Genomic DNA, 1,153,433 nt, shown 5'->3' with positions numbered 1-1,153,433 from the left:
CAGGAAAAGCCAATGAAAATCACAACGAGTTAATACCTCATACCTGTTAGAATGGCTATTACCAGGGGCACCTGCGTGGCTCAGTCAGTTAAGCATTCACCTTCAGCTCAAGTCATGATCTCGCACAACATGGGTTTGAGCCCCACGTCAGACTCTGTGCTGACAGCTCAGACCCTGGAGCCTGCTTTGCATTCTGTGTCTCCATCTCTCTCTGCGCTCCCCTGCTCACATTCTGTCTCTCTCTCAAAAATAAATAAACATTAAAATTTTTTTAAAAGAATGGCTCTTACCAAAAATACAAAAGATAAAAAGCATTCGTAAAGAAATGGAGAAAAGAAAACCCTTGTGCACTCTTGGTAGGAATGAAAATTGGTGCAGCCACTATGGAAAACACTATGGAGGTTGGTCAAAAAATTAAAAATGGAACTACCATATGATCCAGCAATTCCACTTGTGGATATTTATCTGAGGAAAATGAAAACACTAATTCAAAAAGATATATGCATTATTTACAATAGCATCACTATTTATAATTGCTAAGATATATTAACAATATAAGTGTCCATTGATGGATGAATGATCAACAAAATGTGGAAATCTATTTGGAATACTATTCAGCCAGAAAAAGAAAATGAAATCTTGTCATTTATGACAACATGGATGAAACTTGAGGGTATTATTCTAAATGAAACAACTCCAATAGAGGACAAATACCATATTATCTCACTTATATGTGGACTCTAAAAAAGGTGTTTTTGATTAAAAAAAAAGAGCTCATGTATACAAAAACGAAACAAAACAAAAACAGATTGGTGGCTGCCAGAAGTCAGTGGAGGGAAGGGTGTAAGAAAAATGGGTGAAGGGGGCAAAAAGTAAAATCTTCCAGTTATAAAATAAAGAAATCATGGGGAAGTAATGTACAGCATGGTGACTATAGTTAATGATACTGTGTTGCATATTTGAAAGTTGCTAAGATGGTAGATCTTAAAAGTTCTCATAACAGGGCACCTGGGTGACTCAGTCGGTTGAGTGTCCGATGTTGGCTCAGGTTACGATCTCATGCTTCACGAGCTCGAGCCCCGTGTCAGGTTCTGGTCTGACAGCTCAGAGCCTGGAGCCTGCTTTGGATTCTGTGTCTCCGTCTCTCTGCTCCTTCCCCACTCATGCTCTGTCTCTCTCTGTCTCAAAAATAAAATAAACATTAAAAAAATAAAGTTCTCATCACAAAAAAGAAATTAGTGACTATGTATTGCCACAGATGTTTACTAGACTTACTGTGGTGATTATTTCACAATATATACAAATATCAAATCATGTTTTACACTGAAACCGATATAAAGTTATATGTCAATTATAGCTCAATAAAAAAAATAAATGCATAAATGAAATAAAACAGCAGCCAAACAGCTCTCCCTGCAGCCTAGGAGGCAGGGGAAGAGTGACAAAACAGTAATGATTTCACTTACATGTGGAATTTAAGAAACACGACAGGAGAACATAGGGGAAGGGAAAGAAAATTAAGATAAAAACAGAGATGGGGTGCCTGGGAGGCTCAGTTAGTTGAGCGTCCGACTTCAGTTCAGGTCATGATCTCACAGCTCCTGAGTTCAAGCCCCACGTCAGGCTCTGTGCTGACAGCTCAGAGCCTGGAGCCTGCCTCGGATTCTGTGCCTCCCTCTCTCTGCCCCAACCCACTTGCATTCTGTCTCTGTCTCTCTCAAAAATAAATAAACATTAAAAAAATTAAAAAAAAAAAAAGAGAGGGAGGCAAACCATAAGAGAATCTTAAATACAGAGAACAAACAGAGCATTGCTGGAGGGCAGGTGGGGGGGGTGGTAAATGAGTGATGGCCATTAAGGAGGGCACTTGTGATGAGCATGAATCACTGACTTCTGCTCCTGAAACCAAAATCGCACTGTATGTTAACTAACTGGAATTTAAATTAAAATAATAAAATAATAGTAAGACTGGAAGAGTAACTAGGTAGGGCTCCTAAAAAGGCTTACAGTGCATAGTAAACAGGTTTATTCTACATGTAATAAGAAGCCTTCAATAAAGTGAGGTGACATGATTTGACTTCCTTTAAAAAAATCAATGTTTATTTATTTATTTTGAGAGAGAGAGGCACAAGCAGGGGAGAGGGGCAGAGGGAGAAAGAGAATCCCACGCAGGCTCCACGCTCAGTGTGGAGCCCAACGTGGGGCTTGATCTCATGAGTGGTGAGATCATGACCTGAGCAGAAATCAAGAGTCAGTCACTTAAGGGACAGAGCTACCCGGGGGTCCCTTGACTGAATTTTTAAAAGGATCACCAGAAAATGAAAGATATGCAGGCAAGATTGAAACAAGCAAGTCAATTAAGAAGTTATTATAACGACCAAAAAGTTTAGTTATAAGAGAGATTGCAAAAAATGGAGAGGTACAAATTATATTTCATTGCAATGCTCTTGCAAACTCTAAGTGGTCAGCACTGGGCTATATTACTCTCTACCTTTGAAGACTTTCATTGGTTAATATGTCAGTAATTCCTCTACATCCTAAATGAACCCTTTTTGGTTGTCTTATTTATCCATTTTCTTCCCAGTGAAACAGTGGAATACTTGCATCATAAAATTATGTTTTAAAACTGCATCATCCTGATATAAGCATTTTGTCCTTTCTATAGATATATGGAGTCAGTTAAATAACAGCAAACCATAGGTTAAGAGCAATTAAAAGGGGAATGTCCTGCTCAGTCTCAGCTTTCAAGTGTGGAACTGCTATCATATCTACCCACATTTTAGAGCTGTGTTTGAGACCTGATTTTATCTATTTTTAGGTGTACTTTCATGTATTTCATATACAATCAAACCCTGACTCTTCCTATTAAGCTAATGTAGTTATTATTAAATAGTCTTTTATAAAAAAGAATACTTTCTTTTAAATTTGTGTTTTTGGTAAGAAATGGGTCTGAAAGCAAGATGGCGAAAATAGTTTTTTTCATCTAACAGTCAAACTGAAGATAATTGTATTGATTTAATGTGGTGACATCAAACTGAGAAGAAACTGAGGGCTGATGGGGGGTGGGAGGGAGGGGAGGGTGGGTGATGGGTATTGAAGAGGGCATCTTTTGGGATGAGCACTGGGTGTTGTATGGAAACCATTTTGACAATAAATTTCATATATTAAAAAAAAATGTGGTGACATCATTATGCCTCCAAAACACAGGATTATTAATTTATAGTTTTGTGGGGGAGGAAATTAATTGTTCATATGTAAACACCACCCATAATCTTGAAAATTTTTCAATTTTTTCTCAACCATTTAATTTTCTTCTGAGGTTAGTTTTTTCTTTGAACTTATTGTTTTAGGGCAGACTGATAAATCAAATATTTGATCTTGAAACTAGCATGAAGTTTCCAACTTTCATTCAAATCATCCAATCTCATAGGACAAGACTGGGGAAAGGAGACAAGCCTGTGTAATGCCTAAAGTCAAGACCCTCCTTGACATTCACAGTGATAACTAAACCAAAGGAAATTTCACAGTCCTAGGGATGTGACATTGAGTAGGGTGGTGCATTTGGGAACTAGGGACAAATGAAGAGGAAGGGCCTTTGTAGTGAAGGACAACACAACTGGATTTAGTTACAAGGCCCTAATGAAGGCCAGGAGTCCAGGTGGAGGACAGTTTTAAGGAGCAGTAACAAGTTATATGACAAGATTTCCATGGCTTCCTCCCTACTGCTGCAATAAAGAATTTGTTGCAGCTAAAATTCAAACAAGATTAAAGTATATTTGACCTTCTCTGAGATCCATCATCACCCTATTTTCCCTGTCAGATACTCAGAACTCAAATTCTTTCATCTAGCCTTCCTGAGTGTTGACAGATGGGGAGAAGAGACATCCCCCATTCTTAAGTTCCAGTCACATGCAGATCTGGAGGAAAAAAGGACAGTAGCAACTACACAGAACTGCTTTCCAATGTGACAAACACACCAAGTTAAGAGCCATCATCTGCCTTTGTTTCTGCCCTGAATTTTAATAAACAAAACTAAGAGTTTTGCTCATCTGCCATGGTTGGTGTTGTATGCTCATTCTTCTGAAAGAAATGTTAAGAAAGAAAAGTCACAGAATAGGCTAATTTTCTGAATATGCCTTATTTAGAAGGGATTCTGGAATATGTCTGTGACTTGATTTCTGCTTCTAATTCACTCCTGAGTTGAGGGAAGGGGAAACAAATGCTTCAACTTTTCTTTTTCTCTGGTTGATGTCAGTGGGAAAGGAGACTTTATAAATGTCTACAGCAAATTAGTTGCTGACACAATGGTGATGAAAGTTGGCCTTGTTTTATGGCAATACAAAATGAGTTTTTAAAATTACAAAGCCAATATTTACTAATGGTAAGATATAGTACAAAGGTGTATATAATGTTAAATAAACATTCTCTATCTTCCCTATTTCCTTCACATGACTTCCAGTCACATAATGGTAGCCTTTAATAACACCTCCTAGGGTGTTCTTCCAGAATTTTGCTATGCATGGTCAACATATATAGGGATATTTTTCTATTTAAAGAATGATATTCAAAACAATACTTTGAACTTGTATGTTCACTGATAATATTTAAAAACATAAATGCTTCTATTAATTGCCAAATTAAAGGTTGCATTTATTTATAACTGTATCAAAAGACAATGCTAAAAACTCACAAATTCATTGAAATATAGGTGCTTTCAATATTTAAAACTATTTATAAATTTCTTAAATTAGTAAATAATTGAAAGGAAAAATAAAAGAAATTTGAACTTTTGGCTCAGAAAATAACAAGGAAGAAAAAACAAAAATCCAACCCTTCACTCAAAATATGTCTATATATTGGCAAATTTGGAAATAAGTAACAATATGGAACTTTTAAGAGGAATATTATTTTTACTGGGATTGAAAAATAGTTAAATAGAGATATTGGCTAAATGAAGTGAGGAAAAGCTAATGACTCCATTGGTTAGATTCTCTTAGTCCATAAGTTACTCTCCAGAAATTTAAGTGTTTTGACAGGAGCATAAACTCAGCATCCTGCAGCTGGAACATAGTCCCAGGAGCAAAATTTACACACAGAATTTCTGGCTCACCATCAAGAAAACTTTTATCCAAATAAATCAAAAAAATTACAGTGCTGGAAGGGACAATAGAATTCCCAAAAGAGATATAGCCCATTCCCCTACATCGAGACATTCCATACCTTCCAAAAGCATTTACCTTCCTTGCTTTTAAAAATCACCAGCATCAGTAATTCTCCCATATCTTTGTGTGATGCAGTCCATAACCTCAAACCCTTATGGTTAGAATCGTATGGTTTTCTGGAAGTCTAATTGCAAATTATTTCAGCCATAATTCAGTCAATTCATCCTCCGCTGTTAATGAAAGAGAACGGAACACAACCTCGCAGTTCATTTAGTCTAAGAAGATTATTAGCATGTGTTAGCCTGCAATATTCTCTAGAGAAATATTTTTTCCAGTTTACCATCATGCACCTAAAAGTTTTAGCAATGGTTTTGTAAAAGCATCTGCATTATTTGCATGTGCTCCGCACAGCTGGGTGAAAACACATTTTTGATCAATGTTCTAGTATCCCTTACATGGCAGGAAGCAGGACAGAGTGTATAAAATGAGAGATCTCATCCTTTCCTGAGATCTGTTTACTCTGCGGTAGGGAAGAGGTAAAAGACATTTTGAAATGTTTGTTTGTTGCTGCCCCAGAAGAAATAGGTTTGAAATAAAATAAAACAGCGGAAGAGCCTTCATTCTGAATGGAATGTGGATCTGTTGGTTCCAAAACAAAAATCTTACAGAAGGTCCTTAAAGAGCAGCCAAACAAACCCCAGGAGGAAGAAGGCACAGTGGGATAAATGTGTGTTCTGCTAAAGGAAATACATTGAAAAACGGACTTGTAAGTGGGATAAAGCCAAGAAGAAAACATAAAGTATTCATGGGTTGATTTCAGGGAATTCAAAGAAATAAACTTTTATGTGAAGTTGTAAATGAGCCATATGAAGGACCAGGGAAATGGAGAAAATGATCAAAGGAAAAAAAAAGGTACCTAGGATATTAACCTTGCAGAAACAGCCTGTTTGATTTAAAGAACACACGAAAACAATCCAGAAAGCAAAGGCAGAAAATGAAACGGGGACTACAAAGGGCATTGAGATAGAGAATAAAAGGTTTTACAGGTAAATAAAGCAGCAATAAGCTTATGAGAGCCATGGTTGCCTCTTGAGAAACCGAAAGGCAACTGGGTAATGGAACAGGGAGATAGCATGGGATGAGTTATCCCTCCTTTCTCCATCAGAAAGCAGAAGAAAACAGCTGAAAGTAGATTCATTTCTACCAAAGGCAAAGAGATACTAAAAAAAAAAAGAAAAGGAAATTGAGTGTAGCTCAAAAACATGTTAAGAAAACCAATTCTTAAGCCAGCTGAAACGAGAAACCTGAAGAGACTACTAGTGATAGAAGAAGAAATAAATATTTGCATAAGCTGACTAGCCCTGGAAAGCCAAATGTACAGTGGGTACAGTACAACTTTACATGGGCTAACAATTTTCTTCCATTAAACAGTAATATTTTTAGATACAGTATGAGATGTGTTAGCTGAATAAAATATAATTTCGTTTCTATTTGAAAGAAATGGAAATAAAGAAAAGGTTGATGAAAACATCATTTTTGAAGTATCCACATGACATAGTTTTACTTCAAATTTAGTACACCTCTAACATCTTGCATGGTATAATCTCATGACAATCTGGAAAAAAAATTAAATTATCAATATAGTTCTTGTAGAGATATCGTGGAGACATGCTTACCAAATATCTTTGCTAACTGCTTGCTAACATCATTTCTATTATGCTAAATTGTTTAGAAAATTTCTATAAATATCTGAACACTTTCTGTTCCTCAGCATTCCACTTTAAATTCGCTGCAAAAGTAAAGACAGTCAACATTTTATGTCAGTATGGTGAGTTATATAGAAGCATATTCACACATCCATTCCTGTCAAATGCATACAGATGACCAGAAAGAGTTATGCAGTTAAATCTGAATAGCAATTGCAAAAACAAGAACAGGCAGCTTATATTCACAATCTCTAGTGCACATCTCCACATCCTCAAATTCTCCGTATCTGATGGCATTCATATTGTCCTTCTCATTTTAGAATTAATTTTCTACTTTCAATCCAGTGCTGTGTACAACGCTTGCTAGATCCAGGTCACTGAACCTAGATATGTAAGATTGTCTCCATTACTTTGTATCCACCAGAAGGAAGAAAGGGAAAGAAGTTTACAGGTTCTCAAGTTATTACCCCTTTTGTAGATTGAAATTAATTTATCACCTTATTGTTGCAACATACAAGTCCAAGAAGGATCTATTACATGGTATTCTCATATTTTAAAAGTGTCACATCAATTGTATTCTCTTCATGACACTATGAGAATACTTCAGATGTATACCAGAGTTAACAGAAAACTTGAGGAAATAACTTTAATGTGCTCTTCTGAGTGTCACCTCAACTCTCAGTAGAACATTACCAGAATGAGTGGCTTTTCTTTAGTAATAAGTTTTACAAGCTATAGAGAAAATGTTTTCGATTGCAGCATAATTGTAATAGAAACACGGATAGGAGGACATTAGTTCTTTCATCTGTCAAACATGAATAATTTCACTAAGGCTTAGAAGTGTTGCACTCCAAGAGAAGACCTCTGTTGACCATTCAATCTTATATTATTTCCCATCAGTAAGTGCTCTATTAAGGTAATACGGTTTATACAATCTACACTGCAGCACAGTGTTGATTTTAAATTGATTCAATTGTATAATGCATACATTACCATCAAAACAAGTATTCCAAAAGGGAAAGACTGATATAATGCAATGCCTTATTGATATAATTAACAACATAAACAATTTACCCTGCAATATCTAACCATGCAGCTAGAAGACTCTGAATATATAAACTGATCATCTTCTGTGATGGATGATGAGAATCTGATTTCTGCCAAATACAGCATTAATTTCAGTGCCAAAGTGACACATAGTGCCAATTCTTTAGTAATATTTACTTGATAATTAGCTGACTATCAAGAATATAAAATGGTTGAAGAAGGTGTCTCTTTTTCAGTGAATAGTGTCATTCAGACTTCTCTGAATTTACTTTGCCTTTTAATCAACAAGTTTAACTCCACCTTGTAAATTAAATATCAGAAACGAGTTAAGATGTAAGGTATCTTATTCTCATGTCTTTCTAGCCTCAATCAAGTTAATAGGATACGACATAAGGCTGACCTTGTCAAATTACTTCAAACTTAGAGAGATGAATTTTTAAAAACAGGGTTTTTTGCTAAAACTAGTTTATTTGCTATTAGCAAAACTATTTAATATCATGGTGAAGAAAAAACAGTAATTTCTCTTGTATCTTTGCAAAGTATATCAGAAATAATACTATCAGTTAAAAAAACAAGGGCAATAGAAATTATCTTATTTTTGTATTAAATTTTACTTCCTTTCACTAGGTTCTAGATTACTCTTAGTTTCTAAAGATATATATTTAACTAAATATGTTATTAATTTTATATAACTGCTACCTTTGTACTGATTCACCCCCAAACAAGCAAGGCAAAAACATTACCACAGTTATCTTTTAAAGCCCATGCATCTTTACAGTGTGAAGAAAATACAGGGTCCAAAATATTTTAGAATCTGCCCAACTGATGTGTTCCACATGGTACGAACCATGTTTACTATGTACTCTGTGAAGATGCCAAATAGTCATGGACTGAACAGAAGCAGATATGTTATTTTAATAAGACAAATTCTAAAGAATTCCTGTGATATTTCTAAAATTAAAATCACTCTCAAATGAGAACATCCTCCATTGCCTTTGACATTCCAAAGGCTAAGTTCAATATTTTGCATATGATGCTCAGCATATAAAATTGATGAATAGGAAAGACCGTATCTGCTTTTAATATCAGAGGGCAATTATCGTGGAAACTCTGGTTGGATACATAGATAAGACTAAGAGAAAGTAGAGAGACACCTAGGCAGTTTCGAAAACAAATACTGAATAGATAAATACATATACAATTTAAACTAAACCCATAGAAAGTGTCTGGCAATGCTAATGTTTTCCCAAAGCTTTGTGGTTAAAAGTATTCATTTAACATAGGTCCAACTTTAAATGCCAAACAAAGAGAGTGACATTGTTTCCAGATGTAGCTTTTAGCAGATCATGTCTTGAGTAATTAAGTGCAGTCAGATCTGAAAAGACTAGTAATTGAAGCAGCATAGAATACAATTTATTGCCAAATAATCCCAGACAGTAGGAAGAAAGAATTAAAGTGCTTCAAACATGAGACTCCATGTTCTTGGAAGCTGATTTTATGCCTTGAAGTAACAACATTCATTTTCTTTTAATATGCAAATGCACACACGCATATGCACACACACACACACACACACACACACACTAAATAAATAATAAATGTATTTGACTTTAAGGGATAAGGGAAGTTCCTGGAAATATGTATCATTCACCCCCATCTTGGGGGCTATGCATTGCTTTAGTTTTACTTTGTTTTTATTTGTTGTACATATATATGATACTATTTAGGGCAGTTAATTGCACACATAATGAAAACTCTTTAGATGCCCAATTAACCCAGCCCTACTTAGTCCAAAGGACAGACAGTTTGACTCCAAACATGAACATCATCAGCTCTTAGCTCTCAGCTCTGATGTGCTCAAAATAGTTTATGCCCATGTATAAACTGAACCATCAGAAATAGGACCTTAATCCATTAAAACGTCAGAAGATCAAGTTCACAGTGAGACGATGGCTACATTTCCAAGTGCAGAGACTGCATCATTGTCAGAATCTCAGGATTATTTAGGTGAGTTGATTTACTAACATGGCAGCCAACAGGATTTGTGTTCTTGGACATTGATTTATAGATTGAATTCATTGTGTGCCACAAACTGTAAATAAGGTCTACTTAAAAACAAAATTTCAAAAAGACCACTTTTCAATATCAAAAAAGCATACAAAAGTCCTCAAATGTATTATTTCTGTTCAGTAATGGATGTGAGAGCTGTAGGCCAAATCTGTTTTAACACATTCTTACTGGACTAAAGTGATGAAAATAGATTTTTCTATTCTTTATAACTGTCATTTCTCACTTTGATGCTTTTGAAAACACAACTGACCATAATATGTATAAGAAAAATTTTCCACTTTATTATACTCTTAATCTTTGCTACATTTTTATAATTAAATACTAATATCTCTCTATAAACTTCTGGGAAATCTAATCTATCAAAGGCCAATGTATTATTTCTTCTTATAGATGTAATGATTTCAGTCCAATTGCGCTGAGTCTATATTCAATTTTTTTTCACATTCAAAAGTATTGGGAAAAGGTTAAATTTTAATTTTTTCCTGGAATTTAAGTTTTGCCTGGTATCGTGGGCCAACCATATGCATTATTTAAATAATAAATTTGGATTTGAGCATTTTTATATTTGTCTCTCGTACATAAAAGATGAAGAGGTTAATTCATACTTGTCAACACAGTAGCCATTACCTATATATTATGAGTTGAACATTGTAAGCAAAATGTACATGAGTGATATAACAAAAATTATCTATTAGAGTACATTTGTCAAAACTGTTAAGGAATTAAATTATTCATTTAGCAAAGCCTTAATTAAAAATGAAACAGCACTGGTTTTAGGCAAGAAATAGATAGGAGAAACATGATTTGCCCTTTATTTCTAGTATACTTTTGTTTTCATCTAATAGCGTTCCTGCTCTTCTAAGGGAAACCGTTTTCTGTACTTCAGCCTTACAAATGAGCATATGACCTAAGGCTGAGAGAAGACAAGTATTCCTTAGGGAGGTTATTGGCCCAAAAAAGGCAGGTAGCCAATGCAGGTGCATCACAATCCTCCTTGGTCCAGTCCACCTAAGATATTCAATAAACTGTTTTTGTTTTGTTTTGTTTTGTTTTGTTTTGTTTTGTTTCTCCTCATATTACAAGCTTGACAGTATGTAACTCTTGGGGAATGAGAGAATTTTTATCTCATCATGGCAATCAAGAGTGTCCAACAGGTGAGGAGAAAAATGGAACGCTGGTGCTCTTTGAGCCCTGGATCCAGGCATACCAGAATTAAATCAAGCACTGATTTATCTCACTATGTGAAACAGTAAATGTCAACTTATTTTCTTTTTGTTAGCTAGAATTGGGTTAATTTTTCTTGTAACTGAAAGAATTTTGACTTATACTAATATTAGAATATGTGATATCTAAATATCAGTTCCACATCTTAATTGGACCATCCAAAATTCCTTTTTACTTATGGCTTTGCTGATTACTAAGTTTACTGGGGGCTTCTTTGATATGCTTTTTGGGTGGGATACATTATAAGACAAAAGGAATTCACCCATCCCATAATAATTATTGATTGCTGACCAGAAGCCAAATGAACTACACCAGCGTGGCCTCCAGTTTCAAAGAGCTTACATTCCAGTGAGGAAGATAGACCAAATCAAAAACAAGCAAACAAAAAAAAGTACTAATTTTGTAAGTTTTATGAAGAAAACGTGAAAGAGCATATTTAAAGAGGAAGATCAGCAAAGATCTGTCTGAAACATTCATATGAAGGATGAGCTAAAACTCACCATTTGGAAAGAGGAGGAAAAATATTCCAGGTAAAAGGAATAATGTATGCAAATATCCCAAGGCAGAATAGAGAATGTCTTGTCCCAGAGCAGGAGAAAAATCTACTTGACTGGACACAGTCAGCAAAAGAGAAAACAATAGGAAAGGATGATTTTGGAAAGCGAATGAGGGTTCACAAAACAAACCGGATTTTGAGGATCATCATTATTACTTTGGAATATTTTCATTCTTAGTACATTGCAAAATTATTGAAGATGTTTAAGCATGGAATAACATGATTAGATTTATGTTTAATAAAATCACTGCTGATACTGTACAGGTGAATTTCAGTGAGTAAGTGTAGGGATAAATGAGGCAAGTCAGAAAACTGTTACATAATCTAGGTGACAGATGATAGAATAAGGATCCTAGAATAAGGAAATAGTTGTGCTCTATAGGAAATACCTTGAAGATGAAATTAGTAGGATGTGTTGATAGATTGGGATCTTAGAAGACAGGGAAAGGACCTAGATTTCTAACCAATGTAATTATGGGGTTGCTGGTATCATTTACTCCCATAGATAATATGCAGTGAGGGGAAGATTCGGCGTAAAGAAGTATGTAAGAGAAACACGAGAGTTTTAGACACAGTAACTCGGAAGAGTGTATACTTACACTGATTGCTTACCAGAACCAAGTAAGCTCAATGTTTATGTTATGGTGAGGAAAAGGGATTCCTGAGCGACTCAGTTGGTTAAGCGTCTGACTCTTGATTTCTTTCATTCATGGGATCATGTTCATGGGATCAAGCCCCATGTAAGGGCTCTGTACTGGCAGCCCATGTCTCCCTCTCTCTCTGCCTCTCCCTGACTTGTGCATGCACTCTAAATAAATAAATAAATAAATAAACAGACATTAAAAAAAATATTGTGGTGAGGAAGATCAAAACAATACAAACAAAAACAAAAAATGAAATAGCTATGAATTTTGTAAGTTTCATGAGAAAAATTAAAATTTGTAAGAGAATGAGGAGTGGACAGGTATGGTGAGGGTCAAATTGAGAGACTTGGCCTGAAGATATAAATTAGAGAATCATCAGCATGAAGATTATGTTTGACTCTGTTGCACTGAGATCACACTAGAAGAAGGGGAACACGGATCAGAAGAAGGGCATAGAGAATGCAACAAAGAGACACTGAAAGAATAATTAGCTTCTCACATGATGGCTAAAGCTATGCACTCAAGTTTCCCTGAGTTTCTGTCTGATAATTCAGAAAATGATAGTCAAAAAGTAAACTTTTTTGATAGAGCTTCAGTCATATTCCATTGTATTTTCATACTGTTTAATCCTTGCCCAATTGAAAGGTACACCATATGTATTATTTTATTATTTATGCCTCTTTAACATATCAGGTCTATATGAATAAGGTAGTCATAATTTGTCTAAGAGTTCCCAACGTGTGAGAGATCAAGAACCAAAACAAGAACTCTGACATCACACTCTAATGTATTCATTGCCCAGATTCCATATATTTTTGAGCAGTTTTCTTGCCTCTATTAAAGACAACTAGATAATATCTCAATGAGTAGTATGAAAGTTCACTAAGCCTTTGTGAGATACCACTGGTTGCTTTGGATATTTACTTAGGAATTATTGTGAATCATAGCCTTAAAACTGATCAATGGCTTGGTTTCTGAACGTACAATAATTATTTGTGCACTTTTGGAAATATGACCCTTCTCACTGAGTGGGGAAACCACCATATATATATTGCCAGTATTGATTCACACTTACAGAATCTGTGCCCTTCACTTCAAACCATGAAAACTAAGGCACAGAAATATTGCAGACAGGTTTGAGAACGAGATTATATATGTGGTGAGAAATATATTTAACTTTACAATGTGTCACCATTTAAAATACGTATCATTTTAAGCAATACCAAGTTTGAACATAAGCTATTTTATATACAAACCTATAATATCTAAGAAGCCATTTAGAAGATATAAATACAACTGACTATTATCCCATGTATATTATTATAAAGATAAAATATTTTTTCTTCCTTGATATCTCTATCTTTCTATATAAGGCCATTACTATAATCGCCTTTAGAATAAATAAATAGTAATAACTCTAGTCTTAAATGCACTAATTTGCTTTACTGTAGAATTATACCACAAAAGCTTGATAGTAACTTTTAAATTGAATCACACATATTATAATTAATTGGTAGATTCTCATTATAGATAAATCCATAAAACTGAAGCTGAATTAAATTATGTTTTCAGAGAATGCAAAGTAAGTTTTTTTGCTCCCATGATGTTGGGTGAGGTTTTTTTAAAGTACATTTTTAAAAGTGAAGCAGAAGATATTTGGGATGAATTTTGAGGATTTCTTATCCACCTTCCCCCTAAAATGAAACTGACAAATGGTAGGCAGTAATTGGCTATTGCTAAATTTGCCAAAAAAAAAAAAAGTTGATGATGAAAGAAGTTTTCACTCTTAAAAAAGACTTATAGAGAGTTGTGTTTTACTTAGGAAGGTGCTATATGTTATCACTAACTCACTTTTATTGCTGTCTATATTCTCAAAAAGTCAACTGAGACATTCCAATCAAGTACGTGACAATGATTGTATTTTGCACAAACATGTCTATGTTTTGTTTTCTGGTGAGCAAAATTCATAATTGTTTAACTCTCATTACACATCACCCAAAAGCTTTATCAGAGGTTAGATCTGATAAAACATGACAATTGAGTATACTAATATATGATGTCTATTCCTGAGCCAGATTCTGATTAACTAGAGGTAGAAAAGGTTCTTTGATATGCATCCTGAGTACAAGACAATGTCAAAGTAAGTTTCTAAGGCAGATTAGATACTGCTATGAACACCAATATAAAATCCATAATGCTTTAAAACATTATAACAGCACACTGTATATTGTTTTTCATTTCATGCTCCTTAAACACTGGACTCATTTTCTGAGTCAATCTTCTTCACTCCTTTATATGCCTTTGGCAGATATTGTTTTTCTTCATGCTATTTACAAGCTGAATTTCCTTGCTTGTCTTTGAGATTCTCAGGTTCCCCCCCCACCCTTTGGTTTCCCTCTGTCTTATTTTTTTATTATTAAAAAAATTTGTTGAATCAAGTATATTTGAACTTGTGTAATAAAATGCCTTAAATATCTTGATTATAAATAGATTGAAACCTAAAATAATATATGAATATATTTTCAATCTATAAATACATTAATAAGGTACACATTTAGGCATTTATTCTAGATAGCATATAAATATATATCTATACATTTTGCCTAATTCATCTTTCTCATCACACTAACAAAGTTTACTTTAAATCTCTTATGCAAAATCCATTTTCTCATTTTATTCTCATCAAAGTAAGCATTAATTATTTACGCTATGTTAATAATACTAAATTCCACCTATGCCTTTTGTTCCATAGCAGTATTATCTCTGAGAATTTTGGCTCATAACATGGGGTCCATAGGAAAATGCTAGATGCTGCTATAAGAGAGAAAAGTTTGCAGCAATTGGCACTTCAAAGCCAAGATGAAACCTTTTAGGGGCTTATCCAGAGTAGGTACTCAATAAATATATTATTATTATTATTTATTACTATACACACACTTTATGTTTTATAATACTGTGATATTTCACATATTTTTTGAAACTTTTTTGAAATGTAGAGGCAGATAATCTACCTTATCCTGGTCCTCTATTAATTCTCCTCAAGTGCAGGGACAATATCATAGCCAGAGAAGTATCTCTATCACCTAATCACATGACCAGTTACATGACAGTTCAAAATCAAATAAATAAATTTACTTGAGGACGCTAACACATAGGAAAAATAGTTTTGTCCATGGTCACACTGTTTAAAAAAAGGAGAAAGCCAGAAGGTGATTACAGAAGTGCAGACACCCTACCTTTCTCTCCACTAGACACCCTACCTTTCTCTCCACCCTACCTTTCTCTCCAGTTATTTATCTGTGGGGAATGGGCAGGAAAAATTCATTGCCTAGCATCTGAAAATATATATGTATCTCATGTCAAAACCCAAGAAAAATGTAAAACTGTGTTGTCAACCTAAAAATCCAAGGTTGAATGCTTTTTGTGCTGTTATCTCCTGCTGAATTAAGAATACCTTACCAAGGAAATAATTACTTGTTTGGGGATTTGCTTCAAGTTAATCAATCTGCTCCCAGACTAGCTGACCGAGGATGTGTCTCTAATTGTGAAGCATGAGAGCAGTCTTTGACTCTACAGTGGACTGAAACTCTATGGCTGTATTCACATATCCAGTATGGTCCATGCTACTCCCATTGGCCGTCCTGGGATTGTTGAATTAATTAGAAAGTTGAAACACTAAGAATAATCACTCTTTCCATCACTCTTTGAAGACACAGCTGTCATCTGTCATCAGGCATTAGAGAATCTACTATCCTATAGTTTATTTTCTTCTTATTCTTACTGTGACTTCTCATTCATAGAAAATAAAGTTATTTACTGTTTTTCTTGGTCAAATTATACTTCAACTGTTATTGGTTGAAACCTGATATTGACATTTTTAAGGGCCAAAAATATAGTTCAATCTAAGATGTTTACTTAGTACCTGCTGATTCAACACAAAGATTCACTTCATATGTTTCATACAGTCATTGTTACAAGCATACATCTGAAATAGACTGCCTGGGTTCAAATTCTGGGTTCCCTACTTATCCACTGTGACTTTGAGTAAAGTGCTAGATTTACTATGTGTAAATTTTTTATGTATCACTTTCTTTTAAAATGAAAATGAGAATAATAATAGTCTTTACTTCATAGGATTATTTTAAATATTAAATGAGAAAACATTTGTCAAACATTTAGAACAATACCTGGATTGAAAGTATTTGTTAACATGTGCGTGTGTGTGTGTGTGCATGCATGTGTGTGTGTGTGTATGTGTGTGTATGTGTGTATATGAGAGAGACAGGGAGAGAGAGGGAGAGAAAGGGAGAGAGAGAGAGAGAGAGAGAAGGAGAAAGAAAAAGAGGTTATATATATATATATATATATATATATATATATAATATGTAATTCATTTCCAGAGATATTAACCCCATTTGATACATCTAAAATTGATAACTTGATGATGAATCAATTAACCTACTCATTCATCAAATTTATACTGAGACTTTAAATTCTAAGTACCATGGTTACTAAAATGTTTTTACAGAGTAGTGGTGCAGTTAAGATATGTATTTTTTAAGCTAATTTTATGAAGAATATGAGAAAGAAACACAAAAAAACAAAAAAGTAATCTGAATGGCAACTCAGAAAAAAAAGATTTTTAATGACGGGTACTGAAATTCATGAACTTTCTATTATCACACAATTGTCAGAATATCTGCCTATCTATATTTGGCACTATCTAAATGATTATTACACAACACAGAAATCTGAGGGAAAATTGGGCTTCCTGGCAAAGGCCATTTTTGTAAACCATCTCTCTACATGAGAGCAAGGTCAAAGACTAGGAGAAATCATGTAGTGACATCCAAACTGTGATGTTCCAGCTTTTCTTTTCTTTTTTTCTTTTTTTTAGGATTTTCTTTTTAAGTAATCTCTATAGCCAATGTGGGGCTCAAACTCACAACCCCAAGATCAAGAGTTGAACACTCCTGTGACTGAGCCAGCCAGGTACCCCTCTAGTTTTACTTTTCTGTCTATTCTGATTTATAACTATTAATTGAAATGAGATTTCTAAAAATCTACACATTTACAAGCAGTGTTGTAAGGATCGAGTGAACATTTTTATTTAATTTGCCTTGAAGTGATAATTTTGCTCTAATTTATTAAACTATAAGGATGAACTCATATCTATTAGCTTAAAACAATAATAGGCAAGATTCTGGAAGAGTGTGTGGGACAAGAAACGTTGCTGAAACCATTTTTTGGAAACTATTGTCTACCATAGTCTATTCTCTGGTCATAATAATTTACATCCCCTTCATGTGTAAAATACAATCATCCCTTCTTCAAGATTCCACAAAGTCTTATCCCATTATGGTATTAGTCTGGACTGAGGTCCAGGATCTCATAATCAAAATCAGTCCAGTTATAGATGAAACTCCTCAGGTATAATTTGTCTAGTACAGCTTCTAGAGAATAATTCTTATTGACCTAAAGGACTGTAATCTGAACAGACAAGTTATCTGTGCTCCACAACACCATGTGTCCCAACACACCATGGTTAGGCATGCTATAGATCCTTTAGAGTTTTTTCTTTTTTATTTTTGAGACAGAGAGAGAGAGAGAGCAAGTGGGGGAGGGCAAAGAGAGACAGGGCAAGAGAGAGAATCCCAATCAGACTCAGAATTATCAGCATGGAACTCTATGCAGAGTTTGAACCTTGAACTATGAGATCATGACCTGAGCCAAAATCAAGAGTCAGATGTTTGACTGAGCCACCCAGGAACCCTTAGATCCTTCCGTTTAAAAAGGAGAAAAATCTAAAACACCAAGGAATCACAGGTCCATATAAATTCTGAATTCCATCTGGACACACATTGCCAGAAATGATTCTCCATGGCTCTTGGCTTTGCCTTCTAGGTTTCTTGTAGCTTCTTCTAAGGCATTCTTCATTTGTCATAGGAAAAAAAAATTGTTGGTGTTTGCAAATTAATGTGTTTTTTAGCCTGATTCCTACGTACAGAAGTTTGAGGACCCAAAGACATCTTTTATTTTTTTATTTTAAAAATTTTTAAATTTTTTAAAATATTTATTTACTTTTGAGAGAGAGAGAGAGACAGAGTGCAAGTGGGCGAGTGGCAGAAAGAGAAGACAGAATCTGAAGCAGGCTTCAGGCTCCGAGCTGTCAACACAGACCCTGATGTGGGGCTCAAATCCCTGAACCCTGAGATCATAACCTGAAAGGAAATCAGGAGTTGGATCCTTAACTAACTGAGCCACCCAGATGCCCCTCAAACCAGTCCATCTTAAACTTACTTATCCTACCCACTCCTTCCTATGGAGGAGTCTCTTCCATAGATTCTTATGGGGGAATCTCCATATCTTGCCCACATTTTCTCCTTGCTCCCTCTGCCTCCAGACAGATCCTATGTGGCTTTCTGTGGTATGGTTGACCCACTCCTTTTACAAACTGTACGTATAACAATGTTTTCAATGACAGCCCTCTTTTGGCCTTGCCATACCTAAATCGTAATAAAATGTATATCTAAAAATCAGTTACATAACAAATCATATCAAAGGTAGTGACTTAGTTTAGCTTATAAATTAGTAGAAGAGCATGTGGGACCAGAATAGTGAGGAAGACATTTCTGAAAAATAAAATCACCCACACGGGTCACAATTTGAGAGAGGGGGGGAAAAAAAACTAAACTAAACCAAATCACATTTCTTTATTTCTCTATGCTGGTAAGTCTACAAAATAAGCCAAACCAGATATCTGTAATACTATTAAAATTTGAGTTAGAGTAAATTAATTTAGTTCATGAGACACTCACTCCTCTTGTCACTACTTCATACACTTAATGTTTCCATTCTGGATGTTTTAGTCCACAATTTTGACCTGTACAAACGTGTTATGATTTGTATAGACTAGGAAAACTGCCCCTTTGCCACTTATACCCACAAAATGGGTGATGAATAAGTTTAATTTTTTTACTGAATCTTCCTATCAAATTATTGTCATATTTTATTTTTAACTACCCCTATAAATTCACAAATACTGATTTATCATCCAACTTTGTAAGAAAACAGGATTCAATATTATGGAGTCTTTCTGATAATTAAAGTTTTCACCTCCAGTACCATCCACTCATTTATTCAACAGCTGAGAATAAACAGTGTATAAACAGTGTTTTTCCTTACAATTTGGTACCTAGGATCTTAGGGATTATCATAGATTTTTATACCAAATTCTGAATTCACATTGAAATTTACATATGTCTGATTTTAAAAATAGTGGTTTGATGCTGTATATTTTAAATTGAATTTAAATTAATTTTTCCTGTTGAGGTTGGGAATTGTATTCTATCTCTTGAAATAATCAAACATCCCCTGGGGGTATTGCAACAGCAATCAATTAAACATTCACAGAATTACTATTCTAATAAAATTCTAATTAGTTTCTATCTCTTCCTGTCTTAAGTGGTTGCTGGTGTTATCATAGAATTATCTAATAGTTTCGGAGATTTTTATTTTTTCATATACTCAAGAAGAAATATCTGGGGGAAAGCAACGATCTGATTAGGCATATGATACATACTTGAGAATTCTACATTTATAAATTGTTTACTTTCAATAATGAATGTTAGAAATACCCATTTAATTTATAAGATTAGCTTATAAATTTGTAGCTAAGTGAAATAAAATTTAAAAGAAATTCAATAAAGTTGAAAAGAAGGCTTTTTTGTTATTATTTCTCTACTCAACTCTGAAAAGATGGTAATGCAATACCTAAATGCCAAATTCCCATTTGGAGTGAATAAAAACACCTAAGGAGTCTTGAAATCATTGTAAGAACTCTGAGTTAAGTCTACCTACATACACTTTCTTTCATATAACGAAACTGATCATCGCTGACCTGTTACTGGAATTTCCTGGTGGTATATGGAAGATTGCATTGCTGTTATTTTGAAGTATACCCTGAAGAGGGGGGAGACTTTTTAAACAACAGAAATCATTAATTTAATGTGTAAAAAATAATAACGTAGGCAGAACATGGAATACTGAACTCTCACCTGCAGAGTAAACTGAGAGGACATTTGGTATACCGCAAGTCACGCTGAAGAATTTCACACGATGTGAGCTCCATAGAAGATAATGAGTGCAAATCATGAGAGCTGTGCAGAAAAGTTAACTTACCATGTCAACAGGAGAACATTTGTTCCTTTTATGCAGTATCAGCTTTGCTTCGGGCAATTCAATGCAGAGCAATTGATAAATCAGCATGTATTCAGGCACTGCTTTGAGCGAAGTATTTACATTTTTATTTCTGAAGCGGTCAAATGTAGCCTAATATATTTTAAAAGAAAAATCTCATTTCCACGTGGTTGGAGCATAATAGTTTCCTAATCGTTTAGAAAATTCTAAAGTGATGATTAATCTATATTTTGAAACACAAAAGAAACATAATTAATAATAATAATTTCAAATTTTTTCTCTCACATTTTTCTTGAAACCCTCCTTTTGTTATGGCTTTCTCGAAACTGCTCTTTCCGCTTGCTGGATCTGTACTATTACTCTGCTGCCCTTCTTTTTCTCCACTGAATCTCTTGGCTCACTTACTTCAAATCCTCAAAGGAGGATATCTTTGTTTTATGTTGACATGAATAGGGACACCATTCAGGGAGGCAAGTATATACAACAGACATTGTCTTTCAAGCAACCTACAGACAAAATCCAAAGATATTAAATCTAGCAAAAGATTCAAAAATCCAACTAGCTTACTAAGTCTCATGATCATGTCAAACCAAGCACTCTTCAGCCCAAAATTAACATCAATCTAGGACTTAAGTCACTTTATATTATGGATCCATAGAATAATGTTCAGCATAAGGAGAAACTATTTCCTAAATTATTTATAAGCAGTCTGCAAAAACTAAAAGCATAGATATAAAACTGAGGATATGCAACTCAAATGTAATCATATAACTAACCTACAGCTGCAAGAACTGGAAAGAAACCAAAATCTTACACCAGAGACGAGATGGCTTTGAAAACAAGTGCAATGGAAGATATTCTACTGGCATGAAACCAACTTACTGCAGTAGATAATCTAAAGAAATAACCATTGAGAAGTATGTCTCTACCAAAACTAGAAACAAGCACAAACTTTTGAAGCCAATTCTTCCAGATGTCCACCCACAGGCACAGAGCCGCAAAATCAGATGGTATGACCTGAGTGCCAGAGAAAAACCTTAAAAAACACCATGAACAGAAAAAAAAAGGCAGTTGATCTTAATGCCATACAACAGATGGCAATAAAATGTAGAAACAATTATTTTTCACACCTTGTGCCAAGGTTGGAGAGGAAAGGAGGTAAAAAAAAAAAAACATTCTCATTTGTGGTAAGAAAGTATATTGTTGTCAGGTCAAATCTAGAATATTCTGCGGTCCTTTTCAAAATAGATTACAACACTGAAAACTAAATATTTTAAACCAGATTATACATTTTAATTGAGCAAAATTATATACAATGAGGTCACATTTCTTTTCCTGTAACCAATACATTTATAGGATTTGATGCTGCTTGGAAAACCCTTTCTAAAATGTAACAAGTAACACAATGAGAAGAGAAATGTATGGAATTTACCGTATTAATGGGATAGATGATGGAATTTTTGATCAACATTTTACTTTTTTACTTCATAATTTTCACAACTTATTTATCACTCATCATATGCAGAGCTGAGTACCAAGATTTATGCTTTCCTCATTGTTCACTTCAGGTGGGCAATGCCATAACACAGGTGCAGATGGTGTAAGACTATGGAGGACCAGTTTTAACACCAACTTAGTGTCAGTTGGCAATATGGATTGACAAGAACATACAGCTTATTCATAATGACCCAGATTTAAGGAGTCCATGAAATCATTTAGTAATGCCCAGAGTACTTTGGTACTCGGATACTACCTTCCTCATCTGCTGGTATGAATTCAGAGAAGGCAAACTGATGATGATATTACTCAAAGTAAAATGAGAATAGAAAAGCATATGTATAGAACAAGTGGACAAACACATAATGCAGACCAAAATGACAAAGCCTTTTATCTGTTGCTTTGATTATGTGCCATTGTTTTCCAATGTATTTTCTAATTAGAGTGTAATAACAGACAGTACATGAAGTCCTTCCTATGTACCACACACATTGTATGTGTTCTCTTCATGTTCATAAATCTTTCTGGAAGAGTAAACCAATGCTTACTGAGGTAACAAAAATTGACTAAAGCAACACAACCAATAAGCCTCATGACAGAAATTTAAAATTATCTACACGTCTCATTAGTCTAAGGAAAACCCAGGAAAAAGTAAGGAAGCTTCTATATACCTAACTCCGAAATAATGAATGAGGTTCGCTGTGTTCATTCTATCTGCAGCATGTTGTTACAAATCATTAAGACATCCAATGGGAATTATAAATTTCTTCCCAAATATTTTAACAGGTATCAATATCAATGATTTGTTAGGATACACATTATTTCAAAACTGAGTTTTTTCCTTGAACACTTAATTAGGCCAGATGGTTGATTCAAACGGACTGAATTTCTAAGCTACAAGGCAACTAATATTTTTATTATCAAAAGTATTTCTCTGGCAAAATAAACTAATAGTGATGCCCCAGAAATGCTGTATGTGCCACTAAATGGCTTATGAGCAATTTCATGCTGTAATTTTTTTTGTGTTTTTAATATGTCTTTGTTTATTTCATATTTTGACATCTTAAGTAGCTTTGCAGGTGTGCAAATAAAAAATGCCTTATATTACCAGGCAGGTAATATAAATATGTCAATAGGCTGATACCATACAACAAGGAGTGGTAGATACATACATCAAGGTCTAAATAATACTATTCAAGGTATTTTTTAAATCATTATTCAGAGCATTAATAATATAATATAGTGTAATACAATATTCATGCACATACAAACATTTTACACATTCCATTGGAATTAACCTCATTTTACAGATGTAATATAAATAAAATGACCATGAATTTACTCATTCATAAAATATATATTAACATTTTACATTCTGAAGTCCATGGTTCCTGAAAACCCATCCAGAAAGATGATTATGTCTTACATGAAGCTCCCACAAATAATTTAAGAATCTCAATACTTTATGGAAACTTCATTGATTACTATTTGGGACTTAAAGCATTATGCTTTCATTATATATTCTATATTTTATATAATGCTATAAGCATCATAAGCTCCCCCAAATTGTGACAACGCATTTAAACATTTAATTGATTATCTACTACGGTATTATGCCAAGGATCAAGCATTCGTGGATCCCTGTAATTTATTAATAATAAGGTGATTGATCATAACATATATTCTCTAAAATATAATTTGTTCCAAGAATTGAATGTCAGTAACTCTATTATGGCAATGAACAGAATGTATCAGACAATAGTGAATAGCAAATTTTGAATGCTAAGGAAGAAGTAATTATAATCAACTAGTCACGTCCTACTAGGTGCTGTTTTACTATATATTAATTTATAAAGAATTCAGTTCAGAATAGGCAATATAAGGTTAGGAGGATATGATCTCCCTGTTGATAGCTCTAACCAGTAATTGAAGCCTGCTTCATTCTGTACCATCTGTATACTCCATTTGGTCATAGAACATAGAAAGCAGAATCGGACCCTTAAGCATAGATTAATCAATGCTACTCCATGGTCTGTCATAATTCACTGCAGTTACAAATTTATGGGGGAAAACTGGTATAAAATTACTCTTTCAAATAAAATACAAAGAGAAATATAATTTATAAATTTTAAAGAGTAATAGTGTAGAACCATTAGGGCCATTTCTGGCTTGTTAATGTCTGATCTCTAAATTATTGGAATATTTTTTCTGGTGTGTTGATTTTGTGTTTTTACGAAGTAATATTTGTTTTTATTTCCTTCCCCTTTCTTCCTCTATTTCCTCCCTCAGCTTGGATGCCAGACAATGCAATCAAGTCTGTTCATTTTATTAGCTGTGTTGTTGTTGTTGTTGTTGTTTTCCAACTTCTGGTACCAACATCAGCTGTATAACAAAGGAAAATAGAAAAGGTATCTGGGAAATTGGCATTTAATCCCCTTTTCTGGAAAGCTCTCACCTACACCTTCACTATTTCTTACAAGAATAGTCAATTCTCTGCAAAAGCCCAGCACTTTTAACTCCTCGCATGTACCCAGAACAGAACAGCTCCTAAGTATAGAGTTTTACTTGGGATGTTGTGAGAGACAACTGCTCCCACTTGAGCTATTCAGAGATGACTGCAATTATTAGTGAGCTTGTAGGACTCAAGGAGTTGCAATAATGAAAGCACATTCCATAACAACTCGGAAAGTGAAAATATCATGGAAATTGTCTTGCTCCCCCGTCCTTTCGAGCCCCTTGGGGGTTTTTGGTCAAACACCATTCCTGCTTTAAAACATTCCTCCCACAGACCAATCACCTGGATAATTGTATTTCCACTCTGAAACATGTAAGGGGGAAAAACAACAAAAAAATAACACACAATGACGCATAGTCATTAAAAGAAACACTTTTTATTTGATTTCATATGTACCTTACATATTTCTAAAGGCCTTGGATCTTGAGTTAAACTGCACTGAGCAAGCACCTTTATTATCACCAGTTGTGTGTGTGTGTGTGTGTGTGTGTGTGTTGTCAAGGCACCGAGTATGATAAACTCCAGTAGGTAGACTGAAAGGCAAAAAAATGAAATTTCTTTACCTTTTAAGTCTTGGCTGGATAACTAGGAATTGAGAATTTATCTTTCCCACCCTAAAGAGGCATAAATAACAGTCCTGGCAAGGGGAAAGTACACAAGACACCCCCTCACAGGCTGAATTCCTTTCCAGCAAGGTCTTCTTTGTGATTTTTTCTTTTTAGTCCAGGTGCAAGCTATTACCCTGTTTGTGACAACAAAACATGTGATCTTAGCCTGAATATTTACAAACGAGTACAGGTGGCATTACAAAATAGACTTTGGAATAGATATTAGAAAGCAGAAAAACAGCAGTCTGTCAAAGAGATTTGCTTCTAAATTGTTTTACTTACAGTTACAATCTTTTGTCATTCAAAGACCATATTTTCTGCCTGAAACCATTATCATTATTGTCAACATTATTGTTACATAGTATTATTTATCTTATTATTATGAAAATGTTCACCAAAGCCACCATCAATTGTTTTCATTATATTTACACAGGTAAAAAAGGAGTAACAATGTAATAAAATCTGAAATTAAGGCAGACTTTAATGATTAACCCTTTTGCAAGGTTACTGACTTTGAATAGAGCTTTGCTTCCGTAAAAATGATTTGGGGATATCAACACAAAAAAAGAGATAAGTATCAGAAAAATGATTTGAAAATGAGGATCAATCAGTAATCTAAATCCCTTTTATATCTCCTTTTATCTCATATTCTTCATCCATTGAACCATATCATAAATGTCATGTATAACAAACTGCCTGATGGTCTCCCTGGCAAATAGTCATTGCACTACAGATACTAGTTTTTTGAAGTCATGTAATTTTTCCCCCCAAAGAGTTATTCACATATATCTAACTTTGGTTTAAAAAAAACAATCAAATGTTCTTCTTTTAAAAAATTAAGAAAGGTCACAAAAAAAGGAGACAATGGACATATCTTGGTGTTTTATAGTATTAGATGAAGATTATGTAAAACTGAATGTATAGTTGACCCTTGAACCACACAGGTTTGAACAGTGTGATTCCACTTATATGTGGCCTTCTTTCAATAAATGTATTTTTCTTCCTTATGATTTTCTTAATAACATTTTCTTTTCTGTTACTTTATTGTAAGAATACAGTATGTAATACATGTAACGTATAAAATATGTGTTAATCGATTGTTCGTATTATCTGTAAGCCTCCCAGTCACTAATAGGAATTAGTAGTTAAGTTTTGGAAAGTCTAACGCTATACTTGGGTTTTTGTCTGTGCAGAAGGTCAGTGCCCCTAACTCCCATGTTGTTCAAGGTTCGACTCTATACCGTCCAACTCTGACCTATAAATTTTTAAAATTTCTTTAGTGTATTTTATAAAATGTTTGTGGTTTTTTTGAAGTTACAGTTTCTAATGGAAACAGTTTTGGGGTAAACATGTTAGAACACTTCGCTCTTGAATGTTTAAATCAACAGACTATACTACTAAAGATGGTCATATCATAGTTCATAAAACTATTTGTAAAATAAATGAAATAATGTAGATTAGTCCTAGACTCAAAAATTTCTTTTAAATTGTATTTAATTTCTAGCTAAGAGAATTGTTTTTGAAGATACTCCACTATTCCAAGACCATCATGCAACCTTTCAATATATCTTACCTTAAAAAACAACTTGCATTTGAGCAACTTTAAGAAAAATTATTTTTCTTCAAACACTGAAAGAAATCAACACTGCAGAACTCTTTTTATAAAATATTAAATGAAAATAATTTTTAGGGCCTTGGAGCAAGACTCTTTAAACATAAATTTCCAAATTTTGTTATAGCAAGTAAACACTGAGTTTGAACTCATAAATACGTAAATTAATTAGTTCAGTAATGTTTTTAAATTTTTGTTTAATGTTTATTTTTGAGAGAAAGAGACAGAGCATGAGTGGGAGAGGAGCAGAGAGAGAGGGAGACCGAGAAATGGAAGCAGGTTCTAGGCTCTGAGCTTTCAGCACAGAGCCTGATGCAGGGCTCGAATCCACTAGTGGTGAGATCATAACCTGAGCCCAAGTCAGGTGCTTAATCAACTGAGCCACCCAGGTGCCCCAGTTCAGTAATGTTTTTAAAGATCAACAGTATTGTTTAATTTTAAAATGTCCTCGAAAGAGTTATTTATTCACTTTTTCACTATTTCTTCATTCTTCTTTTCCATAAAAAATATCTACCAGATTTTTTATATTTCTCCAATTGGTATGCAAAGAAACCTTTCTAAATTCACAGCTATTCAAAATTTTGAAGATCTGCTGAATAATTCAAGATGATAATGTGTGTTCATGTGTCTTTCTTATGATTTTGAAATATAAATATGAAATATATGGCTCATAACATCCATAAAAATTGAACCCAAATCAGGGGATAAAGAGTGTTAGTAAACTTGGCTAATTAGAAAGATTTTTTTTTCCATGATACTTAAATACAAGGAAAAATGTATTAAATATGTGATATTATAAATCATCTATCCCAAATGAATCTGATGACTAAAACATTGCATTAAAAGCTAAAATCAGAGACTATGACACTTTTTAAAATGTAGGAAGATTCCAACTTATCAAACTATAGTTAGTTCATCTATCAATAAATGAAATAAATCTCATCAGTATCTCCATAAAGACAAAGACTATGACTTCCACTTAGATTTGTTATGTTTCTTCATTTCATAAATGCATGTGTACTACCCACAATTTTACACAAAACCACCACCACCTTTCACCATCTCTAACTCCCATCTACCACTATGATTTTAAAAATACTTTAAGATGAGGTGCCTGGGTGGCTTAGTCAGTTAAGCGTCTGACTTTGGGGCAAGTCATAATCTCAACGGTTTGTGGGTTCCAGCCCCACTTGGGGCTCTGGGCAGACAGCTCAGAGCCTAGAAACCTGCTTCGGATTCTGTGTCACTCTTGCTCTCTGCCCCTCCCCCACTCACGTTTGTGTCTCCCTTTCTCAAAAATAAATAAGCATTAAAAAACATATAAAATAAAAATAAAATACTTTTTTTTTTTTAATTTTTTTTTTCAACGTTTATTTATTTTTGGGACAGAGAGAGACAGAGCATGAATGGGGGGGGGGGGCAGAGAGAGAGGGAGACACAGAATGGGAAACAGGCTCCAGGCTCTGAGCCATCAGCCCAGAGACTGACGCGGGGCTCGAACTCACAGACCGCGAGATCGTGACCTGGCTGAAGTCGGACGCTTAACCGACTGCGCCACCCAGGCGCCCCAAAAATAAAATACTTTAAGAGACTATAACCTTAACAGAATTTTATTTTTTTTTTAAATTTTTTTTTTCAACGTTTATTTTTATTTTTGGGACAGAGAGAGACAGAGCATGAACGGGGGAGGGGCAGAGAGAGAGGGAGACACAGAATCGGAAACAGGCTCCAGGCTCTGAGCCATCAGCCCAGAGCCTGACGCGGGGCTCGAACTCACGGACCGCGAGATCGTGACCTGGCTGAAGTCGGACGCTTAACCGACTGCGCCACCCAGGCGCCCCAAACCTTAACAGAATTTTAAAAGAATATCATCAGTTGAAAATATCCACATTATCTGTCATTATTCAAGGATAATGTAAACAGAAGCTAATAGTAGAGTTATGTTAATAACAACAAGAGGTATAAAATTATATTAACCCTAGTATATCTCACAAGGGAATTAACATTACTAATTCAATACTTTGGTAATACTGTAAAGATCATTGAATTAATACATGAATTATAAGAAATACTGATGATAATAAAAGTAAATCAACTACTGTTATAATTTTAGATTACTTGTAAAAGATGAGTCTTTTATGATAAATATACCCTTCTGCTATTTAGTAAGTTCAAACACTTCTCAGTTGCCTATTTGATGGCTTCTGCTGTAAACTATTCTTGTAATAATATTGACAAATTTAAAATAGTCACCATTAAAGTTACTGGCTGGTTGTGAGAATTTATTATGTGAAGTTATTGAATATATGATAATTCATCTATCTATCAGTATTTTGCTTTATTTCAAAATTCACTTTCTCAGAAACATAAAGAATTTCCCCAATATGCAGAGTTTGGAAATGGAATTAAATATTTTTTTAAAAAAACACGGTAGAAAAATTTCATTATCTCATTGAATAAACAAGCCACGGTAATAACTTGACATATGCTTGTATTGTTTAAAAAAGAAACAGATGGCAAGAATTTTTAACTCTATTCTTAATTAATGAATAAAAGTAGGAGAGTACATAAAGAGATAAATATTCCTTGATCTCGCAAACTAGAAATATAAAACAATGACTGTATTTTTTACAGATTGTTGAATAGCACATGTTGTGTTCTCGGTTACAGTCCGAGATCGTGCATTTTGTCCCTGTTATATAAGGCAAACCCCTTTCTGAGGTGAGAAAACTGACAAATTCTTGAAGGAAGCAATGCTTTGGAAGTATTAAATTTAATCTGAAGAAGAAAATGACCTAAAATGCCTATTTGCCAATTTCTAAATTCATACTCCTACTTGAACAAAGTAAAAACATTTCAACAAGGACAATGTATAAAATCTAGCTGCAAAGTAAAATTATCTAATGATGTATATATACGTCATCTTCTAAATGAGCAGATTTAATATCAGTTAGCTTTTTGCTGCAAACAAACCAAACTTCGGGGGAACTCAGTGGCTTAAAACAACAACCTTTAGCTCACTATTCTGTAGGTCAGCTAGGGCCAGGCACAGCTACGCAGTTCTTTTTATTTCAGCTGGGCTCATTCACATGTCTGCAGACATGAGGTAGTTGTGCTCATGAGGCTTAACTGACTGCTGCATGGAAGACAGGGGAGTCTGGGCAATGGCAATCTTATGATCCGGCAGGTTTTTGTTTCAGCCTTGTTACTGTGGTAGCTGGACAGGTTTTCCAGGGAGGTTCTTGTGTGTAAGGCATCTTGAGGTCTATGCTTAGAAATGGCACAGTCTTGCTTCTGCCACAGCCTCTAGTCCAACAAAAGTAACAGTGCCAACTCAGATTCAAGGAGTGGAGAAATAGACTCCAAAACTAGACTCCAAATAGACTCCGTTCATAGTGAAAGGAGTGTGGTTACAACTACAGAAAATTTTGTGGCCATTTCTTCTGTAAACTACTATGGTAGATTACACATGTTAACCACCCCATGAGGACTTGCTGACTGAATGAATGAGTGCATGACTGAATAATGAAGAGCAGTAAAAATTCTCCTCAGTAAAGTAACATCTTCATTAACTGGGTATGCTGTAGGTCATAGAGGTCGAAAATACTTTGTGGTCATTCTGTACTTATATAGATAGACTGCTTTGACTAAAATGAGTATTTGTTTGCTTTTTCTAATATTGTTATTGCATACCTTTTTTGCTGAATTTCAATTTTCTGAACTTTTAATATAATTCAGTTATTACTGAAGAATATAGTCTTTTACGGGAGCCTGGGTGGTTCAGTCAGTTAGGCATCGAACTTTGGCCCAGGTCAGGATCTCAGGGTTCGTGGGTTCAAGCCCCACGTCAGGCCCTGTGCTGACAGCCCAGAGCCTGGAGGCTACTTTGGATTCTGTGTCTCCTTCCCCCACTTGCACTCTGTCTCTCTGTCTCTCTGTCTCTCTCTCAAAAATAAATGAAAACATTAAAAAAAAGAATATAGTTGTTCAAATTCCTTTTTCAATAAAATTTCAAACACGTGTTTTATAGTAATTGACCTCATTGAATTATTTCTGGCCTTTAAATAGGTTTTTTTTTTCAGCCTAATTTTATCAAACTAAAAACATAAAATTAATAAGAGAATTAAAACTGATTTTATGTATATAAATAAGACAAATTGCTAACAAATATAAGAAGTTTTACATTAAAAACCTTACGTTCAGGCAAGATTTCAACATCTATATTTTCAACTACATTTTCAACATCTATTCTTTTCTCTCTTCAAAATAAGAATGATTTGAATATGTCTTTTTTATCCAAATTGCATCTTCATTTCTGCTGATATATTTCTGTAAAATAAAGAGGACTCTGATAATAAGTTTTAAAAAATAACAACTGGAAATCATCCCAAATTAAACATCTGCCCACATGCAACACATCTCAGAGAAGAGGCACAGATCTGTGAAGGCAGAAACAATGCAAAGATAATTAAATATAGAAGTAATTTTCATAGGAGCTTTGAAAACTTGGCTATATATGACAATGTAGACCTCAAAAGTATGATGGTAAATACTTGTTCAAATGCAAACGTGAAATGCTTTAGTTTAGAATGCATGCAGAATATGGACTTGATTTTGGCTGGCATCCTACTTTGGTAGGTCCACATGGTAAATTAGGTTCAATCTCATAATTGCACTTGCAGTTAGCATACCAGTACAAAAAGGTCAATGCTAGGTTACTGTTCAAGCACAGATAAGGTGCAAGGTTTGATGGTCTCTTAGCCTGCTCCACTGTGAGACGCGATTAAAATTTCCACAGAGCACAGCATTATACAGAGCTCAATCAGAAAAAGGGTAATGCCCCTTTGAGGAGTTAGCTCATTTTCTTTTTATTGGTTGTAATGTGTGTGGTGCCAATCCACTGGTTTCATCTTCGTTGCTTTAAAGAGAGGCTCATCTAAGTCAACATATAAATTAAAATGCAACTATGTCTACTGAGTTTTTTTGGATTTTGTCCATAAGAAATTTTAGTTATTAATCTATTTGTTTCATTTCATTGCATTGGTGCCTCACAGCTGCCTCCTATACCTTAGAGGTAGAAGAAAAAATTTGAGATTTCAAAGAATCTGAAAATTCTCCACAAATGAATCCATTTGAACTTAACTCATATTAGGAGTGACAAGACTATTCACAGTAACTTTTAAGAGATATTATATATGCAGCCTATTCATATCATTCAGAAGTCCTCCCTGGCTACACATAAACAATTTGTGTGTGTGTGTGTGTGTGTGTGTGTGTTTGTGTACACATCAGCATACAAATCATACAGCATATGCCCGTTATCTTGCTCCTTCACTATAGTTATAGACTCAAGACTTCATCATTACAAATAAAAATCTTCCCTCTAATTTAAGCAACAATGTATTTCATTTACAATATCCGTGCAAAATAATATCTTTCTACTTGATCACTCCATTGAAGAAGTTGGTGGGTTTACATAAGTGAAGAAAAATGGCCTTAACATTAAATGAAACTATCTGAAAAACCCACATAGGAAAGTCAACCTGTGAGTAATCATTGAATATATGATTACTTTTTTTCAAAGAAATTGGAAAAGTCAATAGTTAATAACCTTATTCCATGTGAGGGTTCTTATACTCAGAAGTGTGATTTCTCAAAGTACCAAAGAATAGAGCATCAAAATCTCCTGTCTAATCTCTTCACTCGGACTCATTGTAACAACAATTACAGTGATTTACAATTTAATTGTAATTTATCAATTACAATTGATAAAGGTTGCTTTATCAATGTCATCTATGCTTTGCTTTTGGCCAAGGCTCAGAATTACTTTACAGCAACATTACTTAACATAAAATACCAACTCAACAGCATCTTAATAACAAATAAGAGCATATTTAAGACAGAATATGTATTATTTTAGTTTCTAGAAATTATGATAGTCCATATTTTATTTTATTTCTTTTTTCTAAGTTTTACTGAAGTATAATTGACAAATAAAACATAACTTATATTTTAAATATTCATTTTCTCAAACAGGGAATGTTTTTCCAAAACATTTTAGAAACAGGGTCTTTAATGTTGAAATGAACTATAGATAGTATCTCCTTGACTCTCCCATTCACTCTACTGTTCCCTGATATATGACCTTTTATGTGTGCTTTTAGAAATCATCTGGGAATAGAAATTTATTATTTCATCTAGGAAGACCATGTAACTTTGTTTCAAGTTCTTATATTGATTTAATCTTCCTCATTTTAAGCCTAACCCACCATTAATAGTTCTGCTGTATGAAACCAGTCAGAATTCTTTATTCCTTTTCCACATGAACTTCTTTCCAAATATTTAGTAGTATATTAACAAGAACAATAATAACCACAATTTACTGAGCACAATGTTCTAGGAATGGTTCTATATGTTTAGTGCACATCTTTTAATGAAAGGCTAACAACAATCCTAAATATTAGACCCAGTTGCTAATGCTGTTTGGAAGATATGGGAAAATAGGGGAAAGATACTGAGGTTATCTACCAAAGGTTAAGTAATTTGCCCAGTGGCACTGGATTAAACCCAAGAAGCTTCTTGCACAGCTCTTCAACTATTGTGCTGTAATAATACAGCTCTCATATTATCTTTCCTTCTCAAACAAATACATTTAATTAGGTCACTATATCAAGAATTAGAGCATCCTCACTACACTTTGTATTTTTCTATTTATAAACTGCAGCTTTTCAAAATTGAATACAATAGGTCAGATGTGGTGTAACTGTGGCAGATCCGTGACGATTGATTTTCCTACTTCACCTAAGGACTATTAATGTAGTATTAATACTAGTATTAAGGTAGTTTAAGCCAGCAAAAGCTTGGGAAGACAATACTAGTAATGTTATTGCTTTAGCGGAGCCAAAGAGAAATACAAAAACTCAAGACTCATTCACACAAACTTTTGCCAATCAGATCTCCCTCTCTTTACTTTGTAGATATAACATTAAACCTATGTACAAAGCTATACATTTATACACAGTAAATTTGTCCCATTCAATTTAACCTGTCAAAAGCCTTTTGAACTCTGTTCTTTCATCCTGTATGTCAACTATCTTTTTAGCATTATATGGTTTATCTTATTGTTGTTATCATCAAACAATTTCTGTTCATCAATATTTCATTTTTGAGCTAAAACAATGTTTTCGGTCTAATGGTCAGCCTAAGGTTACTCAAATATCTTATATTTATTCTCTCAAAAGCAGTCAGGCAAAACTTATTAAAACTTAAAATAGTTTTGAAAACTCATTTGCCTTTCAAACATTCACTTTCCATTAAAATTGCAAAGGAATTGCAAAGGAATTACTTGGTAAGGATTCACTTGCTTTCTGACTTATTTACCTATTTTCTTCCAATTTATGAGATTCCTAGATGAAGAACAAACTTTTGCTAGCAGAGAATAAATGTAGTTTCACTTATAAGCAGGAAACTCTTTTTTCACATGTGCTGTAATAGGAAAAACATAAAAGAGAATAAAGTCACCATGATTGGAGAAATTTCGCTTATTTCGTTGTTGCAAACTCTGCAGAATTCCCATTGGCACAGTCATTTTTCTTGAAGTCACTTGGAACTTCGATTGTTTCTACAGCTTCCTTCTGGGATTATTTAAAAATGCATATGAGAAACTTTAAAAAGCAATGGAAAAACAATTTAAACTAATCAGTGTCTTTATTCAGTTAGCATTACATTTCCAAAGTTTTCCTATAATACTTTCAGAAAACACATTCATCCTGGTCCAGTGATAATTCTTGGTATTCACCAGTTAGAGAAAGAAAAAAGTCAAATATACTACAGAAAAATATAGAATAGTGCAGGAAGACCAGGTTTTTATTTTATGTGAACCTGGAACATAGGAATTTCTTATCTGATACAGAGATCTGAAAAGTAAGTGAAAATACAAGTTTTAAATTAATGTATACCAAGAACAATCTATTCTTTGGTAGAAACTAGACTTGTGTAAAGCCTTTAATAATACAATTAAGAATTCAACAACGCCTCTCTATGTAATTCACAGCTCCAAATGTCTACAGCTCTAATTCTGACCTTTCAAAACCCCATTAAGCTATGTAAATACAGTACAAAGAAATGTGTACTGTGCATAAACAGTATTCTAATGTCAACCAGACAAGGACACATTGCCTCACTGTTGTCCCCAGTGCTTATAAGGGCACTGTTGAGGCATTAATACATCCTTGCTATTGATTTGTATATGACAGATCTACCATGGGACTCATGTTGTGGCCTTTCTGTTCAATATGTGGTTCGAGGGTGACCCTTACTTATATTATTCTGATATATTAGACACATTGTGATGGTTAATTTTGTGTCACCTTGACTGGGCTAAAGGATGCCTAGATGGCTGTTGAAACATTATTTCTAAGTGTGCTTATGAGTGTGTTTTTGGAAGAAATTAGCCTTTGATTCAGTAGACTGAATAAAGAGATTTGTCCTCACAAATGTAGGTGGGCATCATTTAATCCATTGAAGGCTGAAGAAACAAAAAAGGTGAAGGGAGAATTTTCTTTTTCTCTTAAGTTGTTGATGCCCATCTTATTCTGCCTTCAGATATTAGAGCTCCTGGATCTCAAGTCTTCAGATTATAGATTATAGATTTTATATTATAGATCAAACTATACCACCAGCTTTCCTGGTTCTTCAGTTTGAAGATAGCAGATTGTGGGATTCCTGGCATCCATACTTGTGTGAGCCAATTCTTATACTAAATCTCCTCATATATATCTATTTATGTCTTATTGGATCTATTTCTCTGAATAACTCTAGCACAGATATTACAAATACTTTTAGCAGTTCAATGAAAATAATAACAATTAATTTTTTTTTTGAAAAGAGAAAGAAAATAAAACTTAAGGTCCAGGACTTCATATTAAATATCTGGTAGGAAAGTGCTTTATTAGTTTCCTATGTATATATTTTTTAGAATCCACAATATTCACTATAGAAACTAAGAAAATATAAATCACTTCAATTGCATCAACCATCAAAAATTTTCATTGACATTTTGGTATTTACCTTGCAAAGTATCATGTGTGTATATAGGGTGTGAATGCTTATATGCTTCCAATTATATAAACACATACCTAGGGGCAGCTGGGTGGCTCAGTCATTTAAGCGTCCGCCTTTGGCTCAGGTCATGATCTCATGGTTCGTGAGTTCAAGCTGCATCAGGTTTGGTGCTGTCAGCTCAGAGCCGGGAGCCTGCTTCAGATTCTGTCTGTCTGTCTGTCTCTCTCTTTCTCTCTCTCGGCCCCTCCTCCCTCCCCCACTCTCTCTCTGAAATAAATAACAATTAAAACTTTTTTCATCGACATTTGGTATTTAACTTGCAAAGTATCATGTAGGGTGTGAATACATAAATGTTTACAATTATATATAAACACATATCTAGAATAAAAAGGAATCAAGCACTGAACACGTTTCAAAACTTTTTTTATTAACAATATATTGGGAACATATTTTATGTCAAGAAATATACTAAAATATCTACTAAAACATCACTTTGATGAATAATCAACATATTATTTTGTGTGTAGTCCAAATAAAACTCCTTCTTACCCATGCCTTAAGGCTTACCATGTTATGTGATGAATTTAAAAGAAGCAAAAGTAGAATTTGTTGAAGTCTTGGCAAAGAATGTAAAGAAAACACCACTTATCCAACTGTATTAGTTTTCAGGCTCTGTGGAACAAATTACTATATATGTAACAACTTAAAACAACACTAACTTATTATCTCATGGTTTCTGTGAGTTAGGACTGTTAGTTAGCTGGGTTCTATGCTCAGGGTCTCCAAAGCTGACATCAAGGTATCAACCAACCTGTGTTCTCATCTGGAAGCTTGACTCAGAAAATACCTGTCTCTGAGCCCACTTTGGTTTTGGCACAATTTGCCTCCTTGGAGGTATGGGAGGGAGGTCTCTGCCTTCTTGTTAGCTGTTCTGGGGGTTACTCTGAGGTCCTAGAGACCACACATTGTTCCTTGACACATGATCCTCTTGGACAGTTCAACACCTGATAATTCATGTCCTCAAGGCCAGGTGGAGTGGTCCTCTCCAACTTCTGTGTTTACCAGCCAGAAAAAACTCTTTGCTTAAAAAAAAAAAACAAAAAAACAAAAAACAAAAAAACAAAAAACAACTTACCTTGATTAGGTCAGGGTCAATCTGGAAATGCTCCTTTTTACTGTACAATATAACATAATCAGGAAAGTGATATCTCATATTTTCAGGTCCATATATATTCACAGGGAAGACATAATACAAGGGTAGGGTTGCTGGGTATAATCTGAGAATTCTGTCTACTACATCAACATAAATGCGACCAGTAGTTGCTCAATTATTTGGAAATAAGTTTGTATACATATGCAACAAATAAGTTTATATCTGTGTGCAATTTTACCTAAAACAAAAATAATCATATATATTCACCAACATTTTGATATGCAGGTATATTTATCAACAAATCATGCATATGGGGCACCTGGGTGGCTCAGTCAGTTAAGCATCCAACTCTTGATTTCAGCTTAGGTCATGATCACATTGTCCATGGGTTCAAGTTCCACACTGGGCTCTTCACTGACAGCACCACAACAAGTGGAGCCTGCTTGCAATTCTCTCTTTCTCCCTCTCTCACTGCCCCTCTCCTGTTCATGCTCTCTCTTTCTCTCTAAATAAATAAATAAATATAAATAAATAAAATCATGCATATATCTAGTTTTGAATGCTTTCAAATGGAGAAAAGCTTATGACTCACATTTAAAATTGTAATCAGTATTTCCTTTTTTACCCAGATTTTTTTGAATTTATTATTTATTTTCCAAAAATTAACTGGTAGATCTATATAACAAAAAAACATGAATTATACAATCTTGATTTTAACGTTTATTTATTTTTTGGGGACACAGAGAGACAGAGCATGAACGGGGGAGGGGCAGAGAGAGAGGGAGACACAGAATCGGAAACAGGCTCCAGGCTCTGAGCCATCAGCCCAGAGCCTGACGCGGGGCTCGAACTCACGGACCGCGAGATCGTGACCTGGCTGAAGTCGGACGCTCAACCCACTGCGCCACCCAGGCGCCCCCAATCTTGATTTTATAATTAACTTTTTTTTGGCCTGGATGAAAAAAAGCTTGGAAAATATTGCCTAAATGTTTGGAGAGGAAATGGAATTTAGGTTTTACAGTTAAAAAATTGACTTAATTGATAAAAGAGTGCTTTTTAATTATATAACTTAAGTTGGTTGCACATAACATAGTATTATGACCACTGTGATAGATTAAAACAAATATCTCTTCCATCTGGCCAAAGACCTCTAAAAACTTCCATTTCATTTGTTTGTTCCTGGTTCCTTGTCTCCCACTTTCTATTCTTTTCAGTCCTCTGTACTCTGTGACAGCAGTTGAATGATTTTTAGGTGTGTAGTTTCTATTTTACTTTTTTATGGTTTGATCATTTATAAAAACCCTCTTTTTCTTATTTGGTTTCTCCCAGCAGCATACTCTCCTCCTAGGAAACCCTCACCAACTTTGACCCACTACAAATATTTGAGCTTAGTCAATGTCAAATGACTCATTACTTGCTTTTTCTTTTTCTTTTTTCTTTTTTTGAAGAGAACCATTTCCCTAGCTATACAATATGCAGAAAAGTCTATAAACGAATTTATTATTTATTTATTTATTTATACAATAAATTTATTTTTGTACCTTTTTTCAGTGACTTATCTAGCTGCACTAATGTTAGTAAGACTCTCCATTTATTTCAACAGCCCAAGAATTCTGAAAACTAGCCATGAAGAATTGCAAGTTCTTACATAGAATTCAATGGGAACAAGCGACTACACGCTCTATAGAATACACCAGAGAATTCTTAGTAATTTCTGTTACTCTCAAGTCTAGTTTTTTATATCTCTACAGATAAAATGGATCTTTCAAATGCAATGGCTTTTGAATCATCTGCATATTAGGAATATAACTAAGTCAACTGTGAATGCAGTACAAGGTATAAAATTGTGTTACTATATGTATTGCAAAAATGAAACTTCAATCAAAACTGTTAGAGAGTCTGAAGAGTAAACTCGGGTCTATTTTCCATCAAATTAAAGATGAGGGAAGAGACATATTTTACCTGTGATTTTAAGGCTAAATATATTTATGCCAAGTACCCCAGAAGTAGACCTTGATTTGAGGGTCTATATGTAAATGATTTATAAGGAAATGCTCTTGGGGAAACCATTCAAGTGGTAGGGGAAACAAAAGAAGGAAGAATAGACAGGACTTCTGAGCCCCAGTCTCAGAATGGTAGTTTCAAACTGACCCTGCAGAGATATTCTGGAGTATAAGTTGCCCTGGAGTTGCCTGGAGCCAAGGCAAGGAGTCTGGGGCTTGGGTACCCCAGCTCCCATTGGCCATTACTTAAGGAGCCCCATCCAGTTGTTTTGGGCAAAGAGGCCTCTGAAGTGCAAAGGCAGTCCTCCTTAAATGTCTCAAGTTATTGAAAGCAAAAGCAAATAAAAGGGCACCTTCCAAGCACAGAAACATGGTAAAAAGGAACGCTAGGGGATCTGGGGAAAGCATGTAAAACAATTCTTATTTGCATTCTAAGATGTAAATTGGCCAATTAAAACATTTTATACGACTAAAATTAGGCATACAGAATGTGAAAAATGTTGCTGAATATACTTTTTCAGTTAACTATTTGTCAAACTTGGAATATATATGTATATGGTTTTATTCTCCCTCGTTTTAACAATAACAAAGTCTATATATCTACCAGAGACTCCAAAAGGGAAGATATGATCATAGTATGATTAAACTGAGAAACACAAATCAGTAATGCTCTCGTGAAAAAAATTGGAATTGATCATTGTGATCTAGGGTCAAAACATTTCAATGGTTAGTTTCAGCTTGAAACTGAAGTACCCGGTGAGGCAACAGCAATACAGCAAACATATTAGATTCAGTATTGGCCAGAGCATTATAAATTTCATTTGCTTATTTATGCCTAAATTTTAAAATTAGTACCGATACTGTTATGAATAATAACACGAGATTTACAACAGGCTGTCCCCAGAACACCTTCCTGGTAATTTAAGTTACACTCTCAGACTTACATGGACCAAATGAACATAGGTAAACTCTGGCTCATTTTGACATCCAGAGCAAATTTGTAAAGGATGTGAGTGTGTGAAGGCATATTTGCATTCAGAAGGAACATACTGAGCCTAGGAATGGACAATTTATCTTAGTTGAAGGGAAAATTCTAAGTTAGTAACTTTGGGGGGGGTTATGTTTTGGAATTTATGTTTTCCTTTATTTCCTCTTTCCTCATGATTCCCAATACTCTCCATCCAGTCATCCTGGCCATTCTGTATTCTTCGCCTCAGGGAAGAGCTGTAATTGTGTATAGCAGAGGGTTGTCTCTTTCCCTCTTTTATTATTCCAATGTACAAGCTTTAAGAAACTAGAAAGAACATGACTGGGGGGGGGGGGAAGTTAATGCAGAAAATATCGTAAATAAAATGTTGAATAAACGAGTAAAGGATGGATACTCAGTTGTTTTAAAATACAAAATTTGATTAATAAAATTTCAGTACATTACTAAAAAGTCTCAGAATCTATTGTCATTTTTTGTTGGTGTGAGTTCTGAATCTCCTAGCCACATTGTATTTTAAATAAAAAATGACTCAAAGTTTTCTATTTGCTAAAGTGAATACCCTATTTGTGTCATACATTTATATGCATACAAACATGCACACATACCTGTGTGCACGTGCATATTTAAACTTTGTACCCCAGTTAGAGAATACATATTATTCTCAAGTTCACATGAAATAAGGTCACAGATTGGCCATAAATACGTTCTCAACAAATTTCAAAGACTTGTCATAGGGATCACATTCTATAACCATTATGAAATAAGATTAGTGTGATGGTTAATTTTATTTTTCAACTTGCCTGGGCCACAGGGTACCCAGACATTTGGTTAAACATTATTTGAGGTGTATCTGAGAGATATTTCTAGAAAAGATCAACATTTGAATAGGCAGGCTGAATAAATAAAGCAGGCAGCCATCCCTAAAGTGGGTAGGCTTCATCTAACAGAACAAAAGCCTGAATAGAACAAAAGTCTGACCCCCTCCCTACCAAAGAAGGATTCCTCCTGGCTGACTGTCTCTAACCTGGGACAGCAAGTTTTTCCTGCCTTCCCACTCAAATGAAACATTAGTTTTCCTGTCTCCTGCCTCCTGATTCACCCTGCAGATCTTGGGACGTGTCAGGCTCCAAAATTATATGTGCCATACATACATCCGATTGGTTCTGTTAATGTGGAGAATCCTGACAATTAGATATTAATAACAATAAACTACAATTTTAAAAAATTCTTGTATATTTGCAAAATAAGAAATATATGACTAAACAATTCTTGAGTCAAAGAAGAAACCATAGTGAAAGCTAAACTATTTAGAATGAAGTGATTCAGGCAATAGCATATATGAAAATTTATTAAATAACTGTGAGGAATTCCCTCTTCCCGGGCATCAAAATTCATTATGGTGTAAAAACAGCAATTTTGTTTTCCATTTTAATAACCACACTTGAAGCACTTCATATTTCCTCAATGATTGAATACTGGTTTATAACTTCCATTGCTTTGAAAAAAGGTAATAGTTTGTAACTGTGTTCCTATACTACCTTTTATCCCCTGTGTTGCCCCTGTGCCAGTAGATTGTAAATTGCCTGTTTTATGTATCTGTTTCTCACTAAAATATGAGCTCAATGGACTGACAGTTAAGATTATGAATCACTCAACTTCTTTGTCATAGCACAGAGCACATAGTAAGAACTAGAAAAAACTCAATGGATTGGTTAGAACTATTTTGAAATTCGAAAAACAAAATATCTATCAGTCCTCTTGAGACAGTTGGGGGAGAAGCAGACCTGTAGAATATACTGAAATCAGTACCAATTTGTGGTCTTAAATGGTTACATTCCAAAAGAAAGATATGGAAGATTAATGAAATAAATATCCAAGTTAAGATGTTAGAGAAAGAACAGAGTATATGCAGAGAAAGTAGAAAGAGGAAGATAGTAAAGACAAGAACACAAATAAAAGATCTAAAAGCAAAGATAAAATAAAGCCAAAACTTTGATGGGGGGGGGAAGTATGATATTTGAAGGAATAATATAATATGTAAAAATTGGGAAAGTCTGATTAAGAAAATAGGAGAGAAGTAACCAATAAACAATATCAGGAAAACAAGAGTACATAGATACAGATGCAACAGAGAATACAAAGATAATAAAATGAGACTAACAATTTTGTGTCATTCATTTGAATACTTACATGCAATTACTAGATTCTTATGTAATTAAAACATCAAACTTTACTTAACACTATATCGTCCTCTAACAATTATAGACTCTGAAGCAAAATTCGCACACACACAGACATACCTCTAGCATCATATAGTTTGGGGGGAGGGTTCTATGCAACTTCAAAGAAATATGTCTTTCCATCATTATAAAAGTCTTCCAGAAAGTAAAAAAGTTGACCATTCTCCATTAACTTCAAAAGAGCAAAATCAGAGAATGACAGTAAAGAAAGAAAAACACAGGCCAAGTTGATTCAAAACATAGGTAGAAATTAATTTTCTTAAGCTGATAAACATTTATTACCAAAACCTTACAACAAATATTCTTAGTGGAGAAGTATTAAAATCTTTTACTTTAAAATGACAAACAAGTCAAAGATGCCCATTGATTCATCTATTAATTCATTTACTTACTAAAAACATGTTGATTAAACCTATACTAGGCATTCTTCTAGGCACTTGTGATATAGAAGTGAATAAAACAGATAAAGATACCTGATTTCAAGGAATTTACAGTTTGACAGAGGAAAATAGAAAATAAACAGTAAATACAATTCATAACAACATAGATGTTAGAATCTGAAAATATTATAAAGATTTATAAATGTTATTTTTTTAAGTAAGTTTCATGCAAAGCATGGAGCCCAACATGGGGCGAGATTTATAAATGTTAAATATATATTATACATGTTATAATATGAAATATGAATGAAAATGAGGAAAAGTAAAGCAGATTAAAGAAAATCAGGAGTGGAAGGGTGGAAGGGACGTGTGTGATACAGGTTGTACCATTAAATAGGTAGTCATGCCCTAAATGTGAGACCTGAAACCATTACAATCCTAGAGGAGAACAGAGGCAGTAACCTCTTTGTCATTAGCTATCACAACTTCTTGCTAGATATGTTTCCCAAGGCAAGGGAAACAAAAGCAAAAATAAACTATTGGGACCACATCAAAATAAAAAGCTTTTGCACAGCAAAAGAAACAATCAACAAAACTAAAAGCAACCTACGGAATGGGAGAAGATATTTGCAAACATATGTGGTGAAGGGTTAGTATCCAAAATATATAAAGAACTTATAAAACTCAACACCTGAAAAACAAATAATCCGGTTAAAAAATAGCCACAAGACATGAATAGACATTTATCCAAAGATGACATACAGATGGCCAACAGACCCATGAAAAGATGCTCAATAACATCACTCATAATCAGGGAAATACAAATCAAAACTACAATGAGATATCACCTCACAGCTGTCAGAATGGTTGAAATCTACAAGATAAGAAACAACAGGTGCTGGCAAGGATGCAGAGAAAGGGGAACCCTCTTACACTGTTGGTGGGAATGCAACCTGGTGCAGCCACTCTGGAAAACAGTATGGAGTTTCCTCAAAATGTTAAAAATAGAACTACCCTATGATCCAGCAATTTTACCCCTAGGTATTTATCCAAAGAATATAATTTTTTTTTTCAACGTTTATTTATTTTGGGGACAGAGAGAGACAGAGCATGAACGGGGGAGGGGCAGAGAGAGAGGGAGACACAGAATTGGAAACAGGCTCCAGGCTCTGAGCCATCAGCCCAGAGCCCGACGCGGGGCTCGAACTCCCGGACCGCGAGATCGTGACCTGGCTGAAGTCGGACGCTTAACCGACTGCGCCACTCAGGCGCCCCTATCCAAAGAATATAAAAAATACAAAGTACTAATTGAAAGGGATACACACACCCTATGTTTGTAGCAGCATGATCAAACACTAGCCAAATTATGGAAACAGCCCTAATGTCCATTAACTAGCAAATGGATAAAGAAATATATATATATATATATATATATATATATATATACACACACATACACACATGCAAAGGAATATTACTTGGCCATAAAAAAGAATGAAATCTTGCCATTTGAATGATGTGAATGGAGCTAGAGAGCATTATGCTAAGCGAAATAGGCCAGAGAAAGACAAATATGTGATTTCACTCATAAGTGGAATTTAATAAACAAAACAAATGAGCATAGGGGAAAGAAAGAGGGAGGGGAGGCAAAGAGACTCACAACTATAGAGAACAATTGATGGTTATCAGAGGGGAAATGGGTGGAGAGATGGGTTAAATAAGTGGTGGGGATTAAGGAGAACACTTGTGATGAGCACAGGGTATTGTATGTAATTGTTGAAACACTAAATTGTACCCCTGAAACTAATATTATACTGTCTGTTAACTGGAATTAAAATTAAATGTTAAAAAAATAGGTAATCATGATAAGCCTCATTGAGAAAAAGGTATTTGGGAATCATATGAAAGCTATGAGAAAAATGAAACAAACATCTGGATAAAAAGAATTCCTGACAGTGAAACTATTGTAAGACTTTTATGTTTGAGAAATACAAAGAGGCCAGCATGGCCAAAGCAGCATTCTAGACTTGGTTTCCCTGATATTAATCCCATTATCAAGAATTTGGATGCTCAGAATTTATTTGAGAGGTGATCCTGAGAAGCATGCAAAAGGATGGGAGGAATGTAATGCAGAGAAACAGTGGCTGATAAAAGGTGAGTTGATGAATCTCGATTCTTCTGAGGACTAGCCCAGAATGCATCTTAGAATTACCAGCGAGAGGGAGGCAAGAATATTTATCCATTAATTTCCATACCTTATAGGTTAAGGGATGTGTTGGTTGAAATACCTACCACATAACTGGCACTTCTGCTCTGCCCCTGTAGTGGACTCAGTGGTCTTCTGGCCACCAGAGTCAGTCAATGGGCAGAGAAACAAGGATCAAACAAGGCTCAAGAGAAACAAGTATTTGAAGAAAGATGGTGCTAGTGGGCATGTGAAATAACCATCACCATAGCTATAAATGAAGTCAGAGGTACACTTATGTGGTGTGTGGTGGGGAATCAACAGTGTCTGCTGCAAGCAGCAAAAACAAGGGGAGTGGAGATAAGGCGAGGGGAAGAGGATTAAGGGAAGGGTGATCTTATAGAGCACTGTACTTCTTGTAATGACTTGGCTCTTACTCTATATTCAATGCAGAACCATTAGAGAGTTGTGAAGTCATTTAGCTGTGTTATTGAGGAAAAACTGTGGGTGACAGAATGGGAGCAAAGGTAAGGGCAAACTTTTAGGAAGCCATTAAAGTAATCCTCACAAGAAATAAAGATGGCCTAGGCCAGATTGGTATTGAGCAATAGGAGAGACAAGGTCAGATTCTGGATATTTTGCATAAGGTGAAGGCTTTTTTATATTTTAAATTGCACTAAAGGTTCTTTACATTAATTAGGACAAGAAAAAGAAAGACCTAAAAATTGGAGAGTAAATAAAAGATTCATCCTATATGATGACTTCACAATCTACATGGAAAATTCAAAATACTCTGGAATCTAATTATTGCAAATAACCATATCTTTGGCAAGATAGATAGTTAAGAGATTGGTACTTTAAAAATCAATTGCATTTCTATGTATCAGCAACACATAATTATTTTAAAATACATCCTGTATATTACCAACTGACGAGATATTTAGGAATATGTCCAAAGGAAGATGTGTAAGATCCATGCAAAAAAAAAATTATAACATGTATTGATAGACACTCAAAGGCTATGGAGAAATATCTTGTGTTTATGGACGAAAGCATTAGATTAGGGAAAAGATGTAGGGTTACACCAAATTCATCTACAAAATCAACTCAATCAAATTCTAACAAGAATTCCAAATGCAGATCCTAAAATGTTTGTGGAAGTATAAAAAGAAAGAATAATTGGGACAAAGATACAAGAATAAAGTGAGGGAACTTCTTCCAGATATCAAAACCTGTAACAAAGCTATAGTGTTTGAACATGTAGCATTTGTGCCAAGAGATAAAAACTAAGCAATGCAACAGGTTAGAGAGCTTGGAACTGGGGAAAATATGAACATAGTATCCAGATTGGGAAGAAAGAAGTAAGAGGGGAGAAAGGAGAAGAAGAGATGTCAATAAATGTTTTGAGTACAATTGGTGAATCCATTTGAAAAAAAAAGTATTCCTACTTCACACTTATTTAGAATCCATTTCAGATGGGTTAAAGAATTAAGTGTGGAAAACAACACAGAATCTTTATGCATAAAACTATAGAATAATATCATTCTGATTTAGAATGAGGAAATCATTTTTAAATATGGCCCCTTCACACCATTAAAAAAAAAAACCTATTAACTTGACTACTTAAAATCAGTTTGTCAAAAATACATCAAAGAATGTGATGCCATATAATGCAAGATACTTGTAGCACACATAGCTGACAAAGACTTAGTATCCAGAGAAAAGAATGCTTATGTATCATAAGAAAAAGACAAATAGACAAAATAGTCCCATTTCATATCTACTTGCTTAGCAAAATTTTAAAAATCTACAGTTGGAAAGGATATGAATCAATGGAAACACCTATACACTACTCATGAAATGCATGATGGCATTTTTTTTTTTTTGAAAACTCAAGCATTCACATACTCTACTAACCAACACTTTGATTCCAGGGTACATTCCAAGAAATGTATACTAAGTATACATTCACATGGATACTGAGACACATGTGCAAGGTTTACAGAAGCACTAAAACATTGGGTTCAAAGTAAATGTCCATAAACAAGAGAATAAATTTAAAACTACAGTATTATACTAACACAGCGGCATACTATAGAGCAGGGATAATAAACTATAGCTACATTCAACATCATAGATGAACTATTAAAGCATAATTTGGGGATTAAAAATAAGTTTTAAAAAACTAAAATATATGCAAGTATGATACATTTCTTTAAAGTTAAAAAATAAGCAAAACAAAACAGTACTTTATTCAAAGTCTACTGATTTAAATGTTCATTCCATCAAAAAAAAAAAAAAAAAAAAAAACCTTTGCCGAAACAGAATGAAATATTTGTGTCCATTGGCCTACTCAAGTTGACACATAAAATTGGCCACCACGGTTAAGTATTGCCAATATCATTTTATACATATCACATACATAATATGAAAAAAGCAAATAAAGAAAGAAAATGTGTTGGAGATTAAGGTGAGGGAGGGTACGATAGTTGAAAAGAAAGTGAAAGAAATGAAAGGGATAGTGAGAAGGAGAATTGTTAATGAGATGGGTCTCCCTCTGGGCTACAAAATCAGATGTTATTGGGGAGTATTGAAATTAACCCATGAATTTTAAGAGTTCAATATTTCCAACCAGTCACTTAATCTAATTTACTGTGTGCAAATTATTAAGCTCTCAGTGCCTCCATTTCCCACACATCAAATGAGAATAATAATAATAGGTTTTTTACTTAAGGGATTGAATAATTTGGTTTATTTAAAAGGTGGGAATAGCCAATACTAGGTACATCACTAGTGGGTAATATTCAATTGACCTTTCTACCCGTTAAATCACTTTTAATAAGGAGCAGGAAAATGAATCTACATCTATTTTATTTCATCACAATTTTGGTGTTTCTTTCAATTAATGATAGGGATAGAGGAGTGTATTAATTTTATTATTGTATATTTCATTATTTCTAAAGCCTTTGAGATAATATGCATTTTCTGAAATTTTTACTCAGTGGATAGTGAGCATGATTTTCTTCTGTGCTGATATGACTGCAAATAGTTTGTGAACGCTCCTTAAAGTACGAAAGTTAAGTTTACATTTTTAGTTATATTATTGAATTTAATTCATTTCATAAGATTGATTACAGATCTCTTTCATTCTATCCACCACTTAGGAAAATATAGCAAAGCTATAATAGTTATTTATCTATTAAAACTGATTTCACAATTAAATCAGGCAATATATATAAAGCCTAAAGAACAGTGCCTGGAATATGGTAAGTGTAAAATGTTACCATTTTAGTAAGATTAGATTTATATTCATACCCATATTCATACAATATTTATTGTTGTTGTTAAATAGAGGTCTGAAGTGGTATACTTTCTTCATAAACACTATTTTAAGTCTTAGAATAAAAGGAAAGAGAAAAGTTTTTGACTTCCTTCTCAATCTGGTAGAAACCCTTCTACACAGAAAGCATTATGTGCCCACTAGGTGCAGAAAGACAAGGAGAAAGCCATAGTAACATGTTTCATTTTTGTTTGCTATGTGTAGTCATGTTTCTTCTGTTCCTTCTTATATCCTTGACGAAAAAAATAAAGAAGTTATAGCTAATGTGTAGGTAGTCACTTCCCACCACTCCATATTCCAACAGATGCATATTGCATATGTAACATTATTATAGAAGTTTTATTTCCTCACTTTATAAAAGAACCTTTTAAAGCCATCACAAAATAATAACCTAAGTAAATAACTTTGTATTACTTAAATCCAGGATTCAGAAGGTGAAGATAATTGTTAAGATTTTATTTGAAAATGTGTATATTAAAAAATGTGGCGATAAAAAACTCACTTCTGTGAGTTTACAAAAGTTTACGAAACTTAACTTTCGTAAATACTGGGTATTTCCCCCAGAGAAACCACCAGTCTCAGAAAGAGTAGTCCTTATCCATTATAAGAATGGTATGAAAAGAGTTTTCTCTCAGTATAAAAATAGTAATTCTACTGCATTATGGGTAATTCAGTCAAGTTATCGACATTAATAAATGGTGCCACCTGTGTGATCCTCTTTTGCTTTCAGAAATTGTTTTGAAATTCCCAATGTCCCTTCAGAGGCCCACTTGATATTTTTCCCCCTACAATGACACTGGGAATAAATTAAGCTGTTAAGAGAAGATTCATAATGAAGCAACAAAACACAAAACAATTAAGTCAAATATTTTATGCTCATTTTATTTCCCTTCATTAGTATTTAAAGGTCAGAAAAACACTTGTAATTTGGAAAAAAAAGAATAAAACATAAATGCTAGTCTCCTCTTGGTTTCACTTGGAAAAATATTAACACTTTTCTGAAATGTAAGCCCAGAAGCAATTAAAAAGAAATACTAATATTCAGGATTAATGTATGACATAGTCTTCATTTTCAGTTAAAGAAATCTCGCAATAAGATTCGCTATAATGCTAAATTAAGAGAATGGTAGGTTTTAATCCTTATTCTTAAACAATCAATCAACGCTCCTTAAAGTATTATTTAGAATTGAGGTACAGAACCTTTTACATGGCCCATAGGATTTGCATTCTAGGTGCTAACTCTTTATTATCTTACTCAAATAAAGGCCATGCAATCTAGGATCATCTAGTTAATCATAGAACTAAGAAGCTCTGATCAAAGTGAAGGTTCTTGGTTAGGTCAGAAAACTAGTAATTCCATTACTGATTTTTAAGTTCATACCATGATATTGTTAATTTATTATCCCTTGTAGAACTGAAATCTGTATTTTATTTCATTTGGGGGAAATTTATTGAAGAACTATATCAATTAATACTGCTAAATACTAAATGAGGTCCATTTGAAATGGCCTGTTCCCCATAGCAAACACTGGTATCCCCAAGTTAAAACATATTCCTATAGAAAAGACTAAAATTTTAAACAAGTTTACAAAAATTACATTTACATGCTTCTTCTTTTCTAATGCACTAATTTTAAACTACCAATAATATTCCTGATACGATATTTGATGTAAAAGTTATTTGACAATAAACTACAGAATTCTACTGTGAGGAAAAAGTATACATTCCAAAGATTAACATAAGCATGATAAATTTTATTAACTCACAATCCCTTGGAATTTTCAATAATTTAAGAGGGATTTAAACTGAAGTTTACCTTAGTTTATCTAGCCAATCCTTTTCAGATTCTATAAATGTATGGTATAGACAAAATAGCCAAGGATTTATTTTAAATAATCAAATCAAAGGCCTATTTTCAAGAGTTTCTCAAACAATTTACATATAAAAATACATTAATTACAATGTTTTCCTAGTTATTCATAAATGAAAGTTCCCATATGGTTTGTACTCAGAAAAATATCTTAGTTTTTTCAGTTACTCCTGTTTGAGTAATTGTATGCATCTAAAATTAAAACACTATGTTTCCTTTGAATATTCTCTAATTCAATTTTTAATTTATTAAAATTATCTTTACTACCAAGAGGTGTCATTGGAGAGATATTTATCAAAATAGTAAATAATATTTAATCTTCCTACAAGGACAGCTAAAAAGCAGAAAAATTGTTTTGTCTTTTAAGGACACTGCAGGTCCCATTTATTATTACTTGTTCTATACTGATAACTTTTTTTCAGACTTTTTCTCATGTCACTATGTCTCTTAGAAAGAAAACCTTTTTTTTTTAGTGTTTATTTATTTATTTGGAGAGAGGGAGAGAGAGCATGTACAGGGGAGGGGCAGAGAAAGGCAGAGAGAGAGAATCTTAAGGAGGTTTCACGGCCTAGTGTGGAGCCTGACACGAGGCTTGATCTCATGACCATTGATCATAACCATGAGATCATGACCTGAGCCGAAATCAGGAGTCAGACCCTTAACCAACTGAGTCACCCAAGTGCCCTTCTTAGAAAGGAAATCTTAAATCTATTCAATTCAGAGGACACAAAGAACCCATTTGCAAACTTCAGCCATACCTATTGTCAGTGGTTCTTCATAACTACCCTGCGTGATGGTTACCCTGTGTGATGGTTAGTTTTATATGTCAACTTTTCTAGGCCATAGTGCCCAAATATTTTATTCTAGATGTTTCTGTGAAGGTATATTTTGAATGTGATTAAATTTAAATTAGTAGACTTTATGTCCTCCATAATGTGGGTAGGCTTCATCTAATCAGTTGAAGGCCATAAGAAAAAAATTAACCTCCCCCACGAGAGAGAGGGGCTTCTGCTAGCAGACTGCCTTCAGAGTCCAAACTGTAACTCTTCCTTGGGTTTCCAGTGTGTGGGCCTACCCTACAGAGTTTGGACTTGTCAGTCTCCAAAACCACTTGAGCCAATTCCTTAAAATCTCTGCGCCTCCCCCGCCTTTTTTCTTTCATTTATATACATATATAATATATATTATACAGCAAGAGATAAATACATCTTCATATATCATATAGAGATATTATATAATATATAACATATATACCATATATATAAAAATATATGATATATAGGATGTATGTATACACATCTTATTTCTCTTATTAAACATCTGTTTCCCTGGAGAACACTGACTAATACAATCTATAAAAGTGGGAAAAACAAACAATTTGGAGACTGTTATTTTACTCTCCTCAGATGTAATTGTTTCAGTTAAAGAAATTGTTTGACTATTTTAGATTGTACAGTCCTTCATATAAGAAGTTAATAGCACTGATTTTGACCATTACATCTATAATTATTTGTAATTATTTTCAATATATGTAATGTTGAATTTTCATTTTACCCTTCTACATGGCTTAGCAGTTCTCTCTATAATAAATTCCATGACCACAATGTGAAAAAACAGTGGACTTCAAGATTTTTATAATTACAAAATATCAGAAACAACTAAAATATCCAACAATAAGTGGAATGGTTAATTAAAATTTGGTCCTTCTATATGATGAAATATTACTAAATAATTAAAACTAATATTTATAAAATTCTTCATAAACAGAAAAATGTTAATGCACTATAGGTAAAACAGGTGTACTAAGATGTATATGAAGTACACCCTTAACTATAGTTTTAACTGTAAATATAATATATATATGAAATACAACATAAAGGAAATATGTCAAAATGTAAATAAAGGTTATTTCTAGATGGTTGGATTGCATGTTATTATTATTCTATTCCCTTTTATATTTTCCAGTTTTCCATAATAAACCTGTGTTGTTTTAATCATAAGGGAGAAAGTTCTAAGGTTTGAGCAAAGAAGACATTGTGTCCAATTTGCCTGGGTATGCTCTCAGCACAGCAGAGTTTCTAATATTCAGTAAATGTTTTTCTCATGATAAGAAATACATACACCTATGGGTCTTTAATAATATTGTCTATTAATAATTAATCTTTGAATCATGTCTGTTATCAACAGCATTAGTCTCCTAGTCAACAGTAATTTATTATTAGGGTTTACTGTTATATGAAAAGGCACACAGAAGAAATCATAGTGGTAGGAGTAACACTTAAATGGTCCTCCTTCCTCCACCCCCTACCCCCATGATTTCTTTCCCTAATCCACAGGACTGAGAATGGGAATTTGATGAGAAATAATGCCTATGATTATGTTAGGTTACATGGTAAAAGTGATTTTACAGATTTAATGAAGGTTATTAATCAACTGAGTTTTAATCCAAATGGAGATAACTCCATTAAATCAAACAAAATCTAATCACATCAACCTTTAAAAGCCCAGAGTTTTCTTTAACTGGTAGCAGAAGAAGAAATTCGAGATATTGAAAGCATGAAAAAGACTTGATGTGTGCCATTGCTGATTTGAAGATGGAGGGGGCCACTTGAGGAAAAAAAATAAGATTTCTTCAAGGAATAGAGGGTAATCCTACGCGGCACGAAAATGGGGACCTCAGACCTACAATCCACAAGGAACTGGATTCTGCAGATGATCTGAATGAGCTCAAAGTGAATTCTTCCCCAGAGCATACAGGTAAGAGCTCAGACCTGTTTAGACTTTTCATTTCTGCCTTGGAAGACTAAGCAAAGAACCTAGTCGAACTTGTCCAGGCTTTTGACCTATAGACCCATGAGCTAATAAATGCATGTTGTTTTAGGGTACTAAAATTTGTGATAATTTGTTCTAAAGTGATAGAATCCTAATACACTAAAAAATTGTCCTTGTTTTAATGCAGAGGTTCCCAATTTTTATGATGTTTGTCATGTGCTATGAGTAAGATTTTTCTGTGGTTATAAGACCCAAATGTGTACAGAATATCACATAAACATGGAGGATTCTTAAATTTTCTCCCACAATATTCGAAGGTACACAGAAAAATATTGTCCCTTTGTTCTCTAAATCTGACCTGATCTTCTGCCAGAGCCCATCTGATATAGAAGAAAACTTATTCCTACCAAATAACAGTATTTCAGTTACTTCTGATTTTTATACTTAAAAGTCCAAGTCCCTCACAGAACTCTTTTAAAGTTTTGTGGGGTTCGGGGGGATCTGGGGGGAGGTGGACTGCTCAGGCTTTTCAGGTAGATGTTCCATCTTTACATTCTTACCTTTTCACACTTCTCTTTCTCAAAGTGGGGTACGTGTATATCAGGGGGCATACTTTGTTCTTATGACTTCAGAGTAGGATGGGTACTGGAATGCCCTGTGTCCTTCGGCTCCTCTGGTGTCTGAGGAGATTTCTTATCTGTCTGGCTACTGCTCCTTGGGCTAGAATCCCCTGCTGTCATTCATGGCCAGGGCTCTGCAAGGCTGTGTCAAGACCTAGTGGTGAGCTAGGTCTTACCTGTATGCTCTGACTCATAAGGCCTCACCTCAGCCCTTGCCAATACTGCCAATCTCCTTGTATCTGTTCCATGTGTTCCATCCAGAACCTAGAAAAGGCTACCCACCCCTAAACCTCTAACCCCTGCAGTAGGGTCATATCCTCTCAAACATTCCCAGTGGGAGCAGGGTCATGCTAGCATTCTGCCCATACCTCATCGTCACTTCAAGCAACTCAGCAAAGCTAAACCACCTCTCTTCTTCAGGCAAGAATGGTGAGTTACAAAATTTAGCTTTGTATGGCCATCTCCTAGAATTCCAGAGATGAATGTAGGCAAGGGTTCCTAACCTTGGCATCCCTTCAACTTATAGAACACATTTTCTCCTATACAAAACAAAGTCTGAAAATGGGATATTGGGGCCCAGATTCTTCACTCCTTTTCTTATTTGCCTTTCTCCCCCTTTATCTCTCAAAATTCCTTGGGGCCAAAAATGAATGGGCTTTGAGCTCTCTATCTACTGCTTTTACATCATACCTTCTACCATGGGTACTAAGCCAATAAGACTATTCATAAAGATGGAAGTTGTGTCTTCTCTACACTTAAGGAAAATTTTCAGGGTAACCTGGGTGGCTCAGTGAGTTAAGCATCTGACTTGATTTCAGCTCAGATCACAATCTCCCTGTTCATGGGATAGAGCCCCACATCAGACTCTGCCCTGACAGCGAGGAGCCTGCTGGGGATTCTCTTTCTCCCTCCCTTTCTCTCTAAATAAACAAATAAACAAACAAACATTTAAAAGGAAGAGCAGGAAAATTTTCAAAAGTTTGTGCATTGATGTATAGACATTGATATGTTAAGAAAATTTAGAAAATATCCACTCCAAGGTATTCTTTCAAACCTACTTTCTTGTGAATTTTTTTTATTTTCAGAAATTAAATATTAATTCAATCTTAAACTTTGCATACTGCCACAAATTCCTGATCCCATCTACCCACTGTCTGAAACCAACAGAAGCTTCAGTTTAGCTAGATAAAAGTCCTTATAAATAGAAAGTCAAAAGAGAAAATCAGAATAATATAATCAAAATATCATATATATATGAAACACCATAAAGTTGAAAGCAGTCTCAGTGTAGATAAATATTTTACTTTTCTCATCTTTGATAGACATTAACTAGTTACCAAGGTTGTAAAAAAAGATTTTACCTGAATCTTACTGTGTCACAGGAGGAAAAACAAATGCTATTTTACTAAATACTGCATTAGATGCTATAATGAGACATCTAGTCTTCACATGGCATTAATGACCTTATCAATAGTAAAATTTAAAGGAATTTTCCATGGGAAAACTTATGATTGGCTCAGGCTATGTCACCATAAAACATAAAAGGTCAACTTGGAAAAGTCTTCCTTCTCCAATTTAAAGCAAAAGTAATATTTCCACATACCTGGAACTCTTTAAAACATCCAAGACCACCACTGTGGACAGAAACAGATACAGCATCATGAGGGGCACTTCTTCGCTGATTCAATCTTGGCTTGTAACTAAATCCTAGCGTTGGATGAAATGTAAATGCTTATAAATTAAAATCTGCTGGTTTTGAAAGCTTTCCTCATATATGTAGTATTTATCCAGCTTTCTTATAGAGACTTGGCTGGAAATATAAAGTAAGAAATGATCTTTTCTCTATATTTTCAAGTCTTTTAGTGTAAGAATAAAATAGAAGTATAGGATTGTCCTAATTTATTTTTAATCCTTTCCTGTGATTTATTATGTAGGACACTGGACACTCCCTAGAGAGCTAGAATTCTGCACCACAGCATATTCAACACTGCCATTTATTCATTTAAGTCTATATGTCTGAAATCGCAGTATCTGATATTACCAGGAAGTTCTCACAGTCATAGAGAGTTTGCTAAATGGAAATTTCACTGTGTGGTCTTTCAGCTGCAGAGAATTCCACTTTCTATAGAGAAATGTCAGTAACAACTTAATTTCCTCCTGTTGTGTGAGCATCTTTTATCAACAAAAATGTTCCCAATAATCACATCACATTTTAGAACGTTGCCTTTGGTTTATACAGGCTGAGGAGTTAACTGAGAGAAAGAGCAAAGGGAATTCGAAAAAAAAATAATTGTGTGGTAAAGAGAGCTCAGTGACTACTAGCTGTGTATGAAAATGAAAAGTGTGCAGATTAACCGATCTGATACCATTTCTATTACTCTCATTTATTAAAGTTATAGCAAACTGTTTACCCTGCTGGTTAGCTCTTGCAAGAGTGACTCTGATCTCATGAATGTCAGCACTTGCCCTCCAGGTTTACTCAGCTTTCAGCACAGATACCTTTCTTGTCCAGCTCTTCAAAGCAAAGAAAAGAAGAAAGAAGAAGGAAAAAATCATCCAGTGGGGGATTACAACATCCTCCACAGGGAATCCCTCCTGAGATCTTCTGGCTGTAAGAATATGTTGAGAAGCAGCTCAGTGTGCCATAATCCATGCCGAATGTGACTGGAACCTTCTGTGCAAGGCAGGCCAAAGGTCACTCTGATGCCAACACAGAGCAGGGAAAAAAAAATGCATATTTTGCATCTCTGTCAAATAGTTATTATCTATAATTTTTTACTGTCAAAAGTCAAGTTCATTCTTTCCTAAAGAATTTCACATTTTGCCAGATTAATAACAGCAAGGCAAAATATTTGCCAAAAAGTATGTAGGCAATTATAATTTTGTTATTTCAATCCATGTAAAAAAATAAGTCCCAACCCCAAGAATGTGGGACTAGACTTTGGACTAATGTTCTAGGTAATCCCAGATGTAGATAAATCTCTAGAAAACTTGAGCAATTTAATAACTACCTTAAAGCAGAATCTGTGAAACTGTATTCTTATTCCATTCAGTTTGGTTTTTCTAAGTCTACTTCATCTCAGCCCATTTGAGAGACTGTTTTATTACTAAAGCTTTGTCAGTCTAATGAGAGAGGAACAAAATAATTTTAGACAAATGTATATGTATGAGATAAATGTAAGTGATTGGTAAATTGAAAATAGGATTTTTATCCAGTATATTGAAATGTTACAAATTCTTTTATCTGTTCCTTGTGACCTCTATGTGTTTATTTCTCTGTTCCAACTGTTATTTCCTCACTCCAAACCTGCTTAATCTCTCACATTAAATGTTTCAATAGCTTCCCATTGAGAGAAATAAGAAGCTCTCCTCTCTGCTATTTACTCATTTACCATACCTCTACTCCAGCATCCCATTTAACTTTCTAAATATAGTTGTGATCATGTCACTTCCCTTTTGGAATTTTTACAAATTTTCACTTCATACAAGCCTGTTTTTTGCTTTGTTTTGTTTTTGAGAAAGAAAGAGAGAGAAAGACGCAGAGAGAGAGGGAGAGAGAGAATCCCGAAGCAGACTCCATGCTGTCAGCAGAGAGCCCAACACAGGGCTCCATTTCAGGAACCGTGAGATCATGATCTGAGCCAAGATCAAGAGTTGGACGTTAAATTGAGTCACCCAGGCTCCCCCTCATTTCATACAAGTCTAAACAACTCACCATTCAAATACATTTGCAATCTCTGAACTATCCTTTCAGGCTCATCTACTCCTTCACAGTCACCCCCACTTAAAAACTCCTCACACAATTGCTCACTCCTTACCCAGATCCTAGCTTCTTTCATTTAACCTCACACAATCTTTTAAAAGAAGGGTACTTCTATCTCTATAGATAGGGCCTTTACACATACCCTACACCCCTAAAATGTCAGTTATCTTCTCACCCTCTTCCTCTTAGCACAAATGTTATCACAACCCACCCTGACCATACAATGTGTAATGTATTTCTCCCATGATTATGTCCACCTAAAAGATAATTCTTTGTTTGGAGACCCCTATCCCTATAGACTTTGGCCTCCTTAAATCTAGGATCTGGTCTTATTCAAGTTTTTTTTTTTTAATAGGAATTATAGAAATTTTGTAAATGTCCATTGAATAAAAGCATGTAAGTGTCTAGTAAACTAATATCTGCTATTATTTCCTATGGATTTATCCATCCCAAAATATTGATACCATTGGCTCATTAGGTCTAAGGCAATGTAATCCTCCATTAATACCTGTGATATAATTGCTGATTCTATTGTAATTTCATCGATATAAATAAATTACAATCATACCAGCTGTGGTAAACAGACACCAGGGCTTTACTCAGATCTTATTATTCAATTATAAATGAATTAGGCTGAGATGATACAATACAGAGTCCCAGTTAGCAGCACTTTAGACTTATTTGTGGCAGTATCATATGGCTTTGCCTGAACAACATATTTCACAGGTCCTGAGTAATCATTAAGAACACCCACATGAAACAATGAGAATATATTTTATGGTTTCACATCTAATTCTTTACAAATATAAACCTGATCCTCTAGAGTATTAGCTTTTATAATCTCTAGTAAATTGGAGGAAAACACTTTTTTCACCCTCCTAGAATTGCACACCTAAATATCATCAGTTTATATGCATTTAAAAACATAGAGTTCACCTTATTAATACACAACAATGGCAAGGCAGATGGCAATAATTATTTTGTTTATTAAATAATTAATATGTTGTTTTTTAAAATCATTTTCTTGAGTTAACTTTAATTTATTCAAATTATTTCAAATTTATAACTAAGGATAAGATTCACAATCTTTCTCATTTTCTTACATCTAAAAAACGGATATCATCTGATGTAACTCTAAGGATTTTTGAACATATGAGAAATATTTAATAGGCTATTATAAAAGTGCTTTAGAATGCAAAGATATTGATTAAAAATGACAAATCCTTAAATGCTTACAGAATGATGAAGGATTTAAATTCTAGGAAACACAATATTCAAACAATTATCATGGATTTTTTTTTCTTTTTCAAGCTTTTATTTAAACTGCAGTTAGTTAATATACAGTGTAATAGTAGTTTCAGGTGTAGAATTTAGTGATTCATCAATTATATGTAATACTCAGTGCTCACCACAAGTGCCCTTCTTAATACCCATCACCCATTTAACCCACCCACCCACCCTACCCCCTCCAGCAACCCTCAGTTTGTTCTCTATAGTTAAGAATCTGTTCTATGGTTTGCCTCTCTCTCTGTTTTCCTCTGTGTTCATCTGTTTTGTTTCTTAAATTTCACATATTTTTTTTTCTTAAATTCCATGTATGAGTGAAATCATTTATTTGTCTTTCTCTGACTGGCTTATTTGCCTTAGCATAGTAATCTCTAGCTCCATCCACATTGTTGTAAAAGACAAGATTTCATTCTTTTTGACGGCTGAGTAATATTCCATTGTATATCTATAATACATCTTCCTTATCCATTCATCAATCCGTGGATACTTGGGCTCTTTCCATAATTTTGCTATTGTTGATAACGCTCCCATAAAAATCAGGGTGCATGTGTCCCTTAGAATCAGTATTTTTGTATCCTTTAGGTAAATACCTAGTAGTGTATTGCTGGGTCATAAGGTAGTTCTATTTTTAAATTTTGAGGAACCTCCAGACTGGTTTCCAGAGTGGCTGCACCAGTTTGCATTCCCACTAAGAGTGTAAGAGAGTTCCCTTTTCTGTGCATCCTTGACAACATCTTAAACGTGGATTTTTTAAAGGCATTTTACAATCTATTTCAATTAACAACTAAAATCAGTGACAATAAAACATAGCAAACAAAATTATGGTTCTATATTTTTTTTATTTCACTAGGAAGTCTCAACCAATTTTGAAAAACAAACTTCCTTGTGTCACCTCTCAAGCAGAACGTATTTAAATGATTATTTATTCCTAACCAACCCACAGCTTTTACAGGCCTATTGTATTTTAGTTCCATCCACCTTTGAATGCATTTCATTTTTGTAGTGTAAGGGAAAACATTTTAAATGAGAGGCTTTAAAATAAATGTATGTATTTAAATGTATTTAAATACATGTATATATAAAAATGAAAGAACTCTAAAATCATTATAAGTAATAAATAAACAAAAAGTAAGGAAAGATATCTGAATTTAATCAAAGCAAAAAATACCTTAAGAACAATGATCAGTAGTAAATAAGAGTTTGAACCTTAAACAAAATAAGATGTTAGACATTTCAAAATGTGATTAAGCATTATCTATGCATTTGAGAGACCAGTTGTGTGGTCCACCTGTGTTTATTTTTTTAATTTTGTTTTATTGTTTATGTTAGAGAGAGAGAGAGAGAGAGAGAGCGAGCATGCATGAACAGGGGAGAGGGAGAGAGATAGAGAATCTTTTTTGTTTTGTTTTGTTTGAAGTTTATTTTTGAGAGAAAGAGAGCACAAGTGGGAGAGGGGCAGAGAGAGAGGAAACAGAGAATCCCAAGCAGGTTTCACACTACACTGTCAGTGCAGAGCCCAACACGGCGCTGGAACTCACGAACTGCGAGATCACGACCTGAGTGAGCCAAAGTCAAGAGCTGGACACTTAATCAGGCACTCCAAGAAAAAGAGAATCTTAAGCTGGCCCCGTCCTCAGCACAGAGCCCAGTGAGGGTCTCAATCCCATGACCCGGACATCATGACCTGAGCCAAAATCAAGAGTTGGACACTCAACTGACTGAGCTACCCTCAGAGCTGAGCTCAGTCTGATTGAGCTACTCATTCATAAAAGTAAAGAAAATCAAATTGTATTATAATTTCCATGAAAAAGAGCATATCTGCCTCAATAATTTTAACAGTTTGAGCAGGCCAACAAGAACCTTTCAAGTTATAGTAAGCTGAGTAGCAGAATTGATTGACTTGGTTATCATAGTTGAACACTTCCTATAGTGCACTTTATTCTTTAACCAATTTCATGTAAATTATGTAAGTCTGCATTGTACACTAGAAATACTCTGATGTTTCTAGTATGCTAATATTTCTTATTTATTTCCCTCACAAGTAATTTAAACAGAGACATTTTTACCAACAAAATTTTTCCAAATTTTTGGTATTGTAATTCAGTAAGACACTCGTTTTATAGATGGATAAAATGAGGGACATGAGCGAGGAACTACTTAACCAGATAAATTTGGTCAACCCTTCTAAATCTGGGAACCAGAATTCTAGGTTAAGGAAAGAGAGGGAAACTGTTAGGGCCAAGGTCAGCATAACAAATGGAAAGAATAGACAGACATATACATAATATGACATATTAATAATTTATATTTTTTGAGAATGAATTAATCCAAGTAATAGATAAGAATGAGAGGAAGCAGGGGCAAGGGGTAAGTGAAGGTGTTGGCCTCCGTCATCATTTTGTATCAAAGGAGAGGGAGACAGGTAAGAATCAGATGAGACTACTTCCAAGATATTTCAAGTCTTGTCTTTTAGCGGGTGCAGTCGTTTAAGCCACTGACTCTTGATCTGGGCTCAGGTCTTGATCTCAGTTTGAGATCCAGCCCCACGTGGGACTCTGGGCAGACAGCAGGGAGCCTGCTTGGAATTCTGTCTCTCCTTAACTGGCCCTCCCCTACGAGGGGCGCATGCCCTCTCCCTCCCTCTCTCTCTCAAAATAAATAAACTTAAAAAAGTTCCTTAAAAAATACTTGAATATTTCTAATTTTTTCCCATTTCATACATATATCACCATTGGCAGCACCTATCTCGTTCCTTCCCTGATTATTCCAAGTGTTAAAATATTTGCTTTAGTTTGGTTTCTTTCAGGGTGAACTTCTTTGCATGCCTCTTCTTCATGCAGTCAAGAACACTTTTAAATTAACTCTGTCCCAAGCTGGGATCTTATTCACCTTCACTTGCATGGGTTTGAACGGTCTGTAGTTCCACATTCATAGGATTCTGCCATTCTTGTTTTTAATTACATTCTTAAACTCCATTTCTGACTTATTTTTGAGAACATTTTTGAAAATAATAGCAAATGACTACTCATATAGATCCCCTGTCTAAATTTTTCCTTAAATTAGATTTATACATTTTACTTTAGGATTATATAATGATAATTTATGTGTTACGTGTTCTAATAATAAAATTATATATAAATATATATATTTTTAATATATACTACATTTTATTAATAAATCCCACAATGAAGCAAATAGACAGGAAATCCCAGTCAAGAAATACTCATTATAAAAATGTCCCCTTAAGAAACAACTATTATGAATGAAAGGAGTTGAAACAAGTGTTGGAAATGAACTGAAATTTGATTGCAGCTTTCCAAAAGGCTCTAGTATATTATTCCCTCCCAATTTCCATATTATTATCTTTTTAGTAATGAAATTAAAGGAAATTAAGAGTATGCTGTTTCTTTACCTTAAACGTCCACTTGAATACTCTCAGCTAGCTTGTTATTTATTATACTTCTTTAATTAAAAATGTAATGACAATAATAATATAAGAAGAATATTCTGAGTCAAAAGATTTGACAAATATTCCTCTACATGACTAAAATTTTACTGTGAAATTTATTATATCTATACTTGAACACACTTATTATTTTCTTCCCATCACGTATATTCATGAATTTTTTTTAACAACGATGGAGTTCACCTTTGTGTCTAAAGCTTTCAATCTCAAATCTTCTCAATTTTAAAATGCTAATAATGACAACATGTCAGACACAACAAATTCTCAAATTCAAATTATCTATAACTGAGATTATTTATGCATTGTTACCAAAATTTTACTTTTTATTTTAATATCCCAACATAAAAGATGTTAAAACTTTAATCTCAAACTATAGACATAGAAAATAATAAAAATGTTCATATCCTACATAGTTCTGAGAAATATTTATTCAAACAGAAAAATGAAATTCTGCTTTTAAATATAACTATATGTAATCAAGACTTGCACATTTTAGTTAGCTTCTCACAAGCAAACTTCCACTGCATTTGAAACAATACTAAATAGGGATCAATGTTTCAGGGACATTGTTAATAAATAAATGCCTAGATTCCAGCCTGGTAAGAAATTTTTTTTTAATTTTTTTTAACGTTTATTTATTTTTGAGACAGAGAGAGACAGAGCATGAACGGGGGAGGGTCAGAGAGAGAGGGAGACACAGAATCTGAAACAGGCTCCAGGCTCTGAGCTGTCAGCACAGAGCCCGATGCGGGGCTTGAACTCACGGACCGTGAGATCATGACCTGAGCCGAAGTCAGATGCTTAACCAACTGAGCCACCCAGGCGCCCCAGAAAATTTTTAAAATCAGAAATTTTAAAAATTTTTAAAAATTGTTAAAAGAAATGTGAAATTATATGCAAACATTGTAAACATTAAATATCCTTTATCGTTGAAAAAGTCTGGAGCAAAATTGGGTGTACATACATATGAATAGTATTTTTAACTTAACCTGCATCTGGAGACTTTTATACAAGACAGATAACATAATTTAGGACAAACATGGGAAAAAATGGAAAATTTTCCTTCCTGTGTTTTTTTAAAGTTTTTAATTTATTTATTCATTTATTTTGGGAGAGAAAGAGGGCAAGAGCAGGGAAGGGGCAGAGGGAGACAGAGAGAATCCCAAGCAGGCTCCACACTGTCAGCACAGAGCCTCATGCAGGGCTTGAACCCACAAACCCGTGAGATCCTGACCTGAGCCAAAATTAAGTGCTGGATGCTTAGCTGACTGAGCCATCCAGGTGCCCCTCCTTCCTGTCATTTTTGAAATTAAAAATGCTTTTGTTTTAATTATGTTTTTTAAAAAACAAAAGAATTATGTTACATAGAACATGTAATTTTACTGATGATTCTCATCCATAATTTTGGATGAAATTTGCCTAATATCTGCCTGATTCTGTGATCAAAACTGTTGATCATTGTCTATTGTCAAATTCTTAGACGAGAGTACCCTAACGTTTGGAAGTCAGTAATAATGAGGTTCAAATTAAGGTCATTTAAAATCGAAGCCAAGTAAAAACAGAAGTAACAGCATTAAGAAATTGAGCTGTCATGTATTTACCACTTACTAGGGCACAGACATTGTTCAGAATGTTTTACAAATAAATCTAATTTAAATCTTACAATAATCATGTGAAGTATGTACTATTTTTATTGTCCCAAATTTACAGATGGGGAAACTGGGGCACAGAGATGTTAATTAAATTGGTCTGAGCATACAACTAATGAGTGACTGATTGTAGGTCAGACCTAAGCAGTCTGGCTCTGAGCCTAGACACTATACTATTCAGTTTCTTGTTATGAAAAACTGCAGACATCTAGGAAAAAATAAAAATTGGAGTTTGCATAGGACTATAAACACCAAGCCACATATATTTTATTGCATATCATAAAATCTGCATAGCACTTTATCTCTCCCTCTCTTAAGGCACTTATTTCACTCCATCTAGTATTATAAATATTTTTACATAAATTTTTCCATGTAAGTTTACATTAAGACCCCAAGTTCCTTGACATAAAAACTGGGTCTGATTTTTTGTATCCTCCAAAATCTCTACTAAAATTTTCTATATCCTTTAAGCATTCATTATTTTTGAATGATAGAACAGAAATCTCTCTCCTTCATTAAGAAACTGGATTTAAAAAATGTAGTTAACGCAATGCATAATACAGGTCTGGATTAAATCTTGCCTTTCCATATAATTCTCTCCATGACCACCCCCTCTCATTAAAAGTAGAAATAGATACCGACTCTCCCAATGACTGGATTCATTTAATAAAAACTGAGCAAAACTGAATATAAAGTTTCAACCTACAGTGATCTAATTTTACATTTTTTATAATTTTAATAACACAACTACTTTATTTAAAATTCAATATACTTGTACTTAATTACTAATTTCCAGTCTTTCTAATTAAACTGGTAAAATGTTTTAGAAGCCATGGAATGTATGCAACCATTGCATTTTTAGCATTTTACCATGTAAAGATAGGGAAAGAACTGAGACCAACAGCAGAGGATGACCCAGATAACAGAGATCAGAAAAACTGAACATGTTGATAATACGGTGGTAAGTTTTTCCAACCTTAAAGGTAACTAGGAAATAATAGGAAGTAGTAACAGAGAAGTAGTAGAAATTAGGGACAAAGATAGAATTGGCATTTCATTTGAATGGATAGTTGAAGAATTCAATAATGAAAGAAAAATAAGTATGAGAGAAAAAATGAGAGAAAAGAGGAAGACAGATCTTGAGGATTAACTGTGCTTCATGGGCAGAGGAGAAGATATGCAAAAGAAAGGAAGATGTGGAGGGGAACTCACTGGCATTTTAGCATAGTTTTGGTGTTTTGTTTGTTTTTGAGTAAAGATCAGTTGTTGTTTTTTTAATTGAGGTATAGTTGACATAATATTACATTTGTTTCAAGAGTAAACCATAATAATTTTATATTTGTATATATTGCAAAATTATCACCACAATAAGTCTAATTAACATGTCATCATACATAGTTACAGTTCCTCCTGATGAAAACTTGTAAGGTTTACTCCATTAGCAACTTGAAAATATGTTTATAGTATTATCAACTACAGTTGCCACACAGTATTACATTACATTGCAATGACTTATTTATTTATAACTGTAAATTTGTACCTTTTTACTCCCTTCACCCATTTTGTCCAGCCCTAACCCCTGCCTCTGACAATCACCAATCTGTTCTCTGTATCTATAGCATAGGACATTTCAAATACTGTAGATAGTATAATAAGAATAAGAAGTGAAAAGAAGTCTTCAGTTTTGGTGACTAAACAGTTCTTAGTGACAATAAAATAGTTTTAATTTGGGGAGCCAAGTATGGTTGATAAAGAATGAAGATTGTATGCATACTGAGAAAGAAAAAAATATATGTATAGATTACATTTGAAAAGAATGAATAGTGATTGAGTGGTGATCTAGAAGTTTACAAAGTTATGATTTAAGTACTAAAAACTGTTGTTAGAACTCCTAACAGAGGGAAAATAATTTTAACTAAAAAAAAGCCAAAAAACAAAAATGGAGGTATGAATAGTTTTTGAGGTGAAAGTCACTGTAGTTTTCTGAATATCCCCAACCATTAACCTATGGTATATTTGAATCTGAAACACCTTTAGAAATATCATCTTACATTTATGTAACATTTCATATTTTCCAAACAGATTTCTTGGCCCTCAAAGTGTTGTGATTCTCACAATAACTATATGAGTAAGAAGGATGATTACTGTATCTTTTCAAGTGAGAAAATATGTTCCCTGAGAAATACCATTTGACCCTGAAGACTTAGTGGTATTGCTTGGGCTAGAACTCATTACACTGAATCCTAGAGCTAATGCTGTTTCCATTAAGAGTAACAGGATTCAGGAACAGTTGCCTTCAGAGTTTATAACCAGGACTTGACTTCAAAAACCCAATAACCCAAGTATGTGTAAATGCAAAAAGTTAAGTATCCTTTCACCTCCAGTCTCAAGGCTATGAAGTGGTTCAATAGCAATCATTGGCCATTCGCTTTTCATTCCTTTTTATTCATTATTTTATCTCACAAAACCATTAGTTGAGTTGATATGACAATCTCTATTTTAGAGCAAAAGTAAACAGAATGAGTTATTTGTGTATGTTCCCAAAGCAGGGCAGTGACAGAACTGGCATTAGAATTGAAAAATCTCAATCCCTTATCCAGCTTCTTTTAATATGCACCCCTATTCCTCACAAAATTAGTTCTATTTATTATAACAGGTTTATTATGTTACAGTGAATATATAAATATATATGTGTACATATATACACATACACATATCAAATATTTGTGTATACTTGAATTATGTATTTTCAAGCAACTGGGAGGAACAGAAGTTCATTTTGCCCTCCTAATCATGCAAAACCAAGAACTGAAACAGATTTCCCTTCATTTTGTTACTTAACCAAATGCATCCTGTTCTGAACTTGGCTTTGATGTCCATGATGCTACATAAACTGTTAGATTAGCTAGTGATATACTTCACAGTAAGTGGAAAAAAGCATATAAATATGTTATATCTAAGTAAATAAAAGATAATTACAACTTAGATATCATCCATGATTTCAAAATATAAACAATGTGGGTTCAGATTGTCTGGTTCCTTATCACTACCTGGGAAAAAAATAATGACTGTAAACCTGCAGTACCCATGAAGTTGTAAGAATACATTGTGCAGAGATATCTACTGATTGTGAAATTAACTTCACGGGGAAAAAATGAATGTATATTGCACCAAAGACAGACGAAGCATAAAATATATAATATTGCATTTACAGGATACATTAAATCTTATTGGATCAGTGATAAATATTTGTGCTTCAGCAGTTTTATTATTTTACAGACTACCTTCCTTGAGAATGTTCACAAAATACATGGATAATTTATTAATCAGTATTTAGATACAGTCATTTTAAATCCAGTAGCATGAAATGTGTGCAAAGCAGCCATTCTTTAAAAAAAACATTTAATTAATGGGACAATTTCCCATTCAAGTTATTTTCTCTGAATAAAGTTCTCTCTATACAGAGACAACATTTATGAAGGCTGGAAGGCCCTTGTTCAGAAAATGTGTACAAATAAAAGTTGTTTTGATATTAATCACATTTTAAAATACATTGATGTACACATTAAATACTGAAAAACAAGTTTTTATTACTTATGACAGTGAGATATTTGCACTTACTTCTTCTGATTCCTGAAGATTTAATTCTTTTATCATTATTATTATTATTCTTAGTTCTTATCATTTCAGTCAATCAAACTCTACTCAGGTGCTACTGGTTCACAAGAATGTCAAGGAGCTATTTAACTTTCTGCTTCACACTCATACGGTTCATTTGGAATGATGAGAATGTGCTTATTATTTTATGAATGAATTATTCATTACTAAAGACAACACGATCCATGAATATAAGCAAGTAGTATTAATCAAGGAAGACTTATGGCCATAAAGGCATCATATTTAAAATCTTAAGACAAAGAAGAGGAAAATGAAAAATTTTTTAAATGCAATGAGCTGGAAAATGAACCAAAAAAATCCCTATATATCTTGAATTCTCCCTCAAGCATCTTATACAAGTCATGACATCTCACAAATCTCATATTTCTAAGGATTTAAATTCTTATTATGCCTCTATAACTATGTGGCCACTCTATTAACTAGCACCTCAGCCCACCCCAATCTTCAAAATGAATCCAGCTTTCTCATCTCTACTTCAGATTTCATAGACTCTCAAATTGTGATCCTCTTTAAGGCAGATTTTTCCTTACCAAAAAGGCAGAACAATAGCTTGAAATATAATTGGTCCTTGTTATTTGAAGAATCTTCTTCAACTCAAATAATAATATTAAATTATTAAATGGCTGAAGAATTTGAACACTGATCTAAGACACTTGGGGCCATATTGATTTTATTTCCAGCCAGGATGATGATGATAATGATGATGATGATGATGATTATTACAGCCACAAAGAAACAAGCCATGAAAGCACTATACATATATCTTTTCTTGCATAATACCAATGAGGTAGGTATTATTATGTATGTTTTCCCATTGAGAAAATAGTGGCTCAGAGAACTATGTAACTTCTTTATTATAGTACCATCAGTGTAAGACTGACTCCATATCTGAACCAAGATCTGTTTAAGTGAACTTGTATTATTTTTAATTTGCTGACCTAGTTTCAAGGGGCCATACTTTAAGATCAAATATAATAAATTAAATAATTGCATTTATCTTTGCTTCCTTCAAAATCCCACCAAAATGTCAGTAAAGGAGGGGGTGGAAAGCATAAACTCAAAAACACAAAAAGAAGAGGAGATAATATATAAAATAAGCAAATATTTGGAAAACAGAAAGCAGATTGAGGGTAATCATATGGCAGCTAGGAAAAAATAAATTTCTGTTAGAAAGCCTTGAGAAGATTAAGGCCAAAATATGAGTTAAGGCTAAAAAAAATGATTAAAAACTTTTTAAAAAATTGAAAACGTTAATATTCCCCCCCCCAAATCCCTTTTGCTACATTTCCCATTTAGGCAATTACTCTGTCCCCACGTAGAAGAGGACTCTAGTTTCAGAGAGATTGAACCTAAAAAAAAAATCTAGTCTTGAGAACATGGGCACAGATTAGGGTGGTAGAAAGATGCTATTCTTGAAAAAAGAAGATGAAACATTCACATCTGAAACGGTTAAGTCCCTCTCAGGCCCACCCACCCCTCAAGCTCTCAGAATAGTTCCCAGTTAGTTCAGGCCACACCAACACTACCCAGTCTTGCCACAGACAGGGGCTGGAATATTCTTCTTTGTAGTAAGTAACCAGCCCCAGCAAAAGCCCTTCAGTTACTGTATATTGGTTCCTCAAGAAATCACTAGTATTACTCAACCACTCTATGGTTTTTCATATATCAATTCATTTGTTTCAAGTCTTTTATCTGGTTGTAATAAAGCTGCTTCATCTCTCTTACAGTTGCTGCTTGCATGATACAGCTTTTCCAACCTTTTATTTTCAAGTATTTATATCTTTAAATTTAAATTAAAGTGTGTCTCCTAAAGACAGCATGTAGTTGACTCCTGGCTTTTTTGGTGCAATTCCATACTATCTGACTTGATTACTTAATTCATTCATATTTAATGTTATTGTAAATATAGATATATATTTATTATTTTACATTGTTTTCTATGTGATTCATATCATTTTTGTCCCTCTTTTACTGCCTTCCTTTGTACTAGTCACTTTCTAGTAACATCTTAATTATTTTAATAATTTTTCATTATATTTTAGAGCTATTTTCTTAGTGATTGCTCTGGAGCTTACACTATATATATCTATATCTATATCTATATCTATAGGTATATATGTATATGTATATCTATAGGTATATATGTATATATCTATATACACATAGGTATATATGTATATATATCTATATACCTATGCATATATATATATATATATGATAGATATATATACATATATATGATAAAGAGAGAAATCTTAACTTCCAGAATTTACTTCAGATTTATATTGATTCCAGTGAAATTTAACAACTTTCTCCCTATTTTTGTGCTATTATTGTCATACATATTCCTTACATATATGTTACAAACCCTACAATACATTAGTATAATTAGCACATTTTATAATCTTATATCTTAAAGGAAGAAAGAAGAGAAAATATGTATTTTTGGAACTTGTATATTAATCTTCCTATTTATCATTTCTAATTCTCTTCATTTCTTCCCTGTGCAGTCAAACTACCATATGATGTTATTTCCTTGCTCATGTAAAGCTTTGCTCCCACCCATCTCCTTTGTGTTTTTGATAAATACATTACATTTATATATGCTATAAGCTGGACATTATATATATAATTATATTATATATTGACATTATATATATTATATATTTTTATGCAACAATTATATATATATATATTGTCTTATGCAAGTACTTTTAAATTGTTTTTTTATAAAGGAGAACAAATATGCAATTATATTGTTATATGTAATTACATAACTGCCTCTACTGATACTTTTTTGTGTGTATGTTGATTTGAATTACTGTAAAGTGTCACTTGCTTTCATCCCAAAGTACTTTCTTTAATATTTTTGTAAGGTTGAATTGCTAGCAACCAAGTCTCTCAGTTTTGCTTATCCTGGAATGTCTTTATTTTATCTTAATTTTTGAAAGATAATCTTGCTAAATACGAGATTCTTAGTTGACAGTTTGGTTCTGTTTTTTATATTCATTACTTTGAATATGTTGAGTATGTTGCCCAACTGCCTTCTGGCCTCTACTGTTTCGGATGAAATCACTGGGATTTGCTAATATGCAACAAATCATTTTTCTCTTACCACTTTCAAGGTTTTTTGACATTCAGCATCTTGACTATGATGTATCTGGCTATGATTATCTTTGTGTTTGCTCTACTTAAGATTAGTTAAATTTCTGGATGTATAGCTTATTGTTTTCAGAAAATTTAGGGAATGTAAGGAGACAGACAGTATCATGGGTGCTATTTTTAAAAGATGGTAAAGAAAGGCCAATCTTCGGATGTGCAGCTTGACCAGACATTAATTAAGCGACTGTAATTACAGCTTGTTCATGTACTCAGAGCTTCTAAACTACTTTGTGGTGTTTCTTAAATAGGAAAAGACAAAGCATGATACCAGATGTATTAGTATTATATTGTTGTGTAAGATATTATCACAAATTTAGTAGCTTAAAATAACATCCTTTAACTAGCTCACAGTTCTCTAGGTCAGAAGGTCTCTAGGCATTGCTCAACTGGGTTCTCTGCTCAAAGTCTCAAAAGACTGAAATCAATATATCAGCTAGACTGTGTTCTCATGTACAACTTGACTAAGGAAGAATTCATTACCAATGGTCAAATTGGTGGTTTCAGTGGCTGGCAAAACTCAATTTCTTATGGTTGTACAACTCAAGTTTTTGTTTTCTTACGGACTTAGTTGACGGCCACTCTTAGCTGCTTGAGACAAACCTCAGATTCTAGCCATGTGGTCCTTTCTACAACAAGGAAGTTTGCTTCTTCAAGTCCAACAGAAAAATCTCTCTCCAGTCTGCAAAGAGGGAGTCTTTGATAACACAAGGGAATTTCATGAGTGACTATATTCTAAACAAAGAAATGACTATCCATATTCACAGGTCCCACTACAGCGAAAGGGGGAGGATTATACACGGTATACACACTGAGTGTGAGAACTTGCTTAGAATTCTGCCTGCAAAACCAAATGTTTCCAGATATTTGAAAAGCCTCTTATAACAAATTCAGAAAAAATAGCAGTGATTTAGCAAATAAAAGAAATTAGGAGAAATAGTGACAAATTAGGAAGCAAAAGAAAACCTCCAAAGAAAAATTTATAATCAAATATAGCTTTTCATATTTATATATGTTCATATATAACATGTATGTTACACACCCTATAATTATAATTAATATCCTCAGAGAGAATAAAGATATCTTAGAAACTAAAATTGTAGTAAAAAAATTATTCGAAATCAATAGAAACTTTGAAAAGTAAAGGAAATTTTTAAGAAAATAGAACAAAAGAAAAGACATATTAAAAGAGAAAAAAAGAGGGGCGCCTGGGTGGCTCAGTGGGTTAAGTGGCCGACTTCGGCTCAGGTCATGATCTCGCGGTCCATGAGTTCGAGCCCCGTGTCAGGCTCTGTGCTGACAGCTCAGAGCCTGGAGCCTGTTTCAGATTCTGTGTCTCCCTCTCTCTGACCCTCCCCTGTTCATTCTCTGTCTCTCTCTGTCTCAAAAATAAATAAATGTTAAAAATTTTTTTTAAAAAAAGAGAAAAAAGATAAGAAAATTAGAGGCACAATCCAGGAACCCCAACATCTAAATATTACAATTTCTAGGAAGAAATGAAAAAATTAAAAAGAAATTTAAAAAAGAAATAATAACAGAACATTTCCCTGAATGAAGAAAAAAATGTTTCCAAATTAAAAGGACCTATCCAAAACCAAGTTAAATAAATGAAAATATATTCTCAACAAATCATAGGATTGTGCAAATTTTGGGACTATGTTGACCATCCTAACAGATTCCAGTTATAAAGATAAAAACAATGTCACATGAAATATCTAGTATCAGAATGGCATAGAACATATCAATAGCAACGCTAGAGACAGAGGACAATGGATGAGTATCTCTAATATTCTCGGGGAAAAATATTTGCAATATAGAATTCTATATCCACTTGAATTATCAGTCATTGGGAAAATAGAATAAAAACTATTTTGACATGTAGTATCTAAAAAGTTATAGCTCTCATGCACCACTTATCAAGAATCTAATATAAGAATCTAATAAGAATAAACCAAAAGAGGAAGAGATGATACCTAGGAATCAGGATTCAACACTAGAGAAAAAGGAATTCCAAAAATTAAGGCAAAAAGAACTCTCAGAACAGTATCTATATTGCAGCCTAGAGAGCAATCTATATTGTATAGGTAAAGACCTCTAAGAGAGATATGTAAACAAAACAAAACAAAACAAAACAAAAAGTTAGATGACCTAATGTGGATACATGGATTGATAGGAGCATTATAGATTTTCCAGAAACCTTGGAGTACATTAGTGACAGGTACACAGAAGACTGCACTCATCACCAAAAACAAACAAATGAAACAAACAAACAAAACTAACTACAGTGGGGGTATGCATAGGGGCCACAGATCATTGTAATAAAGGTTGATCATACTTCACATACTTAACTATTACATACTGTAATCATACTTAACTATGTAGTCCACCTTTAAAATGAATATTAACTAGGGTGCATTTCTTAAAGAAAAGCTTCCTTGTGTTTTAAGAATGAAGTTGTACCTCTCTCGCTTAGAGTTGCAGTAATTTACCATTATCTTTTTAAAAGCCCAATGCCATTCATCCTCCATGCTGAAACAAGATAATATAAACCCTGTTACATAAAATGCATTGACAAAAGATGGCTCCCTTTCTCTCTGTCTATTCTGTATTAGATTTTGTCACTCTTCTGCTTAATTTCCTGAATGGCTTCCCTTGCTTTTCAGAAACAATTTGCCAGTCTTTGTTTAGCATTCAAAAATCTCTGAGTTTTACCTCCACCTACTTTTAAAGGCTCATTCTGCTCTCTGCTCCCTATCCCCTACACTCACATCTCCAGTCACAGCTCCAGTAGCTGATTTAATTAGGCTTTGGATGGGTCTTTTTAATCATCACTAACTCTGCTTCTCTATCTATAAAATTCTCACCCTTCCTTCAAGCCTCCATCCAAAATTCAATCATCATAGGTATTTTCCTGAATATTTAGTCCCGAATACCTCCTCCTGTTCCTTCTCCAATGGTTTCTAGCTCAATAAACAATATTGAAATCCAGTTTCCCAAATTCTAAACCTAAATATTATTCAAGATTCCTTCCTCTCCTCTATACCCCATGTGAAATTAAGGACTAAATTCCATCAATTCTGACAGTATCTCTCCAGATTTCTTTTATATATCTCAACTGCCTGTCTCCATCTCAATTTATGACACTATCAGTTCTCCTCTAGAATATTACAGCATCCTGTGCTTTTATTTCCTTGTCTTGCCTCCTGTTCCAATCCATCACCCATACCAGTACTGGAGGGTTAAAGGGGTTTTATGTTTACTGTTACTTGAGAGAGAAATTTTGAACTGATTATACCTAGTCCTATAGTGGACGTGAAGCAAAGCTTTCCTTTCGTTAATCAACCACCACCAAATTGTTCAAACCTGTATTTTCTGCTCCGACAGAGGGCTCAGTTAAAATTGTAAGGGCCCTCTGTTTCTGGGTTCTTCGCAAGCAATGGGATAATGGAGTTGAGAGGAAGCAAAAGCTGTGAGGCAAATGCCACTTTGAATTGATGGCAAATGAGCTGCCCAATACAGATTTTAATTCTCTCTGGACAGTTACAAGAGTTGGGCACTGAATCAGCTTCCAAGCAGCTTCCTAGAACTTTGTACCTTTGCTACTCAAAGTGGGGTCCATGGAACCCTAGTAATCTCACTCCTGGTATCTTAGAAGAAATGCATATTCCTGGGCTTCATCCCAATCCTACTAAGTTAAAATATGCATTTTAACAATAAATCAGGTGACACATATGTACATTCAAGTTTGAGAAGAAGCTATTCTCTAAAAGAGAAATTTTCTACTAATCCACAGCACCCCACTCCACTCCACCCCTCTTCCAGGAATAAATGTCATTCCTTCTTTTTCAGTTGTCATGGTTTCTTCCTCTATTCTCAGTCTGAATCTTCTCTACTTTCTGGAAGTGGAAAACTCACTCTGCTAGCACCCATCTAAATCTTTGTGTCTGGAACTTTGGCCAGAAGCTTCTTTTGAATCCTAGCTTCTGTGCTTCCAGAACCTGTTAGTCATACTCATCAGAGTAATCTGGCAAGGGAAAAGGCCTCTGCGTTGCAGGTGAAAGAATTCTGTTAGTGCTAATGGGAAGTGAAACTCACAGTAAACAACAGTGTAAAATTTTGAAATTAATCCTGATACTGGAATATATTTAAACACAAATATAAGCGTTCTTCTCGACACAATAAAAAGCCTCAGTGGCAACCTGATGCTCTCAAGAAAGAATACATTACCTTCAAAATGGCTTGCCAGGTTATGTTGGACATTTATTATTTTTTGGCCCCAGAAGATTTTCTTCTGATCTTTCTCAGACCAACTATACCTCTTCAACTCTCAGTCCAGGTACTTCAGATAAAGCTGGTTCCATTTTTAGTTCCAGGGGTGGGCATGAAACCTAAACCTGGCCAATCTGATCATGATCAATGTGACTAGATAGTGACAGTCCTATGCCCCAAGCCAATTCAGTAATAATCACAGGACTTTCACTGAAGAAAGGGAGTTGGGCCAGATGACAATTTGCTAGTTTTTGTGGGTCCAGCCACATGCTGTCTCAATTACATTTCCATTTTTGTTTTTGTCTGTTTGTTCACAAACCTTTAAAAGTACAAAAGGCATTCTTAGCCTGCTGGCTGTCTTAGTCATTTCAGGCTGCTATAACAGAATGCCACAGAGTGGGTGGCTCATAAACAACAGAAATTTATTTCTCACAATTCTGATGGCTCTGAGTCCAAGATCAGGGTGCCAACATGGTCAGGGGCTCAAGAAAACACTCTTCTAAGCTGTAGATGGCCATTTTGTTGTTTTATCTTCATGTGGGTGAGAGTGAAAGAGAGCTTTCTGGGGTCTATTTTATAAGCATTAATCCCATTCATGAGAGTTCCACCCTTATAACCTAATCACCCAAAGACTCCACCTGCTAGTACCATAGCATTGGGGGATTAAGATTTCAACATATGAATTTGGGAGATGGGGGACACAAACATCAGTCCATAAAACCAGGCTTACATTAAAAGAATCTAGGCGGGGTGCCTGGGTGGCTCAGTCTGAATTCGGTTCAGGTCATGATCTCGCGGTTCGTGAGTTCAAGCCCCGTGACAGGCTCTGTGCTGACAGCTCAGAGCCTGGAGCCTGGAGCCTGCTTCAGATTTTCGTCCCCCTGTCTCCCTGCCCCTCCCCCACTCAAGCTCTGTCTTTCTCTCTTTCTCTCTCTCAAAAATAAATAAACATTTAAAAAATAATAAAAAATAAAAAAATAATCTAGAATTGATTTGGCCTTCAGGCAATCCCTTGTAAGTGACCAAAACAAAAGAATTGTCTTTTATACTGGAAGGACACAGAAAGAGAAGATCCTGGTTTTGAGTTCAAGCTTCACATTGGGCATAGAGCTTACTTTAAATAGATAAATAAATAGATAAATAGATAAATAAATAAATAAATCTGGATTCATTTAGTAAATGCAACACTTACTTTTTACCATAATTCTAAAATGTTTTCCTTGCTTTGAAATTTAGAGGCTGGAAGGAAACCCCACATATTCCAAGTGTTCATCAACTATATGGTTGGATGTGTTTTTCTTTTTTGTAAAAATCACCCTTGGTGCAATGGAGTGCTGAGGCGACCAAATCAAGGAAGTAGCAGAAAGTTCTACTCTATGATACTCACAAACAAAAGGAGTCAAATCTCACGAATATAATGCACAATTTCAAAACAGAACATTAGCAAGTCAAATTTAATAATGTATTAAAAGAATAAATAATGGGGCACCTGGGTAGGTTAGTTGGTTAAGTGTCTAACTTTGGCTCGCTCATGATCTCACAGTTTGCCGAGTTTGAGCCCCACATTGGGCTCAGAGCCTGCTTGGGATTCTCTCTCTGCTCCTCCCCATTATCTCTCTCTCAAAATAAATTAATAAAATTTAAAAATAATAAGTAATTATTATCTTTTAAACCTTTTACATTTCAGGGAAAAGAGACATGATGAATAGTCTCTTCAACAAATGGTATTGTGAAAACTGGACAGGTATGTGCAAAAGAATGAAACTAGACCACTTTCTTCATCACACATTGGAAGAGGTAGTATATAATGCAATGGAATATCAGCCATAAAAAGAATGCAATCTTGCCATTTGCAACACCACACATGGATCTAGAGCATATAATGCTAAGTGAAGTAAGTCAGTCAGAGAAAGATAAATACCATATGATTTCAGTCATATGTGAAATTTAAGAAACAAAACAAATGAACAGGGGTGCTTGGGTGGCTCAGTCAGTTAAGCATCTGACTCTTGATTTCGGTTCAGGTCATGATCTTACCGGTCCCGAGATTCAGCCCCATGTGGGGCTCTGGGTCGACAGCACAGAGCCTGCTTGGAATTCTCTCTCTCTCCCTCTCCTCCTCTCATCCCGCTCTCTCTCTCTCTCTCTCTCTCTCTCACTCTCTGTCTCTCCCTTTCTCTCTCTCTCAAATTAAACTTAAAAAATAATGAGCAAAGAAGAAAGAGACAAACAAAAAGACTCTTAACTATAGAGAACAAACTGATGGTTGCCAGAGTGGAGGTGGATGGGGGGAAGGGTGAAATAAGTGAAGGGGATTAAAGTTATACTTACATAATGGGCACTGAGTAATGTATAGAATTGTTGAATCTCTATATTGTACACCTAAAACTAATATAATCCTGTGTATTAATTATATTTGCATTTTAAAAAAGGAAGAAAAAAGCAAAGAGACATCATGAGGCTACTTCAGAGGATAATTAATTTAAAAATAATTTAATTAAAAATAATTTTTAAAATAAACCAGAATATAAGAACAAAATAGGAACAGCCCACAGCCAGGCTTCTAAGGGCATAGGACACCTTTTAGGATACTGCTGAAATCACAACCAGGAATTATTGGAAACTGGACTCATATAGAGGACTAAGGATGCTCCTGAGCCCTCACTGTGCTGTCATCCTTTAGCAGCAAGAATCCCCTGCTCTTTTCAACACTGCTTTTTTATTTCATTGACTCAGCTACCCTCTGGCCATGCTTCTACACTTCCTGTGCCTTGACTCTAACTTTCTTACAGTTTCTACTTATCATAGCATCGGTTGCCCATAACTTGTAATAACCAAAAAATGTTTAAAGGCTGGAATATATGACACATATCATGTTCCCAGATGATAAGATTAAATAATATAAAGGTATCAATTCCTGTCATATATATATTAGTAAATGTAATACATTTGTAATGAAAACACAAGAGATTTTTCTTTTAAAACGCATGCATGTGTGTGTGCGTGAGTGCGTGTGTGTGTACACGTGTTTATTCTGAAGTGTATCTAAAAGAATAGAGTGATATTAACAAAAGTAGTTTGGAAAAAATATTAATCAAAATGAGAGAACTCTACCATGAGCTGTTAAAAGATATTTTAAAATTATAATTATGAAAGCAGAGTAGAATTATGGCAAAAAATATTTACAAGGCTATATAGTCTCTAAAAGCATCATCTAATATCAATTGTAAAAAAGCATTAACATATTATTAATGAAGTATCACAGATCAATAAAGAGATGATGCTAAGAAACAAGTAATGTTGAAAAAACTGGCTGTCAATTAGGGAATGTTCCAAGTGTATCCTCACTTCACCTCAAACGCCAAAATAAATCCTAGCTAGATTAAACTGATAATATAAAAACCTATATAAAACCAGATGTTCACCTTCAATATAGGTAAATAAATGTAAATTAAAACAAAAAATAAATATCATTTTTTACTAATCAAACTAGTAAATATCTTTAGTAATAGTGATTTTTATTTTGGGGATAGGTGCTAGATATAGACACAATGATGGACTGAATTCAAAGAGTAATTATTTACAACTCTTTTTAGAAAGTGACTTTTCAGTATGAATAGAGAGGTTCAAAAAAGTCAGACCCGGGGCGCCTGGGTGGCGCAGTCGGTTAAGCGTCCGACTTCAGCCAGGTCACGATCTCGCGGTCCGTGAGTTCGAGCCCCGCGTCAGGCTCTGGGCTGATGGCTCGGAGCCTGGAGCCTGTTTCCAATTCTGTGTCTCCCTCTCTCTCTGCCCCTCCCCCGTTCATGCTCTGTCTCTCTCTGTCCCAAAAATAAATAAACGTTGAAAAAAAAAATTAAAAAAAAAAAAAGTCAGACCCTTTAACCAGAAAATTTCCTTACAAGGAACCAGAAATATGTACAAATATGCACGTACAAAAGTGTCCACTGGTCTACAATTAAACATAGATTTAAAAAAATTTTAAGGGCACTTGGGTGGCTCAGTGGGTTAAGTGTTGGACTCTTGATTCAGCTTAGGTCATGATCATATGGTTCCTGGGTTTGAGCCTCACATCACGCTCTGCATTGGCAGTGCAGAGCCTGCTTGGGATTCTCTGTCTCCCTCTCTCTCTGCCCCTCCCTTGCTCATGCTCACGCTCTGTCTCTCACTCTCACTCTCTCTCTCTTTCTCAAAATAAATAAATAAACATTAAAAAAAATTAGGCCCATACATTCAAATATAAAATATTACTTTACAACAACAGTACAATTCTTTTCTTATGACCAAAGTTATTAATAATTACAGATTTCTTTAAATACTTACATACTCCTACAATTTGTAAGTCACTCATAATTAAAATACTATCTTGGCAGAAAAGGATAATTCAAGATAGTTTAGTGTAATAGATTGAGCTTTCAGTTATACCATTTACTAGTTTGGGATTATTATACAAATAATTCTTGCTTTCTGGGCTCTGTTTTCCAGTAAGTAATGAGGGACAGGAGGGGAGAGGCTTAACTCCATGAGGGTTTTGAAGATTATATAAGATGATTATAGACGTTCAATAAATGTTAGCTCTCCTTACACTCTCCCAATTTTTTTCTCCAGAGATATATATCTAATAAAAATGTGTGTGTGTGTGTGTGTGTTTTCCAGTTGAGTTGTACTACTTTATATACCATTGCATAAATCTAGTTTTACTTAGATGAAAGCCCAGTTTTACTCAGGAGACATTTGAGACTAAGAAATATGGTGATTTGTCCGTAGTCACATAAGCACTAAGCAGCATATCTGAGATGAGGAGCCAGGTCTCCTGATTCTCAGTTTATTGCAGAGCACCCATGAAGTATCAGTGCCAAAGCTGAGGTAGCCTGTAAATACCTGAATGCCTAAAGGACATCTTCCCACGTTTTAACAATTACCTTCTTGTTTCTGTTATCTGTGAAGCATCCTGACTTGGATGCGTCCCAACTTATTGTCTTAGTTCTGTTTTTTTTTTTTAAATAGGGATTCAATATAAGGCTGGCAATAATAAGGCTTGCTTGCATTTGAAATGCAAGAGTAGATTTTTCTTGACCGTCTAGATTGGCTACCTTTATAAGGAGGAGACTGATGGTAATGGGAAAGAATTTATGCCAAAAAACCTAGCATTTATTTAAAAAACAGTGGGTGAATTGATCCCTACCAACGAAGAGTTAGTTTTAAAAATTGAACAACCCTAGGAATGTATTTGCTGAATATTTTAAAAGACTTTTTATGACCACAAAGATTATTACAACATCATCATCTTTGTATCTGCCTACTCACCTTTAGAAAACAGGGATATGAAACCAGAATAGATTGTGCTTCACTCTGCATGATTGTCCCGAGCTGTGTGGGAGAGCCGTGTGTGTTCTTTCTTGCATATCTTTGTGAAAATACATGATAGTGATCCTGATGGCCTGAGGAGTGGTGGGTGTTGTGCCATGTGGAGTCAGTGGTGTGTTTGTGGGATGGAAAACTGTAGGAGGCTGGTGTGATGTGTCGGGAACATGCATCAGTGTATGAGTTAAGGATGAGTCAAGTGTGTACCTAAAAGACAGCAAAATTTTTCACATGTGCTCAAGTGGGGCAAAATTTATTCTCAGTACACCTTGAATTATATTTGAGCCTGCCCATTGAAAAATTCATGGAATCACTTCCAGTATTATCTTTAGAGTTAAATATAAACCAAAGGTAGCCATGGTAGCACAGAAGGAACTGATTTTCCAAGATATGGAAGCACTCCACTTCTATCACTACCAAGAAAGCAAGCAAATTTCCTAATTTACCTCCCACTTAGAATCAATGCTGGGTTTTAACATACTGAGCACAAAAGAGCTGTGGAAAAATTCAGAATTTAGTAGGGAATTATGTACAAATTAAATGTTTAAAATTTGTTCTTCAAAATAGAATATGCCATGTGACATTTAGATCAATCAAAAACATACTTTTAATTATTCATTACTACTAGTAATTCTGCTCTGGTAATTTATTAATCAATGTATTGCACATTAATTGAGATCATATTAATTGTTGCTAGGTATACAAAGCGAACAACATGTTCTTCCAGCCCTGAACCCCTCTCTAAAATCAATGCATTGTCGGGTTTTTTTTTTTTTATTGCAGCCAGTGGACATTTCTATGCTTCTATTTCACCCAAAATATTAAAATTCTAGTTTGCCATCTGTTTCCACAACAAAACTGCAGATTCTTTAAATGATACTATATTTTTGTCTGTATGCTAATCCTAGTATAACATGTAATACAAGACAGACACTCAATAAATATGGGCAAATTGAGTTCATATAAAGTGAACATGCGGTAAATGAGGTATGTAGAAAATATTATGCATGTAGAGAAAAAGGAAAAAGAAAGCAAGAAATTGCCTAAATCACAAAACCTGAGCCTTGATGGGTGAATAGCAGTTTGTAAGATAGGTCTTGTAATTCAAGTCATTTGTCTTCCCAAAGTATTATTGCAGCAATTCCTAACACATCTTGCTCCTATCTACAGAAAGAAGGTATCTGGTGGTAGGCTTTACTGGCTTTCCCAAGGAGATGGTTTCCTAGAAGGTATGGTAGCATTAAATCAACACTGAAGAACAACATAAACAGAAGGTAAACTTATTTTTCAGCCATCAGCCACATCAAAGAGATGTTTCGTAACAAAATAAAATTAAAACTTTTTAACATGGATATCCTAAATGGTGTTTTATTTCATTTTTCATTTAGCAAATATGTATTGCGCAACTACTGTGTCCCAGCCACTTTTTAAGGTCTAATGGGGAGAGAATTTTTCCAAACTTTTTTTTTTTTATTATTATTTTTGAGGGCAGAGACTGTGGGCCTGGGAAGTGACATACCTCATTCAGGATAACAAAGAGGACACATATTCTCCCAGTTTTTGATAGAAGCATTCTAAAAAATTAGCAAAAATTATTTCCAAACAAAGATAAATCTCTAAGAGAAAATGGATAGATGTTACAAACAAAATATCCTTTAACTTACCAAGATCAGTAGTTAGTTTTCTCTGATTTCCCTAAAAGAAAAAAATTATAACTGAAGTGTCAGAGAATCTCAGCACCCATAAGGTATATCCCCAAAGTATTCCAATAACTAGCCCTTGTTTACAAGGACTCTTCAAAGTGGCAATTTAATAAGCATGCCCATAAGAAAAATCCCAAAAGGACATGCATAGGAATTGCCTGTATATACTGGTGTCATCTCAAATCATATAGTAAAACACTGCATGAGGTCCTTTTGAAACCGATATGCAATTAATCCTTATACAAGTCTGAGTTCTGGACCAGTCATGCTGAAGTCTCCTTGATACCTGGCATACGTCCATTTCCAGTTAATACGTATAAGAGTTCTGCCTAGAAAGCCATGCTCCATTACCTTTTGGCAAGTCAGCAAGAGTCGCCCATTTCTACTGTCTCCACCACAGGGGCTGAAAGCCTGGGAACTACATTTCCCAGAATCTCTGGGTTAATTCCCACCAACGCGAGGCATTCCTAGGAGATTTGGAAGGAAGAAGAAAAGCAGAATAGTCTTCACAGAAGTGAGGCTTTGCTGAAGACTCCTGTGAGTTACTCACCTCGGTTCTGAAGCTGTGATTATCACCAAGTAGTTTACTACACTTTCTTAAAACTTCTGAAACAATCCAGAAGCAATGATATAATTTCTCTTTAAAAAAAATTGATTAAAAAAGATTTATTGAGAACTTATGAGCCAGGTACTGGCAAGGCTCTGTGGTTACAAAGTCAAGTGAACATTTCCCTGCCCCGAAGGAGCTTATTATAATTTTTTATAACTATCTGACTACAACAAAAGACTCAGACCTACGGAGACTGATCTTCTCTCATTTACAGATGGGAAGAAGAGGCAGTGCTGCTTTTGTTTTCACTGAATACTGAATGCAGCAATTTGATCCTGCAAAGCTGCCAAGGCAGTGCCAACTGTCTATGACAGCATATGGGGGTAGACAGACACTCACATACACAGACACAGTGATTTTGTAAGCCTCCTTTATAAGATACCAAACTAAAAATAAAAGTTTTCATCAAGACTATATTTTATCACGTTAAAATAGCCTAATTTGCCAGGCTGGGGAGAAAAGATGCCGAACCACTTCTGGCAGTTTGAAATGTGATCTAAATGTATTAGAGGATGAAATTTCTTTTGCCTCATGTACTCCAGAATCTCCTCACTGACTAGTGTTACAAGTAGCATAAAGAACAGAGTAAGAATGTTTATCATGCGCTTCATTCCTATGTGACTTTACCCACTTCCTCAAATCAGACTAAAGAAGACAATAATGAGGAAATGATGAACAAATCATTTAAGCCAAGTGTCTTTCATATGTAGTTTAAGCCGTGATTTTAAAACTCAAGTGTTTATGATCCCAAAATACTTTGAGATGGATTCAGGATGTCAATTTTACTTTAAATTCAAATAGGAGACACAGTTGTTTTCATAAAAGATGAACTAAGATAGCACTAAACTTTTGATGCTGCATTTTCACTGAAATCAATGAAGAGGCCAAAAGGAAACAGAATAATTTCCTTTTCATTTTTTATTTTAGTCTGCACATTTCTGTTAATAAAAAACCTTTTACTTCTACCCTTATGACACTACTTAAGTGTGAGTATTATATATGGAATAATTCATTAGGTTAACAAAGAGATTAACAATAATGTATTCAGAGCACTTGATAAAGAAACCAGGGCTCAAAATAATCTCAGCCAATATAAGTCACTGACCTTTTCAGAATATAAACTTTCTCTCTATTCATGGCTCTGTGGGTTCTCCACAGCCTTGCTGTAGCAAAATGTCTGCATTTTCCTTCTTCACCTTGTTAAGAAGGACCAAAACAATTACCTTTTAAATGAAGAGGCAAAGCTATATATACTAGAAATCTCAAACATATCAAGATGAAAATAAGTCATTAACAACAAATTGAAAACTATATACAGAGCAAATAAGGAAGTTCAACTTTAAGTTATCTTAAAAGAAACCTAGTGTTTTGTAGAATAATATTGATAATATGTGATTACAGTGGAAATATAACCACCAAAGGCCGAAATATAAGAAAATGGAGTCCACTTCATGGCAATGAGATGGTTGTAAATAAGGCTACCCTAGCCAATGCCACAAGTGCTCAGGATATTACTTAAAGGAATATCATGATCCTTCCAAGAAAGGCATGTCTTCAGTTTGATCCCTATATAGAAAGGGACAGTAAATTGCTTATTACCATGCCTGAACTAGTGAATGAATGAGTGAATGAGTGAATGAGTAAATATAACACTCCCAGTCAATCCAAGAACCCACAGGATACAGAAAATAACAGCAACACAAATGCAGAACAGCAAACTCCAATTACAGAGAGAATCCATTCTTAAGTTAAATAGTCATAGATAGTTTATAGGAACTGTCACAGGGAAAAATATCCATGGAAAATGTTTGATTAAAACTTCATGCTTGAAACAAAATACTATCACAGACAAAAAGTATTCTGAAACCTGAAAATAAGAATCCTAAAATAATAGCAAGGCCAACTCACAGAGAACACTCAGCACTGCTGATTAATACCCTGCCTCCCGTCCTCTGGTGTCCATCAAATGCTTAGAGATTATTTTTTTTTAATACAGATTTGTTAACTTGGCAAGTATATTTTGAAGAAAAAACTGCAGATGATTTCTCAGTAACCTCATCGTTACAAAGTCTTTCATTGGGAAGAACTGGAAGTTCATATCACAACCAACAACTATTTTTATTGTTGAATATTTGTATGCTTAGGCTAATGCATCATAAAATGTACAATGTTCTCATTCCAGAGAGAACATTCAATTGTATTTTCCTACTTTCATTTTATAACTGCTTAAGCTGAAAAATTGTTTCAAGTATTGTTTTAAGTAGTTCCTGCAGTGATACAATTCTACCTGACAATTTCAGTTAAAATTCTCACATTTAGAGTGTTAAAATGAGGTGAGCATCATCTCTTAGAGAATTCTGTCTTAGTCTTATTTCTATCTAGGTGTGATATATGCTACTAAAGAAAAAAAATGTTTCCACCAGGCTTATAATGTAAGTCTGCTCTTAGGTACAATCCTGTGCATTTATATTTAATCTGGGTAGACAATATAATAATTTCAATATAGTGTGGGCTGCTGGGACAGAGAGATACAGAAATAAGAGAGTAATAATTTCAATATAGTTTGGGCTGCTGGGACAGAGAGATACAGAAATAAGAGAGAAACTTGTTTCTCTTTTAAGTAATAGCCTAAATAGAAGCACTGGACTCTGTTGCAGAGGTTCTATGATGTCTGGTATCCAGACTTCTGTTGTATTTTCCCAAATCTGCAAAAGCCTTCTTCTGTGTGGTCAAGATTGCTTATGTCCATCCAGTGAAGAGAGAAAAGGAACAATGACAAGATGTCCCTAATATTTAAGGGTACAACCTTGAAGAGACAACAAAAATTTCTACCCACATTCTATTTAATAAAGACTGGTTACATGCTCATATATGGCTGAAAAAAAGAGCAGAGAAATCTAGTCTTTATTGTGAAAAGCCATGCACAGCCCAAACTCAAGGTTTCTATTCAATGAGAGATGTCTTTGCTTTGGTTGCCCCGAAAACAAATGCTTACACAAAGAGATGATTTTAGATCATTATCTTAGAAACACAAATTTTAAAAATGAGAAAAGAAAAGAAAATCCCCGAATCACATAGCAACAATAAGCAGATTACTTCTGTAGGATTATAGTCTTTTAAGTACACTCGGAGAGATGATATGAAACATGCATCAGAATCACTGCACCTGAGGGGCGCCTGGGTGGCTCAGTTGGTTAAGCTTCGGATTTCGGCTCAGGTCATGATCTCGTGTTTCATGAGTTCAAGCCCACATTTGGCTCTGTGCTGACAGCTCAGAGCCTGAAGCCTGCTTCGGATTCTGTGTCTCCCTCTCTCTTTTCCCCTCCCCTGCTTGTGCTCTCTCTCTGTCTCTCAAAAAATGAATAAATGTTAAAAAAAATTAATAATAAAAAAAAAAGAATCACTGCATCTGAGAAAGGGAGCCTGGGGCATTCCTTGAAGACCACTTTCCCATTGGACAAGGTTTCCTCTGAGAATACTCATGACCTTGTACTTCTTGGTTGCCATGTGCTATAGAACAAGCTTGCACCATAACCAGAGAAAGACTTTAGGCAAAGAGGAAAAGAATCCCCACCCTTGGGATAAGAAGGAGAAGCACACTGGGAATTTCATTGCTTCTTTTTTTTTTTTTTTTTTTTTTTTTTAACGTTTATTTATTTTTGAGACAGAGAGAGACAGAGCATGAACAGGGGAGGGTCAGAGAGAGAGGGAGACACAGAATCTGAAACAGGCTCCAGGCTCTGAGCTGTCAGCACAGAGCCCGACGCGGGGCTCGAACTCACAGACCGCGAGATCATGACCTCAGCCGAAGGTGGATGCTTAACCGACTGAGCCACCCAGGCGCCCCATGGGAATTTCATTGTTAATGCATGTAATCCCAGGTGGGTCACTGGGATATGGGATGCCACCAATAGCCACAACAGGCAAAACTAGCATTCTTTGTGCTTCATTAAAATGACTTTTTTTAGTCATTTAGAAAGTTTGTCTCTTATCTGTCAATATTACAAGCTTAAAATTATAATATCAAAAGAACATCTCCTGCAAAATTTACATTTTATATGTCTTCTTGTGTAAAAACATATCTCAAAAAATTGTCAAAATACTACAATTTTTAGAACACATTCATATAATTGGCTTGAGTACCTTTTATATGAAGAACCATAATCATATTCTGTTCTGCCTAGTCAAATCCACCTATAATGACAATCATTTTTTAGAGCCAAAACTGCATGCTCTAATAGTTTTGAAAATATAAGACAGGGATGGTTTTTTAAAACTTAATATTAATTATCCTGTTTCTATTATAGCACTCCCAGAATTCTGAACTGTACATATTAATATTGAGTTGTATTTCCCATCATTATAAAACACTTGAAGACAAGGTATTTGTCTTATTACCTTTCTAATCCTCATGGAGACAAATCTATGCATTGTTTATAATGAGTATTCAGTTAAGGCTTCCTGGAGTGAAAACATTCTCCCATTTTAAACTTCACTCACATCCAGAATAATGAACAAAAAGTCATAAATCCCATGCCGCAAATAGAAGTCACTGGCAGTGAATAATTTAAAAAAAAATAATAGTAAACAATAATAGTAACAAATAGAGAAAACAAAATTATTTATACTAGTAATACAATAGAGAACAATATTAAAAATGCATTTCTTCCTAACTTTTATCACTCAGATCCTACCCTAAAATTAGGTCTTGGATGGAATTTGGTTTACTTAAGGACATGATATTCCTGGCCACGTCTTGAGAACAGCGTGCAAAGACCAAAGATGTAGATTAATATTTGGTTTGAAATAAATTAGTTACTACCAGAAACTTAAATATCCTCTAGAGAATATAACAATGTATTGTATCAGAATCACAGAAAAAAATATTTTCTGTGAAGAATTCAATCCAAGGTTAGGTCCATCTTGAGCTCTTTTCATATTTCATTGTCTAGAATAGCAAAATGACCTTTTAGGCAAGGAAGTAAGAGGACTTCATAGACCTAACACAATATCATATTCAACCTACAGTACCCATAAATTTCAAAATTTTTACATTTGTTTCTATTCCTAAAGTTGGCTATTTTTTTTTAAATCTTTATTTATTTTTGAGAGTGAGAGAGAAAGAGAGAGAGCAGGGGAGGAACAGAGAGAGAGGGAGACACGGAATCCAAAGCAAGCTCCAGGCTCTGAGCTGTCAGCACAGAGCCAGACACGGGGCTTGAACCCATGAGCAGTGAGTGCATGACCTGAGCAAAAGTCGGATGCTTAACGGACTAAGACACCCAGGTGCCCCTAAACTTGGCTATTTTTAAATGTTTTCAATTTAACTCACATCTATTCTGCAATGTCTATAGAAGAATGTTTCAGGACAGATTCTACATTGGAATCATCTAAGGAACTTTTCAAAAGTACCTAAAACCTGGCCCCATCCCTAATCAAAATAATCAGAATCTCTTAGGTTGAGATACAGTAATCTTTTCCAAAGACTTTCCAGGTTATTCCAGTGTTGCAGGTACGGTTGAGACCTGTCAAACTGGATAGAAAACAAGTAAATGCCATATTATTAAAGTAACATCATATCTCATTACAACTACATGGTAAAAGCATAAGGATGCTATTATGTGACACAAGAAACTACTAAAGATGGGAATTTAGCATTCAAAATATCCTATGAAAAGGTAAAACAATGAATAAGATAGTGTAATAATAGTTGCTTAAAGAGTAGATCTTCAATTTGTTGATCATTTTCCTTGACTTATCTGTTATCTTACCTCTTCTAGACTGAATTATAAACTACTAACCTGCTTAAAGGATTTTCAACATAAAAGAGGAGCTGCACCATCAAAATGAATGAGGTAATAGTTCTTTTTTTCTTCCAAATTTTTATTTAAATTCTATTCCATTAACATACAATTTAATATTGGTTTCAGGAGTTGAATTTAGTGGGGCTGCTGGGTGGCTCAGTCAGTTAAGCATCCAACTTGGGCTCAGGTCATGATATCGCAGCTTGTGAGTATCTCACAGTCTGTGAGCTCAAGCCCTACATTGGGCTCTGAGCCTGGAGCTCAGACAGAGCCTGGAGACTGCTTTGGATTCTGTGTCTCCATTTCTCTCTGCTCCTTCTCCACTCACACTCTGTCTCTCTCTCAAAAATGAATAAACATTAAAAAGACTTTTTTTTTTAAAGAGTAGAATTTAGTGATTCATCACTTACATATAACACCCAGTGCTCATAACAAGCATCCTCCTTAATACCCATCAACCATTTAGCCCATCCCCCACTTACCTCCCCTCCAGCAACCCTCAATCTGTTCTTTATGGTAAAGAGTCTTATGGTTTGCTTCACTCTTTTTTTTTCTTTTTCCATATGTTCATCTGTTTTGTTTCCTCAGTTCCACATATGAGTGAAATCATATGGTATCTGTCTTTCTCTGACTGAGTTATTTCACTTAGCTTAATAAACTCTAGCTCCATCCACATTATTGCAAGAGGCAATAGTTCTTTTTTTTTCAATATATGAAATTTATTGTTAAATTGGTTTCCATACAACACCCAGTGCTCATCCCAAAAGGTGCCCTCCTCAATACCCATCACCCACCCTCCCCTCCCTCCCACCCCCCATCAACCCTCAGTTTGTTCTCAGTTTTTAACAGTCTCTTATGCTTTGGCTCTCGCCCACTCTAACCTCTTTTTTCTTTTTCCTTCCCCTCCCTCATGGGTTTCTGTTGAGTTTCTCAGGATCCACATAAGAGTGAAAACATATGGTATCTGTCTTTCTCTGTATGGCTTATTTCACTAAGCATAACACTCTCCAGTTCCATCCACGTTGCTACAAAGAGCCATATTTCATTCTTTCTCATTGCCACGTAGTACTCCATTGTGTATAAACCACAATTTCTTTATCCATTCATCAGTTGATGGACATTTAGGCTCTTTCCATAATTTGGCTATTGTTGAGAGTGCTGCTCTAAACATTGGGGTACAAGTGCCCCTATGCATCAGTACTCCTGTATCCCTTGGGTAAGTTCCTAGCAGTGCTATTGCTGGGTCATAGGGTAGGTCTATTTTTAATTTTTTGAGGAACCTCCACACTGTTTTCCAGAGTGGCTGCACCAATTTGCATTCCCACCAACAGTGCAAGAGGGTTCCTGTTTCTCCACATCCTCTCCAGCATCTATAGTCTCCTGATTTGTTCATTTTGGAAGAGGCAATAGTTCTAAACAAATAGTTTTTAGAAGTAATGAAGCAAATTCAATTATAACATACACTTTCCACTTTTTTCAAGAATACTCAAGATTTGGGGCACCTGGCTGGCTCAGTCGGAAGAACATGTGACTCCTGAACCCAGGGTCATGAATTTGAGCCCCACGTTAGATGTAGAGATTATTTAAATTAAGAAGAAGAAGAAGAAGAAGAAGAAGAAGAAGAAGAAGACTCAAGAATTTACCTAAGCAAACTAAAAATGAAACATCAAAATTATAGATGGAAATCTATTTTTTAATTAATTTATTTATTTTGAGAGAGAGAAGAAAATGCTCTCGAGCACATGCATGCATGCTTGAGCAGGGGAGGGGCAGAGAGAGAATCCCAAGCAGGGCTCAAACCCACAAACTGTGAGATAATGACCTGAGCCAAAATCAAGAGTTGGATGCTTAACCAACTGAGCCACCGTGGTGCCCCTATAGATGGAAATCTTAATTAATATTTGTCTTGTAGATTTTTCTTTCAAAATGAATAATTACATTGACTTATAAATACTAATAATTGTTTATAAACATATTTTTTTAAATATTTTTATTGTGTGTCCATTAAACTCAACTAAAATACATAGGTCTTTTACATGTTTTGAGATTAATCATAACTCTTCATCCTGCATGTAGCAATAAATTATCTTCAGGTTCATTTATTTTCAGTTTAGGAAAGGATCCTCAACTTCTTCAACTATGTTGTACATCTGAAGCTACTGTAACATTGTCAAATATACTTCAATAAAAATAATAATAATAACTTCCTCAAGACTACATAGGAATTCTCAACAAAGAGTCTCAACACATTGTTATCAGTAGTAGTTTTGAACCATATTGCAAGTAATGTGTTATTCAGAATAAAATAAAAACAAAATTATGTTAATTTTCAGTTTATTTTCAGTTTTCTAGAACAAAGAACTTCTCAAAGAATTTCTCACTCACACAAAGAATATCTACATTCATAAATTTCTCTCTTACCTCCAAGTCAATATTTTTTTTTTATTTTAGAGAAAGAGAGAGAGAGAGAGAGAGAGAGGGTGGGAAAGAGGGACAGAGGGAGAAAGAGAGAATATTAAGCAGGCTCCACACTCCGCATACAACTTGATGCAGGGCTCAATCCTACAACCCTGGGATCATGGCCTGAGCCAAAATCAAGAGTTGGATGCTCAACTGACTGAGCTAACCAGGTACCCCAATATGCTCTTTTGAATAACTGCAAAAGTATCACATTTATGACTAGGATGATTAAAATTATGTGTGAGAATGTATCACATAAGAAATTTTCATTTATTGTGGGCATTTTGACAAAACAAAAAAACCAAAAATGTGGAAAGGTTCTAATATAAAGAATCTGTTGTAGATATAAGCTCAAAAGCTATAGTTTCTGATAGTCTACTTACCAATCTTTCTATGTGGACCAGTAAAAGTCTATACATTTTGGTGCAGCATCTTAAACATACCCTTGTAACAGAATGCTAAAATGGAAGCTTTAGGGGCACCTGGGTAACTCAGTCAGCTAAGCATCCAACTTTGGTTCAGATCTTGATCTCACAAACCGTGAGTTCGAGCCCTGCATTGGGCTCTGTGCCGACAGCTCAGAGCCTGGAGCCTGCTTCGGATTCTGTGTCTCCCTTTCTCTGTCCCTCCCTGCTCACAGTCTGTCTCTCCCTCTCAAAAATAAAATAAAAACATTAAAAAAAATTTTTAAATGGAAGTTTCAGCTGAGACCTTAAGATAAGAAGTGTCAAATACCAAAGTGAGATGTCAAACTAAATATAAATCTCAAAGTAGGTGGTGAAGAACCATTTGAATGAGCCTTAAACTCCTCACCAACAGTGAGAATGTACGAGGGTTTCAAAGTTGTATAGAAAAGAAAATAGTTGTTAAAAAAGATTTTTGAAAAGAGCTTTCAGTTTTCTGTGAGTCAAAAAGAAAAGAAAAAGAAAAAGAAAAGGCCTGGAAGTTGTCCCTCAGTGTGGATTCTGTCCACCATTTCATCATCTGTTTACAATCTGATGATCAAATGTACTGGACAATCTGCCACCAGAGCTCTCCATGCCTACCCCCTAAACAAAGCTTTGAACTTGGATACTCTATGTTGGACTCAGGGTTTGAAGGAAAGATCTTGCCCCTTCACCAAAGAAAATTAAATTGAATCAGTGGGAAACTTTGCTTTGAGCAGAGGCAGCAGTGCATATGGTACCATAATAAATCCCTATTACATTTTTCCTGTTCAATTGTGTTCTTTATTAGATAATAAAGACCATTTTATTGACTATTCACACCAGCTTTATTTAATGCATAATTTTGATATTCATGTCATCTAGAATATTAATGATTATTTTGAACAGGGTAGGGCTAAGGGCAAAGTCTTGTGGCATAATGTTAAATACATTAAAAATTCTTTCCAGGTTGGCCTTGATATATTAATCATATCCTCTAGGGAAAGCTTTTCAGCTACCATATGTCACTGATCATAACACCTCCTTTTTTTCACATCTTAACATTTCTGAAATCAAATAGTGTCTCATAATTTCTGTTGACCAGGCCATGGTCAATAGTGTAGTTTCACTGCCAGTCCTTGTACTAACATCAAAATGGGCAACATGAAAACTTACAGAATGGTTGACAGCTATTTAGTAGAAAGTTTTGGAGACAATAGTGGAGGACTGTTCTTTTTTTTTTCCATCAAAAAAAATAATTTACTGACATGTAATATACATACAGGGAAGGGTGCATAATTATATAGCTTGATGAATTTTCATAGAGCAAACACACCTGGATAACCTGTATCCACATTGCATCAGCTCTTTTAACCATCACAACTATTCTATGTGGTATTGGAATCGATCTAAGGGAAGTCAGTTACAAATGGATGAGCTTGAATTTAAACTAATCCACCAAAATCCAGAGTTCTTGGTGACACTCATAAGCATTATTTAGTGTTGATCCAGACAAATCCATATAATCATTGTCCACCAACCACATGTTATGTTTTTTTGTCACTTCCATTTTTCTACCTAGTGGAGGACTGTTTAATAAGTACTGCATGACCAGTTCTCTTGAAACCATAAAAGACAATACTGTGTGGAAAAACACACACCTCAATGACTAAGCTAAAACATGATTCAGAAGAATCTGAATGTGAAGACATTTTAGAGATAAGCCAAGAATTAATGTCATTTAAATGTTTGTTTTAATACATATATGAGTGATATATGAAAATTTTATGTCAAAAATTTGACTAATGAAACTCTTTCAGGGGCACCTGGGTGGCTCAGTTGGTTGAGCATATGACTTTAGCTCAGGTCATGATCTTGTGGTTCATGAGTTCAAGCCCTGCATCAGGCTCTCTGCTGTCAGCACAGAGCCTGCTTCAGATACTCTGTCTGCCCCTCTCTCAGCCCCTTCTCTGCTCATGTTCTCTCTCTCAAAAATAAATAAATAAACATTAAAAAAACTCAGAAAATATAGTGTAATGCTTCCAGGGAATAAATGCATTTATTTTCTTTCTTCATGTTATATAATGAGGAAACATATAATTAATATGTTAGATTTATAATATAAATATCATATACTAAAATTATTATATTTATCATATCTTATTAATATAATGAAATATAATTATATAAAATTTTAACTAGCAATGAATATAAAATATACTATATAGTTATGTACAATAATTAATATAATCAATTGTTGTTAATTACATTATATATTTTATACATTAAATTTTATAATATGAAGTATTTAATTAATAAATCTAACTTTGACTCTCAAAGAAGTAGGAAAAAAAGGCAAACTAAGTCCAAAGTTATCAAAATTCAGGAAATAATAAAGACCAGAGAAGAAATAAACAAAATATATACAGAAAACTAAAAGAAAAAAAAAGAAACTGAGTTGGTCTTTTAAGATCAACAAAAATAATAAAACTGTAGTTAAACTAAGAAAAAAAAGATTCTAATAAATAAAATCAGAAATGAAAGAGACATTACAACTAATACAACAGAAATGAAAAGAATTATGAGACTAGTATGACAACTATATCCTAACAAATTGGATAACTAGAAGAAATGGAAAATATCTAGAAACATCTCACCTATCAAGACTAAATCACAAATAGAAAATCTGAACAGACCAATAACTGATGATAAGATTGAATCAGTAATTAAAAGCCTCCCAAAAAAGAAAAGCCCAGGGCCTGAATCCTTCACTGAAGAGTTCTATCAAACATTTAAAGAATTATTTGCAATTCTTACAAAAATTGTAGAGGAGGGAATACTTTTGAATCCATTTTCTAAGGCTAGCATTACCCTAATACTAAATCCAGAAAAGGATAATTTATGAAAACTATTTGCCAATATCCCTGATAAACATAGATGCAAAAATCTTCCACAGAATATTAGCAAATTGAATTCAACAGTACATTAAAAGGATCATGAATCTTGACTACGTGGGATTTATCCCTGGAATGTAAGAATGGCTCAACATAGGAAAATCAATAAATGTGATACACTATATTAACAGAATGAAAGACAAAAATCATATGATTACCTTAATAGATGAAGAAAAAGTATCTGACAAAATTCAGCAACTTTTCATGATTAAAAACTCTCAACTAGGAATAGAAGACTGTATCAACAAATAAAGGCCATATATGACAAGTAACAGCTAACATCATAGAAGACAATGAAAATGTGCAAGTTTTTTAATAATATCAGGAACAAGACAAGGATGCTCACTCTCATGACGTCTATTCATATTAGTAGTGAAATTGCTAGTTATAGCAATTAGGTAGGAAAAATAATAAAAAGTATCTAAATTTGAAAGGAATAAGTAAAATTACCTGTTTGCAGATGACATGATCTTATATGGAGCAAATCTGAAAGACTCCACAAAACCTATTATAATAATCATATTTAGCAAGGTGTCATGAAACAAAATCATCATACAAAAATTAGTTGCATGTCTGTGCTCAAACAACTAATAATCTTAAGAAGAATTATATTTTTAAATGTTTATTTATTATTGAGAGACAGAGAGAGACAGAGGATGAGCATAGGAGGGTCAGAGAGAGGAGGAGACAGAGAATCCAAAGCAGGCTGCAGGCTCTGAGCTATTAGCACAGAGCCCATCGCGGGGCTCAAACTCACAAACCGTGAGATGATGACATGAGCTGAAGTCGGACACTTAACCAACTGAGCTAGCCAGGCACCCCAAGAGGAATTATTTTTAAAGCACATTCACAATAGCATTAAAAAGAATAAAATTTTTAGGTATAAACTTAAATAGGAGACAAAAGATTTATACACTAAAAACTATAAAACATTCCATAAAGAAATTAAAGAAAAGACAAATAAATGAAAAGATGTCCTGTGTATGGACTGGAAGACTTAATATTGTTAAAATGTTCATGCTACCCAAAGTGATCTACATACTCAATGCAATCTCTATCATTATCACAATGCCATTTTTCACAAAAATTTAAAAAAAAACATAAAATTCATATATAATCATAAATGACCTCAAATAGGCAAACAATCTTGAGAAAGAGGAACAAAGAGGCAGCACACTTCCTCATTTCAAAACATATTACAATGCCACAGTAATCAAAACAGTATGATACAGGCATAAAAACAGGCATATAGACCAATGGAATAGAAAAGAGAGCTCAGCAGTAAGCCCATACATAGATGGTCAAATGATCTTGAGCATGAGTGACAAAGACAACACAATGGGGAAGAATAATCTCTAACTAATGATGTTGGAAACACTGGCTATCCACATGCAAAAGAATGAAACCAGACATTTACACCACAAGCAAAAATCAACCCAAAATTGAATAAAAATTTAAACACAAGACCTGAAACTATAAAACTCCTACAAGGAAGGAAGAAAAGCTCCACGATATTGATTTTGGCAATAATTTAATGCATATGATACCAACAACACAGGTAACAAAAGCAAATGTAGATAAGTGGGACTACATCAAGCTAAAAATCCTGTACACAGCAAAGGAAGAAAGCAATAGAGTGAAAGGCAACCTATGGAGTAGGAGAAATATTTGCAAACCTTATATCTGATAAAGGGTTAATATGTTGAATGTATAAAGAACTACAACTCAGTTGGAAGAACAACAACAACAACAACAACAACAAATATGAATTGCTAACGGGTGTTCAACATCACTAATCATCAGGGAAATGCAAATCAAAACTACAATCAGAAGTCACCTCATATCTTTTAAGATGGTTATCATTTATAAAAAATAATAAAGGTTGGCAAGGATGCAGGGTAACTGGAATATCTGTACACTGCTGATGGGAATATAAAATGGTACAGCTGAAATGGAAAACAGTATGGAGGTTCCTCAAAAAATTAAAAGTAGAACTAGGATATGATCCAGAAATCCCACTTCTGAGTGTTTATCCAAGAGAACTGAAAATAGATTCTCCATAAGATATTTGCACTCATTTTTCATTGCAGAATTATTCATAGTAGCCAACAACCTAACTGCCCATTAACAGATGAATGGATAAGAAAATGTAGTGCACATATACAATAGAAATTATTCAGCCTTTAAAAAGGGAGCAAATGCTTCAATAATCTACAAAATGGATGAATCTTGAGCCAGTTGTTAATGAATAAATACTACATGATTCCATTTATATGAAGTATCTAAAGTGGCCAAACTCACAGAAGCAGAAAGTAGAATGGTGCCTGCCAGGGGCTAGGGGTGGGGAATATATGGAAATGGGGAGTTGCTATTGAATAAGTATAGAATTTTAGTCAAGCAAGATGAAAAATTTCTAGAGATCTGCTGCATAACAATGTGCATATGGCTGATGTTGTCCTACACACTTAAAATTTATTTAGAGGGTAGATTCATGTTATGTGTTTCTCACCACAATAGTAAATAAATAAATTCTATTGTCTAAATATCCCATCTGTAAAAAATGGGATATGTATATGGGTAAATGTATACAAGGTCAATACATATACATCATAAATTTACTATGAGGGTTAATCATTAACATATGTAGAATGAATGGAACAATAACTGGAATGTTGTTAGATGATATCGTTTCTTTTTACATAAATTCAAAAAATAAATAAAATATATTGATTTTTGTTGTTATAGAAGTATCCTATTGATGTTTAATAGATATTGATAATTGATTGACAATTATAAAGTCTAAAGGTAATGAGCCAAGAAGGTACCAACAATGCTATCATTAATTAAACCAACAGTAATATTTCCCAGTGTGGTAGTTGTGTGAAAGTTGTATGATGATATCGGGATAGTGCACTGTTCTTTCGTCATTATTAACCTTTGTTTTTTGAAAGCAACTGGCAAAAGGTTAGTACTATTATTGTTTTCTCATGCATAAACATTGAATTAAATTTGTTTTCCCATACCTAATATCAATTTCTTTAATAACACCCAATAATAAAGTGAGCATATTAATACCATGCAACTGTGCACCACTAACTGAGATTATGTATAAATGCTGAAATATGAGCAAAGATATTTGGATCCTAATACTAGGATTTCCCCTACTAACTATATGACCTCAGGCAAATTATTTAAACTTCTCTGGGTTTGTTTTTTTCTCTGAGAGAATGAAGATGGAAAACTGAGGTGTATTCCAGGGCTAATGTTTTTGCCTAACTAACTTGAATACAAGTATGCCTTCTTGTTTCTGTTTTGTGGCAAATTTCCATATACTATCACATTCAAAAGATAAAAGTCTAACCCAAAACCACTGAAATATATTCTTATTCAAATTTCTGAAAGACAAAGGGAGATGCATGAAATGGCATGACACAGAACAATACGCTCTAGATTGTGTCTTTGCTATTTTCTGTTCCCCAATATCCACAATGGCTTGCTCAGGAACTCTCTCCTCTCTCTGACGCTATATGTGATTTCCAAAAATCTTTCTGCCTGCAACAACCTCTACTGTTTCTGCATTTTATTTCATTTGTTATACACTCTCTCTGCATGGATCCACATTCAGCCATATGTTGTATAGATCAACTTAGCCTTTTTAGATTTCAATCAATACTTTTTACCCATTATTGCAATCAGCCCCACAGAGCAAAGTAGGCAAACACTTATAACTTAATTCTTTTCCTTTTATCTGTATGAAATTCTCAAATGTTGCCAAAAATTCTCTGTGTCCCAATTCTGATCCAATCATGCATAACACTGAATATACCCAAGGAATATCCTTGAAAAGAGACTCACAGATTTGGCAGTACCAGTAGTGACATTACTGCCAGACCCAAGATGTGTAATTAATATGGATGACACAATGCTTCTCCTCTTAGGCAAAATGCTGGTTGTTGAGAGCGCATTGCAGATCTTGGCTGAGAAATATAAAATAATAAGTGAGTTAGAATTATACTTTCTTCCATTTGCAGGAGATTCTTACACTGTGTTTTAGGTCCAGAATAAGACACAGTCTTCTCACCAAATTGTCTTTGGAAAGAAGTTGAAAGATTTGTTACCAAATATCACATTAAATAAATTGCCAATAGTTTTAAAAACAATCTTCCTATCATTTTGCCTTCTTTTATTTTTATTTATGTGTTTATCAGAAAATAAGTTGTTTAGTTTTCATTACAGAACAGTCTCTAAGTTAAGAAATCACAATGATATGAAAAAACTTAACTGACTAGAATCATGTAATCATATTTCACGGAATAAGACACTGAAATGATACAGAAACCTATATAAAATATAGACTGAGAAGCCTGGGAAGATCTCAGGGTGGAAGAATCCTAAGCTCACCTCATTCACAAATACACCTAGATAACAGCCACATCAGTATAACTGACACAGAAAAGAAAACAAAGCCTATCAGAACATACTCCCCATAATTAATCATACAGAGGAGTCCACACTGAAAATAGAAGGAAGGGTAGAGTCCAAGCTAACCAGCAAGACTAACCACAAATAGGAGGGATACCACAAGCACAGAGAAGGGTGAAGAACAGACCCCACCCCAGACACCTCAGACATAGAGGACCTACACTGGGAAGACAAGTTCCTAAAACATTGGGGTTTGAAAACTGCAGGCGCTTAACTTCCTGAGTTTTTACAATCACTGGGCTTAACACCAGGAACTTTAACAATCTGTAGCCTCAACTCAGAAGAGCCTTACGGCAATGGGAAACTGAGACCCTGCCCTTAAGGGTACAGCATACCAAAACAACTCCACCAAGATACAGCATAAAAGCATCAGTTTAAAAAAGAACCTGGAGGATAGGGAAGACTTATTTACAACTAATCTCAGAACTTGCAAAGAAGTGGCAGAAATCCTTAGGAGACTTTTCCAAGAACAAAAGAGCTGGTGGGCACCATTGCTCTCCCCTGCCCCCCAAACCTACATACTCAGACACCTACAGGAACTAGCATAAACACTCACCATTTAGCTTGCTAATGCCATGCACCCCGACCCTATACTCTACTGCAGACTCCCCTCACCAAACTCACCTCACTCTAGGAGTTCCTCCAAAGTAGTACTAGATGCCTGTCATTCATCAAGCAGCCCCAACAGTAGCCAGCACCATTCCAAAGTGACTCTTGCTCTGAGGAGAGAGGAAGATTAACACACACACCAGTACTACTGCAGCCCCAGCACTAGGCTAGAAGAAATGTCTGATCTGACCACAGGCTCCCTAACAGACAGCCCTAACAGACTGGAGGCAAACATCTGGCCTGACTGCCAGCCCCACCCACCAGTGAAAGCCTCTCAAGGGACAAAGCAGGGAGAACACCCTGCAGTTCAGTGCAACTGCAGTTCCAGCAAACAGGTTGAGGGCAAGCATTTGGTCTGACCAAGACTAGCTCTTAATAGCACAGGGACCAAACCCTGCCCACAACAGACAAAGAAGGCCATTGCAAATGACTGGATTAAAGGCAAACATGGTTCAACCACGGTAGGGTGCACGCAATACACACAGGAGACACTCATGAAGCACCAGGTTCTGGTGAATGTGGGACTTTGCACTACAGGGCACTACAGGACCTCTTCTTCATAAGGCCCTAGCTTCCAAGGTCAGGAGACATGGTTGATTTTCCTAATACACAGAAACAGATATAGAGATTTAGACAAAATGAAGAGACAGAGGGATATGTCCCAAATTAAGGAACGTGATAAAATCATATCAAAAGAACTAAATAAAATGGAGATATACAACTACGCTGAGAGAATTCAAAGTAACGGTCACAAGATACTGGACTTGAGAAAAGAGTGGGAGATCTCAGTGAGATGTTTAACAAAGAGAAAATATAAAAAAGAACCAATCTGAGATGAAAACTCAATAACTTAAATAAGAAAAAGACACTACAAGGGATAAATAGTAGACTAGCAGGAGCAGAAAAATGTTTCAATGAGCTAGAAGACAAAGGAATAGAAAACAACCAAGCAGAACAGCAAAAAGAAAAAAGAATAATAAAAAATGACAATAGGTTAAGGGAACTCAGCAACATCATCATGAGATAGAGAAACTGAAAGGGCCTCATGAAAAAACATTGCTTTTTTTTTTTCCCATTTCTAGATTCTATTCTTGCTAGGACCTGCACCCCACCATATACATGTCTTATAGTACTGATAATGTGTTTCCTTCTTGTAAAGGTCTAGGTGTTAACAACTTCTCTGGAGTTTTCCAGGACAATACATAACATCTAAGGAGTGAGGTTGTCATGTATATTTTTCAAGACCACTGACTCCAGACACCTTGATGCCAAGATCCCTGGCTTCAAGGCATAAAGGATTTACAGAGTACATTTGGGCACTTGCCATGTTTTAGCCAGTTCCTAGATGCCTGAGAGGACATGTACATTAGACTATCTTCCTCAGTAAAACCCCAGACTCCAAGCAAAAATGGAACTCGTTCTTTGTTCCCTTTCTGAGTCTCCCAGATATTCTGTCTATATCTGCTCTCTCTACATCTTCAATAAACTATTTTCTCAACTTCCTACCAGCTCACATTTAATTTCCATTCTACATGAATCCAAGGACCCTCTTGGCTGGTCCTATAAGGCACCCCTCTGGGTCCTCACACCCAGTCAGCCTACATCAATTAAGCATAGTAACATTCATATTATAGCGATCCCAGAATAAGAGAGAAAAGGGGATAGAAAATTTATTTCAAGAAATAATAGCTGAAAACTTCCTTAATCTAGGGAAGAAAACAGAAATCTAGATCCAGGAAGCACAAAGAGCCTTTAAGGAAAAAAAAAAAAAAAAGCAAAACATCAACCAAGGAGGTCCACACCAAGACATATAATAATTAAAATGGCAAAGTAGTGATAGAAAAATTTTAAAGCAGCAAGAGAGAATGGTTACCTACAAAGGAGACCTGAAAATCCTATCAGCTCATTTTTCAGCTTTGTAAGCCAGAAAGGAGTAGCATGATATATGCAAAGTGCTGAAAGGAAGAAAACTGCAACCAAAAATACTCAATCCAGCAAGGATATCATGCAGAATAGGAGAGATAAAGAATTTCCCAGGCAAACAAAAATTAAATAAATTCATCACTATTAAGCCAGTCTTATAAGAGATGCTAAAGAAATTTCTTTGAATGGAAAAGAAATTCACAGATATATACAAATATAACCAAAGTAGTATATCAATCATTTATAAAACCAGTATGGAGGTTAAAGCACAAATGTAGTAAAATTAATTATATCTATAAAAACCAGTCAAGAGATTCACAAAATAAAAAAATATAAAATATTATATTGTATACATAAAACGTGTGAGGGGAGTAAAGATTTAGTGCTTTAAGAATGGGTTCAAACTTAAGTGACCATCAACTTAATATATACTGCTATATGCATAGAATGGAATATGTAAACCTAATGGTAACCTCAAATCAAAAACCAGTAGTGGATATGCAAAAGTAAAGAGAAAAGAACCCAAGCATAACATTAGAGAAAGCCATCAACCCACAAGGGAAGATTGCGAGATAAGAAAGAAACAGAACTACAAACAACCATAAAAAAGTCACAAAATGGCAATAAGAATAGACCTATCAATAATTACTCTGAATGTAAATGGGCTAAATGTTCAAATCAAAAGACACAGAGTGACAGAATGGATTAAAAAAAAAAGAAGACCCATCTATATATGCTCCCTATAAGAAACTCATTTCAGAACTAAAGACAACACGAAGTTTGGAAGTGAAGGGATGGAAAAAACATTTATCATGCAAATGGAAATGAAAAGAAAGCCAGGGTAGTAATACTTATATTACACAAAATAGACTTTAAAACAAAGACTATAACAAGAGACAAAAAAAGACACCACATAATCACATAATCATAAAGTGAACAATACAACAAAAAGATGTAACAACTCTAAATATTTATGCATCCAACATATGAAAACTCAAATACATAAAGTAGTTAACAAACATAAAGGAAATAATTGACAGTAATACAACAATAGTAGAAAACTTAAACACCTCACTTACATTAATGGATAGGTGATCCAAACAAAAAATCAACAAGGAAACATTGACTTTGAATGAAACACTGGGCTAGATGTATCTAACATATATTCAGAACATCCGATCCTAAAACAGTAGAATACACAATCTTTCCAGGTGCATATGGAACATTCTCCAGAACAGATCACATGTTAGGCCTCAAAGCAAGTCTCAACAAATTCAAAAAGACTGAAGTCATATCATACATCTTTTCCAATCACAATAGCATGAAACTAGAAATGGGCCACAAGAAAAAATCTGGTAAGAACACAAATACATGGAGGTTAAATAACAAGCTTCCAAGCAATGAATAAGTCAACTGCAAAATCAAAGAGGAAATCAAAAAGTGCATGAAGACAAATAAAAATGAAAACACAATGGTCCAAATCTTTGGGATGCAGCATAAGTTGTTCTAAAAGGGAAGATGATAGCAATGCAAGCCTCCTTCAAGAAGCAAGGAAAATCTCAAATAAACAACCTGAACTTATACCTAAATTACCTAGAAAAAGAACAAACAAAACTTAAAACTGCAGAAAGAAGGAAATAATAAAGATTAAAGCAGAAATAAATTAAATAAACACTTAATAAACAATACAGCAGATCAATGAAACCAGGGGCTGGTTCTCTGACAACATCCACAATTGATAAACTTTTAGCCAGGCTCATAAAAAGACAGAGAGAGAAAAAAATAAAAAAAAAAAATATAATCAGAAATGAAAGAGGAAAAATAATAATCAACACCATAGAAATACAAAATTTATAAGAGAATATTGTAAAAACTATGTCAAAAATTGGACAACAAATTAATGGATAAACTCCTATAAATATCACCTCCTAAAACTGAATAAGGAAGAAAAGGAATTTTTTTTTTAATTTTAATGTTTATTTACTTTTTAGACAGAGAGACAGAGCACAAGCCGGGAAGGGGCAGAGAGAGAATGAGACACAGAATCCAAAACAGGCTCCAGGCTCTGAGCTGTCAGCACAGAGCCCAACATGGGGCTCAAACCCACGAACTGTGAGATCATGACCTGAGCCAAAGTCAGATGCTTTAACTGACTGAGCCACCCAGGCACCCCAGAAAAAGAACATTTGAGCAGATCAGTTACTAGCAATGAAATTGAATCAGCAATAAAAAAATTCCTAAAATACAAAGTCTAAGATCAGATGGTTTCACAGGTGAATGCTACCAAACACTTAAAGGAGAGTTAATGCCTATTCTTCTGAAACTATTCCAAAAAAAAAAAAAAAAAAAAGAGAGAGAGAGAGAGAGAGAGAAAGGGAGAGAGAGAAAAGCTTCCAAATTCATTCTGAGGCCAGGATTATTCTCATACCAAAACCAGAGAAAGACACTACAAAAAAGAAAACTACATACCAATATTTCTGATGAACACAGATGTAAAAATCCTCAACAAAATATTAGCAAACTAAACCCAACAATACATTTAAAAAAATCATTGACCATGATCAAGTGGGATTTATTCCAGAAATGCAAAAGTGGTTCAATATTCATAAATCAAAAATGTGATGCATCACATTAACAAAAGAAAGGATTAAAACCATGTGATAATTTCAATAGATGCAGAAAAATTATTTTACAAAGTACAACATCCATTCATGATAAAAATTCTCAAGTAGGTTTAGAGAAATGTTCCTCAATGTAATTAAGGCCACAGTGAACATCTTACTCAATGGTGAAAAACTGAGAGCTTTTGCTCTAAGATCAGGAATAAGACAAGGATATCCACTCTCACCTAAATGTGAAACTTGAAACCATAAAATTCCTGGAAGAGAACATAGGCAGTAATCTCTGAAATCAGCTGTAGAAACATTTATCTAGATATGGCTCCTCTAGCAATTGAAACAAACCAAAATTAAGCTATTGGGCCTATACAAAAATAAAATCTTTTGCACAGTGAAGGAAACCATCAACAAAACAAAGAGACAACCTCCTGAATAGGATATACTTGCAAATGATATATTTGATAAGAGGTTAACATCAAAATTATACAAAGAACTTACTCAACACCAAAATAACAAATAATCCAATTTTAAAAATTGGCAGAAGATCTGATAGACATTTTACCAAAGAAGACATATAGTTCGTTAATAGACACATGGAAAGATGCTCAACATCACTAATCATCAGGGAAATGCAAATCAAAACGACAAAGAGATATCATCTCACACCTGTCAGAATGGCTAAAATCAAAAACATAAAAAATAAAGTGTTGGGAGGGTATAAAGAAAAAGGAACCTCATGCACTACTGGTGGGAAAGCAAGCTGGTGCCACCACTGTGGAAAAACAGTATGGAGGTTCCTCAAAAAATTAAATATAGGATTACCATTTTACCAGTGATGCCACAAAGAAAATGAAAATACAAATTTCAGTAATATATATGCACCCCTATGTTTATTGCAGCATTATTTACAAGCGCCAAGGTAAAGTGGCAACTCAAGTGTCCACTGATAGATGAATGGATAGATGAATGAATGAAGAAGTGGTATATATATACACAATGGAATGTTATTTAGCCTTAAAAAAGAATAAGATCTTACCATTTGCAACAACATGGATGCATCTAGAAGGTATAATGCTAAGATACATAAGTCAGTCACAGAAAGACAATACTATATGATTTCACTTAATGTGGAATTTACTAAACCATCGAAAGAAAGAAGGAAAGAAGGAAAGAAGGAAAGAAAGAAAGAAAGAAAGAAAGGAAAGAAAGAAAGAAAGAAAGAAAGACAAAACAACACTCTTAAAAATACAGAACAAATTGATGGCTGCCACAAGGGAGGTGGATGGGTGGATGGGTAAAGGGGATAAAGATTACACTTACCATTATGAGCACTGAGTAATGTATAAGCTTTCGAATCATTATATTGTATACCTGAAAATAATATAACACTGTATGTTAGTTATACTTGAATCTAAAAAAATAAAAATAAGTAAACTAAAATTTAGGTTGAATGACTATGACATAACATTTCACTCTCACTGGTAATCTGGTTAAAAAAATGTACTAGATGTACTACAAGTCACAAAGATTTTTTCAAGACCTTTGATAGATATAGGCATTATTAATCTTAACTTTGGTTTAATCTGTAAATTTACCATAATTGCTCTTCAATCATTATGCACCTAAAAGTTAGAACATACTTCCAATCAATATTGTTATTCAATAGTTTGTCCTCTGACCAAATTGAGTAAACATATATAAAGTTTTCTAAATTGGATACTATTTTTTATTGTATGCCTACAACTTCAGACTTCCAAAGCCATAACACATACCTTCCTCCTGAAGTGTGGCTTACTAACCAGAAACACACACATGCATACACACACACACACACACACACACACACACACAATTCAAATACCTATTTCCTGTTATTCCCTGGTAGCAACCCTCTTTTACTCATAATTCTTCTGATTAATTGGATTCCTTACTAGAATTATCTACTAATCAACCAAAAGAAAAATGCCACATAGCTATATCAGCATGTCAGTTCTGACACCCAACACTCCCCCTGGCTCTATTTAAGTGAAACCATTCCATTCACAGCTCCTGATGAGGGGGTAGTCATAGATGGCCATGACTTACACAATTTGTCTTAGCTCCCTTGTGCTTGAATTAGAAACAGATATTTAATTCAAGTCCAACAATAATCTATAGGCTCACCAGCAACACATGATGTTGGGTGATAAAGCAAGATAAGTGTAATTAAGCTGATTTTCTCTGGCATTTGGGCTTGGAGAAAACTGAGCAATTGATGGAAGCTCCTAAACCTGAACAGCTGCACACAGAAGATCAAAAGGTGTCTAAAGACAGGGAAGCTGAATCTGGGAATGAACAATCACAGAGAGCCAAATTCATGAGGACACAGACATTATGAGGTACCAAAAAGTAGAGTGGATACAAGGGAACAAAAACTGAGTCAAAAGCAGAAATAAGGAAAGAGGAATAAATGAGATAATAATTAGATGGAAGATAGAAGCCAGCTACTTAATGACTAGGGAGAAGATATATGCCCTTTGGATTTCTGTAAAGGCATCCTAACTGTAGCTATGTTGTTGTTATCTTTGCCCACTAACATCCATCCATTCTCCATAAAACTGCCAGTGCAGTCTTTTAAATTATGCATCCTATCACACTTGAATATCTTCCTGAAATCCACCAAGATCTTCCTATTGTTTTGAGAATAAAATGTAAGGTCTCATATGATCCACCCAGGTCCTACTCGCCAGCTCATATTATACTACCCTTTCCTCCTGCTCACTGAGCACCTGTACCTAGAATGTTTTGTCTCCAGATCTTTTCTTCAAATATCAGCTCTTCTGAAAGGACTCCCCTAATCACCCACTTTAAGGCATCCTCATGTATTTCCCAACCCCTCCGCTAGTCACTAACCCATCATCTAGTTTTATATTCTTTTCAGCACTACTCACTACCTGCAATTCTTACTTGTTTGTTTTGTTTGTTTGCTTGCTTGCTTGCTTTACCACCTGCAATCCTCTTATTTGTTTACCGGTTAAGAGCCCTTATTTTTCTCATCCAGGAGAATGTAGACAGAGATCTTGCCTGTATCCCCAGTGATTAGAATTTTGTAGGAACTCAAAATATCTAAGAAAGGAGAGGAGGGAGGGAAGAAAGAAAAAGGGAGAAAGGAAATATAAGGAAGAAGGAAAAAAGCTCTTCTTGAAGAAACCCCAGTGCTCCTTTGAAGTCTTAATCAGACTCTTTCTAGATCTTGTTTTTCCTCCTTGAGTCCTTGTATGTTCGCCGGTTCTCCAGTTCTGCTTTGTCTGTGAGTTGATAGTTCATATTTTCCTAGTAGTGTGATGAACTTGAGCTTTACATAAACTCTCATATATATAAAATAGCTTGCATAAGTTTCAGTTCCTTCTTAATAAAAGAAGAAAAACCCTTATAGGCCTAGCAGTAATGGCAGAGAAAAACCATTTTTAAGGATAAAACGACTCTACCTATTTCTTCACTAATCAAAAAAAAAAAAAAAAAAGATAAAATGATTAAATTTGTTTTTAGTTTCTATTATCCTGTCACACAAATTATTTCATCTAATTAAGGTTCTCCTTAGTAGAAAAATATGTTCATGTTAAAATGTTTATACAGTATAGAAAAGCACAAAGAAAAAGTAAAAAATGTGTCATAACTTTGTCACCCAGTAAAGATCACTGATGTTTTTTGCACACATTTTGTTTGTTTGTTTTTAAGTTTATTTATTTATTTTGAGAGAGAGTGCACATGCAAGTGGGGGAGGGGCAGAATAAGAGGGAGAGAGAATCCTACAGGCTCTGTGCTGTCAGTGCAGAACCTGACTTGGGGCCCAGACCCACAATCCATGAGATCATGAGCTGAGCTGAGATCAAGAGTCAGACGCTCAACTGATTGAGCCACCCAGGCACCACTGTTTGTTTCTTAAAGTTTTTATTCAAATTCCAGGTAATTAACATATAGTGTTTTATTAGTTTCAAGTGTACAATATAGCGATTCAGCAATTCCATACACTACCCGGTGTTCATCACAAGTGCACTCCTTATCCCCATAACCTGTTTCACATATTCCCCCACCTACCTCTTCTCTGGTAACCATCAGATCTTTCTCTGCAGTTAAGAGTCTGTTTTGTGATTTGCCTTCTCTCTCTTTGCATGCATTTTAAATAAAAATGAAATCATAACCTATATATTTATAACCTGACCTTTCAGTTACTAACATAATATCCCCCATCTTTAAATATTCCTCTATACCCTTCCTTTTCATGTTTACAGTTTAAAAATTTTTATACAATATGAATAATTTTATATAGTTTGCCATTTTTTACATTTCAATACATTGGGATTTTCACAAATATAAATAATACTGAGATGAACTTCCATAAAATTAAATTTTATGTGTCTACAATGTTTCTGTAGGATAAATCAGAGTTATTTTTGCCTTGTATTAATTTTGTCTTCTGAGTCAAAATCATACAATTATAAAATACTAAAAATTTAACAATCAAAATTAAATTGAATTACACTCATTGTTCAGAAAAAAGCAGGAGTGGGACAGAATATATGCAGACAACATAAAATAGTTGGCTTATTTTTATTTTTTTTTTACAATACTGTAGAACAGTGGAGATGTAATGACCAGGTTAGATAGGAGAAAGATACTACCTCAAAATATCACATAGGAAACATTAGCAGGAACTTAATGAGATTTTTTAATTGCTCGGGTCTTTTATTTTTTTTTTATTTTTTTTTTATATATATGAAATTTATTGACAAATTGGTTTCCATACAACACCCAGTGCTCATCCCAAAAGGTGCCCTCCTCAATACCCATCACCCACCCTCCCCTCCCTCCCACCCCCCATCAACCCTCAGTTTGTTCTCAGTTTTTAACAGTCTCTTATGCTTTGGCTCTCGCCCACTCTAACCTCTTTTGTTTTTTTTTTTTTTTCCTTCCCCTCCCCCATGGGTTCCTGTTAAGTTTCTCAGGATCCACATAAGAGTGAAAACATATGGTATCTGTCTTTCTCTGTATGGCTTATTTCACTTAGCATCACACTCTCCAGTTCCATCCACGTTGCTACAAAAGGCCATATTTCATTTTTTCTCATTGCCACATAGTATTCCATTGTGTATATATACCACAATTTCTTTATCCATTCATCAGTTGATGGACATTTAGGCTCTTTCCATAATTTGGCTATTGTTGAGAGTGCTGCTATGAACATTGGGGTACAAGTGCCCCTATGCATCAGTACTCCTGTATCCCTTGGATAAATTCCTAGCAGTGCTATTGCTGGGTCATAGGGTAGGTCTATTTTTGATTTTCTGAGGAACCTCCACACTGTTTTCCAGAGTGGCTGCACCAATTTGCATTCCCACCAACAGTGCAAGAGGGTTCCCGTTTCTCCACATCCTCTCCAGCATCTATAGTCTCCTGATTTGTTCATTTTGGCCACTCTGACTGGCGTGAGGTGATACCTGAGTGTGGTTTTGATTTGTATTTTGCTCGGGTCTTTTAAAAACCTACAGTGAGGAAAGATTTATAAAGTGAAGTTGCCAATCATATGATGAATTGACAAAATTCTTGTTTACAATCCTAGATGCCTTTACAGTTTGGCATTAAAAATAGTTTTGGGGCGCCTGGGTGGATCAGTCAGTTAAGTGTCCAACTTCAGTTCATGTCACGATCTCCCAGTTTGTGAGTTCCAGCCTCACATCCCGCTCTGTGATGCTGTCTTTTGGGATTCTCTGTCTCCCTCTCTCTGTCCCTCCCCCACTTATGTGCACTAAATAAATAAATTTTAAAAATAGTCTTATTAAAAACTCTAAACCTTTCCATTGACTTAAGATCAGTGTGTGTTACTTTAATTTAAAACTGAGACAAAAAAGAGGAGAATAGATAGAGGAAAAGCTTTCCTTTCCATACATTTTTCAAAGAAGCCTGCAGTTTGAAATCCCCTGGAAGAAGAACTGCCTCATGTATTGAGGAGAAGAGTCTAGGCCCTCTTTAATCAGAGATGACACAAAATCAAGACTTTTCAGGGCAATACCTACAGGAAAGGATAAGTATTCTGACAATGTCATTGTCTGCAAACATCTCCTAATGCCACCAGGTAAAAAACAATCACCATCAGCAGTATCCAATGCTTATTCAGCTAGTCATGGACCTAAATGACCCTTACTCAGATTTCTGCTACAAGATTTACAGAGGTAAAGAAGCTGACATTCAGCTGAAAAAGAAAAGTCACTAAAACAGAAAAGAATCAAAATAGGATATATGATCACCAATAATCAGTCAATGATATCCAAAGGGCCAAACAGCAGGCAGTAGGTAGTGATCTTTCTACTGATGATTTTGGACCTTATTATGCGTTATTAAAAGCATTCTTTAGATATGTAGATACTGCAAGTGTATAGTTAAACCTCTGGTGTGCTGAAGCTACCCCAACGCTAATATTGACAATCTTTTCCAAACTGCTTTTTTAGTGACATCACATTGGTAGCTAGGAACTGACCTTGGTGGGACTAGTTACATGGAAATTTCTTTTTTCCTTTTTTTAGCATAGTGCCAATTGCTAACTTACTCAACACACTACTGGAAACCTAATTGTATTTTTGTGAATTACATACTCAGATTCATAAACTCTCCTGATGGACAAAGTATAAAACAATAAAACAGTCAGTATAAAACAATAAAATAATGTCACAGGCTATGGTAGCTAATGATGTTAGTATTAGGCCCAGAAAGCAAATTTTCAATACAGATCCTTCAATGAGAGCCAAAAGGCAACTTGATTTTGTTTGGCTACATCTCCTGCTGGAATGACAATTTATAAATGCCCTTTTTATAATTAATTTTATTGAGATATCCTCTCCATAAATATCCTCTCCATAAAGGGTACCACCCAATACAGATACCTGAGTTTTAATATATGTTACTCCTGTAACAAACAAGAAAATCAAGATATAAAACATTCCCTTCTCCCCTGAATGCTCCCTTGTTTTCTTTTCAGTCAATAATGACATCACTTCCTACTGCCTGCCCAGGCAACCATAATTCTGATTTCTAACATTATGAATTGGCTTTATCTATTCTAGAACATCACCTAAACAGAATCATACAGTAAGTACACTTTTGTGTTTGACTTCTTCCACTAAAAATAATATTTTGAGATACATCTTTGGGTTTTTCAGTATTTATTTTTCTTTTGTAAATAATCTTTTATTTGGAAATAATTCCAAATTTAGAGAAAATGTACAAGAATTAGAGTAATAACACAAAAAACTGGATATCTCTTACCTAGATTCACTTATTGACAGAATTTGCCTATTTATTTGACATTTATGTATGCACTCTCTCTCTTGTTTTATACATATATAAGATTAACCAATGAACAACATGGAGGTTTGAGAGCACAGTTAGGGGGTGCCAACCCCTTATGAAGTCGAAAATCCAAATATAACTTTTGACTCTTTAAAAACTGAACTATTTAGGCCCTACTGTTGACCAGAAGCCTTACTAATAATATAAACAATCAACACATATTTTGTATATTATATATATTATATACTGTTAAGCTAATGAAAATTATTCAGAAAGTCATAATGAAGAGAAAATACATTTTCAATACTGTAAGTAAAAATATCCATGTATGGGGCGCCTGGGTGGCGCAGTCGGTTAAGTGTCCGACTTCAGCCAGGTCACGATCTCGCGGTCCGTGAGTTCGAGCCCCGCGTCAGGCTCTGGGCTGATGGCTCAGAGCCTGGAGCCTGTTTCCCATTCTGTGTCTCCCTCTCTCTCTGCCCCTCCCCCATTCATGCTCTGTTTCTCTCTGTCCCAAAAATAAATAAACGTTGAAAAAAAAAAATTAAAAAAAAAAAAATATCCATGTATAAATGGGCCCACACAGTTCTAACTTGTACTGTTCAAGGGTCAACTGTATACACATACACACACACACACACACACACACACACACACACATAGACGAATACATATGTATGCACATATTAATATCTCCATACTTACATTTTATACAATATATAAAATTTTTCTCAAACATTTGAGAGGTTACACACGTCATGGTTCCTTACCTATATATACTCAGTGGGTTATCTACAACTAAATATTCTCTACAAAATCACATTATATTCAGTAAATTTAACACTGATAAGATCCTCTAATAAAACTATCCCATATTCCAATTTTGTCAATTATGTCCTCTCAAGTATGTCTTTCTCTGCGATCTTTCCCTCCTATTTAGGATCCAGTCTAGAATCAAACTTCCCCCTTTTTTATTGCTGAGAAATATTCCTTTGGATGATGGATTTAAGTTGCTTATTCATTCTTTTGTTCAAGAACATTTGGGTTATTTTAAGTCTAAGGCTGTCATGAATAAAGCTGCTGTTAACATTTTTGTGCACATTCCTGTGAGAACTTTTACTATCATTCTCCTGGATAAATAACAGTAAAATTCCTGAGTCAGAGGATAGGAAATGTTTAACTTCGTAAGAAATTGCCACACAGCTTTCTAAAGTAGTTGTACAATTTCACAGGCCTTAAAAAGATCTGATCATTCCAGGTGCTCCATACTTTCATAAACATTTGTCATTGTCAGTCTTCAAGTTTTAACAATCTAGAAAGATGTGAAGCATTATCTCTTTGTGGTTTAATAATTCCCTGATAACAAATCATGTTAAGCATCTTTTCATGTCTTATTGACCATTTTTATACTTTTTGTAATCTGCTCAAGCCTTTTCCCCTTATTTTATTGATGTGTTATTTTTATTAATGATTTATGGAAGTTCTTTATATGTCATTCACAAAAGTCAAATATATGTATTGTGAATGTTTTGATTTTTATTGGAAGGGTATCTTTTGATTAGGAAAAGGTTTTGATTTTGATTAACTACACTTATTTTTATGTTATTTTCCTAAGAAATATTTCCTTAATCTAAGGCCTAGAATTTTTTAAAGTTTTAACTTAATATGACTAGTTCTATTATCTGTCATGAATTAATTTTGGATAATGTTATTCAAAAGAGTCGACATTCTTTTTTCCCCCATACGTATCCAATTGTTTCAGAAATATTTGTTTAAAAGCCTTTCCCTTTCCTCTTGAGATTGCATAAACACATTTAGTTAAAATAACTTGTATATTGTGGATCTATCTCTGTGCTTTTCTTACATTCCATTGATGTACTTGTCTGTGCTAATACCAATATCACACACTCTTGATTATTACATCTTTAAAATAAGTCTTAGAATTAAGTAATATAAGTCTTCTCACTTTGTTCATGTTTAAGATTGTTTTGTTTCTTCTGGGGCCTTTGCATTCTTCTATACATAGTGGCGTCAGTTTATTACTCTCTCAGAAGAATCATTTACTAGGAGTATGATTGGGTTTTCATTACATTTACAGCTAAATTTGAGGTAAATTCACATCTTATATAGTGAGTCTTTTTTTATATATTTTTTAATGTTTTATTTATTTTTGAGACAAAGAGAGACAGAGCATGAGTAGGGGAGGGGCAGAGAAAGAGGGAGACACAGAATCCGAAGCAGGCTCCAGGCTCCGAGCTGTCAGCACAGGGCCGACGCGGGGCCCGAACTCACAACCGGTGTGATCATGACCTGGGCTGAAGCCGGACCCTCAACCGATTGAGCCACCCAGGCACCTGAATATAGTGAGTCTTTTAATAGCAAACATGGTATATCTCCCCATTTATTTGTTCTTTAATTTTTCTCTGTAATGTATTGTAATAGTATACAGTACTATTCAGTGTAGCAATGTGCTGTTGCTAGTCTACAGAAATACAATTTTTTTTTAAGTTTTATTTATTTTGAGAGAGTATAAGTAAGGGAGGGGCAGAGAGAAGGAAGGAAAGGGAAAATCCCAAGCAGGCTCCATAGTCAGCACTGAGCTGCATGTGGGGCTCAGACTCACGAACCATGAGATCATGACCTGAGCCAAGGTTGGACACTTAACTGAGCCATCGATGTGCCCCAATGCAATTTTTTTTTTTTATATCATAGGGAGATGCTACATCCAATCTTTATGCCCTTCATTTCTTTTTTGAATTATTGGACTGGTAGGACTTTCAGAACAATGTTGAATATAATGGTAAAAGCATATATCCTTGCTTTATTCCTGATCTTAGAGAAAGTGCATTATTGTAGATTATTGTAGATGCCTTTTATCAGATTGATGACATTCTATTCTACTAAATTACTGAGAGTTTTTGCTATCAATAAATGGTAAATTTTATCAAACCTGTTTTGTTTTGGCTGAGGTTTTTGTTTTGTTTTGTTTTGTTTTTTCTGATCATAGTGTCCATGTGATTTTTCTCCTTTATTATATAAATGTAGTGAATTACATTTTATGAATGTAGTTTAATGAGATAAAACTTACTTTTTAAAACTTCACAATATTAAGGGAATAATTCAATTAGTTTGATCAAATATATACAGTCATATATCAGCCACCACAATCATGATACAGAATATTTCTATGATCCCAAAAAGTTATCCTGTGTTCCTCTCCCCTCACTTTAGTCAAACTTCCACCCTTACTTTAGGCTCTGACAATCACTGACTGGTTTACTTTGTGTCACTATATTTTCAAATTTTTTAGAATTTTGCAAATGGTATCAGATAATATAAAATTTCTGGTGTCTGGAGTTTTCCATTAAAATAATGGTTTTGAGATGGGGCGCCTGGGTAGCTCAGTTGGTTGAGTGACTTCAGCTCAGGTCATGATCTCACGATTCATGCATTCAAGCCCCATATCAGACTCACTTGCTGTCAATGCAAAGCCCACTTTGGATCCTCTGCCCCTTCTCTCTGCCCTTCCCTCACTTGCACTCTCTCAAAAATAAATAAATGTTTTTAAAAAATAATGGTTTGAGAAAACACTGTCCTTCCTTATTGAATTGGCATATTTGTCAAAAATCAATTAACTGTGTATTTGTGGGTTTATGCCTTTCCCTTGATCTATGGTATCCTTACACCAGTGTCAAAAGAGTCTAGATGACTATCATTTAGAATTAATCTTAAAGTTATGTAGCTTGGTATAAAATGTTTCAAGTGGTATAAAATATTTCAAAAATATCATGTTTCTATGCATACTCATTTAGGATTATTTTCTTGATGAATTGATTTCCTTATCATTCTGAAATTTCCCTCTGTATCCTTGGCGGTATTCCATGTCCTAATCTATTTTGTCTAATATTAATATGAACACTCCAGATTCCTTCTGCATATATTTTTCTATCATTTAGTTTCATTCAGTATTTTCCTTTTCATTTAATCTGTGTCTTTATGTGTAAAAGTGACTTTCTTATAGGTAACAGTTGGATTTTGCTTTTTTCTTATCCTGACAATTTCTGCCTCTTAATTGGATTTATCAATCTATATATATAATGTAATTAATGATGCGAGTGGATTTCAGTTTACAATCCTGATATTACTTTCCTATTTATCCAACTTGAGCTTTGTTCTTTTTATTCTTTGTGTTCTGCCTTCATTTGGATAAACGGAAGACTTAGGTGTCATTTTATCTCCACTATTCTCTTGCTAGTGATACTTCCTTTCTGTTTTGTTTTGTTTTGCTTTGCTTTGCTTTGTTTTTAGTGATGTTCTAGGATTCTAGTAGTGTTCTAGTTTAATAAACTTGAAACATTATATTTCCATTTTCTTCTCCCATTCTTTGGCTCATATTTTCATAGCTTTTATGTCTACATATGTTATAATCCACACAATACTTTCTTATTATTTGCACATTAGTCAATTATCTCTTAAAGATTCGAAAATCGGAGCACCTTGGTGGCTCAGTTGGTTAAGGATCCAACTCTTGGTTTCAGCTCGGGTCATGATCTCATGGTTTCATGAGTTCGAGCCCTGCATCAGGCTCGATGTTGTCAATGTGGAGCCAGCTTGAGATTCTCTCCCTCTCTCTCTGCTCTCTCTCTCTCAAAATAAATAAACTTTAAAAAGTAGAAAAAAGTAAAGACTCTAAAATCATTTGGAGATAGTTTTTATATTCATTTTCCTTAACACTATTTATTTTTTTCTCTAGGTCAATTTTTTGGCTGACATTTTTTTTTCTGATAAATAAAATTCCATAACATTCTTTGGAATGTGTTTCAAATCTTCAAATTTTATTTTGTGTTTACTTTTGAAAGATAATTTCACTGGACATAAAATTCTAGTTACATAGTGTTTTTTATTTGTTTGTTTTTAGCACTTTAAGATGCCATTTTGTTGTCTTCTGGCTTCTTTTTTATGACCAGTCAAACATGACTGGTCTTCTTATTGTTCCACTATAGATAATATGGTAATATAGGTATATGGTACATAGGTGATTTGTCCTTTATTCCTCTACTTTCAATTACTTCTCTGTATCTTTGGTCTTCTAAAGGTGACATTCCTATACGTACCTTTCTTTGTATTTATCCTACTTGAGTTTGGCTGAACTTCTTGGATCTGTTATTATTCAAATTTGTGATATGCTTAACCACAAAGTACTAGCTTATTACCTTAATTTTATGGAATCTTAGTTGTCATCTTTGGTGGTCCTATTTTTATTTTTCTCTTAGTTCAAGTAACTAGCTCTCATCCTGGAATTATTTCTACTCAAAGGCATGTGTCACTGTGTAACCCACTGTAAGATTCCTACTGGCCGTAGCACTTATTACAGCAAAAAGAAAAGCACAGGGAGCCATAAGTGAAGCCTTTCTTTCTACAATGTCCTATCATATCCTTTTACTGATAAGGTCTAATATTGGGCCAGATGGCAAAGAAAAAAAATTTTTTTGCAAGTCCAGTTCCAGCATCATAAAGCAGGGCAAAGAAGGATGAATTTTGATAACTAGCACAGATGGTATAATACTTTCTTAATTATTATAAAATAGAAAGAAAAGAAATCACAGTAATTTCATTTTCAATTTCCAGTCACCTGGCAGATCCAATCTCCAACCTGTATCTCTTCATCCTAGTAAAACTGTTGTTCTCAGTTTAAATTCTATTTACTCATGCATCATACCAAATTGAGAAGTGCCTTGTCAGCCAGTTCCAATATCTAGGTCATCTGTGGATTTATGAGAACCTAGTTGGGATTCAGCAGAAAACCTGAGGTGTTCAGTAAGACCCTCTTACTTGGCAGGGCTTGAACTCCAAACTCTTCACCATCATCCCAGCAACAGCTTCCTAGAAAGTCTCACCAGTACACGAGTGCACAGTATCTTCCCGGGTCTTGCTGATACGCCAATAAACAGTGTAGTGAGTTGCTTCCTAGAACATTTTTCCAGAATCAAAATGGACAGTGACCTAGAGAATTTCCCTGGAACCCCAGTAGGTGTTTTCCCCCTCCCCGACCTTGGTCTGTGACACTTCAGGAAACCTCCTCCATCCAGTGTTCCTTCTTACGAAGAGTGAATTTCAGCACTGCTATAGGTAGTATCTCTTTCAGGTTTGTACCTTCCTGTGTATACTCCCTCAACCTTTCACTTGATATTCCAATATTCTCTAGAGCTCTCTTTACCCTCTCTTAGTAGCTAGTCCCATTTTACAAATTAATAATTCTTTTCAAATTACTAGTTTGCTGTCTCCTTGAGGACCTGATGTCTTTAAACAACCTCAATACAACATGAGTTAAAATGTTTAAAGAACCTTCTCAAATGATTCATAGTTAAATTCGATTCCATTTAGGATTTTACCAGCTATGTTTGATGCCTGAAATGTCTATAAATGGAACAACAGTAAGAAATGTAGATTTAGTTAGAATGGTAAAATTAGGGAGACATGAGGAAACACTGTTCACCCTAAAGCCTACACTCATTCTTCAAAAGTAGGATCTAAGAAATACAGTGCAGATGTTAATATGTGATGAGCCTGTGAGGGTAAGACATTTGCATTCTAATATGAGGTTTAAAAAAAAACCTTTATTTCATGTAACTCACCACAGTCTTAAAACATCTGTATATAGTTGAAAATAACATGAGGTCATTTAACAAGAGACAATACAAAACTTAAAATCTCCACCCTATGATAAGTAGGCCTTCTACATGATTACTGATATTTCTTTTCTATGTGAACATGGGTTCAAATTCCTTCAAAGCCCATTGCTCTAAGTACTTGTTTTCTTCCTCACATTCCCTTTTCCAAACAATTCATTTTTTCCTCCTTCTTCACTCTCACTGCTGCTCTTTCTTTATGCTTGCTTGTAGTGGTGTTTGTTTTTCATTGTCAGGTGGAAACCCGGAGCCTGGAAAACTGGTAACTACTGGATTTTGTTTTACCCCCTAAGTACTTGAAGCAATGGATTCCTTTTCCACTGCTGAGAGGCCCTGAAACTTGGGAGGCCCGCTGCTGTTTGCTCTTCTAGAAGCTTATTGACTGTCAGTGACTCTGGGAACCACCTGCTGCGGCTAGGGAATGTGATCTGGCTTCTGCAGTTCCTAGTGAGAAAGTACTCATTTTCTTAATAATAAAGTGTTTCCCTCTAAAATATTATTGAAAAATCATTGCTGCTGGCTGCTGCCCTTCTCAGGAAAGGGTAATTTTCTTTTAGCAAGATACTGACTGATGTAGATAAATAAGCTTGATTTATCATATGGGCTTGCAAACTCTTCTTTACGCTAAGTGATAGCAACTGTTGAGTTAATAAATATTCTAACTGTTTAGCATATAAAGTCATTCCATTCAAATCAACAGGCATTTATGAAGTATCTGGTACATGTTTAGAATCATTTTAAAGCAGTAGTATTCATAATTAAAAAAACATTAGGCCCTGGAGTCAAACTTTTGGTATTTGAAATTTAACACTTCTATTTACTACATATATATTACAGGCTGCCTTTGTAAGCCCCAAATTCTTCATCTGTAAATCGATATGACAGTATTAGCTACCTCAGAGGAGGAATACATAAGATATATCTCATAGAGTTATTTATAATTTTTATAATTTAAAATATTTTTTAAGTATTGGAGAATTGTGTGAAATTTTTCCTGCCCTCATAAAGTTTGCATGAAGGAAAAAATAAACAATAAAAGAAAATATAAAAGAATAAATCGCCAGGTCCTATAAAATAAATTTTATAAATTACAGCACTACTAACGTATGAAATGAAGATTTGAGAAATAGTCATTTCCTAGAGTTTTCCAAATAACTTTTTTTTTAAGTTGAAAGTGTAGCTTGGCATAAATAAAAGTAGGTTACACAAAAATAATTAAAATCTTTGAATTCTGTTTTATATCCAAAAGTTCCTCGTCTCCATAACAGCATATATGGATTTTAAAAAGTAATAGTCTATCATCTAAAACTCATGAGCCCTCAAAATGATCATTTTGTGCAATATTATGAAAGAAAAAAATAACAAAGTAAGAAAGTCTTGGTCTCTGCTTCCTTAATGAAGTAGTGTCACTACCTAGTAGCTGAGCAAAACTCCCTAATAGGAAAACATAAAAAATTGGGGCACTTGGTTGGCTCAGTCAAGGGTCCGACTTTGGCTCAGGTCATGATCTCACAGTTCATGGGTTTGAGCCCAAAATCGGGCTCTGTGCTGACACCTCAGAGCCTAGAGCTTACTTCGGATTCTCTCTCTCTCTCTCTCTCTCTCTCTCTCTCTCCCCCTCCCCTGCTTGTGCTCTCTCTCTCATAAATAAACATTAAAAAAATTTTTAAGTACACTAAATTATATATGAGCTACATATTTGTAAAAGACATTTGCTAAACAATGATAATTTATGTTCTAGTGCTCTGTGCAATGTGTTTTGCTTCATTTTTGCTTTATTTTTATAAGTCTTAGCAGGAATGTCTCCCCTGTGAGCCAATTACCCTAACACTGTTTGCCCTTACCCTTCCCTAAATTTTGGAGAACGGTAAGTTCCCTGCCCAGTTGTGGACACTTAGTAAACTAAGGTGAATTGAGAGGAAGCCATGATTCATTTACCCTACCAGTGAAATAGCATTTTTCCTGATGAATTTTTATTAATGACTACCGCTCCTGTTAGGTGACCTTGGAAATGACATAAAATGTATATAGAATAATGCCAGTTCAGAGGTAATTCTGTCACCTGACACCTTCCTGGGGTACAGTTCCTTGAATGTCTTGTGGGAAACTACTCCACCTTTCATACAATTTAAGTAGGATGGCCAAGGACTGGCATAAGACCTAAACCAGAACAATCAAAACCTCTCTCCTGAGTGTCTGTATCTTGAGCAGAATGACATGAGGTAAAACAACAACAATAACAAACAAGCAAACATTAAAAAATGGCCTTTTTCCACCATCTAGGTGTGAGCGGTTGACTGCATTCTTGACCATGTCTTTTCACAAGACTTTCAGGATCAAGAGACTGCTGAACAAGCAACAAAATCAGAATTATCCCATTCCCTGATTGATCCAGATAAAAACTAGTAATGAAATCACATAAAGTGACACAAGAAGATGCTGAGGAAGACCTGAGCTGGGTCTGTAAGGAATTGAACATAGGATGGCACAAACATTTACGCTGTATCAAGGTCACTCGCATCTTACCATAACAAGCTCTAAAGGTCACCACTATCTGGACAGTTGGACATGTTTCACTAGGAAAATAATGAATTTTCTCTGTTTCTGCGTTTCTGTGCTAGTAGGTTACTTCGGTAATATGTGAGACCTTTTGTTTGGGGCAAAAAAAGAAACCAATTCAAACTTCCCCAAAGAAAGGGATCCAAAGAGACTTTACTGATAGTTGACACTGCCCTAGTTCCTCTCCTGCCAAAAGCTTGGTTGTTCAGATTTTTCTGTCAATTTTGTGAGCTTCTCTGCGTATTTCAACAAGCTACTCTTTTACTTAAATTAGATGAGTCAATTTCAGTTACTAGCAACAAAAAAATCCCTAACTCACGAACATTTGTACAAAGAATATTTCTAACATCAAAAGAAAAAGAACACATCCAGACGCTTTTCCAAGTTTTCTAATCCATGTCCAATATAATGCAAACATGACAGAAAAGAATGATTAAATCCTCTTTATGGCTAAATAACAAGTAACATTCCATTGTATAGATATACCACATTTTTAGTCATAAATTAGTTTGTAAACATTTATATTGTTTCCACTTTTTGAGCATTATGAATAATGCTGCTGTCAATATTCATATTCAAGTTTTGTGTGGACCTGTTTTCAATTTTCTCAAGCATATACCCAGGAGTGGAATGGCCATGGCATATGGTAATTCTATGTTTAATTTTTTGAGGAACCACCAAACTGTCTTCCAAAATGGCTCTGAGGTCAATTTGAGTAGACAAACCAGTCTCTGAAAATGATGCTTGCAAACGAGTTACTACCATGTCAAACTCTCCATGATATATTTGACCCTAAAATACTCCCAGATGACAGCTGTAGTGCTGCTAGAGTGTCTTGGTTCCTTTTTCTGCACCTGTCAGGAGAGGCCCTACTAATGAGAGACTGTTATACCCTATGATTGATCAAGTTCTCAAAAACAATTTTCTCTTCTTCCTGTTATGGGTAGTTCTGAATATTAGATATCTTTTTTCCCCATGGAGTCAAAAAGTACCTAAGTATATATGATTTCAAGTTGAAAAACTGGAGACAGAAATCAGGTATTGGCAGTTTATCCATTTTCACTGGTGTGTGAATTGTTAATATAAATGCGGGAACATAAACATTACTGCAAGTCAAAATGTTTTGATGAACAAGTTTTAGCACCTCAACTTTACAACAATTATAAATAAATGCGTTACATTTTTCTAGACAATGCCAGCATTTGGGTTTTTTTTAAAACAAGTAAATTTCTTATTGGTGGGTTCTATATGGTATTTATAGCATTTTTATCTTACAGTAGATTCCTTCCATTCATTATATTTTTCTAACTGACTTGTCCTACATGTTTTTAACATTGTCTGTCTTCTGGTTCTATTCCTATTAGTTTGCTATGGTTTCAAGTGTATTAAACCATAAAAAAGACATTAGACAGTATGAGTATATCTTAGGATATTTTTATAACTTTTAACATTATACATTTAAACAATCAGAAAATTAGATTATAAATTGTAATTATATAGTCAATCTGAATTTTACTGAAGTGTATTTAATATTCTCCCTAACCCTAAGAGACAACAAATTCTAGCTTCTAATATAACTTCAAGTATAAAGAAATAATTCCTCTAAATATTTTGTTGCTAGATATTTTTGCATATATGCCATATCTAAATTGTGAGCTCCTTGGTTGTGAAGGCTGAGAAGCCAAGATGTAATATGATAAAGAGAGCACAGAGTTGAGTACGGGATTCCAGAATCGGAATCCAGAGTCCGTTTCTTACCACCTGAATAAATGTGGTCACAGACTCAAACCCCCTGCCTCTCATAATGCTCAATGAAATAATGTATGTAATTATACCTCCTGAAAAGATTGTTGGGGAATTGAATAATATGCTGTATATAAAAATCATCTCAATGCTCAAAAAGTATGTGTTCTTTTCTTTTTTCTTTTTATAAACCTCAGACCATAGGACAGTTCCTTGCATGGTAAACATTCAACACAAAATGTTGAGGATGATGTAGTATTCCTATAATTTTTTTAATGCTTATTTATATTTGAGAGAGAGAGAGACATAGCATAAGCAGGGGAGGTACAGACAGAGAAGGAGGCACAGAATCCAAAGCAGGTTCCAGGCTCTGAGCTGTCAGCACAGAGCCTGACACAGGACTCAAAGCCACAAATCATGAGATCATGACCTTAGCCGAAGTCAGACACTTATCCGACTGAGCCACCCAGTCACCTCTGTAGTATTCCTTTATATCACTAGATCTTTAGTAATTATTTTCCCATATATCCTCAAAAATATAGCAAATAGTTGCTCTACTTTACATATATGTGCTGAAACTACTAATGATTAAAGTCAGTGACCATTGTGAAACATACACTACTTCTTAAGAAAGAAAAAAAATATTTATTTCCTCACAAAATGTATAACTGTGATTGTCATTAATCCTGGTCCCTAATATTTCTTACTCTCCTCATAAGAACATGATAGAACTGTACTTCCCTTCCTTCTGGAAGTTAAATATGGCCACGTTTGGCCAGTCAAGTATAAGCAGAAGTGGTTTGAGTCTCTTCCAGGCAAAAGTTTGAAAAGCCAATGTGCAGTCCTCCATGGGCTCTTTCCCTCTGTCCTGACAGTAGCGTTTTGGAAGCAGTGGTTCTCAAGCACTACTTGTGCCATCTTATGGGATGTTTGACAATGTCTAAAGATACCTTTTTGGTTGGCACAAGTTGGAAAGTAGACATCTAGTTACCTGAATCTAGTAAACAGAAGCCAGATCTGCATGAAGTATTCTGCAATGCACAGGACAACCCTAACCTCTCCCTGGGGCAATAAAAATTATTCAGCCCAAATGTCAACAGTGCCACTGTTAAGAAATCCTGGCTTAGAATAAGAAAGATTTGATGGTAGCTCCTAGCTATCCAGAAATGGGCAGGAAGCATAAGCAAGAAATAAACCTTAGCTATTTCAACCCATTAAGAGGTTTAGATTGTGTGTTATCACAGCATAGCCTACCTTTTTCTATGTTTATTTTGCAATTTGAATGAAATGAGAACACAAAGCACTTTCCTGAGTAATGCTTAAATAACTTAGTTCTGGTATTTCTGTACTTAATAAACACTGAATATATGAGTGCTGAGATTAAAATTGAGGTTGAAATTTGTTTAAAATTAAAAATAAATTGATCAATTCAGATTTCAAGATAGGGTAGCTTATCTTTAAAGGGAAGTCATTGTTCATGAGAAGCAACTGTTTTTAATGCCTAATGTCCTTGCTCCAAGAAACCCAACAATCTAGTCAAATGTTTGGGGTTGTGGGTGGAGAAAGTTATTGCAATTTGCTTTTGAAAATAAAACTGCAGGTTACAAGCGTATTGAAAAAAAGTTGAACTTTATATCACTTTTAGTTTAGATCAGGAAGAGAGCCTGAGTCAGAAACCAAATTTGCCAGAACCTTTGGACTAGCCTCCAGAACTGTGAGAAAATAAATTTCTGTTGTTTAAACCACCCGGCCTGTAGTATTTTGTTATGGCAGCCTGAACAGACTGATAAACAATGATGTAAGAAAAAGGAACTAGATCCAGGAAATTCAATCTATAGAGGGAAAAAAAGACCTTAAAGAATTCATGATAGAATAAAGCAAACAGATCCAAAGTAATAATCGAAGAAATAGCTAGAAACATTCTTAAGCTAAAAATAAACATTAAGTTGAATATTTAAAAGGTTCACCACTTACCAAGGAAAAATAAATGCATACATATATAAAATATTTTAATGAATAAAAAATAATTATGCAAATATCAAGAGAAAAAAGTTACCTACAAAGAAATAAAAAAATGAAACTGCATTCAAGTGTCTACTATATGACAGTAAGAATGAATTAATCAATACTAAATGACAGTAAGAATGAATTAATTAATGTATGTAGTATTTTGAAGAAAAATTATTGGTACTTAAGAATGTTATATCACAGTCCCTAACATGTTTGTAGGGCATGTACTAATCAAGTTGGGCTACATGTTATAACCAAACACTTCAACATATTAAGATTTATTTCTCACTCACCAGCATTTTTTTTTCTGTGAACCACAGGCAGAAAACGTCTTGGTAATAAAGTTGTGATCTGTTTCCTTTTCTGTTTTCAGTTTGGGTCACCTAAGTTTTGGTTCTCAATTCTGTTTGTGCATTTGAATCACCCAGGGGACTTTTAAAAATACTTGGCCCTACCACATAACAATTAAATAAAAATCTCTGAGGATGAGCCATGGCAACCTTATTCTTTATAGTTCCCTTGGTAATTCTAATGAGCAGCTAGGGTTGAGGACTATTGCCTTAGATCAGTGGTTAGATCAGTGGTCCTCAAATGCTAGCATGTGTCAGTATCGTCAGAAGGGCTTATTAAACTCAAAATGTTTGGCCCCACCCCCAGAATTTCTGATTCAGTAGGTCTGGGGTGGTGTTGGAGAATTTCCTCTTCGAACAAATTCCCAGGTGATGCTGATGCTGCTGGTTTGAGACCATACTTTGAGAACACTTGCCTTAGACCAAAGAATGGTGCTTTTTGCAGTCCCTTACCAAGGTTTTAAAGAGTCAATCTGCTCTGATACTCTGATATTTTCTACAAAGTCTCCTAAATTTCTAGCCACAGGCTCAGAACCTAAGCACCAATATTTAACACATAATATTTTAGCCATTTGCTGAGGGGGGTCATATCACAAATTCCCAAATTGGCTATTCGTTTTGCCTCTAAATTTTTATTATTGCCAATAAAGCCCAATGAACATCCTTAAACATATATCCTATTGCCTTGTGCAAGTGGTCTGCATTCTCCAAGATGAAAGCCACCATTCACACATGGCTATTTACATTTAAATTCATTAAAATTAAATCAAATATTCATTTTCTCTGTCACACTACCACATTTCAAGTGCTAAGTAGCTCCATATGGCCAGTGCCTACCTTATTAGACAGTACAATAGAACATTTTCATTTTTAAAGAAAGTTCTGTTGGATAATTCTGGTTAAATGTTTGTTTGTTTTATTTTTAACTTGTTTCCTTCACCTGGGTGTGCAGCTAAACACATTTTACAGTTTCTTACTTTGAGAACTGGCCATGTCCCTAGTTATTTTCCATGAGTTACGAGGGAATAAAATGTCTCTTCTGGGCTAAGCATGGAAGCAATTTGTCCCAAAGGATTGCATGAACAGAGGGTGGGCCCTCTCCTCAAGCCAAGATGGTACCAGGAAAGTGAGAAATCTGAAGGCCCTGGCACAAGCCTCCTGAGAAAGCCTCCCTGAAACACACTGTGGGATGATGTTCTCTTAGACTCCCGTCAAAACCCAGTGTTGCTCAATGCTCTGAGGAAGAAGCCAGGGCCCAGGTGGAACAAAGTGTCATGTAAGTATTCATGTACACAGACTGGGGAGCCAAATTAATTCAGTTGAATTCTGGTTCTGCTTCATATTAGTGTGTAACTTAGGAAAGTAAGTGAACACTTTATGCCTCACTTCCCTTCTCTAAAATAGGGTAATACCATTTTATCTTCCCTATAGTGTTGCTTAGATAGAAGAATGAACTACTGCATTGTTAAAACATTTAAAATAGTGCTGGACACATTATTAGACTTAGAAACAAGATTAAAAACAGTCTATGCTAGCAATTGCTAAGAAACAAAAACCAAAAAGGCAGGTCAATATTAAATGATCATGAGTTAGGCATTGGTTACTAACCATAGAAATAATTTTGCACACATTAAATATGATACATAATTATGTATATATAATTATATATGCATACATATAGAGAAATAGATAAAATATTCCAGATACCGTTCTAGAAAAGAGCAATGAGCAAAACAAAGAAAGCCTTATAATAAGAGAGATCACATTCTAGCATTTTAGTAGGGTTACAGAAAATTCACAAATAATATATAATATCAGGTAAATATAAGCTTTATGAAGAAAAAACAACATAAGGTATAGAGGTGACATTTGAGGAGCAACTTGAAGTAAAAGAAGAAAGCCATGTTCAGATCTAGGCATAGAAAGAGCTGAGGAAACAGCAATAGAAAATCCCTGAGGCATTATGAGCTTGAAGTGTTCAGTGAATAGCAGGAAAATCAGTGTGGTCAGAATTAATTGAGTAAGGTGGAGCCCATAACAGAATGAGACTTCACAGATGGTTGTGGTCAAGACAGTAGAGTCTTATGGTCAGGATTTAAATTTTATTTTAAAACAAAGAAACAATAGGATTGTTTGAGCAGAGAAGTTTCCTTTATCTGATACACAACTTTAAAATAAAATCTACTCTGGCTGCTGAGTCAAGAGTACAAGTGGGAGGCTAGTTATGAAGCTTCTGTATATGAAGCATGTAGTCCAGGCATGAGATTATGTTGGCTTAAATCAGAATGATGGCAGTAGAAGTGGTGATAAGTACTCAGATTCAGAAAAAAAAAAACCACAAAACTTGGATTTGTGCATAAATCTATGATTTATAAGAGTGTTTGGCCTGAGAATATGGGTGAATCATAGAGCCAGATACTAAGATGTAAGAAGACTCACTGGTTTAGTCTTGTTACATTGGAACTTCCAAAGAAGAGTTTGGGACGCAAGTCTCATGCACAGGAGAAATGTGGGATGTTATATATTTACTGACCTTCATACATATGCTTAAATCTGTGAAAATACATGAGGCCACCTAGGAAGTTAGTGCAGACAGAAAAAAATCTAGCTGCCTGGCATCCAACCAGTTACTTAAGTATTTTCCACCCAGGCCTGGCTAACAAAGGCCTATGACTATTTAGTTTCTAAAGCAATTCCAAGATTTCCCAAACTCATGTAAATGAGGAAAAGAACTTCCAAATTGGTGTTGTCCACAGACAGGAATCTTTCCAATATCCCTCTGAAGAGTCATTATGGAGGACAGAGGTGAGGGGAGCTCCAACCATTTTTGCTTATAGGAAATATGGCTGCTCCCTTGTAGAATTCACTCTGTAGCCAGGGAGGAAATAATTTAGAGACCATTGTCTACTAGAATAAAATCTGTATCTTGGAGTTCTGATCTCTGCATGTTATATTCCATTTTCCCTGTTTCTAAAAGAGGGGTCTTACTGTATTTGTTTTGTGGTTTTATTTATCAGTTAGCACATAAATGGCCAGGTCATGAGCTGGTACATATAGACCTGATTAAGGAAAGTGAATATAATCCAGAGATTCTAAATGCAGTAACTGAACAATATTTTAGATAGAAGAGAGTAAATGTGTTTTCAGATACTCTTTGTGTCTATCAAAGAATGAAATATAATGAATATTTTTATTATTACCTGTTTGGAACTCCTCTTTTTCCCCCTCCCCCAACTTGTCCTTTTGTGAACTACTTCTTAAATTAAAAGGTATTCTATAACCCACCTGAAAAGGCTTAAAAGGCAGGCATATAATCCAGGTCTAGATTCATTTTGTCAATTCATTTGTCCACAGTGATTGGTCCAAGCCGATTATATGGTATCATATAGTCCAGATTCCTGCCTTGAGTTTTTTGTCTGAAGCAAGTGAAAAGGGTCCTTCCACTTAAGGTCATGGAGTTTTATGAATGTGAATTGGTGGCTAGTAGAAGCCATTGCCTTTCATTCCACATGGGAAAAAAGGTGTCTGATGTAAAAGGAAATGAAGCCAAGCAGTAGCAATATCAGATGAGAGGAGGCTAGATGGAGCCCAATGTCATCAGACCTCTGCTTCTGGAGTCTGATATCCCCAGACCTGTTCTCAATCTTGAAGCTCTTTCTTTGAGTTCATGACCTTCCAATTTCATCACATGATGAAAATCCTTGTATAAGCAAGTTTGAGTTGCATTTCTGGAACTTGTAACTAAAAAAATACTCTTGTGGGGCATCTGGGTGGCTCAGTTGGTTGAGCATCCAACTTCAGCTCAGGTCACGATCTCACGGTCCATGGGTTCCAGCCCTACATCAGGCTCTGTGCTGACAGCTCAGAGCCTGGAGCCTCCTTCGGATTCTGTGTCTCCCTCTCTCTCTGCCCCACCCATGCTCACACCCTGTCTCTCTCTCTGTCTCAAAAATAAACATTAAAAAATTTTTAAAAATACTCTTGGAAAAGTATTAGTACAGAAACCCACTGTTATCACATTCAGATTGGAAGTTCCCAGGTGAGGATGCTGTATAATTCATATGCCCATGGATCACAAGAAATAGAGAGGTAAGAACATTAGAGAGACAGGATGCAACATTGATTTTGGAAAACAATCCCTTGATCTTATTCTAAGCCAGGATTCCCCAACTAGTAGTCCCAATATTAGTGGTTTGCATGAGGTTAAACAATATGCTACCAAAAATTATTTGTATAAGTTTAAACAAAGAAACAAGATTCTTTTCTGTAACATTTTTCAAAGCTTCTAATTGCATTGTAATTCTTGCTGTGGTGTAAGGCAGCCACCGTGCCATCTATTCAAAGAAAACCGTATCATTTATTAACATCTCCACAGAACACAGTTTGGGGAAGTACTAGACGAGTTTTATGTTGTAGATAGGGAAAACTGTCCTTAAGAATCTTATTCTTATCGTATTCATTCTGATTTAAAGTCTTAGAAAGAAAGAAGAATGAGGCCAGAAGGAAAATACCATTTTTCCCCTGTGCAAAAACAGTCCCAGATAAGGATGCAAACCAATTCAGCCTAGATACCCAACATCCAGGTTGCTAAATCAAATCACAGAGAAGCAAAGCCCTAAGCCAAATAAACAAATATCTAGTGATGGAGTCACAGTGACTTTGACAGGAAAATCTGGGAGTATTTATGAATAAAAGAAATTTTCTAGTTCCAAAAATGACTGATACGCCTAGATTCAGCAGTCTATGGGTCCTAACTGATAGACATCAACTCTCTGATAAGTAGAAGTTTATTCAAGCTGTTTTAGGTGTTAAGGATCTTCTGATTGCTATATAGTTATGAAATGATAGTGATTTATGAGAGAATTGTGGTATCTTTAGCTTCCAGATTAATCTCAAAATATAAAGGAATCATTTTCAGTTTAAAGATAAACTAAAAAGAGATTAAATCCTCTGCTCTCAACTGTTAGGTTTAGTACTAGCCTGAAAGCATGAAGATAGACTAACACCCTTGAAAATCCTTGTGATCAGTCTTCTTCTAAGATAAAATGCACTGGTATTTTGCTAATAATTGATATTCAGGTCATTTTTTTTTCACTTCAGCTCTGGCCAGTTTTTTAAAGTGATGAGTATTATTTGAGAAAAAATAGATGTATGCTTAGAACTTGAAATTGAAGGAATTAAAATTGCTCTAAGGTCCCAACTAATAAAATCCAATTAAAACAAATGTCCATATCAGTAGCTTTGGTGGAAACAAACCTAAAAAACTGTCTGTGTATGACTGATATGTATAGGACCATAAAAAAACCTAAGTAGACCTAAGTTATATCTCATGGAAATTGGATTGTAATTTCCAAGTTCAAAAAGTGGAAATCAAATAAATTATTTAGAAAAAGATTTGATGAAAAGAAAGGTAATAGCAGAAGATAGGAAAATTATGTCAAATAACGCTCAAGTTTGCAATGTTTAAAAGTACTATGAAAGTAAATCACAAAATATGGTAAATATCATTCATCAGGATTCACTATGGCCCAGAAGAACTATACTCAAATCATGTACTCTATTAGTTCTGAGTCCATGCATAATAAGCCATTTTTGGATTGCCACAATGACTTGCCACATATAACACAACACAGAATAATCTGAATGGAAGACAAAAGCAATTCAGTGACTGGAAATGCTTGTTTCTTATGGTAATTTACCACATTTCCCAGTCCAGGGTATAAAATAGAGACATATTAGCAATAAATTTTACTTATTCTTGCTCTGAGCGGCAGTTTCTCCAATTCTTGGCAGAATTTTTTCCAGTTATATAGAGAATGCCCCAGTAGTTATCGGCATGCATTCATGAGCAATTCTGCTCAGAAACTATGTGACAACTCCATTTGTATATTATTTGTTTTGATTTGCCCCTGGTCATGACTAACATCAAATCTTCCTTCCTGCTGAAAAGTAGGAAGGCACTTCATCACTCCTTTAGGATTTGCTCCATAGCCTGACTTGAGGATTCTTTTTGGGTGCTTTTTGGACAGTGCTTTTATGAGGAGTGGGATGAGGGAAGCAAGACAGAACAGGAGGGTGAAGGGGAAGCTAAGCAAGGATGTGTCTCAGTTGGTGACTACCTTCATTCTGATCCTACAATTAAGTTCTGAAATTTAAATTTCACCATAAAGGTAGCCCACCGTAAGGCAAGAAGTTTCCCTTTTGAACACTCAGTGTCACACAGTCATTGGCCAAGGTCTATTTGTAGGAAGTAGGGGAGGTGGCTTCTGTTTGGCCAATAATTCATATGCCCATGGATCACAGGAACTAGAGAGGTAAGAACATTAGAGAGACAAGATGTGACATTGATTTGGGATAACAATCCTTGATCTTATTCTAAGCCAGTATTCCCCAACTAGTAGTCCCAATATTAGTGGTTTGCATGAGGTTAAACGATGAGGCTCTACCCTTTTGGTAGAAAGCGAGAGCAATGAGTTATCATTAGCCAACATTCAGAGCAACAGGAAGATGAGTATATGTGATGCCAAAGGAACCCAGATGAGGCACCAATACCCATTTATTGTATAACTCAGATCCACTTGTTTGTCACATTAAATGTACTTCATCTGAGCATAGCTTTTCTAGGATTCTGGTTAATCTCATTTCCATAACCCTTACAAGAGAAGGGTTAGTGGGATGAACTGCCTCACCTGCTGCTGTAGCTGTTCCTAAACCCATAACCAAAACATCTCCCTCTTCCATTACCCTTTCTACATTCTCTTGCTCACTTTCTGGTGTTTCTGATGGTCAGAATTTCTTGTTTGCCTTGTGAGATAACCCTTGGTTATCATGCCTTTTTCAAACCATGGTTACTATACTTACCATTCGTTTTGTTACAGCTATAGAGATGTCCCAATGTATAGTAGCAACTATGCCTCCTCATGATGATCAGGATCAATTATCCCTGCCAGTATGTTAGAGTCAACATACTCAGAAACAAACATTTCCTTGTTTACTGGTCTCCTAGTTTGAAGTGTACAAAGAAACCAAGTAGTACCTTTAGGTTTAAGTTTGGTGAAAATCTCACTGTGTCCTCTAGTGAGGAATCTCTGGATCCTTCTGCAAATCAGAATCTCAGGATCTATAGAGGCTGAAGTTGCAAAGATGAAAATCTCAAATTCCTAAATGGGTAATGATTAGAAAAGGTGAGCCACTCTTGTTTCCTAGACCTATGTATTCTAACTATTGGATACACAGCTCCATATAGTGTTACCTATTAGTTAATGGCTATTAGTTTCAGACGTCTTTGAGGACAGCACCCAAACAGTTCAGTGATTCATTACCAAACTGATTCTCTCAGCCAGCAGCTTTTAGATGGTGTGCTATGTGGATTCTATGGTTAGAGTTCACCACTACAACTTATTTCTAAAACATACATATATGAAGTCAGGGCAATATTCTACAAAATCCCACATTGTTGGGTCAGATACCATGAGCCCTTAAATAATGTTGTGGAGGGAGGAACTGAAGGGGAAAAAAGCAAACCTGGATCTGGATCTCAGATCAAGCTCAATCAGAAACATTTTCTTTTTCATAATGTGTCAAGAATGATATAAACCACTTGACACCAAGCCACTTAAGTGGTATCCTCAAAGAATTATGCTATGCTGGGAGCTCAATGTCATTCTTTGTTGTGGGCAGCTTGAATGTCCAGCCTTCATGTAAGGGAGCCCATGCTGCCAGGTCCCTGCCTCCTTCACTGCCACCATAGGGCACTAGCATTAAGAAGGCCAAGGACAGAATCTGACTGATATCTATTTACTGAGAGATTTTGTCCATCTGGTTCTTCAATTCTTCTTCAGCAGTGGATGCTCTCTGGTGGGCATCAGAATATGATACAAAGCCTCACCCTTTGTGCTTACTCATTTGGGCCCATCCACATGTTTCTTTTCCAGACCTTCTTATCCCTAATCTTCCAATCTTGAACTTTCCAAGCCATTGACTATAAGGTAAGCAATTTGATACTGCTCATGTGTCTGTAAACACATTTTCCTCAGGCCATTTTTCTCTTCACGAAGAGTGGATGGGGTGCTACTCTTCAAAATGCAGTATAGACTTTTAGCCAATGGTAGTTGTATGGTGATATGTTCCTAGTAGTTAGAATACATGCATCTGGAAACCAAGGTTTAGAAGTTGAAGTGACCCAGATGGAAAATTTGCTTCCAGATATCAAAGAAAGGAGTCACCATACTGGCAATAATTGACCAGTGGTCATGAGCCACTGTTCATTTGCATCTGCATGCTAGGAACGATGAGGAATGTGTTGGGCAATTCTATAGGTAAGGGACCATCTGTGAGATGAAATGAGATAACACATACAGCAACTAGGGAATAAGTGTCTGAACCAGTCAAGAGGAGCTGAGAGAAACACCAACAGCATCTACTACCCCCATTGCTTCCAGCAGTTAGAGAAAAACTGCTTTCCATCAGTCTATCCATTTCTGCCTGGTACGAACTCTGCTGCTAGGTATTGTTGCCATTTTGAGTGCATATTACCATCATGCCTCTTCCAGACAATACTCTTTCCTGTGATATATCACCACTTCCACAGAGAACTGTCCCATCTGTGAACACTTCCACCTCTCCCTCTGAATGTTATACAACAGCCTCATGCAAACACTGCTGCCTCCTCACAATATACCACCAGTTTTTAAGGAATAACTGATTCTGCTGACATCTATTGCTGCTCTCCACTGCCAATATTATTGATACATGGGAGATCTTGAGAAGCCAAACTCCATTATGATCTTTGGCTACATGGGAGAGAATGTCTCTTGCTTTTTTGTGTCTCTTAGGGAAGAATTTAAACAGCACGGCCATAGTCCCCAGTGTTTTGCATTATGTACTCAGAGCTCTCTTGACTTAGGATTCAAACATGAGTTCATGAAAGGCAGGATAGGGATTAATTTATATGGCAAACCTTTATGAGTATTCTCAGCATCATTCCTTCTATTTGAAAACTGAGGATAACTCCCTCATCTCTTAGGAGATAATTCTTTCCTAGAAGGCTTCTCTGTCATACAAATAAGTTTCTGCAAGCTCCACCTGCTCAGTCTGTCTGTCTGAGATTTCCAGATGTATCTAAATCCCAAAAGTAAATATTGCTTAGGTTTAAGCCAAAAAAGTATATATAATACTTTGGCAGATATTTTATACACTCAAGTGTCTTCTAAATCTAATTGTTTCATCTGTCTCCCAAGTCTGGTCAGAAGCCCACTGAAGACTGAGTTTATACCCTGAGCCTCCATGAATTTTCTCAGGCAATGCGATGCCATTAGGCCTCTCTGGGGACTTCAAACAAGGTTTCTCCTCTATGTACCCCAAACTCATTATTGTCTCATCTCCTTCCTAAAACAAATGCATTTCCTACTCTCCTTGTTTTTTCATTATATTCTTATGAACTACATTTTTATCATTTTTATTTAATTTTGTAACAGATGCAGATTACAAACAGCAGCAATGATTCAGAAGCTACCAAAAACAAAACCCAAAGGTTATAAAACACATGCTGCATATGGTTTATAAACATTTTCATTTCCTAATTGTCTCTGTGAAGATCTGAAATGTTTGAATCATGCTTGAGGTTGATAGTATTCAACAGGCTTAAAATTGTTATTTTTTTAACTGCTTTTCAAATGTAAAATTTGCTATTACCTTATCTATCCATCTATTTAATTTTCATATACAGATGATCTTTATATGTAAATCTATAAATTTATAAATAAATAAATATATAGATATAGATATAGATATAGATATAGATATATAATCTCTACAAACATTAAATCAATAGGGGCTCCTGGGTAGTTCTGTTGGTTAAGCATCCAACTCTTGATTTGGCTCAGGTCATGATCTCATGGTTCATGAGATTGAGCCCCACATCAGGCTCTGTGCTGACAGCGTGGAGCCTAGTTGGAATTCTCTCTCTCTCCCTCTCTCTCTCTGCCCCTCCCCGCTCACACAAATGTGCTCTCTCTCTCTCTCTCTCTCAAAATAAATAAGGAAACATTAACATATTTATAAAAGAAGGTTAAGGCAATAGTCTTCTATCTATAGATAGAAGATATAGATATCTAACTATATCAAATAGTAAGTAGTAGTCCCTGGAAAATAGACATAATTAATTTTTAGATGACTCTAGGTATAATACTTCCAGTAATGTGTTTTCAAATGAACAAATACTATAATTTGGTAAGCAACAAAAGGAGCATAGTTTCTGGTATAAAATCTTTGGTTTTAACTTCATGATATATGGTATTCTTGTGACTCAAAAATTATTAAATATATTAAAAAAAGAAAATAAGGTTAAATAATTTGGACTTACATTTCATCTCTCAACAATTTATTGAAAAAGATCAAAATGTATTTTCCTAGAGAGACATGTCATGAATATTTCTGGGGGAAAATAGATTAGAAAGCTCGTGCTATTTTAGCATTTGTTTGAAGTCTGAAAATCTGAGTTCTATTTACAACTCCAATCAACATAATCAGCTAAGACCAAACATTTCGCTTATTCTTCCTGGAGTTTCTATTTGTGTACTATCAAATAATAATTGCTGTGCTGAATTAAAAGAGTAACAGTAAGTTCTTGAAGTAAGTTTGGTACTTTAGAAATGGAGCATGTATTACTGGAGAACCTGTAACATGGTGATATCGAGCATACATTCCACACAGTCAGTCTACCTAAGTTCAAATAACAGCAACAACTGTACAACTTTGAATAAGTTATTTATTGTTTCTCTGCCTCAGTATCATCATCTACTAAGTAAGGAAAGTATTATTACTCATCAAGTACAGTCATTTTGAGCATTCACAATGTCAAAACTATAAAGCTTTAGAAGAGTAATTGACACATAGTAAATGTAGTACATGAAATGTTTGTTTAAAAAAACTTTCAGGTAACTGTCAAAAATTTAACGTTGCTTAATTTATATAAATGTCTAAGACAACAGAAACAAATCATCATTTTTTGAATATATAAAATAAATACACCCATAGCAGAAACAAAACAAAAAGTGTATTTTTCTTGTTGTTGTTTATCAGCTAGTAGCCATCAAGTATAGTGTTTCTGTCTCTGTAGTGGAAAGAATGGGTATACCCAAAGTATATGATTTGACTTAGATTTTTAAAAAATGGTTGAAATGGTGAAAATCAAATCTATATATCTTATCAACATAAATTTAACTTAAAAAGCACCATGGAATTCTCTAGGCTTCCTAAATAACTTCAAAATAGTTCATAGAAAATTTCAAGTTTTAGACATAGAAGAATCTGAAATTTTATTTGCAGCATAGGGCTTAAAGTATAATTTTTTTGCACCCCTAGTACCAAGTATGTTAATGTGACTCTGTGCTGATAACTAATATCTAAACATACGTACTATGTAATTCCAGCATAGTTAACATACAACATTTTATTAGTTTCAGGTGCACAATATAGTGATTCAACAATTATATATTACAATGTACTCTTAAAACCAGTCACCTAGGCGCCTGGGTGGCTCAGTCAGTTGGGCGTCCGACTTCAGCTCAGGTCATGATCTCACAGTCCGTGAGTTTCAGCCCCGCATCAGGCTCTGTGCTGACAGCTCAGAGCCTGGAGCCTGTTTCAGATTCTGTGTCTCCCTCTCTCTCTGACCCTCCCCCGTTCATGCTCTGTCTCTCTCTGTCTCAAAAATAAATAAACGTAAAAAAAAAAAAAAAAAAAAAAGAGTGACAACTGTTTAAAAAAAAAAAAAACCCGTCACCTATTTTACCCATCCCCTCATCTGTCTCTCCTCTTATAACCATCAGTTTGTTCTCTATAGTAAAGGGTCTGTTCTTTGGTTTGTTTCTTTATTTCTTTGTACGTTTTGTTTTTTAAAGTCCACATATAAGAGAAATCTTATGGTGTTTGTCCTTCTGTGACCTACTTCACTTAGCATTATTCTCTCTAGATCCATCCATGTTGCAAATGGTAAGATTTTACTCTTTTCTATGTCTGAGTAATATTCCAGTGTGTGTGTGTGTGTGTGTGTGTGTGTGTGTGTGTGTGTACCACTTCTTTATCCATTCATCTATCGATGGACACTTGGACTGTTACCATAATTTGCTTATTGTTAAGTAATGCGGCAATAAACAAGGGGCACATAAATCTTTCAAATAAGTGTTTTTGTTTTTGTTTTTTGATACAAATATCCAGTAGTGGCATTCCTGGATCATATGCTAACTCTATTTTTAAAATTTTTGGAGGAAACTCTACCCTGTTTTCCACAGAGGCTGTATCAGTTTGCATTCCCACCAACAGTACATGCAGGTTCCTTTTTCTCCACATTCTCACCAACACTTACTGTTTCTGGTATTCTGATGTTAGCCACTCACACAGGTGTGAGGTGATATCTCATCATGGTTTTGATTTGTATTTCCCTGATGATGAGTGATGTTGAGCATCTTTTCATATGTCCATTGGCCATGTGAATGTCTTCTTTGGAGAAATGTCTCTTCATGTCTTCTGACCATTTTTAATTGCATTATTTGTGTTTTGGTGTTAGGTTGTATACATTCTTTGTATATTTTGGATACTAACCTTTTATTGGATATGTCATTTGCAAATATCTTCTCCCATTCAGTAGGTTATCTTTTAGTTTTGTTAATATTTCCTTTTCTGTACAGAAGCATTTTATTTTGATATGGTCCCAGTAGTTTATTTTTGCTTTGTTTCTCCTGCCTCCGGAGACACATCTAGAAAGAAGTTGCTGCGACCAATGTCAGAGACATTATTGCCTGTGCTCTCTTCAAGGATTTTTATGGTTTCACATCTCACATATAGGTCTTTGACCCATCTTGAGTATATTTGTGTGTATGGCATCAGTGGTCCAGTTTCATTCTTTTACATGTAGCTGTCCAGTGTTCCTAACACGTTTGTTGAAGAGACTTTTTCCCGTTGTATATTCTTGCCTCCTTGTCAAAGATTAATTGACCATATACATAATCATGGGTTTATTTCTGGGTTCTCTATTCTGTTCCACAGATATCTGTGTCTACTTTTGTGCCAGTTCCGTGCTGTTTTGATTACCACAACTTTGTAGTTTATCCTGAAATCTGGGATTGGGATACTTCCAGTTTTGTTCGTCTTTTTCAAGATTGCTTAGGCTATTCAAGGTCTTTGGTGGTTCCATACAAATTTGGGGACTTTCTGTTCTAATTCTGTGAAAAATGCTATTGGTATTTTGATAGGGATTGCATTAAAATTGTAGATTTCTTTGGGTAGCATGGACATTTTAACAATATTTGTTCTTCCTATCATTGAGCATGGGATATCTTTCAATTTGTGATGTGTTCAATTTTTTGCGTCGGTGTTTTACAGTTTTCATAATACATGTCTTTCACTGCCTTGGTTAAGTTTATTCCTAGGTATTTTATTCTTTTTGTTCAATTTTAAAAAGATTTTTTTTAATTTCCCTTTCATTGGTGTAGAGAAATGCAATGGATTTCTGTATATTGATTTTGTATCCTGAGACTTTACTGAATTCATTTATCAGTTCTAGTAGTTTTATAGTAGTGTCTTTAGGGCTTTCTATACAAAGTATCGTGTTACCTGCAAACAGTGAAAGTTTAACTTGTTCCTCACTGATTTTATCTCTTTTTCTTGTCTGACTGCTGTGCTAGGATTTCCAGTACTATGTTGAATAAAAGTGGTGAAATGGACATCCTTGTCTGGTTCCTGACCTTAAGGGAAAACTCCTAGTTTTTTACCATTGAGTATGATGTCAGTTATATATTTTTCAAATATGGCCTTTATTATATTGAGGTATGTTCTCTCTAAACCTACTTGTTTAGGGTTTTTATCATGAATGGATGTTGTATTTTTTCACATGCTTTTTCTGCATCTACTGAAATTATATGGTTTTTATTCTTTCACATGTTGATGTGATGTATCACATTGATTAATCTGTCAATATTGAACCACCCTTGCACCGCAGGAATAAATCCCACTTGATCATGGTGAATATTTTTAAATGTATTGTTGAATTCAGTTTGCTAATATTTTGTTTAGGACTTTTGCATCTATGTTCATCAGATACATTAGTCTACAGTCCTCTTTGTTTGTAGTGTTTTTATCTTATTTTGGTAATAAGGTAATTCAGGGCTCATAGAATGAATTTTGGAAGCTTGTCTTTCTCTTCTATTTTTTGAATACAATAGGTATTAATGTTTATTTAAATGTTTGGTAGAATTCACCTGTGAAGCCCTCTGGTTCTGGACTTTTGTTTGTTGAAAGTTTTTAAATTAGTGATTCAATTTCATTGCTGGTAATTGGTCTGTTCAGTATTTTGATTTCTTCCTGATTCAGTTTTGGGAGGTTATATGTTTCTAGGAATTTATTCATTTCTTCCATGTTATCCAATTTGTGGGCATATAATTTTTCATAGTTTTTGTAATCCTTTTATTTCTGAGGTGTTAGTTGTTATTTCTCCTCTTTCATTTCTTTTTTTTTTCTCCTCTTTCATTTCTGATTTTGCTTATTTGAGACCTCATTTGTTTGTTTGTTTTTTTGTTCATGAGTCTGGCTAAATGTTTATCAATTTTGTCGATCTTGTCTAAGAACCAGCTCCTGTTTTCACTGAGCTGTTCTTTTTTTTTTTTTTTTTATAGTTTCTATTTCATTTATTTCTGCTCTAATCTTTACTATTTCCTTCATTCTGCTGTCTTTGGGGGTTTTTTTGTTCTTGTCTTTCTAGTTCCTTTAGTGTAAGGATGTTTATTTGAGGTTTTTCTTACTTTTTGAGGTAGGCCTATATTACTATAAACTTCCCTCTTAGAACAGCTTTTGCTGTATCTGAAAGATTTTGGACCACTGTGTTTTCGTTTTCATTTGTCTTGATGTATTTTTTTAATTTCCTCTTTGGTATCTTGTTTTACCCATTCATTGCTTAGTAGCATGTAATTTAGCCTTCATATATTTTTTCTTGTGGTTGATTTCTTGTGGTTCCAGATTTTTCCTTGTGGTTGATTTCTAGTTTTATAGCTTTGTGGTTTGAAAAGATGTATGGTATGAATTTAATCTTTTTGAATTTGTGGACACTTGTTTTGTGGCCTAACATATGATCTATCTTGGAGAATGTTCCAGGTGCACTTGAAAATAATGTGAATTCTGCTCTTTGAGATGGAATGTTCTGTATATATCTGTTAGATCCATCTGGCCCAATGAGTCATGCCGCTGCTTCTTTGTTGATTTTCTTTCTGCATGATCTATCCATTGATATAAGTTGGGTGTTAAAGTTCTCTACTATTATTATATTATTGTCGATTATTTCCTTTAGGTTTGTTATTAACTGCTTTATGTATTTGGGTGCTATCAGGTTGGATGCATAAACATTTAGGACTGTTATATCTACTTGTTGGATTGTTCCCTTTCTGATTATGTAGTATCCCTTTTTGTCTCCTATTATAGTTTTTATTTTATTTTATTTTATTTTATTTTATTTTATTTTATTTTATTTTATTTTAATTTTTTTTTTCAACGTTTATTTATTTTTGGGACAGAGAGAGACAGAGCATGAATGGGGGAGGGGCAGAGAGAGAGGGAGACACAGAATCGGAAACAGGCTCCAGGCTCTGAGTCATCAGCCCAGAGCCTGATGCAGGGCTCGAACTCACGGACCGCGAGATCGTGACCTGGCTGAAGTCGGACGCTTATCCGACTGCGCCACCCAGGCGCCCCTATAGTTTTTATTTTAAAATCTATTTTCTCTGATGTAAGTATTGCTACCACAGCATTCTTTTCACTTCCATTTGCATGATAAATGTGTTTCCATGCCTTTACTTTCATCCCTTCACTTGTCACAAGTTTGAAATGAGTTGTAGGCAGCATATAGTTGAGTGTTTGTTTTTTTTAATCCTGTCACCCTATGTCTTTTGATTGGGGCATTTAGTCCATTTATATTCAAAGTAATTATTGGCAGGTATGTACATATTGCCATTTTGTTACTTGTTTTATGGTTGTTTTTGTAGTTCTTCTCTGTTCCTTTCTTTTGCTCTTTTCTCTAACAGTTTGCTGGCTTTTTTTTAGTAATATACTTGTATCCCTTTCTCTTTATTTTTTTGTGCATATCTATTACTGGATTTTGATTTGTGGTTACTATCAGGTTTATATATAATACCTTATGCTTATAGCAATCTACATTAAGTTGATGATTGCTTAAGTTTGACCTCATGCTTTCTCCTTCTCCACTCCACAGTTTAGGTATATGGTGTCATACTTTATGTCCCTTTTACTTTGTGAATCTCGATTGATTTTCGTAGATACCCTTAATTTTATTATTTTTGTATTTCTTACTTTTCTTACTGCTGCTATGGTCTTTCCTTCCCACCCAAAAAGTCCCCTTTAATATTTATTGTAGTGCTGCTTTAGTGGTCATGAATTTCTTTAACTTTTGTTTGGGGAACTCTTTCCCTTTCTATTCTGAATGATAGACTTGCTGGGTAAAATATCCTTAGTTGCAGGGTTTTTTGTTTTGTTTTGTTTTTTGTTTTTTTTCCCCTCTCAGCACTTTGAATATATCATGCCACTCCTTTCTGGACTGCAAAGTTTCTGCTGGACAATCTGCTGATAGTCTTATAGTGTCCCTTGAGCGAACACATTTTGAAAGTTCCTTACATATAAATATTTTCTCAAAACTTGGTAGTTAATAATTGAAGAAGCAGTGACTATTTTCTGTATTGCCTTTATGTTTCTGAAAATGTACTAATTATATTTATTCCGAAGTAATTTTGTTGTATGAAGTTGCTAGATATACTCTATATCAGGGGAAGTTTGTATTATAGTCCTCATCTACTTCCTCATTCAGCACTGGACACATAGATATTGAACTCTTAATGGTAAAACATTTTCACCATTGTTATGAATTGGTGGGCCTTTTAAATTTTTTTTTTTTTAACGTTTATTTATTTTTGGGACAGAGAGAGACAGAGCATGAATGGGGGAGGGGCAGAGAGAGAGGGAGACACAGAATCGGAAACAGGCTCCAGGCTCTGAGCCATCAGCCCAGAGCCCGACGCGGGGCTCAAACTCACGGACCGCGAGATCGTGACCTGGCTGAAGTCGGACGCTTAACCGACTGCGCCACCCAGGCGCCCCTGGTGGGCCTTTTAAAATGCAAATATTTGGGTGCCCATCTTTTACCATACAGGAGTGTTTTAATACATATTATTTACTGGTTCCAAGTTCAAGCTACAAAATGCATTTGGATTAGATACTCCTCATTTTCCATGTCAGTTCTTGCTCATTCTATTATAATGTCTCTTTTCAACAGTTTCAGAAAGAATGTCACTTGCTGCAGGTTACACAGTTGATTTGTTTTCAGAGTCAGATCCACAATCTATGTCTATTGACTTATAATCCAGGGATGTTTTGACTACATCATTTTGCCTCCTAGTTGGTAAAAGAGAATATATACTATTTTCTGATGAAAGGCTCTCAATATTAAATATTTCTTCAGAGAAATTTCAGGTTCTTAAAATTACACTTTGCCAGTAAAATCTTAAGCTCTTTCTCCTCTATTGCCAGTATTTGTTTTCTTGGCAAGATTTGTGTTTTCATCAAAAATTTCTCTTAATTTTATTCTATTTTAACTATATAAAATGGTATCTAACTTGTGCACTTGCAGCTTGCAAGAAATAAAGACAAGGTGATAGTACTTCAGATATTGCAGCAAGTCAGGCATCAAAGTGAATGGTGAACCAACATACAAAAAGCAAGTCTTTTGGAAAGCATTTCTTGGGGGGAAACTCACAGAAACTAGTGCCCTACAGTCTACTGTTGACCATCACCTTCAAAGGCAGAAAACAGATGTATAAATGACAGGAATCTAACTTGAAAATTGAGGTCTGTTAAATATCTTTATTAGGAAATCATTAGTCCTTCCTATGTCATGCATCATCAGGAGCTGGGATGCAAGAGTAGCATCAACAAATAGTAAATCCTAGTTTAGCCCCATTCCACCAGTATGGTAGAACAAGCCTCAGACTCTCCCTTGACGTAATCAGGGAGGACACATTCCAAGATTCCTGCTACAGCCTTCCTGAGCTAGTCAGTAGACCAGTGACCTGGTAGACCACCTCCACATCCTGCTAATATTGACTGGCTTACACACACAGTTGCAGCCAATTTCCATGGTGTTCTAGAGGAGCCCTGCTTGATAGTTAACAAGCAGTTTAATTTTACCTCTCATGCAAGTAAGAAAAACAGAAAATAGTGTCTAAGGTTACTAAGCTAGGTCTCACAGAAGTGCGGCCTTGTTTAGAGACAGTAGAGTCTAGAGATGGAAGGGCAAGTCTAATGGTTTCCCTCAACTTTGATGTTCATAATGACTCAGTCAGTTATCTGACTCAGTTTATTTGTGTGTTTTGAGTATAAACCTGAGAGAGAGGAGAATTTTCTTGTTTAAAGATTATCCCAAACACCTTTCCATATCCTTAAATCATCTTTATCAAGTTTATAAGAGACAAGTAAACTGTTATATTAATAATTTTTATTTGTCAAAAGGATTATTTCTATATTTGTTTATTCCAGTCTCTTAGACAATATTTTTTTGAGGTGTTTAAAATAACTGTCTGCATGGTCCAAACACTCTTCACTGCAGGCAAGAAGAAACTCTGCAGAGGACTAACCTGAGGAAAGGAGCAGCCAAAACACAACAACAGAGTACACATTCTGAAACACTTCCTGAATCACCAGACGCAAAACAGTACAGGACCTCTTCTTAATATAGCCATTAATATAGCCTGCTCTCAGGAGCAGGAATATACCAGGCTTTCCTAACACACACACACACACACACACACACACACACACACACACACACAAGAAAACAGTAAACTAGACAAAATGACAAGATGGAGGTATTCACCTTAAAATAAATGTCTATTCAAGATCACCCAAATCTACTCCTAAAATTTAATTTTAGCTCACATGTGGCTGGAGGCATAAGTATTTAGATCATCCAAATCTCCACAGCCAGCCATGTCTTTGAGTAGTTGTTGATCATGACACCAGGCTCTGGCAATATCATCCATTTTATTCATTTTCATGATAGATGTAGATTACATCAGACTTACAGTGGTTGATATCAGCTGTTATATTGGCTGAAATAATGGATTAATTGTGCCACAATTAATATATTTCATATGTAAAGACAACACTTTAAATAAAGGTCAGAAGAGGGGCTGAAATTTCAGACTTTAGTAAAACTGAAGTAGTCATGATGGAAAATTTCAACTTACAAATGAAAACTGTTCTATCGTCACATTTTGGTTGTAATATAAAACATATATATATATATATATATATACACACACACACATATATGTGTATATATATACACATATATACACATATATACATATATATGCACATATATACACATATATATACACATATATATGTGTATGTGTATATTATGTGTATATATATACACATATATATGATCTTTTATTTGTAATTGTGTTTAACTATTTGATTATTGCTATGGACTCAAAATTCTGGAATTCTGGGATTTGGGTAACAATGACTTCAGTGAAACTTGACCTTTAATATTTGATTGAACATTTATAATATACTTGTCAAAGTGAACTTTGGAGTTTAGGAACAGTAGAAGTCTTTTGCTTTGCAATTCAGAATTGTAAAATCAATCCCTATGAGTCCAATAATAGAGAGAAATTATAGTTGGAAGTTTTGTTTTACCATCATACTAACCTCCATTAGAAGAATGCAAGGCTATTGTAAAGAAGCACATCATAGAAGAGACTAAATTTTAGTTCTGTGATTTCCAGTTTGATACATTAGGCCACTTGTTGAATAACTGTTAAAGCAAAAATAATGTTTTAATTTTTAAGAATAGTATAAAATTTTGAGTCTGTATCATTTAACTCCTTTTTCTTTCTAGTAAAAATCCTCAGGCATCTGGAAAGAAATAGGGAAAATTTTTAAAATATTTTCTGTTGCTGGGGTGCCTGAGTGCTTTGAGATTCCAACTCTTGATTTCAGCTCAGGTCATGATCTCAGGGTCATGAGGTCAAACCCCGCATCCTGCTCCATGTTGGGTGTGGGATGTGCTTGAGATTCTCTCTCTCCCTCCCTCTGCCCCTCCCTGATTGCAGGCTCTCTCTTAAAAAAATATTTTCTCTTGCATTTGGTTAAGTATTACCACCTTTTGAGATGTTATAAAATTCTCAACCTTTTAAAATTATGCAATTTAATGCCAAAATATTATCGTGAGATCAAAGGCATGGATTTTTTTATAAGTGAGTAACTTCTTGACATTATAATAATATTTCTGCACATATATAAAGAAATAGAAAATTGTCACCAAAAAAAAAAGTTAAAGATAAATGATTTTGTGGTTGGATATTCTTGAAAGAATAAATGGACCTGCCATGTTACAGTCTGCTCTTTCAGAACATTATCCTTTTGGTATTATTATTAACCATATGGCCTTTATAATTGCTAAATATGTTGATCATTTTATTATGCTTTCTACTAATAAGGTTACTGATTCTCCTGTAGTATAAAGAAAAGAGGCTCAAGCCAGGCAAATAGCAGTGTCTTGCTGTCCTTATTTTTCTTCCAGAGGATATTTTCTTTAACATGGGAATAAAAAAGGTCAAATAAGTTTGAGAAACATGAAATTGAATAGAGTTTATAACGTTCATTTTGTAGGATTTCTTTGAGTCTTTACCATGCTAGTGTGAACTATGAATCATCAAATAAGGATTTTGTCTCTTTCTTTCAATATATTTTATAACCCTCACCCATCACCACAAAGTATCTGTCAGCTGTGGTGTTTTGAGCAACACACTTTGGTAAATATTGGTTAAGTTTGAGAGGTAAAAGGTCTTGAGTAGATTTTCTTTTATCTTTAATGAGAAAATGACTCATACTTAATTAAAGTTTGTATTGTACACTTCTGATGTCAGACAAAATGTTATTTTCTATTTGTTGATAGATATTTGTTTTCTATCGCTATCATAACAAGTTACAACGTACTTAGAGGTTTAAAGCAACACAGTTATTTTCATGCAATTCTGTAGGCCAGGACCCTGACACAGGTCTCACTAGGCTAAAATCAAGGTGTTAACAGGTTCTGTTACTTATTGGAGGCTTTTGGGTGAAAATCTTCCCTTGCTTCCAGCTGTTGCCAGAATTCAGTTCCTTGCAGTTGTAGGACTGAGATCCTCGTCTTCTTGCTGACTGTCAGCTGAGGGCCATTCTCAGCATCTAGAGTTCTCCCATATGCTTTGGCTCCTCCTTTTTCAGTCTTCAAAGCCAGCAATGATGAGTTGAGCTCCTCTCTTCAAACATCTCCTCCATCATTCATTTTTCTGAGCCAGGAAAGGTTCTTAATTTTAAGAACTCATAATTAGATTGGGCCAACCTGCTGTAGTCCAGGATATTTACATCTAAAAATCCCTTTTGCTATTAAAGTAATATACTCCTAGTTTCCCGCCATTATTCGGCCTACCACAGATGATAATAGAATACTGAATGAGACTCTGCCCTCCAGTGACTTTTAGTTAGTATGGGTTCCGTGCTCCCCTAACTCATATATAAATATTAATCATTAACATGATATTTTAAGACATTTATGATGAGATCTGAAGGTCACAATATTCACACATCCCTTCAGTATCAAAATACTTGCTAGAGCAGCTGTGATATATTTTCATGTTAGGTTCGAGCGGATATTCCCAAGAGAAATTCTACCTACCTGGCCATGATAAAGCATGTATCCTCAACCCATTCCCCAGTCCTTATTTGGAAATGACTGCGCTCACGTGTTCTCTCTCTCTCTCTCTCTCAAATTCTCATAGTCTAATATATGAATCTGGACCCAATATGTTTGAGAGTAAGTTGTTCCTACATCTAAGGCACTCCATTCATAATCCTTTGAATTACATTTCTCTCCTCTCTCCAGGACAGATATAGAAATAGGATTTGGTAAAGACAGATGCTGATAAGATTGTACTGAAAATATACTACTCTCTACCCTGAATTACTGCTTTTTGTGGTTACACACTTTTTCTCACTCTCCTCCTGCCAAACATCTTTTTGATTTCTAGTCATAATTTTGCTTTTAGTTTCTTTTAATGTGGATGACTCTTTCACACATGGTTATTCAAAGCAAGAGTGTGTCCTTTGGATAAAATTAAGTTAAAGGCTGCGTTTCTCCCACCTACTTCTTTGTTTTAGTAATATTAGCTTGTTAATTCTTTGGGCAGTGCATTTTAAATGAAATAGGATGACAATCTCTTTAGAGCATGCATTTTATTGAGTGTAAGGAACTCTTTCTTTCGTCAGATCTAGTTTCCATTTTCCTTGAGAAACACTACATAAATATTCCAACTGTTTTTCTTTGGATTGGCCTTTCTAAACTCTATGCAGACCATTTCCCTAGGGTTAACATATTCTCTCAGCCTTAAATATGGAAATTAGTTCAGTTATTCTCCCTCAAGACTATCTCCTGGTCACTTGTATTAGAATTTGAGTTTCCCCAATGCGTGACCCACTCTTTTACAGATTATTTTTCAGAATGGGTTACTTCTATATCCTATTAAGCCCAGTGAGTACTTATATAACTCTTGAATTATGAACATGGAGTGATTAATTCTGTTTCATCCTTTCTGTGAATACTACATCTCTATTAGGCCTGACCTTTTTCATATCTCTGAAATAACATTCTCTCTCCAGCTTCTACTACTTCTTTCCTAGGGAAAAAAAAGACAAACAAAAACAGTCTTTTGTGTGATAGAAGATCCATTCGTTGATGGGCTTTCTGAAATCCTGTAACGTTAGTTATGGCTAAATAAAACTATAAAAAATATTGTTTATGATAAGGAATTGACAAATCATACTGCAAATGTATCCTCAATATTGGCAATATTTAAAATCACTGTTTTTAGAGAATGGGCATGCTATTTATTCCAGATATTCTCACCTAATACGGTTATTCATTTTGATTAGACCTATAATTCCCACATAAGTTTTAGAAATTATTTCTTGGGAACACATACTTAAGGTGAATCTTGTTCAGTGGAGAAAATCAGCAAAGTTTTGATTATTAAATAAACATCTACCCCTTGTTATAATCATTGGCTCTTTAAGATATGTTCAGTATTAGCCCATTATGTTACTGCACCATATAAAAAGAAAATAAAATTAGATAAATGTCCTCAACCTTCTTGCTCAATTCTGAGCTATTTAACTTGACTCTAGACATATACTGAAAATTAGCTCCTTTCCTTTTTTTTAAGTTTATTTATTTTGAGAGAGAGAAAGAGACAGTGTGTGTGTGTGTGTGTGTGTGTGTGTGTGTGTGTGTGTGTGTGTATGAGTGGGGGAGGGGCAGAGAGAGACAGAGAGAGAGAATCTCAAAGAGTCTCTGCAAACTGTCAGTGCAGAGCCCAATGCAGGGCTCAATCTCATGATCCATGAGATCATGACCTGAGCCAAGATCAAGAGTCCAATGCTTAACCAACTAAGCCATCCAGGCACCCAGCTCCTTTTCTAATAACATATTACCATCATTAAGGAATACTTTTTGGCCAAATATCATAACCAAAGGAGGCTGTGGCATCTTTGGTGTATGAACACTGTTAGAGACACTTCCTGGACAGTAGATGCCAAAGCTCCAATCAGTTTCAGGCAAGGAATTGTGGCGGGACTGGTGCTATGGAGAGGAAAAGGAGCATCAAGATGTTAAATGACTTCATGAACAAGGAGCCCAGAAATATAAATACCTACCACCCACCCCGAGAAGGAAAGGGAATAAAACCAAATTTTCTAATTTAATTTCCCCTAAATTCCAAAGCAGCAAATCTGGGTAACTTGAACTGGATCACTAGAATACTTCTTTTTGCTAAGATACATGATTTCAGACCAGAGTAGGGGAATAATGCCTGCTTTATTTCATATCCCCTGCCCTGCTCCTCTCTATACCATATGGATCTCAAATCTTTCCATACTTCACTGAGTACAGGAAAGAGACGAATCAGCTTATGTTCTTTCTGTAGGAGTAGGCCTCTTTAAAGACTAGATTTGGCTGCATATAAGGAAAACATAAAAATGTCATTGGTTTAATTAATGCAAAATTTAATTTCTCTCTCAAAATTAAAGACATCAGGTAGGCAGTTTTAAAGGCAGGTTAGGTGGTTCCACAAGTGACAGTTCCCCTATCTCCTACTAACATTCTGCTCCACCAGCCACAGCATAATGACCTCCATTCCCAAGGTAGCCTCATAGACAAAAATGGCTATTGGAGGAGCCACCAATACATCTCCATTACTAGAGTAGAAAAGGGAAAAAAAAAAATAAATGTGTCTTTAAGCAGACATCTTAGAAATCTCACATAGTCAATCAGAAAAGAAAAAGAAATACATGAAATCCAAATGGTTAAGGAAGAAGTTAAACTTTCACTGTTTTCAGATAACATGATACTTTGTATAGAAAACCCTAACACCTCCACCAAAAACTACTAGAACTGATAAATGAATTCAGTAAAGTCTCAGGATACAAAATCAATATACAGAAATCCATTGCATTTCTCTACACCAATGAAAGGGAAATTAAAAAAAATCTTTTTAAAATTGAACAAAAAGAATAAAATACCTAGGAATAAACTTAACCAAGGCAGTGAAAGACATGTATTATGAAAACTGTAAAACACCGACGCAAAAAATTGAACACATCACAAATTGAAAGATATCCCATGCTCAATGATAGGAAGAACAAATATTGTTAAAATGTCCATGCTACCCAAAGAAATCTACAATTTTAATGCAATCCCTATCAAAATACCAATAGCATTTTTCACAGAATTAGAACAGAAAGTCCCCAAATTTGTATGGAACCACCAAAGACCTTGAATAGCCTAAGCAATCTTGAAAAAGACGAACAAAACTGGAAGTATCCCAATCCCAGATTTCAGGATAAACTACAAAGTTGTGGTAATCAAAACAGCACGGAACTGGCACAAAAGTAGACACAGATATCTGTGGAACAGAATAGAGAACCCAGAAATAAACCCATGATTATGTATATGGTCAATTAATCTTTGACAAGGAGGCAAGAATATACAACGGGAAAAAGTCTCTTCAACAAACGTGTTAGGAACACTGGACAGCTACATGTAAAAGAATGAAACTGGACCACTGATGCCATACACACAAATATACTCAAGATGGGTCAAAGACCTATATGTGAGATGTGAAACCATAAAAATCCTTGAAGAGAGCACAGGCAATAATGTCTCTGACATTGGTCGCAGCAACTTCTTTCTAGATGTGTCTCCGGAGGCAGGAGAAACAAAGCAAAAATAAACTACTGGGACCATATCAAAATAAAATGCTTCTGTACAGAAAAGGAAATATTAACAAAACTAAAAGATAACCTACTGAATGGGAGAAGATATTTGCAAATGACATATCCAATAAAAGGTTAGTATCCAAAATATACAAAGAATGTATACAACCTAACACCAAAACACAAATAATGCAATTAAAAATGGTCAGAAGACATGAAGAGACATTTCTCCAAAGAAGACATTCACATGGCCAATGGACATATGAAAAGATGCTCAACATCACTCATCATCAGGGAAATACAAATCAAAACCATGATGAGATATCACCTCACACCTGTGTGAGTGGCTAACATCAGAATACCAGAAACAGTAAGTGTTGGTGAGAATGTGGAGAAAAAGGAACCTGCATGTACTGTTGGTGGGAATGCAAACTGATACAGCCTCTGTGGAAAACAGGGTAGAGTTTCCTCCAAAAATTTTAAAAATAGAGTTAGCATATGATCCAGGAATGCCACTACTGGATATTTGTATCAAAAAACAAAAACAAAAACACTTATTTGAAAGATTTATGTGCCCCTTGTTTATTGCCGCATTACTTAACAATAAGCAAATTATGGTAACAGCCCAAGTGTCCATCGATAGATGAATGGATAAAGAAGAAGTGGAATGTATATAAATATATGTGTATACAGATATGTGTGTGTGTGTGTGTGTGTGTGTGTGTATACACAATGGAATATAAAGAGTAAAATGGAATATAAAGAATAAAAACTTACCATTTGCAACAACATGGATGGTTCTAGAGATAATAATGCTAAGTGAAGTAAATCAGTCAGAGGAAGAAAAATACCACATGATTTCACTCATGTGTGGAATTTGCTAAACAAAACAAAGAAAGAAAGGAAAGAGACAAACCAAAAAACAGACTCGTAACTATAGACAAGAAATTGATGCTTACCAGAAGGGAGGTTAGTAAGGTGATGAATGAAATACGTAAAGGGTATTAATAGTACACTTATCATGATGAGCACTGAGTAATGCACAGAATTGTTGAATCACCGTATTGTACACCTGAAATTAATATAGCATTGTATGTTAACTGTTCTGTAACTAAATAGAAGAAGAAAAATAAATAGATAAAATTTCCTCATTCTAAATCTAGTAGCTCTTTAATCTACATGCCATTGTTTTTGTAAAGAACTTGAAGGTGCTTCACACGATTCCTTTCATCCATTACAAAGCTTTAATTTTCAATAAAGGAAAGATGTCCAGATATGAAATAGCCATGTTCATAAATATTAATAAGCATGCCCAAATTCAGGATTTTAAGAAGAAGAACACTCCCTGTAATACCAGTCTTAGTTTGACAATTTTTTTATTTTGTGTTTATTTTGTTTTTCCATCATGCTCTCTTTTAGAAATTTTTTTCTTTTGAGATTTTCCATCTTATTTATTTAGAGATGTATTACTTGGAGTTCTTATAAGTCAATGATTTTAAAACTTTATAATTAATAATAGCAAGGATAATTTATTTTTAGTTTAAGTTAGTAGATTATTTATTTTAATTATTTATGTGACTAATATTGTCACAGACTACTCCCTCCCGAGAACTATATCAGGACATCTTATTTTGCTGACATTCTGGATGTTCACACAACTCTTTGTCTTTACTTTTAAACCAAGAAGGTGGAAGATGAATATAGTCAATGGTAATGGTGACAACCAGCATGAGAAGGGAGGATGCCCATGTATATGTGTGTATTCTTACAAATCTTTGTAGTTGTTAGTTATCATCTCCTTTCTCCCTCAGAATCACTCTATTGAAATCCCATTTCTATTATCCTGGCATGTTCACGGATGTTTCACAGACTGAGAAACATTGGGCAACAGTGATATATAGAAACACCAGTGTGGAGAAAAACAAAAACACACCCTGAGGAGGAGGACTACTGTCTTGTCTCGACAAGATGGTGGCAGCATAAACTGGTTCAATGTATCTTTAAAAAAAAAACAATTCTATCAGAGTTCTAGATGAGTGCTCTGTCTCTGCATGCTATTAGCATATTTTTGACAATCCATGTTAATGCTCCCGAGCTATAGTTAAATGTTAGAAGTTCTAGATCTTTTTATCAAATTACATAGTATTCCATAAGTTTACAAAACATTCTGAAATATATTTTCATATAGAATAATCCGAGTAGCATTTCTCCAGTCTCTTTTTAAGTTAACTTTTTGTCTCAATTCAAGAGTGATAGTTTTACATTGTTTTATCTTTAATAGGAAGGGTATTTTATTCCAGGAAGACAGCTAAGGATGAATCACAGTCTTTTATTTTGGAAGATATGACAATCATCCTAAATTCCTAATTCTGTACAAATAAATAGCAGAGTTCTCAGAAACATATTTATCTCTTTAGAAGTATGAAACTGGTTGAGAGAAAAACAAATGCAATTTTTTAAAACTCAGAGTGGGTTCATAACTCAGCATTTTATTTTAACTGAGAGCCTCTTTTCCCTATTTCTTTATTGGTCAACTCATAAGTTCATTTTAAGAAATATTGAGCACATTTGTCTGTACAAAGAACTGTATGAGATGCCAAAAGTAAGAAACAGACTTTATCTTTCAAAATTTTTACAGTCCTCTAGGAAGGACAGTAATACAGAAAACTATAACATAAGATAAAATATGGAAGTACATACTAAAAATATTTCAAAATAATTTTTTAATGCTCATTTATTTTTGAAGGAGAGAGAGACAGAGCATGAGCAGAGGAGGGACAGAGAGAGAGGGAGACACAGAATCCAAAGCAGGCTCCAGGCTCTGAGATGTCAGCACAAAACCCGGCTCAGGGCTTGAACCCATGAGCCCGGAGATCATGACCTGCACCGAAATCAGATGCTCAACTGACTGAGTCACCCAGGTGCCCCAATACTAAAAATATTTTTAAGTGATACAGAAATGATTAAAGAAAATGGATACATTTACTTGGGTGGAATCATGAAAAAGTAACTGAAATTGTTCTGGAAATGTTGATGTAATTATGTTCTCTATAGATAAGTTGGAGAAAGCTTTCCAAACAGAGAATTGAAGGAGCAAAAGCTCAAAAGCAATAAAGGACTGAGTATGCTTATTCTATTATGGGCCAGACATTAACAATCTGAGAAGAGCAAGTAGAGAAGTTTCGTCATTTAGACCAGGACCATCCAATGGAGTGACAAAGTAAAGGATACTGAAAGCCAGGAAAGGAGATTATTTAGCAAAATGATTGTGTGTGTGTGTGTGTGTGTGTGTGTGTGTGTGCGCATGTCTGCTTTAAGCATGTGAGACACATAATTATAGTTGTGATTTAGGAAGATTAATTTGCTAGAAATAAATAATGTGGAGTTGGTAGAATGGAAGTAATGAAACCAGAGAGGAGTTTACTTCTGCATATTAAATTCATTTTTTTCTAAGTAAGGTTTTACATTTATCTCTCTCTCTTTTAATATTTTTATTTCTTGGGTTCTGGCCTTTGTTTTTAAATGGGAGGTACAGGGAAGTAAGCAAGGTCTCTTGCCCTTTCTTCACTCACCACCTGCTTGGGCTTCTCTTATCATATAGCTTACATGGTCTGTCTGTTGCTTCTCACTGTTTATTCCTGCATCCATTGTTTTTTGTTTTTTGTTTTTTTCTGTAATCTCTTTTGTCCGTGATGCCAATTCCCAGTACTCAAAAGCTGGTTGAATATATTACTGCCCACTTTCTGATCTTTAAGTTCTTACATGAATGTATGTTTCATTCAGGTTGGCAGTTCAATTTATTATAAGCAGAGCTTATACTGACAGAATCATATATTCAGGTCTTTTCATTTAAAAAAATATATAAAAGAGAAGAAATTCTGGTGCCTCCGATAAAAAGGCTGCCCAATTACAAGGTGGGATAGGACCAGATGTACGAGTATAGAGGAAAAGGATCAGGAATCATAGCAGATAAGATGGCAATGGGACACCAGTGTAGGACTGTAGTTAAGAAAAGGAACATGATAGTGGGATACATGATAGTAGGATCATAAAATGTAAGAGCCATAAGGTAATCAGCATTAATCAGTCCCTACAGATCTGGGCTTAGCACCAAAAGGAGTGTGATGACAGGGCCTGCCTAAGGCACAATTTCAAGGTAAGTGAATTTGGCTGCAGCAGCTGCTGACCAGTCTTTTCCACACCCTTTTCCATTGCAGTGATGCCCACCCCTTTGGTAAGTTATCAGTCAGCATGCCACCACCTTATGGCCAACCACCCTGGCACTACCTTACATTGCAATATCATCTGGCTCTCTGACTCTCTTTCTACCATCCTCAAAATTTGCAGTCAGGATCCCAGAGCTCTGATAACAGCTTTGGAAAAAGAATGTAGTTGTGTTTTCAAAGGACAGCTTGGAACAATAAGACTTAAACTCAATGTAATGTGACTCCACAATGGTGCAATTTCAACGTTTATTTATTTTTGGGACAGAGAGAGACAGAGCATGAACGGGGGAGGGGCAGAGAGCGAGGGAGACACAGAATCGGAAACAGGCTCCAGGCTCTGAGCCATCAGCCCAGAGCCTGACGCGGGGCTCGAACTCACGGACCGCGAGATCGTGACCTGGCTGAAGTCGGACGCCTAACCGACTGCGCCACCCAGGCGCCCCAATGATGCAATTTCAAACAATATGGCACGTAGTTCAGAGATATATTGGGATGGGAGATACAGTATTTCCCTTAGTAGTGTAGTATATATACATATAGCATAGTAGTATAATATACTACTGGCCTGTAGTATATTTTCTTATCCTGTAAAACAAGATATTTTACTATTTTCTTACTCTATAAAAATATTTAAACCAAAACCACATTATGCATGCAACTGTCTACCATAATACATAAATCTGGCACATAATATTTTACAATAGCTTTAGGTAATTAAATGGGTACAAAAACCCATTATTCATTTAATCTCAAAACATATTGCTCTGTACTTTTTCTCACTGAATTTCAATCTATTTGTTTCTGACCAGTTCTTTAAGTTAATAAGGATAATTTAAATTCAAAGTGCACTCTGCAGGTACTGTGCAAACTAACAACCCTATGTTGGGTATTATGAGCAAACTATGTATACACCCATATGTCAGTATGTATGTATATGTATTCATATATTCTCCTGTTTGAAATCCAAGTCATTCACTAAAATATTTTAAAACATTAAAACATATTAGAAAGTGGTTGGTCTCACTCATTCCTTTCTTCTATACCAGAAAATAGGACTGTATATATTGAAACTCAAAGCCACATCTCTTGAATTGTCCCTATTTATCTCAGCATATATAAAAGTCTTCAGAACTATATTTTGAAAGTTTTAATCAATATGACGATTCCCAACACATCAAAAGAAAACAGCTGAGGAATAAGTCTTTTAAATCCATGATCTTTTACAGGGAGTTCTATTTAAAGCAAATCATCACAAATAGTGTGCTTTCATCACATTTTCTACTAAACTCAAAATCTGCCTTCTAGATATGCACATTCATTCTTCCACAAATTGTTTATTAATATTTTTATGTACCAGTATAAAAAAGACAAAGTCTTTGCTTTTATGACTTCTAAATTCTACTTGAAAGGGAAAGACAATGAAACAAAATAATGACTATCAGATGAGAATGGGTGCTATGAATAAAATAAAACACAGTGACAGGACAGTGAGCACATGATATGATAGCACTTCATATAGGAGGGAAGTAAAGGCCACTTAGAGGAGGTGATCTTTGAGGTGAAACCCGAATTTTGCCATGGATCTAGCTATGCAAAGATCTGAAGGAGAAGCATTCCATGCACAAGGAAGAGCAAACTCCAAGACCCTCAAAAAGGAACAAACTTAGGAGATCTGAAGACTAGAATGTAGACTGATGTAGCCATGGTGTAATGACTGAAGTGGCAAGAAAAAAAGCAATCAGAGAGAAAGGGGTTTGCGCCAAACAATGGAATGCTTTTTAGGCCTGTTAAAGAACTCGGGTTTAATTCTAAGTTAAAGCAGAAGCCGGTGAAGAGTGTTAAGCTGGAGAGTGAAATTACTTTTTTTTAAGAGATGGTTTCATTGCTGTGTGAGAGACAGATTGCAGGGGGACAGGAGTATAGAAACAGGGGCTACTGGGAGACTGTAGCAGTTCTTTTTTTTTTTAATGTTTATTTATTTTTGAGAGAGAGATAGTGACAGCACACAAGGGGCAAAGAGAGAGGGAGACAGAGGATGCAAGGCAGGCTCTGCGCTGACAGCAGACAGCCTGAGGTGGGGCTCAAACTAACTAACATTGAGATCATGACCTGAATAGAAGTCTGACACTTAACTGACTGAGCCACCCAGGCGCCCTGAGACTGTTGCAGTTCTTAAAGAGAGTGTCTAGGTGGCTCAGACTAGGGTGGTAGTAATTGGGATGGAGAAAAATTCAGGCTATATTTTAGCAGTATAGCAAACAGAATTTGTTTTATATCGGGTTGTGTGACAAGGTAGAGAAAGGAATCAGATTTAACTCTAAATCCCAGTCAAGCAATGGCACTTACTCATACTTGTGACAAAGGTAAAAAATAATTAAAAACTAACTCATATTAAAGTCACTTGTTAAACTAATACTATTGGAAACAAGATTCCTTTCATTTTAATATGATAAAATTCTATTCAAAAATATTTGTTAAGTGCCTACTGTGTGCAAAGCACTTTGGTAAGACTTACAAATCTAATACAAAAGATACCAATCTGTACCCTCAGTAATTACTAAAAATAGAAGACATATAATTAGCTGGAGAACTAATTTGTAGATAACACTTTCAAATCGAGTAAAACATTTATTAAATGCCTACCGTGAGCACAGCACTGCTAAGAATAAAAGGTGGTTATACACAGATGAAAAAATGTGCCATCGGCAGCAAGTAATTTAAAAGCTAAATGAAAAACATAATTTCTCCTGGAATTAGCTACCAGAAATTGTAAAATATATATCTATCCATTCTATCTTCAATAAGTTGGGAATCATCATTACATCACTTTGGAGATATATCTCTCTACTTACCAATAGCACCTAGCAGTCATATTCCTTTCCCCTTTTTATATCATGGCTCAGCAAAACATGTCAAAGGGACTACAGCAATCAGCACATTGTGTTTGTCTTATACTTTGCTTGGCTCATGCTGTTTTAGGTAGAGAGGCTGCACTGCTAAATTAAAAGGCTATGTACTCACAGCAAGTGGGTTCTGATGACCTAAATGATTGGAAGGAGAGTAATTTGCTATGCCATCTGAACTCTGAGTGTGCAGAGCAGAGTTGTGCATGGGGCACAGTTCTGTGCTTTCCTGTGCATTCATGCATTAGGATTTCTCATTCCACATAATTAGTCACTTTATATTAAAATAATTAATAAGAAAAGGTTTTAGGATCTTGCATGTTGCTAATGGTATGTTGCCACCAGCATAAAAATGCTTCAAATATATCTGTGGAATGTGAAATGTTTTCAAATTATCATCAGACATTTTCATGGCTGGGTGGGAGGACAGCAACAAAGGATTTCAGTTTTACAGAATGACTGAAAGTACGTTATCTGCTACGTATAATTGTAGGTGTTAAATGCCAATAGTCTGTTTTCATTGTGAAGAAACGTTTCGTATTATGTCATAGCCAATGAATGGTATGTTTATATTCATGAGGTTTGTGGCAAAGGTGTGTAGAAATGCTTAAGGAGTGGAAGTCCTACATATGGAAGCAATTGAAGGTCAAAGCCCAGAATCTTACAGGTGAAATCTATTCTCAGGGACTTGGTACAGCTGACTCCTCTCTGAGTTCAAATGAGTACCTAGAGGCTGGATCTGGCCCTCACAGTGATAAAAATAACATGTCCTCACACTTATGATGATAGACACCTGTTATTTAGACAATTTCTACCAATGGCAAAAAAATGAAAAGCAAAAATCCTCATTGCCAGCGCCTCCCTACTCACAGCTGCTTCCTTTCCATACTAATCACAGCAAACAGACACCCATCTCGAAATTGACCAGAGAATGCAAATGGAAATAAAAATCTTCACTAAAGCATCTGAATATGATAGCTGTCTGATGACAGTGCTGAGGAAAAAGGGGAAATTTAAAAGAAGAAACGGAACTGAAATGGAACCAGAAAGAGATAAAGTAAAAGTTTAATATATTTCAAATTAGGAAGTCCATCTTCAGATTTCAGTGCCCTGCATGGATATGAATATAAAGTAAGAAAAAAATCTGAGCAGGGATGTTTATCTTTTTCAAGATGACACCACTGTATTCACTTAAGGTTTAGAAGAGCCTATCACGAGAAAGGAGAAATTATTTCTTCTTGTTAGATTGAACTGAGCCTTATGGAAATGATGGCATTTGTCCTGGGTCTTAAAGAACCAAAGTCTTTGTGCAGGAGAAAGATGGAAGAAAATAATATTGAATTAACAGCCCTTTCCATTCTGTGGACAAGTATGATCAATCCTATTTTGGTGAACGTCTCCACTAGGCCTGGGGAAGCTGCCTTCTAGACTCAAGGTTGTTTTTTTTCCTACCAATAGAACTGATCCAATCCTGACATCCATTGGCCAATTTTCCAGTTGCACTTACTTCTAAGTTATCTAGAGCCGTATCTTGTGGTTTAAGATTGTGCAACTCAGAAGTCCATCTGCATTTTCAACTCTCCCGAAATTGTCCCAGCTGAACTTTAAACAAGGCAGGTGTTCAGATGTTCTGCTGTATTCCACTTTTCACATTGGCCTTGTCCAGCTTATCATAATTTTAAACATTATGGTTTAATGGTGACAGATTGTCTATGTTCTAGGACCAAATTGTTTGCATTGGTCTTGTACTGTCACTTGATATTCACGAAAGTAGAAAGAACCTGGTGTCACAAAAACACAGATGATGAGAGAAAATAACTACCTTATAGATGTTTTGCTTAATATGGGGTTTACTGCATATTTGTGAAGGTAACTCGCAAGCTAGGAAATTCTACACAAATATAAGACAGTAGTTGCAGAAACAGTATGATGCTGTTGGCCTTCCAAAGGATAAACTAACCTTGAGCCAATTTTCTCTCTCATTTTCAATGATGGCATCATTAAACAATACAGATATCTCTATGTGGTGTTCATATGACTCATACCTAAACCCTGCCAACCATGAGTGAAGTTTGGTTGCTGCAACTTCTAAGCACATTCAGCTCATTGAGAACTAACTTACTAAGGTTGTAGTTGATAATATGAACTATTTTAACTGGGCCACTCTCTAACATCAGCAAAGGGAGCAAGAGCTACCTGCTGGTTCTAGTTACAAGCTCACAGAACGTCAAAGGGACCCGAGGGACGATCTGGCTGGCAGGTCCCAACATGCAGCTTCACAAAGTTTCTAAAAATTATGAAAGGAATTGGACATTTTCCATATAATAATAACACACATGGACACAAAAATAAGGTTTTTATTATAATTATAATTATATATATACTATTGGGGAAAATAATAAATGTATTTTGTGAATTGTTATAAGTAATTATGAATTAATTTAGTAACCATTGTTTTGAAGCAAATAAAGCTACTAATTTTTTTAAAAAATCTACTTGTCCCTTGTCTTATCCTCTTACTAATGGAGAATGGATTAGTGGCTAACTAATGGCTAACACTTTGCCATTTCTAAAAAATCAAAGATCGAGAGTTTCCTTATTTATATATCCCTTTGAAGATTCTCATTTGGCTAAGGGACAAAGCCCAAACTCTTTATCAGACTGTATAAGACATTCAGTGTCCAAGTCCCAGCCTACCTTTCCAGCTACTTCTTATCAAGCTTCTCATTTTCTTCTCCCACTCATCCACCCACTCTTCTCAACCTCAACTCATACAACACTGCATGCCTTGCAGCTCTTCAAAAATGCCAGGATATTGCACACTGCCTTGCTTTTGCATACACTGCTGCTTCTGCCACGAGTGTTCTTTTCATCTTTGTTTGCCTACCAAACAAACACCTACTCGTCTTTCAAAATTCAGCTCAAGCATTTACCTTTTCTGAAAAGTTTCCAGATCCCTACCTCCTGGATGTCCACCCCAGTGGAATTCTCACTCTCCCATCTAGGGTGTACATATCATAGTGCATCTCCCATCAAGCACATATCCTCATTTACAAGCCTGCTCTTGCACCCTCACTCCCTTCTACCCGCCTTCCCACCTCTGCCTTGTTCCTTCTGATGGTAAGGAAAGTTACCATAATTATCTCAGGATCCCAAATACTAGCACCCTGCCATTCAGCATTTGTGCAAGGAAGGAAAAAAGGGAGGGAGGGAAAGAAGCAAAGCTAGAAAGTCCTGTCAACTCTACTTAAAAATATATTCCATATCTAACAGATATGAATCTAACAGAGCCTGAGCATCTCAGTTGCTACCACCCTCATCCTGGTCACTCTCATCCGCCCTTCTGCAAGTCTTTCTTGTTGGTCTGTCCTCCATACAGCTACCTTTGAAGTGTTCACATTTAACAACAACAGAAAGATCTTCACAATCCATCTTACCTCTCCAATCTCCTGTTGCATGGTACAACAATGTACTTAATTCAGTACCATCCAGCCACACTGTTCTTATTCTTTTCTCACCGAGACATCAGAGTTTTCCTGTCTTGGGGCCTTTGCACTTCATGTGTCAAGAATATTCTTCCCCAGATCGTCACATGGCTGTTTCCTTCACGTTATCCAAATAAAAGTTCAAATATAACTTGCTAAAAAGAAGTCCTTCCTGACAATCTGTGGTAGCCTCAATCCCAATCCAAAGACTCTTATTGTCTAAATGGAATGCATCACTATCTAAAGTTATCTTTTATTTGTTCAGTTATTTATTGCCCATGTCCCTCACTGGTAGAATAAAGATGAGCTTTGTCTTCTTTAATACTCTGTCCCCATGGCTTAGAACAAGTCAACGTGCATACTCTATGCAGTAAGCACTTAATACACAATTGTTGAAAAGAGAGGGAGAAAAACATTAAGATGCTGATATAGTCTTTATCTTTTTCTAGTTCACTTATGCTCTCATTTTCCCAGATAACTACTTCATGATATGTCTCTCCTTAAACCTACACTTCCTCTCCAAAACTGCCAGTGTCTTCAACTGCTCCTACCTCTAGGATACATGCCCTATCCTTAACTACTCTGGCCTCTGGGAATTGACCCTATAAATTTACCCAGAGTTTGCCAATGGCAGTTTTCATCAGGATATCAAAGTGTCGAAGAAAGGGGTCATAATATCTCCCTGCTGCTCCCTTTCTGCTATAGGCTGTGGTTCTACCATTTGCTGCATCCTTCCAAATCTATAGCTTACTTACTACTTCCAAATCTATAGCTTACTTACTTACTTCCAAATCTATAGCTCCACTTACTACTGTTTTCTCCCCTTTCCGCTTTAGGCCTAAGAGTGAAACATCTTTCTGATGGTGTTTGTCTCCTTTGGGTTTTCCTTATATTTTCCAAAACATTAGTAAGGGTCTTGAACAAACTTAGATTCTATTTCCAATGTAGTCCAGACTAATGCATTCATCCCAGGCTGAAAATATTACTTCCAACTTCACTAATAAAATTGGGACACTCAAAAGAAAATTCCTAAGACCCGCTCACCATGTCTAATTATCGACCAGCATTTGTTTCAGTGTCCTCTACCAACCTGCCTGTGACTGTAGAGCTGCCCGTCTGATATTGCCACTAGCCACTTGTGGCCATGGAGCACATAAATATAGCTAGTATAACTGGAAAACTAAGTAATCTTACTTCAATTTACTTAATATAAATTTAAATTACTCAATTCAGTTATTGGTGATTTTAATTATGTCTGGAACACTTGCACATATATATACATATAAATGTGCTTTTAGTACATTTTTTGAAATCTAAATAACAATCAAGTATTTTTGATAAAAATTTAGTGACCAAATTAAAATGTTCACTATACAAAGTACACACAGGATTTTGAAGATCTTATATAAAACAAAGAATATAAGTTACTCATTAATAATTTTTGTTACTACATATTAAATTGATAATATTTTGAGCATATTAGATAAACAAATATATTAGTTCATCTGTTTATTTTTACTCTTTAAAATGTGACTACTGGAAAAAAAGTGAATTACATGTATGACTCATATTCTCTTTCTATTTGCATAACACTGATCCAGATCTAGTCCCTCCATACCTAGTGAGAGAGATCAGTCTCTCACTCATACCCTAGCTCATCTCTTTTACCTACCTAATCACACCACTTTAGCAATTCCTTCTTCTCTATCCAAAATTATCAAATTCTCCTGTCAACTGGATCCTTCTCATGCACAAGTAGATATGCTGTTTTTCCCCCTTCAAAAAACATTCTCTTTACTCCATTTCAACCATTTTGCTACTCCACTAGGCACCAAAATTCCCTGCAAGTGTCTGTGTTAATGGTCTCTAATTCCTTTCCTCCCATTCTCTCTTAAACCACTTAACCCCTCCATTGCTGTTTTATTTCTTCCAAGTTTTTATTTAAATTCAAGTTAGTTAACATATAGTGTAGTATTGATTTCAGGAGTAAAATTTAGTGATTCATCTCTTACATATAACACCCAGTGCTCATCCCAACAAGTGATGGGTGTTCCATCACCCATTTAGACCATCCCCTGAAACCCCATCCCTCCATCAACCCTGTTTGTTCTCTATAGTAAAGAGTCTTCCTATGGTTTACCTCCGTCTCTGTTTTTATCTTAGTTTATTTTTCCTTCCCTTCCCCTATGTTCATCTGTTTTGTTTCTTAAATTCCACATATAACTTAAATCATATATTTGTCTTTCTCTGACTTATTTCACTTAGTATAATACACTCTACCTCCAATCACATCATTGCAAATATCAAGATTTCATTTTTTTGGTGGCTGAGTAATATTCCACTGTATATATCACATCTTCTTTATCCATTCATCAGACATTTGGGCTCTTCCCATAATTTGACTATTGTTCATAGTGCTGCTATAAACATTGGGGTGCATGTGTCCCTTCGAATCAATATTTTTGTATCCTTTGTATAAATACCTAGTAGTATGATTGCTGGGTCATAAGGTAGTTCTATTTTTAACTTTTTGAGGAACCTCCATACTGTTTTCAGAGTGGCTGCGCTAGTTTGCATTCCCAAGGACGTAAGAAGGTTCCCCTTTCTCTGCAACCTCACCAACACCTGTTGTTTCCTGAGTTGTTAATTTTAGCCATTCTGACAGGTGTGAGGTGGTATCTCATTGTGGTTTTTATTTGTATTTCCCTGATGATGAGTGATGCTGAGCATTTTTTCATGTGTCTGTTAGCTTTTATTAAAGTAACCAATTATTTCTATACTGCTTGCCCACTGGCCTATTCCAAGTCCTGCTGTTAGTTGATCTACCAAATAAATTTGAAAAATTGGGTAACCCCTTCCTCCTACTATACTTTCATCCTTCTGATTTCCATCAGATTCTCTTGGTTTTCCTCTGGTATCATATATTGCTTCTTTTTGGTCTTTTTAATTGATCTTTCATCATTTTTCAACCTCTTAATATTGGAGTGGTCCAGGATTCAGTCGTTGGTCTTCTATTTCTCTACCTTCATTCCTTTGGAGTTTGACAGCTAGTCTTGTGGCTTTCCCTATCTTCTGTTTGCCAATGATTCAAAATTTGTATCTTGATACCAGAGATTAATCTGAATTCCAAGTTCTATTTCTTACTGCCTACTTGACATTCTGAACTTAATTTTTTCCAAACTGGATTCCAGTCTTTTGGATTCCCATCCTTTGTGTTGCTTTGACCAAAAAATTCAAAGTCATTCTTCATTTCTATCACACAACAGCACAACAGTCAGGAAACCCTACAGGCTCTATCTTCAAAATATATCAAGAATTTGATCACTTTTTACCACCTCTACTTTAATCCAAGCCCCTATTATTTCTTACGGGGATCACTGCAACAGCTCCCTGTTTTCTCTGCTTTATCCTTTGCCCTCAACTGTCTAGTCTCAACACAGCCACCAAGATAAGCATGATAACAAGAAAATCAGATCTTGTCTTCCTTCTGATGAGGAAAACTTAATGATTAACATTTTGTTTGGAGTAAAAATCAAACTCTTAACAACAGCCAATGAACCTCTACATGATATGGCTAAGACCACATTTCCCATTGTTGTCCAGTTTTCCCTCTTCAGACACAACAGCTTCCAAGTTCTTTCTAGAGAACACCAGACATGCTCCCATCTTGGGCCTATGCGCCAGGTATTTTCTCTGCCTGGAACAATTTTCCAGATATCCATGTGCTACTTCCCTCACATTTTTCAAGTCTTTACTCAGAATTTACCTTTCCTAGGAAGGATTATCTGCTCCCCCCAACACTTTAAACTATGACACTCACCCAAATCCTAACCCCCTTATCTTGCTATTTTGTGTTGTCATCTCCTAGCACTTATCACCTTCTTACATACTATATATTTGAATTATTTTTATTTTTTATTTCCTACTGCATTAATATGTACACTCCACAAGGTTAGAGATAGTGTAGCTGGCACACAGAAAATATTCAAAACTGTTTGTCAAATGATATGATAGCTCAACTTCTTCATTTAGTCTTAATTATTCAATTCTTAAGAGCCGCATTTTCCAATGCAAATCAGGGGCCTAAGTTCCACTATAAGAAAAAAAAAACAAAACACATTCCAGACTCATCCACTTGAAAGTCCTGGTACCCATAGATCATGGTTTGAAGATGGTGGTGCTTTTTAAGTGCAAGAAGATAGAAGGCAAGTGATCTATTGAGGAACTGCAGCCTACCAGTTGTCTTGAAGACTGACCAGTTTGCAACAGCAGCTCTTCATGAAGCCTAAGACTTTTACTCTGTAAAAGAGTTAAAAGTGACTTCTGATTTCTTCTAGTAAACAAACAAGAAGCATAAAACTCCCCACCTTGAAAAGTCTGGGTATTATCTGGTCCAATTTCCTCGCACAGATATTCACTAGTAGCACCTGATCTCGGTAGTAGTCTCCTAATTAAGGGCTTGTCCCCTTATCCCACACTGCCTCATCTTACGTGCATGAGTGTCTATCTTTACATGCACAGAGAGGGATTTTATTTATTTTTTTTTATTTTTATTTTTTTTATTTTTTATTTTTTTTATTTTTTTATTTTTTTTATATATATATGAAATTTATTGACAAATTGGTTTCCATACAACACCCAGTGCTCATCCCAAAAGGTGCCCTCCTCAATACCCATCACCCACCCTCCCCTCCCTCCCACCCCCCATCAACCCTCAGTTTGTTCTCAGTTTTTAACAGTCTCTTATGCTTTGGCTCTCTCCCACTCTAACCTCTTTTTTTTTTTTTTTCCTTCCCCTCCCCCATGGGTTCCTGTTAAGTTTCTCAGGATCCACATAAGAGTGAAACCATATAGTATCTGTCTTTCTCTGTATGGCTTATTTCACTTAGCATTACACTCTCCAGTTCCATCCACGTTGCTACAAAAGGCCATATTTCATTTTTTCTCATTGCCACGTAGTACTCCATTGTGTATATAAACCACAATTTCTTTATCCATTCATCAGTTGATGGACATTTAGGCTCTTTCCATAATTTGGCTATTGTTGAGAGTGCTGCTATGAACATTGGGGTACAAGTGCCCCTATGCATCAGTACTCCTGTATCCCTTGGATAAATTCCTAGCAGTGCTATTGCTGGGTCATAGGGTAGGTCTATTTTTAATTTTCTGAGGAACCTCCACACTGCTTTCCAGAGCGGCTGCACCAATTTGCATTCCCACCAACAGTGCAAGAGGGTTCCCGTTTCTCCACATCCTCTCCAGCATCTATAGTCTCCTGATTTGTTCATTTTGGTCACTCTGACTGGTGTGAGGTGATACCTGAGTGTGGTTTTGATTTGTATTTCCCTCATAAGGAGCGACGCTGAACATCTTTTCATGTGCCTGTTGGCCATCTGGATGTCTTCTTTAGAGAAGTGTCTATTCATGTTTTCTGCCCATTTCTTCACTGGGTTATTTGTTTTTCGGGTGTGGAGTTTGGTGAGCTCTTTATAGATTTTAGATACTAGCCCTTTGTCCGATATGTCATTTGCAAATATCTTTTCCCATTCCGTTGGTTGCCTTTTAGTTTTGTTGGTTGTTTCCTTTGCTGTGCAGAAGCTTTTTATCTTCATAAGGTCCCAGTAATTCACTTTTGCTTTTAATTCCCTTGCCTTTGGGGATGTGTTGAGTAAGAGATTGCTACGTCTGAGATCAGAGAGGTCTTTTCCTGCTTTCTCCTCTAAGGTTCTGATGGTTTCCTGTCTCACATTTAGGTCCTTTATCCATTTTGAGTTTATTTTTGTAAATGGTGTGAGAAAGTGGTCTAGTTTCAACCTTCTGCATGTTGCTGTCCAGTTCTCCCAGCACCATTTGTTAAAGAGGCTGTCTTTTTTCCATTGGATGTTCTTTCCTGCTTTGTCAAAGATGAGTTGGCCATACGTTTGTGGGTCTAGTTCTGGGGTTTCTATTCTATTCCATTGGTCTGTGTGTCTGTTTTTGTGCCAATACCATGCTGTCTTGATGATGACAGCTTTGTAGTAGAGGCTAAAGTCTGGGATTGTGATGCCTCCTGCTTTGGTCTTCTTCTTCAAAATTCCTTTGGCTATTCGGGGCCTTTTGTGGTTCCATATGAATTTTAGGATTGCTTGTTCTAATTTCGAGAAGAATGCTGGTGCAATTTTGATTGGGATTGCATTGAATGTGTAGATAGCTTTGGGTAGTATTGACATTTTGACAATATTTATTTTTCCAATCCATGAGCAGGGAATGTCTTTCCATTTCTTTAAATCTTCTTCAATTTCCTTCATAAGCTTTCTATAGTTTTCAGCATACAGATCCTTTACATCTTTGGTTAGATTTATTCCTAGGTATTTTATGCTTCTTGGTGCAATTGTGAATGGGATCATTTTCTTTATTTGTCTTTCTGTTGCTTCATTGTTAGTGTATAAGAATGCAACTGATTTCTGGACATTGATTTTGTATCCTGCAACTTTGCTGAATTCATGTATCAGTTCTAGCAGACTTTTGGTGGAGTCTGTCGGATTTTCCATGTATAATATCATGTCATCTGCAAAAAGCGAAAGCTTGACTTCATCTTTGCCAATTTTGATGCCTTTGATTTCCTTTTGTTGTCTGATTGCTGATGCTAGAACTTCCAGCACTATGTTAAACAACAGCGGTGAGAGTGGGCATCCCTGTCGTGTTCCTGATCTCAGGGAAAAAGCTCTCAGTTTTTCCCCGTTGAGGATGATGTTAGCTGTGGGCTTTTCATAAATGGCTTTTATGATCTTTAAGTATGTTCCTTCTATCCCGACTTTCTCAAGGGTTTTTATTAAGAAAGGGTGCTGGATTTTGTCAAAGGCCTTTTCTGCATCGATTGACAGGATCATATGGTTCTTCTCTTTTTTTTTGTTAATGTGATGTATCACGTTGATTGATTTGCGAATGTTGAACCAGCCCTGCATCCCAGGAATGAATCCCACTTGATCATGGTGAATAATTCTTTTTATATGCTGTTGAATTCGATTTGCTAGTATCTTATTGAGAATTTTTGCATCCATATTCATCAGGGATATTGGCCTGTAGTTCTCTTTTTTTACTGGGTCTCTGTCTGGTTTAGGAATCAAAGTAATACTGGCTTCATAGAATGAGTCTGGAAGTTTTCCTTCCCTTTCTATTTCTTGGAATAGCTTGAGAAGGATAGGTATTATCTCTGCTTTAAATGTCTGGTAGAACTCCCCTGGGAAGCCATCTGGTCCTGGACTCTTATTTGTTGGGAGATTTTTGATAACCGATTCAATTTCTTCGCTGGTTATGGGTCTGTTCAAGCTTTCTATTTCCTCCTGATTGAGTTTTGGAAAAGTGTGGGTGTTCAGGAATTTGTCCATTTCTTCCAGGTTGTCCAATTTGTTGGCATATAATTTTTCATAGTATTCCCCAGACAGGGATTTTAAATGCAGGTTATTGATTAACAGAAAACTTGGTGTTTTTTTGTTGTTTTATATATATATATATATTTATATATATATATATTGTGTTGTGAAGAAACTGCACATTTTCTTCCTGGGAAAAAATAATATTATGCTTCTAGGCAAGCAAGCCCACGTAAGCATATTTTACCTAGAACTTAGTTAAGTATAATATTAACGGTATTTCAGCACCTAACCACCATTTGTAAAAGTACCACTGTGGGAAACTGTGCACAAGGTCTTACTTCGTTGCACTGAATGCACCTCACTGCAAGATCCATAACAAAGAAAACCCCCCGAAATGTTTCTGTTGTTTCTCCACAGTGAAGGTACATCATGGACAACACCATTGCTAGAGTGGAAGGGGCAGCATTTCGTGATAGTTGGGGAAACAGTCTTTAACAGGTTTGTTGTCAAGGTATCACCATTGACAGAGTAATAATTATTAATATGATTATGATTATTTCAAATGTTTATTTATTTTGAGAGGGAGAGAGCACGAGCGGGGAGGGGCAGAGAGAGGGAGAGAGAGAGAATCCTAAGCGGGCTCCACAAGCTCTCGGCGCAGAGCCTGACACGAGGCTCCATTTCACAAACCGTGAGGTCACGAGCTAAGCCGAAACCAACAGTCAGATGCTTAACCGACTGAGCCACCCAGGAGCCCCTTAACTGCTGTTTTCCGTCAACCTTATTACCATTTTGTGTTTAGGAGTCTGCGAAAGAATAGCTTAAGACAATGCAGTGGCTGTTCCTACCCGGCGGGGTCTTCAGGGCCATCTCAGTCGCCTTCTCAGGGCTCCAATTGTCCTCAAAGAACTGCTGAATAGGCCCAGAGGGCACTGCACGCCTTCAGATGAATCTGCAACCTCGGACTGAGTAGCAGTAAATTCGGGAGCTGGAGCAGTTCAGTCACCCTAAAATTCCTCCTTGGTCACAGTCTTTTCAGCAGTGGTCTGCTCTTCCTTTTCTACCTTTTCAGGATCTCCGTAGAAGGAGAGCTGGAGCCTGAGCTCCCGCAAGTGTTCACGGGCGATGGCGCTGTACATGCGCAGAAACTCCGGGACCAGCATGCACCACATCAGTCCCACTAAATGAGCTTTTCCTCTCTCCTTCTCTCTCTCTCTCTCTCTCTCTCTCTCTTTTTTCTCTCTTTTTCTCTCTCTCTTTTTTTTTTTTTTTTTTCTTGCAAGAGACAGCAATGCCTGCATAGTGCCAAGAAGAGTCTGGGTTACACAGAGCAAAGGTAAGCAGGTTAACCTCTGTGGGAGCCTGGTATCAGCCCTGGGGTCAGCTACTATCAGAAGTTGCAATTCCAGAAAGCTGCCTGGATCTGGTTAGTGAAGATTCCAGGAACGAAGTGGCCAGCAACAGGAGTGGCTCCAGCAACAGCAGCAACAGCAGCAGCAGCAATTTTTAGCACAGTCACTGGCCAGTATTCCTGGACTGATATGCCACTGACATTAGCCAGGTTTTTCATGGTAACTTCAGGAGTTGCTCCCAGGTTCTCTTCAAATTTCCGATGCAGATGCCATCACTTTCCCTTTTATTCCATTTAGAAGTCAACCCACCTAACTGGATTCCTGCTGCAAGGAATTTGAGGACACCCTCCTCCTTCATTTGCAGAACATCAAGGGCTCCAGGGAGGGTGACGTTTCCCCTTCAACTTACAATGGGAATCCAGAACAATGCCATATGGACTCCATTCTGGTTAAGAAATCTGCTCTTTTTATTCAAGGATGAGAAATACGTACAATATCAACAGGATACGAAATTCCTGAGAAAGGATTGTTTTAGAGCCAAATAGTGCCCTCACTTCACATATGCTGCTACTCAACAAAAATATGTTCTCTAATAGTTTTTTTTTTTCCATGCTTTCAAAAAGAGGCAATTTCTTAGGAATAGAGTTAAGAATGTAAAAGATATACTGGATCTTTATTTAAGAAGCCATACTAAACTTGACTTGGCTTAATCGAGCTAGCTTACAAAATCCATAGAACAAGAAATGTTTTAATTGCAGACAAATTAACTTGGAACTTCAAGTGTTAAGATATATTTAGCCTGTAAAATTTTGTAGCTCCTATAAAAATACTAACTAAAGTAAATCACAATACTAAAAAAAAGATTCAGGCTTAGTAGATCTATTTACCACAAGATTTTTCACAATCACAATGAAAAATTGCTATAATTGTCAGGATATATGTAAGAGGCATTTGGCGAGTTGTTAAGTTCTTAGAACAGATTTCTCCAATTGATAGGAAAGAATGGTGACAGTAGAAAAGCAGGACACTAGTGTATCATTTGGCTTATTAAAAGAAAAAAATTACTGCTGCTACTTAACTAAGGTGAGTTAGAGGTACTTTCAGAAACAAAACAGAAAACGTAAATATTATGCTGCTTTGAAAAGATTTCCAAAGAGACTACATGTCTGCAAGATACTTGAAAAAATTAGAAAGAATAGTGAGGAGTTTAATATTATTTATTAGTCATATAGCTTGTGACCAATCACCCTAGTGAGGTTCAACACATGTTGATTCCTAAAGCAACAGTCTTTTCAAAGACCGGACAATGTCTAGTGTTTTTCCTTATCCCAAAAATGTTTATCTAATATATTCTAAGTGCAAGGTATTATTCTAAGTGCTGGGTAATGAACTAACACACTATATCCAGTCCCTGACCACCATCACCAAAAAAATTAAAGAATAGGACATTATTTCTGCTGAGGTTCAACTTAAATACCTAGTGGGCCATATAAGACATGTAAACCAACCATGGTAAAAACAGTATTTGAAAGGTGCCTAATGAGTACAATAAATACTCCTCAATAGATGCTCCAAAGGAAGATGTGGCTAAATGAACAGGGAAAGATTAATGGAGGACAAAATATTAAGCAAAGCATCAATCCCACCATGGTCTTCATCAGCCATGCCCTCTTGTGACATGATGGGGAAATCTTAGGCTTCAGAGTATGAGCTGGCTTGGTTTGAATGCTGGTTCTGGTACCACTACCTGTGAAAGGGTGGTAAACTTCTTATCCTGTGTGAACCTACTTCTTTTAGTAAAGTGGAAGCAAACAATATCCCCATGCCTTTTTCAAATTTCTTTAGGGAAACAACTGTCCTCAGTTGGTTGTTTCTTAGCCCTTCCCAGTCTGGTTTTATTCCACATCTGACCACGGAAATCAGTACTCAATAGGCACCACTTTATTATTATTTTATGATTGTTAAATCCAACTGAGGCCTTTGAACCATTATCTTAATATTTCTGCTGTCTTTGACTCCCTATATGAATCTCCTTAAGATTCTTAAAACTCCTTAAAACTCTTTCCTCTCAGGTCTTAATGGCTCAGCACTTGCAGCTATTTTCTTCAGTAGAAGTATTTTTCAAAGTGCAGGTCAAGACTCACTAGTGAACTCAGTGGGTTACCGCCACAAATTTGTGGCGTTTTTTAATAAAATAAAAGAGAATTGACTTGGAAACATCTGATGCATCACACTAATGTTTGGTGACATTTGTTTCATGGTGTGTGTGTGTGTGTGTGTGTGTGTGCACTCACAGGTGTGTAGATGGGTGATTATGCATGTGTATACCTGGCCAAAGTATGAAATGTATTTCTCATTTCAAGTCATGATGAAAATTTTGCAAGCCACGATTCTAGAGCCATTCCTTCTCAGTTTAATTTTCTAGTTCCTAATTTTAAACTCACCTCTTTGATATTGATTCTCTTCTAACTCTGTAAAACCCTTAATTATCTCTTTGCTAATTCTCTCACCTGAACTTCCCACCCATCTTACCAGCTGGTTTTTTATAGATACCTAAACTCATTATAAATTATTGATTATTTTAACCGAGTGACAAGAAGAAAGTGACATGTTAGCATGCTTAAACTGACAACAGTATGAAAGACAGGTTTAAAGAAGAGAGACTGGAAGCAGGACATCAGAAAATTATTGCTGTGATCTAGTTAAAGTGATTAGAGAATGAATACGAGTGAAAGGTTTCTAAGAGAAAACAATATGTGTAATAGCAATTTCAGAAAGAAATATCTATCTATATATAAAGGTGGTGCATGGCAAATTTGATGCCAAAAATAAAGAATAAGATTAGATTATTTTTCCAATGTTTCCTATCTGAACATGAAGCGGTTTCAGTAATGATCATCTCCAGGGGCACCTGGGTGGCTCAGTTCAGCGTCTGACTCTGGATTTTGGCTTAGGTCATGATCTCATAGATAGTGAGATGGAGCCCCCCTCGGACTCTTGTGCTGACAGTGCAAAGCCTTCTTGGGATTTTCTCTCTCTCTCGCTGTCTCTCTGCCCCTCCCCTGTTTGTGCACACTTGCACCAGAGCGCTCTCTCTCTCTCTCCCCCCCTCCCAAAATAAATAAATAAACTTTAAAAAACACAGAGTTTTAAAATAATAACAATCTCCAGTGACAATAACATCGTGTTTATTTTACTTTTGCCCTAACAGGATACTACAGCTAAGCAGTTAAAAACCTTAAAATCCAGGGCACCTGGGTGGCTCATTTGATTAAGCATCTGACTTCGGCTCAGGTCAGGATCTCACAGTTCATGGTTTTAAGCCCTGCATCGGGCTCTATGCTGACAGCTCAGAGCCTGGAGCCTGCTTCAGATTCTGTGTCTCTCTCTGCTCCTCACCCTTTCTCTCTCTCCCTCTCTCTCTCTTTCTGAAAAATAAATAAACCTCAAAAAAAATTTTAAACACCTTAAAATTTTTCCAGAACTAAGCCCAGTTGGTAACTTAGTTTCTTTAAAATGTTGGTTTAATAAACAGTATTTTTAATCAAAAATAAATATATATTCAGCAAATTAGTTCCCCTGAAATTCTAGTGTTGGCTGAACCTCATATCTGTACTTGTATTATAATCAAACATATAAATAGGTCATATTTTTTAATTTTCCCACTAGTTCTTTGTTTTATAAAAATTATAGTAAAAACAAGATATAGTAAAATCCAAATGTTTGGATTTTAAGTTCTAGATTTATAAGTGAAGAGATTCTTGTCCCAGATGGGTTCCCTTTACGTCACATTAAAATATCTCTTGCTCTTTTCTAGAAATGGTTTAACTTTCAAATTATGTGTCAACAACAACAAAATCTGTTATACTGTTATATCAGATAATTAGTACCTCATTTTCTCTTCTTCAGCTAAAATTCATAAAATGCCCTCTAACTATATTTTAACAGGGTGAGGACACTCTAATTAGATCAAGACCTCAGCAAAGAAGACAGTTATGGATAACAGTTTGAGGTTTTGCTACTACCCTTCAATGAATCCAGCAGCTATATAACTAAGGTCTACCTGAAAAGTCAATGAGTGCTTACAAATTCTTGTTTTTTTTTTATTTTCACACCAGTAAAAGAGCCAATGAGATACTACTTATCTATTGGACTTAAAAATCAGAGGACCCTTCTTTACATCTGATTTTATCATTTGCTACTGATGTGGCCTTGAAGAAATCACTTAAACTTTCTGAGTCTCTTTTTTTTCACTTGTAAATAAAATTAATGTATTTTATAATTTATAAGGCACTGACACATAAAGTACCTAAATAATCTTCTTTCAGGTTTTCTGCTGAAAAGCTCTATGAAACAAGCCTAAGGTAAACGAGACAGACCAGCCGTTGAACTACCAGTTACAGTAAGAAAAGTAAGGAAAGAAAAGTCTAAGTCCAGAGAAATGAAAGTGGCTCTTTGTGATAAAGGCAAAGGGAACATGGTCCACACAGTAGCTCAAAGTATGCAAGGTCAATAAATAAGACAGAAGAAGGAGAAGAAGAGGAAGAAAAGAATGGATTTCATACAAATTGATACACTATAGTAACAGGAAGCTGCATTCGAAAGTGCATAGAAGCACATAAGGATATAATTGGTTTCGCAAATAAGGGGTGCTACCAGGGGCATGGTTTCAAGCTGAATATGTAAGATTGTGTAAACTTATAGGGAATCATTTAGTAAAAACATGAGATTGTCAGTCAAATAGTAGGTAGACATAAAGTAGGAATGCTGTTGTTACATTTGTATCCAAGAAAAAGGGCATTACAACACTGCTGATGGAATATTATAAAAGAATCATACAAACTGCATTCATGACTTGTTTCTTTTACTTCAGGTATGTATTGAAAAATGCAGAGTGGAGAATAAGCTGGAGCACAAAATATTCCATTGTCAAAATATCTTATATAACGTAAAATAGCAAAAGCCACATAGGAAGGGAGTAAACCCAGGTTCGTGTTGGCCTCTCAAAAATAGAAATAACCTTGGGCACCAGGTCCATCATTCCACCAACACACTAGTCCATAGGACAAGTTACTTTCTGATGGCTAGGTTCCCTAAGGAAACCTTTTTTTTTTTTTTCCCCTGAATTCATATCAAACAATCTTATCCCACCACTGATGGGAGGTTGCTAAGCCCTGGGAAATTCTTGGAGGCGATAATTCTACCAGTGTGTCTATGATTCAAAAATATATATTCTTTCTATGAAACAAGATGTCTTTTATCAAGCACTGTGAACTATAACTCAAACTTTCTTTCAGGTGAACGTTGAGTGAGCTTGGATTCAAAGCAAGCATGATGAACAAGAAACATGGCTAGTGGACAAGAGGAGGAAACGAGGACCATATGAGAGAGGTAACTGAAAACAGTTGATATTTCTCTAGGGCAAGACTCTGAAGGAGGGCACACTGTATAAAGAATAGTGCCCAAAGAGGCCATGTTTTTTTTTTTTTAATATTTTATTTACTTTTGAAAGAGAGAAAAAGACAGAGCATGAGTGGGGGGAGGAGCAGAGAGAGAGGGAGACACAGAATCTGAAGCAGGATCCAGGCTCTGAGCTGTCAGCATGGAGCCCGACGCAGGGCTTGAACTCACAGACCTTGAGATCATGACCTGAGCTGAAGTCAGATGCTCAACTGACTGAGCCACCCAGGCGCCCCGCCATAATTTGTTTTAATAGCCACTGAAGATGGAGGAACTCCAACCAGACAAGTAAGGGCACAGAGTCAAAGTTCAAAGAAGCAAGAATGACTTGAAATTAGGTGTATAACAAAATCCTGGTATCAGGCTATGGAGTCGTTCAGAAGATACGAAACAGGTAATAACTATATCAGGAATAAGACATAACATATACTATGGCAATACCACAAGTAAATCAAAGTGTTATTTTCTTTTTAGGTAAGTAGTTGCAAAAAGTTGCCCCCTGGAGAAAATTAGTAGTTACCAGTACATGAAGGCACAATTGAGCAAACTGATGAGGTCCATATGGAGAGTATAGATGGGTAAACATCCAGATACAATAAATTCATTTTAGGCATATCGGATCCTCATTGAATAACATCAAAACTATTTCTAGACCCTGTCACATTGGTGGGATGTAAATAACAAATGTGTTCCTGTTATTTGCCAACATGAGTTCAGGAACTAAGCAAGGATGCATCTTCACATAAAGTGCAAAGAAGTCCACAGCTGAACAGGAGTGGGAGAGGCAGACATCACCACATATGTAACAAAACCTGTCCTTGTTCTGAGTCAACAAGATCTTTCATATCACATAAACCTACATCCAGAGGAAGAGAGAAAGTGATAGGATAAAAAATAGAAAATTCAAGATGTCTATTTTCTCTATATTTTTCCCACTAGAGACTTTTTTTCCTAGATGAACTAAGTTTAGCCATTTAGTTTATGTCCCTGAATATATCAAGATCATTCCAGATTTATACTAGTGATATTTCTATGTTATATTGTTTCTATTTCTCTTGTTAATGGACTGGGTTTTATTCAGCAATATTTATAATAAGCAACTTGGGCTTTCAATGTCAGATTCATAGCATTCATACTAAATTAAGCAGTACCTTTTTAAAAATAAAAATGAGTTAAATATTGTTTTCATCTTGTAATTTACAAATTAAAAGCATAAAAGAAGTTAACAAACTTAGGATCATCTTTGAGTCTTGGGTCCTTAAATGGAAACTCAGCTATGAAATTGTTAGCCTCTAAAAGGAATTGCCCACTGTTGATTGTGGTCATCTTCCTGGATTCTTCTCAATTTAATCCTGTTCTTCCCACTTCTTTATCCATGTTCTATTTCATTTCTCTTAACCACATTTGCACCACATTAGTCATTTGGTCTCTACATTTTGATCCTTCACTTATCTTTAAGGATTTTGACAAAGATCACTTAATTCTTCCCTCACCATGGCTCAGTCAGAACATAAGATCATCCTTCTTATGGATTGACTGTTTGTGTACCACCCCACCCCCAACCCTCCCATAATTCAGATGTTGAGGCTCTAACCACCAGCATGGCTGTACTGTACTCCTGGAGTATAGAAGTAATTAAGGTTAAATGAGGTCATAAAAACTGGGCCCGGATCTGATAGTATTATTGTCCTTTTAAGAAGAGATGGAGAAAGATCACAAGCTTTATCATTTTCTCTCTCTCTCTCTCTCTCTCTCTCTCTCTCTCTCTCTCTCTCCCTCCCTTTCTCCATCTCCATCTCTCTCTCTTTCTCTCTCCCTCTCTCTCTCTCTGCCCAGGCTTAGAGGAAAGAACATGAGGGCAAAGTAGCTGTCTGCAAGTCAGGAAGAGACCTCTCAACAGAAACTGACTCTGCCAGAACTTAATTTGGAACATCTATGCTCCAGAACTGTTGAGAAAATAAATTCCTGTTGTTTAAGCCACTCAGTCTACAGTATTTTGTTATGGCAGCCTGAGCCACACCAAGATGTTCCCAATATGCCACTTTTAAGCAAAGGATATGAGTTGGAGGTGAGAATCCACAGACAAAATGCAACTCATAATAATATCAGAAACCATCACTTGTTTGTACTCTCTTTATTACTAAAGGATGCCAAATCTGGGGGAAAGGCAATGCAAAGATGTATAATTAAGAGTTTTCCCTCCTTCAACATTGTAGTCCAGAGTTGACACTATTAATAGTGTGATGTTTATCTTTCTGGACATATTTTTGAAAGTCAAGAATTAAAAAGCCAAGTGCATTTCATAGTTTTCTAGTTCCTGCATCTACAAGAATCATTGGAGACACTATTTTACAAAATAGATTTTTGTGATTCACCTTCACAAATTCCGATTTATCAGATCTGGGGTATGATCCCGGAACCTGCACTCTAAGCATCCAAGTAATTCTGATGATGTACTTCAAAGAGCACATTTGGTCAAGCACTAATTTAAATATTCTAGCTATTGGTTCTCTGTTTTTATTAATATTACTACATATTTTAATGTTCAGTTTCATGCATTTTTACCATTACTTAAACACATATTCATTTATGACTTCTTCATAATATATTATTTGTGTAACAGTCTTTAAACATTTATGTTTCCCTTTAGAAAAACAGAAAATCATATTTTAATTGGGCTGTGAAGTTGGATGCAGGCCTACAAGAACTCATAGGAAAAAGGTGTTTCTCTATTTTATTTTCCTTTTTATTAGTTTACAGTCACCAATTACTCGTTTATTCCCACATTTTATGGTTGAACAAATCTGATCCCATAATCTCAAGGCATTCATAAAGACAGAGAGATTAGCAAAATAAAAGACAACCAAATGTGCTTTTTTTCTCCTCCAATGAAATGTGAACTAGAGCAACTGAAGCTAATTGTGAACTGCCAGTGATAAAGAAAAAAAACACTAGAAATTTATTTTATTGATGAGGAATAAACAAACAAGAAACACTCTGCTCCCTTGTAGTTACCATTAACAGTTTTAAAGCAATTAAAAAATAGTCCATTAAAGACTACAGGTGATTTGTAATGTGAGTTGGACATTGTTGTCATTGGGGTCAGTCAAGATAGATTTTCATTCAATTACCTACACATCTTGCCTCCCCAAGGATACTTGAAGGAGTCATCTATACCAAACTCCTCAGTGATTTTCAACTTGAAGTTCATTAGCTCAATGGCAGATTGATGTATTGCACTTAAAATACACTCAAATGTCATCTTTTTAAAAATCTACTAACACAGCCTTACACTATGGAGTTAAATTCAATCACTCAATTTAGCTTTTGGTTCTTTGGAGAAATTACTTTCCTTTATCAAATTCAAGCTGCAAGGCTGCCAGAAAAGGTGTTAATCATGTCATTCGCTACCATTAATGTAAGCTTTGTTTTTATCCAGTTCTCAGCTCAACATCCTTCTGCATCAATTTTTTTCAGCCAGAGTCTTCCACTGTATAATTACTTCCTAAGAGTAACTTATGTGCATTAGGAAGCATATTAAACAATCAATAAATATTTATTAAATGTCAGCCATGTTCCTGAAAGACCTGTGCCCTTTACTCAAAGAATATATCCTCTTATTGGCAAAATATGATTTTGCATACACGGAATTATTAAAGGGGCATAAAATAAAATTAAGTGTTAAGTTATGTGGTTCAAAGAACTATATGCTACACAAGTTCAACAATGGAAAGAAGGTCAGAAGATTTAATCTGGGCTCTGAGGAAGGAGCAAGGTTTTTGCATTACGAAAAAACCATTACAAAAAAAAAAAATGGTGTGAGCACAGAAAGTGAGCTCAGAAGCAAGGACTGTGGCCAAGGTGAGGTAGAGTGAGCAGTCAGCCTGCCCAGACTGGAAGCTTCATTTATTAGATAATATTCTAAAAAGAATTGCATTCTTGCTTCTTTGAGTTACTCACCTACAAATTTTTCTCTGCACTTCAATTTCAGTCATTTTCTACCATCATTTGATTTGCAGGATACCAGAGAAGAATTTAAACTCAACTTTGATTGTTTAAGCCTATCCCCTCCTTTTTCTTCAAAGGTTGGGAAGTGATGGATTCAACTCAATGTAATTAATCACTGACTGTACTTTATTATAACAGCCAGACATTTGTTAGGACCAAAATGCTGCATTGTTTTAAAGTAGAATCATTCCCTGTGAGAATTATGAATTGGGAACTATAACAAAGAGGAACTTAATTGAGAATATCTTAATCATAACTTAAATGAATTTACCATGGGAAGAATATATATATATATATATATATATATATATATATATATATGTGTGTGTGTGTGTGTGTATGTATATATATGAATATTACATTTGGATTTGACCATCAATTCCTGTTTATCTAGGAAGTTGGAGAATCTCTTGTCTCCAATTTTTTTCACCGTCCTCTTTTTGAAAGGAGGGCTTGATTTATTGTACTTGACTTCTCTGCTCTTCTATTTCTTCTTTGGTGTCATTGTCGGGGTTTGTGGGGACCCTTGACAGTGATACATAGTCTAGTTAACCCACACATTTAGACTTGGTGACCTCCTTCAGAATCCCAGCCATCCCCCTTCCCACCCTCCTTCACAGTCTTATGTATTGTTTTCATTATGTGTATATAAGTGTTTGCTAAAAGTGTTGGTTGCCAATTTAAGCTATTTATTGTCTTCATTGCTTCAGCTGCTGCTGGATTTCTGAACTTAATCTGCCAAGAACTTCCGTGCAACACATGCTCACTGCAGTTTTCAAGTGATTGCCAGTTGCTGAACTCTTTGTACACGTTTGCAATTCATTGTGTTACCCCCTTACTGCTGTTTCTGGCATCTGCTCTGACTGCTGGATTTTCGGGTATGGAGAAGTTCAGCAATTCTCTTTACAAACTCTCTGCCCAGTGGGAGGTGCTATTATTTTACTTTATTTGGAGAAATTAGCTATTCCCCCAGGAAATCAAACAAAACCCTTGTCTTTTATACTTCCCCATTTTCTCACTCTGACTGAAGTTGAAAGGTATTTCACCCAGAGGCTACGAGGATAGCAGAAACATTTTTTGTTTATTTTATTTTAAACACCAGACTCTCCACTAAATGTGGGTATAAACTCCAACTTCACAGAATTAAGATCTAGCTAATGGCTAATGTTGCCTGAGTACCTAAGTGCCAAATTTGTATGCTAAATATTCTACCCAATTTATTTTAATTAATTTCTACAACAAACCTATAAAATAAGCATCATTATTCCCCCTTATTCAGATAAATAAACTAAAGTTTGAAAGTTACCAAGTTTTCCCAAGTTAACAAAATCTGACATTTAAATATAGGTAGGCAAAGGTAGTAAAGAAACAACTAGATGCCAGTTTGTTTACTTCTGTATTACATTGCCTATCACCCCATCAACAACACTGAGGAAATCAACTTAGAGTGAGATTGTGACCTCCCTGTCCATGACCATTATTTTTTAAAAGGTAGGCAGCTCTCTTAGAGCTTAGGACAAGATGAGAATAATGGACAATGGACTTTACATTATGGGATGTATTATTTAGAAAAGGTACAGCTATTGTTACAAATAGAACCTCACGTATAATAGAAGTTCATTATTCATTCACATAACAGTCCAAGGGAAGAGAGTTTAGGTCAGCAGGGTAGTTCTCAATGCTGTTATTCAGGCACCAAGACTTACAGGGTTGGTCGTTTGTAACATATGGTTTCAAATGTCCTTCTGGTCACCTTTGATTATCACCATTCAAGCCCAAAGAAAAGTGAGAAAGAGCATACAGGGGCATGTCTAGGAGTTTTCATAGCTTGCATCAGCAGTGACACACATTATCCCTACTCATATAGAACGCTGGAACCAACGTGAAGAGCATGGTTTCATGACTACACCTAAATGCAAGGAAAGTTGGGAAACATTGTGTTGTTGGCTGGCCATGTGCCCAGCAATTCTATCCCAATGGAAAAAGGCGGAGTAGGTTATGAGGGACATGGAGTCCTCTCCATCACAATCTACGTCTGTGATCATCAAATATCTGTATGCAGATAAAATAGACTCTTTCTCTTCTCCAAGGAGACAACTCACTGCATCCACTCCAAAGTCCAGTATCTCTGGAATGTGAAGTTTCCCCACCAGGGCTCAATGGGTTGTTTTGTTTTGCAGCACAGAGAAGTATCATAAAGGTTATCTTCCCCAAGTCCAGTCAATATACATTCATGAAGCAGGATAACCACAACAAAAATATGTGTTAAAAAAGAAAAAATACATGAAGAAACAGAAACTCTCTTCATTACTGGGAAGAATGCAAAGTAGGAAAGCCACTCTAGAAGACAGTTTGGCAGTTTCTTACAAAAGTAAGCATACTCTTACCACATGACCCAGCAATCGTGATCCTTGGTGTTTATCCAAATGAGCTGAAAACGTATGTCCACATAAAAACCTGCGTATGAATAATTCATAATTGCCAAAACCTGGAAGCAACCAAAATGACCTTCAATAGGTGAATGGCTAAACAGACTGGTGCATCTATAAATGGAATATTATCCAGGAATTTTTTTAAAGGAGCCATCAAGCCATTAAAAGACATGGAAAAATCTTAAATGCAGATTGCTAAGTGAAAAAGAAAGCCATTCTGAAAATGCTACATGCCATATGACTACAACTATATGACATTCTGGAAAAGGCAAAACTGGTGACAGTAAAAAGATTAGTTACCAGGGGCTAGGGCTGGGCCAGGGTGGGTGGAGGTTTGAAAAAGAAGGGAGGCATGAATAGGTGGAGCACAGGAATTTTTAGGACAGTGAAAAAGAAACTATTCTGTGTGATATTAAACTGGTGTCTGCAAGTCATTATATATTCGTCGAAACCCACTGAATGTACATTACAAAGAGTAAGCCCTAATGCACACTATGAAATTTAGTTAATAATGTATTAATATTGGCTCATCAATTATAACAAATGTACCACAGTAATGGAAGAGGTTAATAATAGGTCAAACTGGGGTGAGGAAGGCTTTGGGATGAAGGAACACAGAGGAAATCTCTATACTTTTAGCTCAATTTTTTCTGTAAACCTAAAGCTGCTCAAAAAAGAAGTCTATTTTTCTTTCAAAGAGAATACTAGGGAATTCAGCAATCATAGTCCATTAAAAAAATGCACTCCTACTGAGCTGGCATTGTATAAAACCTTGACCTGGTAATAGAAGGAATCCCCAGATTAGTTAGGATTCTGCTCTGTGGGAGAATGTACGTGCGTTCCTTGATCATGATGTTCAGAGGCTGCTGAATTTGCCTTCTGAGAGATTCCTTCTTCTCTGCCACCCTCCATGGCACATTTGAGATGAACATTGTGTGTATGTCTTCCTTACAGATCAGAAAGTCCAAAGCTTTCTCAGGTGAGGCTTAAGATATCCTTAGCAGTACAAGTGCCTCAAAAATGAAGTAGGTTTTTGGTCTGTTTATTTCCTGTCCCATCCAAGTGTCAGTAGCCCATACTCAAAATAATTTCTTAGAGATAATCCTTCAGCCTATTTTTTTTAACTTCCTTGCAGGGTGTGTGTATGTGTGTGTATGTGCTTGTGTGTGTGTGTGTGTGTGTGTGTGTGTGTGTACACTTAATGATAGCTACCTTAAGGACATCTAAAATAATTGGGTAAGGAGTGCCTGAGTGGCTCAGTTGGTTGAGCGTCCAACTTCAGCTTAGTTCATGACCTCATGATTTGTGAGTTTGAGCCCCACATTGGGCTCACTGCTGTCAGTGCAGAGCCTGCTTTGGATCCTCTGTCTCCCTCTCTCTCTGCCTCTCCCCTGCTCATGCTCTCTCTTTCTCTCTCTCAAAAATAAATCAACATAAAAAATCAATAAAACAGTTTTTAAAAAATAAATAAAAATAAATTAATTAAAATATAGTTGGATGAGAAGATATCATTCTTTATCTGATTTTTTTTTGGAAGGTGGAATACCTTCATGTAACTTAGACATTTTATTGGGCCTTTGCATTTGAAGCCTTTCTCAATCGTATTTCCTATTAGGGTTTCAGAAAGAAGCAGCTAGCTTCTCCAACCCTGTGAGGCCCTTTATCTGTGAATTTTCTCTCTCCCCGTCAATCTCTGTACACAAACCAGCCAATTCTTACAATATCTTACTTGAAGCAATGAATGGCAGCCAACATGTATAAACATTCTGTCTCTTTTCAACTACTACACCTAAAACTATATGAGCATGTGGTCTGTATTCCAAGTTATATTTGGAGATGGTTTCCATAAATGCTAATGTTTTGCCATGATATCACATATTTCTCCAACTTTTTAGCCTGTGGCACCACTGCCCAAACATTAACTTCTGGATTGGTTATAATAGGCAAATTGGTTGAAACAAACACCAAAAATTTAGTGGTTTAAGAAATATGTCTTTTTCACATAAAAGTCAGAGTGAGGGTTACAGGCCAACTCTGGCTTTTCTCCATGCAGTCATTCAATTAGTCTGATGGTGACTCTGCCATTTCAACACATCTGAGTTCCAAGATCTCTCTGGTCATTGTCATACTAGTTAGGCAGAAGTAGAAAAGAACATGGCAAAATGTTCTGATAAACCAGGCCTTAAAATGAAACGCACTTCCATTCACATTCCATCAGAGGCAACTCAGTCATATGTCAATATCTAACTCTACAGAAAGGTGAAGAATGTAGTATAGTTGACCAACCAGTTGTCCAACATTTCCAGTCCAGAGGAAAAAGGGAGAATACATTTTAATAGGCAGCAATATTGCACAAATCACAAAGGTCCTTAGCCTCACTGCAGTTAAATTTCATAGGATATTGAACAATTTATACCCCCTCCCAACCATACAGGAGGATGGAAGTCATCTACTTCCATGTCTGCCCACCCAAAGAGTCCTTTCATCAAAGCCAATAAACAATTCCCCTTCCACCTCACTTAAAAGTTTACCTTCTAATTTTCTGTCCCAGAATCTTTCTGTACTCAAGATATTTGTGGGTGAAGTTAATAATAAAAAAAAAATACTTCCTTCCAGGAACAGACAAACATGGCAGAGCATAGTAGTGCATATTACTCTAAACATTTGGGTTCATTATGTGTACAATCAACAGCCATTCCCATGTTGCACTTGCACCCTTAGACTTTATACAAGGTCTTGCTGCAACAAGCAAAGATCAGATTTACAGTACATTCAGCCATCTTCTTTCAAAACAAAGTACCCACATCTACAGGAAGAATGAAAATCCATCTACTGGCAAATTGCAGTCCCAATAAAATGAAACTTTTCTTTCAAAAAATAATGATATTCGCAGAAGCATCATCCCTAATATTACACTTACTAGATGTGAGATCCCATTCAAATCGGTTTACTTGTATTACTTTCTTTAATCTTCCCAGATATTATTATCCCTACTTTACTAAGGAGGAAACTGAGGCTAGGAGACTTTCACTAACTTACACAAGCAGAGGCAGATTCAAACATTAGCAAACAGCACACTTAGCTGCATAGTGCAAAATGTTTTTATTCAGGTGAACAATTACATCACATTTTTCTTCAAGAACAATACATTATTCATAAGTGATTCTTGCTTTACATTTATGCAATTAAAGGCCCATTCAAAAGGTTTTCCCAGAGTGAAGGAACAATCAGCTCCAAAGCAGTCTTCAAGTCCTTACCCGTTAAAGAAGCTGCCTGTAGCTTTTTATATGACAGTTTTTACAGCTTCTACCTACCAAGATTTCAGAACACACTGTTAGAAAACCTTGCAACTGTAGAGAGTTGTACGATAGTGATTTTAGCTTCATCCCATGTAATATTTGAGTCATCTAAACCTACTGCTTCTAATTCTACACTTGCCAACCAACATTTTGATTATGAGTTGGCTTCCCATGTGGTTCTGCAACAGAGAAAGAATGTGCTGATCAAAAGGATTTTAGAGCAGTTATGGTTTCTGTGACAATACTTTCTTATGGCAAATTAATAAGTGGCTTAGATTACAATATGACTTCCCATGCAAATTACGAAGAAACTGCAGCAATCATGCAAACTTGGATAGTCTCACCTGCACTAATTAAATTTTTCATTGAAAACCAATAGACCAATATTCTGGGATCTAGGAAAGAGGATTGAATGCACACACAGCAGAAGACCTCACTGGCCATTCTGTTTGGTTCAAAAATATTAGACTAAGAGTAAAAGAAAAGCAAACAAATAAACAAGAAAGTAAGAGCAATGAGAAGACTGCAAATTAAGTCATCCAAAATTCAAATTGGACACAAATGTCAACAAGGAGAAACTACAGGATTTTAAGGAAAATGAGGATTTGGTCAATTAAAGAGTATATTTTATAATATTACACCACAAGAAAGGAAAGCTTTAGAAGATTATCAATATGAAAATAATTTACAATTTCCTACATGATTATTATTCAGACTCAGGTGCTAAGAATAAAGAAATTGAATTTAACTGAAATCCGTGCAGGGAAAAAAAATAAAGAAGCAAAGACTCATATAAGTTTCATGTTTGAGAGCAATGGGAAAGGGGTGTGCTTCCAACAGTGTTGAAAATGTCAAGTGGGGAAAAAAGGTTCTGTTTTCTGAAAAGTTTTGTCTCCCTGTGTTCAGATATTGAAAAATTTATTCTGACAGATGTCTGTTGAACATCCATTTGAGCCCAGTGCTGTACTAGGCACTGGATAAAATATGAGAAAAATAGAAATGAAGCTTTGAATTCCATAAGAAGCTTTAACTAAGACAGTCTATATGAAGTTTTGATTATTATTGAGTAAATAAGACAGATACACATAGTTTCACGGTAACAAGACTGTAAAATGAGTGATAAAGATTGCAAGCTTCATAGATATTCAAAAAGAAAGACAAGGAAGACAAAAGTTGGGAGAAAATTTCATGAAGAAAAAACACTGAATATGGGTCCTTCACAAAAGCTTTCAGTTACCGGTATCTGAAGACACACACACAAAAAAAAGACAGCTAAATTATGTAGCAATTGAAGGAGAAAGCTCTGGAACCATTATACCCTCCTCCCCCACCATAAACAAATAAATAAATAAAATAACATATATAATTATATATATGTAACTCATGTCAAAATAATTGTGAATTCAAAACTTCTATTACTAAGAAGTAATGATAAATGACTGGAGATTCCAATTAGTTATGTTCTGACAACCCTCTAGGATTAAAAGTTTGCGGATGCTTATACTGGGTGCCACATTTGCTAAGACACGCATGTATGTTTAGAGAATCAAATAAAAACCATAGAGCATTAGTGGTAGAATAGCAGTCTTCCTTGGTATATTTCAGTTGTCTGTCAAAGGGAGACCAACAGAATTATTTAACATTTTAAATTGATTTCCAATATCTAAAAATCAGAATGTCTCAGCTAAATATTCAGATTCTCAGATTGCATATTTTAAAAATCCAAAGATTCAGGAACACTCGATCTGCTTAGTCTCATGTAACCAATTTACTCTTTCATTCATAGAGTGTCCCCAGAGCTCTGACCATGGGCCAGGCACCATTCTATATGCTGAGAATATATTAAAGAACAACAGCCAAAAAAAAAGGGAAGGGTGGTAAAGAAAGAAAAGTTTCCTTGATTTTGTAGAGACCATTTCAGTAGAAGGTACTTGAGCTAAGTAGCAGCTATCATTTTAAACACATAGCATGATGGGCCATCCTACCTCTCTGTGTTCTAATGGGAGACAGAGAGATAGAGAGATACAGAGAAACAGATTTTGGAGAAAAGTTTAAAAAATTAACTCAGTCCTTTAACAAGGAAATAAAATGAAATACTGAGATCCCTTTTATTTTTTTTCAACATTTATTTTATTTTGAGAGGTGGGGGGAGAGAGAGAGAGAGAGAGAGAGAGAGAGAATCTCAAGCAGGCTCCAGCGTGCAGAGCCCAATGAGGGGCTCAATCCCATGAAATGCAAAATCACAACCTGAGCCGAAATTCAGAGTCGGATGCCAAGCCACCTGAGCCACCCAGGAGTCCCTGAGATCCCTTTTATTTGTATGTATGTATGTATGTATGTATGTATTTATTTATTTATTGGCCTTTTGTTTGTTTGTTTATTTTCTTGAGAGAGAGAGAGAGAGAGAGAGAAGGGAGGGGGCATGGGCAGAGGATCCAAAGCAGGCTTTGCACTGAGAGCAGAGAACCCAATGTGGCCTCAAACTCAGGAACCCTGAGATCATGATGTAAGCCAATCTTGACTTAGCCTACTGAGTCATCCAGGCACCCATCCCTTTTATTTTTAAGCTGCTTAAGTCATTTAGATTTTATGGTTCATGGAACCCCTAGTTTTGGGAACTGTAGGGTTCACTGATTAAAGTCAAGATCTCCTACCTGTCAAAGATGGGGCCAAATCTGGATCTGAACTTCAGTCTGCTTGTTCTTGTAGTTCGTATAAATACAATCATGCAGGTATATACCCTTCTGTGTCTGGCTTCGATCACTCATCATTATGTTTGCGAAGTTCATCCACATTATTAGTTAGACATGTAGATCATTCACTATTATAGCTACGTAGTTTTCCATTGTATGAATGGAGCCACAATTCATAATCCATGATGGATTGTATTCATGATGGATGTATGGGTGGGTTCCTGTTTCTGACTATTGAGAATAGTGCTACTAATTGACGGGGTCAAATCTGGATCTGAACTTCAGTCTTATTACAGTTTAAAACCTTCCCAAGAATTTCTACTAGTTCCTGCAACCTATTTTGTCATGGTTTTCTCTGCCCCCATCACATTGCATCCTTGAAAGTTCCATCCCTTGCCTTGAGACATCCTGGAAACAATTCAATCTCTTCATGATTCAATCTCTTCAAGACTTGAAGAAAAGGCAAAGGTGGGATGGGATCTGTAATCTCTGCATCAGGAGCTCACTCTGCTGCCTGTAGGCACAATTCTAGGCACTGTGGAGTGGGAAGGAGTCAAAGGCAACCCTAAATGAGTGGAAAATGGGCTTAGGGGATGCCCCAGCCTCCCCATCAAACTTATCCTCCAGTGGGACATCTAAGAGTTTCTAAGAGGGCCCACACTGGGGTGGATTCCATAGCAAAACATACTTATTAATGCATCTTTCATTGCATTGTTACCTTCCTTGTCTCATTTCCCCCTTCTTCACATTTGACTATAAAACCACTTCCCAATAAACTACCTTCACCAAAGGCAATATCTCAGATTCTTACATTTACTGTTTTTGTTCCTCTTTTTGTTTGCTATTAATTTCTGTTTTTCGGCTGTTTTTGTTGGGGTGGGATACTGAAACTAAGATGGTGTCCTAAATAGTGGTTATATGCAAGGGTTCATGACCATGACTTTGCAGCAGCTCACTGATTCCTCTTTCCTTCCCTTGCTCATCCTGTCTCCCCTATGCCTTTTTGGAGCAACAAACAAATCTTTTACCCTCTAATTAGCAGAACAGTCCCATTCATATCCTGTAGATTCAGAGTCCTGTTCTATTCACAAATGTTTATTTGGCTTTTTCCAAATAAATGTAGATTCTTTCCTAAGGTGGATTTGAATGCCAATTGTTAATTATTTTTTCCATGTTATTACAAATATTGGTTGCATAAAGATAAAAGGAAACAAAAGAGAATACACAGTTTGAAGCTGGGACTAATGTCTTGAGTTTCAGAAAAGATTGTAAACTAGAAAAGCTTGTGGGTGATGCAGGGGGAAACCACCAAGTCAGATTTCAAAAACTTTTTTTATTCAAATAGCTGCTAAGTGAAAATGAGTGATAAAGTTAGGATTTAGTCCGGAAAAGAACTTACCTGAACACTGACCATAAAGTAGAAAATAACTTACCTCAGCCTTTCTGTAGATAGAAATGAAGCATAGACAAATGATTGCATGGTTCAAATTACAGGATAAACTAGGCTTCCTAAGGAGAAAAATAAAGGAGACCTTGAAAAATGCTATATGAGCTCATTGAATAAATTCAGACAGTATAGTCCTAATTTACTTGCTTCTTTTTATGCAACAATTGTGAATGGACCTCAAGATTCTTCACATTGGGATAAAAATAAATTTGTTCATTTTCAATAGCTTGCTAGAAATGTTTAAATGCAGAGATTACTGGGAAGGAATGAATTCCTGTTAAAAAAAAAAAAAAGGAAAGTTATGATTCCTCCTCCTATAAGTTCACCTCCATTGGCTGCCCCCACTACCATTCCTTTCTGGGTGGCAAAAGAACAAAAATGTTCAAACAAAAGATGGGGAAGGAATCTTCTTGAGCACTGTGCTGAGGCCCATTTTTAATTGGGAATTCAGAGTGTAAATGTGGTGTATGGTGAGCAGAGAAAAAGGAGCTACTTTTAAATACAGGACCCACCCACAGATGTCAAAATCAGGAAGAAGAGTACTATCTAAAATGCATTTTATTTATTTGCTCTGAAAGCACTTTTAATGACTACTTGACAAGCAACAATTATCTAGTTATGTCTAGCAACTTTCTGAATTTCATTATGGGAGTAAAAAATGCAATACAAAAAAAGAGTGGATGAGATTTGCTTACCTTCTAGAAGAAAGGTAACTAGGCTTCGGTGCAGATAAACAAAGAGTTACTTTCATGAAAAGAAAACAAAATCAACATCAGTGTGTGCCTGGACAAATTTAATTAATACAGTTTAAAAGGTAGATTTGGAAACTCCATAAGTATAGCCTAGACACCGATGAGTTTCTTATATATTATGCTAATAATAGAGATGCACTTTGAAAAGTTTGCCAAAACAGAACAAATGTTAAAAGCCACCCTTACCTTTTTGGCATATTACCTCCACATTTCTTCCTACGATAAGTTAAAGAAGCCCAGTCCTTGACAGCAGCCACATCTCAATGGCTGACATGACCAGGAAACCATCTATGCAAGACGAATGCTGTGCAAGCAATCTGGAGCATCTCCATCTTTCTTCCCTCATATCCAATCCATTTCCAAAATCTGTCACCTTAATTCCTAAGGATTGTATTTACTTCTCTCCATGTCTACTACCACCACCTATGTCCCAGCTGTTACCATCTCTTACCGGAAATACTGCAGTAGGCCTCCAACTTCCAATATCCTCAACCACGCTCACATCTTCTAACTGCATCTCCATACAATTTCAGGGCAATCTTTTTAAAAATATCAACCTGATTGTTTATCCCCAAATTTAAAATGTTTAAAGGCTTTTGAATGCTACATGATGGAAGACAGAATTTCTTCATATAGCCTTCAAGCTTTCCGGAGGCCTGTCTCCAAACTATGACACTAGTCACAGCTGGCATTGAATTCTCTTTTGCTCACTATTTGCAACTGTTCTGGAGGTAACTTCCAGTTAGAAGAATATGCCATGCAAACTCTAATCATATTCAGACACTGCTCATTCTAAAGTATCCCCCCCCTTTTTTTAATCATCTTAATTGTTATATTTGGGAATGCAGAAAATCCTCAACTTACCATAGTTCGGTGATCCATGCTCAATGCTCCTTCTGGAATTAATTAGGTTCAAAGCATTTGATCAAGAAAGATTTATATAATGTGTTAGAAATATTCAATTTTTAACTAAGAGTAAAGAAGGCTTAAAGTGATAGTTACTCAAATCAAAATAATATCTTAGAATTTTAGTCCTTTGTGTTATAAAAGTTTTATATCTATAATAAATAAACTTCAACAATGTCTAATGAACTTTGAGGTAATAGTAATAGTAAAAAGTCATAAAATTGAATCACATTTGAAATCACTTTAAACTTCTAATTTATTCAATTTAAAATAAATATATATATATATATATATGTCTTATCAATAAAGTTATATCAAGGTAGATAAAAATCTAAATGGTTTAAACACCTTAAAGTCATATTTAAAAATGGTAATATTCTGACTAGAAACAAAACCAAGGTTAAAACACAAAGCAAAACACAACCTGAATGTTCTTGGAGAAAAAAAAAATGCCTTTTGAAATTTGAATTTGCACACTAAGGCAGGCAATCATATACAACATTGGAAAATCAAAGCTATCAAGCAAGAAAAAAGCTTTCCATTTCAAAATAATACTTCAGTATGTAATAGACTTTAAAAGAACACTTTCAGAGTTGTTAGGTCATTTTTGTGTCCTCTCTCAAGGGTTGTTATGTTGTGAGACTCTTTCCCAAAGAAATTCAGATATTTTATGACCAATTTATTCTTCCTCTATTAGAAGAACAAGGAAGGAAAAAGTCAGATTGGCCTAGAATTTTTTCCAGAAACACACCATTACACCCATTCTTTAGTTCCTCTTAAGAATAGAAAGATCTAGAAGTAAATTTCTACTGTTTTTTAATCTAAAGGCATTCTGCATAGTAGATTCTTGCAGCAGAACTTTATTAGATGGTGGAAGTACTGAATGACAGAAAGAATTATCAGCATACTTACAAAACATAAAGTAATGCATTTGTCAATGTTTTTTGGCATTTTTTGTTCAATGTAAATAGCAAGATCACAAGTTTGTGTGTTAAAGATAAATTAGATATATGAAGTAAAGTGCAACATATATTAAGAAAGAAGATGTGGTATATATATATATATGTACATATATATATGTGTGTATATATATATACAATGGAGTATTACTGGGCAATCAAAAAAGAATGAAATCTTGTCATTTGCAACTAACGTGGATGGAACTGGAGGGTATTATGCTAAGCGAAATTAGCCAGAGAAAGACAAATATCATATGACTTCACTCATATGAGGACTTTAAGATACAAAACAGATGAACATAAGGGAATGGAAGCAAAAATAATATGAAAACAGGGAGGGGGACAAAACATAAGAGACTCTTAAATATGGAGAACAAACAGGGTTACTGGAGTGGTTGTGGGAGAGGGGATGGGCTAAATGAGTAAGAGGCATTAAGGAATCTACTCCTGAAACCTTTGTTGTACTATATGATAACTAACTTGAATGTAAATTAAAAAAAAAAAAACTAAATAAAAAAAAGAAAGAAATAGGATGTGAACTACGCCAGGCCAAGAAATAATGCCCTTACTAAATAAAGGCACAACATCTTCGGACTTAGTTAGCATGAACTTTCTTATACAAGCCATATGTAAAAATTGTATGATAGAAACTAAGAAATAATATTCCTATTAGAGATGTGAAAATTCAATTCAGAGTCAGAAACCATTCTGGTGCTAGCCTGAACTCTATTACATAAGTATATCATTTAAAAATAAACCATTCTTACTCTCTCAGACATTTGGTGTTCCCGTGACTAAGATAGTTTATGCTACCAAAGAGACTTTCTTACTTTGACAGACATAAAGGTAGCTTATGAGCCACCAAAAATGTTTGCATGTGACACTAAACATGTAAGCTTGCCATCAATACACAATGCTTCTTGGCTAAGGCCTTTACCAAAGTGCATAAACAAGTTCATAAGGGTTGATTGTTTTGCTGCTTCAACCGATCTGCCTGCTTGCCATAAAGAGCTCCAAAGTGCAACATCTTGAAGATATTCCTTATATTTAACACCACAGGAAACCACTTTGGCACTCTCAATTTGTTGAGATTTTTTTTTTTTTGAAGTGGGGGCACTACATGGTGGAAAAACATGCCGGGGTTGTTTGTTTCCCACAAACAGGCCATCTTGCTGTGAGAAAAGGGAAGCTCCTATCACAAGCTTCTGCAGAAATGCACTGATTGGCACTCTGCTGACTCGTTGATCTTAAGCACAGCCAGCAGAAGCCTGATTGTAATTATACTTTTTCCTGCTCTCTATGTATACATCAGGTGCAGCGGGGCTCTCGGGATGTGCTGTTTAGTATCAAAACCCAACAGGGTTGGAGAGTTCCCCTTTCTCATTCACTGGTAGGCAAGGAAACACATTTAACATGGCTAAGTTGTTTGCAAGCCAAGTCAAACATAGCAGGGCTCATGATCGGAGCCTAGCCAAGTGCTCAGAGTGGGTGGTCAATGCACATTTGTCTAATTTAATTGAATGATCACAGAGAGCTTTAAGCTAAATTGGAGCTTTAAACATTTTCCATTATAAGCGCCAGTTTTTAACACTAAAATATGGTGGAGGATTCATATTCTCAGAATGTGATTACCGGGGTCTTTCTGAAAATCTCCTGTGGTGTAGGCTAAGATTAGCATATGGGACCAGTATGGTCACAATGGAAACTTCTGCCATAATTTTTTAGCCCTCCTATAAAGGTAATCAGCTATTCAGTATCCTGTTAACAAAACCATTCTCTTTTTCAATTATCCAGTTATTTCTGTTTCTTACAACTGAGAATCTTGACTGATATCAGAGATTCATTAAGAATATTCCCGAATTTGAAGCCTTTAGGCAATTAAAACAGAGAAAATAGATTTATGAATTAACACAGAATTGGCAAACATCGTGATATTAAAATATGACATTTCAAAATAATATTTTTAAATGACATCATAACACTAAAAATGTAAAACAAACATAATTTATTTAAAAGTCTTTTAGGGTTATCATTTAGCCTTATACAAAGATAACCATTTTTCAGAGTGCAAAGAGTGCTCCATAAGCATCTGGGAATAACCGCTCTAGAACAAAGTATATTCCTAACTGCCCTTCTCACCATGCCTCATAAAGTACCATTTTATTTCATCTTTATTACCCCCTAATTTGTCTCCTTTTATTCCTTTGTAATGACATTGTAATGGATTTAAATAACATTAGTCTGTGGATAAACTAGGTTGGGAAAAATGGCTTAAAAAGAAAAGGATCCCCAAATCGATCCATAGAGGCAACAAATCTTTATGATAACCCAACTGGCCTTCTTGTTGAAACTGACAAGCTGATCCTAAAATTCATAAGGAAATGGAAGGGACCCAGAATAACCAAAAAATATATATTGACAAAGAACAACGTTGGAGGTTTTCCACTTCCTGACTTCCAAACTTACTAGAAAGCCACAGTAAACAATACTGTGTGGTATTAATATAAGTATATACATATAGATTAACAAAATAAAGTTGATAGTTCAGAAATAAACCCATACATTTACAGTCAATTGATTTTCTACAAGGAAATCCAATAAAGAAAGAATAGTTTCTTCAACAAATGGTGCTGGGACAACCACATAGTCACATTCAAAAGAATGAAATTGAACATGTATTTACCACCATATACAAAAATTAACTCAAAATGGGTCAAATACTGAAATGTAAGAGCTAAAACTCTAAAACTCTTAGAGAAAAAAAAACATGGGTGTAAATATTTGTGACCTTGGATTAGGTAATAATTTCCTAAACCAAAACCATAGAAAAAATAAGTTGGATTTCATCACAATTTTAAACTTTCATGCTGCAAAGGATACCACCAAGAAAGAGAAAAGACACCCAGAATAGGAGAAAACCTTTGCAAATTATATATATGACAATGGTTTATTATCCAGAACATATAAAAACTATTACAATTCAATAATAGAATGTCAACCCAATTTAAGAATTTAGCAAAGGAATTGAAGAAACGTTTATCCAAATAAGATATACAAATGGCCAAAATACACATTAAAAGAGACTGAATCTCTTTAGTCATTAGGAAAATGCAAATCGAAACTAAAAAGAGATACACTTCAAACCCACTAGGATGACTACAATCAAAATATCAGACAATAAAAACATTGGTAGGGTTGTGGAGAAATTGGAATACACACACACTGCTGGTGAATATGTAAAATGGTGTGATCACTTTGGAAAATATTTAGCCAACTGCACAAAAGATTGAATATAGAGTTACCATATGACCATTCTGGGAAAGGTAAAACTTTAGGGATGGAAAACAGATCAGTGGTACCAGAGATTGGTAGTAGAGGTAGAACTTTGCCTTCAAGAGTCTGCAGAAGAGAATTTTACAGTGATGGAACTTTTTTACATAGTACTCTGGTGTTAGGTACATGACTCTTACCTTTGCCAAGACACATAGGATTATTCACAGCGAAGATTGAAGTTTCTAGTTTGCAAATTTTAAAAAATCAACCAGGATGTCAGTTAATTGCAGGATGGAATATAGACTGTGACATAAAAAAATCTTATTAGATTACAAATATAAGGCATAATTTCACTGAAGGCTTAAAAAAGTCAACATAAATAACTGTAAAACAGTGTTTTGATTAGATATTAAAGCTAAGGACAAAAAGAACTGTATACAACCACCGTTGTCTTGTTGGTAAATTTGTCTGTCAGGGGCAGTTTAGCAACTCTAAAACTACTTTACATGTATATAGGGTTGAATATATAATTAAATAAATTGTGCATAGTGGGACCTAGTTTCTCACTGCCTCACTGAGAAGGAAGTTTCAAATAAGCAAAGAAGAAAGGCTATAATGAACTTCATGGTGCTGTTAGTTTCAAAAATATCAGTATGAATTTATTTTTATGTTAATATATATACATATAGGTTCAGTAGATATGTGTATCCATGCATACATACAGGTATTTTCTAACTTTGTCAGCTAAGGACCTAAAAGTTGATATCCAGTAACAATAAGTACATCTCACACCCAGATCTTGGTTTCCAGATACCTAATTCCAAAAAGACTTAGAGATCCTTGAAGAAATGACTTGTTCTAAGGCTGAAATTGAGAAAATACAAGGTGAGCCTGGAGTATCTTACAGTATAAAAAAAGTAAGAAAAGGCTTGGGGTGCCTGGGTGGCTCAGTTGGTTAAGTGTCTGACTTCAGCTCAGGTCATGACTTTATGATTCATGGGTTCAAGCCCCGCATTGGGCTCTGTGCTGAAAGCTCAGAGCTTGGAACCTACTTCCGATTCTGTCTCCCTCTCTCCCTGCCCTTTCCCTGATCACACTCTCTCTCTCTTTCTCTCAAAAACAAATAAACATTTTTAAAAATTAGAAAAAAGAAAGTAAGAAAAACCTCAAGAAAAGGAGACTGAGTAGGAGCCCCTGTCTTAGGGGCACAGACGTGAAACAGAAAGAGTTCCCAATAGCCAACCTGAAACGATTTCTGCAATACAATAAATAAGGATCATATTGAATTACAAACCCAAAGAATATAATAAATATTCATACACCCATGCTAATATAAATAATTGAATAAATAAATAAATGAGGAGAAGGAACAAATCTCTTTATGGAAAATTCCGATAACTAAATGTAGAAGGAATGAACAATACACAGGCAGTCCAGTGATGAATGCTAAAGCTAATAAGTAAACCTGTAAGCGAAACAGAATGTTTGCCAAATTTCAAAATATTTCCCCAAAAGTATTTATTAAAAATTGTAATGGTTTTTACCATGCGTCCACAAATGCATTGCTACTTCTCCTTCCAGATAGCGAAGTTTAATTACCTTCCTCTTGAGTCTAGGTTGGCTTTAGTGACTTGCCTGTAACAAGGGAAGTACAGTAACTTTACAATGGAGAAATTTAGAAGATACCGCCTTAAGCAGTATGTTCATTTTCTAAGACTATGGTAACCACAGAGTGCCACAAAGTCAGTGGCTTAAAACAACAGAAATGCATACTCTTCCAGTTCTGGAGGTTATCAATCTGAAATCAGTTGCTGGCAGGGCCATGCTTCCTCTGAAGTCTCCAGAAGAGAATTCTTCCTTTTCTCTTCTATGATGGTTACTACCAGTGTTTGGCATTCCTTGGCTTCACTCCGATCTCTGCCTCTGTCTTCCCATGGCTTTATTCACTGTCTATCTGTGTCTATTGCCAAATTTTCCTCTTAAAAGGATAACAGGCATTGGTTTTAGTGTCCAACCTAATTTGTATGACTTCATCTTAACTTGATGTAACTGCGAAGACCTTATTTACAAAAAAGGTCACATTTTCAGGTTCCAGGTGGATATGAATTTTGTGAGACACTATTCAACCCAGAACAAGCGATCAAGAATAACACCAACAATAAAAAGTCATATATCTTTCCACTAGATTTATAAGGGCTGATTTAATGTCTTTTTAGAAAATTCCTACATCTTGCCATTAGAGTCTGTTGATCATCTTTTCCATGTGCGTTGTCATTTTCCTGGCTCTTCACATGTTGAATAATTTTGAATTTTACTCTGGGCATTTTGAAAATTGTGTTATGAGACTTCGGGTCTTATTTTAAGTATTATGGATAATGTTGAAGTTTCTATGTTATCAGGCAATCGACCCCATGGGGTATAGGCTTCAAGAACTGACCAACATTCTATAGGTTTTGGTTTCCTTGTCACTTCAACTTTTAGAGCCTTTACCATGTTATTTGGATCTGTTCTCTATGTGTTCCACTCATTGCTCAGCCTGGAACTTGAGTGGGGGGTCTATCTCTTAGTTCAGTTCTTAAAGTTGTTAATACACTATTTAGGATTACATCCATGCGTATAGAACTCAGTGGTGAGCCCAACAGTTCGTAACAAATTTATGTAGGTTGCTTTTTCAAGCTCCCTCTTCTCCATAAGTTCTCTTGTACTTTCCAATTCCCAAGGGCTCTCCTTTTCAGTCCTCCATCCAGAAAGCTGGGGCTATATTTACCTCACTCAGCCACATAATTCTTGCATACAGAGTGGAGTCACGGTAGAGTGGAGAGAGACTCAAAGCTGTAAGGGCTGCTCCCACCTCTTGGGAGCACAGTCCTTCTGATCGAAGAGGAAGTTTCCCCTCTCTTATTTTAGGCATCATTGTAGTAGTACTATCACAACTGTTGCTACCAAATTTTCTTCCTGCTCCCAAACATGAAATAAGGGGCTCCTTCTAGAGATCTCTATATCGTTGCTGATGTCCACTTCTGGATAGCCAATGACTTGAATCCAAACTAGAAATAATGGAAAAAAAATGGTAAAATCACTACCAGTCCTGAGTCACTGAAAATTATTCTTGTTATTTTCCTTTCAGAGTCCTCAAATTGCTGCTTAATCATTATGTCCGAGTTTTATAGTGTCTTAAGCAGGAGAGACAGGGTAAACTATGCTTATTCCATTTACCTGGAATAAGAACCACTATAATGAACACAAACTAGAAATAAATAATATAAATATATTACGAAAATCTACAAATATTTGGAAGTTAAACAACATATTCTAAATACACAGAGCATTCTAAATGCTTCAAAAGACCCTAAAATAGATTTTTAATTAAATGTAAATGAAAATACAACATGTCAAAATTTGAGAAAAGCAGCTAAAGCAGTGCTTAGAGTAAGAACTATGCCATAAATATTCATATTAGAAAAGAAGAGGGCACCTGGGCAGCTCAGTCAGTTTAGTGTCTGACTGTGGCTCAGTTCATGATCTCGTGGTTCATAAGCTCTGAGTCAGGCACCCACATCAGGCTCGCTGCTGTCAGCCTGTCAGCACAGAGCCTGGTTTAGGATCTTCTGTCCCCCTCTCTCTGCCCCTCCTCTGCTTGCACTCTCCCAAAAATAAAAAATATATATAATTTTTTAAAAATAATTTAAAAAAAAGAAAAGAAGATATCAAATATAAAAACTAGGTTGTGAAGGGTAGCAGAATATGCCACCCCCAAATATACCACTTTGGCATAGTGATTATTTTGAGCTGTAAGCACATGAAAAACAGCAAATGCATGGAAAGGTTTTCTCTGAATTCCCCTTATCTGCCTAAAGACAGATCCTCCAAAAGGAACTCTATTGTCAGAAATCCCTGCCCTAGGAGATTCATCAACCAGGAAAGATCCACTTCTTACAGGAGGGGAGACTAGAAAGCTGACCCCACATCCAGACAGATTTTGTCAAAAACTATCATAGTTCCCATGTATTCCTCTATGGACCTATTCGCCTTTCCTAAAAATCATTTAGCCTCCCCTAAGACACTTCTCTTTTCCCTATTAAGATGGTAGCCAGCTCTTTGAGTGACTTATATTTTCCTGGTTATTTTCCTTATATACATAAAGTATACAGGTTAAAAACTTGTGTTTATTTTTGGCATGCTAATCTGCTTTTTATTACAGAAATCCCAGCTGAGAACTTGGAAGTGTAGAAAGAAAATTATTTTTCTTCCTTTACTGTTTTCATTCTCAGAAACTGGATACATAAGAGTTGAATAAAACTAAAGCAAGGGGAAGGAAGGCGATAATAAAGACAAAAGCAGAAATTAATACAACTTAAGAGAGAAGAGAAACAATAGAGAAAACCAGCATAACCAAATGTTCTTTGAAAAGATGTATAAGCCAACTGACTTGTTGCTTGGATCAAGATGATGATAGAGTAGAGATGGTGAGAAATAGTCAGATTCTGGATATGTTTTGATGGTTGAGCCTATAGGACTTTTGATACATTAGCAGAAGACTATGAGAAAAAGAATCAGGGATGTCTTCAAGGGTTTGGATCTAAGCCACTAGGAAAATACATTTGCCATACACCAATAAAAGGAAAACAGAAGAAGGAGCAGGTTTAGGAGGTACATCAGTCAAGATATGTTTTTTCTCTGAACATGACAGAGGAAACCATATAAAAATTACTTTAACATTATGTAAGTTTATAGTATAGCTCATGTAAAACAAGTCTGGAGAGAGATAATCAAAATATCATTGGAGATTCAAATTCACATATTTATGCTCTGCTATCCTGGCACATGTTTCTCCTCAATTTCAACTGTTATTATTCAGATGAGACCAAATCCAGTAAATATGTGCTCATTCAAGCTGAAAGAAGGAAATTCAGGCTCTCTTTATGGGAACCCTTTCAATTGTGTTAGTTCTCTTTAAGCAGCCACGCTGAAAGTCCCATGTAATAGATCCATTGATATCACATTGGTTAGAGTTAGATGCAGGACAAGCCCTTTTGCAAGAAAGGCTCTAGACAAAGTAATATCTGATACTGGACACTGATCTATTCAACTAAAACCATGGCTCCAGAGGGCACATGCTAAAAATTCTGTGGAATAAGGAGGAGAGGGAGATGGAGATTAGGAAATATACAGAGCCACATGGGGATAAAATATGGCAATGAGAAAATCTTGGAAATTCTGTGATAGATGCACACAGTGATATGACATAATGGCATGAAGAACAGTATGAGAAATGTTAGCATTTGTAGTGATCCAAAGGCAGCAATCTAACAATCTAGCCTATTCAAAAAGCCAGTCAGATGGTCACAAACATTTTGAAAGAGAAAATTCAGGTGTTAAAGAACAGGATAGAAGTAAGAAAAAAAAAAAAACAGGCAAAAGAGTTTAAAAGAGAAGACAGAAGACAGAATCTGGAAAAATTATCTGAAAAGGAGCAGCAAAGACTCCACAGAGTGCTTGAAGACCAAGGTATGGAGCAGAAAGGGGAGGGGAACAGTAACTTGTACTAAAAACTTTGGTCATTGTTGCAAATCTAATTTCAATTATAGAACAGCTCCAATATACCATCCATGGTACAGATGGGACACAGTTACATCTTTATCACTAATTACTGGTAACTAACAATTATTGGTAATATTGGTAATTATTAAAGATATTTTGGTCAAGTAATTTAGCATAAGAAAAAAATCATTTCATTTACTTTTTATAGGTAGCATTGGATTTGAGAGTTTTTTCAGCCACCAAGTTTCATTTGGTCACTCTGAATGAATGGTGATACAATTTATATATTAATTATTACAAAACACTGACAACTATCAACAAAGGCTGTGTTTTTATTAATATATTTTAACAAATAATATAGAAGGGATGTTGTATACATACATGGTAGTTTATTGATTCAATATATTTTTGTTTAGTACATGAGACAGAAAAGGAGTAACATTTTGTTATTTGTATCAATAAAGAATTCTTTCATTGAAGGCACATCTCATCATCCATACCAATGATAAGGGAATTCCTAAGAAGAAATCTATACAAATGTAGAACACAGGAAATAGCTGGGCAATCTCCTTTATGGTTATTTCTTATTATTATTTACAAACACCTATATAACAATTGTCCAAAAAAAATTCCCCTTCCTTACCTTTCTTCTTTTCTTTAAAGAATCTTAACCTATGTGAAAAAAAAGAATCCAAAATATTTTACTTGCAACTATATTATTTGACCCAATGTTATAGAAATACTTAAGTTTTCATTGACAGCTTCCTTTCCCTTGTATTGAAACAAAGCTGCTGGAGAAATTATTTCTTGTAGGTTTGAAAATGATTGCAAATATCAACAATTGGTTCAGTAACTACTGGAACTATTGTTTGATTTAAATATAAACTATTTTATCGTTTTAAGTGGATCAAGGATAGTAACAGTTTTACAAGAACAGAGACTTTAAAAGATAATACTTCCACTCTTGTGGCCTAAAAACTGTCTGAATAAACCTCTGATGAAGGAGATTTATCCACAGTTATACACCCCCATCTATAAATGAAGAATTGAGTCTCCATAATATAGACAAAAGGGAAACATGTAATGAAACTTGAGCAATGTATTAAAAAGGAAACTGCCCTTTAGAGATAATGGATCTATTCTCTACTCCATGCATGAATGCAACTCTCATTAACACTAATGGAAGTTACTCATGAGCATCAAGAAAATATACCTGGGATAACGGATTTCCAAAATGGGTAATGGCATCTAATCTATTCCTAGTATGGTTGCGTCTTTATGTAGCCAAACAAAAGTACCTCTGAAATTTGGGGATAGAGATAAGCACTTAAGTAAAGAACTTTAAAGTATTAAGAAACTCAGAACACAGCAGTACCTTTGCATGTTTTCTTCCCTCTCAAACAACTTTTTCCTCAGGGTGCCTGGGTTAAGCGTCCTACTCTTAATCTCGGCCCAGGACATGATCCCACAATTTGGTCCGTGAGATCAATCCCCACATGTAGAGCTCCACGTCCAGCTCTGAGTTGACAGCGTGGAGCCCACTTGGGATTCTCTCTTTCCCTCTCTCTGCTCCTCCTCTGCTCACTCTCTCTCTCCTTCTCAAAAATAAATAAATAAACATTAACAAAATAATAAAACTGTCTTTAAAAAAAACTTTTTTCCAGTCACAGTGATTTACTTATATTCTGCCACTGCATAGATTTTAGGAGACTGGTTTCAAACAGTGATGTCATCTGATTAAAACATCATAACCTATAGTGCACTACCACGATGCCTGACACAAAATTAGCGCACAGATAAGTTTGGTTGTTTTCCCAATTTCATTTGGATATTCTGTTTTGAAAATTGTCATGATATTAGCTACCAATAATCCAGAAAACTTTTTTTCTCTTCGTCAAAGATTCCTGATTAAACATTACCTATTGATGTGTTGGTAGCTTCAGTTAGCTGCCTGAAAATTTTTTACTGTAAAATTTTTAAAAATCAGATAGTCACAACATTCAAGTAAATGAAAATTTTTTATTAAGCAAGTTATAGATATAATTTACCTAATTTATTGAAAATAGTCAAGTTAGATATTGATAGAATATTCCAATATACATCAAAATAAAACCAGGGAAGTTCTGTTAACCCTTCACCTAAATATCCTCCATGATTTCTGTCAAAAGTGTAATGTCAGTATTGAACACCAGTACTTATGTTCAGAAATACTTAAGGACAGGCTCTCTGTAGATCTCTTCTGTGTTCAACCATAGGACAGAAAAGAGTCCATTGTTTTGAAATCAGTTACTTCACAGTTCATGGTTTTGGTTTCTGTATAAGTAATTAATTCCCCAGTTTATCTAAATGACTTCTTATCTGTTTCATGTATTGACATTTTAGGAGTTTTCTCTGATCGTTTCTCTGCAATTTTTTCCTACTAAAATTAAGTTTCAGACGTTTGCCAGTCACATTTCTTCTTGTTCAATAATGGGGATTGCTTTTGTTCAACATGTAGATCTTTCCTTCTCTCACTCAATCTTCCTCCCTCTTTCTCTCTCTGTCTCTCTTCCTCTCTCTTGCCTTTTGCTTTCCTCTTTGTCAACTGTATATAAAACTTAAGCATTTCTCCTCTTCTTTATTATCTAACAGGGTAAAACAAATTAATTTTATTGACGCTTTCAAGAATCGTGTGCAAGATAGAAACCAAACTGGCTTAATGCTGATATAAACAACTTCATATTTTCCATGATAATCATATATATATAAATACACTACTAAATTTTTTTGCAAAAGATTCAAGCCATTACTTCTGAGATCTAAAACTTGAGAAATGAGAGAAAAATGGAGATCTTGACATGGAATGTATAAGCATCATAGATCAAACAAGTAGTAGGGGAAGCTGGCAAGAATAGAATTAGCATGACTGAAAATTTCCTGTATGTATGACATTTGAAATATTAAGTAGTACTATCATACATTTAGGATCTCTTTGAATGCAAAGATCCTTAAGCTTAGAGAGATTTAGTAAAATTCCTGAAGACATATACATTATAAATAGTATATGTACATGTGCATACACACATATGGGTGTGTATATATATATATATATATATATATCTCCAAAACTCTTGAATTTTCCACAGCTAGACAAGGCTGCCTCATTAATAAAATGGAATTTTATTTACCCAAAACTCCCTAGCCCCTGAGTAGGTAAGGCAAGCCAACGAATTAGAATGCTTTTGGTCTCCTACAATACTTCTAACTATATGCACCTCTAAACTACATGATCTATACACTAGAAAACAAATTTTATTTATTTGTTTGTTTATTTATTCATTTTTTATTGAGAGAGTGATACAGAGCACATGAGTGGGGGAGGGGGAGAGAAAGAGAGAGAGAGAGAGAATCTCAAAGTAGGCTCCACACCCAGCAAAGAGCCCCATACAGGGCTTACTTAGTCTCTCCACTGTGAGATCATGACCTGAAGCAAAAACAAGAGCCAGTTGTTTAACCTACTGAGCCACCCAGCACCCCCCAAAAAATATCTCATTTTCAAAAGTCTACAGTGGCCCAGTTATTTCATATTTCATATTGCATGTATATTGCTATTAATCCCAAACATAATTTTTTCAAGGGCATGTTTTCCCATTCCGATTCAGAAGAACCCTATTGGTTCCCCCATTTCCTAATATAAAATGAGGATAACCTGCCCTCTACCCTCACACAGTTGTTGAAGGATAAAATTTATGCAAAATCATCTTTTTTGTTGGAGTGAGCTATGTTGCAATTTTTTCAGTCCCATTGTTAGGGACTGATCTATTCCAGCTGCTAACTCAGGAAAGGAAAGGTAAGCCCTGGAACGCTGCCAGGGCCAACTGCTCAGACCCAGAGAATCCCAAGGGGGCTGGACAAATCAAAAGCACAGCTCCTGGCTGCCAGCAATGTTTCCCAACCAACTCAGATAAACTCATCACAAGAGAAGCCTATAATTCAGGAGAGGAGGGTTTAGAAAAGAGAAAAGGAGAAATTTATTTCGGGTGCTGGCAGCCAGAGAAAGTGGCAGGCTCAAGCCCCAATAACCGACTGCTCCACCAGCTAAATGGACACCTAGGTTTTATAGAAAGGGTTTGGGGTGGCGGGCAGGGTATGTGAAAGAGAGCAAGCAGAAAGCGTGTGATCATGAGTCCATAGGTGTTCAGCCCGGGATCGTGGGCAGGGAAGGGGGTGTGTTGGGTGTGGTCTCCTAGGCATTCTGTTGCTATCAGGACTTTTCTGATCTGGAGGTTGGAATGTTCCTGTCAATGCAAAACATCTTCATCATGCCTCAAGAAAGTGTTACAGGAAATAAGAACAATGAGTTTCAGTTACAGCACCAGTTAAGTGGTCTTGTCTATTTCTGGTTTTAACTCTTGAGCAAGAGGGCTTATTAACACCATGACCTAAAATAATGCTTTACACATAATAACTCTAAATAAATAATTGAATGGATGATCTTTGACCTCTTGGTTCCACATACAACTCCAAAGAAGAAACACCATAAAAACTATTACCTATTACTATAATTAAAAGAAACCATTTTTAGTGTTCTAAAAACAATATACTTTACATAGGTAACTATCATTCTCTTTACCATTTTCTTCATATACATCTGTTAATTTTGCATTTGAAGGGGCGCGAGGGCATAATACAAAAGCATGAGAAATCCCCAAAAATACTTGTTCAAATCTCCAAAATATTGTTAATAGTATTTATGGTCTTTATGAAAGTTAAATAACTTGTTTGTGCTTCAGTCTCCATAGCTGCAAAACTGGAGCCAAATATTTACCCCATTGATTTGTTATGATAAAAAGGCACTGTACCTGGTACATATTACACATAAAATAAGTTATTATTACTTTATTGTCATCACCATCAGCATGTTCAAGCCAATACAATGAAGTCAGAAAGAATTACTTCATAATCTACCATTTATATGTACAATTTACTGAAATGTGTTTTTTTAGGTGTGAACAATATTTGATAATTGATGGGCATTAAGTTAATTACGGTGCACAAAGCACTAATTGCAGGGAACCAAAAGGATTCCCTAATACAAATGCCTCTCAAAATACAGAATTATTGTAATATCATCTACCATAGTGCAGTAGTTCTATCGGCACACCATTACATATTTTTTCTCTGCAAAATCTAAATTTGCATACTCAAACGTTGAATTTGTGCCCTTAGATGTTTAAATTGAATTTTTTTCTTTTCTTCCCTTATTGCTTTCCTTCATTTTTTTCCTTTTTTTTCTTTTATCTTTCTTCTTTTTTTTTCATTTCCAAAAATGTAAACTTCATTCAATATTCCAAGAAAATGAAACATTTTGCTAACTTCCTCCCCTTATTTTGTTATTTTAGTCTCTCTTTACCCAAACTCTATTTTTAAATCCCTTTACTTCCAAGAAAGTCTCAAAACTCATTCATTCTAGAGTATAAACATATAAAGGCCAGATAAGAATTATAGTGATATTTGTGGAAAGGAGAAAGGTGTTATTTTACATTGGTTTAAACTAAAGTACTCAATCATCTAACAAACACCACCAAGTATAAAAAATTGGCCCTCAAAAATCTCACCCACTCATGGCTGGCTCCTGCCGAATTTTCATAACTGCATCTCTACAAAGTCCTAAATTATTGACTCAACACTTAAAGAAAAAGTATAACTGTCAGAAGCAAAATAGAAACACCAAAAGCACAAGAAATCAGTTACATAACTTTTAAAGCACACGTTATGAGTTTATTCCAAACTTCTTGTCAAGGTAGAATATTGAATATTAATAATAGTTCAAAAGACCCTAAATACAATTTTGTGTAAAGATCTGCCACAGCTATATCCAAGTGATCCTTCCAAACTTTTTCTCCTTGCTCATATTGTATCTGTATCTCCTAAAAATAAGAATATTAGTTATATTTGCTTAGGAATCAGAAAAGAAAATACTCATCCTTTCATTTTGGTTCATATTTACCAAAGTATTACACCTTCATGTTTATTGTAACAAACCATATTCCAGTTAACACCTTAGCTATGTGCCCTTCAATCTTTGATAAATGTAATGGAATTCTGAGTATGTCTAACAGAATTGCCTTCTAGTCTATTCTCAACCGGCATTATATTACGCCATGTTTCTTTTCAGGTCTGAATAGCTAAACTTTACATTTGATAGATTAAAGCAATGCTTTTTTTTATTATTAAAAACACATACTGAGAAGAATAAACTTAAGAAAGAATAAAGATTGACTCTGTAAATTGGACCATAGAAAGTGCAAACCACAAAAGAGAATGGAGTTACATTAAAATAAGTATAATTTAAAAGTCAGATTTAAATATATGCAGAAAGCATATGAAATTGTGTGTATTTTAGCCATCAAGAACAGACAATATTATTTGCCTCCAAATTCTTAAGTTTCTTTAATGAAATAATATAATGTTTAAAATATGAGGAAAACCACTGTAAAAACTGAGTTGTGTTACTATGGCAACAGAAAACCATTCAACTGGTCTTAGGCACTAACGAAAGTGAAAATGAATCCTTGCTCCATGAGAAATAATTATTAAAGACGGATATGCACGATGCTAGTTACACTTTTGAGTTAAAAAATAGTGCAGTAATATTTAAAAGCGTATTTCTTACATTTTTTCTAGGAACATTATGCTCTGAGTCTTTAGAAATAAACTTTTTAAAAATTAAGAAAACATAGCTCTAATTCTGGAGACAACATGTGATGTCTCTTGGGATAAAGATGGTAGATCAAAACAATTGATTTCATTTTCTGCTTCACTCAACATATATTTATTAGGCTTCTATGTCCTAGCACTGTGATGGGTACTGTGGATAAAATATTGAACAAACAATACAATCCCTATTATCTTGGTTACAAAGTAAAGTAGGAAAGACAGCAATCATTTAATCATATATATATATATATAGTTACATGTAATCATATGATCTTTGTATATGTTGTTTCTGCTGTCAGAAGCAATGGGTGGAAAGGAGGGTAGGAAACAAATTCCTGACATAGAGAGAATGTTTGGTGATTTCTAGAAACGGTTTTAAAAAAATCCGGTAGGGGCCCAAACATTCACGACCTTCGAGACCAGTTAAGACTTTGGTATTTAGTCTGAAGGCAATAAAGAACTAGTGAGAGAAACGATTCAGAAAAAAATGAAATAGTCATATTTTCATCTCAGAGAAAATTAAATTTCAGTTTTGTTGGGGAAACAATTATCAAAATCTTACAAAACAACAAACGATTTGTATGTGAATGGCTGAGTTGCATCTCAGTTCCGGCTGCCAGGCTACACTTCTGCTCCCCACCATTTTTTTTTTTTTTCATTTTCAGATTATGCTGAAGGAGCAGCTCCTACTGGGATGTGTTCTTCTCATGGCACAACAAAAAGAGTTCTCGGCAGCTGGCAATGTCCTAAAGCCTCTAGCTTTAAAATGAAACAAGATCTCTTTTGCTCCAATGCCATTGGTTCCCACGAGCCAGATGGCCAAGACTGACTAAGTAACCTGAAAACCTACTTTATCCACTCAGAGGCATGGTAAACTACACGGCAAGTGGATGGGAGAGGACATATGTAATTATTAGAGAAGGGAGAGTAAGATTAGGAATAATAACACAATCTACTGTAGAGAATATTCTAACTTACCCACATATGTATGTTTAAATATATTTTAGTGACTTTAATAAAAGTATAAGATCATTGAGCAAGGTCATACCATTCTTAAAATCACCTTTCTTGTTATTTAAGTATGAGGAGACAGGTGGTAGATCTATCATTAATGAAGCATTTAGAGGAAGTATTCAAGGATGACTACTTCAAGCAATAATTTGAAGACATCCTGCAAAATGTCATAAAATATGTATCTTCTAATAAAACAAAACAAAATTAAAACTCTTCTAGCTAATGGATTTTGAATCTCACATTGTGATTCATATTTGTTGTTTTTTTTTTTATCTATATCAAGCAATTTACTTTTAAAGGTCCCATGACCAGAATATTAGGGCTTATTCCCAGCTCTTTGTGCCCATACATATCACAAATATACACAGTAATATCTCATGTAAATAAACCTTAAAACTTAGCCAACCACTTCCCATAAAGTAGTGCAGTTAATTGATGAACATAGTGACGGTAATGATTTGGCATTTAAAATCTGAATCATATTTTATTTGAGAATTGATAGTTTAACTTTATTTACAGATAGATAACCAAAATATATGTGCTAAGGTAGTAACTTCGTTTTGTACTTTTTAATGAAGAAGGAATTTCTAAAGCCATAAACAATTATCTCTTTGCCACTGAAAATGCTGCCTAATGATCTGGCCTCCTGGAAATTTCACCAATTTTTCTGGAAATTTGAACACCTCCTGCCTGATCAAACTGTACAGGAATTGTAACATTTCTTAAAAAGTATCTTATTAATCCTAATAAATACTAATTTTCATAAGTATTATTTCATGGAAGCTTATATTCATTGGGTTTACCTTTTTTTTTTTTTTTTAATTTTTTTTTCAACGTTTATTTATTTTTGGGACAGAGAGAGACAGAGCATGAGCGGGCGAGGGGCAGAGAGAGAGGGAGACACAGAATCGGAAACAGGCTCCAGGCTCTGAGCCATCAGCCCAGAGCCCGACGCGGGGCTCGAACTCACGGACCGTGAGATCGTGACCTGGCTGAAGTCGGACGCTTAACCGACTGCGCCACCCAGGCGCCCCGGGTTTACCTTTTTAAAAGCCACTCATTTGTAATGTTAGTGTTCTTTTGCTATGTAACAAATTATTACAAATTTAGTTATTTTGAGCCATACAAATTTATTGTCTCACATTTTCCTTGCGTCAGGAATCTAAGTACAGATTAAGTTGGCTCTTGTGCTAAGAGTGTCACCAGGGTGGAATCAAGATGGCAGCCAGGAACTGCAATCCTGGCTATTGGCAGAATCCAGTCTCTTGAGGCTGTAGGGATGGAAGTCTCCATTTTCTAGCTTATTGGAGGTCAGGAACACTCTCAACTCCTAGAAGCTCTCCTGAGGACCTTACCAATCTCCCACAACCCCCTTAAGGCAGTTCACAACATGGTAGTTAGTTTCTTCAAAGACAGCAGGATCTACTGTTTGATTCTTTGCCTTAAGGGTTTGACTGATTATATCAGAATCACTCAGGAAAATCTCCCTTTTCATTAATTCAAAGTCAACTTATTAAGGAGCTTATTTATATATACAGAATTCTTTTTGCAATATATGGTCACATAATCACAGGAATGATATTCCATCATATTCACAGGTCCTTCCCACAATCAAGGGGAGGGGATGGAATCCTCAGGGCCATTTTAGAATTCTGCCTACTACACACAGTTATACTTTTTTTGTTGTTGTTGTTGCTTGGACAACTGGCCCTGCTGACTCACTCAACAATCTAAAATTGTAGAAATGAAATTTCAATCCACACAATTCATTATAAGTACAACTTGACAATCTATACATCTAGAAGGTCCTTGAAAAAAAAAAAGTTCACAATGTATACCATGCTGAAAAACCTTTATAATTAAAAACTCACTTCACATAAACACATATTTAAACCTAAAATAATTTTATTATAAACAGTGAGTGAATCAGAGAGGTTTAAAGGGGAAGTAGGATGGGTTCTTTAATCATTTTACTCTCACAAGTTTCTCTAATTCAATCCTGCCCTTTCACTTACTCCCTTTTCTCTAGGGATGACCCTGGGCAAACATCAACACAGAGAATCTCTACTAGCAATTTTATTAATTAGTAAAAACCATAATCCTAGGGTACTCTGGGTTCCTAAAAATTGTGAACTACATTTTTAGTGAACAAGCAAACAAATCAATGAGAGTGAGAAAGAGAAAGGGAGAATATTGGCTGGCAACCCTAAATTTATCCCAACCCAATATAAGTCCTGAAATTTGTATTTTAAACTGAATGCTCAGTAAATTTCAAAAGTTGCATTTATTTCCCTTTGTTTTAAATTATTAAGGCAGCCTTTATATATTCAAAAAATATGTATATATCTGAACTATTTTTTTTCTTTCATTAGATGTGTATAATAAATTGAATATCTGAGGATGGAAGTTGATAAATGTTAAATGATGAAGGAAATTATTACCTTTAAATGTAAGTAGAAAAATCCAAAGGCTAATAAGGGCTTAAAAACCTGGACACCATTGGTGTTGCCATTTATTAGTAAAAAAATATATATAATTTCATCATGGTATACATTACAGTATAAATGTTTAATTGTTGATCAAAACCACTCAAGGGAGAAATGGGTTTTTAGGTACATTTTTCAGGCAGATATAAAGAAGTGCTCAATTACCCAATTCAGTTAGAACTTGAAATCTGAACACTTTTGAAATTCATGGCCAATTTGAATGGATTGACACTAACCTTCTTATTATTCTGTAATACTTTTTTTATTGTTTATAAACTCCCTTTACTGTTATATATTTTATCCTATCATGAAATAATGATTCAGATTTGAAAATATGGAGATGTAAACTATAAATAATTAGCTTTACCATACTGGATAAGATAAACCTATATATATGTATATATATGAATATGAACAGAGATTATTAATCAAAATATAACTTAAAAATATAAGACCATTCTACCTACCAGACTGGCAAAACTATGAAAAATGTTTGGAAAAATGCACTGAAATTTCACTGTAACACTTTAATCCTAAGAAAAATTTAACAAAAAGCAGACTACCATTCATTTTACCAGAGAAGTTTAAAAGGTAAAGATAATAAAAGGATCTCAATTCTAAGGTGATCTCTTGCTCTGAGCCCTTGAGGACTGTATTACAAAAAGATTTCACAGTATCCCTTTAACCATCAATAAAATGAACAGATATTCAGAAATTTAGCAATTTATTCATAATTCTGAAAATATCTTTGTCAGCTCTTCCTACAAACCATTTATACATCATTCTACCATTTAAGGTAAGAGAAAAAAATTAAGACAGTACAAAAAATAAAATCATCTTAAAAATTTTTTTTTATTCTACAAATTTACTTTAGCATAATCGATCTTTTGGGGTGTTCAGTTCAAGAAATTGTAACATGTGTATAAATTCGTGTAACCACCATAATGATCAGGCTTCAGGATAGTTCCATCGCCACCCAAAAAACTTACTGGGCTATTATTTGTAATCACGGCATGCCCTGACCCCTGGAAAATACTGATCTATACTCCTCACTAGGGCTTTGTCTTTTCCATAATGTCACATACATAGAATACACAGTAGGTGACCTTTAAACGAAATGTGGAATGTTGGATAGGTACAAACAAGAGTAACCACCCCCCCAAAAAAAAATCTTAATATAATCACATAGAGCTTATTAAAAGTAACTTTGTGGAAATGGAGCTTAGAATTCCTCTCGCAGGCTTAGAACCGAAGACAAAACTAGTCCTATAATATATGAGGTCAGAATGGAAGGATGGAAATGATGCCTTCTGTTACCAGACTAAGAAAAGAAAATGTAAAGCTGTCCTCAAATTCACCTCTCAGGAATATTTATCTTTTAGATATGTCCTACAACTTTGGAATTTATTTTAAGCTGGCTGTACGCATTTCCCCCTTTGGAACATGGGGCACAGTATATCCACCTGTTAGGGTCAATTAATTTGTGAAAGAGCTCCAACAGCTTTGAGCAAAAGCTCTTTTCCATTTATTAAGGCATCAGAGAGTTGCCATATGTTAATTGCTAATCCATTTCTCACTTTGAATAGTGAGACAACAAAAAGACATTTTTTGCGCAGCATATTAAATTATTTTTTAAAATAGCAATGGATATTGCTCTATCCATGTGGGATAAACTTTCCCCTAAGAATTTCTCTCTTATTTCTGAACTTGTTTTCTCTATTCCAGTTTTTGGAGACAAAAATATGGACAAAGTTAAAAAATTATTTTAGGGGCACCTGACTGGCTCAGTCAGTGGAGCATGAGACTTGATTTCCAGGTCATGAGTTCAGCCCCCACGTTGGGCCTAGAGCTTGCTTTAAAACAAGGATGGGAGGGGTCTTTCAAATGATTTTGATTCATCCTTAGAAATCGGTTGAAATCATGAGTATAATAATTTATAATAAGGAACAACTCCATGGGTGCCTGGGTGGCTCAGTTGGTTAAGCGTCTGACTTCTGCTTATGTCATGATCTCACAGTTCATGGGTTCGAGCCCTACATCATGCTTCTGATTCTGTGACTCCCTTTCTCTCTTCCTGTCCCCTGCTCATGTTCTGTCTCTCAAAAATAAATAAACGGGGGGAAAAAAAAGAACAACTCCCTAAATATTGGCTTATGATGAAAATCACATAACTTTGTATCAATTAAGATATTGTTTTGTTAGCTAGACCTTTCAAATAGCAAATTATTGGAGCAGACAACATTAAATAAAATCATTGCAACTAGCTGGAGCTGTCACATCTAGAAAGTGATAAAGAAGCTTCCACATTCCCACTTGAATTCACGGTATTTTATTGGTTGTTGGATGGTTTCAATGACCACTTCGAACTCCATAAAAAAGTAAAGGAGAACATTTCCAAAGTGTTTAATTATCTACATAAGGATCTCTATCCATTACAGATGTATGTTTAAAATAATTCAAGGATTAAAAAAAAGGAATACATATTTATTTCAATTTATACTTCCTATTATCTTCCCATTCCTTAATATAATATAGAACTTCAAAATCCATCAGTCATTATATTTATAAGATGGCGAGAATATCCTGATTCACATACTAAACTTCACTATTTTAGAAGGTTGCAAAGTCTTAACAATGAAAAGTCAATAAATAATAAAATAACAAAGGCTTGTCTTGAAATACTGTTTTTTGTTCACTGCAGATTAGAGAGCTGTCACAGAAAATTACACAAAGATAAAATCTGGTCCGCAATCTGCAAGGCCTTAGGAAACAGCTATTTTCCAAATAAATCTCAAAATATTATTTTTATTTTGTTCTTGAGCACTTCACACTCATGCTGCAGCTGGTTCATTTCTCCACTGAGGACAGTTAGACAATTCCTGTATTTTCCTCTATTGTATATTCTATTCCATAAGCTACTTAAGAAGTCATTGGCCTCGATGAACAACAATAAACATTTATTGAGCCTCAACTATGTGTTAGGTACTTTATTAGTCACACAGCTTAGAACAGAGAGTCACTTCAAAGCAAACATACCCAGTTAGATTTCCTACTTCCTATCTTTCTGAGGACTGTATCTAACCAACCACTTGGAGCAGTCATTCACAAGAAAAAAAATTGTTCATTAGTTGATGAATTTTGTGCTCCTGAAAATATGATATAGAAGAGTCAGCATTGCATCTGGGGAGTAGCTAAGGATTAGTCATCTGAGTAAGCAAATAAGGAGAGGACAGGAGTTAGGGCTCTGGCTAGGAGTTTATGGGTCAGAAAGGGAACTTGGTGTGGAATGAGAGTATAACGAAAGAGGACTTGATGTGATCTGGTGGAGAGAAAAGAGGGACCAATGCTATGCAAAAACGTGGAGTGGAGTAGATTTACTATGTGCCACTCATTTTGTATTTTCTTTGGCTCTATGGACACAACAGTTCCTTTTTACTTACCTCATATAACTAATATTTCTCTATCCACCCACCAACAAAATTTGTTCTTAAAAAAATATAACTTCCTTTGCTTCAAATTCTACCCCATTTGTCAAATGCTGGAAAAGAGTCAGCTAAAGATAAGACTCAATGCATTATATATACAGCACCCATAGATCCTGCCACCTTAAGGTCAGCCTTTGCCCTTCCCTTAAAGAAAAAAAAAATAGTGTTTAACCCAACTCTGGACATCCCATTCTCCTTTTGAGGATTTAGAATACCAGAAGAGAAACTAAGCAAGAGCCACCTTCTTCAGGGGAAAAAGGGAGAGAGTAAAATTTTAAATGTCTCATTTTTCTTCTCTGGTTATTTCAGTTTTATCCTTGACTTATTTTTGGGTTTGGATCCTATTAATCTGTCTTTGCATCTAGTCGCTGTAAGCTCATAAAAGCAAATCACAGATGACAGCTAAGCAATGATTCAGAACCCACATCCTTCTCCAAACCCACCTAGCCTGCCTAATTGCACTACATACTCCTGCTTTCGAATTCATGATTCCTCATGGTAACTTCAATAGTCTTCTTCAAACTTCACCCTCCCTCTGCTTGTACTGGTTTACTGGTTTGCTAACAGACTTCAGCATTTTAGATGCTGGTGATTCTCTACTACTTTTGGCATTATCTGTGGGCAGCAAATGGTTAACTCAGCAGTCTGAGTTACTTAGAAGTTGCACATTCCAAAACACAAAGGTCTGCCTTTAGATCTGGTCATGGGCAGCTCTTACAAGATAATCTCTGGACACACACACACACACACACACCAGTAAAAAAGTGCTTTTTATTAAAAGAAGCAGCAACATGAAGGGCAGACCAAAAATAAATATCCTTAACAGAGTGGCACTTAGGTTTTTTAAAATGAAATCTATGCCTCATTTTTGCTTTGTGTCCCACCCCCTCCTCCTTCCCCACCCAACTGTGGATCCATCTTTAGTTATAAAAGGTCACTTACTGTTGTACGATCATATGCTGCCATGCCTCTATGTCTCTGGTCATTCTATTGCCTGTGTGTGGAAGATCTATCCTCCTCATTTCTAACTTTTGAAGTCTTACCCTTCAAGACCCAGTTCAAATATAACTTTTTTGATGACACGTGTCATGATCCACCAGTCAGAATCAGTTGTTCACTTTGTGCTGCCTCAGGCGTTCGGCTCACACTTTTATTATGAATTCACAGTCTTAGGATTGTTGTTTGTATCTCTGTCCATCAGCTGATTAAAGAACAGGAAAACAAGTGTTTAAATTGTTTTTATATCCTCTCATTTGTGGTGGTGCCCATGAGCAGGTGGGTTTGTAGCCCCCTCTATATCCTTTTCACTCCTCCCAATTCCAACCTATCAATTTATAATCTAAGTAAAAAGCATAATTGTTATCCAAAAACAGTGTCAACATGAGTCTTCTCATCTCACTTTCTCATCAGATTGCAACCAATATACACAAACCATATGAATTTTTTGGAATCACTTCTAATTCTAGTGCTTTGTTCACAAGAAACAGTGTTTCAATTACATGTGATTGAAGGCAAAGGCCACCCAGTCTCTCTTTAACTATTCTCCATTGACCCACAATTAATCAACCTCCTAGTTAGATGGCAAGTTATTGAAAATTAATGTTTTAAGTAACAAATGTTAGTGCAAGACAATAGGATTAAAAATGTATAAGCATAAAAGTGAATTTAATTTGGGTACATTATATAAAATATATAATTTTACATATATGTCTAAATAAATAGAAAGAATTAAATAAATGGGTTATAAGTCGTACACAAAGAAATGACAAAGGCCACTTTTTAAAAAATAGCACATCCATAATCAACATAATTAGTTCTGTGACCATACCTATTGCTGTCTTTTTACAGAACTATGACTACCAGGTCACAACCAAATTTGTCAGCTGAATTCCAGCTGCAAAATTCATGTTTCTCAGAGATATATGAGGGGGGGAAGAAACACGGCCTCATTTTCAATCCCTAGGTTGAGACCACAGTGTCGGCTGGAAAATGGTAAACTTTAACTTTTTAAATGAGCTCATTTTACGTGGATATCACTTACAAAGAATAAATGTGAAGCAGTAATAGTGTATTTTCTGATACATTTCAGACTTCAGCCAAAGCTAGAAAGGGTGGCTGTAGCATTACAGAAAAAAATTTCCTGCCTACCAACACATATTGCATACAGCTGTCTAAAATAATCTCATCAAACTGATGCATAGCATACAGTTACAGATCTTCATAATATAAATAATCACTGTAAGGCAAAAATGATCACATTAGATTTTTAACTTGATTTAAACAATCTATTTTTTGCTTTTACTTTCATATTTTTTCCCAAAAGCTGAAATTTATCCCATGACCTAGTAAAAAACAACATTTTCTAGTACATGTACAATTGGGATTTTATTTTACTTTTTTTTTTAAACTTTTAGTTTCAATCCTAAAATTGAAGTGGTATTTTTTTTTTAATCTTATACCTTTGTTCATTTTTTTTAATCTGAGTTTTTAAAATTTTAAACAATAACGTTCAATCTTTAAGCACATAGATGCAAAATACGGCATTTAAGATCTCCAATGTCAACCCATGTACCTACTATACCTTCTTAGCTAAACTTTCCTCCGAATCGTACAACAGCAAGATGATTTAGTTATGTTGACCTCAGATTGCTGACTAGTTCAAGAACAATGTCTTTCACCGATACGATGTATTAGTCACAGTACCAAACACTGTATACACTCTAATGTAAATCGACATAGTAACATGATTTAGGGGCACCTGGGTGGTTCAGTCACCAAGCGTTTAACTTTTGTATTTGGCTCAGGTCATGATCTCACAGTTCTTAAGTTTGAGCCCCACATTGGGCTCTGCACTGACAGTGCAGAGCCTGCTTGGGATTCTCTCTCTCCCTCACTCTATCCCTCCTGTGTGCGCTCTCTCTTTCTCTCTCTCTCTCAAAATAAATAAGTAAAAAAACTAAAAAAAAGTAGTAGCTTGATTTAGGCACAGATATTTGAGTTCAAATACCAGACCAAACAATAGTCATGTCACCATGGTAAACAACTCGGACCTCTTTGCACCTCCCTTTCCTCATTTGATTTGTGATTTGTGATTTGACGTGTGATTTGATTATAATAGAGTACTTAATTCATGGAGTTTTTATGAGGATGAAATTAGTATCTGAAAAGTGTTATACAACTTGGAAGTGCTCAATAATTGTTAATTGGTGTTTTAGTTCTAGCTCTGTCACCAAATAATGTGGAACACCAGGCAAGTCATTTACTCTTAAGCAAAGATAATAGCACTTTCACGAACTAGTTATTAAGGATGCCACAATGCAAAATTTTAGTAATTTATGCATTAACTTAAAAAGATTTTTTTAATATAAGTAATCAATCTTAACAGAAATGGAGTAAACAGAGTTAACAATGTGCTGAAAGAAAGTATAATGGTAACTGGGAGATTTGAGAAGATAAAAAAAGAGAGAGAAAGAGAAGAAAATAAACCAAAACATTGTCTATTCCTGAGCTGGGAACTTGATAAACTCAGAATAGAATGTGTGACATGTACAGACCAAAAGTAAAAAAGTTTAATAAAACACAGAAACCTGGAAAATATTATGAACTTATGATAGGGTAATTATTTTAGAAAATGTAACATGATAAGTACCCAATAAATAATATGAATACATATGTATTCAGAACAATCTTACCATGTATGTATTTTTATCTCCAATTCATTAATTGGGAAACAAGTTCCAAAAATTTAAGTTTTTTGCCCAAGATCCACAACACAACTTGAACAATGCTAGAGCTGGAATTCAAACGTAAGTCCTTGCCTATAAAGCCTGTGTTATTTCTGGGGTATTAAACTGCCCCTCAATTCCATGAAATCATATTAGAAGTGTGTCTGAAAGCAATGGCAGAAACTGAGGCTGAAACAGCCAATACATAAAGTGCCAAACATTTTAGAAAGATTATGTCTCTTTTCCATTAAAAAGAAATGAAATGTATGGTTCAGGTGGCCAGACAAATAAGTGGTAATGGTATCATCAATATCCTAAAGGAAGAAGTTGAATAATTAATTAACACTAGAAAAACATTAACAATGCAAGAGTGAAAAGAACTGACATAATCTTCTATAAGGTTGTATATGGTTGACTTTGTATGTTATATTTTATATTGCACTATCATATATATATATATATATACATATGTATATGTATATATATAATCAACTTGTATAGGGAATTCCAAAAATAGTTCTGCCACGGGCAATTTTAACCTTTCATATTGGCTTTAGAACCTAACATTACACTTCTTATCCACTGGTGAGAAGCAAATTTAATCTATCATCCATATGACACTCTGTGTCTTATATTCCCTATATTAGCGAAGATAGGCTTACTTCTTACTTGCTGTAGCCCACAAGTGTCAAAATTTCTGTAGCTTACAACAGAAAACATTTATTGCTCATTGAAAAATACCTAAAATGGGTTTTTCTAATCAGTGGCTGGCTCTCCTTCAAGCTGTGATTTGGGGATCTAGGCCTCTTCCAAATTGTGAATGTCATCTCTGATCTTCATTATTTGGCTTCTGCGATCCACAGACTATGCATCAAGGAAAGGAACAGGGCAAAAATCATACATGGGATGTTTTGTAGGCCTGACCTAGAACTCTGTAGACTTCATACATTTCCACATTGTGTATATATTCCTTTGGCTAGAATTCATTCACATGGTTATACCTACCTACAAGGGAGGATGAGAAAGGTAGTCTAGTTCTATGCACAGGAAAAAGATTTGGTGACAAACTAGCCAGTCTGTCTACTTGAAGATGATACCTCATTCCAAAGTTCCACATATCTCAATGAATTGAGGTCCATCACAAACACATCCCTCCTAAGACGCTTGAGTTCTCCCAACATAGATGTGATTTCTGTCATATGTGAGTCATTAAACAAGTTTGTAGGGTTTTTGTTTTGTTTTGTTTTGTTTTGTTTTTATATTACTTTTAAAAATTTCATCTTAAAGACAAAATAGGTTAACAGTGTGATTCAGAAGCCAACATCACAAGTTCAAATTCCAACATGCTTACTTATTAACTTCCTGACCTTGAAAAGTTGCTTTAACTCTCTGTGACTTAGTTTACTTATCAATAAAAGAATACTCATCTTGAAGTACAGGTAAAAGGCTTGATTGGTATAATGTATATAAAGCTCTTAAATGAGTGCCTGACACAGGATGAGGATTCAGTAAATGTTATCAATTATCTTAAATATGCATTTATTATCTATTTACAAATCTCATTACTTTTACCAAATCATAAATCTCCTGAGGGCCACCATCATGCCTTACTCATTTGGGACTCTATGTATTCTTTCTATAGTACCTTAGGAATATTAGGCAATCGAATATTTATTGGATCAAGCAAATAATATCTTTCTTAGTTTTTAATACAGGTTTCACACACACTGTCGTTTTCATCTGATGAAAATGATAATATATCAGGATAAAATATATAATGATGTTTCATATTCAGTTGCAAAATATTAAAATATGTTTATAGTTTCCTCATGATTTCACCCAGTTTAGTACAAAAACATCCACTTAAATGTATAGGGTGGTATTTATGATTGAGTTTTACCCTGTGTGCCCTTTATATTAACGTAAACTCTTGAACAGTGACCAAAAATCATTACAGCTTGATGTCTTTTCAGTAGCCAGAATGAAATGAATTGGTCTCAGTCCAATTCCTAGTGGACAAGTGTCTAAATCAAAAAATGCCACCACAATTAGCATTACTTTAGTTAATAGTTTTAACCACTGAGGTCAAGGATAAGCTGAATAATAAAATTTGAACTAATCTTGCAATGCAAACTGTAACTGTTTCCAAAATAAAGGTTAGGTAAGCTTGGACGGTTAGCTGTTAACTAGTTAATTCACAGAATAAAAGGGAGAAAAGTGCTCTAATGAGGCTGACTAGGAAATAATGTAATTTTATGAAACTGAATTTTCTTTAGTAGTCATTCATTTCCACAAACAACTTTAAATTTTTTCATGAAAAATTAAATTTCTACCAAAAATAACAAGAATTTTCAACCTACTATTAATCCTGAAAATAAAGTTGAGACTCTAAACATATGTGCATTTATTTCACTCCCAAGTCACAATATAGACAACTCACAGGGAAATTTCTAAAAACAAGGAGAAACGCAAATGTTCCCTAAGGTCCGCACAGAAAAGTAGAAGAAACAAAATTCTTGGCTCCAAGGAACTTCAGCAAAGACTTCCAAGTACAAAGACTAAACATGTTTCTAGTAGCAAAAAGGTAAAAGCTGAATATTCCATCCCTTCATAGAATGATGGGATTTTCTATACTTTAAGGGAATCTAAACATTTTATGTTCACATATAAGATAATTAAGATTATTATAAATTGAGTTGATTTATCCAGAGTTATATAGTGACCTTCACTCTTCACATTGTGCTTAGTGTCTACCCTAGACGATTATGTGCTAACAAAAATCCGTATGTATACATGCATGCATGTATGTACGTGTTCAACATTGTTCAAAGACCTGAGAAAAACATCAGTGAATAAAGGAAAACTCCCTGCCTTCATGGAATTTATATTCTAGTGATGGGAAAAGGACAATACATAAGAAATATATTTAATAATGCAATAGTACAAGGTCAGGGAGATCAGTTTGTGAGGTGATGAATTGGTTTGGTAGAGCTGCCTTAACAAAGCACCACAGACTGGGTGGCCTACACAGCAGAAATTATTCCTCACAGTTCTGGAGGCTGGAAGTCTGAGGTGAAGGATTGGTTTCTTCTGAGAGCCACGAGGAAAGTTTCTCTTGCAGGCCTCTCTGGTCGGCCCTCTACTTCCTGTATCTTGACGATATCTTCCCTCTATGTGTGTATCTGTCCAAATTTCCTCCTCTTAAAAGGATACCAGTCATACTGGATTAGGGCTCACACTAATGACTTCATGTTAACTTAGTTAACTTGTTTAAAGATTCTATATCCAAATACAGTCACTCTCTGAGGTACTAGGGGTTATGATTTCAACAGGTAAATTTTAGGAGCTTTCAACTCAGCTCAAAACAGGAAAGGGAGTAAAACTGGCATTATTTAAAATGCCAAGTCACGAAGTTGGGTTTGAATGGAAAGGGGATGTTTGGGCAAAGTCATGAAAGAGATGATTTGTAAAACAAAACAAAAGCTACAACATTTTTGCAATAAAAGTTTGTAATAAAAACCAAAATTTGGCTTTAGCTTGGCTTCAGGAAGGCGTGAAACTCAGAACCCAGAATACCTCCAAGAACTTAGGCCGTCCGCGCTCTGTTTATCACTCATCTCTGCTTCTCTCTGGACATCTGCTTCATTCTTTTCCTATCGACCTCCTCTCTCTGCTTGTCAGTCCACATAGTTGTCAAAGGCTCTTCATGGTTTGCAGTTAATACATAGCCTATTTTTAGTTTGTTGTAGAGACGTACTAGCTCTTCCTAAATGCTAATTCTAAATTCCCAAGAAAGAGAGTCCATTTGGCCCAGTCGATTGTGGACCAAGACCTAAGACATGTAGAACAAATATAGCTGCCCAGGATTCTTTTCTGTGGAAGAAAGATGAGGGTACAGCTTGTACCCATAATGTAAATAAATGACTCCAAAATAGTTTGTGACAGACAGGAAAGATTTTCTCCTCAGCTATTAGATACCACATTTTTTTCAATTTCATTTCTTTATTTTGAGAGAGAAAGAGTATGAACACTTAAGCAAGAGAGGGGCCAAGAGAGACAGAGAGAGTATCCCAAGCAGGCTCCACACTGTTGACATGGAGCCCTACTTGGGGCTCAAACTTACAAATTGTGAAATCATGACCTGGGCTGAAGCAAAAAGCCGCTTAACCGAATGAGCCACCCAGGTGCCCCTAGATACTGCATTTTTTAAAGAAACTTCATTGTTTCAGTTCTTTCTCTTTTTTCTACTCTTATACTTTCTTTATCCCAATTTGCCAATTCTGTGTCAAATCACTCTGAGCATTTCTTTTCTGTTGGGAAAAAACAGAAAGAGCACAGGAAAGGGGGTCATAAAAATAAGGAGAAATCTTAAGTTTCATATTCATAGTCCTGTGATCTTAACCAGGCTCCTTTACACCTGGCATATATTAAAGCTCCTATCTCAGTATAGTGTAATTGCTTGTTAATTAAATCCCCAACTATTTACTCAAAATTCATTAAAAATATATTTATTAATTTTTCACTTTCGGCCAGGCACTCTGATAAGCCAGGGTATCCAATGGAGGGAGAAGGAAGGGGGACCTGATACATTTTCTGCACTTAGAAATTGCTATAGACTGAATGTTTGTGTCCCCACCCCTCAAAAAAATTCATATGTTGAATCATACTCTGAAGCGATATTGTTAGAAGGTGGGGACTTGTTAGAAGGTTGTGAAAGTAGAACTCTTATGAATGGGATTAGTGCCCTGATAAAAGAAGCTGAGAAAGCTCCCTCACCCTTCCATCAGGTGAGGTTACAGTGAAAAGAATACCATCAATGAGAAAGCAGGATCTTACCAGACACCAAATCTGCAGGCGCCATGATCTTGGATTTCCCAGGCTCCACAACTGTTAAGAAGCAAATGTTTGTTGTTCATATACCACCCAGTTAGGATATTTTTTATATCAGCCCAAATGGACTACGGCAGAAATTATTACTATTTGCAGTTCAAATTTTTAATCTGCTTTACTTATCTCAGGAAGTTTGAAGCAGGGTCCTCACATGAAAGTGAAACAGAGAAAGTGAAGACAGAGACTGTAAGTTTCTAAAGAACAGGATCTGAATCTTGCTACCTTAAGTGCTCAGGATTTCACATTTTTTAAAAGACTAAGTAATGATCTTCTGTAGAGCATATACCCCGTTCTCATATATTTCATTTATAAGCAACTCTTGAGGGAAATTTCAGACTAGATGGATAACAGAATGATTCTATGACAGACTAGTGGGGGAAAAATAAACCAAAGTAAAGGTAGGACTGTAACGTAATGTGAGAGAAAAACATTTTGGTTGTCACATACTAATCATATCATAGAATCTTTTAAATCTCAAAAGATGTTCAATCTTCGTTTACCTCTACATGGTTTACCAAAAATGTCACGTATGGTGATGATTTTGTTTTATTTTACCTCTAATTTCATCCTCCAACCTCAACATTTATATCTCTCAAATATTAACAATCCATTAATAGCTATCCAATTTAGGGTTATTAATTAGAATAAAGTTGGCAGTTTGACTTCAGAGTTCAGCCTGTTTTCTTGTGATTCTTTAATGCGGTTGACTGCCTGCAAACATTTAAATGATTCCCCTGCCACTTGTCTATGTATTTAAGCAAATAGACTATTACAAGAACAAAGACCTACTTGGTTTTTCTAATTGGACAGAGGATAAAAGAAATCTTTTCCAGCTTTGTTTTATTTCTAAACTCATTTAGCACCAAGTGCATATCCACTTCGACTTTTTTGGAACAGGTTCATTATGAAAATGGTCTAATAATGAGTAGTTGGACCCAGAGTTTTTATACATCCCTAAATGAACGCAAGCTTGTTTCTCATCATTTCTTTGTTTCGTAATTATGTTCCCTTTCAGCCCACCCTTTCTGGGGTATCTTCCTAAACGTACTCTCTTTTGTACTATGTTTCCTTTGATTGTGAATACCTCGTTATATGTAGTAATTTCCATTATAGGTCTACAATATAAATTCATCAACTAATTTCTAGCTGTCTTCTTTTCTTAAATAACTCATTGACAATCTATAATATAGGTGCTTATTCAAAATCTTATTACTCGTATGAGGGAAATATAACTAAGCCTTTAAATAAATAAGAATATAAAATATAAATGTTTTGTAAGTCTGAGGTTGAGGAATTCCCAAGCCAAAGATACACATACTTGGTTTATTTTGTTTGTTTTGTGTTGTTTCATTTTGTTTTTTAGGGAATGTGACTCCAGGAAGCAGATCTGAGGAGCAGGGACAGAAAACATGGAAGGAGGAAAAATAATGTAAGATTGCAGGATCTTAAAAACTAAAGATTGGGACAACAGAACCTTCACTTCTATGTAAGTAAAACATGTTTTTGTAAAGCCCTTCAGTTGTCTTGTATGGGCTCCCAATTGCTGATGTTTGATTTTCGGGAATTTTACATGTTGGCTTTCAAACCATTGGTAGTTTGAAATTAGCCATGGTGGTGATAATTTATACCACAGAAATCAGGGCATTTATTTTTACCCCCAGAACACCACTCATGCATATTTTCATCTATTCTATTAGAGTCCACAGACTAAAGTGACATTTTGCCAATACAGCTTCACTGAAACACAGCTACACCCATTCCATGACTGGGTTTGCACAACACAGTTAGATGTGAGTAGCTGGGACGTATATCACATGGCCTGCAAGCCCTAAAATAATTACTATATGCCTCTCTACAGAAAAATGTTTTCAAGTCCTGTGTTAAATTATGCTGAATGCATTTTCTGCTTTGATATAATAGACCCCTACAGCAAGACTATTCGATTTACTTCTTTGTGTATCAATGTGGTAAGTAGGCTACCTTCACTCTTCCTCAAGTAAGGTTCATCCATATCTGTCCCAATCCTTACGCTTTGCTCTCCCTATGTGGGTATATTTCTTGGCTCCCTAAATTTATCTGACACTTATAGAAAGATTTCAAATTGCAGCAGATTTTAAGGTCCCAGACCCTGGTATAATCACATCTTAGAAAAACAGCATAACAAAATTATCTTTGTGTGTGTGTGTGTGATGGATTTTACTCTTTTTTCCCCCTAGCACTTTATATATATGTTTTGTCCTTTGTATAGATGCTGGCTTAACCCACGAATCCATTTTGGTATTCTGAGTTTTGTATGATCCAAGGTCCCCACTATATCACCCATTGATTTTAGTATGTCTCTGATCCAGGAGAACCAGGGACAACTTTGATCTTCAAAACAATGACGGTAAGCCTCTTCTTCTTTACTTGTTTTCTAGGACTTTGTTCAACTCTATTTTTCCTCTTTTATTTCTTATGCCCATCATCCCACCACTAAAATAAAATGTCCATAGCTCATACATACCTAAAACAATATATAAAGCTTCTCTCTAAGTCTTGGGTCTTTCCTACATTTCATTATTCTCAAGGAATTTTTTTGAAACATTATTTAATTCAATTTTTGCATAACTACACTTATTTTTAAGGCACAGCTGTTCTTCTCCATACTTAACTGTTTCACTTATTAACTTCTAATCCCAACACTAATCATAATGGCTGATCAGAATTTAATAAAATTCAAAAACATGAGAAAATCCCTGAAGAATTGGATGCCAAATATAACTCATGCTCATGATTAAAATTCATTATATTTTTTCAAATAAATTTTGAAATTATCTTGATTCAAAATGTAACCGTAAAGGCCAAAACTAAAAACATACCATTTGTTTTTATTTTCTTTTCTAAGATTTGGAATATCAGAAGAGAGTCACCTTCTCATAATTACCAGGAAAAGAAAAAGGGATGAGTTAGTTGTCTTGTTTCCATCATCAAAGCACATTTGAGGTGTAATATTTGTCAAAATCTTTCAATGAATGAAATCCAGCTTATTCTGTTTAGAATAAGAATAGGATAAAAGTGAAACCTGAATATATTAGGCTAGCTTCAGAATTCTCTCTCTCTCTCTCTCTCTCTCTCTCATATCTCTATCTGTTGTCTCTGCTTCCCCTTCTATTGGCTTTATTCTCTACATGTAACAAAAATGATGTAACATCTAACAAACACTTAGAATGTTTTTAACTTACATATTACCAGTTAGGCATCACAGAGTTTAAAAAAAAAAAAAGTCTCTTTACCAGTAACTCAAGAAAATGTGTCCTAAAGTTACTTTGATTGTCCCAGCCAATAAGAGCATATTTGTCTTTTCCTGACCTTACCAGTATGGCCAGAGGAAAATGACATACTGTGACTGGCGGGGACTAGACCACATGCTCTCACCTGTAGTATTTGAGGGAAAGGCAAAAACCTCAAATAATAATGAATTCTCTTCAAAAATACAAACAGCAGGAAAAAGGAAAAGAGGATCATTGTACCTACGAATCTCATCCCTATGGACTATACACAGCTGCGTGTTCCTAATGTGAAAATGTCCACTATGATGAAGGTATATACTGACATGAAATAAAACTAAAAATTGAGCAATACTGCTATTCTCTTAAAGGGTTTGATCCATTTCAGGTGAAAGAATAATGAGTAAGTGGATGAATGAGTGAGTTTGCATGGACTTGTCTTCTTTGTCCAACCTGGCCTGCATTCAGAAACTTCAAGGTCAAACTGAACACTTGTCAATTCTTAAAACTGGTTTATTAAACTGGGTGTTGAAGTCACCGTCTGCCCCACGTGTATCCGCACTCTGAAGCTGCGCCAGTCCCAGAAGAGCTAACAGAGGCATCTTAGGCTTGAGAAATAGCCAAATTTGAACTCAACAGCAACATTGTCAGGATCACGAATGTTAAAATTTTTCTTCAAATATCCCTGTAAAGGGAGGAGGTCCTCATTTTAGGGCTTGCTTGAAACTTATGAATCCGTAGATATGGTAAATTGTCTTGTTTTCCAATGACTTAAAATCCCAATCACAACAGATTTTTAAAACAATGAAATAATAATTTAACTTGATCAACATAGAACATTCAATTACTTATTCATTCACTGAAATTTTTTTGCCATGTTACTTTGAACAAATCACAAGTCACCTTTAAAAAGAATATATTCCCCATTCTTCCTCCCATCACCTGAATCTTCACCTCCCATTTTCTCTCCCCATTCTTTCCAAATTCCATACTGAATACTGTGAACTAAATGAATCTATTTCATTGGTAAACACAGCACTCAATTTTAGCATTTATTTTATTAACTTGTAATCGTGTCTGTATGTATGTGCATTTCTCCATTAGATGGAAAATATGTTAATATCATAGACTTATTAATAATTATATGTCTAGCCCCAGGTCCAATGGAAGATTAATAATTATTCAATAAGATAATTCAGATTATTTCCAAATTTTCAAATGAAAGCACCTGTTTCTGGTGTTTGGTATAAAATTATTTTTAATTTAGAAAGAATTGAAAGCCTTCTGAGGACTCTGAGATTTCTTGGTAATTTTAAGGGCCCTAGAGATTATTTCCTATGATTTCAAATTCGAAATGTAAGACTTCCTTTCCTTGATAGGTGTAAGAAATCATATTTCACTCTCTGTTTAGGATACAAATAAAAATTGTGTGTTCTGTAGATAAAGGCAAAAGTAAGGAAAGAGTAGAGAGAATGGTGAAGAGATGCCTAAGGAATCACATGTATAAACATTTTACATTTGATGGATGTTTACATATCACCATTTTGGAGTCAGTTTGATCCTGTGTGAAGTGAGAAAGAAAGATATTGTTATCTTTACTTAACAAATCAGTAACTGGAAAATTAGAAAGTTAAGGGACTAGGACAAGTTCATGAATCAAGTTAATACATGAGTTCAGCCTGTGATATGGAGCAAGATTATAATTACAGTGAAGTTTTCCAATCTCCTTCACTTATTATTGCATTACATTGGGCCAGAAACATCATCCCTTTGAGCATCATTTTTCTTCATTTGGGAGTAGGGATTAAATAGCAGCCACCTAATAAAGTCATCATGAGCAAAAGGAAAGAATACCTAGAAATAATTGTTCGATAGGAAGGATGGTTTTACAGCCAGCCTCTTTGGCTGTTCACTCTGACTTCACTATGTAAACCTGCCTGTTTAGAACGTGTTTGCCTAGAAGATGTCAAGCAAAAGTGGAAAATAACTGTATGTTGTACTTGCTAAGATGTAAAAAGAAGGGCATTAGAAAAACCTTTGTCTGCAATTCATTCTGCAGACCAATAAGCAGTGTTACTGCCTGGGAATGCTTTGATTTCCATGGGAGAAAGGGCTTGTGGCTCAAGATGATGAAGTAACCGCAGGGTAAGATGGGAAGAAGGAGAATATACGAACACTGAATACTATTTACCCATGAGACATTTGCAGAGAGGTTGACTGAAATATTACCCAGGACCTATCTTGGCCAATACAAGGAAATTTTTGCAGCCTCATAAAAATCTTCTATATTGAAATGCTGGTTTTAAGGACTAAAACACTAGATTAAAAGACAAACTTGATATGATCTAATGCTGGTGATATGGTGCATTTTTCACATGTAAGTTGCTTGATATTTACAGACCATTAATATTTAAAACCACAAAGTTGTTCCAGACTTTTATATTAGGTGTGAGAAGAAATTGTGTGTGTGAGCTAAGTGTTGTATGAGCTAAATATTGTGAGGTTTGGGTTAGCAATGTAGACAATTTGTCAAAGTCCTCCCAGATCCATCAATATCACAACTTTCTATTTCATTTAATATTTGATGAATATAGACTTTAATTCATTCTAGTTCTCATTAACCAACAGTACTTCCATTTTAAAAAGAAAATATGGACATTTTAAATGTTTTTTCAAGTTTATTCACATGATTTGCTTGATCTAACTGGAAAATAAAACTTAATGTAGTAAATAAAGCAATCATCCTAATGTTTGTATTTTGATAGCAAGTAAACATGTTATTTACTTGAACAAGAGTATATACCTCTGAACTGAGAGGTAAGATATAATTTCTCACAATATTCCCTAAAGTCAAAGATGATCATTTGGAAGAAAATACAACTGAAGAACAGAAACAGATATTTCTGATATTATTATTTGAAGGACACTGTTGGGTTCCCACTTCAATCTTGATAATGCAGTAAATTCTAGGATTTATAATGTTCAGATGCTCCTAGAATCTGGGACACATGCAAATCCTATCCGTCACAGATCATGTTCTTTGACCCTTCAGCTTCCCCCCACCAAACATCCCACCTTGTGCAATCCAATCCTTTTGGGCTGCAGAATCTGACACTGTGCAGAGAAAGATGTGAGGAATGGGAGAAGAAAAACCACAAGAAGCCAAATAGATACATGTAATAAATCTGAGGGGCAAAGAGAGAAGTCACATGGGCTAAAGTAGCATGAACAAAGAGGGATATTTTTTGATGTCTGGGTGGTGGAGGTAACTGAAACCCAGAGTAAAGAAGGGATTCTGACTCTGTATTGAGCTTCCATTAGATGGAGCTTTATCACTCAAACACTGGAATTCTTTGGACACATGGATCCAGCCCTTAGAGGGCTATCCAAGATTTCAAAATAATCCTCAGATAAAAATCAGTACGGCTAGGGATTTAGGATGATGATACAATCAAGTTTATGTACCTTATAAAGTTTAAGAGCCATTATGAAGATGACCATACGAAGTCAAGGATGCAAAGTTGAGAAAAACATCTATTTAGAAGTGGATATATGAGCCATAAATCCAAACAGATGTAGCCCCACATAGTCCACTACATTGAGAAAAGAAACCTATTCCCTTAAGAAGTGTCGAAAGTGAGGGGTGCTTTGGGTGGCTCAGTCGGTTGGGCGTCCAACTTCGGCTCAGGTCATGATCTCACAAATGGTGGGTTCGAGCCCCATGTTGGGCTCTGTGCTGACAGCTCAGAGCCTGGAGCCTGTTTCAGATTCTGTGCCTCCCTCTCTCTCTGCCCCTCTCCTGTTCACGCTCTGTCTTTGTCTCAAAAATAAATAAACTCTAAAAAAAAAGTGTCAAAAGTGAATATAGTCTTTGCTTACCCATTGACAACACATCCACATATCTCCACATTCAGTTTCTCAAGAAATTGGAGTCCTTATTATAAATAAGAAGAGTTCTAAGTTCACCTTGCATGGATAAGTGAGTGGCTTCTTCTCATCTCTCTGTGGACAAGACCAAATCTTGTGGGGGGCATGGGAGGGCAGGTGTGATAACAGAAGACTTAGAATTGAAAGAAACTTTGAAGTTTTTCTTCAAGTTATTTGCCTAAAGAACTTGGAAAACAAGCAAGAAATAATATTTTACAAAGGCAGTTAGATGCTGAATCATAACTGGAATATACTACAGACATTGAGTAGAAATGTAAAAAATTACAGGCAGAGAAAAGCCACCATTTTTAATTTGTTTTCAAGCCTTACAATGGGAATTAAAACTGTAAAAAAATAGTACTTCTACAAAGACACTAACTCAATTGTAGTAGAACAGGGGTAGGCAACTATGGCTCAGGGGCCCACTACACATTTCTTTCTTGTTTTTTAAACCACTCACAAGGGGTGCCTGGGTGGCTCAGTTAAACATCGGCCTTCTGCTCAGATCATGATCTCAAGGTTTGTGAGTTTGAGTCCCACATCGGGTTCTGTGCTGACAGCTCAGAACCTGGAGCCTGCCTCAGATCCTGTGTCTCCCTCTCCCTCTACCCCTCCCCTGTTTGTATTCTGTCTCTCTCTCTCTCCAAAATAAACATTAAGGAAAAAAAGGTAAGCCACCCATGAAAACAGTTTTTACTTTTTAAGTGGCCAGAAAAAACATCAAAAGAAAAATTATATTTGGTAACATGTGAAAATTATATGAAATTCACATTCCAATGTCCATAGTAATGTTTTATTGTGACATAGTCACACACATTCATTTACACAGTATCTGAGGCTACTTTCATATACAAGGCCAGAGTTGAGAAGCTGGGATAGAGACCAGAGGTGGCCTCAAAATCTAAAATATTTACTACCTGGCTTTTTACAGAAAAACTTTGCCAACCACTTCACCAGAACAAGTATACAAGAGAATAGAAGACACCTCTGTTCATAAATGTACATTAAAACCAGGGGGAATGTATTCTCTCTCATGTACAAGCTGTATTAACTCTAACTGGCAGTTCCACAAGGGACAGTTGAACAAGACGTTGAGGCTCAGAAGTTAAAATGAAAGCAATATAAAGAATTCATAAGCCCTATTGGAAACCATGGCTCTTTTGAAAATCTCGCAGAATCTTACTGTTGGTAATACAAATCAGAGCTGTAGAGGAAAATGAGGACAAATTAGAAGCTATCAGGAATTCGGATCAACTAAAGAAATTCCAACTGAAAAATGGGATGAATCTGATAAACCAAAAGGGCTTTGTTTGTTTCTGGCTTTAAAAGATGAAAGATCCCAGATGGCTGAAATAAACAAGTTACCTGGTCTTAATCAGTGAACTCCACTAGTTACAGGTTAAGAATGGCCCTAAGAAGAATCACCATGCTTACTTGGATATCCATTCAGAACTCAGCTTGGACAGAACGAACCAGTTACACATTTGCACTGGTTTTCGCAAAGATCTTTAAGTGGTTAACAGCTATTAATATTGTTGTTATAAAGTAAACAAAATTTCTTTCTCAAACTACAGTTGTGTAATACCTGAAAAGTGAGGGAAATAAATCATAAATAAGCCCCCTTCCCCCAACCTAAAATTAGAGAGGCAGGACTGTGATGAACACAGTAAGTCTCTTCTTGCCACTATTTCTGGAGTTTTTCCAGGTAAATTACACAGCACTCACCAAGCCTCCTCCTCCTCTACCCCCAGTAGAAGAGTAAAAAGAAAGGGAGTCAATGCATGATAGATTGTCAATAAAAGGATCATCTGGAAGTCCTATTTAAATATTGGATTTGCCTTTGAAGGCATCTGTGAAGATTGACCAGGGTAAATGTGTTAAAAGGGTGAAAATATTAACTCATAAATTTCCCAGTCTTTGTACCTCATTAACTAAAGAGAATGTACTGTCTCTCTACTTAGTTTCTCTGTGCCATCTTCTCTTTTATGCGGTGTGTCTTTGTCAGAATATTATGATACAGAATCAGATAATAGGCTGAGAGAAAGAAGAAAGAATATATGGAGTAGGAAAAGACCTTTTACGAGACACTAAGATTGTCTACATAATAAAAGTAATTAGAGACTGGAAAATAAAACAAGAAAGGTGTGCATTGATTAGGAGATAGTGAAAAACGTGGTTCATTATTATTTATTTACATTCAGCTACACTGTGAGGTATTCATTGTAGACAAAGACAGAGTCCAAAGCAATATAGAGTAGGAGAGAACTGGGGAGAGAAGAGAAGAGTTTCAGAATTTAAGTAAGTGTCTGCACATCTATTCGAGTATAACCATAAATACGACGGATCTGGAATTATAAGATTCAGAAAGGTTATAACATACTTCTATCACATAAATCATATATTTAGTAGGTAACTGCTGCATTAGATCCTTTACCTGGAATAATACTCCTTTCACAGGAGTGAAAAAGATCCATAGCCTAGGTGACCATCCAAAAAATTTCACAGCAACCTGAAGATTTTTGGCTGACCTGCATTCGGCATTCCAGCTCAAGCATTCCGTTGCTTTCTGTGTTAGTGTTGACAAATGAAATTATTTTTCTATATCTTTTCCCTCTAATTTGTAAACATATACCTATAAATCCTCACTTTTAAGGTGATACAATGACTATTCACTTCTCTGGAAAAACAATAGACTCAATTTTCTCTCTTCTCAGGAATATTTGACAGCATATTTGCCTATTATGCTCTAAAAGGGTGATAAATATAATCAATGCAAAGTGAAATATTTATGTGCACAATTCCATTTCTAATGCATTATCAAAATATCTGTTAACTGCACTTAAATAAAATTTTAAAATATTGTGTTTCTTCAACCAGACGAAGAGTATGCCACAAAATCTTTAGAATGCAAAGACTAGCACTTTTGTGTAGCATTTTAATACATTGGTGCAGCAGCCTGACAAAATCATCTCTAATTAGACCTTCTAGAAGTGAAGAAATAACTTATGCTGAATGATTGAATTTTTTTTTCAAATTGGAAAATATTGTTTTAAAAAGTGTCTTTTAAATATTTCCTGCTACTGGATAGTAAGGGTTATTATAAGTGAAAAGCAAACATATCAAAGAGAATGACTTTTGATGAGTGGCAATTACTCCTCCACTGCAAAGAATTATTATGTCAAAGAATCAGCAAAGCAGGATCCACACACACTCATTCAATTCAACGATTATTTACTGAGTGTCTTCTTTATGAAAGGCAATGTGCTACGCGTTCGGGTGCAAAGATGAGAAAACCACAAGCTAATGTGAAATAAATGTGTCCGTTTCCCCCCTGTGATACCAAATGAGCTATAGAGCTGCACTGAGCTAGTGGAGAGGGCAAAAAAATATGCTGCATGCCACATGCAGGTTTAAGCTGGACTTCAAGGATTGTAATTAGCTGTGATATGGGGGGAATGTAGGGGAAAAGCGAGCAAAAGTAGAAAAGCAGACAGGGTCTGACATAGGGAGTAGAGATGTGAATAGATTAGAAGAACTACTTCCAAAGACACTTCCTAGACTGAATTAATAGGACACAGAGCATTATGGCATAAGACTTGAGTAAGAAAGTCGAGGTTGGAAAGTTCTGTTTCGATACATCTGCTTGCAAAGTTATGTCCTTAAGTGACACTAAAAATCTGGGATAAAAGGAAAGTTTTCAGCATAAGGAAATCAATCCTGTTTTGAATATATATTATATTTGGGGCAACTATAGAACATCCAACTGGAAATATCCAGCAGCTTAAAATCCTAGTTTCTGGACATAGGAAAAGCTTCAATCAATTATTTATTCAATAAATAAACATCAAGTAGCTACAATGTATTAGGCACTGTATTGGAAGCAGGAAGTGTAAACAATAATCCACATGAATCCACTCTTTAAAGACTCCCAATCTAATGGTAGAGTTAGACCTGTAAAACACCTGTATTTACAAATCAGTGTGGAACGTGGCCTCTTAAAACAAAAAAGGCTATAGAAGGAAATGGGAAGAGAGGGGAGAAAGAATTCCACCTGAGAAGAAGAGAGGGCTGGTTTCAGGATCAAGGCAGTGCTAACTATGAAAAGGTAGACTCTGTCATCTTGTTCTTTTTGGCCAGTGCTCCTCTTTATAAATCTTGTTACATTCTGCTAGGAACTTCCACAGTGTGCCCCTCCAAGGCAATGTTTCCGCATTTAACATATTTCTACACCCATCCGTATCTGAACATCTGCACCTACCACTTGGAATGAAAGTTTTCTCAGAAGACTAAAAGTAGGTAGCAGGATATTAAAGATATATATTATTTCCACTATAGGGTTTTCCTCTCTTGAATTCCAAAGTTGTCCATACAACTGTCTTTTGGTTATCTTTACTTGGCCTCAGACTTATGATATTCAAAACAAATTTGCTGGTAGCCTTCCATCCCTCTCACCTTGCATGACCCTTGCTTCTCCCTCAAGATTCCTCATCTCAGCAAATGACACCTTTGTTCTTCTGGTTGGAAGAACCAACCCGTCAAAAAAAAAAAAAAAAAAATGTTGGAATCTGTTTTTCTCACATCTCCACATCCTCCAGTGGTCTTTCTGATCCTGCCCTGACTCTTGTGGGAGCAGTTAGAGTTGGGTTTTGTTTTTTCTTTTCTTTCTTTTTTTTTTTAATATCCATTCTAGTTTTTCTTCAGTTTTAGCTTTCCAGTCTTCTCAGAGTAAAAGCCAGAACTCTCACTATAAACTATAGGACCCTAAAGACCTTTCTGATTTCTCTCTTGAATAACACCAGGCAGTCACTCACACTTCCCTGAATTTTTTCAAACACAACAGGCATATTCCCATCTCAGGGTCTTTGTGCTTGCTGTTTCCTCTGCATCAAATGTTCTTTCCCCAGACATCCCTGTACTTGTGCTCTCACCTCATTTGAAGCTTTCCTGAGTTTCTTGTTTCCGGCAGAACCTACGGTGCTTACGCTATCTAAAATTTTAATCGCATCCTTCAATCTACCCTTAAGTTCAAACATTAGTCACCTGGAACCTGTATCTTGATGACTACGAGAAATCTTGTGCCTTCCACCAGTACTTCTGATACTCCTCATCTTTGACCAGTAGATACCTATCAGTCCAAAAAGTCGTAGGGCTCTTTGACTTATTTCCACTACAAAATACAACCTCTGCCTCTATTCTTTAAACTACTACTCATCTGAGACTTTGAATTGAATATCCTAAGAGCTTAGAAATAACATAAGTCAAAATTCAAAATTAATCCTCAAGTCTGAAAGATCTCCTCGAACTGCATGTCCCTAGTGGTTGTCCTTCCTCTTTGCCCAGATTTGTCTCTATGGTCCTAGAACTCACATTTAGTTAAGCTAAACTCCCCTTCTTAAATTCTGTCTTTTCTAACTGCCTAAACTCCACATCCAGTCTGAGCCCTCAGATAATATAATAATTATTTGTACAAAGATATCCCTACCTAAAGCAATTCCATTACAAAACAGATTGTTTAGCTTCCCAGCCCGAAATATTTCTTTTGGCTTATTCTCACTTTGTGTGTCTCTATAGAAAAACAGACTTATATTTTTTTATTTACCTTACATGTGCATGACTACAAAGATTCTTTTTTTTCAATTTTTTTAACGTTTATTTATTTTTGAGAGAGAGACAGAGTGCAAGCAGGGGAGGGACAGAGAGAGGGAGACACAGTATCTGAGGCAGGCTCCAGTCTCTGAGCTATCCTATCAGTGCAGAGCCTGATGCGGGGCTTGAACTCAGGAGTTGTGAGATCACGACAGAGCAGAAGTTGGATGCTCAACGGATCTAGCCACCCAGGCGCCCCAGCTATGAAGTTTCTTAAATGTGTTCACTTCCAGAAACAAGGGAGAGTCCACCACCAAAAATTTACAACCTCTACCCTTAGAGCTATTGAGAAATCAGAAAAATTGGAATTCAGTCCCAAAACAATGTATTAAATGAATTAATGTAAGCACAGCAATGAAAATTGTGGTTGTGTAAAGTGGTAGTAAGCCCTGAGGACTCTACAACTTAGTACCAAGGAGAGTGGGACCATAGATACCCTGAGACATTCAGAAATGCATTCAGGTTCCTGGAATATTGCAGCGCGACACCTAAAACAATTTTTGAAAATAAGTAAACTTTTTTGAGTGCTTATGTTATACAGATATAAACCTCACTGTCCAATGAAAGGTGATAATTTTAAATTTGAGCTGAAGTTGTTTTCTTAAAATTTTCACTTACCAAACTTTCAGTTAAATAACAATTGCTTTAGGCTACATTTTGAGAATGCATGCTCAAACCTGTGGCCAGTTGCTTTGCTTAAGTGTTTTTGAATCTTCACAGCCCTCCAAGGTGTGTCTTACTTTCCTATTTTTTCAGATGAAGACGGATTAAAAAAAAAAAAAAAGATTTAATGTCTTTACAGCTCATCTACTATACTACACTACTCCAAAGAGAGCAAATATAATAAACTGTTTACTTCTCTGATCCTTGAATTATCGATGAATCCCATGAAGTTAAATATAATACAAGGGGGAGCCTGAAGATAATTATTGAAGTGCAGACATATTAATTGTGAATATGAGACATTTTTATTATTCATCAATATTTCCCTTACCTTTGTCATTGTGCTTATATATATTTAATAGGCATGTGAACACTAACATTTCATTTTAACAACAGCCTGTCATCTGAATAATCTGCCAATTCCGTCAAATGTGTTCTTACATTTATAAAACACAAAAACTATACTTTCTACTCAAATAAATTTAAAATACAATCTGTATTCATGAGGGTAGTTATTATTTAATTCTTACAAAAAGCAAAGAGGAGCTCTCCTTATTTCCACAAAGATTTTTGTGGGGGGTGAGGGGAAGAGGGTTGGATAATTTGAAGATTTTTACATTACAAAGTTCATCCACAACACAAAGATTAAGGAGCTCTGTAAAACAAAATTCAGAATGAAATCTTTCTTGAGATCTGAAGCTAAGAAAGTATCTTTTGTCTTAAGAATGAACTGCCTAAAGTACTTAGACTAGTATGCACAGTTGGTACTTAATAAATACTATTTTAATAATATGCATTGATTTAATGGTTTGTAATGAATTGCAAAAATGAGAATATGGGCATTTTCCACATATATCTGCTTATAACATTGTCACTTAAATGTTTTACATTAAGATTTATAAAACATCTTTAAAAAATGTTTTTCATGTGTGTGAGTGTTGCTTGTATAGTGTGTTAAAGTGCTAATGGGATTAAATAATTAATGTATTGATTTTTGTAATTGCCCAACTGCAAGCAAGCATTTGGCATATTTTCTATGAATAGTTAAATGCACCTAAAAATTAGATACTTATATATAATGTACTTAATTCAACTGAACTAAAAATGGAATTTAATTTTTTTCATTATTCTTTTTTTTCCAATTTCTTCTCAGATTAATTATATGAATTTTGGAGTGAAATAATGTGTCAACTTGGTTAGGACTAGCTATTTAAAAACTTTAAAAATAATCACACTCAATACACAGAAAACAAATAATCCAGTGAAGAAATGAGCAAAAGACATGAAGAGACACTACTACAAAGAAGACATCCAGATGGTCAACCAACACATGAAAAATGCTCAACATCCCTCATCATCAGGGAAATATAAAGCAAAACCACAAATGGGATACCCGCTCACACCTGTCAGAATGGCTAATGTTAACAACTCAGGCAAGAATAGATGTTGGTGAGGATGCGGAGAAAGGGATCTCTTTTGCACTGTTGGTGGGACTGCAAACTGATGCAGCCACTCTGGAAAACAGTATGGAGGTTCCTCAAAAAATTTAAAAAAAAAGAGAGAACTACCCTACGACCAAGCAATTGCACTACTAGGTATTTATCCAAGGGATATGGGTATGTTGTTTTGAAGGGATACATGCACCCCAATGTTTATAGCAGCAGTATCCACAATAGCCAAAGTATGGAAAGAGCTCAAATGTCCATCGACGGATGCATGGATAAAGAAGATGTGGGATATATATACAATGGAGTATTACTCAGCAATCAAAAAGAATGAAATCTTGCCATTTGCAACTATGTGGATGGAACTGGAGGGTAAGTTCCATCTAAGTGAAATTAGTCACACAGAGAAAGACAAATATCGTGTGACTTCACTCATATGAGGACTTTAAGATACAAAACAGATGAACATAAGGGAAGGGAAGTGAAAATAATATAAAAACAGGGATGGGGACAAAACATAAGAGACTCTTAAATATGAAGAACAAATGGAGGGTTACTGGAGGGGTTACTGGAGGGTTACTGGGGGGATATGAGCTAAACGGGCAAGGGGCATTAAGGAATCTACTCCTGAAATCATTGTTGCACTATATGATAACTAACTTGAATGTAAATTAAAAAAAATAAATTTAATTAAAAAAAGAAAAATCCCAGCCCTTCCTGTAAATAAATGAACAAATGAGCAAAATCTATACATAAAACCTAAAAAAATAATGAAACCTAAATTTCAAAATAAATAAAAATTTAAAAATTCTAAGGATTCGAAATTTCTAGTTGGTATATGTTACAGGTTGTGGTAGCAATACTAAGATTTCCTCCCTCAAAATCTAGAGGAATGCCAGAATTAACATTTCCTTAGTGCAGAGTAACTCCAGAATTTTGCACGTTTTCTAAAGAACATTAATTATCCTATTGACTGAGTTTATCCCAGTATGTCATCTTTTTTAAAATAGTTGCCTTCTTTCTAAATACAATTAGAAATATTTTTATTATTTATAGATGCTTCAATTTAATTTGGTGAAACTGAAAAAATGTTCAAAATCCCAGAGTCTCAAAATCCCAACGTGATTTTCATATGTATTTGATTATAAATATTTATTTTAAAATATTATAAATCTCGGAGGGCCTGGGTGGCTCAGTCAGTTAAGTGTCCAACTTCAGCTCCGGTCATGATCTTGTGGTTTATAGGTTCAAGCCCCATGTTGGGTTCTGTGCTGACAGCTCAGAGCCTGGAACCTGTTTCAGATTCTCTGTCTCCTTCTCTCTCTGCCCCTCCCCCACGTGTGCTCTGTGTGTGTGTCTCTCTCTCAAAAATAAAATAAAACATTAAAAAACATTAACCAAAATCTATAAAGAACTTACTAAATTCAACACCCAAAAAACAAATAATCCAGTGAAGAAATGGGCAGAAGACATGAATAGACCATTTTCTAAAGAAGACATCCAGATGGCTAACAGGTACATGAAAAAATGCTCAATATCACTCATCATCAGTAAAATACAAATCAAAACCACACTGAGGTACCCCCTCACACCAGTCAGAGTAGCTAAAATGAACAACTCAGGAAACAACAGATGTTGGCTAGGATGTGGAGAAACGGGTACCCTCTTGCACTGTTGGTGGGAATACAAACTGGTGCAGCCACTCTGGAAAACAGTGTGGAGGTTCCTCAAAAAATTAAAACTAGAACTACCCTATGACCCAGCAATAGCAGTACTAGGAATTTATCCAAAGGATACAGGAGCCCTGATTCATAGGGGCACATGTACACCAATATTTATAGTAGTACTTTCATCAATAGCAAAAGTATGGAAAGAGACCAAATGTCCATCAACTGATGAATGATAAAGAAGAGGTGGTTTATATATACAATGGAATTCTACTTGGCAATGAGAAAGAATGAAATAATACCATTTATAGCAACGTGGATGAAACTTGAGGGTATTATGCTAAATGAAATAAGTCAGTCAGAGAAAGACAGATATCATATGTTTTCAATCATATGTGAAACTTGACAAACTTAACAGAAGACCATGGGAGAAGGGAAGGGGAAAAAATAGTTTCAAAAAAAGGGGAGGCAAACCATAAGAGACTCTTAAATACAGAGAGCAAACTGAGGGTCAATGTGGGTGGAGGGAGGAAGGGGAAAATGGGTGATGTGCATTGTGAAGGGCACTTGTTGGGGTGAGCACTGGGTGTTGTATGTAGGCAATGAATCAAGGAATCTATTCCCGGAGCCAAGAGCACACTGTATACACTGTATGTTAGCCAAGTTGACAATACATTATATTTTAAAAATTTTGTTAAAAACTCTTTAAAGATATTAAAATCTGTATAAAAATAAATGAATTAAAAACCAACATAACCGCATCTAACAAAACAAACATTCTGATATAGACATTAGCCTGGTCCCTGCACAAGAATGATACACAAATTCATGAAGAGTTCCATATTAAAAAAAAAAAGAAAGAAAACAGCATTCTGATATGAGTTATACAGAGCAATTACCAAACCAAGGAACCAAGAGATATCATCTTTGTGAAATCACTTTTTGTTTAGTGAACTGAGATAATATAAAGGATTAAATCATGGCTTGCTATTATCATTGTAGCTAGAAATTTGTAACTCAAGGATTGTAAAGACTTAATGGGGATGTCTATTTTCAAGTGGAATGGAGCAGCTTGCAACACAATGCTCCACCTAGAACAACCAGAAAATCTGGATAAAGTGGAAAGCTCAGAGAGTTGTTTAGGCAGTGAGCATCAAGGTCGATAAATCTCCAAAGACAGAAGAACCTTGAAAAAAGAAGTTTACTATTACGATCATTTTTCCCCTGGAGTATTTGTCAATCATGAGAAGGGCCTTGAATGTGACAGTTATCATTCCTGTGATTTGGTTATGCAAAATGGTATGGTTGACTTTAGGAAAGAGAGATTATCCCTGATGGACCTGATTTAATCAGGTGCGCCTTAAAAGGGACCTGGCTGTTCCTGGTGAGAGATTCCAGATGTGAGAGGTAATGAAGGAAATTCTCCTTTGCTGTGTTTGAGAATGGAAAAGGCCACAAAGCAGGGCATAGCAGACAGTCCCTAACAGCTAAGAGTAACCCCTGGCTAGCATACATCAAAAAGTTGGGGACCTCAGCATTACAACTACAAAGAACTAGATTCTGCCAACAGCCTGAATGAGTATGAAAACTGATTCTTCCTTATTCAACCTTCCAGGTAAACACACAGCCCAGCTGCCACTTTGGTGTCAGTCCGGTAAAACTGTGAGCAGAGAACTCAATCATGCCATGCCCAAAACATTTGACCTACAGAAATACAACATAGTAAGTGGGTGCTGTTATTCATGCTGCTGAATTTGTGATAGTTTGTTATGCAGAAATTCTAAGCAAAGACAGAAGGCTGGAATCTGATATCTATACTGATGAAAAACCCAAAGAACTTCTTTGCAAGAAGAACCTGAACAAGCTTTTGGTGGAAACTTTTGCAAGACTCAGGCCAGTCTCTGTGTGGGGTTGGAGACTAAAACCTTAAGTAGAAGACCTCTGACAAGCTGATCAGATTTTTCAGCAGGTAAGACAGAAGTAAGGTCTAAGAAAATGGAGTGCACTTTCAGTTGAAAATTCTGGAGAAACAGGGGTGGATCAGAAACACACTGGTCTTACCAGGACTACAACCAGCCTCTATGCAATAAACTCTCTGTTGGATTAATGAGTCACTCTCTTCAACTAATGGAAAGGGTAAATCCAAGATACCATTATCTGGAATCTCTATATCCATCATTCAGTCAAACATAACTGGTCATGCCAAGTCAGGACCATGTGGTTGAAAACAACAGAAAAACAGTAAGTGATAAAAGAAGATCCACCAGTAATTCAAATGTTAGTTACTTAACAAAAAGATTTAAAGTAACTGTTATGAAAATGTTGTAGAAAATAAATGAAAACAGTCACAAGGGTGCCTGGATGGCTCAGTCGGTTAAGCATCTCTGACTTCGGCTCAGGTCATAATCTCATGGTTCCTGAGTTTGAGCCCCTCATCCTCTGTGCTGACAGCTAGAGCCTGGACCTGCTTCCTCTCCTTCTGCCCCTCCCCTGCTCATGCTCTGTCTGTCTCTCTCTTTCTCTCTCAAAAATAAATAAAACATTTTAAAGTTAAAAAACACAAACCACAGTCAGAAAAAAATAAAGTGAAGAATTTCATCAGAGAAGAGAGATATAACAAAATATTATTATATGGAAGTTATAAACTGAAAAAATACAATAATTAAAATAAAGCATTATAGCCTTCTATTATTTATGAGAAAATTAGCGTCAGAGTTTTTTGAAATGAAAAAAAAAAAAGACCAAATAACCATTACTCAGCCTATGTTGTTTTTAACTAAAAAAGTGTAACATGGACATTACAAAATGACACTTACGGACCAATTTCCAAATTCCTCATGACAAGTGGATCAACAGTTAATAACAGGTTGATAGTTATTTAGATGATTCATGTCCAGCTCTATACTTGAGAAGAGTTTAAATTTTTGTTCTTCAAATCTGGCAAATCAAATCTACATTAACCAAGAGAATACCCAATCTTTAACATTAAAGTTACCGGAGTTCTGGAGGCACAAGAACTCCTAGATTGGTAACGTTTAGGAAGAAGTCCCAAAAGTTTAAAGCTAATTTCTCTGAGGACTTCCAGTTGGAAAAAAAAAAAAAAAAAATCAAGATTTATTTTGAAAGATACTCCTAATGACTACATTTCAAATTGATAAACCTTGTCACCAGTATCCTATATGAAATGCCTTTAATGAAATTCCCCTCAGAAATGTGAGAAACTTGGGGTACCTCTTTGGCTCCATTGGTTAAGCATCTGATTCTTTTTTTCAACGTTTTTTTTTTTTTTTTTTTTTTATTTTTGGGACAGAGAGAGACAGAGCATGAACAGGGGAGGGGCAGAGAGAGAGGGAGACACAGAATCGGAAACAGGCTCCAGGCTCTGAGCCATCAGCCCAGAGCCTGACGCGGGGCTCGAACTCACGGACCGCGAGATCGTGACCTGGCTGAAGTCGGACGCTTAGCCGACTGCGCCACCCAGGCGCCCCGAAGCATCTGATTCTTGATTTCAGCTCCGGTCATGGTCTCACAGTTTGTGAGATTGAGCTCCACATTGGGCTCCATGCTCACAGCGTGGAGTCTGCTTAGGATTCTCACCCCCTCTCTCCCTCTTTTTCTGCCCCCCTCCACTCACACTCTCTGACAAAATAAATAAACTTAAAAAAGAAAGAAATGTGAGAAACTGAGAAGATTGTTGCCATATCTGGTTCAGAAGGAAACTCAGAAAATGCTTAACAATAAAGAAGCTCTGTGAAAATCATATTCTACTCCATCTAAAGAAACTCTGATCTTCATTTACATATGAGGTATTGATTCTACTTATATGCCAATTGTTTTGTTCGGTTCTTGAATATAACACTGAAGATTTTTTTCTAAATATGTGAATTAACTAAAATGTTTAGGAATACAAGAACAAGCATACAGTAAAATTTTTCTTTTTTCTTCATTTCTACTTCGGAAAATTTTACTTACCCAAAATGGTATCAACTTTCTTTTGAAAGATTGTTTTTTTATTAGTAAAAGCCTACTTGTTGCAGAAGTTTTGAGATATTACACTAATAATGGATATTATCTAGATATAAAATTATTAATGCCCAAATAAAAAGAAAAAATATGATGCAAAATTCCTTATTCTGGTTAAGAAAAATGTATTAATATTTAGTAATCAGAGGACCATAATTTTATTTTTTTCAAAAATCAAAAGCTTTTCTGTGATTATAGTTAACTATATCCCACAAGGTTTGAAACCTATTTTACATAATATAAAATAGTAAAAGCTATCACAATAATAAAATTGAAATCAAATACAAAATCATGTTGGAAATCATAATAACAAATGTAGGCTAGAAATATGTGGGATTATAGTAAATTGTTATGAAATAGTTAGATTACAGATTTATTCATATATATGAAGTATAAACCCTTACCTTTAAAACAAGCCAATATTAACACCTATTATTGAATATTACAGACAAGTCTCCTGAAATGGGGTAAAATGAATTCTTTCTGCCAATGCTTCCTTTTTTAGTAGTCATTAAAATGAAACAAACCTGTAAAACATTTAAGATCTGAGCTTTAGACGTCAATGTGAATTACCTTTTCTGAATTTTGGACCCTTTCAATAATTCAACACGTGTATTTATTTCAAGGTTGGTCAGTATAAAATTTCACACTGGTATGTGAATGGTTTTTATTTCTGAACTAGATCTTAAACTGTGTACTACAGGTGTATGCTAAAAATTACTTAGCAGAGAAAATCATATTGAAGTTTCCAGCTTCCCAGATTCTAATTGCTAGATTGAGGAATGACTAATAAACACTAAATAAATGAGAGAATATCCAAGAACTCTTTACCGACATTTATCATGATTAAATATGGTTTATGGTTTATGTAACTCATGTCTGAGATGCCTGGGGCTTGCAGTCCACTTTATTTTGCAGTTGGCAAGGTGAAGAAAGAAATGACATTTTGGTTGGCTTGAGCCCCTGTTCAACACTTGGGTGGAAAAACAGTATTTTCTTGGATTCAGTTTTACATGGAGAATGAATTTTGGAATTGACAGATCTTTGTTCTAATCCTACTCTTGCCCCTTGTTAGTTTTTGGAAGTTAAAGAAGTTACTTTGTTTTAACCTGAGTTTCTTTTATCTGTGAAATAATATCCATGTAGGTAGTCATATAAATATGTATAAATATACATGTGTGTGTATATATATATATATACACATATGTGTATGTATATATATATGTGTGTGTGTGTGTGTGTGTGTATATATATATATATATTTTTTTTTTTTAAGTTCTTGGCCCTTAGTAGGCATTCGATAGATGGATAGATGACAGATACTCCTGGGTGGCCTGCCCCTCCACCCACAAGTGTCCTATGCAGTGATTCAAAAGAATTAATAGAAAACAATTTTAACAGTGTATCTGAAATATGTGTAAAATGACTAAAACTAAAATTCAGGTATACTGTGTCTATTGGAATCAAATCCCACAGTGTACATTTCTCATCTTGCTAATATACAAGTGTCATGATAAGTTTCTCAAAGGTTGCTTTCATGGTGAGCCCTCCCAGGCCTTGGTCCTGGATATTACTTTAGCTTAGGCACTCAAGACAATTTTGCCTGGAACACATTTCAGGCTTAGATGAAGGAAGCCTCTGTATTTACTCAGAACGTTCGTTGATACCTTTGTTTCCTCCTCCCTGCTCATGAAAATTAGAAAATGTGATGCATCTGTAATGTGCCTCTCCTTGCCAGACACTTTCATCGCAACTGCCTGTCTTCACCTTCCATCCCTGGGAAAATACCGATTTCCTCCCCCCCTCTTTTTTTTCCCCATAAAATGAGGTATATGTGACTTAACAGGTTTCCTGGCCATCTAAAAGTAGAGCGTTCCTATGAAACCTTTCATAAACTGAAATGGCATAAAGTGAAAAAGCAATTACCATTAATTTACATGGAAAATTTTTTGAGCATTCCCAGAGACAAAAAATAACCTCTCTTAGGCTTTTCTGATACCTTAAGACGGGAAAAACAAAATCAATCAAGATAAAGCACAGATGCTCACAGAAACAGCTCAAAGCTATTGGGGCTTGATGCTGAGATGCTGAGTGTAGTTCCAGGGAAGGAGCTTGGCTGAGCCACTCTGGCTGCTTGGGGTGCGCGCGCTGGCTCTCTAACAGCTCGCTGCAAACAAACGCTGAAAATTATTTTCCCTTTCCGCCTTATTTCATAAAAGTGAAAATTCTCTTCAGACTTCTTTCCGTTTGTGGGAACAGGTACTAACAATGCAGGTCTTTCGTAGACAGGAAGTGGTATAGCACAAACTTTCAAAAAGTTGGGGACACCTGTGTTTTTCTTTGGGTCTGTATCTCCTATTTGAAGCTCATTTTCCAGACTTAGGATCCTTACAAAAGAATTACAGAATTCCTAGGGAACATCATGAATGTACTTATTGAAATAATGTTAAGACCTGTGTTACTGTGCTAAATCTGGCAAAAGGGGATTGAGTTAAAGGGTCAATGCCACCAGTAAAGTTTCCAGAATCAGTCCAGTCTTCCTCTGAACTCTACCCAATAGCAACTTATAACACGTTCAGGTCATATAATACTTGGCTTCATATTACAGTTTTGTAGGTACATGGCTTCAGTTGTTTGTTTTTTAAAGCACCAGGGACCAATATGAGGAAGAAGAAAGAGCGTGAACTTTGGATGTCACACAACCCAAGGTAAAATTTCAGCCTCACAATTACTGGCTTTGTGACCTTAAAATAGCTATCTTAATCTTGACTCAATTGCTCATTTACTGTATGACACGTACCCTCTACGTGTCCTGGTCTCCTCACCTATAAAATGAAGATAACAATATCTACATATATATTTTAATATCGTAGTGTTGTGATGAATAAATCAGGTATTTCATATTGTGATTAGAACAGTTACTGATTACAGTAAATGCATCAATATTAGCTTTTATAGCAATATTAATAATTATATTACTAAAGTATATTATTAAACTCTCTTAAGTTTTAATTTTCACATGCTCTGACAGGTTTATAGAGATAAACAAGTAAATATATATATGCTATTCCTAAAATGCCTACAGAGTAAGAAAATTTAACTTCTAGTATTTTAAATTTGCTTGAATTAAAAAAAATGTCTTCTTACAAAAAGTAACTCAGGGTTCCTGGGTGGCTCCGTCCGTTAAGCATCCAACTCTTGATTTTGGCTCGGGTCATGATCTCACGGTTCATGGGATCAGTCCCCGGGCCAGGCTATCTCCCTCTCTGCCTCTCTCCTGCTTCTGTGCATACACATGTATGCGTTGTTCTCTCTCTCTCTCTTTCTCTCAAAATAAATGAATAAGCATTTTAAAAACGTAATTCTGGTTTAGTAAAAACAAACCATGCCTTTTCTCTGACATAGTTTTCAAATTTTCTCTATTTTAAGTATAATGAAAGAATATAGTTTATTCCATTTGGACTTGTTCTTCTTCTTTTTTTTAATATTTATTTATTTGTTTGTTTATTTATTTATTTATTTATTTATTTAGAGAGAGAAAGAACAGGTGCTGAACCTGGAGCCTGCTTAAGATTCTCTCTCCCTGGGGCTCCTGGGTGGTTCAGTCGGTTAAACATCCGACTTTGGCTCAGGGCAAGATCTTGTGGTTCATTAGTTGGAGCCCTGGATTGGGTGAGCTCAAGCCCTCCTCCCCCTCCCCTGGCCCAGGCTCTGCACCCTCTCTCTGTCTCTCTGCACCTCTTAGGATTCTCTCTCTGCCCCTTGGTCACTAGCATGCATGCACTCTCTCTCTCTCTCTCTCTCTCTAAAATAAGGGAAAAAAAAGATTCTCTCATTCTCTCTGCCTGCCCTCTCCCCTGCTTGCTCTCTTTCCTCTCTGAAAAAAACTTATTAAAATATGAATTTGTATTCAATTAAATTGAATCATTGTTCTGAAACTTGTGATTTCAAAAGTAGTTACATTTTGTAGATAATTTCCAAAATCTTTTAAGGCACCTTAAAACTTTGGATTAATATTGAATTAATTGATAACCATTAGATACCTAATTAATTTGTAAAATAGAATACTGAAAAATCAAAAACATTGATTAATACTCAACACATAAAGTTTATATATTTTACTTATTCTTTCTGTGCTATACAGAGATTGTATCTTGGGGTGATGTTAATGAATGCTCATTTTTGCCACTTCAAGAAAGTGTAAAAGGGATGTGTGACTATCAAAAACTTAATCAAGTATTTATTTTCAAAAACTTTGCAATCTGTTACAATAGTGTAACAGATAGTTCTCTATTCCACTCTTCAAGCCACATAGCTTCCTCTGTGAGATAAAAGTTACTTGGGGTGCTTGGGTGGCTAAGTCGGTTGAGCATCTTTGACTCAGGTCATGAACTTGTGGTTCATGAGTTGGAGCCCAATGTTGGGCTCTGTGCTGACAGCTCAGAGCCTGGAGCCTGCTTTGGATTCTGTGTCTCTCTGTCTATTCCTGCCCCGCTTACACTCTGTCTCTTTCTCTCTCAAAAATAAATAGAGTAAAAAAAAAATTTAAAGAAATAGAAGTCACTTTGTTAAAAGTTATAACTGATATGAGCGGTTGAGATCAGGCAATATAGTGAGAATGCAACTTTTTTGTTTTTTTGTGTCTTTTTTTTTTTTGTTTGTAGGGAAAAAGTAATTTGTCCACATCAGGAGTTCTCAAACTTTTTGGTCTTTTCCTACCTTTATGATTGAGGATCCCCCAAGACTTTGTTTATGTGTAGTTACCCATAGTTACCACATTAGAAATAAAAACTGATGATTTTTTTTTATTTCTCTGAAGAGAGTAATGATGAATACATTGCATGTTGACAGCAATAATATCTTAAAATAATTATGAAATTAGTTTTTACCTGGTGGATTCCCTAATAGCTATCGTAAAGTAATGTGTCACTTCTAAAATCTGAAAAAGCATAATGAAGAACAAAACTTGTATACAAACTTATTTATCTTGGATTATAATATTTCAATCTGAAGAGAAGCTATGAAATATGTTAAAATTTTAGCAATTTGTTCAATCCTGATTCCTTGGTTTACTGACTAATACCTTCACCTACAATATGAAAGGTAATTGTTCACCCTCTGTGTTATCTGCCTACATTGTAAAATTCTGTGATTTAGCAGAAAAATTTTCTGTGCTTTATGTGAACTTTATTATAGCCTTGATTATTTAAATGGGGGGAAAGAAAGAAAAACTAAAGTTATAGCTTATCAAAGAACTAAGGTTCTTTTCAATCCTGTTATCTAAATTTTTAGTGCTATATTATCATTTTAATTAGTTAAACCAAGTATTATTTCTCAGGTACCCATGATCCTATCTAAACCAAATGTCCAAATCTCTCTTGAAACTTTTTTTGATTTCTACCTTTCAAAACTCAGATCTTAAATGTAAAAAAATAAGATTAAAATTTCAGGATATTTTTATATCTAAAACCATCAGACTATTTCAGAGGGTCCCTGGAAAACCACAAATATTAGCTCTTTCACTTCTTAAAAGATGCTAGAAGTATCTTAATTATATTAGTTTGATAGTTGCATGGGAAGAATTGTCAAATCAAAACAGACACTCAGACTTCCTTAGGTTAAACTGAGAGTGGTAAAACGTTATTAACTTAAATATTCAAGAAAATTCACACTTGATGGGAAGCCTTTAGGCATTTGTTAATGCCCTTGCTTTCAAAATGTTTCAACCTTAGGGAAAACATTGATCAAAGCTCTTAAGAAAGAGTTTTTTCAAGTTTTCCTATATTTCTATTTTTTCAGAATCCTGTTCATGCTTTAATATTAGTCAATAATAATATAATGTCATCACTCATAGTTTTAGTTATTACTTAAAATGTTCATAGGCCACCTTACTTCTTTCATTTGAATATACCTTCTTCTAGGCCATTTGTTCTTAAATGATGATACCCATCAAATTTATAAAACTGTAGATGTCATAGGTCCTACTTCAGTGTTTATTTGATTTTTTTTTTGTATACTCTTGATACATGTGTTTATTTCAGTATCATTATATATCTCAAGATTTTTTCTTCTACAAAAAAAAAAATAGACCATTTAAAAAAATAAGATAAAACAGTCAATGACATCTTTAAAAACAAACAAAAAAACCCATCAGTCTCCTTCAACAAAGGACAGTCTCAAAGCCTTTTGGAAAAGGACTGTACTTGGGACTTCAGACTATTGACACTTTAGATAAAAGAATGTTGGATACACACTTCTGACCTGACACTGTCTGTCTGTCTTTCTTTCTTTCTTTCTTTCTTTCTTTCTTTCTTTCTTTCTTTCTTTCCTTTTAATAATTTATTGTCGAGTTAGCTAACATACAGTGTATATAGTGTGCTCTTGGCTTCGGGAGCAGATTCCCATGATTCATCCCTTACATACAGCACCCAGTGCTCATCCCAAGTGCCCTCCTCAATGCCTGTCTCCCATTTTCCACAGCCTCCTACCTCTACCTTCATCAACCCTCAGTTTGTTTTCTGTATTTAAGAGTCTCTTATGGTTTGTCTCCCTCTCTGTTTGTAACTTATTTTTCCCTCCCTTCCCCTATGGTCTTCTGTTAAGTTTCTCATGTTCCACATACAAGTGAAAACATATGATATCTGTCTTTCTCTGACTGACTTATTTCACTTAGCATAATACCCTCAAGTTCTATCCACGTCGTTGCAAATGGCAAGATTTCATTCATTTTTATCGCCGAGCAGTATTCCATTATATATATATATATATATATACACACATACACACCACATCTTCTTTACCCATTCATCAGTTGATAGACATTTGGGCTTTTTCCATAATTTGGCTATTTTTTATAGTACTGCTATAAACATTGGGGTGCATGTGCATCTATGAATCAGCACTTCTGTATCCTTTGGATAAATTCCTAGTAGTGCTATTTCTGAGTCGTAGGGTAGTTCTAGTTTTAATTTTTTGAGGAACCTCCACACTGTTTTCAAGAGCTGCTGCACCAGTTTGCACTCCCATCAATGGTGCAAGAGGGTTCCTGGTTCTCCACATCCTCCACAACATCTGTTGTTTCCCGAGTTGTTCATTTTAGCCACTCTGACCAGAGTGAGGTGGTATCTAGACCACTTTTCAACTGTGCCAGTGGACTATGTCAGGATTTCTAGGACTGTATGAACTGATGAGGGGAATTTTTATGTAATGCTTAAGCAGGGACTATTGTTCTATTTCATGAATATGTAAGAAAGGTTTGTGTTTTTTTTCTATTTGTTAAGCTATCTGAAAACCAGAACAATTCGGTAAACTCTATTTTGGTAAATTGAAATGCAGTCTCTTAAATGATACCTAATTCTTACTGATCACCAAATTGAGAAATCCTTACTACTTCTCCTTACTTTTTATGCAATATACTTATTTACATAGGTTTGATAAGAAAGTCTTTCTTTTTACCAGATGTTAATAGAACAAAATGATTGTACAACCATGGTCTTATCATGGTCATGTCATATTTGAAAACAATGCTTATTTCATCAGACAGACAAGATGCTTTTGAGAAACAAAGGCTAACTTTATTATGAAGACAATGCTTATAGAGCCCTCCTGGGGAAATTGCCTGATGGCTGTTTTTCAGGGTCCAGCCTAGCAGGTACTAAGGAAGGGTACTTCCCATTAGGTCAGGAAAGTTTGGATATTTGGATCACTATGAAAAGAGAGAAAAATCACCCAAATTTAGAACTAATTCAGGTAAAATATAGTGGAGGGAATATCATGAGCTTCATTTGGTTACCTTGTGATATTACGTAACAAAAGCTTTTATAAGTCAAATTTGAACTGACTTATGAAACTTTCCAGAAAGAAGTTAACCTTGTGCTGTTTGTAATGGTTAAATATTATATGGCTTTTGATTTGTAAAAAGTTTAAGAAGGCCTCTGTGGTAAATTCATACTTTTAGTGTACATATACGAATAATCAAGTCAAACCTAGTGAGACCAGACTTATTTCATAATCAAGAAAATCTTTCTTGGGGCTCCTGGGTGGCTCAGTTGGTTTAACATCTGACTTCAGTACAGGTCATGATCTCAGTTTGTGGGTTCAAGTCCATCAGGCTCTCTCTGTTTCTCTCTGTCTCTGCCCTTACAGAGAGAGAGTCTCTCTCTCTCTCTCAAAAATAAATATTTTTTTTTAATTTAAAAAAAGAAAAAAAAGAAAATCTTTCTTTGTGACTATCACAATTTTAAGATAAGCAGAGACTGTCAGGGAAAACTGTGAAAGACTTTCAAAGGTATCAAAAAAATTGCCAACTGTTTTCAGTAGAAAACTGTGCTGTCTAGGGGCGCCTGGGTGACTCAGTCGGTTGAGCATCCGACTTCAGGTCAGGTCACAATCTCCTGGTCTGTGAGTTCGAGCCCCGTGTCGGGCTCTATGCTGACAGCTCAGAGCCTGGAGCCTGCTTTGGATTCTGTGTCTCCCTCTCTCTGCCCCTCCCCAGCTCATGCTCTTTCTCTCTCTCTCTCTCTCTCTCCCTGTCAAAAATAAATAAACATTAAAAAAATTAAAAAAAAAAAAAAGAAAACTGTGTTATCTAGAACACACCCTTCCAGGTTATCTGACTCTATCAGGTTTGTACTATTCATTGTCTTTAACCTATTTTATAATTTTGTAAATTGTAGAATATCAAAATACAGTTGACCCTTGAACAATATGGGTTTGAACTGCATGGGTCCCATTACACAAAGAATTTTTTCAATACATTCAGTATAGTACTATAAATGTGTTTTCTCTTCCTTATAATTTTAATAACATTTCTTTTGTCTTGTTTACTTTATTGTAAGAATAGTGGATATAATATATGTAATGCACAAAATATGTGGTAATCTACTGTTTATGTTATCAGTAAGGCTTCTGGTCAATAGTAGTTAAGTTTTGGGGGGAGTCAAAAGTTATATGTGGATTTTCAACTGCATGAAGTTAGGGATTGTCAGCACCCCTAACTCCTATATTGTTCCAAGAGTCAACTGTAATGTGAATAATACTCGAGCATCGAAGTGCAAATTGTGTTTAGTGGATTATTGCTCTGTAGATATTAACCAGTTTGCCAGTTGTACATGCATTAAGCAAATTTATTTGAACATGTACCATAGGCCTTTATGGGTACAGCTCTTTGGATTCTTATGCAAACTGGTAGTAACATCTTACTGGTTCCCTCATTGCTTAGTGATTTATATAGGATTTTTGGCATGTGTTCATTTAAAATATAAGAAGTAGGTTATAAGTAGAATAGTTGAATAAGTAGAAGGAGGGTAAATACATTTGGATAAATAGAAAGAAGATAAATATACCTTCACAGGTTCAAGATAAGGCATCTTAAATAAAATCAAAAGATTACAAAAAAGATAAAATATATAATTAAGCCTTAATTTTGTACTCATTGATGCTATAAAGACAGAATCCAGTCAATAAAAAGCTTAGATTTTAAACTTGTATGTTGGCACATTTTATATATCTTTATTTTCCATAGGACTGGTTGGCCTACCTCTCAGAAACTACTTTTATGAGCGCCATACACACAGTTTCATTGATTTAAATTGGTTAAAAGTCACAACGGTTGCATTTCTGAAGCTGTGTAAAAGTTCTGTCACCTAAAAAATGATATCTCTGAAATGAGAAAAATCAAACTCTATACATTGAGTAGTGCCCTCTTGAAGATGGATTTCGAAAAACTGACAATCTTCATCAACCCATAAAATGTCATGTACCTGCTCTTGCCAGTCTCATGACAACAAGGCACCCAATGTAGAGAACATGTATAGTCTTAGGGATTGATAACCCTTATTTCATGCAAAAAGGGTTCAGTGGCAACTAAAATTGGGAAAGAAGATTCCCAATGAAAATTAGCATACTAGAAGTTCTGTGTATTCATAACATTATGTCATGCTTATGAAATCTTAATTAAAACAAAACTTTCCAAACCTATGTGAGTATTTGCCCCTAGAGATACCTATTAACAGCACATGGAATAATATTCCCCACAACAATGGTTTGGGGTATCTGTACTATGTCATAGGTCATATTTTAGGTTCTCACTAAATCCTTAATAAATTCTCTAAAAATTTAGGTATTTTTAATGATAGGTATTATAAATGCTTATAACAGAAATATAAACATACACAAGAAAAAATAAAAAAAAAGTCACATGTAATCCCATCATGTAGAAGTCACCACTTTTAAGACTGCTTTTTTTTTTGTTTGCATTAGTAAGTACATCTATTTTTATATAAAAAGGAAAATCATACTGAATATTCTTTTCTACAGCCTCTACTTTTCATTAGAATATTACAAACATATTTCTAGATGTTAGATATTCTAAAACACTTCTTTTGAAAGGGTCAGAGAAAAGCAAATGGAGAGAGAGAATCATAAGTAGGCTGCATGCCCAGCACTGACCCTGATACAGGGCTTGATCTCATGAACCCAACCATGAGATCATGACCTGAGCTGAAATCAAGAGTCGGACACTTAAATGACAGAGCCACCCAAGCACCCCTCTAAAACACAATTTTTAATGGGTTCATGATATTCTACTTACAAATGTACCATAATTTTATCAGTGAGTATTTAAGTTAGTTTCAGTTTTTCAATATCCTCAATTCTACTGTGGATATCCTCATGGTGATATCTTGGGTACATCTATAATTACTCATTTAGTATAAATTTCTAGTCCAAACATAGTAGATCAAAGAGTATGCAAAATTTTAGTGCTTTTGATCTGTATGCATTTAGCTTTCAACCTCATTTGGCTCCTCCAAACTGAAGACCTGTATTATTATGTCTATATTTTACTAGCAGCTCTCTTTCTAGTTTTTGAAGATATTTAAAATCATGCCCACGCTCTTCAAACCTTCAACAGTCTTCATCCTCAGCCACCTGACTATATCCTTCTTTGGAGAGAAAATGGAACACACCAGCAAAAAAATGTCTTAACTTCCCTAGCTAAAATAATTCTTCTTACTTATATCACCCTCTATCCTTTTCACCTTTCCTCAAATTAAAATATAAATCTTTGTCCCACATATTGGATTGTATTCTTCTGGCTTTCTCAGAAGACGTTCATGTTTGCTCAATTACCTGTTCTCTATTCTACATCATCAGCCTCTCCTATTTCTTCCCAATACATTCCCCCACACCCCCCCCAAAGAAAACCCCAAAATTCAACACCACAGTCCACCCCAGTTACTAACTTATACTTCTTTTCTCTCCACAAACTTCTTCAAAATGTTGTCTCTACTTCCTGTCTTCATTTCCTTACCTCCACTTACAGCTCATTGCACCATAAGTGTGATTCACCTCCTTCTCTTCCACTGCTCTTGCCAAGGTCACGTTTTCACATATAATTCTAAAGGAAACTCATCATTTGGTCCTTTTCTTTGCCCTCTCTTCAACACTTAACACTCTTGATTATTCCCTCTTTGAAACATTCATTTTCCTTGTTTTCATGAAATCATACTCTTCTATTTTTCTTCCTACCTTTCAGACTCTCTGATCACTCTCATTTGACAGCTTCTTTTACTCCACCCATGTTTTAAAGTTAGCTATTTCTCGAGTACTGCACCAGGCTCTTTTCTCTTGTCTCCTCTTTTTTCTTTTATTTATTTCCCATACAACATACTGTCTCTAAAATATGTCATCCACACTCACGAGTTTGAGTATCATCGACCTCATCTTTATCCTGTGCCAACAGGATAACTTTATCCTAAGTGACTAACATTTTCATGTACCACCTATAACTTTAACGAAGTTACTTAAGCTTTCTCAACCTTAGTTGTCCCATCTGTAAAAAGGAATAAAGATTGTACATCTGCCGTGGGTCACACTATAAAGTGCCAGTGAGACTATTTAAATATTTTGGCACAGTACCTGGCAAAAAGCAAGTGCTTAATTGTACCCTTCATTAATAGTAATTCAAATAATTTTGGATTAAAACATCACAAAATTCAAGTAACTTGTAGTAAGAAAGTATTTGGTAAATAGAAAAAATTAAGACCAAAGTAATGAATTGATGTTTACACAAAAGACTGTATTAGTTTACGTGGCACTACCTGCAATAACATATGAACCTAAATTTTTAATGACCAACAAAGTAGAATTTCATTTTTCACTCATTTAAAATACAACAGGTGGGTAGAGGCGTTGCCCATTCATTAATTTATTCGGGTACTCTGATGGATGCAGATTTGGTAAACATACAGTTCACTTTCCAGGATTTTGCAGCTGGTCTTGCCAGATATTTTGTCACTGTATACCTTGGGTCTCCATCTTTCTAGCCTCTTACACAAATTTTCTTGCCATCCACTGACGTCTTACCAAGCTAAGAGATATATCTTTTAGGCTTTTGTTGTTGTTGTTGTTGTTGTTGTTGTTGTTGTTGTTACACCTCTCCTCACTTCTAAGTACAATTTGGGTAATAGTTCTAGTAACACAGGCTGCCTAAGAGATGAATGCCAAAATCTCAGTGGCTGAACACGGTGAGCATATAAAATTAACATCACTTGTATAGTATCTTTCTCAACTTCTTGCTAAACTATAAGTCAAGAAACATACATCAATTCTTGCAGTGTAGGTAATTAGTAACAAGCAGCATGACTTGGGTGAAGTTATTTACCTTTATCCTGTCTGGGGTGGGGGGGCACTTTCTATTGCCACGTATTTTTCAAAGCACTTCATACCTATTAACTTATTTAATAATCACAAGGACCCTCTATTATTGGCCCTGAGTTACAGACAAGTAAACTGAGGCCCAATATATCTACATTCAGAAACACTGTCTTTCTGATGTAAAATGTTACCGATGATCTAAAAGTTAGTATTTGAAACTTCTTAACAAACCTTTTTGGGGGTGGGGAACCTTCACACATCATCACGTGTATCTCATGTGGTTACTTTTTAACAAAAGCCTTCTAATGACATACACTTTGTCACACTCATAGGTTTGGGTAAATGATGAAAGAATAGTAGAAAGTCCGACAAATCTTTAATCACTGCTTTTAAGACGCACACATATTTCTTTCATCTCTGCATAAAGTCAGTGCAGAGGTCAGCATTTCTCAGAAGTTACCCTGGGTCCAGCTGCTGGAGAAGAGCATAGATCCATGTTAATGTCCCACGCCTTGTGATCAGGATGAAAGGGGCCATTCTAAGGTATCTACTGACTCCTTCCTCCAGCACTTTAGGTTACACCGCCTTACGCTTTATGAGATCTGGAAAACACATGGGCATAATGTCTTTATTAAGTTCAGAGAATAATAGAGGAGCCAGAAGGTGATTTAAAACCCAGAACATAGCATGTTAGGAACTCTGGTATTCATCTCAACTGCCAGATTCAAGAATCAGTGAAATGTCAAATCAAGCAGTGACATCTCTGCACTGAGTGAAAGTTGCCACAAACACTTACTATATTGTATTCTCTACCTTGAGATAAAACATTAAATACATATGACATATGCAATACTTTGTGATATCTTGATTTCTGCATGATGCAAGAAATAGTTCACTTTTTATTACCTATAAATAAAAATAAATACCTAGAATATATTGAATATATTTCAAATATGCAATAATACTTACATAAAATATTGCTTTAGTAAACTATATATTGTGTATGTAATTCTATATTACTACAGTTGGGCCAGTATGGTTGTCTTTTAAAATTTAATCTTCATGAAACAGAAACTTACGTGTCTTATACACCACCGTATCCTCTAAGACAACTTTGTGCCAGGCACATACATTATATGACAATATTTATACATTTAATAAATACATATGACTGCATATTATTAACAGGTAAATGAGCTATAGACAGGGTAAGTAATCTATTCAGGTTCACATGCCAGCATACATGTGTTTGAATTCAAGATTATTCCTAAAATAATCCAGTACTACCACCACTATAAAAAAAAAGGGGCGCCTGGGTGGCTCAGTCGGTTAAGTGGCCGACTTTGGCTCAGGTCATGATCTCACGGTCCGTGAGTTCGAGCCCCGCGTCGGGCTCTGTGCTGACAGCTCAGAGCCTAGAGCCTGTTTAAGATTCTCTGTCTCCCTCTCTCTGACCCTCCCCTGTTCATGCTCTGTCTCTTTCTGTCTCAAAAATAAATAAACATTAAATTTTTTTTTTTAAATGGGGAAACAGGTGACAGTGACAGCTAGTGCTCTGCAACTCACACAAGTCCCTGGGTCTAACCCTGAAGTGTGCCACTAGGAAACATGTCAGCCACAAAATTTGAATCACTGTCAAGACCCATATCTCTCTCCACTTATATCATAGGTATTTTTGTCTCCAGCATGGACCATGACTCCATAAAGAACAGACTTCACGTCTTATTTGTATTTGTTACTATGGAGCTAGTGTAGTGCCTTGTACATGGTAGAGATCCAGTAAAGTTCTGATGAACTGAATCAGAGAAGGACAATATGTCAGTGGCACAACTAATTTGTAGAACGGAATATTCTTTTTATTGGATATGGCAGAATGTAAGTATATACATATAAACATATGTAGGTACATGCAGGCAGGCTGACCTAATCTACTATCAACATAGCGTCAAAGTCCAAACCAAACTAAAGGGCTATAAAGCAATGTTTCCTTCTAACTTTTTAGAGAGATAAAAGAATTTAAAATGAAACTAGATTATCCTGCTGTGTGTTAAAGCTGGCAGTGGTGGGCATGAATCTCAAAGTAGACATAGATGCTGTGTTGTAAAAGGGACATTGAAAGGCAAATAGCAAGGCAAAAGCCAACCAACTAAAATATGGCACAGATAACAGAAACAGCGCAGACAGTGTTTAGCATTAATATAAATACACACCGGCACCTTCTATTAGACTTTCTTAATATCATTAACATGCATATGTGTGTATGTTAAACATGTGTGCATACAGGCGTGTGTGCATACATATACATAGCAACAGACAGATGGACAGAGAGGCTCATATTCAGAATTGGGGCTATCTGGCCAAGGATAACAAGACCTCCTGTGTAGATCTGGCATTCAGAAAGAAGGCTCCAATCTGGGAAAAAGACAGGCTGTAGAAAAAGTTTGACAAAATAAAGAAGTGCTCCATTCCTAAAGGACATGAGATATGAACACATGTTGTCAAGCACAAAAGAGTAAATCAGTTGTCCCAGCTACTCGAAGTTGCATACAAAGCAAGACAGAAATTATTAACTTAAATTGGAGAAAACAGGGCAGAACCAAATTTGATGCAAAACTGATGAAATGTTTAATTTTCCCACATCTCTCTCTCTTTCAGTCTCTTTCCTCATCTTTTTCTCTTTTTCTTACCTCCAAAAAGAAAGGGAGGTCTCTTACAGATTAAGGTCACACATGAGAAAACCGTAACATCATTTAAACAATGACAACAGACAAGTAATGATGGGAACAATAATCATCCCAGACAACGAAGTCTAGGGAAACTATTGCTATTGTGCACAAAACCAAATGCTTATCTTTCAGGCATTCAAAGCAAAAGGGAAATATAATAGGATACATCACTCTCAATAGCTAATAAGGCAGAAAACCAAATTATCAGGAAAGAGATATTTCCCTAGCTCTGAAATCTGAGAAGAAGCATTGCATGGGTCTACACTGGGACTTCTTTGAATCACACAGATAGTATTGTAATAAGTTCTTTCAGGAGGACCAAAAAAAAAAAAAAAAAGAAGAAGAAGAAGAAGAAGAAGATATAAAGAAACTTTGGATAAGTAATGAATTCATAGAAGTAAGATAGAAAAAAATCAGCAATGCAAGTGAAGATGTGACATATAAGACTAAAGGAGACAGGCAGAAATAAATCATCACAAAAGGTAAAGAAGCACAAAGAATATAAAAGTAGTAGAATCATTTTCACAATTGACCTGGACATGACAAAATACGGATGTAAAAATGATATAAAATTCCATGGACCAGTATCTGTCACTGTAAATGTCTTCATTTTTCTTAGCAATGTATTCATTATTTTCATATAGGTCTCTCTGGCAGATCATTATGATTCAAAATTCTTATTTTAATGTAGTGGCTACTGAATTAAAATTTAAGCTACTTTATAAAAATTCATTATGTTATCTTTCAATATCTTGCCTTAAAAGCATGCTCCATTCCTAAATGTCATATTACTTTGTAGAGCTGATCTTTTGTTCGTGTGAGAAAGAATGTAAGTTTTGGTATTAGACAGATTTAGGACTGAATTTCACCCTTTAACTTATTGGCTGTTTGACCTTGAGTGTATTAGTCAGCCCTGGCCTTTTTTAATTTATCATATGAAGTATATAATTCCTATATCTCTAAGTTGTTGTTATTATTAAGTGAGATCATGTATGTAATGTCCCCAGCAAGTTTCCAGGCAAGTATTAGATAAGTAGATAATGGGTCCATCTTCTGCCCTACTCTGACAGGGTTGGGACCCCATATCTTAAGCAGGTAAATGAAACAGATACATGTCAGGTAGCAAAAAAGAAACCTTCAAAGGAAAGAATTTCCTAAATATTTATGTAATGAAAACAAGCTTAAGAAAATCACCCCATGTCCATAGTTGTTAAATCATTTCACATTCAACAGTTCATTCATTGAATATCTATTCAATATGAAAAGCATCATGCTGGGTGATATATGTACTAAAATAAACTGCTCATGCTTCCCCCAACAGTCTAATGGGGGACAGACATATATACCTAAATATTGACTGTTAGTCAAGTTCCAAGAAAAACAAATAAGACTGCTGCCTGTAGAACAAATGGGAAGTTTCACAGTAGTTCCAGAAAGGGTAAGAAAACCACCATGAAAGTTCCTCATCAGCTGTAATTAGAATATTCTTCATATTATTAAATGTATGCAACACTGTAATGATTTTCGTCTCCCATGAAATAACATTTCCTCTCAAAAAGGTTTTAGTGGCCACATTTTATCCTAAGAAATTCATAAGTACCAAGATTCTTCAGTAAAAAATAAGCTATATTTTACCCCTGCAAGTTTAACTTCGGTTTTCCCAAATCAAATTGAAGGTCTGATCTCCCCTTTTCTAATAAATACAAATCAAATTTAGTCATTCTCTTATCCTTGCTCTACCACCTGAGACCCACCAATTTTCATGGAGTTTTTTTTTCTTTTTTTTCATTAAAATGAATCTCTGTAATATGGCAACCACACTAGTTTAGTTTTATAAAATTATCTTAAGCATTTTCATGACTTATTTTGTTACTTAGAAGATATTTCAATATTATGGTTTATTTCAAGCTAGCAAGATTTTTTCTTATAATTGTTTAAGGAAGTTTTTTTAAGTTCAAAAAAATGTTCCTCATAGTATTTGTAATAACTTCCAGACAGAGCATAGAACTTTGCAGAGCACCAAGAACAGATACAGAAGAGTAACTCCTCTGCTCACTCCCATGGTTCCCAAGAGTTGTATAAAGTTGGAGTCCTATGGTTAGTTCAAAGATTGCTTAGGCTCTTAAAGAATTATTCTTGAAGTTTTAAGTATTCAAGTGGAAATAACAGTACATTCTAGGTTAGGCCACACAAACCTATTTCACTAAGGGAATGGCAAACTAATGGAAAATCAAAATGATATTTTTAGCCACTTGTATATTCAGCAAATATTTATTGAACATTGCTATATGCCAGGCCCTGTTTTACTTGCTGGGGAAATATCAATTGGTAAAATAGACAAGAGTCCTTGTCCTCCAAAAGCCTACCTTCTGATGGGGAAACAGTTATAAACCCAGGGCCAAGTTATCCATTATACATGGGGCCTAATGCCCAGGATCCTTCTGGAGGCCCACAAAAATGTTTTAATTGTAATTTCTTTTAAAACCAGAAAAAATGTGAATATTACAATAATGCATCCACCCTGGATCATATTTTTCTTTATATCAATGCAGCCATAAAATACAATTATAAATATTTTTTAATGGAGGAAGAGGCCATTAAGGCAAAATTGCCTTGAGACCACAGAAGTCATACTGCAGATTATAATAAATTCAATGAAGAAGTAAATTACATGGTATATTAGAAGGTGAGATGGGGCATCTGGGTGACTGTCAGTTGAGTGTCTTCAGCTCAGATCATGATCTCGCAGTTCCCGAGTTCAAGCCCCGCATCGGGCTCTGTACTGACAGCTGATTCGGAATCTGTGTCTGCTTAGGATTCTGTGTCTCCCTCTCTCTGTCCCTACTGCACTCGCACTCTGTCTCTCACTCTCTCTGTGTCAAAAATAAATAAACATTTTTTTTAAAAAGGTGAGAAGTTCTATGGAGGGAAAAAATGGTTGGCGATAGAGTGTGGGATAAGGTTGTTTGTAATTTTAAACAGAGTGTTAGAGGAAGCATCACCGAGAAGCAACATTTGTGCACAAATTAGTAGTAGGTTAGGTAAAGAGTGGTGCAGAGATCTCTAGGTGAAAAACATTCTAGGTAAACAGATAAGCAGATGCAAAGCCCTGAGATGGGGGTGTGTCTGGCAAGTGAGGAAGCAACAAGGAGGCTACTATGGCTGCAGGAAAGTGATCTCTAGGAGAGGAGAGAAGTGGAAGATCAGGCCATTCAGGTTTCAGGGGACAGACTGTATAGTGCTTTGCAGGCCACTCCAGGTTTACTCTGAGTGATATAGAGAGTAAGTGGAGGATTTGGGGCACTGCTGTTATGAGTTGAATGCTGATGTTCAAAAGTTATGCTGATGTTCTAGCTCCAGATACCTGTGAATATGACCTTATTTGGAAATAGGGTCTTTGAAGATCTGATCAGATTAAGAGGAGGTCATTAGGGTGGGCCCTAATTCAGTATGTCCAGTGTCCTTACAAGAAAAGGAAAAGACAGAGACCCAGGAAGAATGCCATGTGATGACGGAGGTTGAGTTTGGAGCAATGCAGCTGCAGACCGAGAAATGACAAGGATTGATGGCCACCATCAGAAGCTAGGAAGAGGCAAGGGAAGATTTGATTCAGACACTCAGAAGGAGCATAGCTCTGCTGACATCTTGAGCTCCAACTTCTGGCAGAACTGTAAAACAACAAATTTCTGTTGTTTTAAGACACCCATTCTGTGGTACTTTTTTATAGTGACTCTAGGAAACATACAAGCATTTAGTTCTAACAGCATCTCTCCGGCTGAATGCTGAGAACAAACTATAGCGAGGTCAAGGATAGGAATGAGAAGCCTATCTTAGGTCAAGTGTCCTGGGAAGCAGATTCTGAGACAGAGGATTGCAAATAAGAGATGTATCTAGGAGTGCTCTCAGGAAAAATACAGGGTGGGCATGAGGAGGTGGGGGGGGGAGGGGCAGGGGAGAAGGACTTAAGAGGAAAAAGTGGAACAGCAGTAGAGCCCTCAGGCACTCCAGTGGGGGCTCACTGAACCTGGGATGGTCCTTCAGAATCATCATGAAATAGGAAATAGGCCTATTATAAATACCCCTGTGAAGGTATTGAATACAGGTTGACCTCTGGGGAGGGAACAAAATCTTGAGTAAGACATCTCCCTTCAGCAGAGAGAGGGAAATACTTGAGGGACTCATTTGTGAACAGCCTACATTCCTCCAGCTGTGCAAATGAATACTTTGGTCCTAGGGAGAAGGACAATGTAAGGTGTTTCATAGCATCCCTGAAAGAGGTTATTACATTATAGAGGAGAGAGTCAAACAGCATGGGAAAACATGGGAAGTAGAGTATACACATGGAATTCTATGTGTGCAAATAGCATAGTTGTGTGTGTGTGTGTGTATGTGTGTCCTAAGAAGGATCTTCCATTTGAACAGCACTCTACATTTATAATATATTTAATTTGGTAGCCACAATAAACTTGTAGTGTAGGTAGAACAGATATTTTTAAAATTGCTTTAATGTTTATTTTTGAGAAAGACAGAGCATGAGCAGGGGAGGGGCAGAGCAAGAGAGGGAGAAACAGAATCTGAAGGTGGCTCCAGGCTCTGAGCTGTCAGCACAGAACCTGACGTGGGGCTCGAACTCACAAACTGTGAGATCATGACCTGAGCCAAACTCAGACACTTAACTGACTGAGCCACCCAAGAACCCTGGTAGGACAGATATTTTAATATACAAATTTTACTGATAGGGAAAATAAAGCCTAGAAATATTAAGTGACATTCCCAGTACAGAGTGAGTCAGTGGTAAGAACAAAACTGAAAATACAGTCTTCTGATTTCACATCCTGAGCTCTTTGTACCATGTCATGTAGCCTAAATATCACTTCAATTATTTGGCAGTGATTGGGCTACACAATTCTCCATATTCTTTCACAATTTTTTTTTATTTCAGAACCACCAAAAGAGTATATGGCAAGAGCTGCATAGTTGCTTATAAACTTACATAGGTTTCTTCCTGGACCCAAAGCTAGAGTATATTTGCCAACCTCCTTTACAGTTGGGTGTCACCATATGACTGAGTTCTTGTGAACAGAATCTGAGTGGATATGGTAAGGATCATGCAGGGCCATAAATAAAATGCTAAGAAACCTTCCCTCTTTTTGGTTACCTATAGTCTGTCCAGTACAACCTCAAAAGCTTTGTGTAAAAGGCTTATATATCACCCCCCCACCTCCACTTTCCATGATAGAGTCCTGACCCAGGATTATCCCAACCATTATAGAATCAGAAACACAGTATGCATACCTTAGTGTAAGATGTACAGTATAGATTTGGAATGTTATTCCATAACCTTTTATATAACTAATATATCTCACTACAATTTTTTTTCAACGTTTTATTTTTATTTTTGAGAGACAGAGAGAGACAGAGAGCAGGGGAGGAGCGGACAAAGAGGGCGGCACAGAATCTGAAATCAGGTTCCAGGCTCTGAGCTGTCAGCACAGAGCCCAATGCAGGGCTTGAACTCACAAACTGTGAGATCATGACTTGAGCTGAAGTTGGATACTTAACCAACTGAGCCACCCAGGTGTCCACTAATATATCTCATTTAAATCTAATATTAAATAATCTAAGGTAAGAATATACCAAGCTATTAGCATGTATACATTCAATCTCTTCACCATTTGTGAGAGAAATTGGAGGAAAGTTATTATTCTATTTTTCTAATTGTTAAATCCCTGAGAGAGAGAGAGAGAGAGAGAGCGCTTGAAATAATATAAATAAATAAATAAATAAATAAATAAATACTTCAGATTTATACCATTCCAACTTGAAAACACACCAGATGTGTTTCATCTGGAGGGAAATTTTGCTCATATAAAAAAAAATCACAGGAAAGTAATCTGAATATTCAGGCTTAAGTCATGTGGTCATCTGTAACAAATCATGGAGAGAACTATTTACAGTATCCAATTTGGCCTCGATCATGTGCCTTCCCTCTGTAGGCTGGGTATCAAAATGGACAGATCATTACCAATATATAAAGTGAAGAGGAAAAGGACACCCAAGGAAGAGGTATACTATTTCCAGAAGTGTGAGGAGAGAAATGACCAGACAAAACCCACTGATAACTACTTTTGGCTTCATCAAAAAGAAGAATGTAGTACAACACCACTAGGGCTATTTTCCAATTAAGTACAGAAATGCAGCTGGATATGAGGAAAGAAATAGAACCAGGGCCCAGAGAGCCATTCAAAATCTCTCTCTGCGGTTTATCTACATTCCTCTCTGTGAGTGTATTTTATCTTCTCTCTACAACTTAGCCTTCTCATCGCTTCTGCTGGGTGGAAAAGCAAGTTTAACTGATGATAGAATAGTCTATATCTCTCCTCAAGAGTGAACCACCTCTGATTCTTGAATTAATACGGCAGGAAAAAAGGGTCACACCACAGTTTGGTCATTTACATGGCCAATTCAGAGAAAGAAACAATGACCCTCTCAACCCCAATTCCAATTTCCCTAGGTACAAGACTTGATTAGCTTGGTGATCAAGCAACTTACCTCCACCCTTCCATGATCCAATGAACTGCAGCTGAGGAGGGAGCATCTCATTGTGAAAACTTGCTTTTAGGATCTCTACCAATACAGGCAGAGGGGTAGTAAGATAAACTTGTCTAAATGGTATATTCTACTGACTGTTTAGCCTTGAGAAAGTTATTATACCGTATACAGTATCGGAATCTTAGTATTATTATTAATAAAATGGGCCTAATATGTTGCTGGTTTCTTGGGAGGATTAGGCACATCCCATAGCAGGTGATGATCATTACTTAAAAGAAGTTATAGTCTAAAATTAATCGACTGAAAGAATTAGTCATATTTTATTTATTCTGAACAGAAAATGTTATCTCCTGGCTTGATCACTAATTAGATGATTTCCAAGCTCTAATACAATTCTTTAATGCTGATGATTTTTTTAAGTCGATCGAAATCATTAGCCCAGCAACAACAAAAAAATCAAATGTACTTTAAAAGCAAGAGATTTGCTAATGTTGTAAGGCTATTCCAAAGCATGCTATAGTATAAAATGATTTTGAGAGAGTTCAATTTGTTTTGAGCAATGGCTGCCTACCCTAGTCAAGGTGACTAATTTGAATTTGATGGCTCTCATTTAGATGTACAACTTCTATTAATATATAATCTTAATAGAATGATAGATATATTAATATTAATTGGACATAGTTTAATAGATATACCTCATGTATTTGATAGTATATATGATGTAACACTCACCTTGAATTATTTCATTCACCAAACATTTACTGAATATCTACTATGGGCCAAGTACTCTATTGCCAAGTAGACAACAGCCATTATTTTTCCTACCACGTCTCATTTTGCTTTTATAAGAAAAGAAGTGAGGTGTATGATTGAAGCAGATACCAGAAATGAGAAAATCATCTAACTGGGAGTCCTACAAAAATAATGTGACCAACATTCCCAGAAGAATAATGCAATATGTTTTCTATGAGTTCACCTTTCTGGAAAATCCAGTAGGCAATCTTAAGGGGAACCTAATTTCCTAGGTACCAACATAACACAGATTGCATGTTAGCACTATAACAACATGCACTTAGAAAAATCTCCCCTTGGGTACATCTTATCTGAGAATTATATATAGGTGCAGAAGAAAAAGAAGTTCTGATTAAGACTAACCATTTTAAAAATCTGACTGCATTCTTCAGGAAATTATTGCACAGAGTCAGGTTTAGGTAGCATGATATAGCAGCATATATGGCCGTGGATAGCTGCTGAGCTTCCTCCACCCTCAGGGATATATTGAGACCCTTTGGGTAGTATAGTCTGAAAAATCCTAGAGAATGATTTTGATTAGCCAAGCTTGGGTCGGCTGCCTTTACTGAACCAATCAACCATGGCCAATCGACAGGACCATATAGTATGGACAAAGTCACCTCGTATGTAGGAACCATTCTTAGAGAAAGGGAAATAATTATGAGGTAGGTATCTACTCTTGGTGTCTACTATAGTCTTAAAGGAGAGGCTGACGAGCAGAACCCAGCAGAGTGACAATTTTTTACAAAGGAACAAAAAAGTCTATTTCCTTCCTTTCGAGAACATGGCAGTCATTATTGATTATCTCTGGTTGACCATGATATGTTCATTTACAAAGTACAAGCATATTTGTCTCTTAAGAAGGAGGCCTTAAGAAAACAGTGTTTTGGTTTTTGAATATCTTCATATTTCTAGAATCTAGAATCTAGACACTGTGATGTGCTTCTTTTAAGACAACTGTGTTTGTATATGTGCTGAGTACTTCTGTAAGAGCCAGTGTTCTATTACTAACATTTACAGTATATGGCTGAAAATATTTGGTGTTGAACCTAATTTGCAGCCATGAAAGGTAATTTAATTGTTGGATCTAAGGGAAGGCAATGGGGAAAGTTATAAGAAGGAGAAGGAGAAGGAGAAGGAGAAGGAGAAGGGAAGAAGAAGGAGAAGGAGGAGGAGGGGGAAGAAAAATAGAAGGAGGAGGAGGAGGAGAAGAAGGAGAAGAAGAATAGAAGGAAGGAGAAACAAGAAGAACATCATGTTGTTTCTTTCACAGTCCTCCAAACTGACATGCATGTATGCAACATTAGCGAAACTATGTCCAGAGTTCTAAGGAGACTCTTTCATTGGGAAGAAAAAAAAGGATTTGGAAAAGTTTAGGATTAGTTAGGAGAAGCTGTTTTAAAAGAATATCTAGAGGTACCTGGGTGGCTCAGTCAGTTAAGCATCAGACTCTTGGTTTCAGTTCAGGTCATGGTCTCATGGTTTGTGAATACCAGCCCCCATCTGGCTCTGTGATGACAATGCAGAGCCTGTTTGGGATTCTCTCTCTCTCTCTCTCTCTGCCTCTCTTTCTGCCCCTCCCTTCTCTCTTTCAAAATAAATAAATGAACTTAAAGAGTTTAAAAATATCTAGATCTAGATTTACCTTATCTATATGTATAGATAAGCTCCAGGTCTTGAAGAATGTAGAATACACAGATCCTCTTATGGGCTGAAAAAGATAAGGGTAAATTGCTTGAGGCAGGAGAGAAAAGAAGATACCAATTAGCAGATCGAGATAATCGGGTAAGATTTTACAGTCTTTTAAATGGCCCTTGATGTATATTCCAGGGAACAGAGAGCATCACCAGCACTTCTTAGACTTAAGCTATCCCTTAGGGCAATCAAATAGGTTGATAGTCCATATATTCTAAATTAAGTCAATATCTAGTGAACCCAAGGCCTCCTAGAATTCTTATCATGCCATGGCATACTAGGACTCTGAGTACTATGACTTGCTACCTGCTTTGCAGATGTAATGTTAATCCTGATTACCTGGATTTGTCAGTGTGGTCCTGGGCCCAGTAGCATTTACAATATTAACTGTCCACTGATATTCGATCAGGTATTAGAGAGTATTTTCCTTGATGGCAGAGCTCAGTAATTTCAAATTTTGTGAACGTTTATATCAAGTTTGAACCAAAAAGGTCACTTCATGTGAAGGGGACATTGTCTAGTGTCTGCATTAGCCATTCAGTCGGTTACTGAAAACCTAATGTATGCAAAGCTCTGTTCAGGGTGGTGCACATGGATAATTATAGTCTGAGGAAAAGATAAATATGAAAAAATCTGCTTTTTGAGTTGGGCACATGATTGGCCTGAGTAGTCAATGTTTTCCATTAGCCTTGTAGCTAGCTAAGTGTTACCATCTCAGCATTTCTGAGGATGAATGAAAGGAGAATGGTGTGTGCAGCTCTAGGAAAACGTCACGGGTTTGAGTATACCTTTATCTTCCTCCTTTTCTTCTTTGCTTTTGCAATGGAGGCATGATTGCTAGAACTGAAACTGGGAATAAAGGTCATAGGTGGCCACACAAGAAGATAAAGAAGGCATCTACACCCAGGATGTTTTGGGGGGCCATAATAACTCTGGATCACCAACTGCTAGACTTTTCACTTGAAAAAGTAATAACCTTCTATCTTGTTTAGGTTGCTGTTATTTTGTGTTTCTGTTGCTTGCAGCAAAAATGAATCCTAACTAAAATAGAATGTATGGGTCATTAAAAAAAAAATTTTTTTTTTTTTTTTGCTTTAACCAACATTTTTCCCACTAACTAAATACCAATCCAATCAGATAAGAGGGCTTTTACTGAGCATGAAAAACAAGATCCTCTGAATATATACATACCTCACATTACTCACTCCCCTTACATAACAATTTGACTGAGATGTATATCATTGTAAAAAATCCTTGTCCATACCTCTGTTATTTCTGTAGAAGCTGTATCTGTAAATAGAACATTGGATTAATGACATCCATATTTATAAGTCCAGTTGACATATATTTCAACCTTCTTTCCAGAAAAAATGTTTCAGTGTATGTTATTACAGAGGGGCATGCCTGTCTCAACACACTTTTTTAGAGTTTAGAGTAGGGCCCCTGTTACTTTTCAGCTAATTTCCTGGGCAAAACGTGAAACCTGGTAGATCTTTAATTGCATAAATTTTTATGTAGTGGGATTGTTTGTATAGGCAAGCATCCTTCTCTACATTTATTGGTTATGTATTTGTGTTTGACCTATTCTGTGAACAGATTATCTATGTTCTTTTCTTCAACGGTCACCCGGTTGGGGATCTTAGGTGTATTTATTAATTTGAAAGAATCCTTGGTCACGAGTTTTACTATTATTAAAATATGGTTCTTTGGGTTCCTATTTCATTGGATATTCAGCTTTTTAAGATTTAGGAGAGTTCTTTACACATGGAAATATTGACTTTTTTCAACTTTAATAGAGCTAAAGTCAACTGTACCATCATATTCAAAACCCACTCTAGCACACAGCACTACCATGTATAATAGTATCTTTGCTCAGTCATCATCTTGGATACTATCTTGTCCCTGAGAAAAATGTTAAATATAGTTTGTGTAGCAATAAGGCACAGAAGTTACTAGATTTTTATTTTTCTAGAAGTTTCACCATAGAAAGATATTGGCAAGAGTCATGGATTTCTTGGCAATGGAGTAGGATGCTTTGTGTCTTAAATATAGAAGACTATGCTTATCAGATTGAAGAGGATTTGGAAGCATGAAGTTTGAGCCTAACATACAGGTAGCTGCTATAAAAGCTGCTACATTGACATTTGATTAAATTGTATAGTTAACCTATTCTCTCTTCCTTCCATGCTTTTCTTTAACTTATTTTTTACTCACTTACCCCCCCTTTTTGGTTCTTTCTTCCTCATTTTTTTTGTCTATAACTTTATTGTGATCAATTCTTTGGTGAATACTTCAATTACTTATTTGACTTAATATGCTTACTTTTCAGTTACTATGTTTCATATTTAATAACTTAATACAGTTTTCAGTTAATATATTTTATTCTTGAAATATTAATTTCCATTTGAAAATTTAATTTCTCTCTCATATACCTCCAAAACTGTCAAGATGTGATAAGATTGATTCTAAAAATTGGTCTATAGGTACCGTTTACTTATATTTCTGCTGCTACCATTAATAACATTTAATACCTATACCATACCTTTCATTCCCATTTTATTATTTTATTGCTTTTCCACATATATCCATTTAGGAGATGAATTGGGTACTTTCCATTTTGCCTCCTTTACAAATAAGAGCCTCTTGTCACAACTGGCTAGAGCCTACTATTTCCAAAATTATTTAAGTAACAAGTGACTTCAGATGTCAGTTTATATTTTCTTTATGTAATCGGGGGAGTTCATGGGTGCCTTATTTTAGGCAAATTCAAGTAGCCTAATTTAAGTGTGTGAACATCTCAGTCAGAATCCAGCAATATCATGAAAGCCCTCTCCCATTTTTTTTAAAGGAATTACAATGCAAAGTACTGTGGATACATAGTAATCTAAGGTTATACAGATGATTAAAATTTGGAATTTGCATTTAAGGAAGATCCAATAATCTGAGGAGGCATACAGACAAGCTACTCGTTATTTAAAAGAATAAGAAGAAAAAAAAAAACAAAACAGAATGAAATGGGTGTTATCCTAGATATACCACCAAAGTGCTATGGGAATATAAGAAAAGGGGTGATTATTTTGATTGGGGTTGGTGAGAAAAGGTTTTGGAGCATTTGGCACTGGAATTGAGCTTTGAAGAACCCATGAGATTTTGATAGTCACTTGTATGGGTATGGTCTGTTATGCTAATGAGGTTTTGGGTTCTTCAGATGTACTGTGGTTGATTATACCTCCGAAGAGCTCTGGACGGGCATTAGACCCTTCTGAATATATACATTCAAATACAATTGGATATAATGTGCTTGTTGAATGCATATAATAAATCTTACTTTCTCTCATAATTGTAACTCAAACTTACTGGTACAGAAAATAACACCTTAGTCTTTTTAGATCATGAATTTTAGAGGAGAAAAGACCTTATAAATTACCGGCTTAACCTTCTATCTTATTTATAAAGAAAGCACAAAGGGGCCTCAGTATTGACCAAGGTCACTCAGTTAACTTGAGAAGGCTTTCCCCACCATCAGAAGGCATTGCTTGCAATCGGCACCTTTCTATATCATTATGGTAATTTTTACTGACATTATGAAATAAAATCATGAAATCCCCACGTCCGATTATCAGAGGATACTTTTAAAGTCTGCAATGAACTGCACGTTGAGGTAAGTTTGAAGAAACATAAAATGGACCAAAGGCAGAAAACGCACCGAGACTAGGTACCTGCATAATGAAAATATGGAATAATCTGCACCTAGAAAAGGAGAAGCTGGCAGGACTTTCATTCTGACGTTTACTCACCTGGGGTGGAGTGGAGGAAAAGAAGAGGGGCGAGAGTTGCGAGAGGGGAGGGACAGAGACAGGGAGAAAGAGAGGTAGAGAGAGAGGGGCTGAGGTAGAAGCGTGCCTCAAAGCCGGGAGGAGATGTACCCTTTGTCTGACAAACCCTGAAAGGGAAGCCTCTTGTAGCAGCCCTCTCATTCCCACCTCCAAGCGTTTGCCGAGCTGCTAGGTGGAGTCCGCGCGGCGGAGCCCGAGTGCACTCCAGATCCGGGTTTTACCTGCCACCCCCTTCCCCCCGCGCGAGCCCCCTCCCCAGCTCTCGGCGCTCTTGGCGCTCGCCAGCCCGCGGCTCATTCTGGCCTCGGCTCGGGCCCCGGCTGCGTCCGCCGCGCGCAGGCTGCACGGCCCCGGCGCGCCCGCGCTCCGACCCGCTCTCGGCGCGTCGCCGGGTCTCCTGCTCGCCAGGCACCGCTCGCCCCAGTTCCCGGAGCGGGGATGCGATGCTGCCGCTGGTCCGGGTGGGCGCCGCCGCTGCCGCTGCTGGTTTTCCCCGGACTGCTCGTTGCCTCCGCTCCGACAGCTGCCGCTGCCGCCGCCTGTGACTCGCCCCCTCCCCTTTCTTTCTTCTCTTTTTTTTTGCCTCCGTCCTCTTTCTCCGGGTGTGGCGCGCGCTGCGGATTGCACGGTTTGCTTTGGCAGGAGCTCGCTCGTGTGTGCGCGTGTGTGAGTGTGCGTGTGTGGAGAGCGCCAGAGCCTTGCTCGCTCTCGGAGAGTCGAAGAGAGAGAAAGAACCGAAGAGGCGGCGGCGGCGCGGCGGGCGGCGGCGGCGCGGAGCTCGGGGCCGCGCGATGAAGCTCCCACATGCCCCGCTGCTGCCCGGCCCGGCCGGCGACTAATCTGCCACCCCCCCGGGCTCCGGGCTCCGCGACCCCCGGGACGCAGCCCTTGGCAGCCGGGCGCCCGCTCCGCCCGCGCGCCCCCACCGTGCACTCGGGAAGGAGTTTGCGTGGCCCTCGCTCCGGCTCTCGGCGCAGGTTGCGGGCGCCAGAGGAGACCCTCCGCGGGGAGAAAACCTCGGGAGAAGGAGGAGGGTTTGGCGGAGAAGAAGCCACACCCTGGCTGTCGCGGCTCCCCCTACCTATTCCACTGCTCCCTTCCCAAGCGGAAAGGGGAGGACGAGGAAGAAGAGAAAAAGAAGAGAAGGGGGTGGGGTGGGAGAACTGGATATAAAGATCGGCTGGGGGGATGGTGGAAGATTTTTGGTCTCTCCAGCAGCGTCTTTTCTTGAGCGGCGGCGGCAGCAGCAGCGGCAGCGGCGGCAGCAGCAGCGGGAGGAGAAGCAGCCCCAGCTATGACTGCCGCATGTTAATAGCTGCCGCTTGGGTCTGTCGGCCGCTGCTGGAGACGGAGCCCGACTCCGAAGTTGTGCAACTGTGGACTGGGAGAGACATTTGAACCTTGCTCTCTCTTTGCTCCGTTTTTAACCCCCTCGGTGTGTTTGAAGCGAGACAACGTACAGGAAGACAAATCTTTGGTTCTTTTTCCCCCCCTTCCCCTTTCTCCGTGGCTGTGTAGCAGAAGAAAGGGGGAAGGAGAGACTTTTTGTTGTTGTTTCTTTGGCTGGGGTCTCCACCCTCCTGCTGCTTTCTCTGCGCTGTGGTTATCATTCCTTGCGGCGTGTGGTGGGGGTGTCTTCTCCGGGGCCGGCCGGTCTTTTGCCCCGGGCTCCATGGCTGGATTGTGGAAACTGCACTCGGCTGCAGGTTGTTGAGCAACTGATGGGACGATCTCAGGGACCGGCGGTTACGAAAGGTAATTTATTCTTCTCACTCTTCCTAATAGTGGTGGCCCTGGCCCGGCGCAGGCGGCGGCGTCCGCGGGGCGGGCAACCGAGGGGGTGCGGGATTCACGCACACTCACCCACCCACTCACACAGTCGCCCTCACACACTCGCCCGCACGCACACTCATCCGATCGTGATGCGGGGTGGGAAAGGGAGGCTCCTGGCTGGTGGGCGCTGGGGTTTGGCACGGGTTCGAGTTCTTCCAGCAACTGGGCGATTTGGCGGAGGAGAGGGATGAAGGGGAGAGCAGACCCGGCGCATTCGCAGTCCGACACGCTGGGAGTAGGAACTGGAATTTCCACCCCGGGAATTCTCCCTCCACTCTCACCCCAGTGTCATCCCTTGGTGGGGGCTGAAAGCAGACCAGGGGGCGCCTTCTCTCCGCTGACCCGGAGCTGGTGCCGTTGGAGGCGGGAGCGGGCTGGAGAGCAGACAGGGACCGGGTGAGAGCTGCGCTCTGGGGTGATGGGGACTGAGGGGAGGCGAGCTCACCGCGATCCTTCCTAGACGCCCGTCTGGAGCATCCATGGTGGCCGCGGTTGCCCGGGTCGCGCCCCTGAGTGGCAGAGCTGCGCTGCCTTTCCGTACCCCGCCCGTGGTGTCCCCTTCACGGCAGTTTGGTTTAGAGCTGCTTGCCCGGGCTTTGTTAGGAGGTTTTGGTTGGAAAACGCTGCTACTTTCGTGGGTGGCCCGGGGCGGCGCGGTGTTGGGAGTGGGCACGGGGCGGGGGACGGCGTTGCACGAATCGGGGCACCGGCGGTGCCAGGGCGGGGTGGAAAGAGCACTGGTATCCGCGGTCGGCTGGGTTACAGGTAGGAGGGCGGGCGACCCGGAGCCTCCAGCGGGAGAAGGGGACGCTCCGGCTCTGGGGAACGTAGGTGCCTCCGCGCCCCCGCCACTGGTCCCCGGCAGGAGCTCAAAGGCTGAGCGTGCCAGGCCCCCAGTTGTAGGTGGGTGTGTGTTCCAGGGGTGGGGGCGACCTCTGCTACCAGGGTCAGTTGGCGGTGGGGTCGGCGTGTGCGTGACAGTGTGCGCGCGTTCCTGCGCGCTCTGGGGATGGCCGGAGGTATTTGTGGGGATGGCAGAGCCGATGCTAGTTGAGCTGATCTTGCTTATCGAAATCGCCTGGGATCCGCTTAACTCGAAAATCTGGTTTGAGGAGGCCGCGAGGCCCCGCAGGGGTTGCGAGGAAGCCACACGGTGTCCCCTCTGCCCCCGTGAGGAGCACCTCCGCGAGATGCGTGGCGCGCGTGAGTCTCTGGTGCAGCGCTCGACGCACCCCAGATTGGCCCTGATGAGGACCAAGGGATAGAACAGTCATCTCCGGGGCACATTCACATAGCCGAGTCCAGCCAGCACAACCCTAGTTCCTGTAATTCTCTGGTCACTTCCCTCAGTCTGATAGAAACCCGCGCTGCTTTATTTACGGCCAGAGATATCCCAGAAATTGGGCGAACTGGAGGTGTGTGAGCCACCTCTGGGTGTCTCCTCCCTGTGCCTGTGTGTGACCCTGCCTGCGGTGGTTGGGGCACATTGTAAACAACCGTGTAAGCACCCCTGCCACAGTCTCCTTTACGGCCGAACCTGCTGGTGTCTGTTGTGTTTACTTTCCTGGGTGGATTACTCATTAGGAAGTATAAGCCTTCTTGCACCTCTGATTTTACATCCTTCCAGCCAGCTGCTGGGGAAATGAGGAGACGCATAGACTCTGGCAGGAAGGAAAAACTGCCTTCTGGGTTTTGCTCTGAAGTAAATAGGCGGTCTGCTAATTTAGTGTCATATGGGCTATCAACACTAGTTAAAGAATGTCGTTGTAGAATCTACAAAGGCACACTTCTTTAGTAATTTTTCACTTGCAGAATGCTTTTCATTTCCCTGTGAGATTAAACAGAATTTAGCTAGATTTCCCTGGTTTGTTTTTCATTCTGTAATGGTACCAAATGACCCGGAGTTCTGGCGCCCAAGTTGTCTGTTCGTGGATTACAGACAGAATTGTCAGTTCTTTTATAGCATCACCAAGAGGTTTCCAGATAATTTGTGTAGGAGCTAAAAGGATATTTGTGTTGAAATATCTCTCAGCTTTGTTTCCCTCTTTTTTTTTTTTTTTTTTGTCACCAAAGCAAGGGTTAAAAATGTACAAAGAGGAATGGTTTTTAAAAAGTTAAAAAGCTAACCTGGTTTTCAGTTTCAGTCATGAAAAGCTACTAAATTCCTTAGTTGTAGATCAGCTCCGACTGCTTTGGTGTTTGGCACAAATGACTGTGTTCTATTTTGTTTTTAAAAGTATAGCACTGTAAATGTAAAAAGGGTACTTATTTTCCAGGTACTCTAATTCTTTCTCCTTCCTTCCTTCCTTCCTTCCTTCCTTCCTTCCTTCCTTCCTTCCTTCCTTCCTTTTTCCCTTCTCTTTCTTTCTTTCTTTCTTTCTTTCTTTCTTTCTTCTTTCTTTCTTTCATTCTTTCTTTCTTTTCTTCCTTCTCTTTCTTTCCTTTGATCTTGACTTCTTGAAAAAGCTTAGGCTTTTGCAAAAAAGAAAAAAAAAAGGAATAAAGAATCACTGATGCCTGATTCTGATTAAGTTCTGTTTTTATGCACGATTGCTAGTGGCCGTCATATTCATAGAAAACTTAGAGAATTGTGATTTAATTTATGAGGCTCTAGCTTCATACATTTGTTTGATTTCTAGGGGATATGGTTAAAGTCTTTACACTTGTAAATATTTCTGAAGATTAAGGGACACTTGTCCTGTCATTTCAGAAGATCTAATCGTAATGATTCCCAGCCCTTACACTAGAAGATTTGATCAGATCTGTTCTTTGTTTCCTAGCAGCCTGCGTTTGCTAGCAGTCATACATTCCACAGGTCCTGATGTCATTAGAACCAAGTCTGTCAGTGTATTGTGCTGTCTTTAGCTGAAGGTGAATGTGTCAAAGTGGTGGAAGGCCATTCCATAGCACTTTCATATCACTAAATAGTCAATAACCTGCTCCATTGGTGTGTATGGTGGCCTAGACTATTTCTATACACTTGGGGTGGGAGGAATGATCAGTATAAAGGTTTATGTGAACTATTTAAATATTTTAGTTTGACCTGTTAGGCTGTATCAGGCATCCCTGGCCTGAAGAGTGATAAACCAGCATGTGATTTGCCTGATGGGTAAATGCTTTTGATGTCTCATTTTAAGTGGCTTGGTGTGATTATCCTTCAGAGTGAGAGCTCTCCTCAAAAACATGAATGGAAGGTTTTCTTAATGATCTTCTTACAGTTTGGAGATTTAAATATTCCTTTCCACAGGGAATAATAGCAAGTGTGAGACGTACTGGCTCCAGCTACTGGCTGGCATTGTTTCTAGTAATTAAGAAAGGCAAATTTTTTATGGTCTTGATTTGTCTTTGATTCTTTGGTGAGCTGTATGTAGCCTAGGAAATCCGAAGTAGGAGATTTAAACATGTTATAAAAGCAAAAAGGTTGAAGTTAGTCAAATAATACAATGCTAAACTGAATTGTTCTTCAGATTTCATTTGGACCACTTTACCTGCTGCTTGAAACTCTCCCTGAAAAGGGTTGCCAAGCAAGAGTGACAGTGACTGTTAGAAGGGGGGGCATTTTTGCCCAGAAATCAGTAAGGAAAACTTATTGATTTTTGTATTTAAGAACAAAGAGCAATTTTTGAGAAATGTGCAGCCTTAATTTAGCATGGTATGGATGGCTAGAGCAGTTGGAATTAGAGGGAGGTGATCTTAAGTTTTGCAAATGGCTGTTTTCCCTTGGATTTCTTAGATTTGCATTACATTCAAATATGAATTTGCTCACATAGGGAGAAACCCTGAAGACAGAGGCTCTATTGTAATTTAGCTTTTGTTTACATTGAAGGACATATTTACACTTAGATTATTATTGCATTTATGTCCTTTCTTTAATGCAAATGAATTTCTTTATAGAAAGTCTATTTTATAATAAAATATAAAGTAGAACATTCAAATGGAAGTAAGGTCCTCCTGACATTTTCCCGTTGTTGTCTCCATTTTTGTGTGTGTGTATGTGTGTGTTGTTGTTGTTGTTGTTGTTGATAAATGGGGAGAAAAATCCAGATTTTTCATTCATTGTGATTTTGGTATTGCTGCTTACCGGCCAGTTTGAAAAAGTAGTGTGAGCATGCCTCTAGATAGCGTTTATGAGTCCTAAGATGTGCATATATCCCTTCAAAACTCTTTAATGTCATGCTGACTATCTGTGTGGCCCTATAAAATTAATTCAACTGCATAAGTGGCCATTATAACTTTTTTCTTAGAATTATGAAGTGTGCTCATGCAGTAACAAATACATTAAAAATTAGCCATCTACTCAGAATTAATTGTGATTCTCCATTTGTTTTAGGGCACGGGTGGAAGAAGGAGAGTTCTTTCTACATTTGATCATAGAAGATTCTGTAGACCCTAATAATTTATGTCTTGCTTATGTCTTACTGACATTTAAAACAAGAATATAGTTCTAGTATTAATGAATTTCTTTATCAGAGTGATTATATGTACACATTTGAAGAAGTTACCATTTGGTCCATATTACTGAAGAATCTAAATGGAATAATATTGGTGGTGATTCTGTTTTTTGTGAACCTTATCTCAGAGATGGGAAATTAAATCCCCCAACTGAATATTTCTTTCTGGTAAAACTTGTGGGTCAGTTATTTTGTAGAGCAGGTTCAGGGGAAGCTCTCTTCAGAGTATGTAAAAAGAAATGGAAAAAGAAAACATTTTTGTAACAATGCTATGATGTTATTTGCCCTTACTCTTATACTTTTTTTTTTTTTTTTGAGAGAGAGAGAGAGAGAGAGAGAGAGAGAGAGAGAGAGAGAGGTGGGAGAGAGGAAGACGGAGAGAGAGAGATCTTAAGTAGGCTCCATGCTCAGCACAGAGCCCCATGTGGTGTTCAGTCTCACAACCATGAGATGATGACCTGAGCCAAAATCAAGAGTTGGAGGTTTAACTGACTGAGCCACCCAGGCGCCCCTTACTCTCATACTTTTACAAGTGTACCATGGAGTTTTCCAGAAGGCACATGATCTGTGATGACATCGTTGCTCTGATAGCATATGTCATGTGTGCTTGTGTATTCTTATGTTTTAAATTTTTCTCAGATTACCTATTAGTACATAAATATTGATAGCTATAATCAACACAATCAAGTTGCTTTAGGTCATCAGTTTTTAAGCATGTGAAAAAGCCCTGGGACCGGAAGGTCTAAGAACCACTGGTGTTGGCTTTTGCAAGATCTGTCTCCTTGTCCTTACAAGTGTCTCTTCATCTGACCATATAAGGAGTCATCTAGGATAAGAAAAAATAAGTAGACTGTTCAAACTTTAAAAAGACACAAGTAGGTTGGATGTTTTATTATTTGACATTTTCAGTATTCTCTTTCCAGTGTAGAAAGCTTGTTTCTCGTTTTTTGGTTCCCAGTTACTGAAATAGAAATTTTAAAGATGCAGGTCTCCAGCCTGATTTGCTGACAGTAGCAGAAGAGTTACTGGGAATACTTAAAATCTGGGCCCTGGGTCTGGATATTCTGATATCTGGAGAGACAGAATGGTGTGGTGGTGAAGAGAAGGGACTCTGTGGTGTCTTTGCCTAGGTTTGATAACTTACTTGGCTTTGGGTCAGATACTGGATCTCTCTATGCCTCAATTTCCTGATATGTTTTTTAATGTTTACTTTGAGACTTTGAGAGTGCAAGAGCATCTGAGTGGGAGGGGCAGAGAGAGAGAGAGAGAGAGAGAGAGAGAGAGAGAGAGAGAGAATGAATCCCAAGCAAGTTCTGCACCATTAGTGCAGAGCCCAGTGCGGGGTTCAGTCTTATGAACCCTGGGATCATCACCTGAGCAGAGATCAAAAGCCAGACGCTTAACCAACTGAGCCACCCAAGTGCCCCATTTTCTGATATGTTTTAATTGGTCATAACAGTTGTTCCTGATTCATTGCTTGTTGTGAAGATTTAAAGGGAAAATATATGCAAAGTGCTTAAAAGAGTTCCAGGCACATAATAATGGAGATGCAACTACATGCTGCTGTCATTATTACTATATTTGCTGAGTCTCAGAAGGGTCCCAGAAAACTTTAATCAACTCCCCATGTGATTCAGATATGCAATTATGTTTCACCTCATTGCTTTAGAGTATGTCTGTTAAGTGCTCTTAAATTTGAAAATTTCACATAAAAGATAATCTTGGCTTTATTTTACCCTCCCACTTTAAAAGTCATGAAAAGTTCTGTTTTTGTTTGTGTGTTTTTTTTTTTGTTTTTGTTTTTGTTTTTTTTGTTTACTTATAGTAAGAACTAATAAAACACCTTTCTTGGCTTAGGCTAAGTTTGAAGTTGGGTGGAGAATGAATACCCAATTAAAACTAGATTTCAAAGACCCTAATTGAATATTTATGTATCTTGGGAATTATTAAGGAGGAAATCACTTTTCTGAAGTGATATCAAGACGACTCACTGCACTCTTAGTCTGTTAATCACTATCCAAGCATCACAACAGGCCATTTTCAGTGAAAAGGATCTTTGGGGTAATTATCTAATGTAACTCAGTTTGTTTGTGAATGGTAATATGCCTAATGAGTAAGGGAGGCTCCACATAGAGATTAGTTTTACTAGATGCTAAAGTTTGACTGGTGAACTGTAATACTTTTGAATGACACATCGACATCTATGCAAAAGCTTTAGAGATCTATTATTTATAAATTAAGTACATTTGGGGGGAATATATTCCGTGGCTGGTTTAATTTCTGACCTAGGCCTGCCACTATGAAATTAGTGTTACAGTACTTGTCTTTTCCACTTTGGTTAATGCTGACAAGTGTTGTAGAAACTAAGTTATATTCCTTAGATGGGCATAGCTGGGCACTGTCCCTAATTATGAACTTCTCAGAAATGGCCTTTGGAATGAGAGGCACTTGAATACAATCCCCTTTCCACAGTTTTCTAGCTCTATCATCTCTATCTGTAAAATACAGGTAATAAAAGCTACATTGCTGATTTGGGGAGGGGGATAGGAAGTAAACAGAAAAATACCTGACAGTATGAGCACTTAATGAATGGTACCTGATACTGTTAGTTACAGTATTATTAGAAATGTCCTTAAGTGCCATTAGTAAGAAAATTTAGCTAAATCAGATATCATTTTTTTAATTGAAGCGTTCTCGATGAACTATGAAAATCAATAGCATTTTCTTAAGCAGCTGAGAAAGGTTTCAGGGATCTTCTTGGCTTTCCCATGTTCTTTCCTTCTCTCCTTTCTTAACCTTTTGTTCAGTACCTATTTTTTAGTTTTTCCTCCTAATCTTAAAATGTTATGCTCTGCTACTGATTCCCCACCAAAAATCATATAATCCTGATAGGAAAATATTTTTGACAGCCACCAAGTGCTGTGCCTGAAGATTGACTTTAAATCATGTATAAAATGAAAGTAGCAATTTAACTTAAGACATTTTAAATTAAACTCCTGATCATCTTTTCTCATGGCATCAGCAGCTCTTTAAGCTTTAACTGCATCAGGATTTTCTACAATGTTGTAACCAAATAAAGTCATCATCAACTTCCAAGATTTAAAGATTTCTATAAATTTAAAAGGTTTATAATCCTAAAGTTCCCGTCCTCAGAAGATTGCTATAAATGCAGACGGACCCTTAAAATTCAAATCCCAAAATTGCTTTAGAGACCTGAAATATTGAAAGGGTCATAAATAAGTCCACGTTTTATTTTTATTTTTATTTATTTTTTAAAAAATTTTTAACATTTTTAATTTATTTTTGAGACAGGGAGAGACAGAGCATGAACAGGGGAGGGTCAGAGAGAGGGAGACACAGAATCTGAAACAGGCTCCAGGCTCTGAGCTGTCAGCACAGAGCCCGATGCGGGGCTTGAACTCACGGACCGTGAGATCATGACCTGAGCTGAAGTCAGCCGCCCAACCGACTGAGCCACCCAGGCGCCCCGAAGTCCACGTTTTAGAAATAACATCTGTATGTCAGTGACAGTTGCCAATAAAAGACATTATTAAGGTGTGTGACTCCTACCTATAATTATCCAGCATTTTTGTTAAAGCGGAAAGAGTGTACCACAACATGGTAGGTGGTGAAAATGAATGGAAAAATAAGCTGAGCGTTGGACAGCTGAGTTGCTAAATTGTAGCAGAATCAAGTGTTGTAGAGTATGACTCGAGAAAACGAAAGCCAAGTAGAAACGACACCCCCTTCTGTTTGATCAGCTTGTGTTGGTGTTTATGTGTCCCGCAGAGGCAGAGTGTGTTACTATTCAGGACAGCCCCAGTGGCTCCACAGTAGCCTGAGCCTGTGAGAATAGGGGAGAGACTCAAGCCCAGTTTTTGATGTTCTGCATGGGTGGGTAACCTGAATACTAAAATGCATTCCATTGACAGCTGACCCTGTAAGAAGTTTTTCAACAGTCTCTTGTTTTGTTTTGTTCTATTTTGTTTTGTTTTTTCCCCTTTTCCTTTCCTCAAAGCTCTTCCAAATACTTTTGAATAAGAGTAAATGGTCCTGACTGATGGTCATCTTTTTGTCTGAGATTTTATTGCTGGCAAGAGTGGAAGGGCTCAGCTGGTTTATGTTTATGTCTTCTGTTTTCTTCAAATTTTCAATGTTCTTGATTTGTCAATGACCGATGGTTGTTGTTTGAACCTTGACTCAGAATACTGATCATGACTTCAAGGAGTGGACAAAGAGTCTATTGAGAAATAGTTTTGTGTTAACATGAGGCATGTATGTATCTATAGACTTTCTTCTTTATATTGGCTTTAACTGTTCCGTTGAATTTGTTTATTGAGGTTTAATCATGTTATTGACTGTAGTTGACTTTGGAAGAACAGCTCAGACACTGTTTTCTTTTAAAGTAATACACATTTTTTTGAGTTCCAGTTAAAGTTCACTTTAGTTTTCAACAATTTCTATGTATGCCAGTTAGATATTATTTAAGTCATTCCAGAATGCTGCATATTTTATCACATGTCAGTTGTCCTATGGACCTAAATTCAACATACAAGATTTAGTAAAATGAATGTATTCATTATTTCTCTTTTAATTGCAATGAGACCTCCAGCTAGCTTTAGGCTGAAATGATTAATTTATTGGGAGGTTATTGTGTTTCTTACCTAAAGAATCTTAGGGAAGAATGAAGGCTTATGTAGACATTAGAAAAAAAAAAAAAATAGTACCTTGAATACCACTAGGATTCTGCTCCAGCTGCCTACCCCTACCCAAACTACTGTGTTTCCTTCTCTCTGCCCACTGGCCCCTTTCCCTTTGACCACAGTTTCAGGTAGATATCAAGCTTTAGATCAATCTACTGTCACCAGATTAGTGGAGTCAGTAAGGTAGTGTAGGTCCTCTACGGACAAATACATAATTTGCTTGAAGAAGGAAAGACTTAGTTAAGAGAGGGATTTTGTGCACCGAAAAAGTCAGTTAAAACCCAGATGTCCACTGCAGTGATCTGTTGTTAACTGAGACAGATTAAACGTTAGGAAAATTGGTTAAGAAAACCTTTAAAAATGGTTTTTGTTCTCTTCCTGTAAGTGGCCAGGGTGATTGTGGAAAATGCTTCCCTACTTACTTGACCTAGAAAACTCAACAAACACATGCAAATCGGGGGATTCGAGTCTATAGATTCAAGAACACCTGTGAAACTGCCTGAGTTGTCAAGGCTATGTATATCTGAAAAGCCACCAAATATTTGAAAGATGTGACTTTACTTAACATATGCTGGTCTGTCCTATGATGGTAGAGTTACCATTATACAATTTCAAACAGGGGCACTGGATACCAGTTTGGTGGTACATAGAGTGCTGGATTTTTGCTACACATGCTTCAAAATGCAGAGGAATACTGACCTTAATGTAGGTGCAGGTTTAAATGTAAATTATTGAGGCATTGAGCATATCCAGGTGAATAGAGCTCCCAAGATGTGCCATCGGACACAGAGCTCATGGTTAAATTATCTCATGTATGAGCTCCACCAGCCACAGTAAAATGGTCCTTACTGAAACGGAAAAAAAAAATTTTTCTCTAAGCTACATGGAGAAAAAATTGTCCCGGAAGAAACTGAAGAAACAAAAACTTATGGCATGGGAATAAATACAGTGTAGGGGCACCTGGGTGGCTCAGTTGGTTAAGCATCCAACTCTTGATTTTGGCTCAGGTCATGATTTCACGGTTTCATGAGATAGAGCCCTTCATCGGGCTCAGCGCTAACAGTGTGGAGCCTGCTTGAGATTCTCTCTCTCCTCTCTATCTGCCCCTCTCCCCACTCATGCTCTCTCTTTCTCCCCCGAAAACAAGCAAATAAACAAACTTAAAAAAAAAATACAGCATAAAAGAAATGCAGATAGAAATGAAAGCAGAGGGGCACCCAGGTAGCTCAGTCTGTTGAATATCTGACTGTTGCTTTCAGTTCAGGTTATAATCTTATGCTTCCTGGGTTTGAGCCCCACATAGGGCTCCATGCTGACAGCATGGAGCCTTCTTGGGATTCTTTCTCTCCCTCTCTCTCTGGGCCTCCCCTGTGCATAGTTCATTTTCTCAAAAATAAGTAAAGAATTAAAAAAAGAAGTAAAAACAGAAAAGATGAGTTTGGAGCTATGAATCCACCCATTGAGACATCTAATTATTTTACACTTGATAGTATACTCATTATGGCATTACCCATGGGAATATATGTTTAGTCAAGTAAACCTTATGTTTAGAGCAGAATATTCAAAAGCATATAAAAGTAAGACATTTCAGATAATTGAGTTAGGATAACTTTATTAGGTGTCTAAAGAATGCAGTGAAAATATACTTCAACCTATCTAATAATAATGTTTTTCACATGACAGGCATTATTGAAAATAATGGATCCATTATTACAAAAACTAGAGTTTGGGTAGTATTTAATGCGGACACTTGACCAGCTCAAATAAAATGATGCTTTAGAAGTATTATTTGTAGAAGTTGGGAAACTTCCTAATTTTAGCATTTTTTTGGTCTTTATTCAAAATGGAAAGTTGTATTGACTTTCCATTTTTAAGTTCCAACTCAATATAAATAGTAATATATGGAGATAATTTGGAAGAATTTTAAAAGATTAGTATAAACTTAATTAGAAGAACTCCCACGTGACTTCATATTGTTGCATATCCTAGAAGAAGAAACAGTACTAAAAATTAGTAGGCTGTCAACATTGTATTTTTCTAAGTTGACATTATTAAGCAAACTTTGTGGGTATTTCTTTTTTTGTGTGCATTTGATTAAATGTGTGATCTTATCATGGTGAAATAGCCTGCTGGGCTGCAGACAGTCGTGTTCAGAAATGAAATTTGCATAGAGCCTCTGAAGAGACATTTTTTCAAAAATTTTTTTGAATAGTGGATGATAGTGAGATTTGCAGTGGTGTGTATGTGCATTTTCTTGCTTAAATATAGGGAGTGTTGATACGGAGCAACAACATAAAAGTATTGGGGTATGAAAGAAAGCATTAGGTTTGTAACTGACAAATTAACCTACTTTATTACAAATGAATGAACTATATGTATGAGGGACACGGTATCAATGTCAGAGGATGATCGTCTGTCTGCTTTGTTTCAGTTATCTGGCTGTGTTAACTTCCTTTCCTGCTACTCTGTCTTAGCATGGTAGATGCTATTCTGGAATTTTGGTATTATCCAAGTGTTCATCATGTATGTGTGCTCTTTTGATTCTACTTGGGTGCCCATAATAGCTGAATTTTGATTTCCCTTCATTCTTCCCAATGCAGCTCATTCTAAATTCTGAACAATCATATTTTAAAAAGTTTTTTTCCCTGATTATAGTACTTGCTCATGTTGAATACTTGTGAAATATGGAGATACATAAAGTCAAAATAGAAATCACCCAATATATCATAGTGGTATATCTCAATGTTCACAGAGATTATTTCACACATATTTTAGCTTGATTATCCACATATTATATCTATATATTATCTATATTTTATGCGCATGCATGTTTGTTTTAGTAGAATTGAGGTTCACCTATGTATACTGTTTATATAATTCTCTCTAATTTCCCAATGCCATTCCTTTTTTTGAAAGCATAATTTTTAATATTTCATAGTGTGATACACTGATTTATTTAAACATTTCTGTATTTGTGTGGGTTGTCATATTTTGCTAGGACAAGTAATGTTAAGCTTGGCTCATTTTCTGATGATTTCTATAGCACAGATTCCTTGAAATGCAATTACTAGGACAAAGAGTAAATAATTACTGTCTGACTTTTACTGCTTGGTTACAGTGATCGACATGCATGGTTGTTGTCTGTGCATCCACATGCATGGTTGTTGTCCTCCTAACTTTCTGGACATTCTTTCTTAAGAATTGTTAACTCTCGGTTGTGTATAGTTAGTAGTTACTAACTCTAGGTTATTATACACTAAGTAAAGTTAGCAACTTGTGTTCGGTAGTTCGTAAGAATTACTAACTCATGTATATCAATGTGTAAAAGCTGGGGTCAGTAAAATACGAATAAAATAATGAAATTTACTGGCCATTAACATTTTAATAGGACCATGCCTAATGTCTTTGAATTTAACATAATATTAAAACAAAACAGTATAACGAAACTGATTTATGAAGAATTAAGAAGTACACCATCCAATTTATGTCCTCATAAACTTTCTTAGTTTTGTTCTCTGCTCTGAATAGACCTCTTATCTCTTGAGTTCATCTAAAACATCAACTTGACAAAGCTGTCCTTTTCCAAACCCATATGGAACAAGAACAGTGGTGGGCTTGGTTTGGACAAAATATTGGTGGACTGTTTTAAAAATTTTAAAATTTAAGCGGAAAAAGTAGAAGTAAATTGTCAGAAACCACATGTAAAGTAAATGAAGGTTGTCCATAAAAAGAGAAAGAGGTCAGTACAGAAAAGTAACTAAGCAGTACAGTGTGGCTTGTCATTAGTAAACATGCATTCAAGTTTCGCCAGGTGTAAGTTCAATTAGAGATCTATCCATAAGAATAAGAGTGGGGTACAAAATGTGAGGTGTTCAGAGGCTCTAAGTAAAATGGAAGAGGAAACCAGCAGGTGTGTAATTCAACTTTTAATAATTTTTATAGTCATGACAGTACCTGTTGAGTTTGATTTTAGTAATTCACTCTTTGGTCAAAGGGAGGAACAGTTGTACTTTAAATAGCATCTGTGTGACTTCTGCTTCCAGTCCTAAAGATGTAAATATAAGGTATATTTCTAGCGGTCAGATTGGTAACCAATTCTTACTTCACTTTCTATAATGTCTTTAAATCTGCACCAGAACATATTTATAGGACAGAGTTTAAAGCTTGACAAATAAGTGAACGTATAACTGCATGAATGTGCTTTATGGACCTAGAAGAAACAATTGAACATGAAAGCAGTTTTTAAAGTTACCGTTCCAAGATAAATTCAAGTACCACTGTAAATTGCTCTGTACCTGCATATGAAATCATAAAGGCATAGAAAGAATCTTAAAAGGTACACCATAGCACACTTTATTTCCTGAAAGTAAATATTAAATGGCTGTTGATTAGCAACTCCCCATTTGCTAATTAGTGGGTGTAAGGTTTTAGTTATGTAAGACGAGGAAATTCTAGAGATCTGCTACGATATTGTTAACTATAGCAACAATATTGTATCGTACAGTTAACCTGTTAACAGGGTAGATCTCATGTTAAGTGTCTTTACGACCATAAAGTAAAAGTTAAAAGAAATTAACTTGTCAAGGATTGAAGTGACCTGTCTAAAGTGACATGACTGATTTATAACATATGCTGCTGTTAGTAAGGAATTTCTCAGTCCTGCACTTGAGTGTCCTCATTTCTGATTTTAGGCATGGAGGAGTCACTGTGTAGTTGGATCACACTGGTGCCATAACTTCTTTTGGTCTGTTTCATTTGTAAATTGTGGATAGGCCTAGGGGCTCTTTCTTACGAGAAACATCCACGAGGTAAAATAAAATGGTATAAAGCTCATTAGAATACCTGTGCTTGCAAGTTGCTATTTCAGAAAACATTATAGGTAGTTGTATTTTTTTAAGAATTTTCTTTCTTAAAAAAAAAATGTTTATTTATTTATTTTGAGAGGGAGAGAGTGCCTGAGTGGGGGAGGGGCAGAGAGAGAGGTAGTGCAAGAGTGTCTCAAAGCAGGTTCTGCGCTAACAGCGCGGGCTGGATCTCATGAACCACGAGATCATAACCTGAGCTCATATCAAGAGTTAGGCGCTTAACTGACTGCTCTCCCAGGAGCCCTGGTTTTTTAAGAATTTTTGCCTTACATCCTTAAAGGGCTGAAGCACAAGATTGCATGCGATAATAGTATATTGTAAAACAGTAAAATGTTAGACATTCTAGTTGTGATGGTTTAAAAAGAATTGGACGTAATGAAGATATTTTACATTCTTTAAAACTGTTAAGGACTCTAAGAATATTATCTCAAATTTCTCTATATTAAGGATGCTAATTTTTAGCAATAAATCATTTTAAGATTTGATATGGGATTTGATAAAGTTCCTCATATCAGTTTTTTTTCCCCTTATGTTTACATATCAAATGAATTCCATATCTAGAGCTTGGGGCCCAAGGTACTATTATCTTATACTAAGGCAATTTCAACATCTCTTTATTTATAAAGCAGAAGTATAATGTTGAATTATTGAATAATCAATGTTCCCCCATCTCCCCCCCCTTTTTAAATACCTGAATTTATTTACATAAAATTATTACACATTTTTTAGGGTTTAAACATTAACGTACATTTAGTTCCCTATTAAACAAATGATCTTTACTGAAAGTAATAAACATACATGAAGAAACAAAGAAAGAGAGTAAACTTGGGACTAACAAACGCATGATTTCCAAACCTCTGTCTTTAAAACCTTGTAAAAGTTACTTAATTTCTCCATGCCTCAGTTTCCTCAGGTTTAAAATGGGGATGAAAACACTTACCTTTAAGAGTTATTGTGGGGGTTGGAGGGAAGGGAGGGTGGATGATGGGCATTGAGGAGGGCACCTGTTGGGATGAGTACTGGGTGTTGTATGGAAACCAATCTGACAATAAATTTCATATAAAAAAAAGTTATTGTGAAGGTTAAATGAGACGATATACGTAAAACATTTAGCACATAGATGGCTTTTATTATTTGTGTTAATTTTTCGTCTGTTGTTGAGGTTGGTATCTCCTAAGTGGGTCTCTATAAATTGTTCTGCTTTATTCTGCAGTTTTCAGAAGACGAGCTTCATTAAGGCATTAATTTTGTCATTCACTATATGTATATATGTATACATATATATATATTTGTTTTTTTAATTTAATTAAATTTTATTTTTTTAATATGAAATTTATTGTCAAATTGGTTTCCATACAACACCCAGTGCTCATCCCAAAAGGGTGCCCTCCTCAATACCTCACCCACCCTCCTCTCCCTCCCACCCCCCATCAACCCTCAGTTCTCAGTTTTTAAGAGTCTCTTATGCTTTTTAAATTTTTTTAAAATGCTTATTTTTGAGAGAAAGAGAGAGAGAGACAGAGTGTGAGTGTGGGAGGGGCAGAGAGAGAATGAGCCACAGAATCCAAAGCAGGCTCCAGGCTTTGAGCTGTCAGCACAGAGCCTGATGTGGGGCTTGAACTCATGAACCATGAAATCATGACCTGAGTTGAAGTTGGACACCTAACTGACTAGAGCCACCCAGACACCCCCACTATGTATGTTTGTTAGCACCAAATGTCTGCAGGATCCTAGCATTTATATGGGGCATAACATGGCAGAAACAGCCTCTGATTTCATAGCACTTGCAAAATCTTGGAAATAAAGGGGCATTAAACAATGCATCTATTATCATGAATTACTTAGTTAAAATTGTGGTAAGTGCTACAAAGATCAAGTCCAGGATGGTATGAGAGTTACAGCAACAGGATCAGACCTTGTCTGTATTGGAGGGTGGGTGGGATCTGGAAAGACTTCCCAGAGCAATTGACATTTGAACTGAGATATGAAGGTTGACTAGGCACCCTAGAGAGTATACTGGTTCACTGCTCCCTTCACATTCTGTCATCAAAAGAGCTCCTCACAAACCCACACATGTTCCAGTGGAAGAGGTTAATAGAGCTGCATAAAGAAAAGAAAATTGAGCATAGTTGTTTTGATTCGGCAGTAGGGACAACACATCTGAATTTTTCCTTTTACAGACAAAGTAAGTTAACAGAGAGAATATTTTAATACCAGTTGTCTGCCCATAATATTAAACTTCAGGATGATAAAATAAACTGTTGACCATAAAGAATGGGCAGGTAGCATAGATCTGAGATGAGGAGAATACTCAAGATCTATACAGATGTTGAAACCAAGATTTTTTAGTTTAGTTTTGGAGATGTGTGTCTGTGTTTCTGTGCCTGGGAGGTTGTTTTACTCTAGAAGGTTGGTTTCTGTTCATCCTTATCCAATTTCTCCCCATCCTCATTGGCTGCTATCTTTTGTTCCTGAGGAATTCTGTAGAAGTGAGGAACTAGCTTTAGGAATACCAGTAGTAACATTTGGTAGTGCTCTGGTTATTATCGCTTCCTTGTCAAAGAAATAGCAATTGGCAAATTGCAATTGGCAAATCTGGCAAACAATTGTTAAGAGAAATGTGGAATTATCATTAACTAAGCAGAGTATACTTTATGTATTATCTCTTCACTTCTAGAATTAAGCTTATTATTTAAATTTTGGAGGCTTCCCACAGTGTTTGAGGAGAAAGCTGATTTTATTGTTATTTAGTACAAATCATTTCATATTAATAAAATAACAGTAAAGCATATTTGAGAAAACAGATATTAGTTTAAGAGTCTGAGCAAAATGATAAATATGGATTAAGAAAAGTATCTTAGGTGAATACATTTTTAAAACATTTTTCAATGTTTATTTTTGAGAGAAAGAGCACGCTTGCGGGCGCGCGCATGTGTGGGGGAGGGGCAGAGAGAGGGGGAGACACAGAATCCAAAGTAGGCTCCAGGCTCTGAGCTGTCAGCACAGAGCCTGACATGGGGCCCGAACTCATGAACGATGAGATCATGACCTGAGCCAAAGTCAAATGTTTAACCGGCTTAGCCACACAGGCATCCCTGCAAATAAAATTTTTAATAGAGAAGAAATACTATAGTAAGAAGACAGTAAATTTGGAACCATTAATTGCTTCTCCTCCATTAATCAATGTTAGTTGGGTGCTTCCTATGTGATAAAATTAAATACAATAGTGATAGAGATGAAAAAAAGGGAAAATACTGAGTTTTATGAGAATATTAGGCTCAGGGATCTCAGCCACTCTAGATAAGAGGGTTTTTCATCCTGCCGAGCTCTGGAGTATAAGTAGGAATTGGCCAAGCAGACCACCTTCTTGAAGAAGGCTGTTTCAGTCTGTAGAATAAGAAGGAGCTTGGTTCATGTGAGAGAAATTCAGAGAAGGCCTAGTGGGGGGAACATCAAAGACTGAGAGAGGTAGTGGCATGAAATCTGGCTAGTAAGTAGGAGCCCTGAATTCGCAGTTGTTTTTTAAGGTTAAGTATTTTGAACTTTATCCTAGGAGCAATGGGAAGATATTAAAGGCTTTAAGCAGGGCAATAACGATATCAGACTTTCATTTTACAAAGATCATGTTGGCTCCTCTGTGTAGACATAATTGGAGGAGGCAACAAGAAAAGGTTGTGGAGAGACCAGTTCTATGAGAGTCCATGCTTCTGCTGTGCAACTGGGAGGTGTAGGACACAGCCTGCCTTTTTCTGGCATCAGTTGGGTCATGTGTAAAGAAGAGATTTGCATTAACTATGCCTTTTTTATTTTTAAAGTTTTTATTTATTTTTGAGACAGAGAGAGACAGAACATGAGCAGGGGAGGGACAGAGACAGAGGGAGACAGAACCGAAGCAGGCTCCAGGTTCTGAGCTGTCAGCACAGAGCCTGGCACGGGGCTCGAACTCATGGACTGTGAGATCATGACCTGAGCCAAAGTCAGCCACTCAACTGACTGAGTGAGCCACCCAGGTGCCCCAGTAATAATGCCTTTTGACTCCAATATTCTGTACTCTAATTTGATTGTAAGGACACAGGTGATCTAAGTGATGATGATCAGTGGTTAAATGATCTCATCTAAACTTGTTACTCATTGTACTCCTGTTACTACCTATTGATATACTGGTGTAGTTATAATACTCTATCCCAATTGTTCAATCAGATGTATTTTTACCTGAACGTTAAAATTTCTTCTTTGGAGACCTAAAAGTAGAATTTTTATATGTTTGTATTTTATTTATTTTTAAAATTTTTATGTTTGTTTCTTTTTGAGAGAGAGACAGAACACGAGCAGGGGAGGGGCAGAGAGAGAGGGAAACACTGAATCCGGAGCAGGCTCCAGGCTCTGAATTGTCAGCACAGAGCCTGATGTGAGACTCGAACTCACGAACCTCAAGGTCATGACCTGAACTGAAGTTAGATGCTTAACTGACTGAGCCATCCAGGCACCCCTAGATGTTTGTATTTTAAATGCTTCATAAAAGTCCTATGTTGGAGCTATAGTTAAGAGGGTTCAAACCACAAAGTTCTTGCATTATAGTTCGAGTAATATATTTATAAATTCTCATTATTGAAGTCATTCAAAGGGATTCCTGTTTTAATGACACATGAAAAGACTGTAAGTAGCATATGTTTCTTGCAACTCTGCAGTGGTGATAGTCTGACAAATGCAAAAATATTAATTGTGTATTATTAAAGAACATTTAAGGCATTTTAGCTTTTATCTTTTTCATTAATAATTTAAATATTTTATTTTTCCCTGTGCCTCTTCTAGTTCTCCTCAGCTCTTTGTTATATGTATTTTATGGCATTTATGACATCGTGCCATGGCTTCTGATTATTCCTTGTTTTGCTTTATACCTCTGTGGAAATATAAATTCATTGAAGGCTGGGGCTGCTTTCAGCTTTTCATAATCTGGAGCACCCGAATATGTAAATGAGGTTTGTGTTTTATGTTCATACGTTGCTTTTTTTAAAGGTGATGATATAGTGTGTAAGATAAAGCATCATACATGAAATGCATCTTGTATGATTTAAAAAATTAAGAGCCCATATTCTAATAACTTGGTTGTGTCTATGAGACTTAGTGATTTAGAACACGCTATAGAGGCGGATGTACTTCAGGCTAAACCTTGGAACTACTGTATGAGAGCAGGGTGACTTTGGGTCACTTTCTGAGCCTTGGTTTCCTCTCTGTATCATTGGGCTAATGATATCTATTTCACAGCAGGATTGTGAGAATTAAATTCATTCATATAATGTAGTGCATTGTCATAAGGTTTGATTATTACATATAAGAGTCAGATGGGAAATAGAGGAACTATCGCCCTTGCTCCATGTAGCAAGAAGGAGTGGAACACAGTGATTCAAGCCATCTTTTCTTTTTCATTGCTTGCAAACTTTTTGTAAGATTAACATCATATTTCTTATCTGTTGCCTTCAATTTTCATGGCCTTCCATTTGGAATCATTTTGTCGTGTTACTTCATGTACACCATACTATCTTTTATCTCTGACTTATTCTGAAAAGGATGATTATCCAGCAATTTATGAGATACAAATGGAAGCCTGAACACTTGTAGGTGCTGTCAGATAAGAATGCCAGAAATGCCTTTATTACTTATTTCTATCCATTCTGTAGGCATACGTACCTAATATAGAGAGACTATAAAATGCAGTTTGTCTGCAGTGTTTCAGGGAGGATTCATCTTCCCCTTTCCCTACTGTACCTTTTCCCCTAAATCATTTATTTTTAGAATTTGAAGAAAATTACTCATTTTAAAAGTGACAGTCTGGGGTGCCTGGGTGGTGCACTTGGTTGAGTGTCTGACTTTTGATTTCAGCTCAAGTCATGATCTCACCATTCGTGGGTTTGAACTCTGCATCGGGCTCTGTGTAGAGAGTAGGGAGCCTGCTTGGGATTCTCTCTCTCTGCTCCTACCTTGCTCTCTCTCTCTCAAAATAAATAAATAAAAAATACAAGTGACAGTCTAAGAAAATAGTGTTATTGTCACAGGAATAATTCTTTCAGAGGACAGTTTATGAGCTCAGAGTCCTTTATCTTGAACAAACTTCTGTCATGTTGAATGAAATGATCGTTTCATAAACACATATAAGACAATGAGGGATTATAATGAAATAATATTCAGCAAATGTATTGTCACCTTCGAGAAAAAATATACAATTGGCATGCATAATTAAAACAGTATAGTTTTCAAAAATATTTTTGAGGCAGGATTCTGAAAGCATTTGCAGATGTGCATGAACTAGGAGTTGGTGCCTTTTATATTTAGCCTGTGAGAACTTGCCCTTTAGGGATAGGTTTGTAATATGATGTCAATATTTGTGTCCTCTTGAAGAACTGTTATTTCAGTATAGGATATTCTCTGTTCTCAAATTATAGTATGTAGAGGAGATACAATTTTAAACCTGTGTTGACAGCTGAAAGGACTTTTTAAAAGAACATAAAAAACCTTAGGTTCTTATTCTGGGTAACCAAATTTCTGATTTTACTTATAATCCTAACCGCTCTAAAAGATAGTTCATAATTCTTCTATGAATTTTTGACTTAATACTTTCTTCCATAACTAAGTTGTTTAATTTTTATTTCTTTTTCTGAATGTTGTATTAAAAACAACTGTTAAACACAGTGTGACACAGTTAAACGTATTAAAAAAACTTATTTTGAATAATACAGGGTAATTGTAGCAAACCAGATGTTGCTAAGTTCTTATTTAATCAGAGATAAAAAATATTCACAATATAGTTTTGTCTAGCTGTCAGCTTAGATAAATGAATCCATTTCAATCAGCATGCTCCTAGCGAGAAAAGGAGGCGATATAATAACATTTTTCCAGCTACATTTGTTGAATATAAATATTAATCTTCAATGTGGTTAAAACCATGCTGTGCCAATTCCATCATAACCATAATTGCAGAGAAGGCTTTTAGATTTTTTATTTTTATGAATTTTACTTCTTTTTATCCTTCTGGAGGCATTGAGTTAGATTCTACTTTTCATTTAGATTATATATCCTTGTAGCTTTGTGTTAATCTTATATCATCTTGAGGCTACTTGTTAAGACACTGTTGTGTAGTTTATTCTGCAAACATAATACTACCATATCATCAAGGTTTTTTTTCTCCCAAACCTACATCTTTATCTTTACCTTTTTTAAAATCCGTTATAATTCATGAGAGAAATTTAAATACTAATATTTTATATATTCCTTCTTTTGTTTATAGTGTTAGTTAAGAAAGACTGCTTCCAGAGCTGTACTGACTTCTCAGGAAATGGTGCATAAAGTGAGACACTTAAAGGAAAACAAAACCCAGACTAACAAAACAAAATAAAATAAGGCATAAAGCCAAAAAAAAAAAAAAGTTAATTTCAAGCTCCATTAGAAATGCCAGTGAGAAGAATGGCAGGATATCATGATAGGTACAGGGACCAAACTTGTAAGGAATGAATGAGTTTACATATTCTAGTCATCTTATTGTGTAGTCAAGAAAGGTGGAAAGGAGAACTCAGACCAGAAAGTGAATAATTTCCTCTTAAGACAAGATCCACAACATTGCTTTTCTATCGCAATAAAAGTTTTGAAATTTAAATTTATATTGTTTTAGGGGCCTGTACACAAGGGGTTATATAGTAAGATGTTTGATATTATGGTTCTAATTGTTGATTTTTGTCATATGTATGAAAAGCTTGTAGAGAAAATTGCTGGCATAGTAGAAAACCACCATGAGCTGTATAATAATTACTGGAGCTAATTGATTGTTCCAGTTTACGTGGATGTTTGTCTAGGCCGTTTACTGAGGAAATACAGAAAATGAAGATTGAAGTCGGAATTTTATTTCTACCTCTAAGGGTAATTCTTAAGGATGAGTCTCAGATATTTTTTCAAAGTCATGTTCTCTCTCTTATCTTGGTTTTATTCATGTCCTCTTCAGAAAGCAAGTTTTGAAAGGGTTCTTCTTCACGGGTAGATAGGAAGTTGGTTGGAAGCATGTCACAAAATTCTCTTTAGAGAGAAATTAGAATGCTAAGGAAGGAGGGGGGAATCATAGGACTAGTTTTATCTCTTCTTGCTTTGATTATGGAATTTTGAGACAAGAGCAGAGAGCGTATTTGACGAGCTGTCTCTTTGCAGCCCTAGATACTACCTAAAATATGAGCAGTGAAAAGACAGTGATGCAAAATTGTCCTTTTATGGATTGCTCATTGGTCTTCTTGCTTCAGTGAGTTGAGTGAGGAGTGAAACAATACTCTTAGCTTCTCCTAGAACAGGGTGGTTTTGGATGTAGGTGTAAAACCAGATTGGTGAGTGGTGCTGTCAGTCAAATGCCTACTTGTGTTTAAGATTTATATGTCAACATGTGGGTGTTTTGCCCACACGCTATGGGGTAACAACCCATATTTGATTTTTATGTTTTTCCTATGGTGTGGAGGGTGTGTGTCTGAGTGTTAGTGACTTAATGATTGTCTGGGCAAAAGAGGTAGGTCATTTGGAGTTGTCCTTCTTATGTTGGCCAGTTTCTGTCTGCCTCCCTATGCCTTATGAAGCACAATAGAAACAACAATCTAGAAAGCAAGTAATCAGCTTCCCAGGGCAATGTTAACAGATTCCAGACTTTAAATGTATGATTTATGGGAGTTGCCAAACATAACATTCAGAAATCCAAATTCACAAAGTACTAGGTAAGTGTCTTTATATTTGTTAACTTCTCATCTTAATATTTTAATGTCTTGTTTAATTAGTCAATACCTTTTGTACTCATAAAATTTCTATAGTGGTAAATGAAAACTTACATTGATAATAACTTTTTTTAAGTTTAGTTTTTATTTTTAAAATTTATATTTATTTTGAGAGAAGGAGAGAGAGAGAACATGAAAGTGAGGGAGGGGCAGAGAGAGAGGGAAAGAGAGAGAATGAATCCTAAGCAGGCTCTGCACTGTCAGTGGGGAGCCCCATGCTGTGCTTTAACTCATGGACCATGAGATCATGACCTGAGCTGAAATCAAGAGTTGGCCACGTAACCCAGGTGCCCCTTGTTGTGGATACCTGAGTGGGTTCTCAAAGTCAGAGCTGATGGGAATTTTGTGCCATTAACTTTCTTTATTATTACTCTTTCTTCCAGCTTTCAGAAAACTTTAATATGTTTATTTTTCATAGGTATAATTTTTTGGGTGAACTTTTAAATATCTAAAATGTGTTTATATGCCTTTATTTGGGTCTTTATTGACATTAAAATATATGTTACATGAATGTGGGAGACACTTTTTTATTCTTTTAAAACTTATTACAATTATGGGGCGCCTGGGTGGCGCAGTCGGTTAAGCGTCCGACTTCAGCCAGGTCACGATCTCGCGGTCCGTGAGTTCGAGCCCCGCGTCAGGCTCTGGGCTGATGGCCCAGAGCCTGGAGCCTGTTTCCGATTCTGTGTCTCCCTCTCTCTCTGCCCCTCCCCCGTTCATGTTCTGTCTCTCTCTGTCCCAAAAATAAATAAACGTTGAAAAAAAAAAAAAAAAAAAAACTTATTACAATTGTGATTTAGTAGTGGTCAGAAACTTTAAATGTGTGGGTTGACTTTGGTCCACAAATTAAAAGTTCCCAAATTATAGATTTATTGTTTTCTTACTAAAACATTGTGTGTTTGTACTTAGTTGAAGGAGAAAAAAGTGGACTGGGATTTCCAGATTTTCTCTGGAGGGAATAAAGAAAAGTTGTGTTATAAACCTTACTTTTTTTTTTTTTTTTTTTTTTTAAAGTAAGCTCTAAGTCCCACATGGTCTTGAATTCATGACCCTGAGAGCAAGAGTCGCATACTCTACCGACTGAGCCAGCCACGTGCCCCAAACCTTCCATTTTTTAAGGCCAGAAAAAAAGTGTATGCTTAAGGAGTGGTGGTGTTTAGAACGCATGAGAAGACGTTAACAATTCATAGTGGTCCCGTAGAGGTGCAGAAATGAACACACCGCTGCTCGCTTTAGGGACCCACCTCGAATCCTCTGCAGACCTGGTCCAGGATCAGCAGCCTGGCTAACTTCAGGGCTGCCCTAGGCTTGTGGTCATTTAGGAATCCTTGGGTGGGCACTTAAGTGAGTAATGGTGGGCTCTGGGGACCTGGGAGCATTATCTCACCGCCTTCTCTGATTAGACAGTGACACGTAATGATTTCTGACACCTTCTGTAAGTCTGGTGGAGCTTGAAACCGTCTGTATACAATGGGGGAGGGTCCTCCTGTTCATTAAACTTGATCTTCAGAATGTGACACCAGCCACCCTTTCCTGCATGATCCCCCAAACATTCTGGAGAATGGGAGGGAAGAGTGTCTCCCTTCCATGGTCTTCCCCCAAACATTCTGGAGAATGGGAGGGAAGAGTGTCTCCCTTCCATGGTCTCCAGTCCTATCACTTCTAAGCCAGAATCTGCTTTGTATTTTATCCCTTGGCAAAAGGAGGGGGAAAAAAGTCAATGTTATCATTTCACCCCAAGGTTATAACTCCTTCCTGGAATGTAACAACTTGCACTCTGCTGCTTTCAGTGCAGCTGCCTGGTGGGATGGAAGGGCAGTCCAGTGATCCCAGGGAGTGGGAACAGCCATGTTCCTTTGGTATGGTGTTGTGACCTGTGCTGTTCCCTGAATGGTACTATGGGCTCGTTAGTTCCCAACCGAACCCACCTTCCTGGAGTTTATGGCCCCAGAGTTGAGGGGCTGTGTAAGCCTGAGAATTTTAGAAGCATGTCCAGTTTTGTGTAGCTACTGGGTTAGTGCATGGCCTTTCCATTTCTGCCCTTCATATTTCCATACTGACAGGGACATTATCCTTTCTGCCCCATCCTCTTCAACCTCAGTGCTGTCCGGGGGCATTAACTTACTGCCATTTAACTATCAAGCAATGTGATTCACTTTGCAAGATGTACAAAAATCAGTTTCAATACCATGGTAAAGATTTATCTGTACGAGTAATTACAAATACCACCTTGTTATTTACTTTATTAAGGTATAGATTATTATATTTTGACAGGCATCTGTTTATAAGGCATCTCTGTTTTTACTTCCTTCTACTCTTTTAGTGACATCCAGTTTAATTCTGGAGCTAATCTTACTTCATTCTTAGAAGAAGGTTCATTCTCTGAGGCTTATCAACAGCCAAAACTGACCTTTCAGTGACAAACTTAGCTCATCATGTTCTTTGGATTTGGTTTTGTATCTGTTTTTTTTTTTTTTTTTTTTCCTGGCCCATGGTCACAGTGAATATTCCAGTGAATATTTTCCTGGTCTTCTTAATTTTTTTTTCATCACTGCTCTGTACCTTCTTGTTCTCTGAATCCTTTTCATAAAAACTCTCATGTTCTCATTTTTTCTGTAGCAGCCACTCAGAGTGCTCTCCACCCCTAATCCTTGTCTCTCCAAGAATTACCATTCAGAATTTATGATGACTCATCTTGCCATTACAGGTTAGTCACTTTGGCCAAGCTTAGATTTAGTTCTCTATTGTTCCTCTTCAGTTCAAATATTACCATAAACATTAACATTTCTAAACCCAATTACAATGCTCATGCTTCACATCAGACATTAGCACAAACCTTTCTCCTAGCTTTGTGAGGACTGCCTCAGAATCTATAGTTATCCAATTGGCTGAGATTAATGACTACCTCTTTAAAAGAAAACACTGTTAGTTTATTTTAGCTGTAACTAGACAATCTTTAGAATTTGGAAGAGCAAATAAATCATTTCATTTTGAAGTGTTGGAGACAGAAATCTTTTTTTGTTTTTGTTGACCTGTCTCATTGCTTTCCACAATGTCAGGACTCTCTTGTTTTCTTTGCATGTGTGATTATTTTAACTTCAGGGTCTTTTTTTAAAAATTTTTTTAATGTTTATTTACTTTTGAGAGACTGAGAGAAGCAGAGCATGCATGAGCAGGAGAGGGGCAGAGAGAGAGAGGGAGATACAGAATTTGAAGTAGGCTCCAGGCTCTGAGCTGTCAGCACAGAGCCAGATGCAGGGCTTGAACTCATGAACTGTGAGATCATGACCTGAGCCCAAGTCAGATGCTCAACCGACTGAGCCACGCAGGCACCCCAACTTTAGAGTCTTTAGTAGCAGAAGTGAGATATTGATGTGAAGTGTATAGCAGAACAACATTCATTTTCTGAGACTCTTTTTAGATTCTGGACCTTAGGAGAAATGCAAGTACCACTCCTGAGGTGAATAATCTCTGAATTAGGAAGTAGAATATATTTGACCTTTGTGTGTTGGCCTTCCTTTATGGGAAGACGGAAGAATGAAAACTTGGAGAGGTTTTCTGCTTCTACTTCAGATTACCTGGCAGAGTAGTTGAGAGGCACCTCAGGTGGGATTGTGGCATGAAGTTGTACTTTTTTTTTTCTTTTAAAAAATTTTTAATGCTTATTTATTTTTTAGGGGGGCGGGGAGAGAGCATGTGCAAGCACAATCGGGGGAGGGGCAGAGAGAAGGAGACCCAGAATCGGAGGCAGGCTCCAGGCTCTGAGCTGCCAGCACAGAGCCGGATACACGGCTTGAACTCAATCAAGAGCTGTGAGATCATGACCTAAGCCCAAGTTGGACGCTTAACCAACTGAGCCACCCAGGCACCCCTGAAGTTGTACTTTCACCACGCTCTGGAGATGTTTAGGTGTTAGTTTCGAAAAACAAAGCAGAAGCAAAAACAAACAAACAAACAGACAAACCTGATGGAAAATGGGTACTTTACAAAATCCAACTCTTTTCTGCTATCCCCAGAGTTAAAAAAAAGGTATATGAAAGTGGAACCTCAGTATCTTCACAACTGAGATACTTACAAACTCTCCGTGAGGGAGAAACAGAAACAGAAGAGATACCCTACTGGGAAATCATAGTTGACCTTTTTTAGATATTTAGAACTAGATTATTTTACAAACCTGTGCTTTGGGAGTAAGTTCTATATCTCAATGAGCATAAAAGCTTTTTGTTTTACATTTTGTGTTCTGGAGCTTACCATTAATTACAGTGCCTAGCACAGAATATGTGCTTCATAAATGCGTATTACGTGAACGAAGGGGTGCAGCTTTGATTTGCCCTCACAAGGATATCTGCAAAGGTGACTTGAGGAATTTTTGCCTTTACTTTTGGCAACATATTTTCCCATAAAGTGTTTCTTATCTCTAAGAATTACATTACAGTCATAATGGAAAAGAGTGATCCGTTTTTTTAATTCTTTCCTGAGCCGAGCCTTGGAATTTTATAACTAATGAAACACAATGTTTTTCTCCACAAGTTCAAATGTAGCACTTAGATTTTCATTTTTTATTCATAGATCTATCTTTGTAAAACCTTTCTTTTGTCAAAAATCAAAGGTTAATAAGCTCTAATTGTTAAACACAGTCAGTAAAAGCTCTGATATGCTGATATTCTAAAGCTTTGAATACTTGAAATGGTCATCATTTGATGTTCTCTGACATCTGGACTGCTCAGCAAGCTACTCTAAAATTTTATGTTAAAAGAAATGAGAATTTTCTTAAACGTTTTATTTTAGCTTAATTTGCAACAATAGAGAAAAGCTGTAAAAATAGTACAGAGTCCCCATAGACCCCTTAAATGGCTTTTCATAATGTTATCACTTAAATAACTGCTATGGTCTGAATGTGTTCCCCAAAAATTCCTATGTTGAAATCCTAATGCCTGATACGATGGTCTTAGGAGGTGGGGTCTTTAGGAGTTTGGTTAGATTGTGAAGGTGGAGCCCTCATTAATAGGTTTGGTGCTCCTATAAAAGAGATGTTACAGAGTTTCCTAGCCTCTTTTGCCATGTGAGGACACATGGTCATATATGAACCAGGAAGTCTGACCAAACACCTAACCTGCAATGCCATGATCTCAGACCTTTAGCCTCTAGAACTGTGAGAAATAAATATCTATTGCTTATCAGTTACCCAGTCTCTGGTATTTTGTTGTAGCAGCCCAAAACAGATGAAGAAATAAGCATTAGTGTAATACCATGAACTCAATTCTACAACGCGGATCTTATTCAAATTTCACCAGTTTTTCCACTAATGTAGTAGGGATGTATTTATATGTGGAGGAACTTATAGTTGGAGCTATGTATGCTGAACAGTTATTGCCATTATTTGTTTTTTTTCCAAATAGTGGTGACAGAAGTTTGATCAGCCTCTTTTAATCCATGATGCCATGAGAATGATGTCCCTTTTTTCTTATCCTGAAGTACATATCTGGATGTTATCATACGAGAAAAGGAATACCCTACTAATGTAGGTCTTGTCTAAAAGCAAAGTGGCATGAAATGAACTTTCTGATAGTAGGGAAGCCTATATCATTACTATTTTAGGAAATCATTAAATATTGATGATGTTAACATTTGTTTGTATCCCCATTTAAATGATCTTTTCCAAAATACGATAAATTCTGTATTTCCTAGTGGTTGTGGATGTAGAATCAAGTTAAATATTCTAGTTTGTGGTTGGAACCATAATACTGTAAAAGGTAGGTACTTCATCAATCTCATCAGTCATAATAACCACTATTCTTATAGTAGAAGATAGTAGGTGCTACAGTGTAATGGTTCCAGACTGAAACAGGACTTGAGAGAGATTCTCAATAAAAGGAAAAGCTTTAGAGGACTGCCCTGTTATCCTCTAGCCCGTATGCTTTGGCCCTGGCCGTCACATTCCCATACATCCTGACCCATACATTCCTCACTCTCATTGGTCATATTAGGCTCCCAGCGGTTTGCCCAGTAAGCTCAGCATTTCATGTGTTTGTGTCTTTGCTTTGGTGCTTATCGAAGCCTTGTTCATCTGTTTATGAATAATGCATAGTTATAGAACGGCCTGTGCCACGTGAGTTTTATAGATGCTGAATTTTTGAATTAAATCTTTCAAATTAATAAAGCAATGGAAACAATTTCTCTGGTCGCCCCATCTAGGCATTATTAGCCTCATAATGTTGTTTTGAGAAAACGTGAATTTTTGGCTAGCAGAGATTTGTCTGATTTGAATTAAAAAAATTTTTTTTTTAATGTTTGTATTTATTTCTGAGACAGAGCAGGACAGAGCATTGAGCAGGGGCAGAGAGAGAGGGAGACACTGAATCTGAAGCAGGCTTCAGGCTCCGAGCTGTCAGCACAGAGCCCGATGCAGGGATGGAACTCTCAATCACGAGCTCATGACCTGAGCAGAAGTCAGATGCTCATCTGACTGAGTCACCCAGGCACCCCATGTTTGATTTGAATTTTGATATATTCTCCTCTTTGGTCTTCAGATTAACACTGGGAGTATAGTTGTTGTTTTTTTATAACTTTTTTTTTCACGACCATATGTATAGTCATTTAATTTTGTAAATGGATGAAAAAAAGCCAGGCTAACATCAAAGGACTTTATAAATCAAAAATCTAAAATGTACTTAAAAATAAATATTTCAATATCTGATCTTCAAATGTTTCTAACTGTAAAGACTTAATAATGTTTGGAAGTCAGACTACCCTGAATTTAGGACTTGGCTTTAGCATTTTTAGCCATGCGACATTGGCATGTTCCAGAGTCTGGGGAAAATCAGGGATGCTAAATGGTACGTACATCCACACTATTAATGAGAGAATATATCTAAAGCAGAGATAGATATATCTAAAGACATAATATATCTAAACAGCAGAGTGTTTGGTCCCTAATGAGGATTTAATATTAATTATTATAATCTTTAAAGAAGGCATCATTTTAGGATTTAAATCAGAGTATACTGTATGGAAATAGTTTGAGAGAGTATTAAGGATAAATTAATGGAAGTATCATTAGTTAGAAGTAGACATTAGAAGTTACATTATTAAAACTTGTAGTTTTAAGTTACATTATTAGAAGTTAGAAGTTACAGTATTAAAACTTGTATCACATAATTTTGGTATTTTTGCTATTTTCATTTTAGATAAAGAAAAGATTAGTTAATTTATTTTTAAATGAATTTAGAGATTATTATAAATGTACTTGCTTTATCAAAATAGGGCAAGAATGGGCAGATGATCAGGCAACCGTATGAATAATGAAAAGTAGAGAGATGAGAATAAATTAGTAGTATGACAATGAGAAAAGGGGGAAGTTATACAATGGTGACTTTAATACATCTTCCCCTTATTACCATGGTAGTAAAGGTACAACCACAGGAGCATTTTTATTTTGCTAGGCTCCTGGAATAAGAATATTGTTAATCCCAAGTGAAATAATGCATGCAAATATGCTTAAAGAGATTTAACCCAATAGACCTTTATTTATTTATTTTTTTCACACAACCGTGCATCCCGAGGTGAGTGGTCCAAAACGAGTGCAGCAGGTTCATGGTGACAGTAAGACCCGAAACTCCTGTTCTTTCTGGTCCCTTAGCCTCATAATGTCGCTCTGGTATCGTATGTGCCCTCGTGGTCACACCTGGGATACTTTACTTTCAGCCCCTTACATTCCAGGCATTCCTGGCAGCCACGTGCCGCAGGACAAAATGTGGTTGGGAGGGTTTGGAACCAGTATTGGGAGAGGAACACTTTACGAGACAACATTCAGCTTATCTGTCTTTCATCATAAGAAGGGCCACCCTACCTGCAAAAATGTCTGGGGAAGCAAGTGATGTTCCCAAAATACTTTCTCATCCTGAACAAAATTAAGATCCTGTTATTTGGGAAAAGGGGGGGGTGGGTGGTAAGCAACCTGTCCTGTTTACAGAAACCCTTAACAGTTCCTGCACATAGTGAGTTTTCCATGTTCGGTAGCCAGTCTACTGTCGTTATCCTTGTTACAGTATTGGGTGGGACTTCTTTTAAATCATGAAGATTAGTCCCAAAAATTTGATTAAAGTAGAACAGTACTTAGCAGAACTCTCAAATATTGTAAATATCCCTAATGTGGCAGCCCTTCTTTATCATTTCTGAATTTGTAGTGTGGGGTTTATTGCATAAGTTATTAAGAAACTATAATGAGAGATTTTTCCCCCCAAGTCGTTTAAACCTTTTCAATCCCCAGTGTGTTTCTTTTATTTGCATGTTATGTTTACAAAAGATGCATATTACTGTTTATCTCAACCGCCTGTCACATGTGAGTTTTATAGTAGTACAGATTTACTTACCCATTCCACAAAATATTTACTATGCACTAATGAGAAGTCTGTATCTTGATATGACTAATAATATATTGAGGCTTATCGAGCTTGCAGATCAGTGTCAAATATTTTAGTCTTAGGTAAAAGAATACAGATAGCCTCCTGGGGAAGAAGAGCAGGGTGGCTTGGGCCCAGTCAGGCAGGCTTTTGTCCCACGCAGGTATCCAGGCCATACAGGTGTTTATTGTGCCAGACAGGGAAACTGAGGCAAAAGCCCCGTTGTGTGGAGTGGCCTGACACAGTGAAGTTTGTCGGAACGATGTCTGTGAGGAGATGGTCCTAACAGTGTACAGGGCTGGAGCCAGGCACGCCACATAAACAGTTTGTGGCAATAAAACTAAATCTACGTGACTTCTGTGGGTGGAGTTAAGCTGCGCGTACTTGCCGGCTTGTCTGGCAATAGGGTGGGGCAGAAACTGAAGTTGGAAGACATCCTATAATTCCAGGTGAGAGGGTTTGAAGAAGGAAGAGGCCAACAGAAGACTAGTGATTCACACAGGGAAATAATTTGTGGAGGTTGTTGGGAGGGGGTTGAAACAAAAAGCAGTCTCACGGTGTGAGGCCTTTGTTTTCTTTCTTCAGAAACACTGTATTTTACAACCTCAATCTCCTCATCTTTCCCTCTTCCCCTGGCTATTTCAGCCTTACCCTTCAGGGCTCCCATTAGACCTTGCATCCCCCAAATCTGGATAAGGTTGTCCATCTCCGCGTTGTCTTAGCAACTGTACTTCCTTTACCACAACAACTTAACAGGGCTTTTTGTAACTATCTGCTGTTTTGTTTTGTTTTGTTTTTTCCCCCACACATAGTATCTGTGTTCCTCCTTTTATCCTCTGGATCTATCTCACTATCTGGCACATGGTAAATTATAAATACAAATCAAGCAGAAGTTTCTGTAGCCTGAGACATTTGCATTGTAATTCACAGTACCTGACTGAATGTGTATTTCAGCGTATCCCAGTGAAGAGATACTTCGGACTGTGCTGTACTACTCCCATGCCAGAGTGAAACCACTAGCTTGGAATAAGGAAAGGAAGGACACTGTTTGAGAGAAGCATTACTAGATGGATAGATGAGGAAAATTGTAAACATAATGACCTTGTTTTAGTGGCTAACCTCTCAGAGCCCCAGTTTCCTAATCTAAAAACAGAAGAGTGGTGATATCTTCCACCTAGGATTGGTGTTCGAATTAAATACGATGATGTGTATGAAGCAGCAGAATTAGGCTTGTAATTGACTAAGCGATCAATTGTTTTGTATGTATTATTTTACCATATTATATTATGTTAAGAGACTGGCCCTCAGTTGTCATCAGGGCATTTTGAAAAAAACACAGCCAAAGGAGGCCATGCTGTATTGTGGGACTTTCATCAGTACCATGATTTACCCAAAGTTGTAGTCAATCAGGATGATTTTGTTGCCTCTGTGTCAGCTTGAATGTGGAGAGTGATGATGCCTCAGTAGTTCTGAATGTTGTTCTACTGTTGAATTATGTGCTTGAGTGTTTATTATTACAGACTTTTAAAACAGATTTACTTTATAATTAATATTAAAATTTTATGAAAAATCATTATTCAGTTTGACTATGTTAATGAAATGTAAATATTCCCCAATAATAATAATAATAATAATAATAATAATAATGTCTTATATTGCAGGTATTAAGTTTAGGTTTTAAGTTCTTTAAGATGTTTAAATGCTTTCATTTAAATGCTCAGATTTTCTTTAAGTGCTCTCCTCCCTTTATACTGTATACTAATTTTTCTTCTTTCATCCATTTAGTTGTAAGATGTGCTAACTGTTCTTCCCAAGCTATACTGCTAAAATAATGCAATGTTTGTATTTTTTGACCCTGATAGAATATTACCTTTACCATCCAAATGCTTCATTTTATAGAGCCAGAAGTTGAAGTTGTTGGAAGGTTAAAATAACTTATCAGCAGGGCTTCTGGGTGGCTCAGTCTTGGTTAAGTGTCCAACTTTGGCTCCGGTCATGACCGCATGGTTCGTGCATTCTAGCCCTGCGTGGGGCTCTGTGCTGACTGCGTGGAGGCTGCTTGGGATTCTCTCTCTCCTCTCCCTCTCTGCCTCTCCCCACTCACATTTTCTCTGTTTCTCTTAAAATAAATAAATAAACTTAAAAAAATAACTTACCAACATACTCACACATACTCACAGAGGAACAAGCTGCGATAACGAAGTCAGCACGAAAGCCACTGTCTTTGGCTCAGTTGAGTAGCCTCTGTGGCAGTGATCTCTCTGTTATGGCAGGCAGACAGCTGTGGAAACTAGAGCTCCTGAGCCCTGGAGAAGGATATTGAGGAGTGTTCTGGGGGTGGTCCCTACAATATATGAGAAGATAGATGAGGTTAGTCCCCATGGTGCTGACCATAGGAATGTTCCAGGGTTACAAGTCTCACTTTCATCGTAGATTCCTGTAATGCTTATTAACCAGTCATTAAGAGACAAACAGGTGAATTTAAATTATGTAGTCTGCACTCAACAATTATACATTTGGGTACCTGTTCAGAACCAGGCATTAGTCTGGTTACTTGGGGTCATAAATAGAGAACAGACAAAGATCCATGCCCTCGTGAGACATTTTTGTAGAGGAGAGAATATATATATTCAATATGTGTGTGTGTGTGTGTGTGTGTGTGTGTGTGTGTGTATAAAGTGCATAGTAAACTTAATAGCTGAGTCAATTCTATTGCCCTTGGAAGGTACTTGGTGTTATAGAGAAACAGCAGAGAAAGATACAGGCATTGGAGTGACAGGTTGGGGGGATTGAAGGCAGGTTGTCACACTAAATAGAAGTTCACGGTAAGTTTCATTGAGAAGATGACATTTGAACAAAGACTTGAAGGATGTGAAAGTATATAAGAAAGTTTAATCCAGATTTCTCTACAGCTTTTAATTGTATAGAAATTAGAAAATGAATACGGAAATGAAAATTATCACTCTACCTCTTGGGTATTGTAATATATAGTCCATAGCTATAGATATGAACCCTGTTCTGTAGGTAAGTAGTAGAATTTCAAGGACCTTTGTTAGGGAAAACTTAATTGACTAATAAGGAACAGGGCAAGTTTTACTGAAAGAATGAAGATGATAAATATAAATGACCTGCTTAGGCTAAGAATTTTATCATCCTCCTTCCACAATGAGAACAGTCTTTTTGAGAAGAAAATATTTTTTCCTTTTGAAAATTAACATTTCTTTAGTGTTACAGTAAGTTTATTATATCTTAAAATGTGTTTGGTATAATAGTTACTTAATATATTTTTAACCAGTATTGGTATCCAGTTGCATAGGAAAGTAGTATGTTATCTGAGTGAATGCAAATTTTGCCTTCAAGGCTCAGCATCACATTTAAATTTTGTCTTGACACTGGAAGTTATAGAATGTCAGAACTGTTTGCTAATAACTATGAGCTCTAGAGCCACATATTCAGTATTCCATCCTAAATAACATTACTATGTTGTTAGTGTAGTTTTTTTCTTATGGAGAGCCAAAACTGCTAAGTAATTCAAAAGTCTTGGTATGGCAAAATATGAGCCCGGTTAATAGTGGTGGATGTAGACAGTAAAGCGTCTTAATTTGTGACAGAGAAGAATATTTTAATACCCTTTGCTCAAAATTTTTGCTGTGGTGGAAATTGTGGTTTGGCCCATGCTAAACTGGCAAAGTGAGAATTATCTGTTGACATTTAACTGGGAAGAGAATTTTACAATGTCAATAATTATATTCTGGTTTTATCACATATCGTGAATCAGGCCAGTCAACAAGAGAGTTTGTTGAAATTGGTTTGCTGAGGTTGTGTTAGGTGTTGGATCAATGTGGCACTGACCTGAATATTGTGCTATATGCTGTGACAGAAAGAGTATGAACTTTTGAATAAATTTTGTGTGCGTGTGTATTGGTGTGATTTTGGGAGGAGTCAGAATAAATTCTGAGGATTAGAGCTAGAGAGATAATAGGTATGAGCCTATTCGGGGCCTTGACACTCTGGTGAGAAGTTTGGATTTTCCTGCAGTTAGCAGGTGTAGAGTATGGATGGAGAGCTTTAGACTTTGAAGAGAGACCAGTTATATGCTTCTTGGAAAAGTATTAAAGACCCAAGGAAGCAGGAGCCATGGGAATGGTGAGAAGGGTGCTGATGTATGAGGACCTAAGGAAGTAAAAAAATTATTCAGGAATTGATGATTAAATTAGATAGAGGTGGACAGTAAAGCGGAAGACAAGATTGATTTACATATTGCTTACTTATAGTAAGGGGATAGAGGGAAGTGTGGTGTCCTTTTATGAAAAATTCGTGGGAAAGTATTGCATTCAGTGTAGGACATTTCTTTCCCTTACACGTGAGTATGGGCTGGATATAAGATCTGAAGCTAAGGGGAGAATCTGGGCTAGAGATACAGATTTGGGTATCTTTGAGTGGAGGCTGAGGTCAAGATTATGGATTGAATTACCAGGAAGAATTTAATGTATAAAATGTGGGCATTGAACATGGCCAAGGATAAAGTCATGGGGAAACTCCTAACATTGAAGGATGAAAACTAGAAAAGGGAAACAGGAAGGAATGGCCAAAGAGCTGGGAGGAGAATCCCTTCGGTTTAAAAATGGAAGCAGAGAGAATGTTTCAGAAGGTCTTGCTCAAACGTGATTAGTGACTTTGCCAGAGCAGTTTTAGTGAAAGGTGGTGGTGCCTGAGAGATGACTACAGTTGGTTGGTGACTGAATGAAGGGTGAGTAAGAACAGACAGCAAGTTTAAATTACTTCCCCATTTGTTGGGAAAGAAAAGGGAAAATTTTGGTGGTGTCCAAAGGAGAATTGTAGACATTTATGAGAGTTTTTTTTTCTTGCTGTCTTGCTCACTTGCACCATGAAGATGTGAGAGGCTAAAATGGTATTGAGTTCAGAAGTCAGAAGTGAAAACGTGAGCAAAAGAAGGACTAACAACAAAGCCAGTTCCCAGAAGAGATGGCGGGGGAGGGAGCTCAGCTTGCTCCTTTGCATGTGCAGAAACAGTACCTACCTCATGGCTATATCCCAGATAAATGTTCTCATTTATCTGGCCAAGGGCCTGCTAGTAATAAGCACTAAATAAATGTTAGATCCATTCAGCCTCTAAATCCACACTCCAAAAGTCAGCCTTATGGACTTAAAGTTTGCATTCTGTAGATAGGTATTTTTTTTTAATGTTTATTTATTTTTGAGAGAGAGAGAGACAGAGTGTGAGCATGAGCAGGGGCAGAGAGAGAGGCAGACACAGCATCAGAAGCGGGCTCCAGGCTCTGAGCTGCCAGCACAGAACCCGAGGCAGGGCTCGAACTCATGAACCATGAAATCATGACCTGAGCTGAAGTCAGAGGCTTAACCGACTGAGCCACCCAGGCACCCCTCAGTAGATACGTATTAAATGAAAGTATTCAACTTTTGTTTATGATATTGAAAAAAGTATTGAATTAGTTGATCTCCATGTCTTAATTTGCAACCCAAGCCCCTGATTTGGCTAATTTCTAAATTACCAAATCTTTCTGGCACGTCATTGATTGAATAAAGCTTTAAAACTATCAGCTTATAGTTCTGAATGATAGTGCAGTGTGTTAGAGCTTGTGGACCAAGCCTTGCTTACAGAATTGAGAAAGACACAAAGCAAAAATTCCTTAGATAGTGAGATGAGCACAGAACGAATAAAGTCTAGGTGTGTAAAGCCATCTCAAAGTGATTGAATTGCTCCCTGGGCTGAAGCGCTTTGCTAGGGCTGGGTTGAAGTTTTACTAGACTTGAAAGAATGTGTTACTGCAGAGAATTGCTGGTTAACCGTGAATATATGGAAAAGGAATTCTCCCACTGGTGAGACTCACCACTGTGGCCAGATAGATAACTCGACTGGGTATGGAGGTCTTTAAATACTTGAGTCAATTGATTCCTCTTGTTTTGATTCCTTGCTTGACTTTCCCTGAAGGCTGCCTTTAGGGATGGAATGGACTGTTGGATGAGACCTCTAGTGTCCTGGTCCCTATGAAGGTTATTTCTCCTTGTAAATTAATAAGTTGACATTCTGTTTATGTATCATCAGTCCCTGTGGGCTTGGATATAGTGAGTCTGCTCTTGACAGATCTTTATTTTATTTTATTTTTTCTGGATATACAGCCTTCATCAGTGTTTCTAAGTATGTGAGATTGAAACCTCACTAACATGCGTCAGTGAGGAAACACCCTGAGCTTTTTCTTTGGTGAACGTACCAGCCATTTTTCTACTCTGCATCTTGGAGATAAAAATTTATATCACTCAAAGCTGTTCTTGTTCATTTTTTTTTTGGTATTATATGAAAATAGTCTTTACTACATATGAACGTTATTCTAATAAAGCTTTTTAGGGGTTATACATATGATATAAGATTTTTGTGAGCATGTATCAATATTATGATAAACTATTTTTAATGATTGCTAGCCTTTGTTAGTGGAGGTCAATGTAAGATCTGTAGATTCATGTTGACTATCTTATTAAGTGTAAGAAAAACATGATAAATTAGAGTAATAATTCCTTTGAATTACAGTTGTCACATGAAGTTGTTATGGGAAACATATTATTTATTTCATAATTCAATAAAGTGAATTAGTGCTAAGTTTCCATAGTGTGGTGTATATCAAAACTCTTTGTCTGCCTGATGAAATCATTATTGTAAATCTGTCCAGGACTATGTTCTTCCTATCTTTTTAGATAAGCAAGTCTATGAATTTGACTTTCTATTTTCAGATATTACTACATTAATATCTTTTTGCTGTACACATGAATTTACATATAATTATTTACTCATTTATTTTTCAAAATGAAAGAAAAACCTTACTTTACTCATTTACAGTTGTATTCCATCTTATAGTTTTATATATATTTTATTGTTGTTACTGACTTAGTAAGAAATCATCTAAGTTTATTTTCCTTAAACTGTTTTCTTTTTTTTTAATTTTCTAATATTTTTATTTATTTTTGAGAGGGAGAGAGAGACAGAGCACGAGTAGGGGAGGAGCAGAGAGAGAGGGAGGCATAGAATCTGAAGCAGGCTTCAGGCTCTGAGCTGTCAGCAGAGCCTGACATGGGGCTCAAACCCATGAACTGTGAGATTATGACTTGAGCCGAGGTCAGACACTTAACTGACTGAGCCACCCAGGCTCCCTTTGCCATCTCTTATCTATGCATATATCACAAATTTTAATTCTGTGGGTTGGGCTGTTTAAATATTCTTTGGCTAACTGAACTAGGATAGCTGCATTTTGCTCCACCGAGAGAGAGAAGGCTCCGGTAGTCTCCATTCTTTGACGCAGGGAAGAACACTGAACGAGATGGGAGAGATCACCACCAACAAAATCCAGAAGTCTTTTGTCTATGACAGCTTCATGAGTGAAGTTGAGAAACATGCTATTTCTCTTTGACCTGAAGTAGAACTTCAGTCTGCCCTTTAGATGTTCTGAATATTGATAAAGATCACAAAAAAGGAATCTTAGGTTAGCTTAAAAAAAAAAAAAAAAAAAAAACCAGCTGTAAAATAATTAATGCAGCTGGGCTTTTCTGCAGTTATTAGTATTCTGGAAATATCTCACTAAGTTACATTAGCTTTTTGAAAAGTCTGCAACATCTATTTTAAAAATCTGGTCAGTAATCACATCTCTAGTGCATTAAATGTAAAACAAGATCTCTTTAAGAGCCGGATAATACTGTGATATTGCATATAAAAACAATTATGTAGTGAAATGGTTAGGGTGAAATGAGGAAACACAGCGAAATACATCTCTGAGTAACTTTTGTAACAATGTGAATCTGTGTTCCTGAGGCATATAAATTGACACTGGCTCTTTTGCACTCCTGAGTTTGTGCTGAAGGCCTACAACTTTCTCCTTTCAGCTGATTGATTTTGAGTTTTTCAAACTGATTAATGTTTTCATTTGAATGGTAATGCTGACTTTGCAGAAGATGTGATCTTTTAATTAGCAGATGCTGAGATTAGCATTAGAGCTGAACAGTAATTAGCATTTGTTCTTAAAGTACAAGAGCACAGACTGAGTGCTGCAGCAAATAGGGCTCCGTGTTTTCTTCTCATTGCCTCTTTAGATCTTCTTTATGAGAGAGGCTACAAATTATCGATACTCTCAATCACTGTGTCACCAAAAACGTTTCCACAAATTGAAGTTTCACTTAAGAGCAAAGTATTTTCAGTCCCCTTTTACTATATGTGTAAACGTAGGGTTGTTTTCAAGGTCTATCCAAATATTTTATACTGGAACATAAACACTAGTGAAAGGGTAAATTCTTATACTGTATGTATGTACGTACATACATGTTAAAGCTATCTGTAAAAGTCATGACTCTTGGTTTCCAGATTGTGCTGATTTCGGTACCACCCACTCTATTTCCAAAGGTATTTTGAGAATCAACTTAAGATCAATAAGCCCCATCTGGAGACACAGAGTTGCAGAGGTTAAGGATTGGGGTTAAGATGTAGGCAAACCTGCATTCAGATCCTTTCTATGCTACTTCCGAGAGCATATTATTTGATAATTCATTTTTCAGTGTTGTTATCTATAATTTGAAGATTGTAATAGAATTATTATAAAGATTAACACTGGTATTTCATTAAAAGCACCTAGGCTATGTTAATAATGAGTAACTATCACTGTTTTTAAAAACATACTATGTATATTAAGTAATATTCATTCTCATAACCTACCTTTAAAAAATATAGAAAAATGATTTATTTATTTTAGCTTAGTTAAACTTAGGAAAGAAAATAATTAACACCTATAGAGTAACTAAATCCCCTTAAAATAAATATGTTCGCTTCTTTCAGACAGGCAGGCTTTTTATATTATCTGTGAGCAGCATGTGTGTATGTCTCTACTTCCTCTCCAGAAAGCCCTGTCCTGTTATGTGTACCTATTCTAGTTCTTTTTTTTAGTTAAGAATTCTTATGGATACATTTAGGTGTATCCATTTTTTTTTGTTCTTGTTTTTTGATATAAATGTTTTCTACAACCAATGTCAGAGGGAGAATGTCAAAGCATCAATGATAAAATATTCATATAAATTCAAGTCAGTTTGACCACATATACAATGTTAGGCTACATTTTGAGGTTGAAGGTAGAGACTGGGATGTAAACATGTGGCTGACTGCTTAATATATATTAAACTTCAATGTGATGAGACTTTAGCCAGTAGCATTTAAAGAGGAAGATTATTGCCGATTCCTAGTGTCCAGAGAAACGTCCTATAGAGATTCTTTTTTTTTTTTTTTTTGTCTTTTTTAAACTAGTGGTGACATTTAAAATAGCCCTACAGTAAGTGCATTTACATTTGTTACTATGGATGTTACTCTCTCCCAGGAGACATCAAACAGAACACTTAAACTCTGAGTGAGCAGAATAATTGATGGTCTCTATCTGTATCCTCACTCTTTGCTGCCTACCCACTAAGATACAAAGGCAGAGAAAGAGTAACAAATGAGTCAAAGTAGATTTACAGGAAAACAAAACAAAACAAAGAAGCTGCAGCAAGGTATAATGCTTTATTTCTTTAAGAGTTTAAGTGGTGCTTGAATGTAATGAAATTTTAACATGAAGAAAAAGGAGGAGGATTTTCTTGCAGGGTATCACTTCTATTGAAAGTAGGTAAAACATCTGGATGTCTTCTTTAGAGAAGTGTCTATTCATGTTTTCTGCCCATTTCTTCACTGGATTATTTGTTTTTTGGGTGTGGAGTTATGTGAGAGGGAGGGAGCCAAAACATAAGAGACTCTTAAAAACTGAGAATACACTTCGGGTTGATGGGGGGGGGTGGGAGGGAGGGGAGGGTGGGTGATGGGTACTGAGGAGGGCACCTGTTGGGATGAGCACTGGGTGTTGTATAGAAACCAATTTGACAATAAATTTCATATAAAATGAATGAATGAATGAATGAATGAATGAATGAATGAATAAATATTTTAAAAAGTAGGTAAAACAAAATGCGAAACTGAAGTAGAAGGGTTGTTACTTTAGAATTAGAAAATAGTTAAGAAATACATTCTTGAGAAAGAACTGGCTGTTTTAAGTTCATAAACTGATGTCTGTTTACTTGCATTTGTATTTAGTTGAGTGTCAAAAGATAGTAAGGCCATTGAATATTTGGCAAGCACTTTGGTTTAGTTTTCAGACCTAATTAATAGCAGTGTTCCCCCAATTGATCTTCGAAGATCTTTTCTTCTCATCTCTAAGCAGGACCTTCAGTTCCACAACTTTAATATAAAGAAAGGTTCATCTTTCAAATAGAGCTTACTTGGACATGTTTAAAACAGATGTAAAGATCTTTATAATTTTTTAAAAATTCTGTTAGTGCTGAAAGAAAATTTTGTTGAATAGGTGACAATTTTCTATGTTTACTACATATCTTATTAGCAAAATTAAGGAGAGTTGAATGGATATATGGAGCTATGTATAGATATTTTGATAGGGATATACTCATGAGCTACTGGCAGTGTTTCGTAAATGCTTATTTCTTCTTAATGCATGCCAAAAGATGATTTTTTTTGTTCATGCATTTACTTGTTTAGTGTAAGTTTCATGAGAAATAAATCTATCTTATTCATTATAGTTTTGTGCATAGTACTTGCTATAAATATTTGTTGAATGAATTAATGAAGGATTTTGTTGAAACTAATGATAGGTATGATTTTAGTCGATATTAACAGTACTTATTGAGCACTTAACTGTTAGGTCGTTATGTTCATAATTTCATTTAAATCATATAAGTAATGTTCTTTTGTACTTATTTTTACATGAAAATAACTGTATCTCTATGCACACATATTCATACCAAACCTATATGGTAGGATTTATAGTGAGAGTATACATCTTTGATAATTCCTAGGAATAGTGTAATGAACTATTAATGGAACAAATATAGCGTGTGTTGGGCCTAAAGGGATAGAAATAATTTAGGGATGAGATGAATAAAGGGATAGAATGGTTCAATAAAGATGACAAAGACTTATATGACAGGTTTATAAATGTTTAGGGTAAAGGTTTTGGAAGAGGATATGTCAAAATAGATATCAAAAGATCTTGAATGACAGGCATAGGGTTAGTATTTCATCCGAAAATTGCACGTCATGTAGATTCTTGAGTGAGGCATCAATATTTTGAAAATACGTTATCAATACCTTTTTTAGCCAGATTAATCTTTAAGTGTCTTGGAAATACTTTTGAACGAAATTATTTTCATTATTTTTAGGATGCATATTATAAAGAAAAATATTTTTAATTGTGCTTTTTATATTTGATTGTCATAAAATTTGTAAGTTCCTTAGAATCTGTAGATTTTAATTAGAAATGTCCTCCCTTCTATCCCTGTCCATTTTTGTTTATTTAAAGTTAATGTATTTATTTTGAGAAGACAGAGACAGCATGACTGAGGGAAGGGCAGAGAGAGAGGGAGGGCTAGAATGCCATGCAGGCTCCATGCTGCCAGTACAGAGCCTGACGTGGGACTTGAACTAATGAACCCCAAGGCCATGACCGGAGCGGAAACCCAGAGTCAGACTCTTAACTGACTGAACCACCCCTGTCCATTTTTAACCTGGGACCTTTCTGAGATTTTAGTAAGCAGCGACATATTTATCACGTGGTTGCAGCATAATGTATTGACTTTTCAAATTGTGTGCGCAAAAATGCAAATGAGATATACCATTTACTCTTAGTATCATTTGTACTCTCTTATTTTGCATAGGAGTGCACTATTAGAGGAAAATATGTTTTATAGTTCATAATGTATCTAAATATTAAAATTTTTTAAATTTGCTGTGGTATGTGGCATGATTTGCATATCAGAACATATCTGATCATGAAGGCCTTGCTCATCTCTCACCTTGCCCCCATTTTTCCCGAGTGACAATCAGTGATGATTTTATTTGCTTGATTTCCTGTTTAATATCTCTTTGTACCAATTATAGCTTCAGTGTGGATGAGGATTGTGTTTATTATGTTGCACTGCTCTACCTCCAGTTCCTGCAGAGGACAGGCATGTAGTTGGTGTTGAGTAAATATTTGTTAAATGAGGTGAATAGCTGTCCTCCAGACCGATGACTTTGTGCTTCAGTGTTTTTTGAACACACAGGATTGTTAATTGCCACAAGGAAACCTTTGCATAGCTAGTAGAATGCTTCTGCAGTTTTCCTCTTTATTCTGTTATCTCATACATTGATTTATATTTGAAACAAAGGGCATTTGCATTATTTTAAATATTAAATCTCTTATCTACATGTAAGCATAAAATTAGGATTAATGTGAAATCCCAAGAAAAACCAGGGCCGGGGTTGATCAGTGAGGAGCTTTCCAATGAAACAGTTGCATGCATTTTTCATGAACATTAGAACTAGCAGTGCAGAAAATACATAGAATTCCCAGTGCACAAGTTATCATTGCCTGAAGGCTGTTGGCTAACAGTTTCCCCCAAACTGTTTAGGAATGTACTTTTATTTGTTGGGTAAATAGAATGTATGTGATGATTTCATTTTTGTAGACTGTCGTTCTCTTCCTTCTTCATAAATACATTCTTTAATTTTAATATTTTAATATTAAGGAATATAACTTTTGGAATTTAACAGTCATCAAATAGCTCTGTGCAAGGCACTGTTTAAAGGGTATAGCAATAATGGATTGTTTTAGGGTTTAAGGAGTTTATTGTAAGCTATAACCAAACTATAAGGTGCCATGAGAACATTGAGAAGAAACATGTAATTTCAACAAGGGAATCAGTTAAATGTTCACTGAAACAGATGATGTTATATATAAACATTTAAAGATGAGTATAATTTCAGAAACTGGATTAGTAAGAACACTGTGACCCCACTGTGTGTTTGGTGGAGAGAGCTGAATTTCAAACCAAGTGGGAAATTAACACAAGGATCAGGTAGAGATCCAATCATTTACTCTATTATTGTTAGGTCTCAACTAGAAACCATAGTCTGGACCTGCATCAAAAGGTTTTTCAAATACTTCTCCCTTTGAGTTAAACTTATCCACACCAAGAGAGAAAAGAGCCCTAGGTTATGGGCAAATGGTGACTTTTTACACCTTTCTCTTGCTAAATTAAAGAATGTAAATGCATGGACAGACTCTGGAGGTCCTCCCTACCATGTAATTTCTGCTTCTCCCAGGGGCGGCAGTGACTAAGAAATGAAGAGGTTGTCTAATGTGTTTTTCTCTTGGGAGTAGAAGTTTCTGCATGAGAGGGCATTGGGGTTCCTCCTAATAGCATATATCTTAATAGAAACTGGCTTAAGTTTTAAATGATATGTACTTATAATATTCAAATAAGGCCTTTTTAGTTCTAATATTGGCTTTTGTTTAAAGGCATCATTGAGTTTCAAAGGAAAATTATTAAATTTCCATTCTAGTTCCTCTTCTTTCAAGGACCTTTAAAGGGAAATCATGTTTGTATTAGTAGAAATCTTTGGCAAGTAATATTAAAAGGCTATTATGTCTGATTTGTGAATGAAACCCAAGGTTGATTTTAATACCATCATCATAAAATAAGTTAAAGGACATTATTGCACCATGCAATCTAATAAAGCTAACCACACTATTAAGATTGATTTAAATTCAATTTTACTTTACTAATAACATATTTTAATGAAACACTATCCTTGGACTTACTTTTTTTTATACTGAAGGTAAATTTGTATTGGCAACTTTAAATACAGTTCATTGATAGAATGCAAAGATTAGGATTATTTGTTGCTATTCAGATCTACCTAACCCTCCCAATCTGTCATATTTTATAGAGCAAATATTTGTGGGTTATGGACTTCAGTGTGAGACCTTTGGCTGTGAAAGTTTATTAGCTGACTCCAGTTAACACTGATTTATGTAGTTGTAAATATGATGAAAGGGGAGGGATTCCACGTTACTGATCAGAAAACAGATTGGGGATTAGACTCGTATTTCGGGCCATCTTCGCTTTGGGGAGTATTTTCCTTATAAAAATGTTTTAATGATATAAACGCTCATTTGATAGAATAGAAATAAATAAAAGTCCCTTAAGTAGAATCATAGAGGAGTTGCAGAACTTGTTTTTCTTTCTCCGTGAGGCTTAAATAACTATACAAGTAATAAATAAACATAAAGCTGATATTTCTCTTTCTCTCTTTAAATAGATGCATGCATGTGTAAATATATGAATGGTATACTCTCTTATATTATGTGAGTTTAAATCTGGGACAGTGAGAAAATAAAGCTAGCATTTAATCTTTCAGGGTTATTGTGCAATAACAAAATAAACTCATAAAATAGAGCCAAATAAAACCCATTCTTGGTTTTCTTTCTCTGGAACCGATGTATCCTGAGTCGATAATTGGAAACACACAGATGGGATCAGCCTCCATAAAAACACAGACTGGAAGTTGGTAGAATGTATGGACTATGGTGGACATAGAATGATGCTGGGGATGTTGTACAGTGGCTGGAGAAATAGGCAGCCAGATTAATCTTCACCTAAACATTTGCACCTATCACCGTGCTATGACTTCACTGGATGACTTTTGCTCTTACTGCTTGTCTATTCTTTTATTTCCGCCACTCGTCTTTGCTTACTGTGCCATGTACTTGGTGTTCTTTTTTTTTCTTTTTTTTTTTTTAATGTTTACTTATTTGTTTTGAGAGAGCGAGTGGGGTAGAGGCAGAAGGAGAGGGAGAGAGAGAACCCCAGGCAGGCTCAACTCTGTCAGTGTGGAGCCAGATGCAAGGCTCAATCTCATGAACTGTGAAATCATGACCTGAGCCGAAATCAAGAGCTAGATGCTCAACCGACTGAGCCACCCAGGCGCTCCCCATCCCTTTTTTAAATGAAAGATCGCCTGTATAGAGAGAAGTGAAGGGTTTGGTAAAAGGGGAAACCCTCCACATAATCCTCTCCTTACCCCCCTACTCTTCTGCAGATACTGGTGTGAATTGGGCTGTGGACCAGTGAGTGGGTAAGGGCAGTGTTTAGGGTCTGGTGAGTGGGTTAGGGCAGAGACAGCGTCCTGGGCATTCTTTCTGTCTTTCCTTCTCATCCTCTTCTCTCTGAAGCACTTTCAATTTTGCTGTCCTTACTTCTGCTTTCCTTGCCAGACCGTCAAGGACGGCTGAAGAAAAATCAAATAGACTTGTGGATCAGTGCTATTACACGTGTAAGGTTTTTAGCCTCGGCAGAAGCTTGAGTACTGCTCCACAAATCCTTTCGCTGCCTCCCAATCAGCTCTCTTTCCCATCTATCATGCTCTTGTATTTGCATGCGCTGTTCTTTTCAGAAATACCTTTGTAAAAAGTTTCTTTTCAGATAAACCCTAGTCATCCTTCAAGACCAGCAGGATGTTACCTCAGTTTATAAAGCCTATCTTCCTCCTTCCTGCCCCTTCCTCCTACCCATCTTCCTATGTCTTGTTGCCGGCAGAGCAAGTCTCTTCCTTTTGTTCATTTTTTAGCACATCACAAATAGTGTTGTTGCCAGTGTTCATACCTTTCTCCCTCACATTAATGTAGGCTATGTCCATGCTTCATTAATTGCTGTCAACCATGTGCCACGTACTGGGCTAGACATCAGTGCGGGTTTGCTAGGTAAGTAAATGCCCGTGAACATGTTATCGGTCTTAAAATGCAGTCTGCTGGAGAAGCCAGAGTCGTCATAACATTTGTCACAAATCTCTTCCTGTTTATAATTATCATACTTTAAATATGTCACTACATAGGAATAGCATTAAGTGGTTCACAGATGGAAGGGTGAGAAAATAGTTCAAAAGGTAATCTAGTTTTCCTTTCAGGTAGGACAATGAAATACCTTCAGGCAGATGCCTGTTTTTGTTGTTTTTGTTTTTGTTTTTGTTTTTAACGGTTTCTTAGGTTCTAGGCTGCCATAATTTCTGCGAGTCATTCCTGCCAGTTTGTTAGCATAGCTATGCTACCACTCGTTTTAACTTTTTCTGTGATTCTTTCCCACCTTCACCACCTCTTCCCTTTGCTACTGTCTGTTGCCTCCTACCTACGGCTCTTTTCTACATAAAATCTACAACTCTGTTCGGCTCTCATAGTCGTCAGCCACCTGCCAGCTGTTGAGGCAACAGCTGATTTTTGTTATATGGTGAAAGGGTAGGGCCACTGGTTCACAGCTGCCAAGCTTCTGGTTCTTTTCCCTCCCCACCTTGAAAACCCAAGTCCCTGATTACATAAAATAGCCCAGCTGCTATCTATCTTGTAACAGGTGATCAGGGAAGAGTTTTCTGTTAGATGATTAATAGTAGGACTAGTCTGGGAGAAGCTAGATGGTGCCTGATAGAACTTCTGTCAAGCATCAGGGGTGAGTGTAGTCATTGCTACATTGCCGCACATTTGGGACTCTTAAAGGGTGTTGTGTTTTGAAAAAGTGCAAACCTTCAGGACCTGGCTATTTGCATATGCCCAAAGTTGTCAAGTTTCACCATACTCTGAAACTTAAACATGCACTTAGGTTGGAACTTAACAGTATTGGCTTTGAAGATCTCCCAGTCAGATACAAATTTTACTTGTTTTCATTTGTCTTATTTTTGTCAGTGTTACTGTTTTAATTGTGTTTTGTCCAGAACAAATGAAGATTCACTGTGCTCAAAATAATAGATTTATGCTGGTAGCCCTTTTCCTGTGTAACATTTCAATCACAATGAGGTTTTAATTATTTTTTCAGACTGAAAAGTTTTTGTCTATTTATTTATTTATTTTTGGTAAGGGATCAGAATTGGGATGAGTGCTTTTGACTAGGATTACCTATTGTGTGGTCTCAAATTTTATCATGTGCTTATAGGAAAGATGCTCCATTTATAATCTATAAGACAAGACAAATTGAATGCTACTACTAGGCTATCTTGCAGGCAAATACTATATGTGAAAATAAAACAATGTGACATGGAGATTTTTTAAAAAATAGTTTTCTATCATTTGGTTTAGTTTCAGATGCCCTTATGAGCACGTTGGCTTTCAGAGAATGATGAAAAGCAATCACTTTTGGTTTTAGCTAAATTTATTTAGTCAGTAAGTTAACATAAATTTATTGGGTTCCAGACACTGAGCTACATCCTGGGGACAGAGAGGTGAAGACAATCCACAACGAACCTTCATTGTTTTCTGTATCAATTCAGGGGCACTTTTATAAGTAGAAATGTTGCCTGTATACTCTTTCCTATAGGCAGACCAAGATATATATGGTCATTTGTGCGCTGTAAATTCTAGAAAATGTTTAGCTCTTTTCTGAAAGTTCATGCGGGCATTCACTTTTTGGTAATACAAGTTGTAAAACATGGTAGGTTTTTAAATATTGTCTGCACAGTTTGTGATGGGAGTTAAAATATTTCAAATGGCTTATTTTCCACCATATTTCCCACCTATTGCCGTAATTCACAGTTATCTGTTTCCCTGCCTCAGAATGGTATTTAAGTATTGAATCTTTTCAGGCAAATTTCAGTTAGTTGCAGGGGCTTCTGGAGGAATTACAGAAGAATGATTCTGCTATCATTTACATTCTTTATTTTTAATTTTTTTTTTTTTTTTTTTTTTTTTTTGAGAGAGAGAGACAGAGCATGAGCTGGGGAGAGGCAAGAGAGACAGGGAGACACAGAATCCGAAGCAGGCTCCAGGCTCTGAGTTGTGAGCACAGAGCCTGACGTGGGGCTTGAACTCATAAACCGCAAGATCATGACCTGCGCTGAAGTCACGTGCTTAACCCTCTGAGCCACCCACCCAGGTGCCCCTATCATTTGTATTCTATAGAGTTTTATATTTTACTGTGTTTTCACATTAAAAATCAGAGTGTATCCTCTCAACTTTTCTGCAATTTCTTATATAATAAAATGATCCTCAAAGATGTCAATAATAATAATAATAATAGTAATGATAGTTGTCATTTATAGACATAGACAGTACACAGACAAAGTACATAGACTAGTACATAGACAAATATGTACTATATGCATTATAGTAGCCATGGAAGTTATACATTATTAACTTATTTCTACAGTTAAGAAAATTGAAGTTCAGGCCTTCAAATGCCTTTCCTGTTCCCTGGCTACTCAGGATTTGAATCCATATCTGTCTCTAAAACTTTTTCACTGCCTTTCTGCCTTTGTGTCTCTCTTGAATGAGTTAATCGATATCATCCAGCCAGTTATGACTAGTGCTGCAATATCCAGATCGTGTGGAACATAAACTGGTGCATCATTCATTGACTCCTTATTCATTTGAAAATTAATGCATTGCATGCTGGCTCTGTTCCCATGATTATGTTTCATTGCTCACAGAGCTAAGAGCAAAGAAACCGATTTGAATTCTGTTTATTAGTAAAACTTGAAACAAACATGAAACCATTCACAACAAAGTTAGTTTGATTTATCTTTTAGAGCTTTCTATTTACTGCAGACACCCCCCCCCCCGCCCACCACCACTACCACAAGGAGGGTGTAGTAACTTAGTTTGAATGCCACTTAAAGTTTTAGAGGGGCAAACTGCTGTATGTGTGAAATGCAGTGTTGACTCACTGAATCTAAACATTCTCATTTACTTGTCTTTGCTTCTTTAGCAGTTAGAGCCAGTGCTACTGTAGAGTAAATTTTTTTTGTCATTCTTATAGATTCCTGGATTATCTTCTAAAGCAGACCCATGGTGAGTTGTTGAAATGCTTCATTTCACAAAGTTACATATGACTAGGCATGCTCTAAATTGAAAAGTTAAATTACTATTCATGTAACATTTCGTTGCAAGTATTGAGTTTGATTTCCATTACTTACGAAGCAGCTCATCAGTGATTTTATTTCTATTGCCTAGTCCGTTTATTGTTTGTTTAAAGTCCTTTAAAAAACACGTTTCACTGCTATTTGATAATCAGTTGACTACACCACAAATACGGGGTTAATATTAAAATATTGATTATTTTACCTTTCAGTATAATTTGATTTGCAGTAAAACCCAATCTGACAAGATTTGTTTGTGGATTGATGACGGATGGGCTGCAATGGTTAATAGCTAGAGCATTTAAAATTAGCTATCTTAGATTTGTCTAAAGTACTCTCTTTTCTTTGAGACACTAACAATTTTTCTTTTACCAGCACATCTAATCAATTTCAAAGTGAAGAAAAATAAAGCCTGAGCCAGTTTTGAAAATTATTCCTCCTTGAAGTGTTCTGAGTGCTGGAATTTATTCTACAGTTCCAGCTAAGCAGGCTTCTAGACTGAAAAGAAGGGAATGAATAGTGTCTAAATCTGCTTTAGGAGAGAGCTTGTTTATCGAGCTACACCTCATTTTCCTTTATCTGTCACTGCGTAAATAATAGGTAGAATTTCTTGGTTGGTTGTATTCTACGTGCACAGCATAAAGCTTAGAGTCACTAACTGTAGCATTTCTGATTCTCCCTTAAGCTATCTTTTTCTTGCTAAGCTCCTTTCCCCAACTCACCTCCCTGCCTGCAATATGATCCAAACAGAGTCATACAGTTTAGACAATTATGGCCTTCAGTGCCAATCTTTAAATTTGTACATTAATTCTTGAAGTATAGGTCATTTGCAGGATTAAATAGAAATTACAGTAAACTAGACTATTAGGTATGCATTGATTTTTATAAAGGAGTTTTCAACATTTTGTTTGGCAATGTTTTTCTGGACAGGTAATAGTAAGGATTTACTGTGTCTAACAGTTTTGTTTGGCAAGGAAACAAACCTTTTTCTGGAAAGGTAATACTAAGGATTTATCAGAATACCCAGAATATTAGGGGTCCAAGTAGTACAGAAGTTTCTTTTTCTTTTTCTTTCTTTTTTTTTTTTTTTTCCTGTTTTGGAAAAGAAGTTTATCAGTAGGCAATGAATCACTCTGTTTTGTCTTCATGATCTTCAGAGTCCAAGGCTCCTGCCTCCTTCATCCTGCTGGCTCTAACTTTCATTGTCAGGATCATCTCATGTTACAAGATGGCTGCTGGAGCTCTAACTATCTCATCTACATTCCATGTTGCAGGAAGGAAGGAAGCAAAACAGGGAGGACAAAAGGAATGCATTTTTCAGCTGAATCTGTAGCCTTCCAGGGAATTCGACACAACACTTACATATATCATTAGCCTGAACTTAATAACATGGCCAACACCTAACTGAAAGAGTAGTTGGTAAACCTAATCACCCTTAACTGGGTGCGATTGCCCCATTAAATAAAATAAAAAAAGTTGAAAATGGATTTTATGTTCAGCCAACAATTACATTCAGCTAGTCATTGTCCATACGTGATAGTTACTTCTCCAATTTTCAGTTTCCTTATCTGTAAAAGGGGAAAAAGAGTGTCTTCTCTATGGTATTTGTATGAGGGTTAAAGGGAATATCGTACGAATGATACTTTGTCCTGGAACACAGTAAATACCGCCATGGTTGTTTTCTCATTCTCATTTCCCTTATCATTATCATAACATTAAAGCAGTAGGAAGTCTCCAGGCTTTATGGACACTTTTGACAGGATGATCCACATTAATTTGTGAATTACTTCACTTTTGGGACTAATCTGTGCTTTGTAACTGGTGTCTCTTTGTATTGTCTCTATTCTATAATGCTTTATACAACGTGGTTATTTCTATCTTCATGCCCTATATATAACTCAGAACTGGGGATTAGTCATTCTTTGAAGTGGAAGAAGATTAGCCACAACAGTGATTAATCTATTCTGAAATTTTGGGAACTACAGAGTTCGCGGGAACAATCAATCTATCTAAAGAAGAGCAGAAGCTCTTTAGTGAAGGGCTCTGTATGGGGGTCAGAAAAGTGCCACCCTGGACAAGTCACATGGTTGTTCTCCTTTTCAAAGGAAGGATTGGATTGGCTAATCTCTGAGGTCTTCCTTTTTTAAAATAATATGACTGTGGGGATCTCATTTTCTTTAGATCTTTTAAGGTCAATTAGGTTCTTGTGGTGTTTGCTTCCTTTTATATGAAGATGGATAGGGAGGGGCTTATCTGGTGGGCTTTAAGGAGCCCTTACAATTTTACACTGTTGATTTTTGCTGTCTAGATGCTAACTTCTTTGTTTTCCTCTCGTGAATCCTAAGAATTACAGAGTATTCCAATTTGAATTACTCCAAGTAGATACTCTGAGAATGAAATATAGTCATACTAACATTAATATTCTTTTTATTGCCATTTTAAAATGACTATGAGATTGATTGTACATTATTGTCCTTTATAGTAATACATTTTTGACATGCACTTTATGAAAGGAACTGTACTTGTTTTCCTAGCAAATGACCAGTGCTTTACTAATAAATAACTGACCTATCCCAAATAACTCCAGATAAATACTTGTTCTGGTGTTTGTTAGTTCTGGCTCCTTGGGAAGATTACTTATGCTCTCAAAGACTTAGTTTTCTCGTCTGTAGAAATGGGAATATGTATTATACTTGTTTTATCGGTCTATGAGGGAGAGTTAAATACAATCATGAAAACGCAGTGTTAACAGTGTATCTGGAGGAAGAGACTATTACAATTATTTTATTAGTAGTACTACTACTTCTACTATTTTAGAAACAGGCTTAGATAGCCAGATAATTTAACGAGGGTAATGGTCCATTTATCTATTGCTCTGTAACAGACTGTTCCAAATCTGATGCCATAAAACAACCACCATTTTATTATGACCACAGATTTTGTGGGCAGAATTCTGACAGGGCATCGAGGTGACCGTGTTACCTCTGCAGTCGTCTAGGGCCTCAGTCGGGAGGATTCGGGGTGTCTCAGGTCTGAGGACTGGATCACCTGGAGGCTCCTTCATTCTGGTTTCTGGGCTGTGGTGACTTGAAGGCTGTGTCCAGCCGGACCGTTGACCACAGAACGTACACATGGCTGCTCCACGTGGCTTGGACTTCTCCCAGCATGAGAGCTGTGTTTGGAGGGGGAACTTCCAGAGGCGCAGTGTTCCAAGCAACCAGGGGGAGACTGCATGGCATTTTATGACCTGGCTTCGGAAGCCACATAGCGTCACTCCTGCCACATTCTATTAGTTGAAGCACCCACAGGCCCTCCCGGATTCCAGAAGAGGGGACATAAACCTTCCGTGTTGTTGCAGGGAGGTCAGAGATCTAGGGGCCATCTGCAGTGACTGCTCCTTGTAGAAGAAAGAAAGATGACGAGGAATAAACATGATTTGGTATGAACATAGTTTCTTGGTAAATAATTCTCCAAAGTAGTGTAACTCTAATCTATTTCCCTCTAATAAGCATTAAACGTTTTCATCAATGGCCTAAAATCACTGTAAATGTAATCTTACCTTTTAATCCTGCTAATCTTGGATCTTTACACTCCTAACACTAGGGTAAATCTTCCTTTTAAAAGGTTTAAAAGTCATTGTGGTTGTCAGGCAGGCATACATTATTTTTCTTACACAGAAGTTTTTCTAAGATTTTTATGAAGATGAAATTGCCTGTTTTTAAAACTTAGTACAACTACCAAGTTTACCATAAGTCCAGTATAAATGTTCATTAAATTAGGAAAAAAAAAAAAAAAAAAAAAGCTTGTAAACCACTCTTAAAATGCCAAAAGGAATAATAGGAAGCAAATAATTCTTATGTCAATATAATATTTGCCAATATTGTACCATTATGATTATCACCACAGTATTTTGTTAAAAGATTTGAAAAATGAAAGTGACTTGGATGAATTTGTCTTAAAGGTCAAAATCCATTGTCAAGAAAATAGTGACTCAAGTTTTTTAATGACCGCGGATGAACATTCTTTTTTCTAAGGTCTGTACTTACACTTATGTTTCGGATGTGAATATCTCATTAATTTTCCATACTCATCCGTTATCTATTTGGAAGCAACAGCATATCATCAAACTTAGTTCTAATAGCTCACTTGTTCAGATTGTTGCACTTTGGATCATGATTTGTATTCCAGTTGTCTCAAATTAAATGGGCCCTGATAGCTTATTTCAAAACCTGGGATTATAGTACCCAGTGGTTAATGATACTATTGTTACCTTATTAAAAGGAAATATATTTACATCCAAATGACCATACTTTCTTCTGTCTGCTATCAAGACTGCTATATCGTTTGTATTTATAGTGATTTCATACTAGGAGCACCTTGAATTAGTAGGAGTCTAAAAATTCTTTGAATAGCCAGGGTAAAAATGACTTTTCTTGATGCTTTTTCTCCTCTGAGTGAGGTGAGGAAACAGAGGTTAAAATGTGTCATGCCTATTTTTTTTAGTTACTTATTCTTAGTCTAAGCTGGTTATATGAGCAGTCCTGACAGTTAACTTTGTAAATCATTCAGGAATCTGACTGCTTTCTCAAAACATACCTGGGCCTTTAGGCAGAGTCTACAGGTGATTGCCCCTGGATGTTTGCCTAAAGATGATTTAGAAAATTGGTTGGAAGCTTTGCTGTTCCCCAGCTATCAAAAATTAACCTGCCAGAAATTTGCAGACACGGCAACATTATGTTAATGATTCTGACTCATGCACCAGACTTTTTTTTTTTTTTTTTAAGCCGGCTTCTCCAAATTCCAAAGATTCAGCATTTATTATTTGGTAATTTACTTTTGTATTTGCACTATGAATAGGACAGTCATTACCAGCCTCCTTGATTGTCTCTAGGGTGTTGGCTTAGTGTATTTATTACAGGTAGGTAACCAGCGTTTTCTTTTCCAGTGGTGAACATGGTTCTCATTTGCTGGGAAAAAAGAGAGGAGAATCTTGAACCAAAGACTGAATGCCAAGAGGGACTGTTGTCTGATTTCCAAACAGGCCAGGGAATATATTGTGCTGTAGGATCCCCTTGCGTATTCATTAAAGCATCCTGACTGGGTCACAGGGGTGAGAGCACAGGGAGCTGAGAGGGGCCTAGCGTGTGACATGTCCACAACTTTGTTTATATATATGTTCAGCTTCACTCATATATGGAGATATACATGGCTTAGAATATAGTCACAGCCTTTTTGTAAATTTATAAATTACTAAGTTCATTGCTAGGATTATTATGTGCTTTACAATTAAAGTAAGTTTCTAATGCTTTGAAATTTTACGTATAAATTAGTTCATTCTTAAATTGAACCAGATGATCTCCAAAGGCTTTTGTAGCTCTAAATCCCTATGGTTCTGTGATCCTGATTATTTTTCTAATATAAAGCCTCCAATTTTATTTTTTACCTTTACTAAATTCTGAGTGTAAACATTACCCTGATCAAAGTGTTACACAATGAAATAGCGTTAGCAGTATTAATGGTTGAGTAAAGGAAAGCTTTCTACTGTTAGCTTTTCCTACTTTAACCACTTCTCAACCTCACTGTGCATTTTTGTCTGCCCAGTTACGTTTGTATTTATATTCAGAGTCAGTTTAGTCAGAGTGTGTAAGGATTTAGTGTTCAGTCCCACATTCGCTCCCATCACGTGGGAGTGTGGTCCAGTTCTTTAGAAGTTTGAAAATTCAGAAGCTTCAAAGGGCCAAGCAGAAATCCTTAATGAGTTAGGTATATATTGCTTAAGTGTTGCCAGATTCTCAGATTATTTTTCAAGAAGCCAGAAGCCCAGGTTTTATTGTTAAATACTCCACTTTCTTAGTGCTGTTTGAAATTACTTTAAAACTCCGAAGAAGAAGAAAAAGAAGGAATATGAGTGACTCTGTAAGACCAGGTCTGTTCGTTCTTTAATCTCCATTGTAAAGCCAGGCATGCCGTTCAGCTTCATGCTGATAGATACTCTGTTGTGAATCATTCCCCCAAATAGACTCCTCCCCTTGGGGGATCTCCACTCCTCACTGCTATGTTGTACGAGTGTGAACTTGCCCGGTAACTATAATTATCCCTGGATTTTGACAAAAGTTCCTCAGAGGTAGTTACCATGCCTATTAAATTTCTGAACAACTTTCTTGTCTCCCGAACTAACATCAGGTTCACAGGCATCCCAGATTGATGCTGACCCTCTGGTAATCCACATACTCAAAACTCTCCCTTTGTACCGGTCACATTTCTTTCTTGTGGATCATCCTAGAATGTTTTCCCTGTTTTCTGATTTATTCTTTGTCTTTCAGAGTCATCCTGATCTTGACTCAGTGCACATCTCAGCACTAGCAGTCCCCTTCTTACTATCATTTCATTACTGTCATATGTCCCTTCTTATCGCTGTTAACACTCTTGTACTTTTTACATTAATGTGAAGAATGGAATGGATCATGTACACAAAGTAATTACAAGTGTAACGTAAATATAGTGACCACATATTAGGTTAAAGAACAGGGCTGTGGGCTGGTATTAGAATGACATTACCCGGCGGCTGAATCCATTTGTGGTTGGCAGTCAGGGTTGATATAGCCGTTGTTCTTGAACACAGACTTGCTCACTTCTGTGAAATTTTAAAGTGGAAAATTCTCAAGAAAAGAGCTTCTGGTCTGAAGGAGCTCATATGGCACCGAAATTATAGTATACATAGACTGGTGCATTAGAGTCCCTGAAGTGATTGAGCCGGTCCTCTTATGAAATGATTTTTGGGTTCTTCTCTCAAACATCAGTTTGATTTTGTCTGTTTTCCAGTGTATGGACGAGACTGTCATGAGTGATCTTGCCTATTGCCTTGTTGACACCAGTTAAACTCTATCCTCTGCGTTTCCCTGCCATACGTGTCTGATGTGTTCTGAAAGGATGATGTTAGAGTCAGATGCCATTTTTGATTATTTACTGTGAGAGAGATGTGCATTATTGTCTTATGTTGTCCTGGGGATCTATTAAATGCATTTATTTTTTCACAACAGTGTTATGTAGAGGGGCTGTTATTACTGTTCTACAGTGGGGAAGCCAAAATATAGGAATGGAAATTACTCAGCAGATCACACGGGTGGTAAATTAGTCCTGGGAGGTTGAACACAAAGCTCTTACTTTTAACCACTGCACTCTACTCTTTCTCATTGGTTTCGGATAGCCCATGCTTAGTATTGCCACGCTATAAGGTAAACGATAATCCTTTTCTAGCACCACACACATCATTTCCTAATAAGTTGTTATGGAAGCTTTTAAAAGAATAAAGTAAAACTCTTCTGTCGATATTTTGAAGAATTTACTGTTCCGTTTCACAAACTGAAAATGCATTTGTCTGTCTGCCTGCAGTCTTCTGGCCCCACTCCAATCTTTTAAGCTCCTTCAAAGATTACTGCAGTTGTTGGATCTATGCTGCAAGTTACCTCAAAATAAATAAATAAATAAATAAATAAATAAATAAATAAATAAATAAATAAAACCAAAAAAACCAACACAAAAACAGAAAAACACAAAACTCTGGTCAGGTGGTCCAGGAGATGGGAATACTTCTCCAGCAGGTGAGTGTTTCTCTACATTTTCTTCAGCTTCACTTTTTCTTCCTGACCAGGTTTTCATCTGCTCTTTTCAGTCCAGTGGTCAGTCATTCTCTTTGATAGAGACTTCTGAGACAAAACAAACATTAGTTGTTTGGCTGTCTTTTAATTATCCTTTACTTTTTATACCATTCATCTCAAAATGTGTGCCCTTTCCTTCCTTGTTTGTGATTATTGCATGTTGCTTTAAATTACTGCAGCATTTTCTTTGTCTTTAGCTGGGAGAGAATTTAAAAGTAAATCGGAAGTTATCTTATCTGCAAAGCTGAGTAGACTTTACGAAAACCGCAAGAGTTTTCTCTTAGCTGGGACTGATAATTACCAACATTTTTTTTTCTTCTGGGTATGAGCCCAGTAAAAGGAATTGACATAAAAAAAAAATTTTTTTTAATGTTTTATTTATTTTTGAGAGAGACAGAGTGTGAGTGGGGAGGGGCAGAAAGAGAGGGAGACACAGAATTTGAAGCAGGCTGCAGGCTCTGAGCTGTCAGCACAGAGCCCGACAGGGGGCTGGAACCCATGAACTGTGAGATCATGACCTGAGCCGAAGTCTGACGGTTAACCCATGAGCCACCCAGGTGCTCCAAGGACTTGACATTTTTAGGAACATCATTTATATCTCTCAAGATAAATCTCCAGAGGGTAGCTTCTTTTGTTTGTTTGTTTTGTGGGAAGAAGAATTGTCAGTTAGTGAAGACTGAATCAAACACAGGAAACACATTTTTCCTTTGCCAGTAATTCACTTTATGTTAATTTTTACCTTCCATCAAGTATAATCTGGGAACAAACTGGATTTGTAAACTCTAAGGATGACTGAGGACATCCAGGATAGAATCACATTTTTAAAATGCAAAGCTAGTTAAATTTGTAGTGCATTTGACTATCTGTAGTCATATCCTCTCATTTGTATTTATGGAAAAAGAATCTGTACCTTTGACAGACTAAATTTAATATCTTTACTATTAAAAATCCTAACACTTTTGGGATTCGCTTTCTTATTTTTTTGTGTTTGAGGTCTTTTGTACACACACATACAGGTACACTTAAAACCAAATTTTAGCATGTATTCAAACATGAAAATTTTAAAACAACATTTCTCAGCTGAACACAAAAGCATACTGAAAAATTCTTAATGTCCATTCCACAAACCTATGACAAATCTTGCCCATAGCTCTTAGCGTCAGTTTCATTGTAAAATATATTCACTGCTTTTACTTTACTTTCCAATATCTTGAATTTCTCAGGATTGAAATGCAGCATTTCTATTAGAGCCGTATTCCCAGGTCTACCCCTGACACATTTGCCCTCCTATGAATAATATCATAGTAGTCTGTGATAGATCACAATGTCAAGAAACTGATCTTGGTCCAATTTTTAACTCTGCTGGAAGAAATAACAAATTCCATTTGCTTCCAGATTTTGGAGAGGAGAAAAAAGACAGTTATTGAAAATATAGTTTTAATGTTTACTCATGGTTTCTAATTAGTGCTGTTTATTATTGGTATTTTGTAAGCCATTATAATCCTTTGGTAGCAGGTTTATATTGTGTGGGCCAGCAAACCTATTTGCTTACATTTACAGATGAGGTGTGTATTAAAAAAGATCCAAGTTCTTTGAACTTCAATTAGACACATTAAGGTAGTTCAGGAATACTTTAAATGTATATTGTGAGTTCCATTTTTAAAACTTGGAGATAAGTATTAAAAGTCAACTAAAAAAACTTACTATTGCTAATATTTTGGTGTGTATGATTTGGTTAATAGCTTGAAGTTTAAATCAAAACATTATAATGTTATGTTATCACTGTTTTCTGTAGTCAGCTTATACGAACTTATAAAAGATTATTTTACTGGATACTATTTGGGGATCCATTTTGCTTAATTAAGGTTGTGTGTGTGTGTGTGTGTGTGTGTGTGTGTGTGTATACGTGCACTTTTGAGCAGAAGGCATAGTAGTTTGTGGGGGAAATGTGCATGTGGTCCCAGCTGCCTGTTTTTTCTCTGAGAATAAGAAGAGGTATGTGAGAAGGACATTTTAGCTACTGGTTCCCTGATTCCCCCAGGACTAATTTATTTTTATAAACTTTAGGCTGGGCATTAACATTTCTACCCCATCAAAACTAAATAATAGTAATCCCAAGGGATTTTACTTAGTGCTGAATGGATTCATGGACCAGGCCCCTTGGTAAATTGCAGTTGGGGTTCCAGTAAAAAAACAAAACCAAAACAAAAATGAAACAACAACAACAACAACAAAAAACACTTTCTTATTACATCAGAGAATCCACAAATGAAGACACACTTTGCTATACAAGCCACCATAGTTTTGGTACTGATGATTTCTTTTCCATCTATATCAGAATCCTGTCTCCATCCATACTGCTCTTGCAATATTTAAAACTTATCAGGACCTCCTGGGATGTGTAAGCATGTGGCATATGTGACATCATCATAAAATGGCTCATGGGGCCTTAGGGTCAAGATTTTGATCTACTTCTCTAGGATGTGTGACTTTGGGGATGTTACTTTATCTCCCTGATCTCCATCCATATATATAACGGCCATGCAAATAGTACCTGCCTTCTGATTGTTATGTTAAATAACATAAGGCACATAAAGTGCTTAGTTCTGTATCAGGCATACAGTAAGTGCTCAGTTTTTTGAAAGCAATGAATTGTCACTGAGATTCTTGAGATGTTGTCTAACTAGTGGAAGAGTAAACCTCGAGTACTACTACGCATACTCATCCCTTGCAGCCCCCAAACTATAACATGAATACGATTATAAGCAATAGATAAGTTAACGACCTCAGGAGTAATATATCATTCATACATGTCATAAAAATAAAGTAACTCAGTTTTAGGAAATATAATTAGATACCTTTGAATATTCCAAGTGCAATAAAAATAGTCCATATATACTTTGCTTTCTTAAATCCCATATCCAAGATAAGAAGATACTAATGTGGTTTTACCTGTCTTTCCAAGACTTTAAAGCATTCCCACATTTGCCTCATTAGCTCTTTTTTAAAAATAAAATTTATTGTCAAATTGGCTTAACCTAGTAAGTGCTCAACCTAACAAGTGTCCTCCTCAGTGCCCATCACCCATTTTCCCCTCTCCCCCACCTCCCCATCCACCCTCAGTTTGTTCTTTGCCTCATTAGGTCTTAATATCACTTCAGGCATGCCTCTCCATCAGTTGAGCTTATCTCAAAACTAGTTCATGATCTATTCCAATAAAATCTCTGACCAGAATCTTCTCATTGCCACCATATTTAATTATTTTTTAATCAAGACAAATGGCATGACGATTTAATAGAAGACTGTCACTACTCAGAATTGGTGAGGGTTCTTCCTAAACCAAGCAACCAAGCAAAGCAGCCTAGAGTCTTTGCAGTTTTATCTTCATGGTGTTTGTATTGCCTGAAGTCTCACTGAGCTGCAAGTTAGCCTGACAAGCAAGTCTCACCGCTGACATGGTGAGAGGAAGGAGGGAAACGGCAGTGTTCGCTTTTCATATCTTACTCTTGTACTTCTTTTTTTTTCTTTGAATATGTTTGTATTCTAAAATACTCACTTTCATTGGAAATCTATGTGATTCTATTATAAAGTGATGCAAATCAATGCAGACTCAAATAGGTTACCAAGATATATGCCAGTGACATACTAGATTCTCTCTTTTCTACAATTTCAAAAATCATTACTTTATGATTCAATTTAGGAAACATTTGAATAAGTACTTCTTATCTAACACTGTGCTGGAGGCTTCAGGGATTCCTAAGGAAGTATAAAAATCGTTCTTACAATCAAGGAATTTCAAATTTAATTGGTGTTTATGAGATGTGTATGATTAAATGTCAAAACACATGATGAACATACCAGATACTAATCCCATATGAGGTCAGAGTTGGAAGAGATGAGAATAATTCAGATATTTGAAGATGGTTTCACTGAATATTAAACCTGTAAAGATAGGAAACATTTGAAGAATATTTGGAACTAACAATAGTTTGGTTTCTAAACTATATGGATGAGGGATAGATGAAGGCTGTATCTCCTACCAAAGCATTTAGCCAACAGCTGTTTATAGGAAGAAACACAGGTGCACATTTCTGTCTGTTTTTTTCCCTGGGCATTGCTTGATCTACTTGTTAATAAATAATGAAATGACTAGAGACAGTGCAGTGTAGTATAATTTATGTCAGAAGTAGAGTGTGATGGTAAAAACAAAGGCTTTGGTGTAGGTAATGTAGTTTTGAGTCTTATTTTTGATATTTACTGACTTTCTGATTTTGGAAACATTATTTAATGTCACTGAGTATTATTTTTTTTTTCATCCATAAATGTGTATTTCAGGGTGGCTGTGATATTTAAAAAAGGCGCCTTGGTGGTTTCGTTGGTTAAGTGTCCGACTCTTGAATTTCGGCTCAGGTCATGATCTCATGGTTCATGGGTTCGAGCTCTGCATTGGGCTCTACTGACAACAGGGAGCCTGCTTGAGATTCTCTCTCTCCCTCTCTCTCTTCCCCTCCCTTGCTCATGCTCTCTCTCTCTCTAAAATAAAATAAACATTAAAAAAAAATAAAAAACAAAAAAGTAAATGCTTAGCAGTTTCTGTCACATACTACACCTTGACCCAAAATGATTGAACTGTGACCTTATGTAAGAGGCTTGCTTAAGACCTTTGTCATCCATGCAACCAAATCTAGTCTCTTCATCTGTATTTAGAGAAAGATATCAATTTATCAAGGTCTCTTAAAGACTTCAAATGATTGGTGTTTTGAAATCAGCCGAAGTGATGTGTGGTGGTGCTGGGGACTACAGATTAGAGATCTTTGTTTTTTTCAGGAGGTGGTTTACAAGCACAGTGTTGAATAAAAGAGACACGAGGTTAAAGAATCACAGTAAAGTATGATACAAAAGCATAATATAGTGTTCCAGTGTAGTATTTACAAGGGCTTTGTAACCAGCCAGGGAAGTCAAAGAGCATCTTCTTTGAAATGAAGTAATATCTAAATGGAGTTCTGAACGGCTCTAGGATTTACCATGCAAAATGGGAGGAGAAAAGTCTTTGAGGCAGAAGGAAACACAATGTATGAAGGTCCAAAGGTAAAGAGGATTATTCTTTCAAGCAACTGAGTTCAGTGAGGCTAGATGTTAGGCTTCGAGGGGAGATAGAGGACTTAAGGAAAGAGGAGATTGAAGAGGAAAAACAGAGATCCAGGAAGGGTGCAGCCAGCCATGGTTACAAGTTTCCACTTTCAACATTACTACACATTGAAGGAATCAAGAGTTCTCTAAAAGGGCCATCTTTAATGTGTAACAGTTATAAAAATTATTTTATTTCTTAGCGGTGCCATAGATTCTGTAAAATCTATGGTCTTTTTATAGCCACCTATGTTGTATGGGTATTTAGCCATCCAGGACTACCCTAATTATACATTTTTCCTTCCTATGTATTATGTGTCTTATTTTTTAATAAGGACCTTTATGAAATTCCATACAGATGCTGAGTATCTGAATTCTTCCTGGTAACAGTAACTCTTTCAAGATTAGAAAATAAGTTCAGTTTGGGGTCACCTTCTCAGGAGTCACCCCTTTCTTCTGTAATGCTAATTCTATTTTATAGCTGTTTCAGTTTTACCAGGAAGAAATATTGACCTCACCATGGCGTTATTTCTAGACTCCAGTGTCTTGAAAAAATTTGGGCAACTTTTGCTTTCACATTCTCTGAACGGTCTATTAGTAATCACCGCTGTCAGATGTTCGACTAACCTGGGCTACTTGTTGCCTGGGCCTGAACTTAATTAAAAATCTCTTCCTTGGTTTCTTCCCATGACCTTTATTTTGGGCCCTCGTTTCCTCCTAATCATATTTGTTCCATCAGAGTCAATATTAAGAGCATTTACCTTGATTTAGAAAAGAGGAGGAAAATAGGAGTTGGAAACTTCTGTCTCCTCTGATTTTGTCCTACAAAATTACAATGCCACCTACTCACCAAGAATCGTAGACGCCTTACCTTCTTATTTTGGGATAATGAGGAACCCGTTCATTACTTTGATCCTGTGATGCAATCCCACCATTCTTAAAATCTGCTAAAACTGAACCACGAAAGGACATGTCTTTTACACTATATCTGGACAAAGCACCAGCACCTCTGGTCTCAGCGGCAGTGCCAGAGGAGATTTACAAAAGAGTATTCAGATGGATCAGGAACTGTGCATGTTTAGATGAGTTTAGACTCTAGTTCCAAGGAGAAAATTTCACATTTGAGATTTCTGAAAAATTTTGAATGTAATCTTGGTATATTTCGTCATTAGGAAGATAATGAATAGCTAAATTTAAAAGTTCAGCAAATGTAAAATCATTGCAGAAACAGTTCATTCCCAAGTTGCTTTATGCTATATTATTTTCTAAGTATAAAATATACAGTTTCATTAACATTATTAACTGTAATAATTGGAATGAGATTTACAATGTGTAAAATACTACTTAATAGAAGTTTTGTAGTAAAGATACCGCTAATTCTCCCAGAAAGAAAGAACTTAAAATAATGTATTAATTCACTTTGGCAGTAAAAAAAAAAAAAAATTGAGAGGTGCCTGGATTGGAAGTTTGCTTGGGGCCCTCTCTCTCTGCTGGCAGCACAGAGCCTGACATGGGGCTAGAACGCACAAACCCTGAGATCGTGACCTGAGCCAAAATCAAGAGTCGGACACTCAACCAACTGAGCCACCCAGCCACCCAAAGTAATTATTCTTATAAAAAAAAATGAGCTATTCCTAGGGGAGAGGAACCTAGTGATTGGTTCCTGGTACATTAAAAAAAGACCACGGAAGAGTCTGATATCTTTATGGATTTTTAAGTTTAATTCTAGCCCTTCATTGTGCAAGAAGAATAAATACTTCTAAGCTTCTCCTATTTAGATGGCATGTCTTTCTACTGTGAGGTGGCAGAAAAAGCCTTAAATGATACATGGTGCACCCCTAGGCATGTAATGAGGCATTCAGTGCAACGTGATTATGACTATGTTACTTGGTCATTTTAAGTTCGGTCTATCAAAACTGCGGGCACAGGTTTCTCAAATGAATCGAAAAACGTTCCCAGGGCCAGGGAGACGTAAGTACTGGAATAGTGAGGAACAAACTGGCCATAAAGTGGAAGCGATGGATCAACAGCAAATGTAAAACAGAGAACTTCATAGTAGTGGAGAAAATAGCCTATGTGCATTTAACCATTTCAGGGAGATTTTCCTCATTTGATCCAGGTTTACATTGACTTTCTTAGAAATAAATGAAAATTATTTTGAGATGAACTTGTTGATATCTTTGATTATCTGTGTAGTGTCTGCATGAAAGAATAAACACATAGATTTCAGGAAGTTTCCATAATAGTTACAGATGCAATCAAACTGGCCAATATTGAGAATTACTGCTGCATAAATAATTGTGGTTGGTTTCTAACTTTGATTTTATTCAGTCTAATAACAAGTATTGCTCTATAGATAATTGTTGATGGTCGCAGACACTGATTTCATTCAATTAAGCTAGTAACCTTTTTAAGAAACTGCCTGGGAGAAAGCCAAGAATTCCAGTCAACTGATTTCTAGGGGAACTGAATTGAAATTGTCTTAGCCTAGAAAATGTTCCATGTAGGCCACAGCTGTGTTAATTAACCTTTTCCTTAAGCTACCCTCTACACACAGAACTCCAAATGGGCAGATGTAGCAAAGAACCATGTTATCTGGATTCAGATTTTGCTTAGAGTGATTATAAACTTGGAAAGACATGATGAAATATATTTGAGACATATAATAAGAGTATGAAGGATGCTGTCTTTCTAAATCACTTCAAAATTCTAATTTTCTCTCCCTCTCTTTCTTCCATTCTAAAAATCACTGATGTGTGTATTCAACAAAAGCAAAACCAGTGTGAATTACACAAAGATTTGTTTTCTTTATGTCAAATTATAGATCCATAATGATAAATGTTGTGCCTGGAAGACACTGAAAACCTGGTTAAACATACTTTTACCTAATGAAATGGACAATTATCAGAGTAGTGTAAATTAATCTATGACCAGTACTGCCATTACTGAAATTTTCGTTATCTTTTGTGCTTTCCAGAACGGAAAAGGAAAAAAAAATACGTTGTATGGAAACCATATACTATGTCTGGGGGAAAGAAAAAAGCTTCTTTAAAAACACCACAGCCTTTGAGTAGGTACCAATACAAGTTTGGAAGACCAAGGTCTTAGGTCCAACTAACAGTGTCAAAAAAAGGGCATCTTATGTTTCAGGGCTACAGCCAGTCATCTGTAAAGCTGTATTGTTAATCATGTTAGTTAGAGGCAGAAAAGTATTAGTGAAAATTCACAACCATCTGTCTCTACCTGGGAAAGATGGAAAGAAAAATCATAAACCCTTCAAAACGTGCTCATCTGAATGATCAGTAGTGGGTGTTATCTTTATATACAGAATATTAGAACTAATTTTCATTAATTGAATCAACTTGATTAATATTTTTGCATTTCTTGGAACTTAAGACCTACCAAAGAACAACTGGATAAAAACCATTCATGACATTGATACAGATAGTGGGTTTTAATAAGTGAAACTTCATCATTTGCTGATGATCTTTCTTCATCATGTTTACAGTTCAGAAGGTTATTTCCCACGTCCCTTTCAATAACTGACTTTTCCCTGGTTCCTTGGCGGGGCTGGCATGTACGGGACCATTCTAGGCTGTATCTTCCAGGGTTCGTGTCTACCCCTTGATAACACTAGTTGTTCCCTATCTTCCCAGGCTAAACAAAAAGAGAACAGTTAATAAGGCGGCTTTGAATAGTGGCAGAACAATGTAGCAGATATACCATGGGTTATAAACAACCTCTAATCTCTGTGGCCAAAAGCTCCAAGTAATATAAGATAAAAAGTGTAACATAAGGAGTTTTGTTAGGGGAAGAAAAAGGGAGATAATTGGCTATACTGGACAGGTTTTGAAATTTACTAGCCTTGAACATGATGAAAAGTGCTGAATCAAACTGGCTTTTGAATAAAAGCAATATAACAAACTGTGGAGGTCAGTCAGTTCCAGTAAGTGGGAGGTCCTGGCACACATAGTAAGATAATGTGAAAAATTAGCTTCAATCTAAGATTTTTGACCTTCAATACAGTTTCATTTGAACTTAAAAGATTAACTTAAAAAAATAATGATCTTCAAAGTTTGCATTTTGAAATTGATGTTTTCCTTAGTCCTTACAAAAAACACATTCATCAATGCACATAAATATTTTGGGAAAATTATCCACAGTGGTATAAAATTTATAAGGAATTCTAACATATTAATTTTTGCATCTTTACTATTTTACATCTTTAAGTCTTGATATATTTATAGAATTTTATTCAGGCAATTACAATTTGATAACAAACTCAACGGTAGCTTGTACCATTTCAGGTTAGATTTTTATTTTTAGTTTTGTAGTGAGCCGAACAGTGATTTTATTTTCAGAGAAGTGCTCTGGATCTCTTCCTTCAGGCCTCCTTTAGCCACCCTGCACAACTCTATCCAAAGTGTCTTTTAGACCCTGGACTTGGTTCTTTGTTTTTTGAGCTTTCAGGCTTGGTACTACTTACCACAGAGCTCCATTTTCTAGGTTTTTTCCATGCTTCACTACTGTGTTACCTTTTTCAATGCATTTAGGGATAATTTAGAAAGATTAAATTGTGCTCATACATATTCATAAGGCAGAAAAAAAGAGATGACTTTTATTTGGGGAGACTTTTAGAGAGTAGGGATTCTAGACACTTAAGAAACATGCCATTCAATTTTAAATTATTTCTGTTTGAAGAGATTTGTCACATATTGGTTTGATTGACTAAACACCAGTGTTTTTCGATAGAATTTGTGGACGAGGGATGTTCTGCAGCGAATCCTATGTTGAGGTTTGTAGTACATACGTTTTTACAGACTGTTATAAAAATATAGGGATAAGAATTTTTAGGAAGCACTTTTTTTTCCTAATCTAGTTATTTAGAATTTAATGCTTATCTTTATAGAATGAAGGTAGTTTGATATGTATACAAATTTAATCATCCTAAAAAATTTTATGTCTGACTTAAAAATCTTTTGGATCCAAGTGGTAGTAGTCCAGAAAGTAAAGTAAACTATAGACTAATATTAGGGCCTTTGTTCTTTAATAGTAAATTCATAGTAACATTATTGTAGTAAGGCAGTGGAGAATTAGTGTTTAGTATGATATTTTCAGTAATGGAAATGTGCAGGATTATTGCTCATAAATGAATTTTAATTTAGTTTCTTAGTATTAGTAGTATTTAGTATATAATGTTGGTATATTAGTAACATGTATTTTAGTATTAGTAGTGTTTACTATTCAGTAGTTTTGCAAATATTCTTAATTTTGATGTATTGTGTGTATATATATAAATATATATATAAACATTTATTAATTTATTTTGAGAGAGAGAGCATGTGTGTGTGGGGGGTGGAGGGGAGAGAGAGAGAGAGAGGGAGGGAGAGAGAATCCCAAACAGGCTCCACACTGTCAGTGCAGAGCATGACACGAGGCTCGATCTCATGAATCCTGAGATCATGACCTGAGCCAAAATCAAGAGTCAGCCATCCAGGTGCCCCAGTGTTTTCCTTAAATATTATAATACTGAGCCTAATAGTAATTTTGGTGCATAAAATGCTATATTTTTAAATATGTTTAAAAGATTTAAGCAGACGTAAATGAACTGTATAAATGAAAGCAGCTACAGTTCTAGTTGGAAAACTAAGCTTTCAACTCAGTTGGAATATACCTATAATAACTTTTGTAAAAGTAAAATAAACACCTCCTATAATAAATTACTGGCTTGGGATATTTGTGAGTCATCAGTCAGCATTTTTGTATTTTCCATGAGGGTCCCAGCTGCAGCTTAGAGTGAATAAAAGCCTCTGTCCCCTCCCCCCCAAAAGATTTATCTGTTTAAAGTAAGAGTTACATAGAAAGAGTACTTGTAACACCACTGTACCATCACTGATCTCAGAGACTGGCCAACCTGCAGGCACCCTCCTCCCATTTTCCACTGTCACATTAGCCGTGGAGAGTTGGAGGCCAAAATTCGATTCATTTGCACCCAGAATGTCCCATTTCCTTGTCCTTCTTTTGGTTTTAGCTTACCTAAAATCTACCCTCAGTGTTTCAGCACAGACTAGAAAGATCAAAGTGGGTTATTGTTAGCTTGGTAAATAAGGATGCTGTCCCTCTGTTAATGGCATAGCTCTATAAGAAGAAAAACAGTGTATCTGAAACTAACATTGTGTGTCAACTATACTTCAATGAAAGAAAGAAAGAAAGAAAGAAAGAAAGAAAGAAAGAAAGAAAGAAAAACAAAAGTGCCTTTTCTCTCTCATGTACTGGTAAACAAAAACTGTGAACTGATATTCAGTTAAAAGGCAGACTGTCTATGGACTGAATCTCTGTATCTATTTCAGAGAAGCTATTATATGTCTTAAATTGGAATAGGGTATGGAGTATTTTAGTTATCTTCACTTTGTTATTTCCACAATTTGATTAAAATATTGTAATTGTGCAATAAGTACACATGTATCTTCAAAGAGATGTTGAAAGCTTTAGAGATGTAAAATCCTAATCAAGTAAGTTTGGGGGAAGTATATGAATATGACCTTAGTTTAAAATCTTGCCAAGGAAAATTTGATAATTCACTTATAATTTATAAATATATATAATTATCAGGTTGGCCAGCATACCATTTTTTATGATCCCATGTAAATGTATGATTGATTTTCTAAACATATGAATCTACTTTTTAGATAATCTATAAAATTTATTTTGCTTTTATTATGAATCCAATTTATTGACCGATCAAAATGAAAAAAAAAAAGTATAGAGAGTTTGGGAGGAAAATATGTATTTTTTTTTAGTGTTTATTTTTGAAAGAGAACACATATGAGCAGGGGGAGGGTCAAAGAGAGAGGAAGACAGGATCAAAGTGGGCTCCATGCTGATGCAGAAAGCCAATGGTAGGCTCAAACCTGTGAACCATGAAATCAAGTTGGACGCTTAACCAACTGAGCCACCCATAAGCCCCAGGGGGGAAAATATATCTTGATTAATATTGCTTCAGATTTTTTGAAAGTTATTTGTATTTTGAGTGGGCAAAGTGAACTTCTTAATGTAAAAGTTATAGGCCCAATATTCCAATTTGAAATAATTCTGGCCTTCCTCTGGTGAATTCATTTTTTTCCCTCAGTTCAGATGCAGTAAACTTCATCTCAAGGATAGTTATTCCTTTTACTTTCTGATTAATCTTACTAAATCTACATCTTCTTGCTATCAGTTATGTTTTAGGGTCTAATAAAGTGTATAAGAATTTATTGGACTCAGCCAATTTTGAGGGAAATTCTGTGGATTGAGGAAGATACTCATATATCTTAATTTCCTATGGAAATGCCCTCTGGAAAGTTTAACATAGAGTTGTAGTGTACCTTTTTAGTGCTAATAATCTACTCTTAAAGAGAAAGAAATGTCCTTCCTTTTCATTTTATTCCAGTTGCGTGTGACATATTTAAATATGACACATATTTGGAAAAAGACCTTAGGTAAAATTAAATGTTAAACCTCTAATATATCACTTATCAATTTGGCAAGAGAATTTTTTTGAGAAACATTGCTACTACACTATTGGAAATATATGGTAAGAGTTTTTCAGATGGCAAAAACTATATTCTATAAGACTAAGGACATTTACTTGGAGTTTGGAGAGGACTCTTGGGAAAACGAGTAATTTTGCCAACTCATTAATTATTTGCCCTTTTATAGTTAGAGCTTTAGGAAGTGAATGGTAAGTGATAGTATATCCACTGTTTCCTGGGCATTCAGATAGTAACTTGTTCAATTAAAAATTCGTGTTAGGTCAGACATAATGGATTCCTGTTGTTACTTTAGTATTTATTCAATGAAAGGGATCAATATTTGTGGCCCCAAGGGAGCTACACTGATAAGAGACTCTGAAGTAAGTCTCTCTGTTCATTATAAACTTTTGGCTAGTCAGTGCAGTGTCTGCTGTATGACTAATATTAATTAGAACATCAAGGTGGAATGAGAATTCAGACATTCTTTTTCTGCCTTTTTAAAAGCACATATGCTTTATTGGTGCATTTCACATTGTCCTCCCTGTTCTCTTGTGTGTGCTTTTTTGAGAAGGGATTTCTAAACGAATTTGAGAACAATAGGTCTGATTTTGAGAAATTTAACTACATGCACTTGAACTCTGCACAGAGCCTATTTGTTTCCAGTTTGAATAGATTAAATCTTATCATGCTAGTGTGCAGACTGGTTGTACCAGAAAGGTAGGGAAATCATCATTCTTCATTATCAGAGTCCCCTTTGCCAAGTTTTAAATGTGTCTGTGTTTAAATTTAATGAAACTGATTTGTGATTTTTCTGAAGCATGGCATTAAATAAAGCCATAATAAAATCTATTTTGCTTTGCTACTTCAAGCACTTTCCAAATATGGCCTAATGCTCTATTCAAGTATTAATGTCATTTGCAGAACAAGCTGTCAGATTTGACTGGCTCTAAATTTGGCGAGAGCCATTATCTTAAAAATTATACCAAAATGCAAGTCTTTGCCATTCTTGGGCAAAGCCTTACTCAGACCATCACATTTAATATAATAGATGATTTATTAACTTGCCATTTAACTCATCTGAGTAAAAGATTTAAATGAGATCGATTTGAGAGCTGGCAAGAACTTTTATAAATTATATAGCTCTGCTCCCTTGTTTTACAGATGGATAAACTGAGACCAAAGGAAATTAGGTAGCATGCCCAAGTTAAATATCAAATTTTTGCCAGAAAACCCAGTTCTTCCAAATTGTGGGTTTTTTTTTTTTCTTCCAAAATATCATGTCTAAGAGATTGGTTACTGTGTTTATAAGACACAATAGTTGTTTAAAATTGTTTATGTAAAGCAATTTGTTTTCAGATACCAATTTGTTCCTAACTATCAGAGTATAAACAATTTAGACCCTTGGAGCTTGCCACAACAGTCACATTTAAAGGTCAGAATATGTAAAGGTTAAATGTTAGAGGCCCAGGAATAATAGTTACAGCTTCTAAGACTAAACTGAAAATTGTAGGCTCCTGAGTGCAGGGACCCTGTTTACTTCTGTATTTTCATAAAAGGCAGTCTTTAGGGTTAAAGTGCTCATAGCATGTTGTTGCATGACAGATTCAATTCTGTAGAGGGTGGGGATTTGAGAGAATTTTACATGATCAGCACCAATATTTCCCACACTGGAATCATATTGTTTGTATTACTTTTCAGTTGATGTTCTTAATAAGAAAAAAAATCTGTTTATGTGAGATTAGATATTCCTGGAAGCATATGTCTGTGTAATCATGAAGGTCCTAAGTAAGCATTTTAAGGAGGGAGTGGCAATTACAGTGGGTTTGCATGTAACACTGCATCAGAGGAAAGACATATACAACGCAAAGGCAGTTGGAGAGGTTGTCAGGAAATTAATGTTATCAGAAGCATGTTTTTATTATCACTGCCAACAAGCAGACGAAATGTAAGAATGGCCAAGAAATGCAGAATGTCCTGAACACCTGCCTCTGAGAAGGTGTTTCCTTAAATATGGAGTCCTTGCTATGTCAGAAACACCCGATTTTCGTTTCATGATTTTCCTGATCAGTTCCCTCATTAACCATAGTTATGTCAACACTTCATTTTGGAAGACCTGATGCTGTGGTTTCCAAATTCTTTTCATACTACAAATATGGGAAATGATAATATTTGTGTGGCACATTCATTCCTAGAAAACTCTGTCTCATAATAAACTGAGGAAATCTGTTGTTAAAGGAAGCGAGAAGAAAGCAGTAGCTTTTAGTAGACATTATTGAACGTCTCTTATATGAGAGGAACATTAAGAGACCTTCTCTTAGAAAACGCTAAAGATAGGTATTAGTGTTTTGTGTTTTTTTTCCTATAAAATTGGGACGCCTGAGTGGCTCAGTCCACTTCAGCTCGGGTCATGATCTCATAGTTGATGGGTTCGGGCCCGACGTCGGGCTTTACTCTGACAGCTTGGAGCCTGCTTTAGATTCTGTGCCTCCGTCCCTCTCTCTGTATCTCTCTGCCCCTCCCCTGCTTGTGCTCCCTCTCTCTCTCTCTCTTTCAAAAGTAAATAGATAAACATTAAGAAAATAATAAGAATAATGCTCAGGGAGTTTCAACTAAGAAGTAATGGAACCAGAATTCAAATCGAGATCTTTAGAGTCTAAGTTAGGACTATAAGCTCAAATGCCCTTAGGAGCCAAGAAGGTAAATTGAAATTGTGAAATTTATTATTTGTGGTAAATCTTTGTTCTTCACAATTGTGTTGCATTGAATGTCTAAAGTCCTTGCCTGTCAAGATTTGACAGAATTGAATGCTACCCAGTTTTTCAAAGACCTCATCTCACATGAGTTTATATACTGTGGCATTAGGAGATATAATTACCCGAGGCTCAGAATACAGAGTATTGTTAAGTTTTTTAGTATTTGAGATTTTAAAATAAATGGGAAAAATTTGCAAAATGAAATCTATGCTATGTACATAGAACTTTTATGTACACATTGGTATGAAGTAGGTCTTTATAAGATTGATTTTGTAGCATTTAAGGAAAAAAAATAAATTACTAATGGCTCAAATGGGTAAGGAAAATAGAGAAGCCTACTTCTTTTCTGATCTCTGCTGAAGGCAGCTGCGTCCTAGAGCTCACTAATTTACGGAAGAGTATTCACTGCTTTTGGGCGTCAGATTATTCAGAAGCAGCATTCATGGCCAGCCCAGAATTAATGTGTAAGTGACCTTTCTCAGAACTGGGACAGAGGAAAACGTCACTTATCATTGGAAGAGGTAGATTTTTAGATGTCATGAACCTCTCTTCTGTTTGCGCTAAATGGTAGAAGGGTTTCCTTTTCATAGATGTTCATTCTCATTAGAGAATGAATGGATGATATATAGTTCTATCTAATTCTAGATTCTTGCTGTTCATTTGTGTGATGTTTAATGCAAACCAAGAGGGAAGAAAATGATGTGTCTGTTTAACAAAGAACCCTTCAGTATGTATTAAATTTACCATTAGAGGCGAAATACATTGTGTTTTTTTTTTTTTTTTAAAGTGTTTGATCTTTGTAAGGTACTCAGATAATAGAATGAATTCATAGTCAATTCCATATAATTTGTATATTTGGAGATTATTTAGAACAACTGATCTAAGTAATGGTGTCTTATAGGACATTAAAACATTTTACTTTCTCATAAAAATCTGTGCTTATGATAAGCAGAGCTTTTATAGAATTTTAAAACAAGCTGTGTTTTGAGATACTGTTGAATTTTTGTGTGTCCATTTTTTGGATTTTTCTGACAAACTTAAATTTTTGATGAAAGCAGTTTACGTTCAAAAGCATGAAGTATGTTCAGAAACTGTATGTTTTAAAAATAAGCAAAGGAAGTGAGTCTAAAAAAAGGCAGAGATAGGGTAAAATGCTACATTTTTCAAATGAATTTAAAGGTAATTTGTTAGTAAGATTAATGTTGCATTCACATAAATCAAATATCTGTGCAAGCACTGTATTTTATATATTGCAGACTGTAGAGTAGATTTTACTTCTTGAGCATCCTTTTTATTTTATTTTTTTTTTCAACGTTTATTTATTTTTGGGACAGAGAGAGACAGAGCATGAACGGGGGAGGGGCAGAGAGAGAGGGAGACACAGAATCGGAAACAGGCTCCAGGCTCTGAGCCATCAGCCCAGAGCCCGACGCGGGGCTCGAACTCACGGACCGCGAGATCGTGACCTGGCTGAAGTCGGACGCTCAACCGACTGCGCCACCCAGGCGCCCCTTGAGCATCCTTTTTAAAGGGAAAAATGCAATCATGATTTTCATTAAGTGGAAAGTGCTCTATTCTAACGTTTCCCCAGACAGCTAGGGACGCACTGCTGTTAAGAATACTGCTGTGGCCTCGGCGAGGACTCCATGATATGATGCTATACCTAAAACTCGCAGTGCTTCTGCTGTTCAATTGACATGTGAAATATTTAGGAGGAAAATTAAGTCTTGAATGATTTGAATTGTCAATCATATTGAATTCATTTTGATGTTTATGAAAAAGAACCTTCATTTAAAGTAAAAGTTATCAAGATTCTGTGTAATCAAATGCCCATCGAAGAGCATTTAGATTGGTGTGTAAAGTATATTCTACATAGATAATAAGTTGAAGGTAAATAAAATATCCTTTAAACTATTATGTGGAGTGATGTAGTATATTATACTGTAGATTCTAACATCTAACTGGATTTTCTTTCTTCTTCTTGCTAGCTATATGATTTTGGATAAGTTACTTATACTTTCTTTTTTTTTTTAATTTTTTTAAATGTCTATTTATTTTTGACACAGAGAGAGAGACAGAGCATGAGCAAGGGAGGGGCAGAGAGAGAGGGGGTGACAGAATCTGAAGCAGGCTCCAGGCTCTGAGCTGTCAGCACAGAGCCCGATGCGGGGCTCAAATTCACAGACCGTGAGATCATGACCTGAGCCGAAGTCGGACGCTTAACCGACTCAGCCACCCAGGCGCCCCAATTATACTTTCTAAGTCTTTTTTTTATTAAAATTTTTTTTTCAACGTTTATTTATTTTTGGGACAGAGAGAGACAGAGCATGAACGGGGGAGGGGCAGAGAGAGAGGGAGACACAGAATCGGAAACAGGCTCCAGGCTCTGAGCCATCAGCCCAGAGCCCGACGCGGGGCTCGAACTCACGGACCGCGAGATCGTGACCTGGCTGAAGTCGGACGCTTAACCGACTGCGCCACCCAGGCGCCCCCAGTACCTTTGTCTTAAAAACAACAGCAACAACAAAAATAAGAAAGCTAACACTTATGCCAGAAACTGTATTGAGCATTCACATGCTCCTTTTCATTCTATCCCCAAACAAAACAAAAGAACAAAGTAGGTTTAATCATTATTCCCTGTTTATTAAGGAGAATATCAAGACTTAGAAAGTGGGGCGCCTGGGTGGCGCAGTCGGTTAAGCGTCGACTTCAGCCAGGTCACGATCTCGCGGTCCGTGAGTTCGAGCCCCGCGTCGGGCTCTGGGCTGATGGCTCAGAGCCTGGAGCCTCTTTCCGATTCTGTGTCTCCCTCTCTCTCTGCCCCTCCCCCGTTCATGCTCTGTCTCTCTCTGTCCCAAAAATAAATAAACGTTGAAAAAAAAAAAAAGACAAAGGTACATGTTGACTCATTCAGGACCAGATTTTAGTTTATTGTGTGGAATTTATTTGATTTGGAGTGGAAAATAAATATTTAAGATGACTCTTCCGCTTCTGAAGTTCTCTTTTCCTGAGTATGGTATTTGAAACAAACGGTGTAATGTAGTGCCTTTTTGCACTTGGCAGGGGCACTGTCCTGAATATGGAGAAAACCAGCCTAACGTCTTTACTCCATGCAAGTGTGTGTAGCTTAGTTGCCACTCTTGCCCTGAATATGCCCATCTACGGAGCCATTTCTGCAGAATTGTACAGAGATCCTGTACTTACCCCACAATAGGCTTGTATAGAAAGGCCTTGTGACATATTTTGTGGCATTTAATTGTTTCCATCTGTTTCTAGCCAATGTTAAAAGACAAAGAGAAAAAGAGAACTGCACTAGAAAATGGAAGTGTAGTTTTATAAAAGCTGTAGTAAAATTTTTGTCTGTTACCCACCGCCCCCCCCAACATGTGGCATGTGAGAATGGATTCCACACTAGTTCAAATTTACTAATTCTGTGTATCATAAAAACATTAAAGCCAGGTTTTAAGGCACATTTTCTCTTACTAATGTCTGTCCCCCCAAATGGAATTTCTGGTGCAGATCTTAATGGCACTTTGTTATTTACCTAGTGCACGTTTTAATAGGCATTTGGAAAATACTTACTCCCACAAAGATATCTGTCCGTAGGCATAAAGAATGTCATTTTAAAATAAATTGATAGAGTAAATATTAATGGTTAGAAAAATTGCAAAAATTCTGACTTTTTCAATAAATAATCTATTGTCTTCTGCAATCATGGTTATAATAAAGGATGCTAAAATGACCTTCATCTTGTAGGTGAATCTACATGCAACATAATAAATGAGCAAAGAATTAAGAAATCTTAAGTGCATATGTAGCAGTATTAGAGGAAGAAGCCACTGCGATTTGAATAACTTTGGCAAGAGAAAGTTAGCTAAAGTGTGGAAGTCTGAGAAATATTTGATGACAAAGTCCTGGCACGAGTGGTTTTTTTTCCTACCTTTCAACATGAAGAATCCCTAACACTTTAATGAGCAAATATAAAAATGATAAATGTGAACATTATTATATAAACCGCGGGAGAGACTGCCATCTCCAGTATGAAACTGAGGAGTTCCAAATTGTATCCCATTAGTGGAAGACAAGAAGAGAAGAATGTGTTATGAGCTTGAAACTATGTTGGCCCCATGATGCAAACATCCAATTCTCCATGACGCTGAATTTCTGTGAGGGCAGGACAGTTTATGCTGTATTTAGCAACTTGTACTCCCAGTATCTAGCCTAGAACTCCTCAGTTGATGTGCTGCATGAATGACTATTTATCAGAACAAATGTTTAAAAAATAACATGTTTAGAATACATAATGTGTCTTCTTTATGTGTTTCTGTGACTGTCAGAGGTAGAGTGTTGGTGAGTTAAGAACAGCTTAGAAATCAGCTCCTGGCTTTGCACTAATTTTGTGACCTTTGGCAAGTCACTTTCTTTTTCTGGGCTTTACTCTCCTTTCTGGAGAACAGTGGTCTCGAATTGCAATGGAGTACAGTTCCAGCCTTCAGAGTTTATGTAAAGAGGGTAGAGTCAATTTCTGTACTGTTCCCAGACAGTAAATATTGTCCTTATAGCAGGAACAAAGTAGTTCTTCTTTGCTGTCAGGTTTTGTCTGCTGTACTGAACTTCACTCCTTTGTATTATCAGATGACTATCTCCTCTTTGTGCTGTAAGTTTATCTGAGGGTAGGAATCTTACCTTTATCAACTTGGAGTGATGCCTGTGACATGTGTTTTTTTATACTAGCCCTAACACCTTCTTTAATAACAACAAAAAAGTACCTTTTAGTAATAACTAAAAAAAAGTACTTCCAAGAGCATCAAACTAGTGTGGTAGCCGGAGGGCTTCTGTTTTAATAGGATGTGCATATAGGAATTTATGTTGATTAGGAGTAACTATTCTGTCACTGTGTTATCCTAAGGGAGCACTGGGTTTCTGGTTCTTTTCTCCAGGAATCTCAGATGTCCTGCGTGATCTATCCAGTCTGCAAAGTTTGTCTCTCCATGTTCTTTTTTTTTTTTTTTTTTAATTTTTTTTTTTTTCAACGTTTATTTATTTCTGGGACAGAGAGAGACAGAGCATGAATGGGCGAGGGGCAGAGAGAGAGGGAGACACAGAATCTGAAACAAGCTCCAGGCTCCGAGCCATCAGCCCAGAGCCTGACGCGGGGCTCGAACTCACGGACCGCGAGATCGTGACCTGGCTGAAGTCGGACGCTTAACCGACTGCGCCACCCAGGCGCCCCTGTCTCTCCATGTTCTTTAGAAATTTGAAGTAGATTGTTTTAGAAGGAGCATGCATTTTTTAGTTTACCATAGCTCTCACTACTCCACATTGTTTCTGCCCGGCCCACTTGACTCATTTACATAACCTGCCGGGTTCCTGCAGGCCTTTGAGTGTTAACCATGTCTAGACAGATCAGACTGGGCACTTGGTTACTTACATATCTAAAATAAAAGTGATGTCTGTTGGCCTCAGGGGAGATCCTGCAGAGTCAATTTGTTCTCTTAAAAATAGAAGTAGAACACTAAATACAGATTAAAGAAGTAGGCACTTGTGACTCTGCTTTTTATTTTTTTAAAGCATAAGATCTGAGACTGTAACACAGGTCAAAGACAGATGTTAGGGAAAAGACAATAAGCTGGCATCAGAGTGCATAATAATAAAAGTGTGGGCCAAAAGCAGAAAGATGGGAGAATTATTCTGGCAAAATGAGGAATAGTTACCTGGGGGCAAAGACTTTTAGACAAAGGAAGTTGATTATCCTATTCAGCAAAGCGAGCCATTTAAATAAATGTCTTGCTGCTGGGCCGAAAGGAATATATTATATGTTTTTTCAACATCTTCAGAATGTTGCTGTCCACAACAGAAGCCCCCCCCCCCCCGCTCCCCAAGATAACTCTAGAGCTTAACCCTGACCTACCCCATTAAAGGCATGTCATCCACAAGCCTAGATGTTTTTACGCCACTTAACGATTTTCGTCCATACAACTCTTGGGTTCACACATGTAATGGTTGCAGCGTACAGAATGTATTGTTTTCATCTGCTATGCATTAACCCCTTTCTGACTTAAAAGAATAGCGCTCAGTTCTGCTATATGTGCATTTAGTGAATGTCTATTCCCAGTAGTCATGATTTTATTCGAGATCTTGACTATACTTTTTCTTCGTTTCTAGCTTTCTGGGCTGTAAAGTATTTTGTTCTCTAGTGGGGTTTACACAGATTTGTTAAAGAATCATTTTGTATTACAGATTTTGGAATCCCTGCTGTTCATTTCTAATTCATTTTAGTCATCTGAGTTGGTAATGTGTAACCGAGCTTCATTTTATGTTGGGTTGCCTGTGTTCCTTAGACAGCCGCCCCCCACCTTCCCACCCCCCGCTTTTTTGCAAGCTGGTACATTAGTAAGAACACAGCTAAAATTTAGGGGGGAAATGTATTTTAATGTTTTTTTTCTAAAAGATTTTTAAATCTTAGGACTGTTATTTGACTTTCTTAAATTCTTGTGAACTTCATCTATAATATTGAGGTAATGCCCAATATACATAATGGATATTTTTGTGAAAATCAGATAATTAATGATTGTGAAAGAAAGTGGAAACTTTGAAGTACTAAACAAGTTTAAATTTTTATTTCTTTCTTATTTTCTAGTTATTAGAAAATGAATCCTTCAGGTTTTATGTATTTACTTTCAGAAATAATGTCTGAACTTCCAGCAAGTGTGTTTTGATGGTTTATGGCTACCTATGGGTGGGATTTATACTATATACATTATATTCCCTTTTAAATATTATGAGGGCCAGAGACTTGATTTCAGTCTCTGACACTTTTGAAAATACGTCATTTGACCTCTTGAGCCTCAAGTTCCACATTTTGTGGATGATAATATAGGCCTGGCCCACTTGTACGGACTAGAGTTACGTATGTGAATCTCAGAATAGCACATGAATTAAAGTACTGTAGTAAATGGTTGATATTGCTTTATTTTGATGAACGCAGGTGACATATGAAGTACCCAGCATAGGGCATGATCCTAACACCAGTGTTGGTTTTATTTTCCTTTTCTCATTAAATTATGGCATATTTATTTACTTGATATACTGTTTTTTGATCAAAGTTTCAGTTACTTAGATAGAGTCAACATCTAGAGTCACCCTTAGCATAGAATTGACTAGAATCCAGAATCTAGAATCACAAGGATATAGTGGAAAGAATGTTTAAATAGAAGTCTCAAGATCTTGAACCCAGTCCCAGAGCCACACCTAGACAGCTGTGTTGTTCAGAACAACTTACTTAACCTTTGTGGATTCCACCTCTCTCATTTATAAAAATGGGATAATGTGATCTATCCTGTATACCAGCAAAGTCTGTTGTGGGCATCAGATAAATTTATACATGTCAAAATGTATTACAGGTTCTATTGAGCTATAAAAATAAGCAATGCTATTGTTCATATTAGGCCAAGCAATGCAAATATCAGGAGGGGACACTTCAGCAGAAGAAAGCCAGACCTTCATACCTATAGAAGAAGCAGTAAGGGCCAAACCCCTGAGGGAAGCCAGCCAAGTATTTATACCTGCTGGGTAAATTCTCAGTCGAAAGGCTTTGTGACTGTGAGCAGTCAACAATTTCCAAAGGACTGGTCAGGAAATTAAGAGAACAGATTAAAGTAAAATTGCATAATGATTCCCCAGGATCTTTAGATTTGAAGTTGTGCCACTGAGACATAGCCGATCCTTTCACTTCTTTGTTTTGTTTTCTTTTAACTTTTTTTAGCCAGGTTTGTCTACTTACGGTGATGGCATGGATCATGTTTATATTCTGAAAAGATGGTCTTTTTCATCTGCCCTTTCTCTTGCCCTCCAACATGGAGCTAAATTTTAAAGTTGTTTTTTTCCTCGGATCAGAAGTCTGGAGTTCTTAGCAAAGATAATTCATTAGCGAGTCACAAATGGAATTTTGGCTTTTCTAAAGCTATTAACACATACAGGATTTCTGGTAGCCTTAAGGGTTGAAAATAAGAAATGATGTCAGTTGCAAAATATCTTAGGGTGCATTGCAGTGATATTTCAAAGGGGAAAAGAAACGATTTATTAGTAGGAGATAGTTTTGAGCACGTATACAAAAAGGGGTAAATAAAAGCACAGTGCAGCATCAATTCCTAGTTTACTCCACAGGTTTTGTATCTTTTGTATCTTTTGCATACAGACATGCCAATGCTTAATTCATACTGAACAAAACTCCTTTAATAATAAGGTTCTTATGTGAGTACAGTTTAGTGCCTTAAACATGTGATTGTTCCAAATCTGTTCATGATCATAAAAGAAGAATATTTCAGACTCCAGCAGGTTGTGTCTGTCTAGACTGGCTTCAAAAAGGATATTGCATTATTCGATAATGGAAATTGTAAAATTTCAGCTTAGGGGCAGCTCCTTTTAAAATATAGATCTCCTGAGGGGCGCCTGGGTGGCTCAATAGGTTAAGCATCCGACTCTGGATTTTGGCTCACAGTTGTAAGATCCAGCCCTGCGTTGAGCCCCATGTCAGGCTCTGCACTGTCAGCCTGGGATTCTCTCTCGCCCTCTCTGTTCCTCCCCTGCTCACATTCTCTGTATCTCAAAAAATATATATATAAGCTTAAAATATCTATATATCTATATATATAGATATAGATAGAGATAGATAGATAGATAGATAGATAGATAGATAGATAGATAGATATCGATCTATGTGGACTGGGTGTTGAAGCCAAAAAGGTATCACTTCTGAAACTTACCTTACTTGTATGTAACTAAACTGCTCTATCAAAAACTGAGTCTTTGTTGACATTTCGGAATGTTATTTTGTTTTGTGTTCATTAGCTAAAAATGTTTGTTTTCCTTGAACAAGAGTCATTTTCTCATAGCAGCCAGCTGACTATCTTCCCATTCATCCATTCAGAATACATTTACTGAGCATCTGATACAAAAAAAAAAAAAAAAAAAAATTAACATGAGAGAATTTTGAGTGTGAGATCAAGGAAATAATTTTTGAATAGATGATATTTAAGCTCAGGACTAAAACATTAGAGCTAGCCCTTCATCTCTATAAGGCTGGATTTTTGATAGGTAAGGTCACATCTATGATTCTATATGTACATGAGTAATACAATAATCTCCTATGTTTGGCTTTCCCATGTTTGTCCTCAGTTTGAGGACTTTACTGGTTTCTGCTGCTGTTTTTCTTTTCCTCCTTTTCCATCTGTTTTTTGTTTTATTACCCCCTACGCCTCCTCCCCATCCTTGCTTTATGACAAAAACAGTTGGATTTAGGAGATTGATGTCAAATGCGTTGTTCTTACATTGGTTCTTAATAAATATGTGATTATGGCCCAGTTACTTAACCTCTTTTGGTCAAAGTTTCCTCATCTGGAAAATAAGGATAGTTATGTGTTGTAACCACTAGAAGGTGATTAATATTTCAGCATTAAATGTAGTAATACATGTAAAAGGCATCTGAGAAGTATAAAATATGTTGGAAATATATGTTGTGGTACATTCACCCCAGGAGGGGCTGATACTATTAGAGGAGATATAAACCCAGTTGATTTGTTGCTCTCTAAAATCAGTTTAAAGTATTTTTTTAAGGGAAAGGATAAATTAATGGAAGTAAAAGAGGTTTTTGTATAAGGTGTTGTTTCCTGTCCCTAATACACCTAATATACTGTGTTGCTCTGAAATACAGCACTTACTTTGGGAAACATTAGTGGGGATTAAATGTTGGATAATGTTAAATTAAAATCCCCCGTCCAACTTAAAATTTTTTATTATCTGAGATTATTTTTCTGAGAAAATTATTTCAGAGTAGATTGGCTTTCTAAATTAAAAAAAAAAAAAACTGTCACTGTTTAATGATTAAGATGGCATCCTATACCTCTTTAAAAGGAGGTAGTTAGCTAGAAAAGTCCATGTAAAGATGTATATTTTAATAGCAAGATATCGGAATAAATTTATATGTCTTACAAAAGGATTAATTAAATATATTGTGATGTATCCATTTGGTGGAATGCTTTGGAACATTTGAAACATTGATGCAAAATGTACACTTATTGACCTGGAAAATAGCTGTAATATTTTACTGAATAAGAAAGATGAGTCACATTATATGACCTATTTTTATAGTAAAACATACTGATAGGTATAATGTAGAAAAAGGTCTGGAATATTGTCTATAAAGATATTATATTTTGATAAGTCTTCTACTAGTTTCTGATATCTTTAAATTTTTATGTGCCTTTATATCTGTCTAGAATTTTGAAAATTAGCAAATACCACTTTATTATCTGACAAAGCAATAAAGCTATTTTAAGTTTTTTTAAAAAAATCAGATAGGATTATTTGCCTAAACGGGGTACTATTCCAAAGACCAGTAAGATTATGATATTCAAAACTGAATTTTTAGGTATATCCATTGCTGCTATTTTTATTTTTTTAATTTTTTTTCAATTTTTTTTAACGTTTTTTATTTATTTTTGAGACAGGGAGAGACAGAGCATGAACAGGGGAGGGTCAGAGAGAGGGAGACACAGAATCTGAAACAGGCTCCAGGCTGTCAGCACAGAGCCCGACGTGGGGCTCGAACTCACGGACTGTGAGATCATGACCTGAGCCGAAGTCGGCCGCTTAACCGACTGAGCCACCCAGGCGCCCCTATTGCTGCTATTTTTAAACTTTTTACCTATAAATTTCCTTTTTTAAAATGAGTCTGACAATATTTCTCTGAACTAACCTTTTTTCGCCTCAAGAATACTATTTCTTACACATAAAATTATTATTCTAATGAAGAGCTAAACATGTTAAGAGAAGGTACATGTAGTAAAACTTATTAATCATTAAGAGTATCTATGGGGAGTCCATTCCTGGATAAAGCATTAAGTTACAAACAGGTATGGAAAGGAAGGCAGAATCTAGACGTCAGAGTCTTTAGGCTAAAGGATCCCCTCTCTTTGATTCCTTCTGTATGTCATAAGGCCAAAGAAGCAAAGGAAAGAGAGAGTGGGGAAAAGTAATTTCATTTTTAGATCTGGGCACATTGGCTGACCTTGACTGAACATTGGTTAGTTGTCTGGTTACAGTTTTGTGTACAACATGCCCTTTCTTTTAAATGACAACACCATAACATTGATTTGGGGGGAAAGTTTAAAGGAAGTATTAGTTTAGAAGAGTACATTTTTTCCCCCAAGGCTTAGAAAATTTGTTCAGTTATTGTCAGTATCATCTTTCTAGAGTAACCACTGTGACTGTGTCTTCTGGACTACTTGTTTTGTTTCTCTGTGCTGGAAAGGCACTTGGCTTTTAGTTTCTGGTTCTTCTAACTTTGGGAACCACATCCAGTGGAAAATACAAATTTTTCTTTTTGCTCTCTAGACTTTAGGGTGGGCAGCTGCTTGCCTTCCGAATGTGGAACATTGTAAAAAATATATAATACAATAAAATAAAGTCTCTCCTAATCATTCATTGAGAGGAAGCTTGGGAATTATTTGCATATCTTAAAGTTCTAAGTAGCAGGCTTCATGAGTGGTCTTAAAGAATGCCATTTATATGCCTTCATTCTTTCTCTGAAGTACTGGTAGCTGATAATAGAATTTTTCAGTTAAAGAGGATTAAAAAAAAGGCAAGTCTCATAATTTTAAACACTGTGTTTAATGGCTACTTTTGCAAGATCAAAATCTGTACTGGATAGTGAGGTTTCATATCACATTTAAAATCCACATTTCGTTTTTTAAATTGATTGGTAATCATTTTAATATTCGTGTAAGATAGTAAGAGAGTGCAAGTGTCTTTTGCATGTGTGATACTATAGATCGGTGGAAAGTTGGCTTTGGGATATGGGAAGTTAGATTCATAATCCTTTTGAATTCCTAACATTATATGAGTTTTTTGAGTAATTTTTTAGATGATTTGTGGCTGCATTACAGAGATCCTAACGCTTGTCTTATTTAACATGGTAAATTATTTTTTAGTTCCTAGACTTATAATCTTTTTTGCCTAACACATTGCCTAGAATTGTTTATTGTGGGTGAATATTGGTAGCAGATTTAAAATAAATAGCATTGATACAAATAAAAGTATGAAATTCTACAGTAATTCAGATTTGATATTGGTTGTTATACTCACGATTTAAATTTAACAAATAGTTGAAACCTGTTGCCCAGAGGTTACAACTAGTAGTTATTTCATTTATTATTACTTGGCAGACTCAGAGTTTCTGTTATCCATTGAAAGATTTCAAATATGGAGAACTGCCTCCTACTGAAAAGCACACATTTTCATATTAGATCAAATCTTTTTTTTTTTTAAGTTTATTTATTTATTTCGAGGGAGACAGACACAGCACGAGTAGGGGAGGGGCAGAGAGAGAGGGAGAGAGAGAGAATCCCAAGAAGGCTCCACACTGCCAGCACAGAGCCCAGTGAGGGGCTTGAACCCACAAAGCCACAAGATCATGCCCTGACCGAAACCAAGAGTTGGATGATTAACTGACTCAGCCACTCAGGCGCCCCAAGTCTCTTTTGTGTAATCATGGTCCACCTACTTTTTTTTTAATCTGCACAGTTCCTTAGTAATGTGTTATTATGCCAAAGAGAACAAATATTAAGGAATCACAGTAAAAGATTATTTAGCAAAGTAGCTAATCACACTTTGTTAGGGGTCTTCAGTAAGACTATCAGTAACTCATCACACAATGTCTAATAGAATTGGAAAAATAAAAGTATCCTCTGTTTTGTTTGCATTTATGTTTTCTTTGCAAGTTGTGACAAACCTATCACTTGAATGTATTGGGATTATTAGCTTTTGCACTTATGATAACTATACCTACCATTGGCTTGATGGTTAAAACTTAGCTTCCACAGAAATAGCCCTAAAACCTGAGTTTTTAGGGGAACTGTCTTCATTCGTACTCATGAATAGGCCCTTCATGTTCTTCAATTCCTGCTTTTTCTTTCTTTACCTTTTCTTTTTCTTTTCTTCCTTTCTTTGTTTCTGTTTGCATCAGTTGCCTCAGGCACTGACAGTTTTCATGAGGTTTACCCTTGCCTGTACCCTCAACTGTGCTGATCACAAATACTGTCACCCCTGTGGCCTAGAAAACGAGAGATATTGCTCTCCCTGTTTGCAACTAACTTTTAGAAATAGTACAGTTCTCCAAAGTACAGTAGAGATTAGACTCTAGTGGTTCAGACTTTACTGGTAAAGTTCAAGGATAACAAAGGAAAAAAACCCCAAAACAACACTTGGTAATTTACAAATGTTACAGAATCTCAGATCTCAAAGGCTTGCATTTGTCCTCAGGGTCTTCTGGTACCTACCTGTTTCCAAATACCTAGGACAGCTTACTCTCCACCAGGTGGAGTAGTTCTGGCACCTCACTGCCTCTAAATTCTGGCCCACTTTTGAGAGGGACATGTCCAGAGTCCGGAATGTCTTCTGACGTTGAGATGATTCATAGGGTTCAGGTCCATACTCTAGAGAGCTCTCTCCCTTTAGACTCATCAGCTCTATAACCATACCTGTTTGCATCCACAGTCACAAGGCTGTAGTCTTGTCCCCAGTATATAGTTGAACTTAATACATTCTGGATTGTTTATCATTGATAAAATAACCTGCCATTTCAGTCTTTCAGTGGCCTTTAAATTAGTGTGAGATGATGCTTATAGTCTGAAACTCCACATTTCCTGCAAGCATCTGCTTGAACAAGCAATATTTTTTCTGTGATAGCATTCCCCAGAAGAAACAACTCACCCATTCTCCAGAAGTAACAACTCACCATAACTTCATAACACATGTAAAGAATATTAACTGATTTAAGAGGTATAACCAACTTCCTTAATCACTGAGACTACTCGCTTTCCTTCTGATATATCTGTATCAGTTTACTCCACTGCTTTTAAGTCTTCTACAAGGAAAAATGGGCAGTTGTTTTCTTCATATTCACCTAACCTAACTAATAGTCTGAAGTCTGAAGTCTGCACAGATAGGTACAGAAAATTTTATGGCAAATTTAACTGAAAGCTTAGTGCCTACTCTTTGCCAAGACATCTCACCACATATCATTTTTGAGCTACATGGGAATGATGGATCCAGAGATACATCTTCTTTCTGTCTAAAACTATGCAGAGTTTTAAAGTTTATTAATCAGTGTTTTTTTGACTACTAAGGAAATTGGAAGTTTATATTTAAAAAGAATATTTTGGTTTAATTACTATGGGAATTTTAGAAACCCACCTCTAATTCCTCTTAACTAAAGTGTGTCTAGCTGTCAAAATAACTGTGGGGGGATGTATCCCAAATTTTACATGGGTACATTCATTTATTGTATTGTGCAATGGAAGTCTTCTCCTTAAAAGAATTGTGTATTTTCCTTAAAACACAGAAACAGATGATGAAATTGCATCATACTGGGGTGGAGCAGGGTGGGATATCAAATCAGAAAAGGTATCAGCGTATGTTGTGAATTAATAAAGAGATTGTTCATGCTTCCTTTCCTCCCTTCTCTCCTCTCTTCCTCCTTTCTTCATGTCACTTGAACTGTCCTTCCCCTCTTACTTCTCTTCATTTTTTTGTACATTTTACACATGGCTTTGTTTAATCTTTCTATAATAACTTGATGATCTTAGTATACAAAGTATGTATTTTTGAGGTGTTTGGCTATAGGTAGTTGTGTATGGTTTCTGACAATGAAAGAAGAATTACTTAATCTTGTAGAAAAAGAAAGAAATATGACCTTGGCTTTATTTGGTATAATGCTTTAACCAGCCGGTATAATGCACATAAAAGACCGTATCTCTAGATGTTAATTGTAACAGAAGGTTTTCCCGCCTGTGTTGATTAAATCAACCTTAAAAAAAAAAAAAAAAAAAAGGATTGCAGATTTATCTTCCGAAGTAAAAATACAGAATGTTTGTCAACAAATGGGGGAGAGATATAAATGTTTTTAGTTCTCATTTACGGGATGCTGCATTGCATATATAGACAGACTAAAGGGTAGATGTGTCTGTTTCTTGTAATTTGCTTATTGCTGGCTAGAAATAGTTATTTTTCTGATCTTAACAAATATGTTTTCTCAAACGTAAGATGTTTATCTGTACTTTTCTCCTGTTTTCTCGGCGATGCACCGAGGTTGCTGATGAATCCATTGACTTGACCCTCATGTATTTAAGTTTTCCCTGGGCAGCACTGTTCCACAGTCACACTTTGCAAATTCCAGTGTTAGTGTCTTGCTCAGCGCTGTTCTGTGCCCCTTGGTAAACTCTGTGCTCCAGAGGTAGGAAAGCAGGACAGTCATTCATTGTTGTAAACAAAAAAACATGTGTTTTCTAACCTCACTTTTAACCTGTTCTCATTTTAGGTAGGGGTTTAAAGGAACCCAACTGGGAACATGGCATCATGCTAGAAATTGTTGCAGATTTTGTGAAGTGCATTGCTCTTCCTGCATTCCAGTGAACTTAAATTCATTTTACATAGGACCAGAGAAGAATTGAGAGGAGATTAGTCCCCTTTAGGAAATTTCTTAAAATTCAGTTGCTTTTTCTTGGCAATTTTGACTTCTGCTTTCCTTTTTCCTTTTCCCATTTCTTTTTTTCTCCAACTCATGCATAGGAGAACTGCAGAAGGGTATTTAATTCCCTCAGAATCCTTTAAAAAATGAAACTAGATCTTAAATATATTAAAATACTTTGATTTATTCTGCTGTAAAATTAATCCTCTTTGTGGTCAACTATTTCACAGTTTCTTGGTATGGGGATATATAGTGTATTTTTTAAAATACCATTATTTGAAACTTGATTTATCTTTTTGGCATAGATATTTGAACCCATAGAATATTTCACACGGATTGTAATGCCAAATTCATGTCATCCTCAGAAAACAATGGAGTTTGTTTTTTGCTTAGAATATAGAGTCACTTGTTTAGTGTTTTTTTTCTTTTTTTCAACAATTAAGATTTTCACTTTGTCATGAAAGCTGGTTGGCATTGGCAATGAGAGTTTTAAAGAAGGTTTGATTTTGACAGCCTTTGTTTCTTTTGAAAGTAATATTGAAAAGTTTTGTTTTCTAGAATATTTTAGAGCATTTGAGATAGTGACAGAAGTCATTAAATGAGAGAAGATAAATTCAGTCTGACACTTCAAGATGGTATCCATGTAACTAAGGCAAATTGGTGAATTACATATGATCACCTGGTGAATTGGGAACTATGCAAACAGTTAAATATAATAATTCAGTCTGGCATGAATTTTTCCCTCTATTGTATTTCCAGATAAACTTAGTGGATGGTTGTAAATTCTTAATGTAAATTCATCATATTCATTGATTTTTTTTTTTAGCAGTATGTTCTTTCTAGAGGTTCTAATTTGAATAAGATAAGAAAAAGGGTAAAAGAAAACAAAACAACATGCCCCATACCTACACCCCACCCACACACACACTTTCTAGATGTATAATGTTGGTAATAATATTTCTTTTATTTTTTTTTTAATTTTTTTTAACGTTTTATTTATTTTTGAGACAGAGATAGACAGAGCATGAACAGGGGAGGGTCAGAGAGAGGGAGACACAGAATCTGAAACAGGCTCCAGGCTCTGAGCTGTCAGCACAGAGCCCGACACGGGGCTCGAACTCATGGACCGTGAGATCATGACCTGAGCCGAAGTCGGCCACTTAACCAACTGAGCCACCCAGGCGCCCCAATAATATTTCTTTTAAAAGTATAAAGTAAATCTTTTTTTAAGTAGAGGTCACTAGTTTTATATACATTTTCTTTATTTCAAATATTATCCTCTTACCTTTTCATAAATAGGACATTTGTGTTCTTTGACAATTATAAAGGTCAACAGCCACTCTCAAATTATTAAGACGAAAAGCAGCATCCAGTTTTACTTTCACTTAACTCATGTTTAATGATTCAACAGCCCTGACAAACCTGGGGACAGCTATAGTAGAAATTTTCAGTATGTAGAGGAGACTATATTCTCTGTATGTCAGTAGAAAATACATTTGCACACACAAAAATAAAAGCAGTCCATATACAAAATATTTAGTTATTGTAGTCATAATGTAGAAGTTGACTAGTACAGAAGTTGCACTTTGATGACCATTTGTCCCCTTGAACATCTTAGGATTTTAGTAACAGTCGTCTACTAACATAATCTTCGGTGCTGTGGTCTTGCACCAAGAGTACAAATATGTTTGATGATGACATTAAGGTGACACATCCTGTTCCAATATATTGACATTTCCATTTTAATGCATTATACCTGTCTATTGAGGATTACTTTAATGTGCTCTTGAAACATTAAAAAAAATTACCTGAAAAGACAAAAAAGAAACCACAAAAAACCCACTTTAAGGGAGGTAATTTAACTTACTACTTCTTTCTGCATTGTAGGAAATAATTGTTTGAATAAATGTCACTTGATGTACATTAACTGAACTGTAAATGAATTCTGTAAGCAGGTTCGTGAATGGTAACCAGGAGCATAGAAATATAGGCTATACTTGAGCTAACTTTAAAAGAAAAAATTAGAGAGAGAGAGAGTGAGCAAGTGGGGAAGAGTGGCAAGGGGAAGACGGGGGTAGAGAGAGAGACAGAGAGACAGAGAAAGAGAGACAGAATCTTAAAGCGGCGTTGGATCCCACAACCCTGGGATCATGACCCAAGCTGAAAACAAGAGTCAGATACCCAACCCACTGAGCTACCCTGATGCCCCTGATCTAACATTTTTTAAAGGTATTGTTTATAGCTTTACCTCTTTAGAAGAAATTGATAGTATAGGATTAAGGATTAAAATTCTTGGTAACTTGAGAAAAACTTGTTCTCCTTGAGGAATATGTATCTTTTGATATATAACTTTAGTAAGCTATAACAAATTATTTAATATTTGTTAAATGGTTGAGGTAAGATTTGAAATACTATAGTTAAGCAGTGATGATGAAAATCTGACCTAGATGACTTAATAAAATCTGTGAATGTATTGATGCAACTAATAAGTTGCAATTTTATGTCTGGCTTCAAGCGACAACTTTAAACATGAATCAAGAGGTATGATCAGGACCAGATTCGTCTTTCTCCATTTCTTGGTCCTGCTTCCTCGGTGTTCGCTCTCTAATTTAGTGATTCAAAGATGGTGCCCACAAAGGACTACATGCTTTTTCTTTAAAATTCTGATAAGAAAAAGGAGAGTTGTCTTCCCATACTGTTTTATAAATGTCTTAGGATTAATGCCATTTGCTCAGACTGGCTTGATTTGGAGAGTATCCCTATCCCAATCCATCTGTATGGCAATGAGGATGGCACATAGTAATTGGCTGATGTCTAGATGGATGTGAGACCAATTTCCCATTGTTAGGAAATTTGGGGTACTATTTAAAAAGATAATGGATGAGGGGGTGGCAACTAATAGATGTTCATTGTGATACTAAGTGTGTTTCATTTTTTTGGAGCTCATGGACATTGAGAATATTGATAGGTTGAGAGGGCTTAGCATACGTTTTTATACTTTTGGACAGTGACATTCACACTCTTCCACTGATTTTTACGATTTTTTGTTGTTGTTAATATGATTTCACCCATCCAGTGTATTGGGAAAAGTTAGTAGAACACTATAACTAGAGCAGAATATAATATAATTCTTTTAGGCCTCCCCTTAACACAGGGCTGCTTTGGAGAGGATCATTTTCTCAGTGTTATGTAGTTAATAGTGTGAGTGGGTTTTGCCGGGAGAAAACCTTGCTCTGTTTTTTCCAGCTGCCATGTCCCTCCCCTCACCAAAGGATGTTTTTACCTGGTCCCTAAGATATATTTATTTCACCAAGTAAATCATTCTCTTTGATTGAATCATTTAGGGGCTTTTTGCTCTACACACCAGAAGACCAAGCTGGCAGTGGCCGTAAATAAAAGAACACTTGTGGGGCCCCTGGTTGGTTAGGTGTCCGACCCTTGATTTTGGCTCAGGTCATGATCTCATGGTTTGTGGGATCAAGCCCTGCGGCAGGCTTTATGCTGACAGGGCAGAGTCTGCTTGGGATTCTCTCTCTCTCTCTCTCTCTCTCTGTCCCTTCCGTGCTCACACACACTCTCTCTCTCTCTCTCTCAAAATATGTAAATATGTTTTTAAAAAGGACATTTGCTTACTAAATACGAATTCCAAAATAAAGGGGTACCTGTGATGGTTTGACCTTGCAACTGAATCATCAAGCACCAGTCTCTTTTCAACATCCTTGCTATGTAGTTTTGTTAACTCTAGGTAATGGGATGGTTTTCGGATTATCTTGGCATCAGGTCCTGACATAACAGCATTCAAAGATGGAAATGGTGGATTTAACAAATATTTTTCTGAATTCGCTCAGCAAACTGCCTTTGCATATCATTCGCCAGAGCTAGGATATGTAATAATTCCTATCTGTAGGAAGATGATTAAGTAAGTAGGTTTCCAATACCTATATGGGGATTGTGCCAGGTAGAACGTGACTGAGAATAGTTGGGTGACCAGTGTCTCCAACTATTGCTGAAAGTTAGGAAGAGACAGCTCTTCTGTTTTGTGTAGACACATGGAAGTAAGAGGCCAGGTCCCCACTGAAGACTTAGTATTGAGATCCACCTTTTTTCATTTAATTCTTGTGCTTTTTCAGTGGTTCTGAATTTTTAGGAGAGTGCCATTTTAATAAAATACTTTATATAATAAAAACTCATCATGCTAAACTTATTATATTTGTAATTTTCTTCACTCAGGGCTCTAATAGTGAAAATACATTGGGTCAAACACGTTGGTTCACTTTTCAAAAAAGCAAAGTGAAATTATACACGTATATGCACAATGCACCCATAGAATATTATATACACTTAGAGATGTGTACATGCTTCTATGTATTATAGAAAGATACATTTTTACAATGTAGCCCAACTGAGGAATTCTTGTAATTTAAACTAACCTCATCATATTTTCCTTTCATTTCCTACTTGTCAAACTTTTCTCCTTTCATGGGCTTAAATGGGCACCACTTTCTATATCCTTCTATTCCAATTACATGATCAGTGTAATCTATTAGGAAGAAACACTTTATGTATATTTTCACCTATGGAAAATATTAGCATCTTCTCAGAGAAATGTTTACATTTCATGCCATGTTTCTGTTTCTCTCACTATGTGGCTATTAAGATACTTATCATTATATACCAGACGTAAGTAATTATGACATAGATAATTTTGTTTCATTGGTCACTTCCAACATTAGAAGACTGTTAACATGCTGAATAATAAATTATAGGGATATATATTATGTCAATAATTATCTTTATGACATGGTCATAACTTATACTAAGATATCCATTTAGAGATAAGTTCTAACATAATAGTTTTTTTTTTCTCATGCTATTAGAATCAGAACTTCTAAATCAGTTTTTTCAAACTTTTGAACAAGGCAAATACTTGGATGTTGATATACCAAAGATTGTCTCCATGACTGTTTTTTTTTTTTTTTTCAGATTAGATCAATAAAAAAAGAATAAAGGCAAATTTCACAATTCCAATATAATGTTAGGAGATAGTAATAGGGTACTGAAGACAAAATGTCAGGGCTAATAACTCAGCTTACCACTTATGAGCTCAGTGACCTTGGGCCACTTACTTTAGCTCTTTGTTCCTTGGGTTACTTTACTGTTAAATGGTTGTTATGGAGATTAAATGAAATTATCCACACAAGCACTTAGCATAGTGCTTAAAATATGGTAAGCAGTAAGTAACTTACCTCCTGTCACTATCATTTGATTTGTAAGACTTGTAGAATTGGTACTTAGACTTATATTTTGAAAAATGGAAAACAAACAAAACTTACCTCCCTTTGAATTCCCAAAGTGTTGTGGTTCTTCATGTGTCCATTAAATATTTGATCTACTTATAAAAGGATTTTAACACTCTTAGGCTCCATAATTGTATATGGTCACCAAATTATATTGATTATTACCACGTTTTTGAATGTGCCCATTCTGATCAGCCACAACGTTTGTAACTTTTACAAAGTTTATCTGAGATTAATTTAGCATAAATGATCTCTTGGAGTTGTCCTTCGTATTATCAGAACACCCAGTTTGGCTAACAAAAATTTAAATAGTTAATTATGAAATTCAGTATTCTAATTATATGGCATTGCCATATAATTAAAAGCTTATTGACATATTTTATCACTCTCATTATTCATCCCATTATCTGTCTATGCACACACACACATACAATGTTAAGGAATATAGGACTATATTTAAGTTATTTTTATCCTGGTATGTGATTTTATTTACAATGAATTGGGCCTTGACCAAGTCGACCTTTGATTAATTTCATGTTCCTCAGTTGTAAACCTGTAGCATATTATTATTGTTTTAGCTCCAGAAGTTATATTTCTACATATAAATAATAGAACATATTATAAGCACCACATATTATAAATGAAATGTTTAAGAAATGAATGAACTCTAAAAAATGATTTAAGAATGCACTGCCTCTTTTCCTTTAAGTCACTTAGAGTCCTAGTGAAAATACTGATCTTGACTGAAAGAAGTTAGAAATTGGTGAAATAAAGCTCATTGTCCAGGGCATCTGGATGGCTCAGTTGGTTAAGTGTCTGACTCTTGGTTTAAGGTCAGGTAATGATCTCACAGTTAGTGGTTTTGAGCTCCGCATCAGTCTCTCAGTCTCAGTGCTGATAGTGTGGAGCCTGCTTGGGATTCTCTCTCTCTCTCTCTCTCTCTCTCTCTCTCTCTCTCTGCCCCTCCCCTGCTGATGCTCTCTCTCAAAGAAAAATAAACTTTAAAAAAAATATTAAAAAAAAGATCATTACCATACCATTATATTTCCTTGTAAATAGGAATTGTGCTATATTTATTTTGAATTTCAAAGGCATAGTATTTCATCTGAGTTAATAAATGTGTGTGTGTGTGTGCGTGCACATATTTGAATAAATGAATGAATGGTTAACTACAGAAGCCACACAATAACTTCTCATGGAAGATGTTTATGTCCTTATACCATTTTCAGTATATTAAAAAAATGGCTACTGTTGAGACAGGAATTTAAAACAGAGACATAATAAGAATAATATAATGACCATTTTCAAATTATTTAGGAGAAGATTTTGTTTCTTTTACATCTAATCTGCATTTTTTAGGGTAGGTCTTTATGTTTTATAGTATGATAATTTTTGGTAGTTGGAAATACACTGCTTTGTTGAAAGCATCAGTTTTAAGCTCTGGTGTAAAAAAAAGGTAGTTTTAATTACCATTAATTTTTAAATTATGCAACTGAAAGAGGAAGAGCAAATATTATATACCCTTCAGAGTTGAATAAATGAGATGGGAATGGTGTTTCTTCAGTGTCTGTGGACTGGTATAAAGTTTGTGGGGTCAAAAGTATAGAGCCACAATTAATACCAAAGTCAGCACGAACCTCAGTAAATAAACAGGTATAACTTATAGGGAGGCCAAAATCATAATTAAAATGACCCTAAGGTTTACTGAAATATACTCATTTTTCATTACGGTTGAAGTATAAAATATCATTCTGGGAAAGAAAGTAAATTTAATCTAGTTTGTTTATTTCAGTGAGAAAGTCTTCTAAATGTGATGACAAAAAACATAATAACATAGAATAGTGTCTGGGGGTTTTGAGGCTACAGTTATGATACTAGTAACATTTACTATGGCTTATCTGGAAAGCACCGCTAAGATTTGGGAATCAGATTATGGTTTAACTAGATGGCAAGCGTGCACATGTTTGTAATTATCTTTTGTTTATGTAAAAACATGCCTGTGTGTATATGTATAACTGTGTATCCATAATTTGAACATGTAAAAAAAAAAAAAAACATGAATTTCAAGATAGCCTGCAACATAGTCATTCATGACCATGCTATACATCCTGTGCATGGTGGTGTTGGAGTGAATAACATAACAGAGGGTCTGCTTGGGGGCTTTTCTTTGCTAAATACCAAAGTTAGAGACCGGAGTCAGAGAGAAAGTCCTGAACACTGGAAGGTAGCTGGAAGGCAGGAAATAATCTGGTTTACAAAGGTGGAGAGTTTTAGATGCTTTTTTATGGTCTCTTTCATGCCCATTCTCAAAGTACTCCCCGTCTTCAGATTGCACTGCTGGGAAGGCAAATAGAACCTTCTTGACCAACAAACCAAGGATAATTTTAACAAAATGTGTACCTGAATGGCTTGACTATGTCATCTGACCCCTAATTTCCTAAGATCGCCTGTCCAATTTGAGGCTCCAGTGGAACAGTACTGGGGGACATCACAGGCTACTCAGGTGAACCATTTTCGCGGCTTTGTATCCATCCCATCTATAGCTAGTTATCACACACTGAACACCCGCCTCAGCAGAGCAGCCATGAACAAGAAACAGAGTTGGTTAACTGCTGACACACATTATGTAGCAGCTGGAGGTTTTGTGAAGTAGAAGACACCAAAGTCAAACTCAAGTGCTGTAGTATCGAGGGGAAAAGAGCCATGGAGCTGACTCATCAGAAGGAAGAGTGCAGATAATTGGAGTGGAGAAAATAGTTGTGTTCCCTTTTCTTTTTTGTCCTTTAAACCACGATTACCATAGCACATTGGAAGGGGTCTGCATAAAACATAATTTCTGCTAGGTTTGTATTCAGTATGTTGAATAAAGCCTTCTTGATTTCACCTGTAAGCCATATGATTTAAAGCAGTTGCTCAGACATTTCCAAAATGGATTTATTTCCATTTCTTCATAGTGATGTTAAAACTCTTCCTTTTCCTGTAAATGGAAGTAAATACAGACCTGAGGTACTCAGAATTCAGACTTACGAACTTATTTTACTTGTTATGATATACACAGTTGTGCTGTGTATAATATTAGCAAACACCTTACCTGTGTTTTCTACATCACAACAGTATTTGTTAATCAGAAATTATTAGATTCCAATAAGAATATTCTGATAAATGCTCTATCCATTGATAATCCTTGAAGAAAGTCACTGGATAGAGAAACATTCTGTTGGTCCCAAATATTTGTTTATTAACTTTTAAATAAGTGAATCTGATTTCAAGTCTGTTAATAATTCAGATCTAAGAAGCAGTAAGCATTGAGGAGGGATCAGCCAATGTGGGATTAATTTTAACTCCTAGTTGTGTTACTAGAGCAAGTAACTAAGTTTCTTTCCACCAGTGTCTCCACTTTGTGGATATGAAAAGCTCTCTTGTGGTGTTTAAGAATAAAACAGATAATGACTAGAACATACTGTAATTTATCAATTTCAAGACCTATTGTATTTATATTTCAGCATATCTGAAATTGGATGCAGCATAATAGTCCATCAGTTTAATTGGCAACATATTTTTTCCCTTAACGATACATAAAATTACGTTGTCTTATAATCAGAAGCAGCTTATATTTGTTGAAACATGGTTCATAAAGTGGCATATAAAATATATTCTGCCCTTTAATGAGAGGTGTCTTAATCTCTTTGAATATGGGAAAATGTGCACCATAACTCTGTTCGTCCCCTTTCCTTTTCTGTACAGCTAGTATTTGGAGTTATCAGACAATGTCTAATGTTAATGGCTACATATGTCTCAATCTAGGCTCTTTTTGTGTTTTTCAAATTAAAAAATAGATAAACAATAAACATATTTGTAAATGTACATGTATATATGTGAATATATACATGCTTTTTTATTAATAAAATATAGACCTCATAAACATAAAGCAAATAATAAACGTACTGAAATTTTTGTGACTGAACATCAAGTTAATAATTGCTATGATTCTGCTGAATCTATTTTCTTTTTTCTAAAGAGATGATATTTATTTATTTATTTATTTGTTAGTTTACTTTGAGAGGGAGAGAGAACGAGTGCATCAGCTGGGGAGAGGCAGAGAGTGAGAGGGAGAGAGAATCCCAAGCAGGCTCTGCACTGTCAGCACAGAGCCCAGTGTGGGGAACATGAGATCATGACCTGAGCTGAAATCAAGAGTAGGATGCTTAACCTACTGAGCCACTCGGACGCCCCCCTCCCAAATCTATTTTCATACCTCACCAAGTTTCCTGATAAAGATTTGATCACCATATAATGCATAAGAGGTTTCAAAAACTAGTTTAATATCTTTTTGCGTTTTTTTGTTGTTGCTTTGACAAATTATGTGATGAGGTAGAGTTGTGTCACAGTGCAGCAATGAAAATCAGACCCAGAACATGGCAGGTTGAGAGTCACAGGAAAAGATAAAGAAGGTAAAGTGATTCTTTACCTTTTTTTTTTTTTTTTTTTTTTTTTACACAAATATCTCAGGTTAACTGAAAGTCTGGGGCTGGGAACAAAGACGAACTCAACTGCTCTTTCCTGGTAAATGCCTGCAAACCTAGCCCTGAGGGAGCTTTTGATGCCCCGGTTTGCCTTTCAGCAGGTTTGTAAATTCAGCAGATACATGAAATAAAAATTAGCAGTTGGGAGTTAGTGCGTTGCTTTATATTTTGATAGATAAATTGCTTAAGGATTTAAGATCCATCCACAGTGAGGATGATACATACTGTATTAGAATGAAGGGATTTATTTGGTCTTCTTTTTCCAGAAAACTGAGATTACTTCACATCAAAACAGAGAAAGTGTAAATAGCAAAAGTCTTTATTTGAAACTTCATTTGGAAATTAAGACTCTCATATTTCCAAAATATATTATCATTATAAGGTAAGATTTTGTGTCCCTTTATTTTTGGAAGTAAGTAGCTTGCTTTCCACAAAGCAAAACTTGTTGAATTATGTTTATAAAATATTACCTTGTGAAAGTAGCAGAGCTCAAATATATAATTTAAATGTCAATTCTTCGACTCATTACTTCAAAGTTACTTTAATTAAATCTATGCAATTACGAACACATTATTATGGTACATTTAGGATACTCATACTATTTGAAAACTATCACCAAGTATTTCAAAAGGTAATATCACTTTTATAGTAGTTGGTATTCTCTCTATACCTCCTTAAGAAACTATAAACAACATCAAAACAAGAGATCGGTGTATAGCACTGTAATTGAGAATTGCACCATTATCCAAATTATTATTGATTTCTCACTCATAATTATTGAGCCACTTTTTGAATCTGATGTTATCTGTCATACTTTTTGATTGCATAGCTAACAGTTTATTTTTTAAAGCTATTGTTTTACTTCTTAGATAAGTTGGATAATTTTGATCTGAGTGGCTGTGTTGAAAATCATTACTCAAGAGATCCCAGAGGTGTTTTTGGAAAGGAGAGTCTCTCTCTCTCTCTCTCTCTCTCTCTCTTTTCTTGGTGTTCCTTTAATTGAATTGAATATACTGCCAACCTAATCAATTTTTAAGTTTGGCTCTATGCCTTATATAATATATGCGAAATTGCTTATTTTAAGCCTTTGTCAGTAGAATGGGAATGTTTATATGTACTTTGAAAAGCTGTGGAAAAAACAAAAATATTTAAGTTAATTTCTAATTTATTAACAGTGATGATAAAAATTTGCCACATTTTTCGTTTCTGCCTTGAATTTTTATAAAGCTTTAATTTATTTTTATAAAGCTTTTTTAAACTTTTAGTTTTTATTTCTAACAAAGGACTTTTCTCCCTTCTTTTTTTAATTTGTGTCATATCCCTTTAATTGACACAAGGGTATCCTGGGGAAAAGGTGGGCTTTTGAGTGTCACAGAACTCACTGAATTGCCATCTTATTTATTTATTTATTTATTTTTTTACCTTAGATTACCCCATTGTCTCATTTCTGATGTAGGGTATAAGAGGAAAACTAATTTTTCCTCTACTCTTCTGAGTTCATGGATGAAACCCACGTGATAAAAGATAGGTCAATAAGGGAAAAGGAGAAGTTTATTAAGACATATACATAATTATACCTGGGCAATACCCAGGGAAAAATGAGTAACTCCCTGAGGGGGCTAATTCAGTATTCAGTACCATCTGATTAGAGAAGTTAGAGGGATGTAGGCCTCACAGAGGTGTAAGAGTCTAGGGAAGGCTATCCAAGATGGGCCACTTTGACATAAAGATTATTTTGAGTTAAAAGTAATCAAAACCCAGCAGATGCAGGAAAAGCTCTCTGCCTCCCCCTCAACTGCCTAAATTTACATTGGAAAGGAGAGCCTGTACCAGAAAGAGAGCTATTAATGGAGACTCCCCTTTGCCTGGGAACGTTATCTGCATAACAGGACAACCTTGTTTTTCCAAACATCTCTTTTCACCTTCTTGCTAATAAGGTTTCTCCTCTATGTGTCTTCAGACCCTGCCTCTCTCCTTAGCTCATATAAGCTCATGTTGCCTCATTACCTTTGGAATTTCATGTCTGTGTGAATTCCTGGTACGTATACCTATTACATTTGATTTTTTTCTGTTCGTCTGTCTCATGGCAGTTTCATTCTAAATCCAGCTAGAAGGACCACAGGGCAACGGAAGAGTGAATGACTTTTAGGACAGATGAATGGGCCGTTAGAAAAATAGTTGGGAGGTGTGATAGTTTGTGACAAAGTTTGTTTGGGTGTGGTGTCTGTTTTTCACTTCCTCTCTTGTGATAATGGTCAGTCTTCCCTGGTTCACGGAACTCCCCAGGAGGCACAATGAGTTTCTTCTGGAGAATCTGTCTTTAGGTAGATAACTGGAGTTCAGAGAAAGCCTCTCCCTGCATTTGCTGTTTTTCATGTGCCTACAGCTCAAAATAATTAGTATTCCAAAGCAGCATATTTTGGAGTGAGATGTCCTAAACTCCTACAGTCGTATTTTAGGGTGGCATATTCTGCTACCCTTCAAGGGTTTGTTTTAATTATCTCAGGAGATTCTTATGAGGCTTAAATAAGATACCCTCTGGAATGGCACTTTTACCACTGTTTCCTCCACCACCAGAAACCAACATTAATATACTTACCGTTTGTCAGGCTTTCTGTTTTGTGTTTTACTTGGAGAGGCTTGTTAAATTCTGTAGATACTCATTTTACATGTATGGAAACTGAGCTTTAAGAAGAATCAGCACCTCAAGATCACATAGCTAGTACATATTATACCTAAGGATTTCAGTTCTTTTTTAAACATCTTTTTTTACAATTTATGACACTTTCATTACAAACTAATTTGAGTGTACTTTTTTTTTATGTTTTTAAATTTATTTTGAGAGAGAAAGAGCATACAAGCGGGGCAGAGGCAGAGAGAGAGGGAGAGAGAGAATTGGAAGCAGGCTCTGTGCTGTCAGTGCAGAGCCCAGTGCAGGGCTCAATCTCATGAACCGTGAAATCATGACCAGAGCTGAAACCAAGAGTAAGACACTTAACCGACGGAGCCACCCAGGTACCCCTGAGTGTATTTTTTTAAATGTTTATTTATTTTTCACAGAGACAGAGACAGAATGCGAGTGGGTTAGGGGCAGAGAGAGAGGGAGACACAGAAGCCGAAGCAGGCTCCAGGCTCTGAGCTGTCAGCACAGAGTCCGACGCGGGGCTCGAACTCATGAGCTACGAGATCATGACCTGAGCCAAAGTCGGACGCTCAACCGACTGAGCCACCTAGGCGCCCCCCCCCCCCCGAGTGTATTTTAATGATTGAATATTCTTGAATTAATCATTAACCTGTCCATGCAAAAGTTATTTAATGATTCCTATTTCTATGTGCTTTTTTTTTCCCTTGCACAAAAGCATGAAGACATTAAGAAAGCTGTCATGAGACTATCATAATAATATTAAGGGGAATAGAATCAGACTAATTCCATTTATATCATGTTAACCAGCCTGCATTTGTGATCCATCTACTTTGGCACACAAGCTGCTTGTTGGATTGTGCTGGTAGAGATAACCCTTAATTCCTGTGTCTCCTGTTTGTGAATCATTTCATTAAACAAAAGCCTTTGAGTCTTCTTTTGTTGCCAAGAACAAATGGTTAGATTTTAGGAACTGTAGCTACTTTTGTTATTCACAAATTCCATAGCCTTTCAAAATTTATCATTCACATTCTCAGCTCTGCACACAATCAGTCATTATGTCAGCAGCTGCCCAGGGAGCCTCACTTCAATTCACTCAGCCAAATAATAACCATCAGGACATTGCTACATTAAAAATAATAATAAAATTAAATCCTTAAATAGCAGAGTTCTTTACCTCTGTAGTTAAAAATTAATTACTTCTATTTAGCAGAAATCCCATTGTACATTTTGACAGGGAGAGAAAAGCAATATCTGTGCTGAAAATTAAATTGATTAGATTGATATGTTTTAAAAATAGAAAAGGTTATAAAAGGTTCCATTTCCAAATAAATGACTTCAAATGATTTATTGCAGGCTACCATAACTTAATCAGACGTCAGCTTTTGTTTTTGTAGTTCAGTGAGTGAGCAGTCAAAACTCTGTGACTATTTGAAGAATTATTAATTTTTAAATAATTTTAATGCACAGAATTAGCATGAGTCTTTTCTGCATTGGAAACAATAAGCACATTGCCAGATTGAACCTTTAGCCAGCTCTCAAATATGTGATACAGTATATTTGTGATTAAATTAGAAAATAATATTTTAAGTTACAAGTTGAGTGTTCCCCTCCATCCTGCTCCCACACCTTGCCATTCGTTCCCCCCCCTTTTTTCTGTGGCGTTCCATGGCACATCACTGTTCAGAACATTGAAATGACACTCTACATATTGCAATCAAAGCATAAATATAAATATTAGTTTGTACAGCATCATCGTGAGCCTGTGTCAGGGACACTTTCATAGAACTCATTTGTGTAGTGTCAGGTTCTCATTATCTTAAATGCCCTTGATCATGTTCTTTTCTACTGATGTCTTAAATGAAAGCCCATGTTTTTGTCTGCATCTTCACTTAATTTCCTTCTCATTCCAAAAATAAAGGAAATGAGATGAAATGCTGACTCAGGTTGTCAGTTTGCTGGCAGTTTTCTTTTCAGTCACATATGGAATTAGAGGCATCAATCTATGCACAATGATGCCACCTTCTGCTGAACACTTGACATCTTTGAAAAGATTTGCTTTACTTTTGGAGTATGGACTTGAACACATGAGGAGCTTTATATGAATTTGAATTCAGCTTTGACTAGATGAAAAAAGATGCATACGTGAACTGACCTGAAGGCTCCTTTTCTTTTTCTTTGATGTACATGAAGGGCTATTGTTAAGAATCTGGATAATCCTCTTATAGGTTTATGTTTTATATTTTCTCAGTTGTTGACAAAAGCTTAATACTTAACAATTCCCTGTTCATTAGCAAATCCAAAATAATAGAGATAGTTTCTTAAAAGTTTACCAAGAATATTAAGTTGATGGTAGAAAATGTATATGGTATCCTTTATTATTATTATTATTATTATTATTATTATTAACTTTAGAGTTTTCAATTGTGTTATTTAACATCAAATATTGTGATCCAGGTTTCTTTTTTCAGACAAACATAGCAGAATGCTGAAAAGTAGATTTTTTTCATAGATTTAAGAATATATTTAGCTTACGTTTATTAATAATGGATAGGTCATACAATTTTCTTATGTTTATGTTAATGTAAGGAAAAAATGTAGTTGAAATTTATCAACTTCTTAAAAGTCATATTCACTGAGTAACTCATTCTCACATACAATGGCTGTGTTCTATCTCGATGTGATCCCATCTTACTGGTGTCATGGCCTTCATTCGGTGTTTCAGTGCAAATGTTTCTAAAGGGTTACTAAGATTTTGCACATACTTTAAAATCTGCCAAACAACTGTACATGCTCTAAATGCATAAAACTTCCAAACATATCTGATACAGGATTAATATGAAACTGGAATGGGCCAGCTTAATGAATGCCAAGCTTAATGTACAATCTATTCTTTGAATAAATCATACAGGAAAATTGCAGAGTGTGTAAATTACATAGCCATCATAAATCAATATCCTTTAGATTGCTCTGCCTTAGATAAGGGGTAGCAATGCTGAGGCCATGACATCCTTGAAAGTGGATGAGAGGAAAGCAGTTAAAGTGAGAGAGGAACACCCATTAAGGAAAGGAAATGCTCAGAAAATTATTATAAAAGTTGAGTACACAAATTACACATCCCTGGGCAGTGGTTATTTTATGCAGGGTACATGGATGAATGAGAAGGTTCATGCTGGTTTTTAACATCGACTGTTGCAGAACTAAGTTAAGATGTTTGAACTGTTCCTGCAAATTGACCTTAGTGCTTAAGAACGAGTTCTGTAAATCCTAGCATTGTTAGAGTCGTTTCTTAAAAGAGAGCTTGAACTCACTGATGAAGATGTGCATCATGGTCTCTGTTCTAATCTCTACTTGGTATAAGAAAGTTAACTTTCAAGGAGGGCACTGGTAATCTCTTAACTATTGCACTATGGATCATTTCATTGTTTTATTATAAAAACAGGTCTTGATGTCCATTTTACATGTGTATTGGCTAAAGGAAAAATATTAGCTAGCAATAAAAAGATCGTGAATTTAAAACAACGCTTTTGAAAATACCGTCTACACTGGCAGAACAAGTTTTGTATCGAGAAGTGAACACTTTTTAAAAAGCCTTTCACAGGATCATATGAACTGCCAGGAAGTTTTGCCAAACAGATTTTAAGGGGGAAATCAGGCTATCCTAACTGTCCAAATGTTTTCTCACGTTTCAAACAAGCAGCTGCTAGGAGTTCCTGCCAGTAGTAAACCTTTCAGGCCGACTGTGGGCAGCTGCCAATCTTGTGTCAATATTTTAAATTCACTTACAACCATCCGAGCTGGTGTAAAAATTTCTCTTTCCCCCCAAAGGGCCAACAGATAACTGTTTGTTGCTCTTCCTGGTTTTACTCCCCTAGTGGTGAAATAACCAAAGCAGCAATTTTGGTAGAGAAAGAGAGATTTCTTTGAGTATTAGGAGTAAGAACAAATCTCATTCTGTCTGTTGGTGAGGACAAATCTGCAATAATAAAACCAATAACAACGATGGGAGAAATGTAACAAAATGTTATCTATGACCAGTTCAGCAGATACCCAGGTAATGAATTTATTTATTTAGTGGTTATCACTAGAGTGTGTGTGTGTTTTGTTTGAAAGAAGGAAAGTCCAGAATTTGACCTTCAGAAACATGCAGATCAAGATTGGCAACGGCACGAAATAAATGCCTGGAAATGAGTTTGAAGGTAGTTATTAAACGCTGGAGAATAATTATCTGCTTGAGTCTTAGATTACATTATAAAGATTATATCATGATCCGTGCTCTAAAGAAATTTTCTTTGAGGTACTTGAGACTCACCAGTGCATAGTATTACTGCAGACGTAAATTGAGAGGAAACAATTGGCGGAAGGTTGTGCCCGAGACCACATTGGAGGAGTCTGCCTTTCCTGCCGTAGGGGGATTTTATTTCAAAGCTGATAATAGGTAATCGTGGGGAAAGAACGATGAGGGGAAGCGCTGAAGGTATAGTAAGATGAGGGCGATGTGTAAGAGCCACTCGTTTGTTGAGAGAGTGAGAATTTGACCCGAGCTAAAGATAGTACAGTGGAGGCTACTTGCTAGTGGAAGCAGGTGTTTCAAAATCTGTCTGGTCGTTGCGTGTTTTTATCTAACAAATAGGTATTGGGAATTTTTAGTAAAATTTGAACAATATGTGGAACTGTGCATCATTTACTTCTGTTTTGAACAGTCACTGTCTCTCTTTTTCTTCTTTTTAAAACATTTTTGTTGAGTGCTGGAAACCAATTCCTCCAGTCATGGATGTTTAAAAAAATTTTTTTTTTTAATGTTTATTTATTTTTGAGAGAGGGAGAGAGACAGAGTGCAAGCAGGGGAGGGGAAGGGAAGGGAAGGGAGAGAGGGAGACACAGAATCCGAAGCAGGCTCCAGGCTCTGAGCTGCCAGCAGAGACCCAGGTGGGGCTCGAACCCATGAACTGTGAGATCATGACCTGAGCCCACGTCAAATAACCGACTGCACCACCCAGGTGCCCTCAGAGGGCACCAGAGGTTTAATTTCACCTCTAAAGTATGGTGGATTTTTTTTATTATTCAGGTTCCACAACTTAATATATATCATAATGCATATTCATATTTTTAAAATACCATTAAATAATTCGTTATTTATGTTAGATTATGACATAGACCTACAAGGTAATGTGATTTTTAAAACCAAACTTTCAGAATTAGTGCAATTAATGCAAATAAGACCATCTTTTAAAGTAGTCATTTTGGAAAACTACACATTCTAGTGGTGAGGGTATTGCTGAATCATTTTTGAAACTTCTCACTGGAATTATCTTTATAATCAGTAATGGATAAGAAGGTAAGTACTACTGTTTTGCCAAAAACTGTATGAACTATTTCTTCCTATCACTTCACACACCTGGCTTGGCTCAAAATGCATTTTGACTTTTCAAAAAAATAAAATCCACTCCCAAGAGACAGCAGTATACTATTAAATATGGTATAGATCTCATTGGTATCCCAAAACATTAGTGATTAATGAATATGAAAATGAGTTCTAACAGAAATGCTGAATTCAAAGAGGAGTCCCAATGTATCTCTTTTTAAATTAATAAAAAAATTGCTGCACTGTATAAATTTTTTAAAGGCAACGTATAAAAGGAATCATATTCCTTAGTATGTATACATGCTAATAAACTTTTTAAAATAAGTTAGATTAGTTTATAATATAAACTCATGTTATTTTCCAGATTTGTAACTTTTCAGTATGGAGATAACACCCCAAACGTTTGCTTCTTGGGAGAATAGCTTAGATACTAACTGCGTAATAGACTGTCAGAGCCTGGGAGACCGAATGCCTTCTTCAAAAGCCCAGCTTTAGCTTTTCCTAGCTGTGTGGTCTTAAGGGGAAAACAAGGCACCTCATTTTCCTGTAACTCAGTTTCCTCATCTGTAAATCAGTCTTGAGGTGCATAGGTGGCTCAGTCAGTCAAACAACCAACTCTTGATTTCTGCTCAGGTCATCATGTCATGACCAGTGGTGGGTTCTGTGCCGACAGTGCGGAGTCTGCTTGGGATTCTCTTCTCTCCCTCTTTCTCTGCCCCTCCCTTTCCCTCTTTCTGTCTCTCACAAAATAAATAAATTAAAAAAATAATAGTGTCTTTCTTATAGGTTGTTTTAGAAATTAATAATTTAGTACATGTGAAGTACTTAGAACAGTACCTTGCACATGGAAGATGTTACCTAAGTGTCGACAGTTAGTAAGGAGATACTGATAGATTTGAATATATCCAATCTTTCTTCCTCTCTAGCGAATTTAATATTAAATGGTCCTGTGATTTTCACCTGAAAGTAGGTGTGACATAAACTGATTATGGGAAAGTACTGTTACAGGACTGAATCTATCATTTTCTTTGACTGATTGCTTGGAGTTTTATACTTTTATACTAAAGACCAATTAATTAGATGTATACTCCTTTTACAGTTCAGGTAGCAGGAATAAGTGTCTCAAACGTGGGATTTTTAAAGTTAGGACAGCTTTCTTTCTCAGGGTTTTGAAATAAATGATTGTTTTACAAAAATGTTTATTAAGAGAGAGAAAGTGAGTGGGGGAGCAACAGAGAGAGAGAGAGAGAGAGAGAGAGAGAGAGAGAGAATCCCAAGTGGGCTCCTCGCTGTCAGCACAGAGCCTGATGCAGAGCTCGAACTCATGAACTGTGAGATCATGACCTGAGCTGAAATCAAGAGTCGGATGCTTAACTGACTAAGCCACCCAGGCGCCCCAGAAATAAGTGATTCTTAAACATCATGGTGAATTTTATGAATGGTTCCACAGACTACTTTGTATCTATCGTTTGTTTTCCTCATTTAATTCAATAAATACTAAAGAATGCACACTAGTTTTGGATGGTTACATAAACTATGCATCCGACAAAAAAAAAAAAAAAAAGACATACTAAACCTTGCAGAAATCACAACGTAAAGACATGTATTTAAACACAACGCAGACTCTTTGCACTCTTCCCGTCATTATGTTCAGCATTAGTAGATGATAATCGATAGGATGTTTTTTCAAGGGTGTGAACACGTTGGTTCTGTGCCTGGGGTCGCAGCTGTGGCTGCTGTGCACAGATGTGACAGTCTCTCCAGGTAATTGAGAGCTACAATGTTGTTTGTGGAGTGCTGCTGATAATTGTAGAATGTAGCCCTCCTACTTCGCTCTTCTGCTGCATTTGCAGTAGTAAAGACTCCGTTGTGACTGGGTTTGCCTTCAGGTAATCGACTCCATCCTTGTTTCTCATTTTGTAGGGAAATACATTTGATTTTAATCCAACAGTTGTGCAACTCTCAAGGGAACACGCAGTGTACTATTGAGATGGAATCCTCTCCGCGCACTCCAGGTCATGACGGTTCCAGCTTCTTTGTTCGTATTATCGGATAAAGCGATTGAGTACCCCACTCAGCCTTTGGATTATGCCATTGAAAAACCAACTGTTAAATGGCAACAAAGCAGTGAGGAGGCCCTTTAAAAAAACAAAAAAGTTCTGTTAAGCTTTATACCTGAAGTGTTTTACTTAGTGTATTCCCACTCAGTTTTATAGCATATGAATATTTTTTAGCTTCTGTATGCTTATTATCCCTTTATTATTTTGTTTGTTGCTATAATTTTCAGATTTTCCTTTAGGAGAAGTTAATTGTGTGTATTATGTGTGTGTCGTGTGTGTATCTGTGGCTTTCTTATAATAACGTGTGTCTGTGGTTTTCATTGTGTCGGTTTTAATCAGCTCCAAAGGGCCTTGGTGTAACTTCTCCTGGGTGCCTTCTCATTGATTTAAATCTCATTAATGAGTATTGCTAATACAGTGACTGCTTACGGAAATCCCAGAACGTTACGAACCTTTGACAAGGAAGGTCCTTCCCATCTTAAGAGAAGAATCATGATCTGCCAGTCCTAGAAAGGAATCACGTTTGATAATGTAGCACACTGGTGGTAACTCCTGAGTCTTTGCATACTACTGCTCAAATTTAGCAAAGAAAGAGTTCTGGCTTATATTTATAAGTCACTAAATTATGAGACAGGATTGAATTATTCAATTAGGAAGATAAGATTGTATTGTTCAAAATTTTAAAAAGCTAGTGTTTCCTAGCAATCTTAAACCTTGCGCCTTGCATAAACCATTTGTAAGAATAATTTAAGGCTCTTTAATTCATTGAAACAACAGATGCTGTAAATGATTTTTTTCAACCATTTTACTTTGTCTATAATAAACAAGATATACTTTCACTAGAATACTTCAGTTTTGAGTATCTTCCTTTGAAAAATGAGTTTTAGGCTACATTTGGGCTTTCAGTTGTAGGACATATGTATTAGAATTTCTACATTATTATATCCTAAAAGGACTTAAGTAGCATCTTATGTCTCTTCTAAGGAGAGTTTCAATTTGAAGTACCAAGAACAATGTTACATATGGTATTTTAAAATGGGTTACAGTATCAGTGAGATTTCTGTTTTCATGAGTATGGATAGTTGATGGAGGGAAACACTAGATTTGGGAGGGGCCAGGGCAAACTTTTTCTAAATGGTTAGTTTTTATTCAATTTTAGTGACTTGAGGAAATGTAGATTCACTCTTACCAGGTCTTCTGATTTTTAAAGAGAAGTAGGATGTCTAGGTTTCCCTGTGATCTTTACTAGTTTTTAAATATTGCCTACTGTTTCAAACTTTTTTTTCTGTGATTATTTAGTAACGGTTTCTGGAAAGAAGATGGACAGTATCTTTTCATAAAGTCTTTTGTTTTTCTAATTCTCAGATTAGCTTGAGTTTAAAAACATTGAGACTTGATTAAAATAAAATAATATGTATACCTCTTAAATGTTCTTTTCAATCATTCTTGACAGTTACATACAACTGTGTAGGTAGCACCTAAAATGCAATTTATAACATTCTCAGGATGCCTGGGGGCTCATGATTTCACAGTTTGGAAGTTCAAGCCCTGCATCAATCTCTGTGCTGACAGCGTGGAGCCTACTTGGGGTTCTCTCTCTCCCTTTCTCTGCTCCCCTGTCTCTCTCTCTCAAAATAAACTTAAAAGATAAAATTCTAGAAAATGGGGGAAAAAGAAAAGTACGGAAAATTGACTGGAATAGGGCACTTAGGAAACATTCAGGGGAGTTGAGAATGTTCTTTTTTTTTTTTTTAATGTTTATTTATTTTTGAGAGTGACAGAGACAGATCATGACCTGAACTGAAATCGAGAGTTGGACACTGAACTGACTGAGCCACCCAGGTGCCCCTAGAACTTTTTTATTTTATTTTATTTTATTTTATTTTATTTTATTTTATTTTATTTTATTTTATTTATTTTTAAATGTTTTTTGATGTTTATTTACTTTTGAGAGAGACAGAGACAGAATGTGAGTGGGTTGGGGCAGAGAGACAGGGAGGCACAGAATCCGAAACAGGCTCCAGGCTCCGAGCTGTCAGCACAGCCCGATGCGGGGCTCGAACTCACGAGCTGTGAGATCATGACCTGAACCAAAGTCGGATGCTCAACCGACTGAGCCACCCAGGTGCCCCTAGAACTTTATTTTAAAGGGTATCTGCCTTTATAACAGATAAAGCCCAAAGGCTACAATTTCTATTGTTAGTCTCTTGCTATAAAGCAAAACAAAACAAAACAAAACAAAAAACTCATTCTTTTGGTCAAGTGAAGGAGGAAAGGGAAATAATATTTATTTAACACTAATTCATATCCATTATTAAATTGCTATATACAAAAAATCTGCAGTTTCTAAAGCATCATTTTTTACATGTAGGAACTGAGGCTCATAATAAAACAATGACTTTACCCAATGTCTAACAATTAGTGGGCAAGACGAGAATGAAAAACCAGAATCATGGTTTTAAAGATTATTTTTCTACTTTTCTATTTTTTCATAAGCCTGGAAATGTAGTTTTTGAAAATTAATATGATAATAAAATGGTTATATATAAGATTACCATATGATGCTGACAATATCTAAAAGGTGTAAACCCTTTATTAATTGCCTAACACCGTTCTGAGATATTATTTTCAACATTACATTCAAATTTATGAGGTAATATTGTCATCCCTATTTCACAGATCAGGAAACTCGGGATTAGAGATAGTAAGTGACTTGCCCAAATTCACATATCCAGTGAATCTTGGAGGTGGAATTTAAATAGTGGTCTTTAAAGACTGAGCTCTTTGTAAAACTATTTTACTTGTTTTATTTTTATGTTTTAATGCTACTAATTTTTATTTTGACAAAACTATTTTTGATGAGTTACTCATTTTATAACAAATAAGTTTATGAATTACAGATATCGATGAATAAGGAATATGACAATGCAAATAATATAGATGTTCATAAAACTATGGGAACAATGTGGATGAAAGGATATATATTTTTATATAAACATAATATTTTTTTAAAAATCAGAGTACAATTAAGATATATAACATACTGTACTGAAAAGTGAGTTCTATAGTCCAGACACTGGATAATTAGCAATTTAATTTTTTATCCCATTGGTGGAGTGTTTAGTACAAATTAATTGTACCCTTCTGTTTCATTCCTGAATTAATTAGAAATTAAGATCAAACTGTTACTTTTAGAATCATCAAAGCTAATTTAAATAATGTGGATTCAATGAAAAAGCAAATTTTCCAGCTACATCCCCCCAAACTGGTCTTACCTACCTATTTGTAGAGTCAGAAGCTGGAGAATCTAGATCTCCCTGAAAGCTAGCATAACAAGGCTTGTTCTAATGAATTTGGAGTGGGAAGGAAAAGATACTCCTGGGCGTGCAGGTCTGTGCAAAAGGGAAAGGGCCCAGAAAAACGGAGAGGACCCTGGCATATGAACTCTGCTCCAGTTGAGTACGATTCACTGAAAACTAGCTTTGTACCAGTTTTTCCACTCCTTTGCGGGAAACAACTATGGGATAGAGAGAGCAGGATCTCCTCTCTGACCTGCCCCTAAGTATGGAAAGATTATGGCAGAGCACCAGCACTGCCCAAGAAGGTGTCATGAGAAGGAGAGAGAAAGGGGCTCATCTGTGTTCATTGCTGCTTATGGCTTTCATATACCTTGAGGTTTCAATGTAAGTGACCTTAGTGTGTTTGCATATTTATGCTCTAGAATTTTTAAGACTTCGACAGGGGACACTTAACTCTGCTTAACCCATTCACTCACTTAAGACTGCTGCTGCTAGTGTGTGGATTCAACCTGGCACCATAACTGCATTTGAGATTCACAATAAAATAAAAACCATTAGTGAAGGCATCAGTCAGTAATAAAAATAAGGTCTGCAAAACTTGTACTTTAATTAAAAATGGAGGCTGTTGAAAATGAGAGATTAATGGAGTCATAAAGTAGAAAAATGAAAATGCATATGTAAAACTCAATGGAATAATAGTTCTGAACATTTGCCTTGTCTTAAAAGGGTGTCTGAAATCTTACTCTCATCATTAAATTACAGTTCTGAAGGTCATGAAGCCAAGGAAGGAGAAATTTGCACAATCAACATTATTTAATTGATAAGAGTATTATAGTTTACTGTCTTATAGTGGAAAGCAATACCATTTTCCCTTTCCATTTTATGTTTCCTTTCTTTATAATAAAAAGTAAAATATTCTTCTGTTATACTTTTGCTGCATATGTAGACACAAGAATACTCCTTCAGAAAATTTCAAGAGATCAGAATTTATTTTGAGTCATGAAAATGCAAAGCTTTAAATGTTGCTCATTTCTAATTGATTTTCTAGAGGGGGGAAAATATGGAGGAAGAAAGGAACTCATTTCTGTCGATTATTTTTGCGGAAACCTTTTTGAATTCAGTAAAGTAAGACAGTTTGGTCTACTATGTGGTTCAGTATCTCAGGTCAGCACATCTGGTACTCTAATTTGGTCCTGCCACAGTTTTACAGTGGGGACTTAAGTCAAATCATTTACCCCCCTCCCCTTTTGCATCTACAGATTAAAATATGGAAGAGTCACTGCTGGGATGTGTTACTAGCATCTTATCTACTCATTGTCTATATGTGTAGATTAGCAAGAGATTTGCTTCCACCATAACAGTTCCATATTGCGATGTAGCAGTGATCATTTATCGTGCTAAAAAATTTCGTCCTTCTGTGCACAATTTTCTTAATAAATCATGTACACATAGCAATGTCTTTAGATAAGAATGATAATCTCATTCCTTAAAGAGGTTTGAAGGAAAGGGAAGACAGGTTGCTGGTAATTCCCTTAGTTCAGAGTATTGCTTTTTTAGGCATTTATGCCATTGGACCTACAATAGATGGACATTCTCCACAGAAACCTCACTACCACAGTCTTCCACATCCCAAAATGAAAGATCTGATTTGGTTGTCCCATAAATCATCTTTTCAAGAAAGCAAGCTGTTCTTGCAATATGATGGCAGATGGAGCAGCTTTTTACCAGTGGGGGGTTTTGTTCTTTGCTGCCAAGGATATTGAGGAAAGAAAGAATTATGCTAATTTATCTGTTTTTCTCCTTTGCAAGCAACTTTACATATATCAGGAACTCATTTTGGGATCTGAATTATTATTTTTTGGCATTTGGCACAAATTGTGTGCTGAATGTATATATACTGTTTAACCTTTAAACGTTAGATATGAATGCAATATACTGTTAAAGGGTCTTCTGCTTATTGAATTTCAAAAAGTCATGGGAAGGTTAAGGTCTAGAAAACATTCTAGGTAGTCTCACTGCCCAGTTTCTAAGATCATGTGCAGATTATGAGAGCTCTTAGGAAAGTAGAGACCTCCTTTCTCTTGGATAAAACCTAATAAATAGAAAAACGTTTTTAAAGATGGGCCAACTCTTATTCCAATTAACCATTCGAAGATAATTTATTAAATGACCAGGCTTATGGAAGAATAGAGTGCTGAGGCTCTTTGTAAACTATACCAACAGTGTTGGCTTCTGTACAGATAGTTTTTCCATCTCTCCTGACTATACGACGGCTGCTTAGATGAAGAATCTGCTTTCTCTTTATGAAGAATACCGATTTTCCATTCTTTGCCAAGGGCATGGGTTATTCCAGGGTGTAGTCAAGTGATCAATCCATCAGGACATATAATTATATCCTTCACTTTGGTGCCTTCAAAGAGAATATCTTGTGAGAATTATTAGTTTTCTCAAGCAGTCACACATGTATTGAAATTGCAAGATCAAATCCAAAATCCTTTGAGCTTTTTTGGAATAAAGATAGCATGTGAAAATGATGAGCATCCTCATTACAATTACTACTTTCTAAGAAATGCTTTTTCCATGCCCTCTAAGATCAGCTTATTTTTTTGAAGACTTCCTTTGTTCCCTTTTCTTTCATCTGCTGCTTTTTACTTGTCCCACTTCAGGGGAAGATAATTGAATCACCTCAGGCTGAGTGCTTGTGGACCCTACAAATTTAATGCCTCTAAATAAATTATGCATGTTCCACAGGAGTTAGAAAGAGTGGAATGGGTATATTCTAGTCCAGGTTGTGACTTCAGATGAATAGTTAATATCTTAGCTGTCTTGTATTATTTTGATAGAGAAAGGATAAAGGATATCCAGATCTTAAGTAAGGACATTCTACTTTGTGCCAAATTTCAACTTTAGGTACATTTTCTGTTTTCTGAGCTTCTTACCCTGTTGAATGATGCTGACAAAAACAAAACAAAACACAAAAACAATAAACAAAAACAAAACGAGAAAACAACTACTATTTCTAGGGTATTATTCAGGATAATGTAGGATATACTGCAGTTAAAAATAAAAGTTTTGATGCAATAAAGATTTGTTTCTTGCTTCTAACTGATACGTATCAGGAGATTTTCTTGGATTACTTCTTCCCTAAATCAAGATTTGTAGACCCAGTTTGCTTCCATTTTGTTGTTATTCCTTCTGGAATATATGACTCCTAATCTCACTGTGGTAGTACAGAAAGAGCTAGAAGACCAGAAGCTGGATTTTAAGGGCCATCTCTGCCCACAGTTTATAATGTGGTGAATGAGCTCCATTGTCTGCCCATAGTTAACGCTCCCATCAACTCATTTAACAAAACCTATGCTTTTGCCCTGAGAGCTACTTTCAAACCATATTATGCACACCTAGATACTTTAGGTTTCTTCGTGTTCATAAAACATTAGCAGAAATCTAGAAAGAGAACAAAGCTAAAAGAATGACACTATCAGACTTCAAGATTTACTATAAAAACTGCAGTAATTGAGACAGTATAGATAGAATAGATAATTTTTTTGTTAAAAGATAATGGCACAGAAAAGAGTCCACACGTATACCTTCACAAATAAGATCAACTCATGGTCGACAAAGGAGCAAAGGCAACTTAGTGAAGAAAGAGTCTTTTCAACAAATGGTATCGCAACAACTGGCTATCCACATGCAAAACGTATGAAGCAAGAAACACGTTTATCTTTCACACAAAATTAACTCAGTAAATGGATCAAAGACCTAATGCAAAACTCAAAACTGTAAAACTCCTAGAAGACGATGTAGGATAAAGTCTAAGTAAACTTGAGTTTGGTGAAGACTTTTTACACAACAACTAAGACACCATCTGTGAAAGAAAGCACTGGTAAATAGGACTTCATTAAAATTAAAAACTTCTGCTCTGTGAAAGAGACTGTTAAGAGGAATGAAAAGAGAAGTCATTATCTTGGAGAAAATCTACAAAACACCGATCTGATGAAAGATTGGTATCCAGTGTATACAAACAATTCTTAAAGGACATAGGAAGAAAAAACAATGCACTTAAAAAGTGGGCAAAGGATCTGAACAGATAACTTACAAAGGAAGATATGCAGATGGCAAAGAAGCATGTGAAAATAGGCAAAGCATCGTTGGTCTTTAGAAAATGGTAAATGAAAGCAACGAGATACCACCACATAGTTCCTAGCATGACTAAAATCCAACGCACTGCCACCAGACAATGTTGGCAAGGGTATGGAGCAACCGGAACCCCCATTCATTGCTAGTGAGAATGCATAATGATATAGCCACTTTGGAAGACGGTAGGGCAGGCTTTGTTTTTGTTTTTAAGGGGTTTATCTTTTTAAAGTTTATTTATTTACATTTAATTATCTCTACACCCAACCTGGGGCTCAAATTCAGGACCCTACGATCAAGAGTCTCATGCTCTTCCAACTGAGCCAGCGAGGCACCCCAGTATGGCAGTTTTTTAAAAATAATACTCTTGGGGTGCCTGGGTGCCTCAGTCAGTTATGCATCCAACTTTGACTCAGGTCATGATCTCATGGTTCGTGAGTTGGAGCCCTGCGTCAGGCTCTGTGCTGACAGCTCAGAACCTGGACCCTGTTTCGGATTCTGTTTCGGATTCTCTGCCCCTCCCCCGCTTGCAGTCTGTCTCTGTCTCTCTTTCTCTCTCTTTCTCTCTCTCTCTCTAAAATAAACAAATATTAAAAATATAAATGTAAAAACAATACTCTTACATATGATTTAGCAATGATGCTCGTTGGTATTTATCCAAATGAGTTGAAAACATAGGTCTACATAAAAATCGGTAAATGAAGATTTATAGGAACTTCGTTTATAACTGCCAAAACTTGGAAGATATCCTTCGTTAGGTGCATGGATGCACAAACTGGTATATCCAGACAATGGTATATTATTCTGTTATTCATAGATAAAAAGAAATGAGCTATCAGGGCATTAAAAAACATGGGGGGGGGGGTCTTACATGCATATTTCTCAGTGAAGAAGCTAGTCTGATTCCATACTCTAGATTTCCAACTATGTGATTTTTTTTTTTTTTTTTTTTTTTTGGTGGTGATGGTGGTGGTGGTGGTTGACATCTTTATTGCCTTGGAAGTAGGGGCAGGTGCCCAGAAGCTCTTGGGTGGGCAGCTGCCTCTGCCATCACAGGCTTCTGGCTGCTCAGGATGGCACTGAGTCTGCGAATGGCAGCCATGCATAGATCTGGGCAATACTTCTTGCGGATCATAAGCCTTGTGGATCATAAGCCAGGCATTCTTTTTAATGGTCTACTTGTAGGAGGTGGTGGGTTTTCTCCGGCCTCATCTCTACTTCGTGACCACCACTACACCTTTGCTATCTGCCCATTGCAGGAGAAGGGGATGTGAGCCTTCCAGGCTATTGGGCTCGGTGTTGTATGTCTGCGTGTACCTCTTGATCAGGAAGCTGGAGCTGTTGCAAAACACCATCCATTGCAGGGGGTCAGACATGGTGGCAGTTCCTCTCACTACCATGGCTGGAGACGGAAAGAGCCCAACTATGTGATATTTTTGAAAAGGGAAAATTTGAGAGATAGTAAGAAGATCAATGGTTGCCAAGGACTCATGAGAATGGGAGAAGGAGGGAAAGGTGGAACACAGATGGATTGTATGGCAGTGAAGCTCTTCTGTAGTACAGTGTAATGTTGATATATGTCCCCATAACTGGTTATAACGCATAGAATGCACAGTACACAGAATGAACCGTAACGTGAACTATGGCCTGTATTTAATAATTGATATTTGCTCATTAACTATAACAAGTATATCACACTAATACAGGATGTACTAGTAGGGGAAACTGCATGTGTTTTGAGGGATGGGATGAAGTAGTTATAAGGGAACGGTATAGTTTCTGCTCAATTTTTTTTTTTTTTGGTCAACTTCTCTAAAATAAAGTCAACTGGTTAAAAATAATTTAAATACGACAGTCATTTCTCCTTAATCTAACAGGTGAATGTGTCTTTTTCTTTATTGAGCATGAACCCACCCCTAGCACATACTGACTTTGTGTTTTCTGAGCATATCCACCTTTTGCCATGTAGTAACCTCTTGGACACTTTAACTTTTCCACTTGCTGGAGGTGAGGACTTTCATATACTGTTAGTTCCTTGCAAAGTATTAATTTTGCAGCAGATTCTAGCTTATACAAATCCAATGGTTCTCAACTGGGGACAGTTTTGCTTTCCAGAAGATATTTGTCAATGTCTGGAAACATTTCTTGGTTGTTATGGTTGAGGTGGGGAGGCAATGTGTACTGTTGGGATCCAGAAAGAAGAGGTCAGGGATGATGCTAAACATTCTGTAAAGCACAGGGCAGCCTCCCATGGAAAAACAAACAAAAAACAAAAACAAAAACAAAGCAAACAAAAGCATTCACTCCCAAATGTCAGTAGTACAATGGTTAAGAAATTCTGCTTAGCCTTAGCATTTTTCACGCTTTGTTGGAAATGAAATCTATTACCTAATCATCTTCATCACTCATTAATTCAGTCATTGGATACTTATTAGGTAGCTACTATAATAAGAACTTGTAATTAATGTTTTTAAGTGCAAATACATACCTGGGGGCTTGATGCAACCTAGGGTATTAGGGAAGTCTACCTAATAAGTTGAGATTCGAAGGGTATGGGATAGTGAAAGTTGTAAGAGAGGCCTGGGGAAGGTGTGCACAGGGAGGAGTGTTCAAAACAGAGCTAACACTTTCTGAGACTGATCAGAATCAGGTCTGCCTTCTCAAGAGGAGGAACTGATCAGTTCTTACCTCACGGGTAGCTTACAGGTGCCTTGTCCCTGGATTCACACCCTTACTTCTGATTTGATATCCTGTCCATGGTTGACTGTAGACAGTGTTTCATTCTCTACCCAAATTCCAAGACACAGAATTAATAACTGTGCTTTATAGGTCACTCCAAACCACTCAAGGAATCGAATAAAAGTTCTAAACTAGCCACAAATACCCTTGTGGTGAGCCTCAGGATATTAGGCAAGGGCTCTGTATAAAGCCATTTTCCATGACGTTAGGGACTGAACCTCCAAAGACAGAGTTAAAAAGTGTTGTTCAATCATGATGAGTACTGACTAATGCATAGAATAGTTGAATCACTATATTGTAAACCTGAAATATACTGTATGTTAACTATACTGGGATTAAAAATTTTAAAAGATAAATAAATTAAAAAGTAATTCAATATAAGCCTAAAAAAAAGTGTAGTTCAGTTAATCCTGAAGGAGGGACTGCGAAGGCAAGGAACCAGGATGGGCTTGATTGAAGTCTTGGCTATAGAGATTTAACAGGACACGTCCTCTTACCAGCAACTTCTGGAAATCCTGGAAGAAGAGTAAGGACCAAACAACATAATAGGAGCCAGACTTGATTGGCTTTATGGGCCTTTTGACTGCTGTTTCCTAAAATGCCATAAAACCATTTGTAGATTGCTCTCGGTCTTAGTAATGTCCTGAAGATGACACTACTTTTTAGCAAGCACACTGTCCAGTGAACTTTTGGAATAAGTGTCTTGTTTCTCCCTATTTTCCAGATACATATCACGTGTAAAAATACAGTTCTGAAGTATCATACTTTACTGTTTCATTTGTAGCTATTTATTGAGAATATCTATTGTGTGTCTGAACTAAGGCACTGAGACATAACAGTAAGTGAAAATTTATCCCTGCTCTCAGGAAATTTAATTCTATTTGGCAGGGGCTGAGGGGTGGGAGGGATGGACTGTGAAAAAAATTATAAATAACTTATTGAATAGAATGATTTCAGATAGTGCTAAGTTCAGTTTAAATAGTACAAGGTAGAGAAATGTAGAGTGATCTGGGAATGCTCACCTAGGTTCCATTAAGGACTAAGATTTAGAATGAGACCCAAATGATAAGAAGGAAGAAGCCTCTTGAGGAGCTGGAGGGATTGCAAATGCAAGAGCCTTGAAACAAATTTGGTTTACTTCACAGGGAGAAAAGGCCAAACTGGTTGGCATTTAGTATGGCAGGCCAAGTGGGATAAAATATAAAGTTAGAAAGACTAGGTCTGAATTATGTAGGGTCCTAAAATGCCACAGTTAGAAATTTGGATTTTCTTGTACTTTAAAATAAGTTTAGATAGTTAGAAGAAGGAGGAATGGTAGATCTTACGTTTACATTGTAAAAAAATCATTCTGGTTACTACATGGATAATGAACTGGGATAATGAGTTGGGGGTAAGAGTAAAAGGCAGGAGATCAATTACAATGCTTTTGCAATTTTCCAGGTGAAAGATAATGGTAAGTTTCTAGAACTGTTGTAGTGAACTATAAAAAAAGTTAGTTTGATTCAGGATATGATTTGGAATTATTCCATTTAGTTCTGTGTCATTTTCATGTTTATAGGACTGTTCATCTTGGGATCATTTTAAATATTTGAGTACATTTTTTGTGAACGTATCAAGTGTCTGATGCATAATGTTGTACCTCCCTTTCTTGCTCCCTCCCTCTCCCCACTGCCCTCTTCCCCCCTCTTTTGAACTATGAAAAGGGAGGTAGACAGTTTTAGGCCATTTCTCTAATGTCTCTTACCCAAGATAAATTTTGTTAAAGATAATTAGTAATTAAATTCCTGATAATACAAAATTTTTAAAGTGTAAATGGATTTGTTTTTAAGTGTTTTTATTAAGGTTTTGAGACTTAACTTTTGGGAGTATTTTATTACCTGGAAAAGTATTAAACCCTAAAACTTGTAGAAATGAAAACACTGTTGACTTCTAAATTCCCTTACAACTCTGAAGTGGCGCCTGAGTGCTCAGTCAATTAAATGTCTGACTTTGGCTCAGGTCATAACCTCATGGTTCCTGAGTTTGAGCCCTGTGTGGGGCTCTGTGCTGACAGCTCCGAGCCTGGAGCCTTCTTCAGATTCTGTGTCTCCCTTCCCCCTTCCCCACTTGCTCTCTCTCTCTCTCTCTCTCTCTCTCTCTCTCTCTCTCTCTCAAAAATAACTAAACATTTAAAAAATAAAAAAAAATAATTCCCTTACAGCTCTGAAAACTGTGGTCACTTTCTGGTTGTATGATTGTTTTGTTATCAACCGTGTGGCTTGAGCTGGAATGTATGGTTTTTAACCACATTAGTGTATTTCTTAGAGCTAAATTCGAGAGAGGATCTGGCAGACTACTCTAGGCTGCTGGTCCCACTAAAGAAGTAGCAATTATTTTAACTTTTTAAAATACATAGCAGATTTGTGGTGGAACCATTTGCAAGTACGCTAGTAGATTGAAGGCACTTTGACCCAAAGATTAATAGGAACCTCGCAAAGGCTTTTGCCGTGTCATTATTCAAAGAGTGGTTAGAGTACATTCATTATGTACTGCCAGGATCCTTAAGGGGTTTATAGGAGGGCTGGAAATGGATCTCTCTACATCAAAAGCTATTAACTTGTTTTTTTCTTCTTGCATAAGGGAGACATTAGTAGGCTTTTCTTTATGCATTGGGTTTGGTACTTTTTTGAAGGGCACAGTAAGTATGAATTGTGAAATGTGAATGCAGATTAGTGGAAAGCGAAGTAGCTTGTTTCCTGGTCATATTTTTTGGTTGCAGAAAGAAAGGCAGAGTGAAGATTGTAGCTTCTCTCCTTATAGAGTATGCAGGGGCTAGATCAGCCACTAACCTGTCACGCTAACAGCGTTAATAGCAAAATATCTTCTGAAAATCGTTTTCCTCTTCTCCACCCTGACGTAAAACTTTAAAAAGAGAGCTATTATTTGGGGGCATTCTAAAAAGAAGATAAATAGGATATTAGTGAAAATAAATGATTTCTTCAAATTCACTCTACTTTGGAAAAAGATTGTTACAAGCAACACTGGACAAGGAGACCCTGGTTTTGCTAATGGGCCAAATTTTTACCATTTCAGAACTCCAATTATCCAGCAGCCAGAGGGCCATTGTATTTGCCTTGCTGTCATGTCAAGATTATTTAGAGGATCAATTGAGATAATGCTCGAGAAGATTTGTGACTCATGAAGTAGTGTCATATCACCACAGTGCTCGTGATTTGAGCTATCACTCCTTTCCTGAAGAACTCACAACACACACACTGTGTGCTGCAATGTTGTCACTCTCTTCTGTGGAGTTGTCTCCTGCTAGTTCGCAGAATGGCAAAGATGCTCCGAGCAGTCTTCAGGTTAAGTGTCATCAGGGAGCTTTGTCAGGATAGCAGCTTTGCACCACCCGATACACTACACCCGTAGGGCACACCACGCTCTGTCCCCGTTACGACACGTCGAAGATGGACCAAAGATGAAAACTCCTTCGGTTAAATTTTCCTGGATGTTTTCCTTGGCAAATTTATTATTCCAGAGAATTGAAAATATTCTAAATAGGATTATTATGTTGACAGTCACAAAGCTAGTGAAATCTCTTTACTTAGCAATTGCTAGTTATCAGATATTTGGCAGGTTCTATAAATTACTTTTCTAATTTAATTATGATAGCCGTCTTACATTATTATGTTCCTTTTAGTTAAAAGAAAATGGAAACTTTAGAGATATTAAGTAACTTGTCTAGATGACAATTGGTTAAATGGTGTAATTAAGAACCAGGCTGCCTGGTTTTAAAACAAGCAGGAAACTACCTTACACTTCCTTTCCAGGGTTATTTTTTGGTGAACAATCTAAACAAAATTTTAGATAGAAATGTGGCATTTTTGGAAACTGAAAAAACACCAATCAAGGAAAATGCAATCTTTTAGTTTTGTTTCATTATGGGGAAAGAAAATTTCGGTCCTCTGCAATCACTTGGACTAAATTGCTAAGTAATTTGATAAAAATATGTACAACAATATTTCTTTCTGTTGTATATGTCCAAAATATTTAAAATTTTTCTTTACCTTTTATTCTGTTAAGAATCTTGGGTATTCTTCCATGTTTATACTTAGGTAAGAAAAGGATGGGAATATCTGGCTAATTCTTGAAAATTGACTTTATTGCATTTTACTGGTTTAGAAAATTCCCCCCCTCTCCCATACGTTGCATTTGATGAGCAGTTCTGAGCATGCAAAGTGTGTAAAATTTAGAATCAAAGGGTGTAGATTCAATCCCAGTTCACCATTTGTGAGACTCATATATTGAAAATTAGTGTATCCCACTGAGTTCAAATTTGGCCATACATAAAATGGGACTAACTATTAAATTTTTTTGTAATGTGTTTGAAAGTGCTTTTTAAACTATCAAATGCTATACAAATAATTTAGTTACATCGTAAGTGATAAACTGCAGATCCCCAGCAATTGCATAGGGTCAGGGGTTCCTGTCTGTATAATTCTCTTAAATTTTAAATATGAATGTACTAAAATATGTGCATGTGCTTTGCAGAATTGTTTCTCCTCCGCTATACACTGAATTTGGTCCCCTGCTTCAACTCATGTGTTGAAGCCCTAATCTCGATGTGACTGCAGTTGGAGATAGGATTTGTGAAGAAGTAATAAAGGTTAATGAGGCTGTAAGTGTGGGACCCTAATCCTATAGGACAACCACCCCCATAAGAAGTGAGAGGGACATTAGAGCTCTCTTCTCCATGTGAGGATACAGTGAAAAGTCAGGAAGAGAGTCTCACCAGGAACCAAACTGGCTAGCATCTTTTTTTTTTTTAATTTTTTTCAACATTTTTTATTTATTTTTGGGATAGAGAGAGACAGAGCATGAACGGGGGAGGGGCAGAGAGAGAGGGAGACACAGAGTCGGAAACAGGCTCCAGGCTCTGAGCCATCAGCCCAGAGCCCGACGCGGGGCTCGAACTCACGGACCGCGAGATCGTGACCTGGCTGAAGTCGGACGCTTAACCGACTGCGCCACCCAGGCGCCCCGAAACTGGCTAGCATATTAATTGATTTCCCAGCCTCTGGAACTGTGAGAAATATATTTCTGGTTGAGCCACCCAGTCTGTAGTATTTTATTTATGGCAGCCCAAGGCACATTTTTTGATATACTGATATACCTAAGGATAGTAGTAACAAATAGAACTAGTAGAAAGTCACTAGTAATAAGTTATACACACACACACAGAAAGGGAGATTGATTTTTTTTTTTTTTTGACAGAGAGGGAGTGTGTGCATGAGCAGAGCAAGGGCAGAGAGAGAGGGAGAGAGAGAATCCCAAGCATGCTCCATACATAGCATGGAGCCTGACATGGGGCTCCATCCCAGAACCAGGACCATGAGATCATGACCTGAGCTGAAATCAAGAGATACCCAGCTGACTAAGCTACCCAGGCATTCCACGGAAATTTATGTTAAGGAATTTACACAGGCTGGAGAGTCAGGTTAAGAGTTGATATTGCAGTCTTGAGTCTGAAGGCTGCTTACTCAGGTAGAATTTCTTTGTTGCAGCCTGGAGGTAGAATTCTTTATTCCTTGTGAAACCTTGGTCTTTGCTCTTAGGCCTTCAATTTATTGGAAGGGGCCCTTCCCCCATATTATGAAGGGTAATCTGCTTTATTTAAAGTCAGCAGATTGTAGGGGCTCTTGGGTGGTTCAGTTGATTAAGCGTTCGACTTCAGCTCAGGTCAAGATCTCGTGGTTTGTTAGTTGGAGCCCTGCATCAGGCTATGCGCTGACAGTGCCTGCTTTGGATCCTCTGTCTCCCTCTCTCTCTGCCCCTCCCCACTCACACTCTCTCTCCTTTTCTCTCAAAAAAAAAAAAAAAAAAAAAAAAAAAAGTAAAGTCAACAGATTGTAAATGTTAATCACATCTAAAGAAACACCTTTAGAGTAACATTTACACTGGTGTTAGGCCAAGCAGTTGGTCATTATAGTCCTCCAAGATGACATAAAATTAACCATTACACTGCTGTAACAAGTTACTACAAATTTAGTGGCTTAAAATAACACAGACTTATTACCTTATAGTCTGGAGGTCAGAAGTTTGGAATGGTTCTCACTGGCATAAAGCCAAGATATTGGCAGGACTGAGTTCCTTTTGGAGGATCTAGAAGAAAATTCTTTTCCTCTCCTTTCCAGTTTCTAGAGTCTGTCCACATTTGGCTCATGGTTTCACCTCTCTGTCTTCAAAGCTAAGTTTTGTTGCCTTTTCCCTGGTTTCCTCTCTTTCACTCCCTTGCTCCCTTTCTAAGGGCTCTTGTAATTACATTGGTCCACTTAGATAATCCTGATAGTCTCCTTGTGTAAATATCTGAAGTTTAGCATCCTTAAATCCATTTGCAACTTTATTTTCCTTTTGCTATGTAACATAAGATATTCACCAGTTCTGGGGTTTAGGGCAGGGACATCTTGGGTGGGGAACCCATTCTTCTGTCTACCTCATTAACCTATCTTTGTGGTCAAAGAAGCATATGCTAATTGTTGTGACTAGAACTTTAAGTGAAACCACCTGAATTGGCAGCCCAGCTCTTCTTCCTTTTAACTGAGCTCCTGGCAGGTGATTTCATTTTGCCCCAGTTTGCTTATCTGTAAATTGAACTCATAGTTTTTGAGAAGATTGCGTTGATACTTGTAAAGTGCCTAGACGTGTGGTTAGCATGTATCAAGAAATCTACTCATTTGTCTGTTACTTTTTGGTTATAGATTTCAATTGTAGTTGTTTAAGAGAATTAAAAGTAATATAGGGGTGTCTAGGTGACTTGGTCGGTTAAACATCCAGCTCTTGATTTCAGTTCAGGTCATGATCTCAGGGTGGGTCGGACCCCTCTTCAGGCTCTGCACTGAGTGTGGAGGCTGCTTGGGATTCTCTCTCTCCCTCTCTTGCTGCTTCTCCCCTGCTCGCACACACCCACTCTCTCTCAAAATAAGTAAATGTCTAAAATAAATAAATAAAAAACGTAAATTGATTAGGGAGAAGTAGGTAGATCTAATAATGATCAGTTCCACAGCTTTTCTTTAGGTTTTGTGCAACCCAGGATAAATCTCTTTGCCTATTTTACATTATCTTGCAATCTGGAGACACTGTGACATATTCTATGTATACACATGTACCTACTAAATAAAAGATATTTCATGCCTGGAAACGAAGCATCACCAGAAAGGTTAATGAATATATATTAAAATAAGTGTTTGAAGGAGGGATTGATTGTGTTCTGATGTTCTTCTGATTTGAAGGAGGATGTGGGAGTTTTAGAAACAGATAGTAAGGTAGGCTTATTATTTTAAAGAATATATAGCCCTATAATCAAACACTAAATCACCTCAGAAAATCAAAAGCAAAACCAGATTTGATTACAAATTCAACTTCAGACATAGGTTTGTGTGTATTTGTAGTTTTTATTGTTGGAAATGAGAAGTAATCTGCCAAATATTTCACCTGTTAGGACCTGGCAGCCTAACACACAAGTATGGAAATAGCACAGATGATATATCTTCTTTATACTGAATTTGAAAATATTTACAGAACACTCTGGTGTGCATTTTTTAGATTTAAGATTTTGATAGCAATGGCTGCATATTAAACGTGTTTGCGTTTTTCTGTTTTAGCTCTCACAATTCCTGTCTGTGACAAATGCTGTGAATTTCGTACTTACATTGGCATAGTTAGGGAGAAGCTAAATTTTAACCAAGCACCTGGGTAATATAATCCATTAAACCATACATGAAATAGAATGTTAAATTCTGAAAGTTTCAAATAATAACCTTATTCTCATAGTTCTACTAGAATTTTTATTGTGGGAAACTGACTTTACAGATGAGTTCACTGAAATGCATTCCTTAAAAATAGTGTATACAAAATTTATAACAGATTTTGTACTGTTATTTTTATTTATGTTACAGTGCAATATTTGTATATTAACATATGCTTATATACTAAGGCAGAAGTACTACTGAAGTGTGAGTAGAAATAACTTTTTTAGTAGCTCAATAAAAAACCATCACTTTGAAAGTTGTATATAAATTCTCATTTGCTTAACTAGCTTTTCCTTTTTTTTTTCTTTTAACAGATATTTATTTAGCATGTTCCAATACTAATTCTGGGTGTTAAGGATAAGTTAAAATAGAAAAGATTCTGCCCCTATGCATCTTATATTCTAGCTTTTTCTTTGTTTTTTTTTTTTTTTTTTTTGCTAACAAAATTCTTTATATTTATTGGTAATTTAATGGTAGTCTTTTGTTACTAGATATATGAAATAAATTATAGGAGTAAAACTATAATAAATTATTATAAAAAGTTAATATTCAACTACTGTGATATAGGAGGAGAAGGGGGTCAGTGAGTGAAAATAAATATTGATTACTGACATATTGCAGAGAATTTTGTCCTTTTAGGAATACTAGGACCTGTTACATTGAAAAGTATAACTTCCATATAGGCAATTAAGAAAAAGTATAACTTGCATATAGGAAATTAAGAAACCAGGACCTAGAGAGTTAAATTGTTTGCCTGTGGTTGTACAAGCGAGGAGGAAGCAGGACCCTCAGCTGGGACTGGAAACCAAGTGTATTTCATTCCAACATAAATACTCTTAACCCAAATGAAACCTGACATCTTGGTTTGCAGGTTACCAACTCTCTTGAGTGAGATATTTCTGGTGTTTGTGTGCTGTTAATATGTACTGTTTTAAGAGGAATTTGAAGTCTCTTTGGCCACATTGCATGTATTATCACACAGAAGGAGTCCTCAGACATCAGAACCATTATAACCTATTGGAATCCACATGAAGGTAATAAAACAGACTCATTTGTCTGCATCTCAGTGGGAATTCTAGGAAATCTGGGATTTGCATATAGGTTTCAAATGAGCACTTATTTGAGAATACCATAGGTAAACATGTATAATTTGTTTCATTGTTATAGAAAAAAAATAGATCCTGTATAAACTGTTTTTAATCATGTAATTTAATTTTGAATCTCCATAAGCATGAAATAATTTTCTGTAGTTAAAATTTACTTGTAATCTTTTCTCCTTTATTTTCATATACTTGGAAAATTTTTGTCATTGTAAAAAAAAGTACATTTTGTTAATCTAAAAAAAATGCTGCATATATAACAAAATCTTACAGGAAGCGTTTTTGAGTAGCAGCCATTTGCTATGAGCTGGGTGTAAGAGGATGAATTTGCTAATCTTTTTATCAAGGAGCTAAATATGTGGCAATACATTCACTTTGTTTAAATGTTGTCTGAGACACATGAGGAAGTATATGGTCATTTGGTATGTTTTATTAGATATTTTCCATAAACCATAATCATGACTATTTTAAAACTATTATAAAAGAAATCGAGAACAATTTAGTTAGCAAACTAGTATTATTTCTAGCAGTAGCTAAAATTACTTATGTGGCAAAATCTACAAACCATTATTAAATAGATTTTATTTAGAAGAACTTAATTCTAATTAAGAATTGTTTTTGCAACGTTGTTATATATCCAGCTAGCCAATTATTCCAGTTAGGAATGTAATTAAAAAAAAGAATTCAGAGTTTGATATCGGAATATATTTAGCCTGAGAATTGTGTGAGTGTTGGTATTGTCCGAGAGTGGTATTTTTTGCCAAACTACTTTTATATTTTATACAATAAGCTCTAAATTTAAACACAAATTTAAATTTATGAGCCCACACTTTGGAAAATATGTAAAACAGAAAGTTGGAGAAATAAGATACAAAAACAGTTAATGCTCTCTTTGCACTGAAGGTTATCCATAGTAAACAGAAAGCTATATAGTTAACATAGTATATTTTGGTAAGCACAAGACTATTTAGCCATCCAGCAACAAAGTTTTTGAGTGAAATCTTTAAAAAATACTTTGAGGAGTTTCTCTTTCTCTTTGAGGTTAATGGGGAACAGAACCGTCATTATCAAAATCTGCTACTAAACTATTTCATTGTTGCTTTGAAGATAAAACAACTCCTGTTAAGGGAAAGAATACCAATTTGTATTATAAATTTAAGAATGGTTAGTGGGAAGGCACCTGGGTGGCTCAGGTGGTTGAGCATCCAACTCTTGATTTTGGCTCAGGTTGTGATCCCAGAATCTTGGGATTGAGTCCCACATGGAGCTCCATGCTGAGAATGGAGCCTGCTTCAGATTTTCTCTCTCTCCTGGCCATCTCCCCAGCTTGTATGCTCGCTCTCTCTCTCTCTCTCTCTCTCTCTCTCTCTCTCTCTCAAAGAATGGTAAATGGGTAATTATACTGAAAAAGCCAGAGTTGTGTTGGAAAATTTTAAATTTCCTTTCTTTGGGGGAGCTTTTGCACTGATGCTTTGGGGTAAATTTTCAACGCAGTGTGTGTTAAGATTGAACCATGTAACTCTCATTGATGTTAATGGGAATCTCTGGGCTAAATCTGCTCATGCTGTGCTGAAAATGTACCCCCTAACGTTTGAGTAGTTTTGGGCTATCATAGATACTAAAATAAAGTTATTATGGTCCACAGTATAAATATATATTTAGATAGTTTTAAGCATATTTATTTGATACAGTGTTATGTGAATTTTTATATAAGAGCTCAAATCTGATACACTGCCTCCTAATATTGAAAATAGTGGTGTTTAATGAACTAAACTATATATTTTACTTCAAACAAGACAGGGATGCTGTGGTTTATTTTGACTTCATTTTATTCCATGCTATGATTCTGAAAAGAAGTCACCATGGCACAAAGTGAAAGCACCCAATGGATTCGTTAATGTAATGCCATATGTTAGGAATATTTTTAGAGCTTCCTTCTTTTTCTCCATTGTCCTTTTAAAAAAAAAATTTAATGTTTATTTTTTTGAGAGAGATAGAGATAGACAGACAGAGTGTTGGTGGGGGAGGGACAGAGAGAGAGGGAGACACAGAATCCGAAGCCGGCTCCAGGCTCTGAGCTGTCAGTACAGAGCCTGATGCAGGGCTCAAACTCACAGACCGCGAGATCGTGACCTGAGCCTAAGTCGGACGCTTAACTGAGCCACCCAGGCGCCCTTCCATTGTCCTTATTTTTAACCTAAGTACATCCAAGTCTTCAAAAACATATCTAGCATAAGCCATACCTTGAGCTTTATCCTCTTCTTTGCTTCATTTTGCTGGTTGAGGCAAAGAACATAAACATCCTTATAAATGTGCTCCTAGTTTGTTTTCTTTTCTATTTTCATACATGTTTTCTCATTCAAGTGCTTTTTCATTGCATTTTTTTTTTGAATGCTGGATTTAGAGAAACTCAAACTTATTGGAAAGCTAATTGGTCAGATACTGACTATATTATATTTTGGTTTGGGATAGTATTATTTAGTTATAGATCCTTGTAACTCTGTCAATAGTCAATCAAAAACAACTTTTTTTGATCATTTAAGAATAAGAGAACTTTTCTTGTTTGTACTTTCTGGTTAGCAGATTATTCCACGTGAGAAACTTCCTAAATTTTGCTGTGATTACTAGTGTTATCGGCTTCTATACAAAGAGGGTCTGATGGGTTTGGTTTGTTACACTATTGAAATCTCCTGGTCCTCTTCCTGCCTTATTGTGTACTGTTCTTCATAGTCCCTCAAACTGAAAATTGATCTCCAGTCAGTAGTGTGCAGTGATTTGACCTGCTCCGTGATCAGTCCTGCTCTGACGATGTGAATGAAATTCATAGTGGGAGACTTGATTACTGTCTCTGTTCGGACTGAACTGGTTGAAAGGGCTGTCAAGCTGCCTGAAATTTGGATGCTTTGGATGTTTGCCATAAAGAATTCTTTGCCCACCAAAGAGCTAAATTGAGCAGAGATGAAGGACTGGTGTGTATAGATTTCTTTTCCCCCTTGCTTGTGAACAACTGGAGGACAGGATACAAATTTAAAAGCTATACCCTTAGCATTTAAGTACAATAACTCCTCTATTCTTGCATGTCTTCCTGTTGTGGTTGCAAATAACTTTATAAGATAAAATAAGTGATGTACGTGGAAAAAAAAGAAGAGCTGGTTAATAGAAACTCAGATCTTCAACAGTATGGTATCATAGCTTGTCCCTGGTCTTGAAAGCTTATGATGGTAATGTCAGAGTTTCCTTCCTATAGGGATCAAACCATCCTTTGTTTGAAATGAAAAATCAGTCCTTTGGTCACTTAGACTTTTCTTCCTGTTCTTTCTTTTCTTTTTTTGTTTGGATTCTGATTTTAGTGTAGAAATTTGATTTTTTTTCTCCTGATTTATATAAAGAGAGGGATGTTCAATGAAAAGCCAACAATATAGAAAATTCTAGAAATTAATAAAATCACCTGATATTGATACACAAATGAATTTTGTTAAATTTATTATTATTATTTTCTTAATGTTTACTTTTTGAGAGAGAGAGAGAGAGAGCACGCGAGTGCAGAGAGAGAGGGACACAGAATCAGAAGCAGGCTCCAGGCTCTGAGCTGTCAGCACAGAGCCCAACACAGGGCTCAAACTCACAAACTGTGAGATCATGACCTGAGTCAAAGTCAGACACTTAACCGATTGAGCCACCCCGGTGCTGCAAATTTTGTTCAGTTTAGATCACTGTTCTTCCAGATATCTCTCCCTGCATGTTTATTAAATTGATGGTATTCCATAAACTGTTTTTCTTTACTCAACAATATGTCATGACTCTTTTTTAAGACAATATATGTAGGTCTGTGTTCTATCTTTATGGCTGTACAAGATTCAGATATTTAGCTGGTTTTCTAATGGTGGACATATGGGGGTATTTCCAGCTTTCTAATACCATAAACAAGGCAGAGGAATAACTATGTCTAATTCATTGTTTTGTGTCAGGATACAGCTATTTAAGCTGTCTGAGCACATAGAGATGGCTTAGAAGGGTATAGATGTACCTCAGAGAACCTAGGGGTGTTCAAAGTTTGACATCCTTTAGGGCCTGAAATCAAGAATAAATGAATTGGGGTCACTTTTGGGCACATTTCGTCATCTTCGCTTCTCTTTGGCATCTGTTGGTAGTCTTTGTGTTGGGGTTATTTAGTGGAAGATGATTGTTGCATAACTATATGTCCTCACAACTTGAGGTTGATTAATGTTTTCACTTTTATTTCCAAATTCCAAGGAGAGAAACAGTATCTGGTTGGCATTGGCCAAGGGGCTCTTGCTTTCTAATCAGTTAGGTTCAAGGAGGGGAGGAGTACCGCAGATAGATGGAGCACATAGTAGGAGCCGTGGAGATAGTAGGTGGGCAGGCTTTCCGAAGAGAGGGAGTAATGATGGAGAGAATACTTCTGCATGTATTTTTATGTTTGTCTTATTATAACTCTGGGATAAATACCTATATGTAAAATTTCAGGATAAAAGATGTGTATTGTAAATTTTAGCATGTCCAGCCAATTTGATTATCAGAAAAGTTTTTCCAGGAGGCACTCTTTCCAATAGTACCTGCAATAAATGCTCTTTTCCTTGGTGCTTACACCAACAGCCCTTGGTTGCCAGTCTTTTAACTTTGAAACTATATCATAGCCAAAAAAATACTACCAATTATGTTTCTATAACATTTATTTAAGGGGCACCTGGTGGTTCAGTCAGTTAAGCATCTGACTCTTGATTTCAGCTCAGATCATGATCTCACAGTTTTTGGGTTCGAGTCTCACATCAGGCTCTGCACTGACAGCATGGAGCCTGCTTGGGACTTTTTCTCTCCCCTTCCCTCTGCTCCTCCCCTGCTCATGCACACCCTCTTTCTCTCCTTTCTCTCTGCTCTTCCCCCCACTATGCGCACATATGCACACGCTCTCTCCCTCTCAAAATAAATAAACATTAAAAAAGTTTGTATGCTTCACTGAGACAGATAGGCACCCTATTTAAATTTCCATAAATTAATTTTTCTGTTTCACTTTTGGCTCAATTTGTAGGAATTTTTTCTCAGTATTTGGATTATTAATAATTTGTCTATCATTGATTATAAATTATTTTACCACCTAGACTTTCTATCTCATTTATGATGGTTCTGCTATACAGGCATTAAAATGTTTTACTTAGCCCATTATTAAGCATTATGGAATTTTGGGTTTGAGGAATATATATACTACATAAGGCTAACTTTAGCCTTAAGTACTTAACATTGCTACCTCTAAATTGCAGGTAAGTATACAAAAATGTATATAATTGCTCACAGAATTTAGTAGTCATTTTTCTAACTTAAATGCATATAATTTCAAATCCATCTTTCTTTCCTGGTTTGGGGAACTAGGAACATGGACTTTAAGCCCAAAGGTGGGCACATTCATTGTTCTATGGGAGTGGGCCAAGTCTCTTAGACAATGTGGTTTCATTTCATCTACTGTAAAAGAAGACATTTGGAACTGTAATTTCTATAACTGTGTATTGAGTATCTATAATTTATCAGGCTATTTGTATGTGCTCTTTATTTATTCAGCGTTTCAACTGCATAAGGTAGGCATTGTTGCCTGCTTTATATGTATGGAGAATCTGAGGTTCAGAGAAATGAACTAAATTTTCTTATCATGCTGTTCGTATATGATAGAACTGAAATGTGAATTTAGTTCTGTCAAAATGTACAACTGTCCTTTCTGTGATTATATCATATATATTATACTATATGATATATAAAAGTGATACAGACCTGTGCTCTATAAACTTGGTTTCTAATTGGGGAAGAGGATGTATTTAATGGATATTTGCCATCCAGGCCAATGATTCTTAGCTAGAAGTACCACCCTTGTAGCATTTGAAAACTCGCAAGAACATTTTCATTTGTTACATTGACTGGGAGTTGCCACTGGCATTTAGTGATTGGGACACAGGAGTGTTAAAACATTTTGCAATGCCTTACTTCAGGCTCCTAGAACAAATAATTTTTCCCCACATTTGCTTTTGTGCCCCCATTGAGAGACCCTGTTTTTCCCTGTGATATACATGACGGTAGGGGACATTTCTTCTTGTTGTGTTATATATCTGCCTAGTAAATGTGCATTGCCTTTAGGTTTTAGTCTTTCATTTCCTGTCCCGAAACCTTTCTAGAATCATAACCACAAATAGGAGCAGACATACTGATTGGGACAGTAGCCTTTACCACCATTTACTGTCTAACCCAGAGTTTCGATACTGGGCGTATTTGTTTGCTAAGAGACCATCCAAAGCCTTCGTGGTGTAATAGATTGTACATCATCATCTGCTCCTGTGATCTGATTTTTGTCTGTCAGAATATTTCACTGATTACTTTCTTGCTCACACTTATCTTCTGTTAACATCGAGCTACCAAGAGAACTCTGCTTTCATGCTCTTTTCTGCTATGCTCTCGGGGCTTGTTCCTTTCTCCCAATTTTTTTAAAACCTCTGTAGATCTAACCCATTTTTTATTTTTCAGTTCAGGTATATTCTCCTCCTGGAAGCCTCCCCTGAAGCTGGAGGTGTAGGGGTAAACGTTTGTCCTCTACAATTCCAGAACACCCTGTTGTTCATTAAGCTTTTAAGGCATTTACCAACTTTCAGTTTCCTGTTCTTGGTTCCCCTCTAGCCTGTAAGCTTCCTAAAGATAAGGAACTATGTTTATTGCAGTAGATAAGAGATTGTAGAGTGTTTTCCCTAAATTGGAGTTTAATGAATGTTTGGACTATTCTTAATGAATATACCAGCAAGGTAAGAAACTTGAGAGTGATTTTGGAGTAAGCTGTCCTTGCACCAATTCTGACTATTCAAACATTGGCTTATGTCTTGGGCTTCTTTTCATTGGAATGAACCTTGTAAAATCTTAGTACATGTCCTTTTCACAAAAGAGATATTTATATGGCTTTAAATCCATCATGGTTTTCTAAATCTATCATCAAGTTTGGCAGTAGACACATTTTTTTGGCTTAATAAGGCTAAATTTTTATTAAAATTTACTCTCTGCAAAGGCTTTATTCCAAAAAAAAAAAAAAATCAAATCATTTGCTTTGAATAAGCAATTTAATCAAAGTAGAAGATAATAACGTATACTTTGCAAGTAAAGTAGGAATAGGAATTACACCCATGAATGGGAGAGAAGCTCAGAGTTTTATTAGTGACTTCTATTTCTATTTTGAGCTATTATCATAAATTGACTTACAAACAAACTTAGCACTGGATGTTGTATGTAAGTGGTGGATCACTAAATTCTACACCTGAAACTAATATTACACAGTATGTTAACTGTTATTTAAATAAAAACTTGGAAAGAAAAAAAAAGAAAAAAAATAATGTGGATTAAACCTTAAAAAAGAAAAGTTTTAATGGGCCCATGCCACTATTAGGAATGCAAACAGTTAAAATTCAAAAGTATAAGAAATCACTGAGAAATGGAATTTTTGGATAATTAAGTATGCTGATTTAAAGGAGCTTCAAATTTATGAAGTGTGAACTAGTTACCTAAATTTTTCATTTGTATTACAAATATTTCTAAAATGCTTTAGCACATTAATTTTTAAGTAGGGCATTATAGAAATGATATATCCTCTTTGATATGAGATCTTATAGTGCCTAAGGATCATTTTTTGAAATAGGAAGTTTCTAATTATAATTGTGGGTTATGAATGAAATTATGTGACATATCTCCTGAGTCCAGGACCTACTCTTGCTACCAGCGTTTTAAGAATAATGATTTATAATGTATTTTCTGGTGATTTATCTCTTTCTCTTAAAAATTGTATACAATAAAAATAGAGTTTAACTTAGCTGGGGTTTGTTGGTAATTAAGGTTTTAATGTGTCTGTGAAATATAAGCTCTTTTGCTGATCAATGCTAATGACCAAAATGAACTACGGAACATTAGTTCAAATAAGTAAATGGTTAGAGGTTGACAGAATAACTGAAAATGTCACTTAAATTAGTGAAGTGCTCTTTCGTGTTATGATATATATCTGAGTTTGCTTTTAGCTTATAAATAAATATATATACTTATATATGGTAGTAAGGAAAATTGAAGTATTCCACAATTCTCTTAAAATATTCTACTTTTTATATAATTAATTGAAAAGTGGATACATTTCAATGAAAATAAAGCTGCCACCTCACATTTTGTGGATTTTTGTCTTGAGAAAACCCACTATTCTATGTTAGGTCAAGGTTAAAGAATTTATTGTCTTTGATGGCCCTGACCATTGGATTGCTGGCATGGTGAAAATCCATAATGCATTAATGGGTGAACTTCTCACCTATGTGATACTTCTCACAAAGAAGTAAAATGATGAGATTTATTTCTTCTGCTTTGGGGAAATGAGGCAAGGTGCAAGAGTTAAAAAGCTGTCTCCTTACCAATAAACCACAGATTAAAATGGCTGGTTTGAGTCTAAGTCCTAAGCACATGAGAATACTTACTGAAGCTTTTTTTTTTTTTTTTTTTTTTTTTTTTGTAAATGAAAAATGAAAGAGCATATATAGGGAAATTTTAACCTTGGTGTAAGCATGCTAATATTGCTGACAGAACTATATCTTTGTGATAATTAGCTATGCTCTATAAGGCTTTACCACAGCACTGTTATGACTCAGGGGACATGATTTGAACTCTGGAACTTTTGAATCCTTGTAATTAAAAACTAATGGGGTTCTACTTTATTCAGTGTTCTATTGTGCAGGGTACAGGTAAAACATCACAAAATATATAGTATAATATCCTGGGAATGTACTAAATTAGAAGTTCCTCAATTTTATTTGCGACTGTCATTTCTATGGTGTTTATTCTGGATATGTTCTTATTTAAACATTGAATTTTATTGAACTTTCTGATCTTAGTATTGCCAAAACATCATTCAATATAAAATTTTATTTGCAAAAATTACATAAGAAATAGTTTCCATTGTTTGCAGATACTTTAAATGTATTCCTTTATCTGAGGATTAGAGTAGTTTTTCTGAAATATTAGGAAGGAAGGAAAGAAGTTCTACCCTTGGAACATTTTGTAAATTGCTTTCCTCTTTCTGGTATAATCAGGAAAGAAACTGAGAAAAATACTGTGTTGAAGAGATACTAATTATGTGTAGTAGAGTTTAGAAGGGTGAATGTTGGCATAAAACGAAAGTAAAAGGAAGCATTCTAAAATTAAATACCTAAAGCTTTCAAAGGAGAACACTGTGGTCACTATAGCTAAATGTCCTTTGGGGCAACCTTCTTTTCCTTAAACTGTGACCAGTTTCCGTAGGTCTAGAAAATGTGCCTTAGAAGCAGGATTTCTTGAGCCATATTTTGAGACTCTTGAAAACCTTCTGCCTCTGTTGCTAGTTGGGTTTGACCATGTTAATCTTTTTAATTTTGATTAGGAACAATAAACATAAATATGATTTTATACACTACATAGTTTTTAAAAAACTTTGACAAGACCATAAAATAATGTCTTTTTGAATTCTGTCAAGTTAGATTGGTGAGACAGCTTTGTTAGGATTTTTCTATTCACCAAATTGGATTTAGAAAGAGATTTGTCATCCTAATAGGTTAAATGAGGGCAAAATCTGGTCTTAAGTGGTATTCTATTATGACATTGAATAAAATATCCTAAATTCATATAGGAGGCATGCTATTTGCTTCCTCATTAAACACAAAAGAGTGACTATAATCTATATAAATTTAATTAATAACTCTTCCTTTTAAAAATACATTTATAAACTATTTATGAAAAATAGAATTATTTACTTTTCCTTGGAAAACTTGCTTAAAAATAATAGGACCAGCTTATTAAAAATTAATGAAGTGTTGGGTTAATAACAGTTATTTATTTTTTATTTGAAGAAAACTTCTTTTAAAAACACTTCATGGAGAATTTATATCCAGGTTGTGAGGATGGGCTTGTCTCATGTAAATAGGGGATACCTAGAAAAGCACTGCTCAATGCATAGATTCCTTTTCATTCTGTTTCATTCTTAAAATTATTCAGCTTTTAAAGACATATCATGACTGTTTAAGATTATCCCTGTAATGAGAAATCACAGCATGCATCTTGAAAAATGGTTCTACTTCATCTTTTCTCATTCATCTCCTAGTGCAAATTATAAATGCATGAGTGCAATGTATGGCTGTTCAGGTCAAATTCTCTTTCAGGACTGATGTTCCTGTTATGCAGTTTATCCATCTATTAACATCCTGAAATGTCAAAAGCTTCATTTTTTTTTAAGAGTGGAATGTCAGTTTCTTTTTTTTTTTTTTTTACTTAGAGCAATTTACCCAGGAAAAAAGAGATTTGACAGTTGCAGCCATTGGGGCAAAGACTGGCTGAAAGGAGTAAATGTTCAAATAAGTATCAGAGTTCCCACAGTTTGTGTATTTCTAGGACAATGCATGAGGTAAAATGAAGTACAGATAAAAAATATCCATGTATGTGTATAAAACATCTGATTCCCAAATTTCAGTTTTGAGAAATATTTCTTCATTCCTGTAAACACTTTATTTCAAACTCTGAAGGGACTTTTGTGTTCTGACCTGATGTATCATTGATATTGCATGAAGGTAGAGAAGTTTTTCAATTAACTATTGTTTACACCTAAATATCTAATGTAAACTGTGATTAAATGTTTTTCCCTGATAATTAGAATTTTATTTATTGTCAGATTAGCAATAAGGAAGCCAGGGATATTATGTATATGGAAAATAGGTTGGATAGAAAACAAATATTATAGATACTAGTAATAATAGAAAATATATGATGTATTCTATAAGAACTTAATTGTAATATATAAAATGCATAATGTATACAACATCGATCTTCCCTTTAAAACAGATCAAACCAATGTGTTAATTAACTTAATTGTGGTAATCGTTTCACAATGTACATATCAGATTGTACACCTTAAAAATAAAAATTTGGCGAGTAGTATTTAGATCAGTGCTGGACTACACAAGCTACATTTTCATATTGGCAGTCAAATCTAAACAAAACGCTCCCCCTCAAATCTCTGAAAATTCTCCTTTTGTGTGGAAAGGGTTTGGGATAGCTGTTTTTCTTTTCCATTTCAAAAATGAGTTGGACCTGAGAAATGATTTGTTTGTTATCCCTACTCCATATGGATTGAAAATACCTTCCAACATGTCCATGTTGTAGAATCCAATCAAGTCTATGCAGTCCTGTAAGGTCTGTGAAGCTGAGCCTCTGTTCCTTTCTTTTATTTTAATTCTCTCGTTAGACTCTGCTGACTGAGAAGGTTTGCCAGTTTTAGAGTTTCCCCTCTAAAAGCAGTGTAAGGAGCATGGAAGGTAGCAGGTTATTTTGGTAGCTTGTTTTCCTTGGAGTGAGTGAGTGAGTGCCTGTGTGTGTGTGTGTGTGTGTGTGTGTGTGTGTGTGTGTGTGTGCGCGCGTATTAGGGTGGAAATCGGGCTCATTATGCCTTTCAGTTTATTCGTTTGTTGGTCCCCTGTCAACCTGCCAGCCCTCTCTGTGGGATAACTGCCCTTTGTATAATAATCTGCCAACATTCATGGTGGTTGCATTCACTGTACCCATTCTACTGTGGAACTCCATTACAACTGGGGTTTGAATGCAAAGCTTCATGATATCTGGATATAAACAGTGTGCTGAGCCACAAAGGCATTCTTTGTATTTCTTAGTCTTCTTATAATCCCTAAAAAAATAGCTTTGAAGACAGGATTTTCTGGAAATGGGAAGGCAAATACACGCAAGTTACCCACTCTGTTCCATACTTTCATAATGTGATGTGTTGAGGGAGGAGGGAAGTTCCTAGTTTTAAAACCTGATTCATTTGTTAGGCTAAAGTGGGCTACATTTGAGGCCAATTTCCTACCTGCGGAGGTGTGGGTGAATTGGCCTTTGTTTTCCTGCAGTTACCTTCCTTGGCAGGTGGCCACATTGATTATTCTTGGCTTCTGCTTTAGAAGTGCCTCTCTGATCCTTGTAATCTCCTGCTTTGTCCACCGCAGTCCTTTAGAATTCTTACCCCTGAACTGCATTCTCAAAGGAAGAGGTGCCTTTGACCTCTTTATGGTTATATGGTTACCTCCTTTGAGTCTCCTTGGTTGATTGTCTCCTCTGTGGATGACTGAGGTGCTTTGGAGAATAAAAAAAAAAAAAAATGACAGAATCTTCAGCAGATAAGTGACAATTACAAATTAAACGGGCCTGTTTTCCTCCCCTCCACACCCTCACCCATTACTTTAGAGACAGAATTAAAACCCTGAGTTACGAAGAAAAGTAAGACAATCGGGATGTTACAGCAAGCTAATGAAATACTATGCCTCTGCCTTTTATCATTCCCGGCCCCTCCTAGGGAATTTGCAGAGGCTTTGTGCAATTCCAGGTACTTTCTTCCTTTTTTCCTCTTTTCTGTTTTGTTGAAATTTTGACTTAGATGGAAATGGTGCATTCATTTGTTCTGTACAAAAAAATCTGTGTAAGCTGATACTTGAATGAACACATTAAAGTATTGAGCACATGCCTAGTACTCTGCTTCACATGTGTTTCCTCATTTAATCAACTTAAGGTGTGACCATGACAGTGCTTCCTTGGAGATTCTTTGTTGTTGTTGTTGTTTTTTTAAAGACACGTAAGTCTATTCATATTATTGTACCTTGGTTGTTTATGCAGAGCATTGACCTGCATAAATACCTAAGAAAACCCTTATTTAAACACATGCATACACTAAAAAGATAGCCATGTCTACTGATATTTTCATAAATGTAGATAGATACAAGGCAGGTCCTAGGTCTTTTAGCTACTGTAATTAAAAGAGGGGCTCCTGAATGGTTTGGTCTGTTAAGTGTCTGGCTCTTGATTTTGGCTTAGGTCATGATCTCACAGCTGTGGGATCAAGCCTCACATCAGGCTCCATGCTGAGCATGAAGCCTACTTAAGGTTCTCTCTCACTCTCCCCCACTTGCACGTGCCCTCTCTAAAAGAAAATATATATCATGATCTCTCTAACACTGAGTTGTTTTGAAAGCTTTCTGCCCAACATGGGGCTTAGCCAGCCAAGTGCTCCTTAATGTTGAGTTTTAATTCATCTTCTGAGTAGTACTTCAAGACCTCCATGCAATGCAGAATACGCCTTTCTGTTCATTATGTTTCTAGGTGATTCTCAAAATCATCGTGCCTCTGATTCACTGGTATTTGTGTGTGTGTGTGAAACAGAGAAGAGGTTGACTGGATATATCAGGTACTGTTGTGGCACAGAGATTTATACGTAAGTAGGCAGTTTGGTTTTCATACAAGAAGTTCAGAAACCATAGCGGAAGGACATTGAGAAAGATTGTCATGTGTGGTATCTAATGTTCTAAATCATTCTCTAGGCAGCTCTGTTCATCAACTTGGCAGATTTAATTATATATCTCTAAATTTGATCACCGGAAGAACACTGTATGTATACACACACACACAACTTTTGTATATATATATTTTTTTCAACGTTTATTTATTTTTGGGACAGAGAGAGACAGAGCATGAACGGGGGAGGGGCAGAGAGAGAGGGAGACACAGAATCAGAAACAGGCTCCAGGCTCTGAGCCATCAGCCCAGAGCCCGACGTGGGGCTCGAACTCACGGACCGTGAGATCGTGACCTGGCTGAAGTCGGACGCTTAACCGACTGCGCCACCCAGGCGCCCCTTGTATATATTTTTAAATATTGTACAGGTAGCACAATATATTTTCTATTCATCATAAAAACAATTGAATAACTACTAAGTGAAAGTCAGTGTAATAAACTATAATGGGCATTTTACATGAATGTAAATGCCTTACTCTAGTCTTAGGAATTTTAGGTAAGCTAAAAGAATGTAACAGTATTATGAAAGTGTATTTTACATTAAACCTTACCAAGTAATACTGTTTCCCCATGCCAGCAAACTTGACTCATGATCATTCCATGGGTCACACAGGCACTACTGTGATGTGATTAGATTCCTAATCTCTGGCACTGTTCTCATGACTGAGCACTGATGGTAGTATTAGGGAGATTTAAACATTCTCTTCATAGGCCCACCAATATAGTATTTAAATGCTTTTCTGTCAGACTGACTCCCAACAGTGATTGATCCAAACTCACGCTTCATTCTAGCCTTTGCTCAGGACACTTCATTTCTCAGTACTTCCTATTAAGCAATTATAAGAATAGTTGTAACTCATAGATATTTATTTTGAGACTTGGTGAAAACATGTGCACAAGCCCTTAGTACAGCGCGTCATAAATATTCAGCCTTCCATCAGTCTTTAGGTGATCGGGAGTGTCAAGGAAACCTAGGCACTCTACAGACTTGTTGATTGTGGGTCTCAGCACAGTTTTGTTTAACTTAGATGTTTGTTAAGCTCAACAATGCAGTTAGATCTGTTTCTTTTATACTAAAGGAGATCTGAGAGATTTTTAAGTAAACACCCATGCCACCATCTTTCATTTCAGTAACTGAGGAAAATGTATACAGAATAATGAATGAGCTGGTATTGGATTGTTTTATTTGATTCCGATATAAAATACATACCTTCTAGCCTCACTGTACTTTTGATGATTAAGTTATGGTGCCCCAACTCACAGAGGTTGAATTCATTGTTATTGAATAGCATCCATTTGATTATCATTTACACCACGTAAGAGGTTTTTCATGCATTTTAAATATTACTGGGAATGTGAACTTTCTTTTATACTACATTTAAAAAATATTTTTTTCTTTTGAATTTGTTCTAGTGAGAACATACAGCTACACAGATATTTAAATAGTCTTATGACTAAAATTGTCTTGCCCTCTGTATATTAGTATGAATTGGCAGAGATGGTTCCATAGTTTGGAATTGGTTCTGTATGATGATGGAGCCCAGGGGGACAATCTCGGATTTCTAGGTCCTTGGGTTTGTGAAGCTCAGGTTTTTTTGGAACCCGTCTGCTGCCAGCTGGCTTATTCTCGGAGGAGGTACTCTGGCAGGAACTCTTCAGGCAGATAGAAGCCGTCAGTTCGCTCAAATAACTGAAAAACAACATTATTGGAATACTTGTTCGGGATTTATTTTTTTCAACTGGCCGTGGCTGCCATGTAAAGAGGAGCGTGACATGGGGTGGGGTATCTAACTCGGCCTGTTCTGCACTTCCTTAACTTCTCCATCTGAAGATGGAGTGCTTTACTTTCACACTGTGATGTGGTGATTAGGCTTGTATTTTAGACAGGACATGCATCAGAGCCATCATCACTCAGATTCAAACTAAATTGGACATTCTGCTCTAGGGAATAATTCTGCTCTACTCACATCTGACTGCTTGCTGTTCACCAGAGGGTAACCCGACTAGCTCTATTAATCCTCATTTGAAAGTCCAGTCCAAAAAATCACCTTCTCGGTAAACCCTTTCTCGCCTTCCTCATTCCCACCATATCTTCCATGCTTGCCTTTGTTATAGCAATTAACAACTTCTAATTGTTTTTGTCTCACTTTTGGGGGGCAAGGAGAGTGGGATGGGCATTTATTTCCATACTGTCTCTTTCTGTATAGCTTTATTTTTTTCAAATCCCCAGTTTAAGGTCAGGCACATACTAAGTGCTTAATAAAAGCAGAATGAGTTAATGTGTCATTTGGCTACCTCTTTGTATTGTAGACTTTAATATGGTGTCACTGGTGGTGACTGAACAATATTGCTTTTGTCCAGTTTGACAAAATGCAGTATATACCAGTTCATCTGTCTTACCTTATTTATCTTGCTCTGTCTGGAATATTACTACTCGTCTGGAGAATTATGCTGAACTTTCTCCTTTAAAGACTTTTTTATGAAGTTGTTTTTCACTAGTATTTAGCAACAGAAGCGGTAATAAATAATGATACATCAGGAGCCAAAGGACTTTGTTTGTTGTTCTTTATAGGTTTTTTTTTCCTCCTTTGAATTGTGTCTGTGTGCATGGGGGTAGGGTGGGGTGTACGATGCTGGGAGTTATATTAGTTTGAGGAACCATAGTAACTTTGAGGCCAGAAATGGATTTAATAACAATTCTTTTAAAATAGTTTGCTTTCAGTGCACTCTCTGGGATGTAACTTTGTCAAAATAACATTGATATTTTTAAGATGTATGTATATTTTGTCTTGTTTGGTATAATGAGTGGGGTGTGGGTCTTTTGTTCTTGTTTTATGTAAAACTATTTTATTAAGTATATAACCTATGGAAATCAATGTAATTTTGAGGAATAGCTATATTTCATATTTTCAAAACTATTAATCCATGGAGATATTTGTGAACATGGGAATATTCATATTTTTATTTGGGTAAATTTTATTTAAATAATTATTACTATAGGAATTTATGAATTCTTAGAAAACAGCATACAGGTGTATCAAGTTAAAGTATAAAACTCCAGCCCCTCCTGTTGCCCATAAGTAAATAAGGTAAATGATTTACTATGTATTTTTCTAGACTTTTCTCTGTATGTACTGTGTCCTATATGGGATTGTGTATTTATAAATGAGATATTTCTGTGCATAAATATGGCATCTACATATAAAGCACATAAAATATTCATTTAAGAATTAAAACACAGTTGTTATACAGAATGTTCCCTCAGATGTTTTTGTCATATCAAAACTTATCTTAGAAATATTCCTATTAGTGTATGTAGGTTTCTTTTATCAGTTTTATAGTAGTCTTTTATAAACAAGATCCACAATTTAGTTATTCAGTCGCTTATAGTTGGAGTTCTGGGTTGCTTTAAGTTTTTTCCTACTTTGAATATAAATACGGCAGACATCATGGTCATACCTATTGGTGTCTTGGTGCGATTATTTTGGGAGAGTATAATTGTAAAAGTGGAATTATAGGGGGAATTATGAAATAAATAGTGTTTTGCTAAACATTGCAAACCACTCTAAAAGGGAGGTTTTTCTTACACATGCTTATTTTAAAACTAGGATCTTGGTATTTTAGGGCAAATACTTTTATTTCTGATTATAAAATAATGAGTATTCATTGTAGAAGTTTTAGAATTATGAAATGTTAAAGAATAAAAAAAAGGGTTTATATTCCTACCATCTAGAGGCAAGCATTGTTTTTATTGTGATATGTTTACTTCCAATCTGTATTTCCCTATGCATAATTTTTACTCTGTTGATAGCTCACAATTTTATCTTTTAATTTCCTATTTGGCATTATAATGTAGGCATTTATACCTGCATCATTAGAAACATTGAAACACCAATATGCTGATTATCCTATTTATCATATAGCACTACTATGATACTTCATGTCTTTATTTTGATACTTAATAGGTCTCCATTTTTAGCAATCTTGAATAATAAGCTAAGTATCTTTCACGTAAAGTTTTCTCTGTATTAATTAGTCTCTTAAGTCATAGAAGTTATATAAATATTGGGTTAAATAGTAGTCATATTATAATAGATTGATGCTCTTTGCCAAATTATTTCCCACATAGATTGTACCAATTGCATTCCCTACTGTAGGATTAAATATGCCTATTACAGCATTCCCACGCTGCTGGTAAAGGGTTTTTATGATGCTTGAAGGGATACAATCCATTTCACTTCTTGGAGTCCCAGGGTATTATTTCTTATTTGTTGTAGGCACTTTATAGATTTGGCTTAAAGTTAAAATTTGGGCCAAACCTCTGGAGCCTGTCAGTTGACCAAAATTATTAATTCATGACTATTTACTTATTGTGTAGCTTCCCTTGCAATATCGGGATAAACAATGATAAACTATTGAATTATGTAAATATTTAATAGTGATAATGAAAACTTACACTTCTAGAGAAGTGTCATGTATATGTAAAGTTTCCTTTCTAATTTGTATGTTTCTGAGTGATCCCGGAGGAGAATGTCTTGGGCATCCATACCTGACATATGCCACATAGCTCAGGGTGGGGAAAAAAGGTATCACCGTCTCCTTGGTGGCCATTTTCTCCTTCATATTTCTCTTCTTTTTGTGATAAGCCATATTCTTTTGAGATTCTTGTCTCTGGGCTTTACCACCTTCTTCCTAATTGCTGAAATGATGAATCTAGTCATTTTTTTCATTCAGGAAATCTTCAAGGGTCAGTCTCATCAAGTCCTTAACCTTGTTTTCAGTAACTTCAAACAGCTGTGATTTTAACACGTCTCAATTTTTTCTTTAAATGTTTGTTTATTTTGAGAGAGAGAGTGAGAGAGATCATGTGCGAGCAGGGAAGGGGCAGAGAGAGAGGGACAAAGAGAATCCCAAGCAGGCTCCATGCTGTCAGTGCAGAGCCTGATCAATCCAAGGAACCATTAGATCATGACCTGAACCGAAATCAAGAGTCCAGTGCTTAACCGACTGAGCTACCCAGGTGCCCCTTAATACCTCTCAGTTTTGAGGCTTAACCATTTCTTGTTACTTTACCCCTCTGCTGTGATTATCCTATATCTTATCATCACCATATATTTATTTCAACTTTCATAACCCCAAAAATTAGACCTAACCTTTCTGACTAGTCTCGTTTCCTCTCCTCCCCTTCCCTTCATCCCTCTTCTCTACTCCCCTCCCCTCCCCTCATAGCATCAATATGTTTAATGCATTGATATTTTTTTCCTTATCTATGTTAGATCCCATATCGTCATTTTGCTAATAGCCTTGCAACTACACTCAAAAGCCTTGCTCCTTCTCCCTCTATCATACCAGCCTGGCAAGATGTCCTACTATGTGTCATAAGTGATATGTTGGGAGGACCCTGGCCAGGTCTTTGCTCTCTTGCTGACTAGTATTATAACCTTGGCAAGTTACTTCACTAATCTAGGCTATATAAATTGTGATGTTTGGACTAGATCATCATTTTCTAAAATATAATAGATGCTAGACCCAGATGTTACATAAAAAAGGAATCTCACAGTCAAATGAATTTGGCAAACACAGCGTATTATTTCCTCTTACAAATTTACAGTGCATAATAACATCTTAAAGTCTGAGAATTCCTATAGGGAGAAAAAACAATTTAACATTGTTTATCCTAGCATTTCTCAACCTATTTGACTATGGAGCCTCATACACTTAATTCATATCTGCAGAACTTGACTTCAGTTAAACACACTTTGGAAGATGCTGGTCCAGATTATCTTTGGCATTATTTATTTTTGATCTTTAATTTCATGATTCTTTAATTTACTTTATATGCTTATTCAGTCACCAAGAATGTCTAGGATAGATGCACTTCAGTATCTCCATAATTCAGTGAGATGGATTTATGCTATGTATCACCCACAAATAAAATAGTGCATTGACAGTGGTCCTTCTTTAAGAAGACTTTTTTAGAGATCAGCAGTATTTTATATGGTATATCAGAGAGAGAGAGAGAGAGAGAGAGAGAGAGAGAGAGAGAGAGAAACAATTCCTATGATTTATTAACTACAGCATGGCAAGTAATCCCTTATTCCACAGTCATCACTCAGGGAAAATGAAGGTTTCTTTAAGACCTTCCTTCAAAGTCACGTAAATGAAAAAGATGCATTTTTTTTTGAAATGCATGTATATATAAGAATTGCCAATAGTTGCTTTGCATAATCTAGTGATTCTGATAGGTTGCTTGAGTAAGTACAAGTTAAACAGATGCACGGATGTACAGGATTGTAAAGTTCAAAGGAAATGCAAACTTGATTAACAAAAGTCACTGTCAGAGACTAATTGTAATTCTGCAGCATATGAATCCTTGAATAATGTCCCCTAAAAGGTCAGCCAAAAGTCCTGCTTCTGTCTACTGTTCCCTTGAAGAGAGTTTTCAAATTTAGGTATTTCCTGGCATCATAAAAGTCAGAGCTATAAAGCATTTTTTTTTAAAGTTTCTTTTACAAGTTAAAGCAACATGAAATTCGTGAGAATAATTGTTGAACCTTATTTAGTCATTAAGTAATAAAGAGATTTAGCTTTTAATTAAGTTAACTAAGTGTAGTAGTACATGTGAGTGAGAACTATATAAATTGTATACATCCCTTTTTTGTTTGCTCATTTCATTGTCTTAAATTTATCTTTTGAGAAGATATTTCTAAATTTGACCTTTTTTCATATATTGATTTAGCATATTAAAGATTTACACCAATGTTATTAGTTATGCATTTTTAAATAATTATGTTAGTTTTATTATAAATATGGGATATAATTTCCCAAGAGCATAGCAGAAATAATGAATTAGTACTTAGACATTTTTCTAGCTCTAATGATTAAATGATTGCTTCAATAGTGTAATTTTTCAACTCTACATAATTAATGACTCTGAATAAGCAATTAAATTATGTTTAATTTTGATAACTGTTATGATTAAATAATTACATATTTTGTTATTTCTAAAAATTAATTGTTTTATCGGCTGTGATGTTGATTGAGTTCTCATTTAATTTATTGATTTTTGTTTTATAGGAAACATTTCTACGTCAAACAAAAAGCCCATGTGATAGCATGGGAAATCTCTGTTTATTGCATGGCCAGGAATAAAAACTCTGGTCTAAGTACAAGGGCAGTTATTATTAACAGATTCAAGAAATCTACCTAGAGGATCATCATTATTGATACTTTCTGACAGGAAGTTTTCTGTGGCATACTACACTTTTGTGTCTCTTTTGTCCTCCTATAAAATGCCCAACATTTTTTTAATGAGTTGAAGAATGACATCAAATGTAATTTCTCCTTATTTGCAGAGGACACTTACTTGGTAGCAAAATCATACATTTCAGAATAAATTCCAACATTGTTCTCTTCAGGCCATAAAATTTGCATGAGTTGAAGAGGTTCATGGCATCTGATTTCTAGGAGTCAAGAAATCATCTGAGGAATTACTATATTGACATGAAGTGGGTTTGGAGCTACTCATGTAGATAAGACTGAGGGGGTTTAATTCATTTGGCAGTTCTGATCGAGGGCTTACTGTATGTGTTGCTCGGGTGCTCCTGTACCTGCAAGGAATTTATAGTACCAGCTGAAACAGATATATACAAATGAGTGAAGTTCAATAGTATATTGCATTTCCTATGCATTTGATCCGTCAAAAGTGGCAGGTTTGCGTAAGAAAAGAACCAAAGTTATTTTAACCATGGGCATCACTTTGGAAGTTTTAGGTTTCAGTTACCTTACCACGGTTTGACATTGTGGTGGTGTCATTAATGAAAATTAATCTTATCCAGAATAAAGCAGTTATGCTTGGTATTGAACAGAAAGAAACTTAAGAATGACAGCCATTCTTAGAGGTCCTAATTATGAAAAATTATGATGGTGAAAAAGTTCCAGATCATATTATATAAAGAAATGTAGAAAAACTGTTTAGCCTGAGAAAAAGTATAAATATTTGGGGGCATGACAACTTTGTATAGATGTCCTTAGATGCCATGATCCGTGCTTTACTATTCTGTGTCCTGTAACTTGTCCAGGATGTTTGTGAGAGTTAATGCAACTTTCAGAGCACCCAAAATTACATATGTGAATGTACAAGAAACTTGAAGCTTTTCCATTGATATGTGAGACCTCCCTAGATTAGTAATGAGAATTGTTTTTAAATTTTTTATATGCCTTTCATTACATCAAAGTGAAAACTTCCAGCTTTGTAAGGGAAAAAAAAAAAGGAGAGATAGCTCTTTTTTTTTTTTTTTCATTTCCTGCTACCAGGTGGGAAGGTATATTAAATTATATTCCCCCCTCTCCGCCCCCTGCCCCGTGACTAAGTCACTTCCTACAGCTAGAGGAAGGTGCATTAGCTCTTTCAGTCCAACAGATATTGCTTAATGCATTACCAAACAGTAGAGCCCAGTGTGTTATTAATACACTGTTTTGGTTTTCAGTATATAACTCACAACTACTCAGAATGGTGTTTTGAACTATAAGTCCTTCGGTATGATGCCTGACTTCACTAGAAATAAAGCTAGTGCAAATTACGCCTGTGTTTAAACCCCGTGATTCATATTTAAAATCCTAGTGAAAGTAATGACTCCAGTCAAATGAAAGGACCTATGACAGACATTGGCAATTTATTAAGTTAGATACTCAAAGATGTTGCATATTCTTTGAGAAAAAAATGTTGAAGTTTTGTACTGTGCTCAAAACCAGAATCATAAGACAAGGAATTGGCCTGTTGATCAATGCTATCTTTTAACATGAATCTTGACTTTGTGTATCTTCTATATGGAGAAATTGCATTTATCTTACCATGGTGAAAAAAGTCAGCTTGAGGTACTTGTTATAAGTACTATTAGAAAATTTATATCTTTATTCTGTAGTGATCAAAAGAAGCTATATTCAGATTGTAATTTTTATTTCTACCTCAATGGATTATTTCTTGTCCATCATTTCTTAAAGAGACAAGCTGACTTTTTAATGTTTCCCCATCATCTAAAACCAGCAGAGAATACTCTTAGATATTTTTGTACTTTTTCTCAATATGTAAAAAAAAGCAAATATTATTGAAAAAATAGAAAATAATGATTACCAAAAAGAAGGCAAAGCAAATCAAACTTGAAAATCCAGATATAAGACACTCTTTATTTCCATATTCACATAGGAATGTTTTTAATCAAAATGATCATAATATGGTTATTTTCCAATGCATTTGGCTCTTCATTTTGCATTTATTTATGTTATATTGTTTGAAATTGCCAGGAGGGTAATTTTTGAACGTGTATCAAGATACTAATCTTTTTCTTTTTTATTCAAAAAAAGCCACAGCTTTCTCTTTTTAACATTCTGTAATTATTCTTCCCTGGGTACTTCAGTGAGATCGTGTAATAAATCTTCTTTATTATTATAAAGCAGAGCTGTGGGGAGAAAAAACATGGCATATTCAAATGAGTATCCTGGTAGTACTACCAGAATAAATGTATATTCTTAAAATACATTAACAAAACTTATATTCTCTGGAACGTGGACACATAATTCTCCAATTAAACTTTTACAAGACAGAATTAAGGTTATTTAATGAGCAAAAATAAATTTCTATGATACAGAAAGCTTAAATGTGAGAAAAGGACTAGTCAAAAGTGTAAAATATGGTAGATATAATAATGAATTTTAAAACCTTAGTAAATCATGACTGCCATTTTATTAGACATTGTTTCATAAACTGGAAGACCTGGCAACCTGATAAATCTGCCTTTTAATATTCAGTGGTTAATTTTTTAAATCAATTATTCCTTTGTCTCCCACTGCACCGGTTAGCTAAATTTGTCTTAAGGAATGTAGAAATCTGGCGTAATGGCAAAGTAATAATACAACTGAAAGTAAAAAAAATCTAGACTTAGAAAGTAAAAAACTATTATTTTAAACGTTTTTAATATAATTTCAAAAGGGAATTTTGAACTGAAGTTGAAGAGGTTGGGAATACGGTTATTTAAGATATATAGATTTAGCTGCCTTAACATATTTATCTTATTTCTATTAGAATTGATTATGGTTGAATGATAAGTAAATACGATTTTTATGATATTCCTAGTTATCATGTATAAAAAAGCAATGCAATTTTTAAATGTAACCAAACATTTTGAATCTTATGAAATAGTAAAACTTGATAATAAACAGGCTTTTATTTTGCTATTTAAAAATATGTTCCATCCATATGAGGATTCTTTTCCTCCACATTTTTTTTGTTTTGTTTTGTTTTGTTTTGAGAGAGAGGGAGAGAGAGCACACACGGAAGGGGCAGAGAGAGCAAGAGAGAATCCCAAGCAGGCTCCATACTCAGCATGAGCCCAATGTGGACTCTATCTCAGGACTGTGAGATCACAATCTGAACTGAAATCATGAGTTGACCGTTTAACTGAATGAGCCACCCAGGTGCCCCTCCTTCACAATTTTTAATATTAAAATTTTTTTTAATGTTTATTTAGTTTTGAGAGAGAGACAGACAGAGCATGAGCAGGGGAGGGGCAGAGAGAGAGAGGGAGACACAGCATCTGAAGCAGGCTCCAGGCTCTGAGCTGTCAGCACAGAGCCCAACTTGGGGCTCAAAGCTGGGGACCGGGAGATCATGACCTGAGCTGAAGTCGGTCGCTCAACCAACTGAGCCACTGAGGCACCCCCACAATTTTTGACATTTAATAAATGTTCTCTGAATAACAGAAAACAATAGCAATTTTAAAATGTCTCCATTCTACTGAGAACGATTTATGATATAATTTTACTTTTAAAGGTAATTAAGTATTACTGTTTTTCTTTCAGTAATTATAGAAATTATAACACAGCAATAATCCAGGTTATTTTAACCACAAATCTCTTCTTCCTAAAATGACAAACCACAGTTCTCTATTTTTTTCTCTTTATAAGGTTCACCATATTATAAAACAGTGTCCCATTATCAACTTTAATCAAGTCCAGACTCCTTGCTGGATCACACAAAAGGCTATAACTGCTTACCTCTTTTGACGTCTGTTAAATAATATTAGTACTTGATTTATAGGTTGCAATGAAGATTGAAGGAAATGATGCTTGCCAAGTACTAGTGCCTTTATTATATAAAGTAAGCACTCAAAAAAATGTTAGATATCATTATTTTCCATTAAACTGTGGGGTCTGTGAGGCTTTTTTCTTTGTGATATTTATCCATGGCTCATAAAATTGTGCCTTATTTATAGTCAATGTTAAATGAATCAGTAAATGAATGAATCAATGTTTCATAGATGGTATTTTCACACTATACCTTGATCCTGCTTATTTTTGAGTTAGCCATCAAAAGCATAAACATTCACTACTTCTTAACATTTATTCTACAAATATGTATTTAGTAATCACTCAGGACCAGGTCACTTTCTAAAGTTGTCAATAGGTTAAGATATATTTAGTTATTTTAGAAATTTATTAGTTTGACAGATACATGTTGAGTGCTTAATGCGTATGGACCAGGTATTGTAGAGACGGTTTCAGAACGGGTTCAGGTTGGAAGCAGGGAAACAAGTTCAAATACAATGCTGATAATCAATTAGAGAAAATTATTTGAGGTCCTGACATCCATGGAGCATGAACCCATATGTAATAGTTTCAGTTAAGAAAATATACCTGTCATAGTGCTTTTAGGATTTTGCATTCAATACTGAAAAGTAATTATGTAGTAGAGAGTATAATTTTTATGAAAAGGTATGCTTCTTCCAAAATACTGTGATGGAGGATTTTCTTTCTTCGTAGGCAAATCTGGATCTTTATAATAACTGTCCTGTCAAAAGTGTAAAATTAAGGGTAGTGATGCAGTGGTCTTTTGGTTATTCCTAATTACTACTTTCATACATTGGGGCACCTAATGATTTGAGTGATATGTTATGAATTGAAAATTTTCTGTGTTTGCTAGTTCTCAGACTTACAGCTGAACATGAAAGGAAAGAAACTGAGTCTCTTCATTCATTTGACCCCCCAGGTGAAAAATCCCAAGAGAGGAATCTTCTAGGTTTAGCTGCTATGGCTTAGGGAGACAGGCCCCTCACACTTCCCAGAAGGAGAAGTTGCTGCTGTTCTGGGCAGAAAAAGTGGTCCAGGTGGTGTAAGTTATCATTAAGATGTGTGCTGTTTTGAATAAGGAAGTAAGTAAGTCTGTGTGTATATATATTTTATGTGTGTGCATATATACCTATATATGTTTATAGTTATATACACACATATATAAACATATCAAACTCTGCCATTTTACATAGTTTCTATTTAAAATGCATTTTAAGTTTATTTTATGGATTGTTTCCATGGAAAACCTGGTGAAAAGCCTATTTAGCCTATTTAGTTATTTAGATATTTGTGTGCATATGGATAAAATATGTATATTCTTGGTTTTATCCCAAGGAGGTAGCTTTTATCTTAATAGGTAGCCTTATCTTTCAAACCATTTTCATATAAATGTGTACATTATTTGCCTATGCATTTTCTAATAAATTCTATATAATTTTCTCAATTAGTCATAACTTTGAGGCAAAAGGGAAGCAGCGTGTTTTGTGTTCCCACACGTCATCTTAATGTTTATATGTAGATTGTGATGTTATATTTGTAGGAAGATAATGGGCAAAGGAGGAATTTGATAGGCATCATTATTGGATATAATTAGTGAGAGTTACAAAATTTAAGTTAGAGATAGAAATGTCAAATTTTGTTTTGCGATACTGATTTGAGATGTTGTAGTTGTATTGAAAGAAATGAAAAACTTTGGGGAAAAAATGGAAAAGTATTTATAATTACATCAAGAAAGAGGTCTGAACAAAATGTGTAAATCAAAAATGCTCATCAGTTGCCATGGCGGTGGTATATTGATAAACTAGTTGAGGAATAGAAAGCCAAGAGAGTAAAAGATAGGAGGTGGTGATGATATGGCCAACATAGTGATGATTTGAGAAAGTAGATTACAAAGGCTCCTCTCCTCTCACATGTCCCTTCTGCTCCTGCTATATTTCCCAACATAAAGACCTTTCAAAGTTGAGAATACTAAAATAAACTGGAGAGAAGATTAATTAATTGATTAACAATGTTTGAGAATTCCTTTATAAGAAAGGAAAGGGCAGATGCTTCTGGTATAGCCTGCTGTTTGTGATGAAAGTATGTACTCAATGAATATTTGTTGATGGGGTTGACTAAAAGGCTAAGGTTTCCTGAATGTCTTGTGGTTGTATCATATAAAAGTAATAGATAAATCACCCTAACCTTGGAGAAAGCAACTTTATCATCTTTTCTTCACTGTGTACTAAATAATCCATTTCTGGAAATATAAACCACAGTGAGATATCACCTCACACTTTTTAGATTGGCTATTATAAAAAAAAAGACAAGAAATAACAAATGTTGGTGAGGATGTGCAGAAAAGGGAGCCCTTCTGTGGTGTCGTTAGATATGTATATTGGTGCAGCCAGTATGGAAAACAGTATGGAGGATCCTCAAAAAATTAAAAATAGAACTAGTATATGATCCAACAATTCCAGTTCTGAGTATTTATCCAAAAAAAATGAAAACAGTAACTCAAAAAGATATATGCATCCCTATGTTTATCACATAGGGATATAAAGCATTATTTATAATAGCTAAGAAAGGAAACAATCTAAAGCATCCACCAATGGATATATAAAAGAAATGTGGCACACGCATGCAGATGCAAACACACACACACACACACACACACACACACACACACACACAGGAATATTAGCCATTAAAAGGAAATCTTGCCATTTATGATAACATGGCTGGACCTTGAGGACATTATGCTAAGTGAAATAAGTCGGAGAAGGACAAATACCGTATGATCTTATTTATCTGTACAATTAAAAAAAAAGTAAAGAAAAAGCAAGTTCATAGATGCAGAGAATAGATTTGTGGTTGTCAAAGGCACAGGATGGGAAGGAGAAATTGGTGAAGTGAGACAAAGGGTAGAAATTTCCAGTTATAAGTAAGTCAAGGAGGGAATGTACAGCATAGTGACTATAGTTAATAATACTGTATTACATATTAAACATTGTTAAGAGTCAATCTTAAAAGTTCTCATCAGAAAAGAAAAAATTTGAACTATATAGTGATGATTGTTAACTAGATTTATTGTAATTATTTTGCAATATATGCAAATATCCAATCACCATGTTCTATACCTGAAACTAATATAATATTTTATGTCAATTATACCTGAACAAAAAATAAGCTAACTGAGATTAACATTGGAAAGGTGCAACTGAAAAATATTCCACATTGTTAGCATAGCATAATATATAGAGATGTTGAATCACTATATTGCATACCTGAAATTAATATAACATTTGTGTCAACTATACTCAAAAAAAGAAAATTCCACTATTGGAGGGAGTCTTTCTAGATTAAGAGACCATTAGTAACCATATGTAAGGGGCACTTGGGTGGTTCAGTTGGTTAAACATCTGACTCTTGATTTACATTCGGGTCATGATGTCATGTTTTGTGAGTTCCAGCCCCACATTGGGCTCTACCCAGGCTCTGCACTGATATATTGGAGCCTGCTTTGGATTCTGTCTCTCTGCCCCTCCCCCACTGGCTCTCTATCTCTCTCTCTCTCAAAATAAATAAAAATAAGCTTTAAAAAACATTTAAATACTGGATCTAAACTTTTACTGGATCCTTTTTGAAAAAAATGAACAATAAAACAACAAACTGGATAGTGGGTGACATTAACTAGTTATTAAATCAGGTGTAAAAATAGAATAATGGTTAAATAGAAAATATTTTTAGATATAAGTACCAAAGTATATATGAGTTAAAGGTCATTCTAAGTGTAATGACTTCAAAATACTTTAGCTTCCACTCACCCTCCAAAAGAGATGACAGAGTGAAGGTTTTTAGCAGTTTTTATGTGTAGCTGATGGCTATAAACCCATGCTTTGCATTTTTCTATTTACTTTTCTTGTTGGAATTAATTCTTTTAAAGCAATAAAGTTAACTAGTGTTGTTTGCCACTTTTCCAATACCACAAGTGGATTTGATAGTCTCATTTTCATTTTCATGGTAGAACACTTACCCAGCCATACTTTGCATTTGTGTTTCTCTTCTTTTCTCTCAGAAATGTGTAGTATATAACTAATTGTAATAACAAATATTTGTTTTTACTGTGTGCCTTGTGTACTCTAAGTGATTGACTTTGTTACCTCTTAATCTTCACAGCCACCCTATGATGCAGGTAATGATTCATTCCCTTTACATGGGGGAGCAAACTGAGGTGCAGAGAAGTTAGTGGCTTGCCTTAGGTCTCAAAACCAGTGGAGGATCAGGGATGGAATCCTTGGCAGTCTAGCTGCACTGCTGATGTTTTTAACCACTAAACTATGCTGCTCCTATCAAATAGTTTATTCTAAATACCTGGAAGTTCTAAGTTAATTACATTACAATATAAAATGGACTTACAGGAACACAATTGTTTAAGGAAAAATTATGTTAAGAGCACTACAAACAAATTATAGGAATAAAGGAAGGGTTTATTTGAGAAGAATTTTTAATGGTTGAGGTTGTTTATTCGGGAAATGGGGCACAATGGCATATATTATATACTTCGTATGAAGCCCTCTATTACGCGGAGATAAGACTTTTTTTTTTTTTTTTGATGTTGTAGTGACCCAAATAGAATACAGACTTTGAACTCTGACTCAATAAGCTATTGTAACATATATAAAATTTTTAAAATTATTAATCAGGAATGTGAATAATCTGCCCATTACCTCTGGGTTCAGAGAGGCCAGGACAGTGGGTTCTGAAGAAATTAGCATGATTTATTGGTACTTCCAAGTCTTATTCATTTCAATTTATCAGCATGACCTTGCTAAGACTCTTTAAAAAGCTTCTAGTGTTCACCTTGAGTTCTCTGTTCTGCCTTGGTTTGAAGAGTGGTATAGTTTTATGGCCTTTTTTCTCCTTTCAGTTTATATTTGCTGGAGTAGGTCAGTCTCTGGTTTCAACTTTTCCTTCAGTCTCAGTCTGAATTGATCGGAATATTTAAGGTCAGTGGACCAGAATAATTTGTCCTTGGCCCTTTTACTTAAAAGTAGAAATATAAAGACTAGATTTATTTTGTGAAAATAGGAATCTTTTTCATAGTGAAAATAGTGACTTCTTTTCTAAAGCGAATTCTTTTATTGCCTGATGGGTGATATTAGCTGAGATGCAGCTAAGGTTTGACATTCTGATCTTAAAATTTGGCAAAATGAAATCTGTTTATTGCTCAAAAATGTGTCAAGTAAAATAAAATACTTTCATCAGCTGTAAACAGATGCCACAACTGTGTGCATTATATTATTAGATTGTTAGTATTGTGTTAATTTTACTTTAAGCCTCTTCTAAGAAGTCTTCCTCTGAAACATGTATTGCACTCTCCAAATATGTATTTGTACCCATACACTATCTTTTTAAATAGTTTCTCAGTCCTTAAATGATGATAATGCAAGATCCATGCCACAGAAATTGAGCTGGTTCCTGTTATGTATAAGCAGATACTGTATTTGGTTTAAGAGCATTTTGTAGTTCTCAGGTGAAGGTATGTATCAAAATATGAAAACATCCATTTTACCCATCTTTCTAAAATTGGTGATGTGAAAATTGTATTTTTAATTTATAGAAGGTGTGTAACAGAGCCCTTTGTGGCCATGTCTGTTTAGACAAAGCCTGCCTTGGCTGTCCTAGCAGACCATTGACCCCACTATCTCCTCAAGATATTTATGTATAGGTGGGCTATGCGAGCCTTCTTATGGGAGTTGTGTATCTGGCAGAGAAGACAAGAAGTGGCAGGTTTTCAATAAATGATGATTAAATGTAGGGAGAATAAATTATTTTGAGTATAGTCTTTTGGGTGCAGATATAATGTTCATGGTAATATTCAAGTTTTGAAGTAAAATCCTGAATCTATTAGTTAATTTGGTTCCTTTTATTAATTTAAGATTTAGTAATAATAATTACATTTTTGTCAATTTGGTTTCTTTTATTAAAGATTCAGTAATAATAACAATCTAATAATTTATTAATTATTCGATCCACACAAGTATATATGTGGGTGCTATTTCTGTAGGAAAACGTAACACTAGAACATTATTTATAGAATGTGATACTTATGACCAATGGAGACGGGAGATTATATGAATCTGACCATAATTTTCTTTCTTTTATTCATGGTAAATTCCTTTTCTTTTTTCTAAAATTTTAAGAACATAAAAGCTTTTGCCCCTGATCAAATTACTTGCCTCTAGTATGTATTCTTATTGTTGTCTAGATGTGTGATTATAGATTTCTGCATTCCAAAACAATGATATTGGAAGAGAGTGCATTTAAGCCTTAAGAAATATGTTACATAAAATTCTTTTCAGAACACTTAGGCTACTTCAAATGCACTGTCTTCTGGTAGTTCATTAGTGAAATGGAACATTGTTTCTGTTAATGCAGTAAAAATGATTCCACATATTAAGAGGAAGAATCCAATATTATTTTTTCCTTAAAGAGGAAAAAATAGTTATGTAACTAATGGCCATCTACAATAGCTTTTTTCATTTCCATAATACTAATCATAGTTTTTATTTCATTTTTGTAAGCATTTTGTAATACTCTAGTGAAGCAAACACAATTCATTCCATGGGATATTCAACAAGGTCATTATATATAATAGCTTCTTCAGTTTTTGCTTCTTAATTTTCTTTGCTTGGTCTCATTTTAAATGAAAAACAAACATTAAAATTTTCCTTGCAGTTTCTCTCCATAAAGAAAACTTCTTGCAAATCCGTTTTATTATTTACCATCAGCAGGAAAAAGACTCATGTAAAAAAATAATCAATTAAAATATCATGTCTGTGAAATCCTGTCCTGAAAAAGGTTTTTTTGTTTGTTTGTTTGTTTTCTGTTTCACACAACTAGTTGAAACATCAGGTATTTTTACCTCAGTGAACATTTTGAGGCTTTATTTCAACTTACTCCTTCGTATTTGACAGCTTGGTGATACAATTTACTGACACAATATACTGCTTTGTATTTTTTTTTTCAGTAAAATGTTGGTCATATTATATGTGCAAAGATGATTGAATTAGTCAATTAAGTGACATTAATTTTAAATCCTGTCATTACAAATTCAGTCCATTATCCACTGGCATTAGCAAATTTTCAAGCTTATTTTATCATGTTAATGTGGGACAAGTAATGGTTCATAGCCTTCTTTATCAAGTGATTACATTTTCTGATTTTACAGTATAAATGTCCTAAATTAAATTGATTTTTTTAAAGATCAATATGTATTTCAGTTTGTGTATTATCATTAAAATAGTTTGGACTAAGAAAAATATTTAAAAAAAATTTTTACATGTGTTTATTTTTGAGAAACAGAGTGAGACAAAGAGTGAGCAGGGGAGGGGCAGAGAGAGAAGGAGACACAGAATCTGAAGCAGGCTCCAGGCTCTGAGCAAGCGGTCAGCAGAGAGCCTGACGTGGGGCTCGAACCTACGAACTGTGAGATCATGACCTGAGCCGAAGTTCGATGCTCAACTGATTTGAGCCACCCAAGTGCCCCAAGAAAAATTTTTAAGGGCAAGAATTGCAGTACAATTAGAACAGCAGTAGAATTTTTTGTTAAATTGAATAACGTCACATGTTGATATTTTTCCATTATCATTAATGTGTATCTGTGAAGGGATACGAAAAACGAAAATAAGAGCCTTTCACTTATAAGGTCACCAAATTTTAAAAATATTTAATACTATTTTACCATTTTTATATGTGTTTTAAAACAACTATACTGTTATATCTATCTATATCTAAACCTAAATCTATATATCTATATCTATATATCTATATCATGTGTATCTATATCTATCTACCTTGGTTTCTTCTTTTATGTTGTAAGTATTTTTAAGACTTTTACACTTTTTATATCAGGGATCGTTTCATTTAGGCATCAAAAGCCACGTGTGTGTGTGTGTGGGGGGGGCTATTTGGCATTCATGACTGGCGAGCCTCTTGATAAAAATATACAAATATCGCAGTTTTCAGACACATGAAAATTGTCAAAAACCAATTAAACACCTTGATCTCTTTGGGAAGAAAGGCAAGAATCCAGAATTCATGGAGAAAATATTCAATATATACACATTGGAGCATTTCTATGAAAAAAGTTACTCTAACAGAAATTGGAAATAGTCCCTTACACATGACATGTGAAGGAAGTTATAACATTGCCAGTGGTTCAGGTACTGACCTTAGAACCGGGGTGATTAAGTACGGGCAGTTTGCTTAGCTTTAGTATTCTCCTAGTTATGCACAGGTATGCAGGTGAGAGTTGCTGACATAAATTTCCTCCTTCCATCCTCTTTTAACCATCCAGCTTTAATCCTGACCATGCTCATGCTGTGGATCAAGAGATCAAGTCTTAGTTTTCTCGTCTTGGTCTTTCAGCAGCCTTCAATACTGGTCATCTCTTCCTTGAAACATTTTTTCTGCTGTCTTTTAGGGCACCACTTTCCTTGTATTTTTCTGGCATCTCTCTTAATTTTCTTCAATAGTTTCTCTCTATTGTCCCCAATCTCAGAGATGCCCAGAGCTGTATTTTTGCTACTTTTCTGTTTTCTGCCTGTATTCTCTTCTTTGGTGATCTCTTCTAATTTGATATTAAATCTTATGTAAGTGGTGATTCCTCCCCAGTTTTCATCTCTGCCCAAACATTTACAACAACTCTGGGCTCACCTATGTAGACACTTTGTGAGACATCTACGCCACGACTTGTAATAAATACCTCCAACTTACTATGTCTAATGCTAAACTTCTGAAAGGTTTTCTGAAGCTTTTATAGCCTCAGAAAATTGCAGTCCCTTCAGCTACAAACGTAGAAAACATTGACTTATTTTCCTCTCCCACCTCCTATTCAATTCACAAACAAATCCTATGGGTTCTCCCTTACATACATTGAAAATTCCACCTCGTCTCACTGCTTACCCTGTCACTACCTTGTAACTAAAATGCGTCCTCACTCACCTGGATTATTGCCTTGTCTTTCTAACTAGTCCACCTGGCCCCTGTAATCTGTTCCCAACACTGTAACCACAATCATCGTTTTAGAATGTGTCATGAATTGTAGTGTGCCCAAGATTTTCCCGTGGCTTTCTAACCCATGTAATAAAAGACAGTATGAATGATAGCCTACAAAGTTGTACCAAAATAAAGATTTAGCTCCCTGGTAGCTATCTGATCCCTTCCACCATTTTTTTTTCCTTTCTCTACTCTAACCTGTTAGTCTCCTTGCTGGTATATAAAATCCTTTCACCTCTTGCCTGAAGGCCTTTGCACTTGTCCCCTCTGCTGAGAATGTTCTTGCTAGAGATAATCCACATACCTTGCTACCTTCATTCCTTTAGGTTTTTTTATTGAAATGTCACTTCTTATTGAAAGTTTCTTTTGTCATACTACCTAAAACTTTTAAATTCTTGCACAGTTTTATTATCACTGCACACTATGAAACATACGCTGTATTTTATTTAGCATGTTTTGTTATCTAATTCCCTCAAAGTCAGGAATATTTGTTTTGTTCATTGCTTTGTTCCCAGCACCTAGAAAAAATGCTTAGCACATAGGAGAGACTCAATACATTTGTTGAATTAGTTAAGTATTTACTGGACGAATGAATTTTAAATCACTTAGTACATAATCAGTTCTTAGTATTCACTCTTATCCTGTTGTTATTTTCATTAATGTACATAGTATTATGTATAATACTGATTAATCATTTTCTGCAGTATTGATTTTCTATCTTGATCGGATTTCTATGGGAGAAATATCTTAAAAAATGACCTACTTGTACTCTTGTATCATAGGATGGAGGGTATTTCTTTCAGTCTTTTCAACAAAATGTATGAGAGGTAGGACATAACGGGAGATGCCTGAGGGCGATGCCAGTCTATGCCCCAGGTGGCCTTGGGAGCTAGATAGTGCCATGTTGTGATGTTAAAGATTATAAATATTTCTAAGGTAACTTTGAATATAGTTTACAGTATTTAATCCAACATAAGTGCTATTTATTATGGGTAGGCATCTTAAAAGTGACCAAAATTATTAGAAAGGACGATACATGTGAAATTCCCAAAGAAATTGAGATTATTCAGCCTGAAGAAAAAAGGGCGATGGCAGCCCTCAAGTATATGACAGAGGGCATGGACCAAATAATTTTTATAGCTACCAAAAAGAAAAGAACAAAAGAAATTAAGAAATGGTCTTTGGCCCAAACTTCTTATGAGTTAAGAGCTGCTAAGTAGGAGGATGTGATATTAATAAAATTATCTTCACATGGTAGTTTTTTTTAAAAGAAAACCTCTTTGTTGAGAAGCCTCCAGGAACTAAACCCTAAGAGGGTTTTGGATATTAGATGGGTAAACATAGCTGCTGGATACAATATATTTCAATGGACTTTTCTCTCTTAGAGTTATGAATAGTGAAGGCTACAACCCTTCAGACATTTAATGCAACAGTTTTGAGGATATGGTTACTTTCAAAGCTCTTCCTCTAGAGGATTAGCAGCATGTAATTGTGTTATTTCGTTCTCTAAACAATACTGTGAGGTAAACGCTGTTTTTATATTCATATTACCAGTGAAGAAACTGAGGCTAAGAGGTACTGTAACCCACCAAAGGCCATGAATCGAGTATTCTGAAAAGGAGACCCTGGATATGAGCCCTCGTCTCTTCTTTCCAAGAGGCAGTAGAAGGTTGTGTGCTCCGCATGGTATGTTGAGCGCAGCTCCTTGGGTTGAGTCCTCAGTGGCCCTTTGACTTCCTGTGACTTTTTAAATGTCATTGGCCTTCATTTCTTATGTTTGTGGAATGGAGGAAACTCTATTATCTATGTCATTTGTGTGGTGATGTGTGTATAAAGCAGTGCCTGGTATATAGCAAGTACTTAGTAAGTGGAAGGGGTCAGAGAAGAATAGCTACATATTCTGAGAAGAGAGAAGGAGCTTTGTTTTGACTGATTGCATGATTTTAAAAAGCTTTATTGAAATATTTGCTTTTGGTTTGAGTCTTGAAATACAAACAGCGTTAAGCCAGTCGAAGAAAGTAGAGAGCAAAATGAAGTGGTTAAGAGCATGTGCTTTGGGGTTAAACAGGCTTGATTTGTAGTCCAGGCCCTGCCAATTATGAATAAATTTCTCGGCTTCAATTGCTACATCTTAAAATCAGGGCAGTAATGATAGCTACTTTCATGATGTTGTGAGGATTAGATGAGTCACTGTATGTAAAGGGCTTACAACCAGGCCTAGCACATAGTAAAACCAGCTACTTTATTGTGAATTTGCCTGTACTTTAGGATAGATACTCTGAGAGCCATGAACGGTATGAATTGGCAGAGAGTAGTGGGTATATAGGAAACTGATAGATTTCTATGAATTAAAAATTAGAAAAAAATGTAATTAAGAATACTGCAGTGTGATGTTGTTGTTGTTGCTGCTGTTGTTAGAAATAAGCACAGGGGCGCCTGGGTGGCTCAGTCGCTTGAACATTTGACTCTTGATTTCAGCTCAGCTCATAATCCCAGGGTCGTGAGATTGAGCCCCACAATGGGCTCTCTGTTGGCTCTGCGTTAAGTGTGGAGCCTGCTTGAGATTTCCTCTCTTTCTTCTTCTCTCTCTGCTCCTACCCCCCACTATCTCCCTCTCTTTCTCTGAAAATAAATAAGGAAAAAAAACATACATTATGAAACCTGCATAATTGGTCATAAAATTGAAGAAAGAGATCCAGAAACAGTTAAAGGACTTAGAAAATTAACTGTGTGCGAGCTGAAGTAGAGAAGTTCTTGGAGGAAGGATGTGTTTTCTTTTATGATACAAGTGTATGTTTAAAAATCTCTTTTTATTTTATGTATATAAGGTAAATCTATGTAAGGAAAAATGATTACTTCCTGGACACTTCTGCTATATCTCAGTGTCTATTATTAATGCCTATTTCTCACTTTGTACAGCTATTTACCAATGAAAACCTGATCCTTTTTATATTTTAATTCAGAGCATAACATTTGTCACCAATGCCTCCTGAGTAGCTCTTACCTTTTCCCTGAGTTTAAACTCTGTATTATTGACAAACTGTCTAGCTTGAGGAATTGATATATCTTATTAGAACTTTATATTGAATGTGTTACTATAACAGTAGCTTCTCTCACAGTTTATTGGCATGAGTGGCGTTTGTCCTAACAGTTTTAGAGGAGATGACTGTGATAATCATAATGTAAGACTGGTGATGCCCTTAGAGATGTCCTAGCTTCCCACTCCGGTGAGGGGAATTTTAGGTTGTTTTTTTTCTTTTTTTTCTTTTGACAGAAAGAGCATGAGTGGGAGAGGGACAGAGAGAGAGAGAGAGAGAGAGAGAGAGAGAGAGAAGGAGAGAAGATCCCATGTAGGCACCACACTGTCAGTGCATAGCCTGACGTGGGGCTTGAACCCACAAGTTGTGAGATCATGACCTGAGCTGAAGTCAGATGCTTAACCTACTGAGCCACCCGGGCGCCCCAAGGGAATTTTCAGTTTCAATTGTTGAAACAATTACCATGTTTTTGAAATTGTATTGTTGAAAATGGTTATAATCATTCTTTCTAAGACTATAGGCAAAGTTATTAGCCTAAACATAATTAATGAACTAAATTAACTAAATGATTATAAACTTGATAAGAAGCAAAAACAAGTATATAATTTCATCTGAAACACTGAATTTTTATATCTAAATCTTGTATGATCTAAATTTTATATCTAAATTGCATATTTACTCCAAAAGACTTGAAGATTAAACTTCATTGAAGTAATTTCATGAATGATGTAATACAAAATAATCAGAAGTGATTATATAATATTCTTCTTTTGCTTATTAATAAAAAATACAATGATATCTATACTTCATTTTATCAGGTTTCCTGAGACAAAGGCCTCGATTTAAAAAAAGATCGATTGAATTAAAAGCTGGTAATATTTAGCTAGTTAGATACACATCAAAACCACAATGAGATTTTTTTTGATATTTGAAGAAGTTTTGCTGTTTGTTGCCAAGAATTTTTCTGGTAGCGTTACTCATCTCTTGAAGTGGCTACAGTTGTGAGCGTATTGGTTATGATGCTCAATATGTGTGTCACTTATTTCTGTCTTTTGTGAATATTGTGGATGTATTTTTTCTTATGAATCTGCCACTTAGTAACTCTGTTGTGTTGAGAATGTTTTACGTTCTTTGTGCTGCAGATTTATCACCTATTGAATGATACTTGTGTTATATGATTTATAAATTATGATTTTAAAAACATGTATGTAAAATATCAACTATAACATTTAATAGGTTAAAACTTGTCTATTTGCTAAAGACAGTTCTGTGTTTTCAGATGGATGACTTCTTTTAATCTTTTTAGCAAACTTTTTTTAATGTTTATGTACTTTTGAGAGAGAGAGAGAGAGAGAGACAGAGTGTGAGCAAGGGAGGGCAGAGAGAGAGGGAGACACAGAATCTGAAGCAGGCTTCAGGCTCTGAGCTGTCAGAGCCCGATGTGGGGCTTGAACTCACAGACTGAGATCATGACCTGAGCTGAAGTCGGGCGCTTAACCTACTGAGCCACCCAGGTGCCCCTTAATGTTTATTTTTGAGAGAGAGACAGAGTGTAAGCAGGGGAGGGCAGAGAGACAGGGAAACACAGGATCTGAAGCAGGCTCCAGGCTCTGAGCTGTCAGCACAGAACCTGACAGGGGGCTTGAACTCGTGAACTGCAAGATCATGACCTGAGCTGAATCTGATGCTTAACTGACTGAGCCACCCAGGCACCCCTCTTTTAATCTTCTTAATAACACTTTAAGATAACTTGCAGTGTTGATTTTACAGATGAACAAACTGAGGCTCAAACACTTTAAGTTCATTGCTGCTAATATCAGAGGTAGAATTTGTAATCAGCACAGCCAGGCTTTATGGGCTGTTTATTATTACATATGTATTTTATATGTTTTATGGATTATTTGTGATAAATAATTGGGGGAGTGGTCAAACTACTTAGTAATGGAATATCCTGTTATTTTGTGGTAATCATACATGAAATATGAAGTATTGAATATACAAGGCAAGATTTTGTTATGTTCATTTTGCATAAAAGCCTGTTGTGCATCTATGTTGCTATCAGTTCTTTTTTTTGAATAGTATTTACCTCATGTTTTTTAATATTTAATTGCACAACGTGTTTCCACAGGGCATTAAGTTTGTTAGAAAGCAAGACTTTCATGTTCTTTATTTTTATGCCACACATAATATTGCAATGTCTAGAGTAGAGTAGATTTCAAATAAACGTGGAATGAATGAATGAACAAATAAGTGAAGCCATTAACACAGATGGAGAATCTGAGGACACTCTAAGTGTGGGTTACCATGTGTACAAACAGGTTGGTGTTACAGGTGAAGACAGGACATTTGAGAGATCACCAAAATTCAGAAATAATGGTAAAGTTACTGTAGTGTGATGTGCCGTGGCCTTTTCTCTTTAATAGTATCTCAATGTCATTATCAAGTTTTGAATAGCTGTGTTGTGATTGATATTATAATAGATGTAATAAAGAATAATCCTGCAACTATGTTCTTCAAACTCTTTTAGCAATTATGACAAATCTTACTTTAGCCTTAGGTTGAATTTCTAGAGGGAACACTAAGCAGTAGGATATTCTCTAAATGACCCCCTACCCACCCCCGCCCCCATGTTTATCTGGTAAAGAAAATGGAAGATGAGATGAGATGGGTATTGTTGGCTAACACCATTATGCTCAAGTCATAAAACAATGGCTATGACATTATGACTACCATGCAAATGCTACAGCCTAGGCATCTTCCTAACTAAAGTTGTTCTGAACAGAAACGAAACAAAACAAAGAAAAAAAAAAAGCAGAAAACAAAAAAGGGAGATTGTAATGTTGAGTTTACTTGACTACTTTGGAGATCACAATGCAAAAAAAAAAAAAAAATCTTTAATGCTATCAACTACTCAGAAGCATAACTGGCTTTCCTAAGTTGGAAAATCTAATTTGCTTTAGCTCTGCAGAGCTGCTGAAGGGACCCATACTTTGGCAAATGGAAAGGCATAGAGGAGACTCTCAGCAAACACAGGCTATTTGATGTTCAAGATCATTTAAGCTAAAATACCTCAAAAAGAATCCTATCCACATATTGGAGGCAAGGCAAGTGTGTCCTCTCCGGTGCCATCCCTGCCCTACATTTTCAGGTGGTCCAGGTGTCCTTTGCAGGGATGCTGTTGTGTGTCAGGAACTCTTAGCTTTTGAATCAGCAGAGTTTTGAGGGAGTGCTTTAGGGCCATAAATCTAAAGTTGATTCTGCTTCAAAACTGAAAGCAATTCCAAGAACTCAAGCTCTGCAGCCCAGTATTTCCATTTCTAGCCTAAAATGGATAGAACCGTAGGACACCAATTGGTGTCCTTGGAAGTGGCAAATACTAACCAAAAAAATTAATTTGACTTATCTTCTGAGTCTCTTCCTAAAATATCGGGAAAAAATAGTCTTTCTGTTTCGTATGGTTAGAACTCTATAATGCTTGCAACATGTTCAGTACACAATGAATGTGGATTGATGTGAGTAATGATGACAGGAAGAAAGATGATATTTATAGGGCTTAGAAAAGTAATTATCTTAACTCTTCTTTTGAAATTGATTATAATCTTTTTTTTTTTTTAATTTTAAGTTCCAGTATAGTTAACATCCAGTGTTATATTAGTTTTAGGCATACAATATAGTGATTCAACACTTCCATACATCATCTGGTGCTTATCAGGACAAGTGCACTCCTTAATCCTCATCACCAATTTCCCCCAACCCCTACCCTCCTCCCCTCTGGTAACCATGTTTGTTCTCTATAGTTGAGAGTCTATTTCTTGGTTTCTTTCCCTCTCTCTGTCTCTCTCTCTCACTCTCTCCCTCTCTCTCACCCTCTGCCTCTCCACCCACCCTGTCTCTCTCTCCCCTCCTCCCTCCCTCCTTTTCTCTTTTGCTTTTTATTCTTTTGTGATTGTGAAGCTCATTCACTTTCTCAACAAATAAGACTATTTATTAGATAACTGATTAGAACTAGGGCTCACAGTTTACAATTTGATGATAGCAATTTCATGATATGCTAGCTACCCTGAAAAATAGGGTAGTAGTATTAGGGAGGAAATTAAGACATTTTATTTAATTTAATTATTTATTTATATTAAAATTTTGTACTGTTTATTTTTTAGAGAGAGAGAGACAGAGTGTGAGCGGGGCGCAGGTGGAGAGAGAGAGAGACAGAGAAAGAGAAAGAGAGAATCTGAAGCAGGCTCCAGGCACTGAGCTGTCAGAACAGAGCCCGACACAGGGCTGGAACCAACAAACCGTGAGATCATGACCTGAGCTGAAATCGGATGCTTAACCAACTGAGCCACTTAGACAGCCCCAAGACATTTTGTTTTTTAAGACATAATGGTGTTTTAGTTGCTTTATTTTAAAACAACCCTTTTCCTGGGGCTCCTGGGTGGCTCAGTCGGTTCAACGTCTGACTTCGGCTCAGGTCATGATCTCGCAGTTCGTGGGTTCAAGTCCCATGTCAGGCTCTGTGCTGACATTCAGAGCCTGGAGCCTGTTCCCAATTCTGTGTCTCCCTCTCTCTCTGCCCCTCCCCTGCTCACATTCTGTCTCTCTCTCTAAAAAATAAACATTTAAAAAGATAAAACAACCCTTTTCCTTACAATATGTATAGAGTCAAAGGTTCTAGTTGTCTAGAAAGCCACACTTTTATGGATTTAAGTGGCAATAATTAGGCTAGTTTTACCATCAGCTGCATAAAACATCAGTGTCTATTGACCCACTGTAAAGGCACAAGTGGAATGCAGCCTGGCACGCTGCTGTCTGTGCTGAGTTTTAATAGTGCATCTGTAAGATTTTTCCCAGTGGAAAATAACAGGATGTCGCCTTGTAATTTTTTTTACTTCTGTATAATAAAATATAGCCGTAATAAATAGCATCTAAACAAATAAAGCAGATTTGGACTCAATCCATTTTGCCTTCATCACTTAGTATGGCCCAAGCTTTTAAGTAGTTGTGTATCCTAAATTGGCTTAATTGGATCAAGTTGCATTTGACTTTCTTTGCCTGCAGTGAAGTAGAGAAAGGTTTTCATTTTATTTGCTATTTAATATTTAGGTAATATTTTCAGTATATTTGCTTGTGTACTCCATTGTGCTATTAACACAGTTTGTCCAGATTGTAATCTAAATCGTGCTTTGATTAAGTTAGTTGACCTCTTAAGCTTATTGCTGTTGTTTTGTGACTGTTGCTATTATTATTCTTATCCTAATGTTGATAATTAAATATTTTCAAACCAAGAGTGCTGTACGTTATTAAGAATTTGCACAATAGGCTGTAAGTGTTCTGGCAGCAGGAATAATGTTTAATTCAGTTTTGTGACTATTAGCTAACCCAGCTCCAGGTTTACTGTGGCTTTCTTTGCTGGATTGATTATTGAATGAAAATGGCTATAAATAGTTTTCTTTACTTGAAATCTAAGTATATATATATAGTTTTTTATGCATTTTAAACTCTCATCCATTTTAAAAAATATAATTTAAATTGAAATACAGAATGTAAAAGCAGTTGCCTATTATTAGGGATTTTCTGAAGCAATAGAAGAAAGAAATTGATTTTACAGGTGAAAAACTATTTCAGCCAGGTTTTGAAACCTCTTTTCTGCCACTCTCCTGGAAATATCTTATTCTTCTTTGGTCATGATTTTTGGCAGTAATAACCATAGCATGCTATTCTGATAGTCATAATAGGTGTATAATCATGTAAGAGAAGATGGAGATATGACTGTGTTTTCTATAAAACATGGTCATTTAGCTTTAAATAGTATTTGAAGGAATAAGAAACACATTTATTTTCATTTATAGTTATAGGTCAAGTCATATTTGTGTATTTTATCCTGTATGAATCTGAGAAATTAACTTTATTTGTTAAGAGGGAAAGTGGCACGAATAGAAACATTTTTTTTAGGGCCCCTGTGTGGCTCAGTTGGTTAAGTGTCTCACTTCACTTCATGATCTCACAGTTTGTGAGTTCGTGCCCTGCATTGGGCTCTGTGCTGACAGCTCAGAGACTGGAGCCTGCTTCAGATTCTGTGCCTCTCTCTCTCTCTCTCTCTCTCTCTGCCCCTCCCCTGCTTACACTCTATCTTTCTTTCTCTCAAAATAAAGTTAAAAAAAACCCATTTTCCTTATTTTAACTATTAATGTTTCCTTTATATCTTCTGCATGTATACTTCAAAGTAAATTGGTCCTACTCAGTAGCCATGTAAACTAAATTTAGTACTAACTAAATTAAAAAAAAAAAAACTTACTATTTTAATTCACCTAAGAAATTTCCCTTGTGTTAAATTCTTTTACTTGTTATTCTGAAAAATACTGTTCTAATTGGATAGGCCTTACTTTAAAAAAAATTGTTGAATGCTTGCAGGCAACATTTTTTATTTTTAAAAGTCCTATGAAGAAATATGCTCAACCTACCACCTCCCCCCCCCAAAAAAAAGACAACTAATTAAAAAAATATATAGTATACACTGGAACAATTGATATGGATTTACCCCATCATGGATATGTGATATCAAATTTATATGTGGGTTAATATACTCTTCTTTATATCTATGTATATATAGATATAAATAAAACAAATATGCTTAAAAAAGTAATGTCCTCAAGAGAGGTGGATAAATTCACAAAAACATACACATATCCTTTATACTTTATCAAAGCTGTTAACTTTTAATTGTCTTATTGTGCCAGCATAATTGGACCTTATTGATTGATGTTTAGTTTGAATTGTACATGAGTAAAACTTCAGTTAAATAGAGTCTTGCTTCGGGTGGTGGCCTCTTTGGGTACAGAAAAATTCCTGAAAAATCGAGGCAAACATCCACTCAATTAACGTGACAGAACTCCAGATGTTTGACAGTTTGAATAAAACTGTTTCCACAGTTCTTTCTAGGTACTTTTCAGTTTTCCTCAGATCTTAAGGTATTTGTGGTGGTTGTTAAGTCTGTTTGCTGCTTCTGATTTCTCTTTGCTAGAATACTGGAGAACATAAAGAATAAGTTTTGACTGAAGGCCTCTCTGTGAGTCAAGTTCACTAGATTTTCGTGCATTGTGAGATTTTTTTTCTTTTCTCTTTTAAATATATTTCCAGATTTAGGGCTGTGTGTTAAATTGGTCTGATTTCCAGATGGTGGAGTCTCAGATAAGGTGCTTATTACTGTGTAATGTAGAGCATACCATTTTAAAGATTTCAGTACTGAAGATTTTCTGCTTGAAATCTTACACCAAGTGGGGAAATAAAGTTTCATGGAATGAACTATGGGCAATGCGAGAATGGGACAGAAAAAAGAGGAGAAAGCAGCGTAGCAATGCAATGGAAATCTGATATTTGATATGTAAGCTAATCCCTTTTAGTCCTCCAGCTAGATTTTTTTTTCACTTGCTCAGAAACATTTCTTTACTTCTTCTTTCTGCTTTTTGATCCCACACCCTGCCCCCTGCACAGTTGGAAAGCCCCCAAGAGACTTTAGCAGAGGTCATTTCTCAGAAGCTTTTTAAACTTTGATTTACATCTATTGATTTTTTTTTTTTTTTAATGACCAGAGGAATGAGAATTTTTGGAAGAAGCTTATCTGAGATTCAGTGTCTGGCCTGGCAATCCAAACTTTCTTAAACCTTTGAGAACACTTCATTAGACACTAGGTTCTCATCGTTAGTAATACTTAGGATTCTGGCATACTGGATTTTCCTTGGAATTGAGATCAGGTGACAGGGATTGAGAAATGGGAGATAAAAATCATTTTTCTAGAACTGAAAGAAACTGTATAAATCTATAAAAATTCAATCATGAGTCTAGAAAATATTCAGTAGCACATAGGCACAATAACTTGTTTTTAGGCTATTTTCACTACATATAATAGTTTGAGATTAAGCTGTTTTATTTGTCTAGGTTTGCCACGAAGGGGAAGTACATTTTTGTGAACTAGGAACCTGATAATTAAGGATAGGATAATGTTTAAAGTAAAAGATGTTTTCATGTATCAGAATTGTTGTTTCTAGGCATTTTTGAAGTTCCCTGTTTTAAATTTTGAACATGTGATAAAACACAACGAGATATAAGTAAAAAGGCAGATTTCAGTGTGTTCTACCAATAAATGATTATTTAAAAGGATGGAATGTAGGCACATTTTATTGTAAATGAAAATAGCATCATAGCTTCTTATTATAGAATTTGGAAACTTTCATTAGGATGCGAATGTGTTATGTGCAATTATAGTTATAACATAGGCACTTTTGAGGGGTAAAAACACAGATTACATTGAATGATTGCTTTGTATATTGATAACATGGAAGCTGTTTCTCAAGCAGAGAAAGAAGACAATATGTTGCTGAGGAAATAATGTTCCTGGAAACCCACCAAGTCTTCTTAGAGCAGTGGCTGCATAGTCCTTAGACAATATAAGCTAAAGCATCAGTTGTTTCATTCCTAGACTAAACTCTGAGAAAGAGGTGTTTGTAGGTATGAAAGCTTTGCATTAGTTTTGGATACCTGGTAATGAATAATGTCCCTGCCTTTTTGTATCTTTATAAGCTGAAGGTGTACAGAAAAAAACCACATTCCTGGAAGAATTACCATTCAAGGGTACTACCTTAGTCAAAACCTGCTGGGATGAGAGTTTTGGTTATGGATGCCATGGACTTCTGATAAATTGATTGGTTAATCAGGACATTGCCATTTCTGTGAGGGAAGAAACGATCTCCATCTAGGTGAATTGAAACTAAAGGAAATAAGTAAAAGGACTAATCTCTGAATTTGATCTTAATAAATAAAAAACTCTCTTCTATGAAGGCAAGGTCTTTGTATATACTGCTCTAATGCTTGATATTACCCAGTGGCAGGGTATATGGTAGACATTAATTAAGCATACTTCTTTTCCCTTTCCTATCCTGTCTTACCCTACTTTATCCTATGTTGTCTTATTCTAGGCTATCTTCTGTTCTCCTCTCTATGTATGTATTATGGCAGACTGTCACTATAATAAATGTTTTCCCTTATCTTGCATTAATTATAACTTCTTTTGATAATCATCAAAATAAAATGTAAAAGGGTTAGCCTTTTATAAGTGAAAATGTTGTGTGTAATGTATGATTAAGCTTTCAAGATTATTTCTTGTTTTGGATTATCTGTGGTCCTTTCCCTCAGTTAATACACTATTAGTTGTCGATGTAGTGCATATTTTTAATATCATTTATACTTTTGTTTGCTGTTCCAGAAAATATTAATTGTATTTTTCAGTGAGAAGGAGGGTTGTGAGTAATTTATTCTAATTATCATGTTAAAGATGAAGATACTAAGGGCTAGAAAAGGTAAGGGATTTTAATAACAATAAGCCGTAGGAATGTTTTCATATTACAGTTGATATTCTGATCACTGTCACACATTCTTTCCTTTTATTCTTCCCTTCTTTTTGCTTAGTTTGCATTTAGTTTGCTCTTCTTCTCTTCTTAGATGTTTCAAGCTATGAATTTACTTTTAAGCACTGCTTTAGCTGCATTCCATTAAATTATGGTATACTCTGCTTTAGTTTTCCTCAGTTGAAAACTATTTTCTAATTTCTCTTGTGATTTTTTTGCATAAGGTACTTATAAGTGTTTTTTTTTAATTTCCAAATATTTGGGGATTTCTAAAAAAAATTAAATTTTACTCTGGTTTGGTCATACAGTTTACTTTGTATAATTTCTGTTCTTTTAAGTTCATTAAGGTTTGTTTTATGACCTAAGTGTCTAGCTGGAGGTTGGGGTGAGAAATAACAGAATTTCCAGGCAAAAATACTACAGGATCCCCACAGTTCTTACCAAAAGAAGAGTAATTTTTCTGGCAAAAACGCTTAATTTATTGGATGACTGGCCAGTTCCATAATCCCGAAACAAACTGTTTTTGTCAATGTTGTCCAGTTTTATTATCGATTTAAAATTATAACCAAGATACCTTCCTTATTACAATGGCTTGCATTCATGGGGGCAGAAAATGATTTTATATGAAAATTTGACCCATTGAGGACTAGGCTTTGTACTCTTGATTTAAAATGCACCAGAAGTTTACAGATGTGTTTGTGCTCTAAGTCTTGAGGCTAATTCTTTAGAGGATGAGACCTTCACACACTATTAGCATAGTATTCAAAGTATAAGTATAGTCGGCTAAGCTTCCGACTTTGGCTCAGGTCATGATCTCACAGTTTCTGATTTTGAGCCCCGCGTCAGGCTTTGTGCTGACAGCTCAGAACCTGGAACCTGCTTCTGATTCTCTCTCCTCTCCCCTCCCCTCCCCTCCTCTCCCCCTCCCTCGCTCATGCTCTCTCTCTCTCTCAAAAATAAATAAACATTTAAAAAAATTGTAAGTGTAGAGAACTACACAGCATCCTTGGTGCATGAACAAACCACTCTATTTGGAATAATCTGTCTGAGGAACCAGTCAGCAACCTCAGCTGGCTGATGCGGAAATTCTGTCTGGCAAAGTAGAGTAGTGTCAAAAAGGTGTTCGTAATAGAAAAGAATGTACTCATCTTGTAGAGGGTCTTGAAAACCAGACCCTGTGAAAAACAATAGGATGTTTTGTGGATTAATGTGCGGAAATCATCATGGGGAAAATGAGGTCTCAGATTATTCTGGCAGCTGTTTGCAAGGTAGATAAAACAGGGATAAAATGGCACTATAAGAAATAACAAGTTGTGGGGTGCCTGGGTGGCTCAGTTGGTTGAGCGTCCGACTTCAGCTCAGGTCATGATCTCATGGTCCAGTCCGTGGGTTCAAGCCCCACATCGGGCTCTATGCTGACCGCTCAGAGCCTGGAGCCTGTTTTGGAGTCTGTGTCTCCCTCTCTCTCTGCCCCTCCCCCGTTCATGCTCTGTCTCTTTCTGTCTCAAAAATAAATAAATGTTAAAAAAAAAAAAAGAAAAAAAAAAGAAATAAGTTGCTGTTGTAGTATTCCAAGTATGGGGGCCAGTGGTGACCACATGTTGGCAGGAGGTCAAACTAAGTGTAAAATGCTTTGGGATCTTGCCTTAGCACTATTACCTTATAACCATGATAATCTTTATCAGTGGCACATTTGGAAATAGAGATGAAAGCCAAATTTGAACAGTCTCCTGAGAACATAATGTGGTGGTACATGCTAATAGTTATTGATATGGACTGAAAGTAGAAGATATTTGAAGATGACTCAGACTAATAGGTTGGGAGATGGAAACTGGGTAGTTGGAAAATAACATCACAGCTAGAGAGACAGCACTGGAAAATCTAGTAATGGAGGTGGAATGTCATAAGTGTAGTTAATGTGTCTATATACAGTTTGACTCCTATTTTCTTATTTAACTTCCAAGTAATTTGAAATGATAGATATAAGGCTATATACCTCTTTTTACAGATAATAAAATTGTGACATCTAGTATTTAACTGTTCTAAAAATGATTTAAGGACTCTCATAGACAAAAAAATATATATTACCTTATAAGTAGTTTACTAATTCACTCTATTTTTTTTTTATTCTCAGTTCTCACTGATCTTTTAAAACATTTTAGTGTCATCTTAGGCTGCAAACCATCTTTTACCTGACACTATAATGATCTTTTTAAAGTGTGTTTGTACCCATGAGTTATTCATTGCTTCCTGGACCTTTATTGGACAGTTCAGTGGGAGATGTCACATAAATATAATTAACGCCACACAGACCAAGATAATAAAATATATTTTCATCTCAATTCCAGACTAATTTTTACTTGGATTTCCTGGAATCTTATTTAAATATTAGAATGTGAAGGTGCCTTCAAACCATAATCAATGTTGTGAAATTCTGAGATGATTATTTCTTAAAGAATTCATTTAAGAAAGCCTGTTGTTTTTCACTGCAAGCATCCTCTTATCAAATATGGACAATGATAATCAGCACAATGCTATTTGAGAAGCTGGAGGGTATAGACTGAATTTGGATTAGTTGTATTCAAATTCTGGCTTTGACACTCAGGGTCTCAGAATATTTATTTGTGAAATAAACAAGGAAGTGTTCATACTAACCTCAGGAATTTTATAAAGGTGAAGTGAAGACATAAAGTGTTTGAAACCTTAAAAAAATTAAGGTTAAATAGGAACATAGAATCTTCAAAAATATCAAGGGTTTAAAATTTTAAAATGTTACTAAAAGTGTTTGGAGAGTATGAAGTTTGTTTCTTTCTCATTCTGTTCCCATTCCTCAGCCACAATGTAAATATAAACTCTTTGAGGGCTAGTTTTGTCTGTTCAGTTTACTCCTGAATCTACAGCACCTAGAACTGTGCCTGGGTACTGGGTAAAATATTTGATGAAGTAGTGGGTGAATGGGTGAATGAATGAATGTTGCTCTACTTTTTAAACTTGCTATCTCAGAATTAGAAAATTTGCCTTGAACATTTATCTTTATTATGTATTCCCCTTTTTTAGTTAGTAATCAAATCCTTACCATTTTATTTTCCATTTTTGCTGTCTTACATATGTGCTTCATAACAAAGTTTTATCTAAAGTATGAATTAATTTAATTTTTAATTAAAGCTATCTAATATTCAGATATTTCCATCTATAATTTGCAAAGCATAGAGTGAATTTCAATAACTGCTGGTGAATTTCTCTTTATGTCACTTTTGAATGGTGATGAAAATATAAAAATATAAACACACCACATTTTCTATCCTTCCTGAGTGCTTTCCTTCGAAGTAGTCACATTGCTCAAAAATGATTCTAGTATTTCCTTTTAAAATCCCTTTTAGGGGTGCTTGGTGGTTTAGTTTAGTTGAGTTTCTGACTCTTGATTTTGGCTCAAGTCATGATCTCATGATTTGTGACACTCAGCCCACATTGGGGTCTGTGCTGACAACACAGAGCCTCCTTGGAATTCTCTCTCTCCCTCTTTCTCTGCCCCTCCCCTGCTTGCATTCTCTATCTCTCTCCCTTGCTCCATCCCTCAAAGTGAATAGACATTAAGAAATAAAAATAAAAATCTTTTAGATCACGTTTACTTATTGGAAAAGAAATTTATCCTAACACTTCATGCTGATGGAACAGTATCATTTGATATGATTTGATATGACCTCTTCCTCCCTTCCTTTTGGTTTTCAATTCCCTTCAGACATGCACTCCCCTTTTCCTTTTCTGCGATTTACCTCAGTCCTGGTCTCCTTCATAATAGGAAGCTGTGACCCTGTGTAATTTTGTTCTTCTGTCCGAGTTGTCTACTAATTCTTAAATGCCTAAAGGGATATAATTGAATGAAGCACTGAGACAGTTATAGCCAAACTGTAAATTAAAGAATCTCTGATCTTATGAACAAAAAGAAAATGGACCTATAAAGATAGTTATGCAAACAAACTCAAAGACACATATAATGGTGCATTTTTGTTCTTGGTCTCAATTTATGTGAGGCCAATACAGACAGTTTCCAATAAATACTTAGAATTTTTTTTTGTTTTGTTTTAACTAAAATGAAAATACTTTGTTTACCCAGTCAGCATTTTTGAGGCCCTGTTAAATGCTTAGTTCTTTAGGAAGGGGTAATATCAACTGAAGAGGTAGTCACAGCCTCTGTTCTCAAGCAGTTGTAGGGGTTCAGCCAAATAGAAGAATATAAAAAGTGGTATAGGATCATCAGGGAACATAGGACTGGTTCTGTCTGTGGTTGAGTGGGTTTGGTGCTGTTGGGGAGAAAGAACTTCATGGAATAAGTCATGTTTGGATTTCAGAATGTATTTCATTATTGGGGGAAACAAAATGTTAAGCTTGAGGATATTTCTAGGAGAGCCTGTGCTGTCATTACCCATGATCAGATGTAGAATATTAGTTAAGATTGGATGAAAAAAAAAACCAGGAAAAAAATACCTTACGTGTACAGCCAAGAATTGACTAAAACAATTGCTTGCATTTGCCTGTTCAAGTAGTCAAGTGTGCCATTCAAATATGGAATGAATTACTCTTACGGTATAAAACCTCACTAATTGGCCAAATATGGGTGGGTATTCACTAGGAAAATATAATCTGAAATCCTCAAACAAAATATAATGTTTTTGTTAGTGAATATATTTACCAGTAATTTGTTTTCTTATATATCAGATGGTAATCAATAGTGATTCTATGAAGAGCTTAATTTTAATTTTATGCTAATGAGTTTCTCCACATATCTAATTTCTTCTCCATTTAGGGGCAAGATTTTAGAATACATGTTAGATTTTGTCATTGTTTTGGCACATATATGATTACTTAGGCTTTTGCTAATAGCATATTACTACTAATAGCATAATAAATGCTAAGTATCATAGTAATTAACTAATGCAGCTGATGCTCATATAAAGCACTTAAATGGACTCACTAGAAAGTTCAGACTTTGATATGACCAGTGCAGAACCATTAGAAAACATTAAAATCCCAAAGAAAATACTATGAAAGACACTACTCCTTTTTTTTAATAAAATGTTTGCCATATTGATATTAGTTTAATAATAAAAGGAATAGAAATATTATGGTGATTTAAAGAAAAATAAAGACTAAAAAAATCCCTTTAAACCTACCACTTAAGTCTTATTTTTTTGTTTATTCCTTTCTACTTTTAAAATCTGAATTTGTTTAAATTATTATAATCACAGTCTCTGTGTATATACATAAATTCACAGAGCATGTTTTTGTATATACTGATTAAGTGGCAAGATACATGTCTCTCATTTTTTTTCCACAGCATTTCTAACGATAAAAGTGATTAAATATATCCCAGGATCTTATTAAAAGTGTCTGTTGCAAAAAAACAAAAACAAAAACAAAAAACCAGAAAATTCTTAGAAATCATAGAATTTATTTTATTTTTTATGGTCTTTTAAAAATTTTTTAAAAATGTTTATGTATTTTTGAGGGAGAGAGACAGAATGTGGGTGGGGGAGGGGCAGAGAGAGAGAGAGGGAGAAACAGAATCTGAAGCAGGCTCCAGGCTCCGAGCTGTCAGCACAGAGCCCAACACAGGACTCAGATCACAAACCGTGATATCATGGCGTGAGCTTAAGTTGGATGCTCAACCAACTGAGCCACCCAGGTGCCCCTTTTATGATCATTTTTTTTTTAATTTCATTTAAATTTTAGTTAGGTAATGTACAGTGCAATATTGATTTCAGGAGTAGAATTTAATGATTCATCACTTACATACAACACCCAGTGCCCATTACAAGTGCCCATCACCCATCTAGTACATCCCCCACCTGACTCCCTCCATCAAACCTCAGTTTCTTCTCTGTCCTTAAGAGTCTCTTGTGGTTTGTTTCCCTCTCTCCTCTTTTCCCCCACTCTTTTTCCTATATGTTCATCTGTTTTGTTTCTTAAATTCCACATGAGTGAAATCATATGATATTTGTCTTTCTCTGATTGACTTATTTTGCTTATCTTAATCGATTATAGCTCCATGCACGTTTTTGCAAATGGCAAGAAGAAATCAGAGAACTTATTATAAAATCTTACATCTTCTTTTAATTAGGAAAATGTTTAAATTCCAATACCTACCAAAGTCATTAATTATTCCCAATGTACATTACAGCAGATTAGATGGTTGAGGAAGATCTGTCACAGCTGAATTGAATTTCATTTTTATACCATGGCTCTGCTGCTATACCCCAAACATTGTGGGGAAAAAATATAGTTGATCAACAATAAGAAATACATAAGTATACTCAAATAGTCCTACAAAAATAACCATAAAGTAGTACATTCTTGTCTAATCATGTAATGTATTTTTTTTTACAGGAATGTTTAAATGTTCAGTAAATTGGAGGAAAAGAACATGGGCTTTTAGCTACTGAAGAGAAAATTAAGGTAACTATTAGATTATTTTTTGCCAATCATAATTGTTAGTCATTTCAGTGTATTTCAGTGAATGTTTACATTCAAGTTAATGTATGTTTTTATGAGGTTCATATTAAAAACTGTTTAATGAGCTACTTAAATGGAACTTTATATATTTTGTGGAAAATAAATTGACATTTCATGTGGACAAATATGTAAGTAATGTAGTTCAGAATATTTGCCATTGTGAGGAAGTATACTCTAGCTCTATGAAAAATAAATGTGCTACTAAAAATAATTTGTTACACATATTAATAACATAAATGATTTGCATCTTATTTAGCAAATCATTTGAAGACAAATAGGACTTTATATTTTTTTCAATATATGAAATTTATTGTCAAATTGGTTTCCATACAACACCCAGTGCTCATCCCAAAATGTGCCCTCCTCAATGTCTACCACCCACCCTCCCCTCCCTCCCACCCCCCATCAACCCTCAGTTTGTTCTCAGTTTTTAACAGTCTCTTATGCTTTGGCTCTCTCCCACTCTAACCTCTTTTTTCTTTTTCCTTCCCCTCCCTCATGGGTTTCTGTTGAGTTTCTCAGGATCCACATAAGAGTGAAAACATATGGTATCTGTCTTTCTCTGTATGGCTTATTTCACTAAGCATAACACTCTCCAGTTCCATCCACGTTGCTACAAAGGGCCATATTTCATTCTTTCTCATTGCCACGTAGTACTCCATTGTGTATAAACCACAATTTCTTTATCCATTCATCAGTTGATGGACATTTAGGCTCTTTCCATAATTTGGCTATTGTTGAGAGTGCTGCTCTAAACATTGGGGTACAAGTGCCCCTATGCATCAGTACTCCTGTATCCCTTGGGTAAATTCCTAGCAGTGCTATTGCTGGGTCATAGGGTAGGTCTATTTTTAATTTTTTGAGGAACCTCCACACTGTTTTCCAGAGTGGCTGCACCAATTTGCATTCCCACCAACAGTGCAAGAGGGTTCCCGTTTCTCCACATCCTCTCCAGCATCTATAGTCTCCTGATTTGTTCATTTTGGCCACTCTGACTGGCATGAGGTGATATCTGAGTGTGGTTTTGATTTGTATTTCCTTGATGAGGAGTGACATTGAGCATCTTTTCATGTGCCTGTTGGCTATCCGGATGTCTTCTTTAGAGAAGTGTCTATTCGTGTTTTCTGTAGGCCTTGATATTAATCAACCAAGAGTAAAATTGGAATTTCCTTTCTTCTTGAAGTTACCAAAGTACATTTCCGTTAGGTGACTTTGTAATACCTAGAATATAAATTATTATAAAAACACAACTTAAAAGTAGAAATACCAATTTTCTTACTCACATTAAATGATGTTCATTTTGAGTTGTTGATATAATTGGTTTGATTATAAATTATTAAAAATCTGTTTTCAGAGATTCTGTACTTTTTACTTTAAGAGTACTGAGTGTTTTGAGATATGATATTATACTCACCATTGTAGACCTTAATTTTTCCAATTAGTATTCCTTCCTTTAGATATTCTTGCCTCAATTCTTTGCCACAGATTTCTTCAGCATATATATTCACATAGGCAAACATCATTTTCTGTTTCCCACAGTAGATATGATTGAATCTACTTTATTTGTATTTATTAGCTTATCTATACATTAACGTATAAATTTTGCAGGCATTCTTTTACTATCTTGAGTAGGAAATGTGGTTTTGCTACTTAGTGAAATTAGCAAAAAACAGGCTGATTCAGTCATCTTTTTAAAAATTCAGCCATGCAAGACTTAGATGTGCTTGCTCTGGATATACTAAATTCTGGTGGGAAAGATAAGAAACTATGAGATTACTGTATTCATTTCACAAAAGTCCCTGACAAACTGTTAAGGAAACAAAGTTGGGAGCAAGTCATTTTTGCTGGAGGCCCTTGAAATCTTCATGGAAGTTATGAAGTCACTGAGGGGTTGTTGGAGCAGGGAAAGGGAGGTCATGGATTCCAAGCCAACAGAATAGCTTATGAAAGTGTACATAAAGGAGCAAGGCATGGCCAGTGAAAGACTGATATTTCTAATGTTGCTGAAGGATTACTCACGCAGTGGGACAATGTTAGGAGATGAGCAGGTTTGCAGGACTAGAGCTTAATTTTCCAGCTGAGGTGTCTCTAGAGTGCTTAAGGGTATTCATAGGGTTGTGAGGAGAACGTTTCATAACCTCTTCTTGATACTTATTTTCATTAAGAAATGTAGGAAAGGGGCTCCTGGATGGTTCAGTTGGTTAAGCAACCAACTCTTGATTTCAGCTCAGGTCATGATCTCAAAGTTTTGGAAGTTTGAGCCCCATGTCAGGCTCTGCACTGACAGAATGGAGCCTGTTTGGGATTCTATCTTCCTCTCTCTCTGCCCCTCCCCCACTCCTACTCTCTCTTAAGCTCAAAAATAAATAAACTTTAAAAAAAGGTATAAGAAATAATTGAGACAGTATAATATTTAACATAATGACTGCTACAGGCACACATATATGAAGTTTCTAGAAGATTCATAGGGATTTTTTTACAGTGTTAACTGATTGACAGGGTTTGCTTCATTGTTTTTTAATTGTGATATAATTTGCATCCCATAAATTCATTCTTTTAAAAGGTGTACAATTCGGCATTTTTTGGGAAATTCACGAAGATGTGTAACTATCACCAGTATCTAATCCAGAATGTTTTTATCTTTCCTGAAAAACACTTTATAACCCATGAGCAGTTACTCACTGTTGCCTGCTTGCTGTGTCATGGCTACAGATTTACCATAAAAAATGGAATCGTAAAATATGTGGCTTTTTGTATGTGCCCTCTTCATTTAACGTAATGTCAACTTTTACCATTGTTATATAAATCAGAACACAATTTCATATCTGAATAATATTCCATTATTTGGGTATACCAGATTTTGTTCATCCATTTATTAGTTGTTAGACTTTGTTTTGTTTTTCCTATTTTTTGGCTATTATGAATAATGGCTGCTATGAATATACACAAGGTTTTATGTAGACATATGTGTTCATTTCTGTTGGATATATACTGGGGATGGAATTGGTGGGTAACGTGGTAACTGAGTGTTTTAACTTTTGAGGAACTTCCAAACTGCTTTCCAAAGGGGCTGCACCATTTTACATTTCCCACCAGTCATGTGTTCCAGTTTTACCATATCCTTGCCAAAAGTTATTGTTATTTTGATTATAGCCATCCTTACGGAAATCAGATGTTATCTCATGGGATTTTGATGGCAGTGATTGTTTCTAAGAATATGTTAGTGTACTGATTTGATATTATATGTGTTTGGATAAGTGTGTTAATTGAATTAATGTCAATCTTTAAAGTTTACTGTTTTTTGATAGAAAGTGTGTGTGCACACCTACACGTGGGAGAGGGACAGAGAGAGAGGGAGAAAGAATCCCAAGCAGGCTCTGCACAAATAGTGGGGCTTGATTCCACAACCGGTGAGATCATGACTTGAGCCTAAACACCAGAGTCAGACGCTTAAATGACTGAGCCACGCAGGCGCCTCAAATTAATGTTAATTTTTAACTACACAACTCATATTTAAACAGTTGATTTTACAGTGTTAAATACAAATTACAAATTACAAAATACAAATTACAAATTGAAGACTATTTGATTAATACATGCCTGAGTAAACAACAGCAACAATGACAAAAAACTGCACAGCTGATGTTTTCCCTCCTCCTATTGTAGGATATTTTTCAGATTCATTATTTAATATAAACATTAATAATCTACTTAGATTTATTAAGGATAGTTTAAAACTTAAAATAATCAAGATAATCAAAATCAGATCATCATCATTATTATAAGATAACTCAAAATAATCAAAACTATGAAATAGGGATTTGTCTCTTAGATCCTAAGTGATTAAACTTGTCTTAAGGACAAATTTTGTTTTGAGTATAAGTTATTGGTAGAGCACAGCAACGTTAATACGAGACTTAATGACATCTGAAGCACAGATAACCAGGTTTTTCAGCAATGTTTAAAGTCATGTTCTGTTTAGTCATTTGCAAAGTTTCACTGAACATTGATAAATGTTTAGATGCTTTATTTGAAATTCCTGTAGAGGATGAATCAAATCATTGGAAAAAGCCTAGAACTTCCTGCTGTGGTCAAAATGGCTGAAATCACACATGAAAAGTTATATGGGAAAAATAAAAATGTATTACATTCTCAGTAAATACTGTTGCAAGACAGCATTACGCATACTGCTTTTGTCAAACAAAATATTCAAACAAATTATGTTGTATGAAAGATTCACCTTAAAGTATATATATTTCCATATCTATTTATGATCAATTTATGCCACTTTAGGATATTTGCTAAATAATTTTAAAAAATCAGGATTATTTATGTATAATTCATGTGTAGTAAAATTGCTCTTTTCAATGTACAATTTTTCTGTTTTGATAAACACGTAAAGCTGTGTTTATCTTGACACCAAAATCAAGATCAAGTACGTTTCTGTCATCCCTGGAAGTCCTCTTGTGCCCCTCTGTAGGTCCCACCTCCTACCACTATCAGCCCTGGGAACCTTTAGATTTATTCTCTTTTAGTAATGAAATAAAAAACCACTTGTGAGAGGAAGCGGAGCAAAGAGGTCAAAATTTGAAGAGAGACACTATGGATGACTTTGGAGGTATTACTTACTCTCTCTGTACTTCAGTTTCCTCATTGGTAATATGGGGTTAATAAAATTATGTACTACATGTCATTTAAAATAGAGCTAGGTATATCTAAGCACTTACACTAAGCACTTGTAAAATAAACTACAGTTTTTCGAGCCTTGAAGGACATACTGGAAAGGTCAACAGTACGGCACCTCTCGGAATGGATTTAACCCCAAAGTGTCAAATTGAAGTTTTCAAAATAATAAACTAATTAAAAATAAGGACCGTTCAGAAACCTCACCCTCAGGAAACTTTTTTTTTTTTTTTAATTTTTTTTTTCAACGTTTATTTATTTTTGGGACAGAGAGAGACAGAACATGAACGGGGGAGGGGCAGAGAGAGAGGGAGACACAGAATCGGAAACAGGCTCCAGGCTCTGAGCCATCAGCCCAGAGCCCGACGCGGGGCTCGAACTCCCGGACCGCGAGATCGTGACCTGGCTGAAGTCGGACGCTTAACCGACTGCGCCACCCAGGCGCCCCTCTCAGGAAACTTTTTTAAGTTTATTTATTTATTGTCAGAGAGAGAGAGAGAGAGAGAGAGAGAGAGAGAGAGAGAGAGAGAGAGAGAATGCACAAGCCGGGAAGAGGCAGAGAGAAAATCCGAAGCAGCCTTCACACTGTCCGTGCAGAGCCGGACATAAGGCTGGAACCCACGAACTATGAGATCATGACCTGAGCTGAAATCCAGGGTCAGATGCTCAACCGACTGAGCCAACCAGGCACTCCATCACTCTCAGGAAATTTTGCTTAATAGCTCCATTCTTCCTGTTCCTTAGGCATAAATCCTTGGAGTGAACCTCAGGTTTTCTTTTGCATGCATTGCACATCTATCAGCAGATACTGTCTGACTACTTCTGAACCTCTCCTTGGATATTACTTTGGTTCAGATCACAGTCCCCTCTTGCCTAAAGAATTACAACATCCTTCACTTTTCCTTGCTACATCATTTTCAGTGTTCAGAACTCAGAGCCCTGGTCTACATTCAGTCTCCTCTGCATTCCAGCTACCCTGGCTTCATTACCATTTGTTGAACACACAGGCTATTCTACTTGGGAGACTTCGCATATTGCTTCCTCTGCCAATCGTCATTCTCCCCATACTTATTTCCTAGGCTCTAACTATCCTCTATTAGGGCAGCCTTCCCTGAATATCCTGCTTTACTTTTCTCCAGATCACATATTACCACATGACAGAAAAATTTGTTTGTTATCTCTTCCCATTAGTTAATATATTCTAAATATTTTCTCCTGAGAGCATCCTTTTAATTTCTATTTAAAAATTTTTTTCAATGTTCATTTATTTTTGAGAGAGAGAGTGAGAGAGCATGGGGGAGGGACAGAGAGAGAGGGAGACAGAATCTGAAGCAGGCTCCAGGGTCTGAGCTGACACGCGGCTCTGGGCTCGAACTCACAAACCACAAGACAGTGACCTGAGCTGAAGTTGGTCGCTTAACCGACTGAGCCACCCAGGCGCCCCATTCTTAATTTCTGTTTTTAAGTGTCTTTTATATTGGGTAACTGGCCTTATTTGTGGATTTGGACATTAGAAAGGTAACTCGGGAGGCAATGTGGGTGACTGTGGCCATAGGCAGGAGGATTATCTGGGAAATACCAGGTGAGGCATAATGAAGACCTGGTTTAAGGCAACAACCCTGGGGATTGAGTAGTAGTAATATGTTTGAGACTATTTAGAAGGTAAGTTGGCAGGTCTTAATGACTGCATTTCAGTCGTGAGAGTTGAAGTCTCGGTGGGATGTTTCTCAAGTTTGAAATGGCAACCCCATGGCTTAATGGTGCCATATACTGAACTTTAGGGAGCAGAGTTCTTTGTGTTTTGTTTTGTTTTACAAAAATAATGTTCTTTTACAGAAATAATATCCAGAACTAGATGTTTATTTTTATCTCCAGATAGGAGTGATCTCTACTAATATAACACTTGAACTGAGGGTCATTAATTATTGTCTCATTTCTTTACCATTTGTTTATAGAAATTAAAAAAAAAAGTTTTGGTTTGCCATGAGATTACATTTTCTAATTAATTTGAAAACCAGTCAGAAAGTGCAGGATGTAAGAACTGGCCATGGGCAGAGTAAAAACACATTAATTATTCAGATAGTCTTCCCTGCTTATTCCATTCTTGGAGATATAGTGGCTGTCAGAATCTGTCAGCTGTAGAGTTAGTGCCCTTCAGAATTTACATGCATAAATGGTGACCTTTGGAAATTTGCATAAAGATAAGTCTAGCATTCAAATGATAGCTGCCTGTCAGTTGAGCAAAGCAAAAGTTGTTAGCCACTGCTTAAACCACAGAATGGGCCATGAAGCAGTAGACAGCAAATGGATTATATATAAAACAACGGTAGTACATTTTTCATCAAAAATGAAAATAAAGCCTTTTTAATAGAGTTTTACAAAGACTAAATAAATTATAACCAAAAATTTAGTATCTTTGGATGAGTAGTTTTGGTAGCCGTAGCTTTATTCACTAAACATTTTTTTTTAAAACTTTTTATATTTTGAAATGACTAAACTTAAATTTTAATCATTTAAAATGTTAGATTTTATGTAGTAAAGTAGATGTATACTAATTACAGAAAATTTAGTAAATATGACAAAGAGAGAATATTAATATGATCCAAAACCTCACAGCCAGAGGAAGCCATGGTTTACATTTTAGTGTAAATTCTTAGTTGCCTTTTAAATAAACAAATATACATGCACATATATGAGGATACAAAAATGTTTAAGTAATCTTTGCTGTCATCATACTACATTTTACTTATAAGTACTACAGAGATACATGTTTATATAAATCTTTTTGTATATAAGTGATTGTTCCCTCAAATAGATTTTCAGTAGTAGAATTCTAGGTCCTAATGTATGACTGTTTTTTTAAAGCTTTTGATAGGTATTGTTAAAATTGCTTTTCAACCTTTACTTTCATAAGATCTTAGTTTGCTTGTTGTTGTTAGTTTGCTAGTTTCCTCACCTTCCTTTAATCATTTTTAAATGTTATATTTTAAACGTCTGGTAAGAGCTTGCCATTTAGGAAATTAAAACATATATGAGGCAGAAAAATAATTATGACTTAAAAATTCATTTTTTTCTTTGATTATTGTTACAAATGTCAATTTCTGTATAAAATAACATGTCCTCACTTACCTCCCCAACAACCTACACAGAAAACACTTATATTTTAGAACAGTGTTCAATTCCTAAAACTAGTAGAAAAAAATAATAAAAACAGAATTTTAAAACTTTGAGCATTCAAGAAAATTATACATAAATTTTCGGATAAGAGGGACTGATGATCAGAGCAAACACAGTTCATTCTTCATCTCCTGTAATTTTTTTGTAGTATGTCTTTACCTGTTTTAAACACTGTGCCTTTTCCTGCTGTGGCAAACAAGGCAGTGAACACCACAATTTTTGAAAATACCTGGACATGTCCTTTAACTCAATACTTTAAAGATAAAACTAAAAGACTAGTTGGCATTAAACAGTATTGATGGGTATACAGCTGTTTCCTTATATAGTTAACCTTGAATATGGGTGATATATGGAAAGTACTAGTCCAGTCAAAACTCTAAGAGGATTGTGATGTTCACGTTCCATTATTTCTTATTTTTATGAGTAAATCCTGAATTAGCAGTGGCCTAGACAGAATCCTGTGTCCTGAATCTTGTACTTGAACAGATCTTCATTTTAGACTGTTCACTACTGACTTTAATACATGGTGTATTAAATAAGATACAATAAAAAAGGTATTAAGATGATTCAAAAGAGATTGCTCATTTCTGCCTGAATCAGGGGTGCTATAAATATATATATTATATTGTATTTTTATTATATTATTTTATTTTATATATTTATTATTATATTATATATAATATATAATAATATAAATATGTATATATATTTAATGTCTATTTATTTTTGAGAGAGGGAGAGAGAGTGTAAGCAGGGATGGGGCAGAGAGGGAGACACAGAATCCGAAGCAGGAAGCAGGCTCCAGGCTCTGAGCTGTCAGCACAGAGCCTGATGCATGGCTCAAACTCACCACTAGCTTATGACCTGAGCCAAAGTCGGACGTTTAACTGACTAAGACACCCAGGTGCCCCAGGGGTGCTATATTGAATAGAGAGAGATCTGCTCTGTGCTACTAATATTTATAGGTTGGAATTTTATGCCACAGCTAAAAGCGAAAAACACTTCATTATGGGCTATTGAATTTTTTCTGCAGAAGAATGATTTGTTGATGATTTTTAAAATTAGGTATATACCTTTATATTTTTGATTGAGTATATATGTTTAAAATTACCCATTGTAGATATTTGAGGAATTTTAAAAAATGTATACACACATGCAGCTGTGACTATTGTCTCTGTATCTATCTCTGCTTATAGGTTTTTGTTTTTATTTTTTGTTTTTATTTTTTTGTATACTGTTCTTTGAGATTTAAGACTTGTGTAGAATTGTGTCTTCATCACTACAAATATGGTACAAATAGTTTTATCACCTAAAAATTTCTTGTGCTGCCCCTTCTTAGTCATTCACTGCCTCTGTGCGTTACCCATAGCAACCACTAATCTGTTCTTTATTCCATAGTACTTCAATCCATATTTTTAGCTTTTTCAGAATGTCATATAAATGAATCATACAGTGAGTAGTCTTTTGAGACCGACTTCTTTCACTTATCATAATGTCTTTGAGATTCATTCTTGTTTTTTGAATATATCAAGAATTCATTTCTTCTTTCCGGCTGGGCAGTATTCTACTGAATGGTTGTCTCACAGTTCATTTATCTGTCCACCTGTTGAAGAACACTTGGGTTGTTTCAGTTTTTAGTGAAAATAATGCTAGTATAAACATTCATATGTTGTGTGTGTACGTGTGTACACAAATTTTCATTTCTCTAAGGTAAATACCTACGAGTTGGATTGTTCGGTCACCTGGTAAGTGCATGTATATGCTTTTTAAATTATTTCTGTGTTTTATTTTGTCTTATTGGATTTTGTTCCTGTTTCTATCTTATTTCTATTTTAAGTGCAATTGTTATTACTTAAATCAGTGTTGCACAGAAACTTGTCTTCTTCAAGTGCTAAGTCATTAATTTTGTAACACTAGTCCGATTACGTCAAGACCTGTTTTTATTGGTCTCTGAATTTAAGTAGGAAAAATGATATACTCCAAATAGAAAATGCTACTTTTATGATTTTTCCTTCCGTGATAATTTTTACTTTTCTTTAGGAGTGTGTCTTGTTTTCTTTAGTAAATTATCCCTAAACAACTAACCACAAAAAAAATAAAGCTTGGGCACCTGGATGGCTCAGTCGGTTAAGCATCCGACTTCGGCTCAGGTCATGATATCACACTCCACGAGTTCGAGTCCCGTATCGGGCCCTGTGCTGACAGCTCAGAGCCTGGAGCTTGCTTCAGATTCTGTGTCTCCCTCTCTCTGACCCTCCCCGTTCACGTTCTGCCTTTCTCTGTCTCAAAATAAATACACATTAAAGAAAATTTTTTAAAAATCTTAAATATTTCTGCACTGGATGCAATATTCAGTTCTTTTATTCTAACTAAAGCTTATGTGCTTTTTACATAGAAAAGACCCTCACAAGAAAATGGTTTATAGTAAGTATTTAGAAATACTAGAAACTAAATATGAATTTTCACATTGTATATTAAGGATAGGAACCAAGTAACCACTAAAAGTCATCATAAAAATTTTTAGTAATTATAGCAGACTGGATCAATATGTCAGAACACAGTTTCTATATGTATCCAGACGCCTTGAGTTACACACATTTTACAAATATGGTTCCTATTAGGAAGAACTCTGGATCAGGTTACCTTTACTGTAGGTCTGGTCTTGCCATTAACTTGCTATGAGACCCAGGGAACATCACATAATCTCTCTGGATTGTAGTATTCTCATTTGTCCAATTAGTGAGGGCAGCACTGGATTATCCATAAAGGACCTTCTTGCTTTACAAAAAATAGGATGCTGCAATTCTGTGATGGTCTTGGATCATTGAGTAGAAAAAGTCATTTTGTGTGTGTGTTTAATGTACTTTGTCATTTGGCAAGGATATGTACAATACATTTTTAAAAACTTTAAAAAATATGTACGATTTTGAAAAACAGTTCTGGTGTTTTGAAAAAATCAACCGACTATTCCAGAAAGCTTGAATATTATACAATTATTAATTTCCCTCCTGATTTTTCACAAGTTTAATAATATGAAAAACTCTGGATTTTGTTTCATATTGAGTAAATATGAGTTAATGTAAGTTCATGTTCCTAGTTTTTAGTATTACATGTAATACATTAGTATTACATGACTATTTTATTGGAACCGTATTTGAAATTTTTCCAGATTTAATTAGAACTCCCCTTAATTATGAAACTTAGGTTTCATAATAAATTCTCAGTTTTTCAGAGTAAATATGCATTTTCTGAAACAATTTAAAGCTTAGATACTCACAAATAGGGGAGATTGATTAAAAACATCAACTTTGGCTGCATCAGCTTAATGCAGAATAACTACTACTTCACAAAGTAATATATTTCCGTTTGTTTGTTTGTTTGCTTGTTTATTTATTTAAAGAAAGAGAGATGGAGAGAATGACCAGGGGAGGGGCAGAGAAAGAGGGGGACAGAGGATCTAAAGTGGGCTCTGTGCTGACAGCAGACAGCCTGATGCGGGGCTCAAATCCCTGAACTGTAGGTCATTACCTGAGCTGAAGTTGGCTGCTTAACCAACTGAACCATCCCGTTGCTCCTGAAGTGACATATTTCAAAGGCTAAGGAATGTCATAAATCCTTAAGAGGAATGAAGATTAAAACACATAAGTTTTAATTTCTTTTTAAAGTCACTTATTTCATATATATTATATTAGTATCTGGTGTGTGTAAGACCTCTGCTGTGTTCTGGAGTGATAATGCTCTCCTAACTTAAAGGAAATCGGAAGTCCAGTTGGGGATACAGAAACATGTACAACTAGCTACTTTACAATATCCCAAGTACTATAGTAGAAGCATGAGAAAAAGGAAGGAAGTGCTGGTTGCATATGAGAAGGATTTTACTACTGGAGAACAGATAATGGCCACTCTAAGTGATGGTCATCACAAAACCAGAGTATTCATTAGGGAATAGGAAATATTGTGTTCTGGAGGAATATAATTTTTCAGAGTGATAGTGTTAGGTAGAGATACTTAAGAGGAAATTTAAGGACGTAGGAAGAGGCCCTTTTTATATTATGTATTTACTAGAGATCTAATTTTAAAGTATTATTGTAATACTGTTGTTTGAAAGAACACGTGTCTTGGAAGTATGAGCGATGCATTAAAGGTAGGATAAAACAATCAGATAAAAAACGTTGCATGGGAGTACAAGTGCCAGCTACAGTATTCTGCAAACTGTTGGCAAATAGCAGAGCTCTCAGCATTGATGAAAGTTCAAATGATGAACTCCCTTCACTGCACTTTAACATAAGCCTTTGAAATATATATACCTTTAGAACTTATTTAACCCAAGGGGACCACATTTTTCCTTCTTTAAAACATAAATTTTATACTTAAATAAACCTTTCTTTTATATCTTTCCAATCCATCTAATATACAGTCTATGTATTTTTTTTTTCCTGAGTCCTAAAATGTGTTAGTGGAAGAGAATTTAATTGCTTTTGCAAAAAGAAAGAAACAAATAAATTGGATTTCTTAGTTTGGCTTAGTGCTGCCTTCAATGTTCTGAGAACAATAATGCAATTAGCTAAAATGTTTATCCACAGAATTTAATTCCTGGGGAGTAACTTCTCAAATTGCCTCTTACAAGTGTAATGGAAGCAAGCAGTTGTTTTCTGGCTTTGTTGCCAAAAATTGTGAATGGCTAGATTTTTATAAAACTTGGTGGTGATGCATGTGTAATCATATAAAGTCTCCATTGTAAATTTGAAGAAACTGAATTTTGTAGACAAACACTTTTTGTTACATTGTGTCTCAGAGTTCCCAGCCATGAGTGAAGAAATCCTCAGTGTTATTAACTATTCTACACATTAAGTTTTTAATAGGTTTCTTTTTCATTTCCATTTAATTTCATCCCTGATTAAATGCACTGAATTAACAATGGTTTTGGATTGTCAGTTTATGGATAATCTAGTGATAAGTTGTTGAAAATGGAAGTTTGACATTTATTCTGGGCATATATAAATATCCAAAGAAAATAGATGCTTTTGATTACTATACATTTATCGGTAAATATTTTAGCCGCAATTCCCTCTGATACCACCTTTGAAAAGCATTGCTAATAGGAAAAGAGCAGAGGAAGTGTATTATAAAAACTTTGCTGAGTATATAGCTTCTGAAAAATTATCCTTGGGCAAACGGCTATACAGATCATTCTAATAACTTTGCTTCACTGTACTGTGTTATTTCAGGTGCTTTCTAGCTTTACTGGACTATTTCTTAACCATGGGTAAAGCATACTAGTAGACAATAAATATAATAAAAATATGAAGATTATAATAGGCTATTAAATCCACTCAGCAAAATACCACAGCAAATAAAAGCTTTCATTGAAAAAATAGCCAATTGCAACCCATTTGAAATAGATAAGAAAATGGTAAGATAGCAGATGTTTTGACTGGCACAGACTTCAGTAGAATGCCAGGCAATAAATTTAATACTGTAAAACACTTTGGAAAACATTGATATGGAGGAGAATAGCTCAACTGTTCGTTTAGAAAGAGTAACACTAATAGGTATTTTTATTCCATTTTCTGAGAGCGCACATTGTGCTAATGCTAATACACAAATAGGGAATAATGAACTAATGGAGTCTTCACCAAACTGTATTCACCGTAAATTGAAGACCACATGTGAATTGAGATCCATTTCTCAAATTGCGTTTACTATAGCTTGTTTTAGGTAAAAAGGAAAAAGCTTTATTTGTGAAGTTATCCCTAGATTGTGCATTTCACCCAAATAATTGACACATTCTCTGTACATACAAGGTATCCAGTAACAAAATTCTTTAAACTTTAGCTGTAGCAGAAAATGAACTTTAACAAAGTTTAAAATTAATAAAATAATTACATTTTTCACATTATGTATAGTCATGTTTAATATATTTATAATACAAATTCAATTATTAATGTTGGCCCATTTCTGCCATTAATGTTGTTAAAGATTTTAATTTACCCTCCTTGATAATGCCCTGGATCAACCAAACTTTGGTATTTTAAAACTTTTCTGTGAATATACTTATATCAAGTTATAATAAACACATTTGTCATGTCGATCTAGAAGGAGAGATTCTTGTTTTGACTTAAATTGGAAAACTATTGCCAATTTGATGGATTTGAACTGAGTTTTTGAGTATTTTATCATTCGAAGGGCTTTGATCTCTGAGAACATGTAGTATGGGTAAAAATCAAGAGTAACCAGCACACTTTTGACTTTCCCAGTTACTGCCTTCTCTGTCACAACCAAATAACTCATCCAAGAGGAAAGCCTTTATTGTTGTTATATTAACATAAAATGTACTTACTATAAATCCATGTACTTCCCATGAATAAATTCATGTACAAGTTGACCCAATAACATACATTCGGATAGTGCTTTGACTTTTTTTTTTAACTTCTCACATTCAAATTCTTATCACTGGTTATCTGTTATGTCTTACGCACTATGAAACATAAGTTCATGTAACTTATTTAATCATTTATTAAACTTTTGTAAGGAAGATATCATTACTATTACTAAGAGGAATGGAGATTTGATTTAGTAGAATAAAGATTTATATTTCATTAGTAGTTTTCAATATAATTGTTAAAATCATAAAACAATATATATCAATAATACAATTTCTAGTTCATTTTTATAAAAAAAAGTCATCAAATCATTACATCATCACATAGTAATTATTGCAAAATTAGATAAAGTTATGACTTTTAAGCACAGGCTTTTTTTTTTAACTTTATTTTGGGAGAGAGAGAGAGAGAAAGAGAGAAATGTCAGGCAGGCTTCGCACTATCAGCACAGAGCCGGACACAGTGCTGGGACCCAGGGCTTGAACCACCAACCATGAGATCATGACCTCAGCCAAGACCAAGGTTTGGCCGCCCAACTGACTGAGCCCCCCAGACGCCCCAGCACAAGCTTTTTCTTTCTTGCATGTTAATACAGCCTCTGTTTTATTTTATTTTTTCCCCTCTATAACACTTTGCTTTCTTCTCACAAAAATTTTTGAATTTCAAAAAAATTTTACAAAAGAAATTAAGTAACAGGACAAATGTAAGTGATGCAGATTTGCCTTCCGTTGCTGCGGTCTGGTTAGCATTAGATACTCATAGTCAAAAAGATATCCAGAAGGGAAATAGGGCAAATGTGAGGATATGAAAATATGAGAGCACATGATTTCCACAGGTCCTGATTTTTAAAACCCCTTCAGAGACTACCTTAGTTCCCCAGAGAATTGTGTTTTTTTTACAGCATCTTTCTTCTACCCCTCGATTTCTAGATAGCTCATACGTATGTCCTGACCAGCTTTTCCTTGCTCTTTTGCACCGCAGAGCTAGAATGGCAGTGTTTCTAATGCTCGTTGAGACTACGCCTGTAGTCTTTGATCCCTGTATTTTCTAACTGCTACATATAAGTACCTGTCTTGGGAAAATGTGAATAACCACAAGAGCTCCTAATCTCCCATAGAAAATTCGAAGATAGTAATTGGTCTTTTCAGGCTCCTAAGTGGTATATTGGATCTCTTCAAGAATTCTTTTTTTTTTTTTTTCAAAGAAGTTATTTTAAAGTATAAATTAAAGATTCTACTTCTTCTCTGCATTTTACTCCAAAGATGGTTGTAGAAATGGAATGTATGATTAAGAAATTGGTCAGTGGAGTACCATACCACACACATATTTTGAAAACGGAAGTAAATCTGGACTTTGTAAGTCGATGCTGTGATGAAATTTCTGGAGTAAATCATTCTTCACAATATTTTAGAAGTCTTTGTCACATCCACCAGCCTACCCTCTGAATGATGAAATAACAGGATGTTAGTTTTGATGTATTTTACCTTGAGAAAAAGAAATCACTGAACAATGTTTTACAGAAAATAAAATCCTGAAAATTTGTCAGTGTCCTTTGTGATATGTCTAGGTATTAATTAATATTAAGGAACAGTTGAAGTGTGATAAACAAAGTAATTTATTAAAGAAGAAACAGACTTTGAAACTCTAAAGATAGAAAATATGATGATTTTGGCTTTGAATTTTGGATTTTGATCGATTGAAAATACCCATCTTATTAGGTCTAATAAAAGTAGACCTTTTATTAGATATCATGGGGGCAATAATTATTAGCCTATAAATATATTAACAACAAATGGCACCAGAGTTCAATTTGAATAACGTAATTTTTCATCGAGATAAGTTACTTTATCTTTTTTTTCTCATCTTTTAGCACTTAAATACATGGCAAAGAATTTTATATTTAAAGTCTTCATCCAGACTTGTTTAGCAAGTTTAATTTGTGATAATCCTATCTATAAACATTAACCTGATTCACTATTATGTAGTAAAATAATGTCTCTTTTTATACCTTTCTGGCTGACCACTCTACCTTTTGGGCTTCCTCTGTACTTTTATCCTCTAACTTCACCCTGATATAGAACACTTTTTTTTTTTTTTTTTTTTTTTTTTTTTTTTTACATTTATGTGTTCGACTTGCTTGGTAAACTCTTGAAATATGAAATGACATATTCAAAGAATCTTTCAAAATCTAATATTGATTTCAATAACTGAATCAGATTTGATGTAGAGAACATGTAAATAAAGGAATATGCCCTTTCTTCTCCTCTTCTCTTTTGCATATGTTTTTTTTTTTCCTTCCATAACTGTCTCCCTAACCCCTGTCTCCCTCTGCACATTTCCCCACCGGTCCTTTTCTGTCTTTGATTCTTTTTTACAGAAAAGGAAAGAATAACTTATACTAGGGGTAACTTGAATTTATTCACATATTCTAATGAGAAATAAAAGTTCTGAATGGACCATTTGTAGGACAGGACAATCCCTTACTTGTAAGTAGAGAGTATCCGGAAATAGAAATTGTCTACAGTCAGACATTAATAAAATTATTATTTATTCAAATGTCAAAATGGTATTTGAAATAAAACATTGCTTACTAAATAGATCTTTGCTAATAAATAACATTAAATGGACTGTGTGTAACTAGTGAATAGAGATGATTTTTTAAAATATTTTTCATTGGTAAAGGGCACTGCCGACTAGTTTAGCACTGACTTTGTGCATTTTATGGCTAAGATGTAATATTAAAAGCAGATTATTTCCAGTATAAAATCAAAATTTTAAATATCATAAATCATATATTAGACAATAATATAATAACAAAATTATTTATTTATCCCTGTTTCATCTTTTGGATCAATTCCATTAATTTTCAAGATCTATTTTACAAAGACTACATGTACTTTATATTTTTAAGGTATTTAGATTTGTAATAAAAAGTAGAAAAATGTCAGCTAATAATGGAAACGTCATGCTTTTGTAGTAAATGAATAAAAATGCTAAATGAATACTTCAGCCAGCTAGTACTGGTTCCATTACTGGATATATTAAGGATATCATTTAACTTCTGTGGGCCTCAATTTCTACTTTAAAATTTAAGAACATTGGACTTAATGAGCAAGGTATCCTCCTGACACTAAATGTTTAATATTTAAAATTTTCCCTCCTGCTGTGTAAACTCAAACTCTTTCCTTTGGGATTTTAGGAGTGGGGAGGAATGTCATTCATGTTTGCTCTTATATATGATAAGGTAGACAAGAAGCTCAGTCAGAATGACAGAGTATAATTTCCAAATTTAAAATGTTGTGTTGACTAATGCAATAAATTTATGCTTAGTTTTAAGCACAGGCGATGAGAACCAGAGCATATGATCAGCGCAAGTGTGCCCCTGAGACAATATAAATTTCTGCAAATCAAAATAATCAGCAAGAGAGCATATATGTCCTTAATGGAGTCCTGAGAATTTATCAGTTTCTATTAGTGTATTCCTAAAAAAAAAAAAAAAAAGAAAAAAGAAAGAAAGAAAAAGGAAAAGATCCAGTTGGATTTTTAAATGTCCGATAAATAAAAAGGTTTTGCGTATGTAGTATCTTAATGATTAATATATCTAGAAGGGTTAATTCCATGTTGAGGAGAGCATTGTAATAATTACAGAAATGAATATAATTATTCCACGTGGATTTGAGGAATTAAAATGTCATGTAGTGTTTTATTGCCTTCGTATATTAGACCATTATAAAAAGCTTTTGTTCCAGTTGAACAGGCAAGCGAAATAGAGAATTTAAAAAGTTCTTACACTATGTAAGAAGAAAATGATACACTTTATTTTCTAGAGGAGAGTGGAAAGTCAACTAGAAATAATTCCTCTGTTTCAACCCGACATTTTGTCAAAGAGAACCATCACTATATATTGTCCACAAGATGCCCTGTGAATAACTGGCGATGTGAGGCTAGAGTAGTCAGAGCTTCAGAGCTCTTTATTCCCTCCAAACCAGTTATTGTGCTGCTAATTAGAATTGGATATTGGTAGTAGTGGAAATGAGGGAGACTATCAATGTTACTTTGTGTTAAATTTTAATCACACAAGTTAGGACATTCAGAATTATGGTTTCCATGGTGACTACAACACTGAGCCCTGTGTGAAGGCATTACAGTGGGGGTCTTTGATTAAAAGAAAGTAAACCAGAAGTGAAACAAAATGCTCCATATGTGCAGCTAAAGTTACCAAAAAAAAAAGAAGAAAGAAAAAAAAAGGGAAAAAAAGGTCCAGCTCCCTTGTCCTTAATTATATTTGCTTAATAGTATGTCACGTGTTTGTGCAGTACACTGAAAGGTCTGTTGTGATTCTCATGGGGCTTCTGTATTTTCATTAGGTTTCAAATGATTATTTTTATAGCACCTTTTGCATTTTTTAATGTATTCAATTTATTTTCATTTTTAAAATATCTGCAGAATCTGACTTTAGGGCTCTCATGATAATTCATGTGGAAAAGAATTTTTTTTTCACTGGAAAACTTTTTAAATGCATAGAGTTGTAGTACTGGGTTTTTGCTTATAATCTTTCATTTTGAATATTTAGATTAAGACGCTATTTAAAGTTCCATTTTTATGAAGTTAATTTCATCATCAACATGAAAAGAATCCCAAGCAAGAAATGAGACTAATTCAGTACATGTAGAGCATTGGATCATAAAATGATTGTAACAGTAAAAAGTAATTGAAGACACTGGTCACTAAGGGTAAAATGTATTTGGAGAAGATTTTTTTAAAGAATATATTTTACTCAAGAATGGGGAGTAGGGGATCGGTGAAAATGGGTGATAGGCATTGAGGAGGGCACTTGTTGGGATGAGCACTGGGTGTTTTACGTAAGCGACGAATCATGGGAATCTACTCCTGAAGCCGAGAGCACACCGTGTGCACTGTATGTTAGCTAACTTGATAATATATTATATTTAAAAAAAAGGAAGAAGAAGAATGGGAATAATTAAGCTGTTCTGTTAAATTCCTATCTCATTTGGGGTAGAAATGTAATATTTAGTATATATGTTTCATACAATTCAAAAATATATATACATAAACATCAGTGAGAAATGTTTGTGCTGTAGGAACAACTGAGACCTGCTCAGATAAGGAATTTTTCATGTACTGTAGCAATGCTCTATTGAGCATCTATAATGGGCTTGTTATAAGTTTGTCATTATATAAGATACGTTTCAAGGAGCATATGAGCTAGCGACATTTTTGCTGAGAATAAGTAAAGGTAAAGACAAAATTTTTTTCTGTTTTCATTTCTAAGTATAGAAAGTGCTGATCGATAGCTCAGAAACTTGTAACATATATTCAAATAAGATTACATAGATTGTTTCTCTATTAATATTTAGTCGTGGATGAATGCCAATGGGTCATACTTTAAAATCAAACACCATTTTATAGACCATTTGTCTGTTGCAGAGGTCAGCAAACTTTCTAGAAAGGGCCAGGTAGTAAACATTTTAGGCTTTGCAGGAGATGTGGTTTCTGTGCTTACTGCTGAACTCTGCTATTGCAGAGCAAAGGCAGCTGTAGTCAGTGCATTAAAAAATGAGCAGAGCTATGTTCCAATAAGAGTTCAACAGACATTGGCATTTGAGGTTCATATAACTTACACATGTCCTGAAATATTTTTTTTTTAATTTTTTCCAACTATTATAAAATGTGAAAACAAAAACAAAAACATTCTTAGCTGTGGGACATACAAAAGCAGTGTGGCAGATTAATCTCTTGTTTTTTTTTAAAACACTGTTTTTCTCTTTTGATTTTTGTTTTGTGTTGTTTTGGGTAGAGGCTATTTGTTTATTGACATTCAAAGTGTGTTGTTTACCTGAATGATAAAAATTAGTAAACACTAAACACTATGCATTCAAAATTATATTTTAAAATTCTATATAGTTCACATTGATCATTTGAATATTTGATGATCCCTTCTATTTTGAAACAATTGTTTAACATCATCTAAGTGGGTTTCATAGGCTTAATTAATAGCACACTTTTCACACGTGAGTTTTAATCAAATTGAGAGCTAGACAAGAATTTGGGTAGATTGAGGTCAAAATGTTAATAAGGGGTTGGAGAACATCGCTTACACAGATGGCTGCCGTGGGCTCCCTAATACTCCATCCCAGAATTAAGCACTTTCATGCTCATCGGGATACATATAATTCTCTCCGTGTAGGGTGAGAATCTGTGCTTTGCTTGTGTGTGCCTAACTGCCCACAGAGGAGAGAGGGAAAGAAAAGACCCGGGTATGCCATGTTCCTTTCCTAAACTCATTGGTTAGAGAAGTCATTCTTTCCTTCTAGCAGAATGAATCAAGTCTGGCAAATGCCTGAAAGTTATATTGAATGCTGTTATTTGTCTCGAAAAAATGAATTTAGGGGAAAGAGGTTTGTTTGTTTGTTTTTGTTTGTTTTCTCCTATCTTTTATCGTTCATTCGCATCTTATTATTTACCTACTGTATTTGGTCAGGTTGCCATATCAAAATACCATAGTCTGAGGTGGCTTAAACAACAAAAATTTATTTTCTCACAGTTCTGAAGGCTAGAAGTCCCATCTCAAAGTGCCTGTCTGTTTGGTTACTGGAGACACCTCTCTTCCTGGCTTGCAGATAACTGCCTTCTTACTCTATCCTCACATGGCCTTTCCTCCATACGTGTGCATGGAGAGAGAAATAGAGGCAGTGAGCTCTCTGGTTTCTCTTTTTATAGGGACACTAATCCTGTTGGATCGGGGCTTCATCCTTATGACCTTATTTGAAGTTATTTACTTCTGTAAATGTCCCATCTCCAAATACAATCACCTTGGGGTTTAGGGCTTCAATGTATGAATTTCAGAAGGACACATTTCAGTCCATAATACCGACTCTTTACCAGCTTTTGTTCTAGTAGAGATAGATCAATCAGTTGATCACTAAGTTCCTGGTACTATGTTATTTACATCATATTGGCAGAGACAGATGCTACACAAATAATTTCATGAACTGATGTGTGTTTGCAAACTGAAATAAGTTCTTTGAGGAAAGGAACAGGATTTTTGAGAACATTATAGTAGTAAAGAATACATATGTAATGCATAATAAAAAAAGCTAACTTAGCCTGATAAGTTCATAGAAGGCCTCGTGGGACCTGGGAATGTTCCAGAAAAAAGCAGCTTGTGAAAAAAAAATCCCTCTTAACTACAGGGAGCATGTTTCTGTAGTCTTTCCTACAGTTCAGATACTGTGAGAGGAATAGTACCTTGAACTTTTCCAACTGCAACTTACTTTGTGGTCCACAGAAATACAGGATTGAGTCCACAGTCTATAAAAATTATTTAGTTGAATTTGAAACAACCTACCTGAAAAAGTTTAGAACCATATTTGACACTTCTTTATTCTCACATTTATAAGTATATTTTTCCTTAACTTTTAAGACTTCGTTTTTTCTGAGCAGTTTTAAATTTACAACAAAATTGAGAGGGTGATAGAGATTTCCCATATACCCCATTCCTCCACACATACATAGAGGCCTCCCTGATATAAATATACAGCTGCCAGAGTGGTACATTTTTTTTAAACCAAATGTTATCCAGTCAGAGTCTGCTTTATGTGAATGAAGGTCTCGGTGCTTGGATTTTTCAAGAGAAGATTTCTGTGGGGATTTGCCACTGGAATAAAGACAGACAGAAAGAAAGTAGCAAGCACTAAGCAGTTTATTATCTCTCAAGGTGGGAGAGCTGGGGACATCTTCCTCCAGGTACAATCGGCCTCTCAATTGTTTTGGGATTGCGTATTATTTGGTCTCTTTGGTCTGGGATGTGCTGTGACTTATAGTGGAGTGATCTCCAATGGACACGGTTTCCAATTACTTGGGAGACTCCTCCCATGGGTTGAGAGTGGCCCTCCAAGGTTTATACCAAAACTGTCACAACAGCCTTTCTCCATGGGGACAAGGGTGTACCTGCAATGCAAATGTATTATAAAGAGTCTAGAGGTTACGCTGGGGCAGAGGTGGAAGAGAAGAGTGCATGTTTACTCCTGTCTTATGATCTGTCAATCACAAGGTGTTGCAAGCCTTGAAGTCAGGATGTTGTTCCCCCAGGCTTCTGATGTGTAGCTTATTTATCACCATCCTTGCCTCAGGCTCATGTCTCTATCATTTCCCTTCCAGGAGTTGGGACTCTGACTGGAAGTGTTCTTTCCATTGCTCATGTCTAGCTTCTGTGTAACACAAGGATGGACCTACATTGACACATTATAACTACCCAATATGCATAGTTTATCTTAAGATTCACTCTTGGTGTTGTGGGTTTTCATTGTTATAAAATCATACAAATAATATTGCTATCCTAAAGAAGTTTCTGTGCTCCACCTATTCATTTCTCCCCTGACCCACCCCTTGAAACCACTGATCTTTTGTTTCGTGGATTGGAAGAATGTTTTTTATTTTTTTAAAAATTTGAGTACAATTTGCATACGATATTATGTTAATTTCAGTTATACAACATAGTGATTCAGCAGTACTATATGTTATGCTATGTTCACCACAAGTATAGCTATCATCCTTCACCATACAACACTATCAAAATATCATCGACTGTATTTAATGTGGGGTACCTATTATCCCTGTGACTTATTCATTCCATAACTAGAAGCCTGTATCTCCCACTCTTCACCCATTTTGCCCATCCACCACCAAAATAATCAGTTCTCTATATTTATAGGTTTGAATGTGCTTCTTCTTTTTGTTTTTTAGATTCCACGTATGAGTGAAATCATATGGTTGTTGTCCTTCTCTGTCTTATTTCTTAGTGTAATAAGTGGACCTGTAGGTCTATCCAGGTTGCCATAAATGGCAAAAAGACTCATCATTTTTATGGCTGAGTAATATTCCATTCGCATACACATACACACACACGTACACACACACCCCTTCCCTACATCATCTTTATTCATCTGTTGATGGTAACTTGGACTGCTTCCATACCTTGGCTATGGCAAATCATGCTGTAGTAAACACAAGGGTGCATATATGTTTTCAAATTAGTGTTTTCATTTTCTTTGGGTATATACCCAGTAGTGGAATTGCTACAAGATATAGTGAAGACTGAAAACTATAAAGCACTGATGAAAGAGATTGAAGATGACACAAACAAAAGGAAAGATATTCCATGCTCATGGATTGAAAGAACTAATAATGTTAAAAGGTCCATACTACTGACAGCAACCTATAGATTCAAAGCAATCCCTATGAACATACCAACATTTTTGATAGAACTAGAACAAATAATACTAAAATTTATATGGAACAAAAGACCCCAAATACCTCAAGCAATCTTGAGAAAGAAGAACAAAGTTCAAGGTATCACAATTCCAGATTTCAAGATATACTACAGAGATTGTGGGAAACTGACCACTACATGCAAAAGAATGAAACTAAACATTCAGAAAAATAAACTCAAAATGGATTAAGGATCTAGAACTCCTGGGAAAGAACCTAGTAATTTCTTTGACATTGGCTGTAGCAACATTTTTCTATGTATGTCTCATAAACCAAAGGAAACAAAAGCAGAAATATTCTTTTGGGACTACATCAAAATAAAAAGTTTGTCTATAGTGAAATAAACCATTAACAAAGCAAAAAGTCATCCTACTGAATGGGAGAAGATATTTGCAACTGATATATCCAATCAGGAGTTAATATCCAAAAAAATACAAGGAATTGATAACCAGCACCAAAAAAAAATCTGATTAAAAATGGGGCAAATGACCTAAATAAATATTTTTTCCAAAGAAGAAATACAGATGGCCAAAAACCATATGAAAAGATGCTCAACATCACTCATCATCAGGGAAATGCAAACCAAAACCGCAGTAAGCTATCACCTGACCACCTGTGAGAATGGCTAGAATCAAAAAGGTAAGAAATAGGAGCACCTGGCTAGCTCAGTCCATAGAGCATGCAACTCTTCATTTTGGGGTTTTGAGTTCAAGTCCCATGTTGGGCATAGATATTACCTTAAAAAATAAAAAAAAATGATAAGAAATAACACGTGTAGGTGAGGATGTAGAGAAAAAGGAACTCTCACACACTGTTGATGGGAATGTAAATTGGTACAGGTATTGTGGAAAGCAATATGGAGGTTCCTCAAAAAATTGAAATGGCTTTAATATTTATTAATATTGAGGATGCCTCAACTGAGTGTTACTGCTAAGCAGTGGAAACATTTTTCAATCCATCAATTTTTTATCACCACCCAGAATGAAAAATAAAAATTTTCATACTGTAAAAAGGTACTACTTATGTTTACTTTGTCCTTTGTAAAAAATATCTGGTTAATATCAAAGGGGAAAATCTATTCATGTTTTGAATTATCAAGTCAAAAGTATCAGAATCATGATAAAAATAATGGATTAAATAAAAACCTTTTTTTCCTTTTTAGAACTCTAGTAGGTTAGTATCATCCTAATATTGAAAAGAATGTTTAAAACCATTTGTAATATTCATGAGAGTAACAGAGGGAATGATGGAACGTATCTAGACAACTGAGATGCAAATAAAGTTGTGGTGACTGTGCTTATGTTGCACTCCACTTGACCAGAAGTTTTTACTAGCCCTTTCCCAGGTCTGATCTTGGGAAGTTTTCATGGTAGCTACTTCTGTCTTTGAAAAGAAATGGAAATAATTGAAGAAGGAATGTAGATGTCAAGAGTCTTTGGAACCACTGCCCCTTGGCTTATTATGGAGAATACAAAAATAGTGGCAGATTAAGAAACAATCATGATTTTACAGAGAATAATGCTTGCATTCGGAAAAGAGACATAAAATTATGGGTTTGACAATTTTTCCATGTATATTAGGAACTCAGTCTTAATTATGCTTGATATTATAGTAACTATTTACATTTCTTATGTGAAGGGCACAGTTCTAGAAGACATACTATTTGTATATTCCTAGCACTGATTCCTAATTGTATTAGTAGGATCTATGTAGTACAGATACATATCTGTAGTAATATCCAAAGGGATTCCTTGAGATTTGCAGTGACAGTAAAAACTTTTGTTAAAACTGATTGCAGCATTCCTCTGGCATGAAGACAGTCTATTAAGTTGAATAGAATAATACATTGTATTCTGGTACATATTATTTATTTCAGTTGACTCAAATCCCCCATAATCTTGAACTAAAAACATATATATGTATATGTTTATGTATATATGTATGTGTATATATACATACATACATACACAAATCATATATATGTATATATACATACATAAAACATATATATATGTGTGTATATATATATAAACATATGTAAACATATTTATATTTAAAATTATGGGCAAAAATTAATACTATAAGACATAGATTTTTTTATTTACGGATCCAAAATGGAATTTAAATTTAGAACCTAACTTTACTAAATTGTTGTGTTGAGAGGCTTCTTTGTATTAAATGCAAAACATGTTTTTCACATTGCCAAATGCGAACCTTTCTAAATAATTAACATTGCTCAGTGTCGTGGTCAACCACAGCAGAAGAAGAAAGCATTTTGATCTGTATAATTCAACATCTGGTTGTCACTGTAATGCTAAGCCTACCAGAAATACTCTTGCCAGATGTGACTTATGGTTGCATTATATTTTATTTAGTTCAGCAAAATGTATTTGAAGTCAGAAATCTTACCAGGAATAAACAAACCTCAAACAGGTTAGCCATTTATTCACTGAAATAGTAAAAACATTCCTAATGAGAATAGTTAACATTTATTGTGAAAGCCCTGGACACCTGTTATTTACTTATATATATTTACTTGTTTAGTTTTCACACCAACTCTCTGAGAACAAATTCTATTTGTTTTTCATGGTATAGATGAGAAAACTGAGCAGAAATAATTTGAATGGTCATCCAGTTACCATGCGGGAAAGCCAAGCTTTGAATTGAAACTGAGAACGAAATGCTGCACAATGCAGTCTCCATCTATGTTGCTCTGGTTTGTGGTGTAATTTTTGACCCTGCCTAAAAGAATAACTTGAATGGCTGAATTTCACAGGTCAAATAACTTAATTCTTATGATATTTAAGAAAGGACAACAGTAATATGTATTACTGTATTACTATAGTAATAGTAATCCCTATGAATTACTAGTGCATTTTAAACATTCTATATATTATTAAGGGAGATAAATAAGGCAATATTTTATTAAGATTCTTTCTCTGGTGAACACAGAATTTTTTACTGTGTTTTAAATTATAATATATTCTATATATGTATTCTATATATTCTAATAAATCTGTATTGATAAATCACATTATTTTTTAAAAGTTATTTTCTTTTTAAAAAAAATATTTTTTTTTTCAGAGAGAGAGACAGAGCACAAGTGGGGGAGAGGCAGAGAGACAGGGAGACACAGAGTCTGAACCAGGCTCCAGGCTCTGAACTGCCAGCATAGAGGCTGATGTGGAGCTCGAACCCATGAACCACAAGATCAGGACCTGAGCTGAAGTTAGATGCTTAACCAACTGAGCCACCCAGGCGCCCCTAAAAAAAGTTATTTTCATGTTTGTACTGCTTTAAGGTCTTTTTTCTTATTTCAAGTTTCTTGTTTATTAAAATTCAACAGGATAGGTAATGTGGCTGTTAAATCAGTGGAATTATCAACCCTTTGCAATATTAACATTCACATTCATATTTGGAGAGGCAAGGGGAGTTCAAACACTTTTAACTATACATAATGTGTTTGTAGAAGAAAATATTCTTGCAACTCATTTGATATTCCACGTTAGTGAAAATATAAAACACAGTATTGTTCTTTAATAGGTGAGCTTATCTCCTATAATAGCTAAATGATGTCATTGGTATTTCCTTTAGCTAATAACAGTATGCTGTATGCAACAAATCATTTCATGGAATGAAGTATCATAAAGTAGACCATGCGGTTTCATATTACAACTCAGATTTAAAATAACAAAATAGAATGTTATGGATGCTATTTAGTCTGATTTGTATTGGTTTTATTTTATTCCTATGGCATTTTTAGCTAGGTAAGTAATTATATAAGTAATTCAGCAGGATTTGTGTACTTTGGTTTCAGTGATAAAATTTATGTTCAATGGCTAAATCTGATACAATGAAACCTTATAATTGTTACAATTTTGCAGAATTCATAACAAAAATAATTTGAAGTATTTTTTCTACAACCAGAAGCCATGATTAGAGCCACATGGAAAAACTTACATTAAAGAATTAAACCAAGTAATATCCTTAAATAATAACCTGCTTTCATATTGCGGAAGTAGGTATGTCATTAGTTTTTCACATATTAATTTTCTCTTTGCTCAAATCAATTATGAAAGAATAGTTCTAGCCTTTTAAGATTTGGACAAAGTCTGAAAGTATAATACAATAAATATAATAGTTAATCCTTTTATTTCCTTTCTTTATATCTCATGAAGCGCTCAAACTTCCTTTAAGACTCCCACAATCTTTCTTTATTCCTGACTTGTTGATGGTGTCTTAGAGTTGTCCACAAGAAAAAGGAAAACGGCAGCTGTGTAAATCAATTTTTAGTTTACATTTTATCTTGTTTTACCTTCCAAATGAAGCTCTATTACAACAGCTTCTCTGTCATCTTATAGAACATCTTGAAGGATTGGTAAAAGGCAATAGAGATTCATATCCCAAAAGAGGAAGGAGGCTGGATTAGCTCATATGTAATGGACATACTATACCATTAATTTCACAAATGTCTATTTAAATCTATAAGAATTCTTTGGCTTCTGGCTTGCATTCTCAGTATAAATGTGTGTATTCTATAACTGAATGAATGAATTCACTTGAGAATGAGTGAATAAATAAATAAAGGGATTCTTTTGTTAATCACAGACTCAAAATTATACAATATTTTTCCATAACACTATGTAGACAATATAATATCTATGAGGAATGTATCTGGAAAAATAACCACCAAATATGCAGGATAGTGAGTCTGCATTGTATTTTGGAAAAGGTAGTAGGGATGGGGGAAGGAGGGAGAAGGAAAGGAAAATAAGATACAAAAAGGTTAAAATCAAGAGCCCCAGTACTGTTTGCAAAATGGATGTAGGATTCTCTGAGATGTTTTACAAAATTTAACATCTAGTAAGGGTTTTTCTGTTTTTTTTTTTTTTAAGATCACATTAAATTGACTATTATACTCTCCTGTATGCTTTCTTTTTGTGGAGATTTTCCTTTCCTTTTGCCTACAATGAATTCCAAATGTGCCAAACTTATTAGCTTGTCCCTTATTTCTCCTACTGGGCCCCAGTTGGCCAATGAAAAGGCTATTTTAAACTACTGACCCTGCACCTGGGTATTTGCAGCCCATGGGGGTATTAGCTGCTGTCCATTTTTTCCCTGCTCTGCTGCTTATAAAGATTTGCCTGGTTGCAGTCTGTACAGAGATTAATTTGATCATTCCTTGCTTATGAGAATAGGTTACCAGAAGCCTCACATTTATTTTCCAGCTCTTAACGATATGGAGGACTGACTTTGGACTGAAGCCTGGTTTTCTGTCTTAAGCCTTGTGAAAAGTCCTCTACTTACCAGTATTTAACTTGGAAATTGATTTTTAACTTAGATTACTTTATATAAAGTATAAAAACATCAATAATGATGCATTTTAAAATTCTTAAAACTAGTATGTATGGTTTTCGAGTGAGGTTCAAATCTAAATATTGTGATAGCCTGATTTTGTTTTAATTCTGTAAGAAAACACGGGAGTTTTTATGATGCCAAAGTGTTTGTATTGCCTCTTGCTATATCTAACATGCTATTAAGCTTATTTATGAGACTTTTTTTTTAGTTTATTTATTTTGGGGGGTGGGGGGGAGCATGTGTGTGGGAGGGGCAGAGAGAGGGAGAGAGAAAATCCCAAGCAGGCTCTGCACTGAGACAATGTAGGAGGCCCACGTTGGGCTCGAACCTACGAGATCATGACCTGACCTGAAACCGAGAGTTGGGCTATCAACCCACTGAGCCAGCCAGGCGCCCCTTATTTATGAGTTGTTTAAAGATATTATTATAGATTAATTTAAAAGTCAGCCATAAAAAAAAAGCTGTTGATCCTTCAGCTTAAATATATTGACTTAAAGTCTAAGTAATAAAATTTCCTGTATTTGTCTTTTTGACCCTTAATAGGTCATAAGAACAGTGATTTCAGCTGTGAAATTCTGACAGTGGCATTTTCTATTTATAGACTGGGTCTGCCTGGTTCATGAACTGCTTTTCCTGTTATCTTTGTTTGTTTCAATTTTTGTTTGAATTTTTGTTTGTTTTGTTTCAATTGTTTCAATTTTTGTTTTTTCTTTAAATTCTAGTTAGTTAGCATATAGTGTAATATTGGTTTCAGGAGTAGAATTTAGTGATTTATCACTTACATATAATACCCAGTGCTTATCACAAGTGCCCTCCTTAATACCTATCCCACATTTAGCCCATGCCCCACCCATTTTCCCTCCTTCACCCCTCAGTTCTCTATAGTTAAGAGTCTCTTATGATATGCCTTTCTCTCTTTTTTCCCCTTCTCCTAATGTTTATCTGTTTTGTTTCTTAAATTCTACATATGAGCGAAGTCGTATGGTATTGGTCCTTCTCTGATTGACTTATTTTGTTTCACATAATACACTCTAGCTCCATCCATGTCATTGCAAATGGCAAGATTTCATTCTTTTTGATGGCTGAGTACTATTTCATTGTATATATATATGTACCACATCTTCTTTATCCATTCATCAGTTGATGGACATTTGGGCTCTTTCCATAACTTCACTATTGTAGATAATGCTGCTGTAAACATCGGGGTGCATATATCCCTTCAAATCAGTATTTTTCTATCCGTTGGGTAAATACCTAATAGTGCAATTGCTGGATTGTAAGGTAGTTTTATTTTTAACTTTCTGAGGAATCTGCATACTGTTCTCCAGAGTGGCTGTACCAATTTGTATTCCCATCAATGATGCAAGAGGGTTCCCCTTTCTCTGCATCCTTGCCAACACCTGTTGTTTCTTCTGTTGTTGATTTTAGCCATTCTGACAGGTGTGAAGTGATACTTTATTATAGTTTGGATTTGTATTTCTCTGATGATAGATTCAGCAAAGTTGCAGGATAAAAAATCAATGTACAGAAATCTGTTGCATTTCTGTATACCGATAATGAAGCAGCAGAAAGAGAAATCAATAATTGATCCCATTTACAGTTGCACCAAAAACAGTAAGAATAAACCTAATCAAAAAGGTAAAAGAGCTGTACCCTGAAAACAATAGAACATTGATGAAACAAATTAAAGATGACACAAAGAAATGAAAAAAACATTCCATGCTCATGGATTGGAAGAAAAAAATATTGTTAAAATGTGTACATACACTCCCCAAGGGAATCTACCCATTTAAAGCAATCCCTATCAAAATACAAATAGGTATTTTCACAGAGCTAGAACAAACAATCCTAAAATTTGTGTGGATCCATAGAAAACCCAAAATACCAAATACCAACCTTGAAAAAGAAAGGCAAAGCTGGAGGCATCACAATTTTAGACTTGAAGTTATATTACAGAACTGTAATCATCAACACAGTATGGTACTAGCACAAAATAGACACATAGATCAATGGAAGAGGATAGAAAACCCAGAAATGAACCCAATATATGGTCAGTTAATGTTTGACAAAACAGGAAACATTGTAGCATCTGAGGTGTTTTTTTTTTTTTTTTTTTTTTTTTTTAATTTTTCTCTCTATGGTTCAAATTGGGCAATTCTGTGGTTGTTTCCTAAAGTTAACTGATTATTTTCTCCTTCCTATCCATTTGGCACTTGAGCTTATAGATTGAGTTTTTAACTTTGGTTATTGTATTTTTCTGCTCAAAATTTTGTATTTAGGGACACCTAGGTAGCTCAGTCCAGTAAGCATCCAACTTTGGCTCAGGTCATGATCTCATGGTTAGTGGTTTTGAGCCCCCATGTCAGGCTCTGTGCTGACAGCTTGGAGCCTGGAGCCTGCTTCAGATTCTGTGTCTCCCTCTCTCTGTGCCCCTCCACTGCTCACACTCTGTCTCCCACTCTCAAAAAAATAAAACATTAAATTTTTTTTTTTAATTCCATTTAGATCTTTTCATCTTATGTTGTTTATGAGACTTTGTATTTCTTTGCTAAAATTGCCTTTTATCATTTGTTTCAGGTATTTTATAATTGCTCATTGGAACTTTTTTGTGATCGTTGTCTTAAAATCAGATAATTCCACCATCTCTGTCATCTCAGCATTGACATTATTCAATTTTTTTTATTCGGTTTGAGATCTTACTGGTTATTCAAGTGAGGAATGATTTTCAGTTGAAAATTAGACATTTTATGTATTATGTTATGAAGGTGTGAATTTTATTTAAGTCTTCTATTTTAGCTGATTGGTTTTGTCACTGCCCCAACTGGTGAGGTTGAGTGTTGCCTTGCTCGGTAAGATACCATAGAGTTAGAAGTCCAAATTCCCCAATTAGCCACCATTAAACCAGAAAGGGAGCTTCTTACTACTGTTGGGTGGAGCTGGGATTCCCAGTTCTCACTAGTCCTCTATGGATGGGCCCCTACTTGGGAGGATTAATAGTGTTTTGTTATTATTCCCTGTGTGGCCTCCCATGACACCAAAGAGCAGTGGAGCCTCCGTACCTGTGAGCAGTGGTGAAGGCCTGTCTGTACTTCGCCTCTGCTCAACCTACCCTGTAAGTGGGGCCTCATTACTGTTGGTTGGCAGTGAATATCCGGGTTCTCCCTGTAATCTTTACTGGTAGTATGGAGTTGGGTAATCATTGCTATTGCCTAGAGGGATCAAAGTCCAAACTTCCCACTGGGCCTTGTCTGATACCACCACTGTTGGGTGGGCAGCATCGAGGTGCTTTGTTATAACCTGGTGGAGGTAGGGCTATCAGCTTTTCTTGACCTTTGGTGGCATGGATAGTGGTGAGGCTACAGTGTTTTGTTTTTGTTTTTTGTTTTTTTTCTGCGTTGTTTGCCTGGGGTAAAGTGGTTTTTGTTAAAAGTTTTCTGAATTATTATGCTGCCTCTTTTCCTACAGCAAGTTTTAGTTGGACTTTTTTTGCCCATACCTGTTGGCGTTTTCAGGTTATCAGCTTCTTGTGTTCCAAGTCTGGGTTATAGAAGTTCAAACAACAGGGAGCTCACCGCCACATTGTTTTTGAATCTATAGGTCTCTAAATCATTTGCCTTATTCTTGCCACTCCTCATAGTCTTCTGGTGTTTGTTTTATGTGTAATGTTTTTAGTTTTACTGAGCTAGAGAAATAGAAAAAAAGTAAAATACATGTATACCTTCTTTCTTGGATCAGTATTCTCTTTACCTTATTTTTAAAGTTTATTTATTTATTTTGAGAGAGAGAGAGAGAGAGTGTGTGTGAGCCTGTGTGAGTAGGGGAGGGTCAGAGAGGGAGAGAATGCCCAGTATGGGGCTCCATCTCATGAACCTTGAGATTATGACCTGAGCCAAAATCAAGAGTCAGACGCTTAATGGACTGAGCCACCCAGCGCCCCTAACTTGTTTTTAGTAAGAACAATTCCAGATACCATTCTGATTTCAGAAAATATCAATTTGAATATATTTACGAATATCTGTAGATTCAGGGTTAAGGAGAGTGAATGGGTTATTGCTAATTTTTACTATTAATGAAAATTATTAAGATGACATGTTTTACTGATAAGTATCTTTGTGTATGAAAGACAGATCATTACTAAATTTTGTCTGAATAGATGGTTCCATCTATTAAGATACCAAGTAATAACTTAACAGTTATTAACTTAATGTGGGTTATACCAATCCACACCTTTGCCATTATTTTTACATTAACTTTCACATTTTTACATAAACTTTACGTTGTTTTAATTTTATTTAATTATCTTATTCCTTCTCTTGAATTGGCAGTATTTTTTCTTCTTTAGTGATCCAGACTAATTCATTCATTTGACAAATTAATTCTTTAGACGTTTTCTGTATGACAAATAAAAAGAAATCATATTCACCCTTTGTTTATTCACAGTTAATAATGGGTTGGCCTAAGTATGAGAAATTACTGTAGTTTTGCTTTTGTTAATAGGAAACTATATTTAAGTCTTATTTCCTTCTTTTACTTTATTCTTTCCTTTATATTGGGTTCTGGACCCTTGGAATAACAAGCCAAACAAGAACCAAACTTACTGACCTGGTGTATCTTGTGTCTTACTGATTTCAGATCAATTTATTAAAATTATGCATTTTCAAATAACTTCTGCATAATTGATAGCTATGTATGATTTTCCTACAGTTATTGTGAACGTTTATGTCTAGAGGTTCTGTTTTCAATTTTAGGTTAAACCATATTGTTGAGACTTGAATTCCTAATGTCACTGGGAAACAGGTCAGGAAATTATTTCCGAAGTCACTCTTTCACAGAAAGCAGAAAGCATTGCATAGAAATGGCGGGCCCCTGGGAGCTAACTTACCTGATAGAAGGGTAATAATAGTAAAACAAAAGCTTCCACCTGCCTCTGGTTGGGCCTAGTTAAAATCTATAATAAAGTTTCATAAACTCTTCAGTGAAAAATGCTTCACAAATATAAGAAAACGTCCCTTGCATGCTATTTAAACAGGAACTGCTAAGAATATTCTTTCTACCACTCAGTGTATGTTAATTATTTTGAGCATTGGAGCTGATAGTTTTGTTTATTCTTTTATATGGTAAGTACATACTGCTCTTATTCCCAGAGAAGACTTTTATTTACTTGAATCTTTTATTCACCTCTTCTGGTAAAGAGATGAGTTATTTAAAGTAACATAATAAAAATGAGTATTTCCAACAATTGTATTGTTATGCTTGGTTTTTTTTTTTTTGTTTTTTTTTTTTTTTTGCTTAACTGTCTCATTATTGGTTAACCAGTGTTTTTGCAGTTGTATTAAGGGAAAGAGAAGAGCGGAGATAGACAAAATACGAGCATGGTTTGTTTTTTGCAATAATATATTAAATGAAAGAGTTATAGTTCTGTTTTTTTTCTTTTTTTTTTTCTTCTGGTTATAGGAGTTGGTATTTGTCATATAAAAATGTGTTTTTTTACTTAGTTGTTTATAAAAGGCAAAATTTGGTAAAGTTTAATTAAAAATATAAAAATTTTCAGTTGTATTCATCAAATTAATATTAATATAAGTTTTTAGATTTATATTATCATTTCAGCCTAAACTCTCCAACCTTTTATGGCAATCCTAAGTAAATACAATACTTACTTAATCTATATCATAGCTTTCTGGTTGTTCTAAAAATATTTGACAATAATGTGCAACCAGTATTCTAAGTTGGCTTCTAAATTGTATCTGAATGGAAAGAGATGCTATATTTTTATACCTATTTCCTAGTTTTTTTATTGACTTTAGAAAATATTTTATTTTTAATAAAAATTTTAATAAATTTTAATAAATAAATAAATATTTTTAATATTTTTAATAAGAATAGTCTTGAATAAAAAGACTAGAAACTTCAAAACTAGGTTTTTTGATGCATATTAGTGGATGCTAACTAAACTTATTGTGATCATCATTTTCAAATTTATTCATATATCAAAACATTATGTTGTATACTCTAATACAAAATTATGTCAATTATATGTCCAAAAAACTGGAAAAAATTTTATTAAAAGTCCTATACCAAGCAATTGACAGTTATATTAGCTTGCCTTTCATGTATTGATAATTAATTCATTCTTGAAGAATGTTATTTATTTATAAATAATTGCCTTACTTGTTTCTTTATTATTTCTAGTGGATTTTGTTTTGTTTTCATACGGAACTAAAGAGTTATTGAGGAAAGACAAAATGTGTTTCCATTGTAGTGTATCCCAAACAATTTTTGCAGAACACTTAATAATCATGGAAGCTCCAAATTTAGAAATTTATTACATAAAGGCCACAACAATGTTAAAAGTTTTATCACCTAGCACATCGTTTACCTGAGGTTGAGATCCTGTTTTTTAATGTTTGTTTATTTTTGGGAGAGAAAGAGTGAGAGAGAGAGCATGAGCAGGGGAGGAGCACAGAGAGAGAGAGAGAGAGAGAGAGAGAGAGAGAGAGAATCCCAAGCAGGCTCCACACTGTCAGCTTAGAGCCCAATGCTGGGCTCAAACCCATGAACCATGAGATCATAATTTGAGTCAAGGTTGGACACTCAACCGATTGAGACACTTGGGTGCCCCAAGAAATGCTGTTTTTATAAAGATAACCTTCTAATGAGTAGCAGTAATAAACCAAACATAAATTTGGTTGTTAGTTGATCTCATTTTCCTCTATTTTTTGTAACTACTACTTCCTTTCACCAATAACTTCTTATTCCTCTCCTTTTTCTCTTCTTCATCCTTCTCATGAAAAACAAAACAAAATAAACCATTTATTTAACTAAAGTGCTTTTTTCCCCTCTTTTTTCTTTTTTTATGTAGCATATATCTTTGGCTTTTCAGATAATCTACTTGATAGAACCAGGGACATACATTTGAATAATATGGCATGACATTTCCCGAAGTAGAAAATCTAGATGACGACATTTTTGCCATGTTCTGACATCAACTTATCATTCTTTCTTTTCGCTATTATTCCAATAAGGCATTGTAGAATTTAGTAGTAGTCTTGCCTTTTGAAGACTATTTCTTCCCTTCATTGGTCTCTTCTGTGGTTTAAACATCCATCAAAACTCCTTCATATTCATTGTTAAGAAGTTTAAGTTATTACAGAATGGAATTTTGAGATTATAACAAGGACTGATTTTTGAGTCCTTTTCTCTATGTGTTCATTTTTATAATAAGCTAAATATGTGAAATATGATACTGTATTTATAACGTGTTGATTTGAAATTATTGTTAGTGTATTTTCACAACCATAATAGTGACATGTCTGTATCAATTTTGGCTGAAGACCTATCATAGAAATTTTTTAAAACAAGTACATTTTTAGTAAAAGCTAAAACTTTGAGTGTTTTTAATATTTCTACATCTATTAGAATAAACCAATTAACCTTTAAATTTCTTTCAAAAAGCCATTGAACTTACTCCCCCCCTCCCAAATTAAGGAATAATGACATCAGAAACTTAGTTTCCTCAAATGATTTCATTTAATTCAGTTCCAATTTGTAGTAAAGAAAAGAAGATGGTTGAACACTAAATTAGATCAGAATGTGTAGTAATAATATTTAGAAAAATGTTTTTGCCTACATGTTTGAATCTTAATGTAAATGACTTAGAAAAGTGGTAACAAAGTATGGGCTGTGGATTTGTATGGTGTGCTCACTGCTGGCTTCCAGTGTGTGACAAGGCAAGGGAAACTTTTTTGGGAAACTTTTATAGCAATTTGTTATTTGTCTTACTATCCAAAATCATGAGCAGTGGACTTGTTTTGCTGCTGAGAGGTGGTATATTTTATGAAAGAATTGGTTTATGATAGATTGCATTAAAAAAAGGGTATCCTTCAGCACAGATAGTCTATAAGGCGCTACTTTAGAAAATAATCCTATTGTTTGGTTTAATTGTTTTCTGTATGGTTATTTCTGGGATAATTTAGAAAAGTCTCCGTTAATGTTAATTAAAATGATAATAGATGTTTAAAAATAGTTAAGCCAAGGGCCTCTGGGTGGCTCAGTCGGTTGAGCCTCCAACTTCAGCTCAGGTTATGATCTCGCGGTTTGGGAGTTGGAGCCAACTCCCAACTGGGGCTCTGTGCTGACAGCTCCGGTCCTGGAGCCTGCTTGGATTCTGTGTCTCCCTCTCTCTCTGCCCCTCCCCTGCTCATGCTCTCCCTCTCCCTCTGTCAAAAATAAACAAACATTAAAAAATAAAATAAAATAAAAATAGTTAAGCCAAATTCCTTTTTTTTTTTTGTTTTCACTTTAGAGGACGTGTGTATAAATATAACGGAGCATCCAATTTTGTGCTTAAATGGGGTCCATACTCCATAAATGAGGCATATGGATTATGAACTTTGGTGAGGGAGATAGTTTTGGGGGGAAATTTTGACTGCTGAGTAGTAAGTCAAGGGGGATCATGTTGATTGTATGTTGGTGGTAGTGCAGTGAATGCTTTCAAGAGCATTTATTGAAACTTTTTAAAAAAAGAGACAGATTTTAGGCAAATATATCAATTAGCTGTTGAGTTTGGTCCAAATTGCTTAAAGATAAGATTTTTTATTTCTCCTAAGATGAGTCATTCAGACACAGGGTATGGAGGCTGATATGGTTTCATAGAAATAAGCTTTTCTTTTGTTCTTACATGTGACCTTCCTTCTCATGCTTGCGAATGGTCATTGGAGTGCCAGTCACCATGGTTTGGCTGGAAAAGGAGAAGGAGAAGAGGCAAAAGGCACCTTTCATCTAAGACTGCCATTCATTTTGGAGATTATCTAGGCATTGCACTCAACAACTTACTCCTATTTCATTAGAAAAAAATGATGCTTTGTATTCTTGCTTATCTGAAAGAGTGGAAGTGTAATTTCTCTTTAAGATGAGAGCAGGGCTTCTGCTGAAAGAAATGAGAGTTCTGCTAGTAAGGAGGAACTAGAGAATGGGTATTGGGTAATCACCCAGCAGTCTCTGCCATAGCAATTGTTTGATATTATGGACTTGAGCATGCTTCAAATTCTGAACATCTGACCTGCTTTTGTCTTCAAATAAGACTTCAAGACTTCAGATAAGACATTTTTTTTTCTCTTTTTGGTCTTGCTAAGTGTTTTATTCTTTGATAAAATGATAGATTGATAAATTCTGCAAAAGAAAACACTTTGGTTTAAAACAGATCATTTGAATAGTGAAACAGTATTCTGTTCAGAAAATTAATATGGCCCAATCTTTGTTTGGTTCACTTTCCAGTAAAACGTTCTATTCATTCAGTTAATATGTGTTAAAGTAATATGGCTCAGTACTTAATTTTATTAGCTGTGGTGAATATTCATACTTCTGAGGGGAGTGTAGATAGCATAAAGTAAAATTTAAAGGCTCTAATACATAGGAAGCAAAAAGTATATTAATTTAATTCCTATATTATTACATTATTGACTATAAATAGAAATCCTGTATCATACATATGAATAGTTTCCTTATTTAAGGTGTGGTCTTATGGTGTTTGTTGGCTTTATAGTTCTCAAAATTCATAGCTTAGATAATAATTATTGTGTTAAGAATGTAGGTATAAGTCAAGCTGGTAGAGTTTTTAGAATCATTATGACTATATTGATTTTTGTATTTTCAGAGAACTAAAATATAATTAAATATTTTAAATAATTTTTTTTTTTACAACTTTAGATCTGATTGGGTATGACTACACAGTTAAAAATGTTAAGGTCCACATTTCTATTCTCTTCTCTTTTTTTTTTTTTTTTTTCTGTCGTGATCTCTTTTACATTAGGGGGCTTTGCTATATGAATGTGCAATAGATTTACTAATCAGTAATTTTAAAATATTTTTGGCTTCTTTAAATACACATTGTTTGGTGTTTCTTCACAGGTATTTTTATCATGGCAAACTCTAGAATAATAATAAATATTTCACTGGACAAAAGTTTAAACATTAGTTCAGAATCTCATTTTGTGGATCAAGAAACAAAAGCATAGAGGAATCAAGGGTCATACCCGAGGTCAAAACAGGCACTTATTTGGTAAGGTGAATTTGAACTTCATTTTTCAAATATTTCTTTTTCTATCACCTGTGTCAAAAAAAAAAAAAAAGAAATTTGTGTACCAGGTGAAAAAAATCCCACACTACTTATTTTAGAACGCTATTGGAAGACCGATATTCAAATTTTAGCTTCGTCTCTTAAGAACTGCATAACCTAGGGCAAAATACTTGTCTGTTATCAGTTTTCTATAAAACTGGCAAATGCCATCTTATTAACAAATTAACACAATTGCTGTGAAGATCAAATGAGATGCATGTGAAAAACACTAGATGTCTAATAATAGTGTCAACAAGAAGAATCATTTATAATTCTATGGCAGTATATTATTGCTCTAGTGCCTTATTCATTTGACCTGCTTATTTTTCCTACATTGTATGCAGAGGAAGAATGAAAAATATTTCTATATGCTGTGATGCTGAGTACAAGTAGGAAAATTTACCCTATGATTTCAAAACAATTTTATTTTGTATTTATTTTACAAATTAATTAAAATTAGTTTATAATAAATATGATCTATAGTATCAAATAACTCAATATTAGGAACATTAGTAAAGTCATCTGATTCTACATAGTTCCACAGGTATGATTGATAATCATGAGTCAAAATACCTTGATGGTACTGATTTTAGTATCTATTCTCAAGAAAACAAAAACATAGGGGCGCCTGGGTGGCTCAGTTGGTTAAGTGTCCAACTTCAGCTCTGGTCATGATCGGTTTGTGAGTTCGAGCCCCACATCAGGCTCTGTGCTGATACCTGGAGCCTAGAGCCTGCTTCGGATTCTGTGTCTTCCTCCCTCTCTCTCTGCCCCTCCCCTGCTCATGCTCTGTCTCTCTCTGTCTTTCAAAAATAAATAAATGTTAAATAATTAAAAAAAAGAAAGAAAAAACATAACTTGCTGGTATGTATATTTGTAGCCAAATACCACTCACAATTTTATAATTAGATAGGGTTTTTTTTTGTTTGTTTGTTTGTTTGTTTTTTTTTTTTTAGTCATCATTAACTTGTTCCATCATCTTTCTTGGTCTTGAAAATACCTCTTTATCCTTCAAGGTCCCAATGAGAAACCACCACCTTTGAGAATCTTTTCCTGCCTTATCTTTTAATTTGTATAACTTAAAAAAAATAATTCTAGTGTAGTTAACATACAATGTTATGTTAGTTTCGGGCATGTTATATAGTAATCCACCAATACCATATATTACTCAGTGCTCATCAAGATGAATGTAATCTTAATGTCCTTCACCTAAATGTACTCCTCACCCCTTAATTTACATAACTTTGATAACTTGTACAAGGAGATACTAGAAAATTTGTCCCAACAAAGGCAAATGTAGTGTGCTATTGTTTTGTATATTCATGTCTTTCCATATTTGAAGGAGAACAATCATCAGGTGTGTGTGTGTGTGTGTGTGTGTGTGTGTGTGTGTGTGTTGGGAGTCTTCAGAATCTTTCATTTAAATTAACTATTAGAGTTCAAATGGATCTATAACCCTTCTATACAAATATTTATTTCAGTATCTCTAGAAAAATAACCAACCAGTGGCGCCTGGGTGGCGCAGTCAGTTAAGCGTCCGACTTCAGCCAGGTCACGATCTCTCGGTCCGTGAGTTGGAGCCCCACGTCGGGCTCTGGGCTGATGGCTCAGAGCCTGGAGCCTGTTTCCGATTCTGTGTCTCCTTCTCTCTCTGCCCCTCGCCTGTTCATGCTCTGTCTCTCTCTGTCCCAAAAATAAATAAACGTTGAAAAAAAAAAAATTTTAAGAAAAATAACCAACCAGAATACCTTTAAAATGTCTGCCTTAAAACATTCTTAGGTATTTGGCTTTTTCTAAGTAAGAAATGAGGTTTTTTGATTTCTAGTTTATTTGATTTCTCATCATGTATTTTCAACTAAGATTGTGACAAACATATGTTATTACTATACTTATCAATATGTACTAACATATTCACAAACATATCATGTTTATGCATAAACACAGATAAGATAAAATGGAAGTATTATGGAGCATCTGATTTATACTTGGTTATATTATATACCATGGTTTCCAAGATACTTTCTATAAACATGAAACAAGAGAAAATAAAATTAGTCTCTTATTTTTTTGTGGCATATGCAAATGAATATTTCATGCTAATTTAAATGCTTTAGAATATCTAAGTCATTGATACTGTAAAGTTTAATAAAGTGTAGAAGGGGTATCACACTGTCTTATTGATTAATAGTAATCTGCCAACACAGTTTTCACTTGCATAAAATTTTTCATTATGTGATTTTATTTTTTATGAATAGTTTAGGATTTCATATTTTCTTAATATCAGAATGATGCATAAAGGAACATTATATGCACATTAAGTATATAGACTTAAGAATAGATAGGTAGATGGGGTGCCTGGGTGGCTCAGTCGGTTGAGCATCCATCTTCAGCTCAAGTTATGATCTCACATTTGGGGGTTTGTGCCCCGCGTCAGGCTTTGTGCTGACAGTTAAGAGCCTGGAGCCTGCTTTGGATTCTGTGTCTCCCTCACTGCCCCTCCCCTGCTCGTGCTATCTCTTCTGTCTCTCAAAAAATAAAATAAAATAAAACATGGGACACCTGGGTGGCTCAATCGGTTAAGCATCCAACTTCTGCTCACATCATGATCTCACGGTTTGTTGAGTTTGAGCCTGGCATCACGCTCTGTGCTGACAGCTCAGAGCCTGGAGCCTGCTTCCTGCTTCAGATTCTGTGTCTCCCTCTCTCTCTGCCACTCCCCACTCACACTAGGTCTCTCTCTCTCTCTCTCTCAAAAATAAATAAAGATTAAAAGAAATAAATAAAATAAGACAAAACATTAAAAAATTTTTTTAAAGATCAGGTAGAAATTATGAGTTGCTATCTTGATTTGGCCAAAAAAAGTAAGTTAAGCAGATAACAGAAAAACTAACAATTTTCACAGTGATATTTTAAGAGAAATGTAGATAAGACAAATTAATTTTTAGTCTTAATATAGTCTTAATATTAATATTAATATAGTATTAAATTTAGTCTTAATATTTAGTCTTAATATTTATTTTTTAGTCTTAATATTAGTCTTAATAATATTAATTTTAGCCCTACTATTGCTGAGAACTCTAAGAGGACTACATTTTATGAGTTTTGACATTAATTTTGGTGTGAGGGGTTAACATTTTTTTGAAATTGAGAACTAATGGGAGTTTTGAGGTAAAACAGTCTATAGCTTGTCTGAGTCAGTTACTCCATAAATTTTACAATTTGACTTATCTGGCTCACATAGTATTTTGTATGGCAGGAGTGGAGGATTCTAAGGAGTCAGGTGTTAGAGTTGAGAGGCTACTATTCCAGTAAAACTATTAGAAAGTCAATGATCATTTCGGTTAAGAAACAGAATTGTTAAGATTCTGATAGGCAGAGGGAGAAGAGGAGGGGATGAGACTCAGGGAATAGCATGAGCAAAGTAAGAGGCCATGAACCTCCATGGCATTTCAGGGAATGTGAATCTAGTGTGGAGAGGTTAACAAGACATGAGCTGGAAGATATATTGTAGGTGAATTTTGAGAGTGATTGAATGCTATAGTCATATGAAGCCTACTCACACTTGATGAAAACATAGGCAGAGTCCATTTCAAATAGACCTGCCTGGCAGTAGTGTGGAAGATAAGTTAGGAGCCAAGCTTCACAAGAACTTTCAACTTCTAGAATTATAGAAATAAAAGGAAGGGGATGGTGAAAGGGGGTATTTTGTAGTTGGTTTAAAAGAATTCCTATGATTAGGTGAGGGTGAAGAATGTGGAAGAGGAAAGTCTCCGACATTGTAACAGGATTTGTAGCAGGGAAGAATGGAAGGCCAGTGATGCAATTGTAATAGACTGAAATCACAGGGACTCTAAGAGTTGGGGTTACTAGGAGAGGGTAATGGTTGTAGGATATTTAAGTTTTGTAAGACTTGCTGAAAATCTTGGTTGTGTCTGTTGTTCATGATGCAGTTGGAAATGCATTGTTTTGGAACTTAGAAGCAAGACCAGTGTTAACTTAAGAGTTGGGCAGAGCGCCTGGGTGACTCGGTTGAGTGTCCAACTTTGGCTCAGGTCATAATCTCGCAGTTCATGAGTTTGTGCCCTATGTCAGGCTCTGTGCTGACAGCTCAGAACCTGGAGCCTGCTTTGGATTCTGTGTCTCCCTTTCTCTCTGCACCACCCCCGGACCTTGCTTGTATCCTCTCTCTCTCTCTCTCTCTCTCTCAAAAATAAATAAACATTAAAAAAAGATAAGAGTTGGGCACAATGTATATATAGTAGCAGTAAACCAAAGAAGGATTGTAGACTAAGAACATGTTTAAAAATGCGACTTCGATGAACACTTCCATTTAAAAAAGTAATAGAAGATGAGGTGTCAGTGAAGGAAGTTGAGAAGGATTAATATTAAGTAGAGATTAGAAGGAAACACAGAAGGGATGGACAATGTCACAGGAGATACTACTGAAGACAGTTTTCAGAAAAACACCGGTGCCAATCGTTACAAAAGTTAGGTCTGGAAAGGAGCTGCTTCATGAACACATAGTTCCTATTTACTTACTTGGGAGCATAGGAAATAAAGGGAATTGAACCTTGACAATTTTAAACTGAGACTGAGCAAAGGAAATTGTGTTGCCCAAAGAAGTACTCCCAGTAAATGGCAGTGTAAAGACTCACATCCGTATCCAAGGAAACATAATCCTAATTTTTTTTTCCGTTGTGTTATGTTGCCTTTCTAAAGAAGGAAATATGGGTAGAAAGCAAGCTGAAAAGTTAAAGGTGAAGATGAATCAAGCATACGTTAAATAAATTGGGAGAGAGAGAAGGCACTTCGGCTGTAATCTTAATGATTATGTGGGTTAATATATCATATATCTTTCAGTATATTCCAAGGTAACTTCATAATAGATATAATAGAAATGGATTTTATCCTTGCTGTTGTTGAAAGCTGGGAAAAATGACTTTGGAGTTTGATCAGCTTTTCCCTTTTATCTTTGAAAATAAGAGGTTGCTCTGTAAATTCTCTTGTACCCATTAAAAGTCAAAGGCCAATAAATGGTTAAAGACAGTTACTGTTTTGTAGGCAGTATGATTTAAGAAATTAGGGCAATAGCTTTGCCTACGTATTGGATGTTCAGAGACTCAAGTTATCATAAATTACAGTTCAGAAATATGAATTGGAAATAGTCATTTGAATTAGGAAGATACACTTGGAAATGAAGTAATTTTTTTAAGGTAATTTCCTTGGTGAGTGTTTTACTGATCACTTGAATTTATTTACCACACAGACGTCACAATAAAATAGGTATTTATGGGGTAGTTTTTAATTAGAAATAATAGCTTGTAGAGTTGAAGTGATGAATCATTTTATCCATATATTGGCTGAAGTGGCTGTGGTGAAAGATGATCCCATCGACAGCTTTGGAGTATCCTAACTGAACGCTTTGTCTTCCGAAACACAACAAAAACTGTCTAACATTTCAGTTGATATTCAAAAGCTCGACATCAACAGTGTGATATAAAGATAATCAAAATATTAACCTATCTTTGGAAACAAATAGGTAATTTTGCCTTTCATCATAACTGAAGCACTTTATAAATTAATAGAAAAATAAGTTATATGGCTACATATTTCTAAATGTAAATGGGATTGGAAGGGAATCAACCAACCTTTTCAAATTTATGAGCATGAGTGCAGTAGTCTAGTTGATGAGATGGCTTTGCAGGTATGAAGGATGTGTCATTCAGAAGGACACATTGATTCGGGTTAGTTCTTTTCTGTTTGTTTGCATTTAATTATGTCTTAAAAGGATTGGTATAGAGAATAAAATATACATGAACTAGCACTTCTGATTTATAAAAAGTATACCAATGACATTTCAATTTAGAGTACAACCTCTGTAAGGAGAATAAGACTGTGTACATGCAGCATGCATTAACAATATTGAATTCAAATGAAAATTTATTCCTATTTCTCATTCTTTTAGCCAAGTTATTTTATTCCTACTGAAATGTACATTTTAACATTGCTTGTACTTAAAACCCACAATCAATAAAACTGAGATATGAAAATACAACTTGAAAAATTTATATGCTGAATTTCATTCTTTTCTCATTCCTTATAAAGGTGGTATTTCTCAGTGTCCCTTAGATAATACAGAATTAAGAAATTGGATCTAACACTAACTCCCTATGCATATTAAGCTTTTCTTGCGAACACACCCCATATCTGATATGTTGATATCAGAATGTATTTCACTCAGTATTTTGTCATTGAAGATAGCGGAGGTTTGGTGACAACATTAAAACATTAAAACCAGGAGCTCAGGAAAGTCTCCAGATGCTTATTAAAATAATAATGAGCCTTAAACAGTTGTTTCATACTCAGTGTCTTTGATGTTCAAATAATCATTGATTGCTCATATCCATTCTCCTTCCATAAGTCTTGGCCTTTTCCCAAAAGTTTGAGCCATGCCAGTGTGCGATAAACTGACTCTCTAAATTTAAATTACTTGCCATTGTAATCACTATTATCATCGGTTGCGACCAAAGAAAAGAGGTGGATTGGGATGCAGCCTCTGTATGGTTTCTGCCGTTTTAATTTTAAACAGTCTGTCTTTGTGAGGAATCTGAGGTAAATTGCATGGACCATGAAACAGGATCTTTAAGGTGCTTTAAACAGTCCCTCTATAAAACAGGACCAATAGATGTGAGGACCATCTGGCATCAGCATCTGTCCCCCTTCCCCACATTGGTTGCTCTCATTGGAGAGTAGAAGCTGCTTCCTTTGTCAGGGGAAGTGGTTATCTCTTCAGAGGCCACTCAAGGGAAGATGGCCTACTGAGATAGAGGACAACTGTTTTTCCTGAGTGCCCAGTCTTAGGCACCTGGGCCTGCTTGCTACCACTTCTAACAAGTTTCATGGACATTAAACTGTTGTAATTTTTTTTGTGTGGTGCACAGAGAGCAGACCTAAATATCAGCAAAATGAACTGGAAAAGGACAGATTTCTGTTGTAAAATCATCGTATCAGAAGTGTTTGGAATAAAACGAAAACCAGAAAATCTAGAACAAAGGCATTATAAGTTATTGTTGATATCAATTCTACCTTATCATGTACTTGTCTAATAGAGTCTTATAATATTTTAAAAATAATTTAAGCCCTTAATAAAATATATTATCAGTAAACTTTCTAAGTAACTATGGATAAGTTAATAATTGCTTTTCGGCTTTAGTTTCCTTATAAGTAAAATGGGGATAAAAGTAGTTACTTCAGAGTTTTGGTATGGTGATTGAATCAACGTGAGTGTTCAAAAGTGTTGTAGCAGGATGTAAGTTAAATATTTGCTATTACTTTTAAATCATTAATAATAGCACGGTGAACCTACTGGGTCTTCTTGTAGCCTTTTGCAGAATCACTTTCTTTGCTTGGCATATGTAAACCAATGAATTTCTCCCCTAAAGAATTAGTTCAAGACCAAATTCTTGATATTGGATTATTTTGAGATAAAATTGAAATCGTACTGCTACATTTATGATTCTGTGATTATCATACATTTTTTTGTGATAATTGTAAAGCTAAAAAAGTGGGCTCTTTTAAGTCTAGTTGTTATGCCACATTAACCTGGTTGTGACAGTTTTGCCATGATATATTTCTTCTGTGCTTGTCCATTTTTAATGCATTTCATATCTATGTATTTCCCATCATGCAAATAAGAGTATAAGTCAGCCTTTAACTTTTAAAAGGCAACAGAAATCTGATCAGTAACGAGTATATTGGACTCTACCAATCCTAAATTAGTGTTGTAAGGGTCTCATTATTTATATTATAATATTTTTCTTATGCTTGGTGTCTTTGGTGTTTCTGGTGCTTCATTTTGGCATATAGTTACTAATTTCTTAAAGCACAAGATAAGCATACCCTATAAAAGCAGTAGTCCTTGTAAGTGCTATTTTAGCATTTAGATGTAGATGCAAAATGTGTGGAATAGAGAAATGACATGATTATTTTCCTACATTCTAAGGACTCCTGTGTTTCATCTATATCACTTATACCTTGTATTTTCAGCGTCTCTTATGTGTATTTGTATCACTGCATTCTGGGATCATTATATATAAAGACTGCATCTGGTGTGTTATTCCCCTTTCAATTGTCAGCCCACAGATAGCTTGTCACTTAGTAGGAATCTAATAAAAGTTTGTTAAATTAGTCAATATGTACACATTGGATAAGATGTTTAGATATTGCCTTAGATGGTGAAATGTTTACAAAAGCATGACTGTTGATAATTTGATAATTTCATGGTTGTGAATATTTTTCAAATTATCAGGTCACCTCAGTGGCCTGTGTGATAACTTCTGTGTTGCAAAGTATGCTAGATAATTCCCAGTCTCATCTTACTTAAGTCTCAATATTAAATGTCTCACTTGTTCCTTTTTTTTTTTTTTTTTAATGTGATGAACCAAGTTATGTCTCTTGTATTTCCTTTTCAGTTGCAGGTAATGCCATCTGATTATCCTCCTTTACCTGTTAGTAAATACCGAGTTTACTCTTTTGCTTTTCTTCCTACTTGAACTCTTACGTATCTGTTTTGTAAGTACCGACTCTATGCCACTGACTCACAAAATTTATGGACTTTTCTTCTGAGCTACAGACTCATATATTCCCGCTGCCTACTTGACATTTCAACTCGGATGTCTCATCATCTTCTCAAAGTTAACATTTGAAAAAAGATTTTTTAAAATTTCTCTCTGCCTTCCAAAAGCTGTTGCACCTACCAATCTTCCCTATTTTGTTAAATAAGACTTTCATCATGCGAAAAACTTGGGAATTTTTCTTGATGCCTCTGTCTTACCCCAGAAGCTACTCCTCCATCGGGTCCTATTAAGTAGACCTCCCAAAATATGTCTCCTAGAGATTCAATGTTCATTTTATTCCTATATACCACTAACTTAGTACAAGCCACTTATACTTTTCTGATTCAGTCTCCTTATTAAAATATTAGCTTCTTATGGGCAGGGATTAGATATGTTTGGGTCCTTGTCATTTTTTTTAAGCAATTAAATCAGCACCTGGTCCAGAGGTATCACAAGATATTTGTGGAATGAATGGGCTCTTTGGGGTTTCCTGGAGGAACCTCTAATACAATCACTGATAAATGATACCTTGATGATGATGTCTACCATAGCCAAGGTAGCAAGATTTGCTGACAAATCCTGTGTTAATGGACCCTGATATTATTTGGGGTAAATTCAGATGACCTTATTAATGAAGTCTTTCTGGAACTTTGACACTGAGATAAGTTTTGATAGAAGGAGTCGTGATTAAGATGAAAGCAGTGTTGCAAATACAATGTATGTGCATGTCTTTAATTCCAAATATATGTTATCTAACTATAAAATTCCATGTATCCAAATAGTAATAAAATGATATTCTGATTTTAATCCTTTGTTTCTAAAGTCACAATAGATAATGAACACAAACAGAAAAGTTTTTTTTTCTTTAACATCAATGAAAGCTTAATGATTATCTTGAATCCTGCTTTTTAAAACTTCTCAAATTTGAGATGTAGTAGTTTTGAATCAAGAAGTGTACTTAATGCTACTGCATTTAATGAATATTCAACTTCTTATTCATTGAGTAATTTCAAAATTAACTAAAGTTCTTCAGCTATGCCAGTTTTAGAGGTTTTGATTAGAGCTGATTTTAAAACATACAGCTTGGTTTAACTGATATAAATTGTAAAAATTGAGATTTGTAAAACTGAAGAGGTCTATTCTAATTTTTGAAACCAAATGGACTTTGCAAATATTTTCAAAGATTAATTATTATAATTCACTTTTATAAAACTGATTCATATGGTAGTATGGACACAGATTTAAAGATATCAGTTTCTATGAGATAGTTTTCAAACATAAAATTGTAGAAAACAGAATTCATAATTCCATTTATTATAGATGATGAATTAAAAGCAAAGTAACCAACATTTTTAAATGGTAGAACAATTTTGCTTTGCTGTATATGTTGAAAATATTTTATCAGTAAAAAAACAAAACAAAACAAAACAAAAAAAAACAAAAAAAAGAAAATATTTTATCAGTAATACATATGGTTATATATTATTACAATATTTTGATGAATTTTTATGAGTTGACCATTTAAATTTTATATCCTTTTTGCAGATAGAACTATTGTTTTTTTTTTAGAACTATTGTTTTTTTATGGAGGTTGTAGTCCCTAAAATTAACGTTGCATCATTGACTTTGCCAATTATATAATTTTCTTTCATGATTGAAGTGTTGTTCATTGTTTGAAAAGGAGTTCATACCCCCTAATAAGAAGGAAAAATAACAGCATATATAAAGAGTAAAACTAGGGGGTCTCTTTATAATCCTATGCTTAAATTTCAACTTCTGCCAGACATTTATGGATTCTTCATAAGTTCTTAAGTTTTACACACTAGTATGTTTCTTGATGAATGTATATATGCTCATTTTCAATGTGAAAATAGAAAGGTTGGTTTAGGTTTAGACCTGGAAAGTTATTTTGTCTGTATTCTATTGTCTATATACTGTCTCATTCTGAAATATATATTAAAGTTCATTAATTCTTACCATCTCCTCTGATCAACACATAATCCAAATGTTTATCTCTTACCTGGACAAATGTTTTAGCCTCCTGTCCAGTCTTTCACTTCCTCTGTTGTCCCCAGACAGTCCATTCTCCATAAAATAGCCAGTGAAATCATCCCAAAGGGTAAATCAAATCTCATCACTTTCCTGCTTAGAACTTTCAAATTAGAAATAGCTAATTAGAAAACAACAACAATAGGGGCACCTGGGTGGCTCAGTTGGTTAAGCATCCGACTTCAACTCAGGTCTTGATCTCACTGTTCGTGAGTTGGAGCCCCACATCCGACTCTGTGCTGACAGCTTGGAGCCTGGAGCCTGCTTTGGATTCTGTGTCTCTCTCTTTCTCTGCTTCTCTCCCACTCATACTGTTTCTCTCTCTCTCTAAAAAATAAATAAACATTTAAAAGAATTAAAACAAAAGAAAACAACAACAATTAGCTAATTCATTATTTTGAGAATTCCAAATTAAAGTTATCATTGAGATATTAATCTTCATTGTGTCAGTTTTATTTATTTGTTAGAAGTCATTTTTGTAATAGTCACCATTACAAAATTTTAAAGATCTCAAGATAATCATTTTTAATACCAGACTAAGTCAGATATTTTTAAGAATATTTCAGGCTTCATATTAAAAAACTTTGGAACACTGGACCATTTAATACTCCTTTCCATGTTGGCCTAGCCAAGCATGTCCTATGTATTACAGATTTCCCTTTGCAGGCTATTCTTATATCTAAACTGTAGTCTATATATATGTGTTGCAGTTTGTGTATTGTAAAATGTTGAGTCTATTCTTGGGCTATTTATTTGTTTATTTATTTTAAACTTTATTTAGTTTTGAGAGAGAGAGAGAGAGTGTGTATGAGCGGGGGAGGAACAAGAGAGAGGGAGACACAGAATCCAAAGTAGGCTCCAGACTCTGGGCTGTCAGCACAGAGCCTTATGCAGGGCCCAAACTCACAAACCATGAGATCATGACCTGAGCCAAAGTCACCTGCTTCACTGACTGAGCCACCCAGGTGCCCCAAGAACCATTTATTTTTAAAGAGGTTGTAAAACATTGTTGTTTACATAGAATATAGGAGATGTCTTTACTAGGTCAGAAAAATTCAATAGGGAAAATTAGATGGGAGAGAAGCTCAATAAGTATTTGAAAATACTCTTATTTACATTTGTGACATTCTTATATGAAAAAAATGTACTTTGCATCTGCTTACACATGAATATGGATCTATACCAGCTTCATAGTATTTCTTATTTACGAGTGCCTCCATTTAAAAAAAAAATTTAATGTTTATCTCTGAGAGAGAGAGAAGTGGGAGAAGGGCAGAGAGAGAGAGAGAGAGAAAGAGAGAGAGGGAGACAGAGAATCCGAAGCAGGCTCCAGGCTCTGAGCTGTCAGCACAGAGTCTGATGTGGGGCTCGAACCCATGAACAATGAGATCATGACCTGAGCCGAAGTCAGATGCCTTACTGACTGAGCTACCCAGATGCCCCATGAGTGCCTCCATTTTAATAAGGACAAGGAAATTGAGTGTTTGTGTACATATATGTGTTGTGTATGAATTCTTGTGCATCTGCTCTTTTGATCATATATGTGTAAACTCATATTCCAAGGTTTTTCATGTATATTGATGAATACATATACTGTTGTAATTATTGGATGTTGGTGGTAGGTCACTTAAGGGACAGAGTTACAGTTATTTTTTTAGGAACAGATAATAGTACAGTCTGTCAAGTTGAGACAAAATAAGAGAATGTGTCCATTTTATGAACATTTTCATCCTTTTGAGTTCTAGTGTGTTTTCTTTCCCCTACTCATCACCTTCTGTCTCTTGTGATTTTTAATCTTATTTTCTTAAAATACAAAAACTGAAAAGGAACCTCTTAATCTCATAAAATCTAGCATATTTAAAAATATGTACAAAAAGTTAAAGTACACGTACTTCCTAATAAAAAATATATGTAAATTCTGAACCTTTCATAATAAATACTTTTTATAATTTTGGGATTTATTTTAATAATTAAATTAGTATGTAAGTGTTTACAGACCTGGGGTACTCTGAATAACTTCATTAGTATGAAAGGACAAAAAGTTAATTTCATTTTACATATAATCAAGAGTAAGAGATGATGGGTACTGAATAAAGTTTATGATTTCAAATGTGAGTTGCTCATGTATAATGCAGTACTCTTTTCAGTACTGGTTAGTACATCCTCTTTATCTTCTAGGTCTTATCAGCTTTAGAATTTGTTGTTTGGAAGAATTAAAGGCGACAACTCTAATTCATTTTTTGCTTCTCTTTAAAATTTAAAGTATTTCCAAATTTTGACTCATTTTTGGAATAAACATTTATGGACATGCAATTTGATCAGTACCCCACCCTAAAAGAACATGATCAGTGCCCAGGATCACTTCTTATATGCATAAGCTCATTCTTATTCTTATGTGTTCATTGACTTATGCAGTCCATGAGCAAGTTACTGATGTCACTCTATTTTTCTGTATTCCTGCTTGTGATGCATATCTAGCTGGACAGTTTCTTCTCTCAAAGAGTGCATCCTTTAGTAGATTATAGCTGATTTGGGAAGAGTGACTTATAAATATAAGATGTATGTACAAGGGACATTGCTGAAATATATAGGAGAACAATTAAATCTGCCAGTATTCACAAGGAAGCAAGTTGTAGGAAAATATGAGATGTAGCTTTGGTGGCTGTTCATTGCAGGTAGAGAAAATATATTAAAAGGCACAGCATAAGAGACTGTTAAAAACTGAGAACAAACTGAGGGTTGATGGGGGGTGGGAGGGAGGGGAGGGTGGGTGATGGGTATTGAGTAGGGCACCTTTTGGGATGAGCACTGGGTGTTGAATGGAAACCAATTTGTCAATAAATTTCATATATTAAAAAAATAAATAAATAAATAAATAATGAGAAAAAAAAAAAAGGCACAGTGGGGTAAAACAGTATGATGTTCGCCAAAATTAAAGTATAGCAATAGATAGTCTCCCTATAATTGTCAAGATCAGGTGTCTGAAAACTCTAGTGGTAAGATTTATAGATGAGAAAATTAATACCTCATATAAAATGAACGATGGGATCCAAAGCCATTGTCCATCTACAGAGACTGTTAGAAAAATGTATCTAAATATGTAATACTTGGCATAGAAGAGAAAGGTCTAGGCTGGATACAGGGATTGATCAGCATATATAGATAATAGGAAAAAAATCTGTGATTACTTGAAATTTCCAGGAACCTTGAACTTAACAGATCTTTAGCACTTACCAACTTTGTTTGTTTCTCTGTTTTTTTTTTTATACTTTGTCCCCTGAGACTTATTTCTTTTATAACCGAAGTCTGTACCTCTTAATCATCTCTACCTATTTCACCATCCCCTTAAGCTCCCTCCTGTTTTTTTTTTAATCTGTAAATATCTGAAGATAGCACATAATGCTGGACTAAATAATTTTGATAGGAACCTAAAAGTCAGAAAATAGAAGACAGATTTATAAAAATATTATTACATATGAATATAGAAAAATCATATTAGAGGTAAAGAAACTAATGGGCAGTAGACCACTGATTCCCAAACTCAAATTTTGGTATGTTACAATTAAATTCTTTTCAAGGATTTGATAAGGTGAGTATACTACTATATGGAACATATGCAACATACTGAATGCTTTAAAAATCTTTGGAACATATGCTAAAAGTATGAAGACATCCTAAAAACCATCCATGTCCTCTTTATGACTGCTAAGTTTGTTAAGTAGTGGTCTTTAGTGTAGCATAATATTACTGGCAATAAGGCAACAAGATGCTTTGCATTGTTTTCCTGTCAATGGCAATAAACTTGACAACTCTTTTTTTTTTTTTTTTTCTGTATTCTTAACCTACTCATCTCATCCATCATGTTGTCTTCTCCATTTGCTCGGTAATAGTTTTATATGTGTGTTTTCCTATTGCCCCTGCTATTTGAGCTTCTGTTAAAGCTGTCACCTTCTAATTGTTGTGAATTTTCTCTTTTGCTTTTAAACCGCATACTGGTCTCAGAATCTTCTCGTAAAATATCACTTTCATCATATTATTCTCCTCAGAAATATTGAATTACTAACGGATGCAGATAAAAGTCCATGAACAAGCTTCTTCTCAAGCAAACCTCCTTTCAGTAGAAGTTTCCCTTCCTATAAGGGACCAGCTCAGACAAGCTTAGTCCAGAATCCGTTCATGCTGTTTTCCCTGCTTGGAACTCTTGTCATCCTTCTCCATCCCTTGCCAAAACATGCCCTCATTGTCAATACTGTTCTTCTCCACTGGATATTAGTGGCCCTTTTCTCAGAATTCTTGTGACACATGTTTATATATGGAACTTAATCTTTAATGTTGTTAACAGATTTCCGTGATCGACTTCTTAGGCCTCTGTACCGTGTTTTCCCCAGCTACCTGGAAAACTCCATAGGGGCTGACAACATACCTTGTACTTCCTGGAATTCCTTATACCCAACATTGTGGTACCCATTGTCTTTTGCAAGCATTTTTCTGATGGAATGATAAGTCAAATGTGCTCCCAGTGAGGTGATGAATATGAATATGACAGAGTGGAAAAAAGTTATGAATATTTTAATACCCTTCTTAGAAATTTGCATGCTAAAATGCATACAAAAATATAAAACTGTCCGTAAGTATTGAAATCACTCTGTCACTTTCACATTAATCTATTTAATTCCCTTCATAGTACTAAGTATTATCAGAAGAGGATCTATTATCTGTCTATCTACCTCTCTATTATGTTGAATTTTTCTCTATTTGATATATAGGCTAGGTTCCATACGAGACTCTTTTGTCTTTATTGTGTCCTCAGCATCAGCATAGTATATGGAACTTAATAAATATTAGTTGAATTAATTGATTAGCTAAGCAAAAATATGCAATGTTAATACCCTAAGGTCGACCCTACAGGTTTTGTTACTCTCATTTACTGGATTTTAAATTAAAGGAATGATATTGAGCTAAAAATTATATAGCAAAATCAAAATGCTTGTGAAAATATCAGCAATTTATAATATTCTGTTCAATTAAAACTTGCTGATTTGGACTGTATCTGATAAGGAAGCTTCTCTGTAAATCTCTGACATCTATTAACTCTGAGATCACTATACTTAGAAAATATTGGAAGAGTAAAATAGACCGTAGGAGGTTTAAAGACAGTGTTTGATAAGAGCAATGATATATTCTTAGTTTGCCCTTCTGTGGAGATCTAGTCTTAAGTAATGATTGAGAGTGACCCTTATAAATCAGAGGTGACATTTTTCTTGCTAAGGAAAGAGATATAAATATATTGGATGAATTTTTTTTTCTTTAAACAGCTTTCTTATTTTTCTTACGAAGATGACAGTTAGAAGTATAAATTTCAGGGCACCTGGGTGGCTCTGTCGGTTAAGTGTCTGACTCCGTCAGTTAAGCATCTGACTTAGACTCAGGTCATGATCTCGCTGTTCGTGAGTTTGAGCCTTGAGTAGGGCTCTGTGCTGACAGCTCAGAGCCTGGAGCCTGCTATGGATTCTCTGTCTCCCTCTCTCTCTGCCCCTCCCCCACTTGTGCTCGCTCTCTCTTTCTCTCTCTCTCTCTCTCTCTCAGAAATAAACATTTAAAAACGTATAAATTTGGGGCGCCTGGGTGGCGCAGTCGGTTAAGCGTCCGACTTCAGCCAGGTCACGATCTCGCGGCCCGTGAGTTCGAGCCCCGCGTCGGGCTCTGGGCTGATGGCTCAGAGCCTGGAGCCTGTTTCCGATTCTGTGTGTGTCTCTCTCTCTCTCTCTCTGCCCCTCCCCCGTTCATGCTCTCTCTCTGTCCCAAAAATAAATAAAAACGTTGAAAAAAAATTTAAAAAAAAAAAAAAAATAAATAAAAACGTATAAATTTGAGAAAAAATATTCTACCTTTACTGTTTCTCCTACACTTATCTTGTACCTTTGACCCCTTCTTTCTATTTCATCCTTTTTTTCCCCTTGCACAACACACATGGGTATACAATGTTTAATATGTCTACTTGTAATATGCAGTAAAATTATTGCAATTTTAGCTATTCCCTTCAATGATGTATCAGTCCTATACTTCTTTTAATATAAAGTTTATGGTCCTTGCATTTAGATTTTTTTTCACAGTTCATTTGGAGACTGACAAAGGTTAGAAAAGAGGACTTTGTAATTGGGCTGCTCAAGTCATGTAACAGGTGATAAAAGCCTATTTATAAAACACCATCTGTTGTCTCATAGGACTTCTCAGATTTATCAGCCATGTTCAGTAGATTTCTTATAGTTTGTGAGTAGCTTTTCTTAAGAGAGCACAATGAGGGTGATTTTATAAGAGCCTAACACCTGCAGATGGTAGAAGTGGAATTACTATTTGAAAAGGTCGAGATGGAAATACATATAACGTAACACAGTATGTTGTTGACCAGCGATGTTCTACTCGTTTCTCCTGTCATGATTTGTATTGTGCTACATTATCACGATTGTCATCGTTCCTCACCTTTTTCTTTTCCTAATATTAGTGGAGATGATCATGAGGATGACAATGGCAACAGAACAATAATAGAATTACAGTTAACCTACTGAGGTCCTAATATATAATCAGTCATGTGCTGTGTAAGTTAAACATTTTGCATTTCATCTTCACAACATTCTAAGACTTAGAGAGGTTATATTAGTCGTTCAACACTGTGTAAATAAATAGTAGGACCAATGGCTGATTTAGGTCTCTTCAAGTGACTCCCTCAAATTTATTTTTTCCTGTTGTTCCTCTTCTTTTTGTATTTCCTTTCTGCTCTATTCTTGCTGTATCAATTTTCATTTCTTTGCAGATAGGTCTTAAAATTGATATCTGTTATTCAATCCCTGTCTTCTGACTTCCAACCTGTATCTCCAAATGCCTGACCAATGCCTCTGCCTGAAAATGCCCTCAAAATTTCATTGCCTCCCTACCAATATTTACCCCGTATTCTTCTTGATTACTATTCTTGTTATCCTTTTAAAATATCCAGACTTAACATTCTTTTTGTCTCTATTCTCTTTCGATTGCTGTCTACACCTAGGAGGCACATAATGTTGATTTTTATCTTGTTTGCTAGTTTGCTTTATTTTTCTATATCTGCAGCATCCCTCAGATGCATAAAATTCTTTTATACATCATTACTATTCAGCGTGTTCTAAAGCCTGCAAATATCCCTACAAATTATCCTTACATGTTACTGCTGAATAATCTTTCTGAAATTATTGTAAAGACTCTTTTTATCCTGTAACAATCTTCATTGCCTACACATTTTACAAAAAGAATTAGAGGGCACGCTTGCCATCTTGGTATTCGCCATCACCATAATTGCATGTCAACAAGTATTGGTTACATCCAAAAATCTCCTTCACAAATCATAAACTTAAATCAAGCTAGACAACTTTTCATTACTTTTTAATATGTTCAAGTCCTTGCTCATGGCTCTTTTACCTCCCTGAAATGTCCTATCCTCCATACCATCCTCTTATTAACTGCCTTCCTGAATTCCATCAATTCCTGATTCTGTTTAGATAACTTTTTCCAATGGGAAATAATCTTTTCCATGAATGAACAGGCCATACTTGATTCAGCTTTCCGTTTTCCATTGTAGATATTCAATAAACTTTTATTGATTTGAACAAGCTTCATCTAAATTCTAATCTTGGCTACCAAGATATAATTTCATAGCTCTTAGCTCATATGAAGTACTATATTTGCTGGAATCATATTGATTCTGATTATGAGCAATTGGTTGGATATGCTTTTTCTATAGTATTACCACATTTGACTAGATGGTACGGTTCAAGATGTTCATATTATTCTTATTTAAAACTTGAGAAGATTTTTATGCTATCCAATGAATATTTTGAGCAATGGATTCAATTACTGGAATAATTTGAATTCCAGGGAGCAAATAGCTATCTTCACCAAAGCTACAGATACTTTTATTCCTTATCGAATAATACTCAGTTCATTAAAACATATTAATTCGATTATTTTGAGTTTGAGAAAACATTTGGAACACTTTGTATGTTATACTGCATGCCTTAGAGACAAATAAGACCCCTTGGCAGTACTTAAAATAGAATACCAGGCATTAACAAACAAAAATACCTTGATGTTAACTATAATGTTAGTTCAAATAAAATATTCGGGAAATAGGAGAGTTGGTTATTTTGCATGGGATGGTTATACCTGAATTAAATATCGAAGCATAAGTCTGAGTATAGGAAAGATACTACAAGTAAAGGGAGGAGTATTAGATGATTTTAGGAGGTGTGAATGTGTGTTCTGCTAGGGAAGAGTGAGTGGAGTGGGTGAGTGTCAGATACTTGGGAAAAATGATGAGAGGTTAGGCTTAAAAATAGGCTAGAATAACTAAAAGAGCCATTGGGTCCTTGTAAGCAGAGAGATGACACAATCATATTTATGACATTGCCAATCTTAGATTAGAGAGGCAGAACTGAGAGGGAGATCATTGAGCAACTGTATCCAGTAATCTAGGAGAGAATATCACACTTGGAGTGGGATAGGGAATAATGATGGAAGGAGGCAAGTGTGAAAGGGAAGAGAAAATTGTATTTAACTGATTGTGGGTTTAAAGGAGAGGGTCACTTAGATGATCATCTCAAACACTAGGTAGGTGATAATGCTACTAATTTAATAAAGCAGGAGAATTTGGGAGAGGGAACAAGCATAATGGATTTGTCTTAAGCTTATTAAATTCTTAGGCTTTTATCTACATTCCTTGAAGTCAAAACACAATTATTTTAATAATATATACTTGAAACACACACACACACACACACACACACACACACACACACACACACAACATAACCATCTACTTCAGATCTCCATTCCCAAGCATGGAAGGTCTATTTGTTTGTTTATTTTTTTAATGACTAGACAGAAGAAATGTAAAACATTCTTGTTCAAGACTGCTGTGGGATATTTTTTGACTGAAATTCATTTTTGTCATAAATTATATTTAATGTGTCTTGTAAACATAAAATGGACTGGCTGTCTATAGCATTTTTAAAGAGAAGTTGAAAGGGTCAGATACAAAACCATTTTGTTCTAAATCTAGTGTACTGGTTCTGACCTTTCTCTTGCCAAATTCAGCCAGCTTTGTATCAATGAAGTTACCCAGCTTCCTCAACTAAAGGCCACTTACTCTTTGTTTTTTGCAACACAGTCTGTTTACCAGCAAATGAAGTAATTTCCAAATCCCATTGCAGCATACACAGCTAGTTCTTTATAAATATTCTATTTTTAAATGTTAAATGAAGATTTACAGGAACATATACTCTAAACAATATATCAGTACTTGTTATTTAATCTTACTTAAAATATAATGGGTTTCTTTCTTTCAAAGTAATTGAAGCCATATTGTTTTATCATTAACAAAGACGCTATTTATTATTTCTGCTCATTTGTAAATTTTTATTATCAAAGGAAGCCCTTAAAAATGTCCGAATAAAGTTAGCATACAAGATAGCCAACATTTAATTTTTTTTATCTTTCTTGAAATTTGAAGACATCACTAACCATATGTTATGTGTACTTGCTGTGATGGTTTTCCTTTACTCCAGTCCGGTGGTTTGGGAGTAATACACAAATTCATAACATATTTTGGCTTTCTGTACCTCACTGAAGAATCATATATCAGTTTTTCAAAGGAAGAATACGATAGAGATAAGCCATAACTAACTTCAAATATCAAAACTTTTTATTGTTATTCACTGAGTGTGATGGTGAGTACAAGGACAAATTCTATAAATTATGTGAAATTTATATGAAAACCTAATTAATTCACTAACACAAGATTAGATGGTTTCATTTTCAGTGGGTATCACTTTAAAAACATTGCATGTATATTTGATTCTCATTCCTGCGTCAGGGTGTGCTATTAGGTGAAAAATAATGATAGGAATTTATATTATCTAATGTCAGCAAAGGGACTATATTTGCTGGAATAAAAAGGCACTTCTTGTTCACAATATCAAATCAGTTCTATACATTTAAAATCAAAACATTTCGGCATGTGATGTCATTCTATTTTTGAAGGTATATTTGTACTATTCCTCACTTGGTATATTAGCTTAATGTAATTAATTCCTTGGATGAGCAACTTCTAAGAATATTGGAGCTCTGTCTATGGTCATAGGCCCTTAATACCATCCTCCCAAATCTGTCACTTCTTGAATCTCCAGCTTTGTCTCCTGTCCAGACTCTTGGATTGGCCAGTGGACCTCCCCACTCCCAACACAAACCATATTTGATGAATGCTATTTGTCTTGGTATATGGACCCCGCCTCTGACTTGAGCTCACTTTACCTCAACCTGCATTTTGTTTCCTTACTCCAGTTTGTGTATGCCTGCTCTCTGATGTTTATCTCTTTCCTAATCTAATAAATTCCAGAGATCTTGTTTTGGGCACTACATCTTTCTATTTGGTGAATCTTGCATTCTTTTTATCATTTATTTTGTCATTTGATCTTTTATTACAGATATCCCTTTGTGTCACTATTTCTCCATTCATTCAACCTTCACTTTGTTTCTTATAATACAGTATTGGCTCTCACCCACCCCCAGTGTGACCTGTATTGTCATAGATCATACCATGGTCATAAGCTAATCATGAACCAGATTTTATAGTTTTCTTTCCCTCCATAATCCATGGATCCTTAGAATAAACATTTTGATCAGATTTCTTGAACCTGAGAGGTGGGATTGATAACTGACAAACTATTAAAACATGATGTTTTGATCATCATCAAATGATGATATTCCATATGGGATATCTTTTCATGTTTTAGATTCTGGATCTTGAAAGAAAACCTAGGCCCTAGTACATTCTTGATCCTGGCAGGGCTGCCCATAGGAAAAGATATATTCTGCATGTCCTGTCTAGGATAGTTGGAGGAAATATAGATGAGCATACTGAAAGTCACAGAAGATTTATCACCTATAAAGGCAAGGGTAATCTTGTTTTTGTTCAATCCCCACAATTTTGCTTAGTGGCATACATAGAACTGTAATATGTATTGGTTGAAATCACTAAAGGTATGTTGATAAAATCTTCCCCTGCTTCTTTCTCTGTTGTAAACAGCCAGGTGTGTATTTATTTAAGTTCTTATAGGTGTAGGATAGAACAAAAAATGTATTTGCTAGCAAATTATTAGCAATTGCAAAACTGAAAAAAAAAAACCAACTATTAAGAAGAAGTGGACAAAGGGACAATAATGAGAGATAAATACTTGGGAAATAATTCTAAGCAGGCTACTGGTTAACAGTGAGCCTGTTTGGGGAATTGGGGCAAGTTATTTTACCTCTCTGTGCCTCAGTTTCTGTCCTTATTTGTGGAGTGAAGACAGTAAAAGTACTTCATAGATTCTTGTGAGGTTTAAATGACAAAATGTATACAGAGTGCTTGCGACAATTAGCATATGAATCATTTGGTCAGTGGTACACATTACATCCTGTGGACTTTAAATTATTAGGTTGAAATTTGATTCAAATATATATCATTAATAGCCTTAAAAGACAAAAATGGCAGTGGAAGTTGTGTTCAGGGAAGTTGAAATTGGGCAGTGCCTTTCTTTTGCTAATTACTGAGGGTAGTTGGGGTTTTGTAGGTCAACATAATAAACTGAAGTGTTCACTTAATCACTTAGTTTTTTTTTATATTTTTTATTAAAGCTAGATTTTTCAGCTCACTTTGATCAATAAGTAAGATAAGTAAGGAAGTTTGATAAGTAAGAAACCTTGATTAATCACTTTTAGACTTTGGAGTGATATGGTTTGAATATTTCAGATGAGAAGATAATGTACATGTGGGGGAAAAAATAATCCACTGTTTTTCCGGTCTTTTTGAGTTCTTGACCACAGGTACCATATAATCTGACCATATAATCTGTAGAATATATAGTTTGCTAAGAATAATGGGGTATGGATGGATATGCTGCCTGTACTTTCCCTAAAATGGAACAGAAAGAAGGCATTTAAAAGCTTAAAGGATAATATTATTTTTGAATTTTTCTTTCTCTCTGCTGGTGTTCCATTTGATTTTTCTCATAATAGTACAGTTTCAAAGGCTATAAACAAAATAGTCACATGATATTTTTGGACAACATTTTTCATGTGTACTGCTTTCTAATATTTACAAGGTTGTCATGTACAGATGTACAGGTTGTTTACTGTCCAAGTCAAAGAGGCCAATGAAGCCTGAAACCCACACTCTGCTTATATTTATGAAGGCGTATACTCTAGTAGGGGGTAAGTATGCATGGATGGGGAGTCTTTATTGAATGAATTTGCACAAACTAATCCTATGGGCTAATAGCAGCCCTGAATATCTGGGTCTACTGTTCATCTAATGTACAATGACAGTAAGCATTAGATAATATAATTACATTCTCTATCATAGATGTATTATGTCCTAGAGTTATTCAACGGTAGTTATAATTATTCTACAGAGATACTTTTACAAAAGAATATGACCCACCCTACACTCATCTTTTAATTATTCAGAACAAACTCTTTCTAGACATTTCATTATTCTTTTTATTAACTTAAACAAATGAAGATTGACTGTGCAATTTTAGTCATGACTTGAATTCATTATTGTAACTTAAACCTGGAGTTGAAGGTTAAGATCACTTTATCTCTCTATATTGCTCTAGATTAATAAGATATTCACACAAATAATGATAAAGGCCCTTGTAGATTGTTAAGAGAAAAAGTCAGATTATATGGGGTTAACGAGTGATGTATTTGTGAGTAAATGGAAATTATTCATATGTGGTTTCTTTATATACAGGGGTAGAAAAAGGAATTTAGTCAAATATGAAAAATACAAAGTAATCAATTTTTAAGTTCAAACTTTCTAGAGGGAGTAGCAATCCTATAGCATCCCTTACCCTAGTTGTGGATATATTGATTCCAGCCTTTTTATATACCCTCACTGGAGTTCTTATTCTGGCTCACTACTTGGTGGGTGTGTGTTTACTTTGTGCCTTGGTTTTCCAAAATACAAAACAAGAGTGATAATTGTAGGGACCGTATACACTTTTGTGAGGTTTAAATATCATAAAACACATAAATAAGAACACAGGCACCTCGATGGGTCATTCAGTTAAGTGTCTGACTTCGGATCAGGTCATGACCTCATGGTCCGTGGGTTCCAGCCCCGTGTCGGGCTCTGTGCTGACATCTCAAAGCCTGGAGCCTGCTTCAGATTCAGTGTCTCCCTCTCTCTCTGCCCCTCCCCTGTTTGCACTTTGTCTCTCTATATCAAAAATAAACATTAAAAAAAAGTTAACAAAAAAATAACAATGCTGGTCAAAATATGAACTGTTATTTTTATTTTTGTAATTATTTTTTAACTACTTTTATCATAAGCTATTTAGTCTTTCATCTCTAAATTCAAATCAATGCTTATTTTAATATATTATTTCTATTTCCTATAATAATATGAGAGTAATATGTATATTTTTCCATCTTAGTGTTTACATTCAATTAAATTTTAATTTGAAAGTTTTAAGAGTTTTAAAAAATAAATGGATTAGGGGCGTCTGGGTGGTTCAGTCTGTTAGGCATCTGACTTTGGCTCAGGTCATGATCTCACAGTTCGTGGGTTCGAGCCTCGCGTCGGGCTCTGTGCTGACGGCTCAGAGCCTGGAGCCTGCTTCGGATTCTGTGTCTCCCTCTCTCTCTCTGCCTCTCCCCCACTCACACTCTGTGTGTCTCTCTCTCTCAAAAATAAACAAACATTAAAAATTTTTTTTAAATAAATAACAAATGGATTAATGTGTGACAATTAACTGCTCCAAGAATTCATTCTTTCAAAGGAAATTATTACATTATCGCTACTTTCACAATCATCAGTTAGTTATTTATAATGACGTATATTCTACTAGTGCAGGATTATTTTTTGGTCTTATATTTTTAGAGATTTTGTAAACTATATCAAAATGAATATTTTTTAGAGATCTAGTGGTTATTCAATTAATCAATTAAAATTGCCTAAAATTACATAAATATTAAAAACATAAATATCCTGGAGTACCTGGCTGGCTCAGTCAGTTAAGTATCCAGCTTGGGCTCAGGTCATGATCTCATGGTTTGTGAGTTCAAGCCCCACATCAGGCTCTATGCCGATAGTGCAGAGCCTACTTGGGATTCTGTTTCTCTCTGTCCCTCTCCCTTTCCACTCCTATCCCACTTGTGCTGTCTCTGTCTCTCTCTCAGAACAAATAAATAAACTTTAGAAAAAAACATAAATATTCTATTCAGTGCAACCTTTGATTATACATATACCACATATTTCATGGGCGAGACTGCAGACACAAGTTTCTTTCAGTTTTAAGCCTTTACTATTCTTCCTAGACCCAACAGACTTGTTATTGACAAGCCATAAAACCAAAAATCTAAATAAGGCAGTTATTATTATTTTGGATTAGAATGTCACACTGCTTTTTCTAACAGACCTGCCTAGAAAAACACTCTTATATCCTTTTTCTTGTAAGATTTTACATTTTCTAATATAATTATTAAGTATATTGGAGAAACACAGGTTGCCATGGATTAGTATTAATTATATTTACTGAAGGTGTTTAATATAAACATTTTATTTTTGTTGGTTTCTGGAGTCCTTATTTAGTCAGGTAAAAATTAGATACTCCCCCCCCCAAAAAAAAATCAACTAAAGAAATTACATTACCCTGTTCTCTAGATGATGATAATTTGTGATGTGAGTAACTAAGGCCAAATTAGAGAATGTTACATAAATAGAATGTTATGTTCATTGTCCAAACTGGGTGTCTCAGTAGTGTGATTCGGGGCAAATCATAGGACTTTATTTGGTCTAGTTATTCTTTGAATACATAGAGTTTTCTAATTGACATAGAGCCCATTTACATGAAATATAATTATTTATATATTTTGGTTTAAGACTATTATGTTAATTATTTCTATTTTCCCTTTCTGTTTTTTTTCTTCTCTCAGCTTCTTTTAAATGCAATTATTTGTTATTGAAATCAAGGCTAAATAAAGTGACCTGATGGACAATAAAAGTGTTGATTATATAAGTACCTATGGAGTTGCACAATTATAAGATTAAAGTTTGATGAAATTATTTAAAATTTAATCTCAAGGTATAAATAGTTGAAAAGAAATTTAGTGACCACTTTGTAAGCTCTTACTGTTTGCTAACTATTGCATTTATTATCTACTTTAATAGTTTAAGTCTTTTTAAAGGAATAAATTTAGTACAAGAATAGTCAGACAATTATTAGAATTAAGTGGTGTGACTTCGGCTCAGGTCGGTCACAAGCAGGTCACAAACAGACCCTTGTAGATTTTTACATGACCTGAATATATGATAAAATTGACACTCATGTGTGTGTGTGTGTGTGTGTGTGTGTGTGTGTGTAATAAGTATTTAAGAACTACTCCTCTAATAATTTGTTAGACATTTCTGTAAAAATGTATTGACCCCCTTTAATACCGTATGGCTAATGAATTATATAGATGGTTTAAAGATATAAATATAAAAGATATAATATTTTAATTAACAAAATGGGCCAAATACTACTTGCCTCTGAATGGTGAAGGATTTTATAAGCTTATGAAAATTCACATGAAATGAAAAATGTCACAAAGATGTACAAACACTGTGCTGAATGTCATTTCAACAGTTTCTAGATTGATGGATAGAGTAGCTCAGATACTATCAAGGTAAATAAAAGAGTTTACTTATCTAAGAAATTAAAAACAAATGAAAAACTTAGAGCATTCTGCAAATATGGCATAGAGATGAGAAATATTTTCTATTATAAATGGACATTTATACTTTGAGCTCCAGTTCCTGACCAAAGGTCAGAGGTGCAGAAAATAATACTGATTGGGTGATGCTTACATTATGTCTTCCGAAAGCCTAAATGTAATCTTCAGGCGCTCTTTCTCTGTATGTATACGTAGTTTATATGTTTGAATTAGCCCAACACATAGCCTATTCACGACAGATTCTGGATATTACATCAACTGGTTAGCAACCTCCCTTAATCTTTTCTGATCTCAATGAAACAAGAATAGGGCTCAGTTTCCCAGAAGTCACCAGGAAGGTATGGTAGCAAGCAGACTGGCTACAATAGACTAAGGTTAATATATACTGAACTCTGATTTTATATTACTTTATTTCCAAAGCCCTTGTCTTCTACCTACACAAAAGAAATCACTAGTAGTAATGATGTTGTATAGATTGTCCAGCTTCCCCCTCTTTAGTAGTAGTTTCCCCAGTTGCCTGGAGTGTGGCTGCATTAGGCTAACAGCTGAATCTCTCTGCAGGAATTTCTCTCAGGCAGGCTGTTGCCCTGTTCAAGGTTATATCTCTGTCCTACGAAAGTCTTCCTCCAATGAGTGGTCAATGCTGTGGTACCCAGACCCTCTCCAGTGCCTCATTCCATGACAGCCCTCAAGGGCCATCTTGCCTTGCAGTCTCCTGGGGAATAGGCTGAATCCTTTCCCCTTATCACAGTTCTGCCTTGTCCTCCCAGATCTACTTCCTCACTCTTGCCTGTTGTTCCCAGTAACCTCCCTACAAAAATATCTCAGTCTCAGAGTCTGCTTTCCAGGGAATCTGACCTAGATCAATAGTCACATTCAGGATAATATTCCAGAGTTTGCAGATATTATCTCAGTTTTTGTTGATTCCTGGAAGAGGGAGACAGTTTTTCTTTTGTTGAACTCGTGATGGTAATGTTTGGGACTCTTTTAACTGTACCTTGCTTGGTGTTTGAAAGCATCCTTGACACCTCGTAAACCATTAACAGGGTTTTAAGGCACAAAATATGTAAGTCTAATCCTGTATTTTTCTCATTATCTCTAACATTGCAGGCAAGTCTAGTGAATGTGATATGTTCACAATCCATTTTGAGATTTGGAGCATTTTTGGCATGCAAGATCTCATGATGTGCTGTCTTTAGAAACAGAATAAGCAAATGAGACAACTCTTATTTCACAAAATACCTGCAGTATGCCAGCATATAAAATAGATTGACAGTTTAATTTTTTTTGATAGAGAATCTCAAGCTGGCTTCACTCCAGAGTCTGATGTGGGGCTCGATCCCAGGACCATGAGATCATGACCTGAACAAAAATCAGGAGTGGGATGCTTAACTGAATGAGCCACCCATGCGCCCTAGATTGGCAATTTATAAAGGATTTATTATTGTTTTCCTGAGTTTTTAAAATCTATTATATAGATTACTTAGGAAATATTCATCATAAGTCTCATTTTCCAGTAGCTCAGAAAGACATGCATAAATTATATTATTAGAAATTATATACTACGTTATAATTAAATAATAAAGGCCATAACTACTATTGTAGTTCAGAAGACTCACAGTGTAATTGGGAAAAATTCATAGAAGAGAAGAGACTAGCTCTGCGGTGAAAGATTTGGTAACAGCAATGCAAGAACATTCTGAGTAAGGTCTGATAAAATGGAAGTAGGTTACGGAAGCTTTTGAATATTAGTCTGAGGACATTGCAATTTATTTTGTAGGTAGTATGAAGTTTTAAAGGATTTAAGAGATAAATAGCATGAAAATATATTACAGGTTAAAAAGTGATAGATGAATTTGTACAGGAAGAGAACGGTGGAAAGGCCATTTGGGAAGCAATGTCAAAGTAGGACAGGGGTCTACTTGATTATCATATTCTTAATCACGTTATTCAAAAAATTTACACATATGTTGATGTTTTATATCCATTGGATTGATTCCTGGGGGTAACTATTGACTTGGATTAGTTTATATTATCAGATAACTTTTAGACAGTTAGATATTGGCCTGTTGAGTCACAAAATAATCATTTTAGTTTGTAATGGATACCATATTGACGAAAATCAGAAAAATCACTGAAATCCACAGATTAAATATATTGCTTTCTTCTTATCTACATTGCCTCTAAGTTTATCGCAGGAGAAAATAAATTGATTTGGAAGTATTTGTACTTTACAAAGCCATGTTGGTTCTACCTGGTACTTCATGCTTGGGCAGATAATTGAAATTTGATTTGAATTCACAGGTACACATCAATCTTTAATTTATAATTATTGTCCATTTCTTATATAAAGACATATTTTTACCTCTGCCACACTGATTGAGGGACTTCTGTTAGCCTTCATTAACCCCTTCATCTTATTTAAAAAAACATAATAGGACACCTGGGTGGCTCAGTTGGTTGGGCAACCGACTTGGGTTCAGGTCATGATCTCACAGTTTGTGAGTTCGAGCACTGCATTGGGCTCTGTGCTGACAGCTCAGAGCCTGGAGCCTACTTCAGATTCTGTGTCACCCCTCTCTCCACCCCTCCCTTGCTCACTCTCTGTGTCTCTCTGTCTCTCAATAATAAATAAACATTAAAAAAAAAATTTAAAAAACATTATAATAGGTAGAAGCACTAGGGATAGTATCTAAAAGTTGCATAAGTACCTGCACACACACATGCACTATATATATGTGGATAAAGTATGCATAAGTAAAGATATATACATATATATATATATATGGAACATTTTATATATACACATAGATATATATACAAGTAAAGATGTATACATATATATACATATATATCTCAAAATATCTGTATATCTCTATTTACTTGAATTGCTTTCAAATTGCTGTCATTGTTCATTTGTTAATTTTAATTGAATTAGTATGCGTTTCCACATAGCCAGTATTTCAAAATTGAACAAATTATTTATTATCTGCATTTATATTTTCTTGTTATAGACTCTATAAACTTCACATTTGCTGAGAACATTACCTATTTCCCATAGAGTTGATAGAAGTAAATAGTATCGCTTTTCAAACTAACAGAAGTGTGATTCCAAACCAGGCTTGTATCTTCCTCATTCCTAGCTACTTCACTTAATTGTAAATAAAAATATTATTAAGTTATGTAATTATTAAAATTACATAAATGTAATTTATGTAAGCACAGATCATTTTATGTTACAGAGGTTTAAGAGGTAACTGAAAAAGTAAAAAGCCTGAAGTATAAAGTTAACAGAACTAAAAATTAACTCAAACTGATCATATGACTTTATTTTTAGATTTGTTAAAGAAAAAAAGCTTATGTTATATTGAATACTAGTCAAGAGTTTTACAAAGAAGTAGCAAAACTATGAAGAATCTATGTCTATATAATCTATATCTGTATATATAATTACTTTTTTAAACATTTACTCATTTTTGAGAAACAGAGACAGAGTGTGAGTGGGAGAGGGGCAGAGAGAGAGGGAGACACAGAATCTGAGGTGGGCTCCAGGCTCTGAGCTGTCAGCACAGAGCCCGATGCAGGACTTGAACTCACAGGTGGTGAGATCATGACCTGAGTCGAAGTCGGATGCTCAACCAACTGAGCCACCCAGGCCCCCTGTAAATTTTTATTTTTAATCCTTTATTCCTCTGTCCTCTCCCTGGAGGGCAGAAATGTTGCTAGACATAAAGAAAATATTCATGATTGGAGTATTATTATTGGATATTTTTTGGCATTTAAGGCTAGATAAAGACAAAGGCTACTTTCTCTGATTTATCATAAATTCTGATTTCTAGAATGACCATAATTCTAATAAAATGGCAAAAATAAAAAGTGTATTTTAAAATTCGTAACCAGAACATAAATAAACTGACCTGCTTTGAGGATCACATATAGGTGACTTCATTTCACTTAAGACCTCCATGTTCACCCAATGGTAGTTGTGAATGGCTGACTCTTGAGGTAATGCTGTGGGCAGAGGGGCAATGGTCAGGCGCATTATTCCTTTATAATGGTTTGCTATTTTTCCTAGCTTTACCTAAAATCAAAGGAATACATTTAAATTTTTTTTTATGTTTGTTTATTTTTGAGAGACAGAGTATTAGGGGGGGAGGGGCAGACACAGAATCCGAAGCAGGCTCCAGGCTCTGAGCTGACAGCAGAGAGCCCGATGCGGGGCTCGAACCCATGAACTGTGAGATCACGACCCAAGTCCAAGTCAGACACTTAAGCGACTAAGCCACCCAGGCACCCCACAAAGGAATACATTTTACACTCTGTTTTTTTTCTGAGCTGTCCATTATCTTTAATTTTGTATATACAACACCATGGTAGCTAATATTTTGATTGGGAATACAAAGTTGTTAATGCTCACAGTTTTTAGTACAATATTTTAATCGACAATTCTGTGATTTGGCACTAATAAAAAATTCTTGAGAAAGTTACTTCTGGGATTTAAAATTGCTCTTAAGGAGAGTAACAGCTTTCTCCTTGCAATTTATAGATCATTTTAGAATAGCAGCTGATACGTAGACATTAAAAATATTTTGAAGTTTGTGGTAGTGAAAAATTCATTATTTTTACATTTTTTTCTGGGGAAGAAAGTACTTTGGCATGAAAAGACGTCAAAACCCATGTCTAGACATACCAATTTTAAATAGCAATTTATCGTGAAGAACAATTAAAATAAGATATTCCTGAAAAGGGGATGAATATGCAAGATAATACAGTTTAAATTCATATACAGTTTGTAAGAAACATTTATAAAGGAGAAGTAAATGTAGTGTTGTTAAAAGAGAATGTATGTGGTTGAGTCTGGTTTCAAATCCTGGCTCTCTTAGCTATTTGATGAGTGGCCTTGGGCCAGTCACTTATATTCTTTGTTCCTCAGCTTACTTACATTAAGGATACTTCGTATTGGTGTTGTGAATGTTAAATGAGCTAATGTATATGTAACCTGCTTAAGAAAGGGCCTGCCAGGAAGGAAAGCTTCAGCTATCATGGTGGCCTGTCTTTGAACTACAGTTCTTTCCGCAGCTCTGAATAGCATGAAGTTTTAATTGAACAACTGCCATGACTAAGGTTCACCTTAACTTAGCCTTGGACAAGAAGTGAAGAAAATTTGTGCCTCTGCTTTCTGAATACTGGTTTCACTGAGAAAGAGAGAAAGAAAAAAGGTATCTTTAGCAAAAATAAGTGCTTTTGGCTTTTCTTCCTTTTCCTTCTTCCTTCCTTCCTTCCTTCCTTCCTTCCTTCCTTCCTTCCTTCCTTCCTTCCTTCCTTCCTTCTTTCCTTCCTTTCTTCCTTTCTTCCTTTCTTCCTTTCTTCCTTTCTTCCTTCATTTATTTTCTTAAGGTGTTTTCAGTCCTACCTTTCTTTTAGGATAATATTCAGATAACTTATAACATGACACAAGTGCTTTGCATTCTTAAATTTACTTCAGAAGAAAGATTTATTTTTCAAACAAAACAATGAGAATGTATGCAAATAGGATGAGTATTTTTTTGGTGAAAATATGATATATTAATACAGTGTGCTGGAGTGTGAAGAGCATGATTTATAACCCTAGATAGTTAATATGAATAAATCAAACATTACAATAATGAGCTTATTTAGAGATTTAGAACACCTTATTTTGCTTATAGTCAGAATTTGAAGGAACAAGTGGTAGGTTTCTGTTTGTGTTCAAGTCTGTGTGTGTGTGTGTGTGTGTGTGTGTGTACATATATGAATATACATACACATATATGGTCTTTAGACTTTTGTCTGTGTAGACTCATATACAGATACTTTCTTTAAATCACAAACTAGACAATCATACAAATATTTGATAGGACAGAATGGAAGATATTTTTTTCTTCTGAGAGGAGAAGAAATGAGAGGAGTATCTATCTTTGGATTTCCTTTTGTTTAGAGCTCATATTACTTGGAAGGCATGAATGCCATTCACATTAGAAATCCTTTCTCGGGACACCTGGGTGGCTCAGTCTGTTCGTGTCTGACTTCTGCTCAGGTCATGATCTCACAGTCTGTGAGTTCGAGCCCCACATCAGGCTCTGTGCTGACAGCTCAGAGCCTGGACTGCTTCAGATTCTTTGTCTCCCTCTCTGCCCCTCCCCTGCTCACGTCCTGTCTCTCTCTCTCTCTCTCTCTCTCAAAAGTAAATAAACATTAAAAAATGAAAAATCCTTTCTCACTACAGATTAGACAGGAGAAATTTCATTATGTGGCTAGTAATATATTTTACGTTTGTTATAGCAAAAGCAAAGAACAAACAAAAACCCCAAACAAAAAAACTCTCAAAAAACCACTTTATAATCTTTTCTTTAAAAGATTTTAAGTAATCTTCTACACCCAATGTGGGTTTCGAACTCACAACCCTGAGTCTGAGCCAGTCAGGTGCCCCCCAGTTTACAATCTTAGAACTAAGTTTTTGTGTGTCTCCTTTTTGTGTACCTAAATAAAATAATGAAAAAAAAATGTGGTGGCTTGGGACATGAAAACTTTTAGATTTGAAACCTTCAAAGAGGTTATTTCCTAATTCATGATGACTCTTTATTTTAAAAGTTTATTTTATTTATTTCGAGAGAGAACGTGAGTCTGTAAACAGTGGAGGGGCAGAGAGAGAGAGAGAGAGAGAGAGAGAGAGAGAGAGAGAGAGAGAAAGAATCCCAAGCAGGTTCTGCGCATGAAGTGCAGAGCCCAACAGGGGGCTCATTCTCATGAACGGTGATATCATGACCTGAGCCAAAATCAAGAGTCTGACGCTTAACCCACTGAGCTATCCAGATGCGCCTAATGATGACTCTTGAAGTAGGAAGAAGATCACGTGAAGGTTGGAGGAGTGCACAAGGCAGTGGGAAAGCAACTAAAAAAGTGAAAAAAGAAAATCATAATTTTGGAATATTTCTGTAGTTGGAAATGTTTTCCTATGATAAGGGTTACAGATAGGACACTTAAAACTAGAAAAAGTTAGAATATGTGAGAGCTTAGCAACATCATGAGGCTGGATGCTGAGGGCACATGACTCTAAATAATTCATTCATGTATTCTCCAATTTTCCTTAGCATCAGCCTTTTACTAGGCCATGAAATTGTAGGTGTGAAAAAATCCCAGAAAACATTGTTCTGCTTGAATTCATATTTGATTAGTGGGAAATAGACAAATATTTTTAAGTATAATAAATCACATTATTATATATTAATAGTCTACAGCTATTTTACTCTGCTTCACCCTACTTTATTCCATCCCATCCCCAAACATCCCCAAACGTCCCCAAACATCCCCAAACATCTCATCTCTTCTCATCCCATCCCATTTTATTGTATTCTATTCCATTCTACTTCATTGTATTCTTTACTTGATTCTGAATTAAGGAAAAATATTTTCAGTTAATACTCTACTAAAAAACCACATTCTTTGATATCAGTGAAGTATTTGAAATTAAATAAACCTGTTACTTTACAATTATATATAAAGCACTTTTGATCTATAACAATGTAGAGATACATGTTTAGTTATTTGTTCAACGACAGCAAAAAAACTTTTCACATAGGTGCCAGGAATTCCGTTTGTTTCATTCTCTTGGCCTCTACCAAGTTGTCTATTCATTCTTCATATTACTGATAATACACCAGATATTTGAAAGAAATATTATAAAACAAACATGAAAGGTGCCTAATGACCGAGCTACTTAACTGGTCTCTATTCCATAAGTACTGTCTGTCTTGGCTGTGCAACTTAGGCAGATGAAATGTAAAGTAAAACAGCCCCTGGAGTTTTGGGAACAAATAAGGACAAACAAAATAATATGTGGTTCAGATAAAACTGTGTAGGGATACCTTTGGTTTTAGAAGAGGTAAATAGGACTTTTGAAATGAGGTGTATTGAGGTGGGTCTGAAAATATGTAGAAAAAGTTATCAGAAGGAAAAGTTGGGATTTCCCATCTTTTCATTTATTCGTTAAAATTTAGTCATACAAATTTTATTATATGGTAAGATTCAGGGAGTTATATAATTCAATTTCTCTTATAAATTTCCTTTTGATGTTTTCCTCCCAACGAATAGCATTTATTATCTTGAGCAATGTATACCCATGATTTTCCTTCTGATTATAGTCTTTATGGACCAGAATACATGTACAGTTTATGTCTTTTACTTAAATTAATATGTCATGGGGCATTCTTCCTACTCTTAACTATTTTTAGAATGTGAGTCAGTGGCTGTTTCCACTGTTTGAAAACAAACAAAAACAGTGTCCTTTTATTAAATCACAGTTTGAAAATATAAATTTTCCCACTTTAATAATATTTTTCCAGGAGCACCTGGGTGGCTCAGTCAGTTAAGGGGCCTACTTGGGTTCAGGTCATGATCTTACGGTCCATGGGTTCGAGCCCCACGTAGGGCTCTGTGCTGACAGCTTAAAGCCTGGAGCCTGCTTCCGGTTATGTGTTTCCCTCTCTCTCTGCCTCTTGCCCCCCCCCCACCCATGCTCTGTCTCTCTGTCTCTCAAAAATAAAATAAACGTTAAAAAATAATATTTTTCTAGATATAGAGTTATTTACTAGTTTAAAAAGTTAATTCTAGATATAGAGTTATTCACTAGTTTAAAAAGTTAATATTTTTCTAGATACAGAGTTATTTACTAGTTTAAAAAGTTAGGGATGCTTGGTATTTATTCTTTCACTTGGTAGTCTTTCTGCTTAACTTGGAAGATTATGGGAAATTGATTATTAAACATGAAGTAATAAAAGTTAAAGTTATTTTTATTAAATTACTTACCTACCTATACGTTAAGAAAAATGGGAGAGATTTTTAAAATTTAGAAATCTATCCATTAACTTCTTTTCTCTGAATACAATTTTGATAACAGAATTCTCAGCTTAAATCATGTAACAGTCATGTTCTGCGGTAGCTAACTTTGAAAACCTCTGTTAAAATGCAAATTACATACTGTTGAATAATGGGAATTTAATCAAATTAATGGGGTTTTAATTTACATTTTTAATCCCTTCTGACTTTTTTCTTGCTCTTTGTGACTGATCAGATTCAGTATATTATTCTAGAATGAGTGCTGAACTGGCAATTAAGATTCATGTGTGTTTCCTTTGAAGGTCTGCTACTACATGCATGAATTTCAGGAAAGTCATTTAACATTTCTTATTTAACTGACTTGTAAAATGATTAGATTGGACAAGGTTAGAGTTTCTTAGCTACTTCTGAATGCCTTGAGTTTCTGTATAAAATCATGCACACGCACACACACACACACACATTCATACACATACGTGTGTGTGTGTGTGTGTGTGTGTGTGTGTGTGTGTGATGTTGATTTTTGTCCTTAAGTTCCTAGTCTCCAAAAATAAATAAAAAACCACTGGGTTTTAAGGTCTTGCAAATATAGAATTTAGTCTTTTGGGAGGTCTTCAAATATAATGAAATGCTTTTTGCCACAAATTTGTCAACATGCTTTGTCAATGAGTTTACATATTTATAGACTGTAATTATCCCAAACTAGATTGCATATGATAGTATTTCTTGTTTTTGTCATAATGGGGTGCTTTACACTATAATTTGAGACCACTTCTGTTTGACTTGCATTTGTTTCTTGGGAAGTGAATATCACTAAGTAGATATGTCCATAGATATGGTGTTTTAATTCATAAAAATATGTTGAAACAATTGTTAAATATCCTTAGTTCACTTATATTAACTCAATTTTTCCTTAATTTTTCTGAACTAAAAGAAAGTTTTTGCTTGATAATCAAGGAGACTTATGAAAAAGTAATAAATAAAACCTTTATTGGTAATTTTTGCTCAGAATTAATATAATTTGGGGACTAGAAATATCACCTCCAGTGACAGTTCTTTATATACTAAATATGTACTAGATATATGATTTATAAATTTATTTAAGACATGAACCTGATCTAATAATATTGCTGTTGACTTCCAGATGGTGATATGTGTTAGGAGAAAAGAATTAGGGAATGTAATAGACTAGAATAGGTAAATTCCTGAAATTTGATCTTCGATACCCATTTATTCCATCTCTTAAATAGGACAATATAATGCCATCTTGCTAAGAAACTGAATTTGCAAGGGCTTTATTTCCTTTTCAGAATTTTGTTATCTCTAAACATTTTTTTAGATACTTTGTTTTTTGAAATAGTGAAATTGCAATGTGATTTGTATGACACTAGGGTTTCAGAATTTCAGTTCTATTTAGTTTTGTAATTCCTGTGTATCACATTTTATTTTAATGGATTTACTACGTTTAAAATATCACCAATAAGATATTTGTTCAAAAACATGTTAATGTTTTATGACATAATTGGTGTTAATATATTTTAGGGGTTCTGTTGAATATTAAAAACAACAATAAGACTTAAAGAGTAGATATTTTCTTCATATTCTATTAAATAATGTAGAGGGGAAAACAAAAAAAAAACATATGCTCACGTTTTCAAAATATATGGTAGAATTTTTTTGTACAGACATTGCATTTTAAGCTATTCTTGTATTTCCATTTATTATTTAGTCAGCAAATGTTTAATGATATCTGATTAAATACTCTTTTAGGTTCTTGGTTTATATATGGCAGTAGAAAAAATACTTTCCTGGAATGCATATTCTACTGGGATAGGATAAGCAAAACATTAGAAATAAAATAATATGCATTCATTGAAAAACGATGTGGAGGAAAATATGTTACAGAGCCCTGCCTGTGAGTTATAAATGTGCAATTACTAAACTGAATGGATGAACTTTATATTATAGCCAGAAATGAATTTTATTTTATCATATTTAGGTCATTTTTCTAGTTCATATGAATTATCTTTATAAATTTGTCATACTAGGAGTGCCGGGTGGCTCAGTCAGTTAAGTGTCTGACTCTTGGTTTAGGCTCAGGTCATGATCTCACGGTTTGTGAGTCCAAGCCCCTCATAGGGCTCTGTGCTGACAGCATGGAGCCTGCTTAGGATTCTCTCTCCCTCTCTCTGACCCTCCCCTATTCACACCCTCCCTCTCTCACATAATAAATAAACTTAAAAAAATAAAAATAAATAAATTTGTCATATTAAATATTAAGGACACATTTTATTGTTAAATTTTAAGCCCATTCTCATTCATGACATTAAATTTTTATGCACTTATCTTAAGAACCAGTAAGGACTTAAAAAATTATGAGAATCTGAATTATTTCCAATCCCTAAGTCACCAACACAAATCTTGGTAGCTACCATATTGAATGGATATATATAAACATTGTGCTGTAACAAATGGAACTCAGGCTGGAACAATGATAAACCTCAAAATTACAGGCAGTTCTAGTTCTGTGCCTTTATCTGTTGTGAGTCAACTCACAGTTGAATCTTTTCTCTGCCCCGAGAGACTGCCTTGTGTTAATTTAAACCAAAAGAAAAAAAAAGTAATTACAAAATCAGATTAACAAAAGCATCATCAATGTCTATGCATTTATTATTAACTGTATGGGATATGATAAAAATATAATATTTATAGATGCCATTAAGTAGCATCTTATTATAAAATTTATACTTGACCTTTTATTTTAATAGTCCTTTAGGAACCATTGCATGCGTACATGGAGATAGGAAGAAATATGCTGTCATCAAGTGTTTCTAATTTGGGCCTAACTTAAAAATAGACCAGTAAATTATTGTCTAGGTGTTGTGATCTTAAGGGTGCCAGAAAGCCCTTGGATCCTCTAACCTTTTACTTTGCTAATGAATGAAGTCTGCAATAAGATGAATTCTTGTCTTTTATTAAAATGCATATGTTCATGGGAAGGATAGCATCTTGAGCCCTGTGGAATTTTATGGTGTACCTAAGGGAGTTCATCACATTGTTTCCTGAGTAGGGTGGATGAGGAGTGAAACTTTGAGATAAGGGGGCCTCTGAAAGGAGAAGGAAATATTAGTGTGGAGACAGTAGCTCCAAAAAATAGGAGACTGGGTGGCAGTCTCTTCCATTGTTTGGGCATGTTTGGTCCTTTTCACTGAATTGGTAGGAACATATTATTTACTAAAACATAATTGGCAAGGGATATGATGACACCAAAGAGATGAAAAGTTTGTCACATTTGGGCCTTATCAGAGCTGCTCAAATGGCCCATTGCTCTGATGCTTGCTTTTTTCCCTTCTTCAGGGTGTTCAGTGGGAAAAAATATATATAAACCTTGGTTTTTATAGAGCTCATATTGTTCCAAAGGTGACAGAGTTTAAATTTAAAGTGAACATAGAAGGACATGACAAAGGAGCAGTCATAGCCCCTCTTAATTTCCCGTTGATCCTATGTATGGTGACAGGGGAGGGGAAAGGGTGTGTACAATGACCGGCGATACTCAGGATACACTCATACTGAAAAAGTATACGTTGTAATCTGAAATTCACATTTCACCTAGCGCCCTTATGTTTTACCTTAATGTGACAAAGCCTAGTTTAGGGGCACAGCACTCAAAAACTTCATTGAAAAGAAAAGACAATGAGAACATGATAAATGCGATAAATATGGTGCTTTACTTTGAAAAAGACTTTTGGTTGATTATGGTAACGGGTGTCAGCTTGTGAGTTATTGTATGAGTGTTATCTAAAATTTGATGGAAAGTTTAGTCACTAGTTGTAGATGGTCATCACTAATACAAAATAAACTAAAGTCATTAGTAGACATTGGAAGATGTGTTCATGCATTTTGTGTATTCTCCTGCAGCTCGGGTCAGTTGCGTACAGCCATTTTCCTAAAGGGCCAAGAGATGGTCTGTTTTATACTCACCTCTAACCTTGAAGCACGAAAGCAGTCATGGACTATACATAAAAGCAAAGACAAGGCTCCAATAAACCTTTATTTACAAAAACAGACTACTTGCTTGTTTTGCATAGGTTTGCAGACCCTTGACTTAGGGTTTCTTGCCTACAAAATCTCACAGAAGCAAATGCAGACATTGTATTATGCTCAGATAGTTTCCCGAAGACATCAATTGTATTAGAACAAATTATGTTTTCAAAACAAATCTTTATACTTCATTCCTAAGTTTGGCATGTTAGGATGAGCATGCATGGAAATACAGAAGAGAGTGAAACTTAAATGAGTCATTAATGCCTGTCCTGGAAATATAGGTAAGCAAGACTGTTAGCTAGAACATGTTAAATCAGATTCACTTTTGTTGCCAAAACATTTTTATGTCTTAAATTTAACCTTTGGTCTGTACTCTTTATCTATATGATATTTAAAAATATCCATTTACTTAAGAGATCTTTGTAACACCTTTTGCATTTAATTTAGACTTTTGGAAAACATGTTAACTAAAGTTCTAAAATCAAAACATTTAAAATATATTTCTGGGGCACCTGGGTAGCTCAGTCGGTTAAGTACCTGACTCATGACTTCAGCTAGATCATGATCTCATGGTTCATGAGATCAAGCCCCATGTCCCGCTCTCCACTGACAGCATGGAGCCTGCTTGGGATTCTCTCTCTCTCTCTCTCTCTCTCTCTCTCTGTCTCTCTCTCTCTCTCTCTCTCTTTCTGCCTTCCCTCACTCGGGCTCTCTCTCTTTCTGCCTTCCCCCACTCGTGCTCTCTCTCTTTCTCTCAGAATAGATAAACTTAAAAAAATAAAATATATTTCTATTATTTTAAAGTAACATCTAACTGATACTACAATTCCTAAAGAGTCTGCATTGTGTAATACACATTTTAATATTAGAATAAGGAATATGCTTTGCATGTAACTGATAATGAAGGTATTCTTTTTTGACTGATTGATTTGAAATTGCTTTAAATTTAGATGGAGCCTTTTATGTGTCCTCTAGAAAACCTTCACATTTGTATCAAACACACACATGCTTTGCTACTTTAATGCAGACAACTGATTTGTATTTATGGTATATGTAATTAGTGAATGCTTCATGCAGTACAATAGGCACAGTAGTCTGCAGAACAACATAACTGTTTCTCTGATATTAATATGTTCTGAATCTCAGGTTGAACCAAAAGGCTTTGGGGTGTCTTTCTTAAATGTACTTTATAAGTTGTTGTGCTCAACTGATTTGGGAAAATACCTTTAAATAAGTTTTAAAATATTGGGACTTTTTTAGAAGACACATGTAGACATTACAAAAATTTAATTAATGCTACATTTAAAAGTATTTTAGGGGTATCTGGGTGGCTTTGTGGGTTATACGTCAACTCTTGCTTTCTGCTCTGAGTTAGAGCCCTGTGTCAGGCTCTACACTGACAGTGTGGAGCCTGCTTGGGATTCTCTCTCTTTCTCTCTCTGCCCCCCGCCCAAGAGCTCTCTGCATCTTTCTCAAAATAAATAAAAATAAACTTAAAATAAAAATAAAATATTTTATATATGGGGGCGCCTGGGTGGATCAGTTGGTTTAGCCTCTGACTTTGGCTCCTGTCATGATCTCACAGTTCCTGAGTTCAAGCCCCACATCAGACTCACTGCTGTCAGTGTAGAGCCCACTTCAGATCCTCTGTCCCCCTTTCTCTCTGCACATTCCCCACTCATGCTCTCTCTCTCAAAAATAGATGAACATTACAGGGTGCCTGGGTGGCTCAGTCAGTTAAACACCTGACTTCAGCTCAGATCATGATCTTGTGATCTGTGAGTTTGAGTCCCGCATCAGGCTCCATGCTGACAGCTCAGAGCCTGGAGCCTGCTTCGGATTCTGTGTCTCCCTCTTTCTCTGTCTCTCCCTCACTCACTATCTCCATCTCTCTCTCAAAAATAATAGACATTAAAAAAATTAAAAATAAACATTTAAATAAAATATTTTATGTATCAATAAAAATATCAATTAAAAAGCATCTGCGAGTACACATATGTATGCAAATATAAAAATACAGGAATTTGCCAAGTCTTCAAATATATTTGATTTAATAGTAATATTTATCTGATTTAAAGTTAGTATAACATGTCCAGAGGAAGATGGGAAGATTTTTATGAAATAATTTTGAGAAGTTCTTTAATAGTATAAATACAATGTACAAATAGCCACATTTTTGTTATAAGCTCTAACACAATACATATAATTATGTTTAAATATAACAAATATAATTGCAAAGACATATGGTTGCTCATTTTATATATAACCTAGATGAATTTTTATTGTATTTTATTAAAAGAAAATCAAATACTATACTTTCTACTTATATGTCCTTTTCTTTAAAGATTTTATTTTTTTTAAGTAAGCTCTAGGTCCAGTATGGGGTTTGAATTCAGAACACTGAGAGCAAGAATCACATGCTCTACCAAATAATCCAGCCAGGTGCCCCTCTATTTATATTTCTTATAATTTTAAAGTTAAGTGTTCAAAAATATTTAATAATTATTTGAATACGAGGCATTTCTAACTGCCAAATGATTTGCCCAAAATTGATTGGTAAGTTTGTCCAACATGATTGTAGAAAATAACATCATACCTTGTTTTGGTTTCTTGGGCTGGCTCTTGAGTGGAAAAATAATATACATGAGTTTTACATGGGAAACACTTTTGTTATATAATCAAAATACAATAAAATTTGCAGAGTCATTTTTTTTCTTTTTAAAAACTTTTCATATTTGAAATATAGTTGCTATACAATGTTATATTAGTTTCAGGTGTACCACATATGATTCAACAATTCTATATATTATATAATACCACAATAGCCCCCACAATACCAGTGTAGCCCCCATCTGTTACCATACAGTGTTCTTTTCATCCCTGTGACTATTCATATCTGGGAGTTTGTATCTCTTTTTTAATTTATTTTTTCAATCTGATTTTTTCTTTTTTTATTTAAATCCAAGTTAACATATAGTGTAATAATGGTTCAGGAGCAGAATTTAGTGATTTATCACTTACATATAACACCCAATGCTCATCCCAACTAGTGTCCTTCTCAGTACCCATCATGCATTTAGCCCATCCCCCTACACCCCTCCCAGCAACCCTCAGTTTGTTCTCTGTTTTTAAGAGTCTCTTGTGGTTTGCCTCCGTTTTTATCTTATGCAAAATAAAATTTTTATGAATATTTAATGTGAAAAATTGAAGGGTTTTGAAGTTGATAGTAACATTTAAAATAATTTCTACTAACTGATTCATTTTAATCTTATTTCCATGTTATCTCATACATTAACTAGTAACAGAAAACAAAGCAATGGGGAAATTAGTCATCTCTAAAATTACTATAGAATGTATCTTAACCCATCATCATATTATTTTTTATTAGAAAGATAGTTTTTAAAAATCCCTAAACATTTTATATCATTGGTATTTCATATGAGTACCAAGAATAAAAGGCCTACTGGATAAATTCCATTATAGAAGTTATAGTTGGTCTAGTTTGATGGGTATTAAGAAAGACACTCATTGGGATGAGCACTGAGTGTTATATGTAAGTGATGAATCACTAAATTTTGCTCCTGAAATCATTATTACACTATATCTTAACTGAATAAAAAAATTAAATAAAGATTTAAATAAAAAAAAAAGAAACAAAAAGATCAGATTGAAACAGTAAGTTAAAAAAAAAAAAAAAAAAAAAAAAAAAAAGACGTACAACCTTCCAGACCAACGAGGGGCAGATACATAAATACGATCATGCACGAGTGCATTTTATATCATATTATTTATGCTTTTAAGTTGCCAAGGAATGGGCTCAGTATTACTTAGGAATTAAATATTCTCGAGAGATTTTAAGTTTGATATGATTTGTTTTGTTCTCTGCTCTGTCCCAGAGACTTAGAATGTCTGGTATAGAGTAGGCATTGAATAGATGTTTGTTGAACGAACGATGCTTTTCCATGTTTATTAAACCAAGGATTTGACTGAAACAACAATAGTTTGGAAAAATGCATCATTTAAAAATTAATAGGCGCTTCTGGGTGGCTTAGTTGGTTAAGTGTCTGACTTGAGCTCAGGTCATGATCTCATCGTTCATGGATTCGAGCCCCGCATCAGGCTCTGTGCTGATAACTCAGAGCCCGGAACCTGCTTCAGATTATGTCTCCCTCCCTCTCTGCTCCTCCCCAGCTCACGCTCTGTCTCTCACAAATGAATAAGTGTTTAAAAAAATTTAAAAATTAATAAAATAAATTTTATATAGACTTCATTTTTTGAGAGATGGAGAGTGTGTGCATGCATGTGGGGGAAGAGCAGAGAGAGAGAGAGAGAGAGAGAGAGAGCGAGAAAGAAAAGATAGAGAATCCCAAGTAGGCTCCATGCTCAGGGTGAAGCCTGATGGCAGGGTTTGATCTCATAACTCTGAGATCATGACCTGAGCCAAAACCAAGAGCTTAACCGAGTGAGCCACCCCATCACCCGAAGAAAATAAATTTTAAATCAAACAAATCCCAGCTTGAATGTGAGCTTCGGTGATTTTAGACAAGCTCCTTGTGTCTTTTTGATCCTTAATGGTCACTTTAATAAATGTGCTAATATTTAAATTGCAAAGTTATCACAATGACTGAATGCAAAAAGTGTGTTTAAGGGACTTAAAATGATGCATAAAAAATAGGAACCACACATTTTAAAGGTAACTCTTTTAACACTATACATATGAATTGATTTATTCATCAACCATATGATAATTACCTGCCATACCAAGCTTTGGTTTAGGTCCTGTGGATGCAGACATGAATGACACAGCCTGGAGGGGTTCAAAGTCAAGGAGAAGAAAGAGTTATATAAATAAATAATTATAATACTAAATTTTTAATGCTTATAATAGAGATACAGACATTAAAGTGTTAGTGGGGACATTCATTTTATCTTAGATATGTTTTGTTTTAACCTCTCATCTATCAGTGTCAAAGCTTGATAGCTGCCTAAGGACCTGAATGTATTGCTATTACATTTGACTTCCATTCTCTACTCTTAAACTTATTTTTATGGTATGGTAGACAATACATTTAAGGAATTTAGTGCTTAACATACATTTAAAGAAATCCAGTGTCTGCTAATCTATAAATGTTGAATGAATGAATTAACAAATTAATGAGTTTGATTGTATTTCACATTGGACACTTATATGTAAAGTAAATGAAGACTGAAGTAGATATACTTGGAGAATAATTTCTTTTAAAAAATGTGTCAATGAAAGGCACTCATATAAAGTTGAAACACTCTGGAATAGAAGTGATCTCTAGTTTCCTTAGAACAGTTTATGTGAGGGGCGCCTGGGTGGCTCAGTCGGTTAAGCGTCTGACTTCGGCTCAGGTCATGATCTCACGGTCCATGAGTTCAAGCCCGTGTCAGGCTTTGTGCTGACAGCTCAGAGTCTGGAGCCTGTTTCAGATTCTGTGTCTCCCTCTCTCTCTAACCCTCCCCTGTTCATGCTGTCTCTCCCTGTCTCAAAAATAAATAAACATTAAAAAAAAAAAAAGAACAGTTTATGTGAGTATAGCTGGGTCACCTCCTAATTATTTGGCACCTCATTATCCCATTTGTAAACTTTGCAGATTCTACTTTCCCTCAATAATTTCCCCTTTTCATTTAAAAACAAAATGGGGCACTTGGGTGGCTCAGTCAGCTAAGCATACGACTTCACCTCAGGTCATGATCTCATGGTTCGTGGGTTTGAGTCCTGTGTCGGGCTCTATGTGGACAGCTGGAGCCTGGAGCCTGCTTCAGATTCTGTGTCTTCCTCTCTCTGTCCCTCCTCCACTTGTGCGCTCTCTCTCTCTCTCTCTCTCTCTTTCTCTCTCTCTCTCTCAAAAATTAATAAACATTAAATTTTTTTACTTAATTCTCATTCTCTCATGTATATTTTTAATTTTTGAAACTTTGGAAATATTTATATATATTCACATATATGCACTTCTCTATTCATAACTATGGCTGTATGCCTGTTTTTCTTTTTAATCACTGAGCTGATATGTACACCAGGGAGGAATATTGTAATGATTGCAAAAAAAAAATTGTTCTTGGTACATAATAGTCTTTTGTCAAAGAAAGGATAAATTAGACCCTGGTTAAGACAAATTTACCATGATATCTCAGATAATAGGTTAAAAGGGACATGGTGAAGAACACAAATGTCCAGAGAAGAGAATGCATGTTATTCTGTGTTGCAGGGATGAATTGGAGAAAGGAGATGTGATTTACCAGGTGTTAGTCAATAATGTAGTATGAGGCAAATGATAATATTTGGAATAGAGAATTTTGGAATAATTTAACTGGTCAAAATGCCTCTTTCATAGGAGGAAGCTAGAACTTTAGAAACAAAGCAACAAAAAAACCTATTACATTGCTATCCAAAGCACACACAATTGATGTCGTTTTGTCCTCTAAACTCTAGCAATCCATAATTATTTACTTCAATATATTTGCTAAATGTAATATAAAAAGTGAAGGTACAATCTGAAGATACAATTCTTTGATAAACTGTGCAATTAATAATCAAAATAAGGATTACAAATATTCCTCTAAAGAGAGATGACACATTCTGGAATATGTATTGGTACTCTACATGTTCTTGTTTTAACTCAAACATAAGTTCTCTGAGTATAATCAAGTTTGGGGAAAACTTATACTGAACATTTTATAGGAATGTGTCAGTTTCCTAAGTGAAACTGTGAACTGCAGAAATCTATTTTTCATTGATTGATTTATTTTATGTGTCAGATGGTACTTTTATCCAGAATTTGAAATTTTGTACAATTCTTAACCAAGAGGTTTGGGGTGGGGGCCGCAGGGTGGACCTTCCCTGGTTGGGGGAAGATGAGATTGATGAGAAGGGATTGATGAGATTACTCATGTTTAGCGACCTAGTAACATATTTATAACCTTATTAAAGTTTTTTGGCATTAGCTTCTAATGATCTAATTGCCTATCCTTTTAATTTTTGAAATATCTAAAATCAGCCTCCGTTGGATATTTATTTCAAGATGACGCATTTAGTTATATAAAAAATTATCACTGAGGCATTTTTTATAGAATAAAAAATATATTCTGGTTTTAAAAATATAATTATATGATCTTATGTAAATTTTTACTTATCTTAGAATGTTTCCTGATATAAAGAGCTAAAACAATATTACTGAAACTATTTCCTTTTTTATTTTCCAGCTTTTTGTAGTACTAAATGTTAGTGAACACTTGATCTATAGTCCTTTTGATTAGTTTATAAGCCTTGGTGGTACTGTCTGGGTATCAGTAAACTTATCTCTTTATTCTAGTTGTGAGAACTTGCAAACATACCCTTTGGAAGAATTCATTTCTGAGACATTTGATTTCCTATTTCAGATAGCATTTAAACAATTGAAATAAAAAAAAGGAAAGTTAAACCCTTATTGCTGAAGAATAGTAACCCCTTGAGTTTTGATGTTTCTAATAAATATCGGGTGTGCTGGAAACATTGCCAAGTACTGTTGACTCTTTAGCAACGTGGGGTTAAAGGTGCTGATCCCTCACACAGTCAAAAATCCAAGTATAACTTTTGACTCCCCAAAATCTTAATAATAGCCTGCCATTGACTAAAAGACTTACTGATAAAAATTGATTAACACATATTTTGTGATATATATATATATATATATATATATATATACACCCACATATATATATACACACACATATATATAATGTTTATATATATAATGTTTATATATTCTTACAATAAAGTAAGCTAGAGAAAAGAAAATATTAAGAAAATCATAAGAGAAAATACATTTATAATACTATACAGTATTTATTGAAAAATAATGTGTGTAAGTGGACATGTGTGTTTCAAACCCGTGTTTTTCAGGGGTCAACTGTGATTCCTTATTAGAACAAATGGATTTAGGAGTTTTCATGGAACTGAGATTCTTTCTTGACAAACTAAATGATAATCACATTGATTTTTCTCCTCATTAATGATGTTTTTCACTAATAGTTGATATTTTTCCTTCTAAATATTTGGACAGTTTCATTATAATTCTGTATGTCTTTCAAGATATTTCCAGATTTTAATGATGATTGGTTTATGTCTTGAGGAAACTTTAAAATGGCAGCATTGAATATTGATGCATAAGTCCCAAATATATCAAATTATGCCTTTTTTTCTTTGAAACATCTACTACTGTCCTCATAAAATAATGCTTTGTAAAAGTCCACATATAACACTTCTGTGCTACGTACAATGTACAATAATTTCATTTTAAGTGATTCCACATACATGAATTTAAGTTCTGCCACATTCATGCACATATTGCTTTCCTTTCCTTGTGTGCTAGGGAAGCAATAAATAGCCAGGCTCTAACAGGCTTTCCCCTGTAGTCTTTATAGTTAGAAAAATCATTTTAGGCTAACAGCTCTCTAAATCATTGCAACACGTATTGCAACAGGTGCTGCAAAGGAATTAAATGTAAAAGGAAATAAAACAAAGTAAAAATCATTGTTGAAACACTGTTACCATTGGCGTAATTTCTTCCATCCCTTTTCCTGAATCCCTACCCATAGAGCTGCCACCATCCCTGAAGCAAGGGTCATGTAACTTTTTGTGAAACCATGTCTGTGTTTTATTGCCAGGCATATAAATACCAGGTAGCTTGCTTTTAGCAGTTGTTTTCCTGACTTTTTGGCTTTGGTGAATCATTAAGAGTGCAGCTGGAAAACCAGTGCTGGACGGCCAGTGAGGGATCGCTTTTCAACAGGTCTGCTTTTGTCAAGTCCACCTGAAGGGAACTGTTTCTCCCTAAGTCTTTTCCAGAATGTCCTAAATATTCTGTGATCTACAAGATGATTAGGTTTTAGATAACATTTTACTTTATCAAAACCTTAACCTCAACTGAGTTAAAAATTCCTTCCCTTTGTCCAAAATAATAGTGTCTTTTGAATCTGCATGTTGCAAATAGTGGAGAGAACACTGAGACTCTTGCAGTAGAGGCTGGAAATAGGACTAGGATAATTATTAACAACTGTGAGAAGCCATTGTTTCTTGTTTAATGGACTTAGTAATAAAGGCTTTGTTACAGTGGCTGGCGTAAAGAGAGTGAGTGGTATTTAGCAGAGCCTCCACTGCAGATTCAACTGGAGAAAAAAAGCTTCCCTACTTGAGTCATTGACTATCAGCACAACTACCCTTTTGTACTTATATTGCTCCTTTTTCTTAAATAATAGGTAAAATGAAAAAAGAAATAAAAAGCAAAATAGGGTACTAATTAAATTCGTCCATCTTGAGCCAGACTCAGAGTTTTAGACTGTATGTTCTACTTGCCTGGGCTATGTCCTATACCTTTGTCCTAACTCCAGGAAGCATTAGAGTATTGGATTTTTTTTTTTTTTTCTGTACTTAAATGAGAGGTCTGGCCACCATGACACTTAATTGACTCCTGTTCAACCTTCAGTTTTTAGAAAGGTTTAGAGTTCAGGCTCTGGAGTCACCCCTTCCTTGTTCGAATCCTTTTTTTTTTTTTTTTTTTTTTTTACCACTATGTGACTTTGTGAACAGTGATACCTTCTTGGATAATTATTTAATTGTTCTGTACTTCAGCTTTCTCATCAGTAAAAGAAATGATAATAATAGTGTGTAACTTAAAGAATTACTATGAGGATTAAATGAATTAACCTTTGCACGTAGTAGGTGTTCAGTATGGGGAAAATTTTGCTAAATAATAACCTCTATATGTAAGCTCTCACAGCCCCATGGATTTCTCTTTAGAAGCATTGGTCAGAGTTGCAGTTTATTAGTGACTCTTTTGAGGTTGACTTGGATAGAAAAGGGGATAAATAGATTTGGCCATGTGAATCTTCCAAGTTCTAAATGTTGTCCATTTTCAAGACAATTTATAGTTTACAGCGTGAGAATATTATGCAAAATTCAAGTGCCAAGAGAATGTGTATTATAGAAATTCATTTAAGGTATAGTTTTGGAGGATTTGTTTGAAAAGTCAAATATAACTCCAAGGCTTCTAACTGTATATGCCTAGGATGGAAAAGGAAACAGTATGTTTTTATCATGATAAGAATTGATTTAATTGTTTCCTTTCTGTTAAAAAAAATACTCTAAAGCAATGGGTATGCTTTCTACCAGCTGGATGCTTTATTTTTCATTATGGATTATTTATACTAATTAGATAAGGCTAATTTAAATTCAGCTTTACCCTTCTGATCACATTTTTTTAATGTTTATTTTTGAGAGAGAGACAGGGTGTGAGCAGGGGAGGGGCAGAGAGAGAGAGGGAGACACAGAATCCAAAGCAGGGCTTCAGGCTCTGAGCTGTCAGCACAGAGCCCAATGTGGGGCTCAAATTCACGGACCAGGAGATCATGACCTGAGCTTAAGTTAGGCACTTAACTGACTGAGCCACCCAGGTGCCCCTCACATTTAGATATTATAGTAAGATTCTAGGCAGAGGAAAGCTGTTCATATAATCAGAAAAAAAAAATGTGATTTTTATAAGGGACTGGGGAGGAAAATCTTGATCCCAGATAATTTCTGAGACAGATCCATTTTTAAAAAGAGAATATGTTGAATTTTATGATCCTGAAATTGATGCTCTTAAAATTATTAGGGAATCCCATGCCTTTTAGAGAGTCTTTCTATAGTCCCAGGGTAGGCACACCTGAGTTTAAAGAACTTTGTATTAAAACCCTTAATAAATAATTGAAAGTAACAGTAGAACCACTAAAACTGGGCAGCTCTTACCTGATTGACAAAAACATTTTGCTAATAGTGACTTTTGGAATTGCAGAAGTAGTCAATATAGGTATTGCTGACAGAGTTTTTGCTAAATCTGAACATTTTTGTAAGATTTTAATACCTGTTTTAAAGGTCTCAAATGTTAAGATCACAAATAATAACAGGAAACTACTAGATCTGTATGAGAAGCAATAAATCTGTTAGCACAAAGTGGAAGATTACGGTTGGCTTTGAGTATTAACTTCAGTGTTTTTTTGCATATCCTTTGTCTGCTATTATGTTTAAGACATTGCTTATGGGATATTGGTTAATAGAAACACACGGTCCATGTGATAGTTTTGGAAGGATGAAGAAGTTGAATTATGCAAACTGGTTTGGGCTAAAGAGGTATTTAAACTATTGCAGTAGTCTCAGGATAAGATGTTGTATTGGTTATCTTTGCTGCATGAAAAAAAAAAAAGTACTCTAAAACTACCATCTTGAAGCAAATGTCATCTGAAAATATATATGGATAATGAATCTGAGTGTTATTTAGCTGAGTGACCCTGGTTCTGTGTCTCTAATGAGGGTGCAGTCAAGCTGTTGGCCAGGGCTGGAGTCTTACCTGAACGCTCAACTGGAAGAGAATCCATCTTCAGGCTCACTTATGTGTGTCACTGTATAGGACTGGATTATGACATGGTGGCTGAATTCCCCCAAAGTGAGTCATGCAATAGTGCGTAACATGGAAGCCATCTATCATCTAGGAAGTGACATCCGATCATTTCTGCCATATACTTTTTGTTAGCAGTGAGTGAATAAGTCCACTCCAGCCTCAATGAGAGGTGTGGATACCCGCAGCAAGAATCGCTGGGGTCCACCTTAAGGCTGCTTACTACAGATATTAAAACCTGAGGCTCATATTTGGTAGAAACAGAAAGAAAGATCTGTATTAAGATAAATATTGATAAATTTAGGAGCGATATCTCTAAATTTTAACCATGGCTTTATGTCTTACTCAAGGTAAAACCTTGAGAGAACTTCTTTAGGTTTCCAATTTGTAAAGTGAGGTACTGGGATCAACTATACTTACGTTTCTTTATTATTTGGTGTTATTTCATTATATTCCTTGCATCTGATTGAAATTTAGGAGCTAGGGAATCTGATTGGAGATAAGGGTCTTCAGAGCTACAAATGAATTAAGTTGATTGAAAACTATTTAGAGACCATTGGATTTTACAATTGTAATAAGGCCAGTAGGGTTTTTTTGGTTTTGTTTTTGTGTGTGTGTGTTTTTGTTTTTTGGGGGGTTTTTTTGAGAATTTTCAGTGAGTGAAGGAGACAGAAACTGGACTGAAAATAATTAGAGATTCAAGATTCAAATAATTAGAGATTCAAGTGGCTGAGATGTACCAGAATCAACATTTATTGGTCACTAGGATGAAAATTTTGGCAGCGAAAGGAAAAAGACACCTATTCACATGTGTTAGAGGGTGTGTGTCTTTTTTTATTCTTTTCAAGCATGAGAGACATTCATGTATTTCTGAGAAAGATAGAAACCAGGGATTAAAAAAAAGAAAAAGTATGAGTCATATTCATCTTTGTAGCCTAGGTACTTTGTACAGGGCCTCGTGCAAAGCAAACACGGGGCAAGGGTCACTGGTAAATGAACGGAAGCAGCTTTCCTTCTTCGGTCATCGGAGGCAGAGAATATACAATATACGTTCACAGCAGGTTCTAGATTGTGACTGCCTGACTGAATCCTGGCTCCAGTCCTTTATCAGTTTGGCGACATGTATTTGTGTAAGTTTTTGAAAGTTTTTGTGGCTCAGCTTTGCCATGGGGTAATTCCAGACTGCACAGAAAATAAATGAAGGAAAACAATGACAAAGACAAACCCAAAACATATATCATGTTTATAATATGGCATAAGACATGCTAGGAGCTTAATATGTATTAGCCCTTACTATTAACGAGTTTTATTTAGGGAATAAAAACAATTTTCAGGCATTTTCTTTCTGACTTCACCAACTCTAATTTCTCTGTTATCTGGAACATTAATCATGGGCTTGTTGTGTTACAATTTAGTGAAGCAGATATTTATTGACCTTCTATAAGATGTGAGGCCTTGTGCTAGTTGATGGGATCATAAAAATGAGTAAAACATGACCTTATCCTTTTGGGCCTTGTTGTCCAGGAGGAGATACATACATGTGAACAAATGAGAGTGATAGAATTTTGAGTAGGTATTTTAAGGAATTGTCAGGGAAAGCTTTGCAGTGGACAAATACATGAATATTACTAAAATGGGGCTTATTTTCTGATGGGAAGAGATTAACTAATGGATTAACAATATAGATGATTAGGGAACTCATGCCTGAGTCTCTACTTTTACCATATTGGCAGCAGATAGAACATTGTACAAGAGGAAGTTTTGATGTACAATAAGATTGTAAGACAATCTTGCAAAGATTGTAAGACTATAAAATGTAGCCTGGGCATTTAGTTACAAATATTTTGTGTGAATCACTTCTAAATAAGGAAAATAGAAGAATGTGAAAAAGGTCCCATCACCTTTTGTGAATGATGCTGAAAAATAACAATTTGAGTCGTTTTAGAAAATTTTTATTCCAGTATAGATAACACACTCAATAACACTTTCTTTTGCCTCCCTACTGGATGAGGTTCTCAAAGTTAAGTACGTGTAGACAAACAAGTTTCACTAGGTGTTTTAATAGTACTTTTAGGATCTTGAGATTATTCATTGATCTAAAGTGGCATCATTGTTGCCTTAAAATGTTGATTTTTTTTTTAAAAGAGGGAACTGTTAAAACATTCATTTGGCTAACAAGAAGGAACAGTGAGAACACTTTAAATAGCAAAATGAATCCTCCAAAATGAGAAATGTCTTTGTTGTACTCCTTTCATAATTTATTTTCACCCTAAATTAGAATGAATATGTTAATTTCATCAGCATCATGATAGACTTTATTAAGAGGAAAAGACCTATATATCTCAAAGCTTTAGCTCTAAGGAATTACCTCATTAGTATAGAAAGCATAAATATATTTCACTTTAGTGTTATTATATTTCACCTGTTTGTCCAAATGCAGTGTATCTCTTCCAAAGATAAATCATTTTCTCCCACAAGATTTGGTTGCTTGTTAAATTAATATAAATTACTGTCCAACTCTCATTAAATCACTGTTTCCCAATTGCATAAAGTTACGTTTTTAATTTAAAATGATTAATCTCTCACCAAGGAATGTGTACACATCATAACAATCAATTAAACTATTTTAGACTAATCTAAAACTATTTTATAATGTGGAGGGAAAATACAAAATAAATGTCTTCTCATTGTGTTCTAATTGAACATTCTGAACAGAGTTTTCATAAGCTAGGGAATTTTCTTACAGTGCTTGCTTATCATTGATTTGTTCTTTAGTAGCATTTATTGTGTGCCACATGTCATAGCGTCCTTAACTCTCTGTTTAAAAATATGATGGTATTTGTTTCAATCATACAATTTATAAACATATTTTGTTAGAACCTGAGGAGGATGGAATAAGTTGTAATACCATTGACAAAACTACTGTTAGCCCAACTGAGAGAGAAGGAAAATGCTTCATTCTGGTTGAATTCAGAGCTCATTTCTGAAAGTGACAAAGACTTATAGTTTCTCTCCTGAGAGTCGCACTTAGTCCCCATGGTACTATATCTTTCTTGAAGTATATAAGAAACAGTTAGTACTAATGGCAAGAAATTTTCTCTAAAGGTGTATTTTAAAGGTGGATTTGGGAAATGTTAGCAAAGCCACTCTGATTTTTTGAAACAGTGATGAATTATGACTACCAAGTATAGGTCTTGATTAATATTCATAAAATATATCTTACATTTTCTTTGTTTTGTCAAAATACCTGCCAAGATCTTGCATTAAATGCTACGACTGTAGAGATTCCTCAGGAGCTTTGATAGTACCTCAAAGATTTAAACTTCAATTCGAGAATTTTAAATCAGGGATAAATGAAACTTCTAAATTCTATTACCTCAGTAGATTTATAGACTATGTGCATTTAGTGTTGAAATCTATAGGCATCATCTTATTCATTGTGAAGCAAATCTGTAGATCATAAACTGATGAAAAATAAGGATGACATTTAATTTTAAAAAGCTTCATGATACTACACAAACATTTTAGTTGAAAATTTAGACTTGACTCTTAAAGTATAAAGCAGCATCTGGAGAAGTGTGCGTGAATTAGCAACATTACAATCTGTGTTGGGCCTTGTGCCCTTTTCTGGCTGTGCTTAGTTTGGGTCATAAGAGTTCTCATATTTATCATTGTATCTGTTAAGTAAGGTTTTCTGTTGCACAATAGACATACTATTTTATGTTATGGCTAATTCCTTTCTAAATGAAGTATTCTTTCTACATTTTCTTATCATAATTGATTATTCAACAAATATTCTTGCACATTATTACATATTCTTATTGGCAGGGCTCTTCTGTCCCACCTCCTACTTCCCACTGGAAAAAAAAAATCGAACTTAGTTCATGTGACAACACTGAAGAAATATACAAAAATAAATGAAAATATATTGCACCAAATCTTACTCTTTATGATTTGACAAAGCATTTTTCAGACAGAAATATGTTTGATACGTAATTGTTAAACATCTGTATTTCATAGCTTTTTTTTTTTTTTTAATTTGTTTTTTTTTTTTTCAACGTTTATTTATTTTTGGGACAGAGAGAGACAGAGCATGAACGGGGGAGGGGCAGAGAGAGAGGGAGACACAGAATCGGACACAGGCTCCAGGCTCTGAGACATCAGCCCAGAGCCTGACGCGGGGCTCGAACTCACGGACCGCGAGATCGTGACCTGGCTGAAGTCGGACGCTTAACCGACTGCGCCACCCAGGCGCCCCTGTATTTCATAGCTTTTAAGTAATTATTTGTTCAATACATGTAACCTAACATGAACTATAGCTGGGGCATCCATACAGATAATATAAAACCACAAAGGTACCCAAGGAAATTACTGAAATTTCCCGTTATGTTAGAATACTCATGGCCAAAATTTTTTATCTGGCAATATGGTCAAGCTTTGGTGTGGTGATCATTTCTGTTTTATTATTACTAAGCTGTGATTACATTTACTTTAAAAGACATAGTGATACTTCATTTAAAAAAAAGAAATGATTAGGGGCGCCTGGGTGGCTCAGTTGGTTGAGTGTCCAACTTCAGCCCAGGTCACCATCCCGTGCTTCGTGGGCTGGAGCCCTGCGTTGGGCTCTGTGCTGACAGCTCAGAGCCTGGAGCCTGCTTCCGATTCTGCGTCTCCCTCTCTCTCTGCCCCTCTCCCACTCTGCCTCTCTGTCTCCCAAAAATAAATAAACATTAAAAAATTCTTTAATAAAAAAAGAAATAAAAAAATGTTCCAATCAAAAATTATTAAAAAAAAAGAAGATTTAACCAAAAGACTCCTCTTCCCATTTGTTTGTTTGTTTGTAAAGCTATTAATGATTCAAGAACCAATAAATTCTCTAGACAAACGTGCTTGGTACAACAATATGTGGAATCAAGAATTCGAACTAAACTCTTCAGTTCCTTGGAAACAGAAGGTTACTTCCCAACTGTATTTTACATCATCTTCAGCTTAGGGCAATTGATAGTATATCCCAGTCGTAAGAAATGTGTATAGGGAAAGGACTCAGAGAGTTTAGGGAAGTCGTATATAACATTATCTCCTCCTTCCTTGGTTTAAAGGATTTGAGAAACTGTGGATAATTCAAAATGTGTCCTGGAGTGTATTTTGAGGTTGGAGTCAGTGCATTCTGCCATAATATTATGATACTTCCTTATCTTTATTATTTTAAAAATTAATTCTTTTGGCATAAAATAGGTTTTTACTACAGAATTCATGAAAAAAAATAATCAGTTTTTGATGTTTAATGCATTACATTTGTCTTTAAAGAAAAAAAGCTTGAAATGGATGCTTTTAACAGTTTTCCTAAGTTCTAACACACCATAATTACCCAAATATGGACTTTATACTTTTATATATATTAAACCATTTTATTTAATTTCTCCATAAAATATCTCAAGAGTCACATGTTTCGTTTTTATTTCCTTATAAATTTGCTTGAAGAATAGAACATAAAATAATAATCACTTCATTTGGAACAGAATCTCCAAAAGCCAATAAAAAGTTGATCTATGTCAGAGTAATTTTTATGGGTATCTAGGATGAACTCTGTGCTAAAAGGATTAATGCTACATTTCTTTTTAGACAATTGTGTTTCTTCTGTTTAATTTTAAAATACTCAACTTCACATTGAAGTATGTGTTTGTATAAAAGCATCTGCATTATCACAGGGTGATTCTGGTAATAGTGTTAGTGAACCTTTTCTTTCTTGGCTGAACATTGTGAGTCAACATAGCAAAAAGAAAGAAAAAAAAAGAAACATAGTGGGGTCATGTCTGAGAGTAGCTAATGGATGTTTTTGGTTTAATGATGTCTGAAATGTATTTTGTAATGCTCTTTAGAATTCAAAGAAACTTTTCCATTACATTAACTGTTTTAATCACTGGGAATACTGATGTTCTCCAGACTGCCAATCACTTTTCTTTTTGGCCTCTGCTGTATGTTTCCATGTCTGAATTTAAAAACTGGGAATCCAGTATGAAACAATTTATCTCTGTTTGAGATAAAGATCATCATTGTTTTATACTTATTTCTTGGATTTAGATAAGAAAGATATTTTATAGTTTGATATTTACTGGCAGTATTCAACATATTTGTCCTTAACTATTGATTTGTAATAATACATTCTCTTCTAAGAAACATTTTTTAAAGTTTACTTACTTTGAAAGAGAGAGAGAACACAAGCGTGGGAGGAGGAGAGAGAGAGGGAGGGAGAGAGACAGGCTCCATGCTGTCAGTGCAGAGCCCCATGCAGGGCTCAGACTCACAAATCACGAGATCATGACCTGAGCTGAAATCACGAGTTGGATGCTTAACCCACTGAGCCACCCAGGTGCCCGGGGTCTATCAAAATTTTAAATGTGCATATGTGTGCTTGTTTTAAATATGTTTTTATGAAATAAAAGCACATTTTATTTCAGATAATATGTTTTCATGGTGAATAAAAATATGTTGATATACTCTAAAACATTTTCTTTATATAGCATAGGTCATATATGAATGACATTCAACATATTTTTGTTTGATTTGTAGACATCTGAACTGATAAGGATTTCCTGTTCTTCTCTTCCTTTTATTTTAGATATTGGTTGTTAGCAGGTCAACCCCAGACAAAATTATCAATAAGGTGCATTTTTGACATTTTAATTCCCAATCCATTTTTTTTACACTAGACTCCCAGCCAGATCCAAGTTTTCCTTTCTGTTACAAGAAAATTAATATTAATAAGCAAATTATCCCTGGGTATAAATCAACTACCCATGGTAGATATTTTACATATTTAAAAAAGGACTTTGTGATAAGATACTTGGACATTTATAAACTTTATGTGTGTGGAACACATGTACACATACTCCAAGGTAGAAAAACATATACTCAAAATATACTTGGTTAATATTATCTACCTAACTTCCTATGGAGTTCCTTGGGGAAAAATACATTTGGGCCATAAGATATTTCTTGGATTGGTAAAAATATAAAACGGAGGATGTCAACCTCTCTGAAAGGAGAAATAAAATAGCTCATAAAGGGAGCTATTCTTTGGAAACCTTTCTAAAAGTATTTTTATTTATAAGTAAATGAAAAGAAGTTTAGCAAATTAGAGAAAATGTAAGTCATAAACTGTTTATTAAGCTCAGCCTTGGGAAAAACACCCAGGTGCATATGTCTAGATTAATGTGATAAAAGAAATTTGAAGGATAAAAATATAGTGTAAATTCACTGGAAAGATGTACATCAAAGGTGTAATGAGCATACAGGGTTTACATGATATTTTAAAATGTATAATCCATATTCATATTACTTTTAATGATATTATTTCTACTTTTTAAAATTAACATTGTTATATTCCAAGGATATGAATTTTTTAATCGAGAATATAATTGACCTACATTATTATGTCAGTTTTAGATGTATAACATAATGATTTGCATATATTGTGAAATGATCACTACAGTAAGTCCAATTAGTATCTGTCACCATACATAGTTACAGAATGTTTTTCTTGTGACGAAATATGCAATTAGGGATTATTAATTGTAGTCACCATGCTGTGCATTACATCCGCACGACTTATTTATTCTATAACTGGAAGTTTGTACCTTTTGATTCCCTTTACTTATTTTTCCCCTTCCCCCTGCCTCTGGCAACAACCAATCTATTTACTCCGTGTTTGATTTTTTTTTTTTTTAACTCCATATGTAAGTGAGATCACACAGTACTTGTCTTTCCCTGTCTAACTTATTTCACTTGGCATAATGCCATCAAGGGTTTATCCATGTTGTCACAAATAACAAGAAATTTATTCTTTTTTTTTAATGGATAGATCATATTCCGTTGTATATATATGTCACATTTTCTTTATCCATTCATCCATCAGTGGATACTTAGGTTGTTTCCATAACTTGAATATTGTAAATACTGCAATGAACATGGGGGTCCCTATATCTTTTTGAGGTAGTGGTTTAGTTTTCTTTGGATAAATGCCCAGAAGTGGAATTGCTTGATCATATAATAGTTCTATTTTTAATTTTTTGAGGAACCTCCATACTGTTTTCCATAGTGGCTGCACCTATTTACATTCTCACCAGTAGTGCACAAAGGTTCCCTTTCCTCTACATCCTCACCAACACTTATTTCTTGCCTTTTTTTTTTTTTAATTTTTTTTTTCAACGTTTATTTATTTTTGGGACAGAGAGAGACAGAGCATGAATGGGGGAGGGGCAGAGAGAGAGGGAGACACAGAATCGGAAACAGGCTCCAGGCTCTGAGCCATCAGCCCAGAGCCTGACGCGGGGCTCGAACTCACGGACCGCGAGATCGTGACCTGGCTGAAGTCGGACGCTTAACCGACTGCGCCACCCAGGCGCCCCTACTTGCCTTTTTGGTAATAGCCATTCTAACATGAGTGAGGGGATATCTCATTGTGGTTTTGATTTGCATTTTTAGATACTAACCCCTTATCAGATATATGATTTGTAAATATTTTCTCCTATTCAGTAGGTTGCCTTATCACTTGTTGATCATTTTCTTTGCTGTATAGAAGCTTTTTAGGTTGATGTGGTCCCGCTTGTCTATATTTGCTTTTGTTTTGCTTTTGGTGTGAAATTTTAAAAATCATCAACAACACTGATGCCAAGGAACTACCACCTTTGCTTTCTTCTAGTATGTTTATGGTTAGAGGTCTTGCATTCAAGTCTTTAATCTATTTTGATTTAATTTTTGTGTATGGTGTAAGATAGAGGTCAGTTTCGTTCTTTTGTGTGTTGCCATCTATTTTCCCAACACCACTTATTAAAGAAATTGTCCTTTTTCCATTGTAAATTTTTGGCTCCTTTGTCACAAACCAATGGACCATATGTGCATGGGTTTATTTCTGAGCTTCTTATTCTGTTCCTTTGTGTTCCTTTTATGCAAATTCTCTGCTGTTTTGATTATTATAGCTTTGAAATATAGTTTGAAATCAGGGTGGGTGGTGCCTTCAGCCTTGTTCTTCTTTCTCCAGATTGCTTTGGCTAATTGATATCTTCTGTGGTTCCATTCAAGTTTTAGAATTGCGTGTTCTAGCTATGTAAAAAATGTCATTGGGATAGTTATAGACATTGCATTGAATCTGTAGATTGTTTTGGGTAGTATGGACATTTTAACAAAATTAATTCTTCCAATCCATGAGCACAGATACCTTTCCATTTATTTGTGTCTTCTCGAATTTCTTTCCTCACTGTCTTACAGTTTTCAGTGTACCAGCCTTTCACCTCCTTGGTTAAATTTATTTCTAGATTTTTTTTTCATGAAATTGTAAATGGGATTGTTTTCTTAATTTCTTTTTTGGTAATTCATTGTTAGTGTATAGTAATGGCATATATGTCTGTATATCAGTTTTGTTTCCTGCAACCTTACTGAATACATTTATTCTAGTGTTTCGGTGGAATGTTTAGGGTTTTCTATATATTGTGTCATGTCATTTGCAAATAGTGACAGTTTTACTTATTCCTTTCCGATTTGGATGGCATCTGTCTGTCTATCTATCATCTATCTATCTATCCTGCCTAATTGATCTGGCTAGGACTTCCAATACTATGTTGCATCAAAGTGGTGAGAGTGGACATCTTTGTCTTGTTCCTGATCTTAGGGAAAAAGCTGTCAGCTTATCATCATTGAGTATGATGTTAGCTGTGGACTGGCCATGTTTGGGCTTTATTATGGTAGCATACATTCCCTCTATACCCACTTTATTGAGAGTTTTTATCATAAATGGATGCTCATTTTCATCAAATGCTTTTTCTGCATCTAATGAGATGACCATATGATGATCATTTTATTAGTGCAGTGTATCACACTGATTGATATGTATAGGTTGTGCCATCTTTGCATCCCTGGAATAAACGCCACTTGACCATGGTATATGATCCTTTTAATGTATTGTTGAATTTGGTCTCCTAATATTTTGTTGAGAATTTTCACATCTATGTTCATCAGGAATTCTGGCCTGTAATTTTCCTTTCTTGTGGTGTCTTTGGTTTTGGTTATCAGGGTAATGCTGGCCTCATAAAATGAGTTTACATGTATTCCCTCCTTGTCTAATTTTTAAAAGAGTTTGAAAAGTGTTGGTATCAATTCTTCCTTTTGTTGTATAATTGATCACTGAAACTGTCTACTTGTGGACTTTCATTTCTAGGGAGTATTTAAATTATTGATTCTATCTTCTTAGTAGTAATTTGTCCTGGTTTTCTCTTTCTTCATGATTCAGTCTTAGAAGATTACATATTATATTTCTAGGAATTTATTCATTTTTCTAGGTTGTCAGATTTGTTGGCATATAATTGTCCCTAGTGGTCTCTTATGATCCTTTGTATTTCTGTGATAGCAATGTCTCCTCTTTCATTTCTGATTTTATTTATTCAAGCCTTCTTTTTTTCATGGTGAGTCTAGTTAAAGGTTTATGAAATTTGTTTATCTTTCCAAAAAACCAGCTCTTGGTTTCATTGATCTTTTCTACTTTCTTTTCAGTCTCTATTTCATTTATGTCTTCTCTAATCTTATTATTTTCTTCCTTCTATTAACTTTGGGATTCATTTGTTCTTCTTAGTTCCTTGAGGTGTACAGAATTCTTACTATTAAATCATAATCAATTCCTCTAAAAGATAGAGTTGATTACTGAACAGTGTATAATGGTGAATATTGATATTTTTATATAATTATAAAATTAAAATGTCCCTCACACACTTCTAGTAATATGCTGGCTGTGGTAATGAACAATCATTTATTTCAGACACCTAGGGTCTCACATGATATAATTGTCAATGACCTAATCAATATGCGATGATACACTCGGTGGTGTGACCAAATCAAATGAAAGGATTTCATGCATTTTTTTTTCATTTTGACTAAAATGACCCAGTAATAACAAAGTTTTATTTGCATAATAAATAATTTAAAAAATAACAAGAAGGAGGCAAAATAAAGGTACAGTAACGCCCTTGAAATAATGTGTACTGTTGATGATGCCATGAAGTGACCTCAGTCACCCCGGGTGTAATGAGGGAGGTTGAAACTTTAAATGACTTTAAAAAATCCAACTTTAGGGGCGCCTGGGTGGCGCAGTCGGTTAAGCGTCCGACTTCAGCCAGGTCACGATCTCGCGGTCCGTGAGTTCGAGCCCCACGTCGGGCTCTGTGCTGACTGCTCAGAGCCTGGAGCCTGTTTCCGATTCTGTGTCTCCCTCTCTCTCTGCCCCTCCCCCGTTCATGCTCTGTCTCTCTCTGTCCCAAAAATAAATAAACGTTGAAAAAAAAAAATTTAAAAAATCCAACTTTAAAAGACCAACAAGACTCACCACAAACATACATGTTCTTCATGTGGACAAAACTGATACAGTTTGTTAGGATAAAAAAAAATACAAACATGAAAAGATAATGAAAGGCCATTAGATAAAATTAATTAATGGAAATGTTTATGTTAGGAATAATTGGGACTTTGTATATTAATTAGGTACTTTTATTAAGATCACGGGTTTGAGATAAATTGTATTTATCTGTGTATTATTTGAACAAAACATATTAAAATATACATTTTTATTAAAGATAAAAATACATTAGGGATGTCTAGGTGGCTCAGTCACTTAAGTGTCCAACTCTTGATTTCAGTTCAGGTCATGATCTCACAGTCGTGGGATTGAGCCCCTCATGAGCTCTGCACTAGGCATGGACCCTGCTTAAGATTCTTTCTCTCCTTCCTCCACTCATGCACATGCTCTCTCTCTCTCTCTCTCTCTCTCTCACTCTCTCACTCTCTCTCTCTTTCTCTCTCAAAAAATAATAATGGGGGCGCCTGGGTGGCTCAGTCGGTTAAGTGTCCGACTTTGGCTCAAGTCATGATCTCGTGGCTTGTGAGTTCAAGCCCCGTGTTGGGCTCTGTGCTGACAGCTGAGGGCCTGGAAACTGCTTTGGATTCTCTGTGTGTGTCTCTCTCTCTGCCCCTCCCCCACTCATGCTCTGTCTCTCTCTGTCTCTCTCTCTCAAAAATAAACATTAAAAATAATAATAATAATAATATTAATAATAATAATAATAATAATGACAGGGGCACCTGGGTGGCTCAGTTGGTTGAAAGTCTTGACTTCAGCTCAGGTCATGATCTCACTACTCATGAGTTCGAGCCCGCGTCGGGCTCTGTGCTGACAAATCAGAACCTGGAGCCTGCTTCCGATTCTCTCTCTCTCTGCCCCTCTCCCACCTGCACTCTGTCTCTCTTTCTCAAGTATAAACATTACAAATTTTTAAAAATTAATAATAATAATACAAACAAATACAGAGAAAAGAAAAAGAGGGTCACTTATCAGAAGACCACCACTTTAGTTGACTAAATAATCTTATGCTTTCACACAGAAAAGTAATGATCTTTCCTTTTTTTCAAACATTTTTAGAATATAAAAAGTAAAGGATTTGTACTGTTTTTAAATTATGTCATCTTCATGCATAGCATTAAAAAAAATCTATAGTAAATCTTCATAAAAGCAATACTGTGTTTTCTTCCTGAATACAATTGTCCTGACATATTTCAGGGAACACCTTATTTTTTAAAATCACTAAAAAATCAATGTCTAAAATGCAAAGTGAAAATGATCTTTAGGTTGCTTTTAACTGTATCTTACTCAATAATCACAGACATGCTGGCAAAAGCAAACCATAAAGCATAGATATATGCTGATTCTAAAACAGGTAAAAGACAGATTTTTAATTATTCTAATTAACAAAATTTTTTAACTCTTGAAAAATTGATACACATATTATTATTAAATTAAAAAATGTTTTTTTTTTTTTTAATTTTTTTTTTCAACGTTTATTTATTTTTTGGGGACACAGAGAGACAGAGCATGAACGGGGGAGGGGCAGAGAGAGAGGGAGACATAGAATCGGAAACAGGCTCCAGGCTCTGAGCCATCAGCCCAGAGCCTGATGCGGGGCTCGAACTCACGGACCGCGAGATCGTGACCTGGCTGAAGTCGGACGCCCAACCGACTGCGCCACCCAGGCGCCCCTAAAAAATGTTTTTAACATAAAGATGTTTCAACGTTTTTCATGATAGAGAATAATCTACTTTGACTCTTTACCTGCTATCCTATCACTGTGAAATAAATAGTGAGAATATTTAAACAAAATGTTAGTTAAAAATGATCCAGATTATCATACATATACATATAATATTCTTCCAGCTTCACTATCTCTGATGGATTTTCCATCATAGTCAATCTGTGTTCCCCTACTTTATATCTAGCCAGAGCCAAGTGTTAAACAATGACACTATATATCTTTTTGTACAATTTGCCAATTTTTGCTACTTTAGAACCTAGGTGCTCTGAATTGTCCTTGTAAAATCACCCTTCTGCAGAGAAAGGACTGAACAAAGAAATGATTCATGTACTGAAACATCAATGTGACTCTTAAATCGCATAACTCAAAGGTATTTTTACCAAAGAGGAAAAAAAGCCTTTTTGTGGGGACCCAAGCAGTGGTATCTTTAAGTAAATAGAAGCCATTAAGCTAATTTAGGGTGTCTTAATTATTAAGAAAGTAAAATTTTGTGAAAACTGATGTCTCACAGGCATATATCGTAAGCCATAATCTTTATTAAAATAATTTTGGACGGTCACTTTTATGCTTCTCTTTTTCAAGTTTTCATTTCTTATGCATTTCAGTGTCTTTACTTAGATTGGGTTGCTATTTGGCCTAAATTACTTTAAATATAACTTGGGGATAATTATATAAGATATCTTATTACCTAATGGGAAATTTTAAAAAAAGTCATCCTTTAAAATTCTACCTTGCTTAAATCAGTGAGATGATTTCACTGAAGTTTCTAGTTTTTGAACACTTTGAAAAGTACAGAGGATGCAGTGTAAATTATTATAGGTACGATATGTATGTCACTTTTATGGTTAGCTCATTTGTTTTCACATTTCTTAATCAGGCTGCTCTTATTCAAGTGTTGTTCTTCCCATTAACCATGACTTTTTGTTTGTTTTTGTTCCAGTTGTCTTAACTAAGTCACTATTTTTAATTGAGTTTATTTCTTGTTACATCAGAAAATATATTATTTGTGTAGATATCTTTAGGAATCATCCAATGTAATTTTTAAATGACAACTGTGAAATTATTTAATTTGAGGTGCCATTTATTTTCACTGTTTTTTTGTTTAATGTTTATTTATTTTTGAGACAGAGAGAGACAGAGCATGAATGGGGGAGGGTCAGAGAGAGAGGGAGACACAGAATCTGAAGCAGGCTCCAGGCTCTGAGCTCTCAGCACAGAGCCCGACGCGGGGCTCAAACTCACAGACGGTGAGATCATGACCTGAGCCGAAGCCGGAAGCTCAACCCACTGAGCCACCCAGGCGCCCCTTATTTTCACTGTTGAGTATACCGGATATACACTGAAATGTAGTAGTTGACTAATGACAGCTTTTAATGATTCATAAACATTCTCTTGCAGTAGTGTATTAAAACCACAATAATTTTGAGTTGCAACATTTATTGGATAAAAATATGAATGAATGGTATACTAAAATTATATGCCCTTGTGTATAGTTATGTGTATGTTTATATAAATATATTTCAACATATGAATGAGTAAATATGTACATTAATAAAGAAGTATCATACATTATCTTATAAAGCTCTTTAATTATGGAAATCTAAACAGGATCTGACTTGGAAGTTACCTCTTTTCTTTTTTTTTCCTTTTTTTTTCTTTTGATTTTTTTTTTTCTTTCCATACAACCCTTTACTTACTTATCCTCAGACCTAATTTGGTGCTTTTTCCTTTTTCCTTATTCTATTTAATGTTAGTTTCTACAGTGATAGGACAAACAGAAGTAAGAGGAATGGAGCAAAAGGAGAGTTTCATTCTGATTTCTTCTTTTTACTCATTTGCTGTTGGCCTACTAATTAAAGTTAAGGAGGTATTTTTGATGGGCTTTTTAATACTGAAAGCTGGAATGCCAATATCTCCATGTTACAGTTGTTTTATGTATTAGAGTAAAATGAAATAATATGTGTAAAATGCTATCACTGTGTTAACACCTATTAAGAACCCCTAAAGAACAGCTTTATGATGATGATTATTTCTACAAAATTATATGCATTTTAGTATAAATGTTAAGTTTACTTTAGTTTTTGTTTGTTTGTTTGTTTTTCCCTTCCCCATGAAGAATATATTTTGAGATCGAAGGAGCTGTCTTAAAGGTTAACTTTGATTGTCGCTCCTGGGTGGCTCAGTTGGTAAAGCGTCTGACTTGGGCTCAGGTCATGATCTCACAGTTTGTGAGTTCAAGCCCTATTTCAGGCTCTCTGCTGTCAGCACAGAGCCCAGTTCAGATCCTGTGTTCCACGCCCCACCCCCCTGTCCCTCCCCCATGTGTGCACTGGCTCGCTCTCTCTCAAAAATAAACAAACATTTTAATAAAATTAACTTTGTAGAAAGTCCTGTTTTACAAGTTGATAGCTACCTATAAATGCTAATTATCAAAGCAATACTATAAAAATGTACTGATGCATTCATATTTTTTTAATCTGTGTCTTAGGGTCATGCTAAACCTTACTGTGGTAGCTATTGCTTTTAAGGCCATACATATGTATTTAAATAAACTTCTAGTCAGGCTAAAGTTACAGCAGAAATATTGCATCATATGCTACAACCTTAGAAACTCTCCCTTGGCAGTAATGGTCCCTGACTCCCTTTGGGTATTTTAGGCACTGATACTCCATAATGGGCCATTAAGGAAAATGTTTAATTTGAGACTTATCCAGGTGTACCCTACTGAGATGAGATAATTTCAAAACATGTGTATTTTCTCTCCTGCCTGGTTGCCACTGATATACTAACTACAAGGAATGAAATATGGAAAAGCTCTTTTGGAATACTTTGTGAATCACAAAACACAATACATTTCTCTCATAATCTCAAGAAGTATATTGAAAACATAAATACCCTTTTTATTTAAGATGGTTCTAACAGAATTATTTTTAGACCTTGTCTGATACACATTTTTAAAATGTCCACTCTTGTATTATTTTCTTATTAATACTTGTTTTAAACTGCTTTTGAAAAGGAGACTTAATGAATTTTTTTTTACAATGTGAAATATCGTGTTTAAAGTCAAAATATTTGTATGAAAGAGATGAATGGAACTGACCAGTCATGATAACTAAGCCACAGTGAAACTGTGATATAGTCCGCTAGCTCATAATGAAATTTAACTTCCCCCTGCATTCCTCTCGGTTTTGGAAAGTCTTCAAAGAAAGTGTGAGTAGATGTGTATTTTTCCTTATCTGCCTGAAGGAATTGGAATAGAATGATTTTGACATTACTACTTCATTTCTTATAACTTCGCTATTCTAGACTTTAAGTCCGTTTCTTTGTGGCTAGAATTGTATTCAGAGAAATAGTGTTAAGAATAAGATGTTTTCTAGCTCAGCCCTGAAGCCATTGATGTGGCTTGATATGATTCTGGTCACCTAATTTGACGTTTAAAATTCATTGTTCCCAGCTATGGAAATAGCTTTTTAACAAATCTCAACTGTAATGTTATTTGCATTGAAGATATTTTTTTTTAATTTTTACAGGAGAAAATGTGACTATGGCAGTTTTAAATCAAACTCTGGAACTTTAATTATAACACAAACTTACACTAGATGTATTATATTATCATGGTTTTCAATCTTGAAGTACTCAGGTAATTTTAGTTATAAAATTGCCAACAAGAAAACAACAGAAGACAGTACTAAACTAGCCCAATCATAAAGCCTCTGTAGATAATAAAAATCCAACAAATGTTAGAAACATTTGAGATTAGTTTGACTGATCACTTGTCAATTTGAATCTTGACATTAGAATAATTATGATAAAGTCACAACAATTCTACTTTGAAGATCTATCTGCTTTTTTCGGTAAGAATCAGAGTAATCTCGGTTCCCTTTTTGGAAAAAAATACTTCAGTAATTAAATAGTCACGCTGATTGGAATGAGATTGATAGGTTTTGAAGTATCCAACATTTTATTTGGGAGATATCTTTTTATTTTATTTTTCTGATTGTTTTCATCTTTTTGTATAATTTAAGAAGCACTTTGTTGGCACCTAAGAACTTTCAAAATCATCATTCCTGGCTTGCTCTCCTAATGAAGTCTGTGGTCTTACCCCATACCCAAACCAAGCATGAATAAAATGGGTCATTGCTGTCTATTCAAATGTACCAGACATACAGCATGCTAGGTAGGAGTTATTTAAAAGTGAAGTTAATGAAGGCTTTTTGTTGATTGCATGATTCTCTCAATCTGAAGCTTGTTTGAATATATCAGTGTATGCCTATATCCTAAATCTTCATCTTATTTCCTACAACTCCTAAATTAAATGCTACCCAAACCTAGCTAAAAGCACCTTACGTTTACGTAAAGTGCTGCCTTAGCACAGGAATCTATAACAAAAATACCATAGACTGGGTGTCTAATAAACAACAGAAATTTATTTTTCACGGTTCTGGAGACTGGAAGTTCAAGATCAGGGTGCCAGTATGGTTGGGTTCTGGTGAGAGTTCAGTTCCCTGGTGGTAGACAGCTGTGTTCTTTCTGTAACTTCACATGGTGGAACGGGCCAGAAGCTTCTCTGGACTTTGTTTTATAAAGGCACTAATCCCATCCATGAGGGCTCTGCTCTTGTGACCTAATTATTCACCAAAGGCCCCTCCTACAATTACCATCACATTGGGCATTAATATTCAACATATGAACTTTGGACAGGGGTGGTGACACAAACATTCAGTTTGTACTAGTACTGCTTTGGAATCAGTGGTCAATAGAAGTGGTATGAGACGGTAGAATCAAGTGAATGGAAGCACACACACTATGGATCGAGACTGTTCAGGTGTAAATCTGGGCTTGTTTATTTTTAGCTATATGACCTCAGCAAGCTCTTTACACTCTTAGCCCCTCTGTTTCCTCGTTTCCTCATTTGTCAAGTAGGAATAACAATAGTCCCTTTCTGGGGGTGCCTGGGTGGCTCAGTCAGTTAAGCTTCCGACTTGAGCTCTTGTCATGATTTCAGTTTGTGAGTTTGAGCTCCATGTCTGAGCCCCACATCAGGCTCTGTGCTGACAGCTCAGAGCCTGGAGTCTGCCTCAGATTCTATGTTTCCCTCTCTGCCCTTCCCCTGCTCATTCTCTCTGACCCCCCCATCTCTCTCTCTCCCTGTCTCAAAAACAAATAAAACATTTAAAAAATGAAAAAAAAATTAGTACCTTTCTTTAGAGTTTCTATAGGAATAACCATAATGCTTATATTTAAAATCAATTAAATGATTGATATATTAATATGTGAAGAGCTATTAGGACAGTGCCTGGGTATGTAAGGGCTCAATAGCTGTTTACTGTTGTTATAAAGAAGATTATCTTGCCTACTGCACTTTAGATTTTGAAATAGATTCACAGGCTCCTATTAGAAATGAAATTAGACTTATTGATTCAGACTAACATTGATAATAAAAAGTTGAGATTTTATGAGCATAGATGACTCTTGAGAAACATGGGTTTGAACTGCATGGGTCCATTTATACATGGATTTTTCCCCCCAATAAATATAGTACAATACTATAAATGTATTTTCTCTCCTTAGGATTTTCTTTTTTTAATTAAAAAAAAATGTTTTCCTTTTTTTTAAGTTTATTTATTTTTGAGAGAGAGAGAGAGCAGGGGTGGGGCAGAGAGAGGGAGATAGAGAGAATCCCAAGCAGGCTCTGCACTGGCAACACAGAGCCAGATCTGGGATTCAGAATCAAAAACCGTGAAATCATGACCTGAGCTGAAACAGAGTCGGACACTTAACCGACTGAACCACCCAGGTACCCCTAATTTTTTTTTATTAGAGAGAATGAGTTGGGGGAGAGGGACGGGGGGCGGGGAGTGGGAGGGAGGGAGAGAGAGAATGAGAAAGAGAGGGAATCTTAAGCAGGCTCCGTGCTCAGCCTGGAGCCCAACGCGAGTTCAATCCCAGGACCCTGGGATTGTGACCTGAGCCGAAATCAAGAGTTGGACGCTCAACAGATTGAGCCACACAAGTGCCCCCCTTATGATTTTCTTAATATTTTCTTTTTTCTAGCTTTATTCTAAAATACAGTATATAATACATATAGCATACAAAAATGTGTGCTAATCAACTATGTTATTGGTAACTATTTATTAGTTAAGTTTTGGGGGAGTCAAAAGTTATACCCGGATTTTTAACTGCACGGAGTTGGTTCCCTCAACCCCTGAATTGTGTAAAGATCAACTGTATTTTTATTCTTGAAGAGTGAAGTAAAGGATCTATTGACAAATCAGATGTATGGAAAGAATATGAGATCCATTTCCTAATTTCATCTCATTTAAAGCAGTTGAATTGTTTTCCAAACTAATTGCATTAACATAATTATTTCTACTTACCTTAATTTCAAACTTACTTTATTTCCTATTGCATGTATCAGTAGAAGCAAATATTCTCTTATTCAAAGCCTGTTGGAAACAGACTTCAGTCAAATGCTTTGTAGGATCTTGGGGAAGAGGTTAACTCAAGGACACTGTGCAAGAAAATGATCCTGTGTAAAACATCAATCTATTTCATGGTTAAATGATATGCTGCCCTAAAGCCAAAAATAGCCATGTTCATTAAATCCAAATTTGTTCCTAAACATTAATAGACACTTATTAGATTATAACATTATCTGAAAGACAATTACATGGGACTTTTACTCTAGAGAACTTTCCTATTAAAATTAGCTTCCTGGATTACTTGTTTTCTAACGTAGCATCAAACTGTATTTGAAATATAATTATAAGCAGATAGGTGTTGTACTTAATGAAAAAAGTCATTTGCTAGTTTTTCAGACAGTTTGTTGAGATTTAGCATTTCCTTGCTTGAAAAGTGTTGTAAGTGACCTTTAAAAAAACACTAACTGAATACAAAGAGGTCTTTCTTTGCTCCGACCTCTCTGAAACTTGTGGAGGGAGGGATAGGGAAGAAATGAAGGAAGAACGCAGACTTGAGTGAAAATTCTAGGAAAATGCAGTTGTATTCCTAAACTACTCTTCCTACTTCTAATTTGATTTAACTTTTTTGTCTGTATCTTCTGTGCCCATCCTTCATTTTTTCCCTCAGTTTCCCATCCTGATTTCTTTTTCTTCCCACCCTGAGAAACATATAACTGATATTTATACAACTTGAAAATGTGTTGTCTTGACTTTCTTCAAATAATCTTTATTTTAAGTCACAGTTCTAGGCTTCTAGGTCACTGTGGACTCCTACCATACTAACTCTGAAAAATGTTGTCATTGACATGGCTAACCTAAGGTAGTTTTTCTTTCCTCTCCATTTTCTTCTATAGACCACTACCAATTTAATCTTCTAAAAGCATAGTGTTTCAGTGTATCTTCTGATTCTATCCATTCTCCCACTTAACCCCTCACAAACTCCTATCAAATGTTTTTCTGTACTACTTACCACCAGATGTAATTTCATTTACCATTTTTAACCCTACTTTTGAGCATAAAACTTATGTTAAATGAGAAGAAAGATTTTTCTATGTATTAAATGCCTACTCTTGCCAGGAATCTTTATAGGTACTATATATATTTACTTAAACCTTATAACCACCTGGTGGAATATGTATTAATTTCAGATGTGAACATTAGGGTATAGAAAATTGAGGTAATCTGCCTATGGTCATACAGCTTACAACTTGGAGAAGATTTAACACTTTTTCTCATTCCAAAGTTCATGTTGTACCTTTCATTCTTGCTGCTTCTGATGGTTCTGTCTTATGCAATATCAAATACTTGAAGACAGGAGCTTAGTATTTTTTTTTTAAATGCAGAAATAAAGGATTAAGAGGGTTACCTGAATGGCTCAGTTAGGCTCAGATCCCCTGTCTCCGTCTCTCTTCCCATCCCCTGCTCATGCTGTCTCTCTCTCTCAAAAATAAATAAACATTAAAAAAAAGGAAGGAGAGGGGCGCCTGGGTAGCTCAGTCGGCTAAGCGTCCGACTTCAGATCAGGTCACAATCTCATGGTCCGTGAGTTCGAGCCCCACGTCGGGCTCTGGGCTGATGGCTCAGAGGCTGGAGCCTGCTTCCGGTTCTGTGTCTCCCTCTCTCTCTGCCCCTCCCCCGTTCATGCTGTGTCTCTCTCTGTCTCAAAAATAAATAAACGTTAAAAAAATTTAAAAAAAAAAAGGAAGGATTAAGAAAAATATAGCTATATCCACATCTAGGCCAAGGCATATACATACGTAATATGTTTGAATTTCTTCCAGGTTGTGTTGGATCTGAATGTGTTATAAAATAAACATCTATAAAGATAAATAGTACAGTTAGAGTTTGTCATTTGGAAGTTATGCATTGCCAAATGGATAGCAGTACCATTGTATCTAAAAGTGTTGTGATTCTCTGGAATCAATATTTGATCTCAAATAGTGTAATAGCCACTAAGAAGTGTTAGGGAAGTTTGGAACCCTGACAAAGCATCGTATTATGAAAATGCAAAGATGGCATTATCTTTGTATGGTGTCATGTTGGGTACTGTATAAATACTAGTTAGTTCATTAATTTAATGATTCATATGATATCTCTATTTAGGTTAATACCTCTATTAACTCAAGCTCTTTATTTCAAACCAGAGATCATTTACACAAATTAAACTCAGAACAAAATGTTCAAGCATTCAGGAGCAATATAGAGGATTCTAAAAATTTTTGGAAAATATTCACAATAAATATTTACTCTCATTCTTCAAAGATAGTACTTGCAGTGATTTTTATGTATTTATGTTATGTTTGCCTTTCAATGCATTGCAAAATGATATTTAAATATTACAAAAATACACAGGTGAAAACTGACCAAATTGGATTCAAATTCCTTTGTGAAGCTTTCAGATCTTTTCTTCTGCTCCTCCAACAGGTTGTGTATTTATTTTCTGCAGCTCCTCCTTACTCAGTAGACCTGACAGACAAAGTGACTGGCCGTTCTGTAATATGCTGTCTTCTATCATCTTTACCTTTTTCACAGCAACCCTTAACCCACAACGTCCGTCCTTCAGTCATTGTTTAGTGAAATCTCACTCATTTCCTCATATTCTAGCACAATTACCATTTTCTTCTAGAAGGTCTTCCAGATCTTCCAAGCTGGATTATTTCCTCTATTTTTTTAAAACTCTCGTCTTTATTATATTTGAATTTGTATTTCATTATTTGTATTTCCTTTGTTATCTCTTCCTGTAGCCCTCCTGCAGTGTTCTCTTCCTGCTCTTCCTTTTCTTCCTCTCCTTTCTATAATGCATGTGTATGTGGATATCTCATAAATATATATATATATACATATATATATATGTATACATATATATATATGTATATATATGTGCAGGGCTTAAACTCGTGTGTGTGTGTGTGTATATATATATATATATATGAGACATATCTCCTATGACCAAAAAAAGTTTACATTCTTTGTATTGACTGAAGATCTCTTGGTACATATTACTAAAGGAACACATGTGTGGGTAGATTGAATTCAATATTTCTTGAAAATATTAAACAATTTTGGGATGAGCACTGGGTGTTGTATGGAAACCAATTTGACAATAAATTTCCTATATTAAAAAGAAAGAAAGAAAGAAAGAAAGAAAGAAAGAAAGAAAGAAAGAAAGAAAATATTAAACAAGATGGTTGTATTATCTCTCCTCTGAATCTCCAAAGGGATCAAGTACTAGTTAAGATAGTATTTATTACTAAAATGTTCAGCTCCCTATTGCTACTAAGTAGGCATGATAGTTAAATACTTTTTTATAAATTTTGATGTAAATAATTTGGTCACTCAGACGCAATTAAGGTATGTAGTTGAATATTTACCTTGTTCCATTTGTTTTTATCAGAGACTCAATTTTATGTGATTCCAAAAGTGAATTCATACATAAGAATTTTATATTCTTCACATCTCCATTCTTCTTCCTCATCTCTGAAACCTTTGTCTCCTTCCATTGCCTTCTTCAGTGGAAAGGAAGAACATCTTCTCAGTACCAATATTGATTCCTGTATCATTTATCATTGTTTCAAAATTTATTGGGTACATAGTTCTTGGCCCAATACTAGACAGTGAGAATATAAAGGAAGAAGACAGGGAAGCTCTGCCAGAAAAGTTGTTTAATTGCATTTTGAAGGATGAGTGAAGTTATAAAAAAGAGGATGGAGGCTTGGAGATGAGAAAACAGCACATTCAAGAGTCTGCAAGTGCCCTTGTATGGCTAAAGCACAGGGTCATCTATGAAACTTAGTAGGACTAACCAAGTATCAGCAGAATGTGTATGATTCGTCTGCATGACCATCACCATTTTCTTCTTGTGTGTGTGTTTTTGTTTGTTTGTTTTAATCTATGGAAACTTTTTTTTTTTTAATTTTTAAGTTTTTATTTTAATTCCAATGAGTTCACAGCGTTCTATTAGTTTCAGGTGTACAATATAGTTAATTCAACACTTCCATAAATCACCCAGTGCTCATCACGAGTGCATTCCTTAATTCCATCACCGTTTGAACCCATCCCCCATCTCCCTAGTTGAATACTTGTTAATAGTTACTTAATACAACGTTGTTGGGTTTTTTTCTCCATCAATAAAGAAAGAAAAGATCCTTAAACTTATTGCAATGCTTTTGTTTTCAGAGTCAAAATATTAAAGTGTTTAATTAAAAAAAAATTAACGTTTTATTTATTTTTGAAACAGAGGGAGACAGAGCATGAACGGGGGAGGGGCAGAGAGAGAGGGAGACACAGATTCGGAAGCAGGCTCCAGGCTCTGAGCCATCAGCCCAGAGCCCGACGCGGGGCTCGAACTCACAGACCGCGAGATCGTGACCTGAGCTGAAGTCAGCCGCTTAACCGACTGAGCCACCCAGGCGCCCCTAAAGTGTTTAATTTTTAAAACACAAATATTTTTTAAATACTTTTAAATAATTTTTAAAAACAAACAAATACGAGGACCAAAGTAATAGTATAGTCACCTGCACTGAGTTAAGAAATAATAGATATAATTCTTTTAGCAAACACCAAGAAAACTTTAAAAGAAACACAATATGTATAGATTTCATAAACTGCCAATTATAGCTGACATTAAAATAATAAGATCATTAAGGGGCGCCTTTGTGGCTCAGTCAGTTAAGCGTAGGACTCTTGATTTCTGTTCAGATCATGATCTCACAGTTCTTCAGTTTGAGCCCTGCATTGGGCTCTGTGTTGACAATATGGAGCGTGCTTGGGATTCTCTCTCTCTCTGCCCCTCCCCTGCTTGTGTGCTCGTGTGCTCTCTTTCTCTCTCTCTCTCAAATAAATAAATTTAAAAAAATACATATTTACTCAGTGTAAACTCCTTTAAAATTCTTTTTACTTCTCCCTAGTGATGATCACACCAAACATTTTAATATTTTATAGGATTGTGGTGGGAGGAAACTATCTTATAATCTAATAGCTTGTCTTGTTAACCTGCTTCTTTACCTTAAGAGTTAACTATTTCGTAGAATGTCCATTCACATCAGAAGGAGTCGTCCATGTAAAACTACTTTTGGAAAGACACTTTTGGGAGAAAAGGTCGTCTGTCATTTCATAGGACATCGACTATGAAACATTGCTGTATATGTACTTATGATTATGCAGCACTGGTAAATCATAGAAATCTTGCAATCTTAGATTTGAATAAAGCCTCTCATATAAGCATCTGTGCCACACTAAACAATGTAGGTGAAATATATTTTCCAGTCTTATTAAATTAATATTTCTCAAAAACACTTGTCTTTTTTGGGCTACAATTGGTAGATCTTATTTATAAATGTAGTGAGCTATGTGCACATAAATCAGATTACATAGATGCTCTGTAATGGATATTTACTTGTTAAGGTAGTGACAAATGATAGAATAGCTAGGTTAATCACATTTATATTTATATTATTTTTCATAGGTTACCATGTCAATTGTATATAACAAAAAAGATAATTTATGGAGAAGGATTGTGGTAAATATTTGATTTGTTAATGAATGTAATTTCAAATTCAAATTTCTGAATCCAGGCACTAACCCTGGAAGAATTATAGATAATACCCAAGTGATATTTGTAAACACTTCTTAAGTAAGGGTTTTTTGGTGCCTGGGTGGCTCAGTCACTTAAGCTTCTGACTTCAGCTCAGGTCATGATCTCATGATTTGTGAGTTCGAGGGTCACATCAGGCTCTCTGCTGTCAGCACAGAGTCCGCTTTGGATCCTCTGTCCCTCTCTGTCTCTTTGCCCCTTCTCTGTTCATTCTGTCTCTTTCTCAAAAATAAATAAATAAATGCAAAAAAAAATCTCAAAAAAAAAAAAGTAAGGGTTTTTTGTTTTCCTTTGAGTTAATAGCTATGATTTCCCTATATGAAATAAGGAAAAACAAACCATGTTATATAGGAAACTCCTGTATTATAATTAGCAATGGGGCTATAGGACTATAAACCAATTAATTATTATTATTATTTTTTTAATTTTTTTTTCAACGTTTATTTTATTTTTGGGACAGAGAGAGACAGAGCATGAACAGGGGAGGGTCAGTGAGAGAGGGAGACACAGAATCGGAAGCAGGCTCCAGGCTCTGAGCTGTCAGCACAGAGCCCGACGCGGGGCTCGAACTCACGGACCGCGGGATCGTGACCTGGCTGAAGTCGGGCGCTTAACCGACTGCGCCACCCAGGCGCCCCCCAATTAATTATTAAAATAGAGCTACGTGGCACTTTATACATCTGGCGTGCACTAAACATGTAAAAAGATTGACCTCTGAAAAAGATTTACATGGCAAAAATAAGCAAATAGGCAAAGTAAAATATGGATTAATTGAAATTTATAAAGTTCATATGGACTAAAGTTCATAGTTAGCAAAACTTATGATAAATGAACATTTATTACTTGGGAAAATGTACAAATAATACAAAAAGGATATAGTATCTTCAATAGATTATTATTTTGAGGTTAATAATAAAATGCAATTTTCCTTGGAAAAAGATTGAGAGAGTAAATTATCTTACAGAAATGTGATTAAGAGTAGCTAAAATGTTGGGGTGCCAGGGTGGCTCAGTTGGTTAAGTGTCAGACGCTTGCTTGTGGCTCAGGTCATGATTCCAGGGTCGTGGAATCGAGCCCTGTGTCCAATTCCGCACTGAGAGAGAAGACTACTTAAGATCCTCTCTCTCCCTCTGCCCCTCTCCCCACTCACACACATACTTTCTCTCTCTCTCTTAAAAAAAAAAAAAAAAAAAAGAGTAGCTCAAAGGAAGGTAATAATTCCAAGATAAATAGTATTTTGAGTGTAGAAAGGAAGTGAATATACAACAAAAATTAAAGCTTCCAAATATGATTTAAGAAGGACATATCAGGGGCGCCTGGGTGGCTTAGTCGGTTGAGCGTCTAACTTCGGCTCAGGTCATGATCTCATGGTCCGTGAGTTCCAGCCCCGCATCGGGCTCTGTGCTGATGGCTCAGAGCCTGGAGCCTGTTTCAGATTCTGTGTCTCCCTCTCTCTCTGACCCTCCCCTGTTCATGCTCTGTCTCTCTCTGTCTCAAAAATAAATAAACGTTTAAAAAAATTAAAAAAAAAAGGACATATCAAAAACTTACAGGGAAAACAAATTATGACACTACAATTTAAGGTGAGAATTTGCCCAAAGTAAAATCAATGTTTTAAATTTAAAAGAACTTTTGTTTCAGCAATAACAAGAAAAGTTCAAATAACTTTCAGAGTGTAAGTGTATTGGATATGAGGGCAGGTTAGTCTAAATCTAACAAATAAGGGATGATCTGTGTAGTTTATGACAGAAGGCTTTGGTTACATAAAACATTTGTAGAATATCTTTCCATTTTGTGATTTTTTTTTAACTTTTAATGGAACATCAGTCAAATAACACAGTTTCATAATTATAATCTTAAATATTAATGATTAATGATTTGTATAGGGTAGCAGGCAAAACTGTCATAATTGGTAATCTTTGATAAAAATTAGAAATGCCACCTTTTATGAATAATTTTTAAAACATTAGTGTGTTGGTTTATTATTGGAAATTAGTGTCATAAATAGTATATTTTAAATGAGAGAAACACTGAAAATTCTCCTTTATGAAACCTCACATTACTTTAGTGTGCATTGTTCAGCTATAGAATTCTCAAGGAGAGTGTGGATACCCAGATACCTGTGCTATTAGTCATCAAAGTTGGAAGTGAGAGGGGTGGAGATCAGGTGTTTCCTTTATCCCTCAATTTTGAAGGAATAAAGGAAACAAAGGAAGTTGGTGAATGACAGACACACACTAACAGACATGCATGATCAGTGATAATCTCTGTCACATGGTATTTTGCGTTATCTGTAAACCTCACAACCAATTTGCAAGGTGAATATTGTTCTCTCTTTTATACTTGCAGTAACTGAGATTCAGAGAGGTATTCAATCTTGCCTTAACACCAGAATATTAGGTCAGCATAATTTTTTTTAATTGAAGTATATTTGAGACACAATGTTACATGAGTTCCGGGTGCAAAGCATATTGGTTGAATAAGTCTATATGTGAGGCTCTGCTCATCCAAGTATATCTACCATGTATCGCCATACAACACTATGCCGATACTATTGACGATATTCCCTATGCTGTACCTTCTATCCCTGTGACTTATTCATTCCATTACTGGAGGCCTATATCTCTCACTGCCTTTTGCCCATTCTGCCTATTACCACTCCCTCCCTCTGGCAACCTTAATTTTGTGTCAAGTATAATTTTTTTTTAAATATTTTTTTTCCAACGTTTTTTATTTATTTTTGGGACAGAGAGAGACAGAGCATGAACGGGGGAGGGGCAGAGAGAGAGGGAGACGCAGAATCGGAAACAGGCTCCAGGCTCCGAGCCATCAGCCCAGAGCCTGACGCGGGGCTCGAACTCACGGACCGCGAGATCGTGACCTGGCTGAAGTTGGACGCTTAACTGACTGCGCCACCCAGGCGCCCCATCAAGTATAATTTTAAATACCTTGCATTTACAAAAGAACATCTGACAGCTTTTCACTTTGTGTTCCTAGAACATCTCACGTAACACATACCACATTCTGCACAGCGCTATAATTATTGGTAAATATACCTTTTAGCATTTATATTTTACTGTCAGTGGTTGTAAAAGGGCTACTACATCTTAGACTTGTAGCCACACTCTTCCCCCTTGACCCACAGTGTTAGCACAGTGTGTGGTACATAGAGAAGGCAAAAGAAATTTATTGTAGGTGGAACTGTGTTTTGAAATTGACTGATTAAATTCTTTATATCAATAGCGAGTCTTTTTTATGTGTAATTTTCTTGTTATATGTGACTTAATGAGTCTTTAGTGCCTTTTCTTGGTTTTTCTTCTCTGTGTGTGTTTGAAGAGCTTTGTTTCAGAGATGTCTTAAGTGGAAATCCCTTTTGTATGAAACTGATTGTTTTGGTAGTTAATAACATAAATTAGAAAACAAAATATCCCAGAAAGTTTCCTATTTTTTTTTCACTGTTAGTAGGCAAGCAATAATAGTTTGTCTTTCTATAGGTTATGAGCAATCTTGTCTTTCAAAGTATCTATTAAAATTTATATGGTTTGGGGCGCCTGGGTGGCTCAGTCGGTTGAGCCTCCGACTTCGGCTCAGGTCATGATCTCACTGTCTGTGAGTTAGAGCCCCATGTCAGGCTCTGTGCTGACAGCTCAGAGCCTGGAGCCTGCTTCAGATTCTGTGTCTCCCCCTCTCTCTGACCCTCCCGCATTCATGCTCTGTCTCTCTCTGTCTCAAAAATAAATAATCATTAAAAAATTAAAAAAAAATTATATGGTTTAATTATTGCAATTTTATTATATATGCCCCCATATTAGCACATTATTTTGGGGTTGTGGGTGAATGATAGGTGGGTGGTGTTACTGGATTGTGAGGACATGTTACCCTCTTTAAATAATAGCTTCTATTCTCAATTTCTTTCCTCATCTCTGTTTACCCGATAATCATGAAAACAAATTCCTATGCTCAAATACAATGAAAAATATCTGAGTAGTTGTGGTTTCGTGTCCTGCTATGATATCTTAAAACAAATCATTGTTATAAATAATATGCATTTTCTTATCTTTTCTATAAAGTAACTTTCTCCCACTGTTTTATCATTGTGGAAATATATAACATGAAATACTATTCTGATTTCCACTAAAACAAGAATTCACAATAGTAATACTCATATTTCACTATGGAAATAATTTTCCCTGTTCCTCCGAAGGATACCATGTTACAATTAGTCTGGTTTCCTTTTTAAACATGTCTTCACTTTTCTCTTTGCCCCTCTATGTCTACCTAATATATCCATGCTGTTCCAGGTTCTCCACTCTTCACAATCAAATGACATATTTAAGGGGCGCCTGGGTGGCTCAGTCGGTGAAGCATCTGACTTCAGCTTAGGTCATGATCTTGTGGTTCGTGAGTTCGAGGCCCGTGTCAGGCTCTGTGCTAACAGCTCAGAGCCTGGAGCCTGCTTCAGATTCTGTCTCCCTCTCTATCTGCCCCTCCCCCACTCATTCCCTCTCTCTCAAAAATAAATAAACATTTAAAAAAATTAAAAAAAAAACATATTTAAGAAAGGCCTAAATCTTTTTGGGAAACTTGCTACATTGGCCCCTTCCTTTGCTCAGTTAATACCCCTAATTATCCTCTTACATTTTCTTGTTTATTTCTACTATAGAGAGAGCAAAGAACACTGGTGTTGGAATCAGACATTTGGTTTGGAATTCTTGTTGCATAACATTTTTGATTTTCTTCCTCAGTAAACATGAAATCATATTATCTGCTTTACAGATTTGTATGGAGAATTAAAGCAGATAATTGTATAATATCCAGAACATTTCTTGATATATGATAGGCACTAAAATAATTAATAAAATAAATAATTAATAATTAAAATAATGAATAAAATAAATAAGAATATAATTTATTCTCTTCTTTATCTTGTAACTTCCTTTCCTGTGTTCTGTTTTTCCCATGAGTGTGAGTTGTGAGAAAAATTGTTCTCCTTCATCTGCATTCTCCGTATCTGCCAGAGTTAGTATTTAGTATATATTTTTCAAGTAATGAATAAATAATTTGCCTAGTGGCTACCCACGGTTATTTCCAGTGGCAAAGTAGTTCTGTGTATATTTATGTGTTTGTGTGTGTCTTTGTGCATACATGCATCTAATGCCATTTTTGACACTGGTATATTCAATGGACTTAGAGGAAAGAAAAGAAAAGACATAGTAACTAAATGTTGAGAATAAGGAAGTATTGTTTACTTGGTGGTATATCAGTCAGTTTTAGTATCCATTTTTGAGTGCCCATTAATTATCACATGTATATTAAATAATGTTTTAAGTTAGCAATTTTTTTCAAAAGTTATTCTTTGAAAGCGTTAAACACATAGCAATTAAGAATAAGTTCTGAATGATTTCTTTGTCAGAGTGTGAATAGGAGAAGGAACGAAAATATTTCACATGCTTCCCTTTCCACATACCTTCTCTTTTCTCTCAACCACTTCTTTTCTCATCAATCCTATTTGTCAAAGTAAAATATTATTGGACTATCTCCTGTGAGCTTCATTTTCTTACAATGTGTCTGTGAGATGAAACTTTTTTTTTAATCTTTGTGTTCAGATTTAGTGTTCTTGGAGCCTGTCTATACCATAGTGAGTCAAAACATTTTTGAGCCAAATTATTGAATGGTCTTGCTTCTTAATACATACATGTTAAAAGGATGAATAGGATAATGTTGAAAACTAATGAGATGTATAATAATCTGAACACATACACTTATGTTCTAGACACTGTTCTGGGCAGTACATATTTTTACGTATATAATTAAAGATTCCCAATTTTAGCTCATTAAATGTTCATATAGGCATATGAATCAACTAGGGAAGTGAGGCACTGAGGGTTTAAATGACTTGCTCAAGCAAGGTCACAGTACTGGTAGAGCTAATAATTGAAATTGGGTGGTCTTGCTCCAGAATCTGTGCTCTTAAGTGCCATGCTATAAGTAACAATGCCAGAAATTCACATAAATCTGTGTAGTTTTGCCTTATAACTAAGGCAGATATTTCAGAAATGTTTGGAATTTATTTCATCGGAATGAGATTTATCAATACAGGCTTCAATAAACTATCTCTATTTTATATAACCCTTTCTGGAAAACTTTTAAATTTATACGCCCAAAATATGAAATTGTTTTAAATATTGGGTTTGAAATGCGAACTCCTTTCCTGATAGAAATAAATTTCATTATATGGAGATTTCTATAGGGCTTTCTAGAAGAGAGAGAGAGAGAGAGGAGAACGACCCAGTTTGTACTGATTGATCCGTTTTAAAGGTGCTGACTGTGAAAAACATCTTCAAAATTTGGGTCACACTCTTTCGGTATTTTTACTTCTTAAGATAAATCTGTGCAGTCTTTAAGAGAAGGCAGCTCTATCAGTTTGGTTCAGTAAAATAACTTTCTTAATGCTTAAAGTTTTTAATGTCTTCCATACATATTTAAAACTTTTAAGCAAGATTCCACATCTTAAATTGTAAGATCCTGAAGAATCATTTCCATGTTTTGTTCAGTGTCCTATCCTGTGTTCCTAGCCCAGTGCTTTGTATTTCAGTGGATATTCAGTAAACCTCCTTTGAATGAATTAGCTATATTTAAGCATAAGTACTTAACATAAATCTAAGATCTTCATGGATTAATGTACAAAGATGCTTTGGAAAATAATATAGTTAATATTTAGAATGATTTCTGAATTGAATATCAGGGACTAGAATGAAAGTAAGACTCATACATGTAACTTTTATTTGTTAACTTGTAGTATATGGTGATCAATGAATCTTATGGTAATGGTAATGAATGAATTTTTTGCTTTATTATTCTAATGTTAGTAAAAAAATAGGTTTGTGGAAAATTTTAAATTTTTTTTTTTCAACGTTTATTTATTTTTGGGACAGAGAGAGACAGAGCATGAACGGGGGAGGGGCAGAGAGAGAGGGAGACACAGAATCGGAAACAGGCTCCAGGCTCTGAGCCATCAGCCCAGAGCCCGACGCGGGGCTCGAACTCACGGACCGCGAGATCGTGACCTGGCTGAAGTCGGACGCTTAACCGACTGCGCCACCCAGGCGCCCCTGTGGAAAATTTTTATATAAAATAAACCCCAACTCTATACATATTAACAAATTATACAAATCAATTGCTAATTTATTATGGTACAAATTGATATAACATATTGATATTAACTTTTCCAGCGAGACTGAATTATTTCTTTCAGTCAGTTTGGAAGCAGGGAAATAAACTCTGTGGTGATATATGCATAAATAGTGTCCTGCAGGTTACTTCCTCATTTTTATATATGACGCCTTAATAAATTAGAATGAAGGGAGGGAGGTATACAGATGTTCAAGTCAGCAAATGAACTTTCAAGGAATTAAGATGAGAATATGTGTATTTGATAATCCATTTTGTTTTCTTGTTTGCAGGATTCAAATTTGGGATACTGGTGTTTCTGTTTTTGAGGATTTTTTTTTTTTTTTTTTGAGGGAAAGTTGTGTTTTTTTTTTTTTTTTTTTTTTTTTTTAAATCATCGGTCTTGGAATACAGAAGAGGAACCAGAAATACGCTCATTTTGTTTCACGCTGGGAACACTCAGTTTTGAGGCACTCACGCCCGAGTTCACAGCCATGTGGCCATCACAGCTACTAGTCTTTATGATGCTCATAGCACCGATCATTCAAGGTAAGACCTTTACTTAGATTTTTGTGCGAAGCTTCATGTTGTCCCTATTTGCACTGGATCCTTTCTTGTAAATCTTTGCTCCATGATTTAGCAGCTTTTGCCTGCATAAATAGAAGTAAATTAAATTAAAAAGGCCATAATATGTACCATGAGCTGCAATAAATACAACTTTGAGTTTCATTTCTGAAAGTAGCTTTTGAAATGTATTTTTTAAAGAATTCTTGCATGTTTTACTATTTGTTTTTACCACACTTGTGGAAAATCAGCTGAATTGTTAACTATATCATTTATTCTGAATTCTTTGGCCTTCCTATTTTTGTAATTACAATACTTTTTAATTTAATAACTATGTATATTTGAAAGAAAACACCCCCAAAATCTGCTTTCTTACACCAAGTAATCGTTTGTTTCTGAGTGTTTACTACTGTGTTCAGTCTTTAATATACAGAATGCAAACTAAACCTCTCATTTAACCAAAAATTGTTTCTTTCATATACCTTTTCATGCAAAGAAAGAAAAAAAATGCCAAAATGATATGAACATATGCTGAAAGATAATTTTACGGAAGAAAACTGATCACCTTATAAAAAACTGTATATTTTGTTCATTTAGACATTTTGGTATTTATAACACAAATGTGATAGTTAAATGATCCATCGTTGCAAATTTTGTGAAAGATAATTATTTAATGAATAAGAGAAACTCTATACGGCTTAGTAGAATATTCACTGAATCTTTCTAAAAACTGGCAGAGTCTACATACATATGTAGCTTATTGACAATTTAAAGTCTTCTACTAATTATCACTGGTTTTGCACTAAGATGAAAATGGTACAACACAGTCACTCTCTCATACATTAATGGCAATTATAGCAAAGAAAGGGACACAGCTGTATTTACCACTGCTTAGGAGGTCTCAGAATAGTATAGTGTAGCAAGCACCTGAAATCAATTTTTAGCCTCTTTAGCTCACTTTTGGTTTTTAATTGACTACAAATATCTGTTGTAGTTTATCAGGGATGCAATTCTGAATTTGGCACATATTCTTGTGTCAACCTGAATTACATTCTGCCGTCACTATAAAAACTGGATAAAATACCTTCTGTGTCTTTTGACATTTTTTCCCCTAAAGTTTCCCTGGTTTAGCACATGTTTTCTAAAGTAATCACTACAACGTAAGGTAGTGCTTTATTAAAGACATGAAAGTAAACCTGTACAACCATCTAGTTTTAAATGATGCAAATTCATCAAAAATTTCAAAATGTTTCTTTAATCCATATACCGATGGAGAACTTACATTCACATAATAGGGTACATATATCATTTTGTGGTAAGGGACAATAAAAATTCTGTCCCTTTAAACAAGTGTTTTTCTAATTATCTGTATATCTAAAGATTATTCTAATTAGGTTTTTTGGTGTTATAAAGATGCCTCACTCATAAGGTTATTCTGAGGATTAAATGAATAGCATGTGTAGAGAATCTAGCACAGTGCATGACAAGTATTCAGTGTTTGAACATGTTAATTTTCTTCATCATACTATCTGCCTCACTAGTTTATTTTTGTTCTCAATGTAACAACTGGAAATTAGCTAACCATAACAGCTATTTCATCTGATGTTGATAATCAGAAAAAAACAAAAAAACAAAACTCTTTCACTCTATATGTATACATAAAATTCATATGTAAAAAGTCAGTCTAAAGATATACTTGGTTAGGGGAAGGTAGATTAAAAATAGCAGAAATAGACATTGTAAGAGGCTCTCTTTTCAGAGGTGAAATTTCTGATTTCTAGAAACTGATACCCACTGTGTATTTCATTTGGCCCCAAACATGGCTGAGCCATAGATCATGGGACTTGGATTTGGACCTGTCTCACCCCCCTCCCCACCACCACACACACACACCCATTCACACACTCATCCTCTCTCTGAGTAACTCTGAAAAGTATTTAAAAACTCCTAATAGAGCAAATAGAAAATTGACCTGGTATATAAAATATGTTGGGCTAAAACTGAAGTAATCCTTTCCGCTGCATGTGAACTACTTTATATTATCTTGACTTTGAGCCATATTATGCTACATAATATAGAAGCTTTCTATTTATAAACTTTATCCTTATTACCTTGAATAGGAATTTTAAAACTTCACACCTGAAAAAATGCAAGTCAGTTTTGTCTGTCTTCTATAGAAGGCCTTCTCCACTGCTTTTGTGATGCCATTTCTGACTTGTAAATAAAGGGCTTCTTCATATGAACAGCCTTTTGGAACCCAGATTGCTTATAAATAAATTCCTATGCATGTACCTTTGATCAGTGTTGATATTAGAAGATAGACTTTTTTTTTCTTTTTAGAATCCCTACCAATCCTGTCTTAAAGGAATACCACATAACTTGGAAATTTAGACAGCTGAGTTAAAATGATGTCACAGTTACAGAAGGACGTACTCTTGTTTCCGAAACATCCCCTGGTAGCATCTCTTTGCCTACTGCTGTTGAGATGTCCAGCTTCATTTGCTACTCCTGACCATAGAGAATTAAGTTATCTGGGTATGACCTGAATTGCTTTTTTCTCCAGAGCAAATAATAATGATGGCTACTGATTTCATAGCCATGAACTTTAGATGTATTAATACAATTAATCCTCACAACATTCTCATGGGTTTAATATATTTACTATTACAGTAAAACCTTCGTTTGCAAGCATAACTCATTCTGGAAACTTGCTTGTAATCCAAAGTACTCGTATATCAAAACGAATTTCAAGAACCATTGGCTCAGTTGTGATCATGTGACGTGAGATGTCATGTGCTACTCATATTGCAAGACATCATTCTTTTTTCAAGTTAAAATTTATTAGAAATGTTTGCTCATCTTGCAGAACACTCACAGAACAAGTCATTCACAATCTAAGGTTTTACTGTATTATCATTATCATTTTTTTACAGTAAAAACATTGACAATACTGAATGGTAAAGGAACTTGACTGAAGTTATACAACTATTATGAGACCTAGATGGGATTTAAAATGAAGGACCTGGCTTCTTGAGCTCTGGCCTTACTGCCAGTAGTTAATCAATTACTATGAAGGCCTTTCTTCCTTGCAGAGCAAACCATCTCAATTCTTCTGATCATTTGGGAGAAGGTGAGGCAGACATGCAGATCCCCTGCCTCTTCCATGTTCTGGGCACAGGCAGATGGGGCTTTGGAAGTCTCACAGACCTGTGATGAAATTTCAGCTCTGCCAGCTACTAGTTCTGTAACCGTGTTACTTGGTGAACTTGTTGACAAATATCCATTATCACCCAATGTGAGCCAGAAAACTGGGCTAGCTACTAAAAATATGGTAGTAAACAAAAGATTTTAATTCTTCCCTCAAGGAGCTAACAGCAACTTAAAAATTTGTAAGCCTGCTTTTTATCTGCAAGCTTGAACATTTATTCCCTCAGAGTTATTTTAGAAAATAGAATAATATCTATGTATAGCTTCTAATGTAGTACTTGGCTTTGGTAAATCTTTCTTATATTTTTCTATTCCTAACTACCTTGAAATGGAGCTAACACTCTGAGAATTAGATAAGAATTCCAAATTATCTTCATCTTACTGTGAGAATTGAAATACACTTTTTTTTGGTACTTGAACCTCTCCATTTAAGTTTTTCCAGTATATTCTCGGTGCTAGTTTCTAAACAAATTCTCAAGCTGGTATGCATGAAGGTTTAGTATATAATTGTCTATATATAATAACGTATTATAGTATATGATTGTATATAGTTGCAGTGGTGGTACTACATAACTGGTAATATATAATTGTTGGTGGTGCGTTTTGTGCCTGATTTCCACGTGGGTAAAATTAGAAAGTAAGCTAAAGAATAAATCTGAAAAGTGTTTACGTTAGTTGAATAATCTCCATGTTATCCTAGAAAGTCTGGCCAGTGTTTGATATAGGAAAACAAAATTAATCAGTACATCCACACTGTATATGTATATATACACAATTTTTAAGGTAGGAAATGTCTCTGGTTCTGTGTTTATCTGTTCATATTTTTTGTCTCTGTGTACCTCTGTATTTCTCTTTTTTTCTGTTTTCCATGACTGTGCCCCTTTCCCATACAGCCATAAACCCTTATCTATAATGCAGCGAGACCTGGCAGAAGTAAAAAGAAACCACTAAAGCAGATGGCCAGTTTTTTGCTGTTAACTAATGTAGTGTAGCATGAAGATAAAGGATTTTTTTTGTTGTTGTTGTTGTTCTATTGATGTGGTTGGGAGCAAGGGACAAGAAGGGAATTGGAGAACAATAATCTGATAATAACCTGGGCACTAGGGCTTATTATGATTGGCAGTAAAGGAAGACCAATGTCCAGTGTGATACAAGCCACAATGGATTGAGAAGGTGGTTGGGGTGTTCAGATATTTTAACCGTATCTCCTCTTGATTAAATTGTACTTATAAACTGCATCACAATTGAAAAGATAGAAAACAGGATAATTGGAACTTCCTGTGGGTAAAGGGGAACAATGTATTTATGGTACCTCTGCATGCAAAATGAGGCTTAAAAAAATCCTTCTCTAACCACCATATGCATATTTTTTCTGACAGTCTATTTTTTAAAGTTGCATGTGTATTTATATATTTGTGGACTTTATAGGCTGTTTTTTATTATGTTCAAGGAATTAATTATAATAATCGGCTATTAAGAGCAAAACTGTTGATCATACCCTTATATATTTAGTACTATATTTTTATGTAATTTGCATTTTATTATTAATCTGATTTTTACAGTTATAATACTGTTTAATGTGTCAGTGATTTAAAATAATATGCACATTTCTTAACTTCTAATAAAATATGAAGCTTGATAAAATATAAAAATACATTTCACTGCATAGCATCTTGCCATATAATTCTCTTTATGAAGTCATATTTTATTGATTGTGAAAAAGTCAGCTTGACTTCTAAGCTCTGCTTAACTTTGTTATTTTTAGAAATTAATCATCCTTGGAATGTTTAATGTTTGCCAGCCTAGATAATTTGTAATACTCCCAGTAATGCCACTATGTTTATGGTCAAGTATGTTATACAGAAAAAAGGTCTTTGTCATGGTTATGATATATGAGGCTACTGTGGAACACATCCAACACCATCTGCATTACCCACTTGGTACTGAATTTCAAAATATATATTTTGTAAGTTAACTGCAATCTCTAATATCACAATATAAATCACAAATACACATAGATGATAGCTTTCTTTTATAAGAACGTGTTCAGAAACCTTCCCTACGTACTCGGTATGCAGGTTAGTTATTGGAAAAGAACTTTTGCCTTTGCACTTGCAAGATGTGTTATATGTGAATTATATGGTACTGATACTCTATGAGTAACATGTATTTACTGTGAGAGCGAAATAGCATTTTCCTATCTTCAGATTTTAGGTCAGATTATTTGGGGGTGGTTAGGATCATATCTTATTTTTTATATTTCTTGGCCTTGGGGTTGACCAGGACTGCAATAGGGTAGTTGTACTCTTGGTGTAGAGTGAATTAAAAAACAATTGGATTACATAACTTTTAAATATCTACTTATTTTCCTCTTGTTTGCATTGCTAATTACTTTCATTCTCAATGTAAGAATAAGTGTTTTCACATGTATAATTTCATGTAAGTAGCTATAATACATATTTCATGCATTTACTTCCTCCATTCTGATTGCTAAATGGTTCTTTAATGACCACTCAAAAAATTGAAATGCAGTAGTTGAAAGAGTCTCATTGATTTGTTATGTAAATAAAAGACAATATATTGTATTATGATCTATTTTAATTTGGCAGTTTAGAATAAGACCTTGTTGAAAAATAGGCTCATTCATTCTTTACTTGTTTTTGAGTTTTTTTTTTAATGTTTATTTATTTTTGAGACAGAGACAGAGTGCAAGTGGGGGAGGGGCAGAGAGAGAGGGAGACACAGAATCTGAAACAGGCTCCAGGCTCTGAGCTGTCAGCACAGAGTCCGACACGGGGCTCAAACCCACGAACCGTGAGATCATGACTTGAGCCGAAGTCGGACGCTCAACCGACTGAGCCACCCAGGCAGGCACCCCTGTTTTTGAGTTTTTAACTGATAAATTGAAAACAAGTAACTTACATTTTGTTAATAATTACATTTTGTTTTATTTCTATACTTGCCCTATATTGTTATCATAGCAGGAATTAGGTCCTTTCAATATAGAAAATTGTCTTCCTATTAAAAAAAAAAAATCTATCTGAAATGAAACATTTGACCAAATAAGCTAGGGTAGTTAAGGATTTGCCAGAAAAATTTGATAGTTGTATTTACAGAAGTAATAGATATGAATCTTTGTATAAAATAGGCTCTCACAATGACATTTGTTAAGCTTTAGGTGTTTATTTCATCTATACACACTATAGTTTGTGGTGATTTGAATGCCCTGAAGTCAAGGTTATAGCTTACTGGTAAAGTACAAGCACATAGTCTCATATATCTCTTTGTTTGTCATTGCCAGTGTCACCTACTTTATTGTCAAAGTAAGTCTCCTCATACAAATTTAACTCAGAAAGCAAAAATCCAATAATTCCATGACCCAATGATATAATAAATATTAATGTTTATTAGATTTTCCGTGTAGTCGTGTATGTGTATATATTTTTTAAAATTGGAATGTTAGAAATGAAATTTGTCTTTCATTTTGATTTAACCTTAAAATGTAGATATTTGTGTATTGTATTTAAATTTAAAAAAATATATCATGTAGGAGCCATCGGTTACCTAACCATATACTGATAGCTCAAAAGTGAAGGTCATTGACATATTGCCATTATAAATAGCACTATAAAGGAACACACCTGTACATAAAATTTGACTATATCTTTGTATCCCTAGGAGAAAATCTCTTGAGAAATAGAGAGTGAAAAAAAAAAGACTTCTTTTTAGGTTCATTAATAACTATCTTAAGTCAATGTTAATAAATTATCAATGCAACCTTGCTTGTTATTAATGCAGTTGTTTAGAACAATTCCACAATTTTGGCTACTGTAATAATGAACAATACAAATGAGAATAAACATTCAAATGTTAAGATATTATTTGCCAGGTATGATGATGTATTCAGAGAATTCTAAAAAGAAAAACTTTCTCAGAATAATGAGAACATTTACAGTTCAGATATATGATTCTCATATTCATAAATGATTTGAGTCAAAGCAGCAATGAAATGTATGACTTACTTAGGAAATATCATAGGAGGAAATACATAGAACTTACGAGAAGAAATGTCTAAAACTTTACTGGGAGTTATAAAAGAGAACATGTAGGGGCACCTGGTTGGCTCAGTCGTTTCAGCGTTCAATGTCAGCTCAGGTCATGATCTCACAGTTTGTGGATTCGAGCCCCACGTCAGGCCTGTGCTGACAGCTCAGAGCCTGGAGGCTGCTTCAGATTCTGTCTCTCCCTCTCTCTCTCTCTCTGCCCCTCCCCCACTCACACTCTGTCTCTCTCTCAAAATATAAATAAATGTTTAAAAATTTAAAAAAATATATTTAAAGAGAACATGCAACATACTATGTTCCTGAATGAAAAGACTGAGTACAACAACAGGAACGAATATTGCCAAATTATTTTGTATAGATTTTTGCACTACTATATTCAAAGTACCAATATGAGCTTTTCTATGTAGAAATTCAACAGAATTATTCTAAAACCTATATTGAATATTAAATAAGAAAACTAGTAAAAATGAAAAAGAATAATAAGGCGCTTGCCCAAGTGATCATAAAAATATATATTGTACAAATACAGTAATTAAAGATAAAAATCTCAAAATTAGGCAAAGTGATCAACTGTAAAAATGAGATCCATAAAATAGCACTGCAGTTTATATGTCTGTATGGCAATGTGGTATGAAGGACTCCTCAGAAAATCAATTGTCTAGTACTAAAATAGGGATCAAACCAATTGTGTGTGTGTGTGTGTGTGTGTGTGTGTGTGTTTCAAAGTATATATTATGAAATTTCTGGAGAAAGTCCTCTTTGAGTTATCTACTTTAATCTCCTTTTTTGAACACCGTATTAAATAGTATAAAGTAGGCTGCAGTCACAGCAGATTCCTAAATTAATAAAGGTTTCCAGAGAATGTTTCCTTGTTCACCAAACATTCCAAAGCAGGTAAGTGTTTCTGATCAGGGCATGTGTATATGGTGGGAAATGGTAATAGATGTCATTCTTTTGCTCTCACAGTTATACATAGAACCAGTCTAATATCGTGAAGCTTCCAAAGTCATTCTGAGGGTCATTGCCTTTCCGGTCTGCAGGGAGGAGCAAGGAGAACTGTGGAGATTCTAATCGAAAATTTTTATGGATATGCTTGGAAGTAGTGCACATTACTTCTGCATCCATTTCCATTAAATAAAACTCCATAGCTACACCTATAAAGGGGTCTGAAAGGTGTAGTCCTCTTGAGATAAAGGAAGCTATGTATAAAAGATACCATGTAGCTTTAACAAAGAAAAGTGGATCTAATGCACTAATATAGTTTTTAAATGTATAAATGGAGGGATTTTTTTACAGCTTTATTGATACATTTAATATATCATAAAACTCACCCATGTAAAGTATGTGGTTCAGAGGATTTTATTGTATGCATAGGTGTGCAGCCATCAACACGGTCAATTTTAAAACATTATCAGTCCTTCAGAAAGAAACCCCATACCCATTAGTGGTCACACCTGGTTTCCCCTTTCCCAGTCCCTGGAAACCACTAATCTACTTTATATTTCTATGGATTTGCCTATTCTGGACTTTTTGTATAGGTAGAATTGTATCATTTTTGATCTTTTGTGACTTGATTATTTCACTTAACATAGCATTTTAAAAATTTATGCTTATCATAGCATGTATCAGCAATTGATTCTTTTTCATTGCCAAATAATATTCCTTTGTGGCAACATACTACATTGTATTTATCAGTTAATAGAAATGTGGATGATTCCTACTTTTTGGCTATTCTGCATAATGCTGTTATGAAAATTCCTGCACGAGTTTTTGCACGGACCTGTTTTTACTTCTCTTGGGTACACGTAGGAGTGAAATTGCTGAGTCACATAATAGCATTCTGAATACTGCTAAACTGTTTTCCAGAGTGATTTCACAATTACACAATCCAAACAATATGAAGCGTCTCATTTTACCACATCGTCACCACACTTGCTATTATTGGCTGTCGTCTTTACTTTAGTCATCCTAGTGAAGATGAAATTGTGTCTCATTGTAGTTTTGATTTGCATATCTTTAATGCATAATGATGTTGAGCTTCTTTGTTTGTGTGTGCTCTTTGGTTGTGTGTATATCTGACCTGGAGAAATATTCAATCATTTCTTAATGACTTTTTATTATGAAGTTCTGAATGTTCTTTATAGAAATACCTTTTATTAGAAAAGAACAGAGAATATTGTTAGAATATATTTAGATTTAAGAGTTCTTTTGACTGCATAGTCTAAGAGAAGCTTTTTGCCTGGATTTACCCACTTAAATCTCATCTATTTTATATTCACTAGGAAATCATATACCGTTTATCTAGCCTCATGCCTCCTCCCTTTTACTTACATATTTAATTTCTAGAAATAGTGCATTAATTCAGATTTTTATTATGACAAAAACTAGTAGTTGACAGTGATTGAAATTTCACTCTAATATGTGAATTATATAGCAGTGACTTCTATACAAAACATCAAGGTAATTAATTGGATTCTTCTGGTAGTATCCAATTACTCTTGCCTAAGAACATGATAAAGAACATTAACCTTTAATCCTGGTGACCAAAAGTGTTTCTGTTTTTGGTCTAGTCTGAATTCTAGTCTTTCCATATTTTGGAAATCCTCTTATTTATATATTTTTGTATTTTCATTCAAATAATACTGTAAATATTGAATCTTTCATTTCATTTCCATAGATACTTTTTCTCTAATATGTTCTGCAAACTACTGGATGCTTTTTAATCTCAAGAAAGTTATGCAATTCATTATTCTATCAAATCTGCATATTGTATAATAGTGACTTTTGGAGCCACTCACATCACAGCTTTATTTTTTTTAAAGACTTATTTTTTTAAAGTAATCTCCACACCCATTGTGGAGTTCAAACTCATGACCCCGAGATCAAGAGTCAGATGCTCTACCAACTGAGCCAGCTTGGCACCTCCTGGACCCACTCACACTGGAGCTTTAAACAAACAAAGATGAGAATCAGAAGAAAACCTGAGATTTTATATGGCAACAATCCTAACAAGTTTGCACTATTTCAGCATACTAGGCTTATCTGAAATGTTACTATTTGAGAAGAAAAGATGAGGAGAAAGCTAAATAAAGATAATGCATGATTTATAAAGGTTGCTATGGTATAGCTCCTGCAGTTTTAAGGGACCATGAATGGAGGAAGATGTCAACATATTTAGAAGTAATATTTATGTGAAGCCAGAAACTGAAGTTTACAATATTGTCCAATCTAAGTTGCTTTTAGAATCCTAATTTGCGGGGCGCCTGGGTGGCGCAGTCGGTTAAGCGTCCGACTTCAGCCAGGTCACGATCTCGCGGTCCGTGAGTTCGAGCCCCGCATCGGGCTCTGGGCTGATGGCTCGGAGCCTGGAGCTTGTTTCCGATTCTGTGTCTCCCTCTCTCTCTGCCCCTCCCCCCGTTCATGCTCTGTCTCTCTCTGTCCCAAAAATAAATAAAAACGTTGAAAAAAAAAAAAATTTAGAATCCTAATTTGCATGCCCCTATTGAATGAAAAGAAAGATTTCAAAACTTAGAGTCTAATTGCAATTCTGTGACTTCCAAGGTATGTGACCTTAACTAATGTGATTCACAGTTTCCTTATTTGTCAAAGGGATAATTAGGCCTACTTTGTTATAGTATGAGGATCAAGTAAAATAATGTATAGAAAGGCCCTAACACAAAGCCTCACACATTTAATCCTGGGAGAATGTGGTCATTAAAACATACCTTTTGGAATTAGAATTTAAAAAACAAATGACCTGGATAGTAAGCAAAATTTAAAATCCAACACCGTCTTGGGGTCACTTACTTTCCATAGTGTTTTTCAAAGACTGCATTGTGTATTTTTAATCCCCAAATGTGGCAGTTTCTCCAATTATGAGCCTACACATTTGTACACACATTCTATCTTTATATTCAGGACTCATCCACTGGACTGTAACTAAGTCTTTAATGAGTTACTAATGAACATCTTAAGCTTAGTTCAGCATTTAAAAAAATGTTAAAGAGTGTTGAAAAGCTATTCAGAGTGCAAGCCTGTTGCTTTTAATTAGACTATAAACCCCCCAAAAAATGTCCTGTCTTCACTATTCATCCAAGGTTGAAAGAAATTGAATAGTGAGTGACAGATATACTCTGACTTTGGTATTATTAGTTTAATGTTAAGGGGGATAAGTACAATGAGCTAAATCAGAGAAATTATTATCTTGATTAAATGCAAAGGTAAAAATAATATGTAAAACCAAAATAGCATTTTACAGTGATTGAATTTTTTCTCCCCTCTACTCAGATGACTTTGAAATATTATTGTTGTTGTTGCATTAGAGGATAACAGATGACATGAGGAACAAAATGCAGATGCGATTAGATTATGTTGATCATGTAGACAACCCCCCCTCAAAAAAAAAAAAAACAACAAACCTTATATATTCATAAAAAGAATGAACAGTTGGCTTTTACCTATTACCGCTTCTCACCAATCTGTTGGAGGTACCATGAAAGTAGTAATCATAGACACAACCTGAATTAGATCAGGACTATTCTTTTCTGTAGCTCTTGTGACAAATCAACAATGGTGGCAACTATTTTGCAACGACCCTTTCTTTTCCCTTTTGATAGTGAAGTTGGTGAAACCATGCAAACTTTAAGGGCACATGATTTAATAATGAAGACAGATAATACATAAAATTCAAAGCAGCAGGCTAGTATGATGCTATCCCTCTGGGGAATGCTGCACATTGGGCTAAAAGGGAGCCTTTCAGATTAGTCACAATAGCTCAGGACAGTGGCAATAGCTGTGATAGCCTACATGTTTTATAGTTTACAGGCTATTGTTAGGACACAGGTTGGATGTCATGCCTCTGCACTGAGATAAAAACCACTGTGTCAATTTTTAAGCATAGGTGTCCAATAATAATCATACTCTATGTAAATACAACCAGCATAATAAAATAGATCATTTTAACATGCTAGCCTGTTAATGTATCTGCTTTCTTGTTAACCAGCATTTAGACATTCATTTTGTGTGTGTGTTGAGGAGGGATGGTGGGGGTAAAAACCTCTTAGGACCAAAAAAAAAAAAAATAGATAAAATTTTTTCACTCTTCTCAACCATCTTCAGAGATAACAGTTATGATTAACTTAAGATAGGAAGAACTCACTAACAAGATAGATTTCTGTCAAAATATATGTTTTTTTCATTTTTAATTTAATTTTTTTAACTTACATCCAAATTGGTTAGCATATAGTGCAACAATGATTTCAGGAGTAGATTCCTTAGTGCCCCTTACCCATTTAGCCCATCCCCCCTCCCACAACCCCTCCAGTAACCCTCAGTTTGTTCTCCATATTTATGAGTCTCTTCTGTTTTTGTCCCCCTCCCTGTTTTTATATTATTTTTGTTTCCCTTCCCTTATGTTCATCTGTTTTGTCTCTTAAAGTCCTCATACGAGTGAAGTCATATGATTTTTGTCTTTCTCTGACTGACTCATTTCACTTAGCATAATACCCTCCAGGTACATCCATGTAATTGCAAATGGCAAGATTTCATTCTTTTTGATTGCTGAGTAATACTCCATTGTATATATATACCACATCTTCTTTATCCATTCATCCATCGATAGACATTTGGGCTCTTTCCATACTTTGGCTATTGTTGATAGCACTGCTATAAACATTGGGGTGCATGTTTCCTTTCGAAACAGCACACCTGTATCCTGTGGATAAATGCCTAGTAGTGCAATTGCTGGGTCGTAGCATAGTTCTATTTTTAGTTTTTTGAGGACCCTCCATACAGTTTTCCAGAGTGGCTGCACCAGCTTGCATTCCCAAAATACATGTGGCCTTCAATGGTTTTTCCCACACATCAAGTATCATTGGCACTGATTCAGGGAAAGTGCCCCATTACTAGTGTTTTAAAGATTTGTAAGGAAGGAAATTATTGACTTTACAACATTCTGAAAGCGTCGCTTCCATACCATTAAAGTTTTAGTATACTTTAACAGGGAAGTAGACACAAGGAAATTAAAAGAAAATCAGTATTTTCTGAATTATAAATTCCAGAGTTTTATTTTTGTGCCATGAATTTAAATCCGTTTGTATTATGTTTACAAAAAAGCAGATATTTTTAGTTAGAGAAGAAAGTGTATTGGTTATTACTCCTCTGATGAATAAGATATATAATACACATTCAATTTGAATGAAAATAATGTCTTCATGTCAGAAACTGCATTTTTAAAATAAATTTATATCCCCAGAAACTTTACTCTGTGCTTACTCATTTTAACCAATGCTTGAGGTATTTACACCACAGTATTACAATCTAGATGGCCGTTCTAATGAACGAACCACAGTTTTCCCCACTGTGTTTAGCTTTATTCATAATCAAGTGTTTGACCCTCCCACTATTTTCAGAATATCATCCAGCTTTTATATCATGATTGTTCAGTCTTCTAGTGACAGTTTAGCCAGAATATATTTTATTTTACTGTAATAAGCTATGTTGTAGAGAAAAATAATAAAGGGCCCTACTTGGAGGGAAATTGCTTACCCACATAGGGCGTACCAACACTTCATGAAGCATTTCGGTCTGGAGAAGTCTATTGAGTTAAATTGAGTAATATCCTGGTATACTATGAAAGTTGCTTCATCATACACAGGTGGGTAATTCATCACTACAGAACCATTTTCTTATGAGAACCAGAACTGAAACAGATTTTTCTCTGTGTTGGAACTTCCATGTTGTAATTTCTACCTGGTGGCTTCCTTGTCAGTTGCTTGAATTGAAACTTTTATGACTATTGTTAGAGATTACTACCCAGCCTATAAAGAAATTATGCAGCTGTCACATACACCTTAGGGAGAAATCAAGAAAGAAGTAATCTTCTTATATGGCCAAAATGAAGGTGCTGAGGGAAAGGTAGAGCCTTTCAGTATGCATAAGGAAACAAAATTGGAAAAATGCCTTTACCGACAAGAAAAGGAATGAAAGCAATAGTCTGTTTGTCTGTCTCTCCCTCTCTCTCTCTTTCCCTCTCTTTCTCTCCACTCCCTCCCTTCCACACTTCCCTACCCCTCCCTCTCTCCTCATTATGTATATTGCACTGAATTTGGATTAGACATTCCTTATCACTCAACCATTTGTTGTAAGTATTTCAGTATAAATTCTAGCATTTACATAGCACTTTGCAGTTAGCTGAACACTTATGCACACAGTAGCTCAATGAATACTTACAATCATCCAGTGAATCACAGGTAGTAGTATCAGTAATAAGATGAAAAAATAGATTCAGAGCCATCAGTCTAATGATGCAGTGACATTTCAAATAGTTGTTAGAAGAGAAACTCAAAAATTTCCTAAACATCTCATGGAGGCTTCTTCCCATGACATTTTAATAACCTACTGAGCATTTGCCTTATTTTGTAGAACTATGATTTAAATGAGAAATAAACAACTTATGGAAGAATGAGCTAGAATATTATAAAACAAGTAAAATTTTTAAGTTTAATTTAAGGAAGAAAACAATATTGTGTTTATGTAAACCTAGATATAATAGTGAAAGGTAAAATTGAACAGTGGGTTAGGGTCACAGTTGTAATTATAGTACTGTTAAACTCTTACGAGGCTCATAATTAGCTAATTATTTTAAAAATATGGTAAAATATTGCTCCCAAAGACAAAAATAACTTGTGAGAAAAATCATTAGTATATGAAAGTGAAATCACTAGTAACTGATAAATATGCTCTGGTGGGGTTTTGTTGTTAGCATTTCTCTCACCTTAGAAATATCTTAGCATTACAGTTCATGGTTTTGTCTACATCCCATGGTCATTATTATGATCAATAGATGTTTTGGGGGTAGAAGCTGAATCATTGACTAAATTACAAAATTATTCATATAAGGAGAACAAGAAAACAGAAACAGTTGAAATTGGTTAGAAATAATTCTTATTTAGTATTTTTATTATTTATAAGTCAGTATTGATCTCAAAGTATATCTCATTAAAATATGATTTTTTATATTTATTTCAATTTAAAGCTCCACAGATATGAAAATTCTGGTACTGCCATCATATATACTTAACATCTGATGTGCTTATTATTTTTCCTTTTTTTACTACTTGCCTTAGGTTCACCCTGAACTGTTATTCAGGAGCTTTGATGCTGTGATGGCTTTTGATATTTGGAGACTAACATAAACATGGGAGAAATATTTTGATCATTTCAGTACATTGTGAAATATTTCATGTCTGCCCCCTAGGAAAACAAAATCAAAGTGTTTACATAGTAAAAAATCTGAGTATGAATTGATTATGTAGATAATTTGGATATGGCAATGACTCATATTACTTATAAATATTAAATATTATCTATGATTAAAGCAATTCAAATTTGTAAAATATGAGTGAATCTCTCTGTTTTAAAAATAAGAAGTCTTGGGATATCTGGGTGGCTCAGTTGGTTAAGCATCTGACTTTGGCTTGGGTCATGATCTTGGGGTTCATGGATTCAAGCCCTGTGTCAGGCTCTGGACTCTCAGCCCAGAGCCTGGAGCCTATTTCAGATTCTGAGTCTCTCTCTCTCTCTCTTTCGGCTCCTCCCCTACTTGTGCTCTGTCTCTCCCTCTCCAAAAATAAATTAACATTAAAAAAATTAAAAATATGAAGTCTTAATCAGATATGCAAGTTTTAAAGGGGATAAGATGAAGTCTGTCTCTCTCTCTTTTTGAAGAAGGTTAGAAAGAAAGAACAACACGATATATTGGCCTTATCATTACCTCCTGTCCCCAAACCAAAATTACCTTTGAGACATCTTTGTGTACATAAACAGAGTTTGAAAATGTGGTCTCAAATGGAGATGGGAGGGGAATAGGGTGAGAGGGATGTACGTGTAGGCTTCTAAATTATCTTCCCCCTTAGTAATCTTGAGAAGAGAAGAGACATTTAGAATGTAAAGGTCTCCTCAAATATGCTTGAAGACAAGTACCTTCCAGGAACAACTTGATGTGTTTTGCACAGCCATTGGTGTAGAATTTAGACAAGTGGTTGGAGAATGCCAGGGTATAGATATCACCTTTCTTTTTTTTTTTTTTAATGTTTTTATTTTTATTTTTGAGACAGAGAGAAACAGAGCATGAACAGGGGAGGGGCAGAGAGAGAGGGAGACACAGAATCTGAAACAGGCTCCAGGCTCCGAGCCATCAGCCCAGAGCCCGACGCGGGGCTCGAACTCACGGACCGCGAGATCGTGACCTGGCTGAAGTCGGACGCTTAACCGACTGCGCCACCCAGGCGCCCCTAGATATCACCTTTCTTGACATGAGGAAGAACTTATTGTTTCAGGTAGAATTGGGTGCCCCAAGGACAGACCGAGCTTCTGATCACTGCCTCTTCGCATGAAATTTGGGAGTTTTTTAAACAGGCATGCTCCAAGGATTATTAGCTAGCATTTGATTTGAATGATTCTTTCCAGACTTCAGATCCTGTGCTTCTAATGGAATACCAGACTTATAAACTCTGATGTTTATCTCAGAGACTTATTTTTATAATAGCTTCGGAAAGACAAATTAGATTTATATTTATAACTCAAATAAATATTTCCCCAGAAGTCATACAATATTTTAACAGTAACATATACAATATTTTAAAACAAAAGTTCAGATTTTGGCTGTGTTCTGTTAGACCTTGACCATGTGGGCAGTGTAATAGCTACTTCACTTTTGCTACACTGATAGGTGATGCTGGATTCCTTTTATAGAGATGATGAAGTTAAAGGAGAGTCAGATCTGCAGATACATAAAATACTCCAGTTTCATAGAACAAATCAGAGTCTAATTTCCTTCAACTTAACAAAGTCAAGTTAACTTTCCAATATTTTGTATTCCTCAGTCTCACTCCATGAAATCATTTAAATCTCTAATACAAACCTGTTCCTTCTAGGTCCCTAGATTTTGCTTTCTAGTGAGTTTGAGAATGTTCTTTTTTCTTGTTTAAGTGTATATTCTTTCCTTTAATACAGATCATATTATATTTTTCAGCTGATGATGGTTTCACCTTTTATGCATTTTAAACATGTGTTATTCTCTACTTACTGTAGAGATTGACCTTTTTTGAAATAATCTCTAGTTGAGTAGAGGTCACTATTGCCAAGTCTTTTTCCCTATCCTGCCTTATTCTTCCTTCCCAGGGACTTCATTCAGTATGAGCTCAGGATCTAGGTGTTGCTTACCTCTCTGATCTCATTCCAAACCATTCTTCTCCCAGCCCACTGCACATAGATTCATTGTCCATTGTGTTATTCCTTGAATAAACTGTGGTGGTTCCAACTTGAGGAATTGTGATAGCCTGGAATGTTCTTTACTCCTGATTTTGTTGTGACTAGCAAATTCCAGTCTCACTGAGATCTCAGTTTAAACTTTACTCCCACAGATAAGTCCTCCATAAAACCCTAAGCAGAGTAGCCTTTACATATTTTCCTATTTAAACTTTCTGTAGATGACTTACATTTATAGCACTTAAAAATTGCTTATCTGTTTGTATATTCTTTTTCTCCTATACCAGAATGGATGATTCATTAAAATAGGTACATGGTCTGTTTTGCTCACCAACATCTTCCAGCACCTAGAAAAAGACCTGGCACATAATGCAAACTTAATAAATATTTGTTGAATGAACAAATAAGTGCATGCTCCATCACTCCAAGTGTTCTTATATGTTAAATTGCCTGAGGGCGAAATCTTTCAACTCTATTATAACCAAAGCTTTTAGGAAAATGTAGCTTTATCATCTGTTGCTCATTTCCTTCCATAATACAGTTTATAAAGATTTAGGGCAAACATGCCTGTATGTATTCACGTAAAAAATAATATAAAATTAGTCACATTTTGGGCAATGAGGGCGGGATATTTAGAAGTCAAAAGATCAGAAAATAACATCATTGGAATTAAACATTAAAGGAGATAGAGATTTTGATTTTCACAACTTTTTTGGTCTTGAAACTTGTTACCTTCTTTGGCACCTTTTTCATTTACACAATCTATCAAAATAGCATTGAGATTACCTTTTGCCCAGATATTTTAGTACTTATCCATTATAATGAGAATAAATAAAAGGGCAATGGTAAACTTAGTTATATTCGAGACTAGTTATATTCGGAACTATTTTTTTTTTTATCATAGATGGATTGTTTGACAAATTTCTTAGTATTATTTTTGCTTTCTGTAAGGGCCATATAGTTCCTGTGATTTGGGAGGGAACATGTATTTCATTCTTAATTTGCAAATTTTATATGTCAAGAAATTATAGTTCTACTTTATAAATTTATAGGATTAGAAAGATGATTATAAAATTCTCTTGCATTATTGAATTTCCTACTTTCTCTCCTGACTGCTGAATGATAGCCATATAGCATTATTAATGTGTTTTTAAATATGCATGTTTGTTAAAAAATAATTGTGTCAAGCAAAATCTTTTTCCTTGTAAACTCTTTTCCTCTCTGTTAGTGGGGGCATTTTCATTATCATTCGTGTTTATCACACTAGTTGGAATTAGTGTAGAAAAATGTGTATTTCCTGTACCAATTCACCAGCAAAATAAAATCCTGTACTTAAATAGCTCTGTTTTCCATAGCATACAGTGTATTACTGTTTTGTGAATTATTAAAAAAATCCTATGTTTACAATTTTATTTTTTCATTATTGTCTTGGTCTTCCATATTGATTCATTTATGTAATATGTACCATCTGTCAGTAGAATCACTGTGTATTTAAATGGCAAAAATGTTTGTATCTCCTTTTCACCTTAATGTTCATCACAGATCTTAATACAGTCTTTCAAAAACTATTAAATGATCTGAAACATATAAAACAATCCATGTAAATGTAACAACACAACACACAAAACAAAATTAATAAAGAATAAATAAATACCTCTCTGAAACTTTTGACACCCATTATCTTATCAAGCTTTTTGCGTGTACTCAGTTCACTAACATTTTTATTTATACTTGCAGACATTAGTACCTATAGATTTACAGTAGAACACTGTGAATCTATAAAATATAAAATGTATATTTTCTCAAGTAGCTTTCTCTTGAAAATTGTGTCTAATTTTCCAATCATTGTCAGGGATTAGGATGAGGTGTTTGGCTTATTTAAGATCGTGATTAGCTAGGACAGAACTGCACAGTCCATATCACAGTAGGGACCAGGGGATGTGTTCTCCTCAGCTCCGGGGTTATCTGAGCGGGTCCTGGGGTGGCTGGAGTCCAGGGACTATGGCCCACAGCAGAGAGCAGCCTTGGGAATAGTCTCTAGCCGGGCTTCTTTGCAGCCAGCCTGAGCTGAGCGGAGTCTGATGGTGCGCCCTGCGGTCCCCGCAGGTGGCAAGCACAGTGAGCGACATCCAGCCCTCGCTGCCCCACTGCGACATGCTGAGCGCAGCCCAGGAGGCGCTCTGCCACCCAGACATCTCCTTCAGCAGCCAGCAGCCGAGCGTGCCACTGCTCATCGTGGACAAGGGCCCCGTGGAGCTACCAGAGGAGTTCGTGGTCCAGGTGCCCAAGGAGCCCAGAGTGCAGCCCAAGGTGCGGCCAGCGGTGGGGAAAGGGGGCTGGGGGTGGCTGGGCAGGGACTCCTAGAGGGCTCAGCCCCAGGCGGTGCCCCAAATGTGTCTTCTCATTTATTGACTATCTGCATCCACTCACTGTGGCTGATTTAATGGACTTCGTGGTCTCCTAGCAGTTTTTCAACACTGCATGCTTGTTTGACATTAGAGACTCATCATTACGTCAAAATGTTTGACTTTAAATTTTTGAATGGGTTTGAACTCTCTTTGCATTATCACAGGAAATTTAAAATTACTTTTAGTGACAATTTCAACTACTGTAAAATGTGATGGTTGTAAAAGATAAGTTTTAACATTTCTGATCATCTGCTTGTCTGAAGAAAAAAATTCTCATCAATGGAAGCTAGCAAGATTTTGAGGAGAGTGTGATGAAAATATCTTGGTTGGGGATTATACATAGTCATTTGAATCATAAAATCTGATAGAAAAGTGATGGTTATAGAAGCAACCTGATTTTATTAAAAATGTTGAGAGTACTTTATAACACTGTCTTTGCAGCTGGCAAGTGCAGTGAATGACATCCATCCTTTGAAGGTCTAGTGAGAAATATTATACAATATTTGCACAAAATTCAATACTGTTCTTTCCCCCAATACTTTTTTATCTTATCTGTATGTAATACTTAGGCAGTGTAATTCTTTTCGCTCACTAAACTCCATACAGTCACTTTTATCCCTCTTAGGTCCTTCAGGTAATATAATAAATATAATATGTAATATATATTTATATAATATATGTGATATATTTTTATATATGTAGTACATATTCATATGTAATATGTTAATATTTATTCATTTATGATATTTATACAAATGGATAGATTTATTAAATATAATATGTATCTATTTCACATATTATATTTATAATATATATTATATTTATAATTTTCTTTGTGTAGTACAACATGAAAAAGGCTGGGAAGCATTGGACTGGTAGAACCATGAATATCAAGTCTTTTCCTCAAACAGTGTCACCTCTCCTACCCCTTAATTTCTTCAAGTGGATATTCATACAAAACTACTGGTAAAGGAAGGTAAAATACCAGTGTATTAGCTGAGCTTATCTTCTTAACCCTGTTACAGTATTCTCTGGTAAAATGAGTTAGAATACTTTGTTTTTGGTTCAGGGACCAAGGGAATTGTATCATAAACTCATCTTAGATTTAATAGACTTGTGAAAATTAAATCTAACTCTTTAATTACTACAGCCACATAGAAAAAATGACTTGGCACTCACGGTGGGTCTGTCCATTCAGTTATATCGTTCAATCAATGTTCTAGAATCTTTCCATTCAGATGAACATTTCTTCCTTGGTGTTGATGATTAGTGACGGATGATTGTCTATGCTTCTTCTACAAAAGTGTGTAAAATTGACTCAAGTATGTTCAAAAAATTGAAAGAAAGTGTAGTAAATATTCTTTAAAAACATTTTTTTCTGCTCTTTTGTATTACCATTTCAAACCTGAAATTGTCTCAATTGGATGCAGTCACATTTTTCTCAGAATGTTCTTTAACAGTCTCAAAGTTTTCCTCATGATGCCCTGGATTTGTATTGTAAAATGATTATATAAAATTAATATTTTTTAATTTACTCCAATGCACATAACACTCATCATAATTTCTAGCAGTAGTGAAGAAGGAATCCAGAAATGAAGTTTAATTTTTCAGTAAATGTTATAAATGTTTAAATCAGGAACTAACATTAACATATACACACACTTGCTGGCAATTCAATTTTGAGAAGAAAAAAATTGCAGAATATCAGAGGAGTTTTTCCTAGAGAACTTTTACTAAGAAGTTGGCTAATTTTATTTTTATTTTTTTTAATTTTCTTTATTTTTTTAAAGTTTATTTACTTTGAGAGAGAGAGCACGAGTAGGGGAGAGGCAGAGAAAGAGAGAGAGGGCAGGGTTGGGGGGAAGGAATCCCAGGCAGGCTTCATGCCGTCAGTGCAGATCCTGACACGGGACTGCATCCCACAAACCATGAGATCATGAGCTGAGCTGAAACTAAGAGTTAGATGCTTACAACTGAGTCACCCAGGTGCCCCTAGAAATTGGCCAACTTTAAATGTTCCCCAACACTTATAGCTTATAAGATTTTTCTTTGATATTAGCTTTTACCTTTTGCGACATATATAGCAGGTTACAGTGTAGTAATGAGTTTTAAATCATGCTTTTCTATAAACTTATGAATAAGAAAATTTCATCATATTTTGCTTTAGACAGAAAAGAAAGTGAGGGTATAAGGTAAACTTCATGTGATCTCCTAAATGGAGACTGAGGTAAATGTCATGTGATTTTAAAAAGGAGACTGAGGAATCATGTTAACCCGTTATAATGATACAGTGTGTTTTGAAAGTTGCCTTGTGCAAAAGTAATTTTATCATCCAAACAAAGAGTAACTGAAGGTCATCTTGTAGTGCTACCTATGGAAATAATAAAGAAAAATGAGTAAATATTACAGGGGCATAATCTTTCCTGATATAGAAGATAATACATAGAGCTAGGGCAGGTATTAAAAATGAAACTGAAATAAGAAATACCGTATTTCTTTGAGCTCTTCAAGTTGAAAAGACAGGGAAGAAGGCAAACAAGAAAATGTCAACCTTCCCTTGCTCCCCTCCTCTGCCTTTCTCAAAATACAAGCAACAGTCTGTTACAGAAACAAGATACTCTACGGTACAGAACACTCAGAAATAAATATAAATAATAAAGACTGATATTAATATGACTTTAATTGAAAAATCAAACTAATATTCCTTTTAAAAATTGCTAACCTCCGTATTTTTTCTTTTTTTAATGTTTATTTATTTTTGAGAGAGAGAGCGTGAGTGGGGTTGGGGCAGAGAGAGCGGGAGACACAGAATCTGAAGCAGGCTCTGGGCTCCGAGCTGTCAGCACAGAGCTCGATAGGGGGCTCAAACTCATGAACCATGAGATCATGACCTGAACCGAAGTCAGACGCTTAACAGACTGAGCCGCCGAGGTGCCGAGGTGCCGAGGTGCCCCGTAACCTCTGTATTTTTTCTATAGGTAGCCACAGAAGCAAGTAGAAACCCAAGAAAAGCAGCCTTGACAACGTGAAAACAAAAGCAAAACAATAGCAACAAAACTCCCCAAAACCTTTTTATTGGTTAAAAATTAAACTTTGTCCTTGTTTAAATTTTATATTCATTTGACTCAGAATAGCTAATAACAGTTCTTAAGAGTTAACGAGTGTTTGGATTCCTAGGAATTAGGACTTCACAGTAGAGCAGCAAAGCATGAAGAGTTTAAAAACACTGTTCTCTGAAGACATGTTTCTCTTTAGAGTATTAAGGCAGAAGGAAGTCAAGGGCAGATTGCCCAGTTAATGACTAGATATCAAGACTTTTCCTTGAAGGCAAAGGAATGTTAATGTGTTTTTTATCAACATTTTCTTGCTTTAATTGTGATTTTCATGCAGGTGCATAAAAAGTTCATTGAGATAATATATAAATAACCCTCCTCCAAGCCACGCATGTAGTGTGCAGAGTTCACAGAAGGGTCCACTCGGAACACAGCTAAACCGTTTCAGTCCTGACAAGTGATGAAAACTCTACCCTGTGCTCATTTTAAAATTTACCTTTTGCAAGAGCCAAGATGCTTTTACAAGGGACTTGTGTATTCTATCAGTTCTTTTGGGGAATCACATCAAACTCTACCATCATTTTCTTTTCTCATTTTCCCCACTCTTAGGCTTGTATGTTTATAAAGGGGAATGCTTTTATGATAATTATAAGCAAGTAGAAAAGTCCATTTTATTGTTTTGTTACTTTAAGCAAAAGACAACCTTTAAAATTAGCCTGAATTATTAAATGCTGGGTGTTCCATCATTCATTCTTGCCCTTATTATTATTATTTTTTAATGACACTGGATTGAGTGTAAATGATGCTGGCTACTGCACTAAGTGCTAGGAAGACACAGATGGGAAACCCACAAACTTTGATCCTGCAGTGAGTATTGAGAGACAATAAGAGGGTACAGTATGGCAAATGCTTGCTAGAGGATACTTCTCCCCTGCAATCAAAGAGGCAAGAACCAGGCGTCTGGGTGGCTCCTTTAGTTGAGTGCCTGACTTCGGCTCAGGTCATTATCTCACAGCTTGAGAGTTCCAGCCCTGCATCGAGCTCTGTACTGACAGCTCAGAACCTGGAGCCAGCTTCAGATTCTGTGTCTCCCTCCCACTCTGCCCCTCCCCTGCTTGCACACTGTCTGTCTGTCTCTCTCTCTCTCTCTCTCTCAAAAATAAATTTAAAACATTAAAAAAAAAGAGAGGCAAGACCCTTGTGTGTAAAATGGTAATAAACACAAGATTTGACCGGCACATATTTGAGGGAGAATGCTAAATGTAGGAGCAGAAATTCTATGGAGAAGTGGTTAAAGATCTGATCAGAATGGCCTGATATAACATTATGCAGAGTTTAGAATGTTTCTGATGGCAGGGAGGGAACAATGAAATTAACCTTAGACAAATTAAGCAAAGACTGACCTGCTGCTGCATTTAAACAATGAACTAGAGGCTTCAAGACTGGAGATAGGAAAGTTATTCTATTACAAGTAAGAAATAATGGTGGACCTGATTACAGGAGTGAGTGACATTAGTGGCAATGAGGATCAGTTGGCAGGAGTTAGAGATTAATGGAACATGGGACTAGGCCAGAGAGAAAACTCAGAGGACAAACAGGTTTTTGGCTCAAAAGCCAGAAAGTATGATGGGGCTCCTGGGTGGCTCAGTGGGTTAAGCATCCAACTTCAGCTCAGGTCATGATCTCGTGGTTCATGAGTTCGAGCCCCATGTCAGGCTCTATGCTATGGGAAGCCTTCTTGGGATTCTCTCTCTCTCTCTTTCTCTCTGCCCATTCCCCACTTGTGCATGTATACTCTCTCAAAATAAATAAGCTTACTAAGCTTATGGGCTCCCCACTGCAAGGGTTGCTGGGAAGTCCTGAGGATCTCTACACGTATCCATGTTGGATCATCTCAGCCGATTATGGAGGTTGATTGCTGCTCTGCGCCTCTGGTCATTTTATAAAGGGCACCCCCCTGGCTGCCACCCACTCCGTCCCCTCTGTAGTGTGCCCAAAGTAAGACACACCTACACCTGTGTACAAAATGATTGTACCACTTAGATATGAAAGACAAGATGTGAGTGCCTGGTGGCTCAGTCAGGTTAAGTGTCTGACTTTGGCTCAGGTCATGATCTCATGGCTTGTGAGTTCGAACCCTGCATGGGGCTCTGTGTTGCTTGGAGCCTGGAGCCTGCTTCAGATTCTGTGATTCTGTGTCTCCCTCTCTCTCTCCATCCCTCCCCTGCTCACACTCTGTCTCTCTCTGTCTGAAAAATAAGTACACTTAAAAAAAAAAAAAGATAAGATGGAACAGAGAATGTTGGTAAGGAATGATCGTGTTATCCAAACACTTACAAGTAACCTCTTCAACATACTCCTTTGAATAGAAACCTAAATTTTGGCCCCAAATTTAAGAACTCATAGCTTCATTACAATATACAAATCTGAAAACAAACAAACAAAAAAGGGTAATTAAAAATGCTATTTGTTGAGCCTAAGTTATTCTCATCGAAAAGGAGCAAAAAAAGTTATTACCATTCTTTGTTAGGCATTCAGTTTTGGCTTAGGTATGATAAGATAGTCTGTAACAAAAGAGCATCTCCTAGGATTTTTATTTATCCTTCCTTCTGCTTTCCAGTAATACATCCTTCCTTCTGCTCTAGTGGAGCCAAGATTAGATCTGATTTTAAACTGTCCTGTGTTCCCATGAAACAGCTGACAGAATTCTTACCATATATGTGCATCTGCAATATGTACTCCTTATTGCTACGGTGAGGAAACAGGTTGAACAGTTAGAACAGGTGATCTGCAGGCCTAGATGTATTTGACATTCATTCAGTTCTCAGTACAATGTTCCATGTCAAAACTTGGAAGAATACAGGAGACTAATCTCCTATTTATACTCACTAACAGTGTAACATGACACACAGTTTAATAAAATAATAACAATATAATCTCCATGTGCCTTTTGAGAGTATCTCAAAAGTGAATCTTGAATTATGCTCTTGCCTAATTAAAACTGATTATTAAAATAGCATATCCTTTGATGACATTGTAAAGTGGTGATATTTCGTAAAGAAATGTCTAATATTCTCACTGGTTAAGAGTGCAGAATATGAAAGCTTCATTAAAAAAAGATAACTTTTAAAGTCATAAATCTGAGAACATAGTTGCACAGCTCACCTAATTCTACATGCAACGGTGTTATAACAAACTGATAGAGGCAGGGAAAGAGTAGCAAAAGCTCATTCGTTGGGTTACCTGTGACAAAATGATTTGGGAATGGAGTCAATTCTTTTATATACCATGAACTCGCCAACATGTTAGGGCCAATCAATGGACACTGGAGTAAATGAGGAACGGGGAGAGGTAAATGTGAGATGCTTTAATACCCGTGGGCCAGAACACATACAGCCAGTAAGTAACATTAGTAGGCAGCACATTTCCTCTTATCTCAGACTATACATTTCCACACATGTCTTTTCTTCAGCCTCATGGAAGTTCTGTCAAATTACCAGACAAAACATGCCCCCCCATCTTTGCAAATGATATTATCTTTGCTGGTTGGAATGTCCTCTGCCACCTGAGTCCTCTTCAGCTCAGCTAAAAGTTCGATGTAGGGTCGAATTGAATTGATTTTCCTTCGTATTCACCCATCTCTAGCCCTATTCTTGACATAACAATTCCTATCCTTCTCCCCATTCTCAGCTAGAATGTTCTGAAAGTTTTTCATGGGCATGTGGTAAACCATTTCTCTTTCTACTGTTTTTTATGTTTTCATTTACTATAACTGATTATCATTGGAAAATCTGAGACTGTGTTACCCTTGCTATGTTTATATTAGTGTTACTTATATTGACTTTGATAAGTTATCCTTCTGGCATGTTCTCATAATCTGACTCCCCTTACTCCCAAATTTTGGCAAAGCTGGTTCTAATTTTGTTATTACATTATAGTCTTATGCATGTAGGTAAAGTCTAGGAATTCATGGGGAGGTAGGGGATGAAGGAACTTGTCACAGAAGAACAGAGAGTAATATTGCTACAGTGACGGAAAACCCTGTTTTATAAGCTCAGCCTTTTGGATGTAATTGTTACTGCAAGAGAACAGTATAATGTGGCCTTCTAAGTGCTGTGTTAGCTTCTTGTTTCATATGACAATATAATATTATTTCAGATAAAAGACCCTGTTCACTTGTATTTGTCTTTCAGTGAGGTTTGCTACTTTAGACAAAATGTCAGATCTAATTGATGTACAAAATATATTATTGGCTCATCACTTTTTAGAATTCTTATATGCATTTAGGGCCATATTATATTTTTATGTGGGCAGAAGGGTAATAGGCCTCTAGGGAAATAGAGCTAAAAATAAAATAATAAACCTCACATCCCTAAACATGATTTCAAAGCATTTCTTTAGGAGTTTCTTTTCCAAATGTTCTAAATACCAGAATGATGAATCCAATTGCAAATAAATGTGTTAGTGAGTTAGGCCTTCAAGTATTTAAAGGAAAATAGGATAAATTCTTTGTTTCTGTTGGTGTAAACTATATTTTCCCTTTCCGTCTCAGTAGTATGTGAGTAGCTTTTCAAAATGCTTATAGAAATTATATTTTTCACCATTAGGTTTTTCTTATCACAAAGAATATGAATAATGGGAAGTAGATGTTAATCTTTGACTATTAGGCAAAACAATGTTTTGTTCCTTTGATTTAGTTAGGAATGTATTGCACACTGTTTCATTAATTCATTAATTGAGTATCTGCCATGTGCTAATAATTGTATGTATGTCCCAAGGAGCAAATTTGACACTACTAATGACAGATACTTTTCAGAATAAATTAGTCAATTACTAGTAAATCCCTTCCTTTTTCTTCTGTTTTTTTTTCCCCCCAACTCAATGTATGTGGTAAAAGAGATCAGTGTACGTCAGATACAGAGAGGAAACTTCCATTGTATTTATAGAAGTCTTAACCCTAAATTAAGATGAAAGGGAAGGGCATGACAGGTACTGTGCATAGAACATCATACTTTCATAGATCAGCTTATGTCTGGGTTTTTAGATACTGAATGTTTCATATTGTCTCCAGTCCAGAAATATAGAAACTTAGCCACGCACTCTGTTCTTTCTTTCATATATATGGTTACTTAAGTTGATGACTTTTCCCTCCCAACTGTTACTTCCTAAGAATCAATTTCTTTTTCTCGGTTATTAGAAATATCTTTAATTCTTCACTATTTTGCTTTTACTGCTACAGACAGATAGTAGTATGGAATTATCATTAATGCATGAACTTTGGGTTCATTCCTAGCTTTATGTTTTATTAGCAGTCTTAAAACCAAGTTCAAGAACTTATGTTTAAAAAAAATCTTTGTTATCTCTTCTGTCTAGTGTGATAATAAAAGTACGTACATTGTTGTTGTAATGACTAAGTATCATATATAAATATATTAAATATGATTAAGCCTATAGTCCTTGAGACCTAGTAAGTGTTACCTACTACTATTTACCATTTCTTTGGCTCTTTGTTTTGTAATAATTATGTCAGAGATATGTAATGGAAGATCCATGAAGAATTTTCAATGAATTTGTTTAGTCCTTGTCAATATTTCTGTTTAGATTGAGGAAGAGACAAAGTAATTCTCAAAATACTGGCTCTGTTTTTTGGGCACCTTATGGGTTGATAGCTTGGATAACTGAACATTGAGTATAAATGTTTAGAAGAGAAACTAACTCAAGTTAATTCACACACTTTGTGCCTGTAATGTACATAGAACCCTCTGTCAGGCAGTTCCTTTCCTCCAGGATTGCCAGTCCATTGCTGGAGACAGTCCAGTATGCATTTGACTAGGATTTGGTCAAAGGTAGTGTTCTGCAAGTGCTATAGTATTTTAAAGAAGGAGGAAATGGCATTCCTGCTGTGACATAAGGATGGAAGAGAAGGGAGGATGGGCAAAGCATTGTTAGATAATGTGGTATTTAAACTGACTCCTGAAAACTCTACCATCATTTGCAAGCATAGGTAGGAGGTGTTGGACGATGGGGTGTGTTCCAAAGTATTGAATTATGTGAACAAAATTTTAGTTGGTGAAAATTATATCAATTTTAGCAAATAGTGAATAGTTTAACCAACAATACAGACATGAAGAAAGAAGTATTGGGACAGGAAGTTTGAAGGGTAGATTGTAGCCATCTTGTAGGGGGTCTTAAATGTCAGGGTGAGACTTTGTACATAATTTTGTCCACAGTTGAGATTCTTTAGAAGCTCTTGATCAGAGTTGCAGTGTAGAGACTATCAGAATTATGTGCTAAAATTTAGGATAGAGAGAGAGACTTGAAAGTGGAAGAACAGGTAGGTTGTTGCCGTAGGGCAGAAGGTAATGAGTATCTGAACTGGGGAGATAGCAATGGGGATGGAAAGAGAAGGAACAAAGTGAGAGATGCATGGAGACTGAATCTGCAGTGCTTGGCTATTGGCTAATTGGATGTAGGAAGTGAGGATGAGGGAAGAATCAAAGACGCCTAGGTGACTGGGTGGTACCATTTACAGAATTAGGATGTAAGAGGAAGCTTTGGTTTTCAGGGAAAAAGTGGTGAGCCTAATCTTAGAGGTTTTGAACTAGAGGTATAAAAGGTGAGGCAAACTCTCGCATATGAATCTATATATCAAGAGAAAAGTTATTGCTAGCAATAAAATTAGGAGTTTTCAACATAAAGGTGATAATTAAGGCCATGGGGCTTTATGAGATTATCCAAAGCAGTGATGATAGTAGGCAATTAGAGATCCTGGGGATACATGTACATTTAGGAAAGAGAGAATTATAAGCCATTGAAAGGGATCAAATCACGGGTTGACACAATTGGTAAATTGAAGGGAAGTCCCAAACTTTTTTTTTTTATGGTTTGCCCCTCTGGCAGCCTCTGCTAATGTTAATCCACAGAAAGGTCATATGTACATAATGATGACAGAGCATGTGCTAAATGGATAAAAATAAATGAAAGTATTTTTGATTCTCAGTGATAAATTGATATCTCTGTGATATTTCTTAACTTCATGCCCTATATATAAGTAGAGCAAATCATAGAGGATTGGGTTTCTAAGTATATATGATGGAATTAAGGAAATATGACCAAGGTTAGTGATTTTCTCCCTTTTTGGGATTGCATTTCCCTGTTTCTTTTTGATTGCTGGTTAATTTTAATACATTTAATAATAAATTTAATATATTTTATTTAGTTCAAAGTAGTGCTGGAGTGAAAGCACCCAGGGCTGCCTGGGTGGCACAGTCAAGCTAATCATTGATGTGATTTTGGCTCAGGTCATGATCTCACAGTTGTGAGATGAAGTCCCATGTAGGGGACTCTACCCTGGGCATTGACCCTGCTTCAGCTTCTCTCTCTCCCTCTCCCTCTGACCCTCCCCTGCTCACTCTCTTTCAAAAAAAAAAAAAAAAGTAGTAAAAATTAAAAAAAAAATTATTCCTGGTATGTTATAATGCTGCTTGAGATGAACAGAAGAACACAAATATTTTTGGATCACACTTATAAATTAATAATTAAACTAAATATCATATATTGTAATACATTTTAAATGAATGAATCTAAATATTTTAAATGTCTCCTACAGCCAAAAAAACAAAACAAAAAAGGTGAAGACTTATTTAAATATTTAAATCATTTTGGGGTGCCTGGGTAGCTCAGTCGGTTAAGCGTCTGACTTCGGCTCAGGTCGTGATCTCATGGTTTGTGAGTTTGAGCCCCGCGTCGGGATCTGGGCTGACAGCTCAGAGCCTGGAGCCTGCTTCAGATTCTGTGTCTTCCTGTCTCTCTGCCCCTCCCCTGCTCACACTCTGTCTATCTGGCATGCTCTCTCTCTCTCACAAATAAATAAACGTTAAAAAAAAATACTTAAATCATTTTGAATTTAAGAATTATACTATGGCGGGGTGCCTGGGTGGCTCAGTTGGTAGAGCGACCAACTTCAGCTCAGGTCATGATCTCACAGCTCCTGGGTTCGAGCCCCGCGTTGGGCTCTGTGCTGACAGCTCGGAACCTGGAGCCTGCTTCGGATTCTGTGTCTCCCTCTCTCTCTGCCCCTAACCCACTCGCGTTCTGTCTCTGTCTCTCTCAAAAGTAAATAAACATTAAAAAAAAAATTAAAAAAAAAATTATACTATGGCAAAAATATTTGTCATTAATGACATGTTTATCAAAACTAGGCTTGAAATATGGAAAATAAAATTAACATTATTTCCAGTGCATTTTCTGAGACACAAAAATATTTATATCCTCCTTCATTTCTATGTTAAAAAGTAAATACCTTAAGAATTTTATTTTTTAAAATTTTAGGAATCCAAAAAGATTGACTTCTCAATTTTCTTTGAAACTGTTGACATTCTTAAAGTAATTCATTCCCGCAGTTTCACGTCTGGAAAAAAAATTACCATTTTGTTCATCTGATATTTATAAATTTGATTTCACCCAGTTTAAGTAATGTAATTACTTACAACAAATGAAAAAAATATGATTATTTATAAGGGGAAGATATTCTTTTTTTTTAAATTTTTTTTTTAACGTTTATTTATTTTTGGGACAGAGAGAGACAGAGCATGAACAGGGGAGGGGCAGAGAGAGAGGGAGACACAGAATCGGAAGCAGGCTCCAGGCTCTGAGCCATCAGCCCAGAGCCCGACGCGGGGCTCGAACTCACGAACCGTGAGATCATGACCTGAGCTGAAGTCAGACGCTTAACCGACTGAACCACCTAGGCGCCCCAATAAGGGGAAGATATTCTAGCAGAATTACCTGAACAGCATATGAAGATATGTATTTTGTTGGTTTATTTCTTATCTATATTATATTTTTCCCATTATACAAATCTGTTTACTATCTTAAACACCTACTACAACATAGTAGTGTTGAATAGCTATTTGTGTGAGATCTGTTTTTGCATTTCTCAACAGTATTAGTTGACATACATATTACATAAGTGCATCTCCATAAGCTTACATATAATTATTACATGTGTGAAATTTAAGCGAAGTTGAAATGGTTAGGTAACCCATGGATAGAACTCTAGATTATATATACATTCTGTTAAAACCTTTATTTGTGTTGTGTTGTAGTTAGACAATGTAGAGTTTTTATGAGATATTTCCATAAATCTAAAGAAAGTTATTATTAATTGAAAATGTCAAGCCTTGTTTTGTTTTTGTTTTTCATGCTGTATAAGGTATTTACTTGTTTTCCCATTTAAGATTGTGATGGAGACTTTGAGTTGTGAGGCGACATGACAGGGGACACCATAGGGATTTTGTAAGAGCTTCAGTAATCTCATTTTTCTGGGCCCTGCCTAATTGAACAGCTTAATCTCTTACAGTTCCTCCTCATACCCATGGCACGTCTAACTCTTGTTGGTTTGGGTTGTCTCATTGCCATGTCTTTCTCTTCCTCTCTTGCCTTTCTAACTAGTCATATTTTAGTTCATAGCATTCGGGATAAGAGTGTCATTTAGTGATAAAGAGGATAGTTTCTTGGGCCAGAATTCCTGGCATTCAATCTGGACTCCTCTACTTGCTAGATGTCTAATCCCTCCAAGCTTCTCTTACTTTTCAATTAGGAATAATAACAACAATAACTCATTGTGTGTTGTATTAAATAGTTAATCTGCATCACCTAGAAAATGTTATGGCGTCAGTAAGTAATATGTCCATGAGCCTATTTTACCCTTCTTCTCTCTTTCATTCTGTTCTGTATTGTCTGGTGTCACTTCCTCTGGGAAGCTTTCCTTGATCCCTGGAGGCCATGGTATGACAACACTATCGTACCTTGTCTGTTGACTCCTGTTTTCCTCCTTGGACCCTGTTTGATAACAGAGGCTGTGTACTTTCACCTTTATATCCCAAGCACCCAAAATTGAACATGATCTGTGAAAGGCACTCATGTTTGTTGAATGAGTAAATAAATTAATGAGATTTTGGAGATATGTTCTGTTGTATGGGAATTTATATCAATAAATGATAACCTGGTCGTAAACTACCAGGGAAGTTATAACAGAGGGCATGGAACTTAAAGGCTCACAGACCAAGAAGATGACAAGATTCTGGAACCATGTGGTTCATTCATTCTGTAGTGGGAAGCCAAGGACAAAGCTATAGAGTTGGTGTACATAGTTAATATAGGGTTCCATGGGATTGACTGAAGCATCACACATTAATTGTGTTTTATACAGTGTTGCAGTATCCATGTCATCAGCTGTTTCTCCTGATGTTGTGGTTACAAAGACCAGATAAAGAAGGAAGCTCGATAGTTTCAGGTGCCTGGAGGGAACACTGGCTTACCTTGTTGGAGAGGTACAAGTACTTGCATACCTGACCACCCTGTAGCTCACCATTCAGTGTTTTATGCTGCTGTAGCTTCTATCAGTTTCTCAAGCAGAGAACACACAGGGTCATAGAGAGGCCATAATGGATGTCCTCAAGGGAAGAAGTTTGTTTTGTTTTGTTTTACCTTCCTGACCCCACGCAAAGGCGCCTGGGCTGGGCTGGGGGCCGTGCCTCTCTGCCCTGCGCCCCCACCTGGATGTCCTCCTCCCTCCTGGTCCGACGCTTCATCCCCACCTCCTCCCTCACAGGCAGCATCTCTCCATTACTTCCCCTCATGGGCCAGGCCAGGCCAGGTCCCCCATCTGGGCTCTGCGCCCCCATGCCCCCTCCCACCCCGCGGGGCTGGGCTTCATGGGTATCAAGCTTCGTGGCTTTTTACGAAGGATCTCGAACCCCACCTAGGAGCTTGCCCCACCCTCCCAGGGGCTCTACCCTCAGCCCTCAGCCCACCAACCCCAGGGGCCACAATGGCTGGACCAACCCAGGGCCAGGGCACCTGGGCCTCTCTCCTTTCCCAGCTGCTGGGGAGGGGAGAGGAGGCCTTCCCTTGCCACACCTGTGGCTGTTTCCACATCCGCTTGAGTATCCTGTTAATGTAGAGGTGATGTGATCTGGGGTTTATGAATATTTTAGTTTTATGGCCTTCACATCCCATTCTAGTAACACTTATTTGTTCCATTCTTGTTATTGAAGTTTAATAGACCCACATTCCATTAATTCTATATTACTGTCTATTCTCAATACATTTTGTGAATTCTGCCAATGTCTCCCAAATCACTTGCCTATATATTATGTATATGTAAGAAATAACTTTTATCTGTACTGTTTGCTTCTTGTCCCTATGGCAGATTGGCTATTTTCAATTAAAACAGCAAATACACATTGCGTGTGTTATAGTGAGGATGACCATATGCCCTGGTTTTCCCAGAGTAACGTGTTGTCCTGCAGGAACCCTTAGGAGTGTCCACTTTCATTTTCCAAAGTGTCCTTATTTGAGTGATAATGTATATAGTCACCTTAGTATTAATCTACCATCTGCTACTTTGTAGAACTATGTAAATTGAGGTAAATTATATAATACCCCGTCTATAAAATTTGCAGGTTGGCTATTATTTGTAAAGTCCTTGCCAAATCTAAAATTCCTGGACGCTTATGGAAAAGAAAAATAAAGCTTTTACTTCTTGAGTCTATTTGTAGGACTACAACCCTGAAGACAAGTCCATTTTTCCACTTAAAAATGGATCTAAATGCAAGTTGAATATAAATGCATGCATTAACTACTTTGAAATGTGCAAAATTACGCTTTTAATTTATACTTGGGGCAAAATATTTGAGACACTCTGACCATAGACTTTGAAGTTGAAAAACTAAAAGCACTTTCATTATTTCTTTAAAAATGGAGTATATTAAATAAAAGGCTTTGAAATCATTATATGTGGTTTTAAAAATATTTTATGGCTGTGAGTTCAACATATGCTTATATATTCCTTATCTGTACATTGAATTAAATAGTTGGCAAGGAATACTGGTTTCTGAAGAAAGTAATGATTTTACTTTCCAATTTGAAAAATTTCCATGTGTTCATGAGCCAGTTCTATAGGAATTTTGAGAATAATGGGAATTAAAGTAAATCAGATCTTTAGCAACAGATTTGGATATCACCTACAGAGAGAAAAATCAAATAAATGTATGAATTGTCCCAGAAGGTTAGTATAGATGTAGAAGGGAAGTGAAGAGAATTTGGATAGCATTTCTGACTCTTTTTGCTGGTTTGTTGTTCCCTGGGTCTTTCAAGGTTCACACTAAAAATACCGTATAGTAACTGGGTTTGCTCCCCCTTCAAAAAAAAAATCTCAGATTATATAGATATATGAATTGTTTCATTTTAATACAACACTTTTTTTTTCAGTTTTTGTCATAGCTAGAAAATTCCATGACTTAACATGGAATTTTATCTAAGTTTGGTGAACAGACACTGTGGGGAGATTTGCCTTTTGGAATTCTGCACGTACGTTGTTATTCTAGTTTGAAGTGAATGGGGGTCTCCCCATTCATTATTCAAGTTTTCCTGCATCCCTGCTTAGGTGATCTGATACTACTGAAAAAAATGGTACTACCAGCCTGCTGTGGTAATGTGAAAATATCAAGAGATTTGATGGATGATTAAATGACTTGAGTTTGGCAGAAACTTCCTCATTTTGTAGGTGTATGGAGAAGGAAGAATGATGGCAATATATTGATCTGTGCATTATTGGCAGTTTCTAGGAATTAGTATAAGTGTAGATGGCAACGCTTGGCACTTAAATGTGTTAGGGAACTCATCAAACTGTCGTATTATAGTTGTGTGTATATGCACCTTTTCCTCCTACTTGATTATAAAATTCTTGAAATAGGGGTGCCTGGATGGCTTAGTTGGTTAAGCGTTCAACTTTGGCTCAGGTTGTGATCTCATGGTTCGTGGGTTCGAGCCTCACATCAGCTTAGAGTGTGGAGCCTGCTTTGGATTCTGTGCCTCCCTCTCTCTGACCCTCCTCCCCAGCTTATGCTCTTTCTCATAAATAAACATTAAAATAATTTTTAAAAATAAAATAATTGAGATACAGAACTGTGTTTTATTTATGATGTATTTGCTAGGGTTCTTAATATCATCTGTGGCTCATGATATTTACTGGATAAATAGTTCTTTAATGGTATATTAATTAAAATGCAAATAGCAAAATATTTTTGATCTGTAGACCACCACCTATGAAAGCAAGGAATAGCTGATAAAATATTGTCATGCTTGTATGGCATATCAGTGAGAGTCTCTTAAGCAAAGAATAAGAAAAGAAAAGAAAATGAGAATGTATATTTGCATACATGTTCTTTCACAAACCTGAATCTCAGTAAAATAATTAGATGCTTTGCTCTCATCCTTCCCCTACAGGAGACAAGTTTTGCTCCTAGTCTAACTTAACATTGTACTAACAGGCTGCAGTCCAGATTTCGGTTGTTTGCTTCTGGGCTTGGTGAAGCTGCTCACTAATTCCCTTAGGGCTGCTGGGGAGTTGGGGGAGGTGAGGAGGACAGGTGAGTGCCTTGCATCATTCTGTGACAGCCTCAGGGGTTCATTCAAGAACCTTAGTGGCTTGCTGTGGTGAGAGCAATGAACAACCCTCCAGTTGGAAAGACATTATAATTAAACCATTTCATTTCCTTCATTCAGCAAGCATTTACTGTGAACGTACCGTGTATAAATAAATGACTCTGTTTAGATAAATCAGAGAAATCTGGAGATTTAACCCCTACTTGGGAAGAAATTATAAACCAATAGATTAAATGAAGCAGAAAAGAGAGCAAACCCAATTTAAATCCTTGTTGAAGGATATGGGATGCTTTCGGGAATGGAAGTCTCATGTGTGATGAGTTTTCTAATTTTTTTAAATATTAATTTATTTTTGAGGGAGAGAGTGTGTGAACAGAGGACAGAGGATCCGAAGCAGGCTCTGTGCTGACAGCAGAGAGCCTAATGCAGGGCTCAAACTCACCAACCGTGAAATCGTGACCTGAGCCAGAGTTGGACACTTAACTGACTGAGGCACCCAGGTGCCCTGTTTCCTAATTTTTTAATGGTACACCTTATATTTCCTCATGTCAGCATGACCTTTTCTTTAGTGATTTCTGAGAAAAGCAGACAGTTCTTTTTATCCTTCAGTATAATTTTGTTAGTTAGCCTGTGGTAGTATTATTTCCACCTCCCATAACCCAACTTAAAATACATAATATAGCATCTGTGTTTCAAATGAAGGTGTTGTGTTTTCTGCTACATGTGTATAAAATATGAAAAGGATCATTTTGGCTGAGTAAATTACTTATTTTATTCCATTCAGTCTGTTTTTTAATACTAAGTAGCTAACAAGCTAAAACAAAATATTTGGCAGAGTTGATGATCTCTTCCCTTAAGAGAGATCTTGGAATCAGAAGACGTGCCTCAATTTATCTGAAGGTCACCAGTTTCCACCCAGTGTGTGAGGCAGCACATACTCACAGCTGCATCGAAACAGGAAAAGTCTTGCCTCTATAGCCATGGCAGCTCTTTGCTTTATCTTTGAAGTTAGAATAAAAGCTTACATGACTTGGAGTGGGAAAAAAAAGTTTATCAGCAAGATCATTAATAACTTGGGACTCAGCTTTTCAAGTTACAATTAGATGCTCAACAGCTGTGACCTTCAAGAGCTGCTCATTATTGTTGGTCCTCATTGTTCACTCCCACTCTAGAGCTCTCTTCAGAAATAGTTTCTCTGACATCATTGACCCCGGGGGTCAGAGTGAGAAATGAGTCTTCAAGCACTCATTTGTAAGTCTTGTTTCTGTGGGATGCTGTGTGTGTGTGTGTGTGTGTGTGTGTGTGTGTGTGTGTGCGCGCGTGCGTGTGTGTAATTCAGCCAATAGGTAATGCTTCATTGTAATCCAGCTGTTTGGTCCCATCCCAATTAGGATGATGTCTGTTATATGAAGGGGCACCCCTGGGAGTAGTGAGAAGATTTAGTGGCCTCAAAAACTGAGTAAAACTGATGGTAACACAGGCTCTGTTTTATTTAGATGTTTAAAAAAAAAAAAAAGGTCTCAATGCACATGCTTGCCAAACTCTGTCATGCACTGTGTAGCATCTCAACGGATCAGCAGGGATTTTAAACGTGCTGTGTGCTTGCCATACACTGCAACCCAAAGAGAAAGTGGGGATTAGAGAAACTGTAGTGAAGTATGAAATGAAAGCCCAGCTGGAAAAGGAGGACTGGATTATGTTCAGCCTCTTTGCCTCAGTTCCTTTGGATATTAAGAACATGGGGCTCTTAGGAGAAAGGGATTTGCTTCCTCGAGGTGCAGTGCATAATCTCTGTATTTTGAAAGGAGTCTTAATTAGGGAAAAGCCATCTGTCGTAAAACAAAGAATAAGCAAACCTACAGGAGGGTTGATAGCATTTGTTATTGATAAGGACTTTTCAGGCCAATTAAAGCTCAGAGTTAAATTTAGTCGTCTTTGGGGAGTCTTGTGGGTAAAATACATCGATGATGAACTTTTGAACATGCAGCCTTGGTAGTTTCAATCTAAGATCTCGAATATACGAAGTTTTTATGAGGTAGCAAATGGGATCTCGAGATAAGCCAAGGGCGCTGGTTCTGACTCATTTTCTTCCAGAACTTGTAATCCAAGACAGCACCTCTGACCTGTGTGTTTCTGAGTTCTCATCTGCGAAATGATGGGACTAGCTTAGACTCAGATAATAAGTAAAATTCGTGGGAAGCTACAATTACTGGGATTGTAATCTCTCTGAGACCATTTGCATCCTCTGTCACCTTCATTCTATCTGTCTTCCCTAGTTTCACTTTTTAGTTTTAGTGACTAAAAGAACCATTGAATAAAATTTAAATAGATTTTGGAGGGCTCTTCCTTTGTTCTCCAGCATTAGCCTCTCTGTCACAACACTGTTATTTGCTTGCTGTGTCTAATGGCAGATGGTTAGGTTATCTATTTTCTATTTTTGAAAAGTCCATATTTATGAATTTTCCAATATTATGATTTCTAAAGCATAGCTCTTCCTTCAAGTGTCTGATAAGTTTCCTGAAAAAATAATTTATTAATGATGAGTTTGAAACTGTTGTTGATACTTTTAGCAAAGAAAAAAAAACAGATGAATAGGAACAACACCAGTAGTAATAGCTTATTTATTAAAAATATGCTGCATACCAGGTATTTTTTAAAAGCACATACATGGATTAACTTATTTAATCTTTATAACCAACCTATAAGGTAGGCACCGTTACTATTCCTTTTACCAATATGTTGAAGCATAAAGCAATTAAATGGCTTGTTCAAAGTAATGGCAGAGTTAGGATTTGAACTCAGGCAATGTGCCACCAAGTCTGAAATCTTCATTTCTATACCACATTTTCAAACATTAATACTGGATGAATACAATAGACTTTCTTCAAGCAACCTAAGATTTTCATATGTTTTAGACATTAGAATTATTAAACACATTCCTAAAACTGGATTAAATATAGCAGATTCTTGAGGGACAAGATTTGAGACTACAGCACAGTTGTCAGGTTGAATTTATTGTGCTTGAGGATTAATTAGATCTTAATGGGTTGATGTTTCAAAGGAACACTTTAAAAAGAGATTAAATGTGTGCCTATTGGAAATCTACCATTGCTTACTACAACCAATTAGTGACAGAAAGGGCCATCCTTGGGTATAGAAAAGGAGTTAAAATATAAAACATTAATTTCACTAGACTTTTATCAAAGGTTAAATTTGATGTAGGAAATATTCCCACAAAGAAGAAGAAAAACAAAAACAAGAACTGCCACACACCTTTAGTCACAACCTAATTAGGATCAGTTGGACTGAGCCAAGGAGATAATGACCCAGAGGCTTGATAAGCAGAAAGCACTAAGACGTTGTTATTGGAGGCAGGGTAAGAGGGGCATTCTAAAGTTCACAGAAATTGCTGGCGGCCTGGAGAGCCATTGGAAACCAAAGGTCCAGGGCAGGATGGGCAGAAGGAGTTCATGCCCCAGCAGCACAAAAAGGACTGAAGTAGCTTGATTGCTCAGTTTTGGCTGTCTTTATTTGTTTCACCCCTGGCAAAAGTTCATCCTGAGAGAACCTGGCCAGCAGGTGAGAATAACTGAAAACAGCTGGCTGTTAGTGAGGGCAGGGGTACAGCAGATGCTATTTTCTGGTAGATGCTTTTTTTTTTCCCCCTGACAGCTGGGCAAATCGCATATAGTTTACTCTTTTAGCCAGACATTGTAATGGTTCTTTCTATAATCCCATGCCCACAAGGCTGCCATTTTTATATCCTTCAAGGCTGATGTGTCTCAGGAAATATAAACAGAGAAAGGATTGGAAATGAATTACTGATATTCTTCTACTCTTAATGTTGATTTGCTCCTATCTCATAGCTAAGCTTCCAAAGTCATTATGATGGGAAAACTGTCATTGGAAAGCCAGACGGTATGAAATGTGAGCGCCATTCAGCTGGATTACCTCGAGAGCCATGTTTCTGTACATTTCCAGAGAGAACTCTCTGCAAAAAAGAACTAGATGATTATCCAAAGTTCCCTTGTGGCTACAAGTGTGGCCTTCCTTTCTCTCTTATCAAAACAGACAACCTGTAAAGAAAGACAACCAACCAGGCACATGGATGGGTTGAGCCTCAGATATATATACACCAGTATTTCAGTAGCAGAAGTGGTTGAGTTTCTGAAACCACGTTAAATGTTTTGGTCTGTCCATACCTGTGACTGTATTTGTTGACATGGTCCTATGGGGTTGTAGCAAATTCATCCAAACTTTGACAAACCTTGATAACTAGAAATGGTCCAAGAGAGTTCACTTTCTTTTTGTTTTTTGGGTTTTTTTCTGATAGTTTTTATTTTTATTTATTTATTTATTTTTCAACGTTTATTTATTTTTGGGACAGAGAGAGACAGAGCATGAACGGGGGAGGGCCAGAGAGAGAGGGAGACACAGAATCGGAAACAGGCTCCAGGCTCTGAGCCATCAGCCCAGAGCCTGACACAGGGCTCGAACTCACGGACCGCGAGATGGTGACCTGGCTGAAGTCGGACGCTTAACCGACTGCACCACCCAGGCGCCCCTGATAGTTTTTATTTTTTTACGATATTTTATTTTTAAGCAATATCTACACCCAACAGGAGCTCAAACTTACAACCCTGAGATCAAGAGTCGCATTTTCCACCAACTGAGCCGGGCACCTCTGATAATTTTTGATAGAAGTAAATTATACAGACTTTTATATAAATAAAGATGACTACATGAAAATAATATTTGAATCTGAATACTCTCATAAGGTTTAAGTTACAACATTTCAGATATTTCCCATCCACTTATTTACAAATGAGGAAATTATAGCCCAGAAGTTTTAATTAACTTCTCTGTAGGTAATGGGCTGACCCAGTTATGAATCCTAGTTGCATTTCTAATCCAGTTTTACAATTTATTTATTGTGCACATATATACATTTTGAAGTCAGATATTTACATTTTCTTTTTTAGTTCAAACAAAAACAGTTTTGAGGAATCTTAGTATGTCTAAGAATTTCCATTATTTCTGGAAAGTGAAAACATTTATATTCATGAGAGAATATTGGAAAACAGGAAAAATTTAAACAAATCATATATCAGCCTGCTAAAGACAGCCACTATGAAGGCTTTTACATATTTTCTATCCTTTTATCTGTGCATCCACTTATTTTAATTCAATTGTGATTATACTATAATGTTTACCTTTCCTTTTTTCAACCAAAATTTTGAAAACATACTCTTAGAAAGTGTTTACAATAATTGCATTTGCATGATATACCATTAAAAGATAGAATAATTTACTTTGGTGCTATTTTGTGTGTGTGTGTGTGTGTCATTTCATTTTAACTAGGAGATTTTTGGGTAATAAAAACACATATTATAGATGTGACATTGTGTTTTCTAATCATTTCCTTGTCTCAAGTTCTCTCCTCAGTCCACTTGAACCTGCATTGTTTGCTACCATGACCCTCAGACTGCTTTTATTAAGTTCACTAAATGTTTTCATTTTGCCAGATCCATTGATGGTTTCCTCTATCCTTATCTTAATTCACTTCTCAGCATCATTTGAGACAGCTGACAATTCCCCATTCCCTCCTTCCCTTTTTGCTACTTCTTCTGTTTTACGACCTCAAGCACACTGAATTTGGTTTCGTTCATTCTTCTTTGGGTGTCATACTTATTATCATCACTCTTCCTAATTTGTTCAGTCTTTATTTTTACTATTTTTTATCTTTCCCTGTGGTAGGCAGAATAATGGTCACCTAAAGATGTCTGTATTCTAACCCTTGGAACCTGTGAATATTTTACCTTACTTGGCAAAAAGGACTTTGCAGGTGTGATTAAGTTAAGAACCTAGAGGTAGAAAGAGTATTCTGGATTATACAAATCAGTTTAACAGAATCTTAAGGATCCTTGAAAGTGGAAGTTAGGAGGTAAAAGGAGTCAGAGGGAAATGGAAGAAAGGCACAAAGATGTAACATTTGTGTTTTTATAGGTATGTCTCCTCAGGCAAGAGAAACAAAAGCAAAAATAAACTGTTGGGACTACCCCAAAATAAAAAGCTTTTACACAGTGAAGGAAGCCATTAACACAATAAAAAGGCAGCCTACTGAATGGGAAAAGATACTGGCAAATAATATATTTAATAAGGGATTAATATCCAAAATTTATGAAGAACTTATATACTGAACAAAGCAGAAACCCAATAATAATCTGGTTAAAATGTGCAGAGGAACTGAATAGACATTTTTCCAAAGAAGACATGTAGTGGCCAACTGACACATGAAACTATACTCGACATCACTCATCACCAGGAAATGCAAATCAAAACCACAGTGAGATATCACCTTAAACCGGTCAGAATGACTAGAATCAAAAACATAAGAAATAATAAGTGTTGGCAAGGATACAGAGAAATGAGAACACTCCTGCATTGTTGGTAGGAATGTAAATTGGTGCAGCCACTGTGGAAAACAATATGGAGGTACCTCAGGAATTAAAACAATAATTCCACTACTGGATATTTACCCCCAAAAACCAAGAATACAAATTTGAAACGATATATGCATCCCTGTGTTTACCACAGCATTATTTACAATAGCCAAGATATGGAAGCAACCCAAGTGTCTTACAATTGACAAATGGATAAAGGAGTGATGCGTGTACACAAACACACACACAATGACTATTACTCATTTAAAAAAATGAGATTATACTATTGGGTATAATGCTAAATGAAAGAAGCAGAGGGAGAAAGACAAATACCATATGATTTCCCTTATGTGGAATATAAAAAAAAAATAATAATAATAAGCAAACAAAGATGCAAACAAATAAACAGATTCTTACATACAGAGAACAAACCACCAGAGAGGAGGTGTGGGGGAAGGGTTAAAACAGATGAAGGGTATTAAAAGGTGCAAACTTCCAGTTATAAAATAAGTTATAAAATAACTAAGTCACAGAGATGAAAAATACAGCATAGGGAATATAGTTTATAACTTTGTAATTGCATTGTATGGTGACCCATAGTGACTATGCCTACCATCATGAGCACTAAGTAATGCACACAACTGTTGAATCATGTTGTATAGCCGAAACTAACAGTGTATGTTAATTATATTTCAACAACAAAAAAAGTGGAAGTAGGAGGCAAAAATAGAGGGATAGAGAAGGAAGCACAAAGATGCAGCATTTGCTGGCTTTGAGGATGAAGAAAGGGGCCTTTAGAAGCTAGATTTCTCCCCTAAAGACCTGAGAAAGGAGCACAGTGAGAATCACATCTGTTCTCACCTACACAACCGTAAGATAATACAATTTGTATTGTTGTGAGCCTCTTAATATATGGCGATTTGTTACTGCAGCAATAGAAAAATAATACATATTTTTCATCTTCCCTTTCTCAAGATCTTTTTCCTTCCCCACTGTAGTCCAGTGTATCTCATGTATATTCCTCCAGTCATGCTTTCAAAGTTTACTTAAATGTACATGTATCCTAAAGAAAGAAAGAAAGAAAGAAAGAAAGAAAGAAAGAAAGAAAGAAAGAAAGAAAGAAAATAAATGTTTTCTAGATAGTATTGTGCTATTCATCTTATCTGTTTATTCCTTCTTTCACTCAGAGCCATTCTTGAACTCTGTCCATACCGCTGGTTGAAGGGTTGGAAAATGTTTCCATTTTTCCCATCTAGTTTCTTTGGTTGGTCTAATAATTAAATTGACATAACAAAGATTAACAGGAGAAAAAAAGAAGTTTAAGTTATACGTATGGGAGGCCCTTAAAACTATGAGACCCAAAGACATGTAGGCAATTGAGGTTTATATGCCATCCTGAGGTAAGGGATGGAATATTGGCCTGGGGCTTCAAAGGGGAGGAGGGAAATTCACAAGAAGATAAAGAAAAGCAGATGTTTGGTAATCAGATGTTTTTCCTGACAGGCAGATAAGTCTTTCCGATAAAAAAGTTATCTCTGGTAATATCTCTCCTTCTGGGCCAGGTCTATCTAAATTCTTTTAGGCAGTTAAGGGAGAGAGAAAAGTTTACACAAGTAGGTAACTTCACTAAGCCCTGACAGATTGCTCTTCAGAATCAAGGCAACAGTTTTCACTTGAACAAACAGGTCTGGCGAGCTTTCTTTTCCTTTCTGAAGCTTCATGGTAGAAGCCAGCTTTCTGATTTTTGTCTACCTGATAGACATGAAGTAGTATCTCATTGTTTTAGTTTGCATTTTTTCTGATTGCCTTTGAGATGGATTATACTCCTTCAGTACTAATTAAATATTTGGATAGTTTCTTCTGTAAAATGACTCTTTATAGTCCCTGCCTCCACAGTAAGCCTTTGCCATTTTCAGTTGTTTAAATATCTTCTTCCTCTCTCTTGCTCTTTACGTATGTTTGGACAGAAATTTTTCAATGAGGTATAGTCAGAACATTCCATTTTCCCCTGTTGATTTGCAGGTGTTTCAGAAACCATTCCTCACCCAATATCATAGTTTACCTTTCACTCTTCGAATTGCACTTAGAATTCAAATGAATTAACTAGAATTTTTTATGAGTTAGAAATACAGCACTTTTTAGATGAAGTGAGTCATTTTTTTGCAGTACACATTGTCAAATAATGTAAGCTGTCTCTAGTGGTTTGTGATGTTCCTCCTATATGACAAATTCCCATAAACTAATAGCCTTTTTGTTCTGTCTCACTGGTTCATTAACCTGTAGCTAATCCAGTATATCGCTATGACTTCGGAATATTGCTTAACACCTGCAGGAACAAGTTCCTTCTTTTTACTGTTCTTTTTCACAGTTGGCTTAAAATATTTGAAACAGATTGTCAGATTCTTCCCAAAATTGATGATTGGATTTTGATTGGAAATTTGTTGAATTCAGATTGATTGTGTGAAGTTCATAAGGCAATCCTACCAATATTCATTTTTAAAAATTGAGAAATCATAGATTTTTCTATTTCCTTTCCCTTTTTCCTTTCCACATTGCCTTTAACATTTGTGGGGCCTAGAACAGTTTACATGGAATCCTGCATCTCATATGTCATAGTTAAAAGTTATAAATCAGGCTGTCACTGTGATTTCTCAGGTTATCATCCTTCAATCTGGAGGCTAAAGGAGTTTTTCCCTCCCGGGGCCCACCTTGATAAACCTGAAGGTAGTTCTGTTCTGCTTGGGAGGAAAATCCACCCTGAGGCAGGACTGACAAAATCAAACTCTAAGGAGAAAAGGGTGGGCATGTCCTCTTCTCCATATCTCATTTTTCCAACTCAGGATCTCCAGGCAGTTCTAGGCTTTTCTAAGCAGAGTGTGGGGAGAGAGGGAACTGTGCTCAGACATTGACTGCAGGTGATTGCAGATTGATGACTTTAAACAGAAGCAGCCACACCATACTCTGATTTTCAGCACCATCTATGGATTTTTAATCCATCCTTGCCTTCCACCCTTCCCCCCACCTCACCAGCTAGTATCACACTCTCTTCTTGTGCTCTGTGGTCAGTTCAGTGCTTGTGTCTCTCTCTTTCATTATCCTTGGATACCGAGCTTTCAGAAATCTTTCTTATGACCTAAAAAGGAGTAGAAATGAGTTTCTATGAATGCGATATGTGGGTCTTCTTAATCTGGTCTAAAATCAGAGGTGCTGCACTTCAATCCCTCATCAATAAGTCCTGTCCATCTACCATCAAAACATCATTGCAAGGAATATCTTCGTTTTGAAGCCCTCATTATCTCTCCCTTAGACTTTCACAGTGACTTCTATCTTTCTGGGTCCTCCCTTCCTATTCGCAGATGCTTGAAATCAATTCTCCAGACCACTGAAAGGGAACATTTTCAAAGACAATAAGTCATTCCCCTCTCTTGATTTCAACCTTTCCCATGATTTTTTTTTTTTTTTTTTAATTCTTTCAATGAAATAAAAACTCCCTGCATTGGCTTATAAAGCCCTTAGTAGCTATGTCCCTGTTTATATCTGCAGCCTCGTTTATATCACTATATCCACACTAAGTGCAGGAGTCAGCTAGCAATGAACTGTGAGAACCACTTGTTAAATTTGCAGGTATTTGGCATACAGTTGTTAAAACCAACTTTTACAAATAGTATATAATCCTACAATTAAGTAAACTGCATTACAAGCAAATGAAATACATTCTCAGAGCTCATTACTTTCTAATCATTTTACCATCTTTTCCTGTTATCTGTGCTCTTGTTTTGTGTATGTGTATGTGTGTGTTTATTCATTATGTTAAATGTGTATGATGGAAATACTGTATAATTATTTGCTCCTGTATAACTCTTTCCAACTTCATATACAGTGAAGCCATGTTGGTAGCTTGGAATTAACTCTACAGGGAATATTTATATCATTGATATTGGTAAACATTATACATCAGGCTTTACTTACTGTTTTGATGATAGTCTAAACAGAAGACATCGTTGGAGAAAACTTTATTAATGCAGAGTAAACTTCACAGTGGGTTGTGCCTAGCCAGTTACATTTTTATTTTACTTTTTAAAATTTACATCCAAATAAGTTAGCATATAGTGCAACAATGATTTCAGGAGTAGATTCCTTAATGCCCCTTACCCATTTAGCCCATCCCCCTCCCACACCCCCTCCAGCAACCCTCAGTTTGTTCTCCATATTTATGAGTCTCTTCTGTTTTGTCCCCCTCCCTGTTTTTATATTATTTTTGTTTCCCTTCCCTTATGTTCATCTGTTTTGTCTCGTAAAGTCCTCATATGAGTGAAGTCATATGATACTTGTCTTTCTCTGACTGACTAATTTCACTTAGCATAATACCCTCCAGTTCCATCCACGTAGTTGCAAATGGCAAGCTTTCATTCTTTTTGAATGCTGAGTAAAACTCCATTGTATGTGCTGGGCATCTTTTGTATCAGTAACATACTTAAGGTATGTTTTTATATACACACATGTATATTACTAGAAAGCAGTTGTTAAACATTTATCAGCACATTGCTGTGCTGCTCTTACCCTTTAAACTGGCTATGCTGTTCTTTGTTTTTTGCTTTTTCTGTTTTCAGCAAACTTTACTCTCACTGTGGACCTTTCCATTAGATATGCCCTCTGCCTAGGTTGTTCTTCCTGGTTATTTTTGCATGGGTATTTCCTCTGCAATCCTCAGTTTGTTACTTTTCTAGAGACCTTCTCTGGCAAAAAAGCAAGATAGTCTATTGCATCATTCTATTTTAATTCACTGCAGAAGACTAGATCGTAGTAGTAGTAGTAGTAGTAGTAGTAGTAGTAGTAGTATTTGTAGTATTTATTGTTGCTATTTGTTATCTTCCTCCCAAATTTTACCCTGCTCCTCTTGGGTGTAAGAGACCATGAGATTTGTAAGAGACCATGAAAGGTAAGAGACCACATGTGTTGTCTGACTTAGTAACTGCTGCTTTCACACGATCTTAAACAATATGTGGCATTTGTTAAACACTAGGGAATATTTTTAACTAATCAGAATAATTAAAACTAGATAGATCCTGAATCTGATTGTTAATAAATAATATGGCTATTGAAGAAGTTGGCCAATTTTATTTTCTTCCAGCAATATAGTGATGCAAACTTAAACTTAGCCATAAATTCTTTTTTTTTTTAAATTTTTTTTTCAACGTTTTTTATTTATTTTTGGGACAGAGAGAGACAGAGCATGAACAGGGAAGGGGCAGAGAGAGAGGGAGACACAGAATCGGAAACAGGCTCCAGGCTCTGAGCCATCAGCCCAGAGCCTGACGCGGGGCTCGAACACACGGACCGCGAGATCGTGACCTGGCTGAAGTCGGACGCTTAACCGACTGCGCCACCCAGGCGCCCCAAATTCTTATGTTTAAATGCAGTTCTCTATGGTTTTTTTCCCCTCTTTTTTATCACAGAAGTTTACATTTAAAGATTGCCGTTTGGTTTTTAAATTACATGTAAAATACTCAAATATGGCAATCGGTGACAAATCTAATATTGTTTTGACTTGAGAATAATTGTAGGGTATAATTTCATCATATCAAAATGGTATGGGAACAAATAAAAGTATTTACCTTTCTGGCAAAACAGTAACACCATGAAATAAACCATTTGAAGGGTTATTCTGTTTTGGGCTGTTAGAAACTGTATATATTTGTTGTGGAAGAAATCAACTACACAGGAAACTCTTCCTGGACTTTAAGTACATGAGATATGTTTGCTTCGTTTTCTTCATACAGTATCTTCATTTTTGCAGACAATATTTTTGATCAAAATAATTTTACTTTGGGATTCAGTTGAGGTCTAGAAAGTTAAGTAGATTCATGGAAATAGACTGTTTTCCTTTTGTGGTTTTTAGGATGAGAGGACTAATTGGCACGTGCTAAAAAAGACTACTGTTAATAATGACAATCAACGTGATAAAATAATTCACCTCTCTTAGAAAAGATAATTTTGAAATTTGTGTACTTTCTTAGAAAGAGGCATGCCTTGCTTGTAATTACTTGTAGTAATTCAGAGATGTATGTATGCATGTGTATGTGTTCTATTTGGATGTAACAATAAAATATTATGGGAATACAGATTATTTCACTGTCATGTAATCTTTGTTGATTCATTTTATGGAGCAACAGACAACATTTTTTAGATACTTTGCCATGGTGAGTGGTAAATCAGTGATACTTGCAGTAGTCAAGGGATAACAAAGGAAGGAATATAAATTTGATTCCAGATGTATTCCTACTTGTAAGGCTAATTGATTTTGAGAGGTTGGCTAATGCTTAGTTTTAGAGCCATGATATATTTATTAATTTATGGGCCATTAATCTTGGGAGCTGGCCAACTAAGTAGTTGCCCTGTTAAATAATGACGCAATAAATCCAGGTAATTCCTAAATATTTCACTATTTACATTATAAATTGAACTAGTCACAAGATTTTCAGTTCTCTTGTCAGCTTGTATGTGAGAGTGACTAGGCACTTGTAAATTTTCACTTTGAAGATATTTATCACATTGTAGCAATGCTGTCCTTTTCTCTTAGGATCTCATCTGTTAGTAGGTTGTTGCTAAAAACTTGATCCAAGGGTCACTGAGTCACTGTGCATAATCCTTCTAGATTAAACTAAGGATTCTGAGGCTATTTCTCCAGCACAAGGCCTTGACACAAGTGTAGCTATGCAGTCATTCTTCAAAATTGGTGTTCATATGGACACTATGGACATCTTAATGTTAAGTATTTTGGTTATTTTTCCTTATTTTGCTTTTATCATATATCAAAAATAAGAGTTATAATTCTAGAGGAGACTGAAGGACTTGATAACTGAGGAAGGCCACAGCACTGTATTCATACGAGGTAGGGTTAGCATGTATACAGTCTGTGAGTGCATTTATACTATATATTCATGTCAAACAAATATACTCATGCCTGGATTACTGCAAGGAATCACTGAAAGAAACAATGATGAGGAGTAACTAAAACATGAGAACATGATTTCTTAAAACCTATCTTGGCCGTCACAGAAAGAAAATAGTTTGTAATATTCTGAAAATGCTGAATTTATAGAGATACTACATGGAACTACATATTGTGTATGCATTGTTTATACACTTTGTATATACACTGTATACACATTGTATATGCACTTATACAGGTATATATATTTACACACTCACATATTATATAATATGTTATTATATAACTGTAAAATTAATCTAGTCATAAATATAGATGCACAGGTGGAAGAATAATTTTCCCTCTACCCTTCTGAGTGATTGGCTGAGGCCTCCTGTAATAAAAGGCAGATTAACAAGAGAATGACAAAAAGAAGTTTATTAACATATACATCTCATTTACACATGGGAGATACAAAGGGAAACAGGAACAACTCAATGTGGTGGCCTAAACCACCACCTAAAATACCATTCCCAGCTAAATACAAAATAAACATGTAGGAGGTCAACTATGGGAGTTTACCAAGAAAAGCAAGATAAACAAAGGTAAATTTTGTTATGCAGATTTAAGTTAGTGCTTTGATAAGATTCTCTTGTTATTTAATCATCCATCTATTCCTGGTAAATGAAGATTTTCTTCATTAATGTAAATATCCCTTACAAAAGAGGAACTTCTCTGCTTTCAGAGCTTCCTCCATATCTTCTATTTCTCAAAATAATCTGCTCAAAATAGCCATTATGCCAAAGAGACATATTTGGGGTGCAATATTCTGGAATATTGCCAACCCACTAAGGGAGAAACGAAACCACCATTTTTGTTAGATGGATTAAATTATTTAACACCATGAATTTTGGGGATAATTATTTTAAATGTTTATGATACATATTGATTAGAAATACAGAATAAATGATTGTCTAGGGAATAGATGCAATAAATATAGGAGCAGCAGCTTAGTAACATTAAAAGGTTCATACACGTCCTTACTCATTAATTCATTCAACCAAACTGAATGCAATTTGAATGAACCTGCTATAGTATCATTCATTATAATCTTGTCTCTCAGAATATATTACCAGTTGCTTTCTTAACTTTCTAATCTGCAGTTTAGGTAACTAGTTACAAATATTTGATTCAGACCTTGTAATTTAAAAGTATTTTTTATTTAAAAAAAACACAAAGGCAAACCAACAAAAAAGGAAATCCTTAAAAGATTACTAAACTTTGCATCACAGGGTAGTACTACCAAACTGAATCATATTTTCCTTTTAATCTGTGGAAGGCTTGTGTCACTTGTCTTTGTTATACAAAGGCCATAAATATATTATTAGACCTTGTATGCTCCTCCCCCCAATTCCTTTTCTGTCTAGCTTCTTCCTCTGTTTTCTTGTTTGTTCTTCATATTCTATCCTATATTCAAGCCCTATCTATTTCTATAAATATTTATGAAGAGTCTGTGGGGGGAGGAAAACATTTTACCTTACCCTTCTAGGTTCTTTTGGCTGGTTTATTAATTAAATTGACCTACAACAGATTAACAGGAGAAAAACAAATTGAATTGTCTACGTACAGGAGTCCCACAAAGACATGAGAGGCTTTAAAGCAGTCAGACAATTGAGGCTTATGTGCCATCCTGCACTAAGGAGAAGGGGTTAGGAGTCTGGGGTTTCAAAGGGAAGAGAGACCATTCACAGGTAGATGGGAAGAGTAAATGTTTGGTTAACAAATGTTTGTCATGCCAGGCAGACACAATGGGACACAGAGTGGAATTTGAACAAATATGAGCTTCTCAGCTTTCTGCAGCTTACCACCCCCTAACCCATACTCATTGTATTATTGCTACTTAGCCCATACTATTTGTAGTTACCGCTGATGACAGTGCCCTTCCTGGACCAGGCCCTCTACTTAAATTCTCAGAAGCATTTAAGGGGGAGGTAGAAAACTCTTCCTGAGTTTTTTGGGCCTTGATTGTTTTCAGTTCAAAATAATCCACATGCCAAACTGGCACATTTTGGGAAAGCTTATCCTGAACCTCTTCAAGTCTACAGTGTATCCAATGCCATGTCAAGCTCTGGGAAACAAAGATTAATCTGTCTCTATTTCTCTCTCTGTCTCTGTCTCTATAACTCTATGTCTTTCAATCTTTGCCTAATAGGGGGAAGCAATAATAAGTATTTTTAATTTGATTTATTTATTGATGATGGTTATAAGTAATTTTGTAACTACACTAAGGTGAGTTAATTCCCTGGTAAGTCACAGGTAAAGACTATACTAGGTAAAGTTGTCACAAAAAAGAAAATTTATTTGCAGCAAATAAAGAGATCATGGGGAATAATGTCCAAAGCTGTAACTCTCTGAGCAGGAGTGAGTGGGTTCCTTATATTTAGGGTCAGGATGAATATTCAGAAAAGGGAGTTTTGTTGTCATAGGTAGAGGGGGGGGCATAAAGTTGCCTATGTGTATTCAGGAAACATGTCTAATACATGCATCCTATGTTATGTTAATGAGGTTTGTGCTCCTAATTGGACAGAGATTTTTAGCATTATAATGAGGCAGAGGCAGCTATGGGACACTCCTTTGTCCATCTGTGCAGGTGTGAGTTGGTGTTCAAGCTCAAACTGGTCTAGACCAGTAGGAGTTCTTCCTGTTTTTTGCTTCTAAAAGATAAAGTTAACCTTCCTGTGAAAAGGAAACAGGGTTAGTGGGAGTCTTGCTTAGTGACAATTTCAATGCATGTTTAAGGTCATTGGTTTATTGCACCTGTGCCATTTATAGTATAAGCTGCCTTCAGTCATTTTTAGAAATGGGTGTAGGTGGGGCACCTGGATGGCTCAGTCATGGTTCCACATCGGGCTCTGTGCTGACAGCTCAGAGCCTGGAGCGTGTTTCGGATTCTGTGTCTCCCTCTCTCTCTTCCCCTCCCACGCTCATGCTCTGTCTCTCTCTCTCAAAAATAAATATTAAAAAAAAAAAAAAGAAATGGGTGTAGGTTATGGGTGCATATTTCACATTGGGATATGTTACTATGTTCCCTGGACAGGTCTCTCTTAATCAAAGTGTATATAAATGTGCTGTGATGGACATGAAATAGCTTTTACTCCTGTGTTTTCTCACCCTCCTTTAGTTTGAAATTCCAAAGCCAAAGAAAGCATGTCTGTGCACATAAGCATTTCTGTACTTACGACATATAACCCAGATCAAAAATAATAATAAAAATAAGCATAAATAAGTTTTCAGTGCAATAGACAAAATGGAAAACATATTTTTATGCAGAAGAGAAAAGGAGTTTTTAGCTGGATAAAATAACACAACTATTAATTATGCTCCCATAAACATACGGTATGTCCCAGAATGCTAAATAAAGAAAACCAAACAGTGTAAATTATTTAGCATTAAAATAGATTTGACCTCTCCAATTGATTACACAACTGGTTGGTACTGTGATTTTTGAACCATTATTTAATATTTTCCCCCATATGGACTTATTGATTATTGGTGACCTTACAATATAATAAAAGGAATGATTATTTAGCTAAAAACAATAATTGTGGGCATAAAAGGAAATTGCAATCATTCTAATTTATTGAGTGTTTTTCTTTCAAGTGCTTAGCCTGTTGTTCTAAACATCTCACCAGTGGAAGTATTTGGTTAATCAGTGGCTAGGCAACAGGATGTTTTCTAGACTTGGTGGAAATTTTCTAAACTTCTCAATTAACTTCTACGATTGACATCTTTGGGTTTTCAGATTTTCAAGCTCAAAGTAGAGTTAACAGCCCATTTTAAATTAGCTTATGCAAATTAAGAGCATTTGAGCTGAAGCAATCAGAATTTGCATATCAATGTTATGTGGAATTTTCTTTAAATTAGTACTAGGGCATTGCCTCTACTTGATGGAGGACTGAAGAGAATGTTTTTGAGTGAAAGCTGTTCAAAGAAAAAAAAAGTCAATTTTGTCAATCTTTGTTTTAGGAATTCATTGTAATCCTCATTAATTCATAAGATTATTAAGATATAGTTTTAGCCTTCCCCAATTTGGAATGAAAGGTCTTTAATGAGAATCTCAAAGTTATATTAGTTACAGACTTTAACTGCAAATTAGACTTGGAACGTTTTTTACATTTTAAAAATTTGATCCTATTTGATTTGAAGAGGCAGAAAAAAATTTCCTTCTTCCTTTCTAGATTCTTTGGCTGGTGAAATTAAATTGAAATAAAACAGATTAATAGAAGTAAAACAAATTTGTATGTACAAGAACTCTATAAAAATATGAGGCCCAAAATGCAGATTCAGGTAATTGAAACCTCTATAACATCCTGAGCTAAAGGAAGGGGTAGGAGTCTAGGGATACAAACAGGGGAAAAAACCATTTGCAGGAAGACAAGAGGGGATGAATTGGAAACAAAGTTTGACCTATTATCTCTGGTAATAGCCCTCTTCCTGGGAAGGTCCCTCTTTCCAATATAAGTTTAGACAGTTGAGGGGGTAGGTAAAGAGCTTTTTCTTAATCTGTAGTGCCTTAAAAATAATGAGTCTAAATAATCATTATGCCAAGGAGACATATATTGGGATGAAAAAAGTTGGTTCCTTTTGGTCCCACCTTTAAAACTTGAAATAAGAAGTTTCAAATTTTTGTTTGTTTGTTTGTTTGTTTTTGAGAAAGAGAAACAGAATGTGAGTGAGGGGAGGGGCAGAGAGAGAGGGAGACACAGAATCTGAGGCAGGCTCCAGGCTCTGTCAGCACAGAGCCTGATGCAGGGCTTGAACTCACAAACTGTGAGATCATGACCTGAGCTGAAGTCAGACGCTTAACCAACTGAGCTACCCAGGTGCCCCTGAAATAAGAAGTTTCATAATCCAGAAGCTAAATTGGTAGATTGCTCCATATCCTATAAACTACTTTTGGTCTTAAGAATAGGTCAGCACAGTGAAACATTTTGTGTCTTCTTTTGGGAGATGGCCTTGCAGGTGGGCTCCCAAAATTAGGTTTATATTATCAAGCAGTTAACATAAGGCATTTATATGGAAACAAAAGAAAAACAAAGATTGAATAGTTGGAACAAATTATAAGTCCAGTGTCTGAATGCTGAGAGTTGCCAGTCAAGATTTATAGATGTCAGACTCAAAGCATTTTAAGATGGAATGAGAGCAGACAGTGGCAATCTGCTAGATTTTCCTTGTTTGCAGTTTGAATTCTCCTGGTGATCTTTCTGAGTGGCCACAGAGTAACAGGCACAAAGACTGTCCACATATAAGCTATTGCGGTGATTTTTCTGAAACTTCTACCAAATTGGCTAGCTCCAGTTTGCAGGGCTTCAAGAAAAGGGGCAGCTATAGTTCTCAATGATTCCACGTCAAAGGGAGAAAATTGGAAATGTTAATTTAGAGATTTACAGTCAGATAAGGAAACTAGATGAATTTAGGATCCAGTCCAGTTTATAAGTAAATAATAAAACCTCAAGGACAGTTAACAACTAGAATCTGATACCCACAAGTGTGTATTATAATTTTTACTGAAACATAATTTTTGTCTCTAAAATCACCCTCATTTCTACTGAAGATAACCGAATTAATATTACTTTTTGGAAAATAATTTTTAATTCATTAAATTTGACTAGATCATTTATGTAAGTGCAGCAAAAATAGTGACTGATCATACAAGCTCTTTTAACTCTGCTATACTGAAACTTTTAATCAGGAGGAGATAGGACTTCTAAAAAGTCTCTTGAGATCAGGAGGCCAGGCAATGGCCTTGCCATCAGACTTACCCTGTAATATCTATAGATTTGGTAAATTACTCTTTTCTCCAGATCCCCAAAACATTCTGAGATTCCTGCACCTACCAGGAAGTGATCTTTATTACTCATCTGGTTAGGGTGTTGGGAACTGTGTAAGAAAGGTACCAGGCTGGTTTTTCCTCCCTGACTCCCAAAAGGCTTTATTGGCTTCATAAAGTCAATCTAGTTCCTTAAAACTATCTGGCATATCTGATTCTATGTATATTTTCAAATATGACATTCCAGTCAAAGCCTTGATAATATAACCAGTTTCTGTTTGTGTCCTGTTAACAAGAAGACCGATACTTACTGAACATAGACAAATAAATATATTGTCACAAAAAATAAGAGTACTCACTCACCACAAGTTTCTAAATTCTGGAAGGATCAGGTAAGGAGAAAATTGGTTTCATTCTTGTTCACAAAGATATACTTGTTCTAAAGTTATATGTAGCTTAAGAGAAAAAAAATCCTAAATCTGGAAAAATAAACATGAAAGAACCAGCAATGTTTCAAACAAAAAGTCATAAAAAATTATAATCAATTATCATTAATTTATTCAGTCCCATATAATTAATTCTTGCAGATCTTGATCTGTTGTTAGCAGTTTCATGAATCCAATTTTTCTATTAGAAAATTTTAAAATTCTTACCCAGTTCAATGGTATGATCTTAAATTATCAGAAATCTGTACTCAAAGTTCTTTCCATGAATCTCAGTAATGATAAAGCACTTTTACAAAAGCATCAGAGTAAAAAAAAACTGTAAATGAGAAAAGAATTCAGAGTGGCCATGATTAAAGATCTGCTGAGTTCATTTTAATACATTTGACAAAGAATTTTGCTTATTTCTGTGACATCCAACATTTTAAGATAATAACTAGAATTATGACTGATAACATTGTACCAGGACACATTAGTTTTCCAGGACTTCCGTAAAATTCTTAGAATACTTACATTAGTAACCTATATTCACACAAATATAATCTAAGAAGGTTTAGCGTCACTTGTTGGATAATGCCTCCCACATAATTTCACATATCAAATAAGCCTAATTAATGTAACATCTCTTTTTATAAATAGAACAAATCTTTTGAGATGTTTCAGGGACCCTCTTGAAAATCCTAAAGTTAATTCCATGTTCAAAAGACTTTATTTAGAATTTAATTTGGAGAAATTTGTCAAAAATATGAAAAGATTGGGACACTTGACTAAGTGAAGACCACAGACCATTATGAAACAATATTTGATTATCTAATTAACCAAAGTGATGATAAAAGATCTCAGTGACAAATTCAAATTGTTACATAGTTGTAAGCAAAACTTACTCTTTTAATACTGACAAGGCTCAATTTTCTTAAGTAATCAAAGGCCTGTTTAAGACAATAGGAAATTATTTTGGTAAGACACAAAATCTTTGCTTTCTAGACAGATTACTTAAAAAGTAAAGGAAAACCTTTCACAATATCTTAGTATCAAGAATGGACCAACAGTAGAGGAAATCTTTGTCCTTTTAGCAGTTAAAAGAAAATTGTTTTAGCTTTATGTTAAATACACTACTAATTTTAAAGGTTAATTTTTTATAACCCTTATAATAAACTCATTCAATTTTAGCCCACTTGATTACACATGTAAGATTCTCTCTTTTTGTCTCTTCCATACTTTCTATTTAAATTTGTCCTTTATTCTTCCCTTTCCCATTTTTGAAATAACCACTTTTACTTTAGGACAAATTTAGTTTCTTTTCTCTTAACAAAAAGATATCCTTATCTCATACCTTTTTTTTTTTTTCACCCAAAGACACATCCGAGTTGTCTTGTATATAGAGATTCCCTTTTTATTTCTAATAGTTTTAATCACATGTATTAGAATCTTAACTCTTAGAAACCTTAATTTCTAACAAAACTGAAGAAAAAAGTAAGCAGTTGTAAACTGTTATACCAGCAGCCTTTTGATTGGCAAAATTTTTATTTTATTTATTTTTTTTTTTTTTAATTTTTTTTTTTTTTTCTTTCCAACGTTTATTTATTTTTGGGACAGAGAGAGACAGAGCATGAACGGGGGAGGGGCAGAGAGAGAGGGAGACACAGAATCGGAAACAGGCTCCAGGCTCTGAGCCATCAGCCCAGAGCCCGACGCGGGGCTCAAACTCACGGACTGCGAGATCGTGACCTGGCTGAAGTCGGACGCTAAACCGACTGCGCCACCCAGGCGCCCCTTGATTGGCAAAATTTTTAATACATATCACAATTTTTAGAAATATGTACTTCCTTATAGTATCATCTTTTAATGGGGCACAAGGTATATATACTAATAGGCTCAAATGTTTTTCATTTCTCTGTAAGAAGCAAGCCAAAAGTAGATATATTTATGTTCAGTAATTAGTTTAGTAATTAATGTTTCACTGTTTTATTCATTTGCTAATAATCTACATATTTGATGAATTTCTCTCATTTCACTCAGCAAAACTCTTAACATTTCAAGTTACCAAAAACTAGTTTGGAAGCTATTTTTAAGTATGCCTCCCATAAAATGTAATTATACTAAAAAGTTCACCAAAAGTCTTATCCCACTTATGTCTACCTAAATCACTTTCTCCCAACAACTATGTTTAGATGACACACAAAACCTACATGAGACATTAGACAAAGTCAGCTATCATCCTAAGCTATTTTTCTTGCTAACAAAATTTGAAGGCGATAAAACATGAACTTATTTGGCTAGTAAACCAGGCAGAATAAAAATTGTATGTCTGTATTATGTTCAGTGTTGATAAATCTAGAGATATGTTTGTTTTAATTAAAACAACGAACTTTAACTTTAGTACCTAATATTTTTTTCCAGACCACATGAACCTGAAAAGCATTTCCTTTAGTTTCTGAGAACTCTAGGAATAATTAATTTGTAAGTGCTTAATTTTAAGCTAATTAAATAGAGCTCTTTAAAAATTAATTTTACTCTTTCTTTCAAAACAAATAAACTTAAAAAAAATAATTTAAAAAAAAAGGGCACCTGTATGGCACAGTTGGTTAAGCATCCAGCTCTTGATCTTGGCTCAGGTCATATCTTGCATATCATGGGTTCCAGCCCCACAATAGGCTCTGAGTGGATGGTGTGGAGCCTGCTTTGGATTCTTCTCTCCTTCTCTCTGCCCCTCCCCCGCTTATGCACATGCTTTCTCTCTGTCTCTCAAAATAAACAAATAAACAAAAAAATAATTTAGAAATCGGGCTCCTAGATGGCTCAGTCGGTTGAGTGTCCAACTTCGGCTCAGGTCATGATCTCATGGTCTGTGAGTTCGAGTCCCACGTTGGGCTCTGTGCTGACAGCTCAGAGCCTGGAGCCTGCTTCGGATTCTGTGTTTCCCTCTCTCTCTGCTCCTCCCCTGCTCATGAGCTCCCCAAGCTCATGCAAAAATAAATAAACATTAAAAAAATTTTTTTAATTTAGAAATTAATTTTGGCGATACCATTCAGAAGTAGAAACATGTCACATATCTATAATATACATATATAGACACTCATAAATTTAGAAAGAGATGTAAACATCTTACAGTTTCAAAATTTTAGCCACGAGACAGTTATAATAATGCAGAACTTGGGGTACCTGGGTGGCTCAGTCAGTTAAGTGACTGACTTCATCTCAGATCATGACGTCATGGTTCATGAGTTTGAGCCCACATCAGTCTCTCTACTATCAGTAGAGCCTGCTTTGATCCTCTGTCTCCCTCTCTCTCTACCCTTCCCTGCGCACGCTCTCTCTCTCTCTCTCTCTCTCTCACAAAAATAAACATTTTTATTAAATAATGCAGAACTCACTATTTTATACAGTGAGAGAAGACAAGTTTAATCCAAACTATGTTTCTGGCAGATGGAATAAATTAAGGTTACCTATTTAGATAGTTGAGGTTTTTGCTAATATTTGTGGAGAAGACATTTAAGATTTTCTTTAACCCGGTTTTCCATCTGATGCTAATTCCTTTCTTTGGTAGGATCGTCTGAATGTCAAGGGGAAAGGCTTTATAATTTAAAAAATCTGCTGCTGTCCAAGGGACATGAGTTCTTTTGGTGAGGCTGTGGGATATATCTCCAAAAGACATTGCATAAGAAAGCCTGAAGCTCCCAGAGCTTTGGAAAGTAGTAGTTGTAAGAAATAGCAATGTGAGCCTTAGTGCCTATCTCAGGTATTTCTGGTATTTAGCATGTATGTGAGTAACCTTCATATCCTGGGCCTGGAGATCAGGTTGGAGTGCTTTTTGTGAATCTGCTAAGAAAAGGGAAGCTGAAACAGGCATATGGGACTGGATTTTGAGAAGGGGGCTTACATTGGATGTGAACATTAATTTTTGTTTAAATTCTAATTTCTGTTCTTTCACCTTGTTAAGGGAGTCCCTAAGGCTTGCCATTATACGTGTGTGTGTGTGTGTTAATTTGGTGTTAACATAGGTACCAATAAATAATTGTTTTCTTTTAAATGTAGTCACTTCACAGGATCCATTGTCTATGTTGCAGGATTTTTTTTTTACCTCAATACCCAGGTTTTGTTGTCTCCCCAATTTGAAGAATGATGAAGAGGTGGACATAAAATGAGCAGAAGATAAAAGCTTATTAGAGTGTAAGATTAGAAAGTAAGAATAGTATGAAAATTTTCTTTGCAGAGAGGGATATATGAAAGTGAATGCTCTGACTATAGGCAAGTGTCTTTGTTTTATAAGGTTCTGGTAACAACCCCCCTCCTTTCCCCTTGTTCCTTCTCAGTTTCTACCCTTATTGACGGGATAACTCTGGGTACTGGTTGTCCATTCCTGATGGGCTTCTTTTGTATGAGGGGTGGCTATTCCAGACCTTTCCTTGTGGGTCATACGTTTTAAGGTCCACTACTTATTTTTAGTTGTCTTTTGTCAAATTCCTAAGGGAAACCTGAGGGGAAGTGGGTGGTGTCTGTTCCATTCTTAAGAGGAATCTTAAGCCTGAGGGGGTTTTCTGTGGTCAGTGGCTCCAGCATTGTTCCAAAATATGTGTTTTCCTCACACACGGACCTGGGTCCTAACTTTTCCCTCTCCACCCATTTTATTTTGTCTTTCCCTGTCATATCTGGACATTGACAAGAAGGGTCTTGTGTTAATGTCAATGACTCAAACCATTAAACCTTTTCATGGTTCAACCATGTCCATGTGTGTAAGAGGTACCTAAAGGGGAGTAAAAAAGATGCAGTTGTCACAAAATCCAGAAATTTCACTTTCAGAATTAGCCTAAGATAGAAAAGAACTTCATTGTCACAGGCATTAAGAATTGTATAGTGAAAATGGCATCTCTGGTCTCCCATGATAATACAGGATTCCTCTAATCACAGACCTGCTAATCTGTGATACCAGACAGGTGCTATGGAATGGGAATTTTCCAGCACTAACAAGATAAGAAGGTTGAAATGACAAGACCCCTTATGATGAATTCCTCTGAGAGCTGGCACAATTGAGAAAGAGAGTGTACTTGAGATTTCGTGTCTCAGGGCCTCTGTAGAGTTGATTGGTGACCGAGATGCATGCCAGTACATGCACCTTCTGGCTAGTGGAGACCAGAGAGAATATTCTCACTGACCACAAAGCCTAGCTTGCTAGATTTAGAAAAAGATAAAAAGGAAAACCTCATCTGTTCGTTCGTTCGTTCTTTCTTTCTTTCTTTCTTTCTTTCCTTTTCTTTTCTTACCTTTTTTTTTTTTAATTCACTTTTTAAGAGCTTTTAAAAGCTCTTAAAAAAAAAAAAAAGGAGACCCAAGATTTGGGTCTCTTGGAGCCAAACTAATACCTGAGAGGGATGTGCTACTGGGTGGGAATTGTGAGATGTTTTAAAGAGTACCTTACTGCATGGACATTTTCTTGGGGTTGGTGGATGACCTAGTCTCAATCTCATTTCATGACCAATTTTTCTTAACATGGGAGCCTTTGAGTTAGGTGGTGAGTGCCATAATAGCTTTTAAGTGCTCAGCCTCTATCAGTTTTCTGCCTTTGGCTTCCAAGATGTCCCTTAGCAACAGCCTTTATCTAATTTGCACATTAACCCACAGCAAAGTTTATCTAAACAGGTGCTGGTCTGGTGACAACAGCTCCAATAATAGGCTTATAGGTTTACATGCCTGTGCTCTACACTGTGGTTTTCCTTCTAATGACAGACATCAGACCGACAAAGCAAAATGGTGACCATCGTCAGAAGGAAAAAGATCAGTGAAAACAGGAGTACACAAAACAAATCTTTATCAGAGTTGTTGTACCCAAGAAACTAGTTCCACAATTTTTTTTGTTCCTGCTAATCTCCATTAGAAAAGGAAAATGGGGGATGTATAGGACTCTCACTTCCACTGGACCTTGCAGGCAGAGGCCCAGGAAACTGCTGTGGTAAGAATTCTTACTTACCTCCTGCCAGCTTTGTGTTAGGAGTCCCAGGATCTTTGGGCTGCAGTAGCCTCAGAGTGAGCAGTGTCTAGTCGGTGAAGTTAGTCCCTTCCTGCTCACCTACTGTAGGGACAGAAATATTTTCCATTCTTCACTTCTAGGGTTGTTTGCTGCTCTAATTAAATTGATATAACACAGGTTAATGGGGGGAAAAACAAATTAGACACATATAGGAGCCCCATACAAATATAAGACCCAAAGTGTAGCCACCAACTGAAGTTTCTACAATATGCTGAGCTAAGGAAACGATATGGGTCTAGGGACACACGGGGTCATAAGGTCATTCACTGGAAAGGATAACAAGATGTTTGGAAAACAGAGGTTACCCTGTTAAACAGATAAGAGTCTTAGGGTAGAAGGTATTTCTGGGAATAGCTCTCTGGTACAGGCCCCCTTTCCAATGTAAATTTAGGCAATTGAGGGGGAGGTAAAGAGCTTTTTCTGAATCTGTAGTTTCTTAAAAATAATGAGCCTAAAATAATTCTTATGCCATAGAAACGTATATTGGGGTGACGAATTCTGCTCTACTTTAACTTACAAAAATTTCTCTCCTAAACTTAGTTGTTTAGTTCTCTCATTTATATTGATATTTTCTACAAGGAGTTTCCTAACCACCATTTGTGTGTGTGTGTGTGTGTGTGTGTGTGTGTGTGTGTGTGTGTGAAAGAGCGGTGGGATGAGAGAGGGAGAGAGAGAGAGAGAGCGCGCGAGCGAGAAAGGGAGAGAGAAGAAAATTAATTTTGTATCTAAATGTATAAAATACTGTTACTGGGCACACTGACTTAAATTTATGCCAGTGTAGAGGAGGCAAAACTTTGCTCTCTTAGACTCAGAAGTTGGAACCTCTGAATTCAGCTGGCAAAAGACAAGATTAGCAGGAGAAAAGGTTTATTTCATATGCACATGGGGTATAACAGAAACAAAATGACAACCTCAAGGAATGAATTAGACCTGGGGCATTTTAACATTTTAGCATTTTAGCATTTTAACAAAGCAAGAAAAAGTGTGGCGAAGACCCCAGGTAGAAGAAAAGGGTGTTCAGACTTCTGGGGCAGGGGTAGTTGGGGTAAGGTGAATAGAAATGGAGGTAAGGAGGGTCCTTTATGAAAAGGCATGTTATGCAGAGTCCAGTAATCTCAGGTGATAACAGTTGTTTCCAGAGTTCTCTTCTTCCTACAGTGGGAGAGGAGGATATCTTTACAAATGGAAATTTCCTTTACAGATGTAAATTTCCTTGACAAAAGGGAAATTTATTCCCTGCTTTTTATGTGGAAAGTAGGAGGGCAGAGAGCTCCTCCTGTGTTTGCTATGTCTTAATTGCCTCAGCTCAAAATAATTCTTATGCCACTGTGGCATATTTGGGGGTGATGCATGCTGATGCCTTTCATTTGCTTTAGAATTTCATTAAATGTCCACTAAGAGAACGGTCTCCCAATTTATGTAGCCATGTTTTAATTTTAATGAATTGTATGTCTTTATTTCCCAGGTAAAAAGTAGCAGGCATCTTTGTCTTGGTGAATGCAAAAGACATATGAAGTGGTTTAAAAATAAATAAATATAATCAAGATTCTACACATTCTGCCTTTTTTCAATAAGCATTGAGTACCACTGCTGCAGGAGTTGTTTTAGATGGCAGAGAACACAGAGTGGGATAGAGGTGAGCAAGGGGCAGAATATTCTGCTCCCATGAGAAGGCATTCTAGGGAAATGCCTAGCGGACAGAGGGATAAAAAAGTTGAAAGTATGGTTTAACAATATGGTAATTATATTGATGAAGTTTTGGGATGCTGGTGGGGTTCAGGAGGTCTTGAACTAATGGCCAAGAAAAAATTCTTGAAGATGTCTTTGGTACAAAAAGGTGATTTTATTAAAGCACAGGGACAGGACCCTTGGGCAGAAAGAGCTGCTTTGTAAGTGTAGGGGGTAACACTGTTACGGAATCTGGGAGATAAAGTCCAGAGGTAGTTTCCAGACAGACTTTCACACTCTGAAGACTTACTAGTAGCCTAGCTATTGTCAAGCTAAGGTTGTTTTTATTTCTAGCAAAACATTAAGACAGTAGGGAGTTTCTGGACTTTAGGCCATTCATGGGATTGCCTTTTTCCGGTAAACTGGTGTTATCAGTTTAACCATCTGTTTTTTTGTCCTCTCCCGTTTTGGGGTAGCCAAGAGTGTTCAAGGAATATCACACTTGTCCCACATGGGAGGGGGGTGCGCTTAGCCTGCACTTTGCCTTCATCTTGCCCCATGTTCCCTCATTAATGATGAGGTTTTGGGGTGATGGTGAGGTTTCAGAGCTGACGGCCAAGAAGGAATTCTTGAAGATGTCTTTGGTGCAAAAAAGTGATTTTATTAAAGCACTGGGACAGGACCGATGGGCAGGAAGAGCTGCACAGGGGTTGTGAAGAGTGACTCCTTATATACTGTGGGCCTGGGGCAAATAAAGTCAAGAGGAGGTTTCTTAAAGGAATTTTCCATATGTTAAAGACTCACAGGTTACTGGAGATGTAGCTGTTTTCAGGGTAAGGTTGTTTTTCCCTCTGGCGAAGCATTAACATTAAGACCATAGGGAGTTCCTGGAGAAACATTTTACTCTGCCTGCCTCAAGTGTTTGTCAGTGGGCTGCAGGTTATAAAGAAATTTAATTCTACCTGTGATTTCTTTCTTGCTGTTGTTCCCCACATCACTATATGATGTTGGAACTCCAGGACACTGAGTCTATAGGTTTCTGGATATTAGGTTATTGATAAGATTGCCTCTTTCTTGTAATTTACTAAGATATTTGTAAACTGATGGAGACTCTATCAGTTTAACCATTTGTTTTCTGTCCTTCCCTTTGTCCTTGCATAGCCGGGAATGTCCAAGGAATATCACACATATTTCACCTGGGGTGGTGGTGTGCTAGCTTGTACTTTGCCCTCTGCCTACCTTATGCTCCCTCATCATAAGTGTTGTGGAGAAGAATAGGGCAGGGGAGAGGGATTGCAGAAATATGGGGAGGTTGCAAGTATAAAGTATATAAACAGAGTATCTCACTGAAAAAGTGACTTCTGAGCAATGGCATATCTTGGTGTTGCAGGATTTTTTTTTTTTTTTACCTTAATACCCAGAGTTTTTGTTTAGCCACTTCAAAGAATGAAGAGGTAGACACAATAAAATGAGCAGCAGGCAAAAGTTTATTAGAGATAATTTCATAAAGTAAGAATAGCATGAAACCTCTCTGTATAGAAAGGGAACAATCCAAAGTTAATACCCACAGACTATAGGCAAGGGTCCTTGTTTTATATGGTTTTTGTTGGCCCCCTTTCCTTCTCTCTTGTTTCTTTTCGTAGTCTACCTTTATTGGCTAAGTAACTCTAAATGCTGTCATTCCTTTTTGTTTGGCTTGTTTCTGTTGTATGAGGGGTAGTCTATGGCCATACCGTTCCTAGTGGGTCATATGTTTTATGGTCTACTTATTTTTAGTCCGGTCTATTGTCAAATTCCTAAGGGAAACCTGAGCGAGAGTAGATGGTGTCTATTACATTTTTAAGAAGAACTTTACACCTGAGGAAGTTTGCTGTGGTCGGGTACTTCCAGCATTGTTCCAAAATATGTGTTTTTCCCCACCCAGGGACCTCAGGTCCTAACCTTTTCCTCTCTACCTATTTTATCCTATCTTTTTCCTATCATTTTGGGAAAGAACATTCTAGGCAGAAGAAATAAGAAGTAAAAAAAGGCTGTGAGCCTGGAGTGTTGGGGGACAGCAAGGAGATTGGTGTGACTAATGCATGCTGAGCAATGAGATGGGTACTGAGCAATGGGAGAGTTTTGGAGGTAGGAGTGGTTGTGTGTCAGGGAGATTAGATAGGGCAGAGTAAAGGCTTTGGATCTGAGGCAAATGAGAGCACTTTGAGCAGAGCAATCACATGATTTGATTTTCTCGTTTCTAAGGATTCTTCTGCCCTCTGTATAGAGCATCTATTGCAGTGGGAAAGGACGGTCCTTAGGTTGAATTTAAGAGTTTTTAATTTAAGAATTAAAGGTTTTGCTAAACACCTTGAACTGGACTCAACAAACAAAGATTCCTACAGGGCCAGGAGATCATGTGAAATAGTAAAGCTAAGTGTTGAAAGCAGCTGTGGATTAGGATGAAAACCAGCAGTAGGTAGGTAAGCCTCAGTGATGAAGATTCCAGGGAGTTGTGAAGGCTAGGTAGGTCGGTTTGAGGGAGCCCAGTTTGGAGAGGAAGTCATTGGTCACCTTCAGTTTTTACAGTGTAGTAACCTGGGCCCAAGCATTGGTAGGTCTTTATATTTTTTAAGAGAAGCCAAAATGGGAATTTTTTGTTGTTGTTGAATCTCCTTATTTTTAGATGTATGGACACTAATATATTTAAAGCACTCTGCGGTCCATTACTGTCGGGGTGATTAAAGCAGTTCTGAGGGTAGGATTTACCAGAAAGCTTCCAGTTTGCATTTTCTAATCTACAGCAGGATAAAGCAGATAGTTTCAACACTGAAATAAGAAGTAAAATGAAAAGAAAGGGAGAGAGATCAGTCTCTAAATTTAGATCTTTTCAGGTGAAAGGCTTATCAAAATTTTCTTCTCAAAAATATTTAGTCATAATCCGATAGTGAGTATGACCTAAATTAAAGCATTTTTGTCTCAATGATTTTTAATACGCTATCAGATTAAAATGATTCTTCACACATACACATTCTAGAATACTTCATTCTTAAATAGCAGGAACACTCATACACATATATAATCTAAAACAGATTTCCATTATATATCCTTAGTGGATGCATGGTACAGTTGTTTTTATTACAAACATGTCATTGATTCACAGACGTCAGGCACCAGGAATTGCTGGAGTTCGTAGACTCACTATGTGGTTTTAGTAAAAATAAAGCAGTAAAAGTCGATAACCCATTTATTACCAATGTGTACCCTCCACAGAATTGGGCATTTTAATGACGGCACTGCCTGTTCCAGTGGACAGAGCTGCCTTACAGTGTCATTTATAAGTCATTACTTGTAAAATTCTCCAGCAAGCTGACTGCCTGTCTTTCACTCTATAAGGCTAAAGTGCTTTAGGTCTCTAAAGTTGGAATTAATAAGAGCACTCCAATCTAACCTTAGGAATCTTTCAAAGGGTGTAGTTTATTTAGTATAAAAGTGTATACGTTGGTCATTTTACCTTAAGTCATTGAACAGATTTTCAGGGTTTTTTTTCAATTTTTAATTAAAAAAATACAACATTTATTAAGGAACTATGATTAAGTGCAGCAATTTTTCATGAGAAAGGAATAACAGGTTACTTGGATAAGAATATTTACAAAACTGTTGTTATAATATGGATCTTTACCTTAAAACCTTGTGTAGGACTTATGGGTGAAACAGCAATTTTGATATGTGGCTTGTGAAATATGATTTAAAAAGCATCCAGAGTTTTGGGAATGTCAGAATATATATCTTGCATGTTAGTGCCTCTATTGAGTTAGTTCAAAATTCAAAGTTATTGATTTATATTCTGTTCTCTAACAATATCTTAGATTTTCTGGCTACAAAAATCTGAATACAGTTGAATGGAGGTTTTGATAGAATTGAAACACTTTTCAATCATTTTTCTTACATGTTCCTGTCTTCCTTGTAGACATTTCCAGTGTGCGTTGGATGCCTATTTTATTTTATTTATTTTTTTAATTTACATTTGTTTATTTTTGAGAGAGAGAGAGAGAGACAGAGTGCAAGTGGGGGAGGGGCAGAGAGAGGGAGACACAGAATCTGAAGCAGGCTTCAGGCTCTGAGCTGTCAGCACAGAGCCCAATGCGGGGCTTGAACTCACACACTGTGAGATCATGACCTGAGCGAAGCCAGACACCTGACCAACTAAGCCACCCAGGCGCCGCCCCCCCATCTTTTTTTTTTTTCTAATTTATTTTTTATTTTTGTATTATTGGATGCCTATTTTAGAGGCTGAGTAAGAAAAGATAGCATGCTGACATGTACATTTAGCCCTTTGGTAAACCTGTAACCCATAATGTTGCTCCTGGTGCTACTGTCTTGTAGGGGTGGTGATGGTGGTGATTATGATAAGTAAGGAGCTAAGATAGAACTCCCTGTTTTTCAAGAACTCTTGTAGGATTCCTCCCATGGGACCATTTTATTATAAAGCAAGATCCTGTTAAGGTCCTGGTAAAAATGGGTACCTTTTTCTAGGCCACGAAGTACATATTTGACATATCCAAATCTTTTTTAAGGTATTATAGTGACTGATTTAAACTTTCTGAGTCTTCTTTTCCCATTGGTAAATGTAGATTATAATACCCTTTGGGTTATATAAGAATGAAAGAAGCCTACTGTGTGTAAATGATCATTGCATTGAGGTTTAAATAAGAATAGTGCTCAGCACAGGTACTGGTGAAGAATGAAGGCTTAGTCATACTTAGGCATTATTATTATCACCACATACTGTTCAATGTGAAGAATAAATGAGAAAGATACAATACATTCGGTGCCGTGTTTGGCACAGAGGAAGCTGTCTGCGTGGACACTCCTTGATTATCATCATCATCACCATCATCGCCACCCAATCACTGTCACTTTCTCACTACCTAAAATTCCGAATGTTATTCTTTGAATGATAAATAAAATGATTTGTAGATAAATGGATCCATGGCTATGAACTCTTTTTCAGTCCGCTTCATTTTTTGCATGATAACTTGAATGTCTTCTGTGAGCTGCCCTCCCTTTGCCAATATAAGCTGCTTTTGTTTATGGCCTGGCTGGATATTTAAATAAAAATTAGAAAATGAAAAAAAGTTTAAAAATAGAAGCTTGGATTGTACCCACCATGGCATTTAGTATGATTAGACTGGATTTGGCTCTTACTTGTACACTAATAGTCAGTGCATCTGACACATTGGCAGTAGGTTTTTCCAGCACAAATGTTCATGCTTTATAATATTTTGTGCTTAGTGTGTGGACATATTTGTTATGTGTTACTTTTTTTTCTGGCAGTACCATAAGGGGATGAAAGTGTGACTAAAAACGTAGGAAACAAGAAAAGCAAGAGTAAAATATTTGTGCCTTTTTCCCAATTTGCTTATGTCCATATTCATGTGCATAATTTGGTGACCTAAAGAGGAAATAATAAAGTATTTATGCACAATCACAATCACGTTATTTTTTTAGTCTAGCATTATGCATATTTTATGGAACAAAATTAGTTTTGAAGGAATAGAATATGAAACTCAGTTCACTTAGTGCTCTGTGAGCATGCCATATTCATTCATGTGTATTCACTCGACATGGAATCTTCTTCTTTCTCTTTGATGCTTAACCATCCCCCTCTGATTCACATGACAAACTTTTAATTATCTTTGAAGATACAGCTTCAAGACTCATTACTTCCTAAAGAAGCCCTCCTGTGCTATGACTCCTTCCCTGGCCAGACAACATTAGAGATACCTTGCTGCTCCCATGGCCTACCCTGCCAGGCTCTATTATGGCATTTACCCTATTATATTGCTATTGATTATTTGTCTAGAAACAAACTAGAAGTACAAACTGGGGAGAAATGCTGGATGTGTCTTTGTGTTGTTATTTTAAATCGCTGGTGCTTAGTATGGTGACTAGCTTGTCATTTGCAATAAATTCTTGTTTGTTTTATGAGATAATGAATGTAATAATGTAATAGTTAATAGGGTGTCTCTTATCTATCTAGAAATCACTTGGTATATAACATCATTCTTGTATATTTCAAAGTAGAAGTTGTAAAAACTAATGGTAATCTGATTATACTTGACCTGTAAGTCACCAAGAGAATCTCAATTTCCAAGGGTCAAATTAGTATATCCTGAAATTTTGATGATTGTGATTGTCTTTTGGGAAATGGTGGGATAATCTGAGTACCTAAAATAATTATGGTGACCACATGCTTTTGGAGATCACTAAGTGGGCAGGGATAGAGAAACCCAGTACTACCAAATTGGCTCAGTTCTCCAAATCCCATTGAAATTTTTTTTAACCTTAATTTAAAGACATGGGAGATAATCTACCTCTTTATAACAACCTATGGAAGTTTTTTTCATCTTCATCTGGCTGATTCCATATGGCGTCCCACACTGCTTAGGGTCTGCTATACATGAATCTCCTTATTGTGGCAGTGAGATGGTGGGAAAGAGATAATAAGCCTGTTTGCTCTCCAGTAATAGGTTTGTTTCCATTGTCACTAAAATTCAGGACTTCTGATTTATTTAGGGTTGTAGCAATTTTCTTTAAGGCAAAATGTCATGGTTACTTGGGTTGCTAATAACTTAAGTATCTGGACTATAGAGAAAGATATACTATCATATAACTAAATAAATAAACATGGTACCTTTTATTTTAACTTTCCTTCAAGGTTCTTAAGGAGTATGAGTGTGCCTTATTAATAATATTGATCAGTACTTACTATAAACTCTCACAACAAATTTTTTGCCATCCGGGGAAAATTAATTCTGCCATTGAAGACTCATTTCTACTAGGATGCATGTTGAATCACTTATTTGGTAGTAGATAAAAGAGAAAATAATTCTGCTTATCTTCCATTATTTAACAATGCCATTTTAACATAATTTTGAAAGAACATTTCCAATTCTCTGGTTTAGGAAAATTGTTGATAAAGTAATGCATGTTTTGGAAGATGATAGACCTTCTAATCATCAAGATGCAGTTATTTCAACCTGTATCTCATTTGTAATCTCATTTAACTCTAGGTACATTAGGTTTCCTAACACCTCTGCTGCAGGAAGAAAAATGACTGATTTACTGCTTTTTTAAAACAGATGATTCAGAAGTCTGGGAAAGGAGGAAACAGAAGTCTCTTCAGGGTATTTGACCTAACTCTAGAAGAATTTTTGAATACCTGAAATTTCCACAGCCTTATGCTAAGTAAATACTGGTCAAGTTCTTGTAGGAAAGGCAAATATTCTCTGCATGTGTTTCTCTCTATTATGAAACACACTAACTGTTGTTCTATTTCTATTTCATGGAAACTTATAAATTATAACCAATAAATTTCATTAAAAATCTATCTATCTATATATATATATGAATTATTATTTTAATTCTCACTTTAGAGAATTTAATTCTTGCCTTTGGAAACTATTTTTAGCTGGAAGATCCCATTTAGTGATATATATATATAATGTTTATTCTTATCATGCCATCTATCCTATGGTTTGCTAATTCTAAACACAGCCTTGCCTGAGTGAATTTATTACTCATAAGATGGCCCTAGCTCTATATTAGTGCTTTAAGTAGACTTAAAATTTATATTTAAATCATATTTAATCACATATTATTTTGGACTACTAATGATGATAGAGGATAATAACTCTTGCTGAACTGACAATATATTGGAACTAAACTTGTCATTTCCTCAATGTGCTTTGATTGGGGGTCTGTTAATATTAGCTGTAATACTGCTAAAATGACCCTCTTTTCCCCCCAATTTGCTTGACTTTGTATGGAATTACAAACTGTTTTCTTGAGTTTTATAATTTCTAATTCATAGTTTTGAGGGGGAAAAGTCTAAAAGTCTATTGATTCGTAGAAAAGGAAGATGAGAGAATTTGCCCAAGAACTATAGGAAGTCTATTAGTTTGTTAGGGCTCCTGTAAAAAGCACCTCCCACTGGTGGCTCAAACAACAGAAATTTATTTTCCCACAGTTTCAGAGGCCACAGGTTCAAGATCAAGGTGTTCACAGGGTTGGTTTCCTCTAATGTCTGTGATGGAAGGGTCTGTTCTGGGCCTCTCTTCTTGGCTTACACATGACTGTCTTCTCCCTGTTTCTTATGCAATCTTTCCTCTATGCATGTCCCTGTGTTCAGATTTCCTCTTAGAAGGACATCAGTTGTACTCGATTAGGCCCTATCCTAATAATCTCATTTTAACTTGTTTATCTTTTTAAAGATCTTGTCTCCAAATAAGGTCACATTCTGAAATACTGGAGGTTAGGACTTTAACTTAGGAATTTTGGCAGGAGACACAATTCAACACATAATAGGAAAGTTGAATTTTAGTAAAACAAACAAACAAAAAAACTGATTTTCTCTTTTCCCAGTAGGGCTATACCTGCTATTTTAAGGTATTTTTTTACAATCTAAATGTTTTCTCTTGGTATCTGTGGTATATTAGAGGAAATTTACAAAATATGTTTTGGCATAGGACTCAATAGTTTTAATATGTCTGGTGAAGATAAGATAGGTAGGATTCCTAAGTACAATTAAGTATTAAATATAACATGCAATAGTTTATACAGGAAAGTTTAACTTTACTTAGACAATGTTTTTAAAAAATAATTTAGTGTAAAATTTGTGCCATTTTTACTGTCATTAGCAATACATGTGTACCCATTTTATTCCCTTCGATTGTTAAAATTAATTTTTTTTTCTTTGATGAAAGCTGATCTATTTGCTCAACAAAAATACAATATCCTAATTTAGATAACATGGACCTGCCCATATTGTATCATCAATCACCTACTCAACTTGGACTCTAAGCTTAAAGAACATTATTAATCATTTACTTTACTTCCCATGTTTAATGATAAGGAAATAGATGCCTGAAGCAGAGAAGGGACTTGCCAAATGCTATGCAATTAGTAGAAAATAGAGGGCAAGAACCCAGAAATTATAGAATAAAAATTCAACTAATTTTACAACTTTAAATGACCTTTGATTTTATCAACTGTAATTTTCCAGATGAGGGAACTAAGGCTCAGAGAAGTTAAATAATTTGTCAAAGTCATACAGTTAGTTCAGTTGTAGAGTAAATATTAAAATGCAAGTTTAACTGGTATACTAGTTTCTAACTCAATTCAAGCAAGTTCAGTGTCAAGGAATGTTTTATGGGCCTTTAGGTAGCCTGATCTTCATCATCCCATCCCCCAGATAATGCTTGCTAAAGTGTTTAGACACACTTACTAAAAATATTTAAGCAAATGCATACATAAATGGGAAAAATAGGCAGAGTATTTGCAATCTTCAGACTGTTTAGTCACAGCTTAACTTGTAGTACTATTTGAGTAAGTAGCTGCTTATTAGGAAGAAAAACTACATTAAAGTTTAAGGATAAGACCTTTTGTCTTTCCATCATCTAAACATCTAGCTAGATTGCTGCTCCTTAGCCCCTTCTGGTGCTTTCTACCGAATTCACTGATGTCTTTGATATACCATTCGCGTCAGGGCAGGAAGTCAATTAAGTCTAATTACTAATTTGTTTTGTTGTGGTTTTTCCAGTTATCATGACACTTTATATATTTCCTCAGTACGTTTTCGTGTATCTTTTAATCTACCAAGTTATATTATTAGTGTATTATCTAACTTTATTTGAAATCTTTCTTCTCTTTCAATATATAATCATTTCCTTTCATTTTTAATCTTCTGGCATGGCCTCACACCAAAAATCTATAAACGTTTTTAAGCTTTCTTAGCAAGACATGCTGAAACAAACAAGAGAATAGACAAAGTAAAATAATAATGGTGATAGTTTCCAAAAGTGTATACCATATACCCTATCCTCTTATACATTTTCTCCAACTCATACTGATAAATTTGTAACTGAATATATTATTTATCTTTAGTGGATCCACATTCATGTTTTCCTTTCTTTCCTCCTATTCTATAGAACCAGTTCTTGATCAGTAGATGAAAGGCATTGTGAAATAAATCCTAACATTCATATCTGAGGTTATAAGGAATTAAGCAATTATACATTGATCATATATTTAAAAAGTAATGAAGTCAAAATTCTATTACAGAGAATTTCTACCCTCTGTATATTAGCCCCACTCTAATGTACTAAAGCAAAGGGGTTAACTAAACGTCTTATGCCGGAGTCCAGCTCCAGCAGGTCCAGGGTTCCCAAAGGATGAACGGCGTCGGCCAAAAAGTGAAAATAACCAAAACTAAAATAAAAACAAAAAATAAAAATGGACAAGACAACACCAGTGTGTTGAACTGGCCGATTTATTGTAGTAAACGTGGCATTATATATGTTAGTGATTTCCTTGTAGCATACGTCATCTATGTTTTCTGGCATTACCCAATTCTAAAATTGTTCCTTTGTGTCATCACCCAATAAGGAATAATATGAGTGTTTTCTCATAACGTTCCCTCCTGCCCTTTGCTTATTGATTAGTTTCTGTTATTGTTTTTGTTATATATCTATGTTTATCTATAATCTATAAAGTATTTGCTTTGCTGTTTTCATGAAAGGTCATTTATCTCTCAACACCTCAAGTGGAACAGTTACAGGGACATGACCTCTTAGTTGTTTCCCTGAACCATTCATGGTTTTGAAGAACAAAAGTGTTTGCCTGGGTCCGAGGTGCCAGGAGGGGGCCAAGAGGGCCTTAGAAACCCATGCCTCATACATTCTCAGAGAAACAATGAACCTAGGAACCAAGGAACCATTCTGTACCTTAACCGACTAGGTTCAATCATCATCTGGAATGCTTCCTGGGGGCCAAGTGGGCCCAGGGGTTAGAGTGACCTGCGTCCATAGATACACTCCTTAGTTACTGGAGTGGGGCTTTCAGATCCATATGTCTCTCTTTTGTTGGCCGCCTTTGCTGGCAAATGTATGAGGCTATCCTTTCTGTAAGTGGAGGAGTCTCCATAGGGATGGCAAGGACTAAACGTAAGGCCGCACAATTTCTTGTGGGACCTTATTTTCTTTCCTAATGGTTCTTTTCCCAGGGGGCCTGTTGAGGGCAATTCCCCAACAGACAATACCCCAGGTAGTCTTAAAGCCGAATTACCTAAAAGCGAGAGTACAAGAAGCTTCAGTGTCCGTGGGCCGCCTTGCAGTCACCAGTCCGTCCACAGCCCGGGCTTTGCCACTCAGGCTAGGATAGCTCAGCTTCCAGCAGTCTTAGTCTTCTTGGGCTGCTATAACAGATATACCATAGATTGGGCGATTTATAAACAACAGAAATTAATATTTTACAGATCTGGAAGCTTAGAGGTCCAAGATTAAGGTGCTGACAGATTTGTTGTCTGATGAGGGCCTGCTTCCTGGTTCATAGCCATCTTTTTGCTGTATTCTCACATGGTGAAATGAGAAGGAATGCTTTTGGTGTCTTTTTTTCTTTAAATTAAAATTTTTTTCTTTTAACGTTTATTTACTTTTGAGACAGAGAGAGACAGAGCATGAAGGGTGGAGGGTCAGAGATTGAGAGGGAGAGACACAGAATCTGAAATAGGCTCCAGGCTCTGAGCTGTCAGCACAGAGCCCTACGTGGGGCTCAAACTCACGAGCCGTGAGATCATGACCTGAGGTGAAGTCGGACGCTTAACCTACTGAGCCACCCAGGCGCCCCTTTTGGTGTCTTTTTTATTAGGGCACTAATCCTATTCATAAGGGGTCTGCCCTCATGACCCAATCACCTTCCAAAGACTACCAAATGCAATCATATTGGGGATTAAGAATCAACATATGATTCTGGGGGGACACAAAAATTCAGTCTATAGCATTAAAGTTAATGGCCGTTTTTAGTCTTTATCACTGAAAATTTTTCATGATCTGATATTGATTGCTGGTTCCTTCATGATCCTTTTTATTCCATTTGATTCCGTGAAGCATAATGATCGTTCTCCTCTTATTTCTTTAATTTCCCTTTCTTTATCTTTCACTATTTCTTCTTCTATTTTTACCTTGTTCACCAAAATCAGTTTCATCTTTCAGATAATCCTCATCTATGTTATTATCTTCTAAAAGATGTTTTTCAATCTATGGGTTATGACTGATGATTGAGTTACAAAATTAGTTTAATGTATTGAGACTAGAATTATTTTAATGAACTACAATAGAATTGAATGAACCTTATATAGTGGGCATTGGTTGGAGAGACTTTTCTTTCCATTGTTCATTTGTGTGTATGAGGTTTGTATTGGGTTAAAGATAAAAATGTATTTATTACTATAGGATCATCGTTAAAAAAAGTTTCTGAAACACTCCTCTGTTTAGATTTTCTATTTGGCATTAAAAAATAATAGCTTTATTTAGATATAGTTCACATACTATAAAATTTATCCTTGTAAGTATACAATTCAGTGGTTTTGGTATGTTCACAGAATTGTGCAAGCCTCATCACAATCTAGAAATTAGAATATTTTCATCATTCCACAAAGAAAAACTATAATTATTAGCCATCACTCACCCCTCTCCCTGAAACTTCCAAGCCCTAGGCAACCACTAATCCACTGTCTCTATAGATGTGCCTATCTGGATATTTCATATAAATAGAATAATATGATATGTTCTGTTGTGTGACTGTTTTTACTTGATGCAATGTTTTTAAATTTCATATATGTTATGGCATGTGTCAGTACTTAAGGTTTTTTTCCTTCATTTTAATTTGTCTACCAAAGTCCAAGTCACATAGTATAAAATTAACTATTTAAAATTACACACTTATGTGACATTTAACATATTGGCAGTGAGGTGTAGCAACCACATATATCAAGTTCTAAAACATTGTTGCTGAAAGATATTCCATTGTATGAATATACCATATTTTGTTTATCCATCAATTGATGGGCATTTGGGTAGTTTCCATTTTTGGCTATTACAAATATTGCTACTATGAACATTTCTATACAACTTTTTGTTGGCAATCTTTCTTAACTTCTGGACTTTGCATATCATTTGTAATTTAGATAACCATCATTTATATTTCCCCAAGACTGATTTATATATGTGCTTCAGATTTAAGTGCTAAATATTTCATTAAACCTTTTTATATGTGAAAGTCTTATCTTTAAACATATTTGTCTGTATCCCCACTGACTTGAATACTCATGACTTTCCCTTTTTCTGCTGCTAATATAGCCATCTCTATCAATTTTGATAGCATCTTATCCTTTCTTCCCACATCCTAAAAGAGAACAAAATTTGGACTAATTTTCACAAGTTTTTTCGAGTCCCATCCTCTATTTTCATTACTAACATCATCATTTTCTTATCTGGGTGATTACACTTATTGTCTTATTATTCTTTCTACCATTTTTTTTTAATCTCTAAATTCTCTCAAGTCCATCTTGCTCTTCTCATGCAGATTATTCTTCCTAATATGCAGTTATGTACCAAATCAAGACTTGCCTCAGAGATAGCAATGCCACCTCTTTGAAACACCTCCCTACCTGCCCTCATAGTCTATGCTCCCTTCATCCTGAGTGTATTGATTGGTATTGGTACCCTTAGCTGGGAACACATGAGGTGCTCACTTGGGCCTGCATTACTTGTAGTGAGTGCCCATAGACATTTCTGCCGCAGGGGTCAGTGCTGTGGCTGAACTGGCCCTTGTGGTTCTTGCTATGATCCCAGGACACACTTCAGAAAAAAGAAAACAAAACAAAAAAACCTATCTGGCAACTTTGAGGAACAAGATTGATTACTCATAGGTCCTAGAGGGTCCACAGCATACCCGAGGGCCATACAGGTAGGCTGCAGGTAGAAAGAAAGAGCATTGGCCTGGGTCTCTGCCTCTATTTGGGTCTAAGGGTGGGTGTCTATGGTTTTGTTGTTTCACTCTTTATTGGCCAATATAAAGCATAGGAATGGGAATTAGAACTCTGGAAGGGATAAGGAGGGTCTCTCCAGTACTTATTTATCTGGGCTACCCAGGGTTTTCTGAAAAAGAAAACGTCACGACTGTGGGTGGCTTAGGCTTGTTTGTTTTGCTAGTAGCTGTGCCATACAGCTGGCAATGTTTATTCAAGACGGATGTTTTTGAAATGGATGTCTCAGCAATCAAAAGTTTAATGACAGGCACTTGTACTACAATCAAAAAGCTTAATGTCAGGAACTTACACTATGGTCTGTTATGTTTTTCACCATAACACTTACAACTAATTGACACAACATGAATTTATGGTTCATTTTTTTTCTCCTCCACTCAGAAATTAAACTCCATGAAGGTGGAGATTTTTGTCTATTTATCCCTGTGCTCCAGCTCTTTGAACTATCAGCAGGGGCTCAATAATTATTTGTTGAATGAAGTAAAAACCAAACCTTGTGCTCTGTTCAACACAACCTAATATATATTTTCACTGGTAAAATATATCATTTCTTGTCTTTTACCTATAGCTATAGCAAATATGACAAATTTCTTGCCATTTCCTGAATAAACCTATATTTTCTTACTGTTTGTGTAAGTGAAAGCAAACGGAGAAATGGGTGAGCATGGAAGAGACTGAGGCTGAGGATTAGAAGGAGGGTTGATCAAAAAGGTTCTGAAATCAAGAGTATCTCAAAAGATGTCTTTACGTAGTGAAGACACAGAAAAGGACACAAGATTTGGTCTGAGGAAAATCATAAAATCCAAAGAAGATTTACACTGAACTGGAGAAGAAACTACATATGCAGATATCAAGGCAATTAGTGGGCTCAGGCCAGAGGAACATGGATGTTTAGGACAGCATGGAGGCAGATAGTTATTTTACTGGATGCTCTTAGAAACCCCAGATGGCCGGGCGCCTGGGTGGCGCAGTCGGTTAAGCGTCCGACTTCAGCCAGGTCACGATCTCGCGGTCCGTGAGTTCGAGCCCCGCGTCGGGCTCTGGGCTGATGGCTCAGAGCCTGGAGCCTGTTTCCGATTCTGTGTCTCCCTCTCTCTCTGGCCCTCCCCCGTTCATGCTCTGTCTCTCTCTGTCCCAAAAATAAATAAACGTTGAAGAAACCCCAGATGGCTCTCTATGCTTTTATACCATTCCATCTACTAGGAATGATTTTGTATGTATTTCTTAAATACACTTAAAGCCCTAGCGGTATCAAAACAGACTAGATACGCAACTTTGATTGAGCACTTACTATGTGCCTGGCACTATGGTAGACAGTTGATTTAATTCCTATGAAGGAGGTTCAAATTATTATCTTCATTTAATACAGAAGAAAACTTAAAAACTTTGAGAAAGTTGCTCATGAATAAATAGCTTTTGGATAAGAACCATAACATTTATATTCATTACATTCATATTCATCTCCCCGAGAATAAAGCTTATTTCTTGGCATATAATAAGACTCAACAGCTGTTTGTTGAATGAATGGTTGAATAGATAGATAAATAAATTGTATTAACTTACAAATAATAAGAGGTTTACATCAGATGATTTTTCCCAAAATGAACTGTTTGCGTGTTTTTGAAGATTTTTAATAATATTTGTTAGGGAGTTTTCGGAAATTCTGTTGGCTTCTTTTAAATCCTTTTTCTTGGCAAAACCTGCTTTAAGAGATTTAATGTTATGGTAAACAAGACCATAAACTATACAAAACACTATAATCATGCAATTCATCACTTTTTTTAGAAGTGCAAACATTATTCCAGCGGGCCTACAGTTCCTCTACTGAACCAGTTCATAGGACCATAAGTACAGAAGAGACTTTAACTCTGTCTGTGTAGTTATTCTTCCTTGGGTCATCTTTTTGCTTCACTGAAAACCACAATTTATTCAACTTCCCATGGTCTTCTATTTTGCTCTGTGAATCAATTTATAGCTCAATCTGCCCTTGAACTCAGAAGTTAAAATTCTTAGTTTACCCAGATGTAATGTGAGAAAAGAAGCACAATTTTATATGTATATATTTTTTAATAGAGCAATTTATGAGACAGTATGAATTATCTCAGAGACTACAGATGAACATATTCTTTAATACATATTTCGAAAAGCACATTATCCCATCATAGGAAATTTAAACCATGTAACTGGTGGCGTTTATGGCAATGTGGTATCTCAAAAACCTATAAATTAAGTAATATACCAGCAGCTTGTGATTAATAAAATCTTACTTACTTATGTCGCAATCCATTTTCCCCATAAATAGCACTGCATTAATTTATGTCATGTGCAATTACTGCAGAGATTTATAATTATTGCAGATGTGAAAGTTCCATGTGTTTTCAAGGTCCCATTCTGTGATATGACCTCATCTTTGAGACCACCCAAATAACAAAACGCTTTTGGTACTTTGAATCTCCAAGCATCTTTATGTAAATGATCATCTTTTGCCAAAAATTCATATTTTTTTATGTGCCAAATTCTTAGTGCATTTCTGAAATAAGATTTATGGGTCTTCTGAGTGAAATCATGGGCCCAATGTGACAGTTATTTATTAGTGCAGAAAACTAGAGATGTAAAGACATTTATTTATTCAATAAAAATTGAGCACCCACTGCATGCTAAGCAGTGTTAGGTATTAGGATCCAGCAGGATCTGTTGTGTCATATTTGAAAATATAATTCCATAAAATAAATATGATGTATGGTATTACTTGTATTGGCCCTAATATTTTATACTCTTGAATTTTCAGGAAAGATTCAGATTTGCTCTAAGTTTTTGTGTTTTTTTTTTTTTTCCCAAATAAGAGCTATTAATTAGTTAAATTGGATTTAATTTTTATTTTAGTACACACTTTAAATATATTTTCATTAATCTTAGTCATGGCTCCCTGAATAGAAAACATTTTAATTTCATTGTCAAACTTTCAAGTGCCTAAACATATTTCATGCACAGTAGATAGACATTTAATGCACATTGAGTAAGAGTGACTGAGTGAACATATATATGATTTCTGTTTCTTTCCATCTCCCCATTCTCTTTCAGGAAAACCTCTATATCCATTATATGATGTAAGGGATTTTTTTCCCCTAAATTGACATTCATGTCGTATTTAATTATATGTCTGTGAATAGAAGTCAAACGATTCTCACTTTCTCATCAATTTATGAACTAGAATAGGATCTCTTTTTTGGAGAGACTTTGAAAGAAGAGGCTGTTCAATTAAAACTGATGAATATAAAAAAATAACTTTAAAGAAACCTCTACTGGCTTGCATTCAACATGTATCTATAAAAAAACTGCTACATTGTATCCATTATGCTATGGGCTTGGACAGATATAAAACATAACCAGACAAAAGCATGTTAACTGTAGAAAACTAGGTATTATTCTCATTTTATTATGGAATGATAGTTGATTTTTTTTTATAACCAAGGATCTCTTTTTCTTAAAAGTTTATGTGGGAGAAGAAAAAACACATCATTGGCCAAGTAAGTTTAAAAACAAGGGGGCGCCTGGGTGGCGCAGTCGGTTAAGCGTCCGACTTCAGCCAGGTCACGATCTCGCGGTCTGTGAGTTCGAGCCCCGCGTCAGGCTCTGGGCTGATGGCTCAGAGCCTGGAGCCTGTTTCCCATTCTGTGTCTCCCTCTCTCTCTGGCCCTCCCCCGTTCATGCTCTGTCTCTCTCTCTGTCCCAAAAATAAATAAACGTTGAAAAAAAAAAATTAAAAAAAAAAAAAATAAAAAAAAAAAATAAAAACAAGAAAAAATTAAGAACACTGAAAAAACACATTTATGGTTATTTTTTACTTGTTTGTTTAAAGTGAAATATGTTCATTCTTAAAGCAAGTGACCTCTGTGATTCAGCCTAACTCTGTTTCATGACTAAGACATATACTGGTAACTGGTCACCTTAAAAGCATACTTGAAATCAAAATAAGAGAAAGAATATGGCTCTGTCAGATTTAAACCATCAGTAGTAGTAAGAAAATAGGTTAAAACTGCACATTTTCATAAAGCAAGTATATGCATGTATGTGAGTATGTGATTTGTGATTCTTCTACATAAAAAACAAGCATAGGTGGGATAAATGCAATGAGGTATATACTTGTCATTCATAAATATTTGTCAATGTATCAATTTAGAAATTTAGTAATTAAGTTGAAATTTTAGTTTTAAAATATTAAAGTTGGCAAAATGCCTTCTGGACTCACTTTATCAATTTGATGGACAAGTTAGTTAAAAAAAATCTTCTTCAAACACTAAGAACAGAATCCTTTTGAAAAATAAGGAAATATATCAATAAGAGTCAACATTAAATGAGGATGTTGGAAATACTAGAGGATATCCAAATGAAAAATGAATATGAAATAGTTGATCAGCAAGATATAATTAAAGTTCAGTTTAGTGAATGCAATATGGTTGACAGGAAAATGTGTCAACTTAAGAAATAATTTTAGATTTATGTACTTATAATAATGTATTTATGTCTTGGAGCTGGGCAAATTTCTAGGTATTAAAATGATTCATTAAAAATAACTTTCGGGGCGCCTGGGTGGCTCAGTCGGTTAAGCGTCCGACTTCGGCTCAGGTCATGATCTCGCGGTTCATGAGTTCAAGCCCCACGTCAGGCTCTGTGCTGACCGCTCAGAGCCTGGAGCCTGTTTCAGATTCTGTGTCTCCCTCTCTCTCTGACCCTCCCCTGCTCATGCTTTGTCCCTGCTCATGCTTTGTCTCTCTCTGTCTCAAAAATAAATAAACGTTAAAAAAAAATAAAAAAAAAATAACTTTCATTTTACCTTGTAATCCTGAAATAATAATTTGGGGACTTATTAAAATCTGTAAGATATCTTTGTTCACATAAATCTTTTAGAAATAGCGTAGCAAACTTGTTTTAGACTACCTCAGTATATAATTTATTATAATATTAGAAGGCACCTCTATATTATTTATTAAAGGTTACATCTTTTCATAGCTACTTTCTTAAGAATATTTACGACATTCTATGCCAATTAGATCAAATATTTGAAAATCTACTTATAAATGAGCATATTCTTTTTATCATGTTTCTTTAAATATTCTTACAAAGTGATATGGTTTGATTGAAGTAGGAAAATAAATGCACTTTATCTCTTCATTTATCCTTTTTTTTGGTATGAAGTGCAGAAAGCCATTTGTGACTGTAATCATCCTTTCTGCTCTCTCCTTCAACAACTACTTGATTCAAGTAAATGTCTTTTCATAATAATACATTTTCAGCCTCCTCTACTAAGGGTTTGAGCAAGTATAATAATATGTACATCATAGAGATCTCAGAAAAGAGATAAGAAGGCAAAATTTTATTTGAAGAAATAATAGCTGAAAACTTTCCCAATCTGGGGAAGGAAACAGATATTCACATCTGGAAGCCACAGAGATCCACCCCGCCCCCAAAAATTCTGCCTGAGGAGGTCCACAGACACATAATAATCAAAATGGCAAAAAGTAGTGATTAAAAAAAAAAAAAGACATACAAAGGAAACCCCATGAGGCTATCAGCAGAAACTTTGCATGCCAGAAGGGAGTGGCATAATATGTTTAAAGTTCTGAAAGGGGAAAAAAAAAAATCTGCAGCCTAGAGTCCTCTATCCAGCAAGGCTGTCATTTCAGAATAGAAAGAGAAAGAGTTTCTTAGACAAACAAAATCCAAAGGAGTTTATAACCACTGAACCATCCCTGAAAGAAGTATTAAATGGGACTCTTTGAGTGGAAAGGAAAGACCATAACGGAGAGTATGGAAAGTAAAAAACATAAAAGCAGTAAAAATAAATACTTCTACAAAAATAAGTCAAGGGATTTATAAAATAAAAAGATGTAAAATAAGACAGCACATACCTAAAATGTTGCAGGGGAAAGGAATAAAGAAAAGGTTTAAACTTAAGCAGCCATCAACTTAATATAGACTGATATATACAGAAGATATTACATGGAAAGCTACCTAATGGTAACTACAAATCAAAAAACAGTAATAGATATTCAAAGAAAAAAAGGAGAAAGGAATCCAAATATATCACTCAAGAAAACCAATAAACCATCAAAGAGAGCAAGAGAAAAAAGATCAGAAAATCTGTAGGAACAACCACAAAACAAATAACAAAATCTCAATAAATACATATTTATCAATAATTACTTTAAATGTAAATGGACTAAATGCTCCAAACAAATAATATAGGGAGATAGAGTAGATAAAAAGAACAAGATTCCTCTGTCTGTATGCTGCCTAGAAAAGGTGCATTTCAGACCTAAAGACACCTGTATATTGAAAGTGAGAGTATGGGGGGCACCTGGGTGCGTCAGTTGGTTAAGGATCTGACTTCTGCTCAGGTCCTGAAATGACCATTGGTGAGTTCAAGCCCTGCATCAGGCTCTGCACTATTAGTGCCTGGGATTCTCTCTCTCTCTGTTTCTTCCCCATTTGCATACATGTTCTCTCTCTCAAAATAAATTAAAAAAAAAAAAAAAAGTGAGGTTATGGAGAAACATTTACCATGCAGATAGACCTCAATAGAAAGCAGGTAGAAATACTTACATTAGACAAAATGGACTTTAAAATACAGACTATAACAAAAGACAAGTGCACTATATAATAATAAAGGGTACAATCTAACAAAAGGATATAACACTGTAAATATTTATGTACCCAACATGGAAGCACCCAAATACATAACACAATTAATAATAAACATAAAGGAAATAACTGATAATAATAAAATAATAGTGGACTTTTACCCTCTACTTACATCTATGGACAGATCATTCAAACAGAAGAGCAACAAGGAAACAGTGGCTTTGAATGACACACTGGACCAGATGGATTTAACAGATAGAACATTCTGTCCTAATACAGCAGAATACTCATTTTTTTTCAAGTGCACATGGACCATTTCCCAGAACAGATCACATAATAAACCTCAAATCAAGTCTCAACATATAAAAAAAAAAAAAAAATCAAAGTCATACCATGCATTTTTCCTGACCAAAATTCTATGCAAGTAGAAATCTACCATAAGAAAAAATCTGGAAAGAGCACACATACATAAAGGTTAAATAACATGATACTAACCAATGGGTCAACCAAGAAATTAAAGAAGAAATTAAAAATTACATGGAAACAAATGAAAATGAAAACACAACAATCCAAAACCAATGGGATGCAGCAAAAGCAGTTTTATAAGGGAAGTTTATAGCAATACAGACCTACCTCAAGAAACAAGAACAATCTCAGATAAACAACTTAACCTTACACCTAAAAGAAGTAGGAAAAAAGAACCCAAATCCAGCAGAAGGAAGGAAATATATATATTTGGAGAGAGAGAGAGAGAAAACAATGAAACCAGAAACTGCTTCTTTGTAAAGACCAACAAAATTGATAAAATTCTAGCACAATTCATTAAAAAGAGAGAGAGAGAGAGAGAGAGGACTCAACAAAAATGATAACAACCAATACCATGGAAATACAAACAATTATAACAATATTATGAAAACCTATATGCCAACAAATTATACATCTTAAAAGAAATGGATAAATTCCTAGAAACTTATAACCTAACAAAAACCAAAGTGGGAAAAAATAGTAAATTTGAACAGACGGAATACCAGCAAAGAGTTTGACTCAGTAGTCAAAAAACTCCCCAAAAGCAAAAATCTAGGAACAGATAGCTTCACAGGCAAATTCTACCAAACATTTTAAGAGTTAATACATATTCATATCAAACTATTCCAGAAATTATAAAAGGAACAAAAACTTCCTAATTCATTCTATGAGGCCAATATCACTCTGATACCAAAACCAGATAATGACACCACAAGAAAAAAAAAAAAAAAAAGAAAGAACGAAAGACAACTATGGGCCAATATCTCTCATGAGTAGAGATGCAAAAATCCTGAATAAAATATTACCTAACTGAATCCACAATACATTAAAAAAAATCATACATCATGATTGAGTGGGATTTCTTCCTGGTATGCAAAAGGGCGGTTCACTATTCACAAAACAATCAATGTGATCTGTCACATCAATAAGAGAAATAATAAAAACCATATGATCATTTCAATAGACACAGAACAAGTATTTGATAAAGTACTACCTTCATTCATGATAAAAACCCTCTGCAAATTATGTCTAGAGGGAACATATCTCAACATAATAAATTTAAGTTTCTTAAAACTCTCCTGTGTGGGATGCCTGGGTGGCTTAGTCAGTTAAACTCTTGGTTTTGGCTCAGGTTATGATCTCATGGTTCATGAGATTGAGCTCCACATCGGGCTCTGTGCTGACAGCATGGAGCTAGCTTGGGATTCATATTCTCTCTGTCTCTCTCTCTCTCTTTCTCTCTCTCAAATATGTAGGTATCACAATTTCAGATTTTAAGTTATATTACAAAGTAGAAGTAATTGAAACAGTTTGGTACTGTAATAAAAATACACATAGATTAATAGAATAGAACAGAAAGCCCAGAAAGAAATCCACAATTATATGGTCAGTAACTCTTCAACAAAGGAGGACTGAATACACAATAAGAAAAAGACCGTCTCTTAAATAAATGGTATTGGGAAAACTGGACAACCACATGCAGAAGAATGAAGCTAGACCATTTTCTTTCACCATACACAAAAATATACTAAAAATGGATTAAAGAGCTAAATGTGAGACATGAAACCATAAAAATCCTTGATGAGAACACAGGAAGTAATCTGACATTACCCATAGCAATGTTTTTCTAGAAATGTCTTCTGAGGCAAGGGGAATAAAAGGAAAAATACTACAGGGACACCTGGGTGGCTCAGTTGGTTAAGTGTTCGACTTTGGTTCAGGTCATGATCTCTCAGATAATGAGTTCAAGCCCCATGTTGGGCTCTGTGCTGACAGCTCAGAACCTGGAGCCTGCTTCAGATTCTATGTCCCCCTCTCTCTCTACCCCTTCCCTGCTAACACTGTCTCTCTTTCAAAAATAAACATTAAAAAAAAAATTAAAGCAAAATACTTTTTCAAAATAAAAAGTTTCTGCACAGCAGTGGAAACAATCAACAAAACTAAAAAGCAACCTACTGAATGGGAGAAGATATTTTCAAATGACATATCTGATAAAAGGTTAGTATCCAAAAACACGTAAAGAATGGCTACAACTCAATGCCCCCAAAACAAATAATCTAATTTAAAAAACTGGAAGAAGACATGAACAGACATTTTTCCTCAGAGGACATTCAGATGGCCAACATATGAAAAGTTGCTCAACATCACTCATCATCAGGAAAATGCAGATCAACACTACAGTGATATATTGCCTCATACCTATCAGAATGGCTAAGATAAAAAACACAGGAAGCAACAAGTAGTGTCAAGGATAGGGAGAAAAAGGAACTGTTGCACTCTTGATGGGAATGCAAACTGGTACAGCTACTGTGGACAACAGCATAGAGGTTCTTCAAAAAATTAAAAATAAAGTTCCCTTGATCCAGGAATCACACTACTGGGTATTTACCAAACAAACAAACAAACACCATAAAAAAAAAAAAAACATGAATTCAAAGGGATACATGCATCCCTGTGTTTATTGTAACATTATATACAATAGCTAAACTATAGAAGCAGGCAAAGTGTCTATTGATAGAAGAATGGATAAAGAAGTAACACACACACACACACACACACAGAGTGGGATATTATTTAGCCATAAAAATGAATGATATCTTGTCATTTGCAACAACATAGATGGAGGTGGAGAGTATACTGCTAAGCAAAATAAGTCAGTTAGATAAAGACAAATATCATATGACCTCATTCATATGTGAAATCAAAAAAAAAAAAAAAACTAATGAGCAAAGAAAAAAAAAAAGAGGGAGACAAACCAAGAAACAGACTCTTAACTATAGAGAACAAAATGATGGTTACCAGAGGGAAAGTGGGTGAGGAGATAGGGGAAATAGGGGATGGGAGTTAAAGAGTACACTTATCGGGGCACCTGGGTGGCTCCGTCGGTTAAACATCCAACTTCGGTTCAGGTCATGATATCATGGTTCGTGAGTTCAAGCACCGCATAAGGCTCTGTGCTGACAGCTTAGATCCTGGAGTCTGCTTAGAATTCTGTGTTTCCCGCTCTCTCTGCTCCTCTCCTACTCATGCTCTGTGTCTCGCTCTCTCTCCTTCAAAAAAAAAAAAAAAAGAAATAAAAATAAACATAAACCATTAAAGAGTTTGAATGAATTAAAAAATTAAAGAAAAAGAGTTTGAGCAAGACTTAATGATGTAATTCATTTTGAATAACAGAGCATTATGAGATTTTGAACTTGTGCTTTAGTAATTTTGAAAATTCTCTTGTTAAAATCATTTTGGACACTCTGAACTTTCTTAGGTACACCAGAGACAGACATATTGTTCAAGCTAGCATTTGGTGACACTGCTATTTTCTCTCAGAGTATCATATTTTGTTCTATTTCTCCATCATGGTTCGCATGGTTATTTGGGGACTTAATTATTTGTGTATTTATTTAATGTTTATCCTTTGCCCTCATCTATATGGCAAATTCCATGAGGTCATGAATCAATGTTTTATTGACCATTGAATACCCACAACCTGGAACAGTGTCTGACACTGCCCTAGTGCCCAATTTATGTCTGTTGAATGAGTAAATGAAGTTAATCATTGATGTGGAGAATTGATATTGATCATTGAGGCATAACAGAAGTGTGTTTCTCAACCATCACTTTGAAAATGCCTGTTTAGTTCACAATTTATTTGTCTAATGATTTGAGGAAACATTGGGGAGGATGTTTGTAACTTTGACTTTAACCTATTTCAAGAAACTTGCTTTTGTCCCTGAAAATGTATTCTATAAAGAATTTTTATTAAATTCTTTTTGTATGTGGGAAAATATGCTTTACAAACCTCAATGGTATATTTTGTGGTTGAGATGAACAAATATACAAGTGTGCTCTGTATGCCCTATGTCATTTCATGACAGTTTTCTTATGGATACAAATAATCCTTGGTCTAGCTTTTATCACATATTTCCTGTGATTTTTTTTTTTTTTTCAAATGTGGTTTGGAAGTCAGTTTATAAGGCTTTAGAATCTTAAGTGTGTGAGCTGCTTTTCTGCCTTTCAGGATATTTGTGTTGTTTTTATTGTTGTTAAAAAGAAGATAAAAATGTGTGTATCCAGAGTGTTTCTGGTGGCTTTGCCTCAAAATGGTGGCAGGTGAGAATTCATTTTTGAACTAGCCCAAAGAGATTTCACTTTCACTTAAAAGATCTTCACTTATTGTGCAGAATTATCCAGTGTGTGCTGTTTTTGTTTGTTTGTTTGTTTGTTGTTTTGTTTTGCCTAGCATCTGTAGTTTCATTCTGGCTAGGCTTTTTCTCATTCTGTTTTCTTTTTGTTTTGGATAGAAAATTGTCATCGGTGTTTATGAAAAAAAAAATTAGCTGGCTACCCTTCCTATCCCACAGTTTGAGTATTTGGCAAGGATCTGGACGTTTTAGAGGTTGAGAGATTGGGTTGGTTAATACATTTCCTCATTTACTGATATTATTAAATATTTAGAGATTCCCAGTCTTTAAGACAGGATTTACTTTTACTATTCAGTATGAGTCAACTTCTTAATGAAAATCTATTTGCTTGAAAACATTGCTAATAAATATTTTCACTGGCAATAAAATAAAGGATAAGCATTTCATTCTGTAAGCAGCACAGTTAATTTTCAAATACTTATTCCCAACAAATACATTCCAGTGGCATGAATGTTAACTTTTAGCTGCTCTAAACAGATGATCCAGATCTTTGGTTAGAAAATGTAACAGCGTTGAGCTAACAGATTTGGTCAGGCTCTTTATGGCTAGGTATAATGTTCTACTTCCAGGTGGATTGCATAGGTACTAACAGTTCAACACTGGGTGAGTGGATATAAATAATTAATAAATAAATAAATAAATAAATAAATAAATAAATAAATAAATAAATAAAAGCTGTTATAGAGCTGTGGGTGAATGATTTACATAAAAACTGTTGTATGTTTTTCAGTGTTGAAGATTACCCAAGAGGTTATTACCAGGGCTCTTCTGCAGAAGATTTATGCTGCTGTGTTAGAAAGAAATGCCTTAGTATTACTCCTCTTTAGGATAAAACAAAAAATTATAAGCTACTGAAATCTCTATCCTTTCGGGTGAATTGTGTGTGGTGGGATAGGGAGGAGGGAGCCAATGGAAGTGCTCCCTATGTATTTCTGAATGGTGTGTGCTGTGACCTAGAGCATTTATTCACTGTTTAGGAATTCTTTCCTTCAGAATTAAATTTTGCTCCATTTTAATCTGTGACATCACTGTTCATTCAAAATTTTATGTTTACCCTTCACTAAATTTCTTACACATCTCTTCTGTCAGAATCTGTATTACTACAGATTTCCTTGGTTGTAATATAAGAATAACATGAACTTTGGGGTGCCTGACTGGCTCAGTCAGTTAAGTGTCCGACCTCAGCTCCTGTCATGATCTCACAGTTCGTGGGTTTGAGTCCCGTGTCAGGCTCTGTGCTAACAGCTCAGAGCCTGGAGCCTGCTTCGGATTCTGTGTCTCCATCTGTCTCTGCCTCACCCCGGCTCTTGCTCTGTCTCTCAAAAATAAATAAACATAAAAAAATAAAAAATAATAAGATAAACTTTAGGTTTGTTGACTTGAAATAAAGAACATTACTTATTTATATGCTGCAGTGAAAGTAAAATACTACATTTGAAAATTAATGCCACATTTTAAAATTAAGTAATGATTTTCCATCTTACTGCAGTTTTTACACAAAGAAATTTTCATATTAATTTTTGTGATATAATATCAAAGTGTTAGGAAAGAATTTCTTAGAATTGTCAGAATAGTAATAATATGCTATTTTGTTTTATGCTATTTAAAATAAAACAAACAAAAAACCTTGCTAGGCACAATAAATAGAATATTTACATTTTATATTCAGGAATTAGACTTCATGTCACTAAAACAGTGAGAATCTGTGAACTTTGTATTACTGATTATTAGGGTGATATTCTCATATTGCCTTATGTGTTTCCTAGGAGAAGCCCCCTTCCTTTGTTTTCTCTGTGTGGCACACAAGGAGAGTCATTGCATCTGTTACCTACATAAGTTTCTAGCCCATCCCTCCCATCCTTACCATTTTTGGCTAAGCTGCAGTTTCATCGTGTACTAAATAGGGATGATAATATTGCCAAGCCTTTATTGTTTGGTTTTGAAATGCAATGATACTTTTAAAGCACCAGCACATGGAAAGCACTCGATAAATGTCAGCAATTATCATCATCATCTCACCCTTATCACAACATCTTCCTCATTAATTGCACACTTTGTTATCTTTCTTTCTACTATCTGGTATCTTTTACTGTTTGAATAATCTATTGGCTAATGCTTTTTAAGATTAATTATATTAATATAGTTATGATATCATATTACACTGTAATCTAACACTGCTCTATATAATTTGGACTGTATTCTGAATCTGATTTTAATGCTCTTTCTGATTTGACCACTGCTTAGTTCTGCCATCTGCTTCTGATTCCCTTGTGAATGTATCTTCTTTCTAACCCAGATTTATTGATATATAATTGACATATAATATTGTGTAAGTTTAAAGTGTACAGTGCATTGATTGATGTACTTACGTGTGTAAAATGATTACCACAATAGGATTAGTTAATATCTTCATCTCCTCACATAATTGCCATTTATTTTTTCTGGTAAGAACATTTAAAATCTACCCCAGCAACCTTTAAGTCATAATACGGAATTGTGAACTATAATCACTGTGTTGTACACTAGATCCTAAGAAGTTACTCATCTTAAGATTGGACGCTTATGGATTTTGACCTCCGTCCTCCTATTTCCTTCATTCCTAGCCTCTGGCAACCACTGTTCACCTCCCTGTTTCTATGAGTTTGGCTTTTTTAGATTTCACATATAAGTGTGATCTTTGTCTTTTTTCCGTCTGACTTATTTCACTTAGCACAATATACTCAAGATCTATCCATGTTATCACACATGGAGGGATTTCCTTCTTTTACATGACTGAATAATAATTCATTATGTATGTATATATGCCACACCTTTATCCATCTGTCCATCGGTGGACACTTAGATTGTTTTCATGTATTGGCTATTAGGAATAATGCTGCAATGAACAAGGAGGTGCAGATCTTTGTTTGAAATCCTCTCAGAACTCTGAATACCTCTTTCTTTACTCAGAATTTTGATCTGGAATATTTTGTTATTTCTCCTGTATTCACATATTGTTTCATCTTTAATGTCCGACTCAAGTTTGCTGCCTTCAAGAAATCTTTTTTAAGCACCCAAGCACATACTTATTCCATTATTTTTTAATGGGTTCTACATAATTCATTGTGCTTTATGATGTTTTAAGCCTTGCATAGGTGTGTGCATTCTCTAACTACAAGCTTCTGGAGTTCTCTGGAGACAGGAAGATTCTCAGTACTTTTGCTCTAAATCCTCTGCCCCATCTGTCCTCCTTGCTCCAGACTTTTACTCTTCTGGTCTTGGTGTCATTATCCTGTAACCTTTTGTTTTTAGTAATCATGTATACCATCTCTTGGTTTTTGTGACTTGCCACACTCACATTGTTAGTCTGTGTTTTCCAGATTGTTTTCCAACCATATTGATGAATAAAATTTCTGAAACTATAACATTTTATATATCACAATTATCCATATATATGGATCCATATTTAAGGGTATTATATGTGAGTATATGTGTTATATATATATATATATATATATATATATATATGTATATGTATAGACATGTGTGTATAGACATGTGTATATACATGTGTGTATAGACATATGTATATAGACATATATAAAGATATATATACAAAGATATAGATGTATATAAAGATATAGATATATAAAGATACACATATACACACACATATATATTTTATTATATTATATTCTAATATATAATATTAGTATGAAGAGATTTATTGTGAGGGATTGGCTCATGTAATTATGGAGGCTGAGAAGCCCCGCATGATTTAGTGTTTGCAAGCTAGAGGCACAGAAAAGACAGTGGCATAATTCCAGTCCAACTTGTAGGCTTGAGAACCAGGGAAAGCAGTGGTGTAAGTCTCAGTCTGAGTTCAGACGCCTGAATCTGGAGAGCCACTAAGTGTGCATCCTGGTCTATGTCTAAAGGCCTGAGAACCAGAAGCATTGATGTCAGAGGGTTGGAGAACATGGATATACCAGTTCAAGCAGGGAACAAATTCATACTTCTTCTGCTTTTTTGTTCTATTTGAGCCCTCAGAAGATTAGATGATAATCCACCTAAATTGGTAAGGGTGATCTTCTTTATTAACATACTTTATCAAATGCTCTTTTCCAGAGACATCCTCACAGACACACCCAGAAATGATATTTTACCAGTTACCTGGGCATCTTGTAGCCTAGTCAAGTTGACACATAAAATTAACCATCACACACGTGAATTTTCATCATTTTCTTGATTTTATGTGATAACTCTGAAGCTCCTTCTACCAGATTTTTGGAATCCCATTCTGTGCAGAACCACTCCTTGGTCTGAGATAATCCCCAGTGTGGAGGAAGAATTTAAACAACACCCATGCCTTATGGTTAATAACTCCCAGCGGCCACATTGTAGGTGATCAGTATGCATTGAGAATTACATTAGCATATCTTCTTTATTTTTTTTTTTTTAAATTTTTTTTTTTCAACGTTTATTCATTTTTGGGACAGAGAGAGACAGAGCATGAACGGGGGAGGGGCAGAGAGAGAAGGAGACACAGAATCGGAAACAGGCTCCAGGCTCTGAGCCATCAGCCCAGAGCCTGACGCGGGGCTCGAACTCACGGACCGCGAGATCGTGACCTGGCTGAAGTCGGACGCTTAACCGACTGCGCCACCCAGGCGCCCCTTTTTTTTTAAATTTTTTTTTTTTTTCAACGTTTATTCATTTTTGGGACAGAGAGAGACAGAGCATGAACGGGGGAGGGGCAGAGAGAGAAGGAGACACAGAATCGGAAACAGGCTCCAGGCTCTGAGCCATCTATTTTTTTTTAATTGTGTAATTCTTTTCACTGAGTTTTTATTTATCTTGAAATTATAAATTGTGCTCTTAAGAATGTATTGAACAGCCAGTTTTGAGTTTTTGACGTTTAGAAAAAGATTGGAATAATTGGTATAGGTGAAATTTGACACAGTTTTAGAAATTTTATCCCTCATGAATATAATTGGAAGATAGTGTGGAATATAATTTTATTGAATGTTGAAAAGTCATAACAAGTAGATATGAATTCATTTATTCAAACAGTTGCTAAATTTTTAGACATTCTCTGTGTGGACAATTTCACTTGAAGACCACCGTTTTGTATATGTATCCTCGAAAAGCACAATTAATGTTACCCTCATGCTAAAGCTCCTTAAGTCAAAAGAATAGCTTGACATTCATTAACTGTTTTATAATATTCCACTCAGTAGTACTTTTTTTTCATGTAATTTCAGAAATTTTAAATTTCATGTTTTTTGGGGGGTTTGTTTATTTATTTATTTTATTTATTTTGCTTTGTTTTGTATTTTCCATTAAGACCATAATTGCCTTTGGTTATTTCTTTAGTTTGTTTTTAATTAGTTTTCTTTATTTATTTTTGAGAGAGAGAGAGAGAGAGAGAGTGAGCAGGGGAGGGGCAGAGAGACAGGGAGACACAGAATCTGAAGCAGGATCCGGGTTCTGAGCTGTCAGCATTGAGCCAAAGTCAGATGCTTAACTGACTGAGCCACCTAGGCACCCCAGGTTATTTCTTCAGTTTTAATTGTCACTGTGAAACACTTAATTAAATACTATAATATTTAAATTATATGTGTTTTTTACTGAAATAAATATGTTGAAATTCAGTGTATTCGAAATATATATATTGTAGTGGAGATATATATTTTATATATATATAATATATATATGATATCTTCTTTATCCATTGATCAGTAGATAGACATTTGGGCTCTTTCCATAATTTGGCTATTGTTAATTATGCTGCTATCAACATTCTGCCCCCTGCTGCGAATCAGTATTTTTGTATTCTTTGGATAAATACCTAATACTACAATTGGGTCATAGGGTCGTTCTATTTTTAACTTTTTGAGACACCTCTATACTGTTTTTCAGAGTGACTGTACCAGTTTGCATTCCCACCAACAGTGTACGAGGGTTCCCCTTTCGCCACATCCTTGCCAACAGCAGATGTACTTTTAAAGAAAGTACATGATAGGTTGATATTTCATTGGGTTTCAAATGTTATTTTTTGCTGCCAAATATTTCAGACTTGACTTTCAGAGCACATTTTTTTAAAACTTGGATAAGTGTGCTGGCATGTAAAATGGTACAGAGAAAATACACATACTTAAGAAAATTATGTCATAGGTTCTCTTGAAACTTAAAATTGGACGTATTTGCTTTGGGGCAGCATGTAAGTAATGACTTTTTTTTTTTGTTTTTTTTTTAAGTCATTGGTGATAAGTAGAAACTAACCCACTTTCAGATAGTTGTGTCCCTCTCCATAATTAAGAAACACCTTTAAAATCATTAACTGTGATTTACAAATAGTTTTACTTTTTTTCTTATAAGAGACCGATCTCTTTCCTTTTTTAAAGTTTTCAAAAGAGCTCCCCCCACCCCATGATTATTGACATACAGGGGAAAAAATGTTCTTAGCACCTAGTAATAATCATTTTTAAGTGCTGAAAACTGTATGTGTGTGTATACACATTTATTTGTATATTTTTTCATATAAATTAAATTATAAATAAAATTATATATGTATATATATTTAATCTGGTGGTCTAAGTGATCATTTGAGCAAAGGGATGGTAATATTAGACTTTCTGTGTGGGTCATTCATCATATTTTTCTTTTATTGATTTGATAATTCTTCAATATCTGTCTACTGGTTTCAGGGTCCGCCTTTTAAACATTTTTTCAGTGGCTTGAAACAATAAGCATTTAGCATCTGCTCTGGTTTTTTAGGTTAGGAATATGGGAGTAGTTTACTTAGTTGATTCTGGCTCAGTGTCCCTCATAGAGTTGTATTTCCTCAAAAACAGGGTTTCTGGTATTTGGAGGACCAACCTGCCTTGCTTGGCTGTCCTCTCCATTGACCTCTCCATTGGGCTGGTCCAGTGTTCTCAAGATGTGGTGACTGGCTTTGCACAAAATGAGTGATCAAGAGAGAGCCTCAGGCTGCAGTATTTTGTTAATGAACTACTTTTGGAAATCACACACTCATTTCTACCACATTATGTCCATTAGAAGTGAGTGCCTACGTAGTGTCTTTTCAAATGAAAAGGGAATAAAAATGGAGAACTGTCAAAGAATTGTAAACATATTTGAAAACTGCCATATGGACCTCTTTAAGAAAATCTGTATTTCCCTCCCTAGGTTATTTTATCTACTGCTCTGATTTCAGATACTACCTTACAATTTTCAAATTTATAAAGATCTCCTTTCTGAGTCATTAACCTGTATTCAACTTCCTACCAGATTCTGTTCATGACACGATAATCTAGCCATTTGCTTATGCCAGAAGCATGGTAGTTATTTTTGTTACCCTCCCTTTTATTCTTCTTGTTCAGCCAATCACCAAATCATGCAGTTTTCTTTTTGTTCCTAAATATAGATCAAATATGTTCTCTGTCATTATTCATTGAAAGCAATCATCTTGTCCTTACTGCCACAAAATAGCCTTCTATTTTGCATTCTCTTATCCATTCTTAAAAAAAATTATTTGGTAGATTTAATTCTATTTCAATACACAGGATTTGGGTTAAACAAAGCACAAAGGTAAAGGAATGGAAGATAAACACAAACATAAGCTGTTTTGCTAATATTTTTATATTCATAACAAACATATAGAGCAGGCTGAAGATTTCAGTCTCTGCTAAATGCAGATTAGGCTACAGGCTTTATTTTTTTGAATGGGTTCTTAAGTATGTGGAATAATTCATGGAAAATCCAACCAGATTTAAATAGGGCATTGAAGACTTGACCTGGGGAAATGCACACGTGCTTGTGCACGCATGCGCATGCAAACACAAACACACACACACACACACACACACACACACACACACACACACAGATTCATCTGTCCTATAAGTAAGTTTCCTTATCCTCAAAGCAGTGGTAAGTGGTAGGCAGCTTAGTCTGTTTAATCAGATTCTTCCTTGAATAGATCCACAGAGCCTCTCTCTGTGGGACTCTTCTCCTCCTTAGTGGCTATGGATATTCCAACTTCTGCAGCCATCCCCTTCTTCTCTATAGCTACCCAGTACACCACTTCATGTCCTTACCATAGTTTTAGCCTGTATTCTACTTCTGAACCCAATTAATAGTTGAAATTTTTTTAATGTTATTCTGACTTCTTAAATTCACCACATTTAAAACATAATTAATTACACCGGGTTATGCTCTCACTCAGCTAACTGGCTGCTTGCCTCTGTGACTGTGTTTAGCCTTATTCTTATTGACAGATATCCTGTGCCCTAAAATCCTATGTCTCAAGTAACATTCCCTTCTTTGAAAGCTCCCCTCTAAAACCCTAAGGTTCTCCTAGCAGGTCTCTGAGCCCTGTACTTTGTTGGGATCCATAAAGAATCATTTGACTAGTATTTGGCCACCAGCTTTTACTCTCTGCCTTCACCTCCACCTCCCGTCCCTAGACCGGTGTCTTTGTTATTACCATCCACAGTTCACCAAGGACTTAGGGCATTTTGAGTCAAACGTCACCAAGAGGGCTTACCAGTAGAAGAGAGAGGCCAAAGAGAGAAAGAAGAGGTTTCAACAACAGAGTGCTTGAGGCCTCAGAAAAGCAAAACATGAAAGTAGTTTGTGCTGCAAACAAGTGAGCAAGAAGAGGGGGTTTCTTCTCTTGTTATTTAATCCCTGGTCAGGAGCACTTTTCATTAGGTGTGTGTTTGTCATGGAACGTGGGCAGTTGCTGAGTTTCTGGCCATCTTAGAGGAGAAGATTAATTTCATCCATGACTCCTTAGTTCCATGGTCAGTGGGTAGTTCCATAGTATATACTACATAGTACCCGGTTATCAGATTTTACATCTGAAATTTTTCCAGTTTATTCAGCTAATACCTATTACACATCAAATTATAATACTCTATTTTTTGTTATAACAGATTAACAAATGGAATAAAAGTGAGAAGGAGTTCTAGAATATGCCTTCTTTGCCTCACATTATTTTTCCACAGCCACTTCACAATGCCCAATGTAACATTACTCTGATACAGTATGTAATAGATGATTTCACGGACTCTCCTGCATTTGAATTGTTGACATTTTCCATGTCTTAATCTTTAGGGAAAATCTGTCTCTTGTTAGCACGGTAACTGAATGGTTAAAAAACAAGAAACAACACAACTTTTAACTTAAAGCATATTTTTCCCCCATTGGACTTTCGTTGCTGATTAAAGCATTTAGCAACATAATTAAAAGTAATTTAAATAGCTAATTAGATAATGTTATAGTTTCCAGTAATACATTCCTTTAAACAAAGCATCCATCATTTAGGAGTGCAGTTTATCACTAGGTTACTGATACAAATGCAATTATATGTTAAATGGAAGAAAGCATCCACAAATCAACTCTGGCTCTCTGTAAAAATTGCCATATATATATATCACTTTTGCATAATTCTTACAGGGTCAAAAGAGATACATGGAAAATCTTGGCCTCCACATTTTAGTTGACTTTGCAACTGTCTAGTGTCTGGTTCTAAATCATATTTTTGACAGTTGAGAACCAGAATAAAGCTATGTCTACATACACATGTTTTGACAAAAATTGATGAATTTAATTAACCAAATTGTCCACTTAGTCAAACAGATGCTTTGACTGTATGATTTGCTTATTTGTTTTGTTTCCTTGTTAAATTAGCTTGTTTTTTTTTAACTTAATTTAACTTAATTGTTTAAGTTAAAATATAGCCAGATCAATTCAATGTTTGGAAGCAGTTTCAATGGTATTTTTTAAATAGTTATACTGAAGTTAAGAAACAAATTGCCTTTTAGCAAATGCTAAAAAATTTACTGGAAATTCTGATTTCAAAACGTTTTATTAAAAACAAAAAATAAAAACACCAAAGAAACAAAAACAACCTCTATGATCCCATTTAAATTGACCAAATCAGGAAACTGGATTGCCAAATTGGAATATTTTTATCATTCAATGATTCCATTACTTAAAATACTAAGTACAGTAATGAAAATATCTTTATCCTTAAAAATAGAATCTCACTATTAAAAAGGACTTCATGTTTTAACAGCCATCTAATTTCAGAGTGATAGATAAACAAGGATATTTTATTTTAGAAACAATAGAAATGCATTGTCTCTCTATTGTGGGAATACCCTGTCAAAATTTTGGCTCAAGACCAAATGTTAAAAATAATGTTACAACCAACCTCTAATTATGTTAACTCTCCCATGAATGCTGTGGATGTGCTAGATTCTTGTGTGTGTGTGTGTGTGTGTATGCGCGCGCGCGCGTGTGTGTGTGTGTGTGTGAGAGAGAGAGAGAGAGAGAGAGGACACAAAGGAGATGTTGAATGACAACCAGAATGGAATTACCTGTGTGTGCTTCTTGAGAACTTTAAGTGACCTGCTCACAAGTTATACATGGGGTGTATGGTACAGTTATAGCTTTTCCAAAACATTACAGAAATGAGGTAAAAACTAATGTCATTCTCAATTTTGAAATAATAGTTATGGTTTCACAAACCAAATATTTCCTCTAAGTTTCAAGTGAAAATATTTATAGAATAAAATTTCTCTCTTACCCACCTCTACTCTATTTTCACTTCCTTGTTCCTCTCCTCCCTTCCTTTCCTTTCACATTTCATGCTTAGTAAGAGAGCCACAAGAAAAGTTGCATATATTTATTTAAATACATATTTTTATATACGTACACATTAGTGAATTAATAAAATATTAATGCATATTTATACCTCCAATTTATCTCCATAATTAATTCTCTTATGTCAAAATCAACTTATTAGATAGTTGGTAAACACTTAATTGAGAATTTCAATTCTATGCTTTTAAAAGAAAACCTGAGTTATTACAATTAAACATTTGACTTTCTTCCAATAATATACTGATTATGTTCACAATCTGGGAGTGGGAAACTTAAACTTGACATGAAAAGATGGGTAACTCCCTGTATAAAGATGAAATATATATGTTCAGTAAATATCTAAAATCAAACAACAAACTAAAAGAACATATTTGCCACCAATATAAAGGATATTTTTAAAATTTTCTTGCTATAAAAAGAACTTTTACAATAGCAAACCATGTATAAATATAAGCAAACAATTCATAAATAAAAGGAATATGAAGGGTTGATAAACATATGAAAATATGTTTCATTGTACAAATAGAATACTGAAAAAATTTAAAAAGGACACTGTATCATTCTTTGTCTACCGCATTAGCAAAATTTAAGGGAATTGGTAATATGTAATTTTGAAATGAAAAGTGATCCTGGTAGAGCTGTGCATATTTATTAAGTTTTTTGGATATCTAGTTGTTGACATTTGCCAAACTTGAAATGTATTTCCCTCTTGATCCACCAATTTCATTTGTGGTATAAAAATATACCATAAAATATATTGGGATAACTATATTTTTTTCTAAAATACTATAGCTAAGGTATACAGATGTGTTTATGCTTTTTTGCAGTATTATGACTAAAACACTCGGACATTCCCAAATGCCCATCAACATAAGATCAATTGTATAATGTTTATAGGTATATATAATGCAGCCATTAAAACTGAGGGCTACAATACACAGATGAAAAGAGATATCCATTAAATTAATAAATAGATAAAGGTATCAGACAACATGTGTAGTGTGTTATACCTGAATAAAATGTAAAAAGGAGTAGGAGGAACCATACAATGTCTATTTGTTTTTTCTGTAGAAAATTCTAGTAGGAGAGTCATCACAGTTCTAACTGGTTATCTCTTGACAGTGGCGGTGGGGGCTGGGGAAAGTATGTGGAGGGAGCTGAAGGAAAATTTATTTTTTCTCCATACAAATCTCTATTTTCTTGTAGAACACTTATTATCCCTACAATTAAATCATAAAGTGCACTGATTATGTTAATTATTACTGAAAAATGAAAACTGTTTTAAAGTTGAAATAGAATACTTAAGACGATATGACTCAACAAAAATGCAATTTTGGGGTAATACTTTCTATAAAATAAAACAAAACACATGCATGATACCCCTGAGATTTACCTGAGAATCTTTCTCTACAAACTGGATAATATTTTTGAGTGGGGGAGAGGGGGGTAATATTTCTTTATAGTCTTTATTTCATATAACAGCCAAAATTTTAGAAAATCCAGAGGGTTTTTTTCCCCCTGTATACGAAAACTGTATTAGATAGTATTTTTAAGAAATATCTGTTATTCTTAGATTTTTAAAAATAAAGTTATTGAAGTGAGAATATTCTATTTTAGTTAAAATTGTTAATTGCGCCCAGTTTGGTTTTTGGTGTTAGTTTATCTCAAACACTGGATAGGCAAACACATGTACTTCTCCTTTGTGCATAATAAAGACAACTTACATTTCTTCTTCCTCCTTCCTGTAGCTTTCAGCCGTGCCCCAATTCCGATGGCTGTGGTCCGCAGAGAGCTCTCCTGTGAGAGCTACCCCATTGAGCTCCGCTGTCCAGGAACAGATGTCATCATGATAGAAAGTGCCAACTATGGGAGGACTGATGACAAAATTTGTGACTCTGACCCTGCTCAGATGGAGAATATACGATGCTATCTGCCAGATGCCTATAAGATTATGTCCCAAAGGTATGATACTTCTAATAATCTTTTTCTTGGACGCATTTAATGTAAGCTCTCAGCCTGCATCTGTGTGACCTATTGACCTTAAGTAAGAACACAAATAGTATGTGTGTTTTAGAATCATTTGAACTACTTTTTCCATATCAAATTAGTTCCCCATATTACTAAAATGCTAGTATTAGAAATTGCAAATGGCATTTGGACCTTATTAAAATTTATTAGATTAGTTATTAAGTTGCCTGGTCTACTCTGAGTGCTTTGGAACTGGGCTGATTAGATGAGAAACTAAATTTATTTTTCACAGTTTTCAAAAACAGACTTTTATGTAATTTTCTCTAGAAGCTACAGAAAAATTATTTTAATGCTAATAAATATTTCCTTTCAGTGTAGGAAAAAGAATAAAAATTAATAAGCAATTTTTATAGCCATTAATCAAAATGTAGTAAAAGGCTATTGATTCATGATTTTTTTGGCCTTGAAAACAATGAAAAATTATTTCTTTATTATTTAGTTTATGTAATTCATTTAAACGAATCAAAATATTACCATATTCAAATAAGGTAAGTTAAGGTATCATACGATATCACTGGAAAAGGAAAAGAAGGTCTTCAATTCTGCAGAGACTGGTCAATAGGAATCCATACTGTAAAAGGTTTAAATTATACTAAAATTATTTGATAAATTGGCTAAATATTACATATCTTACAAATAGTTGTTCACTATTACTATGATTTCTCAGAAATTAGTGAAGTCATTAATTTACTATAAGCATTCATACTTTCTGACTATATGCTCACAAAGTAATTTTTAAATAATCAAACGACCTATTTAGTGAATTTTTTTCATAATTTTTCTATTTAGACACTTCTTCCATTATTTCAAGTGTTCTTAAAATATAGGGGAAATCATAACATATGTAAAAATAAACAAATTTAAGTACATAAAAACAAAATCAATAACTTTAACCTTTTGTCTTCTCGATGCTTGAAATTCTGATATCTATGTGTGTGATTAATAAATTGGTAGAATTGCTATCTTATTTTCTATAAATTACTGTTATATAGGTTATTAATTGAAATTACAATATGCCAGGTTTTTGACCAAAGCATCTGTATTACACTTGAAGGATAATGGTCTCTCTGAGCAAATCTGAGGGCTTTTGTTTGTTTCTAAAACCTAAGTCATGATAAGGTGAGTATTAATGAGAAATAAAATTTTTAAATTAGGGATTCCTCTTGATATAAGTTCATTTGGTTTCATTTGGTTCTTCATGTGTTTCTCTCTCATTGTGGATCTCTTCTTGTTATACATTTGACTTGCCTCCAACTATAATTAAATTTTCTGATGATCTGCTTAAAAAAGTTGAATTATCATCGTGCGCAAGGTGGTAACAGGTCTGTCCTGCCTGGTTTTCCATGAGTAGAATGAATGGGCACTGTGACTAAATTGTTATTTTATTTGTTTCTGTCAGAACAACATACAAAAATGGATTCTTTGAATCCATTTGAAGTGTGGGTTGAGGAGGAGATTCTGCTTTTCAGTGGTTATTAGCTTTTGATTTCAATGTAGCAGAAGCATTAACTTCACTAGCTCTTTGATCTCTTTATGATTTTCATTGAAAATGTTTTAATCCTTTTATTGATATTATTAATGGCTCCCAAAATAAGCCCTTAATCTTATAATTATTGCAAAAAATAGTTACAATGGATCCTCTCAAGCGGCTGAATTAGATGGGATGTGTCTGGAAAGTGACAAATCTGCAGAGTGAAATGGCTTTAAGCACCCTGAGTGAGTCATTTGTGGAAGCCCCCCTGGTGGTTTCTCAAAGTGAGAATTGTCAGCTGAAATAACTGTGGGTGATTTTGTGTGGAGGCAAGTTCCTTGTTGTATCTTGACTATTAAATGTACTACATTTACACTTGGCCAAAATAAATGCTTTTGACTCTTGGATAGATGAAATTAGGTTCCATCTTGCAAGTTCCCAAGAGATGAGATGGCCATGTCTGTTTAAGCTGCTTTATAATTAATGAGCTTTCACTGTCATGCCAGTGACAGCATGTTAAATAATGCTAATAATTTCTAATTATGATATGGATGTATCATATTCATAATGATATGTACAGTTTAAATAATGCATTTGAAACTAAAATTATGAGGAAACTTTTTCTAAAAAATATCTTAGATAATTATTGTTTTCTCTCATTTAAATTTCTAGAAAGGCATTATATTGGTGTCTAAACATTTTTAAGCATGTCTCTAGATTGGAGGATTATTATTACAAAATGTGAAAGGTTTTTGTGTATCCTTGCATAACCTTGTTAAAAAGGTTTTGTAACTTACTTCAGCCTCATGAATTAGCTGGATGTCACAGGCAAGGACAGGAATGAAATATTATCCATGTAGATGTTTGAATATACATTGAACAAATACATACATAAAATTGTTACTTTTATGTATGTATTTATAACAATAACTGTTAGTTATTTTGATTTCCATGTCTTTCCCCCGGAAAACTATGCAGTCTAATATCTGCTCCAGGAGAGCCAGATTCCTCACTGCTTTTCAGATTACACCTTGTGTAAATCCAAGTGTGTTCTTATACCATTTTGCCTTCATCCTCTCTGAAAGTTCTGTGCTTTTACCTCTTCTTTCATTATCCTACTTAGAAGACCTCTTAAACTGTCAGAGCACATTTCTTCATCCTTCTTGGAACTTCTAATCTCACTTGCTATTATCTACATCCTTCTTTATTGTATCTAAACATTAATAAACCCATATTATCACATCCTAGACAATTGCCTTGTCTAAAGTAAATTGTAGGCTTCTAGAGGGCAGACTTTCTGTTGGTTTTACCTAAAACTAACTTTTTATGTTTAAGGCTATGTAAATGAATAAGTAAATCTGCTCTCCAATTGTGTGATGCCACTTGGAAGCTTTCTTATTTCTGAATGATTTTTGTTTCTTTTTGTGTTACATTTACACACTTCAGTGAGTTTTAAAAAATGGTATATACAGCTTTAGAATCTAAATGTGAAAATGACTGTTGGCAACTGATAACTGCAGAAATTTTACATTTTGAATTCAGCTGAGGTTTCATGCTATCTTCAGTTATTAATAGATGTATTTCCATTTTTAACTCCACTAACACTTGAAAATACACAACAGGAAGTTCACCATGACAGCTTTGGAGTTTGGTGGATAAATAAGCTGGGCATGGTCTCTGCCCACAAAACTATAGCTCTTTGGCAGATAAAAGTAAACAGCTAGATTGTTTGCTCAATATTTTATTTTTATCTCATTTACATTTATTGAGGAGTTCAAAAAAAGGAAAGCTCTTTCAGCTAGATAATATTAAGGAATGTTCATTGAAGAGAGAATGTTAAGCTGATCCTTGAAGGATGGCAGCATTGGTGGAACCAGAAGAGACCAAAGTGATAGTAGATATATAAAATATGAGTGCCTGGGCACCAAAAAAGAACATGAGGAAACAGATTCCCTTCAATAACACTTCATCCATCCTGTTCTGCCTTGGCTTCAAAAGCTTATTGGTGTTTGTTGGGCACTATTAATCTCTCTAAAGCTTCCCCAAATGTCCCAGTACTTGAGGCCAGCTCCCCACCAACCTCCCCATAGATGTGGTGCACATGCTTTTAAGAAATCTTGATCATTCAGGGGCATATGGGGGGCTCAGTTGGTTAAAGGGCCGACTTGGGCTCAGGTCGTGATCTTGAGGCTCCTGAGTTTGAGCTCTATATCAGGCTCTGTGCTGACAGCTCAGAGCCTGGAGCCTGCTTCGGATTCTGTGTCTCCCTCTCTCTCTGCCCCTCCCCCGCTCATGCTGTGTCTCTCTCTCAGAAATAAATAAATAAACGTTAAAAACAAAAAGGAAATCTTGATAATATGATGATAAACTAACTTGATGCTATCTATCCCCTTGTCAATACAAAGTCCTATTGGAGTTATTCTTTATAGTTGGACATAAATTCCATCTAAATGTGGGAAGTTTGAATATTGTATGACATGCTCATCCCAACTCTTTGGACACATATTTTGAGTACGTGGTATACAGTCTTACTTTATGTAGAATTGCTTACACTTTTCAAATTGAAAAGGCATTTGCAAACAGGTATATATGTGTACATAGTGTATATTTATTGAGGTATAATATACATATGGGAAGGTGCACAGATCATAAATATATACAACTTAATGAATTTTCACAAACCCAGCTCATCTAAACAACAACCAGCTGAAGACACAGAACATTAACAGCACCTCCGATGTGGCCCTTTCTGCTCTGCACCAGCCATACTCTACATCCCTGTGTTTTGCTGCTACTTAAATCAGTTTTGCCCATTTTATAATTTAAGTAAATGAATTCATATAGTATATGATTTTTGATGTCTGGCTTCTCTCATTCCTTGCATTCATTTTTATATATAACTTTACTGAAGCATTTTTACACATTGTATAATTCACTCATTTCAAGTGTATGATTTTTAAAGCAAATTTACCACTTTACCAAGTGATTCGATATCATCATAAATCAGTTTTAGAATATTTCCATCACCACATTGAGAGTCTGATGCCCATGTGATAATCCCCATCTCCCTCCTACCCCATGCAATGACTAAGGTATATTCTGTCTGTATGTCTGTTCTTTTGTGTGTGTGTGTGTGTGTGTGTGTGTGTGTGTGTGTGTGTATTCTTAAAAAAAATTAATGTTTACTTATTTTTGAAAGAGAGAGAAAGAGAGAGACAGAGTGTGAGCAACGGAGGGGCAGAGAGAGGGGGACACAGACCTGAAACAGGCTCCAGGCTGTCAGCACAGAGCCTGACGTGGGGCTTGAACTCACCAACAGTGAGATCATGACCTGAGTCAAAATCAGACGCTTAAGCAGCTGAGCCATCCTGATGCCTCTATATATGTCTATTCTTTTTTTTTTTTTAAAGTTTATTTATTTTTGAGACAGAGAGAGACAGAGCATGAACGGGGGAGGGTCAGAGAGAGAGGGAGACACAGACTCTGAAACAGGATCCAGGCTCTGAGCTGTCAGCACAGAGCCCGACACGGGGCTCGAACTCACAGACTGTGAGATCATGACCTGAGCCGAAGTCGGAAGCTCAACCTACTGAGCCACCCAGGCGCCCCTATATATGTCTATTCTTAATGCATTATGTTTCAATCTAAAAAGTGAAATTTTGAAATCAAGTGAGACTTAGTGGGCATTTCAGTGGGGACAAATCAAAGAAATAGCAGTTATTTTTGGAGGCATGGATATAAATATGTTGCTTGTATTCTGCATTCTCTTGGAATCAAAGATCATAATCTAGCCATTTAACAAATACCCTCTAGAGTTTTCTACCAAGTAGAAATGTTAAATATATAAAGTAGGATGATTTTTTTTTCTATTTCAATGAGTGATCTAGGTTTTACTTTTCATCTTCTACCAGCATTTTAGCAAGATTACATTTTCACATGTCATAGTCATTTTCACATGAAAAAAAAAAAAAAAGTCAGGGAAGGAGTGAGGAAGGGAAGAAGGGAGAGGGAGAAAGCTGTTTCTCACCTTTCTGAAAAAGTTATATTTCAGTTTATATCAGTACCACTGCAGGGGATTTTACAGCTTACAAAAAGATCTTGGCTTTTGTTGTATTCTATCCTGGTGAAGTTAAGAACTCTTTCAATAGCAGTCAAAGAAGAAATGTCAGTGGCAGTTTTTATGTGTACTTAACTGAGTAAATGTTCTGCAATAACTGTGTATACATACATGAGTTTTTCAATTGAGTATTCTCCTTTGCTCCTTTCACCGAATTATTACATTATATCTTGCATTTTTCTTCTGAATTATAACAGATCAAAAATAATCCCTCATATCAGGGACTTTTCCATTGAATGCACATTCTATGCAGTAAAAAGAACTGTTGAGTATAGAAACTATAATGTATAACTCATTGCCTTAAGGATTACTTTTTGTGTGCATGTTTAGTAAAAAAAAAAAAAAAAGTAAATGAAGGAAGGAAGAAAGGTAATTATCAAATCCCAAATGTAGAGAATATGGAGAAGTTGGGAAATTCCTTTCTGGAAGCCATTTACCTCCTTTTTAATATTTCAGCCTATTTCAATTCTGAGAATATATTTTGGGAATGTCCTACTAAAATGCTTTCTAGTACTTCTTGCTATTCACATTTAATTTTGAATGAAATTATGTTATGAAATTTGAATGAATTATGTTTGAAATTTAAGAGTTTAGTAAATGATGAAAATATTTCAGGATTGGTTAAGATAAAAGCTAAAGGGAGTTATGTTGTCTGTCTGTTACTGGCCATGGGGAATGTTAACCCTTTGTGCAGTCATTCCCAAAGTGTGGTTCATGGCAATCTGGAATTCCTGAGCTCTTTGCAGGGATTTCTGGAGGGCCAAAACTATTTTCATAACAATACTGACTTATTATTTGCCTTTTTTATTGTATTAGACATCATGCCAAAGCAGTGCTAGGTAAAACTGATGCCATCTTAGCAGGGATAAAGACAGTAGCAATAACGTACTTTTAAAAATTTCTCAGTTTTAATTGCTAATATGACACATAATAATATAACTCATATAAAGCAATAGTCTTTGAGAATCTTAATAATTCTATGATTTAAAGAGTGACAAAGGGTAGGAGAATTGATACTCAGCAAATATTTTTTTCACTTCCACTTATGGCTGAAAATTAGTTATATTTTGTCTTCATTATTTTTACATTGCATAATACTCAATGCATTTGTTTTAAAATCATCTAGAGTTTTTTTCATGAACTAATTATTATTTTTTAAATCTTTATGAGAGAGAGAGAGAGAGAGAGAAAGAGAGTGAGAGCGAGTGTAGCAAGGACAGAGAGAGAGAGGGAGAGAGAGAATCCCAAACAGGATCCGCACTGTCAGCACAGAGCCTGACACAGGGCTCAAACTCACAAACCGTGAGATCGTGACCTGAGCAGAAATCAAGAGCCAGATACTTAACCTACTAAGCCACCCAGGCACCCCTCATGAGCTAATTATTATTTATATTGAAGTATAGTTGACATATAATATTATGTTAGTTCCCAGGTGTACCACATCGTTATTCAATCATCCTATACATTATGAAATGCTTACCACGATAAGTGGACGAACCATCTGCTACCAAAGTCATTACAATATTATTGACTATATTTCTGTTGCATATTTGATTTATAAAGTATAATATTTTTTATACTGAATGAGCACCTTAATTGTTTCCCCACCTCCAGCTCTTTAGATATTTTTACACTTTGTGGTCAGTCTGAAGAACTTGACATCTTGTGGAAAATGTTTAGAAGATATCACCATGGAAAAAAAGGATAAGAAGTTTCTGAAAAGGAGAGTATATAGGGTATAAACACTCTAGTAATTATCTTTAGTATAGCTTAAGTTTATAAGGAAAAGAACGAAGCAGATTATGAACATAAATTCTGTCACTGATTTATTGGATACCGCAGGACTCTGGAGAAAACTAAGTGGTAGTGATATTTAGCAGCCATTCAGTATGATACTTCAGTTGCTCTGTCATTAGTGATTTTAAAGATTGCTGAGGCTACTGGGGGAGTGAGTCTCCAAGTGTTTTGACTACCTTTTAGGTTTCATTTTCCTGATGAGGAGACTGAGGAACATGGAGTTTAAAAAGTCACCTAAAATTATTTACTATACAATGGCGTAAGCATGGCTGCTCTCTTTGGGTATGTAGCCCATGATTTTTTTTTTTTTTACTGTTTTTTTTCTTCTTCGAAGATTCTAAAAATAATTTTTGTTATCAGAAAAATTCTTTTCATTTCTCAGGACATCAGAAGAAGCCAGTGAAAGTTTCAAATCCATCCACAATTTATAAATTCAATTAATCTGTTGGTTAAAGAAGAGTAAAGTTTTAATAAGAAGCCAACCTTACAAAATTGATCGATATAGCCATTGAGTTAGATTTTTAGGAAAATATCCTTTCCTTGCCTGCTGATTATTCAGGAATTTTACCTTTAGCTGTAGTTTTAATATTCAGGGTATGATGTGCTTGTATAAATAGGAAATACATTCACTTGTTACTGGTGATAATGATACTTATTTACTTTTATTGTGTGCTTTGTATTTGCCATGAACTCTGGTAAAGAATTTACCTTTCATTAGTTCATTAATATTTCCCCGTAACACTAAGAGATAACCATTATTATCATTCCTGTTGTACCAGTGAGGTAGTTAAAGCACACAGAAATTTTCTTGATGACGAATTTATTTTAAGCCAATGTACTGTCTTGCTTGAGAGATTTGAGGCTTTGTTTATTGTCGCAAGGGTGATAAAATGATAAAGTATCAAAAAAAGTTAAGAATTGTGCTCCTGATCATGATCATGATGATAAGAAAAGAAACTCATTTTCTCTCATGCAAACATTCAATCAAACTTTGGAATTGGTTTGACTCTGGTTTTATTAATATCCAATTACAGCTGTACACACATTTTTTTATTAAAGTCTTGGGTAGAAATAATTTAATAATTGTGAATCTGAAATCCTCCAGACTCTAAACCTCTTTTTTATTTGAATCAATTGTGCTTATAAAGTGTTTTAGGTAATGTAGTGCTTCTTGGAAAAACAAGCATTGATAGAACAGAGCTGATTGTATTACCAATGCTAAATATTTCTAGCTATAAAAATATAAAGCGAGATTTTTTGAGAAGTTCCTATAAGCCAGACAATGTTCTAAGCACTGTGTGTGAATTAACCAATTTAATTCTTCCCTCACTCCTGTGAAATGGATACTGTTGTCTTCTTCACTGATGGAAGAACTAAGGCATAGAGAGTTTAATTAACATCCAAAAGGTACATAGTTTCCTATAAAGCTGTCTTTTTTAACCTAGGCAATCCAGCTCCAAAATTCAGGATAAATATTGCAATCCATCACCTTCTGTGCTTTGTCTGAAATGTGCACTATTTTTGGGTGCCTTGGTGGCTCAGTGGGTTAAGTATCCATTTTTTGATGTTGGCTTAGGGTCATGATCTCATGGTTTGTGAGATCAAGTACTGAGTTGGGCTCTTGCTGAGTGTGGAGACTGCTTGAGATTTCTCCCCCACCTCTCTCCCCCCCCGCCCCCTCCCACTCATGCCACTCTCAAAATAAATAAACATAAAAAAGTTAAATAAATAAAATGTGTATTATTTTTAATAAAATAGACTAAATGAAAAAACAGTTGTGAACCAGTCGCTAGAACTGAAAAGAAAATATACATGTGTGTGCATGTTTGTGTGTGTGTGTGTGCGCGCGCACACGTGCATGTTCATCCCACACACACACATATGCTGTTAGAGGTTGGTTATCTTTTACACATCCAAATAATGAAAACATGGCATGGAACTTATTAAATCATGTGGCATTTATTTATTTTCTGCCTTAGGATAAATTTTCAGGCAAAAACACTTAAGTACTTGTAATGAAAATGTTCAGTTAAAAAAAAATCTGTGAGATAAGATTTTGTTTTTAACATTTTGGATTTCATGGTGACACAATTATCTATAGCAATACTTCAGTGAAAATGTACATATTGTTTATAATGGGTATTAAATAGAAATTTGTATGGTTCATGAAAATAAAGGAAAATGAATGTCACTTCATATATAAACTATGGAAGAGGGCAGGCTCATGAGTTAGAAAACTAAATACATTACATGAGTACTTTGAAATACTTGCAAATGAGAAAATGTATCATGCCAGCCTTTCTTAATTAAACTTGAATATAAGGAACAGAATGCTTTAAAATTTCCAATGTTTTGTATAATGAGATTTTAGATGGCATAAATGTTTACAAAGCTTTTGCTAATAAGTCATAAAGACAAAATCGGATCTTTATTTTTACTACACTATAGTTACTTTGTTTTGTTATATAATCAGTTTATGCCTGTTTAATATTTTTGTTTTATTTTTCATATCCTCTAAAAATTCAGTTATGCTAAAAATATTGCTAAATTTGCCTCCACGAATATTCTACTGGCCATAAGCTTTAGTTGATTCATTGTTTCTTTACTATTAAGAATATTATCAAATACAGCTAAATGTGAAAAAAACTACAGAAAATATAGTTAGTAAATCATTCTTGGTAATACATTGTGAATCTTCCTGTTATGTGCTGATGTGAGAGTACTTTAACTCTGAGAGAAATGTTATTTCCCAAGTTGTTGCATAATAACTAAATCCCTAATATTTGTTAATGTGAAAATTGCATTAATTGATGGTTTCCATAAAACTAGATATTTACCTTATCACATGTATATCAGAAATATATTTATTTGTGATTAAGTTTACCAAATGGCAAAAGCAAAATATGTTTTTCATGTGTATGGAGTAATTTCGATAGACAAACATATGTATGTGTGTTTTGGCATGAAAAGACTTGAAGTCTTTCCAAAATGCCATTACCCATAACTGTTCGTACCATCAACCTTATGAAAATAAACATTTGGAGCTATTTCTTAGACTTATTAGTGTATTGAGGAAGTAAATGTTTCAAAACGAATAGAAGTCTACAGGAAGATTGCAATAAAAAGAGGAAAACATACTTCAGAAGTAATAAAAAAGACAAGAAGCAATGGGTGTTACACAAGGAGGAAACTAGATGGCTATGGGTTTGAAGGTGAGTAGATAATTGAAATGAGGAGAACCTTTTCAGTTAAAATTATTGATATTGTTAATTTATTCAGATACACTTTGAGGTTCCCAACCTTTACCACTGATCATCTAAACAAGTCTGGATATTTTACATTTAAGTAATCTACTTCTGAAGATTTGAATTTACTTATCAAATATAGTATATTAATGCTTTGCAAAAGATTCATGACAGGCCTCTATCAATATGAGCATCTTATCAAACATAGTATTCTAATATTATTTCCTCTTTTGGTAGCATTGACTTGTTTCATAATAATAAGAATTTTTATTTTCTTTTTAGAATTGTACTTGTGAAACCCACCAAAGCCTGGCCGCAGGCAACACATCCTTCAGGCATGTTACCTGTGTACTTCTGATATATGTTTTTATCTATGTATTTTTAACTTATATACTAAACTCTATTATATTTCTCTACCCAGACCACAAATATTTTTCTTTTCATTATGGTATAAAAATATCTATGACCAGTTTCATCACTTACAAACTTCCAGAATGTGGGAATTATTTCTCTGTAGGTATTTTAGAAATTAGGGTCAGAAAAATGTACTCCTTTTTCACAAATTAGTCTCTGCAAAATTTGTCCTAATAAAAGGCCTTTCACCTTTCCAAGGAATTCAAGTATATCATCCTTGCCTGAGGAGATAGGCTTCTGAATTACTTTCCAACTTCATTTCTAAAGAAAATGTAGAGTCCTTCAAATGACTTTACATTTAATTATTTCCTCCAATAGCATTTCCCTGCTGTGACATAAAAAAAAAATCTGCAACTATAACAACAAACATTATGTGTGGTATAATATTTCAATGAAAGTCATGGAAGTGGAAAGGAATAAATTAATAAGAGCAGGACAAGCTCACATGGATATTGGAATGAGATATGAGCCTCCTTCTGCAAACTAACCAAAAATGTGTCTCAGTGAACGTTGTGAGGTGCAAACACATATCAAAAGTGTTACACGTTAGTGCACACAAAGGAAAAGGTAATCCTTCCTGCGATGTGGTTGGATGCATATGGGATCGCTGTAATTGTATTACGAAAGCATGTCAGCAGAAAATGATAAAACGAAGCTGCAGCATAAAATCTTATCTCCTAGATTCTTTTACTCTGTTGTGTCACAATTTCTTGCAGAAAATAATTGAAGAAAATGTTGTTTTGATGGGGATGGCATGAGCTCAGTGTATCCTTAAGAGGGGCAACTCTGAAAGTAGTAGGCCGAGCCTGCCGACATGCTTGTGCCTATGCGCGCATGCGCACACGCACGCGCACGTACACACACACACACACACACACACACACGACACAACTTCTGAGATATAAATGTATAGGGTATTTATGATGTGTATTGCTAAGATGCGGATGAATTTCAAGAAAAATACCATATATTTACCCTGGAATCAAATATTTAAATTATTATCTTATGGTTTAAGATATCAGGTTTACTTTTTCTCTCATTTATTAAGAAGTAAAGGAATAGGTTTCTGATCCATTTATTTTATTCTTATGTTTGAAAATATTTATATTTTTGTTAGGAAGAGCGTACACAATTATTTTATTTTTGTCAGTATTGATGCTCACACAGGCAAAGTGGTCCAAGGTTAAATGTGACCTTGTGCTTTTATTTTAATTATATAAATATGTTTTCAGAACTAGTTTCTTTGGAAAGCAGAATAATTGGTATTTGATATTATAAAATATTCTTATTTGTTGACAATATAGAAAACTTAGCTGAAATCATTAAACTTCACTATTTAAAAATATGTTTTTCTAATTATAACAGGAAACACATTGGAAAGGGAATATTCAACAATTGTCTAGAGGCTATTTAAGAAAAACAATGTCTCTTGGAGCTCCAAAATTGTTCTGGTTTTGCGAGGATGTTTAGTAACTACCCCCTATTCTTCAGATATTTATGCCTCATCTTATCTGTTTGGCGCATGCACTTTAAAATCTTTGCAGTAGACTTTGGTTTGAAACCCAAGCCCTGCGTCTTACTACATGTTGTCTCACTGAGCAGTTTAGAAGTAAACTACTTACCTGGAAGACTCATAATGAAGATAGTAAAATCTATGTTTTTCCACATGTGTAGCAGCACTGTGCTAATGTGGTTTTTATTTACTATTCCTGGAGATACGTGGTGTTACATTATTCTCTATTGTTGAATAAGAGGTGCCATTCTGGATTTTGATGTTTGTTTTCCTGTGTAGGTCGAAAGAGAAGTGTTTAAAGAATTCCTGTCTCAGAAAAAATCTCCCCAGTATGACTTCAACAATACATCAGTTTTATATTATAAAGATAGATGTCATGATGTATTTACATGTGTAAATATTTTTCTTGCTCTACTTATTTTTAATTCTTTTATTTTATGACATGGGTAAAAAGTTCTGATTCTGGGAAAATCCATAAAGCACATTAAGTTTACCTTTGAAAGTCAAACAAGTTTTTATTGGGGCGCTCTCATTTCTTTAACTCCTGGGACCTCAGATCTCATGTCTCTCGTCTGTACAATCTGTCTTTTCCACCCCACTTCTTCGGCTTCATAGTCCTAAGTAAGAATGTCATCACCGTCTTACTTTAAAGTTGTCTTTGGACCTATGAATGATTCCAGTCTCAGGCAAAACACATGCCTAAAAATGAGGAAAGAATGCTCATCCAAGGTACATCTGTTATGTTCTTGCCAGAAAATGAGAGAAATGGTTGTTGGGAGATAATCAAAACTCTCCATTCCCTCATCCAAAGATAATTTGTTATTGTATTTGAAACATCGCAACAGGGTTCACCCTTTAGTAGAAATAACAATGCTAGGCATCATCCTGTAGATTACACACATAACCAGTGCTATTAGCATCTCTCCAGAGTGTTTGCCTTACACTTAGGAGTTCTACACAGCAGCAAGAGGCTGTGTTTTGAGCTGTGAAAATGTCACTAGATTGGTAAGAATGTGTCTTGGAAGTGTCTCCACAGATCATTCCTTTAGGTTCGAGATTGAATAATCAAGTTTTATAAATTTTCTCTGTTTTCTTTAAGTAAGATAGGTCCCAAACAATAATCTTCATAGATTTTTAGAGAAAAGGAGGTCTTATCCTTGTGAATTTTGTCTCACCAGTATCATGCCATCCTGCCAGTGTTGCTGAAAACATCTTGATAGACCACATAAGGAACAGTCACCCACATACTGTTTACATTAGTAATTAACAGAGAATTTTAGGAGAGATTATAGGCATTGTCACCACTCCAACATTTTCCTCTTAATGAAATAACAGGCACAGTGGGAAGCCAACTGCATTTTTAAACCCAGCAGGTCAAATTGTGGAACAGAAACTATTAAGTGTTACAAGGGTTTGAATACAAAGTGTGCTACTAGTAAAAATGATAAGAAGTACTCTTGCAAGGAGATGCTTCTTGGACAACCCAGTCTAGGAGTTTAGAAAACTTTAGGGTTCTCTCGAAATATATATTACCACACATTTTCTAGTATAGCTGGACAATGTGTAGGCTAACAAGCCACAAAGCCTAAATAGGATCAGAATTCTCCTTGTGAAGACCCTCCTCCATAAGACTAGAGAAAAAATTATTTAAGTAGGCTCTTTTACATAAGCTCATGGATCTGGGAATAGTGTACCCATCTCTCAGCATTCAGAATCTTTTCAGAAAGAAAAAATTAACAAGAAACAGAAGTTCTTTGAAAACCCAAACTTACTCCCTTTCCTCTTAGTTACCCTCCCCCCCCCGCCCTTTTTCCTTCTGTCATTCAGTTTAATGGCACCATGGCTAACCATGATTCTAATCCCAGGCAAAGCACATTCCTAAAAATAAAGGAAGAATGGTTACCAAAAGTAAATCTGTATGTTCTTGACAGAAAATGAGATAAATAGATGCTGGAGAGATCATGAAAATTCTCCATCCCGTACTCCAAAAGGCAAGTCAGTGTTTTAAACAGAATATCACAAAATGGTTTACCTTTTACTACAAATAACAATGCCAATGGAAGCCTCAGACCCTCAGAGTGTTTGAGGTCTCTTCAGTACCAGTTCCCCCCACAAAAACCAAACGAAACTAATAAAAGAAGGCAAACATTTTACCCACATTAGTATTTCAGTGTTGAAAGAAAGAAAACCAGTGCCTTAGTTTTAGTCTTGCAGCAATTAGAGCGTTGGATGTTCCACCATCTGACAGAGATTCTGCAGGAAAGAAGAAATGTTTGGTACTAATTAAATTTAAATTTCAAGTTTAGTTTTGTTACAAGGTGGAATCTCAGTCTTTTGCAAATTCTCCCTCTCTTTCCATCACTGGTCTGTGGAGACTAGCATGGAAGCTTTGGGCTGGTACTCTCCCCTGAACATGAGCCAGTGCTTCTGAGCTGAGACCTGGACACGTGTCTGTGTTGCACCTGCCCTCCACTTCAGGTTGTGGAGGTCAAGCTAATGAAAGAAACTGGGTGTGGGATCATGGACCAGACTTTATAACAACACAGCTTTTAAAATCACTTAATGTTTTAATCAGTGGCATTTTCCTTCTGAAATAAAGTGTCCAAAAAGTTAAAAAGAGAAATATCATCATAGTTTGCTCATCGGAATGAAATAACCATGAATTCTATTCTGAATTTTTTCAGATGTTTAAATTGCATATTATGTGACAGCACCAAAAAAGTCTTAAAACAATGTAAAATCTCAAATGATCCTTTCTTCCCCTTCCTCTAGTTCAAATTGCACTTTGAAACTCGATAAAACAATTCCATATGTTCTACTATAGAAGTAATTACTGCAGTTTTACCGAGTCCTAACATCTTTTGTTTACACCTAGTAAATGAACCATTGTTAGATATCGCACAGCACATGGTATGATTCATTTCTAACAGAAAAAGTACATGTATATGTATATATCTAATATATACATACACCTATATACACACACATATATACACATATTGCTATTAACAGTAATTATCACATTAAAATTATTTTCTATTTAACTATGAATTAAAAAATTGTAAGTTAATATTATAGACACATGAGGTCTATTAATCTACAAAAAATAGAACATTTTCATTATAGGAACAAACCACCATGCACTAAAATGGAAATTAAAAGTTAATTCCATTTTTTTAAGTTTATTTAGTTTGAGAGAAAGAGCACAGGGGAGGGACAGAGAGAAAGAGGGAGAGAGAGAATCTCAAGCAGGCTCTATGCCATCAGCACAGAGCCCGATGCGGGTCTCAAACTTACTAACTGTGAGATCATGACCTGACCCGATACCAAGATTTGGGTGCTTAAGCGATTGAGCCACCCAGATGCCCCAATTATTCCATTTTTTGGAAGCCTTTAAACTTGTCTCATCATGAAAAGACAAGAAAGTAGAGAGTCAGATATTAGAGGAAAGAAAAACATGTTTCTATCCAAAGCTCTGGTCCTAAAAGAATGTTACTGAGTATCTACCTCCAAGGTGTCAGCCTTGGTATCTGGCCAAGGTTCTAAGCCAGAAAGGGAGAAAGGTCATGTGGGTTTCTTCACACTAAGGAGAGGATAGAAAAGAGTGCTATATATGGGGCAGGACCAGAGAGGCAGCTTCCGTTTGCTGCGTGTGTCTGGCCTGGGACTAGTGTCCACAAGAGCCAGTCTTCTGCTTGTCATCCTTCACCATTTGCCATTTCCCCTCTAAGGGATTTTAAATCACTTTGATGTCAGGCTGAAGTAAACAACCTGCAGGGTTTACATTTATCATAAAGGTAAAATGATACCTACCAAACCAAAGTGCGGTTACTTGGATTATCTGTTACTTGGGTAACCAGATGTTCACAGAAGATTAGGTCAAAAGACTGTAGTTTATTGAAGGCATTTCAGTTCCTCCTACCACCTGAATAGGATTTTTGTCTAGATTTTCCTTATTCTTTTGCCTTAATTGTGATCTGTTATGGCAACATGCTTTGGTTGTAAAACATAAAGGACAAAGTATCCACCAAAGTGGAGGAAAAAATAAAAGAGAGAAAAGAAAAGAAGGAAGTACATTTTGCAGAATTTCGATCTTCAAAAAGTAATCTTTTTTCACCTTTTATGTGTATGTATTGGGTGAAGAAGACTATTATGTTTTGTGAGAGAGAACTTGACCTTTACTCAGAAATAACAGTAGCAACTGAGTATCTGCAACAATACTGAATAGGTAATGTGGTGCTACGTCTTAGAAGCATCAAGCTACTCCACTTGAATAGGTCATCATAAATGCAAGAATGTGCACTCTCTTTAGTAATTACATATTCTATATTAACACTGATGGACATGTAGTGCTACTTGTAGTCTGGAGATACAGTTAAATTATGAATAGTTTAGGATCCTTGATTTCAAACTGAAAGTAAGAAAAACCTAAAGGCTATTGTTTTGTTTTGTCAATAAAATCACTTTGCTTTAAAAAGTTCAAGTTTCACTTTTCAAACATCTGGCAAATATCCAGAGTTTCTGAATTGCATAGACATTTATTAAGAGCTTATGTATGTGAAATGAGTATTGAAAACTGATGCTGAGCAAGTTCAGGCTTGATAGCACAAATTGACTCAAATTAACAATAGAGATAAGCTATTACTAACGATGCTTCCACATAAGCTGCTGGGTCAGGAATCATGCTAAATGCCAGGAACTTTAACATGACAAAAAGAGTTCCTCACTATAAGGGTGCTTAATGGGGGTTGGGGGGAGGGTTGCATAAACAATTACATCAACTCAATGTGGCCGATGCAGTGAGAGTGATGTGGATAACTTAAGGACTAAAATCAGGGATCCTAGGGTAGCCTGAGGTGGACTGGGAAACACAGAGGATGAAATCTGAGCTAAGTCTTAGGGTGTATAGGAGACAGGCATCAGAAGGACATTGGAGGCTAAGGGGCTAGCATGGACATGGGGAGAAGTATGGAATTGCATAGATGCTGTTCAGTGACACTGGAAGTTAAAGTATAAATCAGAGTGTAGTAAAAGATGAGGCGTATAGAGGCAAATAATGGCCTTGACCATTATTTTCAGAGTATTAGATTTTATAATGACTTTAATCACTTGCTAGGGCTGCCATAACAAAATGCCACAGACTGGGCGACTTAAACGACAGAAATTTATTTTCTCGTAGTTCTGGAAGTGAGAAGCCCAAGATCCAAGTGTTGGGAGGTTGGCTTTCTCCTGAGGCCTCTGTCCTTGGCTTTCAGATGGCTTCTGTGCATCCTCACATGGCCTTACCACCGTGCATGTGCATCCCAGGGGTCTCTTCCTCTTCTTATAAGGACACTTGTTCTATTGGATTAGGGCTGTCCCCTCTGACATCATTTAATCTTAATTACTTCTTTAAAATCCAAATCCATATACATTGGAGATTGGTGCCTGCACATGAATTGGTAGGGATACAGGTCTGTCCATGACAAGCTTGAAGAGGCACCACTGAAAGATTTTAAGTGAAGAAGTGAAATAAAATCCTGCGTTAGAAAAATTTGTGTCTAGGTGCATAATGAGGATAGATTTGAAGGGGAAAAAGAATGCAGGCCTGAGGACCAGTTAGAAACATGTAACAAGTTGTCCAGATGGGAGACTGTTCTTGGCAATTGTGGAATGAATGGAGAAAGACTGAGTCCAGAGAAATCCATCATTAATTGGAAGCGGAGGGTGAGAGAAGGAATAAATGAAAAGATAAATCTCAAGCTTCTGTCTTAGGAAAATAGATGGTGGTACTACCACAGGAGAACAGGCCTACATGAAAAGGGATTAAGTACCCATACAGCCTATACAACTGGATCCCTCAATGTACACACAGCTTTGCCTTTTTGATCTTGTCTCTTTGCTCCTTTGGATCCCACATGATGGTGTCCTTGAACATGACAGACACAAACCACTTAATGATGCTATTCGTTCTTTCATTGATCAAGTTAACAACACGTTGTTCCCATTAGCTTAATGTGAAATGCTGTAGACAATTTCAAACGTATATACAGAGAAATAGAAAAACATGTAAGTACAGCCAGCATTATAAAATAAACTGAGAAAGAAAACACAAAAATTCCAAAACAATCACACAAAAACTGAGGCAAATATTAGAAATGTAGAAGGGAAAACATAACATTTTGCAAACTCATTCAATTTGTGTTTATTTATTTATATATTGAAGTATAAAGATAAATTCTGATGGCTTTAGGGGGACTAATGATAAGAATTGTGTGAAACTGAAGATATGTGCACTGTTTAGAAAGTTTGTTATGTTGGAGTGCTATCCGTGTGCAGTTAGATTTTTTTTAAATTATTATTAACAAGAAGCCAGAAATTGGATTTTTAGGAAAATCTCCTAAATTCTTACATTTGCACCATTTAAAGAATGCATTGTAGTTCAAACAAGTTAAATTTGAAGAAGAGATTCAACTTGTATTTTACTGCTAATATTACTGTAATTTACTGAATCTAAGGATAAAAATATGGATTATTATGAATGATTGTTACTTTAAGAAGTCAATGAATGGGGCTCCATTTAATTTTTTAACTTAAAGTGCAGTTCAGCCATTCGGGGGTCTTAAGTAGTATAAGCAATCTCTCAAGTTCAACAGGCAATCTCAGAATTTGTTTCAGTTTACTTTGAAAATCATAGCATGCAGTTATACTCCAGGGTTATTTTGGATAGTGGTGGTGGAAGGAGGAGGTGGAGACCATTGGGGTATAACTTTGCAGCACATACTGGAGTCCTGTCAAAACTAGGTCCTCATAATTGCATTTAGTCAGAGCCAGATAGTAAAGTAATAAATTATTATAGCCATATTAGAAATTGTTTTCCCTCAGACATGATGTCATTAGAAATGGTATGCTTTCACTTATTTGTAATTTGAGAAGATGTTGCTTAAGTAAATCAAATGAACCGGGGCAAATGATCTTTTATTTTTCATAGTTGAAAAATATAGAAATATAACCGTGACTTTCAAAATATGACTTATTCAGGCACCAGACACCCGAGATTTGTTACTTAGCTATTCTTTTATTTATTTCATGCTTTTGCTGGCCTTTTCACATATTTTACCTCATGTGAACAATGAGATTGTACGAGTGAGAAAGAGGTGAACTTTTCATCCATTAGTTTCATCTTTTAAACATGTGCCTGTTTTATTTTTATGGGCATAGTCTTTTATGGGAAACACTACAAGGTCATAGGTATATGGAATTTATCGTGCCTTTTATTTATACTATTAATTGGGAATGTTCTATATGATTGATATATACGACAGCATAAAGGTATGAGATTAGAAATGTTCCTGAGGGTATTGCTGGTGGCATCCAATCAGCTCAATCATGTGAGAGTGTTTTTGAAACAAGGTTATTATCTTTTTGGGAAAATTAATATTTCACTGACTATCTGTGAATTTATTTGGAATTTCTTAAGATTAAGGTGACAGGTAATGTGTGTGTGTGTGTGTGTGTGTGCGCGCGCGTGCACGCTAAAATTGTTTCTTTTGGTTTTTTTACAGGTTAGCATTCTGTTAGAATGTATGATAATGCTTATTTGTTTGTGTTTATGTAGATAAGCCTTATCAACTGTGAAGCTATTAACTGCATAGAGGAAGTCACAGCAGGGATAAGGCAGGGAAATCATTGCCAACAATTTCTTATTGGTTAGTCCATTTGCCAATTTTACATGGAAAAAGATATCTGAGTTCCAAACTGTTTAATGTTGAGATTAATTAAAATTTACTCATCAGTATTCCCAGAGAAATATAGGCCCATGTGTTACCCTTCACCTTCTGAAATAATAAATTCTATCTGTGCAGACATGTGCGAATATATAATTAATAAGCAAAGTACAATATGCTGTATATACTATTTTGGACTACACCCTAAAGACTATTTTAAAACCTTTATTAGGTTTCATAAAGTCATTTATGAGTAAGAATGTGTCTGATTAATTTTCATGGCTATTAATATTTAATAGTTTAGCTCTTAAAATTGAAGACATAAACATGGTTCATGGCAGAAAGACCCAAAATATTTAGGATTCATTTTTGAAGAATTGTTTCATGCCTTAATTGATATTAGTTAGTTCAGCTTCTCTGTATTTCAATAGTTTAGAATTCTTCTTCCTGCATTTCCTTTCCTGTATTTATATGTGCAGTCCTGATTATGCAATTCAGCTGCACCTAATATTGTTATGTCTTAATCCTTTCTTCCCTGGGGTATGCCCCGTGTTATTTTCAAATGTGTAACATTGTGATAACAAATTTATCAAATTAGGACCCTCCAGCTTCTGATCTGAATTTAAAAAATGGCCCATGAGTAGTTGGTTTTCATATACAGAATAAAATGGGCATAAATTATCCATGATTTCTTTTGCTGCTTTCAATAAACTCCCTCCAAAAAATAAATTGAAATGAAACAAATATATAATAGTTACCAAAGGTGTGTCACATGTAGGATGATATGTATTTTTATCTAAACAGAGACACTTTTGAAAGCGAAGGTGGGCGGTGTTCGTAATTACGTCAAGATTATAGATGTGTACCAGGAGAGACCTGGCCTAAATGGCATGTGAATTCTAGCCACCAGAATTAATTATATCTTTATGAGCACTTCATGTTAAAATAAGGGAAGTGATACCTATGCCTCTTTCATAAATGGAAACTATTTCATTTTTAATGTAAAGGAATCTATGATGCAAACATTTAATATATAGGCTTATTGACTAATTTAGTACTCTTCTTTGAGATAGTTGCCACATTCCTGAAAGCCATTCTTAATTCTAACCTTACATGAGTAATGCATTGTTTCTTCATCTCTCATGGGTTCTATTTCCAAAGATTGCCCAGGGGCAAGTCAGCAACCTACAGTTTAGAAGATGTGTAATTTCAAATTTAGACATGATAGGTCACCTTCTTACAGCAGGACTGATCCTTAAAGGACGTGATGGACAGAGAAAAATTACTGCCAACTTAAGGTACATACAGCCTAATCTTTTGGTAGCATAAATGATCTAGCAGATTAAAAGAATAACCATAGTCTAAATATTTAAGGGAAGTCCTTTAAAAATAACTTCACAGAGATTATAGTGAGATGGTCAACAGATCAAAATTTTTGCTGATTTTTAGTAAGGATATAGGCAAACGTTCACATGTTCAGTTTATTCTTCTAGCATGTTATCTGCTTGTTAGTGGTAAGAAAAAAGGAAAAAAAAATGTTTTAATCAGGGGAGCAGAACATTACATTAATACATTGAAAGTGACAGTCTTTTTTTTATTTCTTCTAAGTTAGAAATTCATTTCCTAGAGGTCAAAAAGACAAATAATGACTAATGTATAGAGTAATATATAGAATTCTTGAATCGTATTGTATACCTACAACTAAAATAACACTGCATATTAATCATACTTCAATAAGAAAAAAATGTAAATAAATACTGAAGGGATAGTGAGGTAAAGAATATTTGCATATAATTAGCATTAGTAATTTGACTAAAAAGTGACAACTACTTATCAAAATCTTTTCATATTCTTAGGCATAGGTAAAATATTCTTGTTGTTGTTATTGTTGTTCACTTCAAGTCTGTTATGTTAAAATGCCAATATACGTAGAACCATTCTGTATCAGGGAGGTTCAAGACACTTTCATAGGTAAACCCTGGAATTTTAGTGGCGAAACTCACAGAAGTGTATTTCTTGTACATGTAAGACTTCACAGTTGGTGCTTTCGCAGGTAATTTTCTTTCATATGGTTATCAAAGAACCTGGACTCCTTTAACTTGTGATTTCCTTGTTCCCAATGGCCTGGGAGTCCCCTGCCTGTTGGCAGGGCAGACATGGGCTAGATGCTGAGGGTCCCTTAACAGTGCCCGGAAACCCTGGCCTTGGAAAGGTCACCCATTCGCTTCCAATCACAGTCCTCTGGCAAGAACTAGTCACATAGCCACTCCTGATAAACATGTTCAGTTCTATGGTTTCTCTGAGCGGCCACTCCCCACATGTTGGAATAAACAACACAATTTGTATTTATTTATTGATTTTTTATTTTATTTTTTTTTAGTAACCAGCTGTCTCTACCGTAGTAACTGTGGTAAATTTAATTTGATAGTGAAAGTCCATTTGAAAGATGAGTATTAACAAGCCGTCAGAGTAGTACTTCTACGGAGGTGAGCTGGGCCTCTGAAGGGAAAAAAATACCTTCGGTGAATGCCCTTTTTACATTTGGAATTAATACCATATACATATTTTTAAAATATTTATTTATTTATTTTGAGAGAGAAAAAGAGAGCACGAGTGGGGAAAGGGCAGAAAGAGAAAATCCCAAGCAGGCTCCACACCATCATCACAGAGCCCAGTGCAGGGCTTGAACTCACAAAAGGTGAGATCATGACCCGAGCCAAAGTTAGACGCTTAATCGACTGAGCCACCCAGGCGCCCCAAGATTTTGACTGTATTCTTAAATTTGTAAGTGTAAATTTAATGGAAAGGAATCTTAGTAATCGATAACTCATCTACCCTGCTGTTTTAGTATAAACCATGTACATTTCCTATTCACTTAGCACATTACAAGATGGAAATTTGATCATTTAAAGAGAATAAAAGTTGAAAACATGAGAAAGGGTTTGCTTAATTTGCCTGTTGGAAAAAGTTCATACTAATTTACAAGCTGAAAGAAAAAAAAAAAAAACCTTTATTCTCATCAGATTGAAATGCAACCATTTTAAGCATATGATGAATACAAGAACTTTAGAAACAAAAGCAAATATTGCATAATACATGGCATGATTTTGATATCATTTTGTCTTTCTGCCATAAAGTTATTGTGAATTGTATCAAATAAAGCATTTACTGGTGGGAAGCTTGCTCTCTTCACCTTTGAAAACTTTCCAGGTGATACAGCCTGCTAAAAAGACTCATTAGAAATCACAAACAATAGTCAAAGTCACCCCAGACTGTAGTAGTGAAGAGTGATGGTCCATTCCTGTGTTTTGTCCTGAAAATATATACCCTTACTTATTTGTTGGATCAACCAAAAATATGAAGTTTTTTAAAGTAGTTTCTAAAGAGTTCACCTATGGCAATAATCTTCTCCTTGCTTTCAATGACCTCTGGTAGATATTGTAACACACCTTGAGAGACAATGTAAAGGTACTTTTACAAAGCCCTTAAAGGGGAGCCTGGGTGGCTCAGTTGATTAAGTGTCTCGGCTCAGATCATGAACTCATGGTTTGTGAGTTTGAGACCTGCTTGGGATTCTGTCTCTCCCTCTGCTCCCCTGCTCTTTCTCTCTCTCTCTACTCCTCTGCTGCTCTCGTTTGCTCTCTGTCTCAGTCTCTCTCTCTCAAAAATAAACTTAAAAAAGAATAATAAAAATAAAAAGCCCCTAAATACAAGCATCAGTTTCTTTTTTTATTAATGGGAAAATGGATTACGTTGCTGTCTACAAAAAGGTTACAGATTTTGGCTTTTGCAACCTAGTAGGCAAAGTAACAAGCCATTTATAGATTTCACCTCCCTGGGCACTGCTGAATCATTCATTGTTAAATACATGGATGTCTGAAATGTGAAATAGCGTGCTCGCCACTTTAGCCAGTTTGAGCATAAGATTGGTAGCCCCACATGAGGTTTTAAGACATGTAGACCCCAGGGCATGACTGGGAGCTGCTGTCTACTTCAAGGGAGAAAGGGAAAAATACATTCTTAAGCATCTTTATATCTTAGGGTGTATTCATTTTTCTCTTCTTTTTTTTTCAATCATTCCAATTCACTCAATCATCCCATTTCATATTGATATGAAATGATATGATATGATATGATAGTCCCTATCATCATGGAGCTGGAGTAACTTAAACATGTTAAAGGAATAGATTGCCTCTTAAAATTAAATAATCATATTTTGTGCCTTGCATGGCCTTGAGGACTTAATATGATGTGAACCCTCAACTCCTGTCTGACTTCATCTCCCACCATATTCCCCCATTTTCACCAAATTCTGCCCACACGTTTAGGGTCCTGGATATGTTCCTTCATTATTTGTTCTTTATATTAGGTGGAGGAAGCTTTGAAGACAATGTAAATGAGAACATAATTTTTATGTGTCTTGTTTTGAATATTTTACTATGAAGGATGATATATTTCAGGTCTAGGTGTACAATCCCGGGTTCATCTGGAAATTTTCACTGATGTTTCTAAGAACTGTTATATATTTAAAAAACCGGTCAGGAGTGTGTCCTACTTCCATGTTGCAGTAGTAGATTTAATGGTAACAACGGTAGTACAATGTTAAATGAATTAGATAAACTGAGATGCAAATGTAGGAAGTTATCATGTACAAAAATGAACCCTGTGACAGCCACATCACAGCTAGATACAGTTGAGTGCAAGATTCCAGCTGTAAAGAAAGACGTGTCAAATTCCTAAACGGTATGTATCAGAATCATCCGTGTGAATTTGTCCAAAACTTAGTAACAAGAATGCCTTATGGATAATGATCGACTTTTAATAGACTTGAAAAAAGAAGTATTTTATAACAAAGAAAATAAAATACCTAGAGCTCAAGAAAATACTACAAAGTAAAAAGGTACTACTGCTCGTTGTATTTGTGATATTCACAGCCACCAACCAGCACAGAAGTTGAAAGTTGTCACTAAAAAACCCTCAAAGGCTGCCAGCATACTACTCAATACACTCCTTTCACTAATAGCATTATGCATGCTTACATTGAGAATGATCTCAAAAAAATTGAATTTATCCCAAGTGGCGAACTTCAGAAGGGTCTCTTTCCAAACTTTGTAGCATGCAGTTAAGAAAGTGATTGATCTTGTTAAACAACTGCTGTTGTCTGCTATGAGGCAGCTGATGCTTAAGGTCACTGCTTATTCTGTGTGCCATTCATCCCTACTGCGAAAACTTTCACTGCAGGATGTGAGCAATCAATCGGGATCCTGATGACTAAAATATAAAGGCGAGTCTCTGATAGTTTCAACAAGCCACACTGGATTTGAAGCACCTTTTAGCATAGTAATCACCCTATTGCTAAGAGAATTAAGGTAAATTTGTCAAGTCTAATAGAGAAAAAAAATCCAGGGTGCCAAGAAAGGACATATTGCACATGGCATGATGCTCACTTAATTTAGTCTCTGCTTAAACTCACCTCATAAAAGAATTCTTCCTTAATTTCCCTGTCTAAAATAGCAATCCCTCTACCCCACACACATCATCAGACACACTTCTCATTCTGTCTCCTTCTCCTGATTTAATTTAGACATGACTACCAGTCAATGTAATCTATTTAATTTTTTTTTCTTCAGTTTTTTTCTTCATAATATCAGCTCTGTAAGGATAGGGACTTTGTTTTTTTGCTCACGGTGAGATACCAGTGTTTAAAATATTGGAATATAGGAGACATTTAAAAAAATTTTATTTGAGAAAGAGAGAAAACACGTGTGTGCATACATGTGCAAATAGGGGAGGGGCAGAGAGAGAGGGGGAGAGAGACAGACTCCTAAGCAGGCTCCACGCTGTCAGCACACAACTCCATGCCAGGCTCAATCCCATGAATCATGAGATCATGACCTGAGCTGAAATCAAGAGTTGGATGCTTAACTGACTGAGCCACCCAGGTGCCCCAAAGACATTTAAAAAAAAATTTTTTTTTTGAACGGTGTGGATAAGAAGGAATGTACAGTATTGTTCTTCTTTCTCACTGGAACCAAAGTAAGGAAATTTCTATAAGCAATGTAATAATATAGAAAATGTTTTATAAGTAAACTTTTATAATGAAAAGGAAGCTATTCATTTATAGGAGAATGATAAGGGGAAAAAGGTGCAGTTTGAAAGGGAATAAAAACTAACATGAGGCATGTATAAGGATGAAGATATTATGAAATCTGTTGTTATCTTGAATTATGACTGCTAAAACTTGTTTGTAATAATTATTAAATTATCTTTAATGTGCCTGACATTGCATTAGACATTAGGCATAAAAAGATTAGTAGAACACGTGTCTTGCCCTTCAGGTATACAGTCTAGAGAGGGTTGAAAACAACTAGAAAAATATTTAAATTAATACTGTGTGTGCTAAAATGGAAGCTAGTACAAGACTCTCTGGGAACAAAGTAGGAATAGCCTTGTAATGTAAAGGGAAAACTTTGAGCAAGAGGTACTATTTCAGTTGAATGTTGAAATATGAATAGGGTTGTGTTGGTTGGTTAGACAGAAAGACAAAAAGGAGCAAAGATGTGAGAAAGAATTTGTCTATTCTGGTCGGAATCATGTATGTGTTATGCGACAAAATAGCAGAAGACTCTGATGGAAAAAGAGAAAGGGAGAGAATTATGGTTTTGAATACCAGATTAGAGAATGCATTTTTGTTTTGTTCTCTAAGTGATAGGAAGCTGGCAAAGAATTTTAAGCTGAGGACTATAACTTGAACAGGCTTGGGTTTTTAAAAAATTGTTTCTATGGCCAGAATGTGGAGAGAGACAATATGACAAGGTAGGAGATGGATATTTCAGCTCCCCAGTATGTCCCAAAGTTTCAATCAAACACTGGTTTTAGGTGGTGTCCATGGAGAGTTTGTGAAAAAGGATTGCACAATGTGCCATGTTTTAGAAATATTAAGTCAAGCAAAGATAAACAGGTTTATTATTTGTATTATTGTTAGTGCTATTCTATTAATTATTATTATAGAACTTGTGAGAAAATTCAGTATGTTTATGTCTATCATGCATCTCTAAGATGGGGGACGTGTTGTATGGTATTTTCCAAACATCATGACCACAGATCATCTACAGTCCCTCCTCTTGTCAACTGCCACCTGCCAAATTTTATATGACATTCTTTTGAATTTTCCCTAGGGCTACCATTTAAGCTGAATTTCTCAGCTAGGCTTTTGTGAGAAAATTAAGTCCTGTAGAAATTTATTTGAGTGAGTCTTGGAAATTCTTCCAAGCGTGATCCATGGGTAATACCATTCTTAGATGCATAAGAGAGAAGCGATTTGCTTCCATACACTGAATGTCCCTGGACATCAGAGAAACGATGGGAGATAATAAATTATGAGGGCTTGAGCTAAGAGCAATAGTAGTGTCAATAAAGTGATTGTCTGATACAATTTAGTGACTCATTTTGTTGTTGTGAATTTATGACTTCTGTTGAAAGCTGTTTTCATAGATTTTCTTTATTGAAAATACACAAATACACTAAAAAGAACCTCAAATATATATATATATATATATATATATATATTTGAATTTATCAGTCTGATATTTTTCTTCATAATTATATGCCATCAAGGCAGAATTTCTTCAAAAAATTTTGAAGACACCTTGATATAAAGAACAAATTTGTTCTATAGAAAATAATATGTGGAGAGAGTTTATAACTCAGAGAGTCTGAAAATACACATTTCAATATAATTGGCTATTTTATTTAATCACAGGAAGGACATTGGAAATATAGTAAAGATACACTGAAAATTACGAGGGAATTAGACACGAATAAAATGCTTCAAAAGATAATTATTTTAAGAGGTTGGTGATATAAGGGGTAGGAAGGAAAAGGTGGACTTGAATAAGTTATTTAATCAGAATGATTAGTAGTTACATAATTACTGCAACTTAGGGATACATTGGAAACCAAAACGTTATTAGAAATAAAAGTTTTTAAAAGCAGTGTGTTATTAAAAATATGAAAATGTGCATGGTGGATGCCTAAAACTCACCCAATTAACATTTTAAAATATAATTTAAGGGCATTTTTATTTTTATTTTGAGAATGAAAGCTATTGAATAGTTCAGTGGGCAAAACAATTTCATCACTACTGGAGATTGATTTTTACTTCAGTAATCAAGAGAAAAGAATTTAAATTTTGCTGTCCTGAATAGATGTCGTATAGAATTATAAGCAATATGAAGAGAAGGCTTGTTTTTCACAAACAGCAGATTTCTTTCTTTTTTTTTTTTAAAGCAGTGCTATTTTACCAGTTGGATAAATTGTCTCTATCCAACTATTGACTACAACCTCCCACATTGACAAGGATTTCCTTTATAATTTTGATTGATTCCTGGAATAGGAAAGGCTATATTTTCTCATACCAATTTGTGACTTTCACTTCTGTTCTCCATACTATACCATGTGACTAATGATAATGACTAAGCTTTTATATGATAAATAAGTTATATTCACTCATGTTGGTGTCCAAATTTTTTTTAAATATTAATTTGAATGGATTTTTACTATTTAAACATGATTCTATACTTTCTGATTCCTCCGTAAAATAAAATCTTTAAGATACATTAGATATTTCTTATGTTTACTACATTTCAGGAAACTCTGGAGTTGCACAAGTACTTTCATAGACATAGTATTAATTGATTTTGAATCCTAAGGGACTTGGTTACAAAACGCAGATAGTCTGTGTTGTTCATTAGAATGAGATTTCTTTTTATTTTATTTATTCTGAGGAAGAGAGACGGAGAGAGAGTGGGTGCAGACATATGTGCACACATGAGTGGGGGAGGTGCAGAGAGCGAGAGGGAGAGAGAATCCGAGCAGGCTCCGTACTGACAGCCCAGAGCCTGACATGGGCTGGATCTCACAAACCTGTGAAATCATGACCTGAGCCAAAATCAAGAGTCAGAGGCTCAACCAACTGAGCCACCCAGGAGCCCCAGAATGGGATATTTTAAATATTTTGAATATGTGAAAATATAACCTTACACTTAAACAACATAGCATTTTTATTAATATGTTTATCAGTTTTGATGTGTATGTAACTCATGACAAATGTAGGCCTTCAGAATTTTTGGTGATTGATTGAATATATTCATGTTTTCATTTTTTTCCCCTTCTCTCTTCATTTTAACCTGTTACACCATATACATTTATTTTTATTTTTTTTTCAACATTTATTTATTTTTGGGACAGAGAGAGACAGAGCATGAACGGGGGAGGGGCAGAGAGAGAGGGAGACACAGAATCGGAAACAGGCTCCAGGCTCTGAGCCATCAGCCCAGAGCCTGACGCGGGGCTCGAACTCACTGACCGTGAGATCGTGACCTGGCTGAAGTCGGACGCCCAACCGACTGCGCCACCCAGGCGCCCCTGTTTTTTTAAACTTCAAAACCCAAAGCACTTACTTTCACTAAGCCGTTTCGTGAAAACTTTCTTTCAAGATCTTTAATTTCTCCCATTATTCTTGATGATCACTGACTGGTTCTTCCACCTCTCACTTTTTTCTGCAATTACTGTGAGGGCTTCCTTTAAGGCCAGCACCTCCGCTCCTCAATCAGAAAGAACTTTCTCCTACAAAGCTACTCCATGTTTAGAACAGGCAAGTAAGAGGCAGCAAATACTTCAACATCAGCCTCAACTCAAGTCACGTCAGTGCTTCTTAATAACAGCTCTACTTTGTATTTCTTGAACTGTGAATCTTATTGACATAGCTTGAATTCTGGAAGGCAGCTATGCTCACCACTATACCACCAACACTGCACAGCAACATAGCTTGAACTCTGAAGACACGCTTGGAATCTCCTTATCACAGAAAAAACCTCAACCTGCTCAGTATTTTTGTTTTTAATAAATTCTAATTGAATCATCTACCTACATCTATGACCTACCTAGGGTCTCTCTGACTGCTCTGTATCAGCCAAATCTGAGATCTCAGGCTAGTAAATTCAGCTCAATAACATAGATTCAATATCTACTATTTAAAAATATTGAATGCCTGACTGAATATTAGAGTTTCAGTGACAATGAGACATCTTCCTGCTTTTGAAGACTCTAAAATCTAGTGAGGGGAAAAAAGGTACATTCCTGGATAATTTCAATATTGTAAGCCCTGGAATTGAGGTGTGATCGGGTTCTATTGGAATCCAGTAAGAAATTATTGGACCAATCTTGAAATTGAAAGATATCTTCCTGAGAAAAAATCTATCTTGGAAAAATAAGCAAAGTAGGAAGGTATTTCTAATAGCAGAAGCCCAGAGATGTGAAACAGAATGAATATGAGAAAAAACTGTGGTTTACATTTTTTAAATAAAAACAGTTGTTTTTTAAAATTTTTTTTTTAACATTTTTTATTTATTTTTGAGAGACAAATTGAATGGGGTTGGCTGGGGGGTGCAGGGAGGGAAGGAGACATAGAATCCAAAGAAGGCTCCATGCTCTGAGCTGTCAGCACAGAGCTCGGACGAGCTCAAACCCATGAACTGTGAGATCATGACCTGAGCCAAAGTCAGTTGCTTAACTGACTAAACCACCCAGGCACCCACAGTTGTATATTTTTAATAATTGTTGCAAAATATTTTTTTATCCTGCTGAATTTTAGGCAAACTAAGATAGTGCCTAAAATTATTCTATCAGCTGTTCCTATTTAACAATTTGCCCCAAAACTTGGGATCTTAAAACAATAAGCATTTATCAAATCCACAGTTCTGTTTGTTAGCTGTGTAGGTCTTCTGAGATGATCTGGGCCTGCTAGGCTGGGGCTTGATGGCCCAGGATGGCTCTCCGCATATATCTAGTGGTTGGCAGAGTGATTTGTTTGGTTACTGGAGGGATCAAATAGGGCTGCTTGTCTGAGCTTTCCTTAGTCTCTGATTTCCAGGCTTTCTTTTTATTTTTTTTTAGTTTTGGAAGAGTGCAAGACGGAAAGGGGCAGATAGAGGGCTGCCCCAGATCTGAAGCAGGCTCTGAGTTGTCAGCACAGAGCCCGACGTGGGGCTTGAACTCACGAACTGTGAGATCATGACCTGAGCTGAAGTTGCATGCTCAACTGATTGAACCACCCAGGTGCCCCCAATTTCCAGGCTTCTTTATACAGTGATTGTTTTAAAGTTCCAAAGAGCTGCAAGCCAGAGAAAAGTCCAATGCACAAGCATGTCTCAAATGCTTGCCTGAGTCATTTTTTTTTTTTTTTAATGAACCATTAGGCAAAGCAGTCTTATGGCCAATTCCAGAGACAATTTGTGGAGAAAGGAACTCTACCTTTTTAAGGGAGTAGTTGCAGTTCAGTTTACAAAAAGATCATTTATACAAGGAGAGGAAAACTCTCTGGCTGGCTTTGCAGTCTACCAGTCACACTGTAGGCTTTATAAAGTTTTATGATCTTTTTCTTTCTTTCTTCATTGTATTGCTTTCATATTGAGAAGCACATTCCAACTTGCCTTGGGGCCAATAATTAGTTATAAATTAGAACAAGAAGGGCCAGTCTGTTTGCTTTTGTTACTAATAACTGAATACATGTTACGTCCTAGTACATCTCCTCTGTCCTTTCTACTTAGCCTCTTTATTGTAATCTTCCATAAACAAATTACCCAAAACACCTTTTTTCTCTAAAAAATTAAAGGCAAGAAAATAATTATTTTCTTTGAAAGGAGACATTGAAATTATTTTTTAAACGACATTTCTGTGCTACTCAGATCCATATTTGAAATATTCTGGTTTCAATAGCTTGGTCACTAGGCTTTTGTAGAAGGTGTTACAGATTTATTTTTTTGTCATGCTTTTGGATTGATAGCAACTTTTATAATATTTTTGATCCAGTTTTTCCTTAGGGTCCAAGGTACTCCTGGTTAGTAATTGAAACTTCCGAGGGTGCTCGCTGCTGCTTTTGGGCCACCAGGGTGCCATTCAGAGCAGTTCACACTTAGAAATTCAAGGGGCTGAACTTAGCTCATATTTTTCTTTCTTTCTTTACTCAAAATATACCAACTGTTTCAAGAGAAACACATAATTTACATTTGGGGGAAGGCAAATTTAATTTCTGAAGGGAACTGCTGACTAAGCAAAAATTCACTGGTACTCATCTTAGTAAGAACAAATAGTTAAAATTTTGTCTGCATTAAGTTTCTGATGAACTTGAAACCAGGGTTAGGGTTAGGAAGAATAGAGCAGTGAAAAGAAATAGAAAGAACAGAGCAGAGTAAAATTATAACTGAAAAGTACTTAAAAGCTTTCTTAAATAATTCAGGATTCTTCTTTTCATATTTTAAGAAGTATATGCACATATTTATATAAAAGTTTGTATTTATACATTTAATTTAATAAATAACAAGTTTAAATATATGTAAATTAAATAAGGGCAGCTTTAGGATTTTTTCTTAAAGAAAGCAGTTGGGGGTTCTTAATACAGAACATGAACAAAAACACTTCCCAGTAAATGTAGCCTGTTTAACTCAGAAAACTAATGTCTCTACCTTCTGAAACCCATACTAAACTGAGAGTAAAGGGTTTTTTTAAGACATAAATTCTACAACAATGGGAAGGATGATAAAGGAAACAATAGCTAGAGGATTTGGGAAGCTTGAAAGTAGACGGGTGAGCATACCTGAGAAGTTTCAGTTCTAAAATTGTTATGCCCAGAATTCGTGATCCCCAAAGACCACCAGGGAGCCGAGTCCGATGCAAAAGCAAAGAGCCTTTATTCGAGCTAGCTCGAGCTCAGTCCCCTACCTGCACCGATGCAGCGGTGAGATACCAGGGAGAGAGAGCGAGTTTCAAAAGCACAAAGGTTTTATACGGGTCTAGGGGCAGTTGGTGAGGTAATGGCTGTGGCCTCAGCTGATTGGCTGGGGAAGGGTCGGAGTCCTGTTACGCAGGTCGCTGGGCGTGTTTTGATCAGGAAGTTTGAACGGGTGAGCGGGAGGTTACTCAAGGGGAGGAGGCGTGGTCTAGGCGAAGGACACAGAACAAGATGGAGTCAGCTGGCATAGGCCCACCCTTTCAAAATGACATTGTGGGGAACCTAAAACCAACTGCATCTGCAGGGATTGATAGTACCAGGTCCTTCTGGCGATGGACAATAAAATTAAAATAAAGTTACTTAATAAGCCAGACTCTCAGAGAAGTCCGGGTACTTGAATCCACACAAGTGTCTCTTAGATGCCTTTTACTCGCTTTCCCTCATCTCTTTTGCAGTAGTAGACAAAGAAACAGTTGAGTTGACTGATTCCCAACTCTGGTGCGTTGTGTATGTCATGTAAATTATGACGTGCTTTAAAATAGTTCAATTTAGTAACTTGTGATTTTTTGGGTTTATTGTTTTTGTTTTTGTTTCTGTGTTTCTCTTCCTTTTTGCTTTCTTTTTGTTTTAAACAAGAAAGTCTCCTTAGGACTCTGGAGAAGTTCCCTTATCCCAAGAGTTGTACATTTATACTGAATACTCTTCTGGTTTGATTTAATTTTGACTAATGCTTTTTTAACCTTTTCCCACATATTGTCTTACTTTTTCCTAGCTGCTTCTTTACCTATATTCCTTCTGTATTATATAATTTATTTTAACAACATGGATCGATTGAAGCCTGAAGATTATAATGAAATTATCACAGATTAAGTTCTTGTCTGGAGTTGAACAATAGCAATGATGATAAACGCATAGTAATAACTGACATTTCTAAGAAAGATGTTGTACCCCCTGCTTTTTCCCCAGTGGACCTCACCTCACGATGTAGTGAGCTCCCCAGAAATGTTAGCATTTGTAGTTTTGAGAGTACGTTTCATGATGTTAGTAACACTTAATGGGAAAAAAATTGCTAATTTTCATTTTTTTTCATTTCACTTTTTTTAATGTTGGGATTTTATCATTTGTGTTCCTTTCCTCTTCCCTCAACTTTTTAAAAAAATATTACACTCAACATTAATAAAATCTTTGTACGTGTATTAATCATTCGCAGTATAACCAACATTACTCTTTTTACTTAATGGTTGCTTAGTTCTTCCAAAAAGCTAATTTTCCTTTCACTTATTGTCACCAGGATTAATTAATCTGAGTACAACAAGGCAATTTTTAAGGTTTTGTTTGTGGTTTTAATTTTTGCTGTGAGGAGCCTCTGCATGGCTCAGTCAGTTGAGTGTCTGACTTCAGCTCAGGTCATGATCTCAAGGTTCCCGAGTTTGAGCCCCACATCGGGCTCTGTGCTGACAGCTCAGAGCCTGGAGCCTGCTTCAGGACTCTGTGTCTCCCTCTCTCTCTGCCCCTCCCCCACTTGTGCTCTGTCTCTTTCTGTCTATCAGAAATAAATAAAAAATTTAAAAAAAGTATTTCTAATTTTTGCTGTGAAATTTAAAATTAAAGAAGAAGAATTATACCTCTCCTTTCCTGCCTTAAAAGGGGAAAAAGCCAATTACTCTCTACCTCTAGAATTTATTAAGTGAAGACTAAGGGTGGAAAAAATTGCTGTTTTCATCTATGTCTATACTTATAAGCAAAATTTCAGTCAGACAGTTAGACCACAGTGCTAATTCATCAAGAGGTCCTTACATGTGTGTGGCTGCTGTTGGTATATTTATCTTAAAATGATGTCGCTTTCAGTGTTTTCTGAGAGATTACAGAGCCAAGTTTGAGGCATGTGTACAAAACAAAGAAGACTTTGGGACTGCATGTCTTTTAAACATTGCAAAATAAGAAGATAGTCTTTTTAACAAAAATTATGTACAACCATTGACCTGACATCAGTGAGCCAGATCTCTTCATTTTAATTTAAAACTTTGTGTTAACACTTCCATATTCAGATTGGGGATATTCCGTTAAACGAAGATAATATTAATCCCAACCAAAATTGATATTAGCATTATAGCCGTCAGATTTAAAAAAAAAAAAAAAGTCCATGTAATTTCCTCCCTGGGTGTTACAAAGGACTCCTATCTTCTCACCATTAGCTTCCATTTCCCCAAAGGTTTTCTCACAAATCAGTCTGATCTGTTAAGGTATCATCTTATTTTATTTTAATTAGCAATAATCGCGCCTCGGATAAACCTCATTGGCTACGATACTGCCACTGCGCAAAGCTGCATCTTATTTTATTTTAAAAGTTTGTTTATTTATTTGTTTTGAGAGAGAGAGAGAGAGAGAGAGAGCGAGCGAGCGAGCTAGCATGCAGGAAGGGCACAGAAAGAGGCAGAGAATGAATCCCAAGCAGGCTCTGTACTACCAGCATGGAGCCTGATGTGCGGCTCAAACTCACAAACCATGAGATCATGGTCTCATGACCATGAGAGCCGAAAATGAAGAGTCGGACGCTTAACCGACTGAGCCTCCCAGGAGCCCAAGATATCTTTTTATACATGTGGTGGGATAATGGTAATGAAAGTAACACTAATAATGATAAAATGATGATGATGGTGGGGGTGATGGTGGTAGGGTGATTATGGAGAAGGATAGTTAACATTTATCGTTTGCTGTGCCTGACATTCTGGTATGCACGTTACGTTATTATTATCTCATTCAATCCTCACAAGGATTAGATAAAATTTTGCTTCCATTAAAACAAAACAAAACAAAAAAACTGGACCAGAGAGTTTAAAATGTTCCCTAGAGTCACACATCTAGTAAGCAGTGCAGTGCAGTCAAGCTAGTCCTTTACTGGAACCCACTCTATCGGTGGTAGTCTTTTTCCCCTTTTCCTCCTCCACAGTGACAAGTTTGGTCACCTAAAGTACCTATGATGCCATTCTTCTCAGGAAGACTCAAGCAAAAGTGGAGAAAACCAGCTGGTTAGTCTGCAGTTTTTTCATCTCAGAAGGAAAAATAAAAATGAAAAAAAAAATTTTAGTATCTTACCATGGTCATGTTAGTAGGCTAGTAAATAGGTAAGGATTTGGAAAGCTAACATGGAATTGTTGCCTGCTTAACAAATTAATGCTCCTTGCCACACAGGAGCCTGGAGTAGCATCTGAAATTTGAGGAAATGACCCAGTCTCCTGTTCTTCAAACCTTACTCTGCTGTTCCATTTTGTCTTTGCCACCTGTCTTCCTCTCCAACTTAAGGTCCTGAGTTGTTCTTCCCTGATGCAGTGGTATCCATTCACACCTTTCTGATAAATTTAGTCCTTACACAGCCATGTCTTCATTTTCCAAGAGACTATTCCGATCAATATGCCTCGGTCCTTTCAAAAGTGGATAAAACAAAGGCAAAAAGTAACTTGAAATGAAGAAAAAGGAAGAGGGATTATGTTCAAGCAGATCCGTGTGGTCACAACCCTATAATTTGAAAAGACTTTAATATGAGTGAATCAGCAACACAAAATACTGTATTATCTTCTTTTATGGGGTTTGAATTTAAGAAATACTCCTAGATTTCTCCAAAGATAATACACATTTATCTTCCACGTACTGATACAGTCTCTTTCATCATTCCCTGTGCTCACCATTAATGAGTATTCATCTTGTCCCTGATCTTAATTCTTGCAGCAAATATTTACTGTGTTCCTGGTATGTGTTAGGCACTATTCTAAGTGATAGGGAGAACATAGTCTCTATTAAAGAAGACAATCAAATAATAACTCCAACAAGTATATTATTAGTCTGTTGTAAGTGCTCTGAAAGATAGGAGCACTATTCTGTAAGTGTTTAACAAAGGAATCTAAGCTAGTTTAGGGAGTAAGGGCATGTATGGGAAATCACCCTTAAAGAGAAATGAACTGAAATACAGGAGAAGAGTCAGGAGGTGTGTGGTGTTCACATAGGAATAGCGTTTAAAGAAGAGGAAATAGTATGGCTAAAGGCTCTTTTAAGGAACTTAAAGACTACTTTCCAGTGTGTGACTGGGGCTCAGAGTGCAAGGTGGTGAATGAGTACACAGTGATATTAGAGATGCAAGAATGTGTCATATCATGCAAGGTCTTACTGGCCACATTATAGCATTTTGGTATAAACCTAAAAACAAAGATTTGTTGAATGGATCTAAGCAGTGGTGCAAATGAATCTGTTAGGTTTGCATTTTGGAAAGATCTCGCTTCAGAGTGGAGTTTGATGGGAGGCTATCCAGGTTGAAGTCAGAAAACAGCTCTTATTAGGGTGCCTGGGTGGCTCAATCAGTTGGGCATCAGTTTCTAGATTTCAGCTCAGGTCATTATCTCATGGATCATGGAATTGAGCCCTGAATCAGGCTCTGCACTGACAGCACAGAACCTGCTTGGCATTCTATCTCTCCCCCCAACCCCTCTCTGCCCGTCCTTCTCTCTCTCTCTCTCTCTCTCTCTCTCTCTCTCTCTTTGTCAAAATATAAAAAAAAAACTTAAGAAGACAGCTCTTACTGATTAGAGTCTAAAGGAAGGGCAATAAGCAGTTGGACAAATAGTAATGGAGAGGATATAGGATATGAGGCTTTGAGAAATGTTCAGGATGACTTCTGTTTGTTGTTGTTGTTTGCTTGTTGTTTGTTTATTTTGGCTTATATTGCTCAGTAGATAATAGTAAAGAGAAAAAATTAGAAGACAAGGTTTGGGCAGAAGATTGATTCAGCAAATATTTATTGAGTGCTTACTCAAGCTCTACCCATCCTGAGTTTCTTGAAAAAATTAAACGCTAAATGCCTCATAAAGCATTTGTTGTATATCATGAATTACTATTTTTCTGTATATCTAGAGTAAAACTAATCTTGTACCTTCCTTGGAAGAAGTTGAGAAGATAGCCAATCAAGTCATTTTGCATAAGTTCTTTTTTTTTTTCCCCAATGTTTATTTTTGAGAGAAACAGAGAGACAGAGACAGAGTGCAAGCGAGGGAGGTGCAGAGAGAGACCAACACACACAGAATCCAAAGCAGGCTCCAGGCTCTGAGCTGTCAACACAGAGCCAGACGCGGGGCTCGAACCACAAATGGTGAGATCATGACATGAGCCGAAGTCGGATGCTTAACTGACTGAGCCACCCAGGTGTCACTACATAAGGTTTAATTATCTTGCAGAACTTCAGCTGAGAAAGACTGAGTTGTTCCATGCTGCATAGCATTCTACCTATGTTCTGAACATAATGAATCCGAGATGTCGTTAAGCATTTGATATGAAGAAAAATCATTCCCATGACAAGATTAACTACAGCAACTTAATTTTATCTAATAGTCAGGATACCTCCCAAGCAGCTTACATATTTTATTATAGGCAGTTAAGAAATACATTTTAAAAACTTATAAAACATCTTTTACAAATTACACTATAGTAGTAGCTATGTATCATTAATGTACCCTTTCTCAGATACTTTAGAGATAAATTTTTGTCTTCTACTAAAAAATGCAAATGTGATACACTTGCAATTCTTTTTGAAGTATGCATAGCTTATTATTTTTGAAGTAGAAAACTGGAAAGTATTTTGGAAAATTTCTTAGATGGTGATAAAGATCCCAAGAGAGCCTTAAATGTTGAAAATGAGATGTAGGAAGTGAAACAGTGCCACCTGACTTTGACCCTAGGTGTAATTACATTAAGGTATAAAGTATTGTTTTTCATCTGTTTAATATTTAGTTAGTGTGTGGTATATGCCAAGCAGTGTTCATGACACTGGGAGAAATCAATGAACAAACCAGATAAAATATGTTTTGGGGATGGTATAGGCCAAGTTGCTCTACATATAAGGTGTTCAGAAAAGTCCTTCTTAAAAAATCATAAGCAAGATCGTATTTGTTACAAAAAGTACATCAACTTAATTTATAAACTTCCAGTATTTTCGTGATAATGTTTTGTTCTTTTTGGATAGTAATTTTGAGTGCTAAATGGAATAAAGCCTATGTATATATTAATTGCTTTATAGATTCCTACATATTACACTGTTAATTTAAAATGTTAAAAAATGCTATGTGTATATATCAACCCAAACCCAGATGTTTTCTACTCTTTAATTTGAATATTTTTGAATTAGAAAATAGATCAGTTGTTTCCTCTCAGACCTTGTAGTCTTAACGAGAAGTCGGGCAGAACAAGATGTGTAATACAAAGCTAAGAATGTGGATAGGATTAACACAGGGTGATAGGAGATCACACTGGTGAAGCATGTGATTCAACACAGTGTGGTGAAGAACACTTCACAGAGAAGATATAAGCTACTTGAAGGCAAAATAAAGCCAAATAAAGGCGTGGCTGTGGGCATGCTACGCATATCATTAAAACTGTGGGGTTTTTTAACAGTAAATACATAAAGGAAAGATACTGCATTGATTGACAGTATTTTCTTTTGCTCCATGCTTTATTCTTTGGCTGTGTACCATTGAGCAAGGATCAAGCAGTTCTGCAAGTGTGTTAACTATTTATTAAGTAGAAATCTAAGTATTTGAAGTTAAATGCCATTGACTTATATTTTCTCAGCATTTTACAGCTTAGAATATGCTGGCATGGTCTTTTATTTGGTCTTCATATCTAATAAGAAAACTATATATATTAAAACTATATATATTAAAACTATATATATTAAATAATTTCTCAGGGTTTATTTTTATACAATTTAATGATTTATTCAGAAATCTTACTTTGATAGTGATTAAATGAATGTGTTACGTAGAATAACTTTTTCTCTTTGTGTCTCGAGCTCTATTTCCTTTTCTTTCAATGCCCATATATTTGGATGAAGCCACTTATCAACCACTTTGGTTTATATTCTCATATAATTCATAATTCAGCATATTTCTTCAAACATAAAAGCTAGGTAAAAAACAGACAGGAGTTATTGACTATATGCTATTTACATTCTCTTCAAACTTCTTAAAAAGGCTATTTTTTTTTTCCCTTTGGACCTCTCTTATATTATCCTGCTAGTATTTTCTACCTTCTGGCAAGGTTGAAGTAGTAAAATTTTTTCTTCCTCAAGAGGGATCAAGAGCAACAACAGTATAATTAATCATTAATTAAAAATTATATTTCAGCTCTAATGATATGTTTTCTTATTTATGCTTACAAATCACCCCCTTTTTAAATTGCACTTTCTGTTACCTTTATGAACAAAAACACTAGAAGTAGTTTGGTCTGATGGAAGAACACAGGCTTTAAAGGGGTATGTGCCTAAGTTGCCTAACAATTTTTCTTTATCAGTAAAATTACCTTATTTTAATCTTCCTGGTTTTTACTCTCCTTATCTCTAAAATGGAAATAATATCAAATATATAGCTTTTTAAAAAATTAAATGAAATATCATATACTAGTCACCCTGCAATGTATCTGTCATAAAAGATAGCATACAATTATATTTCCTTTTGACTTCTTGTCCTCCTTTCTTAAATTCATTGGGCGCCATTATATTTGACCACCTAAAACAATCATATGCTGCATCAGTTCATGATTTTAATCTAGATATTGCTCTTTTCCAAATAAATTAGAAAAACCTTCTACTCTGGGTTGCTTCTGATTAATTTTCATAATTTTTAGTATCGTTTCCCTCACATATCGGGAGGTATTGCAATTCTGCTGTGCTGCAGAATTTTGCATCTCGATCTCTATTCATTTTGCCTTATTTTCTACTTATAGCTTATGAGAAATAAAACCCCTCTTGTCTGAAATGTTCACATATTTTCCTTCAGAGCTGGTGCATTGATCACTATTAACAACAGATATTACCTCAGTATATTGGATTACAATAGCAGACTGAATTTTACAAAGTAGAATGAGTCATGCTTCAAAAGGGACAGTTCCCTCAGCCCACCCTGCCTGTGTATAGTGCCTTAATTTTCCAATCATTTATACCTTTTTTGCATTAATTTTTTTAATAGGAACACATTACTTTAATGATTATCTTTGAGTCATTGTCCTATCTTTTGTGATTGGGTATGATAGGGATTAAAGAGAAGAAAGGAAATGAGGAAACAAGGGCATAATGCTGGGAGCAAGGCTGAATAACAGCGACTTTTGGACCAAACTGGTGCATATTACATGGAAGCCCTTCTTGGAATTAACTTAATTATATGGTAGAAAGATGTATACAGTATACTAATAATGGCAATAATAGTAGCTAATACCCACATAACATGGCTATTGTGAGGCTTGCTATCAATTTAATTAATTCTATAACAACCCTTGAATATGAGTACAATACTGTCTGATACTACTTTATGAGAAAACTAGCACAGAGAGGTTAACTCACTTGGACAGTTATCACACAGCCATCAAGTGCTGAAACCTGGATATCAAGCTAAGCAGGTGTGGTCCCATAGTCTCTCTGCTCATAACCATGACCCCACACTGCCAATCTGATGAGACTGCCCCAACCTACTGCTAATAATGTGGTGACTTAGTAATCAGTAGGATGAAAATAATACATGTTTCAGATTCTTGGACAAAGTAAAGGAGTTCTTGGGGAATATTGAGTATTTATAATGTGGCTTACTCACAATGAAAGCAATTGCATTTAACATTGTACATCTCACTGATGATAACTTTAAGTATAAATGAAGGGTAAGAGTTTAAATCACAGTTTGACAGCTTTACCTGCCTAATGAGAAAGTTTGGATGTGGTTCCACAGGCTTAAAGACAGTTGATTCTTTTTTTTTTTTTTTTTTTTTTTTTTTTTTTTTTATAGACTGTCCTTTCCATTTTGTTGTTGTTGTTCTTCTTGTTGTTGAGGTTTTGAAGGCAGTATTTATTTCTCAAAGAGATGTCTGTAAAGTTAAGGAACTGCTTTGCCGAAACTCAACTTTTCTTACTTCAAAATAAAGTTGAGGGACAGGCCTGTTTAAGAATCTTACTCTCAAAGTAAATAAAATTAGATGTTGTTCTTTTTGACAGTATATAAAACCCCCAGAGAGTAGGTGCTGCCAGGACATGGTAGTGATACTTTCTGTTTACATGGCACCTCTTTCCTACAAAGCAAATACAGCTTTGCCTGCTGAGAGCCTCTAAGTCTCTGGAATGTGAGATCTTGTGACCTCACTCCACTAACAAATCAATGCTGAGAAGACCAGTGAGACTTTGGTGAGAATGATATGACTTGCAGATCAGTAAGGTGTGAATGAGTGCAACTTACCTTATGCAGTGGAGACTCACTTTAGGAACCTTTTTGCCTTAAAACTGCTTTGGAGGAAAAAAAAAAGATTCATTTTTCATTTTCTGAAGGGACAACTTGTAAGTCACTAGCAACGAATAATAATGATAGTTATAGGGATAAATGATAGCTTATCCCTACAAATGATAAATAATGATAGCTTGTAGGGATAAATGTATATCTCCATGTCAACCTGATAAGGTTAGTTATTTCTGCCCCCTCCCTTATTTATAAGCTTATATTTGAATTTTAACACATACGTGTTTTAACTTTATTCAGGGCCATCAGTTATTAGCACTGAAGCTCTATTAGATGTTTTTTCCATTTCTAAGAAAATCTAAATAATTTGGATTTATCAAAAAAAATCACAATACAGACTTCCAGAATCAGAGTCATTTTCACTGAACATGTGTCCTAATTGTATCCATGTGTTGGCATGATATTCTGTAGAGACTAATTCTAATCAATTCTGTCTAAACATTCTGTATTTCCCATCAATTACTATGCTAAGTTGTTGACAGAATTCCTGCCAATCTTTGGGCATATGCCTCCCAGTACTGCCATTTTAACACCCCGGAGTGAGAACAACATGACAGATTTCTTCATCTGTGTATTTTGCATACCCACCTTGTTTAAACGTGAAATATTAATCCTGTGAAATCAGTACTTAAAGGATGTTGTACTTTGCATGGCTTTCAGGGTGTTGTATAGATTTGAACAGTTTTCTGTACTGAATTGGCTATTAAATTATTGTAATATGTTTATACACATGTTATATTTCAGGCATACGTTAACCCTCCTAACTAATATAATGTGACTTAAAGGTGAAGTAATTTTTTTCACTAATGACATTATTAGAATTTCATATATGTACTGTTATACATGACATTTCTGTTTTAATCATAGGTCTTTTAACTGCAGATAATGGGATCTGAGTAAACAATCTATTGGTTAAAAAGGAATTTTTTTTTGGAAAAATACTGTGCTGTCAACTGACTTCACATTGTTCTATAATAAAGAATTATAAAGGGGTGCCTGAGTGGCTTAGTCAGTTGAGTGTCTGACTTTGGCTCATGTCACTATATCATGGTTTGTGAGTTTGAGCCCCGCATGGGGCTCTGTGCTAATAGCTTGGAGCCTAGAACCTGCTTTGGATTCTGTGTCTCTCTCTCTGTGCCTCTCTCCCACTCACGCTCTGTCTCTCTTTCTCTCTCTCAAAAATGAAAATAAATAAACATTAACAAAATTAAGAAAACAAGGAATTATAAAGACATCAGGAACCCAAGAGTTACATTTCTTTCCATATTCTCCCCACTCTCTTTCTCCCCCTTACTTTCTCTCTCTTTCTTTTTCCACTCTGTTTTTCTCATTGTTAAAAGTTTGGGGTTTTTTTGGGGGGGGGTTGTTTTTGTTTGTTTTTTTTTTTACAGCTAATATGTGTGCATGGCTAAAAAGTCCCATAGAAGTCATGCAGTTTAAAAAACCAAACAAGGCTGGCTAGCCAAATACCTAGGAACAAACCTACCTAGGTTAGATTATAAATCTCAGCCAGAAAGTAGATATATGAATACATGCAAAGTGCATATATAGATATGGAGCCTTTTTATGGACGAGGATGTTGACAGTAGTTCTGAAAGTTGAAGTAGGCAGACACACTGCCTATCGCTTAGACGAGATTGTATCAGTTAGATGAGATTGTAGTTTGGTCATTAAGCTATAGCTTACTGAAAAAAGGATAATTTTTCCTTCACAGGCCCTCTTCCTAGTCTCCATAATTCTGAGTGCTACATAAATATTTACTGCATGATTAAATAATTGAACTAACGGAAATCAGACACAACTATCAGAATCTCAATTTACATCAATAATTCCATTTTTTTCCATCTCCTAAGCTAAACACCGTGGCAGTTATCTTTGACTAGTCCTTCTCTCTAATGCTCTTTTACAACACTCTTAGAGGTTTTTCTTGTAGTTATTGTCATTTCTTTACCATACTTAATGAATTTACACTTTTCTAGGCATTTCCAATGGTATCTCCCTAATTCTGATTTCATCTATCTCAGCACTTTCTAAATTCAGTTTGGTGGAATTGTCATATCCACCAAGATATTAATGAGTGTTGAGCAAAAAAAAAAAAAAAAAAAAAAAAAAAAAAAAAAATTTCTAAGGTCAAATTAATTTGGTCAAGCTGCATATTCTATCACTCCTTGGAGATTCACAGTGTACATTAGTGCTCTGAGAAGTTCTACAATAAAGAAACCTGTTTAATGTTGATTATCCCAGCATTGCTTTAAAGCGTTTGACCAATGAATCCTTTTATCATGGAATATCTATTGGTATCTCATGAGACTCATGTTCTGTAGATCAATGTTTGGAAAACGCTGAGGTCGACCATTAGAAGGGATTCTTAACTGCTTTCTCTTTATTATCTTTCTGAGCCTCTGCATTCTACACGTTGCATTGAAATAATTATGAAATAGCACTATGTATTAGGCATATAGAAAATGGTTACTAAAGCTCTGTGGACTAGACTACCTAGAGGAAGAACACGAGTTTAATTAAAATCAAATAATTTGCTAAACTATAACATATGTTGGTTACTTTTAAAATAAACAAGTTAATTTCAAAAAGCATAAAAACTATTATATACATACATATATCAGGAAGATATCTATGAGAGAACTATGAAACAAAATATCTATACAGCTTTTATAACACACATCAATTCCAAGGGAATAATTGCTGATAGTTAGGATAAGTCAAACCATATTAATTTTGATCATTCATTCCTTAATTTTTATTTGCCTATATCTACATATATGATTTTTATTTAAAATGACAATACCAGGAAATGTTTTCCATTTTTAAATTGCTGTCCCCCAAAATACTTAACTTTGTGTACTAGAAATTTTAAGGCCATAATAATTTTTATAAGTTCAAGAAAATGTCTATATAAATATTATGAAAGTCACATTAAGAGTGAGAATATGTTATTGAGTCTTTAAATCTCCATGAGGATTAGCTTGTTCTTTTAAGTTAATGAAAGGAAGCAATAGTCATCATCAAAGCATATATTGTTTAAAAATCAATGAGAGAACTGCCCTCTGTGTTGCTCTTTCTACTTTCAATTTTTTTCCCCCTCTGCCTAGAAGCTTAGAAAGAGTCTTTGTTCAGCCTTTAGATGTAGAGTCTGGTGTCATGCCTGTTAAGTCCATGATAAAAATGATCTAGATACTGGTCCTTGATGTTTTATATCAGGAAGCTAATTATTGTCTCCCTTTTCAGAGCCTCATTACCCCCAAACAACTTCTCTGTTCTCATGCTTATTTTATTTCTCTTGCCAAGGATAATTGCGCATAGTTCTTATTACTTTCCTTAAAAGTGTAAATATAAATTATCAGTACATTGTTACTATTGGCTGAGGTAAATGACCTCTCTGGTTTTCCAGAATGTTTTTCACCTTAGTTGATCTACCATTTATGGGTGACATTGATGTACTATATACGAGTTTATGTTATTGACATTTTAAAAGGCTCATTACGTTTTTTGGGTTTTTTTTGTTTTTGTTTTTAGAAAATAACATTGATAACTTTTAAAGTTTGGAGCTTCCCAGTAATAACAGTGATGTTCACCTCTTACAGGTTTTCAGGTGTGCCTGCACATGTATTATTTTATTTGGTCCTTGCAGTAACCCTGTGAAGATTATAGATATTATTATTATTACATATAACTGAGGAACAAATTGCATATTGGAGAATCAATTACATTGTGTACTCACACACATAGTAACTTTTGGAGCGGGACTCCAAAGCTAGTTTTCTTATTCCTTTATTCCTGATTTAGTAACTTGATTAAACCGGATTCATACTGCAGTTTTGGGTTTTATAGGATGGGAAATTACTTGGCATACACACTTAGGCTTAACAGCTATTTCATATACAGTTCTAAGTTTATCTTTTATGTTCCTCTTTCTAGTGAATAAAATGGAAAAAAATAAAATGAATGGAATCTCAATACTAATATTGATTGCAAATCACTTCTCAGTTGCAATACTCTGTAAGCATATGATTTCCCATCTTCTAACGGCACAGAAAAGAAACAAGTTCTAGTGTTCTGAGAAGTTAAAAGTCTATCATTCCGGAATTCCTTATGGAGTCAGACCATCTGGGTTTAAATTCACCCCTTTTAAGCTCTGTAACCTTGCCCAAGTTACTTAAGACTCATCTTTCTTGCCTGTAAAGGGGGCAGCAGTAAGTATTTTCCCTATAGAGTGGTTCTGAAAATTAAATGGCATAATATCTGTAATGCCGTCAATACAGTGTGTTTACTTAGTGAACACTTGGTAATGTTAGCTATGAAAAAAAAAATAGAATGAAAAGTTCAAACAATATAGTGACCCCTGGAACATGAAAACACACAACCAGGAAGAAAAGAGAAAAGTGAGGGGAACAGGGAAATGAGAAAGGATAATTAAATATAAATGTGGTGAGGCTGCTGTTTCTATTTAGGATGTAGAATTTTGCAAGAGAACATCCTTCCCAACCTAACCATAAAAATAAGCCAAGTAAACAACAAGATCAGTTATTTTAGCCCATCAAAGAGCCAGGCCCAAAGCAGTTGAATAAATTAAAATCCAAGATTTGACAAACCCCTCCTAGGATGTGTAGTACCCATGGCTGCTTTCAATTTTGAGATGTGGGAGGAAGAAGTCACTATAGATGCAGTTAAAAAAAAAAAAATAGCACAGCTGAACTTTGAAATTTTTAAATGCCAAGTGTAGGCAGGTCTAGGAGTTTAGAATTCCTAGGAGTCGAAGATACAAGGAGAATCTTTACTTACTCCTTTTCTCTTTTCCATCAGTCGTCACTGGGAACTCATGAAAGACATTGGGGCAAGAGCAAGGGAACTGAAAGGGCACCGGATGAGTTGCAGGCACGCTAAGTGGCAGAGTGCGGAGAATGAGAACTAATATAACGCTTTGCAGTCTGGGCCTTCCGTTGAACAAGTGACAGAGAGATTGCCCCCATCTGAGATGCATACACACAAGGCTGGACCTTAAACTGAGTGCTGGTGGGAAAGGGCTAGGAGAGCTGAGATTTCCCATGCAGCCTGCTAGTGGTTGAGGGCAAGTGGAAAACAAAGGACCCACAGGGTTCTCCCCTGGGTGAGTCAGTGTGTGTCTTCCATTAGGGGAGGGAGCGGAGAGTTGAGAGAGAAGTCTTCTAAGTCACACATGGCACAGAGCCAGTTAAATGAAGATGGGGCAGAGGTGGCTGCCAGTACCCTGAAGGCAGAGGTGGGAACTGAGAGAAACCCCATAGGCACTCTGGGCCTTAGCACAAGTACCAGAAAGGGGCCATGTCTCCCAGGGGTAGGGAAAGGAGAGCTGCAATACACCTCTGAGGCATCCAAAGACAAAGTACAACAGCGACGGAAAAAGACACTTAGACTCCAAGTCCTGATAAAGAAAAGTTTTGTATTTTGCTCTCATAATTTAAGCCAGTGGTGAACTGAATTTAATTGAAAGGACAAAAGGGTCCAAACCCATTTTATTAGTTTCAGCTATGCCAGAACAGACAGCTAGAAACTGAGTGGCTTAAAGAACAGAAATGTATTTTCTCATGATTTTGGAAACTACAAGTCCTAGATCAAGGTGTCAGCAGAGTTGGTTTCTTCTGAAGCCTTCTGCCTTGCCTTGTAGATGGCTGTCTTCCCCCTCTGTCTTCACGTGGTCTTCCTTTTGTGTGTTGATGTGTATAGATTTCCTTTGCCTGTAAGGACACCAGTCATATTGGATTAGGGCCCACCTTAATGACACCATATGACCTTGATTACCTCTTTAAAGACCCTATGTTCAACCACTCTGAGTGGTAGTGGGGATTACCTCAACCTATGAATTTTGAGGTGACACAGTTGAACTCATAATAATCTATCTACGCTATACACTAGTTTGACTCAACCAGCTATACTAACAACCAGCCCAAACAAGAGATGTACACTTCCTGTCTAAATATTATTTACCTCAGTCTCTATTGTTCTTTTGCACACAAGGTTACAATCAGAAAATCACAATACACAAAAAAGCAAGAAAATGTGCTGCCCTGCCAACAGAGCAGTCTTTGGCAGGACCAGATCCAGACATGGTCAAGATGTTGCAGTTATTAGATGGGATTTTGAAATACCTATAAGAGGGGCACCTGGGTGGCTCAGTTGGGTGGCTGACTTCCACTCAGGTCATGATCTAGCAGCTCATGGGTTCGAGTCCCGCGTCAGGCTCTGTGCTGACAGCTTGGAGTCTGGAGCCTGCTTCAGATTCTGTGTCTCCCTCTCTCTGCCCCTCTCCTGCGCACACATTCTCTCTCTCTCTCTCTCAAAAATGAATAAACATTAAAAACATTTTTAAAGAAAATAAAAAAATACCTATGATAAATGTATTGAGGAATTTATTTAAAAAGATAGACCACATATATGAACAGATGGGGAATTTCAGCAGAGATATAGACACTGTGAAAAAGAATCAAATGTAAATGCCAGAAAAGAAAACTACTACATTGGAGATGAATAATTCTTTTCATGGACTTTACAGTAATCTGACACCTGAAGGATAATATCAGTGAACATAGCCAAACACAAGACAATAAAAATTTTCTAACTTGAAACACAGGGAGAACTATTACAGAGTAACTGATTTCTGTACAATTATCTTTAAATTGGAATCCTAAGAGGAAAAGAAAAAAAGAATGGAAAAAAAAATACTTGAGTAATAACTAGTACTTTTCCAAAATTCATGAAAAACATTGACCCACAGATCAAGAAGTCAGGTAACTTCAAGCAGGGTAAACACAAAGAAAGACATATCTAGGCATGACTTAAAGAAACTCTGAAAATCAAAGATAAAGAAAACTTGTGAATGCAACCACAGAGAAAGGACACATCAGATATAAGGCAAGTGATATGAATGATCTTTTGTTACTCATCCAATGCAGTGGAAGCCATGAAATAATAGAATAGACCTGTCAACCTAGAATTAATATTCCACAAACAATATTTTTCAAAAAATAAGGTGACATGAAGAAATTTTTCTAAATTAAAAAAAAAAGCTAAATTTTTCTCTAAGAGTAGTCCACTACAAGATATGCTTAAAAAAAAAAAAGATTGTTCAGTTCAGGGAATGATACCAGTTATGTATCTGGTAATCTTCTAGGTGAAGAACACCTCAAAGATTCATATGTCAATAAATATAAAAAGGAACTTATTATTATATATGGATATATAGAGAGGCACATACAGGAATATCTCTACATAATATATGCATGCATATTTTTATACAATAAAATACATACACATATTATTAATCTTGTTAAAGACATTCTCTGATTAACAAAAAAAAGCAACCTAATACGTTTATAGCATATATAGAAGTAAAATAAAAGTAAGTAAAATATAAGTAAATAAAATAACAAATGATGGGAGGGCGATTATTGGAAATATACTATTGTAGGTTTCTTATACTTCTTATGAACTAATTGAATATTTTTTGAAAGTACACTGGGATGAGTTCAAGATATGTGTAGTAATGTTTTAAGCAACAACTGAAGTCAACGCAGAGAGGCATTGTTCTAAGTAGAATTCTGTCCCCTCCTCTCAAATTCATATGTTTAAGTCTTAACCCAGTACCCCACAAGGTGACTTTGTTGGGACATAGCATTATTGCAGATGTAATTAGTTAAGATGAGGTCATGCTGGAGGATCATGGAACCCTAATTCAGTGTGACTGGTATCTTTATATAAAGGAGAAATTTGAACACAAACACAGGAAGAATGCCAAGCAGAGATGAAGGCAGAGATCAGAATGATGTTTCAATAAGCCAGGAAACACCAGTGATTGTCCGCAAATCACCAGAAGCCACGAGGAAGGCATAGAACAGATTTTTCACAACATTCAGAAGAAAACAGTTTTACTGACACCTTGGTCTCGGACTTCTAGCCCCCAGAACTGTGAGACAATTAGTTTCTATTGGTTAAGCCACCAGTTTGTAGTACTTTGTTACAGCAGCCCTAGCAAACGAATGCAGGCACAAATGAAAAGTCAGTAAAGATAAGAGGGAACAAATACTGAAAAGACTGGATTTACCCATGCCCAAGACAAGGCAGAAAAGAGGACAGAGAGACAAAACACAGATTGGATGAAATGAACTCAAACACCTGGATAGTAGAATTAAATCCAAATATTATAATGAATGCATAGAATATAGTCCGATTAAATAGTCCAATTAAAAGGTAGAAATTGTCAGACTGGATAACTGGTTGCCATTTTCTCATAAAAATTAACATGCATCAACTTAATGACCCAGTAAATCCAATCCTAAGTATTTATCTGGGAAAACAGATATCCAAAAAAATAGAAGATGTTCATGCTAGTTTTACTGATAGTGGCCCCAAACAGGAAATGGCCTGTAATAGTTCATCCATTGGAGATTGGATAAACTGTTGCATATCCCTACAATATGAGATTACTCACCAATATAAAAGAAATTACTGATACATGCCACAAAATTAGTAACTCTCCAAAACATAGTTGAGTGAAATAAGCCAGACACCACAAAGTATATACTGTAAGATTTCTTGGTAATAGAAATCAGGTTTTTTTGTGTGCCAGCCAAGTGGGGATCCAGTAGGAAGGCATGTGAGGGAACTGGTATAAAGGGAATATCCTATGCTTCACAGTGGTTTGGGTTAGATGAATCTAGGCATTTGTCAAAACTGATTGAAATACATTTAAGATCTCTTCATTGTATTTATGTAACTTGGAAAATAAATGGGAGAGCTGCCTGGGTGGCTCAGTTGGTGAAACATCCAACTTCACCTCAGGTCATCATACCGTGATTCATGAGTTTGAGTCCCTCATTTGGCTCTGTGCTGACAGTGCGGAGCCTGCTTGGGATTCCCTCTCTCTGCTTCTCTCTCTCCCTCTCTCTCTCTCTCAAAATAAATAAACTAAAAAAAAAAAAAAAAAAAAAGGAAAGAAATTGGAATAAAGAACACCCTCACGTTTCCTTATTCTGGCGTATAGTTTTTTTGGGGTTTTGTTGTTATTGTTGTTGTTTTGGAGTTTATCATTAGTGGGCTAATGTACACTATGTTTTAATCTAGTAGTATTTTACTGCTATAAATTGTATTACTGTTTATACTCTGAGTTTTAGTTTACAAAGTATTCTACATACATAGTATTTTATTCAGGCTTCAAAACTACTCTGAGTTAAACAGGAAAGGCTCAGTATGATTTTCTTTTCTTTATAGAGGGAATAATGCCACTCATGCTTATTTACTCAGAATCATTGAGGCAATCAGTGGCCAAGATTCTTAAATAATGGTATTTTGACTCTGACTCACTTCAGTAAATTTCGTCTACTAAAAGCTCAGTAGTATGTAAATTTAGTCCCCCCCCCCCCCCCCCCCCCGCTTCCTCACTTAACTTGCTTGTTCTTCTGTCTAATTTATGTACAGGAGCTCTCTTTGAGCTTCCAGGGGCAAAAGGCTTGGTGACTTTTTGAACTGACCATTTGCCCTAAGCTGGTTACATGGCACCTACATGTCCCTCAATGAAAACCTACTTATTGAAAGCAGCCAGGACACCAGAGACAAGACTGGGCCTATTTCCTATGTATATGCCCTAGGTCCCGAGGTAGACAATACGCCAACTCGAAGTTATCTTTATGCTCTAAAGTAGAAAACCCATTTTTTAAACTGTATTTTTCTGCCATCTCCTTTGCCCTACTTCCCCAAGGCTGTTAATGTGTGTTGTGATGATTATTAAGAGACTTTAGGTCTTTACAACATTCTTAAGAGGAGGATAAGACTTGGGAATGAAGTTTAATGTATTATGTGAATAATTTACTCCCTTAATAATAAAATGATCGTGCACAATTTTTTTTTAATTAGAAGAACTCTCTCCAAAAATAGAATTAAACATTACCGCTGCGTTCTGTAATTGGTTATCAAAACTTACATCCTGATGAGATTTCAAAAAGGACATTCAAGAGTTACATTTGCAACTCAACATAGAAAAGGGTGAATATAAATTAAAATCTCTCTGGAAAGTAGGTTTGTCATCTAAAATAGGACTGATTCATTAGGGGAATTTATTTTACTCAATTAATAAAACATATTATAATCTCCTCCTGAAGACTCTACTGAAGCAAGTCTAAACTGAAGTAGCAGAGAGGTCATAAAATCTCATTAAAAAGGATTTTAAAATCGTAGTCTCAGTAGTGGGTAAAATTAAAGAGAATGAGCCCGCACATATTTCTCATTCAGAATTATGTGTTCATAACCCTAATTTTTAAACTTCAGTTACATACCCCATATTAAATCCTAATTAATATTGACCATCTTTTCAAATCATTTTAGTATCCATCTAGATTTCTACTGAGTCCTTCATATTACAGATTACGTGGAAAAACAGTTGAGACTGTCTATATTTCAAAAAGGCTAACCAATACTCACACTCATTAAAGGAGAACGGAATTATCTGAATAAATGACTTCTGACTTTCCTGCGACAGCTGGGATCTGGGGAGCAGTTCAGAGTATAATATCCTTATCTCCCTAAGCAAGAAGTGTTCAGAATAGTTAACACCTCTTGCTACTTTGAGCAGACTAACTACTCAGAATCATTTAAACTGCTGTGGCCAAATAATCAGATTAGATCATGCTGCTGCCAGCCAAAGCTATTAAAACAGAATATGGCAAGAGGAATTAATTGAATATACCTTTATTTTGAATAGAACAAAGCAAGACAAAAGTAATTAAATTCTAATACTATGTTTTTAGCAGGTGTCATCTTTTGAGAATAAGGTACAGAACAGATCGTTCTGACACCGACAACATCCATTGGAGACCATCTTTGCCTTCTGTGAACTGAAGGGAGAAACTTAATGTTGCCTTGCAGAAGATTCCTATATACATACATGGTTAGGCATAATTGCCTTTTTAGGTCATTATCTGGGATTTTGTGAGCAAAATATTGTGTATTCTCCATGTGACCTTATATTTGTGACACATTTCCATCATCATTTTTGATTTGTCAATATCCATCTTTTCTCCATAGAATTAATCCTATGAGTGTCTGTCTGTCTGTCTGTCTGTCTATCTATCTATCTATCTATCTATCTATCTATCTATCATAGTGATCCCTGGCTCAGGACTTGCCACATATTTAGCACTCAGGTATTTGTGTATAACACTTTTTTTTAAAGGAAATCTGGGGGGCGACTGGGTGGCTCAGTCATTTAAGCATCTAACTCTTAATTTCGGCTCAGGTCATGATCTCATGGTTTGTGAGTTCAAACCCCACATCAGGTTCCACACTGATTGTACGGAGCTTGCTTGGGATTCTCTCTCTCCCTCTCTCTGTCTTTCTTTCTCCCTCAAAATAAATAAACTTAAAAAAAAGAAATATTGCTGACTTCTACCACTTCATACTTAGAGACCTATTTTTAGTATTCTTTATACATATTGATCAGTGGGTAAAATTGTTATTCCTGAGCTACACTTGGATGGGCTCTTTATATTCTTTTAAACAAAAATGCTTTGTGTTTCCATGTTAAATTTATTTTCCTTTGTGAATTAAATAGAGTTTGAGAGAATGAGATTCTGTTTAATTTTCTCCAAATACTCCGTATTCTGGATTAAATGATACATCTTTCAAAATTTTTTGACTTTATTATTTTGTTAAAACAGTTTTAGGGTTACAACAAAGGTGAGAAGAAGTTAGATTTCCCTTATGCCCCCTGCCTCTACATATGCATAGCCACCCCAGTTCTTCATCAGAATCATATATTTTTTACCAAAGAACTTACATTGACACATCATATTCACCCCAAATCCATAGTATACTTAAGCATTCACTTTTGCTGTTGCATACCAGATCTGTGGATCTGGAAAAAAATATAAGGAAACATCCATCATTATAATATTATACAGAATATTTTCACCTCCCTAAAAACCCTCTGTGTTCTGCCTGTTCACCCCTGCCACTGACCCACCCTTCACAATTATTGATCTTTTTTTATTATGTCCATAGTTGTACCTTTCCCCAAATGTTATATAGTTAGAATCCTAGTGTATAATCTATTAGATTGTCTTCTTTCACATTTAAGTTCCCTCCATGTCTTTTCATGGCTTGATAGCTTCCTCTCTCTCTCTCTCTCTCTCTCTCTCCCCTTTTTTTTTTAAGATCTGAATAATTAATATCTGTTGTCTGGATATACATGGCTTATTTATCCATTCACCTATTGAAGACCATCTTGGCAATTATGAATACAGCTCCTATAAACATCTGTAGACATGAGTTTCAGCTCCTTTGCATAAATACCAAATGTAATTGCTGAATATTATGGTAAGAGTATGTTTAGTTTTATAAGAAGCCACCAAACTGTCTTCCAAAGTGATTGTACCATTTTACATTCCCACCGGCAATGCAGGAGAGTTTCTGTTGCTCTGCATCCTTGTTTGCACTTAGCGCTGTCAGAGTTCCACGTTTTGGACATTCTAATAGCTGTGTAATAGTATCTTGTTTTAATTTGCATTCCACATAACATATAGGGCAGAACATCTTTTCATGTGCTAATTTGCCATCTGTATATCTTCTTTGGCAAAACGTCTGTTAAGATCTTTGACCCTTTTTTTAATTGTGTTGTTTTCTCATTGTTGTATTTTAGAAGTTCTTTGTATATTTTGGATACTTTTTTTTTAATATTTATTGTTGAGAGAGAGACACACACACAGAGCGTGAGCAGGGGAGGAGCAGAGAGAGACAGAGAGAGAGAGACAGAGAGAGAGAGAGAGAGACAGAGAGATACAGAATCTGAAGCAGGCTCCAGGCCCTGAGCTGTCAGCACAGAGCCTGATGTGGGGCTCAAACCATGAGATCATGACCTGAGCCAAAGTCGGATGCTTAACTTACTGAGCCACCCAGGAGCCCATTGAATGATAGTTCTTATGAGATATATCTTTTGCAAATTTTCTTCTAGTCTCTAGACTGTCTTCTCATTATCTTTACATTATCTTTTGTAGAGCAGAAGTTTTAAATCTTTTATATTTAATCTAGGGTTTTAGTGAGTACCTTTTAATAGTTGAGGAATGAAATCTGCATATAGTTCTTCAATTGATAACAATCTTACAAAGTGCGTTTCTGTTCAGCTATGTTGGAATGACACACATTCCTTTCCTAAGTGACTAAAACAGTCAAGTTAAGGATTCGTCTCCATTGTCATTTTTATCAGTAACAGGTAGCAAGTTTTGTATTAGAAATTTTTTTTTGGTTTTTGTTTTAGGTCTTAAAAAAGTCTTTCCCAGTGCTTAACAATCTTCTTTCTAGTCTGTGAAGCTAAATGTCTAATAAGCTACGTTTCTATTCTCTAGTTAGAGGAGAAAGAACAGTCCAGAATATGAAACATCATTGCCTTTCACTAATGAACAGGGAGGAAAAGTAGCAAATTGGCATTCATGTAGTCGCTGCTACGTGCCAGACATTGTTAGGCACCTTACATATATCATTTCAATTACTTCTCATCTAATCTGGTCATTTAGATATTGTTCCAATTTTATTGACAAGGAAATTGAGGGCTAATGGAACTGGTAATTTTTAAAAATGGTCTTACACCTTTAAAAGTACTAGGTACATCATAAGAACAGTTTCCTATGACTTCATTCTTCCCTTTCTAGTATTCCGTATGCTATCTTTCCCTCTTTTAAGTTCTTTAAATTATAGAAATAATATTCCCCAACACCAAATCCTAATCCTTAAAAGGAACCACTTTAGCAGTCATATTTTCATACTACACATGTTTATTTCATACTACACATATCCCCTTCTACATATAAAGGGATCTTGCTATGTATATTGCTCTGCAATTAGGTATTTGAAATTAAAAACACATTTTGGAAGTGCATGTTAATAAATATTGTGCTATCTTGTTATCTGTGGATGTGCAATCACTTATTTATTTATTTATTTATTTATTTTATTTATTTATTTTTTTATTTATTTTTGGGACAGAGAGAGACAGAGCATGAGCGGGGGAGGGGCAGAGAGAGAGGGAGACACAGAATCGGAAACAGGCTCCAGGCTCCGAGCCATCAGCCCAGAGCCCGACGCGGGGCTCGAACTCACGGACCGCGAGATCGTGACCTGGCTGAAGTCGGACGCTTAACCGACTGCGCCACCCAGGCGCCCCAATCACTTATTTATTAATGAAAAAATCAAGTTCATAAGTTTTTATACTACAATAACAAGATATGCATCCCTGTAGTATTCAGTATTTTATTAATAATATGCAGATCTATAATTAATTCATCCCTAGTAGCAGCAACATCTAAATTTGCCAAATAAAAAATTTAGGGATGTAGTTTTCTCTTTATTCTCAGAATATGTTTATCTTTTATGCCTTCAGTCCTCAGTGAATTTATAGGTTGAACTTTGCTTTGCCTTTTTATACTATCCTTTGTTTTCTAGAGGTCTTTTATTTCTTATGCTAGATTTATAGTTTATTTATGTACTTTGTCGAAGGGTTTAGCGTTCTGTCACATTGTTTCATTTTAAAGATCTATACTTTTTGTAAAAATTTATTTAGCACTTAAGAAGACATAGAGTCTTTTCGAGGCTAATCCTAAAGATTGATTGTCTTATGATTTTACATCCTTGGTTGTTTAAGATGAAAATTTTAGAGAGAGTCCAATCCCCTTATAGATGAGAAGATTTTCATGTATCTGTCGCACTGATTGTTCCTCAACCTATGAGGAGCAAAGTCAGGATGAGAACAAAGTACCTTTGGTGCAGCTTCTATGTAAATTATTAGCTCTACAAAATACTCACCTAGTGTATGTGTGTGTCTTTATGCATACGAGTGCACATCTCAGTTTTCTTTCCTGTTATAGTGATCCTTCATATTTTAGGAGGGAATTGTGATTCTTGTTACACTAGAAGTGACAAAAATTTACTGATCTAGTCTTGTCTAGCCTTCACTGTGACCATTTTCAGGATGGACAATTGGAGTTAGAACTATAATCCACTGTGTGAATGGAAGAGTCTTGTGACCCAGGTAACAGAGATATCTATACATCTATATGTATCTATCTATATCTCTACATATCTCTATATATAAAGTAAGCATCTGGCAATGTGGAAGTAGAGAAGCAGTTTAGGGCAACTGAATCTACCAAGGAAAATATCAGCTTAAAAAAAAAAATTTTTAATGTTTATTTATTTTGAGAGAGAGAGAGAGAGAGAGCTCATGTGCATGAGCAGGAGAGGGCCAGAAAGAGGGAGACAGAGGATCTGAGCAGGCTCTGTGCAGTGAGCACAGAGCTCTATGCAGAGCTCAGACTCATGACCCAGGAGATCATGACCTGAGACAAAATCAAGAGTTGGCCGCTTAACTGACTGAGCTGTCCAGGAGCCCCAAAATAACAGCTTTTAGTATGTGGCTTGAACAATAGTAAATGTTGTCATATATCTTCTTATGTTATCAGGATGTACCACGCAAATTCATTAAGCAGGAAAATCAATAAAATAAAATACCATTTTATAAATTATAATCAAAATTAAACTTTGAAAAATTCTCAAATATTTAATACTTTTTAAAAAGTAGATTGTAATTGTTGTCAATACATACTTAGTAACATTAGAAAAAAATATATCGAATAGAAACATAGATAAAGCTTCCAAAGACTTTATCTGGTTCAATATTCAATCATTATTATTAGTACTCTTATATTGGCTAAAGTTTTTCCATTGTATATTTTTTGTGATGATATGTTACTAAAACTTAAATAGTAAATTTCAATTTTATTGTTTTTGTCACAGGTTTTATTTAAAAAGCTGTGAATACTAGCCTTCATGTTTTATTATTATTTTTTATATTGTTTATATTATATTTTTTATATTTTTATTTTTTATATATAAAAAATGTATTTTTTATATTTTTATATTGTCTTTTTAATATGTTTTCTAGGGTTTTTTTTTTTACATATTTTTTAATACTATGACCTAGATCATCATGAATTGGAGAGGAATAGCTTGACTATCTGCTACAAGGTCATGATAGAGATCATCCTTCACCTTAACCATAGTACATAAAGTAATTTAAATAAAATACAATATTAAAATAATGAAAGTTAATATGGTTCCTATATTTATATGTGAAGTAAGAGTGAGTTGGCAAAATCCATGCTTATTTTGGACAGTGAGTGATAAATAATTTTAGAAACTTAATTTTTGAATATCTTTTTGATTGCCTACTTAAGTAAAACAAAAAGGAGTAATACAAAAATACAGCCAAGGATCAGTGGAGGGACAAAGACATTTGTTTAAATAATATGATCACCTCATCGTTGTGTTTCTTGGACAAAATGAATTATTTTTTTCTGCTAATTTGATAGTTTTAAAATGTTGGGAGGAAAGGTTTTAGTTTATGGAGGCACTTTCCATATGAGAATGAGGTTAGAAATCTTAGCAAATCATTAATGGTCCATTAGAAAACAGATCCTTTTTGGATCATATTGCAAGGGTAATTACAGTCCCCAAACAATGCAAGTGGAGTGATGAAAATGGGTAAGTGCACAATGAAAATAAATCCTTGATATTTACACTGTTTCCAAAATTACTAAAATATCACTAAATATATTTATAACTGTGTTTTAAATAAGTTAAAAATCACTAAATTGCTTAAATTTCTGTGTCTTTAACTGCTACATGAGAGCACTTCTTATATACAAAAGCCTTATCCAACAAAGGCATTTTTGAAAACACATTTCAAGTGATAATGCTTTTAGGATTTGGAATGAGAACTCTTCAGAGAGACTAGTATTTCTTGTGGGGAGGGCTAAAACATTTATTGGAGTAATATTTTTCAAAATAAATTACTTTTTAAGATAAGTTTTTAAATAATTAAAAAAAATAAAAATTTATTTAAAAATTTTAAATGCTTATTAAGTCAAAGAAGAGGTAATTGGATTAAGTATATATGTATATATGTATGTATTTTAGCCAATCTTTCTGACAGAGTTTGTATATGCATATTAATAAAGAATGTCTTTAATGCCCTATAACGAAACTGGAAAATTTATAAGAGAAAACAATTTGTTTTCTATGTTTTATCAAGTATCCATGGGATGGCCCATCGTATAGATAATTTCATCAGAATATTGCAAAATATTGAAGTTCTTTTTTTCTTTTAGATACCAATGTATGAATGGAATGCGTAGCTATATAATTAACGTGGGGTAATTTTTTGTGTGTTATTTAATGATAGAATGCATAAGATTTTAATAACTTTTTCACCTTAATTTTTACCTGGTCTAAAAGTTAAAGATCACTATTATTATTGAAATAAAAAATGACTGATTAAACAAAGCAGGGGACAGCAAGCAAAAGGCCCTCCTTCCAAATTAGGCCTGTCGTAACACAACTTACTTATTTGTGTCTCTGTGAAGGCTTTCTTTCTGCAATGGTAACATGTCATCTGGCTTGAAGGAAAGTCAACTATTGAAGATTCCATTGCAAGGAGCTCAATCAAGCCTAACTTAAAATGACTCACAAAGAAATTACTCCTTTAACTGAAAAACCCCCGGTTTAATTGACTTTAGGTCTGTCTTCATCCGGGAGCTCTTAGGATACATCAGAAGTCTGTCTTTCTCCACTTCTCTTATCCTTTGTGTTGGGCATCCTTTTAAAGGTGTCAGCACATTGGCACACAGCAGTGCCAGGCTTATGTGCTTGATCTTTTAATTTCAGTTTTAGGTTACCAGCAATCTTTTTTTTTTTTCCAGGGTTTTCAGCAAAAATTCCAAGTTTGGACATTATTGACTAATCATTGTAACCAGGGAGATGAATTAGGTAGGCATGGTAGACATGCCCAAATGGCTTGAGAATATGGGCAAATGATTCTACAGAACATACAGAACAAAATCCAGATGCTCTTATAGGGATAGGTGCTAGGTGAGCAAATAGATGTCAGCGACATTCAATTAACATGAAAAGTTGTTCCAGAGAAACTTCAATAATGCACTAAATCCATATACTTAGGATTTTCTACAGTAATGGTAAAATTGTGCATTTCTCAGATTATGTACATCCTGGTAGTTAGTTTTCAAAATTGAAACTTTCACTAAACTTTTGTTTTTTATGTCCTTGATAATGAAAATTTTTGTAATCTATGTGACTTTTTTTATTAAGAAAAAATTTATATCTGAACTTTTTCTTAGTACCAAAATTTCCCAAAATCACTATAAAATTTCTGAAAATCATTATAAAATGTAAATAAAAATATGATGTGATTTTTATATTAAGTTCAATTCTCTTACTATTACCTATGTGCTGAGTTTTAAGTATTTTCAGATGAATATATACAATTTTAATACACTGTAGGATAAATCATTGACTTGCAAATTAAATAGTAAAATGATTTTTACACCTTTGTACGTAGAATTCTATTCCATGTCATGTTCTCTTATTTCCTGAAATAGAAATGATTCTATAATTTGTATTGTATAGTAATAAGACCTGAGTCTACTTTAAAGAAAACTTTATTCTTTAATTGTTGCATATGTAAGTATATATAGAGAGATGGGAAGGAAACAATGTTTTAAGGATGTAGTTCTCCAAGAAACATGATTTTTCTTTTTATTTTTTTAATGTTTATTTTCGAGAGAGAGAGAGAGCAAGCAGGGGAGGGGCAGAGAAAAAGAGAGACACAGAATCTGAAGCAGGCTCCAGGCTCTGAGCTGTCAGCACAGAGTGTGATGCAGGGCTTGGACCCACAAACTGATAGATCATGACCTGAGCCAAAGTTGGATGCTTAACTGGCTAAGCCCCCCAGGCGCCTGCCCCCAAGAGACATGTTCTTTCTAAGTCAGCTGGCTTTTACTATTATTTGTTGTATGGCTCTTATCATCAGTACCATTGATACCTAAAAGAAAGTGTCTTTTTTGTGAGCAGGAATGTACTTACACATACTATATGACTTGCCTCTTTTAATTGACATGGGAACCCCCTGAGGTGTGGGTGCAATCTGTATTACACAAATGAGGAATTTGAGGCTTAGAGACATTAAGTAACTTATGTAAATTATAATATAATAATAATAGCTGATATTGATGGACCCAAGATTCTTTTTCAACTATGACTAATTTTTAAGCAAGTGTTTTTAACTTATGCAAGGATGGCTTCTTACCTCTGTTATGTAACTTAAAAATCAATATAATAAAAGCACTTATATACATATAAAATCTTTGCTAGCAAATATTTTATGATTGCATGCAATAGTATTTCCTCATGCTTACAATTGAGTCAGTATTAACCAAGATAAATTAAAATTAAAAACAGGGAAACATCTTTAAAATATACCTTTACATGAGGAAAAAATTAGCCTCAAGTTTGTGTTGCTTTTATGCAAATACCTGTCTTTCCTATTTAGCATTTTTGGCTCAAGACTGAGGTGGTGGTTATTAGCAACTGACACCTTCACTTTTCTTAGTTTTATGGATTCATTCAAAACCTTTTCCAATCAGCGATTTCTGTACGCTGACTATTGAAGTAAATTGTGGTATAAAATGGAAACTAAGACCTCTGAATGAGACAAATTCTCAAATAAGACTTATTTTACTTTTCTTCTTATGGAATGCTAAATATTCAGTTAACTTTAATTCAATTAAAACAAATACAGTGTTATAATTTTATATTTTGAGCGAAAACATGTATTTCCTTTGGATTACTGTGATTCTAGATAAATTTGGAATATATTTTACTCATTGATATGAAAAAAACCCTGCTTCCTTGTCAAAGTTGAAATTCAGGATTGGTGACTGACTTAGTCCCATCTGTTTGATTTTCTCCAGTGGCTTTGGATGCACTTTTGCAATGGTATGTTTTTGTTGTTGAAATAAAGCATTAAATGTTCACTTTATTGCCAAAGGGGCATTCGTTATTTTAGTGAGGCAGACTTTCCGTCTTTCACCACCTTTCTTTTGGTGCCATCGCTTACATGTATAACTGTAAGACAATATCTTAAAATGTTTTTAAAAGATTAATATGAATCATTAAGTTAGTTTTTCTTTACAAATTAAACTTATATGTGACCATTTGCCGGCGGGGGAAAAAAAACTTTCAATAAAGTTATATGAATTGGTTGAAACATACAAAAAATGTACTCAGGTACACTTTATTTCATTTGCTGCATGCAATCAACTCAGCAAGACCTTGCGGATTAGAATAAGTATTCACTGAAACGTATATACCATAATTTTGGAATCTAAATCTGTGAACTGCATGTTATGAATGACTGTATAAATGAGTTATTTGGTTCCTCGGTGAAACACAAGTCAAGAAAAAGGTTTTTATTTTTTAACATTTCGTCTTACCATTTTGTAAATTTTGGCAAGTTGAGATGTGGTAGTTGCATGCCACTTTCCTAGAGCAGTCCCACACTAATGTCAAGAAAAGTCATTGTACTCTCTAAATGGAGAGTTGAAACAGTACATTTCCTAGCTTTATCCACCTTCTCACCCAGCGTGTACTGTCGTACTTGCTAGTTGACTGTCCACGTCCATTCAGACATTTCAGGTCCAGTTAGCCATTGCAGCTACTTAATTTTTATTCCCTTCTGTTTTCTATCTTTGCTAAACTTCTACTGGGTTTCTAAGTCGGTGTGCTATTAATGGCAGTCTCCCAGTATTATTTTCCCTTAGCAAAAGCAGCAAACAAATCCGTTAGTTTGCATACACTTGCCAAAAGTCTGTCCTTTTGATACTTTTTATTTGTAAAATGTGTTTACTTATCAAGTGGGTTAAAATGCTTGAAATGTGGTAACCAATAAAAAACATATGTGTTTTTTTTCTCCTTTGCTCCTGTCCATTCTTGTACTTTGCTTTTAGGCTTCTCCATTTTCTTTCCATCATTTTTATGTAACTTGCTTCCAGCCGAGAAGCCAAGAGAGCGGCTTTCACTCAAGCTGACGCAAGTATCCTATCGCTCTATAATTAGACCATAGGGATTGCTGCAGAAAGAAACAACCACCTATTCCCTGCCTTTAGGGACTGTCTGTCATCTCCGCAACGCACTCAAACATCATAACCCTCAAGAGCTAAATCTACAGATATTTATATATGCCTTAGGTAAATAAAAGTTGGTTCATAATTGCATATGTTCAAAAATATATTGCTAACCAATGGTAACTCAAATCAATATCTGATGATAGGAGAATTTTATTCACATAGGTATTGTTCTCTCTAGAGACTCATTTCTTTAAAACGTATTGTAAAAATTCCCATTTAACACAAGACTGAAGAAACCAGGTTCTCCTTTTCATTCTGTAGCAGACTACTTAAACCATGTCTTGTAATTGCTTTTCTGAGAAATTCGAGTCTTTCTGGCTAATTTGGAAATGGTTCTTTCTTTGGAGAAAGCACAGACAACAGCAAAATGTGATTACATAAATGTGTGTGTGGTTTATTGGAAATTGGAAATCAGACTATCTATTAAAAAACCAAAGGATGAATACCTAAGTTCTTGATTTTGACATCTGAGATTTAGGTTTATATCTTAATCTCTTTGGGGACAATAAACATCGAAGAGCAAGGTACGGGAGTCTGTTTAACAGAGTGCTGTCATTTGCCACTCTGCCACATTATAGTACAATATAGCCGAGGAGTGATTTCTTGCTGAGGGCTACAGGAAGTTTATCAGCAGCCATTCAGAGCGCCTATTGTGTACGTATCAACACAGAACCAGTACTCTGTCACTTTCTAATGTAGATCTACTGTAACTTATACCCCCACATGTATTCTCTGTCTTAGTGTGTTGCACCACCAGCCTTTCTGTTTCCAAAGCCTAGAATATTCCTTGGTTCCTGCCTCCTTTTAATTCCTGGCATTCCTAACGATTAGGAAGACCTTCTAATTTTACTCTCTTGAATACTTCTTCAGTTCACCCATTTTCTCCATTTCTGTTATGAGATCCCTATGTGTGTAGGCCTATCCTCCACAGATTCATTGTCTACAGAAATCACAGATTAACCTATATCAAAAGCAATAAGAGCTTATTAATTCCTTGTTTATAACACATTCCATGATTCCACTTAACCAAGTAAATCAAGTCTAGACTCATTTAATAAGCAGCTGGACAACATTTACATAAATCACATGGATTCTCAAAGCCTGGGTTTCTCACTTAACGCATGTACACATCTCCATTAGGGTCATTGTAAAGATCGCATGCAATATTATACCTAAAGCACTTTGCACAGTGCTGAACACAGAGAAGCAATCAATACATGTTAGCTACTGTCATTTATGAACATGTTATACAAAATCGCTATATCTGAACCTCTGGTCACCTTTCTAACCTTTCTCTTGTCAGCCTTTGCTTCTATTCCAAGAGCACCAAATGGCTTCTAGATCTCTACATTACCATGCTGTTTCAATTCCCTTTCTGTTTTTATTTGCCTGAAATTCCTTTTCTAGTCTCATTAATTTAACCGAGGTGAGCGCTCTTAGCACTCAGTTCTGGTGTCACCTTCTCCAGGTAACCTGCCCTAATCCCCTTTATTCTGTCCATGTTAACTATCTGTTATGAGTTTTCTAGGGCTGCCATAACAAAGTACCACACACCAGGTGGCTTAAAACAATGACCTGTATTCTCTCACAGTTCTGCAAGACAGAGATGCTGAGAAATCAGCAGGGGATGCTGCCTCTGAGACTCTGGATAGAATTATTCTTTTCCTTGGGGTGCCTGGGTGGCTCAGTAGAGTAAGCCTCTGACTCTTGATTTCAGCTCAGGTCATGATCTCGAGAGCTCAAGCCTTGCATGGGGCTGTGCATTGACAGCACAGATTCTACTTGGGATTCTCTCTCTCTCTCTCTCTCTCTCTCTCTCTCTCTCTGCCCCTCCCCTGCTTTCTCACTCTCTCTCAAAATAAATAAATAAACATCAAAAAGAGAAAAAAAGAATTATTCTTTGCCTCTTCCTAGCTTCTGCTGGTGATTGTCAGGCCTTGGTGCTCCTTCGTTTGCAGCTACATCAGTCTAATCTGTGCCTCTGTCATAAGTTTTTGTTCTCCCAAGGTGTCTCTATTTGTGTACACATTTCCCCCTCCTAGAAGGACACTATCACATTGGATTAAGGACCCACCCCGCCCCACCCCATCTGACTTCCTCTTACCTGATTATATCTGCAGCAAGGCTAATTCCAAATAAGGTTATGTTGTGAGAGACTGGGGGTTAGCAATTAAACATATCTTTTGGGGGGACACATTTCAACCTAGAATAGTGACTGTATGTCACCCGATGTCACTGTGATATACTTGTACGTACATATATCTATCATTGCACTTAATTCATCGTATGTTAATAACCTGTTGAGGTGTGTACCTCTTCTGGTAGATTTCAAGGTCTTTAGAGCATGAGCCATATCCAATCTATCTTTATCTTTTAGCACAGGCACATAGTAGGCTTTCAATACATGTCAATTAAATGAACAAAACATCGTTCACCATTTAAAAAAAAAAGGTCTTGTAATACAAAAGATTACAAGGATTGATAATGTCACATAATGCTTAACAATCTGATTTCTATATTCCTGTTGTTGCAAAGAGAAAGGAAGTAGGAATACCTTGGATCAGGAACAAAGAGAATTTAGTTATTTTCCCAGGGTCCTATATATGTCATGTTTGAATTTTCACCTGGAGGAAATGAATAAAGGGTCATCACTATCAAGTGAAGATTTTGAGAAAAGGTGAAGAAGCAGTATTGAAGCTGGTTAGGAGGGGATCCTGGAGATGAGGGAAACACACACAGGGTTCAAGGCTGATTGGATATTAGGAGGTAGGGAGGAGAAAGGGATTCAGGAAGTATTGTTGGCTGAATCTGTTGAAAACCTTATCAAATGCCAGGTATTATGCTATAGATACTGGAACCTAAACTTTCCAGACTTCAGTAGAATGATATTTTTCGATCAACACAAGAGGCTTTACATGTCTTTCTCTGTGTTAAGTGTGTATCAGTGAGGCCTCTATTGAAGTGACTATACCTTGTAATTATAAAATATTTACATTTCCCTCAGTGTTCCCCACTTTATAGTACCTTTGATGTAGGGAAGTAAAGCTGTGCTACATTTGTTTTACACATGAGTAGAGTAAAACTCAGAAGGATAAATGATTTGCTTCTATATTTATTAAAACCGGTCTTTTCAGAATCTTTCTTAAAGTAAAGCATATATGTAATTTTAACCTTACTTTTTTTTTTTTTTACTATATATATATATATATAGCCCATTTTACTAACTACTAAAACTCGACAGATATTTCTTAATCATTATGTATCTTCGGGGATAGAGCTACCGTCCTGTAAAGTCAAAAAATACTATATGTATTTGGAGATGAACATGGTTTTAAAGTGGAGCACAATTGTCCCAAACTAAATGGTTTTCTATTTTTGTCTCTGTTAATCAAGAGCATTTTAATGAAGCTGTCATGAATAAAATCTGATGGCATAGTGATGTAAAGGTCACCATGTATTAATTTTAGTTCATGGCAATCCGGTGTGAAGGAAGAAAACTGAGGCACATAGTACTAAGTGGCTTCTTTCTACTAACATTTCTAAATTGAACCCAGGTGATCAAAAGTGAGACCACGAGGCTTGAGGTGGTTTTATTTTACTTGGAATTCCAAGTGAAATACTTATGAGAGGCTTTTTCTCTGTTTTTCTCTCTTTTTTTAGAAAAGGTTATTTTATTTTTTGCCTTTTTATTTGTTTAACTCTATGTTTAGAGTTATTATGTTATTAATTCTCTGTAATTAACTGTCATCCATCCTCAATTCAGTAACCCAACCTTTGTTGAGTGCCTACACCATCTCAGGTTCTGTGCTGTGTTTTCCTATACATTATTGCTCTGAAGCTCAAAATAATCATAGATTGTAATTACAAATAAGCAGAAATTGAGGCCCTGAGAGGCTATGTATCTTGTCTTGATTTTTGCAATAGTGTAGGTTCAAATGTAGGTTCTGAGTTTAATTCTAGGGCACTTTCTATATCACGAGGGGTATGTAACCATTTTAAGTATCTTAGTATTATTTCACATTCAAGCATTGTCAATAACCTCAATACTTGGTATATTTTGCATATTTTCCAAATATGTATATAATCCATTGTGAATTATACAATATAAATCCATTTAACAATAGCAAAGATAAAACAATCACTTTGATTACAGACTTTTTCAATCAAAAATCAATCAATCAATCAAACTGCAGCTACTATTCTGTACTAGAATCATATTTTTCTTAGAAAAGGAGGGACTATATTTTCTTTTTTTAAAAAAGGACTCTTGGGGTGCCTGGGTGGCTCACTTGGTGAAGTGTCCAACTTCAGCCCAGGGCATGATCTTAGGGTTGGTGAGTTCTAGCCCCTCGTCGGGCTCTGTGCTGACATCTCAGAGACGGGAGTCTGCTTCTGATTCTGTGTCTCCCTCTCTTTCTGCCCCTCCCCCACTGGTGCTCTGTCTCTCAAAAATAAATAAAAACATTAAAAACATTAAAAATAAATAAAAATAGAAAAGGACTCTTTCTTGAAAAGATTTCTTTACATTAGAGCATTCTCCTAATTTATGTGTTAGAATATATGTGAATAACGAATCTAGTGCATGATAGGCACATAGTAAGTATTCATAAAAAACCTTAGTTTTTATTGTGTGTTTTCTAGTTGCCAAGAGTACTTATGAAACTTTGTTTCTCTAAAGGAAACAATCTTGAAAGAATAATGTAATGACTATTGAATAGTATCAATATTCATTGAAAAAATATAGATATTGATGGGTATTTTAGCTCTGTTTTAAGGCAGAGGGTAATGATTGTGTGCATTTCATTATAAGTTTTTCTACAATGGTGCATTAGGCATTCTATTACATATTTATATTTCATATTTGTGATTTCATAATCACAAAGGAAACTAATGAAATATAAAAGTGTTTAATCTTGTTTTTGTTCAGTAATGCAAAGTTCTTTCACTTGAAGCTCAAATTGTATATTTGAGATATTCAGTAAATTACCTCTATCTACCTATCTCTTCCAAATATAGGAAGAATGTCGAGCATTGAAAATGGCAACCAAGAAAATAAATACATTATATTTACCTAAAGGTTGCTTATTCTCTTTAAAAAATAGCTTGTGATACTAGATTTCCCCTTCTTCTCTTTCACCGCAAACTTTATATTGTTGGTGGCTTTCTCAATCGTGCATATATTATGCAGCATGTGTCCCAGATAATTCATTGTGTTGTGTTGAGTAAGTATCACAACTCCACTTGGATATAATTCTCTAAGTTATGGAACAGGTCCACAAGTCTGAAAAAAACAAATATGAAACACTCCTGAAGACATTGTCTGTTCTCATGATAAGATGTCATAATTGTCGTCAGTCATTCTAAGGTAGATTCACATTGTTATGTTAAAGCCTTTAGCAACCATCACAGAGATGTAAATGATATGTACTAGCTTGCTGGGTATTTGGCAGCGTTGATTTCCATTGTGCCAGAGTTCCTAGGTGACTTACATCTTTTAATTTTCTCTAGAAAAAGGCTATATCTCATCTCAATATAAAAAAAAAATAATAATTGTAATGCTTTAGAGATAGATGTGCAGTAAGTCTCAGAGAAACTTTTGGGGAAATTTGCAAAAAAATAACTTATATGAAAGCTGCATCGTTATAGGTGTTATTACGTAAAATTTTAAGAGTTGAAAGTTATCTAAGAATGTGAAGTAGTTAATATGGATAATCCTGAAAGAGTTATCATTGCCTTTAAATTTTAAATATGCTTTGAAGTGATCATGAAATAACAAATGTTCATCTTGTTTTAAAAGGGAGAAAAAGTACTATGGACCAAGAAATAACAATTATCCTACATGTCAGTGATAATCACTGTTGCTACAAGTCCTTCAGAGTTATTCTCTACATTTACACATACATACACCTATAAAACTATTTTTTAATGTTTTCATTTTAAATTTTAATGTAGAAGATTTTTTTCAGGTTAGTAAAGGAAGAGTTACTTCATCATTTCTTTCTTTTTTTAAAGCTTTTATTTAAATTCCAGTTAGGTAATAATATACAGAGTACTGTTAGCTTCAGGTGTACAATACAGTGATTCAACAGTCCCATACATCACCCAGTGCTCATCACAAGTGCCCTCCTTAATCCCCACCACCTGTTTAACCCATCTCCCAACCCTCCTCCCTTCTGCTAACCATCAGTTTGTTCTCTATAGATAAGTGTCTGTTTCTTGATTTGCTTCTCTCTCTCTCTTCCTCTCCTCCCCTCACTTTGCTCATTTGTTTTGCTACTTACATTCCATGTATGAGTGAAATCATATGGTATTTGTCTTTCTCTGATTGACTTATTTTAGCTCCATCCATGTTACTAAAAATGGTGAGATTCCATTTCCATTCCTCAGTTTCTCTCTGCTGCTTCATTATTGGTATATAGAAACACAACAGATTTCTGTACACTGATTTTATGTCCTGTGACTTTACTGAGTCTGTTTATCATTCCTAGCAGTTTTTTGGTGGAGTCTGTTAGGTTTTCTATATATAGTATCATGTAATCTGCAAATAGTGAAAGTTTTACTAGTTCCTTGTCTATTTGGATGCCTTCTATTTCTTTTTGTTCTCTGATTGCTGTAACTAAGACTTCCACTACTATGTTGAATAAAAGTGGTGAGAGTGGACATCCCTGTCTTGTTTCTGATCGTAGAGGAAAAACTCTCAGGTTTTCCCCATTAAGGATGATATTAGCTATGGGTTCTTCATAGATGGTCTTTATTTGTTGAGGTATGTTCACTGTAAACTAATGTGATGTATCCATTGATTGATTTGCAAATAACGAACCACCTCTGCAACCTAGGAATAAATCCCACTTAATCGTAGTGGATATTTTTTTTTTAATATATTGTTGGATTTGGTTTGCTAATATTATGTTGAGGATATTTCATTTATGTTCATCAGAGATATTGGCCTGTAGTTCTCTATTTTTGCTGTGTCTTTATCTAGTTTTGATATTAGGGTAATGCTGGCCTCATCGTTTTTCATGGCTGTCTATCATCCAATAATAGAGATGCATTTTAATGTATTTATCCAGACTCTATACATCACAGTATTTATCCATATTCTTTCAAAGTAAAATGCTGTGTTTAGATTTGAAAAATACTTTCTTATATGTCTCTTCTTTTTAGTAATTGTGCCGTAAACTTTATAATATCTTAAATATGAGGTGTTTTCACTAGAGAAAGAAACTGAGAGAACGGATGCTGTTGTTTGCTTTCCAAAAATCCATTCTCTAACCACCCCCCCCCCTTCTTCCTCACTAGCAAAATGTTGATTTGTTCATTTTCCTGTAAAGAGTGCAGTCCTTCAGAGAATGCTGTGTGCCCCTCTGGCCCTGTGATGATGAACCTTCACTGGGCAAACCAGTCATGTGGATTTCATTTCTCTTGTGTGACTCTTTTAAGCACAGGCATGCTGACATACGCATAGGCATTGGTTACTTTTGGCTAATGTTCTGTAAAGATGGTGGTGAGTGGCTTATGTATAGAACATCCTTACTTTTAAAATAAAACAGAAGATAGGACTTACTTTTTTCAAGATTGTATCATCTCTGTGTAACACCTGCAGATACAAGTGGTCATCTTAGGACCGTAAGACAAAATCCAACAGAATGTCATAGAATTCAAGCCACGGTGATGCCTGTTAAATCTCCGAATTAACCAAGTTGTAACAAACCATATTCTAATTTTTAATACATGAGATGTCGCAAGCCTTATTTTGAAGCCACTTTTGTTTATGTTTGCTATTTTTGTTTCAGCCTAAAGCATTCTGATACAAAGAAATGTCATAGCATTTCTCTTGTATTTATAGCTTTCTGGTGATACCATAAATCAAAGCAGGTAAGAAAGAGATATGCTTGACATGTATCTCTATCTATGCTTGACGTGTATCTCTATCTGAGGTCACGAGTGGAATTAATAAAGTAAGCCTAAGAAGCCCTGCTGCCCGAAGTGAGAGATGAAACATCTAAGGGGAGAGGAACTCATGAAAATTATTGGTCTTCAATCACTGGCAGGTGTGGGCTTTCTTTCTTAGTTACTGTGTTCCATGTCTGTTACACTATCTTTACAAATTATGAAGACAACTAAAATTATTTTTATGTAATATAAAAAAAACACTATTGAACTCTTCAAACATTTATATATAAGGACAGAGTTAAACAGAAAACATCATTTCTCTCTGCTGTGTATTCCTGCTTTGGAAGTCTTGTTTTTAATATATAAATGTTGGGTATACTATTGGCATGCATACATATGCACACATTCACACACACAGGTTTTCATTTGCTTTCATTTAGCACTTTATTAAAAGCAAATGTGAGGAAGCCAAAGGCATTGTTCTCAGCTCATCTTGTTCCTTTTATAGGCTTTCAGGTTAACTCACTTCAGTATCCAATGTTACTAAAATTCCTTTTTTCTTTGCAATTCTCTTTCTGAAGTTTTATTTTATATATTTTTATTTTTCTCATGTATAAACAGTTTGATTTAGAAATGCCACATATTGAAAGGAAAAAAAAAAATTTAACTATATGTCTCAGGATAACATTCCTTGTCTTAGCCCAGTCATGCAGACAAGACCTTTTTGTGGCTCATGGAGGACAAGAATGCCTTGCAAAAGTTTGAGGAAGTATAATGAAGTAAGTCTGTCTCTGACTTAAAAAGAAAAAAAGAAAAAAAAAAAAAGAGAAAGTACAATAACATAAGTAGTCTTGGAAAAAATATATAGAAGTATCCTAACTAGCTCTCAGTAAAGTGGACATTGTCTTCACTTAAGAAAAACATGCATATAATATATATGCATATAAAATATTGTTCCTTTTTAGTTAGGAGAAAATGAGCAATACCACTATTTGGTGTACGTTCAGATAATGAATGCAGACACACACTGATTTATTTGGTAACCATACATTCAGGTAAAGAATGTTCAGCTCTGAAATGCCGTCCTACATAGGTGGTAATACACTAATACACATGCAATGCTACTTATTTTTAACTGAAAAGGCCCTTTATAATTTTATATTGTTATAGCATTCCCATTGTTATAACATTCAGCTACAAGAAGATTATAGCTTAGAAGTCATTGGTACAGAACGGGACTCAAATGTTTTTCCAAGCAATGTTTGTGAATATGTTAATTTTAAAAGCATATTTCCATTTATTATGGATGTATGCCTCTATGAATTGTACTCATGTGTCTGACATAGCTAATCATTTTATTTTTGGAATGGGCTCCATAAATATTCTATGGATGTTGACTGATGATTATGGTAATTTGTTCTTTCAAATATTACCCAGAAATATGTAGAACATTGGGAAATTGGACTTCCTTATAAGATTACCACATTTTCAAATGTATTTCTATATTTTTAGAGTATTATTAAATCAATTTGAAAAATTCCCAGGAATAAGCCCTTAAGGTTCATAAATTTGTAAATTTGTATTGTAGGAAGAGAATCTGAAAAGGCTTCTATTTTTTAAATTGCTACTGGTAAAGTTTAGAGCATAAGAAAGCAATATCTTTTTAGTGTAGTAGAGAATTATTATTTTAAATTGGGTTTTGTCAAAATAAAATTATTTCAGTCCATAAACATGAAATAGTCATTTTTTAATTTGTTGATAGAATGGCATAGTAACACAGAAACATAAATTCAGTTTAATATGAACCAATGGGCTTCATTAATAATTTCTTAGTGTTTTTTGATACTTCATATTTTATAAGGTTTTATATAGGTCCAAAGTCAAACTACATTCCAATTTCTGTAAAATGCTTTAAAAGTTTGCCTTTGTCAAGTAATATAGGTTAGTTTCCCACATCTATTGCAACAAGATTTATGCACTGAGAATTTCTTGGTGATCAAAGAAAACAAATGTATAATATGATGTCTTTTAGCCAAATTATACTAAAAACATTTATTTGTACTGGGAGAAAATATATGTAAGTGGAGGCCTATTCATTCTTTTAATAAATAAAACTGTTCCTTATGGAGACAATGAACACTAACTTAGCCATGCTCTACTGCAGTGACATGCATCTTATTATGTAAGACTTCTTGAAGGTGATCACCTCAGGAGAGAGTTTTCAATATGTCTTTTTACTTAAGTGCTGGCAGGCAATATGCTGAACTGGCATTCTAATCCTTATAATTTAAGAATATTTCTTTATGTGGATAAAGGAACTTTCCATAAGTGATGATATTCAGGCTCTTGAGATAGGCAGATTATCTTAAATGTAATCACAAGGGTCTTTATAGGGAAGCCAAAAGGTCAAAGAGGGAGGAAGATCATGTCATGTCAAAGTGAGAAAAGGTAATGTGATGTGGGGCCCAAGCCAAAGAATGAGGGGACAGCCTCTAGAAACTAGAAAAAAAAAAAAACAAGGAAACAGGTTCTTTCTAGAAACTGGAAAAAAACAAGGAAACGGATTCTCTTCAGAACCTCCATAGGGCACCAACCTTGCCAACAGCTTGATTTTAAACATATAAGACTCATTTTGGACTTCTGATCTGCAGACCTACAAGAGAATAGATTTGCATTGTTTTTAAGTCACTAAATTTGTTATAGATTGTCCCAGAAGCAACAAGAAGACTAATACAGTATCCTAGTTTCTATGCTCCTCACAAATCACTTTGGTCTTGTTTTCACTTGCTTGTGTCAGATTACCTTTTTCTAATATAAAGGAATGTTTGTGAAATTCGATGTAAAGGAATGTAGAAAATGAGAGACTTGAGGTTAGGCAGTTACCTTGCGAAGTGCATACAATGTCAACTTGTGTTCTATGAGATCTTGCATTATTTTTAGTTTATAATTTAGAATAAATTCCTCAAAAATGAAAACACCAAATTAGGGGCCTTATCACTTTCCTTACTTCTTAAATTGCCACTTAACTCAGCCTCTGGTCACACCCTAGTTGTGAGAATGAGACCAACCCAAAGAGCTGACATAGAAGTTCAAAGGCACAATTACTTGTTGTGGGAAGAGGTGCATTTGCCTTCTGTTTGTCACTTCCTAGTTGCAGGATTTTAGATAAGTTATCTAAGCCTGCTGGGCTCCAGTTTTCTCATGTGAAAAATGGGGTGAAAAATAACTGATTCAAATTATTATAAAAATATAAATAAAATACAAAATAGGCCACATGAGATACATATAATATTTAAATATATAAAAATTAAATGAAATTGTAATACATAAGGGGTGCCTGGGTGGCTCAGTCGGTTAAGTATCCAACTTCGACTCAGGTCGTGATCTCTCATTTCTTGGGTTTGAGCCTGGCATCCAGCTCTGTGCTGACAGCTCAGAGCCTGGAGCCTGCTTGGGATTCTGTGTCTGCCTATCTCCGCCCACTCCTGTTCACGCTCTGTCTCTACCTCTATCTCTCTCAACATTAAGTAAACATTATTTTTTTTTAAAAGAAATTGTAACATATAAAAAAAAAAGTAGACAGCATTGCCAAACTGTTTTGTAAATGCTTAAGTGTATGGCTACAATGTAAGAATTAATTTTTTTAATTTATTTTGAGAGAGAGAGAGAAAAGAGACAGAGGCAGAGAAAGAGAGGGAGAGAGAGAGGATCCCAAGCAGGCTCCACACTGCTAGTGCATGGCCTGATGTGGGGCTTGAACCCACAAACAGTGAGACCATGACCTGATCCTAAATCAAGAGTTGGATGATGCTTAACCAACTGAGCCATCCAGGCACCCCAGAATTAATTCTTTTTTTTAATAATAATGATTGATTTCTTTCTCTCAGACTACTTAGTTCTCTTACCATTTGAGATCTAGATGATTTCTTTATGACATGTATATATTCATAATCTGCCATGAAATAGTTGCCTTCTCATTTCCAGGCCTCTAAGTTCAAAATGAATGCCAGATCAGCAGGTCCATGAGTGACAGGCAGTGGAAAATAAAGAATGTGTAAGAGTTGTTCTGTTGATTGACATTGAGCAAAGTATTGTTGATGCTCACACATTAATCTGTGCATTTTTATATTGGTACATTCTATCATGAGCATTTAAAAAATTGAGTTACTTGATTACCTAAACTGTTTTCAGATTTTAAACATTAAGGTATTATGATGGTGGTGTTTTGTTTTGTTTTTGGCATAAACCTATCTCTAAAATATTTTCCTCTTAGAGAATAGTGTCTTATATGATTTAAACACTGATCTGCCATATTTTAGATACTGGGAAATACTTGGGTCTACTAAGTGTATGTGTGTTTCTTCACATACATGCTTTTATATAAATGCCGTTTGAAAAGCGATAATGTAAATTCAAATGACTAATTTTGCTAACAAAAAGACACAAAGCACTTATTTTTCCACTATCATAGCTTATCATTGCAGTGATTTTCAGTGGAGTTTTACACATTTAACACTTACATGGGTGAGGCATCATATGAAAAGTTTCTTAACATTCCCGGGAATGGCTTGTTTGCACACACTGGTTTAAAATTTTTTTTTAGTGTTTTTATTTATTTTTGAGACAGAGAGAGACAGAGCATGAGCAGGGGAGGGGCAGAGAGAGAGGGAGACACAGAATCCGAAGCAGGCTCCAGGCTCTGAGCTGTCAGCACAGAGCCCGACGACATGGGGCTTGAACTCACAGACCATGAGATCATGACCTAAGCCGAAGTTGGCCACTCAACCGACTGAGCCACCAAGGCACCCCTGTACACACTGATTTTAAAGTGTAATAAGAATATGTGGTTGAAGTGATTATTAATGGAGAACACCAGTGGATTAGACCCCCAGTACATAAATACAAAATTTTACTTCAATTACTAGAGCTGTAGAAGCAACTAATACCATCCTTGTATCTGTTATATTAGAAGTTTTAAGAAATATAGTTAAGGATCATGTTTATATGCTTAACCTATAAATATGTTGTAACCAAACACGAGACAATAGCCACTGATTTTTTTTATTTAAAAAAAAATTTTTAATGTTTATTTATTTTTGAGAGAGAGAAAGAGAGACAGAGAGAGAGAGACGAACAGAGAGAGAGAGAGAGAAAGTGGGGAAGGGGCAGAGAGAGAGAGAGGAAGACACAGAATCCAAAGCAGGCTCCAGGTTTTGAGCTGTCAGCACAGAGCCTGATGCGGGGCTCGAACTCACCAACCCGTGAAATCATGACCTGAGCCGAAGTTGGTTGCTTAACCAACTGAGCCACCCAGGCACCCCAATAGCTGCTAATTTTTATCTGGGGTATTGAAGTTAAAACAAAGATAAATTTAATGTATTTAACAGAAAATAGGCTAATTAACTTATTTTATATATAATAAGAACTTATCTGAATAGGTGATATGCACATAAACTCAGCAATTATCATTTTCACTATATGCTGCCCTAGGTTGTAGCAAATAGAGGAATTTTTTTTCCCCAGAGATGATTTCTTCATATCACACTTAACTAATTTTGTCCCTTTACTGTTCTTAACCATATCTGAATGAATTAGTAAACTGTGAATGATCTGAGTGGATTAGTAAACTGTGATGATTTTGTATCCTGTTGCTAGCCCTGGAATTATGTATGTCTTCCCTGGCAGTCATCATAACACACTATTTTAAATTAAACAATATTGCTTTAAGATTACTGCTAATAATAGCATCCAACATATTAAATAACGTTTACTAAATAAACCTGATCAGTAGATGGCACCTTGAAGGTTTATATGTGGGTTGAATTAAAAGGACATGATGTTGTTCTTTTCTTTTGGAAACGTCTGAATAAATATTCATTCATCCTTTGTTCCTCCTATGCTCAGAGATTGATCTTTCTAGTTGCTACATACCAATTTGGATTGCAGGGGCCTGGTTGTGTAATGTTAATTTAAATTCGGGATCTCCTTGGAATGCCTGATGCACATCACGACCAAAGGAATCCTGGGACACTTAGATATTTTACGCCTTGTCTGTACCTCATCGGATCATCACAAGTACTCCTGAGAACCTATCAGTGAATTAAGTCAGTTTCCCAAAGTGACCATGAAATGCATGACTCACAGTCTCAGAAGACAGCAGTCCCATGGTTTTTGGGTCACTGTTCAGCAGTCCAGTGACCATGATTTGAATTCTGATAATCTGAAAAGTCATTTAACATTTTCAAACCTATTCCCTCCTCTGTGAAATTGGAGGTTATAATATTCATCTGATAAAAGAAGTGACAAGTAGGATTTGTGTGACTATGCTTTCCAAGTTTGAAAGGTTACACATATCAGATATAGGGCATTGTTACTCTACATTTTGGACTTAGTATGTCCTCGGTAAAGTAATTTATGTATAACTAATGATCTGGCTTACAGTTTTGATTTTTTTAAATGGGAATCTACTTTTCTCCTGTTTCTACTCTAAACCTAAATAGTTTATCTGCTTTTTTGTGTGCTATCTCACTTGTACTCTAAGTTCCTCTCAAAAGACCCAGTGTTTTGGAATGAAGTATTATTAACCTCTCCTAAAACAAATGGCTAATGTTAGTCATGATAATAGTTGTACTATGACAACCAAAAGTATACTTTGTGCATATATATGGTCCTTCACACTTTTTCCTAATGAATTTTTATAAGCATAGCAACTTTGTGCAGCAATTAAATAACTGGCTCCATGTTATGTATGTGAAAAGTGAAACTCCGAGGGATTCTGAGAATTCTGTCAGTGCCATCTGCTTATACTTTACTGTCTTCTCTTAGCAACTTTCAAATGTACAGTATAGGATTATTAACTAGAGTCCCAGAACTGTACCTTGTATCCCATGACTTAATTATTTTATGACTGGAAGTATATAACTTTTGACCCCCTCCAGCCATTTATCCTCAAAACTATTGTTGGAGTGGATTTTTTTTTAACCGCATAGACTTTCTGATGAAAAAATATTGAAACTTTTATCACTGTAAATAAGCCTTAATACTTTCTAAGATTATGATGTTTTCTCTGTGAATATTAGTGGATTAGGATGCTTTAACCATATTATGGCAGTCTTTTCTCATCCTTTATTGTGGTTATAGAAGTATCTTTAATATCAGGAATACTGAAAATCATTTTTTAATTTATATTTATATTAAAAGTAAACAATGAAAAAATCTGAGTTTAAAGCACATGAGAACATTTGATTATTTCACATTTATCATCTTTAATATTTTAGAATGAATTTACTTTATTTTTTATAACTAAAAGTACTCTCACTGGTGTAAACTGTTCATTGTTCAATAATCTTTAATCAAAAGTATAATTAATTTCATTTTAATTTATAGTAACTGATGTCATACAAAAAGAGAGGATGGGGGACACCTGGATGGCTCAGTTGGTTAAGGCTCCGACTTCAGCTCAGGTCACGATCTCATGGTTTGTGGGTTCGAGCCCCATGTCAGGCTCTGAGCCGACAGCTCTGAGCCTGGAGCCTGCCTCAAATTCTGTGTCTCAATCTCTCTCTCTGCCCCTCCCCCATCTGCACTGTGTGTGTGTGTGTGTGTGTGTGTGTGTGTGTGTATGTGTGTGTGTGTGCCTTTGTCTCTCATAAATAAATAAACATTAAAAAAAATTTTAAAACAGAAGACAGAACCATTAAATTTCTGTTTTTGAAGTATAGTTGGTCTTCAAGCAATCAATGTTATAATGTATCTTATACAAAAATAATATTCTTAATGTATCTTATACAAAAATAATATTCTAGAGATTGTCTACGTGTCTCCCTGATTTTTAAGAATCTTAACTTATAAAGAACATTTAATGTAATGCAATATAACATACTAATAAATACTAATAAAGTATGTAATTATTTTGAAAAGTTAATGTTGTAAAGCCTTGTTGTTTGATCCAGAACAATGATGATAATGACTGCAAATATATTATTGGTATAGCATGTTTTTATTTATATACCTCCTCAATATACTATCTCATTAATTAGAAGGCTTACTTGGCTTATTTTTACAGCAAATGGTCACTTATTTTAATTTTCTTAAATATGCATAAATAAATTATATTTTTATAACTTAAATAATAAGTAGTATGAATACTGTTTGGTGTGCATGTCTAGATAGATAAGTGGATAGGTGGATTAGAATAGTGTTCATATTATATTTTTTAATTGAGACTCTTCAAACATAACCATGTGAAATCTCTTATTCAAGACCACTTTCTGTGCAACAAACACTTCCATAGTTATAAATTTTAACTTTTATGCCCTACTCATAAATAGGGCATAAAGTAGTAGGGAATAGAGTAGTAATCTGTCTTTTGATATAAAACATTGATTAAATAATAAAAGATATGTAGTTGCCTTTCTGTATCTGAGAATTAGAAGAATAGACACAACTTCTAAATGAATTTTATTATATCAGGTGTAGAAATCAGAATGAAAGGTTGATAACAGGGTGTAAAACAAGAGTAGACCAAGAAAGCCGATGATTTAATAACTGCAGATCAGAAATACTACATTTACAAAATATTTATATCTCATTGAATTTATGATATATACTTCTTTCATTATTAACTATTACTACTTCAAATGCAATCCCAATGATAACTTTCTTTAACAAATTACAGAAATAACTAAGTTTATATAGCTGCTCTTTTATAAACATCTGAGATAGATTTATGAGTTTTTTTCCAGGTGTGATATGAAAATTGTATGCCTTAACTGCAAAAAAACATGTATTTTGACTTTGAGACATCTCCTTCCAAAAGATTTTCTTTGTAAAAGGGAAGTACTCCAATTTTTTAAAGTCTGAGTACACTAAAATGGCAAGGTGTCTCTTTGCCTCTTATGTGTGAGGCCAGCCACATTTACATTACCATTATTACAAGTTCTCTGGTAATCATCCTTAGACATTAAATCTACACAGGAGAACATTAGGGACATGTTGTTCCTCAGGATTAACTATCATACTAAATTGCATAAAAAGTGTAGAATATTGGCTTTTATTTATCTTCCACTGAAAGCACAGAATATATTTTTCACCTTACAACATTCACTAATAAATCAATTTTAATTTAGGTACTAAGAAAAATCCTCACTAAGGCCAACAAATGGTAGCCTCAAGCAAACCCAAGGTATTTTCACAGTAAATCAGAATGAGTTCTTCCTTCGGTGCTCCCTTATTCCGCCAGTATGCAAACAATGATTCAGAAGTATTGGTCATTTCATAGAATAAAGCATATCTTCAAGTAGATATAACAGAAAATTCTAGCCATGAGGTAGTATATTTCTGAGATGAATAAACAAGAACATATGACAGGATAACTGTAGAATGCCTCATCCTGTACACTTAGTGACAATATAATAGTTGGAAAACATTATTTTTCTATAGAAAAATGTACCTATCAATAAATTATTGAACGTAGACAATTTCTGAGTAAAATTTACCTTAGCAAAGCCACTCCAAATCAAAGAATCAATTTCATTATATGTATACTTACCCATGATTAAATCTGGGTAGCCCAGATTTGTTTAGCCGAGTTGCCACAAAGGATGCCTAGTGTATATTTCTATTTTCGTAGTGGTTTTTGATTATTCTCTTTGGGGACTCAAAGTTATTTTAAGTTATCGGATATTGGTATTTGTGAACAGCCATCTGTGAGGTTAGTGTAATTATTTGGCCAAACACAAGGAACATGAGAATCAGTTCATAGAAATGGCTTTACTTATGGTGTTAGTAATATATTAATGGATATAAATTAAATTTTAAGAGATTTTAATACTCAAATATTAAATTTTTATTGATTTAGGTTTGGCCAAAGCATTTCCACATTATATTTTGACTGCCTTTAAAATGGATGTCATGATAATCATTGAATGTATTTTACAAATTTCTGATAAAACTCTGTGGTTATATTTTTTCAATTTTTTTTTTTAACAACGACAGTGAGTGATTCCTACCAAACAGTTATTTGTATTCACGTTGGTGCCGTCCTAAGAACCAGTTAGTGTTGCTTAAGCAGTATTTAATTTCTAACTCAAAGTTGCACTGTGTTCACTGAAAAATCAAATTCGTTAGTATGAGTAAACTGAATGAGTTGATTTTTATTTCTAGGTTTGTTTTTTTTTTCTTGAGTATACTACAGATATTTCCTTCCAAAGTCTAAAACTCTAAATTGAGCAAAACCATACTTAAATTTTTATAACAAGAAGCAAAATAAATTCAGCACTGGTATTAATCATGATTTCACTTCCCATAAGTTTATTATTTCTTCTTTTTTATTTTTTTGATTTCAGGTGCAATAACAGAACACAGTGCGCAGTGGTGGCAGGTCCTGATGTTTTTCCAGACCCGTGTCCAGGAACCTATAAATACCTTGAAGTGCAGTATGAATGTGTCCCTTACAGTATGTATATTCCTGTACTTTTCTTGTGAAAAGGCATTAAGCATTGTTTTGCGTGCATTGACCAAATATTCTCTATGAAAGTGTAAGAAGTATTACATACATTTTTTTAAGGACTTAAGTTTTCAGGATCATAAATCCTCCCACCATTGGAAGAATTAGATGTTGCCTGAATGATCCTGAAGTATTCATTTTGACTATACATTTCTGTATATCCATACTTATTCTAAACCTTTTCTTAATGCAAGAATATAAAACGTTTAGAAAAGTGTTAAGAGAAAAAAAAGGAGACTGCCTCCCTCTAGGTCTAAGCAAACAAGCAATGAAAATGAATAATATCTTGCATATTATATTATATAAGTATTATATATATAATATAATATATGGCTGTCTATATGATATAATATATATTATTATACTTACATTAGTAGTATAGAAATTGATAAATTTTGAACTTTGTAGAAGTTGTATTATCTAATCTATAAGTGCTGTCAACATTTGGAGGACTAGAAATATATTCATCCAGAAGGAATAAACTGAAAAGATATTACAAAAGTTACATGAGCTAAAGCACTCTTCAGAATTTATCTTTTGCAGCCTCAAGAAGTTTGTCTTTGCAGCTTTTAAGTCAGATATGGTATATGCCAGCAACATCATTTTTTTTCTTCAGGAGTAATGAAGGATCAAACAATCAAAACTGGAACATTTTTTTCTGACTTTCCACCCAAAGGAAGAATCACCATTTCATAAAAATATTTTTGATCTGGCAGTTAATTGTTCATGGGATTCTTTAGTAAAGATCGCCTAGGAAATCCTACATTCTCATATTAGATAATCAGTTCATCCACAAAGTTCAAAACACCTGGGATCACAAGTAAATCCCAGGTTCCAACTTCCTTTGACATCTCAGAAGGAAAGTACCTGAGGATCAACAAGTTTGTTGTGCTAAGAGATAGTTGTCAGCTTGCTGCATTTCTGCTCATTTAAGAAGCAACACATTACTCCTAAGGTGTAAGTGTGCATAATCCAATAATAGAGAGCAAATTGGCCAGCAAGAAATGAATTGAAATTTTAAAATAATAATGAAAGCAATCAAGAGAGAATTTCATTTTTGCTTTATTTTTAGTGTGATTGATTAGAGAAAGTTTATCTAGTGATGTTTTATAAGCTAATTTTCCTTGTTATGAAAACAGCATGAGTGCATAGGTTTTGTTGAAATCTCAACTGAATTTATGCTTTGTATATATTGTTATCTCTAGGGACCCTTCTATGAAAGTATAAAGCTCTTCCTGACCAGTTATTGTTCATTAGGGAAATTTTTAAAAAGAACATTTGTAGTCCTCTTTGGAACTTTGACAATTATATTTGGATTATATACTAAGATCTTTGTGAATTATATAGAATAGCTGTTTCCAAAGGCATTTTATAAAAATATACCATAAGGAATACCTCATTTTTAAAGACAGTTTGAGGAAACTTTCAATCATATTTTTGAAACGTGAAAGCTGAAGTAGAAACTGTCAAGCTAGATTTTTTCACAATTTTTAAATATTAAAGAATTTCACAGCTGTCTCTTCAATTTTCTGTATTTATTCAGAATTTCTTTGAGGATAGTTCCTCCAAAATCCTCTGCCAAACTTATCTTGAAAAATCATTACTTAAATCATTTCAATATAAATAAGAATTTGTTCATATGCTTTTGCATAGAAGGAGTGTGGTTTACTACACATTTCCCTTCTCTCTTATAAATCTTCAGAGATAAACAATTTGATTCCTGAATATCCTATTTAGGTTTCTGATAATCCTAAAAATTTACTGGTTGTCTAGTAAGGATGTGTATTAAGATATTTTTCTGATTGTTTCATTAAATAAGAATTATAAACTTAGGTGCAGCCACTCGCCAGTTTATATACTGGGTTGATTTATACGGTGTAACATGATTGTGTTTGTTTAAATTATCTTCAGTTAAAAGTGTAATGTACAAATGGGAATTCACTTAGTAAATTTAAAATGATTTCATAGGAAAAAATGCAAAAGAATATATAAACCGTGAAATAAAGTATAGTGACTTATTTGAAAGGGAGGTTTATTTAGTAGAAAAACGACCAGAGATCAGGGAGCGTGCGTTCAGAATATGGTCTGGTTACTTAACAAAAAGCATTAGTCCTTCAGCTGAGAAGCTATTAAAATTTTCTCGATCTCATCTTGTAGACCTATTCCCTGATCTGTAGTAAGTTGTGATTTAGACCAACCCTAAGCTCTTTTTTCTTATCTGTAGCCTAAAATACACAGACTTTTTCAATGTTGTAAAAAAAAAAATCACTTACTTAAAATAGCTACCATTTTTTGGCACTTACTACATCTTATTTACCACATGGGTTAAATGTTTACATACATTATTTTATTAAGTTCTCACAATATCCTCCTCCCTGTTTGGTATGAGTATTGCTATTCTGAAGAAGAAACTGAAGCACAATAGGATAAGCTAATGTTTCATGTAAAACAAAGAATAGCTGGATAATGACTGAGCCAAGAGTGGAGCCTGTCTCAAGTACCTGTTCTTAAGGACTCAGCTTTGGTTCTCCCCATAGAGTTTCCCATTGATAGTTTCATGAGTTATTTAATCTCATTCAGTATTTAACCATTATAATTGTTATCAGTACAGCAGTGGCACACGATGAAAACAAATGCTTCAAGAGCCTAGAGTTTTTTTGTTAGTTCTTTTGCTACTTACTTTTAAGAGGTTTTAATGCCTTTCTTCAAGCCGCTGAATCAACTGCAAACTTCCATTTCCTCAAACACCTAACAAAGCATAATGGCAAAAACTAGTTTGTGCTGTTAAAATGCCACCGACAATTTGGAATGAGGCTCTTATCTAAGTAGAACCTTAAGAAGAAGTTATTTAAACCACTTGTATGATAAGAGAAATCCTAGTACTTAATATGCTTATTGAAATATCCCTAATGTATGATTAGAAGGTAAACTTCAGATGTAGGATTCATTATTCGTATTTTAAAACTTTCTACTTGAACAACTGAATAAACAAATTATGGTAGGTTCTATTTGTTATACAATTCATTAATATCCATTTTCATTTTTAATTTAAGACAAAAAACTTCACTGTATATAAGTGATGCATTTGGTATTTATGAATGTTTTCTTAATATTAACCCATGGGAAAAATGTTAGTATTGGTATTTTCTTTTTTTATATATGTCCTGTGTCTGTGTTCCCATGGTAATATTGATTTTAAGATGATATTTCCCCATGGAAAAACATAGAAAGAATGAAAATATAGAAACAAATATAGGAAAAATTATGTGGGAAAGTGTATAAATATTAATGATATATAAGCATATTACAGGTAATATAGATAAAAATTCAGCAAAATTCTTTGTATCACACAAGAAACGTGGAGTTAAAATATCTAAAGTGAGCTTGCAATAAATTTTGCACAGAGTTTTAGGAGTCAGTAAATAGGTATATGGTTAAACAATGACAGTTCTAGAAGAACCTTAACCTGAATCAAATGGTATGACTTTTTTTCTTTTTTTTATTTCTTTCTTTCTTTTTTTTTTTGTTTTTGTTTTTTTTAGATGCTGATGGGAAAGAAAATGAGAAAAAAATAGTGATTATAAACAATTTTGTGAGGCCACTTTCTTAGAGTGTCTTGTCAACTTTTCTGAATCACTAAAGTTATATTTAATTTTTTCTAAATCTCAATTTCTCCCTCCAGTCTGTATTTTCTTATTTCGGCTCACAGATACCCTGTTTGTCACCAAATTTGGGACAGATGAAATCAATACTTCTCTCTGTTCTTGTCACACCTTAGTTCCAGTGTGACTTTTACAGCTTTTGCATTTTCTTTTGAGGTTTTTCTTTCTTAGTGATTTTTTTTTCTTCTCCTGGGAGATGACCCAGATATTCCAGAGGTTAAACCTCTGCGTTTACCCGGATCACACTTTTGCTCTCCACCCCCCTTCTTGCCTCACTTCCATCCCTTTTGGCCTGATTGGGGATGGAAATTGTGGCATCTTCCAGTAGAGTTACCCTTGTTTAGCAGGTTTACAGGGAAGATTTGTGTTAGGGAGAAAACAATAAAACAACTAACCACCTACGTAGAGTATTTTTTCTGAACAAAGAATCTTTACTTTGTATCCTGCTGACAATTTATCTTTCTTCCAAGGCATACAATTTCACGCACATTACACTCACAAAGTGCTTGTCTTCTCTCACAAGCCAGCTTTTCTCTTCAGTTCTTTGTCTCTTCCTTTTAGGAATACAAAGCACTTATTAGTTATTCTAGCAATCTTCTCTCATGGTGGATTTTCTTAGGAAATGGGGGGAGGAGGAAGTACACGATTTGGAGAGCTATTAGAAATGAGTGTTTGATTAAACCAATCATGTTATAGCACTTGCAGGCTTTCTCACCATACACATTAGCCATCTGAAGAGTTATTTGTGATCGTCTATGGAAAGACAAGCAAAATGTATCTTGTTGGAAAATCAGTATTTACAAATAATTTCATAATCTGTTAGTTTCATCTCTTTTACTGTAAGAAAAAGTGCTGTACTTTTCTTCAGCATTTGAAACAGACCAATTCTTCAATTATAAATAACTAAATATATTTTTGCAACTAATGGTCAAATCAGTTCCTTTTTAATATATGCATTCTTTGATTCTTATTATGTGAAAAATACAGATTTTAAAGATCATGTGCAGAGGGGCACCTAGGTGGCTCAGTCAGTTAAGCACCTGACTCATGATTTCAGCTCAGGTCATATCTCAAAATTTGTGGGTTCTTGCACCACATTGGGCTCTGAGGCTGAAAGCATGGAGCCTAATTAGGATTTTCTCTCTCTCTCCCTCTCTCTCTCTCTTTCTCTGCCCCTTTCTTACTTGCATGTTCTCTCTCCTGCTCTCAAAAATGAATAAAGATTTAAAAAAATTTTAAAACTCATGTGCTGAAATTAACCCATATGTTTAATTTTTAAGATATCACAGAAATGTCAAGATATAATTTGAATAACAATGCTTCACCACCTTGTTGAGTTTCTGGCCTATAGGAGACATTCAAGAAATATGTATTAAATGATCGAAGAAAAAAGAAAATTTAGTCAAAATGGCTCCTTCTATTTATTGCTCTAATGGTAAATTCAAGAAACTCTTATCTACAGAAAATACCTTATTAGTTCAGAGGGAAGATCTATGTTAAAAATATAGATTATATGAATTTTAGTTCTTCCAAATTGGTGATTGTATTCCTCAAGAATGCTAATAGCAACCCATTTGTTTTTCACATTATTCTTCTCTATGCCTCCATGCAACATAGCAAGTATTGTCCCGTAAATATTATTCCATCTGTAAGAGCAGTTATCTAAATTCTCTTTTTTAGAATGATATTTGTAACAAAAGCAACCAAATTCTTCCTTTCTTTTTCTCCTTTTGCTCCCCCCCCCAGTTTATTTCTTTCTCTTTCAAATAGTTTTTCTTTATTTCACAATATCTTGTACCTAACAGATAATCCATAAATTGTGTGCTGATAGTTAATTTAAGTTCTGCTTGTATGCCTAAAGTATTATATACCTATAAAAATTGCCCTCGTTGGTACAAAACAAGAAACTTAGATGGACTGTACTTTCTTGGAGGTCCTAATCCTAAACTCTCTCATACCTCTGTCTATCTGCTCATATGTTTATGGAAATTATTCTCAACTAAATGATGTCATTTGCTTTGAAGACCTCCCACTTATCTGTCGTCACTCAACATCTGTGATATACCTGGCATTGCTGCATATTAGCATAGAAAGCTCTGAAAAAAGATTCTGCGCTCAAAGAATTTAGTCCGGTGGGGCTCAAGGTCCCCAAAGTTACAATGTCATTAGTTCAGCAAAGCAAAGGAGCATTTCACATTAGCAGTGTACAGAGAAGGCATGCCCTTCCCATAGCGGCTAGTATGGGATGGGGATGGGTATCTTCCGGGAAGGTTTTCTAGAGGAGATGACCCTTGAGCTGAGTCTTAAAGGATGAGTAGACTCCAGTGAGAAGGACAGTCGTTTGTTTCTTTGTTTGTTTTAATTTTTTTTAACATTTATTTATTTTTGACCCAGAGAGACAGGGCATGAGCGGGGTAGGGGCAGAGAGAGAAGGAGACAAAGAATCTGAAGCGGGCTCCAGGCCCTGAGCTGTCAGCACAGAGCCTGACACGGGGCTCAAACTCACAGACTGTGAGATCATGACCTGAGCCAAAGTCGGACGTTCAACCGACTGAGCCGCCCAGGCGCCCCGACAGTCGTTTTTAGCAGATGGGACAATGTAAGATAAGAAACTGTATGGTGAATGTAAAACCAAAAGTGTTTGGTGTTTTCATAAAATGCAGAACATAACAGTGACAGGAGATGAACCTGTCAATTGGCAAGTGGAAATCATGACCTCTGTGTATGCTGTGATCCCTGTGAGACCTAACACTTATTGCAGTGTGGATCACAGAAAAGACAGTAAAACTATTTCTGAAGGCAATTAACTGATATGTTAATAAGACATGCTTGCAAATCTTTAAAAAAACAGTTTTGACTGGTTTAAGTTAAAAAAAACTTTGGGGGGTGGTGGGGGATACAAAGTAGCAGTTCCAGAATCAGGTAACAACCAGGTCCAGAAAAATAAGATCCCGTGAGCCACAGAACAAGAACTGGTGGAGAGTCTCTTAAGGGCTCTGTTATGTTCAGATGAATTAGTTCCAAAAATGTTTCATCAGGTGTAATTCCTGTAGTGATCTAGGTTGGGACATTAAGACTGCATGACATCTAGTATCAAGGTGGTGTTTTCATACAAAGACAGTGGGGCTGGAAAAGAGCCTAAATGTGGTCAGGAGGACCAGATCCCTCCGTAGAATCGGGTGCAAACCTGTCCTGTAGTGGCTCTGGGCCAGCTTCAGCCTGCAGAGGGATTCCATAAGCCTCTCAAACCCCGGAAAGACAGATTTAACATAAAGTCTGGAGCAATACTGGACCTGCATTTCCTTGGGCAATGATAGACTGAAGCTGGCTGGGGGCTGCTCCCTCTTAAATAAGGGGCAGCTGGGTGGCTCAGTTGATTAAGTGTCGGACTTTGGCTCAGGTCACGATCTCATGGTCTATGAGTTCGAGCCCCATGTTGGGCTCTGTGCCAACAGCTCAGAGCCTGGAGTTTGCTTCCGATTCTGTGCCTCCCTCTCTCTCCCTGCCATGCTCTGTCTCTCAAAAATAATAAATGCTAAAAATTTTTTAAACATAAATAGGGTCTGTTCTTCTCTATTTGTTGTATTATCCAGCATTTATTGTATTTTACGTGGTTCACTATAATCACTTAAAATGTCTCCTGGCTTCTGAAGATACTTAAATTTTGTAACTCTTGTTCTAGAGTTTGGATATTTCTGAAGATACTTAAATTTTGCAACTCTTATTCTAGAGTTTGGATATAATCAGTGCTAATACATGTAAAAGCACTCTAAATTGTTACTATATTTCTTAATTTTCAAAAGATAGTAAGTTCTTATACCAAGAATAATTCTACCAACAGAAGGTTTTTGGTGCCCAATATGGGTCCGTCCTTATGTTAGGTGCTGGGGAAAAATGGATTTCGGCCCTGTGAAGCTGGCAGGCTTGGGGGATAAGGCAAATAAATAACACATGAACCAGTACATACACTCATCAAAGATAGCAATAAAATGCGAGAAGAAAATAAACATGACTGTATGATAGAGAGCAGTGAAAGGACCAGCTTATTATGTAAGGTGTGGTAACAGACTTCTCTGAAAGACCTGAAGAATGGGGATAGGACAATCAGACAAAGAGCCTGGGAAAGAACTTCCAATGCAGGGAGAGCAGCAGCAATGAAGACTGCCAGGTGGGGAAGAGGTCAGGCAGCTCTCATACCTGATAGAAAGTCGGTGTGACCACAGTCCAGTCAAGATGGAGGCCAGTGACTTGGAGAGCTACAAGCCTGCAATTAATATTGTTAATAACATTGCTAGTGAAACAGAAATTTCTTTGAAGATTCTAGGATTTATTAAGAATCAAAGTATGTTTGCTGAATGAAATTAAATAAACTGGCATTCTCTTTAAAGTATATATTGTGAAACATATTGCATGATTCTACAGTAAAATAAAGGTAAACTTTCATCAAATAAGCCAAATGTCACATGGCATCAATACCGAGGTAAGCTTTGTATATATTTATAGTAGATTAATAATATGTAAATGTATGCTTAGATGCTGATTTTAAGGGACCAAGATAAATTGAGGGTATTAAAGAATTAATTGCAATGCCAGAATTAGGAAAAGATTTGGTTTAGGAAGTACAATGTTATATAGACATAAATAAACTTTGAGAGGTTAGCTTAAGTATGTTCATTTGCTTTATTTGAAATAGTAAAATTGTAGAGCTTGTGCACTTAAACTTAATTCAAAGAAATTTTTATAAGGTGCTCTAATTGAATTGCATAAACATGTAGGATTAAAAAAGACATGGAATATAGCATTTTGTTTTTAAAATATACTGCATATGGGAAGAAAACTAGTGAAAACATGTGAAGGTAAGGCTATTTTCCAAAGTGTTTATTGCTAAAAAGGGTTTGTAGCAAACATCATGATGTATTTTACCTGTGCAGTTAGTTGTCCAGGTATTTTTTTTCTAAATACATCTAAAATCAAAAATACTATAAAAGCGCCTAGTTATTTTTTTTGTATTTTAATCATTAATTTTATGAAGCTAGAAAAATTGAATCAATTGGTTTGAAAGTATTTCATTCAAATATTATAATTTCAACACAATATCTCATTAAAATGCTAAAGTGTTGATGTTCCTGGGTGGCTCAGTCTGTTAAGTCTCTGACTCTTGATCTCAGCTTGGGTCTTGATGTTAGGGTCATGAGGTCAAGTCCCACACTGGGCTTCGTGCTTGGCCTGGAGCCCACTTAAATTAAAACAAAAATAATAAAGTGATAAAGGGAAAATATATGTAAATTTTAATAGTTGAGAAACTTCTCAAATGGTAGGATATCACAGTTCCTATGAATGCTGTAAACATTTTTAATTGCTTAATAATTTTTTAAAACCCTTCTGTAAGCCCAAAGACTTTTTAACAATTAAATTCTTATATGGCAGACTCAATAATGATGCCACCCCAAAAATCTATATCCTCATCCCTAGAACCTGTGAATATTTACCTTAAATGACAAAAGGGGCATTGTAGAGGTGATTAGTGAGTTAGGGAGATTATATTAGATTATCCCAAGTAGATTGACTGTAATCACAAATGTCCTTATAAGAAGGAGGCAATGTTAGAAGTAGGGATATATGACAACAGAAGCAGAGTGAAGTACATGAAGATACAGAAAGGGGTCACTAATCAAGTAATGCAGGTGGCCTCTGTGAAGCTGGAGAGAACAAGGAAATAATTTTTCCCCTAGAGCCTCCAGGACGAACGTAATTCTGCTACCCTCTTTTTTTTTAAGTTTATTTATTAATTTTGAGAGACAGAGCATGAGATGGGGAGGGGCAGAGAGAGAGAAAGAGAGAGAGAGAGAGAGAGAGAGAGAGAGAGAGAGAGAGAGAGAGAGAATCTGAAGCAGGCTCCATGCTGTCAGTGCAGAGTCCGAGGTGGTGCTCAAACTCACGAACTGTGAGATCGTGACCTGAGTAGAAACCAAGAGTCAGATGCTTTAACTGGCTGAGCCACCCAAGTGCCCCTCTGCCACCCTCTTAATTATAGCCCTTAAGACCCACACCGGACTTCTGATGTAAGTGTTTGAAACTACTACTACATTTGTGGTAATTTGTTACAACAGCAGTAGGATACCAATAAAACTTATTATAATATTATCTTTTCCCTAAAATTATTAAATTGTTTTTTTAATTGTTGTTTACTTAGGATGTGGACTAACAAAGACATAGTTTTTCTTTCTAAGTAAAGATTATCGTATTTTTCTCATTTTTTAAAATTTTTTTAATGTTTATTTTTGACAGAGAGAGAGAGAGAGTGGGTAAGGGAGAGAGAGAGAGAGAGAGAGAGAGAGAGAGAGAGAGGGAGAGAGGGAGACAGAGGATCTGAAGCAGACTACACTGACAGCAGAGAGCCCAATGCAGGGCTCAAACTCACAAATCATGACATCATGACCTAAGCCAAAGTTGAATGCTTAACTGATTGAGTCACCCAGGTGCCCCTCTCATGATACTTTTAAAGAAAACCATTTAAACTTTCTGTAATAGACTTGCTAGATGTAGGATATGCAGCATGTCATTATAGATAGAAATCATGTTACTTCTTTTTCTAAATGTATCAAACCCTAGGCAATCCCAAGTCAAGTTGGTATTTAGTATAATTAATTTTGCTATATTACACATATCTACTATTTATGTGAGGCAGCAAAAAAAATGAATTCAGTAAATAAGGAGTTGATTGTGAATATATGAACTACATAAATAGTATGAATAAATGTAGTGAGTTTCCATGTAAATTTTCTTGTATCTTTAAAGAGGAATTTCTCGCAATAACTGACTTATAATACTTGAATTAAACCCATATATATGGCCTTCCAAGTCTGTTCTGTATGTATTAATATAATTTAGTTTTACCAACATTTAATGAAAACCTAGTTATCTTCAAAATATTGCACAGTGTTCAAATGCCTCCAATAATAATACCTCCAAACATGAGTGGTTCCTAACTTCCAAGAACCCATAATCTCCTCATCATTCTGTCCTCCTTCAAGTAATCACATCAATGTAGAATCAAAGACTGGGAAGGAAACTCAATACCATTTAGTTTTTATTAATATGTATTATAAACATATTATCTTCTTTCTATGATTATTGCTTTTCAGCTTCAATTAGAACAGAAACCAGGGCAGAATAGAATAGTAAGTGATACGGAAGAAAAAGAAGTGGCTGTTTCTAAGTGCATCTCTATGGCAAAGACATATTACCTCTGCTCTTTATCAGTTCCTACCACATTTTCCCTGTCTTCGCATTACCAAGTTCTCTGAAGCATTGGAGAATATAACATAGTAGTTAAGAATGAGAGCCTTAGAATTTACGTTCTGATTTTGTCAATTACTAGCTATGTCCTAATGACGTTGTTTTACTGCTCTGTGAACAAAACCCTTCACAGAGAAAATAGGGATGATAATCAACTTACAGAGTTTCTGTGAAACTTAAAATTAAAATGAAATATATGTTAAAAGCTTTGTACAGTGACAGCCACATTAGAAATGCCCAGTATATCGTAGCTATTCAGTTTAATATGCCTGTTGCCTCTCAGCCATTTTCAAAGTCTTTTGACAATCAGTACCATCATGCACTGCGGCTTGAAATTATTTAATGCTGTTAACTTATCCCAGGATTTGGGGAGCCCCAGGCATTGTAGAGTTACATCTTTCTCTAGTTCTTTGGACTACTGGTATAATTTTCCCAGACTTCTGTCTTAATTCTCCATTTTTCGTTTCAGATCACCTCTGGATTTTGAGTCCTTCTCAGAGCTCGATCAGGGCATCTGGCATATGATTTAGATTTTAAACCAGTTCTTTCTTATGGGGATATTCTTTTTAATCCCAAAGTGATAACTAAGACCTGCCAAGCAACTTTTCTGTATCCACATTCAGCCCACTGGGTTTCTGTGAGTTCTTTTATCACCTAAATTTCAGGCTCTGCACCTCTTTGGATTTGACTGCTGGTACTGGCAATTGCATAAATCACACCAAGCTTGCCGTGGAGTTTGGGCATAGTATCTTTTATTTTCATACTTTTATCATTGGTGTTAGCTTTTACTACCAATTAATTTGTCTCCAGCCCTATTTCTTCTCATAGACAGCAAGAGGTAAGGATGTATCAATGTACTCAAATGTGTCCAGATGGATCCTGACTACATTCATTTATTTCATTCAACAAATATTGGTTGAGCCTCTATTATATGAGTCTTCACATACTGTCTCTAGGTAATAACAGTGGAATTCAATTTTAAAGCAATCTAAACCCATCTTTAATTTTTTTTTTTTTTTTATGGGTGAAGAAACAGACTCAGAATAAGTAAAATAATCAATGTTTACGTAGTTACAACTTACTGGCTCTTGATTGTCAGTCAAGTTCTTTTTCCATCATGCTACTCTATTTTTTTTTTTTTTATTTCAGGTAGTCTTTCTGTAGCTTAGAGATGGAAGGAGTGAGTAAGCTTACCTTCAAAAATATAAATGATCTAAATATATCATTTTTAAATGAAATTTGGCAGTCTAACCCAGTTCCTCATTTTAATTCAAATTCTTCCAGAAAATTTTTAGAATTCACAATGGTCCTAATGTGGCTGCTTGATTATTTGGTTTTTGTTTGCCTTCAATATAGCCCATAACTAACACAATTAATGATGGCATGCTGAGATATCAAAAAATCCAACTTTCTCCATATTATAAAAGGATAGTCTTTTCTGTGGAAGGAGCTAGATTTGAAGCTGCATGGCATTCCTCATAAATTTATTTCAAAATCACCTCCAGAAAGCCCCTGAGTAAACATTTTTAGAGAAGGTTGGCTGTCCAGTTTGCTTTAATGTTCGCTATATACCAAATAACTACACACTAACCATTTGCTTTTTGAAAGCCTTCAAATAGGCATCCAAATTTGTGTGACAAATGTTTTCTTGTCTTAGTTTTTAGAACAGTTTGAAATAAGTTCAGTGCTCAGTAATAGTGAAATTTCATAGATGTCAAAAACTATCTACAGTTAAATGCACACACACACACACACACACACACACACACACACACAGCTAATGGGATTATAGAAGAATTAATCTCTCCCCAAAAACCAGAACATAAGGTTTCCTTTACTATTATTTTCCTTGACTTATTGTTCCCTTTCCTGTTCTCCTGACCTCTTAGAGAACTCATTGAGTTAAGTTCATCAAGATAACAGGAAAGTCTCAGGAGGGAGATCATATTCAACTTTGTTGGAAACAAAATGCATTTATTCCTACAACAATGAATCCATTTTATTTCTTCTGGATTCATTCTGATTGCCCAAGTGCCAGTAGAACTGGTAACTGCCTACTTGTCTGTATCAAAGTCTAATAGAAGGCGTTTTTTTTTTTTTTTTATGGCAGTATTTTGGTCTTATTCTAATCTTTTATTTACCAAGAGATACCTAATAAAGCATAATTAAAAAAAAAAAACTTCCAGGTAAAAGAATATTATTGGGTATATTTACAAGGCAGAGCTCTAAGAATTCCCCATCCCTTCTTTATCATGAACTCTCTAATACTCATATTAAATGGGTTCAAATACCAAGCTTGAATCTCCTAAATTATGAATAACTGGCCTGCAGCAGATGACTTGTTTTACTCTTTTTAAGAATGAGTGGTAAGTGTAAAGCAAGAAACATATGTTATTCTGTGAAGCAAGAAACATATGTTATTCTTTGTCTTTAGGACTCAGCAATCCTCATTTATCAATATTTGCCCCTCAATTTGTGAGGAGCCCTGATTCTAATATAAAATCCAAGAGTTTATGATGAGTTATATTAGTTGATTGGATACCAGCTGCTGCTCCTTGTGAGAATAAGATGATATTTTCTAAAATGATGAAATACCTTATCTTTATCCCTAGGTAGTATCTTGAACACCAGTAGGAGCTGTTCACTAAAAATCCTACTTACCATAGGTTCTAACTGTTGAAAATCCGGAGTTGATAGGAACTAACATGGGAAGACCATGATTGTCATTTTATTTAACTTACATAGTGGAAGGCCAGGACTTAGTTTTAATTCTATGTTGGATATTAGGGTGAAGAGTCTAATTATTTACTAGACATCTCCAAATGAATCTAATGCTTTTGAAATGTGATTTATATCTTCAGTCCAAACACTTCAAGGTTACTTTTACTTAAAATAAGTGATATACACAGTAGAATTAAAATAGAGTGAAACGTTGGATTGTGAGTAACTTGGTCTACAAGTGTTCTGCGAGATGACATTTCTAATAAATTTTAACTTGATAAACGAGCGATGTCTTGCAATACGAGTAGTACGTGATGCAGAATGTCACATGATCACAACTGAGCCAATGGTTATTGAAATTTGTTTTGGTATACAAGTGCTTTGGATTACAAGCATGTTTCTGGAATGAATTATGCTTGCCAACCAAGGTTTCACTGTAGTTTCCAGCACACAATTAGCACTTAATAGGAGTTTGCTATTGTTATTTTAATGTCTTCCCTACCATATAGATATTTAGCTTATTGTTGAAAACACTGTGCCATAAAACTCTGAATACCAAGATATAAAAAATATTGTACCCTCCCAATATGAGCTTTTGAGATTATCTGGGTGTGTTTTTAAGAGTTAAAATTCTGACATTGACTAGTATTCATCTATCTTTGAATCCTTTTAGTAGATTATAGACTTGTACAGAGACTCTGATCTAATTTTATATTAGTGGTGGTTGCTAGGTAACTCTCTGATGCAAATTAATCATTAAACATTTAGCAGCTCATTCCTGATTGGAGTGGAAACAGGAATGACTTAGAGGCTGACAACCCAGGAAACAACTGATTGAAAAAAGAATATATTGAGGTGTTTAATAAAAACAGACTATAACTCCTCAACTTAATTTCTTCCTCTTTGTCATAATCAAAAAGGAAAGAAAAATTTCGAAAGAAAAATAAGAGCTTTTTTTCTGATAGTAGATACGGTTCACTGAGCTAGTACCAAGTGTCAATATTACATTAAATACTTTGTGTAAAATATCATTTTTTTCTCACAGCAATTTGTTTATTTAGGTGGTACAATTCCCATTTAAAAATAAGAGTGTGGGGTGAGTTGCCTGTATGGGTCAGTTGGTTGAGCATCCCACTTTGATTCAGGTCATGATCTCACAGTTCATGAAGCTCTCTGCTGTCAGTGTGGAGCCCACTTTGGATCCTCTGTCTCCCTCTCTCTCTGTCCCTACCCTGTTCACTCGCACATGCTCTCTGTCTGTCTCTCTCTCTCTGTCTCAAAAATAAACATTTAAAAATAATTAAAAAAAAATAAAAATAAGGGTGGTACCTCAGTGGCTCAGCTGGTTAAGCGTTAAGTATTTTACTTCCCTCTATTCTGGTGCCTAAAAAGTAGGCTTGTGCTTGACTTTAAATGACTTTTCATCAAGAAGTAAGAATCACTGTTTGGAACCTAGCGTTAGAACAAGTAGGGAGAAAAACTGCAGTTGGTGAGTGGAATGGTCGTTATCGCTTACTCTGTAAGTCTTGTCCTGAATTGGATATTATTTATAATATTCTGTTGCTGTTAATAGTTGAGATTTTGCACTAGTTTTCTAGTGTTACTATATTGAAATACCACAAACATGGTGGCTTAAAACAACACAGGTTTATTCTCTTACAGGTACAGAGGTCAGAAGTCTAAAATCAGGGTACTGACAGGGCTGCTTTTCTTCTGGAGGTGGCAGGGGAAAACCTGTTGCCTTGTCTTTTCCATCTTCCAAAACCTACTGGCATTTGATGACATGTGGCCTCTTCTTCCATCTTCAGAGCACATCGCTCCAACCTGTACTTCTGTCCTCACATCTCTTTGACATCGACTCTCTTGCCTCCCTCGCATAAGGACCCTTGTGATTAGATTGGGCCCGCCTGAGTGATTCAGGATCCTCTCATCTCAAATCTTTAAATTAATCACATTTGAAAAAGACCAAACCATGTTTCTGCCTCGAAAGTTAAAACATTCACAGGTTCTGAGGATTAGGGTGTGGACATCGGGTGGGGAGAACATAATTCAGACCACCACAAGTTTGTTTTAGTTAAGTACAGATGTTTATTTTTAAAACTTTAATTCGGTACAGAACACATGTGAAACTCTTTTTTTGACCTACAGTGTTGTATTAATTCCAGGTGTACAATACAGTGATGCAGCCATTCCATACAACACCTGGTGCTCTTCACAAGTGCACTCCTTAATCGCTATTACCTATCTCACCCATACTCCCACTTCTCCCTTCCCTCTGGTAACCATCAGTTTGTTCTCTGTAATTAAGAGTCTGTTTCTTGGTTTCTTTCTCTATTTTTTCCCTTGGCTCATTTGTTTTTTTTTTTCTTAAATTCCACACGTGAGTGAAATCATACGGTCTTTGTCTTTCTCTGATTGGCTTACTTAGCATTATACTCTCTAGATCCATCCATTTTGTTGCAAATGGCAAATTTTTATTCTTTTTTATGGCTGAATAATATTCTATATATATCAATATAGGTACCTATATACATATATAGATATATAGATATTACTTATTCTTTATCCATCCATTCATCGATAGATGGACACTTGGGCTACTTCCATATCTTGCCTATTGTAAAATAATGCTGCTATGGGGGCAGGTGGGTGACTCAATTGAGCATCCAACTCTTGATTTTGGCTCAGGTCATGATACCAGGGTCATGGGATAAAACCCCACCCACCTCTGCCTCAGACTCTGTGCTGAGGATGGAGCCTGCTTGAGAGATTCTCTCTCTCTCTCTCCCTCTGCCCCTCCCCCTTGCTTGTGGACTCTCTTTCCCTCCCTAAAATAAAAAAAAATAATAATAATAAAATTATCCTCCTATAAACATAGGGGTGCATGTATCCTTTTGAATTAGTGTTTTTGTATTGGTTGGGTAAATATCCAGTAGTGCAATTGCCGGATCACAGGGTAGTTCTATTTTTAACTTTTTGAGGAACCTCCATACTGTGTCCCATAGTGGTTGCACCAGTTTGCATTCTCACCAATAATGCACAAGAGTTCCTTTTTCTCCACATCCTCATCAACACTTGCTGTTTCTTGTGTTGTTGGTTTTAGCCATTCTGACAAATGTGAGGTGATACCTCATTGTGGTTTTTGTTTGCATTTCCCTGATGGTAAGTGATGATGAAAATCTTTTCATGTGTCTGTTGGCCATCTGCATGCCATTCTTGGAGAAATGTCTGTTTTCTGTTTCTCAATAATCAAGCATACCTGATTATCAAGTATCAGTGATCACAGAATACTCATATAATATCTAGGAGGAAGTGGACTTGGGCAGTCCATGCTGATTTCAGACTGGTGGATAAAATTGAAGCCAAGCCACTTGTCTTTTGATCCTACAATATTATGCCTTTTTGTCTTTCTGGCTACCTGAATAATAAATAAGCAAATAATGAAAATGCTACAATAACACATATGAAGAAGAAAATAAAGTTTACTTGAGTTTCGACCACTGGACATAAATTCAACTAATCTTGTAATGACCATTCTTTTAGGCATCACTTCATGCATACATACACACAATACATTTCAAGGAAGGATAAATATTTATTCGTACGCCCGTGTGTATGTATGTGTGTATACATGTATACACACACCTAGTGTATATTCTTAATAGTTCTCTATATACTCAGATGTCCTTTGGAGACTTTTGCATGAATACTGATTTAAGTAGGTCTGTGTGTGTATATTTACAAAAACAGGATCATGTTATATACATCTTGCTTTTCTCACTATATGATGTCTTATGAAGTTCCCCCTAAGTCAGCTGGAATAATTTTATTTAATTATTTTTAAGGTCTTTAAGACAGTTCGTGGTTTGATGTAGAGAGTGTATTTAGGCATTCCCCTATTGGTGGAAATTATTATTATTATTATTATTATTATTTTTGCTTCTTTATATCATAGGGTGAATGATGTTAAAATCTTTACTAGTAAGGTTATCTTGATGTGCTAGAATCATGTGTTTTATCTTACTTTTCAAACAGTATTGAGATATTTGCCATTTGACACAAGAGAACTTGTCTGCTGACCAGAGTTAATGGTTCAAGCTATAGAGTAAAGCCGAGCAGGATTGAAACCGTGACCTTAACTTCCCCAGCAAAGTGACTGACCCAATACTATTGACAGTTTCTAGCCTTTGCTGATGTTTGAGGCATGTGTTTTATGTAGCTGTACAGTCATTTGATTTGGAGAATTGTCATTACATAAACTGTGGGAGTGCCTCATAACATCTGTCACAGGTAGTGCAGATCACTTAATGAAAACATGTACCAAAGGAGAAGCAAAATAACTTTGAACTACTCAAAAAAAGGAGGGACTGTGACACATATGAACTAATTTCTGTAGTGGCAATAAAGCTGGACGTTTTGTTTTTATTTTTTTACCTCAATGACACACTTTAAGCATTTAGTAGCCACCTCCTTGCAGTCTTTTGCCTCCCTGAATTTACTGATAATGTTTTATCAAAAAATCATCTGAAACTTTCTTTTGGGTCATACTTCATTTTTCACAGAAGTCATCTTTATCTCTGCAGTGGTTGTGACCATGTATCGCCTCCTTCTTTACTAAGTTCTTCCTTGGACTTACATGAAAATATCTTCTACATAATATCTAGGTGCATTCTCTCATTTCTCTTTCTTAGTTCTTTTTGGCATTTCTTTCTTTCCCTCTTCTCTGTACTTTCTTTCTTTCCCCTCTATTTCTCAGACTCCATGTAAAAAACTATAAAATCACAGTACTGGTTGTTGGAGTTTTATATATGTTCTACCTGACCATTGGTCATTCAGTCTTTCTGACTCTCTCATTGATAGTGTCAGTATGTCTTTAAATTTTGAAGAACCCCTCTCCTGTTCCATCTCATATTACAATTATTGTACTTAGTTGGATTTTTATACTTTGAAGAATTCAATGATTCTGCTCCTTCAATAAACGTGTGGTGGGTAGCTTCAGTGTGTTCCTGACTGGCATGGAAACGTTTGAATTTTTACCACGAATATTATTATTGCTTTGTAATAATCCCTTCATGTCCCTAAACTATTGTATAATGTCATTTTCTGTAAAGCTTCCCCATGTGGAAGTAATTTAGAACTCGGGGGGAAAATGCCAAAATCCATGACCAGAAGTACTTAACGTTAAGGGCAGTTTTTGTTGTTGTTTTCTTCTTAGCTTTGTAGGGCTTAATGTTCTTTGCTTTTATGAAAAGAAAAGCAATAATTGGAAAAATAACACAAAGGATGTCCTTTTGTTTCACACCATTGTATTATCATGCTTTCACTCACTGTTAACGCTGTTTATTTAAGTTTCCTACATAAAATAACCAGATTATACTTTTAACTGTCATGTTCACTCTTCTAAAGCTTCGAAGCAAGTGGGTAACTCTAGTCCCACCAAAATTTATTCTGTGTTTTCATATGCGTTTTAGACAAACTGAAGATTTAGCACACTAGAATTGTAACTGGCATGCCTAAAGCTTGTAATGTTAGACCCTTAAACTCAGTATTATTAAATCACCAAGAAGTTTCAAAGTGGTAGAATCAAGATTATGTAAAGTCTGAGATTAAGCTGTCACATCAGAGTAATTTGATTTTAAGTCTGGTTCCACCACCTCCATTAGTAATCACATCCCTGACAGAGACAAAGTTCATCCAATATGAGTTCTCATTGCGGATGAGGTATTGATGTTTTCATGTTACTTTGGTCAGTCAATAAGGTTAAAAGGATAAAGTTTATTTAGTTTTCAACATTGCCTTCTTGAAGTCAAATGTCTATTTAATTAAATTTTCCAATATTTGGCAAGAAAAGACTGGTCGTGTCAGCTTTCTTCAGCTTGATATTAAATAGCATCTTGTGAAATTTGGTAAAGACTATGTACAGTAATATGGAACAGATATACTGTGAGTCTATTTAAGAGAACATTAAGAAGTCCAAATTCTTTGTCAAGGTGGTTAATGATTTCTAATAGTCTCCCAGTGCTGAAAGTTTGAAATATATCTGCAGGTCTTACATATTATATTTATTGTCTAACTGGTTTATGATAATCCGTATACTCTGTTTCTTCAAATATTGGGCATTTTTGTATATGTGTGTATATATTATGTAATTCTCAAAATTATTTCTGAAGCAAGCAACTGAAAATGATTTCAAAACAGCATGTCTTCCCTTTTTACTTGTAATCCAGCACCTATCATATAATGATCTCATTTTTTTGCCGTGCCTTATCGAAAAATTTATAGTCACTTTCTTAATATTCTGACTATATGTCTAAAGAAGAAACAATTAGAAATTTAATTTACGAAAAACTTGGTGACATTTGAGGTGTGAATATTCTGTTTACTCAATAAGGTTATGTTTTTGGTTTACTCAAAAAGTTACAAAATTTGCACAATAGTTTAATCTTGTATGCAATTAATATAGGCATCACGCTAAGGAATCATCATAGAACAATGAATACAATGGAAGAGATTCTTGCCCTTAAGATGTTGTCTTTGTAATGTAGCAAATGGTCATTAAATATAGTCAGTAACTACATTTGTAATACATATTACAAAGGAAGGCTCTAGCAAAATGTTTGGTGGTACATTTTTGAGGGTTAAATTTCTTAATTAAATTTATTTCCAAATCAACATCTGACTTTGAATCCACAAAGTCAGGGGACATATCCTATTCCAAGAAGCAGTTGGCCTCCTAGGACAAGATTTTAGCCATCTGAATTTTACCAGTTACCTGCAGGTGATACTTAACCTTCATGGTCATTTTCCTTTCATAAGAAATAGTAGGCCAACTGTGATTTTAATTATCTACTTTCTTTCTTTTTAACCACTGTTATCATGCATTTAAGTGATAATTCATTAATGTAATTATTTAGGGAACTTGTCCGACGAGGTTCTATTTTAATTGCACTTGTAACACATGCTATATTTTTAAATTCCACCTAATACAGAAGAAAAGTTTTCTCATATACCTTCTATAAATATTTATTAAATGCCTTTGGTATGAATAATAAGTGATATATCCCTCAAGTCCCACGTGGTCAGGAACTATATATTTCTTGTCCATGAGGGGGCATGCAAAATTTCAGTGAACCATCACAGCACCCTGTACAAGAAGCAGAGGTATTTTTAAGAAAACTGTATCACCTGGATTTCTGTCCATTTCTAAATTCTCCAAGAGCTGGCCTAAGAATTGTACCATAGTTTGGTTCTACTTTGTTCTAGTTTGGTTCTACTTTGCTGTGTCTTTGAACTTGAGCCAGTGCCCTCTTTGGAAACCCATAAGGCAGGTACAAGGCTTCTGCTCCAAGTCGTCTTCAGAGGGCCTGTGCTATTACATGGAGCCTCACTTACCTATTCTGAAAGTAGCTTGTTACATTTGTTGTTTGACCACAGAGACATTTCTGCCACATGCAGCCCAGGAGAGATCACTCGACTGTAGCAGAACAGTGTGATCTATATCATTATCTCTCAGGTATGGAGGGATGTTTAGAATAAGTAAATGCTGTTCAAGGTGCTTCCCACAATTGAAAATTAGGATTTGTAGAAGATAGCATTACTCATGTTAGTTTTGTCTGTTGGGTTTCTGACTCTTCCTCTGATATGTTAGTACCCAAACAGTCTTGTTATATGTAGTTATACAGTTTTAATGATTGTAAAACTTATGATTCATTAAAAAAAATCACTTACTGAGCTTGAATGCTATATGCTAGACATTGGGCGAAAAGCTGAGGCCCAAAGTGAAAAACAGTTGGTCGCTGGCCTTGCAGAGTGGAAAAGAGATTATACTCATTCAAGTTCTTTTGACATTCTCAAATACTTATTTTGAAAATGTTCTTAATTACACATTAAATACATTATATGCATAAGTTTTAGTAGAATGTGAGTTTTTCTTAGGAAAAATGTGTGATGAAGTATGTTCGAGAATCATTTTGGAGAGTGCATCTTCATCCAGTCACAGTGTATTTCGATCTTTGATTCCAGCCCCTGCTTATAAACTGAGATAATTGCATATTACATAGACTTCCAGAAAATCCACTTTAAAATTATATCTTATGTAAATGGCAGAGTATTCTTACGCGATGGGTGGCATTATTTAATCCAGTTAAAATTACTTTCTTTTTTAACTCTGGAGCTTTGACTTAAATTAGTTTATCTTGAGGCTTCAGCATCTCACTTAAACCATTAGTGTGCTTCTTCCTCCAGGGACTCCCATTTATACTTTCCCAATCAGAATGTAATCCTATCATAAATGGTAATAATACTTTCTACTTGGTAACATCTTTCATCCAAATAAGTCTTGAGCACTTCCAATATGACCTTGTTCATGTTTGCAATGTTACATCCGTGAGACATAGCCACAAGCTGAGAAGGAGTCTTTCAGATTTACAGATGGAAAAAGGAGATGAAGGAGAAAAGCTCAGTTTTCCAAAAGCGATTTTAAGACGGCACTCTGATTATAATGTAATGAACATTTACAAATGAGGAAAAAAAACTGGAAAGAGTAAGCTGAATATCAGATGTACTGCAAAAGAGTGTATGATGTTTTGAGAAAAATTTTTTTCTAATCAATTCTAACATTTAATTTTCTTTATCATTTTTTAAGTAATAATTTATTAGCTGGCTACTCTGTCCTGTGGTATTATGCACGAAGTGCAGCAGGAAACAAAATATAATCGGGAGAGGTTAGAGAGGAGGACATAGGATTGATTCAGATCCTATAGGTACTGTGAGCTAGAGAACAGGTTTTAGACTTGATTTAAGTTTATTGAAGGGCTTAAAGCAGGCTTGGGATTTAAAAATTCATTCTCAGTCAAATTGTGAAATAGAGGATTTAAGAGTACGAACATAGAAAACCCATTAGGACTTTAATTTCTAACATTGTATACTGGTTGTTGTTGCTTTTATCACTTAACCACATGCTAAATGATTCCTAAACAGATAATAGTCACTTCTAGAAATCTATTCAATTATATAGGAATAAGTAATGTGAAATGTATTGAATTTTCTAATAAAATATGCTATTGCATTCATTCGGGAGCTACTTGAAAATTGCTTAATTTAAAAGAAAGTATTATGGATAAATCATGTTTACAAGAAGTTACAGTCTGATAGGAAAGTGCTCAGATACATGTCATGTGGGCTAGATATGGTATTGTAGGAGTTCTGAAAATAAAACCATTACTTTAGTGAGAAGTGACTCTACCATTGAGAGAGAAAGAGGTTATATATGAATCAATTCATGAAACATACATAAATAAATTCACATATTGTGTCAGTTACTTTCCAGACACTATGGAAAGTGATTTAAGAGGAAATAGGTGACGGGGAGTAAGAGTACAATTATCTTGATGAGCACTGAGTAGTATATGGAGCTATCAAATTACTACATTGTACACCCAAAACTAATATAACAATGTATGTTAACTACACTGGAATTAAAGGGGAAAAGGAACATATAAATGTGAATAAGACAATGTTTCTATATTCAGAGTGCTTATGGTCTATCAAAATAAGTAAGTAATTTCATAAAACACTTGAATTAATAGACATAATGCCCTGAGTGCCACCAAATGGCAATATGAAAGAAGAAATTTAACAGGACTAGAGAACCCAAGGAAAATTTATATTAGAGAATAATAGAATATAAAATACCAAGTTTTGATTGAAGAGAGGACAAATCTTCCTTTTAAATATCAATTTAAAAGAGACAAAAGTATTGCCAGAACACTTTTAGGAAATACTATGTCAGTTACATTCACATGCCTTAGATTTTGGAAAGAATGGGTAGGTGAATGAATCAGTAGATGAGTGCCACAATCTAAATGCTGAGTAATTCCACCTGAGCCAAGGCACCAATGACAGTCACGAAAAGGAATGAGATTGGGGTGAGGTGGAAAGAAATTTTGACAGAAACTAAGTCTTCTTTTTTTTAATTTTTTTAACGTTTATTTATTTTTGAGACAGAGAGAGCATGAACGGGGGAGGGGCAGAGAGAGAGGGAGACACAGAATCAGAAACAGGCTCCAGGCTCTGAGCCATCAGCCCAGAGCCCGACTCGGGGCTCAAACTCACGGACCGTGAGATTGTGACCTGAGCTGAAGTCCCAACGCCTAACTGACTGAGCCACCCAGGTGCCCCAGAAACTAACAAAGTCTTGAATGTGGTAAAAAAGTAAAGAACTGAGTTTTGAGCTGTAGTGATCGTGCAAGTGCTAATACCAATATTTACAATAGGAAATCAAGAAATGTTGATTTGTAGAGTTCAGTGATTTGGGGTTTAAAGGAAGTCTTAAATACATTAAGTTTGAGGTGCCAGTGACGTCTACAGTGTTCCACAGTGATGACAGCCTGAAGGGTCAGAATAGAGCTTGGCTTAGGAAAGAAAAAATAATAGCTAATAATAAGTATTTGAGATGTTTTTGCCTGAAACCTAATTTAATTCTCAAAACTTGTTGAGCAAATAGTACTGAAATCCAAGGTCATACAGCTACTACATAGACTTGAGATTTGAACTCCTTCAGAGTCAATACACTGAACCACACCTCTGTGCTGCTGCTCAGGAAGGACTAAACATCCTAGAATCATTGGTATAAAGGTACAAGTGAAATTTCGAGGGTGAGGGGAATGTCTGAAAATAACCCCCCCCCCCAAAAAAAAAGGTAGACAACAAAATATGGAAAATTTAATGGGCTGGAGAACAAAAACAAACTGAAGATGTATATGGAGAAGGTATGTCAAAGTTGAAACCAGTTAATCCAAAATCTAGGAAAGGACCTAATGTCACAAAAACCAGGAGAAAGAAGTTTAAAGAGAAAGAAGTACATTACTTTATAGAATTCTGTAGAGCGGCATTTCTCAAAGTACATTCTATGGAACATAAACCATGCTGGACATTGGAGGGAGACAGGATTCTATCCATCCTTAAATAAGTTTATAGGACACAAAATAATAAGCTCTCACTACCCTCTTTCCCCTCATCTTCTAGAACCACAAATGCAAATTAGGACATTAAAGGCAAGGGGAAATAATTAAAGGAAGTTTTTAACCCCATGGTAGCTTAGAGGCATCTTCCTTTTAAAAAAAATTTTAAGGGTGTCTGGATGGTTCAGTCCGTTGAGCATCTGACTCTTGATTTCTGCTTAGATCGAGGTCTCGAGGTTGTGAAAGCCCCTTGCGTTGGGCTCTGCACTGGGCGTAGATCCTGCTTAAGATTCTCTCTCTCCCTTTCCCCCTACCCCTCTCCCCGGCTTGTGCTGTCTGTTTCTCTCTCTAAAATTAAATAAAATTGAAAACAAATTAACCTAGAGAATACATATTTGAAAATATTTTTATAAAAGGATCATGTTTGGTGATAGAACAAGGATTCCAATAGAGAGAAGCTCTTTGGATACTTAATAAGTATCTTATTAAGATACGAGGAATGTTCAAAGGGGCGGGGGTGATATGAGATAAAAGAATAGTTTAAATCTGAGCATGAGGATTAGGGATAAACAAATGAAGCAAACTCACAAAACAGGAATTGTGGAATTAGAACAAAAGGGTAAAGCCAGTAGTCTGGTGATTGAGTGTTAAAATCTCCCTGGAGCCGGGTCAGTTACAAAGCCCACTTACTGGAGGGGACTTGGGATGTGGAAAGAGTGGTAGTAATACCAGCCCTGACAGACTTCCTCCTGCTAATTGTTCCGGTTTCTTTTTTCATGGTTTCTGGATCCCATTCCTTTCCAGTTTCATTCTTTGGTCTTGTCCACTTGATGGATGTTGCTCTCAAAATATGTTGCTCAGAACTGAAAACAGTACTTCAGTTGTCTTTTCTAAGGCACTGTGTGTTTTATCTCCTTTGACAACATGATCAGAGGGCTTGTTCCCTTTGAATTTCAGTCAATTGTATTCAATTTATATGAATTTTAAAAATTCTTCTAGTAATTATACAACTTTTATACATGAATGAAACACCTTTTTAAGGTTATTTTATAACTTTACTTTAGAATTTGCATTTACATTTTATTACTATCAGCCCTTTATTCTTGCCTGGCATTTAAAGGACTTTTTCAAATATTCATTCTGAATTCCTTTTTATTAGAGCTCCTAGCTTTGTGTGAACAGATTTTACTTTTATGTCTTTGATTTCATCAAATGAATATTAATATTAAAATGATCAGTGTGAAGGACAGAGGTTTGCTGAAAGCCACAAGAAATAATTGTGCGACTTTAACTTACCCAGGAATCTCTTTGGCTACAATTATTGTGCCCAACCCCTTGGGTGTCCCTTTGAATCCTCTTAAATCAGTCATTCCTATTGTTTTTGTTGCTGTTGTTGTTTGGTTCTTGTTTGTTTGTTTGTTTTGTTTTATGTCTATGTTCTAGCCACTTATGTATCAGAGTGAACTTTGTCAAAACTGTTTAGAGTCCAGTAAAATATTTATACCTGAGTTTTCTGATTTTCTATCTATAAAGAAAGTTGTACTGATTTGATACAGTTTGTAAGTGATTCCATTTTCATGTTTAGGTATTTAGGAGCCATTTCCTCATTCATGCTAAAATCTTGATTTGCCTTAACTCAATATCACTAATATGTTTCTCTAAACATACATTTCCTTCTTTGTACGAAAGGCACCTGTCTGTCGTTTCCCCACAACTTGACTTTGTGTTTTATTACTTCATTTGTGAAGTAGTTTTATCATAGTGGCTTCGGATTCTTGAGTAATTTGCCCAAATTTTTTGTGCCCCAGTTTCCTCATCAGTAGTATGGGGATAATGATACTATCTATGGTATAAAATTGTTGGAGAACTAGATTAATTGAAATGCTTAGAATGTACCTTACACAAAGTAAATGCTCAACAAATATTGCTTTTAATTTTTTCGGTACACTAATCTTGACTAAGAAACATGACCCATTTCCGACCCTAGTGTGAAAATGCTTTGGGGAACTGTAAATGGTTTAATAAATACAAAAGTTCCCTTCAGTTACTAAGTCTGAGGAGTGTAAGGGTTTTTCTGGGAACCTAGTATTTAATTATTTTTACACACACAGCATGTGGGATACCTCCATCCAGTTTAAAATATGTAATGATGCAGGGTTTTGCTTATCCATCCAACATCTGAAAACACAAACATTCTGAGTTTGAAGTTAAAATGCCAGGTATTATTAGAAAGACAGGATCCGGTATTGGGAAAAATGGATCAATTTATAAAAGTGGTAGACATCAAGACTGTTATTTCTATTGTTAGGGAGAGCAAATTAGGACGGTCTTGCTGGGCAGTGAGTCAGAGAGACAGACGAAATGGGTGCTAAAAAAAGACCAAACCCTGTCACCAGAGAATCTATATCCCCTTCCTCCACCAGACTATATGATGCTCCTTTATGATATGTCTCTTCTATTGTTTGCTTTGATGTTTATTTTAGCCATTTTCCTTTTGACAAAGAAAGGTTTGTTTGGAAGCCAGGATGGACGAAAGATGAGGAATAGTATCGGTGCCCTAGGAGGAGGGAGGAGTCGATTGCCATTGAGGACCCAGAATCACCTGCTCCAAAAGTGCTGAGCGGGGTACCCTTTCTTTGGGGCAGCTCCAGTGCTCTGTAGAAGACCTAATGTGTAACAGTTTTGAAATCTAATTACCGGTGCTTCATGGGGCAACACCATTACTGGCTGAAGGATTTTAATGGGACCATAAAAATTATAATTGCTAAAGAAGGTCAGGTTGGCCCAGGCTCTGTTATTTGATATCACGGCAAATCGATGATTGATTGAAAAAAATGTACCAGTCTCTCCACTTGCCAATCGGTAAACATTTTCACATGACGTACCTTTCTGTGAGTACTAATACTTGCAAAGACAAGTGAAATACAGACTGACAGTTTTGATTTAAAAAAAATAAATGGCAGTTTTTAAATTTCTTTTTAAGGTATTGATATTACTGTCTTTTCAACGGATTTTAAAGGCGTGTGCTTGACCTTGATTTTCTTAAGGCTACATTGCTTTAACCCTGTTCAAGCATGTGGACATCTTTAGGTGCCTAATCAGAGCTTAGAAATTCTTTGAAGCACGTACAAATAAGTGTACTGAGAATCTTTTTAAGCAAATGAAAACTAATTATGGGTAAGAAATGAAAACCCGGAGTTTCATGTGCTTCTCTCTCTTTATGTGTATCCCAGCACGTACTCTGTGGTATGTAAGATCATCCACTGTTCTGAGACCCCCTGATGATAGGCCCATATGTGCGCACATACCTGATGTAAGCCTAACAGGACCCTGTTAACAGGCACCATGGAGGGCTTACCTCACCATGTCACTGCTTGCATTGCTTTGTTTCAAACTCAGTGTGGGTCGCCCTGTTTTATTTTTACTCTTTCCCTTCTTTTGTGGCTATAGTGCGCGATTTAAGTTTTCTTCAGAATGCTGCTTTCCACTTACCCAAATTTCAGATACTCCCTTCTGAAATTCAAGTTTCATGGGTCATTTGGCACAGTTATTGGCTTATTTCCAAGCTTGCCATCTCCCTTTTGTTTAGTATTGCTGACATTTTCATGTTTATTCATAAAAAATATCATGTGAATTTACACTGGCACTGGGAGAAGGTGGCGTCTGTGCCAACAATAAGTGTCATTTGGGATGTAGAGGGATTTAGAGCTATAATAAATTGTCTCATTCTACGTACAGTAAAATGTATCACAGTCATAAATCTTACCTTTCACATGCATTTCTTTAATTGCAGTTGCTGGGTGCTTTTTTTTTTTCTCTATCACTACCAAAAAGACTTGAGTATTCTTAATATTTTAAAGGGAGGATTAAAACATGTTTCTACAGGTACTTTTTTTCCCCCTAAGTTATTGGTTGTTTACATTCTTCAGGTCTCAGATTTCCTTTTAATGCAAAATTTCCAAGTTGAAAATCCAGACTTTCTTAGATGTATTTTTTAAGTAGAAATAGGAAAATTCAAGAAAAATTCAGAGAAATACATGATGATGTTTTTTACTTATATTTTTTTCAGTTATAAGTGAAAATTGATGAGATTTTTAAAAGATTTTCTATCTATTCCATTCTTAACAATTCTTGAATTTTGTTTAAGCCCTACTTTACCCATAGACATTTCATAGAGTCATAATTGATCTTGATATTACACCCTTCTGACCATTTGTATCACATTCATAAATTTAGCCAATTATCTTAGCCCAGTTTATACTTTACATGGTACTTTATTTCCTATTTAAATGTTATTGATTTGTCCCATGTATTTAATGTTCTACTTATTCAACGAGGAGGGATCATGTCTTTATCAAACAAACAACAATAGTAATAATAATACCTGGTAGTTACCAGGTGTTTACTCTATGCCAGGCTCTGTTTAAGCTTCATAAATAGCTGGAGAGGTAGAGAATTTTATTATACTTTTTTTTTTTTTAGCCAGGAAACTGAAGCACAGAAACATTATGTAACTCTTCCAATGATACACAGCTATACAGTGGTAGTGGCAGGATTTGACCTCATTTGAAACTCTGTGACTCAAAGCCTATTCTCTCAACTACTGCACTACCCTGCCAAAGAAAATAAACCATCCAATGAATTATTTGTTGAGTAAATTATTTTTTCATAGATCAGTCTGAATTCTGCCAGTAATGATTAGTATAACCATTGTTAATGATTGCAAATCAAATGACTGCCTTATTCAAGGTGTTAATACTTAGGCATATGGAGCTACACATAATTGTATAGGATTTAGGTAGGCAAATACTTCTAATTTCCTAGAGTGACTTGTGAGTCCCAGTGACCTTTATCAGGATGTGGGCATGTTATTCCCTAGGCAACAGTTACTTGAAGAAGCATAAGGTTTTGCTATAGCCAAGTTGGTTTTGCTATGGTTGAAGCTTTGAAATAATTAACAGAAAACAAGCTTATTACTTCTTAAACTGAATTTGGTTAATGGAAGCTACTCTTACAGATGTTTAAACATGAGATGGGTATTTCATCTTATCCAAATATCTAAACAATGGCATTAAAAGCAGTTCTGGGGACACCCGGGTGACTCAGTCGGTTAAGTGTCTGACTTCAGCTCAGGTCATGATCTCACAGTTCCTGGGTTCGAGCCCCGCCCCACGTCAGGCTCTGTGCTGGCAGCTCAGTGCCTGGAGCCTGCTTCAGATTCTGTGTCTCCTTCTTTCTCTGCCACTCCCCCACTCACAATCTATCTTTCAAAAATAAACATTAAAAAAAAAAAAAGCAGTTCTGAATTCAGTGGCTACGTGGTACGTTTGCCCTAGCCTTTGGAGTTAAAGGCTCTGTAAAATTCTATATTTCTGTATTTATAAAATAAATATTTTTAATAACTTTATTCAGAAACAATAGTGTGATATTGTGTGATATTTACACAAAGAAAAGCCAATGGGGTCAGTGGTGAGGAATAGCCATTGATCCAGTCTTAAACTTTAAAATAGCCTTAAATTTATTGATGGGGAGGCCCTGGCCTTCTATGGCCTGTTTTCGTAATGTCCCTTTACTCTTCCGGAGGCCCTAGCCTGCAGTATTCCAGGTATCTGCCCATAGGAGCCATTGCCTTTATCCTGGATGGCTGATCCATTAATTTGTCTGCCCAGGTAGCAGGCCAACAGGTCTAATTCCAAAAGAATTATATTGAGTAAGGGTATTATAGATTATGCTTAGAGTATACCTCAGTGGTTGTGAACTTGTGTATATTTAAAACACATCCAAATACCAGAATCTTGGTGGTTCTCTTGAGTGCATTAAATTTCATTCACAAATATAGCACTATATGTTCATTTAGTGTGCTGGCCTGTCAACATAACTATTTGCTGACCTATTACACTTACATAATTGTGAAGCAAGTTTCATACATTTCAAGTAAATATTACTGATTTGGGTTTTTGTTTATTTTGTTTTATTTTGGTGTTGGCTATACTTTGAATAAGTTGTGCCCCACATGTTACCACATGATTCCACTCAATTTAACACCCCATGCAACAGATATAATACTTCTTATTAATGTTTTAATGATATATTTTGCACATTGATCAAAATGTGACAGCACAGTATGTGAAGGAGTTGTGATATGTAATGAGTTATATAGACTTCTGTCAACTGTGTAGGAAAGTTACCAAAAGGTTGATATTGTTCCTAGGTAAAGACCAATCCCATTATTTCAATGACCTATTAGACACATAATTTTCTTTTTTTTTAATTTTTTAAATGTTTATTCATTATTTTTGAGAGAGGGAGAGAGAGAGAGACAGATTGCGAGCAGGGGAGGGGCAAAGAGAGAGAGAGGAAGACACAGAATTTGAAGCAGTCTCCAGGCTCTGAGCTGTCAGCACAGAGCCCAACGTGGGGCTCAAACTCACGGACCGCGAGATCATGACCTGAGCCGAAGTTGGACGCTTAACCGACTGAGCCACCCAAGCCCCCCTAGACATAATTTTCTTAATACAGCTCCTCTTATATCAGAGATTGCTTTTTCATAACACACCTAGTGTAGCATGATTGTCAGTAATCACAATGTGATCAAATATTATTTGTCTGGTATTTTATTAGAAGAATGTATTTCACGGCACCATTTATAGATGATGTTTCATCTGCAATGTCGAGTTCCTTCTACATAAAGAGTAGACAATATTCGCTGGTGCTTCCTTCAGTTCTTTCTGTGCATTATTAAAGTTAGGATCCATTTGGCAATAGGGTATGCTGCAAACCTAACAGTGCTGTCTCAAAACATAGGCCTCAGATATTTTGCTGTAATTATAAAACTAATAGATGTCACTGTTTCAGTAAGTCAATTAGAATACTCCTGGCTTGGAACACTATCAGGGAAAAACATTTTTGACAGTTTTAGGAATCCTTGCACATAAAATTATATTAAATGTTTGCATTTGATTCTATCCTGTGTTATATCCATAAATAGCAGCATATCATTTTAGTTAGAGTATAGGTTTTGAAATCATACAGATCTGAGTTGAAATCCCAAGCCTGTCAACTGGGAGCTATGTGTCCTTGGACCATTCTGCTCATGAGCCCTACATCCCTCAACCCCAACATGAAGTTATAACTACAAAACGAATAAATGAGAAATTATATGTAAAATATTTAACCCAGTGCCAAGTATATAGTAATCAATCACTCAACTCAATGGAATTTAAAAAATTAATGTGTGTAATTTACTACAGTGTATCCCAATTCTTGCAAGTTTTTATTTACAGTTATCTAGGGGGAGGAAAAAAAATATTTTTCCTACTACCCGTTTAGTTTCTCTAGGTGGGAACCTATATGGTGGATTGATAAGACAGATTAAAAAGAGAAAAACACACAAATTTAATATAAGTTCTATATGGCAATAGAATCTTTATAAGGAAATGATGACCTTATGAAATGTTAAACCTGAGTTTTTATACTAGGTTTGACAAAGAGCAGAAAGTTGTGGGAAAACAGGATACGCTAAAAGGGTATGAGTGAAGGGTAATAAACTGGGGGAAATTTAGGCTTGTTCTTTTGGATTCCTCTTGACATCCTTCTGTCTTCAGAGATAAGGATGCTCCTTTTTTCTGGTTACAGAGAGGGCACCTCTTATAAGAGGGCCTTATGACCTGCTTCAGGTAATAAGGGGAAGGTTAGAGAGTCCTTCTTGCACCTGTTGTTTCACACAAGCTGTCAGCTTAAAATCTTTAATATGTCAAGGTGCCATATTTAAGGAAGGATATTCTCATCCCATTCATGGTCCTTACTGTTACATGGCTGATGTCATTATATGAGCATACTTGTCACCTATTTAAATTCAAGAGCTGGCTGCCATCTGCATAGAGACAAATGAAGCCTTTTTCTTTTCTGTGATTTTAGTTCCTTTTGTCTCTTGATATAGCACCATGTGTACACTTAAGTTCTGCATTTCTGCATTGAAATGTGTTGTTTTAAAATTAAGATTATCCTTTGTGACAGAAATGACTGTCATATGCTTTCAAGATTGTCTATCAGTTAAACTCAGGTATCTGAGTTGCATAACACCCAGATACTTGGAAAATTATGGGGACTGATGTTGCAACTATTTCTAAGTGCCTTCCTCATTAAAAAGTACTTATATATATATATATATATATATATATATAATGATAAGACTTTATTATTATTTAAGTATGCAAATATGAATGCCTATTACCATATCACTAACTTGATTCTGGAGTCTATTTTTACATTCATGCACCTAGCGTTGTTTTATATTAATTATATCAGTAGTTAATCATTGTTTTTGCTTCTTCCCTCCAATGAGAAAACATTTTGGAGCCAATTATGCTTCTGTGATGAGGACTGAGTATGCCCCCCCCTTTTTTTGGTATGTTCTTCCTTAGTCTAGAAATTAATTTTTTATTAACTCATCATTATGTTCATTACATCAATAAATCAGCAAGTATTTATTGTGCACCCAGTGTTCACCAAAGCAGCATTTTGTTGCCTTTAAATTGCTTATAAATATCTCAGTTACTTGCTAATTCACTGTGTAGATTAATTGACCTTGATCTAGTTATAGATTTAAATTATGTTCTCCTGGAATCTTAAAAGTTTCAAGGGCTCACTTTTCCAGACATAAGTTAGTAAATGAAAGTATACAAGTTAAAATTGCAAGCATGCCTATCTCTTTCATACTCTCTATTCAAGAATCCTGCTAGTGTTGCACTGTGTGTTAACTAGCTGGTCTATGTTGTATTTTAAAAGGCTAAAGAAGTAAGGCTCTAGAAAAAGAGCTATGGTTTTTATGTGGGAAGTATTTCAATAATTTCTTATGATGGAGGCCTATCTAAACACATTTTCTCTTACCAGAATAGGAAGGGCAATCTAAGGGCTTCATTTAACGGAACATTATTATAGCATAAAAGTAATAGAAAATAATTATTATTTCTGCTGAAGTTCCACTTGTCATTTGAGCCTTAGCTGCTTGTGAACTCAAGAGTCATGATCTAAGTGATTTATCTTCTTTCTCCATTCCCAACATTGACATGAGAATAGACAGAATCAGCTACAACAAGTTCTATTTTTCCTCTTTCTGTGCCTGTAGCAGTAGCTCTGTGGAATGTGTATGATTTCGACCGTTAGCTACAATCTTTTTCTGAACTTGCACTCTTAACTGTATGTAACTGGAAAGGCTGTTACAAAAATGAGCTAGAAATATTGCAGTAGTATTTTTTTTTTAACCTGGAGAAAAAGTGAAGAAAAACTGCTATGTTAAAACAAATCTTTGTGGTATCCAAAATCGAAATGATACTAATTAATGTAAAATGGGCATTATGAAAAAAAGTTCAAGATTAAGGTAGGTACTGTTTTGCTTACATATGTGCATATGTGCACGCGCGTGCACACACACACACACACACACACACACACATATTTTGCAAGTATTTAATGGCCCTGAATTCACATAGACAATATATAGTTGACTAAGCTAAGGGAGAAGATTCATTAGACCTGCTGGCTTCTCCAAATGCATAAATTTAACTTAGACATGATGTGCAGACATCAGTTCTTCAGTAGTTGTAGAAACTACATAGATACTCTTAGCAGATGCCTCTGGCATACATAGTATTCCCTTGGCTCAACTCTGTTTTCACCCAGACCCAGAGTGAACTATTTTGTTGGCACTCAGGCCTATCCCAGTTACCTAATTGTCAACTCAAATGCCTCCTACTTGTCTTTCAGCATTCTGCCATAAGACTTCCTGAGGACCAGTAGTTTGCTCAGCTAGCACCCATCTGCTTATGTGCAGGGAAGTTCATGCCAGTGAAGATTGTTTTCAGTCACTGGCAGAAAAGGCCTGTGCATCATTACCCCAGTTTTATATTTTTCAGAGATCTGGGCAGAATTTGGTCCTCCTTGCCAACAGTGACAACTTCAATAATAACACATATTGTAGCTTTTCTTCTTTTTTCATCTCTCTCTCCATGTTGCTTAACACTTAGTTCCTGGGATCACCTGCCAAATAAACTACCTGCATCAAGGTCCTTACCTTGTCCTTTACTTTCTGGGGATTCCAAATGAGAGTATTATGCCATATAGGAACATTTGAATTGATTATGTTTGAATAACTCCAAACATTTGTAGGCATAATCAATCCATAAGTATTTGCCAACCATTTAGTTATTTAGTGTTATTAGGAAAATATCACACAGCCTTTTGTAAATCTGATTTGACAAAACGTTAATCTTCTTACCACCTCTTTTAACATTTAACATACTGTCTACCTTCTTGGAAAGCAACTGTCATCTTGTTGGTGAAGTAACACTTACATGTTTGAAACAGTTGGCCGATACTATGAGAATCTGTGCCTTTCTGCCATTTTACTGATTACTGAATTTCTTGGTAGCACACTAATTGGAGTGATGTCTTACTCCAGAAGTCTCAAGGTGATCAATTTCAGCAGAACTTTCTACCTAAAGCTTATCTTTCAAAAGCAGGCTCTCTTGAAAGGTATGGTTCACATATGAAGTTGTGAAAAACTTTGTAGAAGAGGAGGGATTTTACCCAATTTTAGATAACTGTGTTGGAGACTGTGACAGTCAGTATTAAATTAGCGGTATGTGCAAGGGCACAGATGTAGGAGAATCATTATGTTTCATCCAAAAGAGATGCTTAGGGAGAAAGTAGTCCTATGACCAACTTGCTTTTTCTTGTGTAAAAATGGAAGTTTATGTGCAAAAAAATAGTATATAAAAATGAAAGCAAGGCATCCATTCACACACAGCTTTTCAGCGGGAAAATAAAATGTGTCATAACAAAAATGCTGGCATATATTTACTTAGATATCTTGGACTTGTAGGTGTGTAAAAGATGTAGTATAGCTATTTTACATTTGCATACATGATCTGGCTTGATGAATATCGATATTTTTCTTCCATTGTATTATCATAACCAAGGATAAAGTAATTATCACAGAACTGGGAGAAAACAGGTTGTATTATCCCATGCACCTATTCTAACTTTTGCATGTTTGACTACCTGGTCAGAATGGCGGTGGAGGATCAATTACATAAACCATGTCTACAACCATCTTCTGTGGGAGAAAAGGGACCGGAAAAAGCAAGAATTTGTTTGTCTTCAGAGTAAACAAAACAAAACAAAACAAAACAAACAAACAAAAAGACAAAAAAAAAAAAACCTCTCCCTCTACAATACTGTCAAGAGAAGTGCTGACCATTTCAAACATTTTGTTTATCCTTCCATTATGAGTTTAAGACTATGGACTGAATTTGCTTTAATTTTTATTTGTCCAAATGCAAATAAACTAAGTTTGTTAATGACCCGTTTTTTTTCTGGTGGTAGCTTTAAGAAAGGCATCAAACGTCATAAAATTAAACCAATTAACTTCAACTGTCTTGCTTCTTTCTCTAGTGAAGGAGTCATATGGCTCTAGAAACGATAAGTAAAATCTTTTAAAGTCTTAATATACCCTTCATTGGCCCTTTCTGAATATTCCCAAGTGCATATCAGAAATATAGATCTGGTCCTATTAAACTGCCATTTATTAATATTAACAAAGCAGCATTGCTGCCAGAAGCAAAAGCAGAAAAACAATTTATCTCTCTGCCTTCTTGAAGTGTGCACGATAAATATGTACCAATTTTAAATGAAAGTGAACATCAGTAAACTAGACAGATTTATTGCGTTAGCTTGTAGCAAAATGAGCTTGTTCCGTTTTCACATACTTTTTCTGGTAGTAAATGTTTTAATCTATTGATGCCATGGAGAAATGCTACATTAGCTATAAAACAGAGAGAGGGCACCGTTCAGTGACAGGACCAATAATATGTATAGAGCAGTAAACACTTTGCAAGTATTTAATGGCCCTGAATTCAAATAGACAATATATAGTTGACTAAGCTGAGGGAGAAGATTCATTAGACCTGCTGGCTTCTCCAAATGCATAAATTTAACTTAGACATGATGTGCAGACATCAGTTCTTCAGTAGTTGTAGAAACTACATTTGATTTCAAAAAGAAGGAAAACCCATTCTCATAGGCTGCTGCACACCAGAATTTTATATTCTCTTTTTCCTTTGATGGTATAAGCTCTTGATTCTTACTGTTGTTGTGAAGGATTTATTATTTCCCATCTCACATCTCTCCTCTCTAAAACTGGTAGACACAATAGAGCATAGAACCTCACCATGATCTGATGAACCCATGTTACACATGTAACAAGTGAGCTGATATTCAGGGAAGACTTGTGAGTTAAGACGCCATCGTTTGGGATGAAAAAATACCATGTGAGAAATCTAAGAAACGTAAAACTTACCTCCATACTCTATTTCCAAATGTATATGTCATTTACTTAAAAGTAGATACCAGGGGCTACTAAAAGTAGTATATATAACTAACTGGCTCAGTCAGTGAAACTTCTGACTCTTGATTTTGGCTGAGGTCATGACCTCATGGTCTGTGGTGAGATGGAGCCCCGTGTCAGGCTGTTTGCTGAGCAGGGAGCCTGCTTAAGATTCCCCCTCCCTCTCCCTCTGCCCCTCTCTCCCACTGACATGCTCTTTCTCTCTTAAAAGAATGATAATAAAATAAAGTAAAAGCAAAGTAGAATAAAAGTAGATACCAGATTTGGAGGTCACGTAGTTTTTCGATAAGTGGCAAATCAGCCAAAATTCACAACTTGAGATTTCATGCAAAATCTCATACTTTGAATCTATTTTTCAAACTTTGTTAAATTTGAAATAGTGTATTGAACCATTGTGTTACTTCGTTTTCTGGGTGAGAAAAATTAGTCAATATAAAATGACCAGTAATCTTCTTGGGAGACTATGCAGACCATCCAATGAGCATAAATCTTACAGCCAAGATTATCTTTTTTCAAATCCTAGTTCTGTTTCTTACTAGATTTGTGACCTTAAGATTTGTTAATTAATTTCTCTATCCCATACTTTCTTCATCTATAAAATGGTGACAATATATACTTACCTTAAAGAGCTGTTTTGATAATTAAATGAGTTAATAGTGTTTTCACACAGTAAACATTCAACAACTGTTAGCTATTGTTGTCGTAAATGCTTGTTTCAAATTATGCATTTATTCATTCATATTTAAAAATGCCCAAAATTGCAAGCTATTTTGTTTTCAGTATTCATTATTGCAAAATGTAGCACAATGGAACAGAGTATAGTAGTTTTTTTGTTTTGTTTTGTTTTAGTAATTAGATATTAAGCTAAAAATCACATGGATTTATTAATCCTCATATTTAGAAAATATTCACTTCAGCATAGCAGTTACACAATCCACATCTACATTTTATTTTAAAATTTCGTTTCCCTTTATTTTGCCTTTGGTAATATGAGTAAAGTTATACCACTTATTCAAAAGCATCAAAGGTAAGAGATGTACTGATTCAACGAATTCAAACTATTTACTGAATAGCTTCCACATTCCAGGTACTATTCTGGATGGTGGGACACAGCAGTGAAGAAAATGGAGAGAGTCCTTGAATATATACAACTAACTTTCTAGTAGATTAACAGAGTATGTCACAGTGTGAGGGTTTCTAAGGAGATATATTTTCTATCTGAAATGTGTTTGTATTTAATGTTGTATTTTTTAAAATAATGACCTAATACAGTAGACATAATAATAGTACTTACATAAATACTTCATAATCATTGTATATACTTCATGTTGCGCCTACACATAAGAAATTAAAATTTTAATAAATACCAACTGCAGTTGACTAGATATCAATTGCTTTCTTATTTAATTTTGTCTCCAAGGAAGGTTATTTCACTAAAAAGTAAACAACAAGAATAGACACTAATAATATTATACCACTGATAGTGCCTTACGTGGTGCTCTTACCAGCGAATTCATTCTTATGATCCTTTACAGGGAGCTGCTTCTACAAACAGTTGGAGGCTAGTTAGTTTAAACAGACAGTGAAGTATGTTGCCACCAGTCCAATAGGAAAATAAATATGTAATGACTTGTTTCATTCCCTAAAACTCTGTTTTTCCTCTCAACTGACACATTTCAGTAAAATAAACAAAAAGTGCATTCAGTGAATTACTGAACAGATGTTGGTTGAGTGTTATAAAGAATGGGAGGGAAAACACACTTTGTTGTCTGTTTGTTTTAATTTAATTTTAGATTTAATATCTTAGCTTTGGGTATTGTACTGCATTACATACATTTGGGGGGCTGTCTGCTCATTTTGTTACCTCACTTTGACCTAGCTAATGCACAACTCTCGTTTAAGGAATCTTTATTCCTTCTGTCACTGTCTTTCAAAGGAAGGACGTAAGTCCATAAGGAAACCAGATTGTGAAGAATCTGCCCTCTTTCTCAGGAGCACACAGTTCCTGGGTCAAATATTATAACATTGTTGAGCTAGACCCCATTGTGAATGTTTTCCACTGCAAGTATGAAATAAGTAGAAATTGTTTACTACACAATTAACTATGTTTGGCTGGGCCAGGGGCATCTTGACACAGAATTGTCACAGATACACTATGATGGACCCTGAAGAATTAAAGAAACAGGAAACTCCTATGAGAAAACTGCTACTTCTATAGTTTTCTAAGCTCCAAAATTAATAAAACATGGTTTTTCCCCTTCAATTAGGAAAAAAAGTAGCAAACGATTTTATGTATACCACTTTCATTTTTGGCACATTTAACCCTTCTACCCCTGCATTTGTTTCACCTCTGCAGACATTATTGATTTAAGTCAAACACTGGCCCCTCACTTTACAGTGACCAACTGTGCCTTGTGAGTCTGGAATCTGACACTGCCCTAAAAGATATCCAAAGAAAGCCTCTTGTCTGAAAACAGACCTTAACTAGATGGTTCTGAGAAGTTATTTAGCAAAAAATCAGTATAATAATTTTTTTCAATATGCATTATTGCTAGTTATTAATACTAACTTTGAAAAACTTTTTGTTTCTTTGTTGAAATCACAATCAGATATTGTCACTGACAGCAGGACATCAAAAACGGTATTTTCTATACCCATTAAATATAACTTAATGGGTAGAGCAGGGCTGGCACTTAGAAAGTAATAGAGGTAGGTGAGAACTTTATTCCCTCGCTCAGTTAATGAAATTATTCAACGATAACAAATAATGCAAGTACCATGTACTTGTAAGATAGTGGTTTAGCACTTGGTTTCTGATATCAGAGGCCTGGCATTGGATCCTGGTCTGTCATGTTAATTTATCTGTATCGTGGTTTCTTTTTTTCCAATATTGAAGTAGTAATACTGTCTACTTTATGGCAGTAATGTAATTGTTAAGTGGATAATACGTAAATTATTTAAAACCATAAGCTAGTAAACAGCACTCAATTAATATTAGTTATCCTCATTATTTTTGCCCTAATCCCTTTCTTATTAGCCAAAGAGCAAAGCATAGAGGTTAAGTGTGTAGGCTTAGAAGTTCAAATACCGCCTCTACCAATTGCTAGTTAATGGCCTCTGTACTCAGTCTCCCCATCTGTATAATGGTGACTATAATCTCAACAGAGTTGTTGTGAAGATTGAATAAGATGATATAGATAATATATTTGGCAAATAGGCTGATATAGTATAAATGCTAAGTAAATAGCATTATTTACTATTTTACTAATATTAAAACTTATTGTTTTAATATTAAGGAGAAACTTCACAGAGATTACAAAATCATCGTAGCAATTGATTGTAGAATAAATATTTTGCAATGTGCAGTTATATAGGTAGCTAAAGAGATAACAGACTCCACTGTAGAGGGATAAGATGTTCTACCTATGGAGAATTTTTGTGCCTTCTTAGCAGAAATAAAAGACACGCTTTGCTATCTGTAAGATTTGTCTTCTTCTCTTTTGTTGATATCATTGAAAAAAACCATATGAAGTTTATATTTGGAGCCATTTGCCTGTGGTTTTAAAAGCATGTCAGTGCCAACATTTATTTACCACCACTTATAACAGGACAATGAAATCTAATCCAGTAATGCCTGTATGATATAGACTATTCTGCCTTCAAAAACCTCCAAATGCTTCCAGGAGAAAGCAAAAATATCGGGTGCCAAGAGAATGGTAAATGAGACAGTATAATTGAAATGAACTAGAATAGATATTGGCAAGCAGTGGTCATGGGATAAACATCCATTGGATTGTTTTTCTACTATCCCATGAGCTAAGTATACCTTTTACATTTTTTAATTAAGAGATGTTAAAAAAAAAAAAAAGACGACAACGGTGATGACAGCAGCTATGCAGTGCAGCCTGTATGTGTCTCTCAAAGTGTCACATACTATCTGGCCCTTTGCAGAAAAGGTTTGCCAACCCTCAGACTAGAACATTATTAGACACCTCCCTCCCCACAAACTAAGCTGAAATCACGCATTTATTCAACATGGGACTGCTAAATAAAGCAGTAATCATGAAGGAAGAAGTTCGAACCTACTGTAGAATTTGGCTTAACTAGAAATAGGAGAAGATGTGAGGCATTCTGAACAAGGGCAACAGAGTGAGAGAAAGTTGAAAAATATATGGAAGTGTGAAGTATATGAAATAAGAATGAATAAACCATTATGAAGAATATGATTAGGCTATAGGATTAATAAGACATAGAAATGGAAAAATCCTGTGTGTGCTCTCTCTCTCTCTCAAAAATTTAAAAAATAAAATAAAGGAAAAAAAAAAAAGTAAAGTAACTTGATTTCTTTCAGCTTCTGATCTTTCTCATCAGTAAAATTAGAGCAGTCGTGGGCGCCTGGGTGGCTCAGTCGGTTAAGCATCCAACTTCGGCTCAAGTCATGATCTTGCAGTCCGTGAGTTCGAGCCCCGCATCGGGCTCTGTGCTGACTGCTCAGAGCCTGGAGCCTGTTTCAGATTCTGTGTCTCCCTCTCTCTCTGACCCTCCCGCGTTCATGCTCTGTCTCTCTCTGTCTCAAAAATAAATAAACGTTAAAAAAAATTTAAAAAAAAATTAGAGCAGTCGTTCCTGCCCTCACAATACATAAAATTGTGAAACAAATAAAAAATATTACATTACTTAATAATTTGTTTTTAATACTATTAAGAGTTTAAAAGTAAATTGTGATTTGGGGCTAATATCTAATTCTCTGGCTTCATTTGTTTTTTTTATTTGTAACATATTGGCTGAGAATAAATGACATCTAAAAGAATTCAGCCCCCAAACCACAGTAATTACAACATATTTACTAAATATGTAGGATTAGATTAGATTAATTTTAAAGATCTCATTTATTGCATCTCCAGAGCTGGATGCATAGAACCTAGTAGCAGGAATCAGTCAAAAATATATTTCTCAGGAACAAATGGATGACATTTTACACAAGAAGTTAGAACAGTTTGTAGTCAAACTGTTGTTTTATTTTTAACTACAACTTCTCTTAACGATGCCCTCTCTCTGCTACTCACTTCTATTTTTGTATGTTTTTTATCTCTTTACACAAGTTCCTCTGCAAGCATTTAAAAATAGCTTATTGTTGGTAAATAAGTACACTGAAAATCACCAATTGTTAGACTGCAATTTTTCCTGAGGCAGAGATCAGTTCCTTGTCTGTAACATGTTCGTAAAAGAACCACCAAATCCACAAAGTTTCTCTGAGGATTAAATAAAATGATCCTCAGGAAAACTATTCACATAGTTACACATTCAGTAAGTTAGGTGTTATAATTATAATTACATGTCTCTGTATTCACAGCTCTAAGGGTCTTGCAAATAACAAGTACATTCAGTGGACCTAATATAAATATACGTTATAGTCTTACACACTCTGAGGGGACTCTGCCTTTGTTTCTTGTTCAGCAACTTTAAATGCCATGCTGTTGTTACACAGTGGTAACAGGTCATTATGATGGGGGTACATCATTGATGAACCAAATGTAATGTTGTCTTTACTACCAATAATATTTTAGAAAAATTATTATTTTTACTAGAAGCTATTACTGATATATTCTCCAAAGAGCCTACTAATAGCACCGTTTTCTTTTAAAAGGCTAAATTAGCAGGAAGATTTTACAGATCCATCAAAAGGATGGCAAGTTAATACAAAATAAAAAGTAGTTTCAGTTTCTGCACCCTCTATTGATATTGTATTTAAGTGTTTGAATTAGAATGTGGCTACTGAAAGCATCTTGTAAATTATTGACATTTTCAATCTACACACTCCAAGATGAAATTCATTAGAAGGTAATAATTTTGGAAACACATTATATAAAGCCATTGTAATACAGAGGTGCTTGGGCAGCACTTTTATTCACCAGTGCACGGCTATTACTTGAAAAACATAATTTAGAAGCTGAGCTGCAGAGATTACCCATGTCTTTTCATTAAATAAAGGATTAGCACCTTATTTACTGAAAGAGACAAATGTCTGTCAGAATTTTTGATATGAAGTATACCAAAATTAATGAACTTCACAGGTCTTTTTTATTTCTATTTACTGAAGTGCTTCTGTATTTTATTGGTGTATATGAAATAGAAAAAGAGAATTTTCTCTGTTTCAGAATAATGAGAATTAACAGGACATGAGGTATTCAGCACATTTTTGTTTCTGGTGATAAGAAACATCTTGTTTCCTTGGGCAAGAAATGAGGAAACTTTTTTTAGAAAATTATTATTATTTTGTCTTCTTTGGAGAGGCTTTGCATCAGTAGTCTCAGGGTTAAAAGCCCTGAAAAATATGACATGCAGTCTCATTCCCTGAAAATACTACAGTACAACTCATCATTGCATGGAGGCTTAAGAAACACTAATTGAGCTTTTCTTAACGTGCTGCATATTGGAGATGCAACAATGGATAAGATCACTTGTATTTGAATTTCAACTCTACCACTCACTAATCAGAGAGCAGTGCCTCTTTGAGACAGATGGAAGGGACCTGTTTCTTCATTTGAAAAGTTAAGATAAAGAGAATATCTACTTCATAAGGTTTCTCAGAGATGATTGAATGAGTACTGTATGAAAAACTTCAGGGCAATATATGGCACATGGTACATTCTTAGCGAATGTTCTTGTAACAGAGTGCTTACCCTCAGGAAGATTCCATTTGTGTTAAATATGTCCTCCAAAGTTCACTCTCACATGAATTTCTTGACAGAAAGGAAATGGAGAGCAAGAATGCAACAAACACTTACATTGAGTTTACAGGTAGTGAGAGCCAGTGTTTATTACACAAATGACAGACTCTTCCATCTGTCAAGGTTTTCTTAGTCAACTCCTTTAACCCTTGAGTTTTTGTTGAATCATCTTTGATGTAGGAATAACAAATACCACATCACAGTGTTATTTGAAGAACTAAATCAAGTGATTCATATGAAAACATTTTGTTAAAGTATAGAGTGGTATAGAAGTGAAAGTATTATTGTAAACTTCTGATTATTCACTTATAGATGGCCTTTTTTATAGATGATACACCAGCAAATTTTCATCCAAGACTGATTTTTTATTACTCACTTAGTTTCCTTTATTGCTGTCTCCTTCACTGCCCAGCTGGCCAGTGATAAGGGTATTTTAATAGTCCAAGCCAAATGTAACCAAGAAAATAATGCTGTTTAAAATAATAATAAATTTAAATGATAAAAAAGGTACTTATAATTTTTAATGTTGTATAACTATCTCTTGTTCCCCATAAACATTTTTATTTGTATGTTACAGAAATATAGAGGCATCACTGGATTATATAACATGGATGGAAAATATCTAGTACGACTTACAGTTTAAAATAAAAGAAAATTTAACCTATATTAGAATTAGATACAATTTCATAGTTCTTAGTTATGACAATTTAGTTCTAACAATTTTTAGCACGCAACAATTTTATTTCTCTGTAATTTGCAATGCAATTTGGAAAAGACTGGCAATGCGTGCATATGCTCTCTCATCCATACCTTTTCTAATTAAAAAATGCAATTCAAAAGTACTGCATATGGTATAGATATGGATAGAACTAATAACATCTTATTTTTTCTAAACAATAACATGGCTATTGGCTATATATTATTTCTCTTTTATGAACTGTTGGGAAATAAAGAGAAAATTTACTAGTCTTTTTTTCTTTCCTGTTTCTGCCTTTTATACAGAATAAAATTACCCTTAGTTTGAATTTGTCATTTACTCTAACCACAGGATATAGCTTACAACATTAAGTTTGACAAAGGACAACAAGGAAATCACTTTGAGGAAATATATAAACATATTTGCAGAGGCTGAATGGACAATAAAAATAGTTTGGGGATTAAAAGTGAAGAGAGAAAAAAAGAGAGTAACTAGTTCCACAGAGGATTGGAAATGAACAGTGACACTATAATGCCAGAATTCAGGATATTGGACCAGACCAAAAGACAGGAGGTACTGAAGAAGGCTGAACACAGATCTCACTGTACGATTCATTTATTTATGATCTCATTACAGAGAGGAGAGAAGGGAGTATTTTTGGTCTGTGTTTTTAGATCATTACAGGCTGTTTTATAGCAACATTTTGTTCTCTCCGATATAATTCTCAAGACTATTCGTATAGTTTTTCTTATTTCCCTTTTTTTCCCTCCAGTTTTACACTTAATTAGTTGGAGATACATATTGCACATGAATTGCACCTTCCTCCACATCCATTAAAATACAAAGGCATTGTACAGATAATACATTGCACATATGATTATATATAGCAAATCTAGATTCTTTTCACCATTTTTTTCTTTTTACTACATGCTTAAAACATTAAGAAGCAGGGGCGCCTGGGTGGCGCAGTTGGTTAAGCGTCCGACTTCAGCCAGGTCACGATCTCACGGTCCGTGAGTTCGAGCCCCGCGTCGGGCTCTGGGCTGATGGCTCAGAGCCTGGAGCCTGTTTCCGATTCTGTGTCTCCCTCTCTCTCTGCTCCTCCCCCGTTCATGCTCTGTCTCTCTCTGTCCCAAAAATAAATAAACGTTGAAAAAAAAAAAACATTAAGAAGCAGAATTAATCACCTCTATTTGGTTTATATATTAATTCAGCAGCTATTCACTGAGTACTTATGCACCAGGCATTATGAAGGATATAGTGTCAAGGGTGTTAACTTGTGTCCATACAGTTTGTTTGTATGAGTGTTTTTTGTTTGTTTGTTTGTTTGTTTCCCCAAGGGAAAGAAGCTTCTAGAGTCAGAACCACATGATGGACAGTGACTGGCTAATCCTCAATCTTACTGAGCTTTTCAGTGACAAATTATGTTTGCCTTGCCAATTTTTGTTAAAGGGAATATGATTTGTGTATGCTTGTTTCTACTTAAATTATAGGATTGTTTTACTAGAGTCTTGAAAATAGCAAATAAATGATAAATGAGCTACAGCCAGTCATGACATAGTCAAGAACACAATAATTTTCTCCAAAGTGAAACTGCCTAATAAATCTTAATTTTGAGTAACCAGCAAGTAACAGAAGTATGCTTTACTTAAGCTACAGCTTATACCAATTCTTGGACTGAGACCAGAGCATTAAAATTTTACCTAATGACAATTGAGAAGATAGAAGTAAAAGTTCTTTAAAATAACAATATCCAGGGATGCCTGGGTGGCTCAGTTGGCTGAGCATCTGACTTTGGCTCAGGTCATGATCTAACAGCTTGTGGTTTCGAGCCCTGCATCAGGCTCTATGCTGACAGCTCAGAGCCTGGAGCCTGCTTCAGATTCTGTGTCTCCATCTCTCTCTGCCTTCTCCCTCGCTCATACTCTGTCTGTCTCTCAGAAATAAATAACCATTAAAATTTTTAAAAATAATAACAATATCCATTAAATTGTAAGATAGTATTTACAGAATAACAAATATCACTTGATCTTAACCAAAAGGCAGAGAAGCGATGAGAATAACAAATATCAATACTTTTGATCACATATCCCACCTTCTTCATTTAGTAGTTGTTGAAAAGAGAAATACTAATTGCCAAGAAGTTAGGGTAACTGTGCTTTAGAATAATATGAAGAGTTTTATGTAAAATAAAACTCAAGTTGTATGAGTATACATTTGATGTTTCAGAATATAAACCTTCTATATACAGTTCTCAAAAGGATATATATTTAGATGTATTTCAAGGAACAAAATTAGTTCAAGAAATTCTTTTGTAACCTAGTTGTTGAAAAAAATGTCAACTTTAGTGTGACTTCCCACTCCCAACCTCCATTTTCATTGTAATGTGCCTTGAGTCCAAACTTTTGAGACTATTGATTGAATAATTTCTTAAGGTGCTTAGTTATGCTTCTTCTAGTTGTCATTCTGAACCCAAATTTGTTAGTATTCTAGTCAGAGCATGAAGTGCATGTCTTAAGAGTTTAACTGATATGTAGTGAGGCATATAGTCCAATGAACACTGCAGTCACTCAATAAAGATTGAACATAATGATAAATTGTAAGAGTATAGAATTGCTAAAAGAGTCCTAGAAATACTATTAAAATAAGATTTGTATATTAATGAGATAAGGAATCTTTTTAAAAAACTACATTTGCAACTTCTTAAGCATAACTTTTGGCATATACTAGCTTTGTGTTCTAACACATGTAACATTGAGCTTTCAAAAAAGTGAATGGGGAGAAATGAATGTGATTTTGACAACAGAAGACAACAGCTTAGGTCAAAGCACAAAATCTCACCTAAATGCAATTACCCAAACAGTATTTCTCCTGTGTTTTGAAACTTCCTTAGAGTTTTATTTATTGTGCAATACTGTTTTGGTTTATCCATTCTGTTGAAAGTTTTTAGACTTCTATCATTTGCAATCTGTGATTTTTAAGTTTGTGTTATGAACCCATTCCCCCTCCAACTCTTCCTCTTGTTTTTTGTTGGTCCTTTTTTTCTTTTTTTGTGATTTGGGCAAATTGTCTCTAATGAGAGAAATGTTCATAAGATAAACAAGATGCTGCTTGATCAGTTACATGAATGCTACAATTTCCCAGAATTTTCCCTGACCTGAATTGGTCAGTACCTTAAAAATAATAATGGGATCTAATTTGTTATGGCATAGCCATAACATGGTTGAGGATCTGAATTTATTCTTACAAGAGTATGTTGATTCAGTTAAGAATTTCAGAAAAGGCCAGAACAGGTGGCTCATGATTTATGTCAACCCTCTGATAACAGATTTTTCTGAAAGATATTTTTCCATAATATCAAATATTGATGAGTGGGAGGGAGAGAAGTTTCTTCAATAAAGATTCTGAATCCATTATTTAGTGTGAGGGAATTCCGTGTTAATGTGTACCACATGAGGTTTATTTCTCATAAAACTGACATGGAAAATCTTAGGCCTTATGAAACAAGTTACAGAGTAGTTTCTTCTGAAGAGATCAATCCTTGAGATGGGTAAAAAGCAAGACTATTATGTTAAATGGTGATATAAACTGTAATATTTTATAAATGAGGCAAGTCAAACTATTTGAAAGCTTTATATGTATAATTACCTTCCTAACTTTAAAAGGGAAATATTGGTGTTCTTATTATGAATCTTAATTTCCTATGTCTATAGTTTGGAATTGTATGTTGTGTTTTTTTGTTTTTTGTTTTTTTGTTTTTTTCAATCTTAGCTTGATTAACTTTTGCCTTACATTTTCCAAGTCTGTACTATATTTTTTTAAGTTTATAATATGGTTGCTTTTTTAACAAATAATTTTACTAGGGAAATGTTTTTTTAAAAAAACATTATGTTCAAAAAGCAAGTGTGAATGAAATAAATTATTAACTTTCAGTTTGGAAGAGGTGAATAAAAAGTGCTTGGCCAATACCGTACCATTAATCTATTCTCTTTTCTCCTTTCTCTCTGTACTTCTCTCTCTCCAATAGAAGTGGAACAAAAAGGTAATTAAATACCTTTCATAAATTATATACTATTTATAGGCTAAGTTATTTAACAGTTTAACATTTAGTTAAAATAATTTTGTATTAATTCTTATCGATTTTATGAAAATTTATTTACTACTTCTGCTGCTCAACTTCACTTTAATCTGTTGTGATGACCAGTGCTGGTTTGATCCTTTTATCCTAAAACAGTTTAATCATGTAAAAATTTCAACCGTGCATTTTCTTCCTCTTTACTTTTAAATAAGTAGTTAGAAATCCGGTAGACGGTGATGGATAGTGAATACTTTAGATCTGTTTTTATTTCTCTACTAGATAATTTTCCATAGCTCTGGTGTGATTTTCCCCATTCCTTTAATTTTTAACTACTTGGGGAAAAGGGGAGATAGTTTTCTGAAATGCCTTATAATAAATTAATTTAGTTACCATGGGCTGATTATTAACAAACCTAAAGTTTATATGCAATGGTGACACAAGGCCTATCCAATTCTTTATAATTATAGCCATCATATTAGAATCCTGTGAAATTCTTCTAATCATCAACTTTATTACTGAGTATAAATTGATGATGGCCCTCTATCTTTGCTATGGAAGATTTTGGTAGCCAACTTTGCCCTGAAACTTTTCATTTCTACAAAAGTAAAACTTTGGGCACTTTAATAATATACTTTCCTTTTTAATAACCTGCACATCCTAGCTGAGTTTTATCTCAGATTGTTTTCCATTGGATCCAGGCTTATAGTTGCTGTTGAACACCTAATCACTAATAACAAGAGAATAATACTTTAATCATTAAAATATGGGTCAACATCCAAATTCCTTATGCTTTCTTAATTGCTCTATCCAATACAGTTCTAATCACTTCAATCATAACAGTGGACTGCATGATTATTTTTCAGTGTGTTTTCTTTGCAAAAAATACTAGAGCAGTGTTTCCCATAGCAGGTTCAACAGAACACTACACTTTAAACAGGCTCTGTGGAAGGGGGCTCCACGATCAAATTAGTTTGTGAAATTTGCTCACCCCCCCTCACTTCTGCCTTGGAGATTCGCTAATGCACTAAAGCTATTCAAGTCTCTGCCACAATTCTATTTAATATGATATTTCTTAAACATATGCCTAAGGATCCCTGTTTTCTTTCTGTGTAATATCCACTTGAAACAGGTGCTTCAAGGACCACTCTCTGGGAAACATTGCTTTATGGTCCCTTCATTACAAGCCAGCCAAAACTTCTTACCACTATTCACAGAATGCGCTACTGAATCATACTAAAAATCAAATGAATCAGATAATTCCTGCCCATTTTCGATCTGAAGTATGAGCAGCAAAATATTGTAGCAAGTAATCTTGTTTTTTAATGTTCTTCTCATGTAACAGTAAAAGGTACATGTTTTTAAGTTCCAATACTACTGTATTTAACAGGACATTTTTAACTGATTAAAATCTAGATCTTGGGTTCTTCTCTGTAACCTTTCATCTTTTCTTCTTATTCCTTCTTTCCTTTCTTTTTCTTCCTTTCTCTTTTTCCTCCCAGTATCCATCCATCACTCATTTTTAATTGTATGGGTTGCATGCTCTGTGTGTGCTATAGAAGCTTTAAGAGTTTTTTTGCTAGAAGATTCAGTGGCCTGTACTACAGGGCTTTGCTTTTCCTTTATTATTATACTTATTTACTATTGGATTTATATTTATTTCTTAATGATAAATTATTGAATGGGTAATATCAGAGTGAAATCAATATACATATATTTAATTTCCAAATAAGATAAGTAAAAATATTCTATATACACCTTTGTATTTGTAAAATACATAGGCGTACATCACATCTATATATGTATATCCAAAAATATTGTATAACATGTTTACAAAGGTAAAAATCAAAGGAAAACACAACTACTCATGGAGAGGCCACATTTTTCAGCAGATGAAATCAAAATGATTTTGAACAAAAGTCAAAATCAATATGTAAGACGGTTTGCATACTCAGAAGAATGCAGCAAAATAATTAAGTGGTGGTGGGTATCTCTTGTTAGAAGTACAGTCCATTTGGTAAAAACTAAGAATATGTGACAATATTAAAATTAATATATTTATTATTGTAACTCTTTCCCTTCCAACAGTTTTTCTTTGCCCTGGACTACTAAAAGGAGTATACCAGAGTGAACATTTGTTTGAATCTGACCACCAGTCTGGGGCATGGTGCAAAGACCCTCTGCAGGCTTCTGACAAGATTTATTATATGCCCTGGACTCCCTACAGAACTGATACCCTGACTGAGTACTCATCCAAGGATGACTTCATTGCTGGAAGGCCAACTACAACCTACAAGCTCCCTCACAGGGTGGATGGCACAGGATTTGTAGTGTATGATGGAGCTTTGTTTTTCAACAAAGAACGCACCAGGAACATAGTAAAGTTTGATTTGCGGACTAGGATAAAGAGTGGAGAGGCTATCATAGCAAATGCCAATTACCATGATACCTCTCCTTACCGATGGGGAGGCAAATCTGACATAGACCTGGCAGTGGATGAAAATGGGCTCTGGGTGATCTATGCAACAGAACAAAACAATGGTAAAATTGTCATTAGTCAATTGAACCCTTATACTCTACGGATTGAAGGGACATGGGATACTGCATATGATAAAAGATCAGCTTCCAACGCATTTATGATTTGCGGGATTCTGTATGTGGTCAAATCTGTATATGAGGATGATGACAATGAGGCCACAGGGAATAAGATTGACTACATTTATAACACTGACCAAAGTAAGGATAGTTTGGTGGATGTACCATTTCCCAATTCATACCAGTACATAGCGGCTGTGGATTACAACCCCAGGGACAACCTTCTTTATGTTTGGAACAACTATCACGTCGTGAAATACTCTTTGGATTTTGGACCTCTGGATAGTCGATCAGGTAAGTTTGACTTTTGATGATACTCAAGGGGGAAATATTTATAGTTTGTTTTCAATAAGTTTCTTGTACATATGATTAGACTACCTTTATTGTCTTCCTTCTGGCCTATGTACCTGCAAATTGTTCATTGTCTTTTTGTCTAAAAATGTTGTCATTAATCACTTTCAGCTGTTAAAAAAAAGGTATAAGAAACTTTCTCTTCTTTGTGTAGCTTAGTCTCCAATCTTAAGCGCTTCTTGAAGGACATTTTTATTATCAGCTGGTTAGCTCTTTGTGTAGGGAAGTGCACAAAAGCTTTGCTAAAATAGAATGCCATCCTGTCTAATTAATTGTGACATGCCCTCTCCACTTGGAAAAATGTCAAGGGCTGCCTTGATATGATGCTTCGGGAGCCCTACGCCAATATATTCACTTTGCAGACAGCTTTGTATATGACCACTCCTATTGGGAACATTGTCAGTTCGAGTGTAGATATGTCTGAGTGTATGTACCTAATTGGACGTATACAGAAAAATGTTTATAACTGGTAAATAGAGGAAAAAACAGACCTCAATTTTGTAAGAAACAACAAAGCAAAACACTATTTTGAGCACACTACAAATAGTTTTTAATTTCAATTATTTGAAATTGTCTTTTTCCTCTCTAGGACATACTGTTTCCTTTTAATATCGTCTAAAGATTGTGACAAATTGCTCTATTATCTTAAACTTTTATTTATATAACTGAAAAGAATTATCTTAGTTTAGAGATTCAATTATTTTAACTACCAATAATGCTCTTCTTCATGATAAAGTGTAATGGAAAACTAAGGTACAGATATCTGAATTTTGATAGTAATATAGCAGTTCATAGATTATATTCTGTCTTTCAGTGTTTACATGTTAATATTACTTATTTTCTGCATTGCTTTTACCATGCTTTTACTAGCATGCCATTCTGCTTCCTAACTATTTCATTATATACATATCTTCTTACACAAATAGATTCTAAGTTCCATATGGCCAGTGACCTTTGCCCATCCTTTATATATATATATATATATATATATATATATATATATATATATATATATTACACTAGTATATATGTGGCATATATAAAATAAAGGGTTAGTAACTCTTTGTTGAATAAGTGGATGAATGAATGAATGAATGAATGAATAGCTTTCCACTTCTTATTCTGATAGAATGAGAAATTAGTTGGCCTTTTCTCTAATCTGAAAGGCCTTGGTCAGTGACAGCAGTTCTTTCCATAGCCAGCAATGCTGGTATTATATTGAACTACCTCTTATGGAAGGAGAAGCCTAAATATGCAATAGCAACAAAAGCAACTTCTCCTTACTAAATCCTCAAAAAATCTACTAGACCTAGTACAGTACCTGGCTCATCCCTGTATAGGTAAGTTTTTTTTTCAATTCAAGACACCCTTCAGTTGAAAACCTAAGCAAGAATCAACCATCTGCAGTACTCTGAGAAAATATTTTTTTCGTAGCTGTGATATTCTTGAATTAAAATCTATATCTTGTTAGTGAAAACTCTCTGTGTGGTTCTTAGCCTTTTCTGACGTTTAAATTACATTAGACGTAATTTCTAATTGCCTCCAAAGAAATAATAATTCATATTTTGTGGTTAATCAGTGAAGAAGGGATGGTAACATACTTCAAATTTTATTTATAGAAAATATTATACATTATTTTTATATAGAATAATGAATAGGTTATATTTAATTAGCATTCTAGATTTAGATTTGATGAATTGAATCAATTTCTTAGCTTTCTAACTTATCCTTAAAGAGCAAGGTGATACCATAGTCTCATTTTATTTTTTTATTTATTTTTTTTTTTAAATTTTTTTTTTCAACGTTTATTTATTTTTGGGACAGAGAGAGACAGAGCATGAACGGGGGAGGGGCAGAGAGAGAGGGAGACACAGAATCGGAAACAGGCTCCAGGCTCTGAGCCATCAGCCCAGAGCCCGACGTGGGGCTCGAACTCACGGACCGCAAGATCGTGACCTGGCTGAAGTCGGACGCTTAACCGACTGCGCCACCCAGGCGCCCCCATAGTCTCATTTTAGATGCATGACACAAAGATTTTTCTAATGTACAGTAATAAACTCATATGTGTGTATACATATATAGGATAAGTCTTTGTAATTGTGGACATAAGGAAAAGTACACTATTTCATTTGATGTTATGTGTCTGTCTCTTTATGGGAGTTAAAATATGAACTATTTTGCCCAAACGTACTAGTATTCAGGTTTGTTAAAAGGATGATATTAAAGTGGTAAACATTGAGAAATGATAAAGTTCAGCTTTTGAAACAAATTCCTAACTTATGCCAGGAGATTCAGTTTTCTCTCTTTTATAAGACAATAAAGGCCTTGTCTGATTTGCAGTGAGTAAGATTCCATCTATGAAGACCTTGTCTGTTTTGCAACGAGTACGATTTCATCTGTATTAAATTTGTAAATATAATCGCAAGAAATATTATCAATTTCCATGCATGAATGCTGAGATTGAAAAGCTAGTATTTTGGTGTGGACTTACTGCAGTTTAAAGGTGAAAGAATAACTGTTAGAAGTAAATTTTATGCATCGTCGGTGTGGATGTGAGAATTTCAATTAGCATTGATAGAGGCTGTTTGTCTTACTCCTCACAGACAGTTTCAGGTGGGTGTTTTTCTTTAGTAAATTAGGCTGACATTTTTCAAAGAAATTGCCTGTAGTAAATTCTTACTATGGATCTTCTTACATGTTTATGTACAGAAGCCAACTTCCCATGAATATGTTAGGGTCAAGAAGTCTAATTCTGAGTTTGTAATCTGAAGCGTGTTTGCTGTTGCCATCTGTTGGAAGCAGGCTATTTTTGCTCTAAATCAATGAAAATTCACACTTCTGAAGCTTTTATGCAAAGGGGTATCTGTGCTCTACTTCTACTAAATATCACTTTTCTATACATTGAAAGATCTGGGTATTAGAAGTTAAGGGGCAAACATGTTCCTCTTGTATATATAGCAATCCTTGGGTGAAACGTCCACACAAGTAGCATGCAGCTCTGTACAAGCCTGGGAGTCTGAAGGACTTGGGCTTGAATTCTGCCTGTGGTGTTGACTGTGGACACAATTGCTCAGCCTCTTGGTCTGGGTTTTCTCAACTATAACATGGAAAAAATAACACCCACCTCTGGAAATTATTGTTAGATTTTAATGAGACGATCTATGCAATAACAATCAAACAGCTGCACACCAACCCTACAAAAATCATTTCCAGCCACATTTTCTAAATGAGGAAACTAAGTCACTATAACTCATATTACTCAAAACCTGCCCAGTGATTGAAGGGCAGCTCAACTCCAGATTCATGTTCCCTCCTGTGACACTTGTCGTGGAAAGTGTGTTTCCTGAGGCTGTGTCGCCAGATTTGTTCCTCTGGTGGAAGCGACCTCAGTATCCCCACAGGCCAGGCACTCTCTAGATGCAAATCTAATCTGTCCTTCTCACTGTAAGATTGCTGTAGATGTGTGCTCTAAAAAGTTGTATCTGTTCTTCAACCATGAAATCATATGCATTTTCTTTTTTAACAAGAGTCCTTTTTAAAATTTTGAAATGGTAAACTTTAAGGAAGAATATCAAGGAAAATGGTATCTCAGAAATATCCTAAAAAGTAGCTTCAGAAGTCATTTCACTTTGCTCCCTTACTTTTCCCAGCACCCATTCTCAAAAGGCTAATCCCGCTGCCTTTCGTTAGGGACATTTGTTTGTATTCTTTTTCAAATGAAACCATCCTGGGAATGGTGGTAGGTGAAACAGGTTGTTTTCAACCATAGCCATTTAAATTAATTAATTTTATTTTTTAAACTTGTCTTTCAAATGCTCAGTTGTTAATTTTAAGTGAAGTTTCTCCTTGAAAAGTGCTTTAATGGGCCTATTCTTCTGGACAAAGTTTTAAAATGCTTCAAACTTGTTCTCCTTTCTGCCTAAAAACATTTTCAAAACTGTCATCATTTATTCTGCATTATATTAATGCAAGTTTGCCAGCATTTTCTGTAGTTTTCCAGCATGAATGTAGTGGAAAATGAGTCCGTATTTATTCATATTGCTATTCACATAATTTATACCTGCACATTTTGTAAAAACAATTTTTAATAATAGAGTTCTGCCTCAAATGGTAAAGAACATACAAATGCAAAGAATTTCCAGCTTACAAAAAGCTTTTGTTCCAGAACTAATGAGATTTTGATTCACATTGAAATAATCTTGCTGATATAGCTTCAGTCACTTTGGTTTACAGGTCTTTATAGAGTGCTTGGTAAATAAATAGTGGGTGCTCTGCCAAGATTTGTTGAATGATTTAGGAAATACAAGAATGCATTAAAATACATATTAATATTCGGAATATTATGAAAATACGAATATTAGTCCTAAAATTTGTTTAACTAGATTACATGTATGCATGGGGTGTCTGGGTGGCTCAGTCAGTTAAGCCTCTGACTTTGGCTCAGGTCATGATCTCACGGTCTGCAAGTTTGAGCCCCGCATCGGGCTCTGCTGACAGCTCAGAGCCTGGAGCCTGTTTCAGATTCTGTGTCTCCCTCTCTCTCTGCCCTCTCCCATTCGTGCACTCTCTGTCCCTCAAATATAAACATTAAAAAATTAAAAAAAAAAAGATTACATGTATGCAGGGGCACCTGGCTGGCTCAGTGAAGTGTCTGGCTCTTGATTTCAGCTCAGGTCATGATCACCGGTTGGTAGGTTCGAGCCCTGGTTGGGGCTCTGCACTGACCGCTCAGAGCCCACTTGGGATTCTCTTTCTCCCTTTCTCTGTGCCCTTCGCACAGATTCTATCTCTCTCTGTCTCTCTCTAAATAGACTTAAAAAGGAAAAATTGCACATATGCTTCTCAGGTTGTCATCTTCACTCTTTGCCTCACTCTCCTATAATCTAGAAGTTGTATGAGTCATCCCAGTTATTCCCCACCCCCACCACCTGCACCCAGCTTCTTCCCTTCTTCACGAAGATTATATTGAGCTTTGGTAACCTAAAGGAAGTTGAGCAGGTGTTAAGGAGAGGTGCCAAAGCACATTAACACCTAATGCGCTTTCTTTCAGAAGTAATTAGAAGAAATTAAAGTCACTAGTCTTAGAAGAGGGAAGAAAGTGAGCAACTGTTCAATGACTTTCACATTCAGAACGTATTCTCAAATTTTTCAGTTGACGAGTTCCAGGATTTTCTTCAACTCAGAGAAAATGGAACGTGTGGCATATTCAGAAATGAGTAATAATCATGCTCTGTTCAAAATACATTTTGTCTCAACAGCTGAATCAGTTCAGGGCACCTGTATCAGAAATGCTTGTAAGCATTAGCACCTGAGTATAAAGTAAATGCACAAGTGAATGCAAAAGTGCTTTCTCTTTTCTGAGCAGAAAACCAAACCTAGAGCTATCAGATCTAGAAATTTCTTCAGATGCACTTTTAACTAAGCCTTTATCCTTCCTATCTTATAAAATTCAATATGAACTATACATTCTTCACTGCTTTCAGTTAGCTGTTTTGTAAGATAGACATTAAAACCCTCCAAACAATACTAAGCTGTTTCACAGGTTATTTGAATGATTCTCAGGTTGGCATTATAAATAATTTTAGAACTACCTGAATCCTGATACATGCAGTGTGGGGGAATCAGTGGCATCACTTCCCTTTAGCTGTTATAAGTGACATACAGACTGACTTTAACTCTTTAGTTCTTTGTCACAAACTGCCTTGTGCTGAGTCCATTATTCATTAATGACTGGCAGTGGAACATGGGACCTTTTTGTTGGCTTTTCCAGTTTGCTTCTGAACTGTCCACAGAACTTCTATACTTCCCTTGTCAAATATACAGATGTTTTCCAGTATTTTCTACTAAAGAAGGAGGGAGTAGATTTAGGTTGACAGTAAGAATAGGCAGAGAAGCTCACTTCCAAAAATTTCCTAAAATCAGCATGCCTAACACATCTCAAAGTCTACTGGTTGAGATTTAGTGAAATACATCAAACAATCAGTATGAACGACAGAACAATAAAGACATGTAGTTACTGTCTTATGCCTGTTCTTCTGCTTCCCTAACACAATCCATATTTTCTTGAAAGCCATTTCAGATTATGTAAATGTATCCATTCTTATATATGCTGAGGATAATAGAATCTAAAACAGCAACAAAAAGCCTACACATAACAGTTTAACAATGCAGATAAGGTGAACCTTCTGTCCTTATAATATGCTAATTAGGTGCATTTGTGTCTCCAGTAAAAGCTGTGACTATGTAGTGATGAATAAGAACTTTAAACACACATGACACCTCGTTAAAATGTAATTTTCACATCATATATCTGAGCCCTTTACTTTGACAGCTGAGTAATGTGAGTGCTGGGCAGAGAATCTTGAGCATTTTGAAACTGTCACGTGTTTAATAGGTAGCTGAATTCGCTTCCTGAACGGTTTAGTTAAATATGATGCACCCTAATCACAAAACAGAGCCTGAAAGTAGTGTGATCTTAAATCAAACTTGTCCTGAGCCTCTGGGTTATGATTACTTCACAGTTCCACTTGAGATGCCACATTGTCTCTAAAGTTTAATTTACATCTATCTTAGTAACTGAGTGAACTTTACAAAAAGAAAAAATAGTCAGCTACTTGTTGCTAATTTCATCCCAGTCTGTATTTTTATGCATCAGCTGTTTCCCTGTCTGCAGAGGAGCCCCCCTTCTTCCTCTCAATGCTGCTTCATTGCCTGTAGTGACAGCTGCTGCCTGAAGGGCGTTGCTGCTGGTGATTTTTCAGGGAGTACAGCCAAAACTTGCAAAATTTGCAAGAGCTATTCCGCTGCCGTTTCACACCAGCCGAATTCTCTTGTGTTTGTTTTTACTTTTCTTGTATTTTTCTGTCTTCATAATTGAAGGTTAAACCCTTTCAGAATGACACCTTTTGCTTCTCAGGCTCTGAATATCAAATCACAGTCCTGTACAAAGCAAAACTTGACCTGCCTTTCTACAGCCGATGAGTCCAGTGTTAGCCATTAATCTGATGTGTAGGAGATAAGATGCCGAGGATAAAAAGGTTCACAGATGATACTAACTTATTATATTTTTTTTCCCTACAGAGTGATGTCCCTGATAAATGTAGCATTATTAGAAGTGTAATCAAAATCATTTCTCCATGTAACACACAGTCATAAAAAGATGACTTGTGAATAAGCTTCCCACTCACACCAGCTGTCCCTTCTGTAGCCATTTCACTGCTCGTTAGCACGTCCAGCAGAGGGCAGACAGGTGGAAGTGAAATAGTTTCGTTATCAGCACATCTCCTCAGGGTTGGCGATAGTGACTAAAATGAGATTTCTGATTATCCAAAGGTTCCGCTTCAGAATGCTCTGCTTCCGTCCACAGTGCCACGGATAAACGAGAATTGATTTTGTTATAAAGCAAAGTCTGACATTTGCTTTATTTCTTTGTGTTTTGTTTTGTTTTGTTTTGTTTTCAAATTTTAGATAATGTTCAAGTACTTGAGAATAGAGTGACAATCAAAAGTACGAATAAAAAAAAAAAAAGTACGAATATAAGGACCAAGGTATTTCCTTCTTAATGGCTTTTCCATCAGGAAGCCTAATTCTCAAATTATAGTGATTAATGACCAAATAATTTAAGATACATAAATGATAGGTAAAATATATGCTGTATAATTTTTGGGAAGAAACATGTCAGATTTTCCTGAAAACAAGTGGAGAACATTTCCCTTTTATTTGCTTAATAAGAACTCTGCCTGTTTCTCATTATTCTCTTCAGTAGTACAAATTCATGGGCAAACTTTTTGCATCCACATATCTCAGGTAAGATACAAATTAAAATTATCCAGTCCTTTCTCTCCAAAGTGTCTTGTGATGGAAATATTTTAGCCTTAAAATTTAGATTTTTAGAAATAATGTTAGAAAAAACAATTCTACCAAATATACACAAGCATGAATGAAATGTTAGGTATTGGTTGATTTCATGACTTAAATTGATCTTTTTTGCTATTTTTTTGAAAAGATAAGAAATGTCTTTGAAGAAACTTTTTCCTTTGAGAAAAAAAGAAAATGGCACTTTTATTTGGAAACCTGTATTTAATAAAAATATAAAACAGACTGATTTTTAAAACAGTAAACTTTTCAAAATCTATAATAAGATTGCCATATAGCAGACATATTTACATATTAAACAAAATATTTAGAGTTTTATATTTTATAGAGAAGCCCACCAAGAGACATAAGTGGTAATCGTTTGTGGAAAGGAAGCTTGAAAGTGGATTGGAAATTGGAAATACTAAGAAATTGGAAATACTAAGAAAAAGCCAGAGATGAAATTCATCCACAAAATCTGACCTGCTGTAGAAAGCAGAAGCAGGAGGTCAAAACTGGGTTTAAGTCAGAAGACCAATAATTGATTGGCCCTTCTTTCTTTCCTTCCTTCCTTCCTTCCTTCCTTCCTTCCTTCCTTCCTTCCTTCCTTCCTTCCTTCCTTCCCTCCCAGCCTCTCCCTCAGGAAACAGGTCTTTAAGTATAGTTGAGGCCAGGCATTGTGCTATGCTCTGTGGCTACAACTATGAACTATGACCCTATCCTCACAGAGATTACAGAATATTAAAAACAAATTAAAAGAAATAGAAAAGGGGGTGTCACAAAAATAGTAGCATCACCTACTATTTACTGAATGTTCTCTTTTCTTGCCATTTACTTAAATTATCAAATGTAACCCAAACAAAAATCATGCAAAGAAAGCACCATCTTCATTTCCAGATGAAGAGATTGAGGGTCAGAGAAGGGCAATAACACGAACATCACATGGTCCAGGGTTGAGGTTAGAATCCTAGTCTGTCTGACTTTCTGCTATGTCCTTTAGCATCTGGCAGTGATTGAAAGGAATACAGGTACCACAGCTAAGGAGCAAGGCAGAAGGCAGGGAGGCAATATACATGTACTAGAAGGTAAGTAAAGCAGCTAAGCTGAAGTAGAAATGCAAGGCAGCAAGGACGCACTGACCTTCAGTTAGAGTAAGGACAAGAGACAGCAACTGGTACCGTAGGGGACTGTCATCCCCACCAAATTGCACTAGGTTTCACACACACACTTTTGCCCTTTAAAAAATGGTCTGAGGTACAGGTGAGGAAACTAAGTCTCAGAAACATAGTCACCTGGCCAGGGAATCCTGTAATGTAGATTTCAAAGAAGCTCAGGTTTATTTGACTGAATCATGGAGCCACAACATCTTCTATTTACAATGGAAAAAAATTATAATGCACACAAGTATCCAATAAAATGTGATATAATGGTGCATGGATATGGTGTGGGAGATATGTATGTGTGTTCTTGGAAATGCTTGAGGAAACAGATGTAATTATTGGAATATTGGAAGAATTAGAAATTTTTGCAGAAATTCTGAGCAATTAGAAGGTCCACATGGAGATTTGGGCTTTTATTAGATTTAATTAGATTTTTTATTAGATTTTTATTAGATTTATTTTTATTTTATTAGATTTATTTTTTATTAGATTTAATTCTAGTTAACATATATTATTATTTCAATTTTTATCATTTAGATGTATGGCTAGCACAACTTTTAAGTTTTCTATAAGTAAGATTGGCAAAATGGTGAAAAGCAAAATGAAGGAAGAAAGAAGTTAGGGAAGAGAGAAATAAAAGGGAAATAAATATTTTTTTTGTTTCCTAAAAATGAATGGACAAGAGGGGCTTCTGGGTGGCATGGTTGGTTAAAAGTCCGACTTCAGGTCAGGTTATGATCTCATGGTTCATGAGTTCTAGTCCCGCATAGGGCTCTCTGCTGACATCTCAGAGCCGGGAGCCTGCTTCAGATTCTCCCTCTGTCTCTCTGCCCCTCCCTTGTTCATGCTCTGTCTCTCTGTCTCTCTCTTTCTCTCAAAAATAAAATAAACATGAAAATTTTTCTAAATGGACAGGAAATGAATGAGTTCCCTTTTCTCAAAGGGAAGGTGATGAAAGAACATGCCTTTAAAAATGTTAAAAAGCTATTTCCAAGATTGATTTAATTACCTTAAGTGGTTAAAGATAAAATAAAGGGCCAAGTATGGAATGCTTATACCTCTATGGTTGGAATGTAAATTGTCATAACCATTTTGGAGAGCATCTTGGCAATATCTGGTAAAACCCTTATTTAAATGATAGGCTTATTTTGTATGTTAGCATATCTATTTCTAGGTTTCCTCCCTAGAGAAACTTTCATACTTATATGAAGACAGGCTTGTACAAAGGTGCTCGTTATAATGCCGTATAAAATAACATAAAAGTGGATTATACCAGACCGTCCCTCATTCCATGTAAGGGTACAGGGCATGGTAGGAAAGGATGACAGAGAGGCTTGCGTGCAGTTGCACAGGTGTATAATAAGCAACTGGAATAGAAGGCATGAATGTGACAGCTATCTGGCTGGCACCAGAGACTTTAAAAGCCCTGGTCAGTGTGGATGGCAGAGTCCCACTACCATCCACACTGACCAGGTAATGTGATCACTCCTCCCTTAGAACCTGATACATCAAATCCACTGTTGGTACCTATGAAATGGTAAGTCAGAAAAAATCTTCAAGTGGCATTTCCCCTTTCTAGTCATATAGCCCCATGTCGCTTTAATAACTCAAAGAAGCCAGGATTATAATTTCCCCAGAGCACCAACATCCTTTACCTCCTTCTTTGAAATCATTACACTTTTAGTAAAAGAAGCCCTCTCTTGTCAGAAAAGTAAATTTTTACTCTGGAATTTTAATCAAGCATGACCCATAGTAGCTATCATGTGTTGCAACTATTGAATGTATTGAGCAATTCTTGAGAATTTAATTTCTTCAAAATTATTTTTATATCACCTTCACTGAATTTTTTTTTTCCTATATATGAATGTGTTAACTTGTCATGCATTCTGGATTCCCATGATAGCTTTTAGTATGACCATACTTTTTAAGTTTTTAGGAACATGGCGGAGTATGTCAGTGGATGAACAGGACTCCTGAACATGTTCCAGAGTTAGGAATTTAAAATACCACAACGCAGGTTCAAGTACCCATTTTTGTAAGCATGAAAAGCTAAAATTGTCTAACCCAAACAGTGAACAGGAAGATTTATATATGAATGAAGATGAGGGTTTTAGTTCTCTGGTTTAATGAAAAAGATAAACCAATCAAAAGAGATGTGCCATAAAATGTTGAACTTCAAGACAAAATTCACATAAAGAATATAAAAATATTAATCTAGTGAAGTTGCATTATACATTAAAGTATGAAAGTAAAAATTAAAGAGAAGCAATTGATTTTTGAAACTCCTTTATAGTTTATAAAATACAGTGAATCTTTAACATACATATCCCTATAGAGTACAGATATAATATGACATATTATTATGCAGTGTATATTCTACATACTAAAAAGTACATTTACAAAGTATATTTTATAGTATTTTAATTGCCTAACATAACTTCTTGAATTAGTGTCAGTTAAATGTATCTGTGATGCAACTCTTCTATATTAACAGAGTCCCATAGTTATTTCTGTGTAATTTTTTTCTCTGAGAACTTTCCCCCTAAACAATACATCTATTCTTCTTGAATATATTGACTTTTACTTTCCAATTAAGCTTCCATATAATTATCGTATCATTTATTAAAATATCTTAACAAGGCAACTAAGGAGGTTATATGGTATAAGGATATTTAATATGAGAAATGTTCATTATGTACTTCTAAAGTTGTTGATGTTGTTGTTGTTTTAAGCAGGTTTAAATGATTTGGAATTTAGATCAGTATACTTTTTTCTACTTCTGTTTATATTTGAAAATTTCTATAAAAAGCTTTAAAAATGATTTATGAGGACAAGCCTTTTAGCAGTCCTAGTAGTAGTATGTATTTTAATAAGCATATAATTCAGAATTTTAGTGGTGGTTAAGCTCTAAATTATTCAGGTTTGAGCTTTTTCGGGTTTTACCAAATTTCTTTAGTGAATATGTTCAGTCTTTCAAGTAGTGAAATACATTTCTGAAAACTGATCCACATGAATAGAATATGGATAATCTATTTAGAATTCTATGAGGGAATGTAAGAAGGCCTTCTAATTGTGTCAGGATAGTTACTCAACTAATTAGCACCCCCTGGTGACTAGGACACAAATAAGAAAATGCCAAAGTCGTACTGACAGAGCAAAACTAAGAGAGAAGACCTAATCTATTGTTAGTTTTTTTGGTATTTTCTTTTTTTTTTTTCTTTGCTAAAGAAGAAAAACGTGTAGTTCTTCTTGGACATTCCTAGAAACTTTGCCTCTACCCCTTGGTTACAGAGCCCTACAAAACTACGTAACCCAGATTGAATCTACTCTCGTACAGAAATATGGAATAACAGAGTAGGTTGATCTCTCCTGAGACCTTAGAAATAGTTCCAATGTTTCATCACATTATTTGGTCTAGTGATTTTGACTTTTAAACAGTTAAAACCAGCAGCTTTCACCAGTTGCTTATAAGAATAAACACTGAAAAAGGAAAAACAAAACAGAAAAAGAAAACTAAGCTTTGTTAAACAACAAAAATTCATTCAAGTGATATTTTAAGATCTACTTGGTTTTATTGAACAATTTATGAATTGGGCAGCAAGCCATCTAGGAAGTAGAAAGGAGTACTAGGAGCTGTACAAAATGGAAGTCTTTATAGGCTAGAAGGGGAAGGATTAAGGAAAGAACAGTTTACCTCATCTTCCTTTGGGGGATAGAGAGGGTCCATGTGGCTGATTATTTTATTGGTGCTAATTAGAAACTTCTAGACTAACTGGTTAAGACTACATGCCCACAGAAAGTTGAAATTGGAATTGGGTTAAGTATTAAACCCTGGTTTAGTGATGTGGGTTTAGCACAAGTGACTCCATTTTGAGTCTGTCATTTCTTTTTAATAGCTTAACTATGCGAACACTGAATATGAATGAAAGGAGAGTCAGCTATTCTAATCAGAATTGACAAGTCTTGGGGCGCCTGGGTGGCGCAGTCGGTTAAGCATCCGACTTCAGCCGGGTCACGATCTCGCGGTCCGGGAGTTCGAGCCCCGCGTCAGGCTCTGGGTTGATGGCTCGGAGCCTGGAGCCTGTTTCCGATTCTGTGTCTCCCTCTCTCTCTGCCCCTCCCCCGTTCATGCTCTGTCTCTCTCTGTCCCAAAAATAAATAAACGTTGAAAAAAAAAATTAAAAAAAAAAAGAATTGACAAGTCTTTTTTCTTTTAGCTTTGACAGTGAAACAGGTAAATTCACCCACCAGGAAGAGTCAATATTATTTGTTTTATGTATACAACTATGCCCTTTTTATGCCCATCCTTATATTTCCTAGGAAAGGGTACTTAAGTATATTCTTTGAACATTGACTTTTAGCTTTCAAAACAAGATTATTCAATGAATATTTTTGATGAGAGAAAAGCACTAATAGTTATTTTCATGGTATAATGATATTAAAAATTATTGTAGAGAAAGTGTTAGAATGTTATATCACAATTTTGTGTAATTATTTTGGGAGGCAAGTAATTTTGTTCTAGTAATCAGTGGGTTTAAATATTTTGGTTTACTGGAAGCTTCTTTTTATATTTCTTTGTATGATAAAACTTCACTCTGGGGCGCCTGGGTAGCTCAGTCGGTTAAGCGTCCGACTTCGGCTCAGGTCACGATCTCACGGTCCGTGAGTTCGAGCCCCGCGTCGGGCTCTGGGCTGATGGCTCAGAGCCTGGAGCCTGCTTCCAATTCTGTGCCTCCCTCTCTCTCTGCCCCTCCCCTGTTCATGCTCTGTCTCTCTCTGTCTCAAAAATAAATAAACGTTAAAAAAAAAATTTTAAAAACTTCACTCTGCAAATCAGTTATAAGTAACTGATACCCAAGTTATATGGGGTAATAGATCTCAAAGTGTGGTCTAAGGAACTTGTTACAGATGCAAATTGTCGGATTGCATCCCAGGTTAACTCTGGAGATGAATCCCAGTAATCTATTTTTAACAACCTGCTAAATTTGAGAATTATTGCGCGTGCCATACATAACCCCTACAAGGTTAGTATATATTATAGAGTGTAATAAACATATTAAGCAGGTGCTTTGTTTTGTTTTTTAGAATTTATGTGACTGTTTTGTTGATTACCTTTAAATAAGTGTTTCCCCATCTCTTATCTAATGACTACTGGAAAGAGGCCGTATAACTCACTGCTGAGGGAAACATGTTAAAATGCAGGTTTCCTGTCTGCTTCCCACCCCATCATTGATTCAGTATATGAAATGAGGCCCAGGGATAGGGTTTTTTAGAGGTGGTTCTAGGTTTGGAAAAGAATCACTCCTCTAGATTCCCTAATGGTTAAACAGAATTTATATTTTAGCACAAATATTGTCTTAATGCATTAAGAACCTGTAGAGCAAATATATACTAACTACCCCCTCTCTGGGCTAAGGCTACTCTGGAAGTAAAATGTATCACTTTGCTTTATTAAATGAGCCTCTTTTGTGTCCTCATAGAATTACTACCTGTGTGGTTGACAGAAAAGAACAGCAGCCTGACACAGGCTGGACACGTCCCCTCTCAAGCTTGTCCTGGCAAAAGCAAGGTGCCATTCATCTTCACCTTGAATAGATGGAATAAATTAACATGGTGAGAACAGCAGTAAGACTCTAGGCAATCAGGCAGTGCTTTGCAACCACTCATTGTCTGTTTGTGGGTTGGGAAAGCAAAATAAAACAAAACAAGTGAAAAATGAGCAGCAAAATAAATTAGTCCTGTCACTATAGTTGAAGGAATGTAGTAAGCAGTAGAATCCTATCCTCACCATGAACAGAACCTCACACTTCTATATTTTAATTTAAGACGAAGGTTTCTTTCATATTCAAAAGTAGGAGTTGGTAGAATTCCGAACCTTTCATTTATGTTTGTAATTTTCCACGTGTACTAACATAGTCTGTGGCACATGATGGTTTCTTCTTCTGTCCATTTCCACTGACTTTCCTAAACATGGACAGAGGAAGAGGTGTGAGGGGTTTGGAAATGCTGTGCTGCTGCCTGACTCTAATCACTCTTTCTGACTGTGGTCATTTATTCTGGCTGTTCAGGGCTGCCGTGAGTGGCCCTCAGCTTTGCCAGCTGAGATCTGGGTAAGTGCAGAGAATGTGCCCATCCTGAATCAGGCTGATGTGTAACCTTTGGGCCAGCCCGTGCTGCTCTGACTTTTTTCCTTTAAGACAGAAATATCTGGTGGCTTTGACCCAGTAAGATTCTAAACTTTAAAATCCATTTTCAGACGTGAATCTGTTGAATTAAATATTCTGATATGCTAAAGGATACTCAAAATTTTGTATCTCTTTTTCATTTTTCAATTAAAATTGTGCATGGGGGTGCTATCTCACTTAATGAAGCGACTATTTTTAAGAGAAGCTTTTCTTTATGTTAGATTTTCCTGTCACCTATTTTTATACGTATCATCAGAATTATCCCTGGAAATATTTGGCTTAGTGGCTAGGGTGAGTAGGAATTCTTCGTTCTAAAGATCTTTTGTTTAGTTTCCTTTAATTCTATTAATTTTATGCCAACTCTCCCCCCAATTTAAAGCTAAAAATGCAGTCATTGGTTCTCATTGTGTGAAGTTTGATTTATTTGTTTAGACTATTCTGATTAGGATGTAAGGTAATTCTGCTATTATCTCTAATTAAAGGAATGTGAAATAGGGGTGCTTGGGTGGCTCAGTCTGTTAAGCATCTGACGTCAGCTTAGGTCATGAACTCATGGTTCACGAGTTCAAGTCCCATGTCGGGCTCTGTGCTGACAGCTCAGAGCCTGGAGCCTGCTTCGGATTCTGGGTCTCCCTCTCTCTCTGCCCCTCCCCTGCTCATGCTCTGTCTCTCTTTCTCTCAAAAGTAAATAAACATTAAAAAAATTAAAAGAATGTGAAATAGTAAAAGCAATAAAATGATGTTAAAGCCTCACATAAATGTAGGTTTTTTTCTAAACTGTAGGAGAAAGGAAAATCTAAAAGGCGGATCAGTTTCTTGTTTCACTATTAGTCATCGTGATTACTTATTTTAGATACTAAATGTATTTGCTCTGAGATAATTTGGAGGGCTTTTAGATTTCCTTAATTTACATAATAAAGCTAAATTTTTTTTATATAATGTGCTATTCACAAATACTTGCTGAATTCTTAATTTTGTGTCTAGCTCTGTACTCAAGATCTTAAATGAATAAGAATGAATATGTGATGGAATTGATTCTTTTAAATTCTGAAGCTATTCTTTTGAGCCTCCAAGTGGACTGATTATATTTTCTTTGAAATGGGATGAGCAGGGCATAGTTATCATGTGTCAGAGTATCGATGAGTGCCGGAGGCAGAGATGCGATGCTGATGCATCCTGAATTTGTGAGCACTCTCTTATTTTGACATGCTGGTACTAAATTCCTTTCTTCTTTCCATTAATGAGAAGGAATAATATTCCCTGATTCAGTCTGCAGCACTTGGCTATTATTTGCTGAGCTGTATAAACAATGAGCAGCTGTATCATTGTTTATATTCCATGATTTTGTTTATTCATTTAAAACATTTTATGACAGTAGTGTGGCGGGGCAGCCTGCTTATGGTAATGAAGAAGTTAATTAGCAATATTGAGCAAGACTTCAAGAGATGAGTTTTAATAAGTAGTGCTAAAAATATTACAGTAGTCATCCACAGATACACATAATAAGCCTCAGACAAATGAGGAAAACAGTCAGATTACAAGAAAAATTAGGTTAGAATCCTTTGCTTTCAGTTTCAAAAGAATAGTACAGATAAACACATACTCATTCATGTCTGAGGACCGTGACTGCCATTCCCCTGTTCTGTTTGTTTTTCCGTAACATAAAGCTACTACATGGGTAGAAAAGGGAAGATTACTTTAACAAAAAATAAGCAGTTATCTTTTAATAACGAATTCACTCCTATAGAAGAAGACTCTGCCAGTAAAGAAGTCAGACAGCTTACCAAGAATCCTGGAATTCTGTGAGCTCTCCAGCCCAGAAATATTGATAGACATAGTCTGAGTGTGTTAGTCTGCTTCATGTTAGAGCCAAAGAAATCTTAATTCAAGCACCAGGAAATCCATAACTGGAAAGAATCCCATAGTTACTGCTGATATTTTCCTCTAATTATAAGTGACTTTGATGCATCATAAGCCCACTTAAGAACTCTGGATTTTGATAAGAGAACTATTCCCAGGCTCCATTGACTAGACCTGGTGTTATCAGAAATTCATTTTTTGTTGGCTATGCATTAGAGTGTCATGTAGTATTTGATATAATGATATGAAAATGCTCATACTGGAGTATGTTAATACAGCATCAATTTTACCTAAGGGCCAAACAGAGGTTAAACTTACATTTCTTGGCATTAATAACTAAGCAGATACTATGACTGATTTTGTGAATGCATTATGATTACGGCAGGTGATGTTGCTTTACTTTATTCTTTTGTCATGCCACCATCAGCAGTGTCTCCTCTCCAGGCCATACTGAATGGGTGATTAAGTATTCCCATAGACTGGAGAGGTTACTTTTAATCAGAAAAAGGGATTTCTTTTCATATTTATAAATGTCCTATATATGGACTTCATATGAATAAGAAGTGCCAAAAGTTATTAAATCGAAGGGAAGTTAGATTGGTGATAGGAGATATTTTAAAAATAGATAGTTCCAGGAAATTGTATATAAAGCCTGCCAGTGAAGAATCTTTGTTAGATGAGTCATGACCATACTCAAAAATATTTGATTTCATTTGTTCATCATTTAGTGAATATCTGTTGTGTGCGAAATGCATCCCTGAATGTCGTGGGAGGTGACGTAAGAGCGTGGGCCCCATAGATGAGAAACTTATAATTTAGTTAGGGAGATAGCACACTTGAATAAAGTCTAGGCATGGCAAGTAACCAAATTTTGTATTATTTTTTTAATAAAGCCTACCAAATTAATATAATAAATCTTGATAAAATAATACATCTTGCACGATTGATCAGAGTCTGCCTAGACGGTGGTCTTCCAGGCATGTTGACAAGCTTTGTCATTGGTCAATATTTTAAATCAATAGCTTTGATGAAGATATAGAAGATGTGACAATTTGCAATGCTGGATGGCAGATTATAGGGAAAGAATATTCTAACAGACCAGATAATAAAATCAGGAATCAAATGGGTATGGACAGACTTTATCAAGGACCTAGAACGAAAAAGTTGAAATCTAACACAGATAAATGTAAAGTCCTCTGTTTAGGTTTCTTTGCTATATAATTCCAAAATGAGAAGATTTTGCTAGACAGTTGTTCAATAGGGGAAGGGGAGTGAGGAGGGGAACTTCAGTCATTTTCAGCCAACAAATAGTTGACTTAACTCTTTGCCAGTCATTGCATAATATACTGGGGATGCAAGGCCTCGAACAGTCCTCACAACAGTCAGTCAGTAACCAGCTTACAGGATTTGAAGAACCACAGATTAAATTTGTATCAGTATTTTGTGGTATGACGTGGTAAAGATGAAATCAGTCTTCAACAGTGTTGATGTGGATGACGACGATGACAACGAAGATAAAGCACTTAGAATAATGGATAAAATTTTATGTTTTTCCCATTTGGTCAGACCATTTCCTAAGATATGGTTCCTAAGAACTTGGTTCAGAACTTTTGGGCACCAGATTTTAAGCTCAATGCCATCTAATGGAGGACATCTCCATTATTTTATATTCTGGGAACTATGATACATTTGATGAAAGTTTGAATGATTGGAATATTTAGCTAAAGTCTATGAAATCTGATTGCCTGGGTTTGAAAATGGCTCCTTCACTTACTAGTTGTGTGACTTTGGACAATTTACTTGGTCTTTCTTGCCTCAGTACCCTCTTATATAAAATGGGAATTGTAATAGTACTTACCTCTCAGCTTTGTTGAGGAGAAGTGAGTTAGTATATATATGTATGTGAGTTATAATGAATATAACATGGTGACAAACGAGGGTTAACTGCATAAATGGCTAGATAGATACGTGGATGGAGAGTGAGATTATTGATAAATAAATAAGGGGGCTTAGGAGGGAAAGGAAAAGGTGTCTTCAAATATCTGAAGAGAACTCTGTGGATGTGAAAGTATTTATACTCCATTCTTTTTACAGGCAGCATTAGCAAGTGGTTCAAAACCATAGGGTGAGGATAAATATTCTTCTCTAAAACATAATTTAATTAAAAAGATAATTCAGCCAATTTTAACTCTACAATGCTCTCCTCCTTCCTAAATGTTGGTCACTTCCAAAATGATGCAGAATCTGCAAAATTAGCTTCAACAAGTCTGCAACATGAGACCTTCACACGAAGTAGGTGACAGTGTTTTTAGAGTCTGAACAAACTTCAGAAATATTATATTTTTTAGTTTTTTTTAAATGTTTTTATTTATTTATGAGACAGAGAGAGACAGAGCATGAGCAGGGGAGGGGCAGAGAGAGAGGGAGACACAGAATCTGAAGCAGGCTCCAGGCTCTGAGCTGTCAGCACAGAGCCTGACGCGGGGCTCAAACTCACGGACTGTGAGATCATGACCTGAGCCGAAGTCAGATGCTTAACCAACTGAGCCACCCAGGTGCCCCAACTTCAGAAATATTATTAACTCCTAACATGGAAACAAAATATATTCTTAATAATGTTTTGGAATCTAACTGAGTATTAGCCATGTTGAGTCATGACTTCCCATTAACTGATAATAGAACTGACTTAGAGAGGTTACCAGAAGCCACAGAATCTGTTCCAGGAGCTTTTCTGCCAGAGATTCTCAGAATAAATTCAAATAATATTCTTGGTCTCTCTTTTTCTCTCTTTTTCTTCAACCAAATAAAATCTCATCAATGCAGTGCTCCTACTAACATTATCAGAGATTTCTTATGGTAACTGGTCATACTGCAGTGACTTCATCCTTCTCATACTGCTTGATTATTCTTAATGGTTTAAGTGTAACCTCTCTTGCTAACATTAATTTAATGAAAATGCTAACATTTTCAAAGTAAAACCCTGGTCATGAAGAAGCAGTGGAGCTTTTAAAATGATATTTAAAAAAAATTGCTTCCTTAAAAGGAAATTGCTTTTTTTTTTAATATATGAAATTTATTGTCAAATTGGTTTCCATACAACACCCAGTGCTCATCCCAAAAGGTGCCCTCCTCAATACCCGTCACCCACCCTCCCCTCCCTCTCACCCCCCCATCAGCCCTCAGTTTGTTCTCAGTTTTTAAGAGTCTCTTATGCTTTGGCTCTCTCCCACTCTAACCTCTTTTTTTTTTCTTCCCCTCCCCCATGGGTTTCTGTTAAGTTTCTCAGGATCCACATAAGAGTGAAAACATATGGTATCTGTCTTTCTCTTTATGGCTTATTTCACTTAGCATCACACTCTCCAGTTCCATCCACGTTGCTACAAAGGGCCATATTTCATTCTTTCTCATTGCCACGTAGTACTCCATTGTGTATATAAACCACAATTTCTTTATCCATTCATCAGTTGATGGACATTTAGGCTCTTTCCACAATTTGGCTATTGTTGAGAGTGCTGCTATAAACATTGGGGTAAAAGTGTCCCTATGCATCAGCAGTCCTGTATCCCTTGGGTAAATTCCTAGCAGTGCTATTGCTGGGTCATAGGGTAGGTCTATTTTTAATTTTTTGAGGAACCTCCACACTGTTTTCCAGAGTGGCTGTACCAATTTGCATTCCCACCAACAGTGCAAGAGGGTTCCCGTTTCTCCACATCCTCTCCAGCATCTATAGTCTCCTGATTTGTTCATTTTGGCCACTCTGACTGGCATCAGGTGATATCTGAGTGTGGTTTTGATTTGTATTTAAAAGGGAATTGCTTTTTTCTCCTGGTATGCTGTCTACGATATTTTTAGGCAATCCATAAGTAATCCAGAAAAATAAGAGTGTTGCCACATCTAGTGACACTGGCTCGGTGATATTAGATGTGTAGTGTTATATAATTGGACAATGGAAGATTTCCCTTAGAAACTTGAAGGCTACATATCTAAGATAGTGATATATTCTTATATTTACTTGCTGAACAATTTTTACAGCTTCATCTGTACAATTGTTAATTTTGTGTCTCCACTGATACGTATCTACATTAATGCTAGTAGAAATTCATTCATTGTTTTTTCAAAAGCACCCATTTCTTCTTATTAGAAATGTGTAAGGTTTGGAATGTGATTGGTAAGCAGTTTTTAGCATTCAGTATATAGTTCTTTTATTCTTCTTCCTAACGTTCAAGCATCCATTCATGGATTCATTCATTCTGTTTTGAGTGAGGTTATTTGGTGGGCATCGTGTCTGGATTTAACATATATAAAAGTATGATTCTTGCCAAAAATGAATGCAGTCCAGTTCAGGACACAGACTTTAAATGAATAACCAAATGGAGAAAGGATAGGAAAAGTATTTATAAAATGATGAAATAGTACTCAAAAAAGTAAAAGGTGTGAGAGAGCAAGGAGAGGGGAAAAAAAAAGATATTTGATAAGGCACCCTTACTTTGGTTACTATTGCCTTTAGCCAACCAAGTATTATATTCCATATATATATATATATATTTGTTTGTTTTTACCTTTTAACATATCACCTACCTGAAAAGGACATCATCATGTTGGAGAGTGGGAACATTGAATTTTTTAAAAAATGATTTTTTTTTGTTTTCCCACAGATGACCTTATAAATTAATAGGATAATTTTTGATCATTATTGATAAAAGCAAATATTTTACTAAATATCAATATTTAGTAAATATTGATGTATACTCATGTTAAAAAAGAGAATCTGACAGTGAATTTGAATTAAATAATATTTTGTCAGATCATATCTAGCACTGTGTTCTTTGAAAATCTTATTGTTATGTTCTTTATAATATTATGAAGTAACACCTTAAATAGTGTTTCGAGGGATTTCAGTATTAGTTTATGCCTGTGAAGAGAAATAACAATCCAATGGAATTTAATATCTAAAGCAAACCCATTACAAATAATTCTAGGGATGTCGGGGTGGCTCAGTCAGTTAAGCATCTGACTCTTGATTTTGGCTCAGGTCATGATCTTACAGTTGTGAGATCAAGATCTGCACTGGGCTCCGTGCTGAGTGTGGAGCCTGCTTGGGATTCTTTCTCCCTCTCTTTCTGCCCCTCCCCCACTTACCCTCTCTCCTCTCTCCCTCTCAAAATAAACAGATGCACATTTTATTAAAAAAATCTGTTTTTCTTACAGTCTACAAGAATTGTGAAATTGTAAATTGCCAGAATTTCTTATGAGATATGTTATTTTCTTTATTTTATTTAGACTCTACCTTCTTTTAAAAATGTCATTTCCTTTTTTTTTAATGACAGAATAAATTATACATAGTAAATAAAAGTCACCCATTTTGGTGTAGGTTTCTGACAATTTTGGAAAATACAGTCATGAATTCACTACCAGAATGAAGATATAGAATAGTTCCCCCCAAATCCAGAAAAAGTTAAGATGGCTTACATTGGTACTTAAAACAGAATGAGAGCACATAAATTAAAACTGAAAAAGACTAAGAAAAATAAAGAAAATAATGTAAAGAAGTAATGATGCTAAAAATGCATACTACATAACCTGATATCTGGCCACAGTTGTGACAATAAGGATCCATTTCTATAAATGAGAATATGAGCTTTTGAATATATATACATTTAAGTATATATATAGTATAATATAAATATAATATTTTAATAAATATATAATATATAACATATTTATAATATATAAATATATAACATATTTATAAAATAATATAAATATATATTTAAATATATATAAATTTAAAATTTATAAGTTTATAAATAAAATGTATATATAATTATATATGTAACTGCATGTATGTGTGTTTATACATAATTATGAAATACTAGAGTTGACAAAACAATGAGCTATTATTATATCCATCTTCTTTCCCTATACTGAAATACCTGCTGTACATGTCCATGGTTATCCTTTTTCTTCCTTGTGTGATGTGGGTTCCACTTTTAAGATTGGATTCCACTGTAGAGAACTGACTTCATTGTTCCAGCATAGTAAGTTCTTCCCACTTCCCTTTGGAGCTGGATGCAATAAATCAGCATTTTAAAAATATAGAATGGCCCATCACAAACTTAGTAATTGCCCCTGTCTCCTCTTTTCTTCTCCAGTCTGAACATCCTTAGTATTCAACCATGTATCTTTATGACATAGTTCCCAAGACTTCTTATCTCTCTCTCTTTTTTTTAATCTCCATTCTCAAACTAGGCCCAACATAGACCTATAATGTGATCATTGTAGAGGTTGTTTGACAATCAACAGTAACCACTAAAATTTCTTGAGCTTTTCAATTAACTGTGAGGTTTTATTTTTCCCATTTTACAAATAAAGAAACTGGGAGTTATAAGATTTAACTCTATCTCCATGATCACATAGCTAGTAAGTCTAGTAGCCAAGATTTTAATCTACATCTGACTTTGTTCAGAATACTAAACCCTTTTAACATAGAAAAAAAGGTATATTAAAGTTAAACATTTGCATCCTTTTGTTGATTCATGATGAGTTTATGGTTAAGAAAACCAACTACAACTTTCCAAAATATGATTTCTTTCTATGAAATATCAAACTATGTTTCCTCCAGATATGTATATGTGTGTATATATGTACATATATATATATATATATATATATGTATATTACATATTTTAAAACTTCAGTCAAATTATGGGATCTTATATGAAGTCAGTTCTTCACTTTTAAAGTTTAAGCAGAGAATAGGAATCATTTAATGAATTTTAATATAGAAGCTTAGAAATGTATCCATTTATGGCATAAACACATGCATTAAAATGGTGCTATTTATACTGTTCACTTTTTATTTTCAGAATATTTTTCTTAAAATAAATATACCTTAGATTTTAGAACAGACCTATTATTGTAATAAAAAGTATATATTTTCTGAATTTATATTTTCTGGGCATAGTTTTCACTAAATGATTCAAGTAAAAAATATGGATATAAGGTCTTTATCAAGTCTTTATTAATAAAAGAAGAAACTCTCAGAAAGCAGAAATGTCCTATGTGGGTTTTATATGACACCCTTAAAAACAGACCAATTAATTATCGAATTTGCTGAGGAAAACAATTGCTTTATGGTTTGATAAAGGAAGATCTCAGATTCGTTTCTGATTTTATCAAAAATGTTGGCAATTATATAACATTTAAAAGTTTATTTCTTCATAGTTTAAAATGTATTACTGTTTGTTTAGTTTTTCTAATTATGCATGGGATATTATTGCTACATAATAGCAATACTAAGCTTCTTTTTAATTGACAAGTTTGAATTTTAAGTATTTAATTGGTACTTCATAATAAAAATGACTGATAGTCCACTTTCAAAGAATTCTCTAAGGGGTGAAATAAGTCTTCATTACCAGCAAGATGTAATTAATTTTTAATTATTTTCATTTTTTCCGAAGTATGTTCATACACTAGAACATACATTATGTAACTCAACTGCTGAAGGTTTTGAAGATACTGAAAAAGTGTTGCATAATTAAAACTGGAATATACAATGTAAATTGCAAATGCATAAATGAGCCATGCCCTTTTCTCAGCACCTATCATTAAAAATAGAATGAAAGTTTTCCTATTTGAATCCCTCAGAAAATGAGTCATTCTGAATAGATAAATTTTCCATCTAAATGAGAATTTTAAGCACTACAACATTTAAGATACATTTTAATCATTTTGGAATGATCCTTTCTAAAATCTTTACATGACACTTTTTTTTTTCCTTAGCAAAGTTAACTCAGTTTAACTTTTAACTTTTTCTTGGTCACTCCAGATCATTATGCTTGTAGGTTTTGACCTGTCCTGTGTATTTCATACTTAAATTTCTCATTTAAAAATAAATAGGTTCTTTTCTTTACTGTGACATTGTTTACTCATAACTTAAAACAAATATTATAAACATTTATAATTCAAAATTAAACTCTGGGAATATCACACAGCTCTTCTGACAATAGCTGGGCTCTACATCTATTTATGTAATCATACTATTTGGATTACACTGAAATGCATTTGCCATATTATTTAAAATCATCAAAAACAGAAGGTAGAATAGTGTTGACACAATAAAAACACTTGCATCCATTCTCTTCAAATTTTAGAAAACTAGATTTATTTATTTATTATTTATTTATTTATTTATTTATTTATTTATTTATTTTTAATCACATATTCTTGGAATCCCCCTTTCTACTCCCATTGTATTAGTTCAACGACTTGTTCTCTATTCAGGTGGGAGGTGGGAGGGATTAGTGTATTATAATTACCTCAATACACATCAAGAGTCTGAAACCCCTTCATCCTTCAGAGTTTTACCTGTTGAGAATGGCTGCTATTATGTGTCACTGTTTCTGATGGAAGTGTGTCTCCTTTAAGTATTTGAAGGGTGAAAAGTGAAACTATTCCAGGCTCCCAGCCTCACTTGCCTATCCTCTTGACAACAACTAATTAAAGTCCCAGTTTCTAGTCTCCAACACTCCTCTCCACCTTACTTGCCACTCTCAGATTGTCCTGTGTTACCACTACCAAATATTTCCTAAACTCAAAACAATAATTTAAATCCTGTAGTTTATTTTCTTGACTCCCTATTGTTCTATGAAAAACCCTATCAAGTCTATCATAAGAAATATGACCTCAACTCATAGTCTATACCAAAAACAGTGTGCAGTCATAATTTCATCTAATTTCATATTATAAATGAGAATGCATTCTGTATACTTGATGTTTAAAAAAGAAAAATAATAATTTAAGTTTAAACTTAAAAAATAGATTTTGAATGCATTAAAGAGCTTGAGAAGGTAGAATAAATTCTTAATAGCATATATAACGATCAGCATATTCAATCATAGGTAATCTGTTTTACACAAAAGGATGCTAGGTGCCATCTTCATGATGCCATAACTTACTTTACAGACACAGTCATAGTTGATAACATTATATTGCCGTAAGAGAACCACCCAGATCATATTTCTTTTATGTGGTTAAAAGAGTCTTAAACTTGGGACCTAGTTTCATTGACAATACTCACACAAAATGTCATTTTGCTATTTCCTCTACTTATAAACTTGTTTGTGGGAAAAGGGATCACTTGTTACCCAAACATTAGTCAGGGGATAATTTTGTCTTCACAAAGTAAGCACGTAAGTGGATGAATTATTGCACCATGGTGTCCTTAGTATTTTTTCCACTGTAGGAGCTTGTACAGTGGAACTGTACTTTACTAACATATTCAAAACAGGAAGGAAATTCTGCTTATAATACTTTCTGAAAAGACCAAATCGGTTGGTTTAAACCAATTATTCTAAAAAAGAACACCTGTCTCTTCTTAAATAATGAGTGTGATGTTTTCCTGTGAATTAGGTTTAAAAGATGATGATAATCTGAATAGCCGTGATTCATTTCTGGTTATCTGTTTCTCACAATTTGAAACAAATAAAAACTTCCTGTTATTGAGTTTCCTGGAAAGGAAAGACGAGTGATTGTTCACTATTGCCCGTGGAGATATTCTTAGTGAAGAGGAACTCAAATATACTTGGCAATGATTGACTGCCTCGAAGAATAGAGTAGCAGAGTTATAAGAAGCACTTGCTCATTTGTAAGTCACAGAGCTCAAATGAAGTAAACTGTTAGGTGATGGCTCCTTCAATTTTCTGTCATGTTTGCTTGTGAACTAATGACCATTTTCGGCATAGATCTTAACTGCAAATTATTCTAAGAAAGTCACTTATTGCTGTTGCTTTCACAGTTACTTCCACATAAATAACTTCATATCTCTTAACCTCTTTTCATGCCTAAGCAGCTCAGAAAAATTCCTGAGCAATAAATTCATCTTACATGAATAATTTTGTCAGGCCACTGTTGAGAAATTGAAGAGCTATTCATTGGATTTTTCTGTATATCAAATAGGGACAGTAATAACTAGTTTCTAAAAAATGAAAAGAATCAGTTTGAGCTCACCCTAGATTGAAAAAAGAACAGATCAAGAATGATTAGTGAGTGACTACTGACTAGAATTCTTGAGGTGCATTCCTTCAGTTCATATGTGACCCTGAAGAAATCATTTGAACTCCTCTCTAGGAGTTCAAATGATTTCTTCAGGGTCACATATGAACTGAAGGAATGAACTATGAACTATGGCTAAAAGGTATATATATTATGCAAACTTTGAAAATAAAATATATAATGAAAATTAGTTACTTGCCAGTGTACCAACTACTCTCTTCAAAGGAATACTTTTCAGCTATTCCTGGGGGTTCCATTGTTTCTTAGAGGTGTACTGAATTCAGAGAGAAACCCAAAGGAACTTACTTTTTGAAAAAGGATTATTATTATTTTTTAATTTCACTCCCGCAAACAGTTATTCTGCAACCATTTTGGAAAAGACTGCCACCATCTGATCCTGTTTATGGCTCTTATCTCATAACTCCTAGTAGTTTGCACCCCAACACAATGGACTGTTGTGTTCCCTGTGCTATTGCGTGCAAATGAATCTTTCCACAGGGTGTTACCTTGATGCTGCTTTCCTCATTCAAGAGGCAAACTCCTCAGGACTTTTTAAGATTGTGATGATCTTACCATTTATCACCCACATTGGAACATTTGAGAAAAAAAAGGGGAGCCAACCAAACAGGAAGTCTGAATGTGGGTGTCAGTAGGATCTTATGGTCACGTTACCTGAAAGCCATCTGGAGCCTTATCTCTTCTGTGATGGTTTCACCCAAAACAAGGATGCTTGTTTCCTATTTTTGTTGCTGTTGTACCTCTTATGGCAATTAACACATTGTAAATTTACTGTCTGGATACATGCCTGTCTCTCCCACTAGAAGGGATCTTTTAGGAAAGGTTCTTATGCCATAATCATTCTGAATCTTCGTCATACTTTCTTCACAGTTTTTTTCCACCCCAAAATATTTAAGGGACTTCCTCCTGTCATCAGTGTCTGTGCCTCATTACCAGAATAATTCTTGGTGGAGATGGGGAGGTGTCTCTCCCTGAATTAAAGATGAAGGGATCACATCAGAAACTGAAGTCTCAGGGTGCCTGGGTGGCTCAGTCACGTAAGCGTCCGACTCTTGATTTCTACTCAGGTCATGATCTCATGGTTTGTGAATTCAAGCCCCCCCATCAGGCTCTGAGCTGACAGCACAGAGCCCGTTTGGGATTCTCTCTCTTTCTCCCTCTGTCTCTGCCTCCTACTCCACTCACTCATGTGTGCACTTTCTCTCTCTCTCTTTCTCTCTCTCTCAAAATAAGTAAACTTTAAAATAAAGAAAAGAAACTGGAGTCAGAGGTCTTATGAAATTTGAAAATGCCTTGAAGGTGATTCTGAAGGAGATGTGGCTAGATAATCATTGGCCTAACAAATTATATGGAATTAATAAATGTTGATGAATTAATAAAAGAGGTACCTATTCCAAAAATTAAATTAAATTTATTATGACAGAAAAAGGTTTACTACTTTCACTTTTACCTCAATTTTTTTTTCATGCTAAATCTAAACGCTACCCCCCATTTTTGTGTTTGTAGTTGTATTTAGTTTTGTTGTTTTAGTAAGCTGTGTTAGTTTCATTTTGTTGTGGTTTAGGTTTATTGCGTAGTTATGTGCCACATACAATTTTAAATTTTTCCTTAGAATAGTTTAAAAATTGATGGGTCTCATTCTAACAAATAGAAACAGATTTCTAAAACAAAAACAGGAAAAAAAGAGCAGTTTTTGACCCTTCTATATTTCAGGTTTTATAATTAAACAATGTGATTTCATGGTCGAGCTGTTTTCCCCTTTTTTGAAGGTCAGCATTTATAGCCTTTGCTTTTGTTTTTTCTTCTCTTAAACTGGCTTTCCCTTTGCTTCTCAAACATAGCACCCCTTTGCTTCTTCAAAGAATTAAAGAGATTTCTCAAAAGGCTTTGCCTTTTTTTCTTTACGTGACTAATTCAAATAAAATTTGGTGATACTTTCCTTCTTTCAGCTCTCTGGTGGCTTTGCATCCACAGAGAAGTTAAGGAAGGTAAATTTATAATGTAAGAAAATCAGAGGTTTGGTTAAACTCTCGTATCCAAATTGGATATTCAGACTTTATGACACATGATGACTAATGTTTCAAAATAATTACTTAATTTTAGATGAATATGGACATTAAGTAACCTTCAAAAGGGTATTCTAAATCAAAGTCCTTAGTATTTATTTGGGAGGTTCTGTTTTCTCTGAAATTGCCACAGATTTGAGTAGAATATGTGGGGGAAAAGAACAAACAAATATAATTTAAACTGAGACTTAGTGTCCTCATTGGTTAAGCATGGATAACAAATATTATTTATATATAAAATAAATTTATTATTAGGATAAACATGAGATTATAAAATACTTAACAGAATTTAGCAGAGTTATATATTCAACAAATATCATCAATGTTATCATTATCCTCATTGTTTTTTCATTATCCTCATTTTCATGTTACCTTTATAACAGTTTGTCTTTATTTTTATTTATTTATTTTGTGAGAGAGAGAGAGAGTACGTGAGCAGGGGAGGGGCAGAGAGAGAGGGAGAGAGACGGGAAAATCCCAAGTAAGCTTCCTGCTGTCAGCACAGAGCCCCATATGGGCTCAAACTCACAAACCATGTAATCATGACAGGAGCCAATATCAAGAGTCAGATGCCCAACCAACTGAGCCACTCAGGCACCCCTATAACAATTTGTCTTTATACAAACCAATTGATAAACCAAGAAAAAGTCTCCATGTTTAACCAAATGTTCATGCTGTTGGGGGGAAAAACCATAAATACATATTCCTTTTTAGTTTAAATTTGACTATCATGTACATGAACTCTCAATTCTTAACAAATGGATTAATTTTCTCTTTCATGTTCAACTTGCACATCAGGGGCCGTATCATTATTAATGTTAAATAATTAATGTATTGTCATTCTTGTTAGCTATTTTATTTTTATACCTACCTCTTGTGGCCCTCTTTGTGACTTTAGAGTAGTCACTAGATCACTCCTATGTATTAACATAGGAAAGCATAGTCTTCTATTACATTTGGCAAGTAGAAGGGTTAGGAAGATCAAAGAATGCCTAGAAAATGTATCTCAGTCTTTATTATTCACTGTTTCATTTTCACCTTTGTACCTTTTGGACAAAATTTGGAGCATACATTTTATGAAGCAACTAACCCCCACTCTCTTGTATTCTGTTGTACTGATTAGCAGTAAAATAGCAAGAGAGACAGTCAACAGTTACTAGTTTTAAAATTTTCTCAGAGCTAAAATCATACCAAATAACATTGGAAATTTTTCATCATTTCTGACTCCCATAGTATGTGATAGTCCATTATGACAAAATTGAACAAACTGTAGGTACACACAATGCAGCACCCTCAATACTTTGTATGTGCGTGTGAGTTTATGTGTATATGTGTCTCTGAATGGAGATCTTTTTTTTCAATATATGAAATTTATTGTCAAATTGGTTTCCATACAACACCCAGTGCTCATCCCAAAAGGTGCCCTCCTCAATACCCATCACCCACCCTCCCCTTCCTCCCACCCCCCATCAACCCTCAGTTTGTTCTCAGTTTTTAAGAGTCTCTTATGCTTTGATGGAGATCTTTGATGTAGGACTCCATTAAGTGAAGCTGCATGAAACAAAATGATCCAAACTGTTTTTGCCAAATGATTCCTGGCAAAAATGATATTGTATATTTGCCTCTGCCTTATTTAGCATATTTCTTTAACCAGAGAAGGAACACTGTTGAAAGTTTCTAACGAGTTTAGAATATCAGAGATTTCCGCATTAGCAGTTACAGGTGGCCCAAGAAGAATTACTGCTTCCTTTACTGTTAATGTGAATGCTTAGAATGTCAGTAGCAAGAACATAGCTACAATTATATCAAGTCCTCTGCTTAGCATATTTCCTATATTGGCTTCTTGCATATTCACAGTAATTCAAAGACAGGGATTAGCAAACTTTTTCTATAAAGGCCCAGATAGTTAATATTTTAGATTTTGCAGATTATACCTGGTCTCTAGTGCTGCTGGTACTGTTGGTGGCCCTCTTCCTCCATCGTCCCCTTCCCCTTCTACTTATTTTTCTTCTTCTAACCCTTTAAAAATTGAGAAACAATTTTAGAACACAGATCATGCAAAATCTGGCATGGGCCAAATTTGGCCCGTGGACTATAGTTGGCTGTCCCCTCGTCTATGAACTATCCATCACTATTCCCGTGTTACAGATGGAGACGTGGAACCTCTCAGAGGCTAACCAATCTGCTCGGTGTTCCTCACTTAAAGACAGTGCTTTGATCCTCAGCTAAGAATATCAACTCCAAATACCATCTCCTAATCACCAACTTAAGAAAACAAAACAACAACAACAAAAAAAAACAACCTGTGCTCAAAGGGATTTGATTAGCTGTGTTGGTATTGTTTGTCTCAGAGGAAACATGTGTGAGATAATGATGATATAAACAAGGATAATGACAGTCGTTCAACATTTAGGTGCTTCTGTAGAAGGCACACTGCTTCGTATATGTGTCTTAAAAAAAAAAACAAAAAAACCACCTTACCACAATAATGTGAAACAGGATTATTATTGTTTGATTTTTACGGATGAAGAAACTGACACTAAAAGATGAGTATGACTAAGGCCACTGAGTCTGTAAGTGATGTAACTACATGAAAACATGCAGGCCGTGTGTCTCTAAAGTCCTGTGTTCTTAACCATGACATGACACTGCTTCACCACGGAAGCTTATGTGTTCTAGAATATGTGACTTTGACTCGGGTTCGTGAAACCTATCTCAGCTCAGCCTTGTAAGGTCCAGCCAAGACTAAGCTTCTTAACAATTTAGTAACAATGAGCAAAGGAATAAAACAGAAACAGGCTCTGTGTGTGTGTGTGTGTGTGTGTGTGTGTGAGAGAGAGAGAGAATGTGTGTGTGTAATCTTGAACTTGGTATTGTTACTTTTTAAATATTTTCATTTCTATGATAATTACAGTTTTTATAGATAACTGTAAATGCCCTACTGCCTCTAAATTATGCTAATAGTGCTTCCAAGACTTTGAGTGTAAAGCTAAATTCTAACTTTTTCAAATTCCTTTGATTAAGACTGCAAACATAAAAGTAGGATAAATCTGTCAAAAATGAACAATTTTCACAAAGAGTTCAAATTTTTCAGCTGACAGCATTTTAGCACACAGAGGGGAGTTGTCAAAATTTCACTACAGGCAGTTTCATTCTATAGAATGATATATTTTAGAGTTTATTGAAAAGAATTAGGTGGTAAATTTTGCTCTCATCATCCTAAGAGAATACCCATATCCTTTTATTTCTCGATGTGCCAATCTGGTCTTATTATGCTTGGGTCATTCTTATCTCCCTTTTGTAAGGCTATGCATATAATACTTTTGTGTGGAATTTTCTGAAACCAGGTAACTTGGGGCATATGTTGATCTCATTCAACTAACTGACCATGCTGGCAGCTCCTGCTGGGCTATCTTCTTGAGAGATTTTCCCCCAGGCCACATGGATTGATAAAAAGAAAGGAGAGATTTTGACTTAATTGTGGCGGAAATGAGCGTCTCCCTGTCTCTTTTCTTAAAAACACCAGTTAATTTCACAAATCTTATATGTATTCTTGTGAAAACCTCCTCTGGTTCTTCATTATCTTGCCTCATTCTATCATTATACATATAAAGAAATTTGAACACTGTTCCTGTAATAAATATATTTGAATTTTTTTTTACTCTTCTCTGAAGTAAGTTGAGGTACATTTAATTTACCTTGACTGGTTACCAAAGGTCTCATTCTAATCTTCCCATAAATTTCCCTTCTCTAAGTTTTACTTACTTGGAAGCTGACAGGAAAAATGCCTGATGGACATCATTTGAGAGTAACACATGATGAATAGCTTTTACTTTGAGATCTGTTTCATCATACTCCTGCACTGGTAGCATTTATTCAGTCCAATCCAGGCTGCTACTTTTCATATTTTGGACCCTTCCTTGGGAGGGGAGGTGGTTATAGAGGAGGTGTTACCGTTTTGTTGCTCTCCATTTATGAACCTTGTTTCGGGTACTTTTAACATGCTTTACCATTCTTCTTTTTGAGTTAGTGTTACTTGATGTTTTCTGATCTATCAGCAGGGAGGACAGGAAAATTTAACATTTTATGTTTTTCTTAGCATGCTGGGTTAGTCTTTGAAGCAGAACTTTAAAAACATAAGCACAGCAGGCCAGCTTCCTGGCTCTGTACTCTGGAGAACAAACCTCTTTGTTGTAAATACCCTGGTCTATACTTTTCCTCTTGCCACTTGCTTCTGTGGCTCTAGAAGCAAATTTTCACCTGCTAGTTTTCCTTTGAAGTAATTTTAATATCACTTTTCAGGCACCATAGCCCTTTCTCCTGAAAAGAGAAATTCAGTCTTTCCTTTAATGGCATCAACTATTTTCAGTTCCATTACATACAGATAAATAATAGAAATATGGTGTCACTTTATCCAGGCTTTTCACAGTTTTTCATAATGATGTAATTTCCATTTACATAATAATTATTTTACTGGGGAAAATAAGATCAATAAAAATACATCAGTAGATGTTTGGTAGAATAGATATTAACTCTTCTTTAGATGTTTGGTAAAAGACTATTTTTTAAAGGATCTACTTTACATAAATACACTAAATTAAAGTCTATATTTGGGGAATTAGTATGTGTGTCCTTTGGTAAAGATCTTTTCAGAAACCCCATGAATGTTTTCTGTGAGAAATGAGCAGGCTGAGAAAGTTAATGGAGTTATCAAATTTGTAACATTTCTCAAGTAAGCAAAGTTAGTTGCACTGCGAATTTGTCTCCATTTTGAAAGAAATTTTCCTGGAGCTTTACCCTTTGCCTTATTTATGATTAGAAGTATAACAAAGTTAATAGTTGTCTTAATTTCTTTTAGGTCATTAATATGAGGTTTCTCCAGAAATGAATTGAGTTCTTATAGTGTCTGAAACATTCAAGTGGGTCCTAGGATGACAGAGAAGGCACGGAAACTGTAGTTCCTATGCTTCCAACCCTCATAGAGTTTTATATCTGAATTGTCCTCTGTAAAGTCTTTACTAAATGTGTACATTTAGGAGCTCCTAGGTGGCTCAGTCAGTTAAGCATCGACTCTTTGTTTTGGCTCAGATCATGATCTTACGGTTCATGGGCTTAAGCCCCATGTCAGTCCCTGTGCTGGCAGTGTGGAGCCTGCGTGGGATTCTCTCTCTCTCAGTCTCTCTCTCTCTCTCTCTCTCTCTCTCTCCTTTCTGCCCCCCCCCCACTCACGCTCTCTCTCGCTCTCAAAATAAGATTAAAATAATAAAAGTTTTAAAAGATGTGTACATTTAGATTGCTGTTCTAATTAAGACTGATTAGAAAAGTGAAAGGCTGTTTCCTTTTTGTTGCTTATAAAATTATAGGAAATGTTAAAATAGGTTTAAGAAATCCTAGAATAATTTGAAAGTAGCCTAGATGTTTGTGCACATATATGTGAACATAAATATAATTATAAATGTAGACACATACATTCCATTTACAGTTGTTCATGTGGTACACAATTTCTGGAAGGCACACATTTTTAACCATCATAATAGATAAAATAAGTATAAAGCTTATTTCACTCTTTGTTTTTTTTGGAATTTGATACCTAGGCTGCATATTAAAAAAAGTTAAATAATTGGTATCATCTTTTGACATTGTTTTGATAGGTGAATTGAATTATAAGTAAAAATATAGATTCAAGAAATTCATGGACTGTGCCCTTTATGTAGTATTTAACCGTAGGTAAAATATCAAAAAACCACCTCATCTTTTTTTTTTCTCTCTCTTCAAAAGCACTTTGTAATATGGCCAATCATATTCCCAAATATTAGAAGAGAATTAGGAGAGTTAACATAACAAATAACTTTAGTCTTACAGAGTTCTAGCATCCTTCTTGTGATCATTCCTCTGCCAGCCATTTATTTGCAATCATTAAGTTATTACATTGACTTCTGAAATGTTCTACTTCTGATTAAAAGAATATCATGAAATCTGTGCCATTGGTGACATTTTAGATCATGGTGCATTCTTAGTAATGCAATGTAGGGATCGATATACATTAAAAAAATTATGGTTAAACAATTGAAGCTCTAAACTACCTTTTAGAACAGGCTTAACAAAATGCAGAATATCAGTGTGCTTTAATAGGCAACAAAACAAATATATATATATATATATGAGTATATGTGTGTATGTGCAGGTATGTGTTATAAAGATATTGAATAACTCCACAAAGATATACAAAATACTGGAAAGAGATATTGCCTGTGGGAAGTCAGCAGGTGGGTTAGATGCTATCATTTTGTCCCAGTTGAATATGTATCATGTACATATAATATCTATTCAAATAAGTAGTACATTGAATAACAGGAGTTTTTAGAATTAAAATAAATGCCAGTTCTTAAATTGTATATTGGAACAAATCACCACATACTTTGAAGCTTTAACAATGCAAATTTATCATCTTATATTTTTCTAGAACAGAAGTTCAATAAGAGTCTCACCAGGCTAAAATCAGTTCTCTCTGTAGACTCTGGGAAGGATCCTTGTCTAAGGTTCTAGAAATAACCATCATTCTTTGGTTCTGGTCCACATCCTCTGTCTTCTAAGCCATCAATGACTTGCCTTGTCTCTCTTGCAATATATCCCTCTTATTCCTCTGCCTCCCTTTTCCACTTTCAAGCACTCACATCGTTAGACAGGATAATCTCCCATTTCAACCTTAATCATGTCTGCAAAATCATTATGGCACTTAAGATAACACAGACACAGATTCTGAGGATTAAGAAGTGGGCATCTTTAGGGGGACCATTATTCTACCCAACATAAGCTATAAGCAAAGTATCTGAAGTGACTATAATTCAGACACTCAGAATTAAATCAGAGTTGCTCTGGCAGTGAAGGAGGCTTAGGAACAGCCTTTTTTTATGTCCTTTGTTAATTGACCAACTGGAATTATTGATCCCTAAGTTCTTGCTAACATCACAGTTCTCCTGATTAGGTTTGCCTACGTTACTCAAAATCTTTTCTAATCTAGTTTATCATAGCTGCCCACTCTGAACACACATACCCTCAATTCTATAGACCTGAATATTAACCGCTTGGATAGTAAAACATTTTCTTCTTACTTTACCATATGCAAACATGAACTCAGTACAATGATGATTAAAAAAAAACAGCAAAGATGTGAGTGTGGGTATAATTTGGAGAGGAGGGGATTGAAGTCCACTTGAAGTCTTTTTTTTCCAGTTTTTGGAAATCAGAATGATTCAAAGAGATCTGTATTACTGAACCCTAGCCCTGTTGAAGGCATCCATTTAAAAGAAAAAAAAAAAAAGAGCCAGGAGAGGGCTAATATACCTACATTCCTGTTGAGGAGAATTTAATGTTTTGCTCATCGTCTAAGAAAAGTAATTTTATAATCCTGGTTATTCTGTGATTTAGTCTTTTAGTAATATCAACACTTAAATTTAGGTAGTCTAGAAATAGAGAAGTAAAAATTTCTAATGTTTCATAAATTATAGTATATTTGTCTTCTCTCTCCACCCCCGTTGGTATATTTATAGGATGTGAAGGCAGTGAGTTATAGAGTAAGAACATGGTCTCTGGATTTGAAACCAGATTCCCACACACACTATTGTGTAACCTTTGAAAATACACTTAACCTTACTGAGCTTTAGATTTCACATTTTTAAAATAGGAAACAATATTTGGCTCGCCGGGTGCTTCTTAGTATTAGGCTCTTAGAAAATAACCATTTTTATTAACACGATCTTCAGTTTTAATGTATTCATTCCCATTTATTTTTGGAGGATTATAAAAAAACTAGAAATTCAGGGAAGATAAATGCCCTGATTTTTTTGGTTTATTGTTATAATGCTTGCAACAATAGATTTTTGAGGTTTCATGGAATAATTTTTGAAGTGGTGCTTCCAGAATTCGATGTTTGTCATTTAACTACCAAATCTATTTTTCATGCTTGTGAAAGAGAGAAATATATTTGTGTGGTTTTGTCAAATACATTTCCCTTTATATTTGTGAGCTCCTGAAATTCATCATTAATATAAAGCATTCCTCAGGCCAACACAATTTCAACACTAGGACCAATGAGATATTTTGCAGGCCAGCAGAATTCGTTTCTTTCAGATTGTTGATTTCTTCCAGACAGTTGCTTTCCTGAATTTGACATTAAATTGATTTTTCATAATATAACTTCTTAATTTAGGTATCATAATGATCTAATGGTTGTTTCTAAAAAGGCCTTATGTTTATAGATACATACTCAAATAATGTACAAGTGAAATTATATGATGTTTGGGATTTGCTTAAAACATTCTGGAATGAGGAAGGGGGCATTGAGGGACAGAGAGTAAATCATATAGGCCCTGAATTGACCATTGTTAAAACTGGGTAATAGGGATATATTATTTATTCTTTTGGGGGGGTACATTTCTGAAAATGTTTATTATTTTAAAATCATCTTTTTTTTTTTGCCTGCTTCCACCTGTTTTTCCCTGTCCCCTATCCCTCTAAGTCACATGATCTGTAAGCATCCACACGTAATGTTCCTTCTCCTTCTTCAACGCCTGACATTGTGTCCTCCAGGTACTGTTTTTTGTTACTTCAGTTACCTCAGTTAGATGCTGTTTTCCTGCCCTTCTGTCGGATCTCTAAGTATGTATCATGCTTCACTATTGTTGTTTAATCCACATCTAAACCTAAATTTCTTTCGTGGAGGGGTATTATCTTGCTTATATGGTATGGTTAAGATTGGTCACTACAGGAACTGAGTCCTGAAAAATCATTTGCTGAATGAAATGCACACATGTACACACAAACAAGAAAGTTACTTTTGCTTCAGATTACTCCGTCTGTTTTCTGTGTGCAAGTAATATCCACTGGGGAGAAGGCCATCAGTGACCTTTGTGCCTCCATCAATGACTTTATATCTTCAATAAGTCAAGCATGTTGTGATTTCTTTGCTACCTCATATTTTACTAAATTCACTGAGAATAAGTATGAATAATAAGATAAAGGGGGAAAGGGAAGTCAGTATAAAAAGATAAGTATCAAATTGGCGACTTTACAGCTCTTTTCTTTGATGATTACTTTTGATTGGTGTTTACGTCTTTACCTTAAAGCTGACTTTATAAATGCCAGATGGTTACAGTCAGACTGGGATTTGAAGACAAAAAAAAGCAAGCTGTTATAATGCTAGGCACACCCAATTTTCCATCAGCACAAACAACATATTGACCTCTGATATTTTTTATCAGTAGCTGAGATTATTTTCAACAAGAAACTAAACTTTTTTTTTTTTTTTTTTTTTTTTTTTTTTTTTCCATTGAGAAGGAGACTTAGCTACTTTCAGAGTATTTGAAAAACTTAGAAAAAGTCCATATGCCATGCTTAACTGGAGTTTAGTAAGTAGATTCCCACATTCCGCATGAAATCATTATTATCGTAGGACAGAGAGATTCAGAGATGTAAACTGCTATCATCCTAAAGGTTGTAAAAGGAAAATGATAATATTATTTCAAACTTCAAGAGCAAAAAATGTGAGATCTATTTTATTGTTTTTGAAGGAGGGGGATGTCATGCCTCTAGAGGAAATAATCAAGTTTAGCAGTTGAAAATTTAAAGCAAACAAACAAAAGGCATGAAATCTGCCTAGAGGGCCATATACTACTAAACTTGTTTACACTACTATATAGAAAATGAGAAAAATTTGAATTGAAAGATGATGTAACTAGAGAAACCAATGGGGACTTTATGGTGGTGTAAAGCATCCCTTTCTTACCATCCTCTTGACAACTACCACCTTGATTTGACTTTTGAAAGTCCCCAGCTTCTCAAGGTGTCAGTTTCCTCATTCTAAAATGTGGGTTGGGGCTATAAGCTATCAAATATCTTTCTCCCTCCAAATTCTGTGGTTCTAAAAATGTATTTCTGTGCTCTGATGTACAAGTAAAGTATTGACAGTAGAAAAAAAAAAGCTTTTCTCTTCTACCTAATGCTAGTCAAGCCTTTCCTATATTTGAAATTGGTAGAAATTGAACAGGATTCCTCAATAAAATAGAAATTAGATGAAAGCTGAAAAAGAGATGGAAAATAAAACATTAATGGCTTTTCCAGAATCCATAAGCTACCCAACAATTTCCCTATTGCCATTGTTTTCCTTGACTCCTTAGCAATAAATCATGAAGCTTTTTTTTCTCTCTCCCTTTTAATTCTTTTATGAAACCTATCATTCAGTATTGTTTATTCCCTTGGTAAATACTTTGTAGGAACTTACGGTAAAATGACAGGTGAATAGCAGCACCAGGAAACTCCTCTAAATTGCATTAATCCTATAATATAAATGTGTGAAATTTAAATCCCATGGCACAAAATAATTAAGTAAAAGGGTATATAGATAAATCTTAACCTGGGAATATATTACATATAAGAAACAAAGATCACAGAAAATAACTAAGCTTGGTTATCAGTGTATCTACCTTGAAGGGACTAGAAGGTCAAAGTCAATAACTAATAAATCCAACAATAGCCATCAAAAAAGTTCAATGAAAGTTAAGAAAATTTCAAAATTTCATTTAAGTGGGGAAAATAGAATGATTAAACAATGAAATATTATAACCAAAATACAAACATTTTCAAAAATTATCTTATTCCAACTTACTTAAAGACAATTCAAACAAATGGAGATCCATTTAAAAGAAAGTGAAGACAAAATATTTTAAAAGTTTATCCTCCAAATTAGAGAATTAGTGCAATTCTGATCAAAATCTCAATATGATTCTTTGAGTTTAAAATCCAAAAAAAATAAAATAAAATAAAATTCAGGAGAAAAAAGTAAACAAATCTATATCTTTTTAATTTGGAAAAGTAAGGGAAAAATTGGAGCAGTGGTTTCACACTTGGAAATATAAAGCTTCTGTTACAAGAACAAGACCAGTCTAGTGTAAGACAGTAGAGCATGGTAAAGAAAGTGATAAATGAGAAGGCAGGTATGTTCCCTGTTTAAAATATTTTAGTCAAATCTTTAAAACCAGTATGCATTTGCCTTGCTTTTTATCTTCCTATCCTCTTTTGAATTGATCACATTTTTATTTTATTTTAGTATTACTATTTTTTAAATTTGTATCCAAGTTAGCATATAGTGCAATAATGATTTCAGGAGTAGGTTCCAGTGATTCATCCCCCATATACAACACCCAGTGCTCATCCCAACAAGTGTCTTCCTTAATGCCCCATTGCCCATTTAGCCCATCCCCCATCCACAACCCCTCCAACAACCCTCAATTTGTTCTCTATACTGAAGAGTCTCTTATGTTTTGTCCCCTCCCTGTTTTTATATTATTTTTGCTTCCCTTCCATTATGTTCATCTGTTTTGTATCCTAAAATCCACATATCAGTGAAGTCATATGATATTTGTCTTTCTCTGACTGACTAATTTTGCTTAGCATAATACCTTCTAGTTCCATCCATGTAGTTGCAAATGGCAAGATTTCATTCTTTTTTGATTGCCGAGTAATACTCCATTGTTTGTGTGTGTGTGTGTGTGTGTGTGTGTGTGTGTGTGTGTGTGTGTCTTTATCCATTCATCTGTAATGGATGTTTAGGCTCTTTGCATACTTTGGCTATTGTTGACAGTGCTGCTATAAACACTGGGGTGCATGTGCCCCTTCAAAACAGCACACCTGTATCCCTTGGATAAATACCTAGTAGTTCAATTTCTGGGTCGTAGGGTAGTTCTATTTTTAATTTTTTGAGGAACCTCCACACTTTTTAGCAGAGTGGCTGCACCAGTTTGCATTCCCACCAGCAGTGCAAAAGTGATCCTCTTTCTCTGCATCCTCACCAACATTGTTGTTGCCTGAGTTGGTAATGTTAGCCATTCTGACAGGGGGGAGGTGGTATCTCATTGTGGTTTTGATTTGTATTTCCCTGATGATGAGTGATGTTGAGCATTTTTTCGTATGCAGTTGGCCATCTGGATGTCTTCTTTGGCAAAGCGTCTATTCATGTCTTTTGCCCATTTCTTCGCTGGATTATTTGTTTTTTGGGTGTTGAGTTTGAGAAGTTCTTTATAGATTTTGGATACTAACCCTTTATCTGATATGTCATTTGCAAATATCTTCTCCCATTCATTTAGTTGCCTTTTAGTTTTGCTGATTGTTTCCTTCACCTTGCAGAAGTTTTTATTTGATGAGGTCCCAATAGTTCATTTTTTCCTTTTGTTTCCCTTGCCTCTGGAGACATGTTGAGTAAGAAGTTGCTGCAACTGAGGTCAAAGAGGTTTTTACCTGCTTTCTCCTCTAGGATTTTGATGACTCCCTGTCTTCTGTTTAGGCTCTTCATCCGTTTTCAGTTTATTTTTGTGAATAGTGTAAGTAAGTGGTCCAGGTTCAATCTTTTGTATATCACTGTCCAGTTTTCCCAACACCATTTGCTGAAGAGACTGTCTTTGTTCCATTGGATATTCTTTCCTGCTTTGTCAAAGATTAGTTGGCCATACATTTTGGGTCCATTTCTGAGTTCTCTATTCTGTTCCATTGATCTAAGTATCTGTTTTTGTGCCAGTATCATATTGTCTTAATGATTACAGCTTTGTAATACATCCTGAAGTCTGGAATTGTGATGCCTCCAGCTTTGGTTTTCTTTTTCAGGATTGCTTTGACTATTTGGGTTTTTTTCTGGTTCCATAAAAATTTTATCATTGTTTGTTCTAGCTCTTTGAAGAATGCTGGTGTTATTTTGATATGTAGATTGCTTTGGGTAGTATTGACATTTTAACAAAATTTCTTCTTCCAATCCATGAACATGGAGTATTTTTTTCACTTTTTATATCTTTTTCAGTTTCTTTCATAAGCTTTCTATAGTTTTCAGTGTATAGATTTTTCACCTCTTTGGTTAGATTTATTCCTAGGTATTTTATGCTTTTTGGTATAATTGTAAATGGGATCGATTCCTTGATTTCTCTTTCTGCTGCTTCATTATTGGTGTATAGAAATGCAACCGATTTCTGTGCTTTGATTTTATGTCCTACAACTTAGTTGAATTCATGGAACAGTTCTAGCAGTTTTTTTTTTGTTTTTTTTTTTTGGTGGAATCTTTTGGGCTTTCCATGTAGAGTATCATGTTGTCTGCAAGGAGTGAAAGTTTGACTTCCTCCTTGCTGATTTGGATGCCTTTTATTTCATTTTGTTGTCTAATTGCTGAGGCTAGGACTTCCAATACCATGTTGGATAACCGTAGTGAAAGTGGACATCCCTGTTGTGTTCCTGACCTTAGGGGAAAATCTGTCAGTTTTTCCCCATTGAGGATGATATTAGTGGTAGGTCTTTCATGTAAGGCTTTTATGATCCTTTTATCTCTACTTTTTGAGTTTGTTTTTGTTTTTTTCTTATCAATAAAGGATGCTGTATTTTTCAAATGCTTTCTCTGCATCTATTGAGAGGATCATGTGGTTCTTGTCCTTTATTTTATTAATGTGATGTATCATGTTGATTGATTTGCAGATATTTAACCAGTCCTGCATTCCAGGTATAAATCCCACTTGATCGTGGTGAATAATTATTTTGTGTATTGTTGGATCCAGTTGGCTAGTTTAGAATTTTTGCGTCCATGTTCATCAGGGAAATTGGTCTGCAGTTTTCCTTTTTAGTGGGGTCCTTGTCTGGTTTTGGAATCAAGGTAATGCTGGCCTCATAAAATGAGCTTGGAAGTTTTCCTTCTATTTCTATTTTTTTGGAACAGCTTCAAAAGAATAGGTGTTAACTCTTCTTTAAATGTTTGATAGCATTCCTCTGGAAAGCTGTCCAGCTCTGGACTCTTGTTTTTTATGAGATTTTTGGTTTTCACATTTTTGGTTGAATATTCTTTGCCATAATATCTAGGAGGAAGATACATGGAAGTTAGTTATTGTTTTAACCACAGTTTATTATTATTATTATTATTATTATTATTATTTTACAGTAATTCTTAATGAGAGGATAGATCTTTGATAGTCATTGGGTTGTTTGTTTTTTACAAACTGTAACTTCTCATGTTGTGCAATGCTGTCCCTGATGAGAAGTAATTACCTCCCTGAGAGTCATTGCCTTAGTTAAGCACAGACTAGAATAGGTTTTATAACTTTTTATGTATATTTGTGGAGACAAATGCATGAGTATCATTGATCTAAAGTGAAGCAGAAATCTTTCTTTCAGTATTTGGTTTATGTAGTTAATCAAGAGCAACCTCCAAAATTTCTGGATTTTGTTCTATGGATCAGAAATCTCATTCACCAAATTGAAGTCTATTGCTGCCTTTCTGCCATTCCTCTAAGGCTGAGAGCCCCTGTCAATTCCTGCCACTGTGGCTCTTCCCGCCACAACTCAGCCACAGTTTGCTAGAGTTCTCATTGGAGAGAGAATGGAAATTATGGCAAACCAAGTTCAGGACTTGACTGTCAATATCCTCATTCCACTCTGCTGCCTCTTTGATATTCCAACCCCCTTAGGGATATACACAGTGAGATCTCGTGCTACCTGAAGTATCCCTGTTGAGCACTCTTGAAGTTACATGCTTATCCCAAGAACAGAGGCAAATGTGACATTTAAAGGGGCGTTTAACTTCAAACTGAATGTAGGGGTGACAGTTGCACAAGCAGTTACTTGTCAGAGTTTAATCACTAAAATCTATAGACTTTTTCCCCAGGTTTAGTATACTGAGACCTTCTTTGAGAAAAATATTCTGATTTACTTGAAAACACTTCAGATTTAGAGTCAAAATACTACTGGCCTTGCAATTTACTAGCTGTGTGTGCTTGAGCAAGTTACTCCATTTCCTCTGCTTGTTCCTTTGATTTTAAAATATGAATATATTGATATAATACCTACCTTTAATTCCCATAGTGACATGGTTGCATAAATGGAGATGATGTCTGTGTGAATGCATGATACTTATTATACGTGGTGAAAGTCATGTTCCTTGCTTAGACATGAAATCAATATTATTTTATATGCTGAGATTATCTTGAATCAACATAATGTAAAAGATGCTTATTTTTATTTATATGATCAATAAAGTTTCAAACCAGTTCATTTGTAATGACACAGGACCTTAAAAATAAAAAGTGATTTTGCAATCAAGTGTGCAAATAAGGTAAACATTAGGCATTTTTATAATTAAGATAATGTGAAGTTTTTAATAAGCTGTATTACACATGGACTGCTACCAGTGCACAGTCACTGTCTTACTTCTTTTATAACAGTGCCTTTAGTATTCCACTGAAACATGGCCAGTGAATGTACAATATTCTTAGTTACTATTATGAGGGGCTCTGTATATTACGTCTCCACTGTGTCTGCCGTTAGCTAGAAAAATGCTGGGAGGAACAGCAGCTTCTATCAACAGGGAGCCATATTAATTATTTGAAATGTGCCTCATAAGAGGAATCAGCAGAGTTTATTACAAGTCGAATATTACTTGAAACGGGAAGGTTACTCTAACTGTTATCATAATCTATGTATCATTAACTTTCCTTGTTTAGGAAAAGAGATTAACAACCCTGTAAATGGCTATAGTAAATGTGTAAAATATAACTGCATATTCCCATTGTAGAAGGAAAGTGGTGGGTCTTCCACTCATACCCAAACCTTTTTTAGAAATAGCTTTAAAAAGTAGCTTTAGCAATTGGACTGACTCTATGATCGTGCTTTCTTACCTCACGATTCTAATTGCTTACAGAATCATCAGTATGCAACGAGTAGCTACTTTGAACATTAGAAAAATTTTTAGTTTTTAAGCTAGCAATTTTTTCAATCAGCATCTTGGCCTTCAGATCAACACCTTAACTCGTAAGACAGAAAGTATAGTACAAATATGTTTGTGAGCTGGCAGAATGTTTTACAAGGGATAGAAAATGAATTCATCTGCCTAGTTTTTTTTAAACATTTATTTATTACTTTTGAGAGATAGAAAGAGACAGAGCACAAGGAGAGGTGGGGCAGAGAGAGAGGAAGATACAGCAGTAGGCTCCAGGGTCTGAGCTGTCAACAACAGAGCTGGACATGGGGCTCGAACCCACAAAATGTGAGATCATGACCTGAGCTGAAGTTGGACGCTCAACCGACTGAATAACCCAGGAGCCACAATCTGCCTACTTTTTATATCATGGCTAATTATTGTTTTTTCCAAAAAATACACATAGCACAAAGGGGTACTTTTCTTCAAATAACAGAAGTAAATTATAAAAAAAAATAAAATACAAATTAACTAGTTATAAAGTTATCTAAGTAAGTGCTATCAGGGTGTTATTTGACATTGATGCCAGTCTGAAGACTGTATATTACTGGTCTGCAATGAAATAAGTGCATAAATTGAGAATAAGTCTTTAGAAACATGGCACATTGACAGATTACGTGTTGTCTGTTTAATAATAATAAAAAATGTGGACTTGTTTTTTCATGTCTTTTTTCCTTCCATTTTATTATTTTTTTGTAAATCATTTATGTTGTATTTTTAAAAGTGTCATTCCACAATGGGTCTGTAATCCAATAATAGGAAACAAATGGTAGTTTAAGAAGGACTGATATGGGGCGCCTGGGTGGCTCAGTCGGTTGGGCGGCCAACTTCGGCTCAGGTCATGATCTCTCGGTCCGTGAGTTCGAGCCCCACGTCAGGCTCTGTGCTGACCGCTCAGAGCCTGGAGCCTGTTTCGGATTCTGTGTCTCCCTCTCTCTCTGACCCTACCCTGTTCATGCTTTGTCTCTCTCTGTCTCAAAAATAAATAAACGTTTAAAAAAAAAAAAAAGAAGGACTGATGTGATTGGTTGGTGTTTGGATGATGCATAATGCTCCTGTGTTTGAATAGATCTGTCGACACAGTTTGATGACAGTTAATTCAGTGTGAAGAAAGATAATGTGATATCACACAAATCAAATATATATATGTATAAAGGCGTAACTTCAATGTCTTCTTAATATTTATTTTTGGGTCAACAGGGCAGGCACATCATGGGCAGGTGTCATACATCTCTCCTCCAATTCACCTGGACTCTGAGCTAGAAAGACCCCCTGTGAGAGGTGAGTTGTTTATTATTATTATTACTATTACTATGGTTATTATTATTTAAAGAAAAAGAAACTATTTGTTATTTTGACAGAGACAATTAATTAAATTATAGATAGTTATAAATATGTATTTTGCAATACAGTACCTGTTTAAAAAGTGGGGGGCGGGGGGATTGTATATAAAGAATTTGAGAACAGAAAGAGCAAATCTTATTCGTAAACTAAAGTATGAAATACCGTTCTGAGAAATATTCATAAAACAAAATAAGAAATAGAGCTACATTGTGATTCAACTAGTGGAGGACTAGTTGAAAACTAACCTAGATTTAGAGATCACCAGATAACCATTACTTTTTTTTTTTTTTTACTAAAACTTCTACTTGTTTAAAAGAAATTAAGATGCCTTAAACTAAGTCATATTGACATTTATTTCCTTGCAACATGATATTTTATATTTTATTATGTTTTAAAAAATCATTATGGCATTAATATGATCATTTAGTTTTTAAAATATGTTAAAATTACATTTTTTAAATTGATACCATCAGTTTAAAGATTTTTAAAAATGACCAGCCATACAAAATAAAAATTAAAAGTAACATTTGTTTTCCCATATCTAAATACAGAATTTTTATACTTTTAAATAAATATTATTATTTTCAAAATGTATTATAATGTTCAAAGTTGATGAAATTGATATAGACTTTTTTTTTATAAATACCAAATATTCTAAGGTTAATTTGTTTTTTCAGATTTAAGTGATTCAGGATATTTTCTTATACCTTCAACAGTATCAATCACTTGATACAATAAAAGTCATTAGGTCTGCCTTTTATGAGCAAGTTTTCTATACATGTTTTTTCCTCTGCCAGGAATCTCTTACCTTTTCTTTTCTGCCCAGTTAGTTTCTGCCAGTGTTTGAAGGCTCTGCTTTATCTTCAGTTCCTCTGTAAAGGCTTCCTTGGCTATGCACTAGGGAGAAGGGAGTGTATCTGTTCTCTGAATATCCCCTGTGCTTGCCTCAGTTATTACATTTAAGACATCCGTGTCTTATTTTTCAGCATGCATATTTCCCTTTCTCTTCTGTAAGGTCCTCAAGGACAGAACGTGTCATAATTATTATTTCTCCTCCAGCCACTGCTCTATGCTTTGGACATAGGAGGAACTTATACACTGATTTTTAAGTAACTGAAAGTGAAGGTGACAACCTAGGTTCTGAAGGATGCATCCTCCTTTTTCAAGAAGAAAAGGAAGAAGGGATGATAATGGAATTCCATGAAATGGAAGCAGAATGAACCAAAACACAAAATTGTGAAAGTTGTGACATTTTAAAGAAATGTGCTTGGTGCACAGTAAAATGAGAGCAGTTCTCAAGGAAGAGACTGAAAAGATGTAGGAAGGCAGATTGGGAAGGATTCTGTATCACATGGCAAGGTTATATTTTATCCTGGAAAAAAAAGGTTACAAAATACTTTTTTTTTTAAAGTTTATTTATTTATTTTGAGGGAGACAGAGAGAGTGAGCAGGGGAGGGGCAGAGAGAGAGAGGGAGAGAGAGAATCCAAGCAGGCTCCATGCTCTCAGTGCAGAGCCCAAAGGGGGGCTCAAATCGACAAACCATGAGATCATGACCATAGCCAAAACCAAGAGTCAAATGCTTAACTGAATGAGCCACCCAGGCACCCCTGCAATACTTTTAAATTTAAAAAATTTTTTTCTAAAATAAAATGAAAATAAAAATTGTTTTTCTAAATTAGTGAGGTTTTGCGTTATAACACTATGTTCTTGGTATAAGAAAAAGATCTCTGAAGCCAGTGTAGATAAGAAGAGATTAACAGAGGGGAGGGAGTTTCAGTCATCTGGGTAAAAGATTACTGGGAAATTAGAAACGTGTCTGCTACTATGGCAAGGTCTTCAGTTCCTCTGTCAGGGCTTCCTTGGCTATGCACTAGGGAGAAGGGAGTGTATCTGTTCTCTGAATGTCCCCTGTGTTTGCCTCAGTTATTACATTTAAGACATCCGTGTCTTATTTTTCAGCATGCATATTTTATACTGAAGAGACATAGCATTTGAGTGAACAGACTTAGGGAAAATGAGCAGAAATGCCTCTAAATTAATATGGATTAACTGCTTGGATGCTTAAGACATAATCCTTCATCATGAGGAATAGATGAATTTTAAATTGGTGCATTGTTTTAGACATGTTAATCCTTAGTAGAATATTGTCCCTACCAAAGATGGCGATCCATTTATGCAAGTTGGTGACTTTAATATAATTCATTTCTTCTGACATCCCAGTCTGATTTGGGAAGAGTATGGTAAAATCAGGCGTAGGGTAGTATAACAGTACACTCCAAAATGTAGTAGTTTAAAACAGGAAACATTTATTATAGTTCTCACACTTACTTGAGTTGTGTGTATGCTAACTTGGCTGAAGTTAGATGTTTAGGAGCTAGCAAGTTGGTTGGTTTTATAGGGGAAGGAACTCAGTCACATGCTTGATAGTCACCTTAATGTCATCTGGGATGAAGGCCATATGGCTGTCATCACCAAGCAGTCTAGCACAGGCTCAATCTCATTATGACAGGATTCCCAACAATAGGCAGAGAAATCCCAAAGATCAAATATTTTGCAAGACTCTGCTTGTATCATGTTTGTTATGTCGCATTGGCCAAAGTAAGTCACATAGCCAATCCCAGGCATAAAAAGGGAGAAAAAGACTCTATAGTTTGATTGGGAAGCCACAATCCAAAGGACCATGGATATAGAAAAGAGTGGAACTGGGATCATTTCAGACTACCATAGCAAAGCTGAAAAGGGTAAAATGAATTTAGAATGAAGTAAGACAAACATTGGTAAAATGAAGGGATTTAGAGGCAATTAACTTAAACATGGGAGTTCCAGACATTTTATCATTAGTTTCCTCAACTACTAGGCAGAAGATCAGAAATAACAACTTTACAGTGTCTTTGTGAGGATTAGGCATAATATAGAATAGAATTTTTCATGTGGTAGGCCCTAGATAAAAAATGTGGCTATTACTATGTACTTTTGTGGTCACTTCTATAGCATATGGGAGGAAATTGGAGTTTGAAGCCAGGCAAACCTGTAAGACCTTAGGCAGCTTCTGTCTGTCATCTGTAAAACAAGGATAATAATGTCACCTGAGCCAATTTCATTAGGGTAATTACATAAAATAATAAGTATCAAGTTCCTGGCAAATACTTGACATAAACTAGACCCTGAAGAGTTAGAAGGTAGGGAGGCATTATTAAAAGTTACCCCTTAAAATGGCATGGTCTTGGGGTGCCTGTGTCTGACTCTTGATTTCAGCTCAGGTCTTATCTCACGGTTCGTGCGTTCAAACCCTACATTGGGCTCTGCGCTGACAGCTTGGGATTCCCTTTCTCCCTCTCTCTCTGCCTTTCTCTCTCAACATAAACTAAATAAACTTTTTTAAAAAATAAATAAAATAAAATGACATCATCTTGGTCAAAATAGTGATGGTATTGACCTGGTAAAGAATGAATTGCTAGAATCCAACACTCATCTCTGCTGCTCTCTCCCTCAAATCGCACTCTTAGAATGATTGTCTTGATAACTTCTAGTTCTCTTAGCATTCCTTTCCATGCATTGACCCAGAGCCATTCCTAGACTGTTCTGTGATTAATACAATTACAGTTAAGAGTTATTAGCTCATGTGCCACAATACTGCAGTATTCAAAAGAGGACACTTAAATAGGTAAATAAAGAGGTTTGTATAAATCACCATAACACTGAAAAAAATCTTGGCCTTTAAAAAAAAACTATCTAGTAATTCATTTAAAAACAAATATTAATAATGGGATCGAGTTGCCATAGTAACGCCATTACTTTGGAGCCACAATGTATTTCCCTTCAACTTTCAGCCATCACCCCCCTTCATTTGTTATTTTTAATTAACTATATACTGTTATTGATACTTTGTATGCAGTCAAATTATATAAATGAACTCTAGATATGTCTATTACTGTCTATATCTAATACAGAGAGAATTTATCAGGTATATTCTAGGTTTTTATAAGAATTTATACAATAAGATATCAGGTTCTTTAAATAATATGGAATTCTAGCTCCAATACTTGGATTTTTTTATGTGAGATATATAAAAATATCCTTTGAAGTATCTAAAAACTGACATTACCTAACCTGCTTTCCTTTTTCTATTTTTCTACTATAATTATATATGTATTGAGACTATAAGACATTTGTGTTGATATTTCTAAGTCTCTCTGTATTCTGTGTCTCTATATGATCTTATTTTCCCTTCCTATACCAATTTCCAGTAGTCTACCTGCATGTTGATGTCTTAGGAATTATTGCTTTATATATTAATTCTTTATTTATTTTGTAGGCTTATATTTTTATAAGGAACTCATATTTAATTTTCTGACATTCATTAAAGTAGCCATATAAAACAGCAATGTCTCGGGGCGCCTGGGTGGCTCAGTCGGTTAAGCATCTGACTTCGGCTCAGATCATGATCTCGCGGTCTATGGGTTCAAGCCCCGCGTTGGGCTCTGTGCTGACCGCTCAGAGCCTAGAGCCTGTTTCAGATTCTGTGTCTCTGACCCTCCCCCGTTCATGCTCTGTCTCTCTCTGTCTCAAAAATAAATAAACTTTAACAAAAATTTAAAAAAAAATAAAATAAAACAGCAATGTTTAAAATGTTATTAATATGGTTACCAATATTAACACAAGGGACTCTTCAATAGAAAATGTTAACTACCTAACACTCAGAAACACATCAGATTGCTTCAGATATCTTGTCATTTTATTCTGTTCTCATCTGAAATATTTTGAATTAGTTGGTACTTTTTTATGTGTATATAGTGATTGTGCTCTGAGTATTTGAGATAGTGAGCTAATAATTGGTAACTTTGGAATTGTGTTGTAAAATAATATTCTGAAAAATAATTAAATAATTATATCTCAGGGGTGCCTGGGTGGCTCAGTCGGCTATGCATCCAACTCTTGATTTCAGCTCAGATCATGATCTCACAGTTAGTGAGATCGACCCCCACATCAGAACTTGGGATTCTCTCTCTCTCTCTCTCTCTCTCTGCTCCTCCTCCCCTCTCTCTGAAAATAGATGAACATTTAAAAAAGTAATAATGGGATACCTAAGGGTCTCAGTCAGTTGAGCATCTGACTCTTGATTTTGGCCCATGTCATGATCTCACAGTTTTGTGAGTTTGAATCCCATGTCACTGACAGTGCAGAGCCTGTTTGAGATTCTCTCTCTCTGCCCATCCCCAGCTCGCACTCTTTCTGCCTCTCTCAAAATAAATAAATAAACTTAAAAAATAAAAATAAACCAATAATAATAATTATTATATGTCAAAAATCACATTTTTATCATATTTTCTTTTTTTATCCCCTCAAGTTCTTTATCACCTGTGAATCATTTTGATTTTAATCCACGTGTCACTATTTTCCCTCCTTTCGGTTGTCTTGATTTCTTTCAGCTTTCTATCATTTTTTTAGGAAAAAAAATATGACATTCATGCATTTGTTTGTCATAATATGTTTCTTTTTTAGTATTGTGCATTTTAATTCTGACCAACATGATCTTAGTAACCATAGGAAAATGTACTAGCAAGTTACTAAATAGCCTTGAATAAAATGTAATCTACATTTCAAAATAGCAGGAGTTTATAAATTCTGTGAAACTTACCCACAGATAAGTAAATTTGAGAGATTCTGTTCTTTAAGTCTAATGTGATCATACGTGGCATTTGGTTACATAATTTATGCCTGTGATGGCTTTATCTGCATTCTTCAATTTACAGATTTTATTACTGAATAGGGGTGTAAATTCCAATAGTTTACTAGTGCATTAATGTCACAATACATTACAAGGTAATTAACCAGAGCTGCCACTATAAATAGAAAAATTGTCACAGCCCTCACTATAAACTACTTAATAAAAATAAGATCCTGAATCAGCATTCACCACTATAGTAATTTTTCTTGCCATATGTCTCATTAATCAGGACTTAAAAAAATAGGCTCATCTAGAAGCACTATTATTATTATTATTTTTTTTTTATGAAATTTATTGACAAATTGGTTTCCATACAACACCCAGTGCTCATCCCAAAAGGTGCCCTCCTCAATACCCATCACCCACCCTCCCCTCCCTCCCACCCCCCATCAACCCTCAGTTTGTTCTCAGTTTTTAACAGTCTCTTATGCTTTGGCTCTCTCCCACTCTAACCTCTTTTTTTTTTTTTTCCTTCCCCTCCCCCATGGGTTCCTGTTAAGTTTCTCAGGGTCCACATAAGAGTGAAACCATATGGTATCTGTCTTTCTCTGTATGGCTTATTTCACTTAGCATTACACTCTCCAGTTCCATCCACGTTGCTACAAAGGGCCATATTTCATTTTTTCTCATTGCCACATAGTATTCCATCGTGTATATAAACCACAATTTCTTTATCCATTCATCAGTTGATGGACATTTAGGCTCTTTCCATAATTTGGCTATTGTTGAGAGTGCTGCTATGAACATTGGGGTACAAGTGCCCCTATGCATCAGTACTCCTGTATCCCTTGGATAAATTCCTAGCAGTGCTATTGCTGGGTCATAGGGTAGGTCTATTTTTAATTTTCTGAGGAACCTCCACACTGCTTTCCAGAGCGGCTGCACCAATTTGCATTCCCACCAACAGAAAGCACTATTATTTTTAAACCTTTCATTATTAAAACAAGTTTGTTATAATTTCTAGTAAATTTAATGGGATTGATTATATGTTTCTGAATGCAAATATGTTCTACATGCTTTTGAGACATGTTTCCCCATTTTTTATACTATAATTGGGAATGAAAAACTACTTCAGTGGTTTTGTAGCAGATTTGTGAATAAACGCATTGGAGTTCTTAGCAAGATTCATTAAGAGTTGCAGTTCTGGAAAAAAAAAAAAACAAAAAAAAAAAACAAACCAAGTTGCAGTTCTGAAGGTCATGTGTCCTCTCCAACTGTGCTTTGTCCCTGACCTTTCGTTTGCCTCCCTAGTACTCATAATGCAAAACCTCTTACCCCAGAGTGTATAACCCCAAACTGTATAAAAAGTTTGACAGTTACTGGTACTCTCCACCTTCCAATACAGTGAACAACTAGTAATAAAGCTGGTGAAACCAGTATGTTTAGTTTGTATAATCTTTCTTTAGGTAAGATCTTATATTTAATTAGAAGCCTAATGTCAAATAAGCTAAAATATTTGGGTAATTGGGGGATTACATCTATTTTTTTTTAATTTGCTATAATAGAGTAATATAAATATGGTTCAATTGGCACATAATCAATGAACTAGAATAATGCCAGGCATTAAGTTTCATGTGCAAATGGAATTACATTCAGCAAATCCACGTTGAAAATATTTTTTAAAGTTCAAAATAAACAGATGGTCCTGCCTCGTGCATCTATATTAAAAATAGGCTATAGCCAAAGATTTAGCATCACACATTAGAGACATTAGCGCACGATATTGTCTAGTGGAATGTAAAAACATTTGAGATTGATTAAAATAAAATAAGAACAAGACATCTGGCGTTCTTATTGAGGAGACTCCAGGCCTATTTTTTAGTATTCTTCGTGTGTTTTTTTTTTCTAACTTATCTTGTTAGCAGACATTATATGGTAGAACATAATTTCCTAGTTTTATCCACCCTTAACCCAAGGGAATAAACATGAAACTTGCATATAGCAGATTGCTTTGACCACGTCAAATAACGTGCTTTTCCCTCACTTGTAAATGCCAAACATTTTTTTGTACTGTGTGTTAAAGTACACTGCGAATACCTACAATATAGAGCTTGTGAATGGTAAAAATCATTCCCATTTATGAAGTATGTGTCTTGTGTCAGACACAGGAAAAAGTATTTTACCTGCATTGTCTCATTTAAGTCTTACAAGGACACTATCGCTTTTTCATTCAGATTTACTCGTCATCATCATCGTATTTCTAGAGTCATGTATACTCCCGTAACACTTTATGGTAATAATTGAATTGGGTTGGATTTAATTGAAATTAAATTCTAAATGGTAAAATATACTTTTTATTCAATATTGTTAGGGATAAGTAAGTGTTTTATAAATTATAACATACTCTGCAAATATAAGTTATTATTTAAAAGCCAACATTTATCATTTGAAACAACTTAGCACAATCCTGCAGGCCCCTGTGGTACATAATTCATATGTTGAGAATAATTATTCCGGGGAGTAGTGTGACCTGGTAGATTTTTGCAGTAGGTTCTTGGTCATCTTGTTCTGGTAGTTTCTCAATAAGCCTCCATGAGAAGGGAGATAGAGATTGTTTGGATTCTACTTCCACACTGGCTCATGGAATGATATTCTTAGTACTCAAAAGGTATTAAATAGAGGCTTGATATCATTGTGATCTGAACATCCTCCTTCAGGTTCAGTGTGGCTGGTAGCAGATCCAGTGGTAATGATCCTTGACTCGAATGTGATGTTTCCTCCATGGAGCCTGTTGCTCAGGGAATGGAAAGTCTCTGGAACTAGGATGTGTGTCTAAGCAGCTGTGACCAGGGTTCAGTTCCTTGAATTTCATACTTCCCTACCTGACGCCCCTCCCCAGCTCCCTGTTTGCTCTCCTAAGATTGCTCACTAGCCCAGCCCTCCTATGATCGCTCCTATGGATTCCAGGACTGACCTATCTTTGTTTTATTTGGCTTTTATTCTCATTCAAAAAGATGAGAGTGTAGCTGCTTTATCTTGTTCAGAGAGAAAATATTTAGCGTTTTCTGAATGTCACAACTTCTTATCGCTAGTCAGTAATAATGATGGTAATAATAATAATAAACATTTATTATTCAAATTAACTTTTAAAAATCGTACAGACTGAAAATTATCCATATGTCCTCCTCTCTCCCAATTCCCATAGAAAACCAATCATAATATTTTTCTGAATATTCCAGTAGATACCATCTTTTTTGAGTGGACATGGTTAGAACATTTAATATTTACACATAACATTTGTGCCTGGCTGTATTTGAAGCATATGATATGGATCATTATTTCATTAATTTCCTGAATCTCATGAAGCAGGTAGTATTCTTGTTGTAATTTTGTGAATGAAAAAACTGAGCCGTAGAGAGATTTTTTTTTTAACTTCATAAAGGTCAGATTAAGTATTACACATTGGAACCAGGTTCAAGCCCAAGCATCTATAAAAATTCTGCTCTGTCAGTTTTTCATTTATACAAAAGGAACTATGACTTAATTTCCAAAACAACATATTTTAGCCAGTAATTAGTAATGAAACATATTACCACAAAGGATGGGGTGGGGGGGTCTAACTATCCACAGTATGGTATTTTAAAGAAAAATCCTCACCCATCTCTATTAGTCATCTTAAGAACAGAATATGGCACAAAAGTTGTTTGTGTGTCTGTTGTCTTCTTCAATAAAGTAGAATATCTTTGTTCTAATGTTACACTGTTCCTTTTTGCTCTTTTCATAAAATATCTTTCTGTTTCTCTCAAGAGAAATATTTGAAATCATACCATAAAACAAGAAATCAGACATTGTAATAAAATGTTATTTTTGTAGTTTTAAATATTCTCTCCCACAAATGCTTCTTATTATTTATGAAAATAATTTTATACCAGTATACTAAAAATAATTGTCTTATTGCCTGGAGGAGACAGCTAGCTGACAGTTGTGTTGACTGCTACTACCAAAGCCTGGCGTGGGACAAGGAGGAGATTTTGACTTCCAGATGGAAGAGTCACCCTTATTCCCACCTACTGAGTGTTCACAGCTGCAGGGTTTCCAATTTTTTGGTGTACTCATGCACATGATCCTGCCCTTCCGGAGTATCTTCTTTAATATAACAATTCTTACTTTACAATAGATGTAAAAGACAACATGATAAACTTTATATATGATAAGTCCTTAAATTTTAAAATACCTTTTACCCTGAGTCAGTTGCCTAAGATTAGGTAAGATCTCTTTTCTCTAGATACATCTGGATCCCTAGACAGTAAGGACAGTAAGCGTTGGGACTGTTAAGGACGCAACATCCACTTACATATCACTAGTCAGCAAATGAGGATCTTGTTTCTTCTGCTGCTAAAAGGCACATTCTTCTCTATTGAAAGTGTTGACTTTGGCTATTATTCATCCTGTAACACCCCAAAGAGTATTACCTTCACACGAAGAGGCACTTATCTCCCCCAGTGTGTACTAAGAAGTACTTTTCTCTGTTAGTTGTATCTCTGCGTCCAGCAATTATTTTCAGTCCTTGAGTTCAGGGGGAAAAAAAAAAAAAAAAAAGACAATTTCCCTCACTGGAGCAGATGCTCCTGTTAAGTTTGGCATCACATTCTCCTAGATGGAATTACATGGAAGTATACAACTTAAATATTAATGCTTGTTAATCTGATAAATCCACCCCGGTTGCTAACTATATGATCACAGAAAAACTTGCATAGCCACAGCAACAGCCTGTTTCCCAAGATTGTTTAAGTATCAAATAACAAATATGATATTATATGTGAAACTGACCCATACCCTATAAAATGCTATGTAAATCTTGCTTAATATAACTTAGAAGCAATCTTTATCATTCCAGTCTAAGACGCAGTATGGCTCAGACATGGTGAGATCAAGAAAATAAGTCCTCAAGATGGTTTGCAACGTTCTTATCCTCCTCAAATCCTACTGGCTTAATTATGATGTAGTTTTACATTAAAAATAACCATATTTTTTTTCTGTAAATGTCTATGCCTTTAATTTCAAACACGTATCAGACAAGAAAACTATATGTTAGCTTTTCTCTGTGCCCCTCTGAAAGACTAACTTTCCTTCAGTACTGACCAAATATTTTCTGTGTGGTTGCATCTTATGCATGGGTTAGATTCTGAAGTTAGTGAGCAAGGTCAAAACAAAAACAAAAATATAACCCACCTTCAAACATCCTCTAAATTATCCATAAAATACAATATATCCAACAGTGAGTTATTCCTCGATATCAGGAAATGTGAAAATAGAAATACCTAAAACCTCCTTTGGCTGTGGCGATGCGTGGTGAACAATGTGGGAGACAGAGAACTGAGGGAACACTGTCCCTATCCTCCTGTCACTCTGGACCATGCTGTCATTGATTAAAATGCTAAGTGGATTTTCCCCCAAATTCTTTCTGAATGCATATCGTTGAATTTAAGTCAGATGAATTTTGATGTGACAGTACTATACTGACTGCCAACCATTTGCCATGCATTTTACAGGGGACTGGCAATACAGCCCACATGGGCTTTACCGTGTATCGGAGAAAGTCAACAATAGATCAATTATGTAATGACATAATCAAGGGGTGTATGGGTGGCTCAGTCAGTTAAGCATCCGACTTCATCTCAGGTAATGATCTCATGGTTCATGGGTTCGAGCCCCATGTCAGGCTCTGTGCTGACAGCTCAGAGCCAGGAGCCTGCTTCAGATTGTGTGTCTCCCTCTCTGCCCTCCCCCACTCGTGCTCGGTCTCTCTCTCAAAAGTAAAATAAACATTAAAAAAATCAGAAGAAGAAAAAAAGAAAAGAAAAACCACTCTAGGGAGGTGACTACTCAGCTGAACTGTGAAGAATGAAAGTGAATGTGTATTGAGTTGTATCAGTTCTTTATGTATTTTGGATACTAACTCTTTATCAGAAATGTCATTTGAAAATACCTTCTCCCATTCAGTAGGTTGCCATTTAATTTTGGTGATTGTTTTCTTCGCTGTGCTGCTTTTTATTTTGATGTAGTTCCAATGATTTATTTTTGCTTTTGTTTCCCTTGCCTCAGGAGACATAATCTAGAAAAATGTTGCTGCAGGCTATGTCGGATTGCTTTCTATGCTCTCTTCAGGGATTTTTATGGTTTTAGGTCTCACATTTAGGTCTTTTATCCATTTTGACTTTATATTTGTGTAAGTGTAAAAAGTGAAAGAAGTGGTCCAGTTTCATTCTTTCCTATGTTGCTGTCCAGTTTTCCCAACACCATTTGTTGAAGAGACGATCTTTTCCCCATTATGCATTTATTCCTCCTTTGTTGAAGATTAAGTGACCATATAATCGTTGGTGTATTTCTGGGTTTTCTGGTCTATTCCATTGATCTATGTTATCTGGTTTTTGCCAATACCATGCTGTTTTAATTACTACCACTTTGTAGTAAAACTTAATATCTGGAATGGTGATACCTCCAGTTTTTTTTTTTCTTTTTCAAGATTACTTTGGTTGTTTGAGATCTTTTGTGGTTCCATACAGATTTTAGGATTGTTTGATCTAGTTCTGTGAAAAATGTTGGTATTTTCATAGGGATTGCATTAAATCCATAGATCACTTTGAGTGTATAGACATTTTAACAGTATTTGTTCTTCTAACCCATGATCATGGAATGACTTTCCATTTCTTTGCATTGTCTTGAATTTTTTCATCAATGTTATATAGTTTTCAGAGTACAGGTGTTTCACTTTTTTGGTTAAGTTCATTCCTAGATTTTGTTTGGTTGTTTGTTTTTGGTGCAAGTATAAATTGGATTGTTTTCTTAATTTCAATTTCTGCTGCTTCAGTGTATAGGAATGTAGCAGATTTCTGTACATTGATTTTGTATCCTGCAACTTTACCGAATTTATTTATCAGTTCTAGGTTTTTGATAAAGTCTTTAGGATTTTCATATATATAGCATCATGTCATCTGCAAATAGACTTTTATTCCTTCTTTGTTAATTTGGGTGCCTTTTATATTTCTTTATGTTGTCTAATTGCTGTGCCTAGGACTTCCAGTGCTATGTTGAGTAAATGTGATGAGAGAGGGCATCCTTGTCTTGCTCCTGACATTAAGGGAAAAGCTTTCATTTTTTCACCATTGACTATGATGTTGGCTGTGGGTTTTTCATATGAGACCTTTATTATGTTGAGGTATGTACCCTTTAGACCTTCTTTGCAGAGGGTTTTTATCATGAAGGATATTGTACTTTGTCAAGTGCTTTTTCTGCATCTATTGAAAGGATTTAATGGTTTTTATCTTTTTTTCTTATTGATGTGACATATCATGTTGATTGTTTTGTGAATTTTAAACTACGCTTGCATCCTGGGAAAAAATCCCACTTGATGGTGGTGTATGATTTTTTTTAATATATTATTGGATTCAGTTTGCTAATATTTTGTTGAGGACTTTTGCATCTATATTCATAAAATATGTTTGCCCATAGTTCTCTTTTTTTGTGGTGTCTTTATTAGGCTTTGGTATCATGTGTCTTTATCTGACTTTGGTATCAGTGTGATACTGGTTTCATAGAATGAATTTAGAAGATATATATATATATATATATATATATATATATATGAATAGTTTGAGAAGAATAGGTATTAACTCTTCTTCAGATGTTTGGTAGAGGGGCACCTGGGTGGCTTAGTCGGTCGAGTGTCCAACTCTTAATTTCAGCTTAGGTCATGATCCCAGAGTCCTGGGATACAGCCCTGCATCAGGTTCTGTGCTGAGCATGGGGCCTGCTTAACATTCTCTCTCTCTCCCTCTGTCCCTATCCCCCACTCATGTGTGTTCTTTCTCTCTCTAAAATTTTTTTAAAAAGTTAAATGTTTGGTAGAATTTGTCTGTGAAGTGTTCTGGTCCTGGACTTTTGTTTTTGGAGAGTTTCTTGATTACTTATTCAATTTCATTACTAGTAATCAGTCTGTTCAAATTTACTATTTCTTCCTGCTTTAGTTTTGGTGTTATATGTCTCTAGGAATTTAATCATTTCTACTAAGTTGTCCAGTTTGTTGGCATGGAGGTTTTCATAGTACTCTGTTACAATTGTTTCTATTTCTGTGGTGTTGGTTGTTATTTCTCCACTTTCATTAGTGATTTTGTTTATTTGGGTCCTCTCTCTTTCCAAATAATTCAATTAAAAATAGGCAGAAGATATGGACAGACATTTCTCCAAAGAAGACATACAGATGTCCAACAGACAGATGAAAAGATGCTCAGTGTCCCTCAACATTAGGGAAATGCAAATAAAAACTGCAATGAGATAGTAACTCACACCTGTCAGATTGGCTAAAATCAAAAACACAAGAAACAAGTGTTGTCAAAACGTGGAGAAAAAACCCTCTTATAATGTTGGTGGGAATGCAAACTGGTGCAACCAATGTAAAAAACAGTATGGAGGTTCTTCAAAAAACTAAAAATGGAATTCTCTATGATCCAATAATTGCATGGTTGAATATCCAAAAAATACAAAAACACGAATTCAAAGACATACACACATTCCTGTTTATTGCAGCACTGTTTACAATAGCCAAGCTATGAAAGTATCCCAAATGTCTATCAATACATGGATAAAGATGCGGTGGTGTGTGTGTGTCTGTGTGTTTGTGTGTGTATAATGGGATATTATTCAGCCATTGAAAAAAATAAAATATTGCCATTTGCAATAACATGGATAGAGCTAGAGAGTATAATGCTAAGTGAAATAAGTCAGAGAGAGAAATACCTTATGATCTCATTCATTTGTGGAATTTAAGAAACAAAACAAGCAAGCAAAGGACAAAAGAGAGAGAGAAAGAGAGAGAGAGGCAAACCAAGAAACAGATTCTTCAATATAGAGAACAAAATGATAGTTACCAGAAGGAAGGTGGCTGGAGGGATGGGGAAATACGGGATGGAGATGAAAGAGTACACTTACCATGATGAAAGAAAGAAAATAAAATGATAACATGATTTAAAACAAACAAACAAACAAACAAAAGAACATGAGTCGGTCACACTTGAAGTCGAAGAATGGTATGATCAGGGCCCTGAATTGGAATAGTCATGGTATGTTAATTCATTTGTTCGCTAAGCAAATACTGATTAGGGCCTCATATATGCCAGGCTTTGATGGAATTGTGCAGTTTACAAATCTGTCAAGACTTGGCTTTTCATTAAGCATACACTCTAGACGGGGGAGAGAAGTTAAAATGAACAAAAATTAAGCAGATAAATGCACATGATACTTCTGGAACATAGCGAGATGAGCAACTGGAGATATAGACAGAGTACTTATATAGGGTTCAGATCAGGCACTTTTTTTTTGTTTCCAAAGATAAAAACAAAGATGGACAGTAGTTAAAACAGTATAAAAACACATTTTTTGGGGCGCCTGGGTGGCGCAGTCGGTTAAGCGTCCGACTTCAGCCAGGTCACGATCTCACGGTCTGTGAGTTCGAGCCCCGCGTCAGGCTCTGAGCTGATGGCTCGGAGCCTGGAGCCTGTTTCCGATTCTGTGTCTCCCTCTCTCTCTGCCCCTCCCCCGTTCATGCTCTGTCTTTGTCTGTCCCAAAAATAAATAAAAACGTTGAAAAAAAAAAAAAACACATTTTTTTCCCCAGAACTATTGCAATGGGAGAAAAGAAACCTAGGTATATAGTGGGCATCAACTTCAAATACAGCATGGACAAGTGGGCATGCATAGCCAAGGAACAGGGTAGAAAATCCCTGTGTAGAAAATTGTTAAGAGGAAATGTCAGGGGCCAGAGGGACTCTGGAAGCAACTTGATAGGATTCGTGCTAAAGACAGGCCAGAGTGATCAGACATCACCAAGGGGTTGGTAGAGGATGAGGAACATGATCAGATACAGAGGGTGATCAGATATGGAGAGAATGGGGGGTTGTGGCTGACATGACTTAGCAGGGTTCTTGCTGTAACTGGATTTTACAAGGAAGTGCACAGAGGGTCATAAGAGAAGGTTCAGGTGTCTAATTGAAGTTTGGTCAAGCAGAGAATTTTTGTCAGCCTAGTAGGTCTTGAAAGGAGCTGAGTTGTTGCTGTTGTTTTTCTGTTTTTTTTTTTTTTTCATGGGGGGTGGAGGGGCAGAGAGAGAAGGAGAGAGAGAACCCCAAGCAGGCTACACCTGCACCTTCATCAGGAACCATGAGATCATGACCTGAGCCAAAATCAAGAATTGGATGCTTAACTGACTGAGTCACCTGGTTGCCCCAAGAGCTAGGGTTTTAAGATTGCTGAGGGGTTTAAAAACCTCTGAAGGGTTTTTACACAGAGTACTACATAATCTGATTTCAATTTTTAAAAGATGATTCTAGGTGGAAAGTAGCTTAAAGAGAGATAAATCCAATCATATTGGTATGGCTTTTCCTTAAAATTTCATTTACAGAATTCCCTCTTGCCACTTAAATTCTCTGAAATTCTCTTCCCTTCTGTCCCTTCCATTTTCCACATTACTAGCCTAAGATAATGTGTGACTTCTCTTCTGTGATTAAGAAATAGCAGAAGGATTTGGAAACAGGCAAATTCACATTGCTGTGGGACCATGTGCTGAGCCCTTTGGAAGCAGGACCTGATAGAACACTTGCCTGGATTCCAATAAATGCCCAAGCGAGGGGTTATAGTCCCTGCAGGGAAGAAGAGCACTTACTAATACATAAGCAATGAAAAGACTACATTTGCTAGACCCATAAGGATCATATTCTCATGCTACACACAGAATACTGATTCTGTTAAAACAAGCATCATTTGAGACACTTGGCTGGTGATTGGGAGGCTGTTAATCTGTTGGTCAGGTTAGTCTGAATTGCCTCTGGAACTAGACACAATTGTGTCCACAATTGATGTGGTATGAACTGCGAAGAACGAAACTGGCAAAAGGGCTTATAGCTCAGATTGTAGTAGATTTTTATGTGTACTAAGCCTAGCATTTCTAAGTGTCCTATAGACATTGGGAAACTACAAAGGACATAAGCATAGAAGGCATAATTTGCATAGAAATGTTGATTAAAATGCGTAGGATGGATTGGGAGCAGAGAGATTAGTAAGTTATTTCAAGAAAGGTTTCTTGAAAGTGCGAAATAAAAAACAGTAGCAGTAGGAAGAATACACGATAGATTCCTAGACATTGTAGTTAAAGCATAATAAGACTTGGTGATTGGATACGAGAGAGAAATAAGAGATAATTATCTGATTTCCAGTTTGGATAATTTGGGTGGATATTGATGGTGTTCTGGAAGACAGAGGTAATTCATATCCAAACTAAAGATCACCCATTATCAATTTTTGGAAATACATGTAACATAAAACATCATTGGAAATTGTTTCCTTTCAGTGTATGGGAGATGTAAATAAAACATAATTTCAAGGGTATCTGAGACCTTTAGCCTTTTACAAGTAATTGAATTGGCCCTTTGGTCACCAGGTGGTTAGTTATCACAAGATGTAATTTATTTAGAAAAGTATGACTAGTGGATTTATGTGATACTGAGTCTGATAAAGTTCTTTCCTGGAACCTGAAAGGCATGCCTGCCAGATTTTATTTAGGTTTTAATGAATGAATAAATGAAGCCAAGGCTATAGAGCGAAAACCACCTCTGGTTACCAAATGGTCCATGCCTTTCCTTTGTTTCACTATTTTGAAGGATTTTACTTCTTCATTTCAAATGTGTGTGTTCATTTGAGAGGGGTGCCTCAGGGCACACTTGTTTGTTGGTTAGATAAAACCATTCTTGAAGATAGAACAAAGAACATACAGGCTGCACAGCAAGAGTATAAAACTCAGAACACCAGATGGAAAATGTCTTAGCTTTGTACTTGTGATTTCTTAAAAAGAAGAGAGGTAAACATTCACATTTTGCTTCTGTTGTTTTTTTTTTTTTCCTGTTACATAAAAATGTGACGTTGAAATCTTAGAAAAAAATGGACTTAGAAGCAAACCCTCAGAGTTTTAAAATCACCTCCCCTAAGAAAGATTTGTAGTATTATTTTTCTTTGTAAAATCTACCCAGCTAAAATATTTTCTGATGAGCTTAAATGCATATGAACTACTGCTCTGGAGAATTTCTTAATTGAGTACTTCATTTTGGACTTTATTGAAATGTGTACTTTGAAAACATTGGTGAAATTTGCCATTTCCCACCTGGCACCAGCAACAGCTGGAGCCTGGACCGTGTTCAATGGCCTACACTCATGCAGCACTAATCTAAAGCAAATGCCACATTAAAAACTACCTCCCTGCCCCTTCTGTTAAACGTACCTCAGGTAAAAGGAAGAGCAGAATATTTTATTTGAGTTTGCCTTTCTCCTCTTTCCATTCCTACTTCTCTAAAACTATTATGAGTGGTCATGCTCTTAACTTTGAAATATTTATAGGAAAAAGATTCGTTTTAAATGAGCAGATGGGCCAGTTCTAAGACAAGCTGCTGTATTAATAAACATGTGTGGTGCTTTATCAGCAAAGGAGCCTATTTTGACATTTCTTCTGGATGATTTGTATAGCCTATCACTATCACACCTGGTGCAGGGACAATAAATGGGCACTTAATAGTCAAGCAGTGTGCGAACACCTTCCATTATAACTTCATTATGTCAGATATAATCATCTATTACTGAATGTCAGGCACTTAATTTATGATCAGTTGCCCTATGGAATTAGTGGCCATACAAATGAATGGTCCATTCATGTCACTTTCACTGTAAATTTCCTTCTCCTAATGCTGGCCCCTTTTGCAAACACATTTAAATAATTCGATACCCTTTTGGGGTTTTAGAATACAAAACTATTTGTTTATATTTAGCAAATTTGAGAAAAGGGCAAATGTGAATCACATATGATATAAAATTCCGTATGTGAATGTACCAATCTGTCCAAAATAATAGTGCAGTTTTTCAGTTTTCTTTACTAAGGAACTTTAGTTTGATTTTGGTAAAGTGACAGTGCTTTAGGGAAGAAACAAACAAACAAACAAACAAACAAACTTCTCCCTAGAGATCTGTTGTACAACGATGTGCATATAGTTAACAATTTTGTAGTATACGTTTAAAATTTGGTTAAGAGTCAATTTTTATATGTGTTCTTTAACACAATTAAAAAACTTTTCCGCTGGACAGCGTAAACAAGTATAAGTTCACAGGTGGCACTGTCATCAAACAGGCTGATATATACAGGACAGATAGTGAAAAGAAAAGAGAAGCATAGGTTTATGAGAGGGAAGCTGAGAGAAAGAGCAAAGGAACTACTTTGTAGGATTTTAACATCAGTGCTCCTGGGGCACCTGGCTGGCTCAGTTGGTTGAGCAGTTGACTCTTGATTTTGGCTCAGGTCATGATCCTAGAGCTGTGGGATTGAGCCCCGTGTCAGACTCTGTGCTGAGCATGGAGCCTGGTTGTGATTCTCTCTCTCTCTCTCTCTCTCTCTCTCTCTGCTCCTTTCCCCTGCTCACACTCGCTCTCTATAAAATAAAAATAAAAGCAAAATCAGTGTTCTGTACTATCATCTTCAGAATCTTCTGGTCCTTTTCTTTGAATGTGAGAACATACAGTCTATGTGTATGTGTCTATTTTCAAGATCACTCTTAGAACTTCAGTTCTTGTTAAGATTCCTGATGAATTATTATCTATGAAAAAGTTCCCTTTAGAGATGTCTCAACTCCTGTATAATGATATTAGCACTGGGGTGGTGGTAAGACCCACTATTTGGGGAGAAAAATCTCAAAAACTATTTAACAATCAATAAAACTATTGGACCTACCAGATTAGAAGGAAACAGTGTTACAGATAGGAAAATATTAACAGACTAATAATAGAGTTGGATGGTGTGAGAATGAATCTACATTTACTACCAACACCATAGCAGGATAATTTTTTTACTATATGAACTTCAGCCAGAGCTGCCAAAAAGAAGCTTCTGCCTATGTCATAATATTATGGACCTGGCTGTCTTCCACTCAGTTCTGGCTTTCAGGGTGATGAATGGTACCACTTGCACTGGAAGCATTGTGGCCGAAGACTGACTTCTTCCATGGAGTCAGAAGCTTAAAGGAATCATGTATTTAGAATGTTTGTCTTACACAAATGAAAGATGTCATCAAGAAGAAATAAGGGGAAAATGCTGTAGGTGGTATATAACAGTGAATTCATTTCTAATATCCTAAAGAATTTCAAAGCTCTGGTACTGTGAAAGAATGAAATTGCACTAATAAATTTGTATTTGGCATTGACCTAACTGCCTCTGATTTCTACTCTGTAGATGCCAGTGGTCAAGAGACCCATGAGTCTATAGACTATCCCATTGACTTGAATGACTGTAAAGTGTAAAGCTCAGTAAGATACTCAGGTTACAGGAGATGATCTTTTAATCACCAACCCAGAAAATATTGTTCAGATTTATTTGGTGAAAAATCACACTAAGGTGACTTAAAGTTACTCTAGCTGAGACTCTTTAGGGATGCAAACTCCCCAGATGAATGGATCAAGATGGCACTCGGCACTCGTTTACAGATCTGAACTCTTGGGCAAGTGTAAGCAGAATCAGGGGGGAGCTGGCAGCCAGTCGCATTTGGCTAGCAAAATATTCCAAACCCTGCAGAGTAAGCTTCACATAGAAGAGCTCTGAGCCAGTTCAAGCACTAGACACTGACTAGACCTCAGTGCCTGTTCTAAACCACCAATCTGGTACTTGGCAGGGACCTCTGGTAAATTACTGTCCTTTCTCCCATTATCTTACATCTATTTTTTCTCACGGCTTCATTGGATCTGCCACATCAGATATCTAGCTTGTTCATCTGGAACCTTATTGGAAAACTTGTTTTTTTTATAATCACTTGACTGGTTTAGAATCATTGTTTTTCTTACCTTTCTGAGCATCAGCTTTATGTAGAGGCACATATAGTTTCTGCGGTGTCTGCAGGCAAGACCTTGATTGCTCTTCTGTGCAAAGTAAAAACCATTAAGGGATATTACCATGTAGAAAATAAAAGAAAAAATACACATTTATTTGTAAACTTATCCTCAAATTCATTTTATTTGTTACTGGTTTTGCCAAGACTAAATTGGGAATAGAAGCATATATCATGTATAAGTGGTAGGAAAAATATGGGTTCCACTGAGATTTTGTTTGGAAACTAGCATAATTCTTGCAAGGGCACTTGGTTCATACTAAAATTGTGCAGTGGTAAATACTGCCTTTTTGTTCTACCTATGTTTATGGTATTTGAAAACCATGTGAGTAGTTTCAGTTATCGTAGACCCTGATATTGGGCTTAACCCCTGCTAAGTGATAAAGCAAATGCAAGAAAATGTACTTTAAAATATTTTAAGTGTTTAATAAGAGAAGATATTATTATTAAAGGTGAAAATCTTTTTAATTTTTTTTTTCTTTAATGAAACAGCACAGAGTGGAAAATACCATAGCAGTCATTTGCAATCAGCAACATGGAAGAAACCTGTGGTCCAATTATATAGTTGACCCTCGAACAACACAGGGGTTAGGGCCACCAACCCCCCCCCCCCCAGTCAAGTATCCACATGTAACTTTTGACTTCCCCAAAATTGAACTACTAATCATCTACTGTTGACTAGAAACCTTACCAATAATTTAAAAAATTAACTCATATTTTGTATATGTATTATATAGTATATTCTTATAACAAAGTAAGTTAGAGAAAAGAAAATGTGACTAAGAAAGTCATAAGGAAAATACATTTACAGTACTGTACTGTATCAAAAAAAATCTGTATATCACTGGAGCTATGTAGTTCAAAACCATTGTTCAAGGGTCAACTATAATTTATTTAGGGTGTGTATGGTCACAATGAAAAGACTATAAATAATGATATTTACATATCTTACCTTGAACACTAGTCATCCAATAAATTTTTGATGAATTTAATAGCAAACTTTGAGATATAGCATCTCTTTTAAGCTATAGGGCAACTAATTGTAAATTACCTTCAGTTCAATAAGAAATGGAGTAATTCCAAAATGTAAGCAGCTTTCTTTTCCCTCTTGGGTATAATTAGGACCATTATTGTAATCATATCCATTAAACTTCTGGGATTTGGGAATAATGTATTTCTTTGCAGAAATTGATTAAATAATATCTAAAGAAAAATGCCATAATTGTTTGAGAATTTATACTTTTACTATTGATTTATTCTTTTTTATGTTTCATATAGGTTAAGTGACTTGGTCTGTTTATTTTCTAGAGTAGAAAAACTATTCATACATTAAAGTTTCAAAATCCTGTGATCCCTGAGAAAAATGTTTTATAACAAGGTTCTATCAAACTATATAAACTCATTGTTGTATGTGCTGTTCAAATCGTATCTGCTACACAAATAATTTGGGCCTTGGCATCATTAAAGTCATAGAGCCAAGTGGAAACCATTTAAGTGCATTGTTTCCTTTATAAAATCCACTGGAGTTTTTCTTTTTTCTTGTATGATTTGGAGTAGTGCTATATGTTTAAATCATTAGTGTTATATGATTAAATGAAACTTTATAGTCTTTTGTTCCTTTTACCAATCAGATCCTGAATGTGTGATATTCAGGACATTGTTCATTTCTAAAACTAACTATATGAATCTGAAGTACCATAATTTAAAGTCAAGAGAAATGTAAAACCCAAATGTCTTCCGTATGCTAATATTTTTCCTTGAATAACAATGTTATTCATGAATGCTTATTATAGCACTTATTAACATTTTGCTTTGAAACAACAGTATTTATTATGAAACAAATTTACTTCTGTGGAACTTTTCTAATACATTCTCAATTAGAAAAAAAAGGTAATGATTTCCATTTATTCGGTCATGTGAAATCTTTGCCTTTATAAACATGTAATTTAAAATATGACTTTCACTCAGCTTCTGTCCAACTGTAACTATAGGAGTAACACTGAATAATAGAAGAAAAATTGAAATCCAAGACTTAGGAAACATCATTAGAAATGTCATTAGCAAATAAAATAAGAACCAGAAAGGTCACCACTGGCTGAATGGCAGTTTTAAGCCTGGTACAGTGTTTGGTGCTTCATTTGGTTATATCTAATTCTCATGGAAACTTGGGAAAGTAGGTATCATCATCTTCATTATACAAATAAGAAACTGAGGCTTAGAGAAGATGAGGTCGCTTATCCAGAACTATTAAGTGTTAGAGCCACGACTCTGGAAAAGATTGTAAACAGTAATACTGTTTTTGTAGTGAGTAAAAGATATGACAAAAGTAGCAAAATACTAGTATGTCTTAGGAAACAACCTAAAAATTAAAATTAAGATAGCCTTCTAAACAGCCAAGATCACACACACTGTTATCAGTAATTATGCCTTATTTCCCAGAGACAGGATTTCAGGGGGATGGCCTTGCATTGTTATTTCAGAGTTAAAAGAAGTGAGTTGAATTCCATTTGTCAGATACTTATATGCAGTCAGGAGTAAGGTTTAGAACTGTGTTGTTTGTTGTGGTTGTTGATAAAGTTTGTTTCTCATCAGATTCTCATTACAATGGGTCACATTACCCAGACCCCAAGCTGAAGCTAAATATAAACCACATTGTGATGATTTTTAGTAATAATTACACTTTCTGGATTTCATCACAGGGGGAAAGAAGTGTTCATGAACCACTTTGACCATCTCATTATATATAAAGATAAATATCAAATTTAAAATGAAGAAACCTCGTGAGTAGTTCTGAAAATGCAGAGCTATTTTAAGAGTGTGTTTACAGTGGTTTGAAATGACTTACCAGAAGCAATGTAAACCTAGCTCTATAAAAAAGGAAACTTAGAAATAAACAGGAAATTTTTATAGAATTTTTCATGGTGGTGAAGCATTTGTGTTATTGAGGATTCTGTTTAATATAAGATTGTCAAGCAGGTAAAACTCAAGACCATTCTCCTATTTGTTGAAACTTCAAATTTTATTTACATGGAGTAAACTAAAACTGCATAGGAACATGTAAAATTGAGTTAATTTGGTTAACTATAGATAAAGATATCTAATATATAAATATGTATATCAATCACATCTTAAGTAGAAAAATTGAAAAATCATCAGCTGTATTATGTTAACGACTGAAATCTTATCACAAGAAAAACTATGACTTCTCTGGTTGAAAGTGAAAAAGGTCTGTGTCCTTTCTCTTTAAGAATAAGACTGAAGTGCTGATTCATTTGATTACTTCCTTTTGTTATATTTTATTGTAGAAGAGATAAAAGGATTGGTTCAATCTAATGAGAACTAAATGGCTCTGTCTATAAATTCTCATTCATTTCTATGTCTAAGTGCCTAAAGCAGATGGCAACAATCTTTTAAAAGATCTGAGTTGAATCCTAGTGAGACTAACACAAAAGTGATCTTCACCATCACTTAATATGAAGAGTTGTGTTGAGAGAGTGATTTTCTTTAAAGAAACTTGGTAAGTAGGGTGTGGTGGGGAGTGGAGCAGGAAGAAGGTGTGTGCTACAGCATTGAAAACTCTCATAATTTTGTGGTAGTTTAAAAATGTGTGCTGCTACCCACGGTATTCTTGGTTTTTATATGAGTAAAGTTCGTAGTTATACTGTGGTACTTGAATTAACTAATGAGAAAAATTATTCTCATGGTAACTTTTTCATTGCCATAGTGTATCTGGTTCTTTTAGTTAGTTGGTTGCTTTTGATTCAGTTATAGGTTCTGGAGATAAAACATGAAAGATTATAGTCTGCCAAAAAAAAAAAAAAAGGCAAATCTAGGTTCTCATGTAATATCATAGAATGATGTTACCTTTTTTATTTAAAGGAATTAACTTTTAACTAGTGGTGTCATTTAGTTTTCACAAACACACATGAAATGATATAAATTTCTATTTACATAGGTGAAAAGATAAACTGAGGCATTATTTATTTTTTTTTAAAATAAGAGTTTACTTAAGCAACACTCAGTTCGAATCAGGCAGCATCTAATCGAGCAGATAGAAAGGAACACCAAGGAGCTATACAAAATGACAGATTTTTATGAGCGGAAGGGAAAAGGAACAAGAAAATTACACAGTAGTTCCCCCAGCAGATGCTTAAACCGTGGGTAGTAGGAAACACTATGTGTACTATATTTTTCCTATACATACCTGTGGTAAAGGTTAATGTATAAATTAGACACAGTAAAAGATAAACAGCAACTAATAATAAATAGAACAAGGGCACCTGGGTAGCTCAGTTGTTAAGCGTCTGATTTCGGCTCAGGTCATGATTGCATCGTTCATGGGTTGGAGCCCCACATCAGGCTCCTCACTGACAGTGCAGAGTCTGCTGGGGATTCTCTCTCTGCCCCTCCCCACTTGATTCTCTCTCTCTCTCTCTCTCTCCTCCCTCTCTCTCTCTCTCTGTTTCTCACAAAATAAAAAAACTTAAAAAAATATAGGACAAGTATAACATACTGTAATAAAAGTTATGTAAATGTGGTCTGTCTTTCAAAATATCTTATTGTACTTTACTCACCCTGCTTATGATGGTGTGAGATGATAAAATGGCTACCTGATGACAGAAAGTGAGGTGAATGAGGTAGGCATTGTGATGTGGTATTAGGCTACTACTGACTTTCAGATAGTGGTTCTGAAAGAGGATCATCTGCTTCTGACCCACAGTTGACTATGAATAACTGAAACTGCACAAAGAGAAAATGCAGGTAAGGGAAGGGGACTGCTATTCTAGGGGGGAAAAAAAGCAGGTTGGATACTGCAAGGTTACTTTCCTTACAGGGGATGGTAGGGGCCTATCAGACCTATCAGACCACATACCTAACTAGTGCTGACCAAGCCACTTCCTGTTTCACCAGTTCAAGGTTCCATTTCTGGGAGAGCCAAAACTGTAATTAAGTCTTGGTTTGGTAATATGAGGCTTAGCAAAACGACTCAATTTGGGGCCTGTTGTCTTGCGTTTTAACAGATTAGGGAAAGGGAAGGTCTAACAGTTCGTGAGTGGTAATAACACATCTGGAGTATACCCTTTTGGGAGTCTAAGTGTGAGCTCACTCTTCTACATCATTCAGCATCTCCACATATGGCCTTTAACTGGCCAAACATGAATGAACTTCTCTATTTTCACTTTCTCTTTTCAGTGTTTATTTTACTAGTTACTGTGCTGGGGCCTTTGGGAGGTTATGATAAAGGTGTTTGCTGTTATTTGTTAGTATTCCCACTGTCCCCTCTTGAAATGAGAATTTTCCCCTAAAAGAATGAGTCAGGGGCGCCTGGGTGGCTCAGTCGGTTAAGCGGCCGACTTCGGCTCAGGTCATGATCTCACAGTCTGTGAGTTCGAGCCCCGCGTCGGGCTCTGTGCTGACAGCTCAGAGCCTGGAGCCTGTTCGGATTCTGTGTCTCCCTCTCTCTCTGCCCCTTCCTGCTCATGCTCTGTCTCTCTCTGTCCTCCAAAATAAATAAACGTTAAAAAAAAAATTAAAAAAAAAAAAAAAAAAAAAAAAGAATGAGTCAGATAATTTGGGAAATAGCCCAAGTTCATGAGTTTGCATCTGAATTTGGAAGAAGGAAAGGGTTAAAAGAATTACTGCTAAATATGATACTTAAGACAAAGTTTCCCTCTTCATTGATAGGACCAGAAGTTGTTTGCGGTTTGTTTGTTTGTTTGTTTGTTTGGGTTTAAATTTTATCTTTTAGAATTGTTTCCTTCCCTCTGTCCTCTTTTTCTATTCCAAGTCTAATGAAGATTTCCTCCTTAAACTTCCTCTAATCTCTAGGGACAGTAATAACTAAATTCCAGGTGTCTGTTACCAGTGTAAACTAAAAATTTACATTGGATAGGTTTTTAAAGTCAAATATCTGACATTCTTCTGAAAGACAAGCCATTAGCTGGCCTGCCAGCCCTGGCCCTGCCCCTTGTCTTTCTTCACCTCTTACTTTCTATATTCTAGGTCTTTCTCCTTTTTCTGTCTCTCATTTTGCCTAATCAAAAACAACCATGACAACACTAAAAATCCTAGTTTAAACCTTGAATATTTGAAAATTCAAAGTATGAAATTCCTTAGGCATAACTAAAAATTACTGGTTCCCACCAGGACTTTCCAATAAGCTGGAGGCTCACTTATATATTTGCATATAAATTATGTAGTTTCTTAAATTTTCATATACATCCTTAGGCCTTACAAATATTCTCAGGTGATTTTCAAGTCAAAATCACAGTAGCTTGTGCCATTAAAGAAATTCGTTTTGAAGTGTCTATTTTCCATACCTTTTCGGCTAACTGCTCATTGTAATTGACCTAAAACTTTACATCAGCACCACATAGTTGAAGAGATTTTGAAAATGGAAATGAGAACAAGAAGTTAAAGAAGGTGTAAGGGCAGAAAAACTTTCCCTTCTCCCCTTCTGGATTTATTGGCTGATTTCATCAATAGTTTGATATAAGACAGATTAACAAGAGAAAAGCAAATTCAATCTTACTTGTACGGGAACCCCAAAGATATGAAACTCAAGGGCAAATCAGTCAGTTGAGGCTTACATACCTCCTGAACTAAGGATTGAGCTGGAGGCCTGCGACTTCAATGGGAGAGGGTAATTCACAAGGTGATGAGAAGAGTCTATGTTTATTAATTAGATGTTTGTCTTGCCAAACAGAAAGGTCTTCAGATAAAAAATTACCTCTGGTATAGCCCTCTTTCTGGACAGGCCCCCTATCTAAATTCTATTAGGTACTCAAAGGAGAGGTGCAAGGTTTTCTTGAGTCTGCTAGGTCTTGACTGACTTAAACTGGAAATAAATCCACGTGCCAAAGTGGCACATTTGGGGTGGCAAATTCTGCCTCCCTGTAAGGGCAAGACAGATTTGTTTCAAAGAGTATGTCACACAGGAAGGACACAGTGTTTTTGAGGAGAAGGAACACAGCCATGAAATAATTCAACCCATGAGATAATTTCAAAATTGTAGAATGGAAGAAAAATTTTGTCGCATAGAGTAAAATAAATTACCATGAGGAGAAAATGATTTCCATTGCTGCATGCCTGTATGAATACTGAAGTTAAGTGTAGGTGCCTGATGTTTTCTTGAAAGTTTTTAATTCCTTGCTGCCTAAACTTCACTCTTACCTTGGCACACGTTGTTATTGTAGTAAGTACTTGTAGTGGGAGGGTGTGGGGCATGGGGAGAAGCAGGCATACATAGAGAGAGATGACTGAAATTGGGCTTGAGTCAGTTGTAAGAGCCAGGAAAGTTGACGCTGTGGGTATTTTGCAATCATTTGTTTAATTAGCTGAAACTCCTAAGGGAAAATTTTATGAAATGGCAAACTCCCAAAGCCAAATTTAAATCTGTATTTCTATGTGTGCAGAATTTCATAACACAGAGATGTAAAAAAGGTACTAGTGAAAAGCACTGTATAGTTGAGACCTTTAAATACCAAAAGCAGTATCTTACAGAGAAATGTGAAAATAAATTATATAAGTTAAAATATTATTCATGTGAGAGAACTAAGGTAAGGTTTACAGATGGCTAAGAAAAATCGTATTTTGGCTAGGAGCGTTTTTTAAAATTCCCTCCATTCTCCCCCACCCTGTTTTTGTTTCCTGTGAATTTTTCTACCTAGTTAAGTATATAATCAAGTTTATATTCTGTTATTGTCTAATGGATTTTTTATCTACAAGATATCTACTTTTTAAACAACTAAAGGGATATCTCTAAAAGCTGTAAGTCTTCATCATTCTGCTTTGGTACATTCAAAGGTTAGATTTAAGTGACTGGTTGATTGAAAAGGCCAGTGAGCTGGGTTTCTTTACACTTGGTTACGCAGGCACAAAGACACTTGTGGACTTTCTCCTGCGGAGAAAAAAAGCATCTGGCCAAAGAGCCATCTTCTCAGGTGTATGCGGTTCAAAAAAAAAAAAAACAAAAACAAAAACAAAAAACAACCTACCATATCATTTAGAAAACCAAAACCTTATAATGTATTGATTTCAGATGAATGAAATCCATCAATTTTATCAATAATCCTAAGACTAGAGGATGAGGTCCTATATAAACTCTACTCAAAAGCAGCTTGGGTTTTGTATGAGGTGCATCATTTGCTGTTTTCAGTAGCTGATACTTGGTATCATTTTCTTAAATAGATCAGTTAAATAGATGCTTCTCATCATGATTGCATGTGGTCTGCACTGAAGATGTAGTTTATACATTGGAGATTGGAAAACAGGTGTTTCCAGTGCTGATCCTAAAAGGGCTATTATAAATTGCTTTCAGTAGTAGGCGATGAGGAAATATGGTGCAAGAAAAGAAAAAGAGCAACTTACAATTCTTATAATATTACCCCCTCTGTACAAGTATTGAGTGATTTAAATGGACAAGGGGAATAAAGAGAACCAGGGAGTAAATCTGTCAAAATGTGGGTCTAGGTGGGAAGGGTATAATAGAACAGAGACAGAGAAACAGATTTACTTTTCATGCTATAAAATGGTTTAAATTTCTTTCACTTTTAGAAAGTGGGTCAAAGTCAATGTGTGTTTCTTAATTTATAGATACAACTTATAGAGATGCAAAATCCATGTAGCACAGACACCTAGCTAGATGCCCACTAGATCTGTTTGCCCTTTCTTCTGTGATAACGGAGCCTTCATTTTAGCCGGACTCCTGACTACTGAGAGTAAAGAGATTTTGTCTTGCAGCTAAGGTATGTCTTAAACCAATAACACATAAATGGAAATGATATGTTGCAACTTTCTGGAACTGTTCTTGATAAAGGTGTCATTCTCCCTCCCTTTTTATTCTTCCTATGGGCTGGTTGCAGTATGCTACAGCAGCCATTATGGATCACAAAATAGACCCTTAGGTATTAAGGAAAAGTAAAGAACATGATAGAAGATGCCTGCTTCCATACCAGCCCAGAAACCTGTTTTAAGAGAGAGAAATAAAATGATCCCTCGCATTAGCCATTTGTTATGTCGGATTTTCTGTCACTAACAGAGAAACTTCATCTTTTATACTCTAGCATAAGACCAATAACAGTTTCACGAGTAGACTGTGCCTATATCACGTTTACGAGGATCTCTGCCTCTCAAAATGCATAACAAATGTGAAAATTGTATATATTTTGTGTTTTCTATTTCGTCTTTGTTTCCTTTATTCCTGTGCTAGTTTTACTGATAGCAGTCGCTGTCAGTAAAACAAAAGTAGCAGTCAAAAGAGGTTTGAGAATAAAAATTAACTATATATATTTACTTTTTTTTTTTCCTCTCTAAATTGGGAAAAGACTGTCTAAAAGTGAGTGCTGGCATTAAACTCACTGTTTTGTGGTTTGAACTGCTTTAAATACTGCCATTAATGTAGCCTTCATATCTATTCCAACTACCTTTGCCTTTTTGCAAACTCTCTTCACTTCGTGTTATTCCAACAGACTCAAACCGCACTCACTGCTTTTGGACTGTTTTCTTTCCCTTCTCTGACCAGCTTCCTCTTTCTCTCGTGCTACCATGTATTTATCTCTCTTTAACACTTAACCACACACTGTGCAATTATTGTTGACATGTCAGCCAAAGACAACTGAACTGTTTGTTCCTGCAGGGGATTTGTGTGTCTAGACTAATGGTCACACAGTAGCAGCCCATTAAAAATTAGGAGAGAAAAAGGAATGACAGACAGTAGGAAAGAAGGAAGAGATTTTTCTTTAAGAAAGCCAGCTTTCCACTTTATATTTATTTAAAATTTTTATGTGGATAAGCGCAGTCATCGAATACATTCTAATATGTATGACAAACAGCTTTATTATAATTTGTGTTTTGGTATTTCTTTGCATTTTAATTTTCTTTGAGGCATAAAATCTCTTGAACACCACCTTACCTCTTCCTTTTGGACAATCAAGAGACTATTCGTGAAAAGTGGTCAGGGTCTCTCATTATCTGTCTCTCTTCTCTTTTATTAACAATTATCACTCCGCTGTGCACTGTTTAGTAACCCAGAATTGGCTCAGTAGTATTATGAACCTTTAATGATAAAAATCAGCAGCTTCCTGGGAAATATGGCAATTTGGGGGAAAATCGGAGAGATTAGAGGATCTAGTAACATATTTAAACTGAGACAATGTAGATATTTACATGATGGCAGGTAAACCAACTCTTGTCAGCAATTGTCTCACCAGTACTATTCTATTGATGTGTAGTCTTAAGTATGCTTTCACAGCATTTATTGGCATAACATTTTTTTATCCTTTATTCTTTGTGAAATTTTATATTTACATAAAGTCTTACTTTTTAATTAAAAACATATACATGCTTCAGGGCACCTGGGGGACTCAGTTGGTTAAGCATCCGACGTGAGCTCAGGTCATGATTTCATGGTTCGTGAGTTTGAGCCCCGCGTCAGGCTCTCTGCTGACAACCTCAGAGCCTGGAGCCTGCTTCAGAATTCTGTGTCTCCCTCTCTTCGGCCCTTCCCTGCTCACTCTCTCACTCTCTCTCTCTCAAAAGTAAACAAACATTAAACAATTAAAAAAACATACACATACTCATGTAAAGCATATTAAAAAAAGAATAAAATTCAAAATTACTTGTATACCCATTTCCCAGAAGTTACTGATATTATTACCTTATTTTATAGCTACCTAGCCTTCTGTTCTATTTATACAAGGAACACTATTGTACATTCTGTTTTGCAACCTATTTATCAACTTCAAATAGGTCATGGAAAAAACTGTCCACATCAATAATGTTTTTCTACAAAATTATTCATGTTGTTATAATATTTATTTGTAGGGGTATAATAATAATGTATTCAACCAATCTAATATTATGGGGACACAGGATAATTCCAATTAGTTCATGTTATAAATAGCACTGCCATAAATATTATTGCAAACTGCATGATTATTTTTTGTAAATATCCATGATTGTGTCCTTAGACAAAATTTTTAAGTAATGAAATGTCTAAATTAAACAATAGCAAAATGCCATAATACCTTTTTAAATGTTCATCGATAATTGTTTTGCAGAAATATAATACCAATTTATAATCTAAGCAGCTCTGTATGGGGAAGCAGACAGAGCTTTACCCAGAATCTTACCAACTCTGTAGAACCATTAAAAAAAAAAAAAAAGTTTGCCAACTCAAGGGGAGGTACTGTGTGTGTGTGTGTGTGTGTGTGTGTGTGTGTATGGTATGAAAGTTGATATTACACTTTTTTGTGAGATTTGTTCAATTTTTATCATAGAATTCCGTTGCTTAAAAGTCCCAAGTCAAGGGGTTGCCTGGGTGGCTCAGTCAGTGGAGGCATGCACCTCTTGAATTTTGGAGTTGTAGGTTCCAGCCCCACGTTGGGTATAGCGCTTACTAAAAATAAAATCTTAAAAGAAAAGTCCCAAGTAGGAATTTATATTAAATGAAAATTAATAAATATAAGTAAATATATATGTGTATGTATATATATATACACATATATATTTAAAACAGTGATAGAGAAAGGCAGAATGTTCTAATGTTTTAATTAAGTCCTATATCTAAAATTTTATCTTATAAAACCAGTCCTATTTTTGGTACTGAGTTATAGTAGTTCTTATTTTTAATTCTGAAACCATGTGTATTAGTTTCCTAGGGCTGCTGTAACAAAGCACTCTATATTTTAATGGCTTCAAACAATAGAAATTTATTCTCTCCATAATTTTGAAGGCTAGAAGTTCAAAGTCAAAGTAACAGCTGGACCATGATCTTTCCAAAGTCTTAGGAAGAGATCCTTCCTTGCTTCTTCAAGCTTCTGGTAGCCTCAAGAGTTCCTTGGCTTGTATCAGTGTAGTTCCCATTTCTGCCTCCATCTTCACATGGCTACCTTTCCTCTGTCTGTCTTTGCACACCAGGATATGGGTTTATGGCCCACCCAACTTCAGTTTGACCATATCTTAACTTGATTGTATCTGACAAGATGCTATTTTGTACACTTATAGGTACCAACTTTAAGACTTTAACCAAGCTCTTTTTGGAAGACACATTTCAAACCATAATACCATGTATCCAAATTTTTTTTCGATATATTATAACTAGTTTTGGGAATGAGATAATAGTTTTTACTCCTATGTTGATAATTTTAATAGTATTACCTCATGCAAGGAGAAACGAATTAAATGATCATACTTTTTAAAAGCTTAATTTAGCATCCTATGACTACTGTTTCAACAATTCTCCTGCATACAAATAAGAGAAAAATCAAAATACATTGAGGATTTTCTGAGACATGCTACTGATGTCACAGGCATCTAGATCATGGCAGAAGGTGGTGAAGAGAGCTCCAGTGTATTCATATTTCTGTCCATATCACTAAAGGTCTGCTTTATGTAACTGTCTAAATAGTTCATAATTACTGAATCGGCTTGGATAAAGAGGAAGTATAGTATAAACATTCTAGTAAGTTAAGCTCTTAGCAATACACAGTGAAGTTTATGATGGTAATAACCAGTTTTCTTCTAGTGAAATGTGTTAGCCACTGTTTTAAAAATATTATTCATTTTAAATTGGTCTGGATTCCTTGTTTCTGCTGTAAGTTCTATTGATTATTTTGTTTTGTTTTATTATTTTTTTTCATTTCTCACAAAAAGATGAAAATGTATGTCACTTTCTTTATTAAGGCCCTTACTACAATTTGTGAAAATCCCATTCTGCCCATAGAAATGCTCAAATTTCACTTTAAATTCAATATTTTTTAAAGATTGCATTACCAATGAAGTATTGCTTCCTTAGGGCACAAACTTCTAAATGCTGACTGCTCTCTTTATTACCAAGCTTCACTTAGTGCTGAAGCTCTCTGTATCATTAAGATAGATTCCAATGTGTTTTCTACTTTTCTGTGATGACAGTGATGTTTTATATAATTTTTGTGAGATGTGGTTCAAACACTGGATCCCCCTTCATTCAATGAGGCAAAAGCTGGGCATGTCAGCTGCTATGTAACCCCCATAACAGTCTCTGTGCAGCACTTTTGGAAAGTTTTCTTATCCATTTTACATAGAAGTTATATGTAGCCTTTAGAGATAGTTCTGTATCGTCTGTTCCTTGTCTCTGATTTAATTCTCTTTGGGGTTAAAATTTCCAATTCTTTCTCATAGATATTATATTCGTTTAATATCTAAATGCCAGCTGTGACTTCATTTCTTACAAACAAAGAGAAAATGCAATCAACATAACTAAACACATTTAGTTTATTCTTAATTTGAGGACTGCTTAAAATATTTTCATATTCCAGTAAACATTGCCTTGGGTATTTTAGTATAAACACATTACATGTAAACAATGCTTTTGCAAAGCAGACTGACTTAAAAATATCCACTTGAGTGTACGGCATAATATAGCATATTCAGGCAGATTTTCAGCATTATTGTATTTTCTCCTACTTTCTCCTTTTGTGGACATCAGAATCTGAACTCCTAATAGATATATACTGTCATCTGATACAGGTCTGGATGAAAATGGTGAGCATGAGAAACTCCTTAATTCAGAACATTGTGATGGTCAGTTCACATTCGCTAATATTTATTGAGGACACACCACGGGCCTTATGCACTCTGCTAAGCACCTCGTGTTTGTTTCTCTCCTTTATACTCATAATTAGTTCTGAGCTATTTTTTCTTCCATTTTATATGTATAGACACTAAATCCTAGAAGAATTAAGTAATCAAGTTTCTTGTTCTAGTTTTAAATGCTATTATTCCATTTAACACACCAACTTACATCAGTGAAATAAAAACACTAGAATGGGTTCCGCTATGACTTTAGCTTCTCGTACCATCCTTAGTGAGATGACAAACTTAACTTGAGTAACTAACTAAATACTCCGCATCCATTTTAGATCCTTTGCCTAATTTTGTTCTAGGCCAAAGATTTTCAGACTGTGAAAGAAAAAAGCATATTGCTAACGACAGATAAAATGTCAGCATAACAACACTGGTTCTCTGGAATCTCTCTAGACACCTTTTGTTTGTTTGCTTGTTTTCCCTCAGCATTTTACCCTTCAAGTGGATAATCTATTTGGGTTAAGTCTGTGACTTCTTCATAGCAGCATTAAATATCTTCCATTCACAAAAGATTGTAATTAAGTGAAAAATATAGTGCAACAAAGGGGAAAAGACAAACGAATAACTTTAGATAAAGCAAATTTATAAATCACTGTGAAGATATACTACTACTGAAAATTCTGTCCTCGGGCACCTGGGTGGTTCAGTCAGTTAAGCAACAGACTCTTGGTTTCTGCTCAGGTCATGATCTCAGGGTTCATTCCTGGGATTGAGTCCCAGCATCTGGCTCTGTGCCTACACCTCAGAGACTGCTTGGGAATCTCTCCTCTGTCTCTGTCCCTCCCCCTGCTTATGCATGCATTCTCTCTCTCTCTCGCTCTCTCTCTCTCTCTCTCTATCACTCTCTCTCTCTCTCTCAAAATAAATAAATAAACACTTAAAAAGGAAATTCTGTCCCCAAATGGAATCATCTCCCCCCAAGGCATTACCTTACTGGAAAAAAAACCCAACAAACCACATTTCTTAATAATGAAAGTGAACTAAAAAGTGAGTCAATGGCATTTTTCATCATTCAGCGTAAAAAAGGAAATTTGAATTAAATAGTTCATATCTATTACTCTAAAAGATGTAATTCTATCTTGTGTATCTACTATTTTTATCACATATATTGTTTTAATATCCAAGTTTTATTTATTTTTAAAAACAGTGATTTATATAAAAGTCATATTATGCAGAAAAATTATGAAATCCTTAGTAGTCACTTAAGTGAGCAGGTATGTATAGCTCAGAAAGAGATATGTACTCATTTCAGGAGCATTTATTAAGTACCTGTAGTGTGAATAACAAATTAAGGTTCTTGGTTTCATGCATTTGAGTGTCATTTGTAGGGGACAGTTATACAGAGTAACTCTGGTAGAGATTTTGTTAAGAATATCACTATGGGGCACCTGGGTGGCTCAGTCGGTTAAGTGTCCAACTGTGTATTTCTGCTCAGGTCATGATCTCATGTTTGTGGGATCCAGCCCCACGTTGGACTCTGCGTTGACAGAACAGAGCCTGTTTGGATTCTCTCTCTCTCTGCCCCTCCCCCACTCACGTGCACTCTCTTTCTCTCAAATAAATAAACTTGGGGGGGGGAAAAAGGATATCACTCTAAACTGGTGTTCCCTGAAATATAATTTTGAAGATTGTTTTCCTTTTGAGATATTATATAGAATCAAACTTCTTCAATGATATGTGAAATTTATGTATGTGTTTTGGGTAGAAAATAATGGATGCAATAGATTTACCTTTTAGATCTAAATGACATTGTCACCATACAACATAGTGAAGACTTGTTTTGCCATACACCTAGAAAACAAGATCAGCATAACTTTCAGTTCGTCCAGAACTGATTATGTAGTTATGTATTGTTTTATGGAGAAAAAAAAGGTCATAGTTAAAATATATATTGTTAGTGTTTAAGTTTTTCTGAAACAATTTAAGTTTAGGTCTTAAAGTTTACATGTTGGGAAGCTTCCAGGATGAAAAATAACAAATTTGAGGGTGGTCATATTATTGTTTTCATTTCCTTGTTAGAACAGATTTTTTTTTAAGATTAAAAAAGTGGAAGTTTGTCTTTCTAAACTCTGCTAGTTAGCATAGATATTACATTGATGCATCGTTTAGTATCATAAAAAAACCTGTTTTTGGAGTACAGATGTCATAGTTTATTTAGTCTGCTTAGTACATTTAGTTAGAATGTGTACAATTAAATATGGAAAATCTTTGAATCAAGTCTCAAAATGTTTGGAACTGCTGGGAAGGTATATTTTTTCCACAAAAGAATCCAGTTTTAGAATTCAACTTCCTGCTTTTTAAAAATGCATTTAACTCCCTTCTTTTGATCATCACCAGCTATTGGCTATAGAAGAAACTTCTTTTGTGCCCTAGAAGTGTGTCCCATCTGCACTTTATCCTTCTCTGTTCTCCTTGTTAGCACAATGTCTATAGTCTGGACTCTTGGGGGCAAATTTAATACTCTGGTTCTCACTGATTGCCTCAAGCAATTAATATGTTTTTAAAAGAAATGTAAACCTGTAGAATAAATGTAAACCAGTATCTATTTAGATGGTTTTCACATTTTAATATGCATAAGAATTATCTGGTATGGAGATTCCAGTACCCATCTCAGAGGATCTGATTCTTTAGGTTTGTGATGGTGAAAGAGAATTTGCTTGTTAACAAACATTTTAGGAATTTTTTTTTTTTTTATAATCAAAGCCCATTTATTCCTCTGATCCTGACCCTAACACTACTACTGCTATTGCCGACTCGTGTCACTAATATTTATTAACTATGGGCATGTGCCAGGTAGCACTGTGTGCACTTTTTTTAAGTACCCTTTTTTTACATTGTTCGAGCAACTTTATTCAGTAGGCACTATTTGTCTGCGTTTTGCAGGCAAAGCATAACTGAAGCCCAGAGAATATAACTTGTCCCAAATTGCAAAGCTAATAAGTGAATTTATGGAAATCCCTTGCCTTAAAGTTTTCAATATTTATTTAACAAGTATTAATGCCCTCAAGTGGTTTTCACAAAATGAGTGCAGCAAACAAAAGCAATAAACCAGACTGAACTAACATAGACGTGATACATGTGCAGTCTAATATCTACTGAACAATGAGTTAATGTCTCTCACTAGAATGGCAGTGATTTTTAATGCAAGCTTGGAACAAACATCCTCTTAATCACCCTCGCACTTTTCCCCTTAGGAAATGGTCTAAGTCAAGATTGCACCTTCTTGTGGTAATAACCCCTTTTCTACAGTCAGTGATGACCACAGCCACCAACAGTTCTCACAGACATTTGCCTGTTCTTAAGTAACTTTAAGAAATGCACTGCGGATTGTTTTAAATCCAACTCTGTGCTCCAGCCTTGTTTCTTAATCTGTTACTATCCTTGGCACAACTCACCCAAATAATGCTAACATTACAGGCCCTAAAGTCCCTAAAGGAGACTTCTTGTACCCGTAAAAACTTAACCAAGTAAATATATGTATACACAAAAAAGGGATAAGAAACACAAGATTGACCAGTTTTGTACTTTTGCCAAGTAAGGATAATAATTATATATATTCTTATATATGTAATTAGGTATATATAAGTATGCAAGTGTATATATATGTACATATGTGTGTATATATATTTACATATGTATATATTTGTATATATGTGTATATATATGTGTATATATATGTGTGTGTGTTGTGTGTATATATATATATATATAAAGAATAGATTAGAACCTGTACTGGACCTTTCTTACTGGGGAAGGGGAGAATAAGGTCACAATCTCAGAATAAGGATGTTGTTTTGAGTTCTGGTAAAAATTGAAATGGATTGGTATGTGTTCCTGGGCTGGCATTTGGGAACCATGTTCTAGGCAGTTAGCTATGCGGTCTTTTCAAGAGCTTCCTTAGGATTTTACCTCCCTGCTTTTATATTTATTTATAAAATGGCCTCCTTCAAATTCTCAGAGTTTGGAAGCATGCAGTATTTTAACATCCATTTAAAGTTTAAAGTTTTTGTAGCATCATAACTGCATCATAACTGCCCAATCTCCTCAGTGGCTAACGATCCATATCCCATGATCGTGCTTTTTTTCCTTTTTAATTTCTGTGAAAAAAAGTATCCCTAGTGTTTCTCTCTCAGTTTGCTACTTCCTTCTTTTGACTAAAAATATATTTGGAATGCTACCAGTGCCTAATATTATGTTTAAAAAAAAAGTTCTCAGTTTGTAATTTCAAAATAATAACAATAGTTCGTAGTTCTTTGGTTTGTTTTTGTTTTTCTTATTACTGAATTGAAGGCACTAAAAAAAGAAAGTCTTAATGGAACTTAATGGGACTGAATGCTGTATCTTTAATAAATATTGTCATTTATTTAAGGTCTGTTTCATATTGTTGTATGTGGTGTTTTTCTGATACTAACTGGGTTACAACAATTCAATTCAGTTCTGATACTAACTCCCAGATAAGAGCAGACCACACAGGTTTGAGACTCAGGCCATGCAAACTGTCCACAGCCTCTGACGCCAGGCACAAGTGGGTGCCCAGGCTACTTCTGCCCAACTGACTACAAGTTCAGTTTCAGTAATTAGGTAAAACAAAGCTCATAGAGCTTTGAACTCAAGAAAATTCTCCAGTTATGACCACAGCTTTAATATAAGGGCACACCCTCAAGAACAGCCAAATGGAAGTATTTTATAAGGCAGTGTATGGGGAGGGGGTGGGGTTCCTCCCCCTCTGAGTGTACAACTCTCCTGGCATATCACTGTGTTTACTAACCCAGAAGCTCTCGAATCCTGTTGTTCAAGAGTTTTTACAACCCAGTTCCAGACCCTGCTCCCCTCCCAGGAGGTTGGTGGATGAGACTAAAACATCCACTCTAATCATGTATTCGGTCTTTCTGTTAACCAGCTTCCTCCTGAAGCTATCTTGGGTATCCACCCTGAGATCACCTCATTAGCACAAACTCAGGTATGCTAGAAAGATTTTTAATGCATAATAAAAGAACCTCTATCCGCTTGAAAAATTCCAAGGGTTTTCAGAGCTCTGTGCCAGTTACTGAGGACAAGACCATTTTTTTTTTCATGCCACCATTTGATTTCTGAGGAGAGTGGAATATTATTACTCTAGTTTTATCTCCCAAACCATCAGTAAGCTTCACAGTATGAAGCAAACAAAAGCAATAAACAGACTGAACTACTGCCCCGTCATTTGCTAATTTTCTTATATTTTACTACAACAATTTCAGTTTTGGCTTCAGCATAATGACTATGAAAATACTTGGAAGAATTTAAATACACTCTCTGTCCTATAAAGTAATTATTATTACTTTAATTATGTTAAAATGCATTTTTCTCCTACAGACACTACAGAAGCACGTGTTTGGTCCTCTGCCTCTGACCCACCTACTGAAGCAGTTTCCTCTTTACATGATTGCGTTCCTACACTGATATTTATATGTATTTGAGATTTATTCTTATTTTCCAGTATCCTCAATCATAGTCTCAAGGGATAGGTTTGTTTGTAAAACTCAACAAGAAAGAGCCAGATGTGGGAAGTATGACCTATAATGAACATAGTTGTTTTTATTTATAGACCCTTCTGAGGCCTGTATTTAGTAGATCTATTGCTTGACATTGAAAGTATATCTAACTTTTTGGGTAGTGATGGGTGTTGATGCACTATAATTATCATTTTCAGATATGGTTTGGTATATTTTCTAAGAAATCTTCTATCTTTGCATATTAAGCCATTATATCTGGGGAATTTATTGCCTCTTTATTTGTAGAAGTATGTATGTATGTGAATATTGTATTCATATTCATTAGAAGAAGTGATTGCTTTGTAATGGAGGACATCCAGAAATTTCACTGGTCCATACCTTCCTCACAAAATTGAAGTCAAAGTAAAAAATAAAAGGAAACCATCCAGCACCCACGTCTTGGTTTCTAATAGAATTCTCCAATAAAAGGAACTAGGATGGGTGTTGTATGGAAACCAATTTGACAATAAACTTCATATTAAAAAAAAGGGGGGAACTAGGCTTCTTGGAAAAATGTGCTGAGTCTGGGGCTGGGCAGAAAATATGAAAAATGAGCCTGGAGAATCTTGTAGTACTAGAGAGTAAGGAAGTGCCTCAACAAATAAAATGATGGGAATATGCCAAGAGAAGAAAGCAACCAACCCAAAACAGTTTTCATAGCCAAACGGAAACAATTTGTGCAACAGATTAAATAACATAGCATTGGATTACATCAGAGTATAAAATAAATATCTATGAGTCCATACTGATACAAGTGAACCACTGAATAAATAAAGGAAATGGACAGGAGAAACAAATCTCCTGTGGAAAAGAATTCCAAATTCCAATTTATGTAGAATACTTCCCTCCTCAATGAGATGGAGCTTAATTGTCACACTTTAGTGTGAGTCACACATAATAACTTGCTACCAAAAAATACAATACAAAGAAAAACAACAACAACAAACAGGAAGTAAGTTTAAAGGGGAGAAACTTGGTACACTATCTCACTCAGATGATCAAAGCTACACCATCATCGATAAACATGTTAATAGTATAGACACTTGAATATGATGTAATTATCAATGATGATGTTAGCACTGATCATTGTTAACATCTGTAAGAACAAAGGAAAGGGGGGAAAAGTGTCACAGGTCCAGAGAAGCTAAGGAGATATGACAAGTAATGTAATGTGATTTCCTGGATGGGATCCTAGAACAGAAAAAAGACATTAGAGAAAAACTAATGAAATAACAAATGAACTATGGAGTTTATATTTAATAATAATTTATTATACTGGTGGGAGTTTTTAAAGCATAGTTGACATATAACATCATAATGACTTTCAGGTGTACAACAGAATTATTGAATACTTGTATACTACTGATAGCATAATCTACTTAACATCTTCAGTTTGTATGCGGTTACTGCTTGTGACAAGTTTACAATTGTGGGTGTAAGACGTTAAAAATAGGGGAAACTGAGTGGCTACGTATATAGGCATCCGGTGCAAAGAATCTATACAACTCTTACATAATAACTAAACTGGTTCTTTTTATTGTATAGTAAAAAGGTAATTAAAGAGAAAATAAGTAAAATTACAGGACCAAGTTTCACATTTCTAGAATTGACTAAGTTTTTGTATGATTCAATACTTTCCGGAAGCATTCAAATCCAGAAAGAAAAAAACTGAAAAAGTGTATGGTATTTGCTTGCTTTCCAACAGATGAGAGTTCTGATATAAAAGACCTTGTTTAGTGAGTGAACTATCAATAAAGAATGTAGAAATAGCAATAGGGAATATTAATAAAGATTATTTTTACTTTCAAGAAATTTCCTGGGACTATGAAAATACCATGACAGATTTACATATCAGGCACTTGTTACCAATAACATAGACAAATGGCCCACATTGGGACTTAATAATCCATTTTTAAGTAATCTGAGGTAGTTCTGTGAGGATTATGAGCTATCAATGAAGAAAAGAATACTTACCGAATTGGTCATCTGAAAGGTGATAGATGCAGTTCCCTTCATTTTTTTCAGCCAACATTTCTCTAATAGCCTACTAATTGCTATGTCTTGGATACAAACTTAGTCCCTAATGTCAAGGAGGGTTTATAATCTAGTAAAGGACAATGAGCATATAGTCAATAAGAGCAATTAAGTAAGTTAGTTGTCTGGGTACATTGAGAGCATTGAAGGAGTCCTCAATTCTAGAGATCAGGGATAGCTGAAAAGGCTTTAGCAGAAGAGATGGTCACAATGCTTAGGTATATTTCACCATGCCAATAGATCTGGGAAACCAAAGGCATAGACATAATCCAGAAGCAGTAGGTCACACTTAGGCAACGTTAGTGTTTGAGAATTCCTCAGTCATTCTGGAAGCAGAATTTGTATCAGAGAAAGGTTCTAGAAAAGAAAATCCTGGAAATGCATGCATACTCCAGTTATAATGGAGCTTATAAGCCTAGCTAGAGTTTTAAATAAGGTAATAATGTGATCAAGTCATTCTAGCAGCTGTTCATCAAGGACAATGAGGGTGCCTTGCCTATTGGAGTGTCTTGGAACTATATTTTATCTCACTTCCACCCAAACACTACTAATTTCCTCCACTATGATGAAATAATACACCTCAGAGTATTGTTACAACAACCCTTAAGTGTGATGGGATAGGAAGTTGAGAACAACTTAAGAGGGAGATGAGATTGTAGACAACTGAGAAAGTGTTGAATGACTTTTAATAGCCCATGTGAGAGGTCTGAATTAAGGCTTTAGCAATAATGATAGAGAGGAAGATAATGCAAGAAACTTCAATGAGGCAGAATCTCTTGGAACTTGATCCATGATAAGTGCTAAGAGTAAAGATGTCTCAAATGACTTCATTATTGAAAGGGACAGACTTTGACCTTGTGAGGAAAGATAATTCAGTTTTAACATAGTGAGTTTGAGCTATCTATGGATGCAGAGGTACCATGCCCAAAGGGCAGTAAATAAAATGATCTAGAGCTGCTGCTGGGCAAACTTCTACTATAAAGAAGCAGGTGTTAAATATTTTCATCATTAAAGGCTGTATAAGGTCTCTGTCACAGCTACTGAGTGCTGTTTTAATAGGTGGGAAGCAGCAATGGAATATGTAAACAGAGGAGTGTGGCTGCATTCTACTATAACTTTATGAATGCTAAAATCTAAATTTTATATTGTTTTCACATGTCTTGAAATATTATGTTTTTCCAAACTATTAAAAACGGGAAAATTATTTAAAGACTGTACAAAAACAGCCAGTGGACAGATTTGACCCAAGGTCCTTAATTGGCTGACCCCTGACCTACAAAGAAATGTGTTTGTAGGGATAGGAAATGGTTTTGTTATCAGCATAGAAGGAAACATCTCAAGTGATGGTGTGAATACCAGCTCACCTAGGAAACTGATGGAGGAAAGAGTATGGCTGAGACATGGCTAAGGACCACCAGAATTTAAGAGATGAGTCAATAAAAGAGATTTGGGAAGTAAAACAAATCCTGTGTTTGTAATGGATAATCCCATAATTATTTATAAATATATTAAACTATATAAAATATTTACTATTCCATCAGCATTTCTGCCTCACCTTTTTGTGTATTTTTCAGTGCTTAATGCACCACCTGCAATAGAGGTATTTAAAAACGTCTATGGCATGGATGGTTAGATTGTGATGCCTTATTTAGAATTGTTTAACACCTGAAGTTGGGAGCTGTTTTTTTTTTTTTGTTTTTGTTTTTTCCCCTGCCTACCTACAGAAGCAGAAAAGAAACTAAAATTCTTGTCATCTTTGAAATAATTTTCAGATCAAATTAGTACTGTGTTAAATGTTTTGTGTCATTTTTTGTAATTTTGTGGTGTTTAAAAGTGATTAAGTCCCTAATCATGAAGTAAGTTTTAGTAAACCAAACTCTATATTTTCTCCATACTCTTTTCCTCTTTCCAGTTTTTAAGTTGTTGAAAGCATGACATAGAAACAAAAACTTAGTGCAGTTTCATAAGAAGTAGAGGAAATTCAAAGGTCAAAAAATTTTAAAACAGGGGCTCCTGGGTGGCTCAGTTGGTTAAGCGGCCGACTTCGGCTCAGGTCATGATCTCGCGGTCCATGAGTTCGAGCCCCGCGTCGGGCTCTGTGCTAACAGCTCAGAGCCTGGAGGCTGTTTCAGATTCTGTGTCTCCCTCTCTCTGACCCTCCCCTGTTTGTGCTGTGTCTCTCCCTGTCTCAAAAATAAATAAAACGTTAAAAAAATTTTTAAATTTTAAAACATTCTTAGAAAATATTGGGGTGCCTGGGCGGCTCAGTTGGTTAAGCATCTGACTTCGGCTCAGGTCATGATCTGGCAGTTCATGAGTTCTAGCCCCGTGTTGGGCTCTGTGCTGACAGCCTGCAGCCTGGAGCCTGCTTCAGATTCTGTGTCTCCCTCTCTCTCTGCCCCTTCCCTGCTCATGTTCTGTCTCTCTCTCAAAAACAAATCAACATTAATTTTTTTTTTAAATTTTTTTAAACATGTATTTATAATTTTGTTCTGATTAAATTCTGGGACATAGCTGTGATTAGGGATCTGTGATAATCATCTCTTTCTACAGTATGTAGCATGACAGTGCCATTATTTGCAGTCAAGAGGGAACCACTAAAACACGGCCAGTTTTCTCATCAGTGAAACCAATTTTAAGGGAGGCAAGTTAGTGCCTGATCATTTATGTTAAAAAAGTAACATTATCTTTTTCTGATGCTTGTCTCAGTTGGAAAAATATGGTCTCATTTGCTTTTATGTTAATAAAATAACAGCATACTAAAGAAAATGGATATCTTTCAAAGTGGAAATCTTTATAATTACCTTGAAAAATAGAAATTTAAGGTGCATATCTATGTTTGTGGTTTTGAAACAAATCTTCTAACTACTGGATATACTTCAGAATTACTTGCAGAGAGTTTTGATTCAGTAGGATTGAGTCAGCAGGGCATTTAATTTCTTTTTTTTTTTTTGATACAGAAGGATTTTATAATGTAAATTGCAAATATCATGAAACAATGCATATCAAATATCAATGCTGCATTTTAAAATCAGTCAGTCAGAGAAAGACAAACATCATATGACTTCACTCATATGTGGAATTGAAGATATAAACAGATGAACGTAAGGGAAGGGAAGCAAAAATAATATAAAAACAGAGAGGGAGACAAACCATAAGAGCCTCTTAAATACAGACAACGAACTGAGGGTTGCCGGCGGGGTGTTGGGTAAGGAGGACGGGCTAAAGGGGCGAGGGACATTAAAGAGGGCACTTGGGATGAGCACTGGGTGTTATATGTAAGTGATGAATCACTAAATTCTACTCTGAAATCATTATTATACTATATGTTAACTAACTCACTTGGATTTAAGTTAAAAAATAATAAATAATAAAAAAAGAGTCTCTTATGGATTGCCTCCCTCTCTGTTTTTATCTCATTTTTTTGCTTCACTTTCCCTATGTTCATCTGTTTTGTTTCTTAATTGCCACATATGAGTGAAATCATGTGGTATTTGTCTTTCTCTGACTGCTCCCTAGGGGCCCTTCTAACCATGCAGCTTAAAGTTAAGAAACACAGTCGTGGGTATAGGGGGTTGTGGTGGTGTGCTGGGTATGTTGTGGTATTTGTGCGTGTGTGTGTGTGTTGTTATGATGTGTGTGTATGTGTGTGTGATGTGTTTTGGTATGCTGTGTAGTGTGTGTGTGTGTGTGTGTGTGTGTGTGTGTGTGTACATGCACTTCTGTATTCCTTCTCCGTGTTTACGGTGGGACAACTAACCCATTCTCTCCTTTCTTTTGTCTTTTTCCATAACAATATGGAGATAAACTTAAGCCCTTTTACTTCCTCGCATTGTCCAAAATCATATTATCAGAGTTGGAATGAAATGTGGAATTATTTGCGTTACTGATCAGAAAATGAACAAATTTGCCCACAAGCAGAGATAGGATAACAGCAGCTGCCAGCTAATCTTTTTATCTCTCTGAATCTGGGTGGAGCAGAGACTTTTACGATGCTGGCATTGACACAGTGCGCTGATGCCAATACCTGGGCCCCTTTGTTGATGCCAGCATCATGCCAATCTTGTCATCCACTCCACTCCATCTGCGGTACCTCCCCTGGGTGCTACGCTCAGAGTTGCCACTGAAATGCTCCATTGCAGGGCAATCGTCTCTCAGAGCTTCCTTCATGTTATTAATAGCTGCCAGGAGAGTGCCTGTCATGTGGCAACTACTCTTTTGGGAACTTCATATTTTCTCGTTAGTGATCATCGCAATATTACAAGGTAGTTGTTTATCATCACTATCACCAATCATCATCATCCTTCTATTACAAGTAAGAAAACTAAGTGTCAGCAAGTGGAAAGTAACTTACACAGCAATAGAAAGAGATAGAGCTAAGATAAGAACTATATTGGTCTAATCCTTAGTTCTTTGCTTTCTTCCCTGAGCCAAGCTGCCAAATATTACTCTGTTAAATCACTCATCGCATTGTATCGAATTGGACAGCATGTCTACATATGAATATTAAAAGTCTGTTTTCCTAGTGTAGTGAGCATGTAGGGAGGGTGCTGCTTTGTGCCAGAAGACACAATTTTGGAATAGGAGAGGTATAGAAAGGCAGTTATGTGCTCTTGCTTTTTTTTTTTAATTTTTAAAAAATCTTTATTTATTTTTGAGAGAGAGGACCTCTGTGAACAGGGGAGGAGCAGAGAGAGAGGGAATCAGAGAATGCAAAGCAGGATCCAGGCTCTGAGCTGCCAGCACAGAGCCCGACGTGGGGGCTCAAACCCACGAACCGTGAGATCATGACCTGAGCTGAAGTCAGACACATAACTGACTGAGCTCCCAGGCACCCCCGTTATGTCCTGTTTTTTTTAAAAAAAAACACAGGTCCAGGAGTGCCTGGGTGGCTCAGTTCAGGTCATGACCTCACAGTTCATGAGATTGAGCCCCCACATTGAGCTGTCCACTGTCAGCACAGAGCCTGCTTCAGATCCTCTGTACCCCTTGTTCTCTGTCCCTCCCCTGTGCACTCTCCTCTCCTCAAAATAAATATTCAAAAAAATAAGTCCAGTTAAGAAAAACGGTTTCAGGATACCAGGTAAGGACTGGGGAAAGATGATTGTTAAAAGCAAAGATTTGGGAATGAAGCACATATTTGAATTCAGAATCCAGTGACAAGAAGATGTCCCCTGAGTGTGAAATGGGGGATAATAGCATCACAGGCTGTTGGGAAGAGCGCATAAAATAGTATAGGTTATTGATTTAGGGTAATGCCTAGTGAATAGCCAGTGCTTTTAATGTTTAGAGAAGTATTCTGATAGAGTAGAGTGCATGGATTCCATTAAATCAAAGCTTCAAAGGGTGGGAAGATTAAATGCAATAGCGAAGCAGCATGCTTGAGCAAAGTCTTCACAGAACCAAGTCTAAATAGAAACAAGGACGCTACCATTTTTGAGTAGATGGGATTGTGGTTACTTATTGGTGCATAACAGACCACCCCAAATAGAGTAGCATAAGCTTTCATTTTATTCTGCCCATGAATTCTGAGGTCAGCACTTCACCCAGAGCATGGTCGAGTTGATTTGCTTTTGCCCCATGATATTTGTGGTCCCAGCTGAGAAGACCTGAACAGTAGAGGTGACTTGAATGACTGAGGTAGAATAATGTAGAAACTTCTCCATTCACATGGCTACTGCTTGGGGCTTGCTTACTTGAAGGCCAAACACACTATTGGAAGCTGACAACTGGAGCATCCATCTACATATGGTGTTTCCATGTGGAAGTGACTTCTCTCAGCATGGGTTTTGCTTTCTGAAAGAAAGTGTCCCAATTAGGGCACTCAACACGTGTCCCAAAAGAACGGTAGAAGCCTCATAAGCTTTTCTGACCTTGACCTGCAAGTCATATAAAATCACTTCAGGAACATTTTCTTGGTGCAAGGCAGTTATTAGGGACAGATAGCTGAGACTCAAGGAAGGTGAATTAGACTCTTTTTTTGATGGGGAAATGGCGAGGAAGTGGCCAACCCTCTACGTTTCCCCAGGTCTGAGAAGGAGTTACCATGACATAATTCTTTCAGTTTTAAAAAAGGAAAGTCCCAGAAAACCAGGACAGTTTGATTTCTCTGTGGCAAGATCACATTCAAAAGAGCTTGGGAGGAAGATATGTTGCTCAAAATACGTCTGCACCAAAGATGGAAAACTATGGAGTAGAGCCGTAACTATGTCAAGCCAGAGTCTGGATCAGCCAACCAATGGCATTGGCTTGTTCAGCTAGCCTGACCCACTTTTTACTGGAGTTGTTTGTTGGCATTGTCAATGTGGGTTAAAAGAAGAGACGGCCTATGATGATAAGCTACTGAGTAATCTGGCCCCGGGTGAGAACAAAGCCTACTCTTGTCTGCTCACACATGGCCTTGGTGTTACATGTAGCCCCACTGCCAACACTACCCCGGGGAAACCACTGCTCCAAGTCTTTGCATGTACTGATCCTCTTGTTCTTCACAGCCAGCGCAATCCAGAGTACGGTCCCTGGACCAGTAGCATCAGCCTCCCCTCGGAGCCTGTTAGAACTGCAAATTCACATACTATATCCCAGACTGACTAAATCAGAAGCACTGGGAGGTGACCCAGGACGCTGTGTTTAGACAGCTCTCCAGGCAATTCTTGTGTTTGCTGAAGTTTGAGAAAGTTTGCTCCAACACAAGTACTGGGGTAGCGTTACTCATCCCAGGATGAGTAGGAGGTGGGAGGAGGTTTTAAATCACCCTGAATTCGGCTTCCTAGGTTTCGTCACCAAAATTATCCTGTCTCAGTAGATTGGGGAAATAGTGGCATAGACATCTTTTAGGCAGGCGAGGTAAAGTGGATATTTTATGTTGATAGCAGTACACACACAAGCACACACTTAAGTACACATGTAATTACTTTATTTTCAAGCATTATTTAACCCAAGTCTTACAAATATATCACATTAGTTGTAGGAGGAATTAAGATATTTTGTTAACTTCAAGGCAGTAATTCATTATTTTCAATAAAGACACAAAACCTCACTGCCAGCATGAGGACACAGTTTAAACAATTGAAAACATAGAAGCATCACTTCATAAACATCTGTTTTTATGTAGCATAGTTGTAGAAAAGACTGATTTTTACCTATAAATTATTTTAATTACACTCTAACAGGTGTTTGCAATGAAATGCAGTTATCCATGTGAAGCTTTGGTCAGCATCAATTATTCTGAACGCTTAGCTCTGCAAGGAAAGTGTTGTTGTGTTGACAAAATTTATCATAAAGTACATTGTATATGACTAGTAGTTAGGCTCTCATCAAAACCTTGAAAATAGTATCAATATATTTAAGTGAAAGATGGTGAACACTTAGCTGGTACAGGAAGGAGCTGTATCTACGTATCTCATCCTTGAAAATTCAGTTTCTGAGGGGTGGCTGGGTGGCTCAGTCAGTTAAGCGTCTGACTCTTGACTTCTGCCGAGGTCATGATCTCATGGTCATGAGATCAAACTCTGAGTTGGGCTCTGTGCTGAGCAGGGAACCTGCTTGGGATTCTCTCTATCCCTCTCTCTTTCTCTGTCTCTCTCTGCCCCTCCAGATGCACACACACACACACACACACTCTCTCTCTCAAAATAAATACATAAACATTAAAAACAAGTTCAGTTACTGAGTTAAAGTCTTTGGTGTAAAAACTTTTAAAAAATCCATTTCAAATCAATTTACTCATGAATGATTGTCATGTATTCTAATTAATCGGTAAATTAGCAAGTGATATTGGAAATTGATCTAGACAGATAACTTCTCTAAGCCAATAACAATTTCCCCACTAAATTCAAGCTTTCAGAGCAAGAAGGCAAGCTAACTAGTTTTCTCTTCAGTGCAAAAGGCCTTTCTTGAGTCTCAGTAAATACTGGCATGTCCGACGTAAAATCTTGGTTCTTTATCTCACATTTGATTTGAACATTTTCAAAGCCCCAGAGTATTAGATACTTATGTTAAATCGAGCTCATTCACCAGAAAGCCAAGTTTTTAGATGTTATTGTGACCATCACCTACTGCCTAAAACACATGCAGAAACTAATAATTCTGGCTTTAGAAGGGCAGAATTTTGATCTTCTATTTCCTTTTATTTGCAGTTAGAATAACTTTATATGGGTGAGGCACCAAATAAAGCTAAAGTCACCAGCAGAAACTGGAGCAAAAAATGGAATCTTTAAACAAGATTCTTTTGAATCTTGTATTGAGCTGACTGAAAAAAAAATGTTACATTTACTGAACTGAGAGGCTTCTGTGAATAGTGTCACAGAGACACATAAAAGGAACAGGTTGGAAAAACATAACATTGTGAATCTGTTGAACTAAAATGCAATAATCAGAAACATAGTATTTATATACTATTATTGTTTCTTTAATTGTACTTTGTGGTTTTGTTTAGCAGACATACACTGTCACACGTTTACTACTTTGATCCAGAATGGCCTAAATATCTAAATAATAATGTAGAAAGCATTATAAGCCTATTTTTAGGCTGTTAGGTTAGAATAGAAAAGATATTTTTTAAAGGAATATAGAAGATATTACTTATATATAAATGTAATTTGCTAAATATTTTACCTATATCTCACTGAATGAGTTTGGTTTAAACTAGGCATAAACTATGAAAAAAAATTTTTTGATCTTAAGAACAAAATGAATATTTCAGGTAAGAAACTTGAAATCATCCAAGGGAAAACAAAACAAAATAGAATTGAATGAATTTGTTTCTTCAGGGCTTTAGTTTAACCCCTTCGTACCCTGATATCACTTCACCCAGGATGCAGATTCCCAGTATATCTATTTGGGTCTAGCCTGATTCACAAACCCACTTCTGGTCCAGGGAAGGGGAGGGCATCTTCAGTGGCATTTTATAAGTTTGTAGGCACATAGGCTGGATGGACAGTTTGTCAAAGCAAAATGCAGTGCTTACACAAGAAGAGGGAAGCAAAGTCAACAAATACTCAACACAGAAAGCAAAGCAGGACTTTGTTTTTATTAATCATACTAATGTAGGATAATTTTTTACTCATCTGACACTTTTCCACTTCAGATTAACAGGTAAATTTGTCAAGTATCCCTGAAACAACACACACACACACACACACACACACACACACACACACACACACACATTTTATTTAATGGCAAAAATTAGTCCAATAAGATAGATTATGCCCCTTTTTTCTCCCTCTGGCCTACTTCTCAACTCCCTTTTGTCAACCTCAACACTTTGGGCATATGCCTATTTTTCATTTTGACACCTGGGGTGGGATATTTCTTTGTTCTAATGGGCTGTCTTGAACATTGTGGGAGATCCTTGGCCTCTATTCACTGGATGTCATCCCTCCCAGTTCTTATAATCAAAAATATCTCTAAATATTGCCATTGTCCCTATGGAGACCTGCTGATCTCCTAGACTATATTTGAGGATAATCTCTTTTTTTCCCTAATGAAAATAAATAATAAATTTGCTAATATATTTTGGCTATTTAAAATAACTTTCACACAGAGGAAGGTTGGTCAAGGCATAAATAGCAACATTTATTTTTATAATGGTTATTTCTTGGTGTGGTTTTTGTTTTGATTTGCTTTTTGACATATCATTGGTATTATGAATGATTATTTTAATAGTCTATTTTCTTTAGACCAGAGTATCTGAGATATGTTGGTCGTCTAGTAACTAAAAGAAGTTAGCAATTGCCTCCTATCCCCATTCTACAATCAGAGCTACTTAAAAAAACACAAATACACAACAACAAAAAGCCCCTAAATATCAGGTCATAGTAGCTTCAAAATATTATTAGGCTTTTGCCTCCTATCAACTTGGAGTTGGTAGTACCTGAGACAAGATTTTTAAAACAGCATGGATGTCTGAAAGGCTGTGGTTCAGCATTTCAATCTACCAAAATAATCAACTGACTGCAATCAGCACATTAAATAAAGATTCCGAGTCCAATCGTAAAACACATTTATTCTAATTCTACCATATGCTTCCCCTGCCCTTATAGCCACCTTTGCTTCATGAGCATAATTTTTAGTTCTAAGAACAATCCAATTTTAAAATTTCAATGTATAGTTCCATATGTAGCAAAATTTCTGAACTTCATTTGCAATAAAATTTCTTCAAAACTTACCCCTCTCCTCAGTGATGTAGGTGGGATGCTTGCCATGCAAAATGGGTGCTTAGAGGCTTTCTCTCCATTTTGTTCACTTAATGCTTCCACTTCTCTCCTGTTGGCGCCTAGATGGTTAAGTGTGGGAGGGGAGAAGGGGAGAGGGGCTAAGGCACAGGAAAAGTCTTGTCAAAATAGCTTTCTCTTAGGAAGATGCATAAAGATGAATCTCTGGCTTGGGCAGATTTTTTTTTTTTTCAACGTTTATTTATTTTTGGGACAGAGAGAGACAGAGCATGAACGGGGGAGGGGCAGAGAGAGAGGGAGACACAGAATCGGAAACAGGCTCCAGGCTCTGAGCCATCAGCCCAGAGCCTGACGCGGGGCTCGAACTCACGGACCGCGAGATCGTGACCTGGCTGAAGTCGGACGCTTAACCGACTGCGCCACCCAGGCGCCCCTTGGGCAGATTTTTGAAAGCCCAATGGCCCCATTGAAAAATACTTGACTGTGCTTCATGTGAAAATGAATGATTTTCAGCTGTTGACCACTTACCTTTCCTCCTTATGCCCCTGGGAATCTAGATACCACTTTTCACCTCCAAAAAGTCACCTTGTGCTTCAAGGACAGCCCCCATCCCTTCTTGGTCCCTGATAAACTCATGCAGCCTTGTTTTCATCTTTAGAGTAGAATTATAGCTAATTCCTTGTGCATCCTGGTCTTTCTTTCTCCTCTTTGTCCCCAGACTCTGGAGCACACATACTGAGCTCCCATAAATCCTTTCTCATTAGGTTTAATCAAAGGGAAAACAAATAAGTTAGTCTTGATGGTGGAGTATCTCACCATGCTTGCTGTAGTATGTTCTTCATGTTCGTTACTTAGGATTGTCTGCAGTCTTTAATGACATCAGATTGGTCTTCTCTGGAGCTGGTGACTGAGCATGGATGTTCTCCATGTGAGGAGAAAGTCAGATGCTATTGATATTGGCTCAAAGCTACTCTATTCTCTTCTTCTTGTCAACAGTGAGTCAGGAAAACACTCAGATTTCAAAATGTCTCCAAGCTTTCAACTATGCCTTCGGAAGCTTCATAATTAAGGAACTCCCTATACTCAACTCTTTTCACTGAAGACTCTCCCCTTTCTGGCATTAACTAAACTGCATATCTCCCCTGAGCATGCCCTCAAGCCCTCTTGGAGGGAAGATTATTTTCTCACTTCTGGTGTAGTTCTATTTTAGGGATTAAAGGTAGTGTCACAAGTCCTCCCAAGTACTTGTTAAGTAACAAAACCAAATAAAAGAAAAACTCCTCTGCTCTTTTGAAGCTTAAGGCATTTAGCTGTACTGTGAGAGTCAACTATAGGCACAGCAGAGATTATGTACAGAAGGTGTAAGTATCATACTGACTGTGTTGCCAGCTTCTCTTGGTTACAACACAGAAAATTCTTTAACACTTGGCCTTCAAATTCTGTCTTTTTTAACGTTAAAAAAAACAAAAAACAGAAAAGGGATTATATTAGGCCATATCTGTTTTCTTTAACAGATATGCTAAGGAATATTTGCATTATTATAGGTTAGATTAAACCAAACAGAAACCTACATCTAAATGGAAATATTTTTTGAGATATTCATATTAACACCCAGTAGTAAGTTAAGGAATTAAACTTAAGAGGAAAAGAGGAGGAAGACTATCATGAAGGGTGGAGAGACAGGAGATGGAGAAGGGAAGCCTGTGAGAGGGGTTTAAGGCAGGTAAAATGTGATCAGGAACTTAGCAAGGTAGTAAGGGGTGAAAGGAGCAAATTTCACCCAGTTAAGTAGAGAAGACCCACCTTAGGAGTCAGACAGACCTTGTTTTGATTCCCTGCAATATTTCTAAGGTAGTTTTTTTTTTTTTTAAGTTTATTTATTTATTTCGAGAGAGACAGTACGAGTTGGGGAGGGACAGAGAACGAGGGAGGGAGAGAGAATCCCAAGCAGAGTCTGTGCTACCAGTGCAGAGCCCGACGTGGGGCTCAAACCCACGAAACTGTGAGATCATGACCTGAGCCAAAACCAAGAGTGGGTCACTTAACTGTCTGAGCCACCCAAGAACCCCTCTAAGTAGTTGTTTTTGATAGTTACTGACATTGCCTTTCCAAAAGGTTGCCATATTTTTTCCCCCAAAGCATTACCAAACAAATGAATTTAAATGAAGTTGATTTTAAGGAGGAGCTAGTGGCGTCTAACATCAAATAATGTATACATTCTTTAAAGTAGGTGCTTGGGGCGCCTGGGTGGCTCAGTCGGTGAAGCGTCTGACTTCGGCCCAGGTCATGATCTCGTGGTCTGTGGGTTTGAGCCCTGCGTTGGGCTCTGTGCTGACAGCTCAGAGCCTGGAGCCTGCTTTGGCTTCTGTGTCTCCCTCTTTCTCTGACCTTCCCCTGTTCATGCTCTCTCTCTCTCTGTCTCAAAAATAAATAAATGTTAAAAAAAAAATTAAAAATAAATAAATAAAGTAGGTGTTATAAAATGCAGCTTGATTCATGCATTCATGGTATGGCGTCTTTTAAGCAGCACATTAAACTGCTAAATTTGTCCAATGTTTATAATAAAATGTGAAAAGAGTTTGGGTTTGCTCTTTGAAGTTGTTCTAGTGAGAAAAAAACAGTATTACTTGTTAATTTTTTTTGAAGTTCCTTAAATAACTTTTATCTTAGAATTTTACTAAATACATGTAGAGTACTTGAGAGATAATGGATTTTTGCCTTCATGATAAAGGTAAATTTATATCTTTTCTTATTTAGGGGAAATATCACTTAACTGAAATGTTGCCATTGTACATTATTTTTAATTCCTAAGTGTCATATTATGCAGGTTTACAGAAAAGGACAATCTTTTATTTAGGTTAGTTAAATATATAAAAGTAAGAATGACATTGTTGTTGCTGTAGAGTTTTCTCATTCAGTATTAGGGTAATAAGTGATATACACATGATTTAAATAAGTTACAGTATTGGTATGACAAATGTAATATTCTTGATAACATTGCTATATAAAGTCATACCTATAAATATACTCATGTATTTAATTCCCAGTGAAAGAGTTTGGGATAAAATCAAAGAATATAAGATAGCCCATAGAGAATAATATGAACAGCAGAGATTTTTTCTCTATTGACTACTTAGCATATCTACATAATTCAATCCAGAAATGTAAACTATACCTTTTAGCATGTATTTAGATGTGTATAATAATTAGGTACGTATTGCTGGGTCTTGTACTTTTTTTTTCTTTTTTCTTCTTAGATTTTGTATAAACTCTTAGGTATATCTGTGTAGGTTATATATTTATCATTATATCTTTTGCACTTTTCAAAGTGGCAATAATCAGGAGGCCACTTTCTCACACCGTGTTTGCATTTTTTCATCTCTTCTCTAATATGCAGTAGGAATATGCATCACTTTGTATAAATATATGGATTTCTTTCATAAAATTCTCTTGTAATATATTTCCTTAAGTGGCACCATAAAGAGAAAGGATTGTATTGTGGTTTTTTTTTTCCATTCTGTGTATGTTATCGTTTATTATCTAGCTTGAAAATTTATAATATCCTATTTTAATCTTATTTACTTATAGAAAATTCAGCTTAGCTAATGTTTTAGATATGCACACATAACAAAAAAATGTGAATTGAGACATATATGTTCCCAGGGACAAGGGAATGTGTTTGCTTTTGTTTACAAATGAATAAAATATGTCTTCCATTTATAAATGTCCTAGAAATATGAAGGCAATTCAGTGATTAAGACTTTCATCAAGATTCTCTAGCTCTTCACATATTTTCCATCCTCTTCTTTCCCTTTAGGCTTCAGGAAATCTTAAATTCCAGTTCTGATTCTTTTAAACACCAAGAGATTTCTCTCTTTTCCTGCCTCCTTCTCTCCTCATTAATTTCATCTGTCCTCACATGTATTGCTAGCACATTTGAATAGATAATTACCAGATCTACACATCTAACCCAAACCTATTCTGAGCTCTGGTTGTGAATTTCCAATTCAGCATTTGACATCTCTGTTTCAATAACAAACTAATAATAGGAATGCATTTTAAAATGTACACTATCTTTTCCATTACTAGTGCTGTTGTGACCTTATTTTCTTTTAACTCTACTGTTTATTATAATCACCTTTATACTCTTCTTTCTACCTCTTCTTCCTTTTTTCCCCTTATATTCCACATTTTGTAGCAAAATTAATTTTCCTAAAACAGAACTTCCTTCTCTTTTCCTAAGCCTCCACAGAATCTTTCACTTCTAATTTAGTTGGCAATTAAAGTCCCTAGCAAGACATTCAAGATACTGGAAAGTATCCCTTCAACCCACTTTCATAACTTCGCAACCTAAATTTAAATCCTTTCACTGGTACCATTAATCATCAGAGTACTACCAATAATTTGAGATCCATTCGAAATGTCCTTCTTTAACTTATCCAGCATTACTAAGAGCCAATTATATAGCAGGCACTGAGAGATTCAAAATGAAAGAAAGGCAAACAAACAAAAACATAGTTCCTGTTCTTGGGAAACTCTTTGAATTCATGTGAGATTTAAAATTACACAATTCTATGGGTGTCTCAGCCAGTGAATAACTGACTTTGGCTCAGGTCATGATCTCCCAGCTCATGAGTCCAAGCCCCATGTGGGGCTCTCTGCTGTCCGTGCAAAGCCCGCTTTGGATCCTCTATCCTTCCCTCTCTCTGCCACTCCCCTACTTGTGCACAACTGTGTATGTTCTCTCTTTCTCTCTCTCCTCTCTCTCTCTCAAAAATAAATAAACACTTAAAAAATAAAGTCACACAATTCTATAACTGTTGACAGCATGAATGGAAGTTGAGTTGCTTTGAATGATGAGTCAGACACAAGAATTTAAGGACAAAGCAATTCAATGGGAAAAGGATAGTAGTCTTCTCAACAAATAGTGCAAACACAATTGGATATCCATATGCCAATGAATGGAGTTGGATCCATACCTTACCATACACAAAAATGAACTCAAAATTGATCTTAAACATAAGAGCTAAAACATGTTAAGTAATGATAACAGCTAAAGGGAAATGCCAGCAAGGAAGAGAGAGGTGTGTGGCAATTCTAGAGAATGTGCCCAGAAAGGCCCTCACTGAGATGATACTTGATCTGAAGGAGGAATGGGCAGAGAGCAAATCAGAAGCTTCAGCCCAGCTGGTGATAGGAGCAAGCTATTTTCTTGCTCTATCAGGCACAGGGATGTTGTATCTTGTGTGTTTGTGGCACCTGTGCTTTCGTCCACACCAGTTCAGTCACCTCTGCCTCCTGCCACAGCACACTGTCTTCATGACTGGGGCATCTCTGTGTTGCTCTCCTGTCTCAAAAGAAAAAAAAGAACGGAAGAGAGGGAGAGAGGGAAGGAGACAGGAAGGAAGGAAGGAAGGAAGGAAGGAAGGAAGGAAGGAAGGAAGGAAGGAAGGAAGGAAAGAAAGGAAGGAAGAAAGAGGGAGGGAAGGAAGGAAGGAAGGAAGGAAGGAAGGAAGGAAGGAAGGAAGGAAGGAAGGAAGGAGGGAAAGGACACACGTTTTAATTTATATAATAACACTAAGAGGTAGTAGGTATTGTGATTATTATTTTCCAGGAAAAAAAATAATAGTATCTCACTATTTTTTAAATTTTTTAAATGTTTATTTATTTTTGAGAAAGAGAGAGAGAGAGAAAGGGAGAGAATCCCAGTTAGGATCTGCACTTTTAGCATCAGAGCCCAGTGCAGGGCTCGAACTCAGGAACTGTGAGATCATGACCTAAGCTGAAGTCAGAAGCTTTAACAACTGAGCCACGCAGGTGCCCCCACATTAATTTTTTAAAATATTTATTTATTTTTTAGGAGTGGGGGGAGGGACAGAGAGAGAGAGGGAGACCAAATCCTAAGCAGGCTCCACACTGTCAGCACAGAGCCCAACACAGGGCTCAAACTCACTAACTGTTCGATCATGACCTGAGCCTAAATCAAGAGTCAGATGTTTAACCGACTTAACCGGGACACCCAGGTACCCCTATATCTCACATTTATTGAGTGCCTACTGTATGCAGGGCAGTCATGTCAGTTGAAATGCTAGATTCTCATATCTACAATGATATTTAATCCTTACAATTCAGTTGAGAATATGTGGGAACAACAGTGAAATTTCCTGAAGAACATGCAGGTAAATGAAATAAACTGACCAATTTGAACTAGCTAGTAAAATTCATACATTTTTTTAAAATAATTAACTTCCTCTGTAAAGAAATTACGAGGTGAGATCACTCTTAATTACAACTAAAATAATTTAGGAATAATTTCTGGGACCTACGTAAGTGACAGTTTATTTTTTATCTTTTTTTAATGTTTTTATTTATTTATTTATTAATTTTTAAGAGAGAGAGAGAGCGCAAGTAGGGGAGGGGCAGAGAGAGTGGGAGACACAGAATCTGAAGTAGGCTCCAGGCTCTGAGCTATCAGCACAGAGCCCGACACAAGGCCTGAACTCGTGAACTGCAAGATCATGACCTGAGCCGAAGTCAGAGGCTTAAACGACTAAACCACCCAGGTGCCCCATAAATGGCAGTTTAAATACAGTAAACATAAACCAAATAATCTCATTAAAACCTGTCTAGATAAAACCTGTGACAACCACAAACTGGTTCACCTGGAGCAAAGTGTATGTAATACAGAACCAAAATGTAAAGAACAGAATTTGGCAGAATATTTTTTTAAGCTAAAACTGTGAAACTGTTATAAGAAAACAGTAATAAATCTTCATAAACTTGGGTAAGGCAGTAGTTTCTTAACTATGGCAACAAAAGCACAAGTAATACAGAAAAAATAGGTATATCGGACTTCACCAAAATGTAAAACAATTGTGCTGCAAAAGGTACTGTCGAGAAAGTGAAAAGACAACTCACAGAGCTGGAGAAATTATTTGCAGATTATATGACTGATAAGAAATGTGTCTTCAGAATATATAAAGGATTCTTACCACTCTATAAGAAAATACCAATAGCTCAATTAAAAATTGGGCGTAGTTCTCTTAAAACAATATACAAATGTCTGGTAAGCACAAAAAGATTGTCAACATTATCAACCGTCAAGGAAATAGAAATCAAAACTATAATGGGATACCACTTGGTAACCATTGGATAGGCTGTATTCAAAAGACAGATAACTCTAAGTGTTGAAAAGGATATGGAGAAGTTGGAGCATTCTTGCACTGCTGGTGGGATTATAAAATGGTGCAGCCACCTTGGAAAAGAGTCTGAAAGATCCTTAAATGATTAAACATAGAGCTATATATGACCCAGCAACTGATCTTTTAGGTATATAACCAAGAAAAATTAAAACATTTGTCCACATTGAAAAGTGTACTCAAACAAAAAGTAGAAACAACCCAAATGCCCGTCAACAGATGAATGGTAAATAAAATGTGGTATATTCATAAATAGAATATTATTCACCACTAAAAACAATGAAGTACTGATTTCTGATATAACATGGACAGACCTTGAAAACATTATGCTACATGAGGTAAACCAGTCACAATTCTGTTTCTATGAAGTGTCAGGAACAGGCGCATCTGTAGAGGTAGAAGGCAGACAAGTTGTTTCCTAGAGCTATGTATGGGGTAGGGGAAAATGGAGAGTGACTTCTAATGGGTATGGGCTTTCCTTTTCAGGCTGAAATTGTGCTAAAATAGATCGTGGTGATAGATACACACTTCAATGAATATTCTAAAAACCATTGTATTGTATACTTCAAATGGCGTAGTTATAGGGTATATGAATTACATCTCAAGAAAGCTGTTACTTTTTAAAAGTTAAAGCAAGAAGGATGCAGAGAGTCATGTTCCTTTTACTGACATCCCCTCTGTATGCAATGAGCTTTCCTTGTTATCTGTGTGGCTCACTGCTTCATCTCCTTCAAATGTCTCCTTTCAGTTAGGCCTGCTTTGGTCACCAATAAATTTCAAAATGTTCTCCTTTGCATGTATTACTGTCTAACATGCAGCTATTTTACTTATTTATTATTTGCCAAGCAAAAGAGAAGAACTTTTGCTTGTTGATTTTATTGCTTTATCTCTAGTCTCTAGAAAATGCCTGGTATGTAGTGGATATTCAGTACATATTTGTTCACATAAAAAAAGTGACAGATACACCCAGATCTCAAGCAACCTGGTATGTTTGGGCACTACCAATGGTTCTCAAATAGCTGGATCAGAGGGGTGTAGTGATAAATAAGGCTGTGGAGGGAAGAAGCCCTGAGACTGAGGATCTGTTACAGACACACTAAGGAGTTCAATCTTAGACGCTATAAATAGGAGAGAACCATGGAAGGGAGGGGAGCAAGGGAATGGGGTGATCATTGTTCCTTGTGTTGCCTTCTTGAAGGCAGGCAATTGTGTGTCTTTTAAATTTTTTTCTCTCTCTGTATGTCTGTCTCTTTCTCTCCCCCCTTTCTCTTTCACTCAATCTCTGTCTTTCTTTCAAGTAAGAGAGTGTCTCTGAAACTATTTTTTATTTTCCTACCCTATCCGTAATAGTTTATATGATCATGTACTTAGAAGGAAAGGTGACACTGAAGATATATGATGGGTAGCATGATTTACATATGTTTATTTACTATTTTCATTTGGACTTTTTTCCCATGGCGTCAATCAGACTTTTATTCAAATCTATTCACAAGTCAGTTTCTAGTCTCAATGTTAACTTTATTAAAAAAGGAATAGAAATTCAGGCAAGAGAAAACATTTTATCTTCCAGAAAAAAACAAACAACAACAAAGAGAGTATTTTTCCAATTTAACTTTGTTTACCACACTATTTAGATTTTCCCACTAAAATTGGGGTAACTTAACCAGTGACCATGGGCGAGGTGAGAAAAGTAGTAATTTTCTTTGTTTCGTTTTGAAATTATTACATCGTCCAAAGAATGCACACAAAGTGATCAGAGTTCATTTTATGCTCTTAGGGCAAAATCTGTTTATCAACCCATAAGGAAATTACAAGCTCTGCTTTCAGTTCTTTGTTTAAAATGCACTGTAGTGCAGTATGATTTGCATGTTAATGATGTGAAGCCGACTGTATAATAAATGGGAAGGGGAAGATATAAACTAGTTTCAGAGAGCTGGTTTGTGTGTTTTTCATGATTTCTTCCTTAAATGTTTAACTTGAGAACACATCTACGAGGTATGTTTATGTGAAAGGTAATAATTTGTGATCGTTGAATGGAGCGGCAATGAAGCAACAAGTGTCATCCTCAGATATCTCACTCAGAAAGCAACTGGACACGAGAGGCATTTGAACATCTTTGGAAGGCAGACGCACTGTAACAAACAAGAGGCGGGCAGAGTTCATTCTGTGTAGTGTAATCTCTGAAATCAGAAAACATGAAGCCGCCCTAATTTCTCTCTCATTAACTCCTTCCCCCACCCCCATCCTTGAGTGCATTCAGGCATGCAATTGGGATGCTTCATATTTTGTGGTTTTCGTTGGTTTCCCGTTATGTTGTTATGCATGTCCTCATTAAGTAAAACAGCAAAATGAAATCAATTTTTAAATATTAATGTGTGATTTGTGGAAGCGTGTCTTAGGCACATTGAATTACTGAAATTGAAAAGGCAGAATTGGTGTTTTTGAAACCCATTCAACTTCCTTTTATTTACAGCCTTTGAGCCATTTCTCAGGTTGAGAAGCAACCATGGAGCCATTTCATGTGTAGATTAATTTGTATTTAAAATATCCTAAAACCATTATCAGCATGCAGTAGCCCTCTCATTGAACAAATACAGATTAGAGTAAATGAAGAAATTCCTGTATATCAGTAGTTCTCAAACAGAGCTAATTTTATCCCAAAAGGACATTTGGCAATTTCTAGAGATATTCTTGATTGTCACAACTGGAGGTGTAATGAGCACTACCAGTATCTAGTGCATAAAGGCCAGGGATGTTGCTACACATTCTACAATGCACAGGAAAACACGCCATATACACACTCACATAACAAGGAATTGTATATCCTAAAATGTCAATAGTACCAAGGTTGGGAATTCTTGCTGTAAATAAAGATATGAAGCCAAATCACATCCTAATTCACAAAAACTGGGAAAAGAGTTAGGGCTTGTATTATCTACTGGTCTATAACAATGCTGCTACAAACGTAGTGGCCTAAAACATGCCTATGTGTTATCTCAGATATTCTGTGGTCAAGAGTCCAGACTCAGCTTCGGTGAGTCTTCTATAAGGCTGCAATAATAGTGCCACCCAGGGACGAGTTCTCACTTGAATGCTGGACTGGGAAATAATTCCCAAGAGCATGTGGTCATGGGCAGTATTATATACTCTGGGACCTCAGTTTCTTGCTATCCTCAGCTCCTTGTCCTCTGACTCTCTCTAAAGGCAGCTCACAACATGGCAGCTTACTTTTTCAAAGCCAAAATGGTAAGTTTTTTTCATAAGGCAGACAATATATAATGTAAATGATGTACATGATCACATACATTTCATCAATTTTGCCATATTCTATGGGGTAGCAGCAAGTACAGATCTCACACACACTCAAGAGTAAGGAATTACACCAAAATATGAACACCAGTAGGTACTGATCATGGGGCCACTTAACAGTTTATCATAGGGAATCTATATGTTCTGCTTGTTTTTGCATTTTAAAAATGTTGCTATTTCTGTATTACAAAGCTGTAGTCATCAAGACAGTACGGTATTGGCACAAAAAGAGACACATGGACCAATGGTATAGAATAGAGAACCTAGAAATAGATCCACAGATAAATGGCCAAATAATCTTCGGCAAAGCAGGAAAGAACATCCAATGGAAAAGAGACAGTCTCTTTAGCAAATGGTGATGGGAGAACTGGACAGCAACATGCATGAGAATGAAACCGGACATTTTCAAATACCATACACAAAAATAAATTCAAAATGAATGAAAGACCTGAATGTAAGATAGGAAACTATCAAAATCCTACAGGAGAAAACAGACAGCAACCTCTTTGGCCTTGATCCACAGCAACTTTTTACTTGACATAGGCAAGGGAAATAAAAGCAAAAATGAACTATTGGGACCTCATCAAGATAAAAAGTTTTGGCACAGCAAAGGAAAAAGTCAACAAAACTAAAAGGCAACTGACAGGATGGGAGAAGATATATGCAAATGACATGTTGGATAAAGGGGTAGTATCCAAAATCTATAAAGAGCTCACCAAACTCCACACCTGAAAAACAAATAATCCAGTGAACAAATGGGCAGAGGACATGAATAGACACTTTTCCAAAGAAGGCCTGCAGATGGCAATCAGACACATAAAAAGATGCTCAACATCACTCATCATCAGGGAAATACAAATCAAAACCACATTGAGATAACACCTCAGATCAGTCAGAGTGGCTTTAATTAACAACTTAGGAAACAACAGATGTTGGTGAGCATGTGCAGAAAGGGGAACCCTCTTGCAGTGTTGGTGGGAATGCAAACTGGTACAGCCACTCTGGAAAACAGTGTGGAGGTTCATCAAAAAAATGAAAAATGGAATTACCCTGCAACCCAGCAATAGCACTTCTAGGAATTTATCCAAAGGGGACAGGAGTGCCGATTCAAAGGGGCATATGCACCCTAATGTTTACAGCAGCACTGTCAACTATAGTCAAAGTATGGAGAGAGCCCAAATATCCATCATCTGATGAATGGATAAAGAAGATGTAGTATGTATACACAATGGAATACTACTCGGCAATGAAAAAAAATGAAATCTTGCCACTTGCAACACTGTGGATGGAACTGTAGGGTATTATGCTAAGTGGAGTAAGTCAGTCAAAGAAAGACAGATATCATGTGATTTCACTCATATGTGTAATTTGAAAAACTTAACAGATGACCATAAGGGATGGGAAGGAAAAATAAGATACAAATAGGGAAGCAAACCATAAGAGACTCTTAAATACAGAGAACAAACTGAGGGTTGATGGGGGGTAGGGGATTGAGGGGGGTGGGGAAAATGGGTGATGATGGGCATTGAGGAAGGCACTTGTTGGGATGAGCACTGGGTGTTGTGCGTAAGTGATGAATCACAGGAATCTACCCCTGAAGCCAAGACTACACTGTATGTTAACTAACTTGACAGTTGAAAAAAAAAAGTTGCTATCCATTAAAAGTTAATTGGCTAAATGTAAGATACTTGACGGTAAAATACACATATTGTCATTCAGGGAACTAAAAGGGAGATCACAGATGACTGTCACATGGTGACTATCACTGCTACTTTTTTCACATGTGTAGAATATTTGAAATAATCAAAGTGCTCTTTCTATAATCAACTCACAAAATTGCCTAGTTTATTTGTTCCTCTCTTTCTGTAGACCTATATTTTGTCACTTTTACCTTGCCTACCTCTCTCTGGTTTCATTTTCTTTCTCTGTATTAAGAGACAATCATTTGGTGGTTGGTGGTGGGGGTTTTGGGGAGCAGAAAGGCCGTCTTGGGTCCATTACTGCTAGTGAGTCATGAAGATCGTTCTGTGTTTAAAATACATAACTGTAAAAAAGTAAAAATAAAAATATATATATAATCATAAATAGGATAACTTGAATGACTAATAACTGAAAGTACTGTGAGTTACATAACACAAAAATAGGTATTGAATCCCTCTTTCCATAAATTAAATTTAGCTTGTTATAATAAATATGTTGTAATGAATTTTGTTTACTGGACACTTGCTGGGGAACGTTACCTGTTTTCTTTTACTTTAAATGTGTGCTGCATCTTTATTCTTTGTATGCAGCTATGTCTCCTTTTGTCTTTAAGCCATATTTATTTCTACATTGTTGGAAATTAATGCTAGTGATGAGAATGTAATACTACAAAGGTTGTAGTATTATAGAGATTCATTGTTAAGCAGTGAGGTGCAAATATTAATGAATAAGAATTTTATGATTACATTGAATCTTTTATCCATTTGTGTCCTCTTAAGATGTGTAAATAAGTATTGTTCTTTTCAGATACCATTTGATGTACTAAATATGCTATAAGACATATTCTGGGATATTTAATATATATGTGATTACCAATAAAGTTGTATTATCATAGGTACCAAGTGTGCTTTTCACTTTCATAGGAGAATTCAGAATTTCTAGTTTATATCATTTGTGTTTATAATGCGTAATTTTAGGGGATGTGGAAATTATACAAATAGATTTTTTTGTTTCCTTCATATGATTTCCTTTTATGTTCGCACCATTTGCTTATCTTCAATGGATATTCGCAAGTACACAAAACATTTATTAAGCACCTATTATGTGCCAGGAACTATACTGGATGTAGAATATTGCATTATCATTCATAAGTCTACTTTGTCAGATTTTTCAAAGAGAACTAATGCTTCAAAGAGAACTAAAACTCTCTATATAAAGCCTGTCTGTAGTCAGACCGGTACAGCCATGTACCAATGCCATCTTGGTTTAGAGATTTGCCCAAAGTGTCATAGCTAGAATGTACAGGAGCTAGTACCTATAGGCAGATGTCTCTTCATGTGGCTCTATGTAGCTAGTGGTGTGATTAATGATCACTCTCAGAAAGAATGCAATCTTAAATTCTTGTTGTGAATTTGTATCCTAAAAATAATAAACATATGTTGAATACAAGTATGAGTAGTCTAAAATAACAACTTCATTAATTTTTTCCCGTTTTTGCTTACAATTACTTTAAATCAGTTATCAAAAGGATTAGTGATTTAACCAAGTAAAGGGAGTGGGACATGGGATGGAAGAATACCTAAAACTGAGCATAGAGTGTTCCAGAAAGACATTCACATCATTGAAGATGAGAAGGGGCCTTTCTGGGGACACAGGAAATAAATCCAGGATGGTTAGAAGAGAGAGAGATCAAAGGCAGGGAGGCTTAAGTGGTGACTGGAGAGGTAGGTGAGCTGAGGATTAGTGGGCTTTTTAGGTCATGTTTAAAGATTTTGACTTTATAGTATGATCAGTTGGGAGCTTTTAAAGAGCAACAGCATCAGATTTGCATTTTTCAAAGATCACTCCAGGTACAAGGTGAAAGATAGATTATAGGTATTCATTTGATGATGTCGGGAGATGACTTCACTACTGATAGCTGCAACTACCTGGGTGGCCCTCAAGAACATTATCCTTAGTGGAAAAAGTCAATCTCAAAAGGTGTCATGCTTATAATTCTATTTATGTAACATTCTTGAAAGAATGAAACTATAGAGATGGAGAATAGATAAGTGGTTGCCAGGAGATAGCTATGGGGAGGGTGGGGGCGGATTTGAATACAAGGAGTTGGCACGAGGCAACTCTTTTGTGTGATGGAGCAGTTCTGCTTCTTGAATGTGACAGTGGTTATACAAATCTATACCTGAGATAAAATCTCATACAACATAAGCATGCACACATAAATGAATGCAGGTAAAACTCTCTATATAAAGCCTGTCTGTAGTCAGACCGGTACAGCCATGTACCAATGCCATTTCCTGGCTTTGATATTATACTGTAGCTATATAAAATCGTGTCATTGAGGGAAGCTGAAGGAAGGGGTTGTTCTTACTATTTTTGCTACTTCCTATGAGTCTATACTTATTTCAAAATAAAAAGTTTCATTTTTAAGACTATTATAATAGAACAGGCTTTTTAAAGAACGGGAACAGTGATGAAGAGTAAGTAAAGCAATGTTCTCAGCACATCAGTGATCAAATTTGCAAGTCCTGTTACAAATATTTTGCAGTGAATCAAGGCAGTTGATGATAAAGTACATTTATTGGACAAATACTAATTGAGCCTCTCCTCTGTGTCAAGTCGCTGAGGATGGTGGTCAAACAAAACAGCAACAGTCTGTCTTCATGGGGCCTTTGGGCTACTTGGCCTCCAGAGAGTGTTACACAAATTTTGACACTCTTCTACGTTAAGATCAGGTTGTATTTCCAAGAGATCAGGCTCCAGGCAGAATTTTATCACTTGTGGACTCCTAAATTATATGGACCGCCTACAATTTTGAATCCAAAATAGCGTGATTTTGTTCATATTATATATTTCAATATTGACGTAAAATGGTTCTTTTCTTTCAAGCCCCCCATTTTACTTTCAAAGCTAAATACTAATTTTTTTAAATGTTTTGAAATATCTTTTATGCTCCCAAATCTGATCATCTTAAAATTTGAAATACCACAGAGCAGGCACATGATTTTGAAGTAATTTTTTCTTTATTTATATTATTTTTTGTCTTAAAAAATAATTTCCCATTGGAGCACAACTAACAATCTCAGTTGTCTTTTCCAAAGCTGGGTTGGATAAAGTGGGTGGTAAATTACTACGGGGGTTTTAAATGTCATTCAGAGACTGAGGTGAAAAAGATAAGCTTTATGATTTTATTTCAGGCTGGCCTATCTTCTCTGTTATAGACACGCAAAAAGTATTTCACCTTCATAAGTTAGATGGCTGTTGATAATTCTCCTGAAAGAAAGTTGATGGCATCTTGGGATAACCTGAATTTGATTATAATAATGTTATATTATTACTGAAGGTCTATCCTGTGTCAGTATTATCAAAGTAAACATAGAGATCCACATTGTTAAAGATAAGGAAATTTTGACTTTCTGGAGGATTAATTTGCCCAAAGCCAAATAACTAGTGATGATGATCTAATATTTGAACCTAAAATCAATGCTTTTTCCAGGATACCACTGCCTTTTACTGTATTATTAATACAGTAAATGCACTGTTTTATGAAGTTTTTGAGGTTTCTTCATAGATCTCTGAAAATGAACATAATTCTTTTCAAGAAGAAAAGTATCCATTTTATTTACTTTTTTTCCCTAGCAGTTTGGGATATATGTATGATGTGCGTGTATTTGTGCAGATACATGTATATTTTCTTTCTCTGTTTTAATAGAAAAACCTGAGAATCATCATCCTGTCGGCAGATTCCCCCTAAGCAATTTGCTTCTCTGACCTACTTATCACTACCTATGGAGTGCACGACTCCATCCTCTTAAATAATAATAATAGCCAGGAGAAAGCAAAATCGGGAGGTTTTATTACTCTATTAATTTGGAAGGTGATGGGTAGGCATGGTTGGCATGATGGTTGAATGAAAAATAGTTTGGTGCATAAATGAGTGAGGAGAAGCTGCTAAATTCTCAACGTGAGGACTAGTTGAAACATTTGCTTTAGATGCCCTGAATTCTGTTCCTCAGTCTATAACAGAAAATACCTTGGCCTAATCATTCAGTTGCCTAATTCTCAGTTCAACAGGGCTATTTTTACCCTTTCCTTTGTTAAAAAGCAAACTTTAACTGAGGTAAAAGATCTAATTGGTTTTATTCAGTGATTTCATGAGTTGGGCAGCACACCGTCTAGGAAGGGATTATACAAAGTGGAAGGTTTTTGTAGACAGAAGGGAACAGGAAAAGGAAATTTCTGGCAAAAAGTGGAATATTTTAAGCAAGGTGACCTTCCTATGGGGAACAGAAAGAGTCTATCAGGGCAGGTTAGTCATTAGCGCTGACCATGTATTTCCAGACTAACTGGTTAAAGGTTACATTCCTGGGAGCGGCTGAAACTGCAGTTAGGTTAAGTTTTAAGTCTTGGTTTGCTGACTTGGGACTTAGCACAATGGACTCCATTTTGAGTATATTGCCTTTTTGTTTAAGACATTTATTTTCAAGAGAAGTAATTATAAATTAATAGCATCTATTTAAATATTTAAGTTTCTTGAGTCTATATAGTTTCTGACAGTTGTAGTTTGGCTTTTGAATATTGTGTATGTAAAAATTTGAAACTGTTGTATATCAAATCTTACAAAATGTAATCTGGAGTAGCTGATTAAATTATTTAATCCAACTTTATCAAAATGTCAATGTAATTCAGATATAGTAGTATATATACATAGATCTTCAGAAAATTATTTTCAAAATAAAGCATAGATATTTATTCCCACTCACCTAACATGCATGAGTGAGTACTCAATGTATCCCAAGTAGTATATTTGCATGGAAACAAAATGGAATGTCAAATTTCCCTGTACTCAGGAAGAATTGTAGAGTTTAATTGTGATTTTGGCAGATAGACTTAATTCATTTATCAAGTCTTTAATCTATATGTTGATTAGTAAGTCATTTAGAAGGCTATCCAATATGGTTGTGGTTGCATTTGAAATTAATCATTTATATGCCAATTACACAGCGGCCTTCCTTTTTATTATTTAAATTATGTGAAAAAATGGACTGTTTCCTGGACTCATCAGTGTGAGAGAAATGATGGACATGGTGAAGAGCCACCCTTTGATTTTCTACAACTGATGATAAAATTAGATTGCCCAACCTGTAAACTCCTTGAAGAGAGGGACCATGTTTTATGCAAACTCATATGCCCATTCTAGCAGCTAGTTGGAACTCCTATTCATGGCACTCTCAGGTTAGATGAAAAATCAATGCTAGAGTTTTTTGGAGGGGGGGAGGGTTAAGAAATATTTCAAGGTACTTAAATAGCAATGTAATATCCTTTATTTTTCCAGACAGTAAACATAAACAAAAACAACCAAGAACAGTAGCTATCCCATAGTAGAGGCTTACGTTTTATCAGTTTCTTAGAAACTTGTGCAAAGGTAACAAGGACAAGGATGTATATATTTTTCAAACATCTGCAATAGATCAAAATTACTAAAATTGCATTCCTTAAAAAAAAAAAAACTTGAAGCATAAATGATGAACGCTTCTTCCCTGTTCACTTGAATATTTCATTTCCAAATACAGAGGATAATTTTGTTTTTCTTGAATTTATTTTAACTTTATGCTTATAAATAAATCATGCATAACCCTTCTTGAATTTCAGTATCACTTTATCTTTGTAGGTAAACTACAATTCACAAGTTAATAATAAAACATATGTCACTGCAAATCTCAGGCAATAACTCCAGTAACTGGATAATAATGATGTCAAATCTGGGGGAATAAAACATAATATTGAGGCTAGAAGTAAGGAATTATTCTAAATCCTAACAGCAATTCAACTACTTCCCCTTCTTGAATGTTTTACTGGTCGTCGAGAAATCAGCAAACTCAAACCCAGTTGAACTGATTTCCCCAGTTTGTTTGCATGGTTTTGTCACCACCAGAGTTTACTTAATATTCTCATAAATTAAAACTTCTAGAAGGTTTACAGTAAAGAGCACACTGAGATACCTCTGTTGATTATAACTCGGGAGCCCTCAGGAATATTTTTATACAGTATGAGATCAATATGTTTATGTGGTTGTTTTAAGTTTAAATAAATGATAATAATTGAATGGAGCTAGAGAAGAATTCACATGAGAAGAACTAACTCTCCTTTTGTTAAATCAGTTCAATTCAGTCAACAATTATTGAAGGCCTATTATGTGTCAGTGAGGATCATCGTATCCAGACCCGAAAGCCATCACCTCCTCTATCAGACCCCGTGCTCTCGTGGGTATATGTGGATCCCCACAGCATGCTGGTCGTTATCATCGTCACCAGCACCTCAGATGTATGGCCACATAAACACTTGTTCTTCCGACTCCTGCTCTTCGCCCATTCAGTTACTCTTAACCACGGCAGTGTAAGCAAACCTAAGTCAGATCGTGTCACTGCTCTGCTCAGAACCTTCCAGTGAATTTCCACACCAGATAAATACCAAAGTCCTCACCATACCTATAAATTCCTATGTGCCACAGTCCCCACCACCTTTCTGGTCTCATTTCATAGTTGTTTTCCCTCACACACATTCCTCCAGCCACACTGGCCACCTCACTGTGCCTAGGCCTTTAGAGAGGCTGACTCCTCTAACTGGCAGGCCCCCAGTTATTCCTGATTCTCAGTCCGCCACTTGTCACCTTAACAACAAGTCCATGCCTGACACCCAATTAAAACTTGTAATTGCCCTCTCCCAGCACTTTCTATTATTTTCCCCTGCTTTGTCTGTTATTTTTATCCTTAGTACTTTTTAATATAATATACTGTATATTTGAATTTTTTGTCCTGTTTATCTCTCCTACTAAGATGTAAGCTTCATGAGGACAGAGACTTTTACTTTTTTTGTTTTTATTGTTCACTTCTATGTCCCCAGCATTTAGAATAGCACTTGGCACATAGTAAGCAATCAGTAATTTTTGGTTGAAGCAAGGAATAAGTAAAAATATTATTACTGATAGTTAATATTTATTAATGTATTATTCACTGTCATTTAGTTTGCTATGTACTTTAAATCCATACTGCCATTTTTTTTCTCAAATAAGTATATATATTACCTCCATCTAAGTGAAAAAAAACTAAGGCACAGAGAGTATTATGATTTGTTCAAAGCCACATCTCTCTTAAATGATTGAGTATTTATCTAAGTGTGTTAAAAGAAGACATTTCTGTTATTATAGTGTTTTACCAACTTTAAGATTCTCATGATTTCACCTTTTAATATTTCATAAGCTAGAGTGCACCTAACAATTGAAGACATGTCAGAGTTTAATTAGAGATTTTTTTATAAGTGGCACAAAGAATAATTGATGATGTACATTCAACAAAATGCAGTATATTAAAATCTTCTTGAGGGTGGTACTCTTCGCTTTGCCTCTGAATCTTTGGTGCCCAGCACAATGTGTAATATGAGACAAACACTACCAAATGTATACCAAATGAAAAATACAGTTGGTGTATTTCTCTTCTTTCTATTTCCTATCATTTTCAGTAGCGTTTTCTGTAAAAGCCTCTTAGAGGGGGCATCATGAGAGCAAGGAACATGATAACTGTATTCAACATTGTATTCCCAATACAACTCCTGTCACATGATAGTTGATTAATAAATATGGATGGAATGAATTTATCTTGTAATTCCTAGAACTGAACTCTCTTATAGGCACATAATGTATGCCATATATAATACTTAAAAAAAAAAAAAGGACTTTAAACCTCTGTCAGATAACATAGATACACAAAGGTTTGGGAGTGAAACTATTTGTATTTAAATGCTGGCTTTATCACTTATGGACTATGTGAAGCTAGGAAATTCACAAAACCTCTCTGTACTTCCATTTTGCATGTAAAGCGTTAGCACACTGCCTGGTATATAATATATGCTCAAAGAAAGCCAACTATTATTTCACATTATTATTTGCTGCTTGTTTATTATCTACTTGAATGCTGAGCAATGTATTAAATTTTGTGGATTCTACAGTTTTTTTCTCAGCCAGTCCTGAATCTTTAGGAGAATTAGAAATGATAAACAGAAATTAGCTCAAAGATGATCACTTCCTCTATTCTTAACAGCAGAGGGCAGGCTGCTTTCTTGTGGATCAAGTTTAGGCTCTCCATGTTCCCTCCAGGTTAGTATGGTTAAGAGTGAGGTCTCTCTAACCATGCCTCAGTTGTTTTTCTATCCTTCTACTTATGAACTTTTAACGTTTGAGAAATTACTGAATCTGTTGGTGCTTCAGTTTCACCATCTGTACAATGAAGGTAATTAATTGTACCTCCTCACAGATTTGTTGTCAGAATTAAATGGGCCAATTCCTGTAAAGTGCTCAGAATAGTGCCTGATCCAATAATAAGAGTTCATTAAGTACCCAAGAGGTCTGAACCATAGTAATACCAATAAAAGTACATGTGAGTGGTGTTTGGGACAAATTAATTTCCACATTCATTAAGAATTTTTACATATGTGTTTCTGTTATTAAATTTTGTCTGCGTGGTTAACCACCACCGTCCTAATGAAAAGGGAAGGATTTTGATGGACTTGGTTTGGACTTTGATGGACTGACTCCTGGTTCTGTCACTGGACAGTCTATAAGCTTGGGAGAATTACTTAATTTGACTTCTTTCATCTCTGAAATGAAGGTAAATATATCTACCCAAAGATTGTTAGGAGCACTAAATCAGAACACATATAAAGTATTCCACATAGTTCCTGGCATAGTAGGGCTCAATATGTAGCAGATAATTTTAACAGGTTGCTCTAAATCCCATATTTTAGCTCACTATTTTACATAATAAGTGTATTACAAATTCATGTTTAATTAGAACAGATATTTTCCTCTATTTGCAATAAGAATGATAGGCTATGAAAAAATCAGAAAATGTAAGTAGATTAAATTACAAAAATAAATATTCCTTCACATGGCTGATAATTTGTGGAATTTCACTATCTTAAGAGGCCATTGAGCCAAATATAATGAATGGATTCTAAAGAGAATTGGATAATTTCATGACAGATAAAACTGATGTTTCTCTTTAAAAACTAGGTATAATCAAATCAGCTGCCACCAACTGATATCCATGGAGACCAGGCAGAATTTCTTTCTACCCAGAGCACTACACAAATAACCAAAAGCCACTTGGAGTATTGTTATAGTTTTAGTTTTCTTATTTCCTATATCAAACCCTTGGGAAGATTTCTTCAATAACTGACCTTGGATTTAAATAAATACTTGGAGGGTGGGGAGAAGGAAATGTTTCTGTAGTTAGCCAAATGTTATATGTTGGAATGAAGTTAACACAGATTAGAAAAGGGAAAACCATGAAGGGGGATACATATCTTAGAGAAGAAAGGAAAAAATAAAGGCGAATCAGAAAGAAAGTTCATGCACTTTATGAGTAGAAGGTAAACATTTCTTCTACTGTGAAGTTTAATCTTCTGTTTTAAATTTTATAGTTTTTTAGAAGATGCCTGTATTACTCTGCTAGGGCTGCCATAACAAAATATCACAGACTAGGTGACTTAAACAACAGACATTCATTTCCTCACTGTTCTGGCAACTGAAAGTCCAGGATCAAGGTACTGGTAAGTTGGTTTCTCCTGAGGTCTTACTCCTTCACTTGGAGATGGCTACCTTCTCACATGGCCTTTATTCTGTGAGCGTGTCTCCCTAGTATCTCTTCCTCCACATTTAAGGACAACAGTGCTATTGGATTAGGGCCACACACTTATGACCTCATTGAACCTTAATTATCTTTTTTAAAGGCTCTGTCTCCAAATGTAGTTATAGGTGAGTTAGGGCTTCAATGTATGACTTTGGGGGGAAAAATTAACAATGTCCATCCCAAATAATAAATATGGTTTGTGATCAAGAGTAGTAATGTCTTTTTTAGAATCATTGTATTTACTTAAGTCCCTTCTTAAAGCATATGATAGACTCATGGTTGTGGAATGCATGAAACAATTCAGAATGTCATTTTGATAGCTTATTATAAAAACATGGAGGAATTAGAGGAAACTGATTTACTTTCTATATGTATAATTATGATTCACTTACCATTTGAGCCTATGTTTTCTCATTTGTAATACAAGGAATTCATAGTTATAATTATTCTGCAATGAATTCAATCAGATAATAGAGATAAAGGAGGACATTGAAAAACGTAAAGCACTGTACAAATATTGGTTATTTTCACTGTTTTCCATGAGTGTACTCCACAAACTATAACCTGTAGTAATATTCAAAATAATATTTATTCCTTTCAAGGAAATTGAAGGAGACACAAATTAAACAAAATAAACCAAAATGTAAGAATGAAATAGACCATGGGCAATATATTTCAGTAAACAGGAGAATTGAAATTTTCCTCTGGAAGTAGGTTAAGTAGGAGGGAAATTATTAATGTGGAGTTTAGTTACTTTTATGAAAATGCTAAGCTACATAAGTACAATAAACACAATAGCAATGACAAAATAGTAACGAAAATTACCCAAGCTTGATAAAGTGTTATATGCAGATAGTCACTCGCACTTATTTTCTTTTATATTCTTTTAAACTTTCCCTGATACACAACCACATGAAGCACTTAATAACATAGTTTTATTAAAGTAGCTACATTATCAGGTAAGACTCGATAACAGGATCTAGTGAAAAAGTGTCATATCATTTCTTCCTTACTGGAAGATAGAAAAATACAAACTCCTGTGGCTTACGGTATGGGCTGGAACTTGGCCAAAGTGTGCTGCTATGACTCGTCAGTGATTCTACATCTTTTTTTTTTTTTTTTTTTTACAGTATCTAGCAATAAGACAGGTTCTTTCTTGGGCACTGGTGATGACATGTATATCACTAATACTTATTCTGCCGAAGGATGGCATTGAACAAAACTCTTGAGAGTCTTACATGGCAGTAAATGGAATAGAAGGGTTGGGGAATCAGGAACAGCTTTTAAATCTGACTTTTATTCTGCTGAAAGTCAAATGATATGAAATGGCCCTGCTTGTATACATCTCTCTGCAGCACAGTTCCAAGGAAATAAGTTCTATATCGATCCCAAACATTAGTATGTCTGTATTAAACTGAGGCCTTGCGATGTACTGCATAACAAATCAAACTTTTAAAAAATCTCTTTTATCGGTATCATTGCTTCACAAGAGTGTATTCAATTTAAATATGAATGTTGTGAGATAGAGGCAATTTGGGGAAGAAGAGTTCTTGCTCCTTTTCATTTGAGTTATCTGGTAATTTTCTTAATGATAGCATTAAAATGCATTTATAAAATAACTTTTTTAGCCTATCAACTATAAGGACTCTTAATGACCCCATTTGTTATTTCCCTCTATTTATCTTTTTTTCCTTTTTTGTGTGACATTTCAGAACTGGACTCTCCCCTGCCTCTTTGACCTATCCCTGATAGTCATCTATTTTGACTAAGACCTAATTTATTGTAAGTCAGACAAAAAGCTAAAAGCTGAGGAAGTAATCGTGTATAAAACATATTAGTATATAACCTCATCTTGGTTCTTTGAAGAGGTCCTTTGGTGGAGATGGCATCCAAGCAATCCCCAAAGGCTAAACAGAAATTAGCCAGGTGGAAATGGGAGCAGGAACACTGCAGCATGTGCAAAAGCCCTGAGGCAGAAAGAACAGGGTGCAGTTGGGGAATTACTGGTAATTTTGTATGGGTTAATAGTAGAGCTGAAAGATGAAGAAGCATTACAAATGAGCTAGAGAAATAAACTCATGAAGGGCTTAAGGCACGAAGAAAAGGAGTCCAATCTGTGTTTAGAGGGCAGACAGAAATGATTTAAGGGATTTTAATCTGGGGAGTAACACATTTCAATTTATACCCTACAAGATGCCTCTGGCAAAAGGTAGAAAATTATTTCAATGGGATAATTTTAGAGAAAAATAATGAACATTGATTTCCATTATGCTGTGCTATTGTTAAGTACCTTTTGGTGTGATACTGTAGTCTTTAAAAGTCTGAAATCCCAATCATTTAAATAGGATATATATATTAAATCTATGCTAAAAGACAAATCTATTCAAAATTGGCAAGTCCAGAGTCACAGCAGACAAGCATCTTGTGATAATGTGTCATCATTCCTTTCCTATGATTTGTGTGATTGAGACAATAGGCTGGTCCATGTTTTCGCTACATGGGGTATTGTGCAGTTTTATCAGGGCAAAAATGTTTGCAAAACGAATCTCCTCCCTCATAGAGCATTGTATGCTAATTAAAATATCTAAATGAAAAGAAATTCACTCATTTAGAAAGCATTCTGGAGTATCTATGTAATTCTCAAGAAACTACAAATGAGACATGGCATTTTTTAAGTTGAAGGAGCCAGAAAAAATACTTGCAGTTAACTTTTAACTATTGCCTTACTATTTTATCAAGTAATATAAAGTTAAGAAGAATTTTTCCATCAGCCAGAAAAATTTGCACAAAAAGGTTCTTGTATCCCAGCCATGACACCACTGACATGTTGTTTTTAAGACTAATACTTAATATTATTAAGAACAATATTTGGGGCGCCTGGGTGGCGCAGTCGGTTAAGCGTCCGACTTCAGCCAGGTCACGATCTCGCACTCCGTGAGTTCGGGCCCCGCGTCGGGCTCTGGGCTGATGGCTCAGAGCCTGGAGCCTGCTTCAGATTCTATGTCTCCCTCTCTCTCTGCCCCTCCCCCGTTCATGCTCTGTCTCTCTCTGTCCCAAAAATAAATAAACGTTGAAAAAAAAAATTTAAAAAAAAAAGAACAATATTATTTAATTTTAATATTAATTTATTTTAATATAATGTTAAATAATATTTAATTTCAAGTTATTAATATTTCTTAGTTTTATTTTTCTTTTTGAGATATTGCAATAAATTTAAATGCAAACAACATACATAGAATCACATTTCTACTATTTATAATTTTAAGAATTCAACTTTAGTTATGTTGCTAAATTTTATATTTGAATTGTGTTAAATTGTGTCAATTTTATTTTATGAGTTCTGAATTTTGCTTTTGCAAAAATAGATACTGAAATACCAGTATTGCCATTCTGTTCTAGTATTGCTTTCACTGGCAAAAAGGTTAAAAGGCTATTGTATTCATCCACTGATGATGGTGGGGTGAATGCAGATAGTGGTGATTGGGGAGAGAGAAAAGTAAAAAAATGAGACAGAATCAACAAGACTTGGCAGTTTGGGGAATATGGTATAAATGAAAGAAGAGGAAAAAAGATACCCTCTCTTCCTTTATGAATTTTGAGTCAATGATTTTATGAACATTACATTCACATAGAGAGAAAACACAAGAGAAAGAAAGAAAACTGCAAAGAGGAACAGAACAGGCAAGACAGCTAGAAAAATAGCATCACGTCAGAAAATGCTACAATTTCAGTGATTAAATGTTCAGGAAATCCATACCCCCTTCCCACTGCCATCTCTGTCTTGTTTGGGGAAGCTTTATACGTACTAAATGCACTGTGATGGATGTGGCTTCTCTTCTGGGATAGCAGAGTCAAGTTGATGACATGTTAAAGACGGCAGACAATGAATGACAAACATCTGGAGGCTTAGCACAGGACTCCCTGAGTTCCATAACCCTGAGCTACTTTGAATCTGGTTAGAGCCGGTGTCCCTAGGTTTATTGCAAGTAAGTGAGGTTAAGCATAGTTTCTAACCTTGCAGTTAGGAATGCAATGTATGTACGTGGAGGACTGGCATACTCTTACATTCCTATGATGGAAATGTGAATATATTTTCCCAGAAAGGTGACTCTCTGCAGTGATTATTTCCATAGTATTGTTAGAACATTCCTTTGAGTACTTCATAGGCTTAATAACCTATTAACATCTGGTCAAGGAACCTTACTAGTTTTATTTGGAATTTGGCATACATACTAGACTTTAACAAATCTAGTTAGACAATAATTAATGGCACAACTGATTGGAAACCACTTATACTTCACACAGTTTTGTTAAGATGGGTCAGTTCTAAGAGCATTGGTAGATCGTCAAGTTAAAGAGACACTACTCAGAATTGTCTTTTCTCTTTTAGCTTGAGAGCACTTTAATTTTTGAGGCCCTTTTTTTCCAATCCTTTCCCCCTAATTGCTTCATCTTTAGAAACTCATGTTATACTTAATGTGAAAAGTCTAGTTTAGGTAGCTTTCTCCCATTCTATGTACCAGGTTTGAATATTCTAAGGTGAGGGCTTTAAGTATTAATCCTCTAATTGTTACAAAGGCTTGAAACGTTAAGAAGCGTACTAAAGAGTTGAATTATGCTGTTAACTTTTTTTTCTGCGATTCAAGCTGAGTAGAACCATGAACAAGCCTTCATTTGTCACTGGTCAGCTGGCCGTCATCATCCTGAAGTGCCACTTCGATACCTTGGCACTGGCTTATTTTTCCCATGTGGAGGGCTCTTGGAATTTTCAAATGAAAATGGTTTCTGAAGTATGAGGACACCTTGAGGTGATGAGCAAGCAATGTAGGTCTTTTCTTTTGAATTTTATTTCAGAAATCTCTACCACAGGACCTCTTGGTATGGGAAGTACCACCACCAGTACCACCCTGCGGACCACGACTTGGAGCCCAGGCAGGAGTACTACCCCATCAGTGTCAGGAAGAAGAAACCGGAGTACCAGCACCCCATCTCCAGCTGTGGAGGTGCTTGACGACATTACCACACATCTGCCATCAGCAGCGTCCCAAATCCCAGCCCTGGAAGAGAGCTGTGAAGCCGTGGAAGCCCGAGAAATCATGTGGTTTAAGACCCGTCAAGGACAGATGGCAAAGCAGCCGTGCCCTGCAGGAACTATAGGTAAGTGTGTCCTAGAGCCAAGCTAAAGAAAGGTATTCTGTTACTTTAGCTTGCTTTTCTCGCAATTGTTTCTTTAGTGTTTTTGTTTGTTTGTCACTACGTATTTTTGTTAGTTCACTTGAATTCTGAACTCAGCTGAATGACGATTTCAAGCAGTGTATTTTCAGAGTTGGAAAATACATTCTGAAGAAGTCACTGGTGAGGATTTGGTGGGGATACACGTGAGGTCAGTATTTTCGCCCACGGGGGTGGTCCCTGGGTGGAGTTGCAGTTAGGCTGTGCATGTCCTGGCTACTCCTGAAGGCCAGCCCTTCTGTGCAGCAGCCCAGAGCGAATCAATGGATTGGAAGGGAGTTAGTTCTCGTCCTTGGCACCGACCATCAACTGTTGATTGCAGAAAATGGGGTCAAGGACTTTTACATTAGAAGATGATCATTGAAACTACCTAAAATTTAACGGAAGAGGAAGTTTGACTCTCCTTTTCATAAGTCATCATAGCCATCCCTTAACAGTCAAGGGCTCTTCACATAGACAGGAGTCAGACTCCCACTACTCAATATCCACTAGAGAGAGCAAGCTTCATTGTTTCCTCTGAGAGACAGTTAAGAGCTAAATAGTTCTACTCTACTTCCCCCCCCTTTTTTTTTACTGTTGCGATTCATAACATCCCCCAATGGTAACCATATTATTATTTACAATCGTTAAGCCAGAAAATGCCTGGTTTTCTTATTGTCACGTACATTGATCTTCATAAAGCTAATACTTGATACACTAAATAAAATGTGCCTTATTCCATAAAATATGTAAAGAAAGCAAATATACAATAGATGTCACTGTACTAACAATAGTGACTACGCCTTTGGGTGTTATTGATCTGGTTGCTTCAAACAGGTTTCTCTTAGAACTGTTCCAGTGGGGATATAGCATTCTGAATTCTATAGTATATGAAGTGGTAGAAAGACCAAAAAGAATATTGACTTTTACACAAGTGCACATTTAATTTTTTTTCAGCAAAGTGTTTAAAAATATTCTGAAATCTTTTTTCCCTTTAGGAAAGGGTGCATTTCAGTTGTGTTACTGAAATCAGTGTGATTCCAACAGTTTGAAACCTTGCCTCTTAGCACTGTCCCCTTCGTTCTGGGCCTCATTTCCTTCATTTCTAAAAGAGAAATAATAACAGCCCCCCCACCACCACCCCGTCAAATGTTTGTTGTGAAGGTTAGTGAAGTACTTTATTTGAAAGCAGTTTGAAAGCACGACAGAAATATGTCACCATTGTTCTGTGAAAATTGGGAGAGAGACTTAAAGGGAGCCTTCTAGAGCCCTCCTAGGTGAATGTCCCTATGCTGAAATCTTATTTTTAACCTTTTCTTTGTCTCCTTTGCTGTTTAGACCCACACATGCTGTCACTTGAATTTTTGCGATAGTGTCCCCCAAACCTTCACATCTCCCCCTCAGATTCATCCTTTCTGCTGCTGCCACAGTTATCTTACTAAAACCTTAATCAGCTCATTTCTCTCTTCTGCTTAATGTTCATTGATTTTCCAGCACCCACAGGTGGCAGACCAGGCAGTTTATGATCTCACTATGCCTGCCTTTCCAAGCCCATTACATATAACTCTCCTGTACAGTAGACCTCAATTTAAAACTTTTGAGGGTCGCCTGGGTGGCTCAGTTGGTTGGGCGTCCGACTTCGGCTCAGGTCATGATCTCGCGGTCCGTGAGTTCGAGCCCCGCGTCGGGCTCTGTGCTGACAGCTCGGAGCCTGGAGCCTGTTTCGGATTCTGTGTCTCCCTCTCTCTCTGACCCTTCCCCGTTCATGCTCTGTCTCTCTCTGTCTCAAAAATGAATAAACGTTAAAAAAAATTAAAAAAAAAAATAAAACATTTGAGGTTTCCCAAGGACAACATATCTTCTCTGCACCTAGAGTGCCCTTTCCTACCTTGTCTTCCTGAAAAACCTGCAAACTGATTCCTTTAAGACTCAACTGCTACCTTGCCTTGTGTGAAAACCCACACGATAAGCCCCATGGCGGCAGGCACCGCATCTATCTCATTTATGAAATTGTCCTCTGTAACTGGTGTAGTTGCCAGCAAGTGCTTTAAAAATATTGAACGTTTTTGTTTGGTTGGTTGCATTTCTCCAATGTCCGTTGTCTGCCAGGCTCTGGATGTGGTGTTTCAATAAACATTAGCTTAGCTTAATGATCTCCATTTTGCCTGTGTTCATATTTAAACATAACATGGATATAAAGTCATTGTAAGAAACATGGTTTGAGTATTTAAAGCAGACCTTTTTCTCTCATTGTTCTAGGAGTGTCAACATATCTATGCCTGGCTCCTGATGGAATCTGGGATCCCCAAGGACCGGATCTTAGCAACTGTTCTTCTCCTTGGGTCAACCAAATAACACAAAAGGTAAATCATGTGACTGACAAGGAAGGTTTTCCCAAACTTAGATCTTCTGCTGTTGACTCTAGCTGGTGCAGACAAACTGGTTAAGATCTTTTTTTAATTAATGTGGAAATATTCTTCCATTATATTTTTATTTAAGATTTAATGACACCCTTTGATATGCGATGAGCTAATCTAGAATTTTGTTGTTCTTAAAGGGCAAATCCATGAACTTCCTCTAAACCAGGCAGTATTGCTTATGATAATTTTATTAATAATAAAAATTTTATGGTATTTTGAACTATAGGTATAAAAGTCCAAGAGGTATTATAAATCAAGCAAGCAAAACATCTAGCATACATGCATATGGATTTTCCTGTGAAAATAACAATTACCAAAAAAAGTCTACCTTTGGAATCTTAAGCTATTTGATAAATGTTCTGTAACCTAATCATTTATCAGTGTTAAAAGTATATGTACGTGTGACAAAATCTTGCAGACTCAAATTTTCAGGGCTTATTTGGTTGCAATATGTTGAACATTTTTATTATTAATGCACTGTGGGGCTTTGAATTGATTTCATTACAAACAGAGACCAGATGTGCATTTATGCCAAAAGGGCTATGGGATGAATCCTTATTATAGCAATTTGTGTGGATTTATGCACTCCTAAAATGAAGAGTCCTTCTATGGCACATTAGCTATGCTGAGGAATTTCTGAAAGAGATTTTTTCCTGAGAAATATTACGAATGATGGCCTTTCTAAAAGCCTGTCTGTGCCATTTGCCCTTTTCTCTATTTGTTTTTAACCAGTCTGATCCTCAGTAATATACTGAATAATAATCCATAAATATCTACCCAGTAGATTATTTAGCAGATGAGCCATAACTATCTATTTACCCTAAATCATGGAGAACAGTGGTTATATTGACTCTAGTTACCCTCTTACATATGCATCTCCACACTTGTTGCTGTTCATAATGATGCTTCTCCAATTTCAGCACTGTTCCTGCCACAGTTTTTATGTCCCTTGATTTTATTACAGTGTAGCTCAGACCCCAGGGCAAATAACTCTTCCTGGATGTGATCAGATTAAGAGATCAGTAGCATATCTCCTTACATTAGCAACTTTTAAAAAATACTCCCTACATACTTAGCCCAGGGGTTGATATTAATTCAGTAATAAGTCACCTAGAAAGCTGAGTGTTTTCATGATAATTCCTGAATATGGTTAGACTATTTCATTGCAGGAATTACTGGACGACTTTAACTGATAATGATGCTTAATTCTTTTCTTTCCTCTGCAGACCTCCTAATCTTATGACAAAAGAGATAATTCTTTGCAAAGACCAGACAGCTGTTGCCCATTTGATTTATGGATGGGTGTTTTTTTTTTTTAATATAACAAATATGTTCCATTATTCTGGAGCAATTCTGTTTAATCCTATAGAGTCTGTAAAATTGTGTAAGATTATAATTATACTAAGATTATAGAGTTTAGGCAATGAGAATTTATAATAATACCTTCACTGCAGTTTTCATAAGTTTATAAAATCTTCAAAAGTATAACAGGAGGCTTTGGAGTAGTCTGAATCAGATTATATAAGTAGCCCAATGTCAGTGTTGGAGCTGGGGTTTTAGCTGGGTCTACTTTTATCAAGATATCACTCATAGCCACAACACTGGTTAAACTAAACTGCACAGAATTCCTGCCTTTACATCACACTTACTTCCCTAGTCTCTCTTCACTTTTGTCCACCCTTTTACCTGGTGTGCCCCTCATACCTCCAAATATTTATGCTATCCGTTGAATATAAAGGGTAGTTGAACAGGTTTCTTTACCATAAAACTCCAACACTTTTAAATATTAACATTGTAAACCTCCAAGAGAGAATTTGTGTGCAGTGTTCACTGAGCGATTTGTCCGTATTATCTCCCTAACTCTCCAAAGCATCTTTCACAGAATTCATACTTCTGTTCATTTCCTCCCTCAGTACCTGAGTCCCAACAACAGATAGGACATTGGAAAAGGATTTGTTTCTAGCAGTATTGGGGGAGCAAAGGTGAACTGCGAGGGATTGAGCAAGAACCCAGTGCTAGTAACAGAGGTGGAGCTATTCCCAACCCCAGGCCCACTGTTGCTGGATAAAAGGAGTGACAAAAAATTGGAAGCGGATGTCTTTGAGAAGAAAGATGGCCTACAGACAAGAGACTCAGCCTAGCCCCAGGCAACTTTTCAGAAGAAGACCAAAGGGAAATAAATACACTGACCTCACTCTCCCTCCTCCTTCGATTCCCTTGCCCACCCTCCCCATTGGACAAGCCCAGTGGAAGCCAGAGAAGAGGGGCACTCTGAATAACATCCTTCTGAGTTCACCCTCTAGGGCAGAGAGCAAGATGGAGGAGGATGGAAAGTGGCCTTGACCCAGGAATTGTATAGTTCTCAGTGTTGCATTTCCCTTCTCTTACCCCTCCTCCCTTTCCCATCCACCTCCTCTTCTCCCTTCTCCCTGCACTCCGCCTCTCCTCCCTTCTGCCTTTCCCATGCCCCATCCCTGTCCTCTGCTCTGAACTTTCCCCTTTTTCTAGTGGATTTTTTTATGTCATGTTGAAAAATTAAAGTGAAAGAGTTATCTTTCATGGTTCATTCCTTCTCTCTTCCCCCTTTTGTAGTCTTGTGAACTTCAAACTTTTAAAATAAAGGAACATTTTTGACCTCCAATGACAGCACAGATGAGAAAAGAAAGGAGGGAGTAATTCAGTATAAACAGTGTATTCAATGTCCCCATCTCCGTGAGCTCCTGAGTGAATGCATCGTAGCCTGTGAGGCGCCTCCCTTATGACTGTACAGTGCTTCTCAGGGAATTCCTGAAGGCTTTCAAGGAAAGAACACTTCTGGATCACAGTCTCAGCATCTATACCACAGGGAGGACTATTCTTTTCATTATCACTAACCCTATCCACCCACTATGTGTCCGGCACCTCTGTAGACAGCAAGGATACACAAGTACATGCATCAGGATGCTTACTTTAGTTTGAAAATGAAAACTATGTTTTCATGTTTGCTAAGAAATGAGTTATGCACACACACCTCTGCCCCCACCCCTGCAGTCAGGCCAGAAGGGAGAAAACAGGCAAACAATTTTGATGGCTTTTGATCCATGAGTGAATTCAGGCCACTTCCATACTGGTGAAATTACAGATTAAATTTTGTGTGGTGATAAAGTGTAGCTTATATTTTATTAGCGAAAATGTAAGCCTTTGAAGTCAGAATTTCATGAAGAAATTTGTTACAAAGGAGCAAGAATACTTTCATAATGATGAGGTTTAATAAAAGCATAATATGTACAGAAAGAGCAAGGCAAAAATTTGTGCACAACGTGGCCTTTACTCCAGCAGCAAAAGAGAGGGAGGTGGGAGAGACAGGGAGAGAGAAAAATTGGTAGGTAGGTGGATAGATAGATGAGTCGATGGTTAGATGGGTGGGCGGATGGATGGATGGATGGATGGATGGATAGAAGGAAAGGCAGTTTCAAAGATAAATAGATGAGTGGATAGAAAAATAGATTAGTCTTTTTTTTTTTTTTTTGGGAGAGAGCCAAAGCATAAGAGACTGTTAAAAACTGAGAACAAACTGAGGGTTGATGGGGGGTGGGAGGGAGGGGAGGGTGGGTGATGGGTATTGAGGAGGGCACCTTTTGGGATGAGCACTGGGTGTTGTATGGAAACCAATTTGTCAATAAATTTCATATATATAAAAAAAAATAAAAAAAAATAAAAATTTAGCCTCGAAATATAAAAAAAAAAAAAAGAAAAATAGATTAGTCTTCAAATTAATTTTTTTTTAAATATTTTCAAGCTTTTCTTGACAGCAAGCAGATTGGTTCAGAGCTTGGCCTCTTCACACATATGTAGCAAAATATCGTATTTTCTCGCCATAATGACTGCTTACTAAAATACAGTTTCTCACTTCAGCTTGATCTCTAGGTTAGACTCAGATTCTCCAAAAGGAGTTTATATTTTCTGTGTTGCATACCTTTAAAGAGCTGATTGCACTTTACACTCCCTCCAGTCAATTTAAAATTTTTTGAAATTACAGTTTTGAATAGCTTTCATATTTCTTTGCATGTGAAGTGAGGTGAGCTTCCTCCTTCATTGCCTAGTTCAACTATTATATGGAAAAGAAATGACTGAATTGTCACTGGAAAATAGTCTTTCTGTTTCTAACAAACTGAAGAGTCTTGTCTTTTGTTTGTTCACAAGCTACTGACAGATTTTGAGATAAGTAGAGTTCTCCCTGCGTTTTCTAATGAAGGATGTGAATACCTAGAATTTTTGCTATTTAATTGTATAAAATAAGCCAGTTGCCTGCCTTGGAAGAAAAAGTCGAATCCTGTCACCCAGATTTTAATTTCTCCATTCTTTTAATCTCCATAGAGATTCTGTAAATTGCTTCTTAATTTTATCAGAGATTGGTAGGGTTTCTAGGACTTCAGGCTTATTTAACCTACTTTCAATTGTAAGATAGAAGCATTTAATTGCCTCTCTACCTACTTGACTCTGATTTACAGCAAAATAGCATAAGTAGATCTTTCAAAGAAATGATAGCTATATACTTAAACACTATGAGAAACTCCTTCATGAATTGGTTTGGCACCCGATTAATGTTTGATGTAATAAATCTCATAAAATGTCAAAGCTTATTTCAAAGAAAATTGTTTTTACATGTGTCAAAATTTGACATGTAAATAGTATCCATCTCTGTCATAATTATCCTCAACTAAAGCTGCAGGGTTTGCCTTCCCCTATTCAAGTCCTGAATATAATCCCACCATTTCAATACAGGTATTAATTTACTAATCCTCACAGAACTCGTAAGATTTCTCAGTGTATGTGCTTATTGCTGAGAAATAACTTCAGTAGAATTTAGTGAAAGAAATGTTAGAGACAGACGTTTTCATTAGGTCTGTAAGCTAGGATATACAGAATAACATTATTTCAACCCTGCCTCTGTGCAGAAGCTTGAGGCAGATTCAAGATATGCATGTATTTGTTGTATAGAAATGAGATACTTGTGGTCCGTGACTGCTGGGGTGAGAGGAGTAAATAGGGCCATCAGGACAGGGGAGCAACCTCTGGCTGCCACTGGAAAGAATATGGTCAGTGAAAGCCTTGTCTGGAAAGGCAACCTTTGAACTGAGCAGTGAATGTTGAGGTCATAATGGCTGTTGGAGAATCCAGTTAATGGCATTACCATGGAGTGCCTCTCTTCCCTTCTCCTCCCCTCAGAGAGTAGGCCCGTCAGTGTACTTATAAGTCTCTCCCAAATCAGGCCACTTTCCACTGTTCTCCACTGCTGCTACCCTAACCCACAACAGCTTCTGCTGCTGTAGCCTCTTAGCAAGTACCCTGTCATTCATTCATTCACTCCTGAACCCTCTAATCCATTCTCCTGCATTTGATTTCAAACACAACTCTGATTAGATCACTCCTGTTTAGACATATTAGTACCTTCCCTTGATCTTAGCATGATCCACAAAATCTTCATCATGACTTATGAAGGGGACAACTTCATCTGCCCCTTGCTCACTTCTCTGGCCACCTAAATTCCAGTTATAGCACCCCTTGTGCAGTTCCCCTAGGAACCCATACCCCTCCCTCCTGAAAGTGTCGTCTCTGCCTAGAGGCCCTCACCTATATCCTAACCCAATCCTTTCTTTTCCTCACACGAAACATTCCTCCACCTCACACGAAACATTCTTCCTTAGAAAAGCATTTCCTAAATTATTCCCTAACTTCATACAGTCGATTAAAAGGCCCTTAAACTTGGATTCTGTATTGCACTCCACAAAATTAAAATTAAATAATTTTGTAGCTAATTTATTAAGAGTTCTTTCCATTGCTAGTATGTAAGCTCCTTTTTATTGGGAACCATTTTATTTAGTATTGTAGCCTCAGACTTTAGCATAATGCCATTAGAAATTCAAATTTTAGTTAAAAAAGCAAATGAACATGTAGAGTGAATAACTGTTGAAATTATAGAGATATTCATCCTATTTTTAAAGCAAGATGCAGTACATATTTACCTCATAGACAATACAATTTATACTGTGTAGGTATCAATATTGAGTTCTGAAGGTGGAAAAGTGTGCTTTTCCTTTCTGTTGTACCTACAGTATCCTGTCTTCCCAAACCATGGTTGTTATAGTTGTTTACTTTGGTTGCCTTCCCACCCCATTTCCAGATGTTTTCTACCCCTCTGCTAATATTCCCATAATACCTCATATACAATCCTGTTATTAAAATTGTCTCGTTGGGGCACCTGGGTGGTTCAGTCTGTTTAGCATCCAACTTCGGCTCAGGTCACGTTCTCACGGTTTGTGGATTTGAGCCCTGCATTGGGCTCTGTGCTGACAGCTCAGAGCCTGGAGCCTGCTTCGGATTCTGTGTGTCCCTATTTCTCTCTGCCCCTCCCTTGCTCGTGCTCTCTCTCTCTCTCACAAATAAATAAATAAACATAAGAAATAAAATAAAATTGCATCATTGCATTAATGTTATTTACTTGTATGCCTCTAACCCCAGATGCCTCTCAAACTTTGTTCAACACAGACCATTTAAGTAAATCAAAAGACTCTAGAGGTCCATCTGCCCTGACCATTCTCATAGAAAAACTAATACATGTCAATAAAGAAATAGAAGAAAACAATATAACAACCAACAAAGGTACAGAACAACTGTACAGGGGTGCTTGGGTGGCTCAGTGTCCGACTCTCGGTTTCTGCCCAGGTCATAATCTCAATTTTGTGACTTCAAGCCCCGCACTGGGCTCTGTGCTGACAGTGCAGAGCCTGCTTGGGATTCTCTCTCTCTTCCTCTCTCTCTGCCCCTCCCCCATTCACACTGTCTCTCTCTCTCAAAATAAATTTAAAAAAAAAATTTAAAAAGAACAATTGTACAGCAGTGATTAACAAAGTAAAACCATAGAATTCTACAAATATATTCATTATTAGAGGAATAGCATAGATAGAAACTATAACAAATGCCAGCCCACTCTGTATCATGTGTTGATTAAAAGAACATCCTCTTGGAAAATTATGGGAATTCCAACCACTGGATGTTCATATGCACACTAAGAGTTTTTCAAAGTTACCAAGCACTTGTATCATGTGCACCATTCAATAAGTCTGAATGGAATACTGAATTTGAAATCTTTGCGAATACCTAGCTTCTCACTGATTTAAATTAACGAATACTAAATTTTGTAAATCACCTATTGATTATTAGATTACCAGTAAACAGCCTTACATTGTATATAAAATTAAAATGTATGAATTACAACCACATTTATTTCACTCTGAGACCACTTGAAAATACTTTCATGACAGTCAGTGGGCCATGAATGCTACTTTGATCCACATTGAATTTGTTATGTACTTATCCTTGAACCCTGTAATATGCTCCATTTGGTTACAGGTATCTAGCTATGTAGGTCTTGACCATATTTTACAAATTTATTAAAGTTAGTGCGGGTGTTTACAATTGTAAGGATTTCTAAAAAACACTGGTTATATATAATAACTACTTTAACCATTCTTCTTGTAAAATTTAAACATTACAGAAAAGGATTTTTCCTTTGATTCCCATTTTTCAGACTTCGTGCTTAAATATATGTAAAATAAACACATAAAAATATCATGTTTTATGTATTGTATTTCTTCTTCATAGATAGCATGTTTATATGCTACTTACATTTTGTATTTTTATTTCAAGTAGCATGCTAATAGATATTAGCGTAAATACTTTTTTATACTTGAATTTATTTTAACTCAGCATTGCATGTTGAAATTTGATGTTAATGATATTGATCTCCTTTATACTTTTAAACCATTGTACCATATTCCATGATATTTATATACATGAGCAGTTTTCTGCAGGTCATAATCCATTTTGTTTTGTATTTTAAACAAGCTAGAATAAACATCTTTGAATATTTCTCTTTTACATCTGTGGGATTATTTGTTATGGTTGATAGTGATAAGAGAAATCCCTCAGTTATATAGTCTTCGCATTACAAAATTTAATGGACATTGGTAATTAATTCTATGTGGGGCCTATACAAATATATATGCCCAGGAGCTGTTTCTGAGGGTGAGAGACATTTCCACAAATCCTTTCCAACATTGTGTTACTATACTTGCTTCGTTTTCAATTTGGATCTTTAAATATACTTGAGGATATGATTATTAATGATATAGATGTTCCGATAACCCTAACTTATTTATTTGTTTCTTAATAGTCAATCCTGCTATAAATATTTATTGAGCATCCCTGAGGAGATAGTGTTAACTTACATGACTAAGAGTCTTAGTCTTGCTCCTTATAGCCTGAATACCTGCTAGAAGATGACCTTACAGAAAGGACTTTTCTCTGTGTGACCCTAAGTTTTATATAGGACTGTGCTAAAAAAAAAAAAAAAAAAAAAAGTTTCCGGGGCGCCTGGGTGGCTCCATCGGTTGGGCGACCGACTTTGGCTCAGGTCATGATCTCGCAGTTTGTGAGTTCAAGCCCCGGGTCGGGCTCTGTGCTGACAGCTGGGAGCCTGGAGCCTGCTTCGGATTCTGTGTCCCTCTCTCTCTCTGCCTCTCCCCCACTCATGCTCTGTGTCTCTCTGCTTCTCAATAATAAATAAACGTAAAAAAAAATTTATAAAAAAAAGTTCCCTAAACATGACACTGTTATATATTTAACTAGTAATACTGTAAGATATCCCTATCTTCTTATTACCCAAAGCTATCAAATGTTCACGTGAACATGGGTTATTAGTATCTGTCTTTTTAAATAACATCTTTGGGGTATTGACAGTTTGATATATCTTTATAGAATATAGTTGAAAAATAAGCATGTAGCTTCAGAAAAGGAAGATGCTAGAAACAGCAGTAATTTGCTACCTAGTGCAGTGGGAACAAAATCTCATATTTAGTTAAGAAGAAAATGAAGACCCTTTGAAAAACAGGGATTGTATTTGGGACAAATTTTTAGAGTTTAGCATCAGTCCGTATACATTGTGTATTAAGCGCTAAATTAGGCACAATGGAAACTTTGTGCTTGTCTCTTAGAACTTAGAATATGGTTGGGGATTCACAACTGCATCATCACAACTCATCAGCATCCAATTTAGAAACTCACAGAGAAACTCATAGGGCAAACCTTAGATGTGACCACTCAAATGGATAATTACGGTGAGAACAATTTTTAGAAGACTCCTCAAAGGGGACTTTCCTAAAGATATGAATTTCAAGTTAGGTATTGTGGGAAAAGATTGATTAGTAGGAAAACCTGAGACTATCTTCCAGGTGAAGCTGGAGTTAAATAACTATGTCTTGGCTTGATGATTATAATTCCCATGCAAAAACAATTGTTCACAGAGACCAATAAAATCCCTTACTTAAGATCTCTTTCCTTTTTATTCTGTTTTCAAAAAACCGCAGTTGAAATCTGGAGAGACAGCTGCCAACATAGCTAGAGAGCTGGCTGAACAAACAAGAAATCATTTGAATGCTGGAGACATCACCTACTCAGTCCGTGCCATGGACCAGCTGGTAGGGCTCCTAGATGTACAACTCCGGAACTTGACCCCAGGTGGAAAAGATAGTGCTGCACGGAGTTTGAACAAGGTAAGGACTTCAGCTATATATTTTTAAAGCTGTAGTAGGATCAGTGAGCCTTCCTTGGTTAATTTCTCTCTATAAAATTCGTTCGTTCTAAAGAGCATCACTAGTTACATTCAGTCTGCTTCACTATTTTATTATTAATGATGGCCCACCCTATTTGGCCTCTAAAGACACAATAAATGACAATCTCTCTCTTTACAAAAAATGTAAATTTTTTGAATTTACAATTCTATTTTCTTTAGTGTTTACTGTTTTGAATGCTAAATTCTGGCAAGGTCAATACGAGTAAATGTGAATTATTTTGCTTCTTTTCTTCCTTTTAAACTTTTATTTTAAAATAATTACAATAAAACAAATGTCTAATTGCAATAAACAAAAGTCTAATAAGTATAAATTTAGAAAATAGCAACAATGAGAAAGGATATTAGCAATTCATTAAAGATGTTTTAAAAATGAAATGACTTAATCTAATTAATATTATACTTAAAAACTCATGAGGCAAGTAATTAGGTTTTAATTTGTATTTCCTTTTGATATTTAAATTACTCAGATTTTACTTCACTATGTTAACACTTAGAAGGTTTAATTGTATTTCAGCAAATCTGAATAATGAAAATAATACATTTTTAAATTTCAGAGAAGATACATTTTATATATTCTCATTGATACTTATAAATATACAATATATTTATATACATTATATAAACATATACAAGCATTTTATGTTTATTGTATATAACCTATATACCATATAAGCACTTAACTTACATAACTATGTAAAATATATTTTACATATTTATAAGGAATATAATTTATTACTTATAAAATCACATGGTGAAATAACTCCATGATCAAAAACAAACTAGAATTGCTACCATCAAATGACATGTTCCCTAAAAGATATTTGTGCAGGAGAAGTGATCAATTATGGAAACTGGATTTTAAGGCCTTGAATGTCTGATAGTCCTACTACTGTATAAAGCAAGAATTTGGCAGTAACAGACTAAAGTCCTCAATGGAATTCACTAAATGAACATTCCCCTTTAGAATGACAAATGACTTCTGAGTGGTGTTTTAATATGTTAAGTTCTTTTGTGTCTTATTAGACTAAAGTCTCACTGATAAAGATGGAAGAAATTTTTCCAATACTGATGGTTGGATATAGGAAAGCCTACTATTTTATCTGGCAAATACAGTTTTTCCTGCAGTTTCATCCTCAGAAAACAGATTCTGTTTTATCTAGTAGATATAAATTATTATTAGAGGTTTGGTTTTTTTTTTTGTTCATGCTGAACATAAAGGAGTTATTTTTGTCACTTATACCCCTGACAGAATCACAACCAAGTCCCCGATAAAATGTAATCCACAGCGGCCTATGTAATCTGGGCATGCTGTGATTTTAATGTGTTATTACCCAGGCTGACTGGATGCTATTAATGAATATTGCCGCCAGCTATTGTTATCCTAATGTACTGGAGGTAGTAATTTCTATTAATGTTACATATCCATAACATTACTTGTTATAGCAATACTTTGTATCTTTATTTAAAAATGATGTTGATGTCTGACAATATCAGGTAAAGCTGGCAATTAATGTCACATTCTAACTGGCTACAGCTAATCAGCTTGCCTACTCTGAATATCAAATAACTACATAATGGGCAAATTTCCATTTGTGAAGCTTTTTAATGCTTTCTTTTGTTTCCCATTTGGCTCTTTTCAGTTGTTTATATAATGTGGTTTGTCATATGTTAATTTGCATGATGGGGTAAGGAGATGGGAGGGCAAAGGTTATTCACATGCTTGCTGGCTTGCTCTCATATCCTGTGGTTCCCACTGTTCCCCGAAGCAGTTATAACCCATCAGATTTGCAAAGTCAACTTGGTACAAATCAATTGAACTCCACATTGAAATTCTGAAGGGTTTAGAGTCCTGCAACACCAAGATGCGAGTCAGTGATCCAAATGACAGCGCTGGCAATTTACTTGCACTCATTCCTCACTTAATTCTGTAGAGGAGTAACTGCAGTGTGCTCTTTGAAGAATGCATGAATTAAAGTTGGGAGAGTATTAGCCACACAAAAGGCATCAGAGTAACTGCTTCTTAAACCTGGGTAATTTTCTCCTTCAACAATCAAGGCTACTGAAGGGGAAAAAAAAATAGGGAAGTGGAAGAAAATCACAATCGAATTTATAAAATTTTGTGTCATTTATTTAAACAGGGCAATTAAACTTATTAATTATTCATTCCATCATCAGAAAAAAAAAATGTTTGGGATTGAATATGAGTTATTGTTAACCTTTTGCCCAGAAAAACATCACTCAGTATGCAAACAAATAAAAACAGGCTTCTTATCCCACAGAAGTTTCTAAAATGTATAATTTTTTTGGTCAAAACTGTGAAAAGAAATTATTCAAGAAATAAAAGCAGTGATAAGTCAGAAGATGAATCACATTCTTCTAATCAGAAGTTACTTATCTGTTGGTATCTTTCCCTTGGAATCAAATAACCGTAATGAATGGACATTTCTATTTTTCTGGTAAACAAAATTTTTTGTGTTTGAACATACGGTTTGTGGTGCATATTAACCATCTCTATAATCTCTAAACCACAAACAATGTGGGTTCCAAAGTTTTGATATAACTTCCTTAACTTCATGTCTTCATTTGTGGCCCATGAATTAACCGCTAACCTGATGTGAAATGAATCATTTCAAATAACTGAAGTGTAATGATTATTACTAATTTCTACTACATTTATTCCCAGATTTCCTCCCATCATTAACAACTTTATACCATACAGTTTCCACCTGGCTTATTCTGAAAGGGCGTTGGCGACTGTCTTTCAAGCCATGGCTTACATTTTGCTGCTGCTTAGCTTTCATTCTCCTCTAGAAAGTAGTGCACAACAGAATAAGGTGTTTTGTGTAGATGCGTTCTTTTATTTTTCTTGTTTTCTTCTGTCACTAACTTGTTTTTTCTATTCTGTGTTTAATCTGCTGTCTTAATGGATTCAGCTTCAGAAAAGAGAGCGCTCTTGCAGAGCCTATGTCCAGGTACTTTCTGCGTTTTTATAAATGTGTTAAGTTGTTGAATTGTCTCTGTTGGTGATAGCATTGATGGGCATCTGATAGCAAAACGGTAACGTACCTTGTTGAGCTAAAGGGATTTAAAGGGAGGGCATGAAGGGTGGGGACAGAAAGACATATGAAAGGGTATGTGCTGAAAAGAAATCTGGCAGTGCCCATGCTCTGTCATCCAAGATGAACACAGACCAACAAGGAGGTGTAACTTGGAATGTGAGAATTTTGATCATAACTGAAAGGTGAGTTGGGTGCAATACGTAAATCTCTAATTTCTTCATAGAGGTGTGTGTGTGTGTGAAAGCATTTCATTAATACACTGGGCCAGCTAATATTTGAGTAGCAAATCATTCAGAAATGACATTTAATCAGCCATATAAGACAACGAATAGTCCAGAATACTTGGAACATCGTGCTTCTGTACCAAAATATTCCACCCACATGGTGACTGTCTTACCTTCCCACCCATTATGAACATTTTAGTCCTGATATAAATATAATTTTTCTCCAGCTAACATGTTGCAATTTGTTTCTAAGCAGGGTAGAAACCATTACTTTGTTTATGGGGTCTGTGTGAAAAGAATGGCAGAAACAACTTTATAGTTATTTTTACAAGACAGGAAGGCAGTGTAGAGGTTTGAAAATTTTTTTTTTCCTTTTTCCCCTCTAGGTTCTTTGGCTGGTCTAATAATTAAATTGACATAAGACAGATTAACAGGAGAAAAAAAAAACAACTTTAATTCCAGATGTACAGGAACCCCCAAAGACATGAACTGGAAGGCAGTCAGGCAATTGAATGTTATTCTAAACTAAGGAATAGGATAAGGACCTGAGGCTTTAAAAAAGAGGGACAATAATTTACATCAAAAAAAGCTCTTAATGTACATTTTACTGTATAAATTTATGAATCTTTGAATGTAAGGAACATTCAGCTGTTTTTTGTTTTTTCCATATATATATATATATATGATATATATGTATATCTTATATATATATTCCCTTAAGATATATCTCCTGTCCTCTTAATATGTATAATAGGTAGAGAAATTGAAGTATTCTTCAGCAATGAAAGCTGAAGATCATTTTTTAGCAATTTTAGGATTGTTTTTGATTGCAATCTATGCTATCCCTTTAATAGGGCCTTGGAGATAATTAGCCTTTTGGTATTTAAATCTGTGAAATGCATGGTCATTCAAACATGAATCTCTGATGGAAAATTAATAGCACAGTTTATTCAATGGCTGATTTCCTGGTGTTATAATTGCCTGGCTATGAATAAATGTTTCAGTTATTGACTAAACATCTGATAAGACCAAATACAAACAGAATATTTGTGAAGTAGAAATGCTCTGCTCACTAAGACATGGCATTACTTCTATTCATTTTAACATAGATGATCACTCTATGAAATTCTAGGGTAAATAACACTTTAAACTTTATTTGAATTTTAAAGACTTGTTTTATGTTCCCTATTGTTTCTAGGTTTGGAGCACTTTCTGAGCTATGTATACGATAGGTTTAAAATATACTAGAAGTGCTTTATGCATTAAATTTGAAAAAAAAATGTAGCTGTTTAAACATGAGATTCTTTAAAAATGTGGCCTTTACATCGGTGTAAACAATGATTCTTCTAGGTTTGACTTTGACCATCAAATCCATTTAGCTTTTAATTGTTTAGAGGTACTTTGTCTATTCTATGATTTATCTAGATCAGTCTTTTACTTCTTTATACTTCCTACATTTGTTTATTAAACATAAAAAGCACAGTAAAAACTGAACTATCATCTGGCAGCCATGATAACTGAATACTGTTTTGTAGGTGAATAATTAAAAGGTGATTGCTTTGATTTTTTTAAATAATATGCGAATCTCCTAATACTCAGTATGCTTGTACCTCAAAAAATTGAACAAAAACAAACAAAAAAATTGGGTCCAGTATTTTTTTCATTTAGTTTTAATATAGATTACACTAAAGTCTTTGTTCACTACCAAGAGATAGAAACTGATACAAGTCATAGTAAAAAAAAAAAAAAAATCATTATCATGTCTGGGGCAAAATAGATACCTTCATTCAAGAAGAGAGTGTTAAGTATTATGCCAAGAAAGAGAAGTAAGGCTTGTGTTACATCTGTAACACGTACTGTGATGTCCTATATTAATAAAAGGTACCTTAAAAATGAAAATGAGTTCACTGAGATCTGGAGAGATGAGATGATTGGCCCAAGGTCAACCACTAGCACCGAAGGTACTAATGCTGTTGTCCTAACGTGTCTGTAATGTTTTTGCAACATGAACAGTGATTTATTGTTGAGAATAAATGCATTTATCAGGCACTAATTCTGTGGCCATCACTGTGTGGAGCAGTTTGCATAAATTCTTATTTAATATTCACAACCATCTTTTGATATAATTATAAGAGAGAGAGAGCAGGAGAGGGATAGAGGAAGAGGAATAGAGAGAGAATCCCAAGCAGGCTCCACACTGTCAGAGCAGAGCCTGATGTGGAGCTCAAACTCATGCACTGTGAGTTCATGTCCTGGATGGAAATTGAGAGTCAGATGTTTAACCTACTGAGCCACACAGGCGCCCCAATTATTGCTATTTTTAACTTAGAGTAGAGAAAATGAGACCCAGGGAGAAAATTAAGTGACTTTAACAAGATCGTACCATAGTAATGAAGGGGGTCCTGAATTCAAAGCTTGGACTTCCTGATTCTGAAGCTCATGTTCCAAATCCCTAAGATATGGCTATTCCAGAACTGACTTCATTATTTGGTGTTAGGAGTCAGGATAGATCTACTGGTTTACATTTACTGATTTATTTTATTTTATCTCAGGGATGATATAGAATGAAATAGTTTTATTTTCCTTCTTGTTTGAGGTTCAGTTCACATGGCTGTTTGGTAATAATTTTGCACTGCTAAGTTCAAATACACACATAACTTGCCTTGAGGTCCTTTTGTTTTCAGAGGACACTGTGATCAAAAAATCATCATATTAAGAAAGGAAAAAGCAAATAGAAAATACAGTAATGCTGTGTTAAAGGAGGAACTGTAAAAATGTTTTCCAAAGTGACTGCACCCTTTTACACTTCCAACCAGCAATACATGAAGGTTTCACTTCCTTCACATCCTCGGCAACACTTGTTATTTTCTCTCTTTTTTGAGTATAGTCATTCTAGTACAGGTGGATTGCAAAAGTCCTTAACTCCAGTCATGGAATGGGGGCTTGGGTGGGTGTGGGAGTGTGGTACGTGAACCAGTGAAAAGTCATATGACTCCAAAGAGACATCCGTGGTTTTCATGAGACTCTGGGAGTACAGGTTGACCTCAAACCACTCAAGAACTGCTTTCATGTTGTATAAATGAAACCAGAACTTAGATTTTCATTTTTTTCTCAATTGTCAACCCTGTGCCCAGTTTTTAAATAGTAATGTTTGTTAGCATTGTTCTCTTCTTTAGAAGGAAATATTAAGAAATACTGGCATTCATTTTTCACAGTTTTAAAAGCAGGACATTTTCCTAGCTAAGCATTATATATATTTAAAAAATTTGTCAGCCATTCTTTTTGTTCTCTAGATCTCAGAGGCAGCACATATGCCCTGTAGATTCTGCAGTTGACCTTGCTTAATGGATAATATAAGAACATACAGTTATGGATATGAATCTTTTGAGTCATCCTTTGGAAGCTGCTATTACCTGCACAGTCAGGCTGAGAACTGATTGGAAAAAATTGGTAGATAGATGCAAATGAACACACACACAGTTTTCTTCCTTCCTTCCTACCTTCCGTCCTCCTTTCCTTCCTTTCTCCTTCTCCTTCTTCCTCTTCCTCTTCTTCTTCTCCTTCTCCTTCCCATTCTCCTTCTTCTTTTTCTTCAAAGGCAGATGGTTTGTGTTCTTTAAAGCTTACAAAGAATTTGAAACACACTTTTAATTTTAATTCACGACTATGATTTGCTCATTACGGATTTGTTAATTTAGTTTGTTTGTTTTGCCTTAATTATCCACTAGATATCTCTGGGCTAGGCACCAGCAGTGCCAAAACAATGTCTGTCTCCGACTATGGAAAAATACCACATGATAATTAACAACAAAAACATTCAGGAGTTAATAGTTGAGCACATGAGCCCAATAACCTTATCAGCACTGGGATACAGCAACGCACATAACAGGCAAAATCCTGCTGTGATATTTCTAGGGGCAGAATATAAACAATACAGTAAGTATGTGAAAAATATGGCCTATGAGATGATGATAAATACTAAGGAGAAAAAGAAATGCATCACCATATTGATATTTGAGCAAAACTCTGAAGGAGGTGAGGGAGTGAACTAAGCAGATACATGGGGAAAAGCACTCTTGTAGAGAGACAGAAAATTTCTGAGGTAGAAACATGCCTGTGGTATTCCAGGAGGCCAGTGCAACTGGTGCATTGTAATTTTACATTTTTTTTAATGTTTATTTTTTTGAGAGAGAGAAAGAATGAGACAGAGTACAAGCAGGGGAGGGGCAGAGAGAGAGAGGGAGACACAGAATCTGAAGCAGGCTCCAGGCTTGGAGCTGTCAGCACAGAGCCCAAGGCGGGGCTTGAACCCACAAACCGTGAGATCGTGACCTGAGCCGAAGTGGGACGCTTAATGGACTGTAACTGGTGCACGGTAAAAGAGGTAGCAAGGGCTCAGATGTGACAGACCATCATAAGGATGCTGGCTTTTATTCAGAGAGACACAGTAAACCACTGTAGGTTTCAGGGCAGAGTGATGACGTGACCTAATGTGTTTTAAAAGTAAAGAATAGATTATTGGAGGAAAACTAAAGCCTGAAACAGGGTGACCAAGCACAATAGGGTCAAATAGACTCATTTGAGTCTCACTGAGACTCACTGAGTGTGGGATGCTGAGATAATTACTCAGGTTCAGGATTTCTTTTTAAGTGTACCAAACAGGATTTGCTAAGGGATCATATGTGACATGTCAGAGAAAGGAGTCAAAATGACAAAAAGTTTTGCCTGAGCTTCTGGAAGGATGAAGTCACTATTTATTGAGACAGTCTGTCTGTGACCAACTTGGGACCAGAACAAAAAGCACTTCACTTTGGGGCATGTTAACTTTGAGATTCCCGTTAGTTGCACAATGCAGATGTTAAATATGCAGTTAGTTATATAAGCATGCAGTTCGGCTGAGAGATCAGGCTAGAAATCATCATTTGGCAATGTTTCACTTCAAGTGGCATTTACAGCCAACATGCTAGATGAATACAACAACACAATGAGTGTAGAGAGAAGAGGAAAGAATCTAGGACGGAGCCCCAGGATACTGCCATACTCTAAGAGGTCAGGGAGAAAAGAAACCAACAAGAGAGGCTGAAGAACAGCCTTGAGGAACAAGGGAAACCTGCAGAGCATGGCATTCAGGAATCCACTCCAGTTCGTATTTCACAGAGGAAGTAATAATGTCAATGTCTGAATCTGCTCAGAAATGCTGACACAGGTTTTCAAGGATAAAAGTAATGTCAACTGTTGATTAATTGAAAAAAATCCCAAAGCCCATATATCTATATTATTATGTGTACTTTCTGATTTTTTTTTTTACCTATTCCTTTCATTCTTTTGTCTCCAATGCAGACTTTCTTGTGAACCTAAGTTGCCACTTGCGTCTTGGACAAAGTGCAAATTGAATTATGCCCGTTTTACTTGTCTGCCTTTGGTGCATGAGACAGGAAGGATTCTAACCTCCATTTATACTGCTAGGAAGAAATTAATGAGTATTTTCAAGTTCCTTGTTTGGTCACTTAATTGGCTGTGTGACAAAGAGCTCCGTGGTGCATGTCAAACAACTTTCAGAGTCCTCTAATGATTTGTGCTTTGCTTGACTTGTGATACTATTCTGTGTGGCCTGTCAGGCTGGATATCCTTGTTAAAGTGGCTAGAATAAATTGGCTAGTGGTGTGCATACAATGTAGTATATTAACTACAGCAACAGGGAGTACTTTTAGCAGCTCTTTCAAGAGATTTCGATGTTTGCCCATAAGCATCAAAGCCAACCCAAACTTTCATTTAATATAATTAAAAGGACATCTGAAAGTAGTTTGAATCACAGCAGGTTCTTGAGGTTTGGTAACCCTTTGTTAAAACCCTGTGAACTTAATATATTTCACAGCTTGATAAATCTGCACTTGATTTGTGTCAGTAAGAGAGAAAATATAAATCTGCACCCTGCGTGTTTCTGGTGCCCTGAACCTATTGCTGAAAAACATTGAGATCAAAGAAAGTGACTTCCATCGACAAAACCAGAGTAGTTTTCTTCAGAGAAAGAAGTTGTAAGAATTCTCTCCTGTAAGTTGTAGTTATTAAATGCTGTGAGAAAGCAGTCGTTGAATCAAAAGACAGTGAAACAGCATGTAATGTAGCAGAGTAAATTATACAGGTTATCATTTAAAACATGGACAGGTCACTTCATCTATCTCATAATTAAAAAACCTCCAAATGACAGATGTTAATGATGGAGATCCTACTTTGACGTGCATAGAACATCATTCTGGGGAAATCTCTCAAAATTCCTGTGGTGAATGTGTCAGGTCAAGCAGTGATGGCTGCTTTACAGTCATTTCCGACTCTTCCATTTTGCACATTCCTATAAATAAACAAAATGTTCCAGCTGCTCTTTGTATATACATGGTTTATGAATGCTTTGGGAAGTAATTCTTATGAGGGTCAAAAAACCCCTTCTGTTTTTAAATAAAATATTTTCATCTGAAACAAAAACATTTTCCCACTTCTTTTCACCAAGTTGTATTCTCTCTTATAATTTTCTGACCAAAGCCTGGGTCATTAATTAATTGTTAATTTAACGTTCTTTCTAATGCATCATTGCATTCTGAAGGGTTTACTTTCAGAAAAGTCTTAAATACACAGGCTATATAAATATAAAAAAAGGATAGACATCAGTTTACTTTGTTATTTCTTTAATATCTCTATGATCACATAGCTAACCAGAAGGAAAAAGATATTAAAAATAGCATTACAGATTTAAGACCCTACTTTCTGAAGCTATCATTACTTTTTCTGATGCAGGTCAGAAAAGAAATGGAAGTTTTAAGGTGTAATTTGCAGTAAAGTAGTTGCCTGATGGCTTGGAACCAAACAAATGATTTTTTAGTACTGCTCCCTACAGAGTTATAATTTTGATATTTTCCCTTATCTAATATATTAATTTTATACAGCTCGTAGTATCACAAACTTTACTATGGTGACTTAAACAAACCAGGGTTTTATTCATATGCATAAAAAAGAAATGCAGTCCAGGATTAGCATGAAAATTCCACAGCAGAGACCAAGACTTCATCTGTTTTTCTGTTCTATTATCTTTAAAACATGCGCTTCCATCCTCAAAATGAGACAATGGCAGGGGTACCAAAGTGGCTCAGTCGGTTAAGCATCGGACTCTTGGTTTTGGCTCAGGTTAAGATCTCACAGTTCATGAGTTCAAGCTCTACATTGGTCTGTGTGCTGTTAGTGTGGAGCCTGCTTGGGCTTCTCTCTCACTCCCCCTTTCTCTCTCTGGCCCTCCCTACTTATACTTTCTCTCTCGCAAAATAAAGAAAAAATGAGACGATGGCTACTTAGGTTCCAGTCGTCACTTCATGCTAATCTCTAAACAGGAAGATCTCCCCATCATCTCCCCAGGCATTCAGCTCTTTATAACAATCACTATTTTCAGCCTCTTAAAAATCCTACCAGAGAAGACTATTTTTATTCTTATCCATGTTTTTGTGATCAATTTTATTTTTATCAATCTTGTCATACAATCACAAAACCGTATTGTTCTGCCTACATTAAGGACTTTGGGGTTAGCTTGTGGAAGAACCATGCAATGGGGCAGCATTCCTCCACTGAAAGGAATGAATGTGTAGAGATAGTCACAAGGTAGACTTGCATCATGGTTTACATCAACAAAACAACTTAACCCTTCATCCGTAGGAAATGGGTTGAATAAACTGCTACACCAAATAATGGAATACTCTTTAGCTATGGAAGAAATGAGGTAGATCTTGCATTGATTTAGAAAGGTAGGTGTGGTATATTAGAGGCAAAAAACAAATAACAGCATACTTGTAGTGATCACATTTGTTGGTATATACATGTAAATATTTGTAAGTCTGGAAGGATCCATGACAGAGTGATTTCTTTTTCTGGTGAGGTTGGTGGTGTTATCCCATAAACCATCTTTCAGGTTTTAATTTATATACTTCTGTATTAAAAAATACATTACAAGTGTATACTTTTAATTTTTTTATTAATATACATTATTTTATATATTTAGATGCCCTACTTCAAAGTGAAATTTCATATAACTGAACCGATTTTTCCCTCAAGAACAGCTTCTCTGGGTGTTTTTTCTCTTTATTTTATAACCATTCTACCAGTTCTCATAAAAATATCTAGAGTCATTATTATTTCAAGAAGAAGGGCTCTTTGGATATTTTTATGGTTGAGTTCATTTTGAAACCAGTGGAAACTCTCCTCCCTTCTGTGATACAACACTCTTCTGGCTCCTTTTTCTTCATCTCAGGTGTTGACAGTTCTTTCTACATTTTCTCTGTCATTAGTGTTTCTGGGCCATCAATTCTTCCTCTACTCAGTTTATCTGGGTAATGTCGGATATACCAATGGCTTGTTTCTTACTTAAATTTATGTTGCCTAAACCTGTATGTCAACAATGGATGTTTAAGTGAGCTGCAGCTGAGGGGTAAGAACATGCCCCAGATGTGCCACTTTGGCATACTGATTATTTGAAAGCAACAAACATACTAAAATAACCCTTATCTTCCATTAGATTCCCCTATATATTTCCTAGTCAGTTTCCCACAATATACTGTTCCTGAAAGCTTAAAACCTTTTCCTTCATCTTGTCACTTCTTTACAAATATATTGTCCTTTTGTTTAAAAAATCATCTAAGCTCTCAGTCCTAACTGCTTCTTTAAATCTTTTTTCCCATGTAAGTTCCTATATGCACATAAAAATATTAAATAAAATTTGTATACTTGTCTTTGGTTTATCTTATGTCAGCTTAATTGTCAGGTCCCATTACAGAACCTAAGAGACTGGAGTTGAGGAAAGATTTTTCCTCCCTTACCAGTCCTCTGTAGACCTTTTAAATTGATGCTATTCAAGTACATAGCATTCAAAATAGGGAAACCAAGAATTCATTATATTCAATGCCCTCTGCATTTTAATAGACAAAGCTTTGCTTCTCTTTTTAAATCTCTACTTTTCTTCATCCCCATAGCCAGAATGCATGGATTTGAACCCTGGTTCTGCCCTACGTTAGCTAATTAACCTTAAGCAAGTTACTCAAGTTCTCTCAGTCTGTTTTCTCACCACAAGATGAGGATAATAATCACTTTTACCTCCTTGGGTTATTGTCAAAGTCAAAGGAGCTGATGCATAAAGCATTCAGATCAGAGTTTGGAACATTCTCAATAAATATTAACCATTATAATTTACATCACTCCTCTACTTGAAATTTTTCAGTGACTTCTTGTTGTCTTTAGGAAGAATTGCACACATGCTTTGCAAACATCTTTGAAAACTTGCCTTCACTTACTGTCTTGTCATGGAACCCTCAGCACTCTTTGCTCTGCCGTAGGACATCTTTCCAGTTCCTTGGAGGTGCTTGTTCTCTTTCACCTCCAGACCTATATGTACATGCTCTACCTTTGGCCTGTTTGGTCCATGTTGAATTTAAACTTGGAATTGTACTTCACGGAGCCTTTTCGATACAGTGCTTGAACACTGTTTCCACTATGTTAATGTTTGCCATGTTTGTACTTGTGTAATTAACTGCCCTCACTATATTGTCATCACTTTTAAGGACAGGAGAACATCTGACTTTCTTGCAGCATCTCAAATGAAGGTACTTAGTTAATATTTGGTGAATAAATGTTGAGTTAGCAAGACGTTTGAATCAAGTTTATAGCTCTACTTACCTTCTATAACACAATATAGATTTGACAGCATTCAATCATTTAATTCTAAATTAGATTTTTAAATAGTACAATAAATTACAGTTTGCTAAAAGCAATACATTTTTAAGCAACAAGGGATGTCTTAAAGAGGCAGTCTTTTCTATGAAATTTTAGTTTCATCTTGTTCTACTGTTAAGGGCTCTTATTACTATATTAAGGTCAGTTGTGTTATATAATCTAATTTTAATTAAGACTTGAAAATGCCAACACTTCCTTGTAATATAAAAGGGAATTCAGAGAATAGTAGTTTTTATATGCTTAATAATATTAAATGACAGTGATTGTAAAAAGAACCTTAGGTTTATTGATCAGATGTGTAAATATCAGTCACTCAACTTGACTTCTAATAAAAAAAAATCCAGCAAGTTCAAAACTGTTTTTGAAGACTCCTCTAACATTTGACCTTTAAAACTTTGATTTGAATCAATATATAAAGGTAGATTAGAATACAGTGTGCCCTATTCAGCAACAATTTTAAACTTTTGCTCTATTTTATTTTATTCCCAACTGATAACTTTCATATCAACAAGTCAAAAATGAAGAATTAAAGAAAGTTTAATTTTTAAAAGTATAAATCGGTATAAACTATATTATGTATTATATATGTAATTATATATTGTATGTTTTATAATATATGTCATATATTATATAATATTATATACACACATATATATAGTTAGAAAGCAGGGGATAGGAGCAATGAACACATTTAATTCTCTTTGTCTGCATATCCTGAGATTTATACATGAAGAAAAATATTTAAACATAACTGTATATATAATACATGAGAATAAAATAGCAATGTTCAGCATAATGATTACAGTATATATTGGCAAAGAAATACTATATTCAGGAGAACACATCAAAAAAACAAAGATATGGAAGTAAAGAGTAAAATAAAATTTCAGATTACTGGAGAGTTTGTCAAAAGTTTGTCAGCAATTTATTACCTTAAATTTATGCACTAAGAGGGAATAATTGCTCTTAACTTTGTAATGGGCTGCCTAATGATAATTTGCATATTTATAAATGTTTGTTCTACTGTAATACAAAATAACTTTTAAAAATAATGAGTAAACTTAATATAGAATTCCTTTTCTATTCTGTTTTTTTTCTTGGGGGGGGCAGGAGGCATCTTCATAATTCTGCTTTCAATTCATCCTTTGATATGTTTTCAGAGAAAATTTTCTAAAAATAGATATCTAAACATATAGCTCCTTTGTTAAAAATACTTAGTGGCTTAATATTTTCTATGCAGTAAAGCCCAAACTTCTATCATACTGAATGAAGACCTTCTAAGATCTGACTTGTACCTACCATTTCTCCCATCATGCTCACCTTGTCACACTCTCTTTCCAGGCACCACACACTTTCCTCATCCCAAACTCAACACATTCCCTGCCTCCCTACCGCTTTAGTTTTGTTCTAATCATTAACTTGCTTATTATGTTCTTTAGCCTCAAATTTCCTCATCATAATCAAGGAAAGTTTATTCATCTTTTAGTCTCTAACTCAAAATCAAACACCTTCTGGGATCTTTTCTTGTTCTTCCTGTGTAAGAATTCATTACTTTTTGTCCCATATGCTGTGAGTTTTTAGCTCTATTTTGTGCGTACCTTCTGCCTTGGAGTGTAGACAAACTGAAGGCTGACTCTATGTTTTTCTTCTCTTTCCTAACCTCTTCCAACAGTGACTTCCCTAGTTGTTTGCATATCATACATACTTAATAGGACCTCATTGCATTACATTGAAAGTGCACTTTGGTGTACTTAAAAACATTTTGGAAAGCTGTTTTGTAGAATATATTGTTGTTATGCATAGTGGATTGCATTTACTACAATAACCTGTGGTTCTGCTTTTCTCCTTTTGAACTCTGATTGTCTTCTTAATTCTCTCTAATTCAGCCTGTCTTCCTTCCAAATCATGTGATGATATCTGAGCACTTTATACCCTCAGAACACCTCTTGGGAGACATGGCAAAAAGTTATAGAACTAGATGTTTTCATTTTCCTATTATATATAAGGTCATTAATGATTTTGCTCAATGAGCACTTATTGAGTACCTCAAATATCTCAAGGCACTAAAATTTACTTTGGGAAAACACCAGTGAACACAGTCTCTCGCTATGAACATTGTAATCTAGTGAGAAAGCCAGACCACAAGTATGGATAGTTATAGTCAAGGTGAATAAGTACTAAAATGGGAACCCATTATGACACTGAATCTCTAAATGGTAAGGATACAGATAACATTGGCTCGTTCCTAAGGTTTTTTTCCTTTGTACTTACGTATCTTTTGCTCTTATAAAACCAATACCTTCAGAGATTATTTTTTCCTGCTAGCATGAAAATGGAGAAAACTCACTTAAGTTTGAATCTTCACTGGATGGCAGTCATTCAGCAAAAAGTTATTGAACACTTCTATGCCACACAGTTTTGGCACTTCTAAATGACATAGAGTTGCTGCCTTCATGAGGCATACCTTTTCTTGAGTGAGAGATCTAAATTAGTCATGTGGATAAGTAACTAAGATAAATATTTTATATACTTTAGGTAATGATACATGATACAGAGAAAACAAAACAGATAACAGATTTACAGGTAGGGGGATTCTCCCTAAGTATGCTGATAATGGAAGAACTCTTTGTACTTGAGCTAAAACCTAAAAAGAGCTTATGATTAAAAAGCCTATCTTCAGACAAATGCAATGGTGGTAAAGTAATATATCTTTTTACAAAGCATTCATTCTATTTGGATCTTTGGTGGTTTTCAAGTGAAGAGAGAGGGGTCACTAAGTTCTCCAGGTGATTTTGCTTTCCTAGTTTGAGATTTACTCCCCACTCTTGAGTAAGAAGTGCCATTGACATGTTTCTCATCACTGATGCTAGGCTATTTCACAAGCATGAACTCTTGGAATAATGACAAAAGTTGTTACTAGAGAGATATATAGCTGGTTTTCCCCCAAATTTTTCACAGTAGTTATAGCAATTAAGTAAATGCTTCCTTTTGAAATAGTATGATCATACACTTCATAACATTTTTTAGCAAACATACTACAATTATATGCTATGAGTAAAACTAGTCAAATGAATTTGTTTAAGATCTGAATTTTATGATTGGTGGTCCAATAATGCTGTGTAATGCAAATGTGTATCCAGAAGGATATGGGATGCTCATGATCCTGGGGTGAGTTCAAGTGACTTTTACACTTTCTAATTTATTTTTGGTTTTTAGAAACAGTCAAAAGTCACTTTAGAGTCTATCCATAAACTATACAACTGTATAATAAGAGTAATATCTAATAGTCAAAAGCCCCTGACTACCCCTCATGTTGGAACATAATGAGATTTACTTTCTTGTGTAGTTCTCACTTTGTTGACTGGTTAGAAAACATAAATATGTTCAAAGACACACGGAAATTTAGTGACTATTAGAATGCAAATTTCCAGTGCTGTCTCCTATCCAGTTTCTAGTGTTTTACAAAAAATAATAAAGTGAGTTAGCATTTTGTTTCTGGCAAGTACATTTTTTATTAAATTTACTTTTCTGAATTTTAGATTATTTCAGTCTGTACCTGTCAAAACCATTAGGTGATTTTTTTTCCTCCCAGATCAAATCATTTTTTTGAGAATATAAATTTAAGATAAATGCAAGACCAAGCATATTTTCTTCCAAACTTATCATATAAATTTTAGATTAGAAAAATATAGCAGAAAAAGAGAAATCGGTGAGAGCTGTTGGACATTAAGTGATGTCCCAGTACCTTACTTTAATCAAATTTATTGTACATTCCCTGTTTAATTTTGGTTCTAAGCATAGGTAAGCTCATTCCCTTGTAACCAAATAAAATGAAAGTCAATATGTTTGTAAGGAGATGTTGTTGAACTGATGAAAGCAATGCAAATAACTAGTTTGACCAAACACACACACACACACACACACACACACACACACACACGCTGACCTCATGTTCTCATTTGTGGATAAAATATACAAATGAAGAAATGTACAAGGAAAACAAAATATAGATATTCTTTTGTCACTGAAGAGTTGTGACTATTTAATTGGCATTAAACTGGTAACAGAGACATATCAGCAAACTTTGGAAAGTTTAAACACTGTATTACACTAGCAGAAAACAGGACAGTTTTTTCAAACCTCTAAAATACACATTATGAATTATTTAATACACATGTTCCTGTACTCTCCTATTCTTCACAGCTTAAGGTGGCATCGTCTTACAGCAGTTAAGTAGTGAAACAGTTTATGAAGATTGCATTGTAGAAGTTATTCCTTACAGATCTCACTTCAGAACGGATATTTTGTAATTATCAGATAGGACATGTGCTTCATTCAGTGAACACCCCCCTCCTCCCAAACTGGATTTGGATATCCAATGAAAGTCAAATAAGATTATACCTTAAGCACGTGTTATGAGCCAGGCAACATAAATGCATTTATATTGCCAAGCAATATAAAATGGTTATATCATCATCTCTAATTTACAGATGAGGTACAGACAAGTTAAGTAACTTGCTCAACATCACACAGCTAGTAAGTGGCACAGTCCAAGTACAAACTCAGGAGATGTGGTTCCAAATCCCATACTCCAGTTTTACCACTACAGGGTTCTGTCTCCCAATCCTTGTGTTGCCATTTCCTTAAATTTACACTTAAGCAGTCACAATAGATGCTTTTTAAAGAAGAGTGAATAAATATTAGATTTGTGTCTTAACCCATCCAGGTTTTAGGACTATATGTTATGTCTCCCACTTCTACAGTAAACTTGGAAATCATTTGGGCTGTAATAGAAAGCTTCCTTAAAGATTATAACTTATTTGGGAAGTTGCAATGGTACTTAAAATTTGTAACTATAAAAAATACTGCACTACATACATTTTTTGGATGCAAAACGAAGATACATTAGTAAGGAGTGCCTTTGGTTTGTTACCCATTCAAACATGGTATTTTACCTAAAGCAGTCTGTTGTAAATGGGTAGCCTTTAGAACATTTTCAGAGTTGACTACAGTTGTTTGTTTTTCTTGTTTTTATTGTCTTTTTTCCTCCTTTTGCATTTTTTGAAATTTAAAAGAAATAAAAACAATAAAGGGTGGAGCAGAAATACTGCATTTATCCCTAGTAAAATTTTCCCTGAGGTAAGGTTTAAATTAATCAGTGTAAGATTGTTAAATAATGTTAAAATGGCTGCTCCTTAAAGAGCAGGCATACTTTCTGTTGCATGTGGGGTTTTCAGAGCATTTCCAATGAGTTCAAAGGATCATCTAATCACAGAAAGAATACTGCTTTGCACTTGAGAGATTGAGGTTCTCTGGCTTCTGAAGATACCTAAACTTTTTTTGTTCATTTATTTCCTATGTGGCACCTCCTTTTTGGCATATCCTGTTGGCATTATCCCTATGGAGGACGTCCTGAAAAGCAGATCGTTTTGTTGTGATCGGAAATGCTTTTGTCTGACTTCTAGGTCATGCTTTAAACTCAGAACACATGACAAAACTAAATGACAGAACTATGTCAAAACGCCCAGTCATTAAACTCATGAGAGATTTTTTTGGTGTTCTTTTGCTAGTTTTTTTGTTTTAAATGATGCAAAATATTCAAGTTGCGAGTGGGACTATTTTAAATAAACGTCCAGTGATGTTGCTTTTTGGCCAGAACTTGGAATCGCAGGGGAAAAATATCAAGAAAAAACAACTCTTATCAAAAGGCAAATTAGTTTTTGAAGCTGGTGTTAATTGGCAGCCAAGGTGTTTCATTATGAAGCTGAATTTTTAACAGTTGTTACTTGGTTACTATGAAAACACCAGCCAGAAGAAAACACTGCAGTGTAATGGATATTTCTTCAATCTCTCCTAATCCTTCTTCCAGTGTGTCAGTAACGTGAGTCTTGTTTTAAAACACCCATGCGCTCTGTAGAAAGTGCCTGTGTTGGCCGTTTATTCAAGTTTATTTCACGATTAGATACATATTTCATAATCAACGGTATCAGGGATGATCACTTTAAAACTGCAGGTTTTATATTTTTCTGTTTTGCAATTCTCCATTTGAATGAAACCTTAGGAAGACCTTATTGGGAGAACTTTTTTTTTTTTTGTCCTTTGTAACCTAGAGCATAAAGCTAACCACGGGAAATATATAAATTGTAACTAGGGAGATGATTCTTTTGGATGAAGCAATGAGAACTCTGGTGCTTTATCTCTGTGGGTACCTACTGCTGTTTTTTTTTAAAAGGAAAACACCTAAGGGCTACAGGTAGCAATTTCCAACTGTTTACTCCCCTCCCTAACAGTAAACAGCATGAAGAAGGTTTTTCTTCACACATAACATATCCAAAGCCCCTGGGAGTATGTATGCTTTGATATATTTTTTTCCCATTCTGACATTTTACCAGCTGGTTAAGAAAAAAATTTCTTTGCTCAGTGAGTCCTCAACCGATAGGCAACTAATTCTTATATTGTCCTGTCTATAGTCATCCCTTTCATCTGTTGTATTCAGCATGTAGTTTTATGGTGATGTATAGAAAAAAAATCTTTTTTTTTTCTGTGGGTAATATGATAAAAGTGTTGGTTTCAATTACTTGCCAACAGTTCCCCAGCCAAATAATTTAATTATGTGATTATAGTCTTATTGAAGCCTTTGCTATTGATTCTAAGAAGCAAGCACAGATCTATTTGTTGTCCTTCAAAACAAAAGCTGATTTTTCTCTTGCCTTGCAGTCTCAGCTAGGGTTTTAACAGAAAAAAAAAATAATGAATGCTTCTGCTGCAGCATGTCACAGGGGAGGCTGGGACAATACTGAACTCATGCACACCGCTGATCCTTGCTTGCTGAGCAACATGTACACCTGGATTTCTGACAGCTCTGTGAGTTCACTAGAGACCTCTGTCATTCTGTTCATCCTCTTGTAGGCAATGGTCGAGACAGTTAACAACCTCCTCCAGCCACAAGCCTCAAATGCATGGAGAGACCTGACTACAAGTGATCAACTACGTGCAGCGACCATGTTGCTTGACACTGTGGAGGAAAGCGCTTTTGTGCTGGCTGATAACCTTTTGAAGACTGACATTGTCAGGGAGAACACAGACAATATTCGTAAGTGGCCTTTGTTATACAGAAGGGCCAGAGACCCTTGTACAGCAGAAGAGAGAAAAGAAAAAAATTCTGTGGTAGCCCAGATATTATGAGTGATTTTTATTTCAGTGGAGATCAGTGATTCTTTTCTATAATTGGAAGGATATCACCTGCCATTGGCTTAAAAGGGTCCTCATAATCAGGTATGTTACCCTCCTTAGGACATTCCAATATTGGATATATTAACCTGAGATCAATCACAGTGAGGTCCTTTGCTTTGTATGTCTGAATGTATCTATGCATGTATTTGTGCTATTTAAAGTTTTATCCTCCTAATACAGTGCTTATGGGTCACTTCAGTTATAATAAGAATGTCTCTGAATTATATACTATAAAGAAATCAGTCATTTAAGTGAAGGTGATAAAACCATTTTTTGTAATTGTGTTATTGGCTCATAAGGAGTGTAAATCTATTTTTATTGTGCATAAGGATGTAGCTGACAGTTTTATTTCAGAAGATTTGATAAAGCTGTTTCAAGCTTATTAGATTTAAAGACACATCAATTTTGATATCATAGTGCAGCTCTAGATTATAAAAATATTTTTACTTAATTCACAAGATAAAGATACATTTTGAAAATAAACTTAATGTAAATGATGAAGTATAAGGATTTGAGCTTGAATTTTAAATTTTAGGCTTTATAATTGATACATTTGTATTCTTATTTACCTGATTTTAATAGCTTGGTTTGCTTTACTTTAAAATACTAAAGAGGGTCGCCTGGGTGGCGCAGTCGGTTAAGCGTCCGACTTCAGCCAGGTCACGATCTCGCGGTCCGTGAGTTCGAGCCCCGCATCAGGCTCTGGGCTGACAGCTCAGAGCCTGGAGCCTGTTTCCGATTCTGTGTCTCCCTCTCTCTCTGCCCCTCCCCTGTTCATGCTCTGTCTCTCTCTGTCCCAAAAATAAATAAACGTTGAAAAAAAAAATTTTTTATAAAATACTAAAGAAATACTTTCTAAATGAAACATTGAAGTACTATAAATTTTGACTACTATAAATTAATAGAACATTAATTCCAGTGTTTTGATTTCAGAAATATTTTAGTGATTTAGGAAATCATCTTAGCTTTGGTGCATTTCTCAGTGAAGACTGATAACTCTTTCCATTAACAGAATTGGAAGTGGCAAGGCTGAGCACAGAAGGAAACTTAGAAGACCTAAAATTTCCAGAAAACATGGGTCATGGAAGCACTATCCAGCTTTCCGCAAATACTCTGAAACAAAATGGTCGAAACGGTAGGTTAGCGTTTGTTTGTTAAGCATGATGAAATTGAACTTATCATCGATGCCTTGCTTCTTGGCTTGGGAGTTTATATCTGCTATCCAAAAGCTCTCCTCTCATTCAACTATTGTCTTTCTCCTCTTATCTTCTGCACCAGCAACACTGCAATGTATGTGTCCACAAAATTCTCAGTCAGATTTGGAAATTGTTCTGTTCCTTTTCAGTTGGAGTGAAATGTCAGACACTTGAAACTGAGGAGAATTAATGACCAACAAAATCCAGATATCTGACTTTTTTCTTCAAGGGAGTAACTCCCCCCGAGTTGACAGATTTAGTTTACAAAATTTTTAATGGAAATTTTAATTCCAATTTTAAAATTGTATGTCTTTTTTTCCTTATTCACTTATTTTTGAAAGTGTTTCTATGGTTTTTCTTTGCAACACATACAGAAAATTTAACTGTGAGAAGATGACTTTGGGGGTGCCTGGGTGGCTCAGTCAGTTGAGCCTCCAACTTCGGCTCCAGTTCATGATCTCACAGTCTATCAGCGCAGAGCCTATTTCAGATCTTCTGTCTCCCTCTCTCTGCCCCTCCCCCACTCACTCTAACTAAACAAACAAACAAACAAACTTAAAAAAAAAAAAAAGATGACCTCAGGAAAAGGAATTGGTAAATGTAGGTCAGTTTAATACTAGAGTAAATGCACTGAATGTAATTAGAATTAAACTCATTGAGAACTAAACTGAAAAAAAATTTAAATATAAAATAAACCCAGAGAAAATATGTCTCAAGTGTCACTAGTATTAAATTTTAAAATCATCCTTTTCACTACTATTAAATTTTTAAAAACATTCATTTTCTTTTTTTTTTAAGTTTATTGATTTATTTTGAGAGAGACAGAGACAGTGTGAGTGTGCGAAGGGCTGAAAGGGAGGGAGAGAGAGAGTCCCAAGCAGTCTCCTCCACACTGTCAGTGCAGAGCCCAACATGGGGCTCGAACCCACAAAACTCTGAGATCATGACCTGAGCAGAAACCAAGACTCCATCGCTTAACCGACTGAGCCACCCAGGCACCCCTAAAAACCATTCTTTTTACAAACTAAGTGAAATCCTCTGACCTATTAGGTGATAATGGGAAGATGGCCTCAGGTTGTAGCAACCAACTCAGAGCTGGTGTTTCATAGTGTCGGGTGAGGGGTTAAAAAAAAAAAAAAAAGAATAATACCAAGAAAAACAAAATATGGCTGTTGTCAGCTGAACACAATTATTTTTTAAGTGTTGGAAATGTTATAAGACTAAGCACATAAATTGTTCTATTGCTAACCTGACTATGTGAATTTTGAGGCAGCAATCAGATTTTCTGTGGAGCAAAGTCATATTTCTACATTAGCTTTCTAACTGGTTTCCCTCCCTCCACTCTTTCCACCCCCCAATAGGATATCCTGTTCAGGATCTTCCTGAAATGTAAATCTGACCAGTTCTCTTCCAGTTACACTCAGAATGAAATCAGATAATTTCACTAGGACACCATGGGCTCATCCCCTTTTTCCTGCCTCATCTGTCCCATTTTATGTCTGTTTTTCACATGCTGTCTATGATCCAGTCTATTCTTGATTCTTTTTTTTTAATTGAGATATAAGTGACATATAACTTTATATTAGTTTCAGGTATACAATACGATGATTCGATATTTGTAGATAGTGTGAAACTATCACAACAATAAGTATAGTTTAATAAGTATATTTATCGCCACATATAGTTACAACATTTTTTCTTGTGATGAGAACTTCTAAGATTTACCCTCTTAGCCACTTTCAAAATATAAAATACAGTATTATTCACCGTGGTCACAATGCTATATATCCCCATGACGACATTTATTTTATAACTTTAAGTTTGTACTTTTTGACCTTTTCACCCATTTTGCCTACCCACCTACCCCCTGCCTGTGGCAACCACCAGTCTGTTCTCTGTTTCTATGAATTTACTTTGTTTGTTTTGTTATTTTTAAGATTCCACCTATATGTGAGATCATACAGTATTTGTCTTTCCCTATCTGACATATTTTCACTTAGCATAATGCCCTCAAGGTCCATCCATGTTATCACAAATGACAAGATTTCATTCTTTTTAATGGCTGAATAATATTTCATTTTCTTTACCCATTCATTCATCAATGGACACTTAGGTTTTTTACATATCTTAGCTCTTATAAATAATGCTGCAATGAATGTGGAGTACAGAAATCTTTTTGAGTTAGTGTTTTTGTTTCCTTCAGGTAAAAGCCCAGAAGTGTAATTACTGGATCATATGGTAGATCTATTTTTCATTGGCAGGGGGGGTGGGGAGGGGGCTTCCATAGTGTTTTCCATAATGGCTGCACCAATTTATATCCCCACCAACAGTGCACAAGGATTCTCTTGTCTAGTCGTGATTCTGTTTTTTGAATACCAAGAGTATTTCTGTGTATGATTTTTGCATTTTGATTTTCTTCCTAGAATGCAATTTATACATTTTTTTACTTAGAAGCTTCTCTATCATTAACTGCTCAGTACAAATCTTGCCTCTTTAGGAAAGGAAGTTTTTCTGTCTCCCTGAGGGTCTACCACTCTTTCCTTTTTTAAAATTTAATTTTTTTTCAAATTTTAATTCAAATTCTAGTTAGTTAACATACAGTGAAATATTGGTTTCAAGAGTAGAATTCAGTGGTGCATTGCTTACATATAACACCCAGTGCTCATCATAACAAGTGGCGCCCTCCTTAAAACCCATCACCCACCTGGCACATCCCCCCCCCACCTCCCTCCATCAACCCTCAGTTTGTTTTTCTATCATTAAGAGTCTCTTATGATTTGTTTCCCTTGCTCGCTCTCGTTTTTTCTCTCCCTTGTATTTATCTGTTTTCTTTTATTTTTTATTTTATTATTTTTTAATGTTTATTTATTCTTGAGGGAGAGAGAGACAGAGTGTGAATGGGAGAGGGGCAGAGAGAGAGGGAGACACAGAATCTGTAGCAGGCTCCAGGCTCCAGGCCTGAGCGAGAGCTCAGAGATCATGACCTGATCTGACATTGGATGCTTAACCGACTGAGCCACCCAGGCTCCCCTGTTTTATTTTTTAATTTCCACATGTGAGTGAAATCATATGGTATTTGTCTTTCTCTGACTTATTTTGCTTGGCATAATACATTCAAGCTCCCTCCATGTCATTGCAAATGGCAAGATTTCATTCTTTTTGATGGCTGGGTAATATTCCATCAAATTATAGCTGGGTAATATACACATACATACATACATACCACATCTTTTTTATCCATTTATCATTTGGGCATTTTGGCATTACTTTTTCATAATTGCTCTTTTCCTATTAACCATTTTATGCCAATACGTCTTCATAGCAGTTATTCACTTACTATTCATAGTAGTTATTCACTTACTATGCATAGCAGTTATTCACTTACTATTATATGAAACTTTATTATTATTCTTTTTAAGTTGCCCATCTATCATCTGACTTGCCCTCTAGACAGTAAGCTCCATGAGAACAGGGACCTTTTCTTACCCGTTCACTGATGTAACCCTAGTGCTTGGCACATGGATAAACTTCTAAGAATTTATCAAGTAAGTGTGTGAGCTTTCAGATATAAAGCTAATGACAATTAAAATATGACTATATCAGGGGATACCTGGGTGGCTCAGTCAGTTAAGTGTCTGACTTCGGGTCAGGTCATGATCTAGTGATTTGTGAGTTCAAGTCCTGTGTCCAGCTCTGTGCTGACAGCTCAGAGCCTGGAGCCTGCTTCGGATTCTGTGTCTCGCCTTCTCTCTGCTCCTCCCATGCTCATGCTGTGTCTGTGTTTCTCAATAATAAATAAACATTAAGCAAATTTTTTTAAAAATATGACTATATTAGTCATATTATGTTTTGTGCTCATTCATTTACTAATGTGTGCATGTGAGTGTGTGTGTGCGTGTGTGCGTGTGTGCGTGTGTGTGTGTGTGTGTGTGTGTGTTTGCATGTTTTAGGTCACATTTAAGCACTAATTTTGGAGTGGAGAATCTGTAACAATTGTATGTGACCAAATGCATTGGTAAAACAAGGCAAATGTGCATATGACACTGGCCCACAGGTGGAAATTGATAGGAATTATCAGCCAGTTATATACCAGTTAAAATAAAAGTTGTTACTGTCAACAAGAAAAATACATAGATGTTCTTAAGTATAGCCTTGCAAAATTTAGTATTTTTGTTTTGGATCTAGAGAAAAACCAAAATTTAATGCTGTGTTATAACAGACCGGAAGCATTTAATGAATTACTGTTGTTTGCTAAATACTGGATTAACAGATATGGGTTGGAAGTTTAAGAAGTCCCCTTTTCTTTATGGAGCTCTTATCATAATCTCTTTGCTGAATTACTGAAAGGATAATAGATATTTCATGGAATCAGAATGCTAGAGAATCAGGCCCAGAAAACATACAAGAGCAAGGAGGCTGACAGCAGTCTGTATCATCACACAGAATCATTGCTGTGAGATGTCACTGCTGCCACAGGTGACGCACAAGTGAAGGCTGTGTGCTGCTCCATTCCTGCTTCCTTGTGTCACCAGCTCCTCATCCAAAGTCAGAGACTAGTGCATCTGATGGAAGGCATCTAGCTGAGTTGCCCAGGGTAACCTCTTTGCAAGACAGGCTGGGAAAACAGATATACATCCATTTTGTGTCTATAAATCCCTAATAGTAGAGAATTTTCCAAACATGGGAGCACAGTGTAGATGTTGCACAGCCTTCTCCTTCCTCAAAAGAAATATATTAAAATTTATTTGTTTTTATTCTCACTTGACTCTAAGATTCAGGGATAAGGATGGAGATACCCTCATCTTAGTAACCACAGTAGTCAGGATAGTGCCTGGCACTTGGTGAACTGATATGAATTCATACTGGAAGGAAGACGTAGGGATTGATTTATTTTAAGAAACAAATCCATATGGGGGTACCTGGGTGGCTCAGTCAGTTAAGCATTGAACTCTTGATTTCAGCTCAGATCATGATCTCAGTGTTCATGATATCAAGCCCCACATCGGGCTCTGCACTGATAGCACAGAGCCTGCTGGGGATTCTTCCTCTTCCTCTCTCTCTGTTGCACGCTTGTCCCTTGTTTGCATGCACACTCTCTCTCAAATATAAACATAAAAAAAAGAAAATGATACGATAAAAATATGTTAAAAGAAGGTTCATTTTACAGAAGATTGCATGGAAAGAAATAGTCATAAGGGAAAAGATGAGGTGGAAGGATGTATGGAGAAAGTGACCTTGAAAGAACATGGTAATTGAATTTTAAGACAGATAAGGATTTTGAATTCTTGTTTGTTTTATTGCAATTGAGATAAAATTTACATACAATAAAATGCACATAGCTTAAGTATGCAGCTTGATGAATTTGATAATTGTATTTCTTCTGTCATATTACATAAAATAAGGTACAAATCTCTTCTATTACCTAGAAATTATTACCCCTTTCCAGTCTTCTTACCCTTTCTCCCCATTTGATGAAACTACTCTCTTCTCACTCTTGTCTCTATAGACAGATTTTGCCTGTTCTTAGACTTCATACAACTGGCATCAGATAGAATGTACTCTTTTCTGTCTGTATTCTTTAACTGAACGTAATATTTCGGGGATTCTGTCATCATGCTCTAATAGTAGTTTGTTCTTTGCTCTATCAGGCATTCTTTATTGATGCATAGTATAATGCATTATATTAATATGCCATCATTTATTTGTCTATTGATATATTTTTGTGTTATTTCCATTGGGGGAGTATTATGAATAAGAATGCTATTAACAATCTTATACAAGTTTTTTTTTTCTTTGCCAATATATGTTTTCACTTATCTAGAAGGGGTAGATGTTTGACTTTGTAAGAAATCACCATCTTCCGAATAGTTGAAGCATTTTCCGTTTGCCTCAGCGGTGGCCAGGAGCTCCAGTTGTTCTACATCTTTATAAATATTAGTGTGATCGGTCATTTTGATTTTTAAAATTCCAGTGGGTATCAAATGGTATCTAAATGTGCTCCTTCATTTTTATTTCGATAATTATTAATGATGTTGATAATGTTTCATGATTTTTCTAACATAGATGTTTATGTCTTTTGCCACTTTCATGCGTTATTTATTCTTTTTTTGTTGATCAGCAGAAATGCTATAGAGAGTCATGAGTTTCATATATATTATTGTTAATACTATATTTTGATAGACACATTTTTAAATTTCACAAAGTACAGCTTACCACTTTTTTTCTTTTATGGTTAATATTTTTGGGTCTATCCAAGTCATCCTTGCCTATTCCAAGATCACAAAGATCCTACATTTTGTTCCAGAGACTTCATGGTTTTTATGTTGAGGTCTATGATCTGTCTTTAAGTTTTGAGTATGGAGTGAGGTAGGGATTGGGATTCATCTTTTGAAATACCAAAATGTAATTTTTTTCAGCATCATTTGACATTTCTTTTCTCATGAATGACTTGGCACTATAGTTAAAATGAATGTTTAATTTTGTTGTAAATAAGTACTGTGTGGATTTGATTATCATGTAATTAGCACTATCTAAGTTAAATGGGATGTACGAAATAATCAGAGTTTCTTCCCAACTTATAATTCACATTTACATTTTTTTCAGGAGAAATTAGAGTGGCCTTTGTCCTGTATAACAACTTGGGTCCTTATTTGTCCACGGAGAATGCCAGCATGAAGTTGGGAACAGAGGCTATGTCCACCAATCATTCTGTTATTGTCAATTCCCCTGTTATTACAGCAGCAATAAACAAAGAGTTCAGCAATAAAGTTTATTTAGCTGATCCTGTGGTGTTCACTGTTAAACATATTAAGGTAAGAAAATGGCATGTTAAATTTAGCTATGTGCATTATTTGTATTTGTTACAGCATGAACATGAAGTATATTAATTTTCCCTCAATTTTTTCTTATTATTCAACAGGTAAGCAGTTCATTATGTATAAAATGATAGTGGTGATTTTTTTTTTCAGAAATGAAGGAGGATAGTAATTCTTTAATGTGTAAATGCTTCTGGTAAAAATATTTGTAGATGGCTTTATAAATGTGTCTCCATAATTAAAAAGAGCTAGCAATACATTTAGTGGAATTGGACATGACTTCATATATGATGTTACATGTAATTATGTCTTTATACATAGGTATATTTTTATGTATGTAGAAAGATTATATTGTAAATTGAACAAAGATTTCTGAAGACCATGTTTTCAGACGTTGATTGTTTAAATTCTTTATAATGTACACTACTTTGAAATTAGTTGAAGGCATTCTGAGACATTGATACTAGTATTCCATCAATATTAATTTTTTAAAAAGTAAACTTACCTCTACTCAGAGGAAATAAACAACATATATTCAAATTTGCTTAGGCTTGATGAGGCCCACTTACTTTAAAAACACTGGTATACATATGTTTTCACTCTTACGTGGATCCTGAGAAACTTAACAGAAACCCTTGGGGGAGGGGAAGGAAAAAAAAAAGAGGTTAGAGTGGGAGAGAGCCAAAGCATAAGAGACTCTTAAAAACTGAGAACAAACTGAGGGTTGATGGGGGGTGGGAGGAAGGGGAGGGTGGGTGATGAGTATTGAAGAGGGCATCTTTTGGGATGAGCACTGGGTGTTGTATGGAAACCAATTTGACAATAAATTTCATATATTAAAAAAAAAGAAAAAAAAAACAAAAAACACTGGTATACATCTCCATAAAAGTTGGAACAGAGGATGAACTTGTGTTAAATGTAAAGAAAAATGCCTATCTAATTTACGTGATCATAAAGTAGTTATTGGCTTTATTGATTTTTTTTTCCCTGTAGCAGTCCGAGGAGAATTTCAACCCTAACTGTTCATTTTGGAGCTATTCCAAGCGCACAATGACAGGTTACTGGTCAACACAAGGCTGTCGGCTCCTAACAACAAATAAGACACATACTACATGCTCTTGTAACCACTTAACCAATTTTGCAGTACTGATGGCACATGTGGAAGTTAAGGTAAGATATATACCATAAAATAAAGATGTCTAAGCATATGGTCAGGATACCATTGTAAAAAGCCCTAACTCCACAGACCAGTCTTACTCAAAGATTTTTCACTTTTCTAGTAATTCTATAAAGAAACTCTCTATGGTTCAACCCATATCCTCCTGGATGATTCAAAGAAGCCTTTTTTTGTTCTATTATCAACATAGTTTATAAAATTGAAGTTCACTTATAAAATAAATTTGTGCTTGTAAAATTCCCCTTAGTCTCATCTGCTCTTACTTTGTACGAATAAATGAGATCTCATGAACAAAACAAACTAGGACCCCCAGGATCTGGTAGGTTGGAAACTAACAAGCTATGCATAGGATTAAATATGCCAAAATGACTCTTGGGAAAACAGCCATTAGCACAATAAAAAATGCCTGGCAATGCAAAGGGCTTAGCAAATTCTAATATAATGTAGTGAGTTTTGTCCATTCGAGAAAACCCTATTCTAAGGAAAAATCCAGGTGATAGGTAGTTTCCAAAGTCAAAAACATAGCTAAGTTGGCTGTATCAGTCTCCTCCTGGCATGATGTTGGCTGCCATAGGAAACATGAAGAGGATTTAATTTCAGATATACTTAGGACATAAAAATACAAAGAGTTTATTAGCTTGGTTATAGAGATTGATGGGTTAGTACCAAGAAAGTATATACTTACAGTTTCTCTTCTCATCTCCCTGATGTCAATAAAAAGAGAGGAAGGATTACTCTCCAACATGTTTTCAAAGATAAAAACTGTGGCAAAGGTTTTATCTACTTGATGTCATTTTTCCAAATGATTTCATCCAAAATATAATTTGACACTGTTGAATTTAGAGATAGTATGGATATCCCAGAAGGAGACCCAATCCAAACCCTGTTAGCATCTTAAAAGTAAATTACCTTAGCTGTGTCAGCACTGTTGAAATTTTGATCTTTAAAGGACTACATGCGCTATTTTGTCAGAGTGTCACAAATTGATCTAGTTTAAGCAAGACTGGCTATACCAACAAATGTTAGATTTAAACCTGAAATGTGTGAGTGTGGCTCTGGGGTTCTATTTGTCCATTTAGGGAATAAATTCAAACACAAAATGGATCTTATTTGAAACAATAAAAAAATATCATTTTTTGTTCAAGGCTTTGTATAGCAACATCTCCTCAATCCATTATGCAAGAATTCGGACGATGACAATTATTGTAGGTCAATAAGAGATAATATAAATGCAAAATATTTTCCCTTAGCTGTTAGTCAGACACCCTAGATGTCTTGGTTTTCAGTACCATAGTCTCATGATTGCCAGTCAGCATCATTTTGATCTCACAGCATGCTTTTGGCACTTGAAAAACAGAAAACAAGCAGTTTGAACAACACTACAAGTCCCAAAGAAATACACTAACCAAACTTACATTAGACTAATTTCTAAAATAGAACACCAATTTATCTGTGCACAGTGAGAAATACAGCAGCCAGTTGGAATAGATATTTGTTGTTCGCTTGTCCGTCACTTTGTAACTCCACAGGAAAATATATGAAGGAAACGAAATTCATTGGGTAGTTTTGTTTGATGAGCTTGGGAAGAGAGCAAGAGGAATTGAGTAATCTCCTAGCAGTTGCCATTAAGCTGTGGTACCCTGATGCATGGGTACCCTGATTCCTTCCAGACTCCACGTGTGCACCATACATGCTGCCCTTACCTATCATCTATGTTATCTTTGCTGTTTATATGGAACTTTTTTTTTAAATCAACATTTTGAACACTTAAGTAAAGGTATTGACATGTTGGCTGCTACACAGGAAGCTCCCAGTAATTGTAAGTTCCTCTTTCCCATCTGCCAGAGATAATTTTTGCTCCAGCATTCCACGGAAGCTTCTGGCCGTCAAGAAACTCACATTTTTGATGGGGAGAGGGAAGTAGGCAAGGGAAGAGAAGTGAAGGTGCAGTCATAATTTTGATAAGTATTGTAAATGAGATTTCCACTGTGATTTCATAATGCAGAGGAAGGTCATTTATTAAGGCAGGGCTGCTCAGAAAAGGTTTATCAAAAAATGATTCTGTTCTGAAGGATGAATAGGATGTATTTAGTAAGGCAACATGAGGAGAATTTGCACTGACCGCATTCTTGCAACACTTTCTTCACTTTACCTTGCGTATACCCCTCCCTCTTGTTTCTTTCCTTCCTCAGTGGCTGGTCCTTCTTAGATTCCTTTGCTAGTCCCTCCTCATCTCTGTGACCTCTCATTGCTTCTCTGGCCCAAGTGGAATCTTAGATCTAGAATAGGCATTATCTGTTCTTTGTCCCTAGATGATCTCCTATACTCATATGGCTCTAAACATCGTATGATTCCCAGACTTCTATCTCCATTTTTTAACTCCAGACTCCTAGATTCAGCTGCTGACTTATTATATCCACTTAGGCTTCTAATAAGTGTCCTCATTCTAGAACTACACTTCTGTGTAGTTCTGCCCTTCCTGGTGTTCAAGCCCTAAGCCATGCACCATCCTTGATTTGTTTCTTTTCTTCGTTCATACCGCACACCCACCCTATGAGCATATCCTGCAAGATCCAGGATCTGACAGATTCTCAGCATCTTTATCACTATCACCTAGGTTCCAGCCACTGTCATCTATCCTTCTGATTCTAGTTACAGACCCTTCATTGGTCTCCCTGCTTCCCTCCATGCCCCCTCTTAAATTTATTCTCAGTATAGTTGCCAGAGGGGTACTCTTAAAATGTGAGTCAGACCTCACTCTTGTCTGATTCATTCTCAAAAATCAGTTCTGTAATCCCTTCAAAATGCAAATCATGTACTTCATATCTTTGGTTGAATTTGAATGACTCCTTATCTCAATAAGAGCAAATCCCAAATTCTGGCCTCTTTAGCATCTCTTGACCTTTTTTCCTACTACTCTGCCTCTTGCTCACTTGGCTTCACAGACCTCCTTGCCTTCCACAAACACATCAGGTATTATTAGTTAGACCTGAAAGTCCGCCCCCTCCTCTTACCCCCCAAACAGCCACATAGCCAACTTCCTCAACTCCTTTAAGTCTCTATTTCACTGTCACCTTTTAAAGAGGCTCACCCTGTCCACACTATTTAAAATTTCAGATTCCCTACCCACCCCCCACCAAATACTCTGAGGAATAAATAAGGCAAAACAGTTCACTGACCTACACTTTGTAGTTTAGCAAGTCGTAATTTATCAAGGGAAAGAAGGGCTAAACACTGATTTTTGAATGGGGTAGTAAGAGAGATTTCATATTTTTTTTCTTGAGAGAGTGGGGGAGAGTCAAAGTGAGAGAGTGAGAGAGAGTGTTAAGCAGCCTCCATGCCCAACTCACCCAAATTGGAGCCCTATAGGGGACTCGATCTCACCACCAAGGGGCTAGATCTCACAGCTGTGAGATAATGATCTTAGCCAAAATCAAGCCACCCAGGCACCCCGGTTTTGTATTTTTAAAGAAGAAACAGTCAACTGAGTAAGTCTGAAGATCTAATTGGCCTTAATAAGCGATTCATGAATCAGGTAGTGTCCCATCTAACAAGTAGAGAGGAAATCTGATGATTTGTACAAAATACAAGGCTTTTATAGGAGAGGAGAGGACACGGAAGCTATTAGCAAAATAAAGTAAAGGACTGTTTCAGGCAAGGTCACCTTCCCTTGGGGGAAGGGCATGGATCTATTCAGGTGTAACGACCTCACCTTTGGGGGGTGGGGGGTGGGGGTGGTAGAGGGCCTATGTGAGAGATTACCTCATGGGTACTAGCCAGAAAATTCCTGACTGGCTAAGAGTTACATTTCTTAGGGTAGGTTGAAACTGCAATTGGGGTTAGGTATTAAGCCCCAGTTTGGTGATTTAGCCTAAGTGATGCCATTTGGGGGTCTGTGGTTTCTTCAACAATAGCTGGGTCAATTGAGGCAGGTTAAAAAAGGAAGGAGCTGCTTCTACCATAGGGTGGCAATCTTGCTGGTTAATTATTTGTGAGTTTGCTTCTATTATCTATTGTCTATTCTTTAATAAGATTGTAATAAATGCTTTAAAATAAGGTTGACCATTTATATCACCTCTAGCTCCTTCCTCGACTCACATTGTAATTCTTTGAGAGATTAAAAAAACAAAAAACAAAAAACACAACCTTCCGGGGCACCTGGGTGGCTCAGTTGGTTGAGTGTCAACTTCAGCTCAGGTCACAGACTCATGGTTGGAGCTCACATGGAGCTCGCTGCTGTCTGTGCAGAGCCTGCTTTGGATCTTCTGTCTCCCTCTCTCTCTGCCCCTTCCCCACTTGGGGGAGGCTCTCTCTCTCAAAAATATATAAATGTTGAAAATAAATAAAGAATAACAAAAAATTAAAAAAAAACCTTTTTCCTGTCAGTTCAACTCAATATTGATTTTTATTATTTTTAAAAGTCTTTACTTTCCTTAGTTTGATGTTTGCATCTCTTTCTTCTTCTGTGTTTTGTGTATTGTCCCCACCCCAACTTCACTCCAGTCCAAGTATAAGCATTGATTTTGCTGTTTGAAATCATTGCATTTATTTCTTTATTTGGTAGTGATTCAAAATAGTGACAATTTAGAAAACTTTAGTGTCATATCATAGATTCTGTGTCAAATATTTTATAGTTAAACTTTTACTAGGCTCGAAGAAGATAGTTTTATGTTGCAAGTTTCAACGGTTGCTCCTGAAGGAAAGTACTTATTTTTTTAAAAAGAGTATTTTTATTTATTCTTTAAATGCCAAAATAAAAATTATTTTGAATTTAAGCAATGATTTTATTAGTGAAAAAATAAAATGCTTAGTTCATGATATTTAAGGTTATATACTTCTATTACCAAATTTTTATGCTCATTTTTTAAATTTTACCATATAAATTTTTTTTACTTTTTTAATTTTACCACTCAATATAGGATGATGGGACTGAGGGAGCGGTAGAGATTAAAAATCATAATTGGCATATAGTACTTTAAACTATGTGTTTATTTAAAGAAAAAAAAAACTAGAAGCTGATAGGTTGAATACCTTCCAAATACGGGATATTCCACAAAAAAGAAAATGGTCAAACATGTAAGACTTTGTTATATTACTTATCTTGAATAGTAACTTTATATTAAAAAATTGACAACCTTTTTGGAACCAAGAATTATTCTTGGATTTTCGTAGTGAACCATTTTATAATGATGTATTTCCTTCATAGGTTTATTAAAATTTGAAATTATTTCTTGGCTAGTATGCTGTTTTATTGTCTACCTGTCTCACTATACACTAGTGTGGTATTAAGGGCAGAGAGATGAAAGAGTCAGCCATGCAGATCATCTGGGGAAACACTGTTCCAGGTACATGGGACAAGAACAATATCCTGAACCAAGGGTGATTCTGATGTGTTTGAGGAGCTTTAAGAAGAACAGTGTAGGGGCGCCTGGGTGGCGCAGTCGGTTAAGCGTCCGACTTCAGCCAGGTCACGATCTCGCGGTCCGTGAGTTCGAGCCCCGCGTCAGGCTCTGGGCTGATGGCTCGGAGCCTGGAGCCTGTTTCCGATTCTGTGTCTCCCTCTCTCTCTGCCCCTCCCCCGTTCATGCTCTGTCTCTCTCTGTCCCAAAAATAAATAAACGTTGAAAAAAAAAATTTAAAAAAAAAAAAAAAAAAAGAAGAACAGTGTAGTGGGAGTGGAAAGAGTAAGAGAGAAAGTGTGTTAGTGGAAAAAGCCAAAGGGTCTAGAATGGAAGGTTTTATAGGACCTCAGAATGAATTTGGGTGCAGGTTTTACTCAAAGTACAATGGAAAGCTGCAGGAGAGTTTTGAGCATATGTTATATAAGTAATATATTAAATGGCTTATATCTACAAGTTTGAAATACATACGAAACTTCAGCCATACCCAGACCTTAAATGTTATATATACTTCCTTAAAGTGTGGGTTAGTTTTTACACTGAGGAATATATACTTTGCAAGGTAGCTTATCTCTTTTAGTTCCTCTGAATTTTAAGTTCCTTGAAATCAGTTACTATATTTAGTCTGAAGTCCAACTTACCTAGAACTAAGTCTGTACCAATTTGTGATTTTCTAGAACTCATTACATTTTTGTCTAGGCATTAATTTGTCTAAGTTAATTTGTCCAAGAAGCAACACATCCCTTTTAGTTAATGAAAGAACGACAGCACCACCTTCCTCAGTGACCTACACCCCTCCCTCTGTACCAGACACTTGCAAACACACATCTTTTAATTTCCTAGGTCAGAGAGAATATTTACGATTTCATATCACTGTGAGCAGTAGGCAAGGGAGATATTTCAAAATATGAGTGAAATATCTCTCACCACCATGGCTCCCAGAGTACCACATGACCTCAACTCTAATGCTCCTTTGCATAAATAAGGAATGAAGAGTGCTGTCTCCCTGTCACTTCCCTCTAATCTACACTGGATCACCAACTGCCTACAGTCTTTTTCGTGTGACTTCTGATGAAGTTGCTCTAAAAGGGGGAAATTATTAGAAGAGGAAAATTTTATGGATTCTTCCCTCTATCTCTGTACAGGATAGGGAGGAAAAGAAGAAAGGTAACCTATCTGGTGATAGCAAGGAGGATACTTTTTTGCATATGTGTTTGAGAAGAGGAATTGGCAACTGGCCAGTGTCAAACTTCTTAAGTTTGTGAAAGGAGCAGGTACATCCAAAATTAGCTATTTATTGGGGCGCCTGGGTGGCTCAGTCGGTTAAGCGTCCGACTTCCGCTCGGGTCATGATCTCAAGGTCTGTGAGTTCGAGCCCCACATCTGGCTCTGTGCTGACAGCTCGGAGCCTGGAGCCTGTTTTGGATTCTGTGTCTCCCTCTTTCTCTCTCCTCCCCCGCTTATACTCTGTCTCTCTCTTCTCAAAAATAAATAAACGTTAAAAAATTTTTTTAAATAAAAAAACCAAAATTAGCTATTTATAGAGAGAGAACAGCTGAAATTATGGATTTGAAGGAAAATAAACCATTAAAAATTCTTCTTTCTTTTTTCTTTAAGTTTATTTATTTTGAGAGAAAGAACACAAGAGGGGGAGGGGCAGACAGAGAGGGAGAGAGAGGATGCCATCAGCACAGAGCCCAACACGGGGCTCTAACACAGGAACCCGGATCATTACCTGAGCCAAGATCAAGAATTGGACACTTAACAGACTGAACCACTCAGGTGCCCTTGTTAAAAATTCTTCTATCACTTTTTTCTCTAGTCTTTTTATAGAACTTTTATTAAAGAGTTGAAGGGGACCTGGGTGGCTCAGTCAGATAAATGTCTGACTCTTGATCTCAGCCCAGTCGTTTTCTCATGGTTTGTGGGATGGAGCCCTATACCAGGCTCTGTGCTGAGCCTGAAGCCTGCTTGGGATTTCCTCTCTTTCCCTCTCTGTTTGTTCCTTCCCTCATTCTCTCTCTCTCTCTCTCTCTCTCTTTCTCTCTCAAAATAAATAAATAAATGTTTTTTAAAAGTTGAAAGAATGGTACAATAAACAACAAATATACAATAAATTTATACACCATTTTTCTGAAGTTACATTTAAATTTTTGCTGCATTTGACTCTGACTTTTATGTGTATGTATGCATATATATTTAGCAGTATTGTTTGATTTTTCCAAAGTAAATTACTGACTTTATAATACTTAATTCCTAAGTCTTCCAGCATACATGTTTTAAGAACACAGACATTCTGTCTGTTCCATAAATGCACACAGGAAATTCAACATTGATAAAGTACTACCCTCTAGTACAGAAGCCATTACAATTTTTTCCAATACTTCTAATAATGTCCTTTATAGCCTTTGATTTTCCATGTAGGTCCCAATTAAGAATCACACTTTGCCTTTAATTGCCACATCTATTTAGCCTTATTTAATGTAGAAGTTTTCCTACCTGTTTTTGTCTTTCAGGAAAAGAACATTTCGTAGAATTCAGGCCATTTGTCCTGTAGGATGTTCCACAATTTCAATCTTTCTGATTATTTTCTCATAATTAGATTTGGGTTAAACATTTTTGGCAAGAAAACCCTGTGGGCAATGCTATATATCCTTCCTCTTGCATCAAGAGGCCCCTTATTAGAACATTGAATAGGACATTGAACTTTTTGTAACTAAGACGAATCTGTTGAAATATATTTGAAAACTTGATTTTATTAATCTCATTTTAAAAATTGTAATGTGTTTACTATACCCTTTATTTGTTTCTCAAGTAGTTGATGATTGTCTTTGTGAGAGGCAAAGCTTATGGTCTAATTAGTAATACAGATAAGTAATCACTAAAATCAGAATTTCGTGAGAAGTGTCTTATCATTGTGGTACAGGATGCTATGGAAACACATCAGAACAAGCTTTAACTTGTCCTTGAAGTGTCAAGGGATATGTTCTAGATGAAGGCACATAACTGTTTAAGCAAAATGAGAGAGACAGGGTTGAAGTAGCATGAAATGAGCCTAGGTTTTTGTGGTTTTAAAGTATATTTTTTCAGTAAAATTTGTATTTTTAAGAGTACTAATAACACTCTCTCTGTTTTAGTTCTGGGTTGTAGTGGAATTTTTAAGTAGAAAGAGACCGTGGTCTTCTCATACCCAGAGTGGATCCTCATACTTACAATTTTTAGGTTCTTTATCATCTTTAGTAAATAAGCTTGACTAAGAATAGGAACTGGAGATTCATCTGCAGTTCTAGTGAGAAATATTTTATAAGAAATAAGTAATGAAGGTGTGCCTGGGTGGCTCAGTTTGTTAAGTGTCCCACATGGTCTCACAGTTCGTGTGTTCAAGCCCCACATCGGGCTCTGTGTTGACAGTTCAGAGCCTGGAGCCTGCCTCACATTCTGTGTGTCTCTCTCTCTGCACCCCCCCCCCAAAGATAAATAAACATAAAAAAAAAGATAAGTAATCAAGTTTATGGAGATTCCAAAGCTGGATATTGGGTGAGGACTTCCCCTCTCAGAAAGGGCACCATATCCTATAATGATAGGGATGGATATCATGTCTCTAATGTCTACATACATTGTTTCATTTAGCTCACAATACCACAATAGGTATTATCATCATAATTTATTTGCCCACTTTATAATCTGAAGAGAACTTAGAATGAGAATTAAAAATCAGGAGACTTAGAGTCATGATTCCCATTCAAAGGAAATTGCTTCTTGTTCTCAGGCAAATCATTTGAACTTCCTGTTCCTACTATTAAATCAGTTACATAAGACTAGTAATTTTTTCTAACATTATCTCAGGATTATTTTAGGGATTGAATAAAAAAATATTAAAATCATGTTGAGAATTATAAACTTTACTGAAAAGTTTTTTAAGTTTATTTATTATTTTTTTTATTTTTTTTTCAACGTTTATTTATTTTTGGGACAGAGAGAGACAGAGCATGAACGGGGGAGGGGCAGAGAGAGAGGGAGACACAGAATCGGAAACAGGCTCCAGGCTCTGAGCCATCAGCCCAGAGCCCGACGCGGGGCTCGAACTCCCGGACCGCGAGATCGTGACCTGGCTGAAGTCAGACACTTAACCGACTGCGCCACCCAGGCGCCCCATAAGCTTATTTATTTATTGAGAGAGAGAGAACCAGCAGGGGAAGGGCAGAGAGAGAGGGGGACAGAGGATCCGAAGTGGGCTCCATGCCGACAGCCAGAGGGCCAGCAGAGAGCTAGCAGAGAGTCTGATGTGGGGCTTGAACTCATGAACTGTGAGGCCATGACCTGTGCCAAAGTCAGATGCTTAGCCAACTGAGACACCCAGATGCCCCACTTAAAATATTTTTTAATTCACTATATGCTTGCCTGACCTCCAAACCCTTGAGCTCTTGAGCCTGGGAATACTTAGCTGTCAAGACCCAAATATTTAGTTTTATTTCTAATAAATTATAATGATTTTTATATACCCCTGCACAGCTAAGTTTTCCCTAAAAAAGAGAAGAGTGTAGGCCAGTGCTTTGCATCAATTTTTGAAGTGACAGATTCTTTTTTTTACAATGAAATAGCCAATACTAGATCTGCAGCAAGATATTATCATAACTGCATATAACTTTCCAGCCGTTCAAAGTGTTGGTTAGACGGACATTGTCAATTCCTGCACTATCAGCACTCCCAAATTCCATCTAAGTGAAATTATAAATCAATACTAATACAACCAATACATAATCTTTTTTATTGATTGTGTCTCTTCTTCATTCGTGCAACAATTTTTGGCACCGACTGACTGAAAGAATTATTTTTTTAATTATTTTAAATATAATGACTTTACTTACACAATTTTCCCATGCTTAAGGAGGTATAATCAACCAACCAAGCAAATAAACTAAGCATAAAAACCTTCTCCATTCTAATGTCCTAAAAATATCCTCAATTGCTTATACTGTTCTTCATTAGAACTAGTTGATGTGTTTACTAACTGTATTCTATTTGTTCCAGATCACAAAATTTTACTTTCTTTTCTAACATTGACACTATTCAGCGATTGTTCTTCTTTTCGCCTAGCCTATTTCATTCCATTGTGTGTAGTAAATAAAGTGATAAAGCTAGAGAACTATTGGACTCCAGAGGAATTAGGCTAGGTTTTCCAGAATAGTTATTTATATAGCTTTCTAAGGTAGGCAACTAGGTCTACTTGTATAAATGAGATTTGAAAAGCATTTGAACAAAGATATGGCTGAACTGAACCACTTTTCCTAACTTGTTATAGACAATTCAAAGAATTGCCGGTTTACTACATGTATCCGCATAGTGTAAGCATTACTATTTAAAGGTTTTCTATGGTCGCTTGCTTACTGATTTAACTACCAGTTCATAGAACTTTTAAGATGTTAATTTTGTAAAATTTAATGTTAGCTCAAGTTATTGTCTATAGGCCTGTGTGGTAATTGTCCCCAGGGTTATTATCTGGAAGACCCCTATTCTGTTTAAAATGCAATAAATTTTTTCATGAGAGTGGAAAAAAGAAAGCCTAGTTACTAGCCCGTTTTTCTTTCTCCTGAAATTGCTTTAGTTAAGAAAATCAAATGAAAATGGAATAATGGAGTAAAAATAAGAGGTGTGCACGTGTGTGTGTATCTGAGTGTTTATATCTACATTCTGTTTTATTTAGTACCTGAAGTATAGCAGGCATACAAGGAATATTCTTAGCTTGAATCTACCAAAATTTTAGTAGATATTTAGGGTTTGGTGTAGTTTCTATCTGTATGGTTTTCATAATCTAGTTATGCAAAATTACTTTCTCTTTTAAACCTAAGTTGATTTGTTTCTATTTTAAAACTTTTCTTTCTTATTGTGGTGAATTTATCTTTGCTTACATGCGGAAGGAAATTACTGGATGAGAAGAATGATACATATATAACAATGAACATATCTGCATAATTCAAGTCTGGCTATTCCATTGTTTCCTTTCATTGTTCTTCAGCTCCTCTATGATATTCCATATCATCTATCCCCTTTAAGATGTAGTTTCAAAAATTGTGTGTGTGTGTGTGTGTGTGTGTGTGTGTGTGTTAATGGAAACAATCTTAGTAGAGATTATCCATTTTGTATGAGAATTAGGAAATTTGCTGAATAATCACTGGCAAACCGTGTTAATAAAACTGTTAGATTTAATCATTGCATTCAAAGGATATTTTAAGGAAGGTTTTACCTTTGAAAGCCTGGCCCTGTCCATTTCTAAGGAACTTAGTAAAATTGGTCAGAAAAGGAATATGGGAGAGGATCTGTGGTTCTCTCCACTGTTGGTGAAGTTGTTAAGAGCATGGAGTAGTTGGCCACCAGAGTGAGCAACTTTTTGGAGAGCTCGTTGGGAAACAGCACTACCAGATCAAAAATATACTTAATATTTAATGAGTAATTATGTACATCTGTGTTATTGCTACTGAATAATGACATTAATAGTTTTTAACACTAATTAATAGTAGGGCTAATAAGTGTGAAAAACTATAAAACATTTTTATATGTGTCTTTCTGTCCTCTGATACTGTGAATTTTATTGGATATTTAAATTTTGGGACTATGTTATTGTGTATTTTTAAGATATGTAAGTGTGAGACTTCAAAAAGTTAGTACATAATTAAACAGATATGACTCATATTTTTTTAATTTTTTTATGTTTATTTTTGAGAGAGAAAGGCACACATACAGAGTGTGAGTGGGGATGGGCAGAGAGAGGAGGAGACACAGCACAGAGCCTGACGTGGGGCTCAGAACCACAAACCGTGAGATCATGACCTGAATTGAAGTCGATGTTAACCGTCTGAGTCACCCAGGCACTCCCTTAAAAAAATTATATTTATTTTTGAGAGAGAGAGAGATTACTCATATTTAATAGAAATAGCTCTGACATGTTTCTTTCTTTTTCTGTCTTTTTTTTTTGAGAATTAAAATTGAATAAAGTCAGAAGTAAAATTCACTTTGACCTATGGTTCTGCTCTTACCAAGCCCATATTACATACATTCCTAGTATTATGTTTTATCCAATGTGATGACATCAAACTAAATATCTTCTCAACAGAAATGTTGAGCCTAGGGGTGCCTGACTGAGTTGATAGAGCATAAAACTCTTGATCTTGGGGTTATGAGTTCAAGCCCCACATTGGGTGTAGAGATTACTTAAAAATAAAACCTTCAAGAAAAATATTGACCATAGAATACAAAGGATTTTATTTAATATCTTTACCTAATAGGTTTTCAGACTTGTAGGAATTAGTTCTCATCTCTCTAAATATGCCCTTCCACTTTGTATCTAGAAGCTTCTTTTGGTAGACCAGCTGTTTGTCAATCAGTTCTTTTGCATCTGTGAATTCATCTCTGTGTCCAAAATATTCATCATTTTTAAACACATCCAAGCACACTGGTTGTTAAATAATGTAAAACACTATCAAGGATAATGGTTTTAAAGCAGTGAGGTGACTTTACTTTATGAAATCAAGATTGGTTTCCAAATAATAATAAAGGTTTTAATAAAGGAATGAGAAAGTCCTGTTTAACTTGATTGCCCTTTCTGGTGACTTTTTTTTTTTTTTTTTTTTTGGAAAATCTTAAATCCCCAAAAATGTTTTCTCTGTATGGGATTTTGTCCTAACCTACACAGAAATTCATGCAACTCAAATGGAGTCAGTCTATCTTTTTCTCGGTCCCTTATAGCTTTTTCAGAGTTCAGTAGCTTTGGAGAAACATCATAAAAATTTGTTTTATTATAATCTTTTTCTTCATTCTTATCTGTCATATAAGACATTCTTAGGGAATGTCATTAGGGAAATTAGGGAAAGACATTCTTCTTGTCCCACACTTTGAAAATATGATTTTATAGAAGGCCAATATTCTCACGTCTTCTCTATGGCCAGCAGCAATGATATCCATCTTGTAGGTACATGTCTTAGGAGACTGTCTCCTTCCCTTTCTAGAAAATTTTTAAAAAAAGAAGAAAAGGAAAAAAAAACACCTATGCCCATTTTGAGGGAACTGAAAAATGACCAAAAAGTTTCATTATGAAACTTCATTATCATAGTAAGCAAACCACATCTCCTTATAGCTACCTTGTGTACAAGGTATACAGGACATTTAGTAGGTAAGAAGTTTATAGGCTGGATTGACTTTTCCAAAATTTACATTTGCACTGTCTATTGAATATGCACGTAGATGCGCAAAGTCTATTTTGTGCCTGGACAACGTGTCAACAATCTTTCGTTTTATGTCTTCTGAAGTTCCATTAAAACTTTTATAGAAATCAAGAAAATGATTTCAAACTCCATGTTTCGGGACACCTGGGTGGCTCAGTCGGTTAAGTGTCCCGCTCTTGATTTGGGCTCAGGTCATGATCTCACAATTAGGGAGTTCAAGCCCTGCATTGTGCTTGTCAGCACAGAACCTTCTTGGACTTTTCTCTCTTCTTTTCTCTCTGCCCCTCCCCTCTCACACAGGTTCTCTCTCTCTCTCTCTCTCTCTCTCTCTCTCTCTCTCAAAAATAAACATTAAAAAAAAAGAAAGTTCAAACCCCATGTTTCAAATCAAAATACCTAAGAGCTAGGGGAAACATATTTTGTTGCCATGATTCAATATGTCACCTGATATACTAGAGAAAGTATGGTCATTGGTTAAGATCTGACAGAATCAGCTCTACACTATGAAGGGACAAAACATTGGCTATCCAAATTTCCCCTTCTGTTTTCTCACAGCACTGCAATGTGCAATCTCCAAGTCAGGAACAAAACAATAATGGGAACAAACAGTAATGAATGTTTATTCTTATGGTATAGTCCAATGCATTCAATGAGTGTTCATTTCAACTGAGCATTCCTGTCTTTTTTGGGGGGAGATTAAAAAAAAAAACTTTTGGTTTTATAAAAACTTTCCTGCCTCATCCTAAACTTGTGAGATTCAACCTCCATATCCACATTCATACAACCTTCTCTCTCATGTGTAGTCCCAAATTTATTTCTGCATATTGTACGAAATGCTCTACTTTGCTTACTTCTCCAATATGGTTTCATGAATTCTTCCATGTGTCTTTAAAATAGCACAGTTGTTTGGCCTGTTTTAGTATTGTCATCTTATTATATTATTGTCATTCTCAGTTTCAGTAATGAATTGTTAGAAACATGGTCACAATATTTACAGTGTTAAGACTTGAAGTAGCACAAAGCACCATACAAATCAATCCATACAAAGCAATGGATACATACAAATGGATACATACCAAAATCAATCCAAAGTCAAAGAGGAAGACATGATCACAAGCAGTGAAGCTGTTATCACTCAGAGGGATGCAACATTGGATGATCCGATACTGGGAAGTGCAAATAACGGATGCCAACATCAAGAGTCAGGGTGAAAAACAGCAGGAGTCGCTAAAGAAAATGGGTAATCAATGCTACATGAATTTGACACTGCAGATACTATAGCTTCCAGCCTGTGTTCAGCCAGACTATCATACAGATTTTATAATTTTCTCCCAAACTTCTGAAGCATCTCTAAAGGCTGAGATCCTTTCATGAAGGATCTTTCCCAGCATTCGAGAACATAAAGCTAGGATAGTCCTGAGCAAACCTCGACAGTTACTTACCCTACCACTAATCCTTTCTCTGTTGCATACTAGGTGAATCATCTGGAGTAAATTACTTGTTCTTTGTGCTTCAGTTCCTTCATCTATAACTTGGAGATAATAATAATATCACATCATAATGTTTTATGTGATTGCATATCCTAATAAAACAAATAAGCACTTCTAACACGGTATGACATTTTAAAAGTTATGTTTTGGCTATCGTCATCATCATCACCTTACTTTACTTAGAAACACTAAGGATGGAATTTTCTGTCTGCCTAGCTTCATTCCCTACCCTCATCCCAGATACTTATAAAATCTTCTTTCTTATTTACTGCGCAGTCATTTCATTGCCTTTGAAAAGTTCTAACTCATCACTAATCTATTATTGGTTCATCAACTTTAATCTACCCTTTTTAACCTATTACTGTGTTTAACGCAGCGCCAGTAAGATACTTACTTAGTTCCTACATTTTCTACTATCTTCTTTTCTGTTTCCTTATTTTCTGGTGGTTGTAAATTTGGCTCACCAAATATGGTGAATTAAATATTTTTTTTAATTCAAAGCAAGAAAATGTCAAATAACTTTGAGGCTGCTATGCTACACTTTTGAAACCAAGATTTGCTGAATAAGTTCCATTGAATCCAAAGGACAGTTGGTTATGTATGTTTTTGTGTGCTCTTAGGTGCCAGTATCTCTCTCTTAGCAATAAACGCCTGAAAATATTTAGATTGTTTTTTTTTTCAATGTAATACAAATCTGAAAAATTTTGCTGATTTTTGGTTAATTTACTGTGAAAATATTAAATGCGGTTATGTTGTTCGTCTCACTGTCTTACTCAACTTTGACCTTCATCTTCTTCCACAAGGAAATCCTAATTTCCTGAGTGCATTGAACCCTTTATTTTTGCAAGCATTTGCAGAGTGAACTGTGTCTGATGACCTGTCTCCCAAGAGTTAGAGCAATGCTAGGAACTGATTTACACAGTTTACACAACATTCATCAGAAAATAGCCTTTTGTAACCTTACTGGCCTTATGCTTTTGTGATATATTAATAGCAAAGCAAGTGCTCATATTTTTGCAAAAAAGAAAGAAAGAAAATTTATTTTAGTTATGTTCCAAAATATTTCAGAAAGAGATAATGTTTAAGAGGCAATTTAAAAAATCATATTATTATGCTTTAACAAATCTGACTGAACATTTAAATGATACATTATTATGCAGAAAGTTAAACAGGTTCTTGATAATTACTGGCCCAGAATTAATAATTATATGGAGTGATTGTTCAAGTAGTGTCTAGAAAATATAACTTTCTAAAATTATGATAAAAGAAAAACCATCCGGAGGGTTTACAAATTAATTCACATAGTTCATGTCCCATCTGGAAACACTTATGCAGTTAAAATGAAAAACATTTCACAATCTATTTCTCCATCTTGTTTGTTGACTTGCCTTTTGGACAATAAAGTTAGAAACATCAAGACTTCCACCAAAGGTCTTAGTGTACTCAGATTAATTATTTTAAAATCATGAGACGAAAGTCACGTTTTCCTTTTCCATAAATTTGGATTTAGTTTCATTAAATGTACCTGTTTGTATCTTTGAGTATTTTACATTGAAAGAGTGTCTTCCACAAAACATCATTGTGTAGGGCATTTTTTCCCCCAAATGTGACACTCACCCTTTTGTGACATTTGTGTTACTCTCTAAGCTCTCCATCGTGATAGGCAAAGCAAATTCACTGAGACAAACAGAAAACAGAAAATCACAAACTTTGTGTAGGTTTGACAAAATATTTGGCATTTCAAATATGAATAGAAATGTCATAGAAAACCTGAAAAACAAATATTGTTTTAATAAAAATTTCTTTCTAGAGAGTATAGAATCATTTCATTTTCCAAAAGTATCTTCTTTCTGGAATATCATTCTGGGAATCATTCTGTCATTCTGCTTGAAGACTTCCTTTCACACCTCTCCATCTTCTCTTAAGAAGTTAACCTCCTTGAATCTTTTGATTTTTTGTCTTAAAAAAATTTTTTGTGAGTTTTTCAAGAATTCTTCCCAACAGATTATAGTAATCTATGTATGGTCAGACTCTGGGGGGGGGGGGGGCGATTAGGTATATATCTCCCGTTGCTACTTTGTCTTTTTGTTATAGGTTAAAGAAGAATATAAAGGTGAAATTGAGCACCTTTGTGTTATATTATGTAAAAGTTATAAACACATTTGTGCAATAGTGTATGTAGAATTCAGATTCTAAAGTTAAAATCTGCCTCCTTCAGATAATGCAGGCACTTTGTGACCTTAATTCATCAATAGCACAAATATAATTAACATAAAATAAACTGGCAATGTTACAAAGCGAACTTAGGTAATTCATCAGTTGGTTGGGATAATGTTTTGTGTCCAATGTTTAATGTTAGTTAAATGTTAGTTAAAATAACATTAACATTTATTCTTGTCACAGTTATTATTTTTCTGATCCAACCCTTATCATTCATACAGACTTTTGATTATTTAAATGAAGGTCAAACAAGAAAATAATCCAGACTATTTTCAAATTCAAAAAGGAAATAAGAGGGGCACTTGGGTGGCTCAGTCGGTTAGGCGTCCTACTTCAGCTCAGGTCATGATCTCACAGTTTGGAGTTCAAGCCCCACATCAGGCTCTGTGCTGATGGCTGGGAGCCTGGAGCCTGCTTTGGATTCTGTGTCTCCCTTTCTCTCTGTCCCTCCCTGGCTCACTCTCTGTCTCTCTCTCTCAAAAATAAATAAATATTAAAAATTTTTAAAAAGGAAATAAGAAACATTGACTTTCTTGCTTTCATATATAGTATCTTAATTACTTATCACAAGACGCTGAAGCCTCAGTCATTTTATCTCTATGTGTATGGGGCTTTTGATACTCAAAAGGTTAAGTAGTTGTTCAAGGTAACAATTGTGAAGTTAGAGTGGCAGGGTTAAATCCATGCCTTGAGACCCTAAGACTTATTTCTGAAGTCTTCTTGCTTCGTTGCATAGTTTGGCCTCCATTGTCATAATTAATGTAACACCTTGACGTTTCAACATATCTTAAAATATTATGGTGTAACATCCTTCTCATTCTTCAGCTCTAATTTTCTTTATCTTTTAGTTAAGATTTTAGAGTGTGTGATTTAAAAACCAAAGAGTTCCAAAGATTGTGCAATGGACAGTGTGACACAAATTTTAGTTTATAATTTAAATCCATTCTAGAAGATGGGGATAATTAGAGAGTCATTCAATCAACATATTAATTGTGCATCCACTCTATGGTATATAATTTTGTGTTATACCTGTGGATACAATTGTGATTAGAAAGATAAAACAATTTATTCTCTTGGAGTATAATTTCTAGAGGGAGACACACACAGTATACAAGCAATATTAACAAAATATATACTGTAGATAAGTGCTGATGAGAAAAATAATGCAGGAAAAGTAATAGAGAAAGAGTCAGAATGGGGAAAATGTGGTTGCAATTTCAGATATGGTGACTCAGAAAAACTATGAGAAGGTACCATTTGAAAGAGGGACTGAAAGAGGGTATCAAGTAAGCCATGCAGCTGCCTTTTGGAAGAGCATTCCAGGCGAAGGGAAGAGCAAATGCAAAGATTCTGAGCCTGGAATGTCTTTGACATATTCAAAGAACGGAGCAGGACAACTCGGTGGAATTAACTGAATGAAGGGGAGAATAGGAAATGCCATGGAGATGCTGACGTTATAGTGCCTTGCAGACCTTTGAAAGACTGGTTTTTACTGTCATTGAGATAGAAGACATTGGATGCCTTTCATCAATGAGTCATATCATCTGAATTATATTTAAAAATAATCTCTCTTCCCTGTTGTAGAGGGAAGGGGGGTGAGGATCAAAGTGGGGAGGTCAGTTAGGGGGCTACTAAAAAAATGGATGGCTGCAACCACTTTGGTGTAGTTGAAGTGATGGGCATATACCAGCTTTAGAAGGCAGAGCCCACAAGATGTCCTGGTGGATAAAGTGTGGCATGTGAAAGAGAAGAATCAACGTGACTCATAAGTTTTTGGCAAGAATACCTCAAAGAATGTTGTTGTTGTTGTTTACTGAAATGGGAAAACAGAGGGAAGAAAAGTTTGTTTGCAGGGTGGAGGGAGAAACAGGATATGATGAGGATCTCAGTTTTTAACATGTAATACTTGAAACCTTTTTAAGCATTCAGTGGAGATTAAAGGGATGTTAAACCTATACTGATACAGGTAATTCAGCTCTAAGGCATTTGGTCTAAGCAGAGTGCGATTATCATCATCATTCAAAAACAAATATTTATTAAGGATTTTTCATTTGTCAAACCTAGTAGTACTACATGTTGGGTTAAAACATTAATAAGATATTAGATTAATAAGATTTCAAGGCACATAATGTTATGTATAGTACATGTTATAAGTGATTGAGTTATATAGTGCTCACAAACATCAAACCTTGGAAATAAGAATACTTGATCGATCATCATACTGTTATACCATGCCTAAGAGTTTTATTCAATTGGCCATCCTCTTGAAGGGGATGTGGTTTTTTTCATAGCTTGGCCTTCTGAAAGTTCTGTTATGGTACGCTATGATAAAGAAGGCTATACTTACAGCTTTTATTGGCATTTAATATCCATTGTTCTTTTCCTTTCATCTTATTTATAAAATTCAAGTGGTGAGTTGTATCCTGAAGGGCGCTGCTATCACAGTATAGTAAGCACAGGGTGGTTGGTGTTGATGATTTCTGAGCTAGACACTAATACCTGAAAGGTGAATTCATCACTAGACTTTTTTTGTTCTGTCTTTGAGTGTAATGTACTTTTTCTACTGATGTTTTGACATCTGGTATTCTTAATAACTCTGCATGGGGTTTTTGATGGACTTATGAAGGCACTGAGTAAAGTAAATACATTTCTAATAATGCAACTACCCAGACAAAGGAAGGGGTTTTTTGGTCTTTCTTTCTTTCTTTCTTTCTTTCTTTCTTTCTTTCTTTCTTTTCTTTCTCTTTCTCTCTCTCTCTCTCTCTGTCTCTCTCTCTCTCTCTCTCTGTCTCTCTCTCTCTCTTGTTAGTATTTTAGGTCTTTAGGATACATTTGAGTATGTATTATACCTGCCATCTTTCCCATTATAGAAGACTGCTGTGCTGAACATTGGTGCTTGATACTCAAACACAGCATCTTTCCTTTGAGTCAAAGAAGAGAGCAAATAGCCCTCTGTTCAGGGAACCGGGTAGCACTAACCACTCTCCACATTCAAATAGTAAAAGTAATTTAAGCTATCTGAGACCCAACACTATGTTAGTAGTGTCCCCTGGAGAACAAAGCAGTTAAAGCAAAATTTCATGTAGTTTTCTTTTCATGATTTCAGCTCCTTCCGAGAAATATACCTAGAGTTATGCAGGAATATTTCAAAACGGTTTCATTGACAGTGTGCTAGCAGAGTTCTGTATCAAATAACAACTGTGAAGTCTCATCTGGCAATCTGAGAAGAGCTATGATTTAGGTTACAGCATAGGGACTCACTTGTAAGAATTTTCATATTCAGAATAATCTTTGTATGACGTTTGTAAAAAACCTAAAAGTATGAAGTTTGAATAGACACAAGTAACACTGGAAAACCTGGATATTTATGTATTTTGAAAGTGAGTTAACAGTGTGGAAGACAACCAAATGTAGTAACCTCCATCCTAAAATAACAAGCAACATGTATGATCTACACAGTGGAAAAAGATGTCAATTAGAAATGCATTTCTTTGTTTTTAACTAAAAAATTTCCCATCCTCATATTACGCTTGCACTGCTTATGCACATATCCATAAAAATCGAAGTCACTGTGTTTTTTGTCCTTTAAAATTTTGTATAAATGGCATCATACAGATCCCTTTGCCACTTACATTTTTAAAAAATCTAATGTTAGGTTTTTGAGAAGAAGTCCTACTTATGGAAGTTAGGTCTTCAGGGCTTTTCCAGAAACCTGTGAAGAAAAGAGGCATTGACAGTCATGGACAATTTCTGAACTCTGCTCCAATACCTTGGCATGCTGCTGTGTTGGGCCACTATATATTCTAATGCTTCACAGAAGTGTTTTGGGTAGAGTCAGTCTACCATAGGGAAGGAATAGAGTCTGGAATCTTGGACCAAGGACAGAAACGAGATAGTACAAAGAACAAGGAACATGGATGGTATGGAACTCTCAAGATTATTTTAACAGAACCAAAAAAAAAATTGCAGTTTTAGTACAGAAGCTTTTATGAGCTTTTTCTTTTTCTTAGCTCTATCTGTTTTATGCTGCTATGGGGTATAGTAATACTGAATGCTTATTTTCCATCTATGTATAACAGGCTCTATTCATGCAAACCCGTCAAGGATCAAACTTCCTGATCTCCTTAAGCCATTCAATATGAATATAAATCCAGTGTATATCCTCACTCTTTTAGATCTTCCACTAAATAAATGGTGCGCATATGTGGCTGTTCATCAGAATTAACTGGGAATCTTTATAAAAATACATACTTTTATGAACTCAACCTTGGAAATTTTAATAAAGAACCTACAGAACAGAGGAATTGTATTTTTTTTATTAAAAAATCCCTTGGTGATTGAAAAAGCATTTCAGTTGAGACACCACTTCCTTAAGCATATAGCTTAATTTTTTATTTTTTTATTTTTTTTTTTTTTTTTTAAATTTTTTTTTCAACGTTTATTTATTTTTGGGACAGAGAGAGACAGAGCATGAACGGGGGAGGGGCAGAGAGAGAGGGAGACACAGAATCGGAAACAGGCTCCAGGCTCTGAGCCATCAGCCCAGAGCCTGACGCGGGGCTCGAACTCACGGACCGCGAGATCGTGACCTGGCTGAAGTCGGACGCTTAACCGACTGCGCCACCCAGGCGCCCCTAGCTTAATTTTTTAAATAGAGTATTCCCTAGTGGGAGTTGTCAAAGAATTAACCTAAAAAAGTGATATGAGTTGAAAAAATAAAATTTTCCCTGAAATCTTAGGCCAGAATTAAGTTAGGTTGCTTCAACCATTTGCATCCTAAAAGCATATTTAATCAAGAAAGGTACAAACACTGCTGACATCCCTGAATAGCAAACTGATTTAAACCTCAGAAAATATAAAATCTTTTACCTGTGGACTAGAAAACCTGAACAATTAAGTTATCTTATTCATTGTGTGTGCATAGGATATTTAGCGTATTATGATAATCATGCTTCATGAATCCAGGCCCTCATAAGACTTCACAATCTGTTATGCATAAGTGCAACTTATGGCTTTTCTGTTGTATTTCCAGCACAGTGATGCGGTCCATGACCTTCTTCTGGATGTGATCACGTGGGTTGGAATTTTGCTGTCCCTTGTTTGTCTCCTGATTTGCATCTTCACATTTTGCTTTTTCCGTGGGCTCCAGAGTGACCGTAACACCATCCACAAGAACCTCTGCATCAGCCTTTTTGTAGCTGAACTGCTCTTCCTGATTGGGATCAACCGAACGGACCAACCAGTAAGCAGCTTCCACTGATGTTAGGAAAAAATGTATCCATCTCCAGCTTTCTAATACCCAAAATATTCTTGTTTGAAAGTATCCTCTCTTCTAGTTGTCTAAGATAATTCTTAATTTTCAGATCTTACTCAGTTTCCCTTTTTCATACCCCATTGTTGTAAAGAGGCAGTGAATGTTAGGGATGTATGAATGTGCATTTCTTGAGAAATTCTGTTCGTAACCTTGCAATTCTAAGGAACTGTATCTCCTCATTAGTTTGTATGGGTGGGTGTTTGTTTCATTTTGTTTTTATCAGAGCAGAATGTTGATGAATGTTAAATACAATCATGTGGGGAATTGAAGAATATCTCTCCTGATAGATACAATTGTTATTTTTCAAAGTTTATCACATACTCTTTTTTTTCAAGTTTATTTATTTATTTATTTTAGTAATCTTTACACCCGGTGTGGGGCTCCAACCCACAACCCTGATAAGAGTTGTATGCTTTCCTGACTGAGCCAGCCAGGTGCCCCCATCATATACTTAAAAAAAAAATCAGTTTATATCATGTTAAAAACTTCATGTATAAAATGAGTTTTTTTAATTGACCTATTTGGAAAATAGTTTAAACCGTAGGTCATTTTTAGAATTTATAAACTCTTCCCAAATTTTGTTTGACACACATTTGTGCAAGTTCTGTTTTTACATCTTTAATGCCAGCTTTGTACTTTACTACTATGTTCAGTCATCAGAAAATGAAAGAGAGGAAGGAAAGAAGTAAAAGTAAAAGGGGGAAACGAACTGCACCAGCCAACTGTTTGGGGTGAAACCAAACAGAAAACGTGAATAACAGATAGTATCTAATTATTCAACAGAGTCTATGCCTGCTTATACTTTTTGTGAGGCCCGTTCTATTTACTTAGGATTCATGCACATAGCGCAAGTTTGCTTCATGACTAAACTGCAGTTGAGAAAAAAAACTTCCATTTTTTTAGAGATGTGTAGGCATAATAAATAATTCATTCCCTTAATGCTGTTCTCTGGTTTGTGTCCATAAGTATGGAGTACTTTACAATAAAAATGCAGTTGGATTCATGTTTGTGATTACACATTCATGATTAATGGCTGTAAAGGGTACAATTATGGTGATTTTACTTTTAATTGGTTATCATACACAAATGTGACAGCTTTTCCCATAAATGCATACATATGAATAAGCAATCAAAGTGCACATTGCTTTCCCAAAAGAGTTAAGTCTTCTGATAACAAAAATTAATAGTTGAGGTTCTAACTCTAAAAAGCAAGAAATGGAAAACTGTGCTATTTCCAAGAAGAAATCATTTCATTCTCTTGTTAACCTGCAATTCAAATGCTGTGTGATTTCTTTTCATTTAGAAACCTTATTCATACTTTTGTTTCCTAATGTACATATGGTATGACAAACTTCACCACACGTTGTGTGCTGCACAAACTAACTTCTGACAAGTAGCCTAGAGAACAAAGATTGATATGAAAAAGTTGAGTAGAGTGCATCTTAGCCCAACTTGTCTTTCTTCTTGTTGCTGGATAAGTGTCCTCTTCCTGCCTTTTCTACGGTGAGTAGGCACGGCTTTGTCTCTAGCCTGGTGATGTGAGACATCCTCATCGCCATCTCTCTTACTTGGTGAAACTGACTTGGCCTTTGTCTCTGTCTCAAGGATCATACTTATCATTGAATCTGTAATAATCTGATGATTTCTATAAATTTGTTGCCTTTTTCTAGTAGGAGCTATAGATTTTTAACTAGAATTTCTTAAATTAAAAACAAAGACTGCTGCTTCCCCAAGGAGTGAGAATTCCAGAACTCACATAAGAAAATGAATATATGGTCAGCTGAAACTCGTAGTGCCTTAGAGAATATGCCAAAGTAGGGGCTGGCTGTCTTCTAGGCCAACATTTTTTATGATAACAAAAAAAAAAAAAAAAGAAAGAAGGAAAGAAAGAAAGAAAGAAAGAAAGAGAAAGAAAGAAAGAAAAAGAAAGGAAGAAATAGAGGGAAAGAAAGTACTCTGGAGCCTTCTATTTTATTTTATTTTAAACCTACTTTTATACTTTTTAGTATGAACTTCCCAATGCCACCTTAAATCCTTTCTGAAATCAAGCAGGGAAGAAATAAACAAGCAAATAATAATAATGAACTGGTGATCCCATCACAAAATACTATAATTATTTTATTTTTATTTTTTAATCGTTATTTATTTTGAGAGAGACAGCAAGCATGAGCAGGGGAGGAGCAGAGAGAGAGGGAGAGAGAGAATCCCAAGCAGGCCCCATGCCATCAGCACAGAGCCCACTGCAGGGTTGCAACCTAGGAACTAGGAGATGGTGACCTGAGCTGAGACTGAGTCAGATGCTCAACCAACTGAGCCATCTAGGCGCCCCTCATTTTGAATTTTAAGAGCTTTTATTCTCCTTGGTTTTATTGTTTCTCTTTCATTTACAATTGAAGAATTTAATATGTTAGAACACCCATGATTAAGGCCAAGAAAAATAATTCATAGTTATATTTTTAAAACTTTAATCTCAGAAATAATTATCAATAACTAGGCTCTTATTAGAACTTTTTCCTAAATTTTATTATTTTTCCTTATAATACTATGCTGTCATCTGTAAGACATTATTAGTAGAATGTTAAATATAGTTTTGAAAGGTAGGTTATACTTAATTAGGTTTTAATATCTGAAATTTAAGAATCTTATTTAGGTTATTTTTTGACAGACCTATTGTATTACCGCAGTCTTGATAAAATTTTTTTTAAGTTTATTTTTATTCACTTTGAGAGAGAGAGAGAGAGAGAGAGAGAGAGGGAGAGAGACAGGATCCCAAGCAGGCTCCATGCCATCAGCACAGAGCCCAATGCGGAGCTCAAACTCACAAACCGTGAGATCATGACCTGAGCCGAAATCAAGAATCAGACGTTTAACTGACTGAGCCACCCGGGCGCCCTGATAAATATTTGTTTTGATGTTATGGTAGTTGGTGATATTTCGTTTGGTTGTCATTCAAATCATTTGTTCTCTTTCCTAGATTGCCTGTGCAGTTTTTGCTGCCCTACTACATTTCTTCTTCTTGGCGGCCTTCACCTGGATGTTCCTGGAGGGAGTGCAACTCTATATCATGCTGGTGGAGGTTTTTGAGAGTGAGCATTCACGGAGGAAATACTTTTACCTGGTTGGCTATGGGATGCCTGCGCTCATAGTGGCTGTGTCCGCGGCGGTAGACTACAGGAGTTATGGAACAGATAAAGTGTGAGTTTATGTTTTCTTTCCTTTTTCTTTTTCTTTTCTCTTTTGAAATCTAGTTGAAATAAATGCCTTGTATTTTCTTGGAAGCTAAGGTCTTTATATCACCTCATAGCAATAGATGTTTGAACTGGAGAAGCAAATGGGAGTAATTCAGTTCATGAGTATACTTTTGTTATGAGGTAGAAAGAGGAAAAACCTTGAGATTCAGTATGATTCTGTTAGAAAAGAACTTAATTGTCCCACAACTACATCATACCCTTGAGTAATTATAAGAAGATGATTTTTAATATCTTTCAGAGCATTGAGACATTTGTCAAATGTAGAACTAGCTATGTCAGAAACTGTGTATTCAGAGGACAGTGTAGTCCCTGATATTAATGGCTTCTGCTCTTCCTTACCTGTCAGTTCTAGTTACTGGAAATAAATTTATATCATTAACAGCAAGAGAGACAATAGGAACAGGGGCAGCTTGTATTTTTCCCTTTTTTTTTCCCTAGGTAAGTATTGGGTCAGAGAGATGAATTTTGGTTTCAGTGTACGTTCAAATTGGTGAGACATACATGTAGAGATGTCCAACATACTGGAAAGGAATTCAGTGAAAAATATTTTTGTAATCCACATCAATATAACAGTTGGAACCCTGAGCATGAATGAAAGTTTCAATAGAAAAACATTAGAAAGAAGACCAAGATAGATCTCTGATGAATACCCACATTTAGGACAGAGATTGAGGCGGGAAAATAAAAATAGAGAAAGGCGAGAGGTGACCAGAGCCTTGAAAGAGAATCATGAGGAAAATGAGAAGGCAGTTTCAGGATGGTGTTTCAGAACACCATCTGTAGTGTTCTATATCAAAGATAATTCAAGTAGGATAAGCACTGAGGAAAAATGATTTGTCCTTTGCAACAATTATTTTGCTAGTCCTGGAAGCAGAAACCAAATTGGAAGATTCAAAGAGAGAAGTCAATAGCAAGATAGTAGAGTTTTCAAGTATTACCTGCACCCTGAAAAAGTTTGAGAAATAATGAAAGGATTAACTCATGATAACAGTAGTGAAGAAGAATTTTTAAAAATAAAGTCCGAAGAATGTCTAGGGTGGGAAGAGTCAAGTTGATAGGAGGAGACTAATAGAGAGAAAATATCTTATGCTTCATTTGTATTTAATATAGAGAGAGGCTGAATGAAAAGGAAAGGTCCTGGGGGATAGAAAGGCATAAGATTGTACATAAGATTAGGAAAACCTTATTTAATAACGAAAGTGGCATTGGAATTCACGTGGTCCAAGACATTAATTTTACAGATGAAAAAAAAATCAAAGATCAGATGATTAATTGCCTGGCCCATGATGCTAGAGCTAGTTAGTGGCAGATGTGTGTGATAAAACAGGTCAGATTTATTTCCACTAAACTAGGATGTTTTGGGAAGAGTAAAATGACCCCTCTCTTCTGAGATGAGTATGAAGGAAAGAAAAGATAAGATAAATTTCAAAGTGGAAGAACTTTTCCATCAAGCAGAAGAACCTGACTTCGGCTGAGTGAATAGGTGAGGTCATTTGGAGAGGACAGGAGATTTGAAAAGCCTTGAAATGAGCACTATGGAAAATGTGTTAAGGAGCCAATTAGACATTAATAAGATTTCCAAGCAGTAGTGAAGGCTCAGATGAGGTTAGATAACATCAATTTGTACAGAAGTTAATAAGCCAAATTTCATGACTTGCCACCAGCAATCAGCAGCCTGAATATGCTGGCAATAAAGCAGCTCACTTCCCAGAAGAGAGAATTCATAAGGAGAGAAGACAAGCAGAAGTGTTACTGGGAGCACAGTTAAAGTGAAATACATGTCTGTTCCGAGGCACGAACACTGTGATTGAAAGAAGACTGTCTCACTTCTGTTGATAGTCCCCCCCTCCTCCCCCGCCCGGAGTACGGTGAAGGCTATATGAGGCCATTTGTCTAAATACAACAATAATAATTTCTTAATCTGACCTTTATGAATTGTGGTCAAGTCTGAGTTCATTTTGTGGATCCCAGTGACCACTGTAGAACAAATTAGGATTAAAGACATTAAAAATGTTTGCCTCTAAAGACCTCTTAGGGGTGGGGGGATTAAATCAAAAGTCTGTTGTTGTTGTTGTTGTTGTTGTTTTTAATAACACCTTTATTGATATAATCCACATACCATAAAATTCACTCTTTCAAAGTGTATGCTTCAGTAGATTTTAGTACATTCACAGTTATACACCCATCACCACCGTCTAATTTTACAACGTTTTCATCAACTTAAAAAGGAACTGTCTAGCAGTCACTACACTTAGGTCATCGGATTTTATACTTTAATTAATGTACATCCCCTCTCAGATATTAAATTGAGTGATATGTAATTATTTGTGACCTTATAGCATTCGAATATTCTTCTCAATAATTTCATTTTACTCTCTTGCAGTTCCTGATTTGCTTTTATTTTATTTATTTTTTTCTTTTTAGATATTTCCAAATTTTCCTGTTACTAAACTGACTCAGACTTGCTTGCTTTGTGTTTTAGTCATTTATTTTGAGACAGATGTCATTTTCTGGATAGTAGGAATCTATCTTTTCTTAGAATCAATAATATGTAAGTCTCTTGTGACTGTTCAATCTTTGGCCATCGTTGCTTTAATTTCCTGCACCATAACTGGAAGCTCTCATTTACTGACATTATTACTGTGTGGGAATAGAGGCTAATTTACTTCCCAGGCACTGATTTAAAATAAGCCTTGATAATAGTTCGGTTCCACAATTATGATTTTTCCCAACACAAAGAGCAACAAAGCAGATATAGAGAAAAGGAAGGATAGATGAAAGAGGGAGAGAGGAGAATAAGGAAAATTGCTTAAAATTCTATCATAGGCAGGCATAGAGCATTTGGTGGCTCTTTTGTGCATCTTAAATACATTGTCCACAGAGAGACCTTCAGAATACATGAAAAAAAATATTTAACTTCTACCGATTGGGAATTCATCCAACCCAGTGTCTATTTTGCCCATTGAAGAAGCAGGTGTGGAGAAAGAAACATTATTCAGTCATTTGTATTTACTTGAGAAGCTGAAATGAACAGATCATGTTTTCTATCAGGTGTTTAATCAAGATATCTTCTCAAAGAAAAATATAAGCAATGAATTTTTACACAACTCGAAGGATTTCTATGTATAGAATTATATATCTTGTTCCTTATTATCAAATCTGTCTTTGTTGTTCCAGTTTCTGTTACTATTGTTCATTGCTTTTATTTGACTTTGGATGGCATTCCTGACTCCCTGTTCATCTCCTCTTTTTTTCGTGTAAATCTTCTATCTCAATTGCACTGTTCCTTTTGTTTGTCTGTTTACCAGCGGCCCCTTATATGCTACATTGACTTTTTTTTTAATACAAATCCGGTCTTAAATAAATTGGAATTAGCCAGAATTCAGAACATATTATCCGCCACTTTCTGTAAATTGTTATTAAGCTCAATACATTGAATTTTTATGTCTAGAAAATCTATTTCACTTATTATTGGAACTTTATTACTAAGTTTTTACTCCTCAGTTTCAACCACTCAGAGTACATCTAGAATAAAACCATTGAATATATATTAGAGTAATCCAAATAATAATAAACCTTTTTCCCTTTTCTCTCCTCTTAATGTACTTATATTTTACTATACTGCCAATGAGATTTTATCTCTGAAAACTTTAATAATAATAATAATAATAATAGTAATAATTGCTTACATTTCTAAAAAGTAGGGAAGCATATCAATGGGAGATAAAATCAGAGATAAAATTACTTTTGTAGGTTAAATGAATGTTATTTTGATGCAGATAGTGGTAACTATCATATTTCATCTGGCTGATGCGTTATGATGTGTTTTTCTATGAAATGTTGTTAGGGTTGTTGATTACTAAACACATACACACAAAATACACATAATTTGTTTTTGAGAAGTTGCTTAGTTTGCCATCAATTTACAATGCTTGTAAGATAATTTTATTATTATTTTCTGATATCGTTTAGTGAAATCTTTTTATCTGTTCTGACAGTATTCTCAAGAATGTACTTAGAATTACATTTAGTCACAATAATTGGACACTCAAAAAATGAGTTTAGAAGATCAGTATAGTCATTTAAAAAAATAAGCAACTCTCAGCTGGTGGACTACATTCTAAATTGTACCGTTAACAATGGGCATTTATTCAATTTTATCTCTGTTGTTGTTTCTTCTCTTAGTCTCTCTTATACTCTTATCCTTATGCACGTTCAGTGACGTCATCCAATAAATGATACTGTCAGACAATAAAGGCTGGCATTGACTTAATGATAATTTAAACAGGGCTGATTTGGAATTTTTGTGCTAGATACTTTTATTTTATGACCTGAAACTAATTAGTTCATGTAAATTTTAATTACCTCAATATTACCAAAAAAATGCAAACCATTTTAACAGTTAAATTTTCTTTAAAGAGAAAATCACATTTATAGTTTATACCACTTTCCTCACAATCAAATAATATAAGAGAAAGGAGTGGTTAACATGATGGGTAGATGGGAAAAGAATTGGGAGCAGGTTCCAGGAGGAGGGAGGGCTTGGAACGGAGTGAAGCCCAAGGAATAGTCCAAGATTTAAAACGTGGGCTTGAGTATTTGTAAGGGGTTTCCGAAATATGTCAATTAGGTCATAAACATTTATAGTGAATCAGAACATCATTGAGTACTAGAAGCATAACCAAGGTCTTAAAAATAATTGAAATCAAATTTTATGATCTGAAAATTATTATAAATCATCTATTAAGTCTTATATTTGTCTCCCTAGCTCAAGAGTTTAAGAACAACTCTAAAAGAGGTAGTCTCCCCTGTGCTGGTTAAAAACCCCCACCCCCAGTTTTTTATTTTCACTTCATTATTCAACCCATGTAATCATTTGGGTAGAAAAGTGAGTATTGATTTTTTTAAATTGTTTTTCAATGTTTATTTATTTTTGAGAGAGACAGACCATGAGTGGGGGAGGGGCAGAGAGAGCCAGAGACACAGAATTTGAAGCCAGTTCTAGGCTCCAAGCTGTCAGCACAGAACCTGACAATGGGCTTGAACTCATGAGCTGTGAGATCGTGACCTGAGCTGAAGTCAGATGCTTAACCAACTGAGCCACCCAGGCACCCCTAAAAATATTTTTTAGTATTTATTTTTGAGAGACAGAGCACGAGTGGGGGAGGGGCAGAGAGATGGAGACAGAATCCGAAGCAGGCTGCAGGCTCTGAGCTGTCAGCACAGAGCCTGACTCAGGGCTTGAACTCATGAACTGAGAGATCATGACCTGAGCCGAAGTTGGACGCTTAACCAACTGAGCCCCTTGATATTTTTTAAATACTAGATTATAATATTATTAAACAAGGAGCCCAGCTAAATAACATTGAATTGGATGGGGACTCCTGGCCGGCTCAGTGGGTAGAGCATGTGACTCAGATCTTAGGGCCTTGAGCTCCAGCCCCACCTCAGGGGCTGTAGCTATGGACAGGTCACTTAGATTTCCAGAGTTTCATTCTCCAATCTATAATTCCAATCAATAAGCACCTTGCAAAACTATTACAAAGTTTGAGAATATGTGTTTTTGTATATATGATTAAATAGATATGTATATGTGTATGTGTATGAATATATATATATATATCTTTTTAAATTTATAATAAATAAATGTTTATTTCTGAGAGAGTGTGAGCAGGGGAGAGGCAGAGAGGGAGAGGGGGACAGAAGACCCAAAGTGGATTCTTCACTGACAGCAGAGAGCCCAATGTGGGGCTCGAACTTAGAAAGTGCGAGATCATGACCTGAGCCAAAGTCGGATGCTTAACTGAGCCACCTAGCGCCCCTATATATAAGTAAGCATATATGTAAAGTATCTGGTATATATAAGCATTTATTGAATTAGAAATATTATTATTACTGGTGCTATTATTTGTCTGATACAAATAAAGAAATACAGATTTTATGATTAGCAACATTGTTCTAATTTAGTACAATAAATTTATTAAAAGCATCCGTTTATAGAGTAGTGATTACAATTCTTATGTTGTTGCCTCAATTAACTTAAGCAATGTGGGACCATGGGAAATATTCCAACAGTTAGTAATAATAAATTAAAGCTTTTCTAACCTTTGTAGTCCACCCTAAAAGTGTGGGATGTATTTTGCTGATGAAGTAGTGAAACATTTATCTTTCAAGTAACATACTGGGGACATGAAGATAATATAACCTGCATTTCATCTATGAGATCTAGTGCTGAATTCTGCGATCCCAAGCTGTAGGTGAACCACAAATGCTAGTCTTGACTACCACTGGTCACACTCCATTCCTGCATCACTCTGCCAATATTTTTTCCAGTTCATATACTTGCTCACAAAGTATTTCAAGATTAGATGCATGAGTGTGCTGTAATGAAAATGGCATTAAAAAATCTGAACAGGGCGGGGCACCTGGGTGGCTCAGTCGGTTGAGCGTCTGACTTCAGCTCAGGTCATGGTCTCGCAGTTCATGGGTTCGAACCCCACGTTGGGCTCTGTGCTGACAGCTCAGAGCCTGGAGCCTGTTTCAGATTCTGTGTCTCCCTCTCTCTCTGACCTTCCCCCGTTCATGCTCTGTCTCTCTCTATCTCAAAAATAAATAAACGTTAAAAAAAAAATCTGAACAGGGGAAAAAAAAGTCTTAACAAGGGCGCCTGGGTGGCTTCAGTCAGTTAAACATCTGGCTCTTGATTTCAACTCAGGTCATGATCTCACAGTTCATGAATTAGAGCCCCACATCAGGCTCTGCACTGACAGTATGAAACCTGCCTGGGATTCTCTCTCTCTCTCTCTCTCTCTCTCTCTCTCTCTCTCTCAAAATACATAAATAATCTTAAAAAAAATCTTAACAGACATACTATGCACTGAGTTTAGAACCAAAGTTATTATGCTTGAAGTATATATTTGCCCCTTTTCCCCCTCACTTCCTTTTTTTCTTGCCCCAATTCTCTTTATTCCTTCTTTTCTCTCTCAATCTTGCCAGATATTTGTAGTACAAATATAAAGAGATCTGCATATGTTACAGCGAAAAGAAATATTATGTATTATACAAACTCTCATAAACAACCTGATATAATTAAGCCTTGTAAGTTTTATGGTCTAGTAGTAGCCAAATATTGTTTATTGGCTACATTTAATACTCACCAAGGATGGTTCAGTCTGCAATTTGGAGTCGAGTAGAAGTGAAGAAAACACCATTGTTAACTTATGTTGTTTCAGACCCTGGAGAATAGTCAGATATCTAGTTGGATAAGAGTAAATTAAATAGGCAACAAAATATAATGTCCCAGAGCATATTAATGACACTATATTAAACATGCTAACTTGACATAAGGAAGTAGATTCTGATAATGTTACTGAAATCTAAAAGCATTGTAAAACAAATGTTTTAGGTGGCACTTAATATACGTTGGGTAATTAACTTACCAGTTTTCTAAATATAGAATCAGACATTTTTTAAAATGACTAATGATAATAAAATGGTAATTTAATAGTAGAAGAAAATAAGCTTTAGAAGTATGTTCTTGTCTATTTCTCTTGTCTTGTTTTGAGAAATTAATTTGTTTTATTATTTCTGTGTATACATGAAGGTGATAAAGGCTGGGTTGATAAATGACATTTTTATGGAAGACTGATCCGATATCAACACTTTATTATTTAATTTGCAATATGATTTCTTACATTTTAGAAGAGAATAATTCTGCAATATGCCAGTTCTTTTGAATATTTAATCAGTAAACTTGTGTTAATATAGTAAGACTTCATCAAATATATAACAATATATTCTGGTTTTACAATTTGAAAAATGCTACAAAAAGATAATTTTTATGACTTCTTTGTATTAGGCAAATGGGAAAAAGTCAAGGTTTATGATATATGACAAGCACTCCTTTGAATTCCAAAATATATCTGATCTCACAATATTTTTCAACATGACTTCAAATAAGCATGTAGTGAGGTCAGAATGTACTTGCTTTTTCAACTGCAAGCCATCTCTTTTGTACTGGTATAAACATCCTTTATAAATTATATTCATATGACTGAATTTCATTAGAAAAAGAAATTGACATATCTTAAAAATTAGCAAGAATGGTCTATTAACATTAATGGCTTCACAAATTAAATATTGCTTAGTGGATGAAGGCAATTTTCAGATAAATCATATTCTTCAATAACAGGTCTGTCTAGCCATTTGCAAGCTGGACTTTATTGTGCTTCATGAAGTAAGTTGTTCCTCTCACATTTGTCTCCTCTTAACCTGAGCATTTTCACTATAGCCACATCACATTGAATGGCCTAGACTTCTTGAATACCATGACATGGGATATATGTGTCCATGCATGTAATAAACACCTGACATAATACTCTCCTTTACCTTAAAGCCAGGTGAATTCTTTCAACATTGGCACAGGGAACTCGGGGCAGGAATCATTCAAACTTTTAAGGTAGTTAATGGGAAAGAGAGAAAGCTTTGAGAAAACCAGCATGTGGCCAAAAACAACAGCAGGTGTGGCCATATGGCAATCGAATTAGAAAAGGGATTTTTGCCACACTGCCTTCCAGAAGATAGTCAAGCCCAGAGAGTGCTCAAGAAGGGATGATTTACTCAGTACATTTTAAGTGTTTCATATTGCCTCTTTCACTGATCCTCTCCAAAGGGAATTTAAATCTATTACACCAAATAGATATTGTAGCATTTTCTTAAAAAATAAAAAAATAATAATTTCTAAAGTAATTTCAGTTCCACATTTAAAGATCACTACGCCAAAAGCATGTTTATTTCCAAATAAAGCATTTGCTGAGACTGTTTTCCAAAAAGTAAAGCTTTGTAAGGCTAAAATTTAATGGCATTATTTCATTTTAACAACACATTTGGTGAGATGATTTAAAAATTTTAAATTCCTTACCTAGTCCAAAGCACTCTGTAATAACATAATTTAAATTATCTTTATAAGAATCCTTAACCTGTAGAGTAACATTTTTTCAGAAGTTCTTGAAGCACATTTTCTTTTAAAAAGAATTTGAAGATGTGTTTTATGTCTTAAATTAGCTCTCAAAAACACATTTGACCTACAAAACAACAGGAGCTATACTATTAACAGTCATTACAAAATTTATTAGTATTGTATCATGTTATAATTTCAGCAGCATTCTTGGACTCTGTGTGTGTGTGTGTGTGTGTGTGTGTGTGTTCTAATATGGGAAAATGTCCATGCTTTGTCTTTTATTGTTCTTATCTTGAGGTCTTGAAGGAAAATATGGTCTTTGATGAGAACCAAGAGAGATTCATGAATACTTCCTCTGTTCTGGTCTTCCCCCTCCACACATACACACACCTGTATTAGGGTGATAGCAAACTACCCTGTGGTCAGCATGAAGATAATATTCATATTTCAAACCTGAATTTTCTGGTTTGATTCTGCTTGTTGGCACCACCATACTTTTATTTTCCATGACCACAGTTTTTGGACAACAGACCAACAAAAAGATAACTAATTAAGCAAGCTAAGAGCTAGCAGTTTAAGTATTTATTGTTTCCATGATAGCATTTTTTCAAGTAGGATTGTTATGTTTATCTTGAATATAGGAAAAAATATCCGTCTATGTAAAAAAATATGAACTTGTAGTCAGTTTCTTTTTGGAGGACAAATATTAAACTTCTGTTGAAATTACATATATTTAACTTAGTAGAAGAAAGCTGGATTTTTGTTGTTTTAAAATTGATCTTTTCAGAGTATATGGTTATTTTTAATTTGCTTAAAAATTTAGGATTTAACCTTTTTTAAAAAATTAAGTTATGGAAAAGTCAAAAGAAAAACAGTAAACATCACTGCCTCAATCATTCAGATGTTAGACTGTTGTATTTTGGCATGTTGTTTCCAGTAATTATTAAAATAAAACATATGGTTAAGCCCTTTGGTCCACTTTTAGTCCTCCTACTCTCATATTAGAGGCAAACACTAATATGAGTTTGATTTTTTCCCTTTCAATTAAATAAAATTACTTATATGTGTGTGTATATCTGTCAAAAATATAAGTAATATTTTAAATATACACTTGACACTTGAATAGCTCTGAGTGCTGACCCCTGTGCAGTCCAAAATCTGCATATAACTTTTGATCCCCCCCAAACATAACTACTAATAGCTTATTGTTGACCAGACAGAAGCCGTACCGATAATATCAATAGTCAATTAGCACATATTTTATATGTTATATATATGATACACTGTGTTCTTACAATAAAGTAAACTAGAGGAAAGGAAATGTTATTAACAAAACCAAGGAAGAGAAAGTACATTTACAGGACTGTACTGTATTTATCAAAAAATAATCCACATGGAAGTGGACCCACACACTTCAAAACTATGTTGTTCAAGGGTGAACTGCATGTTCAAAGGTGTAAGGCATTTGTTGTTATGATCTCTCTTGTTGACATATAAAAATCCACCTCCTCCCTTTTACCTGTTTTATAACATTTCCTCATATGAATAGAAAACATTTGATTGATCCATTCCTCTACCGATGGACATTGATAAGTTCCTTTCTTCATACCTTCTCTGGTAGTCCATTATTGCTGAGATTTAAGTAACATTTTCATAATAATCAAATACTTATCTACTTTGGACTTGTAGTTTTAGACTACTTAGCAAACCACTCTTGAATATTTTCCACTGGAGGTGTTTTCTTTTTTGATTATTCTTCAAATATAGCAAAATGGCAAATAATTCAAGATATGATTTTTAACATCAAATGTAATTTGTTCAAAATTTACATTAATCTTTCTCATAACTAGTCACTTCCATTTTGTCTTCCTGTCATCCTGAAGAATGAAAATGTAATTTCCCAGAGGCTTTAAGAATTGGGGGAGTATTAAATGTGACTGAAATTAAGTGATTAATAATTTACTTTTGGGTCATGAATCAACTTCACGGGATGCTAAGGATCATTTGCAACCCCAGAAGCATTGGCAGTAACAATGCACTTTTTCAGACTCAAGAACTCTCAAAGGTTGGCTGCCCAACCTAATTAAACTTCAATCTTCTGATACCAAATTTATTTCTTCTTTGTACTGAATTTCCTCAGATCTTCTTGACAGGAAAATGTCACTTTGCCTGACAGCTGATAGACAGGTTATGTAGCACCATAATTGGAGAGAAAAGGATAGCTTAAAGCTACTCGATTTAATGGCTATGTGTATGGCTTTTTCTCTCTTTCTTTTCTTTTCTTTTTTTTTTTTTTTTTAAGGGTCCTATGACAGACACAAAAGGACTTAGCAAATAGGCCTAGTGCCATTTTTTCCCTGCTTCCTCCAGGGGTAATTATCTTACTCCATCAATAGTGCTGTCAGAAATTGGGCACATAATTCAGCATTTAAATGAACAAGCAATGTAATATTTCCTGTCTCCCAGTGGGATGCTTTGCAGTTCACATTCTTCTCTGTCACTCTCTCACTTTTGATGTATGTCCCATACCCAGTCCTTAATCCCTTCTCTTCCTTGTGTTTCATTGCAGATGTTGGCTCCGACTTGACACCTACTTCATTTGGAGCTTTATAGGACCAGCGACCTTGATAATTATGGTAAGAACTCCTCACTAACTATGTGTCTCCCAGGTCAAAAAATAAAATTTCTATGATCTGGCCATCTTTAATTTACATAGGTGAATTTGGGAAAAGCATCTACTTTTTGACCCTATATGACTCAAGCAATTAGACACTCATTAGAGTCTACTTTTATATTGTAAAAAATGTAATCAACACTGTTGGAGTAGAAAACATGCCTTTGCAAATATTTATGCAGTACCATAGTTCCTTAGGAGCCCGATCCAACATAATCTATTTGGCTTTGTAGGATTTTGAACAGCAATGACTTCAAGTTTCACAACAGTATATTTCCTGTCTTTCATTTACATAATTCGAACTATGAATGAAATCAGAAATTGGAAATGTGGCAATATGCCTTACTATTCCTTCCAGTTTTGTTTTTTATATAAATCTCAAAAACTTTATTTAAAAATTTTTTTTTTCTTTTCTCAACATTTTTATTTATTTTTGGGACAGAGAGAGACAGAGCGTGAATGGGGGAGGGGCACAGAGAGAGGGAGACACAGAATCGGAAACAGGCTCCAGGCTCTGAGCCATCAGCCCAGAGCCTGACGCGGGGCTCGAACTCACGGACCGCGAGATCGTGACCTGGCTGAAGTCGGACGCTTAACCGACTGCGCCACCCAGGCGCCCCAAATCTCAAAAACTTTAAAATTCAGGAGGATTTCACTTAAGAATGGCACAAATTAGTTATGCAAGTGTTTGGAATCATACTTCTTTTTGTATTTTTAGATGCATAATATCTTGATTTCAAATATGAATTATTTATTGTAATTTAGTTTCTATTTTTGGCATTATTTATATACTCATCATTTTATAATACAAAGTCATTCTCCAAATAAAATGGCCTCTTGATTCTGAATAAGATATAGATCTCCAATTCATTATCTGAAATCCTTTGAAGCAGGCATATTTTAGAATTCAGAAAGTTTTCAAACTTCAGAAAAACAATATGGTACATGTACTGCATATTAGATAGAATTCCTAGTAGAGAATAAACAGTTGCCCAAAGCAAACACATCAATGAATATCAACAGTAGGGACGAGGCAGGACTCTAAAACCAAACAGTAATAATTCAGCAGAAAAAAAAATGGGAAAGTAAAAGCAAATGGAATAAAGATAGAAGAACCCTATGTTAGTACAAGTTCGGTTTTCCCACCAAATAGATTTAGTTAAGGTTAGGCTTTTTGGCCACTCAATTAATTTTTTAATACTCTCACTTTTCAGACTTTTTGGATCTGATAAAGGATTATAGAATTGTATTATTGAGAGAACTTCAGTAGGGCTTATAATTGGATTTTCCTCGACCCCACCAATCCTAAATTTTGGAACATATTAAAACAAACCAGGTCACAAAGGGCAGTTCAATATATTTTCTATAGTTTGTATATATGTAATATGTGGAATTTACACTGGAACTTTTTGTTTTGTTTTGCTTTAAGTTCTATCCTCTCTCTGGTGATTCTAGTGATATAATAGTATCATTGAGTGTTTTCTGGACTTTAATCCTAGTTTGTTGTAGCATTAGAATTTACCACCATTTTATAATCCTTTTGATCTAGCTCTTCAAAAATATATTATTGATTTTAGTATTTATGTTTTTGGAATGTAACATTTCAAAATATATCCCCAAATAGTAAATTTGGGGCTGTGTTCACAAAATATATCCCCAAACAGTAAATTTGGGGCCACATTCAGAGGGCAGAAATAATAACACACCTAGAATAATTTTTTTTTGGTTTTTATTTTTTTTAATGTTTATTTATTTTGAGAGAGACAGAGACAGAGACAGAGAAGACAGAGCACGTGCGCATGCACAAGCAGGATAGGGGCAGAGACAAAGGGAGAGAGAGGAATCCCAAACAGGTTCCATGCTGTCAGCATAGAGCCTGACATGGAGCTTGAACTCACCAACCAAGAAATCGTGACCTGACCAGAAATCAAGAGTTGGAACCTTAACCAATTGAGCCACCCAGATGCCCATTTTTTTCAACATATACCTGGCTTTGAGTTGTTTTACAATTTCCACAGCATCATTCCAACTGCTGCTGATTTTTTATTTGTATGTATTTTGGCATAATGGTGCTTTGTAACTCATTGGTATCACAACTCCCTAAAGTGGCTTCTTGCCTTTGCTAAAATACTAGGCAATCATCTATGATCCAATTCCTTTGAAAGTATAGTGAGAGCTAATTTCCCAGAACAACTCATCTGTTATGGAGAATAGACTTACTTTTTTTTTTTTATTCCAGTTATGCTACATAACAGTACCTTTTACATTACAGCTTAATGTAATCTTCCTTGGGATTGCTTTATATAAAATGTTTCATCATACTGCCATTCTGAAACCTGAATCGGGCTGCCTTGATAATATCAAGTAAGTGATTTTTCTTTTTGTTTTCTTTAGCCATCCTAAGTTTGGTACTCTGAATTATCCCTACTTTTAATTCTATTGAAATCTTGTGACAGAATGATGAGGATCGATGTGTTGTCTTTGCTGAATAAGATCATTTATTGACTACTGAGATGACCTGATCTGCCTGATAATAAGTATAATGAAGCTTTGTCTTCAAAAAAACTTTTTCCCAGAACTCTGATTTTCAACATGAGAAGCTCTTAAGATGTACATTTATTATTTTTTTCCTGAGCCAATACAAAGTTTCTGTATCTGGATAGACTGTTATTTCTTGGAGCAGTAACCACATCAGTTACCAACACCCCATCTCCCCCTTCAGAGCAATGTGAAGAGAGTAGAATGGTGACCCTGTGAGCAGCACAAGGGAGATTTTACACCACAGGAGAAGAATCCCAAGATTATTAATCTGGGCAATTGTAGAGGAGCTGTTATGAAGCTGGCCCCCCTCTCCTTCTGAGAGAGGAAGAGAAAACCCAACTCCCCATGGAAAATCCTATGGTATATAAATATATAGCTCCAGGCTTTAACCCCTTTGAAATGTTAACGCTTCCCTCTTGGGAGGTAAAGCACTCCAGAAGTCTCTCTATCTACTCAGCCATCTTTTAACTTCCAAGGTTTGTCCTTTAATCCAAATTCTATTTCTCTATGCTCAGAAAGCCCTTGCCATGCAGAGATATGAAAATATTCACATTCCTTTCCACACTAGTAGTACTTTTTTATATATATACAAAAGAAGCTAATTTACATTTTCTGAAAAGAAAAATAGTTTCTCAGTATAACCAAAATTTTTATGTTGTCCCTTCAGAGGCTGGGACACTTGAGAGAGATTGTAATGGGGAGATGTACATTAGTCATTAATATATGTTATATATTAAATTGTAATTGTATATAATTTGCCTGTGCTGTGTATTAACCTGGCTAAATGTTTTTATTTAAATGAATGTACTTTCAGACGTTTCATGAGGTCACCTGTGACTTTTGAACATTCTCCTCGAACTACCTCAGATAGCAGCTATGTCACCCATTTTTCATCTACATTTAGTGCCTGACACAGTTTCTTGCCCATAGTAGGCCTTTAATGAATGTTATAGAATAAAGCAATACATTAAAGACTTTAGTGACAAAAGTGTATTGACACTAAGTGGTTAATTTTGTTGAAGGAATCATCTGTTTAAATTTGCTGAAAAGGATAGCTAAGAAATTAGAGAAATAATATAATGGAGCAAAATAAGAATTATCTACAATGAGTAGTAGACTTTTGTAGTTCGTAATGTTACTTAGTTGTGATAATAGTCATTACTTTCTTGAATTATGTACAATTAGACTGCCTTTCTAAACTGTAGTATTCGTTTCTTGGACTGTCTGTTCCTGATGAAATTGAATTTAGATAAGTAAGTAAGTAAATAAATAAATAGGCTTATAAAATAAGTTTTCTTTGTCATATCATATTTTATTACTTTAGTGTAAATGATAACTTCTTTGTCTCTTTTATTTTATGGTATAAAGCAAACTGCAAGTAATACTTTATTACCATTTATGTTGTTTTTAAAGTACTATCAAAAGTGAATACTTTGGTATCTATGTAACAGCTTTTACAACATAAAAAAATCAGCAAAAAAAGGTCTTGTGCTTATTATAGTCACATATTTTAAAAGACCAATTTGTTCTGTAATTATTCATATATATTTCTTCAGGTGATATGGGTCAAGTCTTTATGATGTTATTGCTTAAAAAAACAAACACACAAATGGCAATAATTACATGAATGACATTGATGGCATTAAGCTTTATATTACAAAGCAAAGTAAAGCCTTAAATGAGAATATCTTGATTTAAGTTCTGTCCAAGCTGCTTTATGGTTTATAGCCTTTGGAAAATTTATCTAACCTTGTGAAGCCTTCCTGTCCTTTTAAAATGAGTACAATAATGGGGCACCTGGCTGGCTCAGTCAGTAGACATGTGACTCTTGATCTCAAGGTTGTGACTTCAAGTCCTACATTGGACGCAGAGCTTACTTATAAATAAATAAATAAATAAATAAATAAATAAATAAATAACCTACTTGTAAAAATAAAAATAAGACAAAATGGGTATAATAATGAAACATAGCCAACCATCAAATGAGCAGAGGAATATACATACAAGCCTTTGATGATTTTTTCTAAAGAGTCAATAAGGCAAGAAGAGAAATTAAGTAGTTATTAGAAGGGATAGTTTTGAGATGGAAAAAACAGGGTATGGACGTGCTGATGGAGAAGAACAGTAATAGAGTGGTTAGAAACATAAGAAAGGGAATCATTGTTATAGCTGAGACTTGAGGAATTGTAGAGAATGAGATCCAGAATAGTGGTCAACCAATTCTACTCTATTAGATTACATGAAGGACGCTTTTCTACCTAGGTAAGAGAAGAAAGGGTGTTCTTTTCCACTGAGACTGGATGAAATAAGTAATATATATGATGTAGATATGGTGGAGAGGCAGGGCAGGGCAGTAAACTGAGGAATTTCTGCCCACTCTCCTCTATGAAGTAGGAAAGAAGGCAATTTGCAGGACACAGGGGCATGTGGGAGAGGGAAAATAAGAAAGCAATCTCAAGAAAATATTCCTTAAACTTCCCAGAATCTGAAGGACATTTCATTTTATTTAAAATATATTAACTATTTAAGAAGTACTTGTAAAGAAATCAACAGGGCATAATTGGTAAGGAAAGAAGAATTTTAAAAAGGTAATAATGATTTTGATCACTAGGGAAAGCACAAAGCCTGTCATCCTTTTTATTTTGAAAAATTCACAAGGATCTGTATAATAATGTATTTTTAAATATTACAGGTGATATGAGAGTATTTATTTGTAAATAAATTTTATAAATTTATAAATTTATCTGGATAATCTTTTTTTTCAGTATATAAGACAGGGTATAAAATTTAATAATGTTTTCTTGGGTTTTTTTGTATTTTTGTAAAATGATTAAGATGAGCCACTTTATTAAGATTGTTCACTTTATTGAGGACAAAAAGCCGACATATAAGACCTTTCGAAAGTCAACATCTTTCTAAAACCATTCATTCAATTATCAAATATTTACTGCCTTCATTATGCATGTTCTTTCACACATAGATCTCTCCTTTATCTAAAATGTGTTTGCTTCTCCCCGTATTCACTGCCACCATTTAGTTAGTTAGTTAGTTAGTTAGTTATTTTTAATTTATTTCTGAGAGAGAGAGAGAGAGAGAGAGAGAGAGAGAGAGAGAGAGAGATACAGAGAGAGACAAAGCATGAGCAAGGGAGGAGCAGAGAGAGACAGAGACACAGAATTGAAAGCAGGCTCCAGGCTCTGAGCTCTCAACTGAGAGCCCAAGGCTGGCCTCCAACTCATATGAGATCGTGACTTGAGCCACTTAACTAACTGAGCCACCTGGGCACCCCTGCCACCATTTTTTAAAAGCCACCATCAACTTCTGCAGAACCACTGCAGTGGTCTTGTAATATCTTTCCTTGTATTGATTCTTGCTGCCACCTTCAGCTAAAGCGATCTCTTTAAAAGCAAATCCCACTATGCAACTCCCTTGGGTAAAACACTTCAGTGGCTTCCTGTTACTCTCACACAAAAGTCCAGACTCCCTACCCCACCCTACAAAACCTTCCTGGTCTAGTCGCTTCTTTCTTTCTTTAACCTCTTGTTCTGTTTTGTTTGTAAATATTTATGCATTTATTTTTGAGAGAGAAAAAGTGAGCAGGAGAGGGGCAGAGAGAGAGGGAGAGAGGGACTGAACCACAAGCAGACCCTGAACTATCAGTGCAGAGCCTGATGAGGGCCTTGATCTCACAAACGGTGAGATCATGACCTGAGCCAAAATCAACAGTCTGATGCTTAACTGTCTGAGCAACCAAGGTGTCCCTGGCCTCTTGTTAAGCCATTTGCCCCTCTGGCACTCTGGATGTACTCTCTTTTGCTTCAGGTTTTAACTCTGCTGTTTCCCTTCCCTAACACTTTCTTTTCCCTAACACTATGCCTGGCTGACTTCCAATTTACCTTAATTAATTTAACTTTTTAAAAAATAATTTAATTATATTTTAAATCAAAATTTATTTCATCGTCAGTAAAATAAGCACATTTTTGTGTTAGTTTAGAGAATTCATTTGGCTGGCTCATTACTATATTAATGTTATACTCTGTAAAAAATAATAGAGTGAATTACTATAGGTAACAGGATTACTGAGGAACTGAGGTATGCCAATTCTCAGATTTCTAAATAAGTAATTAAAATTTAAAACTACATTTCTATTTGCTGTTTGCTTACTTGTCTTTTGTCTCTTTTTCATCAAAATAGGTAATCATTTGAAAAAAAAAGTAATTCCAGTCTTTATAAGTTTCTGGTTGAGTTTCTGACAAGTTGAAATTGCAGCTTATAGTAATCATAGCAAAAATCTAATTTTAAATACATACATATGTGTAAATATGAATAAAGTAATTATTGAATTATTACCAGCACAAAGTCAACCTCCACTGTTGCTGAAGTGTAATGATGTGTAAAACTATTTTTTTTTATTTTTAAAAATGTTTATTTATTTTTTTTGAAAGAGAGAGAGCATGTGCATGAGTGCACAAGCAGTGGGGGGGGTGGGGGGATGGAGAGAGAGAAGGGGAGAGAGAATCCCAAGCAGGCTCCGCACGGTCATCCTCACAGAGTCCAACACAGGCTCCATCTCAGGAACTGTGACATCATGACCCGAGCTTATATCAAGAGTTGAACACTTAACCGACTGAGCCACCCAGGTGCCCCCTAAAACTTTACTTCTTGAGGAGCATTTATAGCACTCTTGACAATTACCTTCAAAATTAAAATGTATTGTTTACATGGTTATCAACTATTTCTTCTATTATTGGTTTAATAACATCACAGGTACTTTAAAGACTAAAAAGTCATAGTAGAGGCTTTTAGGCCTAAGAAAGAAAATCAGTGCCTGTATGGAGGGACAAGGAGTCAACTTAAGCTTCCCTTTCTTGTGTTTGTCCCTTTGCCCTTTCCCATATATAGAATTTGGCATCAAGACTTCCAGTTTTGGCTTAGTCATGTTTTCTGATTTCTGGTCTCTCCTCTTACCTTAGGTTTAGCAGGAGTGGTGGGTTGGCAAACATATTGTCACATGGTTTAAAGAAATACTTTCACTTTTCTTCCTTCTTCCCTGTGCTCTAATTGCTAAGGGAAGACAATTATAGAGGGGAGCGATGACTTCAGTGTCAGACACACTTGGGTTTGATTTTCTATTCAGTCTTGTAACGGTTATATTACCTAGTAAGTTTCATCATGGCTCTCCTCTGAATTGGGCATAATTGTATCTACTTTGTAGAGCTTTGAGATAATTAAATATAATTATATGTATAATGCATACATCACATAATTTGTGCCCATACATAATGGTATGATTATTTTTAACTATAATGTAGAAATACACTGCTTCCTTTGGCTCTTTGCGTTTTCCATGGTGAAATCTGCTCAACTTCATATCAAAATCCTGTTAGAATTTGACTGCCTAGAATTTGTTTACCATGGGGTATCATTAAGAATGTTGTTAAGGATGGCTTAAAAAAAAAAAAAAACAAATTTATTCTATTATGAAAGAATTGGCTATAGGAGTAAAATGTTCATTTAACTATTAAATAGCAAATTTTATAGTTAGTCCTGAAGAAAAAAAAGTATGCTCGGTGAGTTTGGACACCTGCCATACATAAAGAAATCTAAGAAGGCTCTAAATAACTTAAGGGCTGAATAATAATTTTAAAAAAGTTATACCTCACCAGTGTCAGTAATTACTTATTCTGTTCCTTAAAGGTAACTTTCACTTTGAGGACTATGTTTCTAGATGTTGCTGGAAACAGTTAACTCAGAATTACATTCAGCTTGAATGTAATATGTTACATTATTACATTATTACATTATTACTTTATGGAGTTAGGGTGTAGGGTTCTGTAAATAGAAGACAGAAGAGCAAATTGACTTAATCTTGAAAAATGCAACAATATCACCAGAATATTTTAAGGCTTTAAGTTTTCTCCTTATATTAATACATTAAGATGGCTATATATGTATATGTAGCTAGAAGAGAGAGGGTATGTGGGAGAAAGGAGAGAGAGCCAGCCGCCTTTTCAAACAGCAGGTATCATCTTTATACTGTGGTCAGAGCAATATCCTAAAAAGAGTTCGAACCTTTATGAGGGTAGTAAGTCTAGTTCTGAGTTGTGTTTAGTAAAAATATTGATCCATTTCAAAGTTTCCAGATGAGTTTGTATGAAAATGTTTTTAGTACTTTCTCATTTTTCTCTAAATATTAGCTAGTGATATAAGAATGTTGAAATATTAAGTTTTTTATAAGGAAGGTCAGTATAGTCCATATAGTCCATGAAGACTTAAAAAAATAGCTTATGTCTCCAAGCAATTGATTTTATTCATAGTTTACCTTTCACCACGGATGCTGCTAAATTCCAATGAAAATTTTACCAATTTCTAAGTATTTTAAATATTTAGAGATGTGGTTTTAAAAACTGTCACCTCTCTTATAAAAAGATTACTGGGTCAGCACACTATAGTAAAGATGTGTTTCACCAAATCTTTTTTTTTTTTTTTTTTAATCAGGTAAACCTGCTCATTCCCATATATCCCATAAGCACTCATTCTAGAAAGAGTAGAAATAGTCATTGATTTATTTTATTGATTATAATAAGATACAATAATGTTCAAGAAAATTCTGAAAGGTATATCATCTATCTGTTATTTCATTTTTCCCAGTCTTCCTCCACTTCCTTGGTCTGTGGTTAAAGATCCCTGGAAATGCATCATAACATTATCATAAATGATCCAGGTGTTTCTGAAGAGTAATAGTCTAAAAAACACTGTGTGCAGTTCTGTGTATTGATATAACACCACTAGATTTGTTTCCAACAAGTTAAGGTAGTAAGTAGCCGTTAGTCTTTTACTGAGTAAGTTAATTTCCACAGTAAAAGCATTTCACAATTACTTACCTGGAAAGTGAATTTCAGCCACAGATTCACAAAGGTGTGCATTCTGCAAGTGTTGTTGCCAGTCTCGTTGAATCATGCATTTTAAAGTTTTCTGAAATGTAAAAGTGTTTGTCTCTCTCTTTTTTTTCTTAAGTTTTTTTTTTTTCATTAAAGTGTATTTAAATCCCCATATGATCTTTCTAGAAGCCAGGTGGTTTATGCATCACTGTTTTATACACTGAGAGAGCTGACATTTGAGGAAAATAGTTTGAAGCATGACTGTCATAGGCACACTGGAACTGTTCTGCATTATACTTAAGATCAAATAATAGTTTCACTTTTCCCTAAGATAATCACATAAAATTTATATCAAATTTAGGAGAGTCAGTTACAGTCTAAGGATGAGAAAGCCTGAAAGGCTGCCTACCTAAGGGAAAAATAGTTCTTCTTTATAGTAAAAAACATAAAAATTAGCAGTTTTTTTTTTTGTTTTTTTATATGTGACTTAGACTGAGATTTCCTTTGTATCCTATGTGAGGTGTGCAGTCAGAATTTGGAAGAGCTTGGGAAATGGAATTTTTTTATGAAACCAACATTTCTGAAGTCAATAAGATTCATTTTCCCCAAAAGTAGTTAAGTGCAAATTTTCATAAGAGTGGAAGAAGTCTGAGTGAAAATTATAAGTAAATGACATTACTATTCCATCTTATTCACAGATTTTATTTAATTTTTACATAGGAACTTTTATTTGATTTTTATTTTTTAAGTTTTCATTAGTTTATTTAATAAATCAGAAGTACTAAAATTTTGGATTTATTTTGAAGACAAACAATTTGTGAATTTATTTTATATAGGCTATAAGAGAAAGGAGTGGATTGTGATTTCAAAGTTTGTTGCTTGGGGTACTGGAAGGGTGAGTTGTTATTACTAAGATGTGGAAAACTGTAGGAAAAATACATGAGGTGTCAGTCAAGAGAGGTTTTTTCAACAACATAACTTTGAAAGACTGAACATCTCAGTGTCAATGTGGAGTAGGTCGTTGGAGCAATGACAATGAACCCTGGAGATTTCAGTTTGGATTCATCACAGTGTAGGTCTGTTTTATTTTATGTTTGCATGTAGTGGTTTTATATTTTATTGTGTTTATTTTATTTAAAAAAAATTACATTTATTTTTTTTTGTCTTTCCAAATTATTTAATTTCTTTTTTTTTTTTTATGAAATTTATTGACAAATTGGTTTCCATACAACACCCAGTGCTCATCCCAAAAGGTGCCCTCCTCAATACCCATCACCCACCCTCCCCTCCCTCCCACCCCCCATCAACCCTCAGTTTGTTCTCAGTTTTTAACAGTCTCTTATGCTTTGGCTCTCTCCCACTCTAACCTCTTTTTTTTTTTTTTTTTCCTTCCCCTCCCCCATGGGTTCCTGTTAAGTTTCTCAGGATCCACATAAGAGTGAAACCATATGGTATCTGTCTTTCTCTGTATGGCTTATTTCACTTAGCATCACACTCTCCAGTTCCATCCACGTTGCTACAAAGGGCCATATTTCATGGAGTACATTTATTTGTTTTTGAGAGACAGAGAGAGACAGAGCACAAGTGGGGAAGGGGCAGAGAGAGAAGGAGACACAGAATCTGAAGCAGGCTCCAGGCTCCGAGCTGTCAGCACAGAGCCTGACATGGGGCTCGAACTCACAAACTGTGAGATCATGACTGAGCCGAAGTCGGATGCTCAACCGACTGAGCCACCCAGGCCCCCCAATTGTGTTTAGTATTGATTTCACTTTCTGTATATTTATTATTTTCCATAATGCCAAATAATCCTTTTTGGTTTGTCACAGCGATACATCTCCTTTAAAAATTAAGCAGAGTGAAATGATTTGAAAAAAAAAAGCAGTAAAATAGTAAAAGTGGTATGTGATAAGTATGTGGTATATATATATACTTTTTTCAAATCATTTAATATAATATTTAATATAAATAATTTGATATCATTAATATAATATTTTTTCAAATCATATAATATTCTATATATATAAAAGTGGGGGGGGCGCCTGGGTGGTGCAGTCGGTTAAGCGTCCGACTTCAGCCAGGTCACGATCTCGCGGTCCGTGAGTCCGAGCCCCGCGTCAGGCTCTGGGCTGGTGGCTCAGAGCCTGGAGCCCGTTTCCGATTCTGTGTCTCCCTCTCTCTCTGCCCCTCCCCCGTTCATGCTCTGTCTCTCTCTGTCCCAAAAATAAATAAACGTTGAAAAAAAAAAAAGTGGTATGTGATGGTGTAATAAGATAGTGATATTCTAGTCACACTGGTTTCCCTCACTAGTCACTAGAACGTATGTTTCTGTTAGGATAGCTCCTGCCGTAAGTATCAAATGCTGACCCATATTGTGGTCTAAATTATGACACTGATGATTTATGGGCCCAAACAATCCAGAACTAGATGGTTCCAGAGTCAGTTCAGTAGCTCATTGATGTTAGTCAGGACTAAGCTCCATCTATCCTTCCCACAAACAGCTTCCCTGTGGCCACTCCTCAGACCTAGAAGTGTGGGTACTGGCTGCAATCTTAGGAAAATTGGTCAAGGTGGATTTTTTTTTAAATCTATATGATACTGGATAAAATAAAGGGATATTGGGTAAAATAAAATAAGAACACCAATGACTATAAATAACCCTGTGTCACTAAATTTTAGACATATTAGAAATTCTGAGCCTACAAAATAGATTTAGAAAAAGCATCCAGTGAGAGAGGAAGAGGACTAGAGATTCTGGAAGCTGGGTGAATCAAGCCTTTCAGTTAAGGTGGGAACTTAACCATTATCACTGGACCCCCTGGAGATCCCTGTGCATTTGACAAAAGCTGTTTTAGCAAAGTGATTGACAGTGCCTTATTAGAGTGGATTGAGGGGAGAAAAGGAAGAGAGGAGTTAAAAATGACATGTAAACACAACTCTTTTGGATCTTTTTCTGTAAATAAGAGCCAAGATATGTAGTAGCTGAAGGAAAATGTAAGATCAAGGGAGTTTTGTTTGTGTTTTATCCATTGGTTAATTTTCAGCATGATAGAGATTACAGCCTCTTCCTTTTAATCTGGTAAGAATGGACAAGTAGTTGATGTTGGCAAGAGGGGAGAATTGTGTGGTTTCTACATTTGAGTAGGCAGGGGGTGGGATCTATGTGTACATTGAAGGTTCGTCTTATATAAGAAGGAGTATAGACAAAACAGTTCTTCCTTTATATGATAAAATTATGACTGAGTTCCGTTAACTTACTGGCCAGCAGATGTTTTCCTTTAAAGTAATGTAGTAAACTATCATGACTCATACGTAGTAAGTACCCATTATGTCTAGAAGTATTCGTCTACCTGGGAAGAAAGTTGTATAACATTGAAAACTATAACATTATTCTAAGATTATTTTAATCCTCTACTTCCCTATTTATATATTAACATGAATATTAATATATATATACTTGTTATAAACTTAAAATTCTGTGTCTCCTTCTCTCTCTCCTTCCCCTGGTTGTGTTCTCTCTCTCTCTAACGTAAAGAAATAAACATTAAAAAAAAAAAGACGCATAAGGGGGAGGGACTGAGTTGGCCGCAGTGTAAAACTTGCGTGGCTTCTCTGGAGTCTACCCTCCAGCCCTTCCAAAGTGTTCACCAACCCAGAAGCTCCTTGAACTGCAGCATCTGTTAGGGGTTTTAGAGGAGGTTTCATTACAAAGATGTGATTGATCAAATCATTGGCCAATAATGATAGAACTCAATTTCTGGGCCCCCACCCTTTACTAGGGGTGGAGTTGTAGGTAGGAGTGGGGCTGAAAGTTCCAAGCCTCTAATCACGGCTTTTTCTCCAGACCTGTCCCTTCTGCTCACCTCCACTGTTTCCTATTCTTTCTGCCCACCTCCATCATTCATTAGCATACAAAAGACACTGTTATCACGCAAGAGATTTCAGGGGTTTGAGAAAGTCTGCCCCAGGAACAAAGACCAAATATTTATTTTTTTGTTATACGACAGCAATCTTGATTTTTTGAAGTTAGTATGGTGAATATTATAGTACTCATACAAAATTTTCCTTGAAAATGGCTTGCCCTACATTATGTCCATAAACATATTAGTGATAGAACAGCCTAAGAATGTCATTTTTCTGAGTCATCCTATATTTCTAACTTCTGAAAAAGTTTCCAAAAATCAAGTCTAATTTTCTATTAATATGCTACTGTGTGTATAAGCTACATAATGAATATTTAATCAAATCTTATGAAAATGAGAACATTTAATTACTGTAAAATTCATTTGTCTCCAAATAGTGTTTTAAATTGCTTTATATATATCATTTAAAAATTAATGTAAGAATCTAGTTACAATTTGGGGATAATTTTTTCTTAAGTTTATTTGTTTTAAGAGACAGAGAGTGCACTCAAATTGAGGAGGGGCAGAGAAGGGGAGAGGCAGAGAGACAGAGAGAAAAGCAAGCAGGCTCCGCTCTGTCAGTGTGGAGTCCAATGCAGGGCTTGAACTCATGAAATGCGAGATCATGACCTGAGCCAAAGTCAGACTGAGCCACCCAGGCACCTCTGGGGATAAAAAACTGGGGATAAAAAACTTTTAACCTCTATGTTTATATTTTTTGTTCATTTAAAAATATAATTGCTCTTTATTTTCCTTGAATTTTAAACATTTGAATAAAGGTTAAAAATATTTAGCAATATCTTGTTTAATTTTTTTTTTAAGTTCATTTCTTTATTTTGAGAGAGAGAGAGTACACGAGCAGGGGAATGACAGAGAGAGGGAGAGAGAGAGAATCCAAGCAGGCTTTGCACAGTCAGCACAGAGCCCAAGCTGGGCTCTAACTCATGACGTGAGATCATGCCCTGAGCCAAAATCCAGAGTCAGACGCTTCACTGACTGAACCATTCAGGCACCCGATATTTTGTTTAATTCTATTTTGTAAAATGAACTCGTATGTACTATGGGTAAAACTCACAAACATGATTTCATTTACTTTTAATATATTATTTTAATGTAGTTTCAGCTTATAAACAATTATATAAGGAATGAGTAAATTTGGAATTGTAGATTCCAAATGTAAATGAAAGCATTTGAATCACTTTTGATTACTTCCAAGCAGATCATTGTTTTTCAATACAAAAGCCAATTTTTACCCAGTCGTTATTTAAGGGATAGTTCTTTGAAGTATTATGTAGAAGATATGAGTACTTCCAAAGGCTGAATGAAGTACACAAGAAATCTCACTTGTATCATAAATTTTGGGCTTTTAAAAGTTTGTTTTGGTTACTGTAATCAGAACTAACTGGAAATACTTTTTTTTTCCTAACAGAGCTTTCTTTAAAATGACACAAATTACTTTAAATTGTAACTTTTATTTAGTTCGGTGACTATATATAAATTTGTCTGAAAATTTAACAAAATTTACTGATCTTGAAAATGTGTCGTGGGAAACTTTGAATAAGTAATATTGGGCTGAAAGACTGTTAGCTTCCAAGTCCAAATGAACCCATTTCAAATGCTTCCTGAAGATATTTAAAGTAAAATATTGTAGGCAATATTAAGTTAAATACCATGGTGTATTTTCAGTCACATACTGTAAGTAAAAATTTAGTCATAGATTCCACTACTCCCTGGTTCTGCCCCTAAATCAACTGTAATTGCTGTACTTGATCTGATAGCACTTTGAGATTTTATGTGTTGTTTCTATTTGAAATTTTGTGCAAAATAATAAGACAATTAGTTAACTTGTTGAAGTTTTACTGTGTGCTAGGCACAATTCTAAGTCCTTCTCATGTGTAAATTTAAACTTTGCAATAAACCTTCTAAGTTTCTAAGAGGGTAATTAACTCACCTTTGGATCTCATAGCTAGTTAGTGCCAGAACTAGGATTTCAGCAGATTGTCAGACCTGAGGGTCCATTTCCATAACCATTACTGTATATTCCTTGTTAGATCACATTGCACATCTATAAATAAATTGCGTTTAATTTTAAAAGACATGATTTTCTTTTCAGTAAGCATCATTTTATATTGAGTATGTGCTTATGAAACTTTAAATCTAGTATTGGATTACATGATCACTAAGGGCCCCATCTTTAAAAACCTGTGATTCTATTAGTATTTTAAGTTATGGACCGTAAAATCATGCAAGGAAAATGCAATTATCAGGATTTTTAATGGCACAGCAGTCTTGTCAGGATTAGAAATAGAGATTTCAGAGTTACTGTTACTTAGGGTGAATTACTGAATAAAACCACCTAAGAAGAATGTTGTTCTGGGAAAGGTGATTCAGAAAGTATAGTCAACAAGGTAAATGTAATAACATTATGTCATGGAAGCCCAAGAATAGAAGGAAGTAGTCAACCATAGAATATTTCTGAGTGGGCAAATATGATAATATGGAAAAAATTAACAATGGTTCTGTCAGTGACAGGGGCACTGTGGAATTTTGTGGGGAAAGATGCCTAAAGAGAGTAGCTTTTAAGAAAATGAGAAGTGAGCAAGTATGGATTACTTGATAAATTTTTCAGTAAAAGATAACGCTTAAGATTCTTTGAGAGTCTGGAGAGTGTCTGAGATCTAGGAAGAAGGTATTTTTGTTTCTTCAAAGTAAAGAATATTAGAGTATGTTTCCTGGTGAGAATGAGCCAATTGAGAAGAAGACATTGATGAAGCAGGAGAGAGCACAATCACTACAGAAGCACACTTCTTTAGAAGCATCTGGATGAGCAGATATGTTGGCTTTATAAGAACAAAGGCACTTCTTTCATTATAACAGGAGGGAAGATAGTGTGTGGGGGTGCTGTTGAAGACAGTTGATTGATTAGTGTTGGAAGATGGGAACATTTCTGTCAGTATTCTAGGTAGAGTTCTCCCAGAAGCAGACTCTGAATCAAGGATTCAGTCAAACAATTTATTTAGGAAGTGCTTTCAGAAGAAATCAGTAAGAAAGTAAGGGGAAGCAGTGTAGGTAAGAGGGAGAAGCGCGCAAGGTTGTCATTTTGGGTGAAGTCTCCAACTGACCCAGATGCCAAACGGAGCACTGGAGTGTAAATTATACTTTGCAACTTTCCAACCTTGAGGCAAAGGAGCTGGTATTGTATAATTTCACACCTGTTAGTAATTGACCACAGACTCCCTGTGTGGTGTGAATGGAATGTAAACTCCCAGGTACTTCTGACTCTGTGGCATAATAGCTCTCATGCCCAAAGACAGTCATCCGTAGGTCACAGGGGTAAGCCTTTAGCAGCTGAGCATGCAGCAGCTAGAGGATAGATTCAGGAGCTCTACAAGAGGTTGTGAAGTCTGCACAGTGCACCAGTGTGTTTGCAAATGTCAGGTTGCTTTCATTTTTTTTTCAAGCAAATAGGTGACAATATTCAACTGAGAGCTTAAGATGACAAGAAAGTTTGACACTGAAGGAAGATGGAGAGTAGAAAAACATATATGCTAGGAAAGAATAGTTGGCATGTCAGCCATTGTTAAGTGTCACTGTTGTGTTGTCATGAACTTAGCATGTCTTAAGTAATCATGGTTGTGTGTGTTTTGTTTTGTTTCTTCCTGTTTTTTTTTTGGTTGTGTTTTAATTTTTTCCCCCCAACAATGCCTGCCTATCCAAAGTTGGGGTTTCTTAGAATCATTAAAGGTGAAAGAGGAGGTAAGAAAGTAAGAAGTCTTAGGATCAAGGTTAGCCATGGAGGAAAGTATGAACACAAAGGGAGTGATTTAAAGCGAAAAAGTGAAGAGTAGGAAAAATGGGAGGCCTGAAGTGGTAATAAACATCTGATGGTAAAAACCTCAAAGGAGCTGGGAGTTTGGAGGAGAAATCATGGTCTCACCATGGCACTTCTACTGCCAAAAGGTTGTGAGAGAACAAATATTTGAGTTTGTGTGGTCTTCAGGGAAAGTGCTGTCCTCAGGGGACAATTTCACTTAAAGCATGAAGGTTATAGAAACACCTAGAGATGAAGTTTAGTATAGAGGGGGATTGGTTGATATTTGACTGTGAGTTCCAAAGGACAGGATGGAATGTGGGGAGAAGAAGGGAAATGGTGGAAAGATGGATTGGATTAACAGATATACCCCCCCCAAAAAAATAAATGGAAGTAATAAGCCTGTAACCATTTTTTGTTGTCCAATTCATTACTTACTATCTTTTTGCAGGCAGTTATCATCTTGAGCAATAGAGTCCCTATCCAGTATCAACTGGTGATAGAAAAGTCCCTGGATGGGTGACAATGCTGCTTACACTCTGCCTTTAGATAAATACATATTCTCCCCAAATTCTAGAAAATACTGAGATACATAAGTCTTAAGAATCACAGCTCAAACTACTTAAATATATTCCAAATTATAAAAGGAGACAAAAATGCTCTATGATTAAAGAAAATAAATAAATGATCACTGATTGGCAAATTAATCATCACAAGGGTTTGTAGACTACACAGATGGACTGAAAGTCTTACCAACATAGTCTGAGTGCATTTCAGTTTCCCCTAATTGCAGGGGTGTACCTCTCATTTAAGTAAAAACAACAATAAGGGAATAAGATAATAACAACTCTTTCAGACTTCAACTTTTCTCATTTTCTTATTTCCAGGAGTGCTTTCTTACAGGAGTGTTACCGTGTTTTAAAATGATAATTTTTTTTTCTTTACCTCATTTTAAAAAGTGGTGAAAGCATATAAATTGTAGTTACTTTAAATAAAGGATTATGTATTAAATCATTGAATGTGTAATTAAAATGTGCAGACAGTATTGTAGGATATTGTGTCTTGAGCTTCTCAGTCTGCACTTGAAAATTTCCTAATCTAATTTTCTCTTGACTGAGTCCCAATTGTTGGATTTTTCCACTGCATACAATTATGTATTTTAAATAAGGTCTGTCATCAAAGTCTCTGGAACTTTTATAAATGTGCTATTTGAGCATGCATTTTAGAATACTCTGGAATATTTTCTGTGGACGTTAATATTTTCAATCAGATCCTTCAATGTGATAATAGAAAAGTCCTCTCAGTTCCAGAACTGAAGATTGATAGTTTAAGGTTGTAATTTAAAACTGCTTAATTATGAGATCAAAAAAAAAAAAAAAAAAAAACAAGCCTTGAGCATAGAAGGTAATAAGTTATCAGCAAAAGTATTGACATCATTGGATAGTAATATATTACTTCTACCAAGATGTAAGTAAAAAATGGCATTTTTCTGCCTTCTTTGAATTTGCCACATTCTATTCAATTAGCTGCACAAAGGTTTCTAAAATTGCCAAATCTTCCATTCAGTAACTTTCATTATTACAATATAATGAAACAGCACATATGTAACATCTTTAGTAATACTCAGAGGAACCCTATTAGTAAAATATTTATGCCCATTTGTTACTGCTAAATATTCTATTTTTTAATGTTTTTATTATTTATTTTTGAGAGACAGAGACAGAGAGAGAGAAAGACAAAGCCTGCGTGGGGGAGGGGCACAGAGAGAGGGAGACATAGAATCCTAAGCAGGTTCCAGGCTCTGAGCTGGGGCTTAAACTCATGAACCAAGAGATCATGACCTGAGCTGAAGTTGAATGTTGACCCAACTGAGCCACCCAGGCGCCCCTCTGTTTTTTTGTTTTTGTTTTTGTTTTTGTTTTTGTTATAACAAGTTTTAATGTTTTCCTATTTTTCCTATTATCTTTCCTGTACACTTTTTCTTTCACTTGCTGATACACAATTTGAATGCTTTTGCCATTGTTATGTCTCTGCCCAGTGGGTCCTGTCTTTATTAATTTGTCTTTGTTACAAAGAGATATATACTTTTAAACAGTTACCTTTTCCCTCTACAGTGTGTGCCTTTGTAGTCTTTGGAGGACATTTGGAATTCTTTCTCTAGTGAGCCAAATTTCCAACATCATTTGCTAAATAATCCATCTTTTCCCATCAGATTTGTGCTGCCACACTATCCTGTATCAAAGCTTTGTTTCTGTGCTCTCTCTTCTGTTCCATGGAGTACACTTTGTTCCTCTACTAGCACCATGTTATTACCAGAACTTGCTTAATATCTGTTCTAGTCAGACTTCCCATTTTGATTGTGTCTTTCAGAATTGCCTTAGCTACTCATAGACTTTTATTAGTCTTCCATGTATTTTCCAGAATTAGCTTTTAAATTCTTTTAATGTATTCCTTACCCTTCTGAGATAAATCGTAATCGATCATGATGTTTATGTACCATTAGATGTTGCTATTTAATAGCTTATTTAGGATTTTTATGTAAGTTCTTAAGTAAAACGTTGTTATAATTTGGTTTTTATTCTCTTAAACTTTCCTTACTTGCTAAGTTTTAGTAGTCTCATAAAGTTTTTCTTCTTTTCTTTTTAGGCCTAACCTATGCAAGAAAAGAATTATTTATTACTTGAATATTAGATAGAATTTATTTGTAAAATGTTTTGGGGAGCTTTAAGAATTTTTGGAAGTAGCAACAGATAGATAATTGCTCATGTGTATGTATGCATATTTTATTAGTAATTGACTTCTAATTTGATTTCATTATCATCAGAGAATACCTTCTGATTAATATTGATTCTTAGTACTTTATTGAGGCTGCCCTTTGGCCTGAAATGTGATTGAGTTAAAATTTGTTAACTTTGCTATTTGGAGCTTTTTATATATCTACAAAATTGGATTTACTTATTATATTGCTTAATTTTTTTCTTCATTGACATAATTTCAAGATTAGATTCCCAGTAACAAATTTAATTGTAAATAACAACATCTTATTAAAAGTAGGATGTGGTAGAAATCTTGGATCATTAATTAGGCCTACTCACTGTCCAAGGAATTAGTTCTTATGCCCTATCTTTGTGGGGGAAACTTCTTCAAATTCTTTACCAACAGACCTTCACTGTTCCTATGAATGAAAAATTCAAGAATTCAGAGTGCTTTTCAATAGCTTATACCAGCTGATAACCTAAGAGCCATAGGCTATTCTTTCCTTGGTTCCATTTAACCCTGAAAAGATCCTAGCAAGATTATTTTACTCATTGTGGTGGTGAGTAAACTAAAGCTTATGAAGGTTACCTTACTTGTCCACAATTAAATAAAACTTGTCTGCTTTCTGTTGTATTTCAGTGCCTCCCTTGGTTCCATTTATTGGAATCTTTAGTAAGTACAGACATGTTTTAAATACTCGGTTGTGCTTTTTTTTTTTATGTTTTAGTTGTTCTTACAAGCAGTTTATAATAAGGTGTTTATTCACAGAAGGGGTATGATGAATGTTTCTATCACAAGTTGTTGCAACAAGAGGTGATGATACCATATGGCATGAGAAAGAGTATAATAGCAATTCAACTTGTCAAAACACATTTGGCATGAATACAAAAAAAGTTATTAATTCCCTGAGTTATTTTACTTAACTTAAAAGTTTGTGCATCTTCTAAGTTGAAAAAAAGAAATCCTGAAAGTATGTAGTATATTCTTTAAAGAACTTCATCTCCTTGCATTGCAATGACCAAATTTTACCAGCCCAGTAAGCACATGTTCTGAAGAAACAGAAAATTCTAAAACTCTGTGGGAGTCTAAAAAACACTGGCCCTCAGACAATGAACAGTAAATATTGTGGTTTTAATTACAAGTATCAATAAAGAAGATATTTCAACTTGTAGTTATTACTTTATGGATTTTGAGATATTATGGACTAAAGCCACATTTTTCAGTGATTCCAAGATAAAACATATCAAAAAGAAACACAAATTTCTCTTTATATAGATAGCATTTATCTCATCTTTTCCTATTCATGATTTAAAATTTTCAAAAAAGTCATCATAATATTAATGAAGCCCTATTTTAGAACAGATATCTCTTAATGAGTTTTTATGAACATTTCACATGTGATTTTATGTCTTTTATTCTGTATATTCAAATGATTTCATTTAATGGACATTGTGGTTCCTCAGTGCACTTTTCGACACTGAGGATACACCATGTTTATGAATTAAATTTAGCTTTCTCATCTAATTCAGAGAACTCTGGGATTTGACTTTAATGTTCATTAGGAATCCAGACATACCCCATTTCAAATGAGAATGTAAAAATTCACAGCATTTACTATGCCCAAAGAAAATTTTCAATGAAATATTGTATAAACTGAGGCTTTTTAAAGGTAAAACCAAGGATCATTTCAAAAAGAGTCAGTGACTCCCTTTTCCCCTTTGGATTTCTACTTAATATATGAATTTCCAGAACACTTAAAAGGAAACCTAATGTAGCACTGTGTTTGTATTTTTCCCTTGACCCCTTTTTTGAAGTCAGAAGGTCAGTATACAACAGTAATTATAATAGCAAATATTTATATGGTACTTTTGTAAATTAAAATTTTGTAAATTTGCATATTTTTGTGTGTGTTGAAGATTGCCAACGAAGCCCTTTTATTTAATATACACAACATGGGGGAAAAATGGGGAAAAATTTGTGTATTCATCCATATTTCACAGGTGAGGAATGTGAGGATCAGAGAAGTTAAATAATTAGCCCAAGTTTGCATAGTTAGTAAAAGTCTCAGCTGGCTTTCAAACTCAGGCCAAGATGGTTCACAAATCCAAGCTTTCAGTTACTATGATATACAGGTATCCCCCTATTTTCAAAAGTTTTTGCTAATCTATTTCATTTTTGCAAAAGGCCTACATTGGTAGCTGTTTTTGCTAATTGAAAAAATCTGAACAGGATATTCATTTTATGGAAAAAAAAAAAAAAGGTGAAAAGCAAAACTAGAGCTCAGTGTTTGTTGTGCAGCGAGCTGTTATAGAAGCAGTGCACATCCTGAGCAACAAGAGCGGTGCTGCCAAGCTCCTTCCCTGGGAACTACACTCAGCATCTCAGCATCAAGTCACCATAGCTTTGAATTGTATCTGTGAGCATCTGTGCTTTGTCTCAGTTTATGTTGTGCATCTGTTAGCAAGATGTGTTGTAAGGGATCAGAAAAACCTAAGAGAGAGACACGTGGCTAAGTCAGTCAGAAGAGCATGCAACTCTTGATCTCAGGATGGTGAATTCAAGCCCCACACGGGATGTAGATATTGCTTAAAAAATTAAGTAAACTTTAGGGAAAAAAAGACAAGTCCAAGAGAGATTACTTTTGGGGTGTAGGAACACTCAAAAAATTTACATATAAATTAATGTAACTCCTTCATTGCTTTAGACCATCTGAGTTTATGACAGGTTTCATAGGATAGTGGGAAAAACCTACCTATACTATCTTCTATACATTAAAATTAATACATTATCATAGGGCGATATTATTTGCTTTCAACATAAGATTCCAAAATTTGATATCTTATTTGCATGGATCATAAATGACCAGAAATGACCAAGTCATTTTTTATAAACCTGGTAGATGGAGACACTGAATTGTAATAAAATTGTAGCTATGTACAATATATGCTCATTATTCATTCTCGTAATTGATATCCTTAATTTCTTTCATATATAAATTAATTCTTTAACCATATTATATTGGGTTGTAAAAATTTGCATAACATTGAGTTGTAAAGATAATATAATTAAAGTTTATCAGTCATTGATTTAATATTTATTGATCCTGATTTATTATACTCAATTGTGCTTAATTTCAGACTTACCCAATTCATCAGCAGTGTGAAATCTGTGATTAAAAATTTAATATTGGTGTATGCTTTATTATAGGGACATTGATTCATGGGAATGAAAGTGTTCATGATATATTCTAAGCTATTTATTTTATTTATTTGGTTCATTTCATTCTCCTCTTAATAAATTTTGTATGAACAAAATGTAGCAATATAGCTTTTAATAGTAATACTGTCATTGCAATAAAATCCATAGTTGAAATACAATCATCTTCTCTGCCGTTGATAATTTCTACATTGATGTTATATGACTTTCATATTTTTCTAAGAATTTTTAATGTCTTTAATACTTAGTGATTTAAACATATGACCATAATGAAACATTTTTCATATTTTACTCAGAAATGTTGAATTATATTCTAAATGACTTTTCTTTAATTTTCCTGTAGTGGTTAAGAGAGAGAAATGAATATAATTCTCGGATAGTATAGTCCTGATATATAAAATACATTTGAAAGAAATATAAAACAGTCACGATTTTGTCCTGTTACTAATTGATTAAGCATTTTTAACAGAGTGAGGTAGAAACATGAAATATTTAGATTTTGCTCTGATCACTACTCTTTGAGTCATGCTATCTTAAATATTCCTTAACCACTGGGTAGCAGATCTCTAAATGCTGTCTTAGATGTGGCTACTTGACCAGGCTATTCTGGTGTTTAAATGTCTGATCAATTTAAAACTCGAAAAATATATCCCATTTAAAACATTCCCATTGTCTGCTAAGATTTGTTGCTGGGGAATTAGTACAAGTAAAGGTGTTACTTTCCTTTTTCTTTCCACTGTTTCCTGTAGTCTGTGAACATTATAGTCCTAAAAGACCTTGTCTCTATGATTCCAGTTGTAAAGACTGGGGAACCCCGGATTGGTAGTTTGGCAAACCAGTGTCTCAAAGATTACTTCTACCTGAAGTCCATTAGTGTGGGTTGTTGCCAGATCCTTTTAGAATGTGGGTAACTGAATCCTTCTTAGTCCTCAGTTGGGAACTGATTAAAGAACAGTAGAAAACCTGCTTATCATACAGACACAGAAGTATTTGTGAGCTTTTTATTTTTTCTTCAAGGAAGAATGAAGAATACACTTTATATAAGATACATATTTATATAAGAAATTCACTGACAATACCTTTCTCATTGCTATGGTAACCTAAACCAAATTCAAGGGGAAATGTCTTTATTCCTTTGATACAATTAGTTTCACACCAGAGAAAGTAAATTTAGCTGCATACTGAATGTGGAAATATTGGGATACTAATCAGGATATCTATCTACACTTTGATAGCTCTCTTTCTCACTATTAAACATACAGTTCAATTACCAACAACAATTAGCAAACTACCCAATTCCAGAGGATCCCAGAATGCATTCATCTTTTTTTTTATGTTTATTTATTTGGGGAGAGAGGGTGTGAGCAGGGAAGGGACAAAGAGAGAGGTGGGGGGCAGGATCTGAAGCAGGCTCCATGCTGACAACAGAGAGCCCTGTGTGGGGCTCTAACTCAGGAACTGTGAGATCATGAGCTGAGTCGAAGTTGGCCTCTTAACCAACTGAGTCACCCAAGCAACCCAGAATGCATTCATCCTGATAGGATGAGTGGGATGAATGTTGATGCTATCTACAATTCTGCCTGAGCCATTCATTTTCCTTTACCTGCTGTGACTTAATGATCAGATCTTTTGTCATGGGGATTAAATTCTCAAATACACCTCCCATCACTCCATCTTCCTTCACACCAAACATTACCCATCCCACTACTTAAAACAACAACAACAACAAAAATTCTATATGTAAATATAATAGAAGGGAAAGTTCTAAATTATTTAACTAATCTATCTTCCTTATATCTTGAATTTCAGATATTTCCTTCAAAAAATATCTCCCAAAACAATGTTCTCTTTTGAACTCTTAAAATTGAGAAAAAATATCCTACAATTAACTTGACTCATTCACATTATTTCTATCCTTTCATTATCTGTCTATACTGATATTCTGTATTATGAATCTTTATATCACAGTATTAGTATGTATCAGTTAATATTTTGGCTAAGAAATCAGTCCTCTTGAAGATGTATTCTGAGTTGTTTCCATGGGGCTAGATTTTAATAGCCCTTTTGTGGGCTTTGAAATTGTTATAGAATACATAAATATATGCATAATTATTATCAATCTGTGCGAAGACCCATAAAAATTTGATTCTGATATTGATTCTAATGATCACAGTTTAAGATAATTTTATGACATTAATATTTAAAGCTTTTAATTTTAGATGTTAGTTGAATAAAATAATAAACTAAAATGTTTGGCAAAAAAATATATTTGTTAAAGAAAGGAGGGTTTCTTTTTGTTTCTTAAAAATTGTATGTACAAGACATTTTACTTCATTTTCAGAAAGTTACCACTTAGAAATTATAAGGTAACCTGAAAATTCCTGTTAACATCTGCCAAGAGCATGTTAGGCCTTTGTGTCCATATTTTTATAAAATCTTAAGATAACTGCACTGAAATTGTTTTCGTCATACAGCATGGAATGAGACTTTATTTCAATAGACTTTCATTTGTAAATCAGAATGAAAATTATTGAGCTTTAGAGACCAGTTTTGTAGATAAATAAAAAGATGAATCAATAGCATACAGTTTTGCCGCCATAAATGGTGGCAACGTTACGATCAATTTAACTTGAATTTAGTAGAAAGACATTATTAAACTAGATCCTCTAAGCCAACAGAATATCTGACAAAATGATGGAAAGCGCTGATATATTTTAGGTAATCCTCAGTGTTCTTTAGATTTTGAATTATTGTATATTATTTATTATATTCTAGAAATAATGAATGGTTCTTTGTCCGTGAGCATGGATTTCATATTCAATATGAACTGGTAATTCTTATAGCTAAAATATACAAATTAAATTCTTTATCAGTTATTGCACAGGCTAAGCCCCAGTTAAAAGAATACTCTAAAATATAGTGGCCTAAATTTGTTGTTTAAAAGTGGTCTAAATCTAATACGCCAGCTCCACATCAGTAAACAGCTGCCATTTCTGAATCTGAGGCTCTCCTGTCATTTTCTCCTAGCAAAGGGGGGGAGGAAAAAATGGTCAAGGGAAGCCCGACTGCAATCCTTTAATTGGCAAGACCCAGAAATGTCACAATTCGCTTCTGTTCGCATCCCAGTGGACACTACTTAAATGCATGGCTGTAGCTAACTGTAAGTGAAGCTGGGATTACAATCTGGGTTATTGAGTGGAACAACTGGTGCTTTCCCACAATTGCCAACAAAAACTGCTGAATTGTACCCTGTTTTGATATTTCCCATTAATGGGAAAACATCTCACTCCAGCGATTACAGTGCAAGTTTTGTATTTTATTTTTTGAAACGTTTAGATAGCTCAGTACAATTTCGTACAGTGTATTTGCATATATTCCTATATGCCAGCCTCTGAAATTTTCTTTACTTGACGTTCCACTATACAGATGAAGGTAGAAATAGTTATTCCAATCATAACCTTGGAATTACAGGTGGAATATATGGATGCAGTGGGAATGCATATAATGGGATAAGTCTCATAGTATTATGTTCTATAACATTTCAATATTAACCTAAGTACAAGATTTTCTTTGTAGGAACAGTTTACAACTATTAAAAACAATCAATTCTAAGAAATTCTTCATTCTTTACCTTTCACATATCCATGGCATTATTTAAATATCACTTGGAATTCCATTTTCTGGCTTAAAACCTTCTTTGAATGTCTTAGTCCAGCAATGTCCAATAGAAATTTCTGTGAACACAGAAATGTTCTAAAACTGCACTGTTCAATATGGCAGCTACTGAAGCTTTTGAGTGCTTATAATGTGACTAGTGTGACTAAGGAATTGAATTTTAAGCTTTATTTCATTTTAAAGAATTTAAATTTAAATAAACCCATGTGGCCAGTAGTCACCATATTAGACCGCACAGTTAGTCATTCCCTGCTCCATTTACAAACTTATTTCCGCCGCATCTATTTTACTGCATAATATTGCTCCTGAAATGTCCTCAAGTGAATTTGACTACTCAACGTCTATTATTTGGTGTTTTATTCTTTGGGTGAGAGATTCTATATTTTCAGTGTGACTTTACTCGAGCTTTAAATAGTCTAATGGTAACAATATATTTACTGTACACAATACATACCAGGCACCATTCTGAGAACTTTATATATAATGTATAATTCCATAATTACAAGAAACCTATGTATGATTATTACCATTTTATAGATATATAAACTGACACAACCACAGGTTAGTTAATTTTTGCCTGAGATCAAATAACTGGTTAAGTGGCTGATCTAGGATTAATTTCCAAACAAACTGGCTTTAAATCCCAGGATCTTACTCCATTCTTTATTCTGTCATCATTTTGGAGAAGCGAGGTTTCCCATCAGTTGTTCTCTTTAATCAAAAATGGATCACAGTTGGGGCCCAAGGGCTTTATTTGTGTATGCGTAATATTGGAAACGATTGCCCCTAGCAAGAGAAAAGAGCAGAGAGTTTCTCTTTTCTATTCTGTCACAATTCACTGAACAGACTGTTTACAAAAGGATGATCTGAAATGTTCCCTAACTTAATCTTTACTAATTTGGCACTGGGATCTTACTTTATCAGAATGATACAAAACAAATTAGTTAACATAAGTGATCATGGACGGGTGCTGTATGTTTGCTCCTATTACTAGAAAAAAATTATTCAGATTTTTTCTTAATACACTAACAGAAAGAATTTTAAAGTGGTCAGGATTGATTATTTTCAAAGGGCTATAGTGTTCAGTTTTATCTCAGATCAATCATCTGCAAGTTAAAATTACTTAGAAATGTGCTGTCCATAATTAAGTAATCTTACCTACTAATATTACAGAATAAGGATACCTTTAGGTGACAAGGAGTCTGTCATTCTAAGTATGCCCCCAAGCCTTTTCCAGATTGCTCATAAGATTTCTCATTCTCTAGAGAAATGCGATCTCTAAGAAATAAATGTCTATGTCAAGTCACAAGTAATATGAGCACATGATGAAAAAATGGAATTTTTTAGTCTCATAAGGGCTATTGCAGTATTGTAAAATTGATTTTATTCCTTGTTATGTAAGTTCTCATGGTCATTTTAGGATTTACCTTCTGGATACAGAGGGAAGGCTATGATGCCTTGTAGGGAGGTGGGGTACAGAGGCCTTTGGGGACCAGGAGAATATTTTTCATATGAAATCTTTGTCATAAAATGCTAATGTTGGTGTTCTTGTCTTTATGTCTATGCATTCTTTAGCTATGAGGATAACAGACCCTTCATCAAGTAAGAATGACCTGAATGGCTGATAAATTCCATTTATCAGTGTGGTCCCATGAACCAGCTGTCAGATCAGTACTGAAAAATCATTAGAGCTTCTGTCATTCACATTGAGGCAGAAAAGCAAACTGTGCAGGAAAATAATCAGGCATACAACTTGTATGCAGAATAAATATGCTGCAGGTGTATTGCCAAAAACAAATTCTGCTTCACCTCTTTTAATTGGATATCACCTGAAATCAGTGCCACAGTAATAGCAACTTCATGTGGTACAGACTTGTTTCGCTTTTCGTAGCTTTCTCCTTTCATTGTGACGTGTTCCTCTGTGCTGCATATGTCGTCATTTCTGTTGTTTGTTTGGACATCACTCATCTAAAATTATTTTGTGATTTAGCGGGGTACCTTCAAAATGACCTTACGAGTATGAAACTACCCGATTGCATTGGTTATTACTGGATTTCTCTTTTAAATATCCAAAAAGGAAAAAAATGCCTCCTTCAAAAATTCAATTTTACATACGCAAATTTACCTCTTTTAATTTTGACACATGCCATTGGATTAATGATCTAATTGTTTATGAATATACCTTTTAAATTTCTGACACAAAGCTACAAGTCTGTACTAATCTGATAAGAGTAAACATAAATGTTGATATTTGGGCTCTTTTCTTTTGTACATTTTAAAATTACGTGTCCTGCCACAATAAACTTGATTGGCAACCGAGGAGTGACCTTACTGTAGACTTTCAGTTTGTTCTTCTGGTGAAGAGTCCTTTGTTTTCATTTTCTCCAATGACATTTCACTTACTTCTTCATGCTCTTGCTTATTTTTTTTCTTTAGAAATTGGGCTCATTGCAGTTTTATATTATTAACTCTTGGGCCCATCATGTGTTTACAAGTAGATACTAGCTAACTTGAGGATTTTATCCTATACTTGTATTTCTAAATTTAAATAGCAATTTTGCCTTGATTTAATGGTATTCTTTCCATTTTTCCTTTTTCCAATGTCTGTAAGAAGAAGCTGAGAGCTTTACCTTGAAAGTTCCCATATTTTTAATCTAGTTATAGAATAAAATATTAATATCTAAGATGTTTTCTAATTCATATAAGCAAACATTCCACATACAATGGCAAACCTCCTGTAGGGATTCTTTATTCAATAATGTTAATGTTTTAAATTGAACATGTTAAATTTAGTGGATATTTAAATATGGAATATAGTAGCTGATGGTTGTTGAAGGAAAATAGTAAATATTCATGATTTATTTTAACAAGACTTTAATATTAATTGACTACTTTGGGACCATATCTTTCTTAAGATGTAGTTCTCTCTGAAAACTTTACTCAACCCAGCTTCAGATTATAGTAAATACATGTGTTTTCTTTTTAACCCCTTCATGTTGCAAAGTTTCAATCCCAATAAACATTTCTTCCTTAGACAATGCAAGTGGAGGAGTGTAGTCTGATGAAAAGAAATATTAGTTTACTCTGTTCAAATGAGGTGTGTTGGGAAAGGAAAGGGTGGTTTCATGAGGATATAGAAATCTAGACTGGTTTGGTCCTATTCTCCCATACACTTAGAAAGGAGTTGAAAAGGATTCCATTTTCACATATTGAATTCCCATCTATTGGAAAGATTCATTCTACATTGATAGTAAGTACATAACACATGGCCACGAATATATGGACTTATGTCACCCGTTGATTACTATTGCGAATGGCAGCTGGAGGAAACTAAGGGAATGGAGAGTGAGAATTGTCTTCCATTCTAGCCTACTTTGTTCATACCGCTCCATCCCATTCTCAGCTCCATCTTCTCCTTCGAATTTATAGACCCTTCAAAGAGATGAAGGTGCCCTGAGCTTTTAAGATTCTTTTCAACAAAGCTGCCAGTTGCCTGATTTTCAAAGTCTAGTCCAGCTTAACCTAAAAGACAGCAATCCAAAGGCAAAGTAGATTGCAATGCAGAGTGGAACAATTTTTCCCACCCGCTGTATCACATTTGTTTTACATAACTATAGAAACAGACAAATAGAGCTCTTAAAATTCATACATATATTCCATATACTGGCTCCTTCTAATATGAGCTCTGTTTTTGTCAGTAATACTAAAATTTTTATGGAAAAAGAGGAAATTTGGAAAAATGGGGTAAAAGCGTATCGGATGAAGCACTAATGGAGAGAGTCCAATCAAACAAATGTTATCATAACAATGAGGCCAGTGGAAACTAACATAGCTTTATAGACTTTTTCCCCCTTGCCATTCACCATAATTACATCTCCATATCATTTGCATATGTGCTGCAAATACATGAATAATTGAATAGTACAAATCTGCTTTTGCTCAAACGAATTTCTGTGTTCATAACATTTTCATTCATGTATATCTCCTCAAATTTGAAAACTTGTAGTCCCCATTAAAATCTTAAAGTACTTATACCACCTGTCTTACATTTTCTGTCAATAAAACTTACCGTAACATTTTTTTCAGTGTCAGTATTGTTGATATTATATGATTGTGTTAATTAACGACCGATCATTTGATAACCTTTCATTTTCTTTTCTCTCTACAGGTCATGGGTTATAGGTGCAATAGCTCTTCTCTGCCTGTTAGGATTGACCTGGGCCTTTGGACTCATGTATATTAATGAAAGCACAGTCATCATGGCGTATCTCTTCACCATTTTCAATTCTCTACAGGGAATGTTTATATTCATTTTCCATTGTGTCCTACAAAAGAAGGTAAGCAAAAATTCTCTGTTCAAGAATAAATGGCATATGTATCTCATAACAAACCAACCATAATATAAATCATTCTTGATATTTTGGCCTCTAAGAAATGAATAAATACTTTATTATTTATTATTAATAAATGCATAACAGTTAATGAATGTATTTAACTGCAAAAAAAATCAAAATATTTTCTGATTTGGACAATGAATAAAAATATATTCTTGTAGTCTTGACCTTATAGCCTTTAATATTGTTATTGTCAGACACATGGAATTTGTGTACTGGAAATAGCTTTCTAAGATGTTATGGAGCTGTGAGATGGTGTATATGGCGTAAGAAATATGTTTTTTCTGTTTTTCTCTAAAAAACAGTTTGCATATACTGGAAAATATAAATGTTTAACATTTTATAATAATATTTGTTTCCTAAATGAATAATGAAGTACTAAGTAAATGTCTGTGTACTTCTTTTCTTTAAAACCTATTTTATAAAATCTATGAGTTAGATGATTAGAATGCAATATTTAATTTTTTATGCTGGTCTATTTTTGTGATTTTTCACATTTACAATGACTTAAAATATTCATTTTCAAAGTTAATTTTAGCCCCTAAATACTTTCATTGCATTTTTTAGAAATCTCAAGATTGATTTTCTCATCTTATACTTTTTAACTCTATTAGAAATGTGGTCATTATAGTTCCAATCACATAGACCCCTGAGCCAAGACTGTCTGGGTCTAAATCCTAGTTTTTCTACTTAAAAGCTTATGTGACTGTGGGCAAGTTAATTAACCTTCTCATGCCCCAGTTTCTTCATGTGTAACACGAAGGTAATAAAAATAATTATGAGATATTGAGAGGTGGCTCTGAAAATGAAATGTCAAAATGTGAAAATATTTTCTAAGGAAGAAATAACACCACCTAAAATTTTTCTTTGGAAAACAACAAAAAAAATAATTAAAAAGTAAATATATCAATGTCTGTGAATTTTGGTTTGAGAGACTGATGGGATCTTAGACAAAACTTGAGAGGGTGTCTGCTTGTGAATATGAGTCCAGATGTCTTCTGTTTCAGTTGTATGTGATGGTATGTATCAAAAAATGTGTTGACATAGTCATAAATAATGATAAATTATTATAATTATACATTATATATTATAATTATGAATTATAAATAATTATATTTATAAATAACACATAAATGTGTTGACATGACCATAAATAATGCTAGAATAGTAATGATGACTCAGACCTATAAATGTAGCTTACAGAAAAGTAGAGGTTATCAGAGAGTGGATGGATTCTAACCTAATGGATTAGAATTAATGTAGAAAAGAGGTTGTATTAGAATGGATGATCCTCCCAAATACTTAGTATACACACCCCTAAAATTGCAGTTGCTTAATTCAGTAAATATTTATTTTTATTCTTATGGCCCAGTTGATGGTGGTCCCTCATGGAGGGATATAGGCTGATGAAATCTCAACCAACATTAATATATGATTTCCACAGTCAGTTCGAATATTGGCATCAAGTAGGTTGTCTGAGTAAGAGGTGATCTTGTGTAAAAGGTCTGAAAGAGGCTTACTTCACTTGTACTCACCTTCCATCAGATAAGACCCTATCAATGGTACCACCTAAACTACAAGGAAGACTGGAAAATATAGTCTAGCTTTTTTACCTCAGGAAGATGAGGAATTAGGTATTGTAAACAGCTAGCAGTCTACCTACTCTTTGAGTATAAAGAGAAGGACATGTAAATGATGCATAGGAATAGAGATGGAAAAAAGGAAGTGTCCAATGAGAAGAATGAGTATAAAGATGATACACTAAATTAAAGATAGGAGAAAATGTCTAGAAGTAGACAACAGCCAGTATTATAAAACATTTCAGAGAAGTCAGAGAGACTAAGCACTTGGGAAAAATTTCTACATTTTGATAGAAGAAGGTCATAATTGATTGTCACAAAAAATATATGTAAAAAGATGGGAGCAAAATCAGGAGATTAAGGAAAAGGTAGCATTTGTCTGTGTAAATAAGGGAATATTGAGCCTTGACCCATCATAAGCAGTTATAACATTTTCAAATATAGTGAAACAGATTTACCTATTATTTTTATTTTTATGTATTAGCTAGGAATTTGGGCTAGTAAAATTAAAAGTTTGAATGTTATATAGAAATTTTCTTTAAAGCAGAGAATACTTTTTGTACTGTATATATTAATTATTTTGATGTTGAGTATTTTTTATTGGCCAGTATCTATTAGGGTTTTCCCAATAATTATTTTTATTTCTCTCATCTTACAAATATACATACTGGTATAGGTAAGAATTGCATTCGGTATCCAGGAAGAGATATTAAACCTCAGAATCCAAAAACAAGTCTAGAATTTCTAGTATATTTAACATAAGTGAAATTTTAAAAAATATATGTGATCAAACTCAATTTTGTGATTCATTAGAACAGAGTTTAGCAAACAGCTCATGGAACTAATCTGTCCAGCTGCCTTTTAATTTTTACAGCCAGTTAGCCAAGAATGGTTTTTATGTTTTTAAATGGTTACATTTAAAATTTAAAATAAGTACATAAGCAGCATCTTTAGTTGCCTCTTTGTAGACGAAGCCTGAATATTGACTATCTGGCCCTTCATGAAAAAATTTACCAATCCCTGACTTAGAAGCTTTCTTTTATGCTTTATAATAACAAGTAATAAGCATATTATTCTTTCATTCATTTTTATGTTTTGAATTTTAAATTTTGATGGCATTTTTATTGGGTATCAAGAACATGACCCAACATCACAGAATATAGAAAAGGAATTGTTTACCTTTCTCCCTACAAAAACAAAAAACAAAACAAAAAACAGGTAATTTTGTTCGAAATTGCAGAAATATCTTAGGAGATTTTTCTTCTATTCCTTTATTTAAATTGACATATTAATGAGATATAAATATTGTGCAAGTTTAAGGCATACAGTGTGTTAATTTGATACACATATATTGCGAAATGACTGGCACTATAGTGTTATCTAATACTTCCATCAACTCACAGGATTACCATTTCTATTTTGTGGTGAGAACATTTAAGATATTTCAAGTATATAATACATGTTAACTATAATTATCATCCTGTACATTAGATCCACAGAACTTATTCATCTTAGAGCTGGAAGTTTGTACTCTAACCAACACCTTCCCATTTCCTCCAGCCGCAACCTTTGGTAACCACGATTCTACTCTGTTTCTATGAGTGCAGCTTTTTTAGATTCCACATATAAGTGATATCATGCAATATTTGTCTTTCCCCATTGACTTATTTCACTTAACACGATGCCCTCAAGATCTATCCATGTTGTCACAAATGGCAGGATTTTCTTCTTTGGTTGCTGAACAATATTCCGTTGTTTGTATGTACCACATCATCTTTATCTATTCACCCGTTGATGAACACTTAGGTTGTTTACGTGTCTTGGCTATTGTGAATAATGCCACAATCAACATGGGAGTGTAGATATCTCTTTGAGATCCTGATTTTATTTCCTGTGGATATATACCCAGAAGTGAGATTGCTGGATCATATGCTGGTTCTGTTTTTATTTTTTTAATTTTTTAAATATGTGAAATTTATTGTCAAATTAGTTTCCATACAACACCCAGTGCTCATCCCAACAGGTGCCCTCCTCAATACCCACCACCCACCCTCCCCTCCCTCCCACCCCCCATCAGCCCTCAGTTTGCTCTCAGTTTTTAAGAGTCTCTTATGCTTTGGCTCTCTCCCACTCTAACCTCTTTTTTTTTTTCCTTTCCCCTCCCCCATGGGTTTCTGTTAAGTTTCTCAGGATCCACCTAAGACTGAACACATATGGTATCTGTCTTTCTCTGTATGGCTTATTTCACTTAGCATCACACTCTCCAGTTCCATCCACGTTGCTACAAAGGGCCATATTTCATTCTTTCTCATTGCCACCTAGTACTCCATTGTGTATATAAACCACAATTTCTGTATCCATTCATCAGTTGATGGGCATTTAGGCTCTTTCCATAATTTGGCTATTGTTGAAAGTGCTGCTATAAACATTGGGGTACAAGTGCCCCTATGCATCAGCACTCCTGTATCCCTTGGGTCAATTCCTAGCAGTGCTACTGCTGGGTCATAGGGTAGGTCTGTTTTTAATTTTCTGAGGAAGCTCCACACTGTTTTCCAGAGTGGCTGCACCAATTTGCATTCCCACCAACAGTGCAAGAGGGTTCCCGTTTCTCCACATCCTCGCCAGCATCTATAGTCTCCTGATTTGTTCATTTTGGCCACTCTGACTGGCGTGAGGTGATATCTGAGTGTGGTTTTCATTTGTATTTCCCTGATAAGGAGCGACGTTGAGCATCTTTTCATCTGCCTGTCGGCCATCTGGATGTCTTCTTTAGAGAAGTGTCTATTCATGTTTTCTGCCCATTTCTTCACTGGATTATTTGTTTTTTGGGTGTGGAGTTTGGTGAGCTCCTTATAGATTTTGGATACTAACCCTTTGTTTGATATGTCATTTGCAAATATCTTTTCCCATTCCGTTGGTTGCCTTTTAGTTTTGTTGATTGTTTCCTTTGCTCTGTATAAGCTTTTTATCTTCATGAGGTCCCAATAGTTCATTTTTGCTTTTAATTCCCTTGCCTTTGGGGATGTGTCAAGTAAGAAATTGCTACGGCTGAGGTCAGAGAGGTCTTTTCCTGTTTTCTCCTCTAGGGTTTTGATGGTTTCCTGTCTCACATTTAGGTCCTTTATCCATTTTTAGTTTATTTTTGTGAATAGTGTGAGAAAGTGGTCTAGTTTCAACTTCTGCATGTTGCTGTCCAGTTCTCCCAGCACCATTTGTTAAAGAGACTGTCTTTTTTCCATTGGATGTTCTTTCCTGCTTTGTCAAAGATGAGTTGGCCATACTTTTGTGGGTCTAATTCTGGGGTTTCTATTCTATTCCATTGGTCTATGTGCCTGTTTTTGTGCCAATACCATGCTGTCTTGATGATGACAGCTTTGTAGTAGAGGCTAAAGTCTGGGATTGTGATGCCTCCTGATTTGGTCTACTTCTTCAGAATTACTTGGGTTATTCGGGGCCTTTTGTGGTTCCATATGAATTTTAGGATTGCTTGTTCTAGCTTCAAGAAGAATGCTGGTGCAATTTTGATTGGGATTGCATTGAATGTGTAAGATAGCTTTGGGTAGTATTGACATTTTGACAATATTTATTCTTCCAACCCATGAGCACGGAATGTTTTTCCATTTCTTTATATCTTCTTCAATTTCCTTCATAAGCTTTCTATAGTTTTCAGCATACAGATCTTTTACATCTTTGGTTAGATTTATTCCTAGGTATTTTATGCTTCTGGGTGCAATTGTGAATGGGATCAGTTTCTTTATTTGTCTTTCTGTTGCTTCATTATTAGTGTATAAGAATGCAACTGATTTCTGTACATTGATTTTGTATCCTGCAACTTTGCTGAATTCATGTATCAGTTCTAGCAGACTTTTGGTGGAGTCTATCGGATTTTCCATGTATAATACCATGTCATCTGCAAAAAGCGAAAGCTTGACTTCATCTTTGCCAATTTTGATGCCTTTGATTTCCTTTTGTTGTCTGATTGCTGATGCTAGAACTTCCAATACTATGTTAAACGACAGTGGTGAGAATGGACATCCCTGTCGTGTTCCTGATCTCAGGGGAAAAGCTCTCAGTTTTTCCCCATTGAGGATGATGTTAGCTGTGGGCTTTTCATAAATGGCTTTTATGATGTTTAAGTATGTTCCTTCTATCCCAACTTTCTCGAGGGTTTCTATTAAGAAAGGATGCTGAATTTTGTCAAATGCTTTTTCTGCATTGATTGCTGGTTCTGTTTTTAATTTTATAAGGAAACTCCATACTCTTTCCCATAATGGCTGTACCAATTTACAATCCCACCAACAGTGCACAGGGAATCTCTTCTGTCCACATCCTCACCAATACTTACTATCTCTTGTCTTCTTTTCTTTTTCTCTTGTCTTCTTGATGATAGCCATTCTAACAGGTGTGAAGAATATCTCATTGTGGTTTTGATTTGCATTTCCTTGAGCAGTGCTGTTGAGCATCTTTTCATGTGGGTCATTTGTATGTCTTCTTAAGAAAAATGTCTATTCATTTACTCTCTTCATTTTTTTAAATGTTTATATATATATATATATATATATATATATAGAGAGAGAGAGAGAGAGAGAGAGAGAGAGAGAGAGAGAAAGAGAGAGAGAGAGAGAGAGAGAGAGAGAGAGAGAGAGAGAGAGAGGGTGAGCAGGGGGGATTCAGAGAGAGAGGGAGAATCCCACGCAGGCTCTGCACTGTCAGTGTGGAGACCAACGTAGGGCTCAATCTCACCGTGAAAGGATCACCTGAGCTGAAATCAAGAGTCAAGGTTTAACTGACTGAGCCACCCAAGTGCTCCTCTTCTGTTCATTTTTAATTAGATTGTTTGGTGTTTTGCCATTGTGTGTTACAGGTTCTTGATATATTTTGGATTTGAACCCCTTAGAGAAATAGGATTTGCAAATATTTTCCTCTTTTCTGTAGAGTGCCCTTTCATTTTGTTGATCTTTTTTTTTTTTTTCTGCTATGCAGAAGCTTTTTAGTTTGATGTAGTCCCACTTATTTTTGCTCCGTTGCTTGTTCTTTTGATGTCATGTCCAAGAAATCATTGCCAGCACCAATTTCCAGGAACTTCTCTATTTTCTTTTAGGAATTTTATGGTTACAGGTCATATGTTTAAGTCCTTAATTTACTTTGAGTTAAATTTTGTGAGTGGTGTAAGATAGGGCCCAGTTTCATTCTTCTGCATGTTTAGTTTTCCCTAAACTATATATTGGAGAGTTTGTCTTTTTCCCCACCAAATATTCTTGGCTTCATTGTAAAATATTAGTTGACAGTAAATGCAAGCATTTATTTTAGGGCTAATTCTGGTCTCTTGGCTTATACCAACACCATACTGTATTGATTACTGTAGCTTTGTAATATAGCTTGAGGCAAGAAATGTGATGCCTCCAGCTATGTTCTTTCTCAGAATTACTTTCTGTGTGTGTGTGTGTGTGTGTGTGTGTGTGTGTGTGTGTGGTTCTGTACACATTTTAGAATTGTTTTTATCTGTATCTGTGAAAAAAAACATTGGAATTTGGAGAGATTGCGTTGAACCTATAGAGGTCTTTGGGTAGTATGGACATTTTAACAATCTTAATTCTCTTAAGAAGTTTCTCTTAAGCCATTTGATTGAATTCAATAATATACCCATACTGATGTAGTTGTCATATGCTTTGATAGAGAAATATGAAATATTCCATTGTTGAAATATTTTGGCTTATAGGGTTATTTGTTGATTGATTCAACTCATTAACAAAAATCAAACTTTGATTTATCAGTCCTATTCTAAGTGTGGATTGCATGATATTACTGATACCAGTAATACTGGAGACATTAAAGTTGTTACTTTTTCTTTTGTTATACACTCAATTATGTGATAAATCTCAGAGCGTATATCATATTACATTATTTCTGATCTGAGAGTATATTGGTAAGATATAGTTTCTTTCCCATCTTCTTTATCCTAGAACAATATTAGTAAAATAAGATATATTGATTGGGATAAGAGGAATATCATGTGAATTAGTGGATTAGAATATGGATATCGAACAATCAAATAATTTTTATTTTAATCTAAAGGAAAATATGTCATAGAAACAGCCCATGTTATTTTATTTTTTCTCTTTTTAAAACACATGCTTAGTGTTTCAAATCTAATAGCAGAAAAATAAAGTCAAGTCAGTAAAGATTCAGTAAGTATTATACCTGAATATGGAACTTGACATCACTAGATATCTTGATTTGCTGGTTATTTATATAATCAGTTCAGAACATATAACCTTTGTTGAAAAATATAAATAGTTCATGATGAATTCCTACGGCTTATATACTGTTGCTGCCTTTGTACCAGGAAAGGGAGTGGTTCCTTTCTCTCTTTCTTTCTCTACCTCTATCTCCTAAAATATTTGTTTAGATTTAAATCACTTCATTAAAAAACACTTTCTTTTCTAAAAAGAAAAATATGCTTGTTGAGTACTTTAGGAAAAACAAAGTGGGATGTAGGTTATGATCAAAATTTAGGTTCTTGGAGATACTTTATTAACTCAGGACTAATATTAAACTATAATTGATATTGCTTACCTTTGGGTGGAGATTATTTTAAGTTTCTCAAATTCTAACTAAAGCATCTGCCCTTATTTTTTCTAGATACAGAGAAAGGGATAATTTAATAGATTACTTTAATAATAATGTTAATATACTAATATTAGAAATGTGGCCTCTTAGAAGGAACTTTCTGATCGTAAAGCACCTATGAGAAGTGGATTTTTTCACATAACATATATTGCTTAATCTTTTCAGTCTTTCAGTTTATTTTCATTTCTTACCTTTTTCAGTGCTCTTATCTGTTCAATGTAGGTAATAATTATTCCCCAGAGTCATTTTGAGGGCGGGACCTAGCACAATTTCTAGTAAATAGCAATTAAAAATCAGAAGCTTATTGGGGCACCTGGGTGCTCCAACTCTTGATTTCAGCTCAGATCATGATCCCATGGACATGGGATCAAGCCCCATGTGTGATTCTGCACTGAGTGTGGAGCCTGCTTAAGATTCTCTCTCTCTCTCTCTCTCTCTCTCTCTCTCTCTCTCTCTCTCTCTCTCTCTCTCTCTCTCTCTCTCTCTCTCTCTCTTCATACCTCCCTCTCTCTGCCCCTCTGCCCCACTGATGCACTCTCTCTCTCTCTCTGTCTCTCTCTAAAATAAAATTTTAAAAAAATTAGAAGCTTCTTCATTCCATACTCCCCAGTTCACATATATCTTGGATACACACACAAGTGGGTACAGACATTTCTTTTAAAAAGTAATAAAATATGAATTGGCTTTTAAACACTGAATAAAACGAATCATTTCTAATTAATCATAAATGTAGCATAGAAGAGATTGAAAAACATATCAATATAATTTCAAGTATATTAAAGAATGTAATGTTGGCATCCCGGGTCAGAGAAAGTCCTCAAAGTTGCTCACACTGTTCACAACACCTGGAATGCCTTTGTCTCTCTTGTCTGTCCTTTCTTTCAACCTCGTCCAACCTGACAGATTCCAACTTGTCTTTTGAAGGTTCTCTCAAAAGTCCTCTTCTCTGAGAAGTCTTCCTTGGGGCTCCGACCTACTGTCAGCAGGCACTTCTCCTCCATGCTTTGATTCACCTGTCTCCATATTGTTGTTCTGGTCACAGAATAAACATTTAATACATGTGAATTCTTCAAACAATTCTGAATCTATTCTATCTCTGATTCTGCTATATCTTTCATAGAAGGAGCTTTCCAATATTAAGATGTAATGTTTCAGTTTTGAATGCTAATATTAATGTCTGATCCACATTCCTTTTTTTTTTTTTTGCTTTTGCTTCTAAATAACATCCCTTAGAAAAGTGTATAACGTCGCTTTAAATAAAATTACATTGGAATATGACATTGTCATAAATTATGGAATGGATGAACTCATGTGAATTCAATAGATAAAGAGCTAAGAATAACTATATATACAGCATTATTTCATAATGAATGCAAATTTGGAATGTAGAACCAATAAAATGTCCCAGAATGTGTTTTTAGTTGATGAACACAGAGTAAGGGAGTATTTTTGTTGTAGATAGTGGAAGGATGATTTAGGGCAGTTACTGTTTTATTTTTGTATGTCTTGTTTAATTAAATAGGCAGTAATAAAAATTTTAAACATGATAAAAGTTTTCCCAGAAACTGTTGATAGGTCTTCCTGCTGGAAAACATCCACTAAAAAATGTTTATCTCCTGTTTTTCCTATGATTTTATACTACAAGCAGGATTAAGAATTTAATAAAGAAGAGCAAACTGTAATTATTCAGGAGAACTATTATGAGGGCATAAATTTAAATTATTTTGAATTTTATATTCTAAAGTTTATAAATTTGACCTCTTTTAAGAGAAATGAAAGAAACAAGGAAATTCCTTTCTCCTGTGTTTAGGCATTCCTTTCCTCTCTCCCTCTGTCCCTCCCCTCTTCTCTCTGTAGCTTTTTCATTCAGTTTCTCTTTAAAGAACAATTGCACCAATAGGCTACTTCAAATCAAATTTATGAAGCTAAAAATAGGGTCGTAAAAAGTCTTACATTTTTATTCTTCGAACTAAGAGGTAGTATCATTATGGCATGATTGGGCATGTGCGTGTGCATGAGTACATGTTTTAAAAGGCTCCAGTTATGCAAAATTTCAAGCTTGATGACTTGAGTATCATTTTATATTGGAAAATATATGCTGAACAGACTTTCTTGTATCTGAAAGGGCAAGGAAATAATTATATTAATTATCTAAAAATAAAACATACATTTTATACCACAGTTCCCAGCTGAAATGAATTACTTGCTAACAGAAGTTAATGTTTAATTGGCTAGGTACGAAAAGAGTATGGGAAATGCCTGCGGACGCATTGTTGTAGTGGCAAAAGTACAGAGAGTTCCATTGGCTCAGGGAAAACATCTGGTTCTCGAACTCCTGGACGCTACTCCACGGGCTCACAGGTAACTAGCATTTGTTAATTAAAATGAGATATCTCTTACCTATATTCTGTTACACGTTGCTGTCCTCGATCAGAACTATCTTCTATCCCAAGTGTTTAACACATCCAGTTTGTTGTTGTTGCTGTTGCTCTTGTTTTAGTGTCTCACACAAGAACAATTATGACAAAAATTTAAGAAGCCGCATTGCAATAAAATTATGAAACTTAGGGTCTCAGTTTGCATGATAATTAATGATTTTAGATTATTCCTAGTTGAATGAATATAGATGGTGAGGAAAGGAATTTGGCACTTTCCCCAAAATTCTAAGAAAGGGACATTTTATATATATGATTCTTAAGTGAATTACCTCTTTTAACCAGGAGAGTAATTCTCTATCACATACTGAAAATATGTACTTATTAAGTGGTATGTTTAGTAAAAACAGCCCTAATTCATATTGTATTTATCATGTGGTGATAAGTTGAATACAGTTCAAAGCTGTGAAGGATACATTAACAGCAGCATTGGCTTAACTGCTCTACCTGTTGCTCTTGGCCGTCCAGCACTCCAGGTAGCAGCTGCATTGACTGTCACCTGGGAAGCTGTAAACTTTTGAGTAACCTGACTGACATTTTTCCCATGCCACAATTTGAGTCCAAAGATTATTATATAGAAATTTCAGCAACTCCAGGATGCTAAAATGAGCCAATCAAATAAGACAGGATTGGGGTGCTTTGCTGGCTCAGTCAGTAAAGCATGAAACTCTTGATCACAGGATTGTGAGTTCAAGTCCCACACTGGGCATGTAGCCTAACTAAATAAAATGATAAAAAATAAAAAAAAAATAAAATAAATGCCAAGATTATGTGGGCCATGGGTGAGTTTGAGCTCAGACTAGCAGACTAATATTTTGGAGATTTCCTGATCCAGTGGGAAAAGCAATCATGTTTTCAGGGTTGTCAATTTATTTATTTTTTTTTCTAGAGAAGGCTTAAATTTAAATTGATAAAGTTGTAAATCAGGAACTTAGTTTTTCTTAACCCTTTCAGCTCAACCTGTGGATCTTAATTTTTTTGTAAATTTGGTAATTTTATATGAAATAAGAAAGATCACTTTAGGTGTTCTTCGTTTAATGCTTGATTGTCTTGTAAACTTAACAGATTAAATTTACCAACAATTCCATTTTTGTGCTTAGAAAATTAAATATCTTACTTATAAATGAAAGATAATGCACAATATTTTCATAAAGAAATACTTTCTTCAAACTGATGGAGTTCTCTTTTATGAGTAAAACCATATATTTAATATCAATCTAACATTTGTAACTAAACATTTAAAAGTAACGTGTAACTGTCAAACCTACTCAACTATTAACACTTAAATTAATAACCACAAATTATCATAATGATCGTGAAGCCTCTCCCTACATATAATACACAATCATTAACAGTTTGAATTTTTTTTTATTTCTATACCTTACTGAGGTTACAAAGTTGCATATTTGGGGGAAACAGATGTATCAATTTAGGTGGGCTGAGATTTCTGAGTGTAGGACTACTAAATACATCAGCCAATTAGAAATCTGAAGTCTCCGGGCACTTGGGTGGCTCAGTCAGTTAAGCGTCCAACTCTTTATTTTGGCTCAGGTCATGATCTCATGGTTTGTGAAATCAAGCACTGCATTGGGCTCTATCCATGCTGTCAGTGTGGAGCTTGCTCGGGATTGTCTCTCTCTCTAGCTCTCCCTCTCTCTCTCTCTCTCTCTCTCTCTCTCTCTGCCCCTCCCCCACTCACTCCCTCTCTCTATCAAAATAAATAAATAAATATTTAATAATCTGAGGTCTCACATAATTTTAGGGGTACACGTGGATGATGCTTCTAGCATGAGGCTCTTCTCCACACCTTTACTTTCACACCAATAATCCTTACCTCCCTTTTTGTAATAATCTTCTCCACAACTTTGAAATTGACATTGCTTAGATCCTGTGTGCCATCTAGCTTGATTAGTTCCTACATGCTTTTCATATAACTCAGTTCATCAGCCACCATCTTGTGACATTTGACAAATGTCACTAATGAAACAATCCAACTTGAAAGTTTCACGTATTATGTTACAACAGAGTTGTGTAATGTTTAGCAATACTTTTAAGGTGAAAGAGCAATGCAGGTTAACAGAATAACCATAAATTTGCTGTGTGGTAGCCCATGGTTAGAAGTCTCGCCTTGGCATGTATCGTCCATGACCAAAAACAAGTTACTAATGTCACTGACCCTCAGTTTTTTCATCTATAAAGCGGTGGTAATAATACTTATTTGTTACGTTGTTAGGAAGATTGAGGTAATGTATTCAAAACACTTAAATTGTGAGTACTCAACAAATCGGAGCAGCTATCCCTTATTAGTGTCATTATTACAGAATAGAATATCAGATATATATTTCAAAGCTGTATCATATTTTTTCTTCACTATTATATTTCTGATATCACAATTCTAGTCCTCCAAAAGAAAAAACCTTACATTGTTTCCTTATGCTGACTATAATACTAATTCTGATTAACTGACCATCCAACCCTACATAAGGTAATAGTTATTTAAATCATCTTTTCAGGTAAAAATGATAAATGTATTTCATATAAACTGTGACCTTCCATAGTCTAAACTACTCATTGGTATTTAGGTAAAATCTTGGGACTACGGATGCCTTATCCATGTCAGAAAACTTGTAAAATAGCAATCCCTATATCTATGTATGTATGTGTATATATATATATATATATATATATATATATATATATATAATTTTTTTACTAAAAAATATTGAATGTCCTGTATTTAATGGCAGGACAATCTTCTAAGCTCTCAAGTTACAGTGGTTAAAAGACAAATACCTTCCCCTGTGATCTAGAGCTTTCATTCTAATTGTGGAAGATAGAAAACTTATTAAAAAATAAACCAACAGAAAATACCAGATTATAAAAGCTGGTAGAGAGCCAAGTATGGTGATTTGATACAGAAATTCCAGGTGGCTACTTGGATTAAGTGCTGGAAAAAGACTATTTTGGAGGATGATATTGACACCAAGATTCTGAATGACAGGAAGGAAATTCAGGGGAAGAGAATTCCAGGTGAGAGAACATCTAATGCAAAGCCCTTAAGGTAGAGGAGACAGGCAAACTCAGGAATGGAAAGAATGTCATTGACTAAATTGGGTGAAAGTGAATAGGAGATGAGTCAAAGGAGAAGGCTAGACATGGTTCAGTAATCGTTTGTAAGAGTACGAAAATTTAGATTTTATTTTGAATACTTTAGAAAGCCAATGAGATGATTTAGAACAGGAAGTGGCAGGAGATCATCCACGTATGACAAAGATCACGTGGCTTCCATGTAGGTAGTGGAGGGACATTGACTGGCAAGACTAAAAAGTGAAAGCCCTCTCTACCTGTTGCTCCCCCTACCTACACGTTGCTAATAAACACTTAAAAAAGCTCTGTAGTACCCAAATCACACAAACAGATATTCACAGCCATATGTATAGAATTGGTTTGTGTTTGTATGTGTTTATAAAAACTATGGACTAAGGTATTATCCTTCATCTTTGACCTTTCTTTAATCTGTCATTTGTTTTCTATTTGTTTTGACTTTTTAGGTATATTTATATTTATCACATGAATTTGAAACATAAACCGTGTATGTAATGTCTATTAAATTATGAAGCATCGTAATAAAATGAATACCTGTGAACATCCAACTCAGAAATTGACATTTTCCATGTATGTTGCCTTCTTGAAACCTCTTTTGAATTAGTTCCTGTGCCTCCAACCAGAGAAGACTTCTGTTCTTCATTTCCTTGATGTATTCTAATAGTTTTTCCCCCTCCAAAAAAGATGTTTGGTGTTACTTTTTAAAATCTTTTTTCTAAGTGGTATATTACTATATGTTGTCTTCTGTGACTTGCTCTTTTCACCCCCACATTATCCTAGTTCATTCCATAAACATTTAAGTGTTGTCTCTGTGCTATATAATGTATACTTTTCCTCTGCCTACAATATTTCACCTTTTTCTCCTAGATCAGGAGCCAGTTGAATGGATTCAAATGTTGGTTTTGTCATTTATTAGGCCTGTGACATTGGACATGCTAATTAAATTCTGAACCTCAATTTCCTAATCACTAAGAGTACTTGCCTCAAGGAACTCTTGTGTGATTTCAATGAGTGAATAAATGAAAAACACATGGTATATAACCTAGAATTCTAGGTTCTAATTCTAATTCCATAGAATTAATTAAAATACATATTTTACATATAAATACATATTTTACATATACATACATATTTTACATATACATACATATAATCTTTATCTTGTACCACATAGTATTTCAGGGTGGTGATACATCAATAAAACAAAAAAAAAAGACACAATTTCTGTTTTTTGATAGTCTCAGATCTAATTCAGACATTCGATGTTAAATATTGGACATTACATATAAATATAAGAAATAAATACATTGTAGTTATAGGTCATGTTGTATAACATAATAATGACTATGGGGGGGGGAAAGCAGGGCTAGGTGGGTGGAATACAATTCTAAATAGGATGATCAAGTTAGGTCCATTCAAGGAGAAAATATTTGAGCAAAAATTTAAAGAGAAGAAGGAGTTATCCATACGTGTATCTGGGGGAAGAACACTTCAGGCCGAGGAAGCAATTGTACCAAGCCTGAGGCAGAAGCATACTTAGCTTGTTAAGGAATGGCAAGAGAACCACTGTGGGTACTCAGGTTGGGGAGACTAACAGAAGCTGAGATAATGGGGTAGCTCATACAAATGTCGCCTAACAACAATCATAACTTCATCAAATCTGTTAAGAAATCACTTCTTCAGTGCAGTGCTCACAGACTTCCCAGCCAAGGATGTATCCTCTCATGTGCACTGAAACATTTTGTTTAATTATGTAGTATAATAAACATTAAAGAGTATACAAAAGATAAGTGTATGCACAGTGATTTAGTACCTCTCCCCAGGTTAAATATCAGAATGTTGTTCGGGGCGCCTGGGTGGCGCAGTCGGTTAAGCGTCCGACTTCAGCCAGGTCACGATCTCGCGGTCCGTGAGTTCGAGCCCCGCGTCAGGCTCTGGGCTGATGGCTCGGAGCCTGGAGCCTGTTTCCGATTCTGTGTCGCCCTCTCTCTCTGCCCCTCCCCCGTTCATGCTCTGTCTCTCTCCGTCCCAAAAATAAATAAACATTGAAAAAAAAAATTAAAAAAAAAAAAAAAGAATGTTGGGAGTGCCTCAGAAACCGTTTGGACCTTCTCCGTCATGCACCTCAAACATATCCACCATCTGAATTTTTCACATATTTTGTTTTGCATGTGTGTGATACTTATTCACAGGACGTCATCCAGCACATATTCTCTTCTATTTTCTTCCTGTCCTCAGACATCTATGTTGCTGCAGAAAGCTATGTTGATTTTCTATTTTTCTTATTCTGTATCGTTCTATACATCCATTCTACTACTGACAGTCATTCGGGTTTGTAGTCTTCAGCTATAATAATTAATGGTTCTGTGGAGATTTGTGGGCCCATTGTTTACTTTGGCATTTATTTTTGTGGTAATTTGTTGTATCTATCACTTACTAACCTAGTAGTTCCACAAAGATAAAGATATTTTTTTGTTTGCCTTTTCCCTTTGTATTTTCTGGAGTAGCATTTGGTATGCAGTAGAGGGTAATTAATATTTTTAATTTTTTTTGTTGTTTATTATTTTGGGCGGGGGGGGAGAGAGAGAGACATAAAGCAAGCAGGGAAGTGGCAGAGAGAGAGGGAGACACAGAATAGGAAGCAGGCTCCAGGCTCTGAGCTCTCAGCACAGAGCCCAACGCGGGACTCTAAGTCACAAGATCATGACCTGAGCCATAGTTTGCCGCCCAACTGACTGAGCCACCCAGGTGCCCCCTAATTAATATTTTTAATTAATTAAATGACAAATAGAAACAAATGTGAGAGAATTGTCCCTAGTATTTAAGCTTGAAGTTTTAAAGTATGTTTCTATATGAGGAAAGTATGTTTCTATATGAGGATCTATAATCCTGTACCAGTTTTCTTTTTCTTTTCTTTCTTTCTTTCTTTCTTTCTTTCTTTCTTTCTTTCTTTCTTTCTTTCTTTCTCTCTTTCTGTCTTTCTGTCTTTCTCTCTCTCTTTCTCTCTCTCTTTCTCTCTCTCTCTCTTTCTCTCTCTCTCTCTCTTTCTCTCTCTCTCTTTCTCTCCTCTCTCTCTCTCTCTCTCTTTCTCTCTCTCTCTCTCTCTCTTTCTCTCTTTCTAAGTAGGCATGAGCTTGAACTCATGACCTTGAGATCAAGAGTCAAGTGCTCTACTCAGTGAGCCACTCAGGCACCTCTCTTACTCTTTTATTTACTAGTTTTGTTCTGTGTGTGTGTGTGTGTGTGTGTGTGTGTGTCTGGTGTCTATGGTGTTTCTTTGTGTGTGGTTGCTGACCTATAAAACAATATACACAATGCAGAAATGCCCCAAGATTTATAAAACCAATTGTCTAATATTTTAAGTTTAGGTACTCCTCTTATTCACGGTGTTCAAATATATTCGGAACATAACCCATTTGTGAGCTTGGTTTTACCACTACCATGACTAGGAGTAATTAATAGTTCTTAAAACTATTCATCCTTGGAAAAACTGAAAATATTTTGTTTCCTCATCACAGGATTGTTAATACTTTTTTGATCCCTAACTCAATAAAATAGCAAAACAATAAAGTAGAAAAAAATCCACCTCCCAATAATGGACAAATATTACACTGCTTCAGTTATCTGGCACTTAGAAAACTGAATTTGAGAATATAAATAATGATGTAAGAATTTTCAGTTCTCTATAAATTACCTACTGTGAAGAAATGAATAGGGTGAACTGACTTCCTTTATCTCCTTTGAGAGAAAGAAAAGTCAAAATCATATATAACCTGTGAAATTACACTGATCTTACAAAACTTATGGAAAATATTGAGTTTAGTTGCATTTTAATAATACTCTATTCTTTCCTTACTAACCTTTTTCTTTCTTGCAAGTTTCTGAATTCTTGAACTAAATCTTTTGTTAATAAAACTGACAATTTAATACATATTTAAATATCCACTCCCATAAAAGTTACAATGAAAATAATTGTTTCATTCTGGAAACTGAAATTATTAAAATTCTAACTGTCTAGAGGACACTTCCATATACCTTCAACATTTTTCAATTGGTATAGTACATTACATTTATTGCTTTTTCAGTTACAATTATTTTTGGTATAAGCATTTCGGAATACACTTAATGAGAACCAATTATTGTCATTAATTTAGTTTCTGATATTCTTATGCTACCATACTGCAAGCATGTAAAAGTTACACATTTGCCAGATGCCGGACCAAAGGTCTCGTATAACTATGACAGAAAGAAACAGAACGATTTGTGTGAAACTTCACTGCCTGGTGAGTTCATTTCCTTTTGTGCCTTTACCCCATCCAGAGCCGAATTCGTAGAATGTGGAATGACACGGTCCGAAAGCAGTCGGAGTCTTCCTTCATTACTGGAGACATAAACAGTTCAGCGTCACTCAACAGAGGTAAGTAGAAATTATTTTTCCTATTTAGTATGTTTGTGATTACTTTATGAAGTTCTTAAATGCATTGCTTTTTTTTTTTTTCTTTTTTTTTCTTTTCGGAACTTCTGGACCTTGTTCCAAGTGATAGGAATATTGCAAGGATATAAAACCTGGCTGAGTGTAACAGTGTGTTCCATTATTCATAAGCCTTTTTTTTTTTTTTTTTGAATCCTGAGTTTTCAGGAAATCTTTTCTGAAAGGAAGTTAGAAAATGAGAACTTTCCTTTTCTAGTCATCTGCCACTTTAATAACTGGTGAGCTGTCAGGCCTCATTGGAAGCAGTGAAAATGGGCAATTATGTGGCTATATAGTCTGCTAAGCATCATAGAGTTCCACATTGTCCCAGGCATAGAGCAATTTCATAGTCTTTGTGGAAGTAAAAATATACTGTCTAATACATATTTGAGACAACCTGTATATTTGGGGTAAAAATCACATCTGATCTTAGTATCTACAAACTTATCCAGCATATTTAAAGATCTAAGAGAAAAAATATATATATACATATATTATGATTTGTGTGTGTGTGTGTGTGTGTGTGTGTGTGTGTGCGTGCGCTTCTGGTTATCATGTGCCTAGGGCATCAATTTAGACTTTGAAAGTGAAGTTTCCTTAAGCTACTATTTTGTTTGTGGTTGATTTTTTTTTTATTCTTCTCTGTCTTTCCGTCTCCTTCTTTCCCTCCTTCCCTCCCTCTTATTCAGTGTATGTGTGTGTTGGGGGAGGGGGTGATTAAAATTAAATCAACTCCAGTCAAAATGAGTAAATGCTATGTTTGTCTAGAGCTAGAGGACACTGTAGACATTGCTGGGGAATACTTAGAGTATAGTTTTATCTGGAAAGGTGGAATTTGCATAAGCCTATTCCAGTCACAGTGTCCTAACAGATATTTTTGATACATATATTAAGTATATATTGAGTACACATATATTGAGTACAACATTGTTTTTTTTCCTTATCCCCGGACTAGGATTATTAGTTGGTTTTAAACCTGCTTCTGTTAGCTTTTTGTTACATTAAATGCTACTTAGAAACAAACAATTAACAATCATGGTTATGATTCAGAAAAATTTAGATCCTGGTGTGGCTCTTAATTACTTTTACTCAATTAATTTGCATCTTATTTACATAAAAGAAGTTGGGACTAATAGTGTCCAAGTTGAACCTGATACAGGGACCCATGTTATATGTAATCTTAATATGTTATTTGGGACAGTGATATAACAACTATAACCTAATAATGATATTACATTTTCTCTGTCACTTCTGCCTGAGTAGGAATAGTGAGTGCAATTATTCCTCCAAAAAATACCTTTTTGTATTTTGTTTCTTTATTAATCTGTTTTTATTTGCTAGATTTTGATTTACATAGTATCATCTAAATATTCTTTTTCAAGTTTTATTTTAATGGTTAGTTTGTGAAAATTTATTTTAATATGAATACTCTAACTTAAGACATACTTTCAAATCATACAATGCAGATTACTTACAGATGCCTTCAACATTTAGGAACTAATTTGCTTTCATAGTGACAGACTTTGTTTATTGCCTAATCCCACAGATGGAAAATTTACAGTATGTTACTAGAAAGAAAGCTACCCTTATGAATAGGATTTATTATTAGAAGTATCTTGCATCTAATGATCACAGTAACCATAGAACAATTGTTGTTTCAACAAAAGATGAGATCATGTATTCTAATGATGTACTGTTTATTTGCCTACCGCGAAGATGGTGAAAATATGTAAAATTATTATGTTGTCTAGCATTATGATCTAAATTTATATAAAGATTGTAAGGTATGTGACTTTACTAAAAATTGTTTTAAATGGACACGTTTTCATGACCTTGATTTTCAGGTCAATCACAAATAACATTCTGTACCTTTTTAGTCCCTTCTAACGAATTTCATCAACTTGGAATATGTAATTATGTGGATGACTGGGTCAGTTTGAAGTATATTTAAAGGAAATAATATTTTATACTGACCGATCATATGTTTAAATCTGGTTGCAAAATCTTTAGTTTTAAAAGTATTTCTTAAAGTTACTCTTGAAGAATGGTATAAAATTTCTTGTGACACCCAATAAGTTATTCTAATGTTGACTTTGGGGAGGGGGTTAAGTTGAATTTATGATTTGAAGTGTGTCCAGCCAGTGATCTCTTCCTTCAGGATATATATTCTTCCTTTCACTCAGTGACTTTAATGGTGGTAGACATCAGAGTGATCTTCTTGATTTCCCACATTAATTCCCCATTCCCCCAAGTCAGAAACTCATTTTATTCTCATCTCATTATTTTTTGTCTTAGATGCCTGGAGTACTTTAAAATTTTGTTTCTTCATAGTATATCTCTGAAGATCGTCTTTAACCTCCTTCTTTAATCTTGTCTTATTTCCCAGGGTCCTATCTTCCCTGCATTCAGGCGTGTGTATCATATTTAGGTAGGTGGAATCCAAGATTCACCTTTCCAGATAAACCCTTCAGCCACCTCAGCAACATAATTGTTCACCATTATTTAATCAAAAGATTATATTCTCTATTAAATAAAAGTTCTAGGCACTGCATCTTTGCATCTTCATATATTCTAACTTCCCATTCATTCTTAGTTTCTTACCAGCTGGCAATTTTTTGTTAATTTAAACCCCATTTTCCTTTCTTTCCAAGTCAGTTATATTAAATTTCTTATTTTTGTCTTTAGAACAGTTCTGGCCCTTGAAAACTACAAGAAGTTGTCTAAAAGCCAGTCCTATTTTTACTTTAGGTTTTCTTTCGTATTCATACCACTGCTCAATTCATCAAAAGAATAATTATTTTATAATTCTGTATGTCTTACCATCTATTCTTCCAAACAGGAATTCATCATTATCATCTTTGGGATCCATTAAGAATAAAACATCTACCATGCAGTACAGAACTCTTTCTCAAGGGTTTTTATTTTTTCAAACCATCTTTAATATTCTGTTCTTGCACCAACTTGTTATATCCTATGTATCAGATTACCTGCCTAGATTTTCCAGTGTGATCAACTTGATTACCGTTGGGATTTTATTCCTTAGAATCATGCAAAACCTTGGAAGATTTATTGATAATTTTCAGTTCATGTAATCATTCTTATATATTCTCTTTGGAATTTTGTTGTTTGGTCACCTCATCTCTTTAAAACCTTCCATTACATTTGTCCTTTGAATATGTATATTCATGAAGGGGTTTTTGCAAAGGTTCCCTGTGCGTTTTAAGATGTATTTCCTGCTTCTGACTTGTTTGCTACAATGCTACTCACTCATAAATTAAGAATTCCTTGAGGCCGGTACCCCAGGGCAACTATCAAGTTAATTTCCCTGATGCCACTGCCTACACAGTTTGAAGGAGCTTTCAAGAGCATTAATGTGGTAGTTGAGTATAAAAAGTTTTAAAGAAGTTTAACTCTGATCCAAACTCAAGATTTTACAAATGCCACAGGAGGGTTCATTTATTTGTTCATTTAAATATTTACTATTTGTTCATATCTTGAAGTCAGGCCTCAATCCCTGAGCCTCCCCCAGGTGTATTAGAAATCTCACCCAACTTTCCAGTAGCTCCAACTTCCCAGTAGTGGTAGAAACAATATGTAGCTAGAGTAATCTTCTACTCATATCTCCTACCCACAATCTCTACTGGCCAAACCTTGCCCTGAATGAGTTAGACCATCAATGCCTCTGAAACTTGAGTTTAATCATAAAATGAAGCATTTCTGAGAAACTGCTCTGCTAGTTCAGTTAGTGGTTAAACATTTCCTCTCTTTTTATAGATCTGTATAGAAATTGGGGTATTTTCTGAAATTAGATTTTATTAGGCTTTATCTCATTGTGAATAATATAATTGCATTTCCCATTTTCTTTTTATTTCATTAGTTGAGTTGACATCAGAAATTTCAGTTTAAAATCTAGTTTTGCTAGATAGATGCTACCAATATGATGTTGTATGAATTATGACAAGTGTCCCATGCCCACCCCTCCTCAGCTGTGGAGTTATTACAAAAATGTAACCCATTGTAGTGGCAGGATTAGCAAAAAGGCATTTCTTCTTTTGAAACAATAGCTTGACTAGCAAAGGTGGATTTTTATTTCCCCCTACCTCCCACCCTCTGTCTTATCAACCTCCCACAGAAATTAATGCAATTTAGATTTTTATACATGGAGATCTGACTGGTAAAGCTAGATTTATTTAAGCCAAACCTATGTGGTGTATGACTGAAAACTGTCTCTTTTGTAGATGTCCAGCACTTATTTATTAATGTTGATGGGATTCTCCATTCAAGGTTCAGATTCATATTAATCTACACATGCATTCTCAGTAAATTTATGTAATCAGTACAATTATGATGGCCTACGACGATCTTTTCATCAATTTTAGGGGTAAATCTTGGCTCTCAGTGGCACAACGACCTACTGAAAGGCATCACCTGTTAGGGACATTGTTGATACAAAGGGGGAAAGCATCATCAAATAGACATTTGCAAATTGTTGACTTACTCATTGTAGTTTTCATAGTAGTTTTGAGAATGGGGTTTCAATCCAGTGATGTTTGGTAAATTGCTTATTTTCTCAGTGTCTATGCAATAAGGATATAAATAGCACCCTCTTCACAGGGACCTTGACAGGACCAAGTGAGTTTACATATGTTAATTCCTTACTACAGTGCCTGGAACACAAGTACTATTATCATTATTTTATTCAGAAGTTCACTTATATCTTCTAACAAATGAAAACTGATCCTTGTCAGTGCTCTGAGATAATTAGATATTAAAATTCATCATTCACTACTGAAGGTTTTCTTTCCCCTTTTTTTTCTAGTAATAGGTAGTCGGAATACAGTAGTTACCTGAATACCAAGTAAAAGAAATAATAATTTATCTAAAGTGGTGCTACCCTTGAGGCTAAAAAAAAGAGATAAACTAATAAAACTGAATTGTCTATTCTAAATTAGAAGTTAAATGCACATTACATCTGCCTAGTTGTGCTTTCCACTTTTGATTTGTAACCATATTTTAGCATTGAAGCAATAAAGGTAAAATATTTCTTCTCCCTACCTTAGATAATAAAATAAGCAAACACTGTCTTCTCTTTCCTCCAAGCCCCATCCTGCCCTTCAGAAGCTTAGAGAACACTAGTTCAATTCAAACAGTCCTGCTAAATAACCAGTGGTGTAGCAGAGCAGGGATGTGACTCATTCCCATTTTAAAACTCATGTCTTCTCAGAGCCTGTATTGTCTTTCCCGGGAGGTTGGTCACTGAGGCAGAAGAAACTTCACAATAAATCACCTGTCACCTCATTAATATTCAGGCTTTTCAACTTATTTTGCTTTTGTGTTTTTAAAGAAAAATGCAAATGAAGATGTGTAAGTGGTGTTTCACAGCAATTAATGATTTCTATAAATTAAAGCGTACTAGGGTGAAACCCTCATACTCATTCACTGCACTTTATTAATGTCAGTAAATAAAATTTGGCTTATATGCATAAAATTTGTCATATTTCTCAAAGCCTTGCTGCTTTGAAGGATTATAAAATTGTTTGTAAACATTAACCAGATCCTGCTATAACTTGACATCTATTTGAGGAATTTGCAAAAGAGTTAAATGATGTGCATAGCTAATAAATCAGAGTAGAACCTGTATAACAAATTACTTTTTGTTATGAATAAGTATTATGATATTATGAGTACAAATATAAGTATATATGACATGGATAAAGTTTTCATATGAAATTCACATTACATTTATATCTAGTATTTTTTGACATTTACATTCTTCATTTGTAAATGAGGCAACATTGCTTCCTGTGTTAATTCCTTTCTTTTATACATGTCATCAATAAAGACATAATCAGAAAATGTACAAAAAATAAGGAAATCTGTGTTAGGAAAATCAGTTTAATAACACAAAAGTAAAATAGTTACAGGTTGTAAAAGTGAAATGCTATGTCAAGTAGATAAGTAAACAATGCTATTAGTATCTTGATTCCGAACTCAAGGAGACCAAATAACTTTCAGAATAAATTCTCCATTACAAAATTAAGTATATTAAATATTGATTTCTACACAATTGGGGCAAATATTCTTGCTATAAATTGTTGGTAGGAACTGAAAAAAGAAGACTTTTAAAATGCTTGTCCAGTGAGTCCTTCTTATGCTTTGCTTTTAAATTTGTCTCTTTGATGTAAATCATTTCAATCGTAGCCATCCAGCCTCTCACAATCAACTCTACAGTAGCAAAAATGGTTTGTATTTTACTACTACTACAACTACTACTATTATTATTATTATTGTAGCTTTTATAGGTCCCTTCACAAAGAGAATTCTCTGTGTAGATTCTTTTTTATTATGGTTTATTATCTGACTGCCTTATATATAGTTCGCACCATCTCTTATCTCTTTATTTCTTTTAAAGCTTATTTATTTATTTTGAGAGAGAGAGAGAATGACAGAGGGGAAAGGGGCAGAGAGAGAGGAAGAGAGAAAATTCCAAGCAGGCTCAGCACTGTCAGCACAGAGCCCAACGCAGGGCTCAAACTCAAGAACCGTGAGATCATGACCTGATCCAAAATCAAGAGTCAGATGCTTAATTGACTGGGCCATCCCCGTGCCCCCCTCATACCTCTTCACTATTAGTCAAACAAGCTGCGGTGAAATACCATACCTTGATAGTTTCTAAATGTAACACTATAAAACATTTCCACTGATTTTTGAAATATTACTGTTGTTTCGTCGCTGAAGATATAATTTTCAAAAAATATATATTTTGAACAACTAAACACACATACTCAACTTCTCTTCCGAAATTGCTGGTATTCTTTTTTCTAATAGAACACAGTATGGCTCTTTATAGTTTTTGATCAACTTGGGATTTCTCTTTTAATGTGTACAGCTACAAATTTGCCTATTGTACACTATTCATTATTCATCCATTGTCTTTATTTCCATGAAGAAGCCAGGTTTGTGAAATGATTCCTAAAGGACGAAATCTAGATCCCAAACAAGATCTATCTGAGCACGAAACCCTATTCATGACAACAAAAATTTTCACTCTTTTCTTATTATGACAGTTTTTCATGAAGCTTGCTAAGATTAGAATAAAGATATTTTCCAAGAATGTATTTCAAAGTGATTTTTATCACTTCACATGGAAATAAGATATTCTTAAAACCACAAGTTATAACATCTTTATTTCTTAATTTCCTTCATGTACCATTGATTTCCTTCTACTTTATTTTGCTCTAGGTATAGTTGTTTAGTGTGGTTTCAGCCTATTCATTTAGTGAAAGAAAAACTTTAAAACACTGTAAATATATGGAGAAATGGGTTGGCCATACTTTTCAAAACTATTTGGTATGCAATATGCTGATTTGCTATGCATCATTGTCCTAGTTTTAGGATTTAGGTTGCAAGAAGATTTTTATAATCATTCTTTTCTTTCCTGGAAGGCCTCAAGGTATTTTACTGGTAGAATCCTTTATCTTTAATTTTTTATGTTTCAGTAAAAGGATGAATGAACATTTTGGTCAGGGAACAATTTTGTTAAAAAATCAGGTAAATAGCTTCTGCCTATAATGATTTAGTATTAAAACCAACCAAAGATATAACTTTCCCCAGCTGTTTATACTTCTGAATTTGATATTGTCCTTTGTAAGGACAATGTGAAAATGCCTAGAACAAGTAGAAAATCTGTTTGAGTTAACTTCAAAAAGACACTGATGATGTATAAATTAAACTATTTTATGTGCTAATTCCAGTTTTCACAAAAACTATGGAATGTCTTAAAATTTAAAAACAAAACCTGACTGTAACTCTCATCTGGAAAAATGTTTCTACTGGATTATAAACATAAAGGTTCTGATGATATAATGTAGTTTATAGCATCCAAAGTTAATTAACAAAGCCATTACTTGCTCAAATTATTTTTTCTAAGAAATAGATTGTATTAACTTATATATGCTACTTTCAGAGTAATTAGAGATTAATTCAATTACATGAAAAATTAAATTGTGGAAGAGGGTTAGCCAAAGAGAGCCCTCATTAGAAAAAGATACTTATGGGGCACCTGGGTGGCTTAGTCAGTTAAGGATCTGACTCTTGACTTTGACTCAGGTCATGATCTCATGGTTCATGAGTTTGAGCCCCACATTGGACTCTGCACTGACAGCACAGAGCCTGCTTGGAATTCTCTGTCTCCTCTCTATATACCCATCCCCCATTTGTTTGTTTTCTCTTTCTCTCTCTCTCGCTCAAAAAAAAAAAAAAACACTAAAAAAAGGAAAAAAAGAAAGATATAGTACTTAAATTGTCATTACCAATAATTGTGTAGTATCTGATTAAAATAGCTTCTATTTTATTGAACTACATTACATACAGAAGCATACACTTTACATAGCTCAACCTTATATACTGCATGTCATTTGAAAGTAAGTGTTTATCTGATAGGTTCTCCTATGATTTTCCTAACAGTCTTTCTCCATAATTTATCATTATAAGGAATGTGAGTGCTTCAAAAACTAAGATAAGTTACCCATCACATTCATAGAAAGTAATTTATAACCCTGGAAAATCATTGGAGAATTAAGAAAGATTTGAGAGGATACACAGATTGAAAGAAGATAGTTAATCTTGATGTAGACAAATGGAAACAATGTAAGTTTCCTGAAACAGCCTCATTTCTAGGAAGGACAAAATTATGATTATATGATGAAATAGGCCTTCTCTGAATGTTATTAAGAATCTCTTTGTTCATAGATAACTTGTTTGAATTTACTTTTCTCAGACATGTTTTTAAAATGTTGGTTCTAAATTTAATATTCAAGTTTTAGCCAGGATAGACTTTCTGCATGTAAGCTATACAATTTGTTCAATATAGGAAAGTATGTCAATATAGTACAGAGCATTATACAAAAAGTCAGATTTTTTTCACATTGGTAAATCATTTCCTATTGTTAAGTAGTTACTATATTTTCTTTTTTTTCTGAAGTGTGTTTTATTAAATGAAAATGCACAAGCTGTGTGTGATTTACAAATAAATATAGCTGTGGAATTGGCTACATACCATTAACAGATATCAAGAGATAATCTGATGTAGAGAAAATGAATTAAATATAGTGTGAATGACAAAGATAAATACTCTTATGCTAAATGCCTTTGATTTACTAAAAAGAACTGTAATTTACCACTATTTTGCCTGTGGTTAAGCAAACTCAGCTGGTTATCTTTAGGCTTAGTATTTTTTGTTTTCAGTATTATGGAATGTATTCAAAAATGTCCAAATATATTCAACACGTCCCAATTTAACAGCACACAGAAAGATATGCCTTTGACTACAAAGGATGAGTTTTAGAGATGAATGACTGAATAGTATAGGTTCATCATTTCCGTTACAGATTAACCACTTACACTGTTGTGCAGCCAAGATTCACCAATAATTCTAAGTTCCAATTCTACCCTATTTGTCTTGAGCTGTCAGAAAACCTAAGATCTTTGAGAAGCTTTGCTTTCAGCTAATTATGTAAAATTATTATATATAATTATGGTATGTAATGCAATATATATTATATAAAATATAAATATATAATACAAAAAAATTAAACTTTAAAGCTATATATATGTATATATATATACACTTTAGATTTTAGATTAAAGGAGTTCTTAAAAACAAAATAACAAAGATTATGAACTATAACAAAAAGTAATGTTCTTGCCTCAAAATGTAAACAGTATTCATAACAGTAAGATATTGGGAGAAAGAGTAAACAACATATAACACACAAAATGTTATGCCTACATTGTATAAAGAATGTCTATAAACCAATATATACAGGCAAAAGATAAGAACAGGCAATTCACAGAATGGGAGACCCTTATGGCCAATAAACATGAAAAATGACCCCATCTCTTTGGTAATCAGGAAAGTGTAAACATAATAGTAATATGAGATATCATGTGATACTTGTATGAAATTGGCAAAAATATCAGGCTTACAATACTAAGTCCTAGTAAGAATCTGAGAAATTTAATTTCTCATGGAAGTGTAAAGTGATACAAATACATTTGACAGAATTTTGGCAATATGTTCTAAATTGAAATGTGAGCAATATATGGCCCAGTAACTGGACTTCTAAGTATTTATTGTAGAAAAAACCATGCGTCTGGACAAGAAGACCTATATAATGTCAGCTAGCGCAAAATAAAGACAAATAGACAAAGTAATGTCTAGGGTTCCCACATCTAAATCTTTGAACTTCTATATTACAATAGAACAACACCTCTACATTCAGAATATTTAATTTCGTATTGAACTAACAATAACCCAAATCTGTACTTTGGAGAAAACATATCATTGAAGTCCATGTTAATAGATTCCCAGTGAATGAATTTTCTATTAAAAAAAGCTGAGGTATCTCCAAACCATTTGAAAGAAATTTAATAGGCAGATTGATTAAAATTTAATAGCAAACTTGTTGGCTATTAAAAGTGCACAGTGTGATAAATCAAGATGTCAGCTCTTCAATTTATGACCTCAGAAAAAAATGATGAAGGTTTCTTGGCTTTCAATAAAATATTTCTTCTTTGACACTTTGTAATTTCATTAATTACTTGAATAAAAACAGTACAAAATATAAAATTATGGTTTCTGTGGTTTTTAAAATTATTTTATATAATTTTTAAGGATAGCATGCAGATTCTTTTAGTTTTGTTAATGATTATAAACAACTTGGTCTTGATTTATATGGCTGTTCCTGTTTTATAAAATAAGCCTTTAAAGTTGAACTTACCATTTTTGCACTGTCTGTAGATTGTGTGTGCATGTTGATATTTCATTGTTACACAGAAAAAGAAAAAACAGGAAACAAAATACTTAAAATAGACAATGCCTATTCAATCATTTTTCCATAGATGTGAAGTCTCTTTTATCGATTTACTTTCATTTTTGTTTCTTTGTGTTATATAAATTAACACATGAATATGAAAATTAAATAATTGACAATTACAGAAAAGTAATGCACTCCTATAAGGCTCCTAATAAAATGTTATCAAAACATGTTTTTGGGGTGCACCTGCATGGCTCAGTCAGTTGCACATCTGACTTTGTCTCAGGTCACGATCTCGCAGTATGTGAGTTCAAGTCCCACATCGGGCTTACTGCTGTTAGCCTGTTAGCACAAAGCCTGCTTTGGATCCTCTGTCCTCCTCTCTGTGCCCCTCCACCCCTTGCAAAAATAAATAAACATTAAAAAAAAAAAACATAATTTTGGGAGAGGATGCTAAAAATATTCAAACATCACTGTTTAAATATGTTTAAATAAAATCACCAGAGTCAGGTGTGACCTTGAACAGATTATGAATGTCTTTGGACCTGTTTCTTTATGTAGTAAATGATGGTAGTAGATTAGATAATGTTAAAACCTTATTCACTTCTAAATTCTGAGTTATAACTTTCTTCCATTATGTTATACTGCAATTCATTGGGTAATACTTACATACATAAGATGTGTGGGGGGTCCTTCTGATTCATTTTTTCCAGTTTTCTTGTTTATATTAAAGTTAACTCACTAGGGGCGCCTGGGTGGCTCGGTCGGTTAAACGTCTGACTTCGGCTCAGGTCATGATCTCACAGTCCGTGAGTTCAAGCCCCGCGTCAGGCTCTGTGCTGACCGCTCAGAGCCTGGAGCCTGTTTCAGATTCTGTGTCTCCCTCTCTCTCTGCCCCTCCCCTGTTCATGCTCTGTCTCTCTCTGTCTCAAAAATAAATAAACATTAAAAAAATTTTAAAATAAAGTTAACTCACTAAAGAAAAAGACTTACCTTTTTTTATTTTTTCTTTATGCCAGTTTTCTTAGCTCTTTGAAAAGGAAATCAAAGCCATAGGACCCTTTCACCAGAAAGAAAAGCAGTCATGTGTGGGTGCTCAACTGGCTTCACAAACATGCACCTAAACCATTTTACATACAATTTTAAGGGAGTCACAACTTGAATAGATACCATCTCCTGGTAAAAGACCCTTAACACTCGAGTTAGTATTATAACTCTGTAGAAAATATCGTCACTAGTGAAGCTATTTTTTACTTGAACAAAATGAAGCCTCCGTGATGGGCCAAAATTATGTTCTGAAGACAGAAGTACAGAGGCATTATCCAGTAGTAACTTTGCTCTATTTATAACTCCAATTCATATGCATTAGTCAGTCCATGTCATGGAAATGACTTCATAAAACAAAAAATACGTCGAATCAAGGGAGAGAGAACCATGAGGGGATGGAATGGAGGACAAAACATATTAAAGAAGAAAGAATGATCCAGGTGAAACTGTTTGATTGAAATACAACAAACAAAAAATTTATCATCCTATATAGTCATAAATAACAAGAATTTGAAAATTAGACATGTTGGTATGAGACTCTCAGGAATGGGATATTCAGTCGGTTCGTTAGAACACCAGGGTCTAGAATTATACACCTTTGCTTGTCCAATAAGACAAATAAGAACGAAAGTACATTTAAAAAAAAAGCGAGGGGCAGAGCAGAGTGACAATTCAAGTTATTTTAAGAGCTTTTCAGCGTACTGTGGTTAGCCTGCTGTCAAGAAGAAACGTTTGAAAATGTTTCTGAATGATATGATATGGATTCAAGTGGGATTCAACTGTCATCTTTTCTCAGATCTTTTTTTCACTTCACACTTTCAAAGCCTGCAGCTCTACCTTCAGTTTTCAGGCCTCAATTACGTGTATCACACTGAACTGGCCTAGACAGTGCTGTCGTTCAAGGCCTGCCCGTGTCAAAACACCTATGTTATTTTCATAAGGAAAAAAAATACAACACTTTTGTGGTAAACCTGTGCATTTGAAAAGGGTGTACTCATTATTATCCCATTCAAATTTCACTCATTCAAAAACTTTTATGTCTATCTCTATTTTCAGGTATAAATAAAGTAAAAAAGACTCTTCTTAAAATGACTATGATTTTACACTTCGTGTTGTTCGGTAGGTTTAGGATCTGACTTTCAAATAATTGTCAGAAAAATGTCCCTATGTTTTTCAGTATGGAATATGAAAATCCCTTTTTGCTTTGTATCATGCTTTTACTAGAAATAAAGATCTCTTGGTTGGCTCTCTGTTGACAGTTTTGTTGACGATTCACATATATTGAAATTCAACTTAATTCCTTTTCCATGGTTTTATTAAAGACCTAACCCTTGTTTCTGACAGCAAATAGGCAGTTTTGACTAGACTGTACCCAGGATTTAGTGTGTCAGATAATTAAGAAACAACTATTCTTATATTACTGCTTTGAGCTTTTTACCTTGAGCTTTTTTTTTTTTTACCCAATTTGAGCTTTTTATTTTAAGTCACAGTAGGTTGTGCTGAGTCCCCCCCCCTTGTCATATTATCTGCAGCTAGTATTCAAGTAGCAATTTGTATTTCCAAATAATTATATGAGTGTTTTTTTCCTGCTTTAAATATACCTGGTATAGTGTTAGAAGGAAATAAATCACATTAGGAATTAGACAATTGGCACTTGTAAAAAATTTACTCAAATTATAAAACTGCTCATAATTGATAAAATGACTTGTGTTAGTTTGTTACATTAAAGATGCCATAGATTTCACATGGGCTTTTTTTCATCATTTAAGCAAGTATTTACCAAGCTCTGGGAACTATTCTAGACCCTTGGTATAGAGCGGTAATAAAACCCAGTGTATTCCTTGTTTTTCTGGCGTTTACATTCCAATGAAATTTGTACATAAACATTCTTTTCCCATATGTAGTGTTGTGACTATCTTCTCTACCCAGCAACATCAGCTTATTTGTGTCTTCAACCTGACTAACCAGTAAGCTTAACTTTTCAGCTGAAAAACAGTGACAGATGGTCTGTAAACACCGATCTTCTTGGAAGTCTGCAGCAATTTCATAGCTATTAGAAGGGAAGTTTACAAATCAGAAGTTGGTTGGAAGGAAGAGGAAGAGACAGGACGGACAGTACCTTGGAAAATAGTATCGGAATTCAAAGTGACCTGGGTAAATTGGGGAAGCAGCCAGAAGCAAACAGAATAGGCTTCAGCTAAGACAAGTGAAATGTAGTGCAGCTATGGAAAAAGACAAATGCGACTTTGTACACAAAAGACCCAAGAAGACAGGTTCTGTACAAGTTTTTAGTTAAGAGATCTAGGCATTGGCAACAAGCCAGTGTTTTTGACACAGGGCCACCTTTCAAAGGTACAATTGAAATGCATAAATGTGAGCATGGACTGTAGGAACCATGCGGAAACACCTTACCGCACTTGTTTGGAATGGCAACAGGAAAAACGACCTCTTGCAAGATTTGAGTGTCCATAAAATGATGGAAAACGATTGCCTTCTAACACTAGGGAGTCAAGCCACAGATAACTGGTTACTCAAACATATCCCTCATTCTTTCAAACCAGCAAACCCATAAAGCTTATCCACAACTTCATACTCTGCAAAACTCTAATGATCAAATTTGATATCCTATTCCTCAGTTCCTGTTACTGAGCCCTCACTTATATTTTAACTCAATTTTTAGGATTAAAGTCAGTTATAGTGACACTAATTAATTTGATTTCAAATGGGGCATAAGATGTAAAAAGGTGAGTCATCATAAAAAAGCAACTTTAACCAGTGATCCTTCTTCTATCAGGAAAAAGACTCTTAATACCAAGGGTAAAGAAGAAAATGTATTTTGTTGGAAAGTTCTAGATTATTTTTATCAGTATTTGTGTGGTTTTAGATATAAAATCAGGTGGATCTTAATTATGACTGTATGTCACTCATTGTGACTATAGATCTGTACCTGATCTGGGTTACACCTGGATTTGAGGAAGCTACCTTCCAAAGCCACGTGGCTGGGACTGAATATTGTTCCATTTAGTCAACACTGTATCACTCCATGGCTGTATACCAATAGCATTTCTGTTATTGTTGCTGGACTTTCCAGATTAGCAAGAATTGACAAATAAAAAAAACTCAGTCTTCCTACATTAGTAATCTCACTAATAAGGGTGTCTTTAGGTATATTCAAAACTTAGAACACACTTAGCAAAACTAAAAACAACTTTATGCTAGGAAAGCTATAACCAGATGGCCTATCTATCAAAAATTTTGATAGCTTCATTAGAATTCAATTACAGAACTCCATTTTTGTATGATTAAATTGTTTGTCCTTATATTTTTAACGTTTAAATAAACTGAATGACAGCCAGAAAAAAATATTGAGTCACATGCTTTTTGCTTATGTTTGGTTCTTCCTAACTCAATTGTTTCCTTATTTTAAATCACAGAGCATATTCTTTTACATTGGTATAGAAAAATATATATACATATAGAGAGAGACAGATATGACAAAGGAATATTTTCTTTGGCAATCTACGTGAAGCAAGTGGGCAGAAGTAGCATGCAATCTTCCCAGCTTGTTTGTTTTTTAATTAGTTCAAATTAAGAAATATGTAGTAATGAAGGAAAATATATAGAAATACAGATATAGGGCACCTGGGTGGCTCAGTTGGTAAAGCATCTGACTCTTGGTTTTGGCTCAGGGCATGATCTCGCAATTTGAGTTCAAGCCCCACATTGAGTTCTGCACTGATAGTGTGGAGCTTGCTTGGGATTCTGTGTCTCCCTCTCTTTCTGCCCCTCCTCTGCTCGCACTCTGTGTCTCTCCGTCTCTCAAAAATAAATAAACATTTAAAAAAAGAAGAAGAAGAAGAAGACATACAGATAGATGCTCCGGCCATAAAGATCTAACCCTTATTTGATCTATGAAGGAAAATAATGAATTTTAGCAATTTTATATATTTAGGGTTTTTACCCTAGTTCATTTTAAGTTGTTTACACCTTTCATTTTCTGTTAAAATTCTTAGAGTAATTTTAGAAAGTAATTATTTGTATTGGAAGGCTAGAATTGTAATTGTATTGTATTGAAGGCTAGAATAATAAACATTAGTAGCAGGTGCAATTTACAGGTAGTTTGCTTTTTTAAAACGTTGTGCAGGCCAAATCTGGTCTCTAACAATCATAAATTTGTGTAACATCAACGATACGCATGTTTAAGATGTATAGTATTCTGTTTCTTATCTGAATGGCACGATAGCCAACTCTTTGTAGTTTATCTTGCTGGTATTCTATATATTTATCAGTGGGAAGTGACATCCTGATTGATCCATTGTACGATAAAATGGAGATCTGCCGTCTCACTCTGTTAAAAACATTTAAATGTATATGTTGTACAATTTCAGCAAATACTCATCGAGCATTTAATAAGTGGAAAATTTTGTGCTACTTCTGTGCTAGTTCTGTGTGGAATGTGTAGGATGCAAACACATGGCTTATTTCCTGAAAGAATTGTAACCTTCCAGTTTTATAAATCCGACAAGCTATATTGTACTTTAAATCTAGAGATGTTCACTTACCCAATTTTGAGGTTAAAATATCTGTTATTTGGGGTGTCTGGCTGTCTCAGTTGGTAGAGCATGCGACTCTTGATCATGAGTTTAACCCCCACATCGGGTATAGAGCTTACTTAAAAAAATAGATAAAATAGGTGTTACTTGATTGATAATTTGCTATATAACAAAGAACTATGATTTTGAGAAAAAATAAAATAAAACTACCATGGCCAAGTTTTTTCTTCTCATTTTTTTTGCATTTTCTATGAATAAATAAACATTTTTGTTTCATTCAATATAGATTACTTATTATTTTGCGATAATTGTAGATTTACTTACAGTTATAAGAAATAGTGGAGATTGTGTTCCTTGTACCCAGTGTTCTTCAATAATACCTTGTAAAACTATACTACAAAATCACGCCAGAATATTGACCGATATCCAGCAGTCTTGTTCAGATGTCTTCAATATTACTTATATTTCATTGTATTTGTGTGTGTGTGTGTGTGTGTGTGTGTGTGTGTGTGTGTGTGTGTGTGTTTAGTTCAATGCAATTCTATCTATCAAGACTCGGTTTGTGTTATACCAGCATAGCCTACATATAGAATAGCTCCATAGCCACAGGGAAGCCTCATGTTGCCCGTGTATGACCATTTCCACTTCCCTCCCCCTTGCATCTTTAACCCTGTCAACCACTAATCTGTTCTCCATTTCTATCATTTTGTCATTTCAAGAATCTTATGTATATCTATATGGAAATATATTATTTATATATATATGGAATCATTTAGTACATAACCTTTTGGATTGTCTTTTTTACTCTGTATTATTATCTAGAGATTCATCCAGTTTGTTGTATCAATAATTGTTCTTTTTTTATTAATGAATAGTGTTTCCTGGTAAGGATGTGCCACAGATTGCTTACCCATTCACCAGGTGAAGGATATCTGGACTGTTTCCATTTTGGACTAATAAATAAGGCTGCATGAACATTCATGTATAGGTTTTTATGTGAACATAAATCTTCATTTTATCTGGGATGAATGTCCAAGAGTACAATTGCGGGGTGGTATGGTAATTGAATGGTTACTTTTATAACTATTTTCCAGAGTAGCTATACTATTTGACATTGCTCCAGCAAAGTAGGAAAGATCCAGTTTTCTTCACCCTTGCCAGCATTTAATGTTGTCACCATTTAAATTTTAAGGGTGTAGTGATATCACATTGGTTTCTTTAATAATTTTTTTAAAGTTTATTTATTTTGAGAGAGAAAGAGACCCAGCATGAGTGGGGGAGTGGCAGAGAGAGATGGACAGAGAATTCCAAGCAGGCTCCACATTGTCAGTGCAGAACTCGACACAGGGCTCAAACTCATAAACTGTGAGATCATGACCTGAGTCGAGATCCAGTCAGATGCTAAAACAACTGAACCAGCCAGGCTCCCCACATTGTGGTTTTAATCTGCATTTTCTTAATAGCTAATAGCAATTCTTTTCATGGTCTTGTTTGCCACCTGTATATCCTTTGCTGTAAAATGTCTTTTTATGTCTTTGGCCCATTTTCTAATTGGATTGGGTTTTTTGTTGTTGTTGTTGTTAGTTTTTTGCTTTGGGTTGTTTGGGTGTTTGTCTGTTTGTTTTTACTGTTGACTTTTAAGAGTTCTTCCTGTATTCCAGATACTAACTTTTTCTTGGATTGCAAATATTTGTATATTTGTTTGCAAATATTTTCTCCTTGTCTACTGATTGTATTTTCATTCTCTAATGTATATACTGAATTAACAAATACTTGTGTTCAATCTGACTATCCTCATACAATTTGTATTTTCCTCTCCTCAGTCACATTTTCTTTCTTTATCATCTAACATAAACATGCATTCTGCCTATCATTTTTTACACATGGCCTAATTATGTTTAATAAAACTATTCCTCTGATATTTTGCTGTTTTTTTTTTTGGTTAAACAATTTTGGAGGTTGGAGGTTGCAACTCATACTAATGATATATTAGGCACTAGGTACATCTATTTACAAAGAGATGAAATAATTTAGTTTTCTTACTTTATGTGCCAAAGTTCAAACAACCAGTTGGAAAATGGAAAATGGAATTATATATATATGCTGGATATTATGAAGTCAATACTTTATTTGAAATATTTAAAATAATATCCATATGATTATTAGATTTGTAAAATCACCTAATTAGTATGCTTACTACAGTGTACTAACAAGAGTGATTATATCTTATTTTGATGTAAGGGATTCCTTTTCTTAGAATTTTAAGAAATGTCAAATTCTTCTGTTGTGTCCCCAACTGCTCTCCAAATGTGTGTTTTATTGTAAATGTTGCCTTTTATTCTTTTTTACTTTCATTGAAAACAACCCAATGGTTTCTGTGAATGAGGGAATGTTTTGTTTATTTTGGCTTTTCTTTCTGTGTTTTAAACTTTTTTTTTCAGCTTTTGTTTTGTGTTTTGTTTATATGGAAGACTATATTTTGCTTTCATTTTTTTATTTTTTATTTTTAGCAAGCATGGGAGTATACTCTTGCTTATACTTTGGGAAAGAGAATACCCTATATATGGCTTAATCAACATCGTAAACCGTTTTCTTTCTTTCCCATTGACTCTTGGATATGTGCATTATTGGAAACATGTGTGCTTTAGTGGCATATATTTTTGAGTCTAATTAGCTGCCTGCCTGTAATCAGGACTATATCAACTGTTGTCATTCTAAATGTTTCCTTTCTTTTTTTCAAACACATTTGCCTGATTGACCTTTTTTTTTTTTTCTCTGTCTTTCTATGGGGCTGCTCCAGGAGCCATGGCTAATCATCTTATAAGCAATGCTCTGCTTCGTCCGCATGGTACTAACAATCCCTATAATACATTGCTTGGGGAACCGGCGGTCTGTAACAACCCTTCTGTCAGCATGTACAACGCACAAGGTGTGCTGGAGTTTATCTTAATTTTTTCAAGTGAGAGTCCCATTTTATGTAGCTTTTATGGCCACATTCTATTTTGCGTTCTTTCCACTGCCTTTTCTTTCTTTTGGAAGCAGACACACAGACTCCCTTTGCCTTCTACCCCTCTTGGTGCTTTTATTTTCCATTTTCCTTAGGTTTCCTTTAGTAACAAATGGTTTCCCTCCTTCTGATAAACAAATGCTTAATTCACCAATACGTGTTTGTTTCTCTGTAATGTTATAAAATGTATTGTGTCGTGTCAGTGCTTGTCTTGTTGTTGATCGACTTCTATATTAAACACCTATGTATGTATTTTGAGAAATGAGAATTTGCCTAAGGTAAGTAAAATAAAGACTTGATTTGATAGTCTTAATGGTATAAGATCAAGAAAGTAATCTTTGTTATGCCATGAAGAATACTCTAGGTGCAAGGCATCAGTACTGTTGAAAGCACTTAGATCAGCTCCATGGAAAATTACATTGAGCTAAGCCATGGAGAAAAGATCCATTCCGTTTGCTATTGAACTGAACAATACCAAGTTAGGTTCCACACTAGCCTGCCATTGCCTGTGTGAGTGACTCAGGACAGTCAGGATTTTTTTTCCTGCTGTGGCTACGTGTGAAAAACAAAGCTTTGGGATACGGTTCTTCTGAATGATATGAAAATTTAATTACTTTAAATGATATAAAATTTTAATTACATCCCAAACAAATAAGCATAAATCTCTTTAAAACCACTTACAATATGAGTGTTTGGACAGGCATTACCTTCTCTAAGAATAAAGATGTACTGGGGCACAAGAAATTAAAACAATTCATATCATTTGGAAGAAACCACAGGAAAAAAATTAGTCAAATAAAACTTTCCTAAAAGAAAAGTCCTAGTTAGGGATCCACTTATGTAATATTATATCTGAAAGAAAATTCACTATAACAAAGAGACTTAAAAGTGGTTGTTTGAAGTTGGATGTGACAGATTAGCAGTATATTAACTTTCCTAGGCAATTCTGAATAAAATTTCTATTATTCTTTATGGGAATCTCTGTGTTTTCTTTTCCTTCTCAGTCAGAGATAAAAGATTAGTGGCATGAGTGTGTAAAACTTGGTGTGAGTGGCCATCCCATGAAAGTTTGCTTGTTGCAGAACTGAAATTGGGTGTCTAAAACCTTCTGAGTTTCCCAGATACCTTGCCAGGGGCAAAGGATGATTTTAAATTATTTCAAAAATTCTGAAGTCAGTAATACAGAGTGACTTCAGGAATATGCTCAAACTGTATCTCAGTAGGATGAAGTAATTAGTGAATTTTTGAATTATCAAATTTCAGAAGGCCTGCATGTCTAAGAATCAGACTTTGAGAATCAAAAGCAGGGATAGAGCTCACGAATTCTCTTCACCACATTGCTGACATTCTGTCAGCCTGTGCCCATTTCCTTTAATGGGACCCTTCTCCCCTCAGGATTTCATACATTCAATTGTTGAAATGCTCCATTTGTTATGTATATTTTTTCCTTCCACTGAGCTGAAATTTGCCTCTGACCATGATGCTTTGATTTGCCTTCTAGAGCAAGGAAGAGCAAAGTATTCTGCTTTCTGTGTCAATCTTTTTAAATACTTTGAAAGCAATTGATCTGGCTTCTTTGAGTCCTCCATTTCCCCAGTAAAACCACCCCGGTGCCATCAATACGAGATAGTTTCTGGGTCCTTCCTGGTGGTTCCCTCTCTAAATTGTCTCTCCTCTGTCAATGTCCCTATTTTATTGTGGCCCTCAGTGAAGTGTACATAACACTTGTTGTATATTTCACAACATAACAAATGTGGCTTAACAGAACAAGTCAGCAGACCTTATACAGGCTTGGGTTTTTTTGTTTTTTGTTTTTAAATTAGGTTAAGTTACAGATAATTATGTCATTATAAACATTTTGCAATGTGCTGACATCTTAGTAAGTTTTCAGTGATGTTAAGTGAAGATTTATACCATATCTGCAAATTAAATCTATTCTACATTATTCACTTTATGCAAAGAGTTGGAAAAACACTAAAAATTGTTTTACTTATTGAATATTGTTTCAGAACATGTAAAAATTTAGACCACATTTTGTTTAGCTTTTTTGATTATTCAGATATAATTTCTAATGTCTTATGTAACAAAAACTAACAATTATTAATCTATATGTCTTCCCTAATTCAATATCTGCTTTCTTGTCCTGTTTTATTTTTACTGGAATCATAAATTAGGCGATTTTTCTAAGGATGGAACACTATTGTAAACACTCTCAAAGTGAAATTCTGTAGATGCAAATTTAAAGTAATACCATATACATATAAGGTTTTATTCCTGCGGAATTTATTACTGGATATTGCTATTACGATTGTTTTTCCCAGCAAATTAAATAAATACTACTGACTTTTCTTAAAAACAAGAGCAAACAATTTTATTAATGTTTCTCAGAGTCAGAGGTGAAATTATTTAATGGCTTAATGTTTTAATATTTTTTAAGATATTAAACTATGGTAGTGCTTAAAATCATTCTTTTTACCACTGACCCCAAATAAATCTTAGTGATTGTCATATTGCTACTAATCTTATGCTTTCAGATGAATGCACTTAATATTCTTACTGGCAAGGGGAAATCTTACATGAAATATAGGTGGCTCGGTATGTACTGGAGTGGTTTATGTTGAAGTACCACTTGGTTCTGTTGTATTGGGTCCTCTAATTCAGTTGCACTAAGACCATCCAAGCAAAGGAGCATTCAGATATAAGTATCCATATTTGTTTGTAATGCCTTTATTTAAAATATGTAGAGATGTGTTCATAGAGTTACTGAAGCATATAGAGTTAGGAATAAAGATGAATAATATGCTTTTATTATATTGGATTGAGATTCTACCTGTGGACAGTTTTGAAAACTTCATGCATTGTATTTCTGGACCATTATATTCTTATCAGGATTAGAAAATTCAATTTTTGCAAGATAAATCTTGTTATAGATTAACCTAACAAGACAGCATATAGAGCCGAAGTCATGATTTCACAAAATAATTTACATTTTAAAGTAACTAATTCTACCATAGAACTTAAAGAAAGACATACCCTTAGGACAGGATATAATGAAGAATACATGATAGGTGGTAAGAATACAAGATTATATTATAAAATATATAAATAAATGTTCTATGTTGGCTTCAAAGCCTAAGGCAGGTGGAAGAACTAGATAGTAGGGCACAGAGGAAATCTACAAGATTTTCTTTTTGATTTCAGTTCTTCCACTGTTAGCAGGGTGGAGTTAGATAAGGTTCTGCCTATTTTGGCTGGAGTTCCCTCATCTCTGAGAAGCAGGAATTGAGCTTCAGTTATCTCTCATGGGCTTTCCAGTTCTAAAATTCTGTCATTTAAGGAAGGAGCCATAATGAGCTTACAAACGATTTGCATCTGTTAGTCTACTGGTTTGGCTCTTTATTTCAAATTATTTTTTCTAAAGCTATTTTGAAACTTTATTAAGAGAACCTTCCTCTCCATCTTGAAATAAAGTCAGTCTTTTTTCTGAAAAGCAAATCAACTTTTAAGTGCAAAAACCATCTCTTAAAGGAATGGTGAAATTCTAACAAGCTGGAATCTCCTGAAACGATCTAGCCCAATGAATTTCCTGGTTTTGCTTTTAGGATGATTTAACCTTCCTGTAAACAAAATCAGCAAGAGCCGTCCTTCGTGACCTGATTAAAATAGGAGTGTTTTTTAAAAAATAATTTTGCCAGGATTGTTTTTTAAAGGATTAGTTCTAAAAATGTTTGATTGCATGATTGTGCAAGAATCCAGAAGAAAACCGGACACTGATGGTGGTATTTTTCTTCCCCTCCTGTTGTCTTGATACAGAATAACAGTTGGATTTAACCATTTTCTTTTTTCAAAATTACACGACTTTTGAATATGAGCTCCAGAAATGACAGTTCTGATCAGTATTATTCACAAATGATAAGAAGCATTTGGATAGTTATAATGGGGGAAATATAACCTTTTTACGTGGAAAAAAAAATTCATAAAGGAAAAAAGACACAAATATGGAAACCTACAACTGTGTTTATTTTCTCTGTGTACATGCTAAAGATTTTATTTATAATTTTACTGAAAAATTTTAAAATTAAATAACATTTCTTAGAAGCAGGTATGTTCAAACATACATACACATAAATATATGCAATATTGAAATGCAGTTGTGGGAATCGTCATGGCTTGCCTTCAAATCTTTACTCTCCTTGGTTGGTGTGATAATCTTAACTTTAAAATAGACGTGTTTTTGTTTAAAATTTGTTATAAACTGTAGAAACGCTTATTAAAGACTCATTTTATTAGCATGTGTTAAGGGGGGGTTCTTATTTTCTGACTAACATTTCAGTATTTTTAATTATGATAAACCATGTAACACAGACTCATGAATTTGGGGGCAGTGGAAATTATTTCCTTTGACTCTTTTTTCTGCATATCATCAATTTGCTTTTTACTCATGTTTCTTCTACTGTCGCTGTAAGCTTACTTGTTGTTTTTTCTTTCCTTTTCTTCATGCTGTCGTTTAGAGCCCTACAGAGAGACAAGTATGGGAGTAAAGCTAAACATTGCATATCAAATGTAATTTTTTTTAGTTCACTTTTATTGCATCACATATAGATGATGTAGTTATTAAAAACAGTTCATCTCACAATTTAAAAACTAAAGAGCCTATGAATCGACTTATATAAATTTACGTTAATAGAGATTAGACGCTTTTGTTGTCTGATTCTTTTACTGTGTCACATAATCAACATAGTTGTTAAGTCTCATGTAATGTTTGTGTGAGTTAAATTGTTTTTAAATTAAGCATTTATTTTTGCTAAGTAATTCATAAGCTTTTATTTTTTATTACTACATTCCATCATACACATATATGTCACATGCAGCATATCCACTTTATTTTACTATGGTTGTTTCCGACCTGTACCTAATGCATTGACAACAGAAGTAATACACACGTTTCAATGCATCAGTCACTCAGCCATAACCATCATGCATACCATGGCAGCCTCCACAGCAGCAATCACCCATCACATATGGCCCTTTAAAGAACATTTACTTTTATTTTTCTTAACATTGTGGATTTGTCTACAAGATATCTTATAACATGAAAATAAATCGCTTCACCCTATGTCTGTGATGGCTGCTTTTTAATGAATTTTATGCATTGCTGTCTTTAGAAACTGTTACTTGAATACAGAGTATGCAGCAAAAGTCCATATATAAATTGATACATTTGGGACACTTTATTTAAACCAGCAAAGAAGGAGTTCAGTTTTGATAAACATAACTGCATCACAGATATAGAATGAATGTTATATTTTCACAAGTTAGCAGTGTATTGAGAAGTTTAATAGAATTCTTCAATTAATTGTTCTGTAAAGAAATATCCTTTCTTACTTATGAGTATTGGTTAAATGTTTGTGTTTTATTTTCTTTCGTGGTTGCATTTGAACTGATTTTGGAACTATTATAGATTCTTGGATTTCTGTTCATTCAAGAGAATGCAAAAACCTTGAAGAAGCATGTGGTTAAATTTTATTTCACTGCAACTATTTCTTCCCAGAATAAAATGTTCAATCTCTTTTACATTCAAAGTTTAATATGCACACAAAGTCATCACTCATTATGACATGGAATCTTTAATACTGACACTATGTTTTTAGGAATCAGATACCTGTGTCTTTACACATTCTTTTGTAGTATTACCTAATGACCCTAAACAATCGCTAATGGGTTAATATGTAGAAAATGATATTAGAAAGTAAATCTAAATATTTTTGTTTTGAAAGTTCCTAGATGCATATTATTTTGATGTGCCATTTATTTGACTAAGCATTATTTCATGACTACATCATTTTGACAAATTTAACATAATCCTTTTGTGGTTTTGTGTGTAGGAATTATGTTTAATCTTGCAAAATTATATATCAAATTATTAGAAGCTGCTTGATTCTTTCACTTTTGACCAGAATATTCAAAGTACCACACATGAATTATGTTAATATTATGCCTATTTTAATGTTAAAACAACATGTAAAATTAAAGGTAATGAATTATTAAATTGACTTTGATGTGTATAAATTGAAAGCTATGAATGATTACACCAAAATTTTGCGTTATTTTTTTTCTAAGTTATAACCAAATATGTTTCAAATAGTGTCAGGCAATGTTTGTGTGGAAACTACAAATTTATAGGTTTTTTAAATTGTTATTTTAAAGAATTATTTTAGATACTTTTCCATTTATAAGGTTCCTATCAATTGTCCCCAAGTGTATATAGAAAGGTGTACATATAGACTTAATAGTATGTTTTGTTTCCAAGCTTTTATAATTAATTAAACGTGCTAGCAATTTATACATACTTCATAGTCGGATGTTTCTGCCTTTGTGTTTGTGTGTGTGTTCTGTGGCCAAATGGATGTAAATGTCATAGTGTTTTGTAATCTTTTTCAGAGGGGCTTCTGAACAATGCCAGGGATACAAGTGTCATGGATACTCTACCACTGAATGGTAACCATGGCAATAGTTACAGCATTGCCAGTGGCGAATACCTGAGCAACTGTGTGCAAATCATAGACCGTGGCTATAACCACAATGAGACCGCCCTAGAGAAAAAGATTCTGAAGGAACTCACTTCCAACTATATCCCGTCTTACCTGAACAACCACGAGCGCTCCAGTGAACAGAACAGGAATCTGATGAACAAGCTGGTGAATAACCTTGGCAGTGGGAGTGAAGATGATGCCATTGTCCTGGATGACGCCACCTCCTTCAACCACGAGGAGAGTTTGGGCCTGGAACTCATTCATGAGGAATCTGATGCTCCTTTGCTTCCCCCAAGAGTCTACTCCACAGAGAACCACCAGCCACACCATTACACCAGAAGGCGGCTCCCCCAAGACCACAGTGAGAGTTTTTTCCCTTTGCTAACCAACGAGCACACAGAAGATCTCCAGTCACCCCATAGGGACTCTCTGTACACCAGCATGCCAGCACTGGCTGGTGTGCCTGCCACAGAGAGCGTTACCACCAGCACCCAGACCGAACCCCCACCGGCCAAATGTGGTGATGCCGAAGATGTTTACTACAAAAGCATGCCAAACCTAGGCTCCAGAAACCACGTCCATCAGCTGCACACCTACTATCAGCTAGGTCGCGGTAGCAGTGATGGATTTATAGTTCCTCCAAACAAAGATGGGACCCCTCCAGAGGGAAGTTCAAAAGGACCAGCTCATTTGGTCACTAGTCTATAGAAGATGACACAGAAATTGAAACCAACAAAACTGCTAACACCTGGTTGACTGTTCTGAATTGATATAAGCAGTGGTAATAATGTGTGTACTCCTAAATCTTTATGCTGTTCTTGAAAGACAAACACAAACTTTCAGACTTTTTTTTTTTTTAACTGGGATTTTTAGGTCAGCCCAGGGGAGAAAGATAACTGCTGAAATTCCCCTGTGCCCTCTCCTTTCTTGTCTTTTCCCCCTCAGATGGAGACTTCATTATGTTAATGAACGAGATATGAAGAAAATGGCGCTCATTGTGGCCTTGTTGAATTATGTTGTGTTTGTTCTAACATCTCTGATGCTCTGTTACTATAATTACAAGGACCTGATTTTTAAAAGGCCAGAACATTTGTTTGACATTAGTAACAATGCTGCATCTAGATTGGAGTGCTGCACAAACAAACATAAAAACAAAGCAAAACTGTATCACATAGTGGTTTTTAGTCACTCACAACCTGAATTCACCACAGTGGGAATAGCTGTGGAATACAAAATAAAACAACAAATTAATAATGAAATGGAGGGGAATTCTAGAATTATATGCTAAATGCATATTTTATGATTTGCTGTATTAACTGATGATAAAACTAATGGCAGAAAAAAATTGAACAATTTCTATGTAATGTACAGATACTAGCATTGCACATATAGTCAGCTTTCTGTTCCTCCAGAATTTGAGTCCTGTTAATGTAGTGGAAAAAAAGAGATATTTTTTCTTTTTCTTTCGTGCTGGTCTTGCAAGTTTGTCTGCCAGTAAGAGAGCAAAGTTTCCTTCCTTCCTTCTTTTCTTTCTTCCTTCATTTTCTTTGCTTTTTCTTCTCTTTTTCCTTTCTTCTTTTTTTTCTTTCCTTTTATTTTTCCTTGATTTTTTCTTTAAAATTTCACCTGGCAAAAAAAAAAATAAATAAATAAATAAATGAAACTATCACTTTATAAGAATCATTTTCTAGTAATGCAAACAAATTATTTTTTACAAAAAAATAAAATAAATAAAATTAGACTTCCTTCCCTCACTATATATCTTTATTCAGTCAGAATATTTCCAAGAGCATTTTTGCAGATTAGAGCAGGACGAACTTTTATGTTTACAGTATACATCTGTTGTAATGCAAAGTATATTTGGCAAGCAGTTCATCACCAAGACAGTAGCTATGATTCTAGAAGTCAAGAGGCGTCAATAGAACTAGTGGGGCTTCTGCATGTGAAAAAAAAAAACGGTATCCCATAGGCATTAAAGTGCTGAATGCTCAGTCTGATCCCCAAGTGGGCACCTGCACTACCAATTTTTAAAGGAAATTCACTCCCTTGTAGTAAGAAATGAAAGGTCAAGTTATTTTGAAGTGATTTTTTTTAAACTCTTCTGTTTATTAACAGGAAAATTTATTTATTTGACAGGATTTTAAGTAATGTAGGAATACAAGAGGTAAATTAGCAGCACATATAATTTTTTTTTTAAATTTATGATCCATTTTGTATGGTCTCAAAGTTGGATGACCTCATTACTAATATTTGTTGTAAAAGTGAAACTTGTTTGCCAACCAATAAACAACTGATTGAGATTTAGAAGATATTGTTTTGATGTATGTACTATATGATGAATTATTCTTTTGATTTTTCTCGTCTTTCCTTCTGTTCTCATTATATATACTTTGCTAATCGATTACTCTATGGCCCAGATGAGCCATGCAATAGAAATCAGATCTGCCTAGAAGAATAACCTAAGCACAAAATTTTACCATTTTTGCAGACAAAGTAAACCAGAAAAATGGGATGGGCATGTTTATGTTGAATGAAATAAGATGCATAACTGACTTTTAAGCAGGTTAATATCAGCTACTATGTGCTTATTTTATAAGCAGCAGCCATCATGCTTACTATAAAAACCAGCTTCAATCAGAGATTTATGTATTGAATTGAAGAGGGGGTGAGTCACTTATTTTCCTTTCCTGTAAGTTCTATTTTGATGTCAGAAATTTAAAGTCATTCAGTTGGCTCAAAGCTGCCAGTTTAATGGCAAAGAGAATATCCATTTTATAAAGATAGTAGAAGACATTTTTATGCTAATTTTTCTTGCCCCATATATGAAACAAAGTCCTTTCAAAGAAACTTTCTAGATCTCCAATTACTGAAGAACCTTTACCAGCAGTGTCTAAACATAGAGTCCCTTCTAGAGCAAAGCTAGAATGAATTTGCCAAATTGTAATTTATCTTGTAGTGTATGATATTTTGGTGACTTCTTCCCCCCCCCAATCTGAACACCACCCACCTATTAATTAATTTCTTAAATTAAGATGAGATGGAATAGTTTATGGAATAACCAGTAATCTCTATATAGTTTAAGAATATATGACAAAAGAAAGAATTCTGTGCCGGGCCAGAGTACATCATAATCTTAATATTCACCTCAGAATATTTTATGCATCATTCCTTTTTAAGTCTCTAGAATTGTTCTTGAGTTGCAGGAGAACCTCAAGCTTTAATGGTAATTAGGTTTTCACATCCCACACTGTGGCAATATTAGCACCTGAAAGGTGGTTTGCCTATCTGTTGCACAGAATACATTTGGTAATGAAAAAGCCCCTTTTAGACAACTTGTCTAAAGTTGGCCTGTGGATTATGAGCGCTTATGCTTGTTTCACCAATTCAGCAGAGATCTATATGAAAGCAGCTCGTCAGTAAGAAGCTAGTTTCACAGAACAATGGGGAAACTACCTCAAGTCAGCTTGCTGAGGCTGCCAATTCTGGTTTTCTGATATTGCTACCTCCCTGCCCGCTATCTTTTATGTGTCATTACATGGAATTTGAAACAGGTAGCCTCCCCAGCTTTACACAGACCAACTGAAGAAAATCACTTGAATACATAACTGGTGCGGAAGGCCATTTAGGACTGTCAGTTACTACCAAGCCCTTGCATAAAGATGAAAGGGTGAGATGTTTGAATTCGAATACATCACAATTGATGTGCTATCAGAGAGACAAGATCCCAAAGACTTTTACAGAAAGAGATTGTTCCCTCAAGTTTTATGTGACTATACTGAAACAAAACAGTAGATATAGGAGCTAATTATGTGTACATTTCAATAGAAATTTGTGTATATCTAACATGTATTCATTTAGTCCTTTTTATACTAGCAAGGCTTGAGTTCCTAAACTTGACTTTTTTTCACATGTATTTTCATGCATAGCTATTGATAAATTAATAATTTTTAAAAAGTTTGTTTTTTTACCACCTTTGGTTGACTATACTTCAATACCCTGTGCCATTCATGACTTACTTATCTGCCTGCTTCTGATATGCTTATCTGAAATTCTATAAAAAACTAAATTTTCATCAAGCAGACGGACTGTACCTACATAGCACATCATTTGGGTGGCTGGAAGTAAAAGTTATGCCAATAAAACAAACCAATTATTACTTCCTAGTAAAATAATATTTTTGTAATATTTTACTCTCAAGCTTTTTTTTTTCTTTTGAGGTCTATCTCCCAAGGTACTTCGCAGGACACTAGCTAACAGATCTCATGTCTAGTTGACTCACAGACTGTTGGATTGTTGCACAGCCCATGTTCCTAACTGATAATATTTATGGAGAAAACTACATTTTGTGAAGGAAAAATAGATTTGAATTTCGATTTAAGTTTTTGAACATCCCTCCAGTTCCACTCTATTAAAAGTAAAAAATACTATAGTTGAATAATAAATTGCCATGCTTAAATAATCATGACAAAAAAGAACTTGCATGAGAACAATTATGTCAAAGTGAAAATAATCAGGAAACTGTATTAATAAAATGTAGATAATGGAAGTATCCTTAACTTCCTATCAGGCAAATTCACAAAGACTCAAAACTAAAGTGTAGTTTATGATATATACTTTTAAAATCCCCATTAACCTAAAAATGTCAACATATTGATAAAAGATCTTTAAGATTTAGTGTTTTTAAAAAATTAGTTGGTGTGACGAAACTTTTCATGGTAATAGAGATAAACATATAAGAGAATTAGTAATAGTCATATAGACCCCATGGACTTAATTTTAGCCAGTATCTTCAGCTTTTTGCCCCACACATGTTCCAATCCGTTGACAAAGGTTTACTTAGTTTAAAAAATGACATTAAAAACTTTTAAAGACTGACTTTCTGCAGTATAGAGAACAAAAGGGAGAGGAAAACCAGTTTCTGGGTTGTCTAAAGATCAACTCCAGACTAATCAATAATCAGCTCCTATTAGTGAAAGAAGCATTTGTTTTCAGAAGTTGCGCGTTAGTATTATACCAAAGTGCTACTGCTTGAGGTGTTTTAGAAAAAACAAAAACACCACAGAACTACTATACTACTACAAATTTAGAGAGAAAAAGAAAGAAACCCAAACTCTAATTTGATTTTGAGCAATTCTAAAAATATTGACAAGAATGTCCTTTCTTCTGTTACAAAACTATTTGAGATAAAATAACAATATGTACGATCTTCCTAGTATATTGTAGTACCAAGGTATTAAGATTTGATGAGTTCATGTTTAGTGGTTCATAATTATAACTCACAACATAAACAATTACTATGCGTTTCTAAAAATACTTTACATACAACCTCTGTTAGATTTCTGCACATTAATAAATTAGGAACATGGGAGCACAAGAGTGAAACAGCAACATTAGAAAATAGCTTATGGAAGCATTTTTGTGCAAATGAATTCTACGTGGAAAGCTTCTTTGAGCTCATAAAATAGATTTGATGGATCCCAACCAGAAATTCAATTTTGTAATCAGCAAATACATACTTCTGAAGCCATCTGAAAAATATTGATAAATATCTAAATTTTCATTTCTAAATTAAAATGTTGGTAGCTGCTTCTTTCCTGCTTAGGCCATAAGAGGAATCTTTCCTATTTTCTAATTAACCTGATTAGTTTCTACTTCACTTTTGCTTTAAAAGGGAAATCAATCTTTAACTTTCACCTATACACTTACATACTTTGATTCCTTTTATTTACAGCTTGCAGAAGAAATAGCTTGTTTACAATATTGCAAACTTTGTGATTTTTGCAATATGACAGGTAGTTACTATAGTTTTGCATATTTTCATTTTCAATAAACTTATTGCCCTACCCTCTTTAAAAAAATTAAAAGCACGTCTCCAACATCCAGGACCTGTAGGTTATTATTCAAATGTCTTCGTTTCAGCTATGTTTTGATGTTTCTTTCTCTCTCTTAATAGTATGTCACACAAACTTTTTTCATTTCACTTGTGTCCCATCAGAGTATTTCAAAGGTAAAGGCAAACTATGGTTTTTAAGAAGGCACGTGAAAGGAGAACTTTGATTTATAATGAAGAAGTTGAGGAAGACTACACAAGGGAAAACCCTCTGTTGGGATAAGCAAGTCTTTTCCATCACAATATGAACAGAAGAAGGGCAGATCCAAGTTGGCATACTTATGGTGAGGCAGCAGGACCTAAATTCGAGTTCAAAAGAAAAAAAAATTCCAGGAAAAAATAATGAAATTGTTTAGAGTGGTAAAAACTTAACAGTGTAACAAATGCTACTGGTGTGTTAAAACAAAAATTGAAGTATACCATATGATAATTTTATCCTGCTGTTTACACAGGAAACTCTAAACACTTTCAGCACTCCTTGGATATTTCTTGTCTAGCCACACCTTGTCTCAAGGACACATGATATTTTATACATGTTTCTTAAATATAAGTATTTTGCCTAAATTCACTTTCACTCTCTAATCTGCTTATTCTATTGTATGCCAACACAGTTAATGCTACCAGTAGCTATGCACCTTTTAGAGCTTTATTATGAATCTTTCTAATAAACATTCAATTAATATTAAATTGGAATTACATACATTGTGCAAAATAATCCGTAACCAAGCAATATTCATATTACAGGCTAATTTATTATATATATGAATATTACATTGAGACTGAACAAATAATTACACAGCTGAAAATATTACTCTCAAGTCCTTTCTCTCTTCAATTATTGTAGTCAATTCGTAAAATTCTGCAGACAGTTGTATGACATGTATCAAAGTACTCCATAATCCAAATGTGTCTAAAAGTATTCCCAATGCTTCTTTCATTCTAGAATGCTAAAGAAAAGAGCTTGAAAGAAGAGGAAAGGAAAGCCGACTCCTAAGGATCTAATTTAGATTAACATTGCCATTCAGAATGAGTGATTTTAAAATGAGAATGTTCCACTCTGTGATCTGAGGTTATTAAAATTTTACAGTTAGTCCAATATTGGAGGATTTTAAATTTAAAAAGAGTTAAGTTTGTCTCAATGGCCCAAGACTGCAGAATTTCACACTACATTGGCAAGGAAATGTGTTTGAAATCCATACCTGAAGTAGCTTTTTAAAGGTTAAAAATTCCCTGATTCTTCTGAAGGTAAAACTGGTAAATGATCCTGGCTTCAAAATGAAATGGACTGGTTGACTTCAAAAAGTGGCAAAAATCAAGAATGTCATCAACCCTTCGATAGTAGGTAGAGGTCTTTGGGGATACAGAATACAGTGACTAGAACACAATGTCCTCTTCTGCTGACCACTGCCTCATGTTGGAGAGCATTTTTAATGCCTTGAATTTCAAGTTGTCACAATGTCTTATGTTTTAAATACCATCATGAATCAAGAAAGATGAGGAAAAAAACATTTAAAGTTGGTTTTCATGCCTCATTTCAGAATAAAGATTTCCTTTACCATTGTAAGTAATAAAAATGATGTGTCTTGAAACAGCTATAGACAATCAGAATGTGTTCATTTATAAACAAGTCTTTGTATATTCTAACACTATTCTTTGCCTATGACCTCCAAAATCAGTAAGTGTAGAAAGAGTCAGCTGGATTTCCTTTCATTTGGCTTCTGTAAATGCATTGGAAGTAGAAGGATAATCGGGGACATTTTTCCACACTGTTTTCCCACTTGCCAATCATTAAATCTAATTCAAAATACATCTTTTTTTAAAATGATAAGTTTATTTTTAAAAATAACAACTAATTAAGTTATTTCTCATTGATAGGAACGATTTCTCTTTTTAGGAACAAGAATATAGCTATCGCAGGCTCTGGTCTCTTACCATTCTCATATATTTACATGTGGAATTAATCTTATCATATACACCTACCAGGTTTCTATCTATTGGATTTTTTTCCCTTGTACAACCTTTCCAACCTCTTTTTTTTTTCTTAAATGCTCTGTACAATCACATGTAAAATCATGAGCTACAAACCTCAATAAAAAATGTCAGTAAACAATAAGTGATGTAGTCACTTTTATTATATGGGAGTACCAAAACTTTGGTTTTGGGACAGCTTTTCAGACTGCAGGATAATTGAAACATAGACTCCTAATATATTTCCTTGCTATCCCTACACCCTGCCACCTTTCTCTTCACACATCCAAAGTAAAATGCAAGGGCTTTTATTCTTTTTTTCTCTTTTAACTTTTTCAGAGAGCTGCCACCACCCAAGGTATCTATGAGGTTATTTGTTCTTTCCAGAAAAGATAGGAAGTTAAATTAAGAACTGCGTGCCCTTAAAGTCTGCCGATACTGAGATATAATCAAATGTAGTCATATCTGTCCCCTGATCTTATTTCTCCCCACCTCAAACTAGGGTATTGTTGGGTAGAAGTAAGGACAGTCAGTCACTGATGACTTTGGTGCACAGAAGACTACAGAGGTCTGTGCTGTGACATGCTTTTCCTCTTTTGAATAAAGGGCCCTATCAATATTAGTATATGTTACGGATCACAAAGATAGACATTATATAATCATCATTTTGTAGTGTCAGGGATTCTGATTATTTAGTTTACTAACACTGAGCATCAGAAAAATGAACAAAATGTCAGCTGGGAAAATCTAATCCAGATATTTCTCCCTTATAATGTTAAAAATACATTTTCATAAGAGATATTTTGAAAAGAAATTAAGAGGAATCCTCAGATACTGAGTGCCCAGGATGTGCCTGGTACTTTGCATTGCTTCATTTAATCTCTCTAATAATACAGTGAAATGGATTTTTATTCATGCTCACTTTACAGAGGACATTGAAATTCAGATCTCACAGTCATAGAGCTAGTGAGTTTTGAAACACACTCTTGCAGTCTAAAGTCCATTTTGATTTTTTTTGCAATGTTATACTGTATCAACTAAATGATTCGTTGAAAAAAAATTAACCCAGCCCTTTTCATTTAAATAAGAAGCCGGAGTAACAGACAGCCAAGGAATCATTGAAAACTTACAGAACCTACTTTTAAGACACTCAAAGTTTATGTAAACTCCATTTTACTTGGCAGACTGAGGTTTCACCAATTCTGTATCTTTGAACAAATTACTTTTCTAAGCTCATTTCTAAAGTACATATAATATCTGAAAAAAATAAACAAAACAATGTAAATACAATATTTATTTTGTATGTGATATATATGTGTAAAAGTGTATTACATATATAGCGTGATATATATGTATCACCATATATATATATGCTGTACTTGGCGCACATGAAACCCTTATTTAGAAAATTCTGAAACACATTCTGAGTTAGTACTAGTATCTTGTTGTTTGTATTCTTACACCCTCACCCCCAATACACATAATGGATAAAGAATAGTGCTATACACCCACATCAAATTCTAGTGAAAGGTTCACACTGATCTATAGGATTATTTCATCCCTTATCAAAGCAGCATAATAACTGCACGTTTCTTTGTCTTTATGTATGCAATTTCTCAGTATTTAATCTTTATAAAACGGTTTTAACAGCTGTACTTCTAGTGATCAAATACACCATTTTATAATCTGTTTTCAAATGGTCTTATTTGATGGAAAAAAATGGTTCGAAGTTTAATTATATTTGGGAGATGCCAGATTAAACAAAGTAAAATAGATATTTTTTTAATTGCAGACTTCAGAGAACACACTGCAAAGAGTACTATATATTACGCTCTTTCATAAAACTATCTGGCCCTGAAATCCTCAAGGAACCTGAAGAGCAATGCATTGAGCATTATTAACCCATGGAACTCAGTTTGTGATACACCACCCAAAATATTTTTCTTACAACTGAGTTTTTTTTCCCGAAGTAATTTATGTTAATGAAATGCTGGAGGTGTGACGCCCTCCAATATTAATTTATAACTTTATAACTCATGATAAGATAATGTTATAGTAACATTATTTCCGCTAATGTCTGGTCCCAATCTTTAGGTGGAGGAAGAACAATTCATGAAATGAGTCCTGCCGTAAGAATTCTGCCTTAACCATTGACTCCTTTCCTTTTAGCATAGTCCCCTATCTTCTAATGCTACCTGTCCATTTGGCTACAGCAACTGGAGACAGAGTTCATTCTCAACAACTGTGATTCTCATTTATAAAGTGCACATGAATAACATGAGAATCTTGTTAAAATGCAAATTTGGGGAGCATGTGGGTGGCTCAGTCAGTTAAGTGTTCGACTTGGGCTTCAGTCATGATCTGCCCTGTCGGGCTCTGTGCTGACAGCTCAGATCCTGGAGCTTGCTTCGGATTGTGTCTCCTTCTCTCTCTCTCTCTCTCTCTCTCTGCCCCTCCCCCATTCGTGCTCTGTCTCTCTGTCTCAAAAATAATAAATAAACATTAAAAAAATAATTCAAATTTTGATTTGTGTTAGTCCGGTAGTCTGGGGTTTCAATCTCAAACAAGCTCTCACACATTTGCGTGGTCACTCCTCCCAATGCCAAGGTTTTCGACTGTCTCTTTCTGTTTCTTCCCCAGTAACACATTATGCCTTAGGGTATTTTTCCCCTGTTTTTTTTTTTTGGATACTAAGGGATATATTATAGAAAAGGGGAAACGAGTTTCTCTTTGTGGACAATCAAGAAAGTTCTCAATTTTACCAAAAAAAAATCTATTAATATTTTGGCAAATATATATGGAGTGGATTCTCAAAGTAGGTTATGGATATAGTAGAACTGAAGCAGAAGCCATTACTGTTCTACTCCATCATTTTGGGTCCAAAATAACATGGAAAAATGGGGAGACTGTGTGTGTGTTTCTGTGTTTGTGTCTATATGTAATTGCATGTATATGTGAAAGACATATATGTAGCAATTGCCTATAAGAAAGATCTTAGCAAAGTGGAATTTTCCTCATTAACATTATATATAACACACTAGAAATATTAGAAAAATTTAAACTAATTTTTTGAGTATGTAAAAGAGTTCATTGTTGCAGTTAGAGATACTTGCTGGTCTTCTATTTGTATGTAGAGTGGGAAATAGTCACACAGGTAGATGCAGCAAAAATTGAAAAGTTAAAGAATGCCCAGAAAGTTACATCATCTTGAATTTTATAGATAAATCCATTTCTAAAAATAGTTATAATTATGTGTTTCATTACAATACTAAAAAGTTTCTTGTTTATTGACAGTGAAGAATCTTGTGTCAGTATAATATCTAATGAGGTGAAAGTCAGCTCACTGTTTTCTACTTACTTGGGATGCTTTACCTAGGATTCACTCCCAGTCACAGGATCAGAAAATATTAATATCTATCCCAAAGTATCTAGAATGTTAACAGGCTCCGAAGATGTTATGTATAAATTGAAATAAAAGATCTTGTCTATATTGGTAATGGTGTGTTAAGTGTGTTAAAGTCAAACACACCATGGTATTAAACACAAATGCCTGGATAATTATGAATTAGATTATAATGAACATGATCTTCAGATAATCACGATTCTTTAAAAAGCAAGAACCCTGTCTGATCTCCAAAATAATAATTCTCCTTATATTTCCAAATGGTGAAAACATCTCACTAAACCTCATTATTTTTATTTTGATATTCATGCTTTGCTTATATAAGATATGAGAATATGTATTTTATACTTAGTATATACTGTTGATTCTACCAATTAAGTCATGGTCTAGAAATTCACAGTTATTTTTAAATGTGGGGGGGGGCACTGTGGAAAGGTAAAGTGAATTAAAATATAAGCTTTATACGTCCTAAAGCTAATAATTTCTCACATTCTTAGAAAGTCTTTAGCACAGTGGTGATTGTCACAATTTCATTGTAACTGATGAAAACAGAATTCCATTAATTCTGTTAATGCAGAAAAACCTACCAAGAAGAAATAGGAAAGTGAAAAAAGAATATAAACTTTCTTTTTAAGCTTGGTCTTTTGTTTTAAAATTTTAAGTATAGCATGTTATTTTTCTATAATGTACAATTTTTAAATTAATGTGTTTACAGTTGTAAATTAAGTACATAGTTTCTGTAGTTTATAAATTGCCTAAAAGGTTAAAAATAATAACTAATAACATTTGGCTTTAAAAATTCAAATCGGAGTAATATCTAAGATTGAGGACTCAAGACTAATTCAAATCCCTGTGTAAAATACAACTAATTCAATGTTATATTTTATTCACTTATTTTGAAAACAGAATGATATTAGCTTATTTTGCTATGTTTATATGTTAGTATGAGGGTCAATAAAATAGTTCAGTGTTTCCCAGCTCCGGCTTCAATTAGAATCACCTAGAGCATATTTAAAAACCAAATAGCTCACATCTCACTCCGTATCAATTAAATCAGAATCTCTAGGGATGGTGCCCAGGTATAAGTTAATTTTAAAAGCTCACAGGTGATTTAATGTGCAGTTTGGGCTAAGAATCACAGAGTTAACTGTTTAATAAATATTGGATAAGTATCTGCATTAATCATGTTTAAATATTACACAACTTTTCTTTTTTTTTTTTTTTGAAGCAGGGAAGATGTATGGGAAAGACCAAAATAGTAAACTTCTTATCCTCAGATGAATCTAGTTAATCACCTAAATATGGTTTTCCTCCCAATTTATGAAAATGGATAACATATCGTTCAAATAAAATTCAGCTAGATTATTAACCATATATTTCATTATTTAATGAATGGAAGAAAAATTCTTATTCAAAATATCTGGGTTCCTATCACTAGTTTCAAAGTCCATAAATATTATCATAGCAGAAAAAAAGTCAGTTATTAATTTTACATCAGGCAAAATTCACAGACACATATCAGGAATTGTTTACATGGATCAAAAGCTTCTTCAAGATTTCTCTGAATATTTGACCGTTATCAGACCATATATATACACGTGGTATTCAGCACAGTGTCACAGCTATCCCAAAATATCCTTGTTAAAGTGAATTCTAAATTCCCTAGATACTTAACACATAACGTTCATGGATAGAGTAACAGAGTGTCAAATAAGTTTTTATTCTCTTGGCAACTGATAAAATGCCTGCTTGGAGCACTGTCTTCAATAGGCTTTACCCAAAATCAGTAAGAAAGAATTCGATGATGGATTATTTGTATCTGTTACAATCAGGGAAGGGGACCAGAGGGGAAATGATCCATCAATTCACGTGCAATTTATATGCCCTCCCTGGGAGAGAAGTTGTGAATACAAATATCAGATGTTCCTATTTTAGAAGAACCTAGAGCCCTAACTCCTTTTTAAGAAACTTTTTATTCTTGCATGTAGTTGACATAACAATTACACTAGTTATAGTAATTTCAGGTGTGCCACATGCTGATTTGACACTTGAATGCGTGTCTCATTGCTCACTGCGGTAAGCGTACTCACCAAACAGCATTAGTATAATATTGACTGTATTGACTGCGCTGTACTTGTCATTGCCATGACTTATTTTATAACTGGAAGTCGGGATCTCTTAATCCCCTTCACCGATTTTGCCCATGCTCCACCCCTTCTTTATGACGACAGCTACTTCAGTTACGCAATAATAGAAAATAGTGCACAAGGGAAGAAGAAAAGTTATTTACATCATTTGTTCCACTTCTTCCACATGTTTGTTTTATGTTATCCACTGGGTTAAGTTTAGAATGATTTTCTATCCCATTATTTTTCACAAAGCCATACCTGAGCTCTTCTCTGCTCTAGCCGGTCATCACCTCCAGCTGACCACATCCCTGACCGGGCTCCCTCACATTCGGCCTAAATTCCATCCAGTTCTCATAGAAATGTGGAAGCCTTTTTCTCTTTTATAATCTTTCCTACATATCAATCTCAGTCTGCCTCTTATGTTTAATCTTAGCCTTACTCTTTTCCCCCATTTGTTTCTGTGTTTTGTAAAGGTCATTTACATATTAATTGATGTTTCTCTGCTCCATAAATCAGCATCTTCTCTTACTCAGCCTTGAGATCAACTCACCAGCCAGGATCTAGTTTCTCTTCTCTTACTAGAGTATTTTTTGAGATCCTTTGTCTCTATTTTTTAATGTTTATTTATATATAGGAGAGAGAGAGAGAGAGTGCAAGCAGGGGAGGGGCAGAGAGAGGGAGACACAGAATCGAGGCAGGCTCCAGGCTCCGAGCTGTCAGCACAGAACCCAAGGCAGGGCTCAATCTCACGGACCTTGAGATCATGACCTGAGTCGAAGTGGGACGCTTAACCTACTGAGTCACCCAGGCGCCCCTGAGATCCTTTGGTTTTAAATAAAGAACCATAATTCAAACTTAGTTAAGCTAAACAAATAAAAACATAAAATACCTTTAATGAGATTTATTGACTCACCTTAATCAGGGAAGGAAAAGGTGAGGCAAGGGCTAATTGGAAACTAGACAATGAACACAAAGACTTTCCCTGTGTCTGATTTCTCTGTTTTTCCTTGTTTTCCCTATGAGCCAGCTTGATTTTTTTCCCACTAAGAGTCAGTATTTTATGGTGGTCAAGTGCCCAGGCTTTGAATACAGACTGCCTGGGTTGAAAGCATCCTTCTCCATTTTCTAGTTTTGTGACTAGGAAGTTCCTCTCTGTATCTCAATTCCCTCCTCTGTAAAATAGGGATAATGATAAAATCTACTGAATAGGGTTTTTGGAATAATGGAGTTAAAATCATGAGTTACTGGAGTGTTTAGGACAGTGCTTGACACAAAATAAATCTTAAGAATTGTTCCCTATTCTTATTGTACTAACAGGCCAATCTCTTTTTATAGACAGAGTCATGTTTGATAGAAGCTTTGGATTTTCAAATAGCTCCATGGAAATATATAAAGGCTCCGATTAGAAAAATCCAAGGATTGCGGTGCCTGGGTGGCTCAGTTGGTTAAGCATCCAACTCTTGATTTCAGCTCAGGTCATGATCTCAGGGTCCTGAGATGGAGACCCATGTCAGACTCCATGCTGGGCATGGGGCCCACTTGAGATTCTCTCTCGCCCTCTACCTCTGCCCCTCCCCTGCTCTCTCTCTCTCTAAAAAGAAAAAAAGGAAAAATCCAAGGAAAGGGGGACCTGGCTGGCTTAGGCAGTAGAGCACACTACTCTTGATCTCAGGGTTGTGGGTTCAAACCCCACGTTGGCTGTAGAGTCTACTTAAAATGAAAAGAAAAAAGAAAATTCAAAAAAGAAAAAAGAAAAGAAAAAAAGAAAAGAAAAGAAAAGAAAAGCCTGAGGAAGGATTTAGATTCACCATGATTGGTTTACTCCTTACCCTGGACCAGTTTTTGCCTGAGGGATTGACTACCATAATATAGGCACAGCCTAAGTTACTGGTTACATCTCCAACTAGAGCAGCAAAGTCCTACCAGAAGCTGATGTGAGGGGGAAGCTGGACAAAGACACCTAGGCTACTATCAGTTGTCATAATGCTACAGCTTGCCTGGTCCATCTGAGAAATGAGCCTTATAAACTTCATTCTTTAATATCTATATTATGCTTCATATCCAACTGACCTCTGTTATCTTTATTCAGTTCCATTTCTATCTCACCAGTGTAATGCTAATTAAAAATAACTATTAAACTCACAATTCAATTGCAATTACAAAGCTGCATATTTATGTTGGTTACAATTAATTTCTATCTTCTCCTTAATAAATTTGAATTGTAAACATTTGAAAATCAGAAATGAATACTTAGTTTTTCTATGGACTCTTCTCTTATACCGAGGTCCTGAATTTCACTCTGTAAGTTTGGAAATTTGAAGTAGAGAAATACTACTTTTTCTAAACACTCACGTGTCCTTGAAAAGATAATTAAATTGGTTTTGATGAAAGCTCTTCCTGAAAAAAAGGGTAGAAATAAAAATGCTATTAGGTTTAATCCAGGATTAGCAAGAGATAGCCAGAAAAGCTAGTATTCTCACCAAGCCTGAAGGCTAAGAGCTGAGGGATACACCCCACCACCATATATTTGTCTAAATAAAATAACAGTTTAAAAGAATGCTGCTACCAGTTAGAAATAATCTTTGAGATAACATTGTGGGGATTTTTCCAAAGGTACACTTTGTAATGAAGCATTTTTTAAAATATGGATTGCTTATCTTATCATCTAACAAGCACACACACACACACCCATACACACACTCACACGCAACTGTTAGAAAGAAAAATAAGTTAAACAATATTATATATATATATATATATATGCAATTCTAGTAAAGAAACAGAAATCTTAGCATTTCCTCCCCCCAGTTTCACAAATACTTGAGGAAGAACATGTATGCAGTGTATTTCGTGAGTCAAGGGAATGATCCAACGTCTCGTATAATGCCATAGGATTTCCAGCACTACCCAAAGAATGTCAGAAGTGAAAAACAATTACAGTTCTGCCTCTTTTGCTCAATGAGGCTTATGTGTGTAGAGTTGTGTTTTATTTATTAGAAGCTTCAGTTTTATTCTAAGTGGAAGTGGTTGAGTTCTTGTGAATAAACAAAGTAGAAGAAGTGCTACTAAATTTGATTTTTCTTTTGAAGCATTTCCAGCATTTCCATAGACAGAAGGAAAAACAAATTGAGTGGCCTCAATAAAAAGATAGATTGAAGTGTTCCAAATGTGAGATGCAGACACTTGGACATACATCAGAAGAAATTACTTATTATTTCCAGTAGATTTAATTTAAAACAAACTACAGGGGAGACCATCATAAGGAAATGATACGAATCTTTAATTAGAATAATTAAAGACTAATTGTGATTTAATTACACATACGATTAAATTTTGCCAAGTTTAAAAACAAAATTCAGTTGAATGGTAATGCTTTATTGAAGGTTTGCTAGATTTAAAAGCCTAGATTTTGGAATTGTGGAATCTGATTGCTGAAAGGGGGCTATTCCTTTGTCTATGTATATGGGCTTTATGTTAGAGCAGTTGCATACTTTAAGGACACTAAAATTTTTAAGGTGATAGGATGATCAACCATTTCTCATTATCCTACATAAATGCGAACAACATACAAAACCAACATATACTTTCACTAGGAATAGCACCTTCAAGAACAAACCAAAATACTGAGGATTAAATCACATTTGGGGCTTATATAGTCTCATGCCCAAAGTGTTTGAAAATGCTTTTAAGAGAAGGGAAAGCTTAAGAGGATTATAACTCTCAAGACTATTGTAACAAAGCATACTGTGCTACAAATAAATCTTGATGTGACTGTTACAGAAAATAGGTGCTGTAAAGGCCATCCTTTAGAGGGAAAATATAAGCTGTCTATGCAAATAATAAAACCCTATTGAATAAATGAGCTGAAGCTCTGATGGCTCCAGAGTTTTAGTATGCTATTCGGCAATTATATCCCTATTGAGATTTAATTATCCCATTAGATATTTATTTACTACTACATATTAAGTTACCGTATACCATTAGAGTCAGTAGACTAATAAATACATAACTACTGCTAGATAGAAACAGCTTAGCCAAATAATTATTTCCAATTATTTCACAAACATTTAACATTATACCCAGAACAATGCCTTGTCCATAGCAGGCATCCTCTTAGTGCATTTCTCATTTTTTTGTTTTTTGTTTTCCTAAATGAGAAGATAGATGGCCTGACCTGCATTTTATTTGGCTGGTATTATCTGTCTTCCTTTGTAATATATACCTATAGCGATCAACTTAGAACTTTAACCTGAACCCCAAACTACATTAAGCAGGTTTGGGGAAGAAAAGTAACAGAGAAATGAAAGAATGTGGAGGGTCGCTGGCAAGTAACAGGTTTTATTCTTTCTTTCTTTCTTTCTTTCTTTCTTTCTTTCTTTCTTTCTTTCTTTCTTTTTCTTTTTTAAATATATCCTCCTAGGGTTATTTTCTCTGCCAAAATCTACCATAGCTTGGCAACAGAGTGTTTACTGTGTTGAAAACTGAGACACAAAGCACTAGAGATAAAACCTTTGGATAACTATTTCCGTTTTGTAGTTATTCAAAAGAAAAGAAAAAATGATCTACTGAGCTCAAAGGTTAGTGGTTCCCCTGTAAATTGATGTTTATATTACACCTCTTATTCAAAGAGTTTAGAAGAAGTTATCAGCCTTCAAAATGATCTCTATCATGATGACATTTCCACAGCAAGGAAGCATACTGGAAGGAAGTTACTTGAAGACTTAGGTCAGTGTTTCCCAAACTACTTTAATAAACTTCTGTTTTGAGACATTGTGGGGGTGTGGGAGGGGGGAATGTAATGGGTAGGGGAAACTCTGTGGGTCAAGGCAATTCAGGAAGACCAAATTAAAATAAACATGTTTCTTAACCACAAAATCCACAAAAGCTTTAATATACTAACCTTCATTGTGAGTCTCCTCCAAGAAAGCATAAACTGAATATTTATTAAGAGGATAGGATATAAAAGAAGGAAACCAAATTAGAACAAACATTAGTCATCCATTACTAAGTCCATGATCCATTGATGTCTAAACTTAGTTCTCGATGAGCAGGATTTCAGTTGTGCTCTATTTTACACATCAAGTGTTGGAGGCAGAATAAACTCACTCTTTGGTGAACAAACAATTCTGTGTTACCTACCCAGTCATCACTGCTCCTTTTGGAGAGGAAGGATGGATATTTGTAGGGGATAAACAAAGTATGGCCTGCAGCTGTTACTGGAACGCAGTCATGCCCACTCCTTTTGTGGCATCAATGGCTGTTTTTGAGTGACAGTGCCGAGATGCATAGCTTCAGAAAGACCTCATGGCTGACAAGCCTAACATATTTAGTATCTGGCTCTTAAAAAAAAAAGGGTGGGAAGAGTGGTGGTTAGGGGCACACACTTCACAACCAAAAATCGATTTTCAAATCTTGGCTCACATTTGACTTTAGGCAAGTTACTTAATCCTTCAGTGCCTCAATTTCCTCATCTGCAAAACAAATAATAATTTTATCTACTCCATAGGGTTGTTACAAAAACTAAGCAAATTAATGTATGAAAAGCACTTAGAACTTGTGATACACATTTGTGCCTGACACACATAAAATGTATATGATTAAACTATTATTATTATTACCAATAGGACCTGATGTTATAGTACAGTTGCAATTTGTCCAGCTAAAAATCTCTATTACCTACCCTTTTTTATAGCTACAGGTGATAAATGAGACACAGGTAGAAATCGTTAATGTTGCTTCTAGGAAGTTTCCTTATTTCTTTATTTTTTTAAATATAATTTATTGTCAAATTCACTATCATAACAGTGTGTAAATTGTGCTCTTGGTTTTGGGGGTAGATTCCCATGGTTCATCGCTTACATACAATACCCAGTGTTCATCCCAAGTGCCCTCCTCAATGCCAATCACCCATTTTCCCCTCTCCCCCACTCCCCCATCAACCCTCAGTTTGCTCTCTGTATTTAAGAGTCTCTTATGGTTTTCTACCCTCCCTCTCTGTTTGTAACTATTTTTCCCCTTCCCTTCCCCCATGGTCTTCTGTTAAGTTTCTCAAGATCCACATATGAGTGAAAACATATGATATCTGTCTTTCTCTGACTGATTTATTTCACTTAGCATAATACCCTCCAGTTCCATCCACACTGCTGTAAATGGCATGATTTCATTCTTTCTCATTACCAAGTAGTATTCCATCGTATATATAAACCACATCTTCTTTATCCATTCATCAGTTGATGGACATTTAGGCTCTTTCCATAATTTGGTTATTGTTGAAAGCACTGCTATAAACATTGGGGTACATGTGCCCCTATGAATCAGCACTCCTGTATCCTTTGGATAAATTTTGGGAAGTTTCTTTAAAGGGGGTTGCCTCAGCGAGGCAGTGTGTTTGTTTACCCTTCTTTCCCTACTTCTTTTTTTCTTGCTGGAATATAACCATAATGGTTAGAACTCTAGCAGCCATCTTGGACCATTAGGTCACCTTGAAAAAGAAAGAGCTATGCTAAAAATGGCAAAGCAGAGAGACTGATGGAGCCTAGGTCCCTGCTGACTGTGCAGCTCCTGTACGGCCCTGAATTGTCCACCTTCAGACCTATATTTTAACGTGATCAATAATAAATCACCATGTTGTTTTAGTCATTGTTATTTAGACTTTTCTGTCACATGCAACTAGCCATAATTCCTAACTGATAGAGTAGTAAGTCAGTTAAACTTGTTTTCTTTTTTTGACCAAAATAGGAAGAGGGCATCTTAATGCCATTTTTTTAAAAGGCAAAAGCAGGCAGATTAATACAATTAGTTGAGGATTTTTGGCATTTGGTCCTTGCCTATCCAAGAAATATTTGGAAATAATGTGGGATGCTTCCAAAGATGATGATGGACAGGGTGCCAGAGACCCCAGACACAAACCAATCATGCCATTTTTTTAAACATAAAAGTGACAGGGCTTTACATTTCAACGTTAAACTGCAGCTTGCATCAAGGTCTCACTGTAGACTGTTTAAGACAGGACCATTCCATTTAATTCTAATATCTTCATGGAGTATGTATTACTGTGGGGAAAATCTCAGCTATCAGTTAGCTGCAGCACAGCATGATTTCTCATGCCTAGCCAGCAGTTATCAGAAGAGTTCCCTCTCAAGGTTGTAATCATTATGAAAACGGCAATGAAGTAGTTAGTCAAAAGACACTAAAGTATGCTTCAATTAAAACCCAGTAGCAACACAAATCGTTCTTTTCTTTCTTGACTCATGTAGAAAAGCTGTCTATACCAACACTTGATCACTCAATTAGAAACCAGCCCTAGAGAAGGCTTAGCAGGGGCCATAGTCGCAAACACACCATGAGGAGGCATTTAACAAATGGTGTAGTATCCTATTAGGGGGCTGATGGCCACATAGGTAATTTAGCTTTTCTCCTAAGGCCATGCCATTTTACTGGAAGTCTTGAGTAAGATGGACCTCTCTGTTCATGTAACACATGACACACCATGACTGGCATGATATAATCACTTATAGATGATAAATATTTACCTTTTGGTAAAACCACTTGGTAAAACATTGCTTAGGGAGGCATTTCTGGATGTATCTACCTTCTCCATCTTTTGTCCATATGCACATAACTCTGTTATGAGAATTAAGAGGAGCAAGCAGGAAGAGTATAATTAGATGTAGTAGCAGGTGAGACTAGTTCTAGCAAGTGGTTACCAGGAAAAATAGTGAAGATTATTAGAGATAAACACCCAAGTATTTAAAAATGACTCAACGTTTGATTTGATAGCTTCTTAAAGAGATGACTGCCAGCTGACGGGCAGGCCAATGTTTTCTTTTTCTTGGAAATGGTCAGACTTCCAAATTATATGAAGACAGTTGTAGATGTCTTTTTATAAATATTTTTGTATGGAAACAATACAAACTTATAAATCACAACAATATAGCTACACAAGCAAAATCCTCAAAGCTAGGGTTGCAAAACCACAAAAATCTCTGATGGCCTCTCCCATCTCATCAGCAACCAAAAGTAAATCCATACTAAGACCTACAAGGCCCTACATGATGAACTACATGCAGCACCCTCTGCATTCAGCTCCTACTCCTCTCCCCTCGCCCTGTCCTCTCGGCCACACTTCTCTGCGCCGCTAGTCCTCAAGGACAGAAGACGTGCTCCTGCTAATGGAACTTGCAATTGCTGTTCTCTCTACTGCGGTGCTCCTTCCCAACCAAATCCCCATAGTTGCTTCACACACTTCCTCAGTGAGGCTTGTGCTAGCAAACCTATCGAAAAATCCAGCAATCTCCCCCTACTACTCTCTTTCTTGACTTTTTCTTATCACATAACATTTTCACTTATTTATCTGGCATATACTTTGTCCCTCCACGTTCTATTTTCAAGAGGATTGTGATTTATGTCTGTGTTATTCCTTGTTCCCAGTTCCTGGAATAGCACATGACACAGGGCAGGCCTATATGAATATATGTTGAATGGATGAGTAGATGAATGGATAAGCAATAATAAAAATTTTAAAAATTGCATTTTATAAAATTTGTCACAGGTATCAATTTGGTGTATATTCTTCTAAAACCTTTCTGGGGATGTGCCAATGTGTATATACTTACAGACATGTGTATGTCTGTCTTCATGCATATATATATATGTATATGTACATATACATATATATATTTTCATCTTTCATATGTATATATACATATACATATATTTTTTTCATTTTTTTAAAATGGTTATTTTGAGAGAGAGAGAGAGCTCACACGTGTGTGAGTATGGGAGGAGTAAAGAGAGAGAGGGAGACAGAGAATCCCAAGCAGGTTCCATGCTGTCTGTGCAGAGCTGGATGCAGGGCTTGAACCCATGAATTGTGAGATCATGACCTGAGCCAAAATCAAGGGTCAGATGCTCAACTGACTGAGCCACCCAGGCGTCCCTCAGTTTTTATAATAGTAGGTTTTTCAACCAGGTTCAACCTTCAATTTAAGTTAATTCTAGACTTCTGGTGTCCTTTCTACATATATTCTTTATACTTTTGTTAACATATCTGTAGATAAACTTCTAGAAGTAAAATTGCCAAGTCAGAAGTGTGTGCATTTTTAACTTATTATGGAACATATTTAACATATAATAAAATAGATAAATATAACCCCCCACATATTTACCGACCATCTTCAAACATTATCAAAAATTGGTCAGTGTTGTTTCATTTATATTCCTATCCATGTCCTCCTCTCCTATTTCATTTTGAAGGAAATCATATTTATAATTTACATTCCTTTTTATGAAACAATTCAACCATTTCATTCATACATATTTCAATATGTATTTCTAAAAGATGATGACGGTTTTAACTTAAATGTAGCTGATACCATTTGCTCTTTTTTTAAATTAAAAATAATTCTTTTAAAATCCTAAAATATCTAGTCAGCGTTTATATTTTCAGCTGCCAATTGTTTTATAGTTTGGATCAGGAACCAGATATAGTTCACAGATTAGATCTCTCAAGTTTTATGTTGTTGTTGTTGTTTTCTTGCCTTTGTGTGCGTGTGTGTGTGTGTACCTTAAAGAAATCATGTTGTTTGCTTTGTGGTGTTTACAACAATCTGGATTTTGCTTGATATATCATTGTGGTGTCTTTGCAATATTCCTTCATTCTCTGAATGTCTTCTACAACAATATAGTTGAATCCAGAAACTTCAGTAGATGCAGGTAAAAGAGTTTTGGCAAGACTTTCATAGGTGATATTTTATGCCATCAGGAAGCAAATAATGTCTGGTTATCTCTCTTTATAAGGTATTAGTAGCCACTGATAATCACATCAATATTCATCTCAATATATTTCCAGTCATTTTCATTGCCTGAGGCTAATTTCTCAGTGGATTTCTCAAGGAAGATTCATTTTAAGCAATATTTGCTGAATTCATAGATTTTCAAAAAGTTTAATTGTGACAAAAGTCATAAATGCTGGAAAGACAATCTGGTTGAAAAAAATTATTGACTCACATTTGCTTTTTTGAGTATGTAAAATATAAATATGTTATCCTTGGTCTTTTATCATAAAATGCTGCTATTAAAAATCTGATGACATTCTGATTTTCTTTTCCTCATAGGTAACTGGGTATTTTTGCCTTAATGTTCACAGAGCTATTTTTTCATTTTTTCTTCAAATATCTATAACAATATTAAAATACGTTCTCAAAGTTGGCAATTATGGTTCAAGTTTTCCAGTATGCATACCTTTCCAATATGGTTATTTCCTGAATTATAATTTTTAATATTTTTCTATTTCTTGGTATTGATATTCTTGTTTGGAGACTTCTGTTATACATATTTTAGAGTTAATTTTCCTTCCACTTCATTTTATTGAATTCCTGTTCTAGATATATTGGAGCTTATTTTCCCATTTTAAAAAGTATGCCTTCCCAGGGCACCTGGGTGGCTCAGTTGGTCAAGCAGCTGACTCCAGCTCAGGTCATGATCTCACAGTTTGTGGGTTGGAGCCCAGCATCAGGCTCTGTACTGACAGCTCAGAACCTGGAACCTGCTTTAGATTCTGTGTCTCTCTGCCCCTCCCCTGCTTGCACTCTGTCTCTCTCCCTCTCAAAAATAAATAAACATTAAAAAAATAAAAAGTCTGCCTTTCCCTCAAAATTTCTTATTGCTTTTCTCACTTTTTTTGTTTGTACAATTTTCCTTTTTCCTTTGTATTTCTTTTAAGATTTTCTGAGTTTAGTAGCCCACCTGTTTTTTATAATTATTTTTATTACTGAATTTATATTTCCTTTAATTTGTAATTTTTTCTGAGTTCAGTCACCTTATATGAACTTTTAAAATTCTAATCTATATTGTTCTTTTATAACTTCTTTTATTTATTTTCTTAATTCATTTGAAATTTTTAGTTAATAATTTTCATCTCTTTTGAGCATTTCTGGCCTACTTTCATGTCTGTAGGTGGTTTTTTACTCCACTTTCTTTTGTTATTTCCAAAAACTTTGTATAGGCTTCAAACCAATTCCTTTCTGTGGCCTGTTTCTTATGTGAAATTGCTTTTCCCAAACTGTTAGAAGGAGAGATGTGTCAGAACACCTTTTCTAGCTTCTTAGTTCCAGGGCTCCTTCTTATTTTCATGAGATGTTGAAAAATATGATTTTACTCCTGAAACCACTACTACACTATTTGTTAACCTGCCTGGATTTAAATAAAATTAAAAAAAAAAAATTAGGGCCCCTGGGTGGCTCAGTGGGTTAAGCATCTGAGTCTTAAATTCATCTCAGGTTATGATTTCACAGTTCGTGGGTTTGGGCCCCACATTGGGCTCTGCACTGACAGTCCAGAACCTGCTTGGGATTCTCTCTCTCTCTCTCTCTCTCTCTCTCTCTCTCTCCTTCTCTCTGTCTCTACCCCTCCGCTGCTCTCAAACTGTCTAAATAAATAAATAAATAAATATTAAAAAAAATAGGATTTTATACTCTCTGAACTCTCCCCGTCTGGACATACTCTTTTTTCACCTATGTTGTCTCTGTCTTGCTCACCTTGGATTCTACTCCCAACAATTTCTTCTCATTGTGGAACTCTGTCCAGGATGGAAGTTTCCACTGGTTAGTTTTGAGTGTTTATGGAAACCAGACTGTTCCATCCTGTGAGACTGTCGTGGAACTCAGGCACCAGGAATCAGATTGTGCAAAAAGCTTGTCTGTGTTCAGTTGTGCTTTCTAGTGAGACCCTGTTGGAATTTGGGGTTTCTTCTTTCAGGTCATTCAGATGCCCATTTCCTTCATTCTTATCCCTCCTATAGGTGCTATGCATTGCAAGTTTATGGTGACAGGTGGTTTATCTCCATAGAGAGCCCAAAGAGATACTATCTCAACATTTTGACTCTAGTTGCCTGTTGTGAGGACTTGGTTTTGCTATCTTAGTTTCTCTGTCTCTTTTTCTGGTGGAATTTTGGAAAATACAACATTATGCTACCACAACCATGTCTTTAGTATTTTCTAGAAGAGTGGGTGTGTAGATTTTTAATTTTGATAGTGGCAAATTTTCCTCAGTAAAGTCTTTTTCATTCTACTCTTACATAAAGATTATGAGAGTTTGTTATCTGACAACCTGGCTAACATTAGATATCATCATTAGTTTTTATCTTTGGTGGCCTATGAATGAACAGCTGTGCAACCCTGTTTTAGGTTACTTTTCATGAATGAACTTAAAAAAGAAAAGTAATTTGAGGTCTTTTCATGGTTGTATTAAGCAAATCATGTATATTTTCCTGTGAAATAATGCTTTACATCCTTTGAACATCTTTCTAACAGATTGTATTCTTTTACTGTTTAGCATAGTAACAAATTAGGTCATTTTTTTTTCTGTTTAAACAAATTAGGTTACTTTTTTCTGTTTTTTTTTCATTTAAAATTATTATCTTTATAATATATTTTAATATCTATAAAGACTATGTCTCTCTTGACACATTTTCATTTTTTTTTTTTGTTCTATCAGATTAAATTTTAGGGGTAATTTTCACTAAGGAAATAATTGTCTTGCGTGAGGTCATATAATGGTGTGGGCAGAGGCAGCATTTGGAATTAACTTTGCTGGTGGTTCCAAAATGTATGTTCTATTTGCACCGTTCTTTTTTAAAAATCCAGTTGCTTTCATTCAGCAAGAAAAACAAACATGTGCCATGATCTGTGTGCTGCATTCTGTGCTACCTGCTTAGTCTACAAAGAGAAATTACTTTGTTTCTGGACTTGAGAGCTTATTGCCTAATATCCTATGGTTATCCTTTTTTATTGCCAATTTTCCTCCAGAAAAATCATACATAAATCTTTATAAAGCCTTTTAAACCCACAGAAGTAGTCATTTTTAATAGCATAAATACATCAGTTGGGCACAGAGACAGTTTTTGAAATAATTTTTGTTTGGATTCATTTTTATGGGAGAAAAATACTTAAAAAGGAATAAAAAGGAGGTTTATATCTTTAAAAAACAGGGTAGGTATAATCTCTTTTACAAAATGGTTGCTGCTGGAGTTTATACATAAAGACTCCTCACTCACATTCCCAATTCACTTTTAAAGATTATTTGATATATTGGAAAACATGGCTCAGGTTTCAAGTCCTTCTTCTTTACATTGGTTGTTTATAGCTGCATACAATACAACTCTGAAAATTAGTGGCCTAAAACCACAATATTTATTATTTCAGTTTCAGCCCATCAGCTGTCCAAGCGAGGTTAGGCTAGGTGTTTTGGCTCAAGTTGCAATCAATCAAGATATCAGCCAAGATCCTCGTCGTCATCATAAAGTCCAACTAAGGCTGCACTTCCAAGTTTGCTCCCCGGCTTGCTGGCAAATTCAGGGCCTCAGTTTCTCACTCGTTGTTGGTCAGAGTCCGCCCTCAGTTCCTTGCCCTTTAGACCTCTCTCTAGCACACTTCACAGCCTGGCAGCTTGCTTCATCAGAACAAACAAGCAAGAAGAAAAGTGGAAGGTGAGCTGGCAATGGCCGTCAGATTTTAATCTAGTGTTAGTAGTACCATTCTATCACCTTTGCTGGATTCACTTCCTCGGAAGCAGATCACTAGGTTCATGCCACAGACGGGTAGAGGGAATCATAAAAGGACTGGAATAACAGGAGGCAGGAATCATTATAGACCAACTTAGAAGTCTGCCTACAACTCTCTGGCATCATTCTGCAACCTTGGCTTATCTATACAATAGAGAGTGCTAGAAGAAAAGAAGCATTTATAAATCATTATCAGTAAAATTATATCTAGAGATGCAGGGGATAAAATTATGTCAATATTTTCTTTTTAGTATTTTTAGTAATATTTTTACTCTTACTGATAAGCTAACATTTACTAAACCTAACTGTATGGCCAATGCCAGACTAAAACGTCGTTCGTGTTTATGTCACTTGCTATTCACATAAGATTACTAGCACAGTCTTATGAGTTAGGTGATACTATTTCCTTCGTGTTGTATTTGAGAATCTAAGTAACTTGTCCCAAGTCCTACAACTAGTAAAAAATATCTGGCCTGTCTTCAACTCCATGACTACATCATTAACAAAACATTTTGATTTTTTTTAAGTCTTTGTTTAAATATCGCGATGCTTGCTATTTCATTGCTAGGGACTAAGTTTGAGGCCAATATCATCTTCTAGGTAAGACATTTCAGTGCCTAAAAAACCCAGCCAGCTACGGGTTAAAGTCCGCATAAACATCATGCAGTAAGGCTTTGCTGCATAGGAATTTTATAAGCCTGCAGCAGCTATTACCCTGAACTGTGAAAAAACCTGGACAGAAACAAACCGTTTGCAAATAATTGTACTGACATTCCTACTTCATTACTTTTAATAGAACTTAGTTTGCGGTGCCCAGGACAGGATGCATGCGCACTACCTTCAGGAGGAAGACGTGTCAGATGTCCTTATTCTCAGTTGAATGAAATGCTTTTGGCAGGAGGTCACTTTGCAGCATGAAGGACATAGTCACTTAACTAAGGCACCAGCCTTAATTAAAATAAAATAATTTTTTAAATGTTTTCAGATGGAGGAGACTGGGTGGCTCAGACACTTAAACATCTGATTTCAGCTCAGATCATGATCTCACGGGCTCGTGAGTTCAAGTCCCACATCAGGCTCTTTGCTGTCAGCGCAGAGTCCATTTAGGATCCTTTGTCCCCCTCTCTTTCTGCCCCTCCTCTGCTTGTGCTGTTTGTCTCTCTCAAAACAAATAAATTGACTTTAAAATACAATAAAGAATAACAAAAAAATGAAATGGTTTCAGATGATCTTGTGCATCCAGCCTAGCTATAGATAAAAGAGATTAGATAATAGAAAATAGTTACATAATGGCACTCTCTGTGCAAATTTGGTTGTTAATTCCAATCTATATCCAGCATCTACTAGATAACCCACTCTTTTAAACTCTGAGGAAGAATAAAGCCTGAATGAGACAAGCAGGTGTGTTGTTGAATACTTTTACATTCAATGAGTAATGAGATTGAGAAAACTTGAAAACATTTTATTTGGGAACAAAACTAAACAGTTTAACTTAGTACTCAGGTTACTTTGTCTAAGTGAACTTCATGGCCACGAAACTAGTCCATTTTCTGTACCATGACTCTTCAATTAGCCCTTCAAGTCACTTTATTAAATGAGCATCTGCTGAAAATAGGTTGTGTATCACCGCTAATTCCCTCATTCTTTCAACTACTGATTGCATATTCTCCACTAGATGGATGGCAATAGAGTGGCCATGGAATTTGGGAGGGTAGTTCAGCTAAAGTGAGAAGTACTCTAGGTGTAGAAAGATATGTTTGCATAATTTATAGAATCACTGTCCTGAATATTAATTCTCGTTTGCCATATTGGTGTCAGAATGCCTTCCAGAAGACCTCAGACTGTACATCTTGCTGACTTAGCTGACATCATAGCACAGAACTTATGACCCTGACACTGAATTGCCACATGAACTTTTCCTACAATACCTGGCACCAAATATTTGTGTGAAGTGGAGGAAAATGAGTTTTGAAAAGTATGAATGCAGGAATTTAGCTGTGGACAATTCTTCTAATCAAAGAGGTTTGAAATTGTCAGCATAAGATTTGGTTCTTCTTTTTCTTCCCACCCCCCCCTTTTTTTTTTTTTTTGGTTCTTCTTGATGCTTGGTTAGAATAGAAGCTCTACCCTGGCAGGTGTATATTCAATAATTCACATGTACAATTACAAATATACACTTTAAAATATTATATGACACAGTAGACTCTATCAGACCTCCTGTGTTTTATAGGACACAAGCCTGTAAGCATGCTACAAATAAGCACACCATTGTGTTCAATCTTACGTTTTATGCATCTCAACATAAAGGACCACATCTTAGAATATCTGATGCATCTTGTCCTTTATGTTTCAGATGACATGGCTTATATTAAAAAATATACATATATTTTCTGCTAATGTGACCACAAACACTAGTATCTATAAATATGCCATACAATGAGGCTATCAAAAATAATTTGGTTAATGAATACATAATTCTTTAATATATTTCTCTGCACAGGAAAATTTTAAATGCCCTGAAATTTCCCAGCTCACGTATGAAACAAATTTAGAGGTTTTCCTAATTTTTATTGAAATCCTTAATAAACTGACATATTACTAGTGATAAGTCATAAAGTTGATACATTTTCTATGCTCTGAACATTAAAAACAAATCTCAACCATGTTGAAAATATTGGAAGTATCTTTCTTTTCTGTTTACTGAAAATTTTCCAAAATTGTTATTATGAGAAGCCATAAAAAAGTATGCAGCCCCAAGATCTAGGCAAATACTATTATGTAGCTGTGACCACAAGGAAGTATTTGTTTTGGCTTCTGCTGTTTGTAGTATTTATCAGCTTTTTAAAACTTGTAATTTGTTATGATTTCTTTTCTCATTCTAAATGAATATTATATGTTGTACCTAATTTGTTATTATTCTTTCTTTCTTTTTCTTAGAGAGAGAAATTAAATAAACGTCTGGCCCTTTACAAAACCCGGATTTGTTTCTATCTCTTCCTCTTGGAATGGTTATTCATTTTAATCTTTGTTATTAAGTATGTATAAAATGGTATTTCACTGTGGTATTTTGTACTGCCCTGGTCACTACTAGTGCTCTTATTGGCCATATGAATTTTTCTTGGGAAAGACTTTTTATCCCTTTGACCATTTTTTTTATCATTTAAAACTTTTTCATATTGATTTGTGGAAGTTTTTTTTTTATGACATCTCAATATTTTGAATATTTCGTTGTTTATATTGCAAATATTTTTTCCACTTTATAACATTTTTCACTTAATGTGTCTTTTGCTTAACCATTCTCAACTGAGATGTACTCAATTTTATAAGTCTTTTTATTTATGGTCAACCTTTTTTAAATGTATTTTTAAGAAACTTTTCCATATCCCTCAATCTAAAAACACTTCAGATAGGTTTTTCTCCAAGACATTTAAAACATTACATTTCTGACATTTAAGTCTTTATTTCTTTGCACTTTTACATGGGGTGAAGTGGTTTCCATTTAATCTTTTTTCCATATGGATGGCCATTTTTTCCCCAAACATTCTTCCTTTCCCAACCAATCTGAAATGTCACCTCTGTCATATGTCAACACGTGTGGAAATGTTTTTGAGTTTTCTATTTCGGTTGTCGTTTTCTTTATCCTTGCGCCATTTTATCGTGTAATAATTCCTGGTAATTTGGTGGGAAATTCATTTCCCCCTATTTTCTGGCTACTATTAGTCCGTTACTCTTCCATATAAAATTTTAGAATCATCTTATGTTTCTTGAATAACTTGGTTACACATTGGAATTGTAATGGACATGATCAGGAGATGTACTATTTCTAAGTATCAGTTTTTCCAGCCAATGGCATGGTACATCACTCCTTATATTTAGATGTTTTTTAATATCATTTAATAAAACCTTAAAAAAATTTCCCCTGAGCAGTCTTGAACATTTTTAAATATTCTTGATAGCCTGTGACAGTATTATAAGTTGTGATATCTGTTTAATTGCATTTTAAGGTTGTTTGTTACTAGTAATTAGAAATGCAACTGATATAAATTTCGTTTTGCTATTTAATTAAATATTAGTTGTATGTGTTGCCAGTTTACTAAATTATTTGCAGCAATCTACAGACCTTTTGATTTTCTATGTAATAATATAATTTCTACTTTGCATCTTTATATTCATTTTTTTTGTCTTGTCTTATACTTGTTAAGACTAATACAATGCTGCATAAAAGCACTAGTATTATAAGAGAACTCTTCTAATGTTTCCCCTTTCAGAATGTTATTCCTCTTTATAAGGTTAAAGACATTCTATTGTATTCCTATTTACTAATAATATTTATAATAAATCAGTATTAGATTTTATTAAACATTTTTTCAACCTTAAGTAGATGATTACTTTTTTCCCCTTTAATCTGTTAACATGTTCAATTACATGTATGAATTTGACAATATTCACCTGTTCTCATATAACTGGCGTACCATTTGGCCAAGATATATTATTTGAAAAATTCATTTGGCTTCAATGTGCTATTTTGTTTAGGATATTGCATCTATCTTGAGAGAAATCTTTCTCTAATTTTACTTCTTACAATAAATTTTTCTGAGTTTAATGTCAGATCTATCTAGAAGTAGTGGAATGAGTTTGAAAGACTTCCTGGTTTCTATTGTCTGAAATATTTGGCATGATTTTTTTCTTTGAAAACTGGATAGAACTCTCTCATCTTCTGGATTCAATTTTTATTGTTAAAAAGTTAACTATCTTTAGTTCCTTAGGAAATAACCTCTCCTTTTCTTTACCCCATGTTAATACTGTGTTTTTATTTGATGTTCTGTGGTTTCATTAAGATGTTCCTGTGTATGGATTTTTAAAAATTTATTCTAAAAATGCTGCATTGGGTTTCTGGAATCTTTTGTTTGATATTTTACATTAGTTATAGAATGTTCCCATCCCTGTTCTTTTCACCAATTAATGCCCTTCTCTCTTATTGGATCACCAAATAGAACTATGTTAGACATTCTCAGTTAACTTCATTATCTCTTAACCTTCTTCCCAGTGTCTACTTGTTTCCTGTCTGTGCTGCACTATGTATAACTTCTTCCATCTTTCATTTTACTAACTCTCCTTCTGTTGTGTCTAATTTGATATTATAACCATTCATTGAGTTTTTAATTTCAATGTTCATATTTATATGAAAGTTAAAAATACAATTTTTTATATATTTTTTCAAAATTGCTGGTTGTTATTGTTTCTAGTTCCTTGAACATAAATTCAAACTAGTGTTTTCTTTCTTTAATTTTAGTCAGCATAATTATTTTTTATTTTAATAATGTGAGTACATGATGAATTTATCGTCTATTTCTGCTCTCTAATAAATAAATCCTCTGTTTTATATGTGCTACATAATGGACTATACTTACATGTCTGTGTGTTCCTACACATAGTGTCTTAATTTTCCGAGTACTTTTTGACATTCTTATTAGTGCTGCTCATGTTTTGAAGGGAATTTATTCATGGGAATTATTTGAGTCCTAGGATAGAGTTTGGTCCTCTAGAGAAGATTTCATTTGCCTTTTCCAGATCCCTGGAAGTCTTGGCAATCTCCAATAACTTTACTGTGATTTATGAAAAGTTGCTTTTGTTGTTGGTGGTGGTGGTGGTGTTTTTTTCTTTGTTTTGTTTTTTGTTGTTGCTGTTGTGGCTGTTGTTGTTTTGGGTTAACTGTCCAATGTGAATCTGGGCTGCCAATTCACCAGAGGACCAGTCTGAGTTACTGCTTCACAAAGCCAATTCTATAGATTTGCTTCTGTAATTTAATATTGGTGATTTATTCGAACAATGTAATTAGTTCTGTTTAAGATTAACAACCTCACTTTAAGCTTACATTGCACTTAATATAAATATTTGAGGAAAAATAAGTCTGATCTGTCCCTTAGATCCTAGTTTCTGTGATAGTTTTATAACACCTGTGTTACTGAAATGATCTGATTGCTACAAATGTGTGGATTCAGTATAAGATTTAAGTTTAGATGGGTTTATTAGCTATTCAGTTATAGAATTCATCATTAAATGCTTACAGGAAGTTGATTTGGCCAGAGCCCCAAAACTGGAGATGTTTTTATGGCATTGCTTATTTGTAAACATTTTGCTTAATCAGGCTAAACTTTCAAGCAGTTAAATATGAATAGATACTGTGAATAATACGGAGTAGTTTAAAATACCTTTATCTAAAGGAAAATACCATTTTGGTGCCTTTGTTAGCAATCAACACATGTATTTAATGTAAGATTTTCATCATTATAATAACTACTGAGCTTTTGAAAGGAGAAATGCATACATTTTTAAAAGACAGTTTGTTTACCTCATGGAATATAATATTCACTCTTATATATCATTTAATAGATTTTTCTATCATTGCACATCTGTAAGTTAAATGAGTGCTATGTTTATTTATTTAGAACCAAATTCTAAAGTAACAGATGTACTGAAATAAAATATTTGATGCAAAAATTCATTACAATAATGTCCACGTGTGTAACATATATTATTATATACATACTTAGTGCAGATTCCTAGCACTTCACGTAAATGAGGCTGTGATTATGGATCCCAAGCTCATGTGCTTTTAGATGTATAAAGATAAAGTACATTACACTTTAGAGTGTAAAGTTAGCACTCCTTAGGTTGTATGAAATAGAAACCCACTCGGCTTGAGCAAAAGGTAATTTATTAGGGCAGCAATATACTTGGGCCTCGGGAATAGAATTTGGATGCGAACACACTAAAAAATCCATTAAGTTACTCTCTTGGTGCCTCTCATGTCTATTTCTGTCTGTATATCGTACTTTATTTTTTTCTCCTTCATTGCAAAACAGTTTTTCTCTTTCCCTGTCCCCTAGGTAGAAAATGACCAAAAACACTTGCTCTGAAATTTATGTAAAGTCACAAGGTCATTGAGAATTACTAAATTGATTCTCTCTATGCCTCAGGTCTCAATATTTGAAAAGTAACTGATTGGTTGAGCTCAGGGCACACCCCTGACGTGTGAATGACAATCAGGTATTATCATGATGACTGCCATTGTACCAGTATTGAAGGAAAGAAAAAGGAATATTTCCAGAAAAGAGATATTGGCACATAATTTATTCAGGGTTTCTTGTATGTGAACAGTCGCTGCATTCTCTAACCCCTTGCCATTCAAAATGAGGTCAATGGAACAACCCTGGTATTACTAGGGAGTTTGTTAGAAATTTAAAATCTCAGGCCTGCCCTATCCCTTATGAATCACGATTTGCATTTAATAAATCCTCAGGTGATTTATATGCACATTAAAAATTAAAAACATGGTTCTAGTCAGCATCAGGTGCATGAAAATTGGTTTTATTTCAAGGTACATTTTACTCTTAATCAGATATAATCCTTTAATTTCTTGCGTTAACCCTTTATATCCAAGTAGAATCTCTATCAAATGTTTTTGTGTATAATTTTTTATATATTATGTAATTATAACATAAAGGGAATGTTGAGAGTTATAGATCACTACAAATTCATTCATACTAGTGGAAAAATCAAACAATTTAAGGTTCAGATCCTAATACTTTGAATCAATAGTTCCAAATTTATATATGAATGATAGCATAATATATCCGTTGATAATGCATCTCTAAATATTACTGGTATGACATGTTTATATTCATTAACAAAAAATAATAGCTGAATGGACAACTCAAATGGAAACAAGTAATCCAGGTAACCTTGATGTAGGTATTTATGATATTGGAAATCTTCAGTTCTGAGGTAAAATATATCTTAATTTTTAATTTTTTTTTTTTTGAGAGAAAGAGGGAGTGGGAAGAAGGGGGCAGAGGGAGAGAGAGGGAGAGAGACAGAGACAGAGAGAGAGAGAGAGAGAGAGAGAGAATCTTAAGCAGGCTCAACACTCACTGTGGAGCCTGACATGGGGCTTGATTTCACAACCCTGGGATCATGACCTGAGTTAAAATCAAGAGTCGAACACTTAACTGAGCTTACCTTAATTTTTATGTAAGTACATCTTGTAGAGTAAAAAATTATTAGCCACGTATTAAGGTTTTTTTTTACAAGCCAGAAGCTTTTCTAAATAATTTATATAGGGGTGCCTGGGTGACTCAGTCAGTTAAGTAACCAACTCTTGATTTCATTGTGGGATTGAACTCCACTGAGCATGTAGCCTGCTTAAGAGTCTCTCTCTCTCTCTCTCTCTCTCTCTCTCTCTCTCTTTCTATCGGTCTACCCCTCTCACTGACTCAAGTGTTCTCTTTCTCTCTCTAAAATAAAAAAATAAATAATTTACATAGATTTACAGAGATTTTTTGGTCATGTTCAGATTTGATCCACTATAACTGCAATTTTGCAAATAAAATTTTTTTAACTAGTAACCTAGAAACTAATGTTTCTTTCTTTCTTTCCCTTTTCTGTATTTCTTCTTCTTCTTCTTCTTCTTCTTCTTCTTCTTCTTCTTTTTTATCATCATGATATACATTTTAACTTGAGCTTGGGATATGGAGTTGGACTGCCTTGGATTTGAATTTGGGTTCAATGTTTTACTAGTTGCCTATGCTTAGGCTTCTTATATCAACCTCCTAGGCTTCATTTCCCTGTCTGTAAAGTGGACACAATAGTTACAATACTTTTATTGAGCTGTGAGGATTAAAAGAGAAAATAAATGTACATGTCCTGACGTAAGATTAGCCTCAGTAAGGATTAGTTATTATTATAATTATTTAACTTATATGCTCACCATTACTTAATTTCATTTGGCTCATGACAGCAAGTGTTCTCGTGTTACTTTTGGAAGTGGTTTTACTCAATCTAACATCTTGCAAAAAGAAGCCTTCTTCTTTGGTAAGCCTCTTTTTACTGAGCCGAGTATAGCTGTTTTGGGTTAGATATTTATTGCCATTAGGTCTCCTTCCTGAATGGGAACATGAAAACAGTGTATGCTGTCTCTATTTGATTATGAATTCCCATTTCAAGTTTTTAATTTGAGCCTTTGTTTAGGTTGACTTCATGTAATCTTACACCATTGTATATGTACTACTCCGAAACAGGTAAGCACAGAAAAGACAACATGGAAGAGATTGTTTGATGATGTTTATATATTTTTTGCAAAGCTTCCTTCCATAAATAGAACTTCAGCTTCTTGATTTCCTGATTCAATGTTAGATTTGCTGCAGATAATTCATGAAACAATAAAAAAATCTTTTTTAACATTTTATTTTATTTTTTGAGAGACTGAAGGAGACAGAGCACAAGCAGGGGAGGAGCAGAGAGAGGGAGACACAGAGTCTGCAGCAGGGTCCAGGCTCTGAGCTGTCAGCACAGAGCCTGACACGGGGTTCAAACTCATGAATGTGAGATCAGAACCTGAGCTGAAGTCGGAGGCTCAATGAATGGACTGAGCCACCCAGGCACCCCTCATGCAACATTTTAGAGGTCAGAACCTCCAGGTTACAAGTTTTGTGGTAAATTTCTGCCTTCCTATAATCATAAAGGCAATCCTTGATCTCATAAAAATTGATTTTAAGAACTTTGCAAATATCCTTTAATATCTCTGTAGGACATGAGGTTAGGTGGAATATTATTTTGATTCAATATTTTGTTTCTTATTTCTCATGTATTTCATACGATGAAAAATTCAGGTAGAGTGTACTTTGCATAAAACACATAGAATTTTTTATTTTTTTTTCAAGATTCATTCTGTTCTCAAGTTTGGAACCAATGGAAAGATAGACTTAAACGTCAAACAAAGGGCAAAATGTCACATTCATTTCTCTCATGATTAACTGGAAAAGGCAAATTTAGATGTAAGGGTAAATTGGTTTGTTAATAATTAATCTCTATTAGACTAACTCACTCAATGGGAATATTGCACATTCCCAGAGTAGACAAAGCATACTTCTTCCCATACCTTTGAATGGGACCGCAAACAGACCAGAATAGGTGCCTCCTACAGACAAAATAGAAGCATTGAAGTTGCCAACAGTCTTACGCTCAGTTCTGTCTTCCAGAATCACCATCAGGAAAGTCATTCCTCCTTCTGTGATCAAGGTAATTTGAGGTTCAATGCATTTTTTTTCTCATGGTAATGCAGTGAGATGCCACCAAACTTTATACCGCTATGGAATTGAAGACATCCTAAGCACTGGTAAATAATGGCGTTCTAATGTTCTGGGTAGTTTTCAGGATAAGGATAGATTGTTCACTTGAAATTTTAATTGTCCTTTTATACTTTATATAAGATTAAGTAGTGATTTGTGACATCCTCAGAGAAGTAAAATCTAGCCCAAATGTTGGAATTATGAATTCAGACTTATTTTGACATTGAATGTATAATTAAAATGCTGTTAATTTCTTCTTACCATTCATAATTGAAGGATGCACCTTCTTTACTAAAACACTTCTAACTGCATGTATTTTCTTCTGCTCAACTTCCCTTCTAATAGTTCAAGTTGCAGGGTGGGAGGAATCTCATTGGGCAGGATCCAGAGCAAACCAATAATTACAATGCAATTGTGTTGATAAAAAAATTCCAAGTATCAAATTTAGAATTTATTTTTACTTTTCTTCTTCATTGAATCGACTCAATTTATGTTGATTCCTCCAGTTCCAACCTCAGTTAAACTTATTCTTTCATCATAAGAAACTAATCTCTTCCCATGACATTGTGTATGTGGAATGCATAAGAAAACCACGGAGACAAGATTTATTTGTCAAATCTCTGGGCTATAAAGTTTCCTGAGTGGACAGAGAAGCTTGAGTTCTGCTTCTCCTTCCCCATTTTTTATTTTCCTGTTTGTTTGTTTCCTTTCCAAACTTCTTTAGTAGTCTCTTTTCTTTTTGTTTTTAGACATGAAAAAAAATTACAGCTCCTTACTTGTAGTATGGTACAAATTTTAATGTCATTCATTTTATTGTATGGCAGCAAAATTGCTAGCTGCTATACAGAAATGTATCTTAATCAAAGTTTTTAAGACTATTTCTTAGGGAAAGGTTGCTTTTTGAAAAAAAAGTTCTGCAACTTTTATCATTTAGTTTAATTAAGAATTGTCTGTGACAGATTTGGGACCTCAGTTTTTTTCAATATAAACACCCGTTTAAAAATACACATGTTGGATATTAGTGACATTCTTAAAGATTATTAAACTATTCTCTCTGGACAACTTAACAGCATTCTTACTGCATACACATTCAACCATCTGGTTTACCTAAAGAGAATTTAAAGGATGATGTCACCAGAGTACCTCATCTACATTGAAAACACTGCATTGCATACACAAGAGAGTTATTAGAAACATATGTTTGGTTTTAAAATGCTTCCCATTTCATTCATTGTGAGCCAGATTCTATCAGTGACAAAAATTTCTCAGGAAGTTAGCTGGCACTTGAATTCATTAAATTACTCCTAAAAGGCACAACATCTTAAAACTTGTCTCAAATTTCTGTTGCATCAATCAAAATACTTTATTTACTCTAAGGAGAATACTCTCCTCTAAAAAAAGAACTGTGTATTGTACTTGAAAAGGAATTGTGTATTATACTCTAAATCTAGAGAAGATTTAGAGAGTCCATATACCAGCATTTATATTTTTTCATGTCTAAGGTCAGGAAGGTCAACATTTAATCTCACAGTGAAATTATTGACCTATTTCCACAGTTGGTTAAAAAACTTGAAAAAAATGTCGGACTTCAGAGAGGAAATGCAAAAGACATATTATGGGAGAACATTTAAAAGAAATAATCAGAGCAAAGTACTATTTTTAGTGTTTCAGTGACTTTATTTTAAAAAGGAAGAGCTGTTTATAATAAACTACCCTTAAAGTACAAGGAAAATGGTAACAATAAAAAATGAAATATTAAGGACTTTTTTGTAATAATGGTTGGGGTTAGAATGCAATAAATATAGGATATATATTTTGTCAGTGAATTTTAAGTTTTACTTTAAAATGTTATTTGAGAAGTTCCTCCTCCTAATTGTCATATTATTTCTTTTGAAGATTCTTTTCCGGGAAGACAAAAACCTTTAGATTAGCAAATTTTATTTTATTTACTTTTAAAAACAGTCTATTCCCAGCAGGAAAGAGGGCTGGTAAATACCAAAAAATATCAGATTTCTGAGAGCAAAATCAAAGCTAGAATAAATAGTTTTTGGATAGACAACCAACCACATATGTTTCCAAGTGCTTATTTGAAATCAATTTTGATGTAGTCCAATTATTCAATGTATTTGAAGTATAACATTATTGCATTACTATATTAATGTGTTAATTGCTGTCCATCTTGTGAAGGCTAAAACTCTCAAAAACAAACAAAACGAAACAAAATCCTATGCTTTCCAATGTAAAATGACAAAATAAAAATATATACCAAAGTCACTGAAACTGATAAAATAGATACAAAATATGAATGGCCTAGAAATAATATGGTTTCCTAAAATCATATTATTTGCTTTTGCTTGCTTTTTGATGCACCAGATTACATATAGAGAATGGCCTTGGACTTACCAAATAATATAATTTAATGTCATATAGGCTGGTGAGTATCCATAAAGTTCAACAACTTCCAAATTGCTATTCTTTTAGGAGATAATAAAATATAGTGAATGGGACATGAGTATTGGGGGGGAAAAGTTCTGATTTTTTGTTAATTTTCATTATTTTTTTTTGAGAGAGAGAGAGAGCAAGCGAGAGCAGTGGAGAGGGGCAGAGGTAGAGACAGAGAGAATCTTAAGCAGGCTCCACGCTCAGTGCGGAGCCCTGTGCAGGGCTCGATCTCACGACCCTGGGATCATAGCCTAAGCAAAATCAAGAGTCGGATGCTCAACTGACTGAGCCACTCAAGCACCCCAAAACAGCCTGATTTCTAATTTAGTATCTTTATATATTAACTGTGTGGCTCAGAGTGAGTCATATAATCTTTGCCTGTTTTCACCTCTGTAAAATGGAAAATTTGTAAGTTATTCTGTACATGTTACATGTTTATTCTAGTTACTGGGGCTTCCCAGTAGAGGGAATTTGCTTGGAATAACAAATTATTCCAAAACTTAACGGTGCAAAACATCCATGTTTGTGGGTTCCTGAGGTCCAGAAATACAGTGGAGATGGTTTGTATCCACTCTACAATGTCCTTGGCCTGAGATGAAAGATGGAGGCTGGAGGTATCTTAAGAAATCATCAATTCATACATCTAGAGTTGATGCTAGCTGCTACCTGGGGGCCTCAATGTCTCCTCCCATGAGCTTCTTCACGTGAGAGCTAGTTTGAGTTTCCTCACAGCATAGTGGCTGGGGTTCAAGGATGACTGTCCTGAGCGGGTGCCAGGTGGCAGCTGCATTTATTATGAAATGTAGCCTCAGAAGTCACATAAAATCAATCTCTCATACTCCATTGGTTAGAGCAGCCACAACCCCCTGCCCACATACAGCGAAACCCCACCTCTTGGTGAGAAGATTTTGAGTCACATTGCAAGAACATATGGGATGGGGTACATACATTGTGTAAACATCTTTTTTTTTTTAATGTTTATTTATTTTTGAGACAGAGAGAGACAGAGCATGAATGGGGGAGGGGCAGAGAGAGACACACACACAGAATCTGAAGCTGGCTCCAGGCTTTGAGCTGTCAGCACAGAGCCTGACATGGGGTTCAAACTGACGAACTGCGAGATCATGACCTGAACTGAAGTCAGACACTCAACCGACTGAGCCACCCAGGTGCCCCTGTGTAAACATCTTTAGAAAATAAAACCTTACACGGTGTTCAACATACAGAAACTATTATTTTTATATCATATATTATGAATTGTGGGAAAGACAAGGATTTGGGATAACAATATTTGCCACTTATTAACTTAAAGACCCTGTTAAATTATTTACTATCTGACAAATTCTTCATTATTTCATTAGGAGGATGCACTTATTTTGAAGGGTCTTTGCAAGGATTAGAGATAATCTGCAAAAGTACTTGTTAGATCTAAGCACCAAATAAATGCTCCCCCACCGCCTCTACCAAATTTTGGCTATGCAGATAGTGTCACTAAAAATGTCTCAGTCTGCTACTAAATCAGAGTTCCCAACAGACTAAAGCAGTTGTTCATAGGCCAAAGGATGGATTTCTGTTTAGAAGCAAACTATAAGCAATATGTTCAGGACAGGGCAAAATATAACTTTTTATATGGGAAAATCAAGTGTCACCAATATGCTTGAGAAGAAAATTGAATCACAGACTCATAGAATCTTAGAAAAGAAAGGTGGCTGATAGGGCAAATGACACATTTTATAGATAAGGGAATCAAGAGAGGTTAAATTGCTTGTTCAAGGTTATACTCTAAGAAGCAAATCTGATGCTGAAATTCATGTCTCCTAACTTACAGGTTCAAGTTTTTAGTACTCAACTACGCACATCAGGAATTTTTTTAATATCTTTTTTTGTTTGGAATGGAATCATGCATTAGTTACAGTTGAGTGTATTGTTTATGTAAATATAATAACAATATGATTATAACCACAAATGAGTTAATATGTCTTAGGATAGTTTTTAAAAATATTTAATAAAATAGAAGGAATCATTATCTTAACGTGGGAATCAGTCTGGAAACTGAAACATAAAAGTAACTGAAACAATTTCCAAAAAAATTTCCCCAAAATGTATATTTCCATTTTTGTATACTTATTACATTGGTTAATCAAAAACCCGCATGTGGTTGGACCGACCACGAATACGTACTCAGGAGGTTTTCTTGCCATGGAATGCAGTGTAGTGGTTTGAGGACAAGGCATTTGGAATCAGACTGCCTGAGTTGAATCGTGCTTCTGTCAATTTATTCAGCTTCTCTGTACTTCCAATAAAGGTTTGAGTAGTTTTGAGAACTAAGTGGTGGATGAGTTTCCTGTTGCTGCTGTGACAATTTACCACAAACTTAGTGACATAAATACACAAGTTGATCCTCCTACATTTCTAGACTCGAGCGTCCTATATTGGTTTCACTGGGTTAAAATCAAAGTGTTGGTCAGGTGCGTTCCTTCTAGAGGCTCAGTGGGGAGAATCTGTTTCCTGCTTTTTTCAATGTCTGGTGGCTTCCTGGTGATTATATTTAGGACCCACAAGGATAATCCAGGATCATTTTCCCATTTCAAGATACTTAATTTAATCGCATCTTCAAAGTCCCTTTTACTAGATAATGAAATATTCACAGGTTCTGGGATTAGGATGTAGATAAATTTAGGAGCCATTATTCAGCCTACCTTAATTGTGATGATGCACACAAAGTATTTTACACCTTGTCTGGCCTTAAGTGAATGCTAGTAAATGCTAGCAGCTATATTATTATTATTATGAAATAGGGCCAATTTTTAATTACACACATAGATATCACTTGCTTCCCTTACAGCCACACCATCGCATCTTATGTTATTCAAAGAATATGGATGACAAAGGCAATAAAGGTAAACATTGTCTTTATCTCTGAGCATCACCTGGTGCAATCACGGGAGTTCCAAGCACACCTGGATCTCTTCCTTTTCCTCACAAGATCCTACGTAGGCACCTCTACATTCTATGGTACTTCTAAAACTTCTTTTTTCCCGACCTCTTCATTGCTCTGATGCTTTGACCCATTTTTGGTCCCTTCTACCTAGGTTTCTATTTTTTCTTTCTTTTTTACCAACTTTAATGTTGCACACTCCTGTATTAATTGACATCTACAGGTCTCTTCTAGCCTTCTCAATAAGGCACTTCAAGCAGATTTCCTCAGGCTAGATTAGAGGACATTACCATCAGCTGCTTCCTCGACTGAAGATGTTTGAGATGACAACTTTCCTTTTGCCAAACACAGGGTGAGTTCTCTGTTGTCAGGACATAAATAATGACCAAAAATCTGGTTTACATCAGGACAGGGTTGATAAACACAAAAGCTCCAGTCTCTGCCTAAGAAGTTCATAGTAAGTATGACCAAAAAACCCAAAACAAAACTGAAAACAGGTAATAGTAATACAGAGTGATATGCTAAGGAATATTAGATATTCAGGCCTACATAGGAGAGGCAGCTAACCCTAACTTGGAGTGTCTGATGGATAAGATTTAAAGAATCATCTCTCCTTAAACTAGTAAAATACAAGATAAGACATATGGCTGCAAGGAAAATACAATATTCAAAGAGGAAAGAAAAGCCTGAAGCAAGACTTGGGGAATAAGAGTGTGTGTCATTCGAAAGCTTCAGTATGGCTAAATTGCATATGCCAGGAGACTGGGAAGAGAGAAAACTGGAGAGGTTAGCCAGATCATGAGGACATTGGGGTCATTTTAAGATGTTTAGATTTCATAGAAAAGCAAAGACAAGTCCCTGAAATGGAAAGCTATTTTAAGATTGATGTTTAGGAAAATCTTTCTTTCACTCATGTTACAATGGAAAGGAGGAAAATGGCAAGATTGGACATGGATTGGGTGGGGCAGCATGGATCGTAGTACAGTAATACAATTGAGGCATGATGGTGGCTTCATTCTAAAATGGCAATTGTGAGGGGCACCTGGGTGGTTTGGTCTGTTGAGCGTCCAAATTTTGATCTTGGCTCAGGTCATGATCTTGGCTCATGTCATGATCTCACATTTTGTGAGATTAAGCCCCGTGTCAGGGTCTTTCCTGACAGTGCAGAGCCTGCCTGGGATTCTCTCTCTCTCCCTTTCTCTCTGCCCCTACACACCCCCCTCTCTCTCGCTCTCTCATCAAAATAAGTAAATTAAAAAAATAAAATGGCCAGAGTGATAAAGTGGACAAGTTTAAGAACTAGGTAAAAGGTAATTGTCACAGTATATGAAGCTTGTTTGAATGTAAATCTCATGCATAGATTTTTGTGGGTTCCTAGGTTACCTGCTAGAATTTAGGGTCCTTTCACACTTTTTCAAAGGAGACTTTTCATTTTTGCATTAAAAGAAGTACAGAATTTATAGTGTACTCAATATCTGGCCCTTCAATTAGGCCCCTGTTGCACATATACATTTATTACAATCATTGTTTAAACCATTTCACTGGGTTTCTCCAACGCTCCCATAGAATTAGATGGTGCTAATTCTCACAGGTCCCACCAATCAAGAAAAAGATAGAAAACAGATGGCTACAAATTAGTCAGAAAGTCATGCTATTTAGAAGACTATGGCATTTTAGTGAAGCCCTTGGGAATGTTTTAACTGAGAGGATCTTGACAGTCTCCTTCTGCTATTTAAGAGGTATCAGAGGCAATGGTCTTGTTCCAGACAATGAGACAAAATTTTCCTACTCTGCTCCTGTCTTCCAGTACTTTCAGGATTGTTTCCTGGTGTGATTCCAGGATATTGCAAGGTGCTGAATTTTGAGGAAATCCAAATAAGAAAAAGACAAGAGTAAAAGGTTCTATAACTAGGAGATAAGATAAAATCTTTATCCAATGGATTACTTCCTCTCCCTTCTGAGGAATGACCTTAGACTGTCAAATCATAGCAAACATGACCACAAAACACACTATACAGTCATTAGGAATTCATCCCTTGTTATGATGGGAATTGGTAAGATCTGTGGTTGCAAAGCTCTGTGGACAGCTGGTCTTTGCAAACAACGTGGAAGAAGCACAATTCTTAGGTTTCTACAGTATGACAGGATTCTTTAATTTTTTATTAAAGGATATGAACAGTTTACACAGTTCTCTGCATTTTCAAACAGAGAAAACCAGGCAGGTCAAATTTCAGAAAGATATGCAGTACTTTTTCAGCATGCCAATGTGTTTTTCTTTGTATGTTACACAGAAAACAATAAGCAAGTATGAAATTACTATTCAAAAATATACAATACAAAACAAAATGCAAAAATAATACAATAAACAATATGAGAATATATAGGTGATTTTTTAAAAAAAACATTTTTTTAACTGGGCCCTATGCCCAATGTGGGGCTTGAACTCACTACCCTGAGATTAACGTCTCATGCTTTGTCAACTGAGCTAGCCAGGTGCCCCCAACAGGTAAATTTTTATTACAGGGAGGACTTTAAGAAAAAAAAAATGAAAGAAGTTACAAAAGATGTTCAGTTTTGGTCCCTTAGAAAAATTTCTATATATGAAAAAATTAGTCGAATTAAATGTACATGAAAAACTGGGAAGTAATTATATGTTTAAGAAATATAACAGACAAAAATGTATTACCTTACTTTTTTTTTTTAACGTTTATTTATTTTTGAGACAGAGAGAGACAGAGCATGAATGGGGGAGGGGCAGAGAGAGAGAGGGAGACACAGAATCCGAAGCAGGCTCCAGGCTCTGAGCCATCAGCCCAGAGCCCGATGCGGGGCTCGAACTCACTGACCGTGAGATCGTGACCTGAGCTGAAGTCGGACGCTTAACCGACTGAGCCACCCAGGCGCCCCAATGCCTTACTTTTTTAAAAAACATTCCCCAAAGAAACTCTACAAATTTTTGGTGAATTTTGTAAATAGCTCATAGAGAAATGCTAGTGGCCTATAACACTAATACTAATAGTCTATAAGTATAATGTGATGAACCATTGATTGATTCATTGATTGATTTTTGCTTGAACTTTCCAACAGTTATTTCCCCCTCTTCTGACAAAGGCCCTGAAAGTTATTTAGAGACTCCAGCCTGTACCCTGGTGATGAAACATGTAATCTAGGCTCAAACCAATCAGTACTTCATGGCTGGGCATGTGTCTTGTGAGGATCCATTCAGATCTTAGGATGTTCCCAGGGTTACTAGTACAGAAGCTTTTCTACTGAAATTGAACCTGAGAATATATGAAGTTAGAGACTGCAGGCATCTTATCACTGGGTCAAGTCTGAGAATAAAGTTTACATATAGAAGAAAGAAGAGCATAACAAGTAAACAAAGATATTAGAACATGACATTATTTGAACCTAGAAATCCAACTGTGCCTAGGAGGTAGTTCAACCTTTCTGCAGAGCAATATTTCAGTAATATTATCTCATGTGATCCAGAATATATAAATTAATACACTAATATGTTAACATGCTCATATTGCATTATATCTGGATGGTATGATATCTGATTTTAATTTTCTTTCTTATTTTCTATTTTATTACCTAAAATTTTCTAAAGTGACATGTATTACTTTTTGTTTGGTATATCAGAAAAATATACATGAGTAATGTGTTAATCAGATCAGTTGTATTGACATTACTTATGTGAATTCCATTAGACTGAAAAATATTCTTACAGAGTTAGCCAAACTGTAAGTTTTGAGGACACAGTCCTCCAGACTGCTAACTCTGGCCAAGACTTCCGACATCGACTGCAAACTGTGGGAGTACCCAAAACCATCAGTTTCATCATACCAACACTATTGATCTCAGTAATTTGGTAGAAGAACTCAAAGAACTCACTGAATGCTAGCATACTCATGGTTATGAATTATTGCAGGGAAATAATACAAAGTAAAAAATCAGCCAAAGGGAGAGATGCATTGGGCAGAATCTGGGAGGTATCTATCATGAAGCTTCCCTTGCCTTTTGGACGAGTCACTCTCCTGTCATTGGTATGTGACAGCATACTCCAAGCATTGGCAAGTAAGGCAGTTCACCTGAGTTTCAGTGTCCACAGTTTTTATTGAGGCTTCACTTGTTTGTTGCCCGTGCAATTTAACTCAGTCACCAGGTGTATTACTCTGCTTGGACTTCTGTAGCAAAATATCATAGACTATGTGGCTTTAACAACAGACATGTTTTTATAGTTCTGAAAGCTGAAAAGTCCAGGCTCAATGTGTTGGTAAGGTGGGTTTTATTCTGAAGCCTCTTCTCTTGGCTTGTTGGTAGCTACCCTGTTGCTGTGTGTTCACAGAGATAGAGCTCTTTAGTATCTCTTCTTATAAAGTCACTAATCTCATCAGACCAGGGCTGTACCCACATTAACTTCTCTAACCCTAATTATCTCCCAAAAGCCCCATCTCCAAATACTAGGCATTAGGGCTTCACCATATGAAGTTTAGGGAAACACAGTCAACCCCTAATACCAGGTCAACTGATACCATGTGACTCAGAGCGCCTACCCTAAATCATGTGGTTGGTTTTTCTAGGATGCCCAGTCCCACAGTAAGATCCAGTGTGGCCAGCCCCCAATTCTCAACAAAGACATAGATTACATTCTGGAAGCTGAGGGCAAAGGCCAGACCTCTCTCTAAGGAAGGCCAAGTCTTTACCACACAGGTGCTATACATACAGACATATATACACACATACGCTCATATACACATGTATGGCTAGTTTTTTTTTAATGGGTTTAAATGAGTAAGGTGAAATAAAAGAAAAGCCTTATTCTTTATTCTTTACCTATTACTGTCTTCTGATATAGGTCTCCTTTCCCTACCTGATAGAAATATCTCTGGCAGATTCTGTAGCTGTATATAGTCACTGTCTATTTTAAAAATGATCTCTTTTGCTTTTAAATACATTTTAAAGCTTTTTCTCTCCCTCTCCTCATACCAGATCTGTAGCCTGGTACCTGCAGTAGGGATGAGGCCTAATTTTGTTTTTCTCTCCTGCTCCACCTCCTTCCCAGTCCTTCTGATACTACCAAGGTAGGATTTAAATGCAACAGAGAAATAGGACATACATTTTATTGGTTGAATACCACTGTAATCTATCAATACGGTGTGTCGTGCTGGGTGTCTATGAATTTATGTAAGCTTATACACTGCACGTAACACTTTTTGGCTGGCCCTCCTTTCACCCTTTTCTTGGGTGAAACCCCAGTGGTTCTGGCCACTCCTCCACAGCTCCAGATCAAGTGGCCCAAGGAAACTCATGCTTCCTGGCTGAACAAAATTATAAATTTAGCCAAGTTGTTTGAATCGATAGGAAATGTTCAACATCCTAAAACATAACGTATCCTACTGTGCTCATTTGCTGTGCAGAAAAACGAAGGTGCACCACTGCCTGATTCCTATACGGTCCACTCCCTTTACTTTGTCATTAAGTGCTTCCTTGGCTGGCATCCTACCTTCTGAATTTCCTGAGGGAAATGTGTACCATATTTTTCTCCTCACATATTGCCCCAAATCCTGGGGACTCATGCCACTTTTTCCTGAGAATTCTCTGATGCTCTATATCATTAGGAGATTGGTAGCTCAGCAAGCCTAAGATCCAGTTAGTGAAAGAGATGTAGTCTTCTTTCTTGTAGACTTCACTGTCATCCCTATGAATGATTGTCTCAGGCATCTCTCTTCACATGATGGTGGTGGGACAGTGGAGATACACACCCTTCTCTCCCCACAGAGGAAGGAAAGAGAGAAGCCATCACAGCATTCTTCATTCTTACAGATTTCCTTTAAGTAGTTTCCTCAATGAACCTTCCAGTCATTTTTAACAGAGACTGGGAAGTGGGTGATGGTAGCTAACAGTCAAGGACCAATTTAATCACATATTAGTAACTTCTGTGGGAATATTTTTGTAGCTCTCTTTGAATGCAGGAGTAATATTTCACCTACTATCTGCAGTTTTGGTGATTGGTGACTATCTTGCAATTTTTTCAAGCTGATATCATGGCATATATTACTATGCTCATTTGCTGCTCAGAAAAACTAAAGCATACTGAACTAAGGTAGACTTAGTGAAAAGTATTTTTTTTTTAAATATTATTTCTGATTGCTAGCTCTCATTCTTTTTTTTTTTTTTTCAACGTTTATTTATTTTTGGGACAGAGAGAGACAGAGCATGAACGGGGGAGGGGCAGAGAGAGAGGGAGACACATAATCGGAAACAGGCTCCAGGCTCTGAGCCATCAGCCCAGAGCCTGACGCGGGGCTCGAACTCACGGACCGCGAGATCGTGACCTGGCTGAAGTCGGACGCTTAACCGACTGCGCCACCCAGGCGCCCCTCTCATTCTAACATAGTATTTCTTAATGCCGGTTTAGAGGAGCACTCCTCCGAAAGAGGGGTCGTCAGACTCCCAGTGTTTTAAAGATTCTGAGAAATCACAAAATGCTCTGTACCAAACCATTTCAAAATTCAATAGATTAAAATAACACTCATTTATTCTGGTCATCTGTCTTCTGGGACTTGGCTAATCTCGGTTGGACATTACTAGGTAGCAGGCTGCACACAGTAGTGAGACTGAAGACAGAATGGATAGCCCTGCTTCAGTGTCTCTCATTCTTCTTGTGTCAGAGAGGTAGTCAGAGATGTCCCTGCCTCTCACAGAACTGGCAAAGGTGCAAAATAATCAGCACAAACACGTGTGACCCCCCTAAGGTCCATGCTCAGCCCTGGCACTGTTACTTCTGCTTATATGTCCTTGGTCAAAGAAAATTATTTCATCAAGTCCAAAGTCAAGGGATGGTAAAACATACCCACATTGAGACCATGGTAAGTATGTGGAGGCAATGAAGTGAAAAGTTTTAGAGTACTAATTCAATCTAAAACAACACTGTTCAATAAAAATTGCACAACTTTTTTTATAGAGCTCTTTTTGTTTTTATGTAATGAGTAATAAAATACTAGGCACATTGGAAAATGTTATTCTAAACCATTCCCCCCAAATGGACAATATGCTACCTATTGGATCACAGATATCCTCTAATGGCTTACGTCAACAACCAGCCAACATATTTCAAACAGGAGACAGGCTTCAACCTTGGAGTCAGAACCTATTTGTGTCACCCTTTACCTGAGTGATCACTGGGGAGACACCTCAATTCTCTAAAGTTTAGCTTCCCCATATGCAAATCGAAGATAAAGAATAAAAGAATAATAACTTCCACTTCCGTGAAGTGATGATGAGTAAAAAAGATAATATGAATGATTAAATAATTCTCAGTTTTATGATTGTCTTGTTTATCTTTTACCAGCATCATGTATATATTAAATTTCACAGCTTCTAGTCTTTTCTTAAACTATCCAACTGCCTCTCAGTTTTAGACAGTAATTGTGAACCCTCCAGTGCTTCATCACCTGTATCCTCAAACTTCTTTTCTTCCTTACCATCTTCTGCTCCATCCTGGTTATAATCACCTCAGTCTCAACAGCTTCCTAACTCGGCCCCATACATCTCCTGTTGCCTTATCATCCATCAACCCATTTTCCACGATATACTAATGTGGTGCTTTAAGTAGAAATCTAATCATATTCCACACATAAGTGTGAATTCTCTAGCTGGGGCTCTGTTAATTAGACTGGCCCAAACCAGAGAAAAACTAACAGAAGTTTATTAACATGTGCATCATGAACGTGTACATGGGATCACCCAGCAATGAATAACCCAAAAGTGTTTTTAGAATTTAGGCTTAGGGGTAAGGGTAGGAGAAATGGGTGAAGGTCATGAAAAGGTATAAACTTCCTGTTATAAAATGAGTAAGTCCTAGAGATGTAATGTACAGCCTGATGACTATAGTTAATGATATTGTATTGCATGTTTGAAAGTTGCTAAGAAAGTAAATCTTAAAAGTCCCCATCATAAGAAAAAAAAACCTGTAACTACGTGCGGTGATGCATGTTAACTAAACTTCCTGTGACCATTTTGCAATGTATACAAATATCAAATTATTATGCTGCACACCCAAAACTAACATAATGAACACATGTCCATTATATTTCAATTAAAAAACAGAATTTAGGCTTATATGCCATCTTAGGCTAAGACAAAAGAAGAGAAGTTTTCCGCTTCTGGGGAAGAGGGACAAGATGACCAGGAAAAGTATAGTAAACAAGGTTCATTCAGTAAGGTTTGCTATGCAGATTTAAGCAGTCTAGCCTCCTCTGTTGATAAAAGTTGTTAAGAGTCCTCTTCTTGGCATGGGAGAGGGAGGCCTTTTACAAATAGGAGTTTCCTTTACAAGTGTAATTTTCCTTCATAAAGGAAAATTAAAAACTTGTACCCCGTTTTTAGAGCTTTCCTGCATCTCCTGGTCCTCAATGGCAAAACAAAACAAAACAGAAACAAAATAAAACAAAAGACCAAAATAATCCATAAGCAAAAGGGGCGTATTTTGGAGAGGCATATTCTGGTACCTTTTGTATTACTTATTAAAATGGCAGCATGATATTTCTTTGTGTGATCATTTGATTAATGTCTCTCTTACTAACTCACTTAGAGAGTCAGTAAAGGCCAGGACAGGAAACACGTTCTGTTTAGTCTCTGTGATATCACTAGTGCATTGCAAAGCACCTCCACAAATTCAACAAATATATTTATTGGATTGTTTTAACTATTATTTCCTATAGTGTAAGATAAAAGTAATTTATAATATCTAGGATTACACTATGATAGGTAAAAAAAAAAAGGAAATATCTTGTGTAGATATTCATTACTTGTCATAGAATTGTTACTGACCTATCATAGTCACTAAATCAGAAAACGAATGGGTAAGCCCTGGCTTGCTGCCATAGCTACCTGCTTCATCCCAGGGAATCCTGGGGCGGGGTGGGGGGAGCTGGACAAATCAAAAGCATAGCTTCTGGCTGGGTTTGCCAATACTGTTGCTGAACAAAACCCAGATAAACTTATTGCAAGAGAAGCCAATAAATCAAGAGATGAGAGTTTGAAAAAGAGAAAGGGAGAAATTTATGTCAGGTGCCAGCATCTGGGGGAGGTTATGGGCTCAAGCCTTAACAACTGACCCCTCCTCCACCAAGAGGGACACCCAGAGTTTTATGGAGAGAGAGGTTTAGGGGTACACATGCAAGATAGCAGGAAGGAAGCCTGTGATCATGGGTGGGGCTCAGTATGTGTTCAGTGCGCATTGGTGGGTAGTGAAGGGGTTGTGTGGGGTGTGATCTATGCATTCTGTTGCTATCAGGGCTTTTCTGGCCTGGACATTGGAATATTCCCATCATGGCAAAATGTCTGTCAATGCCTCAAGGAAGTGTGATAAGAAATAAGCACAATGGGTTTTAGAGCATGCGGTAAGTGGTCTTATCTATTTCTGGTTTTAACTGTTTGGGTCTATAGTTGATCAAGAGGGCTTGCTGACAGAATGTTTACAACTTTTTCTTAGAGTCTGATTTTTTTTTAATATCAAATTTTCTCTTAAATTATGCCTGTCAGTAAAGAGAGTCTACCTTTGTTTATAACTTTTCTTTCTTCCTTCTTTCACATCTTTCTGTTCTTTCACCTGAAAAAAATCTCTTTTAATACTCAATCCTAGAATAACCTGATTCCATACCCGGAAAATCTGAATTTTGGTAAACTCCAAGAGCTTCAAACCAAAGCTAAAGGAAACACTGATTTACATGAATGGATGAAGTCTTTACCATCTCAAATTCCTGTTATAATTAGTTTCAGAAGAACAGATCCATGTTATGTCTATTTCTATTCCTTTCCTCATCTGTGACAGGGGAATGAGTCATTAGAATTTTAATGTCCGCATTACATGCCAGCAGTGGTCTGTTGTTATGCTTTAACTACTTAAATACTCTGAATTCTGACCGGCTAATCCATTCTACCTTTTATTGTAAGAGACCTGGAATGGGCTGCTAATCAAACAAAGCATGGAAAAGGTCGAATGAGTGCAAAATCATCTGTCTATCATGAAATGGTGACAGAATTAGAAGACTTGCTTTTGTGACTAAGATTGAAATTGGAACATAAAATGTCACCACATGAATCCTCTAGATTGACAACGAATATGGTTGGAGTAGGAATGGTGAAGAATTAATTAGTTTTTCACAACTTTGTTGCATAAGAAAAATTTAAAAGAATATGTCCTTTAGCCACAGGCTATAGTTCTAATAATAATTCAATGGTTAAATAATAGTGGGGTGATAGGATGTTGTTTTGAACTCATCTGAATGCAATTTTTTTGACTAAACATTTAAAAAGAAGCCAAGTCCTATTCGTAAAGCAATCCATAAATTTTACTACTAAGATGGCTTATCTTTTTCATTTCATCTTGTGCTTTTATTTTTTTTTAATTCATAAATGATTGTTTTGAGTTTGTAAACTGAAGTGCTATATTTAGAAATGAATTTGTCTCTATGTCATTTATTGTTTGGCTACATTACAATCCTTATACTCACTTTTTTCCCCCGAGAAAGTCTGCCAAGTAATATTCCTTCAGATTTCTAATTCATTGAGTATTTAAATACTTTCAAATAAGTCATTCTACAAGGTGCAATTTCCTTTCTGTGGATTAGCTTGAATTTGCTTTTAACTTCTTTCTCATTAAGAAAAATCACAACAACAGGTATCTGCCATCATCTCAGGACTGAAGCTATGTACCAGCTACCAACTTAGATTTTTTTTAAAAAGACGCTCGACTTATTTGTGGACAATTCACAACTATCACTTTTCCTTCCATTTCCATTGTCCCTTGCAGATTCACTTTGCTTGCTGCATCTCATTTCAGAAGCATCATTGTAGAAATAAAGGAGAGATAGGGGTGCCTAAGTGGCTCAGTTGGTTAAGCATCTGACTCTTGGTTTTGGATCAGGTCATGATCTCACAGTTTGTGAGTTCAAGCTCCTCATTGGTCTCAGTGCTGTCAGTGTGGAGCCTGCTTGGAATTCTATTTTCCTCCTTCTCTGGCCCTCCCCTGCTTGTTCTCTCTCTCTCTCTTTCTCTCTCTCTCCGTCTCTCAAAAATAAATCAATAAACTTTTAAAAAGAAAGCAAAAAACAGAGATAAAACTGAGAGGGGGAACTAAGGGGACCCCATGAAAAACTGCTTTTTTATTTTGCTTCTTTTCTTGCTTTTATTCTTGCTAGGACCTATACCCCTGTCTTACACACAACTTATAGAACACAGAATGTATGTCCTGCTTGTAGAAGTCAAGGAGTTAATGATTTCTTTGGAATCTTCCAGCATAATAGATAACATCTAAGGAGTGACTGGGCAGGGTCATCATGAATGCTTCCAAGACCACTGACTCATCAAGACCCTTGGCTTTGTCCATAAGTGACTTATGGAGGACACCTAAACACTCATCTTTGTTCCTGGATTACTGAGAAAGCATGTGTACAAGACCACCATCCTCAATAAAAACCCTAGACCCCAAGCAAAGATTAAACTCACTCTCCTTTCCTTTCTGAGTCTCCTGGACACTCTGTTCATTTCTATACTCTATATATCTTTAATAAACTCTGCTCTTACTGCCTCTCAGCTTGAGTTTGATTTCCATCCTGTGCGAAGCCAAGGACCCTCTTGACTAGCCCTACTGGACCCCTCTGGGTCCTCAGACCCAGCCAGCTCGCATCAAAACTGCTAGAGTATGTGTCAGTAATGACTAAATGAAGTTTGTGGTGTTATCTGTATAGTTTAGTCTTCTCTGCCCCCTTTATCTTCCTAAGTATATATCTTTGGCAATTAAATTTCCTTATTCCTTTGCCAGGTTTTGATGCTTCTATACGGTCATCTCATCTCAAGGGTTCTTTGTTTTATATGGATAACAACTCTAGAGCACTTGACCACTTATCATAAGGTGAATTCTTTGGCCCAGCAATTGCTTTGTTAGCTAACAGGCTCAGAAAAATTTCTTGATCATTGCTGTTAGAGACATGCATTCTGTAATAGCAATAGAAATTTTGGAAGTTCAGAAGCAGCTGTGGACAGAGTATAAGATAAATTACTATTACTCTCATGACAAAAGTAAAGAGCGAAATTAGCTGATCCAGAAAAAATCAGAACACCATGCTAAAGGATATAACTTTATATTTCATGGAAGTTGAGAGGCTGACAACAAAATCTTATGTGCAAACTAAATAGAAAAATAGAGAAGGCCCAGAAAATAGAAGTCATTATTACAGCATATGATTTATAGATCTGCCAGAGGGGACTCTAAGAATCCTGATTTCAGTGAAATTATTTGAAAAATCTATTCAGAGATGTGCGATGTAGAGGGCAAGGGAAGAGCGGAATAAAATTGATAGAATCCTTCACCTTCGCATGCTCAACACATGACTTAAAGGCTCAGTAAAAGTGCAGTTGACAGTATTTTAAGTCCCTGATATATAAGGAAGCTGTGTCATGGCCATGAATCCCCATTAAATCTGACTAAAATTCACAGTCGGATTAGGCAAGTTTGGCTTGTCCAATATTTGTGCATGTTGATTATAACACTGTTTTTTGTCATTGCAGAGGAGAAAAACAGTCAAACCTGGAGAATACCCTGGACCTAGGATTTTATATTTATAAATCCAATTTTATTTTCATTATGCTTTCTCTGCATTGTCTTAGTTTTGCACTAAAAAAGGAATGGATCAAATAAAGAAAGACTTTGTGGGTATTTTTGTGGATTGCATAAAAACCTAAGAGGATGAAAATCATAATTGGATATGATGTGGTGATAGAACATGTCTCAAAGGGAAGCATATCACAAGATCTCTGATCATTGCAAACACCTGACTTAGTGTGTATTTCAGCCTCGTTGCATCTCAAACATGCATAAGAGCATTGTACGAGACTGCCCATGGTTGAAGGAGAGTCTAAGATCATTTTTTTTCATTTGTGGCTCTTTAATAATAGTAAATTCACTTGTTCACTAAGACATGGATGTAAGAACAAGAAGTAATCTTACAAGTATACTATTTCTATGGTCGTTGACCCTTTAAAGGGCTCTTAAGAATAGCTGAAGCCCATGAAAAGAATGGAGTCCTTACTATGTTTCAGACACTGTGCCCAGAATGTTGTGTTAAATGTTGCATAGGATCCATTCATTTATTCATTCATTCATTCATTGGAAGAATAGAGAAATGACTGGAATGAGGACACAAATTCATATCTACTTTCTTCAGCCTCTCTTTATACTGTCACACACTCTTAAATATTAGAACATGGAAAGTGAAAATGGGAGAAAGGAGAGGTAGCTGGGTTGACCTTTTGCTAATTGCTCTTTAACTCAATTACAATTGGATATGTAAATGTAGAAAAACAAAGAATACAGATGTAGAGCAGGAAAAAACAATTTTCCCTTTACCCTTCTGAGTTCTTAGCTGGGATTGCTGTAATAAAAGATTAACAAGAGAAAAACAAACAGAAATTTATTAACATGTATGCCTCATGTATACATGGGAGATATCCAGGGGAAAATGAATAACTCTGAGATGGCTTAGAACTCAGGCTTAAATACCATCTTTAGCTAAAAACACACACACAAAAAGAAAGGGGTGTGTGTGTGTGTGGAGGGTGGAGGGGAGGCTAGTTATAGAGGTTACCAGGAAAAGCAAAGCAAAGGAGGGTAAAGTTTGTTATACAGATTTAAGTGAGGCCTTCTCCAATGATAAGATTTTCCTGTGATTTAAAGTCATCCTTCTCAAAATAAAAACAATCAAATAAATAAATAAAATCATCCTTCTCTTCTTGGTACTTAGCTGAAGACACCTTTATAAATGGAGATTTCCTTTATTAATATAAATTTCCTTTTCAAAAGGGTAACTTCTACTTGTTTCCAGAGCTTCTCCTATGTCTGCTGTTTCTCAAAATAATCATCTCAAAATAATACTTATGCCAAGAAAGGGTATTTTGGATCAATAAATTCTGGTATCATTCACAGAATATAAGCATAACTTGATTACATAATTATGTAGGTCAGTATAATCTAGAAGAAAATTTAAATTACACGGTATGCCTTAATTTTGTTAATTTTATATATTTTTCAGAATATACAGGAAAGGTGTATGAAAGTGTTAGGTACTTAACTAATACAAATATTTTTCCCCTTAAATTTTGATTTTATGCTACAATCAGCTTTTTGAAGAATGTAAGTTTATTTTTCTTAAATAGAGCCCCCAAGTCATATGAATTTTAGGCTCTATAAAACTTGTATCAACCCCTGGTAAATACTTAGCAATAATAATTTGCAAGATATATTTGGTTAAATAAACACGAATTCTTAGTCAATTAACCAGAAATAAGATATAATTCTATTTTTGGCCTAGTTTTCTATCAAGCTTGTGCTAATGATCTTATAAGTATCAACTGGCATATAAATGACAGAGACTATTGAAAAATCAAGGAAGTTAGTTCTTAGGAACATTAGATAAATAGGGGGGGAAAGCTATAAAAGTGGCAGTGTTATGAGTATCACATGGAGAATAAGAATGCATATGAAACTTGCCACAAATTGTATGAAAAAAATTCTTAGCATAGGAAAAATACATTGATACCCATAAAACATAGCTCTTACACATCATCTTAGTTGAAAAAATTGGTTTTCATATTTTTTATAAGGGTTCATCAATACTTAGAGATCAGTGTCTTTGAAATAGCTTAGCAGATTTGTTAATAGAAATTCTCTCATATTTATAAAAGCTTTTCAATAGACTATTTCAATAACAAAAAATTCTGGAAGAATTGGTCAATAATCATTTTTCCCTAAATAGATGTACTCACTCCCTAGTGAGTACATTTTAATATAATGGTAAACATATCAGACTCTAAAATGAAGCTAAAATAATGTCAAGGTGTTTATCTTAATAATTTGCATTTCTAAAACTTATGGTTTTTGATTACCATGTCTGGAAAAAATGAATCTGCATCTACAGAAATGATTCCCTCACCTGGCAACACTTTCCTATGATAAATCTTTTCTTCTTCAAATTATACTTCTTCAAAAAGGACATCCTTTTTGACCCTCTTTAACCTTCTCTTCTCTGAAATCTTATGTTATTGTTTTGCAAATACTCTTTATAAATTTTTCCACACTGGTATCTAAATTCTTCAGGTTTTTTTTTTTCCAGGTCTAATCTCTCCAGTTAGCTTTTAATTTCCATCAAGACAGGACCTGTGTCTTTTCCCTTCTTGGTACTACTCACAGTAATACGTAAGTAATTAAGATTTAATGTAATTGAGTTTAATTTAATTTGATATAGATTCCAATGGATTTTTTTCTGATTAGATGGTGTGAGATTTTTATCCATTAAAAATATTGAAATTATTATTAATTTCAGCCCTTTTCACTTATCCAAAGGATGAACTAAGACTTAAGTTATATTTTGCAGTCTTGAGATAAATTTCCTACACTCTTCATCTAACCACTTTTCTATTGATCTTCTATAGATTCTAGCCATAAAATAGAACATGCAATTGTTTCAGCTCAGATTTACCCACAAATCCTGGTTGAAAAGATACCATGTATTTATATATTCATGAAAAACATAACACCAGAGATAGGAGAAAGGACATATTAATAAATTTTTAAATACATGATTCAAGAGGTGATAATGTGTCAGGTAGATTTTGGTCCTGGATGTGGGGATACATTCTGGGTGGGGAGGTGATCTGATTACTGGTGTCCTGTCACGTCCCCCTTCCTCTAACAATTTGACTACCCTTTTCAAACTTCATATATATATATATATATATATATATATATATATATATTTAAAACTCTGAAGTTCATGTAACTAATCTGTTGAACTGTCTATATTCAATTGCCTAAAAACATGAAGCAGTTTTATTTTTCTTCTATCATTGCTTTCATCTAGACTATAACAAATCTCTTCTTCTGGTTCCTTAAGCAGTATCTGGGAGATTTTCTAAACCCTGTCACTCTCACTTATTAAAACAGTCCAGTTAGAAAATTGGGCCTCAAATACATTTAAATCTCCTCCCCTCTCCTGCCCTCCTCCTCCTCCTCCCCTCTCCTCCCATCTCTCCCCTCCCTTCTTCTCTCCTTGCTCCTCTCCTCTCCTCTCCTCTCCTCTCCTCTCCTCTCCTCTCCTCAGAACAGACTAGATTCCTGGCTGTAGGACATGATGCCAGCACTGAGAAGTGTAGTGTGGCTCTGGAATACATCCTCCACCACTCTCTTCCAGGTCCAAAATATTCTCTGTCAAGAACTGGGAGCAAAACTTAGGAGACAAGACTTATCTTATTATTTAGGTGGGAAGTGATGAAATCCCCTTCTGTGGCACATACAGCTTCTCAGGATACACAACAGTGGCCTCAAAAAGATATGTCCTAACCCCTGGTACCTGTGAATGTGACCATATATGGAAATAGGGTCTTTGCAGATATAATCAATTTAAGGATCTCAACATGAGGTTCTCCTGCATGTATAGTGGTCTCTAAATCCAATGATGAGTGTCCTGATGATAGAGAGAAAAGGAGAAAACACAGAAACATACAGAGAGGAAGGCTATGTGAATGTAGAACCAGAAGCTGGAGTTTTCTATCTGCAAGCCAAGGAGCATCAAGAATGGCTGGCAGCCACCATGAACAACACCTTTAGATATTTGAGAAGAAACCAACACTACAGACACCTTGCGTTTGGACTTCTGGACTCCAGAACTGTGTGCTAATATATTTCTGTTGGGTTAAGCTGCTTCATTTGTGGCAATTTGTTATGATAGCCTTAGGAAACAAATACAGACGTATTCTTGACACCTCTGTGGCAGACATCCAATATTTGCTATGTTGGATTGCATATGCAAGTTATTAAGAGAATGGTAGGGAATATCCCCACTCTAAGTTTTCTGATCTGGAAGGTGAGTCTTAAGCTCAGCTTTCCTTCCTCTCTTAGCTCCTGTGGCAAGCAGTCTCTCTAAAACTTTGTGCCGCTATCTTCCTCTTGCTTTGGGGTCAGTCCTCATACATGGTATACTGGTAAGATAGCACAGACATTCAGTTATATTTCCCTGAACTCTGAGAAATCCACATATTCTTAACATGCCAAATACTGAAGAGAAGCCACTCTACTCCTTCTGCTTCCACACACACCCCTCTTTAATTTTCTTGTCCTGCTATGAAGGGTCTATGGCCTAACAGATATTTAACTTAAGTACTGTTATGCCAGGCTCCTTTTCTTGCAGGAAATCTATTTCTAAGAGTATCACATGGTTTCAGAGTTTTTGAGGAGCAGCACCCCTTTCCCTGTGGGAACAGAGGGTAATCATTTTCTTCTAAGAGCTTACAGTTTCTGCAAGAAACACAACGTAATATCTGTGTCTTTTACTCCACATTGACCCACCCTCTTTCTTAGATTAGGAAAAATGATGGAATAGTAGCTGGGTGCAAAGTTAAGGCTGGTTCTCCAAAACCATAATTAGCTCAGGAGTGAGAGTGAAGGCTGTGATTGCTCTTAGCTGTTGACCAGATCTCTTTAAAATGTTGAATAGTCAGTGCCTCTTTGTCTTCAACTTCAGACATTGAACATTGATTCTTGGACATTGGAAAACATTTCATTCAATGACCAGTTACATATGCTTTACATGAAATCCCTCCACTTGTTATTGTCAAGTTTGTGGGTTTAGATCCTTCCAGTGAAAAAGAAATTAGAAGATTTGATTTCCCTGTTATTCAATGTCCAACTCACTTTTGAACTTAGTTTTTTATAAAATGAGAAGTTGGACTAAAATCAGGTATTTTTTACTTATATGATTTTAGGAGCTAGAAGGGAAAGTGAGCATAGAATAATCATTATAAATGGGGAATCTGTGACCAACTTAAGAATTTCAATACCTACCTGAGGCATTGACATCATTTGTCAAACCAATTTCAGATCTTCTTGAAACCACTCACTAACCTCTGCTAGATAGCCTTTAATGTTCATTCTGTATTTAATTGGCCATGCATCCATTCTCTGTATCATTTAGATACTATTTGAGGCCTTTCTTTTTCATAATGATTAGAAGTAGGTGCAACTTGCTGTTTTAGTGAGAAGTGACCAGAAATGTTATATATTCAATTGTTCTTTGTTCCATATGATTTTCAAATGACACATAGGGCATTCACACAGGAAAAAAAAGATTGTTCAGATTTATTTGAATAGAAATTCAAACATGTTTTTATAGAGAGAGATATAAATAGTTTTTTGCATAATTCCAGAGATTTTTTTTCAGCAAAACAAATTACTGTGTATATTGAGGGATTATTGCATTTTATTTTATTTAGAATAGTACCCAGAATTATCCAGTATCAGCTGCTGTTCCAGAAAAATCATTTTAGCAATAGCAAGTTGTTCGTAGAATTTTAGTCCTCAATGCTTCACACCTGAATTAGACAACATTTATAGTTTCGTATTTACGTGATTATACACAGAGATCAGCACCTATTTCATGAATCTTCTTGTGTAGTTGTGCCTAAAAGTATACATACTGAATGTCAGATTGTTTTTCCTAAGTTGCTTTCTTATTACTTATAATTAAATTGCAGACAGGGCATTATATATATTTAAAAAGCTACGTGTAGGGGTTCCTGGGTTGCTTGGTCGGTTAAGCATCTGATCTTAATTTCATTTCAGGTCATTATCTCATGGTTCATGAGTTCCAGCCCCACATGGGCCCAGGCTGACAGCGTGGTGCCTGCTTGGGATTCTCTTTCTCCCCCTGTCTCTGCCCTTCCCCCAGTCAAACTCTTGTGCACTATCTCTCTCTCTTGCTCTCTCTCAAAATAAACAAATAAACTTTAAAAAAAATTTAAAAATCTATGTGTAGGTAGATATTCATATCTATGATCTGCATTTATGGGTATTAAAGTGTGTATTTGCAAATATTTGTTATAAAAAGACAAAGTTGGTTTGATAGCACTGATCTATGCCCACTTCTAGAGATCTATGAAACCCTGAAGTCCTTATGTATGTACATGTATAGATCTTCACCTATTCCCCGGTGTATAAATCTGGTATGTCCTTTACCATACCATTGTCCTCAGACTGTGGTATTCTTTTCTGAGGAACAGGAGCTTAAAATAATCTGGTTTGACTTATATCATAGTGGAAACTTCAACCTGAGACCAATGGCCAGAGAGCCTATTCATTTGATGGTCTCCTGACTAGATAAAGGTTTCAACTCTAGATTTAAAATGAGAGAAATACAGCTTCCTAAATATTGTCTGGTTATTTTTAGATATATACAAAATATTTTTTGTTATAATTGAAATATTTATGAGACTGAGGAAATTTTAAAATGCAAACTAATAAATTGGTTAAGCTCAGTGTTACATGGCAAAGCATTTTCAGCATTATAAAGAGAATACGTCATTTAATTTTCAAATGCTTTACTTCTCTAATTGACTTTCTAATTAGTGAGCACATGCTGAAAAGGTGAAAATAGTAATGAGAATTCATAGATGTTTCATAGAATGAGGTCAAATATTATCTGATATATATATATATATATATATATATATACACACACACACACATGCACACACACACACATACAAACAGACACTTGTGCATATATTATGGGGAAAATTCTCATTATGAAGATCAATGTCACTTATCAGAAAAATTTCCCAAAGAGATACAGAAGGCATAAAATTGCAGGAAGCCAATTATCTGATCTTTTCCCTTTTAGTTATTTATCCCTTTTGTCTATAGATGGTTCTTCCTATTTCCTCATTTCTAAAAATCCCCTTAATAAAACTGAAAAATAAGACAGCAATTTTTAGTAATAATTTAAACTAAATGTTTGCCTAATTTGCACATGTAAGGTGGGCATTTAATATATTCAGGAGGCAGTATAGATGTTGTGAGGAAGAGAAAGTATAGGATGGGGTTATACCTAAGATTTCTCCCCATTCAGCAATTATAGAAACTTCATTTATATTTTATTTTAAAGATTTGTGTTTTTCACTTGGGTACATTTAGTGAGTTGGGCAACAAAAATAAAGTGATTTTTAGAACAGGCATTTCTGTATCTTCATTCTCTTTATTTTGTATTTTCATATTATTTTTGTCCTCACCATAGAGTTTTATAGAATTTTATATATCTGTGATATAATATCTAAATTTGGAGATTGAAATAAAGCCCAGGTTGCCATTATAGGTGAGCAGGAGCAAACTCCAGGAGGAATACCTTTATATTGTTTTTCATAAACATTTCTATTATGGACTCTAATTATTGAAGGGATCCACTAACAGAAGTTCGTTAGGCAAAGGATGTAACCACAGTGTTATCTAACACACAAATTGCTCCTCTAAGCAGCAACCTCACTTAACAAATAACTGTCATGTCCCTGAGGGGTGCTAAACTAAAGTTCATGACTGAAATTGTATGCAATAATTTTAAGCCTGTGTGTGTGTGTGTCTGTGTGTGTGTGTGATTTTTTTTTTTTTTTTTTTTTTTGGAGGGGTATATT

General features: G+C 35.3%; 1 protein-coding gene, 1 long non-coding RNA gene and 1 other non-coding gene across 12 annotated transcripts; 1 reads left to right on the top strand and 2 right to left on the bottom strand.

Moving 5' to 3' along the window:
- Nucleotides 1–254,849: 254,849 nt before the first annotated feature.
- On the bottom strand, nt 254,850–268,769 carry LOC115511606. Its single transcript, XR_003968114.1, has 3 exons — nt 268,439–268,769; nt 267,125–267,190; nt 254,850–256,011 (listed from the first exon to the last, which is right to left on the bottom strand). It is a non-coding gene; the product is annotated as an uncharacterized LOC115511606 (long non-coding RNA).
- A 3,196-nt stretch (nt 268,770–271,965) lies between these two features.
- On the top strand, nt 271,966–1,092,005 carry ADGRL3 (adhesion G protein-coupled receptor L3). 10 transcript variants are annotated; one of them, XM_030313797.1, is made up of 27 exons: nt 271,966–272,765; nt 452,712–452,780; nt 575,273–575,528; nt 595,190–595,393; nt 676,971–677,184; nt 758,931–759,040; nt 807,596–807,610; nt 809,732–810,532; nt 856,761–856,841; nt 935,656–935,958; nt 938,272–938,375; nt 947,840–948,025; nt 951,039–951,077; nt 968,060–968,243; nt 969,396–969,518; nt 976,183–976,391; nt 977,388–977,564; nt 999,932–1,000,141; nt 1,003,188–1,003,408; nt 1,014,993–1,015,059; nt 1,017,370–1,017,461; nt 1,043,453–1,043,479; nt 1,046,046–1,046,214; nt 1,056,717–1,056,842; nt 1,064,342–1,064,438; nt 1,088,428–1,088,479; nt 1,090,358–1,090,499. In XM_030313797.1, the coding sequence occupies exons 3-27, from the start codon at nt 575,474–575,476 to the stop codon at nt 1,090,416–1,090,418; spliced, it is 3,927 nt and encodes a 1,308-aa protein (XP_030169657.1). In that variant the 5' UTR covers nt 271,966–272,765; nt 452,712–452,780; nt 575,273–575,473; the 3' UTR covers nt 1,090,419–1,090,499. The 10 variants fall into 10 exon arrangements, with proteins under 10 accessions (XP_030169657.1, XP_030169644.1, XP_030169658.1 ...); XM_030313784.1 differs by lacking the exon at nt 1,088,428–1,088,479 and having other exon boundaries at nt 1,090,358–1,092,005; XM_030313798.1 differs by lacking the exon at nt 1,043,453–1,043,479.
- On the bottom strand, nt 712,494–712,629 carry LOC115513263. Its single transcript, XR_003968645.1, has one exon. It is a non-coding gene; the product is annotated as a U4 spliceosomal RNA (small nuclear RNA).
- Nucleotides 1,092,006–1,153,433: the final 61,428 nt, after the last annotated feature.

The sequence above is a fragment of the Lynx canadensis genome, chromosome B1, assembly GCF_007474595.2.
Source record: "Lynx canadensis isolate LIC74 chromosome B1, mLynCan4.pri.v2, whole genome shotgun sequence".
NCBI lineage: Eukaryota > Metazoa > Chordata > Mammalia > Carnivora > Felidae > Lynx > Lynx canadensis.
This window is presented reverse-complemented; position numbering and strand designations above follow the sequence as displayed.

What these genes read in the sequence shown, in the direction of transcription:
- ADGRL3 (XM_030313784.1), top strand. Translation starts at nt 575,474, where the DNA reads ATGTGGCCATCACAGCTACTAGTCTTTATGATGCTCATAGCACCGATC. An exon ending in GGAGAACACAGACAATATTC is followed by an intron (nt 968,244 to 969,395) that starts GTAAGTGGCCTT and finishes TTCCATTAACAG; the next exon opens with AATTGGAAGTGGCAAGGCTG. An exon ending in TCAACCGAACGGACCAACCA is followed by an intron (nt 1,000,142 to 1,003,187) that starts GTAAGCAGCTTC and finishes TCTCTTTCCTAG; the next exon opens with ATTGCCTGTGCAGTTTTTGC.